General features: G+C 43.3%; 1 protein-coding gene, 2 long non-coding RNA genes, 1 other non-coding gene and 1 pseudogene across 5 annotated transcripts; 3 read left to right on the top strand and 2 right to left on the bottom strand.

Moving 5' to 3' along the window:
• The first annotated feature begins 114,705 nt into the window (after window positions 1–114,705).
• LOC126291536 (protein PRRC2A-like) lies at window positions 114,706–810,046 on the top strand. The gene is made up of 23 exons (XM_049985037.1): window positions 114,706–114,789; window positions 283,626–283,666; window positions 432,506–432,542; window positions 576,287–576,474; window positions 586,435–586,711; window positions 624,833–625,147; window positions 647,818–648,005; window positions 656,154–656,195; window positions 656,274–656,423; window positions 658,684–659,018; window positions 666,850–667,057; window positions 674,140–674,441; window positions 682,259–682,301; window positions 682,933–683,283; window positions 690,392–690,589; window positions 696,579–696,799; window positions 702,289–702,442; window positions 702,518–702,591; window positions 716,886–717,173; window positions 733,130–733,274; window positions 740,100–740,392; window positions 751,654–751,783; window positions 805,037–810,046. The coding sequence occupies exons 4-23, from the start codon at window positions 576,451–576,453 to the stop codon at window positions 805,100–805,102; spliced, it is 3,804 nt and encodes a 1,267-aa protein (XP_049840994.1). The 5' UTR covers window positions 114,706–114,789; window positions 283,626–283,666; window positions 432,506–432,542; window positions 576,287–576,450; the 3' UTR covers window positions 805,103–810,046.
• Trnat-ugu (transfer RNA threonine (anticodon UGU)) lies at window positions 119,310–119,383 on the bottom strand. Its single transcript has one exon. It is a non-coding gene; the product is annotated as a tRNA-Thr (tRNA).
• On the top strand, window positions 434,228–434,345 carry LOC126292545 (5S ribosomal RNA; annotated as a pseudogene).
• Window positions 810,047–810,701: 655 nt separating the features above from the next.
• Window positions 810,702–919,860, bottom strand: LOC126291645 (uncharacterized). Its single transcript, XR_007551831.1, has 6 exons — window positions 919,773–919,860; window positions 915,969–916,259; window positions 897,230–897,350; window positions 855,168–855,305; window positions 818,656–818,957; window positions 810,702–817,291 (listed from the first exon to the last, which is right to left on the bottom strand). It is a non-coding gene; the product is annotated as an uncharacterized LOC126291645 (long non-coding RNA).
• Window positions 919,861–920,594: 734 nt separating this feature from the next.
• On the top strand, window positions 920,595–923,053 carry LOC126291644 (uncharacterized). 2 transcript variants are annotated; one of them, XR_007551829.1, is made up of 2 exons: window positions 920,595–921,151; window positions 922,910–923,053. It is a non-coding gene; the product is annotated as an uncharacterized LOC126291644 (long non-coding RNA). The 2 variants fall into 2 exon arrangements; XR_007551830.1 differs by having other exon boundaries at window positions 920,595–921,965.
• The last annotated feature ends 131,248 nt before the right edge of the window (window positions 923,054–1,054,301 follow it).

Here is a 1,054,301-nt window from a genome sequence, read left to right as displayed (position 1 = left end):
TTATGGGGCACAGTAAAAGATAAGGTGTACAAAAGTAAACCATATAGTCTGGACACACTTTGGAATGAGATTAAGACAGTGTGCACAGAAATCTCATTGGACACTTTGGTACGACGTACGAAATTAGTGGTGACTCGTACTCAGAAATGTATTGATGCTGAAGGCCACCAGTTTGAACATTAATCACATTTGCAAAGTATATTTATTTTTCCAATTGGACTTTACGCTTTCTATTTCCAGAAATTTAACACTGTGGAACGGGAAATAAATTTTTTATGACGCTTCAAAGTGTGTATATATTTTTTTTACGCACCCTGTACTGTAACGCTCTTGAAGGTAGGATGTTTCTCCGATTAAAATGTTTTCTTCCTCTAAAACTGCAAGTCTTACATCTACGATATTTTCACGGTGTAACAATCATAAAAGTGATAATGGAACCTGGCACCCACGTCCATCGCCACCACGAGTAAACCGTTCGTACTCGGCTCCGTCCGTGAGGAAGCAACATAGGGTCGCCGCCTGCCTCACTCGGGGACTGCACCAATGATGCAGAGTGAATACCGCATGTGGTCAGACTCGACCTGCACGAGTATTCTGCAGTTAGTGTTCCCTCGTGCTGGTGTAATTCTGATGCTCGCCTCACTGCCATTTCATATTCTTGTGTGTTGTTACCGCCAATAGAGGATTGTAGGGACTACTTTCTTTGGCGACGATTTTTCTTACAATCTTATGGGACTTAACTGCTAAGGTCATCAGTCCTTAAGCTTACACACTACTTAACCTAAATTATCTTAAGGACAAACACACACATCCATGCCCGAGGGAGGACTCAAACCTCCGCCGGCACCAGCGCACAGTCCATGACTGCAGCACCCTAGACCGAATACGATGTTTCTCAGTATTTCATTGCAACGAATCACACAGTTAACATCGGGCTTTCCCAATTTGCCGGTGCTCAGAAACGACATATAAACTCATAGGCTTAAACTGAATGCCATTATGGCATCTTACAACTCCGTGCTGAAGAGAGATGGCGTGAATGTGACGTAGGTGGCGTTGTGCCATCTGATTGGTCAACGCTCAGAATATCTGATATGCTAGACATTGCTCTATACGTACGGAAAGCGTGTTATTCCACGCTATGACGTTAGAAACTCGGAACGCTCAACGTTCGGATGCACGGTCCGTGTGCCCACAGCGTAAAGCCGTCGGCACACGGACCGTGCTGTCGAACGTGAACGTTGAGCGTGCCAAGTTCAACGTGCTGCTGAACGCTCAGGAACGATGCGACTTGTGCATACGGTACGTGGGCCCCAACATGGTATACTCGATCGCAACGCACTCCAGCGGCAGCTGAGGGATGTTTCTAGTTCGCAAATCGCACTGTTTACTCAACCTCCGCCAGGACCAGCCGCACGAACTTGTTTCGTTTCCGCGCTTATTCGACGATTATGACAGATTCAGCGTTGGTTCAGCAGTTTATTCAGCACCAGCAGCAGTTTGAACAGCAAGAACGTCAGTCTGAGCAGCAGCAACAAGAACTGTTAGATTTGCTTCGTCGGTTGGTTACGAATTCGCACAGTGCCGCGGGCTCTCCGCAACTTCCTCCTGCATGCCCATGTGCTCCCCGGCGTTTTCCACTGTTCCAGGAAGCGAACGAAGATGGAGAACCGTACCTGACCGTTTGCAGCAACATTTCACAGAGGACCCGTCTTTACAAAAGTCTTACCTCTTGTGTTGAACCAGAGACATTTAATATGCTTTGGAATATTGCTGCATTAAAGGACCTGGCAGCGTTGAAGCTTTCGGAAATGCATGAGTTGTTCAGTGCAAATTATCTGAAACAAATCTCCATTACTGCTTCCCGCACGGAGTTTCACCATCGAGAAAAGATACCGGGGTAGTCCTATCAGGCGTCGGTACCTGACTTCTCCAATTTGAGTAGAAAGTGTATGCATATTTTTGCTCATTGTCAACATTCTTATGCACACTCTGTGACACACAGCGTTGATGTCTGTTCTGCTCCGGACTGGAAGGTACACTACTGGCCATTAAAATTGCTACACCACGAAGATGACGTGCTACAGAAGCGAAATTTAACCGGCAGGAAGAAGATGCTGTGATATGTAAATGATCAGCTTTTCAGAGCATTCACACAACGTGATGGCATGTGGAAGGTTTCCAACCGATTTCTCATACTCAAAAAGCAGTTGACCAGCGTTGCCTGGTGAAACGTTGTTCTCATGCCTTTTGTAAGGAGGAGAAACGCGTACCATCACACTTCCGACTTTGATAAAGGTCGGATTGTAGCCTATCGCGATTGCGGTTTATCGTATCGCGACATTGCCGCTCGCGTTGGTCGAGATCCAATGACTGTTAGCAGAATATGGGATCGGTGGGTTCAGGAGGGTAATACGGAACGTCGTGCTGTATCCCAACGGCCTCGTATCACTAGCGGTCGAGATGTCAGCAGATGGGGACGTTTGCAAGACAACAACCATCTGCACGAACAGTTCGACGACGTTTGCAGCACCACGGACTATCAGGTCGGAGAACACGGCTGCGGTTACCCTCGACACTGCATGACAGACAGGAGCGCCTGCGATGGTGTACTCGACGACGAACCTGGGTGCACGAGTGGCAAAACGTCATTTTTTCGGATGAATCCAGCTTCTGTTTACAGCATTATGATGGTCGCATCCGTGTTTGGCGACATTGTGGTGAAGGCACATTGGAAGCGTGTATTCGTCATCGCCATACTGGCGTATCACCCGGGGTGATGGTATGGGGTGCCATTGGTTACACATGTCGGCCACCTCTTGTTCGCATTGACGGCACTTTGAACAGTGGACGTTATATTTCAGATGTGTTACGACCCGTGACTCTACCCTTCATTCGATCCCTGCGAAACACTACATTTCAGCAGGATAATGCAGGGCCGCATGTTGCAGGTCATGTACGGCCCTTTCTGCATACAGAAAATTTTCGACTGCTGCCCTGGCCAGCACATTCTCCAGATCTCTCACCAACTGAAAACGTCTGGTCAATGGTGGCCGAGCAACTGGCCCGTCACAATACGCCAGTCACTACTCTTGATGAAATGTGGTATCGTGTTGAAGCTGCATGGGCAGCTGTACCTGTACACGCCATCCAAGCTCTGTTTGACTCAATGCCCAGGCATATCAAGGCCGTTATTGCGGCGAGAGGTGGTTGTTCTGGGTACTGATTTCTCAGGATCTATGCACCCAAACGGCGTGAAAATGTAATCGCATGTCAGTTCTAGTATAATATATTTGTCCAATGAATAACCGTTTATCAACTGCATTTCTTCTTGGTGTAGCAATTTTAATGGTCAGTAGTGTACTTCGTGGTGACCTTGTTGAATATTGCCTACTTGTCAAAGACGGGGTGTCTATGAAACCTGCTTCTCGGATCGCTAGACAACAATTCAAGCAAATCGTATTAATGAGTTTTAATGCGAAAAGTACATGACAACAGTTAAATTTGTTTTAAAAAAGATGTGTTGCAAGCAAAGGGTGATAGGCAAAATAAACAATATTCTTCAGTATATACAATTCCTAAGTCGCTGGTGTTGAAGTGCCTAATCATGACGCTGCTGTAGAAGTGGGCGGCGACCAGTCGGGTGAGGCGCTTATGTCCTGTTCGCATAGAGGCCGCTGATGTCGCGTTGTCGTCCTGAAGAGGGGTCGGTCACCGTGGCATTGGTTGACGTCTTCTTCGCAGTCCTCTCTGCTCTCTCGTTTCCGACTGATATGCCGGCGCTTGACTTTACACCATAAAGCCTAGTTTACACGACGACATTGGGTCGCGCCACTCGTTGCGTGGAATGAGGTGCAGACAAGCGGTTTCATATACTACTGTAGACATGGCGACACCAGTATAGATTTCAGTCTCGTCGTTTTGTGGGTCCCTGAGTCGTGTCTGAAACGAAAGTTGTAGCAGCTGCACGTCGCACGAGTTGTGATGGAGTTAAAGCTTGTTGGGTGGAATCGATGCATAAGCCAAAATTAAGAAACGTGTTTCGATTCGTGACTGGACGAGGAAAAGACATCAGCTCGGTTGCTCAGCATCCTTGCTGGAATAATTGATAACGGAAGATCCAAAAAGTTCTTTTAATTATCTTAGAATGTCACCAGAAGTGTTCACCTTTCTTCTAAATAGAGTTAATTGTGCGATAAGGTACTGTAATGCATGAAGCACTGTCGCCAGAGCTGAAATGTACATATCAGATTGCGTGCATTACAATCGAGAACACTCAGCATGCTGTAAGATGCTGTTTTGGTTGGTCATGACGCGTTTTCATTAACACCAACAATTATTAACATTAACAGCAATAATTATTCGAAGCAGGCCGCATTAAGAAGAGAATGGTTTGCAAACTACTCTCTTGAAGAAAGATCCACACAGTGGCAATATTTCAAAATTGTAACATATGTGGCCGGCCTGGGTGGACGAGCAGTTTTAGGTGCTACAGTCTGGAACAGCGCGACCGCTACGTTCGCAAGTTCCAATGCTACCGCGGGCATGGATGTGTGTGATGTCCTTAGGTTAGTTAGGTTTAAGTATTTCTTAGTTCTATGGGACGACATCAGAAGTTAAGTCTCATAGTACTCAGAGCCATTTGAACCATTTTGTAATATATGTGAAAGGGGAGCACTGCAGCGACGTTTTAAACAGATGAATGTAGCTTCTTGAATTTGTATGGCCTTCCCTTCTGTCAACAATATTGCTTAACAAAGAGTTGGCCAAACCGAACGCTGGGATATCAGTCCTGCAAAAGAGAGCATTGCGACATCTAGAATTACACTTGCTTGTATTTTTCTTAATTCAGTTGTACATGTCTCCTAACTCAATAAATTTTGCCCTGCAGCTCAGATATTGTCAAACCATCTATGTTCTGATCGCACATAACGGTCTCAGCGGCAGCAATATGTTGCTTATTTTTGTAATCATCATCACTGAAATCCCACAAACACCTATGCAAAGCATAGCTATCCAAAGAGCGAACATTATTCTCTGCTCCCCACTTCATATTTCAGTTTGTCTACATTCATAACACACATAACCTCAAAAACTCATGCATCTAGTGTCGCCAAAGTCGGAAAACGCCGCAAGTGTTTAGCTTCACCAACGAGAAACGCAAACGTGCGGCGCGCATGCGCAGTGGCCGGTAGCGAGTTGCCTACAACCTAGTGTCGTCGTGGAAACTGGGCTTAACAGTGCCATTAGAAGATCCGACGGCAGAGGAAGTTTTGGCTATCGCTCAGGCGTTGGAGGCGTCTCAGGCTGGGACGGAACAGTCTGAGCACGTCACGGACGTGCGCTTTCGCGGCAGAGGCGCCGTTCGCCGACACCCTCTTCCTTCTCGTCGGGTTGGGGCCGATCAGGGTCGGATGGTGCCCCCTGCCAATGCAGGTTCCTGTGATGTCCTGACTTTCCTTGCACACGCCCTCAGTCCCTGCCCGCAGCGGTGGGCGCGGTGCGCTACTTCTCACGAACAAGGCCGTGTGTCAGCTGTTTTCTGCAGCTGCCCACGCGGCCAGACGTGGAGTTTACGAAGTCCGTAGTGCTGCACCAGTGCGCTACCAGAAGCTCGGCGTTCCCAGCCAGACATGCATTACGCTGCACATTCAGCTGCAGCCGGTCCGTTTCCAGGTATCTCGTGAAATCTGTCGCCGCTTGGGGCGCCCCCGCTCTTTCCTCGACCCACCGTCGTTTGTTCGGTTACGGCTACCTGTTCGTAACCAGTTCACCATCGACGTTGTTTATCAGCATGTCACGAGGACGATCACGTTTTTGGCTGTGGAAAACAGTTTTGGTCTCGACGCATTCACCGTTTTCGGATGTCGCGTTCAGGATTCTGTGCATCTTGTTTCTGTCTGCCGTGAGTTGGGTCTCAGTTTTGGCCACGTCTGGGCACCCAAAAAGACTGAGAGGCTCACATCAGCTTTAACTGTGGCCACTCCCAAAGTATGTCGTGCTTGGACTATCACTTTTGCTTTGCGGCAGGCTGTCAAGGGGTAAATGGACAGGCTGGAAGCCCTGGACATCACTGAACCAGTTGCTTCCAGACAATGGGCTCCACCTCTGGTCATTATTTTTAAGCTTTCGGGGACGCTCCGATGGGGGGAGGGGGGATTATGTCCACCATCAACGCCCAGTCGATAGTAGACCGACACCTCATTCCATGCATCAACGAAATTCTCGCAAAGTTGGCGGATAGTGAGTGATTTTAGAAAACTCGCCCGAGGCTTAAATATAGCTTCGTCTCGATACTGCCTCCAAACAAATTATGGTCATTAACTCTCGCTTCGGGCTATTCCAATATAAGAGCCTTCCTTTCGGCATCGCGAATGCTTCCGTCATTTTTAAGAGCTTTTTTAACAATTAACGCGGGATCTAACCTGCTGTGAAAACTATGAAGATGACAACACTTGCAGTTTGCAAAAGTCTTAGTTTTTCAGTCTTTTGTGAAGTCCGGTTATTTTTCAGAATTTGTCCTCTGTACGGTGGTTAATCATTCATCCACTCAGCAGCTTCAATAGGAAAGATGTTCCTTTCGTTTGGTAGGCAGACTGTGGCAGGGCATTCGCCAGCATGGAGTCACTGCTTACGTCATCGCCATGCCTTGGTACTTCTACGACGGCCGTGTCCTACTCACAGACCTCTCCCCGCAAGGGGGTTGGAACAGTCTTCGCTCACAAAAATGCTGGCAATGTTCAACAGCCTATATTACGCTTCCAAGACGTTGACAGCTGCTCAACACAGTCTGGAAGTTCCATTTGGACGTGGGATCCAACCCAGCCTTCGACAATGTTGTCTCTTTCCAAATCGATGATCGTTTGCAGCAAGTGGTGGATCAACTTGCAGTAACGACCTACGGCATAGCACATGCCACCTGTCAGGATCCTGTGCCCTGTCTGGTGGTTCAGTTTGTGTGGGTTGATTGGCCTGAGCATTTGCCCACCAAGGTGTCTGGTCCATTCTGAAACTATGTATTCCTCGATCATCAGCTGACAGGTCATGGAAGGCACACTCATCCTTAGCACTGACTCCAATGATCTATGCACGATTGCCCCTCCGGTCATGCCAACTTGCGTACTTGCTCTCCTACACCTTGGCCACTGGGGCATGCGAGAAGGTGATATGGGAGCGCCAGCTTTAATCGCTGGCGGCGCCACCGCCGGACGAGTGTTCCCAGCGCGTCCCTCCCTCTACTGTGCATCAACCGTGCTAGCTCCAGGATCCACTCACCGAATGGACCAGTTACGTGTCATCGTAGGTCGGACGCTGCAGCTGATGGACTCGACCTGGACTTTCGTTCTGCAGCTAATGTTCTCTCATGCAACTCTAGTGCTCAGCTCACCACCGCTGTATACTCATATATTTCGTTGTTGTCAACCAAGAACTGTAGATACTACAAAAACTTCTACTCATCTGGTCGTCTCTTAAAGACGAATTTTCCCTGTACTTTCAGTGGCAAAACAGGTCTGCAGTAACTCATTTCTGGGAACTTACACCACAAACAAGACACGAACTAAACCACTGCACAGTTATAACTGGTCAAAGTGTTGCCAATCTGGAGTTATTGCCGAACAAAACCAATTTTTCCCTCGATCGGAAATTTTGAAGGGCAACCATATGCATAATTCTATTAGGTTGTATTATTATTATGCTGGTTGCTAAGCTGTAATATAGTAGCAGGAAAAATTTCGTAGCTGTTGGACTAGCAGTTTTGTGGAACCAAAATAATGTAGCAGGAAAAACGAAGGTTTCTCAATGATGTTTACAAAATGGAAAAAAAAAGATTCCATATCCAAAAGTATTAGAACTAGAGTAGTAATAAGTCAATCCTAAGGTCGGAGATTTTCTCCGCTCCGAGACTGAGTGTTGTGTTGTCCAAATCATCATCATTTCATCCCTATCGAAGCGCAGGTCGCCTAAGTGGCGTCAACTCGAAAGACCTGCACCAGGCGAACGGTTTACCCGACGGGAGGCCCTAGCCACACGAGATTTCCTTTAATTTCAATGGATAAAGTTGCGAGAGCGTACTTGGCGGGGTTTTCATCACTGCTGGTGTGCGAGCAGAAATTCAGAGACATCATATGACCAGAAATTTAAGGATCCGTGCGATATTCTTTTCTACTTGCTAGAACAACGAATGAAAAATGAAATGGTATTCGTATATGAAAAGCCTTCCCTATCTCGATCGGTCAAGAAAGCAAGTGCGTGTGAGAAAGGTACTTCGATTATATTATTTACGCCCGAGTAAATGACATTTAGGTGAACTTAATTGTGCCAGGGTACATACACTCCTGGAAATGGAAAAAAGAACACAGTGACGCCGGTGTGTCAGACCCACCATACTTACTCAGGACACTGCGAGAGGGCTGTACAAGCAATGATCACACGCACGGCACAGCGAACACACCAGGAACCGCGGTGTTCGCTGTCGAATGGCGCTAGCTGCGCAGCATTTGTGCACCGCCGCCGTCAGTGTCAGCCAGTTTGCCGTGGCATACGGAGCTCCATCGCAGTCTTTAACACTGGTAGCATGCCGCGACAGCGTGGACGTGAACCGTATGTGCAGTTGACGGACTTTGAGCGAGGGCGTATAGTGGGCATGCGGGAGGCCGGGTGGACGTACCGCCGAATTGCTCAACACGCGGGGCGTGAGGTCTCCACAGCACATCGATGTTGTTGCCAGTGGTCGGCGGAAGGTGCACGTGCCCGTCGACCTGGGACCGGACCGCAGCGACGCACGGATGCACGCCAAGACCGTAGGATCCTACGCAGTGCCGTATGGGACCGTACCGCCACTTCCCAGCAAATTAGGGACACTGTTGCTCCTGGGGTATGGGCGAGGACCATTCGCAACCGTCTCCATGAAGCTGGGCTACGGTCCCGCACACCGTTAGGCCGTCTTCCGCTCACACCCCAACATCGTGCAGCCCGCCTCCAGTGGTTTCGCGACAGGCGTGAATGGAGGGACGAATGGAGACGTGTCGTCTTCAGCGATGAGAGTCGCTTCTGCCTTGGTGCCAATGATGGTCGTATGCGTGTTTGGCGCCGTGCAGGTGAGCGCCACAATCAGGACTGCATACGACCGAGGCACACAGGGCCAACACCCGGCATCATGGTGTGGGGATCGATCTCCTACACTGGCCGTACACCTCTGGTGATCGTCGAGGGGACACTGAATAGTGCACGGTACATCCAAACTGTCATCGAACCCATCGTTCTACCATTCCTAGACCGGCAAGGGAACTTGCTGTTCCAACAGGACAATGCACGTCCGCATGTATCCCGTGCCACCCAACGTGCTCTAGAAGGTGTAAGTCAACTACCCTGGCCAGCAAGATCTCCGGAACTGTCCCCCATTGAGCATGTTTGGGACTGGATGAAGCGTCGTCTCACGCGGTCTGCACGTCCAGCACGAACGCTGGTCTAACTGAGGCGCCAGGTGGAAATGGCATGGCAAGCCGTTCCACAGGACTACATCCAGCATCTCCATGGGAGAATAGCAGCCTGCATTGCTGCGAAAGGTGGATATACACTGTACTAGTGCCGACATTGTGCATGCTCTGTTGCCTGTGTCTATGTGCCTGTGGTTCTGTCAGTGTGATCATGTGATGTATCTGACCCCAGGAATGTGTCAATAAAGTTTCCCCTTCCTGGGACAATGAATTCACGGTGTTCTTATTTCAATTTCCAGGAGTGTAATTACGTCTAACCCAGTCATTAATATCAAAGAGAAACATTTAGCTGTTAATCTCCAGTAATTAGGAAAAGAGTCATGACAGGGATCTCAGTAAACTTTATAATGCGTAAGGCAATATAATTCTATCTGTTGGGTTCTATCCCTAAATTAGTATACAACATTAACTCTCTCTTCTGCGACATTGAGCCTGTATTTTGGACTAGATTTTTCATTCCAAAGATTAACTTCATTTTTGTGTTATAAAAGAGCCAGATTTCTTTATGAATATTGATTTCTGGATGCTTAGACCCCTTTAAGCATATAACACCCATCTCCCCAGCCATAAGAATCACAGAATTTGATTTATGAAAACTTGTGATAAAACTTACAATGAGAAATATTTTTTTTTCAAAATACTGTTGTTATCCTCAGGTTTGTAAAACATAATTTATTAAAATCAAAACAATGAAACCTCAAGCTATAATATAAACAGGTGCTACTGTCTGTCCCCATAGCAGAGTCACTCTGCTGTGTAGTTCTGCTTGAAGCATATTGGCACAAGTCGGTGGTCTTCGTGACTATCGCATCATGTTTTCAGCTGCTGCCACCAGCAATGTTCAAACAGTTGCATCGTAGCTGCTCTGTAAACCTGTGTCCACTACTAACTAACAGCGCAGGATTAGCTGAGCGATCTAAGGTGCTGCAGTCATGGACTGTGAGGCTGGTCCTGGCGGAGGTTCGAGTCCTCCCTCAGGCATAGGTGTTTGTGTTTGTCCTTAGGATAATTTAGGTTAAGTAGTGTGTAAGCCTAGGGACTGATTACCTTAGCAGTTAAGTCCCTCAAGATTTCACACACATTTGATTCGAACTAATTAACAAAATATTTAGCAATGAATGAGATGAAGATACTTCTGGCCCATCAGAGTCATGTACAGTTCTGACATACTGAAGAGTTAGGAAATACAAAACATTATGCAACATGAGATATAGAGTTAGATGTTTAGTAAATGCCTTAAATGTCATTTCTGTACTACTCATAGCTGTATTACAACTGTATTGATTTAAGTTCATATCCATTATAACAACTAAATAACACATTTGATCACCAATTGGCTATAGAATGACTGACAAAAAAATAAAAATTATTTGTTATGCTGATGATGCAGTTGTGCTAGCGTACAGTGAAGATAACCAAGAGAAACTTTTAAATATATTAAATGTGACAGCCAAAAAATATAAATAAGGTCATGTTCACACAAAAAACCAAATGTATGACCACACTTGTGGAACCTACTAGAAGCAAACTAGAAATGGATGGAAAAATTATTCAGTAGTTAATGTCATTTAAAATATCTTGGTACTGAACTGACCAGCACTGGAAGTGTCAAAACTAAAGTTAGAGAATGGGTAGCAGAAGCAGAGTGACAGGTTATGTAAATGACACTACTTCGAAAAACAAACATACAGGAAAAGCTACAAAGACAAGATATACCAAAAAAATAAAAAATAGTGAAACTGGTTATGGCATACACAGCTGAGATAAGACCTCAAGCATAAAAACTGGAAGACTTTTGCAAACCAAAGAAATGAAAATTCTATGAAAGATTAAAGGGAAGACACTGAGAGATACAGACAGAAGTGAAAGTATTAGAAAAAGCTGTAAAGCAGACTCCATTGATAAGTGGGTACATAAGAGAAAGCATGAATGGGATGAACACACAGAAAAGACAAAGGATGATACTGAGAAGTGCAAGAAATAAATCACCAGCTGGTAAGAGATATATTGGCGATCCACAGAAAAGATGGAGAAGAATTTGTTTTATCAACTTATTACAAATACTTTCACCATAGTGTAGTGTTCCTTTCTTGCTAATATTTCATTTTATGTGCTACATGTGAAAGTTTGGTTTCTGACTACTGGAAGTAGTAATCAGGCTCATTCTAAAGAACTATTTAAAAAATGAGAATGCCATTCAACATTGGGCTACTATCTCCAATTATGCATTTTATCTGTTTATATTTGTGGTTGATATGCACAGTGTATTAGACAAGAGCCTTTTGGCTTCAACATCAGTTTCTGTTAATATGTTATTCTACAGTCCATTCCATTCTGATGAAGTCAAATTTATATTTGTGGAAACCATGGTAAAGGGTTAACAAACTTTTAATTCTGAAAATGGTTGGCTGTTATTTTCCAATCCTATCAAGTTTCTACATACAAAATTGTTGAAGTGCAGCCATGTTTAAAACTCTAATGATTGATTAGTGTGAAAAATGTGAAGTTGATCCATGGTTTGGAGTCAACCACTATAGCTGTGTGGGTAGAGAAATGCAAGGGAATCTAATAGAACTATTCCTATTAAAGCACTGAGGGATTCAAAGCAACTTTCAGATTTACAGATTTACTTAATATAATTGTATAAGCTTGTATCACTCTAGCTGTATCTGTCCAGTTCAGTTCCTACCAAGTAATATTATGATGTGTAAAATATGATATTCCCCTTGTCCTTTAATTGTTCTCTATTGATATTAGCAGTCAACATTTCTGATTTATTACACTTGTTATGCTTTCTTGAAAGATATTAAATAAGTGTTATTCCAGAAGATTTGTTCAGGTAGCAGTTTTTGATATTCTGGTAGCTCATTCCAAAGTAAATGTAATTATACATACAGTAATTATGTAAACCAATGTAGCATGCATGGCAGAGGATTCTACCCCTTGCACCTGTTTCTTCAAGTTTCTTCATCTATGGAGCATAGCAAGAATGACTGCCCGAATGCTTCTGTGCATGATATACTTAATGTAATCCTTTTTTTTAGGTTGTTATAGGAGTAACAGATTGGAGGCTGTAGTGTATTCATCTTGAAACTTTGCACATAGGCTTCTGAGGATTATTGGCATCTAGCTTCAAGTACCTACTGGTTCAGGTTTATCAGCGTTTTCCTGATGCTGTGCTGTTAGACAAACAAACCTGTGACCATTTATGCTGCCGTTCTATGTAGATATTCATTATCCATTAGTAGTACATTTTGGTGCTAGACCCACACCCCTGAGCAGTATTCTAGGATGGGTCACACAAGTGTTTTTAAGCAGTCTCCATCGTTGGGAGATTGCTCTCTTGCCGTCTCCAATCAATGGTTGAAAATGTGCCAGCTGCATTACCTATAACTGAGTCTGTGTGATCATTCCATTTCATAGTCCTACAAACTGTTACACCCAGGTATTTGAGTAAGATCTGACTTATTGACATTACAGTCACTGGAGTTGTAGAATATTATGTTTCTGCATATTGTGACATGTATATCTTTACAGATCTGAAAATTTACCTCAAACTGTCAGCCTTTCCACCACTTTGAAATCTTACTAAAGTCTTACTGAATAGGTGTGCAGCTTCATACTATAGGGGTCACTCCAAAAGAAATGCACACTATTTTTGTAAAAATACAGTTTTCATTCTGCATGTGTTAAAGTTTTACAGTGTGTAGATACATCCTTCCTGCTTGCTATCAAACTTAGTTCAACCTGTTCCTGTGAGTAGTGCCATCACAGCATGCCTTCAAGATGGCTACTACACTTGATGTTCGTCAGAAGCAGTGTGCTGTCATAGAATTTCTGTGCTGTGTAAACAAGACAGTGGGAAACATTCACAAGAGCTTGAAAAAGGTGTATGGAGATGCTGCTGTTGATCACAGTACAGTTAGTTGGTGGGCAAGCAGGTTACGCGATGAAAGAAGGATCAGCAATATTGAGGATTGTCCTGGCAGCAGCAGGCCTCGTACTGCACACACTCCAGATGATGTGCAGAGAGTTAACAAATTGGTGATTGCTGACAGACACATCACAGTGAATGAATTTTCACACTACATTGGGATAGGGGAACGACATGTTTGCAGAATACTGAAAGTGTTGGCATTAAGAAAAGTGGGTTCCCAGGATGGTGATGGTTACTCACAAAGAAACAAGAAAAATGGTATGCAGCGAACTTTTGGAACAGTACCAGAATGGTGGAGATGAATTTCTTGGAAGAATTGTGACAGGTGATGAAAGATGTCTCCATCATTTTTCACCAGAGACGAAGAGGCAATCAATAGTGTGGCCTCATGCAAATTCACCCAAGAAAAACAAATTCAAAACCACACATTCTGCTGGAAAAGTTATGGCTACGGTGTTTTTCAATTCTGAGGGACTTGATTGTGGACATCATGCCAAGTGGAACCACCATAAATTCTGATGCATATGTGATGACACTGAAGCAACTTCATACTCGACTGAGTAGTGATCTACCACATCAGCAAAACCAGGATATTTTGCTGTTGTGAGGTAATGCAGAGCCACATGTCAGTCAAAAAACCATGGAAGCAATCACAAAACTCAGATGGACAACACTGAAACACCTGAGTTACATTACTGGACTGGCTCCATGTGACTATGACTTTCATCTATTTGGGAAACGGAAAGACTCTCTTCGTGGAACAAGGTTTGGAGATGATAACTCCCTTGCGAATGCTGCCAAACAGTGGCTCCAACAGGTTGGTCCAGAATTTTACCATGGAACAAGGTTTGAAGATAATGACTCCCTTGTGAATGCTGCCAAACAGTGGCTCCAACAGGTTGGTCCAGAATTTCACCGTGCGGGTATTCAGGTGCTAGTTCCCAGATGACATAATGCAGGTGAGAGGGATAGAAATTATGTGGAGAAATAAAAATATTGTTTCTATAGGATGTATCTACACACTGTAAAACTTTCAAACATGTAGAATAAAAGATGGATTAAAAAAAATATATATATGTGCGTTTCTTTTGGAGTGACCCTCGTATATTACTACATCATCTGCAAAAAATCTGAGGCTTTTTTTAATACTGTCTGTCAGTTCATTACTTAGAACATGAACAACATTTCTTTGGTGCATGGCTAAAGTTGCTTTGAAAGCATTTTTTTTTTAGAAAGGAACTTATCCTAAGAAAAACCCAATGCAACATTACAAGACACTGAGGATGATAGGCAACTTGATGCTGCTGGTATTTAGCTACTCTTACTAGAAGCCTTGAGTTGCAATCATACCGCACAGCAATCTGTAAAATGTGTCACAAAGCAAATCAGCAGGTGGGCCATGAGGACTAGTTACTTACAAATAACAAAAAGAGTATCATAACAAATTTCAATGCTCATGTTAACTGCATGTTTGAATTAAGAATGAACAAAATGTTTTAAAAACACACATAAAATGTTAATGCAACTTAAGCAGACATTTTTATGTTGCAAGAGATCTTGAAAATTGAACCAACATGGAAACAATATGCATCTGCTAATGGATGTAATCATGTACACTATTGTATTGTTTTTGTGTGATGTATCCACAGAAATATGATGTATACTTGTCCACATGCTCCACTGATGTAAAATATGAAATGTGAAGCTTAAAATATGTGTTGTAAAGTAACCCATAGTCGAAACTGGCTAATTGCATAGATAATAAACAGATTACAGGCTACTTGGACCTAGTTTTCATTCTCAAAACACGTTAAGACCTTGAACGCCAGAAAAATAAAATTTTTAGAAACAATTTTTCACAAACAAAACAAGAAAATGAAGTGCTAGCAGAGCTAACCAATGAAAAAATATCCTATTGGTATATTTTTTGATTTTGTTAAAGCATTTGAATGTGTAAATCACAAACTCTTACTTGGCAAACTAAAACATTGTGGTGCTAATGGCAGTTCTTGGATTGTTGGAGTCTCCACTCTATAACAGGAAACAGATGGTCTCATTGGCAGAATGTATCTGTCAAAAACTAATCTCTCAATGGAAGAACAGAAAATGGGGAATGCCACAGAGGTCAGTACTGGTTCCACACTTGTTTCTTACGTAATTGATCTTCCAGTGACTTCAAAGGGCAGTTCAAAACCTGCAGTGGTTGCTGGTGACAGAAGCATACTAAGTAAGTACCCAAATTCAAACTTAGTGGACACAGCTCAGATGATGACTGAAGAAACCAACAATGGGTTTACAGGTAACAGTTTAAGTTTCAGTTTGACAAAGACTGATGTTATTCAATTTCAAACCAGAAGTAACAGCAGTTTAATACCAGAAGTTATATCAATGGCCATACACCAAATGAAACACACAGTGTAAAATTACTTGGGAGTACAGGTGAACAACAAGTTAAAAAAGTCAGCAGATTGCTAAAGTAATCAAGAAAATCAATAACACCTGTGATGGCCCTAGAAGCATGTCTCATTGTGTTAATCCAAAATCAAAAGTATTAACATTTTATGCATTTTCATTCCCTCTTGTCTATGAAAGTTTCCTCTGTGGCAGCACACCTTAAATAAATAAAGTGTTTATTGAACACAAGTGAGCAGTAGCAACATTGTGTAAATCACATAACTGTACATGTTGCAGAAGCCTTTTCAGAGAGCTGAAATTCTTAGACTCACTTCAAAATACATTTATCCCTCAATGGTTTTTGTAGCTGAAAATAAATTCCAGTTTCTACTGAACTGGGATACGTACAGCACCAATACAATACACAAAATTAATTTTCATATAGACTTAGCCTCCTTGTTCAGAGGTCAGAATAGAGTTACATTATTACGTGGTAAGATAATCAATGAGTCACCATCTAACATAATGCAAGAAATTGGGAAACCTTATAAATTCAAAATAAAACTAAAAACTCACCTCATCAGCCTCTCTTTCACAAATTAACTAATACTACAATTCAGTGATCCCAAAGTTCTGCTAGCTACATGGCAAGTAACATGATGAGAAGTAATTATCCAATGTAAGTAGGGTTCAGTATTTGGAGATGTGGGTCTATATTTTCCTTGAAGAATACTATTGTAATTGAGTACACATTAATCTACAGACAGCAGATAAAAAGCAGCTTACTTTTTAATTTACTAAATTAAATACAGATGACATAAGCAAGAATAGTACGAAGCAGTATAGTGGTAGTTTGCATGCCCTGCTAATACAGTACACATGTTAAATTGTGAACAATATAAGGAAAAAAGATGGACTGATAATTACAGTAAAGATGACACACTCAGTTGCAGACAAGCACATCAAAAAGACGGTTACACATTTTGCTTTCAGTCAAAGCTTTCTTCAGAAAAGTAAACACGCAACCTTTCTGACGAAGGCATTGACCAAAAGATAAATATGTAACAGGCATTTCATTGTGTCTGTCTGCAACTCAACATGTCATCTTTATTGTGAGTAGCAATGAAACCTTTACCTTGTATTGTTGGTATTCCAATCTGGAGTTTTCATTGTTAAATTAAGTTACAATATCTTTGTCTTACAATAACGTGTTCATTAACTCATTCCACCTCTCTGAGGGTTCTCTCTCTTCATAGTATCAAGAGGACATGATGAATAAATTAAATGATTATGGATGTAAAAGCATAAAGTAAACATACAACAAATTAGTGACTGCTAATCTACTCATACTAATAATTGTAGTAATTAAATAGCAGTTATAATTAAATTTTCCTTACTTGAGAGACCCTCATGAAAAACAAGAGATTGCATGAGAATGAAATTTTGTGGAAATATTGGTAAGGATGTGCAGAAGAGGAAAAACAAATAAAACTTTCAGAGAAACTCATCCCAATTTTCACATGACAGGGTAACATATTTTATTAATTGTGTACCACATCTATGTTGCAAGTTACAAATGGTTCTCAGAGTGATGACCAAATGCACCCACAACAGCCTGGAATTGTACAAGAGATTTCCCTAGTACTGCCCAAAGCATCAAAGATTGGATGGAATGTTCAGGTTTTATGACACAGCTTATGCAGTATCACATATTGCTTCCAGCTTTCTCAGCTATGGCAGCAGAAACTTCTTCAACAATTTGTGATGCTATTGGTTGTCGATCTCTCTCAAGAGCAATTCCCAAATCACCAGTTAATTCAAACTTCCACATCATGTTATTCAAACCTGGAGCAGAAATAGGACCTCTCCATATCCCTTTAACGCACTGATACTTGCAAACAGAAGCATTACTGATTTTGTTTTGATAAAACAGATTTATGAGTAAAGCCCTGCTTATCTTGTCCTGATTCTTGCTGACTGTCTGCAACTGTAATGCACACTAAAGCATGTTGCAACCCTATGGTGCCACACTAATACCAGCACAGAGTGTGTGTGTGTGTGTGTGTGTGTGTGTGTGTGTGTGTGTGTGTGTGTGTGTGTGTGTGTTATGTCCCATGAGGAATGATCATATCTGGCTCTCTTGCAACCCTATGGTGCCACACTAATACCAGCACAGTGTGTGTGTGTGTGTGTGTGTTATGTCCCATGAGGAATGATCATATCTGGCTCTCTAGTTATAATATTAACTTTACATATTTCTGTACCTCATGAATGTTACAAAGAAAAAGAAAAAAATGTTAGATTATGTAAAGATATGTTCATCCTAATAACATATTTGTGTATCTGTGGAGAACTTCATAGTAATAGCACATTTATATTCAATAAATTGAATATCTTATACTGGTTTAGATGTGGCTTTCATTGGAAAAGTAATGTGTTCATGATTTTGCTGACATTATCATCTTTCATCTGCTGTATGATAAGTGGTATTTTTGTAATAGCTTCAGTCGTTACAATTTGTTATTAAAAAGTAATAGTATAATTGCCAATAAGTTCTTAACTGTTAAAGCTTGAAATGGAAATTTATGTTCAGTGAGCTTGTCCCAATATTGACACAGTTAGCATGCGTGTAAGGCAGCAGGAGTAAGGGAAGCTGCTCGCCAAATAGCATTGACAGGCCCACACAAAAGAGAAATAAAACTTGTTAGCATTTGAAATAAGTCCATTGTCAAGCTATTAAGCAAAAGTTTGTGTGTGTGTGTGTGTGTGTGTGTGTGTGTGTGAATATATATAGTATATATAGACAGATACACACACATCAAAAAAAGTATAGCATCACCTTGGTTCCAAGAATTTCAAAACCCGTACAGAAAATTGGACTAGAGATCAACATAAATATCATTTCTGCCCTGTTTATTGCTCATGAAAGCCACACATTGCATGTTGTACCACCATACAGGGAGACCTACAGAGATGGTGGTCCATATTTCTGTACACAGCAGTACTTCTAATACACAGTAGCATGTCCTCTTGTATTGATGTATGCCTATAGTCATCATGACACACTATTCACAAGTTCATGAAGGCACTGTTGGTCCAGGCTGTCCCACTCCACAACAGCGATTTGGCATAAATCCCTCAGAGTGGTTGGTGGGTCACGTCGTCCATGAACAGCCCTTTTCAATCTGTCCCAGGAATGTTTGATAGAGTTCATGTCTGGAGAACATGCTGGCCACTCTAGTCGAGCAATGTCATTATCCTGAAGGAAGCCATTCACGAGATGTGCATGATGGGTGGTGCGAATTGTTGTCTATGAACACGAATGCCTCACCAATATGCTGATGATGTGGTTGCACTATCAGTCATAGGATGGCATTCACGTATCATACAGCCATTACTGCATGTTCCATGACCACCAGTGCCATATGTTAGCCCCACATAATGCCACCCCAAAACAGCAGGGAACCTCTACCTTGCTGCACTCGCTGGACAGTGTGACTGCACAAACAGCATTATTCAACATTGTGGCATTGCTGTCAGGGTTTCTTTGGGCCATAACCCATAGGTAGCAGTCATCCACTGCAGTAGTAGCCCTTGAGCGACCCGAGCGAGGCTTATCATCCACAGTTCCTGTCTCTCTGTATCTCGACCATGTCAGAACAACATCGCTTTTGTTCACTCCAAGATGCCTGGACATTTCCTTGGTGAGAGCCCTTCCTGGCACAAAGTAACAATGCAGACATGATCGAATAGTGGTATTGATCATCTAGGCATGGTTGAACTAAAGACAACACGAGCCATGTACTTCCATCGGACCCCCTCCGTCAAGTAGGCGCTACTTCTGCATGGTTACTTACATCTTTGGGATGGTACACACACACACACACACACACACACACACACACACACACACACACACACACAGTCTTACCTAATTATTACACATTCCGATTCAGATATTCAGATTCAGAGATTTTACAAGATGTCCCAGCAGGAATGGTCAATATTCAGTGATATGACAGGAATGGAATGATCATTCAGAGCAAAATCTCTAGTAAACATGGGCTTTAAATGCCTACCTTAAGAGCTATGAGCCTCTTATCTTCTTTGACACTGTGAAACAAATCTCTTCTACTGCTTCTACTGCAGGCTCTTTGCTTTCCATATTTTTTACCAAAAAGAAACAAAATGGTCTTGTAAACATGGCCTCTAAAATGCATGCCTTAAGAGCATTGAGCATGCAAAAATGTCATGTTTCACAGCAGCGAAGATGAGGAACTGCTCATAACTGTTAAGGTACACAGTCTAGAGATGATGTTTACTAGACTTTTTTCTTGTTTTGGTTCATACTATCATCTCTCAAAATATGGAAAGCAAAGAGCATGGATTATAAGATATTTGTTTCATTGTATCAAAGCTGTAGAAGTGCTCATAGCTCTTAATGTATGTATTTTAGAGCCCATGTTTACTAGACTTTTATGCTTCAAATGATAATTCCTGTCCTATCCCCGAACAGTAATCATTTCTCATTGGACATCCTGTACACACAGAAGAGCCCACTAAAGGTTTCCATATTTTAAGAGATGATAGTATAGACTGAAACAAGAAAAAAAATCTAGTAAACATGGTCTCTGGAGTGTGTACATTAACAGCTATGAGTAGTTCCTCATCTTTGCTCTGTGAAACACATCTGTTCTACTGAACAAGTGCTCAATGCTCTTAAGGTATACGTTTTAGAGCCCATGTTTACTAGAATTTTTTTTTTGTTTCGGTCCAAAAAAGAAAAGCAAAGAGCTTGTAGTAGAAGAGATTTGTTCCACAGTATTGAAGATGAACTCTTAAGGTATTCCTTTTAAAGCCTTGTTTACTTGAATTTTTGCTGTGAATAATCAGTTCTGTGTTTGCCTGTCAATGACTCACTGCTTCTGGTATTCAGTAAAATATTTACTTTCTCCTAGAACTTTCTTTATTATATTTACACTGTTATATAGATTATTGTAGTGTCTCATGAACAATTATCTGAAAGTTAATTGTGATTGAATTAATGACATATGAATTTGTAGTGATATTCATTATGTTACTGACTGAAGATTTCTGGAGGAACTTTCCAAGACTATACAACCAGAGGATCAGTAAACACTCTTTGAGGGCTTGTAACATTATGAGCACATTGCTTGATTGCAGCAGGGGGGGCTGAATCTGACATGTTGGCTGTGGACTGGCATGAATGTTTATTGGGGTGGCTAGCATTAGGCACAGAGGTCATTGGGTGTTACTGTGTGGAAAGAGGTGTGTCTGAGTTCTGGTGGTAAGGTCACTGGGTAAGCTAAGATGCATGGGCTTGTGACATGGAATATCATCACTAATATAATTTTAATGAAAATACATCTAATGCCTTAAAATAACACTTTAAAAAAGCACTGGTAACTATGGGACTGTGTCAATGGGACAACTTCACAGAATATAAATCCATATTGCAAGGTTTAACAATTAAAAACTTATTACCATTTTTTCTATTATTGTTAATTTTAAATTGTAATGACTGAACCTTTACAAAAGTAACGCTTCTGGTGCACCAGATGTAAGAGGATAATGCCAGTAATATCATGAACACATTATTATTCCAGTAAAACTAGAAATATCATAGTCAATTTAGTTGACTGAATGTATATGGTACCATAACTACAAAATTCTCTGAACATACACAAATATCACCATGAATATTTCTTTGAATAATCTATTAATTTTTGATGTTTCTTTATTAATATGCACGAGATACAGAAATAAGTAAAGTTAATGTAGGGACCAGGTTGCTGGATGTAGCAAAGTATAGGTATAAGATTCATTATAAATTCATGAAATAGTGCATAAATGTTTAATTAAGACATTATAAATCGATCATAAAGAATTACTAAACGTTTTTCATAACTACCTATATGAAACTATTGTATTAATATTGGATGGTGGTCAGAATAAAAGGATCAAGACTGAGTCAAGTAGTGGTGATGTGACCCAGACTGTATGCACAACGGACTGCATGAGTCTTTGGGTCTTGTGTCGTGGAGCTAGAACCTACAGTCATTATGGCTGTGCGTGTGCCATGAATATTTCATATGGGGACTTAAAATAATTTTGGTCATGTGTGAACTTTTGTAATTTTCTGGCTTCTGGTCTCACTCAACAGTCGATTTAATAAGGGCATGTGCATGTGAACATTAGTTTCATTTCTTTGCTGTTTGAGACACTGGCCAGATGTCCATTGAGATATGTATTTTGTATGCAGCCACCACCTGCATATATCATGCAATTTTTAAATAAATGTTTAATTCAGGATGTTTAATTCAGGATGCAAAAGCAATCTCGTTTAGGCTCTGTTATTGTCCTTTGGATCCAACTGTTATTCAGCTAGTTTATTTCGCTACCTTGTGTCAGTGCCATAATTTTTCCATGTTCATTATTCTGTTCAATGTTTGGACTTCAGAGCATGAGTGTACGGACACCCCATATTGACAGTAGTGAGCTATAGGTCTATGTTTGCCCATACTCACTGGCACATTCTACAGCATTATCTGGAGCAAATTATGTGTAAATCAAAGTTCATTGTACAATGAGGACCAAATTAATAAGACATTGCAGTTGCTTAGACACTGACTTAATAATAGGGAATATGAAGTTTGCTCTGCCTATGCATTTTGATTTTGGTTTTCCAAGGCTTTTCTAAATCACTTCTGGCAAATGCTGGTATGGCTCTTTCGTCATATTCTATGTGTGTTTACATTTTCAGGTATTTATTTTCAATATATTGTGGCAACAAATGCTACATCATTATAAGATAATCCTTGGATGAATAAAAAATCTAAATCAAATGAATGTTTTTTTTTTTGCTATGAAAATCATTTTTAATTTTTGAGAAAGTTACTGGATGTATTGTTATAAATCTGTTAATAGACATTCAACTTTGAAGAAGCTACGGGGTGTTTAAAAAATGAGTGGTATATTTGAAACGGCAATAGAAACTAAACGAGCAGCAATTGAAATACACCGTTTGTTGCAATATGCTTGGGACAACAGTACATTTTCAGGCAGACAAACTTTCGAAATTACAGTAGTTACAATTGTCAACAACAGATGGCGCTGCGGTCTGGGAAACTCTATAGTATGATATTTTCCTCATATCCACCATGCGTAGCAATAAAATGGAGTAGTCTCTGAATGAAATTACCCGAAGCCTTTGACAACGTGTCTGGCGGAATGGCTTCACATGCAGATGAGATGTACTGCTTCAGCTGTTCAATTGTTTCTGGATTCTGGCGGTACACCTGGTCTTTTAAGTGTCCCCACAGAAAGAAGTCACAGGGTTTCATGTCTGGCGAATAGGGAGGCCAATCCACACCGCCTCCTGTATGTTTCGGATAGCCCAAAGCAATAACACGATCATCGAAATATTCATTCAGGAAATTAAAGACATCGGTCGTGCGATGTGGCCGGGCACCATCTTGCATAAACCGCAAGGTGTTCGCAGTGTCGTCTACGGCAGTTTGTACTGCCACAAATTCACGAAGAATGTCCAGATAGCGTGATGCAGTAATCGTCTCAGATCTGAAAAATGGGCCAATGATTCCTTTTGAAGAAATGGCGGCCCAGACCAGTACTTTTTGAGGATGCAAGGACGATGGGACTACAACATGAGGCTTTTCGGTTCCCCATATGCGCCAGTTCTGTTTATTGACGAAGCCGTCCAGGTAAAAATAAGCTTCGTCAGTAAACCAAATGCTGCCCACATGCATATCGCCGTTATCAATCCTGTGCACTATATCGTTAGTGAATGTCTCTTGTGCAGCAATGGTAGCGGCACTGAGGGGTTGCCGCGTTTGAATTTTGTATGGATAGAGGTGTAAACTCTGGTGCATGAGACGATACGTGGACGCTGGCGTCATTTGGACCGCAGCTGCAACACGGCGAACGGAAACCCGAGGCTGCTGTTGGATCACCTGCTGCACTAGCTGCGCGTTGCCCTCTGTGGTTGCTGTACGCGGTTGCCCTACCTTTCCAGCACGTTCATCCGTCACGTTCCCAGTCCGTTGAAATTTTTCAAACAGATCCTTTATTGTATCGCTTTTTGGTCCTTTGCTTGCATTAAACCTCCGTTGAAAACTTCGTCTTGATGCAACAACACTGTGTTCTAGGCGGTGGAATTCCAGCACCAGAAAAATCCTCTGTTCTAAGGAATAAACCATGTTGTCCACAGCACACTTGCACATTGTGAACAGCACACGCTTACAGCAGAAAGACGACGTACAGAATGGTGCACCCACAGACTGCATTGTCTTCTATATCTTTCACATCACTTGCAGTGCCATCTGTTGTTGAAAATTGTAACTACTGTAATTTCGAAAGTTTGTCCGCCTGAAAATGTACTGTTGTCCCAAGCATATTGCAACAAACGGTGTATTTCTATCACTGCTCATTTAGTTTTTATTGCAGTTTCAAATATACCGGTCATTTTTGAAACACCCTGTAAATACATGGTAGAGGAAGGTTATCCATTATTTTAAAGAGCAGGTGGAGGATTGGAGCATTTGGATTCATGTGAAGAATAATGAGAGCCATAGCAGGAATAAAAAGAATCAAACTCTGCAGACTACTGTTTAAAAGGGTGGGAATTCTTCTTGTACCATCTATTTAGTTTCTTGAAAGTGTGGTGTTTGTTAACAAATATACATCAGTATGTTCTAATGTTGCCCCTAAACATCAAAACATTACTCATCATTACATGAGACAGGAAACAAATTTTCTCATGAACCAAGTGACAAAAGTCTTTGTTAAAAAGGAAATGGTGAGATTATCTCCAATAAGTTGCCACAAGGAATTAATATAATAAATGACCTCTTCAATTCAAATAAACCAAAACTGTTATCTATGTAAAGTTGATACACTTATGAACCACCTGGTCAGAAATATAATATAGAAAAAATTACTTGTTAATGCCAGAGTTTACTTGAATCATGTACATATAATAGATGTTTAATTGTGATTATGTGTTCAAATTTAGTACAGTTGTGAATAAGCCCACATTCACTAGGTTTGTTTTGCTTCAAATGGCCATTCCTGTTATATTCCTGAATACTGACCATTCCTCCTGCCAGTGGCTAGTGATCATCACCTGCCCACCAAGTGGGTGCGGTTGCCAGAAATATGTCTTGATCTGAACAATCAAGTTAACAGAGATGACCATCACCACCTTCAAATTGAAAAATCATTATGGAACAACAGGGAAAATATCTGCTACCCCAGGACCCATTAAAACATTGAACTTTTCTGGTTATCATATTCTGGGAACATCACGAAAAGGAGAACAGCAAAGCTTCTTGGAAGCTCTTTACAAAAAGTACACTGGCACTCTCGATGCAAATACAGTGGTCAAACTAGTCAAACTTAAAGAACTTACAATTTTACTACAAAAATTTCACAGGAAAATCCTTACAATACAAATAACACATTTCATAGACAAAGAAACACTTCTACATAGAAAAACTATGTGATATGTGAAGGAAAACCTACTGTCAGAAGAGGAATACAAACAATGTTTGGCATAAGATTTGCAGTACACAGAACAGTTACAGACAATATCCTACACATAAGTTCACTATAAGATAGGATCTCCACCAAAGCCCTCAAGTCAGTGTAAAAAAGGCATGGAATCATCAACACACATGCACTGAGAAATGATCATAACAGAAGAAACTGATAAGTCAAAGACTCTTGGAAAGACATGGAAGAAATAATGAACAAAATACCAGAAACACATATTAAATTTGTATTGGGAGACTTCAACGATCAATTAGTTAAAGAGAAGAAGCAAAAGCAAATCACAGGTCCATACACAGCAAACAAACACATGAGTGGGAATGGGGAACATTTCATACATAATTGCCAAAATTTTAAATTAAAAATTTTGGCAATACAATTTCAAAAGCCAAAACTGAGGACATGGAAATCCCCAAAAAGATATGGTAAGAAATCCAAATAGATCATGTAGCCATAAAAACAAATATACAAGAGAAATACTGAATGTTAGAACAAGCAAAAGATTCTTCATGTCTGACCATCACCTACTGCAAGTAAAGATTAGTTTCTTTCCAAGGAGCACAAGGACAGCACAGGACAAAATTAAAAGATCAGGTGCTGAATACTTAAAAATAAATAAAGACAAAATTATTGAAGAAATTAATCAAAATTCAGTTGAAAATTGGACTGATCTCACAAAGACAATTCGGAATGCAGCATGTTGATGTCAGCCTCCTACAAAACACAAACATAGATGGTGGATTGCAACTTGTGATCAGGTCATTGGACATACATTCCAGGCATGGAAGAAGTTAAGCAGTAACAGAACAACAGAAACATGGCAGGAAATTTCTAGACAATATTCAGTGAAAATCTGAAGGGTTTTCAGCTTTCAAATATCTACTTCAAAAGAACAGATATATGTCTGGAAATAAATACTAAAGAAAACTAAAAAAGTCTTAAAAAGTAGTTTTATACACTTCTCAATTGTGAGAACTCTAAAGAAAAATTACACTTCATGAAGACAATACCAAATCTAGATTTGAAACCACCTACAATCACACAGACAGAGGAAATCATAAAACAACTATAAAACAACAGAGCCTCAGGTGAAGATTTATGTTCATGATCTGGAGACTCATACACCGAAAGATGCATAAAATTCTCTCAAAAATAAAGATTCTACAGAAATGTTCATAGGACTGGAAATGTGCATTGGTTCACCCACTCCACAAAAGATCAACAAGGTAGACTGTAATAACTACAGAGGCGTTTCATTATTAGTGGTCGCTGTCCCTAATAGACTGAGATATGCAATTGTTAAGCCACTGTTCAGAAAAGATGATAAAGCCAAAGTTTCCAAGTACTGGCCAGTTTCATTGCTAACAATTCTCTCTAAAATCCTAGAGAAACTTATGTTCAAGAGAATCATGGATCATCCTGCAGACATTTAAGGATCTAGGCATCCTCACAGTATATATATTCACTTATGAAATTTGTTGTTAATAATCCAACCCAGTTCAAAAGTAATAGCAGTGTGCATAGCTATAACACCAGGAGAAAGGATGATCTTCACTATGCAGGGTTAAATCTGACTTTGGCACAGAAAGGGGTAAATTATGCTGCCACAAAAGTCTTTGGTCACCTACCAAACAGCATCAAAAGCCTGACAGATAGTCAACCAACATTTAAAAATAAATTAAAAGAATTTCTAGATGACAACTCCTTCTACTCATTGGCTCAATTTTTAGATATAAATTAAGGGAGGGGAAAAAACTAACTTAAACATTAATGATGATGTAAATAAAATAGAAAGAAACTTCCACATGGGAAAAATATATTAAAAACAAAGATTCCAATACTTACCAAGCGGGAAAGCGCCGGTAGATAGGCACAATGAATAAAACACACAAACACACACACAGTGGTAAGTCTTGGAATCTTTGTTTTTAATATAACTTAAACATTAGTGTCATGCAATATGTTGTGTAATGTAATATCGTGTACAGACATCTTTCATTAACCTGACACATTCCACATCATTACAAAGTGTCATATTCATGATCCATGGAACAAGTATTAATCTAATCTAATCTAATCTCTGAATAAACATAACATCCTTGATAAAAAAAATAAAAAGTAAAAATAAAAACTGTGTTGATTCCAAAAGGGTATTTCAACTGAACACACCACTTTATCATTTGTCAACTAACTTCTCAGATTGATAAACAATAAAATGTCATCAATTGGAATGTTTTTTGATCTGTGTAAAGCATTCAACTGTGTAGATCACATAAGCCTAATTACAAAGGCTGAACACTGTGGCTTATATGGTAAAGTGGGGATATGGCTCAAATCATATCTAGATGACAGAAGCAGAAGGTAGTACTGAATAATTCAGCAACTGCACTTGCTTCCTCTGATTGTGTCATGTCGAAATTTGGAGTACCACAGGGCTCAGTGCTTGGTCCCTTACTTTTTCTAATTTTTATCAATGATGTGCCATTGTGTATGACACATAAAAGCACACTTCACCCTATTTGCAGACAACACAATCATTGTGATACAGAAAGTACCAAACAGTAGTCTAGAGAACTCTGTGATCACTATATTCATAGAAGCTTTAGACTGGTTCCATTAATACTAACTAGACTCAGTCCACTCAGTTTCAAACAGCAAACAAAAACAGGAAGATATTGAAATAAATGTGGTGACCAAGATATACTGAGAATTAAGTCTTCCAAGTTTCTAACCAATTCCTTTGCACACTCCAGTTTTTAAAATGATAAATGACATTTTTTTTAGCATGAACTATTGATCAGCTGGACAATTGGAAATGCTTATTTCTAATGACCCTTTTTTATACTCGTATGATGATGAAACAATTCTCAGTGAATCATAAGATCTATCAACAGCTCCTTTACGCTTAAAGAAGCTAACAACTATCCGCATTGAGGGTACACACTTGTTACAAAACATGATTCTTCTGCACCACTTCTCTCCTTTCTGTCACTTACTTCACCCATCTAGCATACCCCATTTAATATCAACCAAATGAAAATTTGTTCACTACATTTGTTGTTTGTAAATCACTTGGCTGTGGAACTCTTTACTTCTGAACTAGCAGAAACTAGAAGTTTTTGGGTTGTGAATGCTTTGTGTTTGACCATTGCTGCTGCTGCCACCACTACTACTACTGCTAATACTACTACTAATAGTAATAATAATAATGTTTTCGCACTACTGTGGTTTAGTAGTCTTTACATAGACTGAGGTAACAGAAGTCTTGGAACACCACCTAATATCATGTCGGACCTTCTTTTGGCTTAGCACATCAACTCAGTGTGGTACAGACCCAAAAAGTCAGAAGTCCCCTGTGGAAACATTGAGCCATACTGCCTCTGTAGCCATCCAAAATTGTAAAAGTGTTGCTGGTGCAGGATTTTGTGCATGGACTGACCTTTTGATTGTGCCCTATAAATGTTGAATGGAATTCATGTTGGGTGATCTGGGTGGCCAAATCTTTGTCCAGAATCACAAAAGGTTGTGGCCCAGTGACATGGATCATTGTCATAGCATAAAAATTCCATCATTGTTTGGGAGCATGAAGTCAATGAGCAGCTGTCAGTGGTCGGTTCAGTTGGACCATTCCATGTAAACATGACCTACACCCTTATGAAGTTGCCACCAGCTTGCCCACTGTCTTTTCAAAAACTTGGGTCCATGGCTTTGTGGGATCTGCACCACACTCGAGCCATACCATCAGTTCCTAGCGACGGAAATCAGGGCTCGTCTGACTAGGCTGCAGTTCTACAGTCACCTATGGTCCAGCCGTTATGGTCATGAGGTGAGGAGAGGTACTGCAGACATTGCCATGCTGTTAGCAAAAGCAGTTGCATTGGTCATCTGGTGCCACAGCCGATTAATGCCAAATTTCATTGCACTGTTCTCACAGATTCATTCATCAAATGTCCCACATTTATTTGAGATGGTACTTCAGGCACTGCTACTTGTCTGTCACCACTAAAAACTCTATGGAAAGCCTCTACTCTTGGTCATTAAGTGCAGGTTATTGGCCACTGCATTGCCCGTGGTGAGTGGTTATGCCTGAAATTTGGTATTCTTGGCACACTCTTGAGCTGTGGATCTTGGAATACTGAATGCCCTAACGGTCTCCAAAATGGAATGACCCATGTTAAAAGTTTGTTATTTTCTGTTGTGGTGTCATAATCACTTCAGAAACATTTTCACGTGAATCTCCTTAATACAAGTGACAGCTTTGGCAGATCAGTGCTCTTTTATACCTTGTGCACACAATACTAATGCCATCTGTGTATGTGCATAACGCTACCCCATGACTGATACCTCAGTGCAGTCACTGTTGTGCTGTCAATTAGTTCTTTTATTGTCACAAAGTGCATAATGAAGCAATTTCTGGTCTATTCTGGGAACTATCAACCATTCTGAAAATTCATTTTAATAAGATATTTCTGTACATGTGATGTGTAGTACAAAGAACAAAGAAATGTGTTTAGTGGGTAGACTATGTGAGGAAAATCTTGTTCATATAACCTCCAACATACTGTGTCTCAAGCTAATGCTAGTATTTTAAAATAAATTGTAATTACTGGTAATTTATGTAATCAGTATTACAGTTTTACAAAATAGTGGTAATAGTAATGGTATTTAAAAGTTATCTAGCTTCAAGATTGAAGTGTAATTGCACTGTTATGCTTTTACCCCTCAGAAAATTACTCCTTAGGCGGTAACTACACCCAGGTTGAAAACCATTGCACTAGAATAATTTGGATCAATGTTTTAAATGGGCACCTAAAATTTCACTTTGAAAAGCAGTTTTTTCATAACAAGCAAGTAAACAAAACCTTCCCATTGACTCTACATGTTGCCTGAAATATGTGGCAAGCAGTATCTGTTTGGGGCTGACTCCATTTACACACTGAAACAATTTTGCAATCATTTGTAAAAACACTATAGAAAATGTGTCTAATGACTCTTAGGAGGTACAGCTTCACAGGATGTGAAATGGAGATATATTTATGATAACAATTATTCCATTACTCTGACTGCGGTCTGCTGCCACATTTCTGTTTATAATGACTACCATTTTCACTTGTATTTAGGACATCTTCAGATGTGTCACTAAGCCATTAGTGACTCGTGGAGGCTGAGCTCATCATGTACAGGTAAGACTCATGGCTTACTCTATCATTACAACAGATCTGTAGGATGTCCTAAATTTGAATGAAAATGGTAGTCATTATAAACAGAAATATGACAGTAGATGGCAACAAATATACTAAGATATATTTAACTGTTCAATGAAATTTACATCACACAGACAAACATATTGGTAAGTTACAGGAATGGCTGATGAGACAGTAATTCATATAGCTGAGTAGTTTCAGTTTCTTACCTGATGTCAGCTTGTAATCTGTTATGGATTTTTGCACTGCAATAAAAAAACTCGATAGGGATTCAGAGCTTATATAGTTATAAATTCCTATGGCATTGTATAAGAATTTAGGCATGCTTGAAGTGTTTCAAATACTTGAGCTTATAGACAGAATTGTTTCCAGACTTATTATTATTATTATTATTATTATGAGTCAAGATTCTATGCCATTAAGATTTTATGCTTCATCAGGATGGAGGATTTGATTTCTGATACACAACCAGCAAACCATCATTCACTTAGTCCCACATTTATAGAGTCTGACATAAGAATTTCCAGTTGACATAGTATACAAACTGTGGGTAGTTTATTGTAACTGGTAATAATGAGGCGTACATGGTCGAATAGTACCTTCTCAGTCAACAGTACCAGCAGCATCTTGAGATACTGTGAAGATTCACTGGACTATGGTTCTTATAGCATATGATTGGTTAGTTATTTGAGATAGTTGTTTATTCACCCAAAGATCATTTAAAATTTGGTATGACATGTCACCTTAATTGAAAGAGGAAACAATTTTAGAATTAACTAACTTATGCATACAGTAATATCATCATTTTATAAAGAATGCACCCCCCACCCTCCCACACACACAAACAGAGGTGGCATTAGTACCTTCTGCCATTGAGTTGAGTGCTTTACAGTGCAGCTTTTGCCAGTCAGAAAGAAGTGAGTCAGGATCTCACCACAATGGATGAGATGTTGTGCTCATGAAAATGGAAACATCACAAATCTGGGCTTACGGTTTTGCAGTAAGAATCATTAACCTATGAATGTACTGTAGAATGACAGTTGCTTTTATTTAATAATGTTAATTTTTACCATTCCCTACTGTGTGTTACCTAAACAATCATTTTTAAATGTACTGGTTGCACACTTTTACTTGTCTCCTCTGTGATAATTGGAAGTTGGCTGACTTCCTACCACTCCAGAATGTTTATGCTTAGTGTCAACCTTTGCTACAGAGCAGTATTGTGTGCCTTAAGAATAAGTAACCATTGTGAACATTGTGTTGATCTGTGTGCAGTGATGTTCATAGTAACTGTTAATATTATTTACAGTCATGAGTGAAGGGGCTGTTCCTGGACCTGCTAGCAAATAGCCATAAAATTTTCTGTTGCTTCTGCAAGGCAACCATTCATTGCCTATTTATTTATTTTTTATAAGGTATAAGCTGGCTGCTCTGTAAGAAAGAGGTGGAACTTGTCTCATGAGCCAATTTGCTACAAGCTAATTTGAAGCTTCTGCTCCCAGTGTCCTCTGTTCAAGACTGCTAAATAATCCTGGACTTAATAGTATGAATTATTTAACAGGTTCACTTTACTGACTTTAAATATCTAGGTTTTACTTGCCTCTTTAATCTCCTTGAGCAGTTCAGCATACAATTTTATTCCTTTGTAGAAACTGCTGTTTTTATTTTTTTGTGTTTACCCTTGTTGAATGTAAGTTTAGTCTGGCTCTTGTTTTTTGTTGCTATTCTTAATGTGAATAACAGTCTGGTAGATGTGTGCCACTCACATAGTGCAGCTAGAATCTACAGTTATTTAAACAGATCTTTACAGGAAGCTCAGTTACTAATTTTAGTTGTTGTTCTAAGAATCTTTTGTGTAGTTTGAAGACTGTGTCCATGTGTTGTGTATGACCCTTAAAAATGATTCCCTAGATAAAGATAGAATGCATATAATATGTAGCTAAAAGGGATTATCTGCTACACAATGATGACAGGACTCTGCAATGTCAGAGCATGCAGACGACATTTTCTTTGTTAGTGTGTTTATGTGTTCATTCCATTGCAGGGAATAGACAATATTAATTCCTAAAAAGTTGTGTTTGCTATGCAGTCTATAAAGGTTTCATCTACATTTAATTTTACAGAATTATTTTCCCTCTTTAAGCAGAGGTTCATGCTTATTTCTTTCTTTATGTTCAGTATGTGTTTATTGAATGCTGGTCAGCTATAAACATCATTTGGCATTTCATTTGATTCCACTATTAGAAATTCTGTTGTGCTATCTGTGATTACGATGTTGCTGCCGTCAGCAAAGCGAAATTTTTGCCCATGTTTAGCAATGTTTGGCAAGCCAAACAGTGAAAATCCAGGATGGAGTAACAACAGTATTGAAAAAGTAGATTGCTACTCACCACATAATTATAGAAGGTATCAAGTAACAGGTATTCACAGTGAAAATGAATGCTAGAATTATTTCATTTTTTGGACAAAGTCTTTCTTCAGAAGTAGAAAACATCCACACAACAACAACTCACATACACACAGCCATTGTCTAATGGTGCCAAGGCTCAATTGTGACTAAGTTGTTGCTGTGTGAACACTGAATGAGTGCCTTAGTGCTGTTCATGTCTAATGTTATTACCTAGGATGGTGGGGTATACAAGGAGCATGAATAATGTCAGATATTGAGTGATCACTGTATAGGACACTGAGACGTTGTGTACTAACGTGTACAGAATTAGCAGCACCTGACAAAGGTTGTAACAGACCTCACTGCAGGGTCACCATTTGGCCACCTTGTCCAGTCCTGGATCCAGATTTGTGCAGCATTTGGATGTGAAAGTACTTAACTGCTGGATAGCATGGAAACATGAGGGCAGGTAAACTCATCATTGAGGTTCTGGTCAAGCACATTTGACCACCATAAGACATGACTACCATATTGTGGACCAGACACATAGTAACTGCTTCACGCCTGTGGCTATGTCTGAGAAGAAGTAATGGGCTCCCTTCAACATTCTGCGCCATCCTGCACCATTGATGGGAGACTAACAGCAGCCAGACTGGAGTCTGCTACTGTTAACACCACAACACAAACGGCCGGCTGCGTTTGGACTGGTGGCATGACTAGGAAGCATGGAATGCAGATGAATAGCACCACTAGTGTTAAGCAGTGAAGAGTGGTTCTGTAGTTCCCCAGGCGGTCATTGCTCTGATTACAGTGGCGACCTGGTGAGAGATCTCATTTTTCTAATGCTCTGGAGAGCCACTACAGTAACCAGCACGTGAGACGACCGAGAGACGCTGGCCGAGGATGTCGACGGTGAGTCACTGAAAACGACCAAGAGCAACAAAAACAAGGGACGAACAACAAGACAACACGATGGAACGACAAGATCTGAGTGTAAACCAAATCGAGAACATAGACGTAGCAATACACGAAGCCAAGCAGCGCTGTGTACAAGGAACAATACAAAGCACAGTCGTAGCACGACAGGTCTGGAGTGAAGGCGTACGGGGAAGACAGGCCGCGGCTTGAAATCACTCGCTCGTTCGCTCAACTCAGCACACAAACTACGTTTCTACATGTAGAAGTAGGCTTCCGCGGCCTTTGTCACAGTCAACAAAATGCTTCTGGGTTTGAGGCAGCACTGATATCTGTAAAATTCCGACGTTTCGGCGACTGTTGCAAGGCGCCTCCGTCGGCGTGTGTTTTATGCAAGGGTTCGAAGAAACAGCACTCTAGTTCGCACCGTTACCCCCAGAATGCTGCCTGCGATATGCTGATGACACCTTTGTTATCTGGCCACACGGAGAAGAAGAGCTTCAGAACTTTCACGAACATCTCAACCAGCAGCAAAGCAAACTTCACTTTACCATGGAGATAGAAAAGAATGGGGTATTGCCTTTTCTCAACGTGGAAGTTTACCATAATCCAGAGGGGAAGCTTGGACACAAAGATTATAGGATGCCCACCAACACGGACAGGTACCTGCATGCATCCTCCCACCACCATCCGAAGCAAAAGAATTTGGCCCTGCAAATTTTAACTAAGAGAGCCCACAGGATCAGTAATGAACACAACCTGCAAGCTGAACTACAGAACCTCAGGTCGATTTTTGAAGCTAATGGCTACGACTTGAGGATGATACACAAAGCCATAGCGCCGAAGGAGGAAAGCAACATGGAAACGCAGAACGAAGCATAGAACACTGTCGTGCTACCATATGTACAAGGAGTTACTGACCGTCTGAGCAAAATTCTCCGTCGGCCAGACGTTAATCCGATTTTTCTTAACAACAACAAAATAAAAGACATTCTGGGCTCGACGAAAGATACATTGGACAAGTTTCATGCCGCCAGAAATTATGAAATTAACAGTTCATGCATCGAAGCTGCTTACAAGAATAGTATACAGAAGAATGGTAAAGAACATTGAGAATGCGCTAGGTGACAATCAGTTTGGCTTTAGGAAAAGTAAATGCACGAGAGAGGCAATTCTGACGTTACGGCTAATAATGGAAGCAAGGCTAAAGAAAAATCAAGACACGTTCATAGGATTTGTCCATCCGGAAAAAGCGTTCGACAATATAAAATGGTGCAAGCTGTTCGAGATACTGAAAAAGTAGGGGTAAGCTATAGGTAGAGACGGGTCATATAAAATATGTACAACAACCAACAGGGAATAATAAGAGTGGACGATCAAGAACGAAGTGCTCGTATTAAGAAGAGTGTAAGACAAGGCTGTAGCCTTTCGCCCCTATTCTTCAATCTGTGCACCGAGGAAGCAATGATGGAAATAAAAGAAAGGTTCAGGAGTGGAATTAAAATACAAGGTGAAAGGATATCAATGTTACGATTCGCTGATGACATTGCTATCCTGAGTGAAAGTGAAGAAGAATAAAATGATCTGCTGAACGGAATGAACAGTCTAATGAGAACACAGTATGGTTTGAGAGTAAATCGGAGAAAGACGAAGGTAATGAGAAGTAGCAGAAATGAGATCAGCGAGAAACTTAACATCAGGATTGATGGTCACGAAGTCAATGAAGTTAACGAATTCTGCTACCTAGGCAGTAAAATAACCAATGACGGACGGAGCAAGGAGGACATCAAAAGCAGACTCGCTATGGCAAAAAAGGCATTTCTGGTCAAGAGAAGTCTACTAATATCAAATACCGGCCTTAATTTGAGGAAGAAATTTCTGAGGATGTACGTCTGGAGTACAGCATTGTATGGTAGTGAAACATGGACTGTGGGAAAACCGGAACAGAAGAGAATCGAAGCATTTGAGATGTGGTGCTATAGACGAATGTTGAAAATTAGGTGTACTGATAATATAAGGAATGAGGAGGTTCTACGCAAAATCGGAGAGGAAAGGAATATGTGGAAAACACTGATAAGGAGAAGGGACAGGATGATAGGACATCTGCAAAGACATGAGGGAATGACTTCCATGGTACTAGAGGGAACTGTAGAGGGCAAATACTTCAGAGGAAGACAGAGATTGGAATACATCCAGCAAATAATTGAGGACGTAGGTTGCAAGTGCTACTCTGAGATGAAGAGGTTAGCACAGGAAAGGAATTCGTGGCGGGACGCATCAAACCAGTCAGTAGACTGATGGCCAAAAAATAAGAAAAAAGTTCTAGGGGACTGATGACATCGGATGTTAAGTCCCATAGTGCTCAGAGCCATTTTTGAACCTTACAGGCATGGTCTGCATGTTCATTCCATGACAGGTGATCGTCAACAATTATATCCAAAAATTTGTGATTATTTGTGTAGCTAAGGGCTACTAATGTCGGTGGCGCCCCTAATTATGGTTTTTCAAACTAACTTACCGACGCAACGTTCAAACACATCTTTAAGCGTTCGTCTTTCATCTCATGTATGATTCGTTACTTCGTGTTTAGCCATTTACCAACGCGGACTTGTGAAACAGTTTCATGGCCTTCGTAATTAGCCCGCCGACAGACAAAACTGGCGGTGTTAGCGGGTTTCCGGTCAGAAGAACCAAAGCGGGCGCGTGACGGGAGGGGCTCTTTCTGAGCGGGTCTCGCGCCAGGCCGGCCCCGCCCGCGGCGCTATTATAAGTCGCGCGTCACGCGTCGCTCGGCCCGCATCGCTCGCTTCAAAGGCGGCCACTTCAAAGGCGCCGCGGGCCGGGGAGGGGCGGCGCGCGTGCAGGCGGGGCACGAGGCCTGCTGCTGCGGCTGCAGACTGCCGCTACCTGTTGGCCGAGGTCAGCTGCCGCCCCACACCTACCTGTTACACTGCTGGCCATTAAAACTGCTACACCAAGAAATGCAGACGACAAACGGGTACTCGTTGGACAAATATATTATACTAGAGCTGACATCTGATTACATGTTCATGCAATTTGGGTGCATAGATCCTGAGAAATTAGTACCCAGAACAACCACCTCTGGCCGTAATGACGCCCTTGATTCGCCTGGGCATTGATTCAAAGAGAACTTGGATGGCGTGAACAGGTACAGCTGCCCATGCAGCTTCGACACGATACCACAGTTCATCAAGAGTAGTGACTGGCGTATTGTGACGAGCCAGTTGCTCGGCCACCACTGACCAGACGTTTTCAGTTGGTGGGAGATCTGGAGAATGTGCTGGCCAGGGTAGCAGTCGAACATTTTCTGTATCCAGAAACGCCCGTACAGGACCTGCAATATGCAGTCGTGCATTATCCTGCTGCAGTGTAGGGTCTCGCAGGGATAGAAAGAAGGGTAGAGCCATCGGTCGTAACACATTTCAAATGTAACGTCCACTATTCAAAGTGTCGTCAATGTGGACGTGAGGTGACCGAGACTTGTAACCAATGGCACCCCATACCATCACGCCGGGTGATACGCCAGTACGGCGATAACGAATACACCCTTCAATGTGCGTTCACGGCGATGTCGCCAAACACGGATACGACCATCGTGATACTGTAAACAGAACCTGGATTCATCCGAAAAAATGACGTTTTGCCATTAGTGCACCCAGGTTCGTCGTCGAGTACACCATCGCAGGCGCTCCTGTCTGTGATGCACTGTGAAGGGTAACCGCAGCCATGGTCTCCGAGCTGATAGTCCATGCTGCTGCAAACGTCGTCGAAATGTTCGTGCAGATGGTTGTTGTCTTGCAAACGTCCCCAACTGTTGACTCAGGGATCGAGAAGTGGCTGCACGATCCGTTACAGCCATGCGGATAAGATGCCTGTCATCTCGACTGCTAGTGATACGAGGCCGTTGGGATCCAGCACGGCGTTCCGTATTACCCTCCTAAACCCACCGATTCCATATTCTGCTAATAGTCATTGGATCTCGACCAACGCAGGCAGCAATGTCGCGATACGATAAACCGCCATAGTGATAGGCTACAATAACGACCTTTATCAAAGTCGAAAACGTGATAGTACGCATTTCTCCTCCTTACACGAGGCGTCACAACAACATTTCACCAGGCAATGCCGGTCAACTGCTGTTTGTGTATGAGAAATCGGTTGGAAACTTTCCTCATATCTGCACATTGTAGGTGTCGCCTCCGGCGCCAGCCTTGTGCGAATCCTCTGAAAAGTTAATCGTTTGCATATCACAGCATCTTCTACCTGTCGGTTAAATTTCGCGTCTGTAGCACGTCATCTTCGTGGTGCAGCAATTTTAATGGCCAGTAGTGTACTTACTGCAGACTAGGGCTGCGCCAGAAACCGCATAGCTGTTACATATAACAGTGACCTAGTTATAGTAATGACGATGTTGACTTTATATTATCCTTCCCACTCCTAAGTTCTCTTAGGTCATTAAACTTCTTACTTAAGCACACAATTTCCCTTGACTGGCCATACGCTTTAAGCTCGTGATGTCTTCCTCACATCAGGACCAACGAATACTTCATAAATGTTAAGACAGTCGACCTAAGTACGTTCTGCACAGAATAACACACACGCCCTTTTCCTGAGCTGTACCTTTCTTTTATTTCACTTTATTAGTAAATTCAAGGTCAAGAGTTAGGTTCGCATCTTATCCCAACAAGTACCCATCACACAGTTTATGCTCAGGCGCAAGATATTGTGTCCGCCTCATGGCGCTACGGTCAGTTCCAGTATAGTATCGCTGTCGCGAAGTTGTGCCGAGACAGTTTCAGATAAATTTTACAGTCTGACGATGATTTGTGGATTTGTAATTTTAGATTGACGATGTCACCTATCGACAAACGGTAGTTACTTTTATTCGGAAGAAGGTCTGGTTATCCCGACTGAAACTTAGGTAAATCTAGGTAAACTTTGCAACTGAGGCTGTCGGTTTTTAAAATTAAAATAACAGTGACTGAGAAGTCGCAATTCTCACACTTGCAACTTTACAGAATCTGGTTGCGGTTTCAGTTACGACTACACTCGATTAGAGATGGGTAAACTCGTTCATCCTTGGGAACTAGTTTACTGGCGATTGCTTTTTTTTGTGAACCGTTCATTTTTACTCGTTCACCGTTCATTTCTGCATGGTATATGGTCCTTATGAAAAACTGAAAATTAGTACATAAATGACCTGAAGGATGGAAAGCGCCAAGACGGGGCACTTGCCTCCTCCCTGGAGTACAGAAGTTTTATTTATTACAGAATTCTCACACACTTGTAGAAGTAATTTACGAGATTCTGCAAAACCTCTCGTTATCCAACTGTAGCGTTATGTGGCTGATCGCAGTGAAATAATATAAGGTGGTGCAAGAAAAACCGGCCCCGAGTACAGACAGGTAGCCAATTACGCACGATTTGTTGACCGCTACGAGCAGAATAGATGCAAAAACTAGGCAGTAAAGAAATAACAGACAAATAAATGCAAACAATAACTTCGAAACAATAGATGATATGTGGTGGGCGACAGTAGTAACTCGGGGCCGATTTTTCGGGCGCCACCCTGTATCACTGAAATAGTATTGTAGAAGTTATCACAGTCTGATATCGTTATAGGTACAGAAAGCTGGCTAAAGCCTGAAATAAGTTCTGCAGAAATTTTTACGAAGTCTCAGACGGTGTTCAGGAAAGATAGATTAGGCAGAACTGGTGGTGGAGTGTTTGTGTCTGTCAGTAGTTTTTTATCTTGTAGTGAAGTCGAAGTAGATACACCGTGCGAATTGGTATGGGTGGAGGTTATACTTAACAGCCGAACTAAGTTAATAATTGGCTCCTTCTACCGACCCCCAGACTCCGATGATACAGTTGTGGAACAGTTCAGAGAAAGTTTGAGTCTCGTAGCAAATAAATACCCCACTCACACGGTTATAGTTCGTGGGAACTTCAACCTTCCCCCGATATGTTGGCAAAAATACTTGTTCAAAACCGGTGGTAAGCAGAAAACATCTTCTGAGATTGTTCTAAATGCTATCTCCGAAAATTATTTCGAGCAGTTAGTCCACGAATCCATGCGAATTGTAAATGGTTGCGAAAACACACTTGACCTCTTAGCCACAAACAATCCAGAGCTAATAGAGAGCATCATGACTGATACAGGGATTAGTGATCACAAGGTCGTTGTAGCTAGGCTCAATACCGTTTCTTCCAAATCCATCAGAAACAAACGCAAAATAATTTTATTTAAAAAAGCCGATAAAGTGTCACTAGAAGCCTTCCTAAGAGACAAACTACATTCCTACCGAACTGACTAAGCAAATGTAAACGAGATGTGGCTCAAATTCAGAGATTTAGTAGCAACAGCAACTGAGAGATTCATACCTCATAAATTGGTACCAGATGAAACTGATCCCCCGTGGTACACAAAACAGGTCCGAACGCTATTGCAGAGGCAACGTAAAAAGCATGCGAAGTTCAGAAGAACGCGACATCCCGAAGATTGGCTAAAAATTACAGACGCGCGAATTTTGGCACGTACTTCAATGCGAGATGCATTTTATAGGTTCCACAACGAAACATTGTCTCGAAACTTGGTAGAAAATCCGAAGAAATTCTGGTAGTATGTAAAGTACACAAGCGGCAAGACGCAGTCAATACCTTCGCTGCGCAGTGCCGATGATACTGTTACCGACGACTGTGCCGCTAAAGCTGTGTTATTGAACGCAGTTTTCCGAAATTCCTTGACCAGGGAAGACGAATGGAATATTCCAGAATTTGAAACACGAACAGCTGCTAGCATGAGTTTCTTCGAAGTAGATACCTTAGGGGTTGCGAAGCAACTCAAATCGCTTGATACGAGTAAGTCTTCAGGTCAAGATTGTATACCGATTAGGTTCCTTTCAGATTACGCTGATACTATAGCTCCCTACTTATCAATCATATACAACCGCTCGCTCACCGATAGATCTGTACCTACAGATTGGAAAACTGCGCAGGTCGCACCAGTGTTTAAGAAGGGTAGTAGGAGTAATCCATCCAACTACAGACCTATATAATTGACATCTGTTTGCAGTAGGGTTTCGGAGCATATACTGTATTCAAACATTATGAATCACCTCGAAGGGAACAAGCTATTGATACGTAATCAGCATGGATTCAGAAAACATCGCTCTTGTGCAATGCAGCTAGCTCTTTATTCGCAGGAAGTAATGGCCGCTATCGACAGGGGATCTCAAGTTGATTCCATGTTCCTAGTTTTCCGGAAAGCTTTTGACACCGTTTCTCACAAGGGACTTCTAATCAAGCTGCGGGCCTATGGGGTATCGTCTCAGTTGTGCGACTAGATTCGTGATTTCGTGTCAGAAAGGTCGCAGTTCGTAGTAATAGACGGCAAATCATCGAGTAAAACTGAAGTGATATCAGGTGTTCCCCAGGGAAGCGTCCTGGGACCTCTGCTGTTCTTGATCTATATAAATGACCTGGGTGACAATCTGAGTAGTTCCCTTAGGTTGTTCGCAGATGATGCTGTAATTTACCGTCAAGTAAGGTCATCCGAAGACCTGTATCAGTTGCCAAGTGAGTTAGAAAAGATTGCTGTATGGTGTGGCAGGTGGCAGTTGACGCTAAATATCGAAAAGTGTGAGGTGATCCACATGAGTTCCAAAAGAAATCCGTTGGAATTCGATTACTCGATAAATAGTACAATTCTCAAGGCTGTCAATTCAACTAAGTACCTGGGTGTTAAAATTACGAACAACTTCAGTTGGAAAGACCAGATATATAATATTATGGGGAAGGCGAACCAAAGGTTGCGTTTCATTGGCAGGACACTTGGAAGATTCAACAAGTGCAGTAAAGAGACAGCTTACACTACACTCGTTCGTCCTCTGTTAGAATATTGCTACGCGCTGTGGGATCCTTACCAGGTGGCATTGACGGAGGACATCGAAAGGGTGCAAAAAAGGGCAGCTCGTTTTGTATTATCACGGTAATAGGGGAGCGAGTGCGGCAGATATGATACGCGAGTTGGGATGGAAGTCATTAAAGCAAAGACGTTTTTCGTCGCGGCGAGATCTATTTACGAAATTTCAGTCACCAACTTTCTCTTCCGAATGGGAAAATATTTTGTTGAGCCCAACCTACATAGGTAGGAATGATCATCAAAATAAAATAAGAGAAATCAGAGCTCGAACAGAAAGGTTTAGGCGTTTGTTTTTCCCGCGCGCTGTTCGGGAGTGGAATGGTAGAGAGATAGTATGATTGTGGTTCGATGAACCCTCTGCCAAGCACTTAAATGTGAATTGCAGAGTAATCATGTAGATGTAGATGTAGAAATATGAGACCAGACACTCTATTATGGAGCGCGGGCTTCATTCGGCTGCAAGTCGGTCTGCCTTCCATAACGATGGACGTGCTGTTTTACCTTGAATCAAAAAAAGACGGAAAATGGCCACTCGTGTGTGTCGTGCCGACTTCCTTTGCATGTGTAATAACAAAAACACATGCGTTTTATAAGGATTTATCGAAATAATGAAGTAAGCTGATACGTCCATTTGTTACCTGAAAAGATGTATGTTTTACATGCAACGTAATTTTTATGTAATTTACGTAATTATAAAATATATTAAAAAACTAGAAACCCGCCTCGACTGCGAAAAAAGCACCGAGTGTTAACCTAGATTTCGGCGTACATAACTACATCTTCTTCAGAACAATAAAACCCACAAGTGCCTGAGGAGACCTTTGTCAATGACTAAAAGAACACCATGGCTATACATTTATAAACGAAAAAAGGGAAACACAAACAGTATATATGTACAAAATCTAAACCGTTACTTAACTTAAAGGTGTAACCTCCACCTCACACCGGCTTACGTTCGATGGGCCACGACGCGCCATACACTGCAGCTAGTGTGTTTCAAAAATGACCGGTATATTTGAAACGGCAATAAAAACTAAACGAGCAGCGATAGAAATACAACGTTTGTTGCAATATGCTTGGGACAACAGTACATTTTCAGGCGGACAAACTTTAGAAATTAAAGTAGTTACAATTTTCAACAACAGATGTGAAAGATATAGAAGACAACGCAGTCTGTGGGTGCGCCATTCTGTACGTCGTCTTTCTGCTGTAAGCGTGTGCTGTTCACAACGTGCAAGTGTGCTGTGGACAACATGGTTTATTCCTTAGAACAGAGGATTTTTCTGGTGTTGGAATTCCACCGCCTAGAACACAGTGTTGTTGCAACAAGACGAAGTTTTCAACGGAGGTTTAATGTAACCAAAGGACCGAAAAGCGATACAATAAAGGATCTGTTTGAAAAATTTCAACGGACTGGGAACGTGACGGATGAACGTGCTGGAAAGGTAGGGCGACCGCGTACGGCAACCACAGAGGGCAACGCGCAGCTAGTGCAGCAGGTGATCCAACAGCGGCCTCGGGTTTCCGTTTGCCATGTTGGAGCTGCAGTCCAAATGACGCCAATGTCCACGTATCGTCTCATGCGCCAGAGTTTACACCTCTATCCATACAAAATTCAAACGCGGCAACCCCTCAGCGCCGCTACCATTGCTGCACGAGAGACATTCGCTAACGATATAGTGCACAGGATTGATGACGGCGATATGCATGTGTGCAGCATTTGGTTTACTGACGAAGCTTATTTTTACCTGGACGGCTTCGTCAATAAACAGAACTGGCGCATATGGGGAACCGAAAAGCCCCATGTTGCAGTCCCATCGTCCCTGCATCCTCAAAAAGTACTGGTCTGGGTCGCCATTTCTTCCAAAGGAATCATTGGCCCATTTTTTAGATCCGAAACGATTACTGCATCACGCTATCTGGACATTCTTCGTGAATTTGTGGCGGTACAAATTGCCTTAGACGACACTGCGAACACCTCGTGGTTTATGCAAGATGGTGCCCGGCCACATCGCACGGCCGACGTCTTTAATTTCCTGAATGAATATTTCGCTGATCGTGTGATTGCTTTGGTCTATCTGAAACATACAGGAGGCGGCGTGGATTGGCCTCCCTATTCGCCAGACATGAACCCCTGTGACTTCTTTCTGTGGGGACACTTGAAAGACCAGGTGTACTGCCAGAATCCAGAAACAATTGAACAGCTGAAGCAGGACATATCATCTGCATGTGAAGCCATTCCGCCAGACACGTTGTCAAAGGTTTCGGGTAATTTCATTCAGAGACTACGCCATATTATTGCTACGCATGGTCGATATGTGGAAAATATCGTACTATAGAGTTTCCCAGACCGCAGCGCCATCTGTTGTTGACAATTGTAACTACTGTAATTTCGAAAGTTTGTCTGCCTGAAAATGTACTGTTGTCCCAAGCATATTGCAACAAACGGTGTATTTCTATCGCTGCTCGTTTAGTTTGTATTGCCGTTTCAAATATACCGGTCATTTTTGAAACACCCTGTACAAACGGTTCTCTCACTTACACGCTCGACCCGCGCTACCTATGCACATGCGCAAGACAAGGGAAGTTACTTGAATGGTCATGCGCATTTTAATACGTGAAAGTTATACATGGGTTGTGGCTAAATAGCCCTTATATTCCCAACCATGGGTCAACGTATTTGAAAAATAGTATAATTACCGGTCGTGGACTGTGAATAGAATACGAAAAAAACCCAGAGGTCAAGAAAGGTTTGAAACAGATCTAGAACAGCGAACAACTCGATACTGAACTAGCTAGGAGCATCTGGCAGTGGAACTGCTTGGACTGGCAACGCGAAGAAGAACGAGTCCGGCCGAGGGAGACCGAGACAGAGAAGGGAACGGGACCGAGGCTGGAAAGAGACCGGCCGACGTGCCGTTGAGAGAACGAGATCGATTGTTTCCCGTTCCCGGGAACTGTAAGTAGAAAGCCGCGACCGAAGTGAACTGTGAAAGACCGTTCCTTACAATTCGTTCCTCGCTCCTTCCGTTCATCTTGGTGAACCGTTCCTTTGGACCCGTTAGTTCGCGAACGACCCATCTGTACACTCGATGCAAACATAGGAGGTCACTCGTATGCACAAGAGGGGAACCGCGAAGGTCGGTAAGAAGTATTCCCGAGTAGCGGACGAGCAAACGCGTTACAGGCGGCACGAGCATACATAAAAAATATGTAAGCAGGTTTATTTGACAAGCATAGCCAAGTGAAACGCACAGTTTGGTCGTAAACATTAACTTCGCTGTTTAGAAGACGTTCGCAGAGCTTTAGAGTAATTGCAGACACAACTGAAAACTGGCTAAAGCCGGATATAAGCTCAGCCGAAATGTTTGCGAAGAACGGTGTTCCGAAAGGATAGGCTAAACACGGTTGGCGGTGGCGTGTTTGTTGCTGTCAGAAGTTGTTTAACTTGTCGCGAAATTGAAGTAGATACTTCCTGTGACATAGTATGGGCAGAGGACGTTGTTGGCAACCGCGATAAAATAATAATAGGATCCTCCCAATCCAGATGATACAGTTGCTGAAAATTTCAAAGAAAACTTGAGTTGGATTTCAAACGCGATAATAGTTGGTGGTGACATTAATTTACCCTCGATATGTTGGCAAAAATACATGTTCAGTTCCGGAGGTACACATAAAATATCATTTGAAATTGCGCTAAACGCATTCTCTGAAAATTATTTCGGGCAGTTAGCTCATGCGAATAGAAAACAGTTGTGAAAACACACTTGACATCTTAGCAACAAATAACCCTGAGTTAATAACATCAAAACCGATTCAGAGATTAGTAAACACAGGGTTGTCGTAGCGAGATTGAATATTGTAATCCCCAAATCCTAAAAAAAATAAGCGAAAAATATATCTATTCCAAAAAGCAGATAAAAATTCTCTTGACGCCTTCCTGAGAGACAATCTCCACTCATTCCAAATTAGTAATACAAATGTAAACTTGATGTGGCTTCAATTCAAAGAAATAGTGTCGGCAGCAATTGAGAAATTTATACCAAATAAATTAACAAACGACGGAGCTGATCCTCCTTGGTACACAAAACGGGTTAGAACACTGTTGCAGAAACAACGAAACAAACATGTCAAATTTAAACAGACGAAAAATCCCCAATTTGGCAGTCTTTTACAGAAGCTCGAAAATTCGCGCGGACTCCGATGTTAGATGTTTATAACAGTTTCCACAACGAAACTTTGTCTCGAAACCTGGCAGAAAATCGAAAGAGATTCTGGTGAGATGTGAAGTATGTTAGCGGCAAGAAACAATCAATGCCTTCTCTGATCGATAGCAATCGAGATACTATCAAAGACAGTGCTGTCAAAACAGAGTTACTAAACACAGCCTTCCGAAATGCCTTCACAAACGAAGACGAAGTAAATATTCCAGAATTCGAATCGAGAACAGCTGCCAACATGAGTAACGTAGAAGTAAATATCCTCGGAGTAGTGAAGCAACTTAAACGACTTAATAAAAGCGAGTCTTCTGGTCCGGACAGTATACCAATTAGGGTCCTTTCGCAGTATGCTGATGCATTAGCTCCATACTTAACAATAATATACAACCGTTCGCTCGACGAAAGATCCGTATCCAAAGACTGGTAAGTTGCAGAGGTCACACCAACATTCAAGAAAGGTAGTGGGCCCATTTCATTAACGTCGATATGCAGCAGGATTCTGGAACATATATTGTGTTCGAACATTATGAATTACTTCGACGAAAACGGTTTATTGACACACAGTCAACATGGGTTTAGAAAACATCGTTCCTCTGAAGCACAACTAGCTCTTTATTCACATGAAGTGTTGAGTACTATTGACAAGGGGTTTCTGATCGATTCCGTATTTCTGGATTTCCGGAAGGCTTTTGACACGGTACCACACAAGCTGCTCGAAGTGAAATAGCGTGCTTATGGACTACCGTCTCAGTTATGTGACTAGACTCTTGATTTCCTCTCAGAGCGGTCACTCTAGTGTTATAGGCTCTTTGCTGTTCCTTATCTATATAAACGATTTGGGAGACAATCTGAGCAGCCTTCTTCGGTTGTTTGCAGATGACGCTGTCGTTTATGGACTAATAAAAGTCATCAGAAGATAAAAAAAGAGAACTGCAAAACAATTTAGAAAAGATATCTGAATGGTGCGAAAAGTGGCAGTTGACCCTAAATATCAACAAGTGTGAAGTTATCCACTTGAGTGCTTAAAGGAACTCGTTAAACTTCGGTTACACGATAAATCAGTCTAAGTTGTGGGGAAGGCTAACCAAAGACTGCGTTTTATTGGCAGGACACTTAGAAAATGTAGCAGACCTTCAAAGCAGACTGCCTACACTACGCTTGTCCGTTCTCTTTTAGAATACTGATGCGCGGTGTGGGATACTTACCAGATAGGTCTGCGAAATATGGGAGAGAGTGTCACAGAAATGATACAGGATTTGGGCTGGACATCATTAAAAGAAAGGCGTTTTTCGTTGCGACGGAATCTTCTCATGAAATTCCAATCACCAACTTTCTCCCCCGAATGCGAAAATGTTTTGTTGACACCGACCTATATAGGGAGAAATGATCACCACGATAAAATAATGTAAATCAGAGCTTGTACGGAAAGATATAGGTGTTCGTTCTTTCCTCACGCTATACGAGATCGGAAGAATTGAGAATTGTGAAGGTGGTTCGATGAAGCCTCTGCCAGGCACTTAAATGTGCTTTGTAGAGTATCCATGTAGATGTAGATGTAGAACTGCCCATTACAGTTACGACAATTGTTGAACTATATGAAAAAACGCAAATTAGTTACAAACTACGGCGCCCACACACATTATTCAACGTGTAAACGTCACTGCAGATATGTCTGTTATTAATAGCGATGAGGTGGCGTAGACGAATGACGAAATTCTGTATGAACCGCTGAAGTGTTGGAGCGTCGATGCTGTCGATGACCTCCTGAATGGCTGTTTTCAGCTCAGCAATGGTTTTGAGGTTATTGCCGTATACGTTGTCTTTCGTATAGCCCCACAAAAAGGAGTTGCACGTGTTCAGATCCCGAGAATATGAAGACTAATCGAGGCCCTTGCAAGTGGCCCCTGGATACCCCAGAGCCAGGATGCAGTCCCCAAAGTTCGGCTCCAAGACTCCAAGCACTCTCCTACTTCGATGGCGTCGAACTCCGTCTTGCATGAGCAACGTCTTGTCGAAATCAGGGGCACTTTGGATAATGGAGACGAAATCATCTTCCAAAACCTTCACGTACCGTTCGGTAGTCACCATGTCGTGAAGGAATATCGCACCGATTATTCGTGACTTGACATTGCACACCACACAGTCACCCATTGAGGGTGAAGAGACTTCTCGATCGCGAAATGCGTATTTTCAGTGCCCCAAATGTTCCAATTTTGCTTATTGACAAATCCATCCTAATGAAAGTGGGCTTCGTAGCAAAACCAAACCATGCAGCGCTTAGTAATTCGCATCGAGTCCCGCGGCCAACCATGCAGTTTGAACGTCCTAACGCAAACCGTTCAGAAGTTATGACGATTTTATTTCATACAGTTCAATAATTGTCACCCTATATTTCGTCGTATGACAGAACACTATGGATCTTTTACTGTCACTATTTCCACCACAAAACACATTTAAGAAGTGCCTAGCCACGTCACTACAGATATTTCTGCCATCCCTGGCGATGATGTGGCGCAGACGAATGGTGAAATTTTGCACGAGCCGCTGAAGTGTCGGAACATCGATGCACTTCCGCTGGAAGTGTCAATTCAGTCAATTTCATGTTTACTTACGGAATCAGTATTTGCTTCCATCGCTATGATTAGCACTATTCGAGTTGCACCACTTAACACATTTATGATCAGCTCCGGCGCTTGGTGCAATAAACCTTCACTTGCAAATTTTATTTACGTGTTCACAAAAAAAAAGATTCAAATGGCTCTGAGCACTATGGGCCTCAACTTCTGAGGTCATCAGTCCCCTAGAACTTAGAACTACTTAAACCTAACTAACCTAAGGACATCACACACATCCATGCCCGAGGTAGGATTCGAACCTGTGACCGTAGCGGTCTCGCGGTTCCAGACTGTAGCGCCTAGAACCACACGGCCACTCCGGCTGGCTACATGTTCACACTATTTGTTCCAGTATTCTTTTGTTATGACGACTAGTAACCTACAAGTGTTAATATTGTGTTCATTCTAAATACCACATGACATTCAGAAACATCGTTGTTGACTCTTGTCGAAATTACCTCTATAGCATTCAATTCTCGTTGTTATAGAGGAATTAGTAACGCAGGGCTTACATGTTTAGTTAAAATTATATTTTGTAAGTGATTTGGTCTGGTCTGTTCATTTTGATCAATGAATACAACAGGTGTCTCAGCATCTCGTCGTGGAAAGGAATTCCCTTTTCTGTTAAGCAGAACATCGTTTCACCCCACGTGGAGTTCGATATTGGAGCAGAGCTCAGATGCTTATTGGAATAGTAGATTAGGTGTTAATCTCTCCCTGAAATACGTTTCATAATTTGTGAAGTCGTTCGGATAATCCTCCATTTTCTGGCCGTACTTAAACCTTAGGTTGGCACTCGGTACAAAACCGTCCTCTCGCCAACATGGATGATGATAATTCTGCTTCCTTTCAAAAGAAGTTTCAACAAACCCTGTAGGGCGTGAATGTACGTCTCGTCCATATAGACAATCGGACGATGTTCGCAGCTGCACTCTCATATACCTTTTAAACAAGCAAATCGGTTTTCCCTGGTACTACTTTGTTCCTGGAGACCGTTTAGATTATTCTCCGTCGTCTTCCACCAAACTCCTAGAGTGGTAGCAGTAACGTATCTAACAACTGCGCCACCCACTTATCTTTCATAGGCGTTGTCGACCAGTACGAATGCCTACTCCAGTTTCTTTGGCGCTTCAGTGTAAAATGTGAAGAATGGAGAAAGATCCGGCAAGAGCGGGACCAACGACGACTGAACAGATTCGTTCAGCGTCACACAAGTGCAGCTCTTCCGCAAATTGCTGCAGATTTCAATGCTGAGCCATCAACATGTGTCAGCGTGAGAATCATTCAACGAAACATTATCGATATAGCGTTTGGAGCAGAAGGCCCACTCGTGTAACCTTGAAGACACAAAGCTTTAGGCCTCACCTGGGCCCGTGAAGACCGACATTGGACTGTCGATGACTGGAAACACTTCGCCTCGTCGGATCAGTCTCGTTTCAAATTGTATCGAGCGGATGGACGTGTACGGGTGTGGAAGCAACCTGATCAATCCGTTGACCCTGCGTTCAGCAGGGGACCGTTCAAGCTGGTGGCGGGTCTGTAATGGTGTGGGGCGTGTGCAGTTGGAGTGATATGGGACCCCTGACACGCCAAGATACGACTCTGACAGGTGTCATGTATGTAATCATATTGTGTGATCACCTGCATCCATTCGTGTCCTTGTGCCTTCCGGCGGACTTGGGCAATTCCAGCAGGACAATGCGACACTTCACACGTCCAGAATTATTCCTACAGTGTGGCTCCAGGAACACTCTTCTGAGTTTAAACACTTCCGCTGGCGCCAGACTCCCCAGACATGAACTCCGTAGCATATTAGAGCCATTCCATTATGCCGTGAACACCAGATAATAGCCAGATCCACATCCGAGGCAAATCCTTTATAATGCATCTTCCAATTGCCCCTCTTAGCTCCTTTGAAGTGTACCGTGCTAAGGCTAGCCACGTACTGCGTGTCGTTCGCACAAAGGAGCTTCTCAGTTCGCCAAACCCACCTTTTACGTGGCACCATGCCACGTTCGTTACGGAGGGACTTCCCTACAGCTTTTACTTAGTAAGAATGCAATTTCTTTAAGCATGAACCAGCTTTTAACAAACTTTTCTTTTTATAAACATATTCATATTATAATAATTCATCATTTTAACATATTCTTTTGCTTGTTTCATACATACATTACAAAACCCTTTTGCCATAGAGCAAGCAGTTTAAACAACACAGAATACAAACTTCGTAAATTGCAAATACAAAGTTAAATAAAAGAAACCTACTCCTAATCGATTACGTTCGAGGTCACAAGACCATCTGCATCCACCATTTCACAACTGCTCGCCGCACTTTTCGAACAGCTGTCGTTACACAGATCGCGCGCAATTTGAAGACCGCACTTTGCTTCCAGCACTCTCAGCCACGGCAACAGTAACTTGTAGAACAATTTGGCCTCTCCAAGGAGAAATTTCCAAATCGAATTTCCGGATCGTGTTCTTCAACCCCGTGCAAAAGGAGGACCTCTCCGTATTCGTTTAATGTGTCGACACTCGCGAAGAGGAACAACAGTACTGCTGTTGTTTTGATAAAACAGCTTTACGAGTAACATCCCAGTCAGTTCATCCAGACCCATGTGGACTGTCTGCATCTGTAATGCACACTGATCCTTGTGTTTCAGCACTGCATTGCAGTACCACTACCGACACAAGTCATGACATTTACTAACAACGCAAATCCTGCAGCACAGAGTTTGAAAGTCATTGTAATAAAAGTGGGTATCCATACGGTATATGGTTTTCCGTCTATACTGGCTCAAATATCTGTACAAGGTACTGTGTTAAACCTTTATTGTAGCTCTTAATGAGTAGATAGTGAAGGCATTCCGAATACTGAAATTCGATCAGTATTTGTATGCAATGTAGAAAAACAATTTTTCTGCCCCTGGAAGCCGTTAGGTAGGCAACCTGGAATTGGGAAGTGGTAACGATGCACGGAGTTAGTCGTTTGATAACATAATTCTGAGCTCAAACATAACGAGGCATGTCGAATGGAAGATGCCAGCAATCATCTATCGTGTGAAACCAAACATGCACACTTCTCACATGAGATACTGAAAGCCACGGACTATGGTACTCATATAGAGTGTTGTACTTGTCAGTTTCCGAAAAGCATTTGACTAAGTACCACAACTAAACGTATTATCAAAGGTACGATCGTATGGGGTTTGAACCGAAATTTGTGGCTGTGTTAAGGATATTTTGGTCGCAATAAAGCTGAAACCAGGGTGGTAGGTACTCAGAGTGCGCTCAGGATAAGGTTACAGTTGTGGATGTGGCCATAAACACTTACTGTGAGTTGCACAATCAAACACAAAACTTTATTTTTGTAAGAACCACTTATTTACGCATTTCTTTAAAGATCACAATTAACAATATGGCTGAAGACCTAGTTAAAGAAAACTTGAGATGCTTTCTGGGCTGAAGGCCCAAAACCACACCAAAAACAAAAACGGCTGAAGGCCTGGATTATAAATCAAAACCAATTAAAAATAGAACGTAAAATAAAAAAAACATGCAATTGAAACAATTAGCTGCTGAAGGCCTACACTACACGTCTGAAGGACAACTGTAATTAAAACACATTAATAAACAATTTTACTAACTAAGAAATTTCCTTTTAAACTTACAACAGATTGACCGAAAGTGTAATTAGAGAAATATTACTTTATTGCACGGCTGAAGGCCACAAACAAATTTGAAACAGCGGCTGAATGCCTGAACAACAAGGCAGACAAACCATTTAAAATAAACCCCTTCCTTCTTAAAAAAATTTTCCTTTAAAGAATACACACAGCTGAAGGCCTTATTAAAAGGGTTTCACGTAAATCCTCGGCTGAAGGCCACACATAACACATTGAACAACTAACGGCTTAGGGCCTGGATTACAAACAATTTCATATAGAACAAATTTTAAGGAAATTTTTAAAAATAAAATTTAAAAGCCTTGAATAAATAGACGGCTGAATGCCTCGCACAATACTTCAGACTAACATGAAAATCACAATGTAAAACAAACAGAACAAATGGTGCTCAGAACTGTTCCAAGGATCGGCCTGGGAAGGCAGCCCAAACGTGAGATGAGACAGGCATCCAAGAGTTGCAGTTAAATAATCAAATGGCAACCCAAACTATGGATGGCCCAAGGACTGGCCAACAATTTAACCAATTCTCTTTGATCCGACCAACGGCTCACCAATGGGAAATACTGGCCAAGGACGAGGATACGAACGGCACGACGTCTTCAGAAATTGCCGTCTAAAAATAGCCAAGGAAACAATAACCAATCTAAGCAAAATGTGAATCAAACAACTTAAAATCTGTGAACTACACAGATCAACACGACGAGGAAAGGCACACTGCCAGAAAAATACGCCAACGACCAGGGCAGGTAACTGGGCCGCTAACGGCCACACGGCAGAAAATACCGCTGGTGCACTTCACTGGCAAGTAAAAGTCAATTTAACAATTAATTACAATGTAAGCTGCAAGGTTTCGCCGACTCCAACACATTATACATTGCTGCTAGCCCGAACGGACCAGGGAGCACCAACTGCAAATGAACGTAGAGATGTCACAATAATTGAGGCTTCATGACAGGTTAACTGATCACTCAGCTTCAGAGTCCAGGTTCGGTGGGCAACGAACGTTGTCGCTCTCGCAGCCAGTGCCTCACAATCCGACAGCACGTGCACGCCACCAGCAGTCCTGGCCTGGCCCCACAGCACGGAGACTTCCTCGCTGCTCCGTCCCAGCTCACTGACTACACGGAGCATGCAGACACCATCAAAACAGCTGCTCAGTCAAAACCACACAAGCTACACACAGTTCACCGAAAACACTTCCACAAACAACTCGAACAATACTAAAACTAGTGAGTGTGGAACAACAAGGACGAATCACAGGTCGACACACACGGAGAACCCAGAAGCAGTCGGCGACCAAATACACATCGTCCGATGAGACGACCGACCAGACGATGAACCAAGGTCGTCTCCACTTAAGTCATGTATGTCGGCAACAGTCGGGCGAGTCATGGCTGTCCGGACCTCACTGCTGCTCCGTCCCGAATGAACTCCAGACACACGACTACCTGGAAATACGCGTGGTCGCTCCAAAGATAGTACAACAATGCTCTTATCGATAACCGCTGCTGCTGCCACTCATGTGCAGGCAGGCCAGCAACTTAGTGACGCCAGTAAATCGAATAAGATACGGGACGGCAGTACCGCAAAGACAAGATGTCAAGCAATAAACGACACGAACCGCGCATGGAGAGTCATTGACAGATGTAGAAATAACTGGGGATGAGTCCTAGCGAACTGTGTTGGGACCCTTACTGTTTATGTTCTTTATGAATCACCCTGTAGAGAATAACAACAGCAATCGCAAACTTTTCATAGGTGATGATGTTTGGTTTCTGGGGCGCTTAACTGCTTGGTCATCAGTGCCCGTACAAACTCCCAGTCTTTACATAGTCAAATTTTCTTTTTCACATTCAATGTAGTCACTGGTATAAATGATGACGATGAAAACAACACAAATACCCAGTCTCTGGGCAGAGAAAATCCCCAACCCGACCGGGAATCGAACCCGGGACCCTGTGATCCAGAGGCAGCAACGCTAGCCACTGCACCACAAGCTGCAGACTTCGGAGTTGATGGCTGTTGTATTAGACCAAGCACGGCACCTGTGTGTTGTTCGTAAGGGGACATGCCGCCAATGTTGAATTATCGAATTTTGCGACTCATTATCTTGGAAACTTTTTAAGACTCCAGCTTACCATTTTCCATAATTATTGAATGTACCTTTCTAGATACACTGAACTAGAATTATTACTAAAATTGTATTGTGGGCCATGTTATCTTTTTTCAAAGACTCAATTTTTTGACAGAATTTTATAAACAAATGAACATAAAAACAAAACAACTAAGCATATTTTAATTATTCTACTTCGATATGTATTGAATCTAACACTTTTCATGCAGTGAAAATTTAATTTCTCTACCATCAGTACTTTTTTAGAAAACGGGTCATTTATTGCTAAAAATGTAGTTAAGAGATATTGATGTTTAAAACTTTTTTTATTACAAATTCTTTTACAGACTTACATTTGCGCTTCCTTTATGCACTAGAATTGCCCTGGCCCATAGTCTGTGTCTTCTTCAGTGTCACAACAGCAGAGTGCTTGCCTGCTCCTTTTCTTTCTTGCTTCTTTTGTCATCTGCTGAGCAGCTAACTCTGCTTCACGTACACGAAGCTCATCCAGTTCCCGCAGTCCTTCAGCTGTGTTCTGTCCAAATGTTGCCCCTAACTTCTCCAGAACCTTAAGTCTTCATAGTTCCCACCATTAAATGTTATTACAGCATCAGACACTGATAACTTTAGAGTCATATGGGCCAACAAATACATTTTCAGGCACACAGCACCACACAACATTATTGAAGGACTCATTCACATTCTGGGTCTTCCCATGTAAACACTTCTTTAGTAGCTCAGAATTTGTCAGATCTATGCAAATAGGTTTGATTGCCTCCATTACTGCCAAAGGAAGAGAATGTGTAAATTCATGTAAGGTGTCAGAAAATTCAGCTTGCCTCTATTTACACCAAGTGTTTGGTGGAGGTGGACACAAAGCATGACATGGCTTTTCATCGGCTGATATTCTATGAAAGAAATTGCTCCACACAGCTCTTCTCATCTTCTTTAAATTGTCACAGTCATCTTTAATAGCCTACGCTTAGGCATTTTACTTACATATAAAAAGCAATAGAAGTTAGCGTACTACGAAAATAACCGATAATCACACTACTTTCAACGAAAACTAGTCTCATACTGATTGGTTTATTTGTAATGCCAACTTTTGAGACGTAGCAGTGGGCACAAAACAAAGCAATTCACAACCTTCTAGATTGTGTAGTTGCCAAGATACGACTGCTCAACTGTGGCAGTATATGGGTAGCCGCGAAATTTGACGGTCACACGTCAAAATTCAATTTGAAGGTCTCACAACTGTCTGATTTCTATGTATTATATACACAAAATGCCCAGGAAAGTACGAAGTACATTATGGAGTAGAAAACAGAAAATGTCAAATGTCAACGAATTTCACGTACAATGTCCCCTTAAAACTTTGCGCCAGCCGTGAGCACAACATTGTTCTGTGTAGTTGCGGGAGCACTTTGTCGGAGCTAAGAGTAGTTGAACGGGGGCACACTGTTGGCGCTCGTATGGTGGGTGCTTTGGTAAACAAGGTGGCTGAAGTGTTTCGTGTTTCAAGAGACCCCATACCGGAAGATTTACATCGCGTACTTAGAGAGCGAAAACAATCATCCGCAACGTCACAGCGCAGACGAAAGCGTGCGTTGAATGATCGTGAAAGGCTATCACTGATGAGGACTGACAAAAAACAAGAGCGCGACAGCTGCAAATATCGCTACAGAAATGAGCGGCGCACTTGCGAACCCAGTCAGCACCAAAACAAACAAAAAAGCGAGCTGTATATATGGTTCTCGGGCGAGACGTCGGATGTCATAGTGAAAACTCCACAATATTTCGTCAGCGCAACTGGCCGACATTTTCGGGTGCGACAAAACACACTGCTAAGGCAGGACCCTATTTATGCCAGTTTTAGGCAGGAAGTGCGCATGCGTGGAGGCGCCAAATGTGATGGCCAATAGCGACGCTGTCAACTGATAGCTGGAGGGACAGCAACGCCACCTACAGGATGAAGAACCAGAGACTTCGGCGCACCCGCGGAGGCTGCCGCCGCTGCTCTGCGCTGCCATCGGCCGCCCCAGCGAACTCTGTCGGAAGCCGCAAGCAAAACTGCGCGTCTATGAATTATCAGCATACAAAAATTCTCGCATCGACGAGTTCGTACTGGGACAGTGTTATTAAGGAAGCAGTGGAAATACGTAGCTCGACGAATCTTGTAAACAGAGACATGGGCTTTCAGCTTAGTTCAGCTTGGGAGCCAGCACTGGCCATATTAAAGTCGCCTCGAGCAGAGAGGAATGCTATTGGCCACAAGACTGACGACGATTCGCCAGCAACATAAATATTCTGTTGGCAACGGGAGGATAATCAAAGCGCCTACGTGGACGCGCAGTTTTGCTTGCGGCTTCCGAGAGAGTTCGCTGGGGCGACCGACGGCAGCGCAGAGCAGCCGCGGCAGCCTCCGCGCGTGCGCCGAAGTCTCTTGTTCTTCATCCTGTAGGTGGCGTTGCTGTCCTTCCAGCTATCAGTTGACAGCGTCGCTATTGGCCATCGCATTTGGCACCTCCACGCTTGCGCACTTCCTGCCTAAAACTGGCATGAATAGGGAGCCGTGGTCCTGCCTTAGCAGTGTGTTTCGTCGCACCTGAAGATGTCGGCCAGTTGCGCTGACGAAATATTGTGGAGTTTTCACTATGACATCCGACGTCTCGCCCGAGAACCATATATACAACATGTCCGTCGGGAAAGCCTCAAGCAACACAAAAAGCGAGCTCTTTAAGCAGCGCGAGCTGGAATTCCAAAACCACTCATCAGCGACGCAAATGCCCGTAACAAGAAAATGTAGATTTGCAGCCATTAAACATGGACTATAGAGCAATGGAAGAATGTCATCTGATCGAATGAGTTTTGTTTGAGACTGTTTCCTGTTTCTGGCTGATTGTACGCCCCATGTGTGAAACATGGGGGAGGCAGTGGGCTTAGGTGGGGGTGGACTTCGGTAACCACATGGTTAATTCACAAGGCAGCATTAGTGGCTAAAATTATGGCGCCGTTTCTGCATTGCACAGTGCTTTATTCGCAGTGGTGATGCTGTGATCCAAGAAGACAGGCCCCTGTCCTCACGACTCACATTGTCCAAGACGTTCTGTGAGCGCTAGGATGAATTGTCGCTTCTCCCCTGGCCGACACAGCCACCAGATGTTGCTGTTATTGAGTCTTTGTAGTCCACTTTAGAGAGAACAGTGCGCGATCACTATCCATATCTATCATAGCTACCTGGAATTGCCACTATTTTTTGTACGAAGAATGGTATAAAATTTCCTTGACACCATAATGGATCTGTTTTGTTCATTCTGAGACGACTGGAAGCTGTTATGAGTGCCAACGATTTTCCTACAGTCTGTTAAGCATGGAAATGTGTAACGTTTTTGCTGTTCCCATATTGTTGTCCACCCCTGTAATATCCTATATTATGAAGGAGTCACAGATGGAATAGGTCAACTCATACAAACATCTGGGTGTACAGTTTCAGAACAATCGCATAGGCTCAGTCGTACTGGAAAATGCAATGTCTACAAAGGAAATTGCTTCCAAAACTCATACAACTCATCCTATAATACTGCGTCTAACAACTCTACCACAACAAAGGTCAAAAATGAATTATGATTTTAGTGTTGCTCACGTTGCTAAATATTGCATTTTCGGTCAACAGGGAAGTTATATTATGTGGCAGGTGTCATTAGAGCACAGTTAATAAAGTCATTTCTTGAAATAATGGATAAACTAGGCACTCATCTTTTCGTGTTTCCCACTCTGGTCTCGTTGTGAATTCATGGCTCAATCGTCGAAAATCTAGGTAGTGATGATTCCAAGCTCGGATGCAAAGAAGCCTAGATGTTATTCTGCGATATTCAAAAGTTTTACAGATGTGTTTCATAAACCATTCTTGAAGATTAAACTTTTGCAAGTTAGGACTATGGTGATGCAAAAAAGAACTCAGCACTCCGAATTTAAGTTACACTTATTTTTTATTACTTCTGTTGCAATATCACGTACCTCTTTCCAAAACATCACTTCACAATATAAAACGTACTTGAAAGTATCTTCGTCACTGTTAAAGTTCACATTTCATAAACTGACTACAATTTGCGTCTTTTTAACATGATGACCAAAGCTTGACTCCCTAATAACCGCTTAAGTGCCCAAAAATCAGAGTTACAAGTACGTCAATGATCATAATGACAAAAGAAAGAATACACATGAGAATAATATCATTGCAATATATACATATCGAAGTACCTCTACATTAATGAAATCAAATCTGAACGTTGTCACAGAAATATGTTAACTGTTTTACAGAAACACAGTAGAATATTGCTGGTATCGAGAGGTTGAGGTCAGGTGCCGTAATGGTTACGTAATTCAAGTACCATTATATGCGGAAGTGAGCAGGACCCATTCTGTGGATGACATGCCTCACTCAGGCCGCCCAAGGGCTACTACAGCAGTGGAGACCGCTACCTACGGATTACGGCTCGGAGGAACACTGACAGCTGAATAATGCTTTTCGTGCAGCCACAGGACGTCGTGTTACGACCCAAACTGTGCGCAGTAGGATGCATGATGCGCAACTTCACTCCCGACGTCCATGGCGAGGTCCATCTTTGCAACCACGACGCCATCCAGTGTGGTACAGATGGGCCCAGCAACATGCCGAATGGATCGCTCAGGATTGGCATCACGTTCTCTTCGCCGATGAGTATCAACCATACGATCGTCGGAGACGTGTTTGGAGCCAACCCGGCCAGGCTGAACGCCTTAGACACACTGGCAGCAAGGTGGAGGTTCCCTGATGTTTTGGGGGGACATTATGCGGGGGCAATGTACGCCGCTGGTGGTCATAGAAGGCGCGGTAACGGCTGTGGGATACGTGAATGCGATCCTTCGACAGATAGTGCAATCATATCGGCATCATATTGGCGAGGCATTCGTCTTCATGGACGACAATTCGCGCCCCAATCGTGCACATCTTGTGAATGACTTCCTTCAAGACAACGACATCGCTCGACTAGAGTGGTCAGCCTGTTCTCCAGACATGAACCCTATCCATATGCCAGCGATAGATTGAAAAGTGCTGTTTATGGACGACGTGACCCACCAACCACTCTGAGGGATCTACGCCGAATCGCCGTTGAGGAGTGGGACAATTTGGACCAACAGTATCTTGACGAACTTGTGGATAGTATGAGACAACGAATACAGGCGTGCATCAACGCAGAAGGACGTGCTACTGGGTATTAGAGGTACCGGTGTATGGTGGTACAACATGCAATGTGTGGTTTTCATAAGCAACAAAAAGGGTGGAAATGATGTTTATATTGATCTCTATTCCAATCTTCTGTAGAGGTTCCGGAACTCTCGGAACCGAGGTGATGCAAAACTTTTTTGAAGTGTATATTGACACAAACCATTGCAGTCTCAGAAAACACGATTTTGACTGAATGTTTGCCTTCTCGACAGTGGAGACTCCACTAGCGATCTCTCAGGCCTTCTCGGCGTGACTGTCGTGCCGTGCTCTTCTGCTGGTGAGATATGTCACTCTGAATGTCTGTGTCCAGAAAACTTTTGTATATTATAACTCACAAATACCTTGACAAACCCCTGAACACAAGTACACAGTATGTCCAGTAATACAATCTCTGCCAAAGTCCAAATATCGACACAGTGTTTTGTGGTGCTGGTTACAATATTAAGTCCGTCACTAGTGTGACATATACTAGGATAGAGTTCCAATAAATCTGTTGTCAGCAGACATGCTAGACTGCATTAATTTTTCTTTTATAAGGTGTTTGTTTCCGTCATACAATAGACAATTCGCGTTTTTGTGAGGACTACAGGGAATAAAAAAAGAACTGTTCCCTTGCTAGTAAAATACGCATTATTCAAAACATTATAAGAACTCTGCTATAGCAGTTGTTATAAAATATTTCATTTCAACAAGTTAAAGTGTCTATTGACGGAAATCGTCTGTAATGTAGCATGATACGCTGCCTTGGTTTTCTTCCTTTGCCAATCACTTGTGTAGCGGTAAAAGCTGCAACATTTTAGTTGTCGTTATGAACTGCTAGTTCTTCAAAAAATAGATATTTGAGACATCTTTGGCATGATATAAGAGCTTAAAATTCACATGTGTGCACTTTGGATTTCGCACTACGCGACACTACGTTCTCGTGTCTTGGCTGTCTGCTCATTCGCCGTTTCGCGAGCTAGGCACGAAGTGCTCTACAAACCACTGTTATAAGCTGTCCTTCGTGCGACGAAAATCAGTAACTTTAACAACACAAAAAATATTTGCTTGCAGTGCACCTTAGCAGCTATTATTTTGACAGTGCGTTTCTTTGAGTGTATTCTTTCTAAGCGAACACATTTAGGGTAGGTCCCGACATGTCGGATTGGACCACTCCCTTGTAAGTTCAAATAGCGATATACAGTAGTTGACTGTGCTTGTTACTGTGACGAGTTCGCCACTTCGCCACTACTACGACGTATTCCAGGATGGCGTCCCAAAATTCCCACTGCAACTGGAGAATTGCTAGTTGCGACTGCGTGGTACGTCTCCTTGATCTGATTGCTTCTGAAGTCCTCAGTCGCGGGTTATGGTACTGATTAATGTGGAGTCCCGTTATTAGTTGCTTGTATCGGAGATGTCGACTTCGTCGCCAGTTGTCTTCCCTGCCGGTTGATGTCACCGTAGTCTCGGAGTGGCGCCTGAGGGGGTGCGGCAGAGATGTTTCCCCGCAGAAAGAAACAGCCGTCGGTCTGGCGCTGCTCACTGCGCACCTGTGTGTCCGGCAACCCGCAACACAGCAATGTGGGAAGGGATGTATCCAGCAGGAGTAGCCCGAGTATCCAACACACACAAGGCATTTAGAATACAATCATGTAGGCCATTCCGGAGGTCAGGCTGCTATTGGCTAAAGCGTTTCTGGTAAGGGGAGTACTGTTCTACCGAGAGAGTCTAACGCTAGCATTATGAATTGTGTTTTGTTAAGTGCTGACTCACATTACTAAGCATCGCTTAAGTGTAGCAAAAACTTATTTGTTATTATAACATGTACCTGTAAAGACTTAATATTAAGACCTAGACCATCTTACTGCGTTTACGTTTACACATTGTAGCTCAGAAAGAAGACGAGGCAATGCACTGGAGATTTCCTTCACGGCAAGATTTTTTCATGTTCTTTGTTTTAGCTTTCTTGTTCGGATGCCTTATTCTAATGAAGGTTATTGTTCAGAGGTAGAGACAAATCACTCTGATGCATTTCAGGAAACTTGCAGAAATTAACTGTCGTCACTCTGTCACAGTTAGCTACATGTCGCCCATGAAAACAGCAAAATATCACTTCAAACTCATTTATTTTATTGAACCAGTTAGCTCGAGGAGAAGTGAGCCCACTTCTGGAGGCGATGGAGATCCAGTCATTATCCGTAATATAATCTGATCTGAACCCAGAAGAAATCCTCTTAGGTGAGACTGAAGCCAAGGAACTACCCATGTGCTTGCATTTAAATGCTATTTAATCGGCAAAATTTTGAGTGCATCTTGCTATTTACAGTCATCACAAGTTCCTGGTTCATCACTCGGAAACTGCAACAGATCTAGTTCGTGTTCGCTGAAATTAGTGCAATCCAAGAATCAGCTGTCATATTTCCAGTTATGTTAATACACAATTCGCTTGTGACGCACTTACGAAGTCCTGTTCATTTTCTTCCACTGGAGGAAGGTGTGACGGCACCTTACCAGTACTCACCATAAGGAACGTATTTGCCAACAAGGCGATATATTCTGTATTTCCAGTCAATATTTCAGCACGAAAGGCGTTGGATTGTTCTAAAATGCGAACAGGCTAGCAATTTTAGGAAAAAAGTTTTTGGTTTAGCGTGAAAGTCAAGATGTACGAAGTTCCCATATTCTTTAAGTCATTGTAAAGTCCAAAGAGACAGTTGACTGGGATTATCAAACACCTCTGGAAAGGCAGCAGACATTGAGTTTTCCCGTGACGCTTGTTGAAACAAACCTCAAAGAAGCGTTTAGTTATTCTTGTGTCTTTGAAAGTGAAGACCACAGCCACTTGGAAGAGATGCCCGGTCATCCTTAGGAATCCTTGAGTTTAAAACACCAGTTCAATTAAATATCCTTCCTGTTCTTTATTCAGCAGGTATTTAAAAACTCGGGGACAACGGTGTGGAAAGAACTATGCTGCAGTTCCTACATTCTGCGGAGCTCGTCCCCTTATTTCTACGGGAGCTGATTCCTTCTTTGTGTTTCTAACAGATTCTGACAAAGCTTCCTGTTCAAGACTGTGATGTCGGGCAGCGTTACTCCATCATCTAGAACAGGGGTGTCCAACCCGCGGGCTACATGCAACCCAAATGAAATGTCAGTGGAGCCAATGACGTGAGCATCTATCACATGATCGGCTAATAATAATAATAAAAAAATCCATCTGGGTAACCTTACGATAAAGTGAATAATTTCAATTTGAAAGTCCTGTCACTTTATGCTATTGTGTAATTGGTCCAACCCGTTCTTTTTTTTTCCAACGGTTGATTTTACAGTTACATATATTATGTGCGGCCCAAAAGAACACGTTTTTTCCAGTGTGACCTGGGTGAGCGAAGAAGTTGGACACCCCTGATCTAAAACATGGTTTCTAAGCAATTTGAGCAAATGTGGAACATCCCAGAAAACCCACAATTTTTTCACTGGATTCGTGTAGTTTGGAAACGCTAGTATTCTCAATTCCCGCTTCTCGCTTCCTGTACTAGTAACGACGTCACGCCGTTTCACCAACATTCGGCGCGGAAAGCCAATACATCATGCACTGCAACAGACTGATTAACGATGTATTCCCGGGTGTTCAGCTGCACTGTCGTTTTCGTTTTTATGCTCAATATTTCGACGATCGACCTAGCTCTCTTCTGCAGGTGCTGCGAGTTTTGCTGTTACATGCACCCGCTGCCCGGGCTGCAATCAGACTGTGTGAACTATTATTGGTCTCGCACCACTAATTACCGTCGACAAGTGACTTCGATTCCCGACATCCACTACGCCCTTTCATGCTCTTTTTTTCCAGAGCCCATGCTGATATTCCATGAAACGAAAGTTCCCTCGGTGTTTTACAGCTCTGCTGGATGTGATGGATGGCAAGATTTTAATAAATTGAGCATTCGATCCCAGGCATTGTTTGGACTGAAACGTCTTTGCGCATTTGTTAGGGTTGTTGAGATCTCTATTTCGGCTGATTCCTCACAAGGGAACCTCCCCATCGCACCCCCCCCCCCCCCCCTCTCAGATTTAGTTACAAGTTGGCACAATGGATAGGCCTTGAAAAACTGAACACCAAGGATAATATGAGCTCAGGAGCGCCGTAGTCCCGTGGTTAGCGTGAGCAGCTGCGGAACAAGAGGTCCTTGGTTTAAGTCTTCCCTCGAGTGAAAAGTTTAATTTTTTATTTTCAGATAATTATTATCTGTCAAACTCTTATGGTTTCATCACTTTTTGGGAGTGATTATCACATCCACAAGGAAACCTAAATCGGGCAATGTAGAAGAATCTTTTTACCCATTCGCTAAGTGTAGAAGTTAGGTGGGTCGACAACATATTCCTGTCATGTGGCGCACATGCCGTCACCAGTGCCGCATAGAATATATCAGACGTGTTTTCATGTGGAGGAATCGGTTGACCTATGACCTTGCTATCAAATGATTTCGGTTCCCATTGGAGAGGCACGTCCTTTCGTCTAATAATCGCACGGTTTTGCGGTGCGGTCGCAAAACACAGACACTAAACTTATTACAGTGAACAGAGACGTCAATGAACGATCGGACAGATCATAACTTTGCCAAAATAAAGTAGTGAACTTTTCACTCGAGAGAAGACTTTAACCAAGGACCTCTCGTTCCGCATCTGCTCACGCTAATCACGGGACCACGGCGCTCCTGAGCTCATATTATCTTTGATGTTGCCTATGTTGCGTATGGACTACTCAGTTTGTATATTTTGCTTATTTTTTTGATAGTTCCACACAACTTCTTCCTGTTTTTTTCGATTGATCTGTGTTCAGTTTTTCAGGGCCTATCCACTGTGCCAACTTATAACTAAATCTGGGGGGACGGGGGGGGGGGGGGGAGAGGGGTGCGATGGGGAGGTTCCCTTGTCAGTTATGCTGCCTCAGAAACTTGGCGTTTGCACATTTCAAGCTTACATTGGAGGCAGTGCTCTGCGACAGCTACTTTGCTTGGTTGTTTTAGTCGGCTGTATCGCCGATGTTCCTTGCATCTCTTCCCGACTTCTGTGGTTCTTAATAAGACATTCAATATTCGCATGGAGTACAATACACAAATGGCTTTGGGAGATCTAGATCGTCTTTAACATTACAAATAAGATTTTATACTCGTATTTTTTATTGAAGGGAGTGAAATACACTGGATGGCATGTTTTTGTAGGAATCTACCGCTATTTCCGGATATTGGGTAAGGAAATTTTTGTTTCTGTTCCTCGGTCTCTGTCTCTAACTCTTTTTCATGCATTTTTGTTTTTTATTGTATAGTCCGTTCAGTTTAACGACATGAGTACTCTTTCCTTCGGAACAACAGTCGTGGGTATTGTAATTCTCTAGCGAGACTCTCCTTGTCTGAAAGTGTTCGAGCTCTATGGAATTTCTTTATGACAGTTGGCGATGGCTCTAGGTATGGATGCAGAAGTCAGTGTGCGCAGGATTTCTGTATACTCCGTGACCCATTCTTAAGTAAGACGCAGAGGAAAGATAGCTGGCTATCTTGTTCAGTTCCGTCGTGGACGCAGGAACTCTTACCGCTTTCCCGCTTCATTTGGCCATACGCCTCACAAGCCACCCATGTACCGATAGAAACACGTTGCTTTCAACTTGGCGGGCCTAGTCCCAGACTCCTGGAGTTGTCAGGAGAGAGCCGGGTGGGATGCGGTGGTGAGCACCTCCCTACACTCGAGAGCACCAAGAAAACATTATTGACAGTAACACATTTATTATACAGTAATACAGGACTGTTTTCCAAAGCGCCGCACCTCATCGGAGCAGGCGGGACAGTGCCTCGTCAGCAGCAGATAGCGGGTGTGCACTCGGCTTGCACGGTTAACACTGCAAAGTAGTTGGTTGTTGGTTGTTTTGTGGAAGGAGACCAGACAGCGAGGTCATCGGTCTCATTGGATTAAGGAAGGATGGGGAAGGAAGTCGGCCGTGCCCTTGCACAGGAACCATCCCGGCATTTGCCTGGAGCGATTTAGGGAAATCACGGAAAACCTAAATCAGGATGGCCGGACGCGGGATTGAACCGTCGTCCTCCCGAATGCGATTCCCGAGTGCTAGCCACTGCGCCACCTCGCTCGGTTACTGCAAAGTAATAGGTGGCAGCTTCTACGTCACAGGCGGCCGTCTACTACAGACTCCAGCAGCTCTTTGTATCGATCTCAGAAGTGGTCCACGTGAAGTACTAGCTGGCTTTCAGAGGTCGGATGAGCCACCATTTAGGAAACAGCAGCCAGCAGAACCGGTGGCTGAGGAACGGAATAAGGAGCAGTGGTGCCAACGCACTCCAAGGCAGATGACGGACGGCGACCAGGTTTCACAAGTGAAGCTTCCAGCGGACCTGGAGGTGACGGCAGCCTCCGCGCCCGTTCGGTGTTGTCCCGTAGGACAGCAGCAGCAGCAGCTTCCTTCCAGCCAGAGTCGTGCTTCCATAGACAATAGGCGTACTCACTGTCGACCCCACAGTGTCTTCCAACACTGGACAGCTGCAGCTGACACAGGGACTGCTGGCTGTCAGCAATCATACACTACTGGCCATTAAAATTGCTACACCACGAAGATGACGTGCTACAGACGCGAAATTTAACCGACAGGAATAGGGTGCTGTCATATGCAAATGATTAGCTTTTCAGAGCATTCACGCAGCGTTGGCGCCGGTGGCGACAGCTACAACTTGCTGACATCAGGAAAGTTTCCAACCGATTTCTCATACACAACAGCAATTGACCGGCGTTGCCTGATGAAACGTTATTGTGATGCCTGGTGTAAGGAGGAAGAATGCGTACCTTCACGTTTCCGACTTTGATAAAGGTCGATTGTAGCCTATCGCGATTGCGGTTTATCGTATTGCGACATTGCAGCTCGCGATGGTCGAGATCCAGTGACTGTTAGCAGAATATGGAGTCGATGGGTTCAGGAGGGTAATACGGAACGCCGTGCTGACTCGTATCACTAGCAGTCGAGATGACAGGTATCTTATCCGCACGGCTGTAACGGATCCTGCAGCGATGTTTCGATCCCTGAGTCAGCAGATGGGGACGTTTGCAAGAACAACCATCTGCACGAACAGTTCGACGACGTTTGGAGCAGCATGGACTATCAGCTGGGGGACTGTGGGTGCGGATACCCTTCACACTACATCACAGACAGGAGCGGCTGCGATGGTGTACTCGACGACGAACCTGGGTGCACGAATGGCAAAACGTCATTTTTAAGGACGAATCCAGGTTCTGTTTACAGCATCATGATGGTTACACGTCTCTGTCACCTCTCGTTCGCATTGACGGGACTTTGAACAGTGGACTTTACATTTCAGATGTGTTACGACCCGAAGCTCTACCCTTCATTCGATCCCTTCGAAACCCTACTTTGCAGCAGGATAATGCACGACCGCATCTTGCAGGTCCCGTAAAGGCCTTTCTGGATACAGAAAATGTTCGACTGCTGCCCTGGCCAGCACATTCTTCAGATCTCTCACCAATTGAAAACGTCTGGTCAATGGTGGCCGAGCAACTGGCTCGCCACAATACGCCAGTCACTACCCTTGATGAACTGTGGTATCGTGTTGAAGGTGCATGGGCAGCTGTACCTGTACACGCCATCCAAGTTCTGTTTGACTCAACGCCCAGGCGTGTCGAGGACGTTATTACGGCGAGAGGTGGTTGTTCTGGGTACTGATTTCTCAGGATCTAAGCACCCAAACTGCGTCAAAATGTAATCATCTCAAATCTAGTATAATATATTTGTTCAATGAATACCAATTTATCATCTGCATTTCTTCTTAGTGTAGCAATTTGAATGGCCAGTAGCGTATGCCAGAAGGGCATTAGGCACAAAGATATTTAAGATAAAGAAAACAGTGAAGGCGAGCCACTAAGGGTTGCTCGTTACTCGCGTGATGCAGGTTGCGAAACGAAGTCCCACATATTCGTGACATAAGCAGAGCAGTGGGCGCCTCTGCGCCTCAAGCCACTGCTTAACCCACAGGCGTCGCACCGTGGCATTTCGCTCTGCGTAACACTAGCCAGGCAAGTGTCTGAGTGTATGGCCGTCGTGTGGGGGAAGGCCGTAGGCTCGCACACCGCGGCGCTGCAGAGGGCACAGAAGCGAGCTCTGAAACTCAGTCTGCACCTGCGGAGGCCGTGTTCAGCTCGTCTGCTGCACAAAGACACTGGAATGCCGTCTCTGAGGGACATAATCCGGAGTAGTGCAAGTGCCTTCTGCGAAAAGCCGGGCCAATCCGACGATCGGTTCATCACAGATCTAGGCCGTCAACTGTAACACAGGCCGAAAACACGTTGGCTGAACTGTTCCGCAGAACCTTGACTGTAACCGCTCATCCCGTAGATCCCGCAGCAGCTAACGTCATAGCGCCATTTTTGGGGAAATCAACCGAGGATGTATACTTTTTTAGCAGTGACATTAAGGTGCCAAAATTGAGAAAATGGTCAGTAGAAACGTCTTGAATATGGATAGGTTATGGTTATTGGGTGATGCATAAAACATGTGTACCACTGGACCCTCCGAACGCCCCAACATTTGATGAACTGGCTAATGGTCTAGAACAACGCTAAACAACAAATCCAGTTATTTTTAGAGGAACTATCACAGTAGCATGCCGAATCCATGGAACCCTTCTCTGACAGGATTTGAAAACTGAACTCGCAAACATATTAAGTAGCGCAGAATGTGGAAGCCAACAGAGTGATTCTGCATGAGACAGAGAATAGGGCTCTGGATGTGTTTCTAGCTGATATGCCAAGGAACGTCCAACCGGAGACCCTAAGTGACAATTAGATTTAAACCAGTGAATAATTGAGGATGTAGGTTGCAGGTGCTACTCTGAGATGAAGAGGTTGGCATAGGACAGAAATTCGTGGCGGACCCTACCAAACCAGGAGATCGACGTTGATATACGAAGACAGCGTCATGGTGGTGTTTGTTCTTTTGAAAATTTGGAAATCTGTCGTAAGCTTTTTCGGCGATGACGAATACACGCTTCCAATGTGCGTTCACCGCGATGTCGCCAAACATGGATGCGAGCATCACGATGCTGTTAACAGAACCTGCATTCATCCGAGAAAATGACGTTTTGCCATTCGTTCACCCAGGTTCATCGTTGAGTACACCATCGCAGGCGCTCCTGTCTGTGTTGCAGCGTCAAGGGTAACCGCAGCCACGGTCTCCGAGCTGATAGTCCATGCTGCTGCAAACGTCGTCGAACTGTTCGTGCAGATGGTTGTTGTCTTGCAAACGTCCCCATCTCTTGACTCAGGGATCGAGACGTGGCTGCACGATCCGTTACAGCCATGCGGATAAGATACCTGTCATCTCGACTGCTAGTGATACGAGGCCGTTGGGATCCAGCACGGCGTTCCGTATGACCCTCCTGAACCCACCGATTCCATATTCTACTAACAGTCATTGGATCTCGACCAAGGCGAGCAGCAATGTCGCGATAGGATAAACCGCAATCAATACAGCCCTGGGGGCTGTCATAGCAGAGCATTGTGTGGCGTACACATCATGACACTTGAACAAAGCAGAGTAAAATTATTCCACAGCTGAGGAGGACATTCTGGTGGTAATGCACAGTATTACGTACACCCACTGCTGTTGCATAAAAACACGCGGAAGTGCCGGATGTCAGTAACATCCTGCCACGATATCTTCCGGCCATCTTTAGGTGAGTACCACTGTAGTAGTACTGGCGAGTACGCGCTGAGCTCCGCTATTTAAAGCCTTACTGAGGTGACACTGCGCATGCGCTGCTCAGCGTGCGCGTTCGTAACAACTCCGTGCACTGCGCCTCGCGCCCTCCACGGTGAATGCTTGGCGTATCGATATCAGGTCGATTTCCATCTACACGCAGATAACTATGTCGTCTACGAAGTTTCTCTATAACAGGATTCCAAGCAGAGTTTAGCTGATAACCGCTATCTCGATTGACGAGAGTCTCGTTGTCAGACAATCTTATTTCCGCAGATTAACTGATAATCGAGCTCCAAAAGTTTGATGTATGGGCCAAAATTTTTGTGTCGTTGTAATTTATGGAGTGGTCTGTGGAAATATAATGTTCGTGTTGTTTGCCCTATATATGATTTGCCGCGTTCACACGGAATCTTGTAAACACCTGATTTGCCCAGGCCCAGGTCGTCTTTAACGGATCCCACCAGCGATTAAATTTTGGAAGGAGGGCGAAATATGGCTCTCACTTGATACTTTCTCAATATTCTCCCTATCTGTGAAGAAATATCCCCAATAAATGGTAGATAAGCAGTCGACCTGAAGGCCTCTTCCTCTTCCTTGTTCCGTCGTTCGTAGGTGTGCATCACTTTGTTCACTTACCTAGGTGAAAAGTCATTCTTCAGAAATACTTTTTGCAGGTGTTCCAGTTCCCTTGAAGACTGTCGGCGTCAGAGATGGTATGGGCACGGTGGATCAAGGTTTTGAGAACACCCGTTGTTTGTGCTGGATGGTGGCAACTAGTAGCTTGCTGATACATGTCTGTATGAGTGGGTTGGGGTTGTTTTTTGGGGATGGACACCAGACAGCGAGGTCATCGGTCTCAGCGGATTAGGGTAGGTCGGGAAAGGAAGTCGGCCGTGCCCTTTGAAAGGAACCGTCCTGGCATTTGCCTGTAGCCATTTAGGGAGTATGTGTGGGCTTTCTGTACACCGAGTGACCAAGAGTGCCATCACTCTTACGTCGCACCAAGACGTTTAAAAATGGCAAGCGACCATCTTTCTCTATCTCATGGTAATCTTTGTGTTTTCATGTACGGAGTTCATTTTTGGAGACCGTCCAGACCATGAGGCCACACTACAAAAGTGTCGTCAACGTATCGCCAAAATACTGTCGGTTTAATCAATGACATACTTCCACTGCTATTCATATGGCCAAAATTTTAAGGCAGTGATGGATGACGCTGCTCTTAAATGGTTATTAAGACTGAAGGACTCTTGCAGCAGATTAGCAAGATGAGCCCCCTGAGTGTATTTGATTACGAGGTAGTGCAAAATCCAGGGAAAGGGCATGTTAAAGCCAGCAGTATAAGTAGAAAAATTACCGTTCTGCAAAAACACACGACAGGAGCCGGCAGGATAGGTGTGTGCCACAGGAACGGGATGAGGATCTGCAGCGCCCCAAAGGCAGATGACAGAGCCTGCAGGTGTCGCAGGTGAAGCCTCCAGCAGACCTGCAGGGAGATGGCGGCTTCTGCACCCCATCATGTGGCCGCGGACATTGGCAGTGCAGCTTTCCAGCCGGACCCACGGCTCTGTGGACGATCAAACACATCGAGTCGTGCCGAGGGCCGACCTCTGTAGCCTCTCCTCACTGGATAGTTGCAACTGACACCTAGGCTGCGGCTATGTACTGGACAGTCGGCAGTTAGCAATCAGACATTTGTCAAGAACTGTGGGCGCTTCCTGCACTCTCTGTGGCAGTGGGCTTGGCTATGACATCACGTGTTCTGGTCTTCCTTCACTGTCAGCTCTCCTAATGATTCAGACTTTTGCCACTTTATCTTTCATAGTGTCTTTCCTGCTGACTAGACACCTGAATACTTATTGTTGGGTTAACCCTAGCCTTCCTAACGAAACTCTTCTTTGTCAATAGCTTGACGGTATCTCTCGGCTTCCGTGGTGTCACTATGCTTCGATTGCAGCCTTCGGCTCTCGGTCGCTCCCTCGCGTTGTTACAGCTTCCGTGATTGTCGCTACTCGCTCAGCATTTCCCTCTAGCATGGCAGCCTACTGGTCACTGACGCAGCTAGTTCGGCTTCCTGGAGCTGCTAGGCCCTTGGATGAATTCTTAGTGTCCGCTGGGGATGCTATCCTGGGGCGCAGCAGCAGGCAAGTAATTGCACCTGACGTGAAACCAAACAAAATCATGATCAGGTGGTACATATATTTGTAATTTTAATCAAAGTAATAGAGACCTTGATCTACAGTAAGAAAAAGAACACCTTGAAAGATTCGAGATGTTAAGTTCATATTGACAGGATAGGTACATTAGTATGTTCTGCAGAACTGATTATTTACTTACTGCCAAATTATAGATCTGTTACCTGATGTTTTAAAACAGGGCGTACATCTTACAATTTTCGTTTTTCATCTTTTTACAGTGATCTTTTCTTTTGTTTTATCTACAACATTTACAAAGAATGATACTTCTCAAAATAACAATAATTTAAGGTTGAAACATAAATAAATTATGTTGTTTGTTAAGAAGAATATACACTACTGGGAATTAAAATTGCTACACCAAGAAGAAATTCATTGGACAAATGTGTGTTTTGTGATCATCAGTCCTGAGACTGGTTTGATGCAGCTCTCCATGCTACTCTATCCTGTGCAAGCTCCTTCATCTCCTAGTACTTACTGCATGCTTCTGAATCTGCTTAGCGTATTCATCTCTTGTTCTTCTTCTGCAATTTTTACCCTCCACGCTGCCCTCTAATGCTACATTTCTGATCCCTTGAAGCCTCAGAACATGTCCTACCAACCGGCCCCTTTTTCTTTAAAACTTGTGCCACAAACTCTTCTTCTCCCCAATTCTATTCAATACCTCCTCATTAGATATGTGATCTACCCATCTAATCTTCAGCATTGGACAAATATTTATACTAGAACTGACATGTGATTACATTTTCTCGCAATTTGGGTGCATAGATCCTGGGAAATTAGTAAACACAACAACCATCTCTGGCCGTAATGACGGTAGTAGTGGGTAGTGACTGGCGTATTGTGACGAGCCAGTTGCTCCGCCACCATTGACCAGACGTTTTCAATTGGTGACAGATCTGGAGAATGTCCTGGCCAGGACAGCAGTCTATTATTTTCTGTATCCAGAAAGGCCCGTACAGGACGAGAAACGTGCGGTCATGCATTATCCTGTTGAAGTGTAGGGTTTCGCAGGGATCGAATGAAGGGTAGAGCAACGGGTCGTAACACATCTGAAATGTAACGTCCACTGTTCAAAGTGCCGTCAATGCGAACAAGAGGGACCGAGACGTGTAACCAATGGCACCCTGTACCATCGCGCCGGGTGATTCGCCAGTATGGCCAAGACGAATACACACTTCCAATGTGCGTTGACAGCCATGTCGCCAAACACGGATGCGATCATCATGATGCTGTAAACATAACCTGGATTTATCCGAAAAAATGCCGTTTTGCCATTCGTGCACCCAGGTTCGTCGTTGAGCACACCATCGCAGGCGCTCCTAACTGTGATGCAGGATCAAGGGTAACCGCAGCCACGGTCTCCGAGTTGATAGTCCATGCTGCAGCAAACGTCGACGAACTGTTCGTGCAGATGGTTGATGTCTAGCAAACATCCCCATCTGTTGACTCAGGGATCGTGACGTGGCTGCACGATCCGTTACAGCCATGCGGATAAGATGCCTGTCATCTCGACTGATAGTGATACGAGGCCATTGGGATCCAGCAATGCGTTCCGTATTACCCTCCTGAACCCACCGATTCCATATTCTGCTAACAGTCATTGGATCTCGACCAACGCGGTCAGCGATGTCGCGATACGATAAACCGCAATCGCCATAGGCTACAATCCAATCTTTATCAATGTCGGAAACGTGTTGGTACGTGTTTGTCCTCCTTACAGGAGGCATCACAGCAACGTTCCACCAGGCAACGCCGGTCAACTGGTTTGTGTATGAGAAATCGGTTGGAAACTTTCCTCATGTCAGCACGTTGAAGGTGTCGCCACCGGTGGCAACCTTGTGTGAATGCTCTGAAAAGCTAAACATTTGCATATCATAGCATCTTCTTCCTGCCGGTTAAATTTCGCGTCTGTAGCACGTCATCTTCGTGGTGTGGCAATTGTAATGGCCAGTAACGTACAAGGATGATAGGATAGACGAGAGATTTGTTAGTACCCTCACCGAATGTGACTGACGGTGAATACCTCGGAATGGTTTCTTCGAGCTGTTAACCGCCAGTCAGAGACGCACACACTGAACCACATGCGCGCCGGCCGGGGTGGCCGAGCGGTTCTAGGCGCTACAGTCTGGAACCGCGCGACCTCTACGGTCGCAGGTTCGAATCCTGCCTCGGGCATGGGTGTGTGTGATGTCCTTAGGTTAGTTAGGTTTAAGTAGTAAGTTCTAGGCGTCTGTTGACCTGAGAAGTTAAGTCCCATAGTGCTCAGAGCCATTTGAATCATTTTTTGAAACAAATCCGCACGCAAGCACGTACACACACACACAAATGGTTATTAGTAGAGAAATAGTATGGCCTATCCTATTTTTTACTAATTCTATGTATTAACTTTAGGTGGCCATCCGTGCACAGCATTTGCTGATTTCTTGGCTAGATCGCCAGCACCTTATGCTTATTTACTGTCACATCTCAGCTTCCGGCGTGATGGTATGGGGTGCCATTGGTTACACGTTCTTCCTCATTGTCATGTGGGTTGAAATGATTAGCATTTGAAACATGTCGGCCCGCGGGTTCGAAGCCAACATCGATATTGCGTGGCAACATCACCTACTTGTAAAATGCGCCTGAGGTTCACTATAATGCTGACTATTGCATCAGTGTGACGTGCAGAATGTCTCACAGACTTATGCGCGAATAGTATCATGAAATAAGTGAGTTTGAAAGAGGGCACATTATAAGTATGAGGGAATGTGACGCATCCATCCGAGAAACCGCTGCTTGTGTGGGACAAAGTGTGCAATGGATGTGTGCAGAATGTTTCTCGGAAATCCGTAGAACACAATGAGATTGGTTAGGTCGCAGCACCCAGCCCACCCACCGAGATGATCGACAGCCCATCCGAGTGGCACTGTAGGACAGCTCTGCGTCCTCCTCGGCTGGTGCACAGCAGCCGAAATTGTAACACATCGTACACTCTCAGGGGTGTCAGTTTACTACGGCATGGGCTATGTGCGCTCCGTCTATTGCACCGCCCGCCTTTGACAAATGTTCAGAAACGTGCTATTCGGCAATTGTGTATGAAACGACGTCACTGGAGACAACACTCGCATCGGATAATGTTTTCGGACGAATTCAGGTTCTGTTTGTTTGAAAATGATGGCCGCACATTTTGGTTTGCGGCAGACAGGGGCAGCGGCATCACACTGACTGCATTTGGACAAGACGTACAACGCCAACGCAACGCATTATTGTGTGTGGTGCTATTGGGTGCAACTGTAAATCACATATGGTGCTTGTTCAGAGCAATGCGAGCAGTGCGACCTACGTGAATGACGTCCTGTGACGTGTAGCCATACACTTTCTGCTCGACAAGCCAGACGCCATTTTTCAGCAACCACATGTTGCTACACGAACACGTGCCTTCTTGGTGTCACAGGATGTCGGCGTTTTGCCGTGGGCCGCCACAACGCCAGACTTGTCGCCAATCGAACATATTGGGGTATGGTGGAAAGACGGAGACAGCGCTGTGACCCAATGCCAACCACCACACATTAACTTTGGAGCCAGGTGAACGCAGCATGTACGCCATTAGCACCTTGTACGCCTCGATGCCATCATGCGTGGAGCAAGTTATCAGGGCCGAAATTTTACCCTGTGCCTACAAGGCAACAGGATACTGGCTGAATCGAGGTGGCAGAAATGGTAATCATTTCTACATAACGTGCTAATGTACATGTGCTGTGAATACGAACGTCCTGTCTCTAATCGTTAAAGGTGTTCTGTTTTTTTCTGAAAACGAATGTACATATTTGTACTTCTGTACATCCTAGAAAATTTATTATGCTCTTCCTGTCTGAGTAGAAGAAATACGAAGCTTGTGTTTAATCACTCTGCTGCCTTACGCTGGAAGTATGTAATGGATTTATTACATTTCTCCCGTCTTCAATAGTAGTAGTAGTAGTAGTAGTAGTAGTAGTAGTAGTTTTTTTCATTCACCCGCATATCTTTTTTACAAGGATACTAGACGTGTCTCGATATTACAACTTAGGAGCAAGAAAAATTAAGTAATTCACATATTCTGAGACTTACAGCGCTAGAATGATAAGGATGGGATGGACCGTAGATCGTAGCCTTGACGTGGCAGCTATCCCGGCATTTGCCTGAAATAATTCAGAACGGCTGGAAGACGACTGGAGCCTCCAGTCTTCCAAATACAGGGCCGCTCTATTTTAAAACAGTTCTAGCTGTTTCGTTTAGCCCCTGGTGTACAATACTGTTTTACAAATAAGTTAAATGGAAATGAGCGTATGACATCGTTGGCCGGAAGGCCCCTGTTCGGGGAAGTTAGGCAGCCAAGTGCAATTCTTATTTCATTCGACGCCACATTACGGGACTTGTGTGTCGGTGATGAGGGCAACACAACACCAGTCCACGAGCGGAGAAAATCTCCAACCCGGCCGGAAATCGAACCCCGGTCCGCTTGCATGGTAGCCGAGCACGGTGCCAACCAGCTAAGCAGGCTCACTACAAATAAGTTATTTGATTATGATAATACGTTAATGCTTCACTGTCCATTCATTTCACTGGATCTTCAAGCGCTTTGTCAATTTTCTATCAATTATGTTTTTTTTTCTTTGGCAATCGTACTGTCGATTTATTGGGTCCTACGGGTGCCTGTGGTACCTATATCCTTCCCACCCAATTCACGAGCGAATGATGCAGTCTGACATGTCGAAACACGCCCGACACTTTTCATACAAGAGGAATACACCGAAAGAAAGACCCTGTCAAATTTTAGCTGTTAAACGCACTGGGAGTATTTTTAAAAAAATGTTCAAGATGGCAAATTGGTTGCTCGCCAGGCGGTCGGACAACCACACACACCTACCGCAGCTGTAGCCGTCTGCGCACGAGCAATATGACAGGCAGGACTCGGGCGATCGTCATTTGTGAAGCCAATTTCACTTTTCTGAAACGACTGTCCGCAGTTACAGTTCACTCAAATCTGCAACTCAAAAATATCCATAATAATTACCAGTTGCTTTTGGGGTAGACTAAGTATTAACAATAGAGATAAATCTGAATTAATATTCATTTGTGTTTAACACTTAACATGAAGCAGTGTGCAACCCGGGCTAAGCTTCGTAAAATGTGACCGTGAAGTGTATAAATGGTAGAAATAAACAAAAGAAGAAATAAATTTCAAAATGAAACCCGCAAAACTGCGAAACAAAAGCTATCCGAAACATTTATTGTGCAGGGTGACCACAAAGTTCCGTTAGTACCTATTAACAACCAACAAAAGTCCCCGAACTTGAGTAAATAACATGAACAACAGCTCTTTAGATGAGTCTTCCAGAGGTATGTATCATGTAGAACTGCTGGTGAGAGGTAGTCCAACGTTACGCATGGAGATCTGCGAGACACGGCCTTTCGAATTGCAATTGAGCTGAACATTACTCGTTTCAAGTATTCTTCGACTTGGTTAAAGGGAGTCGGAAGGCAAATGCGTTCAAAAAATCGATTTTTAGATTTTTGCATATTTGAAACGCCCACTATTTCCTGCGTAAAACAGTTATTCTTTCATATAAATACAAAAATTTTTTCGTAAGTTACAATGGTTTCCCAGACGCTCCGTGCGATCTGGTATTTAAATTCACTCCTTTTTTGAACTGTGCGTTATTATCTGCTTCTATTGTTTTATTACGTCAAGGTTTCCTACCATGTATATCTACTATTGATATCGTTCCAATCGTGTTTGTTGGTTTTTCAAGCGCCGTTGATTGTACTTAGCGAAGTTTGTTGAGAATAAGGTAAGTGTTGATTTATATTTTCTCTGGTATCGCACATTATCATAAAAATGTCGCGAATAAGGGAATAAAGAAGTTCTAGCACAAATTAAACTTCAGAGGAAATAAATACGTAAAGGTAAAGGAGGGTAGTGGGTCAAAAGAACTAAGAAGTTTAGACGTAAAGGTAATCAGCAGCTCAAGAAAGAGACTGAATTGTCTTCGTGGAGTTTCCTCCCAGAGAGCTTGTCAAGATGAACACTTCGAAATGTTGTGGTGAACCTTAGCAGGCTCTGTCGTTTCATCTCCAAAAGTACTGTGTGCAGAATATGTGGTGGTGACCTATTCTTGTGACAGAATCAGTGTCTTCGTAGAGGGATTGTGTCAAACCTGACAATGAATTGTTTTACAGTATCACAAATGGCAAATAATAATTTGTATGAGAATAACATAGGGCTAGTTTACGCTCTCAGATCTATTACTAAAAATGTGGAGGCAGGCAAACTCTTATGTGCATTACTTGACTTTCGAAATCCACCTGCAAAATTTATAGCTTACAGTAAAATTATTGGAATTGCTGTCGCTGAAGTTTGTAACATCTCAATGAAGCAAGGAGCTGAAGAGGAACTCAAGGAAAGTGATGACAGACGAAATGGTGAAATTTGTACATGTTTTGATGGCATCTGGCAGAAACGTGGCCACACTTCCGGAATGGTCTCGTGGGAGCTACATCATCTGGTGTAGGCAAGGTAATTTATGTAGAGATTCTAAGCAAGTACTGTAAAACTTGTGGCAGTGAAATTGAGAAAGAGGATGAACATAAGTGTTATTTGGTAACAGTGATAGCGTTACGGAGATGTTTAACAAACTCAAGTGGCAAACTTTGCAAGAGAGGCGCTCTGCATCGCGGTGTAGCTTGCTCGCCAGGTTTCGAGAGGGTGCGTTTCTGGATGAGGTATCGAATATATTGCTTCCCCCTACTTATACCTCCCGAGGAGATCATAAATGTAAAATTAGAGAGATAAGAGCGCGCACGGAGGCTTTCAGACAGTCGTTCTACCCGCGAACCATACGAGACTGGAACAGGAAAGAGAAGTAATGACAGTGGCACGTAAAGTGCCCTCCGCCACACACCGTTGGGTGGCTTGCGGAGTATAGATGTAGATGTAGATGTAGATGAATTATACTGGTCCAAGTGGTGGGATGGAAGTAGCAGGAGTTCTCAGGAGTTTTAACCGCTCAGTGCCAAACAGAGGTGTCAGATACACGCAATATTTAGGGAACGGTGACAGCAAGATTCATGGCGGGATATGCGCAGAGCAATACCGTGGTGCCAATGTCACAATTTTTAAATTAGAATACGTTGGGCATGTCCAGAAGCGAACGGGATCCAGATTGAGAAAATTACTAAAAGATGAATCAGAAATAGTATTGTAAGATGGTAATAAGATAGGTGGTAAAGGTCGCCTGACAATTGTTGAAACAGGAAAATTACTGAATTATTATGGCTTGGCCATGACATGAAATATTGGGAATTTAGAAGACATGAAAAAAGCTATGTGAGCTATCTTTTTCCATAAGCTTTCCACAAATGGTTCGCCTGCTTAGCTGTTACGTGTTTGCCTCCTAGGTAGCGGGCCCGCGTTGGAGATTTTCTCCGCTCGTCGACTAGGTGTTGTGTCATCATCATCATCATCATCATCATCATCATCACCCCTGTCACGCAAGTCGCCCAGTGTGGCGTCGACTGAAATAAGACTTGTACTCAGCGACCGAACTTCCCCGGATGGGGCCTCCCGGCCAACAATGCCACACGCTTATTTCTTTTTTTTCCCACAAATTTCCTGAGCAATGTCTTGCCCGAATTATCCTGGAACTTGGTGCACGTACAGGAAAGTGCAACATATGACCCACAAAAATTCTTTACCTGCAGCAGATATGAATGTAATTAAACCTATACTAAGAACGTAAAGATACTTTGTTGATGAAATGTCTTCATGCGAAATCATACAATTTAAACGGATGTGTGAATTCTGTCATTTGGACCCAGGTACCGAAAACTGTATTTGTTCAGGTCACAAGCCTCAAATTTGGAACTGATGCTGGTATTTTAAGCTTCAATGATGGTATAAGAAGAAAAATGAATGGTTTGGAAATATTAGGCATGAAGTCTACTGGAAACACATCAAAATCCTTGGTGCAATTAGATAAAAAGAGAATCCGAAAAACAGACTTTGCTGGTTTAAATTGCGCAAAAGGAACTAGAGAGATGGGAAGAATGACCAAGAGAAGAAAGGAAGATCAGTGCGATTCAGATGGTGCTCAGTGTGATGCAGGACACTATTAGTGGTAAGTAATTCTGATCAACAACTATACTTCAATTGCAATACTAAACTTTAAATTGATTTTTCTCAAAACTATACTTTTTGACTTTCTGGTACTACTATTTTCTAAACTAATTGTGTTACAAATTTGAAATTCGGCCAATTTGTACTCAGGATCGTCATAAGTTATTACAAGTGAATTGAGAATCACCAACCCAACAGAAAATGTTTTATAATAATTCATATATTTAAAAAAGTAAAATTTTATTAATGAAAGAATAAAAAAATATCTTCAAATCAGTAAGAGGTATTTTATTCATTTTACTCGTAAATGCAGGCAGATATGTTGCGTACATTGTAAAAATTTCACTGTTTTAACAAATGGTTCAAATGGCTCTGAGCACTATGGGACTTAACTGCTGAGGTCGTCACTCCCACCGACAAGTGAGGCCGAGTGGTTCTAGAAGCTTCAGTCCGGAGCAGCGCGACCGCTACCGTCGCAGGTTCGAATCCTGCCTCGAGCACGGATGTGTGTGATGTCCTTAGGTTAGTTTTTTTAAATAGTTCTAAGTTCTAGGGGACTGATGACCTCAGATGTTAAGTCAAATATTTCTCACAGCCATTTGAACCATTTTTTTTCATCAGTCCCCTAGAACTTAGAACTACTTAAACGTAACTAACCTGAGGACATCACACTCACTCTTGCCCGAGGCAGCATTCAAACCTGCGATCCTAGCGGTCGCTCCGTTCCAGACTGTAGCGCCTAGAATCGCTCGGCCACTCCGGCCGGCCACTGTTTTAACACTTATAGTTCTATCTTTACCTACAAAAAGGGTGAAATAGCATTGGCAGAACAGGGATAAAAATTGCTTCCCGCCTCCCCTTGAGAAATCGCGCAGCACAGGAAGTTGCGAAACAGCGAAGTTTACTTCAAGTACAAGTGTAGAGGAGACGCCATCAATTCGTAGCTGACGTGAAGAGAAGCTCCCTGTGTTATCCGCTGTCTCTAATGACGATCAGTCACGTTTCGTAAAAGAACTGCGAGCAAACGGCACTTTATCACAGCGAGGCAAAAAAAGACAGCGTCCGTTGTGTAATCAATTAACGCTATGACACATTCATATACAACAACAACAGTGATAAGTTTGAGTGGACTGCTGTTTCCGCGGCTTTGTAACTGTCTCAATGGACCTCAAAGCATGCTAGGACCAAACATAAGGAAAGAGACTTGTTTAGTAGCAAAAGTCTTATAAGCGGTCCGCCAAAGTCTGGAATAATAGGAAAGAGTAAATTTTAACATTTCATTCGAAATGATTTCTAACTAATTGTTGAAAATAATTGACTGCTTATTTTGGTTTCTTGACCTGGACATAACGGTAGCTCTGTCTTTCAGGAGGAGGGCGAAGAGACTGCTCATATAATTCAGACGCCATCCGGAGCAACGTATAAAGAAATTTTTCGACCGTGGAAAGTGTTTTTAAGGAAAGTGTAGGACAAAATAATTTCCAATAGCTCCATGTTATTTGAGTTTCATCAGGGGAGCAGTATTTTTAAATTTCAGTCATTTGTGCATTATCAGTTGCATCAACACATTTTGAGAATTGCTTTAAGTATGCTCCGCAAACAGAGCAATGGCGAGGACCATTTCTTACTCCACCGCAATTCTGTCTAAACAAATCCAGTAATTATTGTGACTTTCCTCAAAGAATTAATTCTTCTTTAGTCATGCGTGCCTGGTGCAGGGAAAATATTGGTTTTCGTCATTCCAATAAGACATGTCCTCATTGTGACAGCCACGGGGAATAAACAAGGAGGGCGGCCGGTGTGCCAGTGCGGTTCTAGGCGCTTCAGTCTGGAACCGCGAGACCGCTACGGTCGCAAGTTCGAATCCTGCCTCGGGCATGGCTGTCTGTGATGTCCTTAGGTTGGTTAGGTTTAAGTAGTTATAAGTTCTAGGCGACTGATGACCTCAGATGTTAAGTCCCATAGTGCTCAGACCCAGTAAACAAGGAACTGTTTCATTGTTATAAAATATACGTAGGTTGGAACTTAAGTAGTGGCAACACCTGTGGAAACACTATGCAGTGGAATCTACTATTGTCGCTGACAGCACACGTTGTTGACGTACCTACCTTACCTCCGAGAAGATGGACTCGCCCTTCCCACGTCACCGGCGTGCGTACAATTGAGGGAAACAGTCACTTGTGAGCGGTCTAACGTAACGGTGTCACTATGTTTTCGAAACAGTAACAACGGAACTGGATCAAGATTGAATGTGCCAGAGGTGGTACAGCACGACAGAAGGTCTTCAAGAGGCGTGCGGGGAATCGGCATTGCCGTACAGAACAGTGGCACGTTGGGTAAAAACCTTCAACGAAAGTCGGCAAACTGTGGCAGACATGCATCGGGTAGGTCATCCTAGCGTCTCTGAAGAAGAAGTGCGTGCTGTTGCCGCGTTAGTGGACAGTGAGCGACGCCATACGATTCGTGAGCTCGCCCGCGAAACCGGATTAGTACACGCGGCTGCGCTTCGCATGACTTGACGGACATGCAGAAATGGATGCGTTACGACGCTGCTCAGACGCTCTTGGAGCGCTATGAGCGTGAAGGAGAGGCTTTCTTACGCCGTATCGTAACACTGGATGAGACATGGGTCACATCGTACGAGCCAAAACTGAAACGCCAATCCAAAGAATGGCGTCATTATGAGTCGCCGCGAAAGTCAAAAGTGCGTCAGAGCCCCAGTATGGTGACTCTCGTGTACGACTGTGATGGTGTTATCCTAACGCATTATGTTCCTCCGCGGCAGACCGTCAATGCACAGTATTACTGTTCATTTTTGGAGCATCATCAGCGACCTGCTTTGCGAAAGAAGCGGTGACACTTTCTGCGCAACCCACCCATCATTTTGCACGGCAATGCGCGGGCGCATACAGCGCAAGTTGTGGCTGCTCTGGTCGGTCGATGGGACTGGGAAGTGCTGTACCATCCACCATACTCCACGGACTTAAGTTCTTGTGACTTTGATTTGATTCAGAAGATGAAGGAACCACTTCGTGGCATTCGCTTTAGAACTGTTCCAGAGATTCGACAGACAGCAGACCGCTGCATTCGCACCATCAACAGAACAGACTCTGCTAACGGCATACTACGCCTTCCACATCGCTGGCATCGGGTTCTACACAACGCTGGTGACTACTTTGAAGGACAGTAACAGGCGCAAACATGTAACTCTTTTGTATCGGTTGTGAATAAATTCCTGTTTGATCTTAAGTGTTCTATGGAGTCTGTTGTATTCGTTGCGCTTTGTGGGTTTTTCTTTCTTCATGCGAAAGGGCAAGTGCACCAGCAGATATAAATGAGAAGTCTTCCACATCGTTTTGGGAAGCCATCGCCAATTCCGAACAGCTCTGCACCACCAAAAACACTTATACAAATCGCAGAAGTAAACGTACCTTTAGCACTATGTGGCGCTACGCTCTTTTGTCACGGCGGATCGCGCGCTAGACGGGAATGGATTTACAAACCGGTGCCATTGCCACGTTCTTCGCGCGAAAAATGCAATCCTCGTCAATAATTAGAAAAAAAAAATACTTGCAGTGCGTCCCAGGAGCTAAAATTTTGATAATGCACTTTATCCTGTGTATTCATCTTGCATAAAAAGTTTCAGAGTTAGTTTCGACATATGGGATTGGACCGTTCTCCAGTCAGGTTAACAGCATAGGAGCGGACGAATGTTCTGTCTGTTGCTAGAGCCAAAGCGGAGGGGACATACTCTTTTGATGGCTCGCTGAAAGAGAACACCAGCGAACAGAACACGGCCGAATGCTGTCTGCTCCCCCTCGCCTAACCGTTTACACCACGCACAATTCCCGTTCGCTCGTTTCCGCTGCGGTGTGAAATAGACTTTACGAGCACACGAACGAGCTTTTGTGCCTCGCCACTTATCCGGCGATATTAAACCGGAAACAAACACGCGCCATGAATCGCCGCGTCCTGATCGCTTTTTTTTTTATTTTGTAACTACTCCATCTCACACCACGGACCGTGATTAATTTTGAATTAAAACTCGCGGATCAGCTCTTAGCCATTTGCAACGCGACAATAAGAAATTAATGGTTGTCTGAAATCCTCGCCTGTTGCAGCCATTACGCCGCTCTGTGTAAGAGGACTCCATTCGCAGTGGCGGACATGAATTTTGCAGCACGCCGAGAGACTGTTCTGCGAAATTCATGAGCCGGCGTGTGGACGGCGAGTGTCTCAAAGCGAGAACACTGCGAGAGGAACGGGAGGTCGTAATAGGAGCACAGCACAGCTCGGCTCGCAGATTCGACTTCGATTTGCGTCCTTTTATAATGGCTGTACGTTTCAATGAAATGAACTGTGCGCGGACGTGAAGAATTGGTCAGGTGCAAGTAGACAGTTCAGCCGTCTGGGGAATCGAGGATCTCAACGAATTTTGCCTGTTGCAAGCAATATACACTCCTGGAAATTGAAATAAGAACACCGTGAATTCATTGTCCCAGGAAGGGGAAACTTTATTGACACATTCCTGGGGTCAGATACATCACATGATCACACTGACAGAACCACAGGCACATAGACACAGGCAACAGAGCATGCAAACTGTCGGCACTAGTACAGTGTATATCCACCTTTCGCAGCAATGCAGGTTGCTATTCTCCCATGGAGACGATCGTAGAGATGCTGGATGTAGTCCTGTGGAACGGCTTGCCATGCCATTTCCACCTGGCGCCTCAGTTGGACCAGCGTTCGTGCTGGACGTGCAGACCGCGTGAGACGACCCTTCATCCAGTCCCAAACATGCTCAATGGGGGACAGATCCGGAGATCTTGCTGGCCAGGGTAGTTGACTTACACCTTCTAGAGCACGTTGGGTGGCACGGGATACATGCGGACGTGCATTGTCCTGTTGGAACAGCAAGTTCCCTTGCCGGTCTAGGATTGGTAGAACGATGGGTTCGATGACGGTTTGGATGTACCGTGCATTATTCAGTGTCCCCTCGACGATCACCAGAGGTGTACGGCCAGTGTAGGAGATCGCTCCCCACACGATGATGCCAGGTGTTGGCCCTGTGTGCCTCGGTCGTATGCAGTCCTGATTGTCGCGCTCACCTGCACGGCGCCAAACACGCGTACGACCATCATTGGCATCAAGGCAGAAGCGACTCTCATCGCTGAAGACGACACGTCTCCATTCGTCCCTCCATTCACGCCTGTCGCGACACCACTGGAGGCGGGCTGCACGATGTTGGCGCGTGAGCGGAAGACCGCCTAACGGTGTGCGGGACCGTAGCCCAGCTTCATGGAGACGGTTGCGAATGGTCCTCGCCGATACCCCAGGAGCAAAAGTGTCCCTAATTTGCTGGGAAGTGGCGGTGCGGTCCCCTACGGCAGTGCGTAGGATCCTATGGTCTTGGCGTGCATCCGTGCGTCGCTGCGGTCCGGTCTCAGGTCGACGGGCACGTGCACCTTCCGCCGACCACTGGCGACAACATCGATGTACTGTGGAGACCTCACGCCCAAGGTGTTGAGCAATTCGGCGGTACGTCCACCCGGCCTCCCGCATGCCCACTATACGCCCTCGCTCAAAGTCCGTCAACTGCTCATACGGTTCAAGTCCACGCTGTCGCGGCATGCTACCAGTGTTAAAGACTGCGATGGAGCTCCGTATGCCACGGCAAACTGGCTGACACTGACGGCGGCGGTGCACAAATGCTGCGCAGCTAGCGCCATTCGACGGCCAACACCGCGGTTCCTGGTGTGTCCGCTGTGCCGTGCGTGTGATCATTGCTTGTAGAGCCCTCTCGCAGTGTCCGGAGCAAGTATGGTGGGTCTGACACACCGGTGTCAATGTGTTCTTTTTTCCATTTCCAGGATTGTATTCTCAATATGTCAGACCCTGCATTTCAATACAAAACAAATACTGTTTATGCAATTCGGTAACACATGAAAATTTTCCGATTATTTCCTTCACTCGTACTGTGAAATCTTCCCTCTTCCCAAATTTCATCATTGTAGGTCAACTGGAAGTACCCAATACATTTTAACGAGTGAGTTTGCGAGTATCAAAATATGTGGCATGGCTGTATTTTTTGACTGCGCTGACTTTGAAGCTTGCCTTTATTACAATGCTTCAAATGGCTCTGAGCACTATGGGACTTAACTGCTTTGGTCATTAGTCCCGTAGAACAGAACTACTTAAACCTAACTAACCTAAGGACATCACACACATCCATGCACGTGGCAGGATTCGAACCTGCGACCGTAGCGGTCTCGCCTAGAACCGCACGACCGGCTTTATTACAAAGCTAAGATACCTTAGACATCAGTATATGACATAAATTTCAACTTGATACCTCAACACCTTCCTGAGAAAAAGGGGTCTCAACAAACGGACGGACAGCATCGTCAGAAGCTCTCACAGTCACACACCGAAGCTTTCATATGATTTTTAGGAAGCTTAATATTAGCTGCGTCCACTGTGGTAGTTACTGCGTCTCTGTTCTGACAATTGTTATTCACTACCACTATCCTTCGTAAGGATCACTGACAGACATTCGTAAAAGCCTCACAGCGTGTTCAGTTCATGGCTTGTGCAATTTTTTTCCGAATCTCTCAACCTCTGACCTAAATGGAAATGCACTGTTTGATAATCGTTACTGGTATAAAAGAATCCAGCTTCGTTTAGTTTGCAAAGACGTTATGTAATAGCTAACAAACTGTCATTGAAGGATGTCAACCATGTCTCACATGTTATACATGAGCCGTCGTAAAAATAAATAAAATAAAAATAAAAAGTTGCTGTTTTGAAGAGCGCGTTGTGTGAAGCAGTCGCCCTCCGTTTCTGGCGGTGGCGCCGCTGTGGCAATCGCAGCTGTGGTGTCTCCCTCTGGTGGGAAAGCGGAAAGGCTGCCTGTTCACGTGCGTTTAATGGGCGCTATGAGCTCGCCAGTGGGTCAGTCGGAGTGAGGCCTGGCCTGTCTCTCGTTCGCATTTGTGCGGCAATTAGTGTCTGTCTGTCGTAGGAGTGCGAGTATGTGTGTCGTTTGGATCAAACTTTAAGCCAGAAAATGAGAGTCTTGCCACTCCGCCAATAACAGAACTAGTGGTCGCCCGGTCGGGGGCTTAGTTCCTGCATCTGAGTCTGTGCGTTAGGCCGCCAGTCTGCTCGAGTTGCTCGGGCAACGGTAATTGGCGGTTGGATCGGTCAGTTGGTCGGTCACGCACTGAGACACGAGACGACGTGTCCGCCTTGAGCCTCGGTGCATGTGAGGTCCTCACATGAGTCCAGTGGGCCGCGCCCTATATAAAGAGGTAGCTTCGCGCCCGACGCGGCGGACATGCCGCAGCCTTCGTCACCCCCGTCCACCTTCTCCAGTACGCCGATGACACCGCCTTCCTTACCCTTGCCCCCACCCTGCAGCGCTCCCAACACCTTCTCCAATCCCATCTTGACTGGTTCACAGCTTGGTGCATCCAGTGGTTGCTCAAGGTCAATCCCTCCAAAACCCAGGCGATCAGTGTAGGCAAAACCACCCCTTCCTTCCTCCTCCTCGATTTCTACATCACCATCTACGGTCGTCCTATCGCCCTCACCCCCATCCTTAAGTACCTTGGCGTCACCCTCGACCGTGGCCTCTCCTGGACCCCCACCTTTGGACGATCCAAGCCAAGGCACGCTCCCAACTCTGTCTCCTCGAGCTCCTTTCCAGCCGTACTTGGGGTCTGTAACCCTCCACCATCCTCCACACCTATAAATCCCTCATTCGCCGTATCCTTTGCTACGCCCACTCTGCCTGGATCTCTGCTCCCCTACCTTTTACAAATCCCTTCAGATCGTAGAACGCCATGCTCTTCGCCTTGCCTATCGCATCGGTCTCCCCACCACCACGTGGATCCTGTATGAAATAATTCCTTTCCCCCACCACCTCCTCTTCCTCGAACGGATACGGATCCTTTACACCTCCTGTAAACTCGATCCTCCTCACCCGCCGGTCTCTCCAATCCTCTCACACCCCCCTCCGCTGCCACGCCTGTGCTTCCACGTCCCACCTGCTCTCCCTCCCTCCACTCTCCACACCCTCTCCCAAGGTGGGCTCTGCCAGCTCCCTCTCCCTGATGACGCCCTCCTCCCCTCCATCTACACCTCCTACCAACTTTGATCCTCCCTCCGTCTTCCTTTGTTTATTTCTTTGGGCAGCCTCTCTTCCTTCTCTCCCCCTTCCCTCCCTCCTCCCTTTCTCCCCACTCCTCCCCCAGGTTTCTCCTACCCCCATCCCTCTATTCCTCCTCCCATCTCCTCTGCCATTGGCATCTTTACTCTCCCCTCTCCCTCCCCCTCACCTCTCTTCCCCTCTTGGCAGGTCCCCAGACTCGCACACGTTATGTGGACATTCTCGTGCTGGAGATCATCGCCATTAGTTTCTCGTGTGTGTGCCGTCGTGTTTGTGCTAGTGTTCACCGCCACACTCCAACGTTCACCTGTGCCGTCGTATCATCAGTGTTTGTGCGCCGTGCCAACGCGTTTCAGTGTTATTTTCGTCGAGTGTGAACGGCTCCGTGTTTTATATTTCTTTGTCTCCTGTTCTTTGCCCGTCAATCAGTCTATTATGTATCTTCTTAATGTTTCTCACTGTCGACTCGAAGGCTGAAGAGCAACGTACGATGCTGCTGCCAGCCTACCTATGTATATGTATAGGTATAAAAATTACAATAAAGGAAAAAAAATAACGGCCGACACGAGAACAACAGGAGTCAACCCACGACATCGGTCTGGCCGGTGCGAGCTGCGACGCCGTGAGACGGGAGATCGGCGCGCCTTCCTCCGTCCGTTCACGCGGCTGGCAGCGGACGGTTCGGGAGATCGTTGGGGCCGCAGTGCCAGGTCTTCGCCAGGCATTGCAGTTAATTAGAGGGTAAGTGAGTGGAGATATGTTGTTTCATTTACTTGTTAAATTCTACTTGTTGTCTTGGTGAGGTCACCAGCCGCTTTGTTTTGGGGTCGTCCCACCATTCTTCTCCCTTTGCCCACTGGCGGGATGGTGGTTATTTATGAAATGGGTGGTCCGTTTTTCCCTTGTGGAGTTGCGGAGGGTTAGAGCAATCTGCGGTTCGGGTTGTTCAGTAATCCCCCTGTCAATCTGCCATACGTTAATAGCTGCCTCTGTCATGTTTGTCGGATTCGTTGTTAAGGAATTTATAGAATTAAGGTGTAAAGGCCGAATTCCTGAAATATGTTTTTATCTTGCCTATCGTCTTGCGAGGCGGTATACATGTAATGTAGAGCATATTGTACATTTTATGTAAGTCTGAATTTCGTGGGTTTTATTTAAATAGTCATTTTTTATAAACTTTGCCACCCTTCCACCGTAAGAGTCCTTTTAAAAACAAATTGCACTTTCGGTGGCAAATAATTTCTTAGTGTCAGTGTTTGTACCATTTCCATCCCTCTTACGGGGTGCATAGTTAATGTGTTTGTGTGAGTTGTTAAAATTTTTAGTTTAAAGTAATCTGGCGTGTTGCAGATTTGCACCAGTATAGTCTTTCAGAGGTTGTTGTGAGCGGTCGTGACTACAGCCGTGATGAAAGGGAGCTGCAAGCTTCTCAACCCGAAGGCTCATACTGTCAATATTGTTCTTTCTGCCTCTAAATAAAATTGTAACTTGATATTTCGAGGGTGTTTTTCTGCTTATAAATTTTAAATCTGTTTATGAAAAGGCTTTTATGAATAGAATTCCCATTTGTTAAAGGTAATTTCATTTTCATCAGTTACTCTCTGGAAACTACTTCCACGCTTACCTAGTGTGATTAAATGTGTTAATGTTCTTGATCAATCGCTAGTAAATAAAGTAAGTTCTTTAAGAAAAGATTTTGGAAGTAAATTCACAGTTCAATTATCTTACCTACAATTAGCACAGTGGTGTGGTGACCTCGATTTTGGTTCTTGTACTGACACAGTGGATAGCAATCAAGGGAGTGGGAATAAGGTAATGAGTGTCATGAGTGGCTTAATGAAATCAATGTCGCATATGCCTACACAGTTTATTTTATCTCTATAGGTTCCGACCTGCCATTGCTGTAGCAGACCCAGCTAGCCGTAAATAAGAGGCATTTTGCCTCAATATAATATGACTTGTGTTTGCCAGAAATGGTAGTATTTTTTCTTGTGAAACAAATACAAATTAAGATGTTTCGGATATTCCTTTCGTTTTATTATGAAACCTTACTTCTTTCCAAGTTTCATGATTCCAGATCATGGGGAAGTAGTCTATAGGTTTTCACAAGAGAGATTGTGAGTATCAATTTATGGCATAAATAGCCGTATCTTTTGATTCCATTGACTTAGAAACTTCCATTTTTTACCCCGCCAAGGGACTGTAGACCTCAGTATGTGGCATAACTTTCAACTTGATACGTCTACCTATTCCTGAGAAAAAGTATTTTTAACAATCCGAAGGCTACATAGCTGAGAACTGCGTGAATTATCGCGCAATCAGATTAAGAGCTCAAGCATCCAAGTTGCTAAGAAGAATAATACACAAAGAAATGGAAAAGAAAATTGAGAATGTGTTGGATGACGATTAGTTTGTCGTTAGGAAAGGCAACCAGAGAAGCAATTCTGACGTTACAGTTGATAATGGAAGAAAGACTACAGAAAATCAAAACACGTTCATAGGATTTGTCGATCTGAATTAAGTATTCGACAGTGTAAAATGGTGCAAGATGTTCGAAATTCTGAGAAAAATTGGGGTAAGCTACAGAGAGAGACAGATAACATACAATATGTACAAGAGCCAAGAGGGACAAATAAGAGTGGAGGATCAAGAACTAAATGCTCAGATTAAAAAGGGCACAAGACAGACATGTAGTCTTTCACCCCTGCTGTTCAATCTGTATATCACTGAAGCAATGATGGAAATAAAAGAAAGGTTCAGTAGTTGAATTAAAAGTCAAGGTGGAAGGATGTCAATGATACGATTCTTTGCTATATTGAGTGGAAGTGAAGAAGAATTATAAGTAAAATTAAAACAACTGCATCCCTCAGTCGTGAAAATGAAGGCCTGTTGACCTAGGTTTCAGCCACTTCTAAGAGAGCCTTTATCAGAAATAAAACATTTAAAACTGGCATGTCACGTATGAAACAAATGAAGCGATAACTCTTTAGTCACAAAATATTAAAATAGAAAACATAGAGGCAGCCACTAATGGCTGCAACACATGTCAAACTGTGAGAGTATTATTAATGAAGTAATTTGTGGTCACTTATGTCTATTTACATTAAAATTGCAGTCAGATAATGACAAGTTTAATGACGTTTTGACTTTAATAAATGGACATTATTGGAAATAAGGTCAATAACGATTTAGATTTTCACCCAAAAAATAATAATGAATAAATTTCAGAATCTGAAGATTTTCAATCAAAAATCAAAGATTTTAAATCATTAATAGATCCAAAAATATATAACTGAATTAAAATTTCATAAAGAATTTAATGTTATCTTTAAAGTAACTACAGGTAATATTGGCTTTAAAGGTAGAACGACTGAGAATGTAAATGACCCAGTTGATGGAAAGGATGCAGGATCATTATTTACAGAATGAGTTAACAAATGTTCTTACTTTATCTGAATATACAAGTATTCTGACAGTTTAATTATTATGTCAGTGAAACTAATCTAACTGATTACTTTATGAAAAAGGAAGTAGTAAAAGCTTTTTCAGATTATTTCTCAAAAACAGATTTAAGTATTCTTAGAGAAAAAGTATATGATAAACAAATTTTTGAATTTACTTCTATGACTGGAGGTGGACAAAAGATATAGAATTTTGAATATGATTTCGGCTTAAAAGAATTATTATTGTTAAGAACTTAAGCAGAGATTTAAAATCTGATGATTTTGACATCACTGTAAGTGTGGCTGATAAACTATACCAAACAAATAAAAGTATTCAATCAATAATGGTAAAAAAACAAATTTTCTGATTATAAGATTAAAAGATTCTCTTAAAACTGTTCCAGTTGATGTAAAGTTAATTATATTTGGTGAAATAATTTAAATTTTATTAAACTTTTATTCTATATAAATGGATAATCATAATCACATCTACTGTTTGAAGTGTTCATAATTTACTGAGACTCAATCCCCACAGATTAACAACTAGCATTGGGAGACAAAGAATTAAAAGTCTTTGTACAGTAGGTAAAAGTAAAAAGAGTAATTTCGTCTAAAAAGGGGTGAGCGAATCGCTACTCCCTAATTTTCATGAAGAAATCATTAATGGGTCACATGAACTAATGAAAAAATTTTGAGCGAATAAATGTAATTTCTCTTGGTATTGATGATCTATGGCAAGCTGATCTAGTTGTAATGGACTCTAGCAAATTGGAAGGAATTTTGAAGATAAATCAAGGATATAAATATTTATTGACTGATTTCTATATCTCTTCTAAATTTGTTTGGGCTATCCCAGTTAAAGATAAAACAGGCAAGAATATACTTGAGGCTTTTGAAAAAATAGCCATTGTTAGAAAGCCAAAAAATACACAAACAGGCAATGGCAAAGAATTTTACAATTAAGAATTTTAAGAATTAATGAAGAAATATAACATTAATCATTATTCAGCCTTTTGTGAATTATAAGCATCTGTTGTTGAAAGATTTAACAGAACAATTAAAGAAAAGTGTGAAAAGATTTGCTCTTCAAAGAAATTATAAGTGGGTTGGCTTGGTCAAAAATTTAGTTGATGACTGCATAACACAAAACATTTAACAATAAAAATTATACCAATAACAGTTAAAGAGAAAATTTTTAGACCCATCTGGGAGGTGGTTCTAGCATACCCAAAATTTGAAAAAGAAGATAAAGTGAGAATTAGCTAATTTAAAGGACTCTTTGAAAAAGGATACACTACTAATTGGTCAACAGAAATGTTTGAAAATGAATGCGTTATTCATTCCAAATCAATTCAATATAAATTGGAAGATATCGAAGGAAATTTTTAGGATCAAGAACTACAAAAACAAATTATCCTGATATTTTTCGAGTTGTAAAATTTTTGAGGAAGAAAGGAGATAAAGTTTATGTTAAATGGTTGGGTTTTAGTAATTCACATAACAGTTGGGTGAATAAAAATAATATAATTACTTAATGATCTTGGTTACATATTTAAAGGCATGCTATTTAATCTCACCCTTGATTTAATAAGTTTTGTAATGAAATATGATCAACATTAATTCTGATAGCTACACTTTAATTCCATATAATTAGCTCAACCTAGCAGGAGAAAATACTTCCATTAATAAAAAAATTTCTGTATATATGTCTACTATAAGAATGAAAAATTTTCACTTTTATTCTTTCTAGCTGTATGTTACGTGAATGAAGAGACCTCTACATTCATAAATCAATTAACTGATGAAAGTGTGAATTACTTATTCAATCTCAAAGGAGGCGAAATTTGTATTGTTTATGAACATTTAAAGAAACAGGTTTATTCTAGGGTATAATTTATTAAGAATCTCGTTTGATATTTGTAAATTTTTCAGTTGCACTGCTCTGGACCTCTGAAATTCTATAATGAATAAAGCACAAGTGGAACCCAAATATCTTTAAACCAAATTCCTCAATTTAACAAATAATTCTATTCCTGAATAAATTAAAAAATATTAATCACAGTATTAGATGACACTGGAGTTGACTCCATTACTATAGAATAAATTAAAACTCTATAGTGGGCACATTCAAAATTCCATCATAAATATTTCTTTCCTTTTCATTCATTTCATCAACAATATCATTCGATTGGCCACAAAATTTCTCAACCAAGTGAGACAAACTGTCGAAGTGCATATTGTTTATTTTTCTGTCTACAGTGTGTATACCAAAATAAGTGTTAAGTGTATTCTATACTAATTTATAATCTGTACATTTGTACTTTCTGATATAACATATTTTATCATCTTTAGGTTTTCCACTATTATAACAGTGTAATCTTCGAGAAAGACGATGTGCATATAATAAACCACCAACTTTAAAATAATTTTTCTTGGCATACTGTTTTTATGGGGGAATGTATATAATTTGCTCTTTATTCATCTCTGCTTCATCAGGTATTACACCTTTTAATTGAAGGCATTCTTTTTCCTTTTCTTTTAATTCTTGATCTTTTGCCTGTATTTCTATCACTAGTTGTTCAATAATTTTTTGAGATTGAATTGTACTATAGTCTTTTGTAAGGTTGACATATTCAGAAAATATTTTTTCAAGAGCAATATAATAATCTTTAATATCATTAGCAAGCTTTGTTCTTAAACTCACTACAAGTTTCTTGAAGTTTCTTACAGATAGTAAAATCTAAATCATTTTGAACAAAATTATTAGGTGTTTATTGTTCAATTTCATTTGGGATATATTGATATGCTAAAGCAAGTGGATTATTATATTTGGTTTCTTTGTATTCAAGAGTGTGATATTTAAAGATTTAATGAAATCTTTTATTCGTATAATGTTTTCAGGGTTGACGCTCATTGACCCTGTAATACCATACTTAATAAAACATAAAATTTCGTTTGTGATCAATACATTTTTCTCTTCGAATAATTGAACCCAAATATCTTTAAACCAATTACCAAAATTTAATTGGTAATTTTTATAGTTAATGAATTCAGATATATTCATGATAGATTATTCAGCAATTTATATAGACAGAAATAGTAGATAAATTAAAACTCTATAGCACTGTGTATATTGAATAACATTTTGTTTCAGAAATTCGAGATATTGTCTTTATTTCTTCTTAAAGTTGCAGTTGGCAAATATATGGACTCCAGAATTCCTTTTAAAAAATTCACAGTATAAAAATTTAGGCCTTGGTATTTAGGGAACCTCAAATTCGTTACTTAGTAAAATCTCCTTTTATTTGTTTAGTTTTTCAGTTGCCATGATGCCGGCCACTAAAATTCTTAGCACTCTGTTAATTTTTGTATGATCAGATCTATTGTGCTTGGAATTCCATCTAAAATTTATATCTGTAATTTCTTTAAAAATGTGTTATTATAAATTACAATTTCTGTTTCATGAAGTGTGTATTGTACTGTAATTTCATAAATGAGATAAAAATACACAGTAAAAAATATAAGTGATAGGTAGAAAGTAGAGCAAATATTTTACTTTTACTGCTATCTATATACCACAGCAACAAAAAAGCATATTCATTTATTAAGGATTAATTTTAATCAATCTAATAAAAAATCCTCTCAGTCCTGGAAGTTTTTAAGACATATAAAAATGGGAAGTAGAGAAGTCATTTCATAACTTTCATTCTCATAAATATACAAAGGATAAACATTCACATTTGTGTAAAGAATGTTATAAAATGCTTGGAAGAAATACATATAATAATAAAGAAGTACATTTTAAACAGTTTATACCTAATTATAAGAATCTGTTGGAAAAATTTGAGGACATGAAAGATTCTTCTAAACAGAGAACAACAAAGGGAAGCAGATTGTAAAAATATATTAGTTGTCAAAAAAATTAAGATCTTAGTTGTTTTTACTTCAGACAAGTTTCCAATTAGATGCAAAATGTTCAACTAGGAGATATGCAAAAAAAAAAGAAAATAGTGTGTAAGTGTGAAAAAGAAACAGTTAAAAGTGGTCTCAAAGAACATTTACTGACAAATAGACATCAAAATAAATGAAAATGAAATCACAAAATTTTTGCAAAGCTAATATTTTCTGTCCTTAAAAAATGGAAGCCTCTCAGAGAGAGTTTACAGTCACTTAATTTTGTGAATATTGCAGAAGGATTATTTACGAGTTTATAGCAGATTTAAAAAAGATGATTTAATTAATTCAATCGTTTAAAATAATTTACTTACTCCCATTTTTCAAAAATCTAATGAAAAAATTTTCATAATAAAAGAGAAGCGAATGGAAGCCTCACTGAGAGAGTTTACAGTCGCTCAACTCTGTATATTGCAGAAGGGATAATTTACGTGTTTATAAAAGATTTAAAGATGATGATTTAATTAATTTAATTGTTTCAAATAATTTACCTCCTCCTACAAGAACTTTCTATGATTTGAAAGTAGTGAACTCAAAGCTAGAGCTAAAAATCTTGGTATTAAGGAATACAGTAAATTAAGGAAATCAGAGTTAGTTAGGGCTACTGGGCTATAGGACTTTCAGTTTCATCCAGAATTAGTCTAGAAAACTATATCAAGGAAAAAAAACGAGTACCTAATATAAATTATTTTGCAGGTATGATGTTATTTTAAATGCTCGACCACAGAGTCAAGAAAAATAGTGAGACTAGATCAGATTTACCCATTCAGTAGCAAACTATTTGAGCAAGGAAAAGAAACTGAGCCACCTAAAAAGGATTCATTTGAGATTAAAGTAATTAAATCGAGACAATAAAAATTTAAAACTTGATCTGTTGACTACTACATCGTTTTACATGATGTCAGTATTTACAGACTCATTACTGTCAATGATAAAACAGATTATATAAGGAAAGCACTCAATTCCATGGTAGATGTAGCTAAAAAGAGAACTAATTTCAGGAATGGAGATAAACTGAATATAACAACCAACAATCCAAAAATGTTTTATCCAATTTCCATCTAAAAAAGCATCTAAAATACTTGAGAATCTGTTCATGTTTTGTGCAATGCAATCAGAGATACAGTAACATCTGATGAGACTGTGGATATAGCAGATACCTGATTTAGTATTCAGATGATAGCAGTTCCCAAAGGTGGCCAAAGTTAAAAAAAATTATAAATCTAGCTGAAGACAAAGAAACTAAAAGATGTATCACAAGAATTATTAACAATGATAATTTGTGTTTTCCTAGAGTAGTAATTGTGGCATTAACATACCATACAAATAACATTTTGGGCAGAGAACTAACCACAAATGAAATTCCAAAAATCAGAGTAAGAGACAAATACAAACTATAAAAAGAGCTAAGTGACATATTATGTAATCATTTGGGTGAATACAATTTACTCTAGATGCCATTAAAAATGTTGAACAATTGTCCAAATAAATGTTTAACTGCTGAGAATTTCAATTCAGTTATCTATAGAGGTCCTGAGAAAGAAATATTTATCTGTATAAAGATCATTACCATTTGATAAAGTTAACAGTATGACTGCTTTTTTAGGATTATCATATATATTTCTGTGATAACTTTAATAAGCCATATAATAAGAAAAATAAACATAAATGCAGAACAGAAAGAAAAATTTGCATACTATACAATGGTACAGAACATGAAAGTGTGGACAATAAGATTTAGTGTGAAAAGTGCAACAAATATTATAAAAAAATGTTTAAAAAATCACCATCAAGTTTGTAATATACCTTTTAAATGTAAAAGCTGTAAAAAATTTGCTTGATATCAAAAGAACGTAAATATGGCTTTGAAGTTTGCAGAAATTGCAAATAAGCATTGAAAATTGGAAATCATAAATGTTACATGCAATACAAATGGCAAAAGGGAGTTTTCATGAAAGAAAATTTGGTGAGAATTTTTTAGTGCAAGTTTACCCCAATTGTAGTAAAGATGGTTTTATATTAATGGAGAATTCAGTGCTTAATATGCTGTAAAATAGTTGCTGGTAAACAGATTAAATGGTGTGAAGATGGATTCCATAAGAAAGTGTATTGCACCTATATAGAAAGATACATGTGGTTTGTAAATGAAGCTCAACTAGAAACTATTATATATATTTTGAATCTCATAATAGTTCACAATTTTAAAGGAGATAGTTAGTTCAAGCTTGGTCTATCAGACAGTTTTAATCTGCCAAGAAGTATCATATCAGCGCACACTCCACTGCAGAGTGAAAATCTCATTCTGCAAACATCTCCAAGGCTGTGGCTAAGCCATGTCTCCGCAATATCCTTTCTATCAGGAGTGCTAGTTGTGCAAGGTTCACAGAGAGCTTCTTTGAAGTCTGGATGGTAAGAGACGAGGTACTGGCAGAAATAAAAGCTGCGAGGACAGGGCATGAGTCGTGCTTGGGTAGCTCAGTTGGTAGAGCACTTGCCCACAAAAGGCAAAGGTCCCGAGTTGGAGTCTAGGTCTGGCACAGTTTTAATCTGCCAGGAAATTTCATATCAGTGCACACTCTGCTGCAGAGTGAAAATCTCATTCTGGAAACAACCCCCAGGGTGCGGCTAAGCCATGTCTCCTCAATATCCTTTCTTTCAGAAGTGCTGGTTCTGCAAGTTTCACAAGAGAGCTTCTGTAAAATTTGGAAGGTAGTAGACAAGGTACTGGCAGAAGTAAAGCTGTGAGGACGGGGCGTGAGTCGTGCTTTGGTAGCTCAGTTGGTAGAGCACTTGCCCGCGATAGGTAAAGGTACAGAGTTCGAATCACAGTCCGGCACACAGCTTTAATCTTCCAGGAACTTTCATATTTATAGGTAAATTATGATTTTCTACTACTTTTACAGTCATAAAAAGGAGAGAATCTGAGTTTTCTATTTCCTCCCATATTTCCATATCACTTATTTTTACATTAGGGTTCCGCCTTCTCAAATGTTCTATAGTTAAAGATGGTTTAAAATATTCATTACAAATATTACATTCAACATGTATCTCACGCAGTTTATTGTTTCTATCGACAAAACTGTCAAATTTAAATTTATCCCTTATTTTTGTCATCAGTCTACTGACTGGTTTGATGCGGCCCGCCATGAATTCCTTTCCTGTGCTAACCTCTTCATCTCAGATTAGCACTTGCAACCTACGTCCTCAATTATTTGCTTGACGTATTCCAATCTCTGTCTTCCTCTACAGTTTTTGCCCTCTACAGCTCCCTCTAGTACCATCGAAGTCATTCCCTCATGTCTTAGCAGATGTCCTATCATCCTGTCCCTTCTCCTTATCAGTGTTTTCCACATATTCCTTTCCTCTCTGATTCTGCGTATGACCTCCTCATTCCTTACCTTATCAGTCCACCTAATTTTCAACATTCGTCTATAGCACCACATCTCAAATGCTTCGATTCTCTTCTGTTCCGGTTTTCCCACAGTCCATGTTTCACTACCATACAATACTGTACTCCAGACGCACAACCTCAGAAATTTCTTTCTCAAATTGAGGCCGGTATTTGATATTAGTAGTCTTCTCTTGGCCAGAAATGCCTTTTTTGCCATAGCGAATCTGCTTTTGATGTCCTCCTTGCTCCGTCCGTCATTTGTTATTTACTGCCTAGGTAGCAGAATTCCTTAACTTCATTGACTTCGTGACCATCAATCCTGATGTTAAGTTTCTCGCTGTTCTCATTTCTGCTACTTCTCATTACCTTCGTCTTTCTCCGATTTACTCTCAAACCATACTGTGTTCTCATTAGACTGTTCATTCCGTTCAGCAGATCATTTAATTCTTCTACACTTTCACTCAGGATAGCAATGTCATCAGCGAATCATATCATTGATATCCTTTCACCTTGTATTTTAATTCCACTCCTGAACCTTTCTTTTATTTCCATCATTGCTTCCTCGGTGTACAGATTGAAGAGTAGGGGGGAAAGGCTACAGCCTTGTCTTACTCCCTTCTTAATACAAGCACTTCGTTCTTGATCGTCCACTCTTATTATGCCCTGTTGGTTGTTGTACATATTGTATATGACCCATCTCTCCCTATAGTTTACCCCTACTTTTTTCAGAATCTTGAACAGCTTGCACCATTTTATATTGTCGAACGCTTTTTCCAGGTAGACAAATCCTATGAACGTGTCTTGATTTTTCTTTAGCCTTGCTTCCATTATTAGCCGTAACGTCAGAATTGCCTGTCTCGTGCCTTTACTTTTCCTAAAGCCAAACTGATCGTCACCTAGCGCATTCTCAATTTTCTTTTCCATTCTTCTGTATATTATTCTTGTAAGCAGCTTCGATGCATGAGCTGTTAAGCTGATTGTGCGATAATTCTCGCACTTGTCAGCTCTTGCTGTCTTCGGAATTGTGTGGATGATGCTTTTCCGAAAGTCAGATGGTATATCGCCAGACTCATATATTCTACACACCAACGTGAATAGTCGTTTTGTTTCCACTTCCCCTAATGATTTTAGAAATTCTGATGGAATGTTATCTATCCCTTCTGCCTTATTTGACCGTAAGTCCTCCAAGGCTGTTTTAAATTCCGATTCTAATACTGGATCCCCAATCTCTTCTAAATCGACTCCTGTTTCTTCTTCTATCACATCAGACAAATCTTCACCCTCATAGAGGCTTTCAATGTATTCTTTCCACCTATCTGCTCTCTCCTCTGCATTTAACAGTGGAATTCCCGTTGCACTCTTAATGTTACCACCGTTTCTTTTAATGTCACCAAAGGTTGTTTTGACTTTGCTGTATGCTGAGTCTGTCGTTTTGACAATTATATCTTTTTCGATGTCTTCACATTTTTCCTGCAGTCATTTCGTCTTAGCTTCCCTGCACTTCCTATTTATTTCATTCCTCAGCGACTTGTATTTCTGTATTCCTGATTTTCCCGGAACATGTTTGTACTTCCTACTTTCATCAATCACCTGAAGTATTTCTTCTGTTATCCATGGCTTCTTCGCAGCTGCCTTCTTTGTACCTATGTTTTCCTTCCCAACTTCTGTGATGGCCCTTTTTAGAGAGATGTCCATTCCTCTTCAACTGTGCTGCCTACTGCGCTATTCCTTATTGCTGTATCTTTAGCGTTAGAGAACTTCAAACGTATCATGTCATTCCTTAGAACTTCCGTATCCCACTTTTTAGCGTATTGATTCTTCCTGACTAATGTCTTGAACTTCAGCCTACTCTTCATCACTACTATATTGTGATCTGAGTCAATATCTGCTCCTGGGTACGCCTTACAATCCAGTATCTGATTTCGGAATCTCTGTCTGACCATGATGTAATATAATTGAAATCTTCCCGTATCTCCCGGCCTTTTCCAAGTATACCTCCTCCTCTTGTGATTCTTGAACAGGGTATTCGCTATTACTAGCTGAAACTTGTTACAGAACTCAATTAGTCTTTCTCCTCTTTCATTCCTTGTCCCAAGCCCATATTCTCCTGTAACCTTTCCTTCTACTCCTTCCCCTACAACTGCATTCCAGTCGCCCATGACTATTAGATTTTCGTCCCCCTTTACATACTGCATTACCCTTTGAATATCCTCATACACTTTCTCTATCTGTTTATCTTCAGCTTGCAACGTCGGCATGTATACCTGAACTATCGTTGTCGGTGTTGGTCTGCTGTCGATTCTGATTAGAATTACCCTGTCACTGAACTGTTCACAGTAACACACCCTCTGCCCTACCTTCCTATTCATAACGAATCCTACACCAGTTATACCATTTTCTGCTGCTGTTGATATTACCCGATACTCATCTGACCACAAATCCTTGTCTTTCTTCCACTTCACTTCACTGACCCCTACTATATCTAGATTGAGCCTTTGCATTTCCCTTTTCAGATTTTCTAGTTTCCCTACCACGTCCAAGCTTCTGACATTCCATGCCCCGACTCGTTGATTATTCAATCTTTTTCTCATGGTAACCTCCCCCTTGGCAGTCCCCTCCTGGAGATCCGAATGGGGGACTATTCCGGAATTTTTTGCCAATGGAGAGATCATCATGACACTTCTTCAACTACAGGCCACATGTCCTGTGGATACACGTTACGTGTCTTTAATGCAGTGGTTTCCATTGCCTTCTGATCATTGCTGATTCTTCCGCCTTTAGGGGCAATTTCTCACCCTGAAGACAAGAGAGTGCCCTGAACCTCTATCCGCTCCTCCGCCCTCTTTGACAAGGCCGTTGGCAGAATGAGGCTGACTTCTTATGCCAGAAGTCTTCGGCCGCCAATGCTGATTATTTATCAAAATTTAGGCAGTGGCGGGGATCGAACACGGGACCGAAGACGTTATTATGAATCAAAGACGCTACCCCTAGACCACGGGTTATCCCATACATTAGTCATATTTATAAGATTCAAACATTTAAAAGGTTATTAAAATTTTGTTCTTTATAAATGGGTACTCTACCGAATAATATAAATAACATAAGCAATTATAATTTGTTTGAAAATAGCTAGAGGTAAATAAATTGTATTACATTACAGATTGTGAACATTTAAAAGCTAGGTATGTGGAGAAAATTTGTATGGAGTTTGATGATAAATTTTAAATTATTTTGCCTGAAAGGTTTAATAAAATAATAACTAACTGGAAATTTAACTTTTTGACAGATGGTGATATTAAACTAAAGAGTAAAGGTAATAAGAGAACTGAAAATAATGACGAATTTCACGATCTAGAGTTAATTGTGTGATTAATTTTTTACTGATTTAATTTTATCTTATCTCATCTTGTTTTTTTTTATATCCTATTTTTGTGGGTGGGTTGGGTTTGCTCAGTAAATAATCGCCTAGTGCACCCAACATGGCCACTTACTACAAACATCTCTGCCCCCCCCCCCCCTCCCTTTCAGATGTCCCCACAAAGGGCAGCTGCTTCTAGTGAGAATTCATTTAGTTCACAAGTATGAAAAAGGGGCTGTAACCTCAGAGCCTAGATTATTATGACTTAAGTGCCTCAAAAATTATCTCTAAATAGCTATAAAATAATGTAATGTATCCACAGGACATGTGGATTGTAACTGAAATAGTATTGTGGTGATCTCTCCATTCTCAAAACATTCGAGAATAAGCCCCCATTTGGATCTCCAGAGTGCAAAACTGACCATGAAAAAAAGAATGAATAACTAAAGAAAGGATAACATTCTACGAATTCATGTATGGAATGTCAGAAGTTTCAACATGGTGGGGAAACTAGAAAATCTGAAAAGTGAATTGCAAAGGCTGAATCAAAATATACTGAGGGTAAGTGAAATGAAATGGAAATAAAACAAGGATTTCAGGTCAGATGAATATAGGATAACATCAACAGCAGCAAAAAATGGCACAACTGTAGTAGGAAGATACGGCAGAGAGTTTATTACTGTAAATAGTTCAGTGATAGGGTTTTTCTGATCAGAATCGACAGCGAACCAGCACTGACAACAATAGGTTAGGTATACATGCTGATATTGCAAGCTAAAGATGAAGAGAGAGAGAAAGTATATGAGGACACTGAACAGTTAATTCAATACACAAAGCCAGATGTAAATCTAATAATCGTGGGGAACTGGAATCTAGTTGTATGCGAAGGAATAGAGGGAAGAGTTGCGGGAGAATAGGGGCTTGGTGCGAGGAATCAGAGAGGAGAAAGATAAATTGGGATCTGTAATGAATTTCAGCTAGCAATAGCGGATACTCTGTTCAAGAATCAGGTTGAGGTATAATTACAAAAGGCCAGGAGATTTCAGCTACATTACACCACAATCAGAGATTCCGAAATTAGATGCCAGTTTCTAAGCAGTACCCAAGAGCAGATATACACTAACACCACAATATAGTAGTGATAAAGACCAGAAAGAATCAGTATGCAAAGAAGTGGGACACGGAAGTACTATGGAATGAAGAGATACGCTTGAAGTTCTCTAGGGCCATAGATACAGCAATAAGGAACAGTTTAGTAGCAGTGCAGTCAAAGAGGAATGGACATCTCTAAAAATGGAAATCACAGAAGTTGGAAACAAAAAGACAGCTACAAAAAGAAGATAATTGCGAAGGAGCCATGTGAAACAAAGGAAATGCTTCATCGATGAAAGAGGGGACTATAAGAATGTTAAGGGAAATTCTGGACTAAAGAAATACATGTCGCTTAGGAATGAAATAAATTTGAAGTGCAAGGAAGCTAAGGCGAAATGGCTGCATGAAAAATGTGAAGAAATCGAAAAAGAAATGACTGTCGGAAGGACTGACTCAGCATAAAGAAAAGTCAAACGAATCGATGCTGAAATTAAAAGCAAGGGTTGTAAAGTTAAGATTGCAATGGAAATTCCACTGTTAAATGCAAAGGAGAGAGAGGATAAGCGGAGAGAAACATTGAAAGACTCTGAAGGGGAAGACTTGTCTGAATGATAGAAGAAGAAACAGGTGTCGATATAGAAGAGATAGGGATTCCAGTATTACAATCAGAATTAAAAGCAGCTGTGGAAGACTTAAGAACAAATAAGCCGGGAGAGATAAATAACATTCCATCATAAATTCTAAAATCACTGGGGAAGTGGCAAACATTTAGTTTGTAGAAACTATGAGTGTGTCGAAAAGCCATCTGACTTTCGGAGACACACAATGCACACAATTCTGAACATGGCAAGAGCTGACAAGTGCAAGAACTGTCGCACAGTGAACTTAACAGCCAAGCCACTAACAAGAATAGCATGCAGAGAATGGAAACGAAAAATGAGAATGTGTTAGGCGGCAACCAGTTTCTCTTTAGGAAAGGCAAAGGCACCAGATAGGCAGTATGGGCGTTGTGGAAGCATGACTAAATGATAATGGAAGCAAGACTAAAGAAAAATCAAGACACATGCATAGGATTTGTCGAACTGGAAATAGCGTTCAGCAGTGTATAATGGTGTAGGATGTTCGAAATACTGAGGAAAGTAGGGGTAACCTGTAGGGAGAGATGGGTAATATACAACATGTTCAAGTGTCTAGAGGAAATAATAAGAGTGGAAGGCCAAGACAGAAGTTCTCAGATTAAAAAGGGTCTAACACAAGGAAATAAAAGTAAGGTTCAGGAGCGGAATTAAAATTCACGGTGAAAGGATACCAATGATACGATTCGCTCATGGTATTGCTATCCTCAGCGAAGAATAATTACAGAATCAGCTGAATAGTATGAACAGTTTAATGATTACAGAATATGGGTTGAGTCTAAGTCGATGAAAGAAGAAAATAATGAGAAGTAGGAGAAATGAGTACAGTGAGAAAATTAACATCAGGGTTGATGGTCAAGAAGTAGATGAAGTTAAGGAATTCTGCTACCTAGGCATCAAGATAACCAATGACAGCCGGAGCAAGGAGGACGTCAAAAGCAGTCTAGCAGTGACGAAAAGGGTATTCCTGGTCGAGAGAAGTCTATTATAAAACATAAGCCTTAATATGGGGAAGACATTTATGAGAATATGCGGTTGGAGCACAGAGTTGTGCGGTAGCGCAACATGGACTGTGGGAAAACTGGAACAGAAAATTATAGAAGGCTCTGAGGTCATCAGTCGGTTCTACAAGGATTTGAGAGATGATGTTATAGATGAGTATTGAAAATTAGGTGGGCTGATGAGGTAAGAAATGAGGAGGTTCTGCGGAGAACTGGAGAGGAAAAGAAATATGTGGAAAACATTGACAAGAGGGGGCAGGATAATAAGACATCTTGAAAGGTCTCTGTTAGATTCCTTTCATGTTAATTTCTTAAATCTGTTGTCATTTACGGCATAAATTCCTCTTCTAAATTTACTGTGGCGTTTCTGACTATCTGCGAGGAGACTGAATTAAAATTCACGGTGAAAGGATACCAATGATACGATTCGCTCATGCTATTGCTATCCTCAGCGAAGAATAATTACAGAATCAGCTGAATAGTATGAACAGTTTAATGATTACAGAATATGGGTTGAGTCTAAGTCGATGAAAGAAGAAAATTTTACTTTTACACATAAACAAGAACGATCTGTCACACTACTACACTTTAAAACACAGTTTATATGCAATTCATGTCACACAGTCTCATACGGAACCTACATCCGCTTTCTTTTATGTACTGCATATGATAAGATACTGTCATCCCCCTTCCCTTCTGTGTGAGAGGATGAATGAGCAAATGTATTTCTAGTTGCATGCTTGAGGGTAGCAGACAAGCCTGTCTGTTAGAGAACAGTAGGACCAACGTCGGAACAGGTAGCTATGCTTTCTAAAAGCAAAGAGGTTTCTACCCTTAGTATGGTTCTGTCCGTCCCTTGTCATGTTGGTACAGGAAGCTGCCCCTCTGGTCACTTCCGTTTTGTATCGGGAAGCACGCTCGGTAGGAGCGCAGGTCAGTCTGTCCGCGGCGAGCGTCTGAAGTGGTAAGATCTCCGGCTAAGCGCGTGTCTGCTAAGTCCGCAGGACAATGGATTTCTTAAGTTCAGCCTAACTGAAAATTTAATCAACTTTATTTCAGGTTTAGCTCTAAAATATCTAATGTTATCTTAAGTTGCAACGCAGTGTATTTCGAGTGCGAACTTCAGATTATTTTACAGTAGTTGCTTTGTCACTAGTTTGTGAGTAAAGTGGAACCACGTGTTGATCAGTAACTCTAACTAAGATCATCAATCTTAAATGCGAATGTGCGTGAGATTATAACGTCTCGCCTTAACCATTTTTTTCAATATAGCAACTTTTCTTTATGTACAACCCACGTGGGGTGTACTTCGTGAGACCAGTACCACGTGCTTATACAATTGTTTGACCCATCAGGTTAATAGTAAGACGATAGTAACCAGTTCGAGGTTTTTCTTTTGTAAATTGCTTTTCGATCTAATTTATTTTAACTATCAAAATTATTGTGGCATTACACTCTTTGTGTAAAGCAAGTTAACCACGTGAAGCATGTGGTGTAATCATCAAAGTAACTCTCAGCTATTCTTTTCGGGAAGATTTCACAGAGAGTTAGTATGAATTTAGTATACCAGGGTGTGGTAATTACATGACGGACAGGATTGCGTTACGAACGTTACTTCTTTGCGTGAAAATTGAATCGGTTGGTTGTGGTTAATTTCCTCTTACATATGTTTCAATGTTCTTCGTGTGTTATTTTATGAATGTAGTGTTGTATGCAGTCTCCCAATCTTGGCTCCCTATTTGATGTGTTCCGTAAGATTACAAACTCACATTTTCACAATTCTAAATAAGGCACCAGCTTAGTTATGACTCAAGTTTAATATGCTGAAATTTCAATGTTCAATGTTAAAATAAATTTCCAAATATAAACTGATTTATTTATTGTTATTTAAATTCTCTTTTTTTATATATGTATCACCGGTTTATGATTATAATTAATGTTAGTCTGGTTGGAAATTTGGTAAGCTAGACTGGATACCTGGTGAAACAGTTGCTCAGTAATGCAACGTTAACTTCCTCAGATAGCTCACAGCTTTTAACCCTCTTTTATTGTCTATCAGCACCGCTTTCGCATAACAAATTAAAGCGACAACATTACAATCTGTTAAGACATGGTACTAGAGGGATCTGTAGAGGGCAAAAGCTGTAGAGGAAGACAGATACTGGAACACATCCAGCTAATAGTTGAGGACATTGGCTGCAGGTGTTACTTTGAGGTGAAGAGGTTAGAACAGGAGAGGAATTCTCAGCAGGGCGCATCAAACGAATCAGCAGACTGATGAATCGGAAAAATGACGTAAAAATGATGTTAGATGTATGTAAAATGAGTTCTAAAATGAATTACTCTGATGAAAAACTTTAGGAGGTTGGAACTGGTATTACAAAATACGAAATTAATTTGAAATTTTCTCTGAGAAGTTGTAGAAAATTGTTGTATAACCATTTTAGAGCTATTGTGTAAGGCATCATGCAGCTGCCCTCATAGCTCTGGGTATATCTGTTGTTGGGCAACAGGTACATGTCTTCAGAAAATCTTTCTACATTTGCTAACACTACTGGGCTACGCACTTTGATATTTTCCTTTAATTTCAAGTAGAAATATTAAAAGTCGACACACGAATGTAGATATTTCACCAATGGGCATTGTACATGGTGCAGCCAACTGCAGGTGGTGGCTCATGTCGGAACCAATGATGTGTGTCGCTTTGGATTGGAGCAGATTCTGTCTGGTTTCGGGCGTCTAGTGTAAATGGTAAAGGCTGTCAGTCTTGCTTCAAAGATTAAGGCGGAGCTCACCATCTGCAGTATCGTCGCTAGAACCGACTGTGATCGTTTGGTGGAGACCCGAGTGAAGGGTCTGAATCAGAGGCACAGGCGGTTCTGTGACCGTGTAGGCTGCAGATTCCTTGACATGCGCCATCGGGTGGTGGGTTTCCGGGTTCCGCTTTATAGGACAGGAGTCCACAGCACACAGGAGGCGGCTACACGGGTAGCGGGGGCTGTGTGGAAGGGACTGGGCTGTTTTTAGGTTAGAGGGACTCAGGGAACCACAGAAGGGACGTCCGTCTAAAAGTGGGCAGGTAAAACACATTAAGGTAGTTGTAGTAACGATTGGTATTGTAGTTGTAAATTGTCGTGGCTGTGTTGTGAAAGAACCAGAACTCCAAGACCTAATAGAAGGCACTGAAGCTCAAATGGTCTTAGGTACAGAGAGCTGGCTAAAGCCGGAAATAAGTTCATACGAAATATTTCAAACGATCTAACAGTTTTCAGAAAGGATAGATTGAATACAGAATGAGATTTTTCACTCTGCTGCGGAGTGTGCGCTGATATGAAACTTCCTGCCAGATTAAAACTGTGTGCCGGACCGAGACTCGAACTCGGGACCACAGTTTTAATCTGGCAGGAAGTTCCAGATTAAATACAGTTGGTGGTAGAGTATTTATTGCTTTGCCTTGTAGCGAAATTGAAGTAGATATTTCGTGTGAAATAGTATGGGTACAAGTTATATCTGACAATCGGACTAAACTATTAATTGGATCGTTTTACCAACCCCCGACTCCTAAGATATAGTTGCTGAACAGTTCAAAGAAAACTTGAGTCTCAATTCAAATAAGTACCCCGCTCATACAATTATAGTAGGTGGTGGCTTTAATCTACACTCGATACGCTGGAAAAAATATACGTTTAAAGCCGGCGGCAGGCATAAAACGTCATCCGAAATTGTAGTGAATGCTTTCTCAGAAAATTATTTTGAACATTTAGTTCATGAGCCCACTCGAAACCATACTTGACCTTTTAGCAACAAATAATCCTGGACAAATAGTGAGTATTTTGACGAATACAGGGATTAGCGACCACAAGGCAGTTGCTGCTAGGCTGAATACCGTAACACCTACAACCATCAAAAAGAAATGCAAAGTATACATATTTTGAAAAACTGATAAAAATGCTCTTAACGCCTTTTTAAGAGACAGTCTTCACTCCTTCCGATCTGATCATGTAAGTTTAGAAAAGTTGTGGAATGTTTTCAAAGAGATAGTATCAACAGCAATTGAGAGATATATACCACATAATAAGTTGTAAGCTACTTATGTAAACCACTAGTTCGCTGGTCTGCAGTGAGAGCTATTTCTATTTGTAGGTGTAAGCTACAGGTCGTAACCTTATTGATGATAATGGACTGAAGCGAACCAAATTAAGTACCGAATTGCTTCCACACTTGGCAAATATCTGCGGTTAAGCTACCGCCAAAAGCCTTTTTTTTACAGTAAAATTTACAGGGTCGCCACCAGCCCAAGCCCTTCCTAACGTACAAGAATGACTGAACTGGAATTAATTCAGATTTGGAATTCAAAGGAAACACATGAAGTAGCAGGACACACAGTATTATCGTTTACGCCATATTTAGTCGTTAATAAAGATTTTTAAATAGCGTGCACATCCTATGGGTACACTTAGCTGGTGCCTGAACATGAACTACATTAATCTATTTTCGATAAGTGAAATTGTACAATTTAACTGTTGTGATTAATGGAAAAGGCGAGGAAGGGGAAACTGGAAACATCACAGGAATAACCGACCACCTTTACAAACATACACTGATTTGCAAGGAGGTTTCTTTCCGTTGCAAGATTTGGTCTGCGTGAGTACATGAGATGAGAAGCCGTGTGCTGGGTCACACATTTATGGTTTCAAAGCAGAATTTGAGTGGAAAGTACAAATACAAGAAGCGTTTCTTTTCATAGGGAACGATTATAAAATGAATTTGTCACTACAACGGAAAACTAAATCACGATGGCAGAAACCTACCAATGATTCAAGGTCCACATGGTCCGTTAAGAATTAAACCATTACAAAAGTTTGCCTTCATTCACGAAGATCCGATGTTTCAACGAATTTATCCCGCACAAAACAGATTAAATTAGCACTGGAAAAACCTATCGGTATGCAGTAGGAAGCGGAAACGTACATAGTTTACCAAACCCGTAGTACAATACGAACACAAGCATATACTATCATCAAGAAACCACAAAAAATAGACAAAAAATAAAACCCTCACGCTAAACACACGATAAGTCTCACATTGGCACGAGATATAAGATCACTAGCTGTTCCTAATCATGTTCAATAGTGGATGCTCCACACGACGATGTCCCAAAGGAACAAAGTCAATTTCCTCCACAACTATTTTTAAACACGATCGTGACCTATTATTAACCAATTGTACCACAGTCCGAGCAGAAATTCCTAAGGTTTCAGTTAGGATGAACGACTTAATTAACTTAAATATTCCAACGAATTTAACATAGGAAAATAGCGATTAAACCTCCTACTTTGTCATTAGTACTAGAAGCCTTACTTAGGAGCTGCGAACCGTACTCACCAACAGCCTGGGGAAGAGTGCCAGCTCTGCACAAAGCTCCTAGCAACCCCTGGCTGAGACGGAAGCGACCAGAGGTATCGTTTCCGCCACCAACCTGACAAACACATAAAGCTTGGGACATAAGAGATGAACCTCGGATGAACCTCTTTGCTCTGGTAAGCAATTCTAAGTCGGCCAGCCTGTGAATCCTGCCAAACGATAGGCACTCATCTTCTGGTCCCAGCAGACGACAACCAACTAGCTTCCACCACAAAATAAGCCCGAAAAGATGTGTGAAACACCCATTCACCTACATTCAACCACACGTAACGTAGCATAACGGAGGGGCATGATAAATATGGCTCATGATTTCACGTAGAACATAAAATTAGAATACAATACATTGAGATACTAGTGCAAGGCACAATTCTCTTGCATTTTGCGTTGGATATACTTCAGTTGGATATACTTCAGTTCCACTGCTCAGTCTTTCTGCGAGAGTTAATAAGCAAAATCGCAATTACGCAGTGGATCAAATGAGACGTAACTGAATCACATGAGGCAAACATGTGTGAAAAGACTCGACAGAGACGTTTCAAAGTGATGGTACTTATCCCCCATGGCACACAAAACGGGTCAGATTGTTGTTGCAGAAGCAACGAAAAAAGCATGCCAAATTTAAAACAACGCAAAATCCCCAAGATTGGCAAAGTTTTACAGAAGTTAGAAATATGGCGCTTACTTCAATGCGAGATGCTTTTAATAAATTCCATAACGAAGTTCTGTCTCGAAATCTGGCAGAAAACCCAAAGAGATTCTTGTCATACATGAAGCACACCAGAGGCAAGACGCAGTCAATACCTTCACTGCGCGATAACAACGGTGAAGTCACTGATGACTAAAGCAGACTTATTAAACACGGTTTTCCGAAACTCCTTCACCAAACAAGACAAAGTAAATACTCTTGAATTCCAATCAAGAAACAATGCCAAGGTGATAAACATAGAAATAGATATCCTCGGTGTAACAAAGCAGCTTAAATCACTTAATAAAGCAAAGGCCTCCAGTCCAGATTGTATACCGGTCAGCTTCCTCTCAGAGTATGCTGATAAAATAGCTTCATATGTAGCAATTATATACAACCACTCGCTCACAGAAAGATCCGTACCTAAAGACTGGAAAATTGCTCAAGTCACACCAATACCCAAAAAGGGAAGTAGGAGTAATCCACTGAATTACAGGCCTATATCACTAACGTCGATTTCCAGTAGGGATTTGGAACATGTACTGTATTCGAACATTATGAAGTACCTCGAAGAAAACTATTTATTGACACATAGTCAGCACGGTTTCAGAAAATATCGTGAAACACAACTAGCTTTTTATACTCATGTAGTAATGAGTGCTATCGACAGGGGATGTCAAATTGATTCCATATTTTTAGATTTCCAGAAGGCTTTCGACACCGTTCCTCACAAGCGTTTTCTGACCAAACTGCATGCCTACGGAATATCGCCTCAGTTGTGCGACTGGATTCGTGATTTCCTGTCAGAAGGGTCACAGTTCGTAGTAATAGACGGAAAGTCATCGAGTAAAACAGTATCCGGCGTTCCTAAGGAAGTGTTATAGGCCCTCTATTGTTCCTGATCTATATTAACGACGTAGGAGACAATCTGAGTAGCCGTCTTAGATTGTTTGCAGATGATGCTGTCATTTACCGTCTTGCAAAGTCATCAGATGATCAAAGCGACTTGCAAAATGATTTAGATAAGATATCTGTATGGTGCGAAAAGTGGCAACTCACCCTGAATAAAGAATCGTGTGGAGTTATTCACATGAGTACTAAAAGAAATCTGCTAAATTTCGATTACGCGATAAGTCACACAAATCTGAAGGCTGTAAATTCAACTAAATACTTAGGGATTACAATTACAAATGACCTAAACTGGAACGATCACATAGATAATATGGTGGGTAGAGGAAACCAAAGACTGTGATTCATTGGCAGAACACTTAGAAGGTGCAACAGGTATACTAAAGAGGCTGCCTACACCACGCTTGTCCGCCCTATTCTGGAGTACTGCTGTGCGGTGTGCGATCCCCATCAGGTGGGACAGACGGATGACATCGAAAAAGTACAAAGAAGGGCAGCTCGTTTTGTATTATCGCGAAATATGGGAGATAGTGTCGCCGACATGATACGTGAATTGGAGTGGCAATCATTAAAACAAAGGCGTTTCTCGTTCAATCACCAGAGTTCTCCTCCGTTTGCGAAAACATTCTGTTGGCACCCACATACGCAGGGAGAAATGATCATCACGATAAAATAAGAGAAATAGGGCTCGCACAGAAAAATTTAAATGCTCGTTTTTCCCGCAAGCCGTTCTAGAGTGGAACGGTAGAGAGACAGCTTGAAGGTGGTTCATTGAACCCTCTGCCAGGCACTATATTGTGAATAGCAGAGTAATCACGTAGATGTAGACATATGGTATAATATGGATGCAAAATAATTTTTTTTTTTAGTACCCACACGTGGTACAAGTTAACAATAATACTTGATGCGGCAATTACAATTGGCAGATGAACCAGCAATTTAGTTTTCAATTGCATTGTTGCTTTATTCCTAAGGGGAAAAGCAATTTCGTTCTTGACAAGAATAAACTGTTGTGTGATAAATGGAAGTTAAACGCAAACATGAAAAAATATAGTAAAATTTCAGTCATTGTGTCGATTATCTAAATTGTAGTTTAGAATGTTAAAAATATGTTTGCTGCACAACATAAATGAAGAGTGCTCAGCTTAATTGTTTCTCAGTGAATGTCACTTCATAAAATTTAGCATTACACCATTTAGCATGTAATATTGCGTATTTTAAGTATTTATTGTACATAACAGTGTCCATTGTGTAAATTGTAATTTTGATTTTAAGAAACAAGTGATGCACAACATTCTGTGCAGGTAGAGTGTTTCTTTGCTTATAAGTTTTGATGTGAACTACTGTCCCTTTCAGATGTTAGTCAGTTGTTTCCTGAAGATAGCCCAGTAAGCCGAAAGCTAGTCTGAAATAAACAAAAATTAGTAGAACAAAAACAGGATACGTGTGAAGTGAAATGTGAAAAATTTACAGTTTAAATCGGGCATTGCTCTGTAGATATTGTGTAAGTCCGAACACGACATAGTTTGCTTTTAAGTTGATTTGCAAATAGGTGTTGAAACTTGTAGTAGTTTTTCGAAATGTGTTATCGATACGAAATTTTTGATGGCAGGAAAACAACTGATGGCGGAAATGGAGCTTACGACGGGACCAACAGAAAATATCGTAAATGGGGGGTAAATGTAAATTTGGGACTCTAAAGACTAGTAATTGTACTGTTGACAACAATGAGGAAACTGTTGAGGTTCGTCGATGACATTGTAATTCTGTCAGAGACAACAAAGTAGTTGAAAGAACAGTTGAATGGAATGGACAGTGTCTTGAAAGGACGGTATAAGATGAACATCAACAAAAGCAAAACGAGGATAATGGAATGTAGTCGAATTAAGCCGGGTGACGCTGAGGGAATTAGATTAGGAAATGAGACACTTAAAGTAGTAAAGGAGTTTTGCTATTTGGGGAGAAAAATAACTGATGATGATCTAACTAGAGAGGATATCAAATGTAGACTAGCAATGGCAAGGAAAGCATTTCTGAAGAAGAGAAATTTGTTAACATCGAGTATTAATTTAAGTGTCAGGAAGTCGATTCTGAAAGTATTCGTATGGAGTGTAGCTATGTATGGAAGTCAAATGTGGACGATGAATAGCCTGGACAAGAATAGAATAGAAGCTTTCGAAATGTGGTGCTACAGAAGAATGCTGAAGATTAGATGGGTAGATCACATAACTAATGAGGATGCATTGAATAGAATTGGGGAGAAGAGGTGCTTGTGGCACTACTTGCCTAGAAGAAGGGATCGGTTGGTAGGACATGTTGTGAGACATCGAGGAATCACCAATTTAGTACTGGCGGGCAGTGTGGAGGGTAAAAATCGTAGAGGGAGACCAAGATATGAATACACCAAGCAGATTCAGAACGATGTAGGCTGCAGTAGGTAGTGGGAGATGAAGAAGCTTACACAGGATAGAGTTGCATGGAGAGCTGCATCAAACCAGTCTCAGGACTGAAGACCACAAGAACAGCAAGTAATAGAAATGAATTATAAGCACACTTCAATGTCCTGAAAATTTCTAAATACACGCTGGCGTGAAAACCTGCGGCTGCCCTTGCCCGTGGCCCCTTTCGCGACAGCAACAGCGTATTCGCCGCGGTCGCTGTGCGTTGGTAACGTAACGGCGGCCGCTGCGCACGCATTGATCGGCAACTGTCAGCGGCGCAGTGCTGCCGCCTGGCGGCCGCCCCGCCACACTCTGCCGGCGGAGAACAGGGCCTGTCTCAGTGGCAGGCCAGCTAGCGGTGGCCGGTGCGGTCCGTGGATCCCGTGGTCGCGAGTTCGAGGTGTCCCCAGGCGCCTGGACAGCCCGCTCAGGTAAGGAAGGGCCCGGCCCGCTGCTGCGCTCCCGTCTCTCTCGTCCGCTACTCAAAAACCTGCTGGCATTTTTACGTGCTTTTAATTTCTGGGTCATCACTCACCCCACCGGTTCGATGTAGCCGGCAACAGTTTCCTCACCTGTGGCGGTCTCTTCGTCTCACAGTAACATTTCTAGCAAAGTCACCAATTATTTCTCGGATATATTGCAATGTTTGCCTCCCCCTTACAGTTCTCGTCCCCTACGGCCCCCAACGCAAGATCAGCGCTTTAGTACTTTCCAGCCCAGATTGAGGGAATAACCACTAGTGTGAAACGGCGCTTGCACCCCTCGTATACGACGTTTTGCAATCCGCGTAAATGCAGGTCAACAGGTAGTCCTGTATACCTCGATTCCAGAAATCCATTCGACGCTGCACCGCATCGGGCTACTGAGATTCGATCACACGGAGTATCTTCGCAAATACGTGACTACCTCGAGGAACGTTCGGCTGATAGAAACCAGTTCGTTATACTGAATGGTGAAAGTTCAACAAAAGTGATGTTAAGTAAGGCCTCAATAGTGCACTAGCTGGGTCTTCGGTGCTCTTTGCTTCATGAGAGAGCCGAGCGGATGTCAGGATGGCTAGTGGTGATGGAACTGGGTAACCGTGAGAGATAATAGATTTGTTTAAACACATAAAAGTAATCGGAGTGCTAAGCAGATTAGAATATGAGTACGGAAAGAAGCACAAGACTGTATCAATCGTTCTCTATTCACAGTTTACAGCTGAGCCGAAGCTAGAGTGCTGAATAAGTATTGTGATTGTCCCAAGTATAAAAGTAACCAAAGTACTGAGAAAATAAGAAGGTAAGGATATGTCTGAACTAATAATTTGTGATCAGCAACAAGTGCTTAGTGGAAGAAAAAGTTTTGTTGCAAAGTTGTAACGAATGACTTGATGTATTACTCACATAAACAATTTGTCAGATACGATCTTCAGCGTTGTGGTGTTATTCGTTTACAGTGTTGTTGTGTACAGGAAAAAAGTCGTCAATAGACGATCACAAGGAAATGCTCAAAGGCTTGCAGAATCTGTAATGAGTGCCAGATCTGCTGAAATGTGTATAAATGAAAAATAATGCGTAGTTACGACAAAGGAAAAGAACTTGATTTTGTCGGATTACATAATAACGGTTGTGGACGTCGTAAGCACATCAAGTTGTACAAATAGTTAGGGGCAATAGTAAATAACGGCATGAATGGGACAGTCACGAGAAATCAGAACTAGGTAGGGCGAAAGGAATGCTTAATTTAGTGGAGGATGTCTCGCAAAACTCAATACACATGTAATGGGAAAGTGCGTACAAGACGGTAAAGTGACCCACGCTAGAATACTGTTCCAGCTTTCGGACTCCTGATCATATCGATGAGGAAATAGAGCTCGAATCGCCTCAGAGATGCGTTGCAACGGTCGTAACAGAATTGTATAGCCCACACGAAACTGTAATACATACTTGGGCAACTTAAATGGGTCTCTTTAGCAGGAACTCCTTTCGGTAAGTTAAGAAAACCTGTAGTCGAAGAAGAACGTAATCCGCGTTGTATACCTGTAACATTCTACAAAGCACTTGCTCCGCTTCTAGCAGTACTTTATCGTAGTTCGCTGGAGCAAAAGATTACCTAGAGACTGGACAAAAGCGCAGGTCATTCCTGTTTTCAAGGACCTTAGGACAGATGCACATAATTATGGACCGATATCGTTGACGTCGATCTGTTGTAGAATTATGGAACATGTTTTGTGCTCATGGACTATGACATTTTAGAAGAACGAAAATCCCCTCAATAAAAGTGAACATCGCTTCTGCAAACAGAGATCTTACGATACTCAGCCCGCTCTGCTCTTCCGTGATGTCCATAGTGCTGACGGCGCTCAGGTTGATGCAGTGTTCCTTGATTTCAGGAAGGCATTTGACACCGTCCTGCACTGCCATTTAATGAAAAAAAAGCGAGCTTATCGAGTATCGCACCAGATTTCTGAATCGATTCAAGACTTTCTTGCAGAGAGCACTGAACACGTCGCTCTCAACGGGACAAAATCGATTGGTGCAAAGGTAATTTCCGGAATACCCCGAGGAACTTTTGACAGTATCGCTACTAGAACGAGATTTTCACTCTGCAGCGGAATGTGCGCTGATATGAAACTTCCTGCCAGAGTAAAACTGTGTGCCGGACAGAGACTCGAACTCGGGACCTTTGCCTTTCGCGAGCAAGTGCTCTACCATCTTAGCTATCCAAGCTTGACTCACGTCCCCTCCTCACAGAATGAAATTTTGATGTTTGGATGGTAGGAGACGAGGTACTGGCAGAAGTAAAGCTATGAGGACGGGGCGTGACCCGTGTTTGGGTAGCTCAGATGGTAGAGCATTTGCCCCCGAAAGGCAAAGGTCCCGAGTTCGAGTCTCGGTCCGGCACATAGTTTTAATATACCAGGAAGCTTCAGTACCGCTACTGTTTACAGTGTGTGTAAATGATTTAGTATAATGCGTCGGAAGTTTTTTAAGACTGCAGATGCGGTTGTCTATAAGAATGAAAGAACGGCACAAGACAGTATTGATTTGGCAGTTGCCCCTGAACATATTGCTCAAACATAGAAGAAGAAATCCATTGCTGTACAACTACACTATTGATGAGAAACTGTTGGAAACAGTATCTATCACAAAATATCTACGACTAACTATCCAGATCGACCTTATGTGGAATGACCACTTAAAACAAATAATAAGTTCAAATGTGTGTGAAGTCTTATAGGATTTAACCAGCTACAATCATCAGTCCCTAAGCTTACACATTACGTAACCTAAGGACAAACACACATGCCCGAGGGAGGACTCGAACCTCCGCCGGGACCAGCTGCACAGTCTATGACTGCAGCGCCCGAGACCTCTCGGCTAATCCCGCGCTGCAAACAAATAATAGAAATTTTGCAAAAATAGACATAATGTCTTATGGGATAACAGCAATCAGTGGTTTTATAATGTTACTTGAAATCCGTCTTGATTGCAATTTTTTTTTATTCATATGACCGGTTTCGGTTCATTCAGAACCATCTTCCAGCAATGTGACGTAGCATGTGAAAATTGCTGGATTTGGACGGGTTACTCCTATAATTGAAAAATCAGATCTGAAGATGGTTTTGAATGAACCGAAATTGGTCATATGAATAAAAAAATTGCAAACAAGACGGATTTTAAGTAAAATAATAATAGAAATATCAGACGCAACCCTGAGATTCATAGGAATAATCTCAAGGAAATGTAACTGGTCCACGAAGGGAGTTGCTTACAAAGAGGCTTGTTCGACCAGTTCGTGAGTATTTGTTCAACGATCTGTGATCCTTAACAGACAGGAATGATGAAGAGAGAGAGAAGATCCAACGAAGGGCGGAACGTTTCGTCACTGGATCGTTAGGTTGGCGCGAGAGCGTTAGAGAGAGGTTCAACAAAATCCGCCATCACCGAGAGATTTACTACTGAAATTTCGACAGAGTGCTGTTAAAGGAAGAGTCGAAAAACATATTACTTTCTCCCACACACATCTCGCAAAATGACCACGGTTAGAAAATTCGAGAAACCAGAGCTAATACAGAGGCTTACCGACAATCATTTTTCCCACGCGGTTTTCACGAGCTGTACAGCTAGGGGCGGGGAGTCTGTTAATGGTACCAGAAATACCCTCCGCTACACACCGTCAGGAATCAGGAACCTGACATCTCACGTATGACTCGTGCGAATAGTATAATACAGATTATTGCACGTACAGAGGTATGTAGTCCTTTTTCCTTCTCTCAACACGCGAATGGAATAATACAGAAAACTAATAATATTGGTACGATGTATGCTCCACCATGCGCTGTACAGCAGCTTGCGGAGTATCTGTATAGATGCAGATATTTAGTTTTATGCAATACTGGAGGACGTTCTCAGATTAATGCCTTTATATGAGACTAGTAGACCTATTTTTGACAAGGGGTTGTCTGTTGTTTCCTACGCTAGTGTACCCCTTACGCCCCCCTTGCTTGGCCGTCTAGCGCTGTCCGCTTCCAGTGTAGCAGGATTCCTTCACTTCGGCTACTGCGTGGTCCAAAACTTTTATATCTCGTTCCTGTTTAACCTCATTTCTACTGCTCCTCGATACTTCCGCCTTTCTCTGGATTACACTCTGTAATTAGTAGAGAATAGTCTTCAATCCATTCAACAGGTCCTGCAGTTCTTTCAGAGAGGATAGCAACGCGTGCCTGCGAATCCTATCATTGATATCCTTTTTTAATCTCGCTTCGGCCGCAGAGTAGATTAAAAAGACGCCTGTTAGGTTATCTTGTACAGCAGTTCGAAATCGCCCAAGTTCTATTGAAATGTCCGATTCGAGTCGTGATTTGCTGCCAGAAAAGTTATAGTTGTAGTATGAAATTACTATGAAATGAACTCCCTTAGCTGCTTACAGGCGTTGACATACGTCAACGGGGACAGATGAGAATGTGTGCCCCGACCGGGACTCGAACCCGGGATCTCCTGCTTACATGGCAGACGCTCTACCCATCTGAGCCACCGAGGACACAGAGGATAAAGTGACTGCAGGGATTTCTCTCTGGCACGCCTCCCGTGAAACCCACATTCTCACCGTATTGTCCCGCACTACATTCGTAGTACCCCCGCCCATTATACTCATTACTCGTGGCGCGTTGCCGATTCCCGTAAGAGTTCGGGCACTGTTTGTGCATTCGCACAGAAGAAGAAGATGGTCAAGTGGCCGCTGAACCTGAACTATATATTTACTAAGATGGTATCTGTTCTGAAACAGAAGAAACATATGTGGTCCCCCAAACAAGTGTTGTAGGCCCTCTGTTGGTCTTAATATACATAATCTGTTTAGATGACTGTCTGAACTGGCGTCGTACATGTTGGCAGATGATGCAGTCTTTTACGCCTAGTACAGTCACCGCAAGATCAAAAGGAATTGTGTAATGATTTGCACAAAGTATCTCTAGGATGCGAAAGCAGCAATTGACCCTAACATGTGAGGTCCTCCATGTGAGTATTAAAAAAAATCCAATGAATTCCAGTAACACGATAAATAACACAGATTTAAAGATTGTCGATTCAGCTAACAATAAGTACCTACAGACTGAAATAACGTATGTCCGCAGCTCGTGGTCTCGCGGTCGCGTTCTCGCTTCCCGAGCATCGGGTCCCGGTTTCGATTCCCCTCGGGGTCAGGGATTTTCACCTGCCTCGAGATGACTGGGTGTTTGTGTTGTCATCATTTCATCATCGTTCCTGAAAGCGCCAAGTTTGGAGGGAGCAATGGTTGGGAATTTGTACGGGCGCTGATAACCGCGCAGTTGAGCGCCACACAAACCGAACATCATCATCATAATATTACGAACAACTTGAAAAATTGTAAGCTTCACATAGAAAGTGTTGTGGAGAATTGTTGCAGGTGTATATCGCAATGGTCTTCACATATTTGCCTTAAAGAAATTAAGAAAGTGACTGCTTTTCACACTTTACTGCTAGATACAGGTCGTTCGTTAAGTCAGCGTTTTATTATCAGAATACTTGAAGGATGCAAGAAATCTACTAAGTAACGTGCCTACACAACACATGTATTTCCTCTTCTGGAGTAATGCTGCTTGATATAGGAATCTTACCGGGTAGGGTTCAAGGAGAAGATACAAAAAGATGAAAGATCGGCAGTTCATTTCGTATTGTCACGAAGTAAGGACGAGAAAGTCACGAATGTGATAAGCCAGTTCGGCTGGCAATCAATAAAACAAAGGCGTTTTTCGTTGCTGCGAAATTTTTTCTCTAAATTTGAATCATCATATTTCTCCTATATGTAGGGTGAAATGACCCTCGTAATAAAATAAGAGAAAACAAATCTCGCACTGAAAGATTTGAGTGTTCAGTATTTCCACGCGCTATTCGAGACTGCGCAGCAGTCGAGAAATAGTGTGAAATCATCCCTAAACAATTAAATGTGATTTTCGAAGTAGTCATGTACATGAAGTCGCAAAGTGCTAGTGTGAAATCATCCCTAAACAATTAAATGTGATTTTCGAAGTAGTCATGTACATGAAGTTGCAAAGTGCTTCCATGCTTTCTCCTTACAGAAAATCGGAACCACACACTGTTTTTCACAGGCTGCTGGTCGATGAAGGTCGTTCGTTAAAACGTCGATACGGAACCTCTCTACGGATATCTAGCGCAGTCGCGTGACCGCATTACTGTAATCGACGAAGATTCTGTTTAGAGTGCAGGAATTTCGCGTCTGAGAGCTGCATCTATGTTCAACATTCTACATTACCGTGCGTGCCGGAGAGTGTTTTATTCTCTCGGCCAGAGTGGCCGAGCGGTTCTACATCTATATCTACATTTATACTCCGCAAGCCACCCAACGGTGTGTGGCGGAGGGTACTTTACCTGCCACTGTCATTACCTCCCTTTCCTGTTCCAGTCGCGTATGGTTCGCGGGAAGAGCGACTGCCGGAAAGCCTCCGTGCACGCTCCAATCTCTCTAATTTTACATTAGTGATCTCCTCGGGAGGTATAAGTAGGGGGAAGCAACATATTCGATACCTCATGTAGAAACGGAGCCTCTCGAAACCTGGACAGCAAGCTACACTGCGATGCAGAGCGCCTTTCTTGCAGTCTGCCACTTGAGTTTGCTACACATCACCGTAACGCTATCACGGTTACCAAATAACCCTGTGACGAAACGCGCCGCTCTTCTTTGGATCTTCTGTATCTCCTCTGTCAACCCAACCTGGTACGGATCCCAGACTGATGAGCAATACTCAAGTATAGGTCGAACTAGTGTTTTGTAAGCCACCACTTTTGTTGATGGACTACATTTTTTAAGTACTCTCCCAATGAATTTCAACCTGGCACCCGCCTCACCAACAATTTTATATGATCATTCAACTTCAAATCGTTCCGTAGGCATACTCCCAGATATTTTACAGAAGTAACTGCTGCCATTGTTCGTTCCGCTATCATATAATCATACAATAAAGGATACTTCTTTCTATGTATTCGCAATACATTACATTTGTCAGTTGCCACTCCCTGCACCAAGCGCCTATTCACTGCAGATGTTCCTGCATTTCGCTGCAATTTTTTAATGTTGCAACTTCTCTGTATACTACAGCATCATCCGCGAAAAGCCGCATGGAACTTCCGACACTATTTGCTAAGTTCTAGGCGCTTCAGTCTGGAACCGCGCGACTGCTACGGTCGCAGGTTCGAATCCTGCAGCCTCAGGCATGGATGTGTATGATGTCCTTAGGTTAGTTAGGTCTAAGTAGTTGTGAGTTCTAGGGGATGTTAAGTCCCATAGTACTCAGAACCATTTGAACCATTTGTTTTATTCCTGTGTCAACCCTTCTTGCCCCTCCCCTTTTTCCTCTTGCATTCTGCGATTTATTCCGAGTGTCGTGGAATCCCTCAGCTTTCCCGTAGCGATCATTTTGCAAGGAGGCAGTGGGAGGAAGTACTACGAGGAGCATTCACTAAGCAACGTAACATTTTTTTCTGAAAGCGGGTTGGTTTTATTCAGGACTCCACTGCAGCATATTATTCTCCACTCTTTTGACTATAAAACCCTATTTTTCCACTAACCTCCTTTCAGAGTGAAGGCCTTAAGCCACCTTGCTGGGAGGGTCTGTGTGCCCGCATGGTACCATCCTATTGGTTGACCGTTGGAGCCAACTTCTTGCTGCATTAGTAACCTTGCCATCACCCACGTACCGCCTCTCGAGAACCTTCGTTGCGCCAAACAGGTGGAAGTCAGAAGGTGCGAGATGCGGGCTGCTGGTGGACAAGGAGAATACTCCAGTGAAGTTTTGTGAGCTCCTCTCGGTGCGCAAACTCGTGTGAGGCCTTACGTTGTCTTGGAGAAGTAGTTCGTTTCTTCAGTTTCCCGAGGGCAATACACTACACTTCAGAGTCGATCGTTGCACCATGATATCAAATAGAATAACACGTTCAGAGTCCCACAAGACAGTCTCCATGATGAGAGACACCTCGCCCAACGACTCACCGTGCTTTTGTTCACTGCCAGGTCTCCGTAGACATTCTGCTATCTCTTATGACTATCTGTGGTGCTCTGGTTTTCCGCTAAAAAAACTCAATGACAGCTCTCTGCTTGGAGCGCACCTCCGTTACGGACGCCATTTTGAAGGCTATGTATAGAGTCGCCGCCTATCGGAATTTCATGTAACTATAGGCGCTGGAGAGGAAGTACTACACGATGTCCCACAACAAATTCCACATCCTTTCAACGGAAACTGGTCGAGAAAAAAATGTGTTGCGTTATTTATTGAAGAAAGGCAACGGCCTTTCTGCAATGGATACACCGGTTCTCATCAGATCACCGAAGTTAGGGGCTGTCTGGCGTGGATGCCATTTGGAAGGTTGACCATCTGGGCCGTCATGCGCTGTTGCCATTTTTCGGGGTGCACTCAGCCTCGTGATGCCAATTGAGGAGCTACTCGACTGAATAGTAGCGGCTCCGGTCTCAGAGAACCATCATAATGACTGGAAGAGCGTTGTACTGACCACACGCCTCACCTATCTGCATCCTCACCTGAGGATGACACGGCGGTCGGAGGGTCCCGATGTGCCACTTGTGGGCTGAAGACGGAGTGAGTGTTATTTGCTGAACGCCCCTCTTATGTCGCCCCTGTGATCTCTCGCGTTTTCTTGGCAGGACTAGTTTACCGGTGCACTCCCATGTGTTCTTCCGAGCGTTTTCCCCACATTTCGACGACTGACCAGGCCATCTTCTCACGGTGCTTCGAATTTTTGTGTTTTGTGTATTCGCTGCTTGGACTCCAGCATGACTGTGTATTGGTGTTGGTCTGGCGCCACTGTTTACAGCCGAGTGCGATTTCCCAGTCTCGCTGTACTGTGTGATGCTCTTTCGTTTTGTTTTATTTTTTTCCCCCAAAGCGCACACTCACATTTTTTTCCTTTCTCTTGCATTTTATAAGGCACGGGGTATTTCATACAGACGACATGGGCCCTTCTTGTCATTACTCATTTAGTAAATCAATGACATGAAGGAAAACCTTCACGGATCCTGAATCAGTGTAGGTTTACAGTGGTTGGACAAGACTATGAAATCACCGCGAGCAATGCGCACCTGAACATCGATGGAGAGATAGCCAAGCCTGCGGGTTGTGCAACGTCATGTCCTCAACTCGTTGGGTGTCATCCGTGATCAGAACAGAGTTCATTATAGTTGCGGTTGGATTCTGTCGCAGGTAAGTGCATTTGAAAGCGTGCAAGTTGTTGGTGTTAGTTTGGCTAGAGCTTCGGTAACGAATGCTTCGTGTTTCAAGAATCGCCTTGTCGGAAGAGTTATACTGCGCAGGGGGAAAGCAGAAAAACGTCATCCGCAAAGTCACAACGGGAACTTAGAGTGAGTGATCGTGCGGGTGGTCATTGAAGTGGACTGTAACGAAAAATAGAGAGGACGGCAAAAGTCACTGCAGAACTTAATGTCGCACTCGCGAACCGTGTCAGCGCCAAAAAACCACACGAAGGGAGCTCCATAAGGAGGAAACTGAAGAGCGAGCTGGAATTCAGAAACCACTCATCAGTGATGCAAGTGCTTACAAGAGGAAAACACGGAGTGAAAACTGTAAAACGTGGAGTGTAGATCAATGGGAGAAGGTCATTTGGTTAGAGGTATCTTGCTGCACGTTTCCAACTTTTGGCCGAGTTTACCTCGCAAGAGTGAAAGATAGAGGGGGTTCGGCGATGATTTTGACAGCCTTATCGTGGTATTTCGCGTGCCCCGTAACTACTCTGCAAGATGGCATTACTGCCAAATATTGTGCGACCATTTGGGCTGATCAGGTCCATACCACGGTACAATGTTCCTTCCCCAGTGGTGATGCTGCGTTCCAATACGACAGCTCGCATCGTTCAGGGCGGGTTTTGTGAGCAGGACAGTGAATTGTCGCTTCTCTCCCGGCTACTACAGTCACCAGATCTAAACGTTGTTGAGCATTTGTCATCTACTTCGGAGAGAAGGGCGAGTGATCTCTAAGCGTCCCCATCATCTTCACCTGAATTTTCCACAAATTTCCGAGAAAAACGGAATGAGATTCCCTCTAAACCACACAGGACTTGTTTTTATCCATTCAGGGACCACTGCAAACTGTTTTGAAGGCCGGCAGTTTCCCTACACCACATTAGGCGTGATAATATGTCTTTGCTGTTTCCATCATCTTGACCACCAGCTAATTATTAGTTGAAGATGAGGAAATCATAGACATTTAATGTGTACATTGCCCTTACAGTGAGCTGTTACTATACTGACTAATAGTATTTCTGCTTGCGCCGACTAAATGCAGCTAAATAAACCCCGAACGCTGCTACTATGCACAAATGCCGCTTTTTTACGGTTATATTAAAAAGAAACTGTTTATTTCGTTTTGATAGTTTAATATTCACATGATTGTATTTTCTGGAAAAATAGTTCTCCACATCTGCAGCAATAAAACCTGTTTCTAAAGTCAGGCTACTTTACGAAGGAGACTGCTACTTCCCGTGTAGCTAATAGGAGTATTGGTGATTAAAATTCTTCTGAGTATTATGTCGCGTCATTGCTAAAAATTAACAATAGTCTGTAATAAATAGAAGCACATATCCCCATGCAAAACGAGTCGTGCCCTGAAGAAGGCCGTTGCAATTCGGCCGAAACGTCGGTTTTAGTTTATTATTGTTGTTAGCTTTTAGCAATGACGCGGCATAATACCCAAAAGAATTTTAATCACTATGACACCGGGAGCGGAAGCCTACGTTCTCATAGCAGGAGTATCAGTTGCTCGAATCTAGTCGGGTAATAAGTGGGGGAAAGAATAAGCTGTGTTTATCATTTTCTTTTGAACGCTCGGACTCCCAGTTTGTTCCCTTAATTTTGCTGAATACCTATGCAAAAAATGGTTCAAATGTCTCTGAGCACTACGAGACTTAACATCTGAGGTCACCAGTCCCCTAGAACTTAAAACTACTTAAACCTAACTAATCTAAAGACATCACACACATCGATGCCCGAGGCAGCATTCCAACCAGCGACCGTAGCGGTCGCGCGGTTCCAGTCTAAAGCGCCTAGAACCGCTCGGCCACATCGGCCGGCCCAAATACCTATACACTTGAGTACATAACACCGATCATCCTAGACATAGAGAGAAACGCTACATTCACTACACATGTGTGACTTCAAAAACATATCAATGAAATTACTCCAACAGATTCATCAAAATCATTTGTCAATTTACCGCGTCACCTTATAAAGTATTTAAAAATAGTGAAATAATCGAAATTCCACACCGCAATGTTTTTAGGGTGTACACTGCTTATGATAAAGTTTTTATTGAATTTGCACCCCCCAGAAAAATCAACCATCTTCGGAGAGATGAAGGCCGCTCCAACGCGTCAGATATTTTAGCGGTGCAAATATTTCTTATGCGATGACGCGGCAGTACGATCCGTATGATTTTAATTAAACCCGCCAGCAGTGAAAGCTTACGTATGTACGAGAAAATTTTTTTCGGAAATTTGTGGTAACTTCCAATGGGACCAAACTGCTGAGGTCATTTGCCCCTATGCTTACGCACTGTTTAATCTAACTTAAACTAACCTACTAATGCTAAGACAACACACACACACACACACACACACACACACACACACACACACACACACCCATTCCCGAGGGAGGACTCGAACGTCCGACTGCGGGACCCGTGCGAACCGTGCTAAGGCGCCCAGACCGCGCGGCTACCATGCGCGGCACAGTCTCAGAAGCGGGATAAAATTATGGCTGTTTCCCTCAAAACCATCGACATAATCAAAACCATCGACTGACGTGTTTTCAGGCATGTTTGATAATTTAAAGTGAGTAATAAAATGAGTGCAGTGCAGTCTGAATATCTGAGTCTTTCAGCAGGTTCAGTGACCATCTGGTCTTTGCCCCTGCGGTTAACGAGCTTGTTTCTGGTAAGCAAACGAATATCCTTTTCGATACACATACACGCACGCACAGACAGAGAGAGAGAGAGAGAGAGAGAGAGAGAGAGAGAGAGAGAGAGAGAGAGAGAGAGTTGAATGTGGAAATAATCATTACAAACAGTCTGCTAAACTAGTCTTTTTCCTTTTTGTTATATTTACAAGAGAGAATTATAGATCTATACACACTTTGGGGCTGGGGGTGAAAACGGATGACATAAAACATCACCCAGATGCTGCGGTATAGTTTAATTATAAAGCAAGTATTTGTAAAAGCATTTGGGTCATTAATAAAAAAAATAATTGGAAGCAAACTAGAAAAGATACTCCAAAATCCCTCTGTCATAACTGCAATACTAAACCACTCTATATGTAAAAAATAATTCAAATTTTTCTATTTGGTAGCTTGTTCATCGATGTTCCTCAAACTTAGTGATGTTAACGTGGACAGCATAGGCACCTCCGTCTCCCCTTAGCAGAGGTGCGTTCCAAGCAGAGGGGTGTCATAGAGTTTGTCGCAATACCAGAGAATCGCAGATATTCATAGGCGCCTGCAGAATGCCTACGGAGATCTGGCAGTAAACAAAAGCGAGGTGAGTCGTTGGCCAAGGCGTCAGTCGTCATCGCACGGAGGCCGCACTAACCCGTCTGATGTCCAGCATGCTGGCTGGCTGTACACAGCTCTGACTCTTGCAGAGTTGGTACGTGCAGACACTCTCATTCAATGTGGTAGACGGGTCACAAACAGACACCTCGCTTCTCAGTTGGCCGTCTCTGTTGCCAGTGTTGACACACTCGTACACCATTTGGTGTGTGACCGCTGAGTTCTCCGCCGCCTAACAGAAGGCCATAGAGAGCAATGAAGGACCATATTTGCGGTACTCATTGCACGTTATTTGGCTGATCGGGACACTTTTTTGTCGAAGATCGTCACAGACGATGAGACATGGGGTTATCACTTCGAATCGGAACCAAATGGCAGTCCATGAATGGCGCCCCACAACCTGTCCTTCGAAGAAAAGGTCTGAAGCCGCGCTTTCATCTGGTGAAGTCATGGCGCTGTCCTGAAGCGGTTATTCTGTTTGATGTCCTATCTCACGGTGCGACGACTGACTCTAAAGTGTGTTGTTGTACTCTCAGAAAACTGAAGAAACGACTTCAGGGTGTCATCACCGCAAAAATGGACGAACCTCTGCTTCTCCACCACAACGCAAAGCCTTACGGAAGTCATTGCACCCGAGAGGAGCTCAAAAAACTGCATTGGACTGTTGTTCCTCATCCACCGAACAGCCCCAATCTCGCACCCTCTGACTTCAGTGTGCTTGGCTCAGTGAATGATGCACACCGCGGGAAGCAGTACATGGATGCTGGGGAGGTTATTGGAGCAGCAAGATTCTCGCTCCGACGTCGACCTATAGGGTGGTACCATTCGGGCATAAGGGTCCTCCTAGTAACGTTGTGTAAGACCGTCGCATTGAATTGAGATCATGTTGAAAAACAGGATTTTGTGGGTTGTAATCTGGTGTATTGGTATCCTGCTTTAAACCAACCTGCTTTCAGAAAAAAATGTGTTACATTACTTATTCAGTGCCCCTCGTACTTCATTAAACAGAAGGGATAAGCAGAGGATGGTTGGTACCTGCTAACATAGTGACGGACACTACAAAATGCTCGCAAATTGCTGACGTAGGGGAATTCCACATACAGAAACAAGGTAACATGAAAGTGCAGATACACGAAAAATAGCGAATGAGGACTTTGGTATCTCTGCTAATAATTTCAATAATGTGTAGACTACAGGGAGATTGCCGGGTAGCAAAGAAATGGTTCAAATGGCTCTGAACACTATGGATCTTAACTTCTGAGGTCATCAGTCCCCTAGAACTTACAACTACGTAAACCTATCTAACCTAAGCACATGAGACACATGCATGTCCGAGGCAGGATTCGAACCTGCGACCGTAGCGGTCACGCGGTTCCAGACTGTAGCGCCTAGAACCGCTCGGCCACGGTAGCAAAGAAATTACATCTGTAAAACCAACTGATTTACTGAAAGAAAGTGATTTTCATTTTTAATTGTGAAAGCTACTGAAAAAATACAGCTCAATGTTAAGTGCAACTTGAATTATTCAAAATGCAGTTATCAACGAAAAATAACGTAACGTGATTACAGTTAGAAGTTTGTGAGAAAATTTCTAGTGGAGAGTATCTGCGGTCCGGAAAAAATATTTTAGAGCTACACTGAAAACAATCTTGACCGTACTAAAATATTGTGTTGGTGCATAAGGTCGAAGCGTTGCTCCATAAGTTAAATAAACACAACACACACATAAAAAATAGCTCTAAGCACTATGGGACTTAACATCTGAGGTTGTCAGTCCCCTAGACTTATAACTACTTAACCTAACTAACCTAAGGAGATCACACACATCCATGCCCGAGGCACGATTCGAACCTGCGGCCGTAGCAGTCGCGTGGTTCCCGACTAAAGCGCCTAGAACCGCTCGGCCACTTCTGCCGGCTACAGATAAACCAAACCGAGAGTTAAGTCATCACTAATATACTCTCCTTCACTATTTACATCAGTCTGCCAACAATGGGATAACTTTTCGACTCCGCGACTGTAGAAATCACGTGGTTGTGAGGCGAAGAATTCGTCGAGCCATGTTTAAAGCGGATTTTCATCCGGAAAGGAAGTTCTTGAAGGGTGTTAGATAGAGATCGGAAAAGCTGAAAATCTGACGGCTCAATATCAGGTGAGTAATGTGAGTGCGGAAAGATTTCCCAACCTAATTCGAGAGTCAGTGTATCAGAATGCATCTGGGCGGTATCGCGGGGTGGCACTACTCCACGCAGTCTTCCTGGTCGTTGTTCTTGGACTGCGTCTGCAAGACGTGTGAGTTGTCGGCAGTAAACGTCAGCAGTGATGGTTACACCACAGGGAAGCAGTTCGTAATACACCACACCGTCGCTGTTGCTCCAGATGCATAATATTATCTTTTGTGGGTGCGCAGGTCTTTGTACATGGAATTACTGCTTTGTTTGGGCTCAACTATTCCTTTATTCTCTTCATGTTAACATAAAGACACCATTACTTGTCACCAGTAACGATACAGGATAACAATGGTCGATGTCGTTCATAAGGAACAGGGAGAGTTGCAAAAACGGAATGAGGCAAAATCGCCTGGAACATTTAGGCAATCATCGGCCGCTGTGGCAGAGTGGTTATGAGCGCGTCAGTCTGGAACCGCGCAGCCGCTACGGTCGCAGGTTTGAATCCTGCCTCGGGCACGGATGTGTGTGATGTCCTTAGGTTAGTTAGGTTTAAGTAGTACTTTCTAGGGGACTGATGACCTCATATGTTAAGTCCCATAGTGCCCAGAGCCATTTGAACCATGGAGGCAATCATTCCGCCGACGCACCAGATTGAAGATACCCGTTTGGTAGAACATGGTGTCCTGCTGCGTGAACAAATCCGCAACTGCCTGCCGCACATCCTCGTCAGACAGGACTCGCTGGACCTTCAAAGCTTTCTCTAAGACAGGGCTTCCCAACGTGTGGTCCTCGGACCCCTTAGGTGTCCGCCGGCTCTTTCTAGGGGGTCCACACCCACCTTCCACCAAATCGTGTAAAATAATGAGTAAAAGTATTGAATAAAAATGTGAAAATCGAATTGATCACTGTTTTTTTTTTTTCGTGTGAAAATCATGTGTACTTTTACTTCAAGTCGTATCCCCAAGCAGCCTGTGCGGTTCCTAAGTGAGAACATATGCACAGTTTAGTGCCGGAGGATGCGGCTTCTCTGATCGACTGTTTGTGCGCCGGCTTCTCACCTTTTACGCATGCGCGGAGCGAGCTTTGTCGACCAATCACAGCGCTCGCTGGCACGTATGCGGCCCCAGGCATCACTAAATGTTAAACTTGCTTTTTCAGTGCACTACCTGTTTCATAAGTCGATTTTTGACCATTTCATTATTTCTAACATGGATCGGTGGCTGAAGTCAGGATCATTGAAGAAGAGTGCAATTGCCTTCACAACAAGGGAAGTTTCCAGCTGAAATGAGTGAGGAGGAAGAACGAACAAAGGAAGACTTTACATACATTTGAACATTTTTCTTCGGATTTCAAGAAAAACCACACGCTCTCCCCAACACCCCCTCCCCCCCCCCCCCACACACACACACGACTGTTACGAAATATGCATGCTCGTTACACAACAGTAGCCAAATAGTGGAAGTGAACAAACCATAAGCGGCAGCTCGTCATCAACGAACAGTTTGGACGTGACGTTGATTGCTCTTGGAGAAAGACAGCTCCATCGTGTGAAATTTAATTTACCAAGTAATTTTAATCAGTCTATAGCAAGTGTCTGGATACAGTGGGCATTCAAATTGTGTCGTTGATTTCAAGTTGTTTTCATTCATCTGTAAACAAAAGGCTATTGATGCTTCGGGGGGGGGGGGGGGAGGGAGGAGGGGGGGGGGGTCATTGGGAACATGGCACTTCCATTAATAAGCTTTCAGTTCCGATGGGTTTCGCTCTGAAATTTAAAGTTGCTGTGCTCCTGACTGACTAGGGGTCCGCCATGGATTTTCGACTGAAGAAGGGGTCCGCCAGTTGAAAAGGCTGGGAAGCCCTGCTCTGAGAGACGCAAAGCGTGATAGCCGTGTGGGGAGAGATGAGGGCTGTAGAGCGGCTCGTCGAGTGTCGGCCACTTGAGTCGCCGTGGCTCCTGCGGTACGACATTTGCGGTACGCGGAACTGCGTTACAGTATCACGGAGCAGCAGCGTAGTCCCAGCAGTGGTCTTTGGCGGACGTGCTGTCGCGTACACGTTCTTCACTCTCCGATGGCTGTTTACCGGTGTTGGACCTTAGGCAGCCACTAAATGAATGACAGCACGTCGGTCCTCATTTGGTAATACCGTCACCGTAGTTGTTTCCGCATTTACTGCACATACTTGGGAAAGTCACGAATGCCACATGAAGTGTAATGAAAAATTAATTTATTTATGATTCATTTCTTCTTCTGCGCAATCCTGAAAAAGGTCACTCGTCGCCGTGGCTGTTAAACAGCTTTCTTTGGTTTAGTTCACGAAATGCGACAACTTCTAATCTTCTCACGCTAATTAAGGCCATAGAAGCCTGGAATAGTCTTTTCCAAATTATCGTAGATGGAGGATTTTGTTAACCCTGCCTTTGGAATTATTGTGGTGATATTTCCATAGAGAATGTCATCGCGTAACACATACTTCATTATTTCTAGCAGAGAAATTTTCATTTAGCTTCAAAATGTTTCTAATCGAGAAATCAAACACAAGTTTTCGTAGATAATAAAATATTGCCATAGAAACTTTCATCGCCTATCCCCCCCCCCCTTATTGGTTTGAATATCCAAAAAACTGAAAAACGTATTTTTTATTCTGAGAAGCCAAATACAAATTTTTATAGATTTAGTTTTAAAAATGCTTTCATAAAACTTTTCACCCCCTTAGGGGTTGAAGTTCCCAAAATGCTAAAACACGTATTCTTTTATTCCAACCGGGAAACCATATAGCAATTTTTGTAGTCCTACCTTTCAAAATCACCTTAATAGCGAAATTTTACAAAAACAATTTTTCGTTCTCCATTTCACTCCCTCAGTGGTGGAATTTCGAAGAATTCCTTCTTAATTGATGCCATAATTTAAGATCAACACCGTCTCCAAATAAGTTTCTATGCATAGCGGTTTGGGAAGGACCATGCTGAGTCAATAAGTCTGGATATTTCGTTTTGTATACACAGGTAAACAGTTTCATTGTTTACATTCACAACTTACTTACGCTATAGTTTAAATAAGTCAATTTCAAACTTTAGTGTATTGTGTAACAATAAGAATAATTTCAAGTGTGGTACCATGCAACTAAGTTAATCTCATAAGACAAATTACCAGAAAAATATTAAATACGGGATTTCAGCATCCCATGCAAGGTCCAGACGAGATAATTTTTTAACTTAGAAATACGTAAAATCTATTTATAATCTACTCATAAAGACGTATAATCTCATTTTAGAGGCTTAACACAGTAAGACAAATGTTACAGTTAGAAACATGATTTGCCTTAATGCAACGTGCGAACCATCCAGACAGTGGTCATCCAATATTTGGGAATGAGAGCACTAAGTGGCTTCCAAGAAACGGTATACGTTATTTCAAACCTTTAAGAGACTTTTTATCGTTGAAAGCCTCCTACAAAATGATGAATGGAAAAATTTTGTTGCATATCCAGCTTCAGGCAAGACGTTTCAATTTATTACTCCTCTACTAATAAGGCGATTATTAACGCATTTTTTCAGACGGTATATACGTTTACCACTGAATGCACTTGCAACGTTATATCACTGTACGATACGACATATAGTTCAGCACATGTGACGTCATAAAGACTGAGATGTTTGAAAAACCAGCTTTCGCTGAAAACGGAGTGCCAATTACCCAAACTATGGTCATCCATGGTTTCATAACGAGAGCACTTAGCGACTTCCCACGAACTTTAAACACAATTTGCAAACCTTTTATAATTTTTTTCTCATTTACATGCGTACCGTCAAATATTTAACACAGCAACTCATCTGTAAAGTAATCAGTCGTTTGTGGCTGTTTTATGCGTGGGTGTTCTACTCTTTAACGAATCTTGGGTGGAGCTTGTTTCAGGTTCCTTAGTGTACGGAAAGACTGGCAAGCACAGGATAGCGCGGCTCATGGTCCACCATGTGGTACACTGCTTCTCGGAAAAAAGAGTGCTTGCTGAAGGTTTTTTCACAGCTTTTTCTCTGCCAGGGCCAAAACTCTGCGGCCAGCACACTGCGCTCCTCTGTCCGTCCGCTGGTAGCCGGCTAGCTGGCCGGAATGGAGAGTATCAGGTTGTTCGCCGTTCGCCACTCAATGCGTTCACTGTTATCCAGTACGAAACTCAGTTTGCATCGAGAGTGCTGCTGTTACTCTTCGTGTGGTGTGCCCAGAGGTAAATAAGCACGAGCGAGGGTTGATCGCGGACGGGGCGACGGGAAATACAGAAATAAATCTGTACAAGTGGTTCCAAACATTTGCAACCTCACGTGATTGTTCTCCAGAATCACTGTTTACTCCTGTACAATTTTCGTGTCATGAACCGTGCTTTCCAGAACACTCCATACAGAATTCTGCCGTGGGGGAATAGAAGCAGCTCGACAGACACGAACTAAAAGTCCCACAGGAAGGCGGATATAGGTGTGGGAGACGACAAAAGTACATCCCAATACTATGTCTGTATTACCACGCGCTCATAACATGCGTCTTGACTACGCCAGCCAGTTCCTTCAGTCAGTCTGTCAGTCAATCACTCATTCATGCATCATTTATTTGTTCATGACTTCATCAGGCTCAAATGGCTCTGAGCACTATGCGACTTTTCTGAGGTCATCAGTCGCCTAGAACTTAGAACTAATTGAACCTAACTAACCTCACACAGATCCATGCCCGAGGCAGGATTCGAACCTGCGACCGTAGCGGTCACGCGGTTCAAGACTGAAGCGCCTAGAACCGCACACTTCATCAGGAAGAACATTCAGTTATACGTCATCTACAGACTAGCTGTGCGTAGAAACTTAATCTCTTAGTCAGACAACAGCAGCAGCAGCCGGTAGAGACAGAATCAGCAATAGGTAAGTAACCCATTGTGTGACATTTTACGGGTTCCCAACCAGGTGCGCATTGTATACTTTCATCTGTGTGCTTTGGTAATTTCGTTTCTTGGTTTTCTGAATGTTGATTTAATACTTAATGGACACAGTACTCATGTTTACGTTACGCTTTGTAACATATTACAAGTTCCTAGCCAGGAGTGAATCATTTAGTCTCACCTCAGTGCTCTGGTAGTTTATTTTTTGAATGTCTGCATTTTAATGTAATCTATTAGACGCAAAAAAATTTCCTCCATGTCTACAATAGAGTTCTGCAGCACATGTTGATATACCTTTGTTTGGCTGTGTAGCGCAGTTTCTCACGGTTCTTGGTGTGGATAAGGAATGTGATTGCCATGTGCAGATGTGAACCTTCGCTCTCAGGTCCAATCAGCTTGAGGCTGCAGTGGATGGGAATCAGTGTTGTGGGCCGGCCGTGGGGATCCATTCACCGACTGATCTGCAACGGTGGCCAGCCCAGTTACTGCTCACACTGAGTTTGACATCTCACCTGTGGTCGACCAGTACGCATGGTACACATGGTGGGTGGTGAAAGACTTCTCAGCGGACCGCACGTAAGGACTCCCTGTTTAATCTGACAAACAGGTTCCAGATGCTGACACTGTCCCTCTGTCAGATGCAGTTGCTTGTGCTGTTTCAGAGGAAACATCTCAGCCTACAGAGGATGGCATTATTGGTATTTGGGAGCTCCAATGTTAGGCACACAATTGGGCACCTTAGGTCATGGCTGCCACAGAGGGGAAAGAAGACAATGTACACTCCGTGTGAATGCCAGGTGGAGTCATTCCAGACATGGGAAAGGTCCTTCCGGATGCCATAATGAGCACGGGGTACAGAGAGCTGCAGGTGGTGTCTCACGTTGGTAACGACGATATGTGCCGCTTTAGATCAGAAGACATTATCTCTGGTTGCGAGAGACCACCAGAAGTGGTAAAGACTGCCAGTCTTGCTGGCGAGATGAAAACAGAGCTGACCATTTGCAGCTTAGTCAACAGGACCGATTGCGGACCTTGGTACAGAGTCGTGGAGTATCTGTATCAGACGCTCAGACGGTTCTGGGACCGTATAAGCTGCAGATTCCTCAACTTGCGCAGTAGGGTGGTGGTGTTTCCGGTTCTGCTCAGTGGGTCAGGTATTCACTACACGCAGAAGGTGGCTACACGGGTAGCAGGGGCTGTGTGGCGTGGACTGGTCGGTTTTTTAGGTTAGAGCGTCTCGGTAAAAAGGCCTTCAGTCTCGAAGGGTGTATGTCGAATACAGGAAGAGAGTAGATACAGAAACTATCGGATAACAGTTGTAAATTGTCGTAACTGTGTTGGGAAAGTACCGGTGATCCAAATGCTAAATACAGCACTGATGCTGAAAGCGTTATAGGCCGGAGATAATCTAAGCCGAAATTTTTGTGAAGGGCCTAACAGTGTTCAGAAGGGATAGGATAAACTCAGTTCGCGGTGGTATGATTGTTGCTAATAGTAGTACTTTAACATGTAGCGAAGTTGAAGTACGTAGTTCTGAAACGTCTCCTTAGAAAAATTAATGAATCACTGTGCTGATAAACCTCTTACGTTATTTGATTTTCAAACAGCTGAGTAGGACTGAACGTACTCAGACATTTCTCTCTTTACTTATTCTAATCAACAGTAAACCGACACACAATATTTTTAGCGCAACGCAATCTGACTTTCAATAATCCCTGCAAAAGAATGGCCCTGACTAACAATAACCTATACCTTTCACAAATCAGTTACCTCGCAAAAATCTTCGTTACTCGAACTACTGCAACACAGCGAGCGCCAATACTGCCAGCTAAATAAAAGATTCTAACTACTGATAGGCATAGTTAGCAAATGAAAATTTTTGATTGAGAACAAACAATGTATTTACCTTAATATTGTTCAAAATTCATCATACATGATATCCAGTATTACAAATTTACTGTTTCTGATGGGACACACGTGCAGATCGCCCGCTCTCAAAACTCCGCCATCTCTCTCCCCACATCCATCACTGCTGGCGGCTCACCTTCAACTGTGCAACGCTACGCGCTCTTCTCATCCAACTGCCCAACACTACAATAGTAAAAATTCCAACAATGCCAACCAGCCACAGACTGCACACAGCACAGTCAGTGATTTTCATACAGTGTGCTACGTGGCGTTACTAACATAAAAACCTAAAGAGAGTACTTACAGTTCCTGTGACTTAGCATGAGTAGAGGTCATTCTTGGCAACCGGAAGAAAGTAATAATTGTATCCTTTTTTTGTTGGAAAATTGTGGTAAGTTCCTATGGGACCAAACTGCTGAGGTCATCGGTCCCTAGGCTCACACACTACTTAATCTAACTTAAACTACCTTACGCTACTTCTGAGGTTACCGGTCCCTCGACTTACACACTACTTAGTCTAACTTAAACTAACTCACGCTAAGGACAACACACACACCCATGCCCGCGGGAGGAGTCGAACCTCCGGCGGGGAAAGCCGCAAATATCCTTTTACCGACCTCCCATTTAAAATAGTACAATCTTTGAAAGGTTCAGAGAAAACTTAGGCCTAATTTCAAACACGTAACTGACGCTTATAATTATAGTTGATGATGACTTTAATTTACCTTCGATGTGTTGGCGATGTTTAAATCCGGAGGTACATCATCACCGAAATTGTGCTAAACACATTCTCTGAAAATTATTTCGAGCAGTTAGTTCATGAGACAACTCGAATAGTAAACGGTTTTGAAAACACATTTGACCTCTTAGCAACAAATAATCCTGAACTAATAACTAGCATCAAAACGGATACAAGGGTTAGTGAACACAGGTTTCTCGTCCCGAGACTAGAAACCGTAAATCCAAAATCCTACAAAAATAAACGAAAATTAAATCTGTACAAGAAAAGCAGATAAAAATTTGCTGGACACCTTCCTGATAGACGATCTCCACTCCTCCCAAATTGTTAATGTAAGTGTATACCAGATGTGGCTTGAATTCAAAGAAATAGAGTCGACAGCAATTGAGGGATTTATACCAAATAAATTACCAAACGACGGAGTTGAGCCCCCATAGTACACAAGACGAGTCAGAAAACTGTTGCAGAAGCAACGAAACAACCATGCCAAATTTAAACGAACGGAAAATCCTTAAGAGTGGCGATATTTTAGAGAAGCTCGAAATTTGACGCGGGCTTCTATGCGAGATGATTATAATAGCTTCCACAACGAAACTTTGTGTCGAACTGACAAGAAATCCCAAGAGCTCCTGGTCGTATGTGAAGTATGCTAGCGGCAAGACACAATCAACTCCTTCTATGCGCGATAGCAATGGAAATACTATCGATTACACCCCTGCCAAAGCACAGTTACTAAACACAGCCCTTGGAAGTCGAAAATTCAAGAATTCGAATCAAGATCAGTTCCAAACATTAGTCACTTATAAGTTGGTATCCTCGGAGCAGTGAAGCAATTTAAGTCACTTAATAGAAGCAAGTCTTCCGGTCCAATCTGTATATCTCTTAAGTTCCTTTCAGAGTATGCTGATGCAATAGCTCCATACTTAACAATCGTATACAGTCGATGGCTCCACGAAAGATACGTAGCCAAAGACCGGAAAGTTGCACAGGTCACACTAGTATTCAAGAAGGGTAGTAGGAGCAATCCACTAAATTAGAAGCCCGTATCATTAACGCCGATATGCAGCAGGATTATGAAACACATATTGTGTTCGAAAATTTTGAATTACCTCCAAGAGAACGGTCTATTGTCACACAGTTAGCACGGATTTAGAAAATATTGTTCCTTTGAAATACAACTAGCTCTTTACTCAAACGATGTGCTGAGTGCTATTGACAATGGATTTCAAACTGTTTCTGTATTTCTAGATTTACAGAAGGCTATTGACACTGTACCTCACAACCGGCTTGTAAAACAATTGTGTGATTATGGAATATCGTCTCAGTTATTCGACTAGATTCGTGATTTTCTGTCAGAGAAGTCCCAGTTCGTAGCAAATGACGGAAAGTCATTGAGTATAACAAAAGTGATTTATGCAGTTCTCCAAGATAGTGTTATAGGCCCTCTGTTGTTCCTTATCTATATAGGTGATTTAGGAGACAATCTGAGCCGCCGTCATAGGTTGTTTGCAGAAGATGCTGTCATTTGCCGTCTAGTGAAGTCATCAGGAGATCAAAACAAATTGCAAAACGATCTAGAAAAGATGTCTGTATAGTGAGAATGTCAGCAATTGACTCTAAATATGTAATAGTATGAGGTCATGTACATGAGTGCTAAAAGGAGTCCGTTAAACTTCGGTTACACGATAAATCAAATGTGAAGGCCGCAGATTGAACTAAATTCCTCGGAGTTACTTAAATTGGAAAGAACACATAGAAAATGTTACGCCGAAAGCGAACCAAAGACTGCGATTTATTGGCAGAACACTTAGGAGATGTAACAGCTGTACTAAAGAGACTGCCTACACAACTCTTGTCCATCCTCTTTTGGTCTACTGTTGCGCGGTGTTGGGCCCTTACCAGAGAGGACTAACGGAGTTCACCGTGAAAGTTCATAGAAGAGCAGCATGTTTTGTCTTAATGAGAAATGGAGGAATGAGTGTCACGGACATGATACGGAATTTAGGGTGTCCAACATTAAAACAAAGGTGTTTCTACTTGAGGCGGAATCTTTTCACGAAATTTCAATCACCAACTTCCTATTTTAAATGAGAAAATATTTGGTTGACGCCGATCTACGTAGGGAGAAACGATCATCATAATAAATTAAGGGACATCGGAGCTCTCACGGAAAGATATAGGTGTACGTTTCTTCCGTACGCTGTTCGAGGATGAAATAGTAGAGAATTATTGTGAAGGTGGTTCCATGAATCCTCTGCCGGGCACTTAATTGTGATTTCCAGAGTGTCCATGTAGATTTAAATATAGATGTAGATGTGCACTGCATTAAAAATAACCTATCTTTTTATATTTCGAGCTATAGCAAAACTGTTCCATCAAGTACTTAAGATACAGGAAGTGGCGTAATGCCCTTTGTCTATTTAAATAATATAAAAAATTCTTATTCAAAACAATGTATGTATCGACAGGTGTCAGTACTAGCGAAACAAAGTTGAATAAAGCATGGTTGCAGACTACAGCGTCTAATTATTTATAAAAGATGGAAAAATTGCAAGAGGCCGACCTTGGGGAAGATCACTTTGTGTTCCGGATATGTATAGAAACACGCTTGGGAATACTGACGATGCAAAGAAAAAAATTGTTAATGTGAAATATTTCTTTTTAAAAATGAAGGATGCTATGAGATATATGAATTTTTTTAGGATGCCTAATATCGGACGGTGACAATCATTTGTATTGAACTGTATACGTTTCCAATTGTTGTATTGTATACGCTTCCCAACAGCTACTTCATTGTTTTTTCACTAAATGAGATAACTGGGTCAAGTTACAAAATGCTCAGATTGGAAAAAGTAAATTTTTGGCAGACATCACAAAGGAAAGACTTCCATCCCCTCTTTTGGGCACCAGAACACAGGTCATGGGCCCATCTACGACATAGGTTCAGCGTATTCAGTGTTCCCCACTTTTGTCTAAGCTGTAGGAATGACCACTATAAACGCATTCTTCATCTGCACTGTTCTCTTCGTCAACTGATACCAGGCGAACACTATCGTTCTCATGTGTGGAGGTTCACGTGGATGCTTTAGGGACAACAGTTGCAACAGCCTGGGATGACTCCGATGATAGACTTAGGGTTTCCAGTGCTTTGTTTGATTTGCTAGGCCTTCTCGGTTCGCCATTCCTTTGCAGTTTTCTTTTTTTTTTTTCAAAGGCGCTTTTGAATGGGGAGGTTGTTACGGTAGCTGTCGTACCGGAATGTCGCCCCAGCGGTTTTAGGACTACTGACTTAATCATGATAGCGGCCGACTTTTTTTGAATGTATTTTATTTTCCCGACAGATAGCAGAAGTAATTAGTTGCCTTAAGCGGCGCTGCAGAATACGACGGCGGTGGGCGGTGAGTAGGAATCTGGTTCCCACGAAGATAGCGGTGACGAGTGGACCAGATGGTGCCGTAGCGAATCATGGCAGTGGGGAGGAGTATGCGAACCCTGAGAGCGAACCATGCCCGGCAGTGGGTACTTAGGGGAACCACAACTCTCCTGGCGCGATACTCAGAACTTAATTAAAGTTCTTCTCTGACGCAGGAAGTAGTAGGAGGAGCCTAAGGCTCATCAGGCATTTAATACCACAATATCGCTCTGCAATAAACCAGTTAATGCGGCAGACAAATGGATGTTGTTAAATTATCAAAGACGTACGCCTAGCTATGAAGTTTTAAGATCTGAGCGAGAGATACACTACTGGCCATTAAAATTGCTACACCACGAAGATGACTTGCTACAGACGCGAAATTTACCCGACAGAAAGAACATGTTGTCATATGCAAATAGTTAGCTTTTCAGAGCATTCACACAAGGCTGGCGCCGGTGGCGACACCTACAACGTGCTGACATGAGGAACGTTTCCAACCGATTTCTCATACACAAGCAGCAGTTCACCGGCGTTGCCTGCCTGCTGAAACGTTGTTGTGATGCCTCGTGTAAGGAGCAGAAATGCGTACCATCACGTTTCCGACTTTGATAAAGGTCGGATTGTAGCCTATCGCGATTGCGGATTATCGTATAGCGACATTGCTGCTCGCGTTGGTCGAGATCCAATGACTGTTAGCAGAATATGGAATCGGTGGGTTCAGGAAGGTAATACGGAACGCCGTGCTGGATCCCAACGGTCTCGTATCACTAGCAGTCGAGATGACAGGCATCTTATCCGCATGATTGTAACGGATTGTGCAGCCACGTCTCGATCCCTGAGTCAGCAGATGGGGACGTTTGCAAGACAACAACCATCTGCACGAACAGTTCGACGACGTTTACAGCAGTATGGACTATCAGTTCGGAGACACAGGCTGTGGTTACCCTTGACGCCGTATCACTGACAGGAGCGCATGCGATGGTGTACTCGACGACGAACCTGGGTGCACGAGTGGCAAAACATCATTTTTTCAAATGAATCCAGGTTCTGTTTACAGCATCACGATGGTCGCATCCGTATTTGGCGATATCGCGGTGTAAGCGCATTGGAAGCGTGTATTCGTCATCGCCATACTGGTGTATCACCCGGCTTGATGGTATGCGGTGCCATTGATTACACGTCTCGGTTACCTCTTGTTCGCATTGACGGTACTTTGAACAGTGGACGTTATATTTCAGATATGTTACAACCCGTGGCTCTACCCTTTATTCGATCCCTGCGAAACCCTACATTTCAGCAGGATAATGCAGACCGCATGTTGCAAGTCCTGTACGGGCCTTTCTGGATACAGAAAATGTTCGACTGCTGCCCTTGCCAGCACATTCTCCAGATCTCTCACCAATTGAAAACGTCTGGTCAATGGTGGCCGAGCAACTGGCTCGTCACAATACGCCAGTCACTAGTCTTCATGAACTGTGGTATCTTGTTGAAGCTGCATGGGCAGCTGTACCTGTACACGCCATCCTAGCTCTGTTTGACTCAATGCCAAGCCGTATCACGGCCGCTATTACGGCCAGAGGTGCTTATTCTGGGTATTGATTTCTCAGGATCTATGCACCCAAATTGCGTGAAAATGTAATCACACGTCAGTTCTAGTATAATATATTTGTCCAATGAATACCCGTTTATCATCTGCATTTCTTCTTTATGTAGTAATTTTAATGGCCAGTAGTGTATAAAACGACATTTTAGTACTATGCAGATAGAATTTAAACTTTTAGATGACAATGAAAGAGGAAAAAATTACAACGACCCACAGACGGGATTAATTTTTGTGTATAAGAGGGAGCACCCATTAATCCATTTTCAGTTGCAACAGTTTGCAATGGAAATAAAGGAAGAGTATGGAATCTTCATGTATTATTGCAAAGTGCGTTGGTTAAATCAAGGGGCAAGCCAGGAATGATTCAAAACTCTCTATTCCTGAATTTATGAAGGAGAAAGGAATGCAGGGACGAATATTAGAGCAACCGGAAAGGATTGCAGACTTCGCGTATTAAGTGGGATTCTTGAAGATTTGATGGGGATGTATTTAATAAGAAAAATAGCGTTATGGGAGGGAAACGCTCTGACAAAGACAGTCCCCTAAGCTCATTGGCGTTACAGAAAGCACGAGGTTTGAAGAATACATTCCGGTCTTGCAAGAATTACGACGATAGTTTTACATAGTTTTCTAGGACACTGTAAATCTTACATCTGTTTTGAGCTGCTTCCGAGCAATTGCCATTTCGATTGAAAGAGCCCCTGAGCACGTGCAGATGTAGCTGAGTGACTTGCAGGTTAATTCCTCTTTTAATGACAAATCACTTTACATTAAAAGCGCCGAGGACATCCATATTCGGTCTAAGGCGCTGCAGTCATGTACTGTGCGGCTGGTACCGGCGGAGGTTCGAGTACTCCCTAGGGCATGGTGTGTGTGTTTGTCCTTAGGATAATTTAGGTTAAGTAGTGTGTAAGCTTAGGGACTGATGACCTTAGCAGTTAAGTCCCATAAGATTTCACACACACACATTTGACATCTATATTGCTTTTCTTGGATAGATTTCCCAAGTCTTCATAATGAGGTTGCGAAAGCGCTATAGTATTTTGATCGGCATATTTCTGTGAAAGACCTTCTTCCGAAGGTGAGAGCAAATAGGTCACGGTTACTTTGTAACTTGAGTGTGAAACTCAATGGAATTGCCTGCATCTGTCGGTACGTCGATAGTTTGCACCAGATAAAAACATGCTATGTCTTCAGCAACCCAAAAATAATTAATTAATACTGAAAACTTCTTTTGTTTGTTATCTGCATAGTTGAGAAATGTGAAATATAAAACCACGTAGTATGCAGAACTACTGCAGTGGTATTTAACTGATGTGAGCTCACTGTTTCCCCTCTTTCACGCACTCAGACAGCGCAGTGTGGTGGTGGGGGAAATGTGTAGCGACGCTGAGCGCTTTGGCTCTCTGGCCCGGGCGTGGCACATGAGCCGAAATCTTGGCCACGCCCACATTAAGGTAATCCGAGAAAACAATAGCTTAACTTACACAGTCTCGGATGGAAAGGCATGTTCAGTTGTACTGTTCGTCAGCTCCACCACTTCTCACGGAACTGCAGCTTAACTGAGAAACTCTTATATCGGTTTAGTACAGCGAGGAGATTTTGCAAAGTAACGGCAGTGAAATGGTGAGCTTGTGACGATTCTTTGGAATCAGTGAAGTAAGGTGGGGCAGGACACATTGGTAGAAAGAACTATCATGTTTTGCTGTTGCCACGACCTCGCTCTGAATGACAATGCCCTGATCTGTTAATAAGAACAGTGGCCGTGAAAGTATCCTAACTAACAAAGGCTCGAGACAAGTTTCTCACTTTGTAAATGACGATCGGTTTCAAACCAGAGAGGATTTCTGTTATCAGTGAATGCAGGACCATCTCAAACAGTATCCGCCCACGTCTTCTCTTGGCCATACAATACTGAAGCTTGGCAGGATCTATATTCCTAGTGCCGTCTAGCGATACGCAGTTTTGAATTTTGATTCTTTTTGAATGATACAAGACATCTAGTGCACAGATAGCCCAGTGAGGTGTTTAGTCTCCAGCGTCTGGAGGGTGTAGTTTGGAAGTGGTTGTGTAATGTTCTGAGGAAGTTTTTAGTAGCATAGCTTAGGTCCACACATTCAGGCCACACATTCAGGTTACCGAGAGAGTGGGTCAGACAGCTTATTTCAACAGTCCATGTGACCAAGTGTAGGCCCTTCTTCTACATTTTAGCGGTCAGTATGCTGTGGACACTTCCATATTCCAAAGTGATGACATTTTTGTTCAGTTCTGAATGGATATGTTCTTGTTTGCGGAGAACTCTAGCACTCTATGCCGCCAAGAATGGCCCGCTCATAATCCCATAGAAACTATTTGGGGCTTTCTGAAACCGTGCCAATGGTGTTGCCGCAGTGGTAACACCGGTTCTCGTCAAGTCACCAAACTTGAGCGCTGTTTCGCTTGTCTGTCACTTCGATGACGGACGGTCCTGGTGTGCCGGGCCCTCTTGGCAAGTGGGGCGCACTCTGCCACTGCGAGGCCAATTGAAGAGCCACGTGACTGACAAGTAGCGGGTCCAGTCACGAAAACATACAGCGGCTGGGAGAGAGGTGTGCTGACAAATGCCCCTCTATGTCCACATGCAGTGACGCCCATTGGCTTAGCATGACACAGTCATGGCTTTGTCCCATTGGGCCTTTCAGGACCTGTTCGGATGGAGTTTACAGGGAACAGTAGATGAGACATAGCGATCACCATCCCCACAGTCTGGCAGTGCTATAGTATCCAGCGATTGAGTAGCTGCAGCTTGGTACGGCACACCTGAACAATTTTCCTCGCATCGTTTCTTCACTTACAGAAAGCGTTCTTCACTGTTCGGTACTGCCACATAATGAAAAAAATACGAGCGGGCGCTGTATCAGCTCAGACCAGCTGTCTGGATTGAAGAGCTTCTAACAAATAGAAGGCAGCATCTCATTTTCAACGGAGTTAAATTTTCAGACGTGAAAGTAACTTCGGTCGAAGTGAAAGGGAGCGCTATAGGACCATTTCTTTCCACTACATACCACTGGAAGTTCCATGAGCCCTTTGCGGATGATGCTGTTGTATAAGGAGAAATCACAACGCTAGAAATTCGTAGCGAAATGTAGGAACGCTTCCAAACGAATGGCGCTTGGTGCAGGTATTCGAAATTGACCCTAACCGTAAACAAATGTAACGTATTACTCATAAATAGGCAAGAACCTTCATAATTTTATGATTAGACAATTGCAGAACAATAATGTAAGCAGTCCAGTCCGTGATTCAGTCCATTAAATATCTGCGAGTATGAGTGCGAAGCGATGCAAAGTGTAACTGTGAGATAAAACTAATAACAGGTGAGGTAGGTGTCAGACTAAGATTCTTTCGAAAAGTCCCCAGCAAGTGTTGTCCATCGACAAAGGAGGCAGATTGCAAAGCTGTCATTGCAGCAATTTTTTAATAAAACTCGTCAGTCTGGAATTCGTAGAGGATTGGACTGTCAGGGTAAACAGAGAAGGTCCAGGGAAGAGCTGCACGTTTCATTAAAGTTTCATTCAGTAAGCAGGAAAGCGTCCTGGAACGTTGCGTGTGACAGAATGGTCTGCTGTTAAAATTTAGAGACTGTACATTCCAAGAAGAGTCTACAGTATATTAGGACCTCATATGTATATCTCACAAAAAGACCATGAAAGTAAAATTAGAGGAATTCCATCTCGTGTGGAGGCTAAGCAAAAATCACTGTTCGTGTAGCCCATTTAAGTCTCTAACAGTAAAAGGGGAAACCGGCAGTAGTCCATAAAGTGAACTACTCCACAAACCATGAGATGGCTTGCGAAGTGTCGTCTGAGACCGTTATCGAGGTTAGAGGGGAGATCCCTCGGGGCTAACTTGTCTGGTGGTCTTAGTACGCTTTCTGAGTCAGCCTGTGTGGCCGAGTGGTTGTAGGCGCTTCAGTCTGGAACTGCGCGACCACTACGGTCGCAGATTCGAATCCTTCCTCGGGCATGGATGTGTGTGATGTCCTTAGGTTAGTTAGGTTTAAGTAGTTCCAAGTTCTAGGGGACTGATGACAGACGTTAAGTCTCCTAGTTCTCAGAGCCATTTGTTAAATCCCATAGTGTTCAGAGCCATTTGCACCATTTTGAACACTGTCTAATGAAATGAATCCGGACGTCTGTTATTGGATGTTAATATGGTGTGTATGCACCTGTCGCCTTTATCATGGCTTGAATGCTGGGGATACCTTCCATGATGTGCCTCAATGTGTGTGGAGGATTGGGAGTCCATTCTTCCTCAATAGCCGAAACCAGAGAAGACAGTGGTGTTGGGCACTTGGGGTCTACAGGGAAGTTCACATTCTGACTCCTCTAAAAGGGGTTCCATTGATCTCAAGTCGGGAATCTGGGCAGGGCACTCCATTTCAGGAATGTCGTTGTCCAAAAACTATTTCCTCACTATTACAGTGTGCATTGTCTTGCTGAAAAGCAACTGTTTCTCCACTGTATGCAGTACACAACACTGAAAAATTTCTAAATATCCTTCTCCATTTGCGGTTTTCTTACGGCGACCACACCACTAACAACAAGAAACTCCCCCACGCCACAACTGCACCTCCTCCGTACTTCGTTGTCGCTATACATGATTGTAGGTAAGGCTCTTCATACGTTCGCTAAACCCAAAACCCTTCCATCGGATTACCACAGGGTACAACGTGATTAACCACTTCGAATCACTCATTTCCACCCATCTACAATCCATTGTCGTCGATCTTTGCTCCACCTACACCGTCGCTTAGTACCGATTACAGAAATAGGCTTATGAGGTGCTGTTCGACCGTTGCTCCACTCTTTTTAACGTTCGTGAACAGAGTCATTGTGCTGGTTGTACTTCAGGTGTACTGCGGAAACGAGTGACCCGCTGATTTCATGGATTTTCCTCCTTTTTTTTTTACGATGGCACTCCACAGTGGTCGACGGTCGCTGACCGTCAGAGCCCGAGGTCTGCGTGGCCTCGTTTCAGGCGTGGTTCTTCTTCCGTGTTTCCACATTACAGTCATACAGTCACCTCAACAGTCGACACGGGCAGCTGTGTTGAAATGCCCGTGACCGATTCACTGCTGAGCTGACATCCAGGCTCCAGTCCAAGTTCGAAGTCACAGAGCTGTCCTGCTGCTACTGCGTGTTGCTGCCAACACAGTACTCGCCGGAGAACAGCGGTTCAATCCCGCGTCCGGCCATCCTGATTTAGGTTTTCCGTGATTTCCCTAAATCGCTCCAGCCAAATGCCGGGATGGTTCCTTTGAAAGGGCACGGCCGACTTCCTTCCCTAATCCGATGAGGCTGTTGACCTCGCTGCCTGGTCTCCTCTCCCAAACAACCCAACCCCAACAGTATTCGCGGCGCCCTTTTATACTATTGCGTCCGGCTGTTATGATAGCTAGTGGTGAGTTCCACATTAGAGAGGACGCTTGTGATCCCCGGCAGGCTGTCCGCCGCACCTGTGGGTCGCGGGCGAGGCGCGGCCGACCCAGCCGCCTCGCTGGTTATCGACGTCGCCGCCACCCTCCCTCCCCTCCCCTCCCTCCCCTCCCCTCCCTCCCCCTGCCCTTCCCCTCCCCCTTTCCGCTCCTCCCCCTTCCCAACCTCGCGGCCGGCGGCTGGCGCTGCTGACGCGGCCGTTGACACCGCAAATAATCTGCAATTTCCCGCGGCGCGCCGCCCTGCGGATCGAACTAAACTGCCGGCCAGTGGGAGAGGCGGCTCCGGAACCCGGGCCGTATTTTCCACCCCCCACCCTCCCGTTCCGGAAGCCCTCCGGCCTCGCTTCCGTTTAGACAGCCGCCCTCCCTGCTAGCAGGGTACACACGGTTGCGGCGTTAATTAAGAGCTCGGCCTCAACCAGTTCAGGCGGCTGCCGACTTGGGTGGGAGCGACCCACAAATTTTCAACACTACAGTTCCCGCCGAGAGCGGCTCTCAATGAATCACGCGAGCTAGCACGTGTGGGACCCACCACAGTGTCCCGTTGCCGGTAAATCTTGCGGTTTATGTTGTCGTAGCCAGTGAAACTTTTTCGTTTTTGGTGAGACCTCAGATTCTCCTAACATACGAGGGCGAGTCTTATGAAAACCTTAATTTTTGTTTTTAAATATCACTTACTGTACAGAAGTGGTACAAAGCTGCATCACTTTTCAGCATAATCTCCCCCACGCTCAATGCAAGTCCTCCAGCGCTTACAAAGTGCATAAATTCCTTTACAAAAAAATTCTATTGGTAGTCTGCGCAACCACTCGTGCACCGCGTGGCGTACCTCTTCATCAGAACGGAACTTCTTTCCTCCCATTGCGTCTCTGAGTGGTCGACATATAGAAATCACTTGGGGCAACGTCTGGGTTGGTGGTTGAGGAAGACACTCAAAATGCAGGTGTGATCGTTGCAACCGTTGTACGGGCAGTGTGTGGCCTTGCATTGTCATGCTGCAAAAGGACACCTGCTGACAGCAATCCACGTCGCTTTGATTTGATTGCAGGCCGCAGATGATTTTTAGGAGAATTGTGAATGATGCACTGGTGACAGTGGTCCCTCTAGGCATATAATGCTCCAAAATGACGCCTTTTTCGTCCCAAAAGAGAGTCGGCATAACCTGACCTGCTGCTGGTTCTGTTCGAAACTTCTGATGTTTTGGTGATGAAGAGTGGCGCCATTCCTTCCTCTCTCTCTTCGTTTCCGGTTATTGGAAGTGAACCCAGGTTTCGCCCCCAGTAACGATTCTTGCAAGGAAGTCATCACCTTCTCGTTCAAAGCGCCGAAGAAGTTCTTCACAAGCATCAACACGTCTTTCTCTCATTTCAGAAGTCAGCTGCCGTGGCACCCATCTTGCAGACTGCTGCAATGTTCTGTCAAGTGACAACTCGTTGTACATGAGGAGGAGCATCTTCCACTGAAGTCACATCATTTGCGAACTTCCTACTCCATTCGTAGACTTGCTGCTGTGACAAACATGCATCACCGTACTGAACATTCATCCGAAGATGAATTTCAATAGGTTTCACTCCTTCACTAGGCAAAAACCGAATAACAGAACGCTGTTCTTCCCTGGAGCAAGTCGCAAGTGGGGCGGCCATCTTTACACTGATGCATCTGCACTGTGCTGCCACCTACAGGCCATTCTGTTCGCTGTTTGTAGCACGCTTACCAACTTACAGGATAACGGCGCGAAATTTCGATTTATTACAAATTTAAGGTTTACATTTGACTCACACTCGTATATAATGTTCAAATAACTTAATGGGAACGTAGCGGGGTGACGTCCTCGAAAACTGCCGATATTTCCACAGGAACGTCATTTTCACTGCAAAATTACAGCAAATTAGCGATGTACAAGAGGGTTTAAAACCTTGGTTTGCAGAGGAGGTCCGGAACGATAAGACACACACACACACACACACACACACACTAGCGTCATGACAAGCCAAAACTAATGGACGTGAGAAGTTATCGGTACCGAAAATAAGAATCAACGGGAGAGGTAGCATTAACTGTTTCCCTCTGGCTTTTGACATGGGAGAAAGCAGGATTCCATGCGGAATTAAAACGAAAACCACCATCTCTAATTACAAGGTTAGTTACGAATTTAATTTCAATAACTTTCTTAGTAACACTATCCCAATAGCTGGAAATGTGTGCCAGAATACCCGTGTTGTTATTTTCCGTAGGACGAACGATCCCAAGACAGTCTAATGGCGGATTTGCTCGGCTGTTATAAGCGTGTGTGACGCTTATGCTGAGATCATCGGTCCTCCAGAGTCATGAGTCTCAACAATATATGACGTGCCACAGATCAGACGTACGTTGCTTTATCAACTATCTGTGTACCGGCTATCGGGAAGGTATCGGGATTCATCAAACCTGCAACGCTCTGCCACTGCGCCAACGTCCAGTGCCGATGGTGACGTGTGTATTTCAGTTGTAGATGCAAAGGTCATAGTGTTAATATTGGCATATGCATGGGTCGTTGGCTGCGAAGCCCCATCGTTGCACTGTGTGTTCAGACACACTTGTACTCTGCCCGTCATTAAAATCTGATGTTAGTTCTGCAACAGTTGGTGTTTTACCAGTCTGCCCAGCCTACGACTCCCGACATCTCTAATCAGGGGTGGCCGCCCAACCCCACGACGTCTCTACGTGTTTTCACCTTTGTTTCGACTCGTGTTGGAGACACTCACCACAGCACTCCTCGAACGAACGACAAGCCGTGCAGTTTCCGAAAACCGTGCCGAACCTTCGGGCCATCACAATCCGCCCTCGCTTAAACTCAGATAGATCGCGCGCCTTACCCTTTCTACATACGGACATCACCCTCACTAATACTACATGCACTGTGAGTGTCTGACTAGCAGTCATTCCTCGCCAAGTTAACTTGCTATCGCCTGGGCGGCTTTATATAAAAACAAACGTTCAAATGTGTGTGAAATCTTATGGGACTTAACTGCTAAGGCCATCAGTCCCTAAGCTTACACACTACTTAACCTAAATTATCCTAAGGACAAACACACACCCATGCCCGAGGGAGGACTCGAACCTCCGACGGGGCAAGACGCACAGTCCATGACTGCAGCGCCTTCAGACCGCTCTGCTAATCCCGCGGGGCGGGTTTATGTCGATAACAGGTCGGTAGTCACAATGTTCTGGCTGACCATCGTATGTATCGACGTCTTCTATGCATAGCCGTCGATAATACAGGGAAGGCAAAGCAGAAATGGCCCGGCAAGACTTACGCAGAGGCGACGCTCGTTAATGAACGGCAGAACTACCCATGGCAGAGAAAGTTGCATACTGTGCTTTTTGATATACCAATCGGCTGCTGTTACGTCCGTGCATGTGCTCAGATCCCTCAAGCTCTGTCCACTACGTTTAGGTGGGCCAGAAGAGCACCGTGTTGAAAGCAGCACAAGCAGGTAACCCCGATAAAACAGCACATGTTCATTGTTGAGCGTTATGTACAATACAATTCGCGCGAAGTATGTGTGGAACTGTTTGTTCAAGAGGCTGAGACTGAGAGTGTTGTGGCAAAACCTCCAGCAAAATCTGCAGTGCAGACGTAACGACTGAATGGCGCGAAACTGGATCTGTCGTAAGACCGGCCGGAGTGGCCGAGCGGTTCTAGGCGCTTCAGTCTGGAACCGCGCGACCGCTACGGTCGCAGGTTCGAATCCTGCCTCGGGTATGGATGTGTGTGATATCCTTAGGTTAGTTAGGTTTAAGTTGTTCTAGGGGACTGATGACCTCAGATGTTTAAGTCCCATAGTGCTCAGAGCCATTTGAACCATTTTTAGTGAGTAATAACCGTCACTATTCGAAAAAAAATTACATTTCTCAAGTGAAGGACACACTGCGAAGGAAAGGCTGCAACAAAGACGGACTAAATTTGCGAAATCAAAGAGTCCAAACATTTTCTAAAAGGACCTCCGTCTGTATGCTTAAACATTTGTTCTTACGCATGAAATGAAGCGTCCAGATGAACTTTAGCATTCTGCGGCTCGTTTCTGAGTGAACTGCAGTTGGGAGTTTTGGATTTACATCTACGTGACTACAGTTCACGTTTGAGTGCCTGTCAGAGGGTTCATCGAACCACTTTCGCGCTAAATCTTTCCGTGGGAGATTTGATTTCTCTCTGCGTAGGTGGGCGCCGACAAAATATTTTGCAATCGGAGGAGAAAGCTGGTGAATGAAATATCCTGACACAGCGAAATAAGCCTTTGCTTTAATGATTGCCACCCAAATTCACATATCATATCTGTGACACTCTCTCTCCAGTTTCGCGGTAATACAAAACCAGCTGCTTTTCTTTGAACTTTTTCATGTCCTCCGTCAATCCTATCTGATGCGGATCCTACACGGTGCAGCAGTACTCCATAAGAGGGCGGACAAGCGTAGTGTAGGCAGTCTCTTTAGAAGACGCGTTACATCTTCCAAGTGTTCTGTGAATAAACTGCATTCTGTTGTTCGCTTTCCCGATAACATTAGCTATGGGATTGTTCCAATGTAAGTTATACGTCATTGTAATCCGTAAGTATTTAGTTGAATTTACAGCCCTATAGATTTGAGTTATTTATCGTGTAATCGAAATTTAGAGGATTTCCTTTAGTACTCACGCGAATAAGTTCACACTTTTCAGTATGTAGAGTCCACTGCTACTTTCCCTACTATAAATTTTGTGTAGATCATTCCGTAATTAGTTTTGATCATCTGATGACTTTACATGACCGTAAATGGCAGCATCATCTGTATAGAGTCTGTGGACTTCTCACATTATCTCCTAAATCTTTTCTGTACATCAGGAACAACGGGAGGTCTATGACACTTCCTTGAGGAATGCTACATATTACCTCTGTTTTACTCGACGACTTTCCGTCAGGTATTATGTAATGCGACCTTTCTAATACGAAATCACGATTCGAATCACACAACAGAGACGATAGTCCATAGGCACGCAATTTAATTAGAACTCGCTTGTGACGAACGTTGTCAAAAGCGTTCTGGAAATCTAAAAATACGGAATCAGTTTGACATCTCCTGTCGATATCAGACATTCCTTCGTGTGAATAGAGAGCTATATGAGTTCCACAAGAACGATGTTTCTCTATCCGTGTTGGCTATTTGTCAATAAATCGTCTACTTCTAGGCGTTTTCGAACACGGCATATGTTTCAAAATGCTACTACACATCGACGTTAGTGAAGTGGATCTGTAATTCAGCCCATTACTTCTATTTCCACTCTTGACTATTGCTGTGACCTGTGGAACTTTCTCGTCTTTAGGTGTGGATCTTTCTACAAGCGAGTTGTTGTATATGATTCCTAAGTGTGGAATTTTTGTATCAGTATGCTGTGAAAGGAACCTAACTGGTATGCAATCTGTACCAGAGGCCTTGCCTTTAATCAAGTGATGTAAGCTGCTTCGCTGCACTGAGAGTATCGAAGCGCAAGTTATTCATGTTAGCAGTTGTTATTGAGTCGAATTCTGGAATATTTACTCCGCCTTCTTTGGTTAAGCATTTTCTGAAAACTGTGTTTAGTAATTCTGCTTTAGTGGCACTGTCATCAGTAACATTAGCGTGAAGGTATTGCTTGTCTCTTGTTGCTGGTGTACTTTACATATAACTAGAATGAATTTTCTGCCGGATTTCGAGACAGAGATTCGTTATGGAAACTAATAAAAGCATCTCGTACAGAAGTCTGCGCTAAGTTTCGGGCTTCATTGAAACACCGTGAAAGTTCTGCGTTCTTTTAAAATTGTTTGTATTTTTCGTTGCCTCCACAAAAGTATTCTGAACCGTTTTGAGTATCACGATGGTTCAGTAACATCTCTAAGCCTCTTGTTAATTTAATTGGTATATATGTCTCAATTGCCGTTGGTACTATTTCTTTGAATTAATACCACCCCTGGTCTGTGCTTAAGCAGTGAGCTTGGAAGGAGTAGAGACTGTCTCTTAGAAACGTGTCAAGCGAATTTTTATCTGCTTTTTTTTTAAGTAGATGTATTTTCTGCTTTTCTTTGGTGGGTTTGAATATTACGGTATTGAGTCTAACTATAACAACTTTGTGGTCACTAATGGCTTACCTGTCATGATGCTCCCTACTTTCTCAGGATTATTTGTTGTTAAACGGTCAAGTATGTTTTCGCAACTGTTTATAGTTCGAGTGGGCTTCTCAACTAATCGTTCAAAACAATTTCCAGAGTATGAATTGAGTACGACTTCGAACGACATTTTATGCGCACCACCACAAACATGTATTTTCACTAACATGACGAGAGTACATTAACGTCATCACCAACAATAACTGTATTAGTGGGGTACCAATTGGAAAAGAGACTCAAGTTTTCTTTGAGCTGTTCAGCAATCTGCATCTGTATTCCGGTTCTCAACTAAATCTCTACCCACACTAATTCACAGGAACTATCTGCTTCAGTTTCACTACAAGGTAAATTACGTCTGACAACAATGAACACTCCATCTATCCTTTCTGAACGTAGCTAGGTGACAATGTAAAAATTTCGGGTGTACCTACCTGCGGCTATAGCCAACTTTTAGTACCTGAGCTACAGTCCTTTCTATTAGCGCGTGGAGCTTCGGTTCTTTCCTGGCACGCCTGAGAATATTTACTACTAAAATAGTAACTATTGGTATGTGTGCTTTTGCCCTGCTTTTGCTCTGTACCCTTTTAGACTGACGCTCTTTCTGTAATTTTCCGAGAGCCTCTAACCGAGAAAACCACCCAGTCTCCTCCACACAGCCCCCAGTACGCGCGTTGCCGCATTCTGTGTGCAGTGGACCCTCACCTAATGAACCTATGGCGCAAGTGAGAAATATGTAGCCTACGCTGTCGTAAACCCTCCGCTCGGATCTGTAGTAAAAGCCCGAGCCACTCTTGTGGACAATGCTAGACGTGGTGAGTCCGTCTTCTCCTGGCAGCAAGACTGCCGGTCATTACATTCAGCTAACCGCCAGAATCCAGAGAGAATCTCTTCCGATCCATAACGGTGCACATCCTTAGTACCGCAATCAGCCAGCACCTGTAGCTGGCTGCATACTGTGCTGTTCATGGCATCCAGAAACACGCGTTCCGCACCTGGAGCGACCTCTCCCGGTATGCAAACACTGGATTCCTTCCTCTCCTTATCAGCAATATCCCTAGGAGCCGCATTACGCACCTATCGTTTGAGCTCCCAGTTACCAATAGTCCCACCCTCGGGTGACTGTCCAGACATTGGAGGCCGACAGCAAGCGACTGCATCTGGCCCAGGGTGTTTATCAGATCCGAATATCTCTTGAAACCTATTCATCAGACGAACTGGGGAGGTTTTTTGATCAGCCCCTCGAAAAGTCTTTCGCTGCTTGTCACACCTAGAACGATGTCCTGCTCGACCACAGGTGAGCTCAGTGTGGGCAGTATCCAGGGCAGCCACGTAGTGAGTCCATCAGAGGACACATGTGGAACGTGCTGGATGTCCCTTGTATCCCCAATCCGGACCCAAGCTAATGCTTCAAGGTATGTGACCAAAGCCAGCGCTGCTTCGAGCAGTGAGTGAAGGCCATCAATTCAGCTCGCATCTGAACACAGCAATCACAGTCCCTATCCATATTAAAGACGGTGGTATTAAGATCTGACTCTAAAGATCACGGAGGAAATTCCAAACATGTCGCCTCTTATTTGGAGCTGTGTCATCTCCTGACTGAAACGGTGCACTTCAGTGCATTGCTACAGAAATGGAAGCTACTATTCAGCTGCTTTTTCTCCTTGTATCTCCCAAATTTGCGTCTTTTCAATAATCACACGGAGTTCCCAGTGTAGCCTGAAGATCACGCGAAGACTGCGGCACCATCTCGACTGGATTCCAATGGTGCGCTGGGAGCTGGGGGGGTGGGGGTGGGGGGGGGGGGGGGCGCCCTCCATGTTGTCGACATCCTCTGTAACCACCTCCACGTTCACTTCTGCAGGCTGCACAGCTGTATTCTTTCCGTCGTTTGGGTCTGTCTCCGAAACTAGCTACTCTGGCTGAAATACACAAGTGGCAGTGTGTTCTGAGACTATTTTTCTATCGTCCCACTCTGGAATAGCACGTGGGGAAAATAAACGCTAAATATTTCCGTGGGATATCTGATTTTTCTTATTTTTATTAGAATAGTCGTTTGTCCCTATGTAGTTGGGCGTCAACAAAATATTTTTGCATTCGGAGGAGAAAGTTGGGGATTGAAATTGCGAGAAAAAATCTTGCAACCGCGCAGCAGTACTTCAGAAGAGAAGGGACAAACGCAGTGCAGGTAGTTTATCTAGTAGAGCTGTTGCCTCTGTTAAGTGGTCTGCCAGTAAAACACAGTCTCTGGTTCATCTTACTCATAGTATTGTCTGTGCCGTGGGTCCAGTTTATGTTATTCGTAATTGTAGTCCTCAGGTATTTAGTTCATGTGACAACCATATAAATTGTGATTTATCATGTAACCTAAATCTAATCGATTCTTTGTAGTACTGACGTGGTAAGCTCCACGCTCCTTATTCTTTAAAGTCAATAGCCAATTTTTGGGTCATACAAATGTCCAAATAATTTCGCAATTGGTTTTGATCTTCTGATCATTTTACTAGGTGCTGAACCTGCAAACAATCAGATTCTCCTAAATCGTTTACATAGATTAGCAACAGCAGAGAGCCTATAACACTTACCTCGGGAAAACCAGATATAATTACTGACTTCCCGTAAATTACTGCGAACTGTGATCTCTGACATGAAATCAGGAGATCAGTCAGACAACTGAAGCGATACTCCATTGACACGAAACTTGACTGGAACTCGCTTGTGAGGAATGCTATAAAAAGCCTTTCGTTAAATAAAGTAACGAGTGATATCGACATATCACCTGAAATTGTTAAGGTGCTATGTCGATATCACTTATTACTTTATTTGAATAAAGTGCCAGTGGCAAGAATGATACTTTCTGAGTCAATTTTGTCAAAAGCCCCTCTTGTTCAAGGTATATTATAATGTTCTAAACAGTATATGTTTCAAACTTCTACTGCAAATTCGTGTCAGCGATTTGGGATTTTGGCACTGTTGCTACCTGTGTAACGTTCCAAACCTTAGGTGGGGATGTTTCGTCGAATGAGCGGTTATATACAGGGTGAGTCAGGAAGAAAGGTACGTGCTTCGGGGAGTGTTAGTATTTGTGATTTTGAACAGAAAACGGCAAGTGAACTTGTTCCTTGTTCTCAACCTCATCCAAAATACGGCAGTTTGAAAATCACGCTCGTCTGTCACATATCCTTTTTCAGTAGCACCCACATCTGAATACAACCAAAGGCCATGTAGTGTTTCTCTTTACTGAGTAGATCAATGCGCACTTAACACATAACCTGGGCTTTGCGTCGGGCGCCGTGGAGTCATTTCTCAGCCACCGATCTTACACCACGGCATTACTGTTGGAGGGGTTGGCTTAAAAGCGAACTCTATAAGCTCAAGGTGGATACAAAGGAGGAAAATCTCGCTCGTATTTCACATTCGTGTGCTCAAATAAAGGACCGTAAAAATGAGTTCAGATCAACACAATATCTGTCCGCAAGAGCTGCAAAATACATTGCAGTTGCCGGTGGACATTTTGACTATATTTTGTGAGGTAACGTACACTGTTAAACAAAACATTAGATTACAGTGCTTCGTTTACTGTCACACGACGTATGTTCATATGACCTTTTTTGTTCATAATCAGTCACCCTTTAACGCAAGTACCTTCCCTTATGATTGAAAAATACGGGGCTATTCTGACATGACAAAACTCATAGAATAGCGACTGGCACATATACAGTTGGCTATAGTATCGCGTACGACGTATAAGAAGGGAGTGCATTGGTGCTACGCCATTTCTACTCAGGTGATCCATGAGGAAAGGGTTCGGACGTGGTTGTAGCCGCACGACGAGAATTAACGGACTCTGAACACGGAATGTTAGTTGGAGCTAGACGCATGTCTCATTCTCTTTTGGAAATCGTTTGGGATTTTCAATATTCTGAGATCCACAGTGCAAAGAGTGTGCCGAGAATACCGCAATTCAGGCGTTTATCCTCACCACAGACAACACAGTGGCCAACAGCCTTTACTTAACTACCGAGGCCAGTGGCGTTTGCGTACAATTCTCAGTGCTCACAGACAAGCAACACTATAAAATAACCACAGAAATCAGTGTTGGATAAACGACGAACGTATCCGTTAAGACAGCGCAACGAAATTTGGTGTTAATAGGCAGTAGCAGCAGATGATCAAAAAAATAATTCAAATGGCTCTGATCACTATGGGACTTAACATCGGAGCTCATCAGCCCCCGCCGGCTGCGGTGGTCTCGCGGTTCTAGGCGCGCAGTCCGGAACCGTGCGACTGCTACGGTCGCAGGTTCGAATCCTGCCTCGGGCATGGATGTGGGTGATGTCCTTAGGTTAGTTAGGTTTAAGTAGTTCTAAGTTCTAGGGGACTGATAACCACAGCAGTTGAGTCCCATAGTGCTCAGAGTCATTTGAGCCATTACATCAGTCCCCTAGAACTTAGAACTACTTAAACCTAACTGAGGACATCACACACATCCATGCCCGAGGCAGGATTCGAACCTGCGGCCGTAGCTGTAGCGCGGTTCCAGACTGAACCGCCTAGAACCGCACGGCCACACCGACCGGCAGACGAACAACGCGAGTCCCTTCAGTAACAGCACGACGTCACCTGTAGCGCCTCTCCTGAGCTTGTGACCATATAGGTTCGACTCTAGACGACTGGCAAACCGTGGCTTGGTCAGATGAGTCCCAATTTCAGCTGCCAAGAGCTGACGGAATAGAGTGCTGCCCGGCGCCTTCGAAGCCATGCACCGGAGTTGTGAACAAGGTACAGTGCACTGCTGCTGGATCCGTAATGATGCGGGCTGTGTTTACACGTAATGGACTGTGTCCTCTGGTCCAACTGACGAGATCATTGTAAATGGCTGTGTTCGGCCACTTGTAGACCATTTATGTACTTCATGTACGAGATCAATGATGGAATTTTGTGCGCGATAATACGCCATGTCACCGTTGTACAATTGTTCGTGATTGGTTTGAAGGAAGTTGTGGACGTTCGAACAAGTGATTTGCCAACCCAGATCAACCGACATTTATGGGAAACGATCGAGAGGTCAATTCATGCACAAAATCCTGGACTGCGAGTACTTTCGCAATTATGGACGGCTATAGAGGCAGCATGGCTCAATTTGTTTGCAAAGGACTCCCAACGACTTCTTGAGTTCTACACAGGGCAAACGCAGGTTCTTCACAATGTTACGGGTTGAGTTGTTTGGGGAAGGAGACCAGACAGCGAGGTCATCGGTCTCATCGGATGAGGGAAGGATGGGGAAGGAAGTCGGCCGTGCCCTTTCAAAGGAAACATCCCGGCATTTGCCTGGAGCGATTTAGGGAAATCATGAAAAACCTAAATCAGGATGGCCGGACGTGGGATTGAACCGTCGTCCTCCCGAATACGACTCCAGTGTCTAACCATTGCGCCACCTCGCTCGGTCACACAATGTTAGGAAGTCCACTATAAGTTTTATCACATCAGTGTATTACATCAGGACACTCCGAAAGCAACCATACTGTTATACAATTCCGACCGGAAGACTTGTCTTTATGAAGTGATTTAAGCTGCTTTGCGACACGGAAAGTATCTGATTCTATGTAACTTATCTTGACAGCTGTTGCTGGTGTGAAATCTGGAATATTTACAGCGTCTTCTTTGGTGAAGGAATTTCGGAAAACCGTGTTTAGTAACTGGACTGTAGCAGGGGCTGACATTACCGTTGGTACCGTGCAGCCGAGGTGTTGTTTGTGTCCTGCCGCTGCTACACAAGAAAGTGCTCGACTAGCTGTTGACTACCGTGTGCAGGTCTACAACGCCACAACAAGAACGCAGGTGTACAGATCTGCAAAGTCAACAGGAGCCGCACTAGAGACCAGCCCGTCCTGTAGGGACGGAGATGTAGCTGGCGCTGCAGGGAAAAAAACTGGTAAGTAATGTCCGAAGCTGCGAGCCGTCTCCTTGTCGTCTGGTCTAACAAGACGGAGTGCCGGCTGCCTCGTCGTCGCCGGACAGTCGCAAATTGTTTCGTAATTACGGGGGCGACCGGCCGAGACTAAATTCCGTGACGCCAGTTAATGCCCCGTCCCCTCCAGACGCGAAACAATTGCACAGCGATGGCCCCCTCCCCTCTCCTGGCGCAGTTCCAAGTGGGCCGGTCTTAACAGGACGGAATCTCCAGCACTGCGGCCGGAATAGAGGGCACTGGTTGACGTACGGCCGCTACAGATTGCAACTCACGGTCGCACAAAGGTCCGTGGCGACGTGCTGGAGTCTGCCAGAAGGCAAGACAGGGTGGACAAGTGTCTGGCTTGGCTCTTGTCGCTTGCTTGCTAAACATAAGCACCTGAGTGTGTTTAAAAAATGGCTCTGAGCGCTATGGGTCTTAACATCTATGGTCATCAGTTCCCTAGAACTTAGAACTACTGAAACCTAACTAACAACACACAGTCATCACGAGGCAGAGGTAATCTCTGACTCCGCCGGGAATCGAACCCGGGAACCCGGGCGCGGGAAGCGAGAACGCTACCGCGCGACGAGTGTGTTTAATGACGGGGTGCACATGTAGCACAGTTAACATCATGTTATGCTAGATCAATATCAAATTCATGTATGAAGTGCTCTATCAGCATTTAATCTGTATAATCTGTGTAAACATACACAAAGATAGCACAAACGATTCCAGATGATAATCGATGTTGTACCGAGGCTATCTCATCTGAAATAGGTAGAATCATGAAAGAAGGTTGTATACATGGAAGAACCCTGGAGATACTAAAAGGTATCAGATAGATTATATAATAATAAGACAGATATTTAGGAACCAGATTTAAAATTGTAAGAAATTTCCAGGTGCAGATGTGGACTCTGGCCACAGTTAAAATGGTTCAAATGGCTCTGAGCACTATGGGACTTAACAGCTATGGTCATCAGTCCCCTAGAACATAGAACTACTGAAACCTAACAACACCCAGTCATCACGAGGCAGAGAAAGTCCCTGAACCCTCCGGGAATCGAACCCGAGAACCTGGGCGTGGGAAGCGAGAACGCTACCGCACGACCACGAGCTGCGGACTCTGACCACAATCTATTGGTTATGAACTGTAGATTAAAACTGAAGAAACTGCAAAAAGGTGGGAATCTAAGGAGATGGGACCTGGATAAACTGACTAAGGCAGAGGTTGTACAGAGTTTCAAGGACAGCATAAGGGAACAATTGACAGGAATGGGGGAAAGAAATACAGTAGAAGAAGAATGGGTAGCTTTGAGGCATGAAATAGTGAAGGCAGCAGAGGACCAAGTAGGTAAAAAGACGAGGGCTAGTAGAACTCCTTGGGCAACAGAAGAAATATTGAACTTAATTGACGAAAGGAGTGCAAAATGGCTAAGCAGGGATGGCTAGAGGACAAATGTAAGGATGTAGAGCCTTATCTCACTAGGGGTAAGCTAGATAGTGCCTACAGGAAAATTAAAAAGGCCTTTGGAGAAAAGAGAGCCACTTGTATGAATATAAAGAGCTCAGATGGAAACCCAGTTCTAAGCAAAGAGGGGAAAGCAGACAGGTGGAAGGAGTATATAGAGGGTCAAAACAAGGGTGATGTACTTGAGGACAATATTATGGAACTGGAAGAGGATATAGATGAAGATGAAACAGGAGATACGATACTGCGTGAAGAGTTTGACAGAGCACTGGAAGACCTGAGTCAAACAAGGCCCCGGGAGTAGACAACATTCTATTGGAACATCTGACGGTCTTGGGAGAGCCAGTCCTGACAAAACTCTACCATCTGGTGAGCAAGATGTATGAAACAGGCGAAATACCCTCAGACTTCAAGAACCGTATAATAATCCCAATCCCAAAGACAGCAGGTGTAAACAGATGTCAAAATTACCGAACTATCGGTTTAATAAGTCACAGCTGCAAAATACTAACGCAAATTCTATACAGACGAATGGAAAAACTGATAGAGGCCGACGTCGCGGAAGATCAGTTTGGATTCCGTAGAAATGTTGGTACACGTGATGCAATACTGACCCTACGACTTATCTTAGAAGAAAGCTTTTGACAATGTTGACTGAAATACTCTCTTTCAAATTCTGAAAATGGCAGGGGTAGAATACAGAGAGCAAAAGGCTATTTACAGTTTGTACAGAAACCAGATGGCAGTTATAAGAATCGAGGGGTATGAAAGGGAAGCAGGGGTTGGGAAGGGAGTGAGACAGGGTTGTAGCATATCCCCGATGTTATTCAATCTGTATATTGAGCAAGCAATAAAGGAACCAAAAGAAAAGTTCGGAGTAGGTATTAAAATCCATGGAGAAGAAATAAAAACTTTGAGGTTCCCGGATGACATTGTAATTCTGTCAGAGACAGCAAAGGACTTGGAAGGGCAGTTGAACGGAATGGTCAGTGTCTTGAAAGGAGGATATAAGATGAATATAACAAAAGCAAAACGAAGGTTATGGAATGTAGTCGAATTAAGTCGGGTGATGCTGAGGGAATTAGATTAGGAAATGAGACACTTAAAGTAGTAAAGGAGTTTTGCTATTTGGGGAGCAAAATAACTGATGATGGTCAAAGTAGAGAAGATATAAAATGTAGACTAGCAACGGCAAGGAAAGCGTTTCTGAAGAAGAGAAATTTGTTAACATCGAGTATAGATTTAAGTGTCAGGAAGTCGTTTCTGAAAGTGTTTGCATGGAGTGTAGCCATGTATGGAAGTGAAACATGGGCGATAAATAGTTTGGACAAGAAGAGAATAGAAGCTTTCTAAATGTGGTGCTACAGAAGAATGCTGAAGATTAGATGGGTAGATCACATAACTAATGATGAAGTATTGAATAGAATTGGGGAAAAGAGGAGTATGTGGCACAACTTGACAAAAAAAAGGGACCGGTTAGTAGGACATGTTCTGAGACATCGAGGGATCGCCAGTTTGGTATTGGATGGCAGCGTGGAGGGTAAAAATCGTAGAGGGAGACCAAGAAATGAATACACTAAGCAGATTCAGAAGGATGTAGGCTGCAGTAGATACTGTGAGATGAAGAAGCTTGCACAGGATAGAGTAGCATGGAGAGCTGCATCAAACCAGTCGCAGGATTTAAGACCACAACAACAACAGGCCATTATTAACCAACATGCTACTGTATTACACATCCAAATACAGAATATCACTTCCCTCTACATACTACAAATTAATTTCACAACGCTCATTGAGTTACATTTTCTTTTTTAAAAATTTTTCTTTGACATTTGGATTATATAAATTAATTCTCAGCTACTAGGTAGTAACAAATTATATGGGAGCATTTTAACAATTGTTAAGCATTCAATTCACTATAACCTCAGTGAAATCTTTATATATTATGTTCTTTACGATATTTAAAAAAAGCGTTAACAACTGTATACCAAGAAGATTGTAACAATGAGAAGTCTTTGCTATTAGATTCAGAAGTATCCGATCCACCTTATATTTCAAGGCTGTGGGTTTGTCTGTACTGTTAATGAAGTAAATAAATAAATAAAGCAAATAAATAGATTAATGTCGACATAAACAGTACCTATCCTGCCTGTCTCTACTTTTGCCTTTAACACACATGTGAAGAGCTTAAGGCGACAATCGTAAATCACAAGTCGTAGCCAAAGATTAAGATTCATATTGAATATTGTAACAGAAAGAGTCGGTAACTCCTTTGAAACGGAACACCGTCACACTGAGACAAATAAATATGCCCGCATCTCGTGGTCGTGCGGTAGCGTTCTCGCTTCCCACGCCCGGGTTCCCGGGTCCGATTCCCGGCGGGGTCAGGGATTTTCTCTGCCTCGTGATGGCTGGGTGTTGTGTGATGTCCTTAGGTTAGTTAGGTTTAAGTAGTTCTAAGTTCTAGGGGACTGATGACCTAAGATGTTAAGTCCCATAGTGCTCAGAGCCATTTGAACGATTTGAACAAATAAATATATTTCTTTTTAGAGGATCGCATAACGGTGATCATTTGTAGAATAATAGTTTATATCTCATATTGAAATTAGGTCTAATAGCCTAATTCATTTATTTACTCTAAAATTTCAATACTTAACACAAAAATGGTTCAAATGGCTCTGAGCGCTATGCGACTAAACATCTGAGGTCATCAGTCTCCTAGAACGTAGAACTACTTCAACCTAACTAACGTATGGACGTTACACACATCCATACCCGAGGCAGGATTCGAACCAGCGACCGTAGCGGTCGCGCGGTTCCAGACTGAAATGGCTAGAACCGCGTGACCACAACGGCCGCCACATAACACATTGACAGAGAATAATTTCCAACAAAAGGAACATGAAGTATCTAACGTGGACTGAGAATTTGCTCTATCACAACGAGCACAAAGTCACCTAAATTACTGTCATCGTGAATGTCCCATCATCGCTCTGGGGAGGTGTATTCTCGTATCCCTTTTTATACCTCGTCTACCTGGAAGACCGCTTTCCAAATCTGTGGAGATCGCTAATGCAAAGTAAACCAGTCAAAGACCCACGAAGCGATATAGTTAATTAGGCGACTCAACTTTTGTAGCTGATTCCACAAATTGAGGGCTGATCAGGTGGATAGCACTAATGCGAAACGTGACCCTTGCTCGATACGCCCAGTAGGCGTCAAGACCTCAAATCTTCTCTCTCTCCACGGCAGGCTCCAATAACGTCCAAAATTATTCTTCTCTAAACCAAACTCCCCACTTCTAGAAAAACTCTACATCGATGCGTGGAACAGAGAATGCCCAGCCATTGCTACAATGACCAGCGGTAATTAAACATTATATACGTGAATACAGGGGAACACTGCAGAAATTTACCGTTCTTGACTTACAAGATGCATCTTAAAATGCAAAAAGATGGCATGGACTACCACCCATAGTCTCTTCACTGCTTGGGCTCTTTTCACCTAAGTACGGACAAGATTCATGTGACTGGACAACAAAATCACTGGTGGAAGTGACAACAAAACGCCTATTCACTTTGTTCTGTAGAATGTATGAATCAGGTGACATACCGTCTGACTTTCGGAAAAACATCACCCACGGAATTCCGAAGACTGGAAGAGCTGACAAGTGCGAGAATTATCGCACAATCAGCTGAAAAGCTCATGCATCCAAGTTGCTAAGAAGAGTAATATACAGAAGAATGGAAATAATGGGGATGTATTAGATAACGATCAGTTTGGCTTTAGGAAAGGTAAAGGCGGCCGAGAGCCAATTCTGACGTTGCAGTTGATAATGGAAGCAAGACTAACGAATAAAGGAAGCCGCGTTCATAGGACTTGTCGAACTGGAAAAATGTTCGACAATATAAAATAGTGGAAGATGTTCGAAATTCTGAGAGAAGTAGGGGTTATGCTGTAGGGAGAGACGGGTAATATGCAACATGTACTAAAGCCAAGAGGAAATAATAAGAGTGGACGACCAAGAACAAAGTGCTTGGATTAAAAAGGGTGTAAGGCAAGGATGTAGCCTTTCGCCCCTACTGTTCAATCTGTACATCGAAGAAGCTATGATGGAAATAAAAGGGAGGTCCAGGAGTGATATTAAAATTCAAGGTGAAAGGATATCAGTGATACGATTCGCTAATGACGCGGATATCTGAGTGAAAGTGAAGAAGAATTACAGGTTCTGTTAAATGGACTGAACAGTCTAATGAATACAGAGTACGAACTGAGAGTAAATGAAAGAAAGACGAAAGCAATGAGAAGTGGAAGAAATGAGAACAGCGAGAAACTTAACATCGATGGTCACGAAGTAGATGAAGGAATTTTGCTACCTAGGCAGCAAAATAACCAATGAAACTTCCTGGCAGATTAAAACAGTGTGCCGGACCGAGACTCGAACTCGGGACCTTTGCGAAGTTTCGCAGAAGAGCTTCTGTAAAGTTTGGAAAGTAGGAGACGAGATACTGGCAGAATTAAAGCTGTGAGAACGAGGCGTGAGTCGTGCTTCGGTAGCTCAGTTGGTAGAGCACTTGCCCGCGAAAGGCGAAGGTCCCGAGTTCGAGTCTCGGTCCGGCACACAGTTTTAACCTGCCAGGAAGTTTCATATCAGCGCACACTCCGCAGCAGAGTGAAAATCTCATTCTGGAAAATAACCAATGACGGACGGAGTAAGGATGATATCAATAGCAGATAAGCACTGGTGGTGGTGGTGGTTAGTGTTTAACGTCCCGTCGACAACGAGGTCATTAGAGACGGAGCGCAAGCTCGGGTTAGGGAAGGATTGGGAAGGAAATCGGGCGTGGCCTTTCAAAGGAACCATCCCGGCATTTGCCTGAAACGATTTAGGGAAAACACGGAAAACCTAAATCAGGATGGCCGGCGACGGATAAACACTGGCAAAAACGGCATTCCTGCCCAAGAGAAGTCTACAAGTATCAAAAATAGGCCTTAATTTGAGGAAGAAATTTCTGAGAATATACGTTTGGAGCACAGCACTGTATGGTAGTGAAACATGGACTATGGAAAACAGGAACAGAAAAGAATCAAAGAATTTGAGATGTGGTGCTGCAGCAAAATGTTAAAAATTAGGTGGACTGATAAGGTATGGAATGAGGAGGCGCTGCGCAAAGTGTAAGAGGGAAGTAATATGTGGAAAACACTGATAATGAGCGGGGACAGGATGACAGGGCATCTGTTAAGACATGAGGGAGTGACTTCCATGGTAATAGAGGGAGCTGTAGAGGGCAAAAACTGTAGAGGAAAACAGAGACTGGAATACGTCAAGCAAATAATTGAGGACGCAGGTTGCACGTGCTACTACGCTGAGATGAAGAAATTGGTACTGAAGAGGAATTCGTGGCGGGCGCATCAAACCAGTCAAAAGACTGATGACTAAAAAAAAGAAGGAAAGATCCCAAGGGAAAACAACGAATTTTCTCATGGTGGCCGAGCGGCTGCGACATCCTGTTCTTAGGGCTATGCACAGCGAATTCGTCAACACAGTCACACGCTGACGTCTTGCAGTGGCTGGCGGCAGACTCCTTGCCAAGGATAAAACCTCATTTGCCACCAAAATGTGGGGCAGAGGCTTAACGCAACTGCCTCTGTGAACAGAAGGACCTAACTTTCCTTCTCTAGAGGCTCTATGACTGATCTGCCGTGGTCAAACCAGACCACAGGGTGAACACCTGGGACGCTCATTTCTTAAGAAGATACACTGTTTAGAAGATGTGGGAAACTTGTCTGAACGTCCTGTATGTTAAATCTATTTTGATACTGGCGGTACCTATGGTCTTACTGCATAGCTTGAGATCTTCGCTTTCAATTTATGCAACAATTAAAATCATTCGCCATCTTCTGCCTGTGTTATGCAGGTGACCCATCAGTAGAAAGTGAATACCGGTGTCTAATGAGGTAAACAGATGGCAGTTGTGATTAGTAGATGCTGTATTCAACCAGGAAAATGAAATGCGACATCTGAAAAGGTTACAACTTGCGAAAGGCGGTCTGTTTGATCCAATCAGCGCAGAAATCATTTGCACACTTCGTGCCAGTTTGAGGTTTGTCCACGTCGTCTACGCTGAGCTGCATTTTCAATGGCCAACGGTGAACACAGGACGCTGCGTAAAGAAGCTGCCCCTGCGACATCGGCAACACTTCGCACGTAACTCGTTATCGGGTGGCCGAACGCAACGCCTGGACATTCGTATGGCAGTCTTCCACTTCACAGTTCACCAACTATCAACTTGTTTGGCTTTAGAAGGGTATAAATGTCTCTGTTGGATTAGTCAGTCAGTTGACATCCAATTATAGTCCACGTTCCAAGTCAATGAGCTCTCCTGAGCCTCCTTACGTAGTGGCAGTTCCATCTCTCATGACATGTAGTGGTAATTTCCACATTACATATGGATGCTTCCAAACCTCTGATCAGACAGTACATATTTATGTATTCCTCAAAACACTATGCAATGGATGTATAGAGTACTTCCTGTCCTCTTCGCATTTTCTCTGTATGGTTGCGTTCACTCCTTGTCTGGTTCTCATCATGTGTACACAAGTGATCGTTGTGTTGCAGGTGGCGCAGCTGTCACACGCTTCTCCTCGAACATCGGACCTCTAAATTTACCCTACCAGCTTTCCTGAGAACATCACTTACCTGTAAAAATTACCGTTTGCTTCCAACGAGCAGTTCCCTATATCGACCTGTTACAATCTTACCTGTCTGTCTGTGGATTAGTTTCGTGTCTGCTGTCATGTTTACCTGTACAGACAGCAAGCGCTGCAGCAGTATTCAAGAATCGGACGTCTTGCATGCCACTTCGTTTACTTACGTACCACAATTTCCCAGAAATCTTCAAACTCATTGTCACCCACCCCAAAAATGACTTTGCATGTTCATACTATTGCAAATCACTCATTAGTACTACTTCCCAACAGGTGTACGATGCTGTCTGCTCAAGATGTTCTACATCCATACATGAATATACAGCGTGAAAAGTGTTTAAACCGACAAACTCTGGGAAGTTGTAGGGGACATCAAAATAATTATTTTTCCCTAATGTCATTTTTTCCTATGAGGATTATTTAAACCGTTGGAGGCCATATTACGCTCTTCAGTTGTTAGAGGCCGTATTACGCTCTTCAGTTGTAGGCAACTGCTGTCCACCAGTATAGTAGTGCATTGCGTCTGTTCACTAATGGAGCGATACACCTGGAGTGAGTACACTGATGTGGTTGGTGCGTACTACGTAGCGCACCACAATGGACGAGCTGCACAGCGGGTTTATCAACAACAACATCCTAATCGCCGTACCCCGTATCATACGGCCTCTGCTGCTGTGTACCAACGTCTGCGTGAGACCGTGTCATTTAGCAGATTACCTGGACAGGGACGCCGACGCACGGTAAGATCGCTGCAATTTAAGGAAGCACTCTTGTAGCATGTGGAGCGGCATGCTTCAGTCAGCACTCGTGCAGTTGCACGTCACATGGTGACAAATCAGACGAATGTAAGAACAGACCTTCGAGAGCAGTTGTTACGTCCATTTCACTTACAGCGTGTCCACAAGCTGGAACCAGTTGATTATCCACCCAGAGCACACTTTTAGCAGTGGTACCCGGAATAGTATGAAATGCATCCTACTTTTCCACCCTCTGTGTTGTTTACCGATGAAGCAACGTTCGGCCGTGATGGAGTCTTCAACATGCACAAATCCGCACGTTTGGAGTGAGGATAACCCACACGCCACAGTTACTAGCGCTCATCAAGTTCGGTTCTTCGTTAATGTGTGGGTCGGTGTGGTTGTATCTGCTACCTAGGCCATTAAATGGTAGGCACTATTAAAATTTTCTCGCCAGAGAATTGCCAGAATTGCTGGAAGGCGTTCCGCTCCTCACAAGACAACGCTTGTAGTTCGAACATGACGGGGCGCCGGCACATTTCAGTCGTCGTGTGCGTCGATTCCTGGACCGACGGTTCCCGGAAACGTGGTTTGGCAGAGGTGGTCCTGTACCGTGGCCTGCTCAATCCCCAGATATGTCCCCTCTGGACTTTTTCGTGTGGGGAAAGATGCACAACCTTGTTTACGCAATTCCTCTTGCATCAGAAGAGGATCTGGTTGCCCGGATAGTAGCAGCAGCAGGAACAATTCAGGATACTCCTGGGATTTTTGCCCATGTCAGACAGAACATGATCCGACGGTGTAACCTTTGTTTTCGTGACAATGGAGACATTTTTGAAAATCTACTGCAATTGAAATTGAGTTGTGTTAATGTGTTATATCTTGGTCATAAAAAATGGAAAATTGCTTTTTGGTTTAATTAATTTGCCTTCAGAGAAATCTTCCTCTACCGGTTTAAATAATCCTCATACGAAAAAATGACATTAGGGAAATATATTTGTTTTGATGTTCCCTACAAGCTCTGAGATTGTCGGTTTAAATACTTTTCACCCTGTATATTATATAAATGGATGTATGTATATGTGTAAATATGTTGCACAACCCCTCCTAGAACACTCTATGAATGTCAACCAGTATTGGTACACATGTCACTTTCTGACTAGAAATAGTTTCTGTGAGTGTAAGAATCACCTACCTATCACAGGCGTAGGGGCGTAGGGCGGGGTAGGGGGGGGGGGGGGGGGGGGGGTGAACATTCAATGTTGTCTGCGAAGTGTCAGTAGCCATACTTTACTAATCTAGTATTTGAGTATGGAGCAGTTAAGTGACTTCCAGCAAATTTTATTCTTAATTTCAATAATTTCAAACCTTAATGATACTTTTGTTCACTGACAACCCTCACAAAATGATGAAAGGAAAAACGTTTATCCCTTACTACATTTTCGTGTAGTAAGATTGCCACATATAGCATGACGTTATAGTTAATTACTTCTTTACTACAAACTGTATTTGTGACAGAATTTTCAAACGCTATTTACACATACTACTGAAGGTAATAGCAAAATTACATCGTTGAACTTAGCGTGGTTCAGGAGCTACGACGTCATAAGCACTAAGCTGCGTGAAAATGAAACTGCAGGGTGAAATGAGGTAGAGATGCAGGTGAAACATGTGTGCAAACGTGTGTGAAACACGTCTGACGTGTGCATGAGGGCAAAGCCACAGGTAAAAAGCTCAGACTAAACCCCTGGAACTATTCCAGTCAAGTTTGGTAGACACATGAGTTACGAAATGAAAGGAATATTATGGGTGTAGGAATCACCAGCCTCCTACTGGTGTGAGCGTGATAATGTGGAGAGAGAAGAGATCAGATGGACAGTGAGGGGAAAGGAGAAGATTGACACAGATATGGGGAGGAGTAGATGGAGAGAGGGAGAGATAGCGTAGGAGAGGGAAAAAAAAAGTGTGTGAAATCTTATGGGACTTAACTGCTAAGGTCATCAGTCCCTAAGCTGACACACTACTTAAATTATCCTAAGGACAAACACACACACCCATGCCCGAGGGAGGACTCGAACCTCCACCGGGACCGCCTCGGAGCACTCGGCTACTCCCGCGCGGCGTAGGGGAGGAGGAAGTTGACAGAGAGAGGAGGAAAACTGAAATTTGTGGTGAGGTCTTATGGGATCAAACAGCTGAGGTCATCGGTCCCTAACCTTACACACTACATGCTCGAACTTAAACTAACTGACGCTAAGGACAACACACACACACCCATGCCCGAGGGAGGACTAACCTCCAGCAGGGGAAGCTGCGCAGACTGTAACAAGAGAGGAGGAGATGGACAGACAAAAGAAACAGGAGAAGATGAACAGGGAGAGGAGGATGAAGGAGGTGGATAGAGAGATGAGACGGTGAGACGGTGAGAGGGGCCAAAGGATGAGGCAAACAGAGAAAAGAGGAAGGAGGAGACCGATTGGTAAAAGATCTGAATAAATACATACCCGTACAGAGCCAGGTACTCGGCTGGTTAATCTTATAATCGGATACTAGCGGACTGCTTCTGCCTCCCTGAGAGACGCCACGGGCTGCACGCAGCTGCTTCCTGGTTTGTCCGCCATATTGGCGCCGTCGCGTCAGGCACGTAATGAACGCCGGCCAGATATCGGTCTGCGCGCCATGACAGGCGCGCACAAAGCGCTGCTTCCACGCCTCTTTTGTTTCTGGCTGCTTCTCGCCTCCCGCGGTTTACAGCGAGAATGAAACCCCAGACGAGACTCTCTCCAGCAGAACCTGCCGGTAGACATTTTGGCCAGCGATTTCTGCCGCAACCAGCACTGTGGCACTCACCCCTCGGCAGGGTTCTTCTTCATCCTATTGCAACAGAATTCGTCACATGTGGAGGAAAAACGGTAGACATTATTAGAATTGCTGTTGTTGTTGTCGTCGTCAGTCGGAAGCAGTGGAGGTTCATGGCTGAGAAGTTAGGTGAAGAGCTTGCAGGAAAGAAAAAAATGCCTGTATTTACAGAAGATTATCTTAGTAAACGAACTTACCTGTATTGAGACTGAATTTTTAACTACCAAAGTTTTTATTTTTCATATAGAAATACTGTCCACTTCCAAGTTACTCTCTTTGGTAGCTCTACACTGGCGGTGTCGTCGTTCCCAGTGCTACAAGCAACGCTGAAAGGCATCAGTTGGTTGGGCCTTCAATATGACGGGCCATTCCTTTTGAGTGACGTCATTTTAAGATATTTTTCAGTCTCTGGAAAAGAAAAAAGTGTCAAGGACTCAGGTCAAAGAACAGGGGGGCTGTAGAACAACAGGAATGCCTTTTCAGGTCAAAAATTCCGCATGAAAGTGGCCGTGTGACATGGGGCGTTCTCACGATGCAGCGTCCACTTGTCTGTAATGTCCAGCATCATTCGATTAACCCTTTTCCGTAGCCTTTCAAGGACATTTTTGTAAAAGACTTGAATGACAGTTTGTCCAGGAGGAACCAATCTCACAAGAGCACGCGCACATTCGATGTTTTTGTCGGTGTTTAAAGTTGAAAGTCTCCCTGCGCGAGTTTCACCTTCAACCTGTTCTCGGCCTTCCAAAAATGACTTGTTCCCTGCGAAAAACTTGTGCCTTTGATAAGGAATGTTCCCAAAAGGCATGTTTCAACTTTTAAAAAGTTTCACTAGCAGATTACCCAAATTTAATACAAAATCTGATGGCATATCTTTGATCTAAATCCCGCTGTTCCATTTTCGTAATACACAACAGAAACTCAGCTTCACTGATGGCGCCCTCAAAAAGCACGCGATGGCTTTACGGACGTGAAGCTCTGACTGAGCATCTAGAAGGGATGAACAAGTAAGACTACACAGCGTTGCCAGATGGCTCACAGTGTTGCCAGTCTTATTGCTTTTGTCACACACAGTGTTGCCAGTCTTATTGCTTTTGTCACACACCTCGTAGTTCTTTTCCACCAAATCAGTGCATCGGTCCTTTTAGGCTATAAACTGTTGGTCGTGCCTTTATAGAATGGCTGTCATTTTTTTATCTGTACTAGAAGTTCTTCCTGAATTGAAATAGTCGATAAAGATGAAAGTCGCTCTTCTGAAACTCCATTCCTTGAGTGTGTTTTTATAAGCTTCGCTCCACAGGCGCTGTAGTAGAAGAGATGGACAGAATAAGGGAGAATAACTTACAAGTGTCCGTAAAAATGTCCGTAACTTCACGAAGCGCTTCTAACATCTTTCCAGTGGAAAGCTTTATGTACTTTTCATCAGTGTGCTAAATAAAGAGTTTGTTTCTTTAGCAAGAATAGAGACTCAAGGAAATTTTGTGGGTTTTGAAATGCACTAGTTGGAAAACATGTGTGATATTCTTCAAATTTCGTGATATCGGCAAGTGGCAAGGCAAACAAACTGAATTTTTCCACAATATCGAAATCTCTTTCATTTCCGTCTAAAGGTGACCCACAATTTCGTTATAAAAGGTCCGATATCTGCAACGTACCGTTTCTTTTCTTCTTAATTGTATACAGCACTTCCTCATTACTTATGCAGGCCATCCATGTAATCATCACCATTCTTCTGTGGCGCCACATTTCGAGAGCTTCTCTTGTCAACACTGTTTATCGGATGTATTTCACTTCTGTACATGGCTACACTCCATACAAATACTTTCAGGAAAGACTTCCTAACACTTAAGTCCGTAATAGATGGTAAGAAGTTTCTCTCATTTCGAAACACTTTTCTTACCATTACCAATCTTAAATCCTCTCTACTTCGGCCATCGTCAGTTATTTTACATCCAAAATACCAAAATTCATCTATTACATTTAGAGTCTCATATCCTAATCTAATTCCCTCCGTCTCGCCTAATTTCGACTACACTCCATTACCATTGTTTTCCTTTTGTTGATATTCATGTTATACGCTCCTTACAAGGACACTGTCCATTACGTTCCACTACTCTTCCAAGTCCTTTGCTTTCATTGGCAAAACTAAAATATCAGTGGCAAATGCCATAATTTTTGTTTCTTCCCACATGAACTTTAAGTGCTTCTCCAAACTGTTCTGTGGTTTCCTTTACTGCTTGCTCAAAGTACAGATTGATTCATGCATATCTTGGTTACGATAATGCGCTCCCTTTCCTGTTCATAGCTGCTTTTAATAACCGTTATTAGAGGCAGTCCTGCATTACTCATGTATGATTTTGTATTTATAATCCTGCAGTCATATGACCAAAAATCCCGTTCATCCTGACACCAAACTCACTAACTCGCACTATATATAGCTTCAACTATTCACTTCACTTTTGAAATTTTCAAACGTGCCTACCCGATTAGGGGATCTGACATTTCATGCTCTGACCCATACAATACAAGTGTTGTTTATCGTAATACTGACATCCCTCTGAGAAATCCCCGCCAAGGGATCAGAACGGAGGGCTACTTTACTTTTGAAATATTTTACCCAAGAGGATGCTACCACCATTGAATCGTACACTAGAGCTCCATGTCGTTGAGAAGTGTAAAGCCGGCAGTTACAGCTTCCTTTCAGCCGTTCGCAGCACCAGCACAGTATGGCCATGTTGCCTAAGTTACGATGCCAATTCAGTCAATCAACCACACTGTTGCCCCTGCAGCTACTGAAATGGCTCCAGAATGAGATTTTCACTCCGCAGCGGAGTGTGCGCTGATATGAAACTTCCTGGAAGATTAAAACTGACTCGGTCCGGCACACAGTTTTAATCTGCCAGGAAGTTTCATACTGAAATGGCTGCTGCAACTCTTCACGAACCACACGTTTGTCTGGCCTCTCAACAGATTCCACTGCGTTATGGTTGCGCCTACGGTACGGTAGTTGATATCATTGAGCCATGCAAGCTTCGGTGCTAAGTCTTACAGAGTTTTAACAACGACAACATTATCTACTTGCACCATTACAAGATTCACTTACCTCACAACCACCTCTGTGTGCCATTTGCATGTGGTAACTCCACATGAAGAGCATCAATGTACATTTCTTACTGTTATCAGGGCTTCAAATCCAATCGTACTTACATACTACACGTAATATGTTGAGAGTAAAAAAGATAGCCCATTGTCTGTTTAAAGGCGACGCAACACTTAATGTAATTTATACCAAAGTCAATTTAATAAAATGTTCTCGGGTTTGAAGCGGCGTCAAGTGGTTTACTGCCCACGAGCTTTCGGCAGAGAGCTCCTCTGCCATTGTCAAGTGGATGACTGTCGTGTGGTTGTCATTGCCGTGCTTATATAGCCGCACTGTCGCTCGTGACGTCACTGGTGCTCGGTCCCGCACCATACCCTGGTAATGTTTTGGCCGGACGAACGCCGGGCACTCTTCAACTCCCTCAACACCGGATCCCACTCTGTACTCAGGTGCAATCCACTGTGTCTATTGTAGGTGGTGTCAGAAATTCTAATCTCTATGGCCTCGTTTGTCACGCTATCCCAGAAGCAATTAATCCGTTTAATAATAGATTTCTCATCAAATGCAATTCGGTGTTCGTTTTCCAGAGCGTGTTCTGCTACAGCTGACTTTTCGGGATAGCGCAGACGGTAACACCTTTCATGTTCTATGCGGCGCTGTTCAATAGTGCGAACAGTCTGGCCGACATAGAACTGCCCACATCCACACGGCACCTTGTAAGTTCCTGGCGTTCTGAGGCCTACATCGTCTTTCACAGATTTCGTTAGTTGCCGGATCTTTGCCGGAGGCCTGAGGATTGTGTCTATTTTATGCCTCTTCAGGAGCCGACTAATCTTCCCTGTTGTCGAACCACAAAACGATAACAATGCAACCTGCTTAGTGTCTTCTTTAGAGGTCTTCTTCCTTTGAGGCTTGGATGACACTGCTTGTGAGATCTGTTTGTTGTTCTAACCGTTTTCCTTAAAAACTTTGCGTAAGTGCGTCAATTCTCTCGGCAATTTTTCAGCGTCTGAGACGGATTCAGCTCGATGTACTAATTTCTTGTGCTGGGTGATGGAAGCTGGTGGCGTGCAGATACCGATCCGTGTGGGTGGGCTTGCTGTAAAAGCTTTGACCTAGAGACCCATTGGGTTTACGACGGACGAGCTCGTCCAAGAACGGCAGGGAACCCTCCTTCTCTGCTTTCATTGTGAAGTTCACGTGGTCGTGGATGCTGTTGAGGTGCTCCAGGAACACTTCTAACTCTTCTTGTCCGTGTGGCCAAATGACGAAGGTATCGTCGACGTAGTGATAAAAACAACTCGGCTTTGCAGGAGCCGTGTCCAAGGTGATGTCATCGAAATTCTCCATAAAGGGGTTGGCTACTACTGGAGGTAATGGACTTCACCACGCCGTCAGTTTGGTTAAAATATACTGCATCATGCAAGAAATATGATGACGTCAGAGTCTGCTTAAATAAATCCACGATGGTGTCGTCAAAAAGCTGGGACAGCAAATCAATGTAGACTGTGATGGGGACACACGTGAATAAAGAAACCACATCGAAGCTAACCATAATATCCTCTTCAGCAAGTCGCAGACCTTTAATCCGATTGATGAAGTCCGCCGTATTCTTTATATCGTGTACATAGTGTCCAACGTGCGTACAGAGGAGGCTAGCCAGATGTTTAGCGATCCGATGGTACTCACTATCGGCCTCAACGGTGTGTCCTTCTTATGCACCTTCGGCAGACCACAGAACGTGGGCGGTCTTGGTGCCTTGGGGAGGAGGTTCTTAATAGTATTCTCTTCCAGCGATGACCGTTTGAGAAGCTCTGAAGTCTTCCTCACTATTGTGGAAGTTGGGTCCCGGGGAAATTTTTGGTGTGTCTTCCTCCAACATCAGTCTGATTTTTGCGTCATAGTCGGTTCGTTGCATTAAGATGTATGCATTGCCCTTGTTAGCTGGTAGGACGACGGTGAAAGGATCATCCCGGAGAACACGGAGGCCACTGCGTTTAGCTCTAGTCATGTTTGAAGCTGGTTTCTCTATGAATTTCTTCAGCCACATCACTTGGAAACTTACGAACCGCTTGTCCAGCACCAGTCAATATATCAGGGAAGGGGATGCTTCGTGTCGAAGGAGCAAAGTTAAGTCATTTCTTAAGTGCTGAGATGGCACCTGCGTCGATGTTTGTCGATGTTTCTTGCTGTCATGTTGATCACTGCACGTTCAGTAACTTCATGTTCTACTCCATGTTGTTGCAGCGAAAGTCTACTGAATTTACCTTTCTCCTTCTCCGTTGCCAGACACCACCAACACGTTAAAGGACCGATTAACTGACTTGGTGTAGAAGAAATAAGAGCTGTGTGAGAAAACTAATAAAACTGGCAACACTGTGAGCGATCTTGCAACACTGTGTTGTCCTACTTGTTCATCCCTTCCACATGCGCTGTTCGAGTTTCACCTCCGTACAGCCATACTGTGATTTTTGAAGGCACCATCAGTCAAGTTGAGTTTCTGTTGTGTGTTACGAAAATGGAACAGCGGAATTTAGAGCGAAGTTATGCCGTCAAGTTTTGATTTAAGCTTGGGTAACCTCCGAGTGTGACTTTTTAAACGTTGAAACATGCTTATGGGGAAAATTTCTCATCGAAGGCAGAAGTTTTTCACTGGCAACTGTCTGTCTCGATGATGTGTGCTGTGCAATCCAAAGCTGAAAGTGACCTTGTCAGTTGCAGGTGAACGGCCAAAAGCTCACGACCGTTTGTATCCAGCTGTTTTCTGATGAGATGTATCCTCTCCCGCAGCACGGCGAAAAATTCTTCTGGCTGCCCCGGTGTCGATGTGATGGTTAACGATGGCAAAACGTGGAACCGTCTTCTCGTCACGGCAGCGTAGTAGGAAGGCTAGCGATGGTAGTAAATTAGCCTTCTTAACGCGCAGCTTTCCCAGGCGTTTGATGCTGCGCCACGTAGAGGTACGTTATGTACGAATGCATGCTTTCGCGGTGATATCCGTTAATAAAAGATTCTCGGGTTTGAAGCCGCGTCAAGTGGTTTACTGCCCACGAGCTTTCGGCAGCGATCTCCTCCGCCATTGTCAAATGGATGACTGTCGTGTGGTTGTCATTGCCGTGCTTATATAGCCACGCCGTGCTCGGTCCTGCACCATACCCTGGTAATGTTTGACCGCGCGACCGCCGGGCACGTTTCAACTCCCTCGACACAGGATCCCACGCCGTACTCAGCTGCAATCCACCGTGTCTATTGAAGGTGTTGTCAGAAATTCTAATCTCTATGGCCTCGTTTATCACGCTATCCCAGAAGCCATCAGTCCGTTTAATAGTAGACGTTTAATAACAGGCGCCTCCAGACACGTCTTCGGCCTTAAATCTCACTGACCGGAGTAGGATTGTCGTGAGTGACGAGACCCACTTCTAAATGAGCCACGATGAGCAGCAGAGACCTGTCAGAAGACACCATACATAGCTGTGACTCTCACCCGTCATACGGCCAAAGTACAGAGGTCCTCTTTGGTTGTTACTCACGGCACCGTTACAGCATGGAAGAAGATATTCTAAATCCCTTCATGGGAAGCCATCCTATGCTTATTTTTCAGGAAGATAATGCCGTTCCGCATACGGCGATACTTTCTACTGCTTGTCTTCGAGCTTGCCACGCCCTACATTGGCCAGCAAATCCGCCGGATCTCCCTCCAACTGAGAACGTTGGACCCTGAAACCAGCTCGGGATTTTGACGATCTAACGCGCCAATTGGACAGAATGTGACACGATGTCCCTCAGGACGACATCAACTAGTTATCAGTGCCAAGCCGAGTAACTGCTCGTGTAACAGACAGAGGTGTACCAACGCGTTGTTGACTTGCACAATTTGTGAAGCTCTTTGTCTTGAATAAATCACCCAGTTTTCCTGAAATTGAAATCATTTGTTTGTCTGTGCTTGTACATCACATATATCGATCTCCGTCCCATTCATATAATTGCTTCGTGGTGCGTCTTTCTTCTCTTTTCTTTTCTTTTTTCTTCTTAGAGTGTCTAATGGCAGAAAGATGCAACTTGCGTGACCGTGTCCTGTGGAGAAAGAGGTTGGCCGCTGTCGTCCAACAGAAACGTGCCGTCGGACAGTTTCCCGCGACGCTGCGTCTTGACAGCCTCGGTAACCTTCTGAGAGGTTTGTGTGACTCTTCGTTCTTTACGAGTATCCTCAGTCAGCACCGCACCATGGGCCAGAGAAAGACTCATTACCACGTTGCCCAGTGACGATTCTGTGATCGGCCTTTTCACTACTGGTGAACCGACGTGTCTCCATTGCTAGAGTCTTTCATTCGTCTCGCCGTCATACTGATACGTCCAGCGTTCATCCACGGTGGCACCTTGTCGCGGTCCTTGCGGCTTCCCACATCAGTGGTTCGAGTCCTCCCTCGGGCACGGGGGTGTGTGTTTCCCATAGCGTAAGTTCGTTTAAGTTAGCTTAAGTAGTGTGTAGGATTAGGGACCGATGACCTCAGCAGTTTGGTTCCATGAGACATTACCACCAAATTCGTCCACGGTGAACTGAGCAGCAAAGAACTATGCTGCATTGCTCTGACACATCTGCAAAAGTTGAGCTGTTACCTCAGTGAGGAGAGCTTTTTGCACGGGTACGAGCAGTCGCGGAAACGAGCCGGCAGAGACGTTCGTCGTGATCAAGACGTCGGGGCACTGTCACTTTGATGGTTAGACGGCGATTTTTTGAACGAGCAGTCCTGAAACATTGCTCGGACTGAGGGAACCGGTGTTGACTGGATTGAGTGCGACTGCGTTCCAGAGTGCCAGTCATCACAGAGTTTTAACCAGTTGATTTACTCGAAAAGGAGCTACAACAAGGCGATGGGAGTCTGCGGGGAGCGGGAGACGAGAGGGTCCGGCCTACCTCAGCCGCAGGCCTCGCGCGCCCCGGTGTAAACAGGCCGGTCTGGCCACGGCCAGGTGCGCCTGCGCCCGTGTTTACACAAACAAACGGCGCGGGCAGACCCCGAGGTGGAGGTGGAGGCGGCCGGCACTGCGCAGGGGGCGCCGAAGCGGTGTGTGGGTGTGGGTGTTGCAACTCTGTCTGGCTTCTGCTGCCCACAGCCAGTCCTGTAAGGTTCACTTTTGGGTGAACTCAGATTCCTTACGTACGTGCTGCTCATCATTAAACTTTCACCAATTGAGTCAGTATAGACGCAAAACTGTTGACCCAACTTCATAGGAACGATGTTCGGACTGTGCGCTGGAGTATTTTCGTTGTTAGTAGAAGAGTGGAAATACAAGCATCAGTGTGCGTTACAGTTGCAGACATTCAACGAGCCGGCCACTGTGACCGAGCGGTTCTAGGCGCTTCAGCCCGGAACCACGAAATGACTATGGTCGCAGGTTCGAATGCTGCTTCGAGCATGGATGTGTGTAATGTCGTTGGGTTAGTTAGGTTTAAGTAGTTATCAGTCTAGGGGACTGATGACCTCAGATGTTACATCACATAGTGCTCAGAGCAATTTGAGACATTTTTGAACATTCAACGATGGCCTTGGAAAGATGAGCAGTTCTTTACTGCTAAAGCTGATTTAGCGAAACTACAATAACAGTGCTGCTGCCCTGGGCGAGTGCCGGCGCTTTAAGTGAATGCGGTGAGGTCCTCTTCCCACACCGCGGTTGAAAAGCGTGCTTCGCAAGTCGAATGATGTGGTGATTTGGGAATTCTCCTGCGAGAGGCCGACGGCCAGTTCCGTAGCAAACTGTTACGCAGCTTACTGCTGCCATGGCTGAGACTGCTGGATGTAATGTGCGACCTTCAAGCTGTGTCACGACAGCTGAACTTTCCATGCTCCACCGTTCGAAAACTGCCCATTCAGTTGCACAAAGACGGACCTAAAGTGTTAATTATCAGCATAAGAGTGAAAGGATACCTATGATAAGATCTGGTGACGACATCGCTATATTTTGTGACAATGTACAAGAAATGAGACGTTGACACAAAATGTTGATTAATACTGTTCCAAAAATAAAAGTAGTATTGAGAAACTGAAGAAATGAGGTTAGAAACACACTTAAATATTGGCGTACCCTACGTTGGAGATAAAACAATACCTGGCAGAGGAAGTAAGCAGGACGCAAAAAGCGGAATAGCACAAGCATAAGGACGACAGCTACGAAGGCGGTTGTCCGTATTCGGGGAGCAGTGCGTTCTGGGTCCGTATTTCTATGCTGCTTGCTGTCTGACTGCGGTGTTCTCGGTAAGTACGGATCATTCTTGGCTGATACGCCTCACAGCGCAGCTGTTAAAGAGTATTCCCTGTTTATCTGCGGTCAACGAAGAAGCCAATGCGTGATGTCAGTGCTTGCTGTGTTTAGCGAACTTTGGTTTACTTTCATTCCTTAGAGAATTTTCACTTAAACTTCGGAAAAAGGTGGAAAAATTTGTTGCTTCAGCATACTCCTTGTAGTGAAACTTGTTTTAATAACTGTTAATTCGGGATTTTTGACGGTTTGTGCAATAATTGCTTAGGGACATATAGCTTCGTAGTTGCGCTATGTTGTCAAATGTCGCAGAATTTTCATTGCATAGAATACTTACTGCAAAGATCAACCACAGTTAGCAACGGTGTTGGAAGACGAGCACAAAGGGTGTCCCGTAATTACAAGTAAATACTGGTGCATAACGCGTTGAGACGGTCACAGCTTCTACAAATAGCGTGGCTGATAGAACGTTTCAGTTTATGGCGGAGTAGTGGGTACACAAGGGTAGCCCTCCGCCACACACCGTCAGGTGGCTTGCGGAGTACGGATGTAGATGTAGAATGTGGGCTAGTATAAAAAATTGGCCTTACTTCGACGAAAAAATGTCTTACGAATGTACGTCTCAGATCTTGTCCGGGAGCGAACCAGTGATTGAGAGAAAACAGGAAAAACGTAGAATAAAAGCATTTGAGACACAGTGCTTCAGAAAAATTCTGAAAATTAAATGTGCCTATTAAGATAAGTGATAATTAGAGTCTCCGCAGAGTTAATGGAGGAGGGACGAGTGCGAAACGCTGACAAGAAGAGGGTGACGGGAAAAGTGTTAAGACATCTGAGAATAACATCCGTGCCACTAGAGAGCAAAATCTGTTCAGGAAAAAAGCTAGCTGGTTACTTACATATTCCATACATCACCTGAATGATTTTTTATCCAAATGGACACGATCAGTTTACAGAAAATATATGTTTGATCAGTTTTAACGTTAGTGAACGTTTATTCGGTCCTATCCATGCAGCTATATTTAACTATATTGTCTTATTTTTGTGGCGCCCAGAACAGCAACTGCATGTTGCCAGAGCACTGTCGTAGACATCGAAGAGGTGTGTTTCAGTCACGTCTCATCAGCTCTGCAAGGTGTGCACATGAAGAACTGTACAGGTCTTCCAACAAGGACGGTGGTTGCTTCTTACCGAATCTTTCACGAAGCCCACTCATTACCTGTGGCATGTTGTTATTCTGCATCCATTTCGAATGAAGTCCCTGCTATCTTCCATTCGTCTGCACAAATCACGGAAAGGTGAAGAATGAACTGCTCCCAGAGCAGTCACGTGGCAGTTACGTGGCAATCGAGTTGCAGTTCACGTGACAAGCACTGTTTCAATACCACTGATCACGACGGGAGGTTCACATCTCAAATACCTTACCACCAGCTGAAAAATACTCATATCAGAACACATAGAGGCGAATATGTTCTTTTTTAATATACTCTGACACGAAAGTGGGTTGCTCGGGATTAGCCGAGCGGTCTAGGGCGCTGCAGCCATGGACTGTGCTGCTGGTCTCGGCGGAGGTTCGAGTCCTCCCTCGGGCATGCGTGTGTGTGTTTGTCCTTAGGATAATTTAGGTTAAGTACTGTGTAAGCTTAGGGACTGACGACCTTAGCAGTTAAGTCCCATAAGATTTCATACACTTTTGAACATTTTTGAAAGTGGGTTACGAGCTGCCTCAGACACATTCTGCCGTGCCCATCAAAAATTTTGGCATGTGAACATATTCGCTCTTTTTAGCACAGGACATTCAGTTTACCCTGCCACTCTTTCTAGTGAAGCCTACATACTCAGCATCTCTCTCTCATTGCTATATATGTCTCTCTCCCACCGTCTCCTCTTTCTCCCATTTACAGCTCCACCTGTCTGTCTCTCTCACTGTGACTCTCTTCATAAATTTCTCGTTACCACTGTCTGCTGCACTGCCACTCTCACTGTGTCTCTGTTCCACTGCCATTGTCTTTGTCCTGTTCTTTTCTCTCCTGCTGCCACTGTGTCTTTCTTCCTCGTTTAAATTCTGCTGTCTTTCTCTTCAACCACCATTGTCTCCTCCACACATGCCCTTTGGAATGGAAGAAATCAGGCAAGTTTTTTCGTGTTTTAGTTCGCCGGAATGGAGTAGGGGCCTCCAGACCCTCGAAGCCTATGTATGGTCTCCACTTATCTGTCTTTTTCATTTCCACTGTTTCCTCTCTCTTTTGCTCCCACTGGTACTATCTCCATCCATCTCTATTTTACTGCCACTTTTCTCGCACTGACCATCACTATCTCCCCCAACTTTGCTTCCTACTGCTATTGTACTCATCGACCACTCTTTCTCTTTCGCTGTCATTTTATTTCTCCCGTCATCACTGTCTGTTCCCTCCTTCTCTTCCAGCGAGCGACGTGACGCAGTGGCTAGCACACTGGACTCGCATTCGGGAGGACGACGGTTCAAACCCACGTTCGGCAAACCTGGTTTACGTTGCCGTGATTTCTCTAAATCACTTCGGGCAAATACCAGGATGGTTCCTTTGAAAGGTCACGGCCGACTTCCTTCCCTATCTTTCTGTAATCCGAGCGTGTGCTCCGTCTCTAATGTCGACGGGACGCAAAACACTCCTCGTCTTCCTTCCCATCCTCCGTCACTGTCCCTCTGCCACTCCCTTTCTGCACAAAAAAAGCGCCAATACGTTTACAGACCAAAATTTTTCGCGAGGAAAGCGGGATGAGGCTTGAGGCAGCTGGATCCCCACTTTTCTGTCAGTCTTTTAGAGAGGAGCATATTCGCTTGTTTAGTGATCTGACAGGATCATTTTTCAACTGGTACCCGCTTTTTCCCTGTTACAGCAGGGTGTGCTGCCTTTACTGGGTGGAGAAAAACTGTCACGAAATTTTAAACCTGGATAGTTGATGCCAGTAGGAACCAAAATTACTAATGTTGTGTCCGTCGACAAAGCAGCATTTTTAAACTGCGGAAACTTGGCGCCACGCGCTCCGATTGTCCGCGGGATTGCCAAGTTGCCGGATGCTCTGGACAACGCATGACCGTGAATGCATTGCCTGCCGGAGGTCGCAATGTATCCAAGGCGGCCCGCACGCTCGGTGGTGGCGCACCAGCCTTCCACTCTGGGGGCCAGGGTCCCGACACATCCATTGTGTCCAGAACGAGATTTTCACTCTTTGGCGGAGTGCGCGCTGATATGAAACTTCCTGGCAGATCAAAACTGTGTGCCGGACCGAGACTCGAACTCGGGATCTTTGCCTTTCGCGGGCATCCATCGTAGTTTCATGGTAAGACTTATCAGGGACAAATCCGTCAACCACTGTTAGTTCGCGCACAGAAAGTATTTTACAAATTGTGTCTGCCCTGAAATGGGCGTTTTTTGTAGCTAGGACATTGTTTACTTAAAGCAGGTGCTCTAACTGGCGATCCTCTGACGCGACACAAGCTTGGTAACGTCGAACGGTGTTTTGCCGCACTCTTTCAAAGATTCCTGGCATGCCCTGAGGTGATTGGAGGCATGCTGAATGCGATCCATTAATTCCTCTTCGATTCTAGGTGGTTCGCGTCTGGGTGGGTGAACTGAAACCTTGAAGAATCCCCACAGGAAAAACTCCGGTGGCGTGAGGTCTGGTGATCGCGGGGGCCATATCTTACGAGCACCTCTGCCAATTACCTGGCCGTCGAAGAGTTCATTTTTAATATCCGCGCACAGCACGACTGTTACGTGCGGACGCTCCATCATGCTGCAACCACATGCGTAGCTGGATGTCCAGGGAAACATCTTTCAGCAGTCTGGATAACGTTACTTTCAAAAAGGTAATTTGCCCCCGTAAATTGAGGAGGTAGACGGACCGGCCCAATATGACAGTCAGCCACAATTCCTGCCCAAGTGTTGAGCGAAAATCGTTCCTGGTGTCCGTGGTCGTACGTGACGTGAGGATTTCCCCTTGCCCAGTAATGAACGTTTCGAGTGTTGTAAAGGCCACCCCGATGGAAGGTGCACTCGACGGTAAACATCACAATGGCGGGGAAGTCGAGATCTCGTGCAACACGTCGCAGAAACTACTGGCAAAACCCTAGCCTGTGTTCATAGTCCGCCATAGGATTTAGGTCTTGGACAGGGTGGAAAATAAATGGATGCTGGCTGTCATCCCTCAAAACCTTCCATACTAACTCATGAGTGATCCCCATGTCGTGTCCAACCGCTCGAGTACTTGTCGTAGGTGTTTCCTTGAAGCGCTCGAGAACAGTCTCTGCAAATGTTGCACCCCGTTGTGTTCGAGGTCTTCCAGCACCACCATGATATCCCACTTACGAGCCTGTTTCGCCAAGTCGCGGGTGAAATGCTGTAAACGTTTGCGGGTGTGGGTGGCGTCTTGCTGGGCACCGTTCTTCATACAACCGTTGAGCTTCACGAGCATTACCGTCAGCTAGTCCATACACAAAAACCATATCTCGTTGTTCTTCTAGCGAATACTGTGCCGCCATGCTTACTGTGTGACTAAATCTCAGGTGAGGTGTGTGTGCTCCGAACCGAAGCCTACAGGTGAATGCCTCTGACGTGAGATGGAGACAAACAGCGAGACCTATTCGTCACGTGTGCGTATCACGTTGTGGCAGTGGCTGGGCGCGGGACGTTTGTATGTGTGAACAGACAACCGTAGCGCTGCCCGTCAACCGACGAACAGCAACTGGGCAACTCCACGGCCAATCGGAGCGCGTGGTGCCAAGTTTCCGTAGCTTAAAAATACTGCTTTGTCGACCTACACAACATTAGTAACTTTGGTTCCTACTGGCATCAGCTATCCTGGGATACAATTTCGTGACACAATTTCTCTCCGCCCTCCATAAACCAAATTGCGACGAACAGTAGAGTTTTGACAGCTTACTTATATACTTCGACACATTTACATACTTTGACATATATAAACAACAAATAAGTACACATAATGTAAGGTTAACCAAACTCGTCTCTCATGACGCGCAAGTTCGCTTGACACTGCTTTACGCAAAATTGAACAACATATATGGGCTACACCTACAGTATATAAAAAGAAGAGATGTTTTATTTGCAAGCTACAAAGAATTTAGTATGACAAAATAATATTTTGTAAGGGCTTAGGCCGCCAGATGGCGCCATCATATAATTTCCAGCTCAAGACAGCCTGTGTAGACGTAAAGTGCCCATTATGGAGAGAGAACGCATCTTAACATTTTACTGGTGGAAAAACTGCGACTAAAACATAGTTTGGTGATCTCAGAGCCCATCGCATGTGCTCACTACGTCAATTAAAACATTTGTGCGTCAGACCGGATATTACATGCGTATTACGCACGTAAGTACGGTAACTATGAAGCTCTGGATCTCGGTAAAGAGTAACAACACCGAAAAAGTGTCGAAGTTTCTCTACAACATCGTCTTAAGGGCACATGGTATAAGTTTGAACTATCTCCCACGAATAGAAATTATAGAAAATGTAGACTATTTGCCATGAACAGACATTATGGTTGTAGCCATTCTCACAGTTGGTGCGTTTAGTAACAGTTTCTCGGGGTTTCCTCAGGAACCGCCCATGAATAAATGGTGCCTTTATAAGCCGTCCAAGAAACGACCTACACTACTCCTAATGGAAAAGAACCAACCGATTTGCTCAATTTGCGTAGGATGGAGAAAGAATACATTTCGACGGTGTGCTGTAGGATAGTTACATAGCTACAGCCTGCCAATTCTTCAGATGGATATACAAATGGTTGCGAGCCTCAGTGCTATCCAGAACACTGGGACCCTTATCTCTGTTATCAATAGAACCGGAGACATGACCAGTTGAAAACTCGCATTTTGGCGTGCGGCTTTTTGGAATATACTGTCCACGGACCCATCATACAGTGTTATAGACATGTAGTTCAGGTGCAACAACGTACAGATCAATATATTGTGGTTTCTTAAAATTAAGGGAATATATTTTTAGAGAACCGTTTAATAACTCTTTGAAAAACATTCGTGAAACATCGCTGCTGTTGCGTTTACTCTAACGGAATTTATTGTAACTCTAGTATCAGGTTGATTATGTAGAAATTCTGCTTGCTGAATCTCAAGTAGAAAGTCACTCACGTATTTAAGAACTAACAGTCTCTGGCAATAAATATTTGTTTATTCAAACACCTGTTTCAATCATAACGATCGCCTTCAGATATATCTGTCTTCATCGAATTAACAGAGTAAGCAAATGAAATACATAGCCGTAATTGGCGTCGTCACATAGAGTCAAAAAATGGTTAAGTGTGGTACATAAACATCATTTGTGATCAGAAAAAATTCGTAGTTCTTACATAATTTCGTAACTTCGGATCGCTGTCGCCTTCACAGAGACCATGTTACCCCTCATCGTTCTAAAATTTCCCTTACGCACTTCTAGGACTTGTAGAGAGCACTGAGAAGAAATATTTTGATTTGAAACGCATGTCCGGAAACGTATCGTTTCCGTGCTACAACCATATCAAAACATGTTGGTAACGCGACCACTTTTACAAGTAATTTATTAGGAGTGACACAGTACACCACTTATTTTACAATTCCACTCATTAATAACCACTGAGCGAGGTGGCGCTGGCTAGCACACTGGACTCGCATTCGGGAGGACGACGCTTCAATCCCGCGTTCGGCCATCTTGATTTAGATTTTCCATGATTTCCCTAAATCGCTTCAGGCAAATGTCGGGATGGTTCCTTTGACAGGGGAAGGCAGACTTCCTCCCCATCCTTCCATAATTCAATGAGACCGATGACCTCGCTGTTTGATCTCTTCCCACAAATCAACCCAACCCATTAATAACCAAAGAAACAAAAAGGAAACAATCAGTTTTCACAAACCCTGTTGTTTACAGTACTGTCGCTTCCAGTTCGGGTGAGCGGAATCTGCTTGGAGCACCACACTCACGCCTGCTGACGGTAAAGTTACCCGTTTCTAGAAGCCTTTCCGTAATTGTGAGTAAAAGGATATGCTATGGAGTCGGAGGTTGTGGAGAACGATCTTGATAAAGGCGACTAGCAGTTATTCCATCAGAGTGAGATTCTCCCTGCAGAAATATCATGTCTGTGTGTTCTCCAAACGTATATCAGTCATGTTGCTCTAACAGACAAATGAATGGGGCTCGAACCCTGTCAGAGGGGTAGGACAGACGTCAAATGACAGCAACCGGTCCCACGTAAGCACCCCCCACCATGACAACCCTGTTGCGTAGGTACCTAGCAAACACGTTTTTAAAAGGCTGTAGCATTGAAACGGCACGTTTCCGGACGTGGGTTCTAATTCAAAATATTCTCTTCTCAGTCCTATCTGCAAGTCCTAGAAGTGTCTAAGGGGAATTTTAGAGCACTCTGTATATACGAGTGAAGCCCAAATTGACCCTGTGATAACTGTTCGTCATTTATACCAAGTCAGTAAAATTTTGTCTCCTCCTAACGTTGTCTGACTTAGTGATTAAAATTCTTCTGGTTATTACGCCGCGTCATTGCTAAAAACTAACAACAATAATAAATTAAAACCGACGTTTCGGCCGAATTGCTTCGGCTTTTCCCAGGCCTTCAAAATATTCTCAATCCCATCGGCAAACCCTAGTAGTTCCTAAGGGGAATTTTAGAGCGCACTGTATATATGAGTGGACCCAAAATTGAGTCGTGCCCTAAGGAAGGCCGTTGCAATTCGGCCGAAACGTCGGTTTTAGTTTATTATTGTTGTTAGTTTTTAGCAATGACGAGGCATAATACCCAGAAGAATTTTAATCACTATGAAACCGGCTGCGGAAGCCTACGTTCTTATATTGTCTGACTTATTCGGCACAAGGTTTTGCATTCTGACAGTTAAGTGTGATTGAGCCAGTTGTTGATAAAGCCATCCCATTGCATAAAAGCTTTTCTAAGAAAGTAACTGATTTACAGGGAGACTTTAACATGTCTAAACAAATGATTGAGGCCATTGGATGCAAAGGCTTCTCTGGGACGAGGACGTTGGCACCGAAGAGGAAGTAATGCAGTCGGAGGACTGACGATCCAAAGAGGGAAGGAGGCGCTGACACGGGGACATTTACAAAATCGAGTTAAGCTGTTGTTTGAGGCACGCTTGCAAAGCTGCCCCGCAGGCCTTGCAGCTGTCAAGGATCAACTGTAGGCCGCGGCAGGCTGCTCCCGTTGTTTCCAGCGTACTGGACTCCAGCGTTTGCGAGCCACTGTACTCCGAGGTTACCGGCTCAGGCGCCTCTGACACGGGGGGAACCCATCAGTCCCGCCAGCGGAGCGTTGTATGAGCGAAACTAATTTCGGCCCCAAAATAAATCCGGGCAGGTCGCATTCCTCGCGCCGCTGGATCGTGTGACGTCAGCCGCGGTGGAGCTTACGCGCGCCTAGCGGGCCAGATTAGATCAGCAGAGCGGCGCCGTCCCGTGCGCAGCTCCTGCTACACGTATCGCTGATCTGATAGCCCCACATCCACATAACGCCTCTCTCATCGCCCATCCTCCCCTCCCCCCCCCCCCCACTCCCGCCCCCTACCACCACCACACAAACACAAATCCGCGCACGACTGATTTAACGACGATATCGCACTCACAACCCACAAACAGAGCACAAGCACCTCTTTCTCTCATGTCTGAGAGCAAATTTAGAAAATATACTATCTGTTCAAAAGTACCCGGACATCTGTCAGTGGATATTAAGGTGGACTGTGTCCATGCTTCGCTTTCAAGATGACTTAAAGACTGCTGCTAACGCTTTCAGTGGCGTGACTGAACGTCTGTGGAGGAATGCCAGCCCATTCTTCCTCAAAAGCAGAAACCAGGTAGTGTTGCTGGGTGCTTGGGTCTGGAGCGAGTTCAACGTTCCAGCTCTTCCCAAAAGTGTTCCACTGAATTCAGGTCGGAACTTCCGGCGGCGGTCTCGTTGTAGGAATGTTTTTGTCCAAAACCCATTGCCTGACAGATGCCTCTTTATAACAGTGTGTGCTGTCATGCTGACGCAATCAGCTGTCGTCTAAAGCTACTGTATGTGTTCATCTGCTTCCGCATTTAGAGTTTTCTTAAGCGCGATAAGCAGGCTGCGCCCTAACGATGAAACACGCCGGCTTACTGTAACATCATCTCCTCCAAACGTCACTGCTGGTACAATATACAATGGCAGGCAAAGTTCTGGTAGCATTCTCTAAACACTAATCCTTCAATCGGATTCCCAGAACATATAGCGTGATTCGTTACTCGAAATCGCTCATTTCCAGTCACCCTCTCCTAAACGAGCAGATTTCTATTGCAATAACTTACTCCCACATTCGCTCTGTGCTCAAACACGCTATTGACGTATCAAGCACAGATTTTTTTTATTTAAACGCAAGATATCAATCACTATTCTGTAACCCAGAGTTGTTTATAAAATTTCGATATATCGATAAACAAAACATTTCCCGGAGCTCTTCAACATATATCGGTGATAAGTTTTCGTCGATTCATTGATATCGGAATGTCAATATCGAGTCCTGATATTTTTATTTTATATTATATGTTTTTCGCAATTTTCTGTAAATAAGTTGTTCTTTTGAAATTGTAGTAGAACATAATTTTACTTTGATGTGTGAAAGAGTCTTCCTACTGTTTGAGCTTTCATCGCGTTCGGTCTTTCTTCTTTGAATGTGTGAAGCAGGTACAGGTGGCACAAAGGAATCCGATTGCAATGCGGTGTGAATGGAATAACAAGATAATCATCATTTGGATTTGCAGCTCCTTGTGTTTACTGTGTATGCAGTTAAAATTCTTGGATGTGAGGTCCGCCAGTTAGGCAAAACACTGTTTTTTCCGAGTTCCCAAACATGTTTTAGTACCACTGTGCCATCATCAGTGGATTTCTGTTTTATTTAATCTGTAATGTCAATATTTTTGCTAAATGATTACAAAATTGTGTGGATATTTAGTTCAAACAAACAACAAAACGATACGAATTCTTTGTTTGAACTAAATATTAACATAATTTTGTAATCATTTGGTAAAACTGTTCACATTATAGGTTATATAAAACAGAAAGTCACTGATGATGTCACAGAGGTGCTGAAACATGTTTGGGAACTTGGAGAAAACGGTGTTTTACTTAACTAGCAGACCTTACGTCCAGGAATAACAAGATTTCCGACCTGAGCAAGTAGCACGGCAGTTGGGTTGAGAAACAGTTTTTAATGTAACTACTGTGCTATTTCTTCATATCGGCATTGTTCAAAAAAAGTTACTGAGAACAATGAACAAAAACCTAAATAACAAAAGTGGGCGGAGACGTGTGAGGGGAGATGCTGACGTAATCGGCGCTCTGCGCTACCAACACAAATGGCAACGTTTAACTTGACCACGCAGTTTCGATACTACCACCTCTAGGTCGCCGGTGTTTGCAGAAGTGAAGGAAACAGAGAACTGGGCACGAAGTGTTTCGCACAAACCCGATATGTGACGAAACCGAACAATATGCGCATCGGACGCCTTTCAATGTGCCACTTACATGCAGTTACCGTCGTTAGCAAAATGGTTCTTGCCAAGCGTGAACGAGCCTTTCAATTCTTGCTCTAAGGAGGATAAGTAGGCTAGTACCTCGCCGATGTACAGAATACCCAATAATAAATATACAGCTCTAAAACCGGCAGTATATTATCAATGTGTAGCCGATATTTTTATAGGCTGATATGTCGATGTTTTTTTCCATCGACATGTTTTTTTTATGAATATACCGGAAAACCCGATATTTTTAGAAATATCCTACTCCTTCGCCTATTCCGTACTACTACTACTACAACAAGCCCTAAGTCCAGAAGACGAGGGAGTCAAAGATCATCTCTAAAGTTACCGACTACCCACAGAGATCATACAGAAACACAGCACAGTTATTATATGTCACGGTCGATAATGGGGAGGGGAGAGGGGAGGGGAGTGGCAGCCTAATGCAGTGTTTCACTCTGTCCAGTGGTGTCTCTCTTTACAGCACATGAGACGGCGCTTAACACTGACTGCAGAAATGTGCGGCTTATGAGAAGCCTTTAGAGGACTGCACCCTATTCGTCTTAGCTCACTGCACGCAATCGTTGTCGTGGCTGGACTGCTGTGGTGGCACTTTGGAACTGTTTTAGCCCTGACCGTTCTTCCCCGTTTCCGCTTCACAATCAAATCACCAACAGTCGACTTGGTCAGCTTTAGAAGGGTTGAAATGCCCCTGATGGATTCGTTACTCGATGACATCCAGTGACCGGACCATACTCAACGTCGGTGAGCTCTCGTGTCCGCTTCTCTACTGACAACAGAAATACGTCCGGCCTCCTTTACTACTGGCGGATTCGCCTCTCTTGACGTCTAGTGGAAATTTGTGGTAAGTTCCTATGCGGCCAAACTGCTGAGGTCATCGGTCCCTAGGTTTACACAGTTCTTAATCTTAAACCAACTAACGCTAAGGACAATACACACACACACACACACACACACACACACACACACACACACACACCCATGCCCGAGGGAGGACTCGAACCTCCGACGGGAGAAGTCGCGCGAACCGTGGCAAGGCGCCTAAGGTAGGCTTTTACCACGCTCGGCGGCATCTGATAGTCTTTTTAGCATTGCATATGGGTGTCCGGATACTTCTGATTAGACAGTGTATTTCCTGAATAAGGACACGCAGAAAGTGATCATACTTCTTGGTATAGAGTAGTTTCGACTCTCTCTCTCTCTCTCTCTCATATATATATATATATATATATATATATATATATATATATATATATATATATGGCAGTTGTCCTATCGAGTGATCCTTGTAATGATTTACTACATCTTTATTGTCTCGAATGAATAATTGCACTAAATGTTGTTTGTTTTAAACCTTGACCGTGGTTTCTGCTATAATAATATAGCTTTGTGAAGAAGTCATACACACTACTAAATGAAAAATCTCTTATCCCAGCGGCTGCGTGAAAACGAATAAAATAACTTCAACAGGCATAAGCCTGTTTCGAACATAAGTAAAATTACATAGGGCACCGTATGTCCTCCGCCACCACCTCTGTTATACTCAGTATAATTTTTCTTTTATTAGTGTGTATGACTTCTGAAGGAGGCTACATTATTATAGCAGAAACCATGGTCAAGGTTTAAAATAAACATAATTTAGAGCAACTCTGAGCTGTTTTTCATTCGAGGCAATTTCGTATCGGTTGCTGTTGTCGCTGTCATGATGAAAATAATACATTTTTTTATTATTTACGCTAAATTTCGGCTGCATGACTCACATCGAACAGTTTGAACAGTTGAACGCGCGAGCGCAAATAGGCCAACAGCTGAAGAAGCGGTCAGCCCGCCAGCGACAGAAACTGGGCGTTGCTTCGCCGACCTGGGCGACATTCCGCTGGCCTAAAAGGGCAGATAAATGTTTTAAATGAGACTGATTACAGCATTTTAACAGGGACAGTACGAGCTGAGCTGAACAAGCAAATATAAAGCTGATTTGTGTATATCTGAGATAACCATTTGCTGCAGTATCCCGCTTGCTTGATCCAAGATTCAGAAACACATATTTTCAGGATGACAGAGGTTGTGCTAGAGAAGTACCCACAAGAAAGCTTTTATCAGTAATTAATCGTGTTGCTGCCGATGACACCGACGGAGATATTGATTCTTATCCAGTAATTTGGACGACTTTTGAAATCATCATAAGACATTAACGCACAGCAAACAAAATAAAAAATACGGAACAATAGTCTCTTTCGAACCTGTCTGGTCGCAGAGATGGAGCGTGCGTTTATTTGCCGACATCTGTTTGCTCCGTGTGGAATAATCCTTTAGAGCTAGGGGATTACACGAAAAGTTTTATTTCCCCCCTCCTCCTCCCCTCCTTCCGTCTCCCCCCTGACAGTGCGAGACTCGTATGTACCCTCCGAGCCTTCACTCTGAAAGAGAGTGGCAGAAGATCAGCAAAAAGAATGGATAAAATGTTATTTTTGAGTGACCGTATAGAGAAATAATGGTAAGTTTAGGTAGGATTTAATGTATTTACTTTTGCCTTTTATTGTTTTCTCTTCTGTATATTTCACTTTTTTTTAAATTTTGCGTTCTATTGTCTTGTTTTTCTAGCAATCTGTTCTGTAATTTCATTTCTGAACTTCTATTTATTTTAAAATTGTATTTTATAACGTAAATCAACATTGATTCAGCATAACAGATCTTGCGAAACTGAGATCGCTCTGTTCGTCCATGAGATCCATAGCATTGCAGGCGTCGGCCCTCAGCTTGAGGCCGTGTTCCTCGTCTTAAGGAAGGCATTTGACACCGTCCCACACTATAATTGAGTGAACAAAATACGACCTCACCGAGTATCGGACAAGATTTGTGACTGCACTCAAGACTTCTTAGCAGATGGAACACTGTTAATGAACAAAATCGGCACATGTAAAGATAACTTTAGGAGTTCCCCAAGGGACTGTGATAGGACCGTTATTGCTTACAATATAGAGTGGCTCTGCTGTCCCTACCGCTGCCTTTTTATGCAACCCGCAATGTGGCTTTCATAAACAACTTGCGAAATGTTCGCATTCTCTCGCTTGCTACGCGCAAACTATCATTCCTATAGAAAAAAAATGAACAGGACCTTCTAGTAGGAAATTTAACGTACCCAAATTTTGTACTGGGATACGTTTCTTCTGGAGGCATTACTTTTCGAGTTATTTAAGAAAAATGAACACGGAATTCCACAGCCACCTCTCACCCACCGGTCAGGATTCCTACTTCGTTGTTTATGGCACTACCTCCTAACAGGATACAAACTGCACTAATTATTTCCACATTCTACTTTTACTGGTCTTCGTTAACTGCCCTTATAACGCCACCAGCTTAGTTCAACAAATTGTAAAATTGACGCCGCGCGTGATTAACCGAGCGGTCTCAGGCGCTGCAGTCACTGACTGTGCGGCTGGTCCTGGCGGAAGTTCGAGTCCTCCCTCGGTTATTGGTGTGTGTGTTTGTCCATAGGATAAGTTAGGTTAAATAGTATGTAAGCTTAGGGACTGATGACCTTAGCAGTTAAGTCCCATAAGACTTCACACACATTTGAACATTTTTTTGTAAAATTGAAAATTCTTTGAATTTTAACAGCATATAACAAGCAATTACGTCGTTGTATTCGTCAGGCGTTTTGACTAAGAAACTACTGTGCTTGTAAGCCTTAAGTTTACATCGAATTGTCAACGTAATGTTTAAAAAAGTCGTTTTTCGTCCATTACCTTTATGGACACGTTTAAATTAACTGGCGTCTATGCTGTTTTCGTAATAGCCCAGTCAGCAGAGACCATAAAAAGTGAAGTATAGGGAATAGTTCGTGTCGTCGGATATTTTTGTGCAATGGTAGGTGGAGTTACAATAAACGACATACTAGTAATTCTGATTGGTAAGGAATGACTGTGGGGGTGGAGGTGCGTTTGAAGATCGCCTTTGTACGTTTTTCTTGAATAATTCGATAACTACGGTGTCCAGAGAAAACGTATCCCAGTACGAAATTTGACTACATTAAAATTTTTGCAAAATGGCCCTGTTCATTTTTTTCTGTAGGATTAATAGTCTGCAGGTAGCGAGCGAGAGAATATGAAAACCCCGCGCTTGTTTTATGAACTCCAGATAACATCGGAAGCTCTTTTAGACTGTTCACCGATGATGAGGATGTCTACAAGAATAAAGCAATGCCAGAAGACAGCGTCGAACTGGTGTATGGTTCAAGGACTGGCAGATGACTCTGAACGGAAATACATGTCACACATTACGTATTTATGGGAGTAGCAATCCAATATTCTACAATTGCACTGTTGCTGACAATTCGATGGAAACAGTAGCTAGCGTAAAATGCTTTTACGTAACCATCTGGAGCGACCATAAATGAAATGACCGCATAAAACAAGCAGGCACCAGACGGAGATTCATAGGAAGAACCTTAAGAAAATGTAATTGATCCACGAAAGAACTGACTTACAAAATACTCGTTCGATCGATTCTTGTGTTTTGTTCATCAATCTGGGACCTTACGCGGCTAGATTAATAGAAGAAAGAGAAAGAAGACCCAACGAAGAGCGGTGCGTTTCGTTACTGGATCGTTTACTCGGTGCGAGAGCGTCATAGATAAGCTCAACAAATCACAGTGGCACACGTTACAGGAGAAGTTTCGTGCATCACGAAGAGTTTTCGTGAATGACGAAGGGGTTTTCTATAAATTTCGAGAGAGTACTTTCGTCCCACAATCATCTCCCGAAAAGAGCACTATAAAAATATTCGAGAAACGGAGGTTTGCCGGCAATCATTCTCGACACGTGCAATTCGCAACTGGATCAGGGAAGTGAAGATCAGGCAATGGCACGAGACGTACCGTCGGCCACACACCTCCAGGTCGCTTTCGCAGTATAGATGTAGATGTAGAAAATAAAAACATTGCTTGCTTTAATGCGTCTACGAGGGTCACTCCAAAAGAAATCCACACTATTTTTTTTAAAATCCATTCCATTATTCTACATGTTTGAAAGTTTTACAGTGTGTAGATACACCCTTTAGGAACAATATTTTCATTTCTCCACATAATAGCGTCATGGCGGCTGCAGTGTAACACGTGTTAAGTTCGGCTCGCGAAATTTAGTCGAATTCGAAGGTGTTCTTGCAGGTGGTGTTGTCTAGTACAAGTGGAAGTCGTGTAAACAACAGTGTTCTGTGCAGTAGTGCTATTTTTCTTTCTGTGCTCCGCCAATATCTTCGAGAAAATGGTAAACAGAAGAGTCAACAGCAGCGCGTCCAGCAGCGGGGAAGCAGCAGGTGCGGCGGGCCTGCTCCTGGCGGAAGGTGTGGCCGCGGCTTCCGGTATAGCGGAGCTGGTCCGCTCTGAGGTAAACGCTGCGCTTCGCCATAAAAACAATCTCGATCTGATAGCAGGCACTATATCAGATACTGTAACGGCAGCAGTATTGGCCAAAATGCGTGAAACTGTTGAGGCCAATACTGCCGAAATTACAGCACTAAAAAAGTCTGTGACTGAATACGAGAAAAAGGCACGAGAGTTGGAAGTGAAACTATCTGCCGCAACAGACGAGCTAGAACAGTAGCAAAGGCGAAATAGTCTACGACTGTTTGGAGTTGCAGAAAATAAGGAAGAAGACACGGACAACCTGCTTATACAGGTTGCGCGTGAAAAATTAGGGGTTGAAGTGACCAAGGCAGACATTGACAGGAGCCATCGCGTGGGACGAAAACTACCAGGTGCTACCAAACCTCGTCCAATAATAATTAAATTTGTGTCGTACCGAAAAAGGGCTGAGATCTTTACCCAGAAGAAGAAGTTAGCAAGGACAGGGCTTACAATAAGGGAAGATCTGACACACGAGCGGCTAAAGATTTTAAGCAGTGCCATATGCCATTTCGGTCTTCAGAATGTGTGGACTCAGGATGGCAGAGTAATCATTAAGACAGCAGCTGGAAAGAAGACAGTCACAAACATGACAGATCTGAATAGTATTAAGTGAAGCTACTCGAGCCAAAAGTGCAAACTTAACACCATTTGCAAATTGTAACAGTCCTATACTCAGTCTTGTAATTGTATTAACTTTTTAATTATACCCATATTTGTACCTTCAACTAATAGTTTTTGTAACTGTATTAACTTTTTACTATTTTTTTGTGTCTGTAGCTCTAACCATTGCTTAATTTTAGTTACTGCTAATACTTTTTTCATTTTCTCAGTTTATACTCTTCCATTCTGTAATAGTTCTATTGCAATTATTAGTCTCTCCGTTAGTTCATTAGTCACCCATCTCTTCAGTTTAAATTGTTCAGAACAAAAATCACTATCAGTATCACTTTAGCAAATTTAAATCTAATTGTAGCTTCCTACAATAATCACTACCAGTATCACTTTAGTAAATTTCAATTTAATTCTAGCTTCCTGCGATAATCTATTAAATATTAAGCTTACTTCTCTCCGCTGGCAGCATCGGCCTCTTAAATCACTCTCCTTTCCCTTGTTTCCACGCTAAGCTGTTTCAAATACGTTAATTACATTTCTCCTCTTACGACATAGGATACTCAGTGACACACAGCCGTTACCATTTTGGTCATATTCTCCTTGCACCGAATACCACTAATCCATTTTCTATACTCCCGCAACCTCAGGAAATCTCTTGCAGTCGCCTTTCTTTCGGCACTCGCGGAGTCACAAACAGAGCGCGCAAAATCTCGGACACCCCTGTATTATGTCACTTGGCGGAAACACCGGCCAGTGCCCCTCGCGTCAGGTAGTGCCTAACAAAGGGACAAACCAGTCTGCCACCCTACTCCAGGCTGCTCAGCGGGACGCGTCCGAGCTTTTAGCAGCTCACTGCAACATTCAGTCTTTACCTGCGCATTACGAAGAACTTAGCCTCCTCTTCAACCAACTAAACTACCACGTAATCCTCTTATCCGAAACGTGGTTGAAGCCACACATATCCTCTGCATCTATTCATCTCCCAGGATACACATTTCTTAGGGCAGACAGATCAAAAAAGCGAGGTGGCGGGGTCGGCGCGTATATATGAATAGATCTCAAAGCGAAAGTCTTATGTATGTCAAATCCTGCTGAAGAAAAAGAGGCTGAATTCATGTTCATTGAAATAAATATACAAAGTCGGAAATTCAGACTGGCGTCGTGTACAAGCCGCCAAAAAAGAAGCTCAATAAGTTCCTTCCAGTCGGAATTACATTCACTTCAAGTGTCAATACGAACTTGTCATCGTAATGGGTGACTTGAACATAGACCTGCTAAGAGACACTCCCTCCGCAATAAACCTAAGAAGATTGTTTAGTTGCAATAGCATGAACATTCTTCCATTACAACCTACACACCATACGGCGCACAGTCACACTCTTATAGACGTAATCGCAACGAAACAGACTGACAGAGTAAGAGATGTTGGTCAAACATCGGCCCCTGGCCTCTCAGCACATGATGTAATATTCCTGGCCTACTCTGTGCAGCCCCCAAGGATCAAATCGCGTTACGTAACTGGTAGGAACATGAAACGTATTGACCTTGACGCTCTAACAGCCGATTGCTCAGAAATCTCATGGCATCAAATAATCAGAGAACCTACAATTGGCGGCAAAATTAATGAACTTGGTGATAAACTCACTGTCCTCTATGACAAACATGCACCTGTGCGCACAATCCGTGTAAAAAAATCTCCTGCTCCATGGCTGACAGCTGAATTACGTCAAATGATGACTAATAGGGATGCTGCCCACAGGCGTTTCAAGGCAGATCCGAAACCCGAGCGTTTCGAAGAATATAGAAAGCTACGGAACAGAGTGAAACAATGCATTCGCAATGCCAAAATCAGGCACGCTCGCTCCCTTGCATGCAGCGATCTGACACCCACGACTCTATGGGAGAATCTCCGTAGCTTGGGGGTCGGAAAGGCAAAATCGGAAACTACTTTTCATGTGTCAGCTAACGAATTAAATGAATTCTTCTCTGCACCTCTGAATACCAGCATGGCTGATAATTACCGTCCACAAGAATCCCCAAACAGGATAACTAACAACGACACCTTCCATCTAAAACATGTAACAACAAATATGGTAAGAAAAGCAATAATGAGAATTTATTCTGATGCAATAGGCAACGACAGTATCGGTATAACCATGATTAAGAATGTTGCCGATATCTTAGTACCTGTCTTAACTGACATATTTAATTTTTCCCTCATGAACGGAATATACCCCACAGCATGGAAAAGAAGCATAATTCGACCCATCCCTAAGATAGAAAACCCGCAACCGCCTAGTGATTACCGACCAATTAGCATACTGCCTGCTCTTTCCAAAGCACTTGAATATATTGTTCATGACCAAATCACTGAACACTTGCATGAATTCATTCTATATGACAAATTTCAATCCGGTTTCCGTAAACATCACAGCACAAACACTGCTCTAATTAAAGTAACTGATGACCTGAAATATGCCATCGACAATCGAAAGGCAACAATATTGACGCTACTGGACTTCAGCAAAGCTTTTGACACTGTTAACTTTGACATATTGCTCAGAAAAATGCAACAGCTTAATTTCTCTGATAGGGCAATGAGGTGGTTTGAAAGCTACTTAAAAGACAGACAGTAATGTGTTGTCTGCGTAAATGATAAATCTTCCTGGAAACATGATTCTTCGGGAGTGCCACAAGGATCAGCCTTAGGACCACTTTTGTTTTCTTTATATGTCAACGATATTTCGTCGGTTTTGTCCTCCTGTAAATATCATTTCTATGCCGACGACCTCCAGCTCTACCTAAGCGTCAGACCTGAAGATGTAAACACTGCAATCGCTCTGATGAATGATGATCTGTCTTCAGTGGTGACATGGGCGAAAAACCTGGGGCTTAAATTAAATGCAAAAAAGACGCAAGTAATCTTAATAGCCCATCAGAAATTAATAAGTTCAGATTTCCGCGAACGGCTACCTCCTGTTCTGCTCGACGGTACTCCAATACCATATCAGAAAACAGTGAAGAACTTGGGTGTAACTTTGGACGAGCATCTCAACTGGGCGGAGAATACAGTCGCAGTGTGCCGAAAGACGTCTGCTTGTCTCTATACTCTCAAAAAGTTTCGGAACATATTTCCACAGGACTTGAAACGCCAGCGCGTGCAAGCACTCGTTCTACCGAACCTCCACTATTGTGATGTGATTCAACAAGGCATGAGTAGTGAAAACAAAAGACGGCTAGAGCTAACCATGAATGCCTGTGTGCGTTACACCTGCAACATTTGCCGATATGATCATGTTAGTGCTTCATACTCCGAGCTAGGGTGGCTGCGGCCGGACAAACTGCGTGACTACCACACTCTATGCCTACTTCACCGACTCCTCGTCGCGCAAGCACCCCAGTACCTTGCTTCAGAGATTAAAAACCTGGCATGCCATCATAATCGGAACACGAGGTCACTCTTATCTGGTATCCTAACTGTGCCCACTCACAAAACCAAAATTTTTGCAATCTCCTTCTCAGTTGCCGCTGTACGCCTCTGGAACAAACTGCCCCTTACCTTGAGGAAAATTCTATCTCCTGTTGCTTTTAAGAAAAAGTTGAAGCATTTCCTACTATCATCATCATAAAGTTCTCCACAAAATTAATGTACAAGGCCAATCCTCTCATCTGTCAAATAGCAAAGCTAGCGTCTCCTATCTTGCTCCTGAGATGCCTTCCTCTTCATCTATCTCTATTAGCCACGCAGTCTTCTTTTCCTTTATATTTCCTTAATAGGCTTGCGTGCCTCAGCGATACAGATGGCCGTACCGTAGGTGCAACCACAACGGAGGGGTATCTGTTGAGAGGCCAGACAAACGTGTGGTTCCTGAAGAGGGGCAGCAGCCTTTTCAGTAGTTGCAGGGGCAACAGTCTGGATGATTGACTGATCTGGCCTTGCAACATTAACCAAAACGGCCTTGCTGTGCTGGTACTGCGAACGGCTGAAAGCAAGGGGAAACTTAAGCCGTAATTTTTCCCGAGGGCATGCAGCTTTACTGTATGATTAAATGATGATGGCGTCCTCTTGGGTAAAATATTCCGGAGGTAAAATAGTCCCCCATTCGGATCTCCGGGCGGGGACTACTCAAGAAAATGTCGTTATCAGGAGAAAGAAAACTGGCGTTCTACGGATCGGAGCGTGGAATGTCAGATACCTTAATCGGGCAGGTAGGTTAGAAAATTTAAAAAGGGAAATGGATAGGTTAAAGTTAGATGTAGTGGGAATTAGTGAAGTTCGGTTGCAGGAGGAACAAGACTTCTGGTCAGGTGACTACAGGGTTATAAACACAAAATCAAATAGGGGTAATGCAGGAGTAGGTTTAATAATGAATAGGAAAATAGGAATGTGGGTAAGCTACTACAAACAGCATAGTGAACGCATTATTGTGGCCAAGATAGATACGAAGCCCACACCTACTTCAGTAGTACAAGTTTATATGCCAACTAGCTCTGCAGATGACGAAGAAATTGAAGAAATGTACGATGAAATAAAAGCAATTATTCAGATAGTGAAGGGAGACGAAAATTTAATAGTAATGGGTGACTGGAATTCGAGTGTAGGAAAAGGGAGAGAAGGAAACATAGTAGGTGAATATGGATTGGGGCTAAGAATTGAAAGAGGAAGCCGCCTAGTAGAATTTTGCACAGAGCACAACTTAATCATAGCTAACACTTGGTTTAAGAATCATGAAAGAAGGTTGTATACATGCAAGAACCCTGGAGATACTAAAAGGTATCAGATAGATTATATAATGGTAAGACAGAGATTTAGGAACCAGGTTTTAAGTTGTAAGACATTTCCAGGGGCAGATGTGGACTCTGACCACAATCTATTGGTTATGACCTGTAGATTAAAACTGAAGAAACTGCAAAAATGTGGCAAATTAAGGAGATGGGACCTGGATAAACTGACTAAACCAGAGGTTGTACAGAGTTTCAGGGTGAGCATAAGGGAACAATTGACAGGAATAGGGGAAAGAAATACAGTAGAAGAAGAATGGGTAGCTCTGAGAGATGAAGTAGTGAAGGCAGCAGAGGATAAAGTAGGTTATAAGACAAGGGCTGCTAGAAATCCTTGGGTAACAGAAGAAATATTGAATTTAATTGATGAAAGGAGAAAATATAAAAATGCAGTAAATGAAGGATGCAAAAAGGAATACAAACGTCTCAAAAATGAGATCGACATGAAGTGCAAAATGGCTAAGCAGGGATGGCTAGAGGACAAATGTAAGGATGTAGAAGCTTATCTCACTAGGGGTAAGATAGATACTGCCTACAGGAAAATTAAAGAGACCTTTGGAGAGAAGAGAACCACGTGTATGAATATCAAGAGCTCAGATGGCAACCCAGTTCTAAGCAAAGAAGGGAAGGCAGAAAGGTGGAAGGAGTATATAGAAGGTTTATACAAGGGCGATATACTTGAGGACAATATTATGGAAATGGAAGAGGATGTAGATGAAGACGAAATGGGAGATACGATACTGCGTGAAGAGTTTGACAGAGCACTGAAAGACCTGAGCCGAAACAAGGCCCCCGGAGTAGACAACGTTCCATTAGAACTACTGACGGCCTTGGGAGAGCCAGTCATGACAAAACTCTACCAGCTGGTGAGCAAGATGTATGAGACAGGCGAAATACCCTCAAACTTCAAGAAGAATATAATAATTCCAATCCCAAAGAAAGCAGGTGGTGACAGATGTGAAAATTACCGAACTATCAGTTTAATAAGTCACAGCCGCAAAATACTAACGCGAATTCTTTACAGACGAATGGAAAAACTGGTAGATGCGGACCTCGGGGAGGATCAGTTTCCATAGAAATGTTGGAACACGTGAGGCAATACTGACCTTACCTTAGAAGAAAGATTAAGAAAAGGCAAACCTACGTTTCTAGCATTTGTAGACTTAGAGAAAGCTTTTGACAATTTTGACTGGAATACTCTTTTTCAAATTCTAAAGGTGGCAGGAGTAAAATACAGGGAGCGAAAGGCTATTTACAGTTTGTACAGAAACCAGATGGCGGTCATAAGAGTCGAGGGGCATGAAAGGGAAGCAGTGGTTGGGAAAGAAGTGAGACAGGGTTGTAGCCTCTCCCCCATGTTATTCAACCTGTATATTGAGCAAGCAGTAAAGGAAACAAAAGAAAAATTTGGAGTAGGTATTAAAATTCATGGAGAAGAAATAAAAACTTTGAGGTTGGCCGATGACATTGTAATTCTGTCAGAGACGGCAAAGGACTTGGAAGAGCAGTTGAACGGAATGGACAGTGTCTTGAAAAGAGGATATAAGATGAACATAAACAAAAGCAAAACGAGGATAATGGAATGTAGTCAAATTAAATCGGGTGATGCTGAGGAATTAGATTAGGAAATGAGACACTTAAAGTAGTAAAGGAGTTTTGCTATTTAGGAAGTAAAATAACTGATGATGGTCGAAGTAGAGAGGATATAAAATGTAGACTGACAATGGCAAGGAAAGCGTTTCTGAAGAAGAGAAATTTGTTAACATCGAATATAGGTTTATGTATCAGGAAGTCGTTTCTCAAAGAATATGTTTGGAGTGTAGCCATGTATGGAAGTGAAACATGGACGATAACTAGTTTGGACAAGAAGAGAATAGAAGCTTTCGAAATGTGGTGCTACAGAAGAATACTGAAGATAAGGTGGATAGATCACGTAACTAATGAGGAGGTATTGAATGGGATTGGGGAGAAGAGAAGTTTGTGGCACAACTTGACTAGAAGAAGGGATCGGTTGGTAGGACATGTTTTGAGGCATCAAGGGATCACAAATTTAGCATTGGAGGGCAGCGTGGAGGGTAAAAATCGTAGAGGGAGACCAAGAGATGAGTACACTAAGGAGATTCAGAAGGATGTAGGTTGCAGTAGGTACTAGGTGATGAAGAAGCTTGCACAGGATAGAGTAGCATGGAGAGCTGCATCAAACCAGTCTCAGGACTGAAGACAACAACAACAACAATTATGTTTCATCATGTCTCTCTATTCTTCTCCTCCCTTCGCCATGAGTCTCCCTCATACTCCCTGCTGCCAGCACTCCTATCTAAAACCTTTCTCTTCAATATTGTATTTTTCCAGGTGTACCTTTCTAATTGTTTATTTCACTTTTTGTATTAGATGTAGTTTAACATTCCTACTAAAACATATGAATGTAAAATAAGTAGAATGCCAGGTTAGATGTAAGAGAGGGCCTGATGGCCCTAATCTTGCCAGGTTAAATAAATAAATCAATAAATAATTTCCATCCCTCTCGACTGCCCTACGCCATCTTGGAACCAGCGCCTGTATGCCCGCATAGTAAAATTCTGGACCAACCTTCGGAGTCACTGTTTGGCAGCGTGCACAAGGGAGTCATCATCTTCAAACCTTGTTCCACGAAGAGAGTCATTCAGTGTCCCAAAGAGATGATAGTCACTTGGAGCGAGGTCAGGACTGTATGGCGGGTGTTTCAGTGTTGTCCATCCGAGTTTTGTGATCGCTTCCATGGTTTTTTGACTGACATGTGGCCGTGCATTGTCGAGCAACAGCGAAACATCCTGCTTTTGCCGATGTGGTCGAACACGACTCAGTCGAGCTTGAAGTTTCTTCGGTGTCGTCACATATGGATCAGAATTTATGGTGGCTCAGAAAGCCACTTGGCACGATGTCCACAAGCAAGAGTCCTTCGGAAACGAAAAACTCCGTAGCCATAACTTTTCGAGCAGAAGATGTGGTTTCGATTTTTTTTTCTCAGGTGAATATGCATGATGCCACTCCATTTATTGCCTCTTCATCTATAGCGAAGAATGATGGAGCCATGTTTCATGACCTGTCAAAATTCTTCCAAGAAATTCATCTTCACCATTCTCGTACTGTTCCAAAAGTTCGATGCATACCATTTTTGTTGTTCCTTTCTGAGCCACTGTCAACATCCTGGGAACCCACCTGGCACAAACCTTTTTTAACGCCAACACTTTTAGTATTCTGCAAACACTTCCTTCCCCTATCGCAGCGTAGCGTGACAATTCGTTCACTGTGATGCGTCTGTCAGCAGTCACCAGTTCGTTAACTCTCTGCACATTTTCTGGAGTGTGTGCCGTACGAGGTCTGCCGCTGCGAGGACAATCCTCAATATTGCCGTGCCGGCTTTCGTCACGTAACCTGCTTTCACACCGACTAACTGTACTGCGATCGACAGCAGCATCTCCAAACACCTTTTTCAACTTCTTGTGGATGTTTCCCACCGTCTCGTTTTCACAGCACAGGGATTCTATGACAGCACGTTGCTTCTGACGAACGTCAAGTGTAGCAGCCATCTTGAAGACGTGTTGTGGCAGCACCACTCACGGGAATAGGTTGAACTAAGTTTTAAAACAAGCAGGAAGGAGGTATCTAAGGAGGTATCTACTCACTGTAAAACTTTCACACATGCAGAATAAAAACTGTATTTTTACAAAAATAGTGTGCATTTCTTTTGCAGTGACCTTCGTATCACTCTATCTGAAATGTTCACGTCTCTATTACAAATAGATTTTATAAACAGCGAAGAAGACATTAGAGGCACTAGACAATATCTACTCTTATAGTTTGTGAAAGTCGCACTCGGTCTGGCGGGCGGCCGTGTTTACAGGACACCATGTGACGTAATGACGCCCCAAGAATCCCCCCCCCCCCCCAACCCTCGTGCGCAACGCGCGGCGGTGTAACCTGGGCGGAGGCTGGCGAGCGATCCGCTTAGGAAAATACACCGCAGAGCGGTGGAAAACACGCAGCCCGAGTTTATTTATGCTCCCGCCGAGGCTTGTAGGAGGGAAAGGGAGAATTGTGTGTGTGTGTGTGAGAGGGGGGTGGAGGGGAGGGGAGCCCCTCCCCCGCACCTGTTTGTGAACACGCCATCTCGTTACTCCGACACACTAGCCAGCGCTCTCGCTTCTTCCAGAATCAACAAAATCCCACCGGGCTGGTACTCGCAGATGGTTACGCAAGTGTGCTAGTACACAGAATGATCGCGTGCATCGGACTTCGTCGTTGAGGCGGACGAAGCATTTTAAGTACTGTGTATTTAAATTCGATCGCCCAGACACCGAGTCACAATCTATATTCAAGGTTAATAATAAAAATTTGCTGTTGCAGCGTGATGAACAGGAAGAGTTTGACGGGACGAACGGTATTTAGCTTCCGCCGTTTAGGTGCGGCTTTATAGTGTGGTAGGCTGCAGTCCGTAGTTAGCAAATGTAAATACGTATCCCAATTCTTAGAAAAATTCTTGTTGCACTTCCTGCGTAAATAGCTGGGAGCCTATAATTACTACAAATATACAAATGACTGTAACTTTGTTTAACGAAAATCATCCTCTTAGTACATTATCTCGCTGATGTAATTGTACAAGAATGTACACTCATGTTTTAAAAAAAAGAAGCAGAACACCTTGAACGACTGGAGGTAGTACGTTCATATTCGCACGACATATACATTAGTATAGACTGACAACCAGGACGGACGACGATCGACATCAACCCAACGGGAAAGTGTTCTCACCATATATCAGTAAGGTCACTGATCAATTGGAAAAATTCTAAGAGTATGATCTGGAAACTGTTTACAGACACACCACGAGAATAAAAGAATGTTTAAGATGTGCAAAAGATAAACGACATCATCCAGCTACACCAGGTGTCTATAAAATTCCGGCCGGCCGGTGTGGCCGTGCGGTTCTAGGCTCTTCAGTCTGGAACCGCGTGACCGCTACAGTCGCAGGTTCGAATCCTGTCTCTGGCATGGATGTGTGTGATATCCTTAGGTTAGTTAGATTTAAGTAGTTCTAAGTTCTACGGGACTGATGACCTAAAATGTTGAGTCCCATAGTGCTCAGAGCCATTTGAACCATTTGTAAAATTCCGTGCGGCACAACAAAAAGAAACGTCAACACCTGTCTGCGTGAACATAAAAGGAACCGCCTCCTCGGACTTATTGATAAATCGTTTGTAGTGGAACGTGTGTCTCATGGAGGTGATCATGAAAAAAAATTTAGTGAGACGACCGTCATAGCGAAGACGTCGCATTACTATGCGCGATGTACAGAGAGGCCATTGAGATTGCCAGACACTGCAATAATTTTAATAGAAAAGATGAAGGCATTAAGCTGGATAAGATATCGGTGTCGACATTGCAGCAGCAGCAGCAACGTGACTATCGACTAATTTCAGTTGAGAAAGTTGGCAATATCAGAGATCATAGCACAGCCGACGTCACGTGACTGACAACGGCGCCCTCTGGATGGCTTACACTCCTGGAAATGGAAAAAAGAACACATTGACACCGGTGTGTCAGACCCACCATACTTGCTCCGGACACTGCGAGAGGGCTGTACAAGCAATGATCACACGCACGGCACAGCGGACACACCAGGAACCGCGGTGTTGGCCGTCGAATGGCGCTAGCTGCGCAGCATTTGTGCACCTCCGCCGTCAGTGTCAGCCATTTTGCCGTGGCATACGGAGCTCCATCGCAGTCTTTAACACTGGTAGCATGCCGCGACAGCGTGGACGTGAACCGTATGTGCAGTTGACGGACTTTGAGCGAGGGCGTATAGTGGGCATGCGGAAGGCCGGGTGGACATACCGCCGAATTGCTCAACACGTGAGGCGTGAGGTCTCCACAGTACATCGATGTTGTCGCCAGTGGTCGGCGGAAGGTGCACGTGCCCGTCGACCTGGGACTGGACTGCAGCGACGCACGGATGCACGCCAAGACCGTAGGATCCTACGCAGTGCCGTAGGGGACCACACCGCCACTTCCCAACAAATTAGGGACACTGTTGCTCCTGGGGTATCGGCGAGGACCATTCGCAACCGTCTCCATGAAGTTGGGCTACGGTCCCGCACACCGTTAGGCCGTCTTCCGCTCACGCCCCAACATCGTGCAGCCCGCCTCCAGTGGTGTCGCGACAGGCGTGAATGGAGGGACGAATGGAGACGTGTCGTCTTCAGCGATGAGAGTCGCTTCTGCCTTGGTGCCAACGATGGTCGTATGCGTGTTTGGCACCGTGCAGGTGAGCGCCACAATCAAGACTGCATACGACCGAGGCACACAGGGCCAACACCCAGCATCATGGTGTGGGGAGCGATCTCCTACACTGGCCGTACACCTCTGGTGATCGTCGAGGGGCCACTGAATAGTGCACGGTACATCCAAACCGTCATCGAACCCATCGTTCTACCATTCCTAGACCGGCAAGGGAACTTGCTGTTCCAACAGGACAATGCACGTCCGCATGTATCCCGTGCCACCCAACGTGCTCTAGAAGGTGTAAGTCAACTACCCTGGCCAGCAAGATCTCCGAATCTGTCCCCCATTGAGCATGTTTGGGACTGGATGAAGCGTCGTCTCACGCGGTCTGCACGTCCAGCACGAACGCTGGTACAACTAGGCGCCAGGTGGAAAAGGCATGGCAAGCCGTTCCACAGGACTACATCCAGCATCTCTACGATCGTCTCCATGGGAGAATAGCAGCCTGCATTGCTGCGAAAGGTGGATATACACTGTACTAGTGCCGACATTGTGCATGCTCTGTTGCCTGTATCTATGTGCCTGTGGTTCTGTCAGTGTGATCATGTGATGTATCTGACCCCAGGAATGTGACAATAAAGTTTCCCCTTCCTGGGACAATGAATTCACGGTGTTCTTATTTCAATTTCCAGGAGTGTATATATGCGGTCGTCAGTCGCGCCCTCGTTGCAGTTCGCCAACTGTCCTCGGAGGATGCCTTCCGCAGTCGGAGGAGGAACGTGAGGGGACAGTTTTATTTCTGGACCACGGAATCTCAGCCCGGAAGTGTTCGGTGATGATAGTACATTAGTATGTTCTGCAGAAATGATTAGCATTTGAACCTTTTTCGAGGTCAACATAGACATCGCGGTGGAACACAGTCTACCAGAAAAATGTGCCTGCGGCTCTCGTTGACGGTAGGCACCGAAGGTAACGGATGAGTGTGACTTGAGCGGGCGTGCACGGGGCCTCGCACACCTATGCGGCAACTGTTCCACCAAATCAGTGTATTTGAAAGAGGGCGCTTTATTGTCATGAGAGAATGTGATGCATCCATCCGTGAAATTGCTGCTCGTGTGGGACCAAGTGTTTCGGTAGTACAACTGATGTACCCAGAATGGTTCACGGAAGACCGTAGAGGTGGGTGAAGTCGCACCCCCCCCCCCTGCCCCCCTCCCAGAAGATCGACACCTCAACCGAATGGCATTTCGGGACAGATCTGCGTTGCCGTCGGCTCTGTCGCATCAGTGGAACACGTCGTGCGCTGTCAGAGGTGACAGTCTATCGCCGTTTATTACGGCTTGGGTTACGTGCGCTTCGTCCACGTGCAGAAACATGGTATACTGCAATGTTGTGTCGAACGACGTCACTGGGGACAGGAATGGTATCAGATAGTTTATTCTGGCGAATCCAGGTTCTGTTAGTTCGAAAATGATGGCCGCGTTTTCGTTCGCCGAACAGGAGGAGCGCCATCACAGAGACTGCATTTGCACAACACATACAGCGCCAACTCAAGGCCTTAAGGGGGGGGGGGGGGGGTATTGGGTACAATCACAAATCATAGTTGGTGCGCGTCCAGGGCACTATAACCAGTGTGACATTCGTGAGTGACGTGTTGGGACCCGTAGACATACCCTTTCTGCTCAACATCCCAGATTTTCCAGCAAGACAACGCACAGTCACATGTTGCCTCCTTGGTGTCACAGGATGTCAACCTTTTGGCCTGGCCCACCTGATCACCAGACTTTCCGCCAGTCGAAAATGTGTGGGTTATGGTGGAACGACGGGTGCAGCGCTGTGACCCAATGCCAACCAGTAGAGATGAACTTTGGAGTCAAGTGAAAGCAGCACGGATGGCTAGACTACAAGACGCCATTCCCGCCTTATCAATGGGATCACGCAAAGAAAAAATTATTATAAGGGCTCATGCCGGACCATGTGCCTACTAGGAAACAGCCCGCCGCGCGGGATCAGCCGAGCGGTTTAAAGCGCTGCAGTCATGGACTGTGCGGCTGATGTGTGTGTGTGTGTGTGTGTGTGTGTGTGTGTGTGTGTTTGTTTGTTTGTGCTGGTTAAGTAGTGTGTAAGCTTAGGGACTGATGACCTTAGCAGTTAAGTCCCATAAGATTGCACACACATTTTTTTGAAACAGGCCACATGCTGTACCAAGGGGGCTGAAATGTTAATCATTTGTGCAGAACATACTATTGTATATGTCCTGTGAATATGAAGGTCCTATCTCTACTCGTTCAAGTTCTTCTGTTTTTTGTGAACGTGAATGTATTACGCCGACTGCTAGAAGATAAAGTACTCTTGTGTCGTGCCTTTATATTTCAGCTACTCGGCGAATAGATATGGATCTGCAATTTTTTCTGAAAATAAATACATGATCGGTCCCACGTGAATACAATCTTCTTCCGTTTCACAATACCTTACTTACATCACCAACAAAACTCTGTAGTATGGTTTTTGTTGATATATGAAAGACTGTAATTAAAGTTTCAAAAAAAATGGTTCTGAGCCCTATGCGACTTAACTTCTAAGGTCATCAGTCGCTTAGAACTTATAAATACTTAAACCTAACTAACCTAAGGACATCACACACATCAATGCCCGAGGCAGGATTCGAACCTGCGACCGTAGCGGTCGCTCGGCTCCAGACTGTAGCGCCTAGAACCGCACGGCCACTCCGGCCGGCGTAATTGAAGTTTGAGAAGAAAAGAAACCGTTTGCAGTATGATTAAAGAAAGTGAAGAAAGCAATTACATGATATTTCAACATTCCAATTAACTGGTATATATTCGTTATGTAGATTCTGTCGTAAGTTTTCAGTGCTCTTTCCTCCTTAGAATTTTACAATAAACCTCTTTTTCTTTTCCATTTTTTTTCTTTATAGGATTTCGATTCCCCCCCCCCCCCCCTCCACAGTCGGGGTAGGGGCGGGGAGAGGGGGTGAGGACTGGCAGCAGCTCAACACGCCGCTCTGCAGCCTACAGGAAAGTTAAAAAACAGAGACAGGAGACATGACAACAAGAAAAGCAAGCGATAAAACGGCGGCTGTTAAAAACTGAAACATGGGGAAAAAGATACGAAGAAAATGTAAAAACAAAACGGTCGGTGATGCTGATAAAAACACATAATAAATAGACAGGTACAATTTAAAAACACGGCGACAGTCTGGTTTTTGTTCGCAGAAGATAAAAAACCACAACTAGCGGCAGTATGGTGGCAGGTTTTGGTGGCCGGGGGGGGGGGGGGGGGGAGACGTTTCCATTATCTCGTAGGGACAGGATATTTCATTTCTGCTTTGGTTTTCCTACTCGCTCTCAGATGTCACTCTCGTCGACCGTTTATGTTCTGTCTGCAGACTTCTACTGGATCCCACAAGATGGCGATACTCTCGTCTGTTTCAGGTCGTCTTTCTCACTCTCTCCATCTTATGCTGCATGAAAAACAAAATAAAATCGAAACTACTACTTCCTCTTTACCTATATAATTTAAAACATTTTGCTTAAATTGTATTTCATTTGTGTGCTGTGAGAAATTATCTGAATTTCATGACACAAAAAAAAAACACGCTGCTTGTGAAAGAGATTCGTGTGAAGATAAATACGCGAAAAATGTTTAACTTTCAAGTGAGGCAGAGTTACGAAGTCCCCGCTCCACCGTCCCACAACGCTACGTCAGGCTTCATCTTAATCCACACCCTCCTTGCCACAGTGAAGTGTAGGGCAGATAGTGGCTCCAAAATGTTCTTCGTAATAGGAGTACGGTGGGCCAAAAATAACGAAAGGGTTATAACTGTTTTCAAAAGAAAGCTCCATTTTGATAGTCAATATCCCGTCGTTCCTCTGTCGCAATCTGAAACAAAGGAAAGGAGAAGAAAATGAGTAAAAAACATTATTCACAGCTGTACTCCTTCGTAGATTTTGGCCCTCCCTGTATAATCACATACGTTGCCCTGGACGGGGAGCGTTCATTGCACACAACGGAATCGGCAGGAGTGCTCCAGAAAAGTGTGACAGCTTCTCTGATGTTTCGGTTATACGTTGTAAGTAGGCTGTTTAGGTTTTTTATATTGGTAACGCCACGTAGCGCTCTGATGAAAATCACTGGCTGTGCTGTGTGCAGTCAGTGGTTGGTTGGCATTGTTGTAATACTCGCCATTGTAGTGTTGGGCAGCTGGATGTTAACAGCGGGTAGCGTTGCGCAGTTGGAGTTGAACCGCCAGCAGTGGTGGATGTGAGGAGAGAGATGGCGGAGTTGTGAGAGCGGATGATCTGGACAGAGACAGTAACTTTGTAAGACTGGATGTAATGAACTGATATATATATATATTATGACTTTTGAACACTATTAAGGTAAATACATTGTTTGTTCTCTATCAAAATCTTTCATTTGCTAACTATGCCTATCAGTAGTTAGTTTCTTCAGTAGTTAAAATCTTTTATTTAGCTGGCAGTATTGGCGCTCGCTGTATTGCAGTAGTTCGAGTAACGAAGATTTTTGTGAGGTAAGTGATTTGTGAAAGGTATAGGTTAATGTTAGTCAGGCCCATTCTTTTGTACGGATTTTTGAAAGTCAGATTGCGTTGCGTTAAAAACATTGTGTGTCCGTTTAAGCACAGTAATTCATTAATTGTTCAAAGGGGACATTTCATAACGTAAACCAGTGAAACGCCATTATTTAAGGAAACTAATTCCCACCTGCAAAACAGCTGCAAACTTCAGATTGCCTTACAAATTAATTAACGTGTTTGAACCGCGCCGCGGCTCACGTTGGTGCTGTTTGAGGGTTTCCTCACTCTGTTGGAGTCCAGACGGTATTGTTTAGTTTGCATGGTTGCAATTGTTGGTATTCTTCTCGTGTTGACTCTCGCCGCTAGGTTTCGCAAGCGTTGCCTCTCCGCTAGTGGCAGCAGCGACGGTTATCGATATATAGTAACTGTTTCCCTATCTTTGGGGCGACGTCTTTGTATTTCCGGGTCGTGTGAGTGGGCCAGTTCGGTTGGGGACTCAGGAGGAGCCAGGTCCGTGCAGTGCCAGAACACGTCGGGACTGCTGGCGGCACGCAAGGACTGCTGGATGGCAGGGCTGTGGTCACGAGTGTACGACCTCGTCGTAAACCGGATCCAGCAAAGTTTAAGATGAGTGCATTTCAATCCAAGTACAGAAACATCCACCGTTGTGATACCTCGCGATTCTCCAGTGACTTGGGTTCGTGTTGCTGCTCATTAGAGATGGGCCAACTAGTTCATCCTTGGGAACTAGTTCACTGCTGATCGCTCTTTTTTTTTGGAACCGTTCATTTTTCCTCGTTCACCGTTCATTTGTGCTTAGTATATGGTTCCTATGAAAAACTGAAAACTAGTAGTGTAAGTGACTGAAGGATGGAGGGCACCAAGAGGGGGCACTTGCCTCCCCCCTGGAGTATAGAGTTTTTATTCATCACAGAATTCTTACACACTTTTAGAAGTAATTTCTGTGATTCAGCAGAACCTCTCGTTTAGCCAGCCGTAGCCTTGTGTGGCTGATCGCAGGGAAATAATATAGGGTGGCGCACGGAAAACCGGCCCCGAGTACATACTGCTCGCCAATTACGGATGATGTGTTGCCCGTTACGAGCAGATACAACGAACAGACAAACATGTAATAATTAGGCAGTGTAGAAATAACAAGCTATTGCAAGCAACAATTGCGAAACAATCGATGACGATGTGTAGAGAGCTGGAGAAGAGAATATGAAAATCTCACTCGACGCGCATGGGCTATAGCTCATGTAGTCTTGTAAACCTGTTGGTGGCTGTTTCCCAACTTAATAGACCACAAGTGTCTTGTATAAAATTCTTCGTTTCGATTTCCACTACATAGCTATGCTACGTTGTAAACAATAATCGTTTACACCCTTTATATACTTCACGTTGTCTCTGAGTTCGTAGGCGAAGTAGAGACTTTATGGAAGCATAAAATAAAATATGGTTTCCTCATACTTAGCTTTTTATGTTGCATTATTAAAGTTAATGCAGCAATAATAATAATAATTCAGTACGCAGTAGTAAAGTTTTTGGTTTGAAACTTCCTTCTGAACAAATGTTTTTGAGATAATAACCAAATACGATTTTATGGCAATCTGTCTTTTCAAATGGAGAGGCACCGCTTTTCCTACTGAGCCAAAATGACCCACAAACCCCCTTTTTCTTTCAATGAAACCAAACTGGCAGGTAATGCAAATATGGAAACAACCAAACTGAAAAATAATTAGAGCCTTCCTAAATGTAATGTTTTGTATGTGAAAGATACGCGAAAATCGTTTTATATGAATTTTCTTGCACTAAAAATTAAGCAAATTATTGAAAGTTAGCTGCTAAATCGATGAAACCAAAAAATAAATGAATAACAAAAAAACTTGCCATCTTATAGGTATGTCTTTCGCTGTTCATCGATACAATGAAGTGAGCTGATATGCCCTTTTGTTCCTTGAAAAGACGTACCTGTTACATACGACGTAATTTTTATGTAATTTACGTAACTATAAAATACTTTTTGATTACCGGTCGTGGACGCTGAAAAGCCAGAACCAAGTGCAAGAACAGTTTGGAACACATGTAAAATAGGCGAGCGCAGTGAACGAAACGAACAACTGGATACTGAACTACCTAGGAGCAGTCGGCAGTGGAACTGAGACAGGTGGTCATGCGAAGAACGACGAGTGCGGCCGAGGGAGACCGAGACTGAGACGAGCACGCGACCGACGCTGGAACGAGAACTGCCCAAGTGACCGCCGCGACCGAAGTGAACTATGAACCGATCGTTCCTCTTATCCGGAACTATAAGTAGACCGCCGCGACCGAAGTGAACTATGAACCGATCGTTCCTCGTTCCCGGGAACTAGAAGTAGACCGCCGCAATCGAAGTGAACTATGAACCGATCGTTCCTCCGTTCCTCGGTCCTTTCGTTCATCTTGGTGCACCGTACCTTTGCACCCGTTCGTTCGCGAACTACCCATCTCTACTGCTCATAGTGTCGCCGAGGCGAAGAGCAGCGAGTGGAGTACTTCAGGAAGGCGGATCTGATTAACTTTCCTCGACTTCTTATTACTTACTGCGTTCAGCTTGTTACAATTTGTTAAGTTCAACCAGCGGTAATTTTTCTTGCCTGGTGGCCGGTTGGTGATTCTTCTACTCTGGTGGTAGTAGTTCTTTCCTCGTTCTGGGCGCTCTAAGCACAGTATTCTGGGGACGTGGTGCAGACCGCCGGTTCCGGCTTTGATGTATTGTTCCATCGTTACATTTGGTTTATCGGACGTCAGGAAGCTTCAGGAAGATTATCATTACTCATTCGTTAGACTGCCACTAGTCTAAGTTACCGTCTTGTGAAGTGAATGCAACTCTTGGTTGCCTATCTCATTGCCAGCGAAAGTGTTTGTTGCTTGGCCTTCTCAGAGGTCGATTCCTGGAGCACCGTTTGTGACTCCTTCGTTCTTGTAAGACATGTGTGTTCTAAAAGGAGGTCTGATGGTCAGTAGTTCAGTGCAAAGCTGCTTCAACCCACGCCTTCTGCGGGTATAATGCACTGCTCCTTATGTTTTATTATTGTATTACTTATTACAATACCTCGTAATGCCTACATTAAAGGTTATATATGTCTAGTTAATACTTCTGGTCGCCTTCTGGAATAAATCCAGCAGTGTGTTGTTCAGTGTATGTTAAGGGTTCTGTTACCAAGTTTACCATCTTATTTCACCGGTTGGGTGATCAGTTGCTTGTTTTTTTTTTCTTTTTTTAATTACCCTTTGGTATTGTATTTGCTGTTTTACAGCAGGTTTCTAAATTTTTTATGTTATTGCCGTTCCTGGCGTGTAAGGACTTCAGCCGTGATTGTGGTCATTTGCCTTAAAATTCTAACTTGATATTTGTATTTTAGCAGTAAGCCTTAAAATCTTGTTTACTGCCATTCCTGGCGTCTTATGCCTTCTGCTGTGTTTGTGGCGACTTACCTTAAACATTTGAATACTTGTAACTTGTGAATTGCAGCGAGTTCTTAAACAATTTTTAATTTATTGCCATTCTGCCCAGACCACAGTGGCTTGTTATTAAAACATTATCTGCTGTGCCTGTATTTAATAGTGATTTGCTATATTGCAACTCACTGAAAACACTATTATTTACACTGTTGTTTATTCGTTCATTAATAACATGTGGTATTTTTATTTATTGTTGTGTCTGGAATTACTGGTTTGAAATAAATTGTGTGTAACTATAAAAGGCAACCAATAGTAACTGATTACGGCCCCGTCCACAATCGTAACCGAGTCGTGCCTTCCCTTGACTACCAGGTTTCAGTGTTAAATATTTGATGTTAAACATGTCACCAAGAAATATGTTACAAAAACATTGAAATTGCATTTAAAGTTTATTGGAAGTCACTAAGTGCTCTCATCATCGAACTCGGGTGAGTGTAGTCTAGGTAATTGGCGGGCAGTTCCAAGTCAAACTTTGCTGTTGACGTACCTCAGTGCTTCTGACGCCGATGCTGAAAAGCTGCTGCTTCATTCAGTGGTATACGTAGATACTGTCTGTAAAATGTGTTCCCAATAAAGTTAGTGATAAAGAAGTAATAAATCAAAACGTCTTGCCTAATGCTAATCTTTTACTGCAAGAACAGAGAAAATGTAGTAAGCGACAAACTTGGGTGGGGGTTAGCGAGAATAAGTTTCTTGAAGGTTTTAAATTGCGTGTAAGGTTTGTTCCAAGTCACTAGATGCTCTCATTCTCAAACACTGGATGCATGTAGTCCGGTTACTCGCGGGGGGTTGAGTTATGCTGCGTCAGGTTATGCTTACAGTTCCTAACATCTATGCTTGTCTTGCTTTGTTAAACCCTTAACCTGAAATTTAACCTCTTAATGAATAGGTCATAATAGCATTTTAAATTTTTAAATTTGAACAATAAGTATACGAAGTGCTGGAAACAAGTTTCTGTTGCCCCTGGTAGCTGTCAGATAGGCAACCTGGCACACGAGCCGTGCGCCGTGAAGCATGAACCAGATTAGCTGCTTTTATCGATGTAGGCGATCTGACATGCACGTAAGCAGCAATCAGCTGCGGTCTGCTGATGAAGCCGCTGTGCATGGGAAGGTGTCGTCGGTGAGTGAGTGTAACAGGGTACAGAGTTTTTGTCTAAGGTGAATGTGCATAAATGTGGAAAAATGTAAGTTAATGCAGATGAGTACGAAAAAGGATCCCACAGTGTTAGAGACAGTATTAGTGTTGTGCTGTGTTGCACTGTCATGACGATTAAATAGGTTGGTAGTAGGGAAGGTAAATTGTCCACTTCTACTGGGAAAATATCAGGAAATTGCAACCTATCTATAAAAGAGATGGCGTACAGAACGCTAGTGCAATCTATTTTGCACTACTGCCCGAGTATTTACGGTCCCGACCGGGCCATGTTAAAGGAAGACACTGAAGAAATTCAGAAGCGTTCTGCTAGATTTGTTACTAGGAGGTTTTATCTACACAGAAATATTATGGAATAAATGGCTCTAAGCACTATGGGACTTAACTGCTGAGGTCATCAGTCCCCTAGAACTTAGAACTACTTAAATCTAACTAACCTAAGTACATCACACACATCCATGCCCGAGGCAGGATTCGAACCTGCGATCGTAGCGGTCGCGCGGTTCCAGACTGTGGCGCCTAGAACCGCTCGGCCACTACGGCCGGCGGAAAAGAAATATTATGGAGATGACTCGCGAACTGAAATAGGAATTGGTAATATTTGAATTATGAACATAAGGCCATGCATAAATTTCTGCCTTACGTTTCATCTTTCACTGCTGGAGACATCATCAGATGGTTTAAAGAGTCAGACTTAAACAGTTTCGGTTCAAATGGCTCTGAGCACTATGGGACTTAACAGCTGTGGTCATCAGTCCCCTAGAACTTAGAACTACTTAAACCTAACTAACCTAAGGACATCACACACATCCATGCCCGAGGCAGGATTCGAACCTGCGACCGTAGCAGTCGCGCGGTTCCGGACTGCGCGCCAAGAACCGCGAGACCACCGCGGCCGGCAAACAGTTTCGGAAAGCTGTTTATATGCATCTGCTACTGTAGTTGTTGCCTGGGCAAGGCGGATAAACCAGCAGTAGGAGACAATGCACTGGAACTGGAAAAGCACCAAATTCTTTTCTTTGGCCCTGCTGTGTACTATGCTAGAGTACAGGGTGAAAACCGACAAACACTGAGAGTTTTCACAGGACACCAAAACAAATATTTTTCTCTAATGTCATATTTTCCTGTGAGGATTTTTTAAACAGGTAGAGGAAGTTTTCGCTGGATGAAAATTAATTAAGCTAACTGACTCTACGAGGTTGCGTGGGAAAATGAAAACTCTTTCTCTAATGTGTTTTTCTGTGATGGCAAAAAGTAACACGAACAAGTTTTAATTCCTTATTATGAAAAGACAACATTAATATAACACAATATCTTTAGTTATAGTAAGGTTCAAAACTGCCTTCATTAACTTGTAAACAGTGGTCACACCGAAGGGTCATGTTTTGTCTAACACGGTCAGAGGCTGCAGGTGTGTCCTTAATTCTTACTGCTGTTGTTGCTACCATCTAGGGAACCAGACAGCCCATACTGATTCAACGGTAATTTTGTAAATAAAGCTGCAGATCTCTCCTCACATAAATATGTCCAGGGATCAAATAGTAGGATGGAGTAGGCCGTGGTTCAGGACGAACACTGATACCCCACTGGACTTAAAGCGTATGCACAACACTGTCAATCCACTTTTCTGGGAACTATGGAGTCAAAAGACGACTTGATACCGCCGCTGTGTCCAGTGCCGTCGTTTGGCCACACCAATAGTGCTGCTGCTACACCAATAGTAGCCGTGACACGTGCTGACTATATATGGCACTTCACACGTTGACGAACCATCCCTGTGGATACATGTCTTGCTGCAAATAACTTGGTCTGCTATGTCAGTATATACGTCACGTCTGCACTACCCTGCATCGCTGAGCAAAACAAGCACCCGTCTTCTCGGGCGCTAGTCGTCTGGAGACACGGAGATCCTGCGTCGCTCGGAGTACACTGCCTGATCACAGGTATCCGAGCACCGTCTCGACTCGCGGCCAGATCCAGACCTCCGTATGTCGTCAGCCAGGTTTGGGTCTGGCCGGGAAGCCAAATGGTAAGGCGACCTATGGCGATAAGCAGGAAGTCTGGGTTCGAGTTCCGGTCTGGCACAAATTTTCATTGTCGTCATTCCATTCTACAGCTGATGGTAACTATTCGCAATTTCGAATTCATATCATGTGTACCAAGAGTTTCGGCACGACTACAGCACAGACACGCAATGCAACTCCACATCACCGTAAAGCCGTCGGCACACGTATCTACATCTACATCTACATTTATATTCCGCAAGCCACCCAACGGTGTGTGGCGGAGGGCACTTTACGTGCCACAGTCATTACCTCCCTTTTCAGTTCCGGTCGCGTATGTTTCGCGGGAAGAACAACTGTCTGAAAGCCTCCGTGCGTTCCAATCTCTTTAATTTTACATTCGTGATCTCCTCGGGAGGTATAAGTAGAGGGAAGCAATATATTCGATACCTCATCCAGAAACGCGCCCTCTCGAAACCTGGACAGCAAGCTACACCGCGATGCAGAGCCCCTCTCTTGCAGAGTCTGCCACTTGAGTTTGCTAAACATCTCCGTAACGCTATCACGGTTACCAAATAACCCCGTACGAAACGCGCCGCTCTTCTTTGGATCTTCTCTATCTCCTCCATCAACCCGATCAGGTACGGATCCCAGACTGATGAGCAATACTCAAGTATAGGTCGAACGAGTGTTTTGTAAGCCACCTCCTTTGTTGATGGACTACATTTTCTAAGGACTCTCCCAATGAATCTCAACCTGGTACTCGCCTTACCAACAATTAATTTTATATGATCTTTCCACTTCAAATCGTTCCGCACGCATACTCCCAGATCTTTTACAGAAGTAACTGCTACCAGTGTTTGTTCCGCTACCATATAATCACACAAGAAAGGATCCTTCTTTCTATGTATTCGCAATACTTTACATTTGCCTATGTTAAGGGTCAGTTGCCATTCCCTGCACCAAGTGCCTATCCGCTGCAGATCTTCCTGCATTTCGCTACAATTTTCTAATGCTGCAATTTCTCTGTATACTACAGCATCATTCGCGGAAAGGCGCACGGAACTTCCGACACTATCTACTAGGTCATTTATATATATTGTAAAAAGCAATCGTCCCATAACACTCCCCTGTGGTCTCTCCAATGATAACAACATGCTGTGTTCTGTTTGCTAAAAACTCTTCAATCTGGCCACACAGCTAGTCTGATATTCAGTAGGCTCTTACTTTGTTTATCAGGCGACAGTGCGGAACTGTATCGAACGCCTTCCGGATGTCAAGGAAAATAGGATCTACCTGGGAGCCTGTATCTAATATTTTCTGAGTCTCATGAACAAATAAAGCGAGTTGGGTTTCACACGATCGCTGTTTCCGGAATCCATGTTGATTCCTACAGAGTAGATTCTGGGTTTCCAAAAACGACATGATACTCGAGCAAAAAACATGTTCTAAACTTCGTGCCTTCGAACGTCAACGTTGAGCGTGCCGAGTTCAACGTGATGCTGAACGCTCAGGAATGATGCGACTTGTGCATACGATACGTGGGCCCCAGCGTGGTATACTCGATCGCAACGGACTCCAGCGGCAGTTGCGGAATGTTTCTAGTTCGTAAATCACACTGTTTACTGAACGTGCGCGCGCAAAATTCCCACGTTAGCTCTATAAAAACCGCACGTTTCCTCCATCGTCTATATGCTAGTCACGTTGTACTGTACGTAATACACACAAATAAAAACTTCACTGTCCATGTACATGTTTTAAGACGAAAAGGAAGTGCCATGTCCAATCAATAAGGAGAAAGGCTTATAAAAGTTCCACTACAAACAGTGCGGTACAAATTTTGCAACACTTCTCCACATAAGATAAACATTATTTCATCATTCCCACATTTTAGTAAAACTCCAAGGTCACTTGATCACTGTACCTACCCAGTAGCAGAGTCTTTTTAACATGTGAATTACGAAACGTAAAAGAAAAAGGAACAAAATATCTTTATACAAGTAGCGCAAGCTGTCCTGTAGATTAAGCCAATCGAACAGACTCAGTCCTCAAAAAAAGGTGAACTTATATTTACATAACATAATATACTATAGTATATACTTATATTAAACTAATAAGAAAGCATCAGAAGCTAATAAAAACGCAAATGTTAGGAGAAAAATTAGATGTTGCGACACGCGAACCACCGCCCTATCAGGCATCTCGATATAGATCAGTGACGCTACTCAGTACCCTAAACCAGCAAAACACTGTCGATAGCCAATCCTAGGATTTTGCCACTTGCCAAAAGCTTTAATCGTAGCTATGTTACTAACTGAAATTTACAATATGTAAGTTACAATAATTCTTTTGCCACGAATATGATGTTTCTTAGTATTTTATTGCAACGAATCACTCAGTTAACAACGGCTTTTCGAGTGATTCTCAATTTGCTGGTGCTCAGAAACGGCACATATAGGCATAGGCTTGAACTGAATGCCAATATGGCGCCTTACAGATCTGTGCTGAAGGGAGATGGCGTGCATCTGACTTAGGTGGCGTTGTGCCATCTTATTGGTCAACGCTCAGAATATCTGACATGCTAGATATTGCTCTGTACGTAAGGAAAGACGCCCCAACGTGCTATTGCACGCTATGACATTAGGAACTCCACACACCCAACGGTCAAGCATCGGATGCGCGGTCCGTGTGCCGACGGCGTAAGGTGACAGTGCCGACATGCTGTAGCTCGCGCGGTCAAGCCTCACTTCTGCTTGCATGGCCAGAGTACTGAGTGCCCCCAACGGACACGTGTTCGCCACGACTGTAGTAGACAGTTTGTGTTCTTTCACTGCAGGCTTGTAGTGTACGCAGCTCAGAGGCTGCAGCTGCTCTTGTGTATTTGGAACTTCCATTAATTCCACGCACACTGTCACGGCCACAGCAACGAGAAGCAAAAGTTAAATGCGTGGTGGTTGTGCCCATAAAGTATTCAGTTCATATACTGGTCTCTTATTTACTTGTATGAGTGTCCGAAGTAGGACACTGAAACTGGAAATGAGTGATGGCACCGTGTGTAGTACGGAGGCGGTGGTGTTACCATATATGGGTCTTTTTCGTGGTCAGAGCTGTGGGTTTCTCATTGCGCTTAAAAAAACGCACAATGTCGAAGCTTACGAAAACATTTTATAGCATTGTGTACTGCGTAGAGTAGAAGAACATTTGGGAGATGGTAACTGTATCATCATGGCAGCGCTCCTTGTGATAAAACAGCGTTTGTGAGGTAATGGTTTGCGGACAATAGCATTTCTGAAATGTACTGGCCTGAGTACAGCCCCGACCTGAAACCAATGGAACAACTTAGGAGTGAGATAGAACGTAGATTTCGCTCCAAACCCTAGCGCTTCTCTCTCCTGCTCTTGAGGGAGAATGGGCACTTCATTAAAAGTTTCACCAGCGCGGTTCGAGCACACAGCCTCTATTAATGTCCGCTAATAGGCGCCCGGATATTTTTGATCATATACTGAGTGACCCTCCATAATTCACGTGTCATTAGTGGGATCCGAACCAGTACAGCAGCAAATTCGTGGAACCAAAAACGCCAGTCTGGACTGGCCACGCTCCTGCCACTGCCGGATCCCGACACGAGTAGGAAGACGTCCCTCTCTCTTCCACGAGCCCTAACTCTGTCTTCTTAAAAAAAAAAATATTTTCTGCATGGTAAACTCGCTGCACAATCTTTCCTTATACATACAATACATCGTCCAATCCCGATAACGTGACTACCAGTCAAAAGTTCGAATAACAATCTTTTGCAGTGCCAATCGCTGTGACATGTAACGTTCTGGAAGGTACCGATTGGGATGTTGAGCCATGCCGATTCCAGTGCCGTCTCCAGCTGCGCTAGGATTCTTGATCCATGGCGCGAACTGCCCGATCTACATCTACACCTACATTTATACTCCTCGCTAGTATGTGGCGAGGAGAAACAAACTCAATGTGGGCAAGACATTGTCCCCCCATTCCCCCTCCAAGCATAGATGCATACTAGTGTCAGCCCATTGTGCCATCCAGAACGACGAGATCACTCAGGGAACGCCGCCAAAACAATCAACAGGCCATAACGCTAGCACGGTGTTTGCTTTCGTACCTCTCGCGCCATACACGCTGACAGTCATCCGTCCGATGGAGCACAAAACGTGATTCAATCAGTGGACGCCCAGTTACGGTACTGCCGTGCAAATTCCAGACCTCATTGCCAACGAACGGTAGTCAGCATTGGTTCATCAATCAGGCAGCCCATACGCAGCAACGTTCGCAGACCAGTCATTGAGGAGACACTGTTGGTAGCCCCTTGGTTCATTTGGGTGGTCTGTTGCTCAGCAACTGCACGTCGACAGACATATCCGGAGCCATCGTCCAGCCCTGTCATCTATGGCCCGTGGTGCACCAAAGTTACCTCGACACTGATTGTGGATAGTGTCGCTTGTCCATGTATGGTCGCGGTGGCCGTGCGGTTCTAGGCGCTTCAGTCCGGAACCATGCGGCTATTACGGTCGCAGGTTCGAATCCTGCCTAGGGCATGGATGTGTGTGATGTCCTTAGGTTAGTTAGGTTTAAGTAGTTCTAAGTTCTACGGGACTAATGACCTCAGAAGTTAAGTCCCAAAGTGCTTAGAGCCTTTTGATTTGAACTGGCAGCTAACGTAGCATAAATTCCTGAAGTGTGTAGAATCTTGTGAAGTCTCCGGAAACTACCCGCCTCAGTAGCCAGTAATAACTTTCGACAAAACCTTGAACCCAACTGCACCTACAGCTACCTCATGAGGATTTTGTTCAACAACGCAATGATGGTATCACGTCTGACGTGACAGAACACTGTCGATATTTGTTTTTCGTCTGTATTATTTCTGAAAATGTAAATTTTTGTGATTTACTGATCTGTAGCTAGCCTGAAATCTACGTTATGTTGGTAGGTGTGGGGCGCAGTATTCATAGTTTAAATAGTCTACATTTTTGTCTTCCCAAAGACAAACGCTTTTGTTTTTTCAAATAAAAACTTTTATCTCTGACCGAAGAAGAGTTTATAGCTATTTTCTGGAAGAAGCTTTTTGCTCCTAACAGAAGCTTTAATATTTTTTTGTAAACGAATGAATTGTTTTTCCCCCGAAAATGGGTTTTCAGTTTCTCTGCAGGTTATTTTGCGTCTACAAAAGGGATTATTTTTATTTTATTGGAATAATCTTTGATTTTTTTTTGTTGACAAGGGTTTCAGTTCTTCGAAGAAGAGTTCCCAGTCTTCCAAATGAGTTATCAGTTTATCGAAGACAAGTTTCTTGTGTTTCCAAGAAAGCCCTTTCTGTTTACCAAAGAAGACCGTGTTAGTTTTCTATGAGAACTCACTCAGTTTTGAAGAAGAACAAAAATGCATTTTAGATACAAAGTCGTGATAGCTTGCCCAAGGTTGTGCTGTGCCGCTAGTGCAGAGGATAGAATACCGTGGAGAGATGCTAAAATCAATATTCTCCTATTGCAGCTTTGTGAAATTGATAGCTGGCAGTACACCTTTGAAGCTGAAGTGCAGTTATAGTAATGCAGTACCTTGCTGAGATTAGTGTCTATCACATTGTTCACCCACTTTGATTTATGGAGGTTTCAGCTGCAATACCGCTGGCATGTCACCGTCACCATACTTTACTCATACTTACGTAATCGGACGTCGTCTCCCTTGTTGTGACTGCATGCCACAACCCCTGCTGTATAGGCCGCCCTTCAGTCACTGTTGGCGACAGGGCGGCCTAAACGTCAAGGCTAAGCCAACATGGCAGTATTTCAGCAGTCTCCAACAGAGGACACCAGCGGCGATCGCCCTGGTTAGGTGCCATGGTTTATGCTATCACTCAACACGAGAAGCCAATGAAGTAGAAGCGTGATATCACTCTGCGTCAGCCACCAATTGTGAAAACTGACTGTAGCTCTGCGTGCAGCTATGAAACGCTTGCCTCACGGTTCAGTCGTCAGTGTCTCTGTGGGAGTCTTCTCTCGGAGTTTGAGTGGAAGCTATTCAGCCGTCACTGACGTTCTAGCCACATCAGTACCGAACCAGCGTCACTTGGTAGTGTTTCCTTCAGTAGAGTGGCTCCACCCATGTATGCTCTAGTGTCATCGGATAGGGGTACTAAAAGTCCTCTGCATTCCGCCTATGTTAAATCTCAGGATGGTGCCACTGGAGAATTTATATGTCTACCACGTGTATAACATCAGAACTGAAATAGTTCAATGTTCAAATGAAACGCTTTATCACAAGGAAGAACCAAAGAAACTAGTAAACCTTCGTAATATAGTGTAGTGCCCCGGCGAGCACGCAGAAGTGCTGCAACATGACGTCGCAGGGAAACGACTGAAGTCTGAAGTTGTGCTGAAGGCAAATGACACGACGAGTCCAGCTGGATTGTCCATGAACCCGTAAGAGTACGAGGCATTGTAGAATAGCGCGTTGCAAGGTATCCCAGATATACTTAATAACGTTCATGTCTGAGTAGTTTTGTGGCCAGTGGCCAGTGGCCAGAAATTCTGGACGTGTGGTGTGTCGCATTGTCATCCTGGAATTTCCCATGTCTGTCGGAATGCACAATGGATATGAAAGGATGCAGGTAATCAGACAGGATACTTACGTACGTGTCTAATGTGAGAGTCGTATCTAGACGAATCAGGGGTCCCATATTAGTCCAACTGCAAATCCCAAACACCATTATACAGTCTTCACCAGCTTGAACAGTCTCCTGCTGACATGTAGTGTCCATGGATTCATCAGTTTGTCTCCACACGCGTACACGTCCATCCGCTCGATACAATTTGAAACGAGACTCGTCCGACCAGGCAACATGTTTCCAGTCATCAGCAGTCTAATGTCAGTGTTGACGGGCCCATGCGAGGCGTAAATCTTTGTGTCGTGCAGTCATCGGCCGGCCGCGGTGGCCGTGCGGTTCTAGCGCTGCAGTCCGGAACCGCGGGGCTGCTACGGTCGCAGGTTCGAATCCTGCCTCGGGCATGGGTGTGTGTTATGTCCTTAGGTTAGTTAGGTTTAAGTAGTTCTAAGTTCTAGGGGACTTATGACCTAAGATGTTGAGTCCCATAGTGCTCAGAGCCCTTTGAACCATTTTTTCGTCCAGTCATCAAGGGCACACGAGTGGGCCTTCGGCTCCGAAATCCCTTATCGATGATGATTCGTTGAATGGTTCGCATGCTGACAGTTGTAGATGGCCCAGCATTGAAATCTGCGGCAATCCGTGGAAGGGTTGCACTTCTGTCACGTTGAACGATTATCTTCAGTCGCCGTTGTTGTCGTTCTTGCAGGCTCTTTTTCCGGCCATAGCGATGTCGGAGATTTGATTTTTTACCGGATTACTGGTAATCACGGTACACTCGTGAAATGCTCGTACGGGAAAATCCCCAATTCATCGTTACCTCGAAGATGCTGTGTCCCCATCGCTTGTGCGCTGACTATAACACCACGTTCAAACACACTTAAATCTTGATAACCTGCCACTGTGGCAGTAGTAACCGATCTAACAACTGCGCGCCAGACACTTGTTGCTTTATGTAAGTGTTGTAGACAGCTGCTCCGTATTCTGCCTGTTTACATATGTCTGTATTTGAATACACATGCCTACACCAGTTTGTTTGGTGCTTCAGTGTAAATCTTCAGCTCCAGTTATGGAGCAATTACAATATTGTGCTGGCTCAGAAGTAAGTGTGATGTCGTCCGAAGAGCAGTCTGCTAAAGCAACATTGGTACCTCGCAACGCAACGACAAGAAACGATAGTCGCTGCAATCCATGCCAACGAATGAGTGACATCGGTGTAGTCAAGCCAACAAACGTTTCCCTACTCACTGTACGGCTATGAACTAAATATATCGATTCTTTGCCGAGAAAAATCGGTATATATTAGCTGTGTTCGTTCCCACAAATTATCGATATCGAAATGGAAATATCGAGTGCCGATACTTTTATTTTACATTACATTTTTTGACAGTTTTCGACAAATATTTGACGTTATTTTGAAATTACAGTAGAACATAATTATACTTTGACCGTGTGAAGGACTCTTACTACTTTTTGAGCTTTAATCACGTCCAGTCTTTCGCTTTGACTGTGTGAATCAAGGGTAGGTGGCACAGTGGAGGAAGTCCGACTGTACTGGAAGGGGGGGGGGGGCATCAACGGTATGAATGGAATAATAATATTTCTATTTCTAACGTGAAGGAACAGCACTCCAGTTCCGTTAAAGAATTTTTAACGCAATTGATATGCTATTTCTTCACATGAGCATTCTACAAAAACAGCTGCTGAAAATGATAACTGAAAAGCTGAGTGACAAAACTGGTTTTTGCGGTGGGCGGAAACGCTGACGTAACCGGCGCTCGCTGGTACCGACAAAAATTGTAGCTTCACCACGCAGTTTTTCACACTACAACTGCAGCTGGCATTAGCAGAAGTGAAAAAACAGGGAAATCGACATGCAGTGTTCCGCACAAATCAGATATGTGGCGGAACCGAACTACGGACCCGTCAGACATCTTGTATTGCGCCAGTCAACCGTTGTTAGCGAAGTGGTTATAGCCAAGCGTCAACGTGCATCGGCTTCCTCTCAATCCTTGCTTTAAGAGGGATAATCAGACTCCTAGCTTGTTGATGTACAGAATATCCAATAATAAATCTGTACTTAAATCTACAGCTCTAAAATCGGCAGTATACACTACTGGCCATTAAAAATGCTACACCACGAATATGACGTGCTACAGACCCGAAGTTTAACCGACAGGAATGAGATGCTGTGATATGCAAATGATTTTCAGAATATTCACACAAGGTTGGCGTCGGTGGCAACACCTAAAACGTCCTCACATGTGGAAAGTTTCCAACCGATTTCTCATACACAAACAGCAGCTGACCGGCGTTGCCTGGTGAAACGTTGTTGTGTTGCCTCGTGTAAGGAGGAGAAATGCCTACCATCACGTTTCCCACTTTGATAAAGGTCGGATTGTAGCCTATCACGATTGCGGTATATCGTATCGCGACATTGCTGCTCGCATTGGTCGAGATCCAATGACTGTTAATATGGAATCGGTGGGTTCAGGAGGGTAATACGGAACGCCATGCTGGATCCAAAAGGCCTCGTATCACTAGCAGTCGAGATGACAGGCATCTTATCCGCATGGCTGTAACGGATTGTGCAGCCACGTCTCGATCCCTGAGTTAACAGATAAGGACGATTGCAAGACAACAACCATCTGCACGAACAGTTCGACGACGTTTGCAGCAGTATGGACTATCAGCTCGGAGACCGTCTCTGCGGTTACCCTCGACGCTGCATCAGAGACGGGAGCGCCTGCGATGGTGTACTCAACGTCGAACCTGGGTGCACGAATGGCAAAACGTCATTTTTTCGCATGAATCCAGGTTGTGTTTACAGCATTATGATGGTCGCATCCGTGTTTGGTGACGTCGCGGTGAACGCACATCGGAAGCGTGTATTCGTCATTGCTATACTGGCGTATCACCCGACGTGATGGTATGGGGTGCCATTGGTTACACGTGTCGGTCACCTCTTGTTCGCATGGACGTTACATTTCAGATGTGTTAGGACCCGTGTCTCTACTCTTCATTCGATCACTGCGAAACCCTACATTTCAGCAGGATGATGGACGACCACATGTTGCAGGTCCTGTACGGGCCTTTCTGGATACAGAAAATTTTCGACTGCTTCCCTGGCCAGCAGATCTCTCACCAATTGAAAAGTCTGGTCAATGGTGGCCGAGCAACTGGCTCGTCACAATACGCCAGTCACTACTCTTGATGAACTGTGGTATCGTGTTGAAGCTGCATGGGCAGCTGTATCTGCACACGCCATCCGAGCTCTATTTGACTCAATGCCCAGGCGTATCAAGGCCGTTATTAGGGCCAGAGGTGGTTTTTCTGGGTACTGATTTCTCAGGATCTATGCACCCAAATTGCGGGAAAATGTAATCAGATGTCAGTTCTAGTATAATATGTTTGGCCAATGAATATCATCTGCATTTCTTCTTGGTATAACAATTTCAATGGCCAGTAGTGTATTTACAGTTTGTAGCCGATATTTTTATAGGCCGGTAAGTCAATATTTTCCCCGTCGATATATGTATATCTCGAGCGCCATTGATCATAGCTTGTTAAATATCGATATATCGGATTCCCGAAGTCTCTGAAAAAATCACGAATCCTACTACGCAGCCACATCTGCTCGTCTACTTACGAGCGAGCGCAGGACCGCTCGCCGGCCGCGGTCGTCTCGCGGTTCTAGGCGCTCAGTCCGGTACCGCGCGACTGCTACGGTCGCAGGTTCGAATCCTGCCTCGGGCATGGGTGTGTGTCATGTCGTTAGGTTAGTTAGGTTTAAGTAGTTCTGAGTTCTAGGGGACTGATGACCACAGATTTTAAGTCCCATAGTGCTCAGAGGCATTTGAACCATTTTTGAGCAGGACCGCTCAGTCCAGTTCACCTGCTGTGTGATCAACGGCTAAACGACAACTATAATCGAAAGGTGTTGTTCAATGTGCTCTGAGCGAGAGACGTAATTTGTCTGTATCAGTTTAACCTCCAGATATAGTTGTAAATTCTCATGAAATTCCTGTGGAAATGGATTGCACAAAGTTAAGTAATTTTTCTTATCTTTGTTGTACGAAAATGAACTGCGCTAGAGCGTGCAATGAGTCTCCTCCCGTAGTAAACAAAAGAATCCACCGTCGTACTGGCGAGTGTATTTTCCTCGTTTCGAATACTGGTCGTGTAGGAAGTTCTCACCACCAGCATTTGGCCGCATTGGGAGGAGGGGTACGGCCTGAAGTATCTGTCTAGACTTCGCGCTAACGTCCTGGACCACATTACAAACCTGTCCGCAATGTCTCGCCGATGGAGAGTACGTGTTGCTGCCATGGTGGTCTGTCCGTCAGATGGGGGCGTTAAGATCGGCGACCCCCTTGGTGCCATCCGGGAGGTGTAGGCTGCGCGCCTGTACCAGGTTTCACCCTTTACTTCCTCTATCAGCGTAAAGCACAAACTTGACGCTTGTACAACATCCCCAGGGGGAGCCCTGTTAGTCATAATGGGGCTGTGTCCGCTGGACATAAAAATAAGAGAGCAGACCACATGGTATTGGGCTAAGAAAGACATCACAAAAATAGAAGATATTATGGGAGCACCTGTTAGGGATAAGAGTGAGATAGAGAGGAGGGTTGAAGATTTATGGCAGGAGTTATGGGAGATGGACGAAACTGGCAGAGGGACTTTTCAGTTTCTACCAAAAGTAAGGGAAAGAATGGGAATGAAATATTTTGAGCCGACTCGGGGATTGTTCCACTTCCTCGCTGGTCATGGCCCCTATCCGACACATCTATGTCGGTTTGGGAAGCAGACGACGCCCGCGTGTGGCTGTGGCGCATCGGAGGATACTCCTGACCACGTGGTTTACGAGAGCCCCCTTTTCGATCCCGCACTACGACAACAACTGCCGAGTAACAATACCTACGACCTACCCAGACAAGAAGAGACCTTTCAGACACTGAACACACTAGCCAACGAGGTATCACGAAAAGTGCTAACAATATTCTTGAGAGACTTTCGTGACTAGTTGCTAGTCACCGATCGCGCCCAGCACTCCGATCGCGTACCGCCTGTTCGTGGATAGGCCGACTAAACAGTTGGAATCCGCCTAGTGCAGGACTAAGGGGATTGGGGTGATCTATTTCACGGACTTGACATATACACCGATTATGGCGTAGATTAGGTAGTAGCTTTATTAGTATAGAATAGGACCGTAGATTAGGAACCTGCAGCGACAATAACACCTTGGCTGCCTTGTGCCAGGGGCATCCTCATAGGGTTTAGCTCATGAGCCAGCACACAAATAGGTTTTTATATTAACACTGGCACACATGTAACGCTGGAGGCAGTTAACACAAATCACCAGTAGTTATTAGAAAGTAATGTTAACACTAGAAGTAGGCTGCTCACTAACCCATGTAATACTGTCTGTAGTCTTGCTAATTAAATATGTAGCAGCTGCAATTATAACAACATTGTAGAATATTAAGACCCACTAATCACTAAGGTGGTGGGTTATTCTTGTATAATTATTATGAATGGAAATAAAGAATTTTAAAAAAAATTGACGCCGCACTACACGCACCCACTAACCTAACTCAATATACCTTAAATGCCGTTAAGTGGTTACTCTTCGTGTGCATTCCCCTGCTTTAGTGGGTAATTGCCTCCCCCACCCGCCTACCCTCTATCAAGCGCTGGATGGCGCTGGTTTATCTCTTAAGATCTACATCTACATCAACATGGATACTCTGCAAATCACATTTAAGTGCCTGGCAGAGGGTTCATCGAACCCTCTTCTCGATAATTATCTATTATTGCGCTCCCGAACAGCGCACAGAAGAAACGAACACTTATATCTGTCCGTGCGAGCTCAGATATCCCTTATTTTGTTACCATGATCGTTTGTCCCCATGTAGGTCACGTCAGCAAAATATTTTCGCATTCGGAGGAGAAAGCGGGTGATTGTAATTTCCTGAGAAGAAGATTCTGCCGCAACGAAAGATGCCTTTGTTTTAAGGATGTCCATCCTGTATCACGTCCGTGACACTCTCTCCCATATTTCACGATAATACAAAAACTGCTGCTCTTCGTTGAACTTTCTCAATGTACGCAGTTAATTCTACCTGGTAAGGATCCCACGCCGCGCAGCTGTACTCCAAAAGAGGACGGACAAGCGTAGTGTAGGCAGGCTCTTTAGTAGGTCTGTTACACTTTCTAAGTTTCCTGTGAATAGAAGGCAATCTCTGGTTTGCCTTCCCCACAACATTTTCTCTGTGTTCCTTTCAATTAAAGTTGTTTGTAATTGTAATTCCTAGGTATTTACTTGAATTTACGGCGTTTAGATATGACTGATTTATCGTGTAAGCGAAGTTTAAATGATTACTTTTAGCACTCATGTACATGATCTCACCCTTTTCATTATTTAGCGTCAACTGCCAATTTTTGTACTATTCGGATATCTTTGCTACATCTTTTTGCAACTTTTTTTGTTCTTTTGATGAGCTTACTGGACGATAAACGACAGCATAATTTGCGAACAACCTACGACGGCTGCTCAGATTGTCTCCTAAATAGTTAATATACATAAGGAACAGCAGAGGGTCTATAACACTACCTTGCCGAACGACAGAAATCACTCCTGTTTTACTCGATGACTTTGCGTCAATTACTGCCAACTGTGACCTCTCTGACAGGAAATGACGAATCCAGCCACATAACCGAGGCGATATTCCATAAGCCGTTTGTGAGATACAGTGTGTAACGCCCACTGGAAATCTAGGAATAGGAAATCAATTCGAAATCCCTTGTCAACAGCACTCAGCGCTTCGTGTGTGTAAAGAGTTAGTTGCGTATCACAACAACGATGTGTTCCAGCAGAATGGCTACACTGACAATCAGATTCGTCGTGCCCTCTAGGTTGGACTTTCACGGAAACCAACATTACAAGCAAATCGGTGGCATTCGTACCTTTTGCGGGAAGCATGTCTTCAAAAATAGAAAGGATTTTAAAGAAATTTGGCGTTAAGAGTGTATTCCGTCCGATAGAGCTCTGCTGGCTCGGTGGAGGATGATTTGGGTTTGAGGAAGCCCGGTGTGTACACGATTCCTTGCCATTCCGGGAAAGCCTATACGGGACAAACGATTCGTACGGTCCAGGACCGTTGCGTGGAGCACCAACGCCACACGCGTTAATTTCAGCCGGGAAAATCTCCAGTTACGGAACATTGTCTTACTGAAGGACAATACCTGCGTCGGTGTATTGTGACTGTATAGTGAAAGAAGCCATTGAAATCTGGCTATCTGGGAATATTACACGCCTGGAAATGGAAAAAAGAACACATTGACACCGGTGTGTCAGACCCACCATACTTGCTCCGGACACTGCGAGAGGGCTGTACAAGCAATGATCACACGCACGGCACAGCGGACACACCAGGAACCGCGGTGTTGGCCGTCGAATGGCGCTAGCTGCGCAGCATTTGTGCACCGCCGCTGTCAGTGTCAGCCAGTTTGCCGTGGAATACGCAGCTCCATCGCAGTCTTTAACACTGGTAGCATGCCGCGACAGCGTGGACGTGAACCGTATGTGCAGCTGACGGACTTTGAGCGAGGGCGTATAGTGGGCATGCGGGAGGCCGGGTGGACGTACCGCCGAATTGCTCAACACGTGGGGCGTGAGGTCTCCACAGTACATCGATGTTGTCGCCAGTGGTCGGCGGAAGGTGCACGTGCCCGTCGACCTGGGACCGGACCGCAGCGACGCACGGATGCACGCCAAGACCGTAGGATCCTACGCAGTGCCGTAGGGGACCGCACCGCCACTTCCCAGCAAATTAGGGACACTGTTGCTCCTGGGGTATCGGCGAGGACCACTCGCAACCGTCTCCATGAAGCTGGGCTACGGTCCCGCACACCGTTAGACCGTCTTCCGCTCACGCCCCAACATCGTGCAGCCCGCCTCCAGTGGCGTCGCGACAGGCGCGAATGGAGGGACGAATGGAGACGTGTCGTCTTCAGCGATGAGAGTCGCTTCTGCCTTGGTGCCAATGATGGTCGTATGCGTGTTTGGCGCCGTGCAGGTGAGCGCCACAATCAGGACTGCATACGACCGAGGCACACAGGGCCAACACCCGGCATCATGGTGTGGGGAGCGATCTCCTACACTGGCCGTACACCTCTGGTGATCGTCGAGGGGACACTGAATAGTGCACGGTACATCCAAACCGTCATCGAACCCATCGTTCTACCATTCCTAGACCGGCAAGGGAACTTGCTGTTCCAACAGGACAATGCACGTCCGCATGTATCCCGTACACCCAACGTGCTCTAGAAGGTGTAAGTCAACTACCCTGGCAAGCAAGATCTCCGGATCTGTCCCCCATTGAGCATGTTTGGGACTGGATGAAGCGTCGTCTCACGCGGTCTGCACGTCCAGCACGAACGCTGGTCCAACTGAGGCGCCAGGTGGAAATGGCATGGCAAGCCGTTCCACAGGACTACATCCAGCATCTCTACGATCGTCTCCATGGGAGAATAGCAGCCTACATTGCTGCGAAAGGTGGATATACACTGTACTAGTGCCGACATTGTGCATGCTCTGTTGCCTGTGTCTATGTGCCTGTGGTTCTGTCAGTGTGATCATGTGATGTATCTGACCCCAGGAATGTGTCAATAAAGTTTCCCCTTCTTGGGACAATGAATTCACAGTGTTCTTATTTCAATTTCCAGGAGTGTATAAACAGAGATAAGGGGTACCCTTTAAGTAAGACTTTTAACCCTGTTTTATTTGACATTAAAAAGCTGTAAATAGCTTTTGATATCGATTTATCGTGTCCGTGAGTTTTCACCACCGGTGCGCTGTTGAGCCTTGCGCTAGAAGGCAGTTACGTTCGCGGACGCGCTGTGGACCTAGGGCCGGTATATGAAGGAGCCGCCGCGGCGTGTTTGATTTCAGTTCCAGCTATTTAGTGTGGAGGCTCACTCTCGTGAAGATGCCTGTTAGGTGGACCGCCCAGATATTGTGTCAACATGACAATATTTTCCAGCTGGAGACTCACACATACGTAATCCTCGGCCAACGAGTGACGCACTGCCAATATACTTAAATACCACTATTAATGGTTTTACGTATACACTGAACTGTAATATTAGACAACAGGAGGTGATACTACCACGCCACATTCCTTGCTCAAGCTGTATAACATTACCTTGTTAAAGAAGAAAGTGAAATTTTATATTACAGGTCGTTTTACGTGGGAAATATTTCGAAACAAGATATTGTTCAAAGAGGAACTTCACATTTAGCACACGTTTTCGAAGGCCTCTCCTAGTGCATACTCCACAATCTTCGTTGATTTTCTCTACGTTGTGTTCGGCAAAAATGCTACCGAGTGTTAATTTATAGAACAGTTCATTTTTTTATGTTCGGGATAGGCGTCCAGTTCATGACCCTTGTTGTGGAGGGTATACTGCAAACTGCTCCCTGGAAATAATAACGAATTCCAAATGGTTCAAATGGCTCTGAGCACTATGCGACTTAACTTTTGAGGTCATCAGTCGCCTAGAATTTAGACCTAATTAAACCTAACAAACCTAAGGACATCAAATACATCCATGCCCGAGGTAGGATTTGAACCTGCTACTGTAGCGGTCGCCCGATTCCAGACTGTAGCGCCTAGATCCGCACGGCCAATGAATTCCGATCTGCTCTCTTCGCCGGTATGTTTTTTTAACAGAACGTATGCAGTGAAACAAGGAATGCCCAGTAAATGGCGAAAAATCTTCTGGAAATATTTTATCAGCCTGCTCCTAGTCATCTGGTACGTTTGCAGCAGGGAAACGTTCCTGTCCACGTGTCTCTTATTCTCATTGTAATCCAAGCCAACACTTGGCTTTTGCACGCTGTCATTCCTTGAATTCACTTCTTGAATTTAGTTGATATGTCATTGCCAGGAGATCCTATGGAAAGTCTGGCTGCCTGTAATCACTGTTGCTCAATTAGCACCACCCAGAAGGCACGTGTAAGGTATTTTAAGGTTCAACCTACGGACGTGAGCAACGCTTGGTATACTCAAGTGCTGAGTACTGTGCACCTGTTTGGATGAATAGTCATCATACAAGGCTTGTTGATACCCAGCTGAATACGACAATGCGCATAATATCTGGCACAATCAGATCTATTCCAGTTTATTGGCTTCCACTGTTAACCGGTATAATGCCTCCTGATCTACGCAGATGTACTGCCCTTATGAGAGAATTCCACAAGATCTCCAGGAATTCTAACCTACCCGTGCATATCGACGTGCCACTTTTAAATCGCAAGAGACTGAAATCACGCCATCCAAATCTGTGCGGTACCCCTGACATGGTTGCTAAGAATTTCAAACCTCTTGAAGAATGGAAAGGTATGTGGGAAGCAGTGACAGATGTGCACCTGCATAACATCTTCTCAGGTGCTAAACTTCCAAGTGGATTCGACTTACCACGCAAGACCTGGTCTACTCTCAACAGAATCTGTACCGGCCATGGGCGATGCAGGGATGCTCTCTTTAAGTGGAAGAACCTGCCGGATCCAGTTTGTGACTGCGGGGCTCCATACCAGACTGTTCACCACATTGTCAGTGAATGCAGGATTCGAGCCTATCACGGCGCCAAAGAGGACCTCTTGCTAGTAACTCCAGATGCAGTGCGCTGTATTGAAGGACTGCATATTCAGTTGTAAAGACAAACTTAAGTTTCTTGTGTGTCAATATGTACATATGTATATGTAATTTCATGATATGACTGTATTAGCCATACGCTAAGTACACTCCTGGAAATTGAAATAAGAACACGGTGAATTCATTGTCCCAGGAAGGGGAAACTTTATTGACACGTTCCTGGAGTCAGATACATCACATGATCACACTGACAGAACCACAGGCACATAGACACAGGCAACAGAGCATGCACAATGTTGGCACTAGTACAGTGTATATCCACCTTTCGCAGCAATGCAGGCTGCTATTCTCCCATGGAGACGATCGTAGAGATGCTGGATGTAGTCCTGTGGAACGGCTTGCCATGCCATTTCCACCTGGCGCCTCAGTTGGACCAGCTTTCGTGCTGGACGTGCAGACCGCGTGAGACGACGCTTCATCCAGTCCCAAACATGCTCAATGGGGGACAGATCCGGAGATCTTGCTTGCCAGGGTAGTTGACTTACACCTTCTAGAGCACGTTGGGTGGCACGGGATACATGCGGACGTGCATTGTCCTGTTGGAACAGCAAGTTCCCTTGCCGGTCTAGGAATGGTAGAACGATGGGTTCGATGACGGTTTGGATGTACCGTGCACTATTCAGTGTCCCCTCGACGATCACCAGAGGTGTACAGCCAGTGTAGGTGATCGCTCCCCACGCCATGATGCCGGGTGTTGGCCCTGTGTGCCTCGGTCGTATGCAGTCCTGATTGTGGCGCACACCTGCACGGCGCCAAACACGCATACGACCATCATTGGCACCAAGGCAGAAGCGACTCTCATCGCTGAAGACGACACGTCTCCATTCGTCCCTCCATTCACGCCTGTCGCGACACCACTGGAGGCGGGCTGCACGATGTTGGGGCGTGAGCGGAAGACGGCCTAACGGTGTGCGGGACCGCAGCCCAGCTTCATGGAGACGGTTGCGAATGGTCCTCGCCGATACCCCAGGAGCAACAGTGTCCCTAATTTGCTGGGAAGTGGCGGTGCGGTCCCCTACGGCACTGCGTAGGATCCTACGGTCTTGGCGTGCATCCGTGCGTCGCTGCGGTCCGGTCCCAGGTCGACGGGCACGTGCACCTTCCGCCGACCACTGGCGACAACATCGATGTACTGTGGAGACCTCACGCCCCACGTGTTGAGCAATTCGGCGGTACGTCCACCCGGCCTCCCGCATGCCCACTATACGCCCTCGCTCAAAGTCCGTCAACTGCACATACGGTTCACGTCCACGCTGTCGCGGCATGCTACCAGTGTTAAAGACTGCGATGGAGCTGCGTATTCCACGGCAAACTGGCTGACACTGACAGCGGCGGTGCACAAATGCTGCGCAGCTAGCGCCATTCGACGGCCAACACCGCGGTTCCTGGTGTGTCCGCTGTGCCGTGCGTGTGATCATTGCTTGTACAGCCCTCTCGCAGTGTCCGGAGCAAGTATGGTGGGTCTGACACACCGGTGTCAATGTGTTCTTTTTTCCATTTCCAGGAGTGTAAAAAAGACTTCTGGAATTATGCCGTTATGGAACCTGCAGATATCACGGTGTCTCTATTGCGATTCCATTTCGACAACACCTGCTTATTTCTGTACGCCTTCACGTATTATCAATTTTTTAGTTTTCAGATTTTCATGAAGTCACGGCATTGTTTTTTTTTTCATTGCATCCATTACGAACGGTCCTTCCAGTATTACCGCGCTGTGTCCACAGCGACGGTGTTCATCATAGGCAGTTTGTCTACATATTCTACACTAATCTAACAGTTTCCGATCAAATCATGAGTAAACTCAAAAACAGTTCGAGAAGTTACGTTCTCTTCAGGATAAAGATTGCCATAAATCGTGTTCTTACCGGTATAAACAGGGGAAGTCGTTATAACTGCCCGAGAATATTTTAGTTTGAGTAATGAGTGGAGACATTAACTAATACCATCATAACAGCTACCGGCCTAAAGCACTGGTAGGGCAAGAAACGTAAATAAATGCGTAAGAGAGAAATTGTGAGCTGGAGCTGACGATTTCCTCTTTGTTTTGTTGTTGTTTGGTCGTTTGTTTTGCACTTAATTATAACCGCACGTCTTTCAGTGTTTGTCCGTTGTGTATTTTATGTCCGTACAGAATGTAAATTGCACTTTATAAGTAATAAAAATTATTTAATCACACAGATTCTTCGCTTTTATGTAAAGAAAGCAATTACTTGAGACTCAAGTACAATTTCCATGCACAGACATAAAATAAATGTAGTATATAACTAGCTTAGGCTCGCTGCTTCGCTCGCGTAGTCTTCTTTTATTTAATCGAATTTTTATGTTGTTCACAAACTGCAACACCTTCTAGCGTTTTCACGCTAATGAAGGCCATATAAGCATGCTATTTTCCGAATGTACTTATGACCAAAAAGCGATTTTGGTAGCTGGAGCCCAAAGTTATTGTTAATCACGTCGTTTGCGTTCTTGTGGAGAAGTTCCCATAGCAACTTCCATCCACTAACAAATATTTCCTTATATCTGACGCAAAAGGGAAATAAAAATTGTCATAAATTTAAATTTTTTTTAATGTAATGAAGTATTTTGTTACAAATTTTCATTCCCTATTTCACTCCCTTCGTGGATGAATTATCTGAAACACTGAAACAGGTACATTTTTTTATTTCTACCCTTGAAGTCAAATACCAATTGTCATAGATGTAGTCTTAAAAATGTTTTAGTAGTTATGTAGTAACTCGCAATAACTTTCAAGAAAACTTTTACCCACTATTTTAACCCATTAGTGATTGAATTTTTTATTTTCTGACTGAGAAACCAGTTACCGTAGCTCTTCCATCAAAATTCCCTTAATAGCAACATTCTTCCTAAAAACCTTTCATCCCCTATGTCACCCCCATAGTAGTAGAGTTTCGGACAATGCTTTCGTAAGCTATGCCAGCAGTACAAGATCCACACCCTCTCCAAACCTCAAGTTTCTATCTCTAGCGGTTTGGGCTGGGCGATGATGAGTCAGGGAATCAGTCATTATTTCATCCATTTAGGCGTTGAATACCCAAAAACAGTGTGTTTTATTTGTAACAGAGAAGGCAAATACCAATTTTCATAGACTTAGTTTCAAAGGTGCTTCCACGACGAAATATTTCGATAAAAGCTTTCAGCCGCTGTTTAATTCCCATTGTAACTGGATTTCGAACTGAGATGTCAAGTTTAAATTTTCACAGGTTTAGCTTTAAAAGTGCTTTCAAAATTAAATATTTTTATAAAAAAACTCATCTTGTTATTCAGCCTCTTGGAGGATCAATTTCGAAAAACAATGAAACAAATATTTTTTATTTGTATCCGGAAGTCAAATACCAGTGTTCGTGAATGCAACTTTAAAAATGCTATAGTAGTTCTTTAATAACGAAATATTTTTTTAAAGATGTAAGTTCAGCCCAGTCGATAGAATAGTGGCCAGCGTTGCCGTTTGTCACTCTTGCGTCGTGTTCGAAACCCAATTATTGCTTTTTTTTATTTTACTTTTTTCATTTATCTACCCATGTCCGTAGAAGGTTACTACACAATTGTGTTTTATCAAGTTAGGGCATACGTGGGCGTTATATTAATTGTAAAACTACAACTGGATTTTATAGTAAGCGTCATACATTTATTATATATGTGCGTATAGTATTTTTAGGGGTTACAGACTTCTTAAGTTCTCATATTATTGGATTTCATTCTTATATCGATTCTTAATTCTTATATTTTGTTCTTGTGTTTATTATTCAGGAAGCTTTGGTGCATTTCCTTGCATGGCACCGATCGTAGAAACATTCTAAGCACAGAAACTCCCAACACCACGAGCATCGTGGATTGCCACAACCACGTATTCTGAAGATTATACATGTTGGCAAAAATTTCGAGGCAAAGCACGCCTGACAGACCACTTTCTAGAAAATTGGCTCTTGATTATGAATTAAGATACACTACAGAAATATCAGCGAAAACAATTTTTCTATTCATTTATTTATTTTTACCAAATATACAGTTAGCAGATGAATAAGCAGAACTTTGTTCCAACATACACTGAAAAACATTCATGTAATAATCATCTACGGACATGAGCACACAAATGAAAAGCGATAGAGTAATTGCGTTTGGAGCCCGGGATGCAAACGTGTGGAGCCGCGTGCGGCCTGGCCACTGCGCCACCGCTTCGACTGAACTATTTATTCGCTAGAGACACGGCCCAATATCTATGTTTCCCTTATTTTGACTCCTCTTTCGTTGAGCAGAAAAAAAATGGCTCTGCGCACTATGGGACTTAACATCTGTGGTCACCAGTCCCCTAGAACTTAGAACTACTTAAACCTAACTAACCTAAGGACAACACACACATCCATGACCGAGGCAGGATTCGAACCTGCGACCGTAGCGGTCGTGCGGGACCAGACTGCAGCGCCTAGAACCGCTCGGCCACAGCGGCCGGCAGTTGAGTCCTGCACAGTCCTAATAGTCTGACTACTACACCCATGCTCATAAATTAAGGATAATGCTGATACAACGCTCTGGAGGGCGGTTTGCGGCTTTAAATCACTTCGGAGTATGACCATGCGGTGCATTTGACCTGCGGTCGGCGCACGGTGGCACTGGCAGCAGTCCACATATGGAGCAGTGTGTTGGTGCATATCAAAGTAAGGTGCAGACTTTTTCAGACGTGCTAATGGTGACTGTGTGTTCAAAATGGCTCAAAGAAATATCGATGACTTTATGAGAGGTAGAATACTGGGGTGGCTGGAGGCTGGTCAAAGACAGCAGGTCGTAGCCCGGGCCCTCCATTGCCACAAAGTGTGGTCTTAATATTATGGCAACGATTCAAGCAGACAGGAAATATCTCCAGGCGCTACAGTACGGGACGCCCACAGTGTACAACACCATAAGACCGATATCTCACTATAAAAAATGGCTCTGAGCACTTTGGGGCTTAACTTCTGAGGTCATCAGTCTATCGCACCATCAGCGCCCGCAGACGGCCGCGGAGTACTGCAGGTAGCCCTGCCCGGGACCTTCCCGCAGCCACTGGAACAGTTGTCTCCAGACACACAGTCTGCAGACGACTGAACAGACATGGTTTATTCGCTCGGAAACCTGCAAGGTGCACTCCACTGACCCCTGGTCACGGGAGAGCCCGTAAAGCCTGGTGTCAAGAACACAGTACACGGTCATTGGAACGGTGGTCCCAAGTTACGTTCACGGACGAGTCCAGGTAAAGTCTGAACAGTGATTCTCGCCGGGTTTTCATTTGCCGTGAACCAGGAACCAGATACCAACCCCTTAATGTCCTTGAAAGAGACCTGTATGGAGATCGTGGTTTGATGGTGTGAGGTGGGATTATGATTGGTGCACGTACACCCCTGCATGTCTTTGACAGAGGAACTGTAACAGGTCAGGTGTATCGGGACGTCATTATGCACCAGTGTGCCAACCCGTTTTTAGGGGTGCAGCGGGTCACCTTCCTCCTAATTGACGATAACGCACGCCCCCCCCTCCCCCCCTTCCCCGAGCTACCATCGTGGAGGAGTACCCTGAAACAGAAGATATCAGGCGACTGGAGTGGCCTGCCTATACTCCAGACCCGAACCGCATCGAGCACGTCTGGGATGCTCTCGGTCGACGTATCGTTGAATGTCTTCAAACCACTACGACACTTCAGGAGCTCCGACAAGCACTGGTGCAAGAATGGGAGGCTATACCCCAGCAGCTGCTCCACCATGTGATCCAGAAATGCCAACCCGTTGTGCGGCCTGTGTACGTGTGCATGGCGATCATATCCCATATTGATATCGGGGTACATGCGCAAGAAACAGTGGCATTTTGTAGCACATCTGTTTCGGGACGGTTTTCTCGTCACCAATACCATGGACTTATAGATCTGTGCCGTGTGTGTTCGCTATGTGCCTATGCTATTAGTGGCAGTTTTGTGTAGTGCCACGTTGGTGGCACGGCATTCTGCAATTAATTTATTAGCACGAGTGTGTGTATGACGTGCCAAAACTACAAGAAATGGGTTATACATTCGCCTTACACAAACCAAAATCATCCTTCACGGGAACTAAAAGGACCCTGATTTTAGATGTAAGTTGGAAAACACATTTGGCATCATATTTCGGCAAAATACGACAAATGTTGTTGAAGATGCTTCCTGCATAGAGGCAGAAAGGCTGTAGACCTTGGTGCCAAGTCGGTATCATCATCACTAACGCGGTGCACGTCTGTTGTGTGTTTCACAACATCCATTCTGACGGAAGGTGACCTCAAGGTAGGTTAACTCAGTTGGAAAAACTCTCAGGGATTGACATGATGTGGGTCCTGTGAACCAATGAACGAAGCACCCCTTCGCGCTGAGCCGTATGGTGACAGATGGCAGCCTGAAGATGCAATTCATTGTGAGTGGGCCACGTACGAACACCACGTAGCAACGTACCACCCACCACTTACCTGACGAAAACACCGAGGAAGGGAAACCGTCACCGTTTTCCACCTTCATCATGAAACAAATATTCGTATGGGTGGAATTAATGTGTTCTATAACCGCCGTTGAAATTCCCGCTGCCAAGAGGCCTAACAATAAAGGTATTGTCTATATATCTAAAAAAAGTTATGTTTCAAAGCCGTCAACTTCATCGACGTTCTCCATAAACGAACTCAGCTCAGTAGCTCGGTATGGGCATTTGTTAAAGTTTCGAGAACATACCTCCACCGAAAAGTCAAGCAGTATATTGGTCCCTCCTACGTATATCTCGCGGGGAGACCATGAGGATAAAATCAGAGAGATTAGAGCCCACACAGAAGCATACCGACAATCCTTCTTTCCACGTACAATACGAGACTGGAATAGAAGGGAGAACCGATAGAGGTGCTCAGGGTACCCTCCGACACACACCGTCGGGTGGCTTGCGGAGTATGGATGTAGATGTAGAAACTGGCAAAAATAAGTGACAACAGGCTTCCATTGGATCTACATCTGCCTGACCATACTACTGTTCATTGAATAAAAAGTAAGTGAAACTCAATACATTTCGAAACAGAATAGAGGTGTCACTAAAACATTGGTAGACAGAGCTAATAAAATCTGTCAGCCAGTTTATTTGCAAGATGAACCAAATCATTTGCGAGTGGCTATTAAGAAAAATGCATATCCTGACAACGAGATAGATCGAGCACTCGATCCCAGAAGAATAGTGTGTGACAACATTCAGGAGCAACAACTGTCAGCTGGAATTTTTTTTTTCATTTATTCGCAATATTAGGGACCGTATTGGGAAAGTTCTCGTCACGTTTCAAGTTCAAACAACCTTTAGACCCACCAAGAAGATTAGTTAGCGTGTAAGATGGGCGAAAGACGCTCGACACCCCTTAGCAACTCCTGGTGTGTATAAAATTCTGTGGGAAGGCTTCTTTTGGAACAACGAAAAGAAGTGTCAATACCCATTTAACCGAACACTAAAGGTAGTGTCGACTGGGACATACCGACAAATCATCTGCAGCGGAACATATTTATAAAGACGATGATAATGAAAAAAAATTTAGTGAGATGAAAGACCTAGCCAGGACATCGCATTATTATGTACACACGTATAGAGAAGCTATAGACATTCAGCAACACGACAGTAATTTTAACTGAAAAGAGGAGGGCTTAAAGTTAGATAAGATATGGTGGTCGACTTTGCACCAAGGATGTGACAATCGATTACCTTCAATCGAGAATAATGACATTAGTCAGAGATACGGCCCCACGTGACGTATGGCGGTGCCCTCTATGCGCTATGGTTGGCTCATCTCGGAAGATGCTGCCCGCAGTTGTCAACGAAACGTCAGGAAGAAGTAGTTTTACAGATCGACCACGGCCTCTCAGTCCGGAAGTTTTAACTAATGAAGACGCTGGCCGTGAAAGCTTACACGTTATGATTATTTCGAAACAGGTCCGTTAGCTGAGTAACAAACTTAACCCTCAGTTAATCGTAAGGAATTAGACATGGGAACGAGGTTTTAAATTCCCTTGCACATAGCTTACTTGCCGCAATTTTGCCTTGAAAGTGACGGGCTGTGGCCCTGTCGAAATATCCGCCATTTCGACGACTTCACCCGGCTGCATTCCCGTATGTTATTTGAACAAAGCACACACACTGTTACTTTTACTGTAAACTGCGTAACAATTCTGCGCTCTGCTCTGTTTTATTGGATTAGTATTGTGCGGATGCACCGTATTCGCTGGCAATTAACGTTTACTTTGTCACTTATTGTGTTCCACTTGTATAACGAGTTTACACGAGCAGAGAAAGATTTGACGTACCAAGAATTCGGTTTTCAGTATATTAAGTTCACTAATCGACTTTAATTGGATGTTTCTGCTTTCAGATACTATCGTTGATAACTGCTGTTATGCAGAAAATTAATAAAATATTCACGCCGACGCTTTGCAGTCGAAAATTCTGGCACTCGATAATTTTTTTGACGTGGAACTTAATTGGACAGTCAGTTCAGAGACCAAGTATCATAATGGCAGAGAAATATACTGCGTAGCAGAAAAAGTGAACCACCCAGAAGAGACGGTCAGATGTCAATGAAACTTAGCACACAGTCGGCGTTCAAGTAATTGATTAGAGTTAAAATACTCACTGTTATGAAGGACGGCCACCAAAGTGCATTAGTGTTGATTTTTTTAGCTTTGCTATCAGGCCTGGTAGCTGATGATTCAGCTGCCCCTACCGATGTCGTTTTATACAACCCGCATTGTTATATCTGCCCTTCACAAACTACTCGCGAGATTTTTGTCTTACCTGGCTGACTACGCGCTAACTGTTAGTCCTACACACAAAAATGAAGGATCCATTTTGTAGGAAATTTAATATAGTTAAATTTTGTCCGGGGATGCGTTTTCGCTAGAGTCCGAGGTTTTAGATTTAATCAAGAAAACCGTACGGAAGTTACCTTCAAACATCCCTTTGCACTCAGCACGGTTTGGCAAATGGCCTTTGAAGCTGTCAGACAGGAGAGGCAGCACCTTGCAGCGGTGAATGTCGGACGGGAATCTCCATAGCTGCCTAAACAATCGTCAGGGCCACTGCTGGAAATGTCGTGGCTTGACTGTTTGTAGATCTAAACGCCCGCCCCCGTTGCTTGCTGCAAATGAGGTGCGTCCAATAAGTTATCAACGCTTCGTTTTCCTCGGCCAGTTCCGGCTGACAAAATGCAAAATTTGTTGTGAGACATCGAGAAACATTCCCGCTTCAGTCTCTACAGTTTCGTGAAGTTCCGATAGGTGGCGGTGCAATGTAGTCTTCAAAATGGCATCTGTAACGGAGGTGCATTCCAAGCACAGAGCTGTTAGTTGATTTTGGTGGAAAACCAGAGCATCGCAAATATTCATAGGCGTTTGCAGAATGTCTACGGAGACCTGGCAGCGAATAAAAGAAAGGTGAATCGTTGGGAGAGGCGCCCGTCATCATCGCAACGAGGCCGCGCAGAACTGTCCGATCTCCCATGTGTCGGGGACCATGACCACATACAGCTGTTATGCAGAAAATTAAAAATAAAAAAATAATTGGCAAGCAGCAGACCATCTGATCTTTTGCAGAAAGATTTCTTATTGTAGTCAACATCGTTAAGTTTTGTTCACTACACGTCCGGTCCAATCAATGCATCGGGAACGCAGGAAACTTGTATGGAATGAAAAATCTGCATTGTATAACGTACAAAGTAAACCACCACAACTGTAGCTGAAGACAAAACCACAAAGATGTGATAATAAAACATCAAGACCAATAAATCTGTTAGCCAATAAACAAGAAACCAGTTCCACTATTGTTGCTGCATGTGAGCCACAAAAGAATCTTGAACTCTTTCGCTTTAGAAGCAGAAGCTGTTTCATTTGCAAAAATGTTCTTGTATTTAAATATATTGAAGTGTAGTAACGTGGAAATCATTTGGCTAAACACAAAATTGTTGGATTTACCTATCTTAACAAGAACAGACAACTACAGAAATATATGTTTTTCAAACACGAATATGATTTATATTCTTTTGATCTAAGCGGCATCAGCTACAATTACTTACAGGGATAGGTTCTCGTTCTATCTTTATCCTTGGTGTGGGGAAATAGACTTTCCGAAATGCCTAACTCACACTGCGATCTTATGCAAACAAGTGTGTACTGCATATACACGCCGAGAAAACCTTCGGTACACACGCCCTGCACGAAGTTAACAACGAAGTGACAGCTGATTAAATCTGTTGCAGGTAGGAGGCAGTAAGTTATATGTGACGCAGGATGTTTAATAGAAAACAAAAGAAGACCCACTAGCATAATTGATATTATACATGACATTCGAAATCCTGTTGATCAATAGTGTACAGACGACAGGCGTGTCTATATCGACCATTCTGATATAAGGGACTAGTGATAGGAAATAAATTGGCCAGAATACGAGATCTCGACTAAGCTGCTTAGTTAGCTACTTACTTACATATTCCTGTAGTTTATACTTGTGACGATCTGATGAAAACTATCAGGTCTCCTGTATGTGGAGGTCGGTGTGGAGTGTGTCCACCATTCGCCTGTATGGCGACTTCATCTCTGCTGCGGACAGTTTAAATGAGGTGACTGTATGTCTATTGATGAATGGTAGTCCATTCTTCATCATGTGCCGAAATCAGAGGAGGTACTGATGTTGGACTCTTAGGTCTAAAGCAAAGTCGAAATTCTAACTCATCCCAAAGGTGTTGCATCGTGTTCAGGTCGATACTCTGGGCAAACATTTAATTTTAGGAATGTTACTGTCCGCAAATCTTTGCCTCATAGGTACTGCTTCATGACAGGGTGCACTGTCATGCTGAAACAAAGAATTATTGTACTGAACTGTTCCTTTAGTACACCGTGCTGTAAAAGTTAATCATATCTTTCTGCATTTAGCGTTTTCTTTGAACAATAACGGCACAACACCATAACGACATCCTAGGGACGTTCAGGAAGCCCTTCTGCGTTTGATGAAGGTCGTCCAAACGCATTAATCCATAATGGTCCATGTCAGTGTGCTCGAGAACTGACAAATGTGATGAACTGTGATCATTCCACCTTTGTGCGACTGCGTGCGATGAGGAAGGTTCAAAAATTGGGCGTATGAGTACCGCATCTCCAAGCCAAAAATCACAAAACTTAGCAGGTGGCCATATACGAGGCCTGTCTAAAAGGTATCCGACCTTCGGTCAGAAAAATATTTCGGATACCTGAAGGGGTTGGGACCCTAAACCCCTTCAAAGGAGGCTCCTTTTGCTTGCACACACTTAGCCCACCGATCCTTCCACTGATGGAAACAGCTTTGGAAGTATTTTTTTGAATGGTGTTCAGCTCCGTCGTCGTGTCCCGCATTATTTCTCTACTCTCAAAACGGGATCCTTTCAGTGGCGTCTTCAAGTCGCAAGCAGTCATGTCTGGAGCGTAGGGAGGTTGGATAATGGCTGTAATTAAATGTTTGGCCAAGAAATTTTGGATCAAGTGGGATGAATTTGCAGGGGTGTTGTCGTGATACAGTTGCCAGTTTTTCGGCGAACTGTGTCACGGAGTCGCTGGAGAACATCTTGGTAGTACTCCTTTGTCACTCCTTGTCCTTCCGGTGCGTATTCATGATGCACAATTCCACGGACATCAAAGGAGACAGACAGCGTCACCTTGATGTTGCTTCTCACCTGCCGCACTTTCTTCAGCCTTGGAGACTCGGGATGCTTCCAGTGCGGTGACCATCTTATCTGGGTCGTGCCCGTACACCCATGATTCATCTCTAGATATCACGGTGTTCAGAAAACCAGGATAAGTGTTGGTGGTGACCAGAAGGTGCTATGCAACATCAAAACGTAGGTCTTTTTGTTCTAGCGACAACAGCTTGGGTACGAATTTCGCAGCCACTCGGTGCATGTTCAAATTATCACGCTAAATTGCATATGTAGAATCTTTGCTCACTCTAACCTCTTGAACAATCTCCCTCATGGCCAAACGAAGATCTGCCGTCACCAAATTCTGCATCCTCTGATCAACAGCTGCTCTCCGATCAGTTTGGGGACTTCCAGAACGCTGGCCACTCTCCGTTGATGTGTGGCCATTTTTGAATTGGTTCAGCAACTCCTTTATTTGTGTTACACCCGTCGAATCTTCTCCAAACACAGGCTGAATCTTAGGAATTGTTTCTCTTTGAGAATCACCAAGCTTGTGACAAAATTTGATGCGGCGTCTTTGTTCAACACCCTCAGTCATCTTGAGATAATGGGTAATCCGACTAACACGTTGCTTAGTACCTCACTCAGCGACCGACAGGCAGCGACTGACGCGCTGGAAGGTGGGGATAAAACTTACGCATCCACATAAAGGTTCCTTCCTTTACTGGGAAAAGTGGCGCTGCGCTATCGTCTCTATTTCAAGGGAAAATCAAAGGTCGGATACTTATTAGACAGACCACGTATGCATCTCTGCTAGCTCGTCATCAGTTGGTTCGTGAACAACACCGGCCATTTCTATCTTACATCGTTACTGGTGACAACAGATGGTGTGTTTATGCCAACATGAGGAAAAGAAGGAATGCTTGGGCTCAAACATAGCAGCAACTCCCCGTACAAAGACCTGCTTGCATGCATAAAAGATAATGTTATGCGACTGGTGGAACAGTGACGATGTGTTACACTACGTTTTGCTTCCTCAAGGCGCAACCACGACTGCTGACTTTCGTTGTCTACAATTGAAGCGTCTTGGAGACGTGTTCAAGAACGACGAGAAAGAGTGCGTGAAGCGATGTTACTCTACGATAACGCCCGCCCGCATTCTGCTACACCGACAAAAAACACTGTACAAGAGTTGGGTTGGGAAGTCATTCCGCACCCACCTTATTCACCTGATCTTACGCCCACGCATTTGCAACCATCTGCTCTCTATCGAACAACCTTCAAGAGAGGTCCTTCCCTAATGAAAATGCGCTCCGAACGAGGCTTGTGGGGTTCTTCGACACAAAACCGTGTGATTTGTACAGTTGGGGAACCGAAAAGTTTCCTCAGCGTCGGGAGACTGTTGTAAATATAGAAACAGAATATATTCTTGATGACTGAAGCCTCTCTTACGTGTAGCTTTAAACATATCGGAAAACTCTACGAAGCTATGCAACAGCACCATATTATCCTCCACACTTCCTTCCAGTACCATACTGAAGCCTCAGAATTTGCCCTATTAATTTGTCTTTGCTTATGGTCCTCGCATCACTTTCGCACAAGGCTGCACCCCAGATAAATACACCAGCTCATTTTCGCAGGAACAAATATTTTACATGAATAGTCCTCATAATTACATTTCTGGCCATTAAAATTGCTACACCAAGGAGAAATGCACATGATAAACGGGTATTCATTGGACAGATATTTTATAATAGAACTGGCATTACATTTTCACGCAATTTTGGCGCATAGATACTGAGAAATCAGTACCCAGAACAACCACCTCTGGCCGTAATAACGACCTTGATACGCCTGGGCATTGAGTCAAACAGAGCTTGGATGGCGTGTACAGGTACAGCTGCCCATGCAGCTTCAACACGATACCACAGTTCATCAAGAGTAGTGACTGGCATACCGTGACGAGCCAGTTGCTCGGCCAACATTGACCAGACGTTTTCAGTTGGTGAGAGATCTGGAGAATGTGCTGGCCAGGGCAGTAGTCGAGCATTTTCTGTATCCAGAAAGGCCCGTACAGGACCTGCAACATGCGGTCGTGCATTATCCTGCTGAAATGTAGGGTTTCACAGGGATCGAATGAAGGGTTGAGCCTCGGGTCGTAACACATCTGAAATTTAACGTCCACTATTCATAGTGCAGTCAATGCGAACAAGAGGTGACCGAGACGTGTAAGCAATGACACCCCATCCCATCAGGCCGGGTTATACGCCAGTATGGCGATGACGAATACACGCTTTCAATGTGCGTTCACCGCGATGTCGCCAAACACGGATGCGACCATCATGATGCTGTAAACAGAACCTGGATTCAACCGAAAAACTGACGTTTTGCCATTCGTGCACCAAGATTCGTCGTTGAGTACACCATCCCAGGCGCTCGTGTCTGTGATGCAGCGTCAAGAGTAACCGCAGCCATTATCTACGAGCTGATAGTCCATGCTGCTGCAGACGTCGTCGTCGAACTGTTCGTGCAGATGATTGTTGTCTTGCAAACGTCCCCATATGTTGACTCAGCGATCGAGACGTGGCTGCAGGATCCGTTACGACCATGCGGATAAGATGCCTGTCATCTCGACTGCTAGTGATACGAGACCGTTGGGATCCGGCACGGCTTTCCGTATTACCCTCCTGAACCCACCGAGTCCATATTCTGCTAACAGTCATTGGATCTCGACCAACGCGAGCAGCAATGTCGCGATATGATAAACCGCAATCGCGATAGGCTACAATCCGATCTTTATCAAAGTCGGCAACGTGATGGTACGCATTTCTCCTCCATACTCGAGGCATTGTGTATTATTAAATCCTCTCTACTTCCCCGTCTTCAGTTATTTTGGCGCCCAATAGCAAAACTCATATACTACTTTTAATGTCTTCTTTCCTAACCTTATTTCCTTAGCATCGCCCCATTTTATTCGACTACATTCCATCATCCTCGGTTTGCTATTATTGATGCTCATCTTGTAACCAACCACCCTTAAAGCCACTAGCCATTCCTTTCAACTGCCCTTACAGGACCTATGCTATCTGACAGAATTAAAATGCCATAGGTAAACTTTTTATTTCTTCTTTCTGAGCTTTAATTCATTCTCCAACTCATATCAGCAGTCTTGTTTTTGTATGAGCTGCATATAACCTTTCGCCCATTGCAGGTTATCTCTGATACCTCCATAATTTCAGAAAGTGTATTCCAGGCAACATTGTCAAAAGGTTTACCTAAGTCTTCAAACGCTATGAACGTAGTTTTGTCTTTCTTCACCCTGTCTTCTAAGGTAGGATCAATATTGCCTCACGTTTTCCTGCATTTCGGTGCGACTCATACTGACCTTATTTGTGGTCCGCTTCTACTAGTTCTTACATTATCGTGTAAATAATACATGTCATTGTTTTGCAACCATGACTTACTAAACTGATAGTTTGATAGTGTTCCTAAATGTCAGGACCTGCTTTGTTTGGTGGAATTTTTACATCATTCTAGAACTGTGAGCGTATCTCGCTTGTCTCATATACCTTGCAGACCATGTGGAATAGTTTTGGCATGACTGTATCTCCCAAGGATCTCAGTAATTCTGACGCAATGTTGTCTACTCCAGGGGCCGTGTTTGGACTTAAGTGAAGATGGGACGGGAAATGTGATACTGCGAGAAGAGAGCTGAGCGATCTTTCTTTTCCCGTTTTACAAAATTGTCATGAAGTTCATTCTCCACGTCTAGCCACTTCATATGCACCACAAGAAAAAGAAACAATGAAAGACATACCACGAAGGAGTTATCTCAACGGAACGGAAAGTAATGGAAGTAATATACATGTACAAACAAACAAATGATTACAATTTCAAAACAACTGGACGGTTTATTCAAGAGCCTCACAAATTGAGGCTGTCAATAACACATTGGTCTACCACTGGCCCTCGTGCAAGCAGTTATTCGGATTGGCATTATTTGTCAGAGTTGTTGGATGTCCTGCTGAGGGACATCGTAGAAAATTCTGTCCAATTGGTGCGCCAGATCGTCAAGATCTCTAGATGGATCAACACTTATTGACTTGCTCAGTTTGTAAAGCCGTTTCTTTAAAAAAAATCCTATTTTTCTGCAGTTGTAATGGTTCAAATGGCTCTGAGCAGCATGGGACTTAACTTCTGAGGTCACCAGTCCCCTAGAACTTAGAACTACTTAAACGTAACTAACCTAAGGACATCACACACATCCATGACCGAGGCAGGATTCGAACCTGCGACCGTAGTGGTCGCGCGTTTCCAGACTGCAGCGCCTAGAACCGCTCGGCCACCCCGGCCGGCTAGTTGTAATCATTTTTTGTTTGTTTATAAACACACCACATCTACTGATTTCCGTCCCATCCGCATAATTCCTTCATGGTGTGTCTCTATTTGTTAAATTATTTTTTTCTTAGAGTGTGTTACTTCCACCTTTCCCTTCTTTGCTTAGTACCTGTTTTGGATCTGACAGTGAGACCTCGGAATTCATACAGCTGCTTCTCTTTTCTCAACGGCCTCTCTAGTTTTCTCGTATTCGGTATCTATCTTTCCCCCAGTTGCACATACATCCCTCGTATCGATATTCTCGCGCTCTCCTGTATGACGCATGTTCAGACACCCGCGCAATGCGGCCCACTTTCGGCTTAGGGAAGAAGAATTCGCACTCGCCCGGCACACTCTGTGCATACATTTCAGCGCATCGCGCATACGTTTGCATACAAAGAGGAAATTTCCCTGTCGACATGCTTCATGAATATTATTTCTGCTCTAGTTGGAATACGTAGTCCATAACACATCATGAAAGTACTTTTAGTAGCTACACCGACATGAGAAACACGACATATGCTAGTATTTGAGGTACTAAACTAGTTTTCTGCTTAGTGTCGAAGTTAAGCTGTCAGTGAACGACTGATAGCACCAACGTATTACACTGCGTACCGAAATCAGTACGCAGACACACCGCTTACGCAGGAAATCGTTACGACGAAGTACAGCTTCCATCGCGGCAACAGTCCTGGCTTCCTGTGAACAGCCTCGAGTTTTTTTCTCTAAATATCTGATTCCTTTTCTTCCGCATATGATTAACCTTTCAACTGGTTTGATGCTCATATTTATGCTTCCCTATCGTGTGCAAATTTTTCATCGCCTCAGAACCGCTCCTGGTTTATCACTTTTTAATACTACTAAATGATCCTTCATTCTCACTCTAGTATCGCGTCGACTGCTCTTCGACAACGTGTAGCAAATGTGAGGCCAGGCGCTTTACTGATTCAGCTGCCCCTACCGATGTCGTTTTATGCAATCTACAGTGGTATATCTGGCCTCATGAGAGATTTTCATATTCTCGCTCGTCAGGCACAAACTATTAGTCCTACAGAAAAAAATGAACAGGCCTTTTTGCTACAAATAGTGTTATATCTGGCACTCGAAAACCGCGCTCGAGATTTGCATTTTCACTCGCTCGCTGCGCGCGAACTAAACTCATGCTCATAGATTAAGGATAATTGCAGAATGTGGTGCCACACAACGTGGCACTACACAAAACTGGCGCTAATAGCATATCCACATATGGAACACAAATGACACAGATCGGTAAGTCCACGGTATTGGTAATACGTTGAGAAAACCGTCCCTGAACACATGTGCTACAAAACGCCACAGTTTCGTTCGCATGTACCCTGACATCAAAATGGGATATCATCACCATGCACACGTACACAGGCCACACAACGGATTGGCATACTCTGGGTCAGGTGGTTGAGCAACTGCTGGGGCATAGACTCCCATTCTTGCACCAGTGCCTGTCGGAGCTCCTGAAGTGTCCTAGGGATTTGAAGACGTGCAGCGATACGTCGACCGAGAGCATCCCAGACGTGCTCGATGGGATTTAGAACAGGCAGGCTACTCCATTCGCCTGATAGCTTCTGTTTCAAGGTACTCCTCCACGACACAGCTCGGTGGGACCGTGCGTTATTATCCATCAGGAGGAAGGCGGGACCCACTGCACCCCTTAAAAGGTGGACCTACTGGCGCAAAATGACGTCTCGATACACCTAACCTGTTACAGTTCCCCTGTCAAAGACATGCAGGGGTGTACGTGCACCAATCATAATCCCACCCCACACTACCAAACCACGACCTTCATAAGGTCCCTTTCAAGAACATAAAGGAGTTGGTAAATGGTTCCTGTTTCACACCAGTTAAAACCTCGGCAAGAATCAGTCTGTACCTGGACTCCCGTGAACGAAACCTGGGACCACCGTTACAATTACCACGTACTGTGTTCTTGACACCAGGCTTTACTGGCTCTCCTGTGACCAAAGGTCAGTGGAATGCACCTTGCAGATCTCCAGGCGAATAAACCAAGTCTGTTCAGTCGTCTGTAGACTGTGTGTCTGGAGACAACTGCTCCAGTGGCTGCGGCAAGGTCCCGAGCAAGGCTACCTGCAGTACTCCGTGGCCATCTGCGGGCACTGATAGTGACATATCGGTCTTCGTGTGGTGTTTTACACTGTGGACATTCAGTAATGTAGCGCCTGGACACGTTTCCTATGTGCTGGAATCGTTGCCATAATCCTGAGATCACACTTTGTGGCACACGAAGAACCCGTGCTACGACCTGCTGTGTTTGTCCAGCCTCCAGTCGCCCTACTATTCTACCCATCATATCGTCATCAATTTGTGTTCTTTGAGCCTGTTTCAACACACGTCTGAAAACGTCAGCACACTTACTCGCTGCACTGTACTCTGACATGCACCAACACACCTCTGCGTACGTGGACTGCTGCTAGCGCCACCATGGGACGAGCGCAGGTCACGTGCACTGAATGGTCATACCCTGATGTGATTTGAACCCGCAAACAGCGCACTAGAGCGTTGTTTTATCATGTATCCTTAATTTATGAGGATGAGTGTATTAGTCCTACAGAAGAAATGAAGGGGGATCTTTTTTGTAGGAAATTTCGTACGGAGTTACGTTTCTGCTGTAGGCCGTAGTTCTCGAGTTATCAAAGAACTACGTACGAAAGTGACCTTCAAACACACTTTCACCGTACACTCATCCCTCACCAGTCACGATTTCTAGTATGCTCTTCCTGGCATTCCCTCTTACCACTGTACAAAATATTCCGATTACACGAACTATTCTCAACGTTGGATCTTCGTCGGTCTCTATTTGCTGGGCTGCTACTCCGCCGGCATCGTTGATCATTTGTCAATATTATTAATTTCGATCCGCCCGTGGGGGTAATGAAAGAAAAACTACTTTTGTAAACGTTACGCTAAAACTAATTATATTGCCAAGTTGATTCAAACTTATCCCTTAGAAGATTTCTCAGAGGCACAAGAGCTTCGTAGTCGCAAGCCCTGACGAATCAAACAATGTATTTGTTTGCATTATGCTGCTAAAATTCACAAAATTGTTAGGTAAAATTTACACAAAAGTAATTAATACATTTTTTAAGTGCTCGACAAAGCTGATGACGTAATAAGGGTCTTCAATGAAGACCAAGAAAGGACTAATGTGGGAAATAATTCGTACAGTTTCAAATTTTTGCATGTTGGTACGAGGAAGCGTCGTGAACGATATACCAGAAATCCTGACGGTGGGGGCTGAGTGTGGGAATGGGGGTGTGTTTGAAGGTCACTTTCGTAAGCTTTTCTCGAATAACTCGAAAACTACGGCCTCTAACGAAAACGTATCCAGGTCCAAAATTTAACTACATTAATTGCCGGCCGCGGTGGTATAGCGGTTCTAGGCGCTCAGTCCGGAACCGCGAGACTGCTACGGTCGCAGGTTCGAATCCTGCCTCGGGCATGGATGTGTGTGATGTCCTTAGGTTAGTTAGGTTTAAGTAGTTCTAAGTTCTAGGGGACTGAAGACCACAGATGTTAGATCCCATAGTGCTCAGAGCCATTTTTTTGAACTACATTAATTTCCCGCAAAAAAGATGCACCTTCATTTTTCTGTAGGACTAATAGTTTCGCGTAGCGGGCGGGTGAATATGAGAATCTCGCGCGTGGTTTTCGAAGGCCAGATATAACATTGCGAGTAGGGCCAGCTGAATCAGCCTGTATCTAGGAACATTTTTAGGCCACAAGGAAGTCTAGCAGCACATCGACCGTTGGATCGGTAAATGTAACGTACTGAGCATAAAAAGCCGAAGAGATCCACTGCTGTGAGGTTACAAATTGGGCGAAAAATCACTGGAAACACTAACTACTGTAGAGTACCTTACTTTTACTTTACATGTGGCAAGGGCCTTATCGACTATACTAACACAGAATGTTGCACAGTATCCCAACTGGCTCTGGTTCTACATTATACAAATTTCTGCATATACAAAGGGCACTCAAATGGAAAGCGAACCCCCTCCACGACGGGACCGTGCAGTGGCTCCACTCAAAAGTAATGTCCACGCGCGTTACGTCGTTTATCGCACTGGGAGACGTGACGATCAGTTCCCGTTTCGTAGAACGAGGTCGGCCGCTGACATATCCACCACCGCTGCGTCTCTTGTACATCCTTGTGCAACTGAAACCGAATTCCACGTATGTCTTCTTCAGGTGGCCGGAGGGCCAGAGATATGAAAATCACACGGGGAAAGATCCGGGCTGTACGGAGAATATTGCAGTATTTTCCCAAGCAAATCGCTGAAGCGAAGCCTCAGTCCGATTGGCAGTATGGGGTCGGGCGTTATCGCGCACCGTCCGACAGCGTTCCGCACGTTTTGACTTCATCGTGCGTGGCAGTTTCTGCAAAGAGGCTTCACAGCGCGTCGCACTGATTGTCGATCCAAGTTCGAGGAAGCTGACGAGCAGAGGAACCGTGCGATAATGTCCTCCCCCACGCTGGCAATCGGACGAAGGTTACGCTTCAGCGATTTGGTCGAGAGACACTGCAACGTCCACCGTACACTCACTTATTTCATTCGTTTTAATGCCCGTTTAGAGACCTGTTGCCATACATTTTATAACACGTCATACGTTTTACAGCGTTTCATGGTTATTACGAAACGTGGATACTCTGCAAATGACATTTAAGTGCCTGGCTGAGGGTTCATCGAATCACCATCACAATTCTCTATTATTTCAATCTTGTACAGCGCGCGGAAAGAACGAACACTTATATATTTCCGTACGAGCTCTGATTTCCCTTTTTTTTATCATGGTGATGGTTTCTCTCTATGTAGGTCGGCGTCAACAAAATATTTTCGCGTTCGGAAGAGAAAGTTGGTGATTGCAATTTCGTGACAAGATTCCTCCGCAACAAAAAACGCCAGTGTTTTAATGGTGTCTAGCCCAAATGCTGTATCATTTCTGTGACACTCTCTCCCATATTTCGCGATAATACAAAACGTGCTGCCTTTCTTTGAACGTTTTCGATGTACTCCGTCAGTCCTATCTGGTAAGGATCCCAACCCACACAGTAGTATTCAAAAAGAGGGCGGACAAGCGTAGTGCAGGCAGTCTCCTTGATAGGTCTGTTACATTTTCTAAGTGTCCTGCCAATTTAAGTTGTTCGAAACAGTAATTCATAGCCATTTAGTTGAATTTATGGCGTTTAGATTTGACTAATTTATTGTGTAACTGAAGTTTAACGGATTCATTTTAGCACTCACTTGGATGATCTCACACTTTTGTTATTTGGGGTCAATTGCCAATTTTTGCACCATTGAGATATCTTTTCCAAATCGTTTTTCAATTTGTTTTGATCTTCTGATGACGTTACTAGTCGATAAACGACAGCGTCATTTGCAAACAGCCGAAGACGGCTGCTCAGATTGTTTCCCAAATGGTTTGATTAGATAAAGAACAGCAAAGGGCCTATAACACTACCTTGGGGATCACTTCTGATTTACTCCATGAGTTTCCGTCAATTACTACGAACTGTGGAATCACAAATCCAGTCACATAACCGAGACGATATTCCATAAGCCGCTTGTGAAATACAGTGTGTAACGAGTACTGGAAATCTAGGAATACGGAATCAATTTGAAATCCCTTGTCAATAGCACTCGACACTTCGGGGATGTGCTAGAACGCAATTTCACTACAAACCGCTTATTTGGTACAGTGTCAAAAGCCTTCCGGAAATCAAGAAATACGGAATCAATCTGAGATCCCTTGTGAGTAGCACGCAACACTTCATGCGAGTAAAGGGCTAGTTGTGTTTCATAAAAATGATGTTTTCTAAATCCGTGTTAACAGAGTGTCAATAGACCATTTTCTTCTAGATAAACAGCAATTATTGTTTTCAGCAAGTACAATGGAAATAGTAACAAATTAAGAAATCCATTAGAAATTGAAAGAAGAAAACACAAAAATATTCAAATTTTAAGAAGATATGGTGATAGATGATAGCAAAGATTTGGATAGCAAGAGAGAGAGAAATACCCTATCTGAGCCAGCCTTGTCTGAAAGCCTCGTAACGATTTCGAGTCTTGCAGTCACGGTTCGCTACAGTTTAATCTTCGGATTAATATTTGTAAACACTATTTACAGAAACACTTTAACTGTTATGCACATTGTGGAGAGCGCAATGGTGCATGAGTGTAAAGTATGTTATTTCTTGGGGTTATTAATTACCCTTCAGTTCCTACATTATGTGTCTTGAATTTTACCTATTATTTTGTTTATATACTGTTCAGTTACAAGTGTTCCATACCAACAGCCACAGGCGCCGACTCCGTGGGACCTGAGGGGAGCCGATCCCCTCAAAAATTTTAGAAAATTATTAGTTATATTATACTTTGCAAAAATCACAAGATTATGTTGGAATTTTTTATTTTCCTTGTTTGATGAAACTTACCTTTTAAAATACATTCAGTAACGAGTTAAAACAAATAATTATTACAGTAGCAAGAAGGTTAACTGAAAACGAGTTGTGTGAATCATGAAAGTGTTATGGTGCTGCGAGCACACTTTGAATTTGTCCAGGTGCGCGAACCTTCGGGTAAAGTCCGGCGCCGGCGGGCCAGCGAAAGACTGGAGCATACGCGCCTGGAACCAAATGTTGCAAATGGCTCTGGGCACTATGGGACTTAACATCTGAGGTCATCAGTCCCCTAGAACTTAGAACTACTTAAACCTAACTAACCTAAGGACATCACACACATCCATGCCCGACGCAGGATTCGAACCTGCGACTGTAGCAGCAGCGCTGTTCCGGACTAAAGCGCCTAACACCGCTCGGTCATAGCGGCCGGCGCCTGGAACCCTCCGCCTTACGTCGGCTTAACGCTTTCAGACATTACGACGCCGCGGCTATATGATGCCCGGCCTGCTGTCGGAGTCATTCAGTGTGGATAGTTTCGTTCAGTGCATGCTGCAGACGTGTTTAGTGTTCTGACTTTAGTGTCTAGTGGACTACTTCATATGACTATATTTTATTCGTTTACTTTTTTGTTAGTGTATTGTGAATTAACTTTGCAATGGATAAATTTTTTACCAAAAAGGAGCCCTTGGAAATTGATGATACTGCAAGTCAACCTGTGTCGGAATTGTTTCGTCGTCTTCAGGCGAGAACCGTTCTCAGCCGAAACTTGGACAGTCTGGTAAGGGAAAATCATTTCAGAAGTCTTGGATGATCAAATATACATGGCTATAATATGAAGCATCAACCGAAAAAGTTTTTTGCAAAACCTGCAAAGAGGCGGATGCTAAAAATCAATTACAATTTGCTTCAAAAAAAGAAGATGCATTTACTTCTGTAGGGTTTTCTAACTGGAAAGAGGCTTTCGAGAAATTCCCTCTTCTTGAAAATACGTTTATGCATAAAGAAGGTGTTTTGAAACTAAATTCTATCACAAATCGAAGTGTAGCCTCCCAACTGAATGAACAGTTAGTGATATGAAGAAAGGCCGTTTAGCTCTTGAGACAATTTTTACTACCGTTCAATTTCTGTGCGACAAGGGCTAGCAATTAGAGGGCACGAAGATGAGAACTCAATTTTTTTTTCAGTAGATAAACAGTAACAGGAACGAAACGCAAAATAAAATTGAGTGGAGAAATTTCGGAACATTTGAAATCAAAGGTAATGTAAGGCAAGGTGATGTCCTCCCCCAGTGCTTACCTACGGTGTTCTGAAAAAGGTAATAACGTAATCTTCGACTTAAAGACATTAGGATATAAAACCTGGAACATGAAACTGGAGTGTCTAGCTTATGAGGATGATTTAGCACAATTTTTCTAAAACGCCGGTACAGAAGCTGTAAAAATCAACCTGTTGAAAGAAACGGCGGAAAATACTAGATTACAAATTTCTTTCGAGAAGACAGAATTCATAAGGAACATTAAATTTGCTCCAAAAATTTCTAAGGATAAGGGACAACGTAATCGACAGAGTGCATCATTTTAACTAATCAGAGCAAATAATGCAGCCGTCCGCAGCTCGTGGTCGTGCGGTAGCGTTCGCGCTTCCCACGCCCGGGTTCCCGGGTTCGATTCCCGGCGGGGTCAGGCATTTTCTCTGCCTCGTGATGACTGAGTGTTGTGTGCTGTCCTTTGATTAGTTAGGTTTAAGTAGTTCTAAGTTCTAGGGGACTGATGACCATAGATGTTAAGTCCCATAGTGCTCAGAGCCATTTGAACCATAATGCAGCCGAACGATGTGCATAAAGAAGCAAAACTAAATAACACCCAGAAAATGCGAAGGAAATCGGTTAACGAAGGACGCTTACAATAACAAATCACTCTTAGAAGAAACCAAAATCTAACACTACCACACCGTCATAAAACAGGAGTGCCTTTATGCAGCGGAAAAGGAAAAATTGAAGTGTTGGAGAAAAGGAAAATAAGGTAGTACGGAAAATAGTCGGAGCAACAAAAGTAGAGAGTATGGGGGTGAGAAAAAGTAATGAAGAAATACACACTCAAACTCAAAATGTATCTGACCGTTTCAGGTAAAGGAGAATTAAAGGAAAAATTGAAGTGTTGGAGAAAAGGAAAGTAAGGTAGTACGGAAAATAGTCGGAGCAACAAAAGTAGAGTGTACGTGGGTGAGAAAAAGTAATGAAGAAATACACACTCAAACTCAAAATGTATCTGGCCGTTTCAGGTAAAGGAGAATTTCGCTTTATGGTCACTTGGATCCACAAAACAGCACAACGTCAATCAGCTGGTTCACAGAAGTGAGAAAGGACTTACCAGAAATCAACGATGTGGAAGCAGGCAGGTCAAAAACTCGAAACGACATTCAGAAGATGGGGGAGGGAGTGGGCGGGAAAAAGTTTCTAGTAAAGGTCAGAAAGCGCATCACAGTTTAGACGTATAAAGGCTAAGAGAATGAAACAATGAGGAAATAGAGGGAAGACAAAATCAGCGAAGAAGACAAAAACCATTACCTGCAGGTGGTTCTTATACAGGGTATCCGAAATCGTAGAAAGAGCAATAAGAAGTGAAGTGTGAGTTTGGCAGCGTTCGGTCAAAGTATTGAGACAGCGTCTCACTGTACAGGCGAACGATTGCGCCTTCTTGTTGTTGTGCGGTCTCCTCGGCTCAGCGTCAAGTGGGGCAGCGACGTGGCCGCGTGACGTCAGACGGCCGGCAGCGCCTGTACACAGTGGAGCGGGGCACAGCACAGCAGGCGGCGTGTAACGGCGGGCCCCATTCAACCACGCTGCCCCGGGCCTCGCCGTGGATGGAGGCACCCTGCCACCCCCGCAGTTTCTGTGACGATCCTCACACCACCCACTCAGCGCAGAAACCATCGAGGTGTGGACACAGCGTCTGGTCGTAATAGCGCCGCACCTGCTCTGTCTCAGTGCAGCCATTATCTGAATTCTATAAGATTTATCATATACACCTGATCATTAAAATTGCAACACCACGAAAAGACGTGCTACAGACGCGTAATTTAACTGACAGGAAGAAGATCCTGTGATACGCAAACCATTACCTTTTCGGAGTATTCACACAAGGTTGGCCCCGGCAGCGACACCTACAATGTGTTGACATGACACACACAAACAGGAGATGACCGGCGTTGCATGGTGAAACGTTGTTGTGATGCCTCGTGTAAGGAGGAGAAATGCGTACCATCACACTTCCGACTTTGATAAAAGTCGAATTGTAGCCTATCGCGATTGCGGTTTATCATATCGCGACATCGCTGCTAGCGTCGGTCGAGATCCAATCACTGTTAGCAGAATATGAACTCGGTGGGTTCAGGAGGGTAATACAGAACGCCGTGCTGGATCCAAACGGCCTCGTATCACTAGCAGTCGAGATGACAGGCATCTTATCCTCATGGCTGTAACGGATCCTGCAGCCATGTCTGGATCCCTGATCAATAGATGGGGACGTTTGCAAGACAACAACCATCTGCACGAACAGTTCGACGACGTTTGCAGCAGCATGGGCTATCGGCTCAGAGACCGTGGCTGCAGTTGACGCTGCATCACAGACAGGAGCGCCTGCGATAGTGTACTCAACGACGAAGCTGGGTGCACGAATGGCAAAACATCATTTTTTCGGATGAATCCAGGTTCTGTTTACAGCATCATTATGGTCGCATCCGTGTTTGGCGACATCACGGTGAAAGCACATCGGAAGCGTGTATTCGTCATCCCCATACTAGCGTATCACCCAGCGTGATGGTATGGAGTGACATTGGTTACACATCTCGGTCACCTCTTGTTCGCATTGACGGCACTTTGAACAGCGGACGTTACGTTTCAGATGTGTTACGACCTGTGGTGCTACCCTTCATTCGATCCCTGCAGGATAATGCACGACTGCATGTTGCAGGTCCTGTACGGGCCTTTCTGGATACACAAAATGTTCGACTGCTGCCGTGGCCAGCACATTCTCCAGATCTCTCACCAATTGAAAACGACTGGTCAATGTTGGCCGAGCAACTGGCTCGTCACGGTATGCCAGTCACTACTCTTGATGAACTGTGGTATCGTGTTGAAGCTGCATGGGCAGCTGTACCTGTACACGCTATCCAAGCTCTGTTTGACTCAATGCCCAGGCGAATCAAGGCCTTTATTATGGCCAGAGATGGTTGTGCTGATTACTCTCAGGATCTATGCAGCCAAATAGCGTGAAAATGTTATCACATGTCAGTTCTAGTATAATATATTTGTCCAATGAATACCCGTTTGTCATCTGTATTTCTTCTTGGTGTAGCAATTTTAATGGCCAGCAGTGTAATTACGAGGACGATTAAAGTAAAATATTTTGTTATTTGTTGCTATGGAAATTAGCTGGTACAGAAGTATAAGACACACTAAAAAAAGGAACAGGATTATTAGCTTTGAAGTCAGTGTAACTCCATACATGTGCACACCGTCGCTGCCCGTGCAGATCTCTGTAACAGGTGGAAGGGCAACCAGAGTGCACTACAGCTGTTGAGCTTTGCAACAAGTGCTGTCGGGAATGAATGCCGTGTACTCGTGTGAGACAACGTTATTAGCACCTGGCAAAGTTTGAAAGAGGCTTCATTTCGTATATCCAATTGGTGAGTTGGTCGAATCGTCCAATATCCAGATTGACTGGGCACCCGGATGTGACAGTGGCCCAGAGTTAGACCGCAAGGGGAACGTGTGGGTGAGCACACTCGACGTCAGCGCTCCAGTCTACCACCTCTGGTCGCCGCCTACATCGACATCTGCGTACATACTCCGCAATCCGCAGCACGCCACGTGGCGGAGGAGACTGCGTACCACAACTAATGATTGTCTTTACTGTTCCACTCCGAAATAGAGCGAGAGATAAACGACTATCTATAATACCTTCGTATGAGCCCTAATTTCTTGTATCTTCGTGATCCTGACATGCATTGTATGTTGGAGGCAGTAGAATCGTTCGGCAGTCAGCTTCAGATGTCATTTCTCTACATTTTCTCAATAGCATTCCTCGAAAACAATGTCGCCTACCCTCCAGGAATTCCCATTTCACTTCCCGAAGCATGTCTGTAACACTGGTGTGTTGTTCTAACCTACCAGTAACAAATCTAGCAGCCCGCCTGTGAATCGCTTCGATGACGTCCTCTAATCCAACCTCATTCGAGCAGTACTCAAGAATCGGTGGCCCTAGCATTCTCTATGTTGGCTTCTTTACAGATGGACTAAACTTTCCTAGAATTCTCCCACTAAGTGCACCATTCGCCTTCACTACATCAGTTCTCACAAACTCATTTCAATTTCCTTTTTTCAGCGATCAGTCCTTTCACTGTTTTGATGCGATCCGCCAAAAATTCCTCTCCTGTGCCAACCATCTAATAGTGACACTTGGAAAACTACATCCTCCATTATTTTCAAGATGTATTCGAATGTCTGCCTTCCTCTACAGTTCTTGCCCTCTAAAGCTTCCTCCAGTCATTCCCTGATGTCTTAACAGATGTCTTGTCATCCTGTCCCTTCTCCTTGTCAGTGTCCTCTACACATTCCATCCCTCTCCGATCCTGCATAGAACCTCCTCACCCTTACCTTATCAGTCCATCTAATTTTCAACATTCGTCCACAGCACCGCATCTCTAATGTTTCGATTTTCTTCTGTTCTTGTTTTGCCACTGTCCATGTTTCACTATAGCACAATTATGTGCTCCAAACAAATGTTTCCAGAAATTTCTCCCTCAAATTATGGCCGATGTTTGATACTAATAGATTTCTCTTGGCCAAGAAGTGCTGTATCTGAACATTACAGGTCTGTTCTTCGTGCCCCATCCACATTAACTCGCATTGTTCTACATTTAGAGCTAGCTGCCATTCATCAACATAAGGCAAGTTCATCACATTGTGCATGAAGGACGTCGTAAGCCTTCCAGATACTCACCTACCATGGGAGAAAAAGTAATGGACTCCTTGCAACATTCTGTCTCATACAGCACCACTGCTGGGAGAGAGGCAGCAGCTGCACTACAGAGTTACTGTCCTATTCGTAGGCTGCCATTAACACCACAACACGAATGGCTGCGTTTGGAGTGATCCCGTGACCGGGAAACATGGCCTATGAATCGTTGTTCTGCGATACCCGGTATAACCATTGAGCATGTGACCTGAAGGTGGGGCGCCACGTGGTAAAATTTATTTTCTATTGCATTGTTGTCGTTCTTAACACAGGCTCTCTAACTACAATGTTGGCAAGCAGAAAGTGATTAGCAAAAACGTGATGCCTGTAATTAAAGTTCACTGTGCCCACTCTGATGGAGAAAAAAAGTTATGGATCATTGAAGTTCATTACGCTGAGGATTTAAGATAATATCTAGGATTCATAGAAAATGCAGTTTACGACAACAATTTCCACTATATTCTGCAAACGATAAAGCGTAAAGTTCCAGACCCTATCAATTCTACTATCAGCTATTGCACTATCACATATTTTCAGAGTCTATTGCTGATTCTGTTTTCCCTAGATAACGAAACTGTTCCATAGTCATTAGCGACATAAATGTTCAAGGTGAATGCTCCACAAAATTTGATGTTAATACTCATCAAACGCCACGCTAGTAGTGATAGAAGGTCTGTCCTGCGACTACACATGAAAATACGACATACGCAAACTAAGAATAAATCACTGGAGTCGTTCGGCAGTTAACATTTTACCGCAATGCGAACTCATTGTTACTTGCATACCGATTTACATAATACGGCATCCAAGGCTGTTCCTTGGAACTGCACAAACGCGACGCGGCTTCCGACACGGAGTGCGCGAGAACTGGGGCCTGACTCTAGATCGCAGCGTTCTTATTTACTTAGCCGCGGTGCGGACCGCCGAAGGCGCAGCCGACATTTGCCTTCCTAACTAGCTCCTCGGCTAGTGTAGCACCACTTCAAGTTATTCAATAATTACTTGCTTCATTCGCTAAAGGCCAATGAAGCTCTCAATTTAACTGTTGTATCAGCACACAGGTAAGTATCTGTAATAAAATTCTTATGGGGCTAGGTTAAATACTTTTGGCGAGAGAATTAGTTTAGTTGCACTGCACGCAATAGATGAGCTCTGAACTTTCCCTTTGGAGAGACGCTATAGCTACAGCTTTATAGCTACCTTTTGCAAACTTCTTACATCTTTGTTATTATATTGTATCTCCATTCTACCTAAATCCAAACATCCTACCTTTATCTAATCACTTACTTAATCTGTCTTACTTCCTTACTCTTAGGACACAAAGACAGAAAATCATGAATTTCAACCAAAATTTTACTTTGTGAGATCCAGCATGCTGTTTCCATTAAGTTACAATGAAAAGGCATCAGAATATAAATTCTGAAGTTTCTACCTCCTTCCTGTTCCACCGATGATTTTTACGTAAAACGTCCACATTTCGAAAACTGTTAAAGGTACTAAACTGAAACTTAACACATTATTGTTTTAGCATCACTCTTGACATGCTATTAACTTTTCAGATTATTTGCTTTCCTTTTAAGGTATTGTGAAACATTCGTGATATCATAGATAGTTACGGCAGACTACGCTGCCACACAATGGAAAGCATATCAATTCTATATGGCGTGAGTAGGCTGCTTCCCTACATGCAGAGCGACCCCATTCTACCGATGTTATGGAGAGGCACGGCGCTGTTACTCCCGGCATCGTGGTCTGGTTACCCACTGGGTATCACTTCAGTTGATGGCTGGTAGTGACAAGGAAAGACTGGGTGTCACGGTACATCACGAACATCCTGGGCCCTCATGATTTACCTCACATGTGACAGCATTGTGGCGACGTTTTTCAACGAGCACGCATAACATGCTTCTGTGAACTTTGTGCATGATGTTGAAGTATTGCCGTGGCCAGCGAGATAGCCATATCTGTCTCCAATAGTACATGTGTGAGACTTCAAAACTGTCCCACTGCCAGTTTTAAGGATGTCAGTGACCAGTAACATTAGTGGTCCAGTTTGGTTCAGGAGAGGATACAGTGGCTTGATCACACCCTTGCCAGCCGACCAGTGTGTGCACTGATGCCAGGAGGGGTGCAGTCTCATTCTGATAATTGGGCTCGTACTGCCGGGTTCTTTGTAAATTTGACGCTAAAATGTAACCACTGAAATGTCACTTCTATACCTACATCTACATAGGTATCCCTTAAGCCACCGTATGGTGCGTGTCGGAGGGCACCCTGTACCACTACAGCCATTTCCTCCCCTGTTCGATTCGGAAATAGAGCGAGGGAGGTACTACTGACAAAATGCCTCCGTATGCGCCCAAATTTCTCGCATCGTATCTTCGTAGTTCTTGCGCGAAATGTGTGTAGTCAGCTTTAAAAAAAATGCCGGTTTTCCAATTTTCTCAATATTGTTCCTCGAAAACATCTCCTTCCCTGCAGAGGTTCCCATTTGAACTCCTGAAGCACAACAATAATACCTGCATGTTGTTCGAACCTACAAGTAACAAATCTACCAGCTGACCTCTGAATTGCTACGATGTTTTGCTTGAATCTGGCTTGGTATGAAGTTTTCTCTACCACAGTCCTCAAATGCTCGTTTCATTTCATATCGCTTTGCAGCGTCACGCCCAGGTATTTAAATGACGTAACTGTGTCAAGTAGGACACTACTGTTGTTGTATCCAAGCATTATCGATCTGTTTTTCCTACTCATCCGCATTAACTTACATTTTCCTACATTTACCGCCAGCTCCCATTCATCACCAACTAGAAATTTTGTCCAACTCGTATCCTCTTATAGTCACTCAGTTTCGACACCTTCCCGTACCAATAGCATCATCAGCAACAACATATGAATCTGAGAAGTTTCATTTCGTTTATTTATGTTCATCTCTTTTATTTTTGTCAGGTAGTGTATAACATTTTACGACGTAACCCCCGTGACGTGAAAATGCACACATTCCGCCGTTTCGGGATTGCAAGGATTACTCTTGAGAAGAATCCTTTCGGTTGTGAATGCAGCTACTTGCACACCGCTCCTTAATCGCTTCTCAGATGTTTGTCTCCACCGCTTCTTTCAGCCGTCTGAACACGTGAAAGTCACTCGGGCCAGGTCTGGTGAATGAAGAGGGTGTTCGAAACATTCAAATTTCGTACCGTGTGTTCTTGTTACGGAACTTCCTCACAGGCATCTGCGCCACGATCTCGCAGTTCAGAAGACAACTGACGTGCAGTCACTTTTCTCAGTCAGAGCACATTGTGGAAAACATCCACAGGACATTAATTAAAGAAACGTGCATTAGTGTACAGCACTGGGAAAACAAAATTAATACTGAAAGATTAACCTGACCAGATCGGATTCAAAAAGCCCCCTCTTACATCTAACCAGGCTACTGCGAGAAACTTCGTAACAGATCAGAAGTGTGGGACTGATGACGTCGCCGTTTGGTCTCATACTCTCTCAAGTAATCAATCAATCACAGATCAAAAGTGTGTGCCCGACTGGGAATCGAACTTGGCTCGTTTGCCATTTACGGGAAAAGGTGCCAAGTTCGAGTTCAGGTTCGGGACATTGTTTTTATCTGCAACGAGATTTCAAATCAGCCCTTATTCCGCTGTAGAGCGAAAATTCATTCTGGAAACAGTTCTCCAGGCTGTGGCTGAGCAATGTCTCCGCAGTATCCTTTTCTCCATGGGTGCTAGTCTCTAGTCCCGCAAGGTATGCAGAGGTCTGGATGGTAGGAGACGAGGTGCTGACAGAAGTATAGGTGTGAGGGCGGCTTGTGAGTGGTGCTTGGATAGCTCAGCCTGTAGGACACTTTCGCGCGGAAGGCAAAGGTTCGAGGTTCGAACGTCGCTCCGGAGCACAGTTTTAATTTGTCAGGATGTTTCAAGTGCTAGACGGTTCGTGGCCGTCTGCCGACTCTCTTATCGGTTTGGTCCCCAACAAGGTTTCATCTTGCCACAGATACCGCCGTTCTTCTTTCTCCGCTAGTTAATCTAAGGGATTTCACGATTTTCGGTTCCAGATTTGCACAAGATCCGAGCACTCCTTTACAAGAGGTCACACACTTCAGGTTGTTGAGTCTAATTCGCCATAAATGGAGTCCAGAAACACTGCATGCGGCATATAAATTATCTGTACTGCTCAGAGAGCTCCAATTTCTGTGTAGGTGATTAATGCCCGTGCTGAGGGTGGTCTTTGTAACGTTCCAGCTTACACCTCTCTGTATTTTTGGCTACTTCACTTTACACTGTTAAAAGCGGTGGCTCGTTTTTATTTTACATGTTACTATTCCTTTCTGTAGGGGTTGTGATTTTTGATATTTTTTGTCTAAACCAGCGAGGTAAAACAGAGGCCACTACTTCCACCACATCAAGTGGATTTGGTGCTCACGTACTCACACTGAGCCGTGAACACTTCCCAGTTTATCAGTGGGGAATAGTTGAACATGATTACTACTGTTATCGGCGCCATGCGTGCAACGGTCGTCCCAGGTGCGCGATATTGAATCTTTATACTATCGTTAATGGCGCGAGACCTGCTCGACCTTATAGCAACCGTTATAATTCTGCATTATTCTGTTACACTAGGGGTGAGTTCACGTAATGAAAGAGAGAGAATGTAAGATTAACGGAGTCGTTTATTAAACAGCTGAGAATCGATCAATAATACAACCAAATCGGGGTGGGGGGAAGAAAGATTCGAGTTTAGCAGGCTGCCCCAACGTACGTTCATAAGAAGCCACGATAGCAGGAGGAAAGGAATTTTAGTAACGATCGCCGTATTATCAAATCGATACACATTTAGCAAAGGAAGGGGTTGCAGGCATGCAACGACCACCACCATGAATCAGCCAAAGACCAAGAAAGATGCTACTGTTGGTGAATCGCTCGGTAGCCTCACGTACTGAAGGAATAAGACCCGCAAGACGCGAAACTATTCACAGTGACCTATAAGGTTCCCTCTCGGCTGCAGGGCGCGAATCTACAGTGCACGTCGGCTCTCGTGCTTACCGAACTTCATCTGCTGGAAGCGGCACCTCCGCTCTCCGGCACGGTCACACTAGAACTGCTTAAGGGCACTTTGTCCAGTAACCATCCGCTGAGGGCGGTTGGCGCCCGCCCGAGAAAACCGGGAGCGCACCTGAACTGGCCAATCAGAGGGCCAGGATTTCACAGGAAGGCGTCTTAGCGACGTTAAAAATCGAGCAGCAATAGCAGTTCCAAGGTTGGTAAGCCAGGTTTGGGAACTGAAAACAGGAGAAACATTGGCCACTACTGAACTTTCAAACGAGACCACGTGGTACCCTGGCGATCCGAAAAAAGGATGGGAAACTGGAAGCCATCATGGCTGATAGGAAGACTGCTGCCCTCGCCCATAAATAAAGAAAATCCGTGGCGCCAAGCTCCTCTCATAGATCAGTGTGAGACAAACTGTAAAACTGGTCAAATAAATCAGGCAACCCATAGAAATTATTAATATTACCTGAATTATTATTTTTCCGAATACCAGACTACTGGGATTAGAAATGTGAAATGCGAGCACTGAATGGTGAATGAAGTGCACGCCTTTCACTGTGTGGTGCAGTTCACGCTAGGATATAAAATTTGTCAACGGCTGTCTGCTCTGAGTCGTGTGTGCGCCTAACCGACTGCCTTACCGGCACGGGATCCTCAAGTCCCTACCGTGCTTCACCCCATAGACAAGTCTCCTCTTTCTTGTGACGAGGATCCAGACGTTCCGCTAATACTGTTCCTCACTTATTCCTGTTTAGTTTAAAACAATAAACAACATTTTACCATATGTGTTACTACGATTTTATAAGAAATGGCATGGACCAGCATGGGAGTACGTGATCTTAATTTTCAATATAAAATTTAATTGTTTTGGCGATTTATGTGATAATAAACATGCAACCAGTCGCTTTTTTTTTAACTATTTATTCAACCTTGAGCATGTTTTCAAGCCATTGTAGATGGAGGTGTTACAGGGCATTACGTTGTGGACCAAGTGTAGCTAGATGCAACTGGCGGAAATGACGGAAATTCAGTAATCGGTGACGAAACGTTTACGAACCCGAAAGTTTGTAAAGTCCGAGGTACTTACAGTGCACTTCCTTGTGGTATCCATATAAGATCTCTTTCTATAATTTAAAGTATTAACCTATGCACACAAATATACACACTATTTGGCTGACCATAAACGTGAAATTAGAAAGAAGGTCAGTTTTTGCCGTAATATTGATGGTTTATTGATGGCAAAATCGATTTTCAATCATCACACATGATCGTTTCTTAGCTTTGGTTAATAATAATAACTTGATACCAGTGGCTATGAGTTTAGTTTGTACACCACAGCACTGAAGATGATCACTATGTGACTAAAAATCGAGTTTGTTATCAATAAACCATCAATATTACGGCCAACGCTGACCTTCCTTCTAATTTCACAGTATTTAGCTGCACTTGATTTTACACTGATTCACAGTAAGTAAAAACTGGATGCTTTTACAAAGAATGTGGATATGATAAGATATTAGGCCTGTACTAAAGTACAAGTATTACTACCACAGATGGCATATTTCAGTAAACTTTGCTAGCTGCAGGAGTGTTTTTATATTGGCAACAAAATTTTTAACATGGGTTAAGAGTTATGCAGAGTAAACAAATAAACTGGGATAATAATGTTCCTACTAATTTTCGTAGTTTCGCCCGTTCTACCGCTAGATGGCTCTAGTGCTAGGCGAGTACCGTTTGCGGCGGACCGTCGTGTTATATCCACTGTAGTTGGACCAGGTGGCTGGCCAGTGCTTTCCAAGTTAAATACGCCCGTTGCCCTGTATTATTGCTGAGCAGATGTACGCATCACGCACAACATAAAATGCATCCTCATTACCTTACTTGAATGTACTCTAGACAGACTGGCTTCTTCTCCATGTGAAACGAAATCCAATAAATCGTCACTGAACACTTCCGGGCTGAGATACCGTGGTCCATACATAAAACTCTCCCCTGACGTTTCGCCTTCGACTTCGGAAGGCATCCTCCGAGGACTAGCGGCGAACTCTAGCCACACCGGATGTCTATGGCTCTGAGCACTATGGGACTTAACATCTGAGGTCATCAGTCCCCTAGACTTAGAACTACTTAAACCTAACTAACTTGAGAACACCACACACATCCATTCTTGAGGCAGGATTCGAACCTGCGGCCGTAGTAGCAGCGCGGTTCCGGACTGAAGCGAATAGAACCGCTCGGTCAAAACTGCCGGCCAGGTGTCTATAAAATTCCGTGCGGTTGTGGAAAGGTCTAGATAGGTACAACAAAAAGAAGCGTCAACACCCGTCTGGGTGAGCATAAAAGGAACATATTGATAAATCGCCTGTAGCGGATCATGAGATTCAGGAAGGTGATCATGAAATGGAGTTTAGTGAGACGACCGTCATAGCAAAGACGTCGCATTACTAGGCGCGATGTACAGAGAGGCCATCGAGATTGCCAAACACTGGAATAATTTTAATAGAGAAGATGAAGGCATTAAGCTGGATAAGATATGGATGTCAACATTGCAGCAACAGAGTGACAATCGATTAATTTCAATTGAGTTTGTTGGCGATATCGGAGATTATAGCACAGCAGACGTCACGTGATTGACAGCGGCGCCCTCTGGATGGCTTATGCAGGGTGGTCCATTGACCGTGACCGACCCAAATATCTCACCAAATAAGCGTCAAACGAAGAAATTACAAACAACGAAACTTGTGTAGCTTGAAGGGGGAAACCAGATGGCGCTATGGTTGGCCCTATAGATAGCTCAAACGGATATCAGCTGATTTTTAAATAAATTGGAACCCCCATTTTTTAATTACATATTCGTGTAGTACGTAAAGAAATCCGTATATTTCAATTGGACCACTTTTTTCGCTTTGTTATATATGGCGCTGTAATAGTCACAAACATATGGCTCACAATTTTAGTCGAACAGTTGGTAACAGTTAGGTTTTTTTAAATTAAAATACAGAACGTAGGTACGTTTGAACATTTTATTTCGGTTGTTCCAATGTGATACATGTACCTTTGTGAACTTATCATTTCTGAGAACGCATGCTGTTACAGCGTGATTACCAGTATATTTACAGGTACACATTAATGCAATAAATGCTCAAAATGATGTCCGTCAACCTCAATGCATTTGGCAATACGTGTACCGACATTCTTCTCAACAGCGAGTAGTTCGCCTTCCGTAATGTTCGCAGAAGCATTCACAATGCGCTGACGCTTGTTGTGATGCGTTGTCGGTGGATCACGATAGCAAATATCCTTCAACTTTCACCACATAAAGAAATCCGGGGACGTCAGATCCGGGTAATGTGCGGGCCCCGGTATGGTGTTTCGACGACCAATCCACCTGTCATGAAATATGCTGTTCAATTCCGCTTCAACGCACGCGAGCTATGTGCCGGACATCCATCATGTTGGAAGTACATAACCATTCAGTCATGCAGTGAAACATCTTGTAGCAACATATCGGTAGAACATTACGTAGCCAATCAGCATACATTGCACCATTTAGATTGCCATCGATAAAATGGGGGCCAATTATCCTTCCTCCTCTAATACCGCACCATACATTAACCCGCCAAGGTCGCTGATGTTCCACTTGTCGCAGCCATCGTGGATTTTCCGTTGCCCAACAGTGCATATTATGCCGGTTTACGTTACCGCTGTCGGTGAATGACGCTCCGTCGCTAAATAGAACGCGTGCAAAAAATCTGTCATCGTCCCGTAATTTCTCTTGTGCCCAGTGGCAGAACTGTACACAACTTTCAAAGTCGTCGCCATGCAATTCCTGGTGCATAGAAATGTGGTACGGGTGAAATCGATGTTGATGTAGCATTCTCAACACCGAAGTTTTTGAGATTCCCGATTCTTGCGCAATTTGTGTGCTACTGACTTGCGGATTACCCACGACAGCAGCTAAAACACCTACTTGGGCATCATCATTTGTTGCAGGTCGTGGCCGACGTTTCACAGGTGGCTGAACACTTCCAGTCTATGATCACAAATGTATTCTAGACGATGACCGGTTTCAGTATGTAATGACCATCCTCAGATCTTTTTTTACACTATGTCCTAAAGTGATTCGGCAATGGACATCGTCTAAAAAAGATCTGAGGATGGTCATTACAGACTGAAACCGGTCATCGTCTAAAGAATTAATTTGTGATCATAGACGGGAATAAAAAAAGATTTTACAGTATTGGATCACTGTTTGTACACACGATTATGTCGCAGTTCGTGAACACTTCCTGTTTCCTTAAATAACGAAGCTATCCGGCGAACGGTCCGGACACTTGGATGATGTCATCCAGGATACCGAGCAGCATACGTAGCACACGCCCGTTGGGCATTTTGATCGCAATAGCCATACATCAACACGAAATCGACCTTTTCCGCAATTGGTAAACGATTCATTTTAACACGGGTAATGTATCACGAAGCAAATACCGTCCGCACTGGCCGAATGCTACGTGATACCACGTACTTATACATTTGTGGCTATTACAACGCCATCTGTCACAAAGCGAAAAAAGTGGTCCAACTAAAACATTCATATTTGTTTACTTACTGCATGAATATGTAATAAAACGGGAGTTCCTATTAAAAAAAACGCAGTTGATATCCGTTTGAGCTATGGCAGCGCCATCTAGCGGGCCAACCATAGCGCCATCTGGTTTCCCCTTCAAGCTAGACGAATTTCGTTCTTTGTAGTTTTTTCGTTTGATGCTTATTTCGTAAGATCTTTGGCCCGGTCACTATCAATGGACCACCCTGTGTATACGGCGCTCACTCGCGCTCTCGTTGCAGTTCGTCGCTTGTCCTCGGAGGATGACTTCCGCAGTCGAAGGCGAAACGCCAGGGGAGAGTTTTACGTATGGAACACGGCATCTCAGACCGGAGGTGTTAAGTGATGACAACACCTGCCGTGAAAGCCTTAATCTATGAAATCCAACGAGGTTCTAGCAAACGCGCAAGAATACAGTGTGTAATGTTTAATGAGGTTTATTGCTATGATGAACGGAGAATAGGGCTGGTTGCCTGGCCGAACTACGCCCTACTCCCAGGGCGCAGCCTCCGCTAGAAACGGCAGCCACCTGCTCGGCCAGAGAGGGAAAGTCGCCCGGCTTTAGACCGCGCGGGTCGTTGACCCCTGGCGTGGTGGCGCGTGCTGAGAAGCTCGCGTCTATGGACGCCGCCAGCACCCAGTGGGAGAGGATGAGCGGGTGTCGCGCCACCGCGTCCACAGCGGGCGCTGCCGGAGACGGCGCCTTTGTGCGCCGCGACGCCTTTGACGTCACTGCTGTCCGCCATTCTGCTACACCTGCACCCCAGCCCACCTCCCACCTGTGACGGCTGGCAGTGTGCTGGACGCTAATGCAACCAGCGCTCAGCTGCTTCACCCGGCCCTCCTGAGATCACAAAGGACAAGCGGAGAGCTACGCGGCCAGCTCTCAGCGGCTCCACGCCGCCAGCTATTTTTCTCGTGTTGCCTTTTACGGAGGAACTAATCTGTCCACTTCATCCACGCTGTTTTCCATAGCTGGCTAACAGCTTCATCTCTGCCTAAAGGGAAGCCAGCCAAAGTGGCCACGGCGGGAAAAGTAGCCACTGAGGTTCTGCAGGCTGTTAGGTGCTGCCATGTCGCGGAAAATGCTTTAACTTGTGTATATAGTTCTGTGTAGTCAGCGCGTACACAACTTTCCCACTAGAGCGCGCCCCGCTAAGCGCAACAGCGCAGGCGCAGCGCTCGTCCGTCTCCGCACTACGAGATGGCGCCGCCTTAGAGACGGACCAAATTCTGCTTCCGCCGATCGGCGTATCAATATGTAATGCAGCCAATGAGATTGCTGCTAACTTAGAACCATTTCTCCTCACGGGTCACACTCGCGCAGTGATACCTGAACGCACGAGGTATTATAACGAGTGTACAGACCTCCAATCAGTCAGTCTGCATTAATCTGTACCAGTCTGCATTTGTCTGCACCAGTCTATAGTCAAGTTTCAGTATGCACCTAAGAAGATTATCATATTTCTGTACATAGCTGTGAAGATAAATGTATAGACACTTTGTCAAGTGTGACAAAGATATGTGAGAATAAGATTAACATACCAAGACCAAAGGAACTTCAGATTGTCAATTGTAAGCATCCAGAATCAAGTTACGTAATGTCTATGCTTTTTATTATTTTAATAAATGTGTATGAAAATTAATCAAGTTCTGCTTAAAGTTAGTCACCATCAATCTGATACTCTGAGCGTGCAAGTAGCATTTCCTTCGTCTGACCTAATGGCATTAGATAAACACGCCACGATAAGACCACGAGACATACTGCTGACACTCGCCTACTTCGTTAGAGCGACAAGTCAAATAATCTGATGGTGTGTGTACCGAAGGTCTTACAATACACACACCACAACTTATTCTTTCTGGAGGGCCCAGTCAACCCACGAAGTCTGTTTACTGTGCTGTTGTTCGAAGCTACAATACTTTTTGTGTCTTTCAGAAACCCTGATATAAGTAATCGGTTTATGTATTGAAACTTTGCCGGCCGGTGTGGCCGAGCGGTTCTAGGCTCTTCAGTCTGGAACAGCGCGACCGCTACGGTCCCAGGTTAGAATCCTGCCTCGGGCACGGATGTGTGTGCTGTCCTTAGGTTGGTTAGGTTTAAGTAGTTCTAGGAGGCTGATGACGATAGATGTTAAGTAGCATAGTGCTCAGAGCCATTTGAACCAGTCAGTTGTAGTTCTGCCAGGTTCGCAGGAGAGCTTTTGTGAAGTTTCGAAAGCAGGAGGTATTGGTGGAATTAAAGGTGTGAGGAGGGGTCGTGAGTTGTGCTTGGGTTGCTGTAGGACCACTTGCCAGTGAAAGGCAAAGGTCTCGAGTTTGAATCTCGGTCGGTTACATAGTTTTAAACTGCCGCGAAATTTCCAATCAGCGCACTCTCCGCTCTGGAGTTTGTGTACTTGTTGTGCAGATGAATGTGACTTATGTCTTTCTCATGAAATTGTTTGAATCTGTTACATCTTGACATCATTATCTTACTTTAGTTGTTGAAAGTTTGGTCGTGCTGTGAGAGGCTATACAGCTTTTCTGAAATCTTGTAACTGCCGGCAAAGTGGCCATCTTGGCGGGGCCTACTGCCCTCTCTGCGCAGGGAAAACACGTGAAAACACCTGTCGAAAGAAGGGAGATACTTAAAGCAGGTCCTTGTAACAGTGACCTCAAAGCGGCAAATAAAGAGGAGAAAAGGAAAGTGAAGAGAAGGAAAAACGGAAAACAGCCGGAGAGAAGGAAGGCAGCAAAAACAGGAGGGCGAAGAGCAGGAAACCCAACCCTGGGAGACCTCTTTTTGACGACAACGATGGAGAATAGAAAGTGCATGCACTGCGAAGAAAAATTTTCAAATTCAGTACTTGAAGGTTAGTGGTTTATGTACCAACTGCTCTGTACAGGAGTTTAGAAACACGTTTCGCTTTTATTTGTGAAAACTGTGAATAATTTAATTCGAAGAAGTTTTCCTAAAAAAATATACTTACGGCGACATGTATCCGGAGTTGCGAATATGAACCACCTCCGGCTGTATATTGGAATGAAGACTGGTAACTAGCCTCGTGTTTACTGTCGTGGACCCCTTCAGTGATATGCAAGTTAGGGGGGCAGAATCTACATCTACATATATACTCCGCTAGCCACCAAGCGGTGGGTGGCGGAGGGCACTATTGGCGCCAAAGACATATTTCCACCCTTCCCCGTCCCACACGCGGATCGCGCGAGGGAAAAACGACTGTTTACGTGTTCCATGACCGTCGACCCCTGTTCCGTGCTGATTGATAATTCCAAAGTTTTCCAATACATAGAGGGATCCTTCGATGAAACTTTGCCATTGTACAAATTCATACTCACCAGGTAATCTCTTATTTGGTCCTCTGAGCCATACTTGGCCGCAACCCGCAACTTGGCTGTTTTTGCGAGTAGAGATATAACAATATATTGAGCCAGTCGATGTCGGACATGGCCGCGATTGCTCTGGCGCGTCGATTGGTTTTTTTAATTCTGGTGGAAATAAATGAGTCTGTGCGGAAACGACATCGGCGTCGTCTGGAGGAATAGATACTACAGTCATGGATAATTTGGAAGTGGTCCCCATCTTGTTTGAACATGATAACTTCTCCAGGGTAGTTTTGTGAAATAATATTAATTCGTCTACACAATTCATTAACATCATCCGGTTCTCTGATGACAATAACGTCAGTGAAATACCATCGCTCTGAGATTTCAGAAAATCTAATAAGGTCGTTAAACCAAAGACAGATGGTGGTTGCGAAGAAACTTCTAATTGAATCAAATAACTCAAAATTAAGGTTGCGTGTTCCCATAAGAGTCCATTTCGTGTTGCCATGTTGGAGTGTAATCTCGTCACCAAGTACGCAAGTTCTTTCAGGGATGGAGTAGGAACTTGAGCTTCCAGAAGAGTGTACAGCATCTGCATCACCTCGATGATGTTGTCCATTACCAATCTGCAAGCAAATTTTCAACAAAATTAGTATCTTCATCTTCTGATGCATATACACTAGGGAGGGCACTGCCACAACGTACACTTCTAAATAATGGTGTGTTTGCACAAAACATGCACCAGTGTCCATATTGCTTAATATGAGGCGGAGAAATTACCCCAAAACTATAATAATGACTTTTGCTTATTAAATGAATTTTACTGTTGTACTGATTGTTTTTGCCAATTTTCTGTTAATTTAGACGAGTATAATCCACAAATTGTCCAAATAAATTCTTTGAAAGAAATGTCAATAAACTGCACCGTAATTTTGAATCTGCTTTGCGAAAATGTGCTTTGTGAAAAATTGCACATAGTAAGTAAGCACATTGTTGGGCATGGAATTGATGTATTAAGTGTAATTTTTTCAGTTGCTTGAAGAGCATCATTAATTATTTCCCTAACAATGGGAACATTACCACTCTCGTTAAAAATATAACTTTCTGGTAAGCGATATGCATCCACCATAAATTTCATTTTGTCATAACGAAAATTTAACAAAATATCGTCTTCAATACTATGTGGTAAGCCAAGTTCTACTGCATCAATTGCATTATTAAGGTTTCCACAAATAACACAACGTGCAAGTTTAAACAGAGGTTCCATTATAAAGAAGCATACTCACTGTTGTGGTTTCCTCCGTCAGTGATGATCTGGCAACTGCAGAAGCTGAGCACATGATGCACGGCCCTTCAGTTTCTCTCCCTCATACAGGATGTTACAAAAACGTACAGCCAAACTTTCAGGAAACATTCCTCACACACAAATAAAGAAAAGATGTTATGTGGACATGTGTCCCGAAACACTTAATTTCCATGTTAGAGCTCATTTTAGTTTCGTTCTTCCACCTACGCTCAATGGAGCACGTTATTATGATTTCATACGAGATACTTTACCTGTGCTGCTAGAACATGTGCCTTTACAAGTACAACACAACATGTGGTTCATGCACGATGGAGCTCCTGCACATTTCAGTCGAAGTGTTCGTACGCTTCTCAACAACAGATTCGGTGACCGATGGATTGGTAGAGAAACACTCTGTATGTTTAAATGAGAGGTAGCACAGCGTAATGCTAGATAGCATATGCAATTTCCAAGATCTTGCTAGTGGGGGAAAATTAGGTTCCGCAGGGTTTACAATTAGGAGCTCTCCTGTTCTTGCTACACAGTACAAACATGGTGTTTATAAATTAGTTGGACAAGAAATGTGAAAAGGGTAAATAATTTACAGAAGTGTTTGACGCAGCACTGAATATGATATATCTTCAAGGTGCCACGTGTGAATGAGTTCTTCCAATGACTGATCCGGTGTCCTATGTGATACACAATCAGTTGCGGTGAAATCGTTGTACTTATATTAATAACAGTTTGCCTTTGACATGGTGGCTTGCCGTATGTAATCTTGCAATGACTCTGAACTGTAACACCGGATTTGGATTCGTTAAACCATTAACAACACTGCGCACGCTTTGTACCATTATACGACTCCATGACGACTGCTTGAATAACTCATTCACACATGCCATCTAGTGAGAACGTCGGTAACTAATAGTGTTAGGCGGGAAGAACCTTGAAGGTTACTGCACTCAGTGCTGTATCAAACATTTCTATAAGTTACATCTACATCTACATTCATACTTCGCAAGCCACCTGACGGTGTTTGATGGAGGGTACCCTGAGTACCTCTATCGGTTCTCCCTTCTATTCCAGTCTCGTATTGTACATGGAAAAAAGGATTGTCGGTATGATTCTGTATGGGCTCTAATCTCTCTGATTTTATCCTCATGGTCTCTTCGTGAGATATACGTAGGAGGGAGCAATATACTGCTTGACTCTTCGGTGAAGGTATGTTCTCGAAACTTTAACAAAAGCCCGTACCGAGCTACTGAGAGTCTCTCCTGCAGAGTCTTCCATTGGAGTTTATCTATCATTTCCGTAACGCTTTCGCGATTAATAAATGATCCTGTAACGAAGCGCGCTGCTCTCCGTTGGATCTTCTCTATCTCTCTATCAACCCTGTGTGGTACGAATCCCACACTGCTGAGCAGTATTCAAGCAGTGGTCTAACAAGCGTACTGTAACCTACTTCCTTTGTTTTCGGATTGCATTTCCTTAGGATTCTTTCAATGAAACTCAGTCTGGCATCTGTTTTATCGACGATCAACTTTATATGATCATTCCATTTTAAATCACTCCTAATGCGTACTCCCAGATAATTTATGGAATTAACTGCTTCCAGTTGCTGACCTGCTATTTTGTAGCTAAATGATAAGGGATCTATCTTTCTATGTATTCGCAGCACATTACACTTGTCTACATTGAGATTCAATTGCCATTCCTTGCACCATGCGTCAATTCGCTGCAGATCCTCCTGTATCTCAGTACAATTTTCCAATGTTACAACCTCTCGATACACCACAGCATCATCTGCAAAAAGCGTCAGTGAACTTCCGATGCCATCCACAAGGTCATTAATGTATATTGTGAATAGCAACGGTCCTATGACACTCCCATGCGGCACACCTGAAATCACTCTTACTTCGGAAGACTTCTCTCCACTGAGAATGACGTGCTGGGTTCTGTTATCTAGGAACTCTTCAATCCAATCACAATTGGTCTGATGGTCCATATGCTCTTACTTTGTTCATTAAACGACTGTGGGGAACTGTATCGAACGCCTTGCGGAAGTCAAGAAACACGGCATCTACCTGTGAACCCGTGTCTATGGGCGTCTGAGTCTCGTGGACGAATAGCTCGAGCTGGGTTTCACACGACCGTCTTTTTCGAAACCCATGCTGATTCCTACAGAGTAGATTTCTAGTCTCCAGAAAAGTCATTATACTCGAACATATACGTGTTCCAAAATTCTACAACTGATAGAGATATAGGTCTATAGTTCTGCACATCTGTTCGACATCCCTTCTTGAAAACGGAGATGACCTGTGCCCTTATCCAATCCTTTGAAAAGCTACGCTCTTCTTGAGGTCTAGACTACACCGCTGCAAGAAGGGGAGCAAGTTCCTTCGCGTACTCTGTGTAAAATCTAACTGGTATCTCATCAGGTCCAGCGGCCTTTCCTCTTTTGAGCGATTTTAATTGTTTCTCTATCCCCCTGTCGTCTATTTCTCTATCTACCATTTTGTCATCTGTACGACAATCTAGAGAAGGAAGCACAGTGCAGTCTTCCTCTGTGAAATAGCTTTGGAAGAAGACATTTAGTATTTTGGCCTTTAGTCTGTCATCCTCTGTTTCAGTACCATTTTGCTCACAGAGTGTCTGGACATTTTGTTTTGATCCAACTAGTGCTTTGACATAAGACCAAAATATCTTAGGATTTTTTGCCAAGTGAGTACATAGAACTTTACTTTCGAATTCATTGAACGCCTCTCGCATATCCCTCCTCACACTACATTTCGCTTCGAGTAATTTTTGTTTCTCTGCAAGGCTTTGGCTATGTTTATGTTTGTTGTGAAGTTCCCTTTGCTTCCGCAGCAGTTTTCTAGAGCGTTTGTTGTACCACGGTGGTTCTTTTTCATCTCTTACGATCTTGCTTGGCACATACTCATCTAACGCATATTGTACGATGGTTTTGAACTTTGTCCACTGATCCTCAACACTATCTGTACTTGAGACAAAACTTTTGTGTTGAGCCGCCAGGTACTCTGTAATCTGCTTTTTGTCACTTTTGCTAAACAGAAAAATCTTCCTACCTTTTTCAATATTTCTATTTACAGCTGAAATCATCGATGCCCTAACCGCTTTACGTTCGCTGATTCCCTGTTATGTGTTAACTGTTTCAAATAGTTCGAGTCTGTTTGTCACCAGAAGGTCTAATATGTTATCGCCACGAGCCTTTTCTCTGTTTAACTGCTCAAGGTAGTTTTCAGATAAAGCACTTTAAAATATTTCACTGGATTCTTTGTCCCTGCCACCCGCTATGAACGTTTGAGTCTCCCAGTCTATATCCGGCAATTTAAAATCTCCACCCAGAACTATAACATGATGGGGAAATCTACTCGATATATTTTCCAAATACCCGTTTCACAATTAAAGGCTACTTTTGTATAACTAACTTATAAGCACCCTGTAATCTTACTAGAGATGTTACTGTTAAACACAAGAAAAAAGGCTTATAAACATTTTTCTGGAAAGAGATATGGATGTTTGGTCCTTATTTCAAAGACATGAGGACGTAAATCCGGCTAATTTCAAACAAAACTGTGACTGAAGCTCAATAAAATACTATCATTTTAAAAGGAGAGACAGAAATATTTGAAATAATGTGTTTTCTTTCTTCTGTTTTTAGGTATCACATCGTCTGGCAGCGACCGAGGGTTGAAGTCTGCTGTAAGTATACACATTTCATTCTGTAAACTTAATTACCCTAGTTATCTGCTTACTTTCGCAGGTTCCAGTGAAAGTTACAAATAGAAATAGACTAGTTTGGATCTCTACTGGAATCCTTGATATTAATATTGGAAGTGCTAAGTGTCATCGAGTTTTCTAGGTGCCTCTGCGGTCGGTAACAAGTCTGACTTACCACTTTATCTGTGGGATATGCTGTCGCCAACACAAAACTGCCCTGGCGGATAGCCTTCTGGGAGTCGCCGTCTGTACCACGTACTATACTTACTTGTCTAGTGCGGTGTCGGCGGTGTAAGCAGCACTCACTTCGTCTCGCCTTGTCCCTTGAAGACCAGAGGTTACAGGCTGAATACAGCGTTCTTTGCTTTTGGTTGACTGTGTGACTGTTCAGTTGTGGTGCAATTATCTCGGACAGTAAAAATAAACGCCATCAATTAGTATTTATTGTCCTTAATTAGTATTTATCGTCCTTCGAGGTTCTCATTACTTCTTTTTAAAATTCAGTCTTAATCACACCACATGTGTTACAAGAACATAGGTGACCGGTTTCGGTCATATCACAGCAGCTGATGAGAGTGCTCCACCAACCATCTTCGAAGGATGCCATGGGTCTGATGGTGGTCACGTGATATGACCGAAACCGGTCACCTATGTTCTTGTAACATACGTCGTGTGATTAAGACTGAATTTTACAAAGAAATATTGTAAATTTTTGTTCACTGCTCCAAAAATGTTTATTAAAATTGTTCTCATTACTTCGCCTGTGCCCAGAACGGAAATCACTCACTGTGTGGCGTAATTCCATAGTCCTTATGACCTGCCGCAAGTACCCACGAAATTGAATTCTCTGACAATTCTGCCGAGTACCTCCTCATTCCTCGTCAGTCATCCTAATTTTCAACATCTTTCTGTAGCGCTACGTTTCAAACGCTTCGATCTTTTTTGCGGTTTTTCCACAGTCCATGACTCACTATCGTGTTGTACTGTCTTCCAAAACTACGTTCTCAAAAATCCCTTACGCACGTCACTGTTTGTACTACTTCTCCTGAGCAGGGATGCCCTCTTTGCCTACGATGATGTGTTTTTATGTCCTCCTTGTTCCGTTCGTCATATGGCATCTTGCGACCAGGATAGCAGAATTCCTTTAAGCTCGGCTGCAGTTTGGATGTTAATTTCATGACTAATTTCATTTCTACATTACATTCGTCTTTCTTCGCTTAACTCAATTCACATTCTGTGCTCTGTACACTACTCATTCCACTTAACATATCCTGTAATTCCTCCTCGTATTCCCTGTGAATAGCGAAGTCATCAGCGAATCTCATGGATGATATTCTTGACTCTGATTTTTAATCACACCCTTGAATCTTTCTTCTATTTCTGGGACTGCTGCTTCGAGGTATACATTGAAAAGTAGGGGCGAAATTCTCGATCTCTGCCTGAGACCCTTTATAATCCGAGCACTTGGTCCTTGACCATCCATTCTTGCTATTACGTAGCTAACACCAATTGTTCTTAGAATTTCGTCCATATTGCGCTTTATGTCTTTGTCGAATGTTTTTCTGTGTTGGCCACTCCTATGAAGTTCTTCAGTTTTCATTGAGTTATTGAGGAGAACGTTTCTGCATCTGGTGCCTTTACCTTTTCTAAAAAGAAAATGACAGTTATCTAACATAACCTATTTTTTTCTCCATTCTTCTGTCTTGTTAGCAGGTTATATTGCAGTAGTACATTTTCGACAACCTTCGCACTAACCGGTTATTCTGAGTTTGGCACCCGTCAGCTGTTCGGCATTCAAGTTTTATAAAAGTTCTACGTTTAAGGTAGTTACAAGAGACATTTGTAAGGAAGTTCAGCCCTTGGTCTATATGTGTGGCCTGTTTGGTTAAACGTTTCTTATTAAAGTGTGGCGCTCTAACTGCAAGCGGATATGTCCATGGAATTCATATAACAGGCCAACTGAAGTTCCCACGAGAACTATCAGCGTTGTGTGCAAGTCACTATGATCCAAAAAAGAAATAAAAAAAATTATTGTCGGGAGGACTGACTGAGCATACACAAAACACCCGTAGGTGAAATTAAAGGCAAGGATGGTACCATTAAGGAGTGCAATGGGAGTTCCACTGTTAAACGTAGACGAGAGCAGGTAGGTGGAAGGGGTACACTGAAGGCCTCTACGAGGGAGAAGACTTGTCTGATGGCTTGATAAAAAAATGGCTGATGACATCTCAGGTCATCAGTACCCTACTTAAACCTAACTAACCTAAGGACATCACACACATCCATGCCCGAGGCAGGATTCGAACCTGCGACCGTAGCCGTCACGCGGTTCCAGACTGTAGCGCCTAGAACCGCTCGGCAACCCCGGCCGGCTAAGAAACAGGAAATATGGAAATTTGTGGTAAGTTTCTATGGGACCAAACTGCTCAGGTCATCGGTCCCTAGGCTTACACACTACTTAACCTAACTTAAACTAACTTACGCTAAGGACAACACACACCCATTCCCGAGGGAGGACTCGAACCTCCGACTGGGGCAGCCACACGAACTGTGGAAAGGCTCCCTTGACCGCGCGGCTACCCCGTGCAGCAAGAAACAGGAGTTAATATGGATGACGTAGGGAATTCAGTATTAGAGGCAGAATTTAAGTGTTTTGGGCAGCAGCAATCATTATCAGCTCGGAGACCATGGCTGTGGTTACCTTTGACACTGCATCACAGACAGGAGCGCCTGCGATGGTGTTCTCAACGACGACCCTGGGTGCACGAATGGCAAAACGTTACTTTTTCGGATGAATCCAAGTTCTGTTTACAGCATCATGATGGTCACATACGTGTTTGGCGACATCGCGCTGAATGCACATTGGAATCGTGTATTCGACATCGCCATACTGGCGTATCACCCGGCGTGATGGTATGGGGTGCCATTGGTTACACGTCTCGGTCAACTCTTGTTCGCATTGACGGCACTTTGAACAGTGGACGTTACATTTCAGATGTGTTACGACCCATGGTTCTACTCTTCATTCGATCCCTACGAAACCCTACATTTCAGCAATATAATGCACGACCGCATGTATCAGGTCCTGTACGGGCCCTTCTGGATACAGAAAATGTTCGACTGCTGCCCTGGCCAGCACATTCTCCAGATCTCTCAGCAATTGAAAACGTCTGGTCAATGGTGGACGATCAACTGGCTCGTCACAATACGCCAGTCACTACTCTTGATGAACTGTGGTATCGTGTTGAAGCAGCATGTGCAGCTGTACCTGTACACGCCATCCAAGTTCTGTTTGACTCAATGCCCAGGCGTATCAAGGCCGTTATTACGGCCAGAGATGGCTGTTCTGGGTACTGATTTCTCAGGATCTATGCACCCAAATTGCGTGAATATGTAATCACATGTCAGTTCTAGTATAATATATTTGTCCAATGAACACCCGTTCATTATCTGCATTTCTTCTTGGTTTAGCAATTTTAATGGCAAGTAATGTAGTTACTCGACTGGAGACGGCTGCTGGCACTCTTAAGACCTGCAGCGTGGCGTACCTGTCTTCTTCGTGAGCCTCTGGCAGCGCGCTTCTACAAGGAGGGCAGCGGCAGCTGTCTCCAGCTGACTGTGGCCGACGAGCACTCGCCTGAAAGTTCTTGGATTTTAAACCACGTGACGCAGCTGATAGTTCGAGAGAATTTTATCTATACATATCGCCGCGAAACAATGCGTTCGTGAATTTAATATTATTTGCAGCAAAGTGATCAAAATGCACCAAATGTCTGGCACTTTGTGACTGGACTTGTCACACGCTTGAAATCTCTTGTCCCAGGAGCACCTGGTAGGGTGTGACAGCCGTGAAGTGAAGAGGTGGAGCCGTTCTGCTGGCAACCCTTCCCCTCGAATCAGTGTTTACGTGTTAGGTTTACCGGCAGGGTGTGGGCCTAATGGACGATGAAGCGGCACAAGCTTCGCAATGCAAATTAAGAGGAATCGAGTTTAAAGTTCTCTGCAAACCCAAATAACAAAGTAAGATTCGTTTGGAATAAAACTTGAAGGATCATTTCAAGTGCTATCTCTCACGAAGGTGTTTAAACATGTACAACTAACGTTGCTGTTTAGTTGATATTGTAATCAAATAAGGCTGTGATATAATGGAAAGGCACGGACTGTAAAACTGTACAAATCTCTGCAGAATTAAAGATACTCAACTAAATCGACTATTTATTATTAGTGACGTCAGCTTCCACTTTTGCCTGTGACCATTTTTAATGTTCTGTTGCAATGTTAGTTTATGTGCCATTCTCACCTCATTCAAACTACCCGGAAACCCATTGTTCGACATTAGTATGGGATGCGACCACACGTCGCCCTTATAAAGGCTTGAACTCTGCTCCGGACACTTTCAATGACGAATCTGTGTGTGGAAACCAGAGAAGGCGGTGATATTCGATGCTGGAGTTTGGAACGAGCCGACGTTCTGCCTCATCCACTAAGTGCTGAGTGCTATTGACAAGGGATTTCAAATGGATTCCATATTACTGTACCTCCGGAAAGCTTCTGATACAGTAACACAAAAGCAGCGAGTAGTGAAAATGCGTGATTATGGAATGTCGTCTAATCTATGTGACTGGATTCGTGATTTCCTGTCAGAGAGGTCACAGTTCGTAGCAACTGACGGGAAGTCATCGAGTAAAACAGAAGAGATTTTGACGTTCCCCAAGTTAGTGTTATAGACCCTCGTTGTTCCTTATCTATATAAACGATTTGGGAAACAATCTGATCAGCCGTGTTAGGTTGTTTGCAGATGACGCAGTCGTTTATCGACTACTAAAGTTATCAGAAGATCAAAACAAGTTGCAAAACGATTTATGAAAGATATCTGTATGATGCGAATATTGCCAATAGATCCTAAATAACGAAAAGTGGAGGTCATCCACTAAAAGAAATCCGTTAAAGGCCGTAAATTCAACAAAATACCTATGAATTGCAATTACGAACAACTTAAATTGGAAGGAACACATAGGAAATGTTGGGGGGAAGCGTAACCAAGGTTTGCGTTTTAAATGGCAGGACACTTAGAAAATGTAACAGACCTACTAAGGAGACATCCTACACTACGCTTGTTCTTCCTCTTTTAGAATACTGCTGCGCGGTATGGGATCGTTACCACATATGAGTGACGTAGCACACCGAAAAAGTTCAATGAAAGGCAGCACGTTCTGCATTATCGTGAAAGAGATCAGAGAGTGTCACTGAAATAATACAAGATTTGGGATGGACATCATTAAAACCAACACGTTTATTCGTTGCGACAGAATCTTCTCAGAAAATTCCAAGCACTAACATTCTTAGACGGGCGGTTCTAGGCGCTTCAGTCTGGACCCGCGCCCTCTACGGTCGCAGGTTCAAAACATGCCTCGGGCATGGATGTGTGTGCTGTCCTTAGGTTGGTTAGGTTTACGTAGTTCTAAGTTCTAGGGGACTGATGACCTCAGATGTTTAGTCCCACAGTGATCAGAGCCATTTGAATCATTTTTGAGCCACTAACTTTCTGCTCCAAATACTAAAATATTTTGTTGACATAGGAGAAACGATCACGATGAGAAGGGAATCAGAGCTAGTACGAAAAGATATAGATGTTCGTATACGAGATTGCAATAATACATAATTGTAAAGGTGGTTCGATGATCCCTCTGCCAGGCACGTAAATGTGGATTGCACAGTACCGATTTAGGTGTGGATGCAGAAAAGTGTACCATTACGTTCAGGACGGCACTTTTGGCAGACCAGTCCGTTTCAGGAATGTTATTGCCTCACCGATTGTGCTTTATAACAGGGTACGTTGTCATTCTAACAAAACAGACATCGTCTTAGAACAGTTCCTCTACTGTAAGCACTAGACAGTGCTGTAAAATGTGTTCATTTTATTTCGCACTTGGCCTTTTCTTAAAGCACCCGTAAGAAACCACCCCGTAACGCCACGTCCTTCCCCGTACTTCAATGTTAGGACAACACGTCGTGGCACGTGACGAACTCCAGTCGTTCGCCAAACCCAAACCGTGCCGTGGGATTTCGCAACGTACAGCATGATTCATCACCCCAAAGCAATCGTTTCGAATCATCCATTGTCCACTGGCGTCACCTCAAGCGTCGCCCAGCAATGACTACAGAAATGTCTGACGTACGAGGAGCTGCTGGACCACTGTACTCCATGTACAGTGGTCCATGTACAGTAGATCCTCCGTACACAGTCACCGTGCCAGCTGGCCTGCTGGAACTGACGAGTGGTTCCTTCTCCTGATTTAATGCCATCTCTTACGAACACGTCCCCATTGCTCTACGGTCCCTGTCCGCCACTACACGTGGTCTGTCTGGTCTTGGTTTACCTGTCGTTGTTCCTTTGCCTTTCCACTTCCCAGTCACATCACCAGCACTTGAGTTAGTCAGCTTTAGAAGGGTTCTGTTTTTTCAGGTGACATCCAATGCCTAGTCGCTGGGCTTTCCTGGCTGACCCGTGTGTTGTTACGCTTCCCTGACGACACAATACTCCATGCCTGCTTTTATACTGGCGGGTCCGCTTCTCGTGGTATCTAATGGCCAGTTTCGAATTCCATTCAGGTGTCCGCATACTTTTGGTCAGATTGCGTACAAAGTCTTAAGAAACATACTAAGAAAAACAGTAGGAGCAGAGTAGTATGCACAACAGATTTTTAGTCTCTTAACATTAACATACAAATAAGAGTTGATGTCATATTGCGGCAAGAAACAGCTTACAAGTATGAGGGTTATTCCAAAAGAATGACTGCTGACAGACGCATCACAGTGAACCAATTGTCACGCTACGTTGGGATAGCGGAAGGAAGTGTTTGCAGAATACTGAAAGTGTTGGCGTTAAAAAAGGTTTCTGCCAGGTGCGTTCCCAGCATGTTGACAGTGGCTCACAAAGAAACAAGAAAAATGGTATGTAGCGAACTTTTGGAACAGTAGGAGAATGGAGGAGATGAATTTCTTGGAAGAAATGTGACAGGTGTAGAAACATGGCTCCATCATTTTTCATCAGAGACAAAGAGGCAATCAGTGGAGTGGCAGCATGCAAATTCACCCGAGAAAAAAATTCAAAACCACACCTTCTGCTGGAAAAGTTATGGCTACGGCGTTTTTCGATTCCGAAGGACAGTTGCTTGTGGACATCATGCCAAGTGGAACCACCATAAATTCTGACGCATATGTGACGACACCGAACAAACGTCAAGCTCGAATGAGCCTTGTTCGACCACATCGGCAAAAGCAGGATGTTTTGCTGTTGCACGACAATACACGGCCACATGTCAGTCAAAAAGCCATGGAACCGATCACAAAACTCGGATGGACAACACTGAAACACCCGCCTTACAGTGCTAACCTGGCTTCATGTGACTGTCATCTCTATGGGAAACTGAAAGAGTCTCTTCGTGGAACAAGGTCTGAAGGTGATGACTCCCTTGTGCACGCTGCCAAACAGTGGCTCCAATAGGTTGGCCTAGAATTTTACCATGCGGTTATACAGGGTCTGGTTCCAAGATGCCTTACGGCAGTTGAGAGGGATGGAAATTATGTGGAGAAATGGAAATATTGTTCCTAAAGGATGTATCTGCACACTGTAAAACTTTCAAACATGTAGAATAAAAGATGGGTTAAAAAAATAATGTGAATTTTTTTTTTAGTGACCCTCATAAATATGTTCTTGCAAGACTGTCACTCTTGATGGTAGTAGACTCAACGGCTGATATCACTGACATGAGTAGACTTGTGTTTTTTACATCCTGCTAGAAGTCAGCGAGATAACAACGTGAGATATATGCATGTCGACGAGTGACTTAGCAGTACGATACAGATCGTGATACCACATTTTTTGCAGTGTAATCTTGAGCGGACCCGGTGTGGAGGCTTAATGGCGCTGCTCACGAGGGAACCTCTCCATCGCACCCCCCTCAGATTTAGTTATAAGTTGGCACAGTGGATAGGCCTTGAAAAACTGAACACAGGTCAACTGAGAAAACATGAAGAAGTTGTATGGAACTATGAAAAAAAATGCAAAATATACGAACTGTGTAGTCCATGCGGAAGATAGGCAACATCAAGGAGAGTGCGAGTTCAGGAGCGCCGTGGTCCCGTGGTTAGCGTGAGCAGCTGCGGAACGAGAGGTCCTTGGTTCAAGACCTCCCTCGAGTGAAAAGTTTACTTTCTTTATTTTCGCCAAGTTATGATCTGTCCGTTCGTTCATTGACGTCACTGTTCACTGTAATAAGTTTAGTGTCTGTGTTCTGCGACCGCACCGCAAAACCGTGCGACTAGTAGACGAAACGATGTGCCTATCCAATGGGAACCGACAACATTTGATCGCAAGGTCATAGGTCAACGGATTCCTCCATAGGAAAACACGTCTGATATATTCTATACGACACTGGTGACGGCATGTGCGTCACATGACTGGAATATGTTGTCGACCCACCTAACTTGTACACTTGGCGAATGGGTCAAAAGATTTTTCTTCCTTGCCCGATTTAGGTCCCAAAAAGTGATGAAAACATAAGAGTTTGTCACATAAACTGCAAAAAATGAATGCAACAGTTTCACATCTGTCAAAACATATGTTTTTAACGTTTTCAAATTTTTCCGTGTATAGACCGTCAAATCCTGCGTATGTCCAAGCAAATATGAATATGTCCTGGAATTTTGGAGAGCGAAGTTGATTATATAAAAAATTAATCTTTTCACTAGAGGGAAGACTTGAACCATGGACCTCTCGTTCCGCAGCTGCTCACGCTTGTCAGATAGCAGCCGCAGATGCAGTGCAGTGCGCCAGCCAGAAGCCCAGCACGACGGTCATCCATCTCGGTAGTGCCACGTGGCCATCAGGAGCGCGATCTTCTTGCGCCCGTACAAATGATTCAGATGGCTCTGAACGCTATGGAACTTAACATCTGAGGTCATCAGTCCCCTCGACTTAGAACTACCTAAACCTAACTAACCTAAGGACATCACACCCATTCATGGCCGAGGCAGGATTCGAACTTGCGACAGTAGCAGCAGCGGGGTTCCGGACTGAAGCACCTAGCTCGGCCCCATAGCCGGCTCGAGACGGTACAATCTCGTGACGACCGCTGGCTATGTATGTAATATATAGATGAGAAACATTCTTACAAAAAATTTCAAAAAATCCTCGACCAATTTATTTCGAATTTTTATACGTTACTGCAATAAACGTTTGAACACATGTAGGCTAGATATATTGTCACACATATTTCAGAGCGAGGCAAATGGCTCCCAGGTAGCAAATCCGAATGGTTGTAGACGGCAGTAGTTATGCAGAGCTGAGGACAATCGCACACCATAAACTAGCATGGAGAGCTCCAAAAACCAGTCTTGCAATTTATGCCTCGTATGATAGCTCCCAGAAACCAATAGCTGGCAGTATTGCCGTAACACGGATGTCCGGATACCGTAATACGTCAGCTTGCTCGGAATATCGTATCTTACAGTGCTTTAACGAGGCAGTAAAACTCCTGTAATGCGATCTGCATTACAGCTGTCGTGTCACGTGCACTGTAATGGGCAGTATTTCACTCATCTTTACCGACTGGGTAGTCGCCTCCGTCGCCAGTGATCCTGACGTAGGATTGTGTGGAGGCGCTGGGAATGGAGATAAGGTTGCTCGAATCCATGTGATGGAATAAATTTCCGCCGCCAGTATATCTGGTCGGCAAGGGGAGGAGTGATGGCGTAGCAGACGCGGTTCTGCCCTGCAGCCTGTTGGTGAAACTCCGAAATGACGAAACAGGTCGGGTTGTGAGTGGCTAGAAGACATTTCAAGTAAGAGAACCAAGTACGCTGTCCTAGACAGCGAGTGTTCTTCGGGGACAAAGGCATCGTCGGGGGTGACCCAGAGAATGTGAGAGGACTGCTCTTGTTCTGTGTACATTGTATTCCATTTCGTGCCTTCCCGGGTAGCCGAGCACTGTAGCACGTAGTTTCCGAGATCCGGCGCCGCGTCGAAGCCGCCCGGCGGGTTAATGACGAGGTGCGGTGTCTCGGCCAGCCTGGATGTGGTTTCCCGCAACCGACGAAGTGAATATTGGGCTGGTTCCCACGTACCACCTCACTTAACCTTTCGCAAACATTATTTTAAAAAAAGGATCCGAATACTTTCACGTGGAATAATTATAGGTGCAGTTAGTCCAGCCTCCCCTTCCCATACCTACTGAGGTGTAGGCCATGCCTTGTGAAACCCGATCTACTGGTAGACCCATCTGGCACAAATGAAATGCCCTCTGCCATCAGCGCCCTCCACAGCCCCATGTTAGCGCTCCTAACAGCCGCATTGATGCCGATCATGACGCTGAAACAGTTGCTCGAAATGCACATCAGAACCGCCAGTATCAGTAGCTATCTTTACCAGGTCACGACCTACATCATATTCCCCATCCCTATCAAGACTGTTCCCTGCTCCACCCACTATCACTATTTGATCCTTATTCGTAAAATTCCTACATAACACCGCTACGCTGTCAGTCACCTGAACCAACCCTACACGAGGCTTCACAATGCTGGTGACCTGGTACTCACTGCCCAACACTTACTGCAACTGCTGGCACAAACATCTACCGTGGGAACTACCTAGCAGCAGAACCTTCTTCTTTTGTCAGATTTTGCAACTGACCTAGCCCTCCAAACTGATGAGGACTGCTGGATGTTCCCTACATCTACAGGAGGCTCCACCCCTCTCAACTCTGACAGCTGGTCAAATCTATTGCATATACGCAAAGTATAACTGTCTGAATACCACCTCCTCCTAGCTGTCTCCTTGCCAACTGCCGGTTAGTTCCCATTCCCCACCACCCTCCATCCTCCTCAAACCATCTAGTTCCTCCTTTGAGCGTTGCAACTGCACGTGAAGGGCACAGATCTTACGCTCATGTTCCTCTATCAACTTACTTCTACTACAGATTCTGTAACGCAGGAGAGGATCTCGCTAGAATGCCCACTGGCTTCCCCACTGCCCACTGCTTCCCCCCCCCCCCCCCCCCCCCAGTGAAAATACTTTGAACAAATCCCATACTGTAACGATCTATTCACAAACCTACGACGATAAAATTTTACTGTACCTCTTGAAACCTTCCCGTCTTCTCTATACCTCTTTTGTTAATGATAACCTTCCCTTTTGCAATAACCTATGTAACCTTTCCTTAGGGTTTCTATCTCTTGCTTAATAATAACAAATGAAATCTTCCCTTTGAAATTTATTCTCTTTCTCAATCTTCGCATACAAATTTATTTGCTGCTTTTTAAAAGTGGTTTTCGGATTATTTCGACGAAACATAGAATGTGTCGCCGTCGTCGTGGCCCTCCGTCGTTATCTGCAACAACCCAAAACTGTTCCTTAACTTTTTTTCTGTTACTGGATCGCCATCTGACTGCTACACCGAACTGCGACACGAATATACTTACTCTGGTCTACTATACTCTATTAACTGCTGGTGGGCTGCCATAATAAGTGGCTGTATTTATTACCAAAGCTGACGTTATTCTTTAATAGCAAAGCTGACGTTATTTTTTAATTAATTTGACTGAAGTTACGTAATTCATAGTTAAACTTTTTCTTGACAACGTTGATTGTTTTTGGGATGGATTATTATTAGAAATGCAATATTGCTGGCAAAAATTACTTATATTCTGAATGAAATGATTTTACCAACGTTCAAATGGGACTTACTTTTCACAATAATCTTACAACTAGGCAAACATAGCTTCAGTAGACTTGAGTTTCTCAAAAAACTAATTCAATATTATTAGTTCCTCTTATTAAAATAGTTAGCTGATGTCTCTGTACATCAGTTTATAATCTCTTGTAAATCATAGCCAGTGGCTGGCAGGCACGCCGCTCCGCTCAACCTCTCGCTTCAGACCTGCTACCTACTCGCTTCACTTCTCGCTTACTACTGACATCCTACGAACGCTAAAGTGCGGTCTCTCCTGCCAACAATGCTTTCTGGTACAGACAATCCCTGCTACCATTACAAAATGTATCAATGCGCGGCCTTCCCCGGTGTTTTCTTAAAATGTATCCGTACGCGGTTTCTCCCACTCTTTTTAAAATTATATCAACAGTACATTGGTGTAGATATTCCCTGCTACCACAATTATTTCCAACATGATAAATAGTAATAATTCCTACTTAATCCTATTATTAAATATAAACATCTTTCATAAATTGTGGTTTGACAATAGACAATAGTAATATAGACGTCTTACACTCTGTATCTAGCTTTGATTTTCTAAAAAGTGGCAAAAACTGCTCTCGTGTGTGTGTGTGTGTGTGTGTGTGTGTGTGTGTGTGTGTGTGTGTGTGTGTGTTTTTGTGAACGAAGGTGCCAATAGCAGGTCCCTCTAGAAGTACCTGAAACCCTCGTGAAACTCTTGACAGGTGGAACCAGATGTCAGAGGTGTTGGTAGCTTCTTGTAGAATCTGCACTTATTGTTAGAGGCACACGAAAACACTTATTCTACTTATTGGAATAGCTTTGGCGCGTTACTAATTGGCGGCGTTAAGGGATTAACTTGAAGTTATTAAATACCTAACATAAAACTGGTTTTTACCCTCTCTTACAAGCACATAGTGCAATCACCTAGGGTAACATAACTTGTCCACTTGCTGGAGTTGAGAAGCAAACGGAAACAAAAGGACAAGTGAACATTAAAGGGTCATGCTGATCATTTTTCCTTCTTGTGCTGAGCTTGTGGATTTATGTTACTCTTCGTTTCAGATGAACTGTTGATAACAAGTTTCACAAATGTTTAAAAGTACTGTGAGGTCGTGATTAATGTTCCCAGCTGTTAACAGGGAATTCCTGGAAGACGTAAGGGTATGTATGGTAACTTCACACATAATTCCGATTACTTTCTTTTGCATAAACAGTTAATTTTTCCTAAGTGAGGAGTTACCCTAGAATATTACCAAAGTAAATGAAGATGAGTAAAACATGTCAACTTACTGACTTCTGTATCCCCAAACTTACCAATTATTCTTATGGCAGAGGGAGGCAAACCTAAACTTTTTAACAGGTCTGCTATACGGCTTTTGCAGTGAAATCTTTTCATCCATACGCACTCCCAAGAACTTTGATCTTCGTATCCGGTTATTTACTAGATTAATATGAGGTGGGACGTTTCTTATGGTACAAATATGTATGAAATGTGAGTTTCAAAGTTCAGAGCCATGTATTATACCGAACCAGTCAGTACCTTAGACGCAAAAATCATAGACTATTTGCTTTCTGGATAACTTTGTAGCGTTTTCCTTTTCGGTATTCCGTTTATTTTCGGTTTATTTATTGAGTGTCACTTTTTATTCGTAGTTCACTGTTCCTATTTGAGTTTATGTACTAATGGCCATTAAAATTGCTACACCAAGAAGAAATGCAGATGATAAACGGGTATTCATTGGACAAATATATTATAAGAGAACTGACATGTGATTACATTTTCACTCAATTTGGGACATAGATCCTGAGAAATCAGTACCCAGAACAATCACCTCTGGCCGTAATAACGGCCTTGATACGCCTGGGCAGAGTCAAACAGCTTGGATGGCGTGTACAGGTGAAACGTCCCCTTAGAAAAATTATACAAGACTGTGCTTAAACTGACACACAGTATCTTTAGCGCAACGCAATCTGACTTCCAAAAATCCCTACGAAAGAATGGCCCTGACTAGCATTAACCTATACGTTTCACAAATCACTTACCTCACAAAAATCTTCGTTACTCAAGCTACTGCAATACAGCGAGCGCCACTACTGCCAGCTAAATAAAAGATTGAAACTACTGAAGGCACTAACTACTGATAGGCATAGTTAGCAAATGAAAGATTTTAATACAGAACAAACAATGTACTTACCTTAATAGTCATAATATATATATCAGTTCGTGACACCAATTCTTACAAATTTCAAAACTCCGCCATCTCTCTCCCCACGTCCACCACTGCTGGCGGCTCACCTCCAACTGCGCAACGCTACGCGCTGTTAGCATCCAGCTGCCCCTGCCCAACACTACAATGGCAGACAACAATGCAAACCAGCCACAGACTGCGCACAGCACAGCCAGTGATTTTTCACACAGAGCGCTACGTGGCGTTACCAATAAGAAAATGTAAACAGCCTACGTACACAGGTACAACTGCCCATGCAGATTCAACACGATACGACAGTTCATCAAGAGTAGTGACTGGCGTATTGTGACGAGCCAGTTGCTAGGCCACCATTGACCAGACGTTTTCAGTTGGTGAGAGATCTGGAGAATGTGCTGGCCAGGGCAGCAGTCGAACATTTTCTGTGTCCAGAAAGACCCGTACAGGACCAGAAACACGCGATCGTGCATTATCCTGCTGAAATGTAGGGTTTTGCAGGGATCGAATGAAGGGTAGAGCCACGGGTAGTAACACATCTGATATGTAACGTCCACCGTTCAAAGTGCCGTCAATGCGAACAAGAGGTGACCGAGACGTGTAACAAATGGCACCCCATACCATCAAGCCGGGTGTTACGCCAGTAGGGTGATGACGAATACACGCTTCTAATGTGCGTTCACCACGTGTTGCCAATCACGGATGCGACCATCGTGATGCTGTAAACAGAACCTGGATTCATCCGAAAAAAATGACGTTTTGCCATTCGTGCAACCAGGTTCGTCGTTGAGTACACTATCGTAGGCGCTCCTGTCTGTAACGAAGCGTCAAAGGTAGCCGCAGCCATGGTCTCCGATCTGATAGTCCATGCTGCTGCAAACGTCGTCGAACTGTTCGTGCAGATGGTTGTTGTCTTGCAAACGTCCCCATCTGTCGACTCAGGGATCGAGATGTGGCTGCACGATCCGTTACAGAGATGCTGATAAGATGCCTGTCATCTCGACTGTTAGTGATACGAGGCCGTTGGGATCCAGCACGGCGTTCTGTATTACCCTCTTGAACCCACCGATTCCATATTCTGCTAACAGTCATTGGATCTCGACCAACGCTAGCAGCAATGTCGCGATACGATAAACCGCAATCGCGATAGGCTACAATCCGACCTTTATCAAAGTCGGCAACGTGATGGTACGCATTTCTCCTCCATACTCGAGGCATCACAACAACGTTTCACCAGGCAACGCCGGTCAACTGCTGCTTGTGTATGAGAAATCGGTTGGAAACTTTCCTTATGTCAGTACGTTGTAGATGGCGCCAACGGTGCCAACCTTGTGTGAATGCTCTGCAAAGCTAATCATTTGCATATAACAGCATCTTCTTCCTGTCGGTTAAATTGCACGTCTATAGTACGTCATTTTCGTGTTGTAGCAGTTTTAATGGCCAGTAGTGTATATTGTCAGTTTGTCATTTAGAGATACTGAGTGGAACTGTGGACGCTAGATAATGAGTGGCAAGAGGAGAAAGCAGAATGTTTCGGACATGTACTTCCGTTTGAGTTCAGTAGAGCGGTGATATCAGCGGAGGCACCCGGAGACGTTTGGCCGAATATGGGGATAATGCAATTGGGTAGAGCACGGAAAGACAATGGTTTTCTCGTTTTAAGGTGGATCGCTTTGACATTAGTGACTCTTCACGTTCAGGAATACCTTAGAGGTTTGATGTAGATCGTTGAAACTCAGTAATTGACAAAGGTACACGTCACTGTACCAGAGAACTAGCAAATGTGATTAACTGTGATCATTTCACCATCGTGCGACATTTTCATGCCATTGAGAAGGTTCAAACAACGTGTGTGCGGATAGCGCGTGCTCTAAGCCTAAATCACAAAGATAAGCGTGCGTCTCTGCTTTCTCGTCATCAGTTGGCTTATGAACAACACCGACCATTCCTATCCTGTACCATTACTGGTGACGAGGAATGGTCTCTTTATGCTGACATGAGGGAAAGAGTCCAAACAAAGCACCAACTCCTCGTATAAGAACCTGCGCGCATCCACAAGAAACACTATTATCCATCTGGTGGAACAGCGACGGTGTGATGTACTACGAATTGCTTCCCCAAAGCGTGACCGCCACTGCTGACATTTTTGTAAACAACTGACACATCTGATACACGCAATCGAAGAACAACGACCGGGAAGACTGCGTGAAGTGACGCTACTCCACGATAACGCCCGCCTGAGTTCTGCTAGGCTGACCAAAAACACCACACAGGAGTTGGGTTTCATCTTGCGCCCTCAGACTTTCACCTTCTCAGCTCTCTGTAGCACCACCTTCAAGGAACTTCCTTTTCGGGTGGTAATGCGTTCGAGACATGCGCCGACGAGTTTTTCGCCTGGAAATGACGTGATTTGTACAGTGACGGACTCGAAAAGCTACCCGAGCGTTGGCAGACTGTTGTAAATAGTGAAAGGGAATATGTTATTAATGAGTGAAGGCTGTGTCATGTGTATGAAAAACGCTACGAACTTATGCACCAGTGTAATATTTTGCTCTACCCATGCTTCACAGCAGTGTTCGTATCATGTGAAAGCAAGACTAGCCAATAAGGACTCCAACCTCAATTCTTTAACAATCAAACTTCCACGTATGAAACAGCTCCAAAATTGCAATTACTTTACAAACGAATTAATGTGCTAAATATCTGATGTTAAGAGTTTTTTTAAGTAAGAGAAATTATAGAACAGCTTTGAAATAGTGTTTAGTATTTACTGTAAGTCGCTAAGTGCGCTCATTACCAAACAACAGGTGTTTGGATAATCCACACTGCGTTTTAAGCCACGCAAGCTTCTTACGCATCTAAATGTTTATGTCATATCTCCTAAACTGTGTATCGTATGATGATATGAGTTATGAAGGCACATTCACTGGTACGTGTGGATAATGTCTGAGTAACGTGTTGCGAATCGACTTAATGGTAGGGGGAAATAAATTGAGGGGTGATGCCTGACGCTGAAGCTTTACTGCATTAATAGCTACAATGTTGTAACTGATAATCTTTTTTGCTTTCATCATTTTGTGAGGGCAGTTAGCGAGGAAAAGAAGAAATTATAAGTAATCGTTGTCAAAACTCGCTAAGTGCCCTCATTCTCAGACACTGGATGAATATTGGCTGCGGAATTTGCTTGCCGTTGGTTACGCTACCTAAGGACATACGCACAGTCTTTAATGTTTTAAACCTGTAACATAAGGTTATACCTCGTATGAGTAAACTATCACAGCATTAAAATTTTTCAACTCGCTCAATATTAGGCATATAAATAGAGCTGTGAAGCTACTGTAGGCTACTGTAGACTGTTCGCAGTGAGCGTAGACTGTGGAAATTTCTTTAGTAGTTTCGCTGCGTTAAGGTGTGCAACAGACTCGTTAGGCGCTACGTCATTTACGTCGCTTTGTTTGCGTAAATGACCAGTGTCTTACCAAATTCCCCTCGAAACTGAAAGTGGTGAACCGTCCAGAAATTGAGTGACGATATGTAAAGGGCTATGTAAGCTATGTAATATCTTTGTTCTACATAGTTGTCCTCCTGTTTGTTACTTAAAAACAAACAATATTTATTGCAAAATGGTAATTGTCAATGTTTACTTCAGGTTTTATTCGAAAATTGTTGATTTGTAACGTGACCCGAGGAATGATACAATAAAAATAAAAAAACAGCACATTTACAGATTTATAATACAGCGCTAGAAAACGCAATTTCTTGACAAAAAAAATTAAATTTAAAAAAATCAAACATAACTTCAGTAATTTGTCAGAGCTTATATAAACATATTTCTGGTATTCATAAACAACTTCTGCATTTATCGATAATAACAGGAAACTTTTACCTTTGATGAAGAACGTTCCATTGAGTACAAAATAACAACGAATATATAGATTTCTTTTATGTGTTGCGTGTAAATTGTACTTGCATCAAAAGTAATTGCTTTAATTACACAGGTGTAGAGTTATGGGATCAATTAATTTGTATTATTTATTAAATCCCATTTGCATTTTGTAAGGATATAAAATACACAATGGACTAACACTAAATGATGTGCAGTTTATACGATATGCAAAATAAATTTTAAAAAATAAAAAAAAGTTGTTAGCTCCCAGTTCGTCTCTCATAAATTATTCGATGTTTTCTCGTCTACCAATTGTACCAGTACTACCAGTAATACTACCACTTATTTAATAATTTACGTTGTTTAACAAAACTACAGAACTGTAGTGTTGGTAGAACGCAACTCTACACATAAAATAGAGAAATTCAAATTTTTGTTGCCCGTGGAAGCCGTCAGATAAACAATCTGCAACTAGGATCGTACGCATTCTGTCTCCTGATTCATCAAAAAGGTAGATCAAGTAACAATAATACTGGGCCAATAATTGAACCCTGAGGGACTCACATCCTATTTTCTCCCGATGCCAGTATGTGGCGTTCCCTGTTCGTAGTACCGGAGTTTCCACGCCGTGCCACGGGAGACAGATGGAAATGCCCCCGGCGTCCCCTGTATATCGCAGTGGCGGCCCCTGATCTCAGTATACAGTGTGCTCTGCCTTGTATCGGCAGCGCGGCCTGGTGCGCTGCGTCAGCAGAGGCCGCCCTGGGTCCGTAGGGAGTTTCTCGTGGGCGATCTCATTACTGCGACTCTGGCCGCCTCCGAGAAAAGAGGCGCAGCCGCTGCCTCTTGCTGGGGAGACAGGGACCGGCAGCCGAGCAAAGCTGCGACGGCGCTCCCAAGTGCGCGCTCTTCATTACGGCGCCAACACGCTGCTGCCGTACTTCTAAAAGCGCACGATCTGTTCTCCTAGTGGTCTCCAACCCGATGGCTGCTCTAGTGGAGCTCTACTCGCTAGTCTCTCTTTCGCAAGTGTGTTCGTCTCTGTATAGCTACTGCAATCAACATAAATTGCCTGCTCAAAAGTATGCGGTGCAGTGTGATTGGAACAATGGGGATAAAAGAATGTTGCCAAAAAAAAGTGAACTGTCTTCTCGTAACGTTAATGGTAGCAGTAAATAAAGTTCTTGTAATTTGGTGGATGTAACTCAGTATCTTCGGAATAATAATTAATGCTAACTACTTATTTTGCTCTTGGGGCTTCGCTGCAGATGGTGTTGCCTGGAAGCCTTGTTAAGCGAAAACGGGGCCGGAGAACTGCATGGATCTCAATGATAGTGTAAAAACATTTGTCAGCCGCGAGGTCTAGGGCGCCTTGCCACGATTCGCTCGGCTCCCCCAGTCGGAGGTTCGAGTTCTCCGTCGGGCATGGGTGTGTGTGTTGTCCTTAGAGTACTGTGTAAGCCTAGGGACCGATGACCTCAGTATTTTGGTCCCATAGGAACTTGCCACCAAAAAGACTTTTGTTGTTTCAGATTATAGCCTCCTCAAGTTTCGCACCGAACTTTATTGTTCGCATACGCTGAAGATGAAGTTATATTGAATTAATTTAGCATAATCAGAAATTGCTCCTTTGCATCATACTCATTGTAGTGCCCTTGTGTTATTGTGAAATAGGCGGTCGGAGTGGCCGTGCGGTTCTAGTCACTACAGACTGGAACCAAGTGACCGCTACGGTCGCAGGTTCGAATCCTCCCTCGGGCATGGATGTGTGTGATGTCCTTAGGTTACTTAGGTTTAAGAAGTTCTAAGTTCTAGGGGACTGATGACCTCAGAAGTTAAGTCGCATAGTGCTCAGAGCCATTTGAAACCATTTTGAATTGTGAACTCTAAGGAAAACTACTAAATGATAACATGTCCTTTCTCAAACACTGGATTTTATTAGTAAAAACTCCCTTTTGTAAACCAACATTTGTAAACAACAGTGGACTAACTCCCTACCCACAGTCATTGTGGTAACTGGGCAGCTGGTGGCACTATGGAACTCACGAGTGGTTCCTTACGTTGAATTCGTGTGATTTTTTACAACCACCCGCCGCAGTGCTCGACACTTGCTGACAGTCAGTACACGAGATCCTGGTCTTGGTTAACCTGTAGTTGTCCCTTCACGCTAACAACTCACAACCACCTCACTAACATTGGACTAACTCCCTACCCACAGTCATTGTGGTAACTGGGCAGCTGGTGGCACTTTGGAACTCACGAGTGGTTCCTTACGTTGAATTCGTGTGATTTTTTACAACCACCCGCCGCAGTGCTCGACACTTGCTGACAGTCAGTACACGAGATCCTGGTCTTGGTTAACCTGTAGTTGTCCCTTCACGCTAACACCTCACAACCACCTCACTAACAGTGGACTAACTCCCTACCCACAGTCATTGTGGTAACTGGGCAGCTGGTGGCAGTTTGGAACTCACGAGTGGTTCCTTACGTTGAATTCGTGTGATTTTTTACAACCACCTGCCGCAGTGCTCGACACTTGCTGACAGTCAGTACACGAGATCCTGGTCTTAGTTAACCTGTAGCTGTCCCTTCACGCTAACACCTCACAACCACCTCACCAACAGTGGACTAACTCCCTACCCACAGTCATTGTGGTAACTGGGCAGCTGATGGCACTTTGGAACTCACGAGTGGTTCCTTACGTTGAATTCGTGTGATTTTTTACAACCACCCGCCGCAGTGCTCGACGCTTGCTGACAGTCAGTACACGAGATCCTGGTCTTGGTTAACCTGTAGCTGTCCCTTCACGCTAACACCTCAAACACCTCATAACCACCTCACCAACAGTGGACTAACTCCCTACCCACAGTCATTGTGGTAACTGGGCAGCTGGTGGCACTTTGGAACTCACGAGTGGTTCCTTATGTTGAATTCGTGTGATTTTTTACAACCACCCACCGCAGTGCTCGACACTTGCTGACAGTCAGTACACGAGATACTGGTCTTGGTTAACCTGTAGCTGTCCCTTCACGCCAACACCTCACAACCACCTCACCAACAGTGGACTAACTCCCTACCCACAGTCATTGTGGTAACTGGGCAGCTGGTGGCACTTTGGAACTCACGAGTGGTTACTTACGTTGAATTCGTGTGATTTTTTACAACCACCCGCCGCAGTGCTCGACACTTGCTGACAGTCAGTACACGAGATCCTGGTCTTGGTTAACCTGTAGCTGTCCCTTCACGCTAACAGCTCACAACTACCTCACCAACAGTGGACTAACTCCCTACCCACAGTCATTGTGGTAACTGGGCAGCTGGTGGCACTTTGGAACTTTCGAGTGGTTCCTTACGTTGAATTCGTGTGCTTTTTTACAACCACCCGCCGCAGTGCTCGACACTTGCTGACAGTCAGTACACGAGATCCTTGTCTTGGTTAACCAGTAAATGTCCCTTCACGCTAACACCTCACAACCACCTCACCAACAGTGGACTAGCGCAGCCTCAGAAGGGTAGAAATGTCGCTGACGACATTTGTTACTCAGGTGACATCCAATGACCAGTCGAGATTGGAAGTCTCTGATGTCTTCTAAAAAACCCGTTCCTCTGTTACTTCTTCTCTGATGACTATAAAGTACTCTTTAGATCGTCAAACAGAATGTCCTCGGAAACGTAACATCTCAGTCTTCATATCATTCCAAGAACTAATTTAGCTTATCTGTCACACGACACTAAAGCTAATTCAGGGTAATTGATTGTTCTGTCATTAGGTAGGACCCATGCAGGTAATTTCACCTTTTGACATCGAAATGAAATTTTCAATAACATCATATCATGTTACTTATAATTCGTCTTGATTACAAAAATGTTTATTCAAATGACCGGTTTCGGTTCCTCTAGAATCATCTTCAGATCTGCAATTTCGGTTACAGGAGTAACCCGTCCACACACAGCAACCTTCACATGCCGCATCACATGTGTGGACGGGTTACTCCTGTAACCGAAATTGCAGATCTGAAGATGGTTCTAGAGGAACCGAAACCGGTCATGTGAATAAACATTTTTGCAATCAAGTTGGATTATAAGTAACATTCTATAACCAGTGATTGTGGTATCCCATCAGACATTTTGTCTGTTTTTGCAAACATCACATCAAGTTAGTCGTCAGTATGACATCCGTACGTTGTTAGGAACATGTATATTCAATTTATCGAAGTACAACTATAACCGTTCAGTTACGAACAATAAAATAATAAGAGACACCAAAAACTTTTTATATAGTTTTAAACCTCTGATTAACATACTGTCATCTTACCATGCAATTTCTAATCATAACAACAATTAATTACTCAATAATTATTGAAACTACTGAACAAAATCTTATTGGCGATGTAAACAAACTGATTATTTGAACTAATGTAATATTTATTGAAATTCTGTTCACACCAAAAAATGATATATGCAAATATTTGAAACAGAATCATGTTGGGAAGATTTGGAATGAAATAGTTTTTGTGTAATTAACAAAATTATAATCAGCATTGCTTATTCAAAGCATTTCAACGATATTTCCTCAGAAGCTGAAGAACTGTGGTTGATTTTGTATCATATTCTAGGCCTTTCATTTGTAGCTACCGTATGATGTTATTTTTTGTACTTGCTGATAATTATTGTAATTGCAATTGGTGAGTTTTCTGTGTGTAACAATATACTGATTGTTATAAAAGGTATATATGCAGTGTAAGAGGGAGAGCGACGATGGCCAGAGCGATATAAGATTTCAACGAGAATTCTGTGACATAATAAATAGTACATCTTGTAAGGGTACAGTACCCTTACATACCTCTGCCTTTACACAGTATCCATCATACGATCTGTGCAGTGATCATAAACTAAAGCAAAGACTGCAGTGCAGTCAACAACGTGCGAGTTGGTAAGCGAGAGTCGAGTGTTGGAGTCCGTGAGTGGAAGTTGGGTGTGCGAGAGGCCAGAAACGGTTGCTTGGTAACTAGACCTGAGATGGGTTGCAGAATATAAGCGTAATGGCACACAGTATGTGATTTCTCGTGTACTGACTGTCAGCAAGTGTCGAGCACTGCGGCGGGTTGTTGTAAAAAATCACACGAATTCAACGTAAGGAACCACTCGTGAGTTCCAAAGTGCCACCAGCTGCCCAGTTACCACAATGACTGTGGGTAGGGAGTTAGTCCACTGTTGGTGAGGTGGTTGTGAGGTGTTAGCGTGAAGGGACAACTACAGGTTAACCAAGACCAGGATCTCGTGTACTGACTGTCAGCAAATGTCGAGCACTGCGGCGGGTGGTTGTAAAAAATCACACGAATTCAACGTAAGGAACCACTCGTGAGTTCCAAAGTGCCACCAGGTGCCCAGTTACCACAATGACTGTGTGTAGGGAGTTAGTCCGCTGTTGGTGAGGTGGTTGTGAGGTGTTAGCGTGAAGGGACAACTACAGGTTAACCAAGACCAGGATCTCGTGTACTGACTGTCAGCAAGTGTCGAGCACTGCGGCGTGTGGCTGTAAAAAATCACACGAATTCAACGTAAGGAACCACTCGTGAGTTCCAAAGTGCCACCAGCTGCCCAGTTACCACAATGACTGTGGGTAGGGAGTTAGTCCACTGTTGGTGAGGTGGTTATGAGGTGTTTGAGGTGTTAGCGTGAAGGGACAACTACAGGCTAACCAAGACCAGGATCTCGTGTACTGACTGTCAGCAAGTGTCGAGCACTGCGGCAGGTTGTTGTAAAAAATCACACGAATTCAACGTAAGGAACCACTCGTGAGTTCCAAACTGCCACCAGCTGCCCAGTTACCACAATGACTGTGGGTAGGGAGTTAGTCCACTGTTGGTGAGGTGGTTGTGAGGTGTTAGCGTGAAGGGACAACTACAGGTTAACCAAGACAAGGATCTCGTGTACTGACTGTCAGCAAGTGTCGAGCACTGCGGCGGGTGGTTGTAAAAAAGCACACGAATTCAACGTAAGGAACCACTCGTGAGTTCCAAAGTGCCACCAGCTGCCCAGTTACCACAATGACTGTGTGTAGGGAGTTAGTCCACTGTTGGTGAGGTGGTTGTGAGGTGTTAGCGTGAAGGGACAACTACAGGTTAACCAAGACCAGGATCTCGTGTACTGACTGTCAGCAAGTGTCGAGCACTGCGGCGTGTGGCTGTAAAAAATCACACGAATTCAACGTAAGGAACCACTCGTGAGTTCCAAAGTGCCACCAGCTGCCCAGTTACCACAATGACTGTGGGTAGGGAGTTAATCCACTGTTGGTGAGGTGGTTGTGAGCTGTTAGCGTGAAGGGACAGCTACAGGTTAACCAAGACCAGGATCTCGTGTACTGACTGTCAGCAAGTGTCGAGCACTGCGGTGGGTGGTTGTAAAAAATCACACGAATTCAACGTAAGGAACCACTCGTGAGTTCCAAAGTGCCACCAGCTGCCCAGTTACCACAATGACTGTGGGTAGGGAGTTAAAAGATTCTGGTGAAAACGTCCAGTAGGTGTTCATACGCTAGAAACTTGTGCAGTCGACGTTATGCAACGTGCGAGGAGACGTAAACAGTGACGTCTCTGGTCAGTGGATGGCAGGTAACGAGTGACGGGGACTGATGACGGAAGCTATACGCTGTGGCAGTCCGATGGAACGATTTGTGGCCGGTGAATGCTTGGAAAACGCCAACTGCTACCATTTGGAGCACCAGTACCGAAGTACTGAGGAGGTTGTATTACGGTTTGGGGAGTTTTTCGTATTTAGTGTGTGGGCTGCTAATTGAATTTAAGGAAACACTAAATGAGGAACGGTGTGAACATATTTACAGCATTGTGTGTTCCGCACAGTACAGAAACACATCGGAGACGCTGACTGTTTCTACACTATTGGCCATTAAAATTGCTACACCAAGAAGAAATGCCGATGATAAACGGGTATTCATTGAACAAATATATTATACTAGAACTGACCTGTGATTACGTTTGCACGCAATTTGGGTGCATAGATCCTGAGAAATCAGTACTCGGAACCACCACCTCTGGCCATACTAACGGCCTTGACACGCCTGGGCATTGAGTCTGACCGAGCTTGGATAGCGTGTACAGGTACAGCTGCCCATGCAGCCTCAACACGATACCACAGTTCATCAAGAGTAGTGTAACGAGCCAGTTGCTCGACCACCATTGATCAGACGTTTCAAATTCTGGAGAATGTGCTGGCCAGGGCAGCAGTTGAACATTTTCTGTATCCAGAAAGGCCCGTACAGGACCTGTAACATGCAGTCGTGCATTATCCTACTGAAATGTAGGGTTTCGCAGGTATCGAATGAAGGGTAGAGCCACTGTTCAAAGTGCCGTCAATGCGAACAAGAGGTGACCGAGACGTGTAACCAATGGCACCCCATACCCTCACGCAGGGTAATACGCTAGTATGGCTATGACGAATACACGCTCCCAATGTGCGTTCACCGCAATGTCGCCAAACACGGAAGCAACCATCAGAACCTTGATTCATCCGAAAAAATGGTTTTGCCATTCGTGCACCCAGGTTCGTCGTTGAGTACACCATCGCAGGCGCTCCTGTCTGTGGTGCAGCGTCAAGAGTAACCGCAGCCATGGTCTCAGAGCTAATAGTCCATGCTGCTGCAAACGTCTTCGAACTGTTGGTGCAGATGGTTGTTGTCTTCCAAAAGTCCCCATCTGTTGACTCAGGGATCGAGACGTAGCTGCACGATCCGTTACAGCCATGCGGATAAGATGCCTGCCACCTCGGCTGGTAGTGACACGAGGCCGTTGGGATCCAGCACGGTGGTCCGTATTACGCTCCTGAACCCACCGATTCCATATTCTATTAAGTCATTGGATCTCTACCAACGCGAGCAGCAATGTCGCTATGCGATAAACCGCAGACGCGATACGCTACAATCCGACCTTTATCAAAGTCGGAAACGTGATGGTACGCATGTCTCCTCCTTACACGAGGCATCACAACGAAGTTTCACCGGGCAACGCCTGTCAACTGCTGTTTGTGTATGAGAAATCGGCTGGAAACTTTCCTCATATCATCACGTTGTACGTGTCGCCACCGGCGCCAACCTTGTGTGAATGCTCTGAAAAGCTAATCATTTGCATATCACGGCATGTTCTTCCTGTCGGTTAAATTTCGCGTCTGTAGCTCGTTATCTTCGTGGTGTAGCAATTTTAATGGCCAGTAGTGTATCAGCGTGACAATCCAGCCTGTCATAGAGCAGCATCTGTGAGCCAGTTGTCTGAGGATTCCCTATCCAGATCCCCGATTTGAACCCGATCGAACACCTTTGGGACGAGTTAGAGAGTAGATTTAGCCCCAGAGTGCAGTGTCCAACGCTGCTATTCCTCCAGAGACATTTAGATGCCTCACTGACCGAGCGAGGTGGCGCAGCGGTCAGTAGAATGGACTCGTAATCGAGAGGTCGACGGTTTAGACCCCCGTTTTCCCATCCTGATTTAGATTTTCCGTTATTTCCCTACATCGCTTCACGCAAATACCGGGACGGTTCCTTTGAAAAGGCGCGGCCGAACTCCTTCCCCATCCTTCCCTATTCGATGGGACCGTTGACCTCGCTTTTTGGTCCCCTCCCCCGTATCAACCAGCAAAGTCAAATCTGTCACAAAGACGAGGGATGGACGCTCACCACATTAATGTCAATCTATGAGTGTCCGAATAGTTTTGAACAGATATCGTACACTTTAGCTGCTTACTGTAGCCAAATCTCGGCCTTCCTCTACAACTGCTTACACATACACACACACACACACACACACACACACACACACACGTTCCTCAATTACCGCATTTCCTATTCATTGATGGCTTTGGATGTGTTATATCAACCGTTCCTCTCTTTTAATCAAGTTGTGACATAAATCTCTTGTATCATTTCCACTCGTCATCACTACCAAAGACATGATGAAGCGGGCTTGTTGTAATGGCCAGGCATTTTACATGGGTGCTGCAAATAGGACATTTGCGTTACAGGCGAACACTTATAATCTTCTTCCCAAGCACACTGCGTCTCCTTTTCCTTCGTTTCGTTTTGACCATTGGGGGCCACATCAATTCGTGGTATCTTCTTTTCTTATGGTCTTTGTCCTTGTAAAACAGTCTTTCGTACTTTTTAGCCTCCTTCGCTCTTCTGTCCGTGGGTCTGATTCTGACTGGAAAACTGTTTTTTGTTTGAAAATCAGCATTTTGTAAATTTCTGACTCCTGTACTCCCGTTTATTCCAGATCCATTCGCAACTCCTGGATCCAGCGTAGTCCTGTTTACAAAAAATCGTATTACTTGAACCTAGTCGCGTTGTGAAAGGGAGGTAGGAGGGGGGTGACGGGGGGGGGGGGGGGGTTCCAATGCACACCTGGTACCAGCCAGAACTTGCCAGGTTCCGCGTAATATGGTTCCATGGTTCCATTCCTGACACTCAAGGGAGCGCGAGGGCAGATAGAGAACTTATGGATTGGGTTTCACCGCCTTTGACGTGTACTGATAATATAGCGTGTTAACAAAAAGCGTTCTGGCACACCGTAGTTGAGACAGTGATGCCAATCATCCAGAGACATACATTACAGTAAATTGGCAAAGGCCTATCATTTCCTGAAGGCTGACGTTTGGTGAGCTAAGATGACGGCCTCAGGAACTTTGTGTGTGGTACTGCTGAGATTTTCTGAGACAGCGTGACGTAAGGTTTACGAGGTGGTCTAAACAAGTTCAGCAGCTGAGCAAATATTTGCGTACTAGCCGATCTTAACACATACGTTGTTGAATGGTGTTATGAGGAGAACATCAAGTTACGTACACACATGTTTAAAGCAGGATGTAATTTTCGTAAGAATACTCGAATTACTTAAGACACTTGTTACTAACGGCAAAAAGCACGTTCTACCTACAGGAGCACTTTCGTAATGAGCATACTATTCGAAGAAGAGCCGAAGCTAATCAAAACTGATAAATACACACAATTAAGGTAGATTTATTGAACTCCTTAAAATATACGTAAACCACTTGAACACTGCCGATTTTCCAGCTAAGAGAAAGAACAGTGTAATTATTTACGCTTGCTTACAGTACAAAAGAAAAAATATTTGAGATATTTCTAGTTATATTTGAATTGAGATATGTTCCTTTCCTTGTATCTTCGCTCTGCTGTATGAAGAATTACAGCCAAATGCGACGCATGTATTCACCACAGTGTCAAAATTTTAAAGGTAACGTAGTTGTATCACTTTATCCCCGTTTCTCATGACCATTTTGTCAGTAGATAAAGAGCTTTTTACAGGCCCTTTGCGCTCGCCGCGATGTTGCTATTCTTCAGTGATACCAGTGGTATTCTGTACGGTACTGATATGCTTGTAATGTATGTCTGAGCAATTATCTGAAAAGGGGAAGCCACAGCGTTAGTGTCACAGATTTACTTCAAAGTTTGTACAGTATTCGTAGTTCAGGAGAACACACAGTGTGGAAGTAGTAAGGCGTACTACTTAGGCGATTTCGCGAAAGTTTCAAGAGAAGTTTTATGCGTCAGTCATATACCGGTGCTTTGTAAGCCCCAGCACGAACTGGCGGCTTTCATGTGGGTGACCTTCTAGCTCCGTAATCAGCGGATCGCCAAACTTCCTGGCTACCCCATCTCAGGACGTGTTCGAAGAACATATTCGTCTTTTCCTGATGCTGTACGAGATTCTCTCTATCCAGGTATAAGGACCGTCTCCTGTTTCCTCCACTCGCCTTTTGTCTTGTCGCCGGCCGCGGTGGTCTCGCAGTTCTAGGTTCGCAGTCCGGAACCGTGCGACTGCTACGGTCGCAGGTTCGAATCCTGCCTCGGGCATGGATGTGTGTGATGTCCTTAGGTTAGTTAGGTTTAAGTAGTTCTAAGTTCTGGGGGACTAATGACCACAGCAGTTGAGTCCCATAGTGCTCAGAGCCATTTTAACTTTTTTTTTTCCCTACCCAACAGATGTCCCACGATTGTATGTCGGTTGTGCCTCTTATGTTGACGACAAAAAGGATGGCTACAGATGATTAATAGTGCGCATGGCTACTGGCTGTAAGTATTCAATCTCTTAGAGATGCCAGCAGACTGGAGCACTGTGTAATGGTACTTGAATTACGCAACCATTACGGTAGCTCACCTGAACCTCTCGATACCAGCAATATTCTGCTGTGTTTCTGTAAAGTAGTTAACATGTTTCTGAGACAACATTCAGATTTGGTTCAAATGGTTCAAATGGCTCTGAGCACTATGGGACTCAACTGCTATGGTCATCAGTCCCCTAGAACTTAGAACTACGTAAACCTAACTAACCTAAGAACATCACACACATCCATGCCCGAGGCAGGATTCGAACCTGCGACCGTAGCAGTCGCATGGTTCCGGACTGCGCGCCTAGAACCGCGAGACCACCGCGGTCGGCATTCAGATTTGATTTCATTAATGTAGAGGTACTTTGCTACATCGATATGCTTATCTTGCAATGATATTATTCTTATGTGTATTCTTTCTTTTGTCACTAAGATCTTTGACGTTCTTGCAACTCTTGATTTTTGGTGGGCGCGTAGTTAGAGAGTCGGACCTTGAGAAGGTCAAGTCTTGGACGTCATGTTAGAAAGACGCAAATTGTAGCCAGCTTATAAAATTTGAACTTTAACAGTGAGGAAGATGTTTTGAAGTATGTTTTGTATTATGAAGTGATGTTTTGTGTGTTACGTGATATTGCAGCAAAAGTAATAAAAAAGAAGTGTAACTTAAATTTGGAGTGCTCGTTACTTTTTTACATCATCATTGTCCTGCAAAAGTGTAATCTTCAACAATGGTTTGTGAATCGCATCTACAAAACTTTTGAATATCGCAGAATAACACGTAGGCCTCTTTGCATCCGAGCTTGGAATCATCACCACCTATATTTTCGACGATTGAGCGATTATTATACAACGAGTCCAGAGTGGGAAACACGAAAAGATAAGATGAGTGCCCAGTTTATTCATTATTACATGAAATGACTTGTCGATGTGCGACTTCTTTTTGTGGGTATATTTAAAATCAAAAGTCTCCATCAACAAGCTTCGCACAATCTATGACCTAAAGAATTCCATTCTTCAGGAAATCGAAGCCGTGCCGAATGAAATGTTGGAGAGAGCTATGCGTAACTTTAGGGAGAGGATCCAAATTTGTATCCAGCAGTAAGGACGTCATCTCCAAGACATTATTTTTACAACGTAATTGAAGTATGTATATTCCAAAACTGCATTAAAAAATCTATCCCTTAATGCTTGCTTTTATTATTTTTATTAGACCGTGTCTCAGTCAATCAATAGTGAAAAAACATGCGTTTCCTCTGCTCCACCCTGTATTTCCTGTTGATGACGGCCGTGATTTGGTTAGGAGAAACCCAGGTGAGAGCCTGCAAACCAGCTATCTACACTGGATCTACACGTGGAGTTATGGTCTGGAGTGGGATTTTGTATGGCAGCCAGAGCACTCCCTTGGTTATTCCATGCATCCTGACTGCGAATTTGTACGTCAGTCAGGTGATTGACCAGTTGTGATGCCAATCATGAATAGCATTCCAGTGGAGTATTTTCCAGCAAGATAACCCTCGCCCACATACCACTCGCTAACAATAATCGAATGATGATAAGACCTACTGCGTGATGGAACATATCCGGGATTACATACAGGATTTGTATCTATTGGACTACGATGAGAAATAATTTCATTCATTGCATCAGAAGTATTATTTTTCGTGTCATTCTTCTGAGCTCTTTTCAGCAGAAGACTAGCCCTAACAATTGCGCAAGGAAATGACCACCAATAAGAATTTAAGCTTTCAGTCCTAAACAATTCCTCTGCTTAATCCAGCGATTCTTCTGGCTTCAGGGGTATCTGTATCCCTATATGGTCTACAGAGTGTCTCCATGGTGCCCTGCTCGATCACCAGATATCTTCAGTACAGCGCCTATGGGACATCATCGGACGACAATTCCAGCGTCATCCTCAAACAGCATTAATCAGCCCTATATCGACCAACCAAGTGCTACAGGCATGGAACTCTATTCTATAAACTGATATCCATCATCTGTGCCACACAATGCACGGACGTTTGAATGCTTGCATTCAAAATTCTGCCGGTTACGCCGGTTACTAATGTACCAGCATTTCACATTTTCCATGGCTTACCTCGCTCTTACATTACTGTGATCTTGCGCAATATGCGTTACGTAGAGAAATGTATTTCCCAAATTTCACTACCCTACCTTAATTATCTTTCGGTGTTGTGAGTTTTTTCCGTTAGCGTATTCAGAGCACGTGGCCCCAGGATGTACGTCGTTCTGCATGCACGGTCAGTCAGACTGACTAGTCACCTCTTCGTGAAGGCGTTCTCACTTCTCAAAAAATAGCCAACAGAGGTGAGAAAATGGAGCAATTCCTTATGAGGGTGTATTCTAGACAGCCAACTTGAAACGAGAAAACTTGTTTGATACCGATGCAATAGCTATCACCGTGTCAGGTTTTTGTGGTACTGCACAGTTATTAGATTTACCATGTACCGCATAGTGTAGCTGGAATAACTGTTTCCCAAAAAACCAACCTCATGTTTTAAATTAGGCAGGTCCAATCAAAGACCCAATTAGTCAGAAATGTTACACTTTTTTGTGCTGTGTTCAGTATCTTTTCACTGGTTATCTAACACCCATTTAATCATATATAATGAAATAATAAGCAACCAGTTACATAAAAGAAATTTTTTCCGGTTTGGGGCACTTAGTGCACTTCTTCAGAATGTTATACCTATCGCATTATTTGCGAGTGTCATAATAAAATGCATACAGCAAAATCCCATGGTCCTAAAAAGTGTATGAAGGAGAAACATGTTATATAATACTGAATCCATTAATACAATAAGAGCTCTTAAATGCCTACAGGTAGTTCACAGTCTTTGCAGCTTTATATAGGACCATGGTATGGTATGCACTTCATTATTGACACTCGCAAATAATGCGATAGGCACTACCTTTTGAAGAAGGGCAAGACAGTAATTTTTTTTATATGCATCTGGTTGCTTATTCTTTCATTATATACATCTACACTTGCTGAAGATGGATAAAATACTATACCTATTTAACCTTCAGCAGTTTTCGGTAACATCACACTTCGAAAGCTCTTCAATTATCTTCATATCTGGAATGATCATTGTCTACCTTTCATATCCGTAGAAGGCAACTTTCCAGGCAATTTATATTCGTTGATAACAAATTTCTATTTTCAGTAAAGCGGTTCTTGATATTGCCCATCCATATTTTATATACCCCTTACTTTTGCTATTATCATTTAACTTGCAGGCCAAATAGCAAAACCCATCGGAAACCTCTAGTGTCTTATTACTAATTTAACTGCCTTAACATTACCTGGTTTTAATTAGACTACACACTATTGCCCTTTATTCCTTGCAGATGTTGGAGGTAGTGACCACATTCAGTTATCTCGGTTTCCAGATCTCTGCAATCACGAAATCCGGAGACGCCTGTTGCTCGGTAGACAGGTGATGTCAAACCTTGACAAGGTTATAAGGTCAAGAGATATAACACTAGCAAAAAAGATCCGTATTTTGAGGGCTATGGTCTTTCCAGTTGTGATGTATGGACGTGAGAACTGGACCATTAGAAAGGCTGAACGGCGAAGAATTGACTCCTTCGAATTGTGATGTTGAGTTCCATGGACTGCAAAGAGAACCAACAGATCAATATTGGAGCAAATAAAACCACATTTCTCCCTGGGAGGTCTAATGTTAAAACAAAAGCTGATGTTCTTTGGACACACAATGCGAAGGCAGCCTCGCTGGAAAAAAACATTAATGCTGGGTAAGATTGAAGGAACTAGAAGAAGAGGACGTCAGAGGATGAGAGGGATCGATAGCACCACAGAAGCAATGTGTTCCAACCTGGAAGGTCTACGGGAGAAAGTGCAAGACAGGAAAAAGTGGCGTGATTTGGTTCATGGGGTCACGAAGAGTCGGAACCGACTAAACGAATAGAGAGAGAGAGAGAGAGAGAGAGAGAGAGAGAGAGAGAGAGAGAGAGAGAACCGGTTTCTTAACAGGTATAAACTTAAGTTAGCCAACGGCCTTGCCGCAGTGGTAACACCGGTTCCCGTCACATTACCGAAGTTACGAGCTGTCGAGGTTGGCTAACACTTGGATAGGTCACCGTCCGGGACTGCCGAGTGCTGTTGGCAAGCGGGGTGCCCTCAGCCTTTGTGAGGACGACGTACTTGATTGATAAGTAACCACACTGGTCACATAAACTGATAACGGCAGGGAGAGCGGTCAGCTGACCAAATACCCCTCCATATTCGCATCTGGAGATGCCTAAGAGCTGAGGATGACGTGGCGGCCGGTGGGTACCATAGGGCCTTCAAGGACTATTCGGACGGTACTTGTTTTGTTAGTATAAAGTTACGTTAAAAGCTTAACACAGTAGATCAATTATTAAAGTTAGAAACTGCATAACTTGAGGCAGTCTAACCCACAGCGCCACATTACCAAAATATAGTTTCCCTATTGAGACAAATATTGCAGCTGCTCATTTACTACACCGAAGAGCCAAAGAAACTGATACACTCGCCTGATATCGTGTAGGGCCCCTGCGAGCACATAGATGTGCCACAACAAGACGTGGGACAGACTCGACTAATGTCTGAAGTAGTGCTGGAGGGAACTGACACCATTAATACTGCAAGGCTGTCCATAAATCTGTAAGAGTGCAAGGAATTGGAGATCTTTTCTGAACACCACGTTGTAAGGCATCCCGAATATGCTCAATAATGTTTATGTGCGAGGAAGTTGGTGGCCAGCAGAACTGTTTAACTCAGAAGAGCATTTCTGGGGCCACTCTGTAGCAATTATGGACGTGTGGGTGTTACATTGTGCTGCTGAAATTGCCCACGTCCATCTGAATGCACAGTGGACATGAATGAATGCAGGTCGTCAGGAAGGATGCTTACGTAGGTGACACGTAGTCGTATTTAGACGCATCAGCGGTCCCATATCACGCCACACACCTTTACAAAGCTCCCACCAGCTTGAACAGTCCCTTGCCGACATGCAGGGTCATGGATTCATGGTTCGCACACTGACACTTTTCGATGGCTCAGCATTGAAATCTGCAGCAATTTGCGGAAGAACTGCACTTCCGTCACGATGAACGATTCTTTTCAGCTGTCGTTGGCCTCGTTCTTGCAGGATCTTTTTCCGGACACAGCGATGTTGGAGATTTAGCGGATTCCTGATGTTCATGGTACACTCTTGTAATCCCAACTTCATCAGTATATCGCTCGAGCACCGACTATAACACCACTTAACTTACATCTTGATAACCTGCCATTGTAACGGCAGTAACCGATCCAACAACTGCGCCAGACACTTGTGGTCGTGTGACCCGGCCGTCTGCAATGGTTTGCGAACCGAAAGCGGAGTAGAGCTCGCAGCCACGCGCTGAATATCAAATTGTCTGTAAACAGCGATCGGTCACCAATATAGTTTTAATTTGCGCGTGCTAACGAGCAATTTTCACGTAGTAAATGGAGCTGCACTCCAAAACTGTAACTGAGATTGTCGGATGACATAGTAACCGGATGACGGGGTAAACGCGTTTACGCGATTGTGTTTAGCGATCGGCCATTAACCAAGCGCCTGCTGAAACACGGCAGGAACTGCCACACCAGCACGCCGTTCCCTTCCCGTTCTGATACAAATGTGCTTGTTCCGTGTTCCTTGCGTGAGGGATCATTTTTTATCCCTCTCTGCGTTAACTGTGTGTCTAAAACAGAGCTGATGCTCGTGAAATGTAAAAAAAAAAAAACAGTTATTTTGTTTAAAGTAATGGGGACATTGTAACGTCTGAAGCGCATTTCACATTCATTCTGTGCATTTGTATAAGTTTCTATGACAGCAGTTCAAAAAGTGTAGCAATTGTTGCAAAAATAAACTTCTTGCTGACGAAGCGAGATAGTCAGTAACATCACTTCTCTCAATAGCTCCCCCACCCCTATTTATTTGGCCCATCTCTTCACAACTTTCGTAATTCCATTCTGGAGCATGCTTTCTGGCATAATGCGCATAGACTGTGACACCGCCGCCGCAAGATGACGAAAACTACCGCTCAAGGGAGGTTTGCAGAGGAAAAAAAAATGGCTCTGAGCACTATGAGACATCTGAGGTCATCAGTACCCTAGAACTTAGAACTACTTAAACCCAACTAACCTAAGGACATCACACACATCCATGCCCGAGGCAGGATTCGAACCTGCGACCGTAGCGGTAGCTTGGTTCCAGGCTGAAGTGCCTAGAACCGCTCGGCCACAACGGCCGGCTTGCAGCAAAAAGGTGGAAATCAAATGGAGATGGTTTAGGACGGTGCTGTTTGTGCTACATAGCTCATAATTCCGGATGTATTATTTTGCTTTTCCTGCTGTATGAGGGCGGATATTACCCTGTAGAAAAATCACGTATGTTTGGAAGCTTCCTCCTCGTCCTATACACTTTGATTTTGGTTCACAGATCTCGCAGTAGCTACCATCATTCATTGTTTCACCTTATAACAGCAATGAATCAGCGGTGTTTCTTTCATATCTGAAAACTCTACCACCATTAACTTTTTTTCGGAAGCTTAGTTTTTGAGTTCTCCTTGCACTCGGCTAAGATGGGTAATTGCAAACTATGGTCAGCGACTTACTCTGAAGGCTCTTAGTGAGACTGAGAATGTCGCCTCCTTCATGTTCGATACGTGCTAAATGTGATTTCGACATTTTCAAATATTCCAATTTGTGTTTGTTATTTGAGTGTCGTACCCGACGAGTACACACTTTGTCATAGCTTAATAGCTTATATATTCGTGCATTGTAGCAATTTTCAAATCAAGCCCGCATTGTGCCAGGAAGGGCTCTCAGCGAGGTAAGTGTACAGGCGTCTGGGAGTGAACCAAAGCGCTGTTGTTCGGTCATGGAGGAGATACAGAGAGACAGGAACTGTCGTTGACATGCCTCGCTCAGGCCGCCCAAGGGCTACTACTGCAGTGGATGACCGCTACCTACGGATTATGGCTCGGAGGAACCCTGACAGCAACGCCACCATGTTGAATAATGCTCTTCGTGCAGCCACATGACGTCGTCTTACGACTCAAACTGTGCGCAATAGGCTGCATGATGCGCAACTTCACTCCCGACGTCCAAGGCAAGGTCCATCTTTGCAACCACGACACCATTCAGCGCGGTACAGATAGGCCCAACAACCACTCAGGATTGGCATCGCGTTGTCTTCACTGATGCAGTCGCCGTAGTGGCGTTAAACAACTTGTGGTCGAACCGCCCGCGAGGGGTCTCGCGGCCACCAATGCCATGCGCTCATTATTATTATCGGATTTCTATTGGTACCCATTTGGATGACCTCACACTTTTGTTTGTTTAGTGCTAATTGCCACTTTTCGCACCATACATAAATTCTCTCTAGGTCATTTTGTAATTAGAATTGATCGTCTGATGATTTTACTGCAAACAATCTAAGGGGATTAGATTATACAGTTCCGTAATGTCGCCTAACCAACGAAATATGAACGTACACAATATCAGACTAGCTGTATGGCAGGACTGAAGGGTTCCTAATAAACAGGTGATTATTATCGGAAAGAAATCTCCACACGTAAAAATGACTTTGAGCGTACTTCACGGTAGCGTTACAGCACCAATAATTCCTAAAATATATACGCTGTAAGACAAAAAAAGATGCCCCACAGACAAATTATACGAAAGAGACGGAAATGGGTAGATTTTATGTACATGTACAAAAAGACAAATGATTATAGTTTCAGAAAAATTGGATGCTTTATTCAGGAGAAAGAGCTTCACAAAGTGAGTAAGGTAATAGCGCGTTCGTTCACCTCTCGCCCTTTTGCAAGCAGTTATGCGGCGTGTAATTGATGATAGACTTGTTGGATGTGCTCCTGAGGGTTGTCGTCTCAAATTCTGTCCAACTGGCGCGTCAGATTGTCAAAACCCCTGGCTGGGTTGAGGGTTGTGCCCAAAACGCCCCAAACGTTATCAATTAGGAAGAAATCTGGCGACCTTATTGGCTAAGGTAGGGTTTCGCGAGCATGAAGACAAGCAGTAGAAACTCGCCCCGCGTACAGGCAGGTATTATCTTGCTGAAATGTTAGCCCATGATGGCTTGTCATGTAGTGCTACAGAACAGGGCGCAGAATATCGCCGACCTTTCGCTGTGCTGAAAGGGTGCCGCGGGCATCAACCAAAGGTGTCTTTATGAAAAGAAATGGCACACCAGAAAATCATACCTGGTGTGTCGGGCCACATGGCGAACAAGTCTCCAGATATATCTTCATTCACTGGGGATGAGTTCGAAACGGGACATCACTGAAGGCAAATCGGCTCCATTGAGTGAGTTTCCAGGCTGAAGACATGTCTGGAGACAGCCTATACGGCCCGACAATCACGAGTGATGGTCTGGGGCGCCACTTCTTTTCATAGCACGGCGCATTTGGTTGTCATCATGCAACTTTTCTGAAATAATCATCATTTGCTTCTCTGTACGCATACAACATATCTACCTATTTCCGTCCCATCTGGGTAATTCCTTGATGGTGCGCCATTTTTTTTATTATGACATTTCTGGAGATATAAAATCTTGTTCGCAGAACTTAACAGTGATTCCACAAACAACGTACGTGTCAAACACACTTTGGTCTGTTCGTCGACGTGACACAGAAAGCAGTTTGTACCAGAGCCTATGGGGTAGGTATTTGATGCAGTTCCACCCGAACTAAGTATGAGCCCATGTCAGGCCAGCGACTGGACTAATGAGTCGCTGATAAACAGAACATTTTTATCTATCGAAGAGAAATCTACGGGTGTAAAAGTGACTGTAAGGGAGTGTTATACGACCGTAACTTTTCTCAGTGTGTCTAAATGACCTAGTAAATAAATAAGTCAAAAACGCTAAAAATTTGTAGCGAAAAAGAAGAAGACGTGCAGAGGATCGACTCTTGGTGTAGTGGCTGGCATTTGTCTCTCAAAATAAGTAAATGAAACGTATTGTGCATAAATAATGAGAGACCCATAACTGTGTGAATATACAATTGCAGAACAACCAGTGGGAGCAGTTACTGCCATCAAACGTTAGCAGTGTATTTACGGAGCGATTTAAAGTGTGGCGATCACCTAAAGTTAATCGCAGGTAAGGTGGATGCCAGTATGGGGCTCATCGGAAGAACCCCCAGGAGTTGCAGTACACCCACAAAAGAGGCAGCTTACAAAACTCTCATTCGACCTATGCTTGGGTGTTGTTCCTCAGTCGGGAATCCGTGCCGGATAGCTTGATAAGAGAAACAGAGGAGATCTATAGAAGGGCAGCGCGTTTTATTTATAAGCACGAAAACCTCACGAAGGCGCTCAGGAAACTCCAGCGACTTGACGCTGTGAGCGAGGAGACCTGCCTCACGGTGCGCCTCGGTGTTAAAACCTTCCATATTTGACGAAACCGAACGACGGACCCATCAGACACGTTTTATTTGGCCACATTCATGCATTTACCATTGTCAGTAAAGTGGTTATCCCCAAGTGTGAACGTGAGTCGTTTCCCTTTCAACTCTTGCTCTAACGGAGGTGAGCAGGTTATTAGCTTGTTGATGTACAGAGTATCTAATAATAAACGATGAAGTTACCATGTCATCATGTCCCATGTGCACCACGAAGAGCATGCTAAGTCGAAGCAGCCGCGTGAGACGTGCACTGCCCCGCTGAAGAAGCACATCTTTTGGCAGCAGCACGGGGGCCTATAGGTCGCTCACCAGCTCTACGCTGTAACAAGTGCAAGTCCACTACTCTGATGCATCATTGGAGACAACAGGACGTCATTCTACGCTCCAGTGGACTCTTTCACAGCGCCATAGTGGCAGTGTCGAGTTGTAAGTGGTAGAAAGGTCAGAGGGACACATGATCTTAGTACTGCTGGATGCAGACGGTTGTCGGTGGTCTCTGTTGGTACATCAGGTGAGTGCCAAGACTTGGGGCACCACTACTGACATGTTGCCTGTGTGATACTGGGATGTCCAGAGTACCGTCTATATGTGTAGGGATGTTCCATAGGCCACTGATGAAAGCAGCAACACGCCGCCGACAGACTGTGCCCAAATGTACCGTCGTAAACCGACAACATCAAAGTCCCCTACCTATGCTGTTTTGCTTCAACGATCACATTTGGCGCTATGTGTATTTCATATTTCCGTCTTCTTCTTAGTGACGTATCAATGTACTTACGCTGTCTCATGAATGGACTGTGTTCCCACTCTGTGACTAATATGTATGCACTTTAAATGTCATCGTGAAATAAACAATATTTAGCGTTTTTGAGTTCAAAGTGCATACCGTGATTCATCACTTAAAATCACTCATTTTTAGTCATCCAGCGTCCAGAGGCAACGGTCTTTACACGACTTCCAGTGTCCTAGCACCAACTACAGAAATGTGTGGCTTCTGAGGAGCGGATCTGCTGTTTAATATGACTGTTGATAATTTTAGAAATATCGAGAATCCGATATATCAATATTTAAAAATATTTCAATGTCGGTGTATCCAAAAATGTTGTCGATATATCGACACAAGAAATATTGACGTATCGGCAAAAAATTAATATCGGCTGTGCATTGTAAATAAAATGGTTCAAATGACTCTGAGCACTATGGGACGTAACTTCTGAGCTCATCAGCCCCTAGAACTTAGAACTACTCAAACCTAACTAACGTAAGGACATCACACACATCCATGCCCGAGGCAGGATTCTAACCTGCGACCGTAGCGGAAGCGCAGTTCCACACTGTAGCGCCTAGAACCGCTCGGCCATTACGGCCGGCATTGTAAATATACTGCCGGTTTTTGAGCTGTATGTTTAAGTATTGATTTATTATTAGATATTCTGTATATCAGCAAGCTAGCAGCCTGCTTATCCCCGTTAGAGCAATAATTGAAAGGAAAACGGTGCACCACTTTCCTAACAATGGCAATTGCAAGTAAGTGGCACAATAAAAGGTGTCCAATGGGTCCGTCGTTCTGTTTCGACACATACCGGATTTGTCCGGAACGCTTCGTGTCGACTCCCCTTTTTTTTCGTTTCTGCAAACGCCAGCGACCTTGTGGCTGTAGTATCAAATTGCGTGGTGAAGATTAACGTTGCAGTTTCTGTTAGCAGAACCGAACGCCGATTACGTCAGCATTTCCGGTCGGACGTCTCCTCCCACCTCTAAGATCAATCCCGTCATTTAGATTTTTGCTCATGAGATTCAGCAACTGGTTTTGAAGAATGCCGACGTGAAGAACTAGCACAGTAGTTGCGTTAAAAAATTGTTTTCTCGTCGTAAATCTTGTTATTCCATTATTCACTCCGCCCCTCCCAGTGCAATCGGAAGTCCTCTTTGTGCCACCTATACTTGCTACACGTAGTCAAAGAGAAACACTGGAAATGATGAAAGCTCATAAAGTAGTAAGGCTCCTTCACACAGTTAAAGTAAAACTATGTTCTACTGAAGTTTCGAAAGAACTGTTTTAAAAAGGAGGGTTGTTCGGATAGTGAGGAACGATCGGTCGCGAAATGGAAACCACTGTGAAAATCCGACGAGACTTTTCGCAGACGTTTTGGGCAGTGTCTCTAGTATGCCCGTCGTTCGCATCAAGACGCTCTTTTCAGTTGTGACCGCACAGTGAGCGAGTGAAGGTGCTGAGAACAACAATGTCTCGTGCCAAGTAGGAGGGCCCGCTGAGAGGTTTCGCCTTAATGAACGCAGCCCACCTAACACAACTGCCACGCACTTCCTTCTTCCCGGCAATTCTCAGCCGCACTCAGCAGGGGCAGTGAAGCTCCTGCAACCTTTTCAATGGGAAGTGTTCGATCACCCACAACACAACCCTAATTGGCTCATCCTGAATATCATCTCGGTTCACATAAAATGCTGGATACGAAGATAACACTTAGGAGCAAGCTACGCTCTATAGACCAGCGTAGAGAATCATCAGAGAGTACAGGCGGCTGTATTCTATGGCGATGGTGCTGGAAATTTGGTATAAAGCTCCGACAAATGTCTAAGTCGAAGCGGCGACTGTGTAGAGAAGTACCTGGAAGATGTAGCTAAGTGTGCAAAGAATACAGTTTTGCTTTTCACTGTGGTTTCCATTTCGCGACCAATCGTTCCTTACTTTCCGAAAAACCCTCGTATTTATAGAAATTGCGAAAAAAATATAATATAAAATAAATATGCCGTTACTCGATACTGCTGTTTTGGTATCGATACATACTTGACAAAATTATCGCATTTATATATCGATACCTCTTGAATAAATTGAGATATCTATGTTTTATCCCCAGCCCTACTGTTTAACTCGCGGCGAACCTTCGTTGTGTTAGCTGGACTGCTGGCACCGCTCTCGGACCCAGGTGTGGTTCTTTCCGCTACTTTCTTGCGACTTCTTACAACCACGTCCCGCAATGTTCATCGGTCCCCGTCCGTCAGTACATGAGGTCTGCCTGCTCTTGTTTAGTTACGATTGTCCCTTCGCGTTTACACTTCACAATCACATCACCGACCGTCAACTTTGGCAGCTTTAGAAACGTTGAAATGTCCCTAATGTGTGCGTTACTCATATGATATCCAGTGACTAGAGTCTGAACTCTCTTCACCGAACCATTGCGCTGTTCCTGCTTCTCTACTGACAACAGAATACACCCCACATCCTTTTATACTGACGGACTAGCCTCTCGTGAGATGTAGTGGTCTAGACGCCATCACATAGTATTTCCCGTGTACATTGCACCAAACAGTCTGAATTCCAAGAAGAGTTAGGCGACATACACCTTCCTTTACGACAGCTGTTCTTGCCAAGCACACTCGCGATACGAACACCAAAGGAGTAGACGGCAGAGATTTCAGAAGTACTGCCCCCCACAGACGGACGCTCAGGTGCCGTAGTGGAGGAACCTGGGATCGATACCGGGCGCTCGCAGTTATTCATAGCGCTTTCCGGGCCATCGGCCATTCAGGGCACCGGGACGTACGCTCTCTAGCTATATATACCGCCTCCTCCAGAACCGCGCTCCAGTTTCCAGCGACATATCCAGTAGACATTCGTCTGCAGGTCTGAATTGTCTGCTAACAATCATGTTCTTCAAGCGTATGTTCCTCTTTCCGTCCCCCTCACAGTAAAAAATTATCCAGTGGATTGAGATTACCCAACCTCGATATGAGCTACTTCCGAATTTTCGTCATGCCTCGTTTGATTTTTGAAGTAGTGCTACTAAACGCATTACCACAGAATCGTGTATTAATTGAGGGTAGTTAAGAAGAATTGCACAGTGAATTACGCTCACCAGAAGAACACGCCAAGTGCCCTCACCCAACTTCCGAAGACAGAGGAGTCAAAATAAATGAATAAATGTCTCGGCTTGTCCGCATATTCTCGACCGTTTATGAAAAACAAAAACGACGGTCAAAGTTTTCAGCTATCCTACAGGTACTTTGCCTTTTACCGCGTGACATTCTCAAACTAATGGTGGCTCAGTGGTTATAGCGTAGCGGTTTCTTAATTTTTCGCCCCGTGTTCGAAACACGACTATTGTTTTTATTTATTTCATTTCTATTGTTTTCGTTATCTGCCCAAGTCCGTAAAAGGTTACTACAAGAAAGTTCCCTCTGAAATTAAGTAATACATACGCGTTATATTTATTCGAAAATTACAATCGGATTTGACAAGTGTCACTTATTTATTATGTAGTATATGTGTGGTTACAATCTTTTTAAATTCTCACTTTCTGATATTTCCTTCTCATATTAATTCTTATGTTAATTAGGTTGTATTTATATTTTTATCCGTCAGGAATCTTTTGGCTCATTTTCTTGGATGATATCGATCGTAGAAATGTTAAGATATTCCGAACACCATGAGCATTTCGGGACGGTAGATTTGTCACAGTGACATTTCTTCATATGAATCTCACTCTGGGAATAAATGGTGAAGATTTCGCGCATTGACAATAATTTCGTGTCAAACTATGCATTACGGATCACTTTTCCGTAAACTAGCGCTTGATATTGATTATGAATCAAGATACACTACAGGAATTTCATCGGAAACAACTACAAATAATTTTCTTATTCTTTCTTGTTTTTAATTCGTTCAGCTAAGAAACAATCATTTGACGAATAAGGAAACGTTATATCAACATACACTGGAAAACATTCGTGTAATGATATTCTGCAGACATGACTACGTAAATGAAAAACAAAAAGTAATGCTCGGGTTTGGTACACGGGCGCAAAATTCAGAAGCCACGCCGCTGTAACCAATGTGCCATCACCTCCTCTGAGCATATCGCGTGGTTAAAGGCGCATGAAGTACCTGGACAGTACCTCAAAAACTTTGTCGATCGTTTTTTCAGAAACGTTCGAATATCTAGGAATAAGTCGAGACACGTGTTCGCTTATTGGTTCAAATGGTTCAAATGGCTCTGAGCACTATGAGACTCCTGAGGTCATCAGTCTCCCAGAACTGAGATATACGGACATCACACACATCCATGCCTGAGGCAGGATGCGAACCTGCGACCGTAGCGGTTGCGCGATTCCAGACGGAAGCGCCTAGAACCGCTCGGCCACTCGGGCCGGCTGTTCGCTTATTCTGACTCCACTTCTACTGAGCGAAGTTTCTAGGAAATCGGGTAAGGTACTTGTCGTGTACTCCTCATGAGTCGGAACAATCTACACCTGCATCTACAATTAGTTCCTACCAGTCAGCTTACGGACTTTGTCAGAGGGTACTGTGCGTGGGACCTCCACTGCCTCCTTAGGCGACCTGCTGGCGTCGATGCCTGCGATGCTGAAGGCTCCTGCTTCTATTCCCGGCACCTCCACAGAATTTTTATAGGGTAGGAAGGTCTAGAACGCGGTGCACTTGTCCCTACGAGGCCAACTGAAGTGAAACATGAATAAAGAAGCAGCGGCAACACCAGGATTCATTTACTATTAACAACGGCTCGAGGGACTGCCGACATATACTGATCACACATGTCCCTAGGTCATAGATAGCTCCTCAAACTGCCTTGTAGGTGGCAGTCGACCAGGTCTGATGCTTAACCCGTGAGTGAACGTTTGATAACTTTTAATTCAAATTCTTGAATGTGAACGACTGTCGATAAACCTCAGTATCAGCTCTAATTCTCCAGTCGTTGACGTTTCGAGAGACGTGTGTGGAATGAAGTACCGTAATGTGTCTTCACTCTCTCTCTCTCTCTCTCTCTCTCTCTCTCTCTCTCTCTCTCTCTCTCTCTCTCTCTCTCTCTCTCTTTCTGGCTCTTCGTCGGAATTTTAATAGTAGACAACACGCTAATGATTCACAACGCATTTTTCGTAGCGTCTGGCGCAGCAATTTTCTGAGTATCTACGTAATGCTCCCGCAGCTGCTATACGACGGGTAGTTACACGATTTTAATTATTGCCTTAAAAAATCTGCATAATTGACTTTGTTGCTTGTGAAGAGTCTTAGTACACGTTGAAATCACCAAACTGCAGAACCGACGCACAACGGTGCACGAGCCAAAACTATACAGTGTATCCAGTTGATTAATTGGAGTTTTGTGACTTAATTTAGGTTTTCGGCAGCCGTGGAAATGTTACAGCTGCATCACGCTCTCCAGACGCCTGAACATCTCATCGGGGTTAACATGACGTAACTGCAGCATTGGCGCTACGGTCCAGAACGGACTGTCACACTTTGATACAGTAGTGTGTCTCTTCCTCTAGCTACATTTGCTTACGTTGAGTCAGCTGCCAGTCGCTGCGATAACTACTGATCCCCTGCGGATCTTCCTGCATTTTGGCACATTGATATGTACATGGTCCAATCACATTAATGTGATCAATGCCTACGTGCAATAATCGTTCACACGTGGCAGGTGGCAGCACGAGCAGTAGAAGGTACACTATGTGATCAAAAGAATCCGTACACCGCCAGAAACATACGTTTTTCATATTAGGTGCATTTCGGTGCTACCTTCTGCCAGGTACTCCATATCAGCGACCTCGGTAGTCGTTAGACTGGGGCGCTTCGCGGAACTCACGGTCTTCGAACGTGGTCTGGTGACTGGGTGTCACTTGTGTCATACGTCTGTACGCGAGATTTACACACTCCTAAACGTCCCTAGGTCTATTGTTTCCGATGCAGTAGTGAAGCGGAAACGTGAAGAAACTAGTATAGTACAAAAGCGTACAGGCCGACCTCGTCTGTTGACTGACAGCGACCACCGATAGTTTAAGAGGTTCGTAATGTGTAATAGGCAGATTTCTATCCAGACCATCACACAGGGTCCACCGCAAGCACTATAACAGTGGTGACAAAAGTTGGACTTCATGGTCGAGCGGCTGCTCATAAGCCACACATCACGCCAGTAAGTGCCAAACGGCGCTTCGCTTGGTGTACGATGTGTAAGCATTGGACAACTGAACAGTGGAAAAACGTTGTGAGGAGCGACGACTCACTGTACACTATGTGGCGATCCGATGGCAGGGTGTGGATATAGCGAATGCCCGGTGAACGTCATCTGCCAGCGTGTGTTGTGCCAACAGTAAAATTCGGAGGCTGTGGTATTGTGGTGTGGTCGTGTTTTTCATGGATCGGGCTTACACCCCTTGTTGTTTTGCGTGGCACTATCACAGCAGAGGCCGACATCGATGTTTTAAGCACCTTATTGCTTCCCACTGTTGAAGAGAAATTCGGAGATAGCGATTGCATCTTTCAACACGATCGAGCACCTGTTCATAATGCACGGCCTGTGGCGGAGTGGTTACACGACAATAACATCTCTGGCCTGAATCCTATGGAACACCTTTGGGATGTTTTGGAATGCCGACTTCGTGCGCGGCCTGCCGACCGCCATCGACACCTCTCCTCAGTGCAGCACCGTCTGCGAGAGTGTAAGCTGTCATCAAAGGTAAGGGTGGGCCAACACCATGTTCAATGCCTGCATTGCCGATGGATGGTGCCACGAACTTGTAAGTCATTTTCAGCCAGATGCCCGGATACTTTTAATCACATAGTGTATATAAAGCGTTTCGCGGCTACGTGCCAAACAGTTCAGCCGTTGTCATAATATGCAAACGGAGTAGTTTATATGATGTCCAAAGGCATGATCATTGACTTTCGCGCCAAGAGTGGATGCATCTCCGAAACTGCTAAGCTCGTAAATTGTTCGGAAAGCCCGGTGGATCGACACGAGTATGTAACGACCCTTGGGCACCGTGTCCACCAGTACATGCAAATCGTTTTTCCTCGGCACGGTGGCATCTACCAGCAGGACAATGCAATGTGCCACCGGGCTCGCAAAGCACATGCGTGGCTCGAACAGCACCAGGATGTGATTACTGTACTCCACTGACCACCAAACTTCCCGGAAGCACGATCCAATCTAGAGTCTGTGGGACCACCTCGATCGGGTTGTTCGCGTCACGGATCCTCCACCGAGAAACGTGCAGCAGCTGGCCACGGCATGGCTCCATGGCTGCTCATTCCTGTCGGTGTCTTCCTGCACGTCTCGTAGCGCTCCGCAGAACAAAAGGTAGTTATTCAGGCTTTTGACTGGTGGTCACATTAATGTGAGTAGACAGTGTATAACAAACTCGCCCACTAACGGTCAGCGCTATAAACAAAATTATTTAGATGTGTCGTACGCTAACAGCAGCAAAATATTCTGGTGTGGTTTTTCGCAAATTACTCTTACGTACTTGCATGTGGAAGTTTTTATTCAGTTTTAAATTTCGTATGATGGTATATTGTACTTTACCATCTATAAACAGTTGTACGCAAAATTCAGTATTGTCTCTGACGACCTGAATAAGGCATGCTGATGTGAAAAACAGAATTAGAACTGTTGAATAGACTGACGAGGCAAAACAGTCTGACCAGTTGCTTCCCCGGCCGAGGAGACCGAGTGGTTCTATGCGCTACAGTCTGGAACCGCGCGACCGCTACTGTCGCAGGTTCGAATCCTGCCTTGGGCATGGATGTGTGTGATGTCCTTAAGTTAGATAGGCTTAGGTAGTTCTAAGTTCTAGGGGACTGAAGACTAAAAGTTGAGTCCCATAGTGCTCAGAGCCATTTGAACCATTTTTGAACCAGCTGCTTCATAGCATGATGATCACTTTTGGAACACAGTGCTGCAGTAATTCCACGTGGCGCGGATTCCACAAGGATCTGGTGGCTCTTTTGGATTTCCGGAGGCATGCGGCACCAGATGCCTACAGGTAGGTTAAGCACTTACCTTAACGTGCGGTACTGGCGGTTTGCGGGTGCAGAGCTGCAGCCCAGTAGCGTGAAAGACGTCTTCTGTCTGGTTCCGATCAGGTGAATTCGGTGGCCAAGCCAAACAGTTCACGATCATCCTTATCAAACGGCTGTAATACGATTTTGGCACTACCGTCGGGGAAGACATTAAAAATTTAGTTATGCAGGTGTTCCGCAATACTGTTCTCGTCTGAAACTTCCTGGAAGATTAAAACTTTGTGCCCGACCGAGACTCGAACTCGGGACCTTTGCCTTTCGCGGACAAGTGCTCTACCATCTACCGAAGCACGACTCACGCCCGGTACTCACAGCTTTACTCCTGCCAGTATCTCGTCTCCTACTTTCCAAATTTTACAGAAGCTCTCCTGCGAACCTTGCAGAACTAGCACCCCTGAAAGAAGGGATACTGCGGAGACATGGCTTAGCCACAACCTGGGGTATGGTTCCAGAAGGAGATTTTCACTCTCAAGCGGAGTGTGCGCTGATATGAAAGCTGTGAGGACGGGGCGTGAGTCGTGCTTGGATAGCTCAGTCGGTAGAGCACTTTCCCGCAAAAGGCAAAGGTCCCGAGTTCGAGTCTCGGTCAGGCACACAGTTTTAATCTGCCTGGAAGTTTCATATCAGCGCACACTCCGCTGTAGGGTGAAATTCTCATTCTGATGACTGTTCTTGTGGTCTACTGCAATCGCGGTGCTTTTGGTTACTTCAAATAGATCTAAATATTTCGCAAAACGCTTACCGTCACCAGAGCACATTCATAAAGCGGTTCAGCAAGGTAGGATATTAGGACCAATAAAACCTACACATAGGGACATATGAATCACCTCGTGTTATCCTGAAATTTCTACCTGCTCTGCACCTTACCCTGGCAGTATTTGCTAAGGGCTACAGTACACCTTAACGTTCAAACGTTGACTATCTCACCAGCCTGGCTGGCCTCTGCTCTTCCTGTATTCAGTACCCTCGGAGTTTAGACAGATGTGAAGGAAAAGAATTTCTTTTGGAAATATACTACGGTAACCAGATATGGCAGTCAATCACATTAACTTCTACCTTGGGGTTACTTCAGAATAGCTCAGTTCCTTCAGTTACTGAAATGTAATTACGCTCGTGACTGTTTTGACAAAAAAAAGTGTCACGTAACAATCTCCATGTGATACAATGAAGGCTTTCACGACCGGATGGTACTGTTGTGGATAATTCTTCCGGGTGATATGGCTGTGGTCCATGGAATACTTCAGTTCTACATCTACATCCATACTCCGCAAGCCACCTGACGGTGTGTGGCGGAGGGTACCCTGAGTACCTCTATCGGTTCTCCCTTCTATTCCAGTCTCGTATTGTTCGTGGGAAGAAGGATTGTCGGTATGCTTCTGTGTGGGCTCTAATCTCTCTGATTTTATCCTCATGGTCTCTTCGCGAGATATACGTAGGAGGGAGCAATATACTGCTTGACTCTTCGGTAAAGGTATGTTCTCGAAACTTCAACAAAAACCCGTTACGAGCTACTGAGCGCCTCTCCTGCAGAGTCTTCCACTGGAGTTTATCTATCATCTCCGTAAAGCTTTCACGATTACTAAATGATTCTGTAACGAAGCGCGTTGCTCTCCGTTGGATCTTCTCTATCTCTTCTATCAACCCTATCTGGTACGGATTCAACACTGCTGAGCCGTATTCAAGCAGTGGGCGAACAAGCATACTGTAACCTACTTCCTTTGTTTTCGGATTGCATTTCCTTAGGATTCTTCCAATGAATCTCAGTCTGGTATCTGCTTTACCGACGATCAACTTTATATGATCACTCCATTTTAAATCACTCCTAATGCCTACTCCCAGATAATTTATGGAATTAACTGCTTCCAGTTGCTGACCTGCTATTTTGTAGCTAAATGGTAAGGGATCTATCTTTCTATGTACTCGCAGCACATTACACTTGTCTACATTGAGATCCAATTGCCATTCCCTGCACCATGCGTCAATTCGCTGCAGATCCTCCTGCATTTCAGTACGATTTTCCATTGTTACAACCTCTCGATACACCACAGCATCATCTGCAAAAAGCCCCAGTGAACTTCCGATGTCATCCACCAGATCATTTATGTATATTGTGAATAGCAACGGTCCTACGACACTCCCCTGCGGTACACCTGAAATCGCTCTTACTTCGGAAGACTTCTCTCCATTGAGAATGACATGCTGCTTTCTGTTATCTAGGAACTCCTCAATCCAATCATAAAATTGGTCTGATAGTCCATATGCTCTTACTTTGTTCATTAAACGACTGTGGGGAACTGTATCGAACGCCTTGCGGAAGTCAAGAAACACAGCATCTACCTGTGAACCCATGTCTATGGCCCTCTGAGTCTCGTGGACGAATAGCGCGAGCTGGGTTCCACACGACGTTAGAGATATACGTCTATAGTTCTGCACATCTGTTCGACATCCCTTCTTGAAAACGGGGATGACCTGTGCCCTTTTCCAATCCTTTGGAACGCTACGCTCTTCTAGACCTACGGTACACCGCTGCAAGTTCTTTAACGTACTCTGTGTAAAATCGAACTGGTATCCCATCAGGTCCAGCGGCCTTTGCTGACGTTTCGTCCAATACTACGTTGGACATCCTCAGAGGTATGGCTGGTCTTGTTGAGTCAGTCGGCGGGATTCAACAGGACCAGCCATACCTCTGAGGATATCCAACGTAGTATTGGACGAAATGTCAGGAATGGAAGTATTCCATGGACCACGGCCATATAACCCAGAAGAATTATCCACAAGAATCGCCGTGTGTCCTGCTTGAGTGGGCGATGCGCTGACCTCCATCTTCTGTGATGACGCGTGGACTTCTAACAACTTGTCCTCTAGTCACTGATTCACCACTTCCGATAGTTGCTCACAACAGTAGAACGCAAACAGCTGACCATCTTAGGCGTTTCCGAGATGCTTGTTCCCAGGTACAGGGCCACAACAACCATCAATTTGTCAAAGTCGCTTATATCAGTGAGTTTCTTCATTGGAGGGCCATGTCATCTATATAATGACCCACCGTTCGTCGCTATTCCACTTACATACTTTCCTTACTGTGTCACGTGCCCGCAACGCCACCACGTGGCGGACACCGAGTCTCCGGATGGCCGGTCGTCACCGTGTTTCGACGCTAAGTGGACGGTCGTTGTTATCACGTAAATTTGAGGTGGAGGGCGGAAAAAGGAAAGGTAAGCAATTAATGATATCGGTTGCATCGGGACTTTATGCAGAATCAGCAGCGACGAGCGAAAATTTGTGTCGGACCTGGACTCTTGCTTACGAGGCATTTGCGCCAACCTCTGCGCCACCCGGACACAATGTTCATCGCAAATGCGCGGACTGTCTCGGCACATCCCGACCGACAAAGACTCCCAGCCGGCGCCACCTGTGTGCAGTCCCCGTCCACGCCCTCTACGGTCGCTACTTTTAGGTTTGTGTTAGAGGTCGGACGTAAAAGAGCATCCGCACTTGCGGTTTCGTTGCCCATCGAGACGAACCAGTAGTATGAACGTGTGGAGTCTGTTCTTTCGGACATGTTCGAGTCCTCCTTCGGGAATGAGTGTGCATGTTGTCCTTAGCGTAAGTTAGTTTAGGTTAGATTAAGTAGTGTGTAAGCATATGGACCTATTACCTCAGCAGTTTGGTGCCATAGCAACTTACCACTAATTTCCAAAAGGAACAGACACCCCACATACATACACTATGTGAACAAAAGTATCCGGGCATCTGGCTGAAAATGACTAACAAGTTCGTGGCGGTCTCCATCGGTACTGCTGTAATTTAATATGGTGTTGGCCCCCCCTTAGCCTTGATGACAGCTTCCACTCTCGCACGCATACGTTCAATCAGGCGCTGCAAGATTTCTTGGGAAGTAGCAACCAATGCTTCACGGAGTGCTGCACTGAGGAGAGGTATCGATGTCGGTCGGTGAGGCCTGGCACGAATTCGGCGTTCCAAAACATCCCAAAGGTGTTCTGTAGGATGCAGGTCAGGACTCTGTGCAGGCCAGTCCGTTACAGGGATGTTATCGTCGTGTTTCCACTCCGTCACAGGTCGTGCATTATGAACAGGTGCTCGATCGTGTTGAAAGATGCAACCGCCATCCTCGAATTGCTCTTCAACAGTGGGAAGCAACATAATGCTTAAAACACCAAGGTAAGCCTGATCTATGAAAGTGTCACGCAAAACAACAAGGCGTGCAAGCCTCCACCATGAGAAACACCACCACATCATGACACCACCGCCTCCGAAATTTAGTGTTGGCATGACACGCGCTGGCAGATCACATTCACCGGGCATTCGAGATACTCACACCCTGCCATCGGATCGCCACTTTGTGTACCGTGATTCGTCACTCCTCACAACCCCTCCTCGTTTGGCATTTACCGGCGAGATGTGTGTATTATGAGCAGCCGCTCTACCATGAAGTCCAAGTTTTCTCACCTCCCTCCTAACTGTCACAGTACTTGTAGTGGATCCTGATGCAGTCTGGAATTCCTGTGTGATGGTCTGGATTGATGTCTGCCTATTACACATTACGACCCTCTTCAACTGTCGACGGTCTCTGTCAGTCAACAGACCTGCTCGGCCTGCACGCGTTTGTGCTGTACGTATCCCTTCACGTTTCCACTTCACTATCAGAACGGAAACAGTGGATGTAGGGATGTTTAGGATGTGGACGACAAAAGTGACACCCAATCACCTGACCACGTTCGAAGTCCATTAGTTCCGGGGAGCGCCCCATTCTGCTCTCTCACGCTGTCTAATGACTACTGAGGTTGCTGATATGGAGTACCTGGCAGCAGGTGGCAGCACAAAACACCTAATATGAAAAACGTATGTTTTGGGGGGTATCCGGATACCTTTGATCGCATAGTGTACAACAATGCCATTGTGACTATTAAGTATCCTTGCAAATGGGTGGTAGTCTCGATGAGTATTTAACTAACAAAATCCAATACATTGCAGTGAAAGGAAAATGTTATACTGAAATGAAAGTAAAATCGGGTAGATCCCAAGGGAGCGAAATAGAACCTCTAACATTTATGTATACGCTAATGTATTTTGAGATAGGCCACCAGCACTGTAGGACTGTCTGTTGACAGTAGAGCTGTGTACAGCAGAGTCTATTGGATGGGCGATTGTAAGGAGCTGCAGGAATTTTTGGGCAAAATGTTCACTTGATGTAGTGATTGCCAGTTGATTTTAGGGTTCTGTACCTCAGTCGGTAGCAACGGAACCTTAGTAGGACCACTTCGTTGTCTGTATGTCTGCCCGACTGTAGAAAGCCCTTTTTTCTCAGGAACGGATACGCGTATCAAGTTGACGTTGATTTCACGTACCACAGACCTGGGATCCCTTGCCGGTATGGAAAATTGGAACTCTAAGTCACTGCAATACAAAAATACGGCCATTTACGTCATATATTTTCATACTCGCAAACTCACTCCTCAAAACTTATAGGCTACTTCCAGTGGGCCCAAAGTCATCAAATTTGGCAAGAAACAGGGATTCACAGTATAAAATTAAAACATTTCGAAAATCTTGGAATTCCCGGGGCATATATATTGATATTCTCAATGTTAATAACAGGCTAAGACCCAGTTTCTGGGCTCCCGGGATGGCTGCACTGTCTGTATTCGTAACCAGGTTTGTGCGAACCTCTCAGAAAGCGAGTCCTGCTAGTGCCCGGCCAATTCTTTCTTGTTTTGACTCACACCGCCTCCCAACATAAGCAAAGCAAAGAGATACCAATGGAAGGGGTTTGTTTCACAGTATCGAAGATGAAGAACTGTTCCTAGTTCTCATGCATTATAGAGCCCAAGTTCACTAGACTTTTTCTATATGATTAATTGCAAGATGACGGCTACAACTATAAGAAGGAATGAAACAGAATGATTAGGAGATAAATACCGGACATCTTGAGAACGTCACATTCTGTAACACAAAAGTTATCGTATTGCATTATTGACCGGGAGACCCCATCTGGAGTAGTTGAACTGCCTTTTACGAGTCTTTCCGTTTGACGCCACTTTGGGCAGTTGTGCGTCGACGACGAGGACAACACAAACGGCCAACCGCCGGCTGACTACAGCCTCTAACCTGGACGAGAATCTTACTCGGGAGGCCGTAATCTAGAGGCAACTTTCCTGGCCACGAACTGCGGACCATGGCGTAAGTATTCGGAAGTAATGCTGCGAAGCCACATGAAATGAACCAATGACATGAAATGAGTTTTATCGAAGGTTAAGCAAAGTAATCTTGAGGCAGCTCAAAGCACAGCACCTGTTATTAACTGCCGTGGTTCGCAAGACCAAGCCTGTGTGAAGCACCATGTTTGTAAGCACTGCTCACCCATGGTTTCTAGTGAGTCTTTCAGAACGCACACTTAGTTTTGTGAACTGCTGTGTGTACTGATATGTCGTATGCTTTCAGCTGCCGTAACGTGAGTAATTCTCGAAATTTCAGTCTCAATATATGAAATTAAATAATTTTTCAGTAGTCTCCTACACACTGAGCAGCACAGTACTTACAAACAGGTTAACTTAAGTCGTCACTCCGTGGAGCCTGTATTTCTTACCACGTTCTATTTTCTGCTATTGGCCATTTTAGACTACATGAGCAAGTCATTTCCGACCATATATTCATTATCTGTTAATGCACAATAACATGGTGTGTGTCCAACAGTTGTCTCTGTGTCGGCTGAAAACTGTCGGTGACACTTTCAATGACGTGTCTGAATGCCTGAGGAGGAATGGGAGACGATTCTTCCTCAAGAGCCGAAAACAATGAAAGTAGAGATCTTAGACCTCATCCCAGAGGTTCTGATCGCGATCTTTGGCAAATGTCCATTTCGGGAGTGCTGTCGTCCACAAACTATTGCCTCACATTTGCTGCTATATTACGGCTTGCATTGTCTCGCTGACACAGTCATCGTCTTCCTCTTCTGTAATAAACACCCCCCATACCATCAACTCCTCTGTATTTCACTATTACCACTACGTATCATGGAAGGGTAATGTTCTCCAGGCTTTCACCAAACCCAAACCCCGCCGTCATATTGCCAATGCCACAGGGTATATATAGCGTGATTCATCAAATCCCTTGCTTCCAGCCACTCACTGTCCAATGGCTTCGCTCATCACACCACCTCGAGCGTCCCTTAACTTTGACTGGAGAAATTCGTGGTGTATGAATAGCTGCTCGGCCACACTCATTGTTACAGCTGGCCTGCTGGTAGCACTTGGTAACCTACCAGTAAACCCTTCCAGTGATTTTACGCCATCCTTTGCAACCATCCGTAGCAGTACTCGACGGTCCATGTCAGTCAGTCCGAGTGTTGCTTGTTGCTGACTCACCTCTTCTTGTTCCTTTCGTCTTCACAACATACCGGCACCTTCGTCCTTTGAGTCAACAGTCACCTGACTGTTCTGATGTGATCCGCCACGACTTCCTCTCCTGTGCCAGCCTCTTCATCTCAGCGTAGCACTTGCGCCCTACGTCCTCACCGGTCGAAGTGGCCGACCTGTTCTAGGCGCTTCAGTTTGGAACCGCGCGATCGCTACGGTCGCAGGTTCGAATCCTGCCTCGTGCATGGATGTGTGTGATGCCCTTAGGCTAGTTAGGTTCAAGTAGTTCTAAGTTCTAGGGGAGTGATGACTTCAGAAGTTAAGACCCATAGTGCTCACAGCCATTGAACCATTTTTTGTTACCTACGTCCTCAGTAATTTGTTGCATATATTCAGATCTCTGTCTTCCCCCACAGCTTTCATCCGCAACAGATCCACTTAGTACCACGAAGATTATTACGTGATGTCGTAACACATGTCCTATCACCCTGTTAATTCTTCTCGCAAGTGTTTCCCAGAAGTTTCTTTCTTCGCCGATTCTACGGATTACCTCCACACTCCTCACGTTAAAGCCCCACCTGATTTTCAACACTCGTCTGTAGCACCACACCTCAAGTGCTTCCATTCCACTTTTCCCCGAGTCTATGTTTCACTCTCGTACGGTGCTGTACTCCAAACTTGCATCCTCATAAGTTAATTCCTCAAATTGAGGCCTATGTTTCATACCAGCAGACTTCTCCAAGAACGGCTAGGAATGTCCTGTTTGAGTGTGTCAGTCTGCTTTTTATGTCTTGCTTGCTTCGTCAGTCATGAGTTAGTTTCCCGGGTTACTCTTAATGCATATTCTGTAATCTTAATATCGTTCATTTCATTCAAGAGATCCCGTAATTCTTCTTCCTTTTCACCGAGGATAGCAATATCAACAAATCTTATCATTGGTATCCTATCACTCTGAACTTTGATCTCGCTCTTGCTCTCTTCTTTTCTTTCCATTATTTCTTCTTCGATGTATAGATCGAACAGTAGGGGCGAAAGAATAGATTCCTCTCTTACACCCTTTTCAATCCGAGCAATTCGTTCTTGGTCTTCCAGACTTATTGTTCCCTCTTTGTTATTGTACACATTTTTCCTTGAAGTTTTTCCTTTTTTTGTGTTAGAATTTCGAAAATCTTGGACCATTTTACTCTGCCGAACGCTTCTTCTAGGCCGACGGATCCTGTGAGCATGTCTCGGTTTTTCTTGAGCCTTGCTTGCATTATCAAGCGCAGCTTCAAAAGGGCTGAAATGTCTGATGGAGTTGTTGCTCACATGAGGCCCAGTGACGAGTCCACGTTCGGAGTCAACCTTGGAAAATTTGTAAATTTGTGGTAAATCTGCTGAGATCATCGGTCCCTAAGCTTACGCACTACTCAGTATAACTTCAACTAACTTACGCTAAGGAAAACACACACACCCATGCCCTATGGAGGACTCGAACCTTCGACAGGGGGAGCCGCGCGGACCGTGACAAGACGCCTAAGACCTCGTGGCTACCCTGCGCGGCCGACCGACCCATTCTGCTGATGTTATAGATTCTCTACTGGCAACACAACACTCCCTGCCTGCTTTTATATTGGCGGGAAAACCTCTCGTGGCATCTACTGATTAATTCCGCGTTACATAAGGGTGTCGCAATATTTGCGATCAAAGTGCTAGCCTGAAAATGGGCCTGTGGTCGACAGTGACGAAGAGAAAAAATAAAATATGCTACAGAAGTAATTTTTGTATGCCATAAGGAAATACAACCATGTTCATTCAGTTATTTACTTGTATCAACATTACTAGAGCGTGGCATATACTTCTGAAATTACAATGAAATGAATACTCCCAGCTGCATACAGGCGTTGTTATAAGTCAACGAGGACAGTTGAAAATGTGTACCCGACCGGAACTCGAACCAAGGATCTCCTGCTTACATCGCAGACGCTGTATTCATCTTAGCCACCGAGGACACAGAAGATGGTGCAACTGCAGAGACTTACCTCTGGCACGCCCTCCGTGAGACCCACATTCGCAACTTATTGTCCCGCACTATATTCATGATGCCCCTGCCCATTTTACTCATTACTCGCGGGTTTACTGCCGATTCCCGTAAGCGTTCGGCCACTGTTTGTGCATCAGCACAGAAGAAGACGGTCAAATGGCCGGTGAGACTTAACTTCATATGTATGAAGATGGTATCTGTTCTTTCTGACATGTCCGAAAGAACAGATACCATCTTCATATACATATACTTTTGATGATATGTTGGTTGTAGTACTTTTTTATGGAATGTTGATGGGACTGAAACAACTCCCCCACTAACGTACACTGCCCTTCGGCTCAGCACGTGTGCTGCAGCTAACGGCCGGTAAAGACGTGAGGTGCGGCCAGCACCAGATCAGAGGCTTTCAGCCCGTCTACTGCTGGCCACAAAACACAGCGGCTGCCGACGGAAGCCCCGCCGCTTCGCTCCGTGTGTGGCCTTCGCCGTTAAGTGGCCAGTTGATGTCTGGTAGTCTAGACCGAGGCAACAAACTGCGTGACGTGTGTGGCGCCGCAAGGGGCACCAAAGGCTGTGGAGTGGAATGTGCGCTCGCGGGCTCTGGACGGTGTCTGAAGGCACGGCAGCCGCCAGACGGACGGCGAACCGAGTCACGGGGAACAGCGGGTGGCGCCAGCCAGCTGGGTGACTGCGGCTCACACACCCAAGCGATCATCAACGATCACATGTTTGATGATTTTATGTAAATCTCTTAAGGCGGCTCTAGGAAGTTACGGCTCACTGGCTCCAAAGAGTGAATGTAGCCTATATCTTCAATTGGCCACTTTGCTCAGGTGTAGATGTGCTTCGTGTGCGTCTATCGTATCAGATCTGACCCACACTGTGTGTTACTCGTTTGATGCGGAACGTTGGTCATTGCAGGAGCCTATTGGCGCAGTGGAGAATTTCCGTCGTCAACAGTACGTTGGAGCTGTCCGACGTGCAACCCTCCGTGAAAGAGACCACCATTTCTGTGTTCCACACAGACCGACAATGTCCAGGCGAATAAAACAGTGGTGTGAGACGGGCACTGCAGCCGGTGTGAAGCAAAAAGGAACTGAAATGTCATTTCAAACGACAGAAAATACGTTTGTTTTTTGAGTCCATGCCACGTCTAATAGCTAACCCGGGCAAAAGGAGGTCAGACACGATATTAGGAGGTGTCCACGACTTTTGTCACCTCAGTGCTGTGTAATTTGCGTGCTGTGAGTTGCGCTGTCAGACGACGCTAACACAATTTCTAAACGTAATACTTGTCTTATTGTGTTAGTCTTCAACATAAGGCTCTAAATGAGTAATTATGAGAACAATTTAAACTTTCAAATTCGTTCCCAATTATATGAAACACTTTTCCCTGCCCTGGAAGCCGTTGGATAGCAACCTGCATCGGGAACCGTGCTCTAAGTTCTAGGGGACTGATGACCTCAGTAGTTAAGTCCCATAGGGCTCAGAGCCATTTGAACCAATAAATTCGTTAACACACCGAATCCGACAAACATGAAAGAGGCAGCTATTAACGAACGGCAGATTGATAGGGCGATTACCGAAGAACCCGAACCGCAGGTTGCCCTAACCCGCCCCTACTCCACAAGGGAAAAACGGACCACCCAGTTCATTACGCCGGTGGGCAAACGGACAAGAATGGTGGGACGACCCCAAAACAAAGCGGCTGGTGACCTCACCAAGAAAACAAATAGAATTTAACAAGTAAATGAAACAACATATTACTAATCACTTAACTTCTAATAAACTGCGATTTCTGTAGAAGACCTGGCGCAGCACACTCAAAACGCTCTCCCGGACCGTCCGCTGCCAGCCGCTTCAACGGAAGCGGTCTCACGGTGTCGTAGCTCGCACTCGCCAGACCGATGACGTGGGGTGACCCCTGTTCCTCTCGCGTCGGCTGCGAAGCCACTACCCCTCGCTATACGGCGCGGCCCACTGGACACACGTGGCTACCTCACATGCGCCGACGCTCAAGGCGGACACGTCATCTTGTGCCTCAGTGCGCGATCGACCAACCGATCGATCCAACCGCCAACGACCGTTGCCTGAGCAACTCGAGCAGACTGGCGGCCTAACGCGCAGACTCAGATGCAGGAACTAAGCCTCCGACCGGGCGACCTCTCGCTGAGTTCTCTCACTGCGCCACAAATTCGAACTAGAGACAGACCCCAGACAGAATCCAGACTCACCCAGACTGACCCCGACTGACCCTGGCGAGCTCATAGCGCCCCTTAAATGCACGTGAACAGGCAATCTTTCCGCTTTCCCACCAGAGGGAGACACCAAAGCTGCGGTTGCCACAGCGGCGCCACTGCCAGAAACGGAGGCCGACTGCTTCACACTACCCGCTACGGCGCTCTCTTCAAAACAGCAATTTTTACCAAGAGGGTATGTGATGCTAATTCCGTGATTACGAAGTAGAGGCAAATTTGGAAAGACTATGGCTCTTAGAGCGAATTCATCAACAGGGTCTACGACACTGCACCCCTTCGGACCTGGACGCATGCACTGATTTGGTTGGGAAACGCGTCATAAAACCGCTGCCTCCTCTCCTGGGGAACCTGGCCGACAACTGCTGTAACTAGCTCCTGATATCCCGCATAAAGGCACTGGGACGGAGCTGATGTCCAAGCTGGTCCCACATGTTGTATCGGCGTCAGACCTGGTGATCTTTCTGACCACTCGTGTACCTCAACATCACGCAGACGGTTCAAGAGACACGTGCCGTGTGTGAAGCAGCGCCCCCCTGTGTCCTGAAGTCGCACAGTGTCCGAGATGTGCTGCTGTGCTAACCAGGCTCCTTCATGCACCATCAGCTACGACTTGATGACAGGAATAACACAGCTGTGCCTCACCAAAACATAAGACTAATGGGTGAAATGCCTGGGTTAGCAGGACAGAACGGATGCAGTTACATTTGTGGAAAGGAGCCAAAATAAGTTACTGTCAGTTGCACTCAACATATAAACTTTATTTCTTAAAACACACAAGCAAGAATCAAAACTCTCAAGGTTTTAACGAAAGACCTCCTTCGATTTAATTTAGACCGGCTGAAGACCACATCGAAAATCCAAGGCACAAAGCTGAAGCAAGAAATTGAGGTACAGGAGTTCCTCTGGAGGTTCACTTCTTTAGAAACATTTTTTTTATCTTCAATATAAATAGGCTGAAAGCCTTAGCTTAAATTTTTTTCCTTGAACTCAGATGAAGGCCTCACATTAATCAAGAACAGTATTACGGCTTAAGGCCAAGACAAAGATTTTAAAAGTTCAATCTAAATAGGCTGTGAACTCGGCTGAAGGCCGCATATCAACAAAACAATTTAACCACTTCAGGCCTAGGAAGAAGAGCTTTCAATTTGAAAAGGCTGAAGGCCTTCTCTTAAAATATTTCGTGTGAAACTCGGCTGAAGGCTTCACACTAAAGAATAACAATCTTATGACTTAACGGTAAGACAAGGATTTTGAATTATTAATTTAAGAGAGATTAAAACTCGGCTGAAGGCCACACACCATGCAGAAAACAATTTTATAGCTTAAGGCCTAAAGGGAAGAGCTTCTAAATTTCAAATAAAATAGGCTAAAGTCTTTATTCTAAAATGCTGCACATAAGTCTCGGCTGAAGGCCACATATGAAACCCAAACAATCTCACGGCTTAAAACCCAGACAAAGAAATTTCCAATCTTTAATTTAAATTGGAAAACTCGGCTGAAGGCCACATAAAAACTAGAAAATATTTCTTATGGCTTAAGGCCTAGACAAAATTTTCAACTTTTGATTTGAAAAGGCTGAAAACTCGGCTGAAGGCAACATATCAACAAAACAATTTAACTGCTTAATGCCTAGGCACAAGGAATATTCTATTTTAATTTCGAAAGGCTGAAACTCGGCTGAAAGCTACATACCAAACCAGAAACAATTTTTTTTCCGCTTAATTCCTAAGAAGGAAATCCTTGCAATTTTAATAAGCTGAAACTCGGCTGAAGGCCACACAGAGTACTTAAGGCTAAAAAGGAAATCACTATATAAAACACAAGGAGCGGCGCTCAAAAGGTTCCAAGAATTGGCCTGAGAAAGTAACAGTAATGCACGTTTAGGTGAGACAGCCAGCCAGACCGACAACCTCTTAATGGGAAGGAAACCCAACCGAAAGGCAGCAGACGAACCAGCCAACAAGGTCAGTTCTGCTCAATCCGACCAGCAAAACGACAGCAAGATGTCAATAGCACAACGTTCTGGATATTGGTGCCCAATCAAGCCAAGTCAGAACAAACGCCCAAAACTACCAACAACACCTCAGCTGTCGAACTACACGCCGTGCTGGACAGCATCAACATGACGAGGAAAATACACTGCCATAAAACTACGTCAACGACCAGGGCAGGTAACCAGAACGTCAACGGCCACAAGACCGCTGGTACACTTCATTAATTAAGGAATGAATTAAATTAAGTTTAAACACCACACAGGAAAATAGCTGCGATTGTAGATGACTTCAATGCACACATGTTGTTGCTCACGGGAATGTCCGAGCAAGTGACAACCAGGGACGAAGAGATGTGATATCAATTGAGGCTTCATAGTAGGGTACGTGAGCACTCAACTTTAGTCTCCAGGATCGGTGGGCGACGAAATTCGTAACCCTCGGAAGAAGCGCCTCACAACTCCAACCTCGCGTGCACGCCGCCAGCGGCTCCTGCCTGACTATGCGCCATGGAGACTTCCTCGCTGCTCTGCCCCAACCAACCGACTGCTGGTCCGTCTCCGACTGTCAGACTGCCTACGACTGCTCCGTGCCCGACTTCCTTGAGGTCCAACTCACACGACGACGCGGAGGCACTGGCTCGGACCTAACCATGCAGAGGAAACACTCCGACAGCTCTGCACAGGCAAGGCAACAACCCACGTACAGCAAGATAACCAAATGACCACAGGTGTTAAGTCCCATAGTGTTAAGAGCCATTTGAACCATTCTTTTTTTTTGTTTCACTTATCGATAAGCGCTGCTGCTGCCACTCATGGGCAGTCAAGGCAGGAAGTTAGTTAGGCCAGTAAACGGAATAAGAAAACGAGCCGAGAAGCGGTCAGAGAACCAGTTACACGTCGTCCGATGAGACAACCGACCGCACGACGACCAGCGATCGTCCCCGCTCAAATATCCTTCCGTCGGATAATGTATGTGTGTCGCCAGTGGTCGGGTGAGCACTGGCTGTCCGCGCCTCACCGGCGCTCCGTCCCTCACTTCACTGCTGCTGCGTCCCGACTGAGCTCCCAACTGAACTCCGGACACACGACGACCCATAAATACACTCCTGGAAATGGAAAAAAGAACACATTGACACCGGTGTGTCAGACCCGCCATACTTGCTCCGGACACTGCGAGAGGGCTGTACAAGCAATGATCACACGCACGGCACAGCGGACACACCAGGAACCGCGGTGTTGGCCGTCGAATGGCGCTAGCTGCGCAGCATTTGTGCACCGCCGCCGTCAGTGTCAGCCACTTGGCCGTCGCATACGGAGCTCCATCGCAGTCTTTAACACTGGTAGCATGCCGCGACAGCGTGGACGTGAACCGTATGTGCAGTTGACGGACTTTGAGCGAGGGCGTATAGTGGGCATGCGGGAGGCCGGGTGGACGTACCGCCGAATTGCTCAACACGTGGGGCGTGAGGTCTCCACAGTACATCGCTGTTGTCGCCAGTGGTCGGCGGAAGGTGCACGTGCCCGTCGAACTGGGACCGGACCGCAGCGACGCACGGATGCACGCCAAGACCGTAGGATCCTACGCACTGCCGTAGGGGACCGCACCGCCACTTCCCAGCAAATTAGGGACACTGTTGCTCCTGGGGTATCGGCGAGGACCATTCGCAACCGTCTCCATGAAGCTGGGCTACGGTCCCGCACACCGTTAGGCCGTCTTCCGCTCACGCCCCAACATCGTGCAGCCCGCCTCCAGTGGTGTCGCGACAGGCGTGAATGGAGGGACGAATAGAGACGTGTCGTCTTCAGCGATGAGAGTCGCTTCTGCCTTGGTGCCAATGATGGTCGTATGCGTGTTTGGCGCCGTGCAGGTGAGCGCCACAATCAGGACTGCATACGACCGAGGTACACAGGGCCAACACCCGGCATCATGGTGTGGGGAGCGATCTCCTACACTGGCCGTACACCTCTCGTGATCGTCGAGGGGACACTGAATAGTGCACGGTACATCCAAACCGTATTCGAACCCATCGTTCTACCATTCCTAGACCGGCAAGGGAACTTGCTGTTCCAACAGGACAATGCACGTCCGCATGTATCCCGTGCCACCCAACGTGCTCTAGAAGGTGTAAGTCAACTACCCTGGCCAGCAAGATTTCCGGATCTGTCCCCCATTGAGCATGTTTGGGACTGGATGAAGCGTCGTCTCACGCGGTCTGCACGTCCAGCACGAACGCTGGTCCAACTGAGGCACCAGGTGGAAATGGCATGGCAAGCCGTTCCACAGGACTACATCCAGCATCTATACGATCGTCTCCATGGGAGAATAGCAGCCTGCATTGCTGCGTAAGGTGTATATACACTGTACTAGTGCCGACATTGTGCGTGCTGTGTTGCCTGTGTCTATGTGCCTGTGGTTCTGTCAGTGTGATCATGTGATGTATCTGACGCCAGGAATGTGTCAATAAAGTTTCTCCTTCCTGAGACAATGAATTCACGGTGTTCTTATTTCAATTTCCAGGAGTGTACTATCGGTCTCTCCAGAGATGCCGCGGGCATGGATGTGTGTGATGTCCTTAGGTTAGTTAGGTTTAAGTAATTCTAAGTTCTAGGGGCTGATGACCACAGGTGTTAAGTCCCATAGTGCTCAGAGCCATTTGAACCATTCTTTTTTTTTGTTGCACTTATCGATAAGAGCTGCTGCTGCCACTCATGGGCAGGCAAGGCAGGAAGTTAGTCAGGCCAGTAAACGGAATAAGAAAACGAGCCGACAGTACCGTAATAGAAGATGACACACAATAAATGGCATGAACACGAGATGTGCATGGCTCAATGGCATCTTTCGCTTGATAACGATGGCCAACTAGGGTGGCGCAGGACCGCTGAGGACAATTCGACGCCTCTCATCAGCCGCCCGGGTTTCCCGGACACGGTACTCCTCCAAATGCAGCTGTTTGTGTTGTGATGATCGCAGCCAACACAAGGGACAGCGATTCCCCACACTGTCTGCTGCTGGTCTCTGAAAAATACTGTGGGATGATACAAAATGTTTCAGGGAGTCCATTACCTATTCTCGGATGTGAAAGATTTACGACGTACTTGGAGTACAATACGGGCGACCCTCTCTTGCGATGGTCATACATGGATGATCGTAACTTCCGAACGTAGGCTTCCGCGGCCGGTGCCATAGTGATTAAAATTCTTCTGGGTGTTATGCCGCGTTATTGCTAAAAACTGATAACAATAATAAACCAAAACCGACGTTTCGGCCGAATTCCAACGGCCTGACTTGGCGCACGATTGGTTTTACATGGGGATAGGTGCTTCTATTTATTACAGACTATCGATGTCAGACGTCACTGCTGTAAAACTTTTAATTGGCCCTCTAATATGATTGGCTAGTGATAACGTAAGGGAAGATGGAAGGAAAGAGGCTATTTGTGGATGTCCACGTCGTTAACGATAGGTAGCTGTGCGCCAATCAGCGTTCGGCTTCCGTTCCACAAGTTTTCCTCCTGGTGTGCGCGGAAGTGGACTGACAGTTGCTCTACAGGTACGTCCGTGTCCCGTGTAGCTTCTGCCCATTGGACTGGGGTGGCCGGCAGCCAGGACGACGGGAGTTTGTACCCATCTTCTCTGTTGATGTTGTCAGGCTGCTTACTAATTTCGATCGCCTTCCTTATTTTGCGTTCTCGCATCCACGATTCTTTCGCCAGTACTCGGGCTTCCTGGAACCTGATAAGTTGTCCACAGTCACGGCGGTGTTCCGCTATAGCCGATATATTATGTTGTTGTAATCGTACATAGCGTTCGTCTTCTGCTACTCGTAAGCTGACAGGTCTCCCATGTAAGCAGCTCCGCACTCACACCGTAGTTCGTAAACACCTGCAGTGCTTATATGGTTGACTACATCCTTGGTGGATCCTATCATTTCGTAGCCCCTGTGACTGCTTCGAAAAATCGGTTTGAAACCTCGTCGGCGGAGGACGTTTCCTAGCCGTTCACTGACGCCTTTTACATATGGTAAGTGCACCAGCGGAAGCTTCTCTTTTTTGCTTCTTCTCGTGTTCTGCTCCCTTTGGTTTTAGCTACCTTTCTTATAATGATGTCATCATAGCCGTTGGCACGAAACGTGTGCTGTAGCTCTTTCAATTGTTCTTTGATGTTATTTTCATCGCTTATCCGGTAGGCTTGGGCAGTTAACGCATGCACTTTTAAATCGAGCCAAAGTCCCAATTCGAGTAGCTGGCCAAATGGGAACCCACAATTAGCCCCTTTTCAAATTTGTCAAGTGCTGATAACGCCGTCTCAAGCAAATGCGTATTATCTCCTTGTCCCTCCTGATGAATATTGAAAATCCATCGCTTTTCATGCCCATTATATGGCCTTGCAGCTCCCACAATGGCCCAAAACACTAACAAATTCTAGTTTCCTTTCTACCTGTCATAGAGAACTGCAATTATAATTATTTACATATCCACCGATGGTGTGCATGTATACAAAATCACGTTGATTTCTGACCGTGTATTCTGGTTGCTTCACTGGTTTCGTCAGGCAGTATATCTGTATCGATGAAAGAGTTTTTCCTTGGCTGTAGTTTGGGGTCACATGAGTCGTCCCATCTGGTAAGAAGGACCTATACTTCCTGATGCTAGCGAGTAGCAGCCTTTGTCCACGACAGCGAGGCGGCCGCAGTATTCGGCCATCCACCGCCCCATCGAGGGGCACAATGGAAGCAGACACTGAGCATAGCCAGCGGGGTGGGGGAGGCGCTGACGTCAGAGGTGACCACAGTGAGCGCTGCCGTCCCGACAATAAGGCGCCTCAGCCCGGAAGCAGAAGCACCGCTCAAGAGCTGCAGCTGCTGCGTGCGCTACACGCCGCTCTGGCTGTTCGGTACCACTAGACCACGGCCTCGTTGTGTCTGGTCAGCATCAACGACCAACTGCAGCGGTCGAGATTAGAGCCGTATCTCTAATTCCAAAGATCCATAGTCGGAAATTACCAAGGATGCAGATCATGCAAACAAATAAACATATTTACTAATTGCTAATATTCCCTCCACGGGTCTTAAATAAAATTGCGTTCAAAGACGTTGAATAGGCGAAAATCGTCTCTGGGCAGAAAAAAATATTAGAACAAGATTAGTCATTTTTTCGTAGCACAGTATACTATTACTGCTTCAGGAAATATTATGTATATATTCTGAAGCGGCTTGTGAAAATCTGTGCCAAGTCTGGGAATCGAACCCGGGTCTACCATTTACTAGGCAGCCTTTAAGCTACTTTGATGCAGCAGCTGACACATCTGCACGGATTTCCCCAGCACGCCCCCTCCTCGATCCAAATTTTCACTGCCGCCCCAGTCTGCTTTAAATTCCCCCTTACACACGAATCGCACTCTACCTAGTAAGAAGGAGAGCTGCGTTCGATTCCCGGCCTTGGTACAAATTTTCACTCGCCGCTTCAGTTTATTTACATAAAACCACATCTGTATGTGACCAGTAAAGTCTCTGATACTGTGTCATTTCATTTCCGTCGTGAAAGATATTTCCTGACATTTTCTGGGAAATTTGATCAGATTGTTTAAGACGAGCTGACTCAGATTCGAAAAGAGGTGACTGTGATCTGCAAGAACTCAGAGAAATTCAGGAAAGTGTTGTGCGAAAGTGTTTTAAAATTTGACGTTCTTCCATATGTGGGACAATAAATCTTTCTTGACGTTATATGAACGCGGGGAGCGCAGATCGATCAGACACTGTACTATGAAATATTTGTAGATTAAGGGAAACTATGCACCAGTACCGTAAAAATTCTTCCACCCAAAACTTCTCCACTTCGCCAACCTTTTGATGTTTATTTTTGCATATTACATTTTCACAAAAAGAATTCAAAATGCTCTTGACTTGCTGAAAACTAAGAGAGAAATCGCTTCAAGGGAAGATCGTAAAAATTAATTCTTTAATTCCGCATCAATGTAATGCACCAGCTTTCACAGGAATGAGCAAATACGCATGTTTCGCATCGAAGTTCAGCAAAGAGAGAACAAACATTCTGAATCTAAACGAACAGTACTTCTTTTTGAGTATCCCTTCTGAAATTTTCGTGTGCCTGCAAGACAGCACCTTCCATTAAATGTGTATTGCGTTCTACAGATTTCTGGTTCGGTTGCTCTTGTGACAAATACGATCCGAAATTCTGTTCTATCACAGCAAGCGAAGCAATTGATAGGCAGTAAGACGATTCCGTAATATGTGCAGTGACAAATTAAACAAACATCGCTGTAATGAATGATTTATTAATGAAATTACTACGACGAAAATGACTGTTTTTCAATAATGATTCATGGCGTGTAGTATTTAATGATATTAACTACGATAGGAATTGAAAAAGTACACAATTCAGACGTCGGCACACGGGACGAGTTAGCTAACGCTGACGCGGCCGTCTAAAGAGTTCTGTTACGTCGCTTCCTGCTATTTCAGCTTGAGGAACCAGCTCGTCACGTCAAACACAAAACAAATTCTGCGATATCTCAGCGACGTGACGCTTAAAGTAGAAGCAGTAGGGAGCTGCAACGCTCCCTACGTCACAACCAGAAAGCTTGAGGCCCGCACAAAGTAAGACGACATATTGTATTTGTCGTTTTCAATAGAAGCCCACTTTCGGTGGGTGTCATGTTGTAGTTTACACCTCAAGAATATATACTGTTTCTAAGCATCAACACACTGAATTTCCCGAGAACGAATCATTGTTCGTACGAGTTGATGTAATAACTGATTAAGATTACGGCTGCAGGAGGTATGTTTCAGACCTCCACATAGATTTTCCAGTAAACTGGAGGCCGTCGCTTGAAAAGCTTATAGCCAGCTGCTCAGGACAGGTCCCCCTGTAATATACCTGAGACTCACAAGAAGAGGTGATTAACGAAACTGATGATCCACTTGTACAATATAAATTACTTAAGACATCCTGCACTAAACTCGTTATCAGATGCTATCAGGTTCATTCTGTTTCTTATAGACACTCTCTTACATTTATGCCCATATAAAGACAGCTGTCATTCACTATAGCAACTGGAAATTTTGTCCAAGTTCTTCTGTTATTCCTAATGATCGTCCAGCGACCCTACTTTCCCGTGCACAACAGCACAGCCAGCGAACAGTATTACAGCTCCCCTGATCCTGTCTTGATAGCTCATTCATATATAGAACGCCCATGAGGTCGCTCTGTCTTTACAAAAAATCGTAATTTCGAAACTATCAGAGATCAAGCATCATGCTTTGTTGAAAAACGTTCAGCGGTTCCCTATGTTACAGATGTGACTTTGACTGGTGACGGACTAGGAGAAGATGTAATGTTGTTTCATCTGGTACGCAGAATCCAAAACAGTGGCAAAGGCTCTGTGAAATGATCATTGCTGGAGTGGGAAGGTACCACCGGCGAAAAACAACCATAGTCAGGTGGATCAAAAACATCAAAGAGACAGACCGTCTCAAACACCTTCCTGAAAGTGGACATCCCCCTGTGTCTCAAGCACGTGTTGATAGAGGGGGAGATTTCAACGCAGCCCCGAGAAGTCAACACCTCGTACATCACGAGAATTGCAGGAAGCTTCCGTAAAGTATCACGTAAGCGGTATGGTCCAAGTACTGCAGCCAAACGATCTCCTTCTGCGGTATGAATTTGCATCTTCCATGCAGGCCTCCACAGATGCTGACAACGACTACACTGCCAGTCCAGAAAATTCTGAGACTGATTTTGATCCTGGTGTTTATGCGACGTCACCACATTTAATAGGTGGCAGCTTGGACAAACGACTGTGAACAACAGGCGTGCATTCGAGCAGTCAGCTGAGATCAGTGTGAAGCAGTGAACTTGCGACCGTAGCGTATCAACGTTGTTGTGTTTCAAGTTACATTGTAGCAACGTCTCTATGTGAAGTGTTGGAGAGATTCTAAAGAATGTTTTGAAGAAGAGAAAGTGTGCACAAAGTTCATCCCGCACACCTTGACTCCCGAACAGAAACGTCGGCCTCCTACCGTGACTTCACTGAAACCAAAAATATGGACAATTCTTTTCTGGAAAAAAATCATCACGGCTCACGAGACTTGGTGTTATCAATACTTGACTTCCACAGAAAGACAAAGTGCAGAAATTCACACATGAAGGGTAAGCGCTTTGACGACGTAACTGGATTTCGAGGCTGAACAATATTCCACTGCTAACGTCTGATCAGGATAGATCCAGAAAATGAAGTTGGAGGTTGCCAACCGCAAGGTGGAATGAGTATAATATGTTTGAGTTAGAGGATCTTTGATGGTTAAGAGAGCCGGGCGGATGCAGTAAAAAACTTGGGAGTCGCAGCTAAGTGCTCGGAGGAAGCACACGTGTAGTGACAGCTTTAAGGTAGGACTAGCGGTGTGAAATTTACACTGAGCCAACTTTAGCACGTAAATGAGAGAAGATATACAATGACTTCAAAATGGTTTTTGTGGGATAATGTTCAGAGTTAGGATTTGTATGTCCAAGTTTTGGCGCAGTAAGCGTTTTGTATAATTTTTTTGTAAGAGTGATTTGTGCTACAAAAATGTTGGAAATGGCAGTTATTTGTATGACCTAAAATTTTCTGTTAGGTTTAAACACAAGGTTGATCTCAATATATATATATATATATAAAAACACAAGGTTGATCCCTTGTGTTTAAATCTAACAGCCTGAATCATAATCCACATCCTTCGCTTGTATTGAATATGAAAATGAGTAGTAAAGTTAAGCTACCCACCTATGAAAGAACGTAAAGAAAATGAGGGCTCTATGCAATATATGTGAGCAGTTTATGGTTTGAAATCGATTTTGGTATAACTAAAAATATGAGAGCAAAGTTATTTCAAATAACTAACTTTATGCCATTGCACAACCGGCATTATTCAAGGCAAAATATAATTTCATTAATTAAAAATCAGGGCCACAAGTTAAATTTCCAGTACCATCTTAATGCCACTGCACAAACGGCATAAGCCAATTGAACTTGATTGCTGAGTCAAATACATGTTTCATTACTGGCAAAATGGAAGGGTGCAAGAACCAGGTTCGCAGACACAGTCAGAAGCAGGTGTTTTGAATAATGAATTTGGAACAATTTTATCTTTGATACTTTCACTAATTAAAAAGGAAGCAATTTTGATTAGGTACTTTCCCTTCGCCATACTTGTATCAATGGTTCAAATGGCTCTGAGCACTATGGGACTTAACATCTGTGGTCATCAGTCCCCTAGAACTTAGAACTACTTAAACCTAACTCACCTAAGGACATCACACAACACCCAGCCATCACGAGGCAGAGAAAATCCCTGACCCCGCCGGAAATCGAACCCGGGAACCCGGGCATGGGAAGCGAGAACGCTACCGCACGACCACGAGATGCGGGCTGTATCAACACCTAATCTGTCTTTTTCTCTAATTTTTTATTAATCACGTCTCGAAACTTTTCGGACTGAAGAGGGTGCTTAAATGTGACTATTTTCCGATGAAACAACGGTGCTCGTCCGCAGCTCGTGGTGGTGCGGTAGCGTTCTCGCTACCCACGCCCGGGTTCCCGGGTTCGATTACCAGTGGGGTCAGGGATTTTCTCTGCCTCGTGATGACTGGGTGTTGTGTGCTGTCCTTAGAACTACGTAAACCTAACTAACCTAAGTTCTAGGGGACGGATGACCATAGATGTTAAGTCCCATAGTGCTCAGAGCTATTTGAACCATTTTTGAACCAACGGTGCTCCGAAAACACGTGCGAAGACATCCGTGCTGGCCTAATGGACAGTAGGATGATGGGACCATTTTTCTTCGCGCAGAAAACCATAATGGGAAATGTTTATCTGGACATGTTCGGACAGTTCCTGGAGAGCTGGAGCGATCCATCATCTTCCAGCATGGTGGTGCAGCCACTCATCTGACTGCGTGGGTTGTCCTGAGTGACACATTCCCTGATGCGAGAGGTAGATGGCTCGTTATGGTAGCATCTTGCGCTGACCGCGCTCTCCTGATGTCGCGCCATTAGACTTGTTTTTATTGGGTTGTGTCAAGGAACGCCTGATCACAACACCAGTCAATGGCGCTGCTACCCTTCGCGCTCGAATGAATGAAGCAATCAGAACTTTCGGTGCTGCAATGCTGAATCGTACAACGGCAAAAAATGGTTCAAATGGCTCTGAGCACTATGGGACTTAATTTCTGAGGTCATCAGTCCCCTAGAACTTAGAACTACTTAAACCTAACTACGCTAAGGACATCACACACATCCATGCCCGAGGCAGGATTCGAACCTGCGACCGTAGCGGTCGCACGGTTCCAGACTGTAGCGCCTAGAACCGCTCTACCCCACCGGCCGGCCGTACAACGGCAGAACTCGAATGTAGACTTGACGTTCTACGAGCGACGAGTGGGACACGCATTGTAATTCTGGCACAACAGCAAAAACAACTTTGAATACTGTTAAACGTTTTACAGCGCTGCTTTATCTCTAACAGTTTCCAAGTCCTGATTTTTTTTAAAATGACAGCGGAACTTTATGGACACCCTGTACTTGTGGTTTGAGAACGTAAAGGTCCTATTACGCTTCCCTGGAGCATTCCCGATGTTAATTCCTTTCCTGTGCAATATTCGGTCCACTATAAAGTATGGGGTTCTAATAGTCGATTGTTATTGTATTCAGTCACAGAAGCCGAGTGACGGGCTTTAACTGTAGATTCGTGGCCCGAGGAAAAACTTTGGCTTACGTACACCGATATAAGACCTTGCAAGTCTATCTCCTCGCTGCTTCTATGTAGATTAGCCTCATTTGTTAACTTTATTCTACAGGTAGAAATGCGTAATTCTGTGGCGCGTAACAGACGCTGTTCCGAAAAACTTGCTGTTAAGTTCAATAGTCAGTCTTGAGAATCAATATCAGGGTCTGGTGCTAGCACTGAAGCTGTCACCGGTCGTAGTTTCGCGTGCTTTTGCGCCGTAATTTCGGAAACGTACGTAGCGATTGCTACGGCTGGCGGAACGGCAGCCATTGCTTCCGCTGCCCTCCACGAAGTTCTGATTAGAGCGGAAACCTGACCTACCTGGTGCCTGTCTGCCTTTCCTGGCCTTGATGCGTTTTTCACCTCCTGCTACCCAGATGCAGTTAAGTCCAGACTTTCTGTTGGAACGCCTTTCTTATGATTAATACTACAGGTAAAATAAGACATATATAATGTGAAATATGGACACAGATACCAGCGACCTGTCACTGTTCTTTTATTTCCTTTAACTACTTTTCGACACTTTTCAGGCTCATCTTTAGGTTTTACGTTAGTGACTGCCCGCAGCCATCTGTATTTTTATTTAATACACCGAGTGGTTATAATTAAGGTTCAGCTGCTCACGCAGGTCCAGTGTGAGCTGTAATTATGGTAGGGCGGCGAAACTTGGTAGACATTCTATTGCCTTATGCGGAACCGATTTACTGTGCAAAAAAATTAGTTCCAATGTTGCTCACCAGGTACGAATCTGGCAGTGTGAACGCAAGAAAGACGTTCAGAAATGTCGCCACGTGTAATGGATTGGGAACGAAACGGGACTTGGACAGGAAAGCTCAAACAAGTGAGAAAGGCATAATGTTCATTTTATTAGTAAGTGCGGCTTACACAATTTGTTCGGTATGAACACCGGAGACGTCGATTAGATGCTGCTTCCGGAAAACTGCGTGCTCTGCAATTGCTCGGAACAATTCTGGTGGAAACTGAGAAACGTCTTCATATATTTTGCAAAAACAGACATAATGTCTTATGGGACAACAGAAATCAGTGATTTTATAATGTTACTTAAAAACCGTCTTGATAGCAATTTTTTTTATTCATATGACCGGTTTCGGTTCATTCAGAACCATCTTCAGATCTGATATTTCAGTTACAGGAGTAACCCGTCCAAACCCAGCAGTTTTCACATGCTACGTCACATAAAATGTGAAAATGCAGTTTTCACATGCTACGTCACATAAAATGTGAGAACTGCTGGATTTGGACGGGTTACTCCTGTAACTGAAATATAAGATCTGAAGATGGTTCTGAATGAACCGAAACCGGTCATATGAATAAAAAAAATTTGCAATCAAGACGGTTTTTAAGTAACATTATGTCTTCATATATACTGATCATCAGATCAGTCCTTGGATTCAGATCACGTAATCTTGCAAACCATGTATCTGGGAAATCCTCCAAAAATAACCCTTTGGTAGAAGGCTGTATTAAGCAGATCATTCACTGGGCGAGCGACATGAGGTGTTGCTCCATATTTCAACAAAACAGTGGTGTCCACTCTGTTGCGCTCTTTCAAAGCAGATTGGTTGGGGGAGGAGACCAAACAGCGAGGTCATCGGTCCCATTCCAAAGCAGGATCACATGGTGTACAAGGATAAGATGCAGACGTCGCGGTACAGATGGAAGGCCTTCTGGGTGTATTCTCTTAAAAAAAAAGAACCGTTCCGAGAATAAATATGCTTGTGAGTCGACACCGCACAGTCACATATTGCAAATGCAATGGCTCTGCGTGCAGAACACGCGGTTTAACAGTACGCAAAATCCGGTAGGTCTGTGTATTCACTGCACCCTGTACTGTAAAATGTGCCTCGTCATTCATAGAATATTGCACGGCCGCATCTTATCAACTTCCATCCGTGCCTGAAAACGAAGACCAAATTTAGCACGATTCTGTGGATCATGAGGTTTCGGTTGCTGCACCGTACCGAGCGAGGTGGCGCAGTGGTTAGCACACTGGACTCGCATTCGGGAGGACGACGGTTCAATCCCGTCTCCGGCCATCCTGATTTAGGTTTTCCGTGATTTCCCTAAATCGCTTCAGGCAAATGCCGGGATTGTTCCTTTGAAAGGGCACGGCCGATTTCTTTCCCAATCCTTCCCTAACCCGAGCTTGCGCTCCGTCTTTAATGACCTCGTTGTCGACGGGACGTTAAACACTAACCACCATCACCACCACCTGCTGCACCGTCTGTGTCTTGTACGGGCATCAGTGTCCAATAGACCGGAAATCTTTCCGTGCTGTTGACCACTGGATGGACAATTAGCGTGACACTGGAAAAGGCACTAGGGCAACCCGGCGCATATGCTGCGTGGCCAGTTTGAACAACAGCGATAGGGCGCCTTCCTCTTCCAGGTCCCACACCTCACCAGTGTTCTTGAATTTCATTACCATCTTCTTTCTGTACACCATTTCATGACATCGGATCCTCCTCAAACCATTCAGTCGACGATGCTCTCTCAGTTCTGCACTCTAACTGCTGCCGTTCACATAAAACCGTTTCCCTTAGAACCCACGGTCTCTCGATAGCCATACTGTTCACTCACGTTTCGTCTCGCCGAATGACAGCGGGGATGTCATACGCTCGTACAGCGTACAGCGCCATATTTGCACGTGGTATAGTCACGGCTTCTGCATTATGTATAATGCAATAGTTTTATTCAAGGTACGCCGTGAGCTTTAAAAGTATGCACAAATGATCTTCACCTACTGAACGATATTAACAGCAGTGAAACAGTAGTAGAACTTCAATACTGGCAACTATTTATTTACAGCTCGTATAAAATAGATACGTGCTTCAAAGTTTTACTGACCTTTAAAGTAGTCACGAGCATTGTGTATAACCCGTTGCCAGCGATGTGGAAGTCGTAGGATACTCTTAGCCGTGCCAGTTGTGTTGAGAGTTCGAGCGGCGCGGTCTATTGTCCGACGAATTTGTAGGAGTTCTGAAGCAAATGCCGTGAAGTGTATCTTTCAGCCTGCTGCGGTGGCCGTGCGGTTCTAGGCGCCACAGTCCGGAACCGCGGGACTGCTACGGTCGCAGGTTCGAATCCTGCCTCGGGCATGAATGTGTGTGACGTCCTTAGGTTAGTTAGGTTTAAGTACTTCTAAGTTCTACGGGACTTATGACCTAAGATGTTGAGTCCCATAGTGCTCAGAGCCATTTGAACCATTTTTTGTATCTTTCAGTTTAGAAATCGAGTTGAACTCACGAGGGCTTAAGTCAGGGGAGAGCAGTAGGTGGTATAGAACTTAGCAACTCCATCAGTCAAACAAATCAGTAACAGCTTGCACTGTACGTGCTTGAGCATTGTCCTGCAAAATGATGGTCAGGTCCTGCAGAAAGTGTCATCACTTCTGTCTCTAAGCTGGTCGTAAGTTGTGTTCGAAAAATGAACAGCATAGAGACAGAAGTGATGACACTTTCTCCAGGACCTGACCATCATTTTGCAGGAGAATGCCCAAGCACGTACAATGCAAGCTGTAACTGATTTGTTTGAGTGATGGGGCTGCTAAGTGGTATGGTTGGTTACGGATGGTTGGCTCTTAGGTCTACTTGAAAACACATGAATTCATTCGCAAGCATCACTGCCTTTGACAAAAACGGTGATTGGCTGAGTAGACTGTACATTCTTCCATTCCAACGAACAGTTTCTGAACACTCTGTGTACGGTGCTTACTATAAGGCGGTACATGAGCAGAGCAGAGACGAATGGGGCATAATTCTAGAGACGATGCGGCTTCAAGAGGAGCAATACACTGACACGAGCGAGTGTGACAATGCGCGGATTGTTGTGGCTCCGCGCCTGGGAACGAGAACCACGGAAACGGCAACACTGGTCCGCTGATCATCTGTGTAAAGTGGTTGGAGAACGGCGAAACGACATGTAGGCCACAAGCTACCCAACGCCCGCGTCATGTGACAGAACGAGGAGGTCGTAGACCTGTCCGTGCAGTAAAGCGGGAGAGCCGGTGGCAGACCACAGTACTGGCGCAGGCCCAAGTGTTTTGGAGCACATGATGACTCCTACGTGTTCGCAGGTTGACGCAACGACATCGTCACTTATGATTGCAGTGGACACTAGATCATTGAATGAATGTAACTCCATCTTCTATATTTGTTGGTAAAGGTGTTTTAAAAAAACTTGTGAAAATGTTTAATAAGTTTTACCTATGTAATACCTAATTTAGGTTGTGGTATCTCTTGCATAGACGTAAAGATACTTCTTACCTTGCGTATTTTGATTTTTACCCCTTACTGTCGTCGTTCCTGTGATTCATCCATGTAGAATATTACCTACAACAATTGAGTACAACTGTAGCTGTTCAGTAGTTGCAAGGCCATTTATTGGCTCGTTCCTTTCTATTTACTTATTTTAAATCGTCCCTGTCCTTATAGTGTACCGCCCCCCCCCCCCTTTGTTACATCACCTGACATGTGATCATGGTTCAGTTTTACATATGATCTGTAAATTCCACTTATTCGTCCTGTAGCTTTACACCACACCAGGCGTCAGCCACGTGTAGTCATACGTTTTGGAGACATTAAATATCTGGAATAATTGTTACAATTACAATTGCACTTCTGTTTTATTAATACGTCTATGACAATACTAAAGATTTTACATTATGTATGAATAGCTAATTAATTCTGATAGTGTATATTGTTGTTGTCGTTGTTGTTGTTGTGGTCTTCAGTCCTAAGACTGGTTTGATGCAGCTCTCCATGCTACTCTATCTTGTGCAAGCTTCTTCATCTCCCAGTACCTACTACAACCTACATCCTTCTGAATCTGCTTAGTGTATTCATCTCTTGGTCTCCCTTTACGATTTTTACCCTCCACGCTGCCCTCCAGTACTAAATTGGTGATACCTTGATGCCTCAGAACATATCCTACCAACCGATCCCTTATTGCAGTCAAGTTGTGCCACGAACTCCTCTTCTCCGCTATTCAATACCTCCTCATTAGTAATGTGATCTACCCATCTAATCTTCAGCATTCTTCTGTAGCACCACATTTCGAAAGCTTCTATTCTCTTCTTGTCCAAAATGTTTATTGTCCATGTTTCACTTGCATACATGGCTACACTCCACACAAATACTTTCAGAAACGACTTTCTGACACTTAAATCAATACTCGATGTTAACAAATTTCTCTTCTTCAGAAATGCTTTCCTTGCCATTGCCAGTCTACATTTTATATCCTCTCTACGTCGACCATCATCAGTTATTTTGCTCCCCAAATAGCAAAACTCCTTTACTACTTTAAGTGTCTCATTTCCTAATCTAATTCCCTCAGCATGACCCGGCTTAATTCGACTACATTCCATTATCCTCGTTTTGCTTTTGTTGATGTTCATCTTATATACTACTTTCAAGACACTGTCCATTCCGTTCAACTGCTCTTCCAAGTCCTTTACTGTCTCTGACACAATTACAATGTCATCGGCGAACCTCAAAGTTTTTATTTTTCTCCATGGATTTTAATACCTACTCCAAACTTTTCTTTTGTTTCCTTTACTGCTTGCTCAATATACACATTGAATAGCATCGGGGACAGGCTAAAACCCTGTCTCACTCCCTTCCCAACCACTGCTTCCCTTTCATGTCCCTCGACTCTTATAACTGCCATCTGCTTTCTGTACAAACTGTAAATAGCCTCTCGCTCCCTGTATTTTACTCCTGCCACCTTCGGAATTTGAAAGAGAGTATTCCGGTCAACACTATCAAATGTTTTCTCTAAGTCTACAAATGCTATAAACGTAGGTTTGCCTTTCCTTAATCTTTCTTCTAAGATAAGTCGTAGGCTCAGTATGGCCTCACGTGTTGTGGTATACAAAACAGGTCCGAACGCTGTTGCAGAGTCAACGGAAAAAGCATTCGAAGTACAGAAGAACGCGAAATCCAGAAGATTGGCTAAAATTTACAGACGCGCGAAATTTGGCACGGACTTCAATGCGAGATGCCTTTAATAGGTTTCACAACGAAACATTCTCTCGAAATTCGGTAGAAAATCCGAAGATATTCTGGTCGTATGTAAAGTACACAAGCAGCAAGACGCAGTCAATACCTTCGCTGTGCAGTGCCGATGGTACTGTTACCGACGACTCTGCCGCTAAAGCGGAGTTATTGAACGCAGTTTTCCGAAATTCCTTCACCAAGGAAGACGAATGGAATATTCCAGAATTTGAAACACGAACAGCTGCTAGCATGAGTTTCTTAGAAGTAGATACTTTAGGGATTGCGAAGCAACTCAAATCGCTTGATACGGGCAAGTCTTCAGGTCCAGATTGTATACCGATTAGGTTCCTTTCAGATTACGCTGATACAATAGCTCCCTTCTTAGCACTCATATACAACCGCTCGCTCACCGGTAGATCTGTACCTACAGATTGGAAAATTGCGCCGGTCGCACCAGTGTTTAAGAAGGGTAGTAGGAGTAATCCATCGAACTACAGACCTATATCATTGAGATCGGTTTGCAGTAGGGTTTTGGAGCATATACTGTATTCAAACATTATGAAGGGAACGAGCTATTGATACGTAATCAGCATGGTTTCAGAAAACATCGTTCTTGTGCAACGCAGCTAGGTCTTCATTCGCACGAAGTAATGGCCGCTATCGACAGGGGATCTCAAGTTGATTCCGTATTTCTAGATTTCCGGAAAGCTTTTGACACCGTTCCTCACAAGCGACTTCTAATCAAGCTGCGGGCCTATGGGGTATCGTCTCAGTTGTGCGACTCGATTCGTGATTTCCTGTCAGGAAGGTCGCAGTTCGTAGCAATAGACGGCAAATCATCGAGTAAAAGTGAAGTGATATCAGGTGTACCCCAGGGAAGCGTCCTGGGACCTCTGCTGTTCCTGATCTATATATATGACCTGGGTGACAATCTGAGCTGTTCTGTTAGGTTGTTCGTAGGTGATGCTGCAATTTACCGTCTAGTAAGGTCATCCGAAGACCAGTATCAGTTGCAAAGCGATTTAGAAAAGATTGCTGTATGGTGCGGCAGGTGGCAGTTGACGCTAAATAACGAAAAGTGTGAGGTGATCCACATGAGTTCCACAAGAAATCAGTTGGAATTCGATTAGTCGATAAATATTACAATTCTCAAGGCTATCAATTCAACTAAGTACCTGGGTGTTAAAATTACGAACAACTTCAGTTGCAAAGACCACATAGATAATAATGTGGGGAAGGCGAACCAAAGGTGGCGTTTCATTGGCACGACACTTAGAAGATGCAACAAGTCCACTAAAGAGACAGCTTACACTACACTCGTTCGTCCTCTGTTAGAATATTGCTGCGCGGTGTGGGATCCTTACCAGGTGGGATTGACGGAGGACATCGGAAGGGTGCAAAAAATGGCAGCTCGTTTTGTATTATCACGTAATAGGGGAGAGAGTGTGGCAGATATGATACACGAGTTGGGATGGAAGTCATTGCAGCAAAGACGTTTTTCGTCGCGGCGAGATCTTTTTACGAAATTTGAGTCACCAACTTTCTCTTCCGAATGCAAAAATATTTTGTTGAGCCCAAGCTACATAGGTAGGAATGATCATCAAAATAAAATAAGAGAAATCAGTGCTCTAACATAAAAGTTTAGGTTTTTGTTTTTCCTGCGCGCTGTTCGGGAGTGGAATGGTAGAGAGATAGTATGATTGTGGTTCGATGAACCCTCTGCCAAGCACTTAAATGTGAATTGCAGAGTAGTCATGTAGATGTAGATGTAGAATATTTCTACGGAATCCAAATTGATCTTCCCCGAGGTGGGCTTCCACCAGTTTATCAATTCGAGTTAGTATTTTGCAGCTGTGACTTATTAAACTGATAGTTCGATAATTTTCACATCTGTCAACATCTGTTTCCTTTGGGATTATATTCTTGTTGAAGTCTGAGGGTATTTCGCCTGTCTCATACATCATGCTCACCAGATGGTAGAGTTTTGTCAGGACTGGCTCTTCTAAGGCTTCTTCTTCTTCTTCCGTATCCGGATGCACCAATTATATCTTCCCTTCCCAGTAATTAGCAACGTAGTTTGCTTTGTCATTGACTTTCAAAATATCACCTTTAGTGCATGTTATAGACATATCTGGGCAAATCAGTAGGTGATCCAAGTCCTGTATTGCTCCGCATTCACACCTATCGCTATCACTGTAGCCCTATTTAAATAGGTTTGATTTGCACCCAGTTACTCCAGTACGCAGCCGGTTTAATGACCTCCAAGTTGTAAAAGGTAGTTGAAATCCTGCAGAGCCCTCCTCAAGTAGTTCCATTGTGGAGTGTGGCACCATTTCTTCCCAAAGAGATAGCCGCCTTGCGGCGGGCTTGGTGGCGAGCTCTTCAGTAGTTTCAATGAAACTCCTGCGGGATTTCAGCCGGACACGTTGTTTTCGGTGCATATGCAACGGGTGTCGGGGATCATTCATTTGTTTTGATCTATCTATCTCGGCGGCTACTTGTCTGCGGATAGTGGGTGGTGCTATGCCTATGATGGGATAAATGATGTCTGTGGGAGTTGGTTTGAGGCATCCTGTGGCAATACGTACAGTTTCGTTTACGGCGACGTCAACTTGCTTAGTGTGAGCAGAGTTCCTCCAAACTGGCGCCGCAAATTCCGCTGCTGAGATACTCAGCACCAGACCCGTGGTGCGCAAGACATGTGGTTGAGCTCCCCACGATGAACCTGTTAGCTTCCGCAGTATGTTGTTCCTGGCACAGACCTTTTTTTTAGTGTTGTGACAGTGCTGCTTAAAAGTAAGTGCTCTGTCCAATGTTACTCCCAGGTATTTTGGGCTGTTTGTATGTTTCAGCTCTTCTCCTTGCCACATGACTCGGAGTTTCCGTTTGGCTTGTTTGTTCCTAAGATGGAAGGCGGATACTTGAGATTTACTAGGGTTTGGTTTGAGATTATTGCCGTCGTAATAGGTAGCAAGTTCTGTTAAGGCTTCTGTGAGATTCTCCTCCACTGGTTCAAAGGTTTTATCCTGTGTGGCCACTGCTGCATCATCAGCATATATGAACATTCGTGTCTGGTGGCTGATGGGAAGATCATTGGTATAGCTGTTAAATAATATTGGAGCCAAGACACTACCCTGTGCAAGTCCATTTTTCTGTGTCCTCCATCGGCTGTTTTTAGATTGTAAAGTTACATAGTAGCGTCTGTTCTGTAGCATGCATTTCACGAACATAGAAAGGGTGTAGTCCTTAGTGACATAATACACTTTCTGGGTAAGCAACTTATGGTTAACTGTGTCATATGCAGCACTGAGATCCAGAAATGCGACCCCAGTTACTTCTCCTCTCTGATAGCCGTCTTCGATGTACTGTGTGAGATTAAGGATTTGGCCACAGCATGATTTTCCTGGTCGAAATCCAGCTTGTTCGTTAATGAGGGCTTTGTCCACACAATCGGCTATGCGTTTGAGGATCATTCGCTCCAGCACTTTAAATAAATGACAAAGCAGTGAGACAGGCCGAAAATTTTGAACTTCAGCTGGGTCTTTCCCTGGTTTTAGTAACGCAATAACCCGAGCTTTCCTCCACCGTTTAGGAATTTGCATTGTTGTAATACAGTGATTCATTAGCTCTAGGATCCATGTTTGTACTCCCGGTCCAAAATGTTTAAGTTGCTCAGGTCTCAGATAATCGAGGCCAGCGGCCTTATTGTTTTTCAAATCGTTGATGGCATCTTGTAGCTCCTGAATGAAGAACTGGCGAGCTAGGAAGCTCATCTCCTCGTTGAGTTTTCTTTTAATTTTGCCATTCCTGATCTTCCTTTTAGTTTTTCCGTTCATGAGTAGTTGGTGAGCTATCTGATCAGGTGTAACTTCACTGTAATTTGGTTCTGGTTCTCTTGGGTCGTTGCTGAGACTTCCATGCCTTCCTACTGCTGTGCTTCATGTCCGTCTCTTGTAGGAGGTTACACCACTTTTCCTTTCTCGCTTCGGATATACCAGACATCAGTTCCTCATCTGCCTGGATCGTTTCCTCTGAGATGGGGTCCTTGTTGTAGAGTTCTTCATACTTTTTCAGAGCTTCCTTGCTGCTACCATTGAGTCCAGCGATATACTGGGTGCGGCACCCTCTAGGTATGCGCCGTCGAGAGATTTTCTTGACAAGGTCTATAAAAGTTTCATATGATTGCAGGAGCCTCCACGAAGATTGCGTTCACCACTCGAACAATAAGCAATCGGGCGTCCCCTGGAAACGACCTAGTCGGCCAATCCTGCAAATACCGGAGCACCAAAACCAAAGATGACAAAACAACTCTCCGAAGAGACTCCTAAGGCTATCAGTAGTTCTAATGGAATGTTGTCTACTCCCGGAGCCTTGTCTCGAGTTAGGTCTTTCAGTAGTCTGTCAAACTCTTCACGCAGTGTCATATCTCCCATTTCATCTTCATCTACATCCTCTTCCATTTCCACTATATAGACCCTCTATGTACACTTTCCACCTTTCTGCTTTCCCTTCTTTGCTTAGAACTGGGTTTCCATCTGAGCTCTTGATATTCATGCAAGTGGTTCTCTTTTCTCCAAACGTCTCTTTAATTTTCCTGTACGCAGTATCTGTCTTACCCCTCTACATCCTTTCATTTGTCCTCTAGCCATCCCTGCTTAGCCATTTTGCACTTCCTGTCGATCTCATTTTTGAGACGTTACAATGTATTATTAAGACTCTTTTAATTAAGGAAATTTGCATGTGACACTTGCAGCTGTTCAGCAATACGCTATGTATTTCAATATGATTTATTTCTCTGATGTAACATTCACTGTGTAATTCTGATTACGTAATCTAATATGGAACACTTGATTCTTCTAGTCATGCTCTGTATTTCAATATGTAATTATTCTTCAATTACATCCTCGACAGTTAAGGTCTGAAGATAACGTAGTGTAACGTCACAACCAGTTGCCTAGAAACAAACCTATACAACGGCGATTGGTATTGTTTTTGTTGAACTAGATCATTGATTTTGGACCGACGAATTGCATCATGTCGACGATCGTGGCTGGAACGGTTGGCCGAAGGACGCACCGCACCATAGCTGCGGGCCGATGGTGGTTGTATTATGGTATGGGGGATATTCACCCTGGGCGTCTATGGGATGCGAAAGCACAATGATACCTGTACACTACGTGAAACTATTACGGAATAACTGAATCACTTCATTTCCGATGAGAATAATTGTACATCCCACAAGACTACAATCGCTTTGCCGGCCGCTGCGGTTCTACATCTCATCTATATTTATACTCCGCAAGCTACCCAACGGTGTGTGGCGGAGAGCAGTTTACGTGCCACTGTCATTACCTCCCTTTCCTGTTCCAGTCGCGTATGGTTCGCGGGGAGAACGGATGGCGGAAAGCCTCCGTGCGCGCTCGAATCTCTCTAATTTTACATTCGTAATCTCCTCGGGAAATATAAGTAGGGGGACGCAATATATTCGATACCTCATCCAGAAACCTGGACAGCAAGCTACACCGCAATCCAGAGCGCCTCTCTTGCAGAGTCTGCCACTGCTAAACATCTCCGTAACGCTATCACGTTTACCAAATAACCCTGTGACGAAACGCGCCGCTCTTCATTGGATCTTCTCTATCTCCTCTGTCAACCCGATCTGGTACTTGTCCCACACTGAAGACCAATACTCAAGGATAGGTCGAACGAGAGTTTTGTAAGCAACCTCCTTTGCTGATGGACTACATTTTCTAAGGACTCTCCCAATGAATCTCAACCTGGCACCCGCCTTACCAACAATTTCATATGATCATTCCACTTCAAATCGTTCCATACGCATACTCCCAGATATTTTACAGAAGTAACTGCTACCAGTGTTTGTTCCGCTATCATATAATCATAAAATAAAGGATCCTTTTTTCTATGTATTTGAAAGACATTACATTTGTCTATGTTAAGTGTTAGTTGCCACTCCCTGCACCAAGTGTGTATCCGCTGCAAATCTTCCTGCATTTCGCTGCAATTTTCTAATGCTGCAACTACCCTGTATACTACAGCATGGATGTGTGTGATGTCCTTAGGTTAGTTAGGTTTAAGTTAGGTTTAAGTAGTTCTGATGACCTCAGATGTTAAGTCCCATAGTGCTTAGAACCATTTGAACCATTTGACACAATCGCGCTACAGTGCTTTGTGTAGCACGATTTCGTTCTGCACAAAACAAACCTGTTCTGAACCGGCCCCCATCAGGCGCCATCTTTCAGATTCATCACCTCCTTCAATTTGTGCACAATTTGAATCACCACGCAGTCTTGTGAAACTGGTTAAATGTATCTCAAACAGTCATAGTATGTGATTAAAAGTATGTGGACGCCTATTTAAGGGCATTAAGATTGGGTGTGTCAACCCTTCACCTTTCTCACGGCTTTGCTAGGGAGGTGTTCAACGAGGTGCTGAAAATCTGGAGGAATGAGAGCCCGTTGTGTTACCAAAGTGAACAGTGATTTTGGACGCTGGGGTTTGGAGTCAGCTGGACTTTCTAACTCATTCTGGACATGTTCAGGTCCCCAATTTAGGTAGACCACTAGGCAAACCATTCGTTCATAGACGCTGCTTTATCAACCTGATAAAGTCATGCCCCTGTACTATATGTAATACACAATGCATTTAAAGTTTCCTGACGTGCAATAAGGAGGCAGTATCCTAACAACGAAAACCACCGCCACACCCTGACATTACCTCCTCCATTCTCTAGTGTTGACATTGTACTTAATGGCAATAATATTGTCGAGATATTCATGAAACTCAAAACCTTCCTTGACAGGCAACTATTGTCCAGTGGCGTAGGTGTATACACAGCCTCGAGCGTCATTCGTCATTGTGAAATGTGTGACTTATGAAGAGCTGCTCGGTCGCTGTACGCCATTCTTTTTAACTTGCTACGCCCACATATTATACTACCCGGACTGGTGGTAGCAGTTTAGAACTCACGAGTGACTCTTTCCGCTTATTTCACGCGAATTTTACAAGCACCCTTCTCAATGCTCGGCGATCCCTGTCGGTCAGTGTACCTGGTTTTGGGTAAGCTGCGGTTGCTCATTCGCATTTCCACATCACCAACAGCCGACCTGGTCAGCTGTAGAAGGGCTGGAATTCGTTAATCAGGTGATCACCAGTGACCAGTCCACGTCCGAAGTCACTGACTGACCCACTCTGCTGTTACTGCTTCTACACTGACAGCACCACACTCCCCTCCTCCTCTTATACTGCCGTGCCGCATCTCGTTACATGGTGGTCATTACCGCATTACGTACGGGGGTCCGGACACGTTTGATCAGATGGCGTATCACTTTTGTATCGGTTCACTTGGCGGACATGTTGATGCTTTGGAGTCTGCGTGTGCCGGTACTGTTGCTGGTGGTGGTGCTGTGCCTTTTGCAGGGCAGCGGCGGTCGCAGGCGGCTGCCAGCCTCTGTGTGGTGCAGCAGGGCGCCGTTAATGAAGTTGCTTTGAGCGCGCCCGCTCTTGGTTTGCGCAGAATTCTGTACGAGGCGAGCGGCTTCTATTACCGGCAAAGGGCGGAGCCAGAGCAGGAGGAGAGGGCGGCGCCTCCACTGACACGTCACAGGCGGCGGGCTAGCCTACGCTAACCTTCGCCAGTGTCTGCTGCTCTGCCACTAGAGCGCCGAACTCTTCGCTCTAACAGCCCATAGATTCCCATTTACTGGGGGCTTTTCGTAGCGTAAAGAGTGTGAAAAGTTGAAACTGGAGAGCAGTTCTGAATGGTGCAAGACATTTATAGCTTTTTATTACCCCGATATGTTCCCATTCTTCTAGTGCTATCCTCAGTCGTATTTCAACACACACACATACACACACAAAAGGACGAGCAGCCCTTAGCGGCTCGCCATCTTATTTGCAACTATTCATGACGTCGCCTTTCCGGCTTAGATTTTTTTTAATGTGACTTGTAAGTACTGCATTTCTTTCCACTCAGGACTGACTTTAATTTTATTAATTTATTATATACCTAATATGTTTTAGAACAGTTAATTTAATTCTGAAGACGACGCTCATAGTAGCGTCGAAACCTGGTCAATTTTGACTTAATATTTGTGAACGAGGGCTTATTCATTCTAACGTATTACAACACGTTTTTATTAGTTCACTCTCGTGTCTGCCTCTTCGGTACAAGTTTTGCAGTTGACCTTAAACTAACTTGCCAATAAGATAGAGACTTGACATTTTAAACACAATTGGTAACAGGATCGCAATACAATATTAATCGCTTTCGGTTTGGTCTGTTCGGTAGGGGTGTGGGTGGAGGAGAAAAAATTTGGTTGCACCTGGTATTTCGGCTGCCCTACAGGACTGGCATGTTCTGCAGGTAGCATAGTATCAGAATATGTTCCAGGCAACATGCAGTGATGGGGATCTCAGCAGAGAGAGGGAGGAAGAGGAAATCGTTAAAAACAATAAAATAAAAAATATAATGTTATCAAAATATTTGAAATCCTTTAAGAAACTTCACAAATACAACTCTAAAAACCAGAAAACATTTATTTAGATAAAAGTAAATTTTTAATATAATACTTTTTAAATCAGACTAAAAAGTATAAAATAAATTCTCCTAGCCCCGAAAAGGTTCGTGATCCCATTGAAATACTCCTGAAAATTAATACTAGTGAATTTACAATAAATACTAGCCAAACAGGCAATGCTTCGCAAATGCTGAATATGTATAGGAATTAGATATACATCCTACATTGCTTTCTTTGTATCTCTCTGCCCATGATCTCCTGCCCCTCTCTCTGTATATCTCCTCCTCCTGGATCACCTCTCCCCCTCTCTCTGTCCATTTCTTCCTTCCCCCTCTATATGTCTATTTCCTCCCACTCCCCTCTATTTCCTCTTTCCCCCCTCTATTTCCGCCAACCCCCGTCCATCGCTCCCACCTCTCTGACGTTCAGCCTTGTTTGGTTTCATTTGAAACGAAGCCTTCGTTGGTAAATGAAGTTCCTTAAAATAAATGGGTAAATCACTTGGGATCATTGCTGTATGGTGTATGTGAGAGACGTCTTTAGCTGCTGGAGCTGTAAGGGCAGTACGGTGAATGAAAGTATTTCCCATAGTTTTAATCCGCAAATGCGTAGCATTACAAGGTTTTGGACGATTGAGATTCCGTATTGGTATTCTAATCATAAGCTGATAAGCCATAAACTCACCATGTTCTGCTAAACCTACCGGCAAGGAATAAAGCAAAACAGTACATAGCTATGGACAGATTAATTGTTTGAAATTAAAAATAAGAGAAAGACCATATATATTAGAGAAAAAACTTGTCTAATGGTTTATATGCCTTGCTATCGTAGTTGACATGGCCTGCAGGAAAGAAAACGAAACCGCATGTTGTGATAGCATGGTATTTATTTTCTCGCAATTGGTTCTGATAGAATACCTACTCATCGTCGATTGAGAAACTACGCACGCCCTATTTAACGGGCAGCACTTTGAAATAGCACACGCGTGATTTTCATATTCTCTCACTCGATAAGTGCGAATTATTACTCCTGCAGAAAAAAATGAACAGGACATTTTTGTGGGATATTTAATGAAGCTAAGTTTTGTACTGGGATACGTTTTCACTAGAGGGCATAGTTTTCGAAGTATTCCAGAAATATACAAAAGTGACCTTCAAATGCTATTTTCTTGAATGACTCTAAAAACGTGGGGTTCCAGCAAAAGCATATCCCAGTACAAAATTTAACTACATTAAATTTCCCATAAATGGTCTTGTTTCTTTTATCTGTAGAACCAGTAGTTTTTCAGCAGTCAGCGAGAGAATATGAAAATCTCGCGCTTGGTATTTGGAGGCGCAGCATAAAAACTATAGATACGACTCACCCTGTTTAGCCTACGTCTGTCCGAACCTTTACTAGAGCATAGATACAAATTTGAAGTAATTCGGCCAAGAACTTTTCGAAATTTTTGATGCCAACGTTTTTTCTTTATGTATTAAATATATATTTGTACATTATACACATTGAAAAATATGTAGTATGTGTGCTTTCGAATTTTCATCGTGTAAAAATATGAAGTTAATCGACCGAGAACTTCCCGAGAGTTCCCGGTAACAACGTTTCCCGTGCACAGTTTACATATAACGGGCTCCTTGGCAGGCCGTGAAGACGCCAGGGACGCCTACCGCCCGCCGCTCCACCCTCTGCCTAGCGGCGTCGCGCGGACGCGGTTTGTTGAGGCGTGTCGTCAGCGGACCGCTCTCCTGGCCGTGCTGCAAGCTCTACGCACCGGGAGGCGAACACAGGTCCTCCATATTACAGCCTTGTATGCTCACCAGCTGCTACCCGTGGTCTAGGGATTCAACGACATGAGGCGGCACGGTAGCTCAGCGTGTTCGGTCAGAGGGTTAGCAGCCCTCTAAATAAAAAAAACCTGAGTTAATGGATCAATAACGAACTTCAGTGGGCGTCAGGGGACGTCCGCCACGAACAATTGCAACGAACTATAACGAACAAAGAGAGATTTAAAAAAATAAAATAAAAAAAGGGGTAGCGTCTTTGATTCATAATCAAAATGTCTTCGGTCCCGCGTTCGATCCCCGCCACTGCCTAAATTTTGATAAATAATCAGCATTGGCGGCCGAAGACTTCCGGCATAAGATGTCAGCCTCATTCTGCCAACGGCCTTGTCAAAGAGGGCGGAGGAGCGGATAGAGGTTCAGGGAACTCTCTTGTCCTAGGGGTGGGAAATTGCCCCTAAAGGCGGAAGAATCAGCAATGATCAACGACATGAGGATGCAGAAGGAAATGGAAACCACTGCATTAAAGACACGTAACGTGTATCCACAGGACATGTGGCCTGCAGTTGAAGAAATGTCATGATGATATCTCCATTGGCAAAAGATTCCTGAATAGTCCCCCATTCGGATCTCCGGGAGGGGACTGCCAAGGGGGAGGTTACTATGAGAAAAAGATTGAATAATCAACGAAAGGATAATGTTCTACGAGTCGGGGAGTGGAATGTCAGAAGCTTGAACGTGGTAGGGAAACTAGAAAATCTGAAAAGGGAAATGCAAAAGCTCAATCTAGATATAGTAGGGGTCAGTGAAGTGAAGTGGAAGGAAGACAAGGATTTCTGGTCAGATGAGTATCGGGTAATATCAACAGCAGCAGAAAATGGTATAACAGGTGTAGGATTCGTTATGAATAGGAAGGTAGGGCAGAGGGTGTGTTACTGTGAATAGTTCAGTGACCGGGTTGTTCTAATCAGAATCGACAGCAGACCAACACCGACAACGATAGTTCAGGTATACATGCCGACGTCGCAAGCTGAAGATAACAGGTAGAGAAAGTGTATGAGGATATTGAAAGGTTAATGCAGTATGTAAAGAGGGACGAAACTCTAACAGTCATGGGCGACTGGAATGCACGTGTAGGGGAAGGAGTAGAAGAAAAGGTTGCAGAAGAATTTGGGCTTGGGACAAGGAATGAAAGAGGAGAAAGACTAATTGAGTTCTGTAACAAGTTTCAGCTAGTAATAGCGAATACCCTGTTCAAGAATCACAAGAGGAGGAGGTATACTTGGAAAAGGCCGCGAGATACGGGAAGATTTCACTTAGGTTACATCATGGTCAGACAGAGATTCCGAAATCAGATACTGGATTGTAAGGCGTACCCAGGAGCAGATATAGGCTCAGATCACAATATAGTAGTGATGAAGAGTAGGCTGAAGTTCAAGACATTAGTCAGGAAGAATCAATATGCTAAGAAGTGGGATACGGAAGTTCTAAGGAATGACGAGATACGTTTGAAGTTCTCTAACGCTATAGATACTTCAATAAGGGATAGCGCAGTAGGCAACAAAGTTGAAGAGGAATGGACGCCTCTAAAAAGGGCCATCACAGAAGTTGGGAAGGAAAACATAGGTACAAAGAAGGTAGTTGCGAAGAAACCATGGGTAACAGAAGAAATACTTTAGTTGTTCGATGAAAGGATGAAGTACAAACATGTTCCGGGAAAATCAGGAATACAGAAATACAAGTCGCTGAGGAATGAAATAAATAGGAAGTGCAGGGAAGCTAAGACGAAATAGCTGCAGGAAACATGTGAAGACATCGAAAAAAATATGATTGTCAGAAGGACAGACTCAGCATACAGGAAAGTCAAAACAACCTTTGGTGACATTAAAAGCAACGGTGGTAACATTAAGAGTGCAACGGGAATTCCACTGTTAAATGCAGAGGAGAGAGCAGATAGGTGGAGAGAATACATTGAAAGCCTCTATGAGGGTGAAGATTTGTCTGATGTGATGGAAGAAGAAACAGGAGTCGATTTAGAAGAGATAGGCGATCCAGTATTAGAATCGGAATTTAAAAGAGCTTTGGAGGACTTACGGTCAAATAAGGCACAAGGGATAGATAACATTCCATCAGAATTTCTAAAATCATTAGGGGAAGTGGCAACAAAACGACTATTCACGTTGGTGTGTAGAATATATGAATCTGGCGACATACCATCTGACTTTCGGAAAAGCATCATCCACACAATTCCGAAGATGGCAAGAGCTGACAAATGCGAGAATTATCGCACAATCAGCTTAACAGCTCATGCATCGAAGCTGCTGACAAGAACAATATACAGAAGAATGGAAAAGAAAATTGAGAATGCGCTAGGTGACGATCAGTTTGGCTTTAGGAAAAGTAAAGGCACGAGAGAGGCAATTCTGACGTTACGGCTAATAATGGAAGCAAGGCTAAGGAAAAATCAAGACACGTTCATAGGATTTGTCGATCTGGAAAAAGCGTTCGACAATATAAAATGGTGCAAGCTGTTCAAGATGCTGAAAAAAGTTGGGATAAGATATAGGGAGAGACGGGTCATATACAATATGTATAACAACCAAGAGGGAATAATAAGAGTGGACGATCAAGAAGTGCTCGTATTAAGAAGGGAGTAAGACAAGGCTGTAGCCTTTCGCCCCTAGTCTTCAGTCTGTACATCGAGGAAGCAATGATGGAAATAAAAGAAAGGTTCAAGAGTGGAATTAAAATACAAGGTGAAAGGATATAAATGATACGATTCGCTGATGACATTGCTATCCTGAGAGAAAGTGAAGAAGAATTAAATGATCTGCTGAACGGAATGAACAGTCTAATGAGTACACAGTATAGTTTGAGAGTAAATCGGAGAAAGACGAAGGTAATGAGAAGTAGTAGAAATGAGAACAGCGAGAAACTTAACATCAGGATTGATGATCACGAAGTCGATGAAGTTAAGGAATTCTGCTACCTAGGCAGTAAAATAACCAATGACGGACGGAGCAAGGAGGACATCAAAAGCAGACTCGCTATGGCAAAAAGGCATTTCTGGCCAAGAGAAGTCTACTAATATCGGCCTTAATTTGAGGAAGAAATTTCTGAGTATGTACGCCTGGGGTACAGCATTGTATGGTAGTGAAACATGGACTGTGGGAAAATCGGAACAGAAGAGAATCGAAGCATTTGAGATGTGTTGCTATAGACGAATGTTGAAAATTAGGTGGACTGATAAGGTAAGGAATGAGGAGGTTCTACGCAGAATCGGAGAGGAAAGGAATATGTGGAAAACACAGGATGATAGGACATCTGCTAAGACATGAGGGAATGACTTCCATGGTACTAGAGGGAGCTGTAGAGGGCAAAAACTGTAGAGGAAGACAGAGATTGGAATACGTCAAGCAAATAATTGAGGACGTAGGTTGCAAGTGTTACTCTGAGATGAAGAGGTTAGCACAGGAAAGGAATTCGTGGCGGGCCGCATCAAACCAGTCAGTAGACTGATGACAAAAAAAAAAAAAAAAAAAAAAAAAAAAAAAAAAAAAAATTCTCACCACTGAGCGACCAAGGCGCACTGTATATCAATTATACAGACATGGTGGCTATAATTAAAGTTACATGAGCCAGTGTAGACGGAAAACTGTTCATCGTACGGATATCGAACTTCATAGGAATGATGTTCTCACTGTGCTTTACCTGGCGAGGAAGGAGAGGGACGGAAGTGGGCGCTCCACGTCCCTCAGCGCTTCGAAAAAAGGGGTTTCTGCCACGGGTGGGACGAGGCATCAGCCACTTATTTTAGCAGAAGAGCAACCCGAGGATCGTGGGTTCGAGACTCTATCCAGCAACATCCTTTAATTTTCAGTTTTCACATTACTTACACCGCAAATAAACGGAAATAAGGCTCAATGTGTTGTATTTATTAATATTTTCATAAAAGACTCGACTAGGAAATACAAAGGAAAGTTTGGAATTGTAACAAAATTTCATGGAAGGGATTCTACAGAGTACATAAAATAAGGTAGTTTTGTTCCTTAACAGTTGGTGATTTACACGTGCTGGAGTCATATTCATCGTTAAAAGAGAGGAAACAGTAATTCTCATGGCATCTTACACTCGTTCTTAAAGTCGTGTTCTTACAATTACATTGTTGTTTCAAAATTTCTCAACAAAAACAAATTTGGTGTACACTCGTAAAAAGTTCTGTCATCACAGTGCTTAGCAGCAAACCACGTCTAACGCATCACACAGTTTAGTAGCAGACCACGTCTAACGCAATATTTCCTCAAATGTTTTCGATAATATCCGGTGAACTGTATGTATTTTTGATGGTGTCTCCTCGGGAAGTTATTTCTTTTACTCTCTTGATGATACGAGGGCAGATATTTGATCAAATCATTTACCTGACGATAAAAATGGACATCGCTGTGCTGCGTTAGCTACCGAGAGCTGCTCGAAGACCAAGATGAAACTAACGGAATACGAAGGCCTGTACGGTTTAATTACCTTGGCTTCCTGGAATGTTGTTTTCAGAGTTCTCACGAGCCGTGCAAATACAATCCTTTCTCGGAAATTTATTTCAAACACCAAATTTCTCTTTGCCTTCCTTTTACACGCCTTTTATCGACATATAAATAAATTCGTTATATTGGGCCTTATTTCGGTATATTTGCATGGCAAGTATCGTAAAAATTAAATATAAAAATGTTACAGCGTATGCACTCGAACGCATGAGCATCGGAATACGGTTCCGGACTCTTTTCGCTGAGCCTACCGCTGCCTGCATCCTACGATACTATCAGTGATTTATGCCTAGCCCACTCCATGCCAAAAATGCTGATTTTGTTTGTTTGTTTGTAAAAGTTCTGGGCAATCCCTACCCATAAATCTCGAAGGAATCGGTGGTGATGACTTGGCGCGGTCCCCTCGTCAGTTTGCAGCCACTGGTTCTTAATGCACGTTCTTATTCAAGCACCCTTTTTAATAACACACACATCAAAAAAAGGTTTTGCATCACCTCCCTTCCAGGAGTTCCAGAACCTGTACAGAAAACTGGAATAGAGATCAACATAAACATGATTTCCGTCCTTTTTATTGCTCATGATACGACACACTGCCTGTTGTACATCCATACATCGAGACCCTCAGAGATGGTGACCCAGATTGCTGTACACACAGGTACCTCTAATATCCAGTAGCACGTCCTCTTGCATTGATGCATGCCTTTATTCGTTATATTATACTATCCACAAGTTCATCAAGGTGCTGTTGGTCCAAATTGTCTCACTCCTCAATAGCGATTCGGCGTAGATCCCTTAGAGTGGTTGGAGGTTCACTTTGTCCATAAACAGCCCTTTTCATTGTATCCCAGGCAAGTTCGATAGGGTTCACGTCTGGAGAACATGCTGGTCACTCTACTCGAGCGGTGTCGTTATCCTGAAGAAGGTCATACACAAGATGAGCACGATGGGGGCGCGAATTGTCGTCCATGAAGACGAATATCTCGCCAATATGCTGCCGGATATGGTTGCACTATCGTACATCCGTTACAGTGCCCTCCATGATTGACAGCGGCGTACCTCGGCCCCACCTAATGCCACCCCAAAACAACAGGGAACCTCCACCTTGCTGCACTCGCTGGGCAGTGTGTCCAAGGCGTTCAGCCCGACCGATTGCCTCCAAACACGTCTCCGTCGATTGTCTGGTTGAAGACATATGCGACACTCATCGGTGAAGGGAACGTGATGGCAATTCTGAGCGGTCCATTTGGCATGTTGTTGGGCCCAATTGTACCGCGCTGCGTGGCGTCGTGGTTGCAAAGATGGATCTCGCCAAGGACGTCGGGAGTAAAGTTGTGCATGGTGCAAACTATTGCGCACAGTCTGAGTCGTAACACGACGTCCTTTGGCTGCATGAAAAGCATTATTCACCATGGTGGCGTTGCTATCAGGGTTCCTCGGAGCCATAATCCGTAGGTATCGGTCATCTACTGCAGGAGTAGCCCTAGGGCGACCTGAGCAAGACCTGTCATCGACAGTTACTGTCTCTCTTTATCTCCTCCATGTCAGAAAACATCGGTTTGGTTCACTCTGAGACGCCTCGACACTTCCATTGTTGATAGCCCTTCCTGTGACAAAGTAACACTGGGAATGCGATCGAACCGCTGTATGGACCGTCTAGGCATGGTTGAACTACAGACGACATGAGCCGTTTGCCTGCTTCCTGGTGGAATGACTGGAACTGATCGGCTGTCGGACCCCTCCGTCTAATAGGCGCTGCTCAACCATTATTGTTTACATCTTTGGGCGGGTTTAGTGACATGTCTGAACAGTCAAAGAGACTGTGTCTGTGATGCGATACCCACAGTCAAAGTCTGTCTTCAGGAGTTCTGGGAACTGGAGTGATGAAAAAGTATTTTTGGTGTGTGTAGAATTCCAGTCTGTAGAAGCCTGGGACAAAACGTTTGTCTCGTCAAACAGTATATTATATTTCTGAGGGCATGTTCAGTAACAGCTCGTTTCTAAAGTTTCCTAATTTTTTGTGTGTTGCTGGCATTGTGTACAGCGGCCGGCAACGGTACGGATGGACTGACCACTGTACATTCTTGTTAATAAATTAAAGACAATGCTGAAACATGGTGAAACAACGCTCTGGTGGGCGGTTTGCGGGTTTAAATCATCTCAGACTATGACCGTGCTGTGCATTTGACCTGCAGTCGTCGCAGGGAGGCACTGACAGCAGTCCAGGTACGCAGAGGTGTGTCGGTGCATGTCATAGTACGATGCAGCGAGTAAGTGTGCAGACGTTTTCAGACGCGCTAATGGTAACTGTGTGTTGAAAATGGTCCAAAGACCACATATGGATGACGTTATGAGGGATAGAATACTACGGCAACTGGAGGATAGTCAAATACAACAGGTCGTAGCACAGCCCCTCTGTGTGCCACAAAGTGTCATCTCAAGATTTTGGCAACGATTCCAGCAGACAGGAAACGTGTCCAGGCGCTACAGTACGGGACGTCCACAGTGTACAACACCACAAGAAGAACTATATCTCACCATCAGTGCCCGAAAACGGCCACGGAATACTGCAGGTAGCCTTGATCGGGACCGTACCGCAGCCACTGGAACAGTTGTCTCCAAACACACAGTCTACAGACGACTGAACGGGCATGGTTTATTCGCCCAAAGACCTCAAAGGTGCATTCCACTGACCCCTGGTCACAGGCGACCCCGTAAAGCCTGTTGTCAAGAACACAATACATGGTCATTGGAACAGTGGTCCCAGGTTATGTTCACAGACAAGTCCAGGTATAGTCTGAACAGTGATTCTCGCCGGGTTTTCATCTGGCGTGAACCAGGAGCCAGATACCAACCCCTTAATGTGTTTGGAGGTCGTGGTTTTATGGTGTGGGGTGGGATTATGATAGGTGCACGTACACTCCTGCATGTCTTTGACACAGGAACATAACAGGTCAGGTGTACGGAGATGTCATTTAGCACCAGTGTGTCCGTCTTTTCAGGTGTGCAGTGGGTCCTACCTCCCTCCCGATGGGTGATAACGCACGGCCTCGCCGAGCTGCCATCGTGGAGGATTACCTTGAAACAGAAGATATCAGGCGAATGGAGGGTCCTGCCTGTTCTCCAATCCTAAACCCCATCGAGCATGTCTGGAATGCTCTCGGTCGACGTATCGCTGCACGTCTTCAAACCCCTACGACACTGCAGGAGCTCCGACAGGCACTGGTGCAAAAATGGGAGGCTATAGCACAGCAGCTGCTCGACTACCTCGTCCAGAGTATGCCAACCCGTTGTGCGGCCTGTGTACGTGTGTAGTATGGTGTTCATATCCCATAGTGACATCGGGGTACATGCGCAGGAAACAGTGGCGTTTTGTAGCACATGTGTTTCGGAACGGTTTTCTCAACTCATCACCAATACCGTGGACGTACAGATCTGTGTCCTGTGTGTTCCGTATGTGCCTATGCTATTAGCGCCAGTTTTTTGTAGTGCCACGTTGTGTGGCACCACATTCTGCAATTATCCTTAATTTATGAGCATGAGTGTAGTTGCTTCCGCACTCACTGTGGATAGTGTAAATCCCAGGACGTTGGGGCCAAGAGCGGCCTTAAACGGGCCAAACATCTCCATCTTTTTGGGTGGTAGGAAAATGTGTCTTATTCCTCGTCTTACTGTAGTGTTTGATAATACACATGTTTTCTGCCAGGCTTCTATATACTGAGATTCCGTTATGAAGGAGATTGTGCAGATAAGAATGTCGGAGAACAACTTCAGCCAGGACAGTCATGTTAGTTATACGTGGGAACGACCTCGCGACGCTTGAAACTCACTGGGACATTTGCCACAGTGGTAGAGCCACCAGCGCAGGCGTTGACACCGACTACGGCAGAGTGTCGTAACTGCTGAACAATCCGAGACCGTGATAGCGCTAGATAAGGCCATCAGAGTGGCACACATGGCAGCCAGTTCTCCTGACGAAGGCGATGGAGGTAATCGTCGTGGGATGTACCCACAACTTACACGGCCAGACGCCAGGGAATATTTTGTGCAAGACAGTAGTTGCGAACATCTTCTTTCTCGTCTTGTTATCAGCTGTCTCACCGTCTATGCTATATGCTGCCGAGCTGCAGGTCAGCAGATGCCCGATACATACCGACTTTCTTTTCGCTTGCAAATACAGCTTCCCACAAAAGTGAGGGAGACCAAGCCTTTTTCTAAGCAGAAATGTAAACTGTGTTACTGGTTGACCCTGAAAATAGGAATGTATAATGGTTCAGATGCATTTGGATTTTAATGAATGGCGATAGCTGTTAGACAATTATTTATTAAATGCGATCACCTACACTCTAAGCCAAAAAAAAAGAAAAAAAACACACACACACACAACCTAGGAATAATTCGAATGGAACGGAAATCGATAGATAATGTGTACATGTCGACACAGATAACTCATTATAATTTTTTTTAAAAATGTTTATTCTTTCAAGAGAACCACTTTCATAAACAGAGCTTGGCTTCACCTCTGACCCATATGCAAGCAGTTATTCGGTTTGGAATTGAGTGAGAGAGCTGTTGGATGAACTGAGGGACATCGTGCCAAAATTCTGTCCAATTGGCACGTTAGATCTTCAAATCCTGATGCTGGTTGGAGGTCCTCCACACGATGCTCCAAATGTTCTCAATTGGGGAGAAATCCGGCGACCTTGCTGGCCAAGGTGCAGTTTTACAAGCACGAAAAGAAGCAGCAGAAATTATCGCAGTGTGTGGGCGGGCATTATCTTGCCGAAATGTAAGTCCAGGATGGCGTGCCACGAAGGGCTACGAAACGGAGCGTAGAATGTCTTCAACCTACCACTGTCCTGTGAAGGTGCGGCGGATGGGAAGCAAAGAGATCCTGGTATGAAACGAAAATGGCGACCCAGACCATGACTGTCGTGTCGTATGGCGAACAACAGTCAGGTTAGTATCCCACCGCTGATCCGCTCGCTTCCAGACACGTCATCGCTAATCGCTGGCGCTCAGTTCCAAGTGCGCCTCGTCAGTGAAGACAGTTCTGCTCTAGTCAATGACATTCGAGGCCAAAGACGAGTCTGGAGACTCCTCGGACGGTCGTGGGATTCCAAAATGGTTACCGCCCGCCATTCGACCCGAGAGCCAGGAGTGATGGTCGGCGATGCCACTCCATATCATAGCAGAACAGCTTTGGTTTTCATGCGCGTCACCCTTACAGCACAGCCGTGCGTCGACGATATTCTATATCGCGTTTTGTTGCCCTTCATGGCACGCCATCCTGGACTTACATTTCAGCGAGATCTACATCTACATCTATGTGATTACTCTGCTATTCACAATAAAGTGCCTGGCAGAGGTTCAAATGAACCACCTTCAAGCTGTGTCTTTACCGTTCCACTCTCGAACAGCATGCGGGAAAAACGAGCACTTACATTTTTCTGTGCGAGCCCTGATTTGTCTCATTTTATCGTGATGATGATTTCTCCCTAAGTAGGTGGGTGCCAACAAAATGTTTTCGCAATCGGAGGAGAAAACTGGTGATTAAAATTTCATGAGAAGATCCAGTCGCAAAGAAGAACGCCTTTGTTTTAATGATTGCCACTCCAATTCGCGTATCATGTCTGTGTCACCATATCCCCTATTTCGCGATAATACAGAACGAGCTGCCCTCCTTTGTACTTTTTCGATGTTATCCGTCAGTCCCACCTGATACGGATCCCACACCGCACACCAATACTCCAGAATAGGGCGGACAAGCGTGGTGTAAACAGTCTCTTTAGTAGACCTGTTGCAGCTTCTAAGTGTTCTGCCAATGAATCGCAGTCTTTCGTTTGCTCTACCCACAATATTATTTATGTGATCGTTTCAATTTAGGTTATTTATAATTGTAATCCCTAAGTATTTAGTTGAATTTACAACCTTCGCTTAATCTAAATTCAGCTGAGTTCTTCTAGTACTCATGTGAATAACTTCACACTTTTCCTTATTCAGAGTCAATTGCCACTTTTCGCACCATACAGAAATCTTATCTAAATCATTTTGCAAGTCGTTTTGATCATTCGACGACTTTAGAAGACGGTAAATGACAGCATCATCTGCAAACAAACCAAGACTGTTACTCAGATTGTCTCCTATGTCGTTAATATAGATCAGGCACAATAGAGGGCCTATACCACTTCCTCCTGGAATACCGGATATTACTTCTGTTTTACCCGATGACTTTCCGTCTATTAGTAAGAACGAATCCAGTCGCACAGCTTAGATAATGCCGACCCGCACACAGCGAGAGCTTCTACCTGTTGTCTTTGTACTTGCCACAGCCTGCCTTGGCCAATAGGATTGCCGAATCATTCCCCAGTTGAGAACGTTTGGAGCATTACGGGTAGAACCCACCTACCATCTCGGGATTTTGACGATCTGACGCGCAAACTGGACAGAACTGGGCACCATGTGCACCGGGAGGACATCCCACAATCCTGCCATCCGATGCCAAGCAGAATAACTGTTTGCATCAGGGCAATAGGGGGACTAATGAGCTACTTACTTGGTTTGTAAAGGTCTTTCTCTTGAATACATCATCCAATTTCTCTGAAATTGTAATCATTTGTTTGTCTGCACATGCAGACCCTCGATATGTTGGGAAAAATACTTGTTCAAAACCGGTGGTAGGCAGAAAACATCTTCCGAGATTGTCCTAAATGCTTTCCCCGAAAATTATTTCGAGCAGTTAGTCCACGAACCCACGCGAATTGTAAATGGTTGCGAAAGCACACTTGACCTCTTAGCCACAAACAATCCAGAGCTGATAGAGAGCATCATGACTGATACAGGGTTTAGTGATCACAAGGTCATTGTAGCTAGGCTCAATACCGTTTCTTCCAAATCCACCAGAAGCAAACCCAAAATAATTTTATTTAAAAAAGCGGATAAAGTGTCACTAGAAGCCTTCCTAAGAGACAATCTCCATTCCTTCCGAACTGACTATGCAAAAGTAGACTAGATGTGGTTCAAATTCAAAGATGTAGTAGCAACAGCAATTGAGAGATTCATGCCTCATAAATTGGTAAGAAATGGAACTGATCCCCCATGGTATACAAATCAGGTCCGCACGCTGCTGCAGAGGCAACGGAAAAAGCATGCGAAGTTCAGAAGAAAGCGAAATCCCGAAGATTGGCTAAAATTTACAGACGCGCGAATTTTGTCACGGACTTCAATGTGAGATGCCTTTAATAGGTTCCACAACGAAACATTGTCTCGAAATTTGGTAGAAAATCCGAAGAAATTCTGGTCTTATGTAAAGTACACAAGCGGCAAGACGCAGTCAATACCTTCGCTGCGCAGTGCCGATGGTACTGTTACCGACGACTGCGCCGCTAAAGCGGAGTTATTGAACCCAGTTTTCCGAAATTCCTTCACCAGGAAAGAGGAATGGAATATTCCAGATTTTGAAACACGATCACCTGCTAGCATTAGTTTCTTAGAAGTAGATACTTTAGGGGTTGCGAAGCAACTCAAATCGCTTGATATGGGCAAGTCTTCAGGTCCAGATTGTATACCGATTAGGTTCCTTTCAGATTACGCTGATACAATAGCTCCCTTCTTAGCACTCATATACAACCGCTCGCTCACCGATAGATCTGTAGCTACAGATTGGAAAATTGCGCAGGTCGCACCAGTGTTCAAGAAGGGTAGTAGGAGTAATCCATTTAACTACAGACCTATATCATTGACGTCGGTTTGCAGTAGGGTTTTGGAGCATATACTGAATCACCTCGAAGGGAACGAGCTATTGATACGTAATCAGCATGGTTTCAGAAAACATCCCTCTTGTGCAACGCACCTAGGTCTTCATTCGCACGAAGTAATGGCCGCTATCGACAGGGGATCTCAAGTTGATTCCGTATTTCTAGATTTCCGGAAGGCTTTTGACACCGTTCCTCACAAGCGACTTCTAATCAAGCTGCGGGCCTATGGGGTATCGTCTCAGTTGTGCGACTCGATTCGTGATTTCCTGTCAGGAAGGTCGCAGTTCGTAGCAATAGACGGCAAATCATCGAGTAAAACTGAAGTGATATGGGGTGTTACCCAGGGAAACGTCCTGGGACCTCTGCTGTTCCTGATCTATATAAATGACCTGGGTGACAATCTGAGCAGTTCTCTTAGGTTGGTCGCAGATGATGCTGTAATTTACCGTGTAGTAAGGTGATCCGAAGACCTGTATCAGTTGCAAAGCGATTTAGAAAAGATTGTTGTATGGTTTGGCAGGTGGCAATTGACTCTAAATAACGAAAAGTGTGAGCTGATCCATATGAGTTCCATAAGAAATCAGTTGGAATTCGATTAGTCGATAAATATTACAATTCTATAGGCTGTCAATTCAACTAAGTACCTGGGTGTTAAAATTACGAACAACTTCAGTTGGAAAGACCACATAGATAATAATGTGGGGAAGGCGACCCAAAGGTTGCGTTTCATGGGCAGGACACTTCGAAGATGCAACAACTCCACTAAAGAGACGGCTTACACTACACTCGTTCGTCCTCTGTTAGAATACTGCTGCGCGGTGTGGGATCCTTACCAGGTGGGATTGACGGAGGACATCGAGAGGGTGCAAAACAAAGGCAGCTCGTTTTGTATTATCATGTAATAGGGGAGAGAGTGTGGTAGATATGATACGCTAGTTGGGATGGAAGTCATTAAAGCAAAGACGTCTTTCGTAGTGGCGAGATCTATTTACGAAATTTCAGTCACCAACTTTCTCTTCCGAATGCGAAAATATTTTGTTGAGCCCAAGCTACATAGGTAGGAATGATCATCAAAATAAAATAAGAGAAATCAGAGCTGGAACAGAAAGGTTTAGATGTTCGTTTTCTCCGCGCGCTGTTCGGGAGTGGAATGGTAGGGAGATAGTATGATTTTGGTTCGATGAACCCTCTGCCAAACGCTTAAATGTGAATTGCAGAGTAATCATGTAGATGTAGACATGCACATCACATCTTCCGATTTCTGTTCCATTTAAATAATTATTTCGTGGAGCCTCGTCTTTTTTTCTTTCTTACAGTGTATTTGCCATTTAATGCACACGGCATGCGGTCAAGAGCTTAGGACAGCTGACCGACTGAGTCTCAGTTTCAGTGCTCTCCCTCGGAGCCGCTGGTGTGTCGTTAGGTGGAGAGATGTGATCCTGCTCATTGTCCCTCAGGCGCTGATAACTCCGCTGTGGCCGAACGCTTCTAGGCGCTTCAGTCTGGAACCGCGAAACCGCTACGGTCGCAGGTTTGAATCCTGCCTCGGGCATGGGTGTAACTAATGTCGGTACGTTAGTTAGGTTCAAATATTATTAAGTTTTAGGGGGCTGATGACCTCCGATGTTAAGTTCCATAGTGCTCAGAGCCATTTAAAGAGATAACTCCGGAGAGCGCAGCACTCTCCAGTAACTCGGTCGAATGAGCGACCAAACACTAAAGTTTAAGGAGGCATCCCCACAGTAGGGATGTAGAGATGAAGAGGCTACCACCGAATAGACAAGCGTGCAGAGGTGCATCAAGTAGTCTTCGGACTGGACACCACTTACACTCCTGGAAATGGAAAAAAGAACACATTGACACCGGTGTGTCAGACCCACCATACTTGCTCCAGACACTGCGAGAGGGCTGTACAAGCAATGATCACGCGCACGGCACAGCGGACACACCAGGAACCGCGGCGTTGGCCGTCGAATGGCGCTAGCTGCGCAGCATTTGTGCACCGCCGCCGTCAGTGTCAGCCAGTTTGCCGTGGCATACGGAGCTCCATCGCAGTCTTTAACACTGGTAGCATGCCCCGACAGCGTGGACGTGAACCGTATGTGCAGTTGACGGACTTTGAGCGAGGGCGTATAGTGGGCATGCGGGAGGCCGGGTGGACGTACCGCCGAATTGCTCAACACGTGGGGCGTGAGGTCTCCACAGTACATCGATGTTGTCGCCAGTGGTCGGCGGAAGGTGCACGTGCCCGTCGACCTGGGACCGGACCGCAGCGACGCACGGATGCACGCCAAGACCGTAGGATCCTACGCAGTGCCGTAGGGGACCGCACCGCCACTTCCCAGCAAATTAGGGACACTGTTGCTCCTGGGGTATCGGCGAGGACCATTCGCAACCGTCTCCATGAAGCTGGGCTACGGTCCCGCACACCGTTAGGCCGTGTTCCGCTCACGCCCCTACATCGTGGAGCCCACCTCCAGTGGTGTCGCGACAGGTGTGAATGGAGGGACGAATGGAGACGTGTCGTCTTCAGTGATGAGAGTCGCTTCTGCCTTGGTGCCAATGATGGTCGTATGCGTGTTTGGCGCCGTGCAGGTGAGCGCCACAATCAGGACTGCATACGACCGAGGCACACAGGGCCAACACCCGGCATCATGGTGTGGGGAGCGATCTCCTACACTGGCCGTACACCTCTGGTGATCGTCGAGGGGACACTGAATAGTGCACGGTACATCCAAACCATCATCGAACCCATCGTTCTACCATTCCTAGACCGGCAAGGGAACTTGCTGTTCCAACAGGCCAATGCACGTTCGCATGTATCTCGTGCCACCCAACGTGCTCTAGAAGGTGTAAGTCAACTACCCTGGCCAGAAAGATCTCCGGATCTGTCCCCCATTGAGCATGTTTGGATGAAGCGTCGTCTCACGCGGTCTGCACGTCCAGCACGAACGCTGGTCCAACTAGGGCGCCAGGTGGAAATGGCATTGCAAGCTGTTCCACAGGACTAGATCCAGCATTTCTACGATCGTCTCCATGGGAGAATATCAGCCTGCATTGCTGCGAAAGGTGGATATACACTGTACTAGTGCCGACATTGTGCATGCTCTGTTGCCTGTGTCTATGTGCCTGTGGTTCTGTCAGTGTGATCATGTGATGTATCTGACCCCAGGAATGTGTCAATAAAGTTTCCCCTTCCTGGGACAATGAATTCACGGTGTTCTTATTTCAATTTCCAGGAGTGTATGTGATGAAATATCCGTGTATCAGCTTATGCAGTGTAGTCGTATTCTGCCTCGGTGAGCAGAGTTTGTTTGAATGAGCAAGTACAGGTCCGCGGACGATACGTCGCAACGTGCGGTGACATCAGAAACAGCGGCGGCAGCCTGTCTACAGCCGCAATAACAGTTGGCAGTTTGCGCGGCGTGCGGTACACACGGACGGGGCTGTGTCGAAGTGGGCCCATTACATTTTTATTGGCCGGAACCGCTGTGCGCTCTGCGGCGGAGGTAATCAGCCCGCGAGTATAAAGGATGGGGTGGGGTAGGACCGCTCCCCCTGGCTCACGCCGGGCCCCTCCATTTATTCCGGGCTGATAGGGGCTGAGCGATGGCGCCCCCCACAAAAAGCGGGGGCGTGGGGGCGGGCTGTTCTACAGGCCGCGTGCTTCCGCTCTGCGTCGCGCCTGCTAAGCAGCTTGTGGGAGGCTGGCGCGAGGGTCGGAAGGCAAGTTTTCAGTGTTAGAACGGCCACTCATTATTCAAGAAATGTGTCCGCAAACTGCTTACGCGGGACCACCACAGCTGTACAATTTACTGGAAACAAATGAGAATTTCTGATGGTCCGGGACTCGAAACCGGATTTTCCGCTTTACGCGAGAGGATCCCTTCAGCGCTTCAGCTATCGGAGCGCTCTCCACGGGCAGACCCAAACTTCCATATGTTCCGCTATCTGCTTCCCACAGTGCTCGCACAATATCATCAAGCACAGGTTGAGACTCATTTTTCTCGTCAGATTGCTTTGTAATACGTTAGTTCAGTGTCTGTATTGTACAGTGTGTGGAAAGTTCACTCGAATGTTGTGTTGGACATGCATGTTTGCACTATAGTGGTTCTCGTTATATTTAATAAAGAACATTACGGTGCCTAAAAAATCTTACAGGTAATAGCGGTCGGATGAATACAGCTTTCTGTGCTCCTGTACATGAGCTCTCTGTAAAATTTCACGGTATGAACATATTGCTTGAGCGATCTTGAGGTGACAAAACTCATGGGATATCGGTATGCACATTTACAGTGTGGTCAGAAAATGTCTGAAACGCTTGTAGGCATGTTGCAGGGCAGGTTGTACTGCGATATGAATGTTACAAAACAAATTCGATATGTTGCTCCGTTTCCGAGTTATTTAGCATTGAAGTTAGCCAATCGGGACTTCGCGCGCTCCCAATCAAGCGGCCTGCCAGGGGCGGTGCTGCCCAACGAGTGCTTCGTCTCGTTAGTTAAAACGTGAATTTACGCGCGCGACGATCTGATTGGCTAACTTCAATGCTAAATGTCTCGGGAACGGTGCAAGGTATCGATTTTTTTTTTTTTTTTTTTTTTTTTTTTTGTAACATTCATATCTCAGTACAACCTGCCCTGCAACATCCCTACAAGCGTTTCAGACATTTTCTGACCACACTGTACAACCAGATGCCAGTAGTGTCGTGTCCACAAGGCATAAAAGGGCGGCGCATTTACAGACCTGTCATTTGTACTCGCGTCATTTCTATGTCAAGTTTTCCGACTTTATTATGGCCGCACGACGGGAATTATAAGGAATTGAACGCGGAATGGTAACTGGAGCTAGATCTATCGGACATTCCATTTCGGAAATCGTTAGCGAATTCAGCGTCAATAGTTTGCCGAGAGTAAGAAATTTTCGGCACTACTTCTCACTACGGACAACGCAGTGGCCGAACGCCTTCACTTAAGTACCGGGAGACCGTAAGGTATCCGTGTTGTCAGTGCTAACAGACAAGCAACTACCGAAATCAACGTACGAACGTATCCGTTAGGACAGTGCGGCGAAATTTGTCGTTAATGGATTACGGCAATAGACGACCGACGTAAGTGCCTTTGCTAATATCATGACATTAGCGCCGGCCGCTATGACCGAGCGGTTCTAGGTGCTTGAATCCGGAACCGAGCTGCTGCTGCGCTCTTAGTTTCGAATCCTGCCCCGAGTATGGATAAGTGTGATGTCCTCAGGTTAGTTAGGTTTAAGTAGTTCCAAGTTCTAGGGGACTGATGACCTCAGATATTCAGTTCCATAGTTCATAGAGCCATTTGAAGCCATTTTGTACCATGACATTACCTGCAGTGGCTCTCCCTGGCTCGTGGCTATACCGGCTGGACCCTAGACAACAGGAAAACTGTGACCTGTTGAGATCAGCCCCGATGGGAAGAGCCGACAGTAGGGTTCGAATGTGGCACACACGCCACAAGGGTTTGGACATAAGTTGTGGTCAAGGCAGCGTGCAGGCTGGTGGTCGATCCAAAATGTTGTGGGCTCTATTTGTATGGAATGGACTGAGGCATGTGATCCAACTGAACTGATCGTTGATTGGAAATGATTATGTTCGGCTAGAAGGAGACCAACTAGCCGACTTCATGTTCCAAAGCAACGATGGAATGTGTGGATGACAGTGCTGCATGTCACTAGGCGTCAACCGTTAGTAATTGATTTGAAGAACATTCTGGACAATTCGGGAAAATGATTTGGCCTCCCAAATCGCCAGACACGAATCCCATCGAACTTTTGTGTCACATAGTGGAGAGGTCAGTTCATGCATAAAATCGTCCACCCGATCTGAAAGGTATAGTTGAGCATGGCACTGCTAGTTTCTGCAGTATGCAAGGTAAAAGGAAGTTTGAGACGACGTTAGGGGGTGTTCCCATGACTTTTGTCACATTATTGTATATTGACTGTGTTTACGGAACTCGACGTGAAACAAAACATTGTGGTGTTAAATATATCAAGTTTGTCTGTCCCTGCAGGTGATCTTGTCTGTGACAAGTAGTAAGGCAACCATAGTTCTTTAATGTTGTTCGTGTCTGGTGTTGTTACCAGGCCTGGTAGAAATATATATGAGGCGTGAACAGCATGTAATGTCGAGTCACCACAGATAAGCAGATGGAAATGCCACTTACTCGTGTGTGACAGAGTTATCAGTAGCTGACAGAGATCGAAACGGACCTCACTGTGAGTCTCCATTTGGCAGGCTCTCCATATCGTACAACCTCCAGGTTTGACGGGCATTGAGACCTGGCAGTCACCCGATAATGAAGTACTTGGTAGGACCACAAATGGAGCATTACCGTACTGTGTATCAAGCACATCGTAACCCCTTAACGTCTATGGCTACTACCCGAAAACAAGTAATGGACGTCCTGCACCATTCTGTGTCTTTCCCCAAAGCTGGAGGGCGTAGTGGCGTTCGGGAGGATGACAGTTCAATCCCGCGTCCGACCATCTTGATTTAGGTTTTCTGTGATTTTCCTAAACCGCTTCAGACAAATGCGGGGTGGTTCGCCAGCCGGGGTAGCCGAGCTGTTCTAGGCGCTACAGTCTGGAACCGCGCGACCGCTACGGTCGCAGGTTCGAATGCTGCCTCGGGCATGGATGCGAGTGATGTCCTTAGATTAGTTAGGTTTAAGTAGTTCTAAGTTCTAGGGGACTGATGACCTCAGAAGTTAACTCCCATAGTGCTCAGAGCTATTTTTGAATCGGGGTGGTTCGTTTGAAATGGCACAGCCAATTTCCTTTCCCATCCTTCCCTCATCCGATGGGGCCGATGATCTCGCTGTTTGGTTCCTGCCCCTAAATCAACAAACTAACCAACCAGAGTAGTGGCAGCTGGACGGGGAACTAGATCCCACACGTAGGCTGCCTTTAACATCACAAGAGAACCGGCTGCATCTGGAGTGGTGCATCTGGAGCATGGACTGTTGATGAGTGGCGCCACATCGCATTCAGCCGCGAATGGAGGAGCTGCACAGCCACGGTTACCATTGTCGACGAGTAAGGCGACAATGTTGGGAGAGGCCACAGTCTTTCGATGTTTTGGAGACGCACAGCACTGTTATTCAACTGCACACTTAGGCTTCATTGTTATATAGCGTTTTAAATTTTACTTACAAGCTTATGGGCTGTGGCTAAGAAGGTCCGAGCTGTCACAGCAATGGAGGCATCTCAGCACACCGTATGTAGATACCAACAAAGATTAAAAAAAAAATTTGTTCCATTCCATGCTGCGTGATTGGTACACCAAACGGTTACGAATTTCTTGAAATGTGACAGTCCTGGCTGCAAACTGTTTTATCTATTTATTGGCAATGAGGCGTTTACATCTACATCTACATTTCTACTCCGCAAGCCACCCAACGGTGTGTGGCGGAGGGCACTTCAGGTGCCACTGTCATTACCTCCCTTTCCTGTTCCAGTCGCGTATGGTTCGCGGGAAGAACGACTGCCGGAAAGCCTCCGTGCATGCTCGAATCTCTCTGATTTTATATTCGTGATCTCCTCCGGAGGTATAAGTATGGGGAAGCAATATATTCGATACCTCATCCAGAAACGCACCCTCTCGACACCAGGACTGCAAGCTACACCGCGATGCAGAGCGCCTCTCTTGCAGAGTCTGCCACTTGAGTTTGCTAAACATATCCGCTATCACGCATATCAAATAACCGTGTAACGAAACGCGGCGCTCTTCTTTGGATCTTCTCTATCTCCTCTGTCAACCCGACCTGGCACGGATCCCACACTGATGAGCAATACTCAAGTACAAGTCGATCGAGTGTTTTGTAAGCCACCTACTTTGTTGATGGACTACATTTTCTAAGGACTATCCCAATGAATCTCAACCTGGCACCCACCTTACCAACACTTAATTTTATATGATCATTCCACTTCAAATCGTTTGTACGCATAGTGCCAGATATTTTACAGAAGTAACTGCTACCAGTGTTTGTTCTGCTGTCATATAATCATAGAATAAAGGATCCTTTTTTCTATGTATTCGCGATACATTACATTTGTCTGTGTTAAGGGTCAGTTGACACTCCCTGCACCAAGTGTCTATACGCTGCAGATCTTCCTGCATTTCGCTGCAGTTTTCTAATGCTGCAACTTCTCTGTATACTACAGCATCATGCGCAAAAAGCCGCATGGAACTTCCGACACTATCTACTAGGTCATTTGTATGTATTGTGAAGAGCAATGGTCCCATAACACTCCCATGTGGCACGCAAGAGGTTACTTTAACGTCTGTAGACGTCTCTCTATTAAGAACAACATGCTGTGTTCTGTTTGCTAAAAACTCTTCAATCCGGCCACACAGCTGGTCTGATATTCCGTAGGCTCTTACTTTGTTTTCCAGGCGACAGTGCGGAACTGTATCGAACGCCTTCCGGAAGTCTACCTGGGAGCCTGTATCTAATATTTTCTGGGTCTCTTGAACAAAAGCGAGTTGGTGCATCTTCAAAATAATGTGAAAAGTAATGTGGTGAGCCCACTTCCGTCCGTTAATGTCAGCATATGCCGTTAAAACAAAAATTGTAAAGAAACATCCTAATATCGTAATTTGGCAAATAAAAGAGTAACCGACATAGTACGGAGCCATCCCCACTGTCTCGGTCCGTTGCGTACAGAAGACGCCATAGTTTGTACCTGCTGGCATCAACGGACGGATGTTAACGCACCACATTACGTCTTACGTTCACCTGACGATGCCCCACAAGGATGAAGCGCGTCATTTCCAAGAAATAGGTAACATAATTTGCAGCCAAGACTGTCTTATATCAAGATGACTAAGACTGTAAAAAATAACTTTAAGATGTATATGTACTTTCGTAAAACGTTTAGTACTGCCATCGTGTCCTGAAGATGCTCAAACGTCGCAACCTTTGAAACGTCCCCTTAGAAAAATTAATTAATGACAGTGCTGATAAACCTCTCACATTATTTGCTTTTCAAACAGCTAAGCAAAACTGAACGTACTCAGACATTCACTAAAGTGACACTCAATGTTTTTAGGGCAACTCAATCTGACTTTCAGTAATCCCTACAAAAGAATGGCCCTGACTAACAATAACCTATACCTTTCATGAATTCTTACCTCACAAAAATCTTTGTTACTCGAACTAATGCAAAACAGCGACCGCCAATACTGCCAGCTAAATAAAAGATTCTAACTACTGAAGGCACTAACTACTGATAGGCATAGTTAACAAATGAAAGATTTTGATAGAGAACAAACAATGTATTTATCTTAATAGTGTTCAAAAGTCATAATATATATATCAGTTCATGACATCCAGTCTTACAAATTCACTGTATCTGTCCAGCTCATCCGCTCTCAAAACTCCGCCATTTCACTCCCCACATCCACCACTGCTGGCGGCTCACCTAAAACTGCGCAACGCTACGCGCTGTTAACATCCAACAGCCCACTACAATAGGGAATTTTTCAACAATGCAAACCAGACACAGACTGCACACAGCACAGCCAGTGATTTTCATACAGAGCGCTCCGTGGCGGTGGCGTTATCAGTATAAGAACCTAAACAGCCTACTTACACCTTCATTAAGTAACAAATTTTGTGAGTGGCAGTGGTCTCTAAGGAAGCCTTCCACAATGTTGAAACAGCCACGGCCAGTTAAGAATGAGCAGGACTTTAACTTGGCATGCCGGTGTACAGAGGAGGGCAGCGACGCCGTGGCACGACGTGTAGAGCGACGTCCAGACGGAGAGTGAGGACTCGGTGGAGTGCGCACACACAGGCGGCTCTGTGGGGAACCGGAGCGCGGCAGACCAGAGCAGAGCAGGGCCGCGCTGGGTGCCCGGCCGGGCTTCCTGCTATCGACCGGCGCCAGGTGACGTCACACTGCACCCCGTCCTCCCCTCTGGTGTACGGCTTGCGGGGCAGAGCTGTGGTGGCGGCGGCGGCCCCGTGCCATAGCCGTGGCCGGCGGAGCGGCAGCGCCACCGCCATGTTGGCAGTTGGGCCGCGCCTCACACACGCGCACGCACGCACGCACGCCACGCGGACTACCCGCAGGCACTTCCAATCTACCGTGTTCTTCATCCTTCTCTTTAAATTTTCATAAAACACAGTGCATACAGTTCTGTACAGTAAATGGCACAACTCCAGTAATAAATATAGACTTCGAACAGAAGTCTGTAGCTAAGGTAGAATTTTCAAAATTTTTAGGTGTGTCCATTGATGAGAAGCTGAACTGGAAGCAACACATTGATGGTCTGCTGAAACGTCTGAGTTCAGCTACGTATGCTATTAGGGTTATTGCAAATTATGGTGATAAGAATCTCAGTAAACTAGCTTACTATGCCTACTTTCATTCACTGCTTTCGTATGGCATCATATTCTGGGGTAATTCATCGTTGAGTAGAAAAATATTCATTGCTCAAAAACGTGTAATCAGAATAATTGCTGGAGCCCACTCACAGTCATCCTGCAGACGTCTATTTAAGGGTCTAAGGATCCTCACAGTAACCTCACAGTATATATATTCACTTATGAAATTTGTTGTTAATAATCCATCCCAGTTCAAAAGTAATAGCAGTGTGCATAGCTATAACACCAGGAGAAAGGATGATCTTCACTATGCAGTGTTAAATCTGACAGAAAGGGGTAAATTATGCTGCCAAAAAGTCTTTGGTCACATACCAAACAGTATCAAAAGCCTGACAGATAGCCAACTAACATTTAAAAATAAATTAAAAGAATTTCTAAATCATAACTCCTGCTACTCATTGACTGAATTTTTAGGTATAAATTAAGGGAAAAAACAACAACAGCAACTTAAACTTTTGTGTCATGCAATATTTTGTGTAATGTAATGCCTTGTACCGACATCTTTTATTAATCTGACACGTTCCACATCATTACGAAATGTCGTATTCATGATCTATGGGACAAGTATTAATCTAATCTAATCGTTCAAACACACTACACACGTATACATTTAAACAAAGTAATGTTTATGTACCACCTACAGAAACTTACAATGTATCATTCTTATTGTGCCGCTAGTGAAAATACACTCCCTGACAAATAAAGTGAAGCACCCAGTAGCGAACCAGGAAGCAAAATGAAACCACGTGGCTCGTGAAAGTAGGTCATGCTATTTTTGTGGTTCCAAAAAAAAAAAAAAAAAAAATGGCTCTTAACACTGTGGGACTTAACATCTGACGTCATCAGTCCCCTAGAACTTAGAACAACTTAAACCTGCTACAGTAGCAGTAGCGCGGTTCCGGAGTTAACCGCCTAGGAACCACTCCGGGGTTTCAAAATCGAGTCAAATTCACAAATAACTTGGCACTATGGACCCACTTACCAGCGTGACGTTCCATTCCATCTGCCTTGGATGGGTGCCCTCATTCGGTTGGGTAGGGTGTTATAAGGCCTTTGTATCCTCTCCTGAGGCTAGCTGGTCCACGGCTGTTGTAACACGTCCTTGATATTTTTACTGGCACTAGTACGGTGTTGACGACACAGCTGGTCCGTCATATGTTCTACCGTGGACAGATGTTGGTATCTTGTTGGCTACACGAGTATTTCATCACGCAGACACTTCATAGAGGCACGTGCCCCGTAAGGACGAACATCGTCCTATGGAAAATGGTACCACGATACTGTGCCACGAGAGGTAACACACGAGGACACAGGATGTCCGAGAACTACAGTTGTGACATCAGAGATCCCTCAATCTCTACCATCTGAAAAAAGATCTCTCTCCATGTCACCACTGTACTCCTCGACGATGGTCCACCAAGTAAAATCGCTGAATGTAATGCAACGCCATTCATCTACAGTCCATGTGCTTCGCCACAGTACCCCTCCAGCTGTAACCGTTTATTTTATGGTATAAACGGCAGTCTTCCAATGGGACGATAATTCGCTAGCCCATCTCCTACCAGTTTCGAACCGCTGGTGAGGGATGACATAGAATGTCCCAGGGAGCCCATTACCTGTTCTCCATTGGCAGATGCGAGGGGGCAACGATGTGCTTGGTGTACAGTACAACGATCCTCTGAGTGGTCAGACTTACCCATCAAAACCTTGACGACGAGTGTCCCTCACGTTCCAACATCGAGCCACTGTCACATCCAAATGTCTCACAAACATGAATATTGTACGGTTCGACCAACGTGTCAAATGGAGGCCCACAATGAGACCTATTTCAAACTCTGCCAGGCGCTGATAACGCTGCCTCGCACATTAGCGTGCCACCTCCGACTCCTTCAGAGTGATCACTGGACATCTGACGCTGTGCTCGGCCCTGGTGACGACAGCAAACACGAACAGTGGTAATGCACTCTGGTGGCCATTCTCCCTGTCACAGAGAAAAGCAACTCTCAATATCTACATCCCCAGCGATGGTGTGTGCGTGTAAGAAGTTATACTGACATCTGGCAGCCTCTTCTGCTGACTCGTTTCTCCTGTCAGGCAGTGTATAATCTAAAATAATAATAATAATAATAATAATAAAACCACCGGCCCGCCTCCCTGTCCTCAAAAGTAACTAAACACTGATTTTAAAGTACTAACAGTGATACATCTGGCCTGCAATTAAACAAGTTCCACGATGATCTCTCCATTGGCAAAAGATTCCGAATTCCAGGGTAGGGACGCCAAGGGGCAGATGACCATGAGGTGGAATAACGAACGATGGGATAACATTTTACGAATCGGAGAATGGCATGTCAGAAGTATGAACGTAATAGGAAAGCTAGAAAATCTGAAAAGGGAATTCTAAAGGCTCAGTACAGTTATATTGGGTATCAGGGAACTGAAGCAGAAAGAAGCTAAGGATTTCTCGTCAGATGAATACGGGGTAATAGCAGCAGCAGCAGAAAATGATATAAAGGGACTAGAATTCGTTATGAATAGGACACAGAGTGAGCTTCTGTGAACAGTTTCATTTGGGAATTTGGAAATTTGTGGTAAGGACTTTTGGGACCAAACTGCGGAGGTCATCGGTCCCACGATTTCATCCCCATCCAAAGTGACCCTGATTTCGACAAGATGTGGTTCATGCAAGCCGGAGCTCAACCCCATGGAAACAGAAGAGTGTCTGATGTCCTGGAGCGGCACATTGGGGACCGCATTCTGGCTCTGGGGTACCCAGAGGCCACTGCCACGGGGCTCCATTGGCCGCCACATACTCCAGATCTGAACACACGCGTCTCCTTTTTGTGGGGCTATATTAAAGACAAGGTGTACAGCAATAGCCCCAAAAACATTGCTGAGCTGAAAATAGCCATTCGGTATGTCATCGACACCATCCATGTTCCGATGTTCAGACGCTTCAGCGGCTCATTATTCGTCTGCGTCACATCATCGCCAATGGCGGCAGGCGTATCAAAAATGTCATGACCTAAATCCGAATATCTGTAGTGACTTTTACATATTGAATAAAGTGTGTGCACTCCGTAGCTCGTAACTAATTAAGATTTTTTCCATATAGTTCAATAATTGTCACCGTCTATGAAGCAGTTGCGGCGGGGGGGGGGGGGGGGGGGGGGGGGCACTATCGTATCCTAGCTGCACGTTCAATCGCTAACACGAACGCAACCCACCAAATGTTTCAGTTACGCTAGTGGGATGACAAATGAAAACGATACGATCACTGGAGCCGGGACTAACTGTACCGTCCCCTTTGCGCATATCAACGCCCACCTCTCACCGGCGCTGACGCACATTCTCACCAGTCTGCTGTGCTGATAAGTCGGCCGTGCTCGTTGCATGTGAAGAACCAGAATCTCACTCGTCGGTACTCGGGCACCGTAACCATGCACCGTGTCACCCCAGCGACTTTCCTCATCCAAACCAAGAGTGTTCATGTTCACGTGTCTCTGCTCCCGACTCTGCTGTTTTCCCGTTCCGGTCACAACCATCAATCAGGAAAAATGTTAAAACTTCCACGTTTAATAAAGTCCCAAGACAGAATGTCTCCAGACGCGGGCCAGTCAGAACACATCTTCTCTCCAGTTTGCTCTAGAAGTTCCCTTGGACGAGGGGCTATACTTCTGAATTTCCAGAAGCCTGACCAACCTGACGAGGCCTATCCTCGCCACAGACTGTTAGGTGTCAGCCGGCAATTGAGGCTGCAGTCAGCCCTCTACAGAGCCGAACCGTGCCGAATACAGCGAAGCCCGACTGATCGACAGTGGAGTTCGATGGGTCTTCTCATATGGCTCCTTGACACGTGTAAGCCGAAAAGAGCCTGTGAATACCGTGTGGTCTCCCCTGTCGCTTTCAGAGTTCTGTGCGAACTGAACTACAAGCCTCGACCGACAACAGAGGCAGATTTATAACACACATTCCCCAGCATTTTAGCATGATGAAACTGAAGTGTCCTGCCTGTCGCCAGTCGTGACAAGGGGCAGATGAATTTAGCGTATAAATGGAAGGAGGCAAGCCAGACGTTTTGTAACCTTTCAGGGTTCTCCAGAATGCGGGAAATACTCGAACAGTGGATGTACCGGGTGATAAAAAAGTCAGTATAAATTTGAAAACTTAATAAGCCATGGAATAATGCAGGTAGAGAGGTAAAAATTGACACACATGCTTGGAATGACATGGGGTTTTATTAGAACCACCCTACATTGCTAGACGCGTGAAAGATCTCTTGCGCCTCTCCCTTGGTGATAATCGTGTGCTCAGCCGCCAGTTTCGTCATGCTTGGCCTCCCAGGTCACCAGACCTCAGTCCGTGCTTTGGGGTTACCTGAAGTCGCAAGTGTATCGTGGTCGACCGACATCTCTAGGGAAACACAACATCCGACGCCAATGCCTCACCATAACTCTGGACATGCTTTAGAGTGCTGTTCACAACATTATTCCTCGACTACAGCTACTGTTGAGGAATGATGGTGGACATATTGAGCATTTCCTGTAAAGAACGTCATCTTTGCTTTATTGTACTTTGTTATGCTAATTATTGCTATTCTGATCAGATGAAGCGCCATCTGTAGGACATTTTTTGAACGTTTGTATTTTTTTCGTTCCAATAAAACCCCATGTCATTCCAAGCATGTGTGCGAATTTGTATCTTTGTGTCTACATTATTCCGTGATTTATTCAGTTTTCAAATTAATACTGACTTTTTCATCACCCAGTATATTAGACTACACAGAAACAGACATACATATATACACAGCAATAAGACACAAAGAACATTGGGTACAATTTAATGCATTATCACTTAAAGCAATAGACAACATTCCATTAGAACTACTGACAGCCTGGGAGAGCCAGTCCTGACAAAACTCTACCATCTGGTGAGCAAAATGTGTCAGACTGGCGAAATACCCTCAGACTTCAAGAAGAATATAACAATTCCAATCCCAAAGAAAGCAGGTGTTGACAGATGCGAATATTACCGAACTATCAGTTTAATAAGTCATAGCTGCGAAATACTAACGCGAATTATTTACAGATGAATGGAAAAACTGGTAGAAGCCGACCTAGGGGAAGATCATTTTGGATTCCGTAGAAATATTGGAACACGTGAGACAATACTGACCCTACGACTTATCTTAGAAAATAGATTAAGGAAAGGTAAACCTACGTTTCTAGCATTTGTAGCTTTTGACAATGTTGACTGGAATACTCTCTTTCAAATTCTAAAGGTGGCAGGGGTAAAATACAGGGAGCGAAAGGCTGTTTACAGTTTGTACAGAAACCAGATGACAGTTATAAGAGTCGAGGGACATGAAAGGAAGCAGTGGTTGGGAAGGGAGTGAGACAGGGTTGTAGCCTCTCCTCGATGTTATTCAATCTGTATACTGAACAAGCAGTACATGAAACAAAAGAAAAATTTGGAGTAGGAATTAAAATCAATGGAGAAGAAATAAAAACCTTGATGTTCACCGGTGACATTGTAATTCTCTCAGAGGCAGCAGTTGAGCTGAATGGACAGTGTCTTAGAAGGAGTATATAAGATGAACATCAACAAAAGCAAAACGAGGATAATGGAAATATAGTCGAACTAAACCGGATGATGCTGAGGGAATTAGATTAGGAAATGAGACACTTAAAGTAGTAAAGGAGTTTTGCTATTTGGGGAGCAAAATAACTGATAATGGTCGAAGTAGAGAGGATATAAAATGTAGACTGACAATGGCAAGGAAAGCGTTTCTGAAGAAGAGAAATTTGTTAACACCGAGTATAGATTTAAGTGTCAGGAGGCCGTTTTTGAAAGTATTTGTATGGAGTGTAGCCATGTATAGAAGTGAAACATGGACGATAAATAGTTTCGACAAGAAGAGAATAGAAGTTTTCGAAATGTGGTGCTACAGAAGAATGCTGAAGATTAGATGGGTAAGTTATATAAGTAATGAGGAGGTATTGAATAGAATTGGGGAGAAGCGGAATTTGTGGCACAAGCTGACTAGAAGAAGGTTTCGGTTGGTAGGACATGTTCTGAGGCATCAAGGGATCACCAGTTTAGTATTGGAGGGCAGCGTGGAGGGTAAAAATCGTAAAGGGAGACCAAGAGATGAATACACTAAGCAGATTCAGAAGGATGTAGGTTGTAGTAGGTACTGGGAGATGAAGAAGCTTGCACAAGATAGAGTAGCATGGAGAGCTGCATCAAACCAGTCTCAGGACTGACGATCACAACAACAACAATGTCACTTACAGTAACTCCCCTTTCAGGGTGGCGTGTCGTCTGTATCGGTACAGCTCTTATTGTGTGTACATTATCCAGGCTCCCCATCTTTAACCAGTACGTCGCAGTTTTGTATTTGATCACGATGCCACCGGACATATTCCGAGCATCGCACACAGTAAATGCGCTTAAGTGATGCCGAAGGCTGTTGATAGCCTAAGATACCGTGTCCTCGTGTGCCTGAAGCTCTGTTGGTGACCAGATGCAGTCTGTGTGCCGACGTGCTAGCTGCGAAACTGAGTACTGATCGAACAGCGCACAGTGGTATGTCCGTATGACCAGTAGAGGTAGTCACTGATGTTTTGAATTTAGCCTCACTATTTCTGATTTATCTACTGTTAGTCTTAGGTATTCGTGGAAATTCTGTGTATACCCCAAGATAGCGTGTAACATTTGCCCGTTTTATGTTTGTCTCCCTCATTTTAACTGAGGGATTCCTTCGGAGTGAGTGTTTCAGTAATGTGTTCGTTGTTTTGTTCTCAGCTATGCTGAGTTGGTTGTTGTGACATCACTGTATAGTTGTTTGCGGTATTTTACTGGCTTTCTCTAGTAGATGTGCTCTGTTTGCAGTGGGTACAACTAATAGGTCACCTGCGTAGGCAAGAATTCCATCTGGCCTCAGAACATTTCCTAACGACACGCTTAACACTCTATCGGCATATGTGAATTGCAATGCGAGGTAATATTTTTCAGGGGGACGTGTATTCTACTCCTTGAAGTGGAGAATGGCCGAATCTGCCGCGATGGCTGGTGGTCCACTGGATGGCCGAGTGACGGCGCCTGCTGCTTACGCAACCCGCAGCACGTGCCCTGCACACAGCGTTGTGTGTCTGCCAGGCCAGAGCCTGCACCGCGCCCAGCGGCGGGTTGTTGTGGTTCTCTGTCCGGTGATTGGTTTGACGCAGCTCTCCACCGTTCTCTGTTCTGTGCAAGCGCCTTCATCTCTGAATAATTCCTGCTACCTACGTCCATTTGACCCTAAGTGGGGAAGAACTTAGTGATATGTTAGTTTAAGTTTCGCTCCAGAGATAAACGTGAAGAAACCAACGAATGGCTGTTAATCGTCAAAATTTAGATCAAATCCAATTTACAGGTTGCTAAAAGGATCTGGATCTAGTGAATTCAGAATCTCTCACCAATGACACACGAAAGTGTGATGACGAAATAAGACGACGAATCATCCTTGGCCGAGCTAAATGCCAAAGATGATGGATGTATGTTTGACTGACACGGGAAAATAAGCTTCTTGTAATGCTAAATTCCTGCACTGCTTCTCTATTCTGCCAACGCCAAATTTCGAAGGCACCAATTCGGTTCTTGTCTCTACATTTCACAGTCCAGTTCTCACAACCATACAAGGACACAGGAAACAGCAATAAATCCACGAAGCCCATCTTCGTGGTTTTGGATGTTGCCTGGTGGTGCATACCTTAGACTCCAGCTGATGAGCACCTTAGAGCTTACACCTCAGAGGAGGCGCATCACGGCGTCATTGAATTGCTGTCGGTGCTACATGTGTTGAAGAAGCGACTTTAGGTACAGGTGATCCATTCGATCAAAAGATTGGCTAAAACCTAGCAATGCCAGCTCTCCCAGAATTCAGTGTGCCCTCACCATGGCTGTTACATCATGGTATCGACACAGTGCTGCAAGAATGTTATTGATGCCCCCTAGGGAGGGGAGGGTCGGCTGTATAACGGATCGCTAACCGTCCGGTGAATATATTCATGTCGCAGTTGAAGGGTGTCAACCAGCGGTAATCGTGTACTCCAGCGCCACCTGTTGGCATGTGAAAGACTGCGCTGCTCGGCACCGCTGGGGACATAAGCTCCCGATAGATGGCCGTCAACATGGGGGCCATTAAATACTGAAAAATTCTATAAAACTCCAGGGCCAGGAGACTTCTTCGACCCTTTTATCCTTGTGGAATCAATAACTTCTTCTTACGTAACTCCGTTCAATAATTCAGTTTGTAACTCTTGTGGAACAGTGTCATAACCCAACTGTCATCGTCGTTGGGTCGGAACATTGAACCAAATACAGACGGACATAGCGGCTAAAGAAAACTGCACCAGCACTGCGCTGCGTGTTGAGTGGGCGACCGTTCGCAGTAGTGGTGGCCTGTATCAACACCGATAGTCGTTTACGTTCGAGAATGGCGTGGTACTCAGTGCGTAGATCTACATCTACATCCGTACTCCGCTAGCTACCTGATGGTGTGTGGCGGAGGGTACCTTTAGTACCTTTATTGGTTCTCCCTTCTACTCCAGTCTCGTATTGTTCGTGGAAAGAAAGATTATCGGTATACCTCTGTCTGGGCTCTAATCTCTCTGATTTTATCTTTATGGTATCTACGCGAGATATACGCAGGAGGGAGCAATATACTGCTTGACTCCTCGGTGAAAGTATGTTCTCGAAACTTCAACAAAAGCCCGTACCGAGCTACTGAGCGACTCTCTTGCAGAGTCTTCCACTGGAGTTTATCTATCGTCTCCGTAACACTTCCACGATTACTAAATGATCCTGTAACGAAACGCGTTGCTCTCCGTTAGTTCTTCTCTATCTCTTCTATCAACCCTATATGGGACGGATCCCACACTGCTCAGCAGTATTGAGGCAATGGGCGAACAAGCGTACTGTAACCTAGTTCTTCGTTTTCGGACTAAATTTCCTTACGATTCCTCCAATGAATCTCAGTCTGGCACCTGCTTTACCGACGATTAATTTCATATGGTCATTCCATTTTGAATCAATCCTAATGCCTACTCCCAGATAATTTATGGAATTAACTACTTCCAGTTACTGACCTGCTATATTGTACCTAAATGATAAATGATCTTTCTTTCTATGTATTCGCAGCACATTACACTTCTCTACATTGAGATTGAATTGCCATTCCCTGCACCATGCGTCATTTCTTTGCAGATCCTCCTGCATTTCAGTACAATTTTCCATTGTTACAACCTCTGTATATACTACAGCTTCATCGGCAAAAAGGCTCAGTGAACTTCCGATGTTATTCACAAGATCATTTATATATGTTGTGAATAGCAACGGTCCTACGACACTTCCTTGCGGCAAACCTGAATTCGTTCTTACTTCGGGAGACTTCTCTCCATTGACAATGACATGCTGCGTTCTGTTATCAAGGAGCTCTTCAATCCAATCACACAATTGTTCTGATAGTCCATATGCACTTACTTTGTTGATTAAACGATTGTGGGGAAATGTATCCAACGCGTTGCGGAAGTCAATAAACACGGCATCTACCTGGGAACCCGTGTTTATGGCCCTCTGAGTCTCGTGGACGAATAACGCGAGATGGGTTTCATACTATCCTCTTTTTCGAAACCCGTGCTGATTCCTACAGAGTAGATTTCTAGTCTCCGGAAAGTCTTTATACTGGAACATAATACGTGTTCCAAAATTCTACAACTGATCGACGTTAGAGATATAGGTCTGTAGTTCTGCACATCTGTTAGACGTCCCTTCTTGAAAACGTGGATGACCTGCGCACTTTTCCAATCTTTTGCAACGCTACGCTCTTCTAGAGACTTACCGTACACCACTGCAAGACGGGGGGCAAGTTCCTTCGCGTACTCTGTGTAACATCGAACTGGTATCCCATCAGGACCAGCGGCCTTTCCTCTTTTGAATGATTTTAATTGGTTTTCTATCCCTCTGTCATCTATTTCAATATCTACCATTTTGGCATTTAGTATTTCGGCCATTAGTCTGTCATCCTCTGTTTCAGTACCATTTTAGTCACAGGGTGTCTGGACATTTTGTTTTGATCCACCTACCGCTTTGACATAAGACCAAAATTTCTTAGGATTTTCTGAAAAGTTAGTTGCTGCTCTCTCGTGTGATCGCGCTCGGACGGTCGTCCCTCCTGTGTGGCTTCGATGTGTGCCTTCCGGCGTAGGTGGCAGTGCGACACATTTGTGAAAGATGGTAAAATAAAAATATTGGGTGCTCCGCCACCAGACAGTGGTCTCGCGACCGTACGTAATCAGAGTTCTTCATGGGGCCTTTCGATGCATTTTGCCACCAACTGATCAATGCCGGATCTCTGGAAGCAGAGGACACGAAATCCATGTGTCCTCGACAGCTTGTTGTCGACCCGGAGAAGGGAGATGAGCGAGGCTTAATTTCCAGGGATGGCGGCTGAGACACACACACCCTTTGGCGACTAAGAGTGACAGCGCATATATAAGCCTCGTGATCAGAAAAGGCTACATGCCACGCCTCCGTGTCGCCCGCTATTGCTGCGGGTGAAGTGAGATGTAAGTCCCATAAATACGACTAGACGAGTGATTCTTATAATCAGTGGATACCGACCCCTCTCCATGGACGTATTCTCATGTATCTACCAGTTGGAGGTCTCTGATGAACGTCTCACGTTCGAGGCATGGTGAATGGCACTGCAGTTCGCCATTGGGGACCTGGATGCTATTGAAATCTCCCCATAGCACCAAACTGGTGTGTGTGCCCTGAAAGAGCGGTCGTACTTATTCCGCGAAGGAGAGCGATCGTTCGCGACACCGATTCGTTCCGGAACGGACCTACCCATTCATCGACTGGACACCCAGCACTGTTAGGGCTATTCCTATAGCGTCGGGGAAACACCATACTTTGCCTGAGGAGACCTGCGACGCCCTTATTAGTTGGCGAGGCGTATATCCCTACAATCCCGGAAATCGTCGACGTAGACCTCTTGCAAGAAGATAATGTCGATGTATGTCGGACGCGGTGGCCAAGCGGTTCTAGGCGCTTCAGTCCGAAACCATGCGACTGCTACGGTCGCAGGTTCGAATCCTGTTTCGGGCATGGATGTGTGTGATGTCCTTAGGTTAGTTAAGTAGTTCAAATGGTTCAAATGGCTCTGAGCACTATGGGACTTAACTTCTGAGGTCATCTGTCCCCTAGAACTTAGAACTACTTAAACCTAACTAACCTAAGGACATCACACACATCCATGCCCGAGGCGGGATTCGAACCTGTGACCGTAGCGGTTGCGCGGTTCCAGACTGTAGCGCCTAGAACCGCTCGGCCACCCCGTCCGGCGATGCAGTAGTGGCTGTGTTGTAAAGAATGCGATGCAGTGTACCGTTAGATATGCACGTGGCTCCAAAGAAACATTGCATTGTACTTCTTAGTAACACGAGCACTGCTAGATAACATTCACATGACATTAGTGGCTCCTGAGCAAATTGCATTCGTCGCTGCTTTTCTCCGAAATTCAAAAATTTTGGAACAAATGTTGCACTCACGCCCTTTATACCCAAACATTTGAAAAAAATCACGACATTAGGCATCTGATAGGCAAACCATCATTGCGAGCAATCTGATTGTGACTGTGTGATAGTTTATGATCATTTCTTTCACTTTTTCGACCGTTTTCTTGGTTTATGATGCGCTGGGATGTTCTTGGCGCCCGTCATCTTGGCGATCTTCTTCGAAAGTATGCCTTGTTTCATTCAAAGCAGACTTACTAAAAACAATTTTTAACCTTTCTAAGTCTGTGCTTCATATTATTTTGGTTTTACAGCAAAATTTAATACAACTTCTCTGACCCACCTTTACACAAACTATATAATCGCCGATGTGACCCAAACAAAGGCAAATTTTTTGATAGGTGACAACAAACTAAAAAACCCATATCGCTAACACTGTAGTAATACTTTTCAGGAATATTTACCAACACACCGACGAAAAAATCACGAGAAATACACTAATTTATCACGAGATATTACATAGTTGGAGTTACTTTCTGAACATAGCTAGTGTTCAATTGCTGTTGTTGATTTTTCCGTCTTAAGCTATGTTAAAGAGAATTTATACACCAGACAGATCACTCAAACATAAGTATAGTAGCGAATTTTTTTTTTATATTTGTGCGGTGTTCGCTCCTTAAAACAGTGCTGTCACATTATTGTTACAGAATTTCCTTTTAGATACTTCCAGAATGAGATTTTCACTCTGCAGCTGAGTGTGCGCTGATATGAAACTTCCTGGCAGATTAAAACTGCGTGCCGGACCGAGACTCGAACTCGGGACCTTGCCTTTCGCGGGAAAGTGCTCTACCAACTGAGCTACCCAAGCAGGACTCACGCCCCGTCCTCACAGCTTTACTTGTGCCAGTATATCGTCTCCTACTTTCCAAACTTTACAGAAGCTCTCCTGCGAACCCTGCAGAACTAGCACTCCTGAAAAAAAGGATATTGTGGAGACTTGGCCTAGCCACAGCCTTGGGGATGTTTCCAGAATGGGTAGCTCAGTTGGTAGAGCACTTGCCCGCGAAAGGCAAAGGTCCCAAGTTCGAGTCTCTGTCCGGCACACAGTTTTAATCTGCAAGGAAGTTTCGTTTTAGATACTGTTTGGAAGTTTTACAATAATTTTTTTCTTTAGTTTTCTCCCAGGAGAGCATTAAGATCGTGGCCAGTAACGCCTGTGGAGCGAACATTGGCGAGTGAGCATTCGCGGACACGTCGCCAGCGTCCACTACCAGCCGGTTGTGCCCGGGAGACAGCGTTTTCACCACAAGCGACAGCAGAGTGCGTGGGAGACCCATCAGTTCAAAGCTACCAATTTAGGGAAGCTGCGATATTGTTTTTTCACGCTAATAATCGTCACACAATTTTACTCGATGAGCACATTAGCCCCGCTACAATACTGTTCTGTTTAAGTATTATTTTCCAAGCCGAGAGTGCTGATTTTGTCGAGGCAAGCGTAGTGTCTTAGGAAAAGAAGAATATAGGCATCTGAATTTCTACGCAAACGTGAGACACACGGGGACAGGGCACTTACCATAGAATTTCAGCTCCAGTCTTCCTTGACATTGCCGGTATTCCATACACTGCAATATTCTGTGGAATACTTAAGTGTATTTCACTCTTACTCTGCAGTAATGACGCAAGAAGTTCATTTAGAATTAATGTATACGTAGTTTGTTACTAGAGCCTAACACACGTCGCACCGAATCTGTTGTATGAACCTGAGTAAGAACCGTGAAAGAATTCCTAATATCTGAACTTAGCTAGCATGTGTTCAGTGAGCAGTCTTTATAGTGTTTTTTGTTCTTACTTGATTTCAGCGGTCCCGTCTTCTGTACCTTGGCTGCTAAGAAATGCTATTTCCTAGAATTAATTTTATGCGACCGCGAAATTTTCAAATTTCATTACTCATAAGAGGGCAAGGAATATGTGCGGAGCGTATACATAATTCAGTGTAAGGTGGACGATAATTGTCGGTTTTAATTGTAAAGTAGCAGAAAGAGTAATCCATATGAAACGATTATATTCCAAACGGAATTAGGAGACTGCTTGCAGATTCTATCATCCACTATTCCTCGATCCTTGCGATCTTGAGGTAAGCACGTGTTAAATGATGGGTCACACAAAATGTCATCAATTAAAACACACACACACACACACACACACACACACACACACACACACACACACACACACACACCTTTTATAAACAAAGTTGCCTTCGGCAATGATTCGTGCACAGATCCTTGACTTTGCCTTCACTAAATTCTCAATTCTCTGTCCAGAAGCCGACCTTTTCAAATAATATAATTTGTATTTACAATTTGACGCTTGTACCCTGTAATAATTACTTCACCTACTTCTAGGTGCTTCAGTCGGGAACCGCGCTGCTGGTACGGTCGGAGGTTTGAATCCTGCCTCTGGCATGGATGTGTGTGATGTCCTTAGGCTAGTTAGGTTTAAGTAGTTCTAAGACTAGGGGACTGATCACCTCAGATGTTAAGTCCCATGGTGCTTAGAGCCATTTGAACCATTTGATCTTCATACATACATACATACATATAGACCTACGTCTTCCAGAGCTTATTACGAAATAAAAATATGCAGTCCTTGCTTTTTCTCTACGTACATATTTTCAAAGAGTAATTGTATAGTTGTTGCAAGGATCGCTTCGCGCTCTCCGCATCATTAACATATGGATTAGAGATCGAAAGGAGAAAACTAAACACTAATTGCTGGCGATCGACAAAACTTGAAGGTAAGCTAGCATTTACCCCATGATTATTAGCGACTGTGCACTTGTATTAGAAGCTGTTTCGTATTTCAGCAGCTGTTGTACATCAAATAGTTGCTGATGTCTCCAATGACGAATGTGAAGCACTTCAAGCTCAAAAATGGTTCAAATGGATCTGAGCACTATGGGACTTAACATCTTGGATCATCAGTCCCCTAGAATTTAGAACTACTTAAACTTAACTAACCTAAGGACAGAACACAACACGAGGCAGAGAAAATCCCTGACCCCGCCGGGAATCGAACCCGTGAACCCCGGCGTAGGAAGCGAGAACGTTACCGCACGACAACGAGCTGCGGACGCTCTTCAAGTCTTTTATTTAAGTTAGGACAAGGTAGAAGTCAGTAAAGGATGATTTTTAAAATGTGAAATTTACCTACTACGTGTGACTTACAATATTATATCAAATCTGCTATTAAATTTGTTAAAGAGCAGACAACGCGAACGCGGAAAAATGAAAATTATTTACTCTGTTATTACATCCGAGACCCTTAAAATAACAGAGCTACTATGAAGGTAGCCAAGAGGATGAATATGTGTTCCGCATAACTTTTAATTTTAATCAGCACAATGGGTCCATATTAATACTTGTTTTCTTTCAAGGAAGTTTAATTCGCTGTTCCTTCTAAAGGAAACATATACAAAACTGGTCCTTGTTCTCTCCGTTACCTCCTAGATTTACCATCTTTCTCACGTCTGCAGTTGGCAGCATTCTGCCATATTTCTTTTTCTACAATAATTGACTTCTTGCACCCAACAAGCATCTACGATATCCATATTCTATCACGAACGTTATATTCCCTCCATACCACTTCGTCGCTCACGTCATTCATGCCAAAAATAACATCAGTACCCACATATAACAGCAGTCGAAGGCTGCAAATGCCGAAGCGGAGAGGAAACGAACTTACTTTGACGGCTCACTAAAAGGCCAATAACCATCAGAACACGAGTGAGCACCAGAGAACACGAATCGAAAACGCCAGGATGCAGTCATTTCGTGCTCGCCTACCGTTTACGCCGGACACAAGACACATTCCGATAGGCCACACTCGACTGCGGTGTGAACATTAATTTCATAGAGAGGACTCGTTCGCCGATGTTCGTCCGCTTGTACGCTGAAGCACCAAAGAAAGTGGTATAGGCATGCCTATTCAAATACAGAGATATGTAAACAAACAGAATACGGTGGCGCGGTCGGCGACGCCTATATAAGTGTCTAGAGCAGTTGTGAGATCGGTTACTGCTGCTACAACGGAAGGTTATCAAGATTTAAGTGACATTGAATGTGGTGTTATAGTTGACACAGCATCACCGAGGTAGCTATGAAGTGGGGGTTTTCCTGGCCGACCTTTTCACGAGTGTACCGTGAATATCAGGAATCTGGTAAAACATCAAATCTTAGACATCGTTGCGGTCGGAAAAAGATCCTGCGAGAACGGGACCAACGACAACTGAAGAGAATCGTTCAACGTGACAGAAGTGAAACCTTTCCGCAAATTGCTGCAGATTTCAATGCTCGGCCGTCAAAAAGTGTCAGCGTGCGAACCATATGACGAAACATCATCGATATCGGTTTCCTGAGCCGAAGGCCAATTCGTGTACCCTTGATGCCTGCACGACACAAAGCTTTACTCTTCGCCTGAGGCCATCGACACCGACATTGGACTATTTCTGACTGGAAACATGTTGCGTGGCCGGACGAGTCTCGTTTCAAATTGTATCGAGCGTATGGAGGTGGATGCGTATGGAGACAACCTCATGAATCCATGGACCCTGCATGTTAGTATGGGACTGTTCATGTTGGTGGAGTCTCTGTAATGGGCATGTGCAGTTGGTGTGATATGTAACCCCTGATACGTCTAGATACGACTCTTGATAGAAAACACGTACATAAGCATTCTGCCTGATCAGCTGCATACATTCGTATACATTGTGCATTCCGACGGACTTGGGCAATTCCAACAGGACAATGCGACACCCCGGAATTGCTACAGAGTGGCTTCAAAAACATTCATCTGACTTTAACCACCTCCTCTGGCCATCAATCTCCCCAGAGATGAACATTACATCTACATCTACATTTCGCAAGCCACTCAACGGTGTGTGGCGGAGGGCACTTTACGTGCCACTGTCATTACCTCCCTTTTCTGTTCAAATGGTTCAAATGGCTCTGAGCACTATGTGACTTAACTTCTGCGGTCATAAGTTGCTTAGAACTTAGAACTAATTAAACCTAACTAACCTAAGAACATCACACACATCCATGCCCGAGGCAGGATTCGAACCTAGTACCGTAGCGATAGCCCGGTGCCAGACTGTAGTGCCTAGAACCGAACGGCCACTCCGGCCGGGTTTTCTGTTCCAGTCGCGTATGGTTCACGGGAAGAACGACCGTCTGAAAGCCTCCGTGCGCACTCGAATCTCTCTAATTTTACATTCGTGATTTCCTCGGGAGGTATAAGTAGGGGGAAGCAATATATTCGATACCTCATCCAGAAACGCACCCTCTCGAAACCTGGACTGCAAGCTACACCGCGATGCAAAGCGCCTCTCTTGCAGAGTCTGCCACTTGAGTTTGCTAAACATCTCCGTAACGCTATCACGGTTACCAAATAACCCTGTGACGAAACGCGCCGCTCTTCTTTGGATCTTCACTATCTCCTCCGTCAACCCGACCTGGTACGGATCCCACACTGATGAGCAATACTCATGTATAGGTCGAACGTGTGTTTTGCAAGCCACCTCCTTTGTTGATGGACTATATTTTCTAAGGACTCTCCCAATGAATCTTAACCTGGTACCCGCCTTACCAACAATTAATTTTATATGATCATTCCACTTCAAATCATTCCGCACGCATACTACCAGATATTTTACAGAAGTAATTGCTACCAGTGTTAGTTCTTTCTATGTAATTATTGAGTATATCTGGAACGTCTAGCAATGTGCTGTTTATAAGAGATCTCCAACCCCTCGTACTGTTACGGATTTATGGACAGCCCTGCAGGGTTCATGGTGTCAATTCCTTCGAGCACTGCTTCAGACATTAGTCGAGTCCATCTCACGTCTTGTTGCGAAACTTTTATGTGCTCGCGGGGGCCGTGAACGGTATTAGGCAAGTATACCTTTCAAAAACAATAAACTAGTAGCCAAGATCACAGGAATTCTTTTTATTCCATGATTACCGGTTTCGGCGAAACTAAAGCCGCCGTCACCTGATCTAGGGAGAACAGACAACACTATAAAACTGGGCACTTATATAACATGTATACATATAAATTTAGGTACAGACCTTAGGACACATACAGTTTACAACATCAAGGCAGACAATGGTGACAGGCTGCTACATAGATGTACTTCTCATATTAAGTAGTTCTGTTAAGACCAGAACCCGTAGGCTCATGCGCAATGTGTATTTTATTGGTTATTTTTTTAATAAAGGACCTGACGATATGCAGTTGTGTACCCCTGCAGCGTTTTTAAATTTATATATGACTTATGGTAGGTTTTATATATGACCAGACAGATATGTAACTCGGCATTCTCAGAATTATGAACAAGCCCTAATGACTTAGTGTCACCACACACGCAGAGCCAGTTATGAGGCGAGCTGTGACAGTCATAGGCGCCTCTTCTGCTAGCGCCATCTCGGGACGCGACCTGTAGTGTAAGAACAGAGCCGGAATTGCGGTAGTACCTAGGTTGCACTTGTGTGTGATGGAGACAACATTTATAATGTCATCTCTGTTGGACCCCTATGTGCTACGTACGACAATTGTGTAAGGCCTGCATGTTACAGGCGACTATTAATATAACCATTGTCTGCCTTGATGTTGTAGCCTATATGTGTCCCAAGGTATGTACCTAAATTTATAAGTATACACGTTTTGTAAGTGGAATCCAAGCCCACTCTTATAGTGTTTTCTGTCCTCCCTAGATCCGATGATGGCGGCTTTAGTTTCACCGAAACCGGTAATAATGGAATAATGGAATAAAAAGAATTACTGCTATCTTTTCTACCAGTTTATAATTTTACAACCATCTAGATCGCTCCCACATGAGCACAATGTGTTCCCTACAAGTTACGGCAAGAAAAAGGAATAAAAGTGAGATAGTGTTAATACTTTCATCCTTCTTTACCTCCTCTGCCTTACTGCAGATGACGTGTCACCGAGCACATTTGTACTGTGCATGCAGTATACGTTAGGTGCCTAGTTGTTTCCACTGCCCTGTGTGGAATACATAAGTTCTTGTACAATTCACCAACCTGCTGTCTTCATGATGCTGATGTCCCCAGCGCAGAAAACAGCACGCAGGTCGTGGATTCTTTTTCTTGAGGCTGAAATTAACTTCGCAAGGAACTGCTGCTACGAATAAACTATAACTCATTTGGGATACCACTCGCGTTTTTATTGATATAGACACGAGGAACTATTCTTGATCACAACGTTTTGAAGATATCTCTCCACAGTCATTATATCTGGCTAAAATAACACGAGATATATCCTGCCATAAACAACATGTCTGTCTACTGGAACCGTCAGAACTGGAGAATAAAATTACATGAATCAAATACTACTACAACAGACAACATGTCTGTACCTAGCGACGGTCGGAACTGTAGTAAATAAAATTGCATGAAACAAATACTGCTATAACAGACAACATGTCTGTCTACTGGAACGGTCAGAACTGGAGAGCCGGACTGCCCGAGAAACTCCGCGCGCCAAGCCAGCAAGGCGTGACCCGAACGCCACCGAAGTGCATTGGCAGTAATATTGTCAGTCTTTTGTTTTAGTAATACTTTGATTTTAATAATTTTGAAATGACTGATGGATAGCTGGCTGTTGAGGGATGTTTATTTAAAAAAATGGACTAATTTGGATGAGAGGTTAAATTAATAATAGCAACTAAAGTTTAACGTTTTGGCGCCCTACCGCCGAACACAGCAGCCAATCACAGAGCAGCAGCATCGTGCAGGCGGTCTTTCTCACAGGAATGGTACCGAATCTAACATCACCGGTACCTCATCCCACATTGCGTCATCTCTATGCTTCTTTCATCTCCACTGTCCTGGGAATAGCTTCCTCGAGTCTAATATGATGGCTGAATAAGCCAGAAATATTACAAAGTACACGTTTCTTTGGCTCTTCAGGGTTTTAGTTCGGCTGCGGCAGCTCCACGTGTTGATCGTCAGGTCACAACGACCTGCCACTGTGGGATGTTGCGGCCGGTGTAAGTACACGAGCGCCTGTACCCCGGCACACACTGCAGGTGCGGCCGCCATTGTTTAGAGACCGGGGCGACGAGAAACCGACGTCAAACAGGCGTCGTTCGCGAGATCCTGCGTAGAGCGTAAACTGCCATTCTCAGAATAGGCGCCGCTGCAGAGTAAGCGCGGCCACGGCTGGGAGGTTTGTGCTACAGGGGCTCTAACGACTCAGCTGTTTGTAGTGACCGGAAAATACACTGCCTAACAAAAAAGCAGTAGGACAGAGCGGGAGGGCGAAACGAGATGAACCTTCACGGGTTGAGAGACATGCAGGCCTAGAGTTTTTTCAGTGAATAAAGTATCAGTGAATAAAGTATGAGCCCACACATCCGTATGACGCTACATCTGCTCTGGCCTGTGTACATGGACTGCTTCTGTTTGTAAAGATGTCACCAAGCCATTGCATCCTCTCCTGAGACAAGCTGGCCCGCAGCTTTTACAGCTGGTCCTTGATGTCCCGGATACTGTCACCATGATGGAGGTGATGTCAGAGCTGGTTCCAAACGTGTTTTGTCGGGGACGAAACAAGCAGCTTAACGTAACACAGGCAGTTTATATAGACACGTGGCATGTGCGGATAAGCATTGCCCTGTTGAAAATGTCACCACAATATGTTACACATGAGGACGCAGGATGTCAGAGTTCTCTCAGTCTCTGCGAACTGTGGAGTAGAGTCGTACCCGATGGTTTCCCATACTGTGGACGCCAGGAGTAACACAGATGTGACTGTTCAAAACATTGAAAAAACGGGACCTTTCCCCAAGTCTCACATTCAGCCATACTCGGCAAGGGTGGTCATCCGAGGGAGTGCAGGACGGCGGTTCACGACCCACCATCAGTTCATCCTTCCTGGTCGCTGCGCAACTCCAGACGGCAGCTCAAAATGCATCAAATGGCTCTGAGCACTATGGGACTTAACATCTGACGTCATCAGTCCCCTAGAACTTAGAACTACTTAAACCTATCTAACCTAAGGACACCACACACATCCATGCCCGAGGCAGGATTCGAATCTGCGACCGTAGCGGTCGCGCAGTTCCAGACTGAAGCGCCTAGAACCGCTCGGCCACAACGGCCGGCAGACGTCAGTCTCCTTATAACAATGTAATCTCCTTGTCCGGCTGCACCAAGCCTCCCACCAAGAATGTTGTAGGGAGTCCAGTCCTAGTTTTCGGAATGCCAGCACAGATGTGAAGCTGTTAGAGTGTGCTTGTGTACAATGCGGCGTTATACCCTTTTGATGGCTTCATGTGGATTCCGGACTTTGACGACGAATATCCCTGGCGTCACGTTTCCATGCAGTCCATCGGATCACTGCCACACCCAAAACGCCCCACGAAACTGGATACTGGATGATTTGGAATGCCGGTCAAATGGATACCCACCATTAGGCACTTTTCAAACTTTGTCTCTTGTTGATAACGTTGTCTCCCACGAGTATGCCGCATCTTCTACATCTACATAGTTACTCCACAAGCCACAGTACGGTGCGCGGCGGAGGGTACCCTGAAGCACTGCAAGTAGTTTCCTTTCCTGTTCCACTAGCAGAGCGAGGGAAAAATGACACTCTGTACGCCTCCGTATGAGTTTTTATTTCTAGTTTCTTATCTTCGTGGTCCTTATGTGCAAAGTATGTTGGCAACAGTAGAATCGTTCTGCAGTCAGCTTCAAACCCCGAAGCTCTAACGTTTCTTAACTGTGTTTCTCGAAAAGAACGTCGTCTTCCGTCCAAGGATTCCCATTTGAGTTCCCGAACCAAATATGGAACACTTACGTGTAGTTCGAACCTACCAGTAACAATTCTAGAAGCTCGCCTCTGAATTGCTTCGATGTTTTCGTTTTATCGGAGACCTTGTACGTATCCCAAACAGTCGAGCAGTACTCCATAATAGGTCGCACTAACATTATATATGTGGTCTCCTTTACAAATGATCCACACTCTTCCAAAATTCTCCCAATAAACTAACCTCTTCTCTACCGCAGTTCTCACTTGTCCGTTGCATCTCATATCGCTTTGGAACGTTACTCCCAGACATTTGAACGACTTGACTCTGTCAAGCACGAGACTAGTAATACAGTATCCCAACATTATAGGTTTGATCTTCCTACTCAACCGCATTAAGTTACATTTTCCACATTTTGGGCTAGCTGCTATCCAAAAAATGCTTCAAATGGCTCTAAGCACTATGGGACTTCACATGTGAGGTCATAAATCCCCTAGAACTATGTGAACCTAAATAACCTAAGGACATCACACACATCCTTGCCCGATGCAGGATTCGAACCTACGACCGTAGCAGCCGCGTGGTTCCGGACTGAAGCGCCTAGAACTGCTCGGTCACAGTGGCGTAGTAGCTGGCATACTGAGAGGCAGAGCGTGTCTTTTTCAGGCCTTCCCAATCCTCGTTGCGGATTACAGCGGGGCATTGCTGATGTCTTTGATATCAGTCTCCACTGCCGACTTTGCTCCTGTGCTGTGATCTATGGGTGATATCACACATTTGGTCATCGAGACTGTTAAAATGAATACGCTGATTCACTTCCATGGTAACTTAAGTAACTGGGTGCTGGTCATGGTACAGAAAACACATCCAAAACACCAAAGTAGTCACATCCGTCCTAAACGACAAAAAAAATGGGACTTCATTTCTGAGGTCATCAGTCCGCTAGAACTTAGAACTACTTAAACCTAGCTAACCTAAGGACATCACACACTTCCATGCCCGAGGGAGGATTCGAACCTGGGACCGTAGCGGTCACGCGGTTCCGGGCTGTAGCGCCTAGAACCGCTCGGCCACTTCGGCCGGCCCTAAACTACAACCTCCACATACTGCAGTTTAAGCATCTCATTGCGCCATTTTAAAAGGGGCGAAATGCGACCTGTCGGATTACATCACAAGCGTGCAGTCAGCCAGTGTCCATTTCCTGCGTTGCTTTTCCCGCTAAAGATGAACTGTATGGGTCACTGTGAGAAATGGCCTTTTGTCTGGTAGTCGACTTCAAGTATTCATTGAATGCAATTCCTCCTCAATATGCTCAGAAACTGAGTGCAGTGGACCTGCATTCACTGAGGGCAGCAATCGCTGCTGACTTCTCTAACCGAGTCATTAACAAGGGGTGACAATCGCCGTAGGTTTCTTTTGGTTGGATTTTTTACGTGACCACTGTTCTGACACAAGGTTACAATGCAGAGAGTTGTACGCCATTCTTAGTAGAACCACTTGCCACCCTGCGTTGGTACACCAGAAAATCTGGCTACTTCATTCATTATGCGGTTATGGACGTATCCAAACGCGAAAGCTGCTCTGTCACGGCAAGCCATCGTTATGCACTCATTCTGTTCAAGTGACCGGCACATACAGATCAGTTCTCAGCAGTGTTTCACGTCCGCAGTGGTGGGACGTATGACCCCCTGGTGCTCGTCTTGCCCCACCCACAGCGCTATAAAGAGGCCAGTGCACTCCTTTAATATCCATATTTGTTTAAGGTTCACTTAAATTTTTATAATTTTTTTTGTTTTAAAATTTTCCCATGTTAGTACTATATATTGTGTAGATATAAAGTAAAGTGTGCTGTACTGGAGTTTGAAGTTCTTTGCATTGTACGTGAGTAATGTATGAACATACTATGTAATTTTTTATTACGTTAAATAATTTTATAATGACATTTTGTATTTAAAAATGTTTGTGTGTATAAACTGTTCATGTTGGTGTAAATTTGACAAATTAAGAAATGGTCACGCTTGGGAACAAGCCAGCGTGCTTTTGTTTGAAACAAAAGTGGCTCTGGGGAGTGGAAAAGGTGGCAAGCGCGAATTGGCGCGCTACCTAGAGCAAGCGCCGAAAGTAAGTCACACATTCTGTAGGCAGCAGTGATTGAGGCAACACCTAGTTGGAGCAGGAGAAGTTTTGCCTGCAAATTTGCTCAAAAGTGCCTCGGAAGCGGCTTACGGCATAGCATAGGGCTATTATATGTAGAACTGAACGACGCCTAGAAGAGAAATGCAGCCCACACAGCAAGATAGTTTTAGGAGGTAGTGTGAGTAGTGTAGCAGTCATAACTGTTCGCCACACCCAAGCCTACAGCCACCAGATAAGATGTATTTCTATTTTTACTTTTGTACAGCGTGAACCATTAATTTAAACTGTGTTTTAGTAATCATTCTTGAACTGGTTCACTATGTTATTTCACCCTAATGATACGCCTGTATAGGGTTCCTTCCTGGTATGTGATGAATCCGAGTATCCTATTTTACAGCTTTATGAAGTGCCTAGTTAATATAAGAAGGCACCATTTAAATTATTTTTGTGTTTTCTTAATTATTTCAAAGTGTGATAGTAAAAGTTTTCTTATGTACAATTTAATGAGAGTGTAGCCAAGTTAGTAGAACCTGTTAAAAGACTATACAGAGTTAATGCAAAGAGTTATAGCTTTTGAAAGTAAATTCCAACAAGAAAGAGGTTTTTTTAAGTGAAATTTTCAGTATAAAAAGTGTGTTCTTAGTTGTCTAAGTATTTTAGTATTTAAGTTTTTTGGTTATGGAAAGTGCTGTTGTATAGGTCCCCCCAAGACAAAAGTTTTTAAGCTACCTTGAAGTTATCTAGTGGGCTTTTTCTCTTTTAAAAACGTAGTGTATAAGGGTGTAGTACACACAAGGAAATTCGTGTCTGTATCAACATTGTTTACGTGGAGTAATATTTATTTGAAGACGCAACTTAAGCGGTAGGTAGAAAGTAGGCAAAATTCTGTTTTTCCAATACTTCACTGTTTTGTTGTCTGGCGACCGTTAATACATGCTTTAAACCACCAAATGAACTTGGAACTGAGTTGTGCTAGCTTCTGTATAATATTATTCAAACTGCGTTTCTGTCTAACCACTGGGTAAGATGTTAGGAAAAGAAGTGAACAGTCTGATTTACTTATCTATTAGACACAATATACGGTCAAATCCTGTAAAAAGGGTAACTCTGTCGATAAGCTTTTCGTATAAACAGTACTGTCCTCCCATGTGTACTTCATTTATAAACTAAAGGACTCCGTCTTCAGGCCACAAGTGGCCCATCGGGACCATCCGACTGCTGTGTCATCCTCAGCTGAGGATTCAGATAAGAGGACCGTGTGGTCAGCACACCGCTCTCCCGGTCGTTATGATGGTTTTCTGTGACCGGAGCCGCTACTATTCGGTCGAGTAGCTCCTCAATTGGCATCACGAGGCAGAGTGCACCCCGAAAAATGGCAACAGCGCATGCCAACCTGGATAGGCACGAACCCAAGTGCCGGCCACGCCCAACAGCGCTTAACTTCGGCGATCACACGGGAACAGGTGTATTCACTGCGGCAAGGCCGTTGCCATTTGGAAACTAAACTAAATTTTAATAAGAGCGTTATACGTGGCAACATAGAGACAGAGGTTCTATTATTTAGGTAAAAGCATACTAAATAGTGCTGGACTCGTATTCGGGAGGACGACGGTTCAATCCCGCGTCCGGCCATCCTGATTTAGGTTTTCCGTGATTTCCCTAAATCGGTCCAGGCAAATGCCGGGATGGTTCCTTTCAAAGGGCACTGCCGACTTCCTTCCCTAATCCGATGAGACCGATGACCTCGCTGTCTGGTCTGCTTCCCCAAAAACAAACAAACAAACAACCATACTAAATAGTAGTGGTAGGGCTATACTTTGATGGGTTGATTGCATTTTGTGAGGTTAGATTATAGCGCAAGGAGAAGCGTTGAGGCTACGCGTGAGTGTCGGATGTGGACGGGCTATGAGCCCCAGCCTGACGTGAAAGCGCTGGACTCTGATGGCACTAATCGCCGCCGGACGCGGTCCAGACTGGAGGAGAACCGCAGCTCTCCCCGCGCCACGTGGACAGTTTCCATCACACGCCACGACGGCGGCGGGCAGGCTGCAGTAAACAGCTGTCCGTGTGACGCGCGCGGCAGGTGGGTCGCGTCGCTGGCCGCTGTTCCGCGAGTAATACCGGCGCGAGGCGAGGCGAGGCGCGGCGAGGCGAGGCGAGGCGCGGGCAGTTTTCGCCGGTGTGGTCGGACAGGCGAGAGACCGAGCTCCGCTTGACTGGCAGAACGCGGTCAGCAGACTGCACAGCGCGTCCACACCGACGCCTGGTGGCTGTCTTCCGGCAAGCCAAAACACTGCTTGCGTCAGCGGGCTGCCGCCTAGACAGCTGGCGCTCCGTACGGTAAGGTCCACCTGTCTATATCTACATCCATACTCCGCAACAAACACGATGGTGTGTGGCGGAGGGTACTTTGAATACCTCTATCGGTTCTCCCTTCTGTTCCAGTCTCGTATTGTTCGTGGAAAGAAGGGTAGGCGGTAGGCCTCTGTGTGAGCTCTAATCTCTCTGATTTTATCCTCATGGTCTCTTCTCGAGATATACGTAGGAGGGAGCAGTATACTGCTTGACTCCTCGGTGAAGATATGTTCTCGAAACTTCAACAAAAGCCGGTACCGCGCTGCTGAGCGTCTTTCCTGCAGAGTCTTCCACTGGAGTTTATCCATCATCTCCGTGCCGGCTGGAGTGGCCGTGTGGCTCTAGGCGCTACAGTCTGGAGCCGTGAGACCGCTACGGTAGCACGTTCGAATCCTACCTCGGGCATGAATGTGTATGATGTTCTTAGGTTAGTTAGATTTAATTAGTTCTAAGTTCTAGGCGACTGATGACCTCAGAACTTAAGTCGCATAGTGCTCAGACCCATTTGAACCATTTTTTTATCATCTCCGTAACGCTTTCGCGATTACTAAATGATCCTGTGACGAAGCACGCTGCTCTCCGTTGTATCTTCTCTATCTCTTCTATCAACCCTATCTGGCAGGGATCCCACACTGCTGAGCAATATTCGAGCAGTGGGCGAACGAGTGCCGGCCACGGTGATCTCGCGGTTCTAGGCGCGCAGTCCGGAACCGCGCGACTGCTACGGTCGCAGGTTCGAATCCTGCCTCGGGCATGGATCTGTGTGATGTCCTTAGGTTAGTTAGGCTTAAGTAGTTCTAAGTTCTAGGGGACATGACCACAGCAGTTGAGTCCCATAGTGCTCAGAGCCATTTGACCATTAGCGAACGAGTGTACTGTAACCTACGTCCTTTGTTTTCGGATTGCATTTCCTTAGGATTCTTCCAATGAATCTCAATCTGGCATTTTATATCGCAATTCCATTTTAAATCACTCCTAATGCCTACTCCCAGTTAATTTATGGAATTAACTGTTTCCAGTTGCTGACCTGCTATATTGTACCCAAATGAAGAAGGATCTTTCTTTCTATGTATTCGCAACACGTTACACTTGTCTACATATTTTTGGCTCAGAAACGGGCGGTTCGGGCAATAAGTGGTGTGCGTTCACGAACCTCTTGTCGACCTCTTTTCACGAGTCTGGGTATTTTGACATTGGCCTCTCATCCTTAATGTCGTTTCTTGTTACCAATATTAGTTTATTTCGAACAATAAGCAGCTTTCACTCCGTTAATACTCGGCAGAAATCAAACCTCCATTTGGATCGGACTTCCTTAAATCTTGTGCTAAAAGGTGTGCAGTATACTGCTGCATCCATTTTCAATAAGCTGCCACTCGAATTCAAAAATCTTAGCAGTAATCCACGTGCTTTCAAACTGAAACTGAAGAGTATCCTCATGGGTCACTCCTTCTATTCTGTCGAGGAGTTACCAAACATTCATGGTGGTGTCTGATTGTTATATATCGTGTCTCCCTACCACTTTCGTGCAACGACGCTCTGAGCGTGTTTTTTAGGGAATTGACTAGTTTGAACCTGGGACCTGTTGCTGGTGAACGTCCTAACGCAAAACGTCCAGATGTTATGACGATTTTAGTTCATATAGTCGAATAATTGTCACCCTGTTTGAGTAAGGCATAAACGAAATAATGCATATACAATTTTCTAACCAGCCTATGAATGTCTAGATCAAACTACATTGTTGACCATATGCGACAGAATCATGACCATTTTTTTGGACTAGTCCCGAAATGTTTCATCTTGTTCTGTTCGAAAAATATGGCAAATGTGCTTCCCAGAGACGATTCTTTCCCAGCAAGTCATACACTACTGGTCATCAAAATTGCTATACCAAGAAGATATGCAGATGATAAACGACTATTCATTGGACAAATACATTATACTAGAATTGACATGTGATTACATTTTCACGCAATTTGTGTTGATAGAACATGAGAAATCAATACCCAGAACAACCACCTCTGGCCGTAATAACGGCCTCGATACGCCTGGGCATTGGGTCAAAAAGAGCTTCGATGGCATGTACAGGTACAACTGCCCATGCAGCTTCAACACGATACCACAGTTCATCAAGAGTAGTGACTGGCGTATTGTGACGAGCCAGTTGCTCAGCCACCATTGATCAGACCTCTTCAATTAGTGAGAGATCTGAAGAATCTGCTGTCCAGGGCAGCACTCGGACATTTTCTGTATCCAGAAAGTCCCGTACAGGTCCTGCAACATGCGGTCGTGCATTATCCTGCTGAAATGTAGGGTTTCACAGGGATCGAATGAAGGGTAGAGCCAGGGTTCTTAACACATCTGAAATGTAACGTCCACTGTTCAAAGTGCCGTCATTACGAACAAGAGGTGACCGACATGTGTAGCCAATGGCACCCCATACCATCACGCCGAGTGATATGCCAGTATAGCGATGACGAATAGACGTCTCCAATGTGAGTTCGCGATGTCGCCAAACACGGATGCGACCATCATGATGCTGTCAACAGAACGTGGATTCATCCGAAAAAGTGGCGTTTTGCCATTCGTGCACCCAGGTCTGTCGTTGAGTACACCATGGCAGGCGGTCCTGTCTGTGACGCAGCGTCAAGGGTAACCGCAGCCATGGTCTCCGAACTGATAGTCCGTGCTGCTGCAAACGTCGTCGAACTGTTCGTGCAGTTGGTTGTTGTCTTGCAGACGTCCCCATCTGTTGACTCAGGGGTCGAGACGTGGCTGCACGATACGTTACAGCCATGCGGATAAGATGCCTGTCATCTCGACTGCTAGTGATTCGAGGCCGTTGGCATCCAGCGAGGCGTTCCGTCTTACCCTCCTGAGCCCACCGATTCCATATTCTGCTAACAGTTATTGGATCTCGACCAACGCTAGCAGCAATGTCGCGATACGATAAACCGCAATCTCGATGGGCTACAATCCGACCTTTATGAAAGTCGGAAACGTGATGGTACGCATTTCTCCTCCTTACACGAGGCATCACAACAGCGTTTCACCAGGCAACGCCGGTCAACTGCTGTTTGTGTATGAGAAAGCGGTTGGAAACATTCCTCGTGTGAGCACGTTGTAGGTGTCGCCACCGGCGCCAACCTTGTGCGAATGCTCTGAAAAGCTAATCATTTGCATATCACAGCATCTTCTTCCTGTCGGTTAAATTTCGCGTCTGTCTCACGTCATCTTCGTGGTGCAGCAATTTTAATGGCCAGTAGCGTAGTTGCGTGGGATACGAAGTGCGAGGATGGGAGACAAGCTTACCACAGTTACACTTCGAAGTCCGGACCGCTGCTCGTCGCTACTGATCGAGAGTACTTCTTGAAACTCGATCGTACACTTTAGCACGTCTTGAGCCAGGACGGCGTGATAGGCGCCGAAACCCGCCGACCACACCGTCTCGGTAGGAAGTTGTCTTCCGCCGTGCGTGAGGAGACGTGTATTGGCCGACAGGGCGGCTCGAGGGGCGGCACCCGGCCTGGGGCAGACCTGCAGCCAGACACCGTGCAGTCACGCGAAAGCCGCGCAGGGGGGCCGGCCGAATGTGCGGGGTGCATTTCTAAGCAGGGCGGCAGCGGTCGGCCTCACGCGCGTGCCGGGAAACAACTGCTCAGAGGACGAGGTGCCGGCGCGTCTCCACGCGTCTCGCCGTAATTTTACGTGTTTTCTCAGTTAATTTGACTCGATACTACTGACTTGACCCAGTAAACACATATACTTAGAGTGCAAAAAAATATGAGAGATGTACCCTTCTCCCACTTCTTGCTTCTTCTAAAGACTATGCAGCTACCCTTAATTGCCTCAGCAAATACAGCAGTACGCTCTACATCCCTCGTGCAATCTCGTAGCGTAACAGCTCCTAGTGTAACATGAAGTACCTCGGAGCATTATGGTGAAGCTTCTGCCAAAATCGACGTTTATTTTCATTTCTCCTGACGAAAGAGAGAGCGCTTAAACGTCACACCAAACGGCCTTAAACGGAAATATCACTAGCTGTGGCCCCCCCTTCCTCCCTCTCTCTCTCTCTCTCTCTCTCTCTCTCTCTCTCTCTCTCTCTCTCTCTCTCTCTCTCTCTCTCTCTGAAAACTCGTTTCCGCAGTTAACTGTTAATCAGACCGGTGGTCGCTTCTTCGAATGGTTCAAATGGCTCTAAGCACTATGGGACTTAACATCTGAGGTCATCAGCCCTCTAGAACTTAGAACTACTTAAACCTAAGTAACCTCAGGACATCATACATGTCAATGCCCGAGGCAGGATTCGAAGCTGCAACCGTAGTAGTCGCGTGGTTCCAGACTGAGTGCCTAGAACCGCTCGGCCACCGCGGCCGGAGGTCGCTTGTTCTACCATCGTTACATACCTACATCTACATGTATACTACGTAAGTTATTGTATGGTATATTGCGGAGTGTGCCATGTATTACTACCGGTCATTTTCCAACCTTTTCCACGCGCACATACAGAGAAGGAAAAAAACGACTGTTTACATGTCTCCGCAAGAATCCTAATTTCTCTCAATTTGTTTTCACCGTCCTTGCACTAAATGCTCAAAAAAAATTGAATTTTTGGTTCAAATGGCTCTGAGCACTATGCGAATTATCTTCTGAGGTCATCAGTCTCCTAGAACTTAGAACTAATTAAACCTAACTAACCTAAGGACATCACACACATCCATGCCCGAGGCAGGATTCGAACCTGCGGCCGTAGCAGTCGCACGGCTCCGGACTGAGCGCCTAGAACCGCGAGACCACCACGGCCGGCCACTAAATGTACTTCGACGACAGTAGAATATTTCTGCAGACAGCTGCAACTGCCAGTTCTCTAAATTTTCTCAATAGTCAATAATTAAAACTTCCGGGCTAAGAGGCCGTGGTCCAATAGTAGAAATACCTCTCCCTGACGTTTCGTTGCCAGCTGCGGGCAACATCATCTGAGGAGAGTCTACTACTGGCTGCTAGGCCGCGGAGGTCCTGTTTATATAGAGCGTGTCGAGATCGCCACCACCCGTCACGTGTTGTCAACAGTAAAACTATCTCCGGCTGGCGTCATTACTCTCGATCGAAGGTATCCGATTGTCACATCTTTGGTACAAAGTCTATCGCCATATCTTATCTAACTTCAAGCCTTCTTCTTTCCTGTTAAAATTATTGTGGTGTTTAAAAATCTCTACAGCCTCTCTATACATACGTGCATAATAATGCGATGTCTTAGCTAGCACGCTCGTCTCACTAAATTTTATTTCATGGTGACCCGTTTCAAAAACATGTTCCGCTACAGCCGATTTGTCCGTGTGTCCCAGTCGACAGTTCCTTTTGTGTTCAGTTAGGCGAGTATTGATACTCGTTTTTGTGGTTCCAATGTAAAACTTTCCACAACTACACTCAATTTTATACACACCAGGAGTAGCTAAAGGGTGTCGTGCATCTTTCGCCGATCTTAAGCATTCACTGATCTTCTTGGTGGGTCTGAAGATTGTTTCAACTCTGAACTTGGCCAGCACTTTCCCGATACGGTCCGTAATATTGTGGATGAATGGAAGAAAAACTTTCCCCACAGATGTTTGTTGTTGTTGCACGTTTTCGCACATTTTTCTTCTGGGATGGAGTGCTCGATCTATCTCCTTGCCAGCGTACCCATTTTTTCTGGAAAGCGGTTCGCAAGTGGTTTAGTTCCTCTTGCAAAGAAGCTGGCTGACAGATTTTATTAGCCCTGTCCACTAATGTCTTGATAATACCTCTCTTCTGCCTGGGATGATGGTTCGAATCTTTATGAAGATAAGGATCGGTATGCGTATCTTTTCTGTAGACTTTGTGACCCAGAGTCCCATCTGCTCGTTTCATTACTGAGACGTCCAAGAAATTAATCTGTCCATTACTCTCTGTCTCAACAGTGAATTGTATTTTTGAATTGATGCTATTCAAATGCTTCAAAAAACGGTTCAGTTCTTCTTCACCGTGATTCCATATGACGAAAGTGTCGTCCACATCCCGAACCCACTTCAAAGGCCTTTTTTCTGGCTGACTGCAGGGCCTGCTGTTCAAAAAATTATTAGCAACGGCTGGACTTAGAGGGCTACCCATTGCCACTCCATTACTTTGTTCATAGAACTCATTATCGTACTGAAAATAAGTCGTGGAACCGCAATTCTAAACAAAGCTACTATATCAGTAGGAAATATGTTAGATATGCAAGCAAGAGCTTCGTTGACAGGAACCATGGTAAACAGAGACACCACATCAAAGCTGACAAGAATATCACTGGGGCTGACGGTAACCTCCTTCAATTTTTCGATGAAGTGCATAGAGTTTTTAATATGATGATAAGTTTTTCCAATAAACGGTTGAAACAAGGTGGCAAGATGTCTAGCCAGCTCTTGATGTGACAATCGATTACCTTCGATCGAGAGTAATGACGCCAGCCAGAGATAGTTTTACTGTTGCCAGCACGTGACGAGTGGTGGCTCCCTCTACGCGCTCTATATAAGCAGGACCTCCACGGCCTAGCAGCCAGTCGTAGACTCACCTCAGATGATGTTGCCCGCAGCTGGCATCGAAACGTCAGGGAGAAGTATTTCTACTATTGGACCACGGTCTCTTAGCCTTGAAGTTTTAATTATTGAAGACGCCGGCCGTGAAAGCCTACACGCTATGATTTCTCAACAGTGTTCCACGAAGAGAACGTCGTCTTCACTCCATGCATTCCTTCGCGTGTCGGTCGAATATACCGGCAGCAAATCTAGCAGTCTGCCTCAGGACTGCATCAATGTCCTCCTTCAATCCTATCTGGTGGGGATCTCAAATACTTCAGCAGTACTCAAGAATCGGTGACATTACTGTTCTACAATAGGTCTCCTTTATACATGCACCACAATTTCCTAAAACTCTCCCATTACACCGAATCAGACCGTTCGTTTTATTACGTGATCGTTCCATTTATCACCACTTTGCAACATTACGCCTACATATTTAATAGATATAACTGTATCAAACAGAACACTACTAATGCTGTACTCGAACATTACGAGACTGTTTTTTCTACTCCTTTCCATTAACTTAGTTAACTACATTTAGATCTAGCTGCCATTCATGACACCAAATATAAATTCTGTCCAAGTCACCCTGCAGCCTTCTGCAGTCACCGAACAACGGCGCTCGCTCGTACAGCGCTTACCCCAACACCACAGCGCTATCAGCAAGCAATCGCACACTGCTGTCCACCCTGTCCCTCAGACCATTTATGTGTATCCAGATTAACGGCGGTAGCATTACACTTCCCTGGGGCACCCCTAACTATACCCTTGCCACTGATGAACACTCATCGTCGAGGACAACTCACTGGTTCTATTGCTTACGAAGCCTTCGAAAGGTCACGGGAGTAGACGATATTCCGTCAGAACTACTGACCGACTTGGGAAAGCCAGCGACGACAAAACGGTTGCATCTGGTGTGCAAAATGTATGAGACAGGCGAATTACCCTTAGACTTCAAACACAATTTAATAATTCCAATTCCAAACAAAGTAGGAGCTGGCATGTGTGAATATTACCGAACTATCAGTCCGCAGCTCGTAGTCTTGTGGTAGCGTTCTCGCTTCCTGAGCACGGGGTCCTGGGTTCGATTCCCGGCGGGGTCAGGGATTTTCCCTGCCCCGAGATGACTGGCTGTTGTGTCGTCTTCATCATCATCATTCATCCTCATTACGGTCGGAGGAAGGCAATGGCAAATCACCTACGCTAGGAGCTTGCCTAGTACTTCGGTGGGGTATACCGCATCGTCCCCTACGCTCCTCGGAGTATGGGACTTCATCATCATCATCAGTTTAATAAAACCATGGTTGCAAATTACTATCACGAATTCTTTACAGACCTATGGAAAAACTGGTAGAAGCCGACCTCGGGGAAAATCAGGTTGGATTGCAAAGAAATGTAGGAACACGCAAGGTAATATTGACTCTACGTCGTATTTTAGGAAATAGCTTTTGCCAAAGTTCACTGGAGTACTCTCATAAAATTCTGAAGGTGGCAGTGGTAGAATTCGGGGAGAGAAAGCCTATTTATAGCTTTTACAGAGAGCAGACTGCATTTATAGGAGCTGTGCGTGACGAAAGGGTAGCAGTACTTGAAAATGGAGTGAGACAGGGTTGCAGCCTATCCCAGATGTTATTCAATCAGTACATTGAGGAAGCAATAATGGAAACAATATAAACATTTGGAGTAGGAATTTAACTTCAGGGAAAAGAATGAAAACTTTGAGATTTGTCGATGACACTGTAATTCCGTCAGATACAGTAAGTGACTTGGGAGGCCAGTTGAACGGAATGGATAGTGTCGTGAAAGGTCAATAAAAAATTAACATCAACAAAAGCAAAACATGGATAATGGAATGTAGTCGAATTAAATGAGGTGGTTCGGAGGGAATTAGAAACACTTATTATTCTGACAGCAAAGTAGCTGATGATAGCCGAAGTAGAGAGGATATAAAATGTAGACTGGCAATGGAAAGAAAAGCCTTTGAGAAGAAGAGAAATTTGTTAAGGTGAAATATAGATTCAAGTGTTAGGAAGTATTTTTCTGGAATCATTTATATGGAGTGTAGCCTTATATGGAAGTGAAACATAGACGGTAAATTTACGCAAGAGGAGAATAGAAGCTTTTGAAATGTGGTGCTACGGAGGAAAGCTGAAGATTAGGTTGGCAGATCACGTAACTAGTGAGGGGGTACTGAATAGAATTGGGGGGAAAAGAAATCTGTGGCCCAACCGGACAAGAAGAAGGGAGCGGCCGATAGAACACAATCTAAGAGATCAAGGGGTCACCAACATACTACTACAGGAAAGTGTGGGAGTTAAAAATTGTTGTGGGAGACGAATACACTAAGAAGGTTCAAAAGAATGCAGGTTGATGGCGTTAGTCGAAAATTTACACTTTTGCACAGGACAGAGTAACATGAGGGCTACAGCAAACGTATTCTAAGTGAAGACCATAACACACATCAAGCCTTTGAGCAACTCGCATATCGGGGAACTTAGTACGTGTGGTCGACTCTTCGTCAGCAGTCTGCACTGGGGCAGTTTGTCAAGCGCTTTCCCGAAATGCCGTCCACCCACGTTTCATAGTAAATTACGTGAGAAAACGGCAAGCTGAGTTTTGAAACAAGCGATGCTTCCTAAATCCGTCTTGATTTATGGACAGGTGGAGGTCTTCCGTCACAAGAAAATTTATTATATAACTCAACACGACACAGAAACTATATAACATTATGAACTATAAAGCAGATAAGCTATCTCCTAGGGTGTATATCATTAATCACTTGTACCTCCAACACTGGTTCACCACGCCGATTTTCACGCAACACAGTGATGTTTAAGCAACATGGCAATCAGCACAATTACGCTTCATTCTCATGCTCAAAACCATACTCTACTGAACACATTAAATAATAAAGTGAACTACGGGAACAGTGTTAAGGTAATGCGGCGACGTAAATGAAACTTAATTTCCAATACTTATTGACAGATGCAATGCAACGAGTTTGTAATACAGTTGGGCCTTCAATAATGGAACTGTGTTTCCAGTATCACATTCTTCAGTAAGAAGTTTAACTTTCAGGACAATAACTACTCACTCGCTTTACTGCAGTTCAATGTAGAGGAACAAATTTCAGAGAGGGAGAAGGTAATTCGCACGGAAGTACATAGTTAATGTTCACTACAATCACTATATGTAGTGAGATTAGGCATGTATGAAGTTACTGAGTGATTAACTGCCAAACTGAGCAGGTCCTAACTGAACTGCACCAGTCCTCCGACATATTACCCTAGCCGTGGAGTCGTAGCAAACGATGTCGGCACGTCCAGTTTCGTCAGCAAGTGAATCATCAGTCGGCTAGTCGCTCTCCGGTACTCGTGAGAGCATCTTGCATTTGCAGATTACCCTGGTGCATCATTCGATATGTTAGCAAAATTTCACTTAAAGTTGTAAAAAATCAAGGTCTCCCAATTTATAACACCAACAGCATATCAAAATTTTTGTTCAATATTAAAGACTAACCGCAACCCTTGGTACAGCGCGGTGTGTGTAAAATCACATGCAAGCACTGTGAAAAACTAAAATATGGACCACCGCGAGAAATGCGTGCTTGAACATAAATGCAGGTGCTAGCGAGGCCTGCAGGTGGCCACGTTATATTTGACCATTAAAGCCACCCGTGCAGCGCCCTCAGTACGTTGCAAGTGCCACGCATCGTCAGAACAGTGATGTGTTTATATCCATATCTGATGACGAACTACGGCTTCAAATATTGAAATATATTTCTGAAATTGAACTTAACTGCAATATGTATAGATATACTACCTATCACTGTCACAGTTAAGTTGAATTCCAGGAATAAATTTCAATATTTGAAACCGTAGTTCGTCATCAGATATGGATATAAACATATCACTGTTCTGACGATGCGTGGCACTTGCAACGTACTGAGGACGCTGCACAGGTGGCTTTAATGGTCAAATATAACGAGTTGAATTCCAGGAATAAATTTCAATATTTGAAACCGTAGTTCGTAATTAGATATGAATGTATGTAAGTCTAAGAGAGGCCTGCGACGAAAAACATGACGATGGTCTATGACTTCCCTGTCCTGATTCTAAAACCAGCGCATAGATAACGAGACGTGCGACTGTTGGTAAATAAATTATTAATCTCTGAGAATAAATAGCTAGGTGTGTGACATGTGGAAGTTTGGGTCGGTCAGCGGAGCGTGTTCGGATAGCCTAAGTGGTAACGCGACTTCCAGCGCTAAGTGCCAGATCTGGGCTCGAGTCACGGTCCGGCACAAATTTTCATACGTCGCTTTGGATAGTACATCTATACCTATTACAGAAAAAGTGAATTTCAGGAATAAGTGTTCTGCACCTGAGCGCGTTATGTCGCAGTTAAGTGAATTCGAACTTGGACAAAATATTGGTGCTTTTATGATCGCTGCTTCCGTAGCCAAGCCAACCCAAGTGTTTCGTGTCTCTAGAAGCGTTGCATGAGAGATTTATACCACATAGAGGGAAACCGGGAAAACATCATTCGCGAAGTCACTGTTGTCACCATTACTGTGGGTTTTTTAATTGTTCTGGGAGAAGGTTCGTCAAACTAGAACACGTGAAAAATTAATTTACTTTATTACATTAATAAATAAAAAATTAACTGAACTTTTACAAACTTCTTTGCAGGAGGAGAGCAGAATGGTTCAAATGGCTCGGAGCACTATGGGACTTAACTTCTGAGGTCATCAATCCCCTAGAACTTAGAACTACTTAAACCTAACTAACCTAAGGACATGACAGACATCCATGCCCGAGGCAGGATTCGAACCTGCGACCGTAGCGGCGCGCGGTTCCGGACTGAAGCGCCTAGAACCGCTCGGCCATCCCGGCCGGCTTCGTTCTCCACACCGGGCACGAATCGTTGCCGAAATACAACAAAACGTGGACGGTGCATGGGACAATGTAGCGCTCCATACATTTTCACGACCATTTGCATGTGAGAATACATGCCTGCGTTGTCACCAGAGAAGGTTCCATGTGTTGACTTACGTGGCACTCTTTACTATGACATGTGTGTTTGGTTAGGTCTGAATTTATTGGTATATGCCTGTGCAACAATGAAGCACGTGTCACGTGAGTTGACAATAAAAGGACCTTGTCTTTGACGTTGCTGTGTTTTTTTCTGGCGCTTTGCTTAGTGCCAGTCGTGATTCGGCTAGTACTTTGTATACCACCTGTACCAGTGATGCTATCCGTAGTAAATGACCTCTAGGAGGAAACTTAGCTACTCCTAATGCAAGATTTAACTAACTTGTTGAAAAATAAAGCAGCATCTTCGGAAGGCGAAGTGGATTTACCGATTGGTCGAGTTCTTCAGTTTCAGAGTGGCGTTCTGTGTTCTTCGGCAAAGATCTTTAAAAAGCTGTCCACGCATAAGCTATGAAATTTGCTGCCTTGAGCGAATTCGTAAGCAACTGTGTGACTAACAATGTTCATTGTAAGTCGGCTCTGTTTTTGCTGTACCCCCCCCCCCCCCCCTATAACTTCTCCACTGTTCGGTACTCATTTTAAGGTGCCATTCACTGCAAGCGAGAAATTGTGTCTAACACGCGGTTTCCTTCTGTCTGCAGGGAATACGCCCACGAGACTGCAGCAGTGAGGTGAACGGTGAGTACAAATCACGATGATTTAAGCTAAAGGGTTAAAAAAAATTTCTTGCTTTTGCGTCACGCAGTTTAGCCATTTAGCCAAGTTGCCAGTAAGGGCCGTAGTTACCACAGGATCTCCACGACCCCTAGACTGCTGAGGTTGTAGTGCGCTCCCTACCAGGGAAAATTCTGTGAGGCCTCGCACAAAAAAAAGAGTAACTTTCGACTTAAAACCTCACAACGCAGCATTTAAAGCTTTCTTTTATATAACTGTACAAAATGTTTGTATAGAATTGTTTGATTTAATGAATTAAAGAGATTAAAAAAGTGAAAAGAGTCGTAATCCTTATGGAACCCAACTCGCCACGGACGGCTACGTTTTGATAAGCAGAACAAAAAGTTGACACTCATATCCTTGCAAAAATTGATATTTTTTTAAAAAGTAAGATCTTGAACCTGCAAGCAAATGGTGGTAATATAGTCATTACAACAAGTAGTTTGTTTTCATTACATACACATTGTACTTCTTTTATTAGGTTAGTTTATTTAAACTTTTCATTTCCAGCTAAAACGCTCATTGCGTCACGCGTCTGTGTTATATCACGAGTCAGTAAGCTATCCATCAGGAGATGTAGAGTTTAAGACGTATTTTACCTTTCTCGCAATATCTCGTTAACGCATAAACTTAACGGAAAACGAAATGTCTTCAGAGTACTGAATTTCTGATAACCACTCTTTTAAAAGTGCGGCCTTTTGACCTTGAGTGCGCCATTTGGGACTTGACGCCTGTACGCGCGGTGTTTGAGAGGCGAACGGCGACTCAATCCGTACCAACTGTGCACTGGAAAATTCAGCCGAACAATGGCACGCGAGGTTTACAATTACAAGGAGGCACTAAACGCAGTATTACAACAGACTTTTTTTTTTTAATTTTTCGAGTTATGTGTGACGTACTTGCCTTCAGCCAATCCTCAGAATTCTGGCAAACAAAGGGTTTATTAAATGCGTAATCGATTTAAGGTCCATTGCCTACGTTCGCTTTTATGGGACACCCTCACTCTTCTCGCTTGACATTGTCGGTTGTGCAGTTAAGTTCTTGCAATATTATCAATTGCAAGCAGGGATGTGATCAGTAGCGTAAATAAACTTCTAAAGACAGGCTGTTTATACGTTAGAAATCAAAATGTTTATTCAGTCTTTGTTTATATGTTGAGACAGATGAGAGAAAATCACTAGCTAGATTAGTTTGCCGCTCCGCTTTGCGATTCAAAGTTAAAGCTGACGAAGAGAAGTGAAAGTTCACAAGTTCAAACACGATGCATCTCAAAGTTCAAGAAACTGAGTGTCGAAAATATTTTTAAGTTCCTAAACCTGTGACACGAAAAATTTCAGTGAACTTAGTCGCTACAGACACGACGCTTATTAACGCATACGTCCGTCCTTGCTGATCTATCAAAGCGCACTGTCCACGCAGATATGGGCGTCGCCATTAAAGAGATGCGATCTTTCATTCCGAAATTCAAAAACTTTTCATTGAAATTGTTGGTACGACATACAGTGAGGTGACTGAAGTCATGGGACAGCTCCTGATATCGGGTCGGAGCCCCTTTTGCTCGGCGCAACGCAGAAACTCGACGTATCGTGGACTCAACAAGTCGTTGGAGGCGTCCTGCAGCAATATTGTGCCAGGCTGTCTCTGCAGAGGGTAACGGCCTTGCCGCAGTGGACACACCGGTTCCCGTCAGATCACCGAAGTTAAGCACTATCGGGCGTGGACGGCACATGGATGGGTGACCATCCGGGCCGCCATGAGCTGTTGCCATTTTTCGAGGTGGACTCAGCCTCGTGATGCCAATGAGGGGCTACTCGACCGAATAGTAGCGGATCCAGTCAAAGAAAACCATCGTAACGACCGAGAGAGCGGTGTGCTGACCACACGCCCCTCCTATCCGCATCCTCATCTGAGGATGACACGGCGGTCGGATGGTCCCGTTGGGCCACTCGTGGCCTGATGACAGAGTGCTGTCTCTAAAGCCGCCTACAATTGCGGAAGTGTTGTCGGAGCAGGATTTTGTGGCAGAACTGAGCTCTCGGTTATTATAAACGTTCCACGGAATTCATGTCGGGAGACCTGGCTGACCAACTCATTCGGTCGAACTGACCAGAACGTTCTTCAAACGAACTGCGAACAACTGTGGCCCGGTGACATGGCACACTGTAATACATAAAAATTCCTTAGTTGTTTCGTGACATTAACTCCACGAACGGCTGCAAATGGTCTTCAAAAAGCCGAACATAACCATCTGCAGCCAATGATCACTTCAGCTGGACCAGAGGACCCAGCAAATTGCATGTAAACAGAGCCTACACCATTATGGAGCGCCACCAGCTTGTTCAGTGCCTCGTTGACCTCTTGGTTTCGTGGGGTCTGCTCCACATCAGGACTCAACAACTGTAACCGGGACTCAAGTGACCAGGCGACGGTATGCTAGTCGCCAAGGTCCTACCGGTACGGTCCCTAGCCCAGGAGAGGCGCCCAGGCGATGTCGGGCTGTTAGCACAGGCATTCGCGACAGTCATCTGCTGCCATAACCCATTAATGCCAAATTTCGCCACACTGTCCTAACGGATACGTTCGTCTTACATCTCATACATAGATTTCTGCTCTTATTTCACGCAGTGTTGCTTCTCTGTTAACACTGACAGCTGTACGCCAATGCCGCTGCTGTCGGTCGTTAAGTGGAGTTCGTCGGCCACTGTCTTGTCCGTGGTGATGCTCCAAATTTGATATTCTGAGCACCTTCTTGACACTGAGGATCTCGGAACATTAAATTCCCTAACGATTTCTGAAATAGACTGCCACATGCGGCTAGCTCAAACTACCAGTCCGCATATAAAGTCTGTTAATTCCCGTTGTGCGTCTGAAACACTTTCACGTGAATCACCTGGGTATAAATGACAGCCCCGCCACTGCCCTTCGCTTTCATACTTGTGTGCACGATACTACCGCCATCTGCATATCTGCCTATCGCCATCCCGTAACTTTTTGTCACATCAGTATATATTATACACGAACTAATACTACTATTTCACCAGCTTTCTTATGGAGACATTAGAGATTTGCTGGAATCCTTGGTTTTCTCGTTAGTTACATTTTAATTAATGTGATATTTAACTTGGCCTTATTTGCTATTTTTCATTATTAAACACAATGAAACTTACGGTTAGGTATGGTAGTCTACTGTTTCACGTTCCCACTACATTTAACATTTGATTCTACAATACGGTGTTTTATTTGCCGCAACAGCATGAAGTGTAGCTCCGTATACCGATCCTGCCTTGGAGGCGGTTAAGTGGGAGATGAGTCTCAGAGCTGAATAGTGACAGATAGTGACGCGAGACGGGACGCGCACATAGTTTATGTATCAGCCGATAGAGGATAATATTGGATAGGGGGACTGTGATTTTAGTTTCGATTATGCCCACTAGAGTGCACTAAAGTATTAGAATGTTTTTCCATAAACTGTTCTAGTATTTTCATAAAGTGTTATTATGTCTTTTTGTGTAGGTAAAATGTTATAAATGTGTTTTATCAGTATGAATGACGCGTGAGTGTGGTTTAAGGTTAATATCAAGATAATTGTTTAACGAGTTATGTAGTAGGATTTAGTGTGGGAACCTTTCGAAGAAGTATGGATTTTTGTAGAATAGATTTGTAAACTAAGTTTATGGTAAAGGGAAAGTTAATCCAGGTATAAATAACAATAGTAAATAACTTTATGCATAAGTAAAACTTCAGCATATTAGATAATTACTGTTTTGCGATTGATTATTGATGAAAAGCGCGGTTTGGCGCGGGAGGATGTTGTTTTGCTATTGGCTGTTGAGTAAACTGACCAATGGTAAAGCAATATTCTTCGCGCGCCTTTCTCTGCTGGTAGAGGAGACTTAGAGTATTCTAGAGAAGAGTGGGAGCCCAGCCATAAAAAAAGTTCGGACGTGTGTAGTTCCGATTGAAACGATAAGTTGCCGGATCTAGCAGTGTTTCATACATCAAAAGTGTGGTGAAGTGACGGCATAATTATTCCGATGGGCGTGTAGAAATTTCGGAATTCTTAAGTGAATTTAGTGACGAGAAAAGACATCTATTCCGTGTGGCGTATTGAGCAGGTCGGTGCCTAAAAACTGTGACTGCATTAGGTACCGACAGACTTGATGGTTCAAATGGCTCTGAGCACTATGGGACTTAACACCTGAGGTCATCAGTCCACTACAACTTAGAACTACTTAAACCTAACTAACCTAAGGACATCACACACATCCATGCCCGAGGCAGGATTCGAACCTGCGACCGTAGTAGTCGCGCGGTTCCGGACTGCGCGCCTAGAACCGCGAGACCACCGCGGCCGGCGACAGACTTAATACACTCCTGGAAATGGAAAAAAGAACACATTGACACCGGTGTGTCAGACCCACCATACTTGCTCCGGACACTGCGAGAAGGCTGTACAAGCAATGATCACACGCACGGCACAGCGGACACACCAGGAACCGCGGTGTTGGCCGTCGAATGGCGCTAGCTGCGCAGCATTTGTGCACCGCCGCCGTCAGTGTCAGCCAGTGTCAGCATACGGAGCTCCATCGCAGTCTTTAACACTGGTAGCATGCCGCGACAGCGTGGACGTGAACCGTATGTGCAGTTGACGGACTTTGAGCGAGGGCGTATAGTGGGCATGCGGGAGGCCGGGTGGATGGACCGTCGAATTGCTCAACACGTGAGGCGTGAGGTCTCCACAGTACATCGATGTTGTCGCCAGTGGTCGGCGGAAGGTGCACGTGCCCGTCGACCTGGGACCGGACCGCAGCGACGCACGGATGCACGCCAAGACCGTAGGATCCTACGCAGTGCCGTAGGGGACCGTACCGCCACTTCCCAGCAAATTAGGGACACTGTTTCTCCTGGGGTATCGGCGAGGACCATTCGCAACCGTCTCCATGAAGCTGGGCAACGGTCCCGCACACCGTTAGGCCGTCTTCCGCTCACGCCCCAACATCGTGCAGCCCGCCTCCAGTGCTGTCGCGACAGGCGTGAATGGAGGGACGAATGGAGACGTGTCGTCTTCAGCCATGAGAGTCGCTTCTGCCTTGGTGCCAATGATGGTCGTATGCGTGTTTGGCGCCGTGCAGGTGAGCGCCACAATCAGGACTGCATACGACCGAGGCACACAGGGCCAACACCCGGCATCATGGTGTGGGGAACGATCTCCTACACTGGCCGTACACCTCTGGTGATCGTCGAGGGGACACTGAATAGTGCACGGTACATCCAAACCGTCATCGAACCCATCGTTCTACCATTCCTACACCGGCAAGGGAATTGCTGTTCCAACAGGACAATGCACGTCCGCATGTATCCCGTGCCACCCAACGTGCTCTAGAAGGTGTAAGTCAACTACCCTGGCTAGCAAGATCTCCGGATCTGTCCCCCATTGAGCATGTTTGGGACTGGATGAAGGGTCGTCTCACGCGGTCTGCACGTCCAGCACGAACGCTGGTCCAACTGAGGTGCCAGGTGGAACGGCATGGCAAGCAGTTCCACAGGACTACATCCAGCATCTCTACGATCGTCTCCATGGGAGAATAGCAGCCTGCATTGCTGCGAAAGGTGGATATACACTGTACTAGTGCCGACATTGTGCATGCACTGTTGCCTGTGTCTATGTGCCTGTGGTTCTGTCAGTGTGATCATGTGATGTATCTGACCCCAGGAATGTGTCAATAAAGTTTCCCCTTCGTGGGACAATGAATTCACGGTGTTCTTATTTCAATTTCCAGGAGTGTATTTGGCGAGCATTCTCAATCAAAACAATCAGTATTTTTGTAGTTATTAGGTTTTCGGGAAATGCAGCACCACAAACTTGCTAACGTGAGTGAAAGGGATTGTGAGCGACTGTGTTAACACTAGCACGGGCTTGGCAGTGATACTTGGTCACCTATAATTCGGAATGTATTAATTGAGGACAAAATTTCCAACTTTTCATTTCGTGTGAAAACTTTTTCCCGAAACTTAGATTAGTGACTTTAATTGTAGCCTCGTTCACGTCGAAGTACAGTAGGTTTCACTCGGCTTCATTACTGATGATCGCAGGTTCTAATCCTGCCTCGGGCATGGATGTGTGTGATGTCCTTAGATTAGTTAGGTTTAAGTAGTTCTAAGTTCTAGGGAACTGATGACCTCAGCAATTAAGTCCCATAGTGCTCAGAGCCATTTGAACCTACTGATGAAAGGAAATGAAATTTCGTGTGGCTATGGCCTCCCGTCGATAGACCGTTCGCCTGGTGCAGGTCTTTCGAGTTGACGCCACTTCGGCGACCTGCGCGTCGATGGGGATGAAATGTTGATGATTAGGACAACACAACACCCAGTCCCTGAGCGGAGAAAATCTCCAACCCAGCCAGGAATCGAACCCGGAACCTCAGGATTGACATTCTGTCACGCTGACCAATCAGCTACCGGGGCCGGACAACCTACTGATGATTTGCTGAGACAATCTTCACAGGTAGGTGCAGGTTCGTCGTAAAGGGATGGAAAGAACCGCGCCACCGCAAACATTCCAGCTAATAGCTAAATGTTATCACATGGATTACGATTACGAAAAAGTATTTCGACAGCTGGTTGTTTAAAAAGGCGTTCAGAAGTTATAAATTTTTGAGTTGTTAGGCATATTCAAATTTCCGTCTTCAGTATTTCTCATACCATTCTCCCTACCAGGTGGGTGTTTAGACGCATCTTCTCAACTCGTTTCTACGTTTCATTTGTCGTCTTTCACTATTTCTGTAAACTTATTAGTCTGCGTTTTACGTATTTTGTGACCGTCATATGATTTTGCGGCCTCGGACTCTGTGCCGCGCGGGCACCTGACATAATCGGCCCCCGTAACGGCCACGCGCCCGAAGGAAACCCGTCGCAGTGTCTCCGTGCTGCCTGCTGCCCTTTCTCTCGTCAGCCGGCTTCCTCGGTGGCGCTGTTTCTCCGCCAGCTGCAGAGGCTGAAGCGTCGTGTCGCGTAGGCAGTGGTCCGTACACGCCTGCAGCTACGAGGGGTGTTCGAAAAGTCCGAGATATGGCACAACCGGCGAGTATCGAGGTCATGTTTAGTTAATAGCATCTTTGGACAGAACGCACACCAATTTTCAGCCATATTGGTCTATTTCTTTGTGTTTGGCACTCTTGTGAATCAAAGAAGTCGAGTGAGTGTCAAAAAATGGACTAAATAGAATTTCGTGTGTCGATTAAACATTACTTTATGAGAGGCAACGCGCCTCAAGAGACTAAAGAAAAGCTTGATAAACATTACGGTCACTCTGCACCTCCGATTAGAACTGTTTATAAGTCGTTTTAAAATTTTCGGAGTGGCCATATGGGCACAAATGATACTGAACGTTCTGGATGCCCTGTGGAGGCTAGGACTCCAGAAATCATTGATAAAATCCACGATATGGTGATGGATGACAGAAGAGTTAAGGTGCGTCTGATTGTTAGTGCTGTGGGCATCTCGAATAAACGGGTACATAATATTTTGCATAAACATTTGGACATGAGAAAGTTACCCGCAAGATGGGTTCCGCGATTGCTCACGCCTTAGCAAAAACGGAATCGTGTGAAGTGTTGCAAGGATGGTTTGCAGCTGTTCAGGAAGAATCCTCAGGATTTTAAGCGTCGTTTCGTCACTGTCGATGAAACATGGATACATTACTATACTGAGGCCAAACAACAGTCTAAACAATGGGTTACCAAGGGAGAATCTGCACCAAAAAAGACGAAGACCGTTCCTTCGGCCGGGAAGATTATGGCGACAAGGCACAATCCTCATCGACTAAAAGAGTGAAACTATTACATATGTTTATTTATCCATCGTTATTGGACCGTCTTAAAACTGAGCTTCAAGAAAAACGCCTGCGATCCGACGGCAAAAAAGTCCTTTACCATCACAAAAATGCACCAGCACACACCTCAGCAGTATTGGTCGCAAAATTAATGGAAATAGGATTCCAGCTCGTTTCACGTCCTCCCTATTCTCCAGACTTGGGTCCCTCGGACTACTGTTTGGTCCCCGGTTTAAAGAAATGGCTGGCTGGACAAAGATTTTATTCAAACAAGGAGGTGATTGCAGCAACTAATAGCTATTTTGCAGACTTGGACAATTCCTATTATTCGGAAGGATCAACAAATTGGAGCAGCGTTGGCCGAAGTGTATAAGTCTAAAGGGAGACTATGTCTAAAAATAAAAAAGGTTTACCCCAGACATGTAAGTGGGTTTTATTTATGCACGGACTTTTCAAATGACCCTCGTATAAGCAGTACACCCCCAGCCGCGCCTCTCTCACACGCCTCGCTGCTCTGCTGCTCAGGCAGCCTGCGGCCCTCCACCTGGACATTACATACCAGTCAGTTGGTCATCACTACCTTGGTTTCCGTAGCTCCTACACACATTCTGATATACATAAGCCATTTCTACAAATTTAGTAAAACCGGGTGCACAAGATGGCAGGCAGTCAGTCAAGGAATATTTTACGGAATTGCTTTACAAAATTTATTTCAAACGCCCAGCCAAATCTTTCTCCCAAAGCAACTTCCTCTGTACCTACGTGACAAAAGTTACCTTCCTTTCAGAAACCAGGCAGTTCTGTCTAGTTAAAGATGCTGACGCCTTGAGCTCTATGCTGAAATTGCTAGTGAATTCACGCCATAAATTTTAGCCAATAGCGTGTGAGGGATATAGGTCACGTGTGTGGACACTGTAGAATTCAGCAGTGCAGAAAACAGTTGCTTCTGTCTCTTGTGATCCAGGCCTCTTGGGAGGGGTTCCATGAACGGCCACCAACATAAGTTAGCATGAACCGCCTCTCCATGCTCTGCCCACGTATTTAGTCGTTCGTCCTCCTAGACTCGCCTACACCTGGTAAGTTCCGATCCTATGCGCAAAATACGTTTTTTATTTTACCTGATTTTCTGTCCTGCCATTTAACGGCAGTCCTGCATGCTCACTCGCACGTCCTGCTCACTCGATCTCCTATATATTCCCCCTTCCCTGCCCACGTACACTACATTTCCCTTATTGCCGTCTTAAAATTTACTTGTTTTGACAAAACACAGCGGAGTTTACACAATGTCTCCTGACTAACATATTGTGCAGACACAGTTGAATTATGGTTCAAATGGCTCTGAGCACTATGGGACTTAACATCTATGGTCATCAGTCCCCTAGAACTTAGAACTACTTAAACCTAACTAACCTAAGGACAGCACACAACACCCAGCCATCACGAGGCAGAGAAAATCCCTGACCCCGCCGGGAATCGAACCCGGGAACCCGGGCGTGGGAAGCGAGAACGCTACCGCACGACCACGAGATATGGGCAGTTGAATTATGAAACAGCGGCTTCTTACGTGAAGAACTAAGGACAAGCAAGGTCAATTGCTTATGAAAAAGCATATCCTCGTTAAATATATATATTCATCAGCTATCGATGGCCTTAAAAATTACATTTATTTATCAAAAATGTCTGTACTTCGTGGAATAACTTTGTAGATTATGAAGTTTCGTATAATAACTAGATGGTAAAACACTCTCCCCTTTGTCTGTTATCATTTGCCAATGTCTCACTTTGATGCCTCAGACCATTTATGAAATACGAAGAATGTTGTGGATATTTCATTCTGGTCCATGATTGCAAATTAGAGTGCTAGGTAAGTCAAATTTTCTCAAGATTGTTGACAGATAGACACATCCACTCCCAAGTCTGAAGAAAAAAATTCAATGTGTAAGCTAAATTTCGTATGCAACAACATACTATGTAATAGAAGTCCGTAGAGGACTTGCCCGCGAAAGACAAAGGTTCCGAGTTTGAGTCTCGGTACGGCACACAGTTTCAATCTGCCAGTTTCATACCAGTGCACACTCCGCTGCATAGTGAAGATTTCATTCTGGAAACATCCCCCAGGCTGTGGGTAAGTCATGTCCCCGCAATATCCTTTCTTCCAGGAGTACTAGTTCTGCAAGGTTCGCAGGAGAGCTTCTGTGAAGTTGGGAAGGTAGGAGACGAGGTAGTGGCAGAAGTAAAGCTGTGAGTCGTGCTTGGACAGCTCAGTCGGCAGTCTGCTTTAAGCGGTCGTGCGACCCGGACGTCTGTTTACGTCCCTGCGGCGGAGCTTCGCGCGTACGCGGTTGTTTACTTCGTGTTAGCCTTCGCTAGTGCTTGCACTTTCGAACTAGAATGGCTCATTCGTACCAACAATCTACTATCAACATCATCTTTAGTAATGAACTTGTATCACTGTAGGCACTTGAAGTAGAACGATTTATACGTGAAGAAATTAAAATTGAACCACAAGATATGATTGGTATCCTCTATCAGAAGCAGATCTACTGATCATCGCCGCGCGGGATTGGCCGTGCGGTCTCAGGTGCTGCAGTAACGGACTGTGTGGCTGGTCCTGGCGAAGGTTCGAGTCCTCCCTCGGGCATGGGTGTGTGTGTGTTTGTCCTTAGGATAATTTAGGTTAAGTAGTGTGTAAGCTTAGGGACTGGTGACCTTAGCAGTTAAGTTCCACAAGATTTCACACACTTTTGGACATTTTGAACTGATCAACGACACGGTGTGTTATGGACTTAAATTTAAAAATTCTGACGGCCATGTCGGAACGGTAGCTATTGATCATGCGGGACTAGGTTTGAGACTGTAGGAGTATTTGAGCTACCATTTGAGGTTCCGGCTGAGATCGTGGTTAACGCGCTACAACCCTATGGTCGGGTACTTAGTCACATGTCAGAAAAATGGACAACGTTTACTACGTACCCCGTACTTAATGGTGTGCGACAAATACGGATCGAGCTACCAAAACATTTGCCGTCGTATCTCACTACTGAAGGCTGGAGAGCGATAGTTATTTGTGACGGCCCCCTAAAACTTGCTCTGGTTGTGGTCAGGAAGGCCACGCTCTCTCAGCGTGCCTCCTGTGAAGAATTGCACAGTTACCGACAGGTGAATCTGTAACAACACCTGTGGCGACGTCTCTCCCTCTCACAATGCAGATGTGTTCCGGAAGGACGCCCCACCGAACAGTGACAGCGCCGAGCAGCTGGAGAGACCAGTGAAAATGCCGACGACGGCGGACGACGACACGAGCAAGGAGACGGCAGCGACACCCCTCCCCCTCTCCCCCCCCCCCCCCCCTAGCAGCACCGACCGATACCACTAGTACAGAGATCGGATGAGCAATTGGTCATAGATAGTAGAATAGTCCCCAACGGCTGCCTTCGTTTCCGACTGCAGTGGTGACAGAGACATTCGCCCACTTTCGCATAAGGAAACTCGCAAGCGTAAGCAACCGTCTCCGAAACGGCCAAAGAAACCACGTCTAACCCCGTCGGACGGCAGGACGGCGATCAAGAAACGATCGAGGAAGATTGCCACGTTACAGAGGGTCCCGAGACTTCTCATCCAGAACACCGCCGTCTCGACAGTGGCATACGTCAAGAGCGACCTGAAAAACTTGGCAACGGACGGCAACCAGCAGTCCTCTGCCACCGCCAAGAATTAGAAGAGGAGCCGCAGAGAGACGGGGCTGGCGAACCCCGGCCGACGGAAAACTCGTCCCAGGGAGACTGGGCTGGTGACTGTGAAGGCGACCGGCCGACAGTCGCAACAGGCGACACGGCGGGGGCGGCGCCCCTCTAAAGTCCAACTTATAACCCAAGACGGGGCCACGTAGCGTGCCAGCACAACAGCAGGCGGCCTAAGCTCCCATGGCCGATATACACGCGACGGAACGAAGAGAAGCATATCGGCTTGCTTCTATCGATATCTATAATATACGGTCGCAGATTAAGATGTCCTTACTCAAAGACATGCTACAAGCAGTGGACATCGACATCGTCCTCTTACAATGAATTTCCTGTTATGTACTGGTGCGTATCATACATATCACACGCCTCCGAATCCGGAAACGGCATAGCAATACTTCTTAAAGAAGGCATCGCGGCAGAGGATGTAATGTACCTACTGTCGGCACGCGGATTAGCAATGACAGTAGTTGACGTACGACTCAGCAACATCGACCTACGCACCGACCGGTACAGACAGGATCCGAGAGCTTTCTCGCTTCTTCTTTCAACTAAAAAGTTGTATTTCTCGTGTGAAGCTAAAATTCATGTATTCCATGTATGAAGTGCTCAATCAGCATTTAATCCGTATAATCTCTGTAAACATACATTAGCGCAAACCATTTGAGATGAGAATAACTCGAGGTTTTACCGAGACCTTCTCACCTGAAATAAGTAGAAACAGGCCATTACTAACCAACGTGGTACTTAGACTGTATTACTCGTCCAAATACAGCATATCACTTCCCTCTATATATTACAAATTATTCTTAACCAGCCTCATAGTGTTACATTTTCTTTTTTTTAAATTTTTCTTTGACATTTGCATTGTATAAATTATATTCTCATCAACTAGGTAGTAACAAATTATATGGAACCAAAATGTTCTCGGGTTTCCAACGGCGTCAGTTGGTCAGAACTACACGAGCTTCCGGCCAAGCACTCCTTGGCCATTGTGAAGTGTTATGGTCATAACACTTGACAATGGCCAAGGAGAGCTTGGCCGAAAGCTCGTGTAGTTTTAACCAACTGACGCCGTTGGAAACCCGATAACATTTTATCCAATGTTATCGCCGCGAGACTCTGCATTCATACATTATATGGAACCATTTTAACAATTGCTAAGCATTCAATTCGCTGTAACCTCAGAGAAATCTTTATATATTATGGTCTTTATATTATTTTAAAAAAGCATTAACAACTGTATTCCAGTAAGACTTTAACAATGAGAACTCTTGCTATTAGATTCACAAGCATCCGACCCAACTTACATTTCAAGGCGGTGGGTTACTCTGTACTCTGAATGAAATAAATAATTAAATAAATTCTCGCTTCTTTGCACACGAAATTGCCCCGCTCTTCCAAGGACGACACGACCGATTAATCTTAGGCGGTGATTGTAACTGTGTACTTGCACCAAAAGACCAATTTCCTCGATGTACCCCGTGCCCAGAATTACGAATGCGGAGTCTGCATCTGGTTGACATCTGGTAGCCTGTCCATGGCTGCCGTCCTGGATACACCCACACAACGAGTAATTCCGCTAGCTGTCTCGATCGAATATCTGTCACACACTTTCTTAACGCTGACATCCTGGAAGCAGAGCTGCTGCCTACAGCCTATACCGACCATACAGCATTAATATATACAATCTCCGCCGGCCGCTGTGGAAGAGCGGTTCTAGGCGCTTCAGTCTGGAGCCGCGCGACTGCTACAGTCGCAGGTTCGAATCCTGCATCGGGCATGGATGTGTGTGATGTCCTTGGGTTAGTTAGGTTTAAGTAGTTCTAAGTCTAGGGTACTAATGACCTCAGATGTTAAGCCCCATAGTGCTCAGAGCCATTTGAACCATTTTGTACAATCTCCATCTGGTGGGCAGAAAGTGTGGCGTAGCCGCGGTCCTTGTAAAATGAACGTAGCCTACGTGCGGACCCCAGCTTGTCGAGACGTCATTGAAGATGTTTGGAGATCTTGCGAACGACGCCTTCGGCCGTATCCAACGACCCTAAGTTGGTGTGTGGGTTGTGCCATGCCCGCACTGCGCTGTGCAATGATGACATATGGTCGTGAGCAGGCGGGAATGCGCCGAATAAATGCCTTCTCCGGAGCGGCAAGAGGCAGTACAACGAGCAAAGGCCAAAATTATATCCATCATGTCACGGCACCTCGAAGGTACTGTGGCGCGGACACTCGATCAGGTTGAAGGAGAACGCCCGTCAGTGTATCACATCATCAACGAAAACAAAAGACGACTAAGTGCATTAGTACATGGTGGGGACACGGATGATGGCAGAAACCTAACATCACAACAAGGAATAGGCAACGCCTTTCTAGAACACTACACTCAACTTAACACCGCAGTGGACACGAATATGGCGGCCATTAACGATGTTACGCATATGATTTTCGGCACCATTGATCCAGGTGCAGAAGCACAACTGATGGAGAAGATTATAGAGGAGGAAGTGATGGAGGTCATTGGTAGGGGAGCGGTGAACAAATCGACGGGACCAGATGGTCTTCCTCTAGAATTATACAGGACCCTTAGCTTTGTGATTGCACCACGATGGACTACTATCTGCCGCGAATTAATTTCTCGTGTCTTACCGCAGGCTTTTGTGGAGGGGCTGATTATCCCGATACACAAACCCTCGTGTGGTACACGACGCTCCTTAACTGCGACTTTAAAATATTCAACAGATAATTACCTCACGCGTCCGAAGAGTAATGCGGCAGGTACTCTCAATTGATCAAACTTCGCTCGGCGGAGATAACATCATCCAGACGGCGCTTGTTAAATATCGCGATTTGCTCGCCCTAGCAGAGACGTGCCCCTTTCGTGCAGCACTAGCGTCAGTAGATTTTGATCAAGCATTCGACAGATTTAGCAATAACTTTCTTTCACAAGTCCCTACACACATGCGATTTCCGCGACCATTTATCGCTGTCGCGATACGGGTCTTCAGCAATGCCTCCTCCAAAGTGCTCGTCAATAGACGTACGACACAATCTCTAGTCATTGCGACATCGGTCAGAAAAGGACGTCCCTTGTCAACGACATTATATGCACTGGCTCTCGACCCGTTACTTTGCGGCCTACGACACCGCTTGAAGGACTAACTTTGCGAGGATACACATTTACACGCAAGTCATATGCGGATGACCTGGTGCTAATAGTACGCAATGAAAACGATATGAGTGTGGCTTTAGATTGGATACACAAATATGGAACGGCCACGGGCAGCCGTATAAATATGGGCAAGTCTGAAGCGATGAATATTGGTTTGGGCTAACGGAAGAATGTGTAGCACTCTTACCGCTTATGGATACCTTGAAATGCCTAGGTATTGTTTTTGCCGACGACATATGTCGCACAGCAGCTTACAACTGTAAGAGACTATTACAGTCAGCCGGAAGGGCGTTAGAGGGAACATCACACGGGCATCAGACATAACCCAGCGGGTCACGTAGCTTAACACCTACCTGGCGACACGAATTCCGCCTTTTGCTCAAGTACTGCCAATGCTGGTAACGATAACACGACGAATACACACGTCGGATACTAACGACTGGCCTATTGAGAGGAAGCATCCACATATCAGTTGGCAAGTAGGATGTTCCCTTATACACAGAGACACGTGCAACGGGGTACCTAACAGTTAATGGTAAAAATGTAATCCGATCCACACTCCATGTGATTCATATGATTCACCACCGTTCCCTCAGTGCCAAACTGGACAACATGGAGGCCGCTTCATATGTGGCCCCTCGGCAGAAGTGTGGCGTTAAGCAACACAAATGATTGCTTTCTTTCTTCGAAGGGGGCAACACATCATTGAACCAGGGGTTATATTCTTCCCGGGTGGGAAGAACGAATGCCTTAAAGTGGCTTCGAGGCCAGACGGTGCTCTGTTTGTACAGAGACGGCCCAAAGAATGTAATGGACTTGTGGACTTTTTTACAGGAACGACATCTAAAGATCGTGAACAATCCGAAATTCCGACAGTATTTCTCTAACTTCCTATGGAGTACGTTTCAAGAGCCCACGCACAGATGGAACGTCCACAGCAGAAGAAGCTAAATTATCGATAGGAGGAAAGAATGAACGGAAGATAAGAATCGGTCGATACATTATACTTACGAGAAGACATACCCGGAAGACAGAAAACTTCTGGGGATTGGAAATGCGATACTCCATTGTGATGTGTCTTTCTTTCTTCATGTACTGTAGGAATAATGTTCAGTTTACTAGCTTTAAAGCAATACAGAAATATTATTTATGGTATGACAAGGTAGTGGTTGTTACCGAAATTTAACTTCACTTAAATTTTATTTGTGACCCAGAATTACTTTAATTTGTGAAAGATATTCATTGAAAATTGAAGCATGGAGAAGTATTTCTTTTTCACGTAATTTTATTGTGTTCTTCATTTCTGATGTACGATTACCTTACCAAAGCTTAAAACTTTTCACAATGTTAATTCAACGTTACTCTGGATTATAGTTACCCTTTCAGCTAATATATTTTAATACCAACAAAAAGGTGGTTTTTTGGTTTTATATATGTTTGGATCTCTATTGTTCCAGCAAAATAAATGGTAGAGCACTTGCCTGCAAAAGTCAAAGGTCCCGAGTTCGAGTCACTGTCAGGTACACAGTTTTAATCTGCCAGGAAGTTTAGTATTATGTAATATGAACTCAGTGTAAAATGATAGCAATCGCTATTTTACATTGCAAACTTTTTCCAATTTCTCACAGTGTCTTACTTGAATCTAAATATCACAGTTATTATAACCTTTAATGAAATAACGGTCACATTGGCATGAAGCTGACACATAAAGGTGTAAGTAACGCAAAATTGAGGTTTTTTTTACCAAATATTTTGTAAACATATTTTGATCAAGATTACCGAGCGTACGCCTCGATTCTGTCAGTGCTCTGTATCGCTGACTGGACAAAAACAGGCAAACAATATCGGCCTCCCCTTCGGAATAACTGAATGCACTCACTCAGAGCTTCGGATGGAAACTGGCCACTTTGCGCCAACATCCCGCGTCGACACTACCCGCGCTCCTAAGACGGGGCTGCTGCAGTAACCAGAGCCTTCCCGAACAGATTCCTTGCTGGGCGCTGACGTAGCACCCTGCACCTTCATGCAACGTGGGCTTAGCATGACCGCTAGTAGGACGCACTGGGAGGAAGACAGAATGATTGAAAACCCCTGGAAATAAATGACTTTTAACTGGATGATGTCTCGTTAGGGCCCTGGCGCTTCGCAGGACTCTTCCAGCACACCTCAGCTCCACTACCGCACACTCCTGTAGGAGACCGCACCTGGCAGACTCCTACGGAGGACGCTGCAACTGCACGCCAGGTGGAACAATGCTGTCATAACTGTCTCTTTCAAGGATATTCACAGTGTTCAGGGAGTGCGGTGTTCTCCAGAGGCCTCGTTTTGGCTTCCGTGTGTCATTCTTGAGTCAACAACATGCTTCCTCGAAAATACATCTCTTATAATGACGAAAACTTCAAAATCACAGAAATATGATCTCGTACAGAAGGGTATTCAATATTATTTAATTTTTCTACCATCTGTAACCGAGGGAAACGTGCAAAAAGTTTCGCGCGTTTAAAATTTTTAATAGCGACATTATATGCAATAAGTGCAGTTGTTTGAGTAAGGGTAGTTGTGGGAATGAAAAGAAAACATCTTTAAAAATGAGCTGAACTACATGAAATAATGACCATGAATTTATTGTACACCATTGTATATACATTCTCAAGTGTCTATTTTTTTTCATTCGGATTGTTTGTCATGGTTTGTACGACGGGCAGAGATCAGAGAATGTCATTGGTGCCACTTGACCTATAACTTTAACTCGACAAAGATTTTCAATTAAGTAAGCACGTTAGGCCATCGCAGCTACAAGTAAATCTTCACAATTCAAGGCGACAATGACAATAGATTTATCATTTCGGAAAGTATATTCGTTTAGAAAAATCAACTTGTGTGATGCGCACACGTAATAGACTGCTGCAAGGGATCATGGCTGTTATCCACGACAATCCTGTATACCAATTATCCAGTTAGTAAGTACACACATCAAAAAAAGTTTTGCATCATCACGTTTCAAGTACACACATCAAAAGAGGTTTTGCATCACCACGGTTCCGAGAGTTCCGGAACCCGTACACAAAATTGGAATAGAGATCAACAGCAACATCATTTTCACCTCTTTTATTGCTCGTGAAAACCACACATGCACGTTGTACCACCATACAGAGAAAACTTCAGAGGTGGTGGTCCAGACTGCTGTACACACCGGTACCTCTAATACCCAGTAGCCCGTCCTCTTGCATTCATGCATGACTGTATTCGTCATGGCATACTACCCACAAGTTCATCAAGGGACTGTTGCTCCAGATTGTCCCAGTCCTCAACGTCGATTCGGTGTAGAGCCCTCAGAGAGGTTGGTGGGTCACGTCGTCCTTTTCAAACTATATCAGGCATGTCCGATAGGGTTCATGTCTGGAGAACATGCTAGCCAGTCTAGTCGAGCGATGTCATCAACCTGAAGAAAGTCATTCACAAGGTGAACACGATGGGGGGCGCGAATTGTCGTCCATGAATACGAGTGACTCGCCCATGTGCTGCCGATATGGTTGCACTATCGGTCGGAGGACGGCATTCACTTACAGTACAGCCGTTACGACGCCTTCCATGAACACCGGCGGCGTACGTCGGCCCCACATAATGCCACCCCAATACAACAGGGAACCTCCACCTTGCTGCACTCGCTGGACAGTGTGTCTAAGGCGTTCAGCCTGACCGGGTTGCCTCCAAACACGTCTCCGACGATTGTCTGGTTGAAGGCATATGCGACACTCACCGGTGAAGAAAATGTCATGCAAATTCTGAGCTGTCCATTCGGCTTGTTGTTGGGCCCATCTGTAATGCGCTACATGGTGTCGTGGTTGCAAAGATGTTCCTAGTCACAGATGTCAGAAGTGAAGCTGCGCATCATGGAGCCTATTGCGCGCAGTTTGAGTCGTAATACGACGTCCTGTGGCTGCACGAAAAGCGTTATTCACCATGGTGGCGTTGCTGTAGGGTTCCTCGGAGCCATAATCCGTAAGTAGCGATCATCCACTGCAGTAGTAGCCCTTGGGCGGCCTGAGCGAGGCATGTCATCGACAGTTCCTGTCTCTCTGTATTTCCTCCATGTACAAACAACATCGCTTTGGTTCCGTTCCCTTGTTAAGAGACCTTCCTGGCTCAAAGTAACAATGCACACGCGATCGAACAGCGGTGCTGACCGTCTGGGCATGGTTAAACTACACAAAACACGAGCCATGTACGTCCTTCTTGGTGGATCGGCTGTCGGACCGCCTCCGTCTAATAGCTCTGCTAATGAATAGTTGTTTACATCTTTGGGCTGTATAGTGACATCTCCGAACAGTCAAAGGGACTGTCTGTGTCTATCTTCAGGAGTTCTGGGAGCTGGGGTGATGGAAAACTTTTTTGATACGAGTGCGTGGCGGAAAGTAACGCAAAACAATTTTTTCTGCCCTGGAATGTTGAAATTTCATTACGATGTAGTTTGAAGTTTGCGCTACAGACGGTTTTCTTTGATGTGCAGGTCTAGCGAGAGAGATCTGAAACAAACATGGTGTGCTTGTTACTGTCGTCAGCTTGTGAAGAGTAGCGAAGTGTAGTTCTATATTTGTGGGCCAAAGGGCACAACTGTAAACCTTATCGCAGCAGTTCAACATTTCCAGTTGCAGTGTACGGTGTTGTTCTCAATATTAATGCTGACGGTGACAAACTTGTTTATGACAGATTAAAACTGTGTGCCGGACAGAGACTCGAACTCAGGACCTTTGCCATTCGTGGGCACATCCCCCAGGTTGTAGCTAAGCCACGTCTCCGCAATATCCTTTCTTCTAGGAGTGCTAGTTCTGCAGGTTCGCAGCAGAGCTTCTGAAAAATTTGGAAGGTAGGAGACGAGGTTCTAGCAGAAGTAAAGCTGTGAGGACGGGGCATGAGTCGTGCTTGGGTAGCTGAGATGATAGAGCACTTGCCCACGAAAGACAAAGGTCCCGAATTCGAGTCTCGGTCCGACACACAGTTTTAATCTGTCAGGAAGTTTCATATCAGTGCACACTCCGCTGCAGAGTGAAAATCTCGTTCTATATGACACTGCTTGACCCTGTGTTGCTGCTCCTGTTCGTGAGTAAATCGCCAAATTTGGGTGGGAGGTGCTGCAGTATCCGCCATACAATTCGGATCTTGCACCGTCAGAGTTTCATTTGTTTGTTCCCATGAAGAAATTCCTGGCTCGCCACAGCTTTGCGTCGGCCACAGAAGTAAGCTCGGCAGCCCACAGATGGCTGTACTACAACCAAACGGAATTCTGCGATCAAGGTATATTGAAAGTGTTACCACAATCGGAGGAATGTGTTGAGAACGTTGGTTACTATGTAGAATAGTAGGTAATAGATGTATGTTCTTTAGTGATTTTTTGTTTTGTTACCATATATACTTTTTGGTCTAAAATTATTGTTAGTTTCGATCTTCCCTTGCATGAAAACGGAGTTTCTTATTTGTGATTAATACGTTAGCTTCGTAAAATGTAGGTGTGAAGCTGGGAATCGATGATGACCTTTTGCGTACTATAGTTAAAATCTATTCCACAAATAGGAAGTTTCAGCCAAAATCGGTATGCAATGTCAGAAGCTCGTTACAAAGCTTTCTAACGATGGGTCCTTCGTCCCTGTAGGATTGGTGTGTGTTGAGAAAAAGGGGTGCTGACTTGTCAAGTAATATATATGACAGAGTGGGGGGGGGGGGGGGGCAGATGGTGGAGGTGCGGTACGCGCCTTCCTCCAGACCCCAAACAGCTTTAGCTGTGAGCTGCGGCCACCGCATTCAGCAGCAGAACGGCTGGGTAATCTTGGCGTCAGCGTTACCCGTGAGGTGAGCCAGACAGGAAAATACACACCGAGCCGCACCGCGGCGCCGCGAGCAAATAAGCCTTGTGTGGCCTGCGAGCGGGAACTGTCAACGTCGCGAGCAAACCGAGAGCGTGCCCTTGGCGAACTGAAAAATAAATTATAAAAAAGTCCACGTGTGGTTACAAGTTCGCTCCAACAAATAACGACAAGAATACTCCAGTCACGAGGTTTGCAAAGTGCGTCAGCAGGTGGTGAGCACACCGGAGTCTGTGGCGGTCTGTCTGACAGGCGTCTGAATATGGTAATCGGTGTTACTTTGTTTTCCCATTTACCACCTACCAGACCCTGGAAGCGCAGATTCTAAAACCTGGTTCAGGTGTAGCGACAACTAAAGGGGCCTAAAATAAATCTGCTGGAAATGCGCAATTAAAATTTATTATGACGTTGATAGAAATATTCTCACCTAACTGCGTCGTGTTTCATGCTCAAAGGTCGTAACTGCTCACAATTAATGCTCGGCTAACAATTCACAAGGCTGTCTCCAAACGTGACGTCTTTTTGACGTCATGTGCGATATCGACAACCGCATAAACCGCTATCGACTTTGTGACGAAGATGAAGATGAATGTTATATCTAATCTTTTCACTCACGGTAATGTAAGCTGTCCTCTTTGGTTCCTACGTAGCCACACACTCCGAAATCGCCAAATATTTATTTCATACTTCGTTCGCTAATCTTAGAAATGTAAATACCTGTCCCATCGAATATTGCAGTACATACTTGTATTACATTCATCAGAAAATCCGAGAACGTGTCAACTACACTAAGATGCATATATCGATTACGCTAACACTTCACCATCTTATATTAGTCTCCTGTCTCCTGTCTTGGTTATCATAACATCTCTTGAAGGCTTATATCTTTGGCACACAATTGACTCACATTTAATGATAAGTGTCACATATTTGTGATCAATTTTCTGTCATCATTCCTTGAGACGGTACACAGCAAGTTATCACTGATACAACAGTGTTTCATGTTTAATTTGTAAATTATTCGCTATGACAACTCACTCCTGAGAGAACACTCTTATATGAAATCATCAACAGTCGATAAATTATAGTGTGACGTTTGGTTATAACAATAATTATAAAAAATCGTATCAGTAACGGTGTTTTTTATAAATAACCGATACGTGTGTGTGAAGTCTTGAGAGAGGAACGTATCGAAAGCTCACGAAAGCCGATAGCAGTTCCTGCGATTGTCGATATTGCGCGCGAAGTCAAAATGGCGTCACATTTGCAGAAAGTCTTGTGAAATGAGTGTTACGATTGAAGTTCAACACACACGAAGATTCTAGTAATAGTGAAATAAATAGTTCACCGCAAAAATTACGTTGTTAAAGTCCACAGTTCAAAAGTGGTTGAGTTGGCTCTGAGCACTATGGGACTTAACTTCTAAGGTCATCAGTCCCCTAGAACTTAGAACTACTTAAACCTAACTGAGCTAAGGACATCACACACATCCGTGCCCGAGGCAGAATTCGAACCTGCGACCGTAGCAGCAGCGCGGTTCCGGACTGAAGCGCCTAGAACCGCTCGGCCACAACGGCCGGCTTTTAAACTGGCATTTGCTGCTGTGTTTGGGCTCAATCATCCCTTTCTTTACCTCGTGTTAGCATATAGACACCATTTCTCGTAACAAGTAGTGGTCGGTTTTGCTCACTAGGCAATTGATGACGAGCAAGCAGAGATGCAGATACGGTCACCCTTATTTTGGCTTACAGCATGGGGTACCCATGCACCCGATTCTTGAACCTCCCCCATTGTGCGTTGGTAGACTGATCGCAGTTCGTCAAAAGTGCCAGTTCTCGGGTAGACTGACGGGGGTCATTGTGCATTAATGTGTTTAAACGATCTTCGCCAAATCCCGAAGGTTTTCCTCAACGCAGAGAGCCACTAATGTCAAAACGATCCTCCTTAATACGAGGCAACCATTTTCTTGCCGGCTCTGTCCAAGGGCATTATCCCCATACACGTCACAAATGATTCTGGCTGCCTCCTCTGCTGTCAACCCTCTACTGAACTGAAACAGAAGAATACGTCGGAAACGTTCCGATTTCTCCATTTGGCACTCCATTTTCTAGCGTCCGCAGCTCCACTCACTATCTCCAAATGACGAAATGTCAATATTTAAAGTTAAATAGCAACACTGAACTACAAATAAAACATTACAATCGTTAAATAAATCCTTAACAATCGAAATACCAAAACGCAAAACAAAAACGCTACGAACTGATGGGCAAACCTAATAACTATTTTAACATACAGCCACTAGTGATAGGGATACAACACACAGCAACGCGTTTCGGGAGTGTAGCGCCCATCATCTGGCTGTCTAACTCAGTACGAAGTGGAGCGCCCATTATCTGGCTGTCTCAGTGAATACTACATTAAATGCACACCAAAAGCACTGACGGTCATAATATAAAAACAGATTAAATTATTCGGACATTAAGTCTGTCAGACGAGCACAAATCTTTACAAACTAAAGGTGCACGCAGAGGCAGCTGATGTGACCGGAGTTTACCGCGCCGTAACGTGTGGATAAGCAGAGAAGGGAATCTCTCGTTGCCGTTGTTCATAAAAGACGAGGGCTTCAGGTCCCAATAATTTTACCTATTTTTATTGTTTGATCATGACTGCTTTCTATGTAGGATTAACGTAGAAGCCAGATGATGTAATCCTGACTCCCGAAGCGCTCGTGATTATGTTCCTAATATTGGTTGTTGTATGCTACAGAATTTATATCGATTAATCTTCCTTGGCAAGTGCAATACAGTGACGAGAAATTCTCAAGAATCGGTCAAACCAGTGTTATGTAAACCACTTCTTTAGTCTGCCTCCGTAGCGCAGCGGTAGTGTTAACGACTACCACGAAAGGGGGCACGGGTTCGATTCCCGGCAGAGGATTAGGTGTTGTGTGTCCTTCATCATAATTTTCATTATCATTGACACGCAAGTCGCTGAAGTGGCGTCAACTACTAAGCCCTGCAACACGGCAGCCGAACCCCGAAGGGGATATCCCGGCCAATAAATGCCATACGATTATGTCATTTCATTTCCGCGGATGAATTACATTTCTTTAAGATTCCTCCAGTGTATCTCAGCTTGGCCACTGGTTTGCGATAACTAGCTTCAGTGAGAGAGTGGCAGCTGCTTCTCTGCCGATTTATCGGCAATAGTGTAACGGAACAGTAACGGGTCTCTCTTATATTTATGCGGAATACATTACAGTCGTTTCAGTTACGAATGGACTGCCAATTACCGCAAAAAGCGGCGATCCTTTCCGATTGTCCCAGCCTTTTGCCGCGCTGTTCTGCCTATGCAACTTTGTTACACACGACAGCATAGTGTTAACCAGAGATAGCCTCACGCAGCACCCACCATCATCCACCGGTGAACAGAGTCGACGCTAAAAGATTCGCTTGGCCTACCGCCTAAGGAACTGCTGCATCTGAAAACAGTTGACAAAGAAGGCTGTTCAGGCTTCTTCCCTCACTCTGGTTCCTGCAAGTGATCGCAGCTAGTCTTAAGCATGTAGGTACCACCGTGTGTAACCACATCTGTACTCCGCCAACCACCTTGTGGTGTAGGGTGAAAGGTGCTTAGCTATTAGTGCCATTTCGCCCTATGCATAGTGTAGCATGTCTCTTTGGTGGGACTGTAGCACCTCCTATGTTCTGCCAACAAAGCGCAGTCTTTATTTCGCGTACCTCACAACATCTGGGTCTTCTTCTTCATTCTTCATGGTCTAGGTCCTAGGCCATAAGTATTTCTAAATGTCCAGCCATCCTTCTCTTGGACTTCCTATAGATCTTCTAAGTAACAGAAATTTAACGCTTTTTGTAGCCTCGAATCTGGCATTCCTTGTGGATGTTCTAGCCGGCTTTGTCGATTGGACTTGACCTACTAACATGTAACGTACATTCCGGCTTCTTATGTCTTCGCTTCTTAGTCTATTCAATCTTGTGCAGCCCTTCGCTCCTCTTAGACAATCGATTTCTGCCGCTTGGATTCTACTTTTTAATAGTTGTCCAACTTTCACTTGCAAATAGCAGTGTAGGGGCCGTCATTACCTTATAAAACTTAATTTTTGTTTCTTTTCCAACTTTATTTCTCAATGCTCCATTGATTGTTCCCCACATGACTTGAAATTTCTGCAGTTTCTTGTCAGCGTCGAGTTTATTCTGTTAGATTATTATATTTTACAGGTAACGGAAGTTCCTAACTTGGTCAACTTACTGGTTTGTTCGCTATTACCACATTATTCAGCGGTGGTGTCATTTTCAAAGCCATCACTTTTGTCTTTGAATGGATATTTTCATCTTACATCCCTTAGGAAATTTGGTCTGTAGATAGATCTTTGTAGCGACGTTCCACAACTCTGTATGATTGCAAAGTCATCTGCAAAAAAACATTCTATTAAAAAATATGTCATGCGATAATCTCAAGCCTGTATCAGTTTCGTGTTTCCATACCTCAATCATACATTAAAAAGTGTGGATGGAAAGATACAACCTTGTTTATAGGACTGTCTTCTGATACAACATTGTTAGCCTTCATTTTTATTTTTGTACCTCTACACAGCCTTTCTGCCACCTTTGTCATTTGGTGGGGATATCGTTTCTCTTGTTGTAGGTTCAATATGAGTTTCCGTTCTACATGCTCCCAGTTTTTCTCTAGGTCTAGAGGGTGAATCAAGAGGAGAGGTACATGCTTTCATGGGTTATATTGATTCAAAACGAAAAATTTCGTGTACACATATTCTATATTCCGAATGGTTTCCGAGATAGAACTCATCTAATTTCTAAGAATTTTTAACATGTTGCAGCCCTGTCAGCAACTGTGATAAATTAATATGTCAAAAATCCACTTCAGATGCGAAATGTTACTGATCTTTACTCAGGTTTCAGATGAGTAATCTAGCATTCTTCAGAAGCATAAAATAAACTAATACATGCCAGAATAAGTCACGGTCAAACATAAAAAGCTAAAGTACTGTGGTACCATGCCAAGCTACGTCACTTAGCTGAGGAACAGCTCCGGCCCCACTTCCTGGAAAGCGGTCGGTTAGCCGTGGACGCTACGTTGGAACCTTTTCCCCTTTTGCGCGTATTTCTTGAATAACCTCAAAACCACTCCCTCCAGCGTAAACGTGTCGCAGTACAAAATTAAACTACATGAAGTCGTATTCAGTTTTTCTCTAGGCTTAATAGCGCAAAGCGAGCGCGAGAATACTGAAAATCTCGCGGGCGACGCTCATCTTCTGTACCTGAGGTAGTTTCCGTAGACCGGTCTGAGGCAGACCGAGAATGCCGTGTATGAAACTGTCCGTCTCAGCTACCTCTACACTACTGTGGTGCATTGTAAACATTGACAGTGTTGGAATAATATAGTAAGTAAATAACAGTGTACAGTAAATCTGTTCTAAGTTCAAAAATCAAATGTGTGTGAAATCTAATGGGAATTAACTGCTAAGGTCACCAGTACCTAAGCTTACACACTACTTAACCTAAATTATCTTAATAACAAACACACACACCCACGCCCGAGGGAGGACTTGAACCTCCGCCGGGACCAGCCGCACAGTCCGTGACTGCAGCGCCTCAAACCGCTCGGCTAATCCCGCGCGGCCGTTCTAAGTCGCAAAGCATTCGGAGTAGGGCAAATGTCCACATGAAGTTTTTTTGTTCAAAATCCGTAATACTACCGACCCTCAAATTATGTAACTTTCCTCTTGCCTCACGTGTACAAATGTGATGTGTGTTTCCCTATTCATTTTCTTGTTTCTATATAACTATATAATGATTGGAATTTAAGTATTGTAATTGTAATCTATTGGTACTTAGTTAAACTGACGACCTTTGTATGATATCGATCCCAACTGGAAGAGGCCCCAGAATCAGCGGTAATATTCAAGATTTTTGACGTAGCCTCCTTCGTAGGTTGAATACACTTCCTTAGGACTCTACTAGAGAAGACACGACCACGTCTCATAGTTACCGGCCCTGATCTCTTAGTTCAGCGTATCACTATAGTCCAACAACATGACCTTCTTTTTGCCTAGCTTAACGAGAAGTATGTAATTTCGTTAAAGATTTGCCGGCCGGCGTGGCCGTGCGGTTCTAGGCCCTTCAGTCTGGAACCGCGTGACCGCTACGGTCGCAGGTTCGAATCCTGCCTCGGGCACGGATGTGTGTGATGTCCTTAGGTTAGTCAGGTTCTAGGCGACTGATGACCTCAGAAGTTAAGTCGCATAGCGCTCAGAACCATTTGAACCGTTAAAGATTTGTTGTGCGAGGCGACAGTGGGAGCGCTATTTGTCGGCTTTTCCACTTTATAGACAGCAGACTGCTCGCATGCAGTGGGTGCGGAGTACGGGACAGGACGCGACGCGGGCGTTGTGTCGCGTAGCGTGGCGCGGTGTGTTGCGTGCACTGGTGGGGATTCCCGTAGACGGGCGTGGGCGGGGGAGTCCCGAGTCGCGCCTACGTGGCACTGGCTGAGCTTAGCTTAACGCGTCTGTCGAGGAGGGGGCGAGGCAGGAAGGCGGGCGTGCCGGCTCTGCTCGCCCTCCTCAGGGCGCCGCGCGCACGTGCCGGGCCGCCCAGAGGGGGTGCTGGCTTCGGAGGGAGGATAGCCAGCCTTCAACCCGTCGGCTCCAGACTGCTGCAAGGGCGTCCAGCAACACGCAGGGGCCACGTGTTTACGTTTCTTACTCGTAGACCTTCAATACGAAGTTTAGATTAACTTACCACTTTACTTTCGGATAAATGCCAAGTCTACGATGGCTGAACACCTGGAGAATATATCTAACTGTGTTGTCTGTTCTTTCTAACACGACCGAAAGAACACAAACCATTTGTTTTTGATCCCACAGCCGTATATATACTAGAAGAAGTTGATATTCTGACGTCAGCCATCATCAGACACGGAGATAAATGCGGTAGCGACAAGTGATACTTTGTGCCGGGCTGGGACACGAACCACGGGCAAAAGGTTGATCGAAATACTAACACTGAATACATTCATCTCCTTGAAACCCTGTGGCGGAAATCCAAGTAAAGTTGAGAGCGATGGGTACGTAGACAGTACTTATGAAAGTTTGTCCTGTTAGTACGATCAGATAACCGAAGCGGTTAAGGCACAAATTTTCACCTGTCGCCATAGCATTTTCATAAAGAAGCTTCAGACCGTCAGCATTAATATTGTGAACAAAACCGTACACTGCAACTGGAAATGTTGAACTGCTGCGATAACGTTCGCAGTTCTGCCCTTTGGCTCACAAATATGCAACTACACTTCGCTACTCTTCACAAGCTGACAACAGTAACAAGCGCACAATGTTTGTTTCCTAGTTCAGGTCTCTCTCGCTAGACCTGAACATAAAAAAAAGCCAATGCCCAATTGCAGCTAATGTCGGAGTTTCACAAATGGATCTCAGCACTATGTGACTTAACTTCTAAGGTCATCACTCCCCTACAACTTAGAACTACTTAAAGATAACTAACCTAAGGACATCACACACATCCATGCCCGAAGCAGTTTTCGAACCTGCGACCGTAGCGATCGCGCGGTTACAGACTGTAGCGCCTAGAACCGCTCGGCCACCCCGGGCAGTTTGGAGTTTTAATTTCATTGTGTATATATAAGGCTGTGGATTCGAAAGGAAGTGGTGTCTGTTCTTTTGAACACGTCGGAAAGAAAAGACACCACACATGTAAATGTGTACATCTTTACGGTAACCAGTAATCAGCCAGGGCTGATGCACTCTTTGTCCGACTTTATGCAGGAGTCAGAGTGACGCTGCAAGCAGTGGCTGTCGAGGAAAGAGGATGCTACGCATGTAGAGTGTGACAGATTAGAAATTTTGGTTCGAAATGAAGCGTGCTCAGATAGCCGAATGATTAAGGCAACCGCTCGCGTAAAGCGTTAAATCCGCGTTCGAGTCCCTGTCTGGCACAAATTTTTACTTGCCGCGATTCAATTAATTTCAATGCATAGCTGCTGCTAATGTCAGAGTTTTAATTTCGTCAGCTGCAGACCAGTTTGTCTGGTTCAGTTTGCAGTGTATCAATACCAAGTAAAAATGTGTGAGTTATTACAGATCAGGATGGTCCGAATGTTATTCACACTGTAACACACCAGCATGCCGTTGGCTGGGCAGCAGGCAGGAAAACTCAGTTCTTCAACTGACTTTGAATCATCAGGCAGTGGTAACAGCAACAGATTTATACTGTATTTACTGTAGACCAGTATTCTGGAACACCACTGCCAAATTATACAAGGAAATTTTTTTATTAACCTGCGATCAGTAGCGAAATTAAAGCCGCAGTAAAAATCCTGTGAAACTTTCAGCAGAAGTGTTGTGCAGTGTCTCTAGTATGCCCACAACAGCATGACGTCACCATTACAAGTTCTGAGTGTACAGTGAGCTCATAAAGATGGCTTGGAAACAGTGTCTCCCGCCAAATGTGAAGTCCTGCGAAGATATTTCGCCTGATTTCATGCAGCCCACATAATGTAAATGTCATGCGTTTCTTTCTTCATGGCAATTCTCGGCCGCACACTACAGCTGCAACGAAGTTGCTCGTGTAGTATCATGGATGGGAGTGTTTGTTCACCCGTCAAACAGCCCGGACTTAGTTTTCTCTGCTCTCGTGAACAGCTAGCTATCAGGACAAGCATTTTGCCACAGACAGTGAGCTACAGAACAGCGTAGAGAGATGTCGGTACGGTCGCAGGTTCGAATCCTGCCTCGAGCATGGATGTGTGTGATGTCCTTAGGTTGGTTAGACTTAAGTAGTTCTAAGTTCTAGGGAACTGATGACCTCATAAGTTACGTCCCGTAGTGCTCAGAGCCATTTGAACCAAGAGAGATGGCGGAAATCACAGGCAGCTACGACAGTTGCATTGGAAAGCTAGTACCACATTACCACAAAGGGCTATGTCAGAGCTGCGATTATCTAGACAAACAGCTGAAAGTTATTGTTAAATGTTGAAACATTTTTATTTTCATTGTGATTTCAATTTCGCAAACGGTCAGAGTTTGAAAAAGTTGCCCTCCTATCAGTTCAATCTACGTGAAGTCTGATTTATTGCAGCACACACAAATCATAACATTCAGTTGAAGTTGCGAGGTGCCGGGGTGGAGAAGAGTTTGTACCTCTTTAATTCAGACGAATTTTGCATGAGAACGAGACATGCACTCGAACCCCTTCTTGTCGACCACCTAATTAATTATGCACACAACGATAACGGAAGAAAATGATGGTGGACCCTGCTAGTTGGTAAAATAAGGAGTGCACACTCAGAATAATTTAACAAAAATCGGTATCTACTCAGAAAAAAGAGAACTTTATCACAATAAACAACAGGAAATGGGATTCTGCATATATCTACGAAATGATATGCTGATTAAATATTACAATGAGATTCATTGTACATCAGAACATAAATTGACATTATTATCGACACAAACAGTAGGTTAAAGGACAGGATATACTGAAATATTATGAGAACAAGAGTTGGCTCGAGAACAAGGAGCTCCTACTCTCTGTGATGCAATAGATAGAAGATAATGACTGGAGGTCCTAGTGAATCAAATATTAATCTCCCGACTATATAGCAGTATCGCAATTTGTAGTGAGAGCTCAAATGGGATCACATTGAGAAACAAGCAAAGTGGACTTATAGAAAAGCGAGCGCGCGTGCTGCTGAGGGATTCAGTATAAAATTGATAGGTCCTACAATTCCGGAGCCGCAAAATACTGTACCAGTATTGAAATCTGCAGCACGTTGTCGGTAGGCAGCGTCCTGTTGATGTAGGCGCCGACTTCTGCCGTGCAACGATTCTGTGTCAACCCCTGGCCTCGAAAGCTGTCCGAAGGATCCTAAGTTCTTCCGAAAAAGGGCGACCAAGTCTCAAGGCCGTCCTACTAAGATGAAGATCAGATCCTGAATTCCACTCTGTGATGCTATGCAAGAGCGATCAGTTCTGATTCAAAAATTCCCCCGCTCTGTCGCAGAACATCATCGCGCCAATAGCGACCGTTCCCTCCAATTTCGAGCATCGCTTTATGACATCAACTATCCTCAGTTTAAGTTGACCAATCATGCCTCTGCTATTCAGCTGAGGACACTGAACTTGCCGTTTGACCGGCTACGGAAACAACCTGCCTAGACCACCGGCCATCCGGCGCCAGACAGTCGCACCAGCAGGGCACAGTCCACAAGTATTCTCAGAATCAAGAGGACAATGCAGTCAGTCGGTCCCAGGAATCTTGGTTCTGGACGCGCCGGAACGGTAAACACATAAACTGCGGTGACACTCAGACGTCTCGCAGGTCGTTTCGCCCTGCATGCAGTAGGCGAAACTCGACCAATGTCAGACGCTCCGCCAGGCGCTTAAACCTGTTGTGCGAACCCCTCAGAATTCAGGGAAGAGCAGCCCCCAACCGGAAATGCCGTGTGCTGCGTCCTCCGATGCTTGCCTCGCACAGGCCACCCAGTTAAGTAACCAAACACGTACAGGAATCAAGTGAAAAGTATTTTTTGAGCTCTCAGTACAAATACTGTCATTACAATAACCTTATTCGGTCTGTTACTACCGTGCAATGACAAAGAACATTAATAAAATTAATGAAAATGTGAGGAGACATGCAAAAGAGGGAAAGGAACCTCTCAAAGTTAAGCAACAAAATAGGTCTGTCAAGCCTAAGTACAGTACACAAATATATTTCCAGAAATTGTGCAAAGCTAATTCTGTTGTCTACATCACTGCACTGTAGTGGCTGCTGTCTTTGTCGGATGTAATTGCTATACCAATCCGAAGAACTGAAGGCCAGCATTGGATAATAAGTTAACTCGTCAGGTAACATCACCTGTTGTCCTGAGCTGCTGCAGGGCTACGTAGTTTCTTTGCCGGGTCAAATGGACGGAACACCTGTGGCGTCTGTCTGACGTCATCTTCTCATTGTTCCCAGTCATGTAGCCTTTGTGACAGTTTTTGCTGAGTAGCACTAATGGACTGCAGTAGGTTCAAGATTTGATTGTGAGATCAAATTGCTGCGCCATCTGGAATTAATTACAAAAAAATGGCTCTCAGCACTATGGGACTTAACATATGTGGTCATGTCCCCTAGAACTTAGAAATACTTAAACCTAACTAACCTAAGGACATCACACACATCCAAGCCCGAGGCAGGATTCGAACCTGCGACCGTAGCAGTCGCGCGGTTCTGGACTGCGCGCCTAGAACCGCGAGACCACCGCGGCCGGCAATGAATTACAGACAGATTATTGTTCTCCGTACCAAAACTTGATAACGTAATGAGACAGGACGCAAAACAACAAGAAAAATAGTACGGAGTTCCAGAGTTCGTGAATCTAACGATCTCGCGGCACACTGCTGACTGTCTTGAAGTCAAAACTCCCAGTCTTCAAAACGTGGAATAGTACACCGTACTGTACACCCACTAAATATTGAAGTATCTGGTTAGTACGATCCCTTTCGATTATTACTGAAGTCTGTCGTCGTCAGTTGGTGCCACTGACTGCCCTCGCCGGTTCCAAGAACCTAGATGACGGCGAGTGTTGCATAGGTTTGGAGATCCGAACGGCTACACGGCCGCTGTTTAACGGTTTGTTTTTCTATCACTGCGCCACTTCAGTGATTGAGTTTTGGAACATAACTACAAAGTTAATTAGTACAACATACATGAATACTCACTGACTGCAACACACTCTCAAATGAGAACATCCAATCAAAGGTAAACACTAATATTGATTTATCCTGAGTGGGACTTACAGGGGGAGGGTCTAAAACGTGGATCACCGATTTTGATCAAGTTTTGCAAGATCGTTATATAGTGAAAATGAAGAGACACGGGTTTCGATTTTTTGCTAGACGGTCACTGTTTTTAATAAAAATCTTTATTTTCAACGCTATGCATCGAAAGATCGCCTAAAAGCAAAATTGTTTTAATATGATTTCCAAATATAATAATGTTGAAGTTACTTGTATGTTCAAGTATCTTGTAGTTTGGGTACCCGTCATTTACGTGTCTAGCAGAATGAGATCAGTGGTTGAGAGGTCTAGCCATTATACTCCCACATTGCTGGTCCGTTTTCAGCTCGTGCCAGACATCACGACGGCCAAGGAGTATCGTACAATGGTTGCAGATCACGTATAGACCTCCATGACGATCATGTCTCGTGACAGCAATGACACTTTTCAACAATCGTGTCACAAGACCAGGAGTGTGATGGAGTGGTTCGAGGAATACAGTGGCGAGTTCCAGTTGATGTGTTGGCCAGATCAGAACCCAGTCGAACACATCTGGGACGTGACTGAACGTGTGTCAGAAGTCCCCGGGATTTACGGAAATTAGGTGACTTGTGAAACTTCCGGGCCGATTAAAACTGTGTGCCGGACCGAGACTCGAACTCAGGACCTTTGCCTTTCACGGGCAAGTGTTCTGCCAACTGAGCTACCCAAACACGACTGACGCCCCGTCCTCGCAGCTTTATTCCGCCAGTACCTCGTCTCCTATCTTCCAAACTTAATCTGCCAGGAAGTTTCATATCAGCGCACACTCCGCTGCAGAGTGAAAATCTCATTCTGGAAACATCCCCCAGGCTGCGGCCTAAGCCATGTCTCCGCAATATCCTTTCTTTCAGGGGCGCTAGTTCTGCAAGGTTCGCAGGAGAGCTTCTGTAAAGTTTGGAAGGTAGGAGACGAGGTACTGGCGGAAGTAAAGCTGTGAGGACGGGGCGTGAGTCGTTCTTGGGTAGCTCAGATGGTAGAGCACTTTCCCGCGAAAGGCGAAGGTCCCGAGTTCGAGTCTCGGCCCGGCACACAGTTTAAATCTGCCAGGAAGTTTCATATCAGCGCACACTCCGCTGCAGAGTGAAAATCTCATTCTAGGTGATTTCTGTGTGCAGGTGTGGTCTCAACGTCGTCCAGCGACCTACCAAGGGCTCATTGCTCCCTCGCCTCGACGCGTCGCTGCTGTTATTTATGCCAAAGGCGGACATACCGGCTATTTGGCAGATGGTCATAATTTTTTGGCTGATCAGTGTACTTATATCCAGTGTTAATGATCGTCTCTATAAATAATAAAATGAAACGACATCTCACAACCACCTACAATCAGTAGAAGAATCTCTGCGCCGAAAGTCGCTTTGAACGCTGTAAGTGACCGCTACCTCACTGTACAACTAGACGTGTGTGTCTTGAAAAAGCATCGGTGGTGTCATGCAAAAGGCAATTGTACTGAATAAGAATAAAAATAAAATGAAATAAAATGATGGTTCGAGCCAGGAGGATTAAATGGGTAGCGTTCGACGTTGGGTGAGTCTTAGAGCATAGGGCCTGCTGGCGGGACCCGCAGCACGGTAGCCGGCTTGTCCGCCAGACTTCGCCAACGCTCGGCTCCGTGCAGCGCCCACGGGAAATCAATATCTAATTGAAAAGGCACCCACTAGAGAACTTACTCTTTTACCGTCGAGAGCTCGCATGCATTTAAACCCGCAGTCAATAATTATTAAACTCATTTGAGACAGTCAGTCGCTCGCCGCCCGAGACGGCTGCTGGCATTCGCAAGACCTGCAGTGTCACGTGACGTACGCGCCACGGCCTCACTTTCTCGTGCGCCTCGCCCCGCTGGCGAGTGTAAGGCGAGTACACGGACAGGGAGAGCTGATTTCTGAGCCGTACACTGGTGGCGACACACAGGGGGCGGGAGTGTGGCGGAGGCGGCATGCGCGCCAGGGCGGCTACGCTGCCGCTGGGGGCGCAAGGTCGCCGGCGCCGGCCTTGACCCGTGACCCCGCACCCCCCCCCCCCCCCCTCCCCAGCCGCTCACCACAACCCCCGCCACCCCCGCCAGCCACGCCCACTGACCCGCAGCCGCGCACCGAGCACCTAGCCCGGGCCTCGCGCGCTGCCTGCACCAGCCAGCTCTGATAATGCTGTACATACACTGAAGCGCCAAATAAACTGCGTATTCAAATACAGAGATATGTAAACACGTAGAATAAGGCGCTGCGGTCGGCAACGCTTATACAAGACAACAAGTGTTACTGCTGCTATAATGGCAGCTTATCAAGATTTAAGCTTGTTTCAACATTATGTATACCCGTAGTCGGCGATCCGTGGGACACAGGATCTCTTAGGTAGCGATGAAGTGGGGACTTCAGTACGAAAATTTCACGAGTATATCGTATCAGGAATCCGGTAAAACATGAAATCTCCAACACCGCTGCGGCCGGAAAAAAAAGTCGTGCAACGACGGGTCCAGCGACGGCTCAAGAGAATCGTTCACCGTGACAGCAGTGCATCCCTTCCGCAAATAGCTGCAGATTTGAATGCTGGGCCGCCAACAAGTGTCAGCGTGACAGCCATTCAACGAAACATCATCTATATAGGCTTTCGGAGCCAAAGGCCCATTCGTGTATCCTCGATAACAATACTTTACACCTTGTATGGACCTGTCAACACCGACATTCAACTGTTGATGACTGGAAACATGTTGCCTGGTCCGGCGAGCCGTTTCAGATTGTACCGAGCGGATGGACGTGCACGTGGATGGAGGTAAACTTATGAAGCCATGGACCCTGCGTGTCAGCAGGGGACTGTTCAAGCTGGTGGAGGATCTGTAATGGGTGGGGCGTGTGCAGTTAGAGTGATGAGTCTAGATACGTGTCTGACAGGTGACACGTACGTAAGCATGCTGTCTGATTATCTGCATGTATTCATGTCCATTGTGCATTCCGACGGACTTGGGCAATTCCAGCAGGACATTGAGACACCCCACATCTAGAACTGCTACAGAGCGGCTCCAGGATCACTCCACTGAGTTTAAACATTTCCGCTGCCCGCCAAACTCCCCGGACATGAACATTAATGAGCATATCTGGGATGCGCTGCAACGTGCTGTTCAGAGGAGACCTCCACCCCCTCGTACTCCTACGGACTCCTACGGACAGCCGTGCAGGATTCATGGTCTCAGTTCCCTCATACATCAGTCGAGTTCATGCCACGTCGTGTTGTGGCACTTCTGCGTGCTCGCCGGCGCCGTACACGATATTAGGCAGGTGTACCGGTTTCTTTGGCTCTTCGGTGCATATAGTTTCTAAGTATAAACACGATATATAAAGAGACAGCGTTTTTAATAATAATCTCGAAAAGTTCTTGCTGAAACTACTTCAAATTTTTAGACGATACTCTAAAAAAACACATATACTATAAAAGAAAAACGTTGTTCGTAACAGTCTCCTAAAGCTGTTGACTGACTTTCTTCAAATTTTAACAAGATACAGTAATAAACTTTCAGATAGACATAGGCTATATTTCGTTTTAATATATATAGCGCATAAACATAACCTACATATAGGAGACAAAAACTCCAAATATTTTTGACCGATTTACTTCAAATTTTTACAAGATACTCTAATAATCGATCAGATGGACATAGGATACACATTTCCACAGATTTTGTAATATATATATATATATATATATAATTGTACATACGAACAGAAGTGCGTTTCACTGACTACTGATACTGTGAAATACCGTTCTCAGTCACGAAGACTTCAACATCGAGATTCATTTCGTAATTTGAATCGATTGTAAGAGGAGATTTTTCGAAGCTGTTGACCATCAATAAGAAACGTATTTACGGGCAATATATATATATAGGTTGTTGCAAAAAGGTACGGCCAAAATTTCAGGAAACATTCTTCCAAATGAAGAAAAGATGTTATGTGGACATGTGTCCGGAAACGCTTAATTTTCATGTTACAGCTCATTTTAGTTTCGTCGGTATGTACTGTACTTCCTCGATTCACCGCCAGTTGGCCCAATTGAAGGAAGGTAATGTTGACTTCGGTGTTTGTGTTGACATGCGACTCATTGCTCTACAGTACTAGCATCAAGCACATCGGTACGTAGCATCAACAGGTTAGTGTTCATCACGAACGTGGTTTTGCAGTCAATGCAATGTTTACAAATGCGGAGTTGGCAGATGCCTATTTGATGTATGGATTAGCACGGGGCAATAGCCATGGCTCGGTACGTTTGTATCGAGGCAGATTTCCAGAACGAAGGTGTCCTGACAGGAAGACGTTCGAAGCAATTGATCGGCGTCTTATGGAGCACGGAACATTCCAGCCTATGACTCGCGACCGGGGAAGACCTAGAACGACGAGGACAGCAGCAATGGAAGAGGCAATTCTTCGTGCAGTTGACGAAAATCCCAATGTCAGCGTAAGAGAAGTTGCCGCTGTACAAGGTAACGTTGACCACGTCACTGTATGGAGAGTGCTACGGGAGAACCAGTTGTTTCCGTACCATGTACAGCGTGTGCAGGCACTATCAGCAGCTGGTTGGCCTCCACGGGTACACTTCTGCGAATGGTTCATCCAACAATGTGTCAATCCTCATTTCAGTGCAAATGTTCTCTTTACGGATAAGGCTGCATTCCAACGTGATCAAATTGTAAATTTTCACAATCAACATGTGTGGGCTGACAAGAATCCGCACGCAATTGTGCAATCACGTCATCAACACAGGTTTTCTGTGAACTTTTGGGCAGGAATTTTTGGTGAAGACTTGATTGGGGCCCATGTTATTCCACCTACGCTCAATGGAGCACGTTATCATGATTTCATACGGGATACTCTACCTGTGCTGCTAGAACATGTGCCTTTACAAGTACGGCACAACATGTGGTTCATGCGCGATGTAGATCCTGCACATTTCACTCGAAGTGTTCGTACGCTTCTCAACAACAGATTCGGTGACCGATGGATTTGTAGAGGCGGACCAATTCCATGGCCTCCACGCTCTCCTGACCTCAACCCTCTTGACTTTCATTTATGGGGGCATTTGAAAGCTCTTGTCTACGCAACCCCGGTACCAAATTGTAGAGACTATTCGTGCTCGTATTGTGGACGGCTGTGATACAATACGCCGTTCTCCAGGAGTGCATCAGCGCGCTGGGGATTCCATGTGACGGACAGTGGATGCATGTATCCTCGCTAACGAAGGACATTTTGAACATTTCCTGTAACAAAGTGTTTGAAGTCACGCTGGTACGTTCTGTTGCTGTGTGTTTCCATTCCATGATTAATGTGGTTTGAAGAGAAGTAATAAAATGAGCTTAACATGGAAAGTAAACGTTTCCGGACACATGTCCACATAACATATTTTCTTTCTTTGTGTGTGAGGAATGTTTCCTGAAAGTTTCGCCGTACCTTTTTGTAATATTCCGTGCAAGATTGGTCTCAATTCCTTCATACATCAGTCATTATATATATATATATATACCTCCTTACCTAATTAACCTAATTATGCCTGTGTTCACCATCACCAGACAGTGTGTGTGTGTGTGTGTGTGTGTGTGTGTGTGTGTGTGTGTGTGTGTGTGTGTGTAATCTCTGTCCGTTCAATTGTTTATTAGGGAAATTATAAGTAAGTTGGTCAAGAACTACTCGAGATTTTTGGAAACAACATTAAACAATGACCTATTTTTATGTAATAGTATGGGTGTTTCAAAAATGGCCGGTATATTCGAAACGGCAATACAAACTAAACGAGCAGCGCTAGAAATACACCGTTTGTTGCAATATGCTTGGGACAACAGTACATTTTCAGGCAGACAAACATTCGAAATTACAGTAGTTACAATTGTCAACAACAGATGGCACTGCGGTCTGGGAAACTCTATAGTACGATATTTTCCACATATCCACCATGCGTAGCAATAATATGGCGTAGTCTCTGAATGAAATTACCCGAAACCTTTGACAACGTGTCTGGCGGAATGGCTTCACATGCAGATGAGATGTACTGCTTCAGCTGTTCAATTGTTTCTGGATTCTGGCGGTACACCTGGTCTTTCAAGTGTCCCCACAGAAAGAAGTCACAGGGGTTCATGTCTGGCGAATAGGGAGGCCAATCCACGTCGCCTCCTGTATGTTTCGGATAGCTCAAAGCAATCACACGATCATCGAAATATTCATTCAGGAAATTAAAGACGTCGGCAGTGCGATGTGGCCGGGCACCATCTTGCATAAACCACGAGGTGTTCACAGTGTCGTCTAAGGCAGTTTGTACCGCCACAAATTCACGAAGAATGTCCAGATAGCGTGATGCAGTAATCGTTTCGGATCTGAAAAATGGGCCAATGATTCCTTTGGAAGAAATGGCAGCCCAGACCAGTACTTTCTGAGGATGCAGGGACGATGGGACTGCAACATGGGACTTTTCGGTTCCCCTATATGCGCCAGTTCTGTTTATTGACGAAGCCGTCCAGGTAAAAATAAGCTTCGTCAGTAAACCAAATGCTGCCCACATGCATATCGCCGTCATCAATCCTGTGCACTATATCGTTAGCGAATGTCTCTCGTGCAGCAATGGTAGTGGCGCTGAGGGGTTGCCGCGTTTGAATCTTGTATGGATAGAGGTGTAAACTCTGGCGCATGAGACGATACGTGGACGTTGGCGTCATTTGGACCGCAGGTGCAACACGGCGAACGGAAACCCGAGGCCGCTGTTGGATCACCTGCTGCACTAGCTGCGCGTTGCCCTCTGTGGTTGCCGTACGCGGTCGCCCTACCTTTCTAGCACGTTCATCCGTCACGTTCCCAGTCCGTTGAAATTTTTCAAACAGATCCTTTATTGTATCGCTTTTCGGTCCTTTGGTTACAGTAAACCTCCGTTGAAAACTTCGTCTTGTTGCAACAACACTGTGTTCTAGGCGGTTGAATTCCAACACCAGAAAAATCCTCTGTTCTAAGGAATAAACCATGTTGTCCACAGCACACTTGCACGTTGTGAACAGCACACGCTTACAGCAGAAAGACGACGTACAGAATGACGCACCCACAGACTGCGTTGTCTTCTATATCTTTCACATCACTTGCAGCGCCATCTGTTGTTGACAATTGTAACTACTGTAATTTCGAAAGTTTGTCCGCCTGGAAATGTACTGTTGTCCCAAGCATATTGCAACAAACGGTGTATTTCTATCGCTGCTCGTTTGGTTTTTATTGCCGTTTCAAATATACCGCTCATTTTTCAGAGTGTTACTCCCAGGCATTTGTATGAGTTGACGGACGGAAACTGTGATTCGTTGTTATGTAGTCATATTATAAATTTTCGTTTTGTGAAGCACACAATATTACAATTCTGGACACTGAAAGATAGTTGTTACTGTTTGCACCACTCTGATATGTTATCAAGTCAGACTGAATATTTTTGCAACTTTCTCTTTTCTGACACTACCTCATTAAAGATTACATGCAGGGGTTCCAGTACACATTCCTGGGATACACCTGTCGATGACTCTCCACCCATCCTAACATGTGGTGTACTGCCTACTGACAATTCCTTAATCCAGTCACAAATTTCGCGTCATACGCCGTACAATCTCACTTTCCGTAATAAGCGCAGGTACGGCCAATGGCGATTGGACCACCAGTCTCCTATCCCTCCCTCCAGATGCTCAGAGGCCACGCGCTCTGCCTCGCCTTCCGTACCCTTGCACCCACACCCCGTATGAACTTACGAGCTGCCCTTCCCCTCTCTCCTGTCCTACACTTCCCGCAGAGCTGCCGCTAACCATTCTACCGCTTTTTTGTATCCGATGACTCTGATTTCTCGCCCAGCCCATATATGGATGTGGAGGACAGGTCAGTGATAATCGCGCTCGCGGCTGGATCCTGTTAGGTATGCCACGTCACAAGCGTATTATGTGGGTCCCTCCACTGACGTGACCGTAAATACCGCGGCACTGTGCTTATCCGGCCATTCTCGCTACCAGCGGAAAAATGCTCCTGTCGGAGCACAAAAAATGCGAATATGCTCTATTCAAAAGATTCTGAGGCGTAGGGTACCAGCTGCCTCATTCTATCTTCCTCAGCATCTTTTTCTTTTCTTTTCTTTAACGGGCAGCTCATCCCAAACTCCCACAAGCTCTCCTACCTGTAACTCACTCACACTCACCCCATGGCTGTAAATCGTTCATACCCATCAACTCCCACTTGCCCTTTCTCACAAACTCATTCGACACAACTCATTGTCATTATCTCCTCCCTCTTGCTCTCTCTTACTGCTACTGTCTCATCCCTTTCTTCCTACTGCTGCTGTCTCTTATCAGTATCACTATTTCTCTCTTCCTCGTTGTCCCTGCCATATACTTTTTCTCTCATTATCACTGGCTTTCATCCTCATCCATATTTTCTCTCTCCAGTACTTTATTCTCCCCCTCCCCCTGACTCTGTCTCCTTCACTCTATTCCTTGCACCGTTCTGTCACTGTCGACTATGTTCCTCTCCCTCTTTCTCTCGCATTGCCATTGTCTCCTTCGCTTTTTCAATAACGCAACTACTCCACGATCTTTTCCATCTCCTTGCCGCAGCCAGGCATAATAAAACGCGAATGTGTTCGCATGTGAAAATTTTTGGGAAACATTGTTTAAAGGTGCTGAGGAAGGTAGAAAGAGGCAGCTGGTACCCTACTTGTCAGTCAGTCTTTTAAGTGAACTCTATCCACCATCTCACGACTGAGAACAATGCCCAGAGAGCTGTCCATCCTTCCAACTAAACACAAGAGTCCTCCTCCTACTCTTCTTCTCCTCCTACTCTTCTTCTTCTCCTCCTCCTCCTTTGTCTCAGGGTTTATCGTGTCTCCCTGCTTTGAGGTCCTCGTAAGGTACATTCCCCATCAAACGGTTCAAATGGCTCTAAGCATTATGGGACTTAACATCTGAGGTCATCAGTCCCCTCGACTTAGAACTACTTAAACCTAACTAACCTAAGGACATCACACACATCCATGCCCGAGGCAGGATTCGAACCCGCGACCATAGAAGGCGCGCGGTTCCAGACTGAAGCGCCTAGAACCGCTTGGTCACAACGGCCAGTCACGTTCCCTATCAACTTGCTTTCCAGAATACTCCCTCACATTCGCCGTAACTGGTAATCATATCTTATCCCTCAGAATTCGTAGATTCCATTTCTCATTGATCCATCTTTGACAGTCAGAAGTAATAAACCACTATCACAAACGTTGTCAGTTACTAGGAGAAGACATCGGTTCCATTTACATTATCAAGAAAATAGACTTTCATTTTCTAAGAAAATCTGAAGATAATCCTACATATTTTAACGTATAACCTATATGTAGTTTAATATTTTGAAATGGTAATACATATCTTTTACAGATAATCTCTTAAATGTTTGTGGCTAAAGGGCAGGTGCGTTATTGATGCCAACCCAGTCCCCATCTATGTGGAGGGAAGAGCAGGAAGTACAAGGGCCTGCTGAAAAGTAATGCCTCCGAAGTTTTTACTCCGTTCTCGATATCGTACGAGGTGTTAACATGTCACGTATACTACTCGGTCGACATTCGCTCTCCGGTGACGGAAGGGTCAGCCCTGTGCCGCTAGAAGGCTCAGAATTGTAGCGTGTAACAGGGTGGTGTGCAACGGAATTGTATCGGCGCTTGAGAAACAACTTGCTCTAATAGAGTTTTTAACCGCGGGAAACGTGCCTTCAGTTGATATCCATAGAAGAATTAAAGCTGTGTATGTTGATTAGTAAAACGCGACATAGCGCGAACGGGCTTCTAAAAAATAATAAAGAATGTATGTAATGACAAATGAAATATAGGGTTGATCTGCTCAACTGATGCGTCTTCCACCCTCAATGCACTTGGCTATTAAATGTTATGGACCATTCACTGTTTTTAAGTAACAAACATTTTAATACTGACCAACATAACTTTCAGTTGTCATTCAGGAACAGTTAATTATTGAGATAAAAAATAACATGGTTACTTTGTATCCGTGAACGATACCATGAGCTGACACACTCATGTAATAAAAATATGGAAAACGCAACAATTCAATAAATAAAATATATATCAGTGTGTGAGTTTCAGGGATGGTTACTAGAGTCCTGAGCTATCGTGCAGTATTTCGTTTATGAACACCGTATGAAACGTTCAGCAATTACTATTTTGCAGTCACTACTGTTAGTTTTTATCTATTTTTTTTTATTTCACACGTCTGGTTCCGAAGGACCAAATTGATGAGCAAATCTCCATGGTCATGGGCCGTGTCAACATACATTAAACTCAAACAGAAGAGTAATAATAGATCAAATAAAATGTTTGTGAAAATTAAAAAGACTGAGGGCTATAAGTTTATATAAATACAATCAAGAATGTAATTCAGAAATTAGCTTACTTTTTCAAGGAAATCCTTGACAGAATAGAAGCAGTGAGGAAACTCTTGAGTTTGGATTTGAAAACACGTGGATTACTGCTAAGATTCTTGTGGTAGCTTAATGAAAATGGAGGCAGCAGTATACTGCACGCCTTTGCGCACAAGATACAGGGATGTGCGATAGAAATGGATAGATTGGATTTCCGCCCAGTATTAACCGAGTAAAGCTGCTAATTCTTGCGAATAAGCCGATATTGTTAACAATAAGCGACATTAAAGAATATATATATTGAGAGGCCAATGTCAGAATTGCCGGACTAATGAGCAGGGGTCGACAAGTAGTTCGCGACATTGGCACGGTGACTACCAAACGGTTTCGGAAGATTATTTCATCCCCATTATCCAAAGTGACCCTGATTTTGACAAGATGTAGTTCATGCAAAACGGAGCTCGACCCCATCGCATCATGAGAGTGTTTGATGTCCTGGAAGGGCACTTCTGGGAGCGCATTCTGGCTCTGGGATGCCCAGAGGCCACTGCCTTGGGGCTCCATTGGCCGTTATCCTCTCCGGACCTGAATACTTGTGACTCCTTTTTGTGGGGCTACATTAAAGACAAGGTGTACAGCAATAACACCAAAACCATTGGTGAGCTGAAAACAGCCATTCAGGAGGTCATCGCCAGCGTCGATGTTCCGACGCTTAAGCGAGTCATGCAGAATTTCGCTATTCGTCTGCGCCACATCATCAGCAATGATGGCAGGCATATCGAACCCGTCATTACCTAAATCCAAATACCTGTTGTGACGTTTACATGATGAATAAAGTGTGTGCACGCCGTAGTTTGTAACTAATTTACTTTTTTCCCATATATTTCAATAATTGTACATACGAGCAGAAGTTATTCGTTAACTCAATGGAGGTTCCATCCCCGGCGTTTCACTGACTACCGATACTGTGAAATAACGTACTCAGTCACGTAGACTTCAACTTCGAGATTCGTTTCGTAATTTGAATCGATTGGAAGAGGAGATTTTTCGAAGCTGCTGACCATCAATAAGAAACGTATTTACGGGCAATATAAAAACATTAGCCAGTCCATAAATCAAGAGATAGGTGTATATTTTTATAGGAAGTTCCATAATACAAAAACCTGCAGTGTGTGGCTTGTGTTTATTTCCAGACATAGACTGGCAGCCGCGTTAAGATTTCTGGCCGTTGGGGAAATATTGCAGTCGTTGGCCTTTGCAACAAGAGTTGCAGTAAGTGCAGTATTTGTAATAAATATCATCGACTTTTCCGATAATGCTTCTATTAAATGAATAAGAAAGACCGAAAACTTTCAAGGAAAGGAAGAATGAGAAAGAAATTGGAAGGAGATGACAGCGAAGCAGCTACCTCTCGATTCACAGCAAAAGAGCTCACGATGCTATCAACTGCGCTAGAACTTCGACACAGCAATCGGATCTCCGTCTTGGTATACACTGTCTAAACACTCTATCTACAAATATCATTATTTCTACATGATTAGTCTCAGTCCACTATTAAGTACCTCACAGGGGGTTCATGGAATGCAATTTGTACCAAAAAAGGCGCTTTTAATAGATTATCATTGTGCTGTAGCGTGGAAATGATTTGCTTTAGTAACAGTTAAGTTATGTTATTAGAAATACCAACTACAGGAAATTTTTAGCTACCAATGTGTGGCTTCCCGTTATTTTACTACAAAAATCCTAGCAAAAACGACGCGTTTTCGACGGATCCTCAATTTGCTTATGTTTTTGAAAGCTTACACTCATACGACGTACCGTATGACACAGAAAACCTACCAAATACCATGTTTAACGGCATTCGAAATGGCGGCTCCTCTCTTCAGCTTGTGATGAAAAACGATGTTGCAATCATTGCACCGCAGTGCAGTGGAAGGTGGCTTTCCACTCTTTGTCGTCAGCAGCTGGTCGGCCACGTGCGTTTTCACGTCCCGTAAGAGGACGGGTTTAGGAGTGTGTGGACGCTTACCGCCGAGTGGGGCCCCGCCAGACGCTACGGAAGCATCTCCGAGGCAAGGCGAAGCGAGGCAACAGACAACGAAGAACGTTTCAGTCCCGTCCACTGAAAAGACCTGGCCTTGCGTTATGCAGCCACGGTACCATTCCCCAGCTTCTGCAGTTTACGGGCGGCCGATGTGGCCGAGCGGTTCTAGGCGCTTCAGTCTGGAACAGCGCAACTGCTACGGTCGCAGGTTCGAATTCTGCCTCGGGCAGGGATATGTGTGATGTCCTTAGGTTAGTTAGGTTTAAGTTCTAGGGGACTGATGACGTCAGATGTTAAGTCCCATAGTGCTGAGAGCCATTTGAACCATTTTTTTTTTTTTTTTTTTTAAGTTTACGTAGCACGTAATGAAGTACCCTTATCTGTCCTCCAATCTCAGTGCGACTCCATGCCCAGGCGGGCTGCAGCCGTTTTCGCTGCCACAGGCTCCTTGTACAACTCCAGATAACACACAAATTAAATCACACATTCTTCCCACTCTACTGCAAGTGCACTGTAGAAGGTATCATTTCGTAGTATGCTATCCTTCCTGGCGTTGCAACATTGCTGCCCAACAGTGTAGTTGTAAATCACGACTCGGAGTACTGGAGTAGTAACTTGGTTAACAACCCGCCAGCATTTCCCAGGGGGCGGCGCAGGCCGTGATGAGCCGAGTTGTAGCAGCAGGTGATCACAGTTTGGAGAGTACGGGAGCGCGCCCCGGGGATCGGGACACGGCCGCCATTAGCCGGTTACCACCCCCCCCCCACCCCCCACCACTCCGCGGGACGTGGAAGGCAAGGCGGGGCCAGCGTGGTCCCCTCAGCCACCCCCTGGTTAATAACTAAAGGCCCGCCACGCCGCGCCCTGTCCAGTAGCGGCCGGTTGAAGCGTCTCAGCCGTGACTGTCCTGCTCTCTAGTGCAGTGTTTCCAAACCTCAGGGCTAGTTATACCTTCATCGGTAAAAAGAAATTTACTGAGGGCTAAAAACAAAAGTGTAATGCGTACATGCATTCCCTTCACGTGTTTAAGTCAAGTACTGCGCACATTTATGCCAGCAGGACTGCTCAGTAGCAGCCAGGCTACATGTACATTTAACAATTAAGCATCAGCAAGGAGCATTAGTGATAAAATCATAGGAGGCAATGTTATGTAACCTTAGCAGGGACAAGATCCGACTATTCGGGAGTAGGATCTTACAATCTGAGAGAGTGTTCCGAGACAAACTTCCGTCACGATGTCCGGAAACGTGACGTCAGATCCGCCTAGCAACAGCGATCTGAACGCCCATTGGCTGAAAGTTGCTGAACGAGAGAAGTGTCCTTATTGGCTAAGGGAGAAAGGTGGGGGGGTCTCTCTTGTCTTTCGGGAAGACAGGGTGAGTTAGTCGCGAGGAGCCCCGCAAAACAGGGGCGGCTCTAAAAGAACGGTCGCGAGTGCATATTTCAAAAAAAAATCAAATGGCTCTGAGCACTATGGGACTCAACTGCTGTGGTCATTAGTCCCCTAGAACTTAGAACTACTTAAACCTAATTAACCTAAGGACATCACACACATCCATGCCCGAGGCAGGATTCGAACCTGCGACCATAGCAGTCGCACGGTTCCGGACTGCGCGTCTAGAACCGCGAGACCACCGCGGCCGGCTGCATATTTCAGATATTAAATACGATGTAAAGTGAAGTTATTAGTTATAAGAACGCTACGTGCCGTGGGTAGTGTCTATCATTATGTAAACTCAGGAAACTATATTAATATGTCAAAAGGGTCTAATATAATGGCGTAGTCCAGAGCCGCCACACTGCAGATACTGATTCTGCGACGTGTGTGACAAAGCAATCTCTGCATTAAAAGAAGTATAGTACAAACGTTGTTGACAATTAACAACTGGCTTCCCTAAATACTCCAATTCAGCAGGATCACCACCTACATGGAACCTGGCGACTGAGTGCTAGACGAGCGGTCTAAGGCGCTGCAGTCATGGACTGTGCGGCTGGTCCCGGCAGAGGTTCGAGTTCTCCCCCGGCATGGGGGTGTGTGTTTGTCCTTAGGATAATTTAGGTTTAGTGTGTAAGCTTAGGGACTGATGACCTTAGCAGTTAAGTCCCGTAAGATTTCACACACATTTGAAGATTTTTGACTGAGCGCTACTTCTGTGCTACGAGGGACTTACCGAAGCAGCAAGACACCAGGTTAGTGATACCGCCCAGAGAAACACGTCCTTCTCGCTACAGTGCCAATTAGGGTGTTGTAAAAGAGTTCAGTTGTGTTCCAGACACTCACTAGAATTATTTTTAAAAGATCATTACTATTGTCAATCTTTCACAATAATGTAATGCTGATTACCCAATTTACAATAATACGTTGATAAAATTCTCTCGGGCTTCCACCCATGTCAAGTAGCGTGGGCCACAGAATGCCAGGAACAAATAAAATACAGTACGGATGTATGCAGTTTCATGTCGGACAGAGTGTATGCACCATTGAATATGCTGAAGCGAGCGTGGCGGACACGCAATGGAGACATTACCCTACATGGGGCTGGAGCACCAGTGACGTCGCAGAAGGCGCCGCGCTATATGAGGACTGCAGCAACAACAAAAAGACGGTCACCAGCGGCTTTTAAACCACGCGGTTCTAGACGCGTCAGTCTGGAACCGCGAGACCGCTACGGTCGCAGGTTCGAGTCCTGCCTCGGGCATGGATGTGTGTGATGTCCTTAGGTTAGTTAGGTTTAAGTAATTCGAAGTTCTAGGGGACTGATGACCTCAGATGTTAAGTCCCATAGTGCTCAGAGCCATTTGAACCATTTGACTCGGTTGGAACCTCAAGAGAATTTTGTCAGTAGATATCGCCGTCAAACCATACATTGTTTTTTCAAATACTAGCATTAATGTGTGACACACTTTGATGGAGGTTACAGTTTGTGAAACAATGTATGGTCGTCCAACACAGTCCACTCACTACACACATACTTTCTGCCATGCTCCTATGACAGTAAAATTTAGAGAAATATGTCACATATGATTAAATCTCTCTTTAGAATGCCTTCTTCGTGTTGTGTGTAGTTCCCGCTTTGAAACAGAAATTCCTTGGTTACTCACTTCCCAACAACAAAATTAAACATGCTGACAGTACAACAGGTTCATTCAAATGAAACGTGGTCGGTGCGTCTATCTCTGCCTTACACGTAAGGTTGCACCACGTAACTGCGGGCGCCATCTATTGGCAGCGAGACTGACGCGTGCACACCGTTTGATGGTGCACGCCGAAGAGAAGGTGGTCACACAAGCTATCGTCCATTACCGAACATGCGGGCGAGTAAGCAGGAACAACGAGGAGTGACTCGATTTTTGGCGGCGGAGGGAGTTGGAGGACAAATGTATCGACGGATGACGGCTGTGTACGGTGAATACTGTCTGAGTCGTTCAAGTGTTGTGGAGTGGCACAGACGACTGCTCCATGGGCGCGAGTCACTGGAAGACGATGCTCTTTCTGGACAGGCTCACCCACCGTACAGTCCCGACCTTCCACCGTGTGACTTTCATGTGTTTGGACCTCTAAAACAAGTTATTCGCGGACATGGATTCGCAATGGACGACGAAGTGTGTGACTGGGTCCAGGCCTGGATCCGACAGCATCCTACCAGCTTCTTCAAGGATGGAATCCACCTGATAGTGTCGCAATGGAATAATGTGCCAACAGTTTTGGCGACTATTTTTGTGTATGTGTACTGTGTACGACTACATTTCTGAGTTAATAAAGTGCAGCAGTCTATGATTTACTAACAGCAAGTGTAGTGCACATGCTTGAACTTATTTGATTTTGAGTGGGGGTGTCCATAATGGTGGGGTGAGAGGGGGGGCACTAGCTAACATCTGATTGCACTCAGAAATACTGCGAAACTGCTCTAGTGCTTTCCAGGAAGCACCCAAACATTTCAGACCAACTCGCCAACATTCAAATGTAAATCATTTCTCACACGAAATTCTTCAAGAATTACGCACCATACTCTTTCACTTCTCTCGCGTAAAGTGTCAACTGTTTGATTCATCTTTGTCCAATATTTGTTAATTTGTATAAAACATTCTCGGACTTATAGTCGCGTCAATTCAAGGTAAAACGTCGAGTTTTGGAAGATTACTTGCATGGCCGTCGTCACGTGCAAGTCACTGCCTAAGCTGCTGGTGGGGTGGCCTTATGTGGCCCTTAGACGGCTTGTGATGCGTAGTAATTACGTAATGCTGTCGCAGATGAGGGTAAACGTCACCGCTCCCATACAAGCGTGAGCATTGCGACGAGTATCTCTGGCTCTTCTCTGTATTGAGAGATCGCTTCCATGCGTCGCTAAGATTATATCCGCTTTCGCGGTTTAAGTTCTTCTCGCACATTCTAATTTCTGCAGCCCATTTAATTACAGAATCGCAGTATATAGAAGCCTGGGACAAAACCTTTGCTTAATCGGACAGTATTTTGTGTTTGTTTGTATGGCTGTGTTCCTCAAAAGCAAATTTCGCCACTTCCCCATTTTTAATAGACCACTGCTGCTCTGCACAGCAGTCGAAAACGGTACGAACTCACTGAGCGATGTAATAGCTTCCTCACTCACAAAGAAAGTTAGGGCAGTCAGTTTCTTCTGACGACGATGATGGACGTAACCACTGGAAGCTCGAGATTTTACTCTGAACTGACACGGCAAAAACTCCGTGAATGTTATATACAACAGTGCCGTCGCAAAAGATTTTATTCTTATTTGTTAATTTATTTGTTTATATGCTGTTCAGGGTGGTTCGGTAAAATACTAAATATTTTACTAGGTGGAAGAATAGACTAATTCCAATAACATATTCTATATTACATTTGTTGCACCGCAGAAAGGAATTATGTGAGAACGTAAAATTTTAAAAGTTCTTGCCCAGTCAGCACAGATCCTAGCCAAGAAAGGCCAGCGCACCTGTGTCTTAATCAGAATGCATCCAAAAAGGAAAGCCAATGTACCAGTTAGTGAAGCACGCAACCGGGAAGCTGCAACACCACATCAACACTAAACTCTCTTAACTGGCCAACATCACAAAGCAACATTACCTTTGATATAGAACAGTGACAGAATACATGTTTGTATCTGTCCCAAAAAAACCACCACGTAATAACTCATTGCTTTTTATAACATTATATCACCTAGAGCGAGACAAAAACCTTCCTCCTACTTTATAAGTCAGCCATGAATCTCTACATACCTATTATTTCATAACTGCTTCTTAGTAGCGAAAGCAGAGTGCAACCACACCAGAACGACCACATCGTAACATCATTCTGATAGCATTCCGAGACGCCACAGCAACCCATAAATCGTACACAAGAACGACTTACAGCCCGCTAGTATGGTAGAAAGCGCCAAGTTGCAGAGCTGAGAGCCACAGTTGTGACGCCGAAGAGCCCACCAGCATAAACATCGTTACTTCTGAAGCACACAGGCTGCTCTGATTTACGCTCTTCAGTTGCGAGCAGTCGGTGTGTGAGTGTTATGAGTCGCAGCGAATCCACGCCGAGGCTGTTCCGTGGTGTTCAGCGTAATATTCGACTTCTGCTGCCTAGGCAGTAAAATAACCAATGACGGACGGAGCAAGGAGGACATCAAAAGCAGACTAGAAATGGCAAAAAAGGCATTCCTGGCCAAGAGAATATCAAATATCGGCCTTATTTTGAGGAAGAAATTTCTGAGAATGTACGTCTGGAGTACAGCATTGTATGGTAGTGAAACATGGATTGTGGGAAAACCGGAACAGAAGAGAATAGAAGCATTTGAAATATGGTGCTACAGACGAATGTTGAAAATTAGTTGGACTGATAAGGTAAGGAATGAGGTGGTTCAGCTTAGAATCTGAGAGGAAAGGAACATGTGGAAAACACTGATAAGGAGAAGGGACAGGATGATAGGTCATATGTTGAGACATGAGGGAATAACTTCCATGGTACTAGAGGGAGCTGTAGAGGGCAAAAACTGTAGAGGAAGACAGAGATTGGAATACGTCATGCAAATAATTGAGGATATAGGTTGCAAGTGCTACTCTGAGATGAAGACGTCGGCACAGGAGAGGAATTCGTGGCGGGTCGCATCAAACCAGCCAGAAAACCGATGAAAAAAAAAAAAATGAAAAAGAAAAAAGAAAACAAACTTCAACTGCCAGTGTGAGGCACTCCACTACCCTGGAATGCCGCTTCTGCCACTGACGTGAAGCTCTGAGAGTCTTCGACCAGGGTCCCGCTGGGGTCAGTCGAGGGTGAACTGCTAGGTGCCAGCCACACACACACACTGTTCGGCAGAGGCGCAACCGTGCTGTACGTGTCAGCATCTACCGAGGAATTCGCCATCTCTAGTCGGGAGTCCAGGGCATACTTCTGCACGGCTACTCTCATCCGGTGCGGAGCTGTGGGTGGCTGACCTGGGCGCATAACTGCGATATCTTCGAGAGCACCGCTTGTGAAAGCAGCGCTCCAAGCTGCGGCGTCCCATCTGGACGACGGACAACGCCTGCAGACGACCACGTGGGCAACCCGTACGACACCGTCGCTATTGAAGTTGCGGTTTCGGATCTCCGCCACGAGTCAGCAACCCCTGGCCGTGTGCACCGCTCTGAGAAGCTATTTGCATTGTATGACTCCCAAAATAAAGTATTTACAGCCAACCTTGTTGCACTGTCAACCTAGGACTTTTCACTGGACCACAATCCTGCACTCCGAACGGGCGCCTTGCGCTCGTACGGATCACAACTTTCTGGATTTCCAACCACTGAAGGCCTCCTGCCTATGTTTTCGGTGAACTGAACTGACTTTAAATATGCGATTTCGGTTAAAAAGATCTGAACATCTGCCCCTTTAATAACAAAAATTTGATCGAAGGATAATTGTTAACACTATCCGATGACGGGCTACTTGAAATGTTCCAGATTACAAGATTCTTTCATCGTGCAGCACAAGAGAAGTCGGAGGACGTGCTCGGTGCATGAATTGTCGCTTGACCTTCAGCATATACAAATGTTTATGTACTGCGTATAAATAAACGGAAAAAACCGATTACTGTATGAACACATATTGTCGAACAATCACTGGAACCTACCACATCTATTAAATACCTAGGACAAGGATTACTGCGTGTTTCAGTTAGAATACTCGCAGATAGGATTGCTGAGTCACTATTCTGGTACTAGGTGTCTCTTGTCTTTCACTGAATGAATACTATTTAAATATATCACGAGACCATTACATTTTTATATTTGTTGCTCGGCTCCAGACCAGAGTGTCAATACCAGTAACACTAATGCACCAAAATAATAATAATAATAATAATTCTGCTATATTTACTTTCCTCAGTGTGAGACTTTAACTAGCTACACGAAGAAAAGCTGTCAGTGAAATAACTTTACTGCAGTTAAATATTCTCTTTACCACCTGTGTAGAACGTGGATAAGGGTTTGAATCTTTCATCTGTTTGTTAACAAAGTCGATGGACCTAACTTGAACAAGATGGAAAAACTGAGCACTGACACAATGCATTTTCTATCATTATTTGATTTAATGTTTCAGATCGATTCCTACTCATTTTCTTAATGACATCTGCAAGAGCATCACAGAAAATAAAATTCCACCTGCGAATTCCTACTCATCTTCCTCTGGAGTAAGCTTCAATAATAGACCATGATCATAAAGCAATATGATGACCGATTTCAATACAATATTGTTAAAATCCGTTATTTTTATTCGTCTAAAAACACTGCGTTGGTTTCCTCGGTTGGGAATCCACGTCGAGTACAGCCCCATCGAAGTGGTCCCACAGATTGGGTTTAAACCCGGGAGTTTGGTGGCCAGGATGGTACGGTAAACTCATCCTGTTGCTGTTCCAGCCACACACGTACGCTGGGCCTTTGTGACAAGTTTGCACATCTTGCCAAGGGAAAGAAATTGCATCTAGGGGTGGATGTGATCCCCCAGGATGGATGCATGTTTATGTTGGTCCATTGTCTCTTCCAGAATGAGGCTGTCACCCAGGTAACACTGTGAAAACATTCCCCAGACCATTACTAACGCAGAGTGTTTGCGTTCAGATATTTCACGCCACACACACCAACGGCAGCATGTCCGATGGAGCATTGTTTCTTGTTATTGTGGTCTTCAGTCCTGAGACTGGTTTGTTGCAGCTCTCCATGCTACTCTATGCTGTGCAAGCTTCTTCATCTCCCAGTACCTACTGCAGCCTACATCCTTCTGAATCTGCTTATTGTATTCATCTCTTGGTGTCCCTCTACGATTTTTACCCTCCACGCTGGCCTCCAGTGATAAATATGGGATCCCTTGATGCCTCAGAACATGTCGTACCCACCGGTCCCTTCTTCTTCTCAAGTTGTGTCACAAATTTTTCTTCTCCCCAGTTCTATTCAATACCTCCTCATTAGTTATGTGATCTACCCATCTAATCTTCAGCATTCTTCTGTAGCACCACATTTCGAAAGCTTCTTTTCTCTTCTTGTCCAGACTATTTATCGTCCATGTTTCACTTCCATACACGGCTACACTCCATACAAACGCTTTCAGAAACGACTTCCTGACACTTAAATCTATACTCAATGTTAACAAATTTCTCATCTTCAGAATTGCCATTGCCAGTCTACATTTTATATCCTCTCTACTTCCACCATCATCCGTTATTTTGCTCCCCAAACAGCAAAACTCCTTTATTAATTTAAGTGTCTCATTTCCTAATCTAATTCCCTCAGCATCACCCGACTTAATTCGACTACATTCAGTTATTCCGTTATTTTACTCCCCAAATAGCAAAACTCTTTTACTACTTTTAGTGTCTCATTTCCTAATCTAATTCCCGCAGCATCATCCAGTTTAATTCGACTACATTTGCTTTTGTTGATGTTCATCTTACATCCTCCTTTCAAGACCATGTCCATTCCGTTCAGCTGCTCTTTCAGGTCCTTTGCTGTCTCTGACAGAATTACAATGTCATCGGCGAACCTCAAAGTTTTTATTTCTTCTCCATGGATTTTAATACCTACTCCCAATTTCTCTTTTGTTTCCTTCACTGCTTGCTCAATATACAGATTGATTAACATCGGGGAGAGGCTACAAACCCTCTCCCACTCCCTTGCCAACCACTGCTTCTCTTTCGTGCCCCTCGACACTTATAGCTGCCATCTGGTTTCTGTACAAATTGTAAATAGTCTTTCGCTCCCTGTATTTTACCCCTGCCTCCTTTAGAGTTTGAAAGAGAGTGTTCCAGTAAATCTGCATGCCCTCGGCAAAAATTAAGGCTGTAGTTTCCCCTTGCTTTCAGTGATTAATACGAAAATGGCACGTGTCGTCACTCAGTGGACGTCCAGTTGAGGTACCGGAATGTAAATTCCAGCCTTCGTCGTCGTTCAACAGCAGTCAGCGTGGGTGCATGAACCAAGCACCTGCTACAGAGGCCCAGAGGCAGCACCGTTCCCTGAACTGTCGTTGACGAGACACTGTTGGTGGTAGAGTCCTGCATGACCGAGTAAGCGATCACAAAATACGAGATGGGGCGAGCACACCCTAACTGGATAGGCTGCCCGCACTAGGTCTAATGACCGAGCATAGAAGCCTTGACCGAATACGTAGCACGTACAGGGCGTTTCAAAAATAACCGGTATATTTGAAACGGCAATACAAACTAAACGAGCAGCGATAGAAATACACCGTTTGTTGCAATATGCTTGGGACAACAGTACATTTTCAGGCAAATAAACGTTCGAAATTACAGTAGTTACAATTGTCAACAACAGATGGCGCTGCGGTCTGGGAAACTCTATAGTACGATATTTTCCACATATCCACCATGCGTAGCAATAATATGGCGTAGTCTCTGAATGAAATTACCCGAAACCTTTGACAACGTGTCTGGCGGAATGGCTTCACATGCAGATGAGATGTACTGCTTCAGCTGTTCAATTGTTTCTGGATTCTGGCGGTACACCTGGTCTTTCAAGTGTCCCCACAGAAAGAAGTCACAGGGGTTCATGTCTGGCGAATAGGGAGGCCAATCCACGTCGCCTCCTGTATGTTTCGGATAGCCCAAAGCAATTACACGATCATCGAAATATTCATTCAGGAAATTAAAGACGTCGGCCGTGCGATGTGGCCGGGCACCATCTTGCATAAACCACGAGGTGTTCGCAGTGTCGTCTAAGGCAGTTTGTACCGCCACAAATTCACGAAGAATGTCCAGATAGCGTGATGCAGTAATCGTTTCGGATCTGAAAAATGGGCCAATGATTCCTTTGGAAGAAATGGCGGCCCAGACCAGTACTTTTTGAGGATGCAGGGACGATGGGACTGCAACATGGGGCTTTTCGGTTCCCCATATGCGCCAGTTCTGTTTATTGACGAAGCCGTCCAGGTAAAAATAAGCTTCGTCAGTAAACCAAATGCTGCCCACATGCATATCGCCGTCATCAATCCTGTGCACTATATCGTTAGCGAATGTCTCTCGTGCAGCAATGGTAGCGGCGCTGAGGGGTTGCCGCGTTCGAATTTTGTATGGATAGAGGTGTAAACTCTGGCGCATGAGACGATACGTAGACGTTGGCGTCATTTGGACCGCAGCTGCAACACGGCGAACGGAAACCCGAGGCCGCTGTTGGATCACCTGCTGCACTAGCTGCGCGTTGCCCTCTGTGGTTGCCGTACGCGGTCGCCCTCCCTTTCCAGCACGTTCATCCGTCACGTTCCCAGTCCGTTGAAATTTTTCAAACAGATCCTTTATTGTATCGCTTTTCGGTCCTTTGGTTACATTAAACCTCCGCTGAAAACTTCGTCTTGTTGCAACAACACTGTGTTCTAGGCGGTGGAATTCCAACACCAGAAAAATCCTCTGTTCTAAGGAATAAACCATGTTGTCCACAGCACACTTGCACGTTGTGAACAGCACACGCTTACAGCAGAAAGACGACGTACAGAATGGCGCACCCACAGACTGCGTTGTCTTCTATATCTTTCACATCACTTGCAGCGCCATCTGTTGTTGACAATTGTAACTACTGTAATTTCGAAAGTTTGTCCGCCTGAAAATGTACTGTTGTCCCAAGCATATTGCAACAAACGGTGTATTTCTATCGCTGCTCGTTTAGTTTTTATTGCCGTTTCAAATATACCGGTCATTTTTGAAACACCCTGTAACTTCAGACACATTACAAATGCCATTATCCGTGTGAGACTGCACCCAGTAAGGGCTTCTCATTTGTGGTGTGTTTCTCTCTCTCTGTAATCATGCAGTGCGAGGAAGCCAGTGCAGTAAGACGTAAGATTGAAACCAATTCCTTCAGGAATACCGGCAATAATTAAAAATATAATGACAGCAAAGTATGTTGCAATGTGTGCTAAAGATATGAGACCTTTTAATGCTGTTTCTGGTGGTTTCAGAAACTAGGCCAAGAATTAATGTATCTAGGTGCCCATTATGGAGAAGTTAACGTGGCAGATGTCATGCCACATCCCTCTACTGTAAGTAGACATGTCAAAGAACAAGCCGATGCAATAAGAAACAACATAATGCCTTCTGTTATTGCGGAAGTTATTAAATGGTTCAAATGGCTCTGAGCACTATGGGACTTAACTTCTAAGGTAATGAGTCCCCTGGAACTTAGAACTACTTAAACCTAACTAACCTAAGGACATCACACACATCCACGCCCGGGGCAGGATTCGAACCTGCGACCGTAACGGTCGCACGGTTCCAGACTGGAGCGCCTAGAACCGCTCGGCCACACCGGCCGGCGGAAGTTATTAATAAATCATTTGCTGCGAGAGTTGATATGTGGACCGATTCGCATAATCAGATGCACTATATGACGCTTACAACACATTACAGTAACACAGATTGGTCTCTTGTGATCAATGTTTTATTTACAACAAAATTCCCGGACGTTAGGTTGGTTGGTTGTTTTGGGGAAGGAGGCCAAACAGCGAGGTCATCGGTCTCATCGGATTAGGGACGGGCGGGGTAGGAAGTCGACCGTGCCGATTGAAAGGAACCATCCCGGTATTTGCCTGGAGCGATTTAGGGAAATCACGGAAAACGTAAATAAGGATGGCCGGACGTTAGAAAGACGGGAGTAAATATTATAAAAGAAAATGCTCTATGAATTTAGCTGTGTTACGTACTCGTTCTTGGAAACGTTACTATTGTATTAAAAGAGAGAGAGACAGAGACAGAGATAAATACATTGTGTATGTGTGTGTGTGTGTGTGTGTGTGTGTGTGAGAGAGAGAGAGAGAGAGAGAGAGAGAGAGGAGAGAGAGAGAGAGAGAGAGAGAGAGAGAGAGAAAGGGAAAGAGAAAGAGAGGTGTTGGATTTGGACAGTACAGTGCAGCGAGCCGGGACGAGGCGAGGTGAGACGTCAGCGGTGACCGGTCATGCTCGGTTATCCGCGTGTCCGGAACCCGGACGACAGGCATAGGTCGAGTACGTGGCCGAGCCGAGTCGTGTGGGGCCGGACGCGAGGGGCTCGGTCCCCCGTCAACAGGCAAGCCGTGACCGGCCGACTTCCTTCCCCGTCCATCCCTAAACCGATGAGACCGATGACCTCGCTGTTTGGCCTCCTTCCCCAAAACATCCAACCAACCTAACGTCCGGGAATTTTTGAGCGTTGCAGCACTCTAGTTTGTGGCCCCTTGGTTCATCTGGGCGGTCACTTTCTGAACAGCTGCACGTCTGCTTGCCAGAACACACTTTCGCAGCAGTCTACGGCGCGTGCTGCGCCACAGTAGCCTCGGCGCCTGTTATGGATAGCGCCATTTTCCCGTGGGCCGTATACTTCAACAACGGCGCCACCGAACAAGCTGTTCAGGAGATGCTTCCACCCTTGGCGCCGGCCGCGGTGGTCTCGCGGTTCTCCGGAACCGTGAGACTGCTACGGTCGCAGGTTCGAATCCTGCTTCGGGCATGGATGTGTGTGATGTCCTTAGGTTAGTTAGGTTTAAGTATTTCTAAGTTATAGGGGACATGACCACAGCAGTTGAGTCCCATAGTGCTCAGAGCCATTTGAACCATTTTGAACCACCCTTGGCCCGAGAGCCAATGATGAAGCCACTTTGGACGTCAGATAAATCGCTCCGTTCCCGAACTACGACAACGACGGCGCTGTTCCTCGTGTGCTCGCGTGACGTCCTGCACTGCAGGTGCTGTTGCACCTCTTTCGTGATTGGTTGTTCCACGCCGATGTCGAACATAGTCGGTGGTCACATCCGTGTGCCTGGCCGGTACATGCACTACTTCATAACTGCGCCTTTCAAGAATTTTTAACACTGTGCAGCCCTGTCAGCAACTGTGATAATTGAACATGTAACACGTCAGCCTCAGTTTCAAATAGAAAGCAACGGCAATTGAATCTCAATGTAGACAAGTGTAATGCGCTGCGAATACATAGAAAGAAATATCCTTTATAGGACTGATTTAAAATGGAATGATCAAATAAAGTTGATCTTCCGCAAAGCGGATGCCAGACTGAAGATTGGAAGAATCCTAAGGAAATGCAATCCGAAAACAAAGGAAGTAGGTTACAGTACGCTTGTTCGCCCACTGCTTGAATACTGCTCACCAGTGTGGGATCCGTACAAGGTGGGGTTGATAGAAGAGATAGAGAAGATCCAACGGAGAGCAGCGCGCTTCGTTACAGGATCATTTAGTAATCGCGAAAGCATTACAGAGATGATAGATAAACTCCAGTGGAAGACTCTTCAGGAGAGACGCTCAGTAGCTCGGTATGGGCTTTTGTTGAAGTTTCGAGTACATACCTTCACTGAGGAGTCAAGCAGTATATTGCTCCCTCCGACCTATATCTCACGAAGAGACCACGAGGATAAAATCAGAGAGATTAGAGCCCACACAGAGGCATACCGACAATCTTTCTTTCCACGAACAATACGAGACTGGAATAGAAGGGAGAACCGATAGAGGTACTCAAAGTAGCCTCCGCCACACACCGTCAGATGGCTTGAGTATGGATGTAGATGTAGATCTTTACCCAGGTTTCAGCCAAAATAATTCAGTCATCTTCAGAAGCCAGTGACACTGAACTACTGCAGACCAAAGTTTGGCCATGTCAAGTATAAAACTGTAGCCTCCGTAGTAACCTTTGCAAAAACAGACATAATGTCTCATGGGATAACAGCAATCAGTGATTTTATAATGTTAATTAAAATCCGTCTTTATTGCAAATTTTTTATTCATATGATCGGTTTCGATTCATTCAGAACCTTCTTCAGATCTGATATTTCATATACAGGAGTAACCCGTCCAAATGCTTTTATGTGACGTAGCGTGTTAAAGTTGCAGGATTTGGAAGGGTTACTCCTGTAACTGAAGTATCAGATCTGAAGATGGTTCTGAATGAATCGAAACCGATCATATGAATAAAAAATTTGCAACCAAGACGGATTTTAAGTAACATCCGTAGTAACCAGTCACAAATCTACATTACTTGGAGTGAAGAGAAACAGCAGGCCCCACTGCGCGGACGAGGTCTATAGGCCGCGAGAGTTGCGCCGGGACTTTGGTTACTACGGAGGTTACAGTTTTGTACTTGACATGGCCAAACTTTGGCTTGCAATAGTTTAGCGTCACTGGCTTCTGAAGAAGGCCAAAGTATTTTGGCTAAAACGTGGGTAAAGATTGGTTTCTATTTGTAACTGAGGCTGACGTGTTACATGTTCACTGTCTCTTTTCTTAATGTTTACTGACTGACACCCACAAAAGGTATTTTTTGTCGCTCAGATTATTTTAAATTATCGTATTTATTTCGCAGATTTTTCGTTACAAGTCAGATGCTGCCATCTGACACCCAACTCAGTCATGCAAGTTTCCCCTTGAACCGGCCGTTGTGGCCGAGCGATTCTAGGCGCTTCAGTCTGGAACCGCGCTGCTGCTACGGTCGCAGGTTCGAATCCTGCCTTGGGCATGGGTATGTGTGCTGTCCTTAGGTTAGTTAGGTTTAAGTAGTTCTAAGTTCTAGGAGACGGATGACCTCAGATGTTAAGTCCCATAGTGCTCAGAGCCTTTTGAACTATTTTCTCTCCTTGGAATTAAATCTTTTCTCAAAAAATGCTCACGGAATGTCTGTCACTGTATCGTTTCTCCGACCGGAATCACGCAGTTTAGACGGAAGAAAAGAGAGAAAACCAACATTTCAAAACCTAGCCCTGTAGCTGCGGTTAAATAGCTTCTTTGCACGGCAGAATAAATAAACAAGCGAAAATAAATGTGAACGGGCTATACTGGTCCCTCTCCGTATGGAGCGATTCGGAGAGGAACGCCCACATTAAGTTAATTGTGGGAAGCGCAAACGTCAGACTGAAAGTCAAAGGGAAGAATTCTTGGAACGTTTAGTCCACCCTCGAACAAGGCGCAATACGGAATTCTCATTCGACCAATACTGGAGTACAGCTCGTCAGTGGGGGAAGCTTCCCAGATGGGGCTAATACAAGAAGTGGAGGGGGGGGGGGGGGCGGCTTCCCGAGAAGACCAGCGCGCTTCGTTATAGGTCCTCTCAGTAGGCGCGGAAGCGTCATAGAGACGCTCATCCAGCTGCAGTGGCAGGCGCTACAAGAGAGGCGATCTGCATCAAGGTGTTGTGTACCATTCAAGTTGCGAGAGCGTGCCATCCTAGAAGAGACAGCCAATATATTAATCTTCTTCTTCACTTCAAGGATTAGTAGGCAATATGCCTGTTCCGACTTCATGTTTTTAAGACCATCTTTTTCTCGGTCGTCCAACATATCTTTCTTCTGAGGACCTGAACTTGTTTAGAGTGACTGCAGTTCTGTCTTGATCCATACGCTTAAGTTTCTTCCTCCATTTCACCTTGTAGTCTTGTATTTTATTATTTAACAACAAGGTGGCGCACGAAATGTGTTACCAATTATTTCTTTCACAATTTGCGACGCACATTAGATATCCCGTTGGGATCTCTACAGCAGTACCAACAGAGCTTGGAAAAACAAATGAGTTACGAAATGACGTGTAATTCACGATACTGCCGCTATGAGACTAGTAAGCAGCAATGGCTGACAATGGAAGACTGACGACACAGCAACGATTGGCAATTGTGTTACTTCTTCATGAAACGAAAAGCCTTGTTGTGACTCAGAGATGTTTTCGACAACAGTTTAACACACGATGGGTCCCTTGCAAGAAGGCCATCTTCAGGTTGTACGATAAATTTGAACACGAAGGAACAGTACAGTATTGGAAGCGAAGAGACCTCGGCCTAAGCCTGTTTGATCGCCGGAGAATATTTAAGCGGTACGAGTTGCTCTACAGAGAAGTCCCGGGAAATCGTGTAGAAAGGCAGCAGTGCAACTGCGAATATCCAGACGCTCCGTTCAACGCATTCTTAAAAGTGACCTCCATATGTACCCATACTAGATGACCTGCGGACAGAAGCTCACTGAAGAACACAAGCAGCAGACACTACTGTTTGCTCAGTGGACGGAGGATAAGCAGCTGCAGCAGCTAGTCGTATACCCCTACCTTACTTATTTGTTGCATAGTTTAATTCTTAATTTCTTTGCGTGTTTGTGGTAGTTGCATTGTTTAATTCATACATTTCGGGCGTTTTTTAGTATTTGAGAGTTGTAGCATCGCGCCTTAGCACCTGAATAGTGTAAATTCACGTAGTCGTCTGTCTTCTGTTTTTGTATTGAACGGCCAGTGTCGGTTGGTCACAGCCAGTGTGCTCCCTACCTCCGTTGCATAAGCAGCTGCAGCAGCAAGTCGTATACCCCTAGCTTACTTATTTGTTGCGTAGTTTAATTCTTAATTTCTTTGCGTGTTTTTGGTACTTGCATTGTTTAATTCATAAATTTCGGGCTTATTTTAGTATTTGAGAGTTGTAGCATCGCGCTTTAGTGTTTACTTGGTAGATTCTTACTTAAATTGCGTGTGAGTTTCGTATAGGAGGTGTAATTTCGAGTTTTAGTTACTGTAATCGTAAATTCAGGCAGATTGTAGCGCAGTCGTTAGGCATTTGTACAGGTTAGTTGATACATTCTTTGCGTGTTTCGCTTGCGTTATCTACGCACAGACTCGTGTTTCAGTAACTGTTGTTCAACATCAATTACAATGGACAGGGACTGCGATTGCTGTGTTCGGATGAGGGCTGAGTTGGCATCCCTTCGCTCACAGCTGCAAGCGGCGCTGACTTCGGTCGCGCAGCTTGAGGCTGTTGCCAATGGGCACCACTGTGGGGAGCCGGACTCGGGTATCACGGGGATGTCAACCTCGTCCCGTCTGTCCCCAGACCGGTCTGCCGCTGTGGTTGCCCCGGTTGCTGCCCGCAGTGGGGCTGAGTCCTCGCCTGTGGTCGATTGAGAGGTCGTTCCAAGGCGTGGCAGGCAGCGAAAGACGTCCCCGGAGGCTGATCAGAAAGCCTCCCCGGTGCGTCTGACAAACATATTTCAGGCCTTGTCTCTGGCTGAGCCAGATGCAGCTGCCTGCCCTGTTTCAGAGGATCATTCTCAGCCTTCAAGGTCCGGGCAATCGCAGAGGGTGGGCTTATTGGTAGTTGGGAGCTCCAATGTTAGGGCCCCTTAGGGATATGGCGGCGAAGGAGGGGAAGAAATCCAGTGTGCACTCTGTGTGCATTCCGGGAGGAGTCATTCCTGATGTGGAAAGAGAACCTGCATTAATTGGAAAAAATGACCTTTTGCCACTCGTGCACCCAGATTCGTCGTTGAGTACACCATCGCGGAGCTCGTGTCTGTGATGCAACGTCAAGGGTAACCGCAGCCACGGTCTCCGAGCTGATAGTCCATGCTGCTGCAGACGTCGTCGAACTGTTCGTGCAGATGATTGTTGTCTTGCAAACGACCCCATCTGTTGACTCGGGGACCGAGACGTGTCTGCACGATCCGTTACAGCAATGCGGATAAGATGCCTGTCATCTCGACTGCTAGTGATACGAGGCCGTTGGGATCCAGCACGGCGTTAAGTATTACCCTCCTGAACCCACCGATTCCATATTCTGCTAACAGTCGTTGGATGTCGACCAACGCGAGGAGCAATGTCGCGATACGATAAACCGCAATCGCGATAGGCTACAATCCGACCTTAATCAAAGTCGGAAACGTGATGGTACGCATTTCTCGTTCTTACACGAGGCATCACAACAACGTTTAACCAGGCAACGCCGGTCAACTGCTGTTTTGTGTATGTGAAATCGTTGTAGGTGTCGCCACCGGCGCCAATCTTGTGTGAATGCTCTGAAAAGCTAATCATTTGCATATCACGGCATGTCCTTCCTGTCGGTTAAATTTCACGTCTGTAGCACGTCATCTTCGGGGTGTAGCAATTTTAATTGCCAGTAGTAGGCGTTGTGGCCTGCTTTGGAGAGAAGAGTGAGTGATCGGTTTCTACCTCCATCACGGTCACCTGATCCTGCAACTATTTTACGGGGCGAATGGTATACTGTTTCCTTGAAAACGGTACAGGACCTGTGTTCATCCTTTCCGAGACGACTGGAAGCTGTCTGGAATGCCGACGGTCTTCCTACGCCTTATTACGTGTCGTCTTGGCGGTGTCGTCTAGCCACGGTGTTGTGCCAGCCGCGGCCGCTGGCTGTACGCGGCTCGCTGCTACCTGTTAGGCAGGCGCGAGTCTCCGGCCAATCGATGCCGGCGGCGCGCCACACCCAGGCGGCCACCGTCACAGCCGAGGGGGGAGCGCAGCCGATCGTGCGCTGGCCACCAACAGCCACAGTAGGCTCGCGCTGCTGCACGCCGCACCTGCTACGTCGCCAGTTGCTCTGCCAGAGTTCTCCTAATCCCGCCGGAATTATCTACATCTGCATCTGCACCTACATCGACGCCCACACACAGGAACTGACCGTACGGTGTAAATGGGTCAGATGGGTCTGAGCACTATGGGACTTAACATCTGAGGTCATCAGTCCCCTAGACTTAGAACTACGTAAACCTAACTAACCTAAGGGCATCACACACAGCCATGACCGAGGCAGCATTCCAACCTGCGACCGTACCAGCAGCGCGGTTCCGGACTGAAGCGCCTTGAACCGCTGTTCGGCCACAGCTGCCGGCACCTTACGGTGCGTGGCGCATGGTATCCTGTACCACTACCAGTCATTTCCTTTCTGTTTCCACTCGTAAACAGATCGAGAGAAGAGGGCTATCTATATGCCTCCGTATGCACCCTGATTTCTCGTACTTTATCGTCACCCTTACGCGAAATGTATATTGCCAGCAGTACAATCGTTCTGCAGGCAGCTTCGAATGCTGGTTCTCTAAATTTACTCAATAGTGTTCCTCGAAAACTATGTCGCCTTACTATCATAGATTCTCATTTCAGTTCCCTTAACGTATTAGAACCAATCAGTAACAAATCGCTTGTATGTCTACCTTTAATCCAACCTGCTGCCGATCCCAAACGCTCGAGCAGTACTAAAAATAGGCTCGCGCTAGTTTCTGTATGAGATCACCTTTACAGATGAACCACACGTACCCAACAAACCAATGGCTACTATTTGCCATCACTACTACAATCCTCACGTGCTCGTCCCATTTCATATCGCTTGGCAACGTTACGGTCAGATATTTAAAGGATGTGAATGTGTCAATAAGGACACTATTAATGCTGTATCCGAACATTATGGGTTTGCTCTACATACTCAACGGCAGATGTTCCTGAGCAGTTATCAAACAGTATATGTGAACATCCACGTATAGTATAACTTGAGGACGAAATGAACATCCGTTCCATACTGAACCACGTTATATCACTGTGACCTTCAAACAATCTACGGTTACATCAACAGATAATTACAACTTCAGTCTGTATGTTGGTTAGCCAACGTATTATTTGAAGTTCACTGTGATATAATGTGGTTCTGTATGGAATAGATGTTAACTACACCCTCAAGTTATATTATACCCGGATTTTCACATATACTGCTTGATAATTGCTAAGGAACATCTGTCAATTCAGCACAAAGTATATATAATGAATTTCGATGACATGTTTTACATATACGTATACACACTGAAGATCCAGAGAAACTGGTACACCTGCCTAATATGGTGTAGGGCCTCCACTAGCACGCAGAAGTGCCGCAATACTAGGTGGCATGGACTCGACTAATGTCTGAAGTAGTGCTGGAGGGAATTGACACTATGAATCGTGCAGGGCTGCCCATAAATTCGTAAGATTACGACGGGGTGGGGATCCCTTCTGAACACTACGTTGTAAGGCATCCCAGATATGCTCAATAACGTTCATGTATGGGGTGCTTGGTAGCCAGTGGAAGTGTTTAAACACAGAAGAGTGTTCCCGGAGCAACTCTGTAGCATTTCCGAACGTGTGGGGTGTCGCCTTGTCCTGCTGGAATTTCCAAATCTGTTGTAATGCACAATGGGCATGAATGTATGAAGGTGATCAGGTAGGTTGCTTACGCACGTGTCACCTGTCAGAGTCGAATCTAGACGTATCATAGGTCGTAAATCATTCCAACTGCACGCGCCCAACACCATTACAGACTCCCTACCATCTTCAACAGTTCCCGTCTGACATGCAGTGTCCATGGATTCATGCGGTTGTCCGTATACCCGTACACGTCCATCCACTCGATACCACTTGAAACGAAACTCGTCCGACCAAGCAACAGTTTCCAGTCATCAATAGTTAAATGCCGGTGTTGACGGGCCCAGGCGAGGCACAAAGCCCAAATGATGATGTTTCATTGAATGGTTCGCAAGCTGACACTTGTTGATGGCCCAGCATTGAAATCTGCAGCTATTTGCGGAAGGCTAGAACTTCTGTCACGTAGAACGATTGGCGTCAGTCATCGTTGGTCCATTTCTTGCCGGTTTTTTTTTCCGGCAGCAGCGATGTTGGAGATTTGATATTTTACCGGATTCCTGATATTCACGATACTCTCTGAAATGATCGTACTGGAAAATACCCACTTCATCGCTACCTCGGTGATGCTGTGTCCCAACGCTCGTGCGCCGACTATAAAACCACGTTCAAATTCACTTAAATCTCGATAACGTACTTTTGTAGCAGCAGTAACCGATCTACCCATTGGCCAGGCACTTGTTGTCTTATATAGGTGTTGCCGACCGCAGCGCCGTATTCTGCCTGTTTACACATCTCTGTATTTGAATACGCATGCCTATACCAGTTTCCTTAAGACTTGAGTGTATATGTTGAATGTTGATGTCGCATTCTGTCTTCCATTGTTACTGATATGTAAGTAAAGTATCTGAATAAGATATAATTTAATAACATAGATGTCGATTTGATCACTTTTATTCATAAATTCAACTCAGCAGGAGGGGGAGGGCAAAGGAGGCTACGTATTAGATATCTGTTACTATGAAAAGCAGTGCGGTCAAAGACAGTCTGAAAAGTTTATAAGGATAGTTCTGAGGATGTGCCGAGAAATAACTGTTAAGAAAAAATATCGATGTGTTGCGCCGTTAGGAGTTAATTAGCATTGAAATTAGCCAGTCAGGGCGTTGCGCATGCAAATTGAAGCAGCCCGCCTGTGACAATTAGTGTCAGTTGTTCTCGCAGCGTAAATGACAGCGAACGAGACTGCTCACTCAGCCTTTGGCTCGGGTTCGCTACTTACTACGGTTCCCGGTCCAGTTTTTGTACCGTCCTCTTGTACGGTTTAGGAAACAAAACGAAGAACACATGTAGCGACACGATCTCTTGGCGCCGTTTGGATTTGCGCGGGCAGCTGCATGACTGGCTAACTTCAGTGCTAATTAACTCGGAAATGGCGCAAGGTATCGATTTTTTCTTAACAGCTGTTTCTCACAAGGGAACCTCCCCATCGCACCCCCCTCAGATTTAGTTATAAGTTGGCACAGTGGATAGGTCTTGAAAAACCGAACACAGATCAATCGAGGAAACAGGAAGAAGTTGTGTGGAACTATGAAAAAAATAAGCAAAATATACAAACTGAGTAGTCTATGCGCTAGATACGCAACATCAAGGAGAATGTGAGCTCAGGAGCGCCGTGGTCCCGTGGTTAGCGTGAGTAGCTGCGGTATGAGAGGTCCTTGGTTCATGCCTTCTCTCGAGTGAAAAATTTACTTTCTTTATTTTCGCAAAGTTATGATCTGTCCGTTCGTTCATTGACATTTCTGTTCACTGTAATAAGTTTAGTGTCTGTGTTTTGCGACCGCACCGCAAAACCGTGCGATTAGTAGACGAAAGGACGTGACCCTCCAATGTGAACCGAAAACATTTCATCGCAAGGTCATAGGTCAACCGATTCCTCCACAGGAAAACACGTCTGATATATTCTATACGACACTGGTGACGGCATCTGCGTCTCATGACAGGAATATGTTGTCGACCCACCTAACTTGTACACTTGGCGAATGGGTAAAAATATTCTTCTACCTTGCCCGATTTAGGTTTTCTTGTGGATGTGATAACCACTCCCAAAAAAGTGATGAAAACATAAGAGTTTGTCACATAAACTGCAACAAATGAATGCAACAGTTTCACAGTCACACAAAGTTTTCCCTGTGCCCTGTCAAAACATATGTTTTTAACGTTTTCAAGTTTTTCCGTGTGTAGACCGTCAAATCCTGTATATGTCCAAGCAAATCTGAACATGTACTGTAATTTTGGAGAGCGAAGTTGATTATGTGTGAGTGCATGAACTTTGATAATTGTCTGAGAATAAAAAATTAAACTTTTCACTCGACGGAAGACTTGAATCAAGGACTTCTCGTTCCGCAACTGCTCACGCTAACCACGGGACCACGGCGCTCCTGAACTCGCACTCTCCTTGATGTTGCCTATCTTGCGCATGGACTACTCAGTTCGTATATTTTGCTTATTTTTTTCATAGTTCCACAAACTTCATCCTGTTTCCTCGATTGATCTGTGTTCAGTTTTTCAAGGCCTATCCACTGTGCCAACGTGTAACTAAATCTGAGGGGGATGCGATGGGGAGGTTCCCTTGTCAGCAGAATATAGTCTCAAGTCCCTTACAAGCTTTTTCAGACAGTTTCTGACCGTCCTGTAGACTGTTCATCAGTGTTATCTCGGTTACATAATATATGCTTGAATTCAACATGGAATTTAATCGCGTTTCGTCTAGAACTCCGCTCGTCTTCTTCAGAGATGCTACGGGTTCCGCTTACGCTCGCCAACTGACAGGTCAGACGTCGGAGAGCCACATAAATACTGCGAAAAAGGGGCGTGGCAGAAGTTTACATGTGATCTGTATAGAAACCCCCTGTCAGAGATAAAACTCAGCTACCGATTGGCGTAGAGTTGTCATATATGGACAGCAGCTCTAGAGAAGCATAGATAAGCTTTATATTTGAGAGACGAAAACTGATAGTCCAGTTTTATGTCTGACAAGCATTATCCCTGCCGACAAGGTGTAAACGTCTGCCACTCCCCTTTTTCACAGTATTTTATTTATATCTCTCTCCGACGTCCGACCCGTCTGTGAGCAGGATTCAGTCGAAGTTGCACCACCTCCGAGAGCGTCCAGAGCTGCTCTGGACGAAACAGTAAGAGCGGAAAGGTTCCATGGACCACCACCCTACAGCCTGGAAGACTCACCACCGACAACTTACATACAAACTCTGCTGCTTATGACGGAATTTGACTTTTTCTTCTTTCTATTCCTTAATGCGCTTTACACTCTGTTGAAAATTTTGGAAAATCTTACATTAGAAAGAGACTATCTCAAGACCTTTAAATAATATTTTTAAATTTGACACCTCGTATGCAATGCCAGTGATGAACAGTCATGTCTTGGGAACCATACAGTCTTGAAGACTGCCAGCTGCCTAGTTTGTCACAGAAATTGATATTACAAATAAACAACTCTGTTCTTTGTTTCTGGCACTAGTTCGTATGAAAATAGTGTGCTTGCCAGTGATTCGTGTAGTGTACATGGATATGTATGCGTATGCGTACATAGTGTAAGAAAAAGGGAGGTTGGCGGGTAACGAGAAATTGACTCTGAAGTTGTAGAAAACACGTGTGCAAACAGTGGATCGATTGTAAAAGGCCAGAACAGTGCTTCTGAAGTGCTTACTGTAAATACAGGCAAGCTAAATTTTCTGGTAATGTTTGGCAGTAATGGTGACAGTCAAATCTATATCCAAACATTTGCTAAATCCAGAGCTGCTAAAGAAATCTTTGCATGGCAAAATTCAGATAGTGGCAATTCTTGTGCATGAAAGAGTCAGAATTGTAAGTCGGCATAAATGTTTGTATCTCAGTATCTCAGATTTTGTCTTTTTTTACTATAAATTACCCATTATCTCAAAAAGGTTATTGAGAGATTATGGCATGTTCACAGCAAGCCAAGAATAATATTTAACACGTGTGAAACCATGAGCATAAAATATCCTATGTTGTTTAGTTTCTATGATTACTTATTTACAAAATTCTGCCAGAAGAGTTAAGAATATGAGATAAATATCATAACATGTCTCAGAACACAATTACGGTAACAATTCTAGATCAGTATACCTATACAAGTACATCAATTAATTATGTAAAATTGGAAGTTAATGTCTTATAAATTTTTCAGGATTATGGGCCACACAGGTAGATAATTTAACATTGGCAGCATAGAACATAGACTCACTCGTTACGGCTAAAGCCGGTTTAGATGGCAGAGGTGTGAAGTCTCTTCAGGGTGACCAATTATTGTCCTGTGTGTTTACTACCGGTGGAAGTTAAGTTTCACGAAATATGCTTCCACAAGTCATGAGTGACTTACTTCGCACAATAAGCAAATTTCCTCATTTCTGAATGACCACGCTCGGTAACAGCTGTGGTCGGATGTGGTTTCATTGGCACCGCGCTGGGACGGTGAGCAGAGGTGTGGTAACCGCGCCAGCCTGTTTATCGCCCCCGCAGCTGGAGGTAAAGCGGCGCTCACTTCACGCGGCCGGAGCCACTTAGCGGCGTTTCGCTCCCCTAGGGCGGCGCCATCTTCAGCTCACCCCTGCACAGCGCCTGCCGCGTGCATAATTGCTGACGGTGAGTCAGCAGGGCCCCGCGAGGCACAGCGCCGATATGCCCGCCCACGCCACGTGAAACACAGGGCGCCGGGGCGAGTCGCTCTTGAAGGAAATGGAGAGGATAGGAACTTACAGTGGGTGGGATACTTTCACCCCAAGTTGTTTTGAAACTACTGAGAACTCCAGTGTATTCGCTTTCTGTATTTTACTTATGTGCATTCGATAAACCAAAGTCCCAGGGATATGATACGGTAAGTAAAGCACACTGAGGTGTCATAGGAGAGTGACATGCACAGATACAGATTGCGGTAGTGTCGTGTGCAGAAGGTATAAAAGGGCAGCACATTGGCGGAGCTGTCTTTTGATTCATGTGGAAAGGTTTCCGACGTGATTATTGCCATACGACTGGAATTAACAGACTGTGAAAGCGGAACGTCGGTTGAGGCTTCCATTTCTGAAATCGTTAGGGAAATCGTTTTTGGGGAACAAACGCACAAAATATGAACACAGTTTTCAAATTCTAGAAAAGAGCCATAAGAATAATAACCAAAAATACTAGTCGAGCGCACTGTAAAGATGTGTTCAGAACACTGGGGATTGTAAGTGCACCACGTGAATACGTTTACCAGTCAGCTGCACTGCACAAACAGCTCTGTCCGTGACTATGCAACAAGAGATGGACTCAACTTACATTTACCAAGAAAAAATAAACATAAAACTCGAAACAGCATTTTCTACCAGGGAATAAAACTGTACAATAAATTACCGAAATAGATTAAAGAAATTGCCAAAATACACTCAAAGCCAGCTAAAAAGTACCTGTTATGCAATACATTTTATACATTGATGGATTACTTAGCTAAAACAGAGTAGGGGTTTGATAAAGAATGTTATACAAATAAATAATAATAATGATTATAAAATATCCAACATTCCACATAACACCTTCAATTTGTGTTTTTTTTCCTTCTTTTTTTCCTTTCTAGAAATACTTATCCCCAAGCTATAGCACAATACTAACACCTCTTCCTCCTTCTGAGCTAAACATCTCATGGAGGGATGCTGATTCAGTTTTCCAGGATAGCAAATGGGAAGTTTGCGGTACAGAAAATGACCCAGAGATCACCAGTGTGTGTGTGTGTGTGTGTGTGTGTGTGTGTGTGTGTGTGTGTGTGTGTGTAGTGAGTGAAGTGTAATGAAACATTGTGTGTATAGTGTGTGCAGTGACTGGTAGTGAGATATGAGTGAACAATGTGGCTTTACATTATTTAATAAGTTATTTGTAAAAAAGTATTGTATATAACGAGTAAATCTAATGATTGTCTCTAGCTAGAAGTCTGTAAATATATGGCTATACGAATTAGCTTATTTTAAATTGATCTAAATTTGTAAATATTTTGACATGTCCTATATCCTTGTAAAAAGAAATCTACGGATGAGTAAAAGCTACTACTAATGCAATATTCCGAGATCCAAACTGTCAAGAGTGTGATGAGGACGTCAAATTTCAGACATTACCTGTCACCGCCGACAACGAAGTGGCCGACAGCCTTCACTTGACGACCGAGAGCAGCGGCGTTTGCATAGCATTTTCAATGCTAACAGACAAGAAACGCTGCGTGAAATAACCGCAGAAATCACTGTGGGACGAACAACGAACATGTCCGTCAGGACAGTGCGGCGAAATGTGGCGTTAATGGCCTGTGGCGGAAGACTACCGCCATGAGTGTTCTGATAATGCCACGACATCACCTGCAGCGCCTGTCCTGTGCTCGTGACCATATTGGTTGTATCCGTGACGACTGGAAAATCGTCGCTTGGCCAAATGGGTCTCGATCTCAGTTGGTAAGAGCTGAGATAGGATTCGACTGTAACGCAGACTCAACGAAAGCATGGACCTAGGATGTCAGCAAGGCACTGTCCAAGCGGGTGGTGGCTCCGTAATGGTGTGGGGTTCTTTCACATGGAATGGACTGGGACCTCTGGTCGAACTGAACCGATCACGGTCTTACAATGGCTATGTTCGGCTACTTGGAGACCGTTTGGAGCCATTCATGGGCTTCATATTTGCAAACAACGGTGGTCCATGTCACTGGGCCGCAAGTGCTCCCTGTAGAATATTCTCGACGATTCGAGTAAATGATTTGGCCACCCAGATCACCCGATATGAATCCTGTCGAACATATATGTGGAGGTCTCTTCGTGCACAAAATCCTGCACCGGCAACACTTTCGCAATTACGGACGGCTATAGAGGCACGACGGCACACTATTTCTGCAGGGGACTTTCAACAATCTGTTGAGCGCACGCCACGTCGAGTTTCTGCACTACGCCGGGCAAAGTTCCGACACGATATTAGGAGGTATCCACGACTTTTGTCACCTCAGTATTATAAGCGGAGCATAGGCGAATGGGGAATCATTCCATCGACGATACTGGCCACTGCAGGGAAATACACCGACGTGAGCGACTTTGACAATACGCAGACTGTTACGGCGTGACGCCAGGGAACGACCATTTCGGAAACAACGATGCAAGTAGGCAGCTGCCGCGAGCACCTATGGAAAGTGGTTCAAGGACCGTGGAACCACGAACAGTCCACAAGGTGTTGGGCTTCCACGTCCTAGCACACAGAGGCTTTCCCACTCTATAAAGCAGGATAGGCGACGATTTCTGGCCCACCTGGCAACAGAGCACGGCGCCGGGTCAGCCGCATGTATTTCGGAACACAGCCAAGATGAGCGTGTGGATGTCAAGCAGAAAACAGAAGTACAGAGTTCTGAAACGTTTCCGTGAGGCTCGTATACTTGCTTCCTGATAGAGACTCGGCTAGTGCTTCTTTGAGGCAGAGAAATCACGGTTGCAAGGAATGAGGTGAGTTTGGCGCACCTGGAAGTGTGCACGTCCGTGAGGAGAGTGAGAGTCGGGAGGCAGGCTGAGGCGCCCTGTAGAGTTGCTGTAGTCTGAGGTGACGTCGTCTGTGACACATCGGTCCGAATGGAAAGGCAAAGGCCTCGTTCATATTCCCCCTCCCTGCGCCTCTAGCAAAAGAGCAGAGTGGCACCTGCGTGAATGTACTGAGACAGGTTTGACGGTTATAGATAAGAAACAGGTACAAGAAGTAATGTACATTCCATACAGTCATTTGCGACTGTCATAAAATTCTTATTTAGAACTCATGTGTTCCACTTTATTAAAACCACGACGCATCTAGAAGAGATTATCGGAATGGTACGGAAATCGATAGATGTGATTATATGTACAGACGAACAAATGACTACAATGAACCGTGACTTATTTTCAAGGGATATCCTTAAAAATTAATTTATTTACTAGCGATTCATCAAGAACATTAACACATTTAATCACACTATGTGAGCGTGGAAGTAATTGCCAGGGAGTAACTGGTGAAATCATAAGCAAATTCCGTTTTAAAAAATGGTAATTTATTCACTTTAATGGTGCATTTTTTTAAAAGAAATAGATTTAAAATTATAATAAGAAAGCACCCTCTAAATATCAAGTTACAATTTATTCAGAGGCAGAAAGAAACAAATTTTTAATCAAAGCTTTTCGGCTGAGAACCTTGCAGCTCCCTTTTGACACGGCTGTAGTCACGACCGCCCACAGTAACCTCTAAAAGACTACACTGGTGCAAATCTGCAACACACCAGATTACTTTAAACTAAGAGTTTTAACAATTCACACAAGCACACAAACTATGCACCCCGTAGGAGGGATGGAAATGGTACAAAACACTAAAATTAAAATATTAAGTTTGCCATCGAAGGTGTAACTTGATTTTAACTTCTAAGAAAAGGATTACGGTGGAAGGCTGGAAACTTCATAATACTAAAATGGCCATTTAAATAGAAGCCCATGAAATGCAATCTTATATAAAATTATACAAGGCTGGCCAAACAAGTTAACATCCTCTACAGTACACAGATACCGCCTCTCAAGATGATAGGCAAGATCAAAACATATTTCCGGAATTAGGCCGTTACACTCCAAGCAATAAATTCGTTAACACACCGAATCCGACAAACATGACAGAGGCAGCTACTAACGTACGGAAGATTGATAGGGAGATTACCCAACAACCCGAACCGCAGGTTGCTCTAACCCGCCCCTACTCCACAAGGGATAAACGGACCACGCAATTCACAAATAACCACCTTCCCGCGGGTGGGCGATCGGAGAAGAATGGTGGGACGACCCCAAAACAAAGCGGCTGGTGACCTCACCAAGAAAACAAGTAGAATTTACCAAGTAAATGAAACAACATATCAGCAGTCACTTAACTTCTAATAAACTGCGATTTCTGGAGAAGATCTGGCGCAGCAGTCCCAAATCGCCTCCCGAAGAGTCCAGTGCCAGCCGCTTCACCGGACGCAGGAAGGCACGCCGATCTCCCGTCTTTCCTGGTCCGCACCAACCGACCGACTGCCCGCTGCTAACTCGCGACTGCACTGCTGGTGCGTCTCCCACTCACTTCCAGACACCCGACGGCGGAAATACTGGCTCGGACCCAACCATGCACAGGAAACACGTCCACTGGAAAACGACATCCCTGCACCAGGAAAGGATCGAGCCAACCTCCACAAGATGGTAACTGAAGGGGCACAGAAGAGCTCGAATAACCAGTTACACCACGGCGTCGCAGCTCGCACCGGACAGACCGATGTCGTGGGTTGACTCCTGTTGCTCTCGTGTCGATCGCGAAGTCACAACCCCTCGCTATAAGGCGCGGCCCACTAGACTCACGTGGCGACCTCACATACGCCGACGCTCAAGACGGACAAGTCATCTTGTGTCTCAGTGCGCGACCGACCAACCGATCGGTCCAACCACCAATGACCTTTTCCTGAGCATCTCGAGCAGACTGGCGGCCTAACGCGCAGACTCAGATGCAGGAACTAAGCCCCGACCGGGCGAACACTCGCCGAGTTCTCGTACTGGCGGAGTGGAAAGACTCTCATTTTGCCGGCGTTAAAGGTTGATCCATACGAGAGACATACTAGCACTCCGAACGACAGACAGACACTAACTGCCTAACCAATACGGACGAGAGACAGACTAGCAAACTGGGGAAGGAGAGATTGACTCCAGACTGATCCCAGACTGACTCCAGACTCCCTCCAGGCGAGCTCATAGCGCCCCTTAAATGCACGTGAACAGACAACCTTTCTCCTTTCCCACCAGAGGGAGACACAAAAGCTGCAATTGGCACAGCGGCGCCACTGCCAGAAACGGAGGGCAACTGCTTCACACTACGCTCTCCGGCACGCTCTTTAAAACAGCAATTTTTGCCATGGCTCATACAATTTCAGAGATACTAGGTGATTTATTCAAAAGAAACAGCTTCACGATTTGAGCAAGTCAATAAAATGTTGATCTCCTCTGGCCCTCCTGCAAGCGGTTTTCGGCGTCCCATTAATTGACGGAGATGTTGGATGTCCTCCTGAGGGATAACGTCCTGGCCGGCCGCGGTGGCCGAGCGGTTCTACGCGCTTCAGTCCGGAACCGTGCGGATGCTACGGAAGTAGGTTCGAATCCTGCCTTGGGCATGGATGTGTGTGATGCTCTTCGGTTAGTTAGGTTCAATTCGTTCTAAGTTCTAGGGGACTGATGACCTCAGATGTTAAGTCCACTACTGATTAGAGCCTTTTGATAACGTCCTGAATACAATCCACTTAGTTGGAGGGCCCTGACCATCCTCGAAACGCTCTCAACTGGGGAGAGATTCGGTGACCTTGCTAGCCAAGGTATCATTTGGCAAGCACGAAAAGAAGCAGTAGAAACTCTCTCCGTGTGCAGGTGGACGTGGCTTGCCACGAATGGCAACGTAGGCGTAGAAAATCGTCGATGCACCACTGTGCTGCATGGTCGCAGGGTGCCACAGATGACAACGAAAGGACTCCTGTTATCAAAAGAAATGGCACCCTGACTCAACGCTCCTGGTTCCTCTTTTTTTTCTTTGTTTCAAGTCATTGGCCTTCGGGCCGTGTCCATTCAGTCATTTGAATAAAGTAACGTCGATTATGACGATACGAACATAATCATAGCACACACCCAGTCCCCGGGAAACAAAGTCGGACCCTTCGGTTAGCAATCCGCTGACCGCGCAGCTACCGAGACGGACGTCTGCACGGTTCACAGCCGGTGTAATATCGCTGAATTTAACTACGGCCACCAGGACTTTCGTAATGTATGCAGTGTGTTTGTTTTTCAGGCTGAGGTCATCAGGAGCGGAGGTAATGGCCGCATTTCACAACAATCCACTAGCCGAAGAAACACAGTGCTAGGACGAGTTCTCCTCTACCAGTTTACAAGTCCCAACCGTCACTCGCTCAGGAAATTACTTGATCTCTCGACACTGGGGCCAGAAAAAAAATGTTAGCAAGCTCTTTCTCTCTCTCTCTCTTTATCGAACTTGTCTCGAAGGGGGGCAACGTTTGTTGTTGCGCAGGTCTAATCTTGATCCGAACGTAAACGACGCAGAACAGGCCTCGACGGAAAACGAGCTAGCGGCTTGATCGACCGCGACTGTGGCGCAAGTGGATTGGAAGCCGCTTCTGGAGTCAGCAGCATCGCCCTTCCAGCTGGAGGCTCCAGTGTTACCGTCACGTGACCGACTCCCGGCTGCCGTGGGCTTACAGGAACAGGCGCCCGCTTTGCACACTCATACTGCGAACAAAATAAAATTCTCTCCTTCCGTTCCGGGCAGCCAGGGACCACGTGTCAATCTCAGCTCCTTCTCATTTATTGTCCTCTAATATTCGTTTATCCTCAGTGAAAACTTTCGCTCAGAGACGCCGTGATCGTGATCAAAATATAAAACTATGCGCTGAAGTTTTGTCTCCGACTGCGGGAGACATCTTCGGAGATAAAATGTCAGCTGTGGCTACGCGGCCGTATGTGCCTCCATTGTATAGTTATTCTTTAATCCTCTCTCCACGTCACACTGTCTTTTTCTTGAACATGTTCTTAGCTATTCTGCGTTGGAATCCTTCTACGTTTAACACTTTCCTTCTGAAAAATCTCTGCTACCTTTTCTACTTTTATGTCGTGTGTTTCTGATATCTTTGTTAACTTCGCAGTTCCAGTTTGTTGTTAACTTTTTTTCCAACAGATACTTGAAAAACTATTTTGTCTCCCTTTTATCACTGAAAAACAAATTTGAAGTGAAGGTGTGCAAAGTGCATGATTTTGAGTTAGTTATCTTTATTTCAGTATAAAACGATACAAAATCATCTTCTAATATATTTAGCTCTATTTTTTTAAAATAACCTACATTTTAGTATAAATAACTCACTAACTAAATATTTATTCATGTTCCAGGATTCAGCATAACAAATTTTAAGTTAATAATTACTTGAATTATGTTATGTGTTATGCTTTCATAAATTTCAGAGTCGTTCTGGAAGTACAAAAGTAAAATATTAAGAAAAAATTCAGCTATTTATCGGTAAATACCTTGGGCAGAAAATTAGGTTACCGGCTATTTATGTGTCGCGTCCTGACATACGTGGGAGAGGGAAAAAGGGGTTGCTGGTCAGTCTGCGCTCCTGAGTGGTACAGAGCAGAAGGCCGAAGGACAATTCACAGTGAAGACATTTGATGGTTTTTTTCTATCTGAGCCAACACTTGTTCAGGTATTTACTAGAAATGTAGGTGGTGAGACTCGGTAGGGAACTCGTTGTGGAGACTCTTGGACAAACAGGGTTTTGAAATAGTTGTTTATTCCAGACAGGACTAACTAATACACTGGAGGCTAGTTTAGGGTTAGAAAATCACGAATAACGCTGTTACAACATGAGCCAGTGCAGAAGTCCAAGGAGTGGATGCTGACCACAGCAGCAAACACTAACAGCATCTTAAGGCAACAACTTAAAGCGCTGAAAAAGTATGGAAGTGGAATCAGTAAAACCTACCGGGTGAGTGAAAACGTTCAGATAACTGCCCTTCTGTCAGCGACTCGGCGACAGTCGGCTCTCTCACACTGAGTGGCGACACTGAAGCACAGATGCTGAGCGAAGCTGACGTGGCCGACTCTAGTTTACAGAGACTTGGTGATTATATTGCAAAATACTGACAAACATCTTAATTTGAGGAGGAAATTTCTATGAATGTACTTTTGGTGCACAGCACTCTATGGTGATCAAACACGGACTGTGGGAACGCCCGAACAGAAGAGCTTCGAAGCGTCTGAGATGTGCTGCTGTAGAAGAAAGTTAAAAATTAGGCGGAGTGAAAAAACAATGAAGAAGGACATTCTTCGCAGGCTCGGTGAAGAGAGGAACTGATGGAAAACAGTGACAAGAAGAAAGGATGATACGACACGTGTTACGACATCTGTAGAGGGTAACAACTGCTGGGGGAGACAGGCATCTGAATACATCCAGCAAACAATTGTGGACGTAGGATGCAAATGCTCCGCTGAGTTCAAGAGGTTGGCGCAGTAGGAGAATTCGTAGCGGGTCAAGCCAGTGAGAAGACTGATGACAGACTTCAGAAAAATGCAGTCCCTAGGTATATTGTTCAAACAACAACCATTAAATTTGTGTGATTCATTGTGTAACCGAAGTTTTACTGTTTTTTTTTTCTTTTTGTTCTAATGAGGAATGCCTCACACTTTTTATTGTTGAAGGTCAGTAGCAACGTTTCGCACTCTTCAGTTTTGTTGTTTAAATACTTTTGCATTTTTTATTGATTTTCTGATGACCTTACTGCATGGTAACGAGTAGTATCATCTGCAAACAAACTATGAGTGGTGCTCTGATTGTCACTAAAAAATTTTTAATCAAATACTCTCGGTTTCCGTTTATAGGGTTCCCTACCTCACTCCCAGTCCGCAGCTCGTGGTCTCGCGGTCGCGTTCTCGCATCCCGAGCGCGGGTTCCGGCTTCGATTCCCGGCGAGGTCAGGGATTTTCACCTGCCTCGAGATGACTGGGTGTTTGTGTTGTCCTCATCATTTCGTCAACATTCATGAAAGTGGCGATATTGGACTGAGCAAAGGTTGGGAATTTGTACAGGCGCTGATGACCGCGCAGTTCAGCGCCCCACAAACCAAACATCATCCTACCTCACTCCCTAAAGATCGAACCACTTTATCGTCTGTCTGTCTGTCCGTCTGTTAAAAACACTTTTTGTCGATAACGGGTAAATGCGTCAAGTTCAAATTTCTGTCACAGACTAAGGTATACAATCTTTTGGTGGTGTAAAAAATTGGAGCTTGTAAGTCAACGCAATCAAATGATACGGCGATGTATGTCACATATTTTGATACTTGCAAACTCTCTAATCAGAATCTTTAGAGTACTTACTGCCGACCTAAAATCATGAAATTTGGCAGGATCGGAGTTTGACAGTTCAGATAAGAAAAAAAAACGAAAATTGTTAATTTGTAATTATGTCACAAGGAAAACTTTATTTAGTCGTATGTTGTACGACTGTCTGTCTGTCAGACTACTAACACCAATTTTCCTCAGAAATTGGATGAAATATCAAGTTGAAATTTATGTCACTTTGTAAAGGCCGGCCATTGTGGCCGAGTGGTTCTAGGCGCTTCAGTCTGGTCGCAGGTTCGAATCCTGCCTTGGGCATGGGTATGTGTGCTGTCCTTAGGTTAGTTAGGTTTAAGTAGTTCTAAGTCTAGGGGACTGATGACCTCAGACTTTAAGTCCCATAGTGCTCAGAGCCATTTTTTTTTTCTACTCTATGGTCCGTTGGGTGTGTAAAAATTTTAAGCTTCTAAGTCAATGTAATCAGAAGATACGGCCATTTAATTCTCACGTTTTATATTCGCAAATTCATTCGTTAGAAGCTATACTTCCCGTTGACCTAGAATCATGATATTTGACAGGAAGCAGGGTTTGACGGTACACGCAATGGGAAAGGAACCACAAATTGTTGATTGGTAATACACGAAACAATATTTTGTCATTTGTTATCTGGTTGTCTGTCTGTTCTTTTGTCAAGATCTCCTTTTGCTTATGAATGGGTAGACCCATGTCTTGCCCATATCGATAACACAAAACTCGTTGAGTTCCCCGATTCTCGAGCCGCATGAAACGTCTGTACACATAATTAAGTTTGTGCAGGAGGAAGCCTTGCTGTGCGAGTCTTAATCACACTTAGCCGGATTTCTGTTACAGGCATTACGGCACATTTATCCACAACAGTTAATTAGAGCTGCGCCAAATTGAAATCTGTCGTCACTGCGACACTCTGCAGTCCAGCCTCGTACTCGCCTGCGCGTTCGACACCCTCCGCACTGTTACGTTATATATATATATATATATATATATATATATATATATATATATATATATATATATATATATATATATATATATATATAATTTATCAGGTGACTTTTTTCTGTTGGAACATGATTCTTTCTCTCAGGGATATTATCTTTTTTCATCACGTTCACTTACTTGCATAAGTAAATATGAAACCCTTCTCGAAGGGCCGCGGTTATTCATGTACTAACTTTAGATTTTGAACGTTATGACTAAAATACAGTTGCCGTTAACTGAATTGAATGTAATTTTGTTAATTTCTAATTATTGATTGCAAAGAAAGGCTCAAGAGAATTTCGATTTTTGCCGTGAAGCGGCCAAGATAATACTTACAGAACTCATGGAATCCGTATAACTTAAAAAATGAACTTTGACGTTAAATTAATTATCTGTTGCAATTTTAAAAAATGGCTCTGAGCACTATGCGAATTAATTTCTGAGGTCATCAGTCGCCTAGAACTTAGAACTAATGAAACCTAACTAATCTAATGACATCACACACATCCATGCCCGAGGTAGGATTCGAACGTGCGACCGTAACCGTCGCTCGGTTCCAGACTGTAGCGTCTAGAACCGCACGGCCACTCCGGCCGGTTGTTGCAATTTAGAAATGTTCTTACACTCAAATCTCTTGCATTTACAGTTACTGTTAACACATTGAAAAAAAATTAATACTTCTGCGCGTAATGGCCGACCAGAGGCTGCATCGGAAGATGAGATTCCCGCTACGCGAATTACTGAACAAAAATGCTTATTAAAAATAATTAGCCGCTGCGACCATTTGGGGTGACAACTATTATAAAGAAATTCATTTCGTGATGACAATAGTTAGTTTATTTTAGCACAATACCTAATAACTTACATAAAATATGTGTAGCCGCTCAGTGGCTGCATTCCGTATCGCCAAACAAAACAGTGTGTGTACCATAAAGTACGTCCGTCCTCGTCGGCCGTACAATCGCGTCTCTTACCGATCCTTTTTTATTTTCATAGGTATGTTTTAAATAAAGCTACTTTTAATTATCGCTGCATATCAGCTTTTTTTTTCAAAAACATTAACTTTATCTTTTATACTAATTACGTTCATAAAATGCGTTATGTGTTTAGAAATAATTTTAAGTCCACCCTTAACACTTCACAATATTGTATACAGGGTGTTACAAAAAGGTACGGCCAAACTTTCAGGAAACATTCCTCACACACAAAGAAAGAAAATATGTTATGTGGACATGTGTCCGAAAAACGCTTACTTTCCATGTTAGAGCTCATTTTATTACTTCTCTTCAAATCACGTTAATCGTGGAATGGAAACACACAGCAACCGAAGGTACCAACATGACTTCAAACACTTTGTTACAGGAAATGTTAAAAATGTCTTCCGTTGGCGAGGATACATGCATCCACCCTACGTCGCATGGAATCCCTGATGCGCTGATTCAGCCCTGCAGAATGGCGTATTGTATCACAGCCGTCCACAATATGAGCACGAAGAGTCTCTACATTTAGTTCCGGGGTTGCGTAGACAAGAGCTTTCAAATGCCCCCATAACTGAAAGTCAAGAGGGTTGAGGTCAGGAAAGCGTGGAGGCCACGGAATTGGTCCGCCTCTACCAATCCATCGGTCACCGAATCTGTTGTTGAGAAGCGTACGAACACTTCGACTGAAATGTGCAGGAGCTCCATCGTGCATGAACCACATGTTGTATCGTACTTGTAAAGGCACATGTTCTAGCAGCACAGGTAGAGTATCCCGTATGAAATCATGAGAACGTGCTCCATTGAGCGTAGGTGGAAGAACATGGGGCCCAATCAAGACATCACCAACAATGCCTGCTCAAACGTTCACATAAAATCTGTGTTGATGACGTGATTGCACAATTGCGTGCGGATTCTCGTCAGCGCACACATGTTGATTGTGAAAATTTAGAATTTGATCACGTTGGAATGAAGCCAGATCCGTAAAGAGAACATTTGCCCTGATATTAGTATTGATACATTGTTGGATGAACCATTCGCAGAAGCGCACCCGTGGAGGCCAATCAGCTGCTGATAGTGTCTGCACACGCTGTACATTGTACAGAAAGAACTGGTTCTCCCGTAGCACTCTCCATACAGTGACGCGGTCAACGTTACCTTGTACAGCAGCAACTTCTGTGACGCTGACATTAGGGTTATCGTCAACTGCACGAAGAATTGCCTCGTCCATTGCAGGTGTCCTCGTCGTTCTAGGTCTTTCCCGGTCGCGACTCATAGGCTGGAATGTTCCGTGCTCCCTAAGACGCCGATCAATTGCTTCGAACGTCTTCCTGTCGAGACACTTTCGTTCTGGAAATCAGTCTCGATACAAAGGTACCGCGCCACGGCTGTTGCCCCGTGCTAATCCATACATCAAATGGGCATCTGCCAACTCCGCATTTTTAAACATTGCACTGACTGCAAAGCCACGTTCGTGATGGACACTAACCTGTTGATGCTACGTACTTATGTGCTTGATGCTAGTACTGTAGAGCAATGAGTCGTATGTCAACACAAGCACCAAAGTAAACTACCTTCCTTCAATTGGGCCAACTGGCGGTGAAGTAAAGTACATACTGATGAAACTAAAATGAGCTCTAACGTTGAAAGTAAGCGTTTCCGAACACATGTCGACATAACATATTTTCTTTGTTTGTGTGTGAAGAGTGTTTCCTGAAAGTTTGGCCGTACCTTTTTGTAACACCCTGTACAACGGATAAAAATGTCAATTTTTATGTGACGTACCTTCACAGCGCGCCGCGTGTGCAGCCGCCGGACCGCGGGCCGCTCGCCGTGCTCCGCGTGGGAGTGGGTCTCGTGACGTCACTGTACGTCACGCGTAGCCACCAGCTGCAGGCCGCGTGCCGCCGATCGATCGCACGAAGTACTTGCGTGACGCACTGGGCGTGCGCCGGCGTTACGCGGCAGCGCATAAGAGAGGATTCCATAAGATGGTACGCGTGCCTCGAGCGTCTTCGTAGCGGTAGGCCTCGTCAGGGCCAGACAGGCGTCGCTGACTGTCGACTGCTTCAAAGTTGCATTCGTCCATCATGAAAGTGACACACAAATTACACAGCATTGCATGCGGTATGAAAATACACTCCTGGAAATTGAAATAAGAACACCGTGAATTCATTGTCCCAGGAAGGGGAAACTTTATTGACACATTCCTGGGGTCAGATACATCATATGAGCACACTGACAGAACCACAGGCACATAGACACAGGCAACAGAGCATGCACAATGTCGGCACTAGTACAGTGTATATCCACCTTTCGCAGCAATGCACGCTGCTATTCTCCCATGGAGACGATCGTAGAGATGCTGGATGTAGTCCTGTGGAACGGCTTGCCATGCCATTTCCACCTGGCGCCTCAGTTGGACCAGCGTTCGTGCTGGACGTGCAGGCCGCGTGAGACGACGCTTCATCCAGTCCCAAACATGCTCAATGGGGGACAGATCCGGAGATCTTGCTGGCCAGGGTAGTTGACTTACACCTTCTAGAGCACGTTGGGTGGCACGGGATACATGCGGACGTGCATTGTCCTGTTGGAACACCAAGTTCCCTTGCCGGTCTAGGAATGGTAGAACGATGGGTTCGATGACGGTTTGGATGTACCGTGCACTATTCAGTGTCCCCTCGACGATCACCAGAGATGTACGGCCAGTGTAGGAGATCGCTCCCCACACCATGATGCCGGGTGTTGGCCCTGTGTGCCTCGGTCGTATGCAGTCCTGATTGTGGCTCTCACCTGCACGGCGCCAAACACGCATACGACCATCATTGGCACCAAGGCAGAAGCGACTCTCATCGCTGAAGACACGGCAAACACCAAGCAAACATCAGTTAATATAAGTTAAGAGATCAATAAACAATACAAGTTAAAAACCAATAAATTCTTTCAATAGAAACTAGTTAAATTTTGCAACAATATCAGTGGTGTTAAACACTTAAATTAAGTGTTTTACACAAATGGAATGCTGTGAAATAATATCAGACCTTTACACTCTCAGGCCGGCCGGAGTGGCCGAGCGGTTCGAGGCGCTACAGTCAAGAGCCGCGCGACCGCTACGGTCGCAGATTCGAATCCTGCCGCGAGCATGAATGTGTGTGATGCCCTTAGGTTAGTTAGGTTCAAGTAGTTCTAAGTTCTAGGGGACTGATGACCTCAGCAGTTAAATCCCATAGTGCTCAGAGCCATTTCAATCATTTTTACGCTCTCATAGTTTACCCAGCATTATTCACACATATGATTAAGACCGACAATGTGTACCAAGATGAAATGGAAATAATTTCAAGATAATATCACGTTATTGAAATGCACAACTTCACAACAAAATTAGGTTTGCGCACTTTAATTTTGTTGCATAAGTAACTGGCAATTGTGTAAGCTTGGTATGCAGAAAATTACGACTAGACTATGACCTAGTATCTTCAATACCTTACAGTTACTACATATTTTGGGGGCACTGATTTCCTTAAAGGAAGTAGTGAGTGCTGATCTCCATACGATCACACGCCTTGGGCGCTGCTCTTAGTTGAACAACACATATATTAGGGCAACCAAACAACAGTCACAGTCGCTACGAAACGGAGGCTCCAAAACCACTTATACCTTCGGTGGAGAGCGTCGTTCGAGACGGTCTCGAGGAAATGGTCTCTCCGAAGAAACAGGCACCAAAGCCATGCGACGAGCAGCGCCTGGAGTTGACATCAGCCAGGCACAGCACAATCCCGTGACCGTCCTGCAAGGTAGACAGGCCGCGCCGCCGCTGGCCGAGCCCGCGTGTTTTGCTCCTTCATCCCCTCAAGCACGTCCTAGCGCCTCGAAGCGAGTCCGACGACCAACTCTCCGACCGCAAATACCCGCCGCCAGACCAAAACAGGGGCAAAGATCGCAGTACAGCCGGGTAATCGATAGTCGTGCAAAGAGCTGGTGTGCCAGAAAAGGCGCACCATGGCGCAGTGTGTATTCACTACAGATGACAATACATGCTCTGCTAAAGTGTAACCTCAGGGTGGCTTGCCATGAAGGACAACAAAACGGGGTGTAGAATACCGTCAACGTGCCACTGTGCTGCAAGGGTGCCGCGGATGACAACCAAAGGAATCCTGCTGTGAAAAGAAATGGCAGTCCCCGACCATCACTTCTGGTTGTTGGGCCGTATGGCAGACGACAGTCAGGCTGGTATCCCACGGGTATCCGGCACGCCTCGAGACACGTCTTTGAACTGGAATCTCATTGACTGGAGTAGAATTGTCTTCAGTTATGAGTCTCACTTGGAATAGAGCCCCAATGACCAGCGTAGACGTCGCCTGGAGACGTCACACACTGTGGAGGGAGACCAGCCTGACTGTCGTTCGCCACAGGGCCCGGCAACGACCAGTGATGGTCTGGGGTACTATTTAGTTTCACAACAGGACCCATGTGCCTCGTAAGTAATAGATCTCAGCTATGAGTCGTCCTTTTTAAATGTTATTGGCAGATCTAGATTTCAGCTAGAAACTAGCCATTCTCAATGCACTATCATTTTTAGTCAGAGCATGTAATGCCTGTTGGTCGAGCTTCATCCACAGCCCGACCAACAGGCACTACATGCACTGACCAAAAATGATAGAGCATTGAGAATGGTTAGTTTCTAGATGAAGTCCAGATCTGCCAATAACATTTAAAAAGGACGACTCATAGCTGAGATCTATTATTTACAAGTCAATATAACAGTTGCTGCGTGAAACAGCCTTCTGAATGGAAGGTATCCTGAGGACCCATTTGGTTGTCATCTGCAAATCCTTACAGCACAGTGGTATGTCGACGGTATCCTGCGCCCCGTTCTGTTATCCTTCATAGCATGCCATTATGGTCTTACATTTCAGAAAGATAATGGCCGCCTGCAAACGGCGAGAGTTTGTACTGCTTGTCTCTGTGCATGCCAAAGGATACCTTTACAAGCAATGTCGCCGGAACTCTCCCTGATTGAGAACGTTGGACCCATATGGGTAGGGCTCTCCAACCAGCTGGCGATCTACTGTGCCAAAAGGACAGAGTTTGGCACGATATCCCTCAGGAGCACATCCAATCACACGGTCAAATGGTTCAAATGGCTCTAAACTCTATGGGACTTAACTTCTGAGGTCATCAGTCCCCTAGAACTTAGAACTACTTAAACCTAACTAACCTAAGGACATCACACACATCCATGCCAGAGGCAGGATTCGAACCAGCGACCGTAGCGGTCGCGCGGTTCCAGACTGTAGCGCCTAGAACCGCTCGGCCACCCCAGCCGGCAACCACACCGTCAGTCAGTGCGCATGCATAAGAGCAGAGGTGGACCAACGAATTACTGACTTGCCCAATTTGTGAAGCTCTTCCTCTTTAATAAATCATATATTTTTCTGAAATTGTAATCGTTTGAATGCCATCACAGTTGCATGATTCCGTCCCAATCGGGTAATTCCTTCGTAGTGCGTCGTTATTTTGCTCTCGTAATGTCTAGATCGATGCTTGCAATCGATCGTAGACGGACGAAAAGAGAGGAAAACTCGTCAGAAGGTACCTGGGTGCAGGCGCAGCGAGGAGCTGGCGAGGTAGGGCAGCGACAGCGTGTGGTAGTCAGGTAACTCGCCCGGTCGAGACTTGTGCGACCTGTGGCCTGCACGTCCTCACAGCTCGGATCCGCCGGGCCAGTTGTTTCTTTGTGACGTCACAGTGCGTGCTGAGCCGTGAGCCGTGAGCCGCGGCCCAGCCTAGCCGGGCTGGCGCTGGCCCGGGCCGCGCACCGCCGCTCACCCTTGACCTTTGCTGACCCGCCAAACCCGCTGCCCGTGTTCCGCCCCCCTGCTCCTCGCCCCACCCACACCTGTTTTCCGGAATTAAGGTGCTCGCCACGCACATGCGTTCAACTTCCGACACCATCACTCGCCACACTATGTCGCACTTGGCGCCTCCATAATCACTTCCTGCGGTACTGCTCTAAAAACACGCCGGTCAGTTTTCATCTGTCGCGTCCGAGTGGCAAATACCGGGTGATCAAAACGTCAGTATAAATTTGAAAACTGAATAACTCACGGAATAATGTAGATAGAGAGGTACAAATTGACACACATGCTTGGAATGACATGGAGTTTTATTAGAACAAAAAAAAATACAAAAGTTCAAAAAATGTCCAGCAGATGGCGCTCATCTGATCAGAATAGCAATAATTAGCATAACAAAGTAAGACAAAGCAAACATGATGTTCTTTACAGGAAATGCTCAATATGTCCGCCATCATTCCTCAACAATAGCTGCAGTCGAGAAATAATGTTGTGAACAGCACTGTAAAGCATGTCCGGAGTTGTAGTGAGGCGTTGGCGTCGGATGTTGGATGGACTGATGACCTCAGAAGCTAAGTCGTATAGTGCTCAGAGCCATTTGAACCATTTTTTTGTTAAGGACAATCACACACATCCATGCCCGAGGGAGGACTCGAACCTCCGCCGGGACCAGTCGCACAGTCCATGACTGCATGGGCATTAATGTGTGTGATGTCGTTAGGTTTAAGTAGTTCTAAGTTCTAATGGACTGATGACCTCAGAAGCTAAGTCCCATAGTGCTCAGAGCCATCTGAGCCATGAAAAGTGTGAAGTAATCCGCATGATTACAAATACGAATCCGCTAAATTTCGTTTACAGGATAGATCACACAAATGTAAATTGAACTAAATACGTAGAAATTACACTTACGAGTAACTTAAATTTGAACCAAAAATGGTTCAAATGGCTGTGAGCACTATGAGACTTAACATCTGATGTCATCAATCCCCTAGAACGTAGAACTTCTTAAACCTAACTAACCTAAGGGCATCACAAACATCCATACGCGAGGCAGGATTCGAACCTGCGACCGTAACGGTCGCGCGGTTCCAGACTGAAGCGCCTACAACCGCTCGGCCACACCGGCCGGCAAATTGGAACCATCACATGGATAATGTTGTGGGGAAAGTGAACCACTGTCTGTGATTTATTGGCAGAACACTTAGGAAATGTAACACGTCTACTCTAGAGACTGAGCAGTGCTTTGGCTCATGTTGGTGCCGTTGGTAGGTTGGCATCGTGTAATAGGGATAATGGCGTCTCGTTTTGTTCTTGCGTTTACTGGCGCCAATGCGTTTGCTAGCGTTGTCTGTCCTCTAGTGGCAACAGCAGCGGTTATCGATATCTAGTAGCGTGGTAATATCTTCGGAAGGGACGTCAAGTGTTTTCCAGGTCGAGTGTGTCAGGTAGTTCGGTTGGGACGGAGCAGCAGTGAGGTCCGGCAGTGCGAGCACACGCTGGGACCGCTGGCAGCTCGCACGCACTGCCACAACCTCGTTGTCCACCGCACCCAGGACGTTTGAGTTGAGTGAACATTGCCCCAGTAGTGAAACCTCCACTATTTTGAGATCACGACATTTGTTCACACGTTGCTGCTCGCAGGGTCGCTGAGACGAAGAACAACGAGTGCAGTGTTTAGAGTAGGCGAAATTAACCGGCCGTCCTCTACTTCTTTTTATTAATCAATGTATTCCTTGTGTTTATTGATGAAGTTCAACCAGCGGTATTTTTCTGCCTAGTGGTCGCTAACGCCCCAGTTACCTGCCCTGGACGTTACATCTACATCTACTCTACATTCATACTCCGCAAGCCACCCAACGGTGTGTGGCGGAGGGCGCTTTACGTGCCACTGTCATTACCTCCCTTTTCTGTTCCAGTCGCATATGGTTCGCGGGAGGAACGACTGTCTGAAAGCCTCCGTGCGCACTCGAATCTCTCTAATTTTACATTCGTGATCTCCACGGGAGGTATAAGTAGGGGGAAGCTCTACATTCGACACCTCATCCAGAAACGCACCCTCTCGAAACCTGGTGAGCAAGCTACACCGCGATGCAGAGCGCCTCTCTTGCAGAGTCTGCCACTTGAGTTTGCTAAACATCTCCGTAACGCTATCACGGTTACCAAATAACCCTGTGACAAAACGCGCCGCTCTTCTTTGGATCTTCTCTATCTCCTCCGTCAACCCGATCTGGTACGGATCCCACACTGATGAGCAATACTCAAGTATAGGTCGAACGAGTGTTTTGTAAGCCACCTCCTTTGTTGATGGACTACATTTCCTAAGGACTCTCCCAATGAATCTCAACCTGGTACCCGCCTTACCAACAATTAATTTTATATGATCATTCCATTTCAAATCGTTCCGCACGCATACTCCCAGATATTTAACAGAAGTAACTGCTACCAGTGTTTGTTCCGCTATCATATAATCATACAATAAAGGATCCTTCTTTCTATGTATTCGCAATACATTACATTTGTCTATCTTAAGGGTCAGTTGCCACTCCCTACACCAAGTGCCTATCCGCTGCAGATCTTCCTGCATTTCGCTACAATTTTCTAATGCTGAAACTTCTGTGTATACTACAGCATCATGCGCGAAAAGCCGCATGGAACTTCCGACACTATCTACTAGGTCATTTATACACTCCTGCAAATTGAAATAAGAACACCATGAATTCATTGTGCCAGGAAGGGGAAACTTTATTGACACATTCTTGGGGTCAGATACATCACATGATCACACTGACAGAACCACAGGCACATAGACACAGGCAACAGAGCATGCACAATGTCGGCACTAGTACAGTGTATATACACCTTTCGCAGCAATGCAGGCTGCTATTCTCCCATGGAGACGATCGTAGAGATGCTGGATGTAGTCCTGTGGAACGGCTTGCCATGCCATTTCCAACTGGCGCCTCAGTTGGACCAGCGTTCGTGCTGGACATGCAGACCGCGTGAGACGACGCTTCATCCAGTCCCAAACATGCTCAATGGGGGACAGATCCGGAGATCTTGCTGGCCAGGGTAGTTGACTTACACCTTCTAGAGCACGTTGGGTGGCACGGGATACATGCGGACTTGCATTGTCCTGTTGGAACATCAAGTTCCCTTGCCGGTCTAGGAATGGTATAACGATGGGTTCGATGACGCTTTGGATGTACCGTGCACTATTCAGTGTCGCCTCGACGATCACCAGAGGTGTACGGCCAGTGTAGGAGATCGCTCCCCACACCATGATGCCGCGTGTTGGCCCTGTGTGCCTCGGTCGTATGCAGTCCTGATTGTGGCGCTCACCTGCACGGCGCCAAACACGCATACGACAATCATTGGCACCAAGGCAGAAGCGACTCTCATCGCTGAAGACGACACGTCTCCATTCGTCCCTCTGTTCACGACTGTCGCAACACCACTGGAGGCGGGCTGCACGATGTTTGGGCGTGAGCGGAAGACGGCCTAACGGTGTGCGGGACCGTAGCCCAGCTTCATGGAGACGGTTGCGAATGGTCCTCGCCGATACCCCAGGAGCAACAGTGTCCCTAATTTGCTGGGAAGAGGCGGTGCGGTCCCCTACGGCACTGCGCAGGATCCTACGGTCTTGGCGTGCATCCGTGCGTCGCTGCGGTCCGGTCCAAGGTCGACGGGCACGTGCACCTTCCGCCGACCACTGGCACAACATCGATGTACTGTGGAGACCTCACGCCCCACGTGTTGAGCAATTCGGCGGTACGTCCACCCGGCCTCCCGCATGCCCACTATACGCCCTCGCTCAAACTCCGTCAACTGCACATACGGTTCACGTCCACGCTGTCGCGGCATGCTACCAGTGTTAAAGACTGCGATGGAGCTCCGTATGCCACGGCAAACTGGCTGACACTGACGGCGGCGGTGCACAAATGCTGCGCAGCTAGCGCCATTCGACGGCCAACACCGCGGTTCCTTGTGTGTCCGCTGTGCCGTGCGTGTGATCATTGCTTGTACAGCCCTCTCGCAGTGTCCGGAGCAAGTATGGTGGGTCTGACGTACCGGTGTCAATGTGTTCTTTTTTCCATTTCCAGGAGTGTATATATTGTGGAAAGCAATGGTCCCATAACACTCCCCTGTGGCACGCCAGAGGCTACTTTAACGTCTGTAGACGTCTCTCCATTGATAACAACATGCTGTGTTCTGTTTGCTAAAAACTCTTCAATCCAGCCACACAGCTGGTCTGATATTCCGTAGGCTCTTACTTTGTTTATCAGGCGACAGTGCGGAATTGTATCGAACGCCTTCCGGAAGTCTAGGAAAATAGCATCTACCTGGGAGCCTGTATCTAATAATTTCTGGGTCTCATGAACAAATAAAGCGAGTTGGGTCTCACACGATCGCTGTTTCCGGAATCCATGTTGATTCCTACAGAGTAGATTCTGGGTTTCTAAATACGACATGATACTCGAGCAAAAAACATGTTTTAAAATTCTACAACAAATCAACGTCAGAGATATAGGCCTATAGTTTTGCGCATCTGCTCGACGACCCTTTTTGAAGAATGGGACTACCTGTGCTCTTTTCCAATCATTTGGAACCTTCCGTTCCTCTAAAGACTTGCGGTACACGGCTGTTAGAAGGGGGTCAAGTTCTTTCGCGTACTCTGTGTAGAATCGAATTGGTATTCCGTCAGGTCCAGTGGACTTTCCTCTGTTGAGTGATTTCAGTTGCTTTTCTATTCCTTGGACACTTATTTCGATGTCAGCCATTTTTTCGTTCATGCGAGGATTTAGAGAAGGAACTACAGTGCGGTCTTCCTCTGTGAAACAGTTTTGGAAAAAGGTGTTTAGTATTTCAGCTTTACGCGTGTCATCCTCTGTTTCAAAGCCATCATCATCCCGGAGTGTCTAGATATGCTGTTTTGAGCCACTTACTGATTTAACGCAAGACCAGAACTTCCTAGGATTTTCTGTCAAGTCGGTACATAGAATTTTACTTTCGAATTCACTGAACGCTTCACGCATAGCCCTCCTTACGCTAACTTTGACATCGTTTAGGTTCTGTTTGTCTGAGAGGTTTTGGCTGCGTTTAAACTTGGAGTGAAGCTCTCTTTGCTTCCGCAGTAGTTTCCTAACTTTGTTGTTGAACCACGGTGGGTTTTTCCCGTCCCTCACAGTTTTACTTGGCACGTACCTGTTTAAAACGCATTTTACAATTGCCTTAAACTTTTTCCATAAACACTCAACATTGTCAGTGTCGGAACAGAAATTTTCATTTTGATCTGTTAGGTAGTCTGAAATATGCCTTCTATTACTCTTGCTAAACAGATAAACCTTCCTCCCTTTGTTTTATATTCCTATTAACTTCCATATTCAGGGATGCTGCAACGGCCTTATGATCACTGTTTCCCTGTTCTGCTCTTACAGAGTCGAAAAGTTCGGGTCTGTTTGTTATGAGTAGGTCCAAGATGTTATCTCCACGAGTCGGTTCTCTGTTTAATTGCTCGAGGTAATTTTCGGATAGTACACTCAGTATAATGTCACTCGATGCTCTGTCCCTACCACCCATCCTAAACATCTGAGTATCCCAGTCTATATCGGGTAAATTGAAATCTCCACCTAAGACTATAATATGCTGAGAAAATTTATGTGAAATGTATTCCAAATTTTCTCGCAACTGTTCTGCCACTAATGCTGCTGAGTTGGGAGGTCGGTAAAAGGAGCCAATTATTATTAGCGTATTTTCGCGGCAGTGTATCTTTCCTCGCCTTACCACTGCTGTCCGGTAAGGTGTGTAGTTCGACAGCCTCCTTGATTGTGGTTCGGATATTTTGTTCTTTTGGATTACCTTCTGCTTCTGGGTGTTCTGAACACCGGATTCTGAAGATGGAGTGTTGTCCGCCTGTTCCGCCTTGCCTGGGTTATTCCATCGTTGTGTTGGTTACCAGACGTTAGGTAGATTTTGCAAGAGTGTTGGTCTGCGTTTAAACTGTCACCAGCCTGAGTTGCCATCCGGTTAAGTGAATGCATCTCTTGGCTGCCTGTCTCATCGGTTAGGAAGTTGTGTGACTTTCCCAGGCCGATCCTTGGAGCACTGTCTGAAGCCCACTTCTCTCTTAGTTTAATGAGATTGTGATGATTGTTTTTTTAATTATTTTAATTTTGAATCATTACTGTCGGGGCCTTCAGCCGACAAGTAATTTGAATGTCTTGTCAATAAGCCCTTCAACCGTGAATGGAACTTGTCTTCAGAATGTTTAATTAGCTATTGTCTCTTAATAGTGAAATTGTGATGGTTGTTTTTTTAAAAAAAATATTTTAGTATCTTTTGGAGAAGTTTAATTATAGAATTTACCATCCAGGCCTTCAATGGTCACATTGTTTTTGATTTATTACCATTGGTGCCTTCAGCCGAAAAATAATTTGAACTTATGGTCATTAGGCTTTCAGCCGTGAGTGCAACTTGCTTAAGAATTTTTTTGTTAGACATTGTGTAGTAACAGTCAAATTTAGTAATGGTTCCTTATTATCAACCTCATTTGCAATGGTTCCAATTAAAGTGTACGTGATCTAAAAAGAAAAGAAAACAGAGCAACCAGTGGTAACTAAGTCTCGTCCACACCGAATCCTGCCTTTCCGTAAGTCCCGTGTTTCAGAGACTGCTTGCACAACACTTGTACGTCCTCTTCTGAAGCTTTGCTGTGATTTGTGGGAACCGCATCAGGTACGATTGACGGAGGACATCGAAATAATTCAAAAAAGGACGACTCGTTTTGTATTATCGCGAAATAGGGGAGAGAGTACAACAAATATGGTACGCGAATTGTAGTGGTAGTCATTAAAGCAAAAGCGATTTTCGATAAGGCAGAATCTTCTCATGAAATTCCAATCACCAACTTTCTCCTCAGAGAGTGAAAAATTTTTGTTGGTGCACACTTAAAAAAAGAGGAAACATTCAAGTGATCATTTCCTCATGCGCGCTGTGCGAGAGTGGAATAGCAGAGTAATAGCTTGAAGGCGGATCGGCGAAGTCCTCTGCGAATTTTAGAGTTGTCATATAGATGTAGATTCATTAATGTAGTAAAGTCAACTACACTACTGGCCATTAAAATTGGTACACCAAGAAGAAACGCAGATGATAAACGGGTATTCATTGGACAAATATATTATACTAGAACTGACATGTGATTACATTTTCACGCAATTTGGGTGCATAGATCCTGCCTTGATACGCCGGCGGCGAGTGAATTCCAGCTTTTATTCACGCGACATTCGAGAAGAAGAGTTCTTAAGGTCTTGCAACAGACTTTACATGTAATTTCAAAGATTTACGAAATTTTTTCTCTCTGACAACCGCAATAAAATGATGAAAGGAAAAAAAAGTTTATCGCTTAGTACTTTTCCGCTGTTCGCACAGTAAAAGTATGGCATGGGCAATGGCGCTAAAATTTATTACTTCTTTACAACAAACTGTATTCGGAACATATTTTGCAGACAGCATTTACATACAGCGCTGAATGTAAATGCAAAATTATGTCACAGTACGACACGTTTTTCAGGATATATGTTGATATAAACAATGAGATGTGTGAAAAAGTGCCGCACCGTACATGACGTTTAAATTTATTACTTCGTTGCTCGTACTAACTCATTATTCGTAGTACATTCAGCAGACAGTCTCCACATATGCCACCGAATGTATTTAGAAGCTTATATCATTGTACGGTACATATTTCATGAGATACGACGTCGTAAACATTAAACACGAAGCCAGACGGAGAGGTGGTACGGGCGCTGACGCAGAGCTATAAATAATTATCTGGCCAACGCCGGATTTCTCCGCTAGTAACAAATACAGTACTGCTTCGTAGCGCTAAACTTATCTCTTAAAGCAGGCACTCCGTGTGTCGTCCTCGCATTTGCATACTGCTCTCTGAACCGTGGATTTACTTTCAAAATCTTTTATTAAAGAATTTACTTTATTTACTAGCGATTCATCAAGAACATTAACACATTTAATTACACTATGTAAGCGTGGAAGTAGTTGCCAGTGGATAACTGATGAAACCAAATTTCTTTCGACAAATGGAAATTTTATTACTAAAAACCATTTCTTTAAAAAAATAAAAATAAAAAAACAGATTTAAAAATCATAAATAGGAAGCCCGCTCTAAATATCAAGTTACAATTTATTGAGAGGGAGAAATAACACTTTTTTTTTTTTTTTTTTTTTTTTTTTTTTTTTGAAAGTATGAGCTTTCCGGCTGAGAACGTTGCCGCTCCCTTTTAACACGGCCGTAATCACGACCGCTCACAACAACCTCTGAAAGACTACACTGGTGCAAATCTGTAGCACACTAAATTACTTTAAACTAAAAAATTTTAACAACTCACACAAACACATAAACTATCCACCTGTAGGAGGGATGGAAATGGTACAAAACACTCACATTGAAAAAATTACTTACCACCAAAAACACAACTTGTTTTTAAAAGAAAACTCTTACGGTGGAAGAGTGGCAACTTTATATGCTAAAAGGACCATTTAAATAAAAACCCATGAAATACAGTTTTACATAAAATGTACAAACATGCTCTACATTACACATATACCGCCTCTCAAGACGACATGCAAGGTAAAAACATATATCAGGATTTCGGCCCTTACACAAGCAAAAAATTAGTAAACAACGAATCCGACAAACATGACAGGCAGCTATTAACGTACGTCAGACCGACATACAGACACTAATTGCCTAACAAATGCGGACGAGAGACAGACCAGCAGCTGGGGGCGATAGACTGACCAAGAAAACACGTAGAATTTAACAAGTAAATGAAACAAAATATCACAAGTCACTTAACTGCTGATAAACTGCGGTGTCTGGGGAAGACGTGGCGCAGCACCCCCAGAACGCTCTCCCAAACCGTCCGCTGCCAGCCGCTTCAATGGACGCAGGAAGGCGCGCCGATCTCCCGTCTCACGGCGTCGCAGCTCGCACCGGCCAGACCGATGTGGGTGGACTCCTGTTGCTGTCGTGTCGGCCGCGAAACCTCTACCCCTCGCTATACGGCGCGGCCCACAGGACTCACGTGGGGACCTCACATGCGCCGACGCTCAAGGCGAACGAGTCATCTTGTCTCTCAGTGCGCGACCGACCAACCGATCGATCCAACCGCCAATGACCGTTGCCCGAGCAATTCGAGCGGCCTAACGCGCAGACTCAGATGCAGGAACTCAGCCCCGACCGGGCGACCACTAGCTGAGTTTTGTTACTGGCGGAGTCGCAAGACTCTCATTGTCTGGCTCTAATGTTTGATCCAAACGACAGACATACTAGCACTCCGACGACAGACAGACACTGACTGCCGCACAAATGCGAACGAGAGAGAGAGAGAGACGTGAGACTGACCCATCCTCACTCCGACTGACCAACTGCCCAGACTCGCCGAGACTGACAGACTAACCGACTGGCGAGCTCATAGCGCCCCTTAAATGCACGTGAACAGGCACCCTTTCCCCTTTCCCACCAGAGGGAGACACCAAAGCTGCGATTGCCACAGCGGCGCCAGGGCCAGAAACGGAGGGCGACTGCTTCACACTACACGCTGCGGTGCGCTCTTCAAAACAGCAAATTTATCACGGCTCACTCTCGTCTGTGTGCTGAGTTACGAATTCTTTCAAACACCCCGCATCTTGAAGAGACTGTGTAATCCGTAGCTCTTCCATTATGCCTGTCTTATTGGCTTCGACGACTTTTTGTGAGGACGACGTTTTACTGCAATGTCTGCGAAACTGATCTTTTGTGTTGACTGAAACTTTTGTTGCCGATGCGAGAAAGGAGTTGTGGATTCGGTGAAAACTCCGTACGATTTCTGATTGTGATGGCGCGAGGCGTCCCGGCGGGGATCCCGCTAAGCCGAGTCTGCGGCGGGTGGCCTCGCAAACAGTACGAGTTGCGGTCGACTCCTGCAAAGTTCGCGCCGACGTGACTCGGCTGCGATATTTTTACGAGTAACACCGACTGCCACAAGAGAAGTAGCTTTGTCCAACAGTAGAATTCGTGCAGGTTTAAAACGTTGGGAAAGCGTTATCAATTCCGCGAAATGTGATCCGCACGATTTCAAACGTTACGCTATGCAGGTAGCTGATCTCTTAGCGAAACACCAAATGAATACACCTGTTCCTAAACGACAAACCCAATACCTTGCGCGATTGCAAGTTGCGTATATCATGGCTTCCAGCGGTAACAAAAGTTTGATTTTCAATGTTTTAAGCAATAAAGAACAATCTTACGGTAAAGGTTTAACAAAGTAAGGCAAGCAATTCAGTTAGAAACTGTATGTTCAGGCTGTCACAGAGAAACACCGACAAATTTTAAGGACAGCTTCCTTATACAGGAATAAGTACAAAATGTGTAGTAAACATGGGCTCCGAAATGTATACTTCAAGAGCTATGAGCACTTGTTCAGAACAATGTGTTTCAGATTAGCGAAGATAAATAAGTACTCATAACTCTGAAAGTATGGACTTCAGATCCTTTTTTTTCCTTGTTTTCGCGGACGTGGTGGCCGAGAGGTTCTAGGCGCTTTAGTCTGGAACCGCGCGATCGCAACAGTTGCATGTTCGAATCCTGCCTCGGTCATGGATGTGTGTGATGTCCTTAGGTTAGTTATGTTTAAGTAGTTCTAAGCTCAACGGGACTGATGACCTCAGAAGTTAAGTCCCATAGTGCTCACAGCCATTTGAACCATTTTTTCCCTTGTTTTGGACTGTGGACAGTACTGCCTCCCTCCAAAATATGGAAAGCAAGGACATTGCAGTAGAAGATATCTGTCTCATAGTATCGAAAAGTGCTCATACCTCTTAAAGAATGCGTTTTAGAGTTTGTGTTTACTAGCCATTTTTTATTTATTTCTGTATAAGCAAGCTGCCCCTAAAGTTTTGTCGGTATCTTCCGTTGGGACACCCTGTATATGTTTTCAGCCAGTATAACTCACGGCGCGCAAGTACCAAGACTATACTCATACAGTATTTGAGAAAGAGAGCCTTAGCGACTTCCAACAAACTGTAAACATAATTTCAAACCTTTTCTTCAACGTCACTTAACACTTCAAATCATTTGTAATGTCATCAGCCGTCTGAAGCTGTTTTATACACGACAGTTAGTTTCTTTAAAGAGTCTGGACTTGCGGTGATTACTGCTAATTTCGAAGTCACCTCTCACGAACCGTGGTAACTTTTTGCCAGTATACCGCCTCCATTTTAACCCTGTTGTAGTGATTTAGTATTTAAAGGATTTTCACACGTCTGTTTCTTTATTCGTAATAAAAACGAGTTCTTTTTCACACCACAGTTGGTGGCTGACAGCGGGAGAGTTTGATGCACACATTTATTCTCTTAACTTATCCATTGACTCGAGTGCTTAGTAACACCTCTTCACATTTTTCATCTCTGTGCACCAACTTCATATAGATATTTTACGTAGCGTAATCATTTTAGCATCTATAGAGTCACCCTTTTCTGTTCCCCTTCGTCTTGCCTACCATCTTTCCACCAGCATCTTTTTACACCAAAACTCTCCATAATCCAGTCCTTTCACCTTCTCCGATTACACTGCACGACAAGAAAAGACACGGTCGGTTGTCAGTGCAGCTTCGTACATGCACAGAACATTGGCGGGTACGTAAATGATTAGAGTTCCATCCGTCTGATCGTATTACTGTTGGTTGTGTTTAGTGTTGGTACCAGGCCTGGGAGGCTATAGAATAGGTGTGAACAACGTAAGATGTTGAGTGATCACCGTGAAGAACAGGGAGACGCCACGTACTCGTATGAGACAGCATTATCAGCACACAACGGTGTTTGAAACGGGTCTGATTGTGGGTCTCTAGCTGGCCGGTTGGTCAGATATCCAGATCTGTATGGCATTTGGATGTGACAGGGACCCGATGTTGAGATGCATGGGAATGTGCGGCAAGGAGGATTCGTCTTCAAGCTGTTGTTCGACCACGTCCGGTCACAGCAAGAGAGCATCGCCCTACTGTGCACTGAGCACAGCATAACGCCTACACGTCTGCACCTTGTGTCTGAGACAGACCAGGGAAGAAAAGAAAATGTCTCTGAATGCTATGGGATTTAACATCTATGGTCATCTGTCCCAGAGAACTACTGAAACCTAACTAACCTAAGGACATCACACAACACCCAGTCATCACGAGGCAGAGAAAATCCCTGACCCCGCCGGGAATCGAACCCAGGAACCCGAGCGTGGGAAGCGAGAACGCTACCACACGACCACGAGCTGCGGACGTGGGGAAGAAAGACATGGACACAAAGTAGGGGGTAGGAGGATAAGAGAGGAGGAAGATGGGGACAGAGTGGGGGAGAAGGTAATGGATAAGGAAAGTGATAAGGAAAAGATAGATATATAGAGGAGGAGGATGTGGACAGAGACAGAGATAGATTAGATGATAAAGGGAGTGGAGAGGAGGGGATAAAGGGAGTAGGGGGATGGGCTCAGAGGGGGGAGAGCAGATGGGCAGAAAAAGTGGAGAGAAGTAGATGAACAGTGAGAGGGGGAAGTAACAGGTGGTAGAATGAAGGGTAGGAGGAGACAGAGCACAGGGTATAGAAGGTGTCAGAAGGAGGGAGAGAAGAAGCAGACAGGGGGGATGGCGGAGGAAATGGAAAGAGAGAGGGGAAAGGAAGAGGTGGGCTAATAGAACTGGAATAAATACATACCCAGGCAACACCAGGTTCGCAGCTAGTAAGTCGCCCTATTGGTGGCACACCTGAACACTAACAGGCAGGCGTGTGCTACGAGACAGGTGTCTGTACTGCTGTGTGGAGCCCCCATAGCCATTTGCCCCTGGCAGAGCTGCCGACCCCACAGCCAACAACCCATTCTGTCCGCGGCTGACATGACCTTTGTTTTTGCAGCATCTGCCCGAATTAATTAAAAACTGGTGTAATTTTTACCTTTACTATGTTCGTCTGTGTTTAGCTTGGTGGTGGCCCCACATAATGAATTTAATTTAGTTCGCCTATTTAAACAGGCGGTCTATTCGCTGGGTAGTTGCAGCACGTAATGGAGAGTAATTTGAAACGAAACTTTTACTTTTATTTTCAACATCACCGGCTTCTAACTGTAACTGGTTGTGCAATACACTCATAGCCATGCAGTTTGAGAGAAAAATTTCTGCTTCACCAGATCCTTTTTTTTTTAATTTTTTGCAAGTCGCCAAGATATGCTTGTAGCTATAATGAATCACTGGGCAGTGTATTATCAGTCATTTCATGTCGCCATCTGATATTTTCCTAAATGTTGTTCAACCATACTATTAAATGATTGCATAGTACTTCTTGTTAGTGTTATTCTATCCTTCCATGACGTTTTTTAACTGAATAATTATTAGTATCAGTGGAGAAATAACTGAACCAGCCTGTTACGAATAATTGTTTAATACATTTACATAGGTTTCGACACCTGTATGAATGTCTTCATTAGAATGAGAGTTTAAAAGCCCTATGAAATAATAGATAGAAAAATAAGTCTGACAGAAATACAGCGTGAGGCATTAAGGATGAACGGTTTTCAGATCAACAACACATCGTTAGGAGTGTCCAAAAAATTTTTTAATTACAGAATAACAAAAAAATGGTTCAAATGGCTCTGAGCACTATGAAACGTAACATCTTAGGTCGCCAGTCCCCTAGAACTTAGAACTACTTAAACCTAACTAACCTAAGGACATCACACAACACCCAGCCATCACGAGCCAGAGAAAATCCCTGACCCCACCGGGAATTGAACCTGGGAACCCTGGCGTGGGAAGCGAGAACGCTACCACATGACCACGAGATGCGGGCGAATAACACTCAAATAGTGTTGCCATTTACCAAAATTAATGCTTGAAAACAACATCTCCCAGGTGACGGTTGTGTTCAGTGATGCACTTCTCAAGATGCTCTCGGCAGTTGGCTTCAACTCTCTGCAACATGACTCTGTCTATTTGGACGATTTCCACAAGAACAGCTTCCTTCATTTCTTCAAGTGTACATGGTTTATGCACGTACACACGTGATTTGAGGTAACCCCACAAAAAGTAGTCACACATGGATAGGTCAGGGGAATGAAGAGGCTAATTAATGTCCCTGAACCGGGAAATAACTCTACCACGAAAAACAGTCTTAATTGGTTCCATAGTCAATCTTGCCATGTGAGCCTTAGCTCCATCCTGCCGAAACCACACTCGCCAGATAGGAATACGTTTTCTTCTTAATTCAGGTAGGAAGAATTCAGTGATCATCTCTATATCGTTCATTGGTTACAGTTACAGTGTTTCCGTTCTCGTCTTGGAAAAATCTGTACCTGTCACAGCACACCAAATAGTCACCTTTGGACTACATAATGGTTTCTCATGCAGTATTTTTTGGTTTTCACTGACCCTATAACAACAGTTCTGCTGATTTACAATTCTATTCAAGTGTAAATGAGCATCACCACTCTAAGCAAAATAATGTTGTCATTTTGCTCAAATATGGCCTCCATTCCTCAGGCAAAATTTAGCCGCCGTTCATAATCTCTTGGGACTAATTTTTGCACAGTGGCCATCTTGCAGGAATGAAATTTTAGGTTAGTATGCAAAATACGCCTTACCGAGCAATTACGAGGTGCAGCTCAGCCAAGTGTCTAGAGTCTTCTAGTGGACCGACCAGGACTACAGTGTATGGCTTGCTGAACTCTTTCCACATTTTCTTGTGCCCGAACTGAGCGAGGAGCTCCTGCTGGTTTTTTGTTCGTAACTGTTCCTCGTGTTCGAAATGATTCTACCCAACGTTAAAAGATGTTACGAATGGGAACACTATCATGTGTAGCGAGATTGAAATGGCGACGAAACTCACGCTGCACTGCAACAATAGACTCAGCATTGCGCACAAAACTATCGTAGCTAAACACACGATGTTGCACAGTCCACAGCTCCATAACCTTGACTAAACAAAATGGAAGGTGCTGCCGAACACGTTACCACGTCACTGCCCCCACTCCGACCGCCTGAGCCTGAATACTAGCTGTTCTAAAAACGTCCGTCCTTTCTGTCTCATTTTGTATTAACCAAGCTGAAAAATTTCAGAAGATAGGTAAACTGACATAAAGTTACATTACGAGAAGGCAATAGTCAAAGCTTAGAGCAAACATAAGTTAAGAATGAAAAACGTTTCAGCGTTTGGTACGTACAACTTGCAAAGAACATCAGACATGTTAAGCTATGAAGGGATACATATGTCGTTTAGCGAGGACTTTTTCTTAATTCAATATGTCAAAACAGAATTACCGTATCTTAAACAGTTCATGAAATACCCAAGGTAAACAGCTTAGCTGTTAAACTGGACAGCTTGTATATCTGAGTGACTGTAGAGGTAGGCTACTCGTAGGTTAGTGCAGTGTGGCACAGCTTGAAGCGGACCCGTCTGAGACGTACGAAAGTATTGCACAGGGTGTCCATGATGTCCTGCTGTCATTTCAAAAACTAACTTCGAAACTATTGGAGATACGGAATCGTGGTTTGTCGCAAAACGTTTGTCAGGTCTCAAACATCTCCCCATTGTCCTTTCTTGCAAACTTGGAGTGCATCAAACGGCGACAGGCCAGAAGAAGGGGAGTGTGTCATCTGGTAAGCACAATCCAAACCTGTGACAACATTTCTGCGGAACTATCCGTGGCAATATCGGAGAGAACTACCAGCAAAAACAACCGTTACGAGAGGGTTCAAAAACTTCAAGGAGGCGGGCAGTGGGTAAAACCTTGTGGACGTCTCGCTGTGTCTTAAACACGTGTTGACAGAGTGCAGGGTGCATTTCGACGCACCTCCCAGAACTCAATTCGCTGATCTGAGCTGTCCACAAAAATGGTTCAAATGGCTCTGAGCACTATGGGACTTAACATCTATGGTCATCAGTCCCCTATAACTTAGAACTACTTAAACCTAACTAACCTAAGGACATCACACAACACCCAGCCATCACGAGGCAGAGAAAGTTACTGACCCCGCCGGGAATCGAACCCGGGAACCCGGGCGTGGGAAGCGAGAACGCTACCGCACAACCACGAGATGCGGGCAGGCTGTCTACAAATTGTCACATAAGCCTTTTTGCGTACGAAGTGGAAATTGTTCAAACACTGCAGCCAAACCATCATCTGCGCTATGCATTCGCGTGTTCCACGCTGGCCTCATTTTACGACAAATAACGATGTTATATCTCTGAGGGCGGATTGTATAAACATCGCTGACTGGAGATCAAATCTGGCGTTAGATCAGAAATTCAATTACGTTCAAGACTCAGCTCTATTGTATAACGCTAAACTTGGATCCACCGAAGAAGGTTCAGATTTGATATTAGGTAGCGCATAGCCTGCTTGGGAACACGGATAAAGTCGGCTTGTATTGCATATATTTATCGTACACCGTTGATTCACAGTACTTATTATCTAAGGTATCGTGCTATAACCATGGGCCCGAGTAAACAGAAAAAGAGGCAATCAAACTTCTCTGAATAAGAGAAATATTTGCTGCTGGAAATTGTGGTGGGCCAGTGTCAAGATATAAATGAAAAAAAAAGAAAAGAAAAAAAGAACAGATACTGTGGCCAACAAGCTAAAGGCATGAAAGAAGAGGAGTTGCCGTTGACATTAATTTTCTCGTAAGGACGATGCCTTGTGGACAGCTCTGCAAGCAGTTGCTGTGTGTGCTTTAAACAGATCACCCACCACTAGTTGAAAGGCTCCTGTGGCGTAAAATCATAAGGTTAACAACAACTTGCTAGTAGATTTGGTTGCAACTGCTCTACAGTACTTTTCTCGAAACAAAACCTCAAAGACTTGTTATTTAACTCCAGGAGTGAGTTCACCCTGTCATGGAACTTTCGGGGAGGTCGTTGAGTCTGGTCGTCGTCGCCCTCTGTCGACTCACCTGAGTGCTCAGATATCTGTAAAGTAAACGAAGGGAAACAATGGAAGTCACATCGGGTAGGGTTATTACAGACAGAATTTTGCCCAACAGTGGTCCAGAATGCTCGGAAAACGCAGAGTGTGGTATGGTTTCAGTGGTTTGGAATTGCATGTTAATGCTGATATAATTCTCTATTATCTCTACCATCAATAAAGTACAGAAAGTAGTAAAAAGTACAAGAAAATTTCAAATATTGACGTGGGTTCGAACACGTGATCTTCTGCACAGCAGTCGACAACGCAACCTCCGAGCCACCGAAATTAATCAAATAGAGTTATGTGGTTACTTTGTTTCAATGAACTTGCTTATTTTCTATTTATCAACGCACGAGGAATTGTCATAGCAGTTTAAGGACTAGTTCTTCGGTTAAAATTTAATACCAATTGCATAGTTACTGCTATTCGATCCGAAAGAGAACATGTATAACTAATGTTGAAACGTTACTAGGTGCTGTCAGAATTCCAATACTTCACTGTTCATTGCATATATTTCGAATTTTCCTTTCTTACTCTGCTGCTAAATGCCCGTAAAATGCCTTTGAATTAATTACATAAATAACGAATCCTCTCCCAGGAGCAGTTACAGGATTGATAGTTAAGTACGCACGGACCCGATAAGTTCATTAACCTAACCTTCCAGACCGAAAAAAAGTATTTGCAGCATCATCGGGTTGGGAATGGCGTAGTCACATATTTACTTGCCATTTTTGTGTTAGTAACAACTTTTTTTATTATTTCAGTTGGTATATGCTAGAAACAAAACGTATGATCGTACTGCTTAGTTCTGAAAAGTACGGACACGGAAGTGGAGCCGTGCCGACTGGAGTAGCGTGGCCACCACCGGCAGGTTTCCCGGTTGAGGACCCGTGGCACGACCAGCCCAACCGATGATGTCTCACAGATTCTCGATTGGGTTTCAGTCCGGGCAGTTTGGTGGACAGAGTGGTGCGGTGAACGCACCCCGCTGCTCTTCTAATCACGCACACCCACTGTGTTGCACGTCGCATTGTCCTACCAGTACTGCATGTAGGGCTGTACATAGACGCCGAGGACAGATACACTACTGGCCATTAAAATTGCTACACCAAGAAGAAATGCAGATGATAAACGGGCAATCATTGGACAGTACTAAAACTGACATGTGATTTCATTTTCACGCAGTTTGGGTACATAGATCCTGAGAAATCAGTACCCACAACAACCACCTCTGGCCGTAATAACGGCCTTGAAACGACTGGGCATTGAATGAAACAGAGCTTGGATGGCGTGTACAGGTACAGCTACCCATGCACCTTCAACGCGATACTATAATTCATCAAGAGTAGTGACTGGCTTATTGTGATGAGCCAGTTGCTCGGCCACCATTGACCAGACGCTTTCAATTGGTGAGAGATCTGGAGAATGTGCTGACCAGGGCAGCAGTCGAACATTTTCTGTATCCACAAAGGCCCGTACAGGACCTGCAACATGCGGTCGTGCATTACCCTGCTGAAATGTAGGGTTTCGCAGGGATCGAATGAAGGGTAGAGCCACGGGTCGAACACATCTGAAATGTAACATTCACCGTTCAGAGTGCCGTCAATGCGAACAAGAGGTGATCGAAACGTGTAACCAATGGCAACCCATACCATGACGCCGGGTGAGACGCCAGTATGGCGATGACGAATACACGCTTCCAATGTACATTGATGGCGATGTAGCCAAACACGGATGCGACCATCATAATGCTGTAAACAGAAGCTGGATTCATCCGAAAAAATGAGGTTTTGCCATTCGTGCACCCAGGTTCGTCGTTGAGTACACCATCGCAGGCGCTCCTGTCTGTGTTTCAGCGTCAAGGATAACCGCAGGCATGGTCTCCGAGCTGATAGTCCATGCTGCTGAAAACGTCGTCGAACTGTTGGTGCAGATGGTTGTTGTCTTGCAAACGTCCCCATCTGTTGACTCAGGGATCGAGACGTGGCTGCACGATCCGTTACAGCCGTGTGGATAAGATGCCTGTCTTCTCGACTTTTAGTGATACGAGGCCGTTGGGATCCAGCACGGCGTTAAGTATTACCCTCCTGAAACCGCCGATTCCATATTCTGCTAACAGTCACTGGATCTCGACCAACCCGAGCAGCAATGTCGCGATACGATAAACTGAATCGCGATAGGCTACAATCCGACCTTTATCAAAGTCGGAAAAGTGATGGTACGCATGTCTCCTCCTTACACGAAGCATCACAACAACATTTCATCAGTCAACACAGGTCGACTGCTGTTTCTGTATGAGAAATCGGTTGGAAACTTTCGTCATGTCGGCAGGTTTAGGTGTCGCCACCAGAGCCAACCTTGTGTGAATGCTCTGAAAAGCTAATCATTTGCATATCACAGCATCTTCTTCCTGTCGGTTAAACTTCGCGTCTGTACCACGCCGTCTTCGTGGTGTAGCAATTTTAATGGCCAGCAGTGGTATCGTGTGTACCTGTACACGCCATCCAAGTTCTGTTTGACTCAATGCCCAGGCGTATCAAGGCCGTTATCAAGTCCAGAGGTTGTTGTTCAGGGTAATGATTTCTCAAGATCTATGCACCCAAATTGCGTGAAAATGTAATCACATGTCAGTTCTAGTAAAATATATTTGTCCAATGAATACCCGTTTATCATCTGCATATCTTCTGGGTGTAGCAGTTTTAATGGCCAGTAGTCTCATTACAAACTGAGAGCTGTAGAGGCATCACATAGGCCATACTTTAACTAAGCGCCTTGTTGGAGTTTGCTTCCTATCAGCTGAAGGCTGTACTACTTTCCTACTTGACGTCCCGAGCAAGAGTGGCCGAGCGCACGCTAGAGACTTGTTGCAAGCCGCGGGGCGGCGCTAGTCTCGACTCGCGGACCCAGCGATACTAGTGAGGACCGCCATCGATAACTGCAGCCCCCAGCAAGTGCGATATCGAACGTTGATACCACACAGATCTCTTCTGAACAGCTCGTTGCAACGCATCCCAGATATACTCAGTAATGTTCATGTGTGGGTTAGTTTGGTAACTAGCGGAAGTGTATAAACTCAGAAGAGTGTTCCTGGAGCCGCTCTGTGTTCGTTCGGGACGTGTGGGATGTCTCACTGTCCTGCTGGAATTGTCCAAGTGCGTCTGGCTGCACAGTGGACATGAGTGGATGCAGGTGATCAGACAGGACACTTACGTACGAGTTGAAACGTCCCCTTAGAAAAATTTTACACGACTGTGCTTAAACTGACACACAATAGTTTTTAGCGCAACGCAATCTGACTTTCAAAAATCCCTACAAAAGAATGGCCCTGACTAACATTAACCTATACATTCCAAAAATCACTTACCTCACAAAAATCTTCGTTACTCAAGCTACTGCAATACAGCGAGCGCCACTATTGCCAGCTAAATAAAAGATTCAAACTACAGAAGGCACTAACTACTGATAGGCACAGTTAGCAAATGAAAGATTTTAATAGAGAACAAACACTCTATTTACCTTCATAGTCATAATATATATATCAGTTCATGACATCCAGTCTTACAAATTACAAAACTCCGCCATCTCTCTCCCCACGCCCACCACTGCTGGCGGCTCACCTCCAACTGCGCAACGCTACGCGCTGTTAGCATCCAGCTGCCGCTGCCCAACACTACAATGGCAGACAACAATGCAAACTAAACACAGACTGTGCACAGCACAGCCAGTGATTTTTCATACCGAGCGCTAAGCGGCGTTACCAATAAGAAAACCTAAACAGCCTACTTACATAGCCCCCATGCTCCCCACAAAAAAAATTACAAATTGTTTTGGGCAGTGGCCAATACAGATTTGAAAAATTTTTTCATAATTACAATAACAAAGATATCAAATGCACACACTTATTGATACAATGTTGGTCAAAAGCTAAAATTTTCTCACAGTCCATAAAGACAGTCCTGATCGTTCATCACAGTAAAAATGCAGTGTTTTTCTCAGAGTCTGAGCAATAAAAGAAATTGCACTTGGAAGTAGTGGATTTCTAAGCAGTTTTGAAGAAGTAGTGTTGTCCTTCCAACGGAAAGACTGTGCTGACTCTTGACATGCAGACAGGTAATGGGCCACAACAGAGCAAACCCACAGCAGAGTCAGTCGAAGTTGAAGACTATTGGTAGGTAGGTCATCACAGAGCAGAATCACTGTAGTCCTGGTAGAGATTAGGGTATTGGTGGACCACCAGAGGTACAGACCCACTGCAGTCCATGTAGAAATAATGGTATTGGTGGGCCATCGAAGGTGCAGACCCACTTCAGTACTTGTAGAGATGGCCAACAGCCATCTGTTGCGAATGTGCAGGTGCACAATCACCCTCGAAGAGTCTTGCGGAGAATATAGCAAGTCCATAAAATACCACTTGTCCAATCACAAAGAATTTGTTTGAAATGTCCTTAGAACCAGCAATGCTGTTAACCAGTCCCTTTGCTGAATTATCAATACACTTGCAAACACTATCAATCCCTACTTCTCACATATTGTGCATATACTATGACCAACAGAAACGTGTGCAGTGAAATGTAATTTACAAGTTACTTAATTTGATGAACAGGTGTCAATTACAATTTTATAACATGAGAATACAATAACAAAGGTACAAAAATATCATTAAAGAACATAATAGTACAGATAACATTTGCAGTAATACAGGCTTTACAAAAGAATCGAAATAACATATACATCAGTGTTACAGGAATTATGACAGGAGCACATACATAAAAAATCAGAAAAAATTTCGAAACATCAACTTCACGAATGAGCATTAGAACAAAACAGAATAAATAATGTGTAAACATCTTTACAAAGTAAATAACACGTTATTAATGCAAATTATATTTGAGGATAACAGTATTCCTCATCATAGTGAATGTAGCTTAGTATTAGAAAAATTCTGCAACATAAGTCTTATCAGATAAACATGTAAAGACAGGAAGAACATAAATACACAAGGGTACACAAACACATAGTGGGATAACACAAAAGGAAAGGGCAGGGTTTGTTTTACTGCAGTATTTTGCAAACAAAACTTCCTTTACTTCTCGGAGATCTCCCTTCGTTCTTCATTATTTCCAAAAAGTCCTATCTATACCTGCTTTCTGTACTTTTCTCATATAACCTCTCAGTGCATTTCTTCAAATCCATCGCAACTCATTCTCTTGTATAGGCTACCCCCTCTTAAGCTAACTTAAATCTACTGAGCTCAGATGCTTAACTACGGGACGAGGCAATGCAGCAGCACAAAACAATTTACACAAACAGCAATGATAAAAAAATGGAAATTGGCAAAAAAAGGCAGTAATATTACAACTAATATAATGCAATGCGCAGCAAACAAGAAAAATAAATTAGTAATAAAATTGGCTTAACCTAGTAATACAAAGTGACATTCAGTAGCACTATGAATGGCAAACAGCCGCAGCAAATGCTATAACTTATACCTAAACATGACAAAGCTCAATCAGAAAAAATGTTACACTAAAGACAACAATGCAGATAAGGACAATGTCTATTCACATCTTAATGTCTATGCAATTAAAGTGGTGCACCACAAAAATTTATTGTAAAAAAATATTACTATGTACTTGAAAAGACAATTCTGTATGCAATTTCTGTGAAGGGAAATGTCTTTTTGTGACACTTCGTTTTTTTTAAGTACATCATAAAGTTATTATTTACTGCATCTGTAGGCATAAAATATTTATATTAGTACATCCATAAAATTTATTTTAACCAATGCTTCAGTGCAGTTAGAAACTAGATATTAAACAAAATGAGTAAATAAATATATAAAGCAATCCATATGGCATTTCTCTCAACTAGCAAGACAATAGCCGTGTAATGTTTCTCATCGTTTCATTAGGCATTTTAGTAAATATCATAAATTAAGAGCTCCACAGTATAATCATATGTTTTCAAGTTTGAGCGTGTCGTATTTGCGATGCTTTCTACAAAGTATTAATGTCAATAGCGAGGATAATGGCCTCTTTTCCTTTTTTTTTTTACCTGTGTCTCTGAAAGGCACACACTAATGGCTTTCTTTTTGCCAGGTGGTTGTCGCGCAGCTGGGTGCCCACGACGCATTACGGGCAGGTGATCACTTAACTGTCTTATCGAAATATTTACGACACCAGTTTCCGCTACAGTGGCAGTCTCATATGAAAATATTTTCACAGGTTGAGAATTTGCATTACAAACGTGTAGAAAATAAAATCCTATAAATATAACAGTGTCCAAAAAATTTTCGTCGGTATTGTAATACGTTCACGCACTTACATACATTTCATAACTCTTAAAGTACGATTCTTGGTTTCCAACAACCTTTTTCACAAACCAGAGCCCCTAAACACTACTCATTATTCCTTACCTTATTCGTCGACACTTCTTCAATATTTCATCATAACAGATACATAGCATAATCAAATAACTCATATAGCATCAGCTTATTGATCATAAACATACCGCAACAGCATAATTCACATCGTCGTCGTAATAATAACATCATAACACCTCAGTCAAATTCTCAAAAACGTCATTGCTTTCTGCAATAATTTCAAAACCTAAAAAAAAATTCTCTGCTCATTTCAAAAGTGTCATCTACCTCAAACGTACTTTAAAAATTATGACCCCATACCAAACACATCATTCAAAGCTCTCATAGAATCACAATGGTTCCAAAAAAAAATATGAACAGTTCACAAAGTACAGAAAAAATACAATTTCATAGGTGTTAAATCATCCAACTGTGTGATTGCGTAAACATGTGTCACTGATGTAATAAAAAAAAAATTTTGTCTCTCAGTTAAATGATCAGATAGCTGTGTAATTTATGTGTTATAGAAATATGGTACCGATGTGTAAAGTTGTATAAGCAAATACCATATTAGCTAGGGCTCCTTGTGCTTGCCAAACACATGATACACAAAGTAAGCGTGTACCCCCCTGAGGATTAATGTAATTATATCCTCAGGTGTTACAGATTACAGCAATGGAATGAAATGTATCACGAAAAACTTTCTTTGTAATTCAAATATGTTGAAAAATAAATAGTTTAATGCATGTCCTGTAGCGCTAAATGTGCGTCTTGCTGTAAGACAATCTCTGTGGAAGTGTCGTAGTTATTGTCCTCCGAAAGCTAAGTTCTGCAGAAGTCAATGTACTTACCTCATGATAAACGAAATTGAAATGCTTTGCGTATAGATATCTTAGTTATTACGCTTATTGCCGTGATGAAGTAAGTACTGTACTGTACGTATTGTTGTGCTACAGAAAAGGCTGTCTCATTGTAGCTATACCACAAACGTTACTACTAAAACATGTTTTACTTTCCAGAAAAATTCAGAAAAACTGTGCAGATAGAAAACAGATAAACTGCAAAAGCAACATTGTAAATTGTCACTCATTAGTAGCGTCGTGATAAAATCGTGTAGCTGTCACATAAACTAACCACTGTATCATCTGGTATCTCACAGAAAGTACTTTAAATCCAGAATGTATTTTCAAGTAAACCAAAATGTTGCATAAAAATCTCATTAGCAGTACTGGTAACTGTTCTAAATATGTCAGCCTTATATTCGTTACGTAATCGTGCAACTAACAAGCAAGAATGTACATGCACAATAACACTGTGACGTCTGTTCACTATAACAATGCATTCGTAATTTCTGTTTAAATAAGTTCTCTTGGTTCTTGAATGGATATTTAACTTCAAACATGGTTGCATGTTAACAGATTCTAAGTCTGACAAATTGTACTAGTAGCGTGAAGTGAAAAATTTTATGGCAAAGACAAAGTTAAAAAGCAGATTATCATTCAATAAACGGTTTTACATGTGAAATGTGGTGTAAACCTTTACTCTTCCTAGTACGCAGACTGTCAACTGAAAAGCAATTATCATGTGATTACGTCGGTAAGAAACACTGGAATTTTGCTCAAGATTAGCTCTTGTTATTTTTCTCTGAGCCAGCCGGCGCACGCGGCTGCCTGCGGTGCGAGTCATTGTCTGTTTCTTTGTTGGCGCGCGTCGTTATTGGGATTAGGAGACCGAACTTCTACAAATTCACCTTGACGAGAGGGCCCAGCTCTGTTTGAATCCCGCCAGTTCTGATGAAATTCCGGTCTGTCGTTATGATTATATCGTCTGTCGTCATGTCGGTAGTTCCTGTAGTTTCTTTTTTGTCGGTTAAGTGGTGGAGAATTTCTCCCTGAATTATCACTGCGTGGTGGACGCTTGCGTCTGAAATTATTCTGTCTCCCGTGATAATAATTATTTTGGTTTCCATATTGTCTGTTTCTCTGATTGTCTCTGTGATAGTCATTACTACGGAAATGCGATCTTTCTCTGTAACTATTTTTACTCTGCCAACGGTTATCATACGGGTGGTGTCTGTTTTGGTCACGAATTGTGTTGTGAGAATAGCCTTGTCGTGTCCAGTTATTATTTCTTTCATTCCGAAATTGCGACGGATGTGACCTGTAATTGTCGTGTTCCTGTTTTCGCGTTGCGCGATTGTCAGTGTCAATTTCTAATTCTTGTAACAGTCCCTAAAAAGCTTCAATGTCGTCTTTGCAACGCCCTGCCAAAATAATATTCCTTAAATGTTCAGGCAATTTGATTAAGCAAATGCGGATGAGTTCTGACGGGCTGTATGGGTTAGACAGGTACTGATTCTTGTGCAACATGTCTTCAAAATATTTCACAAGACTGGAAAATTCAGATTGTTCGAAATGTTTCATCATTATGATGCTATGTTTTACTCGGTCTTGTGTAGCTTGAGACCAATATGCTGAGAGGAAGGCATGGTAAAATTCTCCTTCACTGTGGCAATCGTGAATGACCGATCGCATTCTTACAGCTGGTTCATTCTCTAAGTAGCCACACATAAATTCTAATCTGTGTTCTAATGACCAGTTGGGAGGAAAAAAAATGAGAGAATTGATGGAGCCACGCTTGTGGATGAATGTCGTTGCCAGAATTCTTAAATGTTTTGAATTTACGTGCAGTAATGAACAGCTTATAGTCAAAATCATCGTGTCGGCGGGTAGCATATCGGTCATTGTTACGTCGTATCGGCGGTTCCATCTCAAAATTCGGTGCACCTTGTCAATTACTTTCATGATTTCCGAAATGCCCTGTGTTATTATTTTGTGGTTGTTCTGTATTGCTATGTCCCTCTTCCCATACTGGGGCGCGAGTGTCCTCTGAAATATGTAATTCTTGTATTACTTGAGCCAACTGATCTTGTACTTCCCGCATTTCTCTTTTGTACTGTCTGTTGATTTGATTTTGATTCTGTTTGAATTTCCTAATTTGTTCATACTCTTCAGTGTCAGTGAAGGCTACAGGTTTTGTGTCATTCAGATCATCATCTACCTTCGTAGATAAGTTAGTGAATTTATCTGAAAGTTCGGCTACTTTATCCGACAGTGAAATTATTTCCTCTGTGTGTATTTCTGAACCAATTTTCAGAGTATCTACTGTGTCCTTTAAGTTCGCTTGAGTTTTTGCAAGTTGCGTAACCGAATCGGTAGATGCAACTGAGTCAATTTTAGCTTGCAAGGTCTCATGATTTTCATGAACAATAGTTTGCAGTTCTTTTATGGCTGCTTCGTGATTCTGTAATGCATTTTCATGCCGCGAAAAAATAGGTTGGAAATGCTCACAAATTTGTGTTTTTACGTCATTACAGACTTTTTGACATTTCGATTCGAGGTTATGTAACTCATTAGTTAAATCTTCACCTGTTTGTTCAAGTGTGGTGTCTAACTTTTGAAGCTTTTGTTCCATTGTGTCTAATGTTTGAAGCTTTTGCTGTGTTTTTCTCTGATTTTGTTCCATTGTGTCTAACTTTTGAAGATTCTGTCCCATTTGTTTCTGATTTTGTTCAAGCGTTGTGTCTAACTTTTGAAGATTTTGTTCCATTGTGTCTAACTTTTGAAGATTATGTTCCATTGTGTCCAACTGTTGCTGTGTTTGTCTCTGATTTTGTTCCATTGTGTCTAACTTTTGAAGCTTTTGTCCCATTTGTTGCATTAATTGTAATAACAGTGCACTGGTGTCTGAAACATGTTCCTTAGTGCTATTCGGCAATGCATTTGAACCGCCAATATTCGCAGTTCGAAAAACAGAAAATGTGTCTTGATTTATTTGAGAAAACGGTGAGGACGCAAAATCTGAATCTACAGTATTTGCAAGATTGTGTCCTGTCATGTATGCCACAACTATTTTACTGTACAACAATGAAAGACTGCAACTACAAAGGAAATTCTCTCTATGATTACGCGCTAGCAATAAACAAAGGCTACACTAACTACACAAACTACAAGAAAAAATCAGAAGATTCCAGTGAGGTATCCTTGGCTAAGGGTCGACATATGAAACGTCCCCTTAGAAAAATTTATACACGACTGTGCTTAAACTGACACACAATAGTTTTTAGCGTAACGCAATCTGACTTTCAAAAATCCCTACAAAAGAATGGCCCTGACTAACATTAACATATACATTCCAAAAATCACTTACCTCACAAAAATCTTCGTTACTCAAGCTACTGCAATACAGCGAGCGCCACTTCTGCCAGCTAAATAAAAGATTCAAACTACGGAAGGCACTAACTACTGATAGGCACAGTTAGCAAATGAAAGATTTTAATAGAGAACAAACAATGTATTTACCTTTTATAGTCATAATATATATATCAGTTCATGACATCCAGTCTTACAAATTACAAAACTCCGCCATCTCTCTCCCCACGCCCACCACTGCTGGCGGCTCACCTCCAACTGCGCAACGCTACGCGCTGTTAGCATCCAGCTGCCGCTGCCCAACACTACAATGGCAGACAACAATGCAAACTAAACACACACTGCGCACAGCACAGCCAGTGATTTTTCATACCGAGCGCTAAGCGGCGTTACCAATAAGAAAACCTAAACAGCCTACTTACAGAGTCACTTGTCAGAGTCTTAGCTAGAAGTATCAGGCGTTCCGTATAACTCAAACTGCACACGCACAATACGATTACAGAGCGTCCATCAACTTCAGCAGTCCCCTGCTGTCATGCAGAGTCCATGGATTCATGAGGTTGTCTCCATATCCGTGCACGTCCATCCGCTCGATACAATTTGAAACGGGACTCGTCCGACCAGGCAATATGTTTCCAGTCATCAACACCCCTATGTCGGTGTTGGCGGGCCCAGGCTACGCATAAAGCATTGTGTAGTGCAGTCATCAAGGGTACAACAGTTGGCCTTCGGCTCCGAAAACTCGTATCGATGACGTTTCGTTGAGTGGTTCGCACGCTGACACTTCTTCACGGCCCAGCATTGAAATCAGCAGATATTCGCGGAAGAGTTGTCTTTCTGTCACGTTGAACGATACTCTTCAGGCGTCGTTGGTCACATTCATGCAGGATCTTTCTCCCGCAGCTGCGATGTCGGAGATTTGATGTTTTACCGTCTTCCTGATATTCACGGTACACTAGTGAAATGGTCGTTCGGGTAAATCCCCACTTCATCACTACCTCGGAGATGCTGTGTCCCATCGCTCGTGCACTTACTATAACACCACCTTCAGACTCAATTAAATCTGCCGGCCGCGGTGGTCTCGCGGTTCTAGGCGCGCAGTCCGGAACCGTGGGACTGCTACGGTCGCAGGTTCGAATCCTGTCTCGGGCATGGATATGTGCGATGTCCTTAGGTTAGTTAGGTTTAAGTAGTTCTAAGTTCTAGGGGACTGATGACCACAGCAGTTGAGTCCCATAGTGCTCAGAGCCATTCAATTAAATCTTGATAACTTGCCATTGTAGCAGCAGTAACCGAACTAAAGGCTGCGCCAGACACTTGTTGTCTTACAAAGACGTTGCCGACCGCAGCGCGGTATTCTGGGGGTATACATATCTCTGCATTTGAATCCGCACGCCTATACCAGTTTCTTTGGCGTTTCAGTGTACTATGGCCATGGCATTCTTTCCAACATGGACAAGAACGGAATTTTACGGCCTTGGCACTTTAAGTGTTAAAGTAATGTCGGTGAAATGTGTTTATAGTTTGTATTCCCGTTTCTCGGTTGATCTAGACGGTAATGTTATCTACAAGGAATGCGCGATACGTAATCGTGGGTACGTTTGCGAAGCAATTGCCACGTGGAAATGGTACCGGGGGCTAGTAGCGCAGTCGCGCCTGCGCGCACTGGCTGTGACGTCACCAGAGGCAGTTGCAGGCCTCGTATCACGAACACTTGGGGTGTGGCCGTCCGGAGCAGACAGTGCCGCGGCCGGGGCCGGCGTGTGGGGGCGAGCAGCGCCGTAACAGGATTAGAGCGCGGCAGGATAAGCCTCGCAGCGAGGGGAGCCTCCGTCAGGATAAGGAGCGGCCGGACGCCCCACAAGGCCGGCGCGCCGCCTGCTCTTGGTGGCTCGCGATAAGGCGGCGGCCGCGCCGCAGCTCGAGGCAGGCGTCACACTCACCTGGGCGGCGCTGCTCCGTAACTGCTCACTTTAGACCTTTTGGGAAGTCTCCCGACTCTCAAGGGAGTGTAGAGCTCTGAGAAGGGGTAGGCACCGTAGTGGGTTTCGTAAGTAAAGTTGAAGCTCCTATTTCATAGGGTTTAAATTACGACATATTTCTTATGAATGTACACTGAGGTTACAAAACCCTTGGGATAAAGATATTCACATATACAAATGGCGGCAGTATCGCGTACACAAAGTATAAAAGGGCAGTTCTCTGGCTGAGCTATCATTTGTACCGCCGGCCGGAGTGCCCGAGCGGTTCTAGGCGCTCCCGTCTCAAACTGCGCGACCGCTACGGTCGCAGGTTCGAATCCTGCCTCGGGCATGGATGTGTTTTACGTCCTTAGGTTAGTTATCTTTACGTTGTTCTAAGTTCTAGGGGACTGATGACCTCAGATGTTAAGTCTCATAGTGCTCAGAGCCATTTGAACCATTTTTTGTCGTTTGTACTCAAGTGATTCATATGAAAAGGTTTCCGACCTGATTGTGGCCGCACGCCGGGAATTAACAGACTCTGGACGCGGATTGGAAGCTAGAGCTAGACATTCCATTTCGGAAATCGTCAAGGAATTCAGTGTCAACAGTGTGCTGAGGATATTAAATTTCAGCCATTACCTCTCATCACAGGCAATGCAGCGGCCGACGGCCATCACTTAAAGACGGAGAGCAGCCGTGTCAGCGTAGAGTTGTCGGTGCTAACAGACAAGCAACATTCCGTGAAAATCAATGTGGGGCGTACGATGAACGTATCTGGTACGACAGTCCGTCGAAATTTGGCGTTAATAGGATATGGTAGCAGCCTTTGCTAACAGCGTGATATCGCCTGCAGCGCCTCTTCTGGGCTCGTGACCATATCGGTGGGACTCTAGACGACTGGAAAACTGTGGCGTGGTCAGATGAGTCGGTTTATAAGAGCTAATGGTAGGGGTAGAGTGTGCCGCAGACCACACGAAGCCACGCCCACAAGTTGTGCATGTGGATGTAGGTGAATTCCTAAGGGACCAAACTACTGAGGTCATCGGTTCCTAGACTTACAAACTACTTAAACTAACTTATGCTAAGAACAACACACATTCCCATACCCGACGGAGGACTCGAACCTCCGGTGGGAGGGGCCGCGCAATCCGTGGCATGGCGCCTCAAACCGCGCGGCCACTCCGAGCGTCACCCAAGTTGTCAACAATGCACTGTGTAAGCTGGTGGTGGCTGCACAATGTTGTGAGCTGTGTTTACGTGGAATGGACTGGGTCCAACTTTTATTAATGCAGCACATGATACATGACAATCACAATGAAATACAGTACTACAGCACATTAAAATACAGGAGCAAGGAGGAGATCAAAAGCAGACTCACTATGGCAAAAAAGGCACTTCTGGCCAAGAGAAGTCTACTAATATCAAATCCGACCTTAATTTGAGGAAGAAATTTCTGAGGATGTACGTCTGGAGTACAGCATTGTGTGGTAGTGAAACATGGACTGTGGGAAAACCGGAGCAGAAGAGAATCGAAGCATTTGAGATGTGGTGCTATAGACGAATGTTGAAAATTAGGTGGACTGATAAGGTAAGGAATGAGGAGGTTCTACGCAGAATCGGAGAGGAAAGGAATATGTGGAAAACACAGGATGATAGGACATCTGCTAAGACATGAGTGAATGACTTCCGTGGTGCTAGAGGAAGCTGTAGAGGGCAAAAACTGTAGAGGAAGACAGAGATTGGAATACGTCAAGCAAATAATTTAGGACGTAGGTTGCAAGAGCTACTCTGAGATGAAGAGGTTAGCACAGGAAAGGAATTCGTGGCGGGCCGCATCAAACCAGTCACTAGATTGATGAAAAAAAAAAATCTAAGCCATTGATGCAATCCACCACTTCGGAAGTAACCAGGTTGGAATCCACCACATTTCCAAGGAAGGCACGGAGGGGGCAGCCCACTGCTATATGCTTCATTGTTTGTGGAACATCAGCACAGTCACAATATGGGATGTCCACCCAACCTCAATTATGAATAATCGAAGCACTTCTTCCCAAACTACATCTGAAACGGTTAAGCCTGCTCCAAGTGCGTCTTGGCAAGCTAAAACCATTGAGCCTTAATGTTGGGTCTTCGACTTTCAAGATTCCCTGTGGAGCAGATGTCCATTCTTTCCGCCAGCTGTCTTTGGGGTCGAAATGGTTGTTTAACAATTCCATGGCCGGTTTACATGCCGGTTTACGAGACTTCAACCTGGATGATTCTAGCTGTCTCACATCTTGGTGAATTGGGAGTGACAAGTTCAAAAAATGGTTCAAATGGCTCTGAGCACTATGGGACTTAACTGCTGAGGTCATCAGTCCCCTAGAAGGAACTACTTAAACCTAACTAACCTAACGACATCACACACATCCATGCCCGAGGCAGGATTCGAAACTGCGATCGTAGCGGTCGCGCGGTTCCAGACTGTAGCGCCTAGAACCGCTTGGCCACACCGGCCGGCAGTGACGAGTTATTCAGTATTCTTGACTACAGATGACCGAGATGTTTTTCTCTTCTGATATGAGGAGGTGGTATGTTACACAACACCGGCAGCCATTGGACAGGAGTAGCAAGTATTGTTCCAAATATGATACGCATAGTGTAACGAAGTTGAATGTCCACAAGGTGAGTATGGGAGCTACACTACTGACCATAAAAATTACTACACCAAGAAGAAATGTACATGATAAAGGGGTATTCATTGGACGAATATATTATACTAGAACTGACATGTGATTATATTTTCGCCGTAGCTGTCGCACGGCCGCTCAAGCTGGAGTTGTCCAATGATGTCCCTTATTTACTCGACTCGACTGGAGACAGATATTGTAATCGAGCACGCCAAGGTAATATGTCGACACTCTGTGCAGCATGTTCAGTTACAACAGCCATATGTGGACGAGCGTTATCTTGTTGATAAACACCCTCCGGACTGCTGTTCATGAATGGCAGCTCAGCAGTTCAAACCATCAAGCTGACGTACAAATTTACAGTCAGGGTACGTGGGATAACCCTGAGAGTGCTGTTGCTGTCATACCCCAGGTCGAGTGTGCCTAGTACAGAAACAGGTTGGTTGCAGATCTTCAACTGGCTTCCTTCTAAGGAACACACAGCCATCACTGTCACCGACGCAGAACCAGCTGCCATTAGAAAACACAATAGACCTCCACCCAGCCCTATAATGAGCTCTCGCTTGACACCGCTGAAGTCGGTGGTTTGGTGTCGGTGGAATACACGCTACAGGGTGTTTGGCCCGCAGCTGTCCTTGAAGTAACCGATTTGTAACAGTTCACTGTGTCGTTGAGGCAACAACTGCTGATCAAATTGGTGCTGCAGATGCAGTACGATGCACCAGAGCCATACGCCGAACACGGTGGTCTTCCCTCTCGGTAGTGTCACGTGATCGTCCAGGTGCCGGACTTCTTGCGATGGTACATTCTCCTGATCACCGGTGCCAGCAGTCATGTACAGTGGCTACATTCCTGCCATGTCTTTCTGCAGTATCGCAGAAGGAACATCTAGTTGCTCACAGCGCTATTACAAGATGTCGCTCATACTCATTGAGGTATTGGTAATGGCGTGTTTGTGGCTTCAAAGGCATTCTTGGCCATCATCAACTCACCACATCCGATCCCCTAGTTATTGTATGTATTGTATTGATTGTATGTTAACCGGGGACCAAGAAACGAGGGAGAGGCTCCGACCCCGCCGCAGCGGCAGTGGTTCACAACCCCACGACTACCGCAGTCCACCCCTCTGCAGCCCCACACCGAACCCAGGCTTTTTGTGCGGTTCGGCCCCCGGTGGATCCCCCGCCACCCCCCCTCCCCCCCCCCCCCCCCCCCCCCCCCCGGGGAACGTCTCACACCAGACGAGTGTAACCCCTATGTTTGCGTGGTAGAGTAATGGTGGTGTACGCGTACGTGGAGAACTTGTTTGCGCAGCAATCTCCGACATAGTGTAGCTGAGGTGGAATAAGGGGAACCAGCCCGCATTCGCCGAGGCAGAAGAAAAACCGCCTAAAACCATTCGCAAACTGGCCTGGTTCACCGGACCTTCACACAAATTCGCCGGGCGGATTCGTGCCGGGGACCAGGCGCTCCTTCGCGGCCGGAATCCCCTAGGTAACTAACCCTCACGACCGCTTCAACGTTTATTTAAAGCAAACGGGATTTGTATCCTCATAGTGGTGCGACTAGCACCACTTTTGTGCGACTGGCTTCAAATTTGACAGACATCATCCTTCAGTGTAGAAACAGGCATACCAACTTTCGTGTATGTCTCTTTAAAGCCAGTACCGCCATTAGACTGTTGTTTATTTACATTGTTACATTTAAACTGACGCAATCATGATTTCGGCTTCAAAGTGCCATTATCAATTTTTTTTGTGAAAACAGGCTAGACAATAACAGTTTAACGCATTACAACTGATATAACCGTATAAAAATCCATATTTGTAATGTTTACTTACAAGTGTTATAAACTGCCTAAGTTGGCATACTGTCGTGTTAAAATACATTATTAGACACATTGTCTAAAAGTCGATATTTCTGGCAGAGCCTACTGCTTTTTTTTTTTCATTACTGAGTGCATCATCTTGACTGAATGGCAGTTGGCTAAGTGTCAAATGGTCTTGGTCAAAGAAATACCTGTTACAAGCAAGTGACGTTTTTTAGTCTTTTGACTCAGTGACCGGTAGGATAGGAAAGGTTAGTAGCAATTTATTTTCTTTGGTAGTTGTTACATCTCTGCAGCACCTGTTTATCTTAGTATACAGTGAAGTTGCCTGCTCATAAACATAAACAGTAAAAAACCTCTCGATAATATTAGCTGCATCCATAAATATAGCAATCCAGCTGGTCATTGACATTGTTTAAAGTACATTTTAGTAGGTAGATATACTGCCTTGTACGTGAAATTAACACATGGCCAACTCTAAGTTGTATAATTTTGCCTCAATTCAGAATTAATACAATACAGTGCAATTACGTATTCTACTCACTCATTATTTAACCAGTGAGGTTTGAAGCGATATTTTTGATGTACGTTCCATCAAGCGTGTAAATCCTATTATACGTGGTGGAACACTACTTAGGAATAAGTGCAAATAACACAGATATGTGAAACATGTCAAGCACATAAAAGCATTTAAGCAAATAGAAGAATCAAAAGATTTCATGTTAAATAGCACATTTAAATTTAAAATAATATAAAGAGTAGGGATATCCTAGTATTTGTTAATAGTTGATGAGGTACAATTACAAATGTGAAAGCACCGTGGTACTGATACATATGGCTGTAATCTTGTGCTATAAATCTTATTTGCATTTTATAGTAGTGATATTTATATGACGTAAAGATGACATAGTAATGTTAACAACTGTATCAGCTACCACATATGAAAGCCCCAAGTGGATTAATTCCAATTTCTTAACAACAAAGATAAATGTAACATTATTGATCATAGTTACTTCTTAAAGAGGTACTAAACAATTGAGAAGAAACACAAGGTCTAGAATACTATAAATCATTCTTTGAAGACTGTAGGCATGTGGAGTGTAGGTGCAAGCGGGGCATGGGGCGGGGGGGGGGGGGGGGTGTGTGTAGAAGGATAGAAGAGGGGGGGGGGGGTGATAAAATGTCGCACAGTTCCTTCTTGGTGTTGTTGTGATTTATTTTCTGTCAGCGTATTTTGCCGCCGCCCCACAAGTAGCCCAAGACATGGCACACGGACACGGCCATGATAAGGAGTGCTACAGGAGGCAGACTGCCGTTGCTAACTGTTAAAAGAAACCGAACAAGTGCGAGTACGACTCGCGCTTTGAAGATCCCGTGCAAAATTAAGTATGTGTACAGATAAGGATAATAATTTCGTGTGGCTCAATCACCCAGTGCCATTCTTTGTACTAGACCCAACTCCGGAGACTAGCGCGTCCCTAGCCTATCCCAGTTATCCACCCGGAAAAAGGAGGCGTACTATTTAACTTGGGAACTGAACCACCTGTTGTTTCTGGCGGCCCTTCAGAACGTTCATAGGTGAAGGCTGGGTTAAAAGGAAGAGCGGAAATTTCGAGATCTGACCGAGATTTGATCCTGCGACCTGTCATGTCCAGGCACGCACTTAACCGCTTTTTTTTTTTGCTCCACTTTATTCGCCATTGTTGTTGCCTTGTGGTCTGAGTGGACGACACATGTACACCTGCAAGTGGCTCGTTGGATACCTCACTCAGTCGTTTTACTGGAGAGGTCAGCTAGCCATCCGATCGAACACTGTCAGCCACACTGCCGGCTACCGCCAGACCACCAGGCCCGACGGGTGTGTAGATGGATCGTTGGTAGGTTATGATGACTGAGTTTGCGGGTACCAAACTATGTGACATACATGGCCGTATCTTTTGAGTGCGTAGACGTAGAAGCTTAAATTACTTACACTGTCAAGGGCCAGCATGACTTAGAATTTTAAATAAATTTCAAACTGATACCTCTGATCACTCTTGAAAAAACGGGCTCTTAATAGATAGGACACGCAGGCAGATGGACCACAATTTCCCAAAAAAAGCGATATGATTATAATTTAAAATTTTCAGATTTTTTTTTTCTTTTCTTCATGATTGTCGGTCACCGGAAAGAACCAAATTGGTTTTGACTAGTGAGGTTCCGAGTATCGAAATGTATAGCCTAAATGGTCGCACCTTTTGACTGCAATGACTTAGGAGCTTAAATTTTTTACACAGTTAAGGGACCGTATACCTTATCGTATGACATAAATTTCAACTTGACACTTGCACTCGTTCCTGAGAAAAAGTAGTCTTAGGCAGTCGTAGAGAAGGACAAAGTGATCATATAAGGGTTCCGTTTTTACCGATTGAGACACGGAACCTTAAAACGGCGGTAGCTCTGTTACTTGCTGCAAGAAATTGTTGTGTGAGACTCGAGAAGTTGTTTCAACCTTCTTCTTAATAGAGTTAATGATTCGACAAGAACGTGAAGCAGTGCCACCAGAAGCAGAACTTCAGATCACATTTACGTTTTTAGGTAAGTGAGTAGATGTCATCTGCCATGTGTTTCACTTGTAAGTGCTTTTCATAGTTCATTTGGGCATGTGTTTCTAATGGAATTAACTTATGCATTTCAGCTCATGTATTGTAAATCTATGCATATTCAAGCAGTGTTGGACACCCTAAAGTGCATCAACAGGTGGCGGTTTGTTCCTGCATTCAACATTGTTGAAGTGTCACAAAAACCTTCGCATAGCACACACGTCCAAGAAGCGGAGTATTTCCCCACGCCATTTTTATTATGGTCTGTGGAAAGGAATCTGTAAGAAGGCTGTGAAATGAAAAACGCTGCAAGGATCGTATCGTCACTGCCTGCCCCTGTAGCAGCGCTGGTGTCACAAACTCGCCGTTACACGGGCGCACACCCACGTATACCGCATTCGGCTGTGCTCCAAACAGATAAGTTGATCCTTCAAAAGAAGAGCAAGGAGCGTTGCGCGCTTCCTGGCAGCGGGGCACTGAAAAGCCACGGAAGAATGGCACAATTGTGAGAAGTGCATTGCATGTATGCTGGCTGCAAGATCGAAGGCGCGGTACAAGCCATTCGAGGAAGGACGGATGTTTCTGACCAACGACGCACGATCTGGAACGCCACATCTCGTTATCGATGCCATTTCTCAGGAGGCGGATGCCCCCGTTATTGTAGCCCGGGCAGTTGCGGTGGCAGACCTTGCCCCAGATGTCGGTCGAAATCTCAACGGACGTGCAGTGCTCTCCGTACGTTCCCTACAGTGTATCCGCTGTAAGGAAACGCGCTACGCCACTTTGGACTTGTTTTAAAGCCCCCGTTTCTCTACATTTCAGGACTGCCGACGAGGAGAACACAGCAAGTGCGATAAACCGAGTTCGCAGAATCTCCGCTTCGTGAAAGGGGAGTCAAAATAAGCGAAATCGCGTTTCGGCTTATATGTAGGACTCGAGCGTTTCTCAGAAAACGACGGTCAAAGTTTTTGAGTGATCTGCCACTTAACGCGCTCTGATCTTAGACGACATGCTGGCACAATGGCTACCGTCACAATTTTTCAGTTTTGAGTCCGATTATTGTTCTTATTTTTTATTTTTGTTTTTCATTCATCTACTCATGTCCGTGCAATGATACTACAGTAGCGTTTCTTCTCAAGTTAGGGGATACGAGGGCGTTATATAATCGTGAAATGACAACTGTGTTAAACAATAATCCGGCCGCGGTAGCCTAGCGGTTCTAGGCGCTTCAGTCTGGAACCGCGTGACTGCTACGGTCGCAGGTTCGAATCCTGCCTCGGGTATTGATGTGTGTCATGTCCTTAGGTCAGTTAGGTTTTAGTAGTTCTAAGTTCTAGGGCAGTGATGGCCTCAGATGTTAAGTCCCATAGTGCCCAGAACCATTTGAACCATTTTTTGTTAAAGAATAAGTGCCATAAATTTGGTATATTTATTTGCATCGTATTTTCCGAGGTTACAGTCTTTTTTTAAATTCTCATATTCTTATAGTTCATTCTTATATTGACTCTGGTATTAATTCTTATATTTTATTCTTATGCACTTATATATTCTTCGCGTCCATTCTCTTGGATGAAACATTTCAAGCATAGAAATTCCCGAAACGCGCATCGCGCGAAGTCAAGTTTGCCACTGTAACATGTCTTCATATGAATCTCACTCGGGAAAGAAACGTGGTTAACATTGTTGGAGATTTCACACGTTGGCAATAATTTCACGGGAAATCATACATAACGAATCAGTTTACCAAATACTGGCGTTTGCAGTTGATTAGGAATCAACATACACTGCAGCAATTTAGCCGAAAACAATATCAAATAGTTTTCCCATTCATAAATTTTTTAATTCATTCACCACACGTACACATAGTAGGCTAGTAAGGACAACGTCATTGGAAAACGTCCATCCAGTAGTCTCCTACGGCCACGACCAGATAAGTAAAAACAAAGATACAAAGAAAATTCAGGTTTCGAACACGGGGTGCAGAAGTGTGAAGCCAGACGCTGGCCACTGTGTCACGATTTCGGCTGAGACTATCGCGCGCTGAAAGGCGTAGAAAGTACTTCGAAAACTGTGAGCGTCGTTTTCTCAGAGACGATCGACTGTCTACGGATAAGGCGAGGCACGTGTTCGTTTAGTTTCGTCCCTCCCCCACTGAGTCAGGTTTCTGGGAGACCAGTTTGTGGCACTTGCCGTGCTCTCCTCCTGAGCGCGGTGAACCGTGCTCCATCTGTCACGTGGGTGTGCGCCCGTCTCCCTCCACCAGCGAGTGGGTGACCAACGTGCCCTTACGCCGACCACACCTTCTTTCTTAGGCATTGCTATTATGATCCCTTCAGCGGTTTTCGTTTCATGGCCTCCAGCTCGTTTCTTTCTGAAATACCCTAATAACTTCGTTGAGAGGCTACCTACACGACACGTAACCCCAGTTCACGCGCACCTATTAAACCCGGGCCGCTGAAACATGTCACTTCAAGGTCACTACCCAAGCGCCGTAGAGTTAGTAGTATAACTAACAGACAAGTGAGAAACGGTAGGCGCCGCGTCTTCTGAACCAATAACAGCACCGAACAAAAGCCGATTCCGCTGTCGACGTTACCACGTTGCCGGCTTCCATGTAAACATTGTATGTTAGTGCGCGAACGCCTGCTGTGCTGTTGTATTAGCGCCTCGACTACAGTTTTTATATGTTAACCAATGTCACCAAAACGATGTCGTTCACCAAGCGACAATCCGTTACTCCGTGAAGGGCCACTAAATAGTTTGGCTTTGGAATTGCTACGGAGGACGCGTGAGTCTTACGAGCAAGGAAAAGAATTTGTTTCTGTTGGTGGGCATGCGTCGATTCCTGCCGATAAAGTTTTAGAGCGTACCTCAAAAACTCTAGGACTCAGTGAAAGAACAGATATAAGGAAAGTGGTGCTACTTCAAGATTTACAATACAGTGAAGTAAACAGTGTGGAAGAAAGCCCCTGTGGAAGAAACATTGTGTTTTTAAGTACTCCAGGCAAGAAAAAAAAGCAGCCTAGTCCTGTTACAGATATTGATTATTTCCAATCCGATGCAATTCGTCGGCACAAATACGGATAACTATAAAAGGAAAGAATACCCCACAACAGAGAAGTTGCTAATTTCTTTAAAAGAAAGTGAACTTTTCTCATGGGGGAAAATGTCACTTAAGATTATATTAAAAAGTATGGTCTTCCGTTTTAAAAAGTTAGATGGACGAAAACTGTTACTAGAAAAAGCTCATGTCGTTGCAGCTCGTACCATTTTCTTACCCAAAATTGTAGGAAAGCGCATAAACCCAGTCATATGGTTAGACGAAACCTGGGTCAATGCTGGAGAATCAGTCGAGGAGTGCTGGACAGATGATACTCCGAATAGCAGCGGTCATCAGCCAAAGGGAAGAAGATCCCGATTAGTTGTGGCCCATGCAGGATCTTCAAACGGCTTTTTGCCTGAAGGACTTCTAGTTTTCCAATCGAAAAAAGCCGGTGACTATCATCAGGATATGGACCACCCACGGCTTCTACCGTGCTTTAAAAATTTGTTGCTCCAGTTTAGTGTTCCGACGGTTTTTGTGATGGACAATGCACCATACGATTCCGCGATTTTAGATGAAACTACGGCCACTAATGACCGTAAAGAAACTATGGGGCAGTCGTTGCAGGCGAGAGACATTGCTGCGGACATGAGCATGACAAAGCTGCCGTTATACTCGCTCGTAAAACAAAATAAGCCTGTGACGCGTAAATACGTTGTAGATGAAATTGCAAGCAAACGAGGACAATTGGTAATTAGGCTACCGCCTTATCACTGCCATTTTAATCCAACTGAATTGGTTGGAGTGAAGTCAAGGCGTACATTAGAAGTAACAACAAGACTTTTACTATAACAGAAGAGGAAAGACTGCTACGTGAAAGTCTTGCTACTGTACACGCTACCTTATGGAGGAAAAAAGTAGACCATGTTGATAAACTCATACGAGAAGCACAGACTATAGATGGCATTATAAATGAAAACGAACAATTAATGATTTCTCTTAAAGATTATGATGATTGTGATTATGATGATGATGACGAAGACAACGGTTTTGGCGCCGATTCAGATAATACTGAAGGACAACTGGATGGAATTGCGTCTTTGATATCGTAAATTGGTGAATATAAATGTATACAGAAATAATTATTTCTCTCTCTGCAATCGGGTAGGCTATGCATGTTTCGCTTTATTTATTTCTCTGAGTGTGGACAGCGTGTTATTTGGTATGCTTAGATTTACACTGTTATACGACGTTTTACATGCAGCTACTACTGTAACAATTTGGAAAGACTTTTCATAGATATTGTCATTAACTTCGGGTGTTTTTATTTCCCGGTTTCAATATTATTAAACGCTTAGTCTCTGTCGTCGTTCTCTCCATTGTTAGAAAAACATGCTTTGTTGCGCTTACGTATGAACGTTGGTTGTAGCTTGCGTTCAAAAAACATACTTCGGAGTTGTGGGCGTGTGCGGTGGCAGCTATTGCAACCTCGCAATCGCAATGCAGCCAACCACACGCGAGCTGTCAAGTGATATGTTTCACCGGGCCGGGAATAGTTTCGTGTCGGCATAGTTTGAACAACTGTATAGCTTCGTCAGTGACGCGCGCAACCGCGGGCTGCGCCCGCGGTGTAGCCGGTAGCGCAGTTTCGAAACTTGTTCACGCACCTAGTGCCGTCAAGTAAACTGGCCGTCGCGGTTTCATAGGCTGCATCAGGCACACCACTGGTCCGCCTCAGGAACCTCTAGGCACGCAGCTAACATACGACGGAAGTGCTGTGTCCGGCACTCCGTAGCGGCCAGTACCGAACGGGCTGGCAGCCATGTGAGTTACAGTCGAATTAAACGAGCAGCCTTTTAAAGAAATTCGAGAAAGCCTTTTTGCCGTTCTGCTTCGGACTGGAAACTGTCTGGTAGTTTCGACGATTCTACTTATCAATCGTTTATTTGAATTGTTTTTTGTTTTCGCATTGATTTGCATTAGATTATTCGAAGACAGCGTTTCTGAACAACTTGCTCCCTGCAGTAATTCCCATGTCTGTGTGCCTATGCGATACGTGTCATATGGATCTGCGACTTCCCCTCTCCTGTTGTGGATAAGAACAGATGTTATCCTCCCCAATGCAACGTAGCCTTAACTAGGCTGAAAATCGAAATAATAAAAAGATGTATTAGTCAGTCAGTATGATCACCATAGTTTTCTGGTTTATAGCATTATCCTCTTCTCCCCTTAAATGGTGGTTGGTGACGCGAAACATTTCTCAAAAACTACTAATAAGAAGAATTTGAAAAAAAAATGGTCAAATATTATGTAAAATGAATCGTCTAAAAGTAAGCAATAAAACAGATTAGAGAACCAATCGACAAGCCTTTGAATGATGCTCGAAATCATACACAGCAGCTGAGATACTCATATGTTATTTACATACAAGGAGACTATTGAGACAAATGTTGCCAAGTGCTCTTTAAAATTCTGAGATACAAAGCTAAACATTCCAATCTAAATTCTCAGTCGCATCACACTTGTACAACATTTCGAGCATTTCTCAAAGGTAGGTCAAATATTTCACTAATCTGTTCTATTTCTTACTTCCAGACAAATAATTTCACAAAACATATGATCTTTTTTCGGCTTTTTTTAAACTCATGTTTGTTTCACAAAGTATGAAATACATACAGGGTGTCTCAGCTATCTTGTCCACCCAAAATATCTCTGGAACAATAACAGCTATTGGAAAACGACTTTCACCGGTATCAATGTAGGGCTGGGGCCCATGAATGTACATATATGGAAACATTCTAAAACGTAAGCATATGTGTTTTTTAACACAAACTTATGTTCTTTAAATAGACCTCCTATATTTTTTCTTCAGCAATCCATAGCATGACAAAGCAAATACACAATAGCGTTGATTGAATCGCAATATTCCCATTACATCCCGAGATATTGAGACGCTAGAGGTGTGATTGGGCATGCTACATAAAGTGTAGCAAAATAAGATCATATCTCCTCAAACTATTCACACTATAATATCTCATTGTTTATGGCCCCAGGAATATGTACACCGCTATACAGAAATTATGCAATTGGCACTACCATTGGACGAGAATGATGTTATGCCCCTACCACCCTTGCCACAGGAAGTACTCTGATCGGTTCAAATGGCTCTGAGCACTATGGGACTTGACATCTAAGGTGATCAGTCCCCTAGAACTTAGAACTACTTAAATCTAACTAACCTAAGGACATCACACACTTTCATGCCCGAGGCAGGATTCGAACCTACGACCGTAGCAGTCACGAGATTCCGGACTGAAGTGTCTAGAATCGCTCGGCCACCGCGGCCGGCAGCACTCTGATTGGTCTACGCCCAAGAAAGAGGGGGTGTGGCAATACTAACAATACCAGGCATTTCCCACAACGTGTATTACCAAGGGCGGGGGAGGGTTACATATGTGCACTCGGAAAAAATTAAAGAAAAAACAACCTTCTGTAATTGTTGTTTTATTTATATTAACAACATACTTTTAAAAGACATAATGATGTGTAAATCAGGCCCAGAACCTGAAAATACCTTTTTGCACACTCTTAGCAGTATCAACACACTTTCAATAGCGCGACCAACTGAGTTTATGACCACCACTAAATAATTTTTGTGTAAATTTCGTTCTTCCTTGTTCACTTTTAATCTTAACATACTTTAGGAAGAGATATTGATGTGCAAGTAAGGTCCTGGACCTGGATATATTGAATACGGCGTTCACTGAGATAAGTAACACCTACGATCGACAATGAGATTTGCATTTTTGCGTTAAGTTTAACAGAAAAATATAAAACGTATATGGAATCTGGTAGAATAACGCATTAAAAACAACAAATATATTTTTCAGATCTCAAAAATATAATGTGACTGACTACATCATAATCTTTTCAAAAGATACACATAAAGTAACCCCCCACTCCTCTTGGTATTACTAGGGTTAAGGTGGAGCTGAAAATGTGATTCGACAAGCTGACGTGGTAGTGGGATGCTGAGGGATAACTAGACGAAATATGTGTAATGCAGTTGGATTAGAAGCTCTATAATTGGACTGTTTCCAAGAAGTTGATGGGGCTTAGGAAAGGGGGAGAGGAGGGAGGGTAGAGGGAGGGAAAGGGAGAGGAAGGACATGGGCTAGGAAAGGGAGGCACTTCTGAAGCGAGGGCACAGGCACGTTGACTTCATGCACTAGCTCCTGCATTTAGGCAACCTGGTGCTCAACAGTCTCCTCCCTTTGTTCAAAATGTCTGTTGCATTCCTACTACTACGCCACACTAAAATTGCAGCTCCATGAAGGTGGCATGCAGCAAATGTCAAACAGGCATGAAGTATGCTATACAGGTATGCATGCATATTCTTGAACTATCATTTCAATGCGACCCACAATGTAAGTAGCAGTAATGCCATCTCTGTGTTCGAGGAAAGCTTATGCAGCTGGCTCCTCATTCACCTATGAATTCTTTTTAATGAAAAAATTACGTAATTCCTCGTGTAAGGCGGAGGAACATCTACTTTCGATTGTCGGGATTAGACAGTGGCATATTCAGCATCGTAAAAATGTCGTGTGACTAGGACCTACCGTACCGTCGGGCAGATCGTTCGCCGGGTGCAAGTCTCGATTTGACGCCATTTCGGTGACTTGCGTGTCGATTGGGGTGAAATTATGATAATTTTTTTTTGGGTCATCAGTCTACTGACTGGTTTGATGCGGCCCGCCACGAATTCCTCCCCTGTGGTAACCTCTTCATCTCAGAGTAGCACTTGCAACCTACGTCCTCAATTATTTGCTTGACGTATTCCAATCTCTGTCTTCCTCTACAGTTTTTGCTCTCTACAGCTCCCTCTAGTACCATGGAAGTCATTCCCTCATGTCTTAGCAGATGTCCTATCACCCTGTCCCTTCTCCTTATCAGTGTTTTCCACATATTCCATTCCTCTCTGATTCTGCGTAGAACCTCCTCATTCCTTACCTTATCAGTCCACCTAATTTTCAACATTCGTCTATAGCACCACATCTCAAATGCTTGGATTCTCTTCTGTTCCGGTTTTCCCACAGTCAATGTTTCACTACCATACAATGCTGTACTCCAGACGTACATCCTCAGAAATTTCTTCCTCAAATTAAGGCCGGTATTTGATATTAGTAGACTTCTCTTGGCCAGAAATGCCTTTTTTGCCATAGCGAGTCTGCTTATGATGTCCTCCTTGCTCCGTCCGTCATTGGTTATTTTACTGCCTAGGTAGCAGAATTCCTTAACTTCACTGACTTCGTGACCATCAATCCTGATGTTAAGTTTCTCGCTGTTCTCATTTCTACTACTTCTCATTACCTTCGTCTTTCTCCGATTTACTCTCAAACCATACTGTGTACTCATTAGACTATTCATTCCGTTCAGCAGATCATTTAATTCTTCTTTACTTTCACTCAGGATAGCAATGTCATCAGCGAATCGTATCATTGATATCCTTTCACCTTGTATTTTAATTCCACTCCTGAACCTTTCTTTTATTTCCATCATTGCTTCCTCGATGTACAGATTGAAGAGTAGGGGCGAAAGGCTACAGCCTTGTCTTACTCCCTTCTTAATACGAGCACTTCGTTCTTGATCGTCCACTCTTATTATTCCCTCTTGGTTTTTGTACATATTGTATATGACCCGACTCTCCCTATAGCTTACCCCTACTTTTTTCAGAACCTCGAACAGCTTGCACCATTTTATATTGTCGAACGCTTTTTCCAGATCGACAAATCCTATGAACGTGTCTTGATTTTTCTTCAGACTTGCTTCCATTATTAGCCGTAACGTCAGAATTGCCTCTCTCGTGCCTTTACCTTTCCTAAAGCCAAACTGATCGTCACCTAGAGCATTCTCAATTTTCTTTTCCATTCTTCTGTATATTATTCTTGTCAGCAATTTGATTGCATGAGCTGTTAAGCTGATTGTGCGATAATTCTCGCACTTGTCAGCTCTTGCCGTCTTCGGAATTGTGTGGATGATGCTTTTCCGAAAGTCAGATGGTATGTCGCCAGACTCATATATTCTACACACCAACGTGAATAGTCGTTTTGTTGCCACATCCCCTAATGGTTTTAGAAATTCTGATCGAATGTTATCTATCCCTTCTGCCTTATTTGACCGTAAGTCCTCCAAAGCTCTTTTAAATTCCGATTCTAATACTGGATCCCCTGTTTCTTCTTCTATCACATAAGGCAAATCTTGACCCTCATAGAAGCTTTCAATGTATTCTTTCCACCTATCTGCTCTCTCCTCTGCATTTAACAGTGGAATTCCCGTTGCACTCTTAATGTTACCACTGTTGCTTTTACTGTCACCAAAGGTTGTTTTGACTTTCCTGTATGCTGAGTCTGTCCTTCCGACAATCATACACTCCTGGAAATTGAAATAAGAACACCGTGAATTCATTGTCCCAGGAAGGGGAAACTTTATTGACACATTCCTGGGGTCAGATACATCACATAATCACACTGGCAGAACCACAGGCACATAGACACAGGCAACAGAGCATGCACAATGTCGGCACTAGTACAGTGTATATACACCTTTCGCAGCAATGCAGGCTGCTATTCTCCCATGGAGACGATCGTAGAGATGCTGGATGTAGTCCTGTGGAACGGCTTGCCATGCCATTTCCACCTGGCGCCTCAGTTGGACCAGCGTTCGTGCTGGACGTGCAGACCGCGTGAGACGACGCTTTATCCAGTCCCAAACATGCTCAATGGGGGACAGGTCCGGAGATCTTGCTGGCCAGGGTAGTTGACTTACACCTTCTAGAGCACGTTGGGTGGTACGGGATACATGCGGACGTGCATTGTCCTGTTGGAACAGCAAGTTCCCTTGCCGGTCTAGGAATGGTGGAACGATGGGTTCGATGACGGTTTGGATGTACCGTGCACTATTCAGTGTCCCCTCGACGATCACCAGAGGTGGACGGCCAGTGTAGGAGATCGCTCCCCACACCATGATGCCGGGTGTTGGCCCTGTGTGCCTCGGTCGTATGCAGTCCTGATTGTGGCGCTCACCTGCACGGCGCCAAACACGCATACGACCATCATTGGCACCAAGGCAGAAGCGGCTCTCATCGCTGAAGACGACACGTCTCCATTCGTCCCTCCATTCACGCCTGTCGCGACACCACTGGAGGCGGGCTGCACGATGTTGGGGCGTGAGCGGAAGACGGCCTAACGGTGTGCGGGACCGTAGCCCAGCTTCATGGAAACGGTTGCGAATGGTCCTCGCCGATACCCCAGGAGCAACAGTGTCCCTAATTTGCTGGGAAGTGGCGGTGCGGTCCCCTACGGCACTACGTAGGATCCTACGGTCTTGGCGTGCATCCGTGCGTCGCTGCGGTCCGGTCCCAGGTCGACGGGCACGTGCACCTTCCGCCGACCACTGGCGACAACATCGATGTACTGTGGAGACCTCACGCCCCACGTGTTGAGCAATTCGGCGGTACGTCCACCCGGCCTCCCGCATGCCCACTATACGCCCTCGCTCAAAGTCCGTCAACTGCACATACGGTTCACGTCCACGCTGTCGCGGCATGCTACCAGTGTTAAAGACTGCGATGGAGCTCCGTATGCCACGGCAAACTGGCTGACACTGACGGCGGCGGTGCACAAATGCTGCGCAGCTAGCGCCATTCGATGGCCAACACCGCGGTTCCTGGTGTGTCCGCTGTGCCGTGCGTGTGATCATTGCTTGTACAGCCCTCTCGCAGTGTCCGGAGCAAGTATGGTGGGTCTGACACACCGGTGTCAATGTGTTCTTTTTTCCATTTCCAGGAGTGTATGTTTTTCGATGTCTTCACGGTTTCCTGCAGGCATTTCGTCTTAGCTTCCATGAACTTCCTATTTATTTCATTTCTCAGAGACTTGTATTTCTGTATTCCGGATTTTCCCGGAACATGTTTGTACTTCCTCCTTTCATCAATCAACTGAAGTATTTCTTCTGTTACCCATGGTTTCTTCGCAGCTACCTTCTTTGTACCTATGTCTTCCTTCCCAACTTCTGTGATGGCCCTTTTTAGAGACTTCCATTCCTCTTCAACTGTGCTGCCTACTGCGCTATTCCTTATTGCTGTATCTGTAGCGATAGAGAACTTCATACGTGTCTCGTCATTCCTTAGAACTTTCTTATCCCACTTCTTTGCGTATTGATTCTTCCTGACTAATGTCTTGAACTTCAGCCTACTCTTCATCACTACTATTTTGTGATCTGAGTCTATATCTGCTCCTGGGTACGCCTTACAATCCAGTATCTGATTTCGGAATCTCTGTCTGACCATGATGTAATCTAATTGAAATCTTCCTGTGTCTCCCGGCCTTTACCCAAGTATACCTCCTCCTCTTGTGATTCTTGAACAGGGTATTCGCTATTACTAGCTGAAACTTGTTACAGAACTCAATTAGTCTTTCTCCTCTTTCATCCCTTGTCCCAAGCCGATATTCTCCAGTAACCTTTTCTTCTACTCCTTCCCCTACAACTGCATTCTAGTCGCCCATGACTATTAGATTTTCGTCCGCCTTTGCATACTGCATTACCCTTTCAATATCCTCATACACTTTCTCTATCTGTTCATCTTCAGCTTGCGACGTCGGCATGTATACCTGGACTATCGTTGTCGGTGTTGGTCTGCTGTCGATTCTGATTAGAACAACCCGGTCACTGAACTGTTCACAGTAACACACCCTCTGCCCTACCTTCCTATTCATAACGAATCCTACACCTGTTATACCATTTTCTGCTGCTGTTGATATTACCCGATACTCATCTGACCAGAAATCCTTGTCTTCCTTCCACTTCACTTCACTGTCCCCTACTATATCTAGATTGAGCCTTTGCATTTCCCTTTTCAGATTTTCTAGTTTCCCTACCACGTTCAAGCTTCTGACATTCCACGCTTCGATTCGTAGAACATTATCCTTTCGTTGATTATTCAATCTTTTTGTCATGGTAACCTCCCCCTTGGCAGTCCCCTCCCGGAGATCCGAATGGGGGACTACTCCGGAATCCTTTGCCAATGGAGAGATCATCATGACACTTCTTCAACTGCAGGCCACATGTCCTGTGGATACACGTTACGTGTCTTTAATGCAGTGGTTTCCATTGCCTTCTGCATCTTCATGTCGTTGATCATTGCTGACTCTTCCGCCTTTAGGGGCAATTTCCCACCCCTAGGACAAGAGAGTGCCCTGAACCTCTATCCGCTCCTCCGCCCTCTTTGACAAGGCCGTTGGCAGAATGAGGCTGACTTCTTATGCCGGAAGTGATTAGGACAACACAACACCCAGTCCCTGAGCGGAGAAAAATCTCCGGCACAGCCAAGAATCGAACCCGGGCCCGTAGGACTGACGTTCTGTCGTGCTGACCACCTTTTTTTCTTTTTTTTTAAAATAAATCTCATTTTGTTCGATTTCGTTCGTTTCATCTGCTCGGTGCGGACGTCGCAAGACACCCGTTCCAGTTCCTCGTTGACCTGTTAACTCAGTTTTTTTTTTTTATTTATTACAGAGAGCAGCTAACCACCACTCAGCTACCAGGGATGAACATTCTGCGTCATGCAACATCTTGATAGCCCCACACGTCTAGCGTCCGAGAGTATTGTCAAGTTGTGTTCTCTGTTGTGCCGGATCATACAGCAATGTCACGTGCCTTGAGTCAGGAAATTGACTTGTTTGCAGTAAGGAAAGAGTCCACATCAACGGTGCTACGATGTCTGGTGCTCATTTAGGATGGCGACCTTTGTTGCGGCTTTGCTTGAGATAGCAAAGAAAGGGAGCTACTTCAATAGCGACGTGCTCAACGACACTACTCGTCAAACGAGTGTCACCACGTCATATTTCCTGACGAGTCACGGTTCTGCAGTCAGCATGATGATGGATGTAGGTGCAAGCTCCAGTGAGAATGAACATTGCCAGATTGCAATAGTCATCGTCATGTGGGAACAGCACCTGACGTAATGGTAGAAACTGCTATTGGATACAGATGTCCACCTCTCACTAGCATTGCTGGTTGTTTGGACAGCATCTGTTTTAAGCCTAGCTGCTGTGTCATATCTTAGTGGTCTTCAGGGCGTTATCATTCAACAAATTACCGCAAGAATGCATTTTCCAATTGCTGTCTTTCTCTACGTCGATAGAGATTAACACTCTATAGTAAATTGATTTCTTAGGATGGCTAGGATGTGTGGCTGCTGTGTACGGACGCAGGAGGAGCTGGCCACTCTTCGCGAACAGCTGAGCGTGTTGATGGCCGCGGTCAGCCGTCTTCAGGCTGCTGCCTCGGAGTGTAGCGGCAGTGGGGAGTCTGGTGCGTCGCATGGTGCACCCCAGGTGTTAGATGCTTCACCCACTGTCCCTGCTGTCGAGACATCTTCGCGGGTACCGGGCGCGGTTGGGCCACCCTCTCCCCAAGGGGAGTGGCGGGTTCAGCGGCGTTCGCGGCGCACGAGGCGGAGGGTCAATGTGGAGGCTGGCCGTGTGGCATCGCCCGCTCTGCCTGTGAGTGGACATGTGGCTGCTCCTTCAGCAAGGTCCGAGCAGGCACACGGGGGGAGGGGTTTATTAGTTATTGGGAGCTCCAACGTTAGGCGGGTGATGGAGCCCCTTAAGGAAATAGCGGAAAGGTCGGGGAAGAAGGCCAGTGTTCACTCTGTCTGCTTGCCGGGGGGTCTCATCCGAGATGTGGAGGAGGCCCTACCGGCGGCGATAGAGAGCACTGGGTGCACCCGACTGCAAATTGTTGCTCATGTCGGCACCAATGACTCTTGCCGTCTGGGTTCAGAGGTCATCCTCAGTTCGTACAGGCGGTTGGCGGAGTTGGTGAAGGTGGAAAGCCTCGCCCGCGGGGTGGAATCAGAGCTAACTATTTGTAGTATCGTTCCGAGAACCGATCGCGGTCCTCTGGTTTGGAGCCGAGTGGAAGGCTTAAACCAGAGGCTCAGACGATTCTGCGGAGAGCTGGGGTGCAAATTTCTCGACCTCCGCTATCGGGTGGACAAATGTAGGGTCCCCCTGAATAGGTCAGGCGTGCACTACACGCCGGAAGCGGCTACGAGGGTAGCGGAGTACGTGTGGAGTGCACATGGGGTTTTTTTAGGTTAGAGAATTCCCTCCCTAGGCCCGACAAGACGCCTCCTGAGACGCGGCAAGGCAGGAGTAGGCAAAATGCAACAAGGAATAACAATATTAATGTGCTAATAGTAAACTGCAGAAGCGTCTATAGAAAGGTCCCAGAACTGCTCTCATTAATAAACGGTCACAACGCCCATATAGTACTAGGAACAGAAAGTTGGCTGAAACCAGACGTAAACAGTAATGAAATCCTAAACTCTGATTGGAATGTATACCGCAGAGATAGGCTGGACAGTGAAGGGGGAGGCGTGTTTATAGCGATAAGAAGTGCAATAGTATCGAAGGAAATTGACGGAGATTCGAATTGTGAAATGATTTGGGTGAAGGTCACGGTTAAAGCAGGCTCAGACATGGTAATTGGATGTCTCTATAGGCCCCCGGGCTCAGCAGCTGTTGTGGCTCAGCACCTGAAGAATAATTTGGAAAATATTTCGAGTAGATTTCCCCACCATGTTATAGTTCTGGGTGGAGATTTTAATTTGCCGGATTTAGACTGAGAGACTCAAACGTTCATAAAGGGTGGCAGGGACAAAGAATCCAGTGAAGTATTTTTAAGTGCTTTATCTGAAAACTACCTTGAGCAGTTAAACAGAAAACCGACTCGTGGCGATAATATATTAGACCTTCTGGTGACAAACAGACCCGAACTATTTGAATCAGTTAATACAGAACAGGGAATCAGCGATCATAAAGCGGTTACTGCGTCGATGATTTCAGCCGTAAATAGAAATATTAAAAAAGGTAGGAAGATTTTTCTGTTTAGCAAAAGTGACAAAAAGCAGATTACAGAGTACCTGACGGCTCAACACAAAAGTTTTGTCTCAAGTGCAGATAGTGTTGAGGATCAGTGGACAAAGTTCAAAACCATGGTACAATATGCGTTAGATGAGTATGTGCCAAGCAAGATCGTAAGAGATGGAAAAGAGCCACCGTGGTACAACAACCGAGTTAGAAAACTGCTGCGGAAGCAAAGGGAACTTCACAGCAAACATAAACATAGCCAAAGCCTTGCAGACAAACAAAAATTACGCGAAGCGAAATGTAGTGTGAGGAGGGCTATGCGAGAGGTTTTCAATGAATTCGAAAGTAACGTTCTATGTATTGACTTGGCAGAAAATCCTAAGAAATTTTGGTCCTATGTCAAAGCGGTAGGTGGATCAAAACAAAATGTCCAGACACTCTGTGACCAAAATGGTACTGAAACAGAGGATGACAGACTAAAGGCCGAATTACTAAATGTCTTCTTCCAAAGCTGTTTCACAGAGGAAGACTGCACTGTGCTTCCTTCTCTAGATTGTCGCACAGTTGACAAAATGGTAGATATCGAAGTAGACGACAGAGGGATAGAGAAACAATTAAAATCGCTCAAAAGAGGAAAGGCCGCTGGTCCTGATGGGATACCAGTTCGATTTTACACAGAGTACGCGAAGGAACTTGCCCCCCTTCTTGCAGCGGTGTACCGTAGGTCTCTAGAAGAGCGAAGCGTTCCAAAGGATTGGAAAAGGGCACAGGTCATCCCCGTTCTCAAGAAGGGACGTCGAACAGATGTGCAGAACTATAGACCTATATCTCTAACGTCGATCAGTTGTAGAATTTTGGAACACGTATTATGTTCGAGTATAATGTCTTTTCTGGAGACTAGAAATCTACTCTGTAGGAATCAGCATGGGTTTAGAAAAAGACGATCGTGTGAAACCCAGCTCGCGCTATTCGTCCACGAGACTCAGAGGGCCTTAGACACGGGTTCACAGGTAGATGCCGTGTTTCTTGACTTCCGCAAGGCGTTTGACACAGTTCCCCATAGTCGTTTAATGAACAAAGTAAGAGCATACGGACTATCAGATCAATTGTGTGATTGGATTGAGGAGTTCCTAGATAACAGAACGCAGCACGTCATTCTCAATGGAGAGAAGTCTTCCGAAGTAAGAGTGATTTCAGGTGTGCCGCAGGGGAGTGTCATAGGACCGTTGCTATTCACAATATACATAAATGACCTGGTGGATGACATCGGAAGTTCACTGAGGCTTTTTGCAGATGATGCTGTGGTGTATCGAGAGGTTGCAACAATGGAAAATTGTACTGAAATGCAGGAGGATCTGCAGCGAATTGACGCATTGTGCACGGAATGGCAATTGAATCTCAATGTAGCGAAGTGTAATGTGATGCGAATACATAGAAAGATAGGTCCCTTATCATTTAGCTACAAAATAGCAGGTCAGCAACTGGAAGCAGTTAATTCCATAAATTATCTGGGAGTACGCATTAGGAGTGATTTAAAATGGAATGATCATATAAAGTTGATCGTCGGTAAAGCAGATGCCAGACTGAGATTCATTGGAAGAATCCTAAGGAAATGCAATCCGACAACAAAGGAAGTAGGTTACAGTACGCTTGTTCGCCCAATGCTTGAATACTGCTCAGCAGTGTGGGATCCGCGCCAGGTAGGGTTGATAGAAGAGATAGAGAAGATCCAACGGAGAGCAGCGCGCTTCGTTACAGGATCATTTAGTAATTGCGAAAGCGTTACGGAGATGATAGATAAACTCCAGTGGAAGACTCTGCAGGAGAGACGCTCAGTAGCTCGGTACGGGCTTTTGTTGAAGTTTCGAGAACATACCTTCACCGAAGAGTCAAGCAGTATATTGCTCCCTCCTACGTATATCTCGCGAAGAGACCATGAGGATAAAATCAGAGAGATTAGAGCCCACACAGAAGCATACCGACAATCCTTCTTTCCATGTACAATACGAGACTGGAATAGAAGGGAGAACCGATAGAGGTACTCAGGGTACTCTCCGCCACACACCGTCAGGTGGCTTGCGGAGTATGGATGTAGATGTAGATGTAGATGAATGTTACCCTGGCAACTCATTCTCCAGATCTCTCACACTTGCAAAAGTGTGGATGCTGGTTGCCAAGGGATTGGCTGTCACCGCATGGCAGCCACTATAGCTGATGAATGCTGTCCTAGAGCTGAAGCAGGATTGGTTTGACCGTCTCATTGTGGCAGGCTCAGTTGGGTTGAGTTAGAGCAGCACCCTAGATAACCCTGAATCACTCCCAAAATTTCATCATATGTTCTTTGAAATGTAACAGCAATAAGTTCAACAGCCAAAATCGCTAATTGCAATTTCATTTTTGATGACTGTTTCCAGCAAATCTAAATTCCCGCAGTCAGATTTTATGCTGATCGTATGTACAATACATGACACATAATTCCAGGGACATGCAGAAAGTGGTTGATAATAAAATAAGATTAACATAAAATATCATGTGTACTGTGCTGACTGGACAGTCTCATGTCCACAGACTGGTTTAAAGGAGAAAATTATAATTAGCGATATTGGCTGTCGACGTTTTTCATCTATGTGTCATATTACTTTAGATCGCTCGCATACCTGAATGAAGTCAAGCATATGTAACGTACACTCAAGCGCCAAACAAACTGGTATAGGCATGCGTATCCAAATAGAGAGATATGTATACACACAAAATACGCCTCTCTGGTCGATAACGCCTATATAAGTAAGACAACTAGAGTCTGGCACAGTTTTAGATCGGTTACTGCTGCTACTATGGCAGGTTATTAAGATGTGAGTGAGTTTAATCATGGTGTTATAGTCGCCAGACGTGCGATGGGACACAGCATCTCAGAGGTAGCGATGAAATGGGGATTTTCCCGTGTTTCACCGCTGTACACTGAATGTCAGCATTCCGCTAAAACATCAACTCCCCTACATCGCTGGGACCGTAGAATGATCCTGGAAGAACGGGACCAACGATGACTGAGGAGAATCGTTCAACGTGACAGAAGTGCATCCTTTCCGCAAATTGCTGAAGATTTAAGTGCTGGGCCGTCAACAAATGCCAACGTACGAACTATTCAACGAAACATGATCGATATGGGATTTCGGGTCGAAGGCTCTCTCATGTACCCTTGGTAACTGCACATCACAAAGGTTTACTCCTCGCCTGAGCGTGTCAAAACCGACATTGGACAGTCGATGACTGGAAACATGTTGCCTGGTTGGACGAGTCTCGTTTCAAATTGTATCGCGCGGTTGGACGTGTATGGGTATGGAGAGAACTTCATGAGTGAAGGGACCGTCCACGTCAGCAGGGGATTACTCAAGCTGGTGGAGGCTCTGTGATGCTGCGGGGCGTGTGCAGTTGGAGTAAGATGGGACCCTTGATACATCTAGATACGACTGTGACAGGTGACACTTATATAAGCATCCTGTCTGATCATCTGTATACACTCATGTATATTGTTCATTCCGAGTGACTTGGACAATTCCAGCAGGACAATGCGACACCCCACACGTCCAGAATTGTTATAGAGGTGCTATATGAAAACACTTCTGAATTTAAACACTTCTGCTGGCCACGAAACTCTCCAGACATGACCATTATTGATCATATATGGGATGCCTTGCAACGTGCTGTTCAAAAGAGATGTGCATCCTCTAGTACTCTTTCGAATTTATGGACAGGCCAGCAGGATTGCTGGTGTCAGCTCCTTCCAGCATTACTTCAGACATTCTACATCTACATCTAAGTGATTAATCTGCTATTCACAATAAAGTTCCTGGCAGAGATTTCAATGGACCACCTTCATGCTGTCTCTCTACCGTTCCACTCTCGAACGGCACGCGGGAAAAACGAGCACTTAATTTTTTCCGTAAGAGCCCTGATTTCTCTTATTTTATCGTGATGATCATTTCCCCCCATGTAGGTGGGTGCCAACGGAATGTTTTCGCAATCGGAGGAGAAAATTGGTGATTGAAATTTCATGAGAAGATCTCAACGCCTTTGTTTTAATGATTGCCACTTCAATTCACGTATCATGTCTGTGACACTATCTCCCGTACTTCGTGATAATACAAAATCAGCTGCTCTTCTTTGTACTTTTTAGATGGCATCCGTCAGTCCCACCTGATGCGGATCCCACACCACACAGCAGTACTCCAGAATAGGGCGGACAAGCGTAGTGTAAGCAGTCTCTTTGGTAGACCTGTTGCACCTTCTAAGTGTTCTGCCAATGAATCGCAGTCTTTGGTTAGCTCTGCCCACAACACTATCCATGAGATCGTACCAATTTAGGTTATTTCTAATTACAATCCCTAAGTATTTAGTTGAATTTACAGCCCTTAGATTTGTGTGACTTATCGCGTAATAGAAATTTAGCTGAATTCTTTTAGTACTGATGTGAATAACTTCGCACTTTTGTTTATTCGGGGTCAATTGCCACTTTTCGCACCATACGCATTCATATCTCAATCATTTTTCAAGTCGTTTTGATCATCTGATGACTTTACAAGGCGGTAAATGACAGCATCATCTGCAAACAATCTAAGACGGCTACTCAGATTGTCTCGCATGTCGTAAATATAGATCAGGAACAATAGAGGGCCTGTAACACTTCATTGGGGAACGCCGGATATTACTTATGTTTTACGCGATGACTTTCCGTCTATTACTACGAACTGTGGCCTTTCTGACAGGAAATCACATTAGTCGAATCCATGTCACGTCCTGTTGCGGCACTTCTGCATGCTCGTGGTGGCTCTACAGGCTATTACGCAGGTGCACCAGTTTGGCTCTTCAGTGCATGTTCCTTCTACCGTACTGTACGCACCCAGTGTTGGCTACCTTTCCTAGCATTGCAATTTCGCGGCTAGCTGTGTAGATGCAGGGAATGCCGTGCACACACAGAGGCGCTGCCAGACTGCGCGCTGACCACAGGTTTTTGCCCTCTGTGCTGGCAGGCGCACCTGGCCAGGAGCAGCGGCGCGGAGCCTGCCAGAAGCAGAAGCGCTATGCCGGCGGGAGGTGTGTTGGCCAGGGCGGCTGAGGCGTGCAGCTGAGGGCGCTGTGCCGGCGGCTGGCAGCTGGGCTGGGCTCGCAGCAGCCATGACGTGAGGCGCGGAGCATGGCCCTCACCACCGGCGTACCGGTAAGGCCCAAACTCTATGCACATTTCATTTACTACTTGTTGCTACTTTTACTTGTGGTCTGCAGCCTATAAACGACTGAATGCTTACACTAACTGATCAAAATGAATAGCTAGCTATTTGTTGACATTAAGGAATTGCACTCCGTTTTCCTATCAAGAGTCGCAGCGACAGAAAGTTGTGATGAACACTGGGATGTGGAGCGAAGTCAATAATCTGACTAAACCTAAAGGTATTCCAATAGTTACAGCTCGGGACTCTGTGCAGCACATTCCATTTTGGGAATAGAATTATCTGCAAACCTTTGGGTGCACTATCAATCTAATGCAAACAGTCACCGTCTCCGAACCACTCCTTTATTGTGTGCACGAAACAATTCATATCCCTCCGCATGGAAGTTTTAGATGGTTCAAATGGGTCTGAGCACTATGGGACTTAACTTCTGAGGTCATCAGTCCCCTAGAAGTTAGAACTACTTAAACCTAACTAACTTAAGGACATCACACACATCCATGCCCGAGGCAGGATTCGAACCTGCGACCGTAGCGGTCACGCGGTTCCAGGCTGCAGCGCCTAGAACCGCTCTGCCACTCCGGCCGGCAAAGTTTTAGAAAGGGCAATAACAAGACCACACCCTAACTACGAAAAAGACTCTCCACCTATCGTAAAACCACCTACTCCATAGTTCACTCTAACCACTACGTGTGGAGGCATTCGTCGAACCCAATTGCTTCCACCAGAGTACACAGGGGTCAGCGTGATTCATCACTTCAGAACAGCCGTCTGCAGTCACCGCTGCCATAGCGTCGCCCTCTACACCACCTCCAGTGTCGCTTAACATCGAGTACAGAAATTTGTGCCTATGAGTAGCTGTTCGAGCACTGTCTGCCATTCCTCTTCACTCCTCGTGCAGGCTAGCTGCCAGGAGCACTTTGCAACTCACGAGTGATTCCTTTCGCTCATTTAATGCCATTTCCTGCAACCCCTCTCTGCCAGTGCACGTCGGTCCGTGTTCATCAGTACACCAGGTCAGTCTGGTTTTGGTTTATCTGTGGTTCTTTCTTCGCAGTCCTCTCCACAGTCACAGCACCAGTAGTCGACTCCGCCAGCTTTACAAGGGTTGAAATGTCCCTGACGCATTTCTTTATCAGGTGACATCCAATGACTAGTCCATGTTCGAAGTCACAGAGCTTTCCTCAGCTACGCGTTCGGCATTACATACGGCTGTCCAGGTTCTTTTGATCAGATAGCCTATAACTGTTGTTGCTACAGTCCATAGTACGTTACAAAATTGTATCCTTTTCTATAAACATCCAGCACTATATTAAACCACTATTTAAAAAGAAGGAAAACATCAATGGAAAGAGACTGATCCAGAGATCGGGGAGGAAATACACAGGGAAGGAGAGAATTACATTGAGAAACGCAAACAAATGTTAAGAATAATAAAAAGAGGTTACCAATAGTCGAAAGGAGAGGTAAAGAATAACTGGTAACATATTGCTACGCACACGTGTAAATTGTTCACGATCGTATTATTGTTTTACCTGTAGATGATGAAGGGCAAACAACCAGTCGCATTCCACGACTCTGTGTCCGTGGCGCTACAGCACCGCCGGCACTCGGAAAACGTGGCTCCCTATATTCTGGCAACTGTTCACACTGACTGATACTCATGTGTCTGGCATGTAGGTTGTGCAATGGATGCGCCTGTGGTCATATCGTTAGTCCGACACTGCAGACGTGCGTCCTTCCCCTGTTCTATTGCGGCGGGGACCAGACTAGAACAGCTGGTACTGGCCTGGAACTCAGCAGTCAAAACTCCTCGTACGTACTAACATACTCCGTACTCTTGGTAAAATATACGAAGTGCAAATCGTGGAAGTTTATTCGAATAGAGTCAGACCCTTTTACATCCCTCCCCTGCCAATAGGTGCCAGATGTGACCAGTCAGCCAAACACCGTGAAGGCCCCGGATTTATCTCTTCCACCATCTTCTCAACTTCGTCCCTGCATATGTCAGCGCCATGTATGCTCGACAACCCGTGTTTTTTTAGGCATTTTACGATGTCTGCACAAAGTTTGACTGAAACTGGTTCAGCATTCCAAACCTACGGTTTACACACAACGTCCCTTCACAATTCCACCCCCTCGTCCAACTGTAGATTTGGTCTCTACAGTGCGTAGATGCTTGTCGGGTTGTGAATGACAGACTCTGCTTGTCACCTTAGCAAATAAAAAACCATCCTGCCTAGCAGCCTCCTGTTTCCTGGACCGTGAAGACACCAGACTAAACGACCTATAGGAAGAAATGACTTGTTTAATGAAGGGAACGGGGAGAAATAACAGACCAATCAACAATCAGTGAATTGAAATTATGACAACTTCATTCTTGATAAAAACAAAAAATGCGAGCAGTCGTGTTACAAAGAACGGAACTTATCCAGCGCGCAATTCTGGGTTATTTGACGAGCTTCCAACGTGCTTTGGGTGAAGCTAAGCGAACATAAAATCTATATAGAATCAAACGATGAACAATGATAACTCGTCTAATACCTAGAGAGAGTGATAAATGAAAAAGCGTAGATAAATCTTCAGAACTGAGAATCATGAACGAAAGGAGTTGATCAGTAACGAAGTAGCCACGAACATTCTACTGCACAACGTCAGTCAATCTACACATGGATGTTTGCCAGACGATGGAAGCCAACACATGTATGGTGAAGTGGCAGCAACTATCGCACTCCCTGCTGCTAGTCAGGAAGTGGAACAGCGTAAAACCTGCAACGAAACGGGGCTGTGAAAGCGTCTCTCACACCCAAACCTCCAGGTGTCGCACACTCAGATCGGTGTCAAACGTTGTATGTCGATAGAGTACCGACCAAAACTCCGATATGGTTCGCACTGTGCACTGTTGTCCAACAGAACAAGCGTAGAGGTTAATTAAAAGTAACACCAGACCTACGGTGCACAGGGAAAGTGTATCTCTGAGCAATTAATGCGAATGGATTCCGTGGGTAAGTTGATAACGCTTAAGGTCGCAACGCAATTTATTTATTTATTTATTTTTTAATGCATTGTGCGTGAAAGCAGTATATAGTACAACACGTTTACGATATTTTGAAGGGCTGTTTGGAGTTTACAGCAGTGTCCTCTTGGCAGTCCGCTTTCCTTTGTTTTTTTGAAAGTTCTAAATCAATAGAACACATCTGTAGTGTCACACAATATACAATCAGAACAGAAAAATAAAGAAACAATTGCATTACGTAATAGTAATAATAGTAGTAATAATAATAATAATACATATAATAAAAGTGACAGTAGTAAATAATAAGATTAATGTATTGGTAACTAAGCATTAATTAATAATTAGGTGCATAACGTAAAAAATCCTTCTGTGGCATTTCATCATTTCCATCGCTTGAAGATCGTTCTGACGACGATATCGAATATGTCGACTCTAGCCACTTGGTCACAAACGAACCATTCCGCTCCACCTGCTGCGCGCTAGTCGATATCCAATATTTCCTCTCCTGTGACATTCGACGTATTCCATTGATCAACTATGTCCAGTAGGAATGGTGCAGACTTTGCCTCATCTTCAGTTATTTCCGGCGTTGCAGGAGGGTCGCTGAATACGTAATGCCCCACTTTTTTTTTCCTCAGAACATGCTAATTTTAAGAGTCAGAATTTGGTGACAATACACATCAATACGTCATGTCCATGTCCTATTTTTGTCCACCACGTTCTGCGGCCACACGCCTACTTTGAGGAAGCGCATGTATCCCCTGCTGTTAAAAGCTCTCGTGCTGTAGGCGTAGCCATGTTTTCACTGCATGACTGACACTCTCGCCATCTTCAAGGTGTGATACCCGTAGAAAATCTTTAAGCGGTCCAAAGAGGTGGAAAACAGAGTATGCCAGGTCTGGACTTTAGGGTGATGAATGGTGGACCCCATCGTCAGCACCTCTCTGAATATCCGAGAGTCACGATCATTGCAGACTCTCTACCAATGCTCACCGACAACTGTAGAGCCAATTGTCGTGTTGTGATGCTGTAAGCAGGCTGTTTAGGTTTTTATGTTGGTAACGCCACTTAGCGCCCTGTATGAAAATCACTGGCTGTGCTGTGTGCAGTCTGTGGCTGGTTGTTGTAATATTCGCTATTGTAGTGTTGGGCAATCGGATGTGAACAGCAGGTAGCGTTGCGCAGTTGGAGGTGAGCCGCCAGCAGTGGTGGATGTGGGGAGAGAGATGGCAGAATTTTAAGAGCGGACGATCTGGACGTGTGTCTGCCAGAAACAGTAAATTTGTAATGCTGGATATCATGAACTGATAGCTATATTATGACTTTTGAACACTATGAAGGTAAATACACTCCTGGAAATTGAAATAAGAACACCGTGAATACATTGTCCCAGGAAGGGGAAACTTTATTGACACATTCCTAGGGTCAGATACATCACATGATCACACTGACAGAACCACAGGCACATAGACACAGGCAACAGAGCATGCACAATGTCGGCACTAGTACAGTGTATATCCACCTTTCGCAGCAATGCAGGCTGCTATTCTCCCATGGAGACGATCGTAGAGATGCTGGATGTAGTCCTGTGGAACGGCTTGCCATGCCATTTCCACCTGGCGCCTCAGTTGGACCAGCGTTCGTGCTGGACGTGCAGACCGCGTGAGACGACGCTTCATCCAGTCCCAAACATGCTCAATGGGGGACAGATCCGGAGATCTTGTTGGCCAGGGTAGTTGACTTACACCTTCTAGAGCACGTTGGGTGGCACGGGATACATGCGGACGTGCATTGTCCTGTTGGAACAGCAAGTTCCCTTGCCGGTCTAGGAATGGTAGAACGATGGGTTCGATGACGGTTTGGATGTACCGTGCACTATTCAGTGTCCCCTCGACGATCACCAGAGGTGTACGGCCGGTGTAGGAGATCGCTCCCCACATCACGATGCCGGGTGTTGGCCCTGTGTGCCTCGGTCGTATGCAGTCCTGATTGTGGCGCTCACCTGCACGGCGCCAAACACGCATACGACCATCATTGGCACCAAGGCAGAAGCGACTGTCATCGCTGAAGACGACACGTCTCCATTCGTCCCTGCATTCACGCCTGTCGCGACACCACTGGAGGCGGGCTGCACGATGTTGGGGCGTGAGTGGAAGACGGCCTAACGGTGTGCGGGACCGTAGCCCAGCTTCATGGAGACGGTTGCGAATGGTCCTCGCCGATACCCCAGGAGTAACAGTATCCCTAATTTGCTGGGAAGTGGCGGTGCGGTCCCCTACGGCACTGCGTAGGATCCTACGGTCTTGGCGTGCATCCGTACGTCGCTGCGGTCTGGTCCCAGGTCGACGGGCACGTGCACCTTCCGCCGACCACTGGCGACAACATCGATGTACTGTGGAGACCTCACGCCCCACGTGTTGAGCAATTCGGCGGTATGTCTACCCGGCCTCCCGCATGCCCACTATACGCCCTCGCTCAAAGTCCGTCAACTGCACATACGGTTCACGTCCACGCTGTCGCGGCATGCTACCAGTGTTAAATACTGCGATGGAGCTCCGTATGCCACGGCAAACTGGCTGACACTGACGGCGGCGGTGCACACATGCTGCGCAGCTAGCGCCATTCGACGGCCAACACCGCGGTTCGTGGTGTGTCCGCTGTGCCGTGCGCGTGATCATTGCTTGTACAGCCCTCTCACAGTGTCCGGAGCAAGTATGGTGGGTCTGACACACCGGTGTCAATGTGTTCTTTTTTCCATTTCCAGGAGTGTACATTGTTTGTTCTCTATCAAAATCTTTCATTTGCTTAGTATGCCTATCAGTAGTTAGTGCCTTCAGTAGTTAGAATCTTTTACTTAGCTGGAGGTATTGGCGCTCGCTGTATTGCAGTAGTTCGAGTAACGAAGATTTCTGTGAGGTAAGTGATTCATGAAAGGTATAGGTTATTGTTAGTCATGACCATTCTTCTGTAGGGATTATTGAAAGTCAGATTGCGTTGCGCTAAAAATATTGTGTGTTAGTTTAGTGATGATCAGAATGAGTAAAGAGCGAAATGTCTGAGTACGTTCAGTTCTGCTCAGCTGTTTAAAAATCAAATAACGTTAGAGGTTTATCAGCATAGTAATTCATTAAGTTTTCTAAGGGGACGTTTCAGTGCGCCGGTCGGCACGAATAATGGCATTCGCACGATTCAGCATGTCTGGAGCAGTGGCTGTGACAGGACGTCCCGAGCGTAGCTGATCGTAGAGCTCTCTGTTTCCGCATGTCCTGAGGCTCTATCTTTCTGTATCCATCGCCCAACTGTACACCTATCAACTGCAGCATCGCCATACACTGCAGACAAACGTTTATGGATGTTCACCACGGTTTCTTTTTCCGCATACAAGAATTCAATAACAGCACGCTGCTTGTAATGTGCGTGATATGTGGACGCCATTATGACGCTGTACTACGGCTCTGCTATCTGCCAGAACGGTTTGAAACTTCACTGGCGCACAGAACAAATGTCAAATCTGAAGCACCAACAAGGACGTTTGTATATGTATATTAATGGCTCTTTATAAAAATGCTAAGCTTTATTTATTGAACCAACCTCTTATGTACACGACAGTTGCTATGCGACAGTTCAACGAGAATGTCGATAACGTCCCAGTGAATATGTCGCACTACAGCAGTGCCTGTAGCGTGCAAACTGGATACCAACTGCAGACGCATTTGTCTGTGCGTGACCCTAGCCACAACGCGCACATGTAATGTACGCGACGCTGCCATCTGCAGCCACTTATTATTATTATTATTTATATTATTATTAATATTTCTGCACGTGTGATGTAATTGTTTTTTTGTTCTGTTGCCCCACTGTTTATGCGTATTCTGTGAAACTACAAATGCAATAGCTGTCTAATCGTGAGAGGTGTCTATTCTGTCGCACTGTCCGACAGAACACCACATGTATCTATACTTGCGCCATCTATAGGTTTGCTACTTTCAACTAACCAAGCGAAAGCAGACAACCAAAGCAACATTGCTACAAACACAGAAAAGTGTTTTTACATCCCATACAACAGTTTCACGTGGCAACCATTAAAAAAAATTGCTGTCAGTGGGGTTAGACGCCACCCTTGCTATGTCGACCTAACGCGTTATCAAGTAACCCACGGAATACATTCGCATTAATTACTCACAGACATACTTTTCCTGTGCTCTAGTAATTCTGGTGTTACTTTTAATTCAAGTTTACAGCCATCATCGAAGAGTGTTAGGTCGAAAATTTTGGACCTCACGAGGCCACACACGGCGTTTATTTACTAGCAGCAAGAGCATAGCCTTATTTTTTTGGTTATTGGGTTAGAGAGTGATGCTTTTCGTGTATTACGACCACGGATCTTATTCTTTACGAGATTCCAGACCGACTGCATGCGATTTAGGTCTAGATCAATGCTTCCCAACATTTCTGAAATCGTTAGCCCCCTTGTCTTCCACCCACGCATTCTCACGTGAACCGTAAATTTCGTCATTCACAGAGTGTATAGCTTTTCCTGTTGTTGTTGTTGTGGTCTTCAGTACTGAGACTGGTTTGCTGCTGCTCTCCATGCTACTCTATCCTGTGCAAGCTTCTTCATCTCCGGGTGCCTACTGCAACCTACATCCTTCTGAATCTCTTAGTGTATTCATCTCTTGGCCTCCCTCTACGATTTTTACCCACCACGCTGCCCTCCAAAGCTAAATTTGTGATCCCTTGATGCCTCATAACATGACCTACCAACCGATCCCTTCTTCTAGTCAAGTTCTGCCACAAACTTCTCCCCAATCCTATTCAATACCACCTCATTAGTTATCTAAGAGTATTTACTGCTCCACATTTCGCGTATTTTTGCTCGTCACACTCACCCAGTGCCACCCACTGCGACCAAACTCCCTTACTAACAGCATGAGATCAAGGGCTACACTCCTGGAAGTTGAAATAAGAACACCGTGAATTCATTGTCCCAGGAAGGGGAAACTTTATTGACACATTCCTGGGGTCAGATACATCACATGATCACACTGACAGAACCACAGGCACATAGACACAGGCAACAGAGCATGCACAATGTCGGCACTAGTACAGTGTATATCCACCTTTCGCAGCAATGCAGGCTGCTTTCTCCCATGGAGACGATCGTAGAGATGCTGGATGTAGTCCTGTGGAACGGCTTGCCATGCCATTTCCACCTGGCGCCTCAGTTGGACCAGCGTTCGTGCTGGACGTGCAGACCGCGTGAGACGACGCTTCATCCAGTCCCAAACATGCTCAATGGGGGACACATCCGGAGATCTTGTTGGCCAGGGTAGTTGACTTACACCTTCTAGAGCACGTTGGGTGGCACGGGATACATGCGGACGTGCATTGTCCTGTTGGAACAGCAAGTTCCCTTGCCGGTCTAGGAATGGTAGAACGATGGGTTCGATGACGGTTTGGATGTACCGTGCACTATTCAGTGTCCCCTCGACGATCACCAGAGGTGTACGGCCAGTGTAGGAGATCGCTCCCCACACCATGATGCCGGGTGTTGGCCCTGTGTGCCTCGGTCGTATGCAGTCCTGATTGTGGCGCTCGCCTGCACGGCGCCAAACACGCATACGACCATCATTGGCACCAAGGCAGAAGCGACTCTCATCGCTGAAGATGACACGTCTCCATTCGTCCCTCCATTCACGGCTGTCGCGACACCACTGGAGGCGGGCTGCACGATGTTGGGGCGTGTGCGGAAGACGGCCTAACGGTGTGCGGGACCGTAGCCCAGCTTCATGGAGACGGTTGCGAATGGTCCTCGCCGATACCCCAGGAGCAACAGTGTCCCTAATTTGCTGGGAAGTGGCGGTGCGGTCCCCTATGGCACTGCGTAGGATCCTACGGTCTTGGCGTGCATCCGTGCGTCGCTGCGGTCCGGTCCCAGGTCGACGGGCACGTGCACCTTCCGCCGACCACTGGCGACAACATCGATGTACTGTGGAGACCTCACGCCCCACGTGTTGAGCAATTCGGCGGTACGGCCACCCGGCCTCCGGGATGCCCACTATACGCCCTCGCTCAAAGTCCGTCAACTGCACATACGGTTCACGTCCACGCTGTCGGGGCATGCTACCAGTGTTAAAGACTGCGATGGAGCTCCGTATGCCACGGCAAACTGGCTGACACTGACGGCGGCGGTGCACAAATGCTGCGCAACTAGCGCCATTCGACGGCCAACACCGCGGTTCCTGGTGTGTCCGCTGTGCCGTGCGTGTGATCATTGCTTTTACAGCCCTCTCGCAGTGTCCGGAGCAAGTATGGTGGGTCTAACACACCGGTGTCAATGTGTTCTTTTTTCTATTTCCAGGAGTGTATTTACCACCACAAACACGAGTGGTATTGGATAGTCATGGAGAAAAGTCTGTCAGTGGGTGCGCAGACAAGCCTTTTATATATAAATGTAGACTAAGTATGTACAGAGCGCGAGTCTTACTGGCTCTTGTCCAGGTTTATAGTTTAACAGTGGTACTTAAATTTTGCAATTTACAAGCTGTTTTACGCTACTTCGGAAAATATGGGACGAAAATACAAAAATTTATCGCACAGTTTTAGATTGACGTGTAAAATAGGAACTGCTAATATTATAAAACTGCTAATATTATAAAAAGGATAGACTGCTGCACACTGTATAGCGGAGATGGTGAGTCACAAACAGGCACAACAAAAATATTGCCGGACACGTAAACTTTCGGCCAGAAGGCCTTCTTCTGACTTACACAACAGACACACACACATTCATGCAGTTGGCTGCCGAGACCAGACTGATGGGAGAGGCGGTCCTGGTAGTGGGGATAAGCAGGAGGCTGAGGCTGGGGCGGGGGTGGGGAAGGCTTGCTGCCTCGTTGCGCTGAACGGCCGCGTATGTTGTGCGGTGTTGCAGCAGGTGAACGCGAAGCGCGCCACGTACCGTCAGCGGCGGATGGGCCCTGCGCCCTTCGCCTCGCTGGAGGACCTCAGCGACGACCAGGACAGCCCGCCGCCCAGCGGCGGCGGAGGAGGCGGCAGCGGGGGCGGCAAGCTGCCGGGCATCCGCGAGGATCCGCAGCCGTCGTCGTCGCTGCACACGCCGTCCACGCCGCGCATCGACATCTCGCGCGCCAGCTCCAGCTCGCACCACGACTCCAACAACAGCTCGCCGGAGAGGGAGCTGTTCGCAGGTCAGTGGCCGGGGACTCTGCTGCCAACTGACGGCGGGCTCACGTGAGAGGAGGAGGGCCTCGGCTGTTCTGACGCTTCCTGAAGATCCACATACTGAAATGAATGAAGGAAGATGTGGGGTTCAGTGTCCCAGTGACCACGAGGTCATTAGAGAAGAAGCTCATGACCAGGGTGGGCAACGATGGGGAAGGAAATCAGTAATTGTCTTTATAAGGAAACCATCCCAGCATTTTCCTAAAGCGGTTCAAAGAAATCAGCGAAAACTTATGTCTACATCTACATTCATACTCCGCAAGCCACCCAACGGTGTGTGGCGGAGGGCACTTTACGTACCACTGTCATTATCTCCCTTTTCTGTTCCAGTCGCGTATGGTTCGCGGGAAGAACGACTGTCTGAAAGCCTCCGTGCGCGCTCGAATCTCTCTAATTATACATTCGTGATCTCCACGGGAGGTATAAGTAGGGGGAAGCAGTATATTCGATACCTCATCCAGAAACGCACTCTCTCGAAACCTGGCGAGCAAGGTACACCGCGATGCAGAGCGCCTCTCTTGCAGAGTCTGCCACTTGAGTTTGCTAAACATCTCCGTAACGCTATCACGGTTACCAAATAACCCTGTGACGAAACGCGCCGCTCTTCTTGGGATCTTCTCTATCTCCTCCGTCAACCCGATCTGGTACGGATCCCACACTGATGAGCAATACTCAAGTATAGGTCGAACGAGTGTTTTGTAAGCCACCTCCTTTGTTGATGGACTACATTTTCTAAGGACTCTCCCAATGAATCTCAACCTGGTACCCGCCTTACGAACAATTAATTTTATATGATCATTCCATTTCAAATTGTTCCGCACGCGTACTCCCAGATATTTAACAGAAGTAACTGCTACCAGTGTTTGTCCCGCTATCATATAATCATACAATAAAGGATCCTTCTTTCTATGTCTTCGCAATACATTACATTTGTCTATGGTAAGGGTCAGTTGCCACTCCCTACACCAAATGCCTATCCGCTGCAGATCTTCCTGCATTTCGCTACAATTCTGCAATTTCTCTGTATACTACAGCATCATCCGCGAAAAGCCGTATGGAACTTCCGACACTATCTACTTGGTCCTTTATATATATTGTGAAAACCAATGGTCCCATAAGACTCCCCTGTGGCACGCCAGAGGTTACTTTAACGTCTGTAGACGTCTCTCCATTGATAACAACATGCTGTGTTCTGTTTGCTAAAAACTCTTCAATCCAGCCTTACAGCTGGTCTGATATTCCGTAGGCTCTTACTTTGTTTATCAGGCGACAGTGCGGAACTGTATCGAACGCCTTCCGGAAGTCTAGGAAAATAGCATCTACCTGGGAGCCTGTATCCAATAATTTCTGGGTCTCATAAACAAATAAAGCGAGTTGGGTCTCACACGATCGCTGTTTCCGGAATCCATGTTGATTCCTACAGAGTAGATTCTGGGTTTCCAAAAACGACATGATACTCGAGCAAAAAACATGTTCTAAAATTCTACAACAGATCGACGTCAGAGATATAGGTCTACAGTTTTGCGCATCTGCTCGACGACCCTTTTTGAAGACTGGGGCCGGCCGAGGTGGTCTCGCGGTTCTAGGCGCGCAGTCCGGAACCGTGCGACTGCTACGGTCGCAGGTTCGAATCCTGCCTCGGGCATGGATGTGTGTGCTGTCCTTAGGTTAGTTAGGTTTAAGTAGTTCTAAGTTCTGGGGGACTAATGACCATAGCAGTTGAGTCCCATAGTGCTCAGAGCCATTTGAACCATTTTGAAGACTGGGACTACCTGTGCTCTTTTCCAATCATTTGGAACCTTCCGTTCTTCTAGAGACTTGTGGTACACGGCTGTTAGAAGGGGGGCAAGTTATTTCGCGTACTCTGTGTAGGTATTTGAACTGTTGTCCTCCCAAATGTGAGCCCACTGTGCTTACAATTGCCTCAGCCACCGCAATGCATCTACCAAAATGATATACAGTACGGGATGTAGAGGGGATAGGAGCTTCCTACCTCTCTCGTTCTGTAAGCCTTTATACTACTGACAGCTGTATCTCCTGCCGTCAGGACGACGTGTGCCCTCATAGTGGCGCCACTAACACCTGTCATATGCCACTGGCGCGAAATCTGAAGAGACACCATCTTCCCGATGCAAAAACACACCTATTGGCGTTGGGAGTTTTTTCCGTCAGTGTATTTTTAAATTTTTTCAATTCAGTCAGTAATTAGATAAATTACTGAAAATCATGGAAGCTGTGACACAGGCAACCTGCAAGTGGAATCGTGCACCATGGACTGGGTTAGCCGTTCAGTCATACAAATGTGCCCTATAATGAATGATTCTTTTATCTACGTGGTGTGTAAGGAGTCGCTTCACAGGATATGTATACGTGATTACTGTTAGCATTAATGAGCACATTGTTTGTTTTTTAGCGCTGTTCATGCTGCTGCACGTAAAAACTTCGGATTTTTCTCTAGGCCACCAAGTTTTAAATAAAAATTGGTTCATGTAATAGGAGGCGTTGTCCAAGAGAAATGAGTATAGGTTGGATTTCAAAATTTCTTTGCTGTCCGTCGGTTTCTTTATGTTACTGGGTAAATAATATATAACTTTTGTTAGTATTTATTCAACCCCTTTCTGAGCCACAGACAGCTTTAATAATAGGCAAAAAAAGGCCATTGTTGCCTTTAGTGTTGTAGTTATGGACATCACTATTCTCAAATTTTGACTGTTTATTGCTGACGATTTAACTAGCAAATACATGTATTGTGATGGTGCAGTAAAAATGCGTAACTCTCAACTACATAACGACCGCAGGTGATCACCAGATATTATTCTTACTGCTCGCTTTTGTGCAATCAATACTTTCTATCCAAGTGGTGAATTTACCCCAGAAAATTATTCAATATGACAGTATTGAATGGACATATTATGTCAAGAGGCTAATTCGTTTGTTTCGAAGGCTAACAGTAATGGAATGCCCAAGCAGATGAACATATTTGTTTGGAAAGCTTAGTAACATGTTTAGTTCAGGAATTAGTCAACAAGAATTCCCCTGTGGAATAGAAGTAGTTGTCTAGGAGAAATGAGTTTAGATACAAAGGAATTAAAGACATTGGCTGAGACTGGGCATTGTTTTAAATCAACTGGGAAGTTGAAAATTCATGCCAGACTGGGATTCAAACTCGGGTCTGCTGCTTACTAGGCAGAGGCGCTGACCGCTGAGCCATCCGGATGCAGTGCTGATCACAGCTACACGGGCTGCACAAACACCCTCACACTACTAATGTGGTGCCTCTGCCCGTTATTCCTGTAAGAGTTCTGGCCTGGTGTGCATAAGCACTGAAGAGATCATTGGCCATCTTTGCTTTAATTACATATATATGTGGTATCTGTTCTTTTGACATGTCTGAAAGAACAGACACCATTCTGATCCTCCAGCCACTAAGAATTAAGGCACATTGTAATTACACTGGCTGCGAGAGGGCATTGATTTAAATCAATGTGGAAATTTGAATATTTACGCCGTATCAGAATTCGAACCCGAGCCTCGTGCTTACTAGGCGGACACTCTGACCACGAAGCCATCTGGACACAGTGACCATCGCCGCTGCAACCCCTACCGTAGCGTGCCTCCCACCAGTCACACGATTTTAGGTTAGGTCGTCACATATCACATATTTTATGTTGCTCAGTAAGTGATCGAAAGTTTTTGTTTGTGCTCACTGAACTCCTTTCTGAGCCACTTGGACCGTTCTACCCCGTTTACTGGCTCCTGCTCATGTGCTACATCAGCTGTTAGTACAGTTTTATATTTGTAGTTACTGGATATACTGCGTCTTTTTTTTTCTTCAAGATTTAGCTCCCTAATACCTGAATAAATTACTTCTTGAAATAAATTAATAGAAAGCCATATTTTGTAACCAGCAATGAAATTTCATGAAGTATGTAAGGTCAGATGAGAGTTACGTTATACCTGTCAGATATAATTGAGTAGGTGACCTATTTATAGCAATAAGCATTTAAGAAATTGAACACTGACAATAATCCATTTAGTAAAAGATTTTATCATTCTGATAATAAATTGGTAGGATTTACATGATAAAAATATACATGGTGGCATATATTTTAAATAATTGTGTGCTATTCAGGAAACCCTTTATTCGTGAAATTATTGGAAATATTTTACGCTCCCGTTTAGACACAGATGACCGTTACACTTACTACACATTAGTACAGCCTGTCCTTTGCAGTTTGGTTCAAAAAATGGTTCAAATGGCTCTGAGGACTATGGGACTTAACATTTATGGTCATCAGTCACCTAGAACTTAGAACTACTTAAACCTAACTAACATAAGGACAGCACACAACACCCAGCCATCACGAGGTAGAGAAAATCCTTGACCCCGCCGGGAATCGAACCCGGGAACCCAGGTGTGGGAAGCGAGAACGCTACCGCACGACCACGAGATGCGGGCTTGCTGTTAGGTCTTAGGCCTGTAATGTGAAACCAATGACTTGCTGCATCAGTTCCAGTGGACTTAACTGAAACCACCTTTCTTGAATCGTGATGCGTCTTGCATTGTAGTTCTGATCTTTTTATTCGTCATTTTTTTTCATGATGGCAGAGCGGCTCTGCTATTAGGAATTTGAATTCTAGTCCACCATTTTGTTTATTAGCGGAATCCTGAAACTGTCAGAGTTCCTCTCCACAGACTGTATACGAGTTATTAAAGTTCCATTTGTATTTTGAGGAGTACTGATAACCTTAGGAGAACCAGCTCTGACAAAACTCTACCATCTGGTGAGCAAGATGTATGAGACAGGTGAAAAACCCTCAGACTTCAAGAAGAATATAATAATTCCAGTCCCAAAGAAAGCAGGTGTTGACAGGTGTAAAAATTACCGAACTATCAGGTTAATAAGGCAGAGCTGCGAAATAACTAACGAATGGAAAAACTGATAGAAGCCGACCTCGGGGTAGATCAGTTAGGATTGCGTAGAAATTTTGGAACGCGTGAGGCAATACTGACCTTACGCCTTATCTTAGAAGGAAGATTAAGGAAAAGCAAACCTACGTTTCTAGCATTTGTAGACTTAGAGAAAGCTTTTGACAATGTTAACTGGAATACTCTCTTTCAAATTCTAAAGGTGGTAGGGGTAAAATAAAGGGAGCGAAAGGCTATTTACAATTTGTACAGAAACTAGATGGCAGTTATAAGAGTCGAGGGGCACGAAAGGGAAGCAATGGTTTGGAAGGGAGTAAGTCAGGGTTGTAGCCTCTCCCCGATGTTGTATTCAATCTGCATATTGAGCAAGCAGTAAAGGAAACAAAAGAAAAATTCGAAGTAGGAATTATAATCCATGGAGAAGAAATAAAAACTTTGAGGTTCGCCGATGACATAGTAATTCTGTCAGAGACAGCAAAGGACTTGGAAGAGCAGGTGAACGGATTGGACAGTGTCTTGAAAGGACGGTATAAGATGAACATCAACAAAAACAAAACGAGGATAATGGAACGTAGTCGAATTAAGTCGGATGATGCTGAGGGAATTAGATTACGAAATGAGACACTTAAAGTAGTAAAGAAGTTCTGCTATTTGGGGAGCAATATAACTGATGATGGTCGAAGTAAAGAGGATATAAAATGTAGACTGGCAATCGCAAGGAAAGCATTTCTGAAGAAGAGAAATTTGTTAACATCAAGTATAGGTTTAAGTGTCAAGAAGTCGTTTCTAAAGGTATTTGTATGGAGTGTAGCCATGTATGGAAGTGAAATATGGACGATAAATAGTTTCGACAAGAAGAGAATAGATGCTTTCGAAATGTGGTGCTGCAGAAGAATGCTGAAGATTAGATGGGTAGATCACATAACTAATGAGGAGGTATTGAATAGAATTCGGGAGAAGAGGAGCTTGTGGCACGACTTGATCAGAAGAAGGGACCGGTTGGTAGGACATGTTCTGAGACATCGTGGAATCACCAATTTAGCATTGGAGGGCAGCGTGGTGGGTAAAAATCGTAGAGGGAGACCAAGAGATGAATGCACTAAGCAGATTCAGAAGGATGTAGGTTGCAGTAGGTACTGGGAGATGATGAAGCTTGCACAGGATAGAGTAGCATGGAGAGCTGCAGCAAACCAGTCTCAGGTCTGAAGACCATAACAACAACAACAAAACCTCAAGCATCCACTTCTGGTAAAATAAATGCCTCAGAGTATTAGCACTTCATTATAATTTCCACGTTGCAATAAAACTGAAATTTAATCAATCAAAACAGTGTTGAGGTTATAGCGAGTGTCATACGCACTCAGCATGTAAATGTTAGTCAGTTAATTAACGGAATGTATAGCACTCTCGTTAATTAATGACAAGCGTTTTTTTAAGCATCATGAACTCCTCTCTGAGCTGACATATTGGGTGCTACATAAAGGTGTCTACAAATATTCGTGCCGTAAACCAGTGACACGATCATTTACTTTCCTTTCCCAACTGATCACTCATTGATGTTTTGCCAAACTTAACCTTCATCACTTAGGCATCACAGAGGAAAACAAATGTTACCTCCAAAATAGTACAGACAGAAAGCAAATAATACAATTTAAAGAAACCTTAAAAGTCAGTAAAAACGTACTTGTTTTTTTAAGTTAAATGTGATTAGAGCATCAGGTACCGCCTCTTACAATTTATTGTTGAGCGCCAAGTACAGCATCATGCAGTGTTTCCATACAAGAAAAACACAAGATGAGAAAAACATGTTCTTAACCTATATCATATCAGTACTTTTGTACCCATCGTACAAATTTAAGCTCCTATGTTAGAAATAAGTAGTGCTGGCAACTTCCGTTCTATGAAGCGGTCACTAATAGTTTTAGTTCAGACTTAGTAGTTGCTAAGTGGAATGCTACTTGCCACGAATATTGACTGGAAAACAAATAATGGTATGAATAAATTGTTCTACTGTTTAATTATTTAGTTTGTGCTTGGGGAAACTGTGCCAACTATTCATCGTACGGGACAGTGGAAAAAATTGTTTAAGGGTCAAGTATTCAACTACGACCAAATACACGCGTCTCCTGTTTAAAATGAATGTATTACTCTTGGAAACATTTCTAAGTTTAGTGAGTGGCTCGTGTACAAATTAACAAGGCCTAGATGCAACCTAACTAATCTCGGCACCTTATTGTAGCTGTGATTTGTAATTGGTAATCTACAGCTGCAGTTTCATAAATCGCCAATCCACTTTCAGCTAACTGCATTAAGTATTGGAGAATAACAGTCCTGCTATATCTTCCATCAGTTTACTCTCCAGAGCAGCTCCTTCCATAAAACTGCAGCCACCAAAACTATCAAAACAAACAACACCAAAGCATCACAATATCCACGATCAACTTAACTTCCACCTTGTTTCCACAGGCGTGCCACACAGTTAACAGTCAAAGAGCTTAATATTTTCTCTGCCGACCACTCTTAAAAGTGTAAAAATGTAAAAGTACCCACAAGAAGCTTGCACATAAACTTTACATTATACTGTATCATTACAGTGAAAGTAATTTAAATCATACACAAAACAAAAGCAAAACTTTACAATTAAAATTCTTATTAATTACATTGCTGCCTATAGTTGTAATAACAAGAAACACACAAGATGAGAAAAGTTGTAATAAGAAGTAGCAGATAGCAGCACCTACCAGACAGTTTTATCTTATGGAGCTCCACGATATGAAATAGTTGCTGCAGCCGTTGCAATTATACTGACAACATATGGCACTTGCCTTCAGTTACAGCTAGATTACTAATGAGTCCATGAAACTTGCAAGTCCGAAAACAGCATTACTCATGTATGGCGATATTGTTAGAAGGTCAGGTAATCGTATGGACTATTGGAAAATTGTAACAAATTAAGGTATTTATATATAAAGAGTATTCTCTTGTGCACTTAATGCCAATGTTTTTTTTCCCACTCATCAGTGTTGTGACTAGTTACATGCGGTCCGACACGAATTCCTCTCCTGTGCCAACTCTCCATCTCAGAGTAGCACTTGCAACCTACGTCCTCAATTATTTGCTGCATATATTCCAATCTCTGTCTTCCTCTACACTTTTTCCCCTCTACAGCTCCCTTTAGCAACGTGGAAGTTACTCTCTGATGCTTAACAGATGACCTATCATACTGTCCCTTCTTCTTCTCAGTGTTTTCCATATATTTCTTTCTTCTCCCATTCTGCGCAGAACCTCTTCATTCGTTACCTGATCGTCCACCTAATTTTCAACATTCTTCTGTAGCACCACACCTCAAATGCTTTTAACACAGTCCATGTTTCACTACCATACCGTGCTGTGCGCCAAACGTAGATTCTCAGAAACTTCTTCCTCAAAGTAAGGCTTATGTTTGACACTTGTCCAGGAATGCCCGTTTTGCCAGTGATAGTCTGCTTTTGATGTTGTCCTTACCCCGTCCGTCGTTGGGTATTTGACGCTTAGTAGCAGACTTCCTTAAATTCATGTACTTCCTGATCATCAGTGCTGACGTTAAGTTTCTCGCCGTTATCATTTCTGCTACTTCTCATTACTTTCACCTTTCTTCGATTTACTCTGAGTCCAGCTCCTGTGATTCTTCTTCACTTTCACTTAGGATAGCACCGTCATCAGCGAATGTTACCATTGATATCCTTTCAATTTCGATATTAATTCCATTCGTGACACTTACTTTATTTCCATCATTGCATCTTCGAGGTATAGATTAAACAGTAGGGGCAAAAGACTATATCCCTGTCTTAAAAACTTTTTTTTTTTAATCTGAGCACTTCTTTCTTGGTCTTCCACTCTTACTATTCCCTCTTGGTCCTTGTATATGTTGTTTATTACTCGTCTCTCGCTATAGCTTACCCCTGTTTTCCTCAGAATTTCAAACATTTTGCCGCATTTTACATTGTCGAACGCTTTTTCCAGGTCGACAAATCCTATGGACGTGTCTTGATTTTACTTTAGTTTTTGTTTCGTTATCAACCACAACGTCAGAACTGCCTCTCTGGTGCCTCTACCTTTCTTAAAGCCAATGTGATCGACACCTAGCACATCCTCAATTTTCTTTTCCGTTCTTCTGTATGTTATTCTTGTAAGCAACTTGGATGCATGAGCTGTTAAACTGATTTGAGCTGTTAAACTGATTTGTGGAAACTCTCGCACTTGTCGGCTGTTGCAGTCTTCGGAATTGATTGGATGATACTTTTCTGAAAGTCAAATGCTTTATCGCCAAAATCATACATTCTACATACCAACTTGAATAGTCCTTTGTTGCCACTTCGCCCAATGATTTTATAAATTCTGGTGAAATGTTATTTATATCTTTTGCCTTATTTGATCTTAAGACTTCCAAAGCTCTTTTAAATTCTGATTCTAGTATTGGGTCCCGTCTTTCTTTTATATTGACCCCAATTTCTTCTTTCTCTTCACCAGGTAAGTTTGCCCCTCGTAGAGACCTTCAGTGTACTCTTTCCACCTATTTGCTCTCTCCTCTGCATTTAACAGTAGAATTCCAGTTGCACTCTTAATATTACAACCCTTGCTTTTAGTATCACCAAATGCTGAGCCACTCCTTCCGACAATCATTTCTTTTTCGATTTCTTCACATTTTTCATGCCACCATTTCGTCTTAGCTTCTCTGCACTTCCTATTTATTACATTCTTCAGCTACTTGTATTTCTGTATAAATGAATCTCTCTGAACATTTTTCTACTTCCTTCTTTCATCGATTATCTGAAGTATTTCTTCTGTTAACCATGGTTTCTTCGCAGTTTCCTTCTTTGCAAACAATGTTTTTCTTTCCAGTTTTTGTGATTGTCCCTTTTAGGGATGTCCATTCCACTTCAACTAAACTGCTTACTGAGCTACTCCTTATTGCAGTATCTACAGCTTTAGAGAACTTCAAGTGTTCTCTTCGTTCCTTAGTCCTTCCATATCCCGTTTTGCGTATTGATTGTTTCTGACTAATCTCTTAAACTTAGGCCTGTTCTTCGTCACTACTAAATTATGTTCTGATTTCGGAATGTCTGTCTCACGATGATGTAATCTGAAATCTTCCCGTGTCTTTCGGTCTTTTCCAAGTGATTCTTGAGCAGAGTATTCACCATTACGAGCTGAAATTTATAGCAGAACTCAATTTTTTTTCCTCTCACATGCCTAGTACCAAGGCCATATTCTCCCGTAGCCCTTTCCCCTACTGCTTCCCCTACAACCGCAATCCATTCCCCCATTAGTATTGGATTTTCATCTCCCTTTACAAACTGAATTAGCCTTTCAATGTCGTCATATACTTGCTCTGTCTCTTCATCTTCAGCTTGTGATGTCGGCATGTATACCTGAAGAATCGTTATCGCTGTTGGTTTGCTGTCGAGTCTGATGAGAACAATCCTGTCACTGAACTGTTCACAGTAACACACTCTCTGCCCTATCTTCCTATTCATGACGAATCCTTCTGACGTTATGCTATTCGCTGCTGCAGTTGATATTACCCTGGACTCATCTGGGCAGAAATCCTTGTCTCCTTTCCATTTCACTTCACTGACCGCTACTATACCTAAAGTGACCGTTTGCATTTCCCTTTTCAGATTTTCCAGCTTTCCTACCACTACAGACCTATATCATTGACGTCGGTTTGCAGTAGGGTTTTGGAGCATATACTGTATTCAAACATTATGAATCACCTCGAAGGGAACGATCTATTGACACGTAATCAGCATGGCTTCAGAAAACATCGCTCTTGTGCAACGCAGCTAGCTCTTTATTCGCACGAAGTAATGGCCGCTATCGACAGGGGATCTCAAGTTGATTCCGTATTTCTAGATTTCCGGAAAGCTTTTGACACCGTTCCTCACAAGCGACTTCTAATCAAGCTGCGGAGCTATGCGGTATCGTCTCAGTTGTGCGACTGGATTCGTGATTTCCTGTCAGGAAGGTCGCAGTTCGTAGTAATAGACGGCAAATCATCGAGTAAAACTGAAGTGATATCAGGTGTTCCCCAGGGAAGCGTCCTGGGACCTCTACTGTTCCTGATCTATATAAATGACCTGGGTGAAAATCTGAGCAGTTCTCTTAGACTGTTCGCAGATGATGCTGTAATTTACCGTCTAGTAAGGTCATCCGAAGACCAGTATCAGCTGCAAAGCGATTTAGAAAAGATTGCTGCATGGTGTGTCAGGTGGCAGTTGACGCTAAATAACGAAAAGTGTGAGATGATCCACATGAGTTCCAAAAGAAATCCGTTGGAATTCGATTACTCGATAAATAGTACAATTCTCAAGGCTGTCAATTCAACTAGGTACTTGGGTGTTAAAATTACGAACAACTTCAGTTGGAAGGACCACATAGATAATATTGTCGGGAAGGCGAGCCAAAGGTTGCGTTTCATTGGCAGGACACTTAGAAGATGCAACAAGTCCACTAAAGAGACAGCTTACACTACACTCGTTCGTCCTCTGTTAGAATATTGCTGCGCGGTGTGGGATCCTTACCAGATGGGATTGACGGAGGACATCGAAAGGGTGCATAAAAGGGCAGCTCGTTTTGTATTATCGCGTTATAGGGGAGAGAGTGTGGCAGATATGATACACGAGTTGGGATGGAAGTCATTACAGCATAGACGTTTTTCGTCGCGGCGAGACCTTTTTACGAAATTTCAGTCACCAACTTTCTCTTCCGAATGCGAAAATATTTTGTTGAGCCCAACCTACATAGGTAGGAATGATCATCAAAATAAAATAAGAGAAATCAGAGCTCGAACAGAAAGGTTTAGGTGTTCGTTTTTCCCGCTCGCTGTTCGGGAGTGGAATAGTAGAGAAATAGTATGATTGTGGTTGGATGAACCCTCTGCCAAGCACTTAAATGTGAATTGCAGAGTAGTCATGTAGATGTAGATGTTCAAGGTTCTGACATTCCACGCCGCGACTCGTAGAATGTTACCCTTTCGTTGGTTATTCAATCTTTTTCTCATGGGCACCTTCCCCTTCGCAGTCCCCTCCCTGAGATCCGAATGGGGGACTAGTCAGGAATCTTTTGCCGTTGGAGAGATCATACTGACACTTTTTCAGTTGCATGTCCTGTGGATATATGTTATGTGTCTTTAATGCAGTAGTTTCCATTGCCGTCTGCATCCTCTTCCTGTTGACCATTGCTGATTAGGGGCAGTTTCCCGTCCCCAATGACAAGAGAATGCCCTGAACCTCTGGCCGCTCTTCCGCCCTCTTTGACAGTGTCGTTGGCAGGAAGATGGTGACCTGTAATGCCGTAAGTCTTCGGCCGCCGATGCTGATAAGTTTTAGTCAAACTCTAAGTGGTGACGGGGTTCGAACTCAGAACCGATGACGTTTTGATTACTGTTCAAATACGCTACCGCTAGACCACTGGTTCATTGTTCGTATTGCACTAAATGAATATTTCATTCTCTGTCTCTGCGTGTCACTATCCCAAGAGCTTTTACCTGAATTCACCCATTCGGGCTATACATATTTCTATACTTGACAAAACTAAATATTTCCCACCTTTCACATCACAAAATATTTATAGAACTTCTGAGCAGTGTTCGTAACTTATTTTCCTATTTTGGTAAGACCCTTTATAATATCAAACTTTATCACTTAAGTGCAGAATTGTTCGGATGTTTCGATCCACAATAGAAGAATGTCCTAACCGTCACACGAAATGAGTCATTGCCTGCCTTCCTCACAACTTCTGGACGTTTGTGTTTCCAATAAGATTCCGAAACAGCATTTCCCCCTGTAAGAGTCGACGAGAGCTGTGGTTAGTTGCCGTAGGACTTCCCGCCATAAATCAAGGTAAACGTATGAAAATTGATCGCCGGCTGTGAGGGAGAAAATTTATCCTACATTTCTGAAGGAAAGGTGACTGAAATTGAATTTTGAACTTTGAGTTTATCTGAAATATTTTGTTTAAAGACTTTACTTTTAAACAGAAATAAAAAGTTTGCAGATACATTAAACGTAGAGTACGTAACTCTACGTTTAATGTATCTGCGAACTCAAACACAAGATGGATAAGCTGACTATAATATAAGTGTAGCACACTCGTTATATATGCAAAACTCTATTCGGAAATGTGAGCTAAAAAGTTGTCTTGTTAATAACTACTTTAGAAAATTTGGCCAAGAAAACTGAAAAATGTTCTCAGAAAATTTAAACAAGAAAAGCGGCCACACCATTTATAAACAGTTCTTTAGCTTTGAGGGATCGTTTCAGCATCGTATTCTTACGATGTTTAGGATGACAAGTTTTTGTTGTAATATGAACTTGTGAAAAACATTTGTACCCTCAAACGTGTCTCTTAAATTTGCCTGAATAGAGGAACCGGGAAACTTAAGGTAAAAACAGTTTAATGACAATTACTTGAAGTATTCTGTTTTCCAAGACTGCAGCACACATTTTGCAATACTGCATGAGCTCTCACAATTCTGAAAATGGTTGAGCAACGTAAGAGGTGCCTTTCCTTGAGTGTGCAGATGCTGAGACGCCACTGTTGAGGTGAAGTTTCGGATGGGTGACCATTATTGTGCTCTTGGTAGCTGCATTCAACGTCAGATCGTGCACTCCTCAGCATAAATAACAGGGTCGGCGTTTCCCCACCATCTGCTTCTGCCACTTCCGATATTCGAGATGGTCGCACTAACTCGGAATTCTCGACATTACTAACGTGAGTACGGAACTGGAGAGGCTTCCGACCCCTCAGACTACCTCTCCGTACCTGTCTTTTTCACCCCACCGCACACAGTTCGGCGTCACAATGTTATGCTGTCCCAGAAAAGGAACACCTAAAGTGGATCCCCTCCATAACGGCACCTGCATTGCTGATCGAAACCTAGTCAACATGAGATACCGTCAGTCAGTTTGTTTTACAGAATAATAATTAATTTTCAACTTAAGAATGTTAACATTTGTTGCATTACCTATCTTCATTCAGATATGTTGCATGACGTCGCTTTCTAGGTGCCATGTCTTCCCCCAAGACGATCGTACCGTTGGTATGAGAAATTTCTCGTACACAATTGTTATAAATTATGAAAAGTTGTGAAACTATATTTAGTTTGCGTTACAACGTCGCTGCATATATATGTTAGAGAACAAATAAATAATTTTCATAAATGAACTTAACTTTGTATCTAGCTGCAATTGTCCAAATAATTACAATAACTTCTCGTGTTTGTGTGTGTGTGTGTGTGTGTGTGTGTGTGTGTGTGTGTGTGTTTGTGTGTCATGAACAAAGAGGCTAAAAGCTAGTCGCTCTACAAGTAACAAAAAAACTGAGTAAATGGAAGCGTATGTCAGAGGGTTTGGCATATTCGTGTAGAATTTACATGTACCATAAATGGCACTGAAAACCAGTTAACCTTCAATTTATTAGCGTCCCTTTTGTATGATGCGAATTCACAGCTCACGACATTAAGGGATGAGGGAGAGCTCATTTTCAGAGAACCACTTAATAACTGCTTGAAAAACATCATTAAAAATGTCTCCTTTTGCTTTCTCTAACGGGATTTGTTGTAACATTAGTATCGCCCGCAAAATGTACCAATTCTGCTTAAGTGAAAGGTCATTCACATATACAGGGTGATTTTTTTCCACTATGTACAAACTATAGGGATTGATCGACGAGAGGATACGGAAGAAATAAGGGCTAATGAACTTAAGTCTACAAATGCATGGTTTCGATGCTAGAGACCATTCATTCAGTCATACATTGTTATAGAGACTGCCGCCTAACACGCGCCGTACCATGCAGCCACAGTTACAGAATGCCTCGAAAATGGTTTCCACATGCCTCAATGCATGTGTGTACGCGCCGCAGCATGTTCTGTCTCACTCGTCCACATCGGCCAGGCTGCATCCGAATAGCGTTAAAGGCAGCATTAATACGCTGCTCCAGTGTCTCCACGTCTGCGAGGGGCTCTGCATACACGATACTTTTGAAACCTCCTCATAAGCAGGTGTCGCACGGGTTGAGATCGGGTGTAAGAGCAGGCCATGCAACTGGACCCCCTCGTACGATCAGTCGACCAGGGATGACACGACTGAGTTGTGTCCCGACGTTAACGGCGAAGTGGGCTGAGAACTATCATGTGGCAGCCACATAACGCTTCGAATCGCCAGTGGCACTTCTTCCAGCAGCGGAGGCAACGTCACCCGCAAGAAACGCTGATAGTTCCGGCCTGTTAGGCGCCGTAGAAGGGAGACTGGTCACAAAATAGGATCGCCTATTATACCATTCCACACATTCCGGCTGGCAAGAAACGCTGATAGTTCCGGCCTGATAGGCGCCGTAGAAGGGAGACTGGTCACAAAATAGGATCGCCTATTATACCATTCCACACATTCCGGCTGGCAAGAAACGCTGATAGTTCCGGCCTGTTAGGCGCCGTAGAAGGGAGACTGGTCACAAAATAGGATCGCCTATTATACCATTCCACACATTCCGGCTGGCAAGAAACGCTGATAGTTCCGGCCTGTTAGGCGCCGTAGACGGGAGACTGGTCACAAAATAGGATCGCCTATTATACCATTCCACACATTCCGGCTGGCAAGAAACGCTGATAGTTCCGGCCTGTTAGGCGCCGTAGAAGGGAGACTGGTCACAAAATAGGATCGCCTATTATACCATTCCACACATTCCAGCTGGCAAGAAACGCTGATAGTTCCGGCCTGTTAGGCGCCGTAGACGGGAGACTGGTCACAAAATAGGACCGCCTATTATACCATTCCACACATTCCGGCTGGAGAGAAACGCTGATAGTTCCGGCCTGTTAGGCGCCGTAGAAGGGAGACTGGTCACAAAATAGGATCGCCTATTATACCATTCCACACATTCCGGCTGGCAAGAAACGCTGATAGTTCCGGCCTGATAGGCGCCGTAGACGGGAGACTGGTCACAAAATAGGATCGCCTATTATACCATTCCACACATTCCGGCTGGCAAGAAACGCTGATAGTTCCGGCCTGTTAGGCGCCGTAGAAGGGAGACTGGTCACAAAATAGGATCGCCTATTATACCATTCCACACATTCCGGCTGGCAAGAAACGCTGATAGTTCCGGCCTGTTAGGCGCCGTAGACGGGAGACTGGTCACAAAATAGGATCGCCTATTATACCATTCCACACATTCCGGCTGGCAAGAAACGCTGATAGTTCCGGCCTGTTAGGCGCCGTAGAAGGGAGACTGGTCACAAAATAGGATCGCCTATTATACCATTCCACACATTCCGGCTGGCAAGAAACGCCGATAGTTCCGGCCTGTTAGGCGCCGTAGAAGGGAGACTGGTCACAAAATAGGATCGCCTATTATACCATTCCACACATTCCGGCTGGCAAGAAACGCTGATAGTTCCGGCCTGATAGGCGCCGTAGACGGGAGACTGGTCACAAAATAGGATCGCCTATTATACCATTCCACACATTCCGGCTGGCAAGAAACGCTGATAGTTCCGGCCTGATAGGCGCCGTAGACGGGAGACTGGTCACAAAATAGGATCGCCTATTATACCATTCCACACATTCCAGCTGGCAAGAAACGCTGATAGTTCCGGCCTGTTAGGCGCCGTAGACGGGAGACTGGTCACAAAATAGGATCGCCTATTATACCATTCCACACATTCCGGCTGGAGAGAAACGCTGATAGTTCCGGCCTGTTAGGCGCCGTAGACGGGAGACTGGTCACAAAATAGGATCGCCTATTATACCATTCCACACATTCCGGCTGGCAAGAAACGCTGATAGTTCCGGCCTGATAGGCGCCGTAGACGGGAGACTGGTCACAAAATAGGATCGCCTATTATACCATTCCACACATTCCGGCTGGCAAGAAACGCTGATAGTTCCGGCCTGATAGGCGCCGTAGACGGGAGACTGGTCACAAAATAGGATCGCCTTTTATACCATTCCACACATTCCAGCTGGCAAGAAACGCTGATAGTTCCGGCCTGTTAGGCGCCGTAGACGGGAGACTGGTCACAAAATAGGATCGCCTATTATACCATTCCACACATTCCGGCTGGAGAGAAACGCTGATAGTTCCGGCCTGTTAGGCGCCGTAGACGGGAGACTGGTCACAAAATAGGATCGCCTATTATACCATTCCACACATTCCAGCTGGCAAGAAACGCTGATAGTTCCGGCCTGATAGGCGCCGTAGACGGGAGACTGGTCACAAAATAGGATCGCCTATTATACCATTCCACACATTCCGGCTGGCAAGAAACGCTGATAGTTCCGGCCTGTTAGGCGCCGTAGAAGGGAGACTGGTCACAAAATAGGATCGCCTATTATACCATTCCACACATTCCGGCTGGAGAGAAACGCTGATAGTTCCGGCCTGTTAGGCGCCGTAGAAGGGAGACTGGTCACAAAATAGGATCGCCTATTATACCATTCCACACATTCCGGCTGGCAAGAAACGCTGATAGTTCCGGCCTGTTAGGCGCCGTAGAAGGGAGACTGGTCACAAAATAGGATCGCCTATTATACCATTCCACACATTCCAGCTGGCAAGAAACGCTGATAGTTCCGGCCTGTTAGGCGCCGTAGACGGGAGACTGGTCACAAAATAAGATCGCCTATTATACCATTCCACACATTCCGGCTGGAGAGAAACGCTGATAGTTCCGGCCTGTTAGGCGCCGTAGAAGGGAGACTGGTCACAAAATAGGATCGCCTATTATACCATTCCACACATTCCGGCTGGCAAGAAACGCTGATAGTTCCGGCCTGATAGGCGCCGTAGACGGGAGACTGGTCACAAAATAGGATCGCCTATTATACCATTCCACACATTCCGGCTGGCAAGAAACGCTGATAGTTCCGGCCTGTTAGGCGCCGTAGAAGGGAGACTGGTCACAAAATAGGATCGCCTATTATACCATTCCACACATTCCGGCTGGAGAGAAACGCTGATAGTTCCGGCCTGTTAGGCGCCGTAGAAGGGAGACTGGTCACAAAATAGGATCGCCTATTATACCATTCCACACATTCCGGCTGGCAAGAAACGCTGATAGTTCCGGCCTGATAGGCGCCGTAGAAGGGAGACTGGTCACAAAATAGGATCGCCTATTATACCATTCCACACATTCCGGCTGGCAAGAAACGCTGATAGTTCCGGCCTGTTAGGCGCCGTAGAAGGGAGACTGGTCACAAAACAGGATCGCCTATTATACCATTCCACACATTCCGGCTGGCAAGAAACGCTGATAGTTCCGGCCTGATAGGCGCCGTAGACGGGAGACTGGTCACAAAATAGGATCGCCTATTATACCATTCCACACATTCCGGCTGGCAAGAAACGCTGATAGTTCCGGCCTGTTAGGCGCCGTAGAAGGGAGACTGGTCACAAAATAGGATCGCCTATTATACCATTCCACACATTCCGGCTGGCAAGAAACGCTGATAGTTCCGGCCTGTTAGGCGCCGTAGACGGGAGACTGGTCACAAAATAGGATCGCCTATTATACCATTCCACACATTCCGGCTGGCAAGAAACGCTGATAGTTCCGGCCTGTTAGGCGCCGTAGAAGGAGACTGGTCACAAAATAGGATCGCCTATTATACCATTCCACACATTCCGGCTGGAGAGAAACGCTGATAGTTCCGGCCTGTTAGGCGCCGTAGAAGGGAGACTGGTCACAAAATAGGATCGCCTATTATACCATTCCACACATTCCGGCTGGCAAGAAACGCTGATAGTTCCGGCCTGATAGGCGCCGTAGACGGGAGACTGGTCACAAAAGAGGATCGCCTATTATACCATTCCACACATTCCAGCTGGCAAGAAACGCTGATAGTTCCGGCCTGTTAGGCGCCGTAGACGGGAGACTGGTCACAAAATAGGATCGCCTATTATACCATTCCACACATTCCGGCTGGAGAGAAACGCTGATAGTTCCGGCCTGTTAGGCGCCGTAGAAGGGAGACTGGTCACAAAATAGGATCGCCTATTATACCATTCCACACATTCCGGCTGGCAAGAAACGCTGATAGTTCCGGCCTGTTAGGCGCCGTAGAAGGGAGACTGGTCACAAAATAGGATCGCCTATTATACCATTCCACACATTCCGGCTGGCAAGAAACGCTGATAGTTCCGGCCTGTTAGGCGCCGTAGAAGGGAGACTGGTCACAAAATAGGATCGCCTATTATACCATTCCACACATTCCGGCTGGCAAGAAACGCTGATAGTTCCGGCCTGATAGGCGCCGTAGACGGGAGACTGGTCACAAAATAGGATCGCCTATTATACCATTCCACACATTCCGGCTGGCAAGAAACGCTGATAGTTCCGGCCTGTTAGGCGCCGTAGAAGGGAGACTGGTCACAAAATAGGATCGCCTATTATACCATTCCACACATTCCGGCTGGCAAGAAACGCTGATAGTTCTGGCCTGTTAGGCGCCGTAGACAGGAGACTGGTCACAAAATAGGATCGCCTATTATACCATTCCACACATTCCGGCTGGCAAGAAACGCTGATAGTTCCGGCCTGTTAGGCGCCGTAGAAGGGAGACTGGTCACAAAATAGGATCGTCTATTATACCATTCCACACATTCCGGCTGGAGAGAAACGCTGATAGTTCCGGCCTGTTAGGCGCCGTAGAAGGGAGACTGGTCACAAAATAGGATCGCCTATTATACCATTCCACACATTCGGCTGGCAAGAAACGCTGATAGTTCCGGCCTGATAGGCGCCGTAGACGGGAGACTGGTCACAAAATAGGATCGCCTATTATACCATTCCACACATTCCGGCTGGCAAGAAACGCTGATAGTTCCGGCCTGATAGGCGCTGTAGACGGGAGACTGGTCACAAAATAGGATCGCCTATTATACCATTCCACACATTCCAGCTGGCAAGAAACGCTGATAGTTCCGGCCTGTTAGGCGCCGTAGAAGGGAGACTGGTCACAAAATAGGATCGCCTATTATACCATTCCACACATTCCGGCTGGCAAGAAACGCTGATAGTTCCGGCCTGTTAGGCGCCGTAGAAGGTAGACTGGTCACAAAATAGGATCGCCTATTATACCATTCCACACATTCCGGCTGGAGAGAAACGCTGATAGATCCGGCCTGTTAGGCGCCGTAGACGGGAGACTGGTCACAAAATAGGATCGCCTATTATACCATTCCACACATTCCGGCTGGCAAGAAACGCTGATAGTTCCGGCCTGTTAGGCGCCGTAGACGAGAGACTGTTCACAAAATAGGATCGCCTATTATACCAACATCACACATTCCGGCTGGCAAGAAACGCTGATAGTTCCGGCCTGTTAGGCGCCGTAGAAGGGAGACTGGTCACAAAATAGGATCGCCTATTATACCATTCCACACATTCCGGCTGGCAAGAAACGCTGATAGTTCCGGCCTGTTAGGCGCCGTAGATGGGAGACTGGTCACAAAATAGGATCGCCTATTATACCATTCCACACATTCCGGCTGGCAAGAAACGCTGATAGTTCCGGCCTGTTAGGCGCCGTAGAAGGGAGACTGGTTACAAAATAGGATCGCCTATTATACCATTCCACACATTCCGGCTGGCAAGAAACGCTGATAGTTCCGGCCTGTTAGGCGCCGTAGAAGGGAGACTGGTCACAAAATAGGATCGCCTATTATACCATTCCACACATTCCGGCTGGCAAGAAACGCTGATAGTTCCGGCCTGTTAGGCGCCGTAGAAGGGAGACTGGTCACAAAATAGGATCGCCTATTATACCATTCCACACATTCCGGCTGGCAAGAAACGCTGATAGTTCCGGCCTGTTAGGCGTCGTAGAAGGGAAACTGGTCACAAAATAGGATCGCCTATTATACCATTCCACACATTCCGGCTGGCAAGAAACGCTGATAGTTCCGGCCTGATAGGCGCCGTAGACGGGAGACTGGTCACAAAATAGGATCGCCTATTATACCATTCCACACATTCCGGCTGGCAAGAGACGCTGATAGTTCCGGCCTGTTAGGCGCCGTAGAAGGGAGACTGGTCACAAAATAGGATCGCCTATTATACCATTCCACACATTCAGGCTGGCAAGAAACGCTGATAGTTCCGGCCTGTTAGGCGCCGTAGACGGGAGGCTGGTCACAAAATAGGATCGCCTATTATACCATTCCACACATTCCGGCTGGCAAGAAACGCTGATAGTTCCGGCCTGTTAGGCGCCGTAGAAGGGAGACTGGTCACAAAATAGGATCGCCTATTATACCATTCCACACATTCCGGCTGGCAAGAAACGCTGATAGTTCCGGCCTGTTAGGCGCCGTAGAAAGGTGACTGGTCACAAAATAGGATCGCCTATTATACCATTCCACACATTCCGGCTAGCAAGAAACGCTGATAGTTCCGGCCTGTTAGGCGCCGTAGAAGGGAGACTGGTCACAAAATAGGATCGCCTATTATACCATTCCACACATTCAGGCTGGCAAGAAACGCTGATAGTTCTGGCCTGTTAGGCGCCGTAGAAGGGAGACTGGTCACAAAATAGGATCGCCTATTATACCATTCCACACATTCCGGCTGGCAAGAAACGCTGATAGTTCCGGCCTGTTAGGCGCCGTAGAAGGGAGACTGGTCACAAAATAGGATCGCCTATTATACCATTCCACACATTCCGGCTGGCAAGAAACGCTGATAGTTCCGGCCTCTTAGGCGCCGTAGAAAGGTGACTGGTCACAAAATAGGATCGCCTATTATACCATTCCACACATTCCGGCTGGCAAGAAACGCTGATAGTTCCGGCCTGTTAGGCGCCGTAGAAGGGAGACTGGTCACAAAATAGGATCGCCTATTATACCATTCCACACATTCCGGCTGGCAAGAAACGCTGATAGTTCCGGCCGGTTAGGCGCCGTAGACGAGAGACTGGTCACAAAATAGGATCGCCTATTATACCATTCCACACATTCCGGCTGGCAAGAAACGCTGATAGTTCCGGCCTGTTAGGCGCCGTAGAAGGGAGACTGGTCACAAAATAGGATCGCCTATTATACCATTCCACACATTCCGGCTGGCAAGAAACGCTGATAGTTCCGGCCTGTTAGGCGCCGTAGAAGGGAGACTGGTCACAAAATAGGATCGCCTATTATACCATTCCACACATTCCGGCTGGCAAGAGACGCTGATAGTTCCGGCCTGTTAGGCGCCGTAGAAGGGAGACTGGTCACAAAATAGGATCGCCTATTATACCATTCCACACATTCAGGCTGGCAAGAAACGCTGATAGTTCCGGCCTGTTAGGCGCCGTAGACGGGAGACTGGTCACAAAATAGGATCGCCTATTATACCATTCCACACATTCCGGCTGGCAAGAAACGCTGATAGTTCCGGCCTGTTAGGCGCCGTAGAAGGGAGACTGGTCACAAAATAGGATCGCCTATTATACCATTCCACACATTCCGGCTTGCAAGAAACGCTGATAGTTCCGGCCTGTTAGGCGCCGTAGAAGGGAGACTGGTCACAAAATAGGATCGCCTATTATACCATTCCACACATTCCGGCTGGCAAGAAACGCTGATAGTTCCGGCCTGTTAGGCGCCGTAGAAGGGAGACTGGTCACAAAATAGGATCGCCTATTATACCATTCCACACATTCCGGCTGGCAAGAAACGCTGATAGTTCCGGCCTGTTAGGCGCCGTAGAAGGGAGACTGGTCACAAAATAGGATCGCCTATTATGCCATTCCACACATTCCGGCTGGCAAGAAACGCTGATAGTTCCGGCCTGTTAGGCGCCGTAGAAAGGTGACTGGTCACAAAATAGGATCGCCTATTATACCATTCCATACATTCCGGCTGGCAAGAAACGCTGATAGTTCCGGCCTGTTAGGCGCCGTAGAAGGGAGACTGGTCACAAAATAGGATCGCCTATTATACCATTCCACACATTCCGGCTGGCAAGAGACGCTGATAGTTCCGGCCTGTTAGGCGCCGTAGAAGGGAGACTGGTCACAAAATAGGATCGCCTATTATACCATTCCACACATTCAGGCTGGCAAGAAACGCTGATAGTTCCGGCCTGTTAGGCGCCGTAGACGGGAGACTGGTCACAAAATAGGATCGCCTATTATACCATTCCACACATTCCGGCTGGCAAGAAACGCTGATAGTTCCGGCCTGTTAGGCGCCGTAGAAAGGTGACTGGTCACAAAATAGGATCGCCTATTATACCATTCCACACATTCCGGCTGGCAAGAAACGCTGATAGTTCCGGCCTGTTAGGCGCCGTAGAAGGGAGACTGGTCACAAAATAGGATCGCCTATTATACCATTCCACACATTCAGGCTGGCAAGAAACGCTGATAGTTCCGGCCTGTTAGGCGCCGTAGAAGGGAGACTGGTCACAAAATAGGATCGCCTATTATACCATTCCACACATTCCGGCTGGCAAGAAACGCTGATAGTTCCGGCCTGTTAGGCGCCGTAGAAGGGAGACTGGTCACAAAATAGGATCGCCTATTATACCATTCCACACATTCCGGCTGGCAAGAAACGCTGATAGTTCCGGCCTGTTAGGCGCCGTAGAAAGGTGACTGGTCACAAAATAGGATCGCCTATTATACCATTCCACACATTCCGGCTGGCAAGAAACGCTTATAGTTCCGGCCTGTTAGGCGCCGTAGAAGGGAGACTGGTCACAAAATAGGATCGCCTATTATACCATTCCACACATTCCGGCTGGCAAGAAACGCTGATAGTTCCGGCCTGTTAGGCGCCGTAGAAGGGAGACTGGTCACAAAATAGGATCGCCTATTATACCATTCCACACATTCAGGCTGGCAAGAAACGCTGATAGTTCCGGCCTGTTAGGCGCCGTAGAAGGGAGACTGGTCACAAAATAGGATCGCCTATTATACCATTCCACACATTCCGGCTGGCAAGAAACGCTGATAGTTCCGGCCTGTTAGGCGCCGTAGAAGGGAGACTGGTCACAAAATAGGATCGCCTATTATACCATTCCACACATTCCGGCTGGCAAGAAACGCTGATAGTTCCGGCCTGTTAGGCGCCGTAGAAGGGAGACTGGTCACAAAATAGGATCGCCTATTATACCATTCCACACATTCCGGCTGGCAAGAAACGCTGATAGTTCCGGCCTGTTATCGCCGTAGAAGGGAGACTGGTCACAAAATAGGATCGCCTATTATACCATTCCACACATTCAGGCTGGCAAGAAACGCTGATAGTTCCGGCCTGTTAGGCGCCTTAGAAGGGAGACTGGTCACAAAATAGGATCGCCTATTATACCATTCCACACATTCCGGCTGGCAAGAAACGCTGATAGTTCCGGCCTGTTAGGCGCCGTAGAAGGGAGACTGGTCACAAAATAGGATCGCCTATTATACCATTCCACACATTCCGGCTGGCAAGAAACGCTGATAGTTCCAGCCTGTTAGGCGCCGTAGAAAGGTGACTGGTCACAAAATAGGATCGCCTATTATACCATTCCACACATTCCGGCTGGCAAGAAACGCTGATAGTTCCGGCCTGTTAGGCGCCGTAGAAGGGAGACTGGTCACAAAATAGGATCGCCTATTATACCATTCCACACATTCAGGCTGGCAAGAAACGCTGATAGTTCTGGCCTGTTAGGCGCCGTAGAAGGGAGACTGGTCACAAAATAGGATCGCCTATTATACCATTCCACACATTCCGGCTGGCAAGAAACGCTGATAGTTCCGGCCTGTTAGGCGCCGTAGAAGGGAGACTGGTCACAAAATAGGATCGCCTATTATACCATTCCACACATTCCGGCTGGCAAGAAACGCTGATAGTTCCGGCCTGTTAGGCGCCGTAGAAAGGTGACTGGTCACAAAATAGGATCGCCTATTATACCATTCCACACATTCCGGCTGGCAAGAAACGCTGATAGTTCCGGCCTGTTAGGCGCCGTAGAAGGGAGACTGGTCACAAAATAGGATCGCCTATTATACCATTCCACACATTCCGGCTGGCAAGAAACGCTGATAGTTCCGGCCTGTTAGGCGCCGTAGACGAGAGACTGGTCACAAAATAGGATCGCCTATTATACCATTCCACACATTCCGGCTGGCAAGAAACGCTGATAGTTCCGGCCTGTTAGGCGCCGTAGAAGGGAGACTGGTCACAAAATAGGATCGCCTATTATACCATTCCACACATTCCGGCTGGCAAGAAACGCTGATAGTTCCGGCCTGTTAGGCGCCGTAGAAGGGAGACTGGTCACAAAATAGGATCGCCTATTATACCATTCCACACATTCCGGCTGGCAAGAGACGCTGATAGTTCCGGCCTGTTAGGCGCCGTAGAAGGGAGACTGGTCACAAAATAGGATCGCCTATTATACCATTCCACACATTCAGGCTGGCAAGAAACGCTGATAGTTCCGGCCTGTTAGGCGCCGTAGACGGGAGACTGGTCACAAAATAGGATCGCCTATTATACCATTCCACACATTCCGGCTGGCAAGAAACGCTGATAGTTCCGGCCTGTTAGGCGCCGTAGAAGGGAGACTGGTCACAAAATAGGATCGCCTATTATACCATTCCACACATTCCGGCTTGCAAGAAACGCTGATAGTTCCGGCCTGTTAGGCGCCGTAGAAGGGAGACTGGTCACAAAATAGGATCGCCTATTATACCATTCCACACATTCCGGCTGGCAAGAAACGCTGATAGTTCCGGCCTGTTAGGCGCCGTAGAAGGGAGACTGGTCACAAAATAGGATCGCCTATTATACCATTCCACACATTCCGGCTGGCAAGAAACGCTGATAGTTCCGGCCTGTTAGGCGCCGTAGAAGGGAGACTGGTCACAAAATAGGATCGCCTATTATGCCATTCCACACATTCCGGCTGGCAAGAAACGCTGATAGTTCCGGCCTGTTAGGCGCCGTAGAAAGGTGACTGGTCACAAAATAGGATCGCCTATTATACCATTCCATACATTCCGGCTGGCAAGAAACGCTGATAGTTCCGGCCTGTTAGGCGCCGTAGAAGGGAGACTGGTCACAAAATAGGATCGCCTATTATACCATTCCACACATTCCGGCTGGCAAGAGACGCTGATAGTTCCGGCCTGTTAGGCGCCGTAGAAGGGAGACTGGTCACAAAATAGGATCGCCTATTATACCATTCCACACATTCAGGCTGGCAAGAAACGCTGATAGTTCCGGCCTGTTAGGCGCCGTAGACGGGAGACTGGTCACAAAATAGGATCGCCTATTATACCATTCCACACATTCCGGCTGGCAAGAAACGCTGATAGTTCCGGCCTGTTAGGCGCCGTAGAAGGGAGACTGGTCACAAAATAGGATCGCCTATTATACCATTCCACACATTCCGGCTTGCAAGAAACGCTGATAGTTCCGGCCTGTTAGGCGCCGTAGAAGGGAGACTGGTCACAAAATAGGATCGCCTATTATACCATTCCACACATTCCGGCTGGCAAGAAACGCTGATAGTTCCGGCCTGTTAGGCGCCGTAGAAGGGAGACTGGTCACAAAATAGGATCGCCTATTATACCATTCCACACATTCCGGCTGGCAAGAAACGCTGATAGTTCCGGCCTGATAGGCGCCGTAGACGGGAGACTGGTCACAAAATAGGATCGCCTATTATACCATTCCACACATTCCAGCTGGCAAGAAACGCTGATGGTTCCGGCCTGTTAGGCGCCGTAGACGGGAGACTGGTCACAAAATAGGATCGCCTATTATACCATTCCACACATTCCGGCTGGCAAGAAACGCTGATAGTTCCGGCCTGTTAGGCGCCGTAGACGGGAGACTGGTCACAAAATAGGATCGCCTATTATACCATTCCACACATTCCGGCTGGCAAGAAACGCTGATAGTTCCGGCCTGTTAGGCGCCGTAGAAGGGAGACTGGTCACAAAATAGGATCGCCTATTATACCATTCCACACATTCCGGCTGGCAAGAAACGCTGATAGTTCCGGCCTGTTAGGCGCCGTAGAAGGGAGACTGGTCACAAAATAGGATCGCCTATTATACCATTCCACACATTCCGGCTGGCAAGAAACGCTGATAGTTCCGGCCTGTTAGGCGCCGTAGAAGGGAGACTGGTCACAAAATAGGATCGCCTATTATACCATTCCACACATTCCGGCTGGCAAGAAACGCTGATAGTTCCGGCCTGTTAGGCGCCGTAGAAGGGAGACTGGTCACAAAATAGGATCGCCTATTATACCATTCCACACATTCAGGCTGGCAAGAAACGCTGATAGTTCCGGCCTGTTAGGCGCCGTAGAAGGGAGACTGGTCACAAAATAGGATCGCCTATTATACCATTCCACACATTCCGGCTGGCAAGAAACGCTGATAGTTCCGGCCTGTTAGGCGCCGTAGAAGGGAGACTGGTCACAAAATAGGATCGCCTATTATACCATTCCACACATTCCGGCTGGCAAGAAACGCTGATAGTTCCGGCCTGTTAGGCGCCGTAGAAAGGTGACTGGTCACAAAATAGGATCGCCTATTATACCATTCCACACATTCCGGCTGGCAAGAAACGCTGATAGTTCCGGCCTGTTAGGCGCCGTAGAAGGGAGACTGGTCACAAAATAGGATCGCCTATTATACCATTCCACACATTCCGGCTGGCAAGAAACGCTGATAGTTCCGGCCTGTTAGGCGCCGTAGACGAGAGACTGGTCACAAAATAGGATCGCCTATTATACCATTCCACACATTCCGGCTGGCAAGAAACGCTGATAGTTCCGGCCTGTTAGGCGCCGTAGAAGGGAGACTGGTCACAAAATAGGATCGCCTATTATACCATTCCACACATTCCGGCTGGCAAGAAACGCTGATAGTTCCGGCCTGTTAGGCGCCGTAGAAGGGAGACTGGTCACAAAATAGGATCGCCTATTATACCATTCCACACATTCCGGCTGGCAAGAGACGCTGATAGTTCCGGCCTGTTAGGCGCCGTAGAAGGGAGACTGGTCACAAAATAGGATCGCCTATTATACCATTCCACACATTCAGGCTGGCAAGAAACGCTGATAGTTCCGGCCTGTTAGGCGCCGTAGACGGGAGACTGGTCACAAAATAGGATCGCCTATTATACCATTCCACACATTCCGGCTGGCAAGAAACGCTGATAGTTCCGGCCTGTTAGGCGCCGTAGAAGGGAGACTGGTCACAAAATAGGATCGCCTATTATACCATTCCACACATTCCGGCTTGCAAGAAACGCTGATAGTTCCGGCCTGTTAGGCGCCGTAGAAGGGAGACTGGTCACAAAATAGGATCGCCTATTATACCATTCCACACATTCCGGCTGGCAAGAAACGCTGATAGTTCCGGCCTGTTAGGCGCCGTAGAAGGGAGACTGGTCACAAAATAGGATCGCCTATTATACCATTCCACACATTCCGGCTGGCAAGAAACGCTGATAGTTCCGGCCTGTTAGGCGCCGTAGAAGGGAGACTGGTCACAAAATAGGATCGCCTATTATGCCATTCCACACATTCCGGCTGGCAAGAAACGCTGATAGTTCCGGCCTGTTAGGCGCCGTAGAAAGGTGACTGGTCACAAAATAGGATCGCCTATTATACCATTCCATACATTCCGGCTGGCAAGAAACGCTGATAGTTCCGGCCTGTTAGGCGCCGTAGAAGGGAGACTGGTCACAAAATAGGATCGCCTATTATACCATTCCACACATTCCGGCTGGCAAGAGACGCTGATAGTTCCGGCCTGTTAGGCGCCGTAGAAGGGAGACTGGTCACAAAATAGGATCGCCTATTATACCATTCCACACATTCAGGCTGGCAAGAAACGCTGATAGTTCCGGCCTGTTAGGCGCCGTAGACGGGAGACTGGTCACAAAATAGGATCGCCTATTATACCATTCCACACATTCCGGCTGGCAAGAAACGCTGATAGTTCCGGCCTGTTAGGCGCCGTAGAAGGGAGACTGGTCACAAAATAGGATCGCCTATTATACCATTCCACACATTCCGGCTTGCAAGAAACGCTGATAGTTCCGGCCTGTTAGGCGCCGTAGAAGGGAGACTGGTCACAAAATAGGATCGCCTATTATACCATTCCACACATTCCGGCTGGCAAGAAACGCTGATAGTTCCGGCCTGTTAGGCGCCGTAGAAGGGAGACTGGTCACAAAATAGGATCGCCTATTATACCATTCCACACATTCCGGCTGGCAAGAAACGCTGATAGTTCCGGCCTGATAGGCGCCGTAGACGGGAGACTGGTCACAAAATAGGATCGCCTATTATACCATTCCACACATTCCAGCTGGCAAGAAACGCTGATGGTTCCGGCCTGTTAGGCGCCGTAGACGGGAGACTGGTCACAAAATAGGATCGCCTATTATACCATTCCACACATTCCGGCTGGCAAGAAACGCTGATAGTTCCGGCCTGTTAGGCGCCGTAGACGGGAGACTGGTCACAAAATAGGATCGCCTATTATACCATTCCACACATTCCGGCTGGCAAGAAACGCTGATAGTTCCGGCCTGTTAGGCGCCGTAGAAGGGAGACTGGTCACAAAATAGGATCGCCTATTATACCATTCCACACATTCCGGCTGGCAAGAAACGCTGATAGTTCCGGCCTGTTAGGCGCCGTAGAAGGGAGACTGGTCACAAAATAGGATCGCCTATTATACCATTCCACACATTCCGGCTGGCAAGAAACGCTGATAGTTCCGGCCTGTTAGGCGCCGTAGAAGGGAGACTGGTCACAAAATAGGATCGCCTATTATACCATTCCACACATTCCGGCTGGCAAGAAACGCTGATAGTTCCGGCCTGTTAGGCGCCGTAGAAGGGAGACTGGTCACAAAATAGGATCGCCTATTATACCATTCCACACATTCAGGCTGGCAAGAAACGCTGATAGTTCCGGCCTGTTAGGCGCCGTAGAAGGGAGACTGGTCACAAAATAGGATCGCCTATTATACCATTCCACACATTCCGGCTGGCAAGAAACGCTGATAGTTCCGGCCTGTTAGGCGCCGTAGAAGGGAGACTGGTCACAAAATAGGATCGCCTATTATACCATTCCACACATTCCGGCTGGCAAGAAACGCTGATAGTTCCGGCCTGTTAGGCGCCGTAGAAAGGTGACTGGTCACAAAATAGGATCGCCTATTATACCATTCCACACATTCCGGCTGGCAAGAAACGCTGATAGTTCCGGCCTGTTAGGCGCCGTAGAAGGGAGACTGGTCACAAAATAGGATCGCCTATTATACCATTCCACACATTCAGGCTGGCAAGAAACGCTGATAGTTCCGGCCTGTTAGGCGCCGTAGAAGGGAGACTGGTCACAAAATAGGATCGCCTATTATACCATTCCACACATTCAGGCTGGCAAGAAACGCTGATAGTTCCGGCCTGTTAGGCGCCGTAGAAGGGAGACTGGTCACAAAATAGGATCGCCTATTATACCATTCCACACATTCCGGCTGGCAAGAAACGCTGATAGTTCCGGCCTGTTAGTTGCCGTAGAAAGGTGACTGGTCACAAAATAGGATCGCCTATTATACCATTCCACACATTCCGGCTGGCAAGAAACGCTGATAGTTCCGGCCTGTTAGGCGCCGTAGAAGGGAGACTGGTCACAAAATAGGATCGCCTATTATACCATTCCACACATTCAGGCTGGCAAGAAACGCTGATAGTTCCGGCCTGTTAGGCGCCGTAGAAGGGAGACTGGTCACAAAATAGGATCGCCTATTATACCATTCCACACATTCCGGCTGGCAAGAAACACTGATAGTTCCGGCCTGTAAGGCGCCGTAGAAGGGAGACTGGTCACAAAATAGGATCGCCTATTATACCATTCCACACATTCCGGCTGGCAAGAAACGCTGATAGTTCCGGCCTGTTAGGCGCCGTAGACGGGAGACTGGTCACAAAATAGGATCGCCTATTATACCATTCCACACATTCAGGCTGGCAAGAAACGCTGATAGTTCCGGCCTGTTAGGCGCCGTAGAAGGGAGACTGGTCACAAAATAGGATCGCCTATTATACCATTCCACACATTCCGGCTGGCAAGAAACGCTGATAGTTCCGGCCTGTTAGGCGCCGTAGAAGGGAGACTGGTCACAAAATAGGATCGCCTATTATACCATTCCACACATTCCGGCTGGCAAGAAACGCTGATAGTTCCGGCCTGTTAGGCGCCGTAGAAGGGAGACTGGTCACAAAATAGGATCGCCTATTATACCATTCCACACATTCAGGCTGGCAAGAAACGCTGATAGTTCCGGCCTGTTAGGCGCCGTAGAAGGGAGACTGGTCACAAAATAGGATCGCCTATTATACCATTCCACACATTCCGGCTGGCAAGAAACGCTGATAGTTCCGGCCTGATAGGCGCCGTAGACGGGAGACTGGTCACAAAATAGGATCGCCTATTATACCATTCCACACATTCCGGCTGGCAAGAAACGCTGATAGTTCCGGCCTGTTAGGCGCCGTAGAAGGGAGACTGGTCACAAAATAGGATCGCCTATTATACCATTCCACACATTCCGGCTGGCAAGAAACGCTGATAGTTCCGGCCTGTTAGGCGCCGTAGAAGGGAGACTGGTCACAAAATAGGATCGCCTATTATACCATTCCACACATTCAGGCTGGCAAGAAACGCTGATAGTTCCGGCCTGTTAGGCGCCGTAGAAGGGAGACTGGTCACAAAATAGGATCGCCTATTATACCATTCCACACATTCCGGCTGGCAAGAAACGCTGATAGTTCCGGCCTGTTAGGCGCCGTAGAAAGGTGACTGGTCACAAAATAGGATCGCCTATTATACCATTCCACACATTCCGGCTGGCAAGAAACGCTGATAGTTCCGGCCTGTTAGGCGCCGTAGAAGGGAGACTGGTCACAAAATAGGATCGCCTATTATACCATTCCACACATTCAGGCTGGCAAGAAACGCTGATAGTTCCGGCCTGTTAGGCGCCGTAGAAGGGAGACTGGTCACAAAGTAGGATCGCCTATTATACCATTCCACACATTCCGGCTGGCAAGAAACGCTGATAGTTCCGGCCTGTTAGGCGCCGTAGAAGGGAGACTGGTCACAAAATAGGATCGCCTATTATACCATTCCACACATTCCGGCTGGCAAGAAACGCTGATAGTTCCGGCCTGTTAGGCGCCGTAGAAAGGTGACTGGTCACAAAATAGGATCGCCTATTATACCATTCCACACATTCCGGCTGGCAAGAAATGCTGATAGTTCCGGCCTGTTAGGCGCCGTAGAAGGGAGACTGGTCACAAAATAGGATCGCCTATTATACCATTCCACACATTCAGGCTGGCAAGAAACGCTGATAGTTCCGGCCTGTTAGGCGCCGTAGAAGGGAGACTGGTCACAAAATAGGATCGCCTATTATACCATTCCACACATTCCGGCTGGCAAGAAACGCTGATAGTTCCGGCCTGTTAGGCGCCGTAGAAGGGAGACTGGTCACAAAATAGGATCGCCTATTATACCATTCCACACATTCCGGCTGGCAAGAAACGCTGATAGTTCCGGCCTGTTAGGCGCCGTAGACGGGAGACTGGTCACAAAATAGGATCGCCTATTATACCATTCCACACATTCAGGCTGGCAAGAAACGCTGATAGTTCCGGCCTGTTAGGCGCCGTAGAAGGGAGACTGGTCACAAAATAGGATCGCCTATTATACCATTCCACACATTCCGGCTGGCAAGAAACGCTGATAGTTCCGGCCTGTTAGGCGCCGTAGAAGGGAGACTGGTCACAAAATAGGATCGCCTATTATACCATTCCACACATTCCGGCTGGCAAGAAACGCTGATAGTTCCGGCCTGTTAGGCGCCGTAGTAGGGAGACTGGTCACAAAATAGGATCGCCTATTATACCATTCCACACATTCAGGCTGGCAAGAAACGCTGATAGTTCCGGCCTGTTAGGCGCCGTAGAAGGGAGACTGGTCACAAAATAGGATCGCCTATTATACCATTCCACACATTCCGGCTGGCAAGAAACGCTGATAGTTCCGGCCTGTTAGGCGCCGTAGAAGGGAGACTGGTCACAAAATAGGATCGCCTATTATACCATTCCACACATTCCGGCTGCACCGATGCTGATGATTCGCTATCACCATACCATCCTGATTCTGCATAGTATCCCACAGACGACTGCTATGAAAGCTGAAGATACCACTCCGCGTAAAGGTGACCTCATCTGTGAACAGGATGGATGCCTGGTGAAGAAACCGGTGACAAAACCGCTCTCGACGGGGAAATTCTGTCGCTAGTAATCCCTGCACACGCGCTAAGTGATACGGACAGTAACAGCTGTCGTGAAGAATGTTCCGGACGATCGTCTGGCTTACCCTACACTGGCGGGCCAACTTCCTGGTACTGACACGACGGTCGCCTTCCACAGCGTTAATCACATTTTCATGCAAGTATGGTTTCCGAACATTTCGACTAGATCCTTCTTGATTTCCTGCTTTCTAAAACGACCCTGTCTCAGACAAACTGTTGCAAAAACCTGAAGGCTGTGCTTGTTGTCGGTGGAGATAGGTCTCCTGATAGAACCCTGCTGCCCGCCCACGGTCGCTATTTGCCTTTCCGTAAGTAAACACACCGTGTCGGCAAGCTCTCGATTAAAATACGGAACCATTGTGTACAACGCTGTACACACCCACTAGAAAGGGAGTTAGCGAGAGAAGTGAATCGGACACTACATTACGAAGTACGTTGGCAGGAGAGGGCACTAGGGCATGACGTATGAGGAACAGTAGCACCATCTAGGAGACCATGCATATCGTAACTGTGGCGGCGTGGTACAGCGCGCATTAGACCACAGTCTCTGTAACAAAGTATGAATGAATAAATGGTCTCTAGCATGAAAACCATCCGTTTCTTTACATAAGCTCATTAGACCTTTTTTGTTCAGTATCCTCTCATCGATCAATCCCTAGAGTTTGTAAACGGTGGAAAAAAATCACCCTGTATAAGAAATATAAGTGGACCCAAGAGTGAACCCTATGGGACTCGCTTTGTGATTTCGCATCAGTCTCTAAAACTTTTTCTCTTGCGACCACTGCCTGAATTGTGAAATGTTTTTATTCTGTTTGTTAAGTACGATTGAAATCAGCTGTGTTGAAAGCCATCAGTTCCATGAAATAAATGATAATTAATTGAAAGCCTAGCCACCGACAGGTGTTGTTGATATACCTCGACGTGGACAGCTGAAAATGTGTGCCCCGACCGGGACTCGAACCCGGGATGTCCTGCTTATATGGCAGACGCTCTGTCCATTGAGCCAGCGAGGACACAGATTAATACCGCGAATGCAGGGACTTATCCCTTGCACGCTACCCTTGAGACCCACATTCCCAACTGTCCACAATCTACATACGTAATGTACTTAACAGATATTTGCCCATTCACTCATTACTCGCGCACACTAAGGTGACGATTTCCGTAATAGTTCGGGCAATCTGTGCGCATTCGCACAGAGGAAGATCAATGGCTGGGTAGTCTTTAACTATACATAGAAGATAGTAACTGTTCTCGAAAGAGCAGATACCATTGATCATCGTGCAGCTTCTCTAGAATAAATGATAATTAATTGAAACCTTAGCCGCCGACAGGTGTTGTTGATATACCTCGATGTGGACAGCTGAAAATGTGTGCCCCGACCGGGACTCGAACCCGGGATGTCCTGCTTATATGGCAGACGCTCTATCCATTGAGCCAGCGAGGACACAGATTAATACCGCGAATGCAGGGACTTATCCCTTGCACGCCTCCGTTGAGACCCACATTCCCAACTGTCCACAATCTACATACATAATGTACTTAACAGATATTTGCCCATTCACTCATTACTCGCGCACACTAAGGTGACGATTTCCGTAATAGTTCGGGCAATCTGTGCGCATTCGCACAGAGGAAGGTCAATGGCTGGGTAGCCTTTAAATATACATAGAAGATAGTAACTGTTCTCGAAAGAGCAGATACCATTGATCATCGTGCAGCTTCTCTAGAATAAATGATAATTAATTGAAACCCTTAGCTGCCGACAGGTGTTGCTGATGTACCTCGATGGGGATTCCTGAAAATGTGTGCCCTGACTGGGACTCCGGGATCTCCTGCTTACATGGCAGACACACTATCCATCCGAGGACACGGGAAACGTGCAAGGGGTAAGTTCCTGCAGTCGCGTTATTCTTCTGTGTCCTCAGTGGCTCAGGTGGACAGAGCGTCTGCCATGAAAGCAATAGATCCCGGGTTCGAGTCCCGGTGGGGCACACATTTTCAGCTGTCCCATCGAGGTATATCAACACCTGTCGGCACCTGAGGGTTTCAATAAATTATCATTTATTCTAGAGAAGCTGCATCGTCATCAATCGTATCTGCTCTTTCGAGAACAGTTACTATCTTCATATACACGGGTGGTCAAAAAGTCAGTATAAATTTGAAAACTGAATAAATCACGGAATAATGTAGATAGAGAGGTACAAATTAACACACATGCATGGAATGACATGGGGTTCTATTAGAACCAAAAAAATACAAAAGTTCAAGAAATGTCCGACAGATAGCGCTTCATATGATCAGAATAGCAATAAGTAGCATAACAAAGTAAGACAATGCAAAGATGATGTTCTTTACAGGAAATGCCCAATATGTCCACCATCATTCATCAACAATAGCTGTAGTCGAGGAATAATGTTGTGAAAAGCACTGTAAAGCATGTCCGGAGTTATGGTGAGGCATTGGCGTCGGATGTTGTCTTTCAGCATGCCTAGAGATGTCGGTCGATCACTATACACTTGCGACTTCAGGTAACCCCAAAGCTAATGATCGCATGGACTGAGGTCTGGGCACCTGGGAGGCCAAGCATGACGAAAGTGGCGGCTGAGCACACGATCATCACCAAACGACGCTCGCAAGAGATCTTTCATGCGTCTAGCAATATGGGGTGGAGTACCATCCTGCATAAACATCGTACGTTCCAGCAGGTGTTTATCAGTCAGGCTGGGGATGATGCGATTCTGTAACATATCGGCGTACCTCTGACCCGTCACGGTAGCAGTTACGGTACAAAACCAGAATCACGCATTTCCTCGAAAAAGAAAGGCCCGATAACGGTAGATGTGGTAAATCCAACCCATACCGTGACTTTCTCGTCATGCAACGGAGTTTCCACGACAGTTCTAGGATTTTCGATAGCCCAAATTCTGCAGTTGTGGGCGCTGACAGACCCTCGGAGCGTGAAATGAGCTTCGTCGGTCCACAACACGTTACTCAACCAATCGTCATCTTCCGCCATCTTTTGAAACGCCCACACCGCAAATGCCCTCTGCTTCACTAAATCGCCAGGTAACAGTTCATGATTCCGACGGATAGCATCGGAGGGTACGCCTAAGTGCCAACCAAGCAGTAGTGTATGGAATGCCGGTGCGACGTGCGACTGCACGAGCGCTGACTTTCCTGTGCAAGGACGAACCCGCTACAGTCTCCATTTCTTCCTAAACTGTCTCAGCAGCACTACGCCTTGTGCTCGGTCGGCCACTACGGGGTGTATCGTCTCAACAACCTGTGGCTTCGAACTTCGAAATCATTCTCGCCATAGCTCCATTTGTCAAAGGACATTTACCCGTTCGAATCCCTTTGCTATGGCGATAGGATCGTGACGCTGAACTAGCATATTCCCCATTCTCATAATACAGCTTCACTAAAAATGCCTTTTGAGGTAACTTCAACATGCTGCGACTGCTGGCCCATCTGATTCTCTCCCTCTTTTTTTTTTTTTCTTTATTGTTATTTTCATACCTGTGCAATCAGGTAGGCTGTGAGCAGCATGCTACGCCGCTCTTCAGCCATAGAGTTGACAATGAAGGCTGTCAGCGGCATGCTACGCCGCTCTTCAGCCATAGAGTTGACAATGACATAACACAGCATGGAGAACCAGAATAAACATAGTGACGGGCAAAAAATAGTGGACACAGAAATACAAAAAAAAAAACACGGAGCCGTTGACACTCGACTATAACGACACTGAAAACATGTTGACACAGCGCACGGAACACTGATGAATCCGACGGCACAAGTGAACGTACGAGCGTGACGGTGGACACTAAAAACACAAAACGACGGCACACACACACACACGCGAAACTGATGGCGATGATCTCCAGTGCACGAATGTCCACAGAGTGTGTACGAGTCTGGGGACCTGCCAAGAGGGGAAAAAGGGGAAGTGGGAGGGAGAGGGGTGAGCAAGGATGCCAATGGCGGAGGAGACGAAAGTAGGAGATCGAGGAAGGGCTGGAGGGGAAGCCCGGGGGAGGAGTGGGAAGAAAGGGAGGAGGGAGGGAAGGGGGAGAGAAGGGAAGGGAGGGTGCCCAAAGGAACAAACACAGGAAGAGGGAGGGAGGATCAAAGTTGATAGGAGGGGTAGATGGAGGGGAGGAGGGCATCATCAGGCAGGGGGAGCCAGCAAAAGCCACCTTGGGAGAGGGTAAGGAGGGTGGAGAGATGGAGACCGGGTGGGATGTGGGAATACAGGTGCGGCAGCGGGCAGGGGTGGGAGAGGATGGGGGAGACAAGTGGATGAGGAGGATCGAGTTTACGGGAGGTGTACAGGATCCGTATCCTTTCAAGGAAAAGGAGGAGCTGGGGGAACGGAATGAGGTCGTACAGGATCCGCGAGGGGGAGGGGAGACGGATGCGATAGGCGAGGCGGAGAGCATGGCGTTCAAGGATCTGAAGGGATTTGTAAAAGGTAGGGGGGAGGGGGCGGATTCTCTCTCTCTCTTATTACAGCTCCTTTTATATACGATTGTCATGTGCAGTCACTGACGTTTTGCTGTCCAGCGCCATCTGTCGGACACTTTGTGAACTTTTTTTTTCTAATAAAACCCCACCTCATTCCAAGGATGTGTGTCAATTTGTACCTCTCTATCTACGTTATTCCGTGGTTTATTAAGTTTTCAAATTTATACTGACTCCCGGTATATAATTGCACGAAAGTTAAGTTTTTCTAAACGCTGTGGTAGGATGGCATTTGAAGTGGCTCGCCGCCGCCTCGGTTGCAGGTGAGGTGCCGTGCAAGCTGGGCCTGGGCTTCAAGGAGGACGCGGCGGACCTGCGCTCGAGCACGGAGGAGCTGGACCTGGGCGACGACGACCCGGTGGGCTGCGAGGAGCGGCCGCGCAGCCGGCGCGGCTCTGCGCGCTCCGCCCGCGGCCTCGGCCCCGGCGTCAAGCAGGAGGCGGGCGGGCGGCCGCGCGGCGGCTCGCTCTCCAAGTACGAGCTGGACGCCGCCGCCGCCGCCGCCGCCTCCGCGCACGAGCGCAAGGACTCCCTGTCCATCGTCAGCACCGGCAGGACGTCGCGCCTCTCCTCCGTAGGTGGGTCCCACTCTCTCTGCGCATCCCGGCCTCCGGCCGTCTGCCGCTCGGCCGATCGCGTACTCTCTCGGTCATCGTCAGCCTGCACGCTTTAGTGGGCGTTCTCATTCTACGTGACAACTTGTTGGTCACTAAGCAGCGTCATATTGCTCTCTGATTTCTTCTCACATGATCATCCGGTGTCCCAGGCCAGCCGAATGTTGTATATTCAGCTGACCGGCGACACCACAGCTGGGCTTCGACCATCGATAGTCCAACAAGAAGCTGAACAGGAAAGTGAAGAGCTATCGCATGATATTTAGTTTGTGGGGCGCTCAACTACACGGTCATCAGCACCTGTACAAAGTCCAATCTTTACACATTCCATTATTTTTTACACAGTCCTATCTAGCCACTGTCACGAATTATGGTGTTGATGATGATGATGATGATCATCATCATCATCATGTTCATGGAAAAAGCGATCGGCACAACAAACTACATATTTCCACCTGCAGTCATCATCAACCATTCGACGTCCACTGTTAGGAATAGGCCTCCTCTAGGCTTTAACACACATTACCTGCTTCAGATACATTATGTGATCAGAAGTATCCCATCACCTCTAAGTCGACAAATCATTACCAAATATGCGGCAACCAGTCGCAAAATCATGTTTCATTTATTCACTTTTGCAAATCGATTTCAACTGATTAACAGCCATCATCGGTGCTTTCAACCAATATGTGCCCTGAGTAGTAATATGTCTTAAGCAGACCTCACTTTTTTTAATCTCTGCTTAACACAGTATAACTACTAAGGGCACATATTGGTTGAAAGCACCTATGATGGCTGTTAATCAGTTGAAATCGATTTGCAAAAGTGAATAAATAAAACATGATTTTGCGACTGGTTGCCGCACATTTGGTAATTTTATGGTTTACGGTCGTTGCATGATTTGGGAACCACATGGAGCCCACCATTCATAAATTTTGGGTTTGTCCACCCTTCACCTTTATGACGTCTTGAAGTCTATTTAGGAGACATTCGGTGAGGTGTCTGAATCTGTGTAGAGAACTAGTCATTCTTTCTCAAGAGCCGAAAGCACAGAAGGTACTCATGTTGGACGCGAGGGTTTGGTGCGAATTCTACGACTGCCACGCCCTGTCCTTGATGATACGTTTCAAATAGGATAGCAATTGCTACTGTCAGTCACTGCCAGCCTCCAATCGAACACAGTGTCTACTGCACACTTATAATAGGATAACTTGTAAAGTTTCTGAAGGGTACATAAAAATACACGTCTTCATGGGGGCAAAGCACACAGAAATTAGACGGAAGTTGACTGGTGGCGGGTAGTGTGGGTCTACGAGTCGAGATTTTGCCTGTTATTCGATGTGGGGCGTCGAGTCCACCGACAACTCAATGAGGCGTTCAGCCGTCTCTGAGCAGAATGTGTTGTTCAGTGTAGAAGTGATTCTGTGATATTTTGACCGCCTTTTAGAGACGGTTACATTTACGTTAGAGTGAACACGAGTAGTGACGTTTATTGCAACATGTTCAGTGATCAAATGTACAGTCACATTAACTTGACCACTGTCTATGTTTGAAGTCAACATGTATCAATCATCTACAAAGACAGGTGACTCCACTAACAGTGAAGGGTATATAAAGTATGTCAGGAGGACCAGGGGGTCACAATGCGGTCGTCTACATCTACATCTACATGACTACTCTGCATTTCACATTTAAGTGCTTGGCAGAGGGTTCATCGAGCCACAATCATACTATCTCTCTACCATTCCGCTCCCCAACAGCGCGCGGAAAAAACGAACATCTAAACCTTCTGTTCGAGCTCTGATTTCTCTTATTTTATTTTGATGATCATTCCTACCTATGTAGGTCGGGCTCAACAAAATATTTTCGCATTCGGAAGAGAAAGTTGGTGACTGAAATTTCGTAAATAGATCTAGCCGCGACGAAAAACGTCTTTGCTTTGATGACTTCCATCCCAACTCGCGTATCATACCTGCCACACTCTCTCCCCTATTACGCGATAATACAAAATGAGCTGCCCTTTTTTGCACCCTTTCGGTGTCCTCCGTCAATCCCACCTGGTAAGGATCCCACACCGAGCAGCAATATTCTAACAGAGGACGAACGAGTGTAGTGTAAGCTGTCTCTTTAGTGCACTTGTTGCATCTTCTAAATGTCTTGCCAATGAAACGCAACCTTTGGCTCGCCTTCCCCACAATATTATCTATGTGGTCTTTCCAACTGAAGTTGTTCGTAATTTTAACACCCAGGTACTTAGTTGAATTGACAGCCTTGAGAATTGTACTATTTATCGAGTAATCGAATTCCAACGGATTTCTTTCGGAACTCATGTGGATCACCTCACACTTTTCGTTATTTATCGTCAACTGCCACCTGCCACACCATACAGCAATCTTTTCTAAATCGCTTTGCAACTGATACTGGTCTTCGGATGACCTTACTAGACGGTAAATTACAGCATCATCTGCGAACAACCTAAGAGAACTGCTCAGATTGTCACGCAGGTCATTTATATAGATTAGGAACAGCAGAGGTCCCAGGACGCTTCCCTGGGGAACACCTGATATCACTTCAGTTTTACTCGATGATTTGCCGTCTATTACTACGAACTGCGACCTTCCTGAGAGGAAATCACTAATCCAGTCGCACAACTGAGACGATACCCAGTCGTTGTCGTAATGCGGAAACGGAGCGATTCCCCTGACGTCCAAAGTGGCGCGATCGTTGGCTTTCGGGCCAAAGGTGGAAGCATTTCTGAAACAGCTAAGTTTTTAAACTGCTCATATACCTCCGTGGTTAAAGTAGCTGTGCATAGCAAAATGACACTGTCCGAAACCTGTGCCAAGACAACTATGGTACACCACGAGCCATAGGTGAGATGGGTGAACGACAGCTGCGGAAATGTGTGTGGATAAGCAGCAGCTGACAGCCCAGATGAGCTAAGGGGCTGCCAACAGTGTCTCCGCAACGGACAATGCCGCGTATGGGCTCCTACAGCAGGTGCCTGGTTCGTGCACACATGCTGACTGCTGCTCATCGACGGCGAAGGCTGGAATTTGGGCGCCAGTAGCGCAGCTGCTCGCCCACTGAGTGGCGACAGGTGACCTTTTCAGATGAATCACGTATTATTCTCCACCGGACAGGTTGCCAATGGCGTGTACAGCCCGCAACAATCGTCGGAAGCGTCCAAGCTGTAGGAAGTAGCTTTATGGCCTGGGAAATGTTTTTGTGGCACATTCTCTGGAAGGATTAATGGATCAACTCAAGTACACGTCCATCCTTCAATACCACGTCCACACCTACATGTAGGTGTGAGCGAGGCATGTAGGTCCTGGGATTGCAGCAGAACGTAACGTGTTACGCAGCTCACAGTGTATGTGCATGTTTGAACAATACCAGGATAAGCTGACTGTACTCCACTGGCCACCTAACTCGCTGAATTAAGCCCAGTCGAGGATCTGTGGGACCAGTTGGATGGTGCTGTTCCTGTCATGGATCCTCAACCGAGACGTAGTTCAACTGGCCACAACAATGGACTTACCACAGCTTCCAGAACCCTCTTCCTGCACGTCTGTGCTGCAAAATGTGGTTATTCAGGCTTTTGACAAGTGCGCACATTAATTTGATTGAATCACGTATATCTTTTTGATAAATACGCTACACAGGGCTGCACACGTCCGTTCCTCACTTCACTGTCTTTATTGATATTACCCCACAGGAAACGTCGGGGGTTACTCTGAACAGGAAGTGAAACTTAGCAATAAAAAAATCCTGCAATTTGGCAGCTCTACTGGAGCTAATCGTCAGTGAGTGGCTTCAGCTGGATGTTCCATGCGTGAAGAGACTTTTAGAGTCACTTACTCGACGTAACGAGATCACTACCGAGACTAGGACAGTGTTACGTGGTGTTAGCACCATATCCCCGAGGCTAAAACGAAATTGGAACACTTACATCCTGTGGCTTTGATCTCCTTGTATGCCGCAGCTACGAGAATAGTGGTAGCCCCAACAGTTCCATGAATTCCAGTCGGCTTTCAGAGCCAGAAGGCTTCCCCTGCCCCTTTATGGTGGGGGATCACCCCCTCCCCCCCCCCCCCCCCCCCCCGTTGATCCGGCACCACCTCTCTTGGGAGCACCTTCCCCCACCCCCTCAACCATCACCATCAAGGACACCAGTCCCCACTTCTCAGCTGCGTAGGTCTTCTTCAGCTCCTCTCGCCAGGAAGGGGTCCCTTGAGTCACTCCCTTCCCAGGTTTCTGCTAATGGGAGAGATGATGTCCACCAGCGTCTGAAGAGCCCAAAAGCAGCATGTCGTAGGGCTTCTGTGCCTATTTTTATTGTGGAAGCGACCGATCGGTCTATGGCGACCGATACACAGTACCTCGTATGCTCCGTCGCCTGTGACATCGTTCCCCGCCGAGAAGAACGCACTGGTTGCGCCCCTGTGGTGGCTGGACTGGTGCCCACACTGCCTTCCAGAGACTAAACCGTCCCCGCCCCCGCCCCCGCACAGCCCTAGCCTCCCTAGGCGGGGCGGCAGTGAGGGGTGAGTGTTCCCCCTCCAACGCCGGCGGCCGAGAGCGCCGACCTGTTGCCGCCTTGCACTGTATGCAACCTGCAGTCCACGGCGGAAGCCGCGCCTCGTAGGCGCGGCAGCCTAGGCCACCGCGCTCAGACCTAGGTCTGCGTCGCCGACAGCTGCAAGGTGAGATGACGCACGCCGCCGTCCGGGCAGTTGGCTGTTCAGCGTTTCCTGTCGGACGAGGCAAAGATATCCCGAGGGAACCATTCAGTCGGCCGCGCACTAGACGCTGTTTCCATTCCTCCGCGCTAGTCAAAACTGTCTCAAACCCGAAATCTTCTTACCGACTGACCCAGCCAGGCACGACCTATGGCTATTTCTATTTAGGTCAGAATGCCCACATTTTCGTTTTGAAAACAAACATCACGTCTAGATAAGTAAAAATCCCAATTATAGGTTCTTAAAAAGAGTGTCACGTATTCCTGCAGGAGGTATTATTGGCCAAAACTACAAGAAAAGTTCCTATAATTATACTTCCAGAAACTAATACCTGTACAGAGATGACCCGATTAACTTGTGACGAGTTATGTGTAATACACTACTGGCTATTAAAACTGCTACACCCTGAAGATGACGTGCTACAGACGCGAAATTTAACCGACAGGAAGAAGATGCTGTGATATGCAAATGATTAGCTTTTCAGAGCATTCACACAAGGTAGGCGCCGGTGGTGGCACCTACATCGTGCTGACATAAGAAACGTTTCCAACCGATGTCTCATACACAAACAGCAGTTGACCGGCGTTGCCTGGTGAAACGTTGTTGTGATGCCTCTTGTAAGGAGGAGAAATGCGTACAATCACGTTTCCGAAAAAATGGTTCAGATAGGTATGAGCACTATGGGACTTCACTTCTGAGGTCATCAGTCCCCTAGACCTTAGAACTACTTACACCTAACTAACCTAAGGACATCACACACATCCATGCCCGAGGCTGGATTCGAACCTACGACCGTAGCGGTCGCGCGGGTCCAGACTGTAGCGCCTAGAACCGCTGAGGTACCCGGCCGGCTCACGTTTCCAACTTTGATAAAGGTCGGATTGTAGCCTATCGCGATTGCGGTTTATCGTATAGCGACATTGCTACTCGCGTTGTTCGAGATCCCATGACTATTATATGACTATTATATGCAATCGGTGGGCTCACGAGGGTGATACGGAACGCCGTGCTGGATCCCAACGGCCTCGTGTCACTAGCAGTCGAGATGACAGACATATTATCCGCGTGGCTGTAACGGAAAGTGCAGTCACGTCTCGATCCCTCAGTCAACCGATGGGGACGTTTGCAATATAACAACCAGTTGTACGATCAGTTCGACGACGTTTGCAGCAGCATGGATTGTCATTTGGGAGACCATGGCTGCGGTTACCCTTGATGCTGCATCACAGACAAGAGCGCTTGCGATGGTGTACTCAACGACGAACCTGGGTGCACGAATGGCAAAATGTCATTTTTTCGGATGGATCCAGGTTCTGTTTACAGCATCTTGATGCTCGCATCTGTGTTTGGTGACATCGCGGTAAACGCACATTGAAAGCGGGTATTCGTCATCGCCATACTGGCGTATCACCCGCCGTGATGATATGGGGTGCCATTGGTTATACGTCTCGGTCACCTCTTGTTCGCATTGACGGAACTTTGAACGGTGGACGTTACATTTCAGGTGTGTTACGACCCGTGACTCTACCTGTCATTCGATCTCTTCGAAACCCTACATTTCAGCATGATAATGCACGACCGCATGTTGCAGGTCCTGTACGGGCCTTTCTCGATAGAGAAAATGTTCGACTGCTGCCCTGACCAGCACATTCTCTAGATCTATCAGCAATTGAAAACGTATGGTCAATGGTGGCAGAGCAACTGGCTCGTCACAATACGCCAGTCACTTCTCTTGATGAAATGTTGTATCGTGTTGAAGCTGCAAGGGCAGCTATATCTGTACACGCCATCCAAGCTCTGTTTGTCTCAATGCCCAGGCGTATCAAGGACGTTATTACGGCCAGAGCTGGTTGTTCTGGGTACTGATTTCTCAGGAGCTATGCACCCAAATTGCGTGAAAATGTAATCACATGTCAGTTCTAGTATAATGTATTTGTCCAATGAATACCCGTTTATCACCTGCATTTCTTCATGGTGTAGCAATTTTAATGGCCACTAGTGTATTTAGGTCGGAAAGTCCCCATTTTCGTTATGAAAACAAACATCTAGTCGAGATACGAACAACTCCTGATTATAGGCTCTTTAAAAGAAAATGTCGCGTATTCTTGCAGGAGGTAGTATTGACCAAAACTAGAATAAAAGTTCCTATACTTAAACCTACAGAAACCTATACCTGTCGAGAGATGGCCCGCTTAACTTGTGACGAGTTATGTATACTATTTGGTGGTGTATATTGTCTTACTGTGGCGTGGTAAATTACCACAATACGCACGTGTGAGCAGATGCAACTTCTCGAGCAGTTGTAGAAATGATACATGGCGATTGCTTCAGTGTTAGTGCAGAGTAAAGCAAGCAGCCTTACGGCGACAAAGTGACAATAAACACCTTCCGTTGTCATACTCGCCGGTATGTGGTAGTGCCAATCTATTCGTTACTGGTTCTAAAGGACGGGCGTGCTGCAAGTTCTATAGAAACTGTGAGCAAGTTTTCGGAGCGAATTTTTTGCCACCGACTGGCCGTGCGTAGTGTCTTAAATTTTGCGAAGATAGTCCGGTCTAGTTATATAATGAGCACACAAAGGAATTAATGAAAAACCGAATAATGCAAGCGACAGACAGATTAATGATAATGGCGTGGGGAGTGTTAATTCTTAGTCAGAAATTTTTACAGCGGAAAGGCAAGGCGCGTCTTCTTCACTGCTTCTTTAGGGCAGTGGACGCATCGAAGTAGCAGGAGAGAATACGCAAACATAAAATTGGTTTCAACCTTATGGTGCGGGCTTTTCGCGCCTACAGTGTAGTACATTTGGTCTACACATATTAAAAAAAAAAAAAAAGCTTTGCATCAGGTCTGTTCCCAGAACTCCTGAAGATAGACGTTGACTGTGGATACTGTATCACAGACACAGTCCCTTTGACTGTTCATAGATCACACTAAACTCGCCGAAAGATGTAAACAACCATGCATGGGCAGCGCCTATAGTTGGAGGATGTCCAACTCCCGATCAGTTCCAGTCATTCCACCAGGAAGGTGGTACACTGCTCTTGTTGTCTGTAGTTCAAATGGCTCTAAGCACTATGGGAGGTCATCAGTCCCATAGACTTAGAACTACTTAAGCCTAACTAACCTAAGGACATCACACACAACCATGTTCGAGGCAGGATGCGAACCTGCGACCGTAGCACCATCGCGGATCCGGACTGAAGCGCCTAGAACCGCTCGGTCACAGCGGCCGTCCACGTTCTCTTCACCGATGAGTGTCGCATATGCCTTCAACCACACAATCGTCGGAGACGTGTTTGGAGGCAACCCAGTCATGCTGAACGCCTTAGGTACACCGTCCAGCGAGTGCAGCAAGGTGGAGGTTCCCTGCTGTTTTGGGATGGTATTATGTGGGACTGACGTACGCCGCTGGTGCTCGTGGAAGGCACCGTAACGGCTGTACGATACGTGAATGCTGTCCTCCGGCCGATAGTGCAAGCATATCGGCAGCATGCTAGTGAGGCATTCGTCTTCATGGACGACATGTCGAGCCCCCATCGTGTACATGACTTCCTTCTGGATAACGAACTCGCTCGACTAGAGTGTCCAGCATGTTCTCCAGACATGAACCCTATCGAACATGCCTGGGATAGATTGAAAAGGGTTATTTATGGACGACGTGACCCACCAACCACTCTGAGCGATGTACGCCGAATCGCCGTTGAAGAGTGGGACAATCTGGACCAACACTGCCTTTATAAACTTGTGGATAGTATGCCACGACGAATACCGGCATTCATCAATGCAAGAGGACGTGCTACTGTGTACAGAAATCTGGATCACCACCCCTGAAGGTCTCGCTATATGGTGGTCCAACATGCAATGTGTGCTTTTCATGAGCAATAAAAAGGGCGGAAATAATGTTTTGTTGATCTCTATTCCAATTTTCTGTACATGTGCTGGAACTCTTGGAACCGACGTGATGCAAAACTTGTTTTGATATGTGTATATCACCTCCGTTGTGCCTGCTGGTTAAATATATCATACCCAATACCTGTATACGGATAACGATCCGAATTTCTTGAAGTGTAGATGATTTGAGAAATGCGGCCAACGCTGTGCTGACTCAGAGGAATTCGATGAAGATGAATGTGTAGAATGTCCGGAACTTCACTCTGAAACCCAATGGAAAGGTGACTGGTTACAATGTGTAGCGTGCAAACGGTGAATGGATGTAGATTGTTCAGTTTAGAGCAACGTATGGGCGATTTGTGGAAGAAATTAGAAGAAAAATCAGAAAAAATTGCAGTTATACAAAAGTAAAATAATACTTTCTATCTTGGAATTTCTTTGTTCGTTATCTACCTACGAACAGTTTCATTCAGTTTTTACTTTTGTATCAATTACCACACGCGTTTATGGCAGTTAGGCCTTGTCTAACTCCTTCATTGTTTCTCTTAACTTGTAATTTAATAAAAGATCCAGTCTGCTAGACTCATCTTTTTAGTTAACTAACAAGTTCCAGAAGTACAATCATGACTGATCTCTACTACCCATGGTGCGTCATATTACCTACCCCAGGAGGAAAGTTTGGCATAATACAGTCAATTTTATATACTGTTTAAAATTTCAGTTTCATTGATATATTTACAGAAGCGATATTTTTCTCAGAGGCGATTAATGTGTGCTAAACGTTTGGCAAGCATTTATATTTTTCCATACGTAATTTACGGGACTTAGACAACGTTTCCAAAATGTGCGTTATCTCTTTCCGCTTCACCTGAAAGCCAGGAACTGCTCCTGACAGCCTAATAGGGCCACACAGTCTATGGAACAGATTAACAGGTGCTACCTATCACCGCTTTCTGCGCGAAGAATCGGCGGCGCTATTGGGCAGAAAGACTGGTTTAAGCGCGACGGGCTTGCAGCCTGTTATCGATGGAGCTTGCGGTGGTACCTCACGCGACATTTCTTGGCCAGTTGATTGCTAGACGAGGTCCAGAAGCGTGGCCTCCCGGCTCATCGGACCTGAATCCGTGGACCTCCTGGATATTAGGACGTTTAAAGGGAGTAGTGTACTCATATGCACAGCCATCGACAATGCGCAAACATTAGAGGAGCGTGTGACCAATGCATCTGATTCAAAGCGAACGGAGCAGGGTGTATTCGAAATAGTGGGCGATTCACTGCAAAAAAGGGCTGAGGATCTGTCAGGATGCGTGGTACCCACACGCAACACTGCCTACAATGTGTACTCACTACCTGACAGGCAGACGGAAATGAGAAGACAGGTAGGCGCATATCTCGGCCAGTACAGCGACTTCCTGTTTTGAGCAATACCGCCACTCGTAGAAATAGAAGACACCGTTTTTGGAGACTTTTTACACTCTCTTCATTATGCGACAGTCTAGTAAACGTATCTGAAACAAAGAAATCGGCTTTTAGTCAGAAGAGAACTAGCTGGCAAAAGTTCACTCAACTCGTATCCAAAACCGAGCCACAAATCGATCAAAGAGTTGCTTGTCGTTACTGAGTATTTTACACTTCCTCTAGAATTTTCACGAATAGATGTGATGCAAGACAGCGAACTAATGAAGTGCCTCTGTCGAAACGAAATCAAAAGTTGATACTGAAAAAGTTTAATAGCGAATGGTGTAACATCTACACATAACTTCAAGAAAAACGGGTAGCTCTGCGAAAGCATCATTAGTGTTTCATTGAAACATAGTCATATGTTTCTGTGGACCGCTGTAAAACTTACTCTTCAGTGCCCTGCAAATATTGATGTGGGCCAACAAAGGTAAAGGAAATTATTTCGTCAGTGATACGTCCGTAATCAAAAATGTGAAAACCAATTGAACGACTCTAATTATTATTCTGTTCCTTCAGATGCGTCCAACGAAGAGTACATTACCTCTTACCACTCCTGTCGTTGCAGCACTTCATGGGTTCAACATAATAAAGCCAACAATTGTAGAATGTGGAGGGTGGTCGGAAATTCCCACTACAAACTTCTAAGACTTGTAGTGGGGAGTGAGTACATAACATTTTGAATAGGAACCCACTTTCAGAAACGTACCATTTTCGTGCTACAACCATTTGAGAACGTGTTGGTAATGCGACCATTTTTACATGTAGTTGACTGGGCGTGATCCAGTGAATCACTTGTTTTACATTTCCACTCGTTAATAGACAATGAGACTGCTCGTGTACTTGTTGACGGGTTCTCATCAACATGATGCACTAATGCCTCTTCCAGTTCGGGCGTGTGGGGCCTCCCTGGAGCGCCGCTGGAAGGTATCCTTTCTCGAAACCGCTGCGTGATTGTGGCGAAAAGGGTACGCGATGTAGTCTGAAGTTGTGGAGAACTATCTTGATAGAGGCGACGAGCAGTTCTTCCATTGCGGTGAGCTTCGCCATTCAGGAAGATCATGTCGGTGTGTTATGCAAACTTGTACTCAGCCGTGTTGCTGAAACACTGACAGACGCTTGAATGAGGCTCAGCCAGATCAGTGAAGTAGGATAGGATGTCAAATCACATCAGTCGATCTGACTTAAGCACCTTTCACTATGACTACCGCGTTGCAAACATTCCTAGCAAACATCGTTTCAGACGGCTGTAGCACGAAAACGGTACGTTTCCGGACATGTGTTCCTATTCAAACTATTACGCACTCACTCCCCTCTACAAGTCCTAGAAGTTTGTAACGGGAATTTCCGACCACCCTGTATAGCCTATACGCACTTTAAGACTTATATGCATCTACCGAATTGCAACAACGCTAGTGGTGTATAGTGGATTAAATCAAGCAGTTCTGAGGAAATTAGACACTAAAAGTAGACTCTAGAAGCAGTAGACTAGTTTTGCTATTTGAGTTACAAGATAAATAATGATTGGTGATTAGAGACGATATAAAACGCAGCTGGGAATAGCAAGACAAAGATCACAGAAAAAGTACATTCAAAACTAATGTAAGTGATAGGAAATCTTTTCTGAAGGTATTTGTCTGTTGTGTAGTTCTGTATGGAAATTGAAACGTGGATGATAAGCATTTCAGGGAAGAAGTGAATTTTTGAAATGTGGTGCTACGAAAGAATGCTAAAGGTTAGATGGGTGGATCGGGTAACTAATTTGGGGATACTGACCCAAATTGTGAAGAAAGCAAATTTGTGCACAAGTTGATAAAAAGAAGGATCGATTGACAGTACACATACTAAGGCATCAAGGAATCGTCTGTTTGATAAAGGAAGGAAGCATGAGGAGTAAAAACTGTAGAGGAAGACTCTCCTCCGAATACAGTAACCACATTCAAATGGATGTCGGTCGCAAAAGTTACGGAGAGATGAAGAGTTTTGCACACATTAGAGTAGCGCAGAGAGCTGCATCAAACCGGTCTACGGACTGAAGCCCACAGCAGTAAACCCGTATGTGTTAATTCTAGCTTTACAGATATCATTTCAGAAAAAATCTCGACAGTGTTTTGTCGACATTGTAATACTCTTGCTACACATCCACACAGCTTCAGTTCTATCTGTATGTCTTTCCCAACTTGAATCTTCGCGGAAGCTCAGCCTCTAAGCGAATTACCTTATAAATGAGTGGTGCCGAGTTCGTGTCGCGACGCGCCGCACAGTTTACATCTGTCTGGATCTTTCATGTACAGTGTCCCTTGAAACCGAAATAGTCACAGACCCTTTATTTCTGTCGCTTTGCAATGACTTGTTATAATCGTTGTACACCATACATGTACTGTGCGAATTCGAGTAATGACGCATTGGGCAGTCAAGGACTCTGCACTCAACACCAGGCGAGGAGGTAATGGCCCAGAGGGAGTCCCAGCTCGGAACATTCAGGAGGAAAGTTCCAATTCCAGAATATGTCTTACAACGCGGGGATACCCCTCTAAAATCTTGGTCGCTACCAGCAAATGGAAATTACGCTTCCTCACAAAGAAAGAGAATGACACAACTACAGGCGGAAACGAAATGAAACTTCACGGGTTTAGAGGATATGTGGTGTCATTTCAGCGATTACAAAATTAAATCACATTGGCAGTATGAGCCCACTTGCTAGTCCCTGTAGGCTGGACGCTTGCTGTGACTCGGTTGGGAAGGCTGTAACAAAGCCGTTCTTTCCTCTCCTTAGGCAAGCTGGCTCGCAATTGTATCTCTTCATACTTTTCTTAAAACAAGTCTACAACTGTCAAGTACTTGAATACTTGAAAAAATGCTAGCCAACACAACTCTATTCCTCTACCGGCTTCTGTTCACGAAACCACAATCACTGTAAGGAAAGCTGGACAGCATACGTATCAGTACAATGCCACGTGACTAGAGGCAAATTTGTATTTAAATGCCATTGTACTGATATGTATGCTGTCCAGCTTTCCTTACAGTGATGGTGGTTTCGTGAACCGAAACCAGTGTAACTCCCTCTCGCGTGAAAGGTAAATTGTTATATTTATACTGAGATATCATGATTCATGAGAGGAGTCATTATTTCACACTGAACACAGATATTGTATGGAGATCTGTGTTAAAAATTTCCTTTCAGAGACAAAAATTAACCTCGATGAATTGCTTTTATTATTATTATTATTATTCATTTCATTACTGCTTTGGTTTTATTATTATTATTATTATTATTATTATTATTGCTGATTTAAGGAATTAGTTCTTCGTTTCTCAGTCTCTCTAAGAAAAGAGTTTAGGTCTTTGAAATGAGTAAATAACCAAACAGATCTCACTAGACGACGTTTCTGTTCAGGTAGACTCAGCGTAATGAATCTGTAGAAATCTTATTCTACGTTAATTACAGTCCGACTCTCATTTCTTTGAAAGCCTGTCCGTCGAAGTGGAATTGTTTAAGAGTCTTTAAAATAGTGACCGTATAGAGTTTGCAAGCTCTAGCTTCCACAGTCCAAGGAAATGTCTCGTAGGCATGCACAAATATTTGGAAATGTGAAACCATAAGATGGAGAATAATTTATACAATACACATCTCGTTTATGATGCCGAGAAATTGGTTTATTGACTTACTATTCTTGCACAAAATCAGAAAATGCCTTTCAATTAAAGATAGCGGTCTCGTTACAATGCCTTCACTCTTAAGTCGTAATACATTCGTGCATACTCAGATCAGAAGCTAGACTATATCTTTTCACAATAGTTAGCAGAACCAAAGCTCCCTTAGGTCCGAGAATAGAGAGAGCGTCAACGATAATGCTGCTTTCTCGCAGTCAGTTGCACGCGAGTACGCTTCAAATATCATCTTGTCCAAATACATGGGAAACGTATTATTTAATGCAAAGTTATATCAGCACGACTCGTGTTGAAGAGTGCATTGCTATTGATAGTATTGCTGTGGTTGACATTGCTGATGTTTGTTGAGAGTGAGTTCACTAACGAACTGGTGCCATGCGTGAAGTACTATAGCGCATATATCCCGGGTTACTGCTGAACAAGATAGTATTTCAGCACCACGCAGGTAGTCCATAGAGACACGTGCTACGTGTGGACGAGTATTGTCCTGCTGAAAATGTAATCACGGTATTGAGATACATCGATATCACTGGCACTGGGGCGGGGCTGACGTGTTAACTGGTGCCGCATGTGTTCTATCGGGGACAAATCTCGCGACGTTACTGGCCATGGCAAAAGTCCTCTATGTAATGGTGAATAAGAAATCCTGTGAGGGTTCGCTGAATGAAAGCTGTACGGTTCCTGAGAGATTATGTCAAATATAAAAGCGTTTTGTTACATGGGAGACTATATAAAAACAAATTATGATCTACAGGTATTTCAAGTATTTAAACATGTAAAATGGGTGGGGGAGAGGTGAATCAAATGGAAGCATGTCCCATAATCCAGCCATTTACACTTTCCTGTAGAACGGAATTGTTAAAAAGACTATGGCTCTCGTACGTAAGTATGGCTGATGGCCCCAGTAACACTAATCAGAGAGTGACAGGGTGTAACCAGCTACAGGAATAATAGCAGAGAGGATTCAATTACAGTACTATTTACTCGTATTTTACAATAATCTACTCACATGAGGGAAAAATTCTCATAGCGAACATCTACGTTCAAAACTAACAAAAAGCACATGAAGCATTATACTGCGTCAGTTACAATTTATACCCGCAGTGTACTGTGGAAAACAGCACTCACATGGCAGCCTTTGCTTCCGAAATATTCACGCAGATGGCTGTTATGTCGATGAGTTCCTTCTTCCACGACCTATCGAATTTCGATAAAGACATTTAGCGCTCAGTTTTAAAAGAAAACGGTAATTACTGGAGTATTAATTTGATCGTGCAGCAAAATTCTCTGTCAGTGACGTATTAGCACTTGCGCAGCTCATCGTTTCAGTACGTCGATAAATCTATTGCCTGTATAAAATATTATCGGAAAGTGCCCGAGTGTTAGATGACGTTGCTGTACAGATTCGTGGCAGCTACGAGCGACTTTTCTATTCTAATCACGGTCTCCTTAATGGATGTTCTTAAAAAGAATCGGTCACTTTTCCAAGCGTGTTCTGAGCGAAGTCTACAGATGTTACCTACTTGGCCGGTCCTAACCACCAACTCCCTCCCAGCAGAGACATCCTTGCGTTTACGGTGTCATCCTTTGTACAAAGGAACCTTTGTACTGGTCATCGCCTTGAAGATCTATAAAAATTAAAATATAGTTGTTCATCTTCTAAGGTGGGATCCCACTGCACCCCTGAAAAGGCGGACATACTGGTGCAAAATGACGTCCCGATTCACCTGACCTGTTACAGTTCCTCTGTCAAAGACATGCAGGGGTGTACATGCACCAATCACAATCCCACCCCACACCTTCAAAGCACGACCTCCATACAGGCCCCTTTCAAGGACATTAAGGGGTTGGTATCTGGTTCCTGGCTCACGTCAGATGAAAACCCAGCGAGAATCACTGTTCAGACTATACCTGGACACGTCCGTGAACATAACCGGGGACCACTGTTCCAATACCGTGTACTGCGTTCTTGGCACCAGGCTTTACGGGTTCTCCTGTGACCAGGGGTCAGTGGAATGCACCTTGCAGGTCTCGGGCGAATAAACCATATCTGCTCAGTCGTCTGTAGACTGGGTGCCTGGGGACAGTTGTTCGAGTGGCTGCGGTAAGGTCCCGAGCAAGGCTACCTGCAGTACTCTGTGTCCGTCTGCGAGCTTTGATGGTGAGATATCGGTCTTCTTGTGGTGTTTTACACTGTGGACATCCCGTTCTGTAGCCTCTGGACAAGTTTCCTGTCTGCTGGAATCGTTGCCATAATCTTGAGATCACACTTTCTGGCACCCGGAGGGCCCGTGCTACTATGTGCTGTGTTTGACAGCCTCCAGGCGCCCTATTATTCTACCCCTCATAACGTCATCAATATGTGTTCTTTGAGCCATTTTCAACATACAGTCGCCATTAGCACATCCGAAAATGTCTGCACACTTACTCGCTGCACCGTACTCTGACATGCACCAACACACTTCTGCTTATGTGGAATGTTGCCAGCGCCAACGTGTGATGACCGCAGGTCAAATGCAGCGCATGGTCATACCCCGAGGTGATTTAAACCCGCAAACCGCCCACCAGAGTGTTGTTTCACCATGTGTCAGCATTATCCTTCATTTATAAGCATGAGTGTACTTTAAAAGTATGAAAGGCAATGTGAGTCTCATTCGCGTTGTCAAGTGCGTCCACTGGGTCGCTTCACGTGTTAAGAATTAAATTAACTTTCGCATAATAAGTCACTGCCAAGTATCGTAGCTCGATGAAACTTGGTCCATACATAGGACGAACTGAAACAGCGTAGTACAGTTCAGTACAGAATACAGCTGAAAGAAAGACGCAATGAGACAAACCGAAATGACGCTTTGATGCAAAGGCAATACTGACGCTGAAGTCATGGTGATTTTATATGATCCCTGGATAATAACAAATGCGAGACATGGCTCTCCATTGGTGTGTGATCACCACAGACTGTAGTGCATGCTCTGCAACAGGCTGTCGTGCTCCCCACAAGGTTGAAAAGAAGTTCTTGTGGCAGGGCGTTCCATTCCTCCAGCAGCAGAGCTGGCAACTGCTGGGTGGACGCTAGTGCACGTGAATACGTCTCCACAACGCCTCCTACATGGGATTTAAGTCGCGCGAACAGACCGACCTGTCAATTCGCTGAATATCCTCTCGTTCCAACAGCTACTCCACCTGCGATATTCAATCTGGTTGCGCATTGGCATCCGTACTTGCATCGCTGAAAAGACGCACATCGGGAAGTAATCCATAAATAAGCTCCTTACTTTTTGTGAGTCGCGAGTAAACTCTAGTGGTAGCCCCTGACACTGGATGAACTGAAATAATATGTGAAAAGATATCCATATTAACATATGACTATCTACCTATATATAACATCGGTTTGTATATTGGGTGGTTATAATGAAAGTGTAGCAACTCAGTAATTATCGTATGGTAGCGAAAATAATTGGATATTATAATGTGTTAATGCAAAACGTATTTACAGTGAAAAAATTAGTTTCAGTTTTGGCCACCATGTGCATATCTGGCGCTGTAAATGCAGGAGAGACGTACAGAAATATTTTCATATATAATGGATTAGGAATGAGACGTGGGAAGTAAAGGTCAAAAAAGTGAGAAAGGTATAATGTCGATGTTATTTTTAACCTCCGTTTGCAGAAGTTTTTAATATGATCACCGGAGACGTCGACTAGATTATGTACAGCGCCAGATTTTCACGTGGTGGCCAAAATTGGAACTAATGTTTTTCAGCGTAAATCGGGTCCGAATTAATGCATTTGAATATCTAACAACTTTAGTTGTCTTACGATTGTTACAGCCCACAATGGATCTATTCGAATAGCTGTTCTCTAATTAAAACCATGTGTTACAAAAGTCATGAAATACCTGCTAATATTGTGCCAGGCCTCCTTTTTCCCAACGTAGCGCAGTTACTCGACGTGGCACGGACTCAATAAGTCGATGGAAGTCCCCTGAAGAAACACTGAGCCACGCTGCCTCTATAGCTGTCCATAACTGCGAAAGCGTTGCCAGTGCAGGATTTAATGCACGAAATGACCTGTCGATTATGTCCCATAAATCAGCGATGAGATTCATGTTGGGCGATCTGTGTGCGAAAATTGTCCAGAATATTCCAAATAACTTCCGGGAATTAAGCCAGGTAACACTTTCAGCGACTTCCGATATTTCGGCGGGAGAACACCCCGCCATTTTCAAGGCAAACTGCAAAGGACAGGTTCACAGACTAATACAGAAAAGATAACACACACTCAACAACTAGTGCCACCAAAGATGACCAAAGTCAGAGCTATCGATAGTGAGACTACGATCTCGCAGCTGAGGTAGCATTTGTTCCTCTGTTTTTTGACTAGGGAGAGAGCCGGATTCCAAGCAGAGTTTAAACAGAAACCTCCATCCCTGTTAACGAGGTTGCTCGCTAATTTAATCTCAACTGCTACCCTAATAACACTGTCCCAATAGCTGGACTTGCATGCCAATATCTCGGTGTTATTATATAACATGGGGTGACCAGTATCCAAGCAATGTTCGGCGATAGCAGATCTATTTGGGTGCTGTAATCGTGTGTGCCGTTTATGCTCAGTACATCGGTCCTCCACGGTCCTGATAGTTTGACCAATGTATGTCATACCGCAGCTACAAGGAATGCGATATACACCCACCTGAGGCAGACCAAAATCATCCTTAACAGAACTCAAAGCACTCTAATTTTAGATGGAGGTCGGAAAACACATTTCACATCGTATATCGGTAAAACACGACCGATCTTGTTGAAAGTGTTTCCTACGTAAGGCGAAAAGGCAGTAGACTTTGGTGTCGACTCAGAATTATCATCAAACACCCGATGTACATTTGGTCGATAGCGCAGCGCGCGTTCAATCTGTCTATCACTATAACCATTTTGACGAAACGTGACTTCAAGATGGGACAGCTCAGCTGGCAAAGTCTCAGCGTCGCAAACGACATGTGCTCTGTGTACCAATGTACGAAGTACCCCTTCACGCTGAGCCGGATGGTGACAACTATTAGCCTGTAAGTATAAGTCGGTGTGAGTACGTTTCCTGTAGACTGCATGTCCCAATGATCCATCATCCTTCCTCCTAACCTACACGCCGGCCGCGGTGGTCTCGCGGTTCTAGGCGCTGAGTCCGGAACCGCGCGACTGCTACGTTCGCAGGTTCGAGTCCTGCCTCGGGCATGGATGTGTGTGATGTCCTTAGGTGAGTTAGGTTTAAGTATTTCTAAGTTCTAGGGTACTAATGACCACAGATTTTAAGTCCCATACTGCTCGGAGCCATTTGAACCTAACCTACACGTCAAGAAAGGAAAGGCAACCATCCTCTTCCACCACCATCGTAAAACGAATGTTCGGGTGGATCGAGTTCAGATATTCTAGAAAGGCAATCATACTCTCCCTACCATGAGTCCAAACAAAATATCTAAAGAAACAGGCGGGTTTCAAAGGCGTCAACTCCAATGCATCCTTTCACGAACAAGAGCCAAACCAGCACGTTGCTTGATGCGACTGGCGGCAGGAGAATTAATATGGTGCACAACCTTGGCAAAGGTTGGGACACGATTTTCATCACGACACCTCAATAAAAACGACAAAGTACATTGCAGTCTAACTCGACAGCTACGAAGTTTATCCAACTTACGTAAACACCGATACATTTCCTCCCCGTAGAAGTAAACAATGTGACTGATAATTTTAGTGAGTTTCGATTTGGTCTCTCTCCATGTCAACACATGCCGACAGAGATTATTTAATTCAGCACCAAACCTAGTCTCAATTAACCGCAACGAATCAGACAGACGAACACGAGTGATAGACAGATTGAACGTGCGTTGCGCTATCGACCAACTGTACATCGGGTGACTGATGATAATTCTGAGTCGACACCTAAATCTACCGCCTTTCCGCCTTACGTAGGAAACACTTCCAACAAGATCGGTCGTGTTTTACGGATATACCATGGGAAATGTGTTTTCCACCTCCATCTAAAATTAGAGTTCTTTGAGTTCTGTTTAGGATGATGTTGGTCTGACTCAGGCGGGTGTATATCGCATTCCTTGTAGCTGCGGCATGACATACAGGGTGTCCAGAAAAGGGCTCCCTGATTTCAAAATTAAATATCTCGAAAACAAAGATCGATAGAGGAATGCAGAAAACGGTATGTTTATTGTGAAAGCTGTAAGAAGTTTATACAGCAGTTTGAAATAATAGTTACAAAAGCTGCTAACAGATGGCGCTGTGAGCTGTACAGCTCGTACAGCTCATATCAGCATATATATGTGAAATAATCGTATGAAAACAATCTTTGCAAACAATCACATCACAATGTTTTCAAAATGTTCACCATTGGCACTACAGAGGTGGCACAAACGAAGAATGAAATTCGCCATCACATTTCGTAGTGTCTCAACCGAAATGGATTCACATGCCACAGAGATCGCCGATTCAAGCTCGTCCAGCGTGGCGGGATGCTTCGGGTAGACCATGTCTTTCACTGTGCCCCACAAAAAAAAGTCACAGGGAGTAAAATCACTCGAATATGGAGGCCAATCCATACCTGCACCAAAAAAATTGGGATATTGCAAAGCAATGACTCGATTCCAGAAGTATTCCTCAAGAAAGCGATACACCGATGTGGTCAGGCTCCATCTTGCATAAACCATTAGTATCTGGTCTATCCTCTAACGCTTGCTCTGTGGCGACAAATTGTTCCAAAATTGCAACGTAACGTGCACCAGTGACCGTTTCTCGAATGAAAACAGGGCCAATAATGCCTCTGCTGCATACTGCAGTCCACACAGTAACTTTAGGAGAATACAAGGGTTTCGCTTCACACCAATATGGCTTTTCGGAACCGCAAAGTCGCCAGTTCTGCTTATTCGCGTATCCATTTAGGTGGAAGTGTGCTTCATCTGTGAACCAGATGCAGCCAACATCAAATCCTTCAGTATCAATCATTCTGAGCATCTGATTAGCAAAGACAACCCTTTGTTGCACAGCTCGTACGGGTATGGCCTGGTGGGTCTGAATTTTGAATGGAAACATGTGTAGGCTCTTTCTCAATATATTCTGCGTGCAGGAACGCTTCAAACCAGTATCATATGCAATTCTACGCACGGATGATATTGGATTCCGCTGAGTAATTCCAGAAACTGTGGCGATATTTTCAGGCGTAACTGCGGTTTTCTTGCGGCCAACATGCCCCACTAGATCATCAGTTACGCTCGTTGCCTGTTCGTTGAAATTTTACAAAGAGCGTACGAATGGTTTTCGCATCGGGTCCTTTTGGAACATCAAATCGTTCTTGAAAACTTCGCCTTGTTGCCGCAGGACTCTCTTCTAACCTGTGGTACTCTAGCACCAGAAAAACACCTTGTTCAATGGAGTATATGGTTTTAATCTCTTCCTTCGGTACGCTAACCTCCTTTCACGTTTCAATAGTGGAACTGATCGCTCTGGGCTTCAGATCATAATTTATACTAGGCATTACGTATGGCGCCATTTGTTAGCAGCTTTTCAAACTGCTGTATAAACTTCTTACAGCTTACATAATAAACATACCGTTTACTGCATTCCTCTATCGATCTTTGTTTTCGAGATATTTAATTTTGAAATCAGGGAGTCCTTTTCTGGACACCCTGTACATTGGTCAAACTATCAGGACCGTGGAGGACCGATGTACTGAGCATAAACGGCACACACGATTACAGTAGACAAGTAGATCTGCTATTGCCGAACATTGCTTGGATACTGGTCACCCCATGTTATATAATAACACCGAGATATTGGCATGCACGTCCAGCTAATGGGACAGTTATTAAGCAGGCAGTTGATATTAAATTAGCGAGCAACCTCGTTAATAGGGATGGAGGTTTTTGTTTAAACTCTGTTTGGAATCCCGCTCTCTCCCTAGTCAAAACACAGAGGGACAGAGTCAATGCTATCTCACCTGTGAGTGCGTAGCCTCACTATCGATAGCTCTGACTTTGGTCATCTTTGGTGGTGCTAGTTGTTGAGTGTGTGTGTTATCTTTCCTGTATTAAATTTGCATGTACATCGCCTGTCCTTTGCAGTTTGCCTTGAAAATGGCAGGGTATTCTCCCGGCGAAATATCGGCAGTCGCTGAAAATGTTACCTGGATTAATAACCCGGAAGATATTGAAATTTGTATATGCCAGGAGAAACTCAGGTCTCACTTTGTCCAGAATGTTCTTCAAACCAATCTCGAACAATTGTGGCCCGATGACAGATAGCATTGTCAAACATTGAAATTTTAAGAGTAAACTGTTCGTTTTTTATACAGACGAATGCCGCTGTAATGGTCAAACATATGGCTCACAATTTTAGACGAACAGTTGGTAACAGGTAGGTTTTTTAAATTAAAATACAGAACGTAGGTACGTTTGAACATTTTATTTCGGTTGTTCCAATGTGATACATGTACCTTTGTGAACTTATCATTTCTGAGAACGCATGCTGTTACAGCGTTATTACCTGTAAATACCACATTAATGCAATAAATGCTCAAAATGATGTCCGTCAACCTCAATGCATTTGGCAATACGTGTAACGACAGCCCTCTCAACTGCGAGTAGTTCGCCTTCCGTAATGTTCGCACATACATTAACAATGCGCTGACGCATGTTTTCAGGCGTTGTCGGTGGATCACAATAGCAAATATCCTTCAACTTTCCCAACAGAAAGAAATTTGGGAACGTCAGATCCGGTGAACGTCCGGGCCGCGGTATGGCGCTTCGACGACCAATCCACCTGTCATGAAATATGCAATTCAATACCGCTTCAACCTCCCTGTGTCTCTGCCGCAGGTTCGGCGGCGTCGGGGGCGTCTAGCGCGGCGTCGCACCTGTCGGTGGCGTCGTCGGGGGGCGGGCGGTCGCCGTCGCCGCACAAGATGCTGCTCGAGACGTCCTTCTGCGGCTCCAAGCCGCTGCTGGCGCAGCCCAGCATCGAGCTGGACGAGCTGCCGCCCAGCGCCAAGGAGGCCATCGCACAGGTCAGCCGCTCTTCTGGTTTTAAGCAACCGCTATTTTCAGGTATTCCTTTTATTTGTACTAGTAACTCGATAAAAAAAGGCATTTCAATTCGTCATAACATCAGTGGTAAAAGTTTTGGTTTCTTAAGAAAAACGAGTAATGTTTATTTCAGCCCGCGTCGTTGGCCGTGCAGTCTAACGCACGGCTTCCGGAGTGGGAAGGAGCGCCTGGTCCCCGGCACGAATCCTCCCGGCGGATTTGTGGCGAGGTCCGGTGAACCGGCCAGTCTGTGGACGCTTTTTAGGTGGTTTTCCATCTGCCTCGGTGAATGCGGGGTGGTTCCCCTTATTCCGCCTCAGTTACACTATGTCGGCGATTGCTGCGCAAACAAGTTCTCCACGTACGCGTACACCACCATTACCACGCAAGCATAGGGGTGTGAGACGTTCCCTCGAGGGTCCACCGGGGACCGGACCGCACAATAACCCTGGGTACGGTGTGGGGCGGCGGAGGGGTGAAGTGGACTGCGGTAGTCGTCGTGGAGTTGTGGACCACTGCGGCTGCGGCGGGGACGGAGCCTCTCCGTCGTTTCTAGGTCCCCGGTTAACATACAATACAAATACATACAATGTTTATTTCTAAAATCTCCATTTCTTTGATATGTTGCCTTGTTATAAAAATTGTGAAAAGCGAGCAGCCCTGTTTTTATAACAATGTATACAGATACAAACTAGCAACAAGAAGGTGAGATAAGAATCAGTACACTGCAGTTAGCTCAGCACAAAGCCTTAAGTAAGGCCGAAACGTCGGACAGTTTTATACACTGAAGCGCCAAACAAACGTGTAGGCATGCGTATTCGAATACAGAGATATGTAAACAGGCACAATACGGCGCTGCTATCGGCAACGCCTATATAAGACAGCAAGTGTCAGGAGCAACTGTTAGATCAGTTACTGCTGCTACAATGGCAGGTTATCAAGATTTAAGTGAGCTTGAACGTTGTGTTATAGTCGGCCGGTGCACGAAAGATGGGACACAGCATTACCGAGGTAGCGATGAAGTACGACCATTTCCCGAGTGTACTGTGAATATCAGCAATCCGGTAAAACATCAAATCTCCGACATCGTTGCGGCCGGAAAAAGATCCTGCACGAACGGCACCAACGATGACTGAAAAGAATCGTTCAACGTGATAGATGTGCAACCCTTCCGCAAATTTTTGCAGACTTCAATGCTGGGCCATCAACAAGTGGACTTTCGCAGCCGGAGGCCCACTCGTGTACCCTAGATCACTGCACGACACAAAGCTTTACGCCTCGGCTGCGCCCGTCGACACCGACATTGGACTGCTGAGGACTGGAAACATGTGGCCTGGTCGGACGAGTCTCCTTTCAGATTGTATCGAGAGGATGGAAGTATACGATTACGGAGACTACCTCATGAATCCATGGACCCTGCATGTCAGCAGGGGACTGTTAAAGCTGGTGGAGGCTCTGTAATGGTGTAGGGTGTGTATAGTTGGAGTGATAATACGTCTAGCTACGACCCCGACAGGTGAGACGTTCGTAAGCATCCCATCTGATCACCTGCATCCATTCATGTCCATTGTGCACTCCAACGGACTTGGACAATTCCAGCAGGACAATGCGACACCCCACGTCCTGAATTGCTGCAGAGTGGCACCAGGAACACTCTTCTGAGTTTAAACACTTACGATCGCCATTAAATCCCCCAGACATGAACATTATTGACCATATTTGGTTCAAATGGCTCTGAGCACTATGGGACTTAACATCTCAGGTCATCAGTCCCCTAGAACTTAGAACTACGTAAACCTAACTAACCTAAGGACATCACACACATCCATGCCCGAGGCAGGACTCGAACTTGCGACCGTAGCAGTCGGGCGCTTTCAGACTGAAGCGGCCGGCATTATTGAGCATATCTGGGATGGCTTGCAAAGTACTGTTCAGAAGAGATCTCCACCCGCTTGTAATCCTTTGGATTTAGTGACAGGCCTACAGGATTCATGGAGTCAGTTCCCTCCAGCATTACTTGACACAGTAGTCGAATCCGTACCGTGTCGTGTTGCTGCGCTTCTGCATGCTCTCGGGGACCGTACACGACATTAGGCAGGTGTAACAGTTTATTTCGCTCTTGAGAGTATATTGACAACGCGGTCAACAGCCCAGATGATTTTTATTGAGAGTGACAACAGCCACGGAAGCCTGTTGCCGTGTGGCCTGGCCTCTTAGACGGTACACGTGTATTTACACTCCTGGAAATTGAAATAAGAACACCGTGAATTTATTGTCCCAGAAAGGGGAAACTTTATTGACACATTCCTGGGGTCAGATACATCACATGATCACACTGACAGAACCACAGGCACATAGACACAGGCAACAGAGCATGCACAATGTCGGCACTAGTACAGTGTATATCCACCTTTCGCAGCAATGCAGGCTGCTATTCTCCCATGGAGACGATCGTAGAGATGCTGGATGTAGTCCTGTGGAACGGCTTGCCATGCCATTTCCACCTGGCGCTTCAGTTGGACCAGCGTTCGTGCTGGACGTGCAGACCGAGTGAAACGACGCTTCACCCAGTCCCAAAGATGCTCAATGGGGGACAGATCCGGAGATCTTGCTGGCCAGGGTAGTTGACTTACACCTTCTAGAGCACGTTGGGTGGCACGGGATACATGCGGACGTGCGTTGTCCTCTTGGAACAGCAAGTTCCCTTGCCGGTCTAGGTATGGTAGAACGATGGGTTCGATGACGGTTTGGATGTACCGTGCACTATTCAGTGTCCCCTCGACGATCACCAGAGGTGTACGGCCAGTGTAGGAGATCGCTCCCCACACCATGATGCCAGGTGTTGGCCCTGTGTGCCTCGGTCGTATGCAGTCCTGATTGTATCGCTCACCAGCACGGCGCCAAACACGCATACGACCATCATTGGCACCAAGGCAGAAGCGACTCTCATCGCTCAAGACGACACGACTCCATTCGTCCCTCCATTCACGCCTGTCTCGACACTACTGGAGGCGGGCTGCACGATGTTGGGGCGTGAACGGAAGACGGCCTAACGGTGTGCGGGACCGTAGCCCAGCTTCATGGAGACGGTTGCGAATGGTCCTCGCCGATACCCCAGGAGCAACAGTGTCCCTAATTTGCTGGGAAGTGGCGGTGCGGTCCCCTACGGCACTGCGTAGGATCCTACGGTCTTGGCGTGCATCCGTGCGTCGCTGCGGTCCGGTCCCAGGTCGACGGGCACGTGCACCTTCCGCCGACCACTGGCGACAACATCGATGTACTGTGGAGACCTCACGCCCCACGTGTTGAGCAATTCGTCGGCACGTCCACCCGGCCTCCCGAATGCCCACTATACGCCCTCGCTCAAAGTCCGTCAACTGCACATACAGTTCACGTCCACGCTGTCGCGGCATGCTACCAGTGTTAAAGACTGCGATGGAGCTCCGTATGCCACGGCAAACTGGCTGACACTGACGGCGGCGGTGCACAAATGCTGCGCAGCTAGCGCCATTCGACGGCCAACACCGCGGTTCCTGGTGTGTCCGCTGTGCCGTGCGTGTGATCATTGCTTGTACAGCCCTCTCGCAGTGTCCGGAGCAAGTATGGTGGGTCTGACACACCGGTGTCAATGTGTTCTTTTTTCCATATCCAGGAGTGTAGTTACATAGTCCGTAGTTCATTTGGACGGTTCTTTTATCGAAATGATGTCGAACGAGTCGATTTATAGGATATGTAAACATGGTTAGTATTCTCATTAATGAACATGTTTTCATTTTATTCCTACTCATGCGACTAAACGAAAAAATTTTAAGCAGAAATTCGTCAGTGGAACAGAAGGAATTGTCCAGGTGGAATGATTTAAAATTAAATTTAAAACTTGCCTTGCGTGGCATCTAGCGGTATTCAATATGCGATGTTTATGACTCTGAGAGACAAAGCAGCGATTTTCCCGTGAGGTCACGGGTCCTGTGCTGTAATGGCTTACAGAAGCAAACAGAGCAGTTGCCATGCTGATTCTCTCGCGCAGCTGGCACACCGTATGTGGTGGTTTTTGTATTTATACTTGTGTATTACGAAAAAATGTAGTTTTGAATGATAAACCGCAACAAAAACCTTTCAAAAATGCAGTGTGTTCAGTAGGATTTGTTTAGTAGCGTTGTGCTGAAGTCTCGGTAAAGGTGTCGTCAGTGGAAAAATATGTTACGACCGGTTTTTAAGCACTTCTTTTAGTAAGTTAGATAGGTAGTTAAAACTAATGAATTGCTTCTCATCATCTATTAATCCATGTTTTACGTTAATTCATTTGTTCATTCCACTATCCAGCAAGCAGCTGAACGTGGAAGTCTTGTGGAAGGTGTTAGGTCAGACCTTTCTTTTAGTAGCCTGATCTTCGGGACACACATAGCAGCTGTACCCTGGAGAAACCACGACCTCAAGACTCTGCTACATAGAGCTAACTGGCATTTCAAAGCACATTTTTAAGACTAGCTGCTACCTGTTCGAAAAACATCAATCGATATCCAGATTTTTAAAAAATTGTTTGTAATCAGTGTTCGTGTCGGAAGTATTCGAAATTAGTCTGATAACTTTCCTGTAAAACGTTATCGAGAAATATACACTAACGGAAAAGATCACAACACCAAGCGTGAGTGGTACGTCACTAATGATAGTTGGTAACGTGTTTCCACAAAAAAAATTGTTCAAATGGCTCTGAGCACTATGGGACTTAACATCTATGGTCATCAGTCCCCTAGAACTTAGAACTACTTAAACCTAACTAACCTAAGGACATCACACAACACCCAGCCATCACGAGGCAGATAAAGTTACTGACCCTGCCGGGAATCGAACCCGGGAACCCGGGCGTGGGAAGCGAGAACGCTACCGCACGACCACGAGTGTTTCTACATCTGAATGATGATGTTTACGTAAAATTCGAGCCAGTCGCGTAAGATTCGCGCCAGCTGTGCCACTGTGAGGATACAAATCGAGGTTTGCTTTAAATGAACAATGTAGCGAGCGTGAGCGTAGTTTGAGATTGGCCGTGGTAAACTGATGTTAGTCAAGAATGCCTTTAAGGCAACAAAGACGCCATTATCAGTACCTCACTGAGTTTGAACGAGGCCGTGCAATAGGGCTGCAAGAAACTGAATGTTCCTTCTCCGATACTGCAGGAAGACTTGGCAGGAATACAACCGCCGTACATGACTGCTGGCAGCGGTGCTCACGTAGAATGCACGGTCGCAAGAAGACCGGACTCTGGACGGTCACGTGGCCCTACCGAGGTGGAAGACCATCGTGATCGGCGTATGGGTCTGGCGCATCTGCAGCACCAATTTGAGCAGCAGGTGGCACCACTGTGACGCGACAAATTGTTACAGATCGGTTACTTGAAGGACAGCTCGGAGCCAGACGTCCAGTAGCGTGTATTCCACCGACCCAAACCACAGCCATTTGCGATTTCAGTGGTGTCGAGCGAAAGCTAATTGGAGGGCACGGTTGAGGTCTGCTGTGCGTTTTGATGAAAGCTGGTTCTGTCTCAGTAGCTTTGTGTCTGTTAGGAGGAGGCGAGTTGAGGGCCTGCAACCAAACTGTGCCTACACCTGGACTCATGGTCGGCGGTGCGATTTCGTATGACCGCAGGAGCACTCTCATGGTTACACCAGGCCCTCTGACTGCATCTTTGTACGTCAGTCTGGTGGTTGGACCTGTTGCGCTGCCAATCATGAACAGAATTCGACGGGTTTTTTTTTCCAACAGGAAAGGCTCGCCTACCTACCGCTGTTGTAACACAAAATGCTCTATATAGTATCAATATGTTGTCTTGGCCTGCGCGGTCACCAGATCTGTCTCCAGCGAGCACATATGGGACATCGTCGGACGACAATTGCGCCACACACAAGCAGAAATTACGGTGCCTGTATTGTCCGACCAAGTGCAAGAGGCATGAAACTCCATCCCACAAACTCACAACCGGCGCCTGTACAACACAATGCATGCACGGTCGCATTCTTGCATTCAGCATTGTGGCGGTTACAACGTTTATTAATGTACCAGAAATTCACATTTACAGTGGCTTACTTTGAGGGCGAAATTTCTAAGAACGTACGTTTGGACTATTGTATGGTATTGAATCATAGACTGTGGGAAAACCGGTTTGCTTTTCCCACTAACTGTTTTATGTGCTCATTGCACTAAAGGTTGCTCTGAATAGTTAGGCCTAGATATTTTACGGCAAACGCCGTCTCCACCAGTTTGTCATCAACAGTGTAGCTGTACAGTAATGGATTTCTTTTACTATGTATGCGCAATATGTTACATTTATTTATGTTCAGGGTCAACTGCGAGAGCCTGCACCAGTCATCAATTCTGTGCAAATTCTTACTATATTCTGGCGTTCGTTAACGGTCATAAAATATCCAATTTACGACTGCCTGTTGAACGTGATCATTAGTGGTGTAGTTTGCATAGAATCCACCTGTAGAACTTGTTGATACCTGGAGCTGCTCCAGTTGACAGTTGGAGACCGTGGCCTGACTAACTCGCTGCATTTGTTTTTGGCGCTCTGCATGAATCGTTTGGTCATTTAGTTGACAGTAGTATACACCTGTTGCAGGTGCGTCTCTTTCCTTGGTAGCAGATTCATTTGCTATCGGGGAAGTGTACGCTCCACTTTTGACTGACGTCGCAGGAGAGACACGAAAAAATGACGTGTAAATATGCTACCAGCTGCGGTAGGCCGTCAACTCTTAAGTAAAATGAATTCCCGTCGAGGTACTTCCAAGCTATGGCATTTGATCCCAAGGATACAACATACACACTGCCTGATAAAAAAAAAAGTAAAGCTACCAGCAGACACGGTCGGATGTCAAATGAATGTTCGAAGTCGCACACAACACTGATGGGTGTATGAGAGGTTAAAGTAACAAGTGCCTGTGACAGGCAGATCAGTTACCAGACTGCTACAATACTCTTCATGTTTACAGTTGTTACCATACCTGGTGGAATATATAAAGGACGTGAATAGGATCAGATGTCGACTGATCACTGTGAAGAAGACGGAGATACCGTGTACTCATGTGAGACACTGTATCAGCAAATGACAAAATTTGACAGGAGCCTCACTGTGCGCCTCCATTTGACCGGCCGGCCTAATCGAGCAACCTCCAGATTTGTGGGGCATTCGGAAATGGCGGTGGCTCGACACACGATTGTACAGGGACGTGAGGGCGGGCGTACTCTACGTCAATGTTCCGGTCGGCCACTGGGAAGAATCGCGGTGTTGTACACCAAGCACATCCTAAACCCCACTGTGCCTGCCATCCGAGAACAAGTAGTGCACTCCCTGCAACAATTCTGCCATCCTTCGCCACTGGTCGGAGGCTGGCAGCAGCCGGACTAAGGGATTACCGTTCCATACCGCCGTAACAGCACAACCAAAACGGCTGCTTTTGGAGTGTTGCCGCGGCAGTGGACTGGAGAGATGAATCGTGGTTCTGCACTGCCCCAGGCGACCGTTGTGGACGAGTATGGCAGCGAGCAAGGCTGGCGCCATAGTGTGGGGAGCCATAGGGTAGTATTTCGGATCACGGCTGGTAGTGACGTCACAACGGTACGTCACGCACATCCTGAGTCCTCACGTGTTACGTTCCACGTGACACTACTGTGGCGCCATTACCCGACAGGACAGTGTTCGTCCATACGTGGCTCGTGTCACTACGAACTGCCTGCGCGATGTTGTACTACCGTATCAACAATATCCCCAATCTGTCCACGATGGAACGTGCGTAGGATCAACTCGGCCGTCAACTCCGTCCCAGTGCCAATGTCAAGGATACTGAGGACCAGTTACAGCAGTCGGGGGCAGCTTACCTCAGGAGGACACCCCTGCCAACCGAGTCAGCGCATATAACCAGGCCAGAGGGAGGGCAATATCGTACTCATAAATGGGCTCGTAAATCTGAGATCTCGGTGCCTCACTTTTTTTGTCAGGTGGTGTATTCTGATACTAAGGGATCTTGTAATTTGGAAGCAAGACTTCCAGGAATGTGCAGAGAGCCGATATCGTAGCTGGCGGAGTGAGGAAGACCGGTAAGAAACAGTGAAGGAGCAGTGTCGTGTGCCGGCAGGTGGACGGGTCGATGCTGGGGGCGGCGGCGTGCGGCGACGGCAGCCGGCCGGCGTCGCGGCGCTCGTCCGGCGGGGGCGGCGACGGCGACGGCGGGAGGCGGCGGAGGCGGCGCCCCGAGGACGGCCCGCCGCTGCCGCTGCTGCTGCCCAACGTCAGCCCCGTGGTCAGCCCCGCGGAGCGCGAGCTGCTCGCCGCCAAGGAGCGCGCGCTCGCCGAGGAGGTGCGCCGCCCTCCCCCTGCCCTCTGCACGCTCCGCCCTTCTTCTTCCGTAATTCTTAACCTTCATGTTGCGTTCCTCACACTCTCCTCTCCATTTCTTTCTCCTCCTCCTCTACTTCCTCTTCTTCTTCGAGTTCCACATTCTTATTCTCTACATTTCTCTCTTCTTCCTCAATAGCCTAGTCTTCGTCGAATTAAGTCGGATGATACTGAGGGAATTAGATTAGGAAATGAGACAAAGTAGTAAAGGAGTTTTGCTATTTGGGGAGCAAAATAACTGATGATGGTCGAAGTAGAGAGGATGTAAAATGTAGACTGGCAATTGTAAGGAAGGCATCTCTGAAGAAGAGAAATTTGTTAACATCGAGTATAGATTTAAGTGTCAGGAAGTCATTTCTGAAAGTATTTGTATGGAGTGTAGACATGTATGGAAGTGAAACATGGACGATAAACATTTTGGACAAGAAGAGAATAGAAGCTTTCGAAATGTGGTGCTACAGTAGAATGCTGAAGATTAGATGGGTAGCTCACATAACTAATGAGAAGGTGTTGAGTAGAATTGGGGAGAGGACGAGTTTGTGGCACAACTTGAGCAGAAGAAGGGATCGGTTGGTAGGACATGTTCTGAGGCATCAAGGGATAACCAACTTAGTATTGGAGGGTAGCGTGGAGGGTAAAAATCGTAGAGGGAGACCAAGAGATGAATACACTAAGCAGATTCAAAAGGATGTAGATTGCCGTAAGCATTGGGAGATGAAGAAGCTTGCACAGGATAGAGCAGCATGGAGATCTCCATCAAACCAGTCTCAGTAATGAAGACCACAACAACAACAACAAAAATGTGTTCATTGTAAATAAGTGTGTGTGTGTGTGTGTGTTTGTGTTTGTGTGTGTGCGTGTGTGTGTGTGTGTGTACAATCTACCTTCTGCACCAGTTCAGTTCAGTAATGTGTTCATTGTAAATAAGTATTTAGTAGTTGTATTACACGTTTATTACCTTATAAATAAATAAAAAACTGTTTTTATTTTAAATTCGGTGCATTAGTATTTGTAAAATGATACTTTCACATAGCGCTCATTAAAAAATTACAACCATGCCATTTGGGACCTGTGGAATGTTACATTAGCTTATCTTTTTGAGTTGTAAATATTTGTCATTTATTGTTGTTTTTCTGGCATGTTCTACATTCTGGAGGACGTCCTCGCTACAGATCAACTGGAATGAAAGTAAATCTAATATATGCCTGCTTTCATGTTGCCACGTAATACTAAGGCCACAGTCATGTCAGACTGTCCCATAAATATGGGTATGGAACGATTCGACCAACTGCCCAAATCGTGACCGACAATGAGGACCCTCTGAAAAACTGTCAGGTGCTGATGATACTGCCTCACACGATTACGCGTCAGACTTTACAGTAATCCCTGACCGCTATTGACGTCCATCATATACCCTACCAGGCCCAGTAACAACACTCCGGTAACTGCACTCTGCTGACCGTTCTACTGTTACAAGGAATTCCGAGTCTAATGATTCAAATACCCACCGATGATATGTAGACGTACGGAGTTTGACATCTGCATCCAAATACACACTCCGAACCCGTCATATGGTGTTTGGTGTAGGGCACTTTGTACCACTACCTGTCATTTCCTTTCCTGCTCCATTCGAAAACGAATTCCTTCGATATCTTCCTTCAGCCCAACCTGGTACCGATCCGAAACACTAGGTCGCACTATCGTCCTACATGCGGTCTCCTTTACAGATGACCCACACTTTCCGAAAATTCTCCCAATAAAGCAAAGACGACCATTCGCCTCTCCTACCACAATCATCAGACCCCCGTTCCATTTCACATCGCTTTCCAACGTTACGCCCACATATTTAATCGACGTGACTGTGACAAGCAGGACACTACTAACACTGTATCCCAACATTACAGGTTTGTTTTTCCTACTCATTCTCCAAAACTTACATTTTTCACACCAACTAGAAATTTTGTCTGAGTCGTCTTATGTCCTCCTAAAATCACTCAACTTCGACATGTTCCTATACACCACAGCATCATCAGGAAACAACCGCAGACTCCTGCCCATCCTGTCCATCAGATCATTTATGTGTATAGAGAATAATGGCACTCCCACCACATTTCCTTGGGGCACTTGTGGCACCTCACCGCTCCCATTGTCGTGCCCTTACTTACATTGACTGTCGTTGCACCACGATACCCAGAATTTCTCGTACAACGATACCCGGTCGCTGACCGCGCGACGCGAGGCAGCTGTGAGAGGGCGTCATCTGCCGGCAGGTGGTGCGCGAGCTGGAGAGCCGGCGGGCCGAGAAGCCGGCGGCGCCCGCGTCGCTCAGCCTGCCGGTGTCGCCGCCGCCCACGGGCGCCGCCCCCTCGCGCACGCCGTCGGCGTCGCCCAAGCCGTCGCGCCGCCCCCAGCGCGGCGCCCTGCGCGACGCCGACTCGCGCACGCCGTCGCCCGGCTCCGTGTCGCGCAAGAGCTCGTTCGCATCGCTCTTCCGCAGGGGCGGCGGGGGCGGCAGCAGCGGGGGCGGCGAGACCACGCCCTCCACCGTCGTCAGCCCGGAGTCGCCCACAGGCTCCACCGGTGTCCGCCGTAACAAGTCCGGCAGGTGAGCGAGGCAGTTACTGCGGGTACTGTGAGGGGTCGCACAGCTCTACTACACGCAATGTAGCCTAATGTTGCCGGCCCGTTTCTTTGTCCCACGTCGGGCGCCAGTGGTGTAATGGAGTGAATCGTGTGGTAGCCCTCCGATCTTGTTCACTATTTTTAAAGGTTGCTTGGCGGCCAGACCACCGAAGGTAAACCAACAACGGACAAATTTGTAGGATTGGAAAAAGGGTGACTGAGTGAAAAGTGCTGGTTAGGAATATACAACGGCCTTGCCGCAGTGGATACACCGGTTCCCGTGAGATCACCAAAGTTAAGCGCTGTCGGGTGTGGTCGGCTTTTGGATGGGTGACCATCTAGGCCGTCATGCGCTGTTGCCATTTTTCGGGGTGCACTCAGCCTCGTGATGCCAGTACAACACACAGCGTTTGGCCTTGATAGAAGACATGTATAGAGTGTTTCAAAAAGGACTTCAAAACTTTAAAAAAATTGTAAATTAATTGAAAGAAGATAAAGAGCTGGATTTAGTGTCGTTTTGTAGGGGAATCGCATCAAGTTTTTTTTACCTTAAACTAAAGCTCTTGGATGTGGCTTCTGTTGGTTAACCTGCACACATCCCATCGGAAGTCAATTTCTTTCCAAACGCACTACAGGATTGCAGGTGTAATTTGTTCAGTGACAGCGTAAATTCTTGCTCTAAGTTCAGGTAGAGAAGTCGGCGCAGGAGGTGCAAACACGATATCCTTGATGAATCCCCATAAAAAAATCGAGTTGTGTCAGGTCTGGGGAGCGTGGGAGCTATGCAGTTGGCGTGTCACGGCCAATCCATCGACCTGGAAAGCGGTCACTGACAAAATCCCGGACGTCCGCCAGGTGATGGGGTGGTGCACCGTCTTGTATGAAGTAAACATTTCGTTCAAGGTCATTCTCATCGATCTGTGGTATCAAAAATTGTTGTTACGCATCCAGGTACACTATCCCAATGATGCTTCTGTCACGGGAAAGAAAAGGGCCGTACATTTTTTACGTGCGCATATTTGTGCGTTTTTAATGTATAGTTATTTTTCTACCGCACGGCAGTGCCCCACGAGAGGCAATTATTGTGCAATAATGTAAAATATTCTGTAATAATGCCCGACGCCGACATCAGTTCACGCAGTTTTCATGCACGGATATTCTATAATCGAAGCTCCTCCGTTGCAGATTTGTTGGCTACCTGAAGACGCGCAGGTATGTCGGAATAACGATATCCGGCGTGTTCGAGATTTTACACGCAAATATTCCTGTGATAAAACGATGCATGTCACATTCCACCACCTTCTAGCATCTCTGAATCCTCTCATCTCGACATTCTATAGAATGGCAATTCAAGATATTGAAAGATATACTTTTCGAACCATCTCCCAGTGAAAACCCGACAGCAACCCCTCTGATAGCGATAACGATACGAGCGGGTTTATACGATTTCGACTGAAAATTTAAAATATGGAATAAAACATTTCAATACAGCAATTTCAACTTCTAATCGTTCTCAGTGACATTAAAATACTTTAAACCTGATGTTTCACTCGAATCCGCTAAATATGCCACTTTTGAACCGCAAAATTGGATCCGCCATTTTGAATTTTGTAATTCCTACCTCAGATTTGTAATCAGCAGCTCAAAAAACAGAGTTTTATACAATTTAATTTTAGATCCATTTGTCTAGTACGTCCAGATTTTGAAGCGATTTGGTCCAGTGTGCGTCTCCTCGTCTCCTCCCGAATGCGAGTCCAGTGCGCGCCGTCTCGCCCCGCAGGAAGAAGTCACGGGTTTCCATGTCAGGAGAATACGGGAGTATGGTGAGGAAAAATGCGAGAGCCCAAAGAAGCATCTTGGGCGAGTGGGTCTGATGCGCAGAAAGAGCTGCGGCGTTGCCTTCAACCAAAAACTCTCCCTCAGACAGCTTTCCTGTGACGCTCCGCACGGACAGCCTCCCGTAACCTCGCCAGGAAATTTCGGCAACAAGCTCCTGTCGCGGGTTGTTCCTTACAAACGGAATCTGTTAGCGCCACACTATGGTAGCCCCAAAAGACGCTCAGTGTAACCCTGCCCGAGAGTGAGTGGGTTTCATCTTTTCCGGTTATAGTGAATTCACAATTTTTGCATGCTTAAAAATCGTAGTGATAAACCCTAAAGAAGACATCCTGATTGGCCTGACACAGCTCCACTGCGGTCCCATTTCGGCAGCCATTCAGCACACGTGTCAGCAGTCGTGGAAGTCAGCGGACGGCGAACCTTGTCGTGTAACGGGCTGAAAAATGACCCATGATTGATTTCCCTCTTTTCCACTATAGAATCGACTTAAACAATACGGCCTTCAAGCGCTGGGATCTCCGCTTCTCTTGCAACTGCGGATTCTTCATGGAGATGTGGTCTGGCGCTTGGTTCTTCGACATTGAAACATTGACGACCGTTGAAGCTTGTCCTCCACCTGACCTCCGTGTCCTATGATGGTGTATTCTTGTCGTATGCTTCTACTAACTCTGCATGGATTGTTGCACCGTTATTCCTCATCAAATGCAAGAAACTAATCATCCTGCAGTGGTGGACGTTATCTACCGGCTGCGGAATTTGGCTTTGGTTCCTGTAGCAGTGTGCTACGGCACTGTCGTGGAGAAAAGTAATTACATAACCTCACTTTTTTTTTCTAGATTACATTGAAAACTTCACGAATACTCCCATGTAGACTACACTGATTAAAAGTATCTGGACACCTACTAGTGGAAGGTAATATGGAGAATGTCCACGCTTTTCCTTTATGATGGCTTGAAATCTGATGGGGATACTTTCAATGAGGTGCCTGAATGAAATTCTTCTTCAAGAGCCCAAGCCACAGAAGACAGTAACACTGGACAGTCGACTTTCTGCCTCCTCCAAAAGGTGTCCCATTGGGTTCAGACCCAGACCTTCAGCATGCCAGTCATTTCATGAACGTTGCTGTCCAGAAACCATTGGCTCACAGGTGTTGCTTTGCAGCATGGTGCTTCGTCAGGATGATACAAATAATCATTGTCTACAAACTGTACATAATACATACTGTGTTCCACGTTTTCACAGGAGCACTAAAGGGACCATACCCCGACGACGAATAACGTCCCCATACCACAATATCATCATCTCCGTATTTCACTGTTGGCACTACACGTAATGGGGTAATATTCGCCAGGCATTCGCCAAACCAAAACCCGCCTGTCAGATTGCCACAGGGTATAGAGTGATTCATCGGCCCAGATCACTGCTTTCCAATCATCCGCCGCCCAGTGTCGTCGTTCTTAACAGCACATCAAGTGTCACTTCGTGGCGACCACTGACATGTGTGGCTCCTGAGGAGATGCTCCACCATTGTACAGTCAGTCACTGCGCTGGTTGTACTGATGGCAGCACTTCGTAACTGACGAGTGATTGCTTTTGCTGATTTCATGCGATGTTTTTATCATCGCCCTCTGTATAGCTCGACGGTCCATGGCCATTAGTTCATGAGGTCTGCCTGGTGCTAGTTTGGCTGTGGTTGTTCCTCGGTTTTTCCATTTCGCAGTTACATCAGCATCGGTCGAGTGGGGCAGCTTTAGAAGGATCCAAATGTCGATAATGGATGAAGTACTGCAATGAGTATCCCACGTTCGAAGTCCTGATGGACTCAAATGCTGTTACCACTCTACTGACAGTGCTCCCTGGCTATCTGTACACTGGTGTCCACCTCTACTGATATTTAGTGGTCTAGGGGTCGCCGGCACGGTAGCTCAGCGTGTTCGGTCAGAGGGTTAGCTGCCCTCTGTAATAAAAAAACTGAGTTAATCGAGCAACAACGAACATAAACGGATGTCTCGCGACGTCCGCACCGAGGAAATACAACGAACGAAAACGATCAAAATGAGATTTTAAAAAAAAGGGGGGGGGTGGCGTCATTGATTCATAATCAAAACGTCTTCGGTCCCGGGTTCGATCCCCGCCACTGCCTAAATTTTGATAAATAATCAGCATTGGCGGCCGACGACTTCCGGCATAAGAAGTCAGCCTCATTCTGCCAACGGCCTTGTCAAAGAGGGCGGAGGAGCGGATAGAGGTTCAGGGCACTCTCTTGTCCTAGGGGTGGGAAATTGCCCCTAAAGGCGGAAGAATCAGCAATGATCAACGACATGAGGATGCAGAAGGCAATGGAAATCACTGCATTAAAGACACGTAACGTGTATCCACAGGACATGTGGCCTGTAGTTGAAGAAGTGTCATGATGATCTCTCCATTGGCAAAAGATTCCGGAATAGTCCCCCATTCGGATCTCCGGGAGGGGACTGCCAAGGGGGAGGTTACCATGAGAAAAATATTGAATAATGTTCTACTAGTCGGGGCGTGGAATGTCAGAAGCTTGAACGTGGTAGGGAAACTAGAAAATCTGAAAAGGGAAATGCAAAGGCTCAATCTAGATGTAGTAGGGGTCAGTGAAGTGAAGTGGAAGGAAGACGAGGATTTCTGGTCAGATGAGTATCGGGTACTATCAACAGCAGCAGAAAATGGTATAACAGGTGCAGGATTCGTTATGAATAGGAAGGTAGGGCAGAGGATGTGTTACTGTGAACAGTTCAGTGACCGGGTTGTTCTAATCAGAATCGACAGCAGACCAACACCGACAACGATAGTTCAGGTATACATGCCGACGTCGCAAGCTGAAGATAACGGGTAGAGAAAGTGTATGAGGATATTGAAAGGGTAATGCAGTATGTAAAGGGGGACGAAACTCTAACAGTCATGGGCGACTGGAATGCACGTGTAGGGGAAGGAGTAGAAGAAAAGGTTGCAGAAGAATTTGGGCTTGGGACAAGGAATGAAAGAGGAGAAAGACTAATTGAGTTCTGTAACAAGTTTCAGCTAGTAATAGCGAATACCCTGTTCAAGAATCACAAAAGGAGGAGGTATACTTGGAAAAGGCCGCGAGATACGGGAAGATTTCACTTAGATTACATCATGGACAGACAGAGATTCCGAAATCAGATACTGGATTGTAAGGCGTACCCAGGAGCAGATATAGGCTCAGATCACAATATAGTAGTGATGAAGAGAAGGCTGAAGTTCAAGATATTAGTCAGGAAGAATCAATACGCTAAGAAGTGGGATACGGAAGTTCTAAGGAATGACGAGATACGTTTGGAGTTCTCTAACGCTATAGATACAGCAATAAGGAATAGTGCAGTAGGCAGCACAGTTGAAGAGGAATGGACATCTCTAAAAAGGGCCATCACAGAAGTTGGGAAGGAAAACATAGGTACAAAGAAGGTAGCTGAGAAGAAACCATGGGTAACAGAAGAAATACTTCAGTTGATTGATGAAAGGAGGAAGTACAAATATGTTCCGGGAAAATCAGGAATACAGAAATACAAGTCGCTGAGGAATGAAATAAATAGGAAGTGCAGGGAAGCTAAGACGAAATGCCTGCAGGAAAAATGTGAAGACATCGAAAAAGATATGATTGTCGGTAGGACAGACTCAGCTTACAGGAAAGTCAAAACAACATTTGGTGACATTAAAAGCAACGGTGGTAACATTAAGAGTGCATCGGGAATTCCACTGTTAAATGCAGAGGAGAGAGCAGATAGGTGGAAAGAATACATTGAAAGCCTCTATGAGGGTGAAGATTTGTCTGATGTGATAGAAGAAGAAACAGGAGTCGATTTAGAAGAGATAGGGGATCCAGTATTAGAATCGGGATTTGACTTACGGTCAAATAAGGCAGAAGGGATAGATAACATTCCATCAGAATGTGTGTAGAATATATGAGTCTGGCGACATACCATCTGACTTTCGGAAAAGCATCGTCCACACAATTCCGAAGACGGCAAGAGCTGACAAGTGCGAGAATTATCGCACAATCAGCTTAACAGCTCATGCATCGAAGCTGCTTACAAGAATAATATACAGAAGGATGGAAAAGAAAATTGAGAATGCTCTAGGTGACGATCAGTTTGGCTTTAGGAAAGGTAAAGGCACGAGAGAGACAATTCTGACGTTACGGCTAATAATAGAAGCAAGTCTGAAGAAAAATCAAGACACGTTCATAGGATTTGTCGATCTGGAAAAAGCGTTCGACAATATAAAATGGTGCAAGCTGTTCGAGGTTCTGAAAAAAGTAGGGGTAAGCTATAGGGTGAGACGGGTCATATACAATATGTACAACAACCAAGAGGGAATAATAATAGTGGACAATCAAGAACGAAGTGCTCGTATTAAGACGGGAGTAAGACAAGGCTGTAGCTTTTCGCCCCTACTCTTCAATCTGTACATCGAGGAAGCAATGATGGAAATAAAAGAAAGGTTGAGGAGTGGAATTAAAATACAAGGTGAAAGGATATCAATGATACGATTCGCTGATGACATTGCTATCCTGAGTGAAAGTGAAGAAGAATTAAATGATCTGCTGAACGGAATGAATAGTCTAATGAGTACACAGTATGGTTTGAGAGTAAATCGGAGAAAGACGAAGGTAATGAGTAGTAGAAATGAGAACAGCGAGAAACTTAACATCAGGATTGATGGTCACGAAGTCAATGAAGTTAAGGAATTCTGCTACCTAGGCAGTAAAATAACCAATGACGGACGGAGCAAGGAGGACATCAAAAGCGACTCTCTATGGCAAAAAAGGCATTTCTGGCCAAGAGAAGTCTACTACTATCAAATACCGGCCTTAATTTGAGGAAGAAATTCCTGAGGATGTACGTCTGGAGTACAGGGAAAACCTGAGCAGAAGAGAATCGAAGTATTTGAGATGTGGTGCTATAGACGAATGTTGAAAATTAGGTGGACTGATAAGGTAAGGAATGAGGAGGTTCTACGCAGAATCGGAGAGGAAAGGAATATGTGTTAAACACTGATAAGGAGAAGGAACAGGATGATAAGACATCTGCTAAGACATGAGGGAATGACTTTCGTGGTACTAGAGGGAGCTGTAGAGGGCAAAAACTGTAGAGGAAGACAGAGATTGGAAACGTCAAGCAAATAATTGAGGACGTAGGTTGCAAGTGCTACTCTGAGATGAAGAGGTTAGCACATTGGAGGAATTCGTGGCGGGACGCATCAAACCAGTCAGTAGACTGATGACCCAAAAAAAATACGCATATAATCGGGGTTCTGGATAGTTTCCATCAGATAGTATTTCTTCGACTACCCGCCAGGGTAACCGAGAGCGCTAACGCGCTGCTTGCTGGACTCGGGTAGGCGCGCCGGCCCCGGGTCGAATCCGCCCGGCGGATTAACGATGACGGCCGGTGTGGCGGCCAGCCTGGATGTTGTTTTTAGGCGGTTTTCCACATCCTACTAGGTGAATACCGGGCTAGTCCCCACGTCCCGCCTCAGTTACATGACTCGCAGACATTTGAAACACATTCCGACTATTTCACGATTTACAATTGACGCAAACTGCTGGGGTACACTGATTCCGTCCTGGGGGTATGGGGTGGCGGCAGGAAGGACATGTGGCGACCCCTTTCAATTAACCGTGTCAAATCCGTACTTAACCCTGCCGACCCTGCGCACAATGCGGGATGCAGGCGGTAGCGACAGAAAGTATTTCTTGGACTGTACCAAGTGCTGTAGTAGTCGACCTGCTGCACTTCCCCCTCTCTATTCTTTCGGGATAAATGTCATCCGTAGTGTGTAAGCTGCTAGAAGGCTACGCACGTGTACAAGTACGGTGAACAGCCCCCTGGGGGTGCTTACTCAGCAGCGCCCTGCTTGCTAGACTCGGTAAGACAGTGACGTGCCAGAGTACTGGTTGACGCTGTGCCGTGCTGTGGTGTGCCCAGCAGCTTCTCCACCATCCTGGGCGACGGCTTCCGCGAGAGGTCGCGGTCTCGCAGCAAGAGCCGCGAGCGCCAGCAGCCGGCGCAGCAGCAGGAGGCCAAGCCGCGCTCCAAGGGCGTCTTCTCGGCGCTATTCAAGAAGAAGGACCGCAAGAAGGCCGGACACGCAGAGCAGCCGTCTCCGGGAGACCTGCCGTCGCCGGAGTCCAGGGTATGCAGCGCCAGCCGTAGCGTAAACAAGCGACACCACCTCAAAGGAACATCCAAAACCGTCTGTAGCATCCACCTCCGACGTAGGATAGAGAGAACTTCACATCCAATAGCACCGTACAGTGTTTGCACAGAATTCAGTCTAGGGAAACCTCCAATAGCGTTTGGGTCCAATACACAATAAACAGATCATCTGTAGCCTAGAGTAACGCCACCGGCCAAACATCTGACAGCACGTTAACACTGACTCCACGGTGCAACGTGGTGGTTACGTGCAAACCGGTGACAAGTGAAATAAGTACAGAGGACTTGCAAGATACAACTAATTTATTACTGATCAACAGTTTTACCCAAAGGGCACAGTATTTACCCAAAAACTTTGTACAAGTGTCTCTTATTCACAAATCAGAAAAATACATTACACAATACCTTTCTAATTGAATTAGGTGCAAACTAGAAGTTCTCGTAAGCGCTTCAATAATAAAAGGTAAAATCAGTTTCATTTAATAAAGGTCACTTGAATAATAAAGATGAAATAAGTTTCTTTTAAATAGGTCACCTGGGCAAGCGCAATAGGACAATTCACATAATTTCCAATTTCCGCTACCCATCAAGTATTTCTCTAAGTTCAACTCCCGCTGCACGTAAGGTATAATTCAAAACACTAGTCTCCTTGCTTTATGGTTTTGAAGGTAAATATATAATCAGTATAGCAAACGGAACAGACGCCTTGGCGTCCCAATGCAGAGGAAACCTAACTTAATGCAAGATCCCCACTCACTGCAACCCAAAGAATTCAGTAACCGACGTATCGATTGCCATTTTCCCCGCGGCCAAAAGAACCTCCGTTCCCTCTGGTTCTGGTCGCCCAAGGCGTCGTACTCCGGACATCGATTCAGACATGGACTAAGTGCCCGCTGCAATGCTGCAACAGGAAAGCACAAAGACAGAGCCACAGCCAACAGAAACAACGACAATACAAGGCATAATATTATTACACCAGTACGTCGCAGTTCCAATACAACATTGACACTCATAAGAAAAGGTAGAAGCTAGTGATAACACCGGTAGGCCCGATGGCAAAACTAGAAAGCTTGAATGTCTACTTCTTCAATACACAGCTGCGTGGTACGTAGTTCTATTCCACTAGCCAAAATGAATAACACATTGCTCAGCGTCCTGTATAGAAGACCATGGCCCAGTCACGCCTCGAGAACTTGCAATAACAGGCCCGCTTCCGCACTCCGAGTCACATACACCGGTCAAATCCAGCTAACTCCACGCAGACACGAGCTTCACCCTCTGAGCAGCGACACGTACCGGCCGTTCCGAAGCCAAAACCCAGTCTCCCGCCAGCCCACCAGCACCACCACCAGCCAGCGAGGCCAAGATAAGCAACGCCAGAGGGAAACAATCGACCCGGGTGAATCGAACGGAGAAAGCAACTGGCGCCGGCGCCTCCCCACGTATCACATGGCAGGGAAACTGCAAACATCACATGCATCCAGTACAGAGTATTAGAATCATCTGCAGCGTCTACATCTGCTATGGGATAGAGACTGGCCAACATCACAACATCCAGTAGTGCACTGCAGGGTTACATCACCTTCACGGAAGGAAAACTTCCAACAGCACTTGCGTCTAATACAGAGCACAGAGACACCTGTAACTTCTGCCTCCACTGTGAGACAGAAAACCAGCAACGTCTTAACATCCAGTAGCACACTACGGGGTTACAGTAATTTCATGGTAGAGAAACCTCCAACAGTAACTGTGTCCAGTAATGAGTACGGAAACCCTTTGTAGTATCTACCTCTGGTACCTGACAGAGAACCGCTAACACCTAAACATCCAGCAGCGCTGTGTAGGATTACACTTACTTTGAGGTATTTACATCGCTGACAAAACATACAGTACAGGGCACAATAAAAATCTGTGGCACCCACACCCTCTAAATAACCACACAACATCCAACACCACAGCGCAGGTCACCTGATTGCAGATTATGACAGTCATCTGCGGCACACAACTCTACCAGGGAACCTCTACTAGCAGAACGACATCCAGTAGCACAGTACAGGGCAACACACAATTCGTGATAGGGATACCTTACCTCCAACTGCACATGTGTCCGACTGTGTACAGGATAGGGCAACCACCAGGAGCACCAACCAGTACAGTAACAGGTCAGTACCTACCAGACAAGATCCAAAGACAATACAGTGTTCAGCAGCCAAACACGATTCTGCAATGTGTGTGCCCCTGGACATTTCACAGCAAGCAACCACCAATAATAAGTATGATAAATAATTGTTAGAGCAAGCATTTCGCATGCAACCATATTCTGTGTGAATTACTGTGAAGAACACTGTCCTGTTGAAAAATGGCACCATGTTACTGTCGCATGGTTAGGCTGTCCATAATGCATCATCGTGCCCTCAGATTCCATCACTCACTCATACTCGAAAGATCCTCACATCATGGTAGCAGGAGTAATACCGCTATCCATCTCCAAAACATTGGAAGAATGGGACCTCTCGCTAAGTCGCCGCTATACTCGTTAACGATGATCGTCCACGGTGGCGCAGAACCACAATTCATTGCTGAACATAATCCAGCGGTTATTCATCAACAGTCGATGCCTTCCGGTCACAGACTACAGATGCAGCCGATTATGTTATGGTGTTAATGACAGCCTGTGCAGGGGACGGTACTTCCCCAATTTTGCTGCTATTATTTTACGACCAGTGGTGTCGGATTACTCAGATTTTGCAGGCAGAATCGTTCACAGATGACAGGCGCAGATGTAAACGGATATCGATGTGGCTTGTGCACTGTACAGCAATCCTTCCTTGTCTGACGTGGTCATCCGGAACCTTGATGAATATGCCTGCCCTCACAGCTTTGTGCAGTCCAACATCGGGCCACTGTCAGATCTTAATGCCCCAAAAGTTTGGATACTACACGCTTCGGAAAGCTGACCGATTGGAGACTCGCGATGGGATCCCTTTGAAACTCTGTCAGGTGCTGATAACGCTGTCTCATGCGAGTATGTGGCATCTCCGTATCCTTCACAATGATCACTCAACATGTGACATTGTTCACGTCCTTTATTTACGCTAACAGGCCTGTTAACAACAATAAACACGAGCATTATTATCGCACTCTCGTGGCCTTTCTACGTGTCACAGAGAATTGTAACTCTCGTCAAAGTTACAGTGACATCAGACACGTGTTTTAGATCCTTCACATTTTTTGTCACGCAGAGTAGTTTCTGCCCGGAAAGATGAGGTTCTCTAATTAGTTCTCGAAAGAGGCACGCCGACTTCCTTTGTGTGTCTTATAAAATGACTTTTATCTTAATAATATGAATATTTATATATGTGTTTGGAGAGAGAGAGAGAGAGAGAGATTGATTTTGATTGAGACTTTAAGTCGTAACTGGTACCTGAATTTTGGTTGCTGCCTCCTTCAATGGTTAGCTTCTGCACCAGTTAGTGATGTATTATAATTTGGAGTAAGTTATAAGACTTAAAGTACGACTCTGGTGGTTACTTGGCCGTATTATGGATAGCTTTGAGCCCAAGTTTTCGTAGCTTACCATACCTAAGGGACCACTGTTGTAAGTAAATACGATCAAACAGCAATCTGCTTTTCGTGAGAAAAGGAGATTGCTTGGCACACAAACTTCCTTCAAACTACACGTCCTGCTCCATCAAAATTGATTAGTGGAGTTCAGCACCATACTATTGTACAAGATCATAATCTAATTACTTGTAATAAGAAATTATGAGAGGTTGTTACGTATTGAATGAAAACTATAGAGAATGCATTTCCTTTCGTGTATTTTAGTGAACTTTGTACACTTACAATTCTGTCGATTGATAGCCGGCCACGACAACGGAGTTCACCACCTTTTCAAAAAAAAAAAAAAAAAAAAAAAAAAAAAAAAAAAAAAAAAAAAAAAAAAAAAAAAAACACTTGTGTTCTTCACTTCCAGAAAATTTGTATACATAAATGTTTGGCAACTCTTACACATACTTTACTCAGTTTTATCACTACAATAGCAGTTTTCATTACATGTAACGATACACTCTGAGCGACGGCCTAACATCACGTCCTCTTTCCACAAGATTTAGATTAACTGTCCTCTTTTTTTTAACAAATCAATTTATTTATTTATTTGGTTTTTTTTTAGAGTCCACACTCAAAAATTCACAACTACTATCGTTGTGGGGATTGCGCGCTAAAGAGTTTCTTGCTGTCCAACTGCGCCTCGCTTGGTATTTGCATGCATTACTGAGCTTCTCAGAATAAAATTAGCACACATTAGTTAAGAAAGTGGCAGTGAGGCTCACAATATAACTTTACAGTCTGCCAGGTAATATTTTTCAACATTTGAGCTGCACTCACTCACTAGACACACAAGCCTATGACCATTCGGATGAAAACTACCCTATTAGTCCTCAAACAGCACTTAAGTATATAAATGTCTTGTATCCAGCATCTTTCGTAGACTAATTGTGCTTTCCCAGTATGCTATTAGAGAATCGTTATTTGCCATTTGCAGTACTTACAACTCCGCGTTTCGGGTCATTCACTTATCGTCTACACACATTGCTATTCCCAACATTTTATATATGAGTCACTCTAGTTGTCACCCATTAATACTGCTGTTAAAGTATGTCATACTCTAACGTTTCATGAGGCGCACATCATTTCATTTAACTACATTAAGAGCTGCTTGTTTGTGTTTCTATCTGTCTGATACTGTGTTGAGATCTAACGGGATATCATTGTAAGTTTTACTGGATAGAATTTTCTCGTACATAAGTTCATGATCTACGAAAATGCATTAGTTTGCATCTAACACTAACAGCTAGGCCATTAATACGAAAGATAAACAACAACAGTCCTATCGCACTCCTGTGGAGTATACATACTATGTACACCATCCGACCAAAATGTACCAAGACTGATCTTATTCCTGGCGTATAAGCCACATCAGCGTAGTAACTACAGTGGCAGCTTGACATAAAGACTGTAAACAACGGCGTCCATTTGGCACACCAGTTGTGAGCAGGCAGCGTTCAGTAGTGGGTTTACGGCTGTAATGTGGCAACTTCGTTGTGTGACAAACCGCAAATCAGAATAACTCTAAATCAAGTGTTCAAGACATTCTCCAGAATATTTCGAGGAACAAAAAAAATGAGTACAAAGTTAGTCTCTAACACCCTGACTCCGCAACAAAAAGAAAATGCGGACGCCTCCTGCGACTTGATTGAAATGCAAAATACGGAAAAATCTTTCCTGGAAAAAGTCATCACGGTTGGCGAGGCTGAGAGTTATGAGTACGAACCTACCACGAAAGGACAAATTTCAGAATGAGTCCCCGATGGTTCGGCAAGACCGAAGAAGCAAGATTATATGGAACACTTGTAACATTAAAAGTATCTTATTAACTTTTCTCTGTTTCGAATCCAGTCTTGAAACTTTTAGGTCTGATGAAATATCTCTCTGCTATGGGGTAGGATAATGTCCAGTGATACGAGAGTCAGTGGCAGTTGACACGTGGGAACTACCTGCGCCCCAAGTTACATCTAATACAGGAGGCGGTAACCACAGCTGTCTCATGCGTAGAACAGTAACTGAAACATAAGCTTGTGGAACACCACCCCTATGTCCACGCCATTGTGTGCTCCTGGCCTCGTATTGAGCAACTTTTTCCTCCAGCTGTTTGAATTTGTCAAGTGTGGAATTTGTTAAGTGTGGTCTGTGATAGCACAGTTCCTCCCTTTGTTTCCTACTACGCATTCTCCAGTTCTGATCAGAAGCGTGATGGAAGTGTTTACACCCAGCATGCTCTGAAGCAGTCGTCGGCCGAGAAGTACTTATGGACTGCTGAGAATGACTGCAGTGGTCACCTGACACTGGTTTTGCCATTAAACAATTTACCTGAGTGTTTGACTCAAATTTTGTTCTTAAAAGTAATGTGGTCGTTCATACTCTTTGCCAATAACGAGGACACATGATCGAATCAAATGTGTATTGATGCTCGACATATTGTTATACAGACATAGTCCCAAACTGACTCCACGGAATAATTCTGACATTTTATCTAGTCTAGCAATGCATTTGCATAGTTTATCACTTTAATATGTTTGCATGACTTCTAGCAATACATTTTTAATCTCTCCATCAGGACGATGGCATCTCTGAGGCCCGCAACTGCTAGCAGTTAATTATATGAAACATTACGGATTGTACCTCGCTGATGGTGATTACTCATACTACAGACATTACAGATTGCGCAATACACATCCCATCATCAGATGTATCAGTCACATCGAACCTGATTGTGGAACATACCATCCGAATTCTGCGACTGAGAAAGAACAAAAGTTTGTAGCGCTAACAATAACCAGATCGCTATATCCCAGTGATGATATCAGTATGTATGTAGTGCTCCACATAATAAGATAATAGTAATTCATTTTACTTTTTGAATTATCTTTACTCGACTATTGCCAAGTTAATGCGAATTTTTATTGCAATAAACTCAGCCGTTAAAATGAAATTCTCACTATTGTATTGGTTAAAAACAGACTTGGTTGCAATTTTAGTTTTTTTTTATTTTTCAACTACGCGTTTTGGCTTATTTAGGCATCATCAGGTTGATCTTAATTTGGTATTTCTTAAAACGATCCTTTTGGCAGTGTTGCCAAAGGGCATCGTTGAATACATCAAGTCAACATCACCTTCGATAAACTCAGTAAAAACTTTTCAAGATGGACTTCAAAAAGTTTTTACTGAGTTTAACGAAAGCGATGTTGGTCTGATGTATTCGACGATACCCGTTGGCAACACTGTCAAAAGGATCGTTTTGAGAAATACCAAATTAAGATCAACCTCAAGATGCCTAAATAAGCCGAACCACGTAGTTGAAAAATAAAAAAACTAAAATTGCTACCAAGACTGTTTTTAACCAATACTGTCAAGCACTGGTTTGCTGTATGCCACATATGGATTGGAAGGACTTGTATTGAAATTCTCACACTTGCCCTGTGTGTGCTGTGGTGGCAGGTGCCGCAGCAGGCGGCGGAGCCGCTGGCGACAGTCGAGTTCAAATTCGACTCGGAGGCGGAGGCGCCGGCGCCACCTGCCGCCGCCGCGGCCGCCAGCCAGCCTCCAGCCGCCGCCGTGGTGCACAGGCCGGAGCGGCGCGGCAGCGGCAGCGGCGGCGGCGGGGGCGGCGCGGGGGCGGAGGAGGCGCAGGCGCACCGGCGGGCCGCCTCCAACAAGCGGCGCGCCATGCACGAGGCGCAGCTGCTGCCGGCCGAGTGCCAGGGGCTCGCGGACGTCATCGCGGGCTCCGGGCTCGACAGGTGAGTGCCCTGTCCCACTTCCTGAAAGGCTCACTAACCTAACAGCTTAATAAACATCGACGATATGCCACAGAGGTGTCCATGACCACAGTTCCTCTCCCCCCTCCTCTCATTTCCTTTCTCCACTTCCCCCACTCCTCCCTTCACGGCCCACGCCCTTTCCCACCTCCGCATTTACCCACATCTACCTTCCCACACTTTCTCTTTCCAGCCATATCCCTTCTTCCCCACACTTCCCCATCTCCTCGCTTCCTTCCTTACCCACCTCCTCCCCCAAGCAGCCTCTTGTCGTTATCTGCTCGATTTCCAACCCTCCTCCCCACCTTGTCGTTTCCCCAACTCTTCCCTTCCCAAACCCCTACCTCCTTTCCCAGCTTGTCCCTTCCCTAACTCTTCTCTTCCCAAACTCCTCCCTTCCCCAAATTCTTCCTGCCCCAACTCCTCCCTTCCCCTGCTCCTACCTTCTCCACCCCCTCCCTCGCTCTCTTCCTCACTTCCTAGTTTCCTGCACTCCCATATTCATTCCAATGCAACCCTTGGAATTAGTTCTTTACTAATTACCGCTTTCTTTCCACCTCTCTCATTATTAATTTCTTATCTTCCGAGAAATTCTCTTGTCACCACTGCCGCACGGGTTTAGCCGAGCGGTCTCAGGCGCTGCAGTCGTGGACCGTGCGGCTGATCCCGGCGGAGGTTCGAGTCCTCCCTCGGGCATGGGTGTGTGTGTTTGTCCTTAGGATAATTTAGGTTAAGTAGTGTGCAAGCTTAGAGACTGAGGACCTTAGCAGTTAAGTCCCATAAGATTTCACACACATTTGAACATTTTTGCTTGTCACCAGATTGTGGCAATATCAGATGTCTCATCGCATTGGAGATGTTCCTGACGAGTCTTGTTGTATGAATATACTGGGACTGGTGCGAAGGTTACAGAGAAGGAACAGGATATTTTTAACATGATATTGCACTCATTCTTTAACATAAATGCAGTTTCAGGTAGCCTTCACATTATGGCAACCACTAACACAATAGCCTGATTATCTGTGTAAATAGTCCTGCTACACTCAGCAAAATATTCTAATTGAAAAATTATTAAAGGCGTAGATGAGTCTTCTTACTCCAGCTTGAAGCATATTAAAACGGAATGAGAGGTCGACAGCAGACATAATAACTACCTCCACGTTCGCGTAGGACACAAAATAGTTCGAATTTCAAATGCGCTAGGAGGAAAGATACACAGGGAGACAACCAGAGATTCGTTGCGGGGGGCAGTATAGATCATATCGATTACCGGCTTAACGACAACATGTAGGTGCGCAGCGGCTCGTAGTGTCGGCCTCAAACTCTGGCGTCCATTGATGCCGTATTCTCCTGATGCGGCGTAATTAATAGTGACGCCTGACTCTGTAAATCTAACGTCAATGTACCTAATGGCGGGTCAAAACAAGCTGTAGTCTAGCATGACTGGGCAACAAACGAGGTGGAGCACGGTGTCCCTGATGGCTTTATAACATGTGTAGTGTGCCTCCATGGCTCTAACCACAGTCCACGATCCCATAGACGGGTACAGGTGTCATTTCAGGTCAGAACTTTTCAGCTCTATAGCTGTCCTCTTCACATGGCATCAGTGTGAGGACACACAGAGAACCATGTTCCTCTGTGGCAGTGTGGACCACAGACAAATTTTGTATCGAAACATCTTCGCCTATTGACCAACTCCATATTGGGATTTTTAGTAAAAGTGATTTACGGTAATCGCACAGTTATTGTGACATCACTGTTAGACAGTCCTATCCATCGACAACGCATTGGTAGCTTCATACATACATGTAATCAACTCACAATTGCGTTCATTCTATTCGTAACATTATCATCTGTCAGATGATCAGAAAGTAATTGTTCTGATTTACACGATGCTCTCTGTATGGGCCTGATGTAAATGGTTGACATGGCCTCAGCAACATGAGTGTGAATCGGTTTGGAGAGGCCTATCATCTTCATGAAAACTACAGGAGATACATAGATCACAACAGCACAGCTAAATAGAGCAATATTTCAGCTATAGACTGTCATTTTTCTACATAGTCATCAACATTCGGTACGCACTTTTGAACCAGAAAGTGCGTGGCCCACTTGTAACAATCAGAACCAGCTTTGGCAACAGCATCTGAGTCTCGAAAATGCTCACCACGTAGTCCATCTCTCACAGGCCCAAAGAGATGGAAGTCTGAGGGCGCTAAATTGGGACTTTACGGTGGATGTGGTAAGACAGTGCAGCCGAATTTTGCTGTGAGTTGCGTGCTCGCAAAAATGGTATGGGGCCTGGCGTCATCGTGTTGTAGGTGGAAGTTGGTCTTCTTCTCTGGCCTTACCCTAGGAATTAAAGCTTTCAGCATAGTCAGCGTCGTCTTGTAGCGTGCGAGTTGACCACAGTCTGGCTATCCCAGAAGACTGTGCACATCAATTTGGCTATAGACGGCTGTGTCTTGAATTTCTCCTTTGACGGAGAATACGCTTGTTGCCATTCCGTGGATTGTCTTTTGGATTCCGGCTCGTAGTGTTGACACCATGTCTCATCTCCGGTGACGACGCTATTCAGAAAATTGTCGCCTTCCGCTTCCTATTGGTCCAGCAGATCCCCTCAAATTTCCATTCTGTAAGTTTTTTGTTCTGCTTTAAGCATCAGTGGGACCCATCTCGGACAGGCTTTCAGATAACCAAGATTTTCCAACATTGTTTCCAAGGCATTACAGCTGACATTCAGCTTTACACACAGTTCTCTGGTGGTTGTCCGCCGATCAGCACGGACCAGTTGATCAGGACGCTCTCCATTGCGAGGGATGACAGGTGTGCAGGGTCGACCGGCCCGTGGCTTGTCACGCTCACCCTTTTCACCACCTTGAAGACGCCGTACCCATCGCCTCACATTGCTCACCGCTACTGTATCGTCGCCATACACCTTCAGCAAGCGTCCATCTATTTCAATCGGCGCAGTTTCTTCAGCAGTAACGAATTCAATCACACAACGCCGTTTTACACGCGCGTCCATATCAGACTCCGTTCTGGGACACGCCTCTGCTGGCGCCGACTGCCGCAGAGCGACGGAACCACCTGCAAATGAAAGAGGAAGGTTCAGGCATTGGCACTACATCAGCGACACGTGGCGCAGACGTCTAAAGTCACCACAAAAATGAGGAGGCATTACTTTCGGAACCACCCTGGTATTTCCAACTGCAAAAATATGACCAAATGTTCTTCTGTTAGTCCTAAGTCCATGGTGTTTGTAACCTTCTCTCGTTGCGTGTTAATGGTTCGGTAAATGTAATAAATATAAATATAATAAATATTAATATAATATATCGGTAAATATAATAATATACATATGTGTAGCATGTATTATGAAGTTTACTAAGCAAAAGTCCTGCACAATATTGTATTTTGCTTGAGTTCGATTCCACTTAACTTCACTGAATCTCCATGATTATCCTGCATTTTGGTAATTTACAATGGTATAACAGAACCCACAAGTTGACCTGCTGGTTTTCAATTATCTTATAAATTAATGTCTTCTTATTTCTTCTGACACATAAATCTATTTGCGTTTCATTACAGAGCCTTAGTATGTTACAAAACTAAGCTTCGCAACTAACTCAGATTAGCACCAGATTTGAAGTGTGCTAAGAAAGATAAGTTTGGCTAAGGTGGCTTAACATTGCGATTATAAAATACATAGATATACGTTGACTGACGTAAAACGTCGATTTATATTTTAAATTTTTGTATAATTATTACCATAATTTGAATTACAGAAATTAATTTAGTAAAATGGTATACTGTTTAAAACATTACAATTTCACAACGTTATAAAATATTTTTAGGTTATGTACATTGTTTAGATGTGACATAACAACTGCAAAAGCGTTGGCTACACCACTCTTACTTCAAAAAGGTATTTACAATGGTATAACAGAACCCCAATGCACGAAAATGACAAAATGAATTGAACGATAGTGCACCGTGACAACAAATGATCAGAGCGCTACCCAATGAGATAAACTCACGTATCCTGTAAACCTCTTTCGCAGAAACTTTACGCAGTGTGATAAAGGAGATGACCCCTCTACAACTGCTACACTTTTTCTGTAAATTTTTATCATCACATATAGCACCACATTAACTCTTCAAACACCAGACTGAAGTGAGAAACATAAATTATAGCTATATTACCAGCTGGTAACGTAACAAAAAACAATTTTCCTGATATCAATCGAAGTAAGACTTCTACAGGTAAACTGTTGCTTCAAAAAGCCAATGACGTTCATAGCCCACTACATTGTTAGAGAGAAAAATGTCCTAAGAAAATTAGAGTAGTTAATTACGTAAATGTTGTCCATTAAATCTAGTGCCCGTGTACATATAAAAATAAACTGCTGCAATAAACTAAATCTGTGTTTACTATAATCCAATATTCCAAGTAAAATATTTGATCAGGTGAATATCTGCAACTGAGGAACGTATTTATAGAATAAAAACTCGCTTTCCTTAATTTATTCTACCACCTCTTTCGGAGTCTCAAGCTCCATGAGTAGTCACTTCCGTGTCGTGCTGATCCGGAGACATTCTGGTTGTTGATCATGCGCTCCCATGCCTTTGTTTCATGTGGGTGTGATCACCCATCACTGACTGGCCCGCCCCCCGCACATTTCTGTACCCAAAATTATTTTGTGGGACCTGAAGCTGAAGCTTTAAGCTTCGAAACCGTTCGTGGAATTAATTAACAAAATTACTGGCAATTGAAAGCCTTGTAAAAATACGAACAGAGACAGAGCAGGATTTAATTTAAAGTTTTGTCCAGGTGCAATTTTCTTAACCCGTATTTACCTTAAAACAGTTTTGACAACATTCGTGTTAACGCCTATCTATACCAGCATACGCAATCATTATCTTACTTACTAAAAACCAAAGAACGGTTTCCAAGCTAAAAAAGTTACATATTCGATCGAAGATCTCTGTAGCATACATCGGTTGTGTAGGACATGCTGGAGGCTAGCGGATTTGTGGTGGAATTGTCTATAGTGAATATTGATTAATTTTGTGAACTAAAGGTAATGAAAATCGAAGGTGCTATGTGGATGTTAATAGCAATACCGCACACTGTCACATTAAGTAAATAAATTCGTTTTTCGACACATCTTGTCGTATAACTATTACTCAAGACGGTACATTTAAGTGTTTCCCTATCTTGTTGTCGCATAGCCAGCACCCTGCACCACGCTACTTCTCCCAGCCCCATCTGAAGACGAGCCTGAAAAGCTTCGAAAACTAATTTAATCAAATAGATAGAATTTCATAATGTGAATGGTTATGGTTATCTGTATTTATATTTGACTTGTTCCTATACACGTTTTTAAATACAGGTACTGTAATTCTATATGACCAGTAACTGCGTACACCACTTTCTTCAACACTCCCAGTTGAGGAGTAACTGGTTATATCGCTTTCCGCCATGTGTGAGGTTAGGAGCTGTCGCGTGTGGGTGGAGTAAACTCTGCCTTCTTACTTCAGTCGCAGCTTCTGTTTGGTTGAGCACCTTCTCTTCCCTTGCACAAGGCTCCACAGCCTGCTGACAAGCGTGGTGGCGCAGCGCTTAGCACACTGGACTCGCATTCAAGAGAACAACGGTTCAAATCCCTGTCCACCCATCCAGATTTATGTTTTCTGCATTTTCCCCAAATCGCTCCAGGCAAATGCCCTTGAACACGACATGGTCGATTTCCTTCACCATCCTTTCTTAATCGGAGACAGCACTTCCTCTCTAAGGCCCCAATGCTGACAGAAGATTAAACTCTAATTTTTCTTCCTTCCATTTACAGCTTGCCGGAACAAAAGTTAATAATGACCCTGTAGCAGATTACTCGCTAATTCTGAATATAATGTAAACAAATAAACTATTGAATAAGAGGGTTCCCACTAGACTTTATTACCTAGAAATGCATGAAAAAATGTTCCGATGATGTTCATGTCAAAGCTGAAAAATTACCCTGCACATGTACTAATGCATGATGATGATTATGATGGTTGTACCACGAGGCATAGTACAACATTAGTTACAAGTGTATGAAATGAATTTTTATTACTTCAAGAGTACACAACACCAAAGAAAGATTTCTTCTGTGGTTACTGTAATGCATGTACCCTACATACTACTACTGTAATGAAATATCTGTATCGAGAATGTCATTCTATAAATAGCTCACGCGCAAACTAATAACAATATATTCTACACACACATGCACACTTGTGACCCAGCCTGGTTTTTCTCGTGTACCTACTGTTGGATGACTTGTTGTTGGAAATTTGTGGTCTTATGGGGCCAAACTGCTGAGGTCATGGTCCCTAAGCCTACGCACTACTTAACGTAACTTAAACTATCTTACGTTAAGAACAACACACACGCCCATGCCCGAGGGAGGACTCGAAACTCCGACGGGGGGAGCCGCGCGGGCCGTGACGAGGTGCCCGCACGGCTCCCTGCGCGGCCGACTTGTTTTAAAATGTAGTCAGATACACAAACCTTTTTCGTGAATCAGTCCGTCTCTTAGAGAAAACTATACCGAAGTCGGTACAGCAGTTCCTGCGATAAGCCATGACACACAGACAGGAAAACGGTGTGGGGTACCTTAATTCAGAATATATATATGTTGTGGTCTTCAGTCCTGAGACTGGTTTGGTGCAGCTCTCCGTGCTACTCTACCCTCTGCAAGCTTCTTCATCTCCCAGTACTTACTGCAACCTACATCCCTCTGAATCTGCAACTCTTGGTCTCCCTCTCGATTTTTACCCTCCACGCTGCCCTCCAATGCTAAATTTGTGATCCCTTGATGCCTCAGAACATGTCCTACCAACCGATCCCTTCATCTAGTCAAGTTGTGCCACAAAATCGTCTTTTCCCCAATCCTATTCAAACCTCGTCATTAGTTACGTGATCTACCCACCTAATCTTCAACATTCTTCTGTAGCACCACATTTCGAAAGCTTCTATTCTCTTCTTGTCCAAACTATTTATCGTCCATGTTTCACTTCCATACATGGCTACACTCCATACAAATACTTTCAGAAATGACTTCCTGACACTTAAATCTATACTCGATGTTAACAATTTTTTCTTCTTCAGAAACGCTTTCCTTGCCATTGCCAGTCTACATTTTATATCCTCTGTAGATCGACCATCATCAGTTATTTTGCTCCCGAAATAGCAAAACTCCTTTACTAATTTCAGTGTCTCATTTCCTAATCTAATTCCCTCAGTATCGCCTGACTTAATTCGACTACATTCCATTATCCTCGTTTCGCTGTTGTTGGTGATCATACATATATATATAAATATGGTGGTCACAAGCAGGGCGTTATACTGTAGGTTGGACTGAGAAATAATTATTAAGAAAAAGTTGGGTATGTTGCATCATTTCCGAGTTAATTAGCATCGAATTTAGGTAATCGGACCATTGGACGGTCTAATCCACAAGTGCCAACAGATTAGTGTGAGTTGTTCTCACAGCTTAAATGATTCCACACAAGATCGCTCAACCTTCTGCTCATGTTCAGTTTTTGTTTTGCCTGGCTGGCATACTCATGCTGGACTGTATAGTCTGTAAACAAAGGCTTTCTGTTCACCGTTTATATTTTTTACACCACTTCAATGTGTAGAAGGCAAAAGATGTACAAAAGCTGCACAAAACACAACCAAATTTCTAACAATAAAAAGTGTAGGAAATGCGGAAAAGTGGTTATGGCGGTATTTACTCTGGCTTTTCTTCCAGTGATTCTAAAATCAACAACCAGACCGGGCGAGGTGGTGCAGTGGTTAGCACATTGGACTCACATTTGGGATGACGACGGTTCAAACGTCCAGCCACCGTGATTTAGGTTTTCCATGATTTCTCTAAATCTGTTCAGACAAGTGCTCAGATGGGCACAAAGAACTTTTTTCCCATCCTTCCCTAGTCTGAAGGGATCCCAAATAAACCGACCAACCAAATCAGCCACTAAACTGAAACGCCAACCAAAACACGCCGTATATTCAAATGGTTCAAATGGCTCTGAGCACTATGGGACTTAACATCTGAGGTCATCAGTCCCCTAGAACTTAGAACTACTTAATCCTGACTAACTTAAGGAAATAACACACATGCATGCCCGAGGCAGGATTCGAACCTGCGTCAGGAGCGGTCGCGCGGTTCGAGATTGTAGCGACTAGAACCGCTCGGTCACTCCGGCCGGCCCGTCATATATTCCCAGGGACACTAGTATAAAATTCTCCACCATTAATCGGTGGCATTTTTGCCACTTCTGAAGTTTTCTGATATTAAAATTGCTAATTTTTGCATCCTCTAGCATCAATGTGTGCGGCCGCACGTGCACGTCACGGAATTATTGCAACAGGGCCGCCGCTGCCACTGCCACCCCCACGACCACCGCCGATGCCGCCGAGCAGCCGCCCCCGCCACCCCCGCACAAGAAGTCCCAGCAGCAGCAGCAGCAGCAAGCGGAGGAGAGGGAGAGGGAGGCAGGGGCGGAGCGGCCGCCGGCGGAGCCGCCGCGCCAGCAGCGGACGCCGTTCCGGTCGGAGCGCGAGCAGGAGGAGCGGCTGAGCGAGCTGCGCAAGCTAAAGCCGCGCCGCCCGCCGGAGGAGGGGCAGCAGCAGCAGCAGCAGCAGCCGCCGCAGGCCAGGCCCCCGCTGGACGCGCCGCCCGCAGACCTGCCGGAGCCCGCCGGCGCCGCCGAGAGGCGCGACCGGCAGCCCGACACCGCGCAGGCGAGTCTCTCCTTCCCACCTCTGTACACGGTAGGCCGGCGAACGCCGACCGACGACGGCCAATGAACCAGGCAGACGGTCGGTCGCCAACGCTTAGGCGTTCGGCCTCTCATCCTCACCACACCGAGGGCTCGCGGACGAGGGTTTCGCCCACGTGGATTTGCAGCTGGCTGCGATAACTTTTCGAGGTCGCTCCCGTATTGTTATTGATACACTACTGGCCATTAAAATTGCTACACTAAGAAGAAATCCAGATGATAAACGGGTATTCATTGGACAAACATGTTATACTAGAACTGACATGTGATAACATATTCACGCGATTTGGGTGCATAGATACTGAGAAATCAGTACCCAGAACAATCACCTGTGGCCGTAATAACGGTCTCGATACGCCTGGGCATTGAGTCGAACAGAGCTCGCATGGCGTGTACAGCTGCCCGTGCAGCTTCAACACGATACTACACTTCATCGAGAGTAGTGACTGGCGTATTGTGACGAGCCAGTTGCTCGGCCACCACTGACCAGACTTTTTCAGTTGGTGAGAGATCTGGAGAATGTGCTGGCCAGGGCAAAAGTCGAACGTTTTCTGTATCCAGAAAGGCCCGCACAGCACCTGCAACATGCCGTCGTGCACTATCCTAATAAAATGAATCGATTCAATTGAGGGTAGAGCCACGGGTCGTAACACACCTGAAATGTAACGTCCACTGCTCAAAGTGTCGTCAATGCGAACAAGAGTTGACCGAGACGTGTAACCTGTGGCACCCCATACCATCACGCCGGGTAATACGCCCGTATGGCGATGACGAATGCACGCTTCCAATGTGCGTTCACCGCGATGTTGCCAAAGACGGATGCGACCATCATGATGCAGTAAACCGAACCTGAATTCATCCGAAAAACTGACGTTTTGCTATTCGTGCACCCAGCTTCGTCGTTGAGTACACCATCGCAAACGCTCCTGTCTGTGATGCAGCGTCAAGGGTAACCGCAGCCATGGTCTCCGAGATGATAGTCAATGCTGCTGCAAACGTCGAACTGTTCGTGCAGATGCTTGTTGTCTTGCAAACTTCCCCATCTATTGACTTAGGGATCGAGACGTGGCTGCACAATCCGTTACAGCCATGCGGATAAGATGCCTGTCATCTCGACTGCTAGTGATACGAGGCCGTTGGGATGCAGCACGGCGTTCCGTATCCTCCTGAACCCACTGATTCCATATTCTGCTAACAGTCATTGGATCTCGACCAATGCGAGCAGCAGTGTCGCCATACGATACACCGCAATAGCAATAGGCAACAATGCGACCTTTTATCAAAGCCGGAAACGTGTTGGTACGCATTTCTCCTCCTTACACGAGGCATCACAACGATGTTTCACCAGGCAACGCCGTCAACTGCTGTTTGTGTATGAGAAATCGGTTGGAAACTTTCCTCTTGTCAGCACGTTGTAGGTGTCACCACCAGCGCCATCCTTGTGTGAATGCCCTGAAAAGCTGATCATTTGCATATCACAGCATCCTGTTCTTGTCGGTTAAATTTCGCGTCTGTACCACGTCATCTTCATGGTGTAGCAATTTCAATGGCCAGTAGTGTATAAAGAAGCGTTTTAATTAGTATATCATCGGCCGGTTGTTTCAGGGGAGAAGAGCATTTACTTGACGCTGAATGACAACATTTATTTTACTGCAATAAGCTGATCGTCAGAAAAAGAAGAAGGAAAAGAAGCGATACAAGCGGTCAGCCTCTCTTTTAAAAAGTGCAGAACTGAGGTTGGGCATAATTAATGTCACGCCTCAAAGCTGAATTAGATTACCGGCTATTACGAAGGAAAGCTATAAATTTCGAATCGTTGTTCAATTCTGAAGGTCCTAAATTTTCGAAAGGTGACACCTCTTTTAGGCACCACTCGGCCCCACTCCCAGTTTTATTTGTTTCTCTTTGTCATTCACGAGCGAAAAGACCTCAATACAGACTAGATTTCATTTCTTTCACGCCATTAACATTACTTTCTGTAGGCTTACTAATTTCTCTCAATATGTCAAATCTTTTCAATTTTTTTCATAAACGTAGTTCGTAGCATCCCGAAACATTATCGTTCGTGATGAAACTCTGTCAGCTATAACTATGCCACTGCATACTCCATTGCTTTTAAATATAATAAATAAACACACGCAGCAACTCGCTGCAGAAACTACGAAAATTCCACCTGACTTCCACTCTTGCAGAGGAGACACAAGCCCAACCCACCATCAACGCTTTCACATTACCACAAGCAGACCGAACCGCAACGGATGCCAACCGCTTCGTTGGCTCCGATCTGCGGCCATACACACTAAGCAAATCTCGGCCAATGAAGCAGTCGTGTTTCTTTCGTTGGCCTTCACTGGCCTAGTTTGTATGCATCTTTACAAGTTGACCTTTGGTCCAACAGTCTGTTCGGCAGAAATTCTGTAACTAACTTCCTGATGACCTACAGACTTCAAACTTTCAACATAGCTCAGAACTGGTTGTCAACCCAATACGAACTCGTTCCTTCTCTGGTGTGTGTGGAAGCGTACTTTATGAAAATTGCATTTCTCCCTATTCCTGTTACAGTCGCGAATAGTACGCAAGAACAATAATTGCTGGTAAGTCTTCCAGTGAGATCGATTCTCTCTTATTTTTACCTTTATCGTCTATTACGGAGATTGAAGAATGCTATATATTGTCTGACTCAGCTGAAGGTAAACGAAAACAAAAATCAAGTTTATCATATCTCTGTGATAATCTTGTCAAAATGTTTGAACTCGACTAAAATATTTCACGCACATAAGACTAAAAACTAGAAAATAATTACAAGTATATAGACCGAAGCAGTGAGTGAAAATTTGTACCAAGTACGCGAATCGAACCCGCGTCTCCAGAGAACTACACTATGTCATCCAAAGTATCCTGACACCCTCAAAAACATATGTTTTTCATATTAGGTGCATTGCGCTTCCACCTACCCCCAGTTACTCCGTGTCAGCGACCTCAGTAGTCATTATAATGAGAGAGCGGAATGGGGCGCTCCGCCGAACTCATTGACTTCGAACGTGGTCAGGTGATTGGGTGTCACTTGTGTCATACGTCTCTGTGCGCGAGATTTCCACACTCCTAAACATCCCTAGGTCCACTGTTTCCGATAGTGACGTGGAAACGTGAAGGGACACTTACAGCACAAAAGCGTACATGACGACCTCGTGAGTGAAAGAGACCGACGACAGTTGAAGTGCGTCGTAATGTATAATAGGCAGACATCTATCCAGACCATCACACAGGAATTCCAAACTGCATCACGATCCATTCCAAGTACTATGACAGTTAGGCGGGAGGTGAGAAAGCTTGGATTTCATGGTCGAGCGTCTGCTCAAAATCCACACATCACGCCAATAAATGCCAAATGACGCATCGCTTGGTGTAAGGAGAGGAAACATTGGACGATTGAACAGTGAACAAACGTTGTGTGGAGTGACGAATCACGGCACACAGTGTGGCTATCCGATGGCAGGGTGTGGTTATGGCGAATGCCCGGTGAACGTCATCTGCCAGCGTGTGTAGTGCCAACAGTAAAATTCTGAGGCGGTTTTGTTATGGTGTGATTCAAATTTTCATGGAGGGGGTTTGTACCCCTTGTTGTTTTGCGTGGCACTATCACAGCACACGGCTACATTGATGTTTTAAGCACCTTCTTCCTTCCCACTGTAGAAGAGTAGTTCGGGGATGGCGATTACATCTTTCAACACAATCGAGCACCTGTTCATAATACATCCCTGTAATGGACTGGCCTGCACAGTGTCCTGGACTGAATCCTACAGAACACATATGGGATATTTTGGAACCCCGACTTCGTTGCCAGGCCTCACCGACCGACATCGATACCTCTCCTCAGTGCAGCATTCCATGCAGAATGGGCTGCCATTCCCCAAGAAACCTTCCAGCACCTGATTCAACGTATGCCTGCGAGAGTGGAATCTGTGATCAAGGCTAAGGGTGGGCTAAGACAATGTTGAACTCCAGAATTGCCGATGGAGGGCGCCACTAACTTGTATGTCATTTTCAGCCAAGTGTCCGGATACTTTTGGCCACATAGTGTAGGTAGGCGCGGTCGGCACTAAGCGACCTTAGCACAACGGTTCACACAACTACACGCATTTACTTTAAATTCCTCCTCACAAATGAACAGAATTGTTGTCGAGGTTCTGCAGTTTTTGTAATGGCATCTCAGCATCGAAAGTAAAAGGCTGATCCAGTCTGAAAGCCAAGCCCAGGTGCAGGTACTTATACAAATGGAATTACACAATTTCAGAGATTTTACTGGTATCATACAGATACATTTTCATGTACACAGCGTGAAGCGGCGAGTGAAGAGAAAGGATGTTCAGTTGCGCACAGTATAGTGGCAGTACTGAACATGAAATTGATTTCAGGGTTCGAGACCAAGCTTTGAGGGACGAAGTAGTGAAGGCAGCACAGGATCAAGTACGTAAAAAGACGAGGGCTAGTAGAAATCCTTGAGTAACAGAAGAAATATTGAATTTAATTGATGAAGGGAGAAGATACAAAAAGGCAGTAAATGAAGCAGGCAAAAAGGAATACAAACGTCTCAAATATGAGATCGATAGGAAGTGCAAAATGGCTAAGCAGGGATGGCTAGAGGACAAATGTAAGGATGTAGAGGCTTATCTCACTAGGGGTAAGATAGATACTGCCTACAGGAAAATTAAAGAGACCTTTGAAGGAAAGAGAACCACTTGTATGAATATCAAGAGCTCCGATGGAAACCCAGTTCTAAGCAAAGAAGGGAAAGCAGAAAGGTGGAAGAAGTATACAGAGGGTCTATACAGGGGCGATGTACTTGAGGACAATATTATGGAAATGGAAGAGGACGTAGATGAAGATAAAATGGGAGATATGATACTGCGTGAAGAGTTTGATAGAGTACTGAAAGACGTGAGTCGAAACAAGGCTCTGGGAGTAGACAACATTTCATTAGAGTTACTGACAGCCTTGGGTAAACCAGTCCTGGCAAAACTCTTATCATCTGGTGAGCAAGATGTATGAGACAGGCGAAATACCCTCAGACTTCAACAAGAATATAATAATTCCAATCCCAATGAAAACAATTGTTGACAGATGTGAAAATTACCGAACTATCAGTTTAATAAGTCACGGCTGCAAAATAATAACGCGAATTCTTTACAGACGAATGGAAAAAATGGTAGAAGCCGACCTCGCGGAATATCAGTTTGGATTCCGTAGAAATATGGGAACACGTGAGGCAATACTGACCCTACGACTTATCATAGAAGCTAAACTAATAAAAGGCAAACCTACGTTTCTGACATTTCTAGACTTGGAGAAAGCTTTTGAGAATGTTGACTGGAATACCCTCTTTCAAATTCTGAAGGTGGCAGGGGTAAAATACAGGGACCGAAAGGCTATTTACAATTTGTACAGAAACCAGATGGCAGTTATTAGAGTCGAGGGGCATGAAAGGGAAGCAGTGGTTGGGAAATGAGTGAGACAGGGTTGTAGTCTCTCCCCGATGTTATTCAATCTGTATACTGAACAAGCAGTAAAGGAAACAAAAGAAAAATTCGGAGTAGGTATTAAAATCCGTGGAGAAGAAATAAAAACTTTGAGGTTCGCGCGATGACATTGTAATTCTGTCAGAGACAGCAAAGGACTTGGAAGAGCAGTTGAACGGAATGGACAGTGTCTTGAAAAGGGGATATAAGATGAACATCAACAAAAGTAAAACGAGGATAATGGAATGTAGTCGAATTAAGTCGGGTGATGTTGAGGGAGTTAGATTAGGAAATGAGACACTTAAAGTAGTAAAGGAGATTTGCTATTTGGGGAACAAAATAACTGATTATGGTCGTAGTAGAGAGGATATAAAATGTAGACTGGCAATGGCAAGGAAAGCGTTTCTGAAGAAGAAAAAATTGTTAACATCGAGTATAGATTTAAGTGTCAGGAAGTCGTTTCTGAAAGTATGTGTAGCCATGTATGGAAGTGAAACATGGACGATAACTAGTTTGGACAAGAAGAGAATAGAAGCTTTCGAAATGTGGTGGTACAGAAGAATGCTGAAGATTAGATGGGTAGATCACATAACTAATGAGGAGGTATTGAATAGGATAGGGGAGAAAAGGAGTTTGTGGTACAACTTGACTAGATGAAGGGATCGGTTGGTAGGACACGCTCTGAGGCGTCAAGGGATCACGAATTTAGTATTGGAGGGCAGCGTGGAGGGTAAAAATCGTAGAGGGAGACCAAGAGATGAATACACTAAGCAGATTCAGAAGGATGTAGGTCGCAGTAGGTACTGGGAGATGAAGAAGCTTGCACAGGATAGAGTAGCATGGAGAGCTGCATCAAACCCGTCTCAGGACTGAAGATCACAACAACACTTTTTGCAGCTCCAAACCACCAAATCACTACGAAACCCTTTTGTTTTTCTAATAATGATGTAGGCTGAAGCACTGAATTATAATTTGTACCAGTGCTGTGATTCGGATGTGGGTCTCCTGCTTAATAGGCTTATGAGCTGAACACTGGCACTGTGACTACCACAACTGCACGGATTATCCTAAGACGTCTTCCTCACCAATATAAATTCCAGCCATGCCTCAGACCATAGCTATCCCTCTTCTCGACCCGCATCAGTATTGCAGAGGCTATCTGGTATTGGATTAGCACCTTAGGAATGAGAGGAATTGCAGGTGTGGTAACAGCTGTGCCAGTGTGGTGCAGTGGCCCAGTCAGTAGGAGACCCCAGTTCGATTCCTGGTGCTGGCACAAAATTTTAATTCATTGTTTCAGCCTACATCATTATCATAGATGTAATTAAGACTCAGTGTGAGTCAGGAACATCAACTGTATATGATCAATACATCACTTTTGTTTTTTACCCCTCACAAAATTTGCCCATAACAGAGTAACCACTCCCAGGTTCAGAACAACTGCCTCGGGGTAATGTAGCGCTGTGTTATCCCTTTGCAGAGAAACTAACGTTTGGTGGTGGACTTGTTTAATGTTGGACTTGAGTTGTGAGTGTCAGCCAGGCGGTGAGAGGTGAGCGGTTTGATGTGTTTTGGTTGCCCCAGGTGCGGCCGGCGGAGAGTGTGGCAGTGGTGGAGCTGCAGCCGGAGTGTCCCCCGGAGGCTGGACCTGAGGCGGTGAAGCCGCCGTCGCTGGACGCTGAGGCAGGCGGTGGGCAAGTACAGCTGGGCGGCTGCAGCGTGGCCCACCAGGCGCTCTCCGAGGAGGTCTCCCCGGCCGGCAGCGCCGTCCTCCCAGCACAGGTGAGCCACCACCACTCTGCAGACAGTGCGAGGCCCGTGCTGCACTCTGAGCGGCCTGGCGGCCAACTTCGAATACGAGAAAATATGCAGCTAAAATCCGTAGTTTTATGAGGGACTTCAGTAAGTAACGCAACGAATTTTTTCTCGCTCAATAACAGGTGGAAGTGTTTACCTCCGTCTGACTACCGTGTCTCCAGCCTACGACTCACGAGGGAACATTTCCAAGTGTCAATAAATAATCTTGTTAAAACTTGGTTGGTCTGTTAATGGGGAAGAATAATACAATCCGTATTTTTTGGGGGCCCAATTTCACTTGTAAGGGGTGAAACACATCCTGAAAAGTAATTTTCCATATTAGGTTTGGAGGGAATATCCTTGAAACTATGATATATGAGAAAATGTTTCACGTATAAAAGTTGATACGTAATTAACATTCTTGCAAATTGTATAATGGAATTTGAAATTGTGCAAAATATCCCACCACCACTTATTAATTCTGAAAAATGAAAACATTTGTTACAATATAAATTAAATAAGTTTTCAAGCTACATACATCCAAGCATAACAAAGTTAGTTTCTGAAACACCATTTTGGGTAAATAAGCTACGCAAAATGAGTTGTCAGAGTATTTTCACCATACCCAGTTAAATTCATAAACATTCATAATTAGTCAAGTTATTTGTTTTACTTATATTTGTTTATTATTTTAAATTGTTATTTTTGTTCTACATTCATTGTTTATGCACGTGTATTGCTTTAATTGAAAATAATAAGTAATTCATTCTTATGATAGAAAATAATTACCATAATGATAATCTGTAAATAAACGCGTAAAACATAACGTCTTCTTACACCATACACGTAAAATGGACAACATTTCTTCAGATAATAAGCATATAGAATACAAGATAAAACACATTCCAGCAGGATTTCAGTTTGTCACAGGTGATCTTATAAACATCCTGATTTGTGTCAAGGATATTTCAGTACACTTGTAAACCTTGGTGAAAAAAATTGATTCTGTACTAGTGACTACAGCTTCGTCATATTGTTTTTTAAGCGGAGATTCACATCAAAATTGATAACAGCACTAGATCTAAAAATCTTCTCACAAAGTTCTTCCAACATCAAAAGTCATATACATCTCACGACTGTACCTGTACCGTCGTGGCCTTTGGAATCACCAGATGAACAAGGTATGGTGCTCTATACAGTTTTTTTTTTTTTTTCACACTGAGAGACCTAAGCATCTAACAGTAATACAGATTTTTCTCCCTCACTGGGAGAAACCATCTTTCAAATACCTTTTGACCTGATCAGACGTTTGTTTACCAGATTTCGATGCTGTCACAAGGACAATAGGGCTTCAAAAAGAGATTCTAGAATTCTTGATCCAGGCGCACGTTAATTTCTTTTAAAACTATGAGTAGGTGGGCAGTGAGTGTGAAAAAACAGTTTGGCCATTAACCGTAGGACAAAAAACTTGTTCATCTGGTAATCCCAAGGAACACGATGGGACAGGTTCAGAAGTGGTACATATATGGCTTTTGATATTGGAAGAACTTTCTGAAAAGAGTTTCTGTTGAATAATTTTGATGTCTATCTCCGCTTGAGGAACAATAGAATCAAGCTACAGTCACTAGTACGTAATCAATTCTTTTCACCGGGGCTTACCAATGAACAGAAAAATAGCTCTGAGCGCTATGGGACTTAACATCTGAGGTCATCAGTCCCCTAGAACTTAGAACTACTTAAACCTAACTAACCTAAGGATATCACACACATCCATGCCCGAGGCAGAATTAGAACCTGCTACCGTAGCAGTCGCGCGGTTCCAGATTGAAGCGCCCAGAACCGCTCGGCCACACCGGCCGGCCAATGAACAGAAATTTGCCTAATACAAATTCGGATATTTAGAGTATCACCTGCGATAATTTGAATTCCTGCTGAATTTTGTTTCATCGTATGTTCTCTGTTATGCAAATAATCACAATAAGACATTTAGTTCATTTTATGTGCAAGGTGTAAGAAAAAGTAATGTTTTAAGCGTTTATTTACCAATTATCTTTGTTGCAATTACTATCTATCATAATAATGACTTAATTATGATTTTAAATTAAGAAAATACACGTTTGTGCAATGGTAATTTAAAAAACAAAAACAAGAAAGACTGTAAAACAGAAATAGGAATTTAAAACATAAAACAAATATAAGTAAAATATATAATTAGACCGGTAATGAATTTTTACATATTTTGGTTAGCTGTTGAAAATACTCTGACAGCACATTGTGTACAGCACATTTTCCAAAAATGGTATTTCAGGAACCAGCTTTATTACACATGGATGAATGTAGTTTGAAAGATTATTTAATTCAAGTTGTAGCTAACGTTTTCATTTTAAAAATTAATTATTGGTAGTGAGATATTTTCAAAATTTCAAATTATTTCATAATTCCGTTATAAAGTTTTCAAGAACGTCAATTACATACAAATTTTTATATGAGAAACATTTTTTATATCATCGTCTCGAAGATATTCCCTCCAAATCTAATATGCAAAAATTACCTTCTGGGTAACTGGGCACAGTTAAAAAAATACGTATCGCATTATCTTCCCCCTCCGCACAAACGACAAGTTTCATCAAGATCGTTTATTGACACTTGGGAAAGTTCCCTCGTCAGTTACCTGGCCAAAGCTTTATTGAATTTGTCTTTTTAATGTCCGTAGTAGTTGCTTTACATATGGTACTGGCATTCCGTCATTGCAATTATATAATACATTTTTTAAAGAAAAAGGTTATCAGGTCCTGCTTTTATCTAGTTTACAGTGACTTCTGAACTGGCTGTCCTGTAAGGTATATGGATATGATTTTAGGACTCCAAAAAATGTAGGCAACGCACTGATGAACCCAGATTTTGTTTTAGAGGACTCACGTACATACAAGAACGCAATTCTATCTTGTGCCCGTGCCGTAAAACTGCTACCAGACAAGAGAGAATAGAGGACTTTTTTTGTTTTTCATCTTTCGCCGATGACAAATGATAGTGACTCAGCGGTAAAACATTTTTGTTCAAGTGAGCGATTAATCGGTTTGTTAAAGAAATGAACGAAGAAATATTACTGTATACTAAATAGGAAACGCTTACCTGATGTTCTGGAAAATAATATTTATTTAGCCACGAATCGGCTTTTGTGGGCACGTCCAGCTGACAACTGAATGTCGCAAACACAGCTAAAATGACGTGCGGCTTACACAGACGAGATACACAATTATATCTAGAATGTTTACGATGGAAACTGGCACTCCGGTTTGTTACGCAGAAATGCTTAAAGCGCATATCATTGCATTTAACAACATATGAAAAAAAGTTGAGTTCAGAATTGTAATGCAGTCTTTGCGTAACTGAAACCTAAAGTAACGTATAGGAAAAAGGAAATTGTTAAATAAAGTTTGTTGTGCAATCATTATATTACAATGATAAATTCAGCTTTCCATTTTGTCTCATGTTAAATATAAGGACGCCCATATAAAACTAAATGTAAGTATTTCTCTGTAAAATAAAAATGTCAGAAGCCATAGACCGTGGCGAGGTTTGGTGGCTTGTGTGCCCCTAAGATACAGGTAGCCACATTTTAGGTGTGCGTAGGGTCATCTGTTGTGAGGCCCGACGAAATTCTGATTCCTGAAGAGGGGCAACAGGCTTTTCAGTAGTCGCAGGGGCCACGGTGTGATGGTTTGGCTGCTCTGGTCTTGTAACATCAGCCTACATGGTCGTGCAGTGCTGGTAATCCGAATGACTGAAAGCAAAGACAAACTGCAGCCGTTATTTTTTCCGCAGTCATGCACCGCGCTCAGTATAGCTCTACTACTGCTAGAATAACATTTATTTATCTTTTCGATAAAAATTGGAAGTCTTCCTAATGTTAACTTTCATCACGGAACCGCCGCTTTTTTGATAGTATGTTTTCAAAACAGTACAGTAGTCTGTAAATGGAAAAACAACATTTTGAAAATGGACTCTTTGCAACAAAAACGTCAGTTATTTCAAATAATACTTATTTACTTCAAAACGTAATTTTAGAACCAACCGAAGATAAATTGAGAACTCGTTTCGTCCTTATATTTGTAGGCAAATGCTAAAAGTACCCACTCGTCTTTCAGGTGATAATTTGAACTGTAGAGAAGTACGCTGAGGGCGTTAATTTATACTTTTCGTATTCGTCTGCTTACAAGGTCGAAGGTCGTGGGTTGACAATAATCGGACGTTTAATCGACAGCTGATTTTGATATTTAATCTGCCCGGAATATGGGTAACATAGTTGGTAGACGACAGGGAGACGCAGGCTGCCGTTGTTCTGGATGTCGAATTCGTACAAATTCGTAAGTGCAAACGAGGGTTAGCTTTTTTTTTAATTATATAGATGTGCTAATTTTATCGTTCTTTAAGTTACGTTCTTAAAAGTTATATTAAAAAAACTGAATCTTCGCGGAATTGTTGAGTGATTTCCAGAGTACCCCGCACTGGAACAATAAAGATGTTAGTAGCTTTGTGGTGGCTGTAGACAATAATCTCATTTATAATAAAAAACTGAAAAAGTAAAATGTTTTGTTAATTGATCGTTTTGAAAGTAAGATGTAAAACATGTTGTAGAAACAGCTGATGCACCTTTAATGATGCTCGAAACCATTTACAGCAAACGAGACTACATAATCTACCAGACAAATATCCTCTAGTACTCTTTAAAATTCTAAGTTAAGCGTTGAATTTTAAATTCTCAATCGGCGACCCGTTTGATGAACCTCACGTCAAGCGTCATTCAAAGGTGCGTCAAATGTTTCTCTAATTTATTTTTTTTCCTACTTTAACAAATCTTTTGACTGCTTTTTTCAGAATTTTTGTTTCTCTTTTTTATTGAGAGTTAAATGTCACATCGATGTAACTTTTTATGCGCAAAATAGGTAGGCCTCGGAGAGATGAACTCTTACATCTCATGTAGCAGCGTGAAAATGTCAGTTTCCTCTCAAAACACTAAGTTTTTGTTAATCACCGTGGTTACTTTGTAGTGATTATCATTTTTTTCCCAAAACTTGGCCTCACGCTGGTCAGTTTTATGGCACATCTGTCTATTTTCCACTCTTCGTTTGAGTTCATTTAATTGCTTTGACCCGTATGGGGCTTAGGACATCCATGAGAACTTGCCATCTGCCTTTGGCCATTTCTTTAAATTCCGTCCAGGTCTTTAAACTTCCATCGCTTCCCCTTCCACCGTCCTCTTCATGTACCTCTATGCCTGGCTCTCTTCCTCGTTCCTTGGCAATTCTCTTCCAGAGCCTCCGTTTCGATTGCCCCGTGTGATTTTCTCAATGTGTGCCCCCAGCCATCTACACTTCCTTTCACGTATCTGTTCTTCTATAGATGTCTGATTTGTTTACTTATTTTTTTTCTGGCGGCCAGATATTCCTTTAGGCGCCGGAGACACCTATATGTGAAGCTCTGCAATGGTGATGTTATCTTCCACTCCAGTGTCTTCGTTTCGTTTGCCCCGTGTGGTTTTCTCAATTTGTGCCCCAGCCATCTCCGCTCCCTTTCACGTATCTGTTCTTCTATAGATGTGTGATTTGTTTACTTATTTTTTTCTGGCCACCAGATATTCCTTTATGCGCCGGAGACACCTATATACGAAGCTCTGCAATGGTGATGGTTATCTTTTCGTCTGCTTTAAATTTTTGGCTAGCGTACGGGAGGATAGCGTTCACATTTGTATTAAAATACGAATTTTAGTTATGCATGTAATGTTTCTGTTTCTCTCTGTTGGATACAGTTGTACGAAGACAGTAACTGCCTTCCTTACGCGGTTCTCCACATCCACGGCTTCACCACCTTCTGTCACCACATTACCCTGATACATGCTAGGATAAAAACACAGTCTCGTTTTCGCTGGGTTCAGACTGGCCGTGACATGAGAGGTGGGTGACGGGTTGCGCAGGCGGCGGCGAGCACGGAGGAGGAGCGCATGTCGTCCGACTCGGAGGCGGAGTTCGCGCGCGTCGCGGCCGCCGTGCTGGGGGCGGAGCCCGCGCCGCTGCTGGCCGCCGCGGGGGCGGAGGAGGCGGACGCCGACGGCGACGGCGAGCGCCAGGGGCTCGTGCTGCAGGACTCGTTCGAGGGCGAGCTCCCCTACGTGCCCACCACGCTGCCCCAGGAGCGGTACGTACCTCTGTGCTGCGTCAACTCGCCAGCGACCCAGTGACGTCAAGGAAATGTTACGAGACCCCAGGCAGGTGGAATGCTCTAGGGCACATCGCCGATGAGATTTCGAGAACACTCATGAGCCATAACATTACAATTGCCCACCGCGAGGTTGAATGCCTTCTGGTAGCCTTGCGGGCACGTGACGCAGTAAGGAAACAATGTATGCGGGAGAGAGACGAATGAGCAGTCATCACAGCGAAGATATGGGCCGGAAATCCACTGATATAAGCGGTTTTGACCAAGACCACGCCGTTGTGGCCGTGCGACTGGAAACCAGAATCTGAGAAACCGCGACGATGGTCGCCTGTTGGCATACTACTGTCACGAGCACCTATGCAAAGTGGTTGAAGGTTGCTGAAATAACTTGCAGTCCTTGTGATATTGGACGTCCATGTCTCATTACCAAACGTAGAGGTTAGGATCCCCCACTGTGTAGTTTCGGATAGGCAGAGATCTGTGGCAGATTTGACGACACAATACAATGCTGGTGCAGGCACAAGTGTTTTGGTCATTGTTGAACATGGAACTCCACCCCTACGTATTCCTGTGTTGGCCCAACGACATAGTCAGTTACGGTTGGTTGGGTTCTTTGGGGGGAAGAGACCAAACAGCGAGGTCATTGGTCTCATTGGATTAGGGAAGGACGGGGAAGGAAGTCGGCCATCCTGGCATTTGCCTGGAGCGATTTAGGGAAATCATGGAAAACCTAAATCAGGATGGCCGGACGCGGGAGTAGTCAGTTATGATTGCAGTCGGCACAGCGTCACAGAGTTTCCACTGTGGATCTAAAGAAACGTGTTGCCTGTCAAATAAATCACATTTCTTGTTACACAAGGTCGATGGTTGGGTCCTTGCACACCGTCATCCAGGCAGATGGCTGCACGAAACATGCACCGCAGTTCTCGCTTCCCACGCCGAGGTTCCCGGGTTCGATTCCCGGCGGGGTTACGGATTTTCTCTGCCTCGTGATGGCTGGGTGTTGTGTGATGTCCTTAGGTTAGTTACGTTTAAGTAGTTCTAAGTTCTAGGGGACTGATGACCATAGATGTGAAGTCACATAGTGCTCAGAGCCATTTTTGAACCATGCACCGCACCACAGATGCAGGCCTGTGAAGGCAGAATCTTGCTATGGGGTACGTTGAGCTGGGCTTCTACGGGGTCTACGGTGGTAACCGAAGACCCCACTACAGCAGTGAACCACGTGAACATTAGCGCGCGCCACCAGCATCGCTTCTGCTTGAAGTCTCCCCCCTACAGCGAAGACTGCTTCAGCAAGATAACTGTCCGTGTTACAGGGTCAGAATGGTGCTACAGTGGTTTCAGGGGCATTATACTGAACAAAATCCTTACAGCAGATCTCGAACACACAAAAAACACAACAGTTTCCATGGGAGGACGCAAACTCAGACACAGTCACAGACACGGATGTTGATCCAGACACAGAAAATGGCACAAACAATAAAAACATGAGACACAGACTCGCCATATAAGGAGTAAAACACCTAAAATATGTAAATAGCATAATTATAAGAAAAGCAGACATAGCACTTGATTGGCTGATGTATCTAAACTGCACTTTAAATATGATAACTAAATAATGTAAATAAATGTAATTAATTTAAGCAACAAGACAATAGAGGAATACTTCACAAATCTTTCATGTTCCGAGACACCGTTCCCGCCTTGCCGCACTGTTGAGGAAAACGGCATCGTGAACACAAACATACAACGTGTAGAAAGAACTACGTCTGGATATGGCAACACAACTAGTGCAATGGGTATGCCCTAAATAATAACTTAAAAGATGTAATACTACTTCTTAGACAGTAGAAACAAATACAGACACTCATGATGTATTTCATTCAATAATATAAGACGACTTGATTTTGCACACTACTTTAGGTGTACGGGTTCGACGTTTCTGCCGAGACAAGTTACTAACATTTATCATTTTAACACTCCGTCCGTGTCCTACAACTGATTTAATTTTCTTTGCAGCCCATTGTTATTAGCCTTGTGTTATTGCTCAAAACAAATTTTACTGCTAATATGGAATAATGTACTATTACATGTAAAGTTGTGTAATTTATAGCCTGCTTTTTAGAATATTAGGCTTCAGGTCTCTAAATATACTACAAATGAAATGAGTGTTTTCACAGAATCGTGAGACTTATTTTCTGTTTCTTCTTATGTTTCGACAATTTCTAACAAACTTTCAACATCATTCGAATGAATGTGTGTGAAATATTATGGGATTTAACTGCTAAGGTCATCAGTCCATAAGCTTACACACTACTTAACCTAAATTACCCTAAGGACAAACACACACACACTCATGTCCGAGGGAGGACTCGAACCTCCGCCGGTACCAGTCGCACAGTCCATGACTGCAGCGCCTCAGACCGCTCGGCTAATACCGCGTAGCTTGAATGAATGTCCAAGAAATTTACTAATAAATAAACATGTGTATGCCTCCAGGTGAAGTAAGTGATTTCCATTGCATTCCACAGTCTTCGTATACCACCTTTGCAAGGTTGAAACCATTAATTGGATTTCACAATTACTATGAAACTCTGGTTCAAAGGACATCACACACATCCATGCCCAAGGCAGATTGGAACGTGTGACCGTAGCGGTCACGCGGTTCTAGACTGAAGCGCCTAGAACCGCTCGGCCACTCCGGCCGGCTATGAAACTCTGGAACCTGCAAAAAGACAGAGGATATTAGCAAGCATATACAAAGTAATCACAAAGAAAACTCGTTCAGTTTTATCCCCATTGTTAACACTTAGCGAAATCTTAGAATCACCTGCTAATTACTATCGATATTAGACTAAATGAGCTGTGAATTCGATCAAATAATAGCTGTCAATGATTGTGTTCGAGAAACTGTCAACGAAAACTGAAATTTGCTTTACAAATGACAACCGCGTTGTGCCGTGTTACCTGTTTACTAACGTGCCGACAACGAAGTCGCTGTGCCCGCCGTGTTGTGCATGCGTTTTCTACAGCTGCCTGGTGCGCTACGAATTTTAAATCATTTTTAAATGCATTTCCTGTGTTTGAGCTCCTAAAAATTTTACACTGTGTTTCTTTCGAGGTATTCTTCCTATGCAAAAAATTTCAGAGCAAGTTTTCACATGCCGGATTGAACTATGCCCTTGTCAGGTAGGAACTTTGGTACAAGTGTGATGTTGGACTGCTCGAATTCAATTTGAAAAAGTGGCACTGGTCAGATATCCCGGTATGATTTGCTGCATTGAAACCCCAGACCTGCACTTTGCAGACTGAGTGGCTGTACAACACTATGAGGTCAGTAGAAACACTTTGTAATTCGGACAGTGCAGTTATTTTAAGTAGAGGGAAATACGGCAATAAGTCACGCTATTCAAATACGTGTGTTTTTGATCCTGTTATATCCGTATTTTGTATTGCTCCACAGAAAATAGTCGAGAGGTGTCAGATCTGGCTATCGTGCTGACCATGAAATTGATCCGCCTCTACGAACCCATCGATTACTATATGCGACGTTGATTCCACACATCGACATCAAAGTGTGCTGGAGCTACGACGTGTTCCAGCCGCATGTCCATCCGAACGTTTTGTGACATTACATCCAACATGAAAGGCGAAACATCTTTAATAAATATGAGATGATCTATCCTGTTACTTTCCTTGGCAGTAACTATGGGCCAATGATATGGTTACGAATTGCCCAGCCGGATGTTAATACTAACCCTTTGTTGGTGATTTTGAATCACCTACGCATGTGGATTTTCGTCCACCCAAGCATGCACGTTGCGAAAATTTAATATGCCGCCTGTAGCAAAACGTGCAGTCATCCGTGAATGCACTACTGATCATTAAAATTGCTACACCAAGAAGAAATACAAAGGGTAAACGGGTATTCATTGGACAAATATATTACACTAGAACTGACATCTGATTTCATTTTCAAACAATTTGGGTGCATAGATCCAGAGAAATCAGTACGCAGAACAACCACCTTTGGCCGTAGTAACGGCCTTGATATGCCTGGGCATTGAGTCAAATAGAGCTTGGATGACGTGTACAGGTACAGCTGGCCATGCAGCTTCAACATGATACCACAGTTCGTCGAGAGTAGTGACTGGCGTATTGTCACGAGATAGTTGCACGGCCACCATTGACCGGACGTTTTCAATTGATGAGAAATCTGGAGAATGTGCTGGTCAGGGCAGCAGTCGAACATTTTCTGTATCCAGAAAGGCCCGTACAGGACCTGCAACATGCGGTCGTGCATTATCTTGCTGAAATGTAGGGTTTCGCAGGGATCGAATGAAGGGTAGAGACACGGGTCGTAACATAACTGAAACGTAACATCCACTGTTCACAGTGCCGTCAATGCGAACAAGACGTGACCGAGACGTGTAACCAATGGCAACCCATACCATCACGCCGTGTGATACGCCAGTATGGAGATGACGAAGTCACGCTTGCAATGTGCGATATCCGCGATGTCGCCAAACACGGATGCGACCGTCATGGTGCTGTAAACAGCACCTGGATTCATCCGAAAAAATGACGTTTTGCCATTCGTGCACCCAGGTTCGTTGTCGAGTACACCATCGCAGGCGCTCCTGTTTGTGATGCACCGTCAAAGGTAACCGGAGCGACGGTTTCCGAGCTGATAGTCTATGCTGCTACAAACTTCGTCGAACTGTTCGTGCAGATGGTTGTTGTCTTGCAAACGTCCACATCTGTTGACTCAGGGATCAAGAGGTGACTGCATGATCCGTTACAGCCGTGCGGATAAGATGACCGTCATCTCGACTGCTAGTGATACGAGGCCGTTGGGAGCCAGCACGGCGTTCCGTATTACCCTCCTGAACCCACCGATTCCATATTCTGCTAACAGTCATTGGGTCTCGACCAATGCGAACAGCAGTGTCGCGATACGATACACCGCAATCGCGATAGGCTACAATCCGATCTTTATCAAAGTCGGAAACGTGATGGTACGCATTTCTCCTCCTTACACGAGGCATCACAACGACGTTTCATCAGGCAACGCCGGTCAACTGCTGTTCGTGTATGAGAAATCGGTTGCAAACTTTCCTCATGTCAGCACGTTGTAGGTGTCGCCACCGGCACCAACGTTGTGTGAATGCTCTGAAAAGCTAATCATTTGCATATCACAGCATCTTCTTCGTGTCGGTTGAATTTCGCGTCTGTAGCGCGTCATCTTCGTGGTGTAGCAATTTTAATGGCCGGTAGTGTATGTTTTTATCCAGTTATTGGTAAAAAATACAGAAAATCTGTTATAGCCTGGATCAAACAACTACCGAAAATTCCGGTTATTCAGAAGCAAAAAACTGGCCGGTTTCTGCCATCCGTAGTGTCAAAAGCGAGCGCACAGAGGTGTAGCAGGGAGCAGGGGCGGTGAGCGGCGCGGCGGCCCGCAGGTCTGTGGCGGTGCCGATGCTGCCGGTGCGGCAGCGGTCGGCGGCCGAGGTGCACACCTGCCGGATCGAGCGGCCGCGCTCCACCACGCCCATCAACCCTGCGCTGCTGGACGAGTACGTGCAGCACGAGGCGCCCGCGCCGCCCCCCCCGCCCGCCGAGAAGATGCGCATCCAGCTGCCGCGGCCGCTCGCCGCCGCCCCCGCCTCCGGCGGCCAGGACGCCGCCCCCGCCGCAGCCGCAGCCGCGGCCCCCGCAGACGCCGGCACGCCGCAGCAGCACGCCAGGGCGCGCAGCCCCCGCAGGTAGGCCGCCGACGTCACCTTCTGCAAGGCTCTTACAAAAAGGTACGGCCAAACTTTCAGGAAACATTCCTCACACACAAAGAAAGGAAATATGTTATGTGGACGTGTGTCCGGAAGCGCTTACTTTCCATGTTAGAGCTCATTTTATTACGTCTCTTCAAATCACATTAATCATGGAATGAAAACACACAACAACAGAAAGTACCAGCGTGACTTCAAACACTTTGTTACAGGAAATGTTCAAAATGTCTTCCGTTAGCGAGAATACGTCATCCACCCTCCGTCGCATGGAATCCCTGATGCGCTGTTGCAGCCCTGGAGAACGGCGTATTGTATCACAGACGTCCACAATACGAGCACGAAGAGTCCCTACATATGGTACCGGGGTTGCGCAGACAAGAGCTTTCAAATGCCCCCATAAATGAAAGTCAAGAAGGTTGAGGTCAGGAGAGCGTGGAGGCCATGGAATTGGCCCGCCTCTACCAATCCGTCGGTCACCGAATCTGTCGTCGAGAAGCGTACGAACACTTGGACTGAAATGTGCAGGAACTCCATCGTGCATGAACCACATGTTGTGTCGTACTTGTAAAGGCACATGTTCTAGCAGCACAGGTAGAGTATCCCGTATAAAATCATGATAACGTGCTCCATTGTGCGTAGGTGGAAGAACGTGGGGCCCAATCAAGTCTTCACCAACAATACCTGCCCAAACGTTCACAGAAAATCTGTGTTGATGACGTGATTGCACAATTGCGTGCGGATTCTCGTCAGCGCACACATGTTGATTGTGAAAATTTACAATTTGATCACGTTGGAATGAAGCCTCATCCGTAAAGAGAACATTTGCACTGAAATGACGATTGACACATTTTTGGATGAACCATTCGCAGAAGTGTACCCGTGGAGGCCAATCAGCTGCTGATAGTGGCTGCGTACGCTGTACATGGTACAGAAACATGTGGTTCTCCCGTAGCACTCTCCATACAGTGACGTGGTCAACGTTACCTTGTACAGCAGCAACTTCTCTGACGCTGACACTACGGTTATCGTCAACTGCACGAAGAATTGCGTCGTCCATTGCAGGTGCCCTCGTCGTTCTAGGTCTTCCCCAGTCGCGACTCATAGGCTGGAATGTTTCATGCTCCCTAAGACGCCGATCAATTGCTTCGAACGTCTTCCTGTCGGGACACCTTCGTTCTGGAAATCTGTCTCGATACAAACGTACCGCGCCACGGATATTGCCCCGTGCTAATCCATACATCAAATGGGCATCTGCCAACTCCGCATTTGTAAACATTGCACTGACCTCAAAAGCAAGTTCGTGATGAACACTAACCTGTTGATGCTACGTACTGATGTGCTTGATGCTACTACTGTAGAGCAATGAGTCGCATGTCAACACAAGCACCGAAGTCAACATTACCGTCCTTCAATTGGGCCAACTGGCGCTGAATCGAGGAAGTACAGTACATACTGACGAAACTAAAATGAGCTCTAACACGGAAATTATGCGTTTCCGGACACATGTCCACATAACATCTTTTCTTTATTTGTGTGTGAGGAATGTTTCCTGAAAGTTTGGCCGTACCTTTTTGTAACACCCTCTATAGAGCCCGCGAACTAGTGTAGGTCTATTGAAAAAGTGCAATCAATCTAATCAACTTCCATTTCGTGATAAGTCTGGTAAATTTCCATGATGGAGCGGAAGATTTTTGATGCGCACTCACGGTCGATAAGCTCGATTACTCCAAGGGTAGTACAAAGTATTCCAGCAATGTACAGTGTACAGTTCACTGTTGACAGCCGTCTGAATTCGTTGGTGTTTCATCTGTAATTGAAAATCGGACAAACCGAGTTTCATGCTGGTAAGCATTTTCGTTTGATGACTTGGACTCCCACACAAATCACAACAGAACTGCTTCAAGTCCATGTGAACTCTGCATCATCACTGAAGACTATTTACTGTTGGATTAATGAAGCACCGAAGATGAGGCGTGCTCTGGCGGTGCAGTTGAGTCAAGACCGCCGAACAAAAATTCGTGACATTTCTGGAACTGTAGGCATCTCAACTGAGGGAGAACGTAATATCATGTACGGAGAATTGGCTTTGAAGAAGCTGTGAGTGAGGTGCGTGTCGCGATTGCTCATAGTCGACCGAAAGCACACCCTCACAACATTTCAACACAATGTCTGTCGATGTTTAATCGTAATCGGTGAGGATTTTTGCGGCTGTTTGTCAGTGTCGATGACCTCGATCAATCACTACACACTAGCGTCAAAACGGTAGTCAAAACAATGGACAAAGGCTGGTAAAAGTGTGCCGAAGAAGGCAAAGACCTTTTTGTCAGCTGGTAAGACGACAATTACTGTTTTATGGGATTCCCAAAGAATAATACTCATAAATTACTCGGAAAAAGGCAGAACTATAACTGGACCGTATTACGCTTCATTGTTGAAACGTTTGAAACATACGTTGGCTGAAAAAAGACTAAGGTTAGAAAGCAAAAATGTGCGCGTTCAACAGCGTATTGCGCCATCCCACATATCAACGGTAACTTGGCGATAGTGCATGACTTCGCCTTTGAATTGGTTCCTCATCCACCCTGTTCACCAGACTCAGCCCCAAATGACTTCTTTCTGTTCCATGACAAAACTTTGGCTTGCTGGGAATGCATTTTCATCAAGCAAGGAAGTGATAGTTGCAGGCAACGAGTGTTTTGCGACTTTGACAAACCAACTTTTCCGATGGAATGAAAAAACTGGTGGATCGCTGGCCCAACTGCTTAGCCCTCATAGAAGACTATGTTCAGAAGTAATGTGAACTGCTTACGAAACAAACTTTTTTTGGCTTTTTTGCTAAACTTATCAAACTCCCCAAGTAAACTGTACACAAACGTGGCATGGATAAAATTATGGAAACGCCCCAAACACAATACATTACCATGGCTAATACAGTGTAAGAACACCGTTGACTTTCAAAAAAGGTTCCAGCTGTCTCTGAATGGATAAATACAGGTCCTGTATGGTTTTCAAGGGAATACTGTACCATTCTTCCTGTAAACTTACTGTCAAGTTCAGGTGGCTAGGGATCAAGCACCTTCCTCTGATAAGTAGATTTATTTGATTTATTTATTCGTATGGATAGGGCCGCACCCCCCCCCCCCCCCCTCTCCCCGTCGGGCAGACTGTTCACCGGGTGCCGGTCTTTCAATTTGACGCCACTTCGGCGACCTACAGTCGATGAGGATGCGGAGAAATCGATTGAGTCATCCACCATCTAACAAAATCAACATCGCTACTGACGTTCTTCCAACGCAGGCATCTACGTACTCTGATAGCATATGGAAGATATGTGATTTCGTGACATCTTGACGAGAAAGCAACCAACGGCCAAGCCGCATTGGTAACATCGGTTCCCGAAAGATCGCCGAAGTTAAAAGACTGTTGGGCTTGGGTATCATTTGAGTGTTTTCCAGGCGCTGTCAGCAAGCGGGATGCGCTCATCTGTTGTGAGGCCAACTGAGGAGCTACTTGACAGAATTAGCGGCTCGGGTCACGAAAGCTGACAACATCTGGCATAGTGGTGTGCTGACAACATGCCCCTCCAAAGCCGCATCCAGTGGCGTCTATTGGCTGGGGATTACAATGCGGTCGGCCGGTACCGTTGGACCTTCTAAGGCCTGTTGGATCGGAATTTTAGTTTTGTTTGACGACGGAAGTCGACCACACAGACTACGGGTAATTCCTGACGTAGACAATTGAGGGAGCCGTCGAAAGCTTGGAACACATACATATCTGATGCGGCAAGAGCTCTGTGAAGCATTTATTCCAGACAGGAATTGTTAGGAAGTGTAACGCACGCTAATCACTTCTTACTTCTGATGCACGCCAACAGTGGAGATTCTCTAAAAATAATTACGGTAAACTGAAATTTCGTGGGGGATTAAAAGTGTTTGTTGGACCGCGAGTCGAACCTGTGATCTTCGCCTTTCGTGGGCAGGCTGTCTACCGACAGAGCTATCCAAGCATATGTAACGCCCCGCCCTCATAGTTTTACTTTCTCAGGTACCTCATCTTCAAGCTTAAAATCTCCTCTACCTTCCAAACTTTGGGTAAGTTCTGCTGTGTATCTTGTGGGACCAGCATGAAGGTTTTATCGATGGAATTTGAGAGGTATCATGCGACATCCGCACACACACAACTACTGACGGAAACTGACGAAGAAACGGATGGATAGAAATAAGAACAGAAATATTTTAAAAAGTTGGTAAAACACTTGCCCACAAAAGGAAGAGGTCCCAGGTTCGAGTAACGGCCCAGTACACAGTTTTAGTAAGCCAGGAAGTTTCGAAGAGTGAAAGTTCATTATGGAATTAGGGTGACATCCCAGAATCTTTGCACGAATCGCGTGCACAGGTGCAACTCCTGGTGTCACTGGAAAATCAGCATAATACGTTGTTTAAAGGAAGAGTTATAGAGAACCCATTGATAAATATAAACCTGGCGATAATTCAAGATGTGTGATCAACGTATTTAGGTGTGTACTTGGATGAATAAGTGACACTTAAAGTTCACGTATAGCAAGTAGCAAGGGCAGGTAACTGTATCGTGAATAAAATTATTTACATCGGGCAAAGGTTGTAGCAGGAGTTGATATTATCCGCAGTTGTGGGCTACAGTACGATGGCAGTGCTGTGACTGCCGCTCCAGTGAGGAAAGTACGCCGAGCAATATTTCCACGCTGGCGTGGGTGCTTCACTATCGCACCTGCAGACATTCTGACAAATAAAGAACTTTAATACTTTCAGAATGAGAGTTTCACTCTGCAGCGGAGTGTGCGGCTGATATGAAACTTCCTGGTAGATTAAAGCTGTGTGCCGGACCGAGACTCGAACTCGGGACCTTTGCCTTTCGCTGGCAAGTGCTCTGCTTGGGTAACTCAGTTGGTAGAGCACTTGCCCGCGAAAAGCAAAGGTCCCGAGTTCGAGTCTCGGTCCGGCACACAATTTTAATCTGCCAGGAAGATTCAACTTTAATATTTACTGAAAGACAGCAGAGGTGGAATTCCTGAGGTACAGGGAAGAGAACGTCTCGGTTTTTCCAGATATAAGTCAAAGGCTTGAGGTAGCGCAATTTGAGTCAAGTAGGGCACTGGTCCACTACCTTTCTGCTACAGATTCGAACAGAAGTTGCAAGGAGGCAACGACCAGCTGTGACTGTGGTGAAATGGCTACATGTCCTTTGGGAACATCCCCTAGTTCAAGATATAGCGAGGACCGCTAAGTAGGATTGAGGGAGAATATCTGTAAACCACATAATGAAAGTCAAAGAACGCTTTGATATTCTGAATCTTTTAACCGATGGTCCCTCAGCAAAAACAAGGCGTAGCTGCAGTCAAGGAGTGCTACAGGCAAGGCGAGGAAGGCCGGTGGGTGAGCCCAGGGCTTGAGAAGAAGTCAGTGTCTCGCAGTGGAAAATAAGATGCGTACTGACCCACTGTTCTGCGGTCTGGAGGCAGCGAGGCACTCCTGGAGCCGACAGCGTGGGCGTTCTGGTGCAGAGCGTACTTACCGTCCTCTTAGATTCTGCGACGGAGACGTCATCAACTGTAACCGTAGGACGAGTTTAGTAGTAACATGAGTATTAGTAGCATAAGTTTTAATAGTTCTCGCTTTAGGATGCTGAAGGTGGTGGCAGTAGCGACGGCGGCTACTAACATTTGTGGGGTAGTAGTAGTAGTAGTAGTATTAGTAGTAAGTGTATTTGTTGTATATTATGTAGTTTTAGTTATAGTTATTGTAGTGGTAATAATAATTGAGTATAACAAAGATAGTAGTAAAATAGTTCAAACAGACTGAACTTAACTAAAACCTCTAGCTCTTCTCCAGTGACAGGAAAGGAAGGCTCGGCTGAGAATAGAAAAAGATAACATAAAGATACGAGTAGCGTACACGTAGCCACCCAAATATTACAGTGATGGCAGAAAGAATAATCGGGAATACAGAAAAGTTAATATGATAAATATTGTAAACTTACGTCAATATTCAGTGTAGACAGAAAAAGCACACTAAAAGTTATTGTTATAATTGTTCACAAAAAGTTAAATTTCACTTGTAACACACCATTGTTGTTGCAAGGATATTGAACTAGAATAGATAAATAAGTAGAGAAATAAAAACTTCAACTTTAATGCAACTTCTCGGTTTGCAGACGTGCTGAGAAGCTCCGATTACAGTCTGCTGTCATTCAAGTGGTACCAGCTTCTGAAATGCAGGACTGGCTCGTGGTTTCCATACTGGGAACACTGCGAAGCTCTTGCCGATGTCACGCCGATTAATAGTGTGCTTCCGGGTGTTCTACCGAGTTGTTGTTTCCATTTTGTGAACAGTATTTCGACGACCGACCCAGCTGCCTACTTCACGTGTTTCAAGTTTTGCTGTTATGTGTCACAGACTGCTGCACATAAGAGCAAATTAGATAGCTGGGCCGGTCGTCGAAATATTGTTCACGAAATGGAAACAACAACTCGGTAAAACATCCGGAAGCACGCCATTAATCAGTTACGCAGAGAAAATTTTTGTGAGAGATCAAATACAGCCGGTTTTTCTTCTTTCTTTTGTATTTTTTTTTCTTTTTTTGTTTTACGAGGGCTGCTCAATAAAGAAAGAACAAAATTTTTATGGTCATAATTTTTCGCGCTAAAATTTAATCTTATGATATTCTGTTAGCTTAACGTGCGACACACACGCCGTAGTAGTTTCATTGGTTCCCGCCTGTGAGAGGCAGGCAAGGTCCGACGTGTTGAGTATCGCCTGCCGCTGCAATGGAGGTAACATGTGAGGAACAACATGAGGCTCTGAAATTTTGCTTTCGTCTCAACAAATCTTCAGCTGAGGCTTATACAAGGTTACAGAAGGTCTATGGAGAGTCTTTTCTTCCCTGCAGCACAGCTCGAAGGTGGTTTAAAATGTTTAAAGGGAGGAGACAATCAATTTCGAAAGAAGTTGGACCCGGTGCTCCAGTTACTGCTCTTACGGAAGAAAAAATCAACACTGCTGCTGTCATTGTGAGAAAGGATCGACGAATGACCTTAAGATCACTTTCTGAAATACTGAACATTTCATTACGTGCCACCCACACGTTGGTGACAGAAAAATTACGCATGCCACATGCTTGTGCGCGGTGGGATCCAAGACTGTTGATTCACGAACAAAAGGACATTCGCGTGCAGGTCTGCATGCAGTTAGAGTTACGTTAGAGGAAGATCCGGAGTTTCTTTCAAATGTAATCACTGCTGATGAAAGTTGGCTACATCATTTTGATCCTGAGAGCAAACAGAAAAGGTCAGCGTGGGAACCTCCTTCATCACCATCCCCAAAAAAAAGGCAAGAGTGGTTGCTCCTGCTGGGAAAGTTATGGTCATCTCATTCTTTGATATGCACGCTATACCTGCACACACATCAGTAACTGGATAGTACAGCAGGGATGTCCTGAAAACATTGCAAGCCCACATCAGGCACTAAAGACCACATTTCCTTGAAGCAGGCTGCGCAGCCGTATGTTGCCATTGTTGTTGCTGAATATCTTTAAAAAATCAACGTGAAGTGCAATCCTCACCCTCCCTATAGTCCGGATTTTGCCCCGTGTGACTCTGTTCTGTTCCCTAACATGAAGAAACGCATTCGTGGGAGGCATTATCAATCATCAAAAGCAGTGGTGAAGGCTGCGGAGGCGATTTTGAAGGACCTCTCAAAAAATGGTTTCCAGCATGTGTTTGAAGACTGGCAGAAACGCTGGGACAAGTACATCGCATTCATGGAAGGCTACTTTGAGAAGGGCCATCAAAATTATGAGGATGAGTAAAGGTATGGTGTCAAAAAAAATTATGACCATTCTTTATTAAACAGCCCTTGTAATTATAGATCCAAAGCCATCGAGCATCCGAAACCCAACTCGCATTTTTCTCACAACACATCCTGAAAGCCGTGAGTCAAGGCAGTTAGGTAGATGACATTTCTTGATTGACGAAAAGAAATTGACTTAGTAACTACACCTACACTTGATATCGAAAATATGATCGTATGATTTCTTGGTGCGGCCGATGTTACATGTTGAGCGGAGAGTCAAAGATAGATATAGAAGTAGCTTCGAATGTGCCACAGGGGGTGTTGAGACTTTTGCTGTCCATGTCGTATATTAATGACCTTGCAGAAAATATTAATAGAAACTTAACACTTTTGGCAGATAATTCTGTCATCTATAATGAAATACTGTCTGAAAAAAGCTGTATTAATGGTTAGTCTGATAGTGATAAGATTTCAGAGGGTGCAAAGATTGGCAACTTACTTTAAATAGACTGCGGGAAAAAATGCAACTTCCTCAAGGACTGTGTTCAATGGCAGTAAGCTATATAATATGTGCATACTGAGGGGTTATGTGGTCAATTTATCGCTTCATCGGCGATCCAATCCCGCTCTGGAGGCCTGACTATGCGTCCTCTCAGTTGACTATGGAGGCAATGAAACTGTTGTAGAGAAGAACATTAATTCTAGGCACACGCATGCCTCACCGACAAGTGCGTTCTCCTGTTGAACAGCTTCAGCAATTTGAACGAGATTGCATTGTGGACCTGTGGGAAGCTGGATGGACGTATTGGCAGACTGCACAGTGTACTGTCATGTGTCGATGCTTTCAACAGTGGACTGTGGAATATTCCCACTTGTGGAGACCAGGTTCTGGAGGTCTGCGTTGTACAGACGCACGTCAAGATCAGCGGTGGTCGACCGAACATCATCCAGGGACGACACGTGTTCACATGATGCACCTGCTGTGTGATCGGGGCCCATTGGCAACGGCCTACTTGCAGCAAGATTAACATCACGCGTGCCTTTGGCTATCACTGACACCAGGACATGGCCGAGGATAGCTACTCTGACGTCGTCAAAGAGTTCTGCGGAGAATGGAATGGCGTTGAGTTGTCTTCAGTGGTGAGAGTAGGTTCTTTATGTATGTATGTATGTGGTGAGAGTAAGTTCTTTATGTACGTATGTATGTGGTGAGAGTAAGTTCTTTATGTATGTATGTATGTGGAGAGAGTAAATTCTTTATGTATGTATGTATGTGGTGAGAGTAAGTTCTTTATGTACGTATGTATGTGGTGAGAGTAAGTTCTTTGTGTATGTATGTATGTGGTGAGAGTAGGTTCTTCATGTATGTAAGTGGCGGACGTACAGGTGTATGGCGTAAACATGGCGAGCGGCCCTTTCCAGAGTGCTTTCGCACACGACACACAGGTGCAAACCCAGGCTTCACGGTGTGGAGGACCTTCAGCTAATACTCGAGGTAACATTTGTTGTTCTGAATGCGCCGACTGCTACCCCCGTGCTACAGCCATTTCTTCGACATGAAGATGATGTGCTTTTTCAGCACTTCAGTGTACGCACACATACGCAACGTACTATTCACGCTGTACAACAACTGCCCTGGCCACAGGATCATCAAATATCTCGCCAGTTGAACACGTACGGGACATGGTGAAGCGGGAACTTACTCGCTCTTCAGAGCCTGCCGAACTGCAGCAAAAGGCGCAAGATGCTTGGGACAGTCTATCGCAGGATGGCATTCGGCACCTTTATGATGCTAGAATACACGCCTGCGTCGCCACCAGAGGGAACTACACAATGTACTGGCTGTTGTGGCACCTTTTACTGTGACACAGATTTCTCATTTGGCCTGAATTTCTTATCGCATACTCCTACAACGATGAACTGCCTGTCATCTCACTTGTCAGTAAAATTTCCCTTTCCTTGACGGTGTTGTATTTTTTTTCCAGTAGTGTTTTACAAATGTAAAACTGTGCAGTTTATAAAACGAAGAAACATCCTGTGACTTCAATAGCACAGATCAGAGTTGAATCAAAGCACAATAGAGCGAGGTAGAGATAGGGATCCGAAAGCGTGGCTCAGCCATTGTGTTGACTTCCATTTACTGCAAGCAGCGAAAGCTGAAAATCGTGTAGAGTTTGCTACGACTCTCTTAGTCTCAGCTAGTTGTACTTTGTAGACACAGTACTCCTAAGACTCTGCAACTGTTTTAAATTTGTTATTTCAATCGGTGCTGAAAATATTCGATATGCTTCCCAGTAATTTAAATTCTGTAGTTCATTATTGAAAAATATATTTTAATTATACTGTCTGACAAGAAAAGTAAAACGCCGAGAAGGAGGCGGGGGAGGGGGGGGGGGGGACGAAATGGAACTCCATCGATGAAGAGGATATGTGATGTTACTTCAGTGATTAAAACCTCGAGAGTTAGGAAATATGAGCCCAATTATCAGTATGACGTCGCACCCACGCTGTGACGTCTATGCGTGTTCTGGTTCGGTCAGGAAGAATGTAATAAAGCCGTTGTATCCTCTCATGACGCGAGCTGATCCAGAACTGTTGTAGCTGAGCTTTCATATGCTGCATACTGGCACTGGAACGGAGTTGATGTTCCAACTGCTCCCGTATATATTACAAAGGTGGCAGATCTGGGATCGCGCTGGTCACCGAGGTACCTCAACATCTCGTAGACCTTTGATACATTATGATACTGTCGCAAGACAGGCAACACGTGAGAACGCGAGATGTCGGTGATGTGGCCTTGTGCCATCAGAGTTCCCTCAACCCCACCAGCCTCGACTTGAAATTGTACTCACTGGCCTCTACACCGTGACTCCATCAGCGACGCAGCTGTGCCTGTCCCAGACATCGGAAAAATGGGAGCTCTCCTCAGGTCGCAGACAAATTTGTCAAACGATGGTCGTCCACGGAAATGCAGAGTTGCAATTCATTGCTGAACATAGTGCGAGAGCATTCGTTGGCAGCCCATACTTCCTGGTCATGCCACCACTCAAAATTCAGCCATTCGTATTATGGTGTTACTGGCAGGCTAGACACAGCTCGGTACTTCCCTAGTCTGCCTGCTTCTAGTCTCCGACAGTCTGGACGAACAGAATGATTCAGGGAGTCCATTACTTGTTCTCAAGCGGCAGAGGTGAAGGTGACACGATAAGCTCGGTCCGCATTCCTTCCTTGTGGAGGTCAGGGGTGGTCGACCAGAATCATTACGACGACCACGCCTGCTCTCACATTCTCAAGCCGTCCAACATCGGGTCACTACCACATCAAAATGCTCCACAAATCTGAGTACTGCACGATTCGACCAGCTGGCCAAACGGAGACTCGAAATGAGACCCCTTTCAAATTGAGTCAGTTGCTGATATCGCTGTCTCACACGAGTAGGCGGCATCCCCTTGCCCACACAATATCTGACGCTGTTCACGTCCAGTTATATACCCTGCCATAACAGAAAACTAAACATGAACACGACTGGCGCACTGTGGTACGCCTTCTAGCTGTCACAGAGAGCTGCAAGTCTAATCATTTATATAATGGCCAATGGTATACCAGGAGGTACCCGAAGAAAACCGGAATAACATTGCTGTGAGCGGAGCTTTTGTAGTACGCATTTCTGCCGCTAGGCGTGTATACCGCAGCTCACTGCCAGTTCGGCGGCGCCTGTGTTGTTTTGTTCTTGTTTCGTTTTTTACGACGTCAACCTTAAGTGAACAATGTGCTGCTGTGAAATTTTGTTTACTACTCGGTAAAAATGCTGCTGAAACTGTATTGACGTTAAAAACAGGTTACCAAGACGACGCTATGGAAAAAATTCACGTTTCCGAATGGTTTGCTCGATTTAAAAATGGCGAAATGTCGACTGATGACAAAACACGTTCTGGACGTCCATCAACTTCTTGAATCGCCGAAAATAATGAAAAATTTCGGGAGCTTGTGCTCACAGCCCGTCGACAGATAATAGATCAGCTGTCAGAGATTAGTCGGTTATCTCAGGTGCTCGGTTCAGCGAATTTTAACGGAACATTTGGGAATGAAAATCGTTGCTGCCAAGTTTGTTCCTCGGTTTCTGACTGACGACCAATAGGAACATCGAGTTGAAACAAGTTGTGCTTCGAAACAACGGCTTGAAACTGATCCAGATTTTCTGTCAGAGGTCATTACTGGTGATGGGTCATGGTGTTATGGTTACCACCCAGAAACAAAGCAATAATCAATCCAATACAAACGACAAAATCATCCAGTCCAAAAAAATGTCAAGTCAAATCAAGCATCAAAACAAAGCTGATTCGCTTTTTCTATGCCAATGGCGTAGTTCATTCAGAGTTTGTACCCCCAAGGTCAGACCGTCAAGAAAATCTTTTAATCGGAAGTTTGAAAAAGATTGAACAACAGTGTTTGTCAAAAAAGACCCGATTTGTGGCAGAAGCAGACTGGTTCCACCACGACAACGTACCTGCACAAACGCCATTTCCGTTAGACAGTTTTGGCTAAATATGATATAGTTCCACTGCCCCACGCACCTACTCGCCTGACGTGGCTACGTGCGACTTTTTCTTATTTCCACGCATGAAATGGAGCATTAAAGGACACCAGTTTGACAACAAAGAATAAGTCAAGAAAAAAATCATGGAGGAGCTGTCACCCAATTCTATCGATGAATACAAAAAATGTTTCGAGCAGTGGAAGCACCTGTGGGACGAATCTATTAATTGTAATGGGAGAGTATTTTGAAGGGGATAAGGTTCAGAGCACTGAAAGACCTAAGTCAAAACAAGGCCTCGGGAGTAGACAACATTCCATTAGAACTACCGATAGTCCTGACAAAACTCTACCATCTGGTGAGCAAGATGTATGAGACAGGCGAAATACCCTCAGACTTCAAGAAGAATATAATAATTCCAATCCCAAAGAAAGCAGGCGTTGACAGATGTGAAAATTACCGAACTATCAGTTTAATAAGTCACAGCTCCAAAATACTAACGCGAATTCTTTACAGACGAATGGAAAAACTGGTAGAAGCCGACCTCGGGGAAGATCAGTTTGGATTCAGTAGAAATGTTGAAAGACGTGAGGCAATACTGACACTACGACTTATCCTAAATGGAAAATTAAGGAAAGGCAAACCTACGTTTCTAGCTTTTGACTGTATTGACTAGAATACTCTCTTTCAAATTCTGAAGGTGGCAGGAGTAAAATACAGGGAGTGAAAGTCTATTTACACTTTATACACAAACCAGATGGCAGTTATAAGAGTCGAGGAGCATGAAAGGGAAGCAGTGGTTGGGAAGGGAGTGAGACAGAGTTGTAGCCTCTCCCTGATGTTATTCAATCTGTGTATTGAGCGAGCAGTAAAGGAAACAAAAGAAAAATTCGAACTAGGAATTAAAATCCATGGAGAAGAGGTTGAGGTTCGCCGATGACATTGCAATTCTGTCAGAGACAGCAAACGACATGGAAGAGAAGCTGAACGGAATGGACAGTGTTTTGATAGGAACATCAACAAAAGCAAACGAGGTTAATTGAATGTAGTCAAATTAAATCGGGTCATGCTGCGGGAATTAGAGTAGGAAATGAGATGCTTAAAGTAGTAAATGAGTTTTGCTATTTGCGGAGCAAAATAACCCATGATAGTCGAAGTAGAGAGGATATAAAATGTAGATTGGAAATGTCAAGGAAAGCGTTTCGGAAGAAGAGAAATTTGTTTACATCGAGTATAGATTTAAGTGTCAAGAAGCCGTTTCTGGAAATATTTGTATGGAGTGTAGCCATGTATGGAAGTGAAACGTGGATGATAATTAGTTTGGCACAAGAAGAGAATAGAAGCTTTCGAAATGTGGTGCTACAGAAGAATGCTGAAGATTAAATGGATAGATCACATAACTAATGAGGAAGTATTGAATAGGATTGGGGAGAAGAGAAGTTTGTGTGCAACTTGACCAGAAGAAGGGATCGGTTGGTAGGACATGTTCTGAGGCATCAAGGGATCACCAATTTAGTATTGGAGGGCAGCGTGGAGGGTAAAAACCGTAGAGGGAGACCAAGAGATGATTACACTAAGCAGATTCAGAAGGATGTGGGTTGCAGTGGGTACTGGGAGGTGAAGACGCTTGCACAGGATAGAGTAGCATGGAGAGCTGCATCAAACCAGTCTCTGGGCTGAAGACCACACAAGTGTACAAGTGTACACAAGTGCACAAAGTTACACTGACACCTGACCGTGTCTTCGGGTGTCTGACATCTGACCGTGTCTTCTGGGTGTTCCACTGTTTTGGTGAAGCACTGTATTTTTTGGGGGTGGCTCGTCACCCAGTTCCTCAACTACGAGCCACCCTGGGAAAATGCGCGCCAGACTGCACGGCCTCCTCCGCCGCTGACAGAGGGCGCGCTTTGCAGCAGGACGCCATCCGGGAGGTCATGGTTCGAGTTCGCGGAGCAGGGCGCCGGCCTGCAGAGCCCGCGCGAGGGCCGCAAGCCGTCGCTGTCCGCGTCGTCGCCGTCGCCGCCGCCGCCGCCGCTGCCGCCGCGCGCCAACCCGCCGCCCCCGCCGCCGCCGCCCCCGCAGCCCGCCGCCCCTGCAGCGCGCCAGTGGATCAACTTCGAGGAGATCCCCGAGAAGCGCAAGCCGCCGCGCCGCATCCAGACGCTGCCCGCCTCCACGGCGGGACCGCCCGTCGTCTACAGGTGCGTGCCCCGGCCGTGCTGCTGACTCTGTCTCCCAGCGCTGTCTCACCATTCTGGCACACGTGGGAATTAAAGTTACAGTATCAGCCAGGACAGCGCATAACGAGATTTTACTTCAAGATCTCATGCCTTTGTCTTTTCTTTTCCTTTTTTTCCTGCCTCATCCTGTGTCTACATAGGATCGGCATCAGCAATCAAAGAATACTCAGCAACAGAACATCCTTCAATACTCTTCATGAATTATCAAACAACAGAGAATTAAAAAAACACACACACACAAACAGAATGAATGACTCGTAACATTTGATTCAATAACGCGATAAAATCTACAGTTTTGGGATATGGTAATATGTCGCTGGGAAGTAATATACTGCACATACATACACTACTCACCATTAAAATTTCTACACCAAGAAGAAATGCAGATGATAAACGAGTATTCATTGGACAAATATATTATACTAGAACTGACATGTGATTACATTTTCACGCAGTTTGGGTGCATAGATCCTGAGAAATCAGTACCCACAACAACCACCTCTGGCCGTAATAACTGCCTTGATACGCCTGGGCATTGAGTCAAACAGAGATTGGATGGCGTGTACAGGTACAGCTGCTCATGCAGCTTCAACACGATACCACAGTTCATCAAGAGTAGTGACTGGCGTATTGTCACCAGCCAGTTGCTCGGCCACCATTGACCAGACGTTTTCAATTGGTGAGAGATCTGGAGAATGTGCTGGCCAGGGCAGCAGTCGAACATTTTCTGTATCCAGAAAGGCCCGTACTGGACCTGCAACATGCGGTCATGCATTATCCTGCTGAAATGTAGGGTTTCGCAGGGATCGAACGAAGGGAAAGCCACGGGTCGTAACACATCTGAAATGTAGCGTCCATTGTTCAAAGTGCCGTCAACGCGAACAAGAGGTGACCGAGACGTTTAACCAATGGCACCCCATACCATCACGCCGGGTGATACGCCAGTACGGCGATGGCGATTACACGCTTCCAATGTGCGTTCACCACGATGTCGCCAAACACGGATGCGACCATCACGATGCTGTAAACAGAACCTGCATTCATCCGAAAAAATGACGTTTTGCCATTCGTGCACCCAGGTTTGTCGTTGAGTACACCATCGCAGGCGCTCCTGTCTGTGATGCAGCGTCAAGGGTAACCGCAGCCACGGTCTCCGAGCTGATAGTCCACGCTACTGCAAACGTCGTCGAACTGTTTGTGCTGATGGTTGTTGTCTTGTAAACGTCCCGACCTGTTGATCAGGGATCGAGACGTGGCTGCACGATCCGTTATAGCCATGCGGATAATCTTGGCTGCTAGTGATACGAGGCCTTGGGATCCAGCACGGCGTTCTGTATTACCCTCCTGAACCCGCCGATTCCATATTCTGCTAACAGTCATTGTATCTCGACGAACGCGAGCAACAATGTCGCGATAGGATAAACGGCAATCGTGATAGGCTATAATCCAACCTTTATCAAAGTCGAAAACGTGATGGTACGCATTTCGCGTCCTTACACCAAGTATCACAACAACGTTTCACCAGGCAACGCCGGTCAACTGCTGTTTGTGTATCAGAAATCGGTTGGAAACTTTCCTCGTGTCAGCACGTTGTAGGTGTCGCCACCGGCTGCAACCTAGTGTGAGTGCTCTGAAAAGCTAATAATTTGCATATCACCGTATCTTCTTCCTGTCGGTTAAATTTCGCGTCTGTAGCATTTCTTCTTCGTGGTGTAGCAATTTTAATGGCCAGTAATGTATATACATACATGCATATAACGTCCTCACAGCAAATGTTGGAAGTGCCCTCCACCAGCACGAAGCACATGTGTATTTGTCTCATCATATTCCGCCACGTTCTGTGAAGCGCATCCTCGCCAGTGTTGCTTATTTCGTGTGTAATGGCCTCACGGAATTCTGCAGTTGTCCGTGCTAACACTGGAAGCCGACACTGCGCACCACAATCCAACCTTTTCCTCTGGCAGCGGTGTTTCGTACATGATATGGGCATTTACACCAACCCAATATCTGTTGTTTGGTGTGTTCATGTAACCTGAAAGAAATCCCAACACCAAAAAATTGTTAATGTAAAGCAATTAAATTTCGGGGATACATTTCTCTAGGTAAAATACTTAAGTGATTAACATTGCAGGATCACAGGTTAATGTAAGTGTGAGATAAGCCACTGCAAACTTGAAATTCTGGTGCATTAATAACCGGTGTAGCCGCCAGAATGTCGAATGCAAGGATGCAAACGTACATGCATTATGTTGAACACGTGCCAGATATCACTTCGTGGGATTGAGTTCCATGCCTGTTGCACTTGGCCCGTCAGCACATGGACGGTTAATGCTGGCTGTGGATAGCGCTGGGCTTATCGTCCTATGGTGCCCCATACGTGCTGCCCTGGAAACAGAGATCGAGCAAGCCAAGGCAACATGTCGACACTCTGTAGAGCTTGTTGGGTTACAACAGCGGTACACTGTGGTGCCAACTGCAGAGCCAAACACCGAAAACGGCGGCATTCCCTCTCGGCAGCGCCACGTGGCCGTCCAGAGCCCTGGCTTCTTGCTACCGTGCATTCTCGTGACTACCGCTGCATCCAATCATGTACAGTCTTCCTGCAGTACTGCAGAAGCAACGTCCAGCTTCTCGTATCCCTATTATAGACCTCGTTCAGATGTCGTGAAGAGTCGATAGTGACGTGTTTGTCGCGTTAAAAGCATTTTTGACTAGCATCAGCTCACCACGTCCAATCTCAAAGGTAACTATCGCCCACGACCGTGGCAGCGTGTATTTGTAGCAAACCAGAGTTGAATCCTCATGGTGGTGCTGCTAGCGCCACACTTATGTGACTGAATAGACATCGTCTTTCAGATGCAGACACACGCCTCCCAAATTTCGCGTATGTCGCACGACTCCTTGGTGTTACGATTCTACATCTACATCTGTATCCTTACTCCGCAAGCCACCTGACGGTGTGCGAGGGAGGGTACTTTGAGTACCTCTATCGGTTCTCCCTTCTATTCCAGTCTCGTACTGTTCGTGGAAAGAAGGATTGTCGGTATGCCTCTGAGTGGGCTCTAATCTCTCTGATTTCATCCTCATGGTCTCTTCGCGAGACTTCCGTTGTTGTTTTTTTAGACACCAATCAATAATCTCAAACAGAAGACCATTTCCTCTCTCTCTCTCTCTCTCTCTCTCTCTCTCTCTCTCTCTCTCTCTCTCTCTCTCTCTACCTGTAGGCGAAATACTGTTTCCTTTCGCCACAGCCAAACGCTTCATGTTGGCATGTTGGGTTGGCGCGTAAGTTCGTAGCGTTTTTCTTTTGCATCTCCGTATTCCGGTCGCTGTGTGTTTACTTATCGACTGTCATTTCTTATTTCTAGTTCACTGTTGTTATTTGAATTTACATACTGTCATTTTCTCAAAAATGGTTCAAATGGCTCTGAGCACGATGGGACTTAACTTCTGAGGGCGTCAGTCCCCCATGACTTAGAACTACTTAAACCTAACTAAACTAAGGACATCACACACATCCATGCCCGAGGCAGGATTCGAACTTGCGACCGTAGCGGTCGTGCGGTTCCAGACTGTAGCGCCTAGAACCGCTCGGCCACTGGCCGGCTCATTTTCTCATTTCGAGATAGTGAGTGCAGCTTTGGATGCCAGGAAATGGAGTGTCAAGAAGAGAAATCAGAACATTTCGTCATATTCTGTTGTTTGAGTTCAATAGAGGGGTCACAGCAGCCGGAGGCAGCCAGAAACTTTTCCACCGTGTATGTGGATAATGCCACTGGACAGAGCATGACAAGAAAATAGTTTTCTCGTTTCGAGGAGGATCTTTATAACATTACTTACTCTCCACATTCAGGCTCACCGTCGGGATTTGATGAAGATCTTCTAAACGTTTTGATTCTGAATGATACACGTTAGTGTAAGCTATTCGAGAACTAGCGAATGTGGTGAACTGTGATCACTCCGCCATCGTGTGACATTTGCTTGCAGTAGGGAAGGTTCAAACATCTGTCTTATGAATACCGCATGCTATAAATCAAAATCACAAAAATCAGCGACCATTCCTATCCTCTATCGTCACGGAAAATGGCATAGTTATGCTAAAATAAGAAAAAGAAAGCAATGGCTGAGCTCCAGCAAAGCAGCAACTTCCCGTACAAAGACCTGCGCGCACCCACAAAAAATTATGTTATGCATCTGGTGGAACAGCGACGGTGTGGTGTATTACGATTTGCTTCCCGCAGCATCGCTGCTAACATTTGATGTTAACGACTCGGGTGTCTTGTAGAACACCGACCAGGAAGACTGGCTGGAATGATGTTACCCCGCTATAACGCCTGCCTGCATTATGCTAGACTGACGGAAAACACTATACAGGAGTTTGGTTGGGAAGTCATTCTTTACCACCTTATTCACCTGATCTTTCGCCACCAGATTTTCCCATTTTACGCTCTCTATCGAACGACCTTTAAGAAACTTCGTTTGCGGATGAAAACGCGCTCTGAACGTGGTTCGACGAGTTCTTCGCTCAAAACCACGTGATTTCTACATCCGTAAAATCGAGAAGGTATTCGAGCCTCGGCAGACTGTTGTAAGTAGTGAAGCAGAATATATAAGTAATGATTAAAGTCTCTGTTATGTGTATCTGTTGTGTTTATTGAACTTATGGATAAACGCTACGATATTATGCACCACCCTAATATTACCATTATGATGAAAATAAGTTGAAGAGTAATCCATAAGTCACCCGAAAATGGGTGTAAGTTTCAAAATAATGACGCCATACGCGGTCTAGATCATTTGTAATCTAAGTTATACAGAAGTAGAAATTTAGCGCGTACTTCAATGCTAGACTCTTTTAATAGCTTCCACAACGAAACTTAGTCTCGAAATCTCTCAGAAAACACAAAGAGATTCTGCTCGTATGTAAAATACACCTGTGGCAAGACGCAATCACTTCACTGCGAGTCCTTCCTCGGGCGTGCGTGTGTGTGTTGTCTTTAGCGTAAGTTGGTATAAGTTAGATTAAGTAGTGCGTAAGCTTAGGGACCAATGACCTCAACAGTTTGGTCCCTTAAGACCTTACCACAAATTGCCAATTACTTCACTGCGCGAAAATAATAGTGACATTATTGATGACAGTGTCACTAAAGCAGAGTTACTAAACATTGTTTTCTGAAATTCTTTCACAGAATAAGACGAAGAAAATATTTCAGAATACGAATCAAGAACAACTGCCAATATGAAGAACTTAGTAGTAGATATCCTTGATGAAGCGAAACAGATTAAAACACTTAAGAGAGGCAAGGCTTCAGATTGTATACCAGTCAGGTTCCTTTCCTAGTATGCTGATACAATAGCTCGACATTTAGCAATCATATATACAAACATTCGCTCGTAGAAAGGTTCGTTCCCATAAACTGAGAAGTTGTGCAAGTTCCACCAATACCCAAGAAAGGAAATGGGAGAAATCCGCTGAACTACAGACCCTTATCTCAAACGTCGGTCTGCAATAGGATTTTATATCTAATACTGTGCTCGCACATTATGAATCACACGGAATAAAATTATTTATTAACAAATAGCTAACACGTATTCAGAAAGTATCGTTCTTGTGAAACACAACTACCTTTTTACTCACACGAAGTAATAAATGTTATCGACAGGAGATGTCTAATTGATTCCATATTTTTAAATTTACAGAAGGCTTTTAACACCGTTCCTCATAAGCGACTTCTAATTATATTGCGCGAGCGTGGAGTATCGTCTCAGTTATGTACTGCATTTGTGATTTCCTTTCAAAAAAGTCATAGTTCGTAATAACTAACGGAAAGTCAAAGAGTAAAGCAGAAGTAATAACTGGCGTTCCCCAAGGAACTGTTGTAGGCCCTTCTTTGTTCCTGATCTACATGAACGATTTAAGAGACAGTCTGAACAGTTCTCTTAGATTTTTTTGCAGACGACGCTGTCATTTACGGTCATGTAAACACAAATTTTAAAGGTTTTAACTCAACTAACTACTTAAGGATTACAGTTACGAATAAGTGAAATTGGAACGACCACATAGATAACGCTGTGGGGAAAGCAAACCAAAGACTGCGATTTATTGGCATACTACATAGAAAATGTGACAGATTTACTAAAGAGACTGCATACACTACGCTTGTCCTCCCTCTTCTGGGCTGTTTCTGTGCGGTGTGGGATCCGCATCAGATAGGATTGATGGAGGACATGGAAAAAGTTCAAAGAAGTGCAGGTCGTTTTGTGCCACAGATATGATGCACTAATTGGGTTGGCAGTCATTAAAACAAAGGCGTTTGTCTCTGCGGCAGGACCTCCTCATGAAATTGCAATCATCAACTTTCTCTTCAGAGTGTGAAAATATTTTTTTGGTGCCATCTACATAGGAAGAAATGGTCATCATAATACAACAAGAGAAACCAGAGCTCGCACAGAAATATTTAAGTGTTCGTTTTTTTCAGCGCTCTATTCGAGAGTGGAACGGTAAATAAATAGTTCGAAGGTGGTTCGATGAACCCTCTGCCAGGCACTTAACTGTTAATTGCAGAGTAATCATGCAGATGTAGGTAAACAGCTACCTCTTGCCTGAGGATGCTGTAGGAGGATACACCCTATATGATGCAGGATGACTTGGATAAAATTTCTATTTGGTGTGATGAATGGCATCTTGCTTTAACGGGGGAAATTGTAAGTTAGTGCAGATGAGCAGGAAAAATCAGTCTTGTAATGTTTGAATACAGTATTAGTGGTGTGCTGCTTAACACAGCTAGATCGGTTAAATATCTAGGCACAGCATTGCAAAGTGTTATGGAATGGAACTATCTGCTCCGCATTTTACAACGGCTTGCAATGTATGTATGTAGATACAGATGTTCATGGCACATAACCGGTAGTGTAAATTAAATATTTTGGCTCTAATCGCTATGGAACATCTGAGGTCATCATTCCCCTAGACTTAGAACTACTTAAACCTAACTAACCTAAAGACATCACACACATCCATGCCCGAGGCAGGAATCGAACCTGCGACTGTAGCAGCAGCGCAGTTCAGGACTGAAGCGCCTAGAACCTCTTGGCCGCAGAGGCCGGCAATTAAAGATTTTGTTAACAGCAACTGAGGCTGTGTTGTAAACATACTAGTGCGTTAAAGCAGACCTATCAACAGTTGTGGCAGCACAGTGCAGCACACACATAAAGTTATTTCTAGGAGATTAATTGCTTTCGGGTGCTGCATGTCTAACCTCCACACTGGCTGTGGTAATAGCGATACCCAGCTTTTTCTCTTCTGTGAAAACAACTGCCAGTTATTTGAATTCTCTGAGTCTTTCGCAAGGTTTATACAGATGGCCAATAACATGACACTACTTTGAGATGTCTTAACTCATAGCCAATGCCAATACATAACTGTAACGTCGTGATGTTCACCTCGTTTGCACATACACTGTTGACTCACAAAACAGCTGTCTACTACCACTGGCACCCATCTATTGCAGAATCTTAGACAATATTCTGTGTTAAAACGTAATGACTTATCTCAGACAGAATGACCTCCTCCATGGCAACCACCACAGATTCCGCAACCATCAGCCAGGTGAAACACAACTCGCATTTCTCTCACAAGAATTCCCGTAAGACATCAATCAAGCCAAAAGCAATTTTCTTAGTGCTGCACTAATGATTATTAACGAAAAAAATGAAATGAGCGTATGGCATCGTTGGCCGGGAGGCTCCATACGGGGAAGTTCGGCCGCCAAGTCCAAGTCTTATTTCATTCGACGCCACACTGGGCGACTTGCGCGCCGGTCATGAGGACAACAACACAACACACAGTTCACGAGCGGAGAAAATCTCCAACCCGGCCGGGAATCGAACACGGGCCCGCTTGCATGGGAGGTGAGCACGTTACCACCCAGCTAAACACTTATTAACTACAGTATGATCGAACTGGGTAAAAAATAAATTTGCTACTAAATTGAGATTGTGTACCACACGGATAGCCGCGCCATCTAGCACCGTCGTTTCTGGGAATCGGATAGGCGCACCAACCCCGGGTGGAACCCATCTTGCGGATTAATAGCGAGGTCCGATGCCCCGGCCAGCATAAATGTGGTTTTTAGGTGTTCTCGCACATACGACTAGATGAATACTGGGTTGGTAGCCACGTTACACATTTCACAAATATAGCGAAAACATTCTCACACTCTGACGTGGGATAACACTAAACCCGGAGATATGAGGTGTACAAATTCAGTCCTGGAGGGAGAGGTGGCATCTAGCCATCGTCTCCACTAACATTGCCAATACCAGAATATGCCGACCTCGTGAAGGCGCGGGGTTAGGCTAGGAATAAAAGACAGAGGATTTTATTGTAGGGAAAATGAGACATACGATCCTGGATGGAAAGTCAACAACAAATGTAGATGTAGATTAAGATGTGCTGCAGGGAACTATGTTAGTACCCTTGTTGTTCATGTTGTAGTCTAATGACCTTACAGGCAATGTTAATAAGAACCTCATGTGTTTATACAAGTTACACGTACATAGAGTGAAGTATAATCTGAAGAAAATTGCACAAATATTTTGTTAGATACTGATAAGACTTTAAAGTTAACCAGTCTGCCACAGGTCATGCATTATGAAAAGGTGCTCGATCGTGTTGAAAGATGCAATCGCCATCCCCGAATAGCTCTTCAACAGTGGAAAGCAAGAAGATACTTATAACATGAATGTAATCCTGTGTTGCTATAGTGCCATGCACAGCAACAAGGGGTACAAGCCCCCTCCATGGAAAACACGACCACACCACAACACCACCGCCACCAAATTTTACTGTTGGCACTACACACACTGGTAGATGACATTCACTGGGCATTCGCTTACCCACACCCTGCCGTCGGATCGCCATATTGTGTACCGTGATACGACACTCCACCCAACGTTTTCCCACTGTTGAACCGACCAATTTTTACGCTTCTTACACCAAGCGAGGCATCGTTAGGCATTTGCCGGCGTGATGTGTGGCCTATGAACAGCCACTCGACCATGAAATCCAAGTTGAGAACCTTCCGCCCAACTGTCATAGTACTTGCAGCGGATTCTGATGCAGTTTGTAATTCCTGTATGATAGTCTGGATAGGTGTCTGCCTATTACACATTACGACACTCTTCGATTGTCGGCGGTCTCTGTCAGTCAACACACGAGGTCGGCCTGTACCGTGCTGCACCTGTCCCGTCACGTTTTCACGTCACTATCTCATCGTAAACAATGGACCTAGGAGTGTGGAAATCTCGCATACAGACATATGACACAAGAGACACCCAATCACCTGACCACGTCCGAAGACCGTGAGTTCCACGGAGCGCCCCATTCTGCTCTCTCAGGATGTCTAATGACTACTGAGGTCGCTGATGTGGATTACCTGCCAGTAGTTGGCTTCACAGTGCACCTAATACGGAAAACATGTTTTTGGGGGTGTCCGGATACTTTTGATCACATTGTGTATGTGCCGCTCCGGAGACAAGTGGACGAGAGTAGTTTGGATTTCAACGTTTGAAAACCATTTCCACAATTGGGGCTTGCGTAACAAGGCAGGCGATGGGTGAGCCAATGTGCCCGCCCCCCGACAGGAACTTATGGCAGTAGACTACGTCCCCTAGGAAGATAGCCTACATTCGGGCATAGACGTGAGAGCGAAGGTGTGATCTGGCAGATGGCGAGCCCGATCCCGCGAGACCTCGAACCTCAAACAAACAATAGAAGGTAGAAAAAACTGAGGCTTCGCGAAGCTACGCTTCAAGCCTGCAGACTGCGACACAGAAAACAAAGTGCTCAAATTTTTCAGGTGATCGGCTGTGGAGGAGTCCGTGACAACAGTATCATCCAGATAATTAATGCAACCCAGGACAGGCACAGTCAATTGCTCTAAAAATCGTTTGAAAATAGCATGGGAGCTAGTCACACCACACGGAAGGCGCAAATATTGATAGAGACGAAAAGGAGTATATACAACACCAAAACCTGCCGAGACTCTTCGTCCACAGTACCCTGAAGATACGCTTCATACAAAGCAGTTTTAGATATTTTCTGCTGGCTTGGAAGAGGATACGTGTCCATGATCTACTGCGTGTTGACAGTAATATTGAAGTCGTCACAGAGTCGAAGTTTCCCCAATGGCTTCCGAACTACAAGCAGTGGAGACGACCATTCACTAGCCATAGCAGGTTGCACCACCCCTAGAGATTGAAGCCTGTTCAATTTTCTTTTCACTTGATCTTTCAGGGCGACAGGAATAGTCGTAGCGTACCCTGTACTTTCCAAAAATACACTGAAGAGCCAAACAAACCGGTACAGCTGCCTAATATCGTGTAGGAACCCCGCGAGCATGCAGTAGTGCTGCAACACGACGTGGCATGGACTCGACTAATGTCTGAAGTAGTGAACTGACACCATGAATCCTGCAGGACTGTCCATAAATCCATAACAGTACGAAGGGGTGGAGATCCCCTCTGAACAGCACATTACAAGGCATCTCAGAAACGCTCAATAATGTTCATGTCTAAAGATTTTGGTGGCCAGTGGAAGTGTTTAAACTCATAAGAGTCTTCCTAGAGTCACTCTGTAGCAATTATGGACGTGTGGAGTGTCGCATTGTCCTGCTGGAATTGTCCAAGTCCGTCGGAATGAACAATGGACGTGATTGGATGCAGGTGATCAGACAGGATGCTTACACATGTGTCACCTGTCAGAGTCGTATCTAGACATATCAGGACTCCCATATCACTCCGACTGCACATGCTCCACACAATTACAGAGCCTCCACCAGCTTGAACAGTCCCCTGCTGACATGCAGGCTCCATGAATTGTCTCCATACCAGTACACGTCCATACGCTCGATACAATTTGAAACGAGACTCGTCTGACCAGGCAGCATGTTGCCAGTCATCAACAGTCCTGTGTCGGTGTCGACGGGCCCAGGCGAGGGGTAAGGCTTTGTGTCGTGCAGTCATCGAGGATACAGGAGTGGGCCTTCAGCTCCGAAGGCCCTAAAGATGACATTTCGTTGAATGGTTCGCACGCTGACACTTGTTGACGGCCCGGCACTGAAATCTGCAACAATGAGCGTAAGGGTTGCATTTCTGTCACGTTGAACGATTCTCTTCAGTCGTCCTTAGTTCGGTTCTTGCAGGATCTGCCGCAGCAACGTCGGATATTTGATGTTTTACCAGATTCCTGATATCACAGTACACTCGTGAAATGGTCGTTTGGTAAAATCCGCACTTCATCGCTACTTCAGAGACGCTCTGTCCCATTGCTTGTGCGCCGACTATAACACCACGTTCAAACTCACTTAAATCTTGATAACATGCCATTGTAGCAGCTGTAACCGATCTAACAACTGCGCCAAACACTTGTTGTCTTATGTAGACGTAGCCCACAGCAGCGGCATATTCTGCCTGTTTATATATCTCTGTATTTGAATACTCATGCCTATACCAGTTTCTTTGGCGCTTCAGCGTAATTCCGAGAACTCGTCACGCAGTGTTTCCAACTGAGAATACTGTACCCGATTGGACACACAGTGAACTGTTCGGCGACAGAAAATCCAAATGCCTGAAACACGTCCATCCTGAACAAGTTCTCAACACCGACATGAGCAACCACCAAATTCTAATGGAGCGATCACTGACTTGTAAGAGGCAGATGCCGTAAGTTCTGTTTGTCAGCTTGCAAGTGACCAGTGTCAAAGGCGGCGAGCCTAATCTCACATAAGTATTGTAACACGCCCAGGGGTACATATAGGTGGGGGACCCTTAAACTCGTTGTTGTTTCGACCGTGCGCCCTATCCACACCACGTACCTGATAATCCTGCAGTGGTCGTCTTGTTCTGCTCCACACTGCTGCTGGCTTGCCTGAAATTATCTATCGAAATATTCAAGAGGGTTTAGGGGAGCCACTCAACGTTAAAACATAACACTGTTCTACGTCTGGTATGAACAACTATATTCTGAGACAATAGAAGAAAATCGCAGGTTGCACTGTTTACATTCTAATTCATAAGTGTTTATCCCAATTAAAGGATGATTACCAGTCCACAATATCACTCAGATGAGCTTCGCGTAACCGACACGACGCGGGTGATTGTTGATGATGCGGAAGCCGAATGATCGCACGAAATTCCTTACGCTCGTCAGGCATACACAGATATTTGGTACCAGTCCTCCTTGACACTAGTAATAAATTTTAACACTGTTCACAAAGCTAAATTTACAGTTCACAGTTCTCAGTTGTACGAGCGTGCACGTAACCGTCGCGGCGCGGTTGATTGTTGATATTGCGGAAACACGACGATCGAACGCACGTCCTCACGCTCGCTACAAGACACTGGCACTTATGTGCACTCTTTTATGGTAACTAATTTTTGCTGATACAGATTAGTTCATTCTGAGAGACCGAACACGGCGTGGATGATTGATACTGTGCGACACACAACGAGAGAATACACAAATACGTTATTGGAGGCAATGCTCATTTTTACTTACTTCTTGACGCACTTTCCTCTGAATCATTTCCATATTTCATCACTTTACTGTAATACCAATTGTATCAACACTTCAACTTCCATACTAACAATACCTCTCACATGCAGAGCTACCCACAACACAACATAACCATACTGTGACCCGTGTTCGACTCGACAGACGTGGCTGCCTCCAAAGATACTCCACAACTAAACCAGCGATATGACGATACGTTAACAGTTTGAGAAGTCAATAACGTCACTGCAGCACCTGTGTCGACCTGTAGCCAGAGTACTTGGCGAAAAACACTTAATTTGGTAGATAACTTAGGAGAAGGCACAAGCATTGGAGTGTCACAGTCCATACCCTGAGCAATCTTCGGCGAACAACACATGAAGGCAATCTCACCTTCCTTTTATGAAGCATCACAAGTAGCCCCGTGCTTAGGGCACGCTCAACAATCGTGCTGGACAAAACAGGAAGGACAGGATGAAAAAAAAGAACGCTGACACTGGCGCTGTGGCGGTCATGTTTGCACGGGGCGGCCTCTGTCTGCTCGGCACGTTTACAGCCCCCACTGCCATTTCCTCATTCTAGACGGCACATCTTGTGACAGTACTGCCACATCGTCCCACGCTTCAGTTTGGTCACCTGTTGCACGGGAAGCTTCAAACGATTTGCGAAATATCCGCCAACAGAGACTTTCACAGAGTAAAGCCTTATGGCATACTAACTTGTCTGTAGCTAAACAGAGAATTGTGTCGTGCAGCATGGAGTCTGCATAAGAGTCATTATGGACATCAGTTACGAACAGAGACATACGGCTGAGACTCGCTGCCCATGCCATGTAATTCCTGGTTTCGTTTCTTGCGGCATTGGTAGAATTCAACTCGTGTCACTATGACATACGTTTGTTTGCGATGGTAGTTGGAAAACAAACTGCACATGTGATCAAAAGTGAGAGCTTCCAGTTCTAGTGAAGGGGGAAGCTGACACAGTAACTGTCACATTTTAGGTGGACTCCACTAGAGGAAGATGGCTTTGCACAACCTCGAGTCTGTAGCACCAAAAGCCAAAAAATATTATCTGAGTCTTTTTTCGTAAGCTTCTCAATCCTCGGGTGAATGTACGTATGGAGGAAAAGTGGGTGGATGGACCGATGGAATGGTACCAGGTCTGTTAATGGAAGCCGACAAAGTGGTCACTGCCAACTAAACTCTTCAGTCGGGGCCAGTAACGCGGTGCCGATAATGGTTTAAGGACTGCATACACTGAATCCATTCCAAACTCGCCGGCGATAGTGTATCAAACAAGTAATACACGAAACTGATCCAAGTAATGCAAATATGTCTTTATTCATAAACCTCTGAACAATAAAACGAAAACAGCCTCTTATGAATCCACAGGTAACAAGACGCAGAACAACTGGTGTGAGCGGGACACATAGAGTGTGAGTCAGCTCTCCTGAGCACACATTCTATGCACGAGCCGCCGGCAGATGGCGAGGCAGAGACTGCGCCGCTCATACACCTCCCACAAGTGACCTCCTGTGGCTGGCTTTGCGCTGATAAATAGCACCACTACACTCGGTGCACTCACTAACATGTGCTAGTAGCAGCATATGGCACGGTTCATCTCAATTACCTCACTATCCTCATCAGCAATGGATACAGAAAAGTTACGTTTTATTTTTGGAATTGCTCGAACTGAAGTCACATATCTCTGTTTTAATTTTGCGAGATGCTGTCGATGATGTTTCGGGCTGATCTGTATATTCAGTAATGGGACATTTCTTGTACTTTGGCTGGAATTGCTTCTTTTATCACTGTTCTGTCGTTTGTTTCTTTTGCACAGACATTTTAGAGAACACTCATAGGCACTTCTTGTTCTCAATAATGAGATCTCACAAGGGGAGGCCACGGCGTTGGGGTTTACTTCATACTTCGCACACCTTTAGTACGCCATTAAAACATGTGCAAGTGCAGGGTGCACTAAATTAGCAAATGTATCTGTGCCTAATTGCTGCATGTCAGAGTTCATGGTGGTGAAGTGATCAGCATTCGAGCTTCAGTAACACGAATGTGTGTGAGCCGACGGTTCTACTCCTTCTCAAGCTTAATTATAAATCTATTTTTTTTCGACACTGGTCATATTATTTAATTTATATGATATCTGAGATGTAATATAATGAAGAAAAAACGACGTGTATTTGCATGAAGTTTCAATTTATGTTTTCCCTGCCTGTGTGACAAATACCATCCTGCAACGTGTGACATCGAGAGCACATCCGACAAGTAATTGTACATTACTCTTGTGGTCTGGCACATTGTGAGTTACTATATTAATGATAGTGAATAACATCAATCGCATCATCATTTATTGAGGCTTGACTTGGACTTTGCAAGCCTGTCCCTCATCCTTGAAAATTTAATTACAAATAGTAAATTGTCATACAACATATGAAATTCACAACAAGTTCATGAAAATGTATGTGGTTTTTTCATTATATTACCTCTCAAATGTTATATAAATTAAATAATGTGACTACTGATGAAAAAGAAAAGTAAATGCTAGCAGGATTCGAACTGTCGCCTCTTCCAGAAAACTCTGGCTTTGCGCGAATGCTATTCACTTGACCACAATGATGTCTAGCAACCAGTCCTTTTGTACAGTACATCTGTTACACATTAGACACATAAAATTTCTCTTGAGATTTTCTCTGAATTGCCAGCATACTACACCTTACTACTTGCACATTATGTTGTTTTGGTGGCCTACTAAACGTGTAGACAGTTTGAAGTAAATACCTAATCCAACATCGTGGCCTCCCTTGTAATCTATAACTGTGGAAAACATAATTACTTGGACTGACCAGATCAATCAAAACTGGTTTACATTGTCAGAAAAAATATAATAATTAAAATACATTATGGGTAATCCTAAATATTTCCCTTGGAATGCTTGGACATCTACAGAGGGGGCAGATTCACAACTCCAGTTGTCACTAAAAACTAATGAAATGAATACACCTATGGCAACTGAGATACAATGTTCAAAAATTTATTACCAGTGCTAAATGATGATCATATGAGTCAATATAAGTCTTTTGATGTTGATTAGATATTTTTGTGTGTTATATCAAAAACTAGTTTTCAAAAACTGAATTTTAAATTAACAGTTAACCGAATGGTTCTGTAGAGTTTCCTATGTCTCTCATAAGATTGCAACAATACCTATTAAATTATACTGGAAAACTAATTTAGGAGAGAGCTTTCAGGTACCCTCACTTACATGTCATTATAATGACACTTGTTTTTACCAAGCCATTTCAGTAAAATCAAATACGTACTTTTTTTGTAAAACTGCCGTCATGTTGCAGCTATGTCGATCCAGAAGAGTGTGAGTGTGAGTGCCATGAGACTTCTGGTGGCAAGGGTCGGTCCCACTCTGCAGCCTCCACCTCAAAAAAGAAGAAGGACAAGGACAAGGACAAGGACAAGGACAAGGACAAGGAGAAGGAGAAGGTACAGTTGATTTACAGTTCACTCTGTCACAATCTAAACTGAAAGAGTTTCATCAGGATTCAATGAATCATTATTCATGTGCTGGTAAAAATACGAAATATGGGCAAGCCAACAAGTAGTTTATTCTTTAGCACTTCATGAAAGTCCATCATGTCCTGTGGAGAGAGCTGCAAGGAGAGTATGGTACCAAATTTGCATGTAGCAGTTTAGAGAATCTATGGGAAAAATAAATTGGGATGACCAGCTGGAGACTGCAGCCTCCATTTTCCCAAATAAAAGTTTAATCTGCTTAAAACAGTGCAGCCCTAATAGATTTGTCCCTAGTGACCATAACTGTTTTACAAAAGAGGTTATTTAATACTGAAGCACTGTTCTTTCATTTCTGCATACTGATCACTATGCACACTGTCAGCTAACATCGGGATGTGAATGTCCAGCATGTTGCCCTATTTTTTACTGAGATTTACTCCATATATTACATCAAGGAGAACCTTCAGGGATGTGGAACAACTGAAGGCACACCTTAACAAAGGAGAAGCAAATCCTTAAATATTAATCTGTGTGCAGTATATGGAATAGACTACAACCAAATTTGGATTTATATAACATGTGATGGACATTTAGTAAGTCAAGTGGTAGTTGAGGCAACTAGAGCAAAAGGAACTGGTACACCTGCGTAATATTGTGTACGGCCCCCGTGAGCACACACAAGTGTCGCAACACGATGTGGCGTGAACTCGACAAATGTCTGAAGTAGTGTTGGAGGGAAATGACAACAAGAATCCTGCAGGGCTGTCCATAAATCTGTAAGAGTATGAAGGGTTGGAGATCTCTTCTGAACAGCATGTTGCAAGGGATTCCAGATATGCTCAATAATGTTCATGTGCGGGTAGTTTGGTGGCCACCGCAAGTGTTTAAACTCAGAAGAGTGTTCCTGGAGCCACTCTGTAGCAGTTTTGGATGTGTGGGGTGTTGCACTGTCCTGCTCGAATTGCCCAAATCTGTTGGAAAGTGCAATGGACGTGATTGGATACAGGTGATCAGACAGGATGATTATGTATGTGTCACCTGTCAAGCATATCTAGATGTATCAGGGGTCCCATATCACTCCAACTGCACACACCCCACAACTTTACAGAGCCTCCACCAGCTTGTACAGTCCCCTTCTGATATGCTGGGTCCACATATTCATGAGATTGTCTCCACACCCATGCACATCCATCTGCTTGATCCAATTTGAAATGAGACTTGTCCGACAAGGCAACATGTTTCCAGTCATCAACAGTCCAATGTCAGTGTCGACCTTCCCAGGCAAGGCATAAAGCTTTGTGTTGTGCAGTCACCAACGTAACATGAGTGGGAGGAGGAGGAGATGAGTGTTTAACATCCTGTCAACAATGAGGTCATTAGAGACGGAGCACAAGTTCGGATTAGGGAAGGATGGGGAAGGAAATTGGCTGTGCCCTTTCAAAGGAACCATCCCAGAATTTGCCTGAAGTGATTTAGAGAAATCACAGGAAACGTAAATCAGGATGGCCGGATGCGGATTTGAACTGTTGTCCTCCTGAATGTGAGTCCAGTGTGCTCACCACTGCACCACCTCGCTTGGTGTACACAACTGGGCCTTCAGCTCTGAAAACCCATATTGATGATGTTTCATTGTATGGTTTGCATGCTGACACTTGTTGATGGACCAGCATTGAAATCTGCAGCAGTTTGTGGAAGTGTTTCACTTCTGTCACGTTGAACAATTCTCTTCAGTCATCATTGGTCCCATTCTAGCAGGATCTTTATCTGACCACAGCAATGTTGGAGATTTGATGTTTTACTGGATCCTGATATTTACGGTACACTTGTGAAATGGTTATATGATAAAATCCCCACTTCATCGCTCCCTCGGAGATGATGTCCCATCGCTCATGTGCTGACTATGACACCAGGTTCAAACTCACTTAAATCTTGATAACCTGCCATTGTAACAGCAGTAACTGATCTAACAACTATGCCATACACTTGTTGTCTTATATAAGCATTGCTGACCAATGTGTAATATACTGCCTGTTTACATTTTTCTGTATTTGAATATGCATGTCTATGCCAGTTTCTTTGGTGCTTCAGCGTAAATATGTGTATAATGTCAAAATGAGAATACAGAAGTTCCATACTAAGTCAGAGTACAATAAGGAGAAAAGTCCAATTAGATACTAAGAGTCCAGAGAGTGGAGTCAGGTGAGCATGTGAACAAATCATATCAGAGAGGGAGTTAGAGCATTCCTCTCTGGGATTACATCATGTAGGTTGCTTGTCAGTTTCGTAAGGTTGTGCAGTCCATGGCTGTGCAGGCTGATCTTGATGTGATGCTGCCTTTGATTTTAATCATGCCACTGCCTTGTAGCTTGACCTGATCTGGCAGGTGAGTGTGTGGATGAATTATGACAAAATTATTCAGTACCTCATCTCCTGCTATGGTGATGGTGATCAGAGTGGTAATAGATGGCTACCACAATATATATATATATATATATATATATATATATATATATATATATATATATATATATATATATATATAATAGAAAGAAACTTCCACATGGGAAAAACATATTTGTTTTTAATATATTTTTCCCATGTGGAAGTTTCTTTCTATTTTATTTACATCATCATTAGAATATGTCTGCTTGAGTCTGTGTATGTATGGATGGATATGTGCGTGTGTGTGCGCAAGTATATACCTATCCTTTTTTCCCCCTAATGTAAGTCTTTCCACTCCCGGGATTGGAATGACTCCTTACCCTCTCCCTTAAAACCCACATCCTTTCATCTTTCCTTTTCCTTTCCTCTTCCCTGACGAAGCAGCTGCCGGTTGCGAAAGCTCGAAATTCTGTGTGTGTGTTTGTGTGTTTTATTCATTGTGCCTATCTACCGGCGCTTTCCCTCTTGGTAAGTCTTCGAATCTTTGTTTTTAATATACACTCCTGGAAATGGAAAAAAGAACACATTGACCCCGGTGTGTCAGACCCACCATACTTGCTCCAGACACTGTGAGAGGGCTGTACAAGCAATGATCACACGCACGGCACAGCGGACACACCAGGAACCGCGGTGTTGGCCGTCGAATGGTGCTAGCTGCGCAGCATTTGTGCACCGCCGCCGTCAGTGTCAGCCAGTTTGTCGTGGCATATGGAGCTCCATCGCAGTCTTTAACACTGGTAGCATGCCGCGACAGCGTGGACGTGAACCGCATGTGCAATTGACGGACTTTGACCGAGGGCATATAGTGGGCATGCGGGAGGTCGGGTGGACGTACCGCCGAATTGCTCAACATGTGGGACGTGAGGTCTCCACAGTACATCGATGTTGTCGCCAGTGGTCGGCGGAAGGTGCACGTGCCCGTCAACCTGGGACTGGACCGCAGCGATGCACGGATGCACGCCAAGACCGTAGGATCCTACGCAGTGCCATAGGGGACCGCACCGCCATTTCCCAGCAAATTAGGGACACTGTTGCTCCTGGGGTATCGGCGAGGACCATTCGCAACCGTCTCCATGAAGCTGGGCTACGGTCCTGCACACCGTTAGGCCGTCTTCCGCTCACACCCCAACATCGTGCAGCCCGCTTCCAGTGGTGTCGCGACAGGCGTGAATGGAGGGGCGAATGGAGATGTGTCATCTTCAGTGATAAGAGTCTCTTCTGCCTTGGTGCCAATGATGGTCGTATGCGTGTTTGGCGCCGTGCAGGTGAGCGCCACAATCAGGACTGCATACGACCGAAGCACATAGGGCCAACACCCGGCATCATGGTGTGGGGAGCGATCTCCTACACTGGCCGTACACCTCTGGTGATCGTCGAGGGGACACTGAATAGTGCACGGTACATCCAAACCATAATTGAACCCATCGTTCCACCATTCCTAGACCGGCAAGGGAACTTGCTGTTCCAACAGGACAATGCACATCCGCATGTATCCCGTGCCACCAAACGTGCTCTAGAAGGTGTAAGTCAACTACCCTGGCCAGCAAGATCTCCGGATCTGTCCCCCATTGAGCATGTTTGGGACTGGATGAAGCATCGTCTCACGCGGTCTGCACGTCCAGCACGAACGCTGGTCCAACTGAGGCGCCAGGTGGAAATGGTATGGCAAGCCGTTCCACAGGACTACATCTAGCATCTCTACGATCGTCTCCATGGGAGAATAGCAGCCTGCATTGCTGTGAAAGGTGGATATACACTGTACTAGTGCCGACATTGTGCATGCTCTGTTGCCTGTGTCTATGTGCCTGTGGTTCTGTCAGTGTGATCATGGGATGTATCTGACCCCAGGAATGTGTCAATAAAGTTTCCCCTTCCTGGGACAATGAATTCACGGTGTTCTTATTTCAATTTCCAGGAGTGTATCTTGGAATCTTTGTTTTTAATATATTTTTCCCATGTGGAAGTTTCTTTCTATTTTATTTACATCATCATATATATATATATATATATATATGAATGACTGGAAGGGGTGATATGAGACTGTAATTAGAGGTGGTTTGTGTATCTCTATTTTTGTAGATGGGCATTACCAAGTCTTTCTAAAAGATCAGTTGTTCTTGTATTTGAAGAATTCCTATTTTTGCTTGTGCTGGATATGATGGAACAAGTTTTCTGGTCTAAATGTAAATCTGAATATGAAGTTTCACCACTCAAGTTGCTCCTTTTTGTATGTCCTCTGCTATTTGATCTGTAACTGAAAGACTGGTGATGTTTTTCCCCACAAGGGAATTTACTGGTTAGTGAGCAGAGTTAATTAATTATATGCCCTACACACCATGTTGTAAGGTATTGATGCTGCAGAGCAGGAACTGAATCATCATGCTATGTCACTCATTGGAACCATAAAAATTTCAGAAGACAAATATCACTGAAACACTTATTTCTTTCAATGTGTGATTAATAAATATGCCTGCTTTTCTCCTTCTCCTTTACTTAGCACTCTGGGTATCATTCTCATTTCAAACAATCAGGTGTTATTCAACTCACCATTCTAGTACCCTACTAAACATAATACAAAAGCTCCAAAGGCATAGTCAGCTTACTGTCATAACTTTACAACATTCATGTTGTGGAACAAGCCATTCTACTGAAAGTAGCATGTACTTCTTCCAATAATTTGTGTGCTTGTATCTTGGTCGTTTACAGGTTTGTAACCATCTACTTATTCCTATTCAAGAATTACTCAATGGTAAAGAAATTCTTAAGGGGAAACAATATTAACCCAACTTGAAATTACTCCTGCAATTTGCACATCCAAACTCTCAGATCTTTCTACCTAGCTCATTTTCATTGTTGGTACCATATTTTAACATGAAGCAAGAACAGTAATGAGTACATGATTGAATCCTGCGTGTTGTACATTGTAGTTTCTTCCCATCTAGATGAAGTGCTGTTCCTCCTTTAACCAATTAAGTAGCCTTGTGCAACTATGATTGGCATTTGCAATATGTCGTATCTATAACTTATGTTCTCAGGATGATGTATACTTCCAACATATAACGTATTTGACAATATTTGACATATCTCAATCAGTCTCACTCTCCATCTCTCTATCCAGGAGAATTTATTTATTACATTTATGCTACTGAAATTAATGTGCAATGTGTTTTACTTAATAAAAAATGCTAACACATTTATTGCTTCAACGCATTCATACCATCTCAAAATACATGCTATTGGTCCAATTATTTATTACCAGTACTAATAGTTGTTTTGTACCTCTTCTTGCAATGCTGTACTTATAGTCTGTCAGTTCCTAAGATGAATGTATGATGTGGGCTCTACCAGAGTAACTCATAAAGTAGTATTTTTGAACAATTTTCAGTCAGAAACTTATAACACAGTATTTAACTGTATGAAATTTTACTAGACAACTGTATGATTTAGTGAAAAGATGAGATAAAAGAAATGAAATTATTAAGCTATTCAGTGTGATTTCTTTTATTCAATATTTTATCAGTTTTTAGGAAGTCAAATATTAACATTTGTTTCATAAATGTACATTGATTACATATATAGATGTATGTATTTATATATATTCTAAAACAAAGACAATTGGTGTTTAACATATAATGAAGCTCATCATTGGAATTTCCATCAGAATGCAATTGTAGAATGTGGATAGGTTATTTTGTGAAATATATAATATTACCATCCACTACATATCTTTGTACCAAACATGTTACATATAATTATGTAAACTGCACTAAAAAGTGCACAATAACTGCCACATTCATCATATATGATGCCCTGTAGTTCTAGTAATTAAACCAACTTTACTGACCTATAATTTATTGCTCTTATTGACAAACAATCCACAAACAGCTCCAGAATGTCAAAAATGTTATGATTCTTTCTTTGGATGACATTGATTATGAAAAAATAAAGTTTCCACAAAACTGAACTCATCAAATGGCTGAAGTTCTGCTCTCTATATTTTTTAATTGGTGATTTTGCTGAATGAGATGCCATAATTTGTATCAGCTGTGTATTGAGAAGTTCAGCAAAATAAGCCCATACAATATTGTCCTGTTTTACTATTTCAAGAGCGTCTGCCTTCACTCACACTTCTCTTTGTACAGTAAAACTTGCTCAAAACAGACCTGCATGGGACGTAAATAATTTTCCAAATTTGACAATCTTCCAGGTAAATTTTAATATAGTCTGACTCTATGTTATCTCTGACACTAATCTCAGCAAAGTTTTGTGTACCTGTCTTGAACAACTCATTCCTTACATAATGGAAAACTAAACTGTAGCATCGAAAAGCTTATGAGCAAATTTCTTTTGCAGGAAAGAGATAAAGAGAAGGATAGAGAAAAAGTAAAAAGTGACGAAAGAACGAGAAGTAGAAGCCGCAGTCGGAGCCACAGCAGGAGCCGAGAAGTGGTAGCTGGAGATGGAAAGACTGCAAATGTGAACAAGGAGCAGAGGCAGACGGCCCCCACATCATCTCCAACAGCTGAAGCTCACCACCACCATCACCAGCAGCCGCAGCAGCAGCAGCAGCAGCAGCAGCAAACTGCTTCCTCTACCGCGGACCGACTGGAGGTTACAGACGTTGCTGACAGGAACTCCTACCTCAGGTACGATGACATTTCTGATTAATAAACTGTTCGATATGGGGTGGGCCTGCAACCTACAAGTAATTATAAAGCATAGTTGTTGTCACTTAGAGCTATCAAACATTATTTTAGTTTTTGTTTATTGTGGCTGAAATTTCAAGTACTGCTAACTCTCTGGCAGGTATCTCAATTGCAAAGATACATAAATGCTAGCCCCAACAATACGCAGGATCTAGTTTTTACAGTACGCAGATACAAACAAAAATCACTACTATAATATATTTTTTTCATCTAACTTATTGTAATACCTGTCCACAGCTTATATACATTCTTTAAATGACACCGTTTTCAATTGTAACTATTACTATTTTTATTGCACTATCGCAATTTCAGCTTGTGTGCGCAATTATCAAGCATAAGATTTGATGTTGTGTTACAGCACAGAAGAAGGTTAAATGCAACTGCCTGAAACAGAAGCAACAATCCAGAGTGGGGCAGGGAAGGGAGAGGGAATTCAGGGAACAGGCGGGGCACGAGTCAACACTGCCTGGCAAAGCACGCAGCAACTAGATGAGGAGAGGAGGGGCCAGAAAGGGAACAGTAAAGGAACAGAGAAAGAGAAAAGACTGGTGGGTGCATTGTAGAGAGAAGTGCACAATGAGTGTGAGATAATGTGAATTGGGAGGAGGTGGTACAACAGAGGGGGCAGAAACTGTTGGTTGGAGGGTGTGAGGACAATAGCTTACTGTAGGTTGGGATCAGGATGATATCAGGAGTGGAGAAGTTAGCATAACTCAGCTCTCATCTCCGCAGTTCAGAAAAGCTGGTGATGGAATGAGAGAATCTAGATAGACCAGGTAGTGAAGTAGTGAAGCAGCCATTGAAATCAAGCATGTTATGTTCAGCAGTGTGGTCTATTTTGCCCTTGGCCACATTTTGTGGCAGCCATCATCCTGGTGGACAGCTGGTTGGTTGTCATACCAATAGAAAAAGCTGTGTAAAGATTGCAGGAGAGCTGGTATATGACATGGCTGCTTTTACAAGTGGCCTGGTGGCCAGGCTTCTGACAGGATAGGCTAAGCCTTTGACAGGACTGAAATAGGAAGTGCTGGGTGGGTGCACTGGGCAGGTCTTGCACCTGGGTCTTCCACAGAAATATGATCCTGTGGCAACAGGTTGGGACTGAGAGTGGCACACGGATGGGCTGGGACATGGAGGTTGGTTCACAACTGAACACCACTTTAGGAGAGATAGGAATGATCTTGGCTAGGATGTCCCTCATTTCAGGGCATGATAATAGACAACCAAAGTCTTGAAAGAGGACAAGGTTCAGTTGTTTCAGTCTGGGATGGTACCAGGTGATGGAGGAAGTGCTCCTTTGATTCTTGGAGTATTTGAAGGATTGGGAGATTGTGTGGGGATATAATATGGAAAATCTGTTTGTGGACTGTGTCTGGTAGATAATACTTGTCTGTTAAGGCCATTGTGAAACCTTCGGCATACTGGACAAGTGTGGTCTTCTCACTGCACTGAGAAAGACACAGGTGTACAGCCTGCCCATTCCACCCATCCAACACTTCATATTACAGTCCTGTCACAGGTTTGTCCTACACCATCAGTCATACACCAGCTTCCCTGCAACCATTGCACAGCTTTTTATATTGGTATGACTGTCAACCAGCTGTCCACCAGGATGAAAGACCACACCAAACTGTGGCCAAGAGCAAAGTGAACGATCCTGTGACCCAACATGCAGCTGAACATTGTTGTTGTTGTTGTTGTAGTCTTCAGTCCGGAGACTGGTTTGATGCAGCTCTCCATGCTACTCTATCCCGTGCAAGCTTCTTCATCTCCCAGTACCTACTGCAGCCTACATCCTTCTGAATCTGCTTAGTGTATTCATCTCTTGGTCTCCCTCTACGATTTTTACCCTCCACGCTGCCCTCCAATACTAACTTGGTGATCCCTCGATGTCTCAGAACATGTCCTACCAACCGATCCCTTCTTCTAGTCAAATTGCGCCACAAGCTTCTCTTCTCATCAATTCTATTCAATACTTCCTCATTAGTTATGTGATCTACCCATCTAATCTTCAGCATTCTTCTGTAGCACCACATTTCGAAAGCTTCTATTCTCTTCTTGTCCAAACTATTTATCATCCACATTTCACTTCCATACATGGCTACACTCCATACAAATACTTTCAAAAAATGACTTCCTGACACTTAAATCTATACTCGATGTTAACAATTTTTTCTTCTTCAGAAACACTTTCCTTGCCATTGCCTCCTTTACTACTTTAAGTGTCTCATTTCCTAATCTAATTCCCTCAGCATCACCTGACTTACTTCGACTACATTCCATTATCCTCATTTTGCTTTTGTTGATGTTCATCTTATACCCTCCTTTCAAGACACTGTCCATTCCGTTCAGCTGCTCTTCCAAGTCCTTTGCTGTCTCTGACAGAATTACAATGTCATGGTGAACCTCAAAGTTTTTATTTCTTCTCCATGGATTTTAATACCTACTCTGAACTTTTCTTTTGTTTCCTTATTGCTTGCTCAATATACAGATTGAATAACATCGGGGATAGGCTACAACCCTGTCTCACTCCCTTCCCAACCACAGCTTCCCTTTAGTGCCCCTCGACTCTTATAACTGCCATCTGATTTCTGTACAAATTGTAAATAGCCTTTTGCTCCCTGTATTTTACCCCTGCCACCTTCAGAATTTGAAAGAGAGTATTCCAATCAACATTGTCAAAAGCTTTCTCTAAGTCTACAAATGCTAGAAATGTATGTCTGCCTTTCCTTAATCTTCCTTCTAAGATAAGTCGTAAGGTCAGTATTGCCTCACGTCTTCCAACATTTCTACTGAATCCAAACTGATCTTCCCCGAGGTCGGCTTCTACCAGTTTTTCCATTCGTCTGTAAAGAATTCGCGTTAGTATTTTGGAGCTGTGACTTATTAAACTGATAGTTTGGTAATTTTCACATCTGTCAACACCTGCTTTCTTTGGGATTGGAATTATTATATTCTTCTTGAAGTCTGAGGGTATTTCGCCTGTCTCATACATTTTGCTCACCAGATGGTAGAGTTTTGTCAGGACTGACTCTCCCAAGGCTGTCAGTAATTCTAATGGAATGTTGTCTACTCCAGGGCCTTGTTTTGACTCATGTCTTTCAGTGCTCTGTCAAACTCTTTATGCAGTATCGTATCTCCCATTTCATCTTCATCTACATCCTCTTCCATTTCCATAATATTGTCCTCAAGTACATCGCCCTTGTATAGGCCCTCTATATACTCCTTCCACCTTTCTACTTTCCCTTCTTTGGTTAGAACTGGGTTTCCATCTGAGCTCTTGATATTCATGCAAGTGGTTCTCTTTTCTCCAAAGGTCTCTTTAATTTTCCTGTAAGCAGTATCTATTTTACCCCTAATGAGATAAGCCTCTACATCCTTACATTTCTCCTCTAGCCATTCCTGCTTAGCCATTTTGCACTTCCTGTCAATCTCATTTTTGAGATGTTTGTATTCCTTTTTGCCTGCTTCATTTACTGCATTTTTGTATTTTCTCCTTTCATCAATTAAATTCAATATTTCTTCTGTTACCCAAGGGCTTCTACTAGTCCTCGTCTTTTTACCTATTTGATCCTCTGCTGCCTTCACTATTTCATCCCTCAAAGCTACCCATTCTTCTACTACTGTATTTCTTTCCCCCATTCTTGTCACTTGTTCCCTTATGCTCTCCCTGAAACTCTGTACAACCTCTGGTTCTTTCAGTTTATCCAGATCCCATCTCCTAAAATTCCCATCTATTTGCAGTTTCTTCAGTTTTAATCTACAGTTCATAACCAATAGATTGTGGTCAGAGTCCACATCTGCCCCTGGATATGTCTTACAGTTTAAAACTTGATTCCTAAATCTCTGTCTTACCATTATATAATCTATCTGATACCTTTTAGTATCTCTAGGGTTCTTCCATGTATACAACCTTCTTTCATGATTCTTGAACCAAGTGTTAGCTATGTGCAAAATTCTACCAGACAGCTTCCTCTTTCATTTCATAGCCCCAATCCATATTCACCTACTATGTTTCCTGTTCTCCCTTTTCCTTCTGACAAATTCCAATCACCCATGACTATTAAATTTTCATCTCCCTTCACTACCTGAATAATTTCTTTTATCTCATCATATATTTCATCAATTTCTTCGTCATCTGCGGAACTACTTGGCATATAAACTTGAACTACTGTAGTCGGCATGGGTTTTGTGTCTTTCTTGGCCACAATAATGCGTTCACCATGCTGTTTGTAGTAGCTCACCCACACTCCTATTTTTTTATCCATTATTAAACCTACACCTGCATTACCCCTCTTTGCTTTTGTATTTATAACCCTGTATTCACCTGACCAAAAGTCTTGTTCCTCCTGCCACCGAACTTCACTAATTCCCACTATATCTAACTTTAACCTATCCATTTCCCTTTTTAAATTTTCTAACCTATCTGCCCAATTAAGGGATCTGACATTCCACACTCCGCTTGATTTTAATGGCTGCTTCACAAGTCAGCGCATATAGATCCTTGTGTCCAGCACCAGCTTTTCTAAACTGTGCAGATGGGAGTTGTCCTTACATTCTCCACTCCCAGAATCATTCCAGTCTCAACTTATGGTAATCCACTGTTCATACACCCTCCAACCTACAGTTTCCACATCCTCTGCTCTATCATCTCCTCCCAATTCATGTCTCCTCACACTCATTGTGACCTCTGCCAATGTATCCCACTGGTCTTCTTTTCCTTTATCTGCTTCTCTCCTCCCCCCCCCCCCCCTACCCCCTCCCACCACCCCCACTCTGCTCCCTCCCCCACAGCCTCCTGATGCAGTGCTTGGAAGTCTTGTCCTGCAACCATCTAGTCCATGCTCACTCTGCCAGGTGGTGCTGACTTCTCCTCCCCCCCCCCCCTTTCCCCCATGATTACCCATTACCCTTCCCCCTTTCCTGTCCCACTCCAGTTTTCTGCCTCTGTTTGACATGACACAATTGAATTCCATCCAGAGTGGTCCAAGAGAGTGGTCATCTGTGCACAAAGTGTGCTTGCCTGTGTGAATAAATGTGTGTTTTCCTCTCTGAAGAAGGCCTGTACCAAAAGGTCAGTGTGTAACTGTCTTTTCGTTGTGCCAGTCTGCAATTCAACATGCCATCTCTACAGGTCATACCAATCTATCCTTTTTCCTAAAGTGGTGTTCAGCTGTGAACCCACCTCCACGTCCCAGTCCATCCCTATGCACTCCCAGTCCCAACCTGTTGCCACAGGATCATACTTCTGTGGAAGACCCAGGTGTAAGACTTTCCCAGTCCATCCACCCAGCACTTCCTATTTCAGTCCATTAAAAGGCTTTTCCTAACCCATCAGAACCTGTGAAAGCAGCCAAGTCATATACCAGATATCGCCCCATCTTGGAGAAATTTCTGTAAACACTATAACATGCCACCACTACTTTGCCCTAAACACATTTTTAATAAGTTTATGTATTTTATTCCAAACTTTACTGCTGCTTTAGAGAGTTAATATTGTTTTAGAAGTGACACATAACAAATATGTTACATTGTACTTTGCTTGTCTAGGATATAATTTTGAGTTATGAGATCTTGGTACAAGTGTCAAATTGCAAATAAAAGCAATTTAACTCTGGAGTTTATTACAAAGAAAGAACTCATCAAAATACTGGACTATGGTCACTATAAATTACACCAAACAAGTATTGATTCAAAACTAAGAGTGTGATAATAATGAGCCATGACTGAACTAAAACTAAGAATGTGTTTAATAAGCCATCATTTACAGTCACAGTCATCATTGTATTTATTATGTGATAATGAAATCTTCTTGGCTGATAAGCCAAGCATTGTTGTTATCATCTTGTCACAATGTTTCAATAAGTTTACTACCTATCATTTTCAGATGAAAATTTTTGGGAGAAGATGTTACCATAGGATACACCAAAAAAGCTTGTAAACACCTTCTTAACAATCAATACATATCGTGCTGACAGACAGGGTGAGCAGCAATCTACAACTGTTTGCTGACGATGCTGTAGTGTATGGAAAAATATCATCATTCCGTGACTGTAGGAGGATACATGATGGCTTAGATGGAATTTCTGATTGATGTGATGAATGGCAGGTCGCTCTAAATGTCAAAAAATATAAGTTAATGCAAGTGATTAGGGAAAACAATCCTGTAATGTTGGAATATGGTATTAGTAGTCTGATGCTTGATTCAGCCACATCAGTTAAATATCTTAGCATAATGTTGCAAAGCAATATCAAATGGAATGAACATGTAAGGGCAGTAGTAAGGAAGGTGAATGGTTGACTTTGATTAATTGGGAGAATTTTATGAAACTGTAGCTCATGTATAAAGGAGACCACGTATAGGAAGCTAGTGTGACCCATTCTTGAGTACTGCTTGAGCGTTTGGGATCTCATTAGGTTGTGTTAAAGGAAGACATCCAGCCAATTCAGAGGCATCCTGCTAGATTCATTACTGGTAGGTTTAGTCAGAATGCACATACTACAAAGAAACACACTGTGCTTTTTCTAGCGGACAGCCATGGAAGAAAGCTAGCAAATATTCTACAGGATGTGAATACGGATCTTCGTGCAACTGGCATCGTAAAACCTGGTGCGAGGACAGAAAATATTGTTGAAGGCATCTCAGAACACAAGAATACAACAAGGGACAGTGACTTTGTTGTTTGTGTGACTGGTGCAAATGATGTAGCACATAATGAAGCCAAAAAGTGTATAACAAGTTTGAAAATTTTTTTAGATGTAAGTAATGTGGAAAACACTATTATTGTGGTGATACCTCATAGACATGACTTGATCTATAATTCATGTGTTAACAAAGAGATTCGTAAAACAAATATTAAAATCAAACAACTATGTTCCATTTATGCTAAATGTAATGTAGTGGATATTAGTAGACTTGAAAGAAATTTGCACACTGAACATGGTGAGCATTTAAATTACCATGGGAAAACATTTTTGTGTCAGGAGATAAACAAAGTTGTAAATGAAATACGAGCAAGCAGCAGACTTGTCTTAAAAGACAGTCCCACAGAGAATGACTGTACACCTCCTTTTTTAGAGAAAATGACATTACAGATGAAGGAAAGTTAGAAACCACATTAAGTGGAAACTGCAACAGTCTAATTCCTTCAGATAATTGTGAAATCCCAGATCATGTAGCGAAAATAAATGAATACAGAAGGTACTGTGAAAGTAGAATACCATTGTGTAGCAGTGACAGTTTCCTCCTCCTTCATATAAAAGGTACAATCTCTTAGGTGTAAAATCAATGAATTACCATACTGGCTCGATAAAATCAGTGTTCTATGCATCAATGAACACTGGATGAAAGACACTGAAATAGACTTGTGTGTTCCTCTGGGATATTCGTTAGTTACAAGCTACTGCAGAAAAGTATTACACACAGTGGGGTCTCAATATATGTCAAAAGTGACTTTGAATTGCATTACTCAGTTATAGACCTTAGTAGAATATGCCTTGAAGCTACAATAGAAGTAGCCGGTGTGGTAATGCATGAACAGAAAACTGTAATTGTCTCAATCTATCGAATCCCAGGCACTGATGAGATAGTATTTATGGAAAAAATTAATACTTTAATATTGTTGTTGTCAAAATACACTCCTGGAAATTGAAATGAGAACACCGTGAATTCATTGTCCCAGGAAGGGGAAACTTTATTGACACATTCCTGGGGTCAGATACATCACATGATCACACTGACAGAACCACAGGCACATGGACGCAGGCAACAGAGCATGCACAATGTCGGCACTAGTGCAGTGTATATCCACCTTTCGCAGCAATGCAGGATGCTATTCTCCCATGGAGATGATCGTAGAGATGCTGGATGTAGTCCTGTGGAACAGCTTGCCATGCCATTTCCACCTTGCGCCTCAGTTGGACCAGCGTTTGTGCTGGACGTGCAGACTGCGTGAGACGACGCTTCATCCAGTCCCAAACATGCTCAATGGGGGACAGATCCGGAGATCTTGCTGGCCAGGGTAGTTGACTTACACCTTCTAGAGCACGTTGGGTGGCACGGGATACATGCAGACGTGCATTCTCCTGTTGGAACAGCAAGTTCCCTTGCCGGTCTAGGAATGGTAGAACGATGGGTTCGATGACGGTTTGGATGTACCGTGCACTATTCAGTGTCCCCTCGACGATCACCAGAGATGTACAGCCAGTGTAGGAGATCGCTCCCCACACCATGATGCCGGGTGTTGGCCCTGTGTGCCTCGGTCGTATGCAGTCCCGATTGTGGCACTCACCTGCACGGCGCCAAACACGCATACGACCATCATTGGCACCAAGGCAGAAGAGACTCTCATCGCTGAAGACGACACGTCTCCATTCATCCCTCCATTCACACCTGTCATGAAATCACTGGAGGTGGGCTGCACGATGTTGGGGCGTGAGCGGAAGACGGCCTAACGGTGTGCGGGACTGTAGCCCAGCTTCATGGAGACGGTTGCGAATGGTCCTCGCCAATACCCCAGGAGCAACAGTGTCCCTAATTTGCTGGGAAGTGGCGGTGCGGTCCCCTACGGCACTGCGTAGGATCCTACGGTCTTGGCGTGCATCCGTGCGTCGCTGTGGTCCAGTCCCAGATCGACGGGCACGTGCACCTTCCGCGGGCCACTGGCGACAACATCGATGTACTGTGGAGACCTCACGTCCCACATGTTGAGCAATTCGGCGGTACGTCCACGCGGCCTCCCGCATGCCCACTATACGCCCTCGCTCAAAGTCCGTCAACTGCACATACAGTTCACGTCCACGCTGTCGCGGCATGCTACCAGTGTTAAAGACTGCGATGGAGCTCCATATGCCACGGCAAACTGGCTGACACTGACGGCGGCGGTGCACAAATGCTGCGCAGCTAGCGCCATTCAACGGCCAACACCGTGGTTCCTCGTGTGTCCGCTGTGCCGTGCATGTGATCATTGCTTGTACAGCCCTCTCGCAGTGTCCGGAGCAAGTATGGTGGGTCTGACATACCGGTGTCAATGTGTTCTTTTTTCCATTTCCAGGAGTGTATAAACAGCATAGAATTGTAATTGTAGGTGATATTAACATTGGTATAAGGGCAAAGAGAAAAAATGTAATTCATATGATTAACACTCTGAAGTCATTAAACTATTACTGTCTCGATGAAAAACCCACTAGACTGTAAGCATGCCTTGATAACATAATTAGCAATGTACAAAGAGACTCCATACAATGTGATGTAATAGAATTAGGAATATCAGATCATGCAGGGCTATGGCTTCAAATAGAAAAGATAGCCTTCAGTTCTACAGAGAGAGAAGTGACATATAGAATTCTAGGTGAATCCAATGTAAAAAAAATGATAAACCAGTTAAAAGAAATGGATTGGACTCATGTAATGGATAACAAGAAAACAATTAATAAATGTTTTTCCATTTTCCTGACAGAGATCAAGCATATAGTAGAAATGACATGCCCCTTGGTAACCAAAAGGTACCAGAGTAATATTACTCATAATCAACAAAATACCAACAAATGGTACACCCCACAACTTAACAAACTCAAAATACTACTGATGATTATGAAAGACAAATCTCATAACAGCGATAGGGACAAGGAAAATTACACTAAAATGAGAAACCTTTACAGATTAGAAATAAAAAATGCTAAGTGCTGCGCAAATGACGAATATATTTTAAACTCTAAAAATAAATGTAAAGCGGCCTGGACTGTCATTAAAAGGGAAATAAATAATACCAATAAAGAAAAGAGTATCTCTATTGACTGCAATATTCTCAATGAATATTTTGTAATTAGCATCACCACCCCACCCATCAATTGTGCCTCTGATGCAGAAGCATTGCTCACTTGTGCAAAACAGACAAGAAGTGAAAAGTTCACTTGGACCCGAATCACATTAAATGATATTCACAAGTCAATAAACAAATTAAGTATTTCCAAAACAGAAGATTATTATGGACTCAGTAATCTCATCATTAAATGTCTAGCAAAAGAAATTGAAATGCCACTTCCCTCACTATCAAACAGAGTACTTGATGAAGGAATATTCCCCGACTGTCTTAAGCTCACAGTTACATTGCCTGTGTATAAAAAAGGTGAAAGAAACCTCCCAAATAACTACAGACCCATTTCAATAGTACCAATCATATCCAAGTTAGTAGAAAATTGTGTGCATAAGCAGATATACAGGTATTTTGAAACCAACAATATTTTAATTGAACAACAGTTTGGCTTCAGGTCACACCTATCAACTGTAAAAGCAGTAGAAGCTTTGGTAAGGAATGTTTATGAAGGGTATGAAAAAAGGGTATCAATGTCTGGAACACTTATTGACCTAAGTAAAGCTTTTGACTCGGTGTCGCATGACATACTCATCAAAAAATTAAAATACTATGGCATTGAAGATGGCACACTCTGACTATTCAGACAAGATGCAGAGGCACTTAGTTATTCATTTTTCCCTCGTTCTATTTGTGAGTGTGACAGGAAAGGAAATGACTAGTAGTTGTACAAGGTACCCTCTGCAGCACACCATACAGTGGCTTTGGAGCGTGTATGGAGATGCTTTGCATCCTTATTATCTTACAACTAAGTTTACTATACACAAACCATAATTCAGTAAATTACATGTCACAGTTGTTAACTCAATCTTCATTAAATAAATTATCATGAAATTCTTCCATAAAATCTGCAATGTTGTTCATGCAATTTTAATATTGTTTTTGTTTTATGAAATTTCTTGCTTGAGTCATTTAACCATGTTTTGCATTAATTAATGCATTTTTATATGATAAAGGAAAACAATGAAATATCTGTCCCTGTCTCTTATTGTTATTATTATTATTATTATTATTATTATTATTATTTATTATTATTGTTGTTATAAATTATCCTTGAACTCACATTTTAAGTCAGAAGAAAATAAAATATCAGAAGTTCCAATTGTTTATTCATATAAGTATGTTATTGTAAAAACTGTAAAATGACAACTAATGGGAAGAAAATATGCAATAGTAATGGGTTGTTCATTAAATGTTTAGATCATGTGCTATAATAAATTATAACCAGACTTAGGGAATTGCATTTTAACACTCATTACATGTGTATTTTGTAAATATTTTACTGAAAATTTAATAATTATTTTCATTTATATTGTTTTGTTTCCACAGTGACTCTTCTTATGAATTTCCCAATTCATATTCGATAGATACTAGTGATTATTCGGATGGTCTGAAGCCAATGAAGCCATTTGGTATGGACCTGGATGTGACCAGTAACAGGAGTAGCATCATTTCTCAGGTAGGTTGGCTATTGCTGAATCAAAAGTGTGGTCTTAATGTGTGTTACAACACTGCAAGGAGACAGATTGGTTGGCCAGTGTTACCTTCAGGAGGCAAAATTCAAACTACTGCCAACAAAAATTTAAAATCAGGAAAAAATCTATTCCTAGTTTTTGCAAGTATTTGCTCTTTCCTAAGGATGAATGAATAAATGACTGATAAAGGTTGAAAAGGAGAGGCATGTTAGTTACTGCCACCAAGCAGCACTGTTGTTACACTGGACTCACATTCAAGAGGAGAATGGTTGAGGTCTATGTCCAACCATCCAGATTTAGGTTTTCTGTAATTTCCCTAAATGATTTCAGGCAAGTGCCGAGATGGTTCCTGTGAAAGGGCATGGCCAGTTTACTGCCTCATTGTTGGAACAATCTAAGCATGAGCTCCATCTCGAATGGTCTCAATGGCAATGGGATATTAAACACTAATCGTCCTCCGTTCTCCCTCCATCCCTCCCTTCCTCTCTAATGTCTCTCCATTCACGTTTGTTGTTTCTTCTCACCCTTCTGAAGGTAAATTTGAGCCAGACAGTCTGTCTCCTGGTAAGCTTAGTTTTTTTTTTTTTAGTCATCATGAGGTTTCAGGCCTATGAATCAACATGTTAAGGACACATATGTGTCAAGAACCACAATGTTCTGCTGGTTCTGGTTCTTTACTGTGATATCTGGTGGTGAAGTAAAGTCTGATTGAGAATCAACACTTCCTATTATTTAATCTTGTTTACCTCAGTATTTCAGCACTTTCACCAAAATTTTCTGATTAAACTTCTTTTCTCAAAGTGCTGTAGCTACTGCTGGCAGTTAAGAGTACAAGTCCAACATCCAACTCTTCAAATAAAGGCAACACATCTCATCAACAACATCTTGTATACTGCACTCTATTTACAATAACTGTGCATTACAAAAGTGTTACATTTTGCAGAACATCACAAAAACATTGGTGTGGACAAAGTCCAAAAACATTCTGTCTTCATTAACAGATGTAAGTTGAATGTATCTGTATAACAAGTTTTCTCTTGTCCATGTGACATCATAGGCATTGTCATGGCCATTCTTCATCTATGGCCTGCACTATATCCCCAAGGCAAGAACCACCTAAGCCCTGGGATACTGTGAATGTGGTATGATGTTTATTATTTTCCTTGCTTACAGATATGCTGTGTCCATCCATAGATTGTCTACTACATTACGAAAATAAACTTTTTATGACAGTAATCATTCATATGTTTGAAAAATGCTAGTGAAAGACATAACTTCGGGAGAAGTGACATGTTACATTGCAGAATATAAGGCATATATAACATGAGTACAGTACCTAATGGCTAGAAAATCCATGAAGAATGGGAATTTATCACAAATCATTTTTCACTAAATCTATTTATAGCTGTAAAATCAATTTAGATAACTATGCAACACATAAAAAGTCACTTAATCAGGTTGTAATGCAGGTAAACACTGAGGCACTGAATGCTTAAGAAGCACATAAACAAGGCCAAAGTTTACAGAATGAATGTTCACTCTCCAGCAGTGTGTTCACTCATTTGAAACTTTCTGCAGATTAAAACTGTGTGCCAGACTGGGACTTGAACATGGCCTTTTGCAGACAAGTGCTCTGCTGACCAACTTACCTGAGCACGACTTGTGAAATGCCATTGCAGTTTTACTTCCACCAGAGTGCTCTGCTGACTGAACTGACTTTGCACTTCAAATGTGAAGCTGCAATGGCAGATTGTGAGCCATGCTCAGATACCTCTGTCAGTAGAGAACCTGCCTGCAAAAGTAAAAGTCCTAGATTCAAGTCCTGTTTGGGTACAATCTGCTGAAAACTTTTCAGTGTTGGAAATGCTGTTAAATATTTTGACAAAATCTTTGTTCAAAGATGCGTTCGCACACACACACACACACACACACACACACACACACACACACACACACACACACACGCGCAAACACACACACACACACACACACACACACACACACACACACACACACACAAAGCTCTACACTGTCTCAGTTTCATAAAAGGAAGGAGGGGGTTGGAGGGAAGGGAGATAACAGCTGGGAGGGAACAATTGCAGAGAAACATGACATTGGTGAGCATGTGGCATACAATTAAGTGGAGGAGTGTCTTTGGAGGAGGAGCCAAAACACAGGAAGATGGAGCTTATGGAGTGGAGCGTGTGAATTTAAATTAATGAACTGAAGTGGGAGCAGATGTTGAGGCCATAAGGATTGCAAAATCAAAGGGTACTTTGTGGACATAATTCCCATCTATGTGGTTCAGGGAAGTTGGTATTGGAGAGAGGATCCAGATGGCACATAGCACTCAGCAGGACCAGGTGATTCAAAAAGAAGGAACTGATTTCAGTTGTTTATTACATACAAAGAAACACATTGTAAATGTCACTGGATAGAGGAAGGTTTAAAGTTTTGACACACCTGTGCTATGGTTTATTTGTAGCAACATGGTAAATATACCACAATGCAAATCATTTTGTATGTTGGAATTTGCATGAAGTCAATTTATTCTTCAAGGGCAACTTGCATTCCACTGTCAATTCAGGAAGGAGCCACCAGTGCACAAGCAGGTTTATGACTGGCACACAAAATTCTTGGAAGTTCGTTATGTATATGCAAAGGGAAGAGCATTGGTCTGCCACACACATTTGATGAAAACTTCGAATGTATCCAAGAAGTGTTCACATGGAGCCCTCGGAAGTCCCCAAGATTGGCAGGCCAGGAACTTCAACTTCCTCAAACAATGGTGTGGTCTGTTCTGAAACTTTGCCTGCATATGATGCCTCACAAGTTTCATTTATTGCAGCAATTGCATCCCAGTGACCATAAAAGCAGGTACACATTTTTCACTTCAGTTCTCTTGGATATGGCAGAGGACACTTTTTTTCTGAATGATTTATCTTTGTGAACGAATTGACATTTCATTTATCAGGTAAAGTAAACTGCCATAATGTAAAAATTTTAAAATCACAAAATTCTGGTTTCATTGATAAACATGAAAGAAACTCACCAAAACTGAATGAATTTTGTGCTATTTCTGTTCACAAAGTTTATGGATCTTACTTTACTGCAGAGGAAACTGTGACAGGATGTCATATCTCAACATGCTGCAAAATTGGTTGTTTTCTCAACTTCATGAAGATTCCAATCGTTTTATTTTTATGCATGATGGCACCCCACCTCCTTTTGCCTTGAGGTGCAGCATTATCTTAACACCACCACCCCATAACATGGTATTGGAATAAGCGAGCAACAAGACCTTGTTCATTGTTTTTGGCATCCAAGGCCATCAGACATCATGACTCGCAATTTTTCCTGTGGAGTTACAAAAGACAGAGTCTATGTCCCACATATGGCAGCTACTCTTCAGGAGCTGATAAACTGAATTGTTGAAGCTGTCAGTTCAGTAAACAGGGAGCTGTTGATTAATATGTGTAAGTAATGGACTAATGTTTTTATGTTTCTCAAGCAGTGCTTGGTGCTCCTGTAGAATGTGAGGTATAGTGTCTGTGTGAACAGAAAACTTTGAACCTTCCCCTATCCAGAGACATGCAAAATGTGTTTCTGTGTTTCATAGTTTGTAATAAACAAGATAAATCCGACAATTAAAAATCCAGGATGGAATGTATTCTCCCCTCTGTCTAACCTGCAGCACTTCGCTGTCTGCCACCCCTATCCTACTATCCCTCCTCGTGCCTGATCCAGCCTCCTCCTTACCCCCACCCAGTTGCCACTCCCATCATGCACTGGTGCTGCTGCTCGCAGTGTGGCCTCAGCTGCCTGAGACTGCAGTCATGTGTGTAAACTGCATTTGTGAGAGTGTGTGTGTGTGTGTACATTTGTCACCTAGTATTGATGAAGGCCTTACTGGCCAATGTTTTATTTGTGACAGTCTTTTCATTTTGCCTGTCTGTGACTCAGCAGCTCCGCTACAAGATTAATCTGTTCATTCATTTTGAGTCACCCTGTATTTTCTGCCACTGGATTCCATTCATTCATTTACACATTGTGTTCTGTCAATTTCATCATGAAGGAGAGTCTTCAGGGATGAGTCAAGTTATACTTTAACACCTGAAGTGGCCACTGTTGGCTGCATGTTACCTGACACTTATGAGTCTCGACTCTATCTTTGATAATGACAGAAGCTGAAGAAATGAATTAAAATTTGTGGGACAGCTGGAACTTGAATCCAGGTCTCATGCTAACTAGGCAGAGGTGTTCACTATTATACCACGGCTAACACAGCTGCTTTGACTACCCTAGTCCAGTGCTCTACCTAACACACACTTCAGTTCATCCCTTCAACCCTTTCTTCTCCCTCTTAAACAGTCAAAATTGCAGAGGCTGTCTGGTATTGGACTAGCATCCCAAGTTTCTATGTAATTGGGTAATCCTGCCTGTACCTCAGGCAATGCTAATGACTTAAGAAGGGGAAAAAAGGTCTGAAGGCATGAACTGAAGTTTACTGGTATGCATAATTAGTGTTAACATTAATGAGGACATTATTTTCTAGTCCTAGTCATGCCACTACACATAAAAACTAATTGCTTTCTTCTTCTTCTACTACTACTCTCCTCTCCTCTCTCTCTCTCTCTCTCTCTCTCTCTCTCTCTCTCTCTCTCTCTATCTATCTATCTATCTGTCTCTGTCTCTGAAAAGATCAAATATTTTTTTGCTACATGTCGAATTCATTTCTAAGTCATTGACAGCTTTACTAATGGTTAATTTCCCCCTCTAGTGTCATAGACAGCCATTCTTCTCTAAATGAGATGGTTTATTTGTGACAAGTTTCATTAGTGAATATATGATTTGTGAGGGTCAGTTAAAATGCCAAACTTCTTGAAGAGGTAACAACACAATGACCACAGATCAGCAACACTTATTACTCTCACTGATCACTTTTTTGCAATGAATACTTTGTTTCTAAGTGTTGAATTATCCCAGAAGATTATTCCACAGGCCATTATTGAGTGTGAAAATGCGAAATATGCCAGGAAATTGATTCAATTGTTTTCAAGAGAAGCAATTTTGTGAAAATCAAAAGTAGCTTAAATTAATTGTTTGAGAAGCTCAGTGATATGCATATTCCAGTTGGTGCACATATTTAGGAATCACTGTGGGAATGTCTACATCACTGGAATATCTATGATTGCTGTGAATCAGTTGCCTAGGCATTGCAACTGCAGTCATTGTCAATGGCCTTCCTTCCCAATCAGCATCACCCACCTCTGTGTGGCTTTGATCAAATTGCTGGCACTATTTCACTACAACTAGATATGAAATTGTATTTGGTCCATGTGCTGTAAGACTTTGATGATGAATCTGTGTGCAACTTAGAGTTTTGTGTCCCACGTTCTTCAGCTTTGAAGTATGTTTCAAGTTTCCACGCCACATCACTCCCACACTGTGATGCATGTGTTATCCATCTCTCGTACTGTTGATTTAGGCATAAAATTAAAATTAATGGTGTGTTTTCAAATGTTCAATGAAGATGTCAGTTCCATTTTCCTGCATGACGTCTTGATGATCAATCCAGTTTTCCTCAAGTGCTGTGTGTACTCACTGCTTAGGCACCAACCACAATCTGAGATATTTTAGTTTTACATGGCCATTAATAGCAGAGCTCAAATGCTTATGTCCAGCACTGTTATTCCAATAAATCCACATTTTTCTCATTTTTTCCCAGTTCTGATGGATAAGAGTAGTAAAATAGCCAGATCCTAAGTCTTGTTTAAATTCAAACATCAATTTCTGGTTATTAGGTTTTGTGACATTTTCATTTCTACAGACTCCATAATACACAATCCCATAAATTTGATGTTTACACCATGACACTGGTCTCATCAATGGCTGATTTCCTTTGTTTAAGTCTGGGGTGGTGCTGCTATTCCTTGTACTTCTCCTTGACACAGAGATGTTGGAAAACATAATAAACTGGGATGGAAGTTTCAACGCCTGGAATCAGGCACACAGTTTATTAAAATCTCATCTGTTAGTGTTTGAAAAGACTTAGAAAGTGTGTTTCATTTCAGGGATAACAATATGGGCTCCAAAAAACAAATAAGCATCAAAAATCACAGCAGGTGCCAAGAATTCACTTCAGCTGTAAACAGCAGCACAATGCTAATAATACTGGATGTTTCAAAATGAATATTCAGGTTTTAAGGCTTTTTAGCAGTTATTACATTCAACTTAACATCATAAATGATACATCAAATGAAACAGTACTTACACATTTTTGTTTGCATAACTGTTTCAAGCTTTAAAGCCTATAGGATATGATTTTCATGCCAACTTTTCAAACGAAATGTTATTGCATGACAATGAAGATTTTCTGGATCATGTCATCTTCAGTGATGAATCAGCATTTCACCTAAGTAGAAATGTGAATGCATGTAATGTGCACATCTGGGGGTCAGAAAATCCTCACAAGATGGTACAATTGCAATGAGATGCCCAAAAGTAAATGTTTTCTTTTTTTTCGCCTATTTCCTGGTGGAAAGTTTATGGGCCTTTCTTATCTTGATTCACTATAACTCTGGCACTTTCGTCAATTAGAAGAAACAGAACCATAGAACTTTATCAGGCAGAAACATTGTGTGCTACCTCACTGGCGTAACTCAGTATGTGATTGTACCTAAGTGCTGGATTGGTTGTAAGGGGCTGGATGGCAGAGCTCATTTCAGGTGTCCTCCAACCTCAAGCCATGTGATTTTTACCTACAGGGTTTCATAAAGGATCATGTGTATGTGCCTCCACTACCAGCTGAACTACCCAACTTAAGAAATAGGATTGTAGCAGTTGTTGCAGCAGTTAGTCTGGGCTCCCTGATAAAGGTTGAGAAGAACTCATCTATCAACTTGATGTGTGCCATGTGATGAATGGTGCTCACCTTCAACACTTATAAGAAAAAATATTTGCCTTCATCTTTCATTTGATGTATTATTTATAATTGTAAGTTGAATGCAATAAATGCTGAAAACCTTAATACCATGACATTTAATTTGAAATCCCCATTACTTCATACCCCATTGGAGTACAGGCAAGTGAGTATGCATAACAGTACAACATGCAACAGCTGAAGACTGGATTGAGTGTCAAAATATTGGCAGAAAAGTATAATCAACATCTTGATTAAACACTTGACAGCACACCATTATCCAGTCATATGGCACATGACAGAAAAACAACTTTATTGTCAGAGTTCATTCTGCAGTATCCCCTTTCCTCCTGTGTACAAATGTGAGACGTATTTAATATGGGTTTGTTGTACTGTTACAATAAAAATGTTATTTACTAATTTCAATAATGAAATAATATTTTGTTCATGAACTGAACTGTCGCAACAAACTACATTGTCTAGCTTCTACTGACTACACTCACTGATACCTTCAAAATTGTTATGGCACAGATTGCTTCAGTGGAGCATTTTACAAATTATTGTTTTTGAAATGTATTTAATACTATTTTTATTTTATAACAAATAAATTTTAACTAATTATAATTTTGACACCAAAAGCCAAATGCATTAATTTATTTTTATACAATTACTCAAACTAATGTTTAATATGGTACTTAAATATAAGTAGCACACAGTTGGTAAATTGATGTTACAAATTATAATAAAACTTTATGTAAATACCAAAACTGACAATATTTTCCTCTGTCACTTCATTGTGACTGTGACTGGACTCAGAAATCTTGGTAGGTAAAACACACAATGCTATCTCAGATGGAGTATCATCAACAGATGTAGAAGTAACTTTAGGTGTGCCCCAGCAAAGTGAGGTGGGACCCTTGCCATCCATTTTATATATTTATGATCTTTTGGACAATATTAAGAGCAACATTGGACTTTCCATAGATGGGCATCACAAAAAAGTAGTGTCCTATGACTGCAACATCAGTGAATCATGGCTGAAATTGGTCAACTCATACAAATATCTGGATATAACAGTTTATACTAGGAAAATGTAATTAGTCTACAAAAGAGATTCTTACTGAACACTGGTGCAGCCCATTATAGAATATTGCTCAAGTGTGTGGGACCCATACCAAATAGGGCTAACATTGAATACTGAATGTATACAGAGAAGGGCAGCAAAAATCATCACAGGTTTGTTCTACCCACAGGAAAGTGTCATGAAGTTGCTGCAAGAACTCATCTAGCAGATGCTTGAAGATAGATGCACACTGTTCCATGAAAACCTACTTAAAAAGTTTCTAGAGCCAACTTTAAGTGATGTATTTACAGATCTATTACACTCCCTTACATATCACTCCCTTACTCCCACAGAAATCACAAAGAAAAGATTTATATGCAAATGCGATGAGGAAAGCCCTAAAAACTGTTAAAATTTGATGAACCCTCTACCATGTACTCCACTGAGGTTTTCATAGTATAGATGCAATATTTGTACAAAAGAATTTGACACTCGTCATGGTGGCTGATGAGAGTGAATGTAAATGAGAAATGCCCTTATGGTAGCTCCCATCAGCCACCGCACTGAGTGTCAACTTTGTTTGTGCATATAGTAGTTGTAGTTAAAGATATCTTTTGAAAATAATTTTCATTTTCTTTCATAAGTAAATTTCATCACCCAATGTTTTAAACTTAAAAGATACCTTACATTTAAATTACACAACGCCACTGTTATTAAATAATTCTGATTTAAACATTTTATCAGGATAGCTGTTTTCGAAATACCTCCTGTATTAACTGATACCTTGAGTGTCACAGTGATTAAGTGTGTAGACTGCACCAGAATAATCAAAACTGACTCTCAGTGTGAGGAATCTTACCATTATTTTCATTTGAGATGTTTTATTCTTTTTATCAACAGTCTTCTGACTGGTTTATTTATATATAAAAGCCAACATAGGCCACTTGGTCAAGGTCATGTGTTGATTTAAAGTTCTAGATTCGCATATTTTGCCATTCGAATCACTTCTTCTGTGTAATATTTTGTTGATTGTTTCAATACGCACTAGTATTGTGATATATTGTGACATTTCAAACACTTGCAACTGCTATGATAAAATTTTTGAGGACAGCAGGCCTATCCTCATTCAAAACAATGTTTCTGTAATTTCATTGTACAATTATATGAGGAATGGGGTAGTTTAAGAATTTTCAGACACTTCCTAAACTATATTCCCATAAGTCAGCTGTGCGAATGATTTGGAAATGTAATTTAATTCATAGTAAATTAGCGTTTGTGGTTCACAGTTCAGCCGAAGTATACATTGAATTTCATTATATATCAACATGAATCAATCTGCATTTACGATAATTTTTGGAAGCTACCATTGTCCTTTGCATAATCTACAAGTAATTTGTAATAAATCGCCATTTGTGATTTAGTTACTGTAGCAGATTTTGTAACTAACATATTGTTTTACATCTAGTTTTCCCTTAAAGAGGAGTAGCCCTACATATTATCAGCATTTGTTGTAAATTAACTCTGTTTTTGAGTTTGCTAAAAGCTATAATTAACATCAAAAGGCTTTAGGAAACTAATAATTTTTACCACTCTTTTTGTGTTGCCATAACAGAAATCTGATTCTATCTGCTTCAGTTCTTAAGGGGAATTAGTAACTTTTTAGCTCAACATATTAAAAGATAATCACCAGGTTTAATTTAAAGTTATTTTTCACTGTGTTGTAGTAGTGTTGTAATACTTTGTACCAGCCAAAATGCAGCCCCACTGTGAATGCTGTTCTCAAACACAGTATCAGTTGGTTGATGTTTGTAAGCAACTGGAAATTGCCCTGACTACTGGCAAACAATTGGCAGCTGCTGCAAATCAGTGTGTTTGATGAGCCTCTGAGAGCCATGTACCTGTGACACCTATAGCAGAGGTACCTGAAGTACTGTTCTCTCCTGTAGACCCTGTCTCCTCTGCAGAAAGTGCAGCATCTGTCAATAGCTGTCCACTTGACTGGGTGTGGCATGTTGATGGTAGATCTAGGCATTCTGTACAGGGTGGATGTGGCCAAGAAGGACTCAGGGTGTTGTACCAGTCCCCCCTAACAAGTTTAGGGCACCTTCTGTCACTGAAACTGAAACTGAGCCAATGGGACTCACTCCACCTTTTTGGAGAAACCTGTATTGTCTGGTGTCAAGGAGAGGCAAACACAAAATGGTAGGGTCTATTAATTGTCAGCAGTTCAAACATATAGTGAATGATGGTACCACTAAGGGAAATGGCAGCAAGGGACAGGAAAGTACACCCAGTACTCTCAATATGTATGCCTTGGGGCATCATTCAACATGTTAAAGAGGCTATTCCAGCAGCCATTGAGGGAAAAGGATGCAATCAGCTGCAGATTGTGGTGCATGTTGGAACAAATGAAGATTGTTGTCTGGGATCTGAGGTCATTCTTAAGTCATTCCAGCGACTGGCAAAGAAGATTGAGAAGACCAGCCTTGTGTGTGGAGTTTCAACGAAGCTCACAATTTGCAGCACTGTCCTCAGAACTGATAATGGCCCTTTGGTTCTGAATCAAATGGAAGGACTGAACCATAGACTTCAGAGCTTCTGTGACAAGTTAGGCTGTGACTTCCTGGACTTGCACCATAGGGTTGGCAACTGTAGGCTCATCCTCAATAGATCAGGTGTGCATCACACATCAGAGGCTGCTACTCAGGCAGCTCACGGTGTGTGCGGTGCACACATGGGCTTTTTAGGTTAAGTGAGTCTCCATCCAATCCAGATAATGATAGTTGTAGGAAACACAGAAGTACAGTGTAAGAAAGAAAGAAATGCCTCCCACAGGTGAGGTATTAACATTCTGCCAAAGCATTCACAACAAAGTGCCAGAGTTTGAAGTACTCTTGAAAAGCAGTGAAGCTCCCAGATTATTAGCTACAGAAAGCTGGTTGAAACCTGAAATTGATAGCTGTGAGATCTTTGCAGAAAACTTGAGTATATATCAGAAAGATAGGCAAATTGGAAATGGAGATGGTGTATTTGTTCCACTAGACAAGAAACTCAATTCTACCAAATAGAAATTGAAGCAGCATGTGAGATTGTTTAGATATGACTCAGTGTCAGGGGCAGGCATAAAATGGTAATTGGATCTTTCTATTGCTCACCAGACTCATCTCCTGATGTAATCAAAAGCTTCAGAGAAAACCTCAGTTCATTTGAACATAAGTTCCCCAATCATACTCTAATTATCAGTGGAGACTTTTGTTAGTGGTGTGTGATAATACATCCTGTGAAACTTTATCAAATACCTTCTCTGAAAACTACTTAGAAAAGATAGTTAGGAACCCCTCTCATCATGGAAATATGTTGGATCTAATCGCAACAAATAGGTCTGACATTTTTGAGGATGTCTCTATTGAAACTGGTATCAGTGACCAGGCATCTTGAACAGAATGACATTCTCAATGCCAACCAGTATAGATTTTGAAATATCAATCATGTGAAACCCAACTCACACTTTTCTCGTATAATATAATGAAAGCTTTGGATTATGGCAATCAGGTAGATGCAGTATTTCTTGATTTCCAAAAATCATTTGACTCAGTACCACACCTATGCTTATTGTCAAAAGTACGGTCATATGGGGTATCAAGAGAAATGTGTGACTGCATTGAGGACTTTTTGATAGGGAGGACACAACATGTTATCTTGGATGGAGAGTGATCGTCAGATATAGAAGTAACTTCAGGTGAGCATTGAGACCCTTAGTGTTCATGTTGTACAGTATATTAATGATCTTGCTGACAATATTAATAGTAACATCAGGCTTTTTGCAGATGATGCAGTTGTGTATAATGAATTACTATCCGAGAGAAGTTGCATAAATATTCAGTCAGGTCTTGACAATATTTCAACTTGGTGCAGAGACCGTCAGCTTGCTCTAAAAGTTCATAAATGCAAAACTGTGCACTTCAAAAAATGAAAAATATTAGTATCCTATGGCTATAATATGAGTGAGTCATTGTTGGAATCAGCCAACTTATACAGATATCTGGAAGTGAAACTTTGTAGGGATATGAAATGGAATGATCACATAGGTTCATTCATGGGTAAAAGCAGTGGTAGACTTTAGTTTATTGGTAGAATATTAAAGAAGTGCAGTCAGTATACAAAAGAGATTGCTTAAAAATCATTCATACTACTGGTTCTAGAATATTGCTGAAGTGCGTGGTGTCCATACCAGAACCTACTGCAACCTACATCCTTCTGAATCTGTTTAGTGTATTCATCTCTCGGTCTCCCTCTACAGTTTTACCCTCCACGCTGCCCTCCAATACTAACTTGGTGATCCCTTGATGCCTCAGAATATGTCCTACCAACCGATCCCTTCTTCTAGTCAAGTTGTACAACAAATTTCTCTTCTCCCCAATTCTATTCAATACCTCCTCATTAGTTATGTGAGCTACCCATCCAATCTTCAGCATTCTTCTGTAGCACCACATTTTGAAAGCTTCTATTCTCTTTTTGTCTAAACTATTTATCGTCCACATTTCACTTCCATACATGGCTACACTCCATACAAATACTTTCAGAAACGACTTCCTGACACTTAAATCTATACTCAATGTAAACAAATTTCTCCTCTTCAGAAATGCTTTCCTTGCCATTACCAGTCTACATTTTATATCCTCTCTACTTCGACTATCATCAGTTATTTTGCTCCCCAAATAGCAAAACTCCTTTACTACTTTAAGTGTCTCATTTCCTAATCCAATACCCTCAACATCACCAGATTTAATTTGACTACACTCCATTATCCTCGTTTTGCTTCTGTTGGTATTCATCTTATATCCTCCTTTCAAGACACTGTCCATTCCATTCAACTGCTCTTCCAAGTCCTCTGCTGTCTCTGACAGAATTACAATGCCATCAGCGAACCTCAAAGTTTTTATGTCTTCTCCATGGGTTTTAATTCCTACTCTGAATTTTTCTTTTGTTTCCTTTACTGCTTGCTCTGTATACAGATTGAATAACATTGGGGAGAGGCTACAACCCTGTCTTACTCCCTTCCCAACCACTGCTTCCCTTTCATGCCCCTCAACTCTTATAACTGCCATCTGATTTCTGTACAAATTGTAAATAGCCTTTTGCTCTCTGAATTTATCCCTGCCACCTTCAGAATTTGAAAGAGAGTGTTCCAGACAACATTGTCAAAAGCTTTCTCTAAGTCTACAAATGCTAGAAACGTAGGTTTGCCTTTTCTTAATCTAGCTTCTAAGATAAGTCGTAGGGTCAGTACTGCCTCACGTGTTCCAACATTTCTACGGAATCCAAACTGATCTTCCCCGAGGTCGGTTTCTACCAGTTTTTCAATTCATCTGTAAAGAATCGCATTAGTATTTTGCAACTGTGACTTATTAATCTGATAGTTCAGTAATTTTCACGTCTGTCAACACCTGCTTTCTTTGGGATTGGAAATATTATATTCTCCTTCAAGTCTGAAGATATTTCGCCTGTCTCATACATCTTGCTCACTAGATGGTAGAGTTTTGACAGGGCTGGCTCTTCCAAGGCTATCAGTAGTTCTAATGGAATGTTGTCTACTCCCAGGGCCTTGTTTCGATTTAAGTCATAGGTTTGCTTAATCTGAGGGAGAGTGTCACAGAGATACTGAAGGAACTGAAATGGCAGACTCTTGAAGATAGATGTAAACTATCCCAAGGAAGTCTATTAACTATGCTGACCTCTTCACCTCAGTGTAACATGTTCTCCCCATGTCCTCAATTATTTGTTGGGTGTCTGTCAGTTTCTGTCTTCACCTACTGTTTTTACCGTCCACAACCCTGTAGTGCCATGAGAGTTGTTCACTGATGTCCTAAAACATGTCCTAACATCCTGTCCCTTGTTCTTGTCAGTGTTTTCCATATTCTTCATTTGTTCTGCATAGCACTTCCTCATTCTTATCTTATCAGTCCACCTAATTTTCAAAATTCTTCTATAGCACCATATCTCAAACACTCCAGTTCTCTTTTGTACTGATTTTCCCACTGTCCGTGATTCGCTTCTATACAATGCTATGCTCCAGACATACATTTTCAGAAATTTATTTCCCAAATTAAGGACTCCATTTGATACCAGTAGATTCCTCTTGGCCAGGAATGCCCTCTTTGCCTGTGTTAGCCTGCTTTTTGTACCTTCCTCACTCTGTCCATCATTGGTAATTTTGTTTCCAATTCCTTGACTTTGTCTCCTTCATGATGACCAGTTTTGATTTAAGTTTCCCACTGTTCCCATTTCTACTACATCTCATTCCCTTAGTGTTTTTCCAGTTTACTCTGTACTCATTAGACTGTTCATTTCTTCACATTCACTGAGGAGAGCAATGCCATCAGCAGATCTTATCATTGATATCCCTTCACCCTAAATGAATTTTTCCTTGCTTCTTTGGTGTACAGATTGGACTGTAGGGATGATCCCTGTCATACACCCTTTTTAATCCAAGAATTTTGTTCTTGGTCTTCCATGCTCATTGTTCCTTCTTCGTTTTTATTTTAATATTGTCTATTACCCACCTTTTCCTTCATCTGGCTCCTCTTTCTATTAGAATTTCAAATGTTATCTACCATTTTATACCATCAAATTCTTTTTCTAGATTGTCAAATCCTATGAATGTGTGTTGATTTTTCTTAACCATAATGTCAGAACTGTCTCTCTGATACTGTTACCTTTTCTCAAGCATCTAACAGATCCTCAGTTTCCTTTTCCATTCATTTGTACATTATTCTTGTCAGTGACTTGAATACATGAACTGTTAAGCTGATTGTGTGATGGTTCTCCCACTTATCTGCACCTGATGTCTTCATGAAGATATTTTCCAAAAAGACTGATGATATGTCTCTAAACGCATGTATTTGACACATCAGTTGTAACAATCAGTTGGTTTCCACTTCCTCCAACAATTTCAGAAATTCCGATGGAACATTACCTGCCTTATTTGATCGCAAGTCTTCCAGATCTCTTTTAAATTCTTGCTAATACTAGAGCCTCTACATCTTCCATATTGACTCCCATATTTTCTTGTATGATGTCATCAGACAAATCCACCCCTCATAGAGGCCACCAATGTACTCATTCCACCTACTCACTTTTTCCTCATGATTTAACAGAGAAATTCCCATTGCATTCTTAACATTGTCATCCTTGCTTTTAATTTCACCAAAGGTTGTTTTGACTTTTCTATTGCTTAATCAATCCCTCCAATGACTATTTCTTTTTCAGTTTCTTCACATTTTCCTAGAGCCATTTTGCCTTGGCATCCAAGCGTTTCCTATTAATTTCATTCCCAAGTGACATATATTACTGTAGTCCTGTCTTTCCCTGAATACTTTTTTATGTGTTTTTCTTTTGTCTATCAGTTGAAATATTTCTTCTGTTACCACTGTTGCCACTGCCTGCTTTCACTATATTAGCTTGTCCAACTTTTAGAGGTGGAGGACTCCTCTTCACCTGAATTGTCTACTGTCGCATTCGGTATCACACAGCCGTAGAGAACTTCAAATGCATATCATCATGTCATACAACAGGTTGGTTATGATTAAACAATCATTACTTGAAATAGTGTAGATGGAAAACTGTTAACCATATGGGCTATAAGATTGATGTTTGTACTGTATGCTGCAGGATTTGTGTTGTTATAGAGTTAGTGTCATGACTTGCTGTTATACTGGTGTAGGTACAGCAATGCAGGTTTGAAACACAAGCATCAGTGTGCACTGCTGTTACAGACAGTCAACATCAGTCTGGACAAGATGAGCACGGCTTTACTGATAAAGGAGTTTTATTGAAACAACAACAATAGTGCTGCTGCTCTTCACAAGTACCTACATCTACAGATGCACAAAAGGAGATTAGATTAGATTAGTATTTCATTCCATAGATCCGTGTTGAGGAGATCCTCGTGGATGTGGAACATGTCACCTTTTTTTTATTTTTAATTTTTTTTAAGCTGAAATAACAATACTAATAGTATAAATATATACAACACATCATTTGTTTCTGTTAAAAAATTCATCAATGGAGTAGAAGGAGTAGGCCACTAGTAAGTTTTTCAGGCTCCTTTTAAACTGATCTCTATTTGTAACTAAATTTTTTATGTTTGCTGGCAAATTATTGAAGATAAGTGTTCCTGAGTAGTGGACCCCTTTTTGAACTAAAGTAAGTGCTTTTAAGTCCTTGTGCAGATCATTTTTGTTCCTTATATTGTATGTATGAACTGAGCTGTTTGTTGGAAAAAGAGATATATTATTTAGGACAAATTTCATTAAGGAGTAAATACACTGAGAGGCAGTAGTTAGTATACCCAGTTCTTTGAAGAGGTTTCTACAAGACGTCCATGAGTTTACTCCACAAATAATATGTATTACACACTTTTGGACTCTGAAAACTTTTGTTTGACTTGAAGAGTCACCCCAAAATATTATACCATATGACATTATGGAATGAAAGTAGGCAAAGTATGCAAGCTTTTTCACTTTTATGTCGCCTATGTCTGCTAACACTCGAATTGCAAATACAGGTTTGTTAAGGCATTTCTGCAGTTCTGTGGTGTGCTCCTCCCAACTGAATTTATTATCAAGTTGTAATCCCAGGAATTTAAGACTGTCAACCTCTTCTATCTGCTCTTCTTTGTACTTTATGCATATGCTGGGCGGAAACTTCTCACAGGTTCTGAATTGCATATAGTGAGTCTTTTCGAAGTTTAATGTCAATGAGTTGGCTTTAAACTGTTTATTAATATTCATGAAAGTATCATTAGCAGATCTTTCTAGAACTACACTTGACATTCTATTTATTGCAATACTTGTGTCATCTGCAAACAAAACAAACTCTGCTTCTGGCAGTGTAACTGATGAGAGATCATTAATGTAGACAAGAAAAAGCAATGGCCCTAAGATGGATCCTTGTGGGACACCACATGTAATTTCTTCCCATTCTGATGATGGCTGATGACTTAATTCACTAGTCCCTTGCACTGACACCCTTTGTTTCCTGTTAGCAAGGTATGACTTGAACCATTTTGCAGCACTGCCCATGACACCATAGAATTCTAATTTATTTAAAAGGATGTTGTTGTTTACACAATCAAATTCCTTTGAAAAATCACAGAAAATACCTGCTGCTTGTAACTTGTTATTTAATGAATTAAGTACATTTTCACTGTAGGTGTAAATAGCCTTTTTGATAACAGAACCTTTCAGAAATCCAAACTGTGTTCTTGATAATATGTTATTTGTGGTCAGATTGTTGAGAAGCTGCCTGTAGATAACTTTTTCTAAAAATTTTGAGACAGCTGGCAAAAGTGAAATCGGTCTGTAGTTTGATGGCATCTCTTTATCCCCTTTCTTGAATAGAGGCTTAACATCTGCATATTTCAGCCAGTCAGGAAATGTCCCAGTTATAATTGACTGGTTACACAAGTAACTTAGAATTGTACTAAACTCACAAGAACATGCCTTAATTAACTTTGTTGATATTTCATCATAACCACTAGAATGCTTTGTTTTTAAAGATTTGATTATGGAAGTTATTTCTTTTGGTGATGTGAGTGACATATTCATGTACCTGAAGCTATTTGTAAAGGCTAGTTTCAGATATTCAAGGGCATTATTTACTGATCCTGACAATCCCATTCTATCAGTAACAGATATAAAGTACTTGTTAAATAGATTTGCCACACTATGCCCATCGGTTACTAATGTGTCATCTACCCTTAATGCTATTTGCTCCTGTTCCTTTCTGGTTCTACCAGTCTTCTGTTTCACTCTATCCCATATTGTTTTTTTTGTTCCTTGACATTGCTATCTTCTTCTCATAGTGTATTTGTTTAGATGTCTGAATTACTTTTTTTAAATATTTTACAGTATTCCTTGTATTTAGCTAAATAATCAGCATTGGAGCTATTCTTGGTTGACAGATAGATTTTCCTTTTTGTCTTACAGGAAATCTTTATTCCTTGTGTGATCCATGGTTTTATTATAGACTTCTGTTTAATTTGAGTAACTTTGAGAGGAAAACAGTTTTCAAACATGGTACTGACATTGTTCATGAATGTGTTATTTTTTCATTCATGTCATGAGCACTATAAACATCTTTCCAGTTCATATCTTTGAGCAGTTTTCTAAAACACTCAATTTTTGGTTGATTGAATACTGTCCTGCACTCAGATTTAGCAGTCTTGATAATCTGCTTAGAATTTACATCTAAAACAAAGAGCTGCATGTCATGATCTGATAGTCCATTTATTACAGGTTTTATTATATGATTTTGTTCCTTTGATTTGTCTATAAAATGTTATCAATGGCTGTCTTTGAGGATTTAGTGATCCTAGTTGGAAGGTTTACAGTGTGAGTTAGATTGAAAGACAACATTACTAACTGCAGTAAATGTTTACTGGAAGATTGAATTAGAAAATCTGCATTAAAGTCACCAGCAATCAAAATTTCTTTGTTTGTTACTGTTAAATAACCCAAAAGAGCTTCTAGATGATTTATGAATAGATTATAATTTCCTGCAGGTGCTCGATAAATAGTTACTATTATATAGGATCTGTTATGGAACTCTACTTCTGTTGCACATGCTTATAGATGCTGCTCTAAACAGAATTTATTAATGTCAATGTTCTTGAATTTATGGCAGTTTTTAATAAATGTGGCAACTCCTCCTCCCTCCATATCTACTCTGCAGAAGTAGGAAGCTAGCTTAAATCCTGAAATGTCTAACATATCTATACCAGTGGTCACTTGATCTTCAGAGAGGCAGATTATGTCAATTTCGTTAGATGAATTCATTTCATTGATACAAATGAGTAGTTCATCAACTTTATTTCTGAGTCCCGGAATGTTCTGGTGTAATAAAGATAACTGATACTGCATAATAATGGGATTATAATTGCTTTGGCTAAGATGAACTGGCAGTTTCTGATTACTTTCTGTTAAACATTGTTTAAATGGAGGCTGTATGCTAAAATCTGACTCCAGTTCATCTATTTTCTCAAACTGAGTCTGTCTGCCAATCTCTCTTAAAACTCGTTTTCTATCCCCCTTCCCTATCCTAAAAAAAGGCATCCCTCTGACACCTGGACCACAGGTATTTTACCACTTGTGACAGTGTCCCCCCTTAAATTTTCTGCAATGAAGCCAGACAGTTTTCCCTTCCCTTTCCTATTGAGGTGAAGGCCATGCCTAGTGCAGTCCCTCCTATCAATAGCATCCACAGGAATCAAACCAATATGGGACCCTATATCCGTCCTAAGCACCCATTCCAACTCCAAGTTCACTCTCCCTACAGAAGAGTTCAAATGAGGCTGATCATGGCATCTCAACATGATTACATGTTGTAAATAAAACAGAAAGAAACTTCCACATGGGAAAAATATATTAAAAATAAAGATTCCAAGACTTACCAAGCGGGAAAGCGCCGGCAGACAGGCACATGAACAAAACACACAAACACACACACAGAATTACAAGCTTTCGCAACTGGCAGTTGCTTCGTCAGGAAGGAAGGAAGGAGAGGCCTTCCTTCCTGACGAAGCAACTGCCAGTTGCGAAAGCTTGTAATTCTGTGTGTGTGTTTGTGTGTTTTGTTCATGTGCCTGTCTGCCGGCGCTTTCCCGCTTGGTAAGTCTTGGAATCTTTATTTTTAATATATGATTACATGTTGTGTCCCATAAGGATCCAACTGAGCCATTGCTTTTTCTTGTGTACATTTATGATCACTCATTAGTTACACTGCCAGAAGCAGAGTTCATTTTGTTTGCAGATGACACAAGTATTGCAATAAATAGAATGTCAAGTGTAGTTCTAGAAAGATCTGCTAATGATACTTTCATGAATATTAATAAACAGTTTAAAGCCAACTCATTGACATTAAACTTCGAAAAGACTCACTATATGCAATTCAGAACCTGTGAGAAGTTTCTGCCCAGCATATGCATAAATTGCAAAGAAGAGCAGATAGAAGAGGTTGACAGTCTTAAATTCCTGGGATTACAACTTGTTAATAAATTCAGTTGGGAGGAGCACACCACAAAACTGCAGAAATGCCTTAACAAATCTATATTTGCAATTCGTGTGTTAGCAGACATAGGCGACATAAAAATGAAAAAGCTTGCATACTTTGCCTACTTTCATTCCATAATGTCATATGGTATAACATTTTGGGGTAACTCTTCAAGTCAAACAAAAGTTTTCAAAGTCCAAAAGCATGTAATACGTATTATATGTGGAGTAAATTCACAGACGTCCTGTAGAAACCTCTTCAAAAAACTGGATATACTCACTACTGCCTCTCAGTATATTTACTCCTTAATGAGATTTGTCCTAAATAATGTATCTCTTTTTCCAACAAACAGCTCAGTTCATACTTACAATACCAGGAACAAAAATGATCTGCACAAGCACTTACTTTTGTTCAAAAAGGGGTCCACTACTCAGAAACACTTATCTTCAATAATTTGCCAGCAAACATAAAAAAATTTATTACAAATAAAGATCAGTTTAAAAGGAGCCTGAAAGACTTACTAGTGACCAACTCCTTCTACTCCATCGATGAATTTTTTTTTCATAGAAACAAATGATGTATTGTATATATTCAATATATTCATACTATTAGTATTATTATTTCAGCTTTAAAAAATTGACATGTCCACATCCATGGAGATCTCCTCAGCATGGATCTATGGAACAAAAACTAATCTAATCTAAATTATGATCATAGTCTACATCTTCTATGTCAAATCAGTAAGCACATGTTGTGCCAGAACCACTTGACAAAGGTTCTGCACCACCCCTCTCCATCAACTGCTAATAAGCAGGTCACCTCCACTGCTCCCAACACCCCCTGAGAATTTTCTTGGAATTCTGAGAACAAACTGTACATGAGAAATGGTGCCAGTCACTAATGGAGATGCAGTGATTCTCACTTTCACTATACTTTGACTAAAACAACATTGTAAGTATCAGATTGCAATGGCAGGTGGCAGTATTGGCAGCTTGCAGCTAGCCATGCTAGATGAGGTCCTGCATGTATCTACAAATTGGCAATGCAGTGAGCATGTGGCTCTGAAGAAAGACCTTCAATTGCCTGGCAGATGACCCCTACCTCTTGACTCGCTGAAATGCCAATTGCACAATTGCAAAGCTATTTTAATCTGATGGCAGGACCTTACAGACTGTTCCTCCCTATACAATCCCCCCCAGCATCTGAAGGTCAGTGTCTGGGTATCAGTTTCTTAAAGCAGTGTGATGTGAGTCAAAAAAATGGCCTTTAAAGCTTTGAAGATTTTCTACTGCTGTTAAATACACTCCTGGAAATTGAAATAAGAACACCGTGAATTCATTGTCCCAGGAAGGGGAGACTTTATTGACCCATTCCTGGGGTCAGATACATCACATGATCACACTGACAGAACCACAGGCACATAGATACAGGCAACAGAGCATGCACAATGTCGGCACTAGTACAGTGTATATCCACCTTTCGCAGCAATGCAGGCTGCTATTCTCCCATGGAGACGATCGTAGAGATGCTGGATGTAGTTCTGTGGAACGGCTTGCCATGCCATTTCCACCTGGCGCCTCAGTTGGACCAGCGTTCGTGCTGGACGTGCAGACCGCGTGAGACGATGCTTCATCCAGTCCCAAACATGCTCAATGGGGAACAGATCCGGAGATCTTGCTGGCCAGGGTAGTTGACTTACACCTTCTAGAGCACGTTGGGTGGCACGGGATACATGCGGACGTGCATTGTCCTGTTGGAACAGCAAGTTCCCTTGCCGGTGTAGGAATGGTAGAACGATGGGTTCGATGACGGTTTGGATGTACCGTGCACTATTCAGTGTCCCCTCGACGATCACCAGAGGTGTACGGCCAGTGTAGGAGATCGCTCCCCACACCATGATGCCGGGTGTTGGCCCTGTGTGCCTCGGTCGTATGCAGTCCTGATTGTGGCGCTCACCTGCACGGCGCCAAACACGCATACGACCATCATTGGCACCAAGGCAGAAGCGACTCTCATCACTGAAGACGACACGTCTCCATTCGTCCCTCCATTCACACCTGTCGCGACACCACTGGAGGTGGGCTCCACGATGTAGGGGCGTGAGCGGAACACGGCCTAACGGTGTGCGGGACCGTAGCCCAGCTTCATGGAGACGGTTGCGAATGGTCCTCGCCGATACCCCAGGAGCAACAGTGTCCCTAATTTGCTGGGAACCCGCCGGCCACTGGCGACAACATCGATGTACTGTGGAGACCTCACGCCCCACGTGTTGAGCAATTCCGCGGTACGTCCACCCAGCCTCCCGCATGCTCACTATACACCCTCGCTCAAAGTCCGTCAACTGCACATACAGTTCACGTCCACGCTGTCGCGGCATGCTACCAGTGTTAAAGACTGCGATGGAGCTCCGTATGCCACGGCAAACTGGCTGACACTGACGGCGGCGGTCCACAAATACTGCGCAGCTAGCGCCATTCTACGGCCAACACCGCGGTTCTTGGTGTGTCCGCTGTGCCATGCGTGTGATCATTGCTTGTACAGCCCTCTCGCAGTGTCCGGAGCAAGTATGGTGGGTCCGACACACCGGTGTCAATGTGTTCTTTTTTCCATTTCCAGGAGTGTATAAAACATATGAACTGTGGCGACCCAGGCTAAGTGGGGCCACTACAATGTAGAGGTTATGGAGTGGTTGGATTTTGAGGTAGTGGTGGCTAGGAGAACTCAGTCTTGTGCTACAATGATTGAAGCGCTGTGATCCCACATGAACAGCCTCTCCCATCCCCTCCGTCAGCTGTGGAAGGCTGAGGCAGCATGCGGGATGTGCGATGTCCATGTCTGGCTTCGCTGGCACTATTTATTTCACTCAGCAGTGCGTGCCCCAGTTAGCAATGTGCAGCTATGAATGAGCAGTGCAAACATCTGCTCAGATCCTCGTAGAGGTTCCGCGTTACTGGAAGAAAAGCTCGTGCCAGTACAGATGCCACACTCTGAGATGGGAGTTCCGTTACTGCTGCACGGCCTGGAGACTGCCCAAGTCCACGGATGCAGACTTAACCCTGTGAGCTAGTCTGGTGGAGGTTGCTGCGCAGACTTGTGTCAGCTGCTCATTGGCCTGTAACCACCACAATACCAAAGAGTATTGTGATGGTTAATGGAACATTTTTTGTGCCAATACTTTGCTTCGACACCTTCATAGCCCAATGATGTGGAAACCCCCCCAAGCTTGTCCATAGATGCACTGCTTTTCTGTGATGTCACCAGGAGTCCACAGCTCAGCCCATATGCCTTGTGGTAGGTAAACAAGCTCATTTATGAAATTAGGTACCAGCACCTCCATGCCTGCCTGCTCCTCTCACTTACTGCTGCAATGGTACTCTTTTCTCGCAGTAATGCCCAAAATAATGATGGCAATACAGTACTTTGTTAATGCTACACACTTTTTACAATACTTCATTTCTGTAACATATTTTACATTGATTATGCAGAACTATTTGCACAATCTGCCTCAGTATCTGGGTGGACAACATGGCAGATTGCTAACCGAAAGGGCCTGGGATTGATTCCCCGTCAGATTGGAGATTTTTCTCAGCTCAGGGACTTGGTGGTGTGTTATCCTCACATTTGTATCATCATAATTCACATTCCACTATTCAGATCACTGTATGGGCATGTCCCATAAGTCGGTAAATAAAAAAAAATTACAAAAAAATTATTTGCATCAATTTTTATATTTCAGCTGCACCATTTCCTGAAATTAACTACTCCAAGATCTTTGGCTGATGTGTCAGGCATAAAGACCTTGTGCTAAGTGCTGAGTTACAGACAAATCTGGTAGTGAATTACATATGTTTTGTAATTAACAGCACTCGGAAATCTTCTAATCTTGAAAGGAGTTTTTTTTATGAAAATTGCATCATAATGCTGTATGAAGTTGATGTCTGGGCACTGATCTTCAGATCCTATAAGTATAGAGAAAATTGGAGAGGTCAGAACAGTCTGTGGGATTCCCGTGTGAGTTATACACAGTACTAAAGGGAGAGCAGCTTATTTAGAAACTTTGAGCTGATTTTTCACAGGAGCAAGAAGAGTTACTAACTTTGAGTGTTGTAGTCTGCAGTATTAATGTTAGGTTTAGGCCCAAGATTGGGTTACAGTTGTTGTGTACACTTATGGTATGTGCACAACGTAAAAGTAGCAGGAAGCAAACCCCATGCCACAGATCTTTTCAGCTAAATGGAAGTGATCTGCTTGCTCTTCACGTGATAATATCTCTAAAAAAGAATCACCAGTAGCAATACATGAGTACAATAAGAATCATTTATTAAAAGAATATACATCACAAAATTTGTACTCAACTTTTGCTTTGCAAGCAGATGTGGAACTGATGAGCTTAATTTAACCTATCACAGTACATGATTTCTGTCTAATTGAAGTTCAGTCTCTCAACAGGTAAGCACTTTCATTGTACTTAAATTATTTTTGACACTCATCATGAACTATCTGACAGCTAGACTGGTCAGCACTGTACATAATGTGTAGGCGTCTGTAAAGAACAGAGATGTTGACTGCTGGGTGATAACTGCTAAGAGTTGATGGGTAACTGGAACTTGCCAAGTGCCTGTGTGCTTCACAAAAATAATGTGCTCAGTGTACAAATGTCATCCAGCTCTCTCTGTTGTGGCAGATGTGACTGTTGGTGGATCAATGGCCTACTTGAACATCTCGTAGTGAAATTACAAAGTAGTTCCTTATACATGCACCATCTAGAGGCTGAAAATACTAACTGTGGTGCTGTCTGAATATAATGTTATATTCTACATCTGTTGGAGATACAGCAACAGTTGAGCCGTCCAAATCAGTGGATGTACTCAGAAGATATTGCAAGTCTGATTGCTTTAGTCTAGCAGTCTGTAATAGCTTCAATGCTTTGGAGACTGTGAATAAAATATTAGGACATCTTAAGAAGCTCCAAAGAAGTCTGACAGTACAGGGCATAAGGTACAAGATAAATGTCAGAAGAAAAGTTTTAAGAAGACAAAACAGGTTTCAGTAGTCACAGGATGGGGATGTCAGAACTGGTTCAGAATTCTTTGAGACAAGTTTACTGTGTAACTAGTACTTCTTAGCCAAGTGCACGGCTTAGTAATGTCAACTGTGACTTTAGTTCTACAGGGAAGGCTCTCAGAAAGGAAGGTCATGTAATAGCAGTAGTAGCACATGCAGGTTACATTTTGGATCATAACCTTAATTATATAATTGAGGAAGACATCAGGTGCACTGATGAGAATGCTCAGGCTTTGAGTGATATCATGAGCCTTGGCTGAAGCATTCCATGAAGGATGTTAACGTGAGGCTTGCCAAATCACTCATAGGAGAGGAACATTCAGACAAAGGTGTGACTGATGCATGATTCCTCCCTCAGTTCCATCATACATGGCATAGCTTGCATCTCAAGGTTTCTTACAAGAGGTTACTTTCATGGCTACTTAAAAAATGAAAAGATAAATTGAATAGCAGACTTGTTGTGCAAGTAAGAACATCAAATGCAAATTGTTATAACTAAACAGATCCATCCTCATGAATACTAATGTAGAACCAATAAAAAGAAAATACTAGAGTCTATAATATTCAAAAAGTTAAGCCCCCAGACCCTTCAGGTTAAAGAATATGGTGGTGAGTAGATTTTTGAGTTATGCTTGACAATAGTGGATCAGAAAACACACAAGCTTGTAATAGTGACAGTTTACTGACCACCAACAGGAAATACCTTAAGCTTCATACAGCAGCTAGAGAAAGTTTTAATAAGTGTATGCACACTTAACTAGAAAATCGTAGTTTGTGGAAACTTTAACATTAATTTTCTGTCAGACATTACTGACCAAGGACACCTAGAGTTGTTGATGTCCAGCTTTGGATTATTTTCCACAGTACAATTCTGTACTAGATTAAAGGATGTAGTGCAACAGGTATTGAAAATTTGTTTTTAGAATCAACAATCTTCAGTGATTTAGCTTTAAAACTATCAGTCAGTGGTCTGTCTGACCATGATGGTCAAATATTATCAATTTGATTCACTGACTGGTTAAGTACAGGTCATAGAAGAAAAGTATTGTTTTACAGAACTGTAAACAATGAGTAAGTCACAGTGCTTTAAGAGAAAACTGCAGGGAGAGCAGAAGAGAGAAATTTATAAAGCAGGCAGTGTAAATAGAAAATTTAGCTCTGTCTTAGACATACTCACATAGACCTGGAATTTTGTTTCCCACTAAAATAAATGAGGGCAAAGTTAAACACAAGCAAGGATAAGGAGTGGATAACTCCTGGGATTAAAATATTGCATGCTATGAAGAAGGAACTCTAGTAAATAAGAGAATGAGCAGTAGTCAAGGTTTGAAACTTCCTTACCATCAGTATTGTAAAATCATCCATTCTATCATTAAAACAGAAAAACTCTTTTTACTGTGCTCAAAAAATAACACACGCCAAGAATATCAAAAATTGTTAAAACAGGACTGAATAAAACTGGTCACCCAAATGAAACTGAGACCACAGGAAATAGCTCTCTCATAAATGGTGACACTTTCAAATTATTGGTCACCAAATTCAATGATTTCCTTCTCAGAGTGGCTGCAAGCACTGCACCTAATAATAAAAAACAAGTTATGAATGCATTAGATTTACTGATGCAGACCCTGTTCACTCCCCCTAACTGGCATGTATTTTTGTAACTAAAATCCTAAGGAGATTACAGGATTTATTTTCTCTCTAAAATACAGTCAGTGACTCTGGGCATGTTCCTAGGTAGACTTAAATATGCTTTAGAAACACGTATCTACAAAACTGGAGATAAGCAAACCACTTCTAATTACAGACCTATACCACTCCTTCTAGTCTTTCCAAAAGTGGCCATTGTCAGAATACTGACTCATTAAACTATGTACAGCTTGTTAAGTTTTCCCAAGGTTTTAGAGAAACTAATCTAGTCCAAGATTGTTAAGCACTTCAAAGAGCATAATATCATGAGTAAACGTCAATTTAGTTTTCAGAAGGCGTTGTCAACAGCGGGTGCAATAGTACAGTCAGTGGTGACCGAGAAAACACATAAATGAAGATTATGATTAGGTAAGCTTTCGGTGCCAGTGGTTCCTTCTTCAGGCAGATAGGTTGAAGGGGAAGGAAGAAAGGTGAAGGAAAAGGACTGGAAAGCTCTAGGAATAGGGGTAGATTTTGGGAAAGTCACTCAAAACTGCAGGTCAGGGGAGACTTATGAGAGGCGGTGAGAAGGAGGCTCATTGCCTCTGGTAAGTCCCCCCTCACCCGCAGTTCTGGGTGAATTTCCTAAAATATACCCCTTTTCATAGACCTCTCCAGTCCTTTTCCTTCACCCTTCTTCCTTCCCCTTCATCCTCTCTGCCTGAAGAAGGAGCCACTGCCTAATCGTAACCTGCTTTTATGTGTGTGTTCTGCCACCACTTGGTGAGTTGATTTTTTTATCTATCCAATCAAATTATTTTGTCAAAATGTGATTGTTTTCAAGTAAATACTAAGCTGCTAATGGCAGATAAACATGTGGCAGCTGCTTTTTGTCAATGTAGCAACTTGATTAGTATTTTACTTGATTAAATTTAGGTGGCATAAATGTGGATGGCATGAAGCAGTATAGCAATAGTTTGTTGTTAGCACAGTACACGGATTAATTTTCTATGATGTTGATCTTAGATTAACGTATGTTTTGACTCATTCCACATCTCTGAAGATTCTCCTTCTCAGTGGGATCTACAGAACTTGATAGATGAATAAATGAAAGATAAAACATGTGTAACAGTTAGCAACCAGAAATGACATGTAGCCTGCCCTCCGTCACCACGTCTGGTGGTTGCTGCCATCTTCTGTCATGTGCCAGCCTCCTTCCTCTACCCCCCCCCCCCTCCTCCTTTGTACCGCCCCCCCTCCTGCATCCCCCCTGTCTCCACCATCCCCGGTACAGCAGATAGTCAGCTACAGAGGTATAACACTGTCAGCTGTCCTGACGGTCCCACAAGTGATGTGTCACTCATCAGGCTGCCAAGTGCACACTGCCCCTCAGGGACAGAAAGCCACCATAAATTGTGACTTAGTAACCTGTTTTATTAGTCTCGGCCTCATAATTCTCATGGGTTATCTGCTTTGATCTCCTTGCTGTAGTTATTGATGGTGGAAAGCATTATTAAATAATGTACACAATACTGTGCATTTTAATTTTTGTTTCTCTTCTCATTTGTTATCACACAATTTAATAAGATGACAGGCTATCGTGCAGGTCAGGAAGCTATACAAACTTGTAGACCATTTGATAAGTTCACAAGTGGCAGTAATTAGCAGAGTAACTGCACATGTTGTAAACACACTACTGAATTCACAGACTGATACATATTAATGATATCTGAAGTAAATGAGGATTGTATGTAAATGTATATATAGCAAACTGATGTTGATTTGCTACCCAGATGCTAACAAGACACAGTATTTTGTGAAAGAGATGTAGAAAGTTAACATAATTAACTACTCAATGTCAACACAACAACTGCCAAGTATGGACTCAAGATGCAGTTTGTGGAGGGGTTTCTAAGACACACACATAGATGTTTTGTGAATCTGGTAATTACATTATAGTTCATAATGATGTGACTGCCGTATTTAGGACTGGCGTCAACCTACTGAGTGCATTATCATATTCAGGAAAATTAGGGTGGCAGAAGTGTAGAGTCAAACTGAATAATTAAAGAAGCTGAAGGGTTTAAATGAGGAAGTTATTTTAGGGTGTGGCAAAAGTACAATGAGATATTTTATTATTTAACTAGCTTTTGGAAAAACATGTAGTGGAAATGTTGAGTCACAGACAATCACCACTAAATAAGTAAACTTTTGGCTAAAAAGCCACCTTCTGAAATACACAAAACCCACACACACACAACTGCCATCTCTGGCTTCAGCAGTTACAGACAGTGGTCATGTGTGTGAGAGTTGCATTTGCATGAATATGTGTGTGTGTGCGAGTGTGTGTGTGTGTGTGTGTGTGTGTGTGTGTGTCTTTGTTCTGCCTCTGGATCACAGGGTCTGAGGTTCGATTCCCAGCTGGGTTGGCGAGTTTCTCTGCCGGGAGACTGGGTGTTTGTGCTGTTCTCATCAGTTCATCATCATTCGTGAAAGTGGCTAGACTGGACTGTGCAAAGATTGGCACTTTGTATGGGTGCTGATGACCGCGCAGTTGATATTGTCATTATTGCATCCTGCATTTTCCATTGTTTGATTAAGCTTTTGAAAAAGTTAGACCAATTACTGTAAAGAGAAAAATAAGGTGTGTCTACCTAGCTGTGTCAGTCCCCTCAGATTTACTGATTACTTGATGGTTTTTTTGCACCCAAATGGCATTGGAACAGTTTCAGCTATGGTTCAGGTACTGATTTATTTTGAATAAAGATATTTTATATAAACGTTCCATGTGAAATAGCAGTTAGTAAATTATTATGTACATAATACAGTTCATGGGAGCTTAACATACACATTATGTACATAAGCAGAATTATCTGAAATACAAGAAAAAATAGTTATTTATGGGAGTACAATGGTATCAGATGCACCAAATGCACTTTGCCGTATTTCAAAATGTAGGTCATTTTCATTCCACTGTCCAGTAAAATATTGCTGCTGCGTCTAGAGGTACAGAAGCTTTAAGTTCAGTCTGAAATGGTAGGGTGCTTAGATAAATTTAGGTTTCAGTGACATGGATAGGATGTCTACCACAGTTTGTCTCTATCTGTTCTGTCAGTTGTATTGTGGACATCTTATTATCTAGTTTACATCCATTTAATTCAGTGTAAAGTGACTGACAGGAGAACACAGAAGGGGGAGATGCTGTCAGTTGGCCTTTAAAAGTGAGTGCAGTATGTTTCCATTACCGACAGCTGTGCATTTCCATACTGACAAGGAATGCCTTTGGCTTTGAATCCTCAGAACTGCGTAAAAGCATGCTTTCATTAATATTTGATCATAAAAAAAATACAGTGGCCTGTGTCATTTCCATACAAAACTTCACACTTTATGTCTACTTGCACCAACAGGTGAAAGCTTACTGTAGCTGCACAGAAAACAAGTGCTCGAGTTGCTTGAATGGTGTAGCTGCTGTCCGAATGTTGCTCTTGGGATGTTTGTATGCAGGTTACTGTGTGAACTGTGTGCAGTGATATCATGAAGAGAGTTAATCTTAGAAACATTATCGAAATATTAGGTACAAAGTCATGACATGCTGAATATGGAAATTAAATCGGAGCCGAGAATAGAGAGTTTGCAGATATATTATGTAACATAATAATTTTGAAATATAATGGGAATGGCACAGAAATATGTGATGTTATTGTGGATAGAAATATTTAATTTGAAGGACAGGATGAACTTGAATCTACATCTACATCTACATCTACATCCATACTCCGCAAGCCACCTGACGGTGTGTGGCGGAGAGTACCCCGAGTACCTCTATCGGTTCTCCCTTCTATTCCAGTCTCGTATTGTACATGGAAAGAAGGATTGTCGGTATGCTTCTGTGTGGGCTCTAATCTCTCTGATTTTATCCTCATGGTCTCTTTGCGAGATATACATAGGAGGGAGCAATATACTGCTTGACTCTTCGGTGAAGGTATGTTCTCAAAACTTTAACAAAAGCCCGTACCGAGTTACTGAGCGTCTCTCCTGCAGAGTCTTCCACTGGAGTTTATCTATCATCTCCGTAACGCTTTCGCGATTACTAAATGATCCTGTAACGAAGCGCGCTGCTCTCCGTTGGATCTTCTCTATCTCTTCTATAAACCCTATCTGGTGCGGATCCCACACTGCTGAGCAGTATTCAAGCAGTGGGCGAACAAGCGTACTGTAACCTACTTCCTTTGTTATTGGATTGCATTTCCTTAGGATTCTTCCAATGAATCTCAGTCTGGCATCTGTTTTACCAACGATCAACTTTATATGATCATTCCATTTTAAATCACTCCTAATGCGTACTCCCAGATAATTTATGGAATTAACCACTTCCAGTTGCTGACCTGCTATTTTGTAGCTAAATGATAAGGGACCTATCTTTCTATGTATTCGCATCACATTACACTTGTCTACATTGAGATTCAATTGCCATTCCGTGCACCATGCGTCAAATCGCTGCAGATCCTCCTGCATTTCAGTACAATTTTCCATTGTAGCAACCTCTCGATACACCACAGCATCATCTGCAAAAAGCCTCAGTGAACTTCCGATGTCATCCACCAGGTCATTTATGTATATTGTGAATAGCAACGGTCCTACGACACTCCCCTGCGGCACACCTGAAATCACTCTTACTTCGGAAGACCTCTCTCCATTGAGAATGACATGCTACGTTCTGTTATCTAGGAACTCCTCAATCCAATCACACAATTGATCTGATAGTCTGTATGCTCTTACTTTGTTCATTAAACGACTGTGGGGAACTGTGTCAAATGCCTTGCGGAAGTCAAGAAACACGGCATCCACCTGTGAACCCGTGTCTAAGGCCTTCTGAGTCTCGTGGACGAATAGCGCGAGCTGGGTTTCACACGACCGTCTTTTTCGAAACCCATGCTGATTCCTACAGAGTAGATTTCTAGTCTCCAGAAAAGACATTATACTCTAACATAATATGTGTTCCAAAATTCTACAACTGATCGACGTTAGAGATATAGGTCTATAGTTCTGCACATCTGTTCGACGTCCCTTCTTGAAAACGGGGATGACCTGTGCCCTTTTCCAATTCTTTGGAACGCTTTGCTCTTCTAGAGACCTACGGTACACCGCTGCAAGAAGGGGGACAAGTTCCTTCGCGTACTCTGTGTAAAATCGAACTGGTATCCCATCAGGACCAGCGGCCTTTCCTCTATTGAGCGATTTTAATTGTTTCTCTATCCCTCTGTCATCTGTTTCAATATCTACCATTTTGTCAACTGTGTGACAATGTAGAGAAGGAAGCACAGTGCAGTCTTCCTCTGTGAAATAGCTTTGGAAGAAGACATTTAGTATTTTGGCCTTTAGTCTGTCATCCTCTGTTTCAGTACCATTTTGGTCACAGAGTGTCTGGACATTTTGTTTTGATCCACCTACCGCTTTGACATAGGACCAAAATTTCTTAGGATTTTCTGCCAAGTCAGTACATAGAACTTTACTTTCGAATTCATGGAAAGCCTCTCGCATAGCCCTCCTCACACTACATTTCGCTTCGCGTAGTTTTTGTTTGTCTGCAAGGCTTTGGCGATGTTTACGTTTGCTGTGAAGTTCCCTTTGCTTCCGCAGCAGTTTTCTAACTCGGTTGTTGTACCACGGTGGCTCTTTTCCATCTCTTACGATCTTGCTTGGCACATACTTATCTAATGCATATTGTACGATGATTTTGAACTTTGCCCACTGATCCTCAACACTATCTGTACTTGAGACAAAACTTTTGTGTTGAACCGTCAGGTACTCTGTAATCTGCTTTTTGTCACTTTTGCTAAACAGAAAAATCTTCCTACCTTTTTTAATATTTCTATTTACGGCTGAAATCATCGATGCAGTAACCACTTTATGATCGCTCATTCCCTGTTCTGCATTAACTGATTCAAATAGTTCAGGTCTGTTTGTCACCAGAAGGTCTAATATGTTATCGCCACGAGTCGGTTCTCTGTTTAAACTGCTCAAGGTAGTTTTCAGATAAAGCACTTAAAAATATTTCACTGGATTCTTTGTCCCTGCCACCCGTTATGAACGTTTGAGTCTCCCAGTCTGTATCCGGCAAATTAAAATCTCCACCCAGATTTATAACATGGTGGGGAAATCTACTCGAAATATTTTCCAAATTATTCTTCAGGTGCTGAGCCACAACAGCTGCTGAGTCCGGGGGCCTATAGAGACATCCAATTACCATGTCTGAGCCTGCTTTAACCATGACCTTCACCCAAATCATTACACAATTTGAATGTCCTTCAATTTCCTTCGATACTATTGCACTTCTCATCGCTATAAACACGCCTCCCCCTTCACTGTCCAGCCTGTCTCTGCGGTATACATTCCAATCTGCGTTTAGGATTTCATTACTGTTTACATGTGGTTTCAGCCAACTTTCTGTTCCTAGTACTATATGGGCGTTGTGACCGTTTATTAATGAGAGCAGCTCTGGGACCTTTCTATAGACGCTCCTGCAGTTTACTATTAGCACATTAATATAGTTATTCCCTGTTGCGTTTTGCCTATCCTGCCTTGCCGCGTCTCAGGAGGCGTCTTGTCGGGCCTAGGGAGAGAATTCTCTAACCTAAAAAACCCCCATGTGCACTCCACACATACTCCGCTACCCTTGTAGCCGCTTCCGGCATGTAGTGCACGCCTGACCTATTCAGGGGGACCCTACATTTCTCCACCTGATAGCAGAGGTCGAGAAATTTGCACCCCAGCTCTCCGCAGAATCGTCTGAGCCTCTGGTTTAAGCCTTCCACTCAGCTCCAAACCAGAGGACCGCGATCAGTTCTGGGAACGATACTACAAATAGTTAGCTCTGATTTCACCCCGCGAGCGAGGCTTTCCACCTTCACCAATTCCGCCAACCACCTGTACGAACTGAGGATGACCTCTGAACCCAGACGGCAGGAGTCATTGGTGCCGACATGAGCAACAATTTGCAGTTGGGTGCACTCAGTGCTCTCTATCACCGCCGGTAGGGCCTCCTCCACATCTTGGATGAGACCCCCCAGCAAGCAGAGTGAACACTGGCCTTCTTCCCTGACCTTTCCGCTATTTCCCTGAGGGGCTTCATCACCCACCTAACGTTGGAGCTCCCAATAACTAATAAACCCCTCCCCCCGTGTACCTGCTTGGGCCTCCACAGTAACCCTCCGCCTCATGTGCCGCGAACGCCGCTGAACCCGCCACTCCCCTTGGGTAGAGGGTGGCCCAACATCACCTGGTACCCGCGAAGATGTCTCGACAGCAGGGACAGTGGGTGAAGCATGTAACACCTGGGGTGTACCTTGTGACGCACCAGACTCCCCACTGCTGCTACATTCCGAGGCAGCAGCCTGAAGATGGCTGACCGTGGCCGTCAACACGCTCAGCTGTTCACGAAGAGTGGCCAGCTCCTCCTGCGTCCGTACACAGCAGTCACACATCCTATCCATCCTAAGGAATCAATTTACTGAAGAGACTTAATCAACTTTTAACTAGACTGCTAATTCACTAAAGGCGGCTGATTATTGACTAAACTGTGATTGCTAACCACTTCTTGTAGAAAACAATGAAAATAGCACTACCTGTCTCTGGACTGTATTGAAAACAATCACTAGTACTACTGGCACTAGCACTATGGCTGACTAAAGGGACTCCCTCTGACTGTATTCAAAACAAACACGAAATCTATGGAACACTATTACTAGCACTCGACAATTAAAGCTTCCTAAAAGCAAAAACACACTGAAGAAGAATCTGAAAGTGGCTGTCCAAGCAATATGCTATGATCATCTCCAGAGCAACAAGAACAGTCCAGTGAAAGCAAGTATGAACTATCTCCAAACAGTTAAGGCCCAATATACTAGGAGATATTGATAACATCTCCAGAGCAACAGGAACAGTGTAGCCAAAGTGAGCATGAACTATTTGCACCCAAACACTCAAAGCTCAGTGTACTAGGAGATATTGATGGTAGCATACTAGAGAAGATTTATGAAGACTATATCTATCATGGCTTCAGTTCCTATAGGAAACTAATGAGGTGCTATAAGCACAGTAAAAGTAAATCAAGTTGCAAATTAATTCTAAAGTATGTGTCAAACAAAAGGTGAGCAGGAGCTCATTTCAAGGGAAACATGCTGTCACAACTACAAACTATAAAACAGCATGCAAAATCACAATTTGATAATCCAAGATCATGTGGATCTACAGTTCACTATTGGCATCTGCAAATGTGGGCACTGGAAGTGTCAGGAATGGTTGTCTTGGACAATTTCAAAAGCCGTGATTTCTTTTACCAGAAGTCTTAAGGCTGAATACTATATTTCATCCAGGCATACTACTACATTTGTCATGTATAATGACAGAGAAGATGATAATAAATGATACTTGTATACATCAGAATGCACAACAGTTTGTGGAAGAAATGAACATTTTTATGACAGAACAGAGTGTGGAGAAAGGAAGTGTTTGGAACAGTGCTCAGAGTCAATTCCAATGTGAAACATCTTCATCAACAACACTGTCTCACAGTGTGTTACAGTCTGTACCTGTCCCCTCAGATACACACCTGATGTGGCTTTATCAGTGGTAGGCAGACCAGCAAACAAGTTTAACATCTGTTTTCAGGAGCTGCAAGACATCTTCAGCTCCATTATATCATAGAAACTTGAAATAGCCTGCCTATGAAACACTTATTTAGAGGCAAGCAAAAGTGGAGATATGTTTCTAACTTCAGTTCTTGGTGAACATGTAACAAATGAAAAAAAACCTGCTGTTGTGTGATTCCTGGTTAGCTCATATAGATTGTACCCTTCTGGGTGCAAGATTTCCAAAAAAATATTTTATGCTGAAGAAATTGCCACCAAAAACAACAGAATATCGCCACTCTCTTGATGTTTACTTCTTATGGTAACATAAGCTCTATATGAAAAGGACTGCTGATTTTGTAAGGTTACAATTTGCCTAATCACATGTGAAGATACATAATCATTATTTCATCATAAGACTTCAGTCTGTGATTTACAATCAATTTTCTGCACCAAAGTATATGCCTGTGTTGCTGCATACGTATTAAAATGCAGGTTACAGGATTGACATACCCTCATCATCATTTGAAACTGTAATTAGTATGGTTTTTGATATTGGACTGCTTAAATGCAAAAATAAATCTGAATGTAAAAACATGGCTTTAGTGAGGAGTGCACATTGCCCTTGTCAATTTTGTTTTAACCGCTTCATCAAAATGCTTCATCTGCACTATGAGGACTAATAAAGCCCTCTCAGAGTGTAGGATGTTGGTGTTCTGCTGCTGTTTTAATTACTTTATGCAGAGGGTTTTTGGTACTGTTGATTGAAAATGTAATGATACACTGATATCATTGAATTACATGTAACTTCCCTCCTATGTGAGAGAATGCAATGTCTTGCATGGAAATGACACAGACCACTGTTTCTTTCTTTTAATGGCTGAGTTTTATTCTAAGCATGGTTTTATGTGGCTCTGAGTGTTTGGGGTCAAAAGTGACCCTTGTGAGAATATTCATATGTCCTTCATTAACATGCAGTATTGAGTTCACTTTTCAGAATCATAGTAGTCTTATTAATTTTCTAAGCAATTTTAGAGTCAGCTTCTCATAAACTGTAGGAGAAAATTACCAAACAGACAGAAAGAGCACACTGCAACAGTAATGTTGCTGACTGCAGTTGTCATCCATAGCTGACCTGTATTTGACTGGTGATGTGGCAGAGCAGTGTGATGACTATATGTGAGACGGAAGGCTTAGCTGAACTCTTGCTCTAGTTGGTTGTTGCAATGGTGGCTGTCCTGTAAACAACCAGCTGTCAGTCACTTCATTATTCTGTTGTTATAGTCATTTATGTGTTGGAAAAAATGAAATATTTTACAATCCTTTCTAAGGAATCATCCTATAGTCTGGTGACATCATCCTTAATTTCTGCAGTCATCCTCAATTGTACGATGAAGGTTTTGGTACAGATGTAACCCGTGTGGCCTACTGTTGTTGTATGATCTTCTTTTCCTAGATATTTTCCTATACAACCTAAGTCACAAGTGATAACACTAAGCAATGTGCTCAGAAATAATAGTTACCTGGTAAATGTGTCTCAAAGAATTCTGAACTAGTTCTGAAATTCCCCTTCCATGACTACTACCCAGTAAAAGACCTGTTTGTTCTTTTTAAAACTCTACTTTTGTGTAAGCACAATACACAGGTAATGGAACTAGCATGTGGTAAGGAGGTGGCACTACCTTCCCCTCACTGATTTTCACCCCTGGGTAGTCCTTCTGTGGCACAAGGTGTGGAAGGGGGGTGGGCTATGGGCTATGGGCACATCACAAAAACGTAAAATTGTAAATTTTCTTTGCTTTAATATTGTGGTGCAAGCCCTCACACAATCATAAAATATAGACATGATTTGTATGGGTGTATTCTGCTTTGTTTCTTGTAAATTAAGTCATCATTCCCCTCTCAAAATCATGCTTTTCCTCGCATCAAATTTGTAGTTTCACGTCAGTTGGCAAAAAGACTTTTAAAAGAATACTTACTTACTCCTTGAAGCTACAGCTCATATAGGGCCTCAGCCTCTCTGACAATTGCACCTTAGTCTTGACAATCCTCTGCTCATTTCCTCTACTTTCTCACTCCCATCTTTCTCAAGTCATTCTCCACATCATCTTGCCATTGTTTTCATAGTCACCCTTTCCACCTTCTGCCACCTGGACTTCCCCTGTAGACTTTCCTGACAGATCTTTCCTCCAAAATATGCTCTACATGAACCAATAAGCTTAATCTGTTGCTCTTTATTTCTGAAACAAGGTCAGCATAACTGTATAGTTCCTCCTTTTTCTTGTTTTCCCATTTTTTCCATTTCACTGCCTCACTTACTGCTCCAAAAATATTTTTTAATATTTTCCTCTCCCATCTTCTCAGGCACTCCTCTTCAGCTACAGTCATTGTCCACATTTCTAAGCCATACTTTACCACTGGCCATACAACTGTTCGATAGACAGTCACTTTCAATTTGCTGCTCAGGCTACATGACTGAATTGAGACCAAGTAAGCTGTATTTCCTGTGACAATACTTGCTTTTATTTTTCACTTATGCCATGGAGTACCAGAACTTCTCATATCTCTTATAGTTTTCTCTACTGGACCCAATGTATTTTACTTTAACAGAAGTTGTATCCAAAGAGATGCAGTGTTTTGGTGCCATTTATTTGAATCCCCAACTCTTCTACCTCCTTTTTTAGTGTGACAAATTCTTCTTCCAGCTCATTCAATCCTCTAAACACCAAAACACATCTTCAGCATGTGTTAGTTTTTAGTTCACATTGATAAACAGAGGTCATCTTGGTTCTTCATTTCATCACTCTCTCCAACACTATATAGCAAAATAGTGTGGATAGCACATCCTCCTGCTGTAGCCCTTGGTTAACTTCAAATTCTTTAGTGAGATTTTCTTCTACTTTCACTTGGCTTTTCATGCTGGTGAGGGTCATTTGCATCACACTGATTATGTTATATGAAAATTCCATATCTATCAGGGTCGGATACATCTTTTTTGTTTTAAAGCTACCATAATGCATTTGTAAATTTCGAAGACTGGTGTACGTCCACATTATGTTCATAGCACTTTTCCATTATTTGCCTTATAGTGAAGCTATTTGCCCTGTTAAAACTCACAGTGGTAGTCTCCAAGTACCTCATCTGCGAATGGAGTGGGTCTCTCAGTAATGACTTTGACTAAGACTTTGTACACAACACCAAGCAAAGTGATGCCACACTGATTTTCACAGTTTGCTTTGACCTTCTTACAAACTCAACAAATAATGGACATATACCTCTGGTCTGGCATCACTTCTTTTTTTTCATATTTCAATGAACAGCTAGTGAACAAGACATGTCAGATGTTCATCCCCCACCCTTGATCATCTCTGCTGAAATGTTGTCTTTCCCTGGACCCTTATTATTCTTCAGGCCTTTGAGTGCCAAACTAATTTCCTCTACTGTTGGGACAGGTACAGTATTTTGTCCTGGCTAACATTGTGCCATCCATGGCTAATCACTCTCTATTTCAGTTTCTTCCAATATTACTATCTCAGTAATAACGTACAGGAGTTCATTGAAGTATTGATTCCACAAGTCCATAATCTGAGTTCCTTCTCCTCATACAAAGTTTCCTTCTTCACCTCTGCCAAATACAGTAATCTTTTGTAGAGTTTCCTTACTTTGTGGTTGTTATGTTCTTCTTCTAGGTCTGTAATCTATTTCTTCTCTGATTTGTAGAATTTCCTTGCTTCCTGGTTGTTATAGTCTTCTTCTAGCTCCCTAATCTGTTTCTTCTCTGATTCCCATTTCTTTCTTCTACAGATTCTGTCTACCTGTTTCCTTTTTTTTCATGATGTCTCCTGTATTAGAGCATGTTGCCCCATTCACCATTTCCTTTCTTGCCTGATTCGTTACTGTTACTGATTCTTTACAATATTCATCAAACCATCTTGCCCTTTCCACCCTCTCTCCTGTATCAAAAACTACTTCTGGTGTTTCTCGTAGAACATCTTTCATTGCAGTCAACTTTCCAATGTCCAGTTTTGTTTAGCCTCAATCTTCCGCAATGCTGCTTCATACTTTTTGGATATTCCCTTCTCTTTTAATTTTGAAATGTTGTACCTCTTTGGAGATTTTCTATTCACTTTGGATCTAAAGGCCACAATGTGTTGTCTGCATTTTGCTCTATCCATATAATGCCTCCGACATTCCTGGACATACTGTCAATGCCAATGATGATGTGACTTGCACAGTTGGCCAGAAGTATGACTATCTTTTGAGAGGTAAATCTGGTTAGCTATATGCTTCAGAACTTCAAGGAACAATTTGGTTGTTATATATTCAGATTTGCTGGCAGCTCCAATACTTCAAGTTAGTGCACCATCCAGAAATTTGTCCTTCATACAACCTCACAAAAAAATGAATGCTAGTGGTGTGACCATCCCCTCTCTCTTGTGATGCCACCAATCCTACTTGCTTCTTGCCACATTGTGCAATAACTTTAGGAAGCTGCATTATGGTAGGAATGCCACACTTATTCAAGCTCATTATCCTGTCCAGAGTGAACTTAAATCTGTCTAATACAGTCAAAAGATTAATATTTACTTGATTAACAGCTGCATCCCTCGCTAAGATCATATTCTTAGGTCTAAAAAGTTACAGCTTCTGTTGCCTCTATAAAAATCCATACTTTCAGTACTTTCCTGACATATGCCTTACATCCTAGCTCCTCAAGAAGCTTCTTTTCTGTAACATATATGAATGCTAGTTCATGTTATTAGTTGTATGAGAGTCCATAATGAAAGTTTAAGGCTTTCATGAAGTATTGAGCTAGTAATTCCTCTTGAGGGTCTGTAAAAACCTCACAAACTTTGCATTTGGATTTTGCCCAGTAATAGCTGTTGTGCCGGATGACCCTTGCTGTGGCTGGGTGGCGCCCATGGAAAGAGCCCCTGGTTGGAGTGGGTGGTATCAGGGTGGATGCTTGGCACATGAAGCAGCAAAAATCTGGCTGTTCTCAAATGGCTGTCTCTTCAAAAGTCAAAGGATCATTGAATGCTGCTTTGTATGACCCAGAAACCTTCCCTTCCCTGGCTGCATCAAGGAAGGAGAGCCAGGCTCGCAATATTGGGATGAAACCCTTCCCCATTACCTGATCTGCACTAGGATGGATGGGGACACATTCACCACCATAAAGCCATTGTTTTTCATAGAAAATATCAAGGACAAATTTAGTGAAGTGGAGTCTGTTGGTAGGGTGTGAGTGTCAAGTGTGCTGACTGCCACTCTCCTCATTCGCTGAACTACCTGGCTTGCAAGAAAGAAAAGGAAATCCTAGAATAAAAGTCCTTAGATCACCTGTCTTATGCTGAGGTCCGCCAAAAGTATGAGGGATTCCATGCAGTGTCACTATCTTCAACTTTTTGCCTCTGTTACTTCATTTACTCCTCCTCCCTCTTCCTTATCCCAGGCCTGTCCCCCTCTCTCCTCCCCCTCCCCCTCCCCCTCCCTCTCCCCAGCAGTTCCCTATCCAGGAGCCGCTACCCCTCCCTGGCTGAAGAAGTGCCACCTTCTTCAGCACTTCCTAATGATTGGGACCCCTCTCCCCAGTGTCTCTCAGGCTGGAAGCCTCCTACCACCACTCAGCCATGAGACACATCATCTGTGCACCACAAGGTCACCCACTATCTTTTGGTTCCAGATCTTGCATATGCCTGTACTCCCTCTGTGCTTTGCCCTCCTCTACTTCTGAAAGAGGAGAAGAAGAAACATAAATCCCAAGACAAGGCAACCCCCGGTGCCTCCAGACGTGCCATCTCCCCCCTCACAACCTGAGTCTGACATTTTTTATGGGTGTCATCCTGTCCTTGTAGGTGACAACTCCTGACCAAGTGACATAACCTCCTCTTGACTTTCTTGGCTTCTTTATGTCTAACTTGGACCCTCACCAAATGATGATCCAGTGGAACTGCAATGGTTACTCTCATCACCTACCAGAAATGCAACATCTTGTCTCCTCCTATTCTGCATTTTGTATTGTTCTTCAGTAAACACATTTCCGTGATGACCACTCTCCAACATTTGCGGTTATCGGGCATTCTGTCAGAACCATGCTGGCCCTGTGGAAGATTGTACCAACTTGGAAGCAATAGTGGGCTGAGTGCAAATGACTCCAGCAATCACCATTTGCAATATCTGCCTCTCTTCAGGTAGGCCACTTCCTTATGCTGAACTGTCTACCCTCATCCAGCATCTCCCATCCCCACACCCCTGCGGGTCCGGGTGTTAGAGTAGGCTCAAGGTATTCCTGCCTGTTGTAAGAGGTAACTAAAAGGAGTGTCACACCTTTCGGCCTTTATGTGATTGTCCCCTGCAGGGTTTGACCTCCATTTTTCAAAATTTTCCTGAAGAGCAAGCCAATTTGGGAAGGGCGCCTTACATGGTGCATCATGTCCATTGTGCATTGAGATCCTTAGTCAACTTTTTCGTTGTGGAACTGCAGTCCCGATCATCCTCCATCTCCTGAGTGAGGACACCTGCCTGGGTTCATTTTCCTCCACCCACTGCACTGTGTCATTTTCTGCACTGACGAGGACCACAGAATTCCTTGCACCTCATATCCAGCATGGTAGCCAGACAATTGTAGTGGGGCTGCCATATACCCTGTTGGTTGTAGCTGCCTGACTACACAGGGATCGCTCTGCTGATGCCTGCACTGTTAACTCCCCAAGTATGCCAAGGAGTAGATGCCTGTCACCCTGGGGCATCGGGACTCCTGGCAATGGTCATCTTGCCAGGTGGCCTTTGTTGTGGCTTGGTTGTGCCTGTGGGGAGGGCACCTGGTCGGATTGGGTGGCATCAGGGTATATGATGCGTGATGAAGTGTACCACATCATCACTTGCTGGTGATCAAATACCAGCAGTCTCTAAGCGTTCCAAGTCTCAGTACAATACAAGTAAGTGTTATTCTAAATCATTCTCCTCCCTGACCACACCATGAGAAGAATGCCGGGCTAAAGATGGCTGCGAACCTTATTCGCCCCAGTACCTCATATGAACGAAAGGTGATGGGGACTCCTTTGTCTGGATGACGCCACAGTTTTTTTGTAGAGCATTTAGAGGACAAGTTTTGTGAGGTGGAGGGCTTGTCTAAATGTGGTCAGGGTCAGTCTTGATAAAAATGGCACCCTCTACCCCGTCATGGGCATTACTCACTTGCAACAAGCTGGGGGATGTTTCAGTTATGACCACACTCCATAAGAGCTTAAATATGGTCCAGGGTACTATATTCCACAGGGACATCCTTTTACAGTCTGACTACAAGCTGCGCACCAACTTAGAGTGATGAGGAGTTCATTTCATCCAGCGCATCCATCGGGGTCCAAGGGATAATCAGGTTGCCAACAGTGCTTTTATCTTAGCCTTCAAGGGTGACACATTACCAGAGAAGGTCAAGGTGATGGTTTATCACTGTGATGTCAAGCCATATATCCCTCCCCCAATGTAATGCTTTAAGTGCTGGAAGTTTGGCCATATGTCTTTCCGCTGTACTTCCAGAATCACATGTTGAGATTGTGGACATCCATCCCATCCCAATACTCCATGAACCCCGCCTCCCATCTGTGCCAACTGCAAAGAGCATAATTCCCATTGCTCACCAGGATTTTACAGAGAGAAAGGAAAACTATAGAATCCAAGACCCTGGACAGACTGGCCTAAACTGAGGCCAAGAGGAAATTTGAGTGCATACATCCTGTGGCTATGACCTCCTCTAATGCTGCCACTACAAGAATAGTTGTACCCCATCAGTTTTGCGAGTTCCAGTTGGCTCTCAGAGCTGGAAGACTGCACCTGGCCCTTGATAGCGGGGGCACTTCCCTCCCTGTTGCTCCAGCACCACCTACCTCAGGAGCACTGTCCCCCCAGTGAAGCCCTCCCAACCACAGAAACCCAAGGATCAGTGAGAGAAATCTAGAAAGAAGACCCCCAAGACCTAGGGACTTACAGTGGTACCCACACCACCGATGCCTACAAGCTCTTCATCTCAGGATGAGGTGAAGCTTCTGGTGTCTGATGAGGATCTAGATGTCGCCAGACCCTCAGATACAATGGATATAGACTGCTCAGAAAATAAGTCAGAGGCAGCAGGTGACCCTGTAGCGCAGACTACCTCACTGAGTGTTTCATGCCTCCCTAGTCTCATGATAACGTCATCCTCCAGTGGAATGGCGGTGGTTTTTTCCACCACCTGGCTGAGCTACAGCAACTGTTAAGCTTTACACCTGCTTTCTGCATTGCCCTCCAGGAAACCTGGTTCCCAGCAATACGAACCCCTTCCCTCCATGGCTATAAGGGGTATTACAGGAACCATAGTGACTATAATAGAGTGTCAGGTGGAATTTGCATCTATGCCCTTAACTCTGTAGGTAGGGAACCTGTGCCCCTTCAAACCGCTCTTGAAGGTGAGGCTGTCAGGATAAGGACGACACAGGAAATAACTGCCAGCAATGTATATCTTCCTCCAGATGGTGCAGTGCCCCTGAACGTATTGGCTGCACTGACTGATCAACTCACTAAACCTTTCCTACTTTTGTGAGATTTTAGCATGTACCCTTGTAGGATGGCGCCGTGTTTACTGGCCGAGGTAGGGAGGTCGAAAATTCACTGTCACAACTCAACCTCTGCCTCTTAAATGCAGGTGCCCCCACACGTTTCAGTATGGCACAGGCATATATTCGGCCATTGAACTCTCGGTTTGCAGTCCTGGCCGTCTCCCATCTACTCACTGAAGAGCACATGATGACCTATGTGGTAGTGACCACTTCCCCATCTTCCTGTCACTCCTCTGGTGTCATGCCCACAGATGTCTACACAGATGGGCTTTAAACAAGGCAGAGTGGGAGCCTTCACTTCTGTTGTCACTGTTGAATCTTCCCCACGTGTTGCCTTGGATGTTGTGATTGAGCAAGTCACTACAACGATAATTTCTGAGGCGGAAAACGCGATTCCTCATTCTCTAGGGTGCCCCTGGCGATAGACTTGGTGGTCGCCGGAAGTCTCTGAGGCAATTAAAGGGCGTCGGCGAGCTCTACAGTGACATAAGTGGCACCGTTCCCTAGAGCACCTCACAGCATTTAATCGGCTCCGTGCTTGCGTTTGCCTGCTTATAAAACGACGGAAACAGGAATGTTGGGAGAGGTACGTGTCGACCATTGGGTGCCATTTGTCACCTTCCCTAGTCTGGACAAAGATCAGACGTCTTTTTGCGTAACAGACCCCAACAGGTGTCCCTGTCGTTAACATCAATGGCGTGCTCTCTATCAAAGCAAACGTGATTGCCGAGCATTTTGCTGAGCACTATGCTCGAGCCTCTGCGTCGGAGGACTACCCCCCAGCCTTTTGCACGCTAAAACGGTGAATGGAAAGGAAAGTCCTCTCGTTCACTACACGCCACAGTGAACCCTACAACGTCCCATTTACAGAGTGGGAGCTACTCAGCGCTCTTGCACACTGCCCTGACACAGCTCCTGGCGCTGATCGGATCCACAGTCAGATGATTAAACATCCCTCATCTGACTACAAGCGATATCTCCTCATCATCTTCAACCAGATCTGGTGCGATGGCGTCTTTCCATCGGAATGGCGGGAGAGCACCGTCATTCTGGTGCTAAAACCCGGTGAAAATCCGCTTGATGTGGATAGTTATTGGCCCATCAGCCTCAACAACTTTCTCTGTAAGCTGCTGGAACGTACAGTGTGTCGGCAGTTGGGTTGGCTCCTGAAGTCACATGACCTACAAGCTCCATGTCAGGGCAGCTTCCGCCAGCGTTGCTCTACCACTGATAATCATGTGTCCCTCGACTCTGCCATCTTAACAGCCTTTTCCAGACGCCAACATCCAGTTCCATTCTTTTTTGACTTACATTAAGCATACGACACGACCTGGCAACATCATATCCTTGCCACATTGTATGAATGGGGTCTCTGGGGCCCACTCCCGATTTTTATCGAAAACTTCTTGTCGCTCCATACTTTCTGTGTCCAAGTCGGTGCCTCCCATGGCCTAGCAGCAGCTGCAGAGCCGTCGGTCTCCCCTTCTCTGTATTCAGATGACTTCTGCATTTCGTATTGATCCTCCAGTACTGGTGCTGATAAGTGGCGCGTACAGGGAGCCATTCACAAGGCGTAGTCATGGGCTCTAGCCCACGGCTTCTAGTTCTCACCTGTAAAGTCATGTGTCATGCACTTCTGTCAGTGTCGTACCATTCATCCAAATCCTGAACTTTATCTTAATAATGATCCACTCACTGTAGTGGAGATGTATCGATTCTTAGCACTGGTTTTCGATGCCCGATTGACTTGGCTCCCTCACCTTTGTCAGCTTAAGTGGGAGTGCTGGCAGCACCTCAATGCTCTCCACTACCTGAGCAACACCAACTGTGGTGCAGATCGCTCTACAATGCTGCAGCTCTACAGAGCCCTTGTTCAGTCCCGCCCTGACTACGGGAGTCTGTTTTATGGTTTGGTGCTGCCCTCAGTATTACGTTTCCTCAAACCAGGCCACCTAGCAACGGGAGATTTTAGAATGAGTCCAGTGATCTGTGTCCTGGTGGAGGCCGGAGTCCTTCAATTGTGGATCTGACATGCACAACTGCTTGCCAGTTATGCCTGCACATATTTATAGTTCTCCTGAGCATCCAAATTACCGTCTCCTTTTCCTACCTGCAGCAGTTCATCTCCTGCATCGGCAGTCCAGGTCGGGGCTCATGATTGCAGTTCGTGTGCAATCCCTTCTCTCTGAACTGGAGTCCTTCCCTTTACCACCTCTGCTTGAGGTCCATTTACGTACACCTCCATAGTGTATGCCTCAGCCGAAGTTTTGTCTGAACCTTTTGCATGGCCCTAAGGACTCCATTAACCGCACCACTCTCTGCTGTCACTTCCTCTCGATTCTTGACGTGTTCTGGTGCTGTGAAGTTGTTTACACTGATGGCTCAATCGTTGATGGTAATTTTGACTTCGCCTATGTTCACAGAGGTCATATTGAACAGCATTCCTTGCCTGCTGGCTGCAGTGTATTCACTGCAGAGCTTGTGCCCATATCTCATGCACTTCAGTGCATCCGTTCCTGTTCTTGTGAGTCGTTTCTTATCTGTTATGACTCCCTGAGCAGCTTACAAGCTATTGACCAGTTCTACCCACACCATCCTTTGGTAGCAAACATCCAGGAGCCCATCTCTGCCCTGGAATGGTCCAGTTGTTCAGTGGTGTTTGTTTGGACCGCAGGACATGTCAGAATCCCAGGCAACAAAATTGCTGAAAGGCTGGCCAAACAGGCTGAATGGAAACCACTCCTGGTGATGGGCATCTCTGAAACTGACCTGTATTCTGTCTTACACTGCAAGAATTTTTGGCTTTTGGAGACGGAGTGGCATAACACTATGCACAACAAACTGCATGTCATTAAGGAGACTGTGAATGTGTGGAAGTCTTCCCTGCAGACTTCTTGCAGGGAATCAGTCATCCTTTGTCAACTCCACATTGGCCAGACGTGGCTCACACATGGTTACCTCCTCCGTCACGAGGACCCGCCTCAGTGTTGCTGTGGCTCCCAAATTGACAGTCATCCACCTCTTTCTGGACTGCCCACTTTTAGTCGATCTGCAGCGGACTTTTAACTTTCCCAGCACCCTACGTTTTGTGTTGGGTGACAATGCCTCAACAGCAGCTTTAGTTTTACATTTTATTCATGGCTGGATTTTATCATTTGATCTGAGTTGTAGCGCATGTCCTTTGTACCCCTGTGTCCTCCACCCTAGGGCTTGTTGGGTGGATGTTTTAATGTGTGGCTGGCTTCTCCCTTTTTATTCTCATGGTCAGCCAGCTGTGGTTTTCTTGTCCTGTTTTGTCCATTGTATTGTTTGTTGTCCTTCTGTTGTTCTTCTGGTTCTTCCTTTCTCCTGTTATTGTGCCATATGTCTTCTTTGTTTTCTTCTTTCGCTTGGGTGACTGTTCTACTCGCAACAAGGGACTGAATACCTTGCAGTTTGGTCGCTTTCCCCCTTTTAAACCAACCAACCAACTCCCATCCCCATTTCTCCTCCTTGGGGACTTTGATGCCCACCACCCACTGTGGGGGAGTGTCACTTCATGGTTAGGGATCTCTTAATTGACCAACTTATCATAGACCTCGATTTGTATTTCCTCAGTGATGGTTCTCCTACCCAGCTCAGTGCTGCTCGCATCTTCTCTGATATTGATCTCACAATCTCCTCCCCTGCTCTCATTACTTCCCTACATTGGTCCTCCCATGATGAGCTTTATGACAGTGACCACATTCCAGTGACTCTATAATGCCCCTTCTGCTGCCAGGAATACAGGCCCTCACAATGGGTATTCTGCGGGGTCAATTGGCCTTTATATATGTCTTCTGACAAGAAGAGAAAAGAAGCTTTTGAAATGTGGTGCTACAGAAGAATGCTGAAGATTAGGTGGGTACATCACATAACTAATGAGGAAGTATTGAATAGGATTGGGGAGAAGAGAAGTTTGTGGCACAACTTGAGTAGAAGAAGGGATCGGTTGGTAGGACATGTACTGACACATCAAGGGATCACCAATTTAGTATTGGAGGGCAGTGTGGAGGGTAAAAATCGCAGAGGGAGACCAAGAGATGAATACACTAAGCAGATTCAGAAGGATGTAGGTTGCGGTAGGTACTGGGAGATGAAGAGGCTTGTACAGGATAGAGTAGCATGGAGAGCTGCATCAAACCAGTCTCAGAACTGAAGACCACAACAACAACAACATATGTCTACTGTGAACTTCATCACCTCCCTCTCAAATTCCATTGATGTAGTTGTACAAGGTATCTCTGCCACTATTCGTCATGCTGCTGGCTCTGATGTCCCCCTATCCACAGGTCCCCCTCTTCATCAACCAGTACCGTGGTGGACCAAGGATGTTGCCATTGCTCTGCAGGACTGCCAACAGGTACTACAGCAATTTAAGCAACACCCGTCACAGAGCAACCTCCTTACTTTTAAGCATCTCCATGCTAAGGCTTGTCACCTTACAAAGCAGAGTAAAAGGCAATGCTGGGAGTGCTATGTTTCTTCCTTTGGGATGTATGCCCTGTCATCGCAGGTTCGGTCCAAGCTCTATAACCTTCTGGGCCACCAGCAACAGTCAACTATCCAGGCTCTTAACCTCCAAGGTGCTCTGTGTACTGATCCATTGGTTCTTGATGAATGCCTCACAACACACTTTACGAAGGCATCAACATCCTCTTCCTATCCTACTACCTGTCTCTGGCAGAAATGCTGCACCCTATAATGCACCCTTCACTGAATGGGAACTGTTACAAGCTTTTACCTCTTCCTGAGACACGGCCCCAGGCTTGGATTCCATCCACAACCAGATGATCCAACACTTGGACATTCCCCAGAGGCAACATCTCCTCAGGGCCTTGAACAGCATTCAGCTCATGGGTGCTTTTCCTTCACAATGGTGAGACAGTATATTTATCCCTGTCCTTAAGCCCAGGAAGAACCCAACGTCTCTCGACTGATGAATTTACTTTGCAAATTGCTCGAGTGGATGGTCAGCTTCAGATTATGTTTGGTACTCAAATCTTGTGGTCTTTTCTCTCCATATCAGTGTGACTTCCAGGCAGGACACTCTCCAACTGACTATTTACTCCGATTTGAATCAGCCATCTGACAGGCCTTTACTCTCCGCCGGCACCTTGTTGCAGTCTTCTCTGAACTACGTAAGGCATATGACATGGCTTGGCACCATCACATTTTAGTTACCCTCCATGCGCAGGGCTTCCATGGTCCCCTTCCAATTTTTTCTGTGAGTTTTTATCTACCTGGCTCTTCCGGGTTTGAGTTGGTACTTGACTCAGTGCCTCTTAGATTCAGAAGAACAATATCCCAGAGTGATCTGTTCTAAGTGCCATCAATGGACTCATGACCCCTGTTGAGACTCTGGTTACCCCAGCATTGCACATTGAAGATTTTTGCATCTGGTGCAGCTCCCACTCAGTACCATCTGCTGAGCACCAGGTCCGAGGTGCCATCCAAAGGGCCTCTGTGTGGACCACCTCTCATGGCTTCCAGTTTTCTCCCTGCAAAACACAGATTACGCAATTTTGTCATCGATCTACAGATCTTTATTTAGGTGACCAACTCCTCAATTTTGTAGCACAGTCCTGTCTCTTGGGCCTTATTTTTTTTTAACAATCTGACCAGCCTGCCCCACATTTGCCACCTAAAGAGCACATTATGCAGAAGCTTAATGCTCACCATCTCCTGGCCCACACATCTTGGTGGGCAGACCATTCCATTCTTCTCCATCTTTACCATGCTCTGGTCTTGTCCAGACTAGATTATGGTAGTCAGGGTTATGGCTCAGCAGCTCATTCCACTTTGAAACTGCTTGATTGTGTCCATCATTGTGGCGTGATTCTGGCTATTGGTGCCTTTCCCACTAGTCCCATTGATGGTCTCATCACACAAGCAGGGATTCCACCTCTACACATATGACAGAGCCAACTCCTTGTTTCTTATGCAATAGCCATTTGCCAATTTCCTGACGATCCTGTGTACCCTGTGCTCTTTAGCAATGAGGGATGTCTCCCTCCTAACACCCGCCCATGGGTGGGATTGGAGGTTGGCATGTGTCTCACTTCCCCCTGTTGGGATCTCCATCTCCGCTCAATGGACTGCACCCCCTATCTTTCCTCCTATAGCCCCTGTTCGATAGTGCCTAGACCATGGACTCATCTTTTCCAGGGTCCTAAGATTTCTGTCACTCCTGTGGTTTTCTGTTGTCTTGTATATGCCATTCTTGCAGAGTTCCAGAGTGCCAGCATCTTTTACACAGATGGTTCTAAGACAATCAATAAGGTGGGATATACTTTCACAGCTCCTACTGGCTTCAAACACCATTTATTGCCAGGAACATGTCGTGTCTTCACAGCAGAGCTTCTAGCCATTCACAGGGCCCTCCTTTTTGTTTCTCAGGCCTCCCTCCACAGTGTTTTAATTTGTTCAGACTCCACAAGCAGCCTGCAGGCTATCGACTAATGCTACTCTCATCATCCTTTGATCTCTGCTATCCATGACCTCCTCTCTGCCCTTGAGCATTCTACCTGTTCATTCGTCTTTCTCTGGGTCCCAAATCATGTGGGCATCCCAGGGAATGAACTAGCTGACAGTTTGGCTAGAGAAGTAGATACTTACCCCCCATTTCCTTTCATGGTTCTAGCTGCAGATATGCGGATCTATACCAAATATCTCTTTGCCAAAAATTGGAATGTCATCTGGAGTGATACTGCTCATAGTAATAAGATCCACACAATCAAGGAGCCTACTGCAATTTGGTGTGTGGCAGACTGATGATATCCCACATACTGGTGGAATATCCCCTTTTTTGTCCCTTCATGTTAAGTGTAGTTTTCCCAATTCCTTAAAATTAAAATTAGCATATGATCCACTGATGGCTGAATTGGTCCTTGTTTCCTTTCGGAAAGTGTTTTGTATTTCCAGCTACAAGTTTGTACTCTAGTCTTGGAGCAGGGGCAGGTTAGTTGTCGCTGAGACTTCTTTTACAGTCTTCTCAGTCTGGCCACCCCCTTTTGACCAGTTTTTAGATTTTATGCCTTTACTGTGTGTGTTTAATGTTCAATATTTTATTATTTGACTCCCCTGGCTGGATCTGTCCACTTTTAGTGGACCGCCTTTCTTCTGTGACTAAGCTTGGAATTGCAGGACTGATGACCCCACCATTTGGTCCCATAACCCCTCTCAGTTAATCAATCATTTAATCAGTCAAGAGGTAGATGACATTTTGTACTCTCAGCATTGCAGTGCAGTCAGCAATCGTGACAATCTAACATATAAGAAACTATAATCCTCAATTGTGGTAATGAAACCAACCTTTACCTAGGTTTCAGTCCAAATGCATATAGGGAACAAGATCAGCCACATCACATTTCCATGGGGTACTCTTTGACAGCACCTCCATTTCCGATGAACACTCACTGTCACTATTTATCTAGGTGAAATGAGATTACAGATTCTTTAATCAGTCAAAATTTAGGCCTCTCACCATATATTATTACTCTATAACTTTCATCAGTACTATTTCCAGATTAACTTTGAACAAGGAGTTCTTTTTCGAAATACTTTGTCATCACTTTAACTCGGAAAAAATACTATACCCTATCAAGAAGGGTACCGGCAGATGAAAATTATGATGTGAGTGGTAACTTATGCTTGAATAGTTCCCTCAGTAAAGAGCACTGTCCAAAAAAGTTGGGTGTCCAGCTTTGAGTTCTAATCTGGCATGTAGTTATATGATATGAGGGGAATGTCCTCATATGAGTTGTATGACTGAAAAAGCCCCAAATGTAGCCTACAGAGATTACTACTTACCAGTTCTCTCAATTCCCAGTAGGCCATTTGGGTGATACATTCTTCCCTTGTCAGTTTGAGATCAATATGAATTTCTAAAATGTTTCATGCATTTACATTCTATAGCATTACAAAAAGTTAATACAAACTGTTGAGCTTTTGTGTGGAGTACAGGCAAGTTATAAAAAGCATCAAACTTTTTAGGAATTCATATTGATGCAAAACTGAACTGAGAAGAAAATATCAACCAAATTTTCAAAAATATATTTCAAGTTTTTCTACTTCACATGGAAACTGAGAGATGAGGTAAGAGTAATTATCCCTCTATGATGCACTGTCCAGTCACATTATTGTAACCATCTGTGAGAAGCCTGAATAACCACCTTTTGCGACACAACCTACTGTGAAACATACAGGAAGGATGCCAATTAGGTTCTGGAAGGTATTGACAGGGACATGGAGCCATGCCGATTCAGTGCTGTGGCCAGCTGCACTAGGTTTCTCAGTTGATGATCCATGATGCCAAGAGCCTGATCAAAGTATATTCACAGATTGTTGATCTAGTTTAATTCCGGGGAGTTTGGTGCTGAGGGGAATACAATAAACTCATTCTGGCATTTTTTGAACTATGTGTGTACAATGTAAACTGTATGACATGTTGCATTGTTCTGCTGGTAGATGCCATTGCAGTAAGGAGAAACAAACACCATCTAGGGACAGATACGGTCCCCAAGGATAGATGGTTTCTGGACTGATGACATCACACAGGATCTGGTTTAATCTGGTCTGGACCCTTCCAAATATTCCAAGGCACAGTCTAGCAAAAACAGGAAATTCCCACAAAGTGAATGCCTCAAAATGTTTAGTAAATTTCCTCTCTCTCCACAATCGATGCCACTTAAAAACTTATTTAACTGGCTTACAGAAAGTCCATGTTACAGCACAAAAAGAGTTCTATGATCCTGACAGTTTCAATTTTAATAGGAAAGAGTGTGGCTGTATGCTTTCATTTGATACAAACAATGTTGATTTTAGTATTTAAGAGTGTAGCTGTACCCATAATTTGACTATACTACAGTTATTTACATATGACAAAGCCTATCTGAAGTAAAATGATCAATGGCAAATAAATAAAACTTTCAAAAGCAAAAAGTTATAATTTACTTGTCAGCTAATTTTACCATCATCATTAAATAAAACTTTCAAAAGCAAAAAGTTATAATCTACTTGTCAGCTAGTTTTACCATCATCATTATTTGGACAAGCCTTATGTTATCTTCCTTTCCAAACTCAAGTAATGCGCTTAAGTTGTAGTGAGATCACTCCAAATGTGAACTATGGTATATTCATCTCATATCGTACAATTTTCAAATTATTCAATTTTCATTTCATAAAGTAGAAGCTCATATCTGTTTCATTTGTAATTGCTGTTGGATGTTACACCTAGCAGTGACATTATGTGATAATCTCTTCAGCAGGATGAGACGCAGTCTCCTGAGGTGGGCTCTCCAAATGGGAATGAGACAAAACATCGCCAGTAGTCACCCTCGATTAGAAGATGTGAAAGTGAGTGTTGTAGAAGAAATTTAGATACCATCTGAACATTATTCTGCTGTTCTGCTCAAAGTTTGGTATATTATTAATGGCACTGCCAGTGTCCATTCTCTGCAACAGCATTTTTTTAGTGTTGTGTTTAATGATGATGTACAGTAAAGGCTCTACACATATGGAATAAACACCATTGTTTTAGTGGAGTATTTCACTTTACAGTTTATTTTCTCATTTTTTGGAATCTTTTGATGCTGTAATAGTTTTTACCTTAGTCATATTGTCTGTAAGTTTTCAGCTGTTATGCAGGTATATCTATATTTGTTTCTAAGTTCTGATTTTAGAAAACACAGTGAGAAGAGAGTGCTGTGTGATCTGTACATTATGAGCATCTCCAATGCTGGAGTCTAATAAGAATATGTCCCGTAATGTTCCTAATGAATTCCTACATTTGATGTTACTCAAACTCAGTACTTGTCCTATGCTTAATAAAAGAAACATACCCCTCTGTTATACAGCTGTTATCAAGTAAAGCAATTGCAGTGTGAGACTCTGTAGTTCACTTTCAGAGAAATGTGTACTATAACACTTCTCTGTGCACCACTACTATCATGAAGTTTGACTGCCTTATAATCTAAAACTTCTAGTAGTCATTTCCTAGAGGAACATTATGACGCTTTACTTCTGTAGAAAGAACTGCACATTACCTGCTTATGGTGGGAGGAGGAGGAGTGTGGAAGAGGGAGAGGAAGAGAGAGAGAGAGAGAGAGAGAGAGAGAGAGAGAGAGAGAGAGAGAGAGAGAGAGAGAGAGATTGAGTTTGTAAGTGTGTGTGTGTGTGTGTGTGTGTGTGTGTGTGTGTGTGTGTGTGTGTGTGTGTGTGTGTGTGTGTGCGTGAGAGAGTGAGAGAGAGAGAGAGAGAGAGAGAGCGAGAGAGCGGGGAGGGGGGGGGGGGGAGACAGAGAGAGAGAGAGAGAGAGAGAGAGAGAGAGAGAGAAATGGAGGATTCTCACTTAACATGTGTGTAAGCCTTTGGAATAAAATATGAAGGTACTTTATTGTTGACCAAATCAGTCTCTGACTGCTGTATGTTATATGTAGAATCTCTTTGTACAATGTATGTAAATTGATATTTATGTATTACACTGATAATATATGTGTGTGTATGATTACTGATACAGCATAATGTTTATTGTTGTTAAAAGTGTATAAAATGATACTGAGTGTTTGTGCTATTCTAAAAGTGTGTATGTAGTATGAATTTAAATAATTTTTGCTGCTGTGGCTTGTTTCTGGTGTTTACTACAGAAGTTGAGAGAGTACAATTTATGTTACTTCAAGAAAGTTGTTTGAAATAATGTCCCATTTTAAAATTGACCAGGTTGTTACAAGATGTTTCAGCATTAAAAACAGAACTTAACTAAAGGAACATATTAAATCATGAATATTTCATTTTTCTACTTTTTTACATAATCAATTTGAACTTTTGATGTGAATAAATTTAAAGAAACATTATATCAAAGTTCATATAGTACAACATAATTTCATGTTTGCTTGAAACAGGTTCTCATTCCTGACAAGTTTTCTAAATATTTTTAAGCTATGTAATGTCTATATCCTGTTAGTGAGTTCAAGTATCTTCCAAAATGAACTAAAAACAAAAAAACAAAAAAAATGAGGAGCCTCTTCTCTGCAGGCATGCTATAGCATGATTTGTTGCATTGCTAACTGACTGAAATTGAACTGAGCATTTATATTAGCAATGCCTGGACTGATATCACTTTACAAACTGTGTTTTTATACAGCCTTTTGATTGCTTTAAGATTTTTAAGCAATAAAATAAGTGATAATACATCACAATCAACATATGTGCATCTTCTCATGTGGAAAACAATTAATGTAAAGGGGCTTCTTGGTTTTACTTCATCAAGGAAGACACACACACACATTCTAGGAGAGTACATCAACATCACATTGAAATTGTAGAAACACTCTCTTATAACTTGAATTTACTTGAAGCTGTCTCTGTGTCCTGGTTCTCTCTTTGGTAATTAAGAGAATGCAGCAACAAAACCTGTGATACAATCAAAATCTAAAGATCATACTTGAAAAATAACTTCAAAACATTAGCTATATTTGTTCTCTGAGTTCATGTATCATGTAGTTCATGAATACCTCATTTGATGTGGTTGTAAATTATTTTAGGTTCTAAAACATTAGAATAATTTGTTCTAAAAATATTACATATGTGTGTTATGAACTAAGTATAAGCTGACACAAATTGTGAAAATGTTAGTTATTATTCCAGATTCTTGACTGAAACAATTTGACTCATTATCAATAATTTTGTTCCTCAAGTATTCTAAATACTTCAGCTTCTGTTATTTGATATTGATTGAGTATGTGCTATGTGTAAAATACTACCATTAGCTCTGTGCTGTGTGTAAACTGTCACCAAGGAATACTGTTACCTGTAATGGTAATATCATTCATCACAATGAAATGTTAGACCCACTTTTGTGAATTAAGTGTATCAAAAACTGTTAGCCATCTTGGTAATGTAATCTGAAAATTAAGGAAACATGCTTTGTTTGTTACTTGAAGTATTCAGGCTTTTATGTTTTTAATAATCAATTACTCACAGCACAGTCTACTGCTTTTCTTTTAACTCTACTTGTTTTATTAAGATTTACAATTTTTCTCATGATTTGGTATGTAGGATATCTGCACCTGAGAAGCATAATAATTAATTAACAAAGACCCACATCAGTTGTACTAATATTTCAGGTGTATGAAACAAGCCATTGTTTGCATAAATATTAGTACAATTGAAGTGATCTCTCTAAATTGACTGTCACTATAATTTTTCATTGAAATTTGTTGCTCTGTTATCAAAGGGTTCTGAGGTACAATAGATTGGGAAGTGCTACAGTCAGAAAATGTATGACCCCAAACAACTTGTGTTTACAGTTGCTTTGTCTTCTGTGACAGAGTTTAGACTTAATGGTAGAACTGATGCTCCATTTAGTATGATTTCGTCATTTCTATTAAACCTATTGTCATGATTTTGAATTTTAACATCATCCCTGGAAAACATAGTAATAATCTGATTAGACCGACCAGGTTGTGACTGAAATGGATGACTGAATGACAACATTTAATTTATGTTCACTCATTGCCGAATTCTTTTTCGTTCTTTGTTTACTGTCTGAGATTCTAAATAATAATATTTAAACACTTATTGGTTCCAACCTATACTCTTCCAGAGATATGAGGGATTCAATACACTTTCCATACCATGACAGGTTTGTGGAGTTTCAGTGAACACTACCATTATGAAGCACCTATGATAAAACAGATAAGAAGAGGTGAAGGATTCTACACTAAAAGGAAGTGACCATGTCACCAATTTTAGTAATATAACAGTACTGATTAAACTTGAAAATTGGCTCATTCATTTAACCACAGAGATTACAGAAACAGTGAAACATATCTGTTTTCAATATAAAGGAGGCAAATCTAAAAGTAATTGATAAGTGGATGTTACTGACACATGTAATAAACAAAGCAAAATCTGCACTGTATTTAGGTTATATTTGTGAGAATTCCATTTTCATGCACAGAAACGATATTGGCAACCCAGCTGGGCACCTACATGCATATCCTCTACAAAGATCAACAGCTAAATTTTGTGTCACCACAGTAAAAGCATCACACATGGCTAATGGAAGTCAGTGCTTGCCAAAGGTCAAAACTGTTGATTGTGGCCACAAGTTTCTTCAAACCAGTATGATTTTCAAACAATGTAAACTTCCTTAAAAAATTGGAAACATTATCCCTTGGCCAACCGATCAATTTGTTCACTATGTTCTTTCCCTCTCTCATTACAAGTACATTGCTGAAATAAGTAACTGCAATACAAGATCACTGAAGCATTGTTACTTTTTGTATATTTCATTCCAAATGTATGTTAAAATAATTAGTACTTTTTAAAGAACTGTAACATATCAGAGAAGAATACATTCTCCCTTGTAGACATCTGTGTTAATATTGCTTGAATGAAAGATAGCTGTCTAATTAATAGAATGTTGTGCATTGTTATTTTTTTTAAATTTCTACAGTTATGTGCTATAATATCATTATGATAGGTAGTCTTCTGATATATTAAGATGGTTTATGTTTTTCTTATTATGAAGGACAGTTAAAGACTCATGTAGATAGTGCATAAAAGTGTGATCGAGCACAGGTGCTCCTAAAAGGAAATATGTGGCTTATGGTCAATCAGAAGAGAACTTTTATTTCTCATATATTACTGAGAAGTATTACAATAGAAAAAGTGACTGATACAAGGTAAGCACATATAAGTGACCAGGTAATATTTTACTGATGTATGAAAAAGTAATCATGAAATAGACAAAAACAATATTTTAAGGCTCTTGTGGGATATGAGCAAGAATGTATAGAGCTCATATTTCATTTTACTCTCAGTGAGAGCAATGTTAAAGCCCTGACCCATGGCTATCACTAGCTGAAAGGCAAAATAAAGACTTACAATCAAACAGAAAGTTTGTTCTTATTTAAAGAACTGTACATTAGTGTAAAAATGAGGAAAGAAGTGAATGGGGAAGCTAAGGAGTGCAAAGGAAGTAGTATGTGTGCCTGAGCAGATTAATGGACTAAAATGAAAACAGAGAGGACAAACTGATAAATTTTGTAGCTGTTTCAAAGTGAGGAAATGCAAAGTATTGTTAATGGGGAAAATAGCAAATGAAACATCTTTTGCAATAATGCAGTAGGTCCCATTCTATTTTGTGTTCCTAATGCTTTCTGCTGACAGGTAGCTCATGTCCCTTGTAGTTCTAATTCATATGTACACTGTAATACTATCTACTATGATTGGCTCTGTAAAACATGATCAGTTTTACCTGTAACTGTGACTTCTAGCTGATTTGTGGAAATACCTCTTGGTATATAGTTTCCCCCCCCCCCCCCCCCCCCGCCCCACCCCACTCTTCTCTGGAGTAACCAATTTCAGAATAGATAAGCAAGTGCAGCAACATTTATGAGGAGTGATATGGGCTATGGCAGGTTTCAGAATCAAGTTGCATAACTTGCCACAAAGAAGACATGTCAAGTTGCAGACAGGACGATTAAAAGACACTCACATTGTGCCTGTCTGCAATTTGACGTATCTTCTTTACAATAAGTCACGAAATGACTTTCCACGTCGTTGATATTCCTACTTGGAGTTTCGATTGTTTGATTTCAGTTAACAACTTATGTGATTTGTACAATGTCATGAGTTTTACTGCTAAAATGCGTACATTATTTTAAAACTAATGAAAGAACAGAACTATAATTATGAAACCAATGGGCTTTGCTTTTTTAGGTTGTGCATCAAATTATTACAGCAATAGAGGCTCATAGATGCCAAAGATATTTTGGATATTTTTTGATGTATTATGTAAATGAGTCAACATTACAGACTTTTACTAATTAAATCAATATATAGCACAAATTATCATCATTTGAAAAATATAACACACAAACAGACCACAGATAAGTTTTACAGGGTAATGACAATTCCTGCCCTGGTGTGGAGGATTGAGAATTAGATTCTCTCTACACATGTCATACAAGGATCCACTCATCACAGATGAGATTCCAAGTTGTATTAAATCAGAAATGAAGACACTGTGTAGGAATTGAAAGTCTTTTCAGTGAATGAGATCTTTAAGGACAGAGTGAATGAAAAACACCTCACTGACAGAGTTTAGGCTCTGAGACACCTCAGGCAAATGCCAGTGTACGAGCCTACTGGGCAGAAAGATCAAGGTAACTTGGAAATGATGGAGAAATCAATAAATGGAATATAGCACAAAGCCACAACAGGCATTTTACTGCAGCTCCACAAGGAAGAATACTCTCATCTGATTCAAAGATAATTTGACATGTGTACTATCAACAATAGACCAATATTCTGTTTTTTATGTCCTTTAAGTGTAATGCTTTCTTTTTTGAATCAACAGGAAGAGATGTTTTATAAATGTGTCAAATTATACATTTTGTTTCCAGATACCTGGAGAAAACAATAAAGCATTTAGTTTAACAGATTTTAAAGTTTGTGATTTCACAAATTAAATGCTTCCCAGTACTCTTATACAGTTTGTAAGGAATCCACCTTAGCTGCTGTATACATCTGCTGTATTGCACACAGTAATTTAAGTTTTAAAACTGTATACAGTGAAGTATAATAGCCCACCATAAAATAATATGTTCATTAAAAAGTTATACTAACATTAGAACACACAACATATTTCAAGAACTCCTGTTTTTTCACACAACTGATGCACAGGAACTTTGTTCACACATTCTTCTGAATGATGTATGTATCCATCTCCATATTTAAATATTCACCTTATCAATATAAGATACATGTTACAGTTTCCTTAAATTTGTCAGGTGCAGAATTCACTGCATATACACATGTACATCCATCCTCTCCAATCCACTCTGAAGTGTAAGGCAGAGCATACTTCCCACTGTAACACAGACTAGGGTTCCTTCGCATTCCGTTTGTGTACAGGACATAGGAAAAATGATTGTTTAAACACCTCTGTGCTCATGGCAGTTAGTCTAATCTCATCTTTAGAATGCCTGTGGGGATGATACATAGGAGGCTGTAGTGTATTCCAAGATTCCTCACTTAATACTGATTCTCAAAACTTTGTAAGCAAGCTTTTGATGGGTAGTTGACGTCTACAATCGAGTGTCTACCAGTTCAAATGTTTCAGGCTTCCTGTGATGCTCTCCCAAGGCTAAGACAAACATGTAACAATTTGTGCTATCTTTCTTTGTAAATGTTTCAAATCCCCTGTAAGTCCTGTGTGGTATAGGTCACATTTCAGCAATGTCCTATGAAAGGTCACATGAGTGTTTTAGCAAAATGGCAAGAAAATAATGTTGTACCCAGTCTCCATGTAGCACTTTATTCCAATAACCTTACCTCTGTTGTTTCAGAGAACATAGAAAAATTCAATTCCTGTATAACTGATCAGTCAAAAAGGTTCTGTTCACAATTCATATAAAGTTACATAATGGCAGAAACATTGAATATTCATACATCCATCTTTAATGATAATATGGAGAGGACAGATTGCTAATAAATGCATAGAGTGTAAACTGAGTCACAGACTGATGGAATGCAAAGCTGCACTAGAAATATTTTCATTTTTCAGACAAAGGCATTGTTGTTGTTGTTGTTACACCTTTAGCACTCTCAACATCATATTAATTATCATCATGCATTGAATGTATGAGATGAATGGGGGTAGAGCACACAACATGAGGATAGCCTAAAATACAACACATATTCTCCCTTTTACTCTTTCTTACATGCACCTCTGAACAGTGCAATGGAGCAAGCAAGTCCAGATAGACCACGAAGAATACTGATATTGTATCTGTACAGCCTCTAAGAGGCAAGTTCAGAAAAGAAGATTAGGTGATTATGAAGGTAACAGTTGGATAAGACAATCATCCTCAAACACACCTAACGCATTGACTTCAGAGCTTAGGTAGAAGGGAAGATAAAACACAGAATTGTAAAACACACATCACATTTAGGTCATTATCACTTAAGATTGAGGATATATCTGCCAATAAATCAGTTTGTATCATCTTGTCATTATATAAAATAGAATCAGTTAAATTGTGGCAAACTGCAATCAGCACACCACATCCATCACAAATGGGCAGTTCTTCATGTCTGAGAAGGAAGCCATCAGACAGGGACCTGTGTCCTATTCAAAGTTAAGCAGACAACTCACAGACATATGACCATGGTCTCCAGGCACTAAGTCTTGAATGTGACTGTGACTGTGTCTGTGTCTGATGTGAGCAGCAGTCTTGCTGGTGTAGGAACTGTGGGGTAAAAGCAGGAAAGGAGCAGGGAGGTGCAGAGTATAAATGAATCATATCGCTATCTTAAAAGGTCTTGCTTTATTTGCAAATAAAGCAGCTGAAGGATTCATTCATGCAATGAAAATGAAATGTCTCGTGTAAAATCTGGAATGTCCTTATACTACGCTTTCATTAATTTCATCTACTGAATGGGAGAAATCATTTCATGTCCACAAATTAATTTTCTGCATTCAACCAGTAATCCACTGTCAGTAATGGTTAGAACCAAAATAGTGGTACCAATACAGGTACCCATAAGTTATTTTCCCTGAGGTACCAAGGGAATTTATTACCTTGGTTGTTCCCATTATTTCATTATGTGACCTCATTTACTATGAATATCTGCATCCCATCCATGAACTGTTAATTTGAGTAGTTTATTAGTAAAGATCATATGCATAGCACTAATTAAAATAAAAACCCAAAATATCCAACTATGTAGTACAACAGACCATCAGTAATATTTTAGTTCAAACAAACCCTCTCCATTTAACATAGATAATAGCTGATAGTTTTTTTTTCACTCTTACAGCAATGCATGTTTAAACTTTTAAGCTGTTGTCAAATAGCAATTCCTGTTATGGGTTTGAGATGTTGACCAGTGGCTGCATGTTCTACAGTGGAAGATTAAGGAAAATGACATGCCCAGACAGATTAAGAGCCTCAGTAGGACTAGTTATCCAATAATAGCTTAAAAGTCAAAACTTGTTATAGTTGTAAAAGTCTGCAATTGGGACTGAAAATAAAATTGTTTTATAATAACTGACAATTACTGTTGTTACATCACCACATGGAAAATTTAAACAATTTACTAGTAATGTCCATTTAAACTGGTCCACAATAACTTCTGTTGAATATGATGAACTTTGTGGTTCATTTATTTCCCATTTCATGATTTTTTCCCAGTGTGAGGTAAAGGAGTGAGAGAGAAACTTTTGACAGCAGTACCCACAATTCTATCCTCTTTGTGCATTCTTATCATCTTCAGTATAAAACATTTATTTTAATTGTTTGAATTATTAGGATCATAGTCATAGATTAGTAAAAAATCTAAATTGTCCAAATTTCATGATATAGGCCTAGTTTCCTCTGTGACTAAATTTATTAATTCGTGCCAGCAAGTGGCATTGAATATGGAGACAACCATTTCTGATTATAATTACTGAATAAATGTTCAGTGCTAATATGGATTACAACACAAGCTTGTCTATAGTGTTTCATGGAGTGAGGAAATGGCATGTGATACTGCCACTTGTGATTAGTCCACCGAATGATGATATTAAGCTTGGGAGCCTTATTAGAGAGGACTGCATTTTGCCGCAACAGTTTTTCAGTCTCTCCTTCCACTTTACTCTTTACTCATCTATAAACACAATTCGCTGTTGCAAAGGTACTCTCCATAGCCATGTGTTTGGTATTGATTCACAACTGACACTTTGTAGTAGACCAAAGAAAGACAACGTAAATTACCAGCCATAGGACTTAGTCCAATGGATCCTCATGTAGATCCCAATCTTCAGTTGAGACTGGGGTAATATATTTGGTACCTCTAGAAACATTGTTTGCAGGGTCATGGCTACTGCACATGTCATCTAAAGATCTCCTCCTGGTACCATTTCCACAGAACTTTGAAGATGAGAACCTGCTGTACAACATGTGCTACCTCCTACTGCCCACCTGACATCAGCATCCAGTGTTCTTTACTTAGCCTTCATTATGTTCTCACTTTTATTTTTTATTTCATTTATTTATTCACTTACTTTTTTATGTTCTCAGATATCACCTAATATACCACCAGCAATCCATCCATCCAGCTCAGTAGAACCCATTGATCTGGTATTCTGTGTGACTTTTCTGCTCCCTTCAGATCTGCCAGCCTCTTTTTTCAACAACTTCTTTTCTACTGACCAAGGATGATGTCCCTTCCTCTGAAAGCCAGAAATTCTTCAATTTTAGATCTTAGCAAATTTTTCAGTCTTTTGGGGCTCGGTGAACAGATTTTCTGTATCCAAGTAATAAATGTCACTACTTCATGAGGCAGACTTCTCTGTTGTTCTTGAGTGACAGCACCTATCATAGCCTCTTCATTCGCAAAGTTCGATGGTTGCTGTAAGACATTAAACTGTCTTGTGGAAGCAAGGTTCTCTAAAACAAAGAGATATCTTATTTATATCCAGTCTTTCAGAATACCTCACAGCATACTTACTACCTAATATGGTATCAAATGAATAATAACTTTCACAATGTGTTTATATCAGATCTTAAGCCAATCAAACAGAAACTATGGTGCATTTACACTGCAATAGTCTGTTGCATTCAGGATGCATGAAGATATGCAATTTAGTTGCCAGTCAGTTTATTTTAGCAATACTTGTTTGATTCAGTAGAGACTACTGTGCTGGAAACGGGGAAACGGCAGCCCCAAGCCAGCTCAACAAACAAATGAAAGAATGAGACTGAAGGAGGCATACTGCAGAATTCATTTCACTTACATTGTATGTCTGGTATATGAAGAAGTGAACTTCTTATTAGTGGATAATGATTCTGTTCTTAAGTCATGACTGCTTTGTAAAAAGTCTAAAGACTGTTTTGAAAATAAAGATAAGAATTATGTTGCATTGAATTAGGTGATTAATTTTGAATCACTATTTCCTTGCAAAGTGAAAGAGAAGCACAATGAAATAAAGGATCTCTCTACCTACCCACTTATGACAGATTAATAAGTATTTCAAAAGAATGAATGGGCATCTGGGTTCCTTATCAGTAAAATGGAGCAGGTAAAACAGAGAAGGAAAGGTTGAAGGGAAAATGTATTAAGCAGGGAACTCAGACAAGATACCAATATATGTATAGTGAGGAAATGTGCAAAGTTAACATTACAGATAACTTTATTGTATCTTAAAATTGCCCTTTTCTGATTATTGCCATTATTAAAATAATCAACATGCAAACCATTTCTCTGCTTCTTGTCAAATTTATCAGTGGCACCACATGTTTTATTTCTTAACAAAAATTTATCAATGGCATCATTTGTTTTATTTACACACAAATATTTTGCTTAAAAAGGTAAGGAATCCTATTATGTAATATGTCAAGCACTATATACAGCAATAAATGAATACCTTAAACTATGAGTAAATAATGAAGCAATGTATGTTACAATTGTCTGTTTAAAATCATTTCTAAAATCTCACCATCTGTACACAGACACTGTTATGAAGCAAACCCTGTGTGTGATGACTACTGTAAAATTGACTCTAAATGCAACACCATTTTTTTCATGATGGTAACCAGCAGCACTTGTATAGTTGAAAATTATATATTTATTACCTTTAGTAATTAATATGTGAAGTAGCACATAGTGACCATAGTGGACCTCATAATTTGATTGTTAGTCCTTTTTCATGCTCATTTATAATAAAGTGTTTGTGTGAGACAAAAAATAGGTACTGAACAGAACTGAGAATCTGGAAAATAAAGTATGACATCTCAAAAGACAGAGAATGGCCACTGTTATTGAAGCATACTTTGGCTGTAAATTATCTCATGCTTCTGTGCCATCAAGCAATGTACAAAATAAAAATAAGTGTCAATAATATAATTAGGAACATTGGTACACAGTCAAAAATTTAGTCGAGTTATATTTATTGTGTGTCATTACCATTCACTTTTCAATAAAACTATGGGAAAAAAACAGTATTAGTACAGAACTGTACATTAAAAATCATTATAAATAAATACATGCACCTATGATAAAAGAGTTCAAAACTGCTGAGTTAATTCAATTTTCCAAGAAATAATTGTAGACGGGCAAATTATAGTAGACGACTTTGTCACATAGTGAAATGGAAGAAATGAGTAACAATAAATGGATAAATCAAATATTTTATCTAAATTATCTGAACAACTGGTGAAAACAAGATAATCATTGTATTTCATATAAGACTAACAACATTGTAGAGCTGATGGTATCAAGGACTGGACTAAATCTTAGTTCATCACAATACACATTTGATAATTGTTTGAAATACTTTCCTTGCTATAATAAGTTTAAAAAATATGGTGCCAGCAGTATCTGTTGAAACCTCTACCAATGTGATATTTGGCATTCCAACAGAATGTGTCTGTTATTTTCAATATTTATAATAAGGCTGCATGAGTGAGAGGGCCAGGCATCCTTGATTTTTCAGAATCCTTCATTTGCATTCACAGGAGACGTTTCTATGTAATATAACACATGATTAGTAGAAACAATGTATGAAATCCATTTTGATAATGTCAATGTAAGCAAACCATTTTGATAATATCAATATTGAAAAATATCCTGTGATTCACTGGTGTCTGAGAAATACATAATCTAATGACTAGAACTACAGGGGAGCATCATATATGATGAATGTGGTGGTTAATGTGCACTCTTTAGTGCAGTTTACATAGTTATATCTAACTTGTTTGAAACAAAGACATGAAAGTGGATAGCAATATTATATATTTCACAGACAACCACATTTCACAAAATAAACTATCCACATTCTGCAATTGCATTCTGATGTAAGTTCCAAAGCTGAGCTTCATTATATGTTAAACTCCAATTGTTGCTATTTTACAATATATATAAATCCATACATCTATATATGTACACAATGTACATTTATGAGAGGAATGTTGATATTTGACTCCTTAAAAACTGATAAAATATTGAATAAAAGAAATAAAGAAATGTTGCACAATGAGAGTTGGAATTATTTTACCTAAATAAAAATTTCATTGTTCTCCCAAATCCTCCAATCATACATTTTTTCCTTTCAAAACTGAGCAGTTATTGGTCACATATCTTTGGCTGAGACTTCAGTGTCTCACATAACTTACTTGTTCCATCATTATTAAAGATGAGTTTTATTCTTTCTCAAAATGATAAAGCTTTCTCAGGGATATGTTGAAAATGCAACATTCTCTTGATCATTTATGTAAAAATGCATCTTGCAGGAAGGTGAGTTGCTCAATAAATACGATTTTAGACCATTTTCATTAAATGCAGGAGCTTTTACAATGACATCTATGTAATTTAACCAATATTAAATAACGTTTTCACAAGTTAATATGTATTTTAAGCAAATAAGTTTGTCATAAATTCACCAAGTTGACCTACAAGGATCAGAAATAATATTGTAAAATACACAATATATATTCATGTATTATCCTACCAGCAGGAAATGAACAGGTTCTATTTAATGCAATAAAAGAAGCAGCAGATTTTTCAAAACAGTAACTTGTCTGCTAAATTACTAGGATACATGTATGATATATGGTGAGTGTTATTATTAAGGTAGTGTGCAGATTTAGTTCCTCGGCATTGCTTCTCTTTTGTTATGCTACACCTTAACTCATTCCACATCCTAGAAGTTTATCATCATGAACAGAACTTATGACATGAATAAAATTTTTTTGTAATTGTCGTTTTTTAATTTTTAAATAGTCTAAGATCAAGACCATGGACTCCAGTGTTGCGTCCAATTCTTCTTCCACTTGCTTTCTTTTGAAAAGATTTCCTCTTAAAAGATACATCTTGCTCAAGAAATACATACCTGTGTGGCATACCTGCATTGCATTACTACAAGTTGGCCCATGCAACACTGTATGCTTTCATTTGTTTATTGTGAGGTTCAATGTATATTTACATCAATATAACTTATGGCTGTTCTCCATACATTGCCATTGCTAAAATGCCAACCACAAATATACATTGTACAAATGACTTTCATAATTGGCAATGCTTTTCTGAAGGCATTAATGTAAGCTCCTCAATGCATTATCATCTGTTTCTTGATTAATGGGCTCTATCTTCTTTCTGGGTTGCAGCTTGTGACTCATCAATACTGTGGAGACACTGTAAAAAAAACATCATTCTTGAGATGATCCCACAGGAAAAAATCATGAGCTGGAAGAGATGCTTTGTGTCTAAAAAATATTGGACATTTTGTATGTTGACAGCACATTCGGATGACAGATTGCTTCTTCAGACATTACATTATGTGTCCGAAATGTGTCATCCTGATCAATTTCCTCCAGTAATGCTGTGCAGAAATTTAATCTCCCATCTGTAAGTGTTGAGCCACTTGCAATTTATAAGGGTGAAACTTTAAATCCTGTTTCAGAAGCCTCTCCAAAGACCTGCAAGGGGTTTTTAGTGTTATGGATTGGCAACAGACATAGCAACGGACCACACTGCAGTGCTGCATGAACTTGTCAAATATTTTCTGGCATTTGATGTGTAACTTAAGGTCTCTTATGTTTCACACTGGTTCCAGAATCCATCTCACTCCACTGTTTTAGCCACTGGATATTGTCATTCTGTTTGGAATCCAGAAATGATGATTCCTTCAAATGTGATTTATATGTTGGATAGTTGCAATGCTCTGCAAAAGACAGAACTCTTCCACTGCCTGAATACACACCCGCACTGGGCAGATTCTGTACTAAACCAAATCCTATACTATGTGGGCTCAATTAGAAGCAGAAGGTGCTATGAGCACTTCTACATGTTAGCAGGGTGGCCAGTTTAAACTGTACTACTTCCCATGGACCACCCTGTAGGTAGAGAGGGAAGTCACCTGTATCGATTTCAAAGTAACCCTCAAAGCATTGCTGTGTAACCTAGTGGTCGGTTGGTATTGACCGTGACATGAGACTACTTTTCCTTTGCAGCAGAGGTGGGTGCTGAAAGAGAGCTCTGATCTATTTAAGCCACTGAAATGATGTAACCATGTTTTTAATTAATGTTTTCTATTATACCACCAATGTTTCCACTGTAGGTTTACGTTTAGAATGGCAAGTGAAACAAATTACTCATAAATTGTAGCTAACAATATATTGTAAGATGTCTATTTGATGCTTCAACATTTGATAGCCAAGTTAGAATAACAGTTCACAAGTCTGATCTTCAACTGTACAGTTGTTCATATGCTTTCCAGTGTCCCTGTTTCTCTGATACTTCCAGGACACCTTGCTGTCATGCCTTGTCAATAGCCAAACCAGAGCATGCAAAGTGATATGTTCCAGACCTAAAAACTAATTAAAGTACATTTACAGTTTTCACAAATGTCTTTCATCAGCCTAAGAGGATAAAGGTGGAACATGTTATTCTGTAGACTCCCTTATTACACTACAGCATCCATCTTAAGGTATTTAGGAAAATCATGGAAAATTTAACTTGGATGATTATACCAGGACTTGAACCCTGTTCTTCCAAAATACTAGCCTAGTGCCATAACAGCAGAAACAAGCCACTACCTTTCTTGTTTTTTCCCTTTTTGTACAGGTATTGGAATAATCATAATCATAATCATCTGTGAAAGACTGCAAAATCACTAAGTTTTGTTTTTCATTAGAAATACTGAATTTATGTGATGCTGAAATACTTAAATTTACATTCACACTCACACTTCCATTTACACTCAGCTACAGATGGAAACGTGGGAACAGTAATAAGTAGAAACATGTTTGAATAAACAAAACAAAAACTTATAACTACAAAATTCTTTGTTTGTATCACATCAAATTTAGTGACTCATCCAGAACAATCCACACAGCTCTGACTCAGAAAAGAAAACTGATTGCTACAAACCCAAGTATGGAAAATGAAATTGACTAGATTCATTTACTCACTTCCTCACTCAATAATGCATTGTGTTCTGCAAATCCCATCATGAAATCAACATCTGTAAGGGTATGGACTGAGTCAAGTTATACACCTCTGGTGCCATAGTGACACAGTCCTATTACATTAACATTGCATAATCTAATATAAAGCACTGTCTGAAAGATGCTCAATAAATTTGAGTGTACTTGAGACCCAATGATTCATATTGTCCATAATCATTATTGTGTTATGTTTATGAAACAACTGATCATTTATATTTATACTGCTCACATAATTGCTCACTTGGGACTATTTCATACTGTTTGCAGATATTATCACTTTAAACTATTTTTTGCTAGGACATGATTCACACCTTAAGCCTTGTGCATCATAATACCATGTATTTAGTTCTGTGGGCTTTTTGAGCTTGTTGCTAAAGAAGATCACAATGGTTGTTAACACAGTGTACTTAGAATCTTATTCAAAATATGCTATTTTCAATAAAGTTGGGTTACAGATATTCACCGTATAAAGGAGACAAAAAAAAAAAGACTGCTATACATTTGAGCTTTCAGCCAAGAGCCCTTCTTCAGAAATAGAAAACGCTCACATGTTCACACAAACATAAATCACAGTCACATGACCACTGTCTCTGGCCGGACTGTGAGCAACTGTTGAGAAAAGCAATCCATAGGTGGTGGGATAAGAAGGAGGCTGAGGCAGGGAGGGGGAAGAATAGTTGGACAGGGGTCAGGGAGGGCATAGTGTTGCTTTTGGGAGCATGGGAGCATACAGGGATGTGGTGGGAAGTGGGTAAGGAGGGGGGGGGGGGGGGGGGATGGGGTAGGAAATGAGAGATGCAGAGAACGAAGAAAGACTGGTAGATGAATTGGTGGTATAGGCATCTGTGTAGTGCTGGAGTGGAAACAGGTATGGGGACAGGTGAATGAAGGAAAAGGATTAATGAAGGCTGAGGCCAGGGGGCAGGGTTACAGGAATGTAGGATTTATTGCACGGAGAGTTCCTTGTTGCTCGATTCAGAAAAGCTGGTGTTGGTAGGAAGGATCCAGATGGTGTCAGCTGTGAAGTAGTCACTGAAGCATTGTGTTGGGCAGTATGTTCAGCAACTGAGTGGTCATGCCATCTTGCAGCAACAGTTTGTTGGTGGCCATTCATGTGGACAGACAGTCTCAGTTGCCATGTCCATATAGAACATAGCACAGTGGTTGCAGCTTACCTTGTAGATCACATGGCGATTTAAAAGGTAGCACTGCCTTTTATGGGATAGGTGATCCTTGTGATTGGACTCTAGTAGGTTGTGATGGGAGGAGCTATGCAACAAGTATCACAGCTAGGTCTATTGGAGGGATATGAGCTATGAAGCAACGGACTGGGAGCAGGGGTGGAGCAGAGATGTCCAAGGTATTACGTAGGTTAGGTGGATGGTGGACTATGACTGTGGGAGGTGTGGGAAGGATAGTGGGTAAGATACTTCTCATTTCAGTGCACAACAAGAGGTAGTCAAAACCCTAGTGCAGAAGACGAATCACCTACTCTATTCCTGAATGGTGTGAGCCAAAAATGGAGTGCTTCTTTCCAGTCAGATGATGAGAATATGGAAGATGGTAGATGACTGGAGAGACGAGGCACATTATTCCATCCTGGATTTCCCATTGTTTAGTTACAGATATAAAATATATAGATCTTATGGGAACATCTGCTGATTACCCAGAAGTCAGCAGTTATTTATACACTTATTAATAGATTGCAGGCAAACATCCACATCCTGCTACAATAGCTTACTATTGAACATCTATGAGCAGTAATAGCCTAACCACAAAGTTCACAGTTCTTGAAGAAAAGAAAGGTACATTTGGAACAGACACTGTCATTGTTTTAACACATGGCCTAATTGTGTTACACTTATTTCACAGTTAAGTTGAAGCATTTTTGTCGATCTAACCAACACAGATTTGTTGTCTGAAACTTGGCCGTAGATTGACTGTCTTGGGACCAAAAATTGAGCCCTTATATATGCTCACACTAATAGGCACTGAAACTATACACTGTTTGATGTTTAATTTACAGAAATTACAATTAAGACTTAACTCATTAAATTAACGGAATACATTGAAGACTTGGTTCTTTTTAACAATTTCTTCTACCACAAAGGTAAGCCACATTATTTGTTTAAATGATGAAATTAACAGATATCATTATGCAACAATACCTTTGACAAAACTGGTAATTACTTTACAATTAATCATGGACAGGCTTTGTTAACATGTTTTCGAATAGAGTCAAATAAATCCTTTAAGAATAATATTAATTATTCCTCCAAATGTTTATAATTAGTACAGAATTTACATTTGTTTATAAGTCAATAACAGAATTTAAGTTGTGAAACAATTATTGATTTCACCCTATAGCAAAAAATACTAACTAGTAATAGTCAAAATAAATTAGAAAATCAATTACATACATAAAACTAGGCACAAAATTAGACATAGCATTTTATCCTTTAAAACTGAGGGCCAAACTTTCTCCTTTATGAAAATGCAGATTATACTCACGTATGTTAATGGTAATTAGTCAAAAATGAAAAAATGAATTTTAAGGAGGCAGATGGCAAAACAAGAGGGGAAGTAAAAATATCCCAGCTTGCTTCGTCACATACTGCACCGCATCTCTTGCATCCATTGTGACTGGGCAGGGGTGCGTGAGTGACACTGATTTTGAGGGGCCAGCATTAGCTGGGTTGAATGAAGTTTGCATTTGCGTTTTTCACACCAACTTCTCCTTGCCACACACGTTTTGTCCAGTGAGGGTGTCGGTGAGGGGGACTTTAATTTCTGCAATGCATGGCAAGTGGTGACAATAAAATTTGAGAATGCCCAGTAATCCACACAAATTGTGACACGTTTGTGGAGGCCACAGCTGGTAGACAAACTCAGTCTGTCATAGTCTGAGTTTAATGATGTCAGCATTTAGAGTGTGTCTGAGGGAGGCTACTTCTGATTTTCACAACTGTGATTTTTCTTCAGTTATGAGGGTGGCATGAACTAGTTTGGGATCATGCTTACAGTCCTGGTCATTGTGGGAGAAAATCAAGATATTGTCAAGATATGTGTAACAACAGTCCAACCTAAAGAGGGCACCACCAATGAATCTCTGTCAAGCTTGAACAGCATTTTTCAGACTAAGACATGAATAGTAATATCACTGTCTTAGCTGCTTACTCTGGATGCATTGATATTTGCAGATACGCTAATAGATTGAAAATTGAGTATTCTGCAGCCACCACAAAGCGGGAGAGAGCCATCTTTCTTGGAACAAGTTTTATGTGAGACACTCAGGGGCTGTCAGAGGGGAAACAAGTGCTGACTCAAAGGAAGTCATTGAGTGCCATCTTGGCTGCTTGCAGTAGACCAAAAGCTAAGCAGTGTACCTTTTTGTGTGCCTGCAGGTTGGGTATAGTAACAATGTGACAGATTGTGTCATTGAAAATGGTGCATTGGTGAGCATTCATGTGCAATCTGCAGAGAGTGGAATGTGGGGTCACTAACTTGGGAGGTAAGGCTGAAGGCACCAGACTAACCTGTGTTTTCAATGCCAAGTTCAGGTGCATCAGTTGCACATCTGCTCGATGGCGGTATGGCTGCTCGAGCATGTGTGCAAGCTCCTCTGAAACATTGTAAAGGAGGAGGTTTTCATTATCTATGTCAAGCATCTTTTCTCCTCGATGAGTGTCAAGGTACTGTTGATGTGTTGTCGTGTTCCCATCGATGATTGTCGCACATTCTCGAATGATCGGTGACAGTTCATCATTGACTTTGATGCAGTCCGCCATTAATTCCAGTCTTGTGCCAACCTCTTCATCTCAGAGTAGCACTTGCAACCTATGTCCTCACTTATTTGCTGGATATATGCCAATCTCTGTTTTCCTCTACAATTTTTGCCCTCTGCAGCTCCCTCTAGTACCATGGAAGTCATTCCCTCATGTCTTAACAGATGTCCTATGGAAGCAATGCCAGGTCAAAAAGCCCAGGCACAAGGCTTCAGGTCACATGGTGTATGAAGGCTGCTTGTTTGATGTCAGGCAAGAGGTGGAAATGTCAAAGAAAGTCCACACCTAAAGCTTATTTTTTTGTGTCAGCAACAAGAACCATACATGGGCAGTGGAAATTTTTGCTGAGTTAAGAAGACATTGCATGTACTGAGAACAGCCAGTCATTGCTGGCTTGTAGCTGAATCAACAATGCAGCATTAAACTTCATGAACATACATTAAAAAGTATGTGTTCAAGTTGTGATTGAGGACATGCGGTCAACGGTGTGATAGCTTATCCACTGTTGAGGGTGCGCATATGGCTTAGTACACACAAAGGTGGCTTTTCACCTGTATGGGTGTGAAGTCACTATTCAGTCTGCACTTGGTGTTTAGGAACAAGCAGGGAAGCCAATAATTGTTCACTGAATCATGAATCATACCAGCACAGCTGTGTAGGAGTGGCAACAGAGTCATGCATCACAGTGATGTGAGATGCAGAGGCTGTACCATGTGGAGCCAGCTGGGCTATGACTGGGGTTGCAGCAGTGATTCATTGTCAACTGCTCTTAGCTTGATTCATAGCAGCATATTGTCTGGCATGATAACTGTATCTAACAAAAGTTTGCAGTCAGTGCCACTACTGCGATGGACTTTTATCTTCCAAGTGTTCATCATATATGTCCTGTCACAACTGTTGTTCTGGACTATGTGCCAGTCATTGCATTGAGGCAGATTTTGCTGTAGTGAATTTATCGTCCACAGAGGATGTGAGGATGACATCAATAATTATGTTGGCATGTTCATCCAGAAGACGGACCAGTGTAACAAATTTGTAATCATCATCCAGTGTTCAGAGTGATGCAAACGTGCATTCCACTGATACGAACCACAGGGCTGATTGTTCAGGGTGGAATGGAGGCAGTTTACGTTGGTTATAAAGTCTTCAAAGTGCGAGTGTGGTGTCCTGTAGTGACTGATAATGAAACATATAATGTGGAACCATTGCAGAAGTTTCTTGGAGCTCTCACAGCATGGTTGTAGAACATGTAATGGCATGTGATAAGTGAGAAAACTTGAGTCATACATTGTCTGGTATGGCAGTGTGTGCAGCTGAAATTTGCAGCATGGCTGGCTTGGTTGACTTGATTGGTCCAGAATCCATTGGAATGTTTGAGCACTGAGAATAAAATACCAGTAGCAACATGTGAAGTGCTGAATCTTGTGAGACACCTAATAATAATAAGTTGGAAGATGGCAATGATTGTTGCAAGAGCTTGGGGCTGGATGGTTTGCACAGACAAACAAGGCTCCAATTTAATCAATGTTTGTCAATTAAAGCACTCACAACACTTACAGTGTATATATGGAGGCAGAATACATACACTGTCCTCACATGGAACAGTTGACATGTATGATGTAGCAGAAGATGGCAGTGTTGTTAGTGTTTAGTAGAAAAAAGCGAGTAAATTTCCATCCAGTGTAGTTATTGCATTAGGTGTGGGCCACCAATGTGATAGATCTCCACTAAAGATATGGGGAGACACATTACCTTGGTCAGAATGGTTACATGTTAACAATATTTTATTGTGAGAGACACACACAGCACATCTACTCAATACAATGCTTTGAATTGAACTATGTCAGACTCTCACTCCCACAGATTGGGGCTGTAACTCTCTGGCCTGTGTTATTGATGGTGCTGTTGTCCCCACATATCTCTTATTCTGGAGCATGCATGCCATAACAAAGTCTCATCCATAATTATTACATGGGATACTTTGGGGGTTACGCAATGTAGAAGATTAGGATAACATTTAACTCAAACTACAATTCCAATTAAAATGAAGAATGCGATATTACACTGCAAAGTTTATGTAAAATTACCTAAATGCAAGAGCTTTAGCTGTAATTTTATTGCAGTACTGTATTTCTGACAGTTAGTCAACTTCAGATGAGCTACAATCACTGAATATGAACTGTAAATAATTTATGAAAATACTGAACTACAAAAAATAAATACACTCATGTTCAGAAAAACAGAGCACCCTGAATGACTAGAGACAGTATGTTTATATTACCAGGATATCTACATCAGTATGTTCTGCAGAAATGATTAACATTTGAACCATGTCAGTTTGCAGGTTCAGGGTCACCATCGATACTGTGGTGTAACACCACCTACCAGAAAAAGGGCCTGAGGCTCTTGTCGTCACTATAAACTGAATGTAATCAGTCAGTGTGACTTCGGCAACATAGAGGATGCCTCGCAGATGTATGAGTGAACCATACCATCAAATATGTGAGTATAAAGGAGGGCACATTATTGGCACAAGACAATATGGTGCATCCATATGGGAAATTGCTGCTCATGTGGGATGAAGTGTTTTGGCAATGCAACATTGTGCAGAATGGTTAATGGAAGGCCATAGAACATGATGACATGGGTTAGGTACCACCACCCAGACCACCCCATGAGAAGACGGACACTTCATCCAAATGGCATTGCAGGACAGATCTGGATTCTCCTCAGATCTGGATTCTCCTTAGCTCTGGTGCATCAGTGGAATAGTTTAATACATGGTACACTATCAGGGATGGCTGTCTATCACTGTTTATTATGGCATGGGTTATGTGTGTGTTGTCCACTTCTCTGCCTACCTTTGACAAACGTGCAGAAATAATACTAGACAGCAATGGCATATGGAATGGCATCACTGGGGACAGGTATGCCATCAGATAGTGTTTTCAGATGAATCTAGGTTCTGTTTGTTTGAAAATGTTGGACACATTTTGGTTCACCAAAGATGGAGGAGTGGCATCATAATGAATGCATTTGCAGAAGACATACAGTACCAACTCAAGGCTTTGTCATGTGTGGCGCTATTGGCTACAACCACAAACTGCAGTTGGTGCATGTCCAATGCACTGTGACCAGTGTGACCTATGTGAATGCACCCCATATACCATTTTTCTGCAAGACAATGCCTGGTCACATGTTTCTACATGAACACGTGCCTTCTTCATGTCACAGGATATCAGCCTTTTGCCCTGGCCCAGTTGACCATCAGACGATGGCTGAAGCACTTTGACCCAGTGCCAACCCCTACAGATGAATTTTCGAGCCCGGGAATGCAGCACTGATGGCTATACCACAGGATGCCATTCAGTAAACATGTCCTTTGAATATGTATGTTCTACCTCTAATCAATCAAGTTGTTCTGTTTTTTTCTTAGCATGAGAGAGTGTCAAAAATAATGCAAACAGTAGTCCAGTTTATCTCTTGTGGAATTCATACGCAGAAAAGTGATAGAATTTACAGGACAGGCAACTATAAAGACACAGGATTCATGTTATAAACTAAAACCAAATTGTATTTGTAAACTAATTAACAAAAATAATTAAAATGTTGTTATGGATACATATTCCACCTAATTTTGATACGAGAATTGTAATATTTTGAAATGGTAACTGTTTCAGAAACATCTCAGTGAATTGTAAAGTCAAATTCCATAACCAGTTTCATAAAAGCAATGAAATCCTAACTATAAATTCAAATAAGTTTGATCAAAACAATGTATAATGTAACTTTCAGGTGTTGGAATCTATACATGGAGTAATAGCAGTAGCCATAGTACATTTCTCCTACATCATGTTTTAGGCATGAAACCTGTGTCCATTTTATTACAATGACTGTTTCAGCTATGTTATTTATTTGATTAACTTGACAAAAATTGCTTGTTGTGTCCAGATGTTATTTCATGTGGAGAAAGTACAACAAGTCTGAGGTACACACTTCAGTCAAGATCACCGATTAATGACAAGTTAAGTAGTTGAATTTCAGCAACGAAAGCTTGTTACATTTTAAATCCTCAGCAAAAAATAGTACATAATTGCAGCTGAATCAACTTCACTTGGGAGTTTGTAACTATGAGTGAAATGTCTGGTGACAAAGTCATTGGTGACTTCACGTTCCTCGTGCTTCCCGTCACCCGTGAGAAAGTTACTTACCAGCTTGACTTGGATGTCATCCGGAACAAATTGCTGTATGACAAGTTTTATCATGAACTTGTTGTCAGTGGTCAGAGTGAGTGATGTGCCATCAGGTTCTGAGAAGATGTGTGTGGTGGAGTCAGTCTGTGCATCCTCCACGTCATTGGTGTGGGCAATGTCATGCAAGATCCACGCAATTGATGGCACAGTGGTATGCTTCCCATGAAGCAGTACACCAAAAGCATTGGTACCCCGTTAGATGGCTTTGTGTGAGCTTAGTAAGGCAGCTATAGTGAAGGTTGGATGGTATCATCCTGTATCATGACATAATCACTAGCTTCCAGTGCTTCACAAACAAAATCTTTTGGTGAGCTGTGCACATGTGGTTGTGGTATTCTGAGCTAATCAGTATGTTCTTCAACTCATTTTATGAGAATAAAGAGCTCTGTGCTCTCTAGTGATTGTACAGGTATCACAAATCCTATGGGCAAAGTAAGTGCCTCCCCATACAGAATCTCTGTAAGGGAAATGACTCATTTCAGTGGCCATCATGACATACGGGCACAACCCATAAGTGAAAGTTCCAACACTCCACTGATCCAGTGCTTTGCATGAAGTCAGCCATTGTGAGGTAATGGTGTATGCCACAGAGGTTACACACTTCATTAAATAGTGCTCATCTGATATGATGCCCACAGTCAATGGCTGAAGTGTGATGTCCATATATCAACAAATGCTCCTGCTTTTATTTTTGCCCATTTATCCTTCAGAAGTGTGGCTTCCACCCAGTGCATCATAATGGGCAGTCTCTAATGAAAGCCCTTGTATTCATGGAGGAGCCCTATCAGATCTATATGGACATACTGAAATTGACCTTCCAGAATCTCATAGCAAGCAATGGTGGCTGCGCATGATAACCAACTTTTTAATGACCTCCTTTGTTACACACAATTGGATGACCATTAATTGTAATGAATTTTCAGGGAGTAAAAAATATTGACCAGATCTAGTGGTAGTTTTAAAGAAAAAATACTGATCTTGTTTTCTGAGGATCTCCTCCAATCCATTGCTCGAAATTCTTCTGTCTGGAACCCAGATTATCTTGTAGGTCTGGAAATCAAACAGGGTGATGTGTTTCTTGAATAACATAGACAACAAACTGATTCATATGTAATTTTCATATTTAACACTTAGGAACCGATGCCCGTAAAAACACGGGCGCGCGCGGCCTGCCCGAAAGTCCGGCACCCATAATTTTACGGGCGCGTGTTCTCGTTCTTGCCCTTCCTTACTCTGTGTGTTCTTACAGCTCCCGCTTGTCTGGGAGGCACTGCATGGACTGTAGTTCAAGTATTGGTCACTAGATGGTGCGGGTATGCTGTGGAAGGGTTTTGCTTCCCTTTTTATTTGTCGGGTTTTGTGAGCGGCGATTTTTTCACGCGCAGTCTCAGTAGTGTCGACATGGTGAAGTGCAGCTTGATGGACGGAGAAATTGCTCGTGAGTAGTATCATGATTTAGAAGAAAGTGACGTTGATTTGTCAGAGGAAGATACTGTAGATGACTCGGATGATTATGTGGACTACGTTCAAGAAGAAGTTTCTGGCAGTATAAATTTTGTTCAGATTTTCACTTAAAAAACTCTCAGTACATAATTATGATTTTATTTGCAAATACTACTCTTCTGATAGATTCAGAAGAGGAGAGCAGGTCTCCAAGCACTTCAGTGGCAAGTAATCCCATCGATATTGTGCCTGAAGAGCAAGCGAGACTGACGGCAAGGGGAAAGCTGAGACCTGTGCGCTGTACCGAATCTGAGGAAGATTGGATGACTATTGATCATGAACCAGTATCGATCTATTCTCAGGACAATCCGGAATATGCAATGTTGTCAGTTTAGACCAGATCAGTGCACCTCTAGAATTTTTTTTTCATATTTCCTGACATACAGTATGATGAAACACATATAGGAACAAACTAATCTGTATGCTCAACAATGCAGCAGGAAATTACGAAGCACAAATTCCCTTTCACCCACCTGCTCATTATCAAAGTGGAAAGGAGTTACACTTATGGAAATAAGGAAGTTTCTGGCAATTGTGTCCATATGTGTGTAAGTGTGGGACCATGTATACGAGAGCACTGGTCCAAGAACCCTGTTGTGTCGTGTAATTTCTGTCCAAACATTTTTGAGCCGTGACAGATTTCTTTCTATTTTGAGAAAATTCCATATTAGAGATAATTCCTTAGCTAAGAGGAAAGGAGAAACTGGCTATGACCCACTGCACAAGATGAGACCCCTCCTACATAATGTGTGTGTGCTAATTTCCAGCGTGCATATACACCATCTCAAAAAATTACAATAGATGAAGGTATGTGTAAATTTCGAGGTCGTGTGTATTTCAAACAGTACATGCCACAAAACTGATTGCTGTTTTGTTTCAGGGGTGTTGTACGATACCCAAGTTTCATCCCCTGTGACTATCTGAGAAAGAAAACCATTGCCTTCTTCATTGTAGTGTGTCAAAACCTGAAGTATACTGCCCATCCCTTGTTTTTTGTGTTGTTTAGTAAGAATTTAGGGTACCCAATGTAAGAAAAGTTTTCAAAATTTCAGTTTTTCAGTAACAGTTTCATGACTTAGTGATTGTGAGATTTGTGGAACTTCTATAGCAAGGACACTAAGTGTAAACTTATGGTTGTGCTTAATCTTCTCTTCAGTTGTGTGAACCAGTTCATCAGTAACCACAACTGCTTGTTCACTTTGCTCTTCATTGTGCACTTGATCACGTCTTTCATTGAACAGTCTGACCCATCTTCTGACCATTGGATCACTCATAGTTTTTTGTCCATAAACCTTGCAAATTTTCCAATGAATTTCCTTTGGTTTAACTTTCTTTGTATTTAGGAAACAAATCACAGATATGATTTCACAAGCGGCAGCGTTTTCAACTGCAGCTGACATTATAAAGAAGCACTACAAATCACAGATCTGATTTCACAAGTGGCAGCATTTTCAACTGCAGCTGACATTATAAAGAAGCACTAAAAAGCACATGTCAGCAAGAGCGATCTGAAAATGGCGTACGTGTCTTCTCCTTGAGTCAGAGTAACTGCCGTACAATTCTCAGAACAGCAATCATAGCACAGCTGCAGACAGAAATAGAAATGGAACTTACTTTGTGAACGACCCTCATATTTAATAAGAAAATTCCAAGATAAACAAAGTTCACAGAATCTGAATTTCAAAAAAACAGAGAAATGTTAAAATGACTACTTAACTGATTTGAAGTTAAGTGAAAATAATAGCTGGCAAAACCTTAGGCAAAAGCAAAACCTAGCTAATCTTGGAAAAAGATTTTGAAAAAGGTTACTTCTCACAAAAAAATTAGGTTTTGTCAGATGTAATTGTACTGTTGAATTGCGTACAAATTCTAATTAGCAATATTAAAGAAAAAATACTTCTACTAAGACAAAAACTGTAAAGCAAATATTAATGCATTGGGGTAACAAGACTAAAAATAACACCCAACAATCAGTAAATCTTAACTCTGATGCAGAAAATAATAAGATAAATTATTTGTTCTCTTACACAATTGACTTCCTAAAGCTATTCATTTTTTGAAAAGTTAATACAGGGTGATGTACTTGAGGAAAATGTTATGGAAATTGAAGAGGATGTAGATCAAGATGAAATGGGAGATACGATACTGCGTGAAGAGTGACAGAGCACTGAAAGTCCTGAGTCGAAACAAGGCCCTGGGAGTAGACAACATTCCATTAGAACTACTGACGGCCTTGGGCGAGCCAGTCCTGACAAAACTCTACCATCTGGTGAGCAAGATGTATGAGACAGGCAAAATACCCTCAGACTCCAAGAAGAATATAATAATTCCAATCCTAAAGAAAGCAGGTGTTGACAGATATGAAAATTACCGAACAATCAGTTTAATAAGCCACAGCTGCAAAATACTAATGTGAATTCTTTACAGATGAATGGAAAAACTAGTAGAAGCCGACCTTCAGGAAGATCAGTTTGGCTTCCATAGAAATATTGAAACACATGAGGCAATACAGACCCTACGGCTTATCTTAGAAGCTAGATTAAGGAAAGGCAAACCTATGTTTCTAGCATTTGTAGACTTAGAGAAAGCTTTTGACAATGTTGACTGGAATACTCTCTTCCAAATTCTGATGGTGGCAGAGGTAAAATACAGGGAGCAAAATGCTATTTACAATTTGTATAGAAACCAAATGGCAGTTATAAGAGTTGAGGGACATGAAAGGGAACCAGTGGTTGGGAAGGGAGTGAGACAGGGTTGTAGCCTCTCCCTGATGTTATTCAATCTGTATATTGAGCAAGCAGTGAAGGAAACAAAAGAAAGATTCGGAGTAGGAATTAAAATCCATGGAGAAGAAACAAAAACTTTGAGGTTCACCGATGACATTGTAATTCTGTCAGAGACAGCAAAGGACTTGGAAGAGCAGTTAAACAGAATGGACAGTGTCTAGAAAGGAGGGTATAAGATGAACATCAACAAAAGCAAAACAAGGATAATGGAATGTAGTTGAATTAAGTCAGGTATTAGATTAGGAAATGAGAGGCTTAAAGTAGTAAAGGAGTTTTGCTAATTGGGGAGTAAAATAACTGATGATGGTTGAAGTAGAGAAGATATAAAATGTAGACTGGCAATGGCAAGAATAAGCATTTCTGAAGAAGAGAAATTTGTTAACATCGAGTATAGATTTAAGTGTCAGGAAGTTGTTTCTGAAAGTATTTGTATGGAGTGTAGCCATGTATGAAAGTGAAACATGGACGATAAATAGTTTGGACAGGAAGAGAATAGAAGCTTTTAAAATGTGGTGCTACAGAAGAATATTAGATGTGTAGATCACGTAACTAATGTGGAGGTATTGAATAGAACAGGGGAGAAGAGGAGTTTGTGGCACAAATTGACAAGAAGAAGGGACCAGTTGGTAGGGCATGTTCTGAGGCATCAAGGGATCACAAATTTAGTATTGGAAGGCAGCGTGGAGGGTAAAAATCATTTAGAGAGACCAAGAGATGAATACATTAAGCATATTCAGAAGGATGTAGGTTGCAGTAGGTACTAGGAGATGAAGAAGCTTGCACAGGATAGAGTAGCATGGAGAGCTGCATCAAACCAGTCTCAGAACTGAAGGCCACAACAACAACAACAACAACAATACTGTTTTGAAAACAGTATTTTCTGTTACTTTCATCATAACTGTAAATATGATACCACTTGCAATATTGTAGATTACAATACCAAATTCACTACCGAAAAATGCGATACCATATTTCAGGATCAAGTCCTCTGTGCCTTTTTGGCACTACCATGGCTTACAATACCATTTCACATTGTCAATAGTTCATGAAATACTATGTGCAGCATAGACATGACTAAAATTTCAAAACATTTGATAAAGTTCCGTGTGCTACATAAGCACTACTCAGTTCCAGGCTACTAAATTATGTGTATGGTAGTTGAAATATAGTAGATCAAATATAAGTCCAGTGTGCTAACATGATAAAACTTTAACTGGGGATACCATATGGTAAAATCTATTACATAACTAAAAGTTCTTTATGACAATTTAAGTTCAAGTCCAGTTGAGAATACCATGAAGTGTGTTTAAACACACAGCTAAGTTCACTATCATTTTGGTACAGCTCATGGTTGAGGATACTATACACCATCAATGAAATAACTGATATTTATAAGCACTATATCGTGAATTCCCATAAAACTTGTCATGTAACTAACACTTAAAGCACAAAAATGAAAATGTCCTGTCCATATCATGGGTTGTCTGAAATTTACATACCATTTCTGGTTGAAAATTCACTTAAAGCTAGATAGAATTGGAAAATTTCCACTTAGGTAATATGCAAAATTACATACTGTACACAGATGATATTATGTATCAAATTTTGGGAAACAAGTGCCCACAGATTTCAATATCTTTTACACACTTCAGTGAAGATAGGATTTGTTTATTTCAGAGCTCTGTGTCAGACATCTACATAAAATTGCATGGTGCATTCTGCACTGCTTACAAGTAGTCCAAAGACAAAGAATAGTATACATATATTACTAGTTATCAGACAGTATCTTCAAGGAATTTACAAAAATATTAAAATGTTATGCAGTATTTATGGGATGTGGGTATGGTATTTAACAGCAACATAGTCTGTACCTGTTAGTATCTTTCAAGAATCACCATCATATTCGTGGTTGCTTAGATAAGTAGCAAAACATCAAAGAAAATATGGAATAGCACATCAAAGCAAATATGGAATAGCACTGAGATATCTGCAAGTCACTGGGAATAGCACGAAGATATCTGCAAGTCATTGTGTGGAATATGGATGTGTTGAAACGCTTAAAAACTAGAATTTCTGTACAGATAAATGTTGATCATTTCATGTTCCAATAAGTCACAGCATGGTTGTAGCATGTGGTGTGCATCAAGAAAAAGAAAAATTCAGTACAGTGTCTCCCATCTGGGGTAAAATATTTCAAAAACTTAGTATGTACCTCATCATGTTTTTAGAAAAGTAACAAAACAGCTCCTATCTCTCATCAGGTTTCCAGAAACACTAATGAAACAGTTATATGTCTCAAGTGTGTAGTCTGATACAATAAGTAGTTCAACTCATAAACCTTTTGAGTACTGAATACAACCATCAAGTGTTCAGATGTGTCACCCTTACTTACCATGTATGGTTCAGTGTAAGTGTAAAAAATTTCAGAAATAAACAGATTTCACTTTTCATTACCTTTCAACAGTGTACAAATATATGGTGGTGTATAGTTGTAGTTCTTAATTCACTAAAAACATTCCTATTTTCAAGTGTCTGGCTTTTGACATTTGTTACCAACAAGATGCTTTATCGTTTTTCAGTGCACAGATTCTTGACATGTTGCATAATTCACATAGAATCAACCTTTCTGCATAAATATAACTGAGTATTTACTTGTAAATAAAATAGAAAGAAACTTCCACATGGGAAAAATATATTAACAACAAAGATTCCAAGACTTACTAAGCGGGAAAGCGCCGGCAGACAGGCACAATGAACAAACCACACAAACACACACACAGAATTACTAGCTTTCGCAACCGATGGTTGCTTCTTCAGGAAGGAGAGGGAAAGACAAAAGGATGTGGGTTTTAAGGGAGAGGGTAAGGAGTCATTCCAATCCCGGGAGCAGAAAGACTTTCCTTAGGGGAAAAAAAAGGACAGGTGTACACTCGCGCACGCACACACACACACACACACACACACACACACACACACACACACACACACACACACACATATCCATCCGCACATACACAGACACAAGCAGACATATTTAAAGGCAAAGAGTAAGAGCAGAGATGTCAGTCGAGGCGGAAGTACAGGTGCAAAGAAGTGGTTGAAAGACAGGTGAGGTGTGAGGGGCAGCAACTTGAAATTAGCGGAGGTTGAGGCCTGGCGGATATCGAGAAGAGAGGATATACTGAAGGGCGAGTTCCCATCTCCGGAGTTCGGATAGGTTGGTGTTGGTAGGAAGTATCCAGATAACTCGGACGGCGTAACACTGTGCCAAGATGTGCTGGCCGTGCACCAAGGCATGTTTAGCCACAGGGTGATCCTCATTACCAACGAACACTGTCTGCCTGTGTCCATTCATGCAACTGGACAGTTTGTTGCTGGTCATTCCCACATAGAAAGCGTCACAGTGCAGGCAGGTCAGTTGGTAAATCACGTGGGTGCTTTCACACGTGGCTCTCCCTTTGATCGTGTACACCTTCCGGGTTACAGGACTGGAGTAGGTGGTGGTGGGAGGGTGCATAGGACAGGTTTTACACCGGGGGCGGTTGCAAGGGTAGGAGCCAGAGGGTAGGGAAGGTGGTTTGGGGATTTCATAGGGATGAACCAAGAGGTTACGAAGGTTAGGTGGACGGCGGAAAGACACTCTTGGTGGAGTGGGGAGGATTTCATGAATGATGGATCTCATTTCGGGGCAGGATTTTAGGAAGTCGTATCCCTGCTGGAGAGCCACATTCAAGGTCTGATCCAGTCCCGGGAAGTATTCTGTCACAAGTGGGGCACTTTTGGGGTTCTTCTGTGAGAGGTTCTGGGTTTGAGGGGATGAGGAAGTGGCTCTGGTTATCTGCTTCTGTACCAGGTCGGGAGGGTAGTTGCGGGATGCGAAAGCTGTTTTCAGGTTGTTGGTGTAATGGTCCAGGGATTCAGGACTGGAGCAGATTCGTTTGCCACAAAGGCCTAGGCTGTAGGGAAGGGACCGTTTGATATGGAATGGGTGGCAGCTGTCATAATGGAGGTACTGTTGCTTGTTGGTGGGTTTGATGTGGACGGATGTGTGAAGCTGGCCATTGGACAGATGGAGGTCAACGTCTAGGAAAGTGGCATGGGATTTGGAGTAGGACCAGGTGAATCTGATGGAACCAAAGGAGGTTGGAGAGGAAATTCTGGAGTTGTTCTTCACTGTGAGTCCAGATCATGAAGATGTCATCAATAAATCTGTACCAAACTTTGGGTTGGCAGGCTTGGGGTAACCAAGAAGGCTTCCTCTAAGCGACCCATAAATAGGTTGGCATATGAAGGGGCCATCGCAGTACCCATGGCTGTTCCCTTTAATTGTTGGTATGTCTGGCCTTCAAAAGTGAAGAAGTTGTGGGTCAGGATGAAGCTGGCCAAGGTGACGAGGAAAGAGGTTTTAGGTAGAGTGGCAGGTGATCAGCGTGAAAGGAAGTGCTCCATTGCAACGAGGCCCTGGACGTGCGGGATATTCGTGTATAGGGAAGTGACATCAATGGTTACAAGGATGGTTTCTGGGGGTAACAGACTGGGTACGGATTCCAGGCGTTCCAGAAAGTGGTTGGTGTCTTTGATGCAGGATGGGAGACTGCATGTAATGGATTGAAGGTGTTGATCTACGTAGGCAGAGATACGTTCTGTGGGGGCTTGGTAACCAGCTACAATGGGGCGGCCAGGATGTTTGGGTTTGTGAATTTTAGGAAGTAGGTAGAAGGTAGGAGTGCGAGGTGTCGGTGGGGTCAGGAGTTTGATGGAGTCAGGTGAAAGGTTTTGTAGGGGGCCTAAGGTTCTGAGGATTCCTTGAAGCTCCGCCTGGACATCAGGAATGGGATTACCTTGGCAAACTTTGTATGCAGAGTTGTCTGAAAGCTGACGCAGTCCCTCAGCTACATACTCCTGACGATCAAGTACCACGGTCGTGGAACCCTTGTCAGCCGGAAGAATGATGATGGATCGGTCAGCTTTCAGATCACAGATAGCCTGAGCTTCGGCTGTGGTGATGTTGGGAGAAGGATTAAGGTTTTTCAAGAAAGATTGAGAGGCAAGACTGGAAGTGAGAAATTCGTGGAAGATTTGGAGAGGGTGATTTTGAGGAAGAGGAGGTGGGTCCCGTTGTGATGGAGGACGGAACTGTTGCAGGCAGGGTTCAATTTGGATAGTGTCTTGGGGAGTTGGATCATTAGGAGTGGGATCAGGATTATTTTTCTTCGTGGCAAAGTGATATTTCCAGCAGAGACTACGAGTGTAGGACAGTAAATCTTTGACAAGGGCAGTTTGGTTGAACCTGGGAGTGGGGCTGAAGGTGAGGCCTTTGGATAGGACAGAGGTTTCGGATTGGGAGAGGGGTTTGGAGGAAAGGTTAACTACTGAATTGGGGTGTTGTGGTTCCAACCTGCATTACAAAAATTTCCCTAATGAGTTCTTACCTAACATAATTCTCCTCATTTTATCAGTAATACATAATAGTTCATTAAATACATCAAATATCTCCTCATTGCATCAACATAATAACTTCACCTCATATCCTCCTAATATCATGTCATTATTCCAATAAAAACTCCATAATAATAATCACCTAAGAAAAATCATCTGATTCATATTACACAATAGATCCACCTCAGAAAATAACATCTCACTGCAACATCTTACTGTTGTAAACTATTTATAACATCTTCAAAATCTGCAATGTGTTCAATCTAAGATGTATGTTTATGGCTACAGTATGTTCAACACATATGTGATTGCAGTCTTTCTCGGCGTATTCCATTGATGAAATCTTCTCGGGTTATCAGCCGAGTGGTGGCGTCGTCTTGTCGCAACGTTTCGATGAGTTTCGTACCCATCATCTTCTTCGCCAGAAGATGATGGGTACGAAACTCATCAAAACGTTGCGACAAGACGACGCCACCACTCGGCTGATAACCCGAGAAGATTTCATCAATGTTCAACACAATCTCCCAATCTTTTGCCTGCTTCTCTCTGCTGGGCTACTGGATGGGTTATAGGCAGATATTAAAATGTGTTTGATTTTTGTTCTTTGAATCATACATCTCCAATTATTTGCAATGAATTGTGATCCATTATCTAATAAGATGACTTCAGATTTACCTACTGTACAGATATACTTGTTTTCAACTATTAATGCAGTTGCATGCCTAGTGGATTTCCTAGTAGGGTAGAGTTTAATAAATTTTGAGAAAATGTCTACTACCACAATAACGTAATTGTATCCTTCTTTTCATGGGGGAAAGGGTCCATAAAGATTGACAGCAATGAGACTTAATGTTTTTTTCAGATAAAATATTCTGCATCAAACTGTGACTAGTTTAGTTACTCACCTTTACTCTTTTGCATTTGTCACAACTAGCAACAATTTTCTTAACATGTTTTGACATACTATAAAAATAAACATTTTACTGTAATTTTTGTAAACATTTTTGTGTACCAAAAGTCCATAGCTTTCATGAGAATAACCAACTAATTTTTCAATAAATTGTTCTGGTCAGCATAATTTCCAAACATCTAGGTCTTCTTCTATGAAACAGTATACCTTTGTAGAATTCTGCATCTGGTAGCCTTCTCTTAAGTGCATCTATCTGAGTTAATTCATCAAAAGGTTGGTCTAAGTGTGCAAGCTTCATGATCTGGTCTTTGAAAAACTCTTTTATCACCCCTCTCTGCTCCCTGTACATCAGACCTTTTAAAAACTCACTCTTTATCCTTGTCTGTTCAGTATCAGACCAAATATTTTTCAAGAAACACTTTTCAAATTCATATATAGATAAATTGCTGCAGTGAAGTCGGTTGGCACATGACAAGGTTTCCCCTTCTAATTATCTTTTAATAAACTTAATTTTTAATTCATCACTCACACCACAGGGAAAACTATCATGGCAATGCTGTATAAAATCAACTGGATGAAAATGCTCATCACCGGGGAATCATTTTAGTTGCATAGTAGGAAAGCTTGGGTGTCCTATATTACTGAATGTTTACAGACAATTTGAATCTTGTTTAGGTGAACATTATCTCACCTGGTTCACTAAAAGAATTTTGTATGATTTTTGTATGCAATGTATTATATTTTAGGCTAAAATGTATTAAAAGAAATTAATTTGTTTCAGTCAATGTGTATTAACTCTGTATGTATAGTTAAAATTACTCTTCTTTTAGGAACATTTGAAATTATGAAATATCTAGCACACATAAATTTCATATTATCAACTGCACAGTCTAATGCTAATTATTAAATTTATTTCTGGATTCATTTATGAAATACTGATATAACTTGTGAAGATTCTTCTTTTATCAAGGAAGTTTGTAAACTCTTTTGTTTTGTAAACTCTTTGGAATATGGGTAGTACTACAGAATGAGTTAGTAGTGGTGGGCAAACCTCTGATGGAATAACAATGTAATTTTTTGTTTTATGGAAGTGGAGATTGTAAAGTCAGTGTGATATAGAAGAATGAGACTTAATAAAAAAAAAATTAATAAAAAAAGGTAAAATCATGCAACAGGCTTACTTAAAATTTATCTAGTCATCTGGAACCCACAAAGTTAAAAAATTTCAGCCTGAAGAATCTACCTCTAGGCATGATGAACTGCATCCAACAATGAGAAAATGAAAAAAAGTGAAGAAGTTATTTGTGCATCTTGATGCTTTTGAAACAAATCAATTTTTATGAAGAGACTAAAAAATTTACTGGCAATATGTGTGGGATAGTAAGATTACACACTGTTTACAATTCAAGCACTTCATTCTTGGTTTTACACTCTTACTATTCCCTCTTGGCTCTAGTACATTTAGTATATTACCCATCTATCCATATAGCTTATCCCTATTTTCTCAGAATTTCGAACATCTTGCACCATTTTACATTGTCGAAGGCTTTTTCCAGGTTGACAGATCCTATGAACATGTCTTGATTTTTCTTTAGTCTTGCTATCATTATCAACCACAATGTCAGAATTGCCTCTCTCATGTCTTTACCTTTTCCAAAACAAACTGATCGCCATTTAGCACATCCACAATTTTCTTTTCATTCTTCTGCATATTATTCTTGTCAGTAACTTGAATGCATGAGCTGTTAAGCTGATTGTGCAATAATTCTCACACTTGTCAGCTCTTACAGTCTTTAGAATTGTGTGAATGATTTTTTTTCCTAAAGTCAGATGTTATGTCACCTGACTCATACATTCTACACACCAATGTGAACAGTCGTTTTGTTGCCACTTCCCCAAATGATTTTAGAAATTCTGAGGGAATGTTATCTATCCCTTCTGCCTTATTTGGTCTTAAGTCCTCCAAAGTTCTTTTAAATGCTGATTCTAATACTGTATCCCCTATCCCTTCTAAATCATCTCCTGTTTCTTTTTCTGTCACATCAGGCAAATCTTCCCCCTTATACAGACTTTCAGTGTATTCTTTTCACCTATCTGATCTCTCCTCTGCATTTAGCAGTGGAATACCCATTGCACTCTTAATGTTTCTACCCTTGCTTTTAATGTCACCGAAAGGTTGTTTTGATTTACCTGTATGCTGAATCTGTCCTTCCGACAATCATTTCTTTTTCAATTTCTTCACATTTTTCATACAGCCATTTCGTCTTAGTTTCCCTGCATTTCCTATTTATTTCATTCCTCAGTAACTTGTATTTCTGTATTCCTGAGTTTCCCAGAACATTTTTGTTCTTCCTCCTTTCATTGATCAAATGAAGTATTTGTTCTGTTACCCATGGTTTCTTCACAGTTACCTTTTTTGGGCCTATGTTTTTCTTTCCAACTTCTGTGATAGACCTTTTTAGGGATGTCCATTCCTCTTCAACTGCACTACGTACTGAACTATTCCTTATTGCTGTATCTATAGCCTCAGACAAATTCAAGTGTATCTCGTCATTCCTTAGTACTTCTGTATTTCACTTCTTTGTGTATTGATTCTTCCTGACTAATGTCTTGAACTTCAGCCTACTCTTCATCACTACTATATTGCAATCTGAGTCTATATCTGCTCCTTGGTATGCCTTATAATCCAGTATCTGATTTCGGAATCTCTGTCTGAGCATGATGTAATCTAACTGAAATCTTCCCATATCACTCAGCCTTTTCCAAGTATACCTCCTCCTCTAGTGATACTTGAACAGAGTATTCACTATTACTATCTGAAACTTGTTACAGAACTCAATTAGCCTTACTCCTCTCTCATTCCTTTTTCCAAGCCCATATTCTCCTGTAACCTTTTTTTCTACTGCTTCCCCTACAACTGCATTCCAGTCTCCCATGACTATTAGATTTTCGTCTCCCTTTACATACTGTATTACCCTCTCAATATCCACATATACTTTCTCTATCTCTTTGTCCTCAGATTACGATGTCCACATATATACCTGAGCTATCATTGTTGGCATTGGTATGCTGTTGATTCTCATAACAACAACCCTATCACTGAACGTTTCACAGTAACACAGTCTCTGCCCTCCCTTCCTATTCATAATGAATCCTACTCCCATTATATCATTTTCTGCTGATGTTGATATTACCTTATACTCATCTGACCAGAAATCCTTGTCTTCTTTCTGTTGCAGTTCACTGACCCCTACTATATATAGATTGAGCCTTTCCATTTCCCTTTTCATATTGTCTAGTTTCCCTACCATGTTCAAGCTTCTGACACTCCAGGCCCTGATTCGTACAATCTTATCCTTTCATTGATTACACAGTCTTTTTCTCAAGGTCACTTCCACCACTGGCAGTCCCCTCCCAGAGATCTGAATGGGGAACTATTCTGGAATCTTTTGCCAATGGAGAGATCATCACGACACTTTTCAATTACAGGCCACATGTCCTGTGTACACACATTATGTGTGGTTTCCATTGCCTTCTGCATCCTCATGCCATTGATCACTGCTGATTCTTCCGCCTTTAGGGGCAGTTTCCCACCCCTAGGACAAGAGAGTCCCCTGAAGCTTCATATCAGCGCACACTCCACAGCAGAGTGAAAATCTCATTCTAGAAACATCCCCCAGGCTATGGCTAAGCCATGTCTCCACAATATCCTTTCTTTCAGGAGTGCTAGTTCTGCAAGGTTCGCAGGAGAGCTTCTGTAAATTGGAAGGTAGGAGACAAGGTACTGGCAGAAGGAAAGCTGTGAGTACCGGGCATGAGTCGTGCTTTGGTAGCTCACATGGTAGAGCACTTGCCCGTGAAAGGCAAAGGACCTGAGTTCGAGTCTCAGTTGGGCACACAATTTTAATCTGCCAGAAAGTTTCATATCAGCACACACTCCACTGCAGAGTGAAAATCTCATTCTGGAAACATCCTCCAGGCTGTGGCAAAGACATGTCTCCATAATATCCTTTCATTCAGGAGTGCTAGTTCTGCAAGCTTCTGTAAATTGGAAGGTAGGAGACGAGGTACTGGCAGAAGTAAAGCTGTGAGTACCGGGCGTGAGTTGTGCTTCGGTAGCTCAGATGGTAGAGCACTTGCCCACGAAAGGCAAAGGACCTGAGTTCGAGTCTTGGTCGGGCACACAGTTTTAATCTGCATGGAAGTTTCAAAATTACTTTCATTGATACTGAAGTACTATACCATGAAGACGAAGCAGAAGGTGATTCAGTGGAATATATCACAACTAGTGAATCTCAAAATGGTCATAACACTTTGAAAATCTCCATGTCACTGGGAATATGTACTTCATTTGTTCCCGATGAGTATTATGAACTGGATACTAAATGCTTGAACTACGGTGCTACACCACTTGAAGTAAAAGTAAAGGTGGTAGCGCTAGCCAGGAATCATCCAAATTGGAACTTACAAACACTGCAAAACAATGGAGCAACAACAGCCCTGAAAAGGAAGAAGGACTTGAAATTGTGGGAAAGTGTTGTCGTTAAAGAAGGGGCAAGATACGACAAATACCAGGCGATAAATAAGTGGACATATGACCGATTTGTTGAATATCATTGTTGTAACGAGAATGTAACAACTAGAATACTTCAGGAGTGGGCTGCAGGTGCAGCGCTTCAGTATACGGCCAACAAGGATTTTACATTCGCTGCATCATTATCTTGGGCAAGAAATTTAAAATAGGAGTATAAAATTCGTCAATGGCACATCACTAAATACGTCTCTCATAAGGAGGTACAAAATATAGAAGATATACAGAAAGCGGGGGCTCTTTTCAGCATTCAAACGGCGTCACTTATGACTAGTTTTAATTGTGATTACTTGATCAACACCGATCAAACAGGATGTGAGTATCGGATGAACATTCGACGCACATTATCGCATGAGGGAGAAAAACGAACCCTTGTCGCAGTTGGTAGTAAAAACAAACTAACACATTCGTACATGGCGCAATATGCCATCACAGCCTCTGGAAAAATGTTGCCTAAGGTTTTCCTGTGTTTACAAGAAACGAACGTCACATATGGTCTTCGGGTTATAGAAGAGGTCAATTGTTTAATCGACTCGTTGAAAAATGTTTACATACCTATTCCAAATCCGGGAAACTGACAAATGCGATTTACAGAACATTTCTTGAGAATGTTTTAAAACCTTACGTTTCTGATAACAAGTTTTGTCTAATATTGGATTCCTGGAGTGGACAAATTAATACTACAATATATGACACAATGTTTATACACTCCTGGAAATTGAAATAAGAACACCGTGAATTCATTGTCCCAGGAAGGGACACATTCCTGGGGTCAGATACATCACATGATCACACTGACAGAACCACAGGCACATAGACACAGGCAACAGAGCATGCACAATGTCGGCACTAGTACAGTGTATATCCACCTTTCGCAGCAATGCAGGCTGCTATTCTCCCATGGAGACGATCGTAGAGATGCTGGATGTAGTCCTGTGGAACGGCTTGCCATGCCATTTCCACCTTGCGCCTCAGTTGGACCAGTGTTCGTGCTGGACCGTAGGATCCTACGCAGTGCCGTAGGGGACCGCACCGCCACTTCCCAGCAAATTAGGGACACTGTTGCTCCTGGGGTATCGGCGAGGACCATTCGCAACCGTCTCCATAAAGCTGGGCTACGGTCCCGCACACCTTTAGGCCGTCTTCCGCTCATGCCCCAACATCGTGCAGCCCGCCTCCAGTGGTGTCGCGACAGGCGTGAATGGAGGGATGAATGGAGATGTGTCGTCTTCAGCGATGAGAGTCGCTTCTGCCTTGGTGCCAATGATGGTCGTATGCGTGTTTGGCGCCGTGCAGGTGAGCGCCACAATCAGGACTGCATACGACCGAGGCACACAGGACCAACACCTGGCATCGTGGTGTGGGGAGCGATCTCCTACACTGGCCGTACACCTCTGGTGATCGTCGAGGCGTGCATCCGTGCGTCGCTGCGGTCCGGTCCCAGGTCGACAGGCACGTGCACCTTCCGCCGACCACTGGCGACAACATCGATGTACTGTAGAGACCTCACGCCCCACGTGTTGAGCAATTCGGCGGTACGTCCACCCGGCCTCCCGCATGCCCACTATACGCCCTCGCTCAAAGTCCGTCAACTACACATACGGTTCACGTCCACGCTGTAGTGGCATGCTACCAGTGTTAAAGACTGCGATGGAGCTCCGTATGCCACAGCAAACTGGCTCACACTGATGGCGGAGGTGCACAAATGCTGCGCAGCTAGCGCCATTCGACGGCCAACACCGCGGTTCCTGGTGTGTCCGCTGTGCCGTGCGTGTGATCATTGCTTGTACAGCCCTCTCGCAGTGTCCGGAGCAAGTATGGTGGGTCTGACACACCGGTGTCTATGTGTTCTTTTTTCCAATTCCAGGAGTGTAGATGGCGAGGGTCAGCCGACGTGCACAGTAAAAGTAATACCACCAAACTGCACACCTGTGTGCCAGCCGTGTGACGTTTATTTCTGTAGCCAGGTTGTTGTTGTTGTTGTTGTTGTTGTTGTTGTGGTCTTCAGTCCTGAGACTGGTTTGATGCAGCTCTCCATGCTACTCTATCCTGTGCAAGCTTCTTCATCTCCCAGTACCTACTGCAACCTACATCCTTCTGAATCTGCTTAGTGTATTCATCTCTTGGTCTCCCTCTATGATTTTTACCCTCCACGCTGCCCTCCAATGCTAAATTGGTTATCCCTTGATGCCTCAGAACATGTCCTACCAACTGATCCCTTCTTCTGGTCAAGTTGTGCCACAAACTTCTCTTCTCCCCAATCATATTCAATACTTCCTCATTAGTTATGTGATCTACCTATCTAATCTTCAGAATTCTTCTGTAGCACCACATTTCAAAAGCTTTTATTCTCTTCTTGTCCAAACTATTTATCGTCCATGTTTCACTTCCATACATGGCTACACTCCATACAAATACTTTCAGAAATGACTTCCTGACACTTAAATCTATACTCGATGTTAATAGATTTCTCTTCTTCAGAAACGCTTTCCTTGCCATTGCCAGTCTACATTTTATATCCTCTCTACTTCGACCATCATCAGTTATTTTGCCCTCCAAATAGCAAAACTCCTTTACTACTTTAAGTGTCTCATTTCCTAATCTAATTCCCTCCACATCACCCGATTTAATTCGACTACATTCCATTATCCTCATTTTGCTTTTGTTGATGTTCATCTAATATACTCCTATCAAGACACTGTCCATTCCATTCAACTGCTCTTCCAAGTCCCTTGATGTCTCTGACAGAATTACAATATCATCGGTGAACCTCAACATTTTTATTTCTTCTCCATGGATTTTAATACCTACTCCGAATCTTTCTTTTGTTTCCTTTACTGCTTGCTCAATATACAGATTGAATAACATTGGGGAGAGGCTACAACCCTGTCTCACTCCCTTCCCAATCACTGCTTCCCTTTCATGTCCCTCGACTCTTATAACTGCCATCCGGTTTCTGTACAAATTGTAAATAGCCTTTCGCTCCCTGTATTTTACCCCTGCCACCTTTAGAATTAGAAAGAGAGTATTCCAGTCAACATTGTCAAAAGCTTTCTCTAAGTCTACAAGTGCTAGAAACGTAGGTTTGCCTTTTCTTAATCTTTTTTCTAAGATAAGTTGTAAGGTCAGTATTGCCTCACGTGTTCCAGTGTTTCTACAGAATCCAAACTGATCTTCCCCTAGGTCGGCTTCTACTAGTTTTTCCATTCGTCTGTAAAGAAGTCGTGTTAGTATTTTGCAGCTGTGGCTTATTAAACTGATTGTTCGGTAATTTTCACATCTGTCAACACCTGCTTTCTTTGGGATTGGAATTATTATATTCTTCTTGAAGTCTGAGGGTATTTCGCCTGTTTCATACATCTTGCTCACCAGTTGGTAGAGTTTTGTCAGGACTGGCTCTCCCAAGGGCATCAGTAGTTCCAATGGAATGTTGTCTACTCCAGGGGCCTTGTTTCGAACCAGGTCTTTCAGTCCTCTGTCAAACTTTTCATGCAATATCATATCTCCCATTTCATCTTCATCTACATCCTCTTCCATTTCCATAATATTGTCCTCAAGTACATCACCCTTGTACAGACCCTCTATATACTCCTTCCACCTTTCTGCTTTCCCCTCTTTGCTTAGAACTGGGTTTCCATCTGAGTTCTCGATGTTGATACAAGTGGTTCTCTTATCTTACCCCTAGTGAGATAAGCTTCTACATCCTTACATTTGTCCTCTAGCGATCCCTGGTTAGCCATTTTGCACTTCCTGTCGATCTCATTTTTGAGACGTTTGTATTCCTTTTTGCCTGCTTCATTTACTGCATTTTTATATTTTCTCCTTTCATCAATTAAATTCAATATTTCTTCTGTTATCCAAGGATTTCTACTAGCCCTCGTCTTTTTTCCCACTTGCTCCTCTGCTGCCTTCACTACTTCATCCCTCAAAGCTACCCATTCTTCTTCTACTGTATTTCTTTCCCCCATTCCTGTCAATTGTTCCCTTATGCTCTCCCTCAAACTCTGTACAACCTCTGGTTCTTTCAGTTTATCCAGTCCCATATCCTTAATTTCCCACCTTTTTGCAGTTTCTTCAGTTTTAATCTACAGGTCATAACCAATAGATTGTGGTCAGAATCCACATCTGCCCCTGGAAATGTCTCACAATTTAAAACCTGGTTCCTAGATCTCTGTCTTACCATTATATAATCTATCTGAAATCTCTCAGTATCTCCAGGCTTCTTCCATGTATACAACCTTCTTTCATGACTCTTAAACCAAGTGTTAGCTATGATTAAGTTGTGGTCTGTGCAAAATTCTACCAGGCGGCTTCCTCTTTCATTTCTTAGCCCCAATCCATATTCAACTACTATGTTTCCTTCTCTCCCTTTTCCTACACTTGAATTTCAGTCACCCAAGACTATTAAATTTTCATCTCCCTTCACTATCTGAATTATTTCTTTTATTTCGTCATACATTTCTTCAATTTCTTCGTCATCTGCAGAGCTAGTTGGCATATAAACTTGTACTACTGTAGTAGGTGTGGGCTTCGTATCTATCTTGGCCACAATAATGTGTTCACTATGCTGTTTGTAGTAGCTTACCCGCATTCCTATCTTCCTATTCATTATTAAACCTACTCCTGCATTACCCCTATTTGACTTTGTTTTTATAACTCTGTATTCACCTGACCAAAAGTCTTGATCCTCCTGCCACCAAACTTCACTAGTTCCCACTATATATAACTTTAACCTATCCATTTCCCTTTTTAAATTTTCTAACCTACCTGCCCAATTAAGGGATCTGACATTCCATGCTCCGATCTGTAGAACGCCAGTTTTCTTTCTCCTGATAACGACATCCTCTTGAGTAGTCCCCGCCCCGAGATCTGAATGGGGGACTATTTTACCTCCGGAATATTTTACCCAAGAGGACGCCATCATCATTTAATCATACAGTAAATCTGCATGCCCTCGGGAAAAATTACGGCTATAGTGTCTCCTTGCTTTCAGCCGTTCTCAGTACCAGCACAGCAAGGCCGTTTTGGTTATTGTTACAAGGCCAGACCAGTCAATTATCCAGACTGTTGCCCTTGCAACTACTGAAAAGGCTGCTGCCCCTCTTCAGGAACCACACGTTTGTCTGGCCTCTCAACAGATACCCCTCCGTTGTGGTTGTACCTACGGTATGGCTATCTGTATCGCTGAGGCACGCAAGCCTCCCCACCAACGGCAAGGTCCATGGTTCATGGGGGGGAAGATTGCCAGGTTAAAAACTTTATTTCCATGCTTCAGAATTGCAGTGTGCTTCTGGAAACCCAGTGGGAATTGCATAACTGCACAGATGCAATAACTATTCACAGCATAATGCATAACCAACTTGCAGCACCGATTTTTCAGGCAGTGATATCGTATGCCTGGTATGCATCAAAATTAATTCCCAAAAAATACATATTTTTAAATGTAAACCAAGTTTGTTTTCGGCCGACTCTTTGGAAGAAACAGTGTAGCTGTCAAAAGATTGCATTCATTAGATTTTCTTGGTGTAATGAGTATATTTGTTTCGAATGTTTATATGACAAGTACTAACCATCTAGTTAGATGTTTGAAGAAAAGTGAGGACGCGTAACAGTGACTGGAAGAACCATTGTAAAGTGACCTGGAGTAACATTTTAGTTGTTTACTATCCCAAGAGGTTTTAGAAATTTATTTGCCTACCTTATTATTCTCATTCCTTATTGATTTGCTTATCTTATTACCCCTCCTATCCCTATCAATTGAGATATGGAAAAATACAAATGAAAAGAAGAACATTCACTAGGTTTCTTCGAGATTCGAACCCAGATTCTCCAATTCCCAGTCAGTTATCTTGGTGCTGTGCTATTGGTGCTGTCGGCGAAAAGTGTTTACCATGTGGGTACAGAAGCGGCAGTTGTAAAAGTTTCTTACCTTGATTTCTGGAAAAGTATGCATTTTCAGACCCCATACCTGATGATGAAACATGCTTTATTTACAATTATCTATCGATCCCGCCAATTTTGAGTCAACTGCTCGTCATAACCTTTAGGCGTGATTTTCTCAAAAACGAGGGGGTGTTGACTCAAAATATCTTAAATTCCTTCGTTTTAGGTTGTACACAAGTGACCTGCAAAATTTGAGCCAAATCGGTTGGCTGTGTCTGAGGTCTTCCCCTTGTTAGTGTCACCAAAGTTAGTGTCCAGTCACTCATGGGTGCGCCTGGAACTGAAGTTGAGAGTAGCAAAGCAAAAGATTGAATGCTTAAATTTGTTTTAAATGTTCCTTTACAAAAGAAAAAAAAAGGAACATTGTCCCAACTTAATTTTCATGCCACTAAAATATGAGTGAAATAGATACCAGTGTTAATGGCATTGGGAAACAGCTTAAATTGTTAAAACTGAACAAAGCTCCAGGGCCTGATGAAATCCCTGTTAGATTCTATACCCAATTTGCAGCTGAGTTAGCCCCTCTGTTAATTAGAATCCATTGTTGATCCCACAAACAAAAAACTGAGCTCAGTAGTTGGATGAAAGTACAGACCACACTTGTCTACAAGAAGGGTAATAAAAGTGATCCACAAAACTACTGACCAATATCATTCACATCTATTTGTTATAGAATCTTAGAACATATTCTGAGTTCAAACATAATGATGTATACTGAACAGAAAGACCTCCTCCATGCCAATCAGCATGGATTTTGAAAACATAGGTTGTGTTAAACCAAGTCATACTTTCCTCACATGACATACTCAAATCCTTGGCTCAAGGAAGTAAGGCAAATGCATTATTTCTCAGTTTCCAAAAAGCATTTGACTCAATACCACACCTACACTTATTATTGTTGTAACTTCCTTTATACCCTTTGTGGTTCTTCAGTGGATACAGAAGCAAGAAACATATGCAGTTCAGGGACAGGGAATTCAGATATTAATTTATTCTGTATCTGATATCAAATAATAACACATGTCTATGTTTGCTGTAATTGCAGCATCAGTTTCTAACAGTAGATTTGAATGCTGAAATATATACAGATACAAAGGTTTACATTTCCCTCAGTCTTCAATACGATGACTACTCCATAGATGAAGAGCCACAGCTGTTAAAGTCTGTAAGTGTTATGAAATAGCAAACACACAAAATGGGCTGTGTGCATAAATGTTTGAACTTAAGTATTCCCACAATTGCAGCTACACAGAGGGGATGCTTGGATGTCATTGGCAGCAGCATAAGTGTCTGTGGCAGCACCCTCATGCCAGGGTGCCAGCTGTAGGAAACATGGCAGTGTGACTGGTGGTGCACATGTCTTCAAGTGCGGCCAACCGGATGGCAGACGATACTGTGCCCTTCCCACACAACTTTGAAGGCATGGGGAGAGGCCTATTCTGTAGATAGTGATGAGGCTGGTTGCTTGGCTGGGGGCATAACAGACCATCCCACATTCCAATATTGTGCCTTGCAAGCACTAGGGAAACTGCCCCCGCAAACTATGCATAGGGTGCATCCGAGGACACCGGTACGGGCACAGATGATCCTGTAGAGGGTGTCAGTGACTATCCAATGGTGACAGCGTCAATACATATGGGAGAGGTGACCTGCAGTGTTGATGGCAAGTGCAGCACAGGTGGGCAGATATTGGTGAGGCAGCCATGGGTGGAGACACCCACTCGGTAAGTGGTGTAGGAGGCTACTCAGGTGGATGCAGCTTCATCATGGTAACCAGACATTATGCACTGAAGAAATCTGAAACAGTGCAAATTATGACATTATCACTGAATTCATTGAGGTATGACTGATTTTGGTGGCACTGGTGAATGCAACACCATTAGAACATGGTGAGACTAGCATTGTCCTGACATGCTGTATTCCATTTTGTTTGCAAAATACAGAAGCAAGTACCTTGGTAGTGCTGGCAGAATACATTGAATGCACTGGAATAACAGAAGGATATTTTCTAGAGGCAAAAACAATAATCATCCAATGTGTTTGCCAAAAGGGGCCAGCAAAGTCTACATGAGGCATTGGCATGGAGTATCAGAATGTGGCCATGAGAAAAATCATTGGTGCAACAGTGTACCATCACATATTCTGTTTACTTATCTGAACCAAACAACCAAACCGTGTACAATGTTGGCACACTGGTCGCTTAGTGTGAGCTGTTCCCCAATGACCTCTATGAAGAAGATGTTGCAGCGCGGTGGGTATTAACACTCCTGTCTGTTCATTAAGCGTGTGAATCAGAATCACATCATTCAGGAGAGATGAACTGGTGTGGTGCAGAAAATGTCTTTACACTAAGGGATCAGGTACACATTTCTGAGAGTGCAGCCAACCTTTTTGAATGCAACTCTTAAGTAACCTTAGTGATTGGTCATGCTCTGTGGCTTGTGCAATCCACAGTGAATCAATAGGAAAAGAATCCAGTGCTTGAGAATCAGAAGAATCAATACTTAAACAAGAAGAATCCAAATCATAAAATGCTGCATCTGTGCCAATAGGTAAATGAGACAGTGTGTTGGTGTTTGCATGTTGCCCTGTCAGTGGATACAGTATTTGATACCAGTAATTTGACAATAAGAGTGAACAATGTCAAAGCTTTTGCACACTGTGATCAGGAACTTGTTTTGACATATTTAACAGTGCAGTCAAGGCTTATGGTCCATGTCCAAGAAAAATTTTCTGCTGTACAGATGATGATGAAATTGTGTGACTTCATATATAGGGCTTCCTTCTCCAGCTGACTATAACTAGTCTGTATTGTTCATAGTTTTGGAAGCAAATGTGATTGGACATACTATGTAGGCAATTTTGTGGGATAAAACCACTCCAATGTCATGGGGCAAGGTATCTACAGAAAGCACAAATGGTTTGAGCAGATAGTAGTGCATAAAGCAAGGTTGATGAAGCAATGCATTTTTCAGTCTTTAAAAGTTTGGTCACAGTCTTTTATCCATAGTCAATTTTTCAAGAACAGCTAGCAGTACACACAAATTCTTTGGAGATGGCAATTTCTGAATTGCTTGCAAATATTTTCTTGAAGGACAAGCAGCATTAGTGTCAATGATACACCCTAAGTATTCAGTTGTGTTGAAAAAATAACATATCTGTAAATTACATTTGAGGCTCGCCTCAGTGAGAACTTGAAAAAGTCAGTCAAAATTCTTGAGTTGTTGTTCTGGTGTTTGTCCAGAGATGATTGTGTCCTCAAGATACTTAAAACAAGAAAGCACCTTGGATGTTACTTGTTCAAGAAATTTTTGAAGCAATGCAGGCATGGAAGCCCTTACAAAAGGTATGCCTCAGTATTCAAGCAAGCTGACATGAGCATTCACAAAAAAAATGTTTTGTCTCTTTGTTCCATGCTAATTGAAGACAGACATCTGCAAGATCAGTTTTTGGGAAGAACTGTCCATCCACTGGGCAATCCAGAATACCCTCTGTACAGGGGATTGGGGGGGAGTCAATAACTGTCCATGAAATTACCGTGCTTTTAAAATCTGCATGTAGACGGATCTTCTCACTTGGTTCACAAGTGAAAACTAACTGTGATACCCACTGACTTGCTGAAATTGGTTTTAAGACACCAATAGATTCTAGTCTCTGAATTTCCATAGTGATGTCATCACTTAATGTATGCAGCATAGGGTGTGTATAGCAAAACTTTGGTTGCAATTTAGCTTTCAATGCAATGCAGCCATGAAAATCTTTTGCACATCCTAGAGTATCATTGAACAAATGTTGGTACTTGACACAGAGTTGGTGAATTGTGGGATGGGAAAATTTTGTGTCAATGGTGTGCACATTATTCTGTATGTCTAATCTGAAGCAATAGAACACATCCATGATAAAAATCTCATGCCTGCGTGAACTACAGTTAGAGGTACTTTCTTAGTCATGTTTTTGTATTTTTCAGCTAAGTGGCACATTACGAGCATTGAAATGCTGTTGCCAATGTAGGCAGTGAGATGCAGACTTGATGTTCACAAAAGTGGTTGGCCAGTGTTCTCACATGCATCTAGGTTAAGCAATATGACAGAAGCTCAGTATCTAGTTGAAAATGCACTGACTGGTTACAAATCTACAACATAATACACAGTTTTTTAGGAGTTTTCTGAATACAATTGTCCATTTCATGTTGTGGAAAACAGTTCACCATTCCACAAGTACACTTGAACACTTTCATGAATTTCAAGATTGGGACAGCCTGTTCAAAGTGTGTGGTACTCACTTTGAAAGCATGTATGTGCATTTTCTGCATCTCTACTGTCTTATTTTTGAGCAGGAGGAGGCACAAAATCTGAACGTAAAATGACATTTATTTCTATCTGTTCCTGCATTGAATTATTCCAGCGTGAAACAGAGGAGGGCTTTCAGACTTTTGGAGCCATACCAGTTTGGCGTGTCCTGTGCAGTGACAAAAATTGTATTCAGCTTGTCTGACAAAGCAATTCTTCTAATCACGGGTGACATAGCATTTCATATAAGATTTCACTTCATGCAGAGCTGAAGCAGTGGATTAGCATTCTGTCAGTATATGCTGTATGCAATTGTGTGTCCAGCCTCGCTTTCATGGTACTAATTTTGAAATGCTGGTGCCATGGTGGTGGCTGTGGCACTAGCTCTTTACCTCAAATGATGTGATAATTGGTAGACACAGTCTCGCTCAACTACATCTTGAACTTCATATGCATCTATAACTTTAAGCACTTCATTGAGGCTAGCGTTGTGGTGCTATAGAATTTCAGCTCTCAATCTCTGATCTGACAGATTCTGAATAAAAGCATAATGACACATTTCATCCTGATAATTCACACCACACACAATGGAAATTACAGTCCCTAGTAGCACCCTGCAATCCCCTCGCGTCCATGCTTCATAGGATTGGTTGCTACAATGTGGTGTGCACAAACATTTATACTGTGCAGCAGCAACGTATATTTGTCTCTTGAAAAATTCATCTAATCTTACAATTATGACCTCGTAGGGATTGGTTTTAAGCTCACTGAGGGGAAAGAATTTCACTAACAGCCAGTGGCGTACACTTCTACACATTAAAAGAAAAATTACAGTGTGATTCACATGCGATTTTGTAGATGTTGATGCAACTGTGGAATGTACTCTTTCAGTGTTACCTTCTTCTCATCAGACTGTTTGAAGGCCTGAGATGGCAGCTGAACTCCATCTTTAGCTTCTGAAGCCTCTTGCTGCTGGGCTGCTTGCACTTACATAAGGCAAGAAACTGCTGGCAACAGGTCTGTTATTTGTTGACTCTGAAACACAAGAGATGTTAGATGGTACTCAGCACTTAGATGTTGATCTACCTGGTTTGCAGTGATTCCTTAAATACATCAACTTAATTATTTCAATTGAAAGAAACTTCCACATGGGAAAAATATATTAAAAACAAAGATTCCAAGACTTACTAAGCGGGAAAGCGCTGGCAGACAGGCACAATGAACAAAACACACAAACACACACACAGAATTACTAGCTTTCGCAACCGATGGTTGCTTCTTCAGGAAGGAGAGGGAAAGATGAAAGGATGTGGGTTTTAAGGGAGAGGGTAAGGAGTCATTCCAGTCCCGGGAGTAGAAGGACTTCCCTTAGAGGGAAAAAAAAACAGGTGTACACTCGCACACACACACACACACACACACACACACACACACACACACACACACACACACACACACACATATCCATCCGCACATACACAGACACAAGCAGACATATTTAAAGGCAAAGAGTAAGGGCAGAGATGTCAGTCGAGGTTGGAAGTACAGAGGCAAAGAAGTTGTTGAAAGACAGGTGAGGTTTGAGCGGCGGCAACTTGAAATTAGCGGAGGTTGAGGCCTGGCGGATATCGAGAAGAGAGGATATACTGAAGGGCGAGTTCCCATCTCCGGAGTTAGGATAGGTTGGTGTTGGTGGGAAGTATCCAGATAACTCGGACGGTGTAACACTGTGCCAAGATGTGCTGGCCGTGCATCAAGGCATGTTTAGCCACAGGGTGATCCTCATTACCAACAAACACTGTCTGCCTGTGTCCATTCATGCGAATGGACAGTTTGTTGCTGGTCATTCCCACATAGAAAGCGTCACAGTGCAGGCAGGTCAGTTGGTAAATCACGTGGGTGCTTTCACACGTGGCTCTCCCTTTGATCGTGTACACCTTCCGGGTTACAGGACTGGAGTAGGTGGTGGTGGGAGGGTGCATAGGACAGGTTTTACACCGGGGGCGGTTGCAAGGGTAGGAGCCAGAGGGTAGGGAAGGTGGTTTGGGGATTTCATAGGGATGAACCAAGAGGTTACGAAGGTTAGGTGGACGGCGGAAAGACACTCTTGGTGGAGTGGGGAGGATTTCATGAATGATGGATCTCATTTTGGGGCAGGATTTTAGGAAGTCGTATCCCTGCTGGAGAGCCACATTCAAGGTCTGATCCAGTCCCGGGAAGTATTCTGTCACAAGTGGGGCACTTTTGGGGTTGTTCTGTGAGAGGTTCTGGGTTTGAGGGGATGAGGAAGTGGCTCTGGTTATCTGCTTCTGTACCAGGTCGGGAGGGTAGTTGCGGGATGCGAAAGCTGTTTTCAGGTTGTTGGTGTAATGGTCGAGGGATTCAGGACTGGAGCAGACTCGTTTGCCACGAAGGCCTAGGCTGTAGGGAAGGGACCGTTTGATATGGAATGGGTGGCAGCTGTCATAATGGAGGTACTGTTGCTTGTTGGTGGGTTTGATGTGGACGGATGTGTGCAGCTGGCCATTGGACAGATGGAGGTCAACGTCTAGGAAAGTGGCATGGGATTTGGAGTAGGACCAGGTGAATCTGATGGAACCAAAGGAGTTGAGGTTGGAGAGGAAATTCTGGAGTTGTTCTTCACTGTGAGTCCAGATCATGAAGATGTCATCAATAAATCTGTACCAAACTTTGGGTTGGCAGGCTTGGGTAACCAAGAAGGCTTCCTCTAAGCAACCCATAAATAGGTTGGCATACGAGGGGGCCATCCTGGTACCCATGGCTGTTCCCTTTAATTGTTGGTATGTCTGGCCTTCAAAAGTTGAGAAGTTGTGGGTCAGGATGAAGCTGGCTAAGGTGACGAGGAAAGAGGTTTTAGGTAGGGTGGCAGGTGATCGGCGTGAAAGGAAGTGCTCCATTGCAGCAGGCCCTGGACGTGCGGGATATTCGTGTATAGGGAAGTGGCATCAATGGTTACAAGGATGGTTTCCGGGGGTAACAGACTGGGTACGGATTCCAGGCGTTCGAGAAAGTGGTTGGTGTCTTTGATGATGGATGGGAGACTGCATGTAATGGGTTGAAGGTGTTGATCTACGTAGGCAGAGATACGTTCTGTGGGGGCTTGGTAACCAGCTACAATGGGGCGGCCAGGATGTTTGGGTTTGTGAATTTTAGGAAGTAGGTAGAAGGTAGGAGTGCGAGGTGTCGGTGGGGTGAGGAGTTTGATGGAGTCAGGTGAAAGGTTTTGTAGGGAGCCTAAGGTTCTGAGGATTCCTTGGAGCTCCGCCTGGACATCAGGAATGGGATTACCTTGGCAAACTTTGTATGTAGAGTTGTCTGAAAGCTGACGCAGTCCCTCAGCCACATACTCCCGGCGATCAAGTAGCACGGTCTTGGAACCCTTGTCAGCCGTAAGAATGATGATGGATCGGTCAGCTTTCAGATCACGGATAGCCTGGGCTTCGGCTGTGGTGATGTTGGGAGTAGGATTAAGGTTTTTCAAGAATGATTGAGAGGCAAGGCTGGAAGTGAGAAATTCCTGGAAGGTTTGGAGAGGGTGATTTTGAGGAAGAGGAGGTGGGTCCCGCTGTGATGGAGGACGGAACTGTTGCAGGCAGGGTTCAATTTGGATAGTGTCTTGGGGAGTTGGATCATTAGGAGTGGGATCAGGATTGTTTTTCTTCATGGCAAAGTGATATTTCCAGCAGAGACTACGAGTGTAGGACAGTAAATCTTTGACAAGGGCAGTTTGGTTGAATCTGGGAGTGGGGCTGAAGGTGAGGCCTTTGGATAGGACAGAGGTTTCGGATTGGGAGAGGGGTTTGGAGGAAAGGTTAACTACTGAATTGGGGTGTTGTGGTTCCAGATTGTGTTGACTAGAATTTTGAGGTGTTGGGGGGAGTGGAGCTGGAAGTGGGACATTGAGTAGATGGGAGAGACTGGGTCTGTGTGCAATGAGAGGAGGTTGAGGTTTGTTGGAAAGGTTGTGGAGGGTGAGTGAGTTGCCTTTCCGGAGGTGGGAAACCAGGAGATTGGATAGTTTTTTGAGGTGGAGGGTGGCATGTTGTTCTAATTTGCGGTTGGCCTGTAGGAGGATGCTATGTACAGCCGGTGTGGATGTGGGAGAGGAAAGGTTGAGGACTTTGATTTGGGATAGGAGTTGACGGGTGTGTTCATTGGCCGAGTCGATGTATAGGTGAAGGATTAGGCGGGTGAGGGCTATGGGGGACTGATGGAAAGAAGGATTGCAGCCAGAGATGGGAACTTTAAGTGTGAGGCCTTTGGGAGTAATGCCAAATGTCAGACAAGCCTGAGTAAATAAAATATGGAGCGTAATCTGGCTACGGTGAAGGCATGTTTGCGGAGGGAATGTAAATAAAATTTAATGGGGTCGTTGTAGGGATGTTGTGAGGTTGACATGGTATTAGTAGGTGGAAAGGGTAATATGAGGTTAAAGTGAAAGTAAATAGAGATTTATATAGGGAGAGATAAAGGTGTGAAAAAAGTCGAAAAAGTGTTGGTTTGAGATGAGCTATGTTGATCATGTGCAGAACTTAGGTTGGTGAACAACAATGGGTGCAAAGGTTGGGTAGTTATGTTGTCTCCAGATCACGTTAAAGGGTGGGGAAATTCAAGAAAATTTCGAAAAAAAAATTTTCGAAAAAAGTTTCGAGAAAATAATTTCCGAAAAAATAAAATTCGAAAAAAATTTTCGAATAAAATCTCGAAGAATATGTGTGTAAATGTGTTCAAAGGACTGGTTATGTACTGGCAGGTTATGAGAATGAGGCTAACAATTGTTTGATGAAGAAATAATAACGTGTAAACCTGTGGGAAGCTGCTAAAAAATGATCGGTTACGTGGGAAAAACGGGAATGGAAATAAAACGAAAATTGTTGGAAAAAACTGAGATGGTTGTGTAATGGGTGAAAGGAACTGAAGCTGTGAAACAGTATTCACGAGTTTACACGAAATGTTTGTAAACTTGGAACAATGGATTTTATAGCAGCGGTTATGTTGAAAGCGTTGAAAATTCTAGGTTATGGTTTGGAAGTAAATTACGTATTATTGAGTATAATTAGGCAGGATAAAATGTATGGTAGATTACAGAAAAATGGAATACAAAGTGAAACTTCTTGTACAAATGAAAAGAGAAAGTAAGACGATGGAGAAGATTTCGAAATGCAACAGAGACAATAACAAACGTAATTGTTGGGTTCAAATTAATGATGATGTAAATAAAATAGAAAGAAACTTCCACATGGGAAAAATATATTAAAAACAAAGACTCCAAGACTTACCAAGCGGGAAAGCGCCGGCAGACAGGCACATGAACAAAACACAAACACACACACAGAATTACTAGCTTTCGCAACAGATGGTTGCTTCTTCAGGAAGGAGAGGGAAAGACGAAAGGATGTGGGTTTTAAGGGAGAGGGTAAGGAGTCATTCCAATCCCGGGAGCGGAAAGACTTCCCTTAGGGGAAAAAAAGGACAGGTGTATACTCGCGCGCGCGCACACACACACACACACACACACACACACACACACACACACACACACATATCCATCTGCACATACACAGACACAAGCTGACATATTTAAAGGCAAAGAGTAAGGGCAAAGATGTCAGTCGAGGCGGAAGTACAGAGGCAAAGAAGTTGTTGAAAGACAGGTGAGGTATGAGCGGCAGCAACTTGAAATTAGCGGAGGTTGAGGCCTGGCGGATATCGAGAAGAGAGGATATACTGAAGGGCGAGTTCCCATCTCCGGAGTTCGGATAGGTTGGTGTTGGTGGGAAGTATCCAGATAACTCGGTCGGTGTAACACTGTGCCAAGATGTGCTGGCCGTGCATCAAGGCATGTTTAGCCACAGGGTGATCCTCATTACCAACAAACACTGTCTGCCTGTGTCCATTCATGTGAATGGACAGTTTGTTGCTGGTCATTCCCACATAGAAAGCGTTACAGTGCAGGCAGGTCAGTTGGTAAATCACGTGGGTACTTTCACACGTGGCTCTCCCTTTGATCGTGTACACCTTCCGGGTTACAGGACAGGAGTAGGTGGTGGTGGGAGGGTGCATAGGACAGGTTTTACACCGGGGGCGGTTGCAAGGGTAGGAGCCAGAGGGTAGGGAAGGTGGTTTGGGGATTTCATAGGGATGAACCAAGAGGTTACGAAGGTTAGGTGGACGGCGGAAAGACACTCTTGGTGGAGTGGGGAGGATTTCATGAATGATGGATCTCATTTTGGGGCAGGATTTTAGGAAGTCGTATCCCTGCTGGAGAGCCACATTCAAGGTCTGATCCAGTCCCGGGAAGTATTCTGTCACAAGTGGGGCACTTTTGGGGTTGTTCTGTGAGAGGTTCTGGGTTTGAGGGGATGAGGAAGTGGCTCTGGTTATCTGCTTCTGTACCAGGTCGGGAGGGTAGTTGCGGGATGCGAAAGCTGTTTTCAGGTTGTTGGTGTAATGGTCGAGGTATTCAGGACTGGAGCAGACTCGTTTGCCACGAAGGCCTAGGCTGTAGGGAAGGGACCGTTTGATATGGAATGGGTGGCAGCTGTCATAATGGAGGTACTGTTGCTTGTTGGTGGGTTTGATGTGGACGGATGTGTGCAGCTGGCCATTGGACAGATGGAGGTCAACGTATAGGAAAGTGGCATGGGATTTGGAGTAGGACCAGGTGAATCTGATGGAACCAAAGGAGTTGAGGTTGGAGAGGAAATTCTGGAGTTGTTCTTCACTGTGAGTCCAGATCATGAAGATGTCATCAATAAATCTGTACCAAACTTTGGGTTGGCAGGCTTGGGTAACCAAGAAGGCTTCCTCTAAGCGACCCATAAATAGGTTGGCATACGAGGGGGCCATCCTGGTACCCATGGCTGTTCCCTTTAATTGTTGGTATGTCTGGCCTTCAAAAGTTGAGAAGTTGTGGGTCAGGATGAAGCTGGCTAAGGTGACGAGGAAAGAGGTTTTAGGTAGGGTGGCAGGTGATCGGCGTGAAAGGAAGTGCTCCATTGCAGCGAGGCCCTGGACATCCTTTCGTCTTTCCCTCTCCTTCCTGAAGAAGCAACCATCGGTTGCGAAAGCTAGTAATTCTGTGTGTGTGTTTGTGTGTTTTGTTCATGTGCCTGTCTGCCGGCGCTTTCCTGCTTGGTAAGTCTTGGAATCTTTGTTTTTAATATAATTATTTCAATTTGTATATTACAACTCATTGTATACACACACAAAAAATAAGTCAATAGAAACAAAAAATGTCCTACTCTGGTGTCCATCCTCATCACCAATATGTTCTAACTTCCTTTGCACACTTTGTGACTCTTCAATGGATTAGGAGCAAAAGAGAGATGTGGTTTATGAGCAGAGAATTCAGATATTAACTTATTCTACATCTAATATTGATTTAGATATTTATTTATTGGTCCATTTCGTCATTGTTTTACATAGTTACAAACTGATATTGGACAAGTCGATTTTTGTGAGTGATGGGGTGAGACAATACAAATTTATGCAATGAGTATGAAATGTATATCTACTACAACATGAATAAGGTTACATATATAAAATTGTAAACAAATGTACACATGCAGATTAATGTCTTCATGCCCTTCTCAAGAACTTATATCAGTTTTCTAGTTAACAAGCAAGAGGATGTTTACATCATTGTGTTGATCATAGCTTACTTTTTTTTGTAAAAGGAGACAAATTTACATTAAATCATGACACTTTTCTTATGAATTAACAACAATACTCTAAACAATTATAAAAGAAGAGTAATATTTCCAGTTTTCATGGCATCTCCATGACTATAGTTTACAGCATTTGCATTTGTATAAATGGCACAAATTTAAAGATTGGAAGATATTTACAATTTAAATAATTAATGGAAAATCTCATATAAAGATGTGAAACAATTACTAACAAAGAGATAGAGGGGCTGGCCAGTACTTACCTCAGCTCAGTACAGCCGATAGAGACACAAAAAACAACCGAAAATTTAAGCTCCTAGCTTTCGGAATAAATGTTCCTTCATCAGGGAGGAGAGAGGGGAAAGAAAGGGAAGAAGGGAAAGTGGATTTAGTTACTCACAACCCAGGTTATGAAGCAACAGGGAAAGGAAAACAGGGAAGGTAGCAAGGATGGAGGCATGGTTGTCAGAGGGAAGCCAAAGATATTCTACTGCAGGTACTGTGCCAGCTTCAAGCCAAAGAGGATGCATACAGAAGTAAAGAGGTGTATAGTATAAAGATGTAGGATGGAAAGATGCATGAATGGCTAAAGAGGAAAGGGAAAGAGGAGAAGACTGAAAAGTAAATGGGAGTGAGGTTGTTTAACGTAGGTTTAGTCCAGGGGGATGGCGGGATGAAAGGATGTGCTGGAGTGCAAGTTCCCATCTCCGCAGTTCAGAGGGACTGGTGTTGGGTGGGAGAAGCCAAATGGCACGTACAGTTTAGCAGGTTCCTAGGTCCCTAGAATTATGCTGGAGGGCATGCTCCGCTACTGGGTATTGGACATCTCCTAGGCGGACAGTTCGTCTGTGTCCGTTCATGCGCTCAGCCAGTTTAGTTGTTGTCATACCGATGTAAAAGGCTGTGCAGTGCAGGCATGTCAGCTGATAAATGACATGTGTAGTCTCACACGTGGCCCTTCCTTGAATTGTGTGTGTTTTCCTAGTAGCGGGGCTGGAGTAGGTGGTTGTGGGGGGATGCATGGGGCAGGTTTTGCAGCGGGGTCGGTTACAGGGGTAGGAACCGCTGGGTAGAGAAGGTAGTCTGGGAATATTGCAGGGTTTAACAAGGATGTTACGGAGGTTGGGGGGACGACGAAAGGCAACTCTGGGTGGTGTGGGGAGAATTTTGTCAAGGGATGATCTCATTTCAGGGGTTGACTTGAGAAAGTCATATCCCTGGCGGAGTAATTTATTGATGTATTCGAGGCCAGGATAATATTGGGTGACAAGGGGGATGCTTCTGTGTGGTCTGAGGCTAGGAATATTGTTGTTGGACGGGGAGGAATGTATTGCTCGGGAGATCTGTTTGTGGACAAGGTCTGCAGGATAGTTGTGGGAGAGGAAAGCACTGGTCAGGTTATTGGTGTAATTGTTGAGGGATTCGTCACTGGAGCAGATACGTTTGCCACGAATACCTAGGCTGTAGGGAAGGGAGCGTTTGATGTGGAATGGATGGCAGCTATCAAAGTGAAGGTACTGTTGTTTGTTGGTGGGTTTGATATGGACAGAGGTGTGGATGTGAGCTTCAACAAGATGAAGGTCAACATCCAGGAAGGTGGCTTTGGTTTTGGAGAAGGACCAGGTGAAATTCAGATTCGAAAAGGAGTTGAGGTTATGGAGAAAATTAAGGAGTGTTTCTTCACCATGAGTCCAGACCACAAAGATGTCATCTATAAACCTATACCAGGCCAGGGGAAGCAGCTGTTGGGTCTTCAGGAAAGCCTCCTCCATGCGGCCCATGAAGAGGTTGGCATAGGATGGAGCCATCCTGGTTCCCATGGCAGTTCCCCTGATTTGTTTGTAGGTCTGGCCTTCAAAAGTGAAGTAATTATGGGTGAGGATGAAGTTGGTAAGTGTGATAAGGAACGAGGTTTTTGGAAGATCTTCGGGTGGGCGTTGGGAGAGGTAGTGCTCAAGGGCAGAGAGACCATGGGTGTGTGGGATGTTTGTGTAAAGGGATGTAGCATCTATGGTGACAAGAAAGGTTTCAGGTGGGAGAGGAGTGGGAATGGATTTGAGGCGTTCTAGGAAGTGGTTTGTGTCCTTGATGTAGGATGGGAGCCTGCAGGTGATAGGTTGGAGGTGTTGGTCTACCAGAGCTGAGATACGTTCTGTTGGGGCTTTGAAGCCTGCTACAATGGGACGGCCAGGATGGTTCTCTTTGTGGATTTTGGGTAATAGGTAGAAGGTAGGGGTACGTGGCTCAGGTGGAGTGAGTAAGTCTATGGAAGCCATTGTGAGGCCTTGTGAGGGACCTTGGATTTTTAGGATTTTCTGCAGCTCAGTCTGAATGGAGGGAATGGGATCCAGGGTAACAGCTTTGTAGGTTGAGGTGTCGGAGAGTTGACGCAGTCCTTCTGCCACATACTCCACACGGTCAAGTACCACAGTTGTGGAGCCTTTATCCGCCGGAAGGATTACAATAGAGCGGTCTGTTTTCAGCTGTTTAATGGCACGGGATTCAGCTGGGGTGATGTTGGGGGTTGTCGGAATGTTCTTCAAGAAGGACTGGGAGGCAACACTGGATGTGAGGAATTCCTGAAACGTCTGCAAGGGATGGTTTTGGGGGAGGGGAGGAGGATCCCTTTGAGAAGGCGGTCGGAACTGTTCTAAACAAGGTTCAACACTGGGTCTAGTATTTGGGGGCTGTGTTTGGGTGGTGAAGTGATATTTCCAGTTGAGGTTCCGGGTGAAAGAGAGGAGATCTTTAACCAGGGCAGTGTGGTTGAATTTAGGTGTGGGGCTAAAGGTTAAGCCTTTTGATAGAACAGATGTCTCTTGAGGAGAGAGGGATCTGGATGAGAGGTTTAGAACTGAATTGGAGTTGGTGATATGTGGCATTTGACTGTGGTTATAGTTGAGATTTGGTCTGTGTGGGGTATGTGCTGGGATGGGGAGATTGAGTAGGGTGGCTAGGCTAGGTTTGTTGGCTATGAGGGGGGTTTGTTGATGGTTCTGTTGTGGTTGGTGTTTGTGAGGGATAGGGAGAGGGACCCCACTTCTTAGGTGTTGCACTAGCACTGTGGATAGTTTTTTCAGGTGGTGTGTGGCATGGGACTCAAGTTTGCGGCTGGCTTCTAGGATGATGTTCCTGAGTGTGTTCTCCAAGCAAGGGTTTGAGAGGTGGAGGACTTTGAAGAGAGATAGGAGCTGTTGGGAGTGGTGGTTACATGAAGTAGTGTAGAGGTTCAGGACAAGTTGGGTAAGGGCTAAGGATTGAAGGTTCTGGAAGTCCAGGAGAGATTGGTGGAAGGAGGAATTGCACCCAGAGATGGGAACTTTTAAGGTAAGTCCTTTAGGGGTAATTCCAAAGGTTAAGCAGGAACGGAGGAAAAGTATGTGGGATTGCAGTTTGGCTACGGTAAATGCATGTTTCCGGAATGAATGTAAATAATGTGGTATAGGATTAGGGTACATAGTGGGTAACTGGTGGGTAGGGAAATTAAATAACTAAAGTTAGAATAGTAATCATAAGAAGGAATAAAACACGGAAGGAAGGGCGAGAAAGAAAGAAATTGTGTTGGTAACGTTAAATACCAAAGAAAGACCACCGAATAAGAAAAATACGGAAAAAGTTGACCAGACCAAGCAGGTATGTCCAGATCAGGGGAAAAAGAACACACGCTGCTCAAAAACAGAGATAGCGAGTAGCGAAAAAAAGATCGCGCGTGACGCAAAAAAGATCGCGCGTGACGCAAAAAAGATCGCGCGTGACGCAAAAAAGATCGCGCGTGACGCAAAAAGGTTCGCGGGTGGCGCAGAAATGTTCCAAAAAATGTTTCCTGTGGCAGAGAAAGATAGGCAATGGCACGAAAATATCACCAGCAACACGAAATCGACGGAATTGGATGATACTGATAGGTGTGGAAGAGATTGTTGGCAGTGATTGTTGGCTGGAAAACAGCGAATAACGAACGTTAAAACTATGGAATGTTAAATAATGGAATGTTAAATAAATAAATCAATAAATAGAAAAAGAGAAGTGGACTATAAACCGAACAAGACAATAGGAGGCAAATGAAACTAGCACAGTTGGTGACGAAAATAAAACACTGAAGAAGAGAAAGTGTTTAGATGACAGATGTAAGTGATAGCTAACAAAAGGGACAAAACAATGAAGAATGTGGACCATATAGGTGATCTAAATAATAAATGGAAAATCTCATATAAAGATGTGAAACAATTACTAACAAAGAGATAGAGGGGCTGGCCAGTACTTACCTCAGCTCAGTACAGCCGATAGAGACACAAAAAACAACCGAAAATTTAAGCTCCTAGCTTTCGGAATAAATGTTCCTTCATCAGGGAGGAGAGAGGGGAAAGAAAGGGAAGAAGGGAAAGTGGATTTAGTTACTCACAACCCAGGTTATGAAGCAACAGGGAAAGGAAAACAGGGAAGGTAGCAAGGATGGAGGCATGGTTGTCAGAGGGAAGCCAAAGATATTCTACTGCAGGTACTGTGCCAGCTTCAAGCCAAAGAGGACGCATACAGAAGTAAAGAGGTGTATAGTATAAAGATGTAGGATGGAAAGATGCATGAATGGCTAAAGAGGAAAGGGAAAGAGGAGAAGACTGAAAAGTAAATGGGAGTGAGGTTGTTTAACGTAGGTTTAGTCCAGGGGGATGGCGGGATGAAAGGATGTGCTGGAGTGCAAGTTCCCATCTCCGCAGTTCAGAGGGACTGGTGTTGGGTGGGAGAAGCCAAATGGCACGTACAGTGTAGCAGGTTCCTAGGTCCCTAGAATTATGCTGGAGGGCATGCTCCGCTACTGGGTATTGGACATCTCCTAGGCGGACAGTTCGTCTGTGTCCGTTCATGCGCTCAGCCAGTTTAGTTGTTGTCATACCGATGTAAAAGGCTGTGCAGTGCAGGCATGTCAGCTGATAAATGACATGTGTAGTCTCACACGTGGCCCTTCCTTGAATTGTGTGTGTTTTCCTAGTAGCGGGGCTGGAGTAGGTGGTTGTGGGGGGATGCATGGGGCAGGTTTTGCAGCGGGGTCGGTTACAGGGGTAGGAACCGCTGGGTAGAGAAGGTAGTCTGGGAATATTGCAGGGTTTAACAAGGATGTTACGGAGGTTGGGGGGACGACGAAAGGCAACTCTGGGTGGTGTGGGGAGAATTTTGTCAAGGGATGATCTCATTTCAGGGGTTGACTTGAGAAAGTCATATCCCTGGCGGAGTAATTTATTGATGTATTCGAGGCCAGGATAATATTGGGTGACAAGGGGGATGCTTCTGTGTGGTCTGAGGCTAGGAATATTGTTGTTGGACGGGGAGGAATGTATTGCTCGGGAGATCTGTTTGTGGACAAGGTCTGCAGGATAGTTGCGGGAGAGGAAAGCACTGGTCAGGTTATTGGTGTAATTGTTGAGGGATTCGTCACTGGAGCAGATACGTTTGCCACGAATACCTAGGCTGTAGGGAAGGGAGCGTTTGATGTGGAATGGATGGCAGCTATCAAAGTGAAGGTACTGTTGTTTGTTGGTGGGTTTGATATGGACAGAGGTGTGGATGTGAGCTTCAACAAGATGAAGGTCAACATCCAGGAAGGTGGCTTTGGTTTTGGAGAAGGACCAGGTGAAATTCAGATTCGAAAAGGAGTTGAGGTTATGGAGAAAATTAAGGAGTGTTTCTTCACCATGAGTCCAGACCACAAAGATGTCATCTATAAACCTATACCAGGCCAGGGGAAGCAGCTGTTGGGTCTTCAGGAAAGCCTCCTCCATGCGGCCCATGAAGAGGTTGGCATAGGATGGAGCCATCCTGGTTCCCATGGCAGTTCCCCTGATTTGTTTGTAGGTCTGGCCTTCAAAAGTGAAGTAATTATGGGTGAGGATGAAGTTGGTAAGTGTGATAAGGAACGAGGTTTTTGGAAGATCTTCGGGTGGGCGTTGGGAGAGGTAGTGCTCAAGGGCAGAGAGACCATGGGTGTGTGGGATGTTTGTGTAAAGGGATGTAGCATCTATGGTGACAAGAAAGGTTTCAGGTGGGAGAGGAGTGGGAATGGATTTGAGGCGTTCTAGGAGGTGGTTTGTGTCCTTGATGTAGGATGGGAGCCTGCAGGTGATAGGTTGGAGGTGTTGGTCTACCAGAGCTGAGATACGTTCTGTTGGGGCTTTGAAGCCTGCTACAATGGGACGGCCAGGATGGTTCTCTTTGTGGATTTTGGGTAATAGGTAGAAGGTAGGGGTACGTGGCTCAGGTGGAGTGAGTAAGTCTATGGAAGCCATTGTGAGGCCTTGTGAGGGACCTTGGATTTTTAGGATTTTCTGCAGCTCAGTCTGAATGGAGGGAATGGGATCCAGGGTAACAGCTTTGTAGGTTGAGGTGTCGGAGAGTTGACGCAGTCCTTCTGCCACATACTCCACACGGTCAAGTACCACAGTTGTGGAGCCTTTATCCGCCGGAAGGATTACAATAGAGCGGTCTGTTTTCAGCTGTTTAATGGCACGGGATTCAGCTGGGGTGATGTTGGGGGTTGTCGGAATGTTCTTCAAGAAGGACTGGGAGGCAACACTGGATGTGAGGAATTCCTGAAACGTCTGCAAGGGATGGTTTTGGGGGAGGGGAGGAGGATCCCTTTGAGAAGGCGGTCGGAACTGTTCTAAACAAGGTTCAACACTGGGTCTAGTATTTGGGGGCTGTGTTTGGGTGGTGAAGTGATATTTCCAGTTGAGGTTCCGGGTGAAAGAGAGGAGATCTTTAACCAGGGCAGTGTGGTTGAATTTAGGTGTGGGGCTAAAGGTTAAGCCTTTTGATAGAACAGATGTCTCTTGAGGAGAGAGGGATCTGGATGAGAGGTTTAGAACTGAATTGGAGTTGGTGATATGTGGCATTTGACTGTGGTTATAGTTGAGATTTGGTCTGTGTGGGGTATGTGCTGGGATGGGGAGATTGAGTAGGGTGGCTAGGCTAGGTTTGTTGGCTATGAGGGGGGTTTGTTGATGGTTCTGTTGTGGTTGGTGTTTGTGAGGGATAGGGAGAGGGACCCCACTTCTTAGGTGTTGCACTAGCACTGTGGATAGTTTTTTCAGGTGGTGTGTGGCATGGGACTCAAGTTTGCGGCTGGCTTCTAGGATGATGTTCCTGAGTGTGTTCTCCAAGCAAGGGTTTGAGAGGTGGAGGACTTTGAAGAGAGATAGGAGCTGTTGGGAGTGGTGGTTACATGAAGTAGTGTAGAGGTTCAGGACAAGTTGGGTAAGGGCTAAGGATTGAAGGTTCTGGAAGTCCAGGAGAGATTGGTGGAAGGAGGAATTGCACCCAGAGATGGGAACTTTTAAGGTAAGTCCTTTAGGGGTAATTCCAAAGGTTAAGCAGGAACGGAGGAAAAGTATGTGGGATTGCAGTTTGGCTACGGTAAATGCATGTTTCCGGAATGAATGTAAATAATGTGGTATAGGATTAGGGTACATAGTGGGTAACTGGTGGGTAGGGAAATTAAATAACTAAAGTTAGAATAGTAATCATAAGAAGGAATAAAACACGGAAGGAAGGGCGAGAAAGAAAGAAATTGTGTTGGTAACGTTAAATACCAAAGAAAGACCACCGAATAAGAAAAATACGGAAAAAGTTGACCAGACCAAGCAGGTATGTCCAGATCAGGGGAAAAAGAACACACGCTGCTCAAAAACAGAGATAGCGAGTAGCGAAAAAAAGATCGCGCGTGACGCAAAAAAGATCGCGCGTGACGCAAAAAAGATCGCGCGTGACGCAAAAAAGATCGCGCGTGACGCAAAAAGGTTCGCGGGTGGCGCAGAAATGTTCCAAAAAATGTTTCCTGTGGCAGAGAAAGATAGGCAATGGCACGAAAATATCACCAGCAACACGAAATCGACGGAATTGGATGATACTGATAGGTGTGGAAGAGATTGTTGGCAGTGATTGTTGGCTGGAAAACAGCGAATAACGAACGTTAAAACTATGGAATGTTAAATAATGGAATGTTAAATAAATAAATCAATAAATAGAAAAAGAGAAGTGGACTATAAACCGAACAAGACAATAGGAGGCAAATGAAACTAGCACAGTTGGTGACGAAAATAAAACACTGAAGAAGAGAAAGTGTTTAGATGACAGATGTAAGTGATAGCTAACAAAAGGGACAAAACAATGAAGAATGTGGACCATATAGGTGATCTAAATAATAAATGGAAAATCTCATATAAAGATGTGAAACAATTACTAACAAAGAGATAGAGGGGCTGGCCAGTACTTACCTCAGCTCAGTACAGCCGATAGAGACACAAAAAACAACCGAAAATTTAAGCTCCTAGCTTTCGGAATAAATGTTCCTTCATCAGGGAGGAGAGAGGGGAAAGAAAGGGAAGAAGGGAAAGTGGATTTAGTTACTCACAACCCAGGTTATGAAGCAACAGGGAAAGGAAAACAGGGAAGGTAGCAAGGATGGAGGCATGGTTGTCAGAGGGAAGCCAAAGATATTCTACTGCAGGTACTGTGCCAGCTTCAAGCCAAAGAGGATGCATACAGAAGTAAAGAGGTGTATAGTATAAAGATGTAGGATGGAAAGATGCATGAATGGCTAAAGAGGAAAGGGAAAGAGGAGAAGACTGAAAAGTAAATGGGAGTGAGGTTGTTTAACGTAGGTTTAGTCCAGGGGGATGGCGGGATGAAAGGATGTGCTGGAGTGCAAGTTCCCATCTCCGCAGTTCAGAGGGACTGGTGTTGGGTGGGAGAAGCCAAATGGCACGTACAGTGTAGCAGGTTCCTAGGTCCCTAGAATTATGCTGGAGGGCATGCTCCGCTACTGGGTATTGGACATCTCCTAGGCGGACAGTTCGTCTGTGTCCGTTCATGCGCTCAGCCAGTTTAGTTGTTGTCATACCAATGTAAAAGGCTGTGCAGTGCAGGCATGTCAGCTGATAAATGACATGTGTAGTCTCACACGTGGCCCTTCCTTGAATTGTGTGTGTTTTCCTAGTAGCGGGGCTGGAGTAGGTGGTTGTGGGGGGATGCATGGGGCAGGTTTTGCAGCGGGGTCGGTTACAGGGGTAGGAACCGCTGGGTAGAGAAGGTAGTCTGGGAATATTGCAGGGTTTAACAAGGATGTTACGGAGGTTGGGGGGACGACGAAAGGCAACTCTGGGTGGTGTGGGGAGAATTTTGTCAAGGGATGATCTCATTTCAGGGGTTGACTTGAGAAAGTCATATCCCTGGCGGAGTAATTTATTGATGTATTCGAGGCCAGGATAATATTGGGTGACAAGGGGGATGCTTCTGTGTGGTCTGAGGCTAGGAATATTGTTGTTGGACGGGGAGGAATGTATTGCTCGGGAGATCTGTTTGTGGACAAGGTCTGCAGGATAGTTACGGGAGAGGAAAGCACTGGTCAGGTTATTGGTGTAATTGTTGAGGGATTCGTCACTGGAGCAGATACGTTTGCCACGAATACCTAGGCTGTAGGGAAGGGAGCGTTTGATGTGGAATGGATGGCAGCTATCAAAGTGAAGGTACTGTTGTTTGTTGGTGGGTTTGATATGGACAGAGGTGTGGATGTGAGCTTCAACAAGATGAAGGTCAACATCCAGGAAGGTGGCTTTGGTTTTGGAGAAGGACCAGGTGAAATTCAGATTCGAAAAGGAGTTGAGGTTATGGAGAAAATTAAGGAGTGTTTCTTCACCATGAGTCCAGACCACAAAGATGTCATCTATAAACCTATACCAGGCCAGGGGAAGCAGCTGTTGGGTCTTCAGGAAAGCCTCCTCCATGCGGCCCATGAAGAGGTTGGCATAGGATGGAGCCATCCTGGTTCCCATGGCAGTTCCCCTGATTTGTTTGTAGGTCTGGCCTTCAAAAGTGAAGTAATTATGGGTGAGGATGAAGTTGGTAAGTGTGATAAGGAACGAGGTTTTTGGAAGATCTTCGGGTGGGCGTTGGGAGAGGTAGTGCTCAAGGGCAGAGAGACCATGGGTGTGTGGGATGTTTGTGTAAAGGGATGTAGCATCTATGGTGACAAGAAAGGTTTCAGGTGGGAGAGGAGTGGGAATGGATTTGAGGCGTTCTAGGAAGTGGTTTGTGTCCTTGATGTAGGATGGGAGCCTGCAGGTGATAGGTTGGAGGTGTTGGTCTACCAGAGCTGAGATACGTTCTGTTGGGGCTTTGAAGCCTGCTACAATGGGACGGCCAGGATGGTTCTCTTTGTGGATTTTGGGTAATAGGTAGAAGGTAGGGGTACGTGGCTCAGGTGGAGTGAGTAAGTCTATGGAAGCCATTGTGAGGCCTTGTGAGGGACCTTGGATTTTTAGGATTTTCTGCAGCTCAGTCTGAATGGAGGGAATGGGATCCAGGGTAACAGCTTTGTAGGTTGAGGTGTCGGAGAGTTGACGCAGTCCTTCTGCCACATACTCCACACGGTCAAGTACCACAGTTGTGGAGCCCTTATAGGCCGGAAGGATTACAATAGAGCGGTCTGTTTTCAGCTGTTTAATGGCACGGGATTCAGCTGGGGTGATGTTGGGGGTTGTCGGAATGTTCTTCAAGAAGGACTGGGAGGCAACACTGGATGTGAGGAATTCCTGAAACGTCTGCAAGGGATGGTTTTGGGGGAGGGGAGGAGGATCCCTTTGAGAAGGCGGTCGGAACTGTTCTAAACAAGGTTCAACACTGGGTCTAGTATTTGGGGGCTGTGTTTGGGTGGTGAAGTGATATTTCCAGTTGAGGTTCCGGGTGAAAGAGAGGAGATCTTTAACCAGGGCAGTGTGGTTGAATTTAGGTGTGGGGCTAAAGGTTAAGCCTTTTGATAGAACAGATGTCTCTTGAGGAGAGAGGGATCTGGATGAGAGGTTTAGAACTGAATTGGAGTTGGTGATATGTGGCATTTGACTGTGGTTATAGTTGAGATTTGGTCTGTGTGGGGTATGTGCTGGGATGGGGAGATTGAGTAGGGTGGCTAGGCTAGGTTTGTTGGCTATGAGGGGGGTTTGTTGATGGTTCTGTTGTGGTTGGTGTTTGTGAGGGATAGGGAGAGGGACCCCACTTCTTAGGTGTTGCACTAGCACTGTGGATAGTTTTTTCAGGTGGTGTGTGGCATGGGACTCAAGTTTGCGGCTGGCTTCTAGGATGATGTTCCTGAGTGTGTTCTCCAAGCAAGGGTTTGAGAGGTGGAGGACTTTGAAGAGAGATAGGAGCTGTTGGGAGTGGTGGTTACATGAAGTAGTGTAGAGGTTCAGGACAAGTTGGGTAAGGGCTAAGGATTGAAGGTTCTGGAAGTCCAGGAGAGATTGGTGGAAGGAGGAATTGCACCCAGAGATGGGAACTTTTAAGGTAAGTCCTTTAGGGGTAATTCCAAAGGTTAAGCAGGAACGGAGGAAAAGTATGTGGGATTGCAGTTTGGCTACGGTAAATGCATGTTTCCGGAATGAATGTAAATAATGTGGTATAGGATTAGGGTACATAGTGGGTAACTGGTGGGTAGGGAAATTAAATAACTAAAGTTAGAATAGTAATCATAAGAAGGAATAAAACACGGAAGGAAGGGCGAGAAAGAAAGAAATTGTGTTGGTAACGTTAAATACCAAAGAAAGACCACCGAATAAGAAAAATACGGAAAAAGTTGACCAGACCAAGCAGGTATGTCCAGATCAGGGGAAAAAGAACACACGCTGCTCAAAAACAGAGATAGCGAGTAGCGAAAAAAAGATCGCGCGTGACGCAAAAAAGATCGCGCGTGACGCAAAAAAGATCGCGCGTGACGCAAAAAAGATCGCGCGTGACGCAAAAAGGTTCGCGGGTGGCGCAGAAATGTTCCAAAAAATGTTTCCTGTGGCAGAGAAAGATAGGCAATGGCACGAAAATATCACCAGCAACACGAAATCGACGGAATTGGATGATACTGATAGGTGTGGAAGAGATTGTTGGCAGTGATTGTTGGCTGGAAAACAGCGAATAACGAACGTTAAAACTATGGAATGTTAAATAATGGAATGTTAAATAAATAAATCAATAAATAGAAAAAGAGAAGTGGACTATAAACCGAACAAGACAATAGGAGGCAAATGAAACTAGCACAGTTGGTGACGAAAATAAAACACTGAAGAAGAGAAAGTGTTTAGATGACAGATGTAAGTGATAGCTAACAAAAGGGACAAAACAATGAAGAATGTGGACCATATAGGTGATTTAAATAATAAATGGAAAATCTCATATAAAGATGTGAAACAATTACTAACAAAGAGATAGAGGGGCTGGCCAGTACTTACCTCAGCTCAGTACAGCCGATAGAGACACAAAAAACAACCGAAAATTTAAGCTCCTAGCTTTCGGAATAAATGTTCCTTCATCAGGGAGGAGAGAGGGGAAAGAAAGGGAAGAAGGGAAAGTGGATTTAGTTACTCACAACCCAGGTTATGAAGCAACAGGGAAAGGAAAACAGGGAAGGTAGCAAGGATGGAGGCATGGTTGTCAGAGGGAAGCCAAAGATATTCTACTGCAGGTACTGTGCCAGCTTCAAGCCAAAGAGGATGCATACAGAAGTAAAGAGGTGTATAGTATAAAGATGTAGGATGGAAAGATGCATGAATGGCTAAAGAGGAAAGGGAAAGAGGAGAAGACTGAAAAGTAAATGGGAGTGAGGTTGTTTAACGTAGGTTTAGTCCAGGGGGATGGCGGGATGAAAGGATGTGCTGGAGTGCAAGTTCCCATCTCCGCAGTTCAGAGGGACTGGTGTTGGGTGGGAGAAGCCAAATGGCACGTACAGTGTAGCAGGTTCCTAGGTCCCTAGAATTATGCTGGAGGGCATGCTCCGCTACTGGGTATTGGACATCTCCTAGGCGGACAGTTCGTCTGTGTCCGTTCATGCGCTCAGCCAGTTTAGTTGTTGTCATACCAATGTAAAAGGCTGTGCAGTGCAGGCATGTCAGCTGATAAATGACATGTGTAGTCTCACACGTGGCCCTTCCTTGAATTGTGTGTGTTTTCCTAGTAGCGGGGCTGGAGTAGGTGGTTGTGGGGGGATGCATGGGGCAGGTTTTGCAGCGGGGTCGGTTACAGGGGTAGGAACCGCTGGGTAGAGAAGGTAGTCTGGGAATATTGCAGGGTTTAACAAGGATGTTACGGAGGTTGGGGGGACGACGAAAGGCAACTCTGGGTGGTGTGGGGAGAATTTTGTCAAGGGATGATCTCATTTCAGGGGTTGACTTGAGAAAGTCATATCCCTGGCGGAGTAATTTATTGATGTATTCGAGGCCAGGATAATATTGGGTGACAAGGGGGATGCTTCTGTGTGGTCTGAGGCTAGGAATATTGTTGTTGGACGGGGAGGAATGTATTGCTCGGGAGATCTGTTTGTGGACAAGGTCTGCAGGATAGTTGCGGGAGAGGAAAGCACTGGTCAGGTTATTGGTGTAATTGTTGAGGGATTCGTCACTGGAGCAGATACGTTTGCCACGAATACCTAGGCTGTAGGGAAGGGAGCGTTTGATGTGGAATGGATGGCAGCTATCAAAGTGAAGGTACTGTTGTTTGTTGGTGGGTTTGATATGGACAGAGGTGTGGATGTGAGCTTCAACAAGATGAAGGTCAACATCCAGGAAGGTGGCTTTGGTTTTGGAGAAGGACCAGGTGAAATTCAGATTCGAAAAGGAGTTGAGGTTATGGAGAAAATTAAGGAGTGTTTCTTCACCATGAGTCCAGACCACAAAGATGTCATCTATAAACCTATACCAGGCCAGGGGAAGCAGCTGTTGGGTCTTCAGGAAAGCCTCCTCCATGCGGCCCATGAAGAGGTTGGCATAGGATGGAGCCATCCTGGTTCCCATGGCAGTTCCCCTGATTTGTTTGTAGGTCTGGCCTTCAAAAGTGAAGTAATTATGGGTGAGGATGAAGTTGGTAAGTGTGATAAGGAACGAGGTTTTTGGAAGATCTTCGGGTGGGCGTTGGGAGAGGTAGTGCTCAAGGGCAGAGAGACCATGGGTGTGTGGGATGTTTGTGTAAAGGGATGTAGCATCTATGGTGACAAGAAAGGTTTCAGGTGGGAGAGGAGTGGGAATGGATTTGAGGCGTTCTAGGAAGTGGTTTGTGTCCTTGATGTAGGATGGGAGCCTGCAGGTGATAGGTTGGAGGTGTTGGTCTACCAGAGCTGAGATACGTTCTGTTGGGGCTTTGAAGCCTGCTACAATGGGACGGCCAGGATGGTTCTCTTTGTGGATTTTTGGTAATAGGTAGAAGGTAGGGGTACGTGGCTCAGGTGGAGTGAGTAAGTCTATGGAAGCCATTGTGAGGCCTTGTGAGGGACCTTGGATTTTTAGGATTTTCTGCAGCTCAGTCTGAATGGAGGGAATGGGATCCAGGGTAACAGCTTTGTAGGTTGAGGTGTCGGAGAGTTGACGCAGTCCTTCTGCCACATACTCCACACGGTCAAGTACCACAGTTGTGGAGCCTTTATCCGCCGGAAGGATTACAATAGAGCGGTCTGTTTTCAGCTGTTTAATGGCACGGGATTCAGCTGGGGTGATGTTGGGGGTTGTCGGAATGTTCTTAAAGAAGGACTGGGAGGCAACACTGGATGTGAGGAATTCCTGAAACGTCTGCAAGGGATGGTTTTGGGGGAGGGGAGGAGGATCCCTTTGAGAAGGCGGTCGGAACTGTTCTAAACAAGGTTCAACACTGGGTCTAGTATTTGGGGGCTGTGTTTGGGTGGTGAAGTGATATTTCCAGTTGAGGTTCCGGGTGAAAGAGAGGAGATCTTTAACCAGGGCAGTGTGGTTGAATTTAGGTGTGGGGCTAAAGGTTAAGCCTTTTGATAGAACTTTTGAAGGCCAGACCTACAAACAAATCAGGGGAACTGCCATGGGAACCAGGATGGCTCCATCCTATGCCAACCTCTTCATGGGCCGCATGGAGGAGGCTTTCCTGAAGACCCAACAGCTGCTTCCCCTGGCCTGGTATAGGTTTATAGATGACATCTTTGTGGTCTGGACTCATGGTGAAGAAACACTCCTTAATTTTCTCCATAACCTCAACTCCTTTTCGAATCTGAATTTCACCTGGTCCTTCTCCAAAACCAAAGCCACCTTCCTGGATGTTGACCTTCATCTTGTTGAAGCTCACATCCACACTTCTGTCCATATCAAACCCACCAACAAACAACAGTACCTTCACTTTGATAGCTGCCATCCATTCCACATCAAACGCTCCCTTCCCTACAGCCTAGGTATTCGTGGCAAACGTATCTGCTCCAGTGACGAATCCCTCAACAATTACACCAATAACCTGACCAGTGCTTTCCTCTCCCGCAACTATCCTGCAGACCTTGTCCACAAACAGATCTCCCGAGCAATACATTCCTCCCCGTCCAACAACAATATTCCTAGCCTCAGACCACACAGAAGCATCCCCCTTGTCACCCAATATTATCCTGGCCTCGAATACATCAATAAATTACTCCGCCAGGGATATGACTTTCTCAAGTCAACCCCTGAAATGAGATCATCCCTTGACAAAATTCTCCCCACACCACCCAGAGTTGCCTTTCGTCGTCCCCCCAACCTCCGTAACATCCTTGTTAAACCCTGCAATATTCCCAGACTACCTTCTCTACCCAGCGGTTCCTACCCCTGTAACCGACCCCGCTGCAAAACCTGCCCCATGCATCCCCCCACAACCACCTACTCCAGCCCCGCTACTAGGAAAACACACACAATTCAAGGAAGGGCCACGTGTGAGACTACACATGTCATTTATCAGCTGACATGCCTGCACTGCACAGCCTTTTACATCGGTATGACAACAACTAAACTGGCTGAGCGCATGAACGGACACAGACGAACTGTCCGCCTAGGAGATGTCCAATACCCAGTAGCGGAGCATGCCCTCCAGCATAATTCTAGGGACCTAGGAACCTGCTAAACTGTACGTGCCATTTGGCTTCTCCCACCCAACACCAGTCCCTCTGAACTGCGGAGATGGGAACTTGCACTCCAGCACATCCTTTCATCCCGCCATCCCCCTGGACTAAACCTACGTTAAACAACCTCACTCCCATTTACTTTTCAGTCTTCTCCTCTTTCCCTTTCCTCTTTAGCCATTCATGCATCTTTCCATCCTACATCTTTATACTATACACCTCTTTACTTCTGTATGCATCCTCTTTGGCTTGAAGCTGGCACAGTACCTGCAGTAGAATATCTTTGGCTTCCCTCTGACAACCATGCCTCCATCCTTGCTACCTTCCCTGTTTTCCTTTCCCTGTTGCTTCATAACCTGGGTTGTGAGTAACTAAATCCACTTTCCCTTCTTCCCTTTCTTTCCCCTCTCTCCTCCCTGATGAAGGAACATTTATTCCGAAAGCTAGGAGCTTAAATTTTCGGTTGTTTTTTGTGTCTCTATTGGCTGTACTGAGCTGAGGTAAGTACTGGCCAGCCCCTCTATCTCTTTGTTAGTAATTGTTTCACATCTTTATATGAGATTTTCCATTTATTATTTAGATCACCTATATGGTCCACATTCTTCATTGTTTTGTCCCTTTTGTTAGCTATCACTTACATCTGTCATCTAAACACTTTCTCTTCTTCAGTGTTTTATTTTCGTCACCAACTGTGCTAGTTTCATTTGCCTCCTATTGTCTTGTTCGGTTTATAGTCCACTTCTCTTTTTCTATTTATTGATTTATTTATTTAACATTCCATTATTTAACATTCCATAGTTTTAACGTTCGTTATTCGCTGTTTTCCAGCCAACAATCACTGCCAACAATCTCTTCCACACCTATCAGTATCATCCAATTCCGTCGATTTCGTGTTGCTGGTGATATTTTCGTGCCATTGCCTATCTTTCTCTGCCACAGGAAACATTTTTTGGAACATTTCTGCGCCACCCGCGAACCTTTTTGCGTCACGCGCGATCTTTTTTGCGTCACGCGCGATCTTTTTTGCGTCACGCGCGATCTTTTTTGCGTCACGCGCGATCTTTTTTTCGCTACTCGCTATCTCTGTTTTTGAGCAGCGTGTGTTCTTTTTCCCCTGATCTGGACATACCTGCTTGGTCTGGTCAACTTTTTCCGTATTTTTCTTATTCGGTGGTCTTTCTTTGGTATTTAACGTTACCAACACAATTTCTTTCTTTCTCGCCCTTCCTTCCGTGTTTTATTCCTTCTTATGATTACTATTCTAACTTTAGTTATTTAATTTCCCTACCCACCAGTTACCCACTATGTACCCTAATCCTATACCACATTATTTACATTCATTCCGGAAACATGCATTTACCGTAGCCAAACTGCAATCCCACATACTTTTCCTCCGTTCCTGCTTAACCTTTGGAATTACCCCTAAAGGACTTACCTTAAAAGTTCCCATCTCTGGGTGCAATTCCTCCTTCCACCAATCTCTCCTGGACTTCCAGAACCTTCAATCCTTAGCCCTTACCCAACTTGTCCTGAACCTCTACACTACTTCATGTAACCACCACTCCCAACAGCTCCTATCTCTCTTCAAAGTCCTCCACCTCTCAAACCCTTGCTTGGAGAACACACTCAGGAACATCATCCTAGAAGCCAGCCGCAAACTTGAGTCCCATGCCACACACCACCTGAAAAAACTATCCACAGTGCTAGTGCAACACCTAAGAAGTGGGGTCCCTCTCCCTATCCCTCACAAACACCAACCACAACAGAACCATCAACAAACCCCCCTCATAGCCAACAAACCTAGCCTAGCCACCCTACTCAATCTCCCCATCCCAGCACATACCCCACACAGACCAAATCTCAACTATAACCACAGTCAAATGCCACATATCACCAACTCCAATTCAGTTCTAAACCTCTCATCCAGATCCCTCTCTCCTCAAGAGACATCTGTTCTATCAAAAGGCTTAACCTTTAGCCCCACACCTAAATTCAACCACACTGCCCTGGTTAAAGATCTCCTCTCTTTCACCCGGAACCTCAACTGGAAATATCACTTCACCACCCAAACACAGCCCCCAAATACTAGACCCAGTGTTGAACCTTGTTTAGAACAGTTCCGACCGCCTTCTCAAAGGGATCCTCCTCCCCTCCCCCAAAACCATCCCTTGCAGACGTTTCAGGAATTCCTCACATCCAGTGTTGCCTCCCAGTCCTTCTTGAAGAACATTCCGACAACCCCCAACATCACCCCAGCTGAATCCCGTGCCATTAAACAGCTGAAAACAGACCGCTCTATTGTAATCCTTCCGGCGGATAAAGGCTCCACAACTGTGGTACTTGACCGTGTGGAGTATGTGGCAGAAGGACTGCGTCAACTCTCCGACACCTCAACCTACAAAGCTGTTACCCTGGATCCCATTCCCTCCATTCAGACTGAGCTGCAGAAAATCCTAAAAATCCAAGGTCCCTCACAAGGCCTCACAATGGCTTCCATAGACTTACTCACTCCACCTGAGCCACGTACCCCTACCTTCTACCTATTACCCAAAATCCACAAAGAGAACCATCCTGGCCGTCCCATTGTAGCAGGCTTCAAAGCCCCAACAGAACGTATCTCAGCTCTGGTAGACCAACACCTCCAACCTATCACCTGCAGGCTCCCATCCTACATCAAGGACACAAACCACTTCCTAGAACGCCTCAAATCCATTCCCACTCCTCTCCCACCTGAAACCTTTCTTGTCACCATAGATGCTACATCCCTTTACACAAACATCCCACACACCCATGGTCTCTCTGCCCTTGAGCACTACCTCTCCCAACGCCCACCCGAAGATCTTCCAAAAACCTCGTTCCTTATCACACTTACCAACTTCATCCTCACCCATAATTACTTCACTTTTGAAGGCCAGACCTACAAACAAATCAGGGGAACTGCCATGGGAACCAGGATGGCTCCATCCTATGCCAACCTCTTCATGGGCCGCATGGAGGAGGCTTTCCTGAAGACCCAACAGCTGCTTCCCCTGGCCTGGTATAGGTTTATAGATGACATCTTTGTGGTCTGGACTCATGGTGAAGAAACACTCCTTAATTTTCTCCATAACCTCAACTCCTTTTCGAATCTGAATTTCACCTGGTCCTTCTCCAAAACCAAAGCCACCTTCCTGGATGTTGACCTTCATCTTGTTGAAGCTCACATCCACACCTCTGTCCATATCAAACCCACCAACAAACAACAGTACCTTCACTTTGATAGCTGCCATCCATTCCACATCAAACGCTCCCTTCCCTACAGCCTAGGTATTCGTGGCAAACGTATCTGCTCCAGTGACGAATCCCTCAACAATTACACCAATAACCTGACCAGTGCTTTCCTCTCCCGTAACTATCCTGCAGACCTTGTCCACAAACAGATCTCCCGAGCAATACATTCCTCCCCGTCCAACAACAATATTCCTAGCCTCAGACCACACAGAAGCATCCCCCTTGTCACCCAATATTATCCTGGCCTCGAATACATCAATAAATTACTCCGCCAGGGATATGACTTTCTCAAGTCAACCCCTGAAATGAGATCATCCCTTGACAAAATTCTCCCCACACCACCCAGAGTTGCCTTTCGTCGTCCCCCCAACCTCCGTAACATCCTTGTTAAACCCTGCAATATTCCCAGACTACCTTCTCTACCCAGCGGTTCCTACCCCTGTAACCGACCCCGCTGCAAAACCTGCCCCATGCATCCCCCCACAACCACCTACTCCAGCCCCGCTACTAGGAAAACACACACAATTCAAGGAAGGGCCACGTGTGAGACTACACATGTCATTTATCAGCTGACATGCCTGCACTGCACAGCCTTTTACATCGGTATGACAACAACTAAACTGGCTGAGCGCATGAACGGACACAGACGAACTGTCCGCCTAGGAGATGTCCAATACCCAGTAGCGGAGCATGCCCTCCAGCATAATTCTAGGGACCTAGGAACCTGCTACACTGTACGTGCCATTTGGCTTCTCCCACCCAACACCAGTCCCTCTGAACTGCGGAGATGGGAACTTGCACTCCAGCACATCCTTTCATCCCGCCATCCCCCTGGACTAAACCTACGTTAAACAACCTCACTCCCATTTACTTTTCAGTCTTCTCCTCTTTCCCTTTCCTCTTTAGCCATTCATGCATCTTTCCATCCTACATCTTTATACTATACACCTCTTTACTTCTGTATGCATCCTCTTTGGCTTGAAGCTGGCACAGTACCTGCAGTAGAATATCTTTGGCTTCCCTCTGACAACCATGCCTCCATCCTTGCTACCTTCCCTGTTTTCCTTTCCCTGTTGCTTCATAACCTGGGTTGTGAGTAACTAAATCCACTTTCCCTTCTTCCCTTTCTTTCCCCTCTCTCCTCCCTGATGAAGGAACATTTATTCCGAAAGCTAGGAGCTTAAATTTTCGGTTGTTTTTTGTGTCTCTATCGGCTGTACTGAGCTGAGGTAAGTACTGGCCAGCCCCTCTATCTCTTTGTTAGTAATTGTTTCACATCTTTATATGAGATTTTCCATTTATTATTTAGATCACCTATATGGTCCACATTCTTCATTGTTTTGTCCCTTTTGTTAGCTATCACTTACATCTGTCATCTAAACACTTTCTCTTCTTCAGTGTTTTATTTTCGTCACCAACTGTGCTAGTTTCATTTGCCTCCTATTGTCTTGTTCGGTTTATAGTCCACTTCTCTTTTTCTATTTATTGATTTATTTATTTAACATTCCATTATTTAACATTCCATAGTTTTAACGTTCGTTATTCGCTGTTTTCCAGCCAACAATCACTGCCAACAATCTCTTCCACACCTATCAGTATCATCCAATTCCGTCGATTTCGTGTTGCTGGTGATATTTTCGTGCCATTGCCTATCTTTCTCTGCCACAGGAAACATTTTTTGGAACATTTCTGCGCCACCCGCGAACCTTTTTGCGTCACGCGCGATCTTTTTTGCGTCACGCGCGATCTTTTTTGCGTCACGCGCGATCTTTTTTGCGTCACGCGCGATCTTTTTTTCGCTACTCGCTATCTCTGTTTTTGAGCAGCGTGTGTTCTTTTTCCCCTGATCTGGACATACCTGCTTGGTCTGGTCAACTTTTTCCGTATTTTTCTTATTCGGTGGTCTTTCTTTGGTATTTAACGTTACCAACACAATTTCTTTCTTTCTCGCCCTTCCTTCCGTGTTTTATTCCTTCTTATGATTACTATTCTAACTTTAGTTATTTAATTTCCCTACCCACCAGTTACCCACTATGTACCCTAATCCTATACCACATTATTTACATTCATTCCGGAAACATGCATTTACCGTAGCCAAACTGCAATCCCACATACTTTTCCTCCGTTCCTGCTTAACCTTTGGAATTACCCCTAAAGGACTTACCTTAAAAGTTCCCATCTCTGGGTGCAATTCCTCCTTCCACCAATCTCTCCTGGACTTCCAGAACCTTCAATCCTTAGCCCTTACCCAACTTGTCCTGAACCTCTACACTACTTCATGTAACCACCACTCCCAACAGCTCCTATCTCTCTTCAAAGTCCTCCACCTCTCAAACCCTTGCTTGGAGAACACACTCAGGAACATCATCCTAGAAGCCAGCCGCAAACTTGAGTCCCATGCCACACACCACCTGAAAAAACTATCCACAGTGCTAGTGCAACACCTAAGAAGTGGGGTCCCTCTCCCTATCCCTCACAAACACCAACCACAACAGAACCATCAACAAACCCCCCTCATAGCCAACAAACCTAGCCTAGCCACCCTACTCAATCTCCCCATCCCAGCACATACCCCACACAGACCAAATCTCAACTATAACCACAGTCAAATGCCACATATCACCAACTCCAATTCAGTTCTAAACCTCTCATCCAGATCCCTCTCTCCTCAAGAGACATCTGTTCTATCAAAAGGCTTAACCTTTAGCCCCACACCTAAATTCAACCACACTGCCCTGGTTAAAGATCTCCTCTCTTTCACCCGGAACCTCAACTGGAAATATCACTTCACCACCCAAACACAGCCCCCAAATACTAGACCCAGTGTTGAACCTTGTTTAGAACAGTTCCGACCGCCTTCTCAAAGGGATCCTCCTCCCCTCCCCCAAAACCATCCCTTGCAGACGTTTCAGGAATTCCTCACATCCAGTGTTGCCTCCCAGTCCTTCTTGAAGAACATTCCGACAACCCCCAACATCACCCCAGCTGAATCCCGTGCCATTAAACAGCTGAAAACAGACCGCTCTATTGTAATCCTTCCGGCCTATAAGGGCTCCACAACTGTGGTACTTGACCGTGTGGAGTATGTGGCAGAAGGACTGCGTCAACTCTCCGACACCTCAACCTACAAAGCTGTTACCCTGGATCCCATTCCCTCCATTCAGACTGAGCTGCAGAAAATCCTAAAAATCCAAGGTCCCTCACAAGGCCTCACAATGGCTTCCATAGACTTACTCACTCCACCTGAGCCACGTACCCCTACCTTCTACCTATTACCCAAAATCCACAAAGAGAACCATCCTGGCCGTCCCATTGTAGCAGGCTTCAAAGCCCCAACAGAACGTATCTCAGCTCTGGTAGACCAACACCTCCAACCTATCACCTGCAGGCTCCCATCCTACATCAAGGACACAAACCACTTCCTAGAACGCCTCAAATCCATTCCCACTCCTCTCCCACCTGAAACCTTTCTTGTCACCATAGATGCTACATCCCTTTACACAAACATCCCACACACCCATGGTCTCTCTGCCCTTGAGCACTACCTCTCCCAACGCCCACCCGAAGATCTTCCAAAAACCTCGTTCCTTATCACACTTACCAACTTCATCCTCACCCATAATTACTTCACTTTTGAAGGCCAGACCTACAAACAAATCAGGGGAACTGCCATGGGAACCAGGATGGCTCCATCCTATGCCAACCTCTTCATGGGCCGCATGGAGGAGGCTTTCCTGAAGACCCAACAGCTGCTTCCCCTGGCCTGGTATAGGTTTATAGATGACATCTTTGTGGTCTGGACTCATGGTGAAGAAACACTCCTTAATTTTCTCCATAACCTCAACTCCTTTTCGAATCTGAATTTCACCTGGTCCTTCTCCAAAACCAAAGCCACCTTCCTGGATGTTGACCTTCATCTTGTTGAAGCTCACATCCACACCTCTGTCCATATCAAACCCACCAACAAACAACAGTACCTTCACTTTGATAGCTGCCATCCATTCCACATCAAACGCTCCCTTCCCTACAGCCTAGGTATTCGTGGCAAACGTATCTGCTCCAGTGACGAATCCCTCAACAATTACACCAATAACCTGACCAGTGCTTTCCTCTCCCGTAACTATCCTGCAGACCTTGTCCACAAACAGATCTCCCGAGCAATACATTCCTCCCCGTCCAACAACAATATTCCTAGCCTCAGACCACACAGAAGCATCCCCCTTGTCACCCAATATTATCCTGGCCTCGAATACATCAATAAATTACTCCGCCAGGGATATGACTTTCTCAAGTCAACCCCTGAAATGAGATCATCCCTTGACAAAATTCTCCCCACACCACCCAGAGTTGCCTTTCGTCGTCCCCCCAACCTCCGTAACATCCTTGTTAAACCCTGCAATATTCCCAGACTACCTTCTCTACCCAGCGGTTCCTACCCCTGTAACCGACCCCGCTGCAAAACCTGCCCCATGCATCCCCCCACAACCACCTACTCCAGCCCCGCTACTAGGAAAACACACACAATTCAAGGAAGGGCCACGTGTGAGACTACACATGTCATTTATCAGCTGACATGCCTGCACTGCACAGCCTTTTACATCGGTATGACAACAACTAAACTGGCTGAGCGCATGAACGGACACAGACGAACTGTCCGCCTAGGAGATGTCCAATACCCAGTAGCGGAGCATGCCCTCCAGCATAATTCTAGGGACCTAGGAACCTGCTACACTGTACGTGCCATTTGGCTTCTCCCACCCAACACCAGTCCCTCTGAACTGCGGAGATGGGAACTTGCACTCCAGCACATCCTTTCATCCCGCCATCCCCCTGGACTAAACCTACGTTAAACAACCTCACTCCCATTTACTTTTCAGTCTTCTCCTCTTTCCCTTTCCTCTTTAGCCATTCATGCATCTTTCCATCCTACATCTTTATACTATACACCTCTTTACTTCTGTATGCATCCTCTTTGGCTTGAAGCTGGCACAGTACCTGCAGTAGAATATCTTTGGCTTCCCTCTGACAACCATGCCTCCATCCTTGCTACCTTCCCTGTTTTCCTTTCCCTGTTGCTTCATAACCTGGGTTGTGAGTAACTAAATCCACTTTCCCTTCTTCCCTTTCTTTCCCCTCTCTCCTCCCTGATGAAGGAACATTTATTCCGAAAGCTAGGAGCTTAAATTTTCGGTTGTTTTTTGTGTCTCTATCGGCTGTACTGAGCTGAGGTAAGTACTGGCCAGCCCCTCTATCTCTTTGTTAGATATTTACAATTTATATGACATACACTAACACTGATTATGTTACTGAAGTATTCTGCAGGAACTCATCCAGATTTCAGTAAGTAGCTAGCATCACTAGCTTTTATATAGTTTAAAATTGTACATATTCATCAACACTATAATAGAGTTTATTTAAAAGATATTTCTTTAGAGCCATTTTGAAATTCCTTAAATTTTTATGTGTCTTAATGTGGTGTGGTAACTTCTTGTAAAGTTTTTTTCCCTGTGAGTAGAGGCCCATCTTTTCTAAGTTTTGTTTTTGCATATTCACTATACAGTTACATTTTCTGTCATGTATTATGAATTGTTTCATTTTTTTTGTACTAGTCATCTTCAGTGTCTGTTATTTTCTTAATAAAATGTGAACCTTCCAAAATGTGTAAGCAAGGTAGTGGAAGAATTTGTAGGTTTTGAAAGTATAATCCTGCAAGAGCTTCTAGCAGTTGAACTTCCCATGGTCCTTATAATTCTTTTTTGGACAACAAAGCAACTTCTGATAGCAGGTGAGATGCCCGCAAAAATTATGCCATTTCCTAACAGAGATTTCACCTGTATGTAATATATATTTATTTATCATTTGTTGTGACATGCAGCCAGTCAGAATTTTCATGCAGTGGTAGGTGGCACTTAATTTCTCATTGATGAAGCTTACAAATTTGTCCCACTTTATGTTTTCTTGGATCCATATTTCAAGAAATTTAGTGCTGTTTAAAGTTTGTAACTGATTGCCAGATAACATTATGACAGGGCTTGAGGGGTGTATCCTCTGTGTTGTATGTAAACGCATAGTTACTGTCTTTTCTGCTTTTATGATAAGAATGTTTCTGCAGAACCAATCAGTTATCTGCAAATTTTATACACATCTGGCAAGGGGTTGCTGATTCTAAGTCATTTGTAAACAGGAGGAACAAGAGTGGACCTAAAGTGGAACCTTGGGGCACACCATAAATAAGATTTTGTTTCCCTGGCTTGTACATATGTATGTTGTTTCCTTCTTGATATTTAAGTTCCCCTATTAGTTGGCTGTTGTTCAGGTATGATTGTATCCATTTGCGTTCCAGTTCCCTTACACCCATGTGTTCCAATTTTGAGAGCATGTGAATCAGAATCAGAAGTGTTTATGGTTAATGACATCAAAAGCTTTGGTGAGGTCCAAAATTACAGCAGATAAGTTTGGTTTATGGTCTACTGATGTCAGCGCTTCATTTATAAAATCAAAGGTGGCAGTTTCTGTGGACATACATTTATGAAATCCATGCTGTGATTTTGAGAAAAGTTTATTTTCTTCTATAAAATGAATCAGCCTCTTATAAAATATTTTTTCTAATTTTTAAGAAAGCCAGACAGTAGATAAATTTGTATGTAATTTTTTACCACTGTTCTTTGGCTCTTTTTAATCAGAGGACTCACTTTTGCTATTTTTAACTTTTCAGGAAAAAATCCCTGTAGCCAGTGACAAATTACAAATATCTCCAAAAGGTTTTGCTATTACTGCTGACCATTTCTTTACAATACCATCAGGGATGTTATGAAGGCCAGATGAGAATTTTGATTTTAGTCCTCTTATGACATTTGATATTTCTTTCTCATTTGTTGGATATATATAAAAAAAAAACACTTATTAAAACGCCCTGGAACTTATTCTGTCCTAGCATTTGGATAATATTTTCTGCTAGTTGTGTAAAGTATGAATTAAATTTATTTGTGAAGAATACTCAGTATTGTAGAACACTCAGTATAAAGTCGTGTATTGAAACTGAACTACACTTCTCGAACAATCACTATATACACACACAAACAAATAACTTATAGACAATCATTCATCTGGAGCATCGGTGAGGTCCATCGGAGTTGGTCCTAGCTCGGTGAGGAACTGGCTGTACTGCTGCTGTGCTGGCCTTATAAAGCCGGCGGAGGCTTTACATATCTTGTGTAATCGGGGGTGCTGCTTCTTAATGATGCCACAGGTTCATCTTGATGTTACTGCATCGCCACACGGGAATCATGCAATGGTTAAAAAAAAGTCCAGTACTTCTTGTTCACAACAAGTTTTATTTCGCACACTAGATGTTTGGCGCCGAACTACATGCGTAACATTGCCTTAACAGTATCTCATGACCGATGTAAGACTGACCTCAGACTGAATGACTTGTAGCAGCATATAAATCACCTCCATTTATATGGTTTTAAACAATTACTGTCATTTTTACATATTAAATTTTTAATTTATACATTTAAAATTTTTATGTACATCTTCCAAAGTTACATAGAAATTTAGATGAATTAAAAGGGAATAATTTCACACAAAGACAAGAAAGAATCTGTCTCTATTAAAACTATAAATTAAATGTTTCATCATTACAACAATATATTTCATTAATTTGCATAACTCATTTTACTTACTTAAGGAATGATCACTATCAATTACAGGTGAACACAGTGATTAGTTTTATTGAATGAAAGGCCTAGATTCAGTTAATTAAATTTTGTATGAGTAAAATTTTACATTTTTATATATTTGTAATTGCAGTTCTGTTAACTAACTCCAATTAGAACATGAGCATATTTGGTTCTGACAGAAAAATCATCATGTCACATTTCTATTAGGGATACAAACATTTTTTAACTTGGAAACATAAAATTAGCTGTCTTTCGATGACTAGAAATATCAGAATTTTAATCATTAATTACTCCATAATTAAATAGCAAAATTATTCCTAGCATGTGCTTGAAGTTTGTATAATGTACAAAGTGTGGTGATACATCAGCTTTTAATAAAGCATGTTTCCTTCATTCTGCATACTGGTGAAGCCCAATGTAAACAATGTCGAAACCATAGCTTAAATTAAAATCAAAGCAGCAGGTAAATGGTGTAATATGCCCTCTTTAGGAGAGTGGGGATGAGACTGGAAGAGGATACAGGAACCAAAAAGGGTTGAGGGCATGTGAAAATACATGTTATGTATAAAGTTCAGTCAGTCCACTTTCTCATATACAAGAAAAATACAAGTGAATAAAATTTCAGTTTAATCCTCTTGGTGCACTTATGCACTCCATTGAATTTTCTATGAGGTTTCTTATTACTATATTCAATTGTTTACATATTATTACATAAAACCTTATATCTAAAAAAAATGTTAGTGTGAGTGACAAGAACATGACTCCACTGGCATGCCAGACATTGGATACATGCTGTGTCAAACCGATTTCAAATAGATTAAGGAAATGTATCATATTCCAAATTTAATGGTCAAATATATTAAAAACAAAGATTCCAAGACTTACTAAGCGGGAAAGCGCCGGCAGACAGGCACAATGAACAAAACACACAAACACACACACAGAATTACTAGCTTTCGCAACCGATGGTTGCTTCTTCAGGAAGAGAGGGAAAGATGAAAGGATGTGGGTTTTAAGGGAGAGGGTAAGGAGTCATTCCAATCCCGGGAGCGGAAGGACTTCCCTTAGGGAGGAAAAAAAGGACAGGTGTACACTCGCGCACACACACACACACACACACACACACACACACACACACACACATATCCATCTGCACATACACAGACACAAGCAGACATATTTAAAGGCAAAGAGTAAGGGCAGAGATGTCAGTCGAGGCGGAAGTACAGAGGCAAAGAAGTTGTTGAAAGACAGGTGAGGTATGAGCGGCAGCAACTTGAAATTAGCGGAGGTTGAGGCCTGGCGGATATCGAGAAGAGAGGATATACTGAAGGGCGAGTTCCCATCTCCGGAGTTCGGATAGGTTGGTGTTGGTGGGAAGTATCCAGATAACTGTGACGGTGTAACACTGTGCCAAGATGTGCTGGCCGTGCACCAAGGCATGTTTAGCCACTGGGTGATCCTCATTACCAACAAACACTGTCTGCCTGTGTGCATTCATGCGAATGGACAGTTTGTTGCTGGTCATTCCCACATAGAAAGCATCACAGTGCAGGCAGGTCAGTTGGTAAATCACGTGGGTGCTTTCACACGTGGCTCTCCCTTTGATCGTGTACATCTTCCGGGTTACAGGACTGGAGTAGGTGGTGGTGGGAGGGTGCATAGGACAGGTTTTACACCGGGGCGGTTGCAAGGGTAGGAGCCAGATTGTAGGGAAGGTGGTCTGGGGATTTCATAGGGATGAACCACGAGGTTACGAAGGTTAGGTGGATGGCGGAAAGACACTCTTGGTGGAGTGGGGAGGATTTCATGAAGGATGGATCTCATTTCGGGGCAGGATTTTAGGAAGTCGTATCCCTGCTGGAGAGCCACATTCAAGGTCTGATCCAGTCCCGGAAAGTATTCTGTCACAAGTGGGGCACTTTTGGGGTTGTTCTGTGAGAGGTTCTGGGTTTGAGGGGATGAGGAAGTGGCTCTAGTTATCTGTTTCTGTACCAGGTCGGGAGGGTACTTGTGGCATGCGAAAGCTGTTTTCAGGTTGTTGGTGTAATGCTCGAGGGATTCAGGACTGGAGCAGATTCGTTTGCCACGAAGGCCTAGGCTGTAGGGAAGGGACTGTTTGATATGGAATGGGTGGCAGCTGTCATAATGGAGGTACTGTTGCTTGTTGGTGGGTTTGATGTGGACGGATGTGTGAAGCTGGCCATTGGACAGATGGAGGTCAACGTATAGGAAAGTGGCATGGGATTTGGAGTAGGACCAGGTGAATCTGATGGAACCAAAGGAGTTGAGGTTGGAGAGGAAATTCTGGAGTTGTTCTTCACTGTGAGACCAGATCATGAAGATGTCATCAATAAATCTGTACCAAACTTTGGGTTGGCAGGCTTGGGTAAACAAGAAGGCTTCCTCTAAGCAACCCATAAATAGGTTGGCATACGAGGGGGCCATCCTGGTACCCATGGCTGTTCCCTTCAATTGTTGGTATGTCTGGCTTTCAAAAGTGAAGAAGTTGTGGGTCAGGATGAAGCTGGCTAAGGTGACGAGGAAAGAGGTTTTAGGTAGAGCCCTAACAGCCATGGGTACCAGGACGGCCCCCTCGTATGCCAACCTATTTATGGGTCGCTTAGAGGAAGCCTTCTTGGTTACCCAAGCCTGCCAACCCAAAGTTTGGTACAGACTTATTGATGACATCTTCATGATCTGGACTCACAGTGAAGAACAACTCCAGAATTTCCTCTCCAACCTCAACTCCTTTGGTTCCATCAGATTCACCTGGTCCTACTCCAAATCCCATGCCACTTTCCTATACGTTGACCTCCATCTGTCCAATGGCCAGCTGCACACATCCGTCCACATCAAACCCACCAACAAGCAACAGTACCTCCATTATGACAGCTGCCACCCATTCCATATCAAACGGTCCCTTCCCTACAGCCTAGGCCTTCGTGGCAAACGAATCTGCTCCAGTCCTGAATCCCTCGACCATTACACCAACAACCTGAAAACAGCTTTCACATCCCGCAACTACCCTCCCGACCTGGTACAGAAACAGATAACTAGAGCCACTTCCTCATCCCCTCAAACCCAGAACCTCTCACAGAAGAACCCCAAAAGTGCCCCACTTGTGACAGAATACTTCCCGGGACTGGATCAGACCTTGAATGTGGCTCTCCAGCAGGGATACGACTTCCTAAAATCCTGCCCCGAAATGAGATCCATCCTTCATGAAATCCTTCCCACTCCACCAAGAGTGTCTTTCCGCCGTCCACCTAACCTTCGTAACCTCTTGGTTCATCCCTATGAAATCCCCAAACCACCTTCCCTATCCTCTGGCTCCTACCCTTGCAACCGCCCCCGGTGTAAAACCTGTCCTATGCACCCTCCCACCACCACCTACTCCAGTCCTGTATCCCAGAAGGTGTACACGATCAAAGGGAGAGCCACGTGTGAAAGCACCCACGTGATTTACCAACTGACCTGCCTGCACTGTGACGCTTTCTATGTGGGAATGACCAGCAACAAACTGTCCATTCGCATGAATGGACACAGGCAGACAGTGTTTGTTCGTAATGAGGATCACCCTGTGGCTAAACATGCCTTGGTGCACGGGCAGCACATCTTGGCACAGTGTTACACCATCCGAGTTATCTGGATACTTCCCACCAACACCAACCTATCCGAACTCCGGAGATGGGAACTCGCCCTTCAGTATATCCTCTCTTCTCGATATCCGCCAGGCCTCAACCTCCGCTAATTTCAAGTTGCTGCCACTCATACCTCACCTGTCTTTCAACAACTTCTTTGCCTCTGTACTTCCGCCTCGACTGACATCTCTGCCCTTACTCTTTGCCTCTAAATATGTCTGCATGTGTCTGTGTATGTGCGAATGGATATGTGTGTGTGTGTGTGTGTGTGTGTGTGTGTGTGTGTGTGTGTGAGTGTACACCTGTCCTTTTTTTTCCCCCTAAGGCAAGTCCTTCCGCTCCCGGGATTGGAATGACTCCTTACCCTCTCCCTTAAAACCCACATCCTTTCGTCTTTCCCTCTCCTTCCTGAAGAAGCAACCATCGGTTGCAAAAGTTAGTAATTCTGTGTGTGTGTTTGTGTGTTTTGTTCATTGTGCCTGTCTGCCGGCGCTTTCCCGCTTGGTAAGTCTTGGAACCTTTGTGTTTAATATATTTTTCCCATGTGGAAGTTTCTTTCTATTTTATTTACATCATCACAAATTTAATGGTCAGAACGATCACAACTATATCAGTGTTCTCAAACAAATATGAATGTACATCAGTAAACAAAATTAATTGTTTCTCAGAGTAATCCTTTTGTTGACATACCTATTGTGCCTCTCACCTCTATAAGTTTATCAAATGCAGTAAACTGTATATCAGTATAGGGTGCTGCGTTTTACCATACTCCACTGCACATCACTTTCTTCCAACTCCTCCTTTGGTTCATTTCCAACTTGCATCAGCACAAGATCAATTAATTAATCTAATCATAGTGTAACTTCCCATTCAGAAGTATGGTGAGATGAATGTAAAGAGTTATTCTGTGTATAAAATACAACGTGACAAAGCAAAATTCAAGTTGATAACATAAAACCTAACCTACTATACCAGACAAAATGTATATTCATTTCCATGAATGACAACTCAGATTCAAGAGTTATACTGCATCAAATCATAGAAGTACACTAATTTTAAGCATATAACAGAAAAAATGCAAAGGACAAATCCCTCCAGTCTGTTAAGTGAGACCTAGGTAGTGCATATAACTGTACAGAGTTCATTCCCTCATGGGAAATACATACATAAAAAAATGTTTTGCATTGTCTTGGTTCTGAGAGTTCCGGAATCTGTACAGAAAATTGTAATAGAGATCAACATAAACATCATTTCTGTCTCTCTTATTGCTCAGATTGATGTGCACACCGGTACCTCTAATATCCAGTAGCATGTCCTCTTGCATTGATTCATGCTTGTATTCATCATGGCATACTATCCACAAGTTCATCAAGGCACTGTTTGTCCAGATCGTCCCACTCTTCAACAGCGATTCAACGTTGATCCCTCAGAGTGGTTGGTGAGTCATGTCGTCCATGAACAGCCCTTTTCAATCTATCCCAGGCAGGTTCATTAGGATTCATGTCTGGAGAACATGCTGGCCACTCTAGCAATGTCTTTATCCTGAAGGAAGTCATTCACAAGTTGTACATGATGGAAGAGTGAATTGTCGTCCATGAAGACAATTGCCTTGCCAATATGATTGCACTATCGGTCAGAGGATGGCATTCACTTATCGTACAGCTGTTACAGCGCCTTCCATGACCACCAGCGGCATACATCGGCCCCACATAATGCCACCCCAAAACATCATGGAACCTCCACTTGCTCGCACTGGACAGTGTATCTAAGGTGTTCAGCCTAACTGGGTTGCCTCCAAACACGTCTCCAACGATTGTCTAGTTGAAGGCATATGCGACACTCATCGGTGAAGAGAACATGATGTCAATCCTGAGTGGTCCATTTGGTATGTTGATGGGCCCATTTGTACCGTGCTGCATGGCGTTGTGGTTGCACATATGGACCTTTCCATGGACACTGGGAGTGAAGCTGCACATCATGCAGCCTACTGCGCACAGTTTGAGTCATAGCATGATGTCCTGTGGCTTAGTCAACATGGTGGCATTGATAAGCCATAGGTAGTGGTCATCCACTGTAGTAGTAGCCCTTGGGCGGCCTGAGCGAGGCATGTCATCGACAGTTCCTGTCTCTCTGTATCTCCTCCATGTCCAAACAACATCACTTTGGTTCACTCCAAGATGCCTGGACACATCCCTAGTTGAGAGCCCTTCTTGGCACAAAGTAACAATGCAGATGTGATCGAACCATGGTATTGACCATCTAGGCATGGTTGAACTACAGACAACATGAGCCATGTACCTCCTTCTTGGTGGAATGACTGGAACTGATGGGCTGTCGCACCCCCTGCATCTAATAGGTGCTGCTCATGCACAGTTGTTTACACCTTTGGGAGGATTTAGTGACATTTCGGAACAGTAAAGGGGACTGTCTGTAATACAATATCCACAGTCACCATCTGTCTTCAGAATTACTGGGAACTGGGGTGCTGGAAAACTTTTTTTGGTGTGTGTACAATTGCAGCAAATGACTGTAAGGCCACAAAACAAGTTATTTTTTGAAGAAAATCATTTACACCATAACATACAATCAAAAACAAGAGTTAACCTACAATGCACAAAACTATATAGAAAGTCCAAAATCATGACATCACAATGGAAAACCATATCAAATGGTTATAGCAAGCAAAATTACATGAAGCTGTAATTTGGCATGAGACACCTCAAACCAAATTGAAAACACTCAAGGCCTATGTTTGTGATGATCAGACCAACCTGAAAAATCCAAACCACTGGGTAATAACCAGTAAGAAAATGCATAATCAATCAGTTCAAATCTAAAAATCCGTAAGGAATAAGTATGCAAATATATGAATCAATATGATATGGAACTTCAAGTTCTAGACAAAATGTTCGAGGCCATGTTTGTGATGCACGGACCAACCTTAAAGTTATGACTTTCCATTCCAAGAAATAAGAACTGGAGCATTTTATCCAGGCCATAGAAACAGAAGATTATTAAATGGGGTTCATGAGTCATGAACTGGATTTTGTGATGAGGTTTTGCTCACAAGAAATGTCTATAGACAACAGACAACGATTACAACTCATGTCAAATGTGGGAAAATCTTCCAGATAAACAAAATTATTCATGTTCATACTGTAATAAAACATGGTGAAAATGATTTTACAGATGATGTTCAGCCATTATCTATCTATTTCATACCACATTTTAATACGAATGGCTGTTTGAAGAGAAATACATATGTTGGTGCATAAATGATTCAATAAGAAAAACAATGTAAGTATTCAATAGTATCCTGCACAAACAGTTGAAGAAACTCAATGACAATACCCATACATATCACTGATATCATGACATTGATGTAAGAATGTATCCTGACAAAAGCATTTCAACAATGATGATGTCAAAGATTCTGTGGCAAACTCCGACAACATGGTTAAATTGAGAGATAAAGTTGAAAATATATATGTATTCATAAGTTATATGTAAGAAATTTTATCTAACAAAAATATGTTGGTCAGATGGTCATGTGCATAAAATAAAACTGATTAAGTAGAGTATCAATATACTGCATGACAATGTTGCAAATCAAAGTATTAAAGAACGTATTATATGATGAATGCTAACAACCTGTATAGAAAAGATGACCCAAAAACACATACAGAATCAAATATAGATAAAAGCATGAAGTGTAATGCAGAGCAAAGTAACACACTTGACATACTGAAACATAGATTAAAATCCATGCGTAACTGGTGTGTCAAAGAAACAGTTGATGTCCAGCCAGAGCATCCAACCAAAATATCTCCTACTTCACTGATGCCTTCTACAGACTAATCAGCCAACACATATATTTCATCAAGACTGTGGTCATCTGTAACCACACAGCCAAAAATCCACTATTAATACTATTGGCACCCTAGGACAACAACAAGCAGACTAATCCTAAATCATATTAATCAAAAGCTTTGAGAGACAACACCAGATTTACCATAGAGCAGTGAGATTCATTATAGTCAAAACAGAGTAAATGATAAGTAAATCATTATAATCCACAGAATTTGTGTCATGTATAAACTTCAAATAGCAGGCTAAGTGTAATCAATGTAATTTATGTCGACTGTCACTAATTGTCTCTGTAATAATCATGCTGAACATTTAATAATTTAGTATGAAGTACTTCAGATTTACATGATGTTGAATAATTGTAAAATCATAAAGCTGTGAAATAATGCCAAATTTTATACAAGTGACCAAAATTATACCATAGTTCCTGCTGATCAACTAGTGTGTTAAGTAGACAAATGCATGTGTATTATCCAGTTATTATACTTCTCTTTGAAATTCATATTGTTGTCAGTTCCTGTCAGTATAGATGAGATAAGATGCTATTTGCAGATCAGCAAATCACTTTATATGCCAAGAATTGGTTTAAACATGTGACACCAAACTAAATGCAAATGGTGCAAAAGTATAGAAAGCCTAGCAACCAAGAAGTCATAAAATTAATCAGTAGCACATGAGACTGAGAATTTAAATGTATCTTAACGTGCAATAATATAAAATATGGCTACTGTGATTAAACAAGAACATTTAATGACTCTCTTCTCATTCCTAAATGCAGAAACTTTAGTATACACATTTATTTAAATGAAATTTAATACACTGAAAACTGTCATTAGAATTTAAAACTACTATTTATTTTAGGTTTCATTTTAACTGCTTTTATATCAAGACACAAGCTTACCAGTAAGTGGTTTCACAACAACTCCAGACATTCCTAATGTCTCTCCCATTATGAAAGAATTTGCTGTCAATATCAGCATCTCTGGCATATCACTGCAATGTTGCAGACAAACTTTTCTTTTCTGTAATTACAAAAGGAATTCAAACTATGAAAAAGTTAGTCTGTTGAGAACAAAAGGAATGCAAAGCTGAAAATCACTTTCATATGATCATATTTTATTCAGTTCATGGTTTTGTAAGAGAATTTATCACAGTCTGTATTGAATATTTTACAATCACTGCTATTTTGCTCATCTACTTTTTGTTACTGAATGTATTCCTACAAATTATTTGCTCATTAGAAATGCTGCTAAGTTATATAATGAACATATCCTAAGTACTGCTTATTATTAATGAAACCTGCTTAGGTTGCAGACGATTGTAAATGGTCAAATAATCATGAATCCTTGATATAGCTCTTTCTTTACAGTGTAATTTGATAAGAAAGTCATACAGGGATAGGACCCATCCTTGGGTTAGTATTCACTGTGACCAAAAACTATGAAAACAATCACATCCCTGCAACATGTTGATTGGAAAATGTTATGACCATTCCTCTTGAATTTGCAGTGCTCACTTTAATCCACTACGCAACTGCATGTTAATAATGAAATAATAATCAACCAGTTGTGTATAGGAAATTTAATTCTTTGACCAGTTTGAGGCACTTGGTGTCCTTCTTGAGAAGATTAAGCCTGTTGCATCTTTTGTGTGTCTCAATAATGGGGTGCATACATCACAATGCCATGGTCCTAATACCATAACAAACATAGCATAAATACTGATTATTGAGAATAAAAACTACTTATGTTGCAGAACATTATAAGTGGTCAAATAATCATGAACTCTTGATATGGTCCTAGGACTGTGGCATTGTGCTTTATGCATTTTATTATAGACACTTGCAAATAATGTGGCAGGCATTACCTTCTGAAGAAGGGTAGTAGGTGCCCAGAACCAGTCAAGAAAATAAATTTCCTGTTTGCAACTGGTTGCTTATTATTTCATTACAGTCAGCCACAGTTGAAGATGGACAAAATACTCAGCTGCATGTTATACAGTGCCAGTTGATCAGAGGAGGCAAGTGAGGCCGGGCCTCCTCTCTTTTCTGTGGTAGAAGAGGTAGTATACTAGCAGCAGTAATTATTTGTACACTGAACCTTAATGAACTTTTGTCAGTGATCACAAAAGACGTTAGAGCAAGTCAAAGTGCGAAACCTTAATTGTAACCTAAGGCACACGGAGGAGTGAAGCATATGACGAGGAGGCCAGGCACTTGCCAAACTGCCTGTAAATGCTTGGTTGCTGTGGTAACCCCATGTCTTTCGTGTGCACAGTATCACAGGTGTTGCTTTGTGTTTCTGTGGCATGGCAAGCCAGTAGTTGTGGTGCCGTATCTCTATGTTTTTCTTAACATTAGTTGCCCCATGTGCAGTAGTTGAACCACGTGCAATGGGCATAAATGAAATGCAAATCAGGTACAAGTACTGATGTAACAGTTTTATGTATAGACATAATTACCTTCTTGTAGGAGCTGTCATTTTGAAGGAGATGTGAAACTGAATGAGGAATTTTTGAAGAGTGGATGTCCAATATTGGTGCACATCTGCATAAGCAGGAGTTACCTTTCAGACATCATGATGAGACAGAAAATTCCCTGAATCCCCAAACGTTCAGACCCATTTTTAAATTTGTGCTAAACATAAATGAAGATTTGAAAGCATGCTGGGAGAAAATGAGGTATTTGCAGGGATTTTTGAATACTACACAGAACAAACTGATGGAATGTATAAATGAGGAGATTTGTGTTCATGTAGATTCAAGTATTGACAGAACTTCACTTTATGCCTGCATTGTGGGCAAAACTACACACCCTTCATACAAATCACAATGCTCTATTATTGTGAGTCTAGTGGACTCAAATGGTGATACTCCAGAATATTTTCTTGGTCTTCATGATCTTAGTGAAACCAGAATTGCTCCTGCTTCATCGACTGTGCTGAGTAACATGTTTCACAATTATGATATAAAGAACATATGATGGTGCTTCTGTTCTGGCTACAGAATTAAATGGCATGTAAGCTGAGGTCATTGAAATTGTCCCACAAGCTCTTTTTAGGCACTGTTTTGTACAGTGTTTGGATTTATTTTTGCAGGAGAGCTATTCCTGTATAAAACCAGTAAGGAATTTTTCTCCACACTTCAGTATATTCCTGCTTTCTTCTACTGGTCTTCCAAATGCACAGCAGTTCTCAATAGTATTGCTGGTAAATGTATTTCTTCAAACAGTGAAATGAGATGGAACAGTAATGCTAGAATTATATCTGCCATTCACAAAAACCATCTGGGACTCATTGAGGTTTTAAATGAAATAACTGACAATCCTAACTTCAGTGCAATGTCTATAAGAATAGCCTGTGGTTTCAAAACTTCCCTCCTAGAGTCTGACTTCATTTCCTTCTCTCTATTTTTCAAAGCATATTTTTAAAGACTGAATTGCTTTTCAACATTCTTCAGAAAAAAACAACAACAGTGAAGCACATTTTTGGAACAATATTGTCCCAGAATGCATAGCTTACAAGAAAAACTCAGTAAATGAAGATATATTGCCTGATTTTTTAAATTCCATGAAACATATGACTAATTTGCAATATATAGCTTCTGAGACTAGAGCTGAAATGACAGATGAATACATTGGCAATCCACTGACGTCAAAATACAAATAAGTGTACTTTGAATTTTGTGATAATATTGTAACACTACTGGATACAAGATTTTCATATTGTAAGAAACTGTTCTTCATTAAATTACTTTATACTACACAGTTTACCAGTTATGGTCATCATTTCCCTGTATATGGTGTGGAGTCAATATTAAATGGCATAATCTTTTGGGGAAATAAATCTACTGGCAAAAGTTGTTTTATATGCCAAAAGAAAAATGTAAGAGCAATAGAAAATGCTGCATCAAGAAGCTCATGTGAGCCCTTATTTAAGAAACTACATATCCTTCCACTACCATGACTGTACATTTTACAAGCAATCATATTTGTAAGGAAAATCTTAGAAAATAGCAACAATCTTGTGTCAACCAACCAGAGTATCCACCTGTATAACACAAGGAGAAACCAGGACATACATGTTCAACATGCACATACAACACTGCAAACAGGAAACAGACTATACAATAAGCTACCTACGAACATTAAAACAATAAAAGACACTTCAAAATTTAAAACTGCTGTCCATAAATATTTATTGCAAAAATGTTATTATAGTATAGATGAATATCTCAAAACATAAAAATTTATTGCCAAGGTTAAATATAATGTATGGAAGCTGAACCTTCAGTTGTGATAATATTAAGCCTAAATCAATGTAAATATTCTTGTATGATTTAAAAACATGCACTGTAAATCACAATGACTTGTCCAATATCATATTGTATACCTTGTACAACAAATGATCAAAAGGACCAATAAAAACATAACATAACATAACATAACATAAAGAATATAGTAACAAAGTATAAATATGTTGAAAAAAAAAAAGATACTACATTAGCTGGGGCCCTTGTGCTTGCCAGACACAGGGTACACACAGAGAATATACCCCCTTGAGGGTTGATCATATTAAACCACACTCTGCAAATTCTCTAACTGCTTCTCAACCACCTTCCTCTTACAAACAGGTACTCCATAACGCTTTATGAAAATGGTTCATGTAGTTTTAACTTATACACGTAATATTTCACCCTGCCCGGTTTGTCACTGAAAATGCTATTATATTCCCACAGGAATCCCTCCAAGTCAGTTTTTTTCATCGCCACTTAAATTGTCTGCTAAGTTAAGTTTGTCCAATATTAATTGAGAGAAGTCTTCACTAACCACCTGGTTATCAAAATATTAATTATCTCCATCAAAACATTTTCTGTCATCAAATACTTCCACTCCCCTTAAATTATTGATACAATTCTCATCAAACATTACGTATACTTTAGTTTCACCATGAAAGCCAGATTTTGGATCAATAAAATCTAACTCCATATTTAACCAATCAAAGCTAGCATTAACTTTCAGTATCCAAGACATCCCTAATAACATGTGTTGATTCAGGTCAGTTATTACCAGCTATCCCTATTCAAATACAACGTTACTGACAGTATCGACATCTACATCTACATCCATACTCCGCAAGCCACCTGAGTACCTATATCGGTTCTCCCTTCTATTCCAGTCTCGTATTGTACGTGGAAAGAAGGATTGTCGGCATGCTTCTGTGTGGGCTCTAATCTCTCTGATTTTATCCTCATGGTCTCTTCGTGAGATATACGTAGGAGGGAGCAATATACTGCTTGACTCTTCGGTGAAGGTATGTTCTCGAAACTTTAACAAAAGCCCGTACCGAGCTACTGAGCGTCTCTCCTGCAGAGTCTTCCACTGGAGTTTATCTATCATCTCCGTAACGCTTTTGCAATTACTAAATGATCCTGTAACGAAGCGCGCTGCTCTCCGTTGGATCTTCTCTATCTCTTCTATCAACCCTACCTGGTGCGGATCCCACACTGCTGAGCAGTATTCAAGCATTGGGCGAACAAGCGTACTGTAACCTACTTCCTTTGTTGTTGGATTGCATTTCCTTACGATTCTTCCAATGAATCTCAGTCTGGCATCTGCTTTACCGACGATCAACTTCATATGATCATTCCATCTTAAATCGCTCCTAATGCGTACTCCCAGATAATTTATGGAATTAACTGCTTCCAGTTGCTGACCTACTATTTTGTAGCTAAATGATAAGGGACCTATCTTTCTATGTATTCGCATCACATTACACTTGTCTACATTGAGATTCAATTGCCATTCCGTGCACCATGCGTCAATTCACTGCAGATCCTCCTGCATTTCAGTACAATTTCCCATTGTTTCAACCTCTCGATACACCACATCATCATCTGCAAAAAGCCTCAGTGAACTTCTGATGTCATCCACCAGGTCATTTATGTATATTGTGAATAGCAACGGTCCTATGACACTCCCCTGCGGCACACCTGAAATCACTCTTACTTCGGAAGACTTCTCTCCATTGAGAATGACATGCTGCGTTCTGTTATCTAGGAACTCCTCAATCCAATCACACAATTGATCTGATAGTCCGTATGCTCTTACTTTGTTCATTAAACGACTGTGGGGAACTGTGTCAAACGCCTTGCGGAAGTCAAGAAACACGGCATCTACCTGTGAACCCGTGTCTAAGGCCCTCCGAGTCTCGTGGACGAATAGCGCGAGCTGGGTTTCACACGACCGTCTTTTTCGAAACCCATGCTGATTCCTACAGAGTAGATTTCTAGTCTCCAGAAAAGACATTATACTCGAACATAATACGTGTTCCAAAATTCTACAACTGATCGAGGTTAGAGATATAGGTCTATAGTTCTGCACATCTGTTCGACGTCCCTTCTTGAAAACGGAGATGACCTGTGCCCTTTTCCAATCCTTTGGAACGTTTCACTCTTCTAGAGACCTACGGTACACCGCTGCAAGAAGGGGGGCAAGTTCCTTCGTGTACTCTGTGTAAAATCGAACTGGTATCCCATCAGGACCAGCGGCCTTTCCTCTTTTGAGCGATTTTAATTGTTTCTCTATCCCTCTGTCATCTGTTTCAATATCTACCATTTTGTCAACTGTGCGACAATCTAGAGAAGGAAGCACAGTGCAGTCTTCCTCTGTGAAACAGCTTTGGAAGAAGACATTTAGTATTTCGGCCTTTAGTCTGTCATCCTCTGTTTCAGTACCATTTTGGTCACAGAGTGTCTGGACATTTTGTTTTGATCCACCTACCACTTTGACATAGGACCAAAATTTCTTAGGATTTTCTGCCAAGCCAGTACATAGAACTTTACTTTCGAATTCATTGAAAGCCTGTCGCATAGCCCTCCTCACACTACATTTCGCTTCGCATAATTTTTGTTTGTCTGCAAGGCTTTGGCTATGTTTATGTTTGCTGTGAAGTTCCCTTTGCTTCCGCAGCAGTTTTCTAACTCGGTTGTTGTACCACGGTGGATCTTTCCCATCTCTTACTATCTTGCTTGGCACATATTCATCTAACGCATATTGTACCATGGTTTTGAACTTTGTCCACTGATCCTCAACACTATCTGCACTTGAGACAAAACTTTTGTGTTGAGCCGTCAGGTACTATGTAATCTGCTTTTTGTCACTGTTGCTAAACAGAAAAATCTTCCTACCTTTTTTAATATTTCTATTTACGGCTGAAATCATCGATGCAGTAACTGCTTTATGATCGCTAATTCCCTGTTCTGCATTAACTGATTCAAATAGTTCGGGTCTGTTTGTCACCAGAAGGTCTAATATGTTATCGCCACGAGTCGGTTTTCTGTTTAACTGCTCAAGGTAGTTTTCAGATAAAGCACTTAAAAATATTTCACTGGATTCTTTGTCCCTGCCACCCGTTATGAACGTTTGAGTCTCCCAGTCTATATCCGGCAAATTAAAATCTCCACCCAGAACTATAACATGGTGGGGAAATCTACTCGAAATATTTTCCAAATTATTCTTCAGGTGCTGAGCCACAACAGCTGCTGAGCCCGGGGGCCTATAGAGACATCCAATTACCATGTCTGAGCCTGCTTTAACCGTGACCTTCACCCAAATCATTTCACAATTCGAATCTCCGTCAATTTCCTTCGATACTATTGCACTTCTTATCGCTATAAACACGCCTCCCCCTTCACTGTCCAGCCTATCTCTGCGGTATACATTCCAATCAGAGTTTAGGATTTCATTACTGTTTATGTCTGGTTTTAGCCAACTTTCTGTTCCTAGTACTATATGGGCGTTGTGACCGTTTATTAATGAGAGCAGTTCTGGGACCTTTCTATAGACGCTCCTGCAGTTTACTATTAGCACATTAATATTGTTATTCCTTGTTGCATTTTGCCTACTCCTGCCTTGCCGCGTCTCAGGAGGCGTCTTGTCGGGCCTAGGGAGGGAATTCTCTAAGCTAAAAAAAACCCCATGTGCACTCCACACGTACTCCGCTACCCTCGTAGCCGCTTCCGGCGTGTAGTACACGCCTGACCTATTCAGTGGGACCCTACATTTCTCCACCCGATAGCAGAGGTCGAGAAATTTGCACCCCAGCTCTCCGCAGAATCGTCTGAGCCTCTGGTTTAAGCCTTCCACTCGGCTCCAAACCAGAGGACCACGATCGGTTCTGGGAACGATACTACAAATAGTTAGCTCTGATTCCACCCCGCGAGCGAGGCTTTCCGCCTTCACCAACTCCGCCAACCGCCTGTACGAACTGAGGATGACCTCTGAACCCAGACGGCAGGAGTCATTGGTGCCGACATGAGCAACAATTTGTAGTCGGGTGCACCCAGTGCTCTCTATCGCCGCCGGTAGGGCCTCCTCCACATCTCGGATGAGACCCCCCGGCAAGCAGACAGAGTGAACACTGGCCTTCTTCCCCGACCTTTCCGCTATTTCCCTAAGGGGCTCCATCACCCGCCTAACGTTGGAGCTCCCAATAACTAATAAACCCCTCCCCCCATGTGCCTGCTCGGACCTTGCTGAAGGAGCGGCCACATGTCCACTCACAGGCAGAGCGGGCGATGCCACATGGCCAGCCTCCACATTGACCCTCCGCCTCATGCGCCGCAAACGCCGCTGAACCCGCCACTCCCCTTGGGGAGAGGGTGGCCCAACCGCGCCCGGTACCTGCGAAGATGTCTCGACAGCAGGGACAGTGGGTGAAGCATGTAACACCTGGGGTGTACCTTGCGACGCACCAGACTCCCCACTGCCGCTACACTCCGAGGCAGCAGCCTGAAGCCGGCTGACCGCGGCCATCAACACGCTCAGCTGTTCGCGAAGAGTGGCCAGCTCCCCCTGCGTCCGTACACAGCAGCCACACATCCTATCCATCCTAAGAAATCAATTTACTATAGAGTGTTAATCAACTTTTAAGTAGACTGCTAATTCACTAAAAGCGGTTGATTATTGGCTAAACTGTGATTGCTAACCACTTCTTGTAGAAAACAAGGAAAATAGCACTACCTGTCTCTGGACTGTATTGAAAACAAACACTATCACTACTAGCACTATGACTGACTAAAGGGACTCTCTGACTGTATTCAAAACAAACACGAGATCTATGGAACACTTAATAGCACTCGACTATTAAAGCTTCCTAAAAGCAAAAACACACAGAAGAAGTAGTGACAAGTAAGAAAAATACAGATAATACTTAAATTAAGGTAGCTCGCTGCACAGCAGACGTGAAGCAGACGGCGGTTAGGAAATTAATGCTTGCCTACTGATTAATTTACTGAGTTTACCAGTTGCTCCTTTTATTTTAGCACCAGTAATGAGAAATTCAGTATACTGGTCAGTGTTCTTTAATCTATCTCTTAATTTACCAGACACACCACTCATCAGGCTACCAGTGTTCAATAGAGCAACTCCCTTCCAGTTGCCTACAGATATTTCAATATAGGGACTACTGAGCATTTCATGCTTATTACTTCCTTCCTCTTCTGCCAATAAATCATCTTCGATATCCCTACAATTTAAATCAGCATTTACTGGAACCTCATTTCCTTACTTAGGTTGTAAAGTACTTAAAGATAGCTTACAACTAGAGTGTGTGTGTGTTTAATGCTATCACAGTAATCACCTTTTCTTACAGACTCCTCATTATCTTCCAATACTTTCAGTATCTTAACACTAATTAGCTTATCTTGAGCCTCCTTTCTGTAACAACCATGTAGTATCTCTCTGACCTCAATGGGTATCAACTGATTTTCATGTACCTGTTTTTCTGACTCCAAATTATCATATCCTATTATTCCATTACTCATATCATTGTCTAGTACTTCCACATAAACCATACCACCTAATTCATCATAAAAAAACATCAGCATCAATAGTCACAAAATACTCATTTGCAACATCATCTGCACCTACATGAACCTCAATTTCAAATACACATGTCTCCACATCACAATCACTATCAAAAGTACTAGAAGTCATGTCAGAGGGCACATAAACATAACTAACTTATGTATATGATCCTTGCTTTCTTCTACATATTTTTCAGTCAACAATGAAAATTCATCATCACATAATAAGCAAACTAAATCATACTCATCAGCATCATCATAAATATTACCATTAGAAAACACACAACTCTCATCAAATAAGTTAGTCAAATAATCTGTACTAAGATTAAATTTATTTTCTACTCTTATCTTTACCCATTTATGTCAGCATGAAGTTCCAAAATGCTTTATCATAATCAGCTCTGTTTATCTGGTAATTATTGTGTGAATTGTGGTACTTGTGACCTGAATTTCACCTTCCTCTCCCACCTCTAGCCTTATTTCTGTAATGGTCCTTGTTGTTGGTGGTGCTCTGGTGGTGTTGTGATGACTCCATATTCTGAAAACTGTTCTCCCAAGCATGACCCAATTTACCTATGTATTTCAGAAATTCCCCAACAGTGTCATCTGGTCCATAAACAAGACTCCACTGAACACGGCCAGGTAAACGCTGCTTCAGTGCATCAATTTGGATTAATTCATCAAGTGATTTATCTAAGTATGCTATTCTGTCCAAAATATGTTTAAAAATAATTTTTCAAACTCTGCGAATGTCATTTCTGGGTTAACATGTTAGTTAGCCCAGGATAATGATTCTCGATCTAAATATATTTTAGCAAATTTCACTTTCATATGTTCTGGCATGCCCGGTGCAAAGCTGTCCTTGCACTGGTACAAATAATTGACAGGGAGAAGTTTAAAATCACCCGAAAAATTTTCATATTAACATTATTGCAACTGTTTTGAAACATGTCACTGAAACATTCCACGTGGGAAAAATATATCTAAAAACAAAGATGATGGGTAAGCGGTGGCAGGTCGATAGGTCTATCGACCTGCCACCGCTTTTGATTGGTAAATCCCATCATCTAAACATATTAGTCTCTAGATTTACAAGTTTTGAGTTGACTGTTTGAAGATTATTTGATACTTCATTTACTTTGACGTTTACTGAAGAGATTTGGTTCCAAAACAAGTATAGAATTTAATTTTAGTTACGCATCAATGAAATTATTTTCAGTTTCAATATAAGTATGTATGTTATGCAAATCTGATTTTCGTCTGTTGAGTTCGTCAATGGCAAAGTTTTCTATTCTCTTTACTCGTCCATTGACTACATCAACACTTAATTCAGTAACAGCAAAGTTCTTCAAACCATCCACTTCAGATTCCACACTGTCCACTCTTTCATTTAAACTGTTTATTTGTCTATTTGCCTTATTAACATCTTCCCTAATTTGCTACTAGCTTCCGGTTCATTTTTACGAGAATATTGTCTATTTTTCTAAAATTATTTTCAGTGTCTCCTCTATTTTTTTTTTTTTTATTTAGCTCCAACTGTTCACCATCCAATAATTTATAAAGTTGATCTAATATATTTTATGATTGTTGAAATCCATGGAAAGGTGAAATTATACTATTTAATGGATTCTCACGGCTTTGAGTGTTTAGATTCAGTGCCGATGCATGCAGCTGGCAACCCAATCTTGTTGTGATTCCATTTTGGTCACATATAGAAAATATATTGTTACTACTCATTTTGACTACTATTGCACAACTTGATGAGATGATAAAAAACACTTCTGAAAGCTATCTCTCCTATTATATTTTCAAAGTGTGTCACACACAATTATTTTTGCCTGACTTACACATGCAATTTCACTTCCTAACAGTGCACTGTTTCACTACTCTGTTACATAAATAACATTTTGGTACTCATCTGACAATTCATGCTGCTGGCTCTTGCTGTTGGCCCATTATTATTCTCACACATCCATTTTTTCCATGCAGGTCCTTGTTTCCATTCACATCCCAATACTGGTATATGGGGCAGTACACTGTATACAATTGTTTCACCTGAAACTTAATAACCATTAGCATACACCAGCCCACCTCCTTTCACCACACTGTAACATAAGGTGGAGTAAATGTTTTTCTGTGAGGTTTGGGATGTGTATCATTGCTTAACACAAGAAAAGCAGAATACCACATCATATTATGGATATTCTCCACCAAATAAATAATACATCCGGGGTGCTGCATCTTAATGCTGCCATAGGTTCATCGTGATGTTACTGCATCGTCACACAGGAATCATGCAATGGTTAAAAAAGATTCCACTATTTCTTGTTCACAAAGAGTTTTATTTCGCACGCTACATGTTTAGTGGCAAATTGCATGTGTACAATTGACTTAACACTGTCTCATAACTGACCTGTGGTGGCATACAAATCGTCTCTATTTTTTATGGTTTCAAACAACTACTGTCATTGTTACATACTAATTTTGTTGTTGTTGTGGTCTTCAGTCCTGAGACTGGTTTGATGCAGCTCTCCATGCTACTCTATCCTGTGCAAGTTTCTTCATCTGCAAGTACCTACTGCAATCTACATCCTTCTGAATCTGCTTGGTGCATTCATCTCTTTGTCTCCCTCTATGACTTTTACCCCCCACACTGCCTCCAATACTAAATTGGTGATCCCTTGATGCCTCAGAACATGTCCTACCAACCGATCCCTTCTTCTAGTCAAGTAGGGCCACAAACTTCTCTTCTCCCCAATCCTATTCAACACCCATCCAATCTTCAGCATTCTTCTGAAAGCTTCTATTCTCTTCTTGTCCAAACTATTTATCGTCCATGTTTCACTTCCATACATGGCTACCCTTCATACAAATACTTTCAGAAACGACTTCCTGACACTTAAATCTATACTTGATGTTAACAAATTTCTCTTCTTCAGAAACGCTTTCCTTCCCATTGCCAGTCTACATTTTATATCCCCACTACTTCGACCATCATTTTGCTCCCCGAATAGCAAAACTCCTTTACTACTTTAAGTGCCTCATTTCCTAATCTAATGCCCTCAGCATCACCTGACTTAATTTGACTACATTCCATTATCCTCATTTTACTTTTGTAGATGTTCATCTTATATCCTCCGTTCAAGACACTATCCATTCCGTTCAACTGTTCTTCCAAGTCTTTTGCTGTCTCTGACAGAATTACAATGCCATCGGTGAACCTCTAAGTTTTTATTTCTTCTCCATGGATTTTAATACCTACTCTGAATTTTTCTTTTGTTTCCTTCACTGCTTGCTGAATATACAGATTGAATAACATCGGGGAGAGGCCACAACCCTGTCTCACTCCCTTCCCAACCACTGGTTCCCTTTCATGCTCCTCAACTGTTATAAATGCCATTTGGTTTCTATACAAATTTTAAATAGCCTTTCGCTCCCTGTATTTTACCACTGCCACCTTCAGAATTTGAAAGAGAGTATTCCAGTCAACATTGTCAAAACCTTTCTCTAAGTCTACAAATGCTAGAAATATATGTTTGCCTTTCCTTAATCTAGCTTCTAAGATAAGCCGTAGGGTCTGTATTGCCTCATGTGTTCCAATATTTCTAGGGAATCCAAACTGATCTTCCCCAAGGTCGGCTTCTACTAGTTTTTCCATTCGTCTGTAAAGAATCCGGGTTAGTATTTTGCAGCCATGACTAATTAAACTGATTGTTCGGTAATTTTCACATCTTTCAACACCTGCTTTCTTTGGGATTGGAATTGTTATATTCTTCTTGAAGTCTGAGGGTATTTCGCCTGTCTCATACATCTTGCTCACCAGATGGTAGGGTTTTGTCATGACTGGCTCTCCCAAGGCCATCAGTAGTTCTAATGGAATGTTGTCTATTCCCTGGGCCTTGTTTCGACTCAGGTCTTTCAGTGCTCTGTCAAACTCATCACACAGTATCGTATCTCCCATTTCATCTTCATCTACATCCTCTTCCATTTCCATAATATTGTTCTCAAGTACATCGCCCTTGTATATACTCTCTATATACTCCTCCCACCTTTCTGCTTTCCCTTCTTTGCTTAGAACTGGGTTTCCATCTGAGCTCTTGATATTCATACAAGTGGTTCTCTTTTCTCCAAAGGTCTCTTTAATTTTCCTGTAGGCAGTATCTATCTTACCCCTAGTGAGATAAGCTTCTACATCCTTACATCCTCTAGCCATCCCTGCTTAGCCATTTTGCACTTCCTGTCGATCTCATTTCTTAGACGTTTGTATTCCTTTTGGCCTGCTTCATTTACTGCATTTTTATATTTTCTCCTTTCATCAATTAAATTCAATATTTCTTCTATTGCCCAGGAATTTCTACTAGCCCTCATCTTTTTACCTACTTGATCCTCTGAGCCTTCACTACTTCATCCCTCAGGGCTACCCATTCTTATTCTACTGTATTTCTTTCCCCCATTCCTGCCATTTTTTCCCTTACGCTCTCCCTGAAACTCTGTACAACCTCTGGTTCTTTCAGTTTATCCAGGTCCCATCTCCTTAAATTCCCACCTTTTTGCAGTTTCTTCAGTTTTAATCTACAGTTCATAACCAATAGATTGTGGTCAGAGTCCACATCTACCCCTGGAAATGTTTTACAATTTAAAACCTGGTTCCTAAATCTCTGTCTTACCACTATATAATCTATCTGAAATCTCTCAGTATCTCCAGGCTTCTTCCATGTATCAACCTTCTTTTATGATTCTTAAACCAAGTGTTAGCTATGATTAAGTTGTGCTCTGTGCAAAATTCTACTAGGCGGCTTCCTCTTTCATTTCTTAGCCGCAATCCATATTCACCTACTATGTTTCCTTCTCTCCCTTTTCCTACACTCGAATTCCAGTCACCCATGACTATTAAATTTTCGTCTCCCTTCACTATCTGAATAATTTCTTTTATTTCATCATACATTTCCTCAATTTCTTCGTCATCTGCAGAGCTAGTTGGCATATAAACTTGTACTACTGTAGTAGGTATGGGCTTCGTATCTATCTTGGCCACAATAATGCGTTCGCTATGCTGTTTGTAGTAGCTTATCCGCATTCCTATTTTCCTATTCATTATTAAACCTACTCCTGCATTACCCCTATTTGATTTCATGTTTATAACCCTGTAGTCACCTGACCAGAAGTCTTGTTCCTCCTGCCACCGAACTTCACTAATTCCCACTATATCTAACTTTAACCTATCCATTTCCCTTTTTAAATTTTCTAACCTTCCTGCCTGATTAAGGGATCTGACATTCCACTCTCTGATCCGTAGAACGCCAGTTTTCTTTGTCCTGATAACGACATCCTCTTGAGTAGTCCCCGCCCCGAGATCTGAATGGGGGCCTATTTTGCCTCCGGAATATTTTACCCAAGAGGACGCCATCATCATTAACCATATAGTAAAGCTGCATGCCCTCGGGAAAAATTACGGCTGTAGTTTCCCCTTGCTTTCAACCATTCGCAGTACCAGCACAGCAAGACCATTTTGGTTAGTGTTACAAGGCCAGATCAGTCAATCATCCAGACTGTTGCCCTGCAACTACTGAAAAGGCTGCTGCCCCTCTTCAGGAACCACATGTTTGTCTGGCCTCTCAACAGATACCCCTCCATTGTGGTTACACCTACAGTATGGCTATCTGTATTGCTGAGGCACGCAAGCCTCCCCAAGGTCACGGGGGACTAAATTTTTTAGATTTATACAATTAAAATTTTTACATACATCTGCCAAGATTACATGGAAATTTACATGAAATAAAAGTCAATAATTTGATACAAAGACAAGAAAGAATCTATTTCTATTAAAACTATACACTAAATGTTTTATCATTACAACAATATATTTTGTTAATTTGCATATATCATTTTACTTACTTAAAGAATGATCGCCCTATCATTTACAAGTGAGCAGAGCGATTAGTCTAAAATAAAAATAAATAAAAACATAAAAAACTTCAGTATTTTCTAATTCAGATAACCAGAAAAGACAAAATCAAAGCAGCAGTTTAAATTGGTGTAAATTACTGGCATTTCACATATGCCCTATTTGGGAAAGTGGGGATGAGACTGGAAGAGAATATAGGATCCCAAAAGGGTTGTGGTATTACAAATTCACTGTCTTTATGCCACCTTGTTATCTGGAACTTGGGTCCTTGAAGTTCAATAACCATTTCAGTGTGGCATGGTTTGTAATCACTGGAAATTCTCTTCCCGTCATGATAGATCTGTTACGTATTATATAAAAAACCAAAGCACAAAGCACCTTTTCTGTGTTAGTGTAATGACGTTCTGCTTTTTTTTTAAATGTCTGGAAACAAATAATGTTTAGCGTTCATTGCCCTCGAATTCTTGATATGAAATAGCACCAACAGCAAAATTTGAAGGATCTATTGAAAGAATGAAGGACTTGCTGAAACCTGTACAGGCTAACACAGGAGATGTGGTTATATCAGGTTTAAGTTCTTCCAACACCTTTTTTCATTCTGTTGACCAATTAAATGTGGTTCCTTTTTTCAATAGCTGCATCGTTGGATGTGCTATATTTGCACAACCAGCTATGAAATGTGTAGAAATTCGCTAATCCAAAAAATGATAGTAGTTAAGTTCTGTGGTTCAGGAAAATTCTTGTCAGCTTCAGTTAATTTCGGATCAGGGCAAATGTCTTCCCTGGTTATAACATTGTCCAAGGTAGTTCATTTGGCTTTGTGAAAAATGGCATTTGCCTATTAACAAGGACGGATTTGAACCTTTTATATGCCTGAAAACTATGCTGCATAATGTTTTCACTGAAAATTACTGTGTCATTGAGGCTTACAAGAGTTTGTGTTGGTGTGAGCTCTTGTAAAATTGAATCCATCGGGTGCCGAAAGCTAGCTGGTGCAGTACAAAGTGCAAATGACATACAGAAAAGTATTTATACACTCCTGTTGTGATAACAAATTAAGTTTTTGCTTGAGCATCTGGATGCACTGTCAGCTGAAGATATCCACTAGTTAGAACACAAATCAAAAAGAATCAACATCTGCTCAGGTAATCTAGTATGTCCAACAAGTTTGGTAGGGACAAATGCCTTGTGTTACTGCATTCAGAGCTCAGTAATTGACACAAATACAGAACTGTGTTTCTCCAGAAACAGATTTCTTCTCACAGCAACAACTGGTATAAACCACAGAGGATCTCCAGTATCTTTTGGATTTATAATTCTGGCTCTCAGTTGTTCTTTAACCATTTCTTCTACCATCTATATTTGACTGAATGGTATTCAATAAGGTTTCTAGGTGATTGATGATGCATTTTGTAATCTTATCCTCCCACAGATCGCCATTAAAGTTCTCATTCTTTGCACAAATTTTGAAATTTCGAGAGGAGTAAGATTACAAAAGACGAACTTGTTTCACTTATCTTGATTATCTCATTGTTGTTGTTGAATCTTGTGTCTAGGAGTACATTCTTGCTGCTGAAAATTTTGATCTGCTGTTGCAGTGAAGTAACTGGTGAAGAGTTGCCTGTTGCTATGAATCTCTTTTTATTTTATCCCATTCTTCTAAATGACACTGATTTTATAATTCCCACATTCAAGAAACCAATAATTACATTGTTGGTGAAAAACTTATAAAAACATCTACTTCCATCTGAGGCATGCCCACTACTCCTTATTTTCTGCAGTACTAACTATTCCAAAGAGTTTACAAAGTGAAAGAGTTTACATATTTTCTTGACAACAGAAGAATCATAACCAAGATGTAACATTATTTTATAACTGAGTCTAGAAATATATTTAATAATATGTGTTAAACTGTACAATTAATAACATGAATTTTAAATGTGCCAGAAATTTCATAATTTCAAAAAAGAAGATAAAAGGTAATGTTAGAGGACCGTGACATGTTACAATTTCCAGTATGTATATGATGTTAAACTAAATGATTTTGAACATTCTCAGGAAGGCAATTTTTCACTACCACTACAAACATATGTCTTCATGACTGAAACATTTGCTGTTCTGTTTGGAACCTGTATTACATCATTTCTACTTATGCTCGAGAGACTTCAGCAATCATCATTCCATGCGGCAATACAATGTCTTCATTGCTCATCTTTGTTATTGCTATTGTGATTCTATCTACATTTTGTCTCACCACTGCAGCCACATCTACACTTCTGTCATCATAACAGTGCATGTTTTCCAGTTATCCACATTTCTCCGATTGCTCAGTCAATAACAGAGCTCTTTCCCTGCATCTGGGTGACTTGACTGCAACATAAACTGTTTTCCCTGCTCCATGGGGAATTTACTGAGGCAGATCAATTTGTACATCAATTCTGAGGCTTTGAAGAGGCGTGTTGCTCAGGTGGTCCAATCCCACAATGTCAGTGTTGCTGCTCCGTTGAGTGCAGTTTGAAGAATTATTTCCCAGGTTGTAGTTACTATAGTCTAGTCTAATCTAATCTTCCTTTTTGCAACAAATATCTCTGTCCTGTTAGCAAATAAGAAACCAAATCCAAGTACACCACCATAGCATGTTTCATTATTTGAAAGTACTTGCACCCTCACTGTGTATTTTTCTTGGCCTAAACTTTATTCTTCATGAACATCTCTGTTGTTACATAGCTTCCTGACATTTAACCCTCACACCTTTACCTGTATCAGTTTTAAATTACCCCTTTTATCAATGCAACACCACCATCAGTGAGATTGTGTTCCTGTATCAATAAGTAGCTTGATTTTTCTTCAGCGATATAGAACACATGTCCCAAAGTGATTTACGATCTGAGTTTCAATGGAGGAATCACTTTCTTGTGCAGAGAAAATATAGTGTGGTGACATATATGCTCTGTACCCATTTAATGACCTGTCAAGTTGCCTATTTCTCACATTAGTTTTTCTTTTATTGCAGCAGTCTCTCAATATGTGACCCTGTGCATTATACCTGTAACATTCCACATTTGTGTTGAATACAAGGCGCCCTTCTCTTCGCATACTATTTGGCCTCCTTAATGCTTCCACAAAGCCAACAGTTGTTTCTACTGCTTCCTGAGAGGTCTTACATTGTGCCAATCTGACTGCTTTGCATACGTCCGCTCCATAAAACCCACGGCAATGTGTCCAGAGCTCTCTGATCAGCTTAGAACAGCTGAATGCAATTTTCATTCTTATCTTCTACCAGCTCATATATTTGTGTATTTATGTTTCAAATTTTTTCAGCAAATTGCTCAATATATTCATCCCACCACATTCACACTCTATGAAGTTGCTCTCTGTAGAATCTGACAGCATATTTGCATTTGAATCTGCTTTTAACTCATTGTAATCTTCTGATTTTGTGCAAGTGGGCTCCACACGAAATCTTGTGCAGGTCCTTCATTCTTAATTTAACAACTGCTAAACTATCAGAATTAGTCCACAAGCCCAACAAGACAGCTCATTCAAAAAAATACTTTCATGACTTGCTAGAGTATCCTGCTAAATATGGGTACTGATGGTAGTAACAAGAAATTCTTTATTGAGCCAGCAAAGCATGATGTATCACTTGAAAAGTTATTCAACAGGCTTTGCTCCCATCTATCTTGTTTTACATGCTGAATCCCTCTTTGCAAATCATTAATAACAGTTTGGGCACCAACCCTGTTACTCAGGTTGGATTCTGCCATTTTAACTAAACTAACCCACACCAATGAAATCACTCAAGTACAGAAAAAAGTTTTCCATATTGATCACTACCTTTTGTTTTGCAACCAAATTTGAGCAGACCAACCTAAATTCCAGCATCAGATGTCCTCGTGTTGTTGGACGATGTCCACGTTGCTGCTGCTTAGCCACGGAGAGATGGCAGGAACTTGGGAATTCTTGGAAGCTGACACACTGTGCATCTCCTAGGGACTGCAGAATTTCCAGAATTGGCCCCATGCTGACACCGTTCCTCCAAGGGGGGATCTCATCAGCTGAGGAACCCACATGCTTTACTGCATGCAGGCAACCAGTGACTCACTGTGTGTGTGTTCTGTGCCAGCAACAACTGGTAACAACACAGTAGTTCGTCAGCATCCTGAAATAGTGATAGTTTGCACGTGTACACAAGAGGCTGTGGCTTGCAAGATTTACATCTCCATATTCCCTGTTTGTCTAATTTCCTTCACTCTTTAGTAGTCCTGAGTTCATTTACTTCTATGGTAATCCATTGCCTATGGTGACACTGCCATTTCTGGCAAGTCATTTTGGGGAAGAATGCATGGAAATGACACATTTCTGTGTTTAGAAATGCTTCATACTTCTCATTTGTGCCTTGTGCTGGAATTTTTTCACTCCATCCTTCTTGCCACAAGGCATACATCTTCAGCAAGTAGATGTAGCCAAGTATTTTTAGTTACAGATAAAGAGGACAGCCCACTAAGGGCAGAAATACTTGCATTAATTTGTAGTTGACTACATCAGCAAGCAGATGACCTACACGCCATAAGCACCAGAGAACCAAAAGGCATCTGATGGGAGTGACAGACATGAAATAATAGTGTCAGAAGACTTTTTGTGTGTAGAATACAGAACATTGTATATTAAGGTGCGGTGTTTCCCTCTATTGTGTACGTGTGGTGACTTGACTGTAATACCATGAGTAGAGAACAGCACGGGGTGGATCTGTCAGTCTGATGTAGTCTAAGTTACTTTTGACTGTTCTTCTTCTGATATGGTATCCTTTCCATTTTGTTCTCAAGGGCCTGCTAATCTGAACCATGGCCATACACATACAAACTTATCCTCCTTGACTTCATCTTCAGGCAGATATCACTCTACTTCTCACTACTGAATTATGAACATATCCTCAATGATAATCTTTTGTATTGTTTCAACTATGTACATCAATTGTGAAGACAGATCCAAATATCAATAACCAATAAATTCAAATACATTAATCAATATGTCTGACCACATCGAACTTGACTCAAGATATAAGATTTACAATTTTCATTCATCTTGAGTATTTACATTGTGTGCATTGAAGCGGGGACCTAGAAACGATGGAGAGGCTTCGTCCCTGCCTTAGCCTTCAGTGGTTCACAATCCCACAACAAGCTACAGCAGTCCACTCGCACCACGGCCACCCCACACCGAACCCATGATTATTATGCGGTTTGGCCCCTAGCCAACCCCCCCTTCCCCCCTCCCTCCTGGGAACGTCTCATACCAGATGAGTGTAACTCCAAATATCCGCATGGTAGATTAATTACGGTGTGCATGTATGTGGAGACAATGTCGTAGTGTAACTGAGGCAGACTAAGGGGAACCAGCCCACATTCACTGAGGCAAATGGAAAACCACCTTAAAAACCAACCACAGGCACACCAGACCTCGACACTAATCTGCCAGGTGGATTCGTGCTGGGAACCGACATGCCTTCCCACCCAGGAAGCAGCGCGTCAGACCGCGTGGCTATCCGGGCAGGTGTCAAGTATTTACATTGTAGTACATCCATTTTCTCTGAGGTGATCATGACACCTTCAAGGGCTGGCACCAAGGTATAAATGTCCATATCCAGCATGTGCTATCTTGCTCACTATGCCGTGCCTTGCCACTGTTGTGTTAGGTCACTGCATACACACCATCTGCACCGACCACAGATCTGAGCATGCACAGTGCTTTCTTGCGCTTCATAAAATGTTTATAAGTGACAAGGCCATCTCTCACCAGCATGAGCATCCTCAATATAACATAGCTCATTCTCACGAATAATCCATGCTACACAGCAAAAAACAAACCCAATGAGGCAGTGCAACTGTAAAGCAGCTAAGCTCATAAATTGGAGGATGGGGTTTGCTCTGTACAATCATCCTGATTAGGGTTTTCCTGGATCACTTCTGGCAGATTCCAACATACTTCCTTCATCAAGACCACAGCTGACCAACTGTTCTAGAATCAAGAATCATCACTGGCCATTGATCATATGATCAAGATGAAATAGGCTTTGTCTGTGGTGTACATCACAATAAAAATTTCTGACAATATATACAGTGAACACGTAGAATTAATATGCAAGTAATTTGTAAATGCCATAAATATTAAGACAATGAATGTAGTTTCAAACACACATTACACTTACTAACTTTGTGAATACAATTAACATACAAACCAACCAAATGCAAAATATACTGAAACAGTGAATACAGTGCTTGTACGTTCGGCCGGGAATCTCATAAACTGCAGTAGAATGATCTTCCAAAATGAGTGTCGCTTCGAACTGAGCTCCCATAACTAATGAAGAAGTGTCTGGGTATGCCCCAGACAGCAGTGGGATACCATTCTGACTGTCGCCCACCATACAACCTGACAACCAAGACTGATGGTCTAGGGTACCATTTCATTTCTACCATTCTGACTGTCGCCCACCATACAACCTGACAACCAAGACTGATGGTCTAGGGTACCATTTCATTTCATATCAGGACCTCTTTAGTTTATAATCCGCAGTATATGGAGGATATTCTATGCACTTTCTTGGTGTCATCCTTGGCAAGCTAACCTGGGGTTTCATTTCAGCAAGATAATGCTCGTCCATACATGGCAAGTTTTTACTGCTTGTCTTCGTGCTTTCCAAACCCTACCTTGTCCGGCAAGGTCGCTGGAATCTCTCCCCAACTGAGAATGTTTGGAGCATTATGGGCAGAGCCCTTCAACCAGCTTGGGATTTTAATGAACTAACACTCCAATTGGTCAGAATTGCTCGCAATATCCCTCGGGGGGGGGGGGGGGGGGCATCTTATCAATGTCACGCCAAATAACTGCTTTTATACAAGGGCCAGACATAGACCAACGCATTATTGGCTTGCCTAATTTGTGAAGCTCTTGTTCGTGAAAGAATTATCCAATTTTTCTGAAACTGTAATCATTTGTTTGTGACATATGTATATCAGACCTACCGATTTCCGTCCCATAATAAATCTTTTTTTGGGTGTATTCAGTCAGATCTTGATAAGATGTCAAAATGGTATGGAGATTGGCAACTTGCTTTAAACGTTCAGTTGTAAAATTGTGCACTTCACAAAAGGGGAAAACGTAGTATCCTACGACCGTGTCAGTCGCAGCTTGAATCGGACAGTTCATATTAACACTTCGGTGTAACACCATGTAGGGATATGAAATGGAATTATCACATAGGCTCAGTTGTGGGTAAAACAGGTAATAGGCGTCAGTCTATTGGTAGAATACTGGGGAAATGCAATCGGCCTTCAGAGGAGATAACTTTTAAATCACTAGGGCGACTCATTCTGCAATACTGATCACGAGTTTAGGACACATACCAAATAGGTCTAATAGGGGATAATGAATGTACATTGGGAGGGGTAACACGAATCGTCTCTGGTTATGAACCGTTTGACTCACAGACAAGAACCTAAACAAGCAGACTCTAGACGTAAACAATCCGAAGGAAGCCTGCTTACAAAGTTTTATGACCAGCTTTAACTGATGACCCTACGAATGCAATAGAAGCCTCTATATCGTGAGCACATGACTAGATTCGTTACAGCACGCACAGAGGCATTCAACCAAACATTCTTCCCGTTCTCACCCTCTGCGGTGCACTTCACAGTAGTTTGCAAATTATAGATGTTGATGTAGCTGTAGCCGGTAGACGCCAAGAGGCCAAGTTGACTACTGAAAAAGAGGGAAAGCGCGTGGTCTGTTGTATTCTCGGATGTGTATTTTTTTTTTTTTTTTTTATTTCTCGAGAACGACATTCAAATTACGTAATTGCCCATTTCTCTGAATGTGCTGAATCCAGGATGGCACAGAGCAGCGTTAGTGATGTGGATAGCGAAATTACGTAATTGCCAATTTCTCTGAACATGCATGATTCTGCGACATGCAGGGCAGCAGTATTCATGCGCATTTCGTATAACGTTCCTACAGTCCAAAAAACGCAGCTAATACGAAAAATAAGGAGTACTTCAAATCAAGGAATATTTCGTACACGAAAATAGCGTCAAGTAGAAAATTAAATGGGTCTACACGTTATTTACAGAATAATAAAGAAATTTAATGGGGCCTATTTTTTTTCCATGAGGCGGCAGACTACAGCGAGCGAGCAAATAAAACGTCACTAGTTAACGAAATTTCTAGCAATTATTGATTTGACTAATTTATGTCAGAAATGAATTGATTGGATACGGTTAATTGAAATAGTACAAGTAATGGGTATAATTTGTGCCATATGCTTAAATTCCTATTTAGATAATTTGTTTGACATCTTTTTTAATGGGACTATATTAACGTTACGCGGAAGAATACTTCGTGCGAAGTCCTGTTGTAGAGAACTTATATGCGCGAACAGTAGCTTACCGTGGCTTAGTGCAACTGATGTTATACCCGTGGACAGTCTGAGGAGGTAAGTTGATGTTAGTAGTATGTGGGTGCTATGGTGGAGGTGATTCCCTAATGAGCTTTAAAGTTCCTAACAACGATGAAAGGTAATGATATACAGGGTGAGAACAAAGTTTTTGCCTTGTTTATAAAAAATTATAACCGTTTGACATAATAAGTTACATTTGATGCCCTTACATCGGTTAGTGTTACTCGTTGTTTTGATCAATGCATGGGGCTAGTGCTCATTATCAGCGACGTGGTCAGTTAGGTCACTAGTTGCTGGTGAAATGGCGTCTAAGCAGGAGAAAGCGCAATGTGTGCTTTAGTTTCATGAAACGTAATCGCCCATCAGTATTCAACGTAAATTTCGGGCTTATTAAGGACGCAGCCCTCCTGGCGTTATATCAGTAAAGAAGTGGTGTGCAACGTTTAACGAAACCCGAAACAAGCAGCGTTGAATATCGCCCTCGAAGTGGCATGCCTCGTGTGAGTAAAACAACAGTTGGTAGTGGTCGGCAATAGTTTCAACGGAGTCCCTCTAAATTAACTCGTCAAGCACCATCACGTGAACTTCAAATACCGCAAGTAAGTGTGGTGAAGATTCATTAAAGGTGTAGGTTTGTATGCTTACAAAGTGCAAATCGTGTAAGCCTTCTGACATGTTGCTGAATTTGCAACTGAAATCCTCAAGAGGATTGATGGCCCTAACGTTTATTTAGTGTATGCTTTATCGATGAATCAACCTTTCATGTTAGTGGAATGGTAAATAGGCATAATGTCCGTATATTGGGTAGGAGTCTCAACAAGCTACTATACAGTTACAGCTAAAAAGTGAACGCTGCCTCATGCATAACAAGGTTTTTGACCGTTTTTCTTCGCGGAAATATCAATAACCGCTAACAGTTACTTTGACGTTTTGCAATAGTTCATTCCCACACAGAAGAATATAAACCATGGATAATTTTCCAGCAAGATGGAGTACTCCTATATCGCCCACTGGGCTTTGATAGTGCGTGATTTCCTGGATGAAAAGCGGATTGGAAGGAACGGTCCAACATTCTGGCCATCTCGCTCTCCAGGCATTACGCCTCTTGAGGCCTTTTTTTTTCCTCCTGCGGATATATCAAGGTCAGTCTTCGTCATGGCGACGAACTGAAGCTGCTGTTTGTACTGTGACGGAACGCATGTTACGGAACACCTGTCGGAACTATTAACACTTAAGCTAATAACCGCATCAAATGTAAATTATGTCAAACGGTTTTTCTGTAATTGTGTAATCAGGGCAACACTTTGTGCTCACTTCTTTTTTTTTACATTCCGTGGACGATTCGAGTGAATGATGGTCGAGTTGGACCACGCGACAGGAGCCCACATCGAGCATCTCTTAATGGAGAGATCAGTACGTGAATAATATCCTGCCCCAGCAACCCTTTTAGCAGTTATGGCCGGCTGTAGACAGCAGGCTCGATATTTTTGCCAACGACTGGATAATTTCTTCGCATATGCTGTCAATACCAAAGACACACACGTGAGCAGCAGGATTTTCGGTTGTACTGGATTATGGACCTAATTTTTCCGACACGCCTAGAATTTCTATGTTTAGTCGTACCAACAACAACTAGTGTATTGAAACTGTCATGAGCCAGAGCGTATTTTCGTATCCTTTCAACTACTAATGTTGTATTGCGGCAATTGGCCAATATGGCGTCAAATCCGGTAAGCTTATGTCTGCCTGTTCAGGTGAACTGCTCCAAAAGTAGTTGCAAGGAAATTTAAGCGTCGTATTCTCTTAAACTGGAAAACGTGTTCATGCCCTTAACAATGTAGTGTGGCCCCGTGGATGTTACTGAATCCTCATTGTGTGGTAGGATGTTGGGGGAATAGTATGTTGATGGAAACTATGATTTTTCTCTATTGAACCGATTTTGTGAGCGAATGCCTGAACGAACTAGATCGTCGTAGATATTGGACACTAATTGCCCCCACTAACATATAGACATAAAACCGATTAGCTAACCTATTTTATTTAGTTGTGTCTATGCTGCTGATCCATGTCGCCACGGCCAAGGTTTAGTGACGATGGCGGCATCAGTCATATTGTAGCCGTCAATACGGCTTGTTTTGTAGCTGGAAGCTAGTTTCTAATTTTAAAAAATTGCTGTAGAAAAGAAGTTTTGGTTTTCTTAAACAAGCCAAACTAACAATGAGGAAGTAAAAGTTGAAAGTTCTCGAAGGTGGCTGTGATTAATTAAGCACTCATAGTAAATTCTTTTAAAAGTGAACTTTTCTCTGTTAATAGCTGCATTGACTGTAAAGTACTAAGAGAATGTTTTCTCTTTTCAGTTGCAAGGCTGTGCAAGAAAACTGGAAGCAGACAGTGTAAAAGGATTGGGTTTGTTTTCAGGATTTGTGACAGTTCTTACTCAGTAAAATAATGGCATGTAATAATGTAGAACTTTATTTAATAAAGACTTCCACAAAGTGATAGCAAGTAAAGGTTTTGTGAATATTTGCTAAGTGCCTTATCCTTACCCTAATTTAAGTAAAATTGCTCAGAAGAAAATGACTGAAATTGTAGAAAATTTAATGTTGTTATTAATCTAGATTCCAGCGCTCCTGATTCATGGTGAAACAACATTGTTGATAGTAAAAGAAATAGCTTTGAGTTGTGCTTGTCAACATTGACAGTCTGCAGTTAACTGAAGAACAATGAGATACCAGTGTTTCATATTTTCAACATTGCCAGGTATTATACACAGGTTTGGTTGTCTTGTCCTTACAGACAAGTGGCAGCTACTGAACATTGACATGACTGCTGTAAAAGTTCTTCAACATTAATACTTTAAATGTAGGCCCAACTTAATCTTGGAATTATGAGCCTTTTAATGGAAACACCATTGGATGCTTATTATACATATGATAAACATTGACATTTCAGGATGTGTTAAAATAGCTTGCAGATTAAGCAGTCAAGTTCCTCATGATAGCTGCAGTTATGGAAATGGAATTTCAGATTTGTTTTGGAAAACGCCATATTTGTGGTATGGTTGCACCTAATCAGATTTCCAATAAATTGAATTCCTGCACTAAGATTAGTCAAGGACATGACAGGTTTGTTATACAGCTGTCCATGAAGTGTGTGTGTGTGTGTGTGTGTGTGTGTGTGTGTGTGTGTGTGTGTGTGTGTGTGTGTCATTGGCTAGTGCATCATATACTGTGGATCATTATATGAAGCATGTTGTTGAAGAGGGTAAGTGCCAGTTTCTCATTAGCATTCTAGTATGGAAGCCCCCGAGTAGCAATATTGACATTAGTGCCAGTTATGCTTGGCTGATGGTATTGCAAAAGGAGGGTGTACTGTATATTCTTGTTTGTGCCTTTTATTTGGATTAAAATTTGAGGTAATAACAGCTTTGTGGAAACTTACTGAGTAGTGTATATTTTCTAGTGTCAAACTTAAACGTAACTGCAAAGTTACAGGATAATTTTCAAGCTCTGGGGTATAGCCAAAGTTGTGATATCAGTCCAAGGGAGATGTATACCAGACTGTCGGGAAAAGGGTGGGGTGGGTAGTCTGATATGGTTTCAGTTTTGTGCATTGGCAAGGGAATGGGGTATGACATAACTATTAATGTTCCTAAATTGAATTGTGAGAGAAGGGAAGTGCAGCAGTGTAACACAATAAAATTTGAATCCAGTTAGTGTTTACCTTCGCACTCAAAGTGAGGCTGTGGTGTCAATACCGAAGATTTCTTGGACATTAAAACAGAAGTAACATTCCTGGGCCGCCTCTCTCTCTCTCTCTCTCTCTCTCTCTCTCTCTCTCTCTCTCTCTCGCCCTTTTTTTAAGTGTGTAGTTTTAATTGAAATTGCATTCTTAGTCTAAAAATGTCTCTTTTAGAAATAACTTTGTCACTTACGACTTTTGATACCTTTGCTTGCTCTGTAGCCATATGGTGGCACAGTACAGCCTGGTGATACAAATTTACTTCCCTTGAGCAATCTTTCTTTTATTTCCAGAATTCTATGGCAGTGGTGCTTCAAATGTGCATTTCATGCCCAAGGCTAATGAATTAACTTGCCAGAGTATATCTGAAGTTGACTTTGTAGAATAATTTTTACTTAATTAAAATTTTGGTCTGTTGAGAGTAGAGTACAGTTTTACTAACAGCAGACAGATTAAGGTCATTTCCAAAATTTAACACTGGTTGGGGAAGTCCAACATAGCATTTCTTGTAAGTACTGTTTTTATCAGTTCTTTATATATTTCTTCTGTAGGGTTCTGCAGTGAACAAGTGTCTGTAGGTGTGTGGTTGCTAATGGTGACTGAGGGCCTGTTAAGTTATTGTTAACTCTTGTTTCCTTTACTTGGAGAAAAACTTCCCAGACAAATGTTGTTGCTGTAAACTCGCAATGAAGCTAGTGATAGTTTAAGCTGACACTACATGTAGTGATATATTGCCGTAATAGGTTCATCATAAGAACAAATTTGATGTAATCAAACACAATGTTTGGTCGGAAGTGGTAGCACATGTACATCATGTTACTCTTTGAAGTAGGTCCTACTTATGTATCGGGTATTTTATAACTAGGTTATGTTAAATGAAACCTTGAGATCAAATGTATTAACAGCCATTAACTTTTTTCTTAATCCAACTGTAGCTACGTAGTTTTTATTTCAAAAATAGGGCAATCACAGCCATTGCAGTGTTGTGCTCTGATTACTGCGCTATTAATGCACAATATGAAAATGGCAGAGGCTGCGTTCTGTTGGGTAGTGGAACACTGCTAAAAAGTGCCAAGAAATGGGGTCATAAATTTACTGAGGTAATTGGCTTTGAAATATCCCCAGCAGTATTCACTGCAGTTGATAAACTAAAACCACATTGTACATGTAGTGCAGTCAGTAGCATAATGGTATGTGAACCAAATGTGATTATTCATGCATTGGTTCAGATATCCCCAGAATCATTCGCTTCCCCCCCCCCCCCTGCACCCCCCATTCAATCTGAAATAATTAAATCTTGTTTCCTGTTATGAATAATGCATGTCTCCTTTCTAATTACATATTGGACGTGAAATTCCTGTTTCCATTTCAAATACAAATTCTTAATTATTAATCTTTTATGAAAGACTGTACATAAAAGTTGTTTAAGGAAAAATAACTTCATTTTTTAAAGCAAAAATGAAAAACCAACTCCTCTTTATTTGGACTATGTCCATTGTTTACTACCATAGAGGTAGTAGATACGTAATGTAGAAACATGAAAGACGATCATTTTCACAGCATTGTGCACATCGTCCAAATGATGTATTTTACATTTTCTACTGTGTCATTACAGTATGAACTCCACAGAAGTGATCTGGAGCCTAGCTGTGGGATGTGGCCCACGAAGTAACAGGACTATTATCATGCTATACGTACTGGAACTAATGCACACAGCTTTTACATGCTGACAGGATATATAATGGCTCGTCATAAAAGAGAGAATGCTTCACGTTGCTGGTTTTGTGGATTCTGTTGTTGATAGGCTTATTATCAACGTAGCAAGTGACATTTCCATAATAGAAATGTGTTTTCGGATAAGGAAGGATCTAAGAGATCACCAGATGACTGACTGTAAGTAATACCTTTCGTATTTCACTATACACTGAAATCTTTGAATACTCCGTTATACACAGCTTATGCAGAAAAATTTCGCATGGTTAATTTAGGAATTTTAATAATTCTTGTTTTAGAGTACTATAGTGTGTTAGCTGAAGTGTTGCAGCTTCATCTAGTCGTGTAAGGAGCATATTGTGGGATATTTGCAGTATATTTCGTTCTGCTTAAAAGTTAAGGACATTACAAGTTGTATTGCTCCTCTGATCATTTCTTTATGGGTGATCTGTAACTGGCCGTGCCACTGCAGGTTAGCTGACCAGTCATGTTGTTCTGGTCTTCAGTCCAGAGACTAGTTTGATGCAGCTCTCCACACTACTCTATCCTGCACAAGCTTTATCTCCCAGTACCTACTGCAACCTACATTCTTCTGAATCTGCTTGGTGTATTCATCTCTTGGTCTCCCTCTACGATTTTTACCCTCCATGCTGCCCTCCAATGCTAAATTGGTGATCTCTTGATGCCTCAGAACATGTCCTACCAACTGATCCCTTCTTCTAATCAAGTTGTGCCACAAACTTCTCTTCTCCCCAATCCTGTTTAATATTTCCTCATTAGTTATGTGATCTACCCATCTAATCCTCAGCATTCTTCTGTAGCACCACATTTCAAAAGCTTCTATTCTCTTCTTGTCCAAATTATTTATCGTCCATATTTCACTTCCGTACATGGCTACACTCCATACAAATACTTTCAGAAATGACTTCCTCGCACTTAAATCTATACTCAATGTTAACAAATTTCTCTTCTTAAGAAATGCTCTCCTTGCCATTGCCAGTCTACATTTTATATGCTCTCTACTTCGACCATCATTAGTTTTTTGCTCCCCAAATAGCAAAACTCCTTTACTACTCTGTCTCATTTCCTAATCTAATTCCCTCAGCATCACACAACTTAATTCAACTACATTCCATTATCCTCGTTTTGGTTTTGTTGATGTTCATCTTGTATCCTTTCAAGACACTGTCCATTCCGTTAAACTGCTCTTCCAAGTCACTAAATCAATGTGTGTGATGCATTGCACAAAACTTAAGCCTTATTATACTTGACAGTACTCAAAACAGCTTGGCTACAGTTCCATGTGAAAAGGAAATACGATCCAGTAAATGTGGAAGAATAGGTAGTACATTTTTAATCTTATGATGAATGGATTATAGGTGGTAATTTTGTTGAATACTTGAACAAAACAAACTGAAAATTCATTTGGAACAAGACTGCTCCTTACTGTGTACTTACTGCTCAGCCAGATAAAATTAACATAACAATTTGTTCACACTACATTGACTCCTTTTGCAGTTCAGGAGACAACTTCAACTTCTTAAAGTAACCCAACACTGAAGTGTTGACCAATTTGACAGTATTTTCGATAATATAAAGCAACTCATTTTGAGATGTAGGTTTCTTTCCTTAAATCTGCTTTAGTTTATGAAACGTGCAAAACATTGTACATCAGTTTAATGCAGGATTCACACGACATAAGTGCATATTTGGCAGTTAGCAAGCTCTGAGCACTATGGGACTTACCATCTGAGGTCATCAGTCACCTAGAACTTAGAACTAATTAAACCTAACTAACCGAAGGACATCACACACATCCATGCCCGAGGCAGGATTCAAACCTGCGGTCGCTCGACTCCAGACTGTAGAGCCTAGAACTGCATGGCCACTCCGGCTGGCTTCAGTTATCACATTGACTACATGGTGAGTAAGCTTGCAGCTTTGATTTTGTAGAGGATTGCACAGTAAATATTTCCATAGCTGGATGTCAGGGTTGTTCCCTAAAATTGGTATGGTGCAGTAAGACAGAAAACATGTAAACTTTGTATAGTTCTTGGAAACTTACGGTTCTATGTAAGTGGACAATTCAGTAACTCAAAATTATTGGTATAATCTGATTGCTTCTCAACACAGCATAATTCTGTGATGGTAAAAACAAGTTTTTAAAATTGTTGCACCATCAGGAAAGCTATGCAGTTATCACGTAAATGGTTGCTAATGTAACTTTTTTAAATGCAGTGGCTATAATTGTTTTCCCATTTGAGTGTATGGGAACGGGATGCAAATATCAGTCAAATGAAAGAACTATCCCCATTAAATTCCACATAGATACATTTCATAGTTAGTCATAAACATGTACCCAGCTTGAGATACAAAACAGAACTAAAAGTTAACATGGACACTCGATAGAGCAATAATAATCCAAATATGTTGTTAATTGTGGTTGATACAACCTATCAACGCCACAACTCTTATATTTTGAAAGATGTGTTGTTGAATGATTATAGCGGTGTTTGTATAAATGCTCAGTAAGTACCAATGTTGGATTATATTAGTTGCCTTTTTATCCATCATCTTTGTGAACCTGCTTACCCTACTGGTCTAAAAGTGCTCGTGCTCATAGCTACAACTCCATTAGCGAAGTTCTGCTGAAGGGCAGAAAGTTTAACGTGTAATATGACTGGTTTTGAGTTCTTTAGTCTTTAGATTTCAATTGCTAACTTGTCAACTGAATGGGCTTACAGAGGTCCTCCGTTACATTCACCTGCTGAGTTCCTGTATTAGGTATTAAGGTCTGATACAGGCTAGAAGTTGACACTGGTCATATTGTGAGCCAAGGCTAAGAAAGACAGTAAAATTGTCAGTCTTATCATTGGGCAATTAGCCTAATACATGTAATAAAACTAGTTCTGCAGGGCAAACTTTAGTTGTCATTAACAGGCAGTAATGGATAATGGCTTGTAACACAAGCTATAGGCATTACTCACAGAAGTAGGTGAGTTGATAAAAATAGTTATTAAATTAAGCAGTTGTGCAGTGTTTGTGACAGTAAGAAAAGAAAATGTGTTCAAATGAAGTGTGTGCATTTAACTTCCAGCACAGTTAGACTGAGTCAGCTTAAATCTCATCCTAGAAAGTGTAAATTAGACCCAGTTGTGACTCCTGGTTATTTGTGATAGTGGCAACAACATTATAAGACATGAGTGTTAATATTATTTGTATTGGTTTATAACATGGTTTTTGCAGATTTGAGAGCATATATTGCTCCATAAAATTCGCAATAAATATATGCCTTCTTTGGTTTCCTCAGAACTGAGCAAGATATGAAATGGTAAATTATACAACAGAGAACTTGTGAATCTTGTACCAAGCATATTTTTACTGAAAAGTTTTAAGAACAGTGCGGCTAGCAAACAGAAGACTTGACCTTCTGCAGAAAAACATGTATGATATACTTTGTAGAAAGCAGTAATAATGTTTACTGAACAAGCAAGAAATCCAGTTTTATGCAACAATTGCTGCTACAGCAGATCTACAAAAGGTAGGTATCTAACACATACACTTCCGAAGTAATCCCATTTGCAAAAACATTTGTATTTTAGTCAGGGAATTGAAAGACTGCAAATCATTGGACTGCATACAAAATTGATAAGCTGAGGAAAATGTCTAAGTTAACAGACGTGTTTCTTGTGCATGACAATTTCTCAGTCTCTCACTTTCAGTGTCGCAAACTGAAATTGTTCACTTATTCTCAAGTATAGCTTCGTGAATAAATTTGGTTTGTAACTGAATTGCCAAGATTTGACTATTCTTTACCATGCAGGGGCAGTCATGTCTCCATAATTGTTTGTGATGTGAAAATGTAGCTTTTATTATTTAATGGATAGAAATATAAAACAGATTGATCTTAGGCATAGCTTTCACTGCTGGGCATTGGAGTGAAGTTATCAAGTTGATAATGTTCACAGCACTGTGGCTGTATGTGTTAGATGTGGAACTACACAGACTTGGTAACTCTTGTAGAGCTAAACATTTTGATGAAACATGGCTCCCATATTTGAAGAATACATTGTGATTTGCAGTTAACCAGTTCTGGGTACATTGTGCAATCCTTCAGACTGTACTGACAATTTCTCCAGCAGAATCAATAATTTAGCATTGTAATTATTAAACTAACAAATAGGTGGCATCTGCCAGAAGATTAAAACAAATGGCAATATGAATGAATTGCATATACACATTTAAAAATATCAATAAAAGTAACTAAAATTGTATTTTGATATAAGAACATTATCAGAACTTTTCACTTTTTAGGTAAAAGAATAGTGCAGTAGGCACCTTTGGGAGACACTTGTTAAGTAGCATTGTATTCAGTATAGGTTCATATTGTGTGAACTGCACTCCACCAATATGATGCTTCATAATTTTAATACTAAGAAACTCAGGAATTTGTAACAGTTGTATGATACAGACAGTATCTAATAAATCAAACACGAGCCATCACACAAGGACAGCAGCAGATACTTTTTTTATATTAAAAACGGGTAAGTAGAGGTATTGTCCATTGTTGACATGCATGTAGTTATTTGGTTTGGTGCACAATCTCAACTAAGTGAACTTGTATACCCTCCATTGTAACTAGTCAAAGAGCCTCAATAATTACCTTGGACAGGGAAGAATACCATTAGCTCTTTACTAGAAGAAGAAGAAGAAGAAGCACACTACGCTGCAAAGCATCATGGCACATTACCAAAGTGGAGTGTCACACATGTTTTGCAGCAATAGAACTGTCTCATTTATAAAAGACCAATACAGAAATCAGCTACAAATGTTTCAGCTGCTGCTGAAAATTATTTACTTCCTAAATCGGCCTGTAGTGGTGTGCTTCAGAATTTTGGCAGTGATTTCAGTGTGTATTACGTGCACAGATGGCCTGAAGAACAAAGTAAAATTAACACACATGTAGGTCCTCCCTCCCTCCCTCCCATGTACTTCAAATTGAGTGGCACACTGGTTATAGTTTCACAAAATGTATGACACATCAAAGATGTCACATTTCCTATCTTCGGGGTTGACATAGTTGTTATAAATGTTTCTACTGTAATGCAACTAAATACAATGGGAAGCAGGTATACTGTGAGTGGTGGTTATCCCTCATGAGGTAATAGAATAATTGTTAAGCTTAGTACAGTATATCTAGTGATGATACACAGAGTGGAGTAATAGTTAAAATCATATACTAATAGGAGAAAATTCTCATTACTTGTGGGACTCTTGATAAGACTCGGGCAGTGTTGTCTGGTGTGAGTGCAGGATGAAAAAGCAGATGTAAGGAAGATTATTTGGAAAACGGCGTGGCATTGATTGCTTTGCTACAATTAGAGTAAAGAAGAAAATAGAAACAATTCCTCCCCCAGAGATTTGTCAAACTAATTGTACGTTAATGGCATATGCAACTAGACTTAAAATGGATTTGAAATACGGGCTTCCAGCCAAAGTAGAAATGACATGTATAATTAAACACAATTGCAGAAAATATAAGAGCTGCAAAGTTACATAATGATGGCAGTAGAATCTAAAATAAGACAGTCAGCGGCATTCAAAGAGGGTGTGGAGAGAGAAAAGTTAGGAAATTACAAATGTTTTGCTTCTGTTCATGTTTGCAAGAAAATATTTCAGTTAACTTATGTAGATATTAAAAACAGACACATCTACTGCCTCATTTAAAATTTGATGGCCGGTATGTGCAACTATCGGTTAATTTTCCCTTTAACAAATGACGGAATTGCACATGATCAACAGAAAGTGAGAACCACTTATTACAAGAAAATTGATGAGGATCAAACAATAGGCCAAACTTGTATGCAATGAAACTGAGCTGTTAAATTGAGGTCAAAGCATTGTTAGCAATTGAATGTGGGAAGGGCTTGCCATTGGAACACAATCCACGGTGTGCCAATTATAATTTTCAGACACTAGGGTTTCACTCAGTGGGCTGGCAGCATGACAGCAGCAGTTCATTCTGCTCAAACACATGCGCTGAGCTGCCAACAAATCCAGTGTAGGACTAAACCAGTCAGGACCAATACTTGGTCACTGATATTGTTTCAGAGTATTGTCTGTGATAGCGATCGTTTTGTTATTCCGGTATTTCGAGAATAAAGCATATTGTTAGCAGATATTTTTGTTCCATTAGACCCAATCATTAAGCAAGAGGCACCAGTTGTGGATGTCAGCTCCGTTCATATCCTGACAGATATCATTTGTAGATTTCAGAGAAGGAAACACAGTTGGGGTCTAACGCTTCAGCGAAATCTCACTACTTATCGCTCTGCAATACTTGTTGGGTTCTTGCTAAGTAATTTTTGTGGGTTCTGGTTGATTTCAGAATTAGCAGTTAATGGAATAACCAGTGTGAAGGTTTTTCAGTTTTCTTTGTGTAGGCAAGATCTTTGATGTGCATTGTTAATGTGTTTGCTGCTACTCGTGTGATAACTAAAAGTATCAGATATTTTTCCGTGAGTGCGTCTGTGTTGTGAGAATAACGTTCATGTCTGATGGAGTGCACCTGCGTCATTAGCTGTTGGAAAGAACTTGCATATGGCAGCATGGTAACAACTGTCTTAACAGATGGAAAGTGAATCTGTACTGTGGAAATGTGAAGAAGACGTTTGATGTTGTTCCTTGATGGTAGAAGTGTGAATGGACATTTGGAGAAATACAAAAGTGATGCTGTACTGAAGGCATTGAAACAACAGACCAGTTAGAGGAAGAACAGAAGTAACTTTGCACCGTGTGTTAGAGGCACAAGTGGAAGAACAGTATGAATACAGGTTGCCTCCTGATGCATGAAACATCTCACACAGGGACAGTGATTGTTTTCTTGATGCAGGCTAATTTGTGTTAGTTTTGCTTGTGTATTGATATCCTCTTCCAGAAAAAGACATGAAATGCTTTGTTTGAGAACACAGATTATTGGACAGAGATTTGAAAGAAGTTATGTCATGAATGCTTGGAAATGAGTTTTGAACAAAAGAAACATATGCTGTTGAGTTTTGGAGATTTCATTTGGCAAGTAGTAGTGGAATGGCAATGAGATTAAGTTGCTGGTAATCCCAAGTTCTTGAATGTCATGACATTTTCTACGAGCTGGCATTTGGAATTTGTATGACATTAGCTGACGGACTACAGTGGTGCTGCACACAAGGTTAGTGAGTGTGTACTTTTTGAGTGAGCAGACTAAACTGGTGGCCATGTGAGAAGATTTTCTCAGTGTGCTACTACCGTAATGGGTCTTACATGTTTATTGCAGCTCTTTTCAGTGTATATCGGTATAGACAAAAGAACTCAATCCCATAATTGAATGTGAAAACCCCATGTGGCACTAGAGCGAGACTTGAAATGGAAGGTTTCTAGAAGACGTCTGGCTGAATATATTCATGTGATACAATTACTGTGCATTGGAATTGTATAGAAGGTTGACTCACAAATTGTAATGTATTGGGAGGCTACCTATCTACTGGCGTCAGCTCCCATTGGAAGTAAAGGTTTGTGAATGTGTTTGCAGTTTGCTTGTCGAATTCGTTGACTAGTGTAAGAGCTAAGTAAATAGTGCAGGATCACTATTAGTTGCCCTTAGCTATTGTTAAATTTGTACTTTTGACATAGTCAGATCTGTTTAGTGTGATTATTTGCAGTTGGGTGTACTATGTTTAGCACAGGGCGTTGCATCTTTATATAGTGAGAAGTGGCACAGAGCTAGTGGAGAATAGCGTTGTTCTCTCCGAGTTTAGTATTTTGTATGTTCATGAGTAGTTGAGTACTAGGTGGGGGATGAGTGCTACTATGAAAAATGACATAGCTTACTTAATGATGACTACTAGACACGGGATGTGTGTGTTAATTGGGTATATGACGAGTGTTTGAAGTTCTTGAGAAGAATTAGTAACTGTCATTTGCACTTGTAAATAAGTGGCAATAGGAGTACAGTGTTTTGTTATTATTGCAATGCTTGAAACATTTGTTTTACATTCTAACATGTCTTGGTGATACGTGTCTTGCTTTGACAGGATGATCGATGCTAGTGAATATTATCGATTTCACCGATAGCGGATTAAGACAGTGAGGTTTTCATGCAGCGAAGCGTTGGAGAAATTTGAGAGAGCAGAGCTAAGAGTTTTCGAAGCTTGTTGGGAAGTTGTATTTCATAGTTTGGTGCTTTTCTTGAACCGGGTCCATTTACTATTTTTTATGCGGTGAAGAAGCAAAGCAGTGCGTTATCATTAGTATATGCTGAAGGCAGACTTGCAGTGGAGAATAGTTGCTGCACATTGAAGTACCAAGAGGAAATGTTGATGAGGTAAGGAATAGTGTTTAGATACAAAAGTTTAGTCCTAAAGTTATTTAAGGAATGAGAGGGAGATTGAAATTTAATTGTGCATGTTGTATTTGAAGTTATGCAAAGTTTGTGGAGGGTAAATTTGAATGTGACAGTGTCAGAGTGATAGGTTGAAATTTCGAGTTATGTGCGTGTCTTGCTAATTTTTGGATAGTTGGTCGTATTTACAGTGATGTGATTATTGTTTCAATACAGAAGACAATTGCCGTGTTACACCATGCTAATGAGTATACTAGAAAAGTGTAGAAATGTTGTCAGAAAATCTGTATGCTTGTATGGACAATAGTGAGAAAATATTTGTATTGTTAATTTGTTTAAATGATAATATGAATACATGACAGCAAATGTGTTGTCAACTTAATGCCTTGCCTGTTGGCCAGTATGTGCAACTGTTGATCAATCAATTACTCCTTTCAGTAATGATGGGATTGCACATGGAGCTGAACCGTAAGTGGGTGTGAGCCACATATTACAAAATAACCTGAGGAGGATCGAAATACATGGAACTTGTTCGTGCAGTTGAATTGAACTGATAAGTTGTTGAGGTGAAAGCATTGATTTGGACTAGATGTGGGAAGAAAGAGCCCGCAGAAGACTCTCTCTTGTTGTGAGAATTAAATGACTATAACTTGGAGAGACAATTGTTTCTCTCAGTGAGATGCAGTTTGGGAATGACGGGAACTGATTGTGCAGAATAGCATGGGCTGAACTGCTAACGAATCCAGCATAGGACCGAACCAAATTGGATGGATACTTGGTAATTGTACTTAGTGTTTTTGTTTCAGAGAAAGTGGTCTTTGATAGCGATTGTGTTTTGTTATCAGAGTATTTGGAGAATTGTGCTGCATAGTAATGGCAGTTAGATTTTTGTTGTGTTAGATCTAATGATTAACCAAGAGGCAGTAGTTGTGGATGTCAGCTGAGTTCATATACTGATTGACATCTTTTGTAGATTTGTCAGAGGGTAGCTCAACTCAAAGGTGTAACCCCTCAGTGATACATGAGCAGTTGTCGTTGCTGTGGAATTTTAAGTGTGTGTGTGTGTGTGTGTGTGTGTGTGTGTGTGTGTGTGTGTGTGTGTGTGTGTGTGTGTGTGTGCGTGTGTCAGGTGATTTAAGGCTGAATGTGTTCTGAGTTGAGAATTTAGTAAGTCCTAGGTATGGCAAATAATGTGTGTTTGCATTACTTCTTGGATCTTTGCTGCGTAATTTTTGTGGATTTTTGGTTGATTTGATGATCATTACGTGATAGAATGTCGATAGTGAAGGTTGCTTCTGTTTTCTTTGTGTAGGCAAGCTCTTTAATGTGCATTGTTAATGTGTTTGCTGCTACTCGTGTGATAACTAAAAGTATCAGATATTTTTCCGTGAGTGCGTCTGTGTTGTGAGAATAACGTTCATGTCTGATGGAGTGCACCTGCGTCATTAGCTGTTGGAAAGAACTTGCAAATGGCAGCGTGGTAACAACTGTCTAACAACAGATGGAAAGTGAATCTGTACTGTGGAAATGTGAAGAAGACGTTTGATGTTGTTCCTTGATGGTAGAAGTGTGAATGGACATTTGGAGAAATACAAAAGTGATGCTGTGCTGAAGGCATTGAAACAACAGACCAGTTAGAGGAAGCACAGAAGTAACTTTGCACCGTGTGTTAGAGGCACAAGTGGAAGAACAGTATGAATACAGGTTGCCTCCTGATGCATGAAACATCTCACACAGGGACAGTGATTGTTTTCTTGATGCAGGCTAATTTGTGTTAGTTTTGCTTGTGTATTGATATCCTCTTCCAGAAAAAGACATGCAATGCTTTGTTTGAGAACACAGATTATTGGACAGAGATGTGAAAGAAGTTATGTCATGAATGCTTGGAAATGAGTTTTGAACAAAAGAAACATATGCTGTTGAGTTTTGGAGATTTCATTTGGCAAGTAGTAGTGGAATGGCAATGAGATTAAGTTGCTGGTAATCCCAAGTTCTTGAATGTCATGACATTTTCTACGAGCTGGCATTTGGAATTTGTATGACATTAGCTGACGGACTACAGTGGTGCTGCACACAAGGTTAGTGAGTGTGTACTTTTTGAGTGAGCAGACTAAACTGGTGGCCATGTGAGAAGATTTTCTCAGTGTGCTACTACCGTAATGGGTCTTACATGTTTATTGCAGCTCTTTTCAGTGTATATCGGTATAGACAAAAGAACGCAATCCCATAATTGAATGTGAAAACCCCATGTGGCACTAGAGCGAGACTTGAAATGGAAGGTTTCCAGAAGACGTCTGGCTGAATATATTCATGTGATACAATTACTGTGCATTGGAATTGTATAGAAGGTTGACTCACAAATTGTAATGTGTTGGGAAGCTACCTATCTACTGGCGTCAGCTCCCATTGGAAGTAAAGGTTTGTGAATGTGTTTGCAGTTTGCTTGTCGAATTCGTTGACTAGTGTAAGAGCTAAGTAAATAGTGCAGGATCACTATTAGTTGCCCTTAGCTATTGTTAAATTTGTACTTTTGACATAGTCAGATCTGTTTAGTGTGATTATTTGCAGTTGGGTGTACTATGTTTAGCACAGGGCGTTGCATCTTTATATAGTGAGAAGTGGCACAGAGCTAGTGGAGAATAGCGTTGTTCTCTCCGAGTTTAGTATTTTGTATGTTCATGAGTAGTTGAGTACTAGGTGGGGGATGAGTGCTACTATGAAAAATGACATAGCTTACTTAATGATGACTACTAGACACGGGATGTGTGTGTTAATTGGGTATATGACGAGTGTTTGAAGTTCTTGAGAAGAATTAGTAACTGTCATTTGCACTTGTAAATAAGTGGCAATAGGAGTACAGTGTTTTGTTATTATTGCAATGCTTGAAACATTTGTTTTACATATAACATGTCTTGGTGATACAAGTCTTGCTTTGACAGGATGATCGATGCTAGTGAATATTATCGATTTCACCGATAGCGGATTAAGACAGTGAGGTTTTCATGCGGCGAAGCGTTGGAGAAATTTGAGAGAGCAGAGCTAAGAGTTTTCGAAGCTTGTTGGGAAGTTGTATTTCATAGTTTGGTGCTTTTCTTGAACCGGGTCCATTTACTATTTTTTATGCGGTGAAGAAGCAAAGCAGTGCGTTAACATTAGCATATGCTGAAGGCAGACTTGCAGTGGAGAATAGTTGCTGCACATTGAAGTACCAAGAGGAAATGTTGATGAGGTAAGGAATAGTGTTTGGATACAAAAGTTTAGTCCTAAAGTTATTTAAGGAATGAGAGGGAGATTGAAATTTAATTGTGCATGTTGTATTTGAAGTTATGCAAAGTTTGTGGAGGGTAAATTTGAATGTGACAGTGTCAGAGTGATAGGTTGAAATTTCGAGTTATGTGCGTGTCTTGCTAATTTTTGGATAGTTGGTCGTATTTACAGTGATGTGATTATTGTTTCAATACAGAAGACAATTGCCGTGTTACACCATGCTAATGAGTATACTAGAAAAGTGTAGAAATGTTGTCAGAAAATCTGTATGCTTGTATGGACAATAGTGAGAAAATATTTGTATTGTTAATTTGTTTAAATGATAATATGAATACATGACAGCAAATGTGTTGTCAACTTAATGCCTTGCCTGTTGGCCAGTATGTGCAACTGTTGATCAATCAATTACTCCTTTCAGTAATGATGGGATTGCACATGGAGCTGAACCGTAAGTGGGTGTGAGCCACATATTACAAAATAACCTGAGGAGGATCGAAATACATGGAACTTGTTCGTGCAGTTGAATTGAACTGATAAGTTGTTGAGGTGAAAGCATTGATTTGGACTAGATGTGGGAAGAAAGAGCCCGCAGAAGACTCTCTCTTGTTGTGAGAATTAAATGACTATAACTTGGAGAGACAATTGTTTCTCTCAGTGAGATGCAGTTTGGGAATGACGGGAACTGATTGTGCAGAATAGCATGGGCTGAACTGCTAACGAATCCAGCATAGGACCGAACCAAATTGGATGGATACTTGGTAATTGTACTTAGTGTTTTTGTTTCAGAGAAAGTGGTCTTTGATAGCGATTGTGTTTTGTTAACAGAGTATTTGGAGAATTGTGCTGCATAGTGATGGCAGTTAGATTTTTGTTGTGTTAGATCTAATGATTAACCAAGAGGCAGTAGTTGTGGATGTCAGCTGAGTTCATATACTGATTGACATCTTTTGTAGATTTGTCAGAGGGTAGCTCAACTCAAAGGTGTAACCCCTCAGTGATACATGAGCAGTTGTCGTTGCTGTGGAATTTTAAGTGTATGTGTGTGTGTGTGTGTGTGTGTGTGTGTGTGTGCGTGTGTCAGGTGATTTAAGGCTGAATGTGTTCTGAGTTGAGAATTTAGTAAGTCCTAGGTATGGCAAATAATGTGTGTTTGCATTACTTCTTGGATCTTTGCTGCGTAATTTTTGTGGATTTTTGGTTGATTTGATGATCATTACGTGATAGAATGTCGACAGTGAAGGTTGCTTCTGTTTTCTTTGTGTAGGCAAGCTCTTTAATGTGCATTGTTAATGTGTTTGCTGCTACTCGTGTGATAACTAAAAGTATCAGATATTTTTCCGTGAGTGCGTCTGTGTTGTGAGAATAACGTTCATGTCTGATGGAGTGCACCTGCGTCATTAGCTGTTGGAAAGAACTTGCAAATGGCAGCGTGGTAACAACTGTCTAACAACAGATGGAAAGTGAATCTGTACTGTGGAAATGTGAAGAAGACGTTTGATGTTGTTCCTTGATGGTAGAAGTGTGAATGGACATTTGGAGAAATACAAAAGTGATGCTGTACTGAAGGCATTGAAACAACAGACCAGTTAGAGGAAGCACAGAAGTAACTTTGCACCGTGTGTTAGAGGCACAAGTGGAAGAACAGTATGAATACAGGTTGCCTCCTGATGCATGAAACATCTCACACAGGGACAGTGATTGTTTTCTTGATGCAGGCTAATTTGTGTTAGTTTTGCTTGTGTATTGATATCCTCTTCCAGAAAAAGACATGCAATGCTTTGTTTGAGAACACAGATTATTGGACAGAGATGTGAAAGAAGTTATGTCATGAATGCTTGGAAATGAGTTTTGAACAAAAGAAACATATGCTGTTGAGTTTTGGAGATTTCATTTGGCAAGTAGTAGTGGAATGGCAATGAGATTAAGTTGCTGGTAATCCCAAGTTCTTGAATGTCATGACATTTTCTACGAGCTGGCATTTGGAATTTGTATGACATTAGCTGACGGACTACAGTGGTGCTGCACACAAGGTTAGTGAGTGTGTACTTTTTGAGTGAGCAGACTAAACTGGTGGCCATGTGAGAAGATTTTCTCAGTGTGCTACTACCGTAATGGGTCTTACATGTTTATTGCAGCTCTTTTCAGTGTATATCGGTATAGACAAAAGAACGCAATCCCATAATTGAATGTGAAAACCCCATGTGGCACTAGAGCGAGACTTGAAATGGAAGGTTTCCAGAAGACGTCTGGCTGAATATATTCATGTGATACAATTACTGTGCATTGGAATTGTATAGAAGGTTGACTCACAAATTGTAATGTGTTGGGAAGCTACCTATCTACTGGCGTCAGCTCCCATTGGAAGTAAAGGTTTGTGAATGTGTTTGCAGTTTGCTTGTCGAATTCGTTGACTAGTGTAAGAGCTAAGTAAATAGTGCAGGATCACTATTAGTTGCCCTTAGCTATTGTTAAATTTGTACTTTTGACATAGTCAGATCTGTTTAGTGTGATTATTTGCAGTTGGGTGTACTATGTTTAGCACAGGGCGTTGCATCTTTATATAGTGAGAAGTGGCACAGAGCTAGTGGAGAATAGCGTTGTTCTCTCCGAGTTTAGTATTTTGTATGTTCACGAGTAGTTGAGTACTAGGTGGGGGATGAGTGCTACTATGAAAAATGACATAGCTTACTTAATGATGACTACTAGACACGGGATGTGTGTGTTAATTGGGTATATGACGAGTGTTTGAAGTTCTTGAGAAGAATTAGTAACTGTCATTTGCACTTGTAAATAAGTGGCAATAGGAGTACAGTGTTTTGTTATTATTGCAATGCTTGAAACATTTGTTTTACATATAACATGTCTTGGTGATACAAGTCTTGCTTTGACAGGATGATCGATGCTAGTGAATATTATCGATTTCACCGATAGCGGATTAAGACAGTGAGGTTTTCATGCGGCGAAGCGTTGGAGAAATTTGAGAGAGCAGAGCTAAGAGTTTTCGAAGCTTGTTGGGAAGTTGTATTTCATAGTTTGGTGCTTTTCTTGAACCGGGTCCATTTACTATTTTTTATGCGGTGAAGAAGCAAAGCAGTGCGTTAACATTAGCATATGCTGAAGGCAGACTTGCAGTGGAGAATAGTTGCTGCACATTGAAGTACCAAGAGGAAATGTTGATGAGGTAAGGAATAGTGTTTGGATACAAAAGTTTAGTCCTAAAGTTATTTAAGGAATGAGAGGGAGATTGAAATTTAATTGTGCATGTTGTATTTGAAGTTATGCAAAGTTTGTGGAGGGTAAATTTGAATGTGACAGTGTCAGAGTGATAGGTTGAAATTTCGAGTTATGTGCGTGTCTTGCTAATTTTTGGATAGTTGGTCGTATTTACAGTGATGTGATTATTGTTTCAATACAGAAGACAATTGCCGTGTTACACCATGCTAATGAGTATACTAGAAAAGTGTAGAAATGTTGTCAGAAAATCTGTATGCTTGTATGGACAATAGTGAGAAAATATTTGTATTGTTAATTTGTTTAAATGATAATATGAATACATGACAGCAAATGTGTTGTCAACTTAATGCCTTGCCTGTTGGCCAGTATGTGCAACTGTTGATCAATCAATTACTCCTTTCAGTAATGATGGGATTGCACATGGAGCTGAACCGTAAGTGGGTGTGAGCCACATATTACAAAATAACCTGAGGAGGATCGAAATACATGGAACTTGTTCGTGCAGTTGAATTGAACTGATAAGTTGTTGAGGTGATAAGTTGTTGAGGTGAAAGCATTGATTTGGACTAGATGTGGGAAGAAAGAGCCCGCAGAAGACTCTCTCTTGTTGTGAGAATTAAATGACTATAACTTGGAGAGACAATTGTTTCTCTCAGTGAGATGCAGTTTGGGAATGACGGGAACTGATTGTGCAGAATAGCATGGGCTGAACTGCTAACGAATCCAGCATAGGACCGAACCAAATTGGATGGATACTTGGTAATTGTACTTAGTGTTTTTGTTTCAGAGAAAGTGGTCTTTGATAGCGATTGTGTTTTGTTATCAGAGTATTTGGAGAATTGTGCTGCATAGTAATGGCAGTTAGATTTTTGTTGTGTTAGATCTAATGATTAACCAAGAGGCAGTAGTTGTGGATGTCAGCTGAGTTCATATACTGATTGACATCTTTTGTAGATTTGTCAGAGGGTAGCTCAACTCAAAGGTGTAACCCCTCAGTGATACATGAGCAGTTGTCGTTGCTGTGGAATTTTAAGTGTGTGTGTGTGTGTGTGTGTGTGTGTGTGTGTGTGTGTGTGTGTGTGTGTGTGTGCGTGTGTCAGGTGATTTAAGGCTGAATGTGTTCTGAGTTGAGAATTTAGTAAGTCCTAGGTATGGCAAATAATGTGTGTTTGCATTACTTCTTGGATCTTTGCTGCGTAATTTTTGTGGATTTTTGGTTGATTTGATGATCATTACGTGATAGAATGTCGATAGTGAAGGTTGCTTCTGTTTTCTTTGTGTAGGCAAGCTCTTTAATGTGCATTGTTAATGTGTTTGCTGCTACTCGTGTGATAACTAAAAGTATCAGATATTTTTCCGTGAGTGCGTCTGTGTTGTGAGAATAACGTTCATGTCTGATGGAGTGCACCTGCGTCATTAGCTGTTGGAAAGAACTTGCAAATGGCAGCGTGGTAACAACTGTCTAACAACAGATGGAAAGTGAATCTGTACTGTGGAAATGTGAAGAAGACGTTTGATGTTGTTCCTTGATGGTAGAAGTGTGAATGGACATTTGGAGAAATACAAAAGTGATGCTGTACTGAAGGCATTGAAACAACAGACCAGTTAGAGGAAGCACAGAAGTAACTTTGCACCGTGTGTTAGAGGCACAAGTGGAAGAACAGTATGAATACAGGTTGCCTCCTGATGCATGAAACATCTCACACAGGGACAGTGATTGTTTTCTTGATGCAGGCTAATTTGTGTTAGTTTTGCTTGTGTATTGATATCCTCTTCCAGAAAAAGACATGCAATGCTTTGTTTGAGAACACAGATTATTGGACAGAGATGTGAAAGAAGTTATGTCATGAATGCTTGGAAATGAGTTTTGAACAAAAGAAACATATGCTGTTGAGTTTTGGAGATTTCATTTGGCAAGTAGTAGTGGAATGGCAATGAGATTAAGTTGCTGGTAATCCCAAGTTCTTGAATGTCATGACATTTTCTACGAGCTGGCATTTGGAATTTGTATGACATTAGCTGACGGACTACAGTGGTGCTGCACACAAGGTTAGTGAGTGTGTACTTTTAGAGTGAGCAGACTAAACTGGTGGCCATGTGAGAAGATTTTCTCAGTGTGCTACTACCGTAATGGGTCTTACATGTTTATTGCAGCTCTTTTCAGTGTATATCGGTATAGACAAAAGAACGCAATCCCATAATTGAATGTGAAAACCCCATGTGGCACTAGAGCGAGACTTGAAATGGAAGGTTCCCAGAAGACGTCTGGCTGAATATATTCATGTGATACAATTACTGTGCATTGGAATTGTATAGAAGGTTGACTCACAAATTGTAATGTGTTGGGAAGCTACCTATCTACTGGCGTCAGCTCCCATTGGAAGTAAAGGTTTGTGAATGTGTTTGCAGTTTGCTTGTCGAATTCGTTGACTAGTGTAAGAGCTAAGTAAATAGTGCAGGATCACTATTAGTTGCCCTTAGCTATTGTTAAATTTGTACTTTTGACATAGTCAGATCTGTTTAGTGTGATTATTTGCAGTTGGGTGTACTATGTTTAGCACAGGGCGTTGCATCTTTATATAGTGAGAAGTGGCACAGAGCTAGTGGAGAATAGCGTTGTTCTCTCCGAGTTTAGTATTTTGTATGTTCACGAGTAGTTGAGTACTAGGTGGGGGATGAGTGCTACTATGAAAAATGACATAGCTTACTTAATGATGACTACTAGACACGGGATGTGTGTGTTAATTGGGTATATGACGAGTGTTTGAAGTTCTTGAGAAGAATTAGTAACTGTCATTTGCACTTGTAAATAAGTGGCAATAGGAGTACAGTGTTTTGTTATTATTGCAATGCTTGAAACATTTGTTTTACATATAACATGTCTTGGTGATACAAGTCTTGCTTTGACAGGATGATCGATGCTAGTGAATATTATCGATTTCACCGATAGCGGATTAAGACAGTGAGGTTTTCATGCGGCGAAGCGTTGGAGAAATTTGAGAGAGCAGAGCTAAGAGTTTTCGAAGCTTGTTGGGAAGTTGTATTTCATAGTTTGGTGCTTTTCTTGAACCGGGTCCATTTACTATTTTTTATGCGGTGAAGAAGCAAAGCAGTGCGTTAACATTAGCATATGCTGAAGGCAGACTTGCAGTGGAGAATAGTTGCTGCACATTGAAGTACCAAGAGGAAATGTTGATGAGGTAAGGAATAGTGTTTGGATACAAAAGTTTAGTCCTAAAGTTATTTAAGGAATGAGAGGGAGATTGAAATTTAATTGTGCATGTTGTATTTGAAGTTATGCAAAGTTTGTGGAGGGTAAATTTGAATGTGACAGTGTCAGAGTGATAGGTTGAAATTTCGAGTTATGTGCGTGTCTTGCTAATTTTTGGATAGTTGGTCGTATTTACAGTGATGTGATTATTGTTTCAATACAGAAGACAATTGCCGTGTTACACCATGCTAATGAGTATACTAGAAAAGTGTAGAAATGTTGTCAGAAAATCTGTATGCTTGTATGGACAATAGTGAGAAAATATTTGTATTGTTAATTTGTTTAAATGATAATATGAATACATGACAGCAAATGTGTTGTCAACTTAATGCCTTGCCTGTTGGCCAGTATGTGCAACTGTTGATCAATCAATTACTCCTTTCAGTAATGATGGGATTGCACATGGAGCTGAACCGTAAGTGGGTGTGAGCCACATATTACAAAATAACCTGAGGAGGATCGAAATACATGGAACTTGTTCGTGCAGTTGAATTGAACTGATAAGTTGTTGAGGTGAAAGCATTGATTTGGACTAGATGTGGGAAGAAAGAGCCCGCAGAAGACTCTCTCTTGTTGTGAGAATTAAATGACTATAACTTGGAGAGACAATTGTTTCTCTCAGTGAGATGCAGTTTGGGAATGACGGGAACTGATTGTGCAGAATAGCATGGGCTGAACTGCTAACGAATCCAGCATAGGACCGAACCAAATTGGATGGATACTTGGTAATTGTACTTAGTGTTTTTGTTTCAGAGAAAGTGGTCTTTGATAGCGATTGTGTTTTGTTAACAGAGTATTTGGAGAATTGTGCTGCATAGTAATGGCAGTTAGATTTTTGTTGTGTTAGATCTAATGATTAACCAAGAGGCAGTAGTTGTGGATGTCAGCTGAGTTCATATACTGATTGACATCTTTTGTAGATTTGTCAGAGGGTAGCTCAACTCAAAGGTGTAACCCCTCAGTGATACATGAGCAGTTGTCGTTGCTGTGGAATTTTAAGTGTGTGTGTGTGTGTGTGTGTGTGTGTGTGTGTGTGTGTGTGTGTGTGTGTGTGCGTGTGTCAGGTGATTTAAGGCTGAATGTGTTCTGAGTTGAGAATTTAGTAAGTCCTAGGTATGGCAAATAATGTGTGTTTGCATTACTTCTTGGATCTTTGCTGCATAATTTTTGTGGATTTTTGGTTGATTTGATGATCATTACGTGATAGAATGTCGATAGTGAAGGTTGCTTCTGTTTTCTTTGTGTAGGCAAGCTCTTTAATGTGCATTGTTAATGTGTTTGCTGCTACTCGTGTGATAACTAAAAGTATCAGATATTTTTCCGTGAGTGCGTCTGTGTTGTGAGAATAACGTTCATGTCTGATGGAGTGCACCTGCGTCATTAGCTGTTGGAAAGAACTTGCAAATGGCAGCGTGGTAACAACTGTCTAACAACAGATGGAAAGTGAATCTGTACTGTGGAAATGTGAAGAAGACGTTTGATGTTGTTCCTTGATGGTAGAAGTGTGAATGGACATTTGGAGAAATACAAAAGTGATGCTGTACTGAAGGCATTGAAACAACAGACCAGTTAGAGGAAGCACAGAAGTAACTTTGCACCGTGTGTTAGAGGCACAAGTGGAAGAACAGTATGAATACAGGTTGCCTCCTGATGCATGAAACATCTCACACAGGGACAGTGATTGTTTTCTTGATGCAGGCTAATTTGTGTTAGTTTTGCTTGTGTATTGATATCCTCTTCCAGAAAAAGACATGCAATGCTTTGTTTGAGAACACAGATTATTGGACAGAGATGTGAAAGAAGTTATGTCATGAATGCTTGGAAATGAGTTTTGAACAAAAGAAACATATGCTGTTGAGTTTTGGAGATTTCATTTGGCAAGTAGTAGTGGAATGGCAATGAGATTAAGTTGCTGGTAATCCCAAGTTCTTGAATGTCATGACATTTTCTACGAGCTGGCATTTGGAATTTGTATGACATTAGCTGACGGACTACAGTGGTGCTGCACACAAGGTTAGTGAGTGTGTACTTTTTGAGTGAGCAGACTAAACTGGTGGCCATGTGAGAAGATTTTCTCAGTGTGCTACTACCGTAATGGGTCTTACATGTTTATTGCAGCTCTTTTCAGTGTATATCGGTATAGACAAAAGAACGCAATCCCATAATTGAATGTGAAAACCCCATGTGGCACTAGAGCGAGACTTGAAATGGAAGGTTTCCAGAAGACGTCTGGCTGAATATATTCATGTGATACAATTACTGTGCATTGGAATTGTATAGAAGGTTGACTCACAAATTGTAATGTGTTGGGAAGCTACCTATCTACTGGCGTCAGCTCCCATTGGAAGTAAAGGTTTGTGAATGTGTTTGCAGTTTGCTTGTCGAATTCGTTGACTAGTGTAAGAGCTAAGTAAATAGTGCAGGATCACTATTAGTTGCCCTTAGCTATTGTTAAATTTGTACTTTTGACATAGTCAGATCTGTTTAGTGTGATTATTTGCAGTTGGGTGTACTATGTTTAGCACAGGGCGTTGCATCTTTATATAGTGAGAAGTGGCACAGAGCTAGTGGAGAATAGCGTTGTTCTCTCCGAGTTTAGTATTTTGTATGTTCACGAGTAGTTGAGTACTAGGTGGGGGATGAGTGCTACTATGAAAAATGACATAGCTTACTTAATGATGACTACTAGACACGGGATGTGTGTGTTAATTGGGTATATGACGAGTGTTTGAAGTTCTTGAGAAGAATTAGTAACTGTCATTTGCACTTGTAAATAAGTGGCAATAGGAGTACAGTGTTTTGTTATTATTGCAATGCTTGAAACATTTGTTTTACATATAACATGTCTTGGTGATACAAGTCTTGCTTTGACAGGATGATCGATGCTAGTGAATATTATCGATTTCACCGATAGCGGATTAAGACAGTGAGGTTTTCATGCGGCGAAGCGTTGGAGAAATTTGAGAGAGCAGAGCTAAGAGTTTTCGAAGCTTGTTGGGAAGTTGTATTTCATAGTTTGGTGCTTTTCTTGAACCGGGTCCATTTACTATTTTTTATGCGGTGAAGAAGCAAAGCAGTGCGTTAACATTAGCATATGCTGAAGGCAGACTTGCAGTGGAGAATAGTTGCTGCACATTGAAGTACCAAGAGGAAATGTTGATGAGGTAAGGAATAGTGTTTGGATACAAAAGTTTAGTCCTAAAGTTATTTAAGGAATGAGAGGGAGATTGAAATTTAATTGTGCATGTTGTATTTGAAGTTATGCAAAGTTTGTGGAGGGTAAATTTGAATGTGACAGTGTCAGAGTGATAGGTTGAAATTTCGAGTTATGTGCGTGTCTTGCTAATTTTTGGATAGTTGGTCGTATTTACAGTGATGTGATTATTGTTTCAATACAGAAGACAATTGCCGTGTTACACCATGCTAATGAGTATACTAGAAAAGTGTAGAAATGTTGTCAGAAAATCTGTATGCTTGTATGGACAATAGTGAGAAAATATTTGTATTGTTAATTTGTTTAAATGATAATATGAATACATGACAGCAAATGTGTTGTCAACTTAATGCCTTGCCTGTTGGCCAGTATGTGCAACTGTTGATCAATCAATTACTCCTTTCAGTAATGATGGGATTGCACATGGAGCTGAACCGTAAGTGGGTGTGAGCCACATATTACAAAATAACCTGAGGAGGATCGAAATACATGGAACTTGTTCGTGCAGTTGAATTGAACTGATAAGTTGTTGAGGTGAAAGCATTGATTTGGACTAGATGTGGGAAGAAAGAGCCCGCAGAAGACTCTCTCTTGTTGTGAGAATTAAATGACTATAACTTGGAGAGACAATTGTTTCTCTCAGTGAGATGCAGTTTGGGAATGACGGGAACTGATTGTGCAGAATAGCATGGGCTGAACTGCTAACGAATCCAGCATAGGACCGAACCAAATTGGATGGATACTTGGTAATTGTACTTAGTGTTTTTGTTTCAGAGAAAGTGGTCTTTGATAGCGATTGTGTTTTGTTATCAGAGTATTTGGAGAATTGTGCTGCATAGTAATGGCAGTTAGATTTTTGTTGTGTTAGATCTAATGATTAACCAAGAGGCAGTAGTTGTGGATGTCAGCTGAGTTCATATACTGATTGACATCTTTTGTAGATTTGTCAGAGGGTAGCTCAACTCAAAGGTGTAACCCCTCAGTGATACATGAGCAGTTGTCGTTGCTGTGGAATTTTAAGTGTATGTGTGTGTGTGTGTGTGTGTGTGTGTGTGTGTGTGTGTGTGTGTGTGTGTGCGTGTGTCAGGTGATTTAAGGCTGAATGTGTTCTGAGTTGAGAATTTAGTAAGTCCTAGGTATGGCAAATAATGTGTGTTTGCATTACTTCTTGGATCTTTGCTGCGTAATTTTTGTGGATTTTTGGTTGATTTGATGATCATTACGTGATAGAATGTCGATAGTGAAGGTTGCTTCTGTTTTCTTTGTGTAGGCAAGCTCTTTAATGTGCATTGTTAATGTGTTTGCTGCTACTCGTGTGATAACTAAAAGTATCAGATATTTTTCCGTGAGTGCGTCTGTGTTGTGAGAATAACGTTCATGTCTGATGGAGTGCACCTGCGTCATTAGCTGTTGGAAAGAACTTGCAAATGGCAGCGTGGTAACAACTGTCTAACAACAGATGGAAAGTGAATCTGTACTGTGGAAATGTGAAGAAGACGTTTGATGTTGTTCCTTGATGGTAGAAGTGTGAATGGACATTTGGAGAAATACAAAAGTGATGCTGTACTGAAGGCATTGAAACAACAGACCAGTTAGAGGAAGCACAGAAGTAACTTTGCACCGTGTGTTAGAGGCACAAGTGGAAGAACAGTATGAATACAGGTTGCCTCCTGATGCATGAAACATCTCACACAGGGACAGTGATTGTTTTCTTGATGCAGGCTAATTTGTGTTAGTTTTGCTTGTGTATTGATATCCTCTTCCAGAAAAAGACATGCAATGCTTTGTTTGAGAACACAGATTATTGGACAGAGATGTGAAAGAAGTTATGTCATGAATGCTTGGAAATGAGTTTTGAACAAAAGAAACATATGCTGTTGAGTTTTGGAGATTTCATTTGGCAAGTAGTAGTGGAATGGCAATGAGATTAAGTTGCTGGTAATCCCAAGTTCTTGAATGTCATGACATTTTCTACGAGCTGGCATTTGGAATTTGTATGACATTAGCTGACGGACTACAGTGGTGCTGCACACAAGGTTAGTGAGTGTGTACTTTTAGAGTGAGCAGACTAAACTGGTGGCCATGTGAGAAGATTTTCTCAGTGTGCTACTACCGTAATGGGTCTTACATGTTTATTGCAGCTCTTTTCAGTGTATATCGGTATAGACAAAAGAACGCAATCCCATAATTGAATGTGAAAACCCCATGTGGCACTAGAGCGAGACTTGAAATGGAAGGTTCCCAGAAGACGTCTGGCTGAATATATTCATGTGATACAATTACTGTGCATTGGAATTGTATAGAAGGTTGACTCACAAATTGTAATGTGTTGGGAAGCTACCTATCTACTGGCGTCAGCTCCCATTGGAAGTAAAGGTTTGTGAATGTGTTTGCAGTTTGCTTGTCGAATTCGTTGACTAGTGTAAGAGCTAAGTAAATAGTGCAGGATCACTATTAGTTGCCCTTAGCTATTGTTAAATTTGTACTTTTGACATAGTCAGATCTGTTTAGTGTGATTATTTGCAGTTGGGTGTACTATGTTTAGCACAGGGCGTTGCATCTTTATATAGTGAGAAGTGGCACAGAGCTAGTGGAGAATAGCGTTGTTCTCTCCGAGTTTAGTATTTTGTATGTTCACGAGTAGTTGAGTACTAGGTGGGGGATGAGTGCTACTATGAAAAATGACATAGCTTACTTAATGATGACTACTAGACACGGGATGTGTGTGTTAATTGGGTATATGACGAGTGTTTGAAGTTCTTGAGAAGAATTAGTAACTGTCATTTGCACTTGTAAATAAGTGGCAATAGGAGTACAGTGTTTTGTTATTATTGCAATGCTTGAAACATTTGTTTTACATATAACATGTCTTGGTGATACAAGTCTTGCTTTGACAGGATGATCGATGCTAGTGAATATTATCGATTTCACCGATAGCGGATTAAGACAGTGAGGTTTTCATGCGGCGAAGCGTTGGAGAAATTTGAGAGAGCAGAGCTAAGAGTTTTCGAAGCTTGTTGGGAAGTTGTATTTCATAGTTTGGTGCTTTTCTTGAACCGGGTCCATTTACTATTTTTTATGCGGTGAAGAAGCAAAGCAGTGCGTTAACATTAGCATATGCTGAAGGCAGACTTGCAGTGGAGAATAGTTGCTGCACATTGAAGTACCAAGAGGAAATGTTGATGAGGTAAGGAATAGTGTTTGGATACAAAAGTTTAGTCCTAAAGTTATTTAAGGAATGAGAGGGAGATTGAAATTTAATTGTGCATGTTGTATTTGAAGTTATGCAAAGTTTGTGGAGGGTAAATTTGAATGTGACAGTGTCAGAGTGATAGGTTGAAATTTCGAGTTATGTGCGTGTCTTGCTAATTTTTGGATAGTTGGTCGTATTTACAGTGATGTGATTATTGTTTCAATACAGAAGACAATTGCCGTGTTACACCATGCTAATGAGTATACTAGAAAAGTGTAGAAATGTTGTCAGAAAATCTGTATGCTTGTATGGACAATAGTGAGAAAATATTTGTATTGTTAATTTGTTTAAATGATAATATGAATACATGACAGCAAATGTGTTGTCAACTTAATGCCTTGCCTGTTGGCCAGTATGTGCAACTGTTGATCAATCAATTACTCCTTTCAGTAATGATGGGATTGCACATGGAGCTGAACCGTAAGTGGGTGTGAGCCACATATTACAAAATAACCTGAGGAGGATCGAAATACATGGAACTTGTTCGTGCAGTTGAATTGAACTGATAAGTTGTTGAGGTGAAAGCATTGATTTGGACTAGATGTGGGAAGAAAGAGCCCGCAGAAGACTCTCTCTTGTTGTGAGAATTAAATGACTATAACTTGGAGAGACAATTGTTTCTCTCAGTGAGATGCAGTTTGGGAATGACGGGAACTGATTGTGCAGAATAGCATGGGCTGAACTGCTAACGAATCCAGCATAGGACCGAACCAAATTGGATGGATACTTGGTAATTGTACTTAGTGTTTTTGTTTCAGAGAAAGTGGTCTTTGATAGCGATTGTGTTTTGTTATCAGAGTATTTGGAGAATTGTGCTGCATAGTAATGGCAGTTAGATTTTTGTTGTGTTAGATCTAATGATTAACCAAGAGGCAGTAGTTGTGGATGTCAGCTGAGTTCATATACTGATTGACATCTTTTGTAGATTTGTCAGAGGGTAGCTCAACTCAAAGGTGTAACCCCTCAGTGATACATGAGCAGTTGTCGTTGCTGTGGAATTTTAAGTGTGTGTGTGTGTGTGTGTGTGTGTGTGTGTGTGTGTGTGTGTGTGTGTGTGTGTGTGCGTGTGTCAGGTGATTTAAGGCTGAATGTGTTCTGAGTTGAGAATTTAGTAAGTCCTAGGTATGGCAAATAATGTGTGTTTGCATTACTTCTTGGATCTTTGCTGCGTAATTTTTGTGGATTTTTGGTTGATTTGATGATCATTACGTGATAGAATGTCGATAGTGAAGGTTGCTTCTGTTTTCTTTGTGTAGGCAAGCTCTTTAATGTGCATTGTTAATGTGTTTGCTGCTACTCGTGTGATAACTAAAAGTATCAGATATTTTTCCGTGAGTGCGTCTGTGTTGTGAGAATAACGTTCATGTCTGATGGAGTGCACCTGCGTCATTAGCTGTTGGAAAGAACTTGCAAATGGCAGCGTGGTAACAACTGTCTAACAACAGATGGAAAGTGAATCTGTACTGTGGAAATGTGAAGAAGACGTTTGATGTTGTTCCTTGATGGTAGAAGTGTGAATGGACATTTGGAGAAATACAAAAGTGATGCTGTACTGAAGGCATTGAAACAACAGACCAGTTAGAGGAAGCACAGAAGTAACTTTGCACCGTGTGTTAGAGGCACAAGTGGAAGAACAGTATGAATACAGGTTGCCTCCTGATGCATGAAACATCTCACACAGGGACAGTGATTGTTTTCTTGATGCAGGCTAATTTGTGTTAGTTTTGCTTGTGTATTGATATCCTCTTCCAGAAAAAGACATGCAATGCTTTGTTTGAGAACACAGATTATTGGACAGAGATGTGAAAGAAGTTATGTCATGAATGCTTGGAAATGAGTTTTGAACAAAAGAAACATATGCTGTTGAGTTTTGGAGATTTCATTTGGCAAGTAGTAGTGGAATGGCAATGAGATTAAGTTGCTGGTAATCCCAAGTTCTTGAATGTCATGACATTTTCTACGAGCTGGCATTTGGAATTTGTATGACATTAGCTGACGGACTACAGTGGTGCTGCACACAAGGTTAGTGAGTGTGTACTTTTTGAGTGAGCAGACTAAACTGGTGGCCATGTGAGAAGATTTTCTCAGTGTGCTACTACCGTAATGGGTCTTACATGTTTATTGCAGCTCTTTTCAGTGTATATCGGTATAGACAAAAGAACGCAATCCCATAATTGAATGTGAAAACCCCATGTGGCACTAGAGCGAGACTTGAAATGGAAGGTTTCCAGAAGACGTCTGGCTGAATATATTCATGTGATACAATTACTGTGCATTGGAATTGTATAGAAGGTTGACTCACAAATTGTAATGTGTTGGGAAGCTACCTATCTACTGGCGTCAGCTCCCATTGGAAGTAAAGGTTTGTGAATGTGTTTGCAGTTTGCTTGTCGAATTCGTTGACTAGTGTAAGAGCTAAGTAAATAGTGCAGGATCACTATTAGTTGCCCTTAGCTATTGTTAAATTTGTACTTTTGACATAGTCAGATCTGTTTAGTGTGATTATTTGCAGTTGGGTGTACTATGTTTAGCACAGGGCGTTGCATCTTTATATAGTGAGAAGTGGCACAGAGCTATTGGAGAATAGCGTTGTTCTCTCCGAGTTTAGTATTTTGCATGTTCATGAGTAGTTGAGTACTAGGTGGGGGATGAGTGCTACTATGAAAAATGACATAGCTTACTTAATGATGACTACTAGACACGGGATGTGTGTGTTAATTGGGTATATGATGAGTGTTTGAAGTTCTTGAGAAGAATTAGTAACTGTCATTTGCACTTGTAAATAAGTGGCAATAGGAGTACAGTGTTTTGTTATTATTGCAATGCTTGAAACATTTGTTTTACATATAACATGTCTTGGTGATACAAGTCTTGCTTTGACAGGATGATCGATGCTAGTGAATATTATCGATTTCACCGATAGCGGATTAAGACAGTGAGGTTTTCATGCGGCGAAGCGTTGGAGAAATTTGAGAGAGCAGAGCTAAGAGTTTTCGAAGCTTGTTGGGAAGTTGTATTTCATAGTTTGGTGCTTTTCTTGAACCGGGTCCATTTACTATTTTTTATGCGGTGAAGAAGCAAAGCAGTGCGTTAACATTAGCATATGCTGAAGGCAGACTTGCAGTGGAGAATAGTTGCTGCACATTGAAGTACCAAGAGGAAATGTTGATGAGGTAAGGAATAGTGTTTGGATACAAAAGTTTAGTCCTAAAGTTATTTAAGGAATGAGAGGGAGATTGAAATTTAATTGTGCATGTTGTATTTGAAGTTATGCAAAGTTTGTGGAGGGTAAATTTGAATGTGACAGTGTCAGAGTGATAGGTTGAAATTTCGAGTTATGTGCGTGTCTTGCTAATTTTTGGATAGTTGGTCGTATTTACAGTGATGTGATTATTGTTTCAATACAGAAGACAATTGCCGTGTTACACCATGCTAATGAGTATACTAGAAAAGTGTAGAAATGTTGTCAGAAAATCTGTATGCTTGTATGGACAATAGTGAGAAAATATTTGTATTGTTAATTTGTTTAAATGATAATATGAATACATGACAGCAAATGTGTTGTCAACTTAATGCCTTGCCTGTTGGCCAGTATGTGCAACTGTTGATCAATCAATTACTCCTTTCAGTAATGATGGGATTGCACATGGAGCTGAACCGTAAGTGGGTGTGAGCCACATATTACAAAATAACCTGAGGAGGATCGAAATACATGGAACTTGTTCGTGCAGTTGAATTGAACTGATAAGTTGTTGAGGTGAAAGCATTGATTTGGACTAGATGTGGGAAGAAAGAGCCCGCAGAAGACTCTCTCTTGTTGTGAGAATTAAATGACTATAACTTGGAGAGACAATTGTTTCTCTCAGTGAGATGCAGTTTGGGAATGACGGGAACTGATTGTGCAGAATAGCATGGGCTGAACTGCTAACGAATCCAGCATAGGACCGAACCAAATTGGATGGATACTTGGTAATTGTACTTAGTGTTTTTGTTTCAGAGAAAGTGGTCTTTGATAGCGATTGTGTTTTGTTATCAGAGTATTTGGAGAATTGTGCTGCATAGTAATGGCAGTTAGATTTTTGTTGTGTTAGATCTAATGATTAACCAAGAGGCAGTAGTTGTGGATGTCAGCTGAGTTCATATACTGATTGACATCTTTTGTAGATTTGTCAGAGGGTAGCTCAACTCAAAGGTGTAACCCCTCAGTGATACATGAGCAGTTGTCGTTGCTGTGGAATTTTAAGTGTGTGTGTGTGTGTGTGTGTGTGTGTGTGTGTGTGTGTGTGTGTGTGTGTGTGTGTGTGTGCGTGTGTCAGGTGATTTAAGGCTGAATGTGTTCTGAGTTGAGAATTTAGTAAGTCCTAGGTATGGCAAATAATGTGTGTTTGCATTACTTCTTGGATCTTTGCTGCGTAATTTTTGTGGATTTTTGGTTGATTTGATGATCATTACGTGATAGAATGTCGATAGTGAAGGTTGCTTCTGTTTTCTTTGTGTAGGCAAGCTCTTTAATGTGCATTGTTAATGTGTTTGCTGCTACTCGTGTGATAACTAAAAGTATCAGATATTTTTCCGTGAGTGCGTCTGTGTTGTGAGAATAACGTTCATGTCTGATGGTGTGCACCTGCGTCATTAGCTGTTGGAAAGAACTTGCAAATGGCAGCGTGGTAACAACTGTCTAACAACAGATGGAAAGTGAATCTGTACTGTGGAAATGTGAAGAAGACGTTTGATGTTGTTCCTTGATGGTAGAAGTGTGAATGGACATTTGGAGAAATACAAAAGTGATGCTGTACTGAAGGCATTGAAACAACAGACCAGTTAGAGGAAGCACAGAAGTAACTTTGCACCGTGTGTTAGAGGCACAAGTGGAAGAACAGTATGAATACAGGTTGCCTCCTGATGCATGAAACATCTCACACAGGGACAGTGATTGTTTTCTTGATGCAGGCTAATTTGTGTTAGTTTTGCTTGTGTATTGATATCCTCTTCCAGAAAAAGACATGCAATGCTTTGTTTGAGAACACAGATTATTGGACAGAGATGTGAAAGAAGTTATGTCATGAATGCTTGGAAATGAGTTTTGAACAAAAGAAACATATGCTGTTGAGTTTTGGAGATTTCATTTGGCAAGTAGTAGTGGAATGGCAATGAGATTAAGTTGCTGGTAATCCCAAGTTCTTGAATGTCATGACATTTTCTACGAGCTGGCATTTGGAATTTGTATGACATTAGCTGACGGACTACAGTGGTGCTGCACACAAGGTTAGTGAGTGTGTACTTTTTGAGTGAGCAGACTAAACTGGTGGCCATGTGAGAAGATTTTCTCAGTGTGCTACTACCGTAATGGGTCTTACATGTTTATTGCAGCTCTTTTCAGTGTATATCGGTATAGACAAAAGAACGCAATCCCATAATTGAATGTGAAAACCCCATGTGGCACTAGAGCGAGACTTGAAATGGAAGGTTTCCAGAAGACGTCTGGCTGAATATATTCATGTGATACAATTACTGTGCATTGGAATTGTATAGAAGGTTGACTCACAAATTGTAATGTGTTGGGAAGCTACCTATCTACTGGCGTCAGCTCCCATTGGAAGTAAAGGTTTGTGAATGTGTTTGCAGTTTGCTTGTCGAATTCGTTGACTAGTGTAAGAGCTAAGTAAATAGTGCAGGATCACTATTAGTTGCCCTTAGCTATTGTTAAATTTGTACTTTTGACATAGTCAGATCTGTTTAGTGTGATTATTTGCAGTTGGGTGTACTATGTTTAGCACAGGGCGTTGCATCTTTATATAGTGAGAAGTGGCACAGAGCTAGTGGAGAATAGCGTTGTTCTCTCCGAGTTTAGTATTTTGCATGTTCATGAGTAGTTGAGTACTAGGTGGGGGATGAGTGCTACTATGAAAAATGACATAGCTTACTTAATGATGACTACTAGACACGGGATGTGTGTGTTAATTGGGTATATGATGAGTGTTTGAAGTTCTTGAGAAGAATTAGTAACTGTCATTTGCACTTGTAAATAAGTGGCAATAGGAGTACAGTGTTTTGTTATTATTGCAATGCTTGAAACATTTGTTTTACATATAACATGTCTTGGTGATACAAGTCTTGCTTTGACAGGATGATCGATGCTAGTGAATATTATCGATTTCACCGATAGCGGATTAAGACAGTGAGGTTTTCATGCGGCGAAGCGTTGGAGAAATTTGAGAGAGCAGAGCTAAGAGTTTTCGAAGCTTGTTGGGAAGTTGTATTTCATAGTTTGGTGCTTTTCTTGAACCGGGTCCATTTACTATTTTTTATGCGGTGAAGAAGCAAAGCAGTGCGTTAACATTAGCATATGCTGAAGGCAGACTTGCAGTGGAGAATAGTTGCTGCACATTGAAGTACCAAGAGGAAATGTTGATGAGGTAAGGAATAGTGTTTGGATACAAAAGTTTAGTCCTAAAGTTATTTAAGGAATGAGAGGGAGATTGAAATTTAATTGTGCATGTTGTATTTGAAGTTATGCAAAGTTTGTGGAGGGTAAATTTGAATGTGACAGTGTCAGAGTGATAGGTTGAAATTTCGAGTTATGTGCGTGTCTTGCTAATTTTTGGATAGTTGGTCGTATTTACAGTGATGTGATTATTGTTTCAATACAGAAGACAATTGCCGTGTTACACCATGCTAATGAGTATACTAGAAAAGTGTAGAAATGTTGTCAGAAAATCTGTATGCTTGTATGGACAATAGTGAGAAAATATTTGTATTGTTAATTTGTTTAAATGATAATATGAATACATGACAGCAAATGTGTTGTCAACTTAATGCCTTGCCTGTTGGCCAGTATGTGCAACTGTTGATCAATCAATTACTCCTTTCAGTAATGATGGGATTGCACATGGAGCTGAACCGTAAGTGGGTGTGAGCCACATATTACAAAATAACCTGAGGAGGATCGAAATACATGGAACTTGTTCGTGCAGTTGAATTGAACTGATAAGTTGTTGAGGTGAAAGCATTGATTTGGACTAGATGTGGGAAGAAAGAGCCCGCAGAAGACTCTCTCTTGTTGTGAGAATTAAATGACTATAACTTGGAGAGACAATTGTTTCTCTCAGTGAGATGCAGTTTGGGAATGACGGGAACTGATTGTGCAGAATAGCATGGGCTGAACTGCTAACGAATCCAGCATAGGACCGAACCAAATTGGATGGATACTTGGTAATTGTACTTAGTGTTTTTGTTTCAGAGAAAGTGGTCTTTGATAGCGATTGTGTTTTGTTATCAGAGTATTTGGAGAATTGTGCTGCATAGTAATGGCAGTTAGATTTTTGTTGTGTTAGATCTAATGATTAACCAAGAGGCAGTAGTTGTGGATGTCAGCTGAGTTCATATACTGATTGACATCTTTTGTAGATTTGTCAGAGGGTAGCTCAACTCAAAGGTGTAACCCCTCAGTGATACATGAGCAGTTGTCGTTGCTGTGGAATTTTAAGTGTGTGTGTGTGTGTGTGTGTGTGTGTGTGTGTGTGTGTGTGTGTGTGTGTGTGTGTGCGTGCGTGTGTCAGGTGATTTAAGGCTGAATGTGTTCTGAGTTGAGAATTTAGTAAGTCCTAGGTATGGCAAATAATGTGTGTTTGCATTACTTCTTGGATCTTTGCTGCGTAATTTTTGTGGATTTTTGGTTGATTTGATGATCATTACGTGATAGAATGTCGATAGTGAAGGTTGCTTCTGTTTTCTTTGTGTAGGCAAGCTCTTTAATGTGCATTGTTAATGTGTTTGCTGCTACTCGTGTGATAACTAAAAGTATCAGATATTTTTCCGTGAGTGCGTCTGTGTTGTGAGAATAACGTTCATGTCTGATGGAGTGCACCTGCGTCATTAGCTGTTGGAAAGAACTTGCAAATGGCAGCGTGGTAACAACTGTCTAACAACAGATGGAAAGTGAATCTGTACTGTGGAAATGTGAAGAAGACGTTTGATGTTGTTCCTTGATGGTAGAAGTGTGAATGGACATTTGGAGAAATACAAAAGTGATGCTGTACTGAAGGCATTGAAACAACAGACCAGTTAGAGGAAGCACAGAAGTAACTTTGCACCGTGTGTTAGAGGCACAAGTGGAAGAACAGTATGAATACAGGTTGCCTCCTGATGCATGAAACATCTCACACAGGGACAGTGATTGTTTTCTTGATGCAGGCTAATTTGTGTTAGTTTTGCTTGTGTATTGATATCCTCTTCCAGAAAAAGACATGCAATGCTTTGTTTGAGAACACAGATTATTGGACAGAGATGTGAAAGAAGTTATGTCATGAATGCTTGGAAATGAGTTTTGAACAAAAGAAACATATGCTGTTGAGTTTTGGAGATTTCATTTGGCAAGTAGTAGTGGAATGGCAATGAGATTAAGTTGCTGGTAATCCCAAGTTCTTGAATGTCATGACATTTTCTACGAGCTGGCATTTGGAATTTGTATGACATTAGCTGACGGACTACAGTGGTGCTGCACACAAGGTTAGTGAGTGTGTACTTTTTGAGTGAGCAGACTAAACTGGTGGCCATGTGAGAAGATTTTCTCAGTGTGCTACTACCGTAATGGGTCTTACATGTTTATTGCAGCTCTTTTCAGTGTATATCGGTATAGACAAAAGAACGCAATCCCATAATTGAATGTGAAAACCCCATGTGGCACTAGAGCGAGACTTGAAATGGAACGTTTCCAGAAGACGTCTGGCTGAATATATTCATGTGATACAATTACTGTGCATTGGAATTGTATAGAAGGTTGACTCACAAATTGTAATGTGTTGGGAAGCTACCTATCTACTGGCGTCAGCTCCCATTGGAAGTAAAGGTTTGTGAATGTGTTTGCAGTTTGCTTGTCGAATTCGTTGACTAGTGTAAGAGCTAAGTAAATAGTGCAGGATCACTATTAGTTGCCCTTAGCTATTGTTAAATTTGTACTTTTGACATAGTCAGATCTGTTTAGTGTGATTATTTGCAGTTGGGTGTACTATGTTTAGCACAGGGCGTTGCATCTTTATATAGTGAGAAGTGGCACAGAGCTAGTGGAGAATAGCGTTGTTCTCTCCGAGTTTAGTATTTTGTATGTTCATGAGTAGTTGAGTACTAGGTGGGGGATGAGCGCTACTATGAAAAATGACATAGCTTACTTAATGATGACTACTAGACACGGGATGTGTGTGTTAATTGGGTATATGATGAGTGTTTGAAGTTCTTGAGAAGAATTAGTAACTGTCATTTGCACTTGTAAATAAGTGGCAATAGGAGTACAGTGTTTTGTTATTATTGCAATGCTTGAAACATTTGTTTTACATATAACATGTCTTGGTGATACAAGTCTTGCTTTGACAGGATGATCGATGCTAGTGAATATTATCGATTTCACCGATAGCGGATTAAGACAGTGAGGTTTTCATGCGGCGAAGCGTTGGAGAAATTTGAGAGAGCAGAGCTAAGAGTTTTCGAAGCTTGTTGGGAAGTTGTATTTCATAGTTTGGTGCTTTTCTTGAACCGGGTCCATTTACTGTTTTTTATGCGGTGAAGAAGCAAAGCAGTGCGTTAACATTAGCATATGCTGAAGGCAGACTTGCAGTGGAGAATAGTTGCTGCACATTGAAGTACCAAGAGGAAATGTTGATGAGGTAAGGAATAGTGTTTGGATACAAAAGTTTAGTCCTAAAGTTATTTAAGGAATGAGAGGGAGATTGAAATTTAATTGTGCATGTTGTATTTGAAGTTATGCAAAGTTTGTGGAGGGTAAATTTGAATGTGACAGTGTCAGAGTGATAGGTTGAAATTTCGAGTTATGTGCGTGTGTTGCTAATTTTTGGATAGTTGGTCGTATTTACAGTGATGTGATTATTGTTTCAATACAGAAGACAATTGCCGTGTTACACCATGCTAATGAGTATACTAGAAAAGTGTAGAAATGTTGTCAGAAAATCTGTATGCTTGTATGGACAATAGTGAGAAAATATTTGTATTGTTAATTTGTTTAAATGATAATATGAATACATGACAGCAAATGTGTTGTCAACTTAATGCCTTGCCTGTTGGCCAGTATGTGCAACTGTTGATCAATCAATTACTCCTTTCAGTAAAGATGGGATTGCACATGGAGCTGAACCGTAAGTGGGTGTGAGCCACATATTACAAAATAACCTGAGGAGGATCGAAATACATGGAACTTGTTCGTGCAGTTGAATTGAACTGATAAGTTGTTGAGGTGAAAGCATTGATTTGGACTAGATGTGGGAAGAAAGAGCCCGCAGAAGACTCTCTCTTGTTGTGAGAATTAAATGACTATAACTTGGAGAGACAATTGTTTCTCTCAGTGAGATGCAGTTTGGGAATGACGGGAACTGATTGTGCAGAATAGCATGGGCTGAACTGCTAACGAATCCAGCATAGGACCGAACCAAATTGGATGGATACTTGGTAATTGTACTTAGTGTTTTTGTTTCAGAGAAAGTGGTCTTTTATAGCGATTGTGTTTTGTTATCAGAGTATTTGGAGAATTGTGCTGCATAGTAATGGCAGTTAGATTTTTGTTGTGTTAGATCTAATGATTAACCAAGAGGCAGTAGTTGTGGATGTCAGCTGAGTTCATATACTGATTGACATCTTTTGTAGATTTGTCAGAGGGTAGCTCAACTCAGAGGTGTAACCCCTCAGTGATACATGAGCAGTTGTCGTTGCTGTGGAATTTTAAGTGTGTGTGTGTGTGTGTGTGTGCGTGTGTCAGGTGATTTAAGGCTGAATGTGTTCTGAGTTGAGAATTTATTAAGTCCTAGGTATGGCAAATAATGTGTGTTTGCATTACTTCTTGGATCTTTGCTGCGTAATTTTTGTGGATTTTTGGTTGATTTGATGATCATTACGTGATAGAATGTCGATAGTGAAGGTTGCTTCTGTTTTCTTTGTGTAGGCAAGCTCTTTAATGTGCATTGTTAATGTGTTTGCTGCTACTCGTGTGATAACTAAAAGTATCAGATATTTTTCCGTGAGTGCGTCTGTGTTGTGAGAATAACGTTCATGTCTGATGGAGTGCACCTGCGTCATTAGCTGTTGGAAAGAACTTGCAAATGGCAGCGTGGTAACAACTGTCTAACAACAGATGGAAAGTGAATCTGTACTGTGGAAATGTGAAGAAGACGTTTGATGTTGTTCCTTGATGGTAGAAGTGTGAATGGACATTTGGAGAAATACAAAAGTGATGCTGTACTGAAGGCATTGAAACAACAGACCAGTTAGAGGAAGCACAGAAGTAACTTTGCACCGTGTGTTAGAGGCACAAGTGGAAGAACAGTATGAATACAGGTTGCCTCCTGATGCATGAAACATCTCACACAGGGACAGTGATTGTTTTCTTGATGCAGGCTAATTTGTGTTAGTTTTGCTTGTGTATTGATATCCTCTTCCAGAAAAAGACATGCAATGCTTTGTTTGAGAACACAGATTATTGGACAGAGATGTGAAAGAAGTTATGTCATGAATGCTTGGAAATGAGTTTTGAACAAAAGAAACATATGCTGTTGAGTTTTGGAGATTTCATTTGGCAAGTAGTAGTGGAATGGCAATGAGATTAAGTTGCTGGTAATCCCAAGTTCTTGAATGTCATGACATTTTCTACGAGCTGGCATTTGGAATTTGTATGACATTAGCTGACGGACTACAGTGGTGCTGCACACAAGGTTAGTGAGTGTGTACTTTTTGAGTGAGCAGACTAAACTGGTGGCCATGTGAGAAGATTTTCTCAGTGTGCTACTACCGTAATGGGTCTTACATGTTTATTGCAGCTCTTTTCAGTGTATATCGGTATAGACAAAAGAACGCAATCCCATAATTGAATGTGAAAACCCCATGTGGCACTAGAGCGAGACTTGAAATGGAAGGTTTCCAGAAGACGTCTGGCTGAATATATTCATGTGATACAATTACTGTGCATTGGAATTGTATAGAAGGTTGACTCACAAATTGTAATGTGTTGGGAAGCTACCTATCTACTGGCGTCAGCTCCCATTGGAAGTAAAGGTTTGTGAATGTGTTTGCAGTTTGCTTGTCGAATTCGTTGACTAGTGTAAGAGCTAAGTAAATAGTGCAGGATCACTATTAGTTGCCCTTAGCTATTGTTAAATTTGTACTTTTGACATAGTCAGATCTGTTTAGTGTGATTATTTGCAGTTGGGTGTACTATGTTTAGCACAGGGCGTTGCATCTTTATATAGTGAGAAGTGGCACAGAGCTAGTGGAGAATAGCGTTGTTCTCTCCGAGTTTAGTATTTTGCATGTTCATGAGTAGTTGAGTACTAGGTGGGGGATGAGTGCTACTATGAAAAATGACATAGCTTACTTAATGATGACTACTAGACACGGGATGTGTGTGTTAATTGGGTATATGACGAGTGTTTGAAGTTCTTGAGAAGAATTAGTAACTGTCATTTGCACTTGTAAATAAGTGGCAATAGGAGTACAGTGTTTTGTTATTATTGCAATGCTTGAAACATTTGTTTTACATATAACATGTCTTGGTGATACAAGTCTTGCTTTGACAGGATGATCGATGCTAGTGAATATTATCGATTTCACCGATAGCGGATTAAGACAGTGAGGTTTTCATGCGGCGAAGCGTTGGAGAAATTTGAGAGAGCAGAGCTAAGAGTTTTCGAAGCTTGTTGGGAAGTTGTATTTCATAGTTTGGTGCTTTTCTTGAACCGGGTCCATTTACTATTTTTTATGCGGTGAAGAAGCAAAGCAGTGCGTTAACATTAGCATATGCTGAAGGCAGACTTGCAGTGGAGAATAGTTGCTGCACATTGAAGTACCAAGAGGAAATGTTGATGAGGTAAGGAATAGTGTTTGGATACAAAAGTTTAGTCCTAAAGTTATTTAAGGAATGAGAGGGAGATTGAAATTTAATTGTGCATGTTGTATTTGAAGTTATGCAAAGTTTGTGGAGGGTAAATTTGAATGTGACAGTGTCAGAGTGATAGGTTGAAATTTCGAGTTATGTGCGTGTCTTGCTAATTTTTGGATAGTTGGTCGTATTTACAGTGATGTGATTATTGTTTCAATACAGAAGACAATTGCCGTGTTACACCATGCTAATGAGTATACTAGAAAAGTGTAGAAATGTTGTCAGAAAATCTGTATGCTTGTATGGACAATAGTGAGAAAATATTTGTATTGTTAATTTGTTTAAATGATAATATGAATACATGACAGCAAATGTGTTGTCAACTTAATGCCTTGCCTGTTGGCCAGTATGTGCAACTGTTGATCAATCAATTACTCCTTTCAGTAATGATGGGATTGCACATGGAGCTGAACCGTAAGTGGGTGTGAGCCACATATTACAAAATAACCTGAGGAGGATCGAAATACATGGAACTTGTTCGTGCAGTTGAATTGAACTGATAAGTTGTTGAGGTGAAAGCATTGATTTGGACTAGATGTGGGAAGAAAGAGCCCGCAGAAGACTCTCTCTTGTTGTGAGAATTAAATGACTATAACTTGGAGAGACAATTGTTTCTCTCAGTGAGATGCAGTTTGGGAATCACGGGAACTGATTGTGCAGAATAGCATGGGCTGAACTGCTAACGAATCCAGCATAGGACCGAACCAAATTGGATGGATACTTGGTAATTGTACTTAGTGTTTTTGTTTCAGAGAAAGTGGTCTTTGATAGCGATTGTGTTTTGTTATCAGAGTATTTGGAGAATTGTGCTGCATAGTAATGGCAGTTAGATTTTTGTTGTGCTAGATCTAATGATTAACCAAGAGGCAGTAGTTGTGGATGTCAGCTGAGTTCATATACTGATTGACATCTTTTGTAGATTTGTCAGAGGGTAGCTCAACTCAAAGGTGTAACCCCTCAGTGATACATGAGCAGTTGTCGTTGCTGTGGAATTTTAAGTGTGTGTGTGTGTGTGTGTGTGTGTGTGTGTGTGTGTGCGTGTGTCAGGTGATTTAAGGCTGAATGTGTTCTGAGTTGAGAATTTAGTAAGTCCTAGGTATGGCAAATAATGTGTGTTTGCATTACTTCTTGGATCTTTGCTGCGTAATTTTTGTGGATTTTTGGTTGATTTGATGATCATTACGTGATAGAATGTCGATAGTGAAGGTTGCTTCTGTTTTCTTTGTGTAGGCAAGCTCTTTAATGTGCATTGTTAATGTGTTTGCTGCTACTCGTGTGATAACTAAAAGTATCAGATATTTTTCCGTGAGTGCGTCTGTGTTGTGAGAATAACGTTCATGTCTGATGGAGTGCACCTGCGTCATTAGCTGTTGGAAAGAACTTGCAAATGGCAGCGTGGTAACAACTGTCTAACAACAGATGGAAAGTGAATCTGTACTGTGGAAATGTGAAGAAGACGTTTGATGTTGTTCCTTGATGGTAGAAGTGTGAATGGACATTTGGAGAAATACAAAAGTGATGCTGTACTGAAGGCATTGAAACAACAGACCAGTTAGAGGAAGCACAGAAGTAACTTTGCACCGTGTGTTAGAGGCACAAGTGGAAGAACAGTATGAATACAGGTTGCCTCCTGATGCATGAAACATCTCACACAGGGACAGTGATTGTTTTCTTGATGCAGGCTAATTTGTGTTAGTTTTGCTTGTGTATTGATATCCTCTTCCAGAAAAAGACATGCAATGCTTTGTTTGAGAACACAGATTATTGGACAGAGATGTGAAAGAAGTTATGTCATGAATGCTTGGAAATGAGTTTTGAACAAAAGAAACATATGCTGTTGAGTTTTGGAGATTTCATTTGGCAAGTAGTAGTGGAATGGCAATGAGATTAAGTTGCTGGTAATCCCAAGTTCTTGAATGTCATGACATTTTCTACGAGCTGGCATTTGGAATTTGTATGACATTAGCTGACGGACTACAGTGGTGCTGCACACAAGGTTAGTGAGTGTGTACTTTTTGAGTGAGCAGACTAAACTGGTGGCCATGTGAGAAGATTTTCTCAGTGTGCTACTACCGTAATGGGTCTTACATGTTTATTGCAGCTCTTTTCAGTGTATATCGGTATAGACAAAAGAACGCAATCCCATAATTGAATGTGAAAACCCCATGTGGCACTAGAGCGAGACTTGAAATGGAAGGTTTCCAGAAGACGTCTGGCTGAATATATTCATGTGATACAATTACTGTGCATTGGAATTGTATAGAAGGTTGACTCACAAATTGTAATGTGTTGGGAAGCTACCTATCTACTGGCGTCAGCTCCCATTGGAAGTAAAGGTTTGTGAATGTGTTTGCAGTTTGCTTGTCGAATTCGTTGACTAGTGTAAGAGCTAAGTAAATAGTGCAGGATCACTATTAGTTGCCCTTAGCTATTGTTAAATTTGTACTTTTGACATAGTCAGATCTGTTTAGTGTGATTATTTGCAGTTGGGTGTACTATGTTTAGCACAGGGCGTTGCATCTTTATATAGTGAGAAGTGGCACAGAGCTAGTGGAGAATAGCGTTGTTCTCTCCGAGTTTAGTATTTTGTATGTTCATGAGTAGTTGAGTACTAGGTGGGGGATGAGTGCTACTATGAAAAATGACATAGCTTACTTAATGATGACTACTAGACACGGGATGTGTGTGTTAATTGGGTATATGACGAGTGTTTGAAGTTCTTGAGAAGAATTAGTAACTGTCATTTGCACTTGTAAATAAGTGGCAATAGGAGTACAGTGTTTTGTTATTATTGCAATGCTTGAAACATTTGTTTTACATATAACATGTCTTGGTGATACAAGTCTTGCTTTGACAGGATGATCGATGCTAGTGAATATTATCGATTTCACCGATAGCGGATTAAGACAGTGAGGTTTTCATGCGGCGAAGCGTTGGAGAAATTTGAGAGAGCAGAGCTAAGAGTTTTCGAAGCTTGTTGGGAAGTTGTATTTCATAGTTTGGTGCTTTTCTTGAACCGGGTCCATTTACTATTTTTTATGCGGTGAAGAAGCAAAGCAGTGCGTTAACATTAGCATATGCTGAAGGCAGACTTGCAGTGGAGAATAGTTGCTGCACATTGAAGTACCAAGAGGAAATGTTGATGAGGTAAGGAATAGTGTTTGGATACAAAAGTTTAGTCCTAAAGTTATTTAAGGAATGAGAGGGAGATTGAAATTTAATTGTGCATGTTGTATTTGAAGTTATGCAAAGTTTGTGGAGGGTAAATTTGAATGTGACAGTGTTAGAGTGATAGGTTGAAATTTCGAGTTATGTGCGTGTCTTGCTAATTTTTGGATAGTTGGTCGTATTTACAGTGATGTGATTATTGTTTCAATACAGAAGACAATTGCCGTGTTACACCATGCTAATGAGTATACTAGAAAAGTGTAGAAATGTTGTCAGAAAATCTGTATGCTTGTATGGACAATAGTGAGAAAATATTTGTATTGTTAATTTGTTTAAATGATAATATGAATACATGACAGCAAATGTGTTGTCAACTTAATGCCTTGCCTGTTGGCCAGTATGTGCAACTGTTGATCAATCAATTACTCCTTTCAGTAATGATGGGATTGCACATGGAGCTGAACCGTAAGTGGGTGTGAGCCACATATTACAAAATAACCTGAGGAGGATCGAAATACATGGAACTTGTTCGTGCAGTTGAATTGAACTGATAAGTTGTTGAGGTGAAAGCATTGATTTGGACTAGATGTGGGAAGAAAGAGCCCGCAGAAGACTCTCTCTTGTTGTGAGAATTAAATGACTATAACTTGGAGAGACAATTGTTTCTCTCAGTGAGATGCAGTTTGGGAATGACGGGAACTGATTGTGCAGAATAGCATGGGCTGAACTGCTAACGAATCCAGCATAGGACCGAACCAAATTGGATGGATACTTGGTAATTGTACTTAGTGTTTTTGTTTCAGAGAAAGTGGTCTTTGATAGCGATTGTGTTTTGTTATCAGAGTATTTGGAGAATTGTGCTGCATAGTAATGGCAGTTAGATTTTTGTTGTGTTAGATCTAATGATTAACCAAGAGGCAGTAGTTGTGGATGTCAGCTGAGTTCATATACTGATTGACATCTTTTGTAGATTTGTCAGAGGGTAGCTCAACTCAAAGGTGTAACCCCTCAGTGATACATGAGCAGTTGTCGTTGCTGTGGAATTTTAAGTGTGTGTGTGTGTGTGTGTGTGTGTGTGTGTGTGTGTGTGTGCGTGTGTCAGGTGATTTAAGGCTGAATGTGTTCTGAGTTGAGAATTTAGTAAGTCCTAGGTATGGCAAATAATGTGTGTTTGCATTACTTCTTGGATCTTTGCTGCGTAATTTTTGTGGATTTTTGGTTGATTTGATGATCATTACGTGATAGAATGTCGATAGTGAAGGTTGCTTCTGTTTTCTTTGTGTAGGCAAGCTCTTTAATGTGCATTGTTAATGTGTTTGCTGCTACTCGTGTGATAACTAAAAGTATCAGATATTTTTCCGTGAGTGCGTCTGTGTTGTGAGAATAACGTTCATGTCTGATGGAGTGCACCTGCGTCATTAGCTGTTGGAAAGAACTTGCAAATGGCAGCGTGGTAACAACTGTCTAACAACAGATGGAAAGTGAATCTGTACTGTGGAAATGTGAAGAAGACGTTTGATGTTGTTCCTTGATGGTAGAAGTGTGAATGGACATTTGGAGAAATACAAAAGTGATGCTGTACTGAAGGCATTGAAACAACAGACCAGTTAGAGGAAGCACAGAAGTAACTTTGCACCGTGTGTTAGAGGCACAAGTGGAAGAACAGTATGAATACAGGTTGCCTCCTGATGCATGAAACATCTCACACAGGGACAGTGATTGTTTTCTTGATGCAGGCTAATTTGTGTTAGTTTTGCTTGTGTATTGATATCCTCTTCCAGAAAAAGACATGCAATGCTTTGTTTGAGAACACAGATTATTGGACAGAGATGTGAAAGAAGTTATGTCATGAATGCTTGGAAATGAGTTTTGAACAAAAGAAACATATGCTGTTGAGTTTTGGAGATTTCATTTGGCAAGTAGTAGTGGAATGGCAATGAGATTAAGTTGCTGGTAATCCCAAGTTCTTGAATGTCATGACATTTTCTACGAGCTGGCATTTGGAATTTGTATGACATTAGCTGACGGACTACAGTGGTGCTGCACACAAGGTTAGTGAGTGTGTACTTTTTGAGTGAGCAGACTAAACTGGTGGCCATGTGAGAAGATTTTCTCAGTGTGCTACTACCGTAATGGGTCTTACATGTTTATTGCAGCTCTTTTCAGTGTATATCGGTATAGACAAAAGAACGCAATCCCATAATTGAATGTGAAAACCCCATGTGGCACTAGAGCGAGACTTGAAATGGAAGGTTTCCAGAAGACGTCTGGCTGAATATATTCATGTGATACAATTACTGTGCATTGGAATTGTATAGAAGGTTGACTCACAAATTGTAATGTGTTGGGAAGCTACCTATCTACTGGCGTCAGCTCCCATTGGAAGTAAAGGTTTGTGAATGTGTTTGCAGTTTGCTTGTCGAATTCGTTGACTAGTGTAAGAGCTAAGTAAATAGTGCAGGATCACTATTAGTTGCCCTTAGCTATTGTTAAATTTGTACTTTTGACATAGTCAGATCTGTTTAGTGTGATTATTTGCAGTTGGGTGTACTATGTTTAGCACAGGGCGTTGCATCTTTATATAGTGAGAAGTGGCACAGAGCTATTGGAGAATAGCGTTGTTCTCTCCGAGTTTAGTATTTTGCATGTTCATGAGTAGTTGAGTACTAGGTGGGGGATGAGTGCTACTATGAAAAATGACATAGCTTACTTAATGATGACTACTAGACACGGGATGTGTGTGTTAATTGGGTATATGATGAGTGTTTGAAGTTCTTGAGAAGAATTAGTAACTGTCATTTGCACTTGTAAATAAGTGGCAATAGGAGTACAGTGTTTTGTTATTATTGCAATGCTTGAAACATTTGTTTTACATATAACATGTCTTGGTGATACAAGTCTTGCTTTGACAGGATGATCGATGCTAGTGAATATTATCGATTTCACCGATAGCGGATTAAGACAGTGAGGTTTTCATGCGGCGAAGCGTTGGAGAAATTTGAGAGAGCAGAGCTAAGAGTTTTCGAAGCTTGTTGGGAAGTTGTATTTCATAGTTTGGTGCTTTTCTTGAACCGGGTCCATTTACTATTTTTTATGCGGTGAAGAAGCAAAGCAGTGCGTTAACATTAGCATATGCTGAAGGCAGACTTGCAGTGGAGAATAGTTGCTGCACATTGAAGTACCAAGAGGAAATGTTGATGAGGTAAGGAATAGTGTTTGGATACAAAAGTTTAGTCCTAAAGTTATTTAAGGAATGAGAGGGAGATTGAAATTTAATTGTGCATGTTGTATTTGAAGTTATGCAAAGTTTGTGGAGGGTAAATTTGAATGTGACAGTGTCAGAGTGATAGGTTGAAATTTCGAGTTATGTGCGTGTCTTGCTAATTTTTGGATAGTTGGTCGTATTTACAGTGATGTGATTATTGTTTCAATACAGAAGACAATTGCCGTGTTACACCATGCTAATGAGTATACTAGAAAAGTGTAGAAATGTTGTCAGAAAATCTGTATGCTTGTATGGACAATAGTGAGAAAATATTTGTATTGTTAATTTGTTTAAATGATAATATGAATACATGACAGCAAATGTGTTGTCAACTTAATGCCTTGCCTGTTGGCCAGTATGTGCAACTGTTGATCAATCAATTACTCCTTTCAGTAATGATGGGATTGCACATGGAGCTGAACCGTAAGTGGGTGTGAGCCACATATTACAAAATAACCTGAGGAGGATCGAAATACATGGAACTTGTTCGTGCAGTTGAATTGAACTGATAAGTTGTTGAGGTGAAAGCATTGATTTGGACTAGATGTGGGAAGAAAGAGCCCGCAGAAGACTCTCTCTTGTTGTGAGAATTAAATGACTATAACTTGGAGAGACAATTGTTTCTCTCAGTGAGATGCAGTTTGGGAATGACGGGAACTGATTGTGCAGAATAGCATGGGCTGAACTGCTAACGAATCCAGCATAGGACCGAACCAAATTGGATGGATACTTGGTAATTGTACTTAGTGTTTTTGTTTCAGAGAAAGTGGTCTTTGATAGCGATTGTGTTTTGTTATCAGAGTATTTGGAGAATTGTGCTGCATAGTAATGGCAGTTAGATTTTTGTTGTGTTAGATCTAATGATTAACCAAGAGGCAGTAGTTGTGGATGTCAGCTGAGTTCATATACTGATTGACATCTTTTGTAGATTTGTCAGAGGGTAGCTCAACTCAAAGGTGTAACCCCTCAGTGATACATGAGCAGTTGTCGTTGCTGTGGAATTTTAAGTGTGTGTGTGTGTGTGTGTGTGTGTGTGTGTGTGTGTGTGTGTGTGTGCGTGTGTCAGGTGATTTAAGGCTGAATGTGTTCTGAGTTGAGAATTTAGTAAGTCCTAGGTATGGCAAATAATGTGTGTTTGCATTACTTCTTGGATCTTTGCTGCGTAATTTTTGTGGATTTTTGGTTGATTTGATGATCATTACGTGATAGAATGTCGATAGTGAAGGTTGCTTCTGTTTTCTTTGTGTAGGCAAGCTCTTTAATGTGCATTGTTAATGTGTTTGCTGCTACTCGTGTGATAACTAAAAGTATCAGATATTTTTCCGTGAGTGCGTCTGTGTTGTGAGAATAACGTTCATGTCTGATGGTGTGCACCTGCGTCATTAGCTGTTGGAAAGAACTTGCAAATGGCAGCGTGGTAACAACTGTCTAACAACAGATGGAAAGTGAATCTGTACTGTGGAAATGTGAAGAAGACGTTTGATGTTGTTCCTTGATGGTAGAAGTGTGAATGGACATTTGGAGAAATACAAAAGTGATGCTGTACTGAAGGCATTGAAACAACAGACCAGTTAGAGGAAGCACAGAAGTAACTTTGCACCGTGTGTTAGAGGCACAAGTGGAAGAACAGTATGAATACAGGTTGCCTCCTGATGCATGAAACATCTCACACAGGGACAGTGATTGTTTTCTTGATGCAGGCTAATTTGTGTTAGTTTTGCTTGTGTATTGATATCCTCTTCCAGAAAAAGACATGCAATGCTTTGTTTGAGAACACAGATTATTGGACAGAGATGTGAAAGAAGTTATGTCATGAATGCTTGGAAATGAGTTTTGAACAAAAGAAACATATGCTGTTGAGTTTTGGAGATTTCATTTGGCAAGTAGTAGTGGAATGGCAATGAGATTAAGTTGCTGGTAATCCCAAGTTCTTGAATGTCATGACATTTTCTACGAGCTGGCATTTGGAATTTGTATGACATTAGCTGACGGACTACAGTGGTGCTGCACACAAGGTTAGTGAGTGTGTACTTTTTGAGTGAGCAGACTAAACTGGTGGCCATGTGAGAAGATTTTCTCAGTGTGCTACTACCGTAATGGGTCTTACATGTTTATTGCAGCTCTTTTCAGTGTATATCGGTATAGACAAAAGAACGCAATCCCATAATTGAATGTGAAAACCCCATGTGGCACTAGAGCGAGACTTGAAATGGAAGGTTTCCAGAAGACGTCTGGCTGAATATATTCATGTGATACAATTACTGTGCATTGGAATTGTATAGAAGGTTGACTCACAAATTGTAATGTGTTGGGAAGCTACCTATCTACTGGCGTCAGCTCCCATTGGAAGTAAAGGTTTGTGAATGTGTTTGCAGTTTGCTTGTCGAATTCGTTGACTAGTGTAAGAGCTAAGTAAATAGTGCAGGATCACTATTAGTTGCCCTTAGCTATTGTTAAATTTGTACTTTTGACATAGTCAGATCTGTTTAGTGTGATTATTTGCAGTTGGGTGTACTATGTTTAGCACAGGGCGTTGCATCTTTATATAGTGAGAAGTGGCACAGAGCTAGTGGAGAATAGCGTTGTTCTCTCCGAGTTTAGTATTTTGCATGTTCGTGAGTAGTTGAGTACTAGGTGGGGGATGAGTGCTACTATGAAAAATGACATAGCTTACTTAATGATGACTACTAGACACGGGATGTGTGTGTTAATTGGGTATATGATGAGTGTTTGAAGTTCTTGAGAAGAATTAGTAACTGTCATTTGCACTTGTAAATAAGTGGCAATAGGAGTACAGTGTTTTGTTATTATTGCAATGCTTGAAACATTTGTTTTACATATAACATGTCTTGGTGATACAAGTCTTGCTTTGACAGGATGATCGATGCTAGTGAATATTATCGATTTCACCGATAGCGGATTAAGACAGTGAGGTTTTCATGCGGCGAAGCGTTGGAGAAATTTGAGAGAGCAGAGCTAAGAGTTTTCGAAGCTTGTTGGGAAGTTGTATTTCATAGTTTGGTGCTTTTCTTGAACCGGGTCCATTTACTATTTTTTATGCGGTGAAGAAGCAAAGCAGTGCGTTAACATTAGCATATGCTGAAGGCAGACTTGCAGTGGAGAATAGTTGCTGCACATTGAAGTACCAAGAGGAAATGTTGATGAGGTAAGGAATAGTGTTTGGATACAAAAGTTTAGTCCTAAAGTTATTTAAGGAATGAGAGGGAGATTGAAATTTAATTGTGCATGTTGTATTTGAAGTTATGCAAAGTTTGTGGAGGGTAAATTTGAATGTGACAGTGTCAGAGTGATAGGTTGAAATTTCGAGTTATGTGCGTGTCTTGCTAATTTTTGGATAGTTGGTCGTATTTACAGTGATGTGATTATTGTTTCAATACAGAAGACAATTGCCGTGTTACACCATGCTAATGAGTATACTAGAAAAGTGTAGAAATGTTGTCAGAAAATCTGTATGCTTGTATGGACAATAGTGAGAAAATATTTGTATTGTTAATTTGTTTAAATGATAATATGAATACATGACAGCAAATGTGTTGTCAACTTAATGCCTTGCCTGTTGGCCAGTATGTGCAACTGTTGATCAATCAATTACTCCTTTCAGTAATGATGGGATTGCACATGGAGCTGAACCGTAAGTGGGTGTGAGCCACATATTACAAAATAACCTGAGGAGGATCGAAATACATGGAACTTGTTCGTGCAGTTGAATTGAACTGATAAGTTGTTGAGGTGAAAGCATTGATTTGGACTAGATGTGGGAAGAAAGAGCCCGCAGAAGACTCTCTCTTGTTGTGAGAATTAAATGACTATAACTTGGAGAGACAATTGTTTCTCTCAGTGAGATGCAGTTTGGGAATGACGGGAACTGATTGTGCAGAATAGCATGGGCTGAACTGCTAACGAATCCAGCATAGGACCGAACCAAATTGGATGGATACTTGGTAATTGTACTTAGTGTTTTTGTTTCAGAGAAAGTGGTCTTTGATAGCGATTGTGTTTTGTTATCAGAGTATTTGGAGAATTGTGCTGCATAGTAATGGCAGTTAGATTTTTGTTGTGTTAGATCTAATGATTAACCAAGAGGCAGTAGTTGTGGATGTCAGCTGAGTTCATATACTGATTGACATCTTTTGTAGATTTGTCAGAGGGTAGCTCAACTCAAAGGTGTAACCCCTCAGTGATACATGAGCAGTTGTCGTTGCTGTGGAATTTTAAGTGTGTGTGTGTGTGTGTGTGTGTGTGTGTGTGTGTGTGTGTGTGTGTGCGTGTGTCAGGTGATTTAAGGCTGAATGTGTTCTGAGTTGAGAATTTAGTAAGTCCTAGGTATGGCAAATAATGTGTGTTTGCATTACTTCTTGGATCTTTGCTGCGTAATTTTTGTGGATTTTTGGTTGATTTGATGATCATTACGTGATAGAATGTCGATAGTGAAGGTTGCTTCTGTTTTCTTTGTGTAGGCAAGCTCTTTAATGTGCATTGTTAATGTGTTTGCTGCTACTCGTGTGATAACTAAAAGTATAAGATATTTTTCCGTGAGTGCGTCTGTGTTGTGAGAATAACGTTCATGTCTGATGGAGTGCACCTGCGTCATTAGCTGTTGGAAAGAACTTGCAAATGGCAGCGTGGTAACAACTGTCTAACAACAGATGGAAAGTGAATCTGTACTGTGGAAATGTGAAGAAGACGTTTGATGTTGTTCCTTGATGGTAGAAGTGTGAATGGACATTTGGAGAAATACAAAAGTGATGCTGTACTGAAGGCATTGAAACAACAGACCAGTTAGAGGAAGCACAGAAGTAACTTTGCACCGTGTGTTAGAGGCACAAGTGGAAGAACAGTATGAATACAGGTTGCCTCCTGATGCATGAAACATCTCACACAGGGACAGAGATTGTTTTCTTGATGCAGGCTAATTTGTGTTAGTTTTGCTTGTGTATTGATATCCTCTTCCAGAAAAAGACATGCAATGCTTTGTTTGAGAACACAGATTATTGGACAGAGATGTGAAAGAAGTTATGTCATGAATGCTTGGAAATGAGTTTTGAACAAAAGAAACATATGCTGTTGAGTTTTGGAGATTTCATTTGGCAAGTAGTAGTGGAATGGCAATGAGATTAAGTTGCTGGTAATCCCAAGTTCTTGAATGTCATGACATTTTCTACGAGCTGGCATTTGGAATTTGTATGACATTAGCTGACGGACTACAGTGGTGCTGCACACAAGGTTAGTGAGTGTGTACTTTTTGAGTGAGCAGACTAAACTGGTGGCCATGTGAGAAGATTTTCTCAGTGTGCTACTACCGTAATGGGTCTTACATGTTTATTGCAGCTCTTTTCAGTGTATATCGGTATAGACAAAAGAACGCAATCCCATAATTGAATGTGAAAACCCCATGTGGCACTAGAGCGAGACTTGAAATGGAACGTTTCCAGAAGACGTCTGGCTGAATATATTCATGTGATACAATTACTGTGCATTGGAATTGTATAGAAGGTTGACTCACAAATTGTAATGTGTTGGGAAGCTACCTATCTACTGGCGTCAGCTCCCATTGGAAGTAAAGGTTTGTGAATGTGTTTGCAGTTTGCTTGTCGAATTCGTTGACTAGTGTAAGAGCTAAGTAAATAGTGCAGGATCACTATTAGTTGCCCTTAGCTATTGTTAAATTTGTACTTTTGACATAGTCAGATCTGTTTAGTGTGATTATTTGCAGTTGGGTGTACTATGTTTAGCACAGGGCGTTGCATCTTTATATAGTGAGAAGTGGCACAGAGCTAGTGGAGAATAGCGTTGTTCTCTCCGAGTTTAGTATTTTGTATGTTCATGAGTAGTTGAGTACTAGGTGGGGGATGAGCGCTACTATGAAAAATGACATAGCTTACTTAATGATGACTACTAGACACGGGATGTGTGTGTTAATTGGGTATATGATGAGTGTTTGAAGTTCTTGAGAAGAATTAGTAACTGTCATTTGCACTTGTAAATAAGTGGCAATAGGAGTACAGTGTTTTGTTATTATTGCAATGCTTGAAACATTTGTTTTACATATAACATGTCTTGGTGATACAAGTCTTGCTTTGACAGGATGATCGATGCTAGTGAATATTATCGATTTCACCGATAGCGGATTAAGACAGTGAGGTTTTCATGCGGCGAAGCGTTGGAGAAATTTGAGAGAGCAGAGCTAAGAGTTTTCGAAGCTTGTTGGGAAGTTGTATTTCATAGTTTGGTGCTTTTCTTGAACCGGGTCCATTTACTGTTTTTTATGCGGTGAAGAAGCAAAGCAGTGCGTTAACATTAGCATATGCTGAAGGCAGACTTGCAGTGGAGAATAGTTGCTGCACATTGAAGTACCAAGAGGAAATGTTGATGAGGTAAGGAATAGTGTTTGGATACAAAAGTTTAGTCCTAAAGTTATTTAAGGAATGAGAGGGAGATTGAAATTTAATTGTGCATGTTGTATTTGAAGTTATGCAAAGTTTGTGGAGGGTAAATTTGAATGTGACAGTGTCAGAGTGATAGGTTGAAATTTCGAGTTATGTGCGTGTGTTGCTAATTTTTGGATAGTTGGTCGTATTTACAGTGATGTGATTATTGTTTCAATACAGAAGACAATTGCCGTGTTACACCATGCTAATGAGTATACTAGAAAAGTGTAGAAATGTTGTCAGAAAATCTGTATGCTTGTATGGACAATAGTGAGAAAATATTTGTATTGTTAATTTGTTTAAATGATAATATGAATACATGACAGCAAATGTGTTGTCAACTTAATGCCTTGCCTGTTGGCCAGTATGTGCAACTGTTGATCAATCAATTACTCCTTTCAGTAATGATGGGATTGCACATGGAGCTGAACCGTAAGTGGGTGTGAGCCACATATTACAAAATAACCTGAGGAGGATCGAAATACATGGAACTTGTTCGTGCAGTTGAATTGAACTGATAAGTTGTTGAGGTGAAAGCATTGATTTGGACTAGATGTGGGAAGAAAGAGCCCGCAGAAGACTCTCTCTTGTTGTGAGAATTAAATGACTATAACTTGGAGAGACAATTGTTTCTCTCAGTGAGATGCAGTTTGGGAATGACGGGAACTGATTGTGCAGAATAGCATGGGCTGAACTGCTAACGAATCCAGCATAGGACCGAACCAAATTGGATGGATACTTGGTAATTGTACTTAGTGTTTTTGTTTCAGAGAAAGTGGTCTTTTATAGCGATTGTGTTTTGTTATCAGAGTATTTGGAGAATTGTGCTGCATAGTAATGGCAGTTAGATTTTTGTTGTGTTAGATCTAATGATTAACCAAGAGGCAGTAGTTGTGGATGTCAGCTGAGTTCATATACTGATTGACATCTTTTGTAGATTTGTCAGAGGGTAGCTCAACTCAGAGGTGTAACCCCTCAGTGATACATGAGCAGTTGTCGTTGCTGTGGAATTTTAAGTGTGTGTGTGTGTGTGTGTGTGCGTGTGTCAGGTGATTTAAGGCTGAATGTGTTCTGAGTTGAGAATTTATTAAGTCCTAGGTATGGCAAATAATGTGTGTTTGCATTACTTCTTGGATCTTTGCTGCGTAATTTTTGTGGATTTTTGGTTGATTTGATGATCATTACGTGATAGAATGTCGATAGTGAAGGTTGCTTCTGTTTTCTTTGTGTAGGCAAGCTCTTTAATGTGCATTGTTAATGTGTTTGCTGCTACTCGTGTGATAACTAAAAGTATCAGATATTTTTCCGTGAGTGCGTCTGTGTTGTGAGAATAACGTTCATGTCTGATGGAGTGCACCTGCGTCATTAGCTGTTGGAAAGAACTTGCAAATGGCAGCGTGGTAACAACTGTCTAACAACAGATGGAAAGTGAATCTGTACTGTGGAAATGTGAAGAAGACGTTTGATGTTGTTCCTTGATGGTAGAAGTGTGAATGGACATTTGGAGAAATACAAAAGTGATGCTGTACTGAAGGCATTGAAACAACAGACCAGTTAGAGGAAGCACAGAAGTAACTTTGCACCGTGTGTTAGAGGCTCAAGTGGAAGAACAGTATGAATACAGGTTGCCTCCTGATGCATGAAACATCTCACACAGGGACAGTGATTGTTTTCTTGATGCAGGCTAATTTGTGTTAGTTTTGCTTGTGTATTGATATCCTCTTCCAGAAAAAGACATGCAATGCTTTGTTTGAGAACACAGATTATTGGACAGAGATGTGAAAGAAGTTATGTCATGAATGCTTGGAAATGAGTTTTGAACAAAAGAAACATATGCTGTTGAGTTTTGGAGATTTCATTTGGCAAGTAGTAGTGGAATGGCAATGAGATTAAGTTGCTGGTAATCCCAAGTTCTTGAATGTCATGACATTTTCTACGAGCTGGCATTTGGAATTTGTATGACATTAGCTGACGGACTACAGTGGTGCTGCACACAAGGTTAGTGAGTGTGTACTTTTTGAGTGAGCAGACTAAACTGGTGGCCATTTGAGAAGATTTTCTCAGTGTGCTACTACCGTAATGGGTCTTACATGTTTATTGCAGCTCTTTTCAGTGTATATCGGTATAGACAAAAGAACGCAATCCCATAATTGAATGTGAAAACCCCATGTGGCACTAGAGCGAGACTTGAAATGGAAGGTTTCCAGAAGACGTCTGGCTGAATATATTCATGTGATACAATTACTGTGCATTGGAATTGTATAGAAGGTTGACTCACAAATTGTAATGTGTTGGGAAGCTACCTATCTACTGGCGTCAGCTCCCATTGGAAGTAAAGGTTTGTGAATGTGTTTGCAGTTTGCTTGTCGAATTCGTTGACTAGTGTAAGAGCTAAGTAAATAGTGCAGGATCACTATTAGTTGCCCTTAGCTATTGTTAAATTTGTACTTTTGACATAGTCAGATCTGTTTAGTGTGATTATTTGCAGTTGGGTGTACTATGTTTAGCACAGGGCGTTGCATCTTTATATAGTGAGAAGTGGCACAGAGCTAGTGGAGAATAGCGTTGTTCTCTCCGAGTTTAGTATTTTGCATGTTCATGAGTAGTTGAGTACTAGGTGGGGGATGAGTGCTACTATGAAAAATGACATAGCTTACTTAATGATGACTACTAGACACGGGATGTGTGTGTTAATTGGGTATATGATGAGTGTTTGAAGTTCTTGAGAAGAATTAGTAACTGTCATTTGCACTTGTAAATAAGTGGCAATAGGAGTACAGTGTTTTGTTATTATTGCAATGCTTGAAACATTTGTTTTACATATAACATGTCTTGGTGATACAAGTCTTGCTTTGACAGGATGATCGATGCTAGTGAATATTATCGATTTCACCGATAGCGGATTAAGACAGTGAGGTTTTCATGCAGCGAAGCGTTGGAGAAATTTGAGAGAGCAGAGCTAAGAGTCTTCGAAGCTTGTTGGGAAGTTGTATTTCATAGTTTGGTGCTTTTCTTGAACCGGGTCCATTTACTATTTTTTATGCGGTGAAGAAGCAAAGCAGTGCGTTAACATTAGCATATGCTGAAGGCAGACTTGCAGTGGAGAATAGTTGCTGCACATTGAAGTACCAAGAGGAAATGTTGATGAGGTAAGGAATAGTGTTTGGATACAAAAGTTTAGTCCTAAAGTTATTTAAGGAATGAGAGGGAGATTGAAATTTAATTGTGCATGTTGTATTTGAAGTTATGCAAAGTTTGTGGAGGGTAAATTTGAATGTGACAGTGTCAGAGTGATAGGTTGAAATTTCGAGTTATGTGCGTGTCTTGCTAATTTTTGGATAGTTTGTCGTATTTACAGTGATGTGATTATTGTTTCAATACAGAAGACAATTGCCGTGTTACACCATGCTAATGAGTATACTAGAAAAGTGTAGAAATGTTGTCAGAAAATCTGTATGCTTGTATGGACAATAGTGAGAAAATATTTGTATTGTTAATTTGTTTAAATGATAATATGAATACATGACAGCAAATGTGTTGTCAACTTAATGCCTTGCCTGTTGGCCAGTATGTGCAACTGTTGATCAATCAATTACTCCTTTCAGTAATGATGGGATTGCACATGGAGCTGAACCGTAAGTGGGTGTGAGCCACATATTACAAAATAACCTGAGGAGGATCGAAATACATGGAACTTGTTCGTGCAGTTGAATTGAACTGATAAGTTGTTGAGGTGAAAGCATTGATTTGGACTAGATGTGGGAAGAAAGAGCCCGCAGAAGACTCTCTCTTGTTGTGAGAATTAAATGACTATAACTTGGAGAGACAATTGTTTCTCTCAGTGAGATGCAGTTTGGGAATGACGGGAACTGATTGTGCAGAATAGCATGGGCTGAACTGCTAACGAATCCAGCATAGGACCGAACCAAATTGGATGGATACTTGGTAATTGTACTTAGTGTTTTTGTTTCAGAGAAAGTGGTCTTTGATAGCGATTGTGTTTTGTTATCAGAGTATTTGGAGAATTGTGCTGCATAGTAATGGCAGTTAGATTTTTGTTGTGTTAGATCTAATGATTAACCAAGAGGCAGTAGTTGTGGATGTCAGCTGAGTTCATATACTGATTGACATCTTTTGTAGATTTGTCAGAGGGTAGCTCAACTCAAAGGTGTAACCCCTCAGTGATACATGAGCAGTTGTCGTTGCTGTGGAATTTTAAGTGTGTGTGTGTGTGTGTGTGTGTGTGTGTGTGTGTGTGTGTGCGTGTGTCAGGTGATTTAAGGCTGAATGTGTTCTGAGTTGAGAATTTAGTAAGTCCTAGGTATGGCAAATAATGTGTGTTTGCATTACTTCTTGGATCTTTGCTGCGTAATTTTTGTGGATTTTTGGTTGATTTGATGATCATTACGTGATAGAATGTCGATAGTGAAGGTTGCTTCTGTTTTCTTTGTGTAGGCAAGCTCTTTAATGTGCATTGTTAATGTGTTTGCTGCTACTCGTGTGATAACTAAAAGTATCAGATATTTTTCCGTGAGTGCGTCTGTGTTGTGAGAATAACGTTCATGTCTGATGGAGTGCACCTGCGTCATTAGCTGTTGGAAAGAACTTGCAAATGGCAGCGTGGTAACAACTGTCTAACAACAGATGGAAAGTGAATCTGTACTGTGGAAATGTGAAGAAGACGTTTGATGTTGTTCCTTGATGGTAGAAGTGTGAATGGACATTTGGAGAAATACAAAAGTGATGCTGTACTGAAGGCATTGAAACAACAGACCAGTTAGAGGAAGCACAGAAGTAACTTTGCACCGTGTGTTAGAGGCACAAGTGGAAGAACAGTATGAATACAGGTTGCCTCCTGATGCATGAAACATCTCACACAGGGACAGTGATTGTTTTCTTGATGCAGGCTAATTTGTGTTAGTTTTGCTTGTGTATTGATATCCTCTTCCAGAAAAAGACATGCAATGCTTTGTTTGAGAACACAGATTATTGGACAGAGATGTGAAAGAAGTTATGTCATGAATGCTTGGAAATGAGTTTTGAACAAAAGAAACATATGCTGTTGAGTTTTGGAGATTTCATTTGGCAAGTAGTAGTGGAATGGCAATGAGATTAAGTTGCTGGTAATCCCAAGTTCTTGAATGTCATGACATTTTCTACGAGCTGGCATTTGGAATTTGTATGACATTAGCTGACAGACTACAGTGGTGTTGCACACAAGGTTAGTGAGTGTGTACTTTTTGAGTGAGCAGACTAAACTGGTGGCCATGTGAGAAGATTTTCTCAGTGTGCTACTACCGTAATGGGTCTTACATGTTTATTGCAGCTCTTTTCAGTGTATATCGGTATAGACAAAAGAACGCAATCCCATAATTGAATGTGAAAACCCCATGTGGCACTAGAGCGAGACTTGAAATGGAAGGTTTCCAGAAGACGTCTGGCTGAATATATTCATGTGATACAATTACTGTGCATTGGAATTGTATAGAAGGTTGACTCACAAATTGTAATGTGTTGGGAAGCTACCTATCTACTGGCGTCAGCTCCCATTGGAAGTAAAGGTTTGTGAATGTGTTTGCAGTTTGCTTGTCGAATTCGTTGACTAGTGTAAGAGCTAAGTAAATAGTGCAGGATCACTATTAGTTGCCCTTAGCTATTGTTAAATTTGTACTTTTGACATAGTCAGATCGGTTTAGTGTGATTATTTGCAGTTGGGTGTACTATGTTTAGCACAGGGCGTTGCATCTTTATATAGTGAGAAGTGGCACAGAGCTAGTGGAGAATAGCGTTGTTCTCTCCGAGTTTAGTATTTTGTATGTTCATGAGTAGTTGAGTACTAGGTGGGGGATGAGTGCTACTATGAAAAATGACATAGCTTACTTAATGATGACTACTAGACACGGGATGTGTGTGTTAATTGGGTATATGATGAGTGTTTGAAGTTCTTGAGAAGAATTAGTAACTGTCATTTGCACTTGTAAATAAGTGGCAATAGGAGTACAGTGTTTTGTTATTATTGCAATGCTTGAAACATTTGTTTTACATATAACATGTCTTGGTGATACAAGTCTTGCTTTGACAGGATGATCGATGCTAGTGAATATTATCGATTTCACCGATAGCGGATTAAGACAGTGAGGTTTTCATGCGGCGAAGCGTTGGAGAAATTTGAGAGAGCAGAGCTAAGAGTTTTCGAAGCTTGTTGGGAAGTTGTATTTCATAGTTTGGTGCTTTTCTTGAACCGGGTCCATTTACTATTTTTTATGCGGTGAAGAAGCAAAGCAGTGCGTTAACATTAGCATATGCTGAAGGCAGACTTGCAGTGGAGAATAGTTGCTGCACATTGAAGTACCAAGAGGAAATGTTGATGAGGTAAGGAATAGTGTTTGGATACAAAAGTTTAGTCCTAAAGTTATTTAAGGAATGAGAGGGAGATTGAAATTTAATTGTGCATGTTGTATTTGAAGTTATGCAAAGTTTGTGGAGGGTAAATTTGAATGTGACAGTGTCAGAGTGATAGGTTGAAATTTCGAGTTATGTGCGTGTCTTGCTAATTTTTGGATAGTTGGTCGTATTTACAGTGATGTGATTATTGTTTCAATACAGAAGACAATTGCCGTGTTACACCATGCTAATGAGTATACTAGAAAAGTGTAGAAATGTTGTCAGAAAATCTGTATGCTTGTATGGACAATAGTGAGAAAATATTTGTATTGTTAATTTGTTTAAATGATAATATGAATACATGACAGCAAATGTGTTGTCAACTTAATGCCTTGCCTGTTGGCCAGTATGTGCAACTGTTGATCAATCAATTACTCCTTTCAGTAATGATGGGATTGCACATGGAGCTGAACCGTAAGTGGGTGTGAGCCACATATTACAAAATAACCTGAGGAGGATCGAAATACATGGAACTTGTTCGTGCAGTTGAATTGAACTGATAAGTTGTTGAGGTGAAAGCATTGATTTGGACTAGATGTGGGAAGAAAGAGCCCGCAGAAGACTCTCTCTTGTTGTGAGAATTAAATGACTATAACTTGGAGAGACAATTGTTTCTCTCAGTGAGATGCAGTTTGGGAATGACGGGAACTGATTGTGCAGAATAGCATGGGCTGAACTGCTAACGAATCCAGCATAGGACCGAACCAAATTGGATGGATACTTGGTAATTGTACTTAGTGTTTTTGTTTCAGAGAAAGTGGTCTTTGATAGCGATTGTGTTTTGTTATCAGAGTATTTGGAGAATTGTGCTGCATAGTAATGGCAGTTAGATTTTTGTTGTGTTAGATCTAATGATTAACCAAGAGGCAGTAGTTGTGGATGTCAGCTGAGTTCATATACTGATTGACATCTTTTGTAGATTTGTCAGAGGGTAGCTCAACTCAAAGGTGTAACCCCTCAGTGATACATGAGCAGTTGTCGTTGCTGTGGAATTTTAAGTGTGTGTGTGTGTGTGTGTGTGTGTGCGTGTGTCAGGTGATTTAAGGCTGAATGTGTTCTGAGTTGAGAATTTAGTAAGTCCTAGGTATGGCAAATAATGTGTGTTTGCATTACTTCTTGGATCTTTGCTGCGTAATTTTTGTGGATTTTTGGTTGATTTGATGATCATTACGTGATAGAATGTCGATAGTGAAGGTTGCTTCTGTTTTCTTTGTGTAGGCAAGCTCTTTAATGTGCATTGTTAATGTGTTTGCTGCTACTCGTGTGATAACTAAAAGTATCAGATATTTTTCCGTGAGTGCGTCTGTGTTGTGAGAATAACGTTCATGTCTGATGGAGTGCACCTGCGTCATTAGCTGTTGGAAAGAACTTGCAAATGGCAGCGTGGTAACAACTGTCTAACAACAGATGGAAAGTGAATCTGTACTGTGGAAATGTGAAGAAGACGTTTGATGTTGTTCCTTGATGGTAGAAGTGTGAATGGACATTTGGAGAAATACAAAAGTGATGCTGTACTGAAGGCATTGAAACAACAGACCAGTTAGAGGAAGCACAGAAGTAACTTTGCACCGTGTGTTAGAGGCACAAGTGGAAGAACAGTATGAATACAGGTTGCCTCCTGATGCATGAAACATCTCACACAGGGACAGTGATTGTTTTCTTGATGCAGGCTAATTTGTGTTAGTTTTGCTTGTGTATTGATATCCTCTTCCAGAAAAAGACATGCAATGCTTTGTTTGAGAACACAGATTATTGGACAGAGATGTGAAAGAAGTTATGTCATGAATGCTTGGAAATGAGTTTTGAACAAAAGAAACATATGCTGTTGAGTTTTGGAGATTTCATTTGGCAAGTAGTAGTGGAATGGCAATGAGATTAAGTTGCTGGTAATCCCAAGTTCTTGAATGTCATGACATTTTCTACGAGCTGGCATTTGGAATTTGTATGACATTAGCTGACGGACTACAGTGGTGCTGCACACAAGGTTAGTGAGTGTGTACTTTTTGAGTGAGCAGACTAAACTGGTGGCCATGTGAGAAGATTTTCTCAGTGTGCTACTACCGTAATGGGTCTTACATGTTTATTGCAGCTCTTTTCAGTGTATATCGGTATAGACAAAAGAACGCAATCCCATAATTGAATGTGAAAACCCCTTGTGGCACTAGAGCGAGACTTGAAATGGAAGGTTTCCAGAAGACGTCTGGCTGAATATATTCATGTGATACAATTACTGTGCATTGGAATTGTATAGAAGGTTGACTCACAAATTGTAATGTGTTGGGAAGCTACCTATCTACTGGCGTCAGCTCCCATTGGAAGTAAAGGTTTGTGAATGTGTTTGCAGTTTGCTTGTCGAATTCGTTGACTAGTGTAAGAGCTAAGTAAATAGTGCAGGATCACTATTAGTTGCCCTTAGCTATTGTTAAATTTGTACTTTTGACATAGTCAGATCTGTTTAGTGTGATTATTTGCAGTTGGGTGTACTATGTTTAGCACAGGGCGTTGCATCTTTATATAGTGAGAAGTGGCACAGAGCTAGTGGAGAATAGCGTTGTTCTCTCCGAGTTTAGTATTTTGTATGTTCATGAGTAGTTGAGTACTAGGTGGGGGATGAGCGCTACTATGAAAAATGACATAGCTTACTTAATGATGACTACTAGACACGGGATGTGTGTGTTAATTGGGTATATGATGAGTGTTTGAAGTTCTTGAGAAGAATTAGTAACTGTCATTTGCACTTGTAAATAAGTGGCAATAGGAGTACAGTGTTTTGTTATTATTGCAATGCTTGAAACATTTGTTTTACATATAACATGTCTTGGTGATACAAGTCTTGCTTTGACAGGATGATCGATGCTAGTGAATATTATCGATTTCACCGATAGCGGATTAAGACAGTGAGGTTTTCATGCGGCGAAGCGTTGGAGAAATTTGAGAGAGCAGAGCTAAGAGTTTTCGAAGCTTGTTGGGAAGTTGTATTTCATAGTTTGGTGCTTTTCTTGAACCGGGTCCATTTACTATTTTTTATGCGGTGAAGAAGCAAAGCAGTGCGTTAACATTAGCATATGCTGAAGGCAGACTTGCAGTGGAGAATAGTTGCTGCACATTGAAGTACCAAGAGGAAATGTTGATGAGGTAAGGAATAGTGTTTGGATACAAAAGTTTAGTCCTAAAGTTATTTAAGGAATGAGAGGGAGATTGAAATTTAATTGTGCATGTTGTATTTGAAGTTATGCAAAGTTTGTGGAGGGTAAATTTGAATGTGACAGTGTCAGAGTGATAGGTTGAAATTTCGAGTTATGTGCGTGTCTTGCTAATTTTTGGATAGTTGGTCGTATTTACAGTGATGTGATTATTGTTTCAATACAGAAGACAATTGCCGTGTTACACCATGCTAATGAGTATACTAGAAAAGTGTAGAAATGTTGTCAGAAAATCTGTATGCTTGTATGGACAATAGTGAGAAAATATTTGTATTGTTAATTTGTTTAAATGATAATATGAATACATGACAGCAAATGTGTTGTCAACTTAATGCCTTGCCTGTTGGCCAGTATGTGCAACTGTTGATCAATCAATTACTCCTTTCAGTAATGATGGGATTGCACATGGAGCTGAACCGTAAGTGGGTGTGAGCCACATATTACAAAATAACCTGAGGAGGATCGAAATACATGGAACTTGTTCGTGCAGTTGAATTGAACTGATAAGTTGTTGAGGTGAAAGCATTGATTTGGACTAGATGTGGGAAGAAAGAGCCCGCAGAAGACTCTCTCTTGTTGTGAGAATTAAATGACTATAACTTGGAGAGACAATTGTTTCTCTCAGTGAGATGCAGTTTGGGAATGACGGGAACTGATTGTGCAGAATAGCATGGGCTGAACTGCTAACGAATCCAGCATAGGACCGAACCAAATTGGATGGATACTTGGTAATTGTACTTAGTGTTTTTGTTTCAGAGAAAGTGGTCTTTGATAGCGATTGTGTTTTGTTATCAGAGTATTTGGAGAATTGTGCTGCATAGTAATGGCAGTTAGATTTTTGTTGTGTTAGATCTAATGATTAACCAAGAGGCAGTAGTTGTGGATGTCAGCTGAGTTCATATACTGATTGACATCTTTTGTAGATTTGTCAGAGGGTAGCTCAACTCAAAGGTGTAACCCCTCAGTGATACATGAGCAGTTGTCGTTGCTGTGGAATTTTAAGTGTGTTTGTGTGTGTGTGTGTGTGTGTGTGTGTGCGTGTGTCAGGTGATTTAAGGTTGAATGTGTTCTGAGTTGAGAATTTAGTAAGTCCTAGGTATGGCAAATAATGTGTGTTTGCATTACTTCTTGGATCTTTGCTGCGTAATTTTTGTGGATTTTTGGTTGATTTGATGATCATTACGTGATAGAATGTCGATAGTGAAGGTTGCTTCTGTTTTCTTTGTGTAGGCAAGCTCTTTAATGTGCATTGTTAATGTGTTTGCTGCTACTCGTGTGATAACTAAAAGTATCAGATATTTTTCCGTGAGTGCGTCTGTGTTGTGAGAATAACGTTCATGTCTGATGGAGTGCACCTGCATCATTAGCTGTTGGAAAGAACTTGCAAATGGCAGCGTGGTAACAACTGTCTAACAACAGATGGAAAGTGAATCTGTACTGTGGAAATGTGAAGAAGACGTTTGATGTTGTTCCTTGATGGTAGAAGTGTGAATGGACATTTGGAGAAATACAAAAGTGATGCTGTACTGAAGGCATTGAAACAACAGACCAGTTAGAGGAAGCACAGAAGTAACTTTGTGTTAGAGGCACAAGTGGAAGAACAGTATGAATACAGGTTGCCTCCTGATGCATGAAACATCTCACACAGGGACAGTGATTGTTTTCTTGATGCAGGCTAATTTGTGTTAGTTTTGCTTGTGTATTGATATCCTCTTCCAGAAAAAGACATGCAATGCTTTGTTTGAGAACACAGATTATTGGACAGAGATGTGAAAGAAGTTATGTCATGAATGCTTGGAAATGAGTTTTGAACAAAAGAAACATATGCTGTTGAGTTTTGGAGATTTCATTTGGCAAGTAGTAGTGGAATGGCAATGAGATTAAGTTGCTGGTAATCCCAAGTTCTTGAATGTCATGACATTTTCTACGAGCTGGCATTTGGAATTTGTATGACATTAGCTGACGGACTACAGTGCTGCTGCACACAAGGTTAGTGAGTGTGTACTTTTTGAGTGAGTAGACTAAACTGGTGGCCATGTGAGAAGATTTTCTCAGTGTGCTACTACCGTAATGGGTCTTACATGTTTATTGCAGCTCTTTTCAGTGTATATCGGTATAGACAAAAGAACGCAATCCCATAATTGAATGTGAAAACCCCATGTGGCACTAGAGCGAGACTTGAAATGGAAGGTTTCCAGAAGACGTCTGGCTGAATATATTCATGTGATACAATTACTGTGCATTGGAATTGTATAGAAGGTTGACCCACAAATTGTAATGTGTTGGGAAGCTACCTATCTACTGGCGTCAGCTCCCATTGGAAGTAAAGGTTTGTGAATGTGTTTGCAGTTTGCTTGTCGAATTCGTTGACTAGTGTAAGAGCTAAGTAAATAGTGCAGGATCACTATTAGTTGCCCTTAGCTATTGTTAAATTTGTACTTTTGACATAGTCAGATCTGTTTAGTGTGATTATTTGCAGTTGGGTGTACTATGTTTAGCACAGGGCGTTGCATCTTTATATAGTGAGAAGTGGCACAGAGCTAGTGGAGAATAGCGTTGTTCTCTCCGAGTTTAGTATTTTGTATGTTCATGAGTAGTTGAGTACTAGGTGGGGGATGAGCGCTACTATGAAAAATGACATAGCTTACTTAATGATGACTACTAGACACGGGATGTGTGTGTTAATTGGGTATATGATGAGTGTTTGAAGTTCTTGAGAAGAATTAGTAACTGTCATTTGCACTTGTAAATAAGTGGCAATAGGAGTACAGTGTTTTGTTATTATTGCAATGCTTGAAACATTTGTTTTACATATAACATGTCTTGGTGATACAAGTCTTGCTTTGACAGGATGATCGATGCTAGTGAATATTATCGATTTCACCGATAGCGGATTAAGACAGTGAGGTTTTCATGCGGCGAAGCGTTGGAGAAATTTGAGAGAGCAGAGCTAAGAGTTTTCGAAGCTTGTTGGGAAGTTGTATTTCATAGTTTGGTGCTTTTCTTGAACCGGGTCCATTTACTATTTTTTATGCGGTGAAGAAGCAAAGCAGTGCGTTAACATTAGCATATGCTGAAGGCAGACTTGCAGTGGAGAATAGTTGCTGCACATTGAAGTACCAAGAGGAAATGTTGATGAGGTAAGGAATAGTGTTTGGATACAAAAGTTTAGTCCTAAAGTTATTTAAGGAATGAGAGGGAGATTGAAATTTAATTGTGCATGTTGTATTTGAAGTTATGCAAAGTTTGTGGAGGGTAAATTTGAATGTGACAGTGTCAGAGTGATAGGTTGAAATTTCGAGTTATGTGCGTGTCTTGCTAATTTTTGGATAGTTGGTCGTATTTACAGTGATGTGATTATTGTTTCAATACAGAAGACAATTGCCGTGTTACACCATGCTAATGAGTATACTAGAAAAGTGTAGAAATGTTGTCAGAAAATCTGTATGCTTGTATGGACAATAGTGAGAAAATATTTGTATTGTTAATTTGTTTAAATGATAATATGAATACATGACAGCAAATGTGTTGTCAACTTAATGCCTTGCCTGTTGGCCAGTATGTGCAACTGTTGATCAATCAATTACTCCTTTCAGTAATGATGGGATTGCACATGGAGCTGAACCGTAAGTGGGTGTGAGCCACATATTACAAAATAACCTGAGGAGGATCGAAATACATGGAACTTGTTCGTGCAGTTGAATTGAACTGATAAGTTGTTGAGGTGAAAGCATTGATTTGGACTAGATGTGGGAAGAAAGAGCCCGCAGAAGACTCTCTCTTGTTGTGAGAATTAAATGACTATAACTTGGAGAGACAATTGTTTCTCTCAGTGAGATGCAGTTTGGGAATGACGGGAACTGATTGTGCAGAATAGCATGGGCTGAACTGCTAACGAATCCAGCATAGGACCGAACCAAATTGGATGGATACTTGGTAATTGTACTTAGTGTTTTTGTTTCAGAGAAAGTGGTATTTGATAGCGATTGTGTTTTGTTAACAGAGTATTTGGAGAATTGTGCTGCATAGTAATGGCAGTTAGATTTTTGTTGTGTTAGATCTAATGATTAACCAAGAGGCAGTAGTTGTGGATGTCAGCTGAGTTCATATACTGATTGACATCTTTTGTAGATTTGTCAGAGGGTAGCTCAACTCAAAGGTGTAACCCCTCAGTGATACATGAGCAGTTGTCGTTGCTGTGGAATTTTAAGTGTGTGTGGCCATGTGAGAAGATTTTCTCAGTGTGCTACTACCGTAATGGGTCTTACATGTTTATTGCAGCTCTTTTCAGTGTATATCGGTATAGACAAAAGAACGCAATCCCATAATTGAATGTGAAAACCCCATGTGGCACTAGAGCGAGACTTGAAATGGAAGGTTTCCAGAAGACGTCTGGCTGAATATATTCATGTGATACAATTACTGTGCATTGGAATTGTATAGAAGGTTGACTCACAAATTGTAATGTGTTGGGAAGCTACCTATCTACTGGCGTCAGCTCCCATTGGAAGTAAAGGTTTGTGAATGTGTTTGCAGTTTGCTTGTCGAATTCGTTGACTAGTGTAAGAGCTAAGTAAATAGTGCAGGATCACTATTAGTTGCCCTTAGCTATTGTTAAATTTGTACTTTTGACATAGTCAGATCTGTTTAGTGTGATTATTTGCAGTTGGGTGTACTATGTTTAGCACAGGGCGTTGCATCTTTATATAGTGAGAAGTGGCACAGAGTTAGTGGAGAATAGTGTTGTTCTCTCCGAGTTTAGTATTTTGTATGTTCATGAGTAGTTGAGTACTAGGTGGGGGATGAGTGCTACTATGAAAAATGACATAGCTTACTTAATGATGACTACTAGACACGGGATGTGTGTGTTAATTGGGTATATGACGAGTGTTTGAAGTTCTTGAGAAGAATTAGTAACTGTCATTTGCACTTGTAAATAAGTGGCAATAGGAGTACAGTGTTTTGTTATTATTGCAATGCTTGGAACATTTGTTTTACATTCTAACATGTCTTGGTGATACGTGTCTTGCTTTGACAGGATGATCGATGCTAGTGAATATTATCGATTTCACCGATAGCGGATTAAGACAGTGAGGTTTTCATGCAGCGAAGCGTTGGAGAAATTTGAGAGAGCAGAGCTAAGAGTTTTCGAAGCTTGTTGGGAAGTTGTATTTCATAGTTTGGTGCTTTTCTTGAACCGGGTCCATTTACTATTTTTTATGCGGTGAAGAAGCAAAGCAGTGCGTTATCATTAGTATATGCTGAAGGCAGACTTGCAGTGGAGAATAGTTGCTGCACATTGAAGTACCAAGAGGAAATGTTGATGAGGTAAGGAATAGTGTTTAGATACAAAAGTTTAGTCCTAAAGTTATTTAAGGAATGAGAGGGAGATTGAAATTTAATTGTGCATGTTGTATTTGAAGTTATGCAAAGTTTGTGGAGGGTAAATTTGAATGTGACAGTGTCAGAGTGATAGGTTGAAATTTCGAGTTATGTGCGTGTCTTGCTAATTTTTGGATAGTTGGTCGTATTTACAGTGATGTGATTATTGTTTCAATACAGAAGACAATTGCCGTGTTACACCATGCTAATGAGTATACTAGAAAAGTGTAGAAATGTTGTCAGAAAATCTGTATGCTTGTATGGACAATAGTGAGAAAATATTTGTATTGTTAATTTGTTTAAATGATAATATGAATACATGACAGCAAATGTGTTGTCAACTTAATGCCTTGCCTGTTGGCCAGTATGTGCAACTGTTGATCAATCAATTACTCCTTTCAGTAATGATGGGATTGCACATGGAGCTGAACCGTAAGTGGGTGTGAGCCACATATTACAAAATAACCTGAGGAGGATCGAAATACATGGAACTTGTTCGTGCAGTTGAATTGAACTGATAAGTTGTTGAGGTGAAAGCATTGATTTGGACTAGATGTGGGAAGAAAGAGCCCGCAGAAGACTCTCTCTTGTTGTGAGAATTAAATGACTATAACTTGGAGAGACAATTGTTTCTCTCAGTGAGATGCAGTTTGGGAATGACGGGAACTGATTGTGCAGAATAGCATGGGCTGAACTGCTAACGAATCCAGCATAGGACCGAACCAAATTGGATGGATACTTGGTAATTGTACTTAGTGTTTTTGTTTCAGAGAAAGTGGTCTTTGATAGCGATTGTGTTTTGTTATCAGAGTATTTGGAGAATTGTGCTGCATAGTAATGGCAGTTAGATTTTTGTTGTGTTAGATCTAATGATTAACCAAGAGGCAGTAGTTGTGGATGTCAGCTGAGTTCATATACTGATTGACATCTTTTGTAGATTTGTCAGAGGGTAGCTCAACTCAAAGGTGTAACCCCTCAGTGATACATGAGCAGTTGTCGTTGCTGTGGAATTTTAAGTGTGTGTGTGTGTGTGTGTGTGTGTGTGTGTGTGTGTGTGTGTGTGTGTGTGTGTGTGTGTGCGTGTGTCAGGTGATTTAAGGCTGAATGTGTTCTGAGTTGAGAATTTAGTAAGTCCTAGGTATGGCAAATAATGTGTGTTTGCATTACTTCTTGGATCTTTGCTGCGTAATTTTTGTGGATTTTTGGTTGATTTGATGATCATTACGTGATAGAATGTCGATAGTGAAGGTTGCTTCTGTTTTCTTTGTGTAGGCAAGCTCTTTAATGTGCATTGTTAATGTGTTTGCTGCTACTCGTGTGATAACTAAAAGTATCAGATATTTTTCCGTGAGTGCGTCTGTGTTGTGAGAATAACGTTCATGTCTGATGGAGTGCACCTGCGTCATTAGCTGTTGGAAAGAACTTGCAAATGGCAGCGTGGTAACAACTGTCTAACAACAGATGGAAAGTGAATCTGTACTGTGGAAATGTGAAGACGACGTTTGATGTTGTTCCTTGATGGTAGAAGTGTGAATGGACATTTGGAGAAATACAAAAGTGATGCTGTACTGAAGGCATTGAAACAACAGACCAGTTAGAGGAAGCACAGAAGTAACTTTGCACCGTGTGTTAGAGGCACAAGTGGAAGAACAGTATGAATACAGGTTGCCTCCTGATGCATGAAACATCTCACACAGGGACAGTGATTGTTTTCTTGATGCAGGCTAATTTGTGTTAGTTTTGCTTGTGTATTGATATCCTCTTCCAGAAAAAGACATGCAATGCTTTGTTTGAGAACACAGATTATTGGACAGAGATGTGAAAGAAGTTATGTCATGAATGCTTGGAAATGAGTTTTGAACAAAAGAAACATATGCTGTTGAGTTTTGGAGATTTCATTTGGCAAGTAGTAGTGGAATGGCAATGAGATTAAGTTGCTGGTAATCCCAAGTTCTTGAATGTCATGACATTTTCTACGAGCTGGCATTTGGAATTTGTATGACATTAGCTGACGGACTACAGTGGTGCTGCACACAGGGTTAGTGAGTGTGTACTTTTTGAGTGAGCAGACTAAACTGGTGGCCATGTGAGAAGATTTTCTCAGTGTGCTACTACCGTAATGGGTCTTACATGTTTATTGCAGCTCTTTTCAGTGTATATCGGTATAGACAAAAGAACGCAATCCCATAATTGAATGTGAAAACCCCATGTGGCACTAGAGCGAGACTTGAAATGGAAGGTTTCCAGAAGACGTCTGGCTGAATATATTCATGTGATACAATTACTGTGCATTGGAATTGTATAGAAGGTTGACTCACAAATTGTAATGTGTTGGGAAGCTACCTATCTACTGGCGTCAGCTCCCATTGGAAGTAAAGGTTTGTGAATGTGTTTGCAGTTTGCTTGTCGAATTCGTTGACTAGTGTAAGAGCTAAGTAAATAGTGCAGGATCACTATTAGTTGCCCTTAGCTATTGTTAAATTTGTACTTTTGACATAGTCAGATCTGTTTAGTGTGATTATTTGCAGTTGGGTGTACTATGTTTAGCACAGGGCGTTGCATCTTTATATAGTGAGAAGTGGCACAGAGCTAGTGGAGAATAGCGTTGTTCTCTCCGAGTTTAGTATTTTGCATGTTCATGAGTAGTTGAGTACTAGGTGGGGGATGAGTGCTACTATGAAAAATGACATAGCTTACTTAATGATGACTACTAGACACGGGATGTGTGTGTTAATTGGGTATATGATGAGTGTTTGAAGTTCTTGAGAAGAATTAGTAACTGTCATTTGCACTTGTAAATAAGTGGCAATAGGAGTACAGTGTTTTGTTATTATTGCAATGCTTGAAACATTTGTTTTACATATAACATGTCTTGGTGATACAAGTCTTGCTTTGACAGGATGATCGATGCTAGTGAATATTATCGATTTCACCGATAGCGGATTAAGACAGTGAGGTTTTCATGCGGCGAAGCGTTGGAGAAATTTGAGAGAGCAGAGCTAAGAGTTTTCGAAGCTTGTTGGGAAGTTGTATTTCATAGTTTGGTGCTTTTCTTGAACCGGGTCCATTTACTATTTTTTATGCGGTGAAGAAGCAAAGCAGTGCGTTAACATTAGCATATGCTGAAGGCAGACTTGCAGTGGAGAATAGTTGCTGCACATTGAAGTACCAAGAGGAAATGTTGATGAGGTAAGGAATAGTGTTTGGATACAAAAGTTTAGTCCTAAAGTTATTTAAGGAATGAGAGGGAGATTGAAATTTAATTGTGCATGTTGTATTTGAAGTTATGCAAAGTTTGTGGAGGGTAAATTTGAATGTGACAGTGTCAGAGTGATAGGTTGAAATTTCGAGTTATGTGCGTGTCTTGCTAATTTTTGGATAGTTGGTCGTATTTACAGTGATGTGATTATTGTTTCAATACAGAAGACAATTGCCGTGTTACACCATGCTAATGAGTATACTAGAAAAGTGTAGAAATGTTGTCAGAAAATCTGTATGCTTGTATGGACAATAGTGAGAAAATATTTGTATTGTTAATTTGTTTAAATGATAATATGAATACATGACAGCAAATGTGTTGTCAACTTAATGCCTTGCCTGTTGGCCAGTATGTGCAACTGTTGATCAATCAATTACTCCTTTCAGTAATGATGGGATTGCACATGGAGCTGAACCGTAAGTGGGTGTGAGCCACATATTACAAAATAACCTGAGGAGGATCGAAATACATGGAACTTGTTCGTGCAGTTGAATTGAACTGATAAGTTGTTGAGGTGACAGCATTGATTTGGACTAGATGTGGGAAGAAAGAGCCCGCAGAAGACTCTCTCTTGTTGTGAGAATTAAATGACTATAACTTGGAGAGACAATTGTTTCTCTCAGTGAGATGCAGTTTGGGAATGACGGGAACTGATTGTGCAGAATAGCATGGGCTGAACTGCTAACGAATCCAGCATAGGACCGAACCAAATTGGATGGATACTTGGTAATTGTACTTAGTGTTTTTGTTTCAGAGAAAGTGGTCTTTGATAGCGATTGTGTTTTGTTATCAGAGTATTTGGAGAATTGTGCTGCATAGTAATGGCAGTTAGATTTTTGTTGTGTTAGATCTAATGATTAACCAAGAGGCAGTAGTTGTGGATGTCAGCCGAGTTCATATACTGATTGACATCTTTTGTAGATTTGTCAGAGGGTAGCTCAACTCAAAGGTGTAACCCCTCAGTGATACATGAGCAGTTGTCGTTGCTGTGGAATTTTAAGTGTGTGTGTGTGTGTGTGTGTGTGTGTGTGTGTGTGTGTGTGTGTGTGTGTGCGTGTGTCAGGTGATTTAAGGCTGAATGTGTTCTGAGTTGAGAATTTAGTAAGTCCTAGGTATGGCAAATAATGTGTGTTTGCATTACTTCTTGGATCTTTGCTGCGTAATTTTTGTGGATTTTTGGTTGATTTGATGATCATTACGTGATAGAATGTCGATAGTGAAGGTTGCTTCTGTTTTCTTTGTGTAGGCAAGCTCTTTAATGTGCATTGTTAATGTGTTTGCTGCTACTCGTGTGATAACTAAAAGTATCAGATATTTTTCCGTGAGTGCGTCTGTGTTGTGAGAATAACGTTCATGTCTGATGGAGTGCACCTGCGTCATTAGCTGTTGGAAAGAACTTGCAAATGGCAGCGTGGTAACAACTGTCTAACAACAGATGGAAAGTGAATCTGTACTGTGGAAATGTGAAGAAGACGTTTGATGTTGTTCCTTGATGGTAGAAGTGTGAATGGACATTTGGAGAAATACAAAAGTGATGCTGTACTGAAGGCATTGAAACAACAGACCAGTTAGAGGAAGCACAGAAGTAACTTTGCTCCGTGTGTTAGAGGCACAAGTGGAAGAACAGTATGAATACAGGTTGCCTCCTGATGCATGAAACATCTCACACAGGGACAGTGATTGTTTTCTTGATGCAGGCTAGTTTGTGTTAGTTTTGCTTGTGTATTGATATCCTCTTCCAGAAAAAGACATGCAATGCTTTGTTTGAGAACACAGATTATTGGACAGAGATGTGAAAGAAGTTATGTCATGAATGCTTGGAAATGAGTTTTGAACAAAAGAAACATATGCTGTTGAGTTTTGGAGATTTCATTTGGCAAGTAGTAGTGGAATGGCAATGAGATTAAGTTGCTGGTAATCCCAAGTTCTTGAATGTCATGACATTTTCTACGAGCTGGCATTTGGAATTTGTATGACATTAGCTGACGGACTACAGTGGTGCTGCACACAAGGTTAGTGAGTGTGTACTTTTAGAGTGAGCAGACTAAACTGGTGGCCATGTGAGAAGATTTTCTCAGTGTGCTACTACCGTAATGGGTCTTACATGTTTATTGCAGCTCTTTTCAGTGTATATCGGTATAGACAAAAGAACGCAATCCCATAATTGAATGTGAAAACCCCATGTGGCACTAGAGCGAGACTTGAAATGGAAGGTTTCCAGAAGACGTCTGGCTGAATATATTCATGTGATACAATTACTGTGCATTGGAATTGTATAGAAGGTTGACTCACAAATTGTAATGTGTTGGGAAGCTACCTATCTACTGGCGTCAGCTCCCATTGGAAGTAAAGGTTTGTGAATGTGTTTGCAGTTTGCTTGTCGAATTCGTTGACTAGTGTAAGAGCTAAGTAAATAGTGCAGGATCACTATTAGTTGCCCTTAGCTATTGTTAAATTTGTACTTTTGACATAGTCAGATCTGTTTAGTGTGATTATTTGCAGTTGGGTGTACTATGTTTAGCACAGGGCGTTGCATCTTTATATAGTGAGAAGTGGCACAGAGCTAGTGGAGAATAGCGTTGTTCTCTCCGAGTTTAGTATTTTGTATGTTCACGAGTAGTTGAGTACTAGGTGGGGGATGAGTGCTACTATGAAAAATGACATAGCTTACTTAATGATGACTACTAGACACGGGATGTGTGTGTTAATTGGGTATATGACGAGTGTTTGAAGTTCTTGAGAAGAATTAGTAACTGTCATTTGCACTTGTAAATAAGTGGCAATAGGAGTACAGTGTTTTGTTATTATTGCAATGCTTGAAACATTTGTTTTACATATAACATGTCTTGGTGATACAAGTCTTGCTTTGACAGGATGATCGATGCTAGTGAATATTATCGATTTCACCGATAGCGGATTAAGACAGTGAGGTTTTCATGCGGCGGCGAAGCGTTGGAGAAATTTGAGAGAGCAGAGCTAAGAGTTTTCGAAGCTTGTTGGGAAGTTGTATTTCATAGTTTGGTGCTTTTCTTGAACCGGGTCCATTTACTATTTTTTATGCGGTGAAGAAGCAAAGCAGTGCGTTATCATTAGTATATGCTGAAGGCAGACTTGCAGTGGAGAATAGTTGCTGCACATTGAAGTACCAAGAGGAAATGTTGATGAGGTAAGGAATAGTGTTTAGATACAAAAGTTTAGTCCTAAAGTTATTTAAGGAATGAGAGGGAGATTGAAATTTAATTGTGCATGTTGTATTTGAAGTTATGCAAAGTTTGTGGAGGGTAAATTTGAATGTGACAGTGTCAGAGTGATAGGTTGAAATTTCGAGTTATGTGCGTGTCTTGCTAATTTTTGGATAGTTGGTCGTATTTACAGTGATGTGATTATTGTTTCAATACAGAAGACAATTGCCGTGTTACACCATGCTAATGAGTATACTAGAAAAGTGTAGAAATGTTGTCAGAAAATCTGTATGCTTGTATGGACAATAGTGAGAAAATATTTGTATTGTTAATTTGTTTAAATGATAATATGAATACATGACAGCAAATGTGTTGTCAACTTAATGCCTTGCCTGTTGGCCAGTATGTGCAACTGTTGATCAATCAATTACTCCTTTCAGTAATGATGGGATTGCACATGGAGCTGAACCGTAAGTGGGTGTGAGCCACATATTACAAAATAACCTGAGGAGGATCGAAATACATGGAACTTGTTCGTGCAGTTGAATTGAACTGATAAGTTGTTGAGGTGAAAGCATTGATTTGGACTAGATGTGGGAAGAAAGAGCCCGCAGAAGACTCTCTCTTGTTGTGAGAATTAAATGACTATAACTTGGAGAGACAATTGTTTCTCTCAGTGAGATGCAGTTTGGGAATGACGGGAACTGATTGTGCAGAATAGCATGGGCTGAACTGCTAACGAATCCAGCATAGGACCGAACCAAATTGGATGGATACTTGGTAATTGTACTTAGTGTTTTTGTTTCAGAGAAAGTGGTCTTTGATAGCGATTGTGTTTTGTTATCAGAGTATTTGGAGAATTGTGCTGCATAGTAATGGCAGTTAGATTTTTGTTGTGTTAGATCTAATGATTAACCAAGAGGCAGTAGTTGTGGATGTCAGCTGAGTTCATATACTGATTGACATCTTTTGTAGATTTGTCAGAGGGTAGCTCAACTCAAAGGTGTAACCCCTCAGTGATACATGAGCAGTTGTCGTTGCTGTGGAATTTTAAGTGTGTGTGTGTGTGTGTGTGTGTGTGTGTGTGTGTGTGTGTGTGTGTGTGTGTGCGTGTGTCAGGTGATTTAAGGCTGAATGTGTTCTGAGTTGAGAATTTAGTAAGTCCTAGGTATGGCAAATAATGTGTGTTTGCATTACTTCTTGGATCTTTGCTGCGTAATTTTTGTGGATTTTTGGTTGATTTGATGATCATTACGTGATAGAATGTCGATAGTGAAGGTTGCTTCTGTTTTCTTTGTGTAGGCAAGCTCTTTAATGTGCATTGTTAATGTGTTTGCTGCTACTCGTGTGATAACTAAAAGTATCAGATATTTTTCCGTGAGTGCGTCTGTGTTGTGAGAATAACGTTCATGTCTGATGGAGTGCACCTGCGTCATTAGCTGTTGGCAAGAACTTGCAAATGGCAGCGTGGTAACAACTGTCTAACAACAGATGGAAAGTGAATCTGTACTGTGGAAATGTGAAGACGACGTTTGATGTTGTTCCTTGATGGTAGAAGTGTGAATGGACATTTGGAGAAATACAAAAGTGATGCTGTACTGAAGGCATTGAAACAACAGACCAGTTAGAGGAAGCACAGAAGTAACTTTGCACCGTGTGTTAGAGGCACAAGTGGAAGAACAGTATGAATACAGGTTGCCTCCTGATGCATGAAACATCTCACACAGGGACAGTGATTGTTTTCTTGATGCAGGCTAATTTGTGTTAGTTTTGCTTGTGTATTGATATCCTCTTCCAGAAAAAGACATGCAATGCTTTGTTTGAGAACACAGATTATTGGACAGAGATGTGAAAGAAGTTATGTCATGAATGCTTGGAAATGAGTTTTGAACAAAAGAAACATATGCTGTTGAGTTTTGGAGATTTCATTTGGCAAGTAGTAGTGGAATGGCAATGAGATTAAGTTGCTGGTAATCCCAAGTTCTTGAATGTCATGACATTTTCTACGAGCTGGCATTTGGAATTTGTATGACATTAGCTGACGGACTACAGTGGTGCTGCACACAAGGTTAGTGAGTGTGTACTTTTTGAGTGAGCAGACTAAACTGGTGGCCATGTGAGAAGATTTTCTCAGTGTGCTACTACCGTAATGGGTCTTACATGTTTATTGCAGCTCTTTTCAGTGTATATCGGTATAGACAAAAGAACGCAATCCCATAATTGAATGTGAAAACCCCATGTGGCACTAGAGCGAGACTTGAAATGGAAGGTTTCCAGAAGACGTCTGGCTGAATATATTCATGTGATACAATTACTGTGCATTGGAATTGTATAGAAGGTTGACTCACAAATTGTAATGTGTTGGGAAGCTACCTATCTACTGGCGTCAGCTCCCATTGGAAGTAAAGGTTTGTGAATGTGTTTGCAGTTTGCTTGTCGAATTCGTTGACTAGTGTAAGAGCTAAGTAAATAGTGCAGGATCACTATTAGTTGCCCTTAGCTATTGTTAAATTTGTACTTTTGACATAGTCAGATCTGTTTAGTGTGATTATTTGCAGTTGGGTGTACTATGTTTAGCACAGGGCGTTGCATCTTTATATAGTGAGAAGTGGCACAGAGCTAGTGGAGAATAGCGTTGTTCTCTCCGAGTTTAGTATTTTGTATGTTCATGAGTAGTTGAGTACTAGGTGGGGGATGAGTGCTACTATGAAAAATGACATAGCTTACTTAATGATGACTACTAGACACGGGATGTGTGTGTTAATTGGGTATATGACGAGTGTTTGAAGTTCTTGAGAAGAATTAGTAACTGTCATTTGCACTTGTAAATAAGTGGCAATAGGAGTACAGTGTTTTGTTATTATTGCAATGCTTGAAACATTTGTTTTACATATAACATGTCTTGGTGATACAAGTCTTGCTTTGACAGGATGATCGATGCTAGTGAATATTATCGATTTCACCGATAGCGGATTAAGACAGTGAGGTTTTCATGCGGCGAAGCGTTGGAGAAATTTGAGAGAGCAGAGCTAAGAGTTTTCGAAGCTTGTTGGGAAGTTGTATTTCATAGTTTGGTGCTTTTCTTGAACCGGGTCCATTTACTATTTTTTATGCGGTGAAGAAGCAAAGCAGTGCGTTAACATTAGCATATGCTGAAGGCAGACTTGCAGTGGAGAATAGTTGCTGCACATTGAAGTACCAAGAGGAAATGTTGATGAGGTAAGGAATAGTGTTTGGATACAAAAGTTTAGTCCTAAAGTTATTTAAGGAATGAGAGGGAGATTGAAATTTAATTGTGCATGTTGTATTTGAAGTTATGCAAAGTTTGTGGAGGGTAAATTTGAATGTGACAGTGTCAGAGTGATAGGTTGAAATTTCGAGTTATGTGCGTGTCTTGCTAATTTTTGGATAGTTGGTCGTATTTACAGTGATGTGATTATTGTTTCAATACAGAAGACAATTGCCGTGTTACACCATGCTAATGAGTATACTAGAAAAGTGTAGAAATGTTGTCAGAAAATCTGTATGCTTGTATGGACAATAGTGAGAAAATATTTGTATTGTTAATTTGTTTAAATGATAATATGAATACATGACAGCAAATGTGTTGTCAACTTAATGCCTTGCCTGTTGGCCAGTATGTGCAACTGTTGATCAATCAATTACTCCTTTCAGTAATGATGGGATTGCACATGGAGCTGAACCGTAAGTGGGTGTGAGCCACATATTACAAAATAACCTGAGGAGGATCGAAATACATGGAACTTGTTCGTGCAGTTGAATTGAACTGATAAGTTGTTGAGGTGAAAGCATTGATTTGGACTAGATGTGGGAAGAAAGAGCCCGCAGAAGACTCTCTCTTGTTGTGAGAATTAAATGACTATAACTTGGAGAGACAATTGTTTCTCTCAGTGAGATGCAGTTTGGGAATGACGGGAACTGATTGTGCAGAATAGCATGGGCTGAACTGCTAACGAATCCAGCATAGGACCGAACCAAATTGGATGGATACTTGGTAATTGTACTTAGTGTTTTTGTTTCAGAGAAAGTGGTCTTTGATAGCGATTGTGTTTTGTTATCAGAGTATTTGGAGAATTGAGCTGCATAGTAATGGCAGTTAGATTTTTGTTGTGTTAGATCTAATGATTAACCAAGAGGCAGTAGTTGTGGATGTCAGCTGAGTTCATATACTGATTGACATCTTTTGTAGATTTGTCAGAGGGTAGCTCAACTCAAAGGTGTAACCCCTCAGTGATACATGAGCAGTTGTCGTTGCTGTGGAATTTTAAGTGTGTGTGTGTGTGTGTGTGTGTGTGTGTGTGTGTGTGCGTGTGTCAGGTGATTTAAGGCTGAATGTGTTCTGAGTTGAGAATTTAGTAAGTCCTAGGTATGGCAAATAATGTGTGTTTGCATTACTTCTTGGATCTTTGCTGCGTAATTTTTGTGGATTTTTGGTTGATTTGATGATCATTACGTGATAGAATGTCGATAGTGAAGGTTGCTTCTGTTTTCTTTGTGTAGGCAAGCTCTTTAATGTGCATTGTTAATGTGTTTGCTGCTACTCGTGTGATAACTAAAAGTATCAGATATTTTTCCGTGAGTGCGTCTGTGTTGTGAGAATAACGTTCATGTCTGATGGAGTGCACCTGCGTCATTAGCTGTTGGAAAGAACTTGCAAATGGCAGCGTGGTAACAACTGTCTAACAACAGGTGGAAAGTGAATCTGTACTGTGGAAATGTGAAGAAGACGTTTGATGTTGTTCCTTGATGGTAGAAGTGTGAATGGACATTTGGAGAAATACAAAAGTGATGCTGTACTGAAGGCATTGAAACAACAGACCAGTTAGAGGAAGCACAGAAGTAACTTTGCACCGTGTGTTAGAGGCACAAGTGGAAGAACAGTATGAATACAGGTTGCCTCCTGATGCATGAAACATCTCACACAGGGACAGTGATTGTTTTCTTGATGCAGGCTAATTTGTGTTAGTTTTGCTTGTGTATTGATATCCTCTTCCAGAAAAAGACATGCAATGCTTTGTTTGAGAACACAGATTATTGGACAGAGATGTGAAAGAAGTTATGTCATGAATGCTTGGAAATGAGTTTTGAACAAAAGAAACATATGCTGTTGAGTTTTGGAGATTTCATTTGGCAAGTAGTAGTGGAATGGCAATGAGATTAAGTTGCTGGTAATCCCAAGTTCTTGAATGTCATGACATTTTCTACGAGCTGGCATTTGGAATTTGTATGACATTAGCTGACGGACTACAGTGGTGCTGCACACAAGGTTAGTGAGTGTGTACTTTTTGAGTGAGCAGACTAAACTGGTGGCCATGTGAGAAGATTTTCTCAGTGTGCTACTACCGTAATGGGTCTTACATGTTTATTGCAGCTCTTTTCAGTGTATATCGGTATAGACAAAAGAACGCAATCCCATAATTGAATGTGAAAACCCCATGTGGCACTAGAGCGAGACTTGAAATGGAAGGTTTCCAGAAGACGTCTGGCTGAATATATTCATGTGATACAATTACTGTGCATTGGAATTGTATGGAAGGTTGACTCACAAATTGTAATGTGTTGGGAAGCTACCTATCTACTGGCGTCAGCTCCCATTGGAAGTAAAGGTTTGTGAATGTGTTTGCAGTTTGCTTGTCGAATTCGTTGACTAGTGTAAGAGCTAAGTAAATAGTGCAGGATCACTATTAGTTGCCCTTAGCTATTGTTAAATTTGTACTTTTGACATAGTCAGATCTGTTTAGTGTGATTATTTGCAGTTGGGTGTACTATGTTTAGCACAGGGCGTTGCATCTTTATATAGTGAGAAGTTGCACAGAGCTAGTGGAGAATAGCGTTGTTCTCTCCGAGTTTAGTATTTTGTATGTTCATGAGTAGTTGAGTACTAGGTGGGGGATGAGCGCTACTATGAAAAATGACATAGCTTACTTAATGATGACTACTAGACACGGGATGTGTGTGTTAATTGGGTATATGATGAGTGTTTGAAGTTCTTGAGAAGAATTAGTAACTGTCATTTGCACTTGTAAATAAGTGGCAATAGGAGTACAGTGTTTTGTTATTATTGCAATGCTTGAAACATTTGTTTTACATATAACATGTCTTGGTGATACAAGTCTTGCTTTGACAGGATGATCGATGCTAGTGAATATTATCGATTTCACCGATAGCGGATTAAGACAGTGAGGTTTTCATGCGGCGAAGCGTTGGAGAAATTTGAGAGAGCAGAGCTAAGAGTTTTCGAAGCTTGTTGGGAAGTTGTATTTCATAGTTTGGTGCTTTTCTTGAACCGGGTCCATTTACTATTTTTTATGCGGTGAAGAAGCAAAGCAGTGCGTTAACATTAGCATATGCTGAAGGCAGACTTGCAGTGGAGAATAGTTGCTGCACATTGAAGTACCAAGAGGAAATGTTGATGAGGTAAGGAATAGTGTTTGGATACAAAAGTTTAGTCCTAAAGTTATTTAAGGAATGAGAGGGAGATTGAAATTTAATTGTGCATGTTGTATTTGAAGTTATGCAAAGTTTGTGGAGGGTAAATTTGAATGTGACAGTGTCAGAGTGATAGGTTGAAATTTCGAGTTATGTGCGTGTCTTGCTAATTTTTGGATAGTTGGTCGTATTTACAGTGATGTGATTATTGTTTCAATACAGAAGACAATTGCCGTGTTACACCATGCTAATGAGTATACTAGAAAAGTGTAGAAATGTTGTCAGAAAATCTGTATGCTTGTATGGACAATAGTGAGAAAATATTTGTATTGTTAATTTGTTTAAATGATAATATGAATACATGACAGCAAATGTGTTGTCAACTTAATGCCTTGCCTGTTGGCCAGTATGTGCAACTGTTGATCAATCAATTACTCCTTTCAGTAATGATGGGATTGCACATGGAGCTGAACCGTAAGTGGGTGTGAGCCACATATTACAAAATAACCTGAGGAGGATCGAAATACATGGAACTTGTTCGTGCAGTTGAATTGAACTGATAAGTTGTTGAGGTGAAAGCATTGATTTGGACTAGATGTGGGAAGAAAGAGCCCGCAGAAGACTCTCTCTTGTTGTGAGAATTAAATGACTATAACTTGGAGAGACAATTGTTTCTCTCAGTGAGATGCAGTTTGGGAATGACGGGAACTGATTGTGCAGAATAGCATGGGCTGAACTGCTAACGAATCCAGCATAGGACCGAACCAAATTGGATGGATACTTGGTAATTGTACTTAGTGTTTTTGTTTCAGAGAAAGTGGTCTTTGATAGCGATTGTGTTTTGTTATCAGAGTATTTGGAGAATTGTGCTGCATAGTAATGGCAGTTAGATTTTTGTTGTGTTAGATCTAATGATTAACCAAGAGGCAGTAGTTGTGGATGTCAGCTGAGTTCATATACTGATTGACATCTTTTGTAGATTTGTCAGAGGGTAGCTCAACTCAAAGGTGTAACCCCTCAGTGATACATGAGCAGTTGTCGTTGCTGTGGAATTTTAAGTGTGTGTGTGTGTGTGTGTGTGTGTGTGTGTGTGTGTGTGTGCGTGTGTCAGGTGATTTAAGGCTGAATGTGTTCTGAGTTGAGAATTTAGTAAGTCCTAGGTATGGCAAATAATGTGTGTTTGCATTACTTCTTGGATCTTTGCTGCGTAATTTTTGTGGATTTTTGGTTGATTTGATGATCATTACGTGATAGAATGTCGATAGTGAAGGTTGCTTCTGTTTTCTTTGTGTAGGCAAGCTCTTTAATGTGCATTGTTAATGTGTTTGCTGCTACTCGTGTGATAACTAAAAGTATCAGATATTTTTCCGTGAGTGCGTCTGTGTTGTGAGAATAACGTTCATGTCTGATGGAGTGCACCTGCGTCATTAGCTGTTGGAAAGAACTTGCAAATGGCAGTGTGGTAACAACTGTCTAACAACAGATGGAAAGTGAATCTGTACTGTGGAAATGTGAAGAAGACGTTTGATGTTGTTCCTTGATGGTAGAAGTGTGAATGGACATTTGGAGAAATACAAAAGTGATGCTGTACTGAAGGCATTGAAACAACAGACCAGTTAGAGGAAGCACAGAAGTAACTTTGCACCGTGTGTTAGAGGCACAAGTGGAAGAACAGTATGAATACAGGTTGCCTCCTGATGCATGAAACATCTCACACAGGGACAGTGATTGTTTTCTTGATGCAGGCTAATTTGTGTTAGTTTTGCTTGTGTATTGATATCCTCTTCCAGAAAAAGACATGCAATGCTTTGTTTGAGAACACAGATTATTGGACAGAGATGTGAAAGAAGTTATGTCATGAATGCTTGGAAATGAGTTTTGAACAAAAGAAACATATGCTGTTGAGTTTTGGAGATTTCATTTGGCAAGTAGTAGTGGAATGGCAATGAGATTAAGTTGCTGGTAATCCCAAGTTCTTGAATGTCATGACATTTTCTACGAGCTGGCATTTGGAATTTGTATGACATTAGCTGACGGACTACAGTGGTGCTGCACACAAGGTTAGTGAGTGTGTACTTTTAGAGTGAGCAGACTAAACTGGTGGCCATGTGAGAAGATTTTCTCAGTGTGCTACTACCGTAATGGGTCTTACATGTTTATTGCAGCTCTTTTCAGTGTATATCGGTATAGACAAAAGAACGCAATCCCATAATTGAATGTGAAAACCCCATGTGGCACTAGAGCGAGACTTGAAATGGAAGGTTTCCAGAAGACGTCTGGCTGAATATATTCATGTGATACAATTACTGTGCATTGGAATTGTATAGAAGGTTGACCCACAAATTGTAATGTGTTGGGAAGCTACCTATCTACTGGCGTCAGCTCCCATTGGAAGTAAAGGTTTGTGAATGTGTTTGCAGTTTGCTTGTCGAATTCGTTGACTAGTGTAAGAGCTAAGTAAATAGTGCAGGATCACTATTAGTTGCCCTTAGCTATTGTTAAATTTGTACTTTTGACATAGTCAGATCTGTTTAGTGTGATTATTTGCAGTTGGGTGTACTATGTTTAGCACAGGGTGTTGCATCTTTATATAGTGAGAAGTGGCACAGAGCTAGTGGAGAATAGCGTTGTTCTCTCCGAGTTTAGTATTTTGTATGTTCATGAGTAGTTGAGTACTAGGTGGGGGATGAGTGCTACTATGAAAAATGACATAGCTTACTTAATGATGACTACTAGACACGGAATGTGTGTGTTAATTGGGTATATGACGAGTGTTTGAAGTTCTTGAGAAGAATTAGTAACTGTCATTTGCACTTGTATATAAGTGGCAATAGGAGTACAGTGTTTTGTTATTATTGCAATGCTTGAAACATTTGTTTTACATATAACATGTCTTGGTGATACAAGTCTTGCTTCGACAGGATGATCGATGCTAGTGAATATTATCGATTTCACCGATAGCGGATTAAGACAGTGAGGTTTTCATGCGGCGAAGCGTTGGAGAAATTTGAGAGAGCAGAGCTAAGAGTTTTCGAAGCTTGTTGGGAAGTTGTATTTCATAGTTTGGTGCTTTTCTTGAACCGGGTCCATTTACTATTTTTTATGCGGTGAAGAAGCTAAGCAGTGCGTTATCATTAGCATATGCTGAAGGCAGACTTGCAGTGGAGAATAGTTGCTGCACATTGAAGTACCAAGAGGAAATGTTGATGAGGTAAGGAATAGTGTTTGGATACAAAAGTTTAGTCCTAAAGTTATTTAAGGAATGAGAGGGAGATTGAAATTTAGTTGTGCATGTTGTATTTGAAGTTATGCAAAGTTTGTGGAGGGTAAATTTGAATGTGACAGTGTCAGAGTGATAGGTTGAAATTTCGAGTTATGTGCGTGTCTTGCTAATTTTTGGATAGTTGGTCGTATTTACAGTGATGTGATTATTGTTTCAATACAGAAGACAATTGCCGTGTTACACCATGCTAATGAGTATACTAGAAAAGTGTAGAAATGTTGTCAGAAAATCTGTATGCTTGTATGGACAATAGTGAGAAAATATTTGTATTGTTAATTTGTTTAAATGATAATATGAATACATGACAGCAAATGTGTTGTCAACTTAATGCCTTGCCTGTTGGCCAGTATGTGCAACTGTTGATCAATCAATTACTCCTTTCAGTAATGATGGGATTGCACATGGAGCTGAACCGTAAGTGGGTGTGAGCCACATATTACAAAATAACCTGAGGAGGATCGAAATACATGGAACTTGTTCGTGCAGTTGAATTGAACTTATAAGTTGTTGAGGTGAAAGCATTGATTTGGACTAGATGTGGGAAGAAAGAGCCCGCAGAAGACTCTCTCTTGTTGTGAGAATTAAATGACATAACTTGGAGAGACAATTGTTTCTCTCAGTGAGATGCAGTTTGGGAATGACGGGAACTGATTGTGCAGAATAGCATGGGCTGAACTGCTAACGAATCCAGCATAGGACCGTACCAAATTGGATGGATACTTGGTAATTGTACTTAGTGTTTTTGTTTCAGAGAAAGTGGTCTTTGATAGCGATTGTGTTTTGTTATCAGAGTATTTGGAGAATTGTGCTGCATAGTAATGGCAGTTAGATTTTTGTTGTGTTAGATCTAATGATTAACCAAGAGGCAGTAGTTGTGGATGTCAGCTGAGTTCATATACTGATTGACATCTTTTGTAGATTTGTCAGAGGGTAGCTCAACTCAAAGGTGTAACCCCTCAGTGATACATGAGCAGTTGTCGTTGCTGTGGAATTTTAAGTGTGTGTGTGTGTGTGTGTGTGTGTGTGCGTGTGCGTGTGTCAGGTGATTTAAGGCTGAATGTGTTCTGAGTTGAGAATTTTGTAAGTCCTAGGTATGGCAAATAATGTGTATTTGCATTACTTCTTGGATCTTTGCTGCGTAATTTTTGTGGATTTTTGGTTGATTTGATGATCATTACGTGATAGAATGTTGATAGTGATGGTTGCTTCTGTTTTCTTTGTGTAGGCAAGCTCTTTAATGTGCATTGTTAATGTGTTTGCTGCTACTCGTGTGATAACTAAAAGTATCAGATATTTTTCCGTGAGTGCGTCTGTGTTGTGAGAATAACGTTCATGTCTGATGGAGTGCACCTGCGTCATTAGCTGTTGGAAAGAACTTGCAAATGGCAGCGTGGTAACAACTGTCTAACAACAGATGGAAAGTGAATCTGTACTGTGGAAATGTGAAGAAGACGTTTGATGTTGTTCCTTGATGGTAAAAGTGTGAATGGACATTTGGAGAAATACAAAAATGATGCTGTACTGAAGGCATTGAAACAACAGACCAGTTAGAGGAAGAACAGAAGTATCTTTGCACCGTGTGTTAGAGGCACAAGTGGAAGAACAGTATGAATACAGGTTGCCTCCTGATGCATGAAACATCTCACACAGGGACAGTGATTGTTTTCTTGATGCAGGCTAATTTGTGTTAGTTTTGCTTGTGTATTGATATCCTCTTCCAGAAAAAGACATGAAATGCTTTGTTTGAGAACACAGATTATTGGACAGAGATTTGAAAGAAGTTATGTCATGAATGCTTGGAAATGAGTTTTGAACAAAAGAAACATATGCTGTTGAGTTTTGGAGATTTCATTTGGCAAGTAGTAGTGGAATGGCAATGAGATTAAGTTGCTGGTAATCCCAAGTTCTTGAATGTCATGACATTTTCTACGAGCTGGCATTTGGAATTTGTATGACATTAGCTGACGGACTACAGTGCTGCTGCACACAAGGTTAGTGAGTGTGTACTTTTAGAGTGAGCAGACTAAACTGGTGGCCATGTGAGAAGATTTTCTCAGTGTGCTACTACCGTAATGGGTCTTACATGTTTATTGCAGCTCTTTTCAGTGTATATCGGTATAGACAAAAGAACGCAATCCCATAATTGAATGTGAAAACCCCATGTGGCACTAGAGCGAGACTTGAAATGGAAGGTTTCCAGAAGACGTCTGGCTGAATATATTCATGTGATACAATTACTGTGCATTGGAATTGTATAGAAGGTTGACCCACAAATTGTAATGTGTTGGGAAGCTACCTATCTACTGGCGTCAGCTCCCATTGGAAGTAAAGGTTTGTGAATGTGTTTGCAGTTTGCTTGTCGAATTCGTTGACTGGTGTAAGAGCTAAGTAAATAGTGCAGGATCACTATTAGTTGCCCTTAGCTATTGTTAAATTTGTACTTTTGACATAGTCAGATCTGTTTAGTGTGATTATTTGCAGTTGGGTGTACTATGTTTAGCACAGGGCGTTGCATCTTTATATAGTGAGAAGTGGCTCAGAGCTAGTGGAGAATAGCGTTGTTCTCTCCGAGTTTAGTATTTTGTATGTTCATGAGTAGTTGAGTACTAGGTGGGGGATGAGTGCTACTATGAAAAATGACATAGCTTACTTAATGATGACTACTAGACACGGGATGTGTGTGTTAATTGGGTATATGACGAGTGTTTGAAGTTCTTGAGAAGAATTAGTAACTGTCATTTGCACTTGTAAATAAGTGGCAATAGGAGTACAGTGTTTTGTTATTATTGCAATGCTTGAAACATTTGTTTTACATATAACATGTCTTGGTGATACAAGTCTTGCTTTGACAGGATGATCGATGCTAGTGAATATTATCGATTTCACCGATAGCGGATTAAGACAGTGAGGTTTTCATGCGGCGAAGCGTTGGAGAAATTTGAGAGAGCAGAGCTAAGAGTTTTCGAAGCTTGTTGGGAAGTTGTATTTCATAGTTTGGTGCTTTTCTTGAACCGGGTCCATTTACTATTTTTTATGCGGTGAAGAAGCAAAGCAGTGCGTTAACATTAGCATATGCTGAAGGCAGACTTGCAGTGGAGAATAGTTGCTGCACATTGAAGTACCAAGAGGAAATGTTGATGAGGTAAGGAATAGTGTTTGGATACAAAAGTTTAGTCCTAAAGTTATTTAAGGAATGAGAGGGAGATTGAAATTTAATTGTGCATGTTGTATTTGAAGTTATGCAAAGTTTGTGGAGGGTAAATTTGAATGTGACAGTGTCAGAGTGATAGGTTGAAATTTCGAGTTATGTGCGTGTCTTGCTAATTTTTGGATAGTTGGTCGTATTTACAGTGATGTGATTATTGTTTCAATACAGAAGACAATTGCCGTGTTACACCATGCTAATGAGTATACTAGAAAAGTGTAGAAATGTTGTCAGAAAATCTGTATGCTTGTATGGACAATAGTGAGAAAATATTTGTATTGTTAATTTGTTTAAATGATAATATGAATACATGACAGCAAATGTGTTGTCAACTTAATGCCTTGCCTGTTGGCCAGTATGTGCAACTGTTGATCAATCAATTACTCCTTTCAGTAATGATGGGATTGCACATGGAGCTGAACCGTAAGTGGGTGTGAGCCACATATTACAAAATAACCTGAGGAGGATCGAAATACATGGAACTTGTTCGTGCAGTTGAATTGAACTGATAAGTTGTTGAGGTGAAAGCATTGATTTGGACTAGATGTGGGAAGAAAGAGCCCGCAGAAGACTCTCTCTTGTTGTGAGAATTAAATGACTATAACTTGGAGAGACAATTGTTTCTCTCAGTGAGATGCAGTTTGGGAATGACGGGAACTGATTGTGCAGAATAGCATGGGCTGAACTGCTAACGAATCCAGCATAGGACCGAACCAAATTGGATGGATACTTGGTAATTGTACTTAGTGTTTTTGTTTCAGAGAAAGTGGTCTTTGATAGCGATTGTGTTTTGTTATCAGAGTATTTGGAGAATTGAGCTGCATAGTAATGGCAGTTAGATTTTTGTTGTGTTAGATCTAATGATTAACCAAGAGGCAGTAGTTGTGGATGTCAGCTGAGTTCATATACTGATTGACATCTTTTGTAGATTTGTCAGAGGGTAGCTCAACTCAAAGGTGTAACCCCTCAGTGATACATGAGCAGTTGTCGTTGCTGTGGAATTTTAAGTGTGTGTGTGTGTGTGTGTGTGTGTGTGTGTGTGTGTGTGTGTGTGTGTGTGTGCGCGTGTGTCAGGTGATTTAAGGCTGAATGTGTTCTGAGTTGAGAATTTAGTAAGTCCTAGGTATGGCAAATAATGTGTGTTTGCATTACTTCTTGAATCTTTGCTGCGTAATTTTTGTGGATTTTTGGTTGATTTGATGATCATTACGTGATAGAATGTCGATAGTGAAGGTTGCTTCTGTTTTCTTTGTGTAGGCAAGCTCTTTAATGTGCATTGTTAATGTGTTTGCTGCTACTCGTGTGATAACTAAAAGTATCAGATATTTTTCCGTGAGTGCGTCTGTGTTGTGAGAATAACGTTCATGTCTGATGGAGTGCACCTGCGTCATTAGCTGTTGGAAAGAACTTGCAAATGGCAGCGTGGTAACAACTGTCTAACAACAGATGGAAAGTGAATCTGTACTGTGGAAATGTGAAGACGACGTTTGATGTTGTTCCTTGATGGTAGAAGTGTGAATGGACATTTGGAGAAATACAAAAGTGATGCTGTACTGAAGGCATTGAATCAACAGACCAGTTAGAGGAAGAACAGAAGTAACTTTGCACCGTGTATTAGAGGCACAAGTGGAAGAACAGTATGAATACAGGTTGCCTCCTGATGCATGAAACATCTCACACAGGGACAGTGATTGTTTTCTTGATGCAGGCTAATTTGTGTTAGTTTTGCTTGTGTATTGATATCCTCTTCCAGAAAAAGACATGCAATGCTTTGTTTGAGAACACAGATTATTGGACAGAGATGTGAAAGAAGTTATGTCATGAATGCTTGGAAATGAGCTTTGAACAAAAGAAACATATGCTGTTGAGTTTTGGAGATTTCATTTGGCAAGTAGTAGTGGAATGGCAATGAGATTAAGTTGCTGGTAATCCCAAGTTCTTGAATGTCATGACATTTTCTACGAGCTGGCATTTGGAATTTGTATGACATTAGCTGACGGACTACAGTGGTGCTGCACACAAGGTTAGTGAGTGTGTACTTTTTGAGTGAGCAGACTAAACTGGTGGCCATGTGAGAAGATTTTCTCAGTGTGCTACTACAGTAATGGGTCTTACATGTTTATTGCAGCTCTTTTCAGTGTATATCGGTATAGACAAAAGAACGCAATCCCATAATTGAATGTGAAAACCCCATGTGGCACTAGAGCGAGACTTGAAATGGAAGGTTTCCAGAAGACGTCTGGCTGAATATATTCATGTGATACAATTACTGTGCATTGGAATTGTATAGAAGGTTGACTCACAAATTGTAATGTGTTGGGAAGCTACCTATCTACTGGCGTCTGCTCCCATTGGAAGTAAAGGTTTGTGAATGTGTTTGCAGTTTGCTTGTCGAATTCGTTGACTAGTGTAAGAGCTAAGTAAATAGTGCAGGATCACTATTAGTTGCCCTTAGCTATTGTTAAATTTGTACTTTTGACATAGTCAGATCTGTTTAGTGTGATTATTTGCAGTTGGGTGTACTATGTTTAGCACAGGGCGTTGCATCTTTATATAGTGAGAAGTGGCACAGAGCTAGTGGAGAATAGCGTTGTTCTCTCCGAGTTTAGTATTTTGTATGTTCATGAGTAGTTGAGTACTAGGTGGGGGATGAGTGCTACTATGAAAAATGACATAGCTTACTTAATGATGACTACTAGACACGGGATGTGTGTGTTAATTGGGTATATGACGAGTGTTTGAAGTTCTTGAGAAGAATTAACACGCGATCTAGTGTCTTGTAAATAAGTGGCAATAGGAGTACAGTGTTTTGTTATTATTGCAATGCTTGAAACATTTGTTTTACATATAACATGTCTTGGTGATACAAGTCTTGCTTCGACAGGATGATCGATGCTAGTGAATATTATCGATTTCACCGATAGCGGATTAAGACAGTGAGGTTTTCATGCGGCGAAGCGTTGGAGAAATTTGAGAGAGCAGAGCTAAGAGTTTTCGAAGCTTGTTGGGAAGTTGTATTTCATAGTTTGGTGCTTTTCTTGAACCGGGTCCATTTACTATTTTTTATGCGGTGAAGAAGCAAAGCAGTGCGTTAACATTAGCATATGCTGAAGGCAGACTTGCAGTGGAGAATAGTTGCTGCACATTGAAGTACCAAGAGGAAATGTTGATGAGGTAAGGAATAGTGTTTGGATACAAAAGTTTAGTCCTAAAGTTATTTAAGGAATGAGAGGGAGATTGAAATTTAATTGTGCATGTTGTATTTGAAGTTATGCAAAGTTTGTGGAGGGTAAATTTGAATGTGACAGTGTCAGAGTGATAGGTTGAAATTTCGAGTTATGTGCGTGTGTTGCTAATTTTTGGATAGTTTGTCGTATTTACAGTGATGTGATTATTGTTTCAATACAGAAGACAATTGCCGTGTTACACCATGCTAATGAGTATACTAGAAAAGTGTAGAAATGTTGTCAGAAAATCTGTATGCTTGTATGGACAATAGTGAGAAAATATTTGTATTGTTAATTTGTTTAAATGATAATATGAATACATGACAGCAAATGTGTTGTCAACTTAATGCCTTGCCTGTTGGCCAGTATGTGCAACTGTTGATCAATCAATTACTCCTTTCAGTAATGATGGGATTGCACATGGAGCTGAACCGTAAGTAGGTGTGAGCCACATATTACAAAATAACCTGAGGAGGATCGAAATACATGGAACTTGTTTGTGCAGTTGAATTGCGCTGTTGAGGTGAAAGCATTGAATCGGACTAGATGTGGGAAGAAAGAGCCAGCAGAAGACTCTCTCTTGTTGTGAGAATTAAATGACTATAACTTGGAGAGACAATTGTTTCTCTCAGTGAGATGCAGTTTGGGAATGACGGGAACTGATTGTGCAGAATAGCATGGGCTGAACTGCTAACGAATCCAGCATAGGACCGAACCAAATTGGATGGATACTTGGTAATTGTACTTAGTGTTTTTGTTTCAGAGAAAGTGGTCTTTGATAGCGATTGTGTTTTGTTATCAGAGTATTTGGAGAATTGAGCTGCATAGTAATGGCAGTTAGATTTTTGTTGTGTTAGATCTAATGATTAACCAAGAGGCAGTAGTTGTGGATGTCAGCTGAGTTCATATACTGATTGACATCTTTTGTAGATTTGTCAGAGGGTAGCTCAACTCAAAGGTGTAACCCCTCAGTGATACATGAGCAGTTGTCGTTGCTGTGGAATTTTATGTGTGTGTGTGTGTGTGTGTGTGTGTGTGTGTGTGTGTGTGTGTGTGTGTGTGTGTGTGCGTGCGTGTGTCAGGTGATTTAAGGCTGAATGTGTTCTGAGTTGAGAATTTAGTAAGTCCTAGGTATGGCAAATAATGTGTGTTAGCATTACTTCTTGGATCCTTGCTGCGTAATTTTTGTGGATTTTTGGTTGATTTGAGGATCATTGCGTGATAGAATGTAGATAGTGAAGGTTGCTTCTGTTTTCATTGTGTAGGCAAGCTCTTTAATGTGCATTGTTAATGTGTTTGCTGCTACTCGTGTGATAACTAAAAGTATCAGATATTTTTCCGTGAGTGCGTCTGTGTTGTGAGAATAACGTTCATGTCTGATGGAGTGCACCTGCGTCATTAGCTGTTGGAAAGAACTTGCAAATGGCAGCGTGGTAACAACTGTCTAACAACAGATGGAAAGTGAATCTGTACTGTGGAAATGTGAAGAAGACGTTTGATGTTGTTCCTTGATGGTAAAAGTGTGAATGGACATTTGGAGAAATACAAAAGTGATGCTGTACTGAAGGCATTGAAACAACAGACCAGTTAGAGGAAGAACAGAAGTAACTTTGCACCGTGTATTAGAGGCACAAGTGGAAGAACAGTATGAATACAGGTTGCCTCCTGATGCATGAAACATCTCACACAGGGACAGTGATTGTTTTCTTGATGCAGCCTAATTTGTGTTAGTTTTGCTTGTGTATTGATATCCTCTTCCAGAAAAAGACATGCAATGCTTTGTTTGAGAACACAGATTATTGGACAGAGATGTGAAAGAAGTTATGTCATGAATGCTTGGAAATGAGTTTTGAACAAAAGAAACATATGCTGTTGAGTTTTGGAGATTTCATTTGGCAAGTAGTAGTGGAATGGCAATGAGATTAAGTTGCTGGTAATCCCAAGTTCTTGAATGTCATGACATTTTCTACCAGCTGGCATTTGGAATTTGTATGTCATTAGCTGACGGACTACAGTGCTGCTGCACACAAGGTTAGTGAGTGTGTACTTTTTGAGTGAGCAGACTAAACTGGTGGCCATGTGAGAAGATTTTCTCAGTGTGCTACTACAGTAATGGGTCTTACATGTTTATTGCAGCTCTTTTCAGTGTATATCGGTATAGACAAAAGAACGCAATCCCATAATTGAATGTGAAAACCCCATGTGGCACTAGAGCGAGACTTGAAATGGAAGGTTTCCAGAAGACGTCTGGCTGAATATATTCATGTGATACAATTACTGTGCATTGGAATTGTATAGAAGGTTGACTCACAAATTGTAATGTGTTGGGAAGCTACCTATCTACTGGCGTCTGCTCCCATTGGAAGTAAAGGTTTGTGAATGTGTTTGCAGTTTGCTTGTCGAATTCGTTGACTAGTGTAAGAGCTAAGTAAATAGTGCAGGATCACTATTAGTTGCCCTTAGCTATTGTTAAATTTGTACTTTTGACATAGTCAGATCTGTCTAGTGTGATTATTTGCAGTTGGGTGTACTATGTTTAGCACAGGGCGTTGCATCTTTATATAGTGAGAAGTGGCACAGAGTTAGTGGAGAATAGCGTTGTTCTCTCCGAGTTTAGTATTTTGTATGTTCATGAGTAGTTGAGTACTAGGTGGGGGATGAGTGCTACTATGAAAAATGACATAGCTTACTTAATGATGACTACTAGACACGGGATGTGTGTGTTAATTGGGTATATGATGAGTGTTTGAAGTTCTTGAGAAGAATTAGTAACTGTCATTTGCACTTGTAAGTAAGTGGCAGTAGGAGTACAGTGTTTTGTTATTATTGCAATGCTTGAAACATTTGTTTTACATATAACATGCCTTGGTGATACGTGTCTTGCTTTGACAGGATGATCGATGCTAGTGAATATTATCGATTTCACCTATAGTGGATTAAGACAGTGAGGTTTTCATGCAGCGAAGCGTTGGAGAAATTTGAGAGAGCAGAGCTAAGAGTTTTCGAAGCTTGTTGGGAAGTTGTATTTCATAGTTTGGTGCTTTTCTTGAACCGGGTCCATTTACTATTTTTTATGCGGTGAAGAAGCAAAGCAGTGCATTATCATTAGCATATGCTGAAGGCAGACTTGCAGTGGAGAATAGTTGCTGCACATTGAAGTACCAAGAGGAAATGTTGATGAGGTAAGGAATAGTGTTTGGATACAAAAGTTTAGTCCTAAGGTTATTTAAGGAATGAGAGGGAGATTGAAATTTAGTTGTGCATGTTGTATTTGAAGTTATGCAAAGTTTGTGGAGGGTAAATTTGAATGTGACAGTGTCAGAGTGATAGGTTGAAATTTCGAGTTATGTGCGTGTCTTGCTAATTTTTGGATAGTTGGTCGTATTTACAGTGATGTGATTATTGTTTCAATACAGAAGACAATTGCCGTGTTACACCATGCTAATGAGTATACTAGAAAAGTGTAGAAATGTTGTCAGAAAATCTGTATGCTTGTATGGACAATAGTGAGAAAATATTTGTATTGTTAATTTGTTTAAATGATAATATGAATACATGACAGCAAATGTGTTGTCAACTTAATGCCTTGCCTGTTGGCCAGTATGTGCAACTGTTGATCAATCAATTACTCCTTTCAGTAATGATGGGATTGCACATGGAGCTGAACCGTAAGTGGGTGTGAGCCACATATTACAAAATAACCTGAGGAGGATCGAAATACATGGAACTTGTTTGTGCAGTTGAATTGCGCTGTTGAGGTGAAAGCATTGAATCGGACTAGATGTGGGAAGAAAGAGCCAGCAGAAGACTCTCTCTTGTTGTGAGAATTAAATGACTATAACTTGGAGAGACAATTGTTTCTCTCAGTGAGATGCAGTTTGGGAATGACGGGAACTGATTGTGCAGAATAGCATGGGCTGAACTGCTAACGAATCCAGCATAGGACCGAACCAAATTGGATGGATACTTGGTAATTGTACTTAGTGTTTTTGTTTCAGAGAAAGTGGTCTTTGATAGCGATTGTGTTTTGTTATCAGAGTATTTGGAGAATTGAGCTGCATAGTAATGGCAGTTAGATTTTTGTTGTGTTAGATGTAATGATTAACCAAGAGGCAGTAGTTGTGGATGTCAGCTGAGTTCATATACTGATTGACATCTTTTGTAGATTTGTCAGAGGGTAGCTCAACTCAAAGGTGTAACCCCTCAGTGATACATGAGCAGTTGTCGTTGCTGTGGAATTTTATGTGTGTGTGTGTGTGTGTGTGTGTGTGTGTGTGTGTGTGTATGTGTGCGTGCGTGTGTCAGGTGATTTAAGGCTGAATGTGTTCTGAGTTGAGAATTTAGTAAGTCCTAGGTATGGCAAATAATGTGTGTTAGCATTACTTCTTGGATCCTTGCTGCGTAATTTTTGTGGATTTTTGGTTGATTTGAGGATCATTGCGTGATAGAATGTAGATAGTGAAGGTTGCTTCTGTTTTCTTTGTGTAGGCAAGCTCTTTAATGTGCATTGTTAATGTGTTTGCTGCTACTCGTGTGATAACTAAAAGTATCAGATATTTTTCCGTGAGTGCGTCTGTGTTGTGAGAATAACGTTCATGTCTGATGGAGTGCACCTGCGTCATTAGCTGTTGGAAAGAACTTGCAAATGGCAGCGTGGTAACAACTGTCTAACAACAGATGGAAAGTGAATCTGTACTGTGGAAATGTGAAGACGACGTTTGATGTTGTTCCTTGATGGTAGAAGTGTGAATGGACATTTGGAGAAATACAAAAGTGATGCTGTACTGAAGGCATTGAAACAACAGACCAGTTAGAGGAAGCACAGAAGTAACTTTGTGTTAGAGGCACAAGTGGAAGAACAGTATGAATACAGGTTGCCTCCTGATGCATGAAACATCTCACACAGGGACAGTGATTGTTTTCTTGATGCAGGCTAATTTGTGTTAGTTTTGCTTGTGTATTGATATCCTCTTCCAGAAAAAGACATGCAATGCTTTGTTTGAGAACACAGATTATTGGACAGAGATGTGAAAGAAGTTATGTCATGAATGCTTGGAAATGAGTTTTGAACAAAAGAAACATATGCTGTTGAGTTTTGGAGATTTCATTTGGCAAGTAGTAGTGGAATGGCAATGAGATTAAGTTGCTGGTAATCCCAAGTTCTTGAATGTCATGACATTTTCTACGAGCTGGCATTTGGAATTTGTATGACATTAGCTGACGGACTACAGTGCTGCTGCACACAAGGTTAGTGAGTGTGTACTTTTTGAGTGAGTAGACTAAACTGGTGGCCATGTGAGAAGATTTTCTCAGTGTGCTACTACCGTAATGGGTCTTACATGTTTATTGCAGCTCTTTTCAGTGTATATCGGTATAGACAAAAGAACGCAATCCCATAATTGAATGTGAAAACCCCATGTGGCACTAGAGCGAGACTTGAAATGGAAGGTTTCCAGAAGACGTCTGGCTGAATATATTCATGTGATACAATTACTGTGCATTGGAATTGTATAGAAGGTTGACCCACAAATTGTAATGTGTTGGGAAGCTACCTATCTACTGGCGTCAGCTCCCATTGGAAGTAAAGGTTTGTGAATGTGTTTGCAGTTTGCTTGTCGAATTCGTTGACTAGTGTAAGAGCTAAGTAAATAGTGCAGGATCACTATTAGTTGCCCTTAGCTATTGTTAAATTTGTACTTTTGACATAGTCAGATCTGTTTAGTGTGATTATTTGCAGTTGGGTGTACTATGTTTAGCACAGGGCGTTGCATCTTTATATAGTGAGAAGTGGCACAGAGCTAGTGGAGAATAGCGTTGTTCTCTCCGAGTTTAGTATTTTGTATGTTCATGAGTAGTTGAGTACTAGGTGGGGGATGAGCGCTACTATGAAAAATGACATAGCTTACTTAATGATGACTACTAGACACGGGATGTGTGTGTTAATTGGGTATATGATGAGTGTTTGAAGTTCTTGAGAAGAATTAGTAACTGTCATTTGCACTTGTAAATAAGTGGCAATAGGAGTACAGTGTTTTGTTATTATTGCAATGCTTGAAACATTTGTTTTACATATAACATGTCTTGGTGATACAAGTCTTGCTTTGACAGGATGATCGATGCTAGTGAATATTATCGATTTCACCGATAGCGGATTAAGACAGTGAGGTTTTCATGCGGCGAAGCGTTGGAGAAATTTGAGAGAGCAGAGCTAAGAGTTTTCGAAGCTTGTTGGGAAGTTGTATTTCATAGTTTGGTGCTTTTCTTGAACCGGGTCCATTTACTATTTTTTATGCGGTGAAGAAGCAAAGCAGTGCGTTAACATTAGCATATGCTGAAGGCAGACTTGCAGTGGAGAATAGTTGCTGCACATTGAAGTACCAAGAGGAAATGTTGATGAGGTAAGGAATAGTGTTTGGATACAAAAGTTTAGTCCTAAAGTTATTTAAGGAATGAGAGGGAGATTGAAATTTAATTGTGCATGTTGTATTTGAAGTTATGCAAAGTTTGTGGAGGGTAAATTTGAATGTGACAGTGTCAGAGTGATAGGTTGAAATTTCGAGTTATGTGCGTGTCTTGCTAATTTTTGGATAGTTGGTCGTATTTACAGTGATGTGATTATTGTTTCAATACAGAAGACAATTGCCGTGTTACACCATGCTAATGAGTATACTAGAAAAGTGTAGAAATGTTGTCAGAAAATCTGTATGCTTGTATGGACAATAGTGAGAAAATATTTGTATTGTTAATTTGTTTAAATGATAATATGAATACATGACAGCAAATGTGTTGTCAACTTAATGCCTTGCCTGTTGGCCAGTATGTGCAACTGTTGATCAATCAATTACTCCTTTCAGTAATGATGGGATTGCACATGGAGCTGAACCGTAAGTGGGTGTGAGCCACATATTACAAAATAACCTGAGGAGGATCGAAATACATGGAACTTGTTCGTGCAGTTGAATTGAACTGATAAGTTGTTGAGGTGAAAGCATTGATTTGGACTAGATGTGGGAAGAAAGAGCCCGCAGAAGACTCTCTCTTGTTGTGAGAATTAAATGACTATAACTTGGAGAGACAATTGTTTCTCTCAGTGAGATGCAGTTTGGGAATGACGGGAACTGATTGTGCAGAATAGCATGGGCTGAACTGCTAACGAATCCAGCATAGGACCGAACCAAATTGGATGGATACTTGGTAATTGTACTTAGTGTTTTTGTTTCAGAGAAAGTGGTATTTGATAGCGATTGTGTTTTGTTAACAGAGTATTTGGAGAATTGTGCTGCATAGTAATGGCAGTTAGATTTTTGTTGTGTTAGATCTAATGATTAACCAAGAGGCAGTAGTTGTGGATGTCAGCTGAGTTCATATACTGATTGACATCTTTTGTAGATTTGTCAGAGGGTAGCTCAACTCAAAGGTGTAACCCCTCAGTGATACATGAGCAGTTGTCGTTGCTGTGGAATTTTAAGTGTGTGTGGCCATGTGAGAAGATTTTCTCAGTGTGCTACTACCGTAATGTTTCTTACATGTTTATTGCAGCTCTTTTCAGTGTATATCGGTATAGACAAAAGAACGCAATCCCATAATTGAATGTGAAAACCCCATGTGGCACTAGAGCGAGACTTGAAATGGAAGGTTTCCAGAAGACGTCTGGCTGAATATATTCATGTGATACAATTACTGTGCATTGGAATTGTATAGAAGGTTGACTCACAAATTGTAATGTGTTGGGAAGCTACCTATCTACTGGCGTCAGCTCCCATTGGAAGTAAAGGTTTGTGAATGTGTTTGCAGTTTGCTTGTCGAATTCGTTGACTAGTGTAAGAGCTAAGTAAATAGTGCAGGATCACTATTAGTTGCCCTTAGCTATTGTTAAATTTGTACTTTTGACATAGTCAGATCTGTTTAGTGTGATTATTTGCAGTTGGGTGTACTATGTTTAGCACAGGGCGTTGCATCTTTATATAGTGAGAAGTGGCACAGAGTTAGTGGAGAATAGTGTTGTTCTCTCCGAGTTTAGTATTTTGTATGTTCATGAGTAGTTGAGTACTAGGTGGGGGATGAGTGCTACTATGAAAAATGACATAGCTTACTTAATGATGACTACTAGACACGGGATGTGTGTGTTAATTGGGTATATGACGAGTGTTTGAAGTTCTTGAGAAGAATTAGTAACTGTCATTTGCACTTGTAAATAAGTGGCAATAGGAGTACAGTGTTTTGTTATTATTGCAATGCTTGGAACATTTGTTTTACATTCTAACATGTCTTGGTGATACGTGTCTTGCTTTGACAGGATGATCGATGCTAGTGAATATTATCGATTTCACCGATAGCGGATTAAGACAGTGAGGTTTTCATGCAGCGAAGCGTTGGAGAAATTTGAGAGAGCAGAGCTAAGAGTTTTCGAAGCTTGTTGGGAAGTTGTATTTCATAGTTTGGTGCTTTTCTTGAACCGGGTCCATTTACTATTTTTTATGCGGTGAAGAAGCAAAGCAGTGCGTTATCATTAGTATATGCTGAAGGCAGACTTGCAGTGGAGAATAGTTGCTGCACATTGAAGTACCAAGAGGAAATGTTGATGAGGTAAGGAATAGTGTTTAGATACAAAAGTTTAGTCCTAAAGTTATTTAAGGAATGAGAGGGAGATTGAAATTTAATTGTGCATGTTGTATTTGAAGTTATGCAAAGTTTGTGGAGGGTAAATTTGAATGTGACAGTGTCAGAGTGATAGGTTGAAATTTCGAGTTATGTGCGTGTCTTGCTAATTTTTGGATAGTTGGTCGTATTTACAGTGATGTGATTATTGTTTCAATACAGAAGACAATTGCCGTGTTACACCATGCTAATGAGTATACTAGAAAAGTGTAGAAATGTTGTCAGAAAATCTGTATGCTTGTATGGACAATAGTGAGAAAATATTTGTATTGTTAATTTGTTTAAATGATAATATGAATACATGACAGCAAATGTGTTGTCAACTTAATGCCTTGCCTGTTGGCCAGTATGTGCAACTGTTGATCAATCAATTACTCCTTTCAGTAATGATGGGATTGCACATGGAGCTGAACCGTAAGTGGGTGTGAGCCACATATTACAAAATAACCTGAGGAGGATCGAAATACATGGAACTTGTTCGTGCAGTTGAATTGAACTGATAAGTTGTTGAGGTGAAAGCATTGATTTGGACTAGATGTGGGAAGAAAGAGCCCGCAGAAGACTCTCTCTTGTTGTGAGAATTAAATGACTATAACTTGGAGAGACAATTGTTTCTCTCAGTGAGATGCAGTTTGGGAATGACGGGAACTGATTGTGCAGAATAGCATGGGCTGAACTGCTAACGAATCCAGCATAGGACCGAACCAAATTGGATGGATACTTGGTAATTGTACTTAGTGTTTTTGTTTCAGAGAAAGTGGTCTTTGATAGCGATTGTGTTTTGTTATCAGAGTATTTGGAGAATTGTGCTGCATAGTAATGGCAGTTAGATTTTTGTTGTGTTAGATCTAATGATTAACCAAGAGGCAGTAGTTGTGGATGTCAGCTGAGTTCATATACTGATTGACATCTTTTGTAGATTTGTCAGAGGGTAGCTCAACTCAAAGGTGTAACCCCTCAGTGATACATGAGCAGTTGTCGTTGCTGTGGAATTTTAAGTGTGTGTGTGTGTGTGTGTGTGTGTGTGTGTGTGTGTGTGTGTGTGTGTGTGTGTGTGTGTGTGCGTGTGTCAGGTGATTTAAGGCTGAATGTGTTCTGAGTTGAGAATTTAGTAAGTCCTAGGTATGGCAAATAATGTGTGTTTGCATTACTTCTTGGATCTTTGCTGCGTAATTTTTGTGGATTTTTGGTTGATTTGATGATCATTACGTGATAGAATGTCGATAGTGAAGGTTGCTTCTGTTTTCTTTGTGTAGGCAAGCTCTTTAATGTGCATTGTTAATGTGTTTGCTGCTACTCGTGTGATAACTAAAAGTATCAGATATTTTTCCGTGAGTGCGTCTGTGTTGTGAGAATAACGTTCATGTCTGATGGAGTGCACCTGCGTCATTAGCTGTTGGAAAGAACTTGCAAATGGCAGCGTGGTAACAACTGTCTAACAACAGATGGAAAGTGAATCTGTACTGTGGAAATGTGAAGACGACGTTTGATGTTGTTCCTTGATGGTAGAAGTGTGAATGGACATTTGGAGAAATACAAAAGTGATGCTGTACTGAAGGCATTGAAACAACAGACCAGTTAGAGGAAGCACAGAAGTAACTTTGCACCGTGTGTTAGAGGCACAAGTGGAAGAACAGTATGAATACAGGTTGCCTCCTGATGCATGAAACATCTCACACAGGGACAGTGATTGTTTTCTTGATGCAGGCTAATTTGTGTTAGTTTTGCTTGTGTATTGATATCCTCTTCCAGAAAAAGACATGCAATGCTTTGTTTGAGAACACAGATTATTGGACAGAGATGTGAAAGAAGTTATGTCATGAATGCTTGGAAATGAGTTTTGAACAAAAGAAACATATGCTGTTGAGTTTTGGAGATTTCATTTGGCAAGTAGTAGTGGAATGGCAATGAGATTAAGTTGCTGGTAATCCCAAGTTCTTGAATGTCATGACATTTTCTACGAGCTGGCATTTGGAATTTGTATGACATTAGCTGACGGACTACAGTGGTGCTGCACACAGGGTTAGTGAGTGTGTACTTTTTGAGTGAGCAGACTAAACTGGTGGCCATGTGAGAAGATTTTCTCAGTGTGCTACTACCGTAATGGGTCTTACATGTTTATTGCAGCTCTTTTCAGTGTATATCGGTATAGACAAAAGAACGCAATCCCATAATTGAATGTGAAAACCCCATGTGGCACTAGAGCGAGACTTGAAATGGAAGGTTTCCAGAAGACGTCTGGCTGAATATATTCATGTGATACAATTACTGTGCATTGGAATTGTATAGAAGGTTGACTCACAAATTGTAATGTGTTGGGAAGCTACCTATCTACTGGCGTCAGCTCCCATTGGAAGTAAAGGTTTGTGAATGTGTTTGCAGTTTGCTTGTCGAATTCGTTGACTAGTGTAAGAGCTAAGTAAATAGTGCAGGATCACTATTAGTTGCCCTTAGCTATTGTTAAATTTGTACTTTTGACATAGTCAGATCTGTTTAGTGTGATTATTTGCAGTTGGGTGTACTATGTTTAGCACAGGGCGTTGCATCTTTATATAGTGAGAAGTGGCACAGAGCTAGTGGAGAATAGCGTTGTTCTCTCCGAGTTTAGTATTTTGCATGTTCATGAGTAGTTGAGTACTAGGTGGGGGATGAGTGCTACTATGAAAAATGACATAGCTTACTTAATGATGACTACTAGACACGGGATGTGTGTGTTAATTGGGTATATGATGAGTGTTTGAAGTTCTTGAGAAGAATTAGTAACTGTCATTTGCACTTGTAAATAAGTGGCAATAGGAGTACAGTGTTTTGTTATTATTGCAATGCTTGAAACATTTGTTTTACATATAACATGTCTTGGTGATACAAGTCTTGCTTTGACAGGATGATCGATGCTAGTGAATATTATCGATTTCACCGATAGCGGATTAAGACAGTGAGGTTTTCATGCGGCGAAGCGTTGGAGAAATTTGAGAGAGCAGAGCTAAGAGTTTTCGAAGCTTGTTGGGAAGTTGTATTTCATAGTTTGGTGCTTTTCTTGAACCGGGTCCATTTACTATTTTTTATGCGGTGAAGAAGCAAAGCAGTGCGTTAACATTAGCATATGCTGAAGGCAGACTTGCAGTGGAGAATAGTTGCTGCACATTGAAGTACCAAGAGGAAATGTTGATGAGGTAAGGAATAGTGTTTGGATACAAAAGTTTAGTCCTAAAGTTATTTAAGGAATGAGAGGGAGATTGAAATTTAATTGTGCATGTTGTATTTGAAGTTATGCAAAGTTTGTGGAGGGTAAATTTGAATGTGACAGTGTCAGAGTGATAGGTTGAAATTTCGAGTTATGTGCGTGTCTTGCTAATTTTTGGATAGTTGGTCGTATTTACAGTGATGTGATTATTGTTTCAATACAGAAGACAATTGCCGTGTTACACCATGCTAATGAGTATACTAGAAAAGTGTAGAAATGTTGTCAGAAAATCTGTATGCTTGTATGGACAATAGTGAGAAAATATTTGTATTGTTAATTTGTTTAAATGATAATATGAATACATGACAGCAAATGTGTTGTCAACTTAATGCCTTGCCTGTTGGCCAGTATGTGCAACTGTTGATCAATCAATTACTCCTTTCAGTAATGATGGGATTGCACATGGAGCTGAACCGTAAGTGGGTGTGAGCCACATATTACAAAATAACCTGAGGAGGATCGAAATACATGGAACTTGTTCGTGCAGTTGAATTGAACTGATAAGTTGTTGAGGTGACAGCATTGATTTGGACTAGATGTGGGAAGAAAGAGCCCGCAGAAGACTCTCTCTTGTTGTGAGAATTAAATGACTATAACTTGGAGAGACAATTGTTTCTCTCAGTGAGATGCAGTTTGGGAATGACGGGAACTGATTGTGCAGAATAGCATGGGCTGAACTGCTAACGAATCCAGCATAGGACCGAACCAAATTGGATGGATACTTGGTAATTGTACTTAGTGTTTTTGTTTCAGAGAAAGTGGTCTTTGATAGCGATTGTGTTTTGTTATCAGAGTATTTGGAGAATTGTGCTGCATAGTAATGGCAGTTAGATTTTTGTTGTGTTAGATCTAATGATTAACCAAGAGGCAGTAGTTGTGGATGTCAGCCGAGTTCATATACTGATTGACATCTTTTGTAGATTTGTCAGAGGGTAGCTCAACTCAAAGGTGTAACCCCTCAGTGATACATGAGCAGTTGTCGTTGCTGTGGAATTTTAAGTGTGTGTGTGTGTGTGTGTGTGTGTGTGTGTGTGTGTGTGTGTGTGTGTGTGCGTGTGTCAGGTGATTTAAGGCTGAATGTGTTCTGAGTTGAGAATTTAGTAAGTCCTAGGTATGGCAAATAATGTGTGTTTGCATTACTTCTTGGATCTTTGCTGCGTAATTTTTGTGGATTTTTGGTTGATTTGATGATCATTACGTGATAGAATGTCGATAGTGAAGGTTGCTTCTGTTTTCTTTGTGTAGGCAAGCTCTTTAATGTGCATTGTTAATGTGTTTGCTGCTACTCGTGTGATAACTAAAAGTATCAGATATTTTTCCGTGAGTGCGTCTGTGTTGTGAGAATAACGTTCATGTCTGATGGAGTGCACCTGCGTCATTAGCTGTTGGAAAGAACTTGCAAATGGCAGCGTGGTAACAACTGTCTAACAACAGATGGAAAGTGAATCTGTACTGTGGAAATGTGAAGAAGACGTTTGATGTTGTTCCTTGATGGTAGAAGTGTGAATGGACATTTGGAGAAATACAAAAGTGATGCTGTACTGAAGGCATTGAAACAACAGACCAGTTAGAGGAAGCACAGAAGTAACTTTGCTCCGTGTGTTAGAGGCACAAGTGGAAGAACAGTATGAATACAGGTTGCCTCCTGATGCATGAAACATCTCACACAGGGACAGTGATTGTTTTCTTGATGCAGGCTAGTTTGTGTTAGTTTTGCTTGTGTATTGATATCCTCTTCCAGAAAAAGACATGCAATGCTTTGTTTGAGAACACAGATTATTGGACAGAGATGTGAAAGAAGTTATGTCATGAATGCTTGGAAATGAGTTTTGAACAAAAGAAACATATGCTGTTGAGTTTTGGAGATTTCATTTGGCAAGTAGTAGTGGAATGGCAATGAGATTAAGTTGCTGGTAATCCCAAGTTCTTGAATGTCATGACATTTTCTACGAGCTGGCATTTGGAATTTGTATGACATTAGCTGACGGACTACAGTGGTGCTGCACACAAGGTTAGTGAGTGTGTACTTTTAGAGTGAGCAGACTAAACTGGTGGCCATGTGAGAAGATTTTCTCAGTGTGCTACTACCGTAATGGGTCTTACATGTTTATTGCAGCTCTTTTCAGTGTATATCGGTATAGACAAAAGAACGCAATCCCATAATTGAATGTGAAAACCCCATGTGGCACTAGAGCGAGACTTGAAATGGAAGGTTTCCAGAAGACGTCTGGCTGAATATATTCATGTGATACAATTACTGTGCATTGGAATTGTATAGAAGGTTGACTCACAAATTGTAATGTGTTGGGAAGCTACCTATCTACTGGCGTCAGCTCCCATTGGAAGTAAAGGTTTGTGAATGTGTTTGCAGTTTGCTTGTCGAATTCGTTGACTAGTGTAAGAGCTAAGTAAATAGTGCAGGATCACTATTAGTTGCCCTTAGCTATTGTTAAATTTGTACTTTTGACATAGTCAGATCTGTTTAGTGTGATTATTTGCAGTTGGGTGTACTATGTTTAGCACAGGGCGTTGCATCTTTATATAGTGAGAAGTGGCACAGAGCTAGTGGAGAATAGCGTTGTTCTCTCCGAGTTTAGTATTTTGTATGTTCACGAGTAGTTGAGTACTAGGTGGGGGATGAGTGCTACTATGAAAAATGACATAGCTTACTTAATGATGACTACTAGACACGGGATGTGTGTGTTAATTGGGTATATGACGAGTGTTTGAAGTTCTTGAGAAGAATTAGTAACTGTCATTTGCACTTGTAAATAAGTGGCAATAGGAGTACAGTGTTTTGTTATTATTGCAATGCTTGAAACATTTGTTTTACATATAACATGTCTTGGTGATACAAGTCTTGCTTTGACAGGATGATCGATGCTAGTGAATATTATCGATTTCACCGATAGCGGATTAAGACAGTGAGGTTTTCATGCGGCGGCGAAGCGTTGGAGAAATTTGAGAGAGCAGAGCTAAGAGTTTTCGAAGCTTGTTGGGAAGTTGTATTTCATAGTTTGGTGCTTTTCTTGAACCGGGTCCATTTACTATTTTTTATGCGGTGAAGAAGCAAAGCAGTGCGTTATCATTAGTATATGCTGAAGGCAGACTTGCAGTGGAGAATAGTTGCTGCACATTGAAGTACCAAGAGGAAATGTTGATGAGGTAAGGAATAGTGTTTAGATACAAAAGTTTAGTCCTAAAGTTATTTAAGGAATGAGAGGGAGATTGAAATTTAATTGTGCATGTTGTATTTGAAGTTATGCAAAGTTTGTGGAGGGTAAATTTGAATGTGACAGTGTCAGAGTGATAGGTTGAAATTTCGAGTTATGTGCGTGTCTTGCTAATTTTTGGATAGTTGGTCGTATTTACAGTGATGTGATTATTGTTTCAATACAGAAGACAATTGCCGTGTTACACCATGCTAATGAGTATACTAGAAAAGTGTAGAAATGTTGTCAGAAAATCTGTATGCTTGTATGGACAATAGTGAGAAAATATTTGTATTGTTAATTTGTTTAAATGATAATATGAATACATGACAGCAAATGTGTTGTCAACTTAATGCCTTGCCTGTTGGCCAGTATGTGCAACTGTTGATCAATCAATTACTCCTTTCAGTAATGATGGGATTGCACATGGAGCTGAACCGTAAGTGGGTGTGAGCCACATATTACAAAATAACCTGAGGAGGATCGAAATACATGGAACTTGTTCGTGCAGTTGAATTGAACTGATAAGTTGTTGAGGTGAAAGCATTGATTTGGACTAGATGTGGGAAGAAAGAGCCCGCAGAAGACTCTCTCTTGTTGTGAGAATTAAATGACTATAACTTGGAGAGACAATTGTTTCTCTCAGTGAGATGCAGTTTGGGAATGACGGGAACTGATTGTGCAGAATAGCATGGGCTGAACTGCTAACGAATCCAGCATAGGACCGAACCAAATTGGATGGATACTTGGTAATTGTACTTAGTGTTTTTGTTTCAGAGAAAGTGGTCTTTGATAGCGATTGTGTTTTGTTATCAGAGTATTTGGAGAATTGTGCTGCATAGTAATGGCAGTTAGATTTTTGTTGTGTTAGATCTAATGATTAACCAAGAGGCAGTAGTTGTGGATGTCAGCTGAGTTCATATACTGATTGACATCTTTTGTAGATTTGTCAGAGGGTAGCTCAACTCAAAGGTGTAACCCCTCAGTGATACATGAGCAGTTGTCGTTGCTGTGGAATTTTAAGTGTGTGTGTGTGTGTGTGTGTGTGTGTGTGTGTGTGTGTGTGTGTGTGTGTGTGTGTGCGTGTGTCAGGTGATTTAAGGCTGAATGTGTTCTGAGTTGAGAATTTAGTAAGTCCTAGGTATGGCAAATAATGTGTGTTTGCATTACTTCTTGGATCTTTGCTGCGTAATTTTTGTGGATTTTTGGTTGATTTGATGATCATTACGTGATAGAATGTCGATAGTGAAGGTTGCTTCTGTTTTCTTTGTGTAGGCAAGCTCTTTAATGTGCATTGTTAATGTGTTTGCTGCTACTCGTGTGATAACTAAAAGTATCAGATATTTTTCCGTGAGTGCGTCTGTGTTGTGAGAATAACGTTCATGTCTGATGGAGTGCACCTGCGTCATTAGCTGTTGGCAAGAACTTGCAAATGGCAGCGTGGTAACAACTGTCTAACAACAGATGGAAAGTGAATCTGTACTGTGGAAATGTGAAGACGACGTTTGATGTTGTTCCTTGATGGTAGAAGTGTGAATGGACATTTGGAGAAATACAAAAGTGATGCTGTACTGAAGGCATTGAAACAACAGACCAGTTAGAGGAAGCACAGAAGTAACTTTGCACCGTGTGTTAGAGGCACAAGTGGAAGAACAGTATGAATACAGGTTGCCTCCTGATGCATGAAACATCTCACACAGGGACAGTGATTGTTTTCTTGATGCAGGCTAATTTGTGTTAGTTTTGCTTGTGTATTGATATCCTCTTCCAGAAAAAGACATGCAATGCTTTGTTTGAGAACACAGATTATTGGACAGAGATGTGAAAGAAGTTATGTCATGAATGCTTGGAAATGAGTTTTGAACAAAAGAAACATATGCTGTTGAGTTTTGGAGATTTCATTTGGCAAGTAGTAGTGGAATGGCAATGAGATTAAGTTGCTGGTAATCCCAAGTTCTTGAATGTCATGACATTTTCTACGAGCTGGCATTTGGAATTTGTATGACATTAGCTGACGGACTACAGTGGTGCTGCACACAAGGTTAGTGAGTGTGTACTTTTTGAGTGAGCAGACTAAACTGGTGGCCATGTGAGAAGATTTTCTCAGTGTGCTACTACCGTAATGGGTCTTACATGTTTATTGCAGCTCTTTTCAGTGTATATCGGTATAGACAAAAGAACGCAATCCCATAATTGAATGTGAAAACCCCATGTGGCACTAGAGCGAGACTTGAAATGGAAGGTTTCCAGAAGACGTCTGGCTGAATATATTCATGTGATACAATTACTGTGCATTGGAATTGTATAGAAGGTTGACTCACAAATTGTAATGTGTTGGGAAGCTACCTATCTACTGGCGTCAGCTCCCATTGGAAGTAAAGGTTTGTGAATGTGTTTGCAGTTTGCTTGTCGAATTCGTTGACTAGTGTAAGAGCTAAGTAAATAGTGCAGGATCACTATTAGTTGCCCTTAGCTATTGTTAAATTTGTACTTTTGACATAGTCAGATCTGTTTAGTGTGATTATTTGCAGTTGGGTGTACTATGTTTAGCACAGGGCGTTGCATCTTTATATAGTGAGAAGTGGCACAGAGCTAGTGGAGAATAGCGTTGTTCTCTCCGAGTTTAGTATTTTGTATGTTCATGAGTAGTTGAGTACTAGGTGGGGGATGAGTGCTACTATGAAAAATGACATAGCTTACTTAATGATGACTACTAGACACGGGATGTGTGTGTTAATTGGGTATATGACGAGTGTTTGAAGTTCTTGAGAAGAATTAGTAACTGTCATTTGCACTTGTAAATAAGTGGCAATAGGAGTACAGTGTTTTGTTATTATTGCAATGCTTGAAACATTTGTTTTACATATAACATGTCTTGGTGATACAAGTCTTGCTTTGACAGGATGATCGATGCTAGTGAATATTATCGATTTCACCGATAGCGGATTAAGACAGTGAGGTTTTCATGCGGCGAAGCGTTGGAGAAATTTGAGAGAGCAGAGCTAAGAGTTTTCGAAGCTTGTTGGGAAGTTGTATTTCATAGTTTGGTGCTTTTCTTGAACCGGGTCCATTTACTATTTTTTATGCGGTGAAGAAGCAAAGCAGTGCGTTAACATTAGCATATGCTGAAGGCAGACTTGCAGTGGAGAATAGTTGCTGCACATTGAAGTACCAAGAGGAAATGTTGATGAGGTAAGGAATAGTGTTTGGATACAAAAGTTTAGTCCTAAAGTTATTTAAGGAATGAGAGGGAGATTGAAATTTAATTGTGCATGTTGTATTTGAAGTTATGCAAAGTTTGTGGAGGGTAAATTTGAATGTGACAGTGTCAGAGTGATAGGTTGAAATTTCGAGTTATGTGCGTGTCTTGCTAATTTTTGGATAGTTGGTCGTATTTACAGTGATGTGATTATTGTTTCAATACAGAAGACAATTGCCGTGTTACACCATGCTAATGAGTATACTAGAAAAGTGTAGAAATGTTGTCAGAAAATCTGTATGCTTGTATGGACAATAGTGAGAAAATATTTGTATTGTTAATTTGTTTAAATGATAATATGAATACATGACAGCAAATGTGTTGTCAACTTAATGCCTTGCCTGTTGGCCAGTATGTGCAACTGTTGATCAATCAATTACTCCTTTCAGTAATGATGGGATTGCACATGGAGCTGAACCGTAAGTGGGTGTGAGCCACATATTACAAAATAACCTGAGGAGGATCGAAATACATGGAACTTGTTCGTGCAGTTGAATTGAACTGATAAGTTGTTGAGGTGAAAGCATTGATTTGGACTAGATGTGGGAAGAAAGAGCCCGCAGAAGACTCTCTCTTGTTGTGAGAATTAAATGACTATAACTTGGAGAGACAATTGTTTCTCTCAGTGAGATGCAGTTTGGGAATGACGGGAACTGATTGTGCAGAATAGCATGGGCTGAACTGCTAACGAATCCAGCATAGGACCGAACCAAATTGGATGGATACTTGGTAATTGTACTTAGTGTTTTTGTTTCAGAGAAAGTGGTCTTTGATAGCGATTGTGTTTTGTTATCAGAGTATTTGGAGAATTGAGCTGCATAGTAATGGCAGTTAGATTTTTGTTGTGTTAGATCTAATGATTAACCAAGAGGCAGTAGTTGTGGATGTCAGCTGAGTTCATATACTGATTGACATCTTTTGTAGATTTGTCAGAGGGTAGCTCAACTCAAAGGTGTAACCCCTCAGTGATACATGAGCAGTTGTCGTTGCTGTGGAATTTTAAGTGTGTGTGTGTGTGTGTGTGTGTGTGTGTGTGTGTGTGCGTGTGTCAGGTGATTTAAGGCTGAATGTGTTCTGAGTTGAGAATTTAGTAAGTCCTAGGTATGGCAAATAATGTGTGTTTGCATTACTTCTTGGATCTTTGCTGCGTAATTTTTGTGGATTTTTGGTTGATTTGATGATCATTACGTGATAGAATGTCGATAGTGAAGGTTGCTTCTGTTTTCTTTGTGTAGGCAAGCTCTTTAATGTGCATTGTTAATGTGTTTGCTGCTACTCGTGTGATAACTAAAAGTATCAGATATTTTTCCGTGAGTGCGTCTGTGTTGTGAGAATAACGTTCATGTCTGATGGAGTGCACCTGCGTCATTAGCTGTTGGAAAGAACTTGCAAATGGCAGCGTGGTAACAACTGTCTAACAACAGGTGGAAAGTGAATCTGTACTGTGGAAATGTGAAGAAGACGTTTGATGTTGTTCCTTGATGGTAGAAGTGTGAATGGACATTTGGAGAAATACAAAAGTGATGCTGTACTGAAGGCATTGAAACAACAGACCAGTTAGAGGAAGCACAGAAGTAACTTTGCACCGTGTGTTAGAGGCACAAGTGGAAGAACAGTATGAATACAGGTTGCCTCCTGATGCATGAAACATCTCACACAGGGACAGTGATTGTTTTCTTGATGCAGGCTAATTTGTGTTAGTTTTGCTTGTGTATTGATATCCTCTTCCAGAAAAAGACATGCAATGCTTTGTTTGAGAACACAGATTATTGGACAGAGATGTGAAAGAAGTTATGTCATGAATGCTTGGAAATGAGTTTTGAACAAAAGAAACATATGCTGTTGAGTTTTGGAGATTTCATTTGGCAAGTAGTAGTGGAATGGCAATGAGATTAAGTTGCTGGTAATCCCAAGTTCTTGAATGTCATGACATTTTCTACGAGCTGGCATTTGGAATTTGTATGACATTAGCTGACGGACTACAGTGGTGCTGCACACAAGGTTAGTGAGTGTGTACTTTTTGAGTGAGCAGACTAAACTGGTGGCCATGTGAGAAGATTTTCTCAGTGTGCTACTACCGTAATGGGTCTTACATGTTTATTGCAGCTCTTTTCAGTGTATATCGGTATAGACAAAAGAACGCAATCCCATAATTGAATGTGAAAACCCCATGTGGCACTAGAGCGAGACTTGAAATGGAAGGTTTCCAGAAGACGTCTGGCTGAATATATTCATGTGATACAATTACTGTGCATTGGAATTGTATGGAAGGTTGACTCACAAATTGTAATGTGTTGGGAAGCTACCTATCTACTGGCGTCAGCTCCCATTGGAAGTAAAGGTTTGTGAATGTGTTTGCAGTTTGCTTGTCGAATTCGTTGACTAGTGTAAGAGCTAAGTAAATAGTGCAGGATCACTATTAGTTGCCCTTAGCTATTGTTAAATTTGTACTTTTGACATAGTCAGATCTGTTTAGTGTGATTATTTGCAGTTGGGTGTACTATGTTTAGCACAGGGCGTTGCATCTTTATATAGTGAGAAGTTGCACAGAGCTAGTGGAGAATAGCGTTGTTCTCTCCGAGTTTAGTATTTTGTATGTTCATGAGTAGTTGAGTACTAGGTGGGGGATGAGCGCTACTATGAAAAATGACATAGCTTACTTAATGATGACTACTAGACACGGGATGTGTGTGTTAATTGGGTATATGATGAGTGTTTGAAGTTCTTGAGAAGAATTAGTAACTGTCATTTGCACTTGTAAATAAGTGGCAATAGGAGTACAGTGTTTTGTTATTATTGCAATGCTTGAAACATTTGTTTTACATATAACATGTCTTGGTGATACAAGTCTTGCTTTGACAGGATGATCGATGCTAGTGAATATTATCGATTTCACCGATAGCGGATTAAGACAGTGAGGTTTTCATGCGGCGAAGCGTTGGAGAAATTTGAGAGAGCAGAGCTAAGAGTTTTCGAAGCTTGTTGGGAAGTTGTATTTCATAGTTTGGTGCTTTTCTTGAACCGGGTCCATTTACTATTTTTTATGCGGTGAAGAAGCAAAGCAGTGCGTTAACATTAGCATATGCTGAAGGCAGACTTGCAGTGGAGAATAGTTGCTGCACATTGAAGTACCAAGAGGAAATGTTGATGAGGTAAGGAATAGTGTTTGGATACAAAAGTTTAGTCCTAAAGTTATTTAAGGAATGAGAGGGAGATTGAAATTTAATTGTGCATGTTGTATTTGAAGTTATGCAAAGTTTGTGGAGGGTAAATTTGAATGTGACAGTGTCAGAGTGATAGGTTGAAATTTCGAGTTATGTGCGTGTCTTGCTAATTTTTGGATAGTTGGTCGTATTTACAGTGATGTGATTATTGTTTCAATACAGAAGACAATTGCCGTGTTACACCATGCTAATGAGTATACTAGAAAAGTGTAGAAATGTTGTCAGAAAATCTGTATGCTTGTATGGACAATAGTGAGAAAATATTTGTATTGTTAATTTGTTTAAATGATAATATGAATACATGACAGCAAATGTGTTGTCAACTTAATGCCTTGCCTGTTGGCCAGTATGTGCAACTGTTGATCAATCAATTACTCCTTTCAGTAATGATGGGATTGCACATGGAGCTGAACCGTAAGTGGGTGTGAGCCACATATTACAAAATAACCTGAGGAGGATCGAAATACATGGAACTTGTTCGTGCAGTTGAATTGAACTGATAAGTTGTTGAGGTGAAAGCATTGATTTGGACTAGATGTGGGAAGAAAGAGCCCGCAGAAGACTCTCTCTTGTTGTGAGAATTAAATGACTATAACTTGGAGAGACAATTGTTTCTCTCAGTGAGATGCAGTTTGGGAATGACGGGAACTGATTGTGCAGAATAGCATGGGCTGAACTGCTAACGAATCCAGCATAGGACCGAACCAAATTGGATGGATACTTGGTAATTGTACTTAGTGTTTTTGTTTCAGAGAAAGTGGTCTTTGATAGCGATTGTGTTTTGTTATCAGAGTATTTGGAGAATTGTGCTGCATAGTAATGGCAGTTAGATTTTTGTTGTGTTAGATCTAATGATTAACCAAGAGGCAGTAGTTGTGGATGTCAGCTGAGTTCATATACTGATTGACATCTTTTGTAGATTTGTCAGAGGGTAGCTCAACTCAAAGGTGTAACCCCTCAGTGATACATGAGCAGTTGTCGTTGCTGTGGAATTTTAAGTGTGTGTGTGTGTGTGTGTGTGTGTGTGTGTGTGTGTGTGTGTGTGTGTGTGTGCGTGTGTCAGGTGATTTAAGGCTGAATGTGTTCTGAGTTGAGAATTTAGTAAGTCCTAGGTATGGCAAATAATGTGTGTTTGCATTACTTCTTGGATCTTTGCTGCGTAATTTTTGTGGATTTTTGGTTGATTTGATGATCATTACGTGATAGAATGTCGATAGTGAAGGTTGCTTCTGTTTTCTTTGTGTAGGCAAGCTCTTTAATGTGCATTGTTAATGTGTTTGCTGCTACTCGTGTGATAACTAAAAGTATCAGATATTTTTCCGTGAGTGCGTCTGTGTTGTGAGAATAACGTTCATGTCTGATGGAGTGCACCTGCGTCATTAGCTGTTGGAAAGAACTTGCAAATGGCAGCGTGGTAACAACTGTCTAACAACAGATGGAAAGTGAATCTGTACTGTGGAAATGTGAAGAAGACGTTTGATGTTGTTCCTTGATGGTAGAAGTGTGAATGGACATTTGGAGAAATACAAAAGTGATGCTGTACTGAAGGCATTGAAACAACAGACCAGTTAGAGGAAGCACAGAAGTAACTTTGCTCCGTGTGTTAGAGGCACAAGTGGAAGAACAGTATGAATACAGGTTGCCTCCTGATGCATGAAACATCTCACACAGGGACAGTGATTGTTTTCTTGATGCAGGCTAGTTTGTGTTAGTTTTGCTTGTGTATTGATATCCTCTTCCAGAAAAAGACATGCAATGCTTTGTTTGAGAACACAGATTATTGGACAGAGATGTGAAAGAAGTTATGTCATGAATGCTTGGAAATGAGTTTTGAACAAAAGAAACATATGCTGTTGAGTTTTGGAGATTTCATTTGGCAAGTAGTAGTGGAATGGCAATGAGATTAAGTTGCTGGTAATCCCAAGTTCTTGAATGTCATGACATTTTCTACGAGCTGGCATTTGGAATTTGTATGACATTAGCTGACGGACTACAGTGGTGCTGCACACAAGGTTAGTGAGTGTGTACTTTTAGAGTGAGCAGACTAAACTGGTGGCCATGTGAGAAGATTTTCTCAGTGTGCTACTACCGTAATGGGTCTTACATGTTTATTGCAGCTCTTTTCAGTGTATATCGGTATAGACAAAAGAACGCAATCCCATAATTGAATGTGAAAACCCCATGTGGCACTAGAGCGAGACTTGAAATGGAAGGTTTCCAGAAGACGTCTGGCTGAATATATTCATGTGATACAATTACTGTGCATTGGAATTGTATAGAAGGTTGACTCACAAATTGTAATGTGTTGGGAAGCTACCTATCTACTGGCGTCAGCTCCCATTGGAAGTAAAGGTTTGTGAATGTGTTTGCAGTTTGCTTGTCGAATTCGTTGACTAGTGTAAGAGCTAAGTAAATAGTGCAGGATCACTATTAGTTGCCCTTAGCTATTGTTAAATTTGTACTTTTGACATAGTCAGATCTGTTTAGTGTGATTATTTGCAGTTGGGTGTACTATGTTTAGCACAGGGCGTTGCATCTTTATATAGTGAGAAGTGGCACAGAGCTAGTGGAGAATAGCGTTGTTCTCTCCGAGTTTAGTATTTTGTATGTTCACGAGTAGTTGAGTACTAGGTGGGGGATGAGTGCTACTATGAAAAATGACATAGCTTACTTAATGATGACTACTAGACACGGGATGTGTGTGTTAATTGGGTATATGACGAGTGTTTGAAGTTCTTGAGAAGAATTAGTAACTGTCATTTGCACTTGTAAATAAGTGGCAATAGGAGTACAGTGTTTTGTTATTATTGCAATGCTTGAAACATTTGTTTTACATATAACATGTCTTGGTGATACAAGTCTTGCTTTGACAGGATGATCGATGCTAGTGAATATTATCGATTTCACCGATAGCGGATTAAGACAGTGAGGTTTTCATGCGGCGGCGAAGCGTTGGAGAAATTTGAGAGAGCAGAGCTAAGAGTTTTCGAAGCTTGTTGGGAAGTTGTATTTCATAGTTTGGTGCTTTTCTTGAACCGGGTCCATTTACTATTTTTTATGCGGTGAAGAAGCAAAGCAGTGCGTTATCATTAGTATATGCTGAAGGCAGACTTGCAGTGGAGAATAGTTGCTGCACATTGAAGTACCAAGAGGAAATGTTGATGAGGTAAGGAATAGTGTTTAGATACAAAAGTTTAGTCCTAAAGTTATTTAAGGAATGAGAGGGAGATTGAAATTTAATTGTGCATGTTGTATTTGAAGTTATGCAAAGTTTGTGGAGGGTAAATTTGAATGTGACAGTGTCAGAGTGATAGGTTGAAATTTCGAGTTATGTGCGTGTCTTGCTAATTTTTGGATAGTTGGTCGTATTTACAGTGATGTGATTATTGTTTCAATACAGAAGACAATTGCCGTGTTACACCATGCTAATGAGTATACTAGAAAAGTGTAGAAATGTTGTCAGAAAATCTGTATGCTTGTATGGACAATAGTGAGAAAATATTTGTATTGTTAATTTGTTTAAATGATAATATGAATACATGACAGCAAATGTGTTGTCAACTTAATGCCTTGCCTGTTGGCCAGTATGTGCAACTGTTGATCAATCAATTACTCCTTTCAGTAATGATGGGATTGCACATGGAGCTGAACCGTAAGTGGGTGTGAGCCACATATTACAAAATAACCTGAGGAGGATCGAAATACATGGAACTTGTTCGTGCAGTTGAATTGAACTGATAAGTTGTTGAGGTGAAAGCATTGATTTGGACTAGATGTGGGAAGAAAGAGCCCGCAGAAGACTCTCTCTTGTTGTGAGAATTAAATGACTATAACTTGGAGAGACAATTGTTTCTCTCAGTGAGATGCAGTTTGGGAATGACGGGAACTGATTGTGCAGAATAGCATGGGCTGAACTGCTAACGAATCCAGCATAGGACCGAACCAAATTGGATGGATACTTGGTAATTGTACTTAGTGTTTTTGTTTCAGAGAAAGTGGTCTTTGATAGCGATTGTGTTTTGTTATCAGAGTATTTGGAGAATTGTGCTGCATAGTAATGGCAGTTAGATTTTTGTTGTGTTAGATCTAATGATTAACCAAGAGGCAGTAGTTGTGGATGTCAGCTGAGTTCATATACTGATTGACATCTTTTGTAGATTTGTCAGAGGGTAGCTCAACTCAAAGGTGTAACCCCTCAGTGATACATGAGCAGTTGTCGTTGCTGTGGAATTTTAAGTGTGTGTGTGTGTGTGTGTGTGTGTGTGTGTGTGTGTGTGTGTGTGTGTGTGTGTGTGTGTGTGTGTGCGTGTGTCAGGTGATTTAAGGCTGAATGTGTTCTGAGTTGAGAATTTAGTAAGTCCTAGGTATGGCAAATAATGTGTGTTTGCATTACTTCTTGGATCTTTGCTGCGTAATTTTTGTGGATTTTTGGTTGATTTGATGATCATTACGTGATAGAATGTCGATAGTGAAGGTTGCTTCTGTTTTCTTTGTGTAGGCAAGCTCTTTAATGTGCATTGTTAATGTGTTTGCTGCTACTCGTGTGATAACTAAAAGTATCAGATATTTTTCCGTGAGTGCGTCTGTGTTGTGAGAATAACGTTCATGTCTGATGGAGTGCACCTGCGTCATTAGCTGTTGGCAAGAACTTGCAAATGGCAGCGTGGTAACAACTGTCTAACAACAGATGGAAAGTGAATCTGTACTGTGGAAATGTGAAGACGACGTTTGATGTTGTTCCTTGATGGTAGAAGTGTGAATGGACATTTGGAGAAATACAAAAGTGATGCTGTACTGAAGGCATTGAAACAACAGACCAGTTAGAGGAAGCACAGAAGTAACTTTGCACCGTGTGTTAGAGGCACAAGTGGAAGAACAGTATGAATACAGGTTGCCTCCTGATGCATGAAACATCTCACACAGGGACAGTGATTGTTTTCTTGATGCAGGCTAATTTGTGTTAGTTTTGCTTGTGTATTGATATCCTCTTCCAGAAAAAGACATGCAATGCTTTGTTTGAGAACACAGATTATTGGACAGAGATGTGAAAGAAGTTATGTCATGAATGCTTGGAAATGAGTTTTGAACAAAAGAAACATATGCTGTTGAGTTTTGGAGATTTCATTTGGCAAGTAGTAGTGGAATGGCAATGAGATTAAGTTGCTGGTAATCCCAAGTTCTTGAATGTCATGACATTTTCTACGAGCTGGCATTTGGAATTTGTATGACATTAGCTGACGGACTACTGTGCTGCTGCACACAAGGTTAGTGAGTGTGTACTTTTTGAGTGAGCAGACTAAACTGGTGGCCATGTGAGAAGATTTTCTCAGTGTGCTACTACCGTAATGGGTCTTACATGTTTATTGCAGCTCTTTTCAGTGTATATCGGTATAGACAAAAGAACGCAATCCCATAATTGAATGTGAAAACCCCATGTGGCACTAGAGCGAGACTTGAAATGGAAGGTTTCCAGAAGACGTCTGGCTGAATATATTCATGTGATACAATTACTGTGCATTGGAATTGTATAGAAGGTTGACTCACAAATTGTAATGTGTTGGGAAGCTACCTATCTACTGGCGTCTGCTCCCATTGGAAGTAAAGGTTTGTGAATGTGTTTGCAGTTTGCTTGTCGAATTCGTTGACTAGTGTAAGAGCTAAGTAAATAGTGCAGGATCACTATTAGTTGCCCTTAGCTATTGTTAAATTTGTACTTTTGACATAGTCAGATCTGTTTAGTGTGATTATTTGCAGTTGGGTGTACTATGTTTAGCACAGGGCGTTGCATCTTTATATAGTGAGAAGTTGCACAGAGCTAGTGGAGAATAGCGTTGTTCTCTCCGAGTTTAGTATTTTGTATGTTCATGAGTAGTTGAGTACTAGGTGGGGGATGAGCGCTACTATGAAAAATGACATAGCTTACTTAATGATGACTACTAGACACGGGATGTGTGTGTTAATTGGGTATATGATGAGTGTTTGAAGTTCTTGAGAAGAATTAGTAACTGTCATTTGCACTTGTAAATAAGTGGCAATAGGAGTACAGTGTTTTGTTATTATTGCAATGCTTGAAACATTTGTTTTACATATAACATGTCTTGGTGATACAAGTCTTGCTTTGACAGGATGATCGATGCTAGTGAATATTATCGATTTCACCGATAGCGGATTAAGACAGTGAGGTTTTCATGCGGCGAAGCGTTGGAGAAATTTGAGAGAGCAGAGCTAAGAGTTTTCGAAGCTTGTTGGGAAGTTGTATTTCATAGTTTGGTGCTTTTCTTGAACCGGGTCCATTTACTATTTTTTATGCGGTGAAGAAGCAAAGCAGTGCGTTAACATTAGCATATGCTGAAGGCAGACTTGCAGTGGAGAATAGTTGCTGCACATTGAAGTACCAAGAGGAAATGTTGATGAGGTAAGGAATAGTGTTTGGATACAAAAGTTTAGTCCTAAAGTTATTTAAGGAATGAGAGGGAGATTGAAATTTAATTGTGCATGTTGTATTTGAAGTTATGCAAAGTTTGTGGAGGGTAAATTTGAATGTGACAGTGTCAGAGTGATAGGTTGAAATTTCGAGTTATGTGCGTGTCTTGCTAATTTTTGGATAGTTGGTCGTATTTACAGTGATGTGATTATTGTTTCAATACAGAAGACAATTGCCGTGTTACACCATGCTAATGAGTATACTAGAAAAGTGTAGAAATGTTGTCAGAAAATCTGTATGCTTGTATGGACAATAGTGAGAAAATATTTGTATTGTTAATTTGTTTAAATGATAATATGAATACATGACAGCAAATGTGTTGTCAACTTAATGCCTTGCCTGTTGGCCAGTATGTGCAACTGTTGATCAATCAATTACTCCTTTCAGTAATGATGGGATTGCACATGGAGCTGAACCGTAAGTGGGTGTGAGCCACATATTACAAAATAACCTGAGGAGGATCGAAATACATGGAACTTGTTCGTGCAGTTGAATTGAACTGATAAGTTGTTGAGGTGAAAGCATTGATTTGGACTAGATGTGGGAAGAAAGAGCCCGCAGAAGACTCTCTCTTGTTGTGAGAATTAAATGACTATAACTTGGAGAGACAATTGTTTCTCTCAGTGAGATGCAGTTTGGGAATGACGGGAACTGATTGTGCAGAATAGCATGGGCTGAACTGCTAACGAATCCAGCATAGGACCGAACCAAATTGGATGGATACTTGGTAATTGTACTTAGTGTTTTTGTTTCAGAGAAAGTGGTCTTTGATAGCGATTGTGTTTTGTTATCAGAGTATTTGGAGAATTGTGCTGCATAGTAATGGCAGTTAGATTTTTGTTGTGTTAGATCTAATGATTAACCAAGAGGCAGTAGTTGTGGATGTCAGCTGAGTTCATATACTGATTGACATCTTTTGTAGATTTGTCAGAGGGTAGCTCAACTCAAAGGTGTAACCCCTCAGTGATACATGAGCAGTTGTCGTTGCTGTGGAATTTTAAGTGTGTGTGTGTGTGTGTGTGTGTGTGTGTGTGTGTGTGTGTGTGTGTGTGTGCGTGTGTCAGGTGATTTAAGGCTGAATGTGTTCTGAGTTGAGAATTTAGTAAGTCCTAGGTATGGCAAATAATGTGTGTTTGCATTACTTCTTGGATCTTTGCTGCGTAATTTTTGTGGATTTTTGGTTGATTTGATGATCATTACGTGATAGAATGTCGATAGTGAAGGTTGCTTCTGTTTTCTTTGTGTAGGCAAGCTCTTTAATGTGCATTGTTAATGTGTTTGCTGCTACTCGTGTGATAACTAAAAGTATCAGATATTTTTCCGTGAGTGCGTCTGTGTTGTGAGAATAACGTTCATGTCTGATGGAGTGCACCTGCGTCATTAGCTGTTGGAAAGAACTTGCAAATGGCAGTGTGGTAACAACTGTCTAACAACAGATGGAAAGTGAATCTGTACTGTGGAAATGTGAAGAAGACGTTTGATGTTGTTCCTTGATGGTAGAAGTGTGAATGGACATTTGGAGAAATACAAAAGTGATGCTGTACTGAAGGCATTGAAACAACAGACCAGTTAGAGGAAGCACAGAAGTAACTTTGCACCGTGTGTTAGAGGCACAAGTGGAAGAACAGTATGAATACAGGTTGCCTCCTGATGCATGAAACATCTCACACAGGGACAGTGATTGTTTTCTTGATGCAGGCTAATTTGTGTTAGTTTTGCTTGTGTATTGATATCCTCTTCCAGAAAAAGACATGCAATGCTTTGTTTGAGAACACAGATTATTGGACAGAGATGTGAAAGAAGTTATGTCATGAATGCTTGGAAATGAGTTTTGAACAAAAGAAACATATGCTGTTGAGTTTTGGAGATTTCATTTGGCAAGTAGTAGTGGAATGGCAATGAGATTAAGTTGCTGGTAATCCCAAGTTCTTGAATGTCATGACATTTTCTACGAGCTGGCATTTGGAATTTGTATGACATTAGCTGACGGACTACAGTGGTGCTGCACACAAGGTTAGTGAGTGTGTACTTTTAGAGTGAGCAGACTAAACTGGTGGCCATGTGAGAAGATTTTCTCAGTGTGCTACTACCGTAATGGGTCTTACATGTTTATTGCAGCTCTTTTCAGTGTATATCGGTATAGACAAAAGAACGCAATCCCATAATTGAATGTGAAAACCCCATGTGGCACTAGAGCGAGACTTGAAATGGAAGGTTTCCAGAAGACGTCTGGCTGAATATATTCATGTGATACAATTACTGTGCATTGGAATTGTATAGAAGGTTGACCCACAAATTGTAATGTGTTGGGAAGCTACCTATCTACTGGCGTCAGCTCCCATTGGAAGTAAAGGTTTGTGAATGTGTTTGCAGTTTGCTTGTCGAATTCGTTGACTAGTGTAAGAGCTAAGTAAATAGTGCAGGATCACTATTAGTTGCCCTTAGCTATTGTTAAATTTGTACTTTTGACATAGTCAGATCTGTTTAGTGTGATTATTTGCAGTTGGGTGTACTATGTTTAGCACAGGGTGTTGCATCTTTATATAGTGAGAAGTGGCACAGAGCTAGTGGAGAATAGCGTTGTTCTCTCCGAGTTTAGTATTTTGTATGTTCATGAGTAGTTGAGTACTAGGTGGGGGATGAGTGCTACTATGAAAAATGACATAGCTTACTTAATGATGACTACTAGACACGGAATGTGTGTGTTAATTGGGTATATGACGAGTGTTTGAAGTTCTTGAGAAGAATTAGTAACTGTCATTTGCACTTGTATATAAGTGGCAATAGGAGTACAGTGTTTTGTTATTATTGCAATGCTTGAAACATTTGTTTTACATATAACATGTCTTGGTGATACAAGTCTTGCTTCGACAGGATGATCGATGCTAGTGAATATTATCGATTTCACCGATAGCGGATTAAGACAGTGAGGTTTTCATGCGGCGAAGCGTTGGAGAAATTTGAGAGAGCAGAGCTAAGAGTTTTCGAAGCTTGTTGGGAAGTTGTATTTCATAGTTTGGTGCTTTTCTTGAACCGGGTCCATTTACTATTTTTTATGCGGTGAAGAAGCTAAGCAGTGCGTTATCATTAGCATATGCTGAAGGCAGACTTGCAGTGGAGAATAGTTGCTGCACATTGAAGTACCAAGAGGAAATGTTGATGAGGTAAGGAATAGTGTTTGGATACAAAAGTTTAGTCCTAAAGTTATTTAAGGAATGAGAGGGAGATTGAAATTTAGTTGTGCATGTTGTATTTGAAGTTATGCAAAGTTTGTGGAGGGTAAATTTGAATGTGACAGTGTCAGAGTGATAGGTTGAAATTTCGAGTTATGTGCGTGTCTTGCTAATTTTTGGATAGTTGGTCGTATTTACAGTGATGTGATTATTGTTTCAATACAGAAGACAATTGCCGTGTTACACCATGCTAATGAGTATACTAGAAAAGTGTAGAAATGTTGTCAGAAAATCTGTATGCTTGTATGGACAATAGTGAGAAAATATTTGTATTGTTAATTTGTTTAAATGATAATATGAATACATGACAGCAAATGTGTTGTCAACTTAATGCCTTGCCTGTTGGCCAGTATGTGCAACTGTTGATCAATCAATTACTCCTTTCAGTAATGATGGGATTGCACATGGAGCTGAACCGTAAGTGGGTGTGAGCCACATATTACAAAATAACCTGAGGAGGATCGAAATACATGGAACTTGTTCGTGCAGTTGAATTGAACTTATAAGTTGTTGAGGTGAAAGCATTGATTTGGACTAGATGTGGGAAGAAAGAGCCCGCAGAAGACTCTCTCTTGTTGTGAGAATTAAATGACATAACTTGGAGAGACAATTGTTTCTCTCAGTGAGATGCAGTTTGGGAATGACGGGAACTGATTGTGCAGAATAGCATGGGCTGAACTGCTAACGAATCCAGCATAGGACCGTACCAAATTGGATGGATACTTGGTAATTGTACTTAGTGTTTTTGTTTCAGAGAAAGTGGTCTTTGATAGCGATTGTGTTTTGTTATCAGAGTATTTGGAGAATTGTGCTGCATAGTAATGGCAGTTAGATTTTTGTTGTGTTAGATCTAATGATTAACCAAGAGGCAGTAGTTGTGGATGTCAGCTGAGTTCATATACTGATTGACATCTTTTGTAGATTTGTCAGAGGGTAGCTCAACTCAAAGGTGTAACCCCTCAGTGATACATGAGCAGTTGTCGTTGCTGTGGAATTTTAAGTGTGTGTGTGTGTGTGTGTGTGTGTGTGCGTGTGCGTGTGTCAGGTGATTTAAGGCTGAATGTGTTCTGAGTTGAGAATTTTGTAAGTCCTAGGTATGGCAAATAATGTGTATTTGCATTACTTCTTGGATCTTTGCTGCGTAATTTTTGTGGATTTTTGGTTGATTTGATGATCATTACGTGATAGAATGTTGATAGTGATGGTTGCTTCTGTTTTCTTTGTGTAGGCAAGCTCTTTAATGTGCATTGTTAATGTGTTTGCTGCTACTCGTGTGATAACTAAAAGTATCAGATATTTTTCCGTGAGTGCGTCTGTGTTGTGAGAATAACGTTCATGTCTGATGGAGTGCACCTGCGTCATTAGCTGTTGGAAAGAACTTGCAAATGGCAGCGTGGTAACAACTGTCTAACAACAGATGGAAAGTGAATCTGTACTGTGGAAATGTGAAGAAGACGTTTGATGTTGTTCCTTGATGGTAAAAGTGTGAATGGACATTTGGAGAAATACAAAAATGATGCTGTACTGAAGGCATTGAAACAACAGACCAGTTAGAGGAAGAACAGAAGTATCTTTGCACCGTGTGTTAGAGGCACAAGTGGAAGAACAGTATGAATACAGGTTGCCTCCTGATGCATGAAACATCTCACACAGGGACAGTGATTGTTTTCTTGATGCAGGCTAATTTGTGTTAGTTTTGCTTGTGTATTGATATCCTCTTCCAGAAAAAGACATGAAATGCTTTGTTTGAGAACACAGATTATTGGACAGAGATTTGAAAGAAGTTATGTCATGAATGCTTGGAAATGAGTTTTGAACAAAAGAAACATATGCTGTTGAGTTTTGGAGATTTCATTTGGCAAGTAGTAGTGGAATGGCAATGAGATTAAGTTGCTGGTAATCCCAAGTTCTTGAATGTCATGACATTTTCTACGAGCTGGCATTTGGAATTTGTATGACATTAGCTGACGGACTACAGTGCTGCTGCACACAAGGTTAGTGAGTGTGTACTTTTAGAGTGAGCAGACTAAACTGGTGGCCATGTGAGAAGATTTTCTCAGTGTGCTACTACCGTAATGGGTCTTACATGTTTATTGCAGCTCTTTTCAGTGTATATCGGTATAGACAAAAGAACGCAATCCCATAATTGAATGTGAAAACCCCATGTGGCACTAGAGCGAGACTTGAAATGGAAGGTTTCCAGAAGACGTCTGGCTGAATATATTCATGTGATACAATTACTGTGCATTGGAATTGTATAGAAGGTTGACCCACAAATTGTAATGTGTTGGGAAGCTACCTATCTACTGGCGTCAGCTCCCATTGGAAGTAAAGGTTTGTGAATGTGTTTGCAGTTTGCTTGTCGAATTCGTTGACTGGTGTAAGAGCTAAGTAAATAGTGCAGGATCACTATTAGTTGCCCTTAGCTATTGTTAAATTTGTACTTTTGACATAGTCAGATCTGTTTAGTGTGATTATTTGCAGTTGGGTGTACTATGTTTAGCACAGGGCGTTGCATCTTTATATAGTGAGAAGTGGCTCAGAGCTAGTGGAGAATAGCGTTGTTCTCTCCGAGTTTAGTATTTTGTATGTTCATGAGTAGTTGAGTACTAGGTGGGGGATGAGTGCTACTATGAAAAATGACATAGCTTACTTAATGATGACTACTAGACACGGGATGTGTGTGTTAATTGGGTATATGACGAGTGTTTGAAGTTCTTGAGAAGAATTAGTAACTGTCATTTGCACTTGTAAATAAGTGGCAATAGGAGTACAGTGTTTTGTTATTATTGCAATGCTTGAAACATTTGTTTTACATATAACATGTCTTGGTGATACAAGTCTTGCTTTGACAGGATGATCGATGCTAGTGAATATTATCGATTTCACCGATAGCGGATTAAGACAGTGAGGTTTTCATGCGGCGAAGCGTTGGAGAAATTTGAGAGAGCAGAGCTAAGAGTTTTCGAAGCTTGTTGGGAAGTTGTATTTCATAGTTTGGTGCTTTTCTTGAACCGGGTCCATTTACTATTTTTTATGCGGTGAAGAAGCAAAGCAGTGCGTTAACATTAGCATATGCTGAAGGCAGACTTGCAGTGGAGAATAGTTGCTGCACATTGAAGTACCAAGAGGAAATGTTGATGAGGTAAGGAATAGTGTTTGGATACAAAAGTTTAGTCCTAAAGTTATTTAAGGAATGAGAGGGAGATTGAAATTTAATTGTGCATGTTGTATTTGAAGTTATGCAAAGTTTGTGGAGGGTAAATTTGAATGTGACAGTGTCAGAGTGATAGGTTGAAATTTCGAGTTATGTGCGTGTCTTGCTAATTTTTGGATAGTTGGTCGTATTTACAGTGATGTGATTATTGTTTCAATACAGAAGACAATTGCCGTGTTACACCATGCTAATGAGTATACTAGAAAAGTGTAGAAATGTTGTCAGAAAATCTGTATGCTTGTATGGACAATAGTGAGAAAATATTTGTATTGTTAATTTGTTTAAATGATAATATGAATACATGACAGCAAATGTGTTGTCAACTTAATGCCTTGCCTGTTGGCCAGTATGTGCAACTGTTGATCAATCAATTACTCCTTTCAGTAATGATGGGATTGCACATGGAGCTGAACCGTAAGTGGGTGTGAGCCACATATTACAAAATAACCTGAGGAGGATCGAAATACATGGAACTTGTTCGTGCAGTTGAATTGAACTGATAAGTTGTTGAGGTGAAAGCATTGATTTGGACTAGATGTGGGAAGAAAGAGCCCGCAGAAGACTCTCTCTTGTTGTGAGAATTAAATGACTATAACTTGGAGAGACAATTGTTTCTCTCAGTGAGATGCAGTTTGGGAATGACGGGAACTGATTGTGCAGAATAGCATGGGCTGAACTGCTAACGAATCCAGCATAGGACCGAACCAAATTGGATGGATACTTGGTAATTGTACTTAGTGTTTTTGTTTCAGAGAAAGTGGTCTTTGATAGCGATTGTGTTTTGTTATCAGAGTATTTGGAGAATTGAGCTGCATAGTAATGGCAGTTAGATTTTTGTTGTGTTAGATCTAATGATTAACCAAGAGGCAGTAGTTGTGGATGTCAGCTGAGTTCATATACTGATTGACATCTTTTGTAGATTTGTCAGAGGGTAGCTCAACTCAAAGGTGTAACCCCTCAGTGATACATGAGCAGTTGTCGTTGCTGTGGAATTTTAAGTGTGTGTGTGTGTGTGTGTGTGTGTGTGTGTGTGTGTGTGTGTGTGTGTGTGTGTGTGTGCGCGTGTGTCAGGTGATTTAAGGCTGAATGTGTTCTGAGTTGAGAATTTAGTAAGTCCTAGGTATGGCAAATAATGTGTGTTTGCATTACTTCTTGAATCTTTGCTGCGTAATTTTTGTGGATTTTTGGTTGATTTGATGATCATTACGTGATAGAATGTCGATAGTGAAGGTTGCTTCTGTTTTCTTTGTGTAGGCAAGCTCTTTAATGTGCATTGTTAATGTGTTTGCTGCTACTCGTGTGATAACTAAAAGTATCAGATATTTTTCCGTGAGTGCGTCTGTGTTGTGAGAATAACGTTCATGTCTGATGGAGTGCACCTGCGTCATTAGCTGTTGGAAAGAACTTGCAAATGGCAGCGTGGTAACAACTGTCTAACAACAGATGGAAAGTGAATCTGTACTGTGGAAATGTGAAGACGACGTTTGATGTTGTTCCTTGATGGTAGAAGTGTGAATGGACATTTGGAGAAATACAAAAGTGATGCTGTACTGAAGGCATTGAATCAACAGACCAGTTAGAGGAAGAACAGAAGTAACTTTGCACCGTGTATTAGAGGCACAAGTGGAAGAACAGTATGAATACAGGTTGCCTCCTGATGCATGAAACATCTCACACAGGGACAGTGATTGTTTTCTTGATGCAGGCTAATTTGTGTTAGTTTTGCTTGTGTATTGATATCCTCTTCCAGAAAAAGACATGCAATGCTTTGTTTGAGAACACAGATTATTGGACAGAGATGTGAAAGAAGTTATGTCATGAATGCTTGGAAATGAGCTTTGAACAAAAGAAACATATGCTGTTGAGTTTTGGAGATTTCATTTGGCAAGTAGTAGTGGAATGGCAATGAGATTAAGTTGCTGGTAATCCCAAGTTCTTGAATGTCATGACATTTTCTACGAGCTGGCATTTGGAATTTGTATGACATTAGCTGACGGACTACAGTGGTGCTGCACACAAGGTTAGTGAGTGTGTACTTTTTGAGTGAGCAGACTAAACTGGTGGCCATGTGAGAAGATTTTCTCAGTGTGCTACTACAGTAATGGGTCTTACATGTTTATTGCAGCTCTTTTCAGTGTATATCGGTATAGACAAAAGAACGCAATCCCATAATTGAATGTGAAAACCCCATGTGGCACTAGAGCGAGACTTGAAATGGAAGGTTTCCAGAAGACGTCTGGCTGAATATATTCATGTGATACAATTACTGTGCATTGGAATTGTATAGAAGGTTGACTCACAAATTGTAATGTGTTGGGAAGCTACCTATCTACTGGCGTCTGCTCCCATTGGAAGTAAAGGTTTGTGAATGTGTTTGCAGTTTGCTTGTCGAATTCGTTGACTAGTGTAAGAGCTAAGTAAATAGTGCAGGATCACTATTAGTTGCCCTTAGCTATTGTTAAATTTGTACTTTTGACATAGTCAGATCTGTTTAGTGTGATTATTTGCAGTTGGGTGTACTATGTTTAGCACAGGGCGTTGCATCTTTATATAGTGAGAAGTGGCACAGAGCTAGTGGAGAATAGCGTTGTTCTCTCCGAGTTTAGTATTTTGTATGTTCATGAGTAGTTGAGTACTAGGTGGGGGATGAGTGCTACTATGAAAAATGACATAGCTTACTTAATGATGACTACTAGACACGGGATGTGTGTGTTAATTGGGTATATGACGAGTGTTTGAAGTTCTTGAGAAGAATTAGTAACTGTCAATTGCACTTGTAAATAAGTGGCAATAGGAGTACAGTGTTTTGTTATTATTGCAATGCTTGAAACATTTGTTTTACATATAACATGTCTTGGTGATACAAGTCTTGCTTCGACAGGATGATCGATGCTAGTGAATATTATCGATTTCACCGATAGCGGATTAAGACAGTGAGGTTTTCATGCGGCGAAGCGTTGGAGAAATTTGAGAGAGCAGAGCTAAGAGTTTTCGAAGCTTGTTGGGAAGTTGTATTTCATAGTTTGGTGCTTTTCTTGAACCGGGTCCATTTACTATTTTTTATGCGGTGAAGAAGCAAAGCAGTGCGTTAACATTAGCATATGCTGAAGGCAGACTTGCAGTGGAGAATAGTTGCTGCACATTGAAGTACCAAGAGGAAATGTTGATGAGGTAAGGAATAGTGTTTGGATACAAAAGTTTAGTCCTAAAGTTATTTAAGGAATGAGAGGGAGATTGAAATTTAATTGTGCATGTTGTATTTGAAGTTATGCAAAGTTTGTGGAGGGTAAATTTGAATGTGACAGTGTCAGAGTGATAGGTTGAAATTTCGAGTTATATGCGTGTGTTGCTAATTTTTGGATAGTTTGTCGTATTTACAGTGATGTGATTATTGTTTCAATACAGAAGACAATTGCCGTGTTACACCATGCTAATGAGTATACTAGAAAAGTGTAGAAATGTTGTCAGAAAATCTGTATGCTTGTATGGACAATAGTGAGAAAATATTTGTATTGTTAATTTGTTTAAATGATAATATGAATACATGACAGCAAATGTGTTGTCAACTTAATGCCTTGCCTGTTGGCCAGTATGTGCAACTGTTGATCAATCAATTACTCCTTTCAGTAATGATGGGATTGCACATGGAGCTGAACCGTAAGTAGGTGTGAGCCACATATTACAAAATAACCTGAGGAGGATCGAAATACATGGAACTTGTTTGTGCAGTTGAATTGCGCTGTTGAGGTGAAAGCATTGAATCGGACTAGATGTGGGAAGAAAGAGCCAGCAGAAGACTCTCTCTTGTTGTGAGAATTAAATGACTATAACTTGGAGAGACAATTGTTTCTCTCAGTGAGATGCAGTTTGGGAATGACGGGAACTGATTGTGCAGAATAGCATGGGCTGAACTGCTAACGAATCCAGCATAGGACCGAACCAAATTGGATGGATACTTGGTAATTGTACTTAGTGTTTTTGTTTCAGAGAAAGTGGTCTTTGATAGCGATTGTGTTTTGTTATCAGAGTATTTGGAGAATTGAGCTGCATAGTAATGGCAGTTAGATTTTTGTTGTGTTAGATCTAATGATTAACCAAGAGGCAGTAGTTGTGGATGTCAGCTGAGTTCATATACTGATTGACATCTTTTGTAGATTTGTCAGAGGGTAGCTCAACTCAAAGGTGTAACCCCTCAGTGATACATGAGCAGTTGTCGTTGCTGTGGAATTTTATGTGTGTGTGTGTGTGTGTGTGTGTGTGTGTGTGTGTGTGTGTGTGTGTGTGTGTGTGTGTGTGTGCGTGCGTGTGTCAGGTGATTTAAGGCTGAATGTGTTCTGAGTTGAGAATTTAGTAAGTCCTAGGTATGGCAAATAATGTGTGTTAGCATTACTTCTTGGATCCTTGCTGCGTAATTTTTGTGGATTTTTGGTTGATTTGAGGATCATTGCGTGATAGAATGTAGATAGTGAAGGTTGCTTCTGTTTTCATTGTGTAGGCAAGCTCTTTAATGTGCATTGTTAATGTGTTTGCTGCTACTCGTGTGATAACTAAAAGTATCAGATATTTTTCCGTGAGTGCGTCTGTGTTGTGAGAATAACGTTCATGTCTGATGGAGTGCACCTGCGTCATTAGCTGTTGGAAAGAACTTGCAAATGGCAGCGTGGTAACAACTGTCTAACAACAGATGGAAAGTGAATCTGTACTGTGGAAATGTGAAGAAGACGTTTGATGTTGTTCCTTGATGGTAAAAGTGTGAATGGACGTTTGGAGAAATACAAAAGTGATGCTGTACTGAAGGCATTGAAACAACAGACCAGTTAGAGGAAGAACAGAAGTAACTTTGCACCGTGTATTAGAGGCACAAGTGGAAGAACAGTATGAATACAGGTTGCCTCCTGATGCATGAAACATCTCACACAGGGACAGTGATTGTTTTCTTGATGCAGCCTAATTTGTGTTAGTTTTGCTTGTGTATTGATATCCTCTTCCAGAAAAAGACATGCAATGCTTTGTTTGAGAACACAGATTATTGGACAGAGATGTGAAAGAAGTTATGTCATGAATGCTTGGAAATGAGTTTTGAACAAAAGAAACATATGCTGTTGAGTTTTGGAGATTTCATTTGGCAAGTAGTAGTGGAATGGCAATGAGATTAAGTTGCTGGTAATCCCAAGTTCTTGAATGTCATGACATTTTCTACCAGCTGGCATTTGGAATTTGTATGTCATTAGCTGACGGACTACAGTGCTGCTGCACACAAGGTTAGTGAGTGTGTACTTTTTGAGTGAGCAGACTAAACTGGTGGCCATGTGAGAAGATTTTCTCAGTGTGCTACTACAGTAATGGGTCTTACATGTTTATTGCAGCTCTTTTCAGTGTATATCGGTATAGACAAAAGAACGCAATCCCATAATTGAATGTGAAAACCCCATGTGGCACTAGAGCGAGACTTGAAATGGAAGGTTTCCAGAAGACGTCTGGCTGAATATATTCATGTGATACAATTACTGTGCATTGGAATTGTATAGAAGGTTGACTCACAAATTGTAATGTGTTGGGAAGCTACCTATCTACTGGCGTCTGCTCCCATTGGAAGTAAAGGTTTGTGAATGTGTTTGCAGTTTGCTTGTCGAATTCGTTGACTAGTGTAAGAGCTAAGTAAATAGTGCAGGATCACTATTAGTTGCCCTTAGCTAT

This window comes from Schistocerca gregaria, chromosome 9 (assembly GCF_023897955.1).
Source record: "Schistocerca gregaria isolate iqSchGreg1 chromosome 9, iqSchGreg1.2, whole genome shotgun sequence".
NCBI lineage: Eukaryota > Metazoa > Arthropoda > Insecta > Orthoptera > Acrididae > Schistocerca > Schistocerca gregaria.
Note: the sequence above shows the minus strand (reverse complement) of the source record. Positions and strands in the feature narration are given on the sequence as shown.

Coding starts and splice junctions, on each gene's coding strand:
- LOC126291536 (XM_049985037.1), top strand. CDS start 576,451: ATGGCCCTCACCACCGGCGTACCG. Junction 625,148..647,817: donor GTCGCGCCTCTCCTCCGTAG/GTGGGTCCCACT, acceptor TCTCTGCCGCAG/GTTCGGCGGCGTCGGGGGCG. Junction 702,592..716,885: donor AGGGCGCGCAGCCCCCGCAG/GTAGGCCGCCGA, acceptor CGCGCTTTGCAG/CAGGACGCCATCCGGGAGGT.